The sequence below is a fragment of the Lepidochelys kempii genome, chromosome 3 (assembly GCF_965140265.1).
Source record: "Lepidochelys kempii isolate rLepKem1 chromosome 3, rLepKem1.hap2, whole genome shotgun sequence".
Taxonomy (NCBI): Eukaryota; Metazoa; Chordata; order Testudines; family Cheloniidae; genus Lepidochelys; species Lepidochelys kempii.
The window spans coordinates 163819281-164972713 of NC_133258.1; the positions used below are offsets into that span (position 1 = coordinate 163819281).

Here is a 1153433-nt window from a genome sequence, read left to right on the forward strand (position 1 = left end):
TAATATAGATTGGTGTTAATGAAGAGCTCTGATAAGTCTTCAAGATCCAAAGGGGTTAAACGGCTTGGTTTAAAACTGACGGTAAACAGCCTCTCAGCCTCTCACAGTCTGAAAGGTTATAGCCCTTATTGCACAGGGTCAACCTGTGTTTCCTGTGGACCCTTCTGGAGCCATCTCAGAAGTGCTAATGTGTGCTTTTCTTGCTTTTTAGCCTATATTCTTGATAGCATTTTGTCATTGTATGTGCCCAACATATTTCTCACCTTCAGTGCTGGCCATTCTCTGGAGACTTTGGCTGATGACAAAAAGGCTACTAAACTGAATGGTATTCAGGGACAAGAATTGTTTTAGCCATTAAGACAAGCTATCAGGATAGCTCTTGGTATTTTTGTATTGTGCAATCTTTTAAGAAGTAATGTGCCATTGAAAGACATGGGAAGGGGGAAATGGTACCTTCTACATTTTAACAATTCTAGGAAATTTCTCCTTGAATAAAGGAATGACAGAAAGAAATCAAAATATTTTTAAGGGTGACAGTATATAAAACTTGTCCTGGCTTGGCTTTTATTATTTGATTTTTGAGTTATTGCACACTTCAGGAGTATAATGCATCATCACAGCCTAAAATGGAGAGCAGCATTGTTTATAAAATATCATGCTAAAAAAATCAAAGTGAACTGTAATTTGCCATATGTAAACAACATGCCACTCTCAGACTTGCAGATGCTCCAGATTTGAACAAAATGTAATTGTATCTAGTCATTGGCTTGAAATGTTTGACTGTGAACATTTCCACATATAATTATAATCATAATTAGCACTTCTATACCATCTTTCAGCTAAGGATCTCAGAACACTTCACAAGCATTGATCAAGCCTCACACTTTCCCGGGAAAGGGAGAAATGGGGACTGTACCTTGCAGAGACCATTTCACACAACTGAAATGCAGCCACTTCTGGGGTGCACCATGGCAAACATTAACAGCAAACAACAACATTACACAGCAGTTTAGTTGAGGAAGTGGACAGCTATCCAATTGAAATATGTAAGTAGGCAGAAATATTTTTGTAAGTACCCATGGGGAAATTGGCCAAGCCATATTAACAACTCAGCTGTGAAAATAGCCCCTGGAACTTTTCAGAGGAAAAGTGATCAGGATCTTGATTTTTTAAATCTCATCCAACAGGTGTTATCTCCACCAGCACAGTCTCCACTGCTAAAATGCAAAGGGTTCAGTGCTGATTCTGGAGAAAAAAATGCCACTAATTGAGTACACGACTGAACGACACTCTATTTCTCGCAGCATCTTGGATTCCCTTGGGAGATTCCCTTCCAAGTACTAGCCTGCTTCTACTTAACTTTTTATGATCTCATAGACTCACAGTAAAGGTGATACGGAACACCACCAAATAAGTAGCCTATATTCTCTCTAGATGATCCTTTTGTAGAAAAAGAAATGCTGTGGAAATCATGTATCCATCAATAGTTACATTATACATGCATTTGTGTATATGCTTGCTTAGTATGTGGTGCTATTGTTAAGGAAATACTCGTCCAGATTAGCTAGATGTAGGAAAACAATGGATTCCTAAAGATAACAAACATAAGGAAATATTGTCTAGATAGGGACAAAAATACATGATGCATCAATCTTCTTTTTAGGTGCTACCCAGCTGTCTCTTCTGGTAATGCCCCATATAAGATATTTTTTTACAGGCTTTTGCTGCAAAATATCAAACCAGTCCTTAATTTTTTTACTTAACCTGTGTTGGCTCTTCAAACTAAACTCAAGAATGGCACAATTTTAATCTGCTCTCTGAATTCTAAATCAATTTTTGATTACCCCTGTTTATTTTCCTTATAGGCATTTTCACTTGCACCTTTCCTTTACTTTGCATTAGGTCTCTCTAGTGGATTGTAGTTCTCTTTGATTTCACATGGCTCTTTGTTAATTACTATATCATTATTATATAGTCTGGCTGCAGTAGCTACATCACATAGTGTGTGTTTTTTACTGTCTGATACAATGTTGATTTTATGTGTCCAGAATACCTCTCTTCTAACATAGTCTACAAACTTTCTCCTCTCATTTGCTACAGAAATGTAAATGTAGAAAATGACATTGGTAGATTTGTTTGCCTTTTTAAAAATTTTATTCACAAGCATTGAAAGTATTTATAGGTGGATTGATATATCTTGGTCATGCTAATAGTTGTCTTTGTTAAGGTTTCTGCCCATTCTTTCCTAGCATTCAAATTCTGAAGCCTAGTTTCTTACAATGTTAATATAAAAAAGCAAGTAGCGGTAGATTGATTACACACAGCATCGTATTATTAAGCAGAACAGAAAAGAAGGGCATTTCAAAATATAATCCTCCTTTCCCAGGAGTATTTGTCTTGTTCTCCATGAAGTTAAAGGTCTGAAATAATGTGCCCATCAGGAGCTCAATGTTGCATGTCCATGCCAGTTGGTCCAAGGGCTTGTTATGATGGTAATGACCTGCTGAAACGTGAGCTTTGATGGCAACAATACAATTGCTACCAGCTCACCCGCTGGGAGAAATATTTTATTATTGTCAAATGCCCTCCACAGAGATTCGTTTTGCCTGTTCCTGTTTAAATTAAATTCAGAGCCGAACTGCATTATTATTTCTCTGGAGTATATTTGAAATAAACAACTAGTCTTCAAATTTAGGATTCCTGGCTAGTTTAAATTTTCTTATTAGCAGAAAAATTACAAGAGGTGACAACATAGCTGCAGGAATATGAGTATGGCAGCTGTACAAGAGATTTACACACTGAGCACATGGCCTAAAAGCACAAGAACTCCCTTCTACTTTACAGATGCCAGCCAAATTAATAATTAACTGTGCCATAAATTCTGCAGTCTCAAAGAATGATGTCCAATAGGAACAATGCTTTTCTGTGTCTTACTGTAGGAATTTTGTCACAAGACAACATGGAGGCTCTTCACGGAGGCGTGTTACTCAAATGTAAAAATCAGACTAAGAAACCAGTACCTGCCACTCCCTACCATAGCAGCTCAGTGAGTGACAGCATGACTTCTGAGACCTGAAGAAGAGCTCAGTGTGGCCCAAAAGATTGTCTCTTTCACCAGTAGAAGTTGGTCCAAAAAAGATATTACCTCATCCACCCTGTGTCTCTAATCGCCTGAGACCATCATGGCTACAACACTGCAAATAGCATGACTTCTGAGTCGTTTATTGCTGGTTGCCTGAGGCATAACTGCATCATTCTGCCAGCCCTGACTCACTGCGAGTTTTGCTACAGATTACACGGGCCAAGTTGCCCACTCCATCAACTAAACTCACATACAGGAAACTCCGAGTTCCCACTCTTGGAATTTCATTCAATATTCTTCTGTTGGGGAGTGGAGTTCCCATGCACACCTATGGAACTGCTCAAGAGATTGATGGAACTAAAATGTGCAAATAGCTGAGAATTTAGGACATCAGTCAGTAACACGGGGCTCCATACCACATCCTGACTCCATGGCACCACAGTGTGGTAGCTGCCAGCAATTCTTCTGCCAGGGGAGTGTCTACATTGAAAAACATGTGTTCTTAACTTAGGTGAGCTAACTTGCGTCAGCTAACTTGGGTTAAAGTAGAAGGGGAGACATGGTAACTTTGGTTAGCAGCTCATGGTCAACCCCAGGCTCCTCTATACGGTTTAACGTTTGCTGCTAAATCCGTTAAAAGCCAGGTTGATGGCTCTTCCCTGCGATCTTATCTGCAATAGCTAGCCTGAGTTAAGAACACACTTTTTTTTTTTTCTGGGCAGTGTAGCCCTATACTGAGTCAGGGCTGTTGTATTCAGGTTGTGTAATTCTGGAGTGTTTGGAGAGGCAGGAGTAATAGTGCCACAGTGAGCCAGTCTTTCCCTAGCACTGCCCTGCTGAAGTCCCAACAGCACATCTCTCTTGCAGAGGGAATCCCCCTGGCTCATAGTGAGTGACTATACCACCCACCCACCCACACACACACACACTGCTCTCCCTTCCATAACTGGGGGGATTTTCTGCTCCGTTTTGCTTCCCTCTGCTCTGAACAGGGACCCAATAGCATGAGATTTATTGTTCTTTTCTAAATAATTTTCCTAGTAAACTCTGATTAGAGACCTGTAAAATTACAACTCTCAGCCTCTGCACAGTGTAAGCAGGGAGCTAAATGCAGTCATGGAGTAGTCTGTATAAATAAGGTGTCCTAATAATGACTGTTTGCATTTACTGAGCACCTTTTGTCCAAAAAAGTCAATGGGGGGGCGTGTTGTTATTTTTACTTGCTAGGTGGGTAAAGAGAGGCATTGGAAAGTTAAGTGCCTTGCTCATAATCATACCACAAGTCAATGGCTGAGTCAGGCCAGAATCCAGCTATCTGACATCCAGCTGTGCAATCTAAGCATTTAAAAATGCTGAACCTCTGGTACAGGTACAGCACATCTCTGAAAAAGTCACCCCACACCGTTTAGTTGTTCAGGTCTGGAAAGGATGGAACAGCTATCATTGTTCAGGTTGACTTTTCAGAGAAAGTATACAATGGTGATTGAAAGGGGTTAAAAGGAAAATATTTTTATAGGGCAAGAGAATTAAAATCACACTCTTAACACTCTCCAGTTCAATCTACCATGCTCTAGCTAATTTCACAGCTTCACTGGGAATGTCCACAAGGTGAGGGACTGTCAGTAAAAGGAAGTCAATAAGGAGGACACACTTCTGGTTTGCGGTCTCCAAGGTCTTGCAAAAGTGCCAGTTTTACTTGCCAGAGTTTAACTCTGAGCCTTTAGGATTCCTAGTTTCTCCCCATCCCATCCCCACAGCCCATGCTACTTCCAGGGAAGACTCTGTGTAACAGACTGATGAGCTTTTTAGTGACAATCATCCACTGAGCCCACCCTCCTGCCACCCAGACACATTATTTCCCACCACCCTTGCTTCCATGTTCTTCAGAGCCTCACTGCACTGGGAAGAGAACAGGTAGGTTCACTCCATGTTCCCCTCCCCACCTCACCCCCATCTGACCATGCTTTGCATAATTTGTCCCTTAGAGTTCCGTTATTTAAAACCTCTCTATTAATAAATTGTATTGGACACATCTGAGCTTGAGTTACTACTTAGGAATACATATGGCGCGGCCTCCGAGAAGTTGGGTTGTAGCCTATAAGTGCCAGTATGTTCCTCCCTGCTTCATTCCCCACCCTCAATCAAATACTGAACCAGTTTGCATGGCATGCTAATGATTAGCCATTAAACACCCTCATGTAATTATGTTGTGGCTACTGTGTTTTGACCAACTTATAAAAGCTGCTCTAAGCACAAATGGTTTTTTTGTTTCCCAATAGGGATTTGCTGTCTGTTGCCATTAAGAACCTACACTTATCAAAAAACAAAAACACAAACGTGTGTAGCGACGTCCTATGGAAGGCTTTTATTATGGGATTCCCTAGACAGGTTAGGGACCCAACCCTGGCCTGTGCTGAGTGCTTCCCATGAGGCACTGAATACCCGCAGCTCCCACTGACCTTAACGGGAGCTGCAGCTGCTGCTCACCATGCAGCACCTAAGGGTAGGGGGCCCATGCCAACCTTACCAAAGTGCCAGAACACATTAGGGATGGGAGTAATTTAAGCGTTCCTGCTGCTTATATCTGTGCTCAGGCTACCAGACCACACCTCTCTGTTTCTTTAGAAAAAATGACCAGAGCAGAGGCATAAGTGTGTAATCAGAACTGGCACTAGCAACGTGCTGGATGAGAGGTTATGTGTGTCACTAAAATGCAAGTAGCAGGGAAAGGCTGATACAAATGCTGTAATCTCTGCATGGGGCACTGCCCCCATCAGTCTCACGTGATGCTCTAAAACCAGCCCTTGTTAACAAAGGCAGTACAGGGACAGGCATCTCATAAAAATCTGACACAAGTCTTGTTTCATGGCGAAAGTACAACTTTAGGGAGGGGATTAGTGCAAACCTACAGGGTGTGTTTTCCTTTGAGACTGGTTTAACCCCTTCACTGCAAGCCCTCTGAGACAGTATTGCTTGTCAATGGTTTCTGAAGCAGGAGGACCAGAGTCTCTGGTATGGCTGAGTTGTGCTCTTGTAGTTTTAAGGCACCTTTGCTTTTCCTTAATCCCAAGGACATTGAGTTGGCCCAGTCCTCAGCATCTGACTACCTGTGGCACTTAGCTGTCATGCCAGCAGATGGGGATCAGCCACATGCAACAGCAGTTTGGCTGAGCCACTTTGCCCTCCACATGGGGAGCACAGGAGCAGCTTGCTGCACTAGCCCTGTGCGCTTGGGAGGTTTCCTCAAGGAGCGCTTTCCGATGAGTTTACATCTACATTGTGCCACAGGACCAGCCCAAAGCAACCCTAGCGAGGCCAGTGATTAAGCCCAGAGAGTTTTCTCATGATTAAAGAAGGAGCTAGGGAGCCAAGATTACTGATATGTATTCTCTCCTTTGCCCTTGCCTAGCTGTGTTATCACTTAATGTCTCTTTATTCTAGCTTGCCCGTCTATAAACTGGAGATAAACGGGGAAAAAATGTGTCTCTGTTTCCCTTCTCCCTGTGTATTGATACCCACTGGGTTATTTCCTTCTGGAAACAGGCAAAGCAATGCTATGCCTGGGGGGCGGCATAGCCATAGAAGCATGAAGCAACTATCAAGGACTGTGAATGAGCAATAGAGTCACAGAATATTCAAAAACCATCGTAGCAACTTTCTGTGTTATATGTAGGGCCCTACCAAATTCACAGTCCATTTTGGTCAATTTCACGGCCATAGGCTTTTAAAAATCATAAATTTCATTATTTCAGCTATTTAAATCTGAAATTGCATGGTGGTGTAACTGTAGGGGGTCCTGACCCAAAAAGGAGCTGTGTGGGGCGGGCTCGCAAGGCTGTTGTAGAGAGGGTTTGCGGTACGGCTACCCTTTGCTCTGCATTGCTGCTGGCGGCGGCGCTGCCTTCAGAGCTGGGCAGCTGGAGAGCGGCAGCTGCTGGCCGGGAGCCCAGCTACAAAGGCAGAGCCGCCACCAGCAGCAGCAGCAGCAGCAGCAGCTCAGAAGTAAGGGTGGCCTGGTTTGGTATTGCCACCCTTCCTTCTGCACTGCTGCCGCTCTCCGGCCACCCCGTTCTGAGGGCAACATAGAAGTAAGGGTGGCAATACTGCAACTCCCCTAAAATAACCTTGTGACCCCCCCTGCAACTTCTTTTTGAGTTAGGTCCCCCAGTTTGAGAACCGCTGGCCTCCCCCATGAAATCCGTATAGTATAGGCTAAAAGCACACAAAAGACCAGATTTCACAGCGGAGACCAGAGTTCACAGCCTGTGACACGTTTTTCATGGCCATGAATTTGGTAGGGCCCTACATTTATATCATATCCTCAGAGTATGGCAGCAAAGAATCCTTTGGTATGTCTGGGGTAGTGAGACGTCTTGCAAGGTCATTGTAAGAATAGTTTTGATAATGCTGTGGAAGGTAAATGTGCCTGCAACAAGAGGATTTTATATAGTTACTACACTGAACCCTTTCCCACATGGAAACCTAGACTCAGAAATCCTCTCACAAGGTGACCAGGGAAAAAAGTGTACAATGAAGTGCGGACGGTTGGGGGGAGGGGACGACACCCTGCTTCTCTACAGGAACCAAATGTCTCACTAAATGACTTGCTGAGCCAGGCTATTCTTAGATCTTACATATAAATGGGATACATCTTTTAACCAGATGATTCAGGAAAAAATTCCAACTTCTAGTGAGAAAAGATTTAAGGTCAGCTTCTGTACTTCACACTACAAAACCTTTTCACACGGACAAAGGGACCTGCAAATCTAACTGTCACATGTTTTATAACATGAAGAAAACCAGGAGATTTCCATGACATCCAGGTTTTTTTTTTTTTCAGGGCTGTACTAGGTCCTTTACAGCCTGCTTTGGAAAAGGTTGGGGGAAGGAGGGTGATATTGATTATTTATGAAGGACTGAAACTAACTTCTTTCCCTGCCTCCGTTTACCTATTAGTTACTGGGAGAGTCTTTGCAAGGTACTATGCGTTTTTGATGCATAAAACGCATATGCCTTATCCCATTGGTCTGCAGATTGTTATAGTTATACACACACATAGCAATGTACATTTCTGTTTTTCCTGAAAAGACTAATGACCTTCAGGAGCTTAAACATGTTTCAGCTCACTGGTATAGGTGGGGCTCCTCTGCTGCCCGTGTGAATTCAGTTGCAGGTTTGGGACCAAGCTCACTAACATACAAATAGCCCCCAGTATAAAATATATCGCCTAGAGTGGCATTAATGACCTGGAATTTGAGTTCTTGTGACAGGGTGGACTAGGCCCTGAGGCCCCCTGCTGGAGATCTTGTGGCCCTGCCACACCCGGCCCCAGAAAAGACAGTAGAGAGGTCCTCCAAGCTGCCTAGAGTGGTTGTGTGGGAAGCAGCCTATCAGGGCCCACCAAGCTAGCATAAGAAGAGCTGCAAGCTAACATGAGTTCAATTCCTTGTTAGAGTTGGAGGGCAGTGGATGGTGCTTTGGGTTGGTTACCACCAAGGATAAGGCCCTGAGATAAGGGTAAAGGATGTGCTGGATCCATGTGGGAGTGGCACAGGGAATTGTAGCACCAACACAGTTTATTTAAAGGGACGTGATGGTGGCTGCTATCTGTTGGGTCCATGGGCTGGGACCTGGAGTAGAGGGTGGATCTGGGTCCCCCACACCAGCCACTGGGATACTGGCCTGGACTTTGATGCACTATAGAAGGGGAACTGAACTCTTTTAGTGGCCTGGCTGAAGAGCTGGGGCCAGAGAGGTGAAGAGTCCCCAGGGAAGGAGCCCTGGGGGATATGACCCCACACCAGGGCTGGGATTGCTTAAAGAGCAGAGATAATTCAAGGTAGCCCAGAAGGGGCTGAGAGGCAGTTTCGACCAGGTTAGTGTGATAGGCCCTGTTGGACTGATTGATGAGTGAGCCCCAGGATAGGGCTGCAGATTGAAGGACTTTACAGAGGGTGCTGAAATAGACACCCCCCCTCCCACTTCCTTGTACTTATATCCCAAAAGGCCTTTGCTTTTTTCACATAGACTGCATGTGACTTGGTCAGAAGGCTGAGTTGCCAAAGACCCACCACAAACAAGTAGAGAGAGAGTGTGCAGGTATACCCACTTGGCCAGTGGGTGCATGTGAGAGGTGAGTGCACCCTGTTATAGTCCTGTAATGGAAGCAGAGAAAATACCTTTATGGTTTATTTTGTAAATATCTCAAGAAATGAGTATAGGCCTAAAGTCTGTTTGTTTGAATATTACTTTATTAATAACTAGAACTCAGCACTACTCTTGCCAGCTTGGATTAAAATGCCTTTCCAGGTGAGTGAGAGATTACATATATTTATGCATAGCCCCCTTATTACCTGAGTCTAATGGAGAACCTTCAGTAGCTATTAGCTGTACAGAGCCTATGGCACGTAGCTGAGCAGACCAGATTCTATTCTGTAGTGTTCAGTGGTACACATGCACACTAACCACTTCATTACAATATGTATATTGCTGATGCTTTATTCTACTCCTACTCTCTATTTAAAAACCAACTTTGCAATGGATTAAAACTTTCAAGTAGATCCTCAGCTAGTAGCTGCTTTAGAAGTCAATATTAATTAAATTCAAATGAACTCACCAGCTGTTCCACTTGAAGGAGAAATTCCTTGTTACCGTCTCCCTTTGCCCCCCCCCCCCTTAATTTAGTGGACCCAATCCTGGCAAAACATGACACAGAAAAGATTTGCTAGCTCACCAAATCCATCCCCTTTCAAGTGTAGGAAACTGCCACACAAGAAAGGCTGAGTCAGACCCTGCTGCCATTAAACTCTTCAGTGGGAGCAAGATAAGACCCATTAAACTGATAATGCTACTTGGGATCTTAGCCAAAAGGCCAAATGCATTCAAAAGCTGGAAAAAGACACTGCTACTTTTCTGTTTAGTGCTTTCAGCAACAATTTTTGAAATGGTGGGAGAGGTAGAGAGGGAAATTCCTTGTTGCCTTCTCTATTCAGAGCAACGCAGTAACCTATAAAACAAAACCTGTTTACAGGTGTTCCTATATTTCATACGTTTCCCCAGATGCTTTTTTTATGGTCTTCCCATCAGGCATCTGAGCAATGAGTGCGTTTGGCATAATATTGTTGACTTTGCGTGCCAACTTGCAACCCTATACAATGTTTAAGGTAATGAAAGAGCCCTCTCTGAGATATTTAAAGAGGTGAACATGCCAAGTGGAAGATGGTTTGGTGTAGAGAGGCTGATATAAGTGGATTTACTGTGAGCCAAAAGGGGTAGCAAGTAATGCAGTAAAATAGTCAAACATATCCATGGTTCTGGGAGATTCTAAAGATGACAAGGTAGTGAGCTGGAGAAAGGAAAGGAAGGGAGCTGGGCATGCAGGCAAATTCGACTGTGGGGAAAGTAAAGCTTTTGAGAGTTGGGAGGAAAGACTAAAGGAATGTGGCAATGGAAACCCAAGCAAGAAAGAGGAGTTTGTGATGAACAAAAAATGGTGTACTGGAGTGGAAACTGGGTCCATAGGGCGGAATATGAGGCTGGATGCCAGAGAGTAGGAGGAAGAGGGATCAATGTAGAATAATAAGGACATAGTCTTACTATGGGGTTTTGTTTTCTTGTTTTGTTTTTAACTGTACACCGGAGTGATACTTTTACCCTAAAAGCAGGTTTAGAACAAGGTTAAATGGCATCTTTTCTTCAAGTTAAAATGGAAGGCATTGTTCCAAACTGCTCCACTGGAAGGAGCTGTTCATTCTGACTCCTGTCTGCCACTCTGAGATGCATGAGATCGAGGGGACAGAAAACACTAATCAATGGGGGGTGACAGAGAAGAGAAAGTGGGACAAACTAGTGAGGAGACAACTGCACCCTTCAGTGTTGCTTGGACACTTTTTGCCTGTATTGGTAAACTATTAGAGAAGTCAACTGCAAGGGCATTCAGAGCAAATCAAGGCTCAGAAGATCTCTGTGCAGAAAGAGTAGCATGGGTCAGGGAAGCTCAAGAGGCTTGTCTACACTGCAAAGTTGTCAACAAAACTTTTATCTTTCACTGATACTTAAAAAATCCCCGCCCCCCCAGCCCACGAAAGACAAGTTTTTCCAACGCAATCCTGCCGACAAAGCTAAAACGTGGCTCGCAGGGCTGGAAGTATTTTGTCAGCAAAAGTGCTGAAAAAGAGCGTTTACACAGGCTGACTTTTAGTGACAAGGCTGTGTCTACAAAGCCTTGTCGCTAAAAGCTGTGTGGTGTAGACAAGCCCACTGTGACTGCTTCAGTCTTACTGCAATGAAAAGAATTTTATCAAGTGTTTCAAGGCCGGCTTCTTACTCAGAAACCTCCCTTCTCTTCAGAGTGCAATGTCAGCTGAGGTCTCTCAGAAGACTCAGAGCCCAATTCTTCACAGCTTGGCAGCTTGTGTAGTCATTTACACCTGTGTAAGCTGAGTGGGAACTGCTAACATTCTGATTTGGTAGCAGTTTACACCTACTTTGCACTCACAGGGTATAGTTACACACTACAATAACACTATTAATAAATGACTGCACAAGGTGCAAATCTGGTCTATGGGATGTAAAGCCACTGTGTCTCATGCACACTCTTGAGGTAGAAAATAGAGGAGACAAGCTCCTATTCAGGGAGAGAGTCTTGAAGAAAAAGTGCTAGCCTGGATCTTCTTCCCAAGATTCCTTCTGTGGTCTGAGGAGCCTTTCCTTTGTCACGCTCTGTACCTTAGGGGAACAACCCGCACCCCCAGTGTCATCCTTGTAAAATGATTGTGTGGTAGACAATGCAAAGTTTATCATGTCGGGTGTCTTCGGAAGGCCCATGATGCACTGAGCATGGTTGTTATAGTAATGTTACAGGTTATAATTTCATGTATATAGTTATGAGGCTGAAAATGTGTCCTTGTGGCTTAAAGCAAGCCCAGACAAAAACTCTCCAAGAACAGAGAGGCAGTTCACACCTCATCAGGGCATGTATGGGACAAATGCAGCCCAGCCTCACAGGAACAAAGGATGCTGGCCTAGGCAGCAACAAAAGGATCTGTTAGACCCTGGAGTGAGTCACCCCCCACCTTCCTTTGGTCAGTTTAGAACTGCGAAGAGGTAATGCTCACCTGACTCTGAAGGGGAGGGGGAGCAAAGCCAAGAGGGAAGAAAGGACATGATAAAAGGGATAGACATTTGCCATGCTTCCTCTCTCTTCCACCTACATATATAGACACCAAACCAAGAGACGGAAGCGCTGATCAAAGGGGAGAGCCTGGCTGAAAAGTAACCAGCAAGCCTGTGGTGAGAAGCATCTAAGTTTGTAAGGGCATTGAAAGTATTAAGATCAGCTTTGAATGCCTTTTGCTTTTATTTAATTTGACCAAATCTGACTTGTTATGCTTTGACTTATAATCGCTTAAAATCTATTTTAATAGTTAATACATCTGTTTTTGTTCTATCTGAAGCAGTGCGTTTGGTTTGAAGCATGTCAGAGACTCCCCTTGGGATAACAGCCTGGTACATGTCAATTTAACAAAGAAATTGATAAACTCATATAAGCTTGCAGTGTCCAGCGGGCATAACTGGACTTTGCAAGATGGAGGTTCCTTGGGTTGTATCTGGAACTGGAGATATTGGCTAGCATCATTTGGTTGCAAGTAGCTAGGAGTAGCTTACATGCCAGAGACTATGCATGAACAGCCAGGAGTGGGGGTTCTCACAACAGAGCAGGGTAAGTCTGGCTCCCAGAGTCAAGGATTGGAGTGACCTAGCAGATCACCAGTCCAGATCACACCAGAAGGGAATATCACACCTTTCACTCTGCTGAGGTCAGGGAAAGTCAATCAATGGAGGTATTACTGCATTAGATGGAAATCATACCAAACTTGGCAGGTGGGCTGAGATTCACCTTGAACGTTTAGGTTTGTTCTAACTAAAAAATCTACAGGTATGAACCTGTGCAAACTGAAACCCTAGATGTAGTGCCTAGGGGGCTCAACCCCATTGTTCTAGGCACTGTACAAACATACAACACAGATTGTCATACTTTAGGGACAGGGACCATCTGTCCTGAGAGCTAGGGTGACCAGATGTCTCAATTTTATAAGGACAGTCCTGATTTTTGGGTCTTTTTCTTATATAGGCACCTATTACCTCCGCTCCCTGTCCCAATTTTTCACACTTGCTGTCTGGTCACCCTACTGAGAGCTTGCACAGTCTAATTTAGGACAAGATGAGATGTGTATATTTGTCCACTAGGAAATGTGCTGCTTGTTCCCATCTGATAGCCTATGCACAATTTTGGGCTGTACCAGTTTAGACTGTCTTTGAATCAGTAACCTAGAGGTGAAAGGCTCTATATCACATTACCAAGCCCATGATCCATCCAATCCCTCAGACAGTAGTTTTTAATCCTAGATCTTTGTATAATGGATCATGAACTATTTTGTTGATTACAATTTTAAAATGGAAACCCTTGATTTATTGCACACATGGCACTGGAGAATTAAGAGATTTTTTTATTTTGAGACAGCTGAAAAACTGATTACAGCACTTCTCTTAAAGCAACTATTTACACCATTTTATAATAATATGTATCTTCTCAACTGAACTATAGCAATAAAAATCATGCCTGGGAGAGTCTCATTAGAAGTTGGATCAGTTTTTATATGGGAGAAAGAATTCTTTGGCCTCTTTGAACCAAAATCCTAGTTCTAGCAGCTTTAAGCTGTTGCTTTTATGTAAGAGGAATATCTGGATGGGGTATAGTCAGTATAGTGACTACCTTTCCTGTTGGTCTTCTGGCACAGGAGTCATGGCCAAGATAAATGGGGTGGGGCCACGGTACCCCTGCAGTTATTTCTGGCAGCTGGAATGGCCCTGATTCAGGCAAAGGGTGGGAGAGGTATAAAGGTATACAGAGGTGAAGTGATTTGCTGGAGTTCACAAAGAAGGTCAATAGCAGAGCTGGGATTAGAATTTAGGAGTGAAATCCTGACTTCATTGATTTAAATGGGGCCAACATTTCACAGTACGCCTCCTGATTTCCAGTTCAGTCTCCTTTTTAGAGCATGCTGCTTTTCCTGGAGCCTGCAAAATTGGTACACTTTCTCTTTTGTCCCATCCACTGAGCTGCACTGACTGCAGCTCAGAATCTAGGTCTCCCTCTGCATATGCTATTGCCAGTAAGCATACCCCTTTACTACAGGACAAATAAGAAATCACATTTGTAAAAAATCTTTCAAAGCAATTCTCATATGTTCTGAGTAATTCTGAAAGTCTTCAGCAAACAAACCAAAGTAGGAAGAACTAATCTTCACAGATTAATTTTGTTCTCTAGCCCCATTTTATGGGGCAGCAATCTTGCAATGATTATTGATTATCAGGCAGGATTTCTAATCCCCTTAAGGTCATTAAGTGTACTTAATTAAAGAGCAGTTAGCAAGCTTCTCTTTACCAAAGTAATAGTGGCTGTTAAAAGTGATTTGCACATTACCAGTATGGTGGCTATTACTCTAATGGTCAATTTGTCATTTATATTTTCCAAAACAAATACATTTGGTAGGTCAAATGAGTGCAAAAAAGTATCAGACATGTACTTGTTACAATATATGTGAAAAGCAACGGTCAGGAAGATTTTTTTTTTCTTAACGCACATAAATGTGAATGCATTTGTTTTACTTTAGTTGTACATTTTATCTTAAGGTGAAGGGTATAAGTAGGCACCATTTTCTATTTCTTTTATACATGCCAATATCTGGATATTGATGTAGGTTAGATATTAGAAATCTATCATTATATTCAAATTTGCATATAATCTTAAATCCCCACTGAAATTACTTTCTCAGATACTGGGTTTTGCAAATTTTTCATAATCTCAGGCCAGAGGAGAATATTTCTGGAAAGTTTTAGAGAAATCTGTTCAGTCTTTTATTTTATTTTTTTGAGGGAGAAAGTTTGGGGAGAAACACGTTATGAGCATTTGAAAAATCATTTCTGAATGTGCTCAGCTGAGTTTTCCTAACAAATTTCAGCAGTCCCTAATGAAGCTGTGACCCTTTTGAAATCACTAAAATCTGTGGATTCTCCTTGCTTGATCTAATTAGTGCCTGTTAAAGAGAGGGGTTTAGTTTCTCAGGTTGCTACTGGGATGATTTTTGTGAGACTGAAACACACCCTACAAAATAAAAGCCTGCAATGTTAAAAGCCTGCAATGAGAAAAATCTCAGGTATAAAAAAATATTGTGGCAAATATTTTAGGTCTCTCTTTTCCCACAACCCCCACTTTCATTTTTAACCAAATCTTAAAACTTTTTCCTTTGTGCAGATACAGTTATTTATTCCTTTTTCTAGTGGCAAATAGGATTGTTCACCTGATGGAAGAAAGCACCTCTTTTGAGCTCTGAAAGGTGACAGGATATCACCTCTTAAACATATCCTTGGTCGAGGACTGCGCATTCCCCATTTTTGGATGTCAGGTCGGGGTCGTTTGGGACTCTTAGGGGGAGAGGGATAGTCCACATTTGTGGGGAAAAGAGGAAATGTTTCTATAGAGGCTTTTTCTTTTCTTGTCTTAATGGCAGCTGTTTAGGGGTTTGGAGTTGACAGGGACGGGCAGAGTGCAGGCAAGGTGGAACAAAGCTGCATAAATAATACATTCAGCTGCATAATACATGCAATTCATAATCCATCCAGGAAGAGAAACATATCAAATTACATATGGGTAAAATATATTTGAGTAAAAATGTCAGTCAATAAACAACAAGGAAATTGCAAGCTGTTCATAGGCAATCCATGCTGAAACAAAACAAGCTCCCCCTCCAAAAGGAGGGCAAATTCATAAAAGGGCTTGAGTGTGCCATCCTGAATGATGCATGGGACTACCTTTGGAGAAAGGGATTATTCAGTATGACTAATGGTACAAAAATTCTCAAGGACCCTGCTCCTGCTCCCACTGTGAAGCCAAGGGGAGTTTTGCATTGACTTTATTGGGAACAGGCTTGGGGCCTAGTTATTAATGCTTGATGGTGCCATAGCACATGCATAACATCTTCATTTTAAATATGTGCATACTGTTAGGTTTCCTCCCACTACATTTAATTTAGATATTTTCAAGCAGCTTACCAGCTAACAATCTTTTAATATTCTATTTATTTAATACTGTTGCTTGGGATGCCCATATAATCAGATAAGGGTCATTAAATCACTTTTGTGATTAAATAGGATAATACTATTTATTCGCTTTACTCACCCTATTAATATTAGAGCTTATGCTGACTATATTTTGATATTTAAAATGAAGTTATATTTTTTCAAATATCATAATTATATGAAAAGGCTATATTATCTCATTGTGAGGATTACCTTCCTGTACCTTATCCACCATAATGTCTGCACATATTGGCCTTCAGATTTCCTCATGTTAGCTGCTGACCTCAGGCATTTCTCTGGTCTCCCATCTGGCATCTGTTATTTATCCTCCACATAGTTCTAAAACATGTCCTCCCCCACGATTCCTTAAGATTTGCTGAGTAGTCACTCTTAACTATTCATGCGCCCAATGATATCTGCTTCATTCAAAAGACAGTTTGCATTTTCCGGGGGGCCTGCAAACCAACTTTTCACCTGTTCCTTTCTCCAACTGCAACCAAATTCTGTCAGGAGATGGGCATGATATCTTGCTGAAGGACTACCATGGAGAAGCCATAAAAACTGCTTTCCAGGGCTATTAACTTTGAAAGACTATCAACTACTGAAAAAACAATGAGGAGTCCTTTTGGCACCTTAGCCCGTGAAAGCTTATGCTCAAATAAATTTGTTAGTCTCTAAGGTGCCACAAGGACTCCTCATTGTTTTTGCGGATACAGACTAGCACGGCTACCACTCTGAAACCTATCCACTACTGGCTTACCTGCCTGGAACAATGGATCTTCTACACTGGTGTGGCAAGCCTGAGGGGGGTTGGAGCTGACAATCATCACACGTAGGCAGGAGGGGCTTTTGCTTGCCTGAAACCCTATCAGAACTTCATGGGGTGAAATCAGACTGGGGAGGGTGCAGCTCGGGACTTTTGTTGTTGTCAATGAACTCTAACTCTTTTTAGTGCTTTGAATAATAGTGTCTGTTAAATACCTTTGCTAAGCCTGTGTTCCTTGCTTTCCTGCCATGTTGTCTCCAAACGGGTTAAATTAGAAACCCAGAATGCCCACAGTTTAGGTGGAACTTTGTGTGTGTGTGGGTGTGTATGAGAGAATAACTGGGGAGGCTCAGACTGAGGTTGTGATTTTTGGGGATAGTGTGTGTCTGGACAGGGGGGTTCCAATTCCCAAAGAAGAGTGTCAGATGAGGTTGAAACCTGGGAATGGGCCCTAGACACCCATAGCTAGAAATAGTGACTATACGCTAGCCAAACCGAATTGCATTGGAAGCATGTGGGATTGTGACAGACAGGTGACCATACAGAAAGGCACTAGGTCAGGTTGTAACAAGGGGATTGCAAAAGTTTTCACTACTTATGAAATTTTGAGACTTCTGAAAACTTCCAGATAAACGGTTATAGAGCTGGGCAGAAACCTGGAACTATTTTCTGGAGAAATTTTTTCAATTTTGTGTTTGTTTGCTGAAATTTTGAAATGTTCTGATGAGTTGTAAACCTCTACACGTACACACACAGGCAGACTCCTTCCTTACCACTTCCCTCCAATATGTAAACTGGCCATTCAGGCTTGCTCCATGTTTTGTGCTCCCTATTCCTCTCCTGCAAAAACAACAACTTGGCAGCTCTCCTCTCCTGCTGCTGCTCTTCACTGGCTCCTGTCCGTAGCTCCTCCCTGGTCTGCTTCTCCCCTGCTTTGTCAATAGTCTATTACCAACTTGCCAGTTTAAAACTCTCTCCCTCTGTGCAAGCATGTGAATTCTCACTCCTGCACAGCAAGGCCTCCTTATTCACATGTTTAAACAAATGGATGCTGAATGAGTTTGTGCTGCTTCTGTGTTGATTTCCTGTTACTATTTTAGTCAATGAGCTTTACTATCATGAATGAAAGCAAATGTTAAGCTTGAATGTTTCAATATTCACCATCAATACATTTCAAAGAGTGGGCCAGATCCTCCCCGAGTCTTGATCTTTTCCCACTGAACTAGGAGTCACTAGGAGTTAGGGTTGCCAGGTGTCCAGTTTTCAACTGGAAGGCCTGGTTGAAAAGGGACCCTGGTGGCTCTGGTCAGCACTGCTGACCAGGCAGTTAAAAATCCGGTCAGCGAGGCTGAGGCAGGCTCCCTGCGGCTCCTGGAATCAGCGGCATGTCCTTCCTCTGGGTCCTATGCATAGGGGCGCCCAGGGTGCTCTTCACACTGCCCCTGCCCCAAGTGCCAGCTCTGCAGCTGCCATTGGCCATGGTTCCTGGCCAATGGGAACTTTGGGGGTGGTGCGCAGAGTCACCTGGCTGCACCTCTGCATAGGAGACGGAGGAGGGGAGACATGCTTAAGGTAAACTTCCAGGAGCTGCTTAAGGTAAGTGCTGCCTGGAGCCTGCACCCCTGCCCTGATCCCCCTCCTGCCCTCCACACCCCCTGGTCCCAGCCCAGAGCACCCCTCTGCACCTCAAATCCCTCATTTGTGGCCCCACCTCAGAACCTGCACCCCCCAGCACAGAGTCTATACCCCCTCCTACACCCCAACCTCCTGTCTCAGCCCAGAGCCCCCCCTCATACTCCAAACCCCTTATCCCTGGTCCCACCCCAGAGCCCGCACCCCCAGCTGGAGCCCTCATCCCCTCCCACTCCCCTGCCCCAGCCCTGTGAAAATGAGTGCGGGAGGGTAGGGAGAGCAAGTGACAGAGGGAGGGGAGATGGAGTGTGTGGGGCCAGGGCCTGGGAAGAGGGTTGAAGCAAGGGTGTTCAGTTTTGTGCGAGTAGAAAGTTGGCAACCCTACTAGGAGTATAGCTCAGATCCACAAAAGTACTGAAATCCAATGGCAGTCAGGTGTCTAAATACCTATGTGGATCTGGGCCTTTGCCATGAACTTCAATGGGAACAGGATCAAACCCCAGCATAGCTCCACTGAAATAATTTACACCAGTTGAGGATCTGGCCCTTAACTAATCAACTATAGTGCAAATTTCAATTTGTGAATTTTACATTAGTATGTGACTTTGAAATTCACACTGTTGTTGTTTGGACATAAATCATCTGGTCAGGGAACAAAGAGAATATCTTATGGTTTGCTATGTCACTTACAAATGCAGCCCAAACTTTGCAAAAATAGCAAACTAGTTGTAAACAACCTAAAGATCTGGAATTATGTGAAGAAACTCATAGATGACTTTAAAATATCAAATACTGAATAATTTTGCAACTTGTTTGTAGACTATGATTAATGTCCTCTTCATGAATTATTTGGTACATATTATTCACCCAGCTCTAGTCAAATATACCTGTAGAGTAGGTCAGTATTATCCATATGGGGGAATGACTATACAATTGTCAAGTTAATAGCCACAGAGGGAATCAGAGTAAAGACCAGCAACTGAATCCATTCTATTATCTGATACTGCAGTTCGTTCAATGCTCCTTTCATTGAAATTGTTGTTCTGATGAATGTCTTAATTTATATAATTAAGAGCTTTAAACCAAGACTCAAGTAGGAAAAATTTTTACAAGGGGAATGCTCCTTCCTTCTGTCCTCTCCTTATACACTGGAGGGAACTGGATTACTAGACTGCTGATTTAAATCCAACTTGGTTGGTAGTGTTTGAAAGGTATCCTCTCATGGCTTGGTGACTTGTGGAAAAGGAGTTTGATGATTTCAATCCAGGTACCACACCTTAGGGGCAGTATAACAATCCACACAAACAAATTGTTCTCATTGCATAGATACAAATTTTAAAAGGACAATTAATTGTTCCCTTGTTACTAATCTGAGAGGAGAGGTCAAGCACTGACTAGGCAGTGGGAGTGAATTACTTTCCCCCACCTAGAAGTTATCCCTCCAGGTCAGGACTGAAGCACATTGACTACTTCCAAGGGAATATCTTTATTATCATGTAAATGCTCTACCTAGTTATATGAGCATGATATTTTTCATAATAAACTAAATGGTCATCTAGGCAGCTTCAAAAGGAAAGCACTTGCATAGGGCAATTCTACTGTCCAATTATTTGCAGTTTGTTCAGGAAGTAGGCCTCATCCTGAGCCAAATCATTAATCCTCACTCAAGCATTCTGATTTTCAATAAAATGGAGTAGGTATTTGTTCCACATAAGTAGGACACAAAGCTTTATTTATCAGAGAAGCAATATCCTGCATGAGCATTTTGTATCCAGAAATAGCTTGACTTCATGGCATCATATGAAACAAATGCCCTCAAGAGTCTGCTTCTTGTGCGGTTTGTGCTGTCTCATTATGAGTTGCTGCTGGTGCCTTAACTCAGGCTTGAATGATGTATCAGTGGGCCCCCTCAGGACCTTTACTATAGCAGAAAGAAGAATCCCATTTTCTGATTATAAGAGTGACACATTGGTGAGGAACACTGAGCACTAGGAGGCACTTTCTATACTTGAATCTTTACAGAAGCTCATGAAAATAAAAAGACCTAAGGGAGATACAAGATGCTATATCCTGTCAGTTTCTCCAGGATATTGTATGTAGTCGTGAAGAGATTTCATCTCACCAATGTGGAAAAGCAGCACTGGCCACTTCACAGGAAGAAAAAAGAGCAGCCATGACCAGTATTGAGGGTTCACCTCAGTTCAGTTCCTTCTCCACCCTTGCACAGATGGACAGATTATGAATTGGCTGCTTGGAAGACAAGCTCCACACCCATAGTCAGGGACTGGGATAAATCTCAAGCTGCAGAATCTTTTGCTTCCTTTTATTACCTTATTTGCTTTCTTGTAATCTATTTCTTGGTGGTTGGGGGAGGGAACTTGTAGACTGTCTTTGTATTTTTTTCTGTTTAGTTATCCCACCACCTTACTCTACTCTGTATAAAATCATACTCTATCTAAAACTAGAGGGGGAAAAAGAGAACAATTTATACAAACCCTTCTGGAATAAGCTAGGGTGAGTAACCTTTCCAATGTGTCAGAATAAGGGCAACTGGAAGAATCATGGATTGCAATTAGGAAATTGGGAATTCAATCAGCAGCAGATTGCTGCCCTACTTATCTGTCCAGCTTTGTTGTCAGTAACTGAATCACAGTAATCTGTGAATACCTTAAGAGAAAATGTCACGGATGCTGATAGACCAGGTGCCAGCACTTGCATCAGCTGAGCACTGACAAACTCATAGCTGAGGGAACTGGGATTGTTTAGTCTGCAGAAAAGAAGAATGAGGGGGGATTTGATAGCTGCTTTCAACTACCTGAAAGGGGGTTCCAAAGAGGATGGCTCTAGACTGTTCTCAGTGGTAGCAAATGACAGAACAAGGAATAATGGTCTCAAGTTGCAGTGGGGGAGGTTTAGGTTGGATATTAGGAAAAAAAATTTCACTAGGAGGGCGGTGAAGCACTGGAATGCATTACCTGGGGAGGTGGTGGAATCTCCTTCATTTTAAGGTCAGGCTTGACAAAGCCCTGGCTGAGATGATTTAGTTGGGGATTGGTCCTGCTTTGAGCAGCGGGTTGGACTAGATGACCTCCTGAGGTCCCTTCCAACCCTGATATTCTATGATTCTATTAAATCAGCTCAGCTCACCTGTATGTTAGTATTCAAGATGGGTGTTAGTGTTGGATTAAAGTGATACTGGGGTCTGTTCTGAAATCATTCTTTTTTACATTTTCCCGTAACAGAAATGTATTAATTATCACTTAACTCCAACATTAGACTTGTCAGGATGTGTTTAAACTCTATAAAAATACTTGTAAATTGCTGCATGCACTAATCTTACTTATGTCTGTATCCCGTGTTATAAGGAAATTTGTAAGTTTTGCTTTATAACTACAAAAAAACCCTGCTGTTGTCAACTCAGACAGCAGGAGTGGTTCCCTCGACCATCAAGGAGGACTATCAAAACTAAGTTGGCCATTCTGAAACATCACAATATAAAGACTAATTGCTAATTTCCCCTACACAGGTTACGTGCAGAAGTGTTCAGCTCATTAGTTTGAATTCTGGAAGAGGGAAATAGAGAGCTGATTTAATTTAAAAAAAAGGCATTTTCATTTTTGTTTGGACTGTCACAGGGCTGGAGCGAAGAAACAAAAGCAGAGATCCTCAGGTGACCTTGGGTTAGCCTTAAAAGACATTCAGTGCTGACAGAATGATACATCTGTCATCTTTTGGAACCATAGTTTGTAATTCCTTTGTGTATAAATGTTGCCTGCTTTAACCTGTAAATAACTCTCTCAGATGGTGGAGAAATCCACTAGGGGGGAGGCTGTACTAGATTTCATTTTTGAGAAATAGAGAGGAACTGGTTGAGAATTTGAAAGTAGAAGGCAGGTTGCCTGAAAGTGATCATGAAATGATAGTTCATCATAGGCACTGACTCTGTGGCTGCTGCGGGACTGGAGCACCCATGGGGAAAAAATTAGTGGGTCCTCCGCTCCCACCAGCAGCCAAGCTCCCCCACCACCTCCTCGCCACTCCCTCCTCCCCTGAGTGCACCGCATCCCCGCTTCTACCCCTCCTAGCGGTTCCCGCCCACTGCCTAACAGCTGTTTGGTGGTGCTTAGGACTTTCCGGGAGGAGGAGGTGTGTGGCGTGCTCAGGGGAGGAGGAGGGGCGGGGACTTGGTGGAATTGGGGTGGGGTAAAGGTGGTACAGGGGCAGGGGTTGAGCACCCATGGGGCAGAGGAAAAGTCGGCACCTATGGAGTTCATGATTCTAAGGAATGGTAGGAGGGAAAACAGTAAAATAGAGTGAATAGATTTCAAGAAGTCAGACTTCAGCAAATGCAGGGACTTGGTAGGTAAGATCCCTCGGGAAGCAAGTCTAAGTGGGGGAAGTTCAGGAGTGTTGGCAATTTTCAGAGACATTATTAAGGGCAGAAGAGCAAACATTCCCCTGCATAGGAAAGATAGGAAGTATGGCAAGAGATCACCCTGCCTTTACCAGGAAATCTTCAATGATCTGAAACTCCAGAAAGAATCCTACAAAAAGTGAAAACTAGCTCAAATTACAAAGGATGAATATAAACAAATTACACAAGTATGTAGGGATAAAATGAGATTAAACTAGCTAGAGACATAAAGGGTAACAAGAAAATGTTTTACAAATACATTAGAAGCACAAGGAAGACCAAGGACAGGGAAGGCCCATTACTCAATGTGCAGGGGAGGGGGCGAGAGAACAATAACAGAAAATGTGAAAATGGCAGAAATACAAAATTACTTTGTTTTTCATCAAAAAGTTTAGTAGCAATTGGACGTCTAACTTAATGAACACCAATGAAAATGAGGTGGGATCAGGAATGAAAATAGGTAAAGAACAAATTTAAAAATTGCTTAGACAAGTTAGATGATGAAATACATCCTAGAATACTCAAGGAGCTGACTGATGAGGTATCTGAGCCATTAGCAATTGTCTTCAAAAAGCCATGGAAGACCGGAGAGATTCCAGAAGACTGGAAAAAGGCAAATATAATGCCCAGCTATAAAAATGGGTATAAGGACAAGCTGGGGAATTACAGACCAGTCATCTTGACTTCAGTACCTGGAAAGATAATGAAGAAAATACTTAAGCAATTAATTTGAAAATGCCTAGAAGATGATAAGGTGGTAAGTAACAGTTACCATGGATTTGTCAAGAACAAATAGTATCAAACCAGCCTAATAGCTTTCTTTGACAGGATAACGAGCCTTGTGGATAAGGGGGAAGGGATAGATGTTATATCTTCACGGTATTAAGGCTTTTGATACTGTCTTGCATGACCTTCTTATAAACAAACTAGGGAAATAGCTCCATCTAGGTTGAACTTTAAGGTGGGTGCATAACTAGCTAGAAAACCATTCCCAGAGAGTAGTTACCAGTGGTTCACAGTCAAGCTGGAAGGGCATATAGATTGGGTTCCCTCAGGGATCAGTTCTGGGTCCGGGTCTGTTTGATATCTTCATCAATGATTTAGGTAATGGCGCAGAGAGTACACTTATAAAGTTTGTGGATGATACCAAGATGGGAGGGATTACAAGTGCTTTGAAGGATAGGATTAAAATTCAAAATGATCTGGAGAAATGGTCTTAAGTAAATAGGATTAAATTCACTAAGGACCAATTCAAAGTACTGCACTTAGGAAGGAACAATGAGCTGCAAACATACAAAATGGGAAATGACTGACTAGGGAGGAGTACTGCAGAAAGGGACCAGGCGTCATAGTGGATCACAAGATAAATATGAGTCAACAGTGTAATACTGTTGCAAAAAAAGCAAACATCATTCTGGGATGTATGAGCAGCAGTCTTGTAAGCAAGACCCAAAGTAATTTTTCTGCTCCACTCAACATTGGTTAGGCCTCAACTGAAGTATGGTATCCAGCTCTGGGCACCACATTTCAGAAAGATTTGGAGAAAGTCCAGAGAAGAGCAACAAAAATGATTAAAAGTCTAGAAAACATGACCTATGCGGGAAGCTTTTTTTTAAAAAAAGGGGGGTTTGTTTAGTCTGGAAAAGAGAAGACTGGGGAGGGGGACATAACAGTTTTCAAATACATAAAAGGCTGTGAGGAGGAGGGAGAAACATTTTTGTGCTTAACCTCTGAGGATATGGAAGAAGCAATGTGCTTAAATTGCAGCTAGGTTTAGGTTAGACATTAGGAAAAACTTTTCTGAACTGTCAGGATGGTTACACACTGGAATAAATTGCTTAGGGAGGTTGTGGAATCTCCATCATTGGAGATTTTTAAGAGCAGGTTAGACACCTATCGGGGATGATCTAGATCAGTGGTTCCCAAACTTGTTCCGTTGCTTGTGCAGGGAAAGCCCCTAGCGGGACAGGACGGTTTGTTTACCTGCCGCGTCCGCAGGTTCGGCTGATCGTGGCTCCCAGTGGGTGCGGTTCACTGCTCCAGGCCCATGGGAGCTGCTGGAAGCAGCGGCCAGTATGTCCCTCGGCCCGCGCCGCTTCCAGCAGCTCCCATTGGCCTGGAGCAGCGAACCGCAGCTACTGGAAGCCGCGATCAGCCAAACCTGCGGACGCAGCAGGTAAACTAACCGGCCCGGTCTGCCAGGGGCTTTCCCTGCACAAGCGGCAGAACAAGTTTGGGAACCACTGGTCTAGATCATACTTTGTCCTGTCTTGAGTGCAGGGGACTGGACTAAAGACCTCTTGAGGTCCTTTCCAGTCCTATGATTATACGATTTTTTTTCCTAGTTAATAAATCCTTAGTTAGTTTACTATAGGATTGGCTACAATCACTGTTTTTGCTCTGAGATCTAAGGTACATATTGATGTGGGGTGAGTGAGTAGTGTCTCGAGACTGGGAGGAACCTAAATATTTTGTGATCTTTGGTGTAAGTGACTATTTATCCCTAAGTCCTGGGTAGCAAGATAGACTGGAGTGCCCAAGGGGACTACCTATGACTCTATGGTAAGACTTGATACAGTGCTTCAGAAGTTCACGATTGGTACTGGATTGGTGAAATCAAATTATAGAACATACCACTAGTTTGGGGAGTCTGCCCTGCTTTTTAAAAAAAAAATATTTAATAGTCTGCCCTGAGGTTGTCTCTCAGTCTTGAACCATTCTGGACAGTGTAACAGTTACCCTGACTGTACATATAATATTCCTTTGTGACTCCAAACACTGTGTCAGTCTAACAATTAGAGCTAGAGGCTTGTGTGGGTATTTTAACCTATCTTGGTTTGGGTCACACCAGGAATGATCTTTCCCTACTCGTGTGAACTGGCTCTAAGCACACCTGAAAAGAACAGGTCACCTTTAGGTGTCCCCAACTGCCATTGTTTTGCTGCTGTTCTAAGCCCAGCCATACCTTTTTGAATCATGAAATCTCAGCAGGCACTTCTATAGATACTACAATAGCAATCTTGACAATATTTCATAATGTAAGGCCTTGTGCCTTCAGCCCTTATAAAAGTGATTTCAATGGGACTGATAATGCAAGAACTGCAGGACTAAACATGTTGCTCATATTGAGTTATGAAGAAAAAAGAATCAAATTTAGGTTACCAAAGTGGTAAACTATATTGTACTGTATCTTCACAACAAACCAGTGTTTGTTAGAAATCAACTTTTTCCCTCTAAAAATGTTTGATCTAGTAGACAGTCTGACCCTTTAGTGAACAAAAAGCAATATATATATATATATATATATATATATATATATATATAAAAATTTTAATTTAAATAATTTCCATCTGTTACACTTAGCCGTAACTTATTGACATATATATCTTAACATGAATGAGGTGGAGGCTACAGTAGGTGAATGTGACCTTCTATTTCCAGAAACCTGGATTTCACACCTAGAATTTAGTAACTAAAAGCTAGGTGGTCTTAGCATAATCGTCTGTGAGCATGTGACCACAGCAAAAAAAACTTGCTACAATTTAGCACAATTGTTACATTCTTCTCAGGAGAATTGCAGGGTTTCATATCTCCCAGCACTGTGCTTCATTATTATTAATCTTCAGGAAAAAGTTGAAAGTCTCAAGAACACCCATGCAGATATGTTTGTGTGAAAGTTCCCAGTGGAAATGTTTGTATGGCTATCTTTTTTTTTTTTTTAAATTAGGTCATTCAAGCAGAAAAACGAAAATGCCACATAACTTAGGTGACCAGTTGCACACTTACAAATAATGAAGAGTTAATAATCAAAGACATGGGCCCATTCTTGCAGTATCTGTGTGTGAACACCTGTGCCATCATGAAGCTCCAGGAAAGTCAATGGGACTCAATGGAAATGCAGGGCACCTGTATGAAAATAGCTTGCAGAATTAGGGCCCTTCTATATTTTGCTTTTTGCTTGTACTTTTCAAAGTGGGTATCATTGTTCTCAATTTGCAGATTAGTAAACATCGAGTGACGTGCACAAGGCTAAAAAAACAACTATTGTCAGAGCTGTGATTAGAATTTTGGTCTCTTGACAATGTTTTATGCTCCCTTCGCTTATCATGCTACTTCCCTTAATCTAACACCAAAGTTTCCCAGTAGGAAGGTTGTTGATTTATCTTATCCAGACTGGTCCAGACTTCCTGTCTTCCATTTCAAGAAAATTCTACTGAAAAATGTCTTCCTGAAAGGGACTCTAACATTCCTTGAAACTTGAAGTATAAAAGTAGTGCACAAGATGACCATGCAGAAATGTGCATGTAGTTATGGCAGATGTAATACCCCGGAAGATAACTGGGAATAATAAACTGCTCAAAGGTAAAAAGATGAATTATGTTAATGTTTCATTTACAGGTGGAAGCATAACCTGGTTAACGCCATCGCTCCAGGGAGATTACTGTCTCTTTTAGTAGAATGCACTTTGTAAAGGGCCATGGGAGAAAGGTAGTAGTAAGAGCACAGAATAAACACCAGTTTGAAGAAAGCCAAAGTGGATCCCAAAGGCACTCTGCTGGCATCTGTTTTGCTTTGTTAAAAATGGCACACAGTGGAACTGGGGAATTCAGGAGAGAAAAATGTGTTGTAGTTAGGAAGTCCCTTATTCAACACCTAACAGAAAGAAGAGAGAACTTGAGTCAACTAACCCAGCCTGCTCTGTCAAAGCCTAGGACATGGCAAAGCCCAGTTCATTTGGGATGATTCAAAGAGCTAACTTTTGAATGAGGAAAAGGTAATACAGTTAAACACTGTGCTAGGCCTGGGTGCAACTGTAAAGGGAGAACCTTCCCCACGCAGATTCTGTCTGAAGAGGGAAAATAGTGGGAGCAAAGGGTAGCAGTGCTCAGCCCCTACTTCTGGCAAACAACTGCATTGTAGCCTCCTGCCAGTAGGAGATGCTCTGAGTCTCTGCTGGGCAGGCAGGACAGTGCAATGAGAGACTCTCACTCCTCTGCAGCAAGCTCAGGTCCTGCCTAGAGGTTTGCTTCCTCAGCTGGCCTTGGGTGCTGCACCTTCAAGCTCTGCAGCATCCCCCCTTTTGGAACAGGTACAAAGAGGAGGCAGGACTGGGCGTGAGGCCCCATGGGAGAGGGCAGGAGGGCACTGGGGGAAGGGCTAATGGGGGGTACTCTTGGAAAGGGAAGTTGTGACTAGGAGAGGCCCCAGGTTGGTACGTGGAGGGGAAGGAGGGCTGAGTGGGGGAGGTTGGAGGGGCAGGGTCTGCCGAGGGGCAGAACAGGGAAAGTCAGAAGTTGGGTTTTGGGGGCACAGAATAAGTTTCAGTGAGAGGCTGGATGCAAAGCAGCATTGGATGAAGTGGGGAGTGACCAGGAACAAATGGAAGGGGGGTGTTTGGCGAAGACTTAAACTCAGGGCAGGGTAGGATGATTGAGGGTAGGTGAAGTGCAGTGTTTCACAGGAGGGAGTACCAAAGAATGGGTTTGGGGCTGAAGGGGTGCTTGGGGAGTGAGGACTAATGTGGGGGGGTGTAGAGGGAGGGATTTGCAGGAAGAGGGTTGAAAAACTGGACACTTGGGAGGAGGGGACAGTGGGATGGCTTTGGAGCACTATGAGGGTGGGAGGTGTTGGGCTCTTCAGGTGAGCTTGTGTTACTTTGACAAAGTGTTATACCTTTCCCACTGCCACCGTTTTTGGGCAAACTTAACCTACTGCTGTCAAGGCTGGCTTTTGCTAAGAATGCAATCTGCACATAGAGGTACACTTTCAGAAGAGCAGCCTCCAGGTTTGCATCTGCAGCTGGGTTTGTGAACTAAAATTGAGTACTTTGAGTGCAGGCTAACTAGCTGACTGCACTGAGAAACTCAGGCCTCAGCCCTCTTGAAAATTTACCTGATGATTATATCTACTTAGTAATTTATTGTAAAATCCTGAAGTCATGTTCTGTTTTCCAAATTAATACACTTTATTCAAACCTTTCACTGACTTCATGGAAAGCTGGTGTGATGGGGGTGTCTACCCCAACCAAGGCAGAACAGGTTAAATTAGGATAATTAACCTGATAGGCTGCATCTAGAAAAGAGCCAGGGATTGAAGGGCTGATTGAAAATGGAGCCCCAGCTGTGGAGGAGCAGGAGGGGTAGGTTCAAAGCCAGCAAGTTGGCAATAAAAAGCACCATAGGGAAATGGGTTGTAGTCTCTCCTGTGGAGTTGGGAAGTGTGGTTGAGGCCATGGAGGTCAGTAGTCTGCAGCTGAGAGGAAGGAGTTAAATTGGAACAGGTTGGGGAGTGGGGCAGAAGCTATAGGAAGGAGTCTAGGGAGAGAGTAACAGGGTCTGAGAGAAAGTGGCCGGCACAGTTGCCAAATATAGGGCCCTTGGACTGGAACCTGGAGTAGTGGGCAGGTCTGGGGTCCCCTACCAGCTGCTGGGAAAGTGGCACTGGACCTAGCCTCAGACTAGAAGGCTGCTGATCCACTGGGACTGTCATACGCTGGAAGGCGAAGACCTGTACAGTGGCCTGGCTGGAGGGCTGAGACCCAGAGACAGAGATCATGGGGCAAGAAAAGTGGTGTTGGAGCAGAGTGGAGCTAATCCCTGGATGTGGCCACAAGGAAGTGCCCTAGTGGTGAGTGTACTCCTGGATAGTTGGTTACACTGTCAAAGGATTGAATAAGGATTCTATCATTTGGCCATCTGAAAATAAAGCAACTGTTACATGCAGAAGTGCATGTGTCTTAAACATCATAATGACTTGGTGAGCCCAGGCTTCTTGCTCTGTGAAGGGCCTCCTCCCCTGCAGCTCTGAGTGCTCAGCAACTGCTCCTGTGTGGGAGCAGTGAGCGAGTGTGCTGAGCTGCGGCTGCCTCAGTGACATTTCTGGTGGCTGGCTGTTGCCTCACTCGTTGGGGGAGAGGGTACTGCTCTGGCTACTCTGCTGCTGAACAGAAAATGTTTGGAAGGAGCAGAATTAGTGCTCCATTAGCTGCAGATGGGCCCAGCCTGGGAATACCTATCACACAGGCCTGTTCTCCCCCCATGTCTGCCACCATAATCACAGAGCCCAGCCATGGGGAGCAGGGACTTAGCTGCTGAGACCCTTCTGTGAAGCAGAGTGAAAAGAAGCTTGTTGGTAAATTGGAGGGGGACACAGGATCAATTTTGCTGGGAAGAGGGTGGGTCAGGCCCAGGCAAAGCCAGGGAAACGTCTGCTGGGAGTGGTTACACAGGAGGTACTGAGCTGTGGTGTGGGGCAGATATGGATTTGAGAGAGAGAATTAACTGAGAAGAAGATTGAGAGCCTGGGGAGTGGGTAGATAATCGGTTGATTGGGGACTAGAGAGTTGATTTATAGGGTTGGGGACCAGGAGATACATTATGGAATTCTGGCTGCCAGAGGATGGATTGATGGAGGAAATGAGGGTGTAAGGGGGACATGAGATATGTGGGGAGCTGAGTGGGAAGGAATAAAATGGATTGGAGGAAAGATAATTGGCTGGTCTGACAGGGCAGAAAATGTAGTTAGGAGAAGGGGCAAAGGTTAGAGTAGGGAAGAGAAGTGCTTGGAAAGGCATATGGGCCTGGGGAAAGAGATGAGTGGATGGTGCAGGTGGAGGATTGATGGAGCTATAAGGACAATATAGATGGTGGGGACAAAAGATGGAGCAATGGGTCGGGGGAGAAGGGGGGAACGAGAGTGAGGGTGGGAGCTGTAACCAGAACTGCTGACAGGAGATAAATATAAAGAAAACGGGGGAGGGAATCGCAGGGGCTATGCTACCGGAGAGTAGCTGGGGAGGGAAGAGGTCACTGTGGCCAGGGTTGTTTCAGCCATACGAGATTTCTATACAAATGGCCTTGGCCTTTCAGGTAATTGATTAACTTTGCCCCTTGCAAAAAGACAACACCAAACTCATTCCCCGAAGGAAATAGGAAGGGAAATCTTAGCAAGGAAGTCCTCTCAAGTCCTTTCCACTGGCTTTTTTCATATGGGAGTGGACAGACTGGCACAGTACTATTTCAAGTGAAAGAAATTTCTGTTATCGCTCCTTGCCTGAAAGACCATTTCAGTCCTGCCCGTCCAGTAGCAAAGGAAGTTTTTGGCGCTAAAAGCGGCTATGTGATGTAAAGTACTTCTAAAGCTGTTAAAAGGCTCTTAACAGCTCTATAAAATACTTGCTGCCTCCTCCTGCTCTTTCAGAAATTTTTACTGTAGTATTTATCTCCCCTGGCTTACTCAGAATTTCCTCCCCTAAAAGATAAGTTGTTAATTATTTCTGAGATGTCAGGATCTAACTCCCCTCTAGCTATTAAAATGTACTTGCATTGTAGTTTTTTATTAGGGTTGAGAGAATATTAAAAAAAAATATCTGCAAGTCAGTTGAATTCAAAATATCAACTTGATGTAAATGGACCATTCTTCACTTTCTGAAAATATTTGAGTGGTGGAACTTTTATAGAATCAATACTCATAAAGAAACTATCTTAAACTGGAATATTTGCTGTAAGTGAATCTTGAATCGTACAGTTGAGCTTAGTCTTTGAAATTCATGATATATTGGCTAGTTTACATAGGTCCCTGCTATAAAGAAGCAGAAACTTAGCAAACGCTGCACAAAGAAAGTTTGGTATTGAATACAAGTTGTGTAAGTAAATAAAAATGTTACAAAATATTCTGAATAATGCGCTGAGAATTTTGCAGTCTGAGTAAACAGAAAACAAGGCAAAATTGATTAATCAATTGTTATGAATTATTTGCTCAGCATTAATTATTGTAATGCTTAAAAGGGATTGATGCCAGATGTAAATGAATGTGCCAGTTCTGCGGGGAAATTGATTACAGAAAATTTTATGTTGCTCTCTGAATGAGAAGGAATTCTGCAAAACTGTATTACATTCTTCAAAATAGGAACTGCACACAGATATACGGGGGTGTATGTATATAATATCCACATATACCATAAACTTTGGTATAATCATTTGTGTGTGATTCTAGTTTTCATGTGTACACACACACACAAACTACATTAAAAGAACATTAAGGTTGCAAAGTTAAACATTCAAAAATTAGGAAATGTGAAGGTTGTCCTGCATAAAAACCTTAATTAAGCCTGAGCATGTGCAAATTAAGATTTTTTTTCAGAGGCTCATAATTTGGGCAGATGTTCACAGTGATGGCAAAAAGAACCTCTCTGACCCAACATAAGAACGACCATCCTGGGTCAGACCAAAGGTCCATCTAGCTTAGTATCCTGTCTTCCGACAGTGGCCAATGCCAGGTGCCCCAGAACAGGCAGTCCATCCCATGCTGCCCACTCCCAGCCTTGGGCAAACAGAGGCTAGGGACACCATCCCTGCTCATCTCAGCTAATAGCCGTTGATGGACCTATCCACCATGAACTTATCTAGTTTGTTTGGTGGGGTTTTTTTTGCACACTGTTATAGTCTTGGCCTTCACAACATCCTCTGGCAGAGATCCATAGGTTGATTGTGTGTTGTGTGAAGAAATACTTCCTTTTGTTTGTTTTAAACCTGCTTCCTATTCATTTCATTTGGTGACCCTTAGTTCTTGTGTTATAGTATGGTACATAGCACTTCCTTATTTACTTTCTCCACACCAGTCATGATTTTATGGACCACAGTCATATCCTCAGTCATCTCTTTTCCAAGCTGAAAAGTCCCAGTTTTATTAATCTCTCCTCACATGGAAGCTGTTCCATACACCGAATAATTTTTGTTGCCCTTTTGTGTACCTTTTCCAATTCCAGTATATCTATTTTTGAGATGGGGCAACCACATCTGCATGCAATATTCATGGTATGCCCACATTTTTGATTTATATAGAAGCAATATGATATTTCTGTCTTATCTATTCCTTTCTTAATGATTCCCAGCATTGTTAGCTTTTTTGCGTGCTGCTTCACATTGAGCGGATGTTTCCGGAGAACTATCCACAGTGACTTCAAGATCTCTTTCTTGAGTGGTAACAACTTATTTAGAACTCATCATTTTAGATGTAGAGTTGGGATTATGTTTTCCAATGTGCATTACTTTGTGTTTATCAACATTGAATTTCATCTGCCATTTTGTTGCCCAGTCACCCAGTTCTGTGAGATCCCTTTGTAACTCTTCACAGACTGCTTTGGACTTAAGATTGACTCTCCCCCTGCATTCTGCCAAATTTCATGTGTGTGCTCCAAAGCATGGATGTGCTATAGCTTTCCAATGAGACATTTTTTGAGAATTTTTTGAATAGGGGAAAATAGAATTGTTTTGCATATCCTTTTGAAATGACTGAACCTTTTGTAGCTGAAACTGTTCCAAAAGCTTTTGCCTGAGGCAGATACCTGACATGGACAACCTTCAACCCACATGGTTAACATTTGGCAAAGTTATAGACCATTTCCAGTTGCTTTAATAATGAGAAGTATCATCAGGCAGACAACTCTAAGCATATCTAATCACACCACTTAAAAAAAAAGAAGTTAAACTGTTAGAGTTGGATTCTGGAGCGTGCCACAGATTTCCTTTGAGACTTTGGGCAAACCACTCAGGGCCCGGTTTTCAAAAGTGATATCAGTTTTTGAGACCACAACTGTAAATAGCGAAGGCTTCATCTTCAGGGGTGCTGAGCACAAGTGTAATTAAACAAGCTGAAGCATTCAAAACTGGTCACTTGAAAAACTGTCTTCCTGTGTCTGTACCTCAGTTTCCCCTTCTCACAGAAATGTATTTGAAAATATGTATGCCCTTCTACAGGAGACTGTAGCCAGGATCTGAAAACATGTTTGTATATTTATTAAATAAGCCTCACAACACATCAGTGAAGTGAGTAAATATTATCTCCTTGTAAGTGAGATAACAAATCTTATCTTTAATGTGTATTGGCTTTTAAACTTTTGGATGCCCATCTTGAGCACTTTTAGGCCCAGTGTAACTGAGTTCACCTAGAGTGTTCAGCACCTCTGAAAATGAGGCCCTAGACATCTGAGGTTGTGCTCCCCAAAAATTGAGATACCTATCATTAGAGGTCACTTTTGAAAATCTGCCCTTCAATGACTTGCTCAATGCTGTGGTAGAGTTAGGAATCCAAGTCTGATATCCGGACTCTTTAGTCCCATGCTTTAGCTGCAAGGGCATCTTTCCACACTTTTTTTTTTTTTTTTTTAAGTTGTAATTGGTTGTGTGAGAAACCCATAGAACAGCGTTTCCCAAACTTTTTTGGCCACGGAACACTTTTTAGCGTATTATGGCACACTTATAATATTTTGTAGTTATTTGGTTTTCAAATAAAAATTGCATTATTTATGCTCAAATATATTTTATTTTATAAAACAAAGCAAAAATACAAATTTAAAATAACTTGAACTAACAATTTCTAACTGGAAAGCGTGTATAAAGTAGTACAAAAATCAAGTGCAAGAGTCAAAATTATATTCTAGATTCTTTCACCTATTCACATTGTGTGGAACACCAGTGTTCTGCGGAACACAGTTTGGGAAACACTGCCATAGAAGGTAAGAGAATATGGGACCTTGGAGCTCATGTTGTTCACTGCAATATCAGGGTTCCCTCCCCCCACATTTTGAAGGCTTTGAACTTTTCTTAATCAAATCTTGAAAACATAAATTAATGTCTTGGTTTTTGAATCTCTACAGAATGTTCCTCTCTGCTGGGCTTAATTTTGGTGCTCATTAGAAACCAACCCCCCAGGCCCTCCCCCTCCGAAAAAAAAGAAAAGCTCTTCACAACCCTTTCATCCATGCTTTTCTTTGTATCACAGATCCTTGTCCCTGGCTGTAAATTGGTCCCTGTCTGGCAAGGAGGCTTTTTTAAAAATCAGAACATTGTTGGGTTTCTTGGTAGTCTTCCCTTTTCAGTCTTAATCTTCTCATCTTCTTCCCCTCGTTCAGGTGGCTGATCTGTTATGCATCTCATATCAAAGTATTCATATGGTCAGTGCTGACTCTCTGAGGAGTCTGCAATGCTGGCCAATGAGGAGACCTTTGCAAGTTTTGATTCCCGGCCATGGCGACAAGGCTGGTGGGGATGCAGATGTGAGAGGTGGTGGGTCAGGTATCCAACTGAAAAGCTCCCCAATCACCACCACCTTGGATTTCCTGAAGTGTTGCAGTAAGGGCAACCACCTTCTGTGTGGGCACCATGAAGTACTCCACAGGGGGTGGGTGGGGAGGACATGGGGCAAAGGGTGCCTGGTGTAGAGTCCTGGCAGTTGAGCTGGGCTATGTCAAGGTAAGAAACAGCTAGTGCAAGCACTGCCCTCCCACCCTTGGTGGTGCTACCTCTGCTCACTACTGGCCAATGTAAACAAATGACTACTTCCTGTAGCTGCGATGCCATGCCTGTCACCAATCTGCTTCCGCCAAATTTTAAAGCCCAACCCAACACAAACATGTCAAATCACTTGCATACCTGACTGCAAACTGTGGAACCTGACTACAAGTGGTGGGTTTGGGTCAGATTACAAGGCTCTACTTGCTGATATGTATATGTGATAGTTCATCCTTTTTACAAGACTATGATAAATTGTGAGGTATCATTTGAAAACTCATAATCTGCTGAGCATTATTGTCCTGGTAAAATGTATGTGGCAACATTCTATGTAAAGTTATAAGATTCTACTCTATGACTTTACTAAGGCATGTTCCAAGTCTGGGGAAACAACTTCAGACCAGTTCCCTAGAAACAAAAGGCTAGTCAACACTTCAGCCAGATGTCAACATAATCAAATGAGCCATCATGTGCTTAAGAGGTTTTTGTCTTTTTAAGAAGGGTATGGGTGAAAAGGTTATATCTTGGCGAAGGAACAGACTTGCTGTAACCTGAACCCCAGCTGGAGATATAAAAATGAGGAACAGGGGCCCAAAGTCACCTCTCTCCCATCACCTCTACTTATAGCATCAACAATGTTTGAAAGACAAAAGAAGCATCATTGACCTGGGGGAGGGGTCATGGCTGACAGATCCAGCCATACTGCTGTAAGCATGTGGTGTGAGAAACTGTTTTTGCTCTAAGTTGACTTAGCTTGTTAAGTTGGGTATTAGTTTGCATTTTATCTCTTTGTAATCAATTCTGGCTTTTATGCCTATGACTTGTAATCACTTTCTGTAGTTAATAAACTTGTTTTGTTGTTTGAAATGTTTGGGAGCCTGCATTGGAGATAACGGGGTTTGTGCATATCCTTTTCTATTCATGAAATGACAAACTTTTTGTATCTAGAAGGAAAGAGCTGGGCAGTACAAGATGTGCATTTCTGGGCACAAGTCATCTGGGACTGGGCATGTGCTGGTGTCGCTCTGCAGTATAATTCAAGGGTGGCAGGCTGGCTGAAGCACTCTTGCAATAAAGCTAGGGGTAATTTACATGCTGAAGGCTGAGAGAGCTGGTCAGGAGTGGCTGCTATCAGAGTGAAACACTGTAAAAGGCACCTCAGGTTAGAGAACTGAGGAGACACAGCTATCCAACAGTCCAGATTGTACCCTAGGAAGTGTCACAGTATGGGATGTTACAATACCTTGAGAGGGTACAATACCTATTCCTGAATATTCTGGACAAAGTAACTCACTGGAGCCTGGCAATCTTGGTGCTATCACCAGAAACACACACGCTACAGTCATTGAAAACAACACTTCGGCAGGTATCACTACTTGGATTTTATGACCCTAGCAAAAAGGTCACTGTTTAGGTGGATATAATCCAAGCGTGGTGGTCTAGGAGCTCATTTAATATAGGATGAAGGACCTGATAAATATGCATTAAGAGTTTTGACAGAGAGAATCTTTGGCATTTGTTTGCTACAAAACTAATTCCATCAGTACAGAGACAGAGTGAGGTCCAAGTGAAGCCAGATCACAAGTCACTTGAGACTATTTTGACTAAATTGTTAGGGAAAATATCAATCAGGTTGCAACCCATGTTACTTCAACTGCAAAGATATAACCTTGCAGTTACTTAAATATTGGGTGGAGAGAGATTAATTGGAGTTGCTCTGTCCTGAGGTATGTCTGATCAACCCTCTCATGAAGGTTCATTGATGAGAACGTGAGAATGGTATTCTGTAGCATTCATACAAGGTTCGTGCACTTGGCAACATTCAGGGCACACCCGGAGTGTTGTGTAGGAGCAGTGCACACATGGCTCCTCTCAAGGGCATGAACCTTGGAATCTCGCCCAGATGACATGAACCGTGGGAAGCCTCCCAGGACTGGGCTCAAGGCCCGAGAGCAAGGAATGCGGTAGATAGAAATTGGTAAATAAGAATGTTAAACAAAGCCAGTGTATTCCTTTTATCTGTTGGAGAATGTAATGCGCGGGGGGAGAGAGAGAATAAAGGAGAGGGTGGAAAGCTGACAGGACCAGCCCGTTGGCAGACCAGCCTGCTTGCTTGCTTAAAGCTTTGTTCTGTCTTGTATTTGAATCGCAACAACATTCATAGACTGGGATGCTGTTTTAACGCTGCCATGCTACACGGACAGATGATTCATACCAAAACTGACACACTTGTGTGCCCTAAGAAAAGGAGTACTTGTGGCACCTTAGAGACTAACCAATTTATTTGAGCATAAGTTTTCGTGAGCTACAGCTCACTTCATCAGATGCTTACTGTGGAAAGTACAGAAGACTTTTTATACACACAAACCATGAAAAAATAGGTGATTATCACTACAAAAGGTTCTCTCTCCCCCCACCCCACTCTCCTGCTGGTAATAGCTTATCTAAAGTGATCACTCTCCTTACAATGTGTATGATAATCAAGATAAACTTGTGTGCCCTGTCAACACTGGTATCTAGAGTTTCTATGCAGAGGGGGAAATATACCAAGGAGAGAAACATGCACTACAAAACTGGCATAACAACATGTGTTTGTCTTAGGAGAACGAAGCATGTCTGTCCATGTCATAAGCATGAGTAGTCAATTTAATTTATTCAGAAGACTGAGCTAGATAAATGATTGGGCAGTCTCATCTCAGCTGTCTCTTGTGTAAATTTAAGTCAAGATATTGCAGTCATATAAAAGACACAAGTTAAATTGTCAACTTTTGCAATTTATCACCTACAGCAGAAAAAGAAACAATAATTCTATAATTGCCAATAAAATTTGTAAATCACGGTAATCATTATTGTGTGTGTAAAACCATATATATATGGAGGTGATGTCATGATTGTGGAATCATGTTATAAATACACTTAGCACAGGTGACACACGAGGATACAACGCAGACTAATCAGTAGCTGTGTCACCCTTGCTCTCTAACCTGGGGTGCCTTTTACAATGCTTTGTTTCTATAGCCTCTGCCTGGACTCCTCACGAACAGCCTCTAGCATGCAAGTCACCCAAACATAGCTGAGAGTATGCTGCAGCCAGCCAGCCACAACTTGGCTCTTACTAGTTTTGGTTTTACTGCAAGTTGACCCCAACCGGTCTTAGATTTCCCCCCAGAAATGTATATCCTGTACTGCCCGGCCCTCTCCTGCACCATGCAAATTTATATGAAGTCTGTTATTTCTTTAATAGAAATAATATCTTCACAACTTGCTACCTCAAATTGTTTCCCAAACACTTCAATTTAAACACACTGGAGTCGATAAAACAAGTTTATTTACTACGCTGGGAGATTTGAAATGAGTACAAGTAATGAGGCATAAAAGTCAGAGATGGTTACAAGAAAATAAAGTTAAAATGCTACTGGTGCTTAACTTAAACTTGTTCAGAGTCAAATAAAGTGTCTCACCATGTGCTTTTATCAGTCTTACTGACCAAATTTCTTAGGTGAGAACCCCTTCGCTCAGAGTTCAATAAATGCTTTCTGTGTCACTTCTGGTGCTGTGAATGTGATTGGGCAGAGCGAGAGAGAGAGATGGGGTGTCTTGAGGTGTTTGCCTCTCCTTTTTATAGTTTGTCCCTCTTGTCAAAAACACTTCCAGATGGGTACTGGGAGATAGAAGGATGTTCTCTGCTTTTTCTCCTCTGTTGTCCCTTCCTGGCTGATCATAGAATATCAGGGTTGGAAGAGACCTCAGGAGGGCATCTAGTCCAACCCCCTGCTCAAAGCAGGACCAACACCAACTAAATCATGATGACTTTGTTTACTACTTAAATGCAAATTAAGCAGAGCACACATTCCTTTGTTGGAGACAAACCTGTTTCCCAAACTTGGTTTGGAACACGTGTTAACACTATACAGTGGAATCTTATAACTTCACATTACAATGTTGCCACACCTGTTTTATCAGGACAATATTGACCAGCAAATTGAGTTTTCAAATGATACTATACAAAGGTTGTTACGATAGTGTGTAGGGTGTGGACACGGGGGTACAGTCTGTCACAGCATGTTCTACTTCTGTCTTCTGCCCACAAATCTAACTGCTTTCACACAACTGCCTATATTTTAAGTTGGTCCAAAAGAGAAACTATTCCTCTGTTCTCATCTGTGGAATTCACTTAACATCTTAGCTCATAAAACAAGTATGGGATGCATGACAAACACCTATTTTTGACCAGACGGCAATACCATTGCAGGCACACAGAACCTCTGACTCTCCAAACCCAAACGGCAGAGAACGTGCCAGATGTGGCACAACCTACAGGAAGTTCAGATACATGCTGTCCAAGTATAAAGAGTCCATACTAAACCAATGGTAAAGTCAGTTTTCCAGCAGTTTAAATGCTTGTAACCTCTGTAACCCACAAAGAGGAATGAATTGTCATCACTTGCTGTATTAAACATTTTATACCTTAAACTTGAGTGACAGGAAAATTGCTTGACAATCTGCTCCTTTTTTTCAAAATCAGGAGGGAGATGGGGTGTGTGTGTGGAAAGAGGTGTGTGTGTTGTGTACTGTTACTTTAAAATTATGTATGTGTGGGAGGCACCCAGATCCTAGCCACTGTCAGGAGTACAAGATGAAGGCTTGAGGAGTTAGGCTGTTGTAACTAGGCTAAATAGCTGACTGCTCTCCAGCTCCAGTTAATAAAGTGCTTACCTGTGAGTCTGAGTGTTCCTGCTGCCAAGGCCTGTTTACAAAGAGTAAGTGGGGTTAGCATGGTGTTGCCAGGCAACGGCAGCCAGTGTTCCTACCAATGAGTCAATTGTCAAACCGAGGGAGCAATATCCTCTTCTTTGAAATGCAATAAATAACGGTAACTCAACTTATTTATCAATTGTAATTAAATAGCGCGAGCTGTCCATAGATAACCCAAATTATATATCTATAGTGTCGGTAAACAGCGCAGACCTTTTCTATTAAAAGGTTCACACAGGACAGATGGCGATATGTTTTTAATCAGCTTTACTGAGAGCTAAAAGGAGCTGCGTCAAATGGACAATGGGGTAAGACACAAAGAGCTTTGCAAATTTAAACTCTATCATTTTTCATTCAAACTTTGGATGCACCTTTTGTGTGTTGCATTTTGTGTCATAAGTGCAGGTGAACAGTTTTTGGTATAGTATGGCTGAACATTCTGTGAACTTTAAATATAGAACTGTATAGTTGATAGTCTGTATGGCTTAAATACGGAACTGTAGAGCTGACATGCACATGAATTTTTTAAAAATAATTATGTTGTAAAGTTTGAGGTTCTAGGTTTTATTAAAGAAAAATTTTAAATACATATATCTGGGAACTAAACTGTGCTTTTATATAATATAGCTCTTTTTTTCATTACTTTTGAAGTAATTGTGTGTTTTACCATAATAGAACTGGGCCAAACTCTGCAATCAGATATATGTATGCAACTTCCATTAGGCAAAATCTTACATTCTTTACTCAAACAAAACCCCCACAAGTTAAATAAGACTGAAGTTAAAGCGAATTTTGTTTGAGCAAAGACTGCTGGTTTGACACACTGACCTGAAGTTGAAGGAAGAATATGGCCCCTAATATTTCCAACAGGATATTTTCAATTAAAAAAAAGAAAGTAACATTCATCCCATGGGCACTGTTTGTTTGTATTGGTTTACAGATGCTGGTGGTCACCCACGTCTGTGCAGTTGGCCAGAAGAACATCCGTGTCCTCTGAGAATGCAAACCTGCCTTGGTTTCCCAAAGATGAAACTCTGCATCATTTGAGAACCACGCTCTTGAAAGCATTGTTGCCGAGATAGGTGATATTATTTATTTAGGGATGCTTTATCCGCAGGAGACTTTTTTGTAAACATGAATTGCCTGGTTCTTTCCTTGGGCGGTGGCTTCCTATTTCATGCCATTGAAACATTACTCTTAGCTTATTACGCCTTCTTATCATTGGTTAGCTCACAGGGACATTTCCCCAAACTAGAAAACGTGGGAGCTTTCAAGAATGTGTCTATTGTGCCAACTCAAGCAACGTGTGGATTGCCAGACCAAAGTACTTTTTGTCACAGTTCTATTGCTATTGAAAGTATTCAGTCCTGTACCCAGCGGTTTTGTATTCAGGAGTGTCCATATAGATCTTCACCTGCCTCCTACACTGCACTTTTCTCAACAGGCCTTGGCACTTGTATCACAGAAGACAAGAATGATTTGCATCCAGGCTCCTCCATCAACTCTCTAAGTTTTATTTTTCGTAATCACAAGGATTGTTTTTCTACTCCCCGCTCTCAGAGGCTCACAGCATCATTTACATTAACTGTTTGGCTGAAACCTGAGCAAGAAGGTGTAATGTAAGTAGTGTTTACTTTCATGGTGCTCTGAAAAATCATGGTAGTCGAAGCTGCTATTACTGTGCTTTTTAAAATTTAACAAAGATGCATTGTAGGAAACTATGAGACATTTAAAAAATTATATTTCAGATCAAGGGCTTCATTCTCTGCAAATATTAAGGCATATGAAGACTGTTCCTGCGGTGTTTACTCATGAGTAGCACCATTAATTTCAATGGAGATATTCATATACAAACCCATATTAATTTTTTCAGTTAAATGTATTTGAACCTAATTTATAATTAATTTTTTTAAAGATTTGTAAATTTTTTTTTTTTAAAAAAAAGGTTTGTGCCCTTTTTTTGCTTTGTTTTTAAGATGGATGAAGATGACCTAACATTAACCCCCTAGCCCCCGATCTGCTTTAAAAAAAGTTGAAATATCAGGAGTATAAAGTCTGGTTGTCACAGTTTTGTTGGAGGATTTCTGCCAGGTTTAGGGATAGACAAGGTGATATCTCTTATTGGACAATATTCTGTTGGTGAAAGGTTAAGGGATGTTTATTGAATTTGAAAGGGTGCTAAACCTTTTAACAAAGGCTTATTTTATTCAAAATGTTAGTCATTGAAGTTTGAATAAGTGTTAAAAAATGAAGTTTTAAAAACTGACTAAAAATTCCGTCTTGTTTCAATTGCTTAAATTTCACTCTCCTAGCAAACATGATATCATTATATCAGGTCTCCCATCAGTCTTTCAGCCTGGAGAGGACCTGAATCTAATGTAAAACACAAGCAGGTTGTTTAAAAAAACAACTTGTGAGGCTGCCTTTATACTTCATAAAGAAAAGCCCAATCCCCAAAGTTTTCCTCTTTGCAGATGACCTTTAAAGTATAGTATGCAAAAAGCGTAATATGTTCATTGTGGACATATATTAAAAATAAAATGTTTCCATATCTGTGGAATCTTAAAATCTAATATGCTCCTCTGTACCATTTTCGATAGTGATTGTTTATATTTTTGTACTTTACTCAGCTTAGACAAAAACTAGAATACATTTTTTTCTTTTGTTTCTAGTCATTTTCACTTCTTGGTTTTCATACAGCATGGCAGAGCTATGGTGTTTTAAGCTCACAACATGTTGAGATGCAGTGCGTAATTCCCTTGCCTTAAGCCGTGGACCACATATATGTATTGATATTGTGGTCAAAATTAGTGGTTGAACCTGAGACCTACAGCAACAAAAGTGCAGGTCCTTATCACTTGTGCTAAAGGAGAAAGTCAGCTGTGATACAGTTGAAGGGGGTTATAGGTTATAACTGCTGTGACAGCATATTACATACAGTACCTGTAAAGACCAGTGCCTCCTGAGCATCTGAAATCCACAGAAGTTAAAATCCAACCTGGGGTGCTAATCTGTAACAAACCGATGTCTACATACATACAGACGATAGGGTTATAAGTATAGAACCTTCAGACAGAACCAAATGTAAAGCCCCTTCAACTTGATCTCAAGGAATAATTGTAGCCCTGATGCAGCAAAGTGCTCAAGATTTACTCCGGGGGGAATTCTGCACCACTGTGCATGTGCAGAATTTATGTCCCCCATGGATTTCTTCGCTTCCCCACAGAAAAATGACTTTCTGATGGGGTAGCAAAGGGAAGCCACAAGAGCAGTCATCCGATCCTCCCCAGCAGTATGTTTCGGGTGCCCAGGTAAATCACTGTGGGGCAGGGGGCAAGACTGGGGAAGACCCGGCTGGTGGCTCCTACCCTGTGCCTAAGCTCAGATGCTAGTCCTGCCTGGGCTGGGGAGGACGGGACTTCCTCTTCCCCTGCACGGCATCCGGGGCTGTGTCAAACCCACCCCCTGATTTCTCTCCCTGCTAGAGGAAGCTCTGCAAACTGCCCCCCATGCTTCCTGTACCCATCACTCCTCAGGGGGAGACCCCCTCATACCCAGACCTTCCTGCCAAGCCTGACCCCTATACACCTAGAACCCTTCCTGACAAGCCTCACTCCTCCTGCACCTGGACCACCCCAATGAGCCACATGCACCCAGATCCCCACCCTGCTGAGCCCCAACCAGCTGCACCTGAGCCCCACTCCCCCAGCATCTGGACCCTCCACTGAGCTCCCCACCTCCTGAGCCCCCTGCCAAGCTCTATCCCCCCACACCCTCCTGCTGAGCCCCAACCACCTTCACCTGGACCCCACTGCAGAATTCCATTATCATTGCACCCAGAACCCCCCCATGTGCATCCAGATCCCCCTGCACCTGGATCCCCCACTGAGTGACCCACACCCAGATTGCACCATACAGAACACTCTGAACCTACACCCCCCACACTAAGCCCCTTCACATTTGGATCCTGCCTTGCTGAGCCTGCCTGCCTACACCTGGTGTACCTGGCACAGAGGGGCAGGGTCCTGGTGTGTTTCTGGGGCAGGCCCAGTCCTTGCGCCATGTCACGGTTGGGTGCAGCCTCACTGCTGAGATGGTGTCCCAAGGAGAGCTGCACAGTGATCTCCCACCTCTGTGCAGTCAGTGGCTTGTGCTCTCCATAGAATCATAGAATATCAGGATTGGAAGGGACCTCAGGAGGTCATCTAGTCCAACCCCCTGCTCAAAGCAGGACCGATCCCCAATTTTTGCCCCAAATCCCTAAATGGCCCCCTCAAGGATTGAACTCACAACCCTGGGTTTAGCAGGCCAGTGCTCAAACCACTGAGGTATCCCTCCACTCCAGTGCCATGCTGGAGCCTCCACATTTATTTGACAATAAGATTTGCAGAATTTTGCAGAATTTTAAAATGTGTGCAGAATTTTTAATTTTTTGGTGCAGAATGCCCTCAGGATTAAAGCGTTTGGTTAATTTTAAACAGATTAGTAATCCCATTGAAGTAACTCAGTGTGGTACTGAGACTACTTGCATAGAAATTCATGTGATTAATCATCTTCTTAAAGTTAAGCATGTATTTAAGTGCTTTGCCGAATCAGGACCTCTGTTAGATAGTAGCAGTCATAGGCAAGGTCTTATGCCTGGTTCTTCATTGGCTTCCTCCTTATGTTGCACTCATTTTGCAGAAGCATAAATGACTACACAAGGGGAATATCTAGTGCTTTCAGATGTGGAATATCATGGAGATTTACAATTTAAAATCCTAATTTTAATGTTTCTGTTCAATGTCTGTATTGGATACCGGGAGTTTCTGTGACTTTGGCCATAGATGTTCAGTACATATACATGCATGTTATGCTGATAGACCGTAGTTGATTACAAACTGGTGGTATAGTAGAGTGAACTTGGAACAAAAGCTCAGCACGTCATCAGACAGAGGGAGTGCTTGGAGTATTGTGTAGATAGACACATTGGACCAGCCTGGTCACATAGAAAGCCAGTCAACCACTTAGTGCCACACAAACAGGCTTTGAAGTCTGACTCAGCAGGCATGTAGTCCACAACACAAAAGGCAACATCACCAGAGCTGATAGAGCTGCATTTTTTCCTTTTGTTGTACTGGGTGTGTGGTGAACCTTTCCTTACATGCTCATAGCAGTAGTAGGCCCTGTATCTCAGAAAAAATCTTTATAGGACAGAAAGAAAAGGAGTACTTGTGGCACCTTAGAGACTAACCAATTTATTTGAGCATGAGCTTTCGTGAGCTACAGCTCACTTCATCGGATGCATACCGTGGAAACTGCAGCAGACTTTATATACACACAGAGAATATGAAACAATACCTCCTCCCACCCCACTGTCCTGCTGGTAATAGCTTATCTAAAGTGATCATCAAGTTGGGCCATTTCCAGCACAAATCCAGGTTTTCTCGCCCTCCACCCACACACACAAATTCACTCTCCTGCTGGTGATAGCCCATCCAAAGTGACAACTCTCCACACAATGTGCATGACAATCAAGTTGGGCCATTTCCTGCACAAATCCAGGTTCTCTCACCCCCTCACCCCCTCCCAAAAACCACACACACAAACTCACTATCCCACTGGCAATAGCTCATCCAAAGTGACCACTCTCCCTACAATGCGCATGATAATCAAGGTGGGCCACCCCCAGCACAAATCCAGGCCTTCTCACCCCCCCCCCACCTCCATACACACACAAACTCACTTTCCTGCTCGCAATAGCTCATTCAAACTGATCACTCTCAAAGTTTAAATCCAGGTTAAACCAGAACATCTGGGGGGGGTGGAGGGGGATGGAAAAAACAAGGGGAAATAGGCTACCTTGCATAATGACTTAGCCACTCCCAGTCTCTGTTTAAGCCTAAATTAATAGTATCCAATTTGCAAATGAATTCCAATTCAGCAGTTTCTCTCTGGAGTCTGGATTTGAAGTTTTTTTGTTTTAAGATAGCGACCTTCATGTCTGTGATTGCGTGACCAGAGAGATTGAAGTGTTCTCCGACTGGTTTATGAATGTTATAATTCTTGACATCTGATTTGTGTCCATTTATTCTTTTACGTAGAGACTGTCCAGTTTGACCAATGTAAATGGCAGAGGGGCATTGCTGGCACATGATGGCATATATCACATTGGTGGATGTGCAGGTGAACGAGCCTCTGATAGTGTGGCTGATGTTATTAGGCCCTGTGATGGTGTCCCCTGAATAGATATGTGGTACTCCTTTTCTTTTTGCGAATACAGACTAACACGGCTGTTACTCTGAAACCTGTCTTTATAGGACAGAGACACACTCCAAATCCCATTTGACATAACAGGAGGGGCACTGAAGTGGGAGCCAAACTGACCAAGGCGTCACACAACTGCCTTGCAACACTTAAGGAGACAGGAAATGCATCCGATGAAGTGAGCTGTAGCTCACAAAAGCTTATGCTCAAATAAATTGGTTAGTCTCTAAGGTGCCACAAGTACTCCTTTTCTTTTTAGGAAAGTATTAGTCACCCATTTTACAACTAGCTTAACTGAAAATTTACCCAAGTACTTCAGGCAGTGTTGGAATAGAACTCTGATCTCAAATATAACAGACCAAGTCGCGTCCATTTTTTCTCACTGTCTTTCAGAATGAATCCGCCAAATCTTTGTGCTTCCCTGTGCTGTTTGAAATGTGTTCTAACCATTTGATCCCACTTTGCTCCCAGAGCTAGGAATAGAACCCAGGAATGTAATGTTGAGAGACTGAAAGACTCCATAATAGAAAGACAAATATGCACCCAAAGATGCAGAATTAAGATTGAATGGGTATTTACTAAGTTTACAAGTTTCATGTTCTTTTAACATACATGTTTTGTATTTATATTTATAGGCCCCCCCTTTTAAGTTAGCATTTTGAGAAACTGAGGAAAGAATAGCAAGAAAAAAGATAAACACTAAGATTTCATGTAATATAGAAAGTTGTCTTTGTGTAACCATTACATCTGGAATTTAAAAAGCTTTGCATTTCTCTGCTTTTGGACAATAAAGGGGTGACCCACTCACCCTTTCCTGGTTTGTCCTCTCTTCCCTTCCACCTCCCCCTTCTGGATGCTATAGGTCACCCTCATTTTCTTTTTGAGTATCGGAGATGTGTGTGTTCTAAGAATTTCACAGCCAGGAAGTAGGTCTCTGTGTTTTACCAGAAAGTTGGAACAGTTACAGAGAATGGCTGTTCCTTTTTATAGGTCTGGTTGGAATGCAAAGTACCATTCCTAATCAGAACTGATACCGTTATGCCTATTCACCTATTTCACCTTTATTGACATCATTTCTCCCTTACACACACACACATCTCACTTTCGTCCTCTTCTTTTCAGGGGTGGGTCACAATTCATATCTGTAATTTCCAGTTTTCAAAATTCAGTACATCAAGGTCACTTCCCTTCTTAAAGTCATGACACCTGTGGGTATAAAAAATGTGGGGGGTGTTTGTTTTAGATAAGTAAAATAAATAAATCTTGGATTATCTAACTATTGTTTATCTAGAAACTGGGTAAATCCAGTTCCTAAATATTTTGCTACTTAGCTGTGTCTTTCCCTCACATGTATTATCTACCAGAACTAGCATGTTTATAGGCAAACAAAACAATGAGAAGACCAATCAACAATATATTAAGAAATGTGTTTTTAGTAAGTTTGGAAAATAGGAGTTTGTGTTTGGCAAGTAAATTTTATTGACAACATCCCTGGGGGCTAAAAAGAGTAACAGCCAACATCCATTTATTTTTCTCTTAGTGGTTTTAAATGTGAGTCAGTTAATGACAAAGGTACCTTTACCAATAAGCCAGCTGGTGTGATACTTTTGTGTGTAGGGGGCAGAGTGGACAACATAAAGGAATGAGATTTAATAGCTAATAAAGTATATTGGAACAAATTCTTATTTCGCTTGCTTCAGTGAGGTCTATGGAGATATGAGTGTAAAACTGGTTTAACTCCTGATTTACTGCGGTGTAGTTGAGATCAGAATCTGGCTCTTCATGAACATGTTCATGGATGGGTGAGTTGAATTCTGCCAGAATGGCTTGATGGCTTGACAATGGAATGTAAAGCTTTTCAGCTTTGGATTGCTCACTCAGTAGTGCTTAAAATACCTACTGTCTGAAGCCTCTTACGTAGCCTATTGTCTGCTGCGTAGCTTCCGACAACATGGTGGTATGTGGTAAAACTACTTTCAGCTAGATATGTGATATGAATTTGTGTGGCCTCAGTCCAGTCCCTTGTCCGTCAGTGTCCACATTGCATTTGGTGCTAACCTGAAATCTCAGCAGAAAAGCTAAGGATTGACTGAACAACCTTCTTACAACTTGGGGGCTCTCTAGAGAAGGTTGAGGCATATCTACAGATCAATGTGGGGGAATCTTGCACTGCTTGTGACTGTGCTGCAGCTGTTCTGTGGGAAAATATTGGCCTTCTGGCGCATATATTCACTTTATTAAAATTAAAAGAAAGTATGCTAGTGGCTTAGTGCCTTATCAGGATGCAGTATTGTGCAGCTTTGTAGGAAAAGTACAGCAAAGAAACTAATGAGCCAGAAGTTTCAATATTAGTTTTACAGACTATAGCCAGCCACCATGTTTTCTGTCAGAGATCCATGAATAAAGGAAGCGAGACTGTGGGGAATAAATTGCAAATAAAGATTCTCCTTTCAAGTTATAGGGGGTTTTAGCAGAAATATTTTTCCTTGTGTGTAGTACATTCTGTGACACCTCGGTCACTGAGCATCCGCTCAGGTTGTATTTTTAACATTTTATTTTAATACATTCTGATTAGCATGACTTTACTGCATAGCACCTTGGCTTGAGTGTGTCTATCTGTGTGCCTCTGACCTTACGTTGTTTTTCTTGGTTATTTCCAAAGGTGTGTGATGGAAAAGGCTGTTGATGGGCAGACTGTGTTCAAACTCACAGTCTCTGAAAAAGAGACCATGTTTTATTATCGCACAGTAAATGGTTTGCAGCCGCCAATAAAAGTAATGACACTGGGGAGAATTCTTGTGAGGAAATGGATTCATCTTAGCGTGCAGGTGAGTAAAATAAAAAAAAGCACATTTGGGTAAATGCAGGAAATGTGAGAGTGGTATATCTGCACAAGCACCCAAACTATAAGGAAAATATTAATTAATGGTAAATTGGGGGATCCTGCAGGAGATGGTAGTTCTTGGAATATTGTAGGATCAGGCCCTTCAAGTAAATTTAAGTAATTTGAATACATTTGGGCACAGATTTTGAAATAAATACTAATTTAGCATTGTTACAACTGCACACACTCAACCTGGTAAAGCAGGACTAAAAGCCTCTTCTTTCAGCCCCACAAACTCAAAGCTCTAGCACTGGAGGTAAAGGAGAACTCCTACTAGTAGTAAGTATCATAGGCTCTAGAGGGCAATGTCTCACTCAAATATAGATACAAAGGCCACGATCCTGCAAAGAGTTATGCATGTGCTTAAGTTTATACACTGTGGATAGTTCTGTTGCTTAAGACAGACTACTTATAATGTGCAAAGTTAAGCATGTGCTGAACTCTCTGCAGGATCAGGGTCAGAGCAAGTACATTTACAACACTGAACTTTTATTTGTATTAAGTGTCATACACAATTATAAAGACAAAGCCCCTGCAACTTAAAAATTAATTTTCTCATGGCATATCAATTTTTTAATGATTTAAAAGAGATTGTGAGGTTCAAGCAACGTTTTTTGTTAAATGTATTTACAAAAATCAGTCAACAAATACAGCAGAAACTAAAATACTTTAAATTATTTGTATATCTTTGAATTCCCAACAGACCATACTAAATTCTGTTTGTAAACCAACTTCAATTAATAATTTAATCAACGTTAACTATCCTGTATTGAAATGTTTTTCTTCAGTTAGTTTATTTTACCTGTACTATTTAAGTTTACTTGGTTAACGATACAATCAAGAAATGGCTTCAGTGCATTCTCACAACTTGTTAAATAGTATTGACTGTGATTTACATTTGTAGTGCTGATCCTCCTCACTCATAAAAGCATCCAAGCCATCCTTGGTTTGTGGTGTGGTTTTTTTTTTTTTCAGTTTTCATTCTTCTGAGATAACAGCATAGTAGTGTGAATAAAATTTTGTCTGTTGGATTAAAAGAGTGACCTTAAGGTAGAACTAATGAACTTTACACTTCAGACACTCAAAGGGTGCTATATTACTGCTATGGCTGTCAGCCACGTTTTGTACTAGCTTCAGAAGCTGCTAAAGGCTGGGATAGCCAAGTGAAGAGCAAATGGACCAGATTTCTTAAAAAAAAAGAAGTTTTAAATTGCATTAAAAAAAAAAAAGCTCCTCACCATTTAGTCCTTCATTTGTCTGAGGCGGCGCTCTCCACAGTGGAGTTCTAGTAATGCAGCTTGTGGCCTCCCTCCTCTCTGATAAGGAAGTACAGCCTATTGAGACGTGGGGAGACTATTGACTGAATCCTTTGCTGCGCTGCTCAGATTAGCATACAGCCTTGCATACTGCGACCTGTAGGCCACAACTTCTTATGAAGGGTGATAATGTCAGCAGCCTGTCTGATATATTGTAGAGTAGATGTGGCTTTTGATCTCCAGGCAGTGTGCATTGAGGCCTTTAGTTTTGTAATGTTTTTGTAGTCCCTACATTTATGTAACTCTCAGCAAATGATAAAAGGAACTAGTTTTACCATTTTGTAAGGCTGGGAAGGTGGCAAGTTACCAATTTTTTTGGGCGGGGGGGAGAATGACTGCAGAAAAGAGAGGCAGTAATGTTAGTGTGGGCGAGACTCTGCTAATACTTGTTAAACCAATGCTTAATGTCCAGTAGCGGACTGGATGTTTCCAGAAACCTCAGCAGACTCAAGCTTTGTCTTCACAGCAGTGGGGAGGGGAGGGAGTGTTCTTAAATCAAATTTAGCTAACTCAAGTTAAAATCCTAGTGGAGACAAGGCAGTCTGTCTGTTTTCACATGAGTTAGAGCATCGAGTTAAACCCCAGGTTCCTCAATATGCTAACTCAATCTGTTAACTCATGTGAAAACTACAGCCTTGTCTTCACTAGGATATTAACTGGAGTTAGCTAACTTAAATACACACCTTTTATTTTGTAGTGAAGACAAGGCTCAAGATTGATCTGATTAATTGAACATTATGGAAAAAGTTTAGTGCCATTCTCTGACCAACTTGATTTTAAAGTGTATATTTGTTAGGTACCATGAGTTTTGAACCCAGGCTTGTGGGGCTGATGGGAGGCTTACCCTCTGCACCACTGAGCTGTGAGGGCTGATAAGGGAACTGTTGCTAGTACCCCACCACTAGAAGCTACACCCAATGGTTCAGTGGGGTCAGATGACTAACAACAGACCGCTGCTTAAACACCACTGGTATAAAATCTCCTGTTTCTGTCCCATCCCTTGTCTGGGCAACTAATTGCTAGGCCTGTTGCTGCTCAGAGCTCTGAGACCAAATCCCTGACTCCTTGCCTGGCTCCTGCTCCTGTTCCTCCTATCTGACTTGGTTCTTGCTACCACATCTCCTGCCTGTTCCTGTTTCCTCGTCCTGACTCTTGTTGCTGATTCCGGCTTTGCCCCCTTGGCGTGACCATGACCCCAGCGCTACTCCTGGCTGAGACCACTAGGTCAAACAGCCCATGTTATGGGCCCTCATAGCTTGCTCAGACCAACCTTGTCTCCCCTGGGACATTATTGTGGAACTCCTTGACTGAGTATGGACACTGCTGGGGCTTTAACCCTGCTGTCACCCCAGGGGCCTCTGAGTCCACAGGAACAGATGGCTACCCTCCAGCCAGAAACTGAGGGACCAAGCATGGTAGCTGCAGACAGGAAATAGTTCCTTGCAGGAGCAAGCTACAGCGCTCAGCATGACTGTGGGTAACCACTCGGCTTCTCGTATAACACCAACTTGGGTGACCAGCCCCAGAGTTCCTTTGCGAGAGAGAGATGGTGGTATCTGCAATAGGTTTGCAGGTTCATTACCTATTGCAGACTTCTGTTTATGTTTCAGCCCCAGGAGTACATCACAGATCAAGTTAAGATGGGGCTAGTACTGAGCTTGCCTACAGAACAGAATCACCCAGTACTGACCAACTGGGATTCATATAAGCCTTTGCCATTATTTTTGATGACCCTCACAAAGTCTGCATGGCAGAGACTGCCTTACCAAAGCTTAGGCAAACGCAGGGGTTAGCCCCTTCTTATGTTGGTTAGGTTAGATGCTTGGCCATAGATACTGCCTTGAATAATGCTGCATTCCTCCATCAGATTTGGCTTGGCCTTTGCAAAGAACTAAAATATGAGCAGGCACAGGTGGACTCTTCCCCACAAGTTTAGAGGCCTTCATGGACCTGGGCATCCAAATAGACACCAGACTGCATGAATGGAAACTGGAACGTAGGAGGACCTCACCTACCTCTCACCGTTACCCAAAGCTCAGCCCTCAGGACCCAAATGAGCTCAGTTTTGGTCAAGCCATACCAAGCCGTACCTGCCTATCACTGGGCGAACGAGAGCACAGAAGACAGGAGAACTCTGCTTCTGTTATGGAGGAGCAGAGAATGTGGTAACATGTCCTGTCAAACGCACTGTTAAGACAATGACAGGGAAGAGATTAACCCCACACCCAGTCGGGGACTCAGGCCTGAGTACCACCAAGAAGAAACCCCAAGATTATGCTAACCCAGGTGTTCCTTATCCATCTACACTACTGCAGATTCCTCTGCAATTGAGGATCCTGCAGGTGGTGACTGGGGAGCATGGGGAAGTCCTATGGTTTACCCCTACTTTCTGCTTGCATTTAGCCTGATTTTTAGGGGCACCTTGGCTCATCCGTCATGATCCCCATATTCCGTGATCCCAACACATCATTACCTTCCTGACAAGCTTTTTTAGGGAGAATTGCCTTCTCAGTCAAGAACTCAAAACCCTTGAAACCAAGCCAAGGGGTTCCCCTTCGGCAAACCAGATGTTCTCCCACGTGGTGGCAACCCTGTTGGACCGAGAAACATAAATCCTGCATGATGGATCACGTCTTTCTGTGAAGTACAAAGGACTACCAGGATGTTTTCAAAAAATGGAATGCACACTTGCTACCCCCTCATCATGTTTATGATTGCCCCATTGACCTTCAGCCCAGACCCACAGTTCAATTCAGGCATATAAATTCTATGTCCAAACCAGAGCTAGCAGCATGAAGGGAGCACCTCCAGTAAAACCTAGGTAAAACTGCAGGTGCTCCTGTATTTTTTGTGAAAAAAACTGATGGCTCTTTGAGACTTTGTGTAGACTACAGGGCACTGAACTAAATAACTATATGCAATCAATACATTTTACCATTAATCCCAAGGCTCCTGAACTTAGTATGGGCATCTTGAGTGTTCCCCGAACTGGACATTAGAGGAGCATCTAATTTGAATCAGGATGGGGTATGAGTGGAAGACAGCTTCTAGAATGAGGCATGGACACTTAGAATATTTGGTAATACCCTTTGGGCTCACTAGTTCTCCTGCTGCCATCCAGCACCCGATCAACAACATATATCAAGATATCCAAGGCTGGTTTGTAGTGGCATATCTAAACAATAACTTAATCTGTTCTCAAAGTCAAGTTATCCATGACCACTATATCCATGAAGTTCTCACACAGCTGTGCCAGCATGGGTTATTACAAAACTGGAAAAGTGAATATTTGACCAATCATCCATCATCACATTTCTGGGGTTCATCCTCTCAGTACATAGACTACAGATGGACCCTTGGAAGGTATCTGCAATTTGATTTTAGGCTGAACTCCAGACAATTTGAAACGTCCAAAGGTCTGTGGGGGTTTGCCATGTTTTATAGGTTTGTTCACAGGCCTTAGCTGCCATCCTTTATAAACATGGAAGGTTTCTTTGGCCCCAGGAGGCTCACCAGGCCTTTGAATGCCTGAAGATAGATTTCCCATCTCCCCTGGGGCTGGTCCACCCTGACCAACCCATTGTCCTTGAGACTGATGCCTCTGATGTAGCCATCGGGGCTGTACTATCCCAAGGAGCGGTGCCCAGTGCAAGATTCATCCCTGTGTGTATTTACCACAAAAACTCACCCCACCCAAATGCAATTATGAAAGAGCAGACAAGGAGTTACTCGCCATCAAGGCTTGATTTTGAGACTTGGTGACACTGCCTTGAAGGGGCCAAACACCCCATCATAGTCTTAACCAACCATAAGAATCTAGAATATCTATGATCTATCAAGGTACCGAATCAGTGGCAGTTGGGTTGGGCCCTGTTCATCTCAAGATTTGATTTCACAATCACATATCATCCAGGCAACAAGAATGGCAAGGCTGGTGCCCTCTCACAAAAAAGGAAATATTATACAGAAGCAGCTAACCCTGAAGAACCACCCTTTAAAATATTAAAACCATGCCATTTCATTTGTGGGTCTGTATCTTTGGACTTCCTTACTATGCTTTGAGCAACCCTCCCTAATGATCCGCATCCCAGCCCAGGGCCCTAACAATGGCAAAGTGGTTCACCACTGGGTCAGCGGGGATCCGCCCACAACACGCTAACCTTGTTTCAGGCCCACTCTCAACCAGACTGTTGCGTGGTTTCCCTGGGCTGCTTCCTATTCTCCTCCTTGGGTGTACCTCCTTGCTACACCCTGTGTACCTGTGAACACAAAATCCATTGCTTTGCTCCTTTTTTTCTCAGGAAAAATGTGAATCATAAAAATGTGGTTCAGAGCATTTGTGGTCTACTGCTTACAATAGTTACTAGTATTTTATACAGCCCTATTTAATATGTGCTGTAATGGTGCCTTAGATTCATTAAAACGTAGGGCTGGAAGGGACTTCAAGAGGTCATCATATCCAACCCGCTGCGCTGAGGCAGGACCAAGTAAACTGTCCTAGACCATTTCTAAGAGGTGTTATCCAACTTGTTCTTAAAATTCTCAAATATCCGGGATTCCACAGCCTTCCTTGGAAGCCTATTAGATAACTTAACTACCCTTAGAGTTAGAGATTTTCCTAATATCTAACCTAAATCTCACTTACTGCAGATTAAATCCCTTTACTTTTTGTCCTACCTTCAATGGACATGGAGAACAATTGATCGCAGTCCTCTTTATAACAGCCTTTAACATATTTGATGATTGTTCTCAGGTCTCCTTTTAGTCTTCTTTTCTCAAGACTGTGTGTGCAGTGTTTTTAGCCTTTCCTCATAAGTTTCCTAAACCTTTTAAGATTTTTGTTCTGTCCTTTTCTTTCTCTCCAGTTTCTCCATTTCTTTCCTAAAATGTGGCACCCAGAATTGGACACAGTACTCCAGATGCAGCCTCACCAGTGCCGAGTAGAACAGGACAATTACCTGCTGTGTCTTACATACAACACTGCTGTTAACACACCCAGAATATTAACCTTTTTGCAGCTGTATCACATTGGCTTATATTCAGTTTGTGATCCACTATAATCCCCGGATCTCTTTCAGCAGTACTACCATATAGCCAGTTATTCCGCATATTATAGTTATGCATTTGATTTTTTTACGTAGGCGTAATGCTTGTCTTTATTGAAATTCATTTTGTTGATTTCAGACCAATTGTCCAATTGTCCAATTTATCAAGTCATCTTGAATTCTAATCCTGTCATCCAAAGTCATCCCTCCCACCTTGGTACCATCCACAAATGTTACAAGCATACTGTCCACTCCATTATCCAAGTCATATATGAAAATATGGAATAGTACTGGACCCAAGACTTATCACTATGGGACTCCACTAGATACGCCTTCTCAGTCTGACAGTGAACCGTAGATAAATACTCTTTGAGTACGGTCTTTCAACCAACTGTGCACCTACCTTATAGTAATTTCCTCAAGACAACATTTCCCTGTTTTGCTCATGAGAATGTCATGTGGGACTGTGTCAAAAACCTTACTAAAATCAAGATATATCAACTCCTTTGGCTAGCTATTCCTCTACTGAGTATAAAGAACAAGTGTTTGGGGAAAACTCATCCCTGGTATAATTCCATTGAAGTCAATTGAACGATTGAGTTACACTAGAAATGAATGTGGACTGTTACTTTAAAAAAATATATGTTAGTGTAACTAATGTTTCTCTAACCAAGATGTGCCATGCTTACTTTACATTAAAAAAAACTGTATACATAGAACAGGTATACAGTTGTGATTTTTTGTTTTGTAACTAATGTATACTAAAAAAAGAAAGAGCTATATCCCATTCCCTTTGAAGTCAATGGGAATACTCTCATTGATTTCAGCAGATGCAAGATCAAGTCTTTAAGGTCTGGGAAACCCATATGAGTTAATTCTACATGTTTTGTGTTGATTTACTAAGATTTATTGCCTCTCTCATTTAGGTATATATTCCCAGACACAAAACTCTGTTAAGGTGTATAATAGAATTAAGGTGGAGTATAAAAGAAAGTTACAAAAACATAAGATTTCAAAAGTAGCAATGAAAACCCAGAAAATTCATAGTTAAAAATGAACTTAAAAGAAACCAATACATTTGAAAGTATAACAATGGAAAACACATGCACCCAAACTGCTTTAATTTTGCCTCATAGTGATGCTAACCTCAGATCTACAGATCTTTGTATCAACAGCTCTCTCTATTTTTCTTATCATAGTCACTGTTCAGAGTCCCACATTTTCCCTTTGATAGTTCAAGATTTATTTAACAAATTAAAGATGGAATTTAAATAAGGATTCCATAGATGCATCCTAGTCTGCTGAAACAAGAGGTTCTGGAGAACATGTCAGATTGATGTGTTTGTTGCATATTTAGTGTCTGCAATTATAAAAATAATTTTTTTACTAACCTTTATTTTGCCTGCTCATATCTGCGTAACTCTGCCATGTTTTGGCAGACAGTAGCACATTAAAAGCTTTAGAAAGAAAGTTTAAAATCTAAATGCAAAGAGGTAACCATGACTGAATTACTCTCCTGGGAGCAAAATGCTCTTAGAGTGCCTATTGAAATCAGCATTATCATTTCAATACATGTCAAATATGAGTCATTTCCTAGTTTAGGCAAAATTTCTTTATAAATCTTTAAATCTTCCAGTTCTTTCAAGAAAAGGTTAAAGTACTTATGATTTAATGAGACCGCTTTACATCATAACTGTTTGACTATCAAGAGAAAACTTGTCCTTTCCAATTTGTGAAATCCTTTTATTTTCTGTACAAGTTTTTGACTACTTTACATTTTATATTAAAAGCCAAGAACCCAACTGTGTCTTGAAAGAATTGAAAACAGTTACCTTTTCTCTATGTACATACAGAATATGATTTCTTTTGTATAGGCCAATGCCTGACATGCACCCCAATTTAATGGGAGCATAGGCTAAAAAGAAAGGAAGCCACTTAATTAATTAAATCACTTTAGTCTCCTGCATGTTGTCCTCTTTCATTTACAATCCACAGCAGTTTGTGTCTTCAGAAAAGGATGAAATCGGCAATACAAAAAGCTCTAGTAAATGTATTTACCTTTTTTGCTCTGTCAAGGTTCCTTCCCCACTCTGAACTCTAGGGTACAGATGTGGGGACCTGCATGAAAGACCCCCTAAACTTATTTTTACCAGCTTAGGTTAAAAACTTCCTCAAGGTACAAACTTTGCCTTGTTCTTGAACCCTCTGCTGCCACCACCAAGCGTGTTAAACAAAGAACAGGGAAAGAGCCCACTTGGAGACGTCTTCCCCCAAAATATCCTCCCAAGCCCTACACCCCCTTTCCTGGGGAAGGCCTGATAAAAATCCTCACCGATTTGTACAGGTGAACACAGACACAAACCGTTGGATCTTAAGAACAATGAAAAAACAATCAGGTTCTTAAAAGAAGAATTTTAATTAAAGAAAAGGTAAAAGAATCACCTCTGTAAAATCAGGATGGTAAATACCTTACAGGATAATCAGATTCAAAACATAGAGAATCCCTCTAGGCAAAACCTTAAGTTACAAAAAGACACAAAAACAGGAATATACATTCCATTCAGCACAGCCTATTTTACCAGCCATTAAACAAAAGGAAATCTAACGCATTTCTAGCTAGATTACTTCTTACAGGAGTTCTGAGCTGCATTCTGATCTGTTCCTGGCAAAAGCATCACACAGACAGACAGACCCTTTGTTACCCCCCTCCAGCTTTGAAAGTATCTTGTCCCCTCATTGGTCATATTGGTCAGGTACCAGCGAGGTTATCTTAGCTTCTTAACCCTTTACAGATGAAAGGGTTTTGCCTCTGGCCAGGAGGGATTTTATAGCACTGTATACAGAAAGGTGGTTACCCTTCCCTTTATATTTATTACACGCCCCAAACATGTCTAACATTTATTGAGCGAGCCATGCTTATTTTCTCACATGCAGCCCCAGCATACAACATAGAAATACATGTACTGCATTACAGACTGCTAATGTGTTTTGTATGTATGCTAACAGACCTGTGTGTGAGGAAATAAGCTTGGCTCTCTCAATAACTGATTCATCATTTAGAAACTGTTATGATTACAGCCCACTCAGACATTGCTTTTGACTTTGCAACTTCGGGGGTCTTCATTTATACTCATGCCACCAGAGTCAGAAATGCCAGTGGTGTTCGCTACTTATTCTCTTGGGCCACGACGTGTGGAGTATGGACTGCTTTATGCTGATTGAAAGCTCTCTGGTTATAATGATTTGAGGTCCTTGGAAACCTGGCTATTCCCCTCAACCTCCTATTATCTCTTATATTAAAGCTTCATGCTTTAATAAATCCAGAATAATATAATCATGATTAGCTTGCATGATTTGCAAGATTGGACCTATTGTTTTTTAAGCTGTGACTGGGAGGATAACACATATCACTTCCTCCCAAAGCAGGAATTTAATGCTGTTACAGGGTGTTGAAAGAGTAGTGTTACCAATATCCTCTTTGCAGTGTCAATTGTCAGCTACAGAACTTGGTCAAAAGACAAATGAAGTCAATGGAGACTTTCCATTAACTGCAGTGGGTACTCACGAGATCAATCGCTTGAGTGACCAGTGCTTAGACTAGGAATTAGAGCAAGGCTTGTCAAAGAAATGCCTTGCTTGTCTTTCTAGTGATGGCTGTAACAGTTTCCATTGGAACACTAGTAGGGATTTGATTATATTGGTTATGTGAAACTGCATCAGGCTTAAATTTGTTATACAAATGATTATTTCTCTGTACAAAACTTGGTGGCAACCAATTGTCTTATTTTAGTATCCACATTAGAAAAATCAGATTAAGAAAAATGATTTAGATGCCTTTTTCTAAATCTTTATCTCTAAAAATAAAATTCAGCAGATATAGTAGTGTTTGGTGTAGTTTTGGGCGGTTTGGGAAAAAATATAGATTCATAGATACTAAGGTCAGAAGGGACCATTATGATCATCTAGTCTGACCTCCTGCACAATGCAGGCCACAGAATCTCACCCACCCACTCCTGCGAAAAACCTCTCACCTATGTCTAAACTATTAAAGTCCTCAAATCATGGTTTAAAGACTTCAAGGAGGAGAGAATCCTCCAGCAAGTGACCCGTGCCCCATGCTATAGAGGAAGGCGAAAAACCTCCAGGGCCTCTTCCAATCTGCCCTGGAGGAAAATTCCTTCCTGACCCCAAATATGTCAATCAGCTAAACCCTGAGCATATGGGCAAGATTCACCAGCCAGATACCCAGGAAAAAATTTTCTGTAGTAACTCAGATCCCACCCCATCTAACATCCCATGACAGTCCATTGGGCCTATTTACCATGAATATTTAAAGATCAATTAATTGCCAAAATCATGTTATCCCATCATACCATCTCCTCCATAAACTTATCGAGTCTAAGCTTAAAGCAGATAGGTCTTTTGCCCCCACTGCTTCCCTTGAAAGGCTATGCCAAAACTTCACTCCTCTGATGGTTAGAAACCTTCGTCTAATTTCAAGTCTAAACTTCCCAATGACCAGTTTATATCCATTTGTTCTTGTGTCCACATTGGTACTGAGCTTAAATAATTCCTCTCCCTACATGGTATTTATCCCTCTGATATATTTATAGAGAGCAATCATATCTCCCCTCAACCTTCTTTTAGTTAGGCTAAACAAGCCAAGCTCCTTGAGTCTACTTTCATATGACAGGTTTTCCATTCCTCGGATCATCCTCGTAGCCCTTCTCTGTACGTGTTCCAGTTTGAATTCATACTTCTTAAATATGGGAGACCAGAACTGCACACAGTATTCCAGGTGAGGTCTCACCAGTGCCTTGTATAACAGTACTAACACCTCCTTATCTCTATTGGAAATACCTGGCCTGTTGCATCCCAAGACCGCATTAGCTTTTTTCACAGACATATCACATTGGCGGCTCATAGTCATTCTATGATCAACCAATACTCTGAGGTCCTTCTCCTCCTCCGTTCCTTCTAATTGATGCGTCCCCAGCTTATAACTAAAATTCTTGTTATTAATCCCTAAATGCATGACCTTGCGCTTAATAAATATATATAATAAAGCCAAGTAAATTGTATTGAGTATGCTCAGTGTTGGCCTGGAACCCAGGATTTTTTCATTTAAAAAGAAAAGCCAAACCCTTTTGCACATCCTCCTGAATAATTTTACACATTTTATAGAATAAACAGCATTAAAAATAATCAGCCCAGTGAGCCTTAATCTAGTGACCATTTGTAATATGCAATAAAACCATTACTGCAATTTACAGCTGATGGGATACAGCAAATATGGAGCCAACCAATGAATTAACAAAAGAATATTTAACATTTCTTCCAAGATTCTGAGAGTGCTACATAACCTGGCGTGTAATAAAGTTACAGTGTGTGCTAATGTTAAGCAGTCTACCCACTCCTCATAGGAGTATGAGTGGGAAGATGAAGGTAGGGGGTGGGAAAAGTGTTCTGAGTTCCCAAAATAGGTGTTAAAATTAATAATCATAAAGGATTGTGTAACTTTAATTAAAAGAATTAAGAGATGAAGAACTGGTGTGTGGTTTTCACAGTCACCCTGTACCTAAATTAGAATCTTTCGATGCATATATCTAATTTGAGATGGTCAGAAATCTGGAGTCCTAATGCAAAAGAAAATGTAAGCAAGGCTTTCATTAGACTAGAGACACCTTGACTCTGAATTAGTCTGTTGAGTGCATGTCCATGTACGTACCTTGATAAACCTCTTCCCAGTTATCTATTGATTGCAGTGACATAAAATATGTTTATACAGCTATATGAGTGCTTTTCCAATTGGTAGACATGCTGTATTCCCTGAGGCTCTCTAGGGAGCAAACTGTGAGAGTTACAAAATATCTGAGTATATCTGATGTCAGTATTAGTAACAAAACATCAAAATTGTCCTGAGTTAGTACCTGAAACCTTGTGTTGAAATTTAACTGGAAGCTTCAGAAATGTAGTGAAATGTTTAGAGCAGGCTTTGATTTCCTTTTTTTTAATGAATTATTGAATAATTTCAGGTTTTTTTGTGAAAGAAAAGCCAAAAATCAAATCAAGAAATTAAAGACCAGATTTTCCAATTGTCCTTAATCCAGCCTCCATTTCTACATGTGCAATTTTCTGTCTGCAAATACTTCTGCATTCATGTTTTGAGTGCTATCACCTCTGCATACAGCATTTGTAGAGCAATAGAAAGTACATATGCAGATCCCATCCATTGTCTAAATAGGTTTTGTGCATATAAAATGCAAAATGTGTATGTTCAGGTGGTAGTATTCAAAAAAGGGTGTGTAATTCTCTCGCCCAGGCAAAAATCTTCTCTTCTGTGCCCAGCGTGAATAATTCAGTTTGAAGCTGGGAAACTCTGTGGAGGAAGCTGAGTCTGAGAGAAGGCAAGATGGGAACAGTTAGGCACTGGTGCAGAGGACAAAATAAGAGGGGGAGAAACATGAATTGAAAGCAGAATTGTTTATCGCTTTTAGAATGAGGAAAGACTTGATCTTGTTGCAGAATACAATGGAAAGCTGTAAATAGAGGAGTGGTGTAGTTCAAGCAGTAGGAGAAGATGATTTTCTGGTTATGCTGCTAGATAGTGCCTGGCCATTGCCTGGATGTTCAGTGTGGGTAGAGGGGCACTCAAGGGCAGGTCCCTCGTCTCTTCTCCATCTTCCTGCATCCATTGAGCTGGCCAGAAGCACCAGATAGCTGTCTGCATATTCCCCCTTCATACTGGGGAGCTGAGGGAGACGATGTCTTCTGACCCAGAATTCTGCTCAGGATTCCCCCTAGTCAGTGTAGTGCTGCACCGTGTTCAGCACTGGACAGTGCCTAAATAGCACAAAATTGCTCACATATTGACTACGTCCTGATCAGATGACTAGAAATAGGTCTATAGTCGTTAATGTCATATGTATTAATCATTGCCTACTGATAGCTGTTCACTTCCTTCATCTATGCAAGTTGTTACTTATTCTTTGACTGGTAAAATACAGAGACTTTATTTAAAACCAACATTACATTTGACATCTACACCTTATTACTCATTTACATGATTACAGATAGTTCAGGGACAAAAATCAGAATCAGTGATAGCACTGTATTTTAAACAGATTTAAAAAAAAAGAAAAAATGCAATCTTATGAGATTATCTCAAATGTACTTCCAGAGCTTTTTGTTTCAATTAATTTTGGCAAGTCTATTTTATGTAGCTGTTTTAGCTTCTAAAAGGCAGCTTGTTGAATCCTTAATACTTGTCTCTTTTCATGTTACTATAGTGATCATTGGTGCTTGGATCTGATTTGTTCTGTGACTTGGGAAAAATAGAGTTATTATGCGGCAAGAAAGCAATGGTTCTCCATCTATTTTCAGATCTGATTACTAGGATCCTCTTATGTTTCATTGTTTGGAACTCATTAGCAGCACAAGTTACTTGCTTTTCTACAGTTGCATATGGAAAGAGCAAAGGCTGCTAAAATAGTAGTTCGAGAAAAGCTTATTCGTTAATTATTTAAAGTTTTTCAGAATGTTTGTTTACAATTTGAGCTTACATCCCCCTCCCCCCCCCGCGCAAAGTTTATGGTTTGTTCTCTCCTGAGGCATCTTAATAGCATAACAGAGCACTACTAACCGAGGTAATAAAGAATATTTTTATTGCCACAATGCTGTTTTGGGGTGGAATGCAACTGAACTACAATTAACAATTTTAATCTTGTTTCATACTAATAGGCTTATCTACACACCAGTAAAGGATTAAGTGACATTTTCAGACTCTTACTTGCAATTCTTGCCTATAGAGCATAGGGGTCAATTCAGCTCTGATTTGACAGATGCTCTTTTACAAATTTTAAAACAATAGTCAATCTTTGCTGATAAAATACTAATTCTTTATCAAAATACAGACCTGTTTCATAAGTTTCCTCTCTTCCTAATCTGTCATCCCCTGGCTAGTTGGTCAGGTAATCAGATATGTGATTTCAGTCAGATTTTAGACCTTCTCACAACAATAAGATTACCGTTGTCCAAGTAAATAATGGTACACTTGATTGTTATTTTGGATCATTCTTCTGCTAAGTGCTACTTGACATTAAAGCATTTTGAGAGAGTTATTCAGAAGGTCACTATTAGGTTGTCTGTAGTCCCTGAAATACCTTCAGGGCAACACCATGTTCTGGTTCCCTTCTCATCTCACAGTCTGAGGTTAAATATGTATTAATACATGGCTTGTTCTTGCACACCAAGTTAATTGCTTCAGGAGCACACCAGGGTTCCATTGTTGGCCCCTTCTTTTCTTTTAATTTACATGGTTCTTTGGGGGATTCAAGCTGAACTAGTGGCACTATGCACAAAAAGAAGACTTGGATTGAAGGAAAACCATTTCCCGTTGAGAAGGGATTAACATTGTAGGAGATAGTGAGAAAGAAAAGTAAAGGAGGGAAAAGAGAAAAGCTAAATATCTTTTATACAAACGCTAGGAGCATATGTAATAAGACTGCTGAATTGGAGTGACATGTTTTCAAGGATAAGAAAGATATTACTGGAAGAAGAGAGACAACCAGGAAAATGAAGGGGGATTTAAAATACCAAGCTACAGAGTTTTAGTGAGGGAAGAGCTAATATGAATCTGGAAAAGAGGTAGTAATATTGGTGAGGGATGACACTGAGTCTTCAGAGGAAAAAAATCATAAATATTTTGACTGACTCAACAGAGATGGTTTGTATAGAAGTTAAGGACAATACAAGGTAGTTGTAATAGACCTCCAAGTAGCCAGAAAAAATAAATCAGGAAATGTTTATTTCCAGCATATAATAGGCCCCTAAAAAGAGTGAGCTTTTGATCATTTGGGAAAAGGGGGAATCTGGGGTGAAGTTGTTAGGAAGTATCCCAACTGATCTCTATGTTAAAACTACAAAGGATAGCATGGTTCCAGTGCAAATACAAGATTGCTGCCTTTATGCAGTTTCTTAGACAGACTATACAGCCAGAGTATTCTGAATATTATTCTGGGAGAGAATATAAATATGAATGTACAAATGGAGATGAAGAACAGGCAGGATCAACTGATCACAAAAATCACTAGATTTGAAATGCTCTTGAGGGTATATACTAGATAAAGGAAGCAGCCCCAAAGTCATTGATTTTAGCAAAGCTAACTTTGAAGGAAAGCAAAATGCTCCTGGGATTTTTGCCTGAAATCTTGTGATGAATGGGAAATCTACTCCACAGGAAAGGAAAGTATACATTGTACAAAACACGTAGAGAGGCTGAAATTAAAATTCATCCCAGTTAAGTCAAAAAAGCGAAAGGCTGATATGGGCCTGAGGCAAAAGAAGGAAAGGCAAAGAGACAACTTGCCCCTCCTGACCCTGTGCTTCTCCCTTCCTTCACTGTTCTTTATCAGTCCTCCTCTTTTCCCTTTATCTTTCCCAGCCCTTTTGTTTTATGACAGTTCTGTCATTCTGGTCCCCAATGAGGTTTGTTCCTCAAGCCCCTGACTATTTTCCAGTACTTTTTTTTAGTCCTGCAGTTACTCGGAATGTAGGCACTATCATTGAGGGAAGTGAGAATGAGGGCATGTCTCTGCTTCCTCCAAAACATTTTAGTGTCCTCCTCAACATGGCTGCGGGTCTCATGTGTTTGTGGTACCCCTGAAGCCTTTTAACATGGTTGCATCTTAGAGGAATAGGCCCATTCCACTGAATGCTGAGGGGAAGAATGTAGATGTAGGAGCAGCTCAAGGCAGATAGATTGATCTAACACTTCCTGTCGTTTGTGTGGCTATATGCAATTTTTTGAAAAAATATGGCTGTCATGGATTGGAACAGCTGGCACTGTTGTCAAAGGATTTGTTTCAGTTAGGGTTCCCAGTCCGGTTTTCTACTAGAAAGGGAAGGGAAGGGAAGGGTCGAAAAGGGACCCTGGCGGTTTGGGTCAGCCCTGCTGAATGGGCTGTTAAAAGTCTGGTTGGCGGCGCAGTAGGGCTCCTTGTCTGCCTTGGCTCTGCATGGCTCCCGGAAGCAGAAGCATGTCCCCTCTCCGGCTCCTAGGTGTAGGGGCAGCCAAGAAGCTCCATGCACTGCCTCCACTCCAAATGCCAGCTCCGCAGCTCCCATTGGCCAGGAATGGCGGCCAATGGGAGCTGTGCCTGTGGACTGGGCAGTGCACAGAGCCACCTGGCCACGGCTCTGCATAGGAGCCAGAGGGGGGACATGCTGCTGTTTCTGGGAGCTGCTTGAGGTAAGCATTGCCTGGAGTCTGCATCCCCTCTTGCACCCCAACCCTCTGCCCCAGCCCAGATCCCTCTCCTGCCCTTGATCTCTCAGTCCCAGCCTCCTCCTGCACCCCAAACCCCTCATCCCCGGCCCCACCTCAGAGCCTGCACCCCCAGCCAGAGCTCTCACCACCCCCATCCTGGTGCCCCAACCCCGTGTCCCAGCCCTGATCCATTTCCTGCCCTCCAAACCCCTCAGTCCCAGCCCAGAGCACTCTCTTACACCCCAAACCCCTCATCCCTAGCTCCAGAGCCTGCACTGCCAGCCGGAGCCCTCACCCCCGCACCCCAACCCCCTGCCCCAGCCTGGAGCACTGCCAGCCGGAGCCCTCACCCCTGCACTCTGAATCCCTAATCTCCAGTCCAGAGCCCCCTCTTACACTCCAAACCACTCATCCTTGGCCCCACCCCAGAGCCCGTACCCCCAGCCGGAGCCCTCAACCCACTGAGCCAGCCCCGTGAAAATGAGTGAGTGAGTGAGGGTGGGGAGAGTGAGTGACAGAGGGAGGGCAAATGGAGTGAGTGAGGGGCGGGACCTTGGAGGAGGTCTGGGGCAGGGTAGGGGGCGGGGCAAGGGTGTTCAGTTTTGTGTGAATATATAGTTGGTAACCGTCGTTTCAGTGCAGAGGATCCTGTGGACATCTAGAGAATAGCAGTTGGTGTGCCTTTCTTTTGTGGAAAGTAAGGACATGGATCAGGTCACCACATAGGACCTGATTTGAAAGACTCTCTCCCCTCCAATATTGCCCTCCCATACACACCTTATTGGGCATTTTGTTTTGAGATGTAAATGACAGCTGTCAGGAAGAGAGTGCATTTAACATATTGAAGGCCAGAGCCACAGCAGCTATAAATCAGTAAAGCTCCAACCTGAGGTCAATGAGGCTATTCCTATTTGCACCAGCTGAGGATCTGTCTCTGAACTGCTCATCCAAGTCAAAGCATGTAGTGTAAATGAGTTGGAAGGTGGCATTTGTTTTATAGGAATGGAAAATGAAGTCTCTAGTGAGAAAGAAGAGAGGTGAATTGAGAGAAGAATGTAAAGGGGAGAATGATGAGGGATCAAGTGTCTTTTGCTGTCAGTCAAATCTGTATCCCTTTATGAAGTTGTAATGATTTGTTAAATGCAGGAATTGGCCAAAGGCAGAACATGATGATGCAGTCATATGGCATCTATGGCCAGTTGATGACTGACTGACCAATTTCTGAAGATGGTATGAAGGATCATACAGTTCCATGTGTATTGTGATGATAGTTGCATCTATATTTAAAGCTTTCTGTCACTGAAGCACTCTTAGTGTTGTCAGACTGTCTGTTGGACTGGATGAGCTGCAACTTCTTGCAATTGAATGTCAATAAGACCAAAGCAATTTTGGTTGATTCATAGCACCAGCTTAAGCATATTCACTTGTAAAGATTACATTTGACAGATAGTTACCTTCAGCTGAACTCTGTGGTTAGAAACCTTGGTGTACTCTTGACAGTGAGCTTATAGTTGATGGCTAATGTTTATTTCATATTCTATTTTTACCTACCTACTACTGCCTGTGTATGTCCACATTTAAATATATTCACAGCTAAGTTCTAGCCAGTCCACTTGTTATCTCTGGACCAAATGTTGTAATGATTTAATTTCAATATCTTTAAAAGGTGCGTTTTCCCAGTTAAAGGATTTTAATTTCAGAAGCCATCTGATCAAGATATTTTTGTTAGGTGCTCCTTGAAAAGCAATTGTCCGAGGCTACATCTCTCCTTGGAGTTATGGGTGCGATTCCCAACCCTTGTAGACGTACTTGCGCGTGCTCTCACTGAGCTAGCATGCTAAAAATAGTAACTGTAGCTGGGGTAGCACAGGCCACAGCGAGCAGTGGCACAGGCTAACTGTGCCAAGGATAGACTTATGGGGATCAGGTGGGTTTGTACTCGGCATGGCTAGCCCATGGTACTGCTTTCTGCTGCCCATGCTACCCCGGCTACCCTACTATATTTAGTGTGCTAGCTTAAGGAGAGCTTGCTCCAGTATATCTGTATGAGGTGGGAGTCACACTCCCAGCTCCAGGTGTAAATATACCCAAAGCGTAACAAGGAGAGTAGAAGCAAGAAAGGAGTATAAAAATGAAAACAAAGAGAAGTTTAAAGTAAAAGGTGAGGGTTTTTGGACTTACTTCCTCAGTGCACAGCTGTTCTGCAGACAAACGCATTCTATGCTGATGTTCTGAAATCTTCCAAATTCATTAAGAGTTGAGGGTGCTTGGCATGTTGCAGCAAGATTGGATATTGGACCATATATATAAAAATATTAAGGGATTATATATACACATGTACACATATGGCTGGTATATACCAGGAGTGGCCAAACTTACTGATCCTCTGAGCCGCATACAATAATCTTCAGATGTTCAAGAACTGCAAGACATGCACAACTGGCCCTGTGGGGCGGCGCCTGCTGGAGTGCAGGGCTTCTGCCCCAATACCCCCATCTCTCCCCCCCACCTCCCCTCTGGGCTAAAGCCCTTAGAGTCCCCTCCCTGCAGTGCAGAAGCCCCTAGTTCCACCATCCCACTCCAGGGCAAAAGCCCCTAGTCGTCGTCCCCCCCGCTGCAGGGCAGAAGCCCTGAGTTTCCTCACTGGCCAGCCTTGTAAGTGGAGAATTGTGGGGGAGAGCATGGAGGGTTCTGGGAACCACACAAACTGTAAAAGAGCTGCATGCGGCTCACAAGCAACAGTTTGGCCATGCCTGGTGTATACACACGCACGTTACACGTATGGGAGGGTGGATTTTTTTTTATGTTTGAGTATAATTTGTTTAACATATTGAATAGACATTCAAAGGTGCCACTTCTCTTTCTCTGCAAAGAATAGGGATACAGACTTTCCTCCTTTAAGATTTCTTTTTTCTTCTTAAGTTTAGAGTGGCAGGAAGCAGTAATGAGAACACAGATCTGCGTTGTATTTTGGACTAGACTCAGGAAATGGATGACAATTTGGTACAAACATGGCTTGATTTCACTTAAATATCTAGAATTAGTGAATAGCTGAAAATTAAGGAATACAAAGCAAAGGATCCTGACCTTGTTCTTCTTGAAGTCAGTAGCAAAACTCTCATTGGCTTCAATGGAAACTGAACTCGGCCCCAGTTTTGTTCCATTTAGTCTGAGAGCCCAGAGGAATTAAAGGGCACCATCTAACAGACACTGTATGGGCCTTTGGGCTTCATTTTCTTTTTTCTTTTTCTTTTTTTTCATTTTTCTCTTTTGTTTTGGCTGCTCTTTTGTGTTTCAGGTTCGTACCATAGTTTGTACCAGGTTTTGGGGGCCCTGTTATATATATCAAGTGTTGTGACTGCTTAGATTGAGTACATTTTACTTTTTGCAATGTGAATGATACACTGTAAGGTTACAATATGGAAATACGGGACTGCAGAAATCTTTTTTGAAGAGCCAAAATCCTTTTCCTACCTTTGTGTTCAGTTTGGCTACCATTAATGTATGTACATTTCTTGCATTTTTAATATTTAAAATATAATGTTCAGACAATCTGGGAACAATGTGAAATGTTCAAAGAACCTATAATAGCCTCATGAGGTGGCATTTTTCGTTCTCTTTTCTCACTGGATGTCTATAAAGACAAACGCATTTGAAGCTATGATACACAGGATTTCCAGCTGAAACAGCACCAGGCTCCTTAGCAGACACACCAGCAAGTTGTGTTACTAGCTTAGAAGTTGTCATTGGTCTGTCAAATATTATGCAGATAAATTATCTGAGCTGGCTTGTCTTCCTGGATGTCATTCTTTGATTTTCCCCTCTGTTAACATGGCATTTGCATCTTTTTTGTCTGTTTGAGAACAAGGCCCCAGACAAATTCCTCATGACATATGCAGAGAGGCTCTTTTATGTTAAAAGTGACGTGTGTCTTGTTCTCATATGTTTGCTACATAAATTAATTATCTCTTGCCAAGCGTTAGATCTGCCAAGTTCCCTCTGTGTTGTCTCAATTTTCATTCCAACTCAAAAATTAAAATGCAAAGAGCAAAAGATTAACAACTATACTCTTTCATCTATGGGGCTGTATGCTTTGCTTCAGAAAGAGAGCACTGAGAGATTTTGGTGTACGTAAAAATCCTGCTGTAACGTCATCCCTGGTATATTGTACTTGTTCCTGACCATTTCACTTTACTAGAGTTTGTAACTCATTAAGTATATAATCCATTATTATGCAGTTGTGAGGAGTGAATAGACCTCATGAGGCTGTATAAGCAGACTGTGCATAGGGCCAGTCAGTTCTGGGCGTGATTTGATCAGGTAAGGAAGATGGTGTGTGATGGATGAGGTGGTATGGAGCTGTTCAGGGGTGGGTATCCTATCCAAATGAGTTCCAGAGGTCTGGGACCCCAGCGTTGAGGCTGTGGAGGTTATTGCAACTCTGGAACGTCTAGAGTAACCATTTTGTAGCTGCTGAAGGAGCTAGAAGAAAGGAACCAGGCTGGATGTTTATATTCTGTTTACTTTGCTGAGAGAGTATTAGGATATATTCTTGCTTCCCTTTCTGACTGCTTAGGTTTGGGAGAAGGGATATTAGTCCTGGTGGGCCCTGGACTGAGTGCCAAACTTATCACACTGTGTTTCTGTAGAGAAGGAAGAAGCAGCCTGCTTATAAGGAAAAGGGCACCTTAAGAGAAGAAATAAAAATGAGTAATACAAAATAAGAGTGTGTGACTGATACTGAAAGGAAAAATAAGAAGCATGAGAAGGAGGCAGATTGAGGGGGAAAAAAGCCTTGGACAGAGGGAAGAATATTTTTTACAGAAAATATGTAAATGAAGGAGACTAACTCAGTGAAAAGAAAGAGTTGACATGTGACAAAATTATCTCAGCTGCTCCAGATGCATCACTTTAGTGGCACATTGGGACCCAAGGGTTGTCAATATGCAAAGAGGAACACAAAATTTTAGGGTCAGTGGGCTGTACTTGGGCTAATATTGCCCTGGTCACAGGTAAAAATGAGTTTGCTGGTCTCATTCTACTCTCTAATATCATAAAACTGGTAGCCTGACACAATTCAATGCAACCAGTAGCCTCTACTCATGAGAGGGAAAATAGCATGAGATTTGAAGACTAGGATTGAATGTATTGACAGATCTCTGTTTGCCTATTCATGCCAATGACGTTTGGCCTCTCGCTTTCAGGAGTACAGAATTCACCCACAGCTTTAGAAAGATCAAAATACTAAAAAAAATGTAAATAAATGCCCCATCTGTAACCATTGCAGTTGTGCAAGAAAACATCTAAGTACATAACCTACATCTCTCTCATTTTTTGATGTGTAAATGTCCATTACTGTGTCTTTTATTGTTAACTATTATGCCTGTGCTCAGTAGCTGTTTTTCCAGAAGGCGGGGTGATGTGAACCTGTGTATCAGAGGACAGAATCAACCCCTAATGATAAAATATGCTGTATATCTTCCTACATGTAGGCAAAAGTAACATATTTAGACCTGCTGAAGATGAAAAAAATTTACACTCGAGTTTAGACTATTGTAGCACCATCACTAATTTGCTCCTCCATCTATTATATCTTCTTTATCTGTTGTCATCAGTGACCGCTGCTGATTGGTTGTCTCTATTAAAGTATTCAAGGAAGCCATAGGTCTGTCATTTTTGTCATATCCTTAATCTGTTTTATCACCTTGGAAAAAATATCTTGATACACTGTCCATTTCTGTATAGTGAGCTTATTGAGAGAGCTCCTGATGTGTACATTGTTCACAATGCATCTAAGAGGGTTGGGGAAGCTTACTACGTAGTCAAAGAATATAAGTTCAGGAAAAGGCCATATATTGGAAATATCCACTAGAAGAAACATACAAAATTACATGATGTGGAACAATTGTAAGGGAATATGGTCTACTGATTTAAAGTTGGTAGTTTGGGAGACGTGACTACCACCAATTAACTGCATGACCTTGAGCAAATCACTGAGACAAATTCTGCTTTCACTAACACCAGTGTAAATCCAGAGTAATTTGATTGACTTCAATAGATTTGAAGATTTTTAGCAGCATAACTGAGATGAGAATTTGGCCCTAAACCATCATGTGCCTCAGTTTGCCCATCTGAAACATGAGTATAATCGTATTTTTTACCTCACAGGTGTGTTGTATGGCTCAGTTAATTACTGTTTGTAATCTGCTTTGAAATCCTTGGAATTTATATGAGTGCACAATTTTCTTATTAACAGTATTGCTAGTCCTGAGGAATTTCTACTACGTAATTGGGAGCTATTTAATGGATGAACTAAATTAATTTGGAGAGTGTCTCAACATGCTCCCAGCTCCCAATTTGTCTGAAATTAGGAGAAAGTGTTAGATTCCTTTTCTTATCTGACACACAAACAGATTTTTCATTTTTACACCTTGCAAACATCTAATGTTCATAATGGCTCCATTCACTGCTTTACAGTAAGGTAGCAGGTGCGCTTGCAAATTGTTTTTCCCTATAGCAGTAAGCCAGTTGCAGTACCCCCAGGGTCCTGCGCATATATCACGGTTTACTGGTGTGCTTACTGATTGGAGACAGTGGCTGTCCATAGCACATGGGTGTGTCCCCTCCCAGTAGTCCTCACTGGGTTCTACAAATGTCATGTTGTCCCTGTCACCTGAGATTTTCTTGGGTGGACGTAGCTGATCCTGGGTTGGAGACTGAAGTTGAACCTGCAGTCATCAGTAAATTGACTGATTAGGCTTAGTGTCATTTAGCCTGACTGGCTAGTGGAAGGTTTATTTTTTTCCTCTGTTTGTAAGAGGTTCTACCTATTGCAAAAGCCCTCTTTCCTGATCTATATGCCAGGGAAGAGGCCCTTCTTCTAGTTTCCCCCTGTATCTTACCAGACAACATGGTATAGTTGTTAGAGCAATAGACTATGAGGTAAAACATTAGAATTAACATTCTGTCCTATGGAAATTAGGAACTGTGGTGAGACATTAAAAAGAATGTATTTTTAACAAGTAAAAGGAATGTTTCCTTTTAGAATATCAGAAATAAGAACATAAGAATGACCATACTGGGTCAGACCAAAGGTCCATCTAGCCCAGTACCCTGTATTCTGACAGTGGCCAATGCCAGGTTCCCCTGAGGGAATGAACAGAACAGGTTATTAAGTGATCCATCTCCTGTCACCCATTCCAGTTTCTGACAAACAGAGGCTAGGGACACTATCCCTGCCCATCCTGGCTAATAGCCATTGATGGACCTATCCTCCATGAATTTATCTAGTTCTTTTTTGAAAGCTATTATACACTTGGCCTTCACAACATCCTCAGGCAAAGAGTTCAACAGGTTGACTGTGCATTTTGTGAAGAAATACTTCCTTTTGTTTGTTTTAAACCTGCTGCCTATTAATTTCATTTGGTTGCCCCTTGTTTTTGTATTATGAGGAGGAGTAAATAACACTTCCTTATTTACTTTCTCTGTACCACTCATGATTTTATAGACCTCTATCATATCCCCATTTAGTCATCTCTTTTCCAAACTGAAAAATCCCAATATTATGAATCTCTCTTCATAAGGAAGCTGTTCCATACCCGTAATCATCTTTGTTGCCCTTTTGTGGGTCTTTTCCAATTCCACTATATCTTTTTTGAGATGGGGCAACACATCTGCATGCAGTATTGAAGATGTGGGTGAACCATGGATTTATATAGAGGCTATATATTTTCTGTCATCTTATCTATTCCTTTCTTAATGATTCCCAACATTTTGTTTGCTTTTTTGACTGTCTCTGCTCATTGAGTGGATGTTTTCAGAGAACTATCCACAGTGACTCCAAGATCTCTTTCTTGAGTGGTAACAGTTAATTTAGACCCCATAATTTTGTGTGAATAGCTGGGATTATGTTTTCCAGTGTGCATTACTTTGCATTTATCAACATTGACTTTCATTTGCCATTTTGTTGCCCATTCTCCCAGTTTTGTGAGATCCCTTTGTTACTCTTTGAGTCTGCTTTGGACTTAACTATCTTGAGTAGTTTTGTATCTTCTGCAAATTTTGCCACCTTGCTGTTTACCCCTTTTCCAGATCATTTGTGAATATGTTGAATAGTACTGGTCCCAATATAGACCCCTTGGGGGACACCAATATTTACCTCTCTCCATTCCAAAAACTGACCATTTATTTCTACCCTTTGTTTCCTATCTTTTAACCACTTACTGATCCATGAGATGACCTTCCATCTTATCCCACGACAGCCTAATTTAGAGACAAGGTGGGTGAGATGGTGTCTTTTGTTGGACCAACTTCTGTTTGTCTCTTTCACCAACATTCAAGCTCTGTAGAGCTCTTCTTCAGGTCTTTGTGTAAGTTTTTCTTCTGGCAGTGGGCAGGAAGCTGACAAAAATTCTAATAGGACACATAGTAGCTTTTTGATTGTATTTATGGTAAAGAAGGTACTTATTTAAAGCATATAAAACATAGACTATACGTTGTTTGGGGCAGAAACCATCTGTGTTTGTACAGTTGCTTGCAGAATGGAGCCCTGGTCTATGACTGGAGTGTCTGTGCTCTACTGCAATACAAATAATATAAGGAATTTTTTATTTAATGGAACCTACAGATTTCTTTCCTCTTCCTGTCTTCTCGACTCTTCCCCCTCCCCCCCCATTCAGATTTTATCAGGGTATTTCATGGTTGGGTTTGTCTGTGGGGAGTGCTAAGGCAGAGATTTATTTCTACTATACTGCCTTGTCGACACACGAAAATTGTACTGATTTAACTAAACCAAAATAAAAGTGGCCACGCAAGACACACACGCTAATTTAACTGAACCAGTTTCTAAACAGATTTAGTTAAAGGGATACAATTTTCTTGTGTAGAGGAGGCCAAAAATACAGTTCCCTGCCTCTTGTAAAAGTAGTTCAGTTTGAGTGACTGAAAGCTTTGCATGCATACATAAAAATATTATATGCCACTTATTGTATGTATATAGTACTCTAATATCTTTGAAGTTCAGTCAGCATTGTTACCTCTGGGACAACAGTTTGTGGATTCAATTCCCGGTACATAAGGACTTGGGTTTATGCATGGAAGGCCAGCAGCATGGTCTAGGTTGGAGTCAAGATATCTGGGTTGTCTTATGGGTTCTGACGGGCTCACTGTGTGAACATGGCTGCACTACTTAAATTTTCTACCACTTCATTTTCTCATAGAATCATAGAATCATAGAATATCAGGGTTGGAAGGGACCTCAGGAGGTCATCTAGTCCAACCCCCTGCTCAAAAGCAGGACCAATCCCCAATCAAATCATCCCAGCCAGGGCTTTGTCAAGCCTGACCTTAAAAACTTCTAAGGAAGGAGATTCCACCACCTCCCTAGGCAACGCATTCCAGTGTTTCAACACCCTCCTAGTGAAAAAGTTTTTCCTAATATCCAACCTAAACCTCCCCCACTGCAACTTGAGACCATTACTCCTTGTCCTGTCCTCTTCCACCACTGAGAATAGTCTAGAACCATCCTCTCTGGATCCACCTCTCAGGTAGTTGAAAGCAGCTATCAAATCCCCCCTCATTCTTCTCTTCTGCAGACTAAACAATCCCAGTTCCCTCAGACTCTCCTCATAAGTCATGTGTTCCAGACTCCTAATCATTTTTGTTGCCCTCCGCTGGACTCTTTCCAATTTATCCACATCCTTCTTGTTGTGTGGGGCCCAAAACTGGATACAGTACTCCAGATGAGGCCTCACCAATGTTGAATAGAGGGGAATGATCACGTCCCTCGATCTGCTCGCTATGCCCCTACTTATACATCCCAAAATGTCATTGGCCTTCTTGGCAACAAGGGCACACTGCTGACTCATATCCAGCTTCTCGTCCACTGTCACCCCTAGGTCCTTTTCCGCAGAACTGCTGCCTAGCCATTCGGTCCCTAGTCTGTAGCTGTGCATTGGGTTCTTCCGTCCTAAGTGCAGGACCCTGCACTTATCCTTATTGAATCTCATCAGATTTCTTTTGGCCCAATCCTCCAATTTGTCTAGGTCCCTCTGTATCCTATCCCTGCCCTCCAGCGTATCTACCACTCCTCCCTGTTTAGTATCATCCGCAAATTTGCTGAGAGTGCAATCCACACCATCCTCCAGATCATTTATGAAGATATTGAACAAAACCGGCCCCAGGACCGACCCCTGGGGCACTCCACTTGACACCGGCTGCCAACTAGACATGGAGCCATTGATCACTACCCGTTGAGCCCGACAATCTAGCCAACTTTCTACCCACCTTATAGTGCATTCATCCAGCCCATACTTCTTTAACTTGCTGACAAGAATACTGTGGGAGACCGTGTCAAAAGCTTTGCTAAAGTCAAGATACAATGCATCCACTGCTTTCCCTTCATCCACAGAACCAGTAATCTCATCATAGAAGGCGATTAAATTAGTCAGGCATGGCCTTCCCTTGGTGAATCCATGCTGACTGTTCCTGATCACTTTCCTCTCGTGTAAGTGCTTCAGGATTGATTCTTTGAGGACCTGCTCCATGATTTTTCCGGGGACTGAAGTGAGGCTGACTGGCCTGTAGTTCCCAGGATCCTCCTCCTTCCCTCTTCTCAGCCCATTGCTGAGGCTGTGCAGTTTGATTACAAGCCCTCCACTAAAGGAGAGGTTTTGGGCACCTTGCACCACCACAGCTTCCCGCTAAGTGGATTTTCCACTGCCCCTTTTTTTTTGGTCTTTGTATCAAGCTCTGCATTAGCAGAAGCCAGCACAGTTTCAAGGTGAATCTAGCTCAGTAACTAACTATTCCTCACAACCTACCTGTAAACTGCTTTAGTGACTATTTGACAGATTGGGACAGTTGTCAGAGCTGGGTTTAGAACTCTCGCAGTACAGGTCTCTGGTCCTATGCTCTGTAAAACCATGAGGTCACACTGTGACTCATCACTCCATCTCTTGCTCTCTCTTGGGGGAAATTAAAGATTGCATAGGACTTTATTGATAGGCGAATAGGGGGATAATCCTGTTTTCCTGGGCATCTGACAGTAAAAATAGATAGTTTATTTTCAGGGTTTTGTATGTGATTTAATGCTCCTGGGGAGAACACTTTAAATAATCACATCAAACAGTCAGTTCAGTGCCAACCTTTCTTCTTCTTCAGCTTAGTTTACATTGACACCAAACTTGGAGACATTCCCTTCCTCCTACACTGGCGAGCCACTGGGATATTTTTATACCACCCATGGTTCCCCTCCTACAATTTCTTCTTCTGTCAAGTATTCATACCCCCTTTAATAACCAGCAGGGGGATCATCACATTGAGCTACTGCCAAATGCATAATGACTGCTGCCTTAGCTGTACACAGTCACTGCACTACTGATATCCAGTTCAGCACTGTAAAGTGCTTAGGGCTACTTTGGGAATGTGCTATATTAAACCCAACTATTCTAAATCCTATTTAATATAAAGAGGTTGCAGCAGGGGGAGTGGGAAAGCTGGAGAGAGATTTGAGATTGCATTAATCTATTTTTACTATATAAAATATTTAGTCATTTAAGGTCTACTTCTGCCAATAGTCCCACTGATTTCCTATAGCAATACTTGTAGAATAAGGTACTACTCAGGACAGAATAAATGTGGCAGAATTGGGTCCTATAAGAATTGAGATAGTAAATTTGTAATGAGCTGATGGAGCTGAGAACTGGCCTATTCACCCCCAAGTACAGATGTTATTACCATGAAAACAGAAAATCAAAAACATGCTTCATATCTGCCTCAAAATAAAGGTGCACTTAAACTTGTAAAAAGACAACATTTTTATTTGAATGATATGACAGAGCTGTCACAGGAGTGTTACCTGCTATAAAGAAAGCTTAAGAATTATTACCTTTATTAGACCAGTGACACTGAGCTTTAGCCATACATTTCTAAGTTCTGTCCCTCTACAGAGACAATTTTCTTTTCTTAAATAAACTGTCATGCTCGTGTTAATATATTGTTGGCTCCCTCATACTCTGAGAATACTGCTGATATAAAACATGTATATGTTAGATTGGTAATAGTATCTTTAGTGTAGCTGACTAGAACAAATGTGTTTCCCTCATGGCTGTGCTAATGTGATAAAGGAAAATTGGCTGTTCATCAGCTTTTGGCTGGGTAAAGACAGTAGAGATGGAACCACATTCTTTTTTATGCATTAATACCACTGAGAACTTTTCACTAGTTATATTTCATGCGCCTGCATGTTGTGCAAAGATGTTGTAAAACATGAGATAATGCTACAAATAACAAAGCAGAAAAGCCTGTATCTTTTATAATGATAACAGTCAAACACCAAATGACAGTAAAAGGCTGTAAAAAAATGTGATGCAACCTCCTCCCCCCCCCCCCCCCCGCAATTCAACCACCTCACAGGCGTGCGCGCACACACACTCTCTCACATACAGGGCATTGGCTGTTTAAAGGCTTTGTATTAAATAAGATCTTCCTGCATTTGGGTCATGGATGTGTCCACACAGAAAGCTAACTTAAAATGAAAGTGGTGTGGTTAGAGTGGGGAAACCCATACGCGAGAACTTTTTGAACAAATCTCGATGCCTAGTAATTATGATGATAACCTTCCGATTTTTTTTCAGTGGAAGGGCAATAAATCTTGTCTAAATTTGGGAAATATTGACTGCATCTGGAAATAACAATAATAAAATTCAGCACATATATTTATTTTAAAGTATAATTTAAGGGAAATAAATTTTCTCCATAAAATCAATTTTCTATTAATTTCACATTTTCTTTCTTAAAATACTAATAGAATCATAGTGCCTGAAGCACCGATGATAATCGCTCAAGCTCAGATCTATAGATAACTGTGGCTGTTTATCTTGGTCAGAATTTGAAATCTTTTGTTGGTGGAATAGCATTCTGAATGCTCATTCTCTGATTTTCAAAATGAATTTTTCAGGGTCTCGCCTTCCTTTTGCACCAAATTACGTTGGCTCATAAGCCTTTTGTTTGTCCTCACACACTCCTTGTTCTTAAGGATGCAATTATTCCAGCCCTATTTGATTTGATTAGAGTGGATATCAAGGCAGACTAGAGCACTCTAGCTTCTCTTAGCCTCTATCAGTAGAGATGATTCACCAGGCATCCATTTAAGTTCATGATTACCTGTTTCTTCAAAATGGAAATAACATTCCATAATATGGCAACAACAAAATAATGTTTTGAAATCTGACCCTCTCCAAACCGTCATTTGAAATAAACCTCACACACACTAAATACAGTTAAAATCTGATAATTCCTGCTTTGAATGTTCTTGTGAATAAATCACTCACATAAGTAAACAAGAAGGTTTTTCAATAAAGTTTATTCATTGTATTTATTAATGCAGTGAGCTATCAGGGTGAGTTTGAACATTTTGAATGAGTTGCATTTAATATATTTATTTAAGTTAGGGAAATATGGCTATAAGACAATGAAACTGGTATTTGGTTTCCTTTCCCGCGTGTCTGTCTGTCCTTATTTTTCACATGAAATTTTTGAATTCCATAAAATCAACACCTAGAAGCCAGCTGTGTATTATAAGTTCTTTCTAATTTCATGTAACTTATACTCTAATTCAGAACGGTCCTAACAGAAAAAAGCTCAGTGTCCTCAGAATTACTAGGACTGGGAGACAGCCACTAAATATTTCTGTGAATATTAACTCAAATTTAACATGAATTGGCAAGAAAAAGAATGCTTGCAGAAATCACTACCTGGAGTGAAGACTGTCTCCATGGACATCCCCTATTGTAGGGGAATCTCCAGTGGGTACAGAGCAGGTGTAGCCAGTGCTCCTTGCAGCCACTGATGAAAGGGGCATATCGGGGTTGGAAGAATGTCAAAGGCCTGTTTGAATGTATTGTGCTTGCTTTGCCATACTAAGCTGGTGGATGGTCCTTTGTGGTCCATATTAGATGGTGCAAATTAGAGAAGCCCCCAGACTGCCCTAACTTGTGCTCACAGCCTGGCAGAGAATCAAGGAGTCATAACAGACTGCCTGATGCCACCACCTCATCTCCAAATTTGGCCCCACATTTCAAACCTGTATGCATGATTATTTGTGGTAAGCAACTTTTAAATAGCCCAGGAAGTGATCCAAACAATGGACTGACCATATGCTTGGTGAATCCCCACAGTCACATGCATACACTTAATGTAAAATCACTATGGTGATGACAGAAGAATGACAGTAAATCAGTGCATTTGGTATATTTTATGTTATCATATATTTTATGGGATACTATTTGACACATCAAGAGGGCTAACTTTCCCCAAACACTTTGCTATATCCCAGGCACAGAGATACTCTAGCAAGGGAGACCAGTGTCTAACCATATACTTTACAACAAGGATTGGGCTCCAGTCATGCAAACATTTATTCCTACATGTAACTTTATTCATGCACACACAATTACTTTGTATGAAAGTGGTAAGAGAGACTTTAAATTTAAACTCTGCACTCAGCCTCTAAATCTGACAGAAATCTCAATTTTCTAGGACTGAAAACTTGGCAAAATTTTGTGTGGCTCAGAAAAGAAAAGGTTGCAAGCCTCTATGACACACAACCAGTTGCAATTAAGCAACACAGCTTGAGTTCTGAATGTTGAGTATTGTATACTATCAGCAAACTGTTTTTGATTAGTCTTTGGAGTAAAAGGCAAAAAGTTAGTTAATTGAGGAAATTGTGATCTGCTCATAGATATTCCGTGAACAGAAAAAGAAGGCTAAATTAATCTAGTAAAGTATTTGTTCCAAATTATTCACTCAGCTCTATAAATTAAAGGGAACTGTTTGCAATGCTTCATTTATTAATAAAGTAGAGCTGTCAAGCGATTAAAAAATTAATCGTGATTAATCGTGCAATTAAAAAAAATTGACAGCAATTAATCGTGCGATTAATCGCACTGTTAAACAATAATAGAATACCATTTATTTAAATATTTTTGGATGTTTTCCACTTTTTCAAATACATTAATTTCAGTTACAACCCAGAATACACAGTGTACAGTGCTCACTTTATATTTATTTTTTATTACAAGTGTTTGCACTGTAAAAAGACAAAAGAAATAGTGTTTTTCAATTCACCTAATACAAGTACTGTAGTACAATCTCCTTATTGTGAAAGTTGAACTTTCATGTACAAAATAACTGCATTCAAAAATAGAACAATGTAAAATTTTAGAGCTTGCAAGTCCACTCAGTCCTACTTCTTGTTCAGCCAGTCTCTCAGACCAACAAGTTTGTTTACATTTGCAGGAGATAATACTGCCCACTTCTTGTTTACAATGTCACCTGAAAGTGAGAACAGGCATTCTTATGGCACTGTTGGAGCCGGCGTTGCAAGATATTCACGTGCCAGATGCGCTAAAGATTCTCGTGTCCCTTTATGCTTCAACCACCATTCCAGGGGACATACATCCATTCTGATGATGGGTTCTGCTCAAAAACCATCCAAAGCAGTGTGGACCGATGCATGTTCATTTTCATCATCTGAGTCAGATGCCACACAAATTTTGCCTTTTTTGGTGGTTTGGGTTCTGTAGTTTCCACATTGGAGTATTGCTCTTTTAAGACTTCTAAAAGCATTCTCCCCACCTCCTCCCTCTCAGATTTTGGAAGGCACTTCAGAGTCTTAAATCTTGGGTCCAGTGCTGTACCTATCTTTACAAATCTCACATTGGTACCTTCTTTGCATTTCATCAATTTTGCAGTGAAAGTGTTCTTAAAACCAACAGCATGTGCTGGGTCATCATCCAAGACTGCCATAACACGAACTATATGGCAGAATGTGGGCAAAACAGAGCAGGGGACGTACAATTCTCCCCCAGGGAGTTGAGTCACAAATTTAATTAATGCATTATTTTTTTAATGAGCATCATCAATATGGAAGCATGTCCTCTGGAATGGTGGCTGAAGCATGAAGGGACATATGAATATTTAGCATATCTAGCATGTAAATACCTTGCAGTGCTGGCTACAAAAGTGCCATGCAAATGCCTGTTCTCACTTTCTGGTGACATTGTAAATAAGAAGAGGACAGCATTATCTCCTGTAAATGTAAACAAACTTATTTGTCTTAGTGATTGGCTGAACAAGAAGTAGGTCTGAGTGGACTTGTAGACTCTGAAGTTTGACATTGTTTTGTTTTTGAGTGCAGTTATATAACAAAAATCTACATTTGTAAGTTGCACTTTCAAGACAAAGAGATTACACTACAGTACTTCTATGAGGTGAATTGAAAAACAGTATTTCTTCGGTTTATCATTTTTACAGTGCAAATATTTGTAACCAAAATAAACACTTTGATTTCAGTTACAACACAGAATACAAGATATATATGAAAATGTAGAAAAACATCCAAAATATTTAATAAATTTCAATTGGTATTCTCTTGTTTAACAGTACAATTAAAACTGATTAATCACGGTTAAATTTTTTAATCGTGATTAATTTTTTGAGTTAATTGCGTGAGTTAACTGCAATTAATTGACAGCCCTACAATAAAGTAAACTTTTTAAACTGTGTACCAGATTCTGGCTCGGGTCTCCCAGTTAGGCATCTCTGTGCTCTTGTATTCTTGTCAGACCTATTTTTTCCATACAACCCTAACACAACTTCTGATCACTTTAAATTGTAGATGGTAAAAAAAAAAAAATCATAGTTTTAAATTCAGGGTTTTCTCATGGTTAGCACAGAGGACTCTTGAAATCTACGTACTACCTATACCACTTTGTGTTTTGACCATTGGCTAGTCATTTACATTCACTGGGCCTCTCTTTACGCATCTTTAAAAGGAGGATGCTACCTATATCACAAGCGTGTCACATAATTAGTTAATGTTTATAAAGTGCTTTAAGATCCTTGGATGTAATGTGAGAAGTAGTAATTATTATTTTAATTACTGTTCTGTGCAGTGAAGGAAGGATATCCTCAGTACTCTGAGAAAGATGTGTTGAAATGTCCTCCCCATCAAGGAAAAATACTAATAGGATTATGGTGTGTGAAGCCCTGATCTTAAAATGAAGAAATACCTAGGCATTAAAGTAAAATTGGGAATGGCGTGATAACCTTGACTCTGCATTTGCTTGGTTGTGTGTTGGTTCAAGCCAGACAGACCCCTTAATATTAATTCGTTGTAGCTTTTTGTTTGGTTTGTCCATTATGATACTTTTCTAGTCTATGTATCTGACATTTTTGTTACCTAGATTACTAGTGGGAAGATTAGTTAGTGAATATGGGAAATGGACCAGGGGATTTAAAAGATATAAAGAAAGTAAAAAAAACTCCCTTACTTAGTTCAAAATGGTTAATCAATAATAGATGCAATTAGTACAAAATTCAAAGTGATTATTTGTAATGAATCTTTATTTGCCTTTTTATATGTATCTGTGTAGGTTCACCACACCAAAATCAGTTTCTTTGTAGATGGTTTGGAGGATGACAACACTGCTTTTGATTCAAGAATACTTGGTGGACGAATTGCAGACCCTGCTGCTGATGGTGCACTGCAAATTGGGCAAAGTTTCAGTGGTAAGTTCTGCAGTATTTTAGCACTGTATGCTGAGCATTCAAAGTAATATATGCTTGATGTGTGTCTAAAACCATGGTAAGTAGCTCTGCAAGCTAATATTCAGTGATGTAATGCATATTGAAAGGGTACATAAAGCTAGGCACATGGCTCCATGCAACAAAAAATGCCCATTAGTAAATGGCGTTCCTCAGAAACTTGGCGCCCAGACAGAGGTGCCTGGATGATGGCATAACAAGCCATGGAGATTATCACAGCCAGGTAGATTTTTCAGCATGTTCCAGAAACCAGGTATCTAACATGGCAAGTATATCCCACTGCATTTCAGAATAAATATGCCAAATCTGTGTACTTATTTGGACTGTTTGTAGCAACTAGACAAATTTCCTGAGCTAGGAAGAGAACTCAAGTTTCCTGATAACTAATATTCCTCTGCTTTATATCAAATATTCATGAAAGCCACTTGCAAAATGTGGGGTTCCTCAGGCTTCACTAATGGCTGGTTCACATAGATAACAACTTACTACTGCTACCAGTTCCTCCTTTCAGACTACATCATGATTTATAGAGCTCTACATCAGTCTACATTCAGAATTAGACAAATTCTACATCGTTGTATGAACAGTGCAAAATCTGGGTACTGTTAGTTTGTGGCTCTCTTCAATTCTGTATGATGATGAATTGGCTCTGTGGACAAAAAACGTACCACTGATCCAGAACATATTGTAATTTGGAACTAACTCCTAAATATATCTGTGTCTGTCTCAAACAGAGTTATTTTGTTATTGGGCAAACAAAAAAAGTAATTTTCCATCCTACTTTTTAAAACTCTTAAATGTCTGGAAATGTCTTCTGTTGTCATTCTAACTTTTGAATACTATCAACCTAATGATTGTATAAAGGAAAGGAATATCTTAAATACCTTTTATCTTTATTTTATAAATTGATAGTTACAGTTGTACCTACTGTATCTCTTCTCTAATTAGAGGTGGCACATAGTCTGGCTCATTACTTCTGTCTAATGAGCCGGTCCCTGTGCCACCTCTCTAATCAGAAAAGAGAGAGGTACAAAATGTTCCTATAAAGTTGTTATAAATCATTCTTTTTATCAAAAAATTAAGTCACTGCCCTCTATAGTTTGTCCACATCCAAGATGGTTTCATTCAGGGGAGGTAATTGTGCAAGAGAGATCACTGTGTGCTGAATAAAGGTGCTCTCATGCAGTGCAGAGTTGCCTTCTGGTTGATGGAATTAGATTATTTATTTATAATATATTTTCATAGGTTTAGAGCAATTTGTTGGAAGAATGCAAGATTTTCGATTGTACCAAGTGGCACTTACAAACAGGTAAAATTAAAACTTGTTCTTGATAAAACCTAGGCGTATGATGAGAGAGAGGAAGAATACCTAATGGTAAATTTGTTCCCAAAAATACTTTTTTTTTATATTCTCCTTAAAAGATGGTTCCTTTTGTGGTCATAGTTTACTGGGCATGGATTCAACAGGTCTGTTCGTATCAAACAGGCTTTGAGGCGAGATCAGTCATGGGTGCAATGTTGGATATCACTTGTGCTTTTCAGATGTTTTTAAAATATATACAGTGACTTCTAATACTAGATAGTCATACTGTGATATTCTTCCTGTTTATATGTTGTCATTGTTGCAACCTGGCCCAGTACCCCACTGTACCCAGTCTGTGGTGAGTGGACCCCATTGCTGTGTCTCACGTGCTCCCAAGCCAACAGGGTCAGGGTAGAGTTTAATCCCTTTTTCGTCTCTGGGACTGTACACTCCCAGGCTCAGACAGCTGGTCTGAGATGCTTTGCTGGGATATGGGACACCACTCAACCATTCTAGACCCTGAACTCAGTGTCTGAGACTTTCTAAGCACTGACAGATATGCCCTCCCCAGAGCTCCACCTGGGGCAGTGGGTACTCCAGGCTTCTAATTGAACTCCTTTGGGGACAATGTGGCAGGTAATAAGGAATGCAGGTTTAGCAAAAAAATTTCTTAACTACATAAATTTTGCTGTTGAAGCCCTCAAGTGTTACAGATCTTTGAAAACCAAAATCCTTAGAGCACAATCCCCTGGTCTGATCTCGCCCCTTCTGTGAGTCTGAGGCTTGTTAGTATTCCAGGCTAGATAGAGACCCTTCTGCTCTTACTCTCCTGAAAGTCCTCCTTGCATGTGGGGATGGTCTGTCTCCTTGTCCAGAGAAGTACTCAGCTCTGAAGGAGACCTCTGTCTCTGTCACGTGTTTCACTGGGAAATTCTCAACCACCCTCCAATCTTGTATGCTCCACCTCCATGCAGGCCGCTCAGTAGAAAGTCCATTACTCCATGCGAGTGAGCCAACAGTTGGGGCACAGTCAAAGTCGATGGCCCCAGATTGCAATCTGGATGATTTTTCAGTGATTATCCTGCAATGAGGTATCAGTCATCTTATTTGGAAGGTCAGCCAGCTGGAAATACATTACAATATGCTGCCCTTAGGCAAGTATAGACATGGGTGCAAGGCATAATAGAAAATGAGTTCATAATTCAATACAGACACATTCCTACACAGTCACAATCACATTGGCTATATATTCTCTCAAGGAAATCCTTGCTGTTTCCCATGAAATAAAAATTAGAGTAATTCAGCCAAATACATCATATTCTAAACTGTTTATCTGATTTTAAAAGATCCTTAAACCATCATTCAATTTTGTGGGTATAGTGGCCACAAACAAATGAGCCCAAAATACCATGCCCGGAATTAACTGCAGGTGCAGATGATAGATTGTGGTGGACATGATATACCTTGACTTTAGCAAAGCTTTTGATACGGTCTCCCACAGTACTCTTGCCAGCAAGTTAAAGTAGTATGGATTGGATGAATGGACTATAAGGTGGTTAGAAAGCTTGCTAGATCTTCGGGCTCAAGGAATAGTGATCAACGGCTCAATGTCTAGCTGGCAGCTGATATCAAGCAGAGTGCCCCAGGGATCAGTCCTCGGGCTGGTTTTGTTCAACATCTTCATTAATGATCTGGATGATGGGATGTATTGCACCCTTAGCAAGTTCGCGGATGGCACTAAGCTGGGGAGAGGGTAGATACACAGGAGGGTAGGGATAGGGTCCAGAGTTACCTAGACAAATTGGAGGATTGGGCCAAAAGAAATCTCATGAGGTTCAACAAGGACAAGTGCAAAGTCCTGCACTTAGGATGGAAGAATCCCATGCACTGCTACAGGCTGAGGACCAACTGGCTAAGTGGCAGTCCTGCAGAAAAGGACCTGGGAGTCCTGTGGAAGAGAAGCTGGATATGAGTCAACAGTGTGCCCTTGTTGCCAAGAAGGCTAACGGCATATTGGGCTGCATTAATAGGAGTATTGCCAGCAGATTGAGGGAAGTGATTATTCCCCTCTGTTCGGCACTGGTGAGGCCGCATCTGGAGTATTGCATCCAGTTTGGGGCCCCTCACTACAGAAAGGATGTGGACAAATTGGAGAAGGTCCAGTGGAAGGCAACGAAAATGATTAGGGGGCTGGGGCACATGACTTATGAGTAGACGCTGAGGGAACTGGGCTTATTTAGACCTCAGAAGAGAAGGGTGAGGGGGGATTTGATAGCAGCCTTCAACTAGTTGAAGTGGGGTTCCAAAGAGAATGGAGATAGGCTGTTCTCAGTGGTGGCAGATGACAGAACAAGGAGTAATGGTCTCAAGTTACAGGGAGGTCTAGGTTGAATATTAGGAAAAACTATTTCACTAGGAAGGTGGTGAAGCACTGGAATGGGTTACCTAGGGAGGTGGTGGAATCTCCATCCTTAGAGGTTTTTAAGGCCCAGCTTAACAAAGGCCTGGCTGGGATGATTTAGTTGGGGTTGGTCCTGCTTTGAGCAGGGGGTTGGACTAGATGACCTCCTGTGGTCTCTTCCAACCCTAATCTTCTTTGATTCTATGATAGCTGACATATCAGGTGATTAAATACTCAGATATTCAAAATTATCCACTAATTTTGGGTGCCTCAACTTTTGGGTAACCTACCTGAGAGTTAGGGCCTTATTTCATCTGCCAAAGAAGTCAATGGGAACTGTATGTGGTCAGTATCCTTTGAAATCAGTGTCTAGTTGGGTAACCACAAAGAGAGGTATACATAGTTAGTGGACACTTCAGATATCAAGGCCAAAATTCTCAATCAGCACTTTTTTCTGCACTCAGTTATTTGAGGGTGCAGATTTTTCTGCATAATTGGATGTTTTTCAGAAAATTCAGGTACTAACACTCAAGTGGATTTATTGATACAGCTACTACAGACACAATATCAATGCTATAATGTGTTTTCAGGAAAGTATTCAGGTTAGTGATCAGAGTCAGGCATGATATAATAAAAGAGAACTGTTAATGGTGGTGTTCTAATCACATTTAGTGTGGCTGTGTATGGTGGTGGTGGTGAAGGCTGGGGCTGAAATTTAATCTATAATCATAGATGCACATAATTTCACTCATCTTTTCCTTTACCCACGTACCTATTTACGTTTTTATGCTGTGACAGAGACATTTCGGAGGTATTCTCTGGGGAATTTCCTCACCTGCACACCCAGTCAGAATGCCGCTGCCCAGGCAGTCACCCCCGGGTACACCCTTTGGTGCAGAGGTATTGCATCCCTAATGGTGCAGATGACACAACTAATGACAGAGTGCTGAGGCTGAACCCAGAAGCCCATTCCCTGTGCTATATCAACGATAATGATATTGGGACCTCCTGGATTTCATCTCTGTTCATTAACACTGCGCATCTGGACCATGGAGTTACTATCACAATAGATTTACAGAATGGACAGTATCAGGTAATGAGAAGGCTATTTTTTTCTTTTCTGTCATTGGGGCATGAGAATGGAATGTAGTTGATGCTCCCTGATGTTTATTAAATGAAAGCTAGGAGGAGGCTTAAAGTATACCAGATTTCAATTTTAAGCAAGTTCAAACCTCTTACTTTGAGCTATCACTTTGGTGGCCTGGAAGAAATTTCCTCTTCCCCATAATGTTGCAAAAAGTGAGCAGGTGCATTATGTTTCTGGCTTTTCTCTGATGCATCAGATCTTGGCTAGTGTCAGAGACAGCGTAATGGAGTAGATGAACTAATGTTCAGCTCCAGCATGACAACTCCTGCGTTCATAAACAAAACATGCATTTTTAAGTTGCTTCACTGCTGTAATTTTTAACCGTAATTTCTATTAAAACGCAAGAGACTCATTTCATGCCTTCAGGCACTGGATGACAGGTGCAGTAAAATAGTCTGCACAAAGGTTTGCAACAGTACAAAACCATGTGAAATCTCTGCTTCATCAGGGACTTGAAGTTGGCTAGTGAAGCCCACAAAGGGGATGGACTGCTGTTGGAGGGGACAAAAACAGGCCAGCTAGCATTTCCACCAGCCTGGGTTCCGTGGAGTCTTGCATGGAGTTTGGTGCTTCCCTCCAGTGCTGAAGGGCAATAGCCTACTGTGGCCTGCCCTAGAGATGAATAGACTCCCTGCTGAAACTGCCTCCACGAGAGCAAGCACATCAGTTTGTGCCCCTTGTATGTACAGAGGTGAATCAAGCCCAAGGTCTAATGTTTATAAAACTTATTCTCATTAGCTTTTTTGTTTATTGTCAATTGAGTATGCATGTTTGGGGTAGGAGAAGAGAAGAATATGAGGATAGATTTTGGCATAGTTTGTAAGAACTTGTTCTCTATTTAAAAGCCAATTTAAATATCTGTGAAATATTAAGACTCAATTGATTCGGAGTATACATGTGGGAGTGCTTATCACAAATGCCCATACAACAGTGTGGTGGAGGAAAATCCCTTCTATGTCACAGATATTTGAAGTAGTTCCAGGCCAAAGGCAGAGAGAAATGGTAAATTGGGTGGTCTTAAAACCAGAAAACTATCCACCACCTGTTTGGCAATACATAAGTATCCCTTTTTCTTGTGGCCAAAATGTTGGTAATATCACAGAGCACAGACTTGCCATACAATGAGGTAGTAATTTCAAATAGATCTCAAAAAGTAATGAAGAACAATTGTCATGGAATGATTCCACCGCTTACCAAGGAGCAGTATAAAGAGCAGGTTTAACAAGGAAGTTTACTTTAACTCTTAAACCTGTCTGGGAGAAGGGGAGAAATATCTTAGATATTTCTCATGTGTGACATCTATTTGTTGTTTATTCAAAATGCACTAATACGGTGAATGCTGTGAAATATGTTTTTTATATTACTACATGTGGATACAGAAATTTATTTAATATTTGTATTCATGTTGGCATGTAGCTCAAGCTATTCTAATTTCTGTTCTGTATTTTGTTGTTCATTTGTAGGTGTTCTATATTATCCTTCAGTTCTATAGTCCACAGCCGGAAGCAATGAGAATTCAAAGGAAAAAGAAAAATGATTTAAACTGGGAAGATTGGCAGTATTTTGCTAGATATTGCAGTATTTTTGGAATGGATAACAATGGCTCTCTAGAAAATCCAGACTCTGTCAACTGTCTCCAGCTTCCTAGGTATGAATAGATATTATCTATACCATACAGATGCTTTTAACTGGTGTCTGACGCAGTTCATTTCCATGTTCCCATTGAGATAGAATCTTGAAATTTGATATGCTCGTTTATTATGGGCTGCCGAGTACATAAAAGATCCCAAATTTAACCTTTCCATTGGAGATCACCAAAAGGTCACCTGTCATTTTTATCAGATTTCAAACAGTCAAGCAGCTGACACAATTGATTACCATGTTCTAAATGAGTTAGAATATTGAAATTTGGTAATTCATATTTTATGGGACTTAGTAAGAAATTGAGACGCACTGATAAGAGGGATAGAGAAGGGTGCTAGTTTAACTGATTTTGAGCATTTTGAGCATTTTGAGCAGTTAATCTAAAAAATATCACAGATGACATCTGAGTGTCAGATCTTGTGTTGGAAATTAGATGCTTTTGTAGTGATGGACAAAAATCAGCGAGGGCAAAAGTGATGAGACAAAGCCCTGGTCTACACTAGGACTTTAGGTCAAATTTAGCAACATTAAATCGATGTAAACCTGCACCCGTCCACACGATGAAGCACTTTATTTTGACTTAAAGGGCTCTTAAAATCGATTTCCTTACTCCACCCCTGACAAGTGGATTAGCGCTTAAATCGGCCTTACCGGGTCGAATTTGGGGTACTGTGGACACAATTCGACGGTATTGGCCTCCGGGAGCTATCCCAGAGTGCTCCATTGTGACCGCTCTAGACAGCACTCTCAACTCAGATGCACTGGCCAGGTAGACAGGAAAAGAACTGCGAACTTTTGAATCTCATTTCCTGTTTGGCCAGCATGGCAAGCTGCAGGTGACCATGCAGAGCTCATCAGCAGAGGTGACCATGATGGAGTCCCAGAATCGCAAAAGAGCTCCAGCATGGACTGAACGGGAGGTACGGGATCTGATCGCTGTATGGGGAGAGGAATCCATGCTATCAGAAGTCGTTCAAGTTTTCGAAATGCCAAAACCTTTGTCAAAATCTCCCAGGGCATGAAGAACAGAGGCCATAACAGGGACCTGAAGCAGTGTCGTGTGAAACTTAAGGAGCTGAGGCAAGCCTACCAGAAAACCAGAGAGGCGAACGGCCGCTCCGGGTCAGAGCCCCAAACATGCTGCTACTATGATGAGCTGCATGCCATTTTAGGGGGTTCAGCCACCACTACCCCAGCCGTGTTGTTTGACTCCTTCAATGGAGATGGAGGCAACATGGAAGCAGGTTTTGGGGATGAAGAAATGATGATGATGATGATGAGGTTGTAGATAGCTCACAGCAAGCAAGCGGAGAAACAGTTTTCCCAACAGCCAGGAACTGTTTCTCACCCTGGACCTGGAGCCAGTACCCCCCAAACCCACCCAAGACTGCCTCCTGGACCCGGCAGGCGGAGGAGAGACCTCCGGTGAGTGTACCTTTTAAAATACTATACATGGTTTAAAAGCAAGCATGTGAACGGATTAATTTGCCCTGGCATTCGCGGCTCTCCTGGATGTACTCCCAAAGCCTTTGCAAAAGGTTCCTGGGGAGGGCAGCCTTATTGCGTCCTTCATGGTAGGACACTTTACCACTTCAGGCCAGTAACACGTACTCGGGAATCATTGTACAACAAAGCATTGCAGTGTATGTTTGCTGGCATTCAAACAACATCCGTTCTTTATCTCTCTGTGTTATCCTCAGGAGAGTGAGATATCATTCATGGTCACCTGGTTGAAATAGGGTGCTTTTCTTCAGGGGACTCTCAGAGGAGCCCGTTCCTGCTGGGCTGTTTGCCTATGGATGAACAGAAATGTTCCCCGCTGTTAGCTACGGGTAGGGTGGAGGGTTGAGGGGGTAGCCACGCGGTGGGGGGAGGCAAAATGCGACCTTGTAACGAAAGCACATGTGCTATGTATGTAATGTTAACAGCAAGCTTTACCCTGAAAGAGTGTAGCCACTGTTTTATAAAATGTGTCTTTTTAAATACCGCTGTCCCTTTTTTTTTCTCTACCAGCTGCATGTGTTTCAATGATCACAGGATCTTCTCCTTCCCAGAGGCTAAGATGATTAGAAAGAAAAAAAACGCACTCGTGATGAAATGTTCTCTGAGCTCATGCTGTCCTCCCACACTGACAGAGCACAGATGAATGTGTGGAGGCAAATAATGTCAGAGTGCAGGAAAGCACAGAATGACCGGGAGGAGTAAGTGGCAGGCTGAAGAGAGTAAGTGGCGGGCTGAAGACAGGGCTGAAGCTCAAATGTGGCGGCAGCATGATGAGAGGAGGCAGGATTCAATGCTGAGGCTGCTGGAGGATCAAACCAGTATGCTCCAGTGTATGGTTGAGCTGCAGCAAAGGCAGCTGGAGCACAGACTGCCCCTACAGCCCCTGTGTAACCAACCGCCCTCCTCCCCAAGTTCCATAGCCTCCACACCCAGACACCCAAGAACGCGGTGGGGGGGCCTCTGGCCAACCGGCCACTCCGCCACAGAGGATTGCCCAAAAAAAAAGAAGGCTGGCATTCAATAAATTTTAAAGTTGTAAACTTTTAAAGTGCTGTGTGGCATTTTCCTTCCCTCCTCCACCACCCCTCCTGGGCTACCTTGGTAGTCATCCCCCTATTTGTGTGATGAATGAATAAAGAATGCATGAATATGAAGCAACAATGACTTTATTGCCTCTGCAAGCAGTGATCAAAGGGAGGAGGGGAGAGTGGTTAGCTTACAGGGAAGTAGAGTGAACCAAGGGGCGGGGGGTTTCATCAAGAAGAAACAAACAGAACTTTCACACCGTAGCCTGGCCAGTCATGAAACTGGTTTTCAAAGTTTCTCTGATGCGTACCGCACCCTCCTGTGCTCTTCTAACCGCCCTGGTGTCTGGCTGCGCGTAACCAGCAGCCAGGCGATTTGCCTTAACCTCCCATCCTGCCATAAACATCTCCCCCTTACTCTCACAGATATTGTGGAGCACACAGCAAGCAGTAATAACAGTGGGAATATTGGTTTCGCTGAGGTCTAAGCGAGTCAGTTAACTGCGCCAGCGTGCCTTTAAATGTCCAAATGCACATTCTACCACCATTCTGCACTTGCTCAGCCTGCAGTTGAACAGCTCCTGACTACTGTCCAGGCTGCCTGTGTACGGCTTCATGAGCCATGGCATTAAGGGGTAGGCTGGGTCCCCAAGGATACATATTGGCATTTCAACATCCCCAGTGGTTATTTTCTGGTCTGGGAATAAAGTCCCTTCCTGCAGCTTTTGAAACAGACCAGAGTTCCTGAAGATGCGAGCGTCATGTACCTTTCCCGGCCATCCCACGTTGATGTTGGTGAAACGTCCCTTGTGATCCACCAGAGCTTGCAGCACTATTGAAAAGTACCCCTTGCGATTTATGTACTCGCCGGCTTGGTGCTCCGGTGCCAAGATAGGGATATGGGTTCCGTCTATGGCCCCACCACAGTTAGGGAATCCCATTGCAGCAAAGCCATCCACTATGACCTGCACACTTCCCAGGGTCACTACCCTTGATATCAGCAGATCTTTGATTGCGTGGGCTACTTGGATCACAGCAGCCCCCCCAGTAGATTTGCCCACTCCAAATTTCAGAGTAACAGCCGTGTTAGTCTGTATTCGCAAAAAGTATCCACTCCAAATTGATTCCCAACTGACCGGTAGCTGTCTGGCGTTGCAAGCTTCCACAGGGCTATCGCCACTCGCTTCTCAACTGTGAGGGCTGCTCTCATCTTGGTATTCAGGCGCTTCAGGGCAGGGGAAAGCAAGTCACAAAGTTCCATGAAAGTGCCCTTACACATGCGAAAGTTTTGCAGCCACTGGGAATTGTCCCAGACCTGCAACACTATGTGGTCCCACCAGTCTGTGCTTGTTTCCCGAGCCCAGAATCGGCGTTCCACAGCATGAACCTGCCCCATTAGCACCGTGATGCATGCATTGGCAGGGCCCATGCTTTCAGAGAAATCTGTGTCCATGTCCTGATCACTCACGTGACCGCGCTGACGTCGCCTCCCCTCAGCCGGTATCGCTCTGCCAGGTTCTGGTGCTGCATATACTGCTAGATAATGTGTGTGGTGTTTAATGTGCTCCTAATTGCCAAAGTGAGCTGAGCGGCCTCCATGCTTGCCTTGGTATGGCGTCCGCACAGAAAAAAGGCGCGGAACGATTGTCTGCCGTTGCTCTGATGGAGGGAGGGGCGACTGACGACATGGCTTACAGGGTTGGCTTCAGGGAGCTAAAATCAACAAAGGGGGTGGCTTTACATCAAGGAGTATTTCAGGCAGGACTTCACGGAGGGTTCCAATAAGAAATGGTGCACCTAAGTTATTGTTCTTATTGGAACAAGGAGGTTAGTCTGGCCTCTGATTGATACATGGCTAGATTTACCTCGCTGTACCTTCTCTGTGAGTGATGGCAGTATGACCTAGAGGAATGAGTCCCCTAGATGGGGGAGGGGGGAAGCAAATGAGTACAAAACAAATCTGGTCTATTTCTTGTTTTGATCCACTCCATCTATCTTTTACATCTTTGGCTGGCAGCAGACAGTGCAGAAGGACTGCAAGCCATCCACATCTCATGGCTGCTTGGCAGAAGACGGTGCAGTAGGACTGCTAGCCATCCTCATCTCTTGCCTGCCTGGCAGAAGATGGTACAGTACGACTGCTAGCAATCCCTATCACCTGCCTGCTCACCATAAGATGGTTCAATAGGACTGACTGCAGGACTAAAGAGAATGACCTGGTTGAGTCACTCCAGATTTAGTCCCTGCGCCCATGTCTGCCCAGGCGCTCCCAGCCGACGTGGCCAGGAGCACCTCAGACATGACGAGGACGGCAACCAGTCGTATTGTATCGTCTGCTGCCACAAGGCAATGGGTTGCTGCTACTGTGTAGCAATGCAGTACCACATCTGCCAGCACCCAGGAGACATACGGTGACAGTGAGCTGAGTGGGCTCCATGCTTGCTGTGGTATGGTAACTCAGGAAAAAAGACGCGAAATGATTGTCTGCCCTTGCTTTCACGGAGGGAGGGAGGGAACGGGGGCCTGACGATATGTACCCAGAACCACCCGTGACAATGTTTTAGCCCCATCAGGCATTGGGATCTCAACCCAGAATTCCAATGGGCAGCAGAGACTGCGGGAACTGTGGGATAGCTACCCACAGTGCAACGCCCTGGAAGTTGACTCTAGCCTCGGTACTGTGGAAGCACCCTGCTGAGTTAATGCACTTAATGCACTTAGAGCATTTTCTGTGGGGGGACACACACTCGAATATATAAAACAGATTTCTAAAAAAACGACTTCTATAAATTCGACCTAATTTCATAGTGTGGACATACCCAAAGTCATCTCTTTAGAATTATAGTGGATGTGAGAAACCATTCAAGAAATAGGGTACAAATTCATTTTCTAATGCTTTTAGCCTTTAAATGCAAGAACACAAATGCCATCTCAGAAACGTATTGCCAGTCCCCTGTTTCACTGACTGCCTTGTGCAAATTAAAAAGTAAACCAATTCTGCTTATAGCCATATCTGTCATAATGCACAAGCTCTTGCCTGATTTCAGAGGCGAGTCAGTGTTAGGCCTGTTTAGTACTTGGCTGGAAAATAATCTGGGAATACAGTACCAGGTGCTGTAGGCTTTTGCTGTTTCACATTTGCCATCTTGCCGAGGCTTTTAAAGTGTGATCATCTTTCTCTGGGCTCTCAGGGTATGTCTACACTATGAAATTAGGTTGAATGTATAGAAGTCGATTTTTTAGAAAGTGATTTTATACAGTCTATTCTGTGTGTCCCCACTTAAGACCATTAAATCGGTGGAGTGTGTCCACAGTACCGAGGCTAGCGTCGACTTCCCGAGCATTGCACTGTGGGTAGCTATCCCACAGTTCCCACAGTCTGCGCCGCCCATTGGAATTCTGGGTTGAGATCCCAATGCCTGATGGGGCAAAAAATATTGTGGGTGGTTCTGGGTACACGTCATCAGGCCCTCCCTCCCTCCATGAAAGCAATGGCAGACAATCATTTCGCACCTTTTTCCCCAGGTTACCCATGCAGACACCATACCATGGCAAGCATGGAGCCCGCTCAGCTCACCGTCACTGTACATCTACTGGGTGCTGGCAGACGCGGGACTGCATTGCTACACAGCAGCAGATGGTGCGTTATGACTGGTAACCGTCTTCATCTTCTCCTGGGTACTCTTGGCTGGCCTCAGTGAGGTTGGTTGAGGCGCCTGGGCAGACATGGCTGCTTCTGTCAGGGACACCTGGACATAAATAGGAGTGACTCAGGTCATTCTCTTCTTTAAGTTTTTTCTAGTGGAGTTTCAGTCCTGCCTGGAATATGGGCAGAGGAATAGCTCAGTGGTTTGAGCATTGGTCTGCTAAACTCAGGATTGTGAGTTCAGCCCTTGAGGGGGCCATTCTGCCTCAGGCTGCTCTCCCAGCCAGCAGCACTGCAAGCACTCAGGAGACGATGACAGCTAGCAGTCTTACTGCACTGTCTGCTGGCAAGCGCCCAGGAGATGACAATGATGGCTAGCAGTCATACTGCACCGTCTGCTGCCAGTCTACCCCTTGCTCCTCCCTCCGTGAAAGCAACGGCTGACAATCGTTTTGCGCTTTTTTATGTGTGGGCGCCATATTGCTGTCAGCGTCATCATCCACCCGCTGCTTCCGCTGCCACTTTGCTCTCCTGCTCATGCCATACCACGGCAAGCATGGAGCCTGCTCAGATCACCGTGGCAGTTGTGACCGTTCTAAACACCATGTGTATTATCCAGCAGTATATGCAGAACCAGAACTGGAACCTGCAAAAGCAGGCGAGTAGGCGACGGCAGCGCAGTGAGGAGAGTGATGAGGACATGGACACAGACTTCTCTCAAAGTACGGACCCCAGCAATTTGGCCATCCTGGTGGCAGTGGGGCAGGATCATGCTGTGGAACGCCGATTCTGGGCCAAGGAAACAAGCACAGACTGGTGGAACTGCATAGTGTTGCAGGTCTGGGACGATTCCCAATGGCTGTGAAACTTTCGCATGCGTAAGGGCACTTCCATGGAACTTTGTGACTTGCTTCCCCCTGCCCTGAAGCACAAGAATACCCAGATGAGAGCAGGCCTCACAGTTGAGAAGCGAGTGGTGATAGCCCTGTGGAAGCTTGCAACGCCAGACAGCTACCGGTCAGTCGGGAATCAATTTGGTGTGGGCAAATCTACTGTGGAGGCTGCTGTGATCCAAGTAGCCAACGTGATCACTGACCTGCTGCTATCAAGGGCAATAACTCTGGGAAATGTGCAGGTCATAGTGGATGGCTTTGCTGCAATGGGATTCCCTAACTGTGGTGGGGCCATAGACGGAACCCATATCCCTATCTTGGCACCGGAGCACCAAGCCGGCGAGTACATAAACCGCAAGGGGTACTTTTCAATGGTGCTGCAAGCACTGATGGATCACAAGGAACATTTCACCAACATGGGATGACCGGGAAAGGTACATGATGCTCACATCTTTAGGAACTCTGGTCTGTGGGAACGGCTGCAGCAAGGGACTTACTTTCCTGACCAGAAAATAACCGTTGGGGATGTTGAAATGCCTATAGTTATCCTTGGGGACCGAGTCTGCCCCTTAATGCCATGGCTCATGAAACCATACACAGACAACCTGGACAGTAGTCAGGAGCTGTTCAGCTATAGGCTGAGCAAGTGCAGAATGGTGGTAGAATGTGCATTTGGACTTTAAAAGTGCACTGGCCCAGTTTACCTCCTCAGTTTGACCTCAGCAAAACCAGTATTCCCATTGTTATTACTGCTTGCTGTGTGCTTCACAACATCTGTGAGAGTAACGGGGAGATGTTTATGGTGGGGTGGGAGGTTGAGGCAAATCGCCTGGCCGCTGATTACGCGCAGCCAGACACCAGGGTGGTTAGAAGAGCACAGCAGGGCACGCTGTGCATCAGAGAAGCTTTGAAAACCCGTTTCATGACTGGCCAGGCTATGGTGTGAAAGTTCTGTTTATTTCTCCTTGATGAAAACCTGCCCCCTTGGTTCACTCTACTTTCCTGTAAGCCAACTGCCCTCCCCCCTTCAATCACCGCTTGCAGAGGCAATAAAGTCATTGTTTTTTTCAAATTTATGCATTCTTTATTAATTCATAACACAAATGGGGGGATAACTGCTAAGGTAGCCCAGGAGGGGTTGAGGAGGAGGGAAGCCCCGGATGGGGTGCTGGAGGAGGGGAGGATGGAAGGACAAGGCCACACTGCACTTCAAAACTTATTGAATGCCAGGTTTCTGTTGCTTGGGCAGTCCTCTGTGGTGGAGTAACTGGATGCCCGGAGGCCCCCCACGCTGTGTTCTTGGGTGTCTGTGCTCCTGCTGCCTTTCCTGCACCTCAACCATACGCCGGAGCATATCAGTTTGATCCTCGAGTAGCCTCGGCATTGCATCCTGCCATCCTGCCGGCCTCTTATCACGCTGATGCCACCGCTCCTCTTGCTCGTCCCTCCTGTCCTCTCGCTCGTCCCTCCTGTCCTCTCGCTCGTCCCTCCTGTCCTCTCGCTCGTCCCTCCTGTCCTCGCGTTCATTTTGGGCTTTCCTGGACTCTGACATTGTCTCCCTCCATGCATTGTGCTGGGCTCTTTCAGCGTGGGAGGTCTGCATGAGTTCAGAGAACATTTCATTGCGAGTGCGTTTTTTTTTTTGGCTTCTAGTCTTTGATAGCCTCTGGGATGGAGATGATACGTGGAGCGATGAAACATTTGCAGCTGCGGGAGGGAAAAAAGGGAGATTAGTCTTTAAAAAGAGACATTTTAGAGAACAATGGGTAGACTCTTTCACGGTGAACCAAGCTGTTAACATTACATAGCACGTGTGCTTTCTTTACAAGGTTGCATTTTGCCTCTTATATCGAGGGCCTACTGGTATGGTGTGAGAGATCACACATGCAGGGCCGGCAGGCAACAGAATTCGGCTTGCAGGCAGATGTGGTAAGCCACAGTCTTTTGGCTTCTTTAACCTTCCTAACATGTGGGAATGGTTTCAAACAGCAGCACTCTCATTTCATATACAAAGCACCCACTGGGTTGGCCCTTTAAAATGGGTTGGCCATTTAAAAGGAGGGGCTGCAGTTTTCGGATTAGCGTGCAGCACAAACCCAACTAAGTCCCCACCCGCACAGTTCTCTGGGATGATTGTTTCACCCCTCCCCCCACCACATGGCTTAACAGCGGGGATGATTTCTGTTCAGCCACAGGCAAACAGTCCAGCAGGAACGGCCACCTCTGAATGTCCCCTTAATAAAATTCCCCTATTTCAACCAGGTGACCATGAATGATATCACTCTCCTGAGGATATCACAGAGAGATAAAGAACTTGTTGCTTGAATGCCAGCAAACACCGGGACCATATGCTGCCATGCTTTGTTATGCAATGATTCCAGACTACGTGCTGCTGGCTTGCCATGGTAAAGTGTCCTACCATGGAGGACAGAATAAGGCTGCCCTCCCCAGAAACCTTTTGCAAAGGCTTTGGGAGTACATCCAGGAGAGCTTCATTGAGATGTCCCTGGAGGATTTCCGCTCCATCCCCAGACACGTTAATAGACTTTTCCAGTAGCTGTACTGGCCGCGAATGCATCCCAAGTCTTCAGGGCAAATTAATCATTAAACGCGCTTGCTTTTAAACCGTGTATTATATGTACAAAGGTACACTCACCAGAGGTCTCTTCTCAGCCTTCTAGGTCCGGGAGCCCGCCTTCAGTGGGTTGGGAGGGTACTAGATCCAGCGTGAGCAACAGTTCCTGGCTGTCGGAGAAAACGGTTTCACTGCTGGTTTGCTGTGCTTCAGCCTCCTCCTCCTCCTCCTCATCTTCCTTGTCCCCAAAATCTGCATCCCTGTTGTGTGAGAGTCCATTGACAGAGTCCATGCACAGGGCTGGGGTAGTTGGAGGGGCACCCCGTAGAATGGCATGCAGCTCATCATAGAAGCGGCATGTCTGGGGCTCTGACCCAGAGCGACCGTGTGCCTCTCTGGTTCTTTGGTAGGCTTGCCTGAACTCCTTAAGTTTCACGTGGCACTGCTGTGTGTCCCTGTTATAGCCTCTGTCCTTCATGCCCTTGGAGATTTTTTCAAATATTTTTGCATTTCATCTTTTCGAACGGAGTTCTGATATCACGGATTCATCTCTCCATACAGTGATCAGATCCAGTACCTTCCGTTCAGTCCATGCTGGAGCTCTTTTGCGATTCTGGGACTGCATGGTCACCTGTGCTGAAGAGCTCTGCATGGTCACCTGTGCTGATCAGCTCGCCACACTGGCCAAACAGGAAATGAAATTCAAAAGTTTGGGGGGCTTTTCCTGTCGACCTGGCCAGTGCATCTGAGTTGAGAGTGCAGTCCAGAGCAGTCACAATGGAGCACTCTGGGATAGCTCCCGGAGGCCAATACTGTCGAATTGCATCCACACTACCCCAAATTGGACCCAGCAAGGTTGATTTCAGCACTAATCCACTTAGAATATCAGGGTTGGAAGGGACCTTGGGAGGTCATCTAGTCCAACCCCCTGCTCAAAGCAGGACTTGTCAGGGAGGAGTACAGAAACCGGTTTTAAGAGCCCTTAAAGTCAGAAAATCATAGAGAATCATAGAGACAGTTACAAGAAATGGGTAATAATGGGTTGCTTGGAGATCAGTTTGTGACCCTCCAGCCATTTTCTGTTGAAAAACTGAGGATCTGATGCTGTAGCATGGGCCTCTGATTCGTGTAGGGGTTCAGCGAAGTCAGTGGGACCCCTCCTGAGACTCAAGGGTCTGCACTAGCAGAGGATTTCATTGCAGGGTAGGTGTTTAAACTGGGAACTGTTTACAAAAATTCCTAGCAAGAGCTTCTAAGTTTCAAATAGCCCAGCAGTTTTCTGGAGGGAAAAACAATACATGGGAATTTCATTTATCAAGTGTCAAGTTCTGCTTTTGGGTTCATAGGTTTTAGAGAGTCCAAATTTGGGTAGGGGAAAAAGCAGTGGTTCTTCTACATAGGCTCTGTCTACTTGCCAAACTCTGCCCATTAAATAAGCCAAAATGAGATGCTAATCATCATAGGTTGTGAAGACCCTCTGATTAGGCATGCTGTGTTGGGCTTTGCTTGGCTATGTCCTCCATTGTTGAAGCTCAAATATTCAGCTGGGCTCATTGGCCTTGGCTCTCATTGGGCTCTGCTGGATTTCACTAACCTCCATGCACTTGCATTTTTCTTGATTTGGGGAGAGGGAAGGAAGTTGTGTAGTACTCTACCAAGTGCAACCAAAATGAGATGTCACAGTAGTTTGTATAGGTCTTCATAATTGATTTGTGCCTCTGTTTTTTACATACCTTGATCAGCTGGGAAACAGTTAATAATGTGGGCACTTAACTCAAATGCTCAGTGGTGATAATTTAACACCTTATATCAACAAGGCCAGTTTATACCTCTGAATCATTGTTTCAGGCCCTCTGCAAACTGGGGAAAACATTGCTGTATTCATTTTCAAGGTTTTCTTTAAGGGCTAGAGGCTCTATATTTAAAATGAACATTTATATTCTGAACCACAAAGTGGCAGTTTGGGGAAAACAGACATACGGCATATGCCATAAGATAAAAATATATCTTTTATTTGATCTGTGTTTGTGGTTTTCATTTGCATCAAAATTTGTCCATTAGAAGCCATAAATATAGTTGGTTTCAGAGTAGCAGCCATGTTAGTCTGTATCCGCAAAAAGAAAAGGAGTACTTGTGGCACCTTAGAGACTAACAAATTTATTTGAGCATAAGCTTTCATGAGCTACAGCTCACTTCATCAGAGCTGTAGCTCAGGAAAGCTTATGCTCAAATAAATTTGTTAGTCTCTAAGGTGCCACAAGTACTCCTTTTCTATTTATAAATAAAGTTGTGCTCTCTTAATTAATGTCCTCTGTGAAAACATGAAGAACAGGTAACCTGTAAAATATGTTTTTCAGTTTATCATCTTTTTAAACACAGATTTACTCCATACTCCCGTGGAAACATTACTTTCAGCATTCTTACACCTGAACCAAATCGTCGGCCTGGTTACAATGACTTCTACAATACTCCATCTCTCCAAGATTTTGTAAAAGCCACGCAAGTGAGGATTCATCTTCTTGGCCAGTATCATACAACTGAGCCTTGGGTCAACTTCAGGCACAGATACTATGGAGTTGATGAAATTACAATCAGTGGAAGGTAGGAGTTATCTGAATGTCTTTTTTTGGTTAAAGAAACTTCTGAACAATTGAAAATTTGAGCAAGATGTGTGATATATCATTAGCCACCTTGAAGTTAATGGCTGTACTCTGGTTTTACTTTGATTGTGCAAAATATCTGACTGATAGTATTGGATCAGGTCCCACATACCATTGAACCTATTTTCTGAACGTTTATCCAAATGCATATTTAAAATAATTAATGACTTTTATTACACAAATATGTCAAAAGAGGTTTTTTCTTGGAGTTACAAACTCTTCTAAATAGGAACTTATAACTGAAATCCTTGCTTTTGCTTTGCTTTAGTAGGTCGTCTAAGTTTCATTACAGATTTCCAGACAAATTTAATGGTCTTAATAGCGATCTACATTCTTTGTTTTTGCCACAGTTTTTCCTTTAAAAAGGAAGCTGTTCTGAAAGTGTTGTATTATCTGTGACTGACAACTTTAATTTGTATGTTAAGTATGCAATCTTGTCATAGGACTAATTATGCCCTGTAAATAATATGCAAATTTAACAGTGAAATAGTCTCCAAAGGAGCATATGGTGCTGATTTTTGTGAACAAGTATTATATCTGAATCTATATTTTGAGAGATGTGATCTCATTTTGGATAACAACCTATCAGGGATCACATTCACTTTTATATTAAATTAATTTCCTTAATTTGTAAAATGTTCGCTATTTATTTAGATGTATTGTGATTTCTCTTTCACTTAAACAGCAGTGTCAGTGACTTTTTACATGCACAGTCCTTTCTACTGCAGAGCTACGAGGCTATTTCATACCTCCAAAAAGAAAAGACTGCAGGCTCAATTCTGCGGTCAGTTACTTGGGTGTATTACCTATTGACTTTCATAGAAGGACTTGACTTCAGTGGGAGTAATTTTTGTGTAATTGAGGGCAAAATTGGGCCCTGTATGTTTAAGTTCAATATATGTAAGATCTTTAAGATATTATGACCAAGTTATAAGATCAAAGGGTTAATATTGACAAGATAGGTGCTAGCTGTAGTAAATAATTAAGGCCTTGTATCTGCATAGTATATAATGAAAGCACGTAATGCACACTTGATAACTTAATAGTTGGTCTAGAAACAGTCCTGTCAATTTACTCCCCTGGAAAGCTGCATTTACTTGACATTTTTAAATGTTGAATGGAGAAGACATCTAATAGTTACTACACTTAAGAACAGTATTTTCTGGGACTTGGTTTATTCTTAACAAAGCAGAAAATTACCTTCATGACAGTGTAAAAATAGTGGAGAGATGTCTCTCAAATAATGCATGTTGTGTATTTTCTTTAATAGCTGTTTTTGTTTGCAGGTGTAATTGTCATGGTCATGCTGATCATTGTGATACAAGTAATACACCATATAGATGCCTCTGCTCCAAGGACAGCTACACACAAGGAGATAATGTAAGTCCTACCATCCTTCAGGTATTATATCTAGGCGTGGGCTTTAAGCACAAAATTTGGAGCTTTTTTGGATCCCATGTTTTGAAAGGGAAAAGTTGCAAAATTTGGCTTTAGATCCAGGTATGGATTATAAAAAATTCCATCCTCAAAGTTCAGGGGTGTTTGGGTTCAAAGGTTTGGTTTGGCCTGTTGCAAGAATATTGTGAGCTGCAAAATTTGTATCCAGATATAAATTTAGATTTTGAACATCTATGAAAGATTTTTGGATACTTGGGATTCCTCTGAGGCCAATTTCTGATTTTTATCTTACAATGAAATACTTTACTGTAGTTAATTGCTGGAAGATTCTATGTGGAGTCTAAAATGGAAACATTTTGAACATGTGTTAATTTATACTCAGAAAGCATGTGTAAGGTTAACAGAAAGCTGAGACTATACTTGGCCGTGTAGGCTTACTGCTTAGATATGCTCTCAGGACTATAATTGAAATGAATAGAAGAACAGAATCTGCCCCAATGGCTCTGATACTAACATTTAAAAAAAAATGAAATCTAAGCATTCGCGTTTTTAGAGGCTAGTTGAAAATGTTAATCTGCTCATATTTTTACCGTCACATATGACATTTAGATATTTTTGATGCATCTCTTTCTCTCTAACTGCAATGGACTATTGTTTTAGTAAGAGATCAGGGTTAATATTGACACTTTTGAATATTTTCCACATTTTTTTTAAAAAATTGGAATTTAGGATAAATCTGTTATTTTTTTCTATTGGAACCAGAATTAAAGCACTATATTATTATTATTATTTTTAAAGATCTGGATATATTCCAGAAAGAAAGTCCTCAGTTCTACTGTGTTCTTCTCACCATTAATAATAATGCTCAATAAACAGGGCTTCTGTGAATCGCACTGCAGCCATTTGGCAAACTTAAGCCCTGATAGTTTCCCAGTGTTCTTGGCATCAGAATACCCAGAAAGAATACCTTTACTGAAAATAAGAGAGTGCTAGGGGAAATTGGGGAGGAGGGTACAGACTAATGCCCCTTTCGGTATATTTTCTGTTTTTCTTGTCCAGCCATGTGTAAGCTATATGAAACTGTAAAGTTGACTTCCCAGGGGGAGCCTGGGCAGATGGAATAAGAAAAAGGTGTATCATTTGGCATTCTTACAGGATTTTTTCATCTGTGACTCAGCAAAAGCCGAGCCATCTGTTATATATAAACTATAATAAATACTTTATTGAATATTCAATATACAGTTCTGCTTTGGCTGAACCAGATGTGTAAATTAAGTAAACTAGCTTGAAAAAAGGCCTCAATTCTAAGCTCCCCCGTTCCCGTGCTGGATGCAGGAATAGGGTGGAGGAAAGAGAAGTGAAGATTAGTTTGTCACCTTGTGCCTTCTGGACTCCGGGACTGTTGGCAGGCCTGCCTGGTCCAGGAGTTGAGAATGTAGCAGCTCAAGACTCTTGAGGGGGAGCCAGTGATTTCCCTTTCTCTAGAAACCCCTCCTTTGCAAGTCTTCACCTTCTCCATTGTGAGTTTCTGGCTCTCTCTGTTCCTGACTAAAAGTCTGCTTGGGCCTAATTTTAAAGACCGGCCCAAACCTACCTAGATTACAGCCAATCTGAACCAGACCCAAGCGTGTTGGTTTGTTTTCAGACTAGACTCAACCCAACCCAATCCCAGCACCTGTGGTGGGGTCCTGTTGGAATTGAGTTGTGTTGCGAGGGTCTAGCTGCTGGCTCAGACTTTATTTTGTTTTCTCCACAGAGTTCCTGGGGGCTAATTACTCCCTGGCCCACCAGCTGCTCCCCTGTTCTCCTGGCCCAGCATTCCTCACTGTAGAGCGACCTGTTTCCCATGAACCTGTGTCTGCACTGCAGCCATAGCCTTGTCTTTAGGTCTTGGCCTGGTGGGGGCTTCTGGCTCCCCATAGCCAAAATCCATCTCTGGATGTCTCCTCTATGTAGGGTTGGTGACGTGGCAGCCATGTGCCTCACTCCTGCTGCTGGCTGCCTCACTGTGCTGTGTGTGCTGCAGAATGAGAGGCGCTGCATCTTGTTGGCAAGCTTACCCTGCAGCACACCATGCTTAGTGAGGTGGTGGTGGCTGGTAGGAGCGGGAAAAGCAGTCACTGCCACGCCAACCCTACGGGCAGAAGAAGTTGATTAGAGACTACCTGACCCAAGCCCGAGAGTGTCAGGTTGTTTTCATACTTGATTCGACCCAATTCCAACACCTGTAGTCGTGTTCTGTGTGGATTTGGGTTGGATTGCAGGAATCTGTTCCTGAGCTTTCCCTCAAGCCTGGAATGTGCAGGAGAGGTGGGCTGCTCTGGGAACTGGGTGCAGGGAGAAACCAGTAGAGAATTGACAGTAGTTCCGTGTGGGGAGAGAGGGCTGCTGGCTGTGGGGAGTAGGCAGATAATGTGAGGCTCTTGGGCTGCTCAGTGTGGGATGTCTTACAGGCCTTGTAGAGGGAGAGGGCTAAGTAAGAAAAAGGTCCTGTTTGGTTGAAGAAGTGGGAGAGTTTTCTCAGCTCCCGTTCCTTAGTGAGGAGCTTTATGGATGAACAGTCTCATCTTTAGCACCATGAGGAATATATCCCTTATCATTTTGTGCTCAACATTGATATATACAAATAATTATGTGAACAGATTTGTGGCTGGCTCAGTCAAAGTTGGATGTCTAAATAACAGCAATTGCTCAAGCAAAATTAGAAAGCTGACTAGAGTACCCTGCCAAACTCTTTCCTTCACCAAAAAAATTTAAATGTTATTTCCCCCTCATAGCTGTCTGTGCTTAATGTTTCTTCTTTTGAGTTATATCATATCTGTAAACTTCTTTAATAACTTAAAGTGGTGTTAATTGAAACCCACTATATCCTTTTTTATCACTGTGTTTCCGTAAAGCTAGCCTTAGGGTAGCTCATATCATCATAAGCACATTGCCAGCATACTTTGTGCATCAGGGGTAAGAACTTTATCCTCTCTCTGCCACATGATGAAATCACTCATCTATGATAAACACTTGCATTAGCCCTTTCTTTGAGATAGGGCTGTAGGCTATCAAAATCATCTAAATTCTAATATAGTGATGTTGTAAACTCTGAAAAATTAGTGAGCTGGGTGTGTGTGGGCGTGCCTATTTTTTTTTCCAGATGAATACAGAAACAGGTACATTGCCGTACATATAGTATTACAGGGACATTGTCAGCTTGGAAATCACATTTCTTTCCAAAAATCCCAAACTACTGTAGTAGTAAGTAGCCCCTAAAATAACTTTAACTGGAAGGTATTAAATTCTAAAAAATAATCTTTTTTCATTTCATTTATGCTGTGCATTTAACAGCACTCTGCATAATCAGTTGCACTGTTTTTGTTGCTTGTACACATACTTCCAAAATTTGATGGATGTTACTCATTTCAGTCCCAAAGTTACCTCATTTCTACACAAATTTGGTGTTCCCTTCAGTTCTATTGTTGAAAATTAACCTCAAAAATAAAGAATTAAGAAACTGATCTTATAGAAAGAGCTATTTATTCTAAAGGAAAAGTCCCACTGCATTTTAAGTTTCTTGCATGAATAATTTTTTGTCTTTGTCACATCTTGTGTCCAATGGTGGACAAGCTTTCCTGGGGCCTGGAAAGTTTGACAGTAACAGCAACAAGCAAAGATGAAACTGAACGGGCAGCAAGAAGCAGAGAGAGAAAAGGTTGATGTGGGGTGAGAGGGTTAGCCTGAATTACATTTGTTGTTTTGCTCTCAGGATCACATCACAGATCCTTCTAAATATAAACAGAGGAACAGAGAGTCTTGTAACAATTTTTTTAAAGTAATTAAAAAATATTAAACTCTAATATTTAAATAGTAGAATACCAGAAAACTGAAGTTTTTAAAGTAGTCATTTTAAAAAAAATTCAAGTTGACAGTGTCCCTTTAATTAGAACAAGCATTGTGAAATGTGACTTTGTAAGTATTAATGATAAATATTTAATAAGATCTGGAAGTTCACCAAGCACTCTAGCAAGACCTGCGATACCTTGTGAAAACAAACCAAATACATATTAATGGTATAACTGCCTTATCAGATAACTTTTGTCATTGTTAAAGGACTGTTTCAGTGGGTGTCACATTTTTTGAATTGGCTTGAGTGCATTGTGGTTTAAATTAACCAAATTCATTCAGAGAAAAATAAGCGGGTTGTTTAATTATATTTTTTCATTCTTTAACAGCAATATCAATATCTACTAAAGATGAACCAAAATAGAATTGGTTATTTGCAACTCATTATTCCCTTCCCTGATTTTCATGGGGAATTTACATTAATGAGATCCAAATGGCTCAAGATTTTGAGTTTGTAAGGCAAAACACACAACTGATGTAATGCAAAACAATGTAATGCACCTCTGTTTTTGACCATCTTGAGTAGCCATACACTCGTGGCCGGAACCAAGAGGGTGTTTTTCCTCTGTGTGGTTTACTTGGAACATAATGGTGGATATAGTACCTGAGTATGAAGACTTTAGTAGTCCTGTATTTCATACTACCATTGTTTCAAAATAAAAACCAGGTCATAGCTGTAGAGTTAGTGTTAAGACGGTAGATATGATACTCATTTCATTCAGGTTTTACCCCATCATAACTCTGTTGACTTCAGCAGAGGGGCTGCAGATGCTGCTATAACCCTGAGACTGCAGGAAGTGGTTGCAGAAAGCTCTCTGGCTTGTGGAGGAGGATTTGGATCCCCCTGGGCTTTGCAGCTAATTCCTGCACAAAACTCATGTACTCTTTATACGGGTGTCAGGATTAATTCCACAGGTAGATGTCTTCTCTTTGTATTAAATCCCTCCATGCAGACTTAATGTAATGCAGTAAAAGCTGTGTTATCCTGCACTTTATCAACTGGAAAGCTCTAGAAACCGGCATTTCTGATATCTCAATACAAATCTTCAATCTAATAACCAGGACCGATGCTGAAGCTATTTGGGACCTGAGAATTTCCGAGAGCAGTCGGACTCCGCTTGATTTAGCCGAGAAGAGTCAAATACTGTTCTTTCTGTTTGTATCTGCCATTGTGATCGGTCAGTTTATTACTCGGTGTATTGTCCTGTGTTTATTGTAAAATATCAACACCACCCTACCATTATGGTATCCAAAATACCAGCAAAAAGCAAAGAAGAGACGCATGAGAGAGTTGTGTTAACATTAAAACAGAAAATAGATATTTGTACATGTCTTGAAAAGGACAAGAATAGGAATGTTTTGATGCAAGAGTACAGTGTTGGCTCATCCACGATATATGACCTCAAGGATCGAAAAGGACAATTGTTCAATTTTTTTGCTAGTTGTGAGTCAAATAAAGCTGTTGAGCAACAGCCTATTAGAGTATCTAGATAGTGTTTTATATGAATGATTTTCACTGAAACGATTGGAGGGTGCCCCTATCTCTGGCTCATTGAAAAGGCAAAAGATTTTTATAACCAAATGCAATTGACTGAGCCATGTGCATTTTCTGCTGGGTGGCTTTCGTGTTTTAAACTTTGTCATAGCATTAGAAAGCTAGATGTGTCTGGTGAACAAAAATTGGCTGACCATGAAGCTGCAGAAAAATATTGTGAATTTTTAAAAAATTTAATTGCTGAACACGATCTGTCCCCTGAACAAATTTATAATGCTGATGAAACGGGCCTGTTTTGGCGATGCTGGCCAAATTCTGCCCTAGTAGGTGCAAGTGAATCTAATGCTGCTGGTTTTAAGCAGAATAAAGACAGACTAACTGTTCTCGTATGCTAATGCTGCAGGCTCGCATAAAGTAAAACTTTTAGTGATTGGAAAATATAATCATCCTAGAGCTTTCAAAGGTGTTGCACATTTTCACAGGTGTTGCACAAAGAGCAAAGTAATTCATGGACGGACAAATTTTTTATGATTGGTTTCATCATGTTTTTATACCTCGAGTGAAAGAACATTTTAGAAAAATAGGCTTACTTGAAGATAGCAAAGCTATTCTATTGCTAGACAATCGTAGAGCTCCCCTCATGAAACAGAGTTAGTGTCTGGTAATATTTTTATCATCTTTCTGCCTGCCAATGTTACTTCATTGATTCAACCTATGGACCAGGACATCATCCAGAACAAAAGGTTATTACAGAAGAGATTTCCTGAGAAAGTTGATCAATCATGAAGGCACTACACAGGACTTTCAATATCGTTATAATGTAAAAGATGCAATTTTTAATGTTGCTTGTGCCTGGAATTCTGTTAAAAGGTGACACATTAAGGAGAGCTTGGATAAAATTGTGGTCTAGTGTTATGTTTGCAGAAATGTCTTCTGATGAGGATGAATTTGAAGTCTTTAAAGTAAGAGTTAGAAAAAATACATTAGCATAAATTCTTGAAATGGTGGATACTCCTTCACACCCAGTCAACAAATTTCATGAAAGTGAGATAGAAAATTGTGTTGAAGCGGACAAGGAGGTTGAAGTGACACATACTGTTACTGATACAGAAATAATAGAGAATGTTTTGAATCCTGAAAAGTCAAAAGACACTGATAAAGACAGTGAAGAAGAAGATTTTAGTGAAGAGGCCAAAATAACTTGGGGAAAGGTTGCTTCAGCTTTTGATTCGATAGTTAAATTTGCAGAAAGGCAGCCATGTTATACTGCCCAGGAGGTTATGCAATTGCACATTCTGCATTCCACTTTTATGCAAAAGAGGCAGAAGACAAGCAAGCAAGCTAATGTCGGGAATTTATTTAAAAAGCAGCTTCCAGGGTAAGTCATAGGGTTATTACAGATTCAGCCCAATCTGCTACACCTTCTACATCTACAATGATAATTGATGTTGATAATGATGACCCTGAGGCACTGCAAGATTCTGACGTGCCTTCTGAATCATCAAAGAAAGATTAAATTATGTTCGGTACAGTTTTAGTGTTAAGTGTATTTTTAGTGATCTGGGTATATGCCATGCGCTGCCCATAGTGATACGTAGTGTCATAAGATAACCTACTGTTTAGAAACCTTTACCTGTATACACCTAAGTGCTTCAAGAAACCAACCACTCTGCAGTACAGTACTACTACCGGATTGGTGAGTACCTTTTATTCATTTAATTGTATTCTAATTCTTTGCAAATTGGTATTCCGTTGGTAAGTATAAGTCTTAGTTAACTGGAATTTTTGACTACCCGGCAACCCCCATTCCCCCAACATGCCAGATAACAAAGCTTTTACTGTATTTTTGGGTAAATTTTCACTCTTTTGCAGGCACAAGTTACATCTGGATTTTTGAACCCACAAAAAGAGGTGTTCAAATCTTGTTACACCTCTATTTAATTATTGTGCTTTGGATATAAATCAAGTAGCTGTTGGATGAACTATTCATATGTACCCATAATTTGTTTTGCAGGCATAAGTTTTATGAGAACAGATAACACTGCAAACAAGGTGACTGAGGTTTGAACTTGCAACACAAAATAGTAGTAGTAACTCAGGTTCTGCAAGTAAGGGAATATATGAAAATTGAATGATTTTTGTTGAGTACCTTGGAACAGAAATCTGAGATCCTTTCACAAACTCCTAACATATGGCATAGTGTGCCCTTGTCACATTTCCACTTGGTGCAGCTAAAGTTACCATCTTGAGCATATCTGGCATATACATCTGGATGGATGTTGCACTCTAAAACAACAAAAGGAATTAAAAATCAAATAACTTACTACAGATGGAAATTGTCATTAAGTAAATCACTTGCTTTTAGTCCTTATCTGAAATGGATCGGTCTAAGTTGAGTTTCCAGACACAACTATTTTTTTCCTTTTTAGAGAGTTTTGTTTGGGTTGAAGACACATTTTGATGTGAAATTTGGAGCAGGGAATCCTTCCTTATGAGTGATTTGCATATTAGACCCAGCAGATTCTGTATAGGAAACAAATATCTACATCTGAGAAAGAAAAACAAAAAAACTTTCCTGGAAGAATTTTAAAATTCTTCTGAACCACTGGAAAGATCGTCCATTACCATATGAAAAGTAATAACTTACTTCATAGAACACCCATTTTCAAATTGCTGTATGAAATGGAGTTAACTAATCTTTACAGCACCTCTATGATGTAGGTCAGGAAGTACCCTCAATTTAAAGTAGAAACTGAGGTGCAGAGAATGAGGTCCTGATCTTTCAAACATTTACACAAGTGGGTAGTTTCACAAACATGAGTAATCTTGTGTCCAAAGAAGTTTTTGGGCCAGTGGAACATCATATGAAAAACTGGAACTGTCCATGAAAAAATGTGGCCCTTGATCACTGTAGCTTTACCTTGCCATGCACAGAGACTCCCTTGAATTGGTCACAATGTTCTCCCTTCTGTTTCTGAGAAATGTGCATGCCCTGGATTCTGAGATGCTATGCATGCCCTGGAGGTGTTTGGGTGCAAGTTGAGACTCAGTTATTGTTACAACATAGAGGACCGAGGCCTTCAAAGTTTTCAACTTAAACAATCAATGCAATCAAATACCTCTTCTGTTTTCAGTGCCCATTAAATTAAAAGAGGGTGCTACGCTGTTGATCCCCATGAATCAGATCAGTAAGCCATTTTATACTATTACAGGAGAATTGACTATTAATAAAGCCAGTTTGGATCAGTATATTTTTAGATACCTAATAAATTATTTGTGTCTGAACTGTTACAGCTTTTAGTATAGTATGTACTAGTTAATTAAATTAATAAGTGCCTTGCTATCTCAGGCTGTCCAATAAATAGTGTACTGTAGTTGGGGCATCAGGGATAAATCTGGGAGGAAGCCAGTAATTTCAGAATTAACTGAAATGAAACATAGCTGGCAAATGATTGACTAGCGTTTGGGAAAACAGCAAGTAGAAAGCCATCTGGTCAGGAGCCTTACAAGCTTGAAAATTTCGAGTATCTTTTGACATGTCTCTGGAAGTTATGGGTTAGTCCATGAATTTATCCTTGGAAAACTACTGTCATTTCTCAAATGAAAGATCATAGACTTCTAAAATATTTTGTTGTACAAGAATTCATTGAAATATTGAAAGAGCTTGTTGCTGTCTCTAGTACCTGAAGACATGTTGCCCAGATGATCATTCACTAGGGGCGTTGTGGAAGGGTTACTGTTCTGTCTAAAAGGCTCATCCAACAGTAATACACTTCACTTTGCAAGGATGATGAAAATCCATATGAGATCTAAGTCAAATGGCAATTAAAGTTGCACTTGTCAGAGTTATCTTTTGCAGAAGTCAAAAAAGCGGGGCTGACTGGACAGTAAATTTCAGGGGCTCCTATCCATGTTAGTACGTGGGTTGGTCCTTTCCACACTGTTTGGTTGGTTGAACCATGTTTGGCTACAGCTATATTTAAATTGTACTTTTATTTTTTTAATTATGGCTGAAAAGCCAGTTTAGATGGGATTTTAGGAATAAATTTCCAATGGAATTTATAGAAAACTAGGCTCCCACTCCTGTTACTGTTCATAGTGCTGTTGTATTCCTAACATTGTGTGTAAGTAGCTGAAAATGTAACTCCTGTGAACAATGATGAGAGTTGTAAACCTAAATTTCCAAATAGTTGGAAGACTATAGTTTTTGTAGCATAGCATTCCATATTGAAGTGGTAGCATTGATTCTTTGGAGGTGTCCACAATAATCTGCATGTTTTGGAGGAATTATGATACATTAGAAGAGCTTGAGTGAAAAAAAGTTGTATACTCTGTTATACTAGACAGGCTGCCATGCTGACTTTGAAGATAAGCAAATTTAGGGCCTGATCACGGGGGGCGGGGGTGTGTGTGTTCCAATTGCCCTACACTCACCATGAAGTTAAGTTACTATTTATTTGTTAATCACTGACTGCACACAAAGGGAAGATACAGATGATCCTATGATGTGGTCTGGTCAAGGTATAAACTGATGTGTGGCTAACTCAGTCTGGAATGGACTCTTCACTATAGGACACAGAATACCTAACTACCTTTTTCACATGTCCTAGCCACTAGACCACATTTTAGTCTCTTTTACTTTATTTTCTGAATTCCTACATATGCCTTCTTTGCAGTAGTATTATAACCTTATCAGAATCAAGAAATACAGGCCTTTCTACTTGCAGGTATTATTCCATTGCTATGGAGGTCTGCTTTACTGGATTATGGCATCTGACTGGAGCAATAAGGAGTCATGTCTTCACTGAGAGAGGGCTGAAATTTTCCATGCTGGGTGTCTGCATTAGGCTGAATTATTATTATTATTTATTATTTATTTTATTTTATTATTTTTTTCAATTTCAGCCAGAATGATTCAGCTGTTTTTTGAGAACAAGGCTAATGACAAATAGACTGTTTTGCCCATGTTAAAAAAATTCTGGTGACCTTTTATTTGGAAAGCTAGAGCGGCCCAAGCTTTGGAGCAGGGACCTGAATTTTAGCTGTTGTCTGACCAACTTATCAGACTTTGAAAAATTGCAGTTTGCACATGCTCAGTAGAGACTAATATTTTATATCCGCTAAATCCCTCAAAGATTCTGTCCACAATGTGCAGACTCCAGCCTAGGGCTAAGCAGGACTTTGCCTGAAATTTCAGTTTTGGACTGCTGCAGGCCATCCTGGGACGGGATAACTGAACTGAGAGCAGGAGACTGTTTCCTGTGCTATCAGTGACTCTCTTCCTGGGTCCATGCCACAAAAGAGGAAGGTGCCTGATCTGAATGCAGAGGGGACAAGAGCCAGACCCTTGGTGGGAGTAGATTGGGAGAAGAAGCCTGGGGAGTGGCAGGGGTAGAGAAGTCTTGACTGGAGGCTGGCAGAGGAAAAGAGGGACATTGGAACTGGGAGTTGGGTGTGAGGAGACTATGACTGGCTGGGCAAGGAAACTAGGACTGGAAGAGATGATGGAGTGATACTGGGAGTCAGTATGTGGGTAGAGACTGAGATTGGATGAACAGTCAAGGGAGATTGGGACTGAGAATTGTTGAGGTGGGAGGTGAGGTATAAGCAACAGGATGGAACATTTTAACAGAATTAGGGAAGACGGGCTTAATTAAGTATAACTTATTGTAAGGCTTAAAATGCTTGTACCTTTTCAAGCACCACTCTGCATTCTTGATATGTTGAAGATTGCTTCACTGTGATTTTCCTCCAGCATTCCAAATGATTAATAGGGAACTCTGCACATCTGCATTCAAGTTGATGTCATTAGGTCTATTCACCAATTTGCTGGATCCAGGAATTGTGATAAAATGATGACAAATTAGAGCAAAGACTTGTTTTGACTAATGAATTGGGTCAAGATAAGCTAGATATTTTGAGCCAGCTGACTTCATGTAATGCATTTTCCCAGAAAACTATCCCCAGAGAAAGTAAGAGGATCAGATGTATGTCAGCTTGGACATCTTTTTCCATTCGTGTGCATAGACTGAGCCAAACTCTGAAAGGTACTTGTCTGCACCTAGTCCTGTCAGAGAGAAATGACACCCAACATGATTTACTGACATCAGTACTATACTGGAGAAAGGACGTTCTGTCTATAATTAGCAGTCGTCGTCACTAAGCTGTGTCCAGTTCAGGGCACGCACTTTAAGAAGGATGAGAACAAATTGGAGACACTCCAGAGGAGAGGAGTAAAAATAAGAGGTTTAGAAAACATGCCTTTTGAGGAAAGGGTGAAAGATTTGTGCATGTTTACTCTAGAGAAGAGAAGCTGAGAAGAGTTGTCAAACTTGTTAAGGGCAGTTATAAAGAGGACAGTGATAAATTGTTCTCCATGTCCACCAAGTATAGAACAAGAAGTAATCAGCTTAGTTTGCAGTGTGGGAGATTTAGGTTAGATATTGGGGAAAACTTTGTAACTATAAGAATAGTTTAGCACTAGAACAGGTTATCCTAAGAAGGTTGTAAAATACCTGTCATTGGCGCTTTCTAAGGAAAGATTAGACTGACAAGACCACTTGATCTGAGAAATCCTAGATGTGGGACAAACACCCAAGATTCAGTATGCGAGGAAAAATAGTAGCTGAGGGAGCCTGATGCAATATGGATTCATGCCTATAAAGAACATCCTCCTCATCATTTCAATTTCTTGATTCTAGTATATCTGCTATCAATAGGGTGTAATCCCAGGTTGTTCCAGATCTGTGTGTGGTTCAGGGCTAGAAGTGGGTCTATGATAAGGACCATCCTTTGGAAAGAGGGACTTGTGAGAGGTGTGCTAGCTGTGACAAATAAAAATGAGTGGCAGCCTAAGTACCACAAAGCGATTGAAAGATTCAACCCATTTTAATTCCCTATTTTTTATAACTCCTTTGTAACTGTCCCTAGGTAATTCTTGATTTTGAAAACTCATTCTATAAATAATCTTGCAGAAAAGCAACTCATGGTAAAATATACAGTAACAGAAACTTCCAGAATCTGATTTGGCCAAAATGTATCAAGAACATATTTTAAAATATTTTACGTTCTATTCCAGTGTCTTGCCATTGGTACCCCCATTCTCTCTAAGCCTCTCCCTTAGAACCACAAATATTTGTAACCTGGCACAAATGTTTAGAAAATATCCTGAGTCATTTTTCCAAAAGTGGACACTGCAGTGTTTAGGAATAGGGTAATAGTCCTTTAAACAGATGTTTGTGTGCCTAAATCTTCCAGTCATCATAATGTCATACATTTCAGCCAGCACTGGATCAAATTTAGTTTTGTGTTGTACCGTGGCTTTTGTTATTGGCATAGTTACATTTTGCAGATGTAAAAAAGCTAGAAGCAAAGGCCTTTCAGTATGATCTCCCATTACATATGAAATTAGAGCTCCTATTCCATACTTGTGCAGCTAGATCCCAGATAATGGTTTACTAGCTATATGTAAGTTTGCAAGGCCTAGCTGTATACATACAGCTGTTCTGACATATTTCTGGCAGCGTCTAGAACAGAATACACAGAGGTCTTACAACTATTGAAAGGAATACTACACCATTCCTATACACGGCAGACACACAGTATGTCCTATGGCACAGATGATTTGTGATATAGTTGTCTCTAAAAGATGCTGTCTACACTAGAGTTTAAGTGAAGTCCAAGACTTAAATAACTAAATCACTGTTGACCAAAAATTATCTCCAGTGTCAAATGCCAACATCCTGGACCCCTCCCATTAAGGCTTCAGTTGGGAGCATGGGACAAACAGCACTTCTTGCTTTGGTGCATTACTTCCTCCTGCTTGTTGACAATAAAAATACATCCATTCTCATTCTACTGGACCTTTCAAGCATTTAATACCATTGATAACCAAACACTCTTGTCCTGTCCTCAAGAAACTGCAGGAGTGATGGAAATACCCTGAAATGGCAGAGTTTTTCCTTGTTAAGCAAACCCAGAACTGTTATGGTCAAAAGCTCTCACTTATGAGGTTTTGCAAGGTTGAGTCCCCATCCTGTTCAATACCTATATAAACGTGTCTAGAAAGTTAGTAAGACAAAACAGGCTGCAGTGCCAGCAGTGTGTGGACAACACCCAGCTCTACATTTCTCTCATTGCAAACATTAAGGGCTCTCTCTCCAAGCTTTCCAAAAGTGCCTAGCTGAAGAGCAGATGACTGAAGTTGAACCTTGACAAGACTGAGAGCATGCTGGTAGGAAGAAGGAAGTGCTTTGAAGAATTCACCTCTATTTCAGCCCTCACTATTGAAGTAATCTATACTCATATTGTTAGATTGAACTGCTGCCTTGGGAGCTGTCTTAGGCTGCACTGCGCTAAGGTACCCAAATAGCCATGGTGCAAAGAACACCCACTTCATCCGTGACTAGCCAGAGGAATGTGCTGGATTCTGTTTGTTATTGATCAGGCCACAGTGACCTACATATTCATAACCTCAGAGTGGCCTACTGAAAATTTCAGTATCTAGGAGTGGAGCTCAATGGCCTGAGGAAGCTACAGCTGCTTCATACAACAGCAATTCATCTGCTCACTAACACTGGTTTTTAGGAACACGTCCTCCAAATTCGCTGCTTCCTGTGCTGGCTTCCCATTGAATGCAGAGTCTAGTTCAAGGTCGTCAGACTGATTTTAAAATCCCTGCGTGGTATTGTCTCTGTCTATGTGAGAGATTACCTTTCCTACTGCAATGATGACTTCACGTGACAGCTTCATTCCACAGGAAAAAAGAATCTGTTGACAAATGGGAAGACTCATACTCACAGAAGAGAGAACCAGAGAAGTTTTGGACAAAGACAACAGAACTCAGTCAGACGGAATGAGAACGATAACCACCTTCACCGTATTCAGAACTAAATGTATCTTAACTTTCCTGCAATAACCTTCTCAAACTCAACCACCCCCCTCTCTTAATATATTTGTTTGTTTCTACCAACAGAGAGAGAAAAATGTTTGTTTACTGGGCCAAATTCAGACTTTTTTTATGCATACAATTGCTTCATTGAAATAAATGAAACTGCACTTCCTCAAATGAAGTTTGAATTTTGTCCATTTTGCTTTGGCTTTCTCATACCATTCAACTTTTTCCCATTCTCTTGCTCTTCGTGTTGGTGGTGTGTTTCTTAGCTTATGTATGTCTCAATACATAAGCTCCTTTTACTTTCTGTGCTTGTTCTCATTGTGGTGCTGTAACTAAGAAACGTAAGAATGGTCATACTGGGTCAGACCAAAGGTCCATCTAGCCCAGTATCCTGTCTTCTGACAGTGGCCAATGCCAGGTTCCCCAGAGGGAATGAACAGAACAGGTAGTCATCAAGTGATCCATCCCCTGTCGCACATTAATTGGATCATTTCTGAATAATTAGAATGTCATTGTCCAAAATACCATCCATTAGTTATCTGTAAGAAATTCATTTTTTTTGTTTTTGATGAACCAATAGCCACAATAAACCTTCTCCTTGAAGTTTTGCAGAGTCTATTATAAATTTGAGATTATTCTCATTTCATACTTTTTACAAAGCATTACAGATAGTGCAATAGCCTGGTTTCAACAGAACTTGAACAGAAATTTTGGGTTCTTTCGGAGTCTAGGCTATTTTGTTCTGTTTAATTTCACATGAAGGAATAAATTTAAAATCATTTGCTTTTGTAAATACTAAATAAATTTGAAGAAATAAAAACCTTTTTGATAAGAAAACATTTTGCCACAGGACACTTACATAAACAACTGCAACTGGTTCACTAATATTGCATCAGTATCATATTTCACACTTAATTTGGTAAATAAATTATCTATAGAACTGGAGAGATTTTGGTTTAATCAGCTTTTAAATCACACCAAACTTTCTTAACTTAAGTGGACATTAGAAATCACTGGTGAAATAAGGACAAACAATTCAGACAAATGTATAACTTAAAGCAATAGTTCCAGTTGATGGATGCCTACAAACATTTTTAGGGTTTTTAAATTAATAACATTGTGTATCAGTAATGATATTTTACCATTTTTTTTCTGAACATGTACAGAGTGCTTTTAAGTAGTTTGGAATGATGACTAATATTTATATTATTGGGCTTGGAAATATTTGTATAAAACATGTGTGTAGGGCCAGATTATAGCGAGCCTTGTGTAGGTGCATTATGGCGGGGGTGGGAGGGTACAAGGGGACCATCTTTAGGTGCCTAAATGCCATTGTAATTTTACAAGATTTTAATTTTACAGGCTAAAATATAGCTTTGAAGATCTGGGGACCCCGAAAACCATGGAGAGAGGCGTTATACCTATTTATTATATCTTAAAGCCCCAAAATGCCTAAGCAGGTTAGATGTCCAATTCCCACTGAAGTACTTGGGCATTTTTGCAAATCCCACCAGCGACCTATCTGTATCTTTAAGTCCCTACATGCCTTTGTAAATCTCACCCTAAGTCTGAACTAAGTTTTCTAGCAGTTTTTATTGTATTATATTTTATATCCCCCTTGAACTTAATTCTTGTGGAAGAGTTTTGAATGTTTTTTGCTTGCCAAACGTTTTTTAAAAGTCTATATGCCAACGTGTTCAACAGTGAAAAAAGGAAAAGCATAAAATGCAATATGAATATGTACCTTGCAGAGATATAAAGCGATAAACTTTCTTTTTTTTTAAATTTTAGTGTGAGCGCTGTTTGCCATTATATCATGACAAGCCTTTTCATCCAGGTGACCAAGTTCAAGCTTATAATTGTAAACCTTGTCAGTGCTATGGCCATGCAGTAAGCTGCCACTATGACATGGCAATGGATTCTTTTCCTAATGAACACAATAGAGGAGGTGGCGGAGTATGTGATAACTGTCAACATAACACCACAGGTAATTTAACAAGCAACATCAAAATATGTAGGGACATTTTGGAGAGAGTCAGTCATAAAAACCCAAATGGTTCTGAGGTTCAACAATGATGAAGAGAAAATTAAATTTTTTTAAGTATAGCCCCTGTGTACTTCAGTAGCTAGAATTATGTAAACAGCTAAGATAGAGAAATGCCATTACTATAATGCAATATAATTTTGTATAGAATCTTCCCTGTAAATTATATCCCAGCATACTTTATTATAGCATGAACATCAACATCTGCTGCAGTTAAGCTTGCAAAGTGGTTTCCATTATACGTGATGTACAGTGTTTATATCAGGACCATCGCATTGGTCTAACCAGGTAACATATAGCAAACAAGATTCTTGGTAAAATATCAGATTCCTCTTTAATGAGTAAAAATTTGCTCACTCCATATGTAGAGGGTTTGCATACTTATTTCAGTGTTCTTGGCTTTCTCTATGAAAGGGGAAAATTTGAGGTTCAACAGTAAGTTGTCCAAAAAAATGTATAGACATTCACGTAGCATAGCTCTATAGAAGTGTGGTATTATATAACAGATGGAAGTTTAATGGAGTAAAACACAGTTTGTAACAGGTTCATTGTTTCATATGCTCTGGATCACTAAATTGGCAGGTAGAGATGAAAGGTGCATTAAAATGGACATCCTGAAAATTATAGAATTCTCTCAAAGGAATAGAGTCTTTAATTTTGAATTATACAGCTAATTTTAATGAATTGGAAGCCATAATGCATAACCTTTCCCTCATGCAGGAAGAAACTGTGAGATGTGTAAGGATTTCCATTACCGGCAAGCAGGTGCAGATCTTTCCGCTGTCGATGTTTGTAAAACCTGTGACTGCTACACAGCAGGCACCAAAAATAATAGCCTCCTGTGTGATAAGGTAAGTGATCTCAACACAAAATATCAACAAATGTTCTATCCGCTGGTTGGCGTATCAGTAACATTAATTACAAGATGTGCTTAAATGGATACTGCTTTATATAAGTTGCTGTAGTTCCTCCTTTACAAAATGGTGGCTGATTCATACTGAAGACTGGAAGGCTAACAAGACTTTGTAAGCAATCTGAGAATGGCGTTAGGTGCAGAGCTTTGTCCTGCAATCAGGAGTGAATGTAAAATATACACGTACAAATTTTCAGAAATAAATATGGTTTTGAGTGCCCAACTTGAGCACAATCCCTCTTAAAATCTGGGCTCTTTAGAGTGTCTCAGGTGGTGCGCTCAAAAAATTGATGCACCAAAAATTACTGGTCAATTTTGAAAACGTAGACAGAGTCCAAATTACACTAAAATTTAATTAACTTTCCTCCTGAGATGTAGACAAGGATTGATCTCCATATAAGTCACCATGTTCCTCTTGTTTTGAAAAATAAAAAGGAAAAAAAGGCATCAGCTATGCTTCTTGAGTCTTTGGATCTCATTTACAAGAAAGGCATATAGTCTGCTAATAAATCTTACTGTGTCTTTCAAAGTGCCTACTGAGTGCCTGTTAAAATGGTGCTCAGTCACAGTGTAAGAATGATAAATCACGGGATTGAATCCAGCAAAATGTTATAAAATGCTGGGTTGGTGGTGTTTTTTCCTCATACCTGCATATGGAAAATAAAGTGAGCAAGAAAACACAAGTGACATTCAAGTCTTGCATATGCGTTGCGTTGAAAAATGCGTTGACGCAGTTTTTTTTATCACATTGTACCAGAATTCTGACCCTGAACTGGCTCTGATAGGCAGTTTTGCAGCAGCTTTTTTGTCTCCCCAAATGTAATTTTAAAATCTGGAACCATTTCCTCGGTATATTTCAACATATGTTGTTATTTCTTTTCCATCAACGGTTAACAACTTCTTCATAAAATAATCCATTGTAACATTTGTCCTATAATTTGTTTTACTTTTGTTTATTTTACTTAGATTGTAAGATCTTTGTGGTAGTGTTTTCTTTGTAGTCTTGATCCTACAAATGACTCCTACAAATGGTATGGAAAACTATGTGACTTCATCTGCCTGTGCAGAGCTCATTGCAGGGCTGCTGTCTATGTTTGTAAAGCCACGTGTAAAGTTAGAGCCCTATATTTTAATAATGGTAATACCCAATAGCTACAAGCAGAAACAGACTCTCTGATCTCCATCTTCTGAGGATGATGCTTCTTAACTACAATGCAGAAATGAAAATCCTTTAAAACTCCAGAAACAATATTAGGACCTCACACTGTTGTAAGGCACTAAAGCAAGGAGGAAATAAATGAGAAATTAGAGACTAGTTTTAACATTCGCTGTTGCTGATGATTTGTTACTCTAGTCTAACAGTAACTTGGGGTAATAATAAAAGGTGGTAAAATAAATTCAAAAATTATTAACTGATGCAACATCATCATCATCACTGGCGATCCTTCAAGATCGACGATGATCTTTTTCACAGGTTTTATTTTTCAAGGGTCCTTTGGTGACTGAGGAGTATATTTAGAGCCCTATATTTTAATAATGGTAATACCCAATAGCTACAAGCAGAAACAGACTCTCTGATCTCCATCTTCTGAGGATGATGCTTCTTAACTACAGTGCAGAAATGAAAATCCTTTAAAACTCCAGAAACAATATTAGGACCTCACACTGTTGTAAGGCACTAAAGCAAGGAGGAAATAAATGAGAAATTAGAGACTAGTTTTAACATTCGCTATTGCTGATGATTTGTTACTCTAGTCTAACAGTAACTTGGGGTAATAATTAAAGGTGGTAAAATAAATTCAAAAATTATTAACTGATGCAACATCATCATCATCATCATCATCACTGGCGATCCTTCAAGATCGAGGATGATCTTTTTCACAGGTTTTATTTTTCAAGGGTCCTTTGGTGACTGAGGAGTTCAATCGTTGAGCCACAGGCTCATTGGCAGACATTATATGCGGTGTTGGAAGACAGGTTTGGGCCACGATTGCTGCGTAGCAGTTGTCTTCCTTTTTTTTTTCTGGTGTTTTTCTCTAACTAGGGCAAGGCGATTTTCCTCAAAAGTGGCTGCTCCCTCTCTGACAAGTCTTTGCCAGTTATCTCTATCCTGGGCTGCTGTCTCCCAGTGTGTGGTGTTAATGCCACATCTCTTGATGTTTATCTTGAGGGTGTCTTTATAGTTTGTCTTTCGGCCTCCCCAATTCCTTTCTCCTTTGGTGAGTTGGGCGGACAGCAGTTGTTTTGGTAAGCGTATATCAGGCATGCGCACACAGTGCCTGCTCCACCTCAGCTGGTGCTGGATAATCAGGGCCTCAACACTGAAGATGTTGGCCTCTGTGAGGACACTGACATTAGTGCGGCGATCCTCCCACTTTATGCTGAGGATCTTCCCAAGAAAGTGCTGGGTGCTGGTGTTCCAGGTTTTTCAGGTGTTTTCTGTAGGTCACCCACGTCTCACAGCCATAGAGGAGAGTTGGGATTATAACTTCTTTATAAACTAAAAGTCCAGTATGTGTTCTGATGTTGTGATTGTTGAATACCTGGTGAGATAGGCTGCCAAAGGCAAGGCTGGTATAGTGGATTCTATGTTGAATCTCGACATTTATGTCTGCCCTCTGTGAGAGATGGCTGCCAAGATAGGCAAAGAATTCTACATTTTCCAGTTCTTCTTTGTCAATGTAGATCTTCCTTGCTGGGTCTGATGATTGACCGGGGATTGGCTGGTGGAGAACTTTTGTTTTGCCAATGTTCAGAGTTGGCCTTAGGCTTTTGAAAGCATCAGAAAGCAATTAAGAGCTGTTTGAAGATCCTCCTTTGAGTGTGCAACTATGGCACAATCATCTGGGTACTGGAGTTCAGTTATTGTTGCCGATATTACTTTAGTTCTGGCATGGAGACGAGAAAGGTTGAGGTTGCCTTCTGTCCAATATTGGATGCAAATGCCCTGCGGTAGACGGTCTTGGGTTAATGTTTTCATAGCTGAAAAAAAGGGTGGGTGCTACTACACAACCTTATTTTATGCCAGTTTGGATGACAAAGGGCTCAGAGGTAGAGCCACTGCACAGGATGGAGACAGTCATCTGGTCATGGAGGAGTCTTACAATGGTGATAAATTGGCTTGGGCAGCCAAACTTTGACATGATTTTCCACAGATCCTCATGATTGACAGAGTCAAAAGCTATGGTCAGATTGATAAAGGCCATATACAGCTCCTGGTGTTGTTCTTGACATTTTTCCTAAATCTGCCTGGCTGTGAAAATCATGTCTGAGGTGCCTCGTGATGATCTGAAACCACACTGGACTCTGGAAATACTTCTTCTGCAAGGGGGAGCAGGCGATTCAGTAAGATTCTAGCAAGAATCTTCCCAGCAATGGAGAGGAGGACAATGCCTTGATAGTTGCCACAGTAGGCCCTCTCTCCCTTTTTGAAAATACAATACAATAATGAAAGGGGCTGAGGCATGAGCTTGAAGCTGTGATTATAAAAAAAAAACAAGAAAAAAAGGGGAAAATGGGGGAGACTGAGCTGCTCAAAAAGGCATCAGTAGACTGCTGCAATAGAAGCAGGGCAGAGAGAAATGATTAAGAGGCATTAAAAATAGATTAATAAGGCTGTAGACTAAGGGCTTAAATGAATTACATGAAATAGAAAGGCATCATTGAAGGAAGTGTTTCCAGGTCTGACCCATGGAAGATGGAATCATAAGGAATAAGGACCCTACTCATGAAAATTAATTGTCACATCACAATGATAATTTTCAAGGAAATACGCTAAAAACGATATAGAATACAGTTTCACTGCATAATTTACCATTTCCTGCAATTCATCAATGGTTTTTTCTTCTGCACAGAACTAGTTATCTGTCATCAAGCTCTAAAGAGCTGCGGAATTCCAAAAGGGAACATTTGAATTACCCCAAAGCATATTTACTGATCGTGTACAAAAATATGCATAGATAAAATTACCTTACCTTCATTAACCCTTTCACTCTGCTCTTGATGGGAAATGTGAATTTATATATGTTGTATTTTTATTTGAATGGATTCTGAATGCTTAGAGGGCAGTAGGTAGTGTACACTCACAGACTGCTATGTTCTAGTAACTGTGATGAGGTGTTCACCCCACACTTGTCCTGAAAGGGTTAATGAAGACAAAGGGAGGCTAATTAACCCAATAGGACACAGCAGAGAGGAATCAGGTGACTAAGCAATTCCCTGACTGAGGTAGCCCAACTGAGGGGGAACAGCTGTGCTGGACTTACGAAGGCAGGAAATTGGCAGCAGAAGGGAGCTGCTGGGAAAGTCTGCAGTCACTCCCTGGGAGAATGGAGGTGTGTTTGGGCTGACAAACCCAGAGAGTGGGGAAGCAAGGATGGTAGGAAAGGGCTCAGGGAAAGGCAGTAAGGTCTAGAAGACAACAGACCTTGGCTGCTGGCTAGAGGATCTCTGAGCTGGAACCCGGAGCAGAGAGTGCGCCCAGGTTCCCCTGCCAGCCACTGAAGGAGTGGCACCTATTGCAGTGAATGGGAAGACTGCCTAGGACTGCTGAAGGAAGACTTTGTTACCCTGGAAGGGGAAAATGTGTGGAGTGACCTGGCTGGGAGGCTGTCACGAAGAGGCAGCAGCAGCTTGTGGAGTGAGAGAGGTGCTGCAGACCCAGAGAGAGAGGTGAAGAGATGGCGTACAACTGCAGGAAGGGTGGTCAACCTGGTAAGCTATTCCCCAGAACGACCAAGAGGGAGGTGCCACCCTAGCGGTGAGTGGAACACCCTGTCACAGTACTTTTATTTACATTTTAAGGAACAGATTAAACATAAAAGCTGTATTTTGGCCTTGCAAACCACAGCTGTGCTAGTGGAAATTTGGAGGAGCACCATACCCAATGGCAGTGGCTGAGACATTTTGCTGTGGAGAGAAAGTTTCAAGGGAGACAGGCGCATACAAGAGACAGCAGCTACACCCTTTTAAGGCATCTACATGTGCCCACTCTTGACCAGCAGTCAGTCTAGAAGAGACGTGGAGAAGTCCACAACCTGTTTAGAGTGTCTGGTGCCACAGGTAATGCTATAACTTTTCCCTTGCACTCAGAAAGCCTTTTAGATGTCCTGTGAAGAGGGAGAATGAAGGAAGAAATGGATTCCATCTTCACTCTCCCAGCCTGCACACACATGGGAGAGCTTCCAGAGTAGTCCCTACTATGGTATTTCCTATAACGTCTGGAATTGGAAATTCATCTCTTCTGGCCCTCTCTCTCTCCCTCCCTTACTGCATAGCCATTTCCCTTGCTTGTGTTTCACCTAACCCACTTTACAATCTACTTACTTGTTCCAGCACACGCAGCAGTTTCATAGAATCATAGAATATCAGGGTTGGAAGGGACCTCAGAAGGTCATCTAGTCCAACCCCCTGCTCAAAGCAGGACCGATCCCCGACTAAATCATCCCAGCCAGAGCTTTGTCAAGCCTGACCTTAAAAACCTCAAAGGAAGGACATTCCACCACCTCCCTAGGTAATGCATTCCAGTGTTTCACCACCCTCGTAGTGAAAAAGTTTTTCCTAATATCCAACCTAAATCTCTCCCACTGCAACTTGAGACCATTACTCCTTGTTCTGTCATCTGCTACCACTGAGAACAGTCTAGAGCCATCCTCTTTGGAACCCCCTTTCAGGTAGTTGAAAGCAGCTATCAAATCCCCCCTCATTCTTCTCTTCTGAAGACTAAACATCCCCAGTTCCCTCAGCCTCTCCTCATAAGTCATGTGTTCCAGTCCCCTAATCATTTTTGTTGCCCTCCGCTGGACTCTTTCCAATTTTTCCACATCCTTCTTGTAGTGTGGGGCCCAAAACTGTACACAGTACTCCAGATGAGGCCTCACCAATGTCAAATAGAGGGGAACGATCACGTCCCTCGATCTGCTGGCAATGCCCCTACTGATACATCCCAAAATGCCATTGGCCTTCTTGGCAACAAAGGCACACTGTTGACTCATATCCAACTTCTCGTCTACTGTAACCCCTAGGTCCTTTTCTGGAGAACTGCTGCCTAGCCATTCGGTCCCTAGTCTGTAGCGGTGCATTGGATTCTTCCGTCCTAAGTGCAGGACTCTGCACTTGTCCTTGTTGAACCTCATCAGATTTCTTTTGGCCCAGTCCTCCAATTTGTCTAGGTCCCTCTGTATCCTATCCCTACCCTCCAGCGTATCTACCACTCCTCCCAGTTTAGTGTCATCTGCAAACTTGCTGAGAGTGCAATCCACACCATCCTCCAGATCATTTATGAAGATATTGAACAAAACCGGCCCCAGGACCGACCCGTGGGGCACTCCACTTGATACCGGCTGCCAACTAGACATGGAGCCATTGATCACTACCCGTTGAGCCTGACAATTTAGCCAGCTTTCTATCCACCTTATAGTCCATTCATCCAGCCCATACTTCTTTAACTTGCTGACAAGAATACTGTGGGAGACTGTGTCAAAAGCTTTGCTAAAGTCAAGGAACAACACGTCCACTGCTTTCCCCTCATCCACAGAGCCAGTTATCTCATCATAGAAGGCAATTAGATTAGTCAGGCATGACTTGCCCTTGGTGAATCCATGCTGACTGTTCCTGATCACTTTCCTCTCCTTTAAGTGCTTCAGAATTGATTTTTTGAGGACCTGCTCCATGATTTTTCCAGGGACTGAGGTGAGGCTGACTGGCCTGTAGTTCCCAGGATCCTCCTTCTTCCCTTTTTTAAAGATGGGCACTACATTAGCCTTTTTCCAGTCATCTGGGACCTCCCCCGATCGCCATGAGTTTTCAGAGATAATGGCCAATGGCTCTGCAATCACATCCGCCAACTCCTTTAGCACTCTCGGATGCAACACATCCGGCCCCATGGACTTGTGCTCGTCCAGCTTTTCTAAATAGTCCCAAACCACTTCTTTCTCCACAGAGGGCTGGTCACCTTCTCCCCATGCTGTGCTGCCCAGTGCAGTAGTCTGGGAGCTGACCTTATTCGTGAAGACAGAGGCAAAAAAAGCATTGAATACATTAGCTTTTTCCACATCCTCTGTCACTAGGTTGCCTCCCTCATTCAGTAAGGGGTCCACACTTCTCTTGACTTTCTTCTTTTTGCTAACATACCTGAAGAAACCCTTCTTGTTACTCTTAACATCTCTTGCTAGCTGCAACTCCGGGTGTGATTTGGCCTTCCTGATTTCACTCCTGCAAGCCTGAGCAATATTTTTATACTCATCCCTGGTCATTTGTCCAATTTTCCTTTGCAATCCTTTTCCTGTTCCCATTGGAATGCATTGTAATCTCTTCTAGCCTGCTATATGGAATGGAATGGAAGAACTTTCCCTCTCTCATTTATCTTCAATTATACTTCCTTTCAGGAAAATTTGGAAGTGCTGCAACAACCTCGTCCCATTCTCTTTTAATTTCCCTTCTCAACTAAGGGTGTCAGGTGGCTTTATTTTCTGCACTTTTGCTTATTTGTGACACCATGTAATAAGTGTGTCATATGCAGTAGCTGTGGTAAGAGATTGCTCTTTATTACACATTCGGGGGCAGGGTTACAAAAGCTTATACTCCTGTCACATTGTAGGGGGTCAGTATCCAGTCCAGTGCCTTATATTACAAAGTAACGTTGGCAGGATGATGTGGGAAAATTTCACTCCTTTTGCAAAGCTGTACCTGGAGGCCTGATCCTGCATCACTAAGTCAACGGGGGTGGGGTGGGCTGGGGTGGGGTGGGGTGTTTGCCCCGTCATGTTAATCCAGGTTCTTTCATGAGCATTAAATTCAGATCAGAACAACTTTTGGATGGGCCCCTCAAGCAAAAATTTGAAGTATGGTCTCCTTTCCACCATCATACTTCTTATCCCCCCTCCCTATCCCTGTATCCCTTATCTTCTATTATCATTGCCCCCCAGGCACAGGCCTCAATTCTCAGTTACACTTGGGCTTATTTTTACAGCCAGTGAAGCGTTAAGGGGCATTACTGTTACTAAGGCTTCAGGCCACCATCTCCATTTTGTCTCTGCCCCATCAACATGTCACTAAATGCACTTGCATGATATGGAGCCACGTACCCCATTATTCTGTCACATGCCACAATAACTTTGAGAGTTGCTAGTGCTCAGGGCATTTGAGATTAAGGCCACTTATTTAAGTGCCTAATGATAGACTTAAAAGCCTAACTTTAGGCACCCATTTTTGGAAACCTTGTTTATATGTATTTAATGACCTCTTTAGTTTAAATTTAATCTCATTGAAATAAAATGTATGTAGGCTCCTAAGTGCTTAAATCACTTTTGAAAATTAGGTGCCATGACAGAGACCCTTTGGCAAACTCATTAGGCCAAACGTCTTTCTGGGTCTGTATCCATAAGGAGGATCATGTAAGATATCTATAGAAAGCTCATAACAAGGTATATAATCATTGTGAGATGTATGTACAGGTAATATTTAAGGACCAATGTAACTATACTGAAAGTATGCTTTATGGACTTTGAGTAAAAGTTGGTCACCAGGGGATAATATATTTCGGGGATGGCCCATTCAAGCAGGAGTGAGTTGTCACCCCAGCCTGGTTAGCCAGTGGTGGAATGCAAAGCTCGATTATCTAGTGTTGCTCCATCCCAGGACTTTAAAGGGAAAACCATCCGAGGGACCTGCAAACAGTTGAAAACCCTTTGTAGGGAAAAGGGAACATTACAACAGACAGGAGATCACCCTGTCTGTGAATAAAGACAAAAGACTGATTCAGTATTTGGGAGGGTGGAAGGAAGACCCTTTGGATCCTTTCACTGAGGAGACTTCTTGGGGAGTGGGGATGTTATGAAAAACTGGGCTTCTGGTTCCCATGAAGCCTGCCAGCTCTGCAACAGACTGAATGCTGGGCGGAAAACCTACTTTAATAGATAGGAAAGGTAACTATTAATGTGTAGAGCCAACTTTTGTGGGTTTATGATTTTTTTTTTGGTATTCTAATCGTTTGTTTCCACTACTCTCTCTTGTTTTTAGTTAACTTTCCTTTGTTAAGTAAACTTGCTTTTTATTTCTTGTAAGTGTCCACAAGTGCTGTGTGGTTTACAGGAGCAGTAATTTAAGGTGAAACTGGTAAATTAGAGGTACACTGCACCCTTGAGGGCAGGGGATTTGGGATTTCTCTGAGTAACCAGTGTCAGGGGCTAGATATCACAGGGGAATGCTTCAAAGGGATGTGGGGACTGTGGTGCACCTATTGTTAACCTTTGCAAGGCAAAGACAGGGCTGGCATGGCCCGGAGAAGAGTGCTTGAGTGACTGAAATGCTGGAGGTGTTAGGGAACTAATAGCCAGCTAGGCGCAGGCAAGACCCCCTCACACTGGAGGCAGGGGATAACAAAGTGACTCACAGTCCTGGGTGCCCCAAGAACTGTCCCAGGCACTTTGGACAATTTTATCGTAAATGATATAAAAGATCTTTTCCGTCTTTAATTTTTATGATTCCAATGACTGTTTTGTCATAGTTTAAAACAATTAATGCTTGTATATTTTTATTAACGGAGCTAAAAAGAATAAACAGAAGAATAGCACCATGTATAGTTTTGCCATTCAGTAAGCATTTGTAAAATGTTCTAATATAATATATTGAAAGATTCCACATGCACCTTTCACAAATTGCGGCTCATAATTTCAGGGTGAAATATATCCAAGCAGCAAGAAAAATATTTCAGAAATTTACTTCTTTGAGAACTCTTGATGGCTATTAATTCCCTTTAAAAGACAGTTAAGTATACAATGCTAAGAACAGTATATGGGGGATTTCTTTACTGTATTGCTGTCTTGAGCATTAAAAGGATCAAGGGTAAATGTATTTCAGTTCTGTTGTATAGCAGACTTTAGAACTTTACCTTGCTGTATGTTCCTTAGAGATTGTTCAGGATACATTTTGGAGCACTTCTTCTGAACTACATACATTATTTAAAAGCACCATGAAAATCTAGCTAATGGATAAGACACAGGAATTATTTCAAAATATATATGTATATAAATATAATTTTTTTGTCATAAACCACTGTGACTTTTCTTTCTTTCTCAGACATATTCAGGATATCTGAGTAGTTTGATAAATAGCACCAATTGAACACATTGGAACTAAAAGATGCATTATGATGTACATTATTCACCTCATATTATTCACCTCATATTTCCATCCATGACATTCATGAATGGCAGAATCCCCCAAAATTCTGTGATGTCATGGAAAAACCATCTTACAAAGGCAGCTTATTTATGTATCCTCACTGTTTAGTTGTATCAGGTCCTAGGTGACCGAAGAGAACTTGTGAAGGAGTGATGTACAGGATGGAATAAAGAGGAAAAAGAAATGATGCAGAAATTAACCGATGCACAACCAAGACCAACTAAGGGAGAACATGTATCAAAACCATTTATATTGCATAATATTTGAAGCATTATTGAACATTGTGGGTTTTTAATTACACAAGGATCAAGCATTTTGATCTGACGAATCAGCTGTTGAGGGAGTAGACGATATATGATGGGAGGTTGATCTCTGCCAAAAGATGTTAGAAGCCGAGGTGATAACAGAAATTACTGGATAGCTCTAATATGAATTCTGGTCTAAAATGCATGTACATAACAAGATTATTTTGAAAACTGGTATTCTCCAGTGGGCGGGGTATACTTAGGGAGAGGGACAAGAACATCCATTGAGATGAATGGGTCAGTTCACACCTCTGAGCTATTGTGTCAGGCTATATTCATTTCCCTGGCATGTTCCTGATTCATCTGAGAAGATCTTCATGGAATCATAGAATATTAGGGTTGGAAGGGACCTCAGGAGGTCATCTAGTCCAACCTCCCTGCTTAAAGCAGGACCAGTGCCCAATTTTTGCCCCAGATCCCTAAATGGCCCCCTCAGGGATTGAACTTGCAACCCTGGGTTTAGCAGGCCAATGCTCAAACCACTGAGCTATCGCTCCCCCCATTCTTATTGAAAGAATGAGCCATTTCACACCTCTGCAATCCTCCTTTGCTGGAGAAGGTTGTGCAGAGACCCTTCCCCCTACACTAACTCCTGAAGTGCAGTCTGGAACACGTCCTCCCTTAATTCCCCCTTGCTGCCTTCAGCTGGTAGATATACACCTCACAGCCTATCAGTTACCACTTGCCTTCCTCCCTGTAGTCCTACTGGAGGCATGGAGAGGCCAGAAGAAGGGCAGAGCTCCTAACTGAGTGTCAGTTAGAGCTCCTAACTGAGTGTCAGTTAGGTTCCAAGGAACCTTTTGTGCCCCCTAATCACACCCCCTCACTACTAACATTCCTCAAAAATAAAGGAAATTCACTTCTGAGAAATTTTAACTCTGAGTTAAAGTTGCCCAGTAGTGCTTCTGCTGGTCATCAAACAGACCTATACTTAAACCTCTGAAAACCAGGGAATAGAGTTAAGGGAAAACAAACTTGAATCTCTGAAAGCCAGGAAATTTTGGGTACACACCAGCCCTGTAATGCATTGTTAACTCTACTTTCTTTTAGCAGAGCCCCAATATACGAGTAACACATTACCCATGCAGATGCTACAGAACACTCAGGTAGCAGAGCACATTAAACACGGTACAACAAAATCCAACACCGTTTTGCTGACAAAATTTGAGTTTAGATCAGGAATAGTGAATAGGAACTACCTACATCTGGCTTACATTCAAACACCAAGCATGCTCCACACAAACCACCCTAGGCTTCCAAAATATTATCATCCATTCACTGTTGTTCTGTGGATTCCTTCTGAGATATTGCCTTCACTTACTACTCACTTAGTCAAGGAGACCAGAGTCATACATACCATTAGACTGCTGACCATCCCCAATGGCAAAAAGAAACCTGGTGCTCACATTCTTAGTTTTTTCTCATGCTTACCCTTACTGAACTGTTTCCAGAGGCTCTTCCCAGCTCCAGGGGGGCTGAGTTAAGGTTGTTTTGCAGGGCTGGTATGTACCTTAACTCTGTAGTTACTGGTTTTCAGAGGCTTAAGTATAGATGCATTTGATGTTCTGGAAGGATAAGAGGCACTGCTTGTCAGGATCATGACCAGGACGTGGGTGTTCAGGCATAATGGTTAGAGCCATGGGGGTGGTCAGGCTTGGGGTTTAAAGCAGAGTATTGAGCTAGAGTCAAGAATCAGGGCCACAGGACACTTGGGATTGTAACTGAGATTAGAGCCAAAGGCAGAGCCAGGGATCAGAAACTGAATGCCAGAGGCAACGGGCTAGCAAGAGATGTGGTCAGGAAGTGGAGCCAGGGGTATCATGGATGGGTGAGGGCAGGAGCAGGGTGGGCAGGTAGGCACAGGCTGGATGGAAGTAAGAGCAGGTGCAGGAAACAGGATTAAGCACAGCTGTGACATGGAACAGGTTGAGCAGCCAGTGAGCTCTGGGTACCGCTGGATCAAGCAGTAGTTTAGTTCCACCAGTCAGGAAGTGCAGTCCATCCAGCAGCCCCTGTCGGGGTCAGCTGTGCTCGATGTGTTGCTAGGAGACTGACACTGCTGAAGCTGACTCCTGACACTGCTGGTCAATCTTAACTCTGTGTTAACACAATTTTTGGGTAACAAATTATACATTCAAGACAAATAGGGGCTAAAACAGATCTTCCAATTGCTTTTTGAGGTAGTGGGGAGCAGAAAAGTATATTGTCATCTGACCTTTTCTTGGTAAGACTCCATCAGAACACTTAAAGATGTTTTAGAAATATATGAAAATTTGCAATAGTGCCTTCTCAATCAAACTGGAGGCTTGTCTCATCTACAAACACGTCTTCCCTCTTCACCTATTTCAAAACCTTGAAAATCAGGGTGGGAGAAAGTACGTCAGTGGGTGACTATAGAAACCTTCTGGAGGCACATACCCATACTTCTGACCCCATAATACCAAACCTGATGAAGCTTCCTCTACTGTTAAATATGTTCATTCAAAATCCCAGTTTCCATTACCTCTTGTTTAGCTACTGAGAGCGATGATTACCATTTTAACTGGTTTCCTGGCTTTAATCTCCTGTATTGATTACAAGGTGTTGGATAACTTTGAAAGGTAGTGAGTGCTACAGTAGGAGGAAGAGATCTTTATAATCTGGGCTCTAGTGGATTGTATTGACTGGTCTAGAGAGAACTTAAATTACACCTAATGTTCAACCAATATTCTCTTTCTTGGAGAGCCTGTGTTTACTGTTTTGGGCTCTCTCTCTCCTTGCTAAAAGTGAGTTTTTGAGTGTACATTTTCTGGCATTGAATGTTGAGAGTACTGCATCACCACTTGGCACTCAGTACTACCTGGCACGTCAATTAAACTTAAATCGTGTCTGTGGTACTGGTGCTCCTTCCCATTCCTGGCACTCACTACCGTGTACATTTCACTAGTCTGCATGGGACTCCTCTGTAATTGATACAGCCTGATGAGGTTTTGCTGTACATTTATTTCATGCAGTATCCTTGGTTTCTAATCATGTTGTTGCTTTTTTTCCCCTGTAAAATTTGGTAAGCCACAATAGGTGTCTCTGTCATCAATACAAAGAGGTTCTACTGTATAGTATAACATACGATTTTCTTTTGGAATGTGCTTGGATATAACCTTCAGGCACAGTTTTTGCATCCAATATTTACTATCAGGCCTAGAGATGCTGTATTTTCTCTCACTCAGGTTAATGATCCTTAGATCTACACTGTACAGATTGGAGGATCTAAATAAATAGAAAGTATACTTTATATGGAATATTTTTGTAGCTTTGACCCAGCCACCTCAATCCTCATCCTTTGTTCTAGTTTGGCGTTGGATTTGGGGTGAAAAAACAGAAAGACCTTGGTCAAAGAAGTTTTGAATTCCATGGGAGATAATTTCAGTATAGAGCATTACAAAAGGAATGTTAATGTCTTAGAATATTTTGTTTCTCCAGTTTGAGCCAAATCCTGCTTTCTTCACTCACATGAGTGTTCACATAGAAGTAAATACAACTACATGTGTGGGTGAAGCAAATAGCTTTGGCCCTATGCAGTTAATTAATCCTTCTTAAATGACCAGGCAATGGTGTATCAATTCTACAATGCTGGCAAATTATGGAAACAGTCTGATTCTTCTCTTATCTTGTAAATCTGGAGTAACTCTATTGTAACCAACTGTTAACAAGGGGGCAGTTAGTTCCATAGTATCCAGAAACTGTCCCATCCTGCTCACATGGGGTATTTAGCTTTATTTTGGGTCAAGTCCTGTAATCTTTATTCCATTCCCATTTAGCCAGTACTCCTATTGTAGTAAATAGAAATGCTGTCTGAACAAAAACAGGGTTTCACCTTTAGAAATTATACACTATTTTGTAATAGCTGCGGATCAGATAGTACTATCTGTTTTTAAGCAGAAATTTCCATTTGTGGAATAGGGTCTTGTATTTGTAGCTGGTCCCTGTGCACAGACTAAGCCTGTCTCCCCTGGACTGGAGCAGACAAGTCCAATCCAGCCAATTAAAGAGGGCTGGGCTACACCTGGGCCTACAAAGACCTGTTAGTGGGCAGTTTGGGGATGGACTGCCACAGGTGGTGCCATGGGGAGGGAAAGCCACAACGGAGTTCTGGCACAGTCAAGGAACTATGGTGTGATTGGAATAACAGAGACTTGGTGGGGTAACTCATGTGTCTGGAGCACTGACATGGATGGGTATAAACTGTTCAGGAGGGACAGACGGGGAAGAAAAGATGGAGGAGTTGCACTGTATGTAAGAGAGCAGTATGATTGCTCAGAGCTCCAGTATGAAACTGGAGAAAGGCCTGTTTGTGAGTCTTTGGGTTAAGTTTAGAGGTGAGAGCAACAAGGTGATGTCACGGTGGGCGTCTGCTATAGATCACCAGACCAGGAGGAGGAGGTAGATGAGGCTTTCTTCGGACAACTAACAGAAGTTTCCAGATCACAGGCCCTCGTTCTTATGGGGGACTTCAATCACCCTGACACCTGCTGGGAGAGCAATACAGCAGTGCACAAACAATCCAGGAAATTTTTGGAGAGTGTTGGGGACAACTTCCTGGTGTAAGTGCTGGAGAAGCCAACTAGGGGCCATGCTCCTCTTGACCTGCTGCTCACAAACAGGGGAGAAGTGGTAGGGGAAGTAGAAGTGGGTGACAGCCTGGGCAGCAGTGACCATGAGATGGTTGAGTTCAGGATCCTGACAGAGGAAGAAAGGAGAGCGGCGGAATATGGGCCCTGGACTTCAGAAAAGCAGACTTTGACTCCCTCAGGGAACTGATGGGCAGGATCACTCAAGGTGGCTAATATGAGGGGAAAAGGAGTCCATGAGAGCTGGCTGTATTTTGGCTGCTGGCTGTATTGAGGGCGCAGGAACAAATCATCCCAGTGTGCAGAAAGAATAGCAGATATGGCAGGTGACCACATGGCTTAACAGAGAAATCTTCTGTGAGCTTAAACACAAAAAGGAAGCTTACAAGAAGTGGAAACTTGGACAGATGACTAGGGAAGAGTATAAAAATATTGTTCGAGCACGCAGGGGTGTAATCAGGAAGGCCAAAACACAATTCGAGTTGCAGCTAGCAAGGGATGTGAAGAGTAACAAGAAGGGTTTCTACAGGTATGTTAGCAACAAGAAGGTGGTCAGGGAAAGTGTGGGACCCTTACTGAATGGGGGAGGCAACCTAGTGACAGAGGATGTGGAAAAACGGTGATCAGGAATAGTCAACATAGATTCACCAAGGGCTAGTCATGTCTGACCAACCTGATTGCCTTCTATGATGAGATAACTTTCTCTGTGGATATGGGGAAAGCGGTGGACGTGATGTATCTGGACTTTAGCAAAGCTTTTGATACCGTCTCCCACAGTATTCTTGCCAGGAAGTTAAAAAAGTATGAATTGGATGAGTGGACTATAAGGTGGATAGAAAGCTGGCTAGATAGTTGGGCTCAATGGGTAGTGATCCACGGCTCAGTGTCTAGTTGGCAGCTGGTATCAAGCAAAGTGCCCTAGGGGTCTTTCTTGGAGCCAGTTTTGTTCAACATCTTCATTAATGTTCTAGATGATGTGATTGTACCCTCAGCAAGTTCGTGGATGACACTAAACTGTGGGGAGAGGTAGATATGCTGGAGGGTAGGGATAGGGTCCAGAGTTACCTAGACAAATTGGAGGATTGGGCCAAAAGAAATCTCATGATGTTCAACAAGGACAAATGCAGAGTTCTGCACTTAGGACAGAAGAATCCCATGCACTGCTACAGGCTGGGGACCGGCTGGCTAAGCTGCCGTTCTACAGAAAAGAACCTGGGGATTACAGTGGACGAGAAGCTGGATAGGAGTCAACAGTGTGCCCTTGTTGCCAAGAAGGCTAACAGCATATTGGGCTGCATTAGTAGGAACATTGCCAGCAGATCGAGGGAAGCGATTATTCCCCTCTATTCGGCACCAGTAAGGCCACATCTGGAGTATTGTGTCCACTTTTGGGTCCCCCACTACAGAAAGGATGTGGATAAATTGGAGAGAGTCCAGTGGAGGGCAACAAAAATTATTAGGGGGCTAGGGCACAGGAATTATGAGTAGACACTGAGGGAATTGGGCTTATTTAGTCCTCAGAAGAGAAGAGTGAGGGGGGATTTGATAGCAGCCTTCAACTAGTTGAAGTGGGGTTCCAAAGAGGATGGAGCTAGGCTGTTCTCAGTGGTGGCAGATGACAGAACAAGGAGTAATGGTCTCAAGTTACAGTGTGGGAGGTCTAGGTTGGATATTAGGAAAAACTATTTCACTAGGAAGGTGGTGAAGCACTGGAATGGGTTACCTAGGGAGGTGGTGGAATCTCCATCCTTAGAAGTTTTTAAGGCCCAGCTTGACAAAGGCCTGGCTGGGATGATTTAGTTGGGGTTAGTCCTGCTTTGAGCAGGGGATGGGCTGGCTAGATGACCTCCTGTGGTCTTTTCCAACCCTAATCTTCTATGATTCTATGAACAGAGTGAAGCTGGCTGCTATGGTAGGTCCACGGAGGAAGGGGCAGGGGCTCAGGGAAGTAGCCATGGGCTGGTGCGCCACGAAGGGAGCAGAGCTGACAGAAATTGGAAAGTTGCCAGGGGCAGGAGTGCCAGAGACCCCTGGGAGGAGTGTCCCTGAAGCCTGAGGCTAAGGAATGAGTTAAGACTGTGTTTGTTTGCTAACCTCCTTGCAAAGAGTAGGCATGGCAGAGGATGCTTTGGAGCTGAGGAAAAGCGTGGCCTGGTGACAGTTCTCTTTTATGGTTTTCAAGACTTAGATTATGACTACATCTGTGTTTAACTCTTAATTTTTGCACCCTACAAGAAGTTCTTTGATTTAATTTAATTTAATTCTTATATTTATGCTTGTTTAATATTTCTTATTTTTTCTTCTCAGCAAGTAAAATAATACATGTATTTCACAGATCTATTTTTTCCTTTTCCATTTAAAGTTTTCTCTCTCTTCTCCCATACCCTCTGCCGTTGTTGCTAATGAGTGTATCATCTAAAAATAGATACGTTTATCATTCAATAATATTTTGTATCTTTCCAGATTGGAGGCCAATGTAATTGTAAGAGACATGTGTCTGGCAGACAGTGCAATCAGTGCCAGGAAGGATTCTACAATCTACAACAGTCAGACCCTGATGGCTGCAGTCCCTGTAACTGTAATACCTCTGGGACAGTCAATGGAGATATTACCTGTCACCAAAATTCAGGCCAGTGCCACTGCAAAGCAAATGTTATTGGTATGTGTAATGTAAGAGTTTTCAGCCACATTTCTTATCTGCTAGAAATAAAACATTTGATTTCTAAGCTGAAAAATACAGTAAATTTCTTTTGCTGAAGGCAGGTTAAAAAAAACTGAATGAAATTAACTGCCTAAAAATTATTAATTTAATAATTCTATCAAACTACAGTTTGAAGCTTAGTTTAATCAACCCTTTAGAAGTCTCTTTATTCCATAGCTGCATTGGCTCACATAGCTCCATACTAATAACTCACAGAAATAATATTAATTTGCTTACCGCATGAATGTTTCTTTTAGGAAATTAGCACTTTTTCAAAATGTTTTATACTTAATGAGTTCTAAGCAAATCGTTTCCATGCTAGCTTTCTTAATAGACCAAAATAAATGGATTTTCCCCCCTCAAAATATTCTGTGCTACAGGGTCCTTTGTGATAAATCTTTCCATTTTTTTCCATTGTATTTCTTTGAACTGTTCCTATGAAATGCAAAATAAGTCAACATTATTCCACAGATCATGAACATTGCTAGGTTTAGTTATCAAGGGCCACATAATTTTAATTTTGTAATTCAGTGCCAAGCTGATTATAATAAACTGCTACCTTCTGTGTTATTTATCATTTTTTTTACAAGACGTGCTTTTTTGTTTGTTACTCCCACAGGTATTTTTCAGAAATTAGATTTGATTATAGCAATTTATTACTTCCATCATATTTGAGGGGAGCCACAGCCACATAAGGACAAAATTTATCAAGTGCCCAAAATACACAGTGTACATAATACACTTTGAAATATTGATGTATGGGAATATTATGCAAGGAGAATTTCCTGATAAAGTGAGCCCTGCATGGTAACTGTACGTGTTTCAGGCCATACATACGGCTCAAAAAAACCCTATCCCAATTTATCATTCAAACTATTGGTAATCTCTATTTTCTGAACTAACCGTGATCATATGTTGATACTAAAAATACCTTTCAGTGTTCAGATCTTGGGTAATTCATATTCACTAAATTGTGAACAACTGCTTCTTCCAGACTTCTAAATCTCTGTTAGTGTCCACTCATATCTTTGTAAGAGAGAAATATGATAGCTGTGTGGTTAAAGTGAATGCCCAAAAAGGTTGAATTGTTGTGATTTTTTACAAGCTATTATTCTTTGTTCTTGTGGCTGGAATTTCCAAAATAAGCCAATAAATAAATACATGAACGTGCTCCTCCTAAAAGGATCTCATCCTGGGTAATTCTGAGCTTCCTGTCTGTGGAGCGCTGAGTACCTTTAATCATCACTGTAGACCATAGGAATTAAAGTGTGGGCAACATCTCTCAGGAGGTGCTCAGCCCCTTGCAGGATCAAACACAACCTGATTTTTTCAGTGCAAACAGTTAATGCATCTTACATTGAATTTCCTACATTAAATAAAATAGGAGTTTTCTAACAATTCTATATTATATTTTTTTCATATGCATTTGGGACCTGATTTTGGATTCTTTGGATATTCCCAAAATTGCTTTGATGTCAGTGAGAAATTGGGTGTGCAAGGATTGCAGGATCAGACCCTTGCTTACTTAAATTGTTTCAAACCTTTTACACTATCTATGAAAGTAACTTGGATGATTTTTCTCTTCACTCAAAAAAGAATCTATGGGGGGTGGAGGAGAGGAAGATACATAAAGCCCAATCCTGTAAACATGAATGTACATGCTTATCTTTAAGTACATTTGTCTCGTTGACTTCAGTGAGATTATTTGTGCTTAAAGTTAAGCACATCAATAGGATTGTTTACACAACTAACTGTAAATATTCTGATTTCCCTTGTTACCATGTGTAAATAAGTCTTATTTACCAGTCCTGTGCAGTGAACTTTTACAAAGAAAAGCTACCTATTTAAAATATATGTTTGAATTATTTTTTTAAACTGGGTTTACAAGTAACCTCAGTCTGTTGTCATTTTGTCTGAAGAAATGTGATAACAGAAAATGTAACTGTGTACTGCAATGTTATGGAATGTGAACTGTTAGAGTTAACACAACTGCTAAATCTTACTAATGATTCTATCACCAGTAAAATACATTAGCACCAATAATTTTATTAAAGTAGGTCATTCATCTAGAATAAAAAGGTAGAAGAATGTGAATTAAATGCCAAGCGTGCTAACTCCCCTGTACTTGTTAACATTGAATGTGATGCCCTGTAGGCCTTCCTCAGTATCGTTAGGAATAGATTACCTGTCAGGAATATGTATGGCATATTCAAATAAGCACTGCGCATATTTTTAAAACTGATATGATATGAATCCGTGTAGACCAATTTTAATAGTTCAAAATGAGTCATAATTCTTGTTAACAATACAGTTATTTTTAAAATTTGCAGCAATAGTGGGCCTTTTTTATTTTCCTTATTGAAATTAAATGATATGCCTTAGGTGAGCCATTCATCACTGTTAAAGGAACTTGCCTTCTGTTGGAGTTCTTGAGTTTTTATTCATCTATATAATGCATTTTCTACCATTTCAAGAGATGCTTTTCTACATATGAGTTTCTAAATGTATTATATTTATGCATTTTTTAAAGGGATGGAAATATTTTGTTAGGACCTAAGTTGTTTTTTCTTTTACTGGATGCCACAATTAAACCATGGTATCATATTAAAAGATTTTCCCACTGAAAAGTAACACACATACACACTTCAGAGTGGTAGCCGCGTAAGCCTGTATCAGCAAAAACAACGAGGAGTCCTTGTGGTACCTTAGGGACTAACACATTTATTTGGGCATAAGCTTTTGTGGGTTAAAACCATGCATCTGATGAAGTGGGTTTTAGCCTACGAAAGCTTATGCCCAAATTAATTTGTTAGTCTCTAAGGTGCCACAAGGACTCCTAGTTGTTTGTACACATACACATGTGAGATAGCATTTCTCAAATAATAATTTACTTTGTTTTCTTGTGAGGTAAATGTTATAAACTAAAATTCAGCTGCAACCCCCAAGGCAGGGATAAAGCAATGAATTTGAAAACAAAACTAACAGAACTACAGGATGAAGTATGAAAAAAACAATTTAATTTCTAATGTATTGTAAATGTTAACTGAATCATATATTTAGACAAAAGCATTATTTCATCTTGAATTATGGAAAACATTTTTGTATCCCATAAAGACTCCCAATAAACTCTGGTAAATACGTGTAATCAATATTAAAATTGAATTATGATGAGTAAAACTCATAGAAATTAGTCTAATTTGCAGTGTTTATGTATATGTCATCAAAATGAGTCGACAGCCCTCAGCACATGTTCTGCCCATCCGTTTTGTATCATCTCTTGTAGTTAAGAAGATAGGCCTTGTAACAAGTCATCACCTACATCACATTTAGTTTTTGCCAGAGATTTTAAAATGTGCTTGAGATGAAAATAAATCTATCTAAAAAACTGTATATGAAAACCAACAAAAACCATGTTATTTCTGAAATATAAACATACAAAAAATAGCTGTTAATGTTTCTGTAGTTTTGTGCAGCCACCTCAATGCTGCTGCTATTAAAAATTGTGGTGGGAAAGAACTTGAAAAAAAAACCCTAAAATATATAGTTTGTATTGAATTTCTGTTGACTTTCTCCTTTTATTAATAACTTTTTCTCTCTTCAGGCCTCAAGTGTGATCGTTGTAATTTTGGATTTAAAGTCAGCAGAAATTTTAATGAACATGGATGTGGGCCTTGTCTGTGCAATATCTATGGCTCACTGAACCAGTTCTGCAATCCTCTTACTGGGCAGTGCAATTGTAAAGACGAAACCAAAGGGCTTCAGTGTGACACCTGCATGGACAACTTCTTTGGGCTGGATGCTACTGGCTGTAAGACTTGTGACTGTAATATCGCAGGATCACTTTCTGGAATGGTTTGTAATGCTACGACAGGGCAATGTGTATGTAAACCTAATACTGGAGGAAGACAGTGCAGTGAATGCTTAGATGGGTATTACAAAGTACAACAAAATAATTCCTTAGCCTGTCTGCCATGTAATTGTGATAATGCAGGTACAGTAAATGGCTCTCTTTTGTGTGACAAATCAACAGGACAGTGTCCTTGCAAAGCTGGTGTAACTGGGCTTCAATGCAATCAGTGTGTGCCTCATATGTACAATCTTACCATTAGCAACCTTCTCGGCTGCCAGATTTGTGACTGTGACTCACTGGGGACATTAGCAGGAACAGTTTGTGACCAGATTAGTGGACAATGTGTATGCCTGCCTAATCGTCAAGGAAGAAGGTGTAATCAGTGTGAATCAGGTAAGGAAATTGGAAGAAAATTTCTTGTTACATTCTGCAGTATTCCAAAATCAGAACTGTCTTTTCCTTTATTACACTGATCCTTTTTTGATAGGGCTTTAGCCCTGATTCACCTCTAATTTATACAGACTTGTTTTCCATACTTGTATATCTCCATAGACATAAATGAAGTTACTTCTGATTTGACTGGTGATTTCTTATAGGAATTGCAGTAATTGGGGGTCTTGAGAAGGGAATTGAAAGATAGTTTCCTCAAAGATCAATTCAGGAAGGGTCTTCCATGCATGAGCGGTTAGTATGGAGGAAGTTGTGGAGAGATTTGTAGGAACAGCTTAGAGGGCTGGCAAAAACAAATTGTCCTATAAGTGCATCTGGTTGCACCATCATGTTGGGGATATGCAGGTTCTCACAAGGGCTAAGCAAGGATTGGCCTTATAAGCAGCTGAAAATGCAATTGGTACATCACAGTGCATTGAAACAATTAAAGAATTTCATTCTGCATTACTGTAAATGGAGTTTATATCTGAGTTCATGATAGTGGGTAGCATTATAATTATCTTTTTATTAATTTTTAGAAAACAGGTGAATATAATGAAACCCCATGTATTATTAACCTAATCTGTTAAAGAGAGAGATTTAGTTCAAGTTATATTTATATGCAGTTTGTTAAAGTAGCAGTGCACATTAGAAGGTACATTGGAGCTCCAATTGTTTTAATATGCCATTCAATAACTTGAACATAGGTTAAAAATGCAGCTTACCCTCCATTAGTATTTTTTTACATTAATTTAAATTATTTTAGGTACGTATACTAATAAATATAGCACTATTGTGTTTTTTTCCATTCCTTCCCCAGTTCTATCTGACCTGCTGACACTCTATAGCAGGCACTTAATCAGAGAGCAGGCTGGGGCTAGGTGAAGGAGTGATGTCAAGGCTTCCTGAGCCAGTGACCCACCCTTGTCCTTGAAAAGTGAAGGCAAGGGTTTATGTAGATCTATAATGGTTTAAAAATGTCTAATGGATAGTATGAACAGAATAGCATGTGGAATAACCTACATGGCACACGAGGAAATATTTTCACATACTTGTTTGTTTTTAAAAAAATCTTGTTATGAGAAAGTAATTTGTCTTGTTTTACTAAGAAATGTATACAAATGTGTAAGTGATTAGCATTGAGTTTACTGCTTTATAGATGAGTTTGATTCCTTAACATTGGAAGGGCCACGTCTTATACTCGTATTAAATAGGAGTTTTGTGTTGACTTCAGTGAGAACTGGTTTGGACCCTAATAATATCACCTAGCCTAGGTCTTATATAGCTCTTTTCATCAGTAGATCTCAAAACACTTTATAAATTGAGCCAATATCATATCCCCATTTTATGGATGGGGAAACTGAGTCACAGAGCAGTGAAGTAACTTACCCCAGGTCACCCAGCAAGCCAGTGGTAGACTTGGGAATAGAACCCAGCTGAACCAGAGTCCCAGACCAGTGCACTGTTTGCTGGACCACATGATAGATGCTGATATTAGGGTACATTCAAAGGAGGGAGGAGAAATTATGATGATATACAGTAGTAATCTGAAAAAGATCTTTTGAGGTGTCAGTACTAGATTATCACTCTCGTAAAAATGAGGGGATTTTTAAGGTGGGGAGTAATGTGGAGGAAGAGGACGGTAAGAAGGCAGAAAGGAATACATACCAGTGGATGAATCACTTTGGATGACTGAACTTAATCTTGCAGTTTCTAGATCGGCTATTTAAAAAAGACCCAGAGAATCCCAAATCTGCTAATACAACATACTAGCCCTGTATTTAATAATTATAACACAATGAGTTATGATAACATAATAAGAATACCCAGCTCTAAAGATTATGCATTCTTTAAAATATTATTTGTTTACAAACTGATCTGATGATAATAGTGGTCTTAAATTATGGAACTATGGAGCAATTTAATCGGTTTCAAATAATCTAACCATGTCTGTTGGCTTTGCCTTAGGCCAAAGACAACAAAATGTACTGCAAGCATATCCGTAGCCATCACAGACTAATTAAAAGCATGTAATTAATTAGGTAAAAATGGCAACCATAAAAATATATTAAGGGTAGGTTAGATTGATGGGACAATGCACCTATTTTAACTCCGTTTCCTGAATAAATTTACTCTATGATTTATAGCATAAAGTCAAATTGTTTCAGTGTTCTCATTTCCCAGTGTATTTACTTAAAATAAATTCAAGTAAGAGACCTAAAATTAGCCTCAAAAAGATAGATATTTGCACTCCAACTTTCAAAAAATCTCTCACTTCGATGTGATTCAAAATGTCAACACATCCTCATGCCTTCTCACCCTGTTTTCTCACCCCTTGGAGAAAGGAGATCAATTACCTATGCTTCATGGAAGAAGGGGAGAACTGGGGGAACCTCAGGTCTCCTGGTTTGTTGTTGATTTATAAAGAATCGTTTTCTTGCATAGATTTTTATTTTTGAATGAAAAAATATTAAAATTTAAATATTGAAACTTGAGGGAGGCACTGTTTGCTCAGTTATTTTAATTAGTGGTGTACAGAAAGCAGGAACAACCCTTTTTAAAAGAAGAGAACCCCTTTTTACTTCTCACGTGAATTTAATGCCTATGAGAGGCAGTGGATTTACAGCCCTGAAGAATTAAAGCCTCTTCTAGCCACAAAACAGGTACAGTAGTATATGTCCTGGACCTGTCTTCATCCACCATGTACATGCCCTGTCAGCAAACTTCCCTGCCACCCTGACCTGGATGGGCAAACTCTCCACAACCATTCAGGCCTTAGAACCTGTGCTGAGCAGAGGCCTTGCAACAGGAAGGCATTTAGGAGTCTCTCGCTGACCAGAGACCACAACTTTCCATGCAGCCGCTCAGGGCAGGCCTACACCACCACTTATGTTGATATAATTTATGTCACTCGGGGTGTGTGAAAAAGCCACCCCCCTGGGTGATGCAAGCGCTGTCCTCACCAACATTATGTCAGCGGAAGACACTCTCCTGCCGGCATAGCTTCTACCTCTCGTGGAGGTGGAGTAATTATGCCAACGGGAGAGCTCTCTCCCGTCGACATAGAACATCTTTACCAGATGTGGCACAGCTGCATCAGAGCAGCTGCACCAATGTTGCACTTCTAGTGTAGACTAGTCGTCAGACTTTGACTTGAGAGAGAATTTTCAGAAGTGCCAATGACACATTTTCAAAAGTGCCTAAGTGATTTTAGGAGCCTCTCTCACGTTTGAAATCGGACTCCAGTCCTAAGTCATTGGAACTAGACGCTTCAGCTAGTTTGGAGGAAACTGACTATAAATCTCAAGCAGCCATTTCTTAAAGCCTCTCCCCAAAACTACTGTTTCTGGTTAGCAACAGATGGATGAATGCCATGAGATGCTACACAGGACTACTAGGAAACTAATGGGTTCTGCATGTTACAAATGTTTTGCGCAATTACTGGGCTGTTAGTCTCTAAAGATTAGATATCAGGGAACATTGTATAGAGAGAACCTCCTGATGAAAGGGGATGATGCAATTCACCGGGGCTAGAGGTCTGCCAGCTGTTGAAATGTTGAGGGATTTAAAAAAAAAATTCTTCATTATTGTATTTTTTCCTCATTTTCTGCCCCTCCCCATCCCACAATAAATAGTCATTTCATTAGTGGAAGGGGAGAGCATAGGGCTTCTCAATCAGATCCCTTCCTACCTCGCCATTGCAACTGATGATCATATACAGTGTGCCATGGTCAGGTGCTACAACTAGTAGCATAGACAGGGATCTGTTTTGCTCCCACTGTGTGGTGAAGCAAAATAGACAATATGCTGCCTCTGTCACCGGCAAGGAATTCTGGTCTGACTGTCAGGATTTCAGTTGCATTTCTATTCTCTTGCCATGCTGGCCAGGACAGTGCTTAGCCCAACATGTGCAACATCAGTTTGCAATCTGATGCCTCTTCTATCTTGTTTTTTGGTGATCTAGGACTAAATTTTTCAAAAGTGACTTCTGGGTGCCTATACTGAAGCACGTCAAATGGTCCTAATTTTCAGAGAGCAGGCACTGACCACTTTCTTAAAATCAGCATCCCCAACCTGTCTCTAATTGGGTATTCAGAAACAGAGGCACCCAAAACTGAAAGTCATTTATGAAGATTTAGACCTTACTGTGTATATTCAGAAGAAAAAAAAACCTTTTTCAAATAGTCCTGTTTATGAATCAGGTTTTTTCTTCCATTCCCCCACCTCCTATATTTATATTCTTGTTTCTAAAATACTTTTTTAAAAAATCTGATGCTTTTGAGGAACTTTGTAGTATCACCATGATAAAAAGTTTATAAATGATTACTAACAGAGATATAGTGCCAGATTCTTACCTGCTCTAAATTGGCATAGCTTTATTGACTTCAGGATTTAGGATCTGGCCCTAAACTGGTAACCTTAACTATAGAGTTTGTTGCTGTAACAGTTATAATAAAAGATGAGCAAATGCTTCCAATGAGCAAGTCAGCTCAGTTGAGATTCATTATAATACTTTAGACTTACCCGTGTATCTGTTGCTGTCCTTTGTTACTTGTAAATATTATGCTAATTCACTAGTGGATAAGGGTCTGTCTTTTTCTAGATTGCACTAAGGTCTGCCTAATATTAATGTTTAGGACTCTCTCAGCAAATTATAAATTAGATACCTACCGAGATGCTCTGACCTTTTGCATGAGGTCTAGGGTTAAACTTGTTTCCTATCTTCCAGGTATACTCTTGCAGTTGAGTTGTTCATTGTGCTCAAGAGTGACATTGCTGGGAAATGGCCTCCTCTATTTATGTACAGGACAGATACTATATTGTACATGCAACTGCAGATGAGATAATACATGCTGCCTCACTAATAATTTCAAGATATTCAGTCTCTGTGATGGCTCAGTTCTGGGCCTCTCTGGAATAAAGTGCCAACAGTATGGTTGTTTTATGATGCGAATGTGTGTTAACTGGAGACTGATATCACTTGACTGTCCATTTGAGATTTATGTCACTGAGGACCAGAAGCTAAACTTGAACAAAGACTTGAGCAGTAAAATTCTAATGTTTTCAATTTGTTTAGTTCTTTTGCTATTTGGATATGAGCTTACAACACAACACTGCTGCAAAGAAAGACAATTCCACCCTGGGGGTGTATATATAAAGGTATCGCTTGTAAGACAAAGGAAATAATGCCTTGGTTAGATAGCACATTACAATGCAATTTTGGGCCCTTCATTATAGAACAGGACATCAGAAAGTTAGATGGAGAGTTCATGGACAACTAAAAAAGATTCAGCAACTGAAGAACATGACTTAAAAAGAGAAGCTTACTGAACTTTATATAATCAGGGAGGAAAAGTGACTAAGAGGCCTATGAGAATGCTGCAAGAGTGTATGAGAGAGGGGAAAATTCTTCTCAGTCATTGTGAGTCATACCATAAGGAATAATAGAAAAATGTTGACAGAGGGATGCCCCCTCCCACCCAAATATTCTATTTTTGTAAAGCACTTTGAGATGTATGGATGAAAAGTGTTATATAAGGGTTAGGTGGCATCATTATATTAGAACTGGCTTTATTTAATATATTTATTAATGTTTGGGGCGAGGGGTAAACAGTGCGGTGACATACAATTAACGTAGATATGTCAGGACTAGACAAGAACTCCAGGAAGGAGAATGGGCAGCACAATAAATGAAATTCATTGTTGACAAGTGCCAGGTAATGCATACTGGAAGAAATAATTCGAACTACTCATACACACTACTAGATTCTAAATTAACTATTGTCACTCTGGGAAAAAGGCCAGGGAAACTTAAAAGTGAACCTCTGCTAAATGCACAGTGAGGCAACTCACCCCCTGCTAAAATAATGTTAGCATGTATAAGTAATGAGAGAAGAAATAAATGTTATGCTTATAAGAAGCACACAGGATGTTTTTTGGGGAAAAGGCAATTCGCCACGTTTATTGAAGATACAGAGAGAGAGAGAGAGAGAGAGAGAGAGAGAGTCCTGCCAGTCGATGTTATAGTTACCAGTCCGGATCAATCTAGTGGCCAGCTAGGTTGATCATGGGTAGGTAGGAGCAGGGTTCTGTCGGTTGCGACACGATGCTCTGGGGAAGTCTTGGCAGGATGAACCCAAAGTTTCATGGCAAGGCACCCTCTTTATATAGTGATTTTTTTTTATTGGGACCAATGAGTTTTGCACCGTCATGCTGTAATTAATTGTTGTTTGATGAGTGCTTGTTTTTTTTTATTTTAATTTTTTTAATTTTTTAATTTTTTTTTTCTTAATTTTTTTAGGGAGTTACCCCGTGCTGATTTCGATCACAGCTATCTTGTCCCTGTTGATAGGTGCCTGTCTTATTTTTAGAGTTGTTAATTTGCCCTTTTTTGACATTTTAACAGGGGGCATGTTGTAATCTTCTGGCACTCTTGCGTCCATCCTCGGTTCCTCCCTAGAACATTTGGTCCGGTAATGGCCTTTACACTTGTTTTCTAACACACACTTTCCTCATTCACACACAAAACAGAACTGATTTACACAGAACATTTGAACAGGAACATCAAATTGCAATGCAAGAGAAAAACAATCATTGCTTTCTTTTACTTATTTTAAAATGCTAAACCTACAACAAAGTGGTGACCCCAAAAGGTCTGTCACTGCCTTGAAATCAGCTCAGACACAGATTCTGGCTGATGCATCTCTACCAATGGCCCATTAGGCCATTCCTTTCTGCTATTCAAAAAGGGTGGTTGGCAGGATATGTTTAAGTTGTACACCAATACATTTAATACATGCTACATTATTCTTTATTTTTTATTCTAATTTATATAAAATACAAACATAAAATCCTACTACTACATATGTGGTACTACTTTACTTGAGTTCAGTATTCAACTCTGGTCCATGTCAAAAAGATTTAGTAGGAATAAGAGATTCAGAGGTGGGTGACGAAAATGATTAAGATCTGGATAGACTTTCATATAAGGAGATATTGATAAGAGGACATGGTAGAGGTATACCACAGAATGAGTGAGGAAGTGAGGGTCAACCGGATGCTTCTGTATATCCTTTTCCATAATATAAGAACAAGGGGATGGAGGACAAAACTGAAAGCAACCATTTTAAAATAGAGAAAAGAAAACATTTTACACAAAAACTAATCAACCTGTTGAACTCATTGTCTGACTATACCGAAAGAAGGACAGGAGACATTTAATATGCGTTTAATCAGACCACAACTTTATTATTCGATGTCTGGGACTACCTGGAAGATAAAAGTGAACAGTGCAGGTAACCCCCTGTTTATTCCGTAATTACCCCGGGGGATTTCCACCATCTCCCTGTCTTTTTCCATCCAGGTCCCTCCAGCAAATCCATTGCCGGGACCTTGCCATCCACCCCCCCCCCCTTGTAGAAGGGTTAAGAATGGAGGGGTTGGCTCCCTGCTGTACCAATCATAGGAGTCCCCAACCGCCCACCGCCCACCCTGTTCGTTCCTTTAACAAACACCTTTTTAACTCCTTTTCCAAGCCATTTATCTGGTCACGGTATAACTTTCCTATGGACATCGACCCTGCGACATAGCCTGTCGCCCTTCATGTCATGCATGAACAAATCCCTTCCTGAACTCGCTGTAGGGAAGGCAAAAAAATCCCAACTGCACCCAGGCCTTTTTTGCAGCAGTTTTCCTCTTCCACTCCCCCCAGCCAAAAAGCACTTTTCCCTTCATTCAGCCAGCCAGCCAAATACCCCCTGCTTAAAGGTGCAGTCATTGCCACAAAGGGCAGAGGTTAGTAGAGGTTAAAAAAAAAAAGGATTTCGATATTTATATGGATAATAGGAACATTGACCACACAATGTTAGACAGGATGGTTTTGAGGCATGTTTTGGGGCATAAACCAACCACTTACCTAGAAGATTTTAGAAAAAAATTTCTCCAATGAGGACATATCAGTTTCTTGCATTTCCTTTGGAAGTGACTGGTACTGGTATTATCAGAGACAGGATCCTGGACTAGAACCGCAGCTCTAGAGGATCTTGCATGCCATTATGTGCATGTTCCTGCAGCCTGTGTTGCATTCATTAGTGCCTCCCCTGCAGTGAGATCTTTGCTTCCCCCACTGCCTGATACCTGTGGCATTGTTGTCCTGTTTTTTCTCCTGCTCTGCCTAAGAAGATTTGCGGGGTTCAGAGTAGAAAATCAGAATTGGCAAGCAGAGAATAGATAACAGCTTCAGAAAATGCCATTGAATGGGCTTAGACACCCTGCTTCACAAAATGACTGCATAGATTTGTAGGTGTTGGGGTATGTATATGTACTAAGTTTGTTACGTGATGATGGGTATCTTATTCAATTGCTAAATATGACTGCACAAGATGATATTCTTCTGTTTGCATTGCTTTTTCTGCACGTTTGTTAAAATGTGTATTTGTTCACCAATTTGTCTTTGCTAGGTTTTTACATATCTCCATATCGTGCTTCTGGCTGCTTGCCTTGTTTATGCCACATAACTGGTTCAGTGAATCAGGTCTGTAATAGTCTAACTGGCCAATGTGTTTGCCAAGATGCTTCCGTAACTGGACAGAGATGTGACCGCTGCAGAGAACTTTATTTTGGATTTGACTCTGATTCAGGGAGGTAAGTATTTGTTTTGTTTGCCTGTTTTTATAAATACAGTTCATTTCAAATTTCTTCTTTATATTTCCTCACACCAACTAACTTTAAAATTTTTTGTAACAATAAAAAAGGCTGTCTATTCAAAACAGTCTTCCACTGAAATTTATACACATGTCCAGATTTGCATAGGACCCATTCCTACACCCACTGAAGACAATGGAAGTTTTGCCATTGACTTCAGTGGAAGCATAATTAAAACCTTATATGCTATGTCTCGTGTTTATAATGGTTTGAGGATTGTCTTATTACCGTTATTCTATATCTGAAATAATCAATTATTAAGGTATTTTTGGTGGTATTTGGGAAAAATTACACGCTGTTCTTATCAATAATTAACACTGGTGGGAAAATTTCTGTGAAAATGAAATTTCACCTGAGAATGGTAGGAAAAATTTGATGCCCCCATATTTTCTATTAACAATAACAGAAAATGTAAAATTTGCAGAGAATGGATTCATCTAATGTCAGACTTTTCCATTTCCAAAATCTGTAGTCCTAGAGGAGTGAATTCTCTCTGTCAGCACCCTAATTTTGTAGTACAGGGAAAATTTTGTATCTAAAGTATCCTAGAGCCTTTATGTACACTAAAATAGTGTGAATATACTTCCTTGAATGTCTGAGATACATCAGTAGGTGATGTATTGTTATTCTGTCTATTGCTCTCTCTTTCTCTTGCAGCTTCTTCTCTTGCTTGTCTAATCCCCACAATCTCAATTTCCTTTTTACATGTTGTCCAATAAGATTTCACAGGCACTCATATTATCACATTTTCTTGCAGACCATATGCTTGTAAAGTATTTTGCTACATTTAATATTTATAATTTTTTAAAAATAGACTTAAATGAAAGTGATATGGCACCCCCATACTAGCCTTGAGTAAAAAGGGAATAAATATATGCTGACCCTAGAATGTGACGTGTGTCTTCCTGAGTGTACTTGACATTGTAGATTTTTTGACTTTAACTTTTATATTATTGTCATCATTAGGCAGGGGATTTTTTTAGTGTTGTGGGTCATCTGTTAATGGCCGTCTTGGAATCTGTAAGAAGGGGGATTTTCTGTTTCACTTCCTGTCACTCTGGATGGTAAGGGATAAAAATAGTGTAATATTAAGTTTCCTTCTAAATTCATCTTCTTTGTTCTTTAGTTTGAAATAGGATTTGACTTTGAGTTCCAAACAGGATGTGAAAAGGTTCACAATTTCTGTCTGGTAAGCAATGCCTTCCGTACACTAGAGATGGGCTCAAACCACCGAATTAATGTCTGAATCCATATCCAAAAGAACTTAGTTTGAGAATGTCTGGATCCCAGAGTTTTGGTTACTGCTATCCTAAAGATAGGTGCTTTCTTATAACAGTGGGATTTGAATCCAGACTGAGCTTTAACATTGCACCTCTCTTTTTTTGCTTCCATAAATTGTCAATCATTAATGTTAGGCAAAAGACAATGTACGCTGTTGACTTGCGCCATCAATGGATAGGCTTCTGTTCTGTTCTCCTCAGGTTCTGATACCACACTCCTCATGGTAATATTTGTGTGCCTTGATCATGTTTGGTAATATCCTCTTGGCTATTTATAATTATACAGTTCTGTTGGTAACAGTGACAGGGTTAGACAATTCCTCATGGTCAGGAATATGGATTTAATCTCCCATTGATGCAAGCATTTGTTATCTGACTTTATTAGAAATCCATTTAAGATTTTTCTTACTCTTGTGCCCACAAGGCCTCCATTTAACCTCACAACAAAGAATTCCAGCATTGGACTTTTTAGTAATTTATCGTGGAACCCTTGTCCTTTGTGCTTGGGTAGTGGAACCAGGAGGACTGGGGGGCTAGCACCCTTGTAATGGAAATATTGTGGGGGCTCCACCTCTGTTTAAACTCCTGCATGCCCCAGGGGGGATGGGTGGGGCAAAGAGTGGGACCTAGTGGAGCTGGAATGGACTGGGAGCAGGTTGGAAACTCAGGGACCCTCTTTCCAAACCTGGAGCTGGTTGGTTCCCCCTAACCCCAAGTCTCAGTACTTCCCTTCACTTCCCCTCCTATTACTTCACACACACGTCTTCACAGGGAGCATCTCCCTGTCCCCCATGTGTAGAGCCAAAGTAACCAGGTTTTATATGGGGAACGCAGAGAAAGGAAGTACAGAATTCTCCCATACCAAGCTTAGATCCAGGCAACAGAACAGCTACAGAAAGTCTGTGGCTGCTGCTGTGCACCCAGCTACACTTGAGGCCAGTAGACCAAAAGAGTTTGTGGACCTATCAGCTATGCGTCAGTATACTCCCCGGGACTCCCATAATCCCTGAATAGGCCTATGGAGAGAGCTGGCATAGTGCTTGGCTTTGTACTGCCTGGGAGATCTGGATCCTCCTGTGTAGTAGTTCCATGATGGTTCCACTGTATGTTCGAAAATGTTCCTCCTCCTCTTCAGAAGGATTTCTCTATTAAAAGTGATCATCTGTAGCCGTATTTGCCTATCTGTTTTCATTCAGTTTTTGCAAATTTTAAGACTTCTGGTAAAAAGGAGAGATTTACCATTTTTTGCAAATTCCACACTGATTTAAGCATTATCTGTCCCTTTCTAGCAATTTTGGGATTACAAAACCAATCAAGCAAAGAATACTAGCTGCCCATAATCTAAACGTCAGAGCTGTGTTGATTTCTGTTGCTATTCTGTGATATTCAGAGGCAGAGTCATGAGGCCTTAAAATTCCACCAACCTTGCAGGAACATGGAGTATTATTCAGTGGAATTCAGCTTGCCAAGTCAAAAATTCCCTGCAGGATGGGAGGAATTTTAGGCTCCAGGATTTTACAGTGATCAAACAGAACACTCTAATGGTCATGAACATTGGTAGAGATTAGATAAGCCTTACTTCTGTATTGTTTACTATAATGAACTGGTCAATGAACATTACAAATTGTTTATCTATATATATCTCTTGACAGATTACTGTTTATGAAATCCACTTAGCAAGTGAGGTTTTCCCATAAGGATGAAAAATTAAGATTTTAAACAGATTGCTGTAGAGGCTCTAACTGCACCTAGAGAGTCAATGTAATAAAGGTTTCTCTATATTAATATTACAAAAACCATTTATCTTTGCAAAATCAATATTGCAATTCATCTTGGCTTGGTATTTCTCTTTCCATGTTTTAAGTCTTTTTTCTTTGATTATGTGTAATTCTGTTTTAATAAATGTGAAATATGTTTGATTTAAAATGTCTTGGGAAGGTAGCGTTTAAAAAAATAAAATAAGCTTCTAATTTATTTTATTAACAGTCCTCAAGAATGTTGAAAATATTGCTTGTATGGCTAGAAAGTTTCAAGGAATGTTTGTTTATTTACCATAAAAGTCCTTAGTGGCATAAAAATATTGACTTCACAAATGTACGGTAAACTTTTAAAATAATAAAATGTATTGATTTCGCTATTTAGGATACTAATGAAGACTGTGATCCTGGAAACACATGTGAGTAGTCCCACTGAAGTCAACAGGACAACTCATACATTAGTGTTTGCAGGATTGGGACTTATGTTAATAAAGATGGAGACAGATATTTCTATATGTTGGCTAGAAGACAAAATAAGTACTTAACTCAAAAAACACCCTCCTCCCCCCGAGACAACTGTAAGGCACTGTAAATATAGTGTATCTAAAACTAATTTGATTGTTTCATGAGTGAATGATAATGAAAACTGAAATACTCAGGGGACCCTTATTCATGAGAGGTCCAGTAATATACAGTAGTACTGAGAGAAGTCTCTCATTATTTATGTACTGAGACACTTGCATTAAAACTCCCCAGAAACTATACACACTAAATAGCAGTATGTAATGAAATTATGAAATAATAAAATAGAATTATTTGCCTATCAATACACTATCTTCTTTTTTATCTCTAACTAAACCATTTTCTTCAGTCATGACATTTAAATAGTCTAAACAAAACCTCTATTTGAAGGGGGATTTTGGTTACACTGTCTACAGATGAAAGGACTTAATACAGTTGTTGAAAAAATTGCCCTTTTCTCCTGACTATAAAAGAGAGCAAACTATAGTATAGTGGCTTCCAGGAGAGAATGTATTTTATTTATTCCCAAAGGGATATTAGTCCATAAAACAAATTTGCAGCTTATTTTGCAGCTTTAGCTTTTATCAGCCTTTTTAAGGGTGTTGAATGATTACTCAGGAGATCACACAGCAAGAGTTGCAGTGGAGTAAAAGAACTCTAATAAACAGAGCTCTGTGATGGGCAAAAAATGTATGTGAATAGTTCTCTTAAAGTTGTTTAAAAATCTGTCACATTTAATGTCTATTTCACTGATTATTGACCTGGATCTTAGTACTCCAATGTGAAAAAAGTTGGTTTGTTTCCCTTTGCTTTTATCATCCTAAAGCGTAGATGAACTCAGCGTTATTTGACGTACAGGTGTGTCTGAGAGAGGGAATAAAGAAAAGTGAAGTGGAAATACGGGGCAGAATCTTGAATATGATGCATTCAATTTATCTTGCACCACCAGTGAGATCTGGCCACAGAGCAAGTGTAACCAGTCACAGGAGGATCAGCCTAAGTGTAGGAAACCTTCCCAGGCTAGCATAGGTGTCCTACCAGAACAAAGGAAACATAACTGAATCTTCCATATATCCTTCAAGTCCCTGACTGTTATTTAATTGTCCTCTTGTGACTGTTGGCACCTGGTGTAATTTAGAGCTGCCTTCAGGCTGCTCTCATTTATGCCAGAGGACAGGACCATTGCACAGCCAGCTCAGGTTTAGGTGAGTGCAAACTAAGTTTACAATACTTTTGTGGCTCCCCTTCCTGATTTGTACTGTATGGTAATGAATTACAGCCAGGGATTTGGCCATGGTTTTTTAAATATTTGTTCCGTCCATTGAGGTACAAATGTGAGATTCGAAAATTAGAGCAGAAAAGTTAATTGTGGTTTATTTGCTGCTATTAAACTCTGTGCTGAGGTGGGTGGCATGACTCAGAGAATTGGCAATGGGATGTAGGTTGTTCACTCAAAGACAAACCATTGTCTGTTATGTGGATAAGTCCATTATTGTGAATCACACACCTTATATTTTTAGCTGAATTTGTAGCGATGATATAATTCAGTAGCACTGGGGAAAAATATATATCAATTACAAAAACCCTTGTTTGGTGGGGTTTTCAAACATATACTGTGGAGAGGAACAAATTCCATTTTTAACTGTGGTCCATGAGCCAGCATATAGATTTAAGATCAAATATCTCAATCCACTGAGAATATTTCACTGATGCCAATGAGAGGTTTGCACAAAGGATGAAGGTTAGTATGTGGACCTTTGTGTAGTAGTTAAACTTTTAATTATTATCATTTATTTAAGTACCTTATTGTTATTTTCAGTATCACATAGTGGGGAAAATGTGCTCCCCATTATGACCAGTGGCATTTCTCACCTTTCTCTTCTTACTCTATCCTCCTTTCTGTTTTTCTCCTTCTTCCCAGTCTTTGGATCTTTCCTCTTTTATTTATTCAGCATTTGCATCCCTATCTATTGCCTCTGTGGGCAAGAAACTTTTTTCTTTGATGAAAGCTTAGATTGTTCAGGATTTGAATATATCCTGAAGATCTCTCTCATACATAAAGCAGGCCAAAAAAATATATTGACTTCCGTTGCACTATTTTTGTGAGTAAGGAATATTTTCTGTGAATAAGGGTTATATGATTGGACCAATAATAGGTTTATTAATCAATACTGTTATGCACTCTGTGTACGGATCAATTCTATATTAACGTTTTTAAATCTAAACCATTTTCTTTATCCTACTTAGAATAAATTTCATCTAGTGCTCAGATTTCAAATGCTTATTTTGAGTATTTATTAAAACTGTATGAAATAGATTACTTGCAAATTTTTAAGCTGCATTTTATTTTTTTAAATAAATTCAAGTATTAACCTTTTTTTACTGCACCTTTGTCCACTAAGCTGTTTAATTATAATTCTGAATTATGTAAGACAAAAGAAGCCACTAAATAAAACCCTCCTGCGTCTAACTGAAGTGTTAATGTGCTTTGATTACTTTCTCGGTTTGTTTTTGTTTATAGATGTCAGCTTTGTAATTGTCATCCTTCAGGAGTCATTAATGGGACTTGTCATCCTGTTACTGGACAATGTGTTTGTAAACAATTTGTAACTGGCTTGAAATGTGACAACTGTGTTCCCAATGCTAGTAATTTGGACGTCCACAACCTATTTGGCTGCAGTAAAAGTAAGTGGATGTTGGTCTTAAAAGCATGTCTTTCAAATTAATGGTTTTTAGTGTTAAATTAGTTCTGTAATACTAAAAGTGGGTTTTTTCCCCCATATTTCAAGATCCTATTTTTCTTCTTCTTTATAGCTATCTTAGGATATCCTTCTGGAAAGATTTAGTTAGAGTACTTCATAGAGCTTTGTACCATACACAGAGCTTGAACTCAAGTGGCTGAGCACCCACAGCCCCCATTGGCTTCAGGATCAGGCTCATAGTGAAACTTAGCTTGCCACCTCATGGGGCCTTCATCCATCGCTGTGGGAGACAATGTAAAACATCATGAAAGGTCATCAAACTGATTTGTGTAGACGGCTAAAGCTATGCTGTCAACTGAGTGAGACATTGAAAAGAAACACATTGCTACTGAGCACCTGCGCTGCGGCAACTGCAATGAGTCTGAAGTACAGGGATGGCAAGGCATCAGCCTTTATATGATTCCTAATTAGTCAAAATGATACTTTAAAATTTTGTTTTTCTATGGCTTATCTCTATGCTGGCATACATTGGGTGCTTGGCTATAGTAACAATTGTATTATTGATACCAATGGTCAAGCTGCACTACTGGGAAATTTTAAGAAAAAGGTCTAGTGTAGAAAAGGATTAAAATTTTCAAAAACTTTTAAGTGATTTAGGCTCTTAAAACACTTTTGAAAATGGGGACTTAGACGCCTCACATGGCTATGTGTTTTGGCACATTGCTTCTGCAACATATCTGTTTATCTAGTTTGTCTAGGCATTTACATCATGTTCAACACCATTGTATCTGTGTGGTAGATTTTGTGTGTGTATGCACACATGCAAAGGGCACTCACAAACACAAAAAACTTTCACTTTGTTTGCAGTTTGTGTTTGGGTCCTATATCAAGTTAAGTTTAAACAGTATATCATTGAAGAACATATACAGTACTATAAATAGGTCTGAACCGGAAAGATGTATTTATTTCCAGACACGAATTTCTCAAATTTGAAAGTATTCAGATTCAGGGTTTTGGTTTAGACCCATCTCTAGAACACATAGTTCTTCTCCATTGTCCTGATAGTTTGATTTGGTTTTGGAATTTCACTTTTAGGTGTATAGTGCTTCATTTGAATTTATAATAATACTTAGCATTTTTATGGTGCTTTTCATCTTTAACTGATCAGCTAATTTATATCACTGTATACATTTTATAAAGGTCAATGGCAATTCTGCTATAAAATTTTAAATGACATAGATTAATATAGATTTCAATTAGAAAACATGGGAAAACTTGTACAGCATTCTGAATAGTAACTGGAGTCTTTTTCTGGACATAAATTATGTAGGAGTTGTAATCTTCTCCTTTCAGGTATTCTTGCCAGTAGTTTCTAATTGTTGTCACCAGTTTTGCGGCTTTGCCCCTCTAGATTAATGCCTAGCTTTGTAAATGCTACTCTATATCTGCTCAGTCTTGTGCAAATCTAGGGATCTGTGGCAAGACAATGAATTCACACTCATCAATCAGAACCATATAAAAATGATGTGTCCAGATGTTCAGTACTTCCAGTGCGATGAATGTACCAAAACGGAAATTCTGTATTTTAAGTGGTACATCATTTGTGATTATGCCTCATTGTAATTTAGCATTTTACTGAGAGCTATCATATTAGTAAGTGCACCACCCACATAAATCTGCGTTAGCAGAAACAAACGTAAGGCACTGCCAGTATCCAAATAACATTCTACTGGAGGGAGACTTATTTTATATTTTTGGGCCTAAAGTATGCCAGCTGCTTCATTCTGTCCCTCCGCCCCAAGTCAAATGAAACCAACCAATGAACAACAACAGAAAGGCATGTTCCTCCCACAAAGAGCTTATAGTCTAACTATAACACAGGCTACAACAAATAAGAGTAACAAACCAGAACAAGAGAGAATCCAGATTAACCTAATAAATTCATGTGATTACTCAGTTGGATGGTGCATGTCTTGATAAGTTAACAATATAGCTACATTGTGGGGGAAACTTTCAACGATTTGGGAGTGCAAGTCCTTCTGACTTTCAATTGGACTCCTGCCCCTAAACTCTTTAGGTGCTCTTGACAATCTCTCCCTCTAATCCTTGTTGGATCTAAAAGCTAGAATAGTGCCAAAGCAGGATACCCCTTCTAAGAAAAAGATGCGGATTTTTACAATTTCCACCTACCCGAGGAACACTAACAATATGTTCTATGATATTTCTGCAGTTAGCTCATGTTTTAGTTGTGTGTTGAGGACTCTTGTGCTATTCATGGTGCCATCATTCTTCACAAGTCTTATTTGTGGAAGCCAAGTCCTCATATAAAAACACAAACTGGTTTGGCGAAGCAGATATATATATTTTGGAGAGAGAGAGAGAATTAGACATATTCAGCAAACTTCTATATATGATGATGACACAACTAGAGAACAAACGTCCATGAAACGCCACAGGTTTTGAATTGTGATGTGGTTCCCACAGCGTGCTCTTTGGCCCATAGAATAGGGAAGATGTTTAACCGCCACACCCAGAATGGTCCTAGATTCATGGAGCTTTCCTTATAGATATTAGTCCCCAAAGTTGGCTAGGTGCAGAAAAGCAGCAAACACACTCCCCCCTTGTACTGGAAAGCAGGGGGAGGGTAGTGCCTACTTAGGAGATTGGCCTTATGTGTTCTGGCTTATATATTATATCTATTTTATAAAAAATGTTAAAAATTCATTTAAGAATATTTAAGTATATTTTACTGAGCAACCCCACCACCACCATCACTCAGAAAGAACCGTGGTCATTCATTTGGATCACAGAAAGAAAACAGAGGGAATTTTGCTCTTTGATAATAGACCAAGACCTAAATATGCCTTGCACTGAGATAATGGGCTATCCTCTAATAAACTGTAATCTGATAATTTACTTGTGCTGTAAAGAGGATGGTAACTAGAACATACTGGGCCTTGTCTTGCACCCCTCAGGCCTCTGTTTGTTGATACTGGTGTAATTCAGGAGTAAATCTGTTTAAGTTTATGTAGTTAATATTGGTGTAAAACTTGTTTAAGGGAGATCAGAATCAAGCCCAATGGCCTCAGGATTGGTCTCTTGCAACCTTATGATAGACAGAGGTAATATTTTTCTCTTCTGCTTCGTTAGATGAAGTTATGTGGCCATTGAATTAAACTGAATGGAAACGAACCTTCTGAAAATGCAACAGATGATTAGATTGCAAACTTTAAATTAATAATGTGCACAGAGAAATACAATCCATCTCTTGATAATTTCCTAAAAACAAAAGAAACAAAGAAAAAGGAGCTTTTAAAAAACTATGGTAACACTGTTGTTTAACTTTTGTGGTTTTTCTAAATGTATTTAGGCTGCTGCTTTGATGTACAAAATTTTGTGTTATGTAGTTATATAAAAAGTTTTGTTGCAGAGTAGTTCTGATGCATTAACTTTGTTTATTAATTTTCTATTGACCATATGTCCACATGACATTGTTTTTTGTGTCAGAATAACCTTTATCCTAAAGATTTCACTTCTGTTTATTTGTATGTTTATTGATGAGCTCTGTTTTAAAAATGTTCTTTTTTAAAAATTATCCTTAGCTCCGTCCCAGCAACCTCCACCCAGAGGAGAAATTCTAAATTCTTCTGTTATCTATCTTTCATGGAACCCCCCTGATTCTCCAAATTCCAACTGGCTTACTTACGGACTGTATAGAGATGAGACTGAAATTTATACAACAGAAGACCACTATCCTTATAGTGAGTATTAATGAAGACAACAGTGTTTGACATAATATATTATCTTTTTTCCAGTTGTTATCTCAGGTTCCTGTCATTAGTTCTATAAGGTTTTTCAGTATTCAGTTTTTCCTACTAGTTGGCTAAGGTTCCACATTCCTAGATTTCTTTGGAAAGAAACATCTGTTTAAATTTTCAAAAATGGTTATTGAATTTGAGTGCCTCAGTTGTTCAGTGCCTAATCTGAGGCCTGTTAAAAATGCTTGAGCCATGTATAGTCCCTCATTATTTTTAATTCTGATATATTATGTTTAAGTACTTATCATACTTGGTTACATTGTGTACCTTACATGTAGACACTATGTAATACAGCTGAACACAGTGAATCAAAGGTGAAAGTATGTTACGGGACTCGATGAATGTGGTGAGAGAAATAGAAATGACCACAAAGGTGAGGAATCATATGATAGATTTTCATTTGCTTCATTTCCTAGCAAAAAGCGAAAACTTAGAAATTAAGTTGAATCCTTTCACAAGTAAAGTCAATATATTTTGTTCAGGTTCATAATATCATACCATATAATCTGTTTAAGAACAGAGTGCAAGATGAAGACACTATTTCATGATTACACTGATATATTTAAGGAGCTGCTTTAAAAACCCTAAATATTCACTACTTGGATAATCAGACATTGATATACTCCTATTTAACAAAACCATTATTTTCTATTTGGTTAAAAAAATTACATTTCTGACATTTCCTGGCACTCACTCTAATTAATGATGTGAAAATCATCTGCATGGCATTTCAGCAGTACGAACAATTTCTTAATGCTGTCAGAAATTTGTATTCTAATAATATTCTGATGTTTATTACTTTATTCTTAGTGTGTGTGTGTCTGTGTGTCGGAGGGGCATCTATAGTACACACAGGAAATGCCACTTAAGTGCAACTGAGTGAATACAGATCTTATTACTAAATGAGAGTTTGAAATTACAGTTGTGGAAGCATTGAACTTTTCAAGGAAAATTAACAATAGTCTCCTTACTTGGCCTGATGATTTGGCTGGTAGGATTGCAGAGTACCTCATTAGAGTGATGATTTTTTTTAAGCTCTCTACTAGCTTTGCTGTTGGAAGCTGGGAACACTCTCCATCTTAAAGATAAAACAGAATGCTTGCCATAAAATATGGAATAATACCAAAATCTATTTAAGATTCTAAATCATAGTTCATTGGACTTAACCATGTAGAAATATAAAGGGGAAGGGAAAGACTCTTTCTTGTTTTGTTTTTTCTTCCAGACAAAATGAAAACAGGAAACTAGCATCATCAGAATGCAGATGAAACATACATGAATAAAAATCCTATTCTTTGACCTCGACTTTTCTCTTTCCCCTTTCTCCCACTCCTCTGATACCCTGGGGTTGAGAAGACTTCTTGATGACAAAATATTTTAAATTTTTGGAATAGAAACTTTGATTTATACCTACAATTAGCCAAGTATCGGATTTTAATTTATACTGCATTTAATACTTAATCTTTTCCGATGTGGATACTGTGGCCTTTCAAAACTTTCATAAAAAGCAACAAATTCAAGACTGGTTTCTAGATGTTTGACATGTGGAACATAATTTTCTTCTTATGTTTGTTTTAGGAACTCAGAACTTCAGTGACACCACTTTGTTCCCTTATACATTCTATTCCTATTACCTCAAGGTCAGCAATGTTCATGGTTCTACAAGGAGTGCAACAGTGATGTACAGAACAAAATCAGGGACACCTAGAGGAAACCTACATTTAAATATAATTTCTCCTGTTGGCCCACACACCATTTCCTTTAACTGGACAACCCCATCAAATGACTCTGGGCCTATAGAAAAATATGTTTTGACGTGTGCTTATTCAGTTGATCTTCAGCCTTGTGGCCAGTATGAAGGTTTAGAAACCTTTACAACTATTCAGAATCTGGTTCCGTTTACAAAGTACATTTTTGGTGTTCAAGCATGTACCAGTGGAGGCTGTTTGCAGAGCCTGCCAGTGACAATAATTACTGCACAGGCCCCTCCGGAAGGGCAATGCTCTCCTGTGATACAAAACATCAGTGCTACAGAGCTCACCCTAAAATGGTCTCCACCTACAAAACCAAATGGTAAGTCTTAATACGTTTAATCTCTTAAACTGAGACTCAGCCATTGAAAAGCAGTATTTTATCTAAATCTGTTCATGTTTTCCAGGTCAGTGGGACATAAACATTGAACAAAAAAATCAGTTAAACTATCCCTTAATATTATCTGTTGTCTGATACTATTGTGTGGTCTCTTAGGGTCAAGTCTTGATTCCATTGGAGTGCAAAATTCTAAGTGACTGCAATGGGACCAGGATTTACCACTTAGTGACATCTGCCTCAACAAGAACAATGTTTACAATTAAAGGTTTACTGTAAAATCCATTTTTCTCATCAATTAGTTCACACAGATGCAGTGACCGTTGCTGTGTCTACTAGATCAGTAAGTAAAAAGATTAACAAACTAAGAGAATGGAGAGAATCTGTTTTTTAAACCATGAGGCATATATGGCAGCTCATTCTGTTATTAAGCTAACTTTGTTACAGATTTGATAATGTTCAAATGTTATGAGCCTGACTTGGTTTTAGTTTGTGTATGTGGAAGCACCAGCTTTTGTAAGGAAGACACTGTGATGCACTCCATTCTGCTGTTTACCATTTTATCTTGCAGTCCATGGGCCAAATTTTTGTGGGACTCTTATAAATCACACTGGTAATGTTTGCATGGCAAACCTCACAGATACTTCAGGAAAGAGCATTTGTGTACACAAAAGTGGTACACAGGTCTCAGTTCCCACTTTCTGTGAAAACCTTTTCTTTCTAATTTAGCTAGAGTCAGGAAATTAGCCTACACCAGAATGTTTCTGTATGCTTAGGGCTGTAATTATTACGACTATAGGCACTGCAGTGTTAGCTCATGTCAATACTAGCCTCTTGATCCTTACTGTATGTGCCTCGTAGTTATATCTGGTGGTTGTCACTCCCTGATCTGTAAGCCTATGGTAGTTGATGCAATCAATGTCAGCTCCTGGATTCCATTCTCACTTCTCCCAACAACTGCTGATGGAAGAAGCACTTCATTTTGTTTGTCAGAAAACTCAGTGTTCGAGCAAATGAGTGGTAAGACCCCCAGTCTGGTATAGTATAGATAGCTCACTATTTTTTGGTCCACACTATTTTTTGGCCCACAGAGGCTGCTGGTAACTGTGCCTCTGGTAGAGCACAGCCGTGTTAGGGATATGCATAGCAGGAACAATTTTTCAATGCTAATATCATATGCTTAGTATTTTTTAAAATTCAAAGATATTTTATATTGGGGAAGGTAACAATTGCTATGTATGCATTTTTTAATTTAACTTAATACTAGATAGTGTGACTCTTCTCTAAGAATGAAACAGAAAATAAGAAGGTCCCAATGTAATTTAATTGTCTGTAGCTTAAAATTACCATAATTTACATGTACTTGCAAGACTAGGCAGCTGTGAAGAATGCTATTTTATTTCCTTTGGTGCCTGTTCAGATCTTTCTGTCTGCCAAAAAAACGAAGGGACAAGTTGTCGTCCCGTCTCTTCTCCCCACCCTCCCTCATGCACAAACCGCCAGTTACGGTTATTCAGTTCCTTTAAGTCCATAAATTTGGCTCCAGATATTATCCACTCTGATGCTTATTAAGTTCTGGCTGTGCTGATGTTCCTGGTCTCTCAGATGTCTCCCATTAAATATTTAATTTTTTCTGCTCTCTCAGGCCTCAGTTCAGCAAGGTGCTTGAAGCATGTGAGGTTAATGGGCTTACTTGTGCGCTCAAAATTAGGCATGCACTTAACTAATATGCTGTACCTAAGTCCAGCTGCTGTTTCTTGACCATTGAGATCTTGCCACTTAGTTATAGATTCCCTTTGATGGAAAATTGACAAAAAACAGTCTCCCATCACATCAGCTTATTTTAAAGGCACTGACCATTGCTGCCACTTAAATAATGATCTGTCCATTGCACAAACACTTGTTCCTTTGAAAATAATAATATGCTATAGTACTATGGTATCCGTGTAGGAACTCTCTAGAACAACCTTTTATCTGTCCTCAGAGAAAAAGCATAACCAATCAAATTATAACAGTTCAACCTAAGATTTTTTTCAAGTGCAAAAATTATGTGGGTTGTAAGACCAAATGTTTAATCAAATAACAACCACAACAAAGAATAACAACAAATTAGGGGGGAAAATATCCCTAGCTAAGTGAACTTCTATAGCAATTAAAATTACACCTTTGCGTGCATTATATTTTCTATGGGCTCGGTTGCTAGATTATTAGTTTTTTAAATATTTTGTGTTGATATTTTAATTGTATGCTGAATAACAATTTGCAATACATTACTATTGTTTACTCACTGTTATTTCTAGGTATAATCATAAGGTATGAAATCTATATGAGAGGAGCATTACGATCAGATGGAACTCGTATTCCTCCTGAAAGTCGCATCTTCCAAAGCAGTGGATGGCTCAGTCCTCAGCCAATTATGGAGTCTGCTAATGAAAACGCATTAATGCCACCTCAGACCAGCACCACAATTACTGCTCTTGAGCCATTCACAGAGTATGAGTTTTGTGTTTTAGCCGTAAACATGGCTGGTAGTATATTTTCAGACTGGATATCAGGAAGAACTGGAGAAGGAGGTAAGTATTAGTTCATATTAACTTATTTTTTAAAACCTAGAATGTATTTAAAAAAGAGCTTTTATGTTAAGTAAATAACCATATAGGGCTAAATTCTAGGAATTTAACATGAGTAAAATGACTGTGGAAGAAAAAAATCACAATTACACTGCAACAAACTTCTAAGGTCATATGATAACAAAATCTTATTACTCTTAAGTTTGGTTTTCTGAATTTTACCTAGTTTTCCCCATCAATGTGTGTACCTTCTTCAAGCAAACCCTCATTAACCCCCTTTTTTTCTGAAAACCTGGGAGAATAGGTAGGGCTTGAGGTGAGCCTTGAAGGTTGTCAAGGTTTCTTCCCCACTCTGAACGCTAGGGTACAGATGTGGGGACCTGCATGAAAAACCTCCTAAGCTTATCTTTACCAGCTTAGGTCAAAACTTCCCCAAGGTACAAAATATTCCACCCTTTGTCCTTGGATTGGCCGCTACCACCACCAAACAAATACTGGTTACTGGGGAAGAGCTGTTTGGAAACGTCTTTCCCCCCCCAAAATACTTCCCAAAACTTTGCACCCCACTTCCTGGACAAGGTTTGGTAAAAAGCCTCACCAATTTGCCTAGGTGACTACAGACCCAGACCCTTGGATCTTAAGAACAATGAACAATCCTCCCAACACTTGCACCCCCCCTTTCCTGGGAAATGTTGGATAAAAAGCCTCACCAATTTGCATAGGTGACCACAGACCCAAACCCTTGGATCTGAGAACAATGAAAAAGCATTCAGTTTTCTTACAAGAAGACTTTTAATAGAAATAGAAGTAAATAGAAGTAAAAAAATCACCTCTGTAAAATCAGGATGGTAGATATCTTACAGGGTAATTAGATTCAAAACATAGAGAACCCCTCTAGGCAAAACCTTAAGTTACAAAAAAGATACACAGACAGAAATAGTTATTCTAGTCAGCACAATTCTTTTCTCAGCCATTTAAAGAAATCATAATCTAACACATACCTAGATAGAATACTTACTAAAAGTTCTAAGACTCCATTCCTTGTCTATCCCTGGCAGAAAAAGCATATAGATAGACAGAAAGGGTAAACCCTTTTGAAATCCCTCCTGGCCAGGGGAAAGCTCCTCTCACCTGTAAAGGGTTAAGAAGCTAAAGGTAACCTCGCTGGCACCTGACCAAAATGACCAATGAGGAGACAAGATACTTTCAAAAGCTGGGAGGAGGGAGAGAAACAAAGGGTCTCTGTCTGTCTATAAGCTGGTAAAGATAAGCTTAGGAGGTTTTTCATGCAGGTCCCCACATCTGTACCGTAGCGTTCAGAGTGGGGAAGGAACCTTGACAAAGGTCAACAAACTCAGACTCTGTAGCACTTGCAATTTTGGGGGAAGAAATAAATGTGGATGCAATGAATATCATTTAAGTCCTTATTCAGGAAAGATGCTTAAGCATGAGCCTAACTTTAAATACATGCTTAAATTATATCCTGAATCAGGGCCTTAGCTTGCATTTACACCTAGTTTTTTAAAAAAAGCTCAGGTCCACATTTTCAAGAACTCAACACTCACAAGTGGGGCTAGATTTTTAAAAGTGCTCAGCTCTCATGCACTAAATAAGGGCCAGGCTCCTAAATAGGGACCAGATTTTCAAAAGTACTCTGCACACAACAGCTGGCGTCGTAACACCTGTGGGGCCAAATTTTCAAAAGAGTTCAGCACTCAACATATTGAGCTCTTCTGATAATCAGGCCACTTATTTTCTTGCCTAAATTGGAGCTGAGCTCTCCTGACAATTCTGGCTTTTCCTACCTGATAGAGCTCAGATTTCAGCAGTTAAATGTCTCATCAGTATCAGTAAGGCTACAATTTAGTCACGGGTACTTTTAGTAAAAGTCATAGACAGATCATGGGCAATAAACGCGAAAATTCACAGCCCGTGACCTGTCCATGACTTATACCTGTCATTATATCTTGGGGCTGGGGCACTGGGGGAGCAGAATGGGGCCGCTGCTGGTGGAGGGGAGGGGGTGCTCCCCGGACCAATGGCGCCAGCTGCCGGGGACCACGGCTGCTCTGGCCAGCTGGGGACTGCTGCCTAGGGCCGCTGGAGCAGCGGCTGGTGTGGCTGTCCCTAGGGGCTATCTGAGCAGTTGCCCCCGGAGCCAGCTGCTTGGGAGGCCCTGGAATCAGCCACACTGGTCCCTGCAGAAGTCACGGAGGTTGCAGAAAGTCACGGAATCTGTGACTTCTGTGACCTCCATGACAGACATGGAGCTCTACTCATTAGTGATGTCCGCATTTGTTGGTGCCTCCAAAATTATGTCCTCAGTTATTTGCTTCCACAAAATGGGAGGCTAGGCTAAAACCCCTTTTGGAATTTGTCTTTCTGCTTGTCAGTTTTTAAATAGCATATGTGACAAAAGTGTCAAATTTTCTCTTGGGAAGAGGTCCATTAGTACGGTGTTTGTACATAAGAGGCACTCTGAGTTGGGATTCTGTCATTACAAAGTAAGAAGGTAGGGCTTTGACTGCAGTGCAGACTGTGCTTTTACAGGTTTTGTTATCCAAGACAGGAGCATTCTTCTATAAGAAGTGAGAGATGTGTTAATTTCAGACCTGCCCAGCAAACAAAATTGCTTTAAGCATTGACCAATCATTGCTTTTATCAGGTTTTTTTCAGATCACATGAAGATTTAGCATCTTAGAGCTTTTCATCTACCTACTTCCTACCTATATCTGCCAAAAAAGGTGTTTAGTAGCTAAGTGATGGTTAGTACTTCTTTAAAAACATGTGCATTATAAAATTGAGGTTTTATTCTGCATAGAGAAAAGGAGGACTTGTGGCACCTTAGAGACTAACCAATTTATTTGAGCATAAGCTTTCATGAGCTACAGCTCACTTCATCGGATGCATACAGGCTCACGAAAGCTTATGCTCAAATAAATTGGTTAGTCTCTAAGGTGCCACAAGTACTCCTTTTCTTTTTGCGAATACAGACTAACACGGCTGTTACTCTGAAACCTGTTGTTCTGCATAGGTGATTTGTTTTGCCTTTTTCTATAATATATAAAACAATATAAAATTCCATTTGGACCTGAAAATTAATTTTTTACAAGGTGCTTATTAAGGAATTGGATGTGAAAAGACATTTTATCGTCTATAACAGATGGCATTTTACAAATGCAGTAAGAAAACTTGCATGACACATGTTCATTTATTTTATGGTAAATTAGCACATTTGTTTTTAGCTCCTGTATTCATGCCATCTCCATCAGTATTCCCTCTTTCACCGTATTCTCTCAATGTATCTTGGGAAAAGCCACAAGATAATGTAGCAAGAGGAGAAGTGATGGGATACAGCATCAACATAATTACCACACAAAACATGTTGCCAGTATTTTCCCAGGTATTGTTATCATCGATCTGTTTTCATTGTTTGCCACTATATAGATGTTATGCAGAAGAAAAAAAATAGTATCAGCCTTGGTGTCTTGGCAAAATTTTTATTTGCCTATTTACTGTACATTCTGCTTACCTAATTTCTTTCCCCAGCAGTTTATGGCATGCTTTCCATTTTCTGCAATGTTGTGTGCATTGCTTAAGTAGGTGTTGAATTGTACCCCTGAAGAGAGTTGTATTTCAGTGGTTGGTAAAGAGATGCCTAGATATGAGAAGCCAATTAAGGTGAATTGTGTAAATACCCTCAAGCGGTGCATATGTTGATTCTGTAAAAGCGGCATATATATGTGCCCTGAGGGCACCCAGCAATATGTGCAATCCATGCGCAGTCCCTCTATCCCTTTGCCAGTGTGGACATCTCTCTGTTTTATTGTAATCTTGTTGTTTTTTAAAGCCTTTCCTTTTGGAGTCAGGTGATTATGCAAGAATTTCAGCCTATTTTTTTGGTGACCCTTGTAGTTTCTAGAAAAAGTTTGAAAATATGATCCCCAAAGGTTCAAAAGGCCAATAAAAAGAATGCAAGAGTAGTGGCGAAAAATCATGACATTTAAAAAAAAATAAATCTCATGATTTTGGGGTGCTGACTGGTGATTTTTGAATTATTGCGGCTGGCAATCCTGCCTTACACAGATGACTACTATAACTTCAATTACTCCTTCTCCTGAACTGTGCTAAAAGCAAGAATAATCTGTGTGGGAGGAGTATGTAAATTGGCCATTGTTGGAATATGCTACAGGCACTTACTTTCTTCTTTTTCCAGGGGTGCTCTGCCCTGAGGTCCCACCACAACTCTGCTCCTTTCCCCAAAGCCCCACCCTCACCCTGCCCTGCCTCTTTCCAATTCCACTCTGCCCCCTCCCTGAACGTGCCCCACCCTCGCTCTGCCTCTTTCCGCCCCCACTGCTCCCTCTCCCCCGCCAACCCCAGCACCTCCTGCCTGCTGCTGAACAGCTGATTGGCAGCAGGCGAGAGGCGCTGGGGTGGAAAGAGCTGATTGGAGGGTGGCTGGTGAGTGCTGAGCCAGCCCTGGAACACCCACAGTGTCGGCGCCTATGGAATATTCCTGATGACTTCTAGGCCCCATCCCAGAACCTGACAGTGCATGGAAACTTTTTGCGTGGAGCCATAAATGGGAATGAAAAATAGTTGTAATGTACTTTGCCTTGTCCTATGGCTTTTCTAGTGTGTGCGTAAGTGTAGGTTAGAATTCAGTCCATAGTTTATGGAGCACTTTGGGTACCCTTCAGGATGAAAAGTGCTATATAAATGTATGATTTCCAATGTTGCAACTTTTGAAATTTTATCACAGCTGTCCCAATATTCTTTCATGAAGTCCCAGTTCCTGGAGTCATTTTACTGTGCGAGAATCTCAGCTGTTGTTTTTAAAATAGTGTCTTTCTAGTCTTCTGGTTGAAAATGTGAACCCTAAAAAATAGAAGGCAAGTAAAAAGAACCCCAGATCTTAAAATCACAAGTTTTTTGAGGCCTTACTCATTTTTAAATGTTTGGGGTTGAGAATACTGGATTTTTAATTTTAATTATTTTGGCAATAATATTGAATCTAAAGAGTGAGTGAAGAAGTGTTGTCTTTAGCTAGGGAGCAAGGGAATGGCAGCATTCTATTTCTGACACTGATGTAAGTATATAATTTATGGTACTGTCTCTATGCCTCCATTTGCTTATCTGTAAAATGGAGACAGTAATACTTACAAAAAGAAAAGGAGTACTTGTGGCACCTTAGAGACTAACCAGTTTATTTGAGCATAAGCTGTAGCTCACGAAAGCTTATGCTCAAATAAATTGGTTAGTCTCTAAGGTGCCACAAGTACTCCTTTTCTTTTTGCGAATACAGACTAACACGGCGGTTACTCTGAAACCTGTCAGTAATACTTACCTCCCTCATGGGGTTGTTGAAAGTGTCATTTAGTTATTTGTAAGGTGCTTCAGACCTCCTGGGTTCCAATTTTGTGAGATTTTAGATTTCTAGAGAAACAAGTATCTGAAACAGTTTAACTGAATAACACAATCTTATTCAGGTTCACCTATCTCTAACTCTGATATTTTCCCTCAAAATTAAAGTAGTTTAAGTCTTTTCTTACTAATTCTTTGCCTGTATAAATATTGACTGTTCCCATCAGAATGTGTGTCACTCAGGACACTTATTCCGCAATGATCAGATGGATGGATAGGCTCAGATTTCACCACTGAATGGTGACATATTTGTCATCCATATTCTACAGTGTTTGTAGCGATACCAGCACCACTACGCAGCTTTATGAGGCAATAACTATGTCTCCTCATTTATCCACCCAGGAACTTGATTATTACCTCATAAAACAGTGTGATGGAAGTATTATTGAAATCCTAGCTTGTTGATATTCACCAGAATAATCCTTTTCTACTCATGGGTCTTGGCAAACCTTTCCATGTCTAAATGCATGAGTCTACAAATTCAGAGGCTAATTTCTTATTAGCGATCGTATCCTCTATTAACATTATTATTGTTATTTAACTAAGTACCATCTTCCAATTTGTTTGCCTTGCAGGTTGTGTATATAGCTGAAGCTCATGAGCTGTCCTATATAGTGACAGGATTAAAACCGTACACAATGTACAACTTCACTATTACTCTCTGCAATCGAATTGAATGTGTAACCAGTGAGCCAAGCATGGGACAAACCTTAGCAGCCGGTAAGGAAATAATCTGATCCGTGTACAAAGCTGACGTAGCTTTCTAATGAGTACCAGTACAGATGATCATAGTTTGATGCACAGTGACGGGGATCGGTGTTGTTTTAATTCAAAGTGACTTGCTTAATTATAATTTGTTTACCTTGACAGTTTAAAAACAAAACAAAATGTTTCCCAGGCAGGTTTATAGTACACTCTAATGTGATAGGATTTATGTGCTTCTCTCTCAATTACAAGTCAGTTATTTAGTTATCCTATTCCTGTTTGTTTATATCATGCCCATCCATAGCTCTTACGCTGATTAGAGCTGATAATAAATCAGTTGTTTCTTATAAGTCTTCATGTGCCAGATTTTCAAATGAAAACATGCAGAAGTGTATATGCACTTTTGCAAATGCTTGGCTTTACATGCAAGTGAGGGTTGCATTCTTTTCTTATGAAGCGGACTTGCAAACTTTGACTAGCTTGTGTGTGGTGAGTATTTGTGTATCTATGCCAGGGACACACTGATGTACATGCATATTTTGGGTGTGCCCATTTGAAAATATTCAGGTTATGAATGTTCTCTGTTACAGAGCTGCAGTACTGTGAACATCAGTTCCAAATCTGTGGAGCACTTGCTGGTGGTGTGGAGAGAGCAATGTGACCAGCCAACTCTCTGCACACCACCAGCAAGTGCTCCACAAATGGAATATTACCATTTCCAGTTATGCAGCTGCTGTATGGGATCATGAATAGGAAGGTGGTGGTCCTTGCAATCATGAACAGTAGGAGAGGTGATCCATGAAATGAGCTATCTATTGTGATGTGGTCCAAAATATGAAAAAAAAATTGAGAACCCCTGCTATATAGAATATTATTTAAGACATTTTAATGTGCCCTTCTTCCCTTCCATGGCTTCCTTTCTAGCTGTTTTCAGTTATGGGGAAAGTGATTTGTTCTCTCACAATGGATACCACTCCCTCACTGTTCAGGCCTTCTGTTTGAATGAACAGAGATGGCTCTGAGATGGTGTCTAGTCTCTGTTTCTGGACTCCACTGAGATTTATTTGATCTCTTCATGCTGCAGCCCCTTTAAAATTTTAACTTGGCTGTCTTAAGAACCCATTCCATATAAGCATGACTTTACTTCTCCACCATCATTCCCAACCATCCAATTGTCATCTCTGGAATGGAGTATCAAATTAGTGCCAGCCTGGACAGCTCTTCACCATAGGAACCTTACTGTTCCAAGGGATTCCAAAGGCTAATAGCCCCAGAAACCAATATGACCTACATAGGACCTTTTGTTGTTATTACAAATTATCCAATCTTGCGTGTATATATTTATTCAAAGATTGAGAATGAATAGCTCAGTTACGCTTGACAGCTTGTTTATGACTGTCTCCTCCTCAGTTGTGTTAATGCTTAGAGACCTATCACATTAAAGAAGACAGGAGAATACAAAACAGAGTAACAGACAGGTCTGGATTTATTAGACGTTCCACATTATAACATTTTTCTGTTCACCGTTTCCAGATCTTGAAAGTGACCACCTTGAGAATTGGAGGGTTCAGTCTTGTATTGCATTTGCTCAGTTGAAACAGTACCACTGATGTTGATTTTCCCAGATTTTATGCTCATAAATTTTAAAATATAAAGGACAAAACGCTTGGATTTTGCATGCCATTTCATCTTTCACCATTCAGTTTTTTTGTAACTGTAGCAAATTGTTTGCAATCCTACAGTTAAGAGTCTAATGCTATTTCCATAACAGTTTTATATTTTCAACAGTTCCATCCTGGGAGAAAATCTTGCTGAAAAAAAGTATTTAAAATATATTTATTTTTTAAAATAAAACCTCCTAGTTTTGTAATCTTCAAGTAATATAAGAGGTAGAATAATACTAGACAGACTTGGAGATGCCATTCCCATCAATAGCAGGGATAGTGGATCAGATCCTGCTCAATGCAAAGTCCTTGTTGCACCACTGAGTGGTTCAAAGGGGAATTAAAATGGCCTTGAAAGGGGAGGTGAAAATTCTCTGGGTGTGAAGAAATCTCCATTTGGCAAAGAATCAGCAACACTGGCTCTGTGCCACTCCCTGTTGGCCCCTTGGCAGAAGGAGCTTGCTGGAGGAGGTGTGGCTGAAGTGTGCTTCAGTGTAATGGTCCCTTACGGCTGTTACAATCTAGTGCAATTTAGAGTAGTCTTGAGTTTTGTTTCAGCTTGTGGTAGAGCCAAATGCTGCTTCCAGCTTTACAGCTACAGCTCCCATTGACTTTTGAGAACAGAATTTGGCCCATTATCTCTTATTGATACCAGAGTGGAAGGACCCTGACACACAGTCTCTTTCTAAGCACAGTTTTGTTTTCCAAACGTAGGCAAAACACAAAAAGAGTTCCTCAGCCCACCCTGGGCTACAGCTCTCAGGGAATTTTCCCTTTTGCCTTGTTATCCCTCCTTTTTCAGGACCCACAACAAGATTGTTCTGTGCTATTTTAATTGAGCACGACCTCTCAGGGCTTTCTCCTTGGAGGCCCTCTTTCCCCTGTAGGCTCCCAAGGGACTGGAGGCAGTGGGACTTTGGCTATCTTGCTCAGGGAATTTCAGAGAGAAAGAGAGAGAGAGCGCTCAGAACAAAGAGTAATGAGAGTAGCAAGAGCTCAGAAGAAGGGATAGAGCTGGGCTGAAAGCTTCAGGGAGGGGATGCTCCTGAAGCGGGGAGCAGTGGAGTCAGATCAGGTTGGTGAAAGCAGAAGGCAGTTGAGTTACCTGTGAACTTCTCCAGGACAGAGAGCCATGGCCAGAGAGGGCTGAGGGAGATACCTTCTGGCTCTCTAAGCTGGAAAGCTGGAGAGAGCTGAAGATTGGGAAATGATGGGGGGGATGAGCTTGCTGAAATCTCTGGGTAAGGGCTAGAACCACACCTGGTAAGCAAACAGGGTAGAGCTGCTCCTCAGCTCTAGGTTCTGAGGTGGGGTGTGGGGGTGAGGGTGAGAGGTGCTGGAGCTGTACTTGGTGTGTTGATGTATTATTGGGACTTGAAAGAGTGAATGTACTGTTTGGTCTGTGCTGGACAAATCTGGATTGCGGTTGAGAGTCTTTATGCTAGTTAAACATACAAAAGGCTATTTATATGTGGAAAGCTTGTGTGGAGTTACTGGAGGCGATGGAAGAAAAGGGAAAATGAGGCAAAAGTACTGGTCCTGTTGTGCCCTGCTGCAGCACTAGGAAGGAGATGCCTTCTCACATATGGTGAAGAATGCAAGCAGGTGATCAGCCCATAGGAAAAAGGAACTGTGAATGCCTGAAGAGGGCACTCAAGGCAGAGGGCTGCTTGCATGGCCACTCTGTAGCCATTGAGGGGGCACCCAGGAGAATCATAGAATGTTAGGGTTAGAAGGGACCTCAGGAGGTCATCGAGTCCAACCCCCTTCTTGAAGCAGGACCAATCCCCAATTTTTGCCCCAGATCCCTAAATGGCCCCCTCAAGGATTGAACTCACAACCCTGGGTTTAGCAGGCCAATGCTCAAGCCACTGAGCTCTCCCTCCCCTGAGTTACCCTTTGACACGGATCTTAAACTATTTTTTTTATTTTCAAAGGTTTTTTCTGTTTTGTGTTTAATTCAGACCATTACATTATGGATCACATTCCCAGCAGATGTAATTGGCATAGCTTCATAGACTGGAGGTATACAAATTACACCAGCGGAGGATCTGGTCATAGGAAAGAGGTTCAAAAAATGTAGTTGCATAGAATACTAGGAATATTTGCATCACTCCCTGAATATTAAAATGAGTTCAGAGATGTTTGTCATTAAGGATCTCTACTTCATTTCAGGGGTGCTAGAACAATTTGTACAGTGGGGTTGCTGAGAGCCATTGAATCAAACTGTAAACTCTGTATATAATGGAAACCACTTCAAGCCAGTGGGTGTTGCCGCACCCCTAGAACCGCTAGTTCCAGCACCTATGATTCATTTTTGAAAGCAGTTTATGGGCAAATCAGTGTCGTATACTTAATGCAGTTTTCTCAAAGGCAAAACATTCAGGTGCTCAAAAGTTTTCTGTAAGGCACAGAGACATTTAGTTGTGTCTCTTTCTCCCCCCACGCTTCCATTCCTGGTTTGTGACATTTCAGCAGAATAGAATTAGCTGTGTGAGGACTATAACAGAACGGTAATTGCTTATCCTACAGATCTCAATATCAAATAGTCAGTGTGCCTTAAACAATCTATACAGCTGTGTTTCATTAACTACTGTGTGACTGAACTCACTTTTTGTAATTAAGTTTGTCTTTCATTTGTCCTCTGGTAAGATTCTTTTCAAACTTAAATTTAACAACATTTGTTTTTAAGAGAGACACCAAAACACACCCTTGTGATTGCTGCCATTCACCCCAGCACATTGTATTACTGCTCCTTTGCTTTTGATGGCAATTAGAGGGTTCAGAAGCTAATTTGTAGAAGATATTCTTCCAGCAGCAGCTGCATCTGGCTTCTTGGCAGACTCCTCAAGCAGTTGTATTGGTGGCTTTGGAGTTGCCTCTGGGTTTACTGGGGTAATGATGCTGATGTGCAGTCTGGGCTGTCTTACGCTCCTAGATGTCATTTTATTTTTTGATTACCCTTTTAATCTAAGTAATTTTGTCCATTTTTATCCATTTATGAAGAAAGTCCAGTGCAAACTCTTTTGGAGAGCTACATTCCATTTGCACTAGCAATGCATCACTTGCTTATGCCTGTCATAAAATGGTTTTCTGCACAATTCTAAGCAACAGTCTTAAAACAACCCATATCCCATTATGCTGGTAATTAATCGTGCATTAACTTCTCTCTCTCTATTAAAAGTAAAATATGAAGGCTGTTTGCTGCTGGTCTGAAAACACACATTGTTTTGCATGCATGTACATAAGTCTTTTCATTGCGAATAGGACCCAAAGTGATTAAACAAGCTCTCTTAATATGTTAATTTATAATTTTAATTACAACAATCTTGTATATATAGTCATTAGTGAATACTAATATAAATATTTTTCGACCTTTTTATTCATAATGCATAAACCAATCATCCAGTTACTTCTCGGCAGTTGCCTGTTTTTGTTTCATAATACAATCTTTGTTCTCAGTTATGAATGCATTTTGTTCATTCCTGTCTTGAATAATCCCTCATTAAGCTAGTCACTTTCTGCTCCATGCTAAAAAGGAAAAATTATCATGCAAATGTGGCATGCCATATTAAAAAGCACATTACCAAACACTTTTGTTGCTGTCCTTCAATTAGTTTCCCTTCTTTGAATTTAATTTCATTTGTTGTTAAACTACTGACTTGATGTATGGACTCATGAATTTGAGGCTGCTGCCAAGAATGTAGAAGGAAAAAAAAATCAAAGCCTCTTCAGCAGGCTGCAGAGGCAAAACTGAAATGAATTTGCTTCACCTTTGACAAGAACACTTGAACAGCATTGGAGTCGTCTGATGATTCAGCTTGGCTAATTATCTGATTATTTATTTCAAGAATAAAGGCACTGGTTTACAATTAGAGAACTGTAAAGTAATCTAAGAAATTTGGTAATGACAGATGACTTAAGTAACTTCTGAGATAAACAGTATCTGCTCAAACTTGTCTCGCTGAGTGTTCTCAAGCTGTAGTTAAACTGCTCTTTGAGTCTTGGTAAAATAGTAGGAAGCCAAAAGTTGTTTGTTTGTTCTCCCAACATTACACTTCAGAAAGTAGCTCAAATTATTCTTTTGCCAGTGTGTCAAATTTGCATGGTTTTTAAGGTATGTGTAAGCTGTATTTCTCTTGATTAAAAGCTTTTGGTTCAAAGCAATACTTTTTAATTGCCTAATGATATAAGTCAGTTCTTAGGAAAGAACCATGCATTTAGGAGTTCATTTGCAATATAACTGAAAAATTCATTGCATGGCAGTAAAACAATTTACTGTTAATTACAAGGAGAAGAATTTGCTGTACCATGCTCACAGATTGCCATGAATCATGCAGCACTCCTAGAGATTTATAACAGATGTGTAAGTGGGATGAATTAGCAGGGTTTAATAACAGAGACACAAATCATGCAGACTTCAAGGAGCTTTAATTGATATACTAGAATGTGACGGGCATGAATCACTCAGCCATTCAACAGCACTGTAACATATGGTCAGCTCAATATGCTGCATCTTAAATCGGTTGGTAAGTCATTGGTTGTCCCATATGGTGGAAGCAATATATTTTTCATGATTTTTTTAAAAATACTGTATTTTACATCTATTTTTAAGATATGGTTATAATACATGTTATTAAATTGTCTCCTGATACCCATTATAGATGTTTTCTTATTTGTTTTTTCATTAAAATTTCTTTTAAAACCCCAAAAAAACCCTAAAAAGAGTCTTCTGAAAAAGTCTAAAGTAATTGTCAGAAGCCATAAGTACTGTTGCTTCACTCAAATACTATTGACACATTTGATACTGCTTGAAGTGCATATGGAAGCAGAGCTTGTACCAGGAATGCTACAGCAATTGCAGGGTCCTGTGAACCAAATAACACACTGCAATAATGAAACTGATAGCTGTCTGGCTTTGCATATAGTTTTACTCATAGGAGACAAATAGGAGACATCCCACCCTGCCAAAAAAAATTGCACCTCCAAAATGGTTGTGAAGTTCACAACTGCTCTGATTTGTATGTGCTACAGTATGAACTCTAATGGACAGCCGTCAAAAATGTAAGTATTTATATATCTCCATTGTCAATATTACCTTTTAAAATAGTACAAACAAGAGTAACACCTTGCTCCTGTAATCATCTTGAAAACCTTAAATAGCTAATTGCAGACTAATACTGATGGGTACAGAAACATCCACCTGTAATACACTGAAAATTATTTATACAAACATATACAAGTATGTAGACTGGTAAAGGTTTTGTAGCCAGAGTGTAAACACATTTTTATTGGGACAGGAATCTGGCAGTCTGTGGAAAAGCTTTAGCAGTTGTATTAATAAACCTGACAGACTTGAGAAAGGAATATTGCATCTTTAGAACTGTGGCTGCCAGAATTTAATGTCAACAATTAAAATTTATTTTGATCCTTACCTAGTGTTTATTACTGTTTGTATACACAACAGACCTTACTAATACAGAGATGCACTATTAGATGGAATTACCATCTGTTCAGAGTGAAATGCTGGCATCTGTCTTAGATTCTAAAACTAAAATGATATTATTTCAAACAAAAACAAAATTAACTGCTCTTTACTTAGCAACTCGTTTTTGCATGTGCGCTCACATACATAAGAAAGGCTTATTTGTAATGACCTATGTAACAATGTCTATATTTGGATATATGACTTTAAAATAAGCTGTATGGACCATCTGTCTTTACTGGTCTTTTGGTGCCCTCTGTTACACAATGGCATGCAGCAATCATAGGCTTTTAAATACTGTTTTAGCTTTACAATATATTAAATATATATTATAGTGCAAGACATTAAAACTACATAATTAAAATACCCAAAATGTGACTTTGAATCCACTAAAATACAGTATGCTCATTATTTTGACAGATATGTCTTAACAGAATGTGACTGAAAAAAAATTAAATAGGTAAAATTATAGTCAATTCATCTTAACTTAATAGCTACAGGTACCACAGTGACACCTTTAGGAAAATATATACTGTATCTTTTAGTCCTGAATATTTTCAATTTCAGCATACAGTACCATGAAGGCCAATGTTACAGATTTATTTTCAGCTTTTTGGGGGGTCTGGACTTAAGAATAGGCTCTCACCGTGTGCAAGGAGGTGAATTCTCAAGTACCAAGGACATTGTAGTTTAAATACGGATGTTATAGCAAAGACTTTCTGAAAGGCTAGGCTTCTATTCCATATATCACCAAATAATAAATTGTGTCATGCCAGTGTTTAATGCATGTACACAGTGCATTAACTGTAACTGTAGTACATTTATTTGTGCTAGAGGAGACTTGAAAATGATTAAAAGATCAATACTTCCCTGTCACAGAAGCAAGTGTTACGATGCATTTAAGTAGTTAATTGCATAAGCCTCATAAAAGCTTCAAGTTTGGGTAGCAGGGATGCCATAATTACAGTCCAAGCAGCTACCATTTATTAATGGTGGACTTCTAAGGGAGATATGCTTGTTGTCATAAGTGTTGGCTATCTGTTTACATTTTAGAAATAATGAATTTTAGCATCAGGAAGTTGAACCGGAGGGCTCAACCTCAGTACTCACCTTTGAAATGCTGACGTACACCTATTCTCTCCAACAATGAAGTTTTGATTGTTAAGCCATGTTTTTTGTTTAAACCTCTGCATTTATATTGAAATTCATTAGTGTTCTGCCCTACTTATGCAGGGAAAGCTTATGACCTCACACCACACTACTTTAATTTTGACATTGTAAATTTCTAACATAGCGATGTGATGCTAATTAGAGTGTGAAGTCATAAATGATGTCTAAGTAGGAATTTACAACACACACAGTATGGTTGGTGGGTTTTTTTCATCCCTTCAAGAAGATTATTTATCAAGTTGGAGGAAAAGAAATAGCAACATGCTACAGGTTAATGGGAGAAAAGAAAAGTATGTTAATAGTCCTGTAAATACAACGATCTTTAAAAGGAGTCATTAATTCAATCCAAATGAAGGTCTATACAATGAATTCATAGTATATACAAGGGTGTGTTGTGATGTAATTTGTTAGATTTTGAAGATCTGTATTTTAGTCCAGATCATGTTATTCCTGAAGTGAGTTTGGTGCCCTATAATCATCATGGGAACGGTTTCCTTGAACATGTTTCCATCATATCTCCCTTCCAGTCGCACACAATGAAGATTCATTTATTAAATCCTTATTTATCAGACAGAGGGGTTACTAACAATATAAAATGGATATGGATTCCATTAATAAAGAACTACTGCACATCTGCTGTAGACCTTAGCTTGTTACACTGCTTTGCTGAATCAATCCACTCACACCTGTAGGACCATCATTTCATTATCCAGACAGGTCATGCTGCCCTCCAGTGGCTTACTGTACAGTGTTTTTTAAAAACTTCAATAGTTTTATTTCATAATTCAACTGTAGAGTCATCATCTCAGTTGGCTTGATTAAACAGGTGTCACACTGAATGTTCCAGTATTGGGAAAATAAAGTAATAGTATCAAACTCTGTGACATGCTCAGACCTGCAAAGAGTCACTCTTGTATCAGCTTCATAGTGTCCTGCAGAGCACCAGTTTTTAGGCAAGAAAAGATGGAGAGTAACATTTACTCAAGTTGGAGAATTATCTGTATACATGACAATGGCTCATAAAATTATATACCTGCTTTGAGGAAGAATCTTTCATGGAAACAGTGAGGATGTGCCAAACTGGTTATTTGCTAGAGTGCAATCACGGTGTTGTAGGTCCTCAATACAAGTACTGGGATAATGGTTGTGCTTTTGTTGTCCAGAAGTAGTTCACTTTGTGGCAAAATCGTGTTTTATCATGTTCCAGAGTGCTAAAATGCAGTTAGGAAGAAGCTACTAAAGTTTGATTTTCCTCTGAGCTTAGGCCCCGACCCTGCATTGAGAACCCTGTGGCAGTGTGCCTACATGGAGCCCCTTGAGAGCAATGCAGGATTGGGGGCTAAGAGTCTAATATAGGAGAGAACATTAATTCTATTATGTAGGAAGTGATTCAGATTATTAAGGGTCCATAAGAGTTATGTCTCATGGTCTGCGTGGGATGGAATAGTAGATAATTGTATCAGAAGTTTGAAGATCAAATGAGGCATTACTACAGGGTTGAGACTAGGTTTTTTTTTAACCATCAAGAATCCTTCCATTAGTATAGTAGCACAGTATAGGGGCTCCATGGAGATTTGCATTTATTGACCAGAAACTGGGTCCCTCATAAACAATATATTACGTGTATGAAATTAAGTCTCAAGAAGTCTGGACGGTTATGCATGGGTAACAATTTTTTCCCCTACACATAGCACCAAGAAAACTTGCTGCCCCTCTTCTTGAAGGAGTAAACAGCACAGTGTTAAAGATAAATTGGAATGAACCTGAAGAACTTAATGGGCCTTCTCCCATCTACCAGCTGGAAAGGATGGATTCATCTTTAGCTATATCGAGGGTAGAAGTAATGAAAGGAATCCGTTTCCCAGGAAATGGTTATTACAAATTCCCCAGTTCTGCTCTCCCTGCCAATACGTACTTTACAGGTAAATGAATTTAAATTACTTACAGAATGTTTAAATTGTACTCTGCATTTGTTTTACCATTTATTATCTTCTATATCATTTTTTTATTGCTAGATCTGTAGCTTTTACTTTGAGTATTGTGTAATTGTTAGCTATGTAAAGACTACTTCAGTTGTGCTAAGTCTATAACTGAATGCATTCACTTGAGAGTTACAAATTCTCACAAAGAACCTGTAGAAACCTTTATCAGACATGGGATTTTGATTCCTTTGGACTCAGACACTGATCTATGGTGAGCACTGCTGCAGACATGATACATTTCTTAGTGGGAAGTATAAACTGGATTTTTATTTATTTTTCTGGGGTGAGATCTCTGCAGTGTATTCACTATTGATTCTAAAGCGTGTTTCTTCCTCTGCTACCATTTACTGCCCCGGGGGGGAGGGGGGGGGGGGGGCGTGAGACCTGGTAGAAAAACTCTCTTTCCCTTGCTCCTGTTTTGGATTTCTCTAGTATTCTCAGAGTGATGGGACAAAATGTACCTGTGACTATGAACATCAGTGTTTTGGGTGTGTGGTGGGGGTAGGGGCTGGGTGAGGGGGCGTTGCACCAATCTGACAAATTGACTTGTAGTTCTGCTGTTCCTGGATGGCTGGTGCTTACCATCAGCACTCTTTCTATCCTTGCTTCTGGCTTGGGCGAGTGAACTTTTCAGGTGGAAAGCCTGTGAAAGATGCAGTGCTCTATTGAAATAATCTGCTTCTGCTGTTGCCCTTCATTCTGTGGACCAGACAAGTGTGTTTCCAGGGCATCAGTGAAAACTTGAGCTGCTTGGGAAATGTCTAGGCCAAGCTGATGATGTTTTCTGGGATGCCAGCTCATGGTACCAATTGGCCTTCATCGTTTTCACCAGATTCAAAGTGATCACTTTTCTCTGATTTCCTGTTGACAGGCTGAATCATATCACTTTGCTCAATGCTAGTGTGTCAATTAAAAGTCTTGTATTCACTCATTTTGCTGACTTTGTCTTAAGATGCTTTAAGCACAGTGGTGATTCACGGGAGTTGTCTCTGACTGCGCATAGCCAAGCCCATAGCAACAGCCAGTGGACTCTCTTCAACAACTAAAGTGCCTGATGTTCATTCCCCTGTTAATAAAAGCCTGTAACCTCCCCTGCATGTTTAGTGAAAAATCTTTTATTTGCTAATCCCATTGTCTCTCTGTACTGTGGTGGTCTAAATTGCATAGGGATCAAGGGTGCAGTTTTTCTGATTGGGCTATTGCTATCAGCTCTATTGCTCCAGTGGAAGGGGATATTCTCCACTATTAGTCTGAGGAGAGGCAAAGAGTGATGGATATCACTGAATCTCCCTCTACTCGTGCTCAGAAGCCCCGGAATGTTCCATTTCCCTTCCATGGGTGGGACAGCTAGCTGGGCTCATTAACGTAATCTGTTCTGTTGTCGTGACTTCGGTGCTACAAGCAAAGTGTTGTTTGACCATGGGGCAGTTTAGCCAGTGAGGTTGTTTGTACTCTTGAAACTGAGGGCTAGGAGGAAGGAGAAGGTCTCTCTGGAGATGGTTGAAGCGGACTCTGGAAGGTATAGACAGAAAGGATGGGAGAAGATGTTAAAATAGAATCCCCTTTAATTTGCAATTTTGTGGCTGCTTATGATACAGATAAATGTCATTTATCATCACTTGGGATTATAATCTTTCTATGGAGATCAGCTATTAGTCATAGTATCTGCAGATGGGCTGGGACTGAAATATGGTAAGCAATTTGTCCAGACATCTACAGATAACACCGGGCGACCGGATTAAATCAGCCAGTATGATACCCAGAAAGGTAGAAGTCATGTATCTTGACAACTCAATAAATTATCCAAAAATAAAAATGTGGGTAGCTGTATATTCAGTCATCTGGATTCAGCACCCCTTCCAAAATATTACGGGGGCAGGGGGAGGGGAGGGACAGAGAACTTGAAGAACGAGATCATAAAAAGAAAGAAGTGTATGGAAGGTAAAAAATCCTTTTAAATTGTTTTCTCCACATATTCCTTCCCTAAATCTTTCCCTTACAATGCACTGCTGAAGTCAGGCATTTGGCATACAGTGTATTCTTTAGATGGAATGGTTTCACTATACATACAGCTGTGTGCATTTTTGACACAAAAGTGTGCCAACTTGTACATGCCAGCCAGCAGACATATTGTGTGTGTGAATACTCACTGTTTCCAGAAAAGACAGATCAGTTTATTCATTGATAATAAATGTAGTTGTCCTCACTTCCTTCCCTGACCATTCTTATACTCTGAGGGGCAAGTAATAGGGGCAGATGTATTATCTGGGAAGTTTTCCAAATTCATCTTATAAAAAGAAGTAAGGCAATAAACATTGGCTGTACTAAGAAGCATCCTTCTGTCTGTAACAAAGTCTCCAGCTCCACAGTAAAATGTGCTCTGAGTATACGTTAGGTAGAGAGGAAGTCCGGTATAGATGAAAATCACTTCTGCCACAGCTGTCCACAAGCAACTTGTCAGTTCCCAAAACTGTGAAGAATTTTCCTCTATACAGCTGCATGCTTAAGGCACCTGGAAATAGACTTTTACGGAAGAGGCAGATTGAATTATTTTGGACACTCCTGCCCTACTCTGGAGGTAACAAAACATGTCCTAATTTATCTGCATTCTCCATATTCTTCAAAATGTTACTGGGTGCACTAATTGTTAGTAATTTTGCTTTAGGTGATGCTGTTTCAGGTCATGTCATATCAGCGTTGCTGGTACTGTTTCACGAGACGCTTTTGCAGTCTCTGAAGTGCTCAAAATACACTTTGTTCCATGAGACGTACTTAACTGGGGAGGAGGTCAGTGAGGCGACTTCCATGACTACGGTTATAAGAACATCCAGCAATCTCCGTGTGCAGAAGATAGAAGGATGGGAACTCCTTTCTGCCCTAGATTTGTTGATGAAGCCAGGTGGTCAAAGTATATGTTCCCTTTAAAACATTCCCTTGACTCTGGGTTCTGAGACTTGCTTAGAAGCTACTATTTTTGTTAATGTGTTTTTACCAGTGTGTCCTTATGTTTAAAATTCTCTTTGGTAATAAAGAAAATGGGGGAAAAAACTACTGATATCTCTGTTAATTTTCTGTGGATTTAGTGGCTGTTAGGAAGAGGGAATCGATTACAGTTTAAAATGTCTTGTTTGGAGAAAGTACTCTTTAGGGATAGTTTTTTCAAATGGCCTTCCAAAATACCTGTTTGTTTGCATTAAAACTTACTTACAAGTCTAAGAGAGTTACTTGTGCTGGGAATTTGTGATTGCAAAGAAGGTGACTGTAGAGTACAGAGAGGGCATTTTCAGTCATCAAAAATTTGTCCTGTAGAATGTAGTTTACCAATTAGTTGTTTTGTCTGGCATATTTACAATGAGTATTGCTCATGTCTCTCTAATTTAAAGTCCTTAATCATCGAAAGTTATTGAAGAATCAGATTTAATATTTTCTTCTTCCACCTCAACATACCTGTGAGTAATTAAGAGCGGTCATAACAGCAGCAAGAATGTTATTGTTGATGCTGATGTGTTTGCTGCTTGAGAGGAGCCTCCAAATCTTTGATAGTGGGAGTGTTTACAGTGGCTAGTTGCTTTATTTAGATTTTGCATTTTTTTCATTGCTATATACAGTATGTTTAATACGGAGTCTGAACTTGCCTAGTGATTAGTATCCTTAGCGCAGACTGAGAAGAAGAGATTACACTGAGATTTTATTCACTGAGAGATACTTGTAAGCCTTGTGGAACAGGGTGCTCTGTCCCCGTTAAATGGTAGGGGGACTGGAGCGAGCTATCCCCAGTTGCAGTTCTGGCACACATAAAGGTCTAGGGACTGGCACGGGCCGTTGCTGGGAGAAAAGAAGTGGTCCTTGGGTGATAGTGTCTGGGGTGGGGGTGGGGGAACCCAAACAGGTTACTGCTTATTTAAGCAATTGGTTCCCAGGAGCCTGGTACTGTAGGGTGGGTTAAGGCTCCCCTCGCTCTCTCTGTTAACCAAGCCAAGTTTTGGAAAAGAGGGCAGCATATATAATCTGCCTCTTCCCTCATAATGGAAAAGATACTATCAGGAGAAGTACTGCTCACCTGCTGACCTCTCGCAGAGGAAAAAAGACTGAGCTGGTTTGAGGTGTCTTCCAGAGGTGAAGATGGTGGGAAGACTGTACTCCAGCAGACACACCTATGCAGAAAGGGCTTTGTTATGAAGGTGTGGAGTTCTGTTTGTTTGAAAGACTTCGCTGCCAGTCCACGTAAAACTGGATGGGGCTAATTTAAAAAGATCATCTGGGAGAAGCCATCTTGAAGCAGGACACAGCCCCATGAATGAGGGGGATCTCTGACCAGGGGAAAGGCTTTCAGCTTGAAGGGCTATTGGAGACTATTTTTTAGACTTTAATAAATTAGACTCCCAAGAAGGGGAGTATTGTTTTAAGTACTTTGGACTGCAAAAAAGTTATTGGGAGACCCAGGAGGCAAGTGATGGTGAAGTGCTTATGGGACACCTCATTCTATGAGAGGGTGCTCTCTGAAGATGGCATCCTGCCCATAGCCCTCATCATTCTAGTGTCTGAATACCTCAGAAGCATTAAAAATGTATCTTCACAATGTTCCTGTGAAGTAGGGAAGGTACTGTCCCTGTTTTGTAGATGGGAGAACTGAGGCACAGTGAGATTAAGGCTGGGATTTTCAAAGGTGCCTGAGGGAGTTAGGTTCAACAGGAGCTGGGTGTCTGACTCTGTTGCACTCCTTTGAAAATTGCAGCCTAAATGACATGCCTGTGATCAGACAGGACATCTGTGGCAGAGTTTGCATCTGTCAGGAGTCCTGGATGTTTGGGAGCATTGCTGAGCTGGAAATCCTTTAGGGTCTTGTCAGTGGAGTTGGGATTGATGGATTGAGTTCAAGGGCAGCTGTGGCTCACTGGGCTCTATGAAGCCCAACCTGGAGCATTTAGGGAATATAAAAAGTGGTTAGGCTGCTAAGAGTGGCTCACCTGCCACACAAGATGGAAGTTTCCTCTCCAGTATTTTGATTTTGTCATGTTCAGAAGACCTTTTTCGGTTTTTCATTTTGGACCAGGAAGGGGCTTAGGGACTGTGTCTATTTTCAATCATGTGAGGACATGATTCAAATGGAGAAGATTCAAAACCTGCAGTTGGGTAAACTGTTGAAGATATTACTGTGCTGTAAGGTCATTTCTAGGGAACAGATAAAAGAAAGTCTATGAGTCTTAGTCTGTGAATTGATGAGAAAGTAACCTTGGTGGGGCAGGAGAGTTTAGCAAGCCAAGCCAGAGCCCTGGACCTGAGGTTGGAACTCCACAGTGTAGGGCAGTTTGTAGTTCCCTTCTTTCTTACACTGGGAGACAATAGGTAGCATTTGCGCCCAGATATCCTGAGTGCCTTAACCACAATATCATATTAGAATGCTCACACATAAAATATATATATGGTGGTGGTGGGGAAACACATACTCAGCAATATGTTAATGATACTTTATTCCACCTCTGGAGACATGTTGGACAGTGAAACTGGTTGATTTCATTTCTACTCTCTACTGGATGTGGATCCATAGGAAAACACCGTTACAAAATTCCAGTTCAGAAGTAGATGAGAACTGGAAATGAATGTGTACTGTACTTAGGCTGTGATGTAAAACATGACTGAGAAAAATGGTCACCATCTGTCAGACTATGATCCTATGGAAAATTTTTAAAACTTTTGCTATTCTTCTATTTAGTATCTTAAGTGGGGTATGGGGAGTTACCTATATAATCACCCACATGTCGAATGAGAATATGTTTTACGTTGGAACTGGAACTTTGAGCAGAAACTGTCAAAGGGCTACTAGGATGATCCGAGGAATGGAAAACTTGTCTTATGAAAGGAGACTCAAGGAGCTTGGCTTGTTTAGCCTAACTAAAAGAAGGTTGAGGGGAGATATAATTGCTCTCTATAAATATATCAGAGGGATATATACCGGAGAGGGAGAGGAATTATTTAAGCTCAGTACCAATGTGGACACAAGAACAAATGGATATAAACTGGCCACCAGGAAGTTTAGACTTGAAATTAGATGAAGGTTTCTAACCATCAGAGGAGTGAAGTTTTGGAATAGCCTTCCAAGGGAAGCAGTGGGGGCAAAAGATCTATCTGGCTTTAAGATTAAACTCGATAAGTTTATGGAAGAGATGCTATGATGGGATAACATGATTTTGGTAATTAAATATTCATAGTAAATAGGCCTAATGGCCTGTGATGGGATGTTAGATTGGAAGAGGCCCTGGAGGTTTTTCCCCTTCCTCTGTAGCATGGGGCATGGGTCACTTGCTGGAGGATTCTCTGCTCCTTGAAGTCTTTAAACCACGATTTGAGGACTTCAATAGCTCAGACATAGGTGAGAGGTTTTTCGCAGGAGTGGGTGGGTGAAATTCTGTGGCCTGCATTGTGCAGGAGGTCAGACTAGATGATCATAATAGTCCCTTCTGACCTTAGTATCTATGATCTATGATCTAATTACGTCAAACTGTGTTGTGTTTTTTGTGATGCAGACAAATATTCTTTTAGAACCAGTGAAAAAAACAGTAAACACATTTTATGTGTGATCTGAAATGAGATTGAAGCAATAGAGCAAATTCCATTCTGCACAGCAATAAATCTTGAACAAACATTTTGTAGTTATTACAAGAAACAAATATTTTCATTGATAAATGGAAAACAAAACACAACCCCCCCCCCCCAAAAAGAAAAAACTATTTCAGGCATCCCAGAAGAAAATTCTAGAATATATTATGATAAACTAGGACAGATGGTCACTTTACAAAGATGGCATTAAAAGTATGTTTGGGATTTCTGTCAAGAGGTGCTATGTGTTTTCAGACCTTGTTTGATTCTTATGCCAAGCCCCTTGAATTTTCTCTTCAGACTCAGTCTTGTCTTCACAAAAGAATCATTTTAACCCATGTTTTCCTCTTCATTTTACTTCCTTCCACTGAAGGTCTTGTGCCTCCCTGTGAAGTTGGTGGTCTCAGTGAAGAGCCATTCTTTCACTTTTCTGCCAGATAGCCACTCTCACAACCATTGCCTGGCCACTCCAGAAGAAAGACAGGAGGCAATGGATGTGATGTAAATTAGGTCACAGTTTTATTCACATAAAATATGTGGGAGTATTGGGCAACAAATAGCATGGTGCAGGAAGAAGGGGGATCGGTTCCGCACTGTTCCAGAGGTATGAGTTTCAAGCTCTTTTCCTCACCTCCTTTAATGGGGGTTATGAAGAGGAGGCTCTATCTCCCCATGGTATGAAATGCAGGAGCTCCAACCCCCCTTACTCAGCTCTCTTAGGGATGCTTTCCTTCAAATCCTTTTCCAATTCATTTTATTAACTGTATTCCTTCCATACCAACTACCCGTGCTAACCTGATCCTGGTACAAGAGGGCCTCCTACTCTTCCAGTTAGCAGGAAGGACGATGCAGTGACTTTCTCCTGACCTGGCCCCAACTGCTTCCTGCCCTTCCTGTACATCCCCAGAAACTTTCCTCCTGTCCCCACCTCTTGTAAGAATCTTTTTAAAGTGGCAATGCCACTTTTCTTCTAACTAGTCAGACAAAGATCCCCTTGCGTGAAGGTTGCAGTCGGTACATTTTAGCGAGAATTTAGTCCTTGCACTTAAAATGAATTCAGAGTTTCATCTGGAAAAAGACATTCCTTCCTTCCTTAGTAATCCCAAGAAGCCTAAAGATCAGGAGATGGGGGAGATGGATATAAAGAAAAAGGAGTGATCCAGCACAACAAAGGGAACTGTGCTGCTTTATGAACAAAACATCTTAAAACATTTTCTAACATGCACAACAGGGACTTATGCAGCAAATATTCCAAGCTGACAGTGACCTCGTCAGCGTTACAGGGGTAATATTTTCACTAAGATGAACTGTTTTTGTTAAGCATAGACATACTTTCTATCAGCATCAAGCATCTGCTTTTTCTCTCTCTTCTATATTGTAAAAAGATTTATTGTAGCTGGTACAGAAAAACCCCAATTCTCCACTTGTGTATGAATTCTCATATTTACCTCTTGTAGCATAATAGGTCAGCTATGCGGCTCAGGCTCTGGCACCCAGTTGCTTTTTTTTATCCTTTCAAAGACTCCAGAGCCAAAATACATTATTGCTAGTGTTCAATGACATTCTGCACTGGAAGGTTTAAAATTTATTTTCCTGTCTTTGCATGAAAAGTTTTAGAGTGGGTAGTAACTCCAAGAGCACAAGTTCGGAAAGCAGTATATTTTGGTCCTGATCCTTTAACTGACTCTGTGCAGAAAGAACGCTGTTCCCATGTGGATCTTTGGTATCTGCCTGTATGGAGCCAGTTGCAGGATCAGGAACTCATTTTCTCTGCTAATTTGTGCTAATAGCCAACATACCAATTTTGGTTCATGAACTTCCAGCTCTACATCTCCTGTTTTTAACCATAATAATTTCAACCCACTCTTTGAATCATATCAACTTGGCCATTTTGTTAAGACTAATTCAGTTATTCTGTCTGCCTTTTGTACCTTTTCCCATCAACATTTGTTGTTACAGATTATTGTAACATCTTGTGAACGTTTACATACTTTTTTTTTTACAATTGAGTTCACAATTTGGATAAATTTTCAGGCCCAATTGTTGCATGTCCTCCACCCTCTTGAATCTTTCCTCAGAAAAGCAGAATACCGCTATTCACGCTGCCCAAGAAATAGTTTTACCTTTTATTTGTCCCAGTCTTCAATAACAGCAGGACAAATTGTGGCATAAAATACATGGTAGAAAAACCATCAAAGATATACCTGAACAGAACTGATCAGTTCAAGAAATCTTTCTTAATCATAATATATTTTCATTTGAAATGCCTGTGCATGAAGATATGAGTCTTCTATAACATGATGGATAAAATGCTGAATTACTGAAACATATGCAACAGCAGAAAAATCTGTTTTCCAGAGGGGTTCAAAATGCATTCAAGATGCTTCATGACAAGCTTGGTAGGACACAGGGCACCACAGAATAAATCTGCAAGGATGTTACCTGGTCCTCTGTCAACATCTTCATTAAGTGATACAGGGATGGTATATTTTGATGTGCAGAAGCAGACTTTGGCAGCAAGTGTTCCATATGGCAGTGCCTAAGTTACTGACTTCATCACTTTCTGTGAGACTGGGAAAACCTATAACTGCTTATCTCACCCTGTCTACTATTTCTCCTTGCTGCTTGCTGTATTCCACTAGTGCCATGTTGAGGCAGTGACAAAACCAATATGTAGAACAGATACATTTTTCAAAGTTTTCTACGTTACCACTTTAACTTTTGTTCTGGCCCTAAGAGATTTTTCTAAACTTCAAAACGAATGCTGCAAGATTGAATATAACTGAAGTCAACTCTATTTCGTGGCTTTCTAGCAAAGAATCCAGGATGCTGAATATTTTTGTAATTATGGACACATGTAAATGACTCTTGTACATTTCAAAGTAAGAATGGAGTAGACTGGCAGAGCATGACCTCAGACATATACTAAGGTAATATGGTACGTCTAAGTTTAGGCCTTACTAGACACTAACTTCCTGCTGTCTTGTCTGAGATAGCTGAGCTTTTACGTTTTCAGCGAGATCAGAAAGCAACAACTAGGACATTTTAATAGTCTTGGCTTCAGTCCTTTTTATCTTGTGTTTCTGGTATAGTTGTGCTATTTGCTGCATCCTCCAAGACCTTCCTTAATTCTAGGAGGCTTATAAACACCAGCCTCTCCCTCCCCTTCAAAGTGTCAATCAAAAAGATATAAAACAAACAGTCATTTAACTATCACAATGTGTGCTAATCAGAACTGTTCAGTCATTCAGCTGGAGCCATGCTGACAGGGCTCCTGTAGCTTACAGGAAGGTACCCAGCACAGCGTGAAAGGACATGGAAAGGTATGCAACTAGGAGCTGTATTATCTTTCTGTGGGGAGTTATGAGGGACTGGCTGAGGGTGATTCCTTCCTCCTACCCACAGTAAACCATGGGCTCTATGGAGAGCTCTCAACAAGGTCAAGGGTCAGGGAAGAATGATGCTCTGGAGGCATGTGAGATTCTTTCCATATGGAATGGGAGATCCATACATGGAGGTTCTCACATGGATCTCTGGACCATGTTTGGTCCCATACTATATTTAGCACATTGTTCCACTACATTGTTATCCAGTAGGGTGAAATGTAGTAATTATAGTTCTGAAAGGCTAAAACATTTCATTTTGCTGACTCTGATCCTTTTAAATGCTGTCTGCTTTTGAGCTGCTTTTAAGATGCGGTTTCCTCATTCCCAGATTTTGACTTTTGAATAGAACAGGTCCAGATGGAACTACTGAACAAAGTGTTGAATAGACATGTATGGAAAAACATGCATTGATTATAATTGTGTTGTGAATATCACCAGGAAATGTTCATATGAATATTATCAGTATGTATTTCAGCTTCTAATTGATCCTCTAGAGAGATCAAATTAATACCATGTCTAAGTTTGATGGGCTTTATCAATTGAGTGTCTGCTAACAGCGTAAAGAAATTAAAGGATTAAAATTGTGTGCTTGTTAGGAATCAGTATCTAAGGTCTAAAATCAATCAGCCTGAACAATGCCATTGTGACAAAGTGATCATTCAGGATTAGACTGATAATTTGGTAGGGAAAATTGCTGTATATATTACATACACAAATTAAAAAACCAAAACCTACCACCTATGTGAAAAAAAAATTAAGACTGCAAAATAAAATACTTAAATTATGAAATGCCGGAATAATGTTGCCCATGCAACCTTAATTCAGACACATTTTGCATATCCTATATCATAATTTTTAATGATATGACATGCTATTTTTTCTACCTGACCTGCGCCTCATTCAGTGCAGAGGAAGGACCATGCTCACTGAGTGGGTAGCTAGTTATTTTTATTGTCCTTATTCAGTGTATGGCCCTATGTTTTATTTACTGCATACCACCTCTGCCATCTAACCTAACAGAATAACTGATAGCAGCAGTAGATTGAAAAAAATGGGTTTGCTTAGTCTTGGACAATCTTCCCTCATAGGTCATGTTTTCTAGATCTTTAATCACTTTTGGTGCTCTTCTCTGGAGCTTCTCCAATTTGTCCATCTTTCCTGAAATGTGGCACCCAGAACTGGACACCATATTTCAGTTCAGGCCTAATCAGCACAGAGTAGAGCGGAAGAATTACTTCTCATGTCATGGTTACAAAACTCCTGCTAATACATCCCAGAATGATGTTTGCTTTTTTGAAACAGTGTTACAGTGTTGACTCGTATTTAGATTGTGATCCACTGTGACCCCCAGATCCCTTTTTGCAGTACTCCTTCCTAGCCAGTCATTTCCCATTTTGTATTTGTACAACTGATTGTTCCTTCCTAAGTAGAGTACTTTGCATTTGTCCTTTTTGAATTTCATCAACGCAAGACAGTATCAAAAGCCTTACTAAAGTCAATTGTACCACATCTACTGCTTCCCCCCTATCCACAAGGCTTGTTACCCTGTCAAAGAAAGCTGTTGGTTCGTTTGACTTGATTTGTTCTTAACAAATCCATGCTGTTACTTATCATCTTATTATCTTCTAGGTGTTTGCAAATTGATTGCTTAATTATTTGCTCCTTTATCTTTCTGGGTACTGAAGTTAAGCTGACTGATCTGTAATTCCCTGGGTTGTCCTTATTTTCCTTTTATTAGATCTCTCCTGTCTTCCATGACTTTTTTCAAAGATAATTGCTAATGGCCCAGATACTTCCTCAGGCAGCTCCTTGAGTATTCTAGGATGTATTTCATCAGGCCCTGGTGACTTGAAGACATCTAACTTGTCTAAGTAATTTTTAACTTGTTCTTTCCCTATTTTAGCCTCCGATCCTACCGCATTATTACTGTCATTCACTGTGCTAGATATGCAATTGCTACTAACCTTTTTGGTAAAAACTGAAACAGAAAAGTCATTAGCACTTCTGCCATTTCCATATTTTCTGTTATTGTTCCCCCCCCATTGAGTAACAGGACTACCCTGTTCTTAGTCTTCCTCTTGCTTCTAATGTATTTGTAGAATGTGTTCTTGTTATCCTTTATGTCTCTAGCTAATTTAATCTTGTTTTGTGCCTTGACTTTTCTAATTTTGTCGCTATGTACTTGTGTTATTTGTTCATATTCATCCTTTGTAATTTGACCTAGTTTTCACTTTGTGTAGGACTCTCTTTTTTGAGTTTCAGATAATTGAAGATCTCCTGGTTAAGTCAGGATGGTCTCTTGACATACTTTCTATCTTTCCTACGCAGTAGGATAGTTTGCTCCTGTGCCCTTAATAATGTCTCTTTGAAAACCTGCCAACTCTCTCGTATTGTTTTTCCTCTCAGACTTGCTTTTCAAGGGATCTTACCTGTCAACTCCCTGAGTTTGCTAAAGTTTGTTTTTGATATCCATTATCTATATTGTGCTCTTTTCCTCCTACTGTTTCTTAGAACCATGAACTCTATCATTTCATGATCACTTTCACGTAAGCTGCCTTCCACTTTCAAATTCTCAACCAATTCTTCCCTATTTGTCAAAATCAAATCTAGAACATCCTCTCCTTGGTAACTTTTTCCACCTTTTGAAATACAAAATTCTCTCCAATACATTCCAATAAGTGTTGGATAATCTGTGCCCTGCTGTATTATTTTCCCAACATATGTCTGGGTAGTTGAAGTACCCCATCACCACCAAGTCCTGTGCTTTTGATGATTTTGTTAGTTGTTTAAAAAAAATCTCATCCACCTCTTCTTCCTGGCTAGGTGGTCTGTAGTAGATCCCTACCATGACATCACCTTTGTTTTTTACCCCTTTTATGCTTACCCAGAGACTTTCAACAAGTTTGTCTCTCCTATTTCCATCTCAATCTCAGTTCAAGTGTATACATTTTTAATATGTAAGGCAATACCTTCTCCCTTTTCACCTACCTGTCCTTCCTGAGCAAGCTGTGCCCTTCCAGTCATGCATATTATCTCACCAACTTGTGATGCCAACTGTGTCATAATTGTGTTTATTAACTAGCATTTCAAATTCTTCGTGCTTATTCCCCATGCTTCTCACATTAGTAAACAGATATCTAAGATACTGATTTGATTTCCTTCCTACGTTCTCTCTTTTTTTCTCTCCCTTATCCCTGCTATAATAGCCCATGCTCCACCCAGATTCTAACCCTTCTCCCATGTCTCCATATTTTGGACTTACCTGTGGGCTTTTGTCACCTCAACCCATCGAACCTAGTGTTAAGCCCTCCTCACTAGGTTAGCCAGTCTGTATCCACGTATGCTCTTCGCTTTCCTCAGTAAGTGGACTCCAGCTCTGCTTATTAGTCCTTCCCAGAACAGCATCCCATGGTCAAGGAAGCCAAAGCCTTTCTGTTGACACCATCTTCACAGCTAAGTATTCACCTCCAGGGTGCATCTGTTTGTGCCTGGACCCCTACCTGACCGGAAGGATCAAAGAGAACACCACCTGCAAGCCCAACTCCTGGACCCTTATTCCCAAAGCCCTCTAGTCACTTCTGATCTGCTCAGGGTCATACCTCACGGAATCATTAGTGCCCACATGGATGAATAGCCTGGGGTAGTAGTCAGAGGGCTGGATGATCCTCGACAATTCCTCTGTAACATCTCTGATATGGGCGTCTGGCAGGAAGCATACCTCCCATCAGGACAAAAGATGGGTGCCTCTATCCCCCTCAGAGAGTCACCAACCACCACTCCCCTACATTTCCTCCTGGGAGTGGTGGCTGCGATCCTCCAAGCATTGGTGGGTACGTGGCTTCTCGTCCACCTTTTGGGGCTGATTCCTCATTGCCAGGGCAAAGTAGCAATTCTTCATCACTATCGTGGGTGGGTTGGGAATAAGGATGGAGCACTGTCTGCTGCCTGAAGTAAATAGTAGCCAGTGTCCTTTCTGTGACATAGTCATCTCCTCCTACCTATGTGGCATGAAAGAAGTCCTCTCTAGCTGGGTAGCTTCCTTAGCCTTGGACGTCTCCATATGAATATGCTCAATGGGCATATGAATATCCTCGTGGGCATTCCTCAAGCCACCTCCTCCTGTAACTCTTCCACCTGCTGCCTGAGAGATTCCACCAGCAGACACCTTTCACACTGAATGCCCCCCCCCCCAAGTCTGGCTTTCTGAGAGTGGGAAATGCAGGCCACAGTCTCTGCAAATCCACACCAGCTTTTGAGTAGAGGCATCCATGGTCAGGTTCTTTATCTGGATACAAGTGCAGCTGGAGGAGACAGGAGCAGTGTTGGCACTGGTGATGCAGCCCTTTCCCAACCACAGCAATTATATTACGACTCCCTCTTACGAACTCCCCTGTTCGCTAGCTCCCCTTGGTCGTTTAACCTCTGGCTTTTAAGGCCTTTTCTCCTAGATCAATCCTTCCCCCTCGTTAATCACACAGGGGAGGGTGATCACAAGGCTGATTGAGGCTGATCAAAGATTATCAGGGATGATCCAGGGAACCAAGGTGCAAACAGTGGCCAAACCCACAATCCCGGCTGAGCCTGTAACTTTAAGTAACCTGAAAGAGAGAGAGAAAAATTCAAACAGCCAAAAACCAAACAGCCAAACAAGCTCATTTGCATCTTGTGCATTCAACAGGAAGATAGCCTTCTTTCCTTCTCAAACTCCCCTGTTTGCATTCCCCTGTTCGCTAGCTCAGTATTTCAGTCAGGATCCCTCCCCAGTCCAAAGCTGTTTCCTTTGTTTTTCAGGTGTTGTGGATGCCATGGGTAGAGAGAAAGGGAGGAATAATTTAGGGCATGTGCTCTCCCTTCTGATAGCTCTTTCTTTGAGAAGCATCTTCACCTGGGGTTCAGGAGACAGAAGGTCTGTGTGGACAGGAACCCCAAGCTGTTTCTTTGTCAAGATGTAGATTTTTCACCCACACACTCCTTCCTGCCAAAGAGTGGCATTTAACCAGGTGATGGTCTATTTGATTTAGTTGACACCTGGCTGACGTGTCAGCTGGCCTTTTGTCTCAGGATCTGGTTTGTGGCTGTTCCCTAGACTTTGAACATGTCTTAGTAATACCACACAGAGGAATCTTATAACTTTATATACAATATTGCCATGCATTTTACCAGAACAATAATGATCAGCAAATTGAGTTTTGAAATGACACTTCACAAGGCATTCTTTGTACAAAATTTATCATCCCATGAAAGGGATGAACAGGGGTACAGACCATCAGAGAGTCTTTCAAGAAACAAGAGGCTAGAGCTGATGAAGAAGTGAAACCAAAAATTAATATCTCCTTATTGTCACCATATGAGGACTGTAATGCCTCCCCCACCTTCTGATAATTTCAAACTATTTTAGGACCTTATGAAAAAGATCCCCTTAGAGGAGATTTAGGAATGTCAGCAAAAGCTTTTAGACATTCTTCCTATGACAGCTTCTGGTCAACTGGCCTTGCAGGTGAATGAGGTTCTACTTGAACCTGTTAAGACCATCTGCCAGCCCTAAGTCACCATACTGCCTGCATGTGAACGATTAGACAAAAGGTATTACGTTCCAACAAAAAACTCTGAATTTTTGTTTACTCATCCTTCTCCTGGTTCTTTGCTTGTTGATGCCATCAACAAGAATGGCAGGCAACATCATTCAAAAACAACATTTTCCCAGAAAGACCAAAAATGTTTATAGTTCTATGGTCACAAGGGTTATTCCTCTGCAATGCTGCAGCTTAGCATTGCAAATTACCAGACACAGATTGCAAAATATAATCACATGTACTGCAGCAAATTTAATTTATTTGTTTGAACATTCAGAACAATTTCATTGGGGAGGGACAGCTCCTAACAATGACTTAGTTACAAGCCTCCCTAGATGACAGCCTAGACTGTTTTTACAGCTGTTGTCATATGTCAAGCATCTTGGCTGCAATCCTCAGGATTCCCCAGTGAGGTCCAAGGCATAGTAGAAGACCTTCCTTTTGATGGTCTTAAGCTCTTCATCAAGTGAACTGGTGGGTCCTTGCACACCATTAGGACTCGAGTGCACACTCTGGTCTCTTGGGATTTATACACGTTCAAACAAAAAAAATGTAGATTTCAGATGGCTCAGAGATCCAGAACAGGCCAATTCTCTAACTCCCATAGGTCTGCTGAACCAGCCAAGAAGAGACCGAGGCTTCAAAGAGGGAGCAGTCTACCACATCCACTACTGCCACCCAGATTTCCTCATTACTAAAACATCATTTGATGTTTTGATTGATGGTTCAGAATAGTCCCATCATCAGAATCTGCTGTTGTGTTACTCTATCCGCTTCCTCCTACCTTTTGGAGACCATCTCTCCTGCTTTCAACCTTCATGACAACAGACTGTGTTCAACCAATGGATATTGGACATTAAAACATCAGGTAATTTGTGTATACATAATAGCCAGTAGGGATTTAGTCAAATAAATTTTTTTTTTGCACTTTCTGTTTATGGAGGCAGCAAAAAGGTCCACTTCTGAGAAATCCCATGTTAAAAAAAAGTCTGCTGATTGTCTAGTTTCCACTTGTAGTCCTGTTCAGAAGGTCTCCCAGACTTTCTTTTGTGGACAGGTCTGAAGGTTCCACTGTTCCGACCCGAATACTTTCAAGTGAGTTTCCAGGTGTTTCATCTCTTAGTATGAGGCTGTTAATATTCAACCACCTCCTAAAATAATAGCCCAGTCTACAGGATCTGTCTACTTTCATGAAGTGGACCTTTTTGCTGCCACCATCAATAGAAAGTGCAATACATAATATTAAAAAAATTACAAATTGCAGAAATTTGCAGAGCTGTTGTTTGAACTTCCATTCATACCTTTTCCAAACATTACACTCTAGTACGTGCCTCCAAGGCAGGCATGGCTCTTGGGACTGCAGTTCTGTCATTAGTCTTATACCCCTCTCTGAAGCTTTTACCTCCGTGAAGGGAAACTGCTTGGTTGTCACCTCAAGTGGAGCACCCATAGGGATATTACTTTAAGAAGGAGGAGCAGTTTCTTACTTTGTACAGTAACTGAAGTTCTTCAAGACGTTTGTCCCTCTCAGAGCTCCACTACCCACTCGTCTTCCTCCCTGCTTCAAACGCTTGTCTCAGAAGACTTTGCAGTAGAGAAAGAACTGATGGCAATTTACTTGTGTGGCTAAATATATCTTTGGTACGGGACATGAGGTGGTCTAGAGTGCATGTATAGACCAAACTGCTACCAAGACTCTCCAATCAAAGGTGCATAGGGCACATGTTCACCTGAAATGGAACACCCACAGGGACAAATATCTCACCCTCCAGTTCTGTACAAAATAAATAACCTCTCCTTGTCATATAATAATCCACAGTGGGGAAGTTCCTTCTATGTCTCTGAGTATCAGCAAGCTTTTTAATAAATGAACATTCCCTCGAACTCAGCATAAATTGCTACATTTTAATTTGACTGGTTTCAGAGTAACAGCCGTGTTAGTCTGTATTCGCAAAAAGAAAAGGAGTACTTGTGGCACCTTAGAGACTAACCAATTTATTTGAGCATGAGCTTTCGTGAGCTACAGCTCACTTCAACGGATGCATACCGTGGAAACTGCAGCAGACATTATATACACACAGAGATCATGAAACAATACCTCCTCCCACCCCACTGTCCTGCTGGTAATAGCTTATCTAAAGTGATCATCAAGTTGGGCCATTTCCAGCACAAATCCAGGTTTTCTCACCCTCCACCCCACCCCACACACAAACCCACTCTCCTGCTGGTAATAGCCCATCCAAAGTGACAACTCTCTTCACAATGTGTATGATAATCAAGGTGGGCCATTTCCTGCACAAATCCAGGTTCTCTCACCCCCTCACCCCCCCTCCAAAAACCACACACACAAACTCACTCTCCTGCTGGTAATAGCTTATCCAAAGTGACCACTCTCCCTACAATGTGCATGATAATCAAGGTGGTCCATTTCCAGCACAAATCCAGGTTTTCTCACCCCCCTCCAAAAACCACACACACAAACTCACTCTCCTGCTGGTAATAGCTCATCCAAAGTGACCACTCTCCCTACAATGTGCATGATAATCAAGGTGGGCCATTTCCAGCACAAATCCAGGTTTTCTCGCCCCCCCACCCCCATACACACACAAACTCACTCTCCTGCTGGTAATAGCTCATCCAAAGTGACCACTCTCCCTACAATGTGCATGATAATCAAGGTGGGCCATTTCCAGCACAAATCCAGGTTTTCTCGCCCCCCCCACCCCCATACACACACAAACTCACTCTCCTGCTGGTAATAGCTCATCCAAAGTGACCACTCTCCCTACAATGTGCATGATAATCAAGGTGGTCCATTTCCAGCACAAATCCAGGTTTTCTCACCCCCCTCCAAAAACCACACACACAAACTCACTCTCCTGCTGGTAATAGCTCATCCAAAGTGACCACTCTCCCTACAATGTGCATGATAATCAAGGTGGGCCATTTCCAGCACAAATCCAGGTTTTCTCGCCCCCCCACCCCCATACACACACAAACTCACTCTCCTGCTGGTAATAGCTCATCCAAAGTGAAAGCTAAATCCCTATTAGCTATTATGTGAACACAAATTATTCAAAGATTATAATAAAGCTATACCTCTTGATAGGTACCTCAGAAAACAAGAACAAAATAATGTTTTTGACAATAAGAATGACACGCTATCTCAACAAATAGCCTGTTAATATTTTTTTTCTGGGTAAGTGCAGTGTTTTTGCTAGGCTGAACTGAAAGTAAAAATAGAACATTTATTTTAATAGATACTCATGATTAGGGTTTTAGGATCTCAGCTTTTGAAGTGTTACCTGATTACTTCAGTTATCGTACCATACCAGGCTGTGTTTTCAAGCAATGAAAATAAATACAAGCCTCCACAAATAATTGCCATTCAAGTATATAGACATTTTAAAAATGAAATAACTTCACATATATTTTTGTTTCTGAATTCCCATCTCCTTTCAAGTTACTCATGCTTTCTGTGAAATGCATTGGAATTGATACACCATCTCTGAGTCTAAATGTACACTGACAAAATTATTGTTCCCGTAGATAACAATGCAGAGTAATAACTGTGAATTCAGAGTGCTACTATTATCATAACTATTAGAATGAAAACATAAGCTCTGCCAAGCAATGTTGTTCATATAATAGCAATTTAAGTTGGATGGCAGAAATCTCATATCCCAAATTATTTGAGGATTTATTGATCTCTGCAATTTTATTTTGATCATGACATAAATAATCTTTTTATCACAACCCCGCCCCGAAAGTTAGGATAGTTTTTTCTGAAGTACTGTAAAATTAGTTTTATACCATCTATCTGCACCCGCAATGATGTTTGTTTGAAGTTTGTTAGAACTGTGCTTACTGACCTAAGATCCATATTACCTTAAGATTAATTGAGAACATAAATGGAGAAGCTGACAACCTGGAACCTTGACTTCTTAAAATTGCTGACCCAATTACTGCTAAACCCTTTGCTGACATGTTAATATGTCTCTTTAAACTTGTAAATTACCACCATTTGGGGTTGTCCTGGAGTTAGTCCATTGGATAAAGGAAGATGTAAGTTTAATTTAAATAATTATTGACCCGTTTTGACCTGTTCATTTCACTTGCACTGCTCTTCTCAAGGTAAGCAATTATATTTTATAGCATGGTAATCAATGTACAGGGACTATCTTTATTGATTTAACTAAGGCCTTTGATCTGGTAATCACCAACTATTGCTATCTAGATTGGCCTCAACTATATTAGGTACATCCACAGTTCTCTGATAGTTAAAATGAACAAAATCAAGAAATTGTATTTAACAGTGTTAACTAAAGTTAAAGATTTGTGGAAGCCCTTACAAGAAATTTTGAAGTCCTCATCAATAATTCTAAATAGTTATTTTATGCAGTAGACACAAACATTACAGTCTTACAGTAATATTTTTGGGGTCTGGAAAGTGAACTACTTTTTCACCTAGTGCGAGACTGGGTTGAATTTTTTACCCATCCTCCCTAAGCATGTCATTCAGTGGATAAACAGGTGGCTTTGGTGTGTATAGCTGGCATTCGAGCACATGTCACACATGCCAGATTTATAAGCAAAAAAGAATAAGAATCCATTGCTTTAAATATTCACACTCTCACACAAACAAGCACACCATAATACTTTTGTGTGGTATTAGGGTTTAAGAAACCCTGTTTATTATTTTGTACTCCATATTTACATGGCTCTGTGCTCCTGGATTCTGTCTTGGAATGTAGGCAGAAGTGCGAACTTATAAGGAAACAGTTTTTATGGTATTTCCATCCCTAAATGAAAACTCCCAAGGAAACATGATTTCTTAAGGTTCTCACACCAATTCTGCAGCCCATCAAAGTCCAAGTGATCTTAAGAAGTGTTTGGCATCTATCATGCTCAAGTGGTGCCCATTTTTGGGGTCTCAGAGCACCTCTCAATAAACTCATAACAGTCCAATAATTTTAATTTTCTCCTTCTCTTGTTCTCCCCTCCTGTACCTTTTCTCTTTCTCTCTTCCTCCTTGCCTTTGCCTCTTTTTCATCTTGTTTCTGTTCCTCCTCCTCCTTTGTTTTGTGTCTCTCGGAGGGCTGAGGGTGAGTGATTTTTTCACTTTGCTTAGAAAGCTGTGAGGTTTGTGGTCATTATGATCTCCTCTTCTAATGAGTTCCATATTCTACATTCTGTTTGCCAAGAAAGCTGAGTCTCCTATTCTGATGAGCCTCACCCTGGAGGTTGACAGCAGCTGCTGGGAGAGGTCATCAACATAATGAGAAGGGCGCTCTCTGAGAGATCCTGAGTAAGTTTCATGGATAGTCTTTCAGGTTACTACCGAGACCTTAAATTTGACTCTGTATTCTATGGAGAATCAGTATATTGAGCAGAGCACTGGAGTGATGTGTTCTTGGCAGTTAGTGTTAGTGAGGAGAATGGGCTGCTGCATTCTGGACTAGCTGACCTTTTTTAAAGAATTTATCTTGTAAGTGGTGAGTTGCAATAGTTTAGCTTGGAGGTCATCAAGGTGTGGATCACTATGACCAGTGCATGTTTGATAAGAAAGGGCATAGTCTTCTGACTAGTCGTAGATGGTAGAAAGCAGTTTTGTGACCATTGCCAACTAGGTGTCCAGCAGAAGTGAAATTAATGAAACCTATGAACTTGCTGATGGTCAATCACTAAATGTGATCATACAGTGAAACTAGCAATTAAGGATATCATTGCTCCTTCTTAGTTTCTAAATTTTGTGGTCTATAGTTCTGCTTTTATTTTCAATAAGACTCATACACTAGATCACAGATTTGTTTTAGATATGAATCCTAGTATTCCCCAATATCTTGTTCTTGATGACCATAGTGTGATTGCTTGTTTAAAAGGCATCTTGTTTTTTCAGTCCACGTTTGTACCCGTCTGAGGTGTTGCTTCCATTATTTACTTGAATGACTCTTCTATTAAGTCATCTGTCTAGAAGCACTGTCTCTTTGTAATACCCAATATTGTTAATAGCTTTAATTGTGCATGCACTCAGTACTGCAAATCACTTAATCTCAGTCTTTGTTATTCAATCAAGAACCTGATTGTCTTTTAAGACTGGCAAGGATCCCACTTCTCCAGGCAGCTATTGGCCTGTATCTTTAACAAATCAACTTTTCATAATAATGAAAAGAGTGGTACAATCAAAGCTTTTATGGTGGATTTTAAAGGAAGGGACTTTAGAACCTACCCAAATGGCGTATAGACCCTTGCATTCATTTGTGGACATATTGGTGGCCTGCCATCAGCCTATTAGTGATGATTTCCAAAAAATAAATAAAAGCTACTACAGTCACAAAGAGGAGTCTTTTGGGATCCCAGTATAGCATATGACAGACTTAGGCATGATAAGCTCCTAGTGAAACTCAATGAAACAGAAATCTGTGGTAAAATGTACCTCTCAATAAGAGATTTCCTATAGCAGGGGCTCTCAAACTTCATTGCACTGTGACCCCTTTCTGACAACAAAAATTACTACATGACCCCAGGAGAGGGAACAGAAGCCTGAGCCGGCCCAAGCCCTGCTGCCCTGTGAGGGTGGGGATCAAAGCCCAAACCCCTCTGCTCTGGGTGGGAGGGCCAAAACTGAAGCCCAAGGGCTTCAGCCTGAAGTAGGGGGGCTGTAACCTGAGCCTTGCCACCCGGGGCTGAAGCCTTCGGGCTTTGGTTTTGGCCCTGGGTAGTGGGGCTTGGGCTTCAGCTCTGAGCCCCAGCAAGTCTAACCCAGCCTGATGACCCCATTAAAATGGGGTCACGACCCACTTTGGGTTCCCGACCCATAGTTTGAGAACCGCTGTCCTATAGTATCAGAAAAAAGCAGTAAGCCTGAATGATACTATTTCAAAGACAAAGCCACAGAAAATGGGAGTTTCCCAAGGTTCATTTTTAAGTCCTCTTCATTTTCTGCTGTATTCCTCTGAACGCTCAGGCGTCTTGAAGTCATCTGTATACACAATGCAGATGATATTGCACTTCACATCACAGGTCATGAAATGGATGTATTGGAGAATGAATTGAATGAGGACTTGGAAATTGTAACTAGGTGAGCAAAAGAGCATAAATTCCACCTGAATCCAGCAAAAACAAAGTCCCTCTACTTTAGGACAAATTATAGAAGGTTCAGCTACACTTCAGAATTGACATTGGATGGTGAACGTATTGCCGTAGCGAGGAACCTGATATATCTTGGAGTGACCTTGGACTTAGAACAAAGGTTTGGACCACAAGTCAGAAAGACTGGAGCCAAAACAAAAAAGAGTTTGAATCTTCTACGATGTATTGCTGGTACCAATTGGAATTCATTTGTTAGAACACCAAAAACAACATATTGCATAGTTTGTCCAATACTTGAATATGCCTAACCTGTCTAGTCATATACTGCTCCCAGTAATCTTTCTAAGATTGATGTTGTGAGTCTTTTGCAGCCCACATGATAATTGGAGTTATAATATCTACTCCAACAGCAAGTTGTGAACAAAAGTCTTATAGTCCACCTCTCAGGAATCATAGAAAAAAATAGCTAATTCAGTATGGAAATCATCTTCGTTCCCTATCTCAATGTCATCACTGTTTAGGTCTGATCAGAAATTGGATAATCAAATCAAGGTTGAAACAATCATCTTGTTGCAAAAATGTGTAAAGGCTACTAAAGAAATGGAAGCATTTGATGATAAGAGTGTGTGAAGAACTGTGAATGCTCAGTAATTTCTCCACATGAACCTAGTTGCTTTAGTAAATGTCTCTGCCTTTTGAAATGTTGGTTAAAGGAACACGTGCACCTGGCCACACTAAGGAAAACTGTAGAAAAGACCATTCAGCAATATCAGTCACAAGGCAAACAGATGCATATGTACATGGATGGTTCATCACACAAATCCTCCAAGAATGATTGTGGTGTCTTCATCCAGGTGCCTAATGGAGAAAGAAAAAGAAATAATCTGAACTAGTGTTCTATCAGCTCAAATGATAGGATGAAACTGAAAGCTATTCTTATTCCACTGCAAGAAATAAACAGAAGAAGAGGTGGAAGTTGTGATGTTTGTTGACTTGCAGGCAGGGATCCTCAGTTCCTGTAGAAGAAACCAGAACACTAAAAACAATGCGATTCATAAGAAGGCTCAGAGGATTGGAAAGTGAGGCAATAAATTGACTTTTCAATGGATTCCATCACATGGTGTATACGGAAGTAAGGTTACCTAGCCAAAATTGAAAGATCAGAAACTCAGGTTGGAAGGACAATAGTTGAAAATGTTGATGCCCTATCAAGAAAAATGTTAGCAAAAATAAATCTTCAAAAGATAAGATCCTCTGATATCATAGAATCATAGAAAATTAGGGTTGGAAGAGACCTCAGGAGGTCCAACCCCCTGCTCAAAACATTTCAGAAAATAACATCCACTATCATGAATTGCAGTGGGGCATGCTGCAGGAATGAAAATCAGTAGAGATGAGGTCAGGCTATAGCCACTCCGCAAGATGTGTCAGAAGCAAGCTTTAAGACCTGCCCACACTTTCAAATCTAATACTGTAAGGAAAGTGAAGCTTTTTGGATTGGACACCCTGAAACAAGACCTTACAAAGGACCCTGTATGAATTACTGAATTAATTTTGAACTTCATGGCCTTATATGTTTATCATGGGAGAAAATAATGACAAACTGATAATCTTCAGTGTGTTGGTCATAGGCTAGAGCATTGCAGGTGGGGAACCAGGGCTGAGATTGATCAACATGCTTGGAGAATCAGCATTATAAATCCAGTCTTGGGCCTTGTCTATAGCAGGGTTTCAAATTGGGTAAGTGCATCTGTGCAACTCCTGATGTTCATGGTTGTAGCATGTCTGTGCTAGAGTTGTGCATTGATGCAGTTATACCAGAGGCTAAAACTCCCATATTCAAAATAAAGCTCTGTTTTCTTGGAATTGTTGCAAGTGGCATAAATTGACCCAATTCAATATTTTGTAACAGTTCATTCTGTACACTTTTTTATGGCTATGAGAAATGTTGACGTCATAAACTATCCACACCTGTCTTTTGAGTCCCAGCTACAAGACTTGTCCCCTCTACTATTTCAGAAATGTTTCCAGAAGCAATCTTCTTTCTTTCCTACTAAGCATCCTATGTCCATCCATTCTCTAATTATATCACAGATTGGATTGACCATTGCAGTTTTTTTTCCTGGCTGTTCTTTCACAGCGTGTTGTCTATAGAAATCTTAATCTTCTTTTTCAAGTGTTGGTCCCTCTTTGTATTCCACTGTGTGTATGCTTGCGCTCCATGCACCTGAGACTGGAGGATTCTTACAAGCAGTGTCTGTTGGTTTGTGCCTGCAACCCTGTCCTCTTTGTGCTCCATACTGCGGTTATAAGTGGCATGGTGAACTGACCACCTCTCCTATTCCTTCTTACTGTCACATAGCCTGAGTCAGCACTTCCAGTGTCTGGAGCTTCTCCTTTCTTTTCAGCCTTGTTTTCAACCTGTAAATATTTCAAAATTTTATCTTTAATGTAGCAAGTGTAAATAGTTGTAATAGTGTATGTGATGTTGCACTCTATATGATTTTATGAAAATATACTAATCATAGAATATCAGGGTTGGAAGGGACTTCAAGAGGTCATCTAGTCCAACCCCCTTCTCAAAGCAGGACCAATCCCCAACTAAATCATCCCAGCCAGGACTTTGTCAAGCCTGACCTTAAAAATATCTAAGGAAGGAGATTCCACCAGCTCCCTAGGTAACTCATTCCAGTGTTTCACCACCCTCCTAGTGAAATTTTTTTTCCTAATATCCAACCTAAACCTCCCCCACTGCAACTTGATGAGTGTGAATATAATGTAACTGGAATATGCTTCATGCGAAAGGTCTCTTGTAAGGTATCATTACAAAGCTTATAATCTACTGAGTGTGGTCATCCTATTTGTGTGTATGCGAGGGAACAGGAATGGACACCGTGTAAAGTCAAGCACAAAGGTTTATTACACACAGTGCTGGTGGAATGTCATTTTGCTTATCAGGCTCAGAGACACTGCAAAACAATTGATTACAATAGATTATATAGGGTGCTCATTGGGCAGAGAGAAGCGACGGAGTGGGAGGTCCCGAGCTACTGGATAGGTTCTAGCAGCAAGACAAGATAAGCACAATAAGCCAATAGTCTGAAAGATTATATAATGGCTCGGCCCATGGCTCAGGTTAACATATTGCTAATACATAGGTAATTACCCTCAAACTATTCCTATTAAAATATATAGGTTAAATCCTAATTTTTGGGGTCGAGAGGAATGAGGTAGCAGCTCTCCTGGTTGACCAACAGGTACGTTCCTGGAGATTTAAAGAAAAGAAGCAGTAATAAGTATTTAACAATAACAATTGTTTATAGTTTTACCCTTGCATTTCTGTGAACTAGGATTGGCATACATCTGTGAGGGGAGGATGTCATAATCTTCTTCCTGCACCAGTGGGTTAACTTTGAGGCCCTTCTCAGTGCTTCGTGTGTCTGTAATTCGTGATAAGGGCACCCTGTTACGGCTCACCATCTGGAGTTATGCTGACTCCGCTCATCGACTGTGACACACACAAGGTTGTCTGTCTACCCCAGCTTTCTCTTGGCCATATATTGTTCTTTGTTAGCTAGCCCTCATGCCCCAGATCAAACTGTGGACTCCTGGCCTATATGAAAAGTTCTTAGCAGAAACTGTGGTTAAGATTTTACATCCACATTAAATGGATTATGGCCCTTCAGTATGTATCATTCTTATATCTGAAACTAGAAATATGAAATATAACTCTGAGGGCCTATTGTAATTATGCAAAGTGTGGGCCATTAATGGTGGTTTGGAATCTTGATGGCTCCCATTAACCAGGACAATTGACTGTAGATGGCTCTGTTTCACTTGTAAGTCTTCCTGTATACCCATGTGTGGGCAAGTGAGTAATGAAGTCTTACAGTGACATGTGGTCATGTCACCTGAACTGGAATCCATATTTAACCTGGTGCTTTTCCATTTAGAAGGAGGGGTGGGAATCCAGAGAGGGACAAAGGATTCCAGCCTTATGGAAAAAATATATAAGGGGGTGGAACAGAACAAAGGGGGCTGCAGTCATCAGAAATCCCCTAGCTACCACCTGAGCTGGAACAAAGACTGTACCGGGGAAAGGATTAGGCCCAGACTAGGAAGGCATCCAGTCTGTGATAGAAGCTTATTGAAAGATCTCTCAGGGTGAAATTTTATATGTATTCAGTGTTCTTACTGTATTAGGCTTAGACGTGCATGTTTTGTTTTATTTTGCTTGGTAATTCACTTTGTTCTGTCTGTTATTACTTGGAACCACTTAAATCCTACTTTCTGTATTTAATAAAATCACCTTTTACTGATTAATTAACCCAGAGTATGTATTAATGCCTGGGGTGGGGGCAAACAGCTGTGCATATCTCTCTATCAGTGTTATAGAGGGCAAACAGTTTGAGTTTATCCTGTATAAGCTTTATACAGGGTAAAACGGATTTATTTGGGGTTTTGACCCCGTTGGGAGTTGGGTACCTGAGTGCTGGCGATAGGAGCACTTCTTAAGCTGTTTTAAGTTAAGCCTGTAGCTTTTGGGGGACATGGTTCAGACCTGGGTCTGTGTTTGTAGCAGCCTAGTGGGTCTGGCACAACCAGACAGGGCTCTGAAGTCCCAAGCTGGCAGGGAAAACAGGCTCAGAAATAGTCTTGGCACATCAGGTGGCAGTCCCAAAGGGGTTTCTGTGATCCAACCCGTTACAGCGTAGTTAGTGTTTAGTTAGATTCCTCACCCTGAGAAACCCTCCTCTGTATCCTGATATGGGAATCGGACTATGCCCAGAACACCTGGCTTTAAAAACAGTCTCTCTTCTCCCAGCTCCTTCTTGGTCAGCAACAATCACCAGCACTGCCTTTACTGCCTTGTGGAAATGCATATCTTCACCAGATGCAGTATTTGTTGTTCTTTCCCTAGCCATACCTGGCAGGTGCAGGTACACTGGCTTAAAAACATCTAATTGAAAAGGCTATGAGACTCCAGTCAGAACCTCCCATACGCTAGTCAGAGCCAGCGAGAAGTGTGTCTCCTACCATGAGGTCTGACTTAAGAGTGATGGGAATTCACACCCACAGAAGCTCCATCAGGGTCTCATCAGCAAATCGGGGAATGGTCTCATATACACAAGAGCAGAAGAGGGCAGATCCAAGCCTTTCCAAGTTGGGCAAGTCTTTACCCACAGTCCACAAGAACATGCTAAGTTCCAGAGCCATGATAAAAAGACTCATGAGAGTAGGTTTCTGTCATTACCAGATTCCACACTGTCAGCACTGATACCAGTGACACCATCCAGGTTGAAAGATTGAGAACTGCTGGTACTGGTGAAGAGTACCCATCAGGAACCTCAGCCACCCGTGGTACTACCCCAACTCCATATGGATCCGCCAGTAAAGAACCACCTACTATGGCTTTGTCAGTACAGCCAGACAGAAGCCCATGCTGTCCAGGGAGAGCAGAGAGTTATATCACCCCTGAAGGCATCTTTGTTCTCCCAGACCCACTATCTTCTCGGCTATCAATATTGTCCCTCACTAGGGAGATTTTGACCCCACCAGGGGACACAGGTTATGGAGAACTCCTGTCTGTTAGCCATGACTTTTCTTAGATGGAGTCATCAGCACTGCCAATTGAACCAGATCAGGCCTTTTCATCATTAGGGGAATCAGAGCCACTGGAGAAACCGTTATCGCCTCGTCCAAGGCAGATCAGTACAGACAGAAGGTCAAGAGCTTCCTGGAACTAACTTCTACCCCAACATCTTTCTCAGAATCCCCACAATGCACCTTTGATCCCTCTTACTGGCCCTGTTGGGGACCACAGGTCCCATATGCACAATACTTGCGGTTGGTGTGGTCTAACAGGGACTCTCTCCTCTCTTCAAAAAGAGCAGCCAGAGATTCCTCCTAACCCCATAGAAAAGGAAGACTGTGAGCCAGTTCCACCTGTAGTGGAAAGGTTATCCTCCTCATTTCCTGATGAGGTAGTCACCCTCCCTTCACCGCCCTCTCTGGATGACCACAAATAGTTTCAAGAGCTACTATGCAGGTGGTGGAAGAGCTCGAAATCTCCCTGGATGAGGTCCAGGATACACAACGCAAGCTCCTGGACATTCTGCAGCCCACAGGGTCCAGCTAGTTAGCACTCCTGGTGAATGAAGCCATAGTGAAACAAGTAAGAGCCATACGGTGTTCACCAACATCATGCACTTCTACCCCCAAGAGGGCTGAGAAGCACTACTTTGTCCTGGCTCAGGCAGCAGTTTCTACTTACGACCCCCACCCCAAACTCCCTAGTTATTCAGACTGCCACTAAAAGATCTAAGTAGCAATATCCAAGAGCCACTTTCTCCAGTTAAAAGGCCAAGAGTCTGGACGTTCTGGGGAAGAAGGTTTTTACATCTACTCTTCTCCGGTTCAGAATAATGAACTATCAAGTGCTGTAGGCTAAGTATAATTTTCTGAATTATTCAAAGTTCTTGAACTTTAAGGACAAATTACCTAAGAAAGATAGGGCTTAATTGCAGGTCCTTAGTGATATAAGCAAACTGTTGGCCAGAACTGCATTGCAATCTGGGGTTGATGCAATACCTATCACTCCCTGGGCATATGTACACCAGCCCTGAAGAGGAAATACCACAAACATCCTTACAAACTAGGTTCTATATCTCAATCATTTTATCCTCAGTGATCCTATGAACCGCATCATAAAAGGCATAAGGTGCAGCCTCCATGTTTACCTTATCAACCCAACCTTAACCCTCAGCCAAAAGGTACTTTTGATAGAATGCTCGAGAGTGGCAAATTGCTGTTGATGCCATCTCCATCCAATCTTCATGTATCCTTTGTCTCTCTAGCACTTTTCCCCGAAAACTGGAGTGCAATAACAGACAAATGGGTGCTGGACATCATCCATTCTGGCTATGCCATAAAGTTTCTCTCTCTACCTTCTCCAAAACCCCCTTCTCCATCCTCCTTCAGGGACCATTCTCACAATGCTATCCTCCACCAGGAGGTAGATTCTCTTCTCCAATGTGGAGTGATCAGAGCGGATCTCTCTTCAGCATCAAGGAAAAGGTTATATTTGAAACATTACCTACTTTCCAAAAAAGGGAGGGTGGACACTCATTCTCAATCTGCACTCTCTCAATGTTTTTATCTGTAAAATAAAATTCTGTATGGCTACACTAGCATCAATAATACCATCTCTAGAAGGGAACTCGGAGTTCACAGTTCTCATTACAACAGATGTGTAGTTTCATATGGATGTTCTTCCCTCCCCCAGAAGATTCCTCACGTTTATGGTGGGTCCTGACCAATGTTCCCTCTAATGTTTAACAGGCTGTGTGCAAATTTTGTTTGTGTGTGCAAAAAATTTCTTCTGTGCAGCCGCCAAAGCAAAAAAAAAAAAGCAAGCTGGAGTGTGTACAGTGTTTCGCCGTGTGCACGGGGTTTAAGATCTGTAGATCTGTGGGTGCATATGCGCACAGCTTAGAGGGAACAGTGGTCCTGACCACTGTCAATGAAGGTGGATTCCATTGGGCTTAGCAACCACACTCTGAGTTTTTACCAGAATGTTTCTAGTATTAGCAGTGCAGTTCAGATGATGTGGTTTCACGGTCTTCCTGTATTTAGATGATTGGCTTTTCGTTGGCAGGTCATGTGAAGAAGCTCTTGCATCACCCTGTCACTGCTTCAGCTACTGTCATCCCTTGGAGTCTGTGTGAATTTGGAAAAGTCTGCTGTGACTCTGATGCAGACAATAGAATGTATAGGAGCAACCTTAGACTCAGTCAAGCTGAAGACTTATCTCCTGATTAATAGATTTCACACTGTGACGGAGTGGGGGTCCCCATCCAGTGCAGGGTGAGTTCACCCAGTCCCTCGAGCTGTCCTTTACCTTGCGGTAGTGGAAGCCTAAGGACTAAAGTAAATAGAGTTACCCTGATTTGCAGGGCAATAAGGCCTAGTGGCCGGAGTCAATATGGCTACCCTGCTTCACAAGGTAGTGAGGCATAGTGGCCGGAGTAAATACAGTTACCCTGGTTTTCAGGACAGCAGGGGGGCTAGGGGTTTACCCTGCTTCGCAGGGCAGCTAGGCCTCGCTGCTGGAGTCAATTGGTGTAGATGTGCGAGGCACTACTTGAATGTGTAGAGAGCCATGTAAGCAAGGGTTCAAGTGTGTAGGGCATTCTACTCACCAAAGCCATGCTTAACCTTCAACACTGCTATTTATATCCATGCCAGCATGAGTGTACAGTGTCTATACTCTACATGCTGCCATAAATGTAGATGTACCTTGGATGATCCCTTCCTATCCTCCTTATCCAATAAAATGATAATTATGGATTCCTCCCTGATAGGCTGGAGAGCTCATATGGACAGTCAGACTGCGCAGAGCACTCGGGTGCCTCCAAGACACCAGAATACACATCATTATTTTGGAGCTCCTGGCAATCCGAGAAGCTTACAAAGGCTTTCCACCATTCATCCAGTCTCACCATCTACTTGTAATGTCAGACAGCATAACAACCATATTCTACATAAATCAGCATGGAGAAATAAGATCCATCCCCCTAGGTATAGAAATGGTTGCCTTATGGAACTGGTGTATCACATATTGGCAGTGTGTCTTCCAGGAATCCAGAATTAATTGGCAGATCCCTCAGTGGGTATTTCCCCATCAATCACAAGTGGGAGTTACACTATTCAATAGTGAACAGAGTTTTCACTCTGAATGAAACCCCCACATGGAACAGGAAATGCAACATACACTGCTTCACTTTAGAAGCGATGCTCTCCTGTTGTCTTGATTGGATCCCTTGAGCTATGCTTTCTCTCCCATCCCACTACTACCTCTGGTTCTATGGAATATTCAACAGGACAGGGAGTGAGTCATTCTCATCTCCCACAATGTCCCAGACAATTCTTGTTCTCATGCCTCCTATGAATGTCATCTTGTTCACAGATCAGCATTTGGTCCTTTCCAAATCTCCTGACCCAGGACAATGGTAGGGTCAATCATCTTAGCCCTGTGACTCTTCATCTCACAGCTTGATATTTGGATGGGCCTCAAGCCTAGAACATTGCTGCTCTGAAGCCATGCAAAACCGTTCTTAGTAACAGAAAAAAGGATTCGACCAGAAAATGTTACCTGGCCAAGTGGAAATGTTTCTCTGTCTGTGTCATAAATATAAAGGGAAGGGTAAACCCCTTTAAAATCCCTCCTGGCCAGAGGAAAAATCCTCTCACCTGTAAAGGGTTAAGAAGCTAAAGCACTCGCTGGCACCTGACCAAAATGACCAATGAGGAGACAAGATACTTTCAAAAGCTGGGAGGAGGGAGAAAAACAAAGGGTCTGGGTCTGTCTATATGCTCCTTTTGCCAGGGACAGAACAGGAATGAAGTCTTAGAACTTTTAGTAAGTAATCTGGCTAGGTATGCGTTAGATTATGATTTCTTTAAATGGCTGAGAAAAGAACTGTGCTGAATAGAATGACTATCCCTGTCTGTGTGTCTTTTTTCTAACTTAAGGTTTTGCCTAGAGGGGTTCTCTATGTTTTGAATCTAATTACCCTGTAAGGTATCTACCATCCTGATTTTACAGAGGTGATTCCTTTACTTCTATTAAAAGTCTTCTGGTAAGAAAACTGAATGCTTTTTCATTGTTCTAAGATCCAAGGGTTTGGGTCTGTGGTCATCTATGCAAATTGGTGAGGATTTTTACCAAACCTTCCCCAGGAAGTGGGGTGCAAGGGTTGGGAGGATTTTGGGGGGAAAGACGTGTCCAAACTACGTTTCCCAGTAAACCCAGTTAAAGTTTGGTGATGGCAGTGGAAATTCCAAGGGCAAAGGGTAAAATTAATTTGAACCTTGGGGAAGTTTTAACCTAAGCTGGTAAAAGTAAGCTTAGGAGGTTTTCATGCAGGTCCCCACATCTGTACCCTAGAGTTCAGAGTGGGGGAGGAACCTTGACAGTCTGAGTCCAGGAAAATGATATTTGCAGAAACAGCTAATATTCTCATTATTGTAGAACTACCTTCTTAGTCTCAAGATGACAGGTCTTTCCTTTCATTTGCTGCAGGTGCACCTGTTGGCAATCAGTGTGTCTCACCCGCCCTCAGACAGTTATTTCATCTTTACTCACCCAGTAATAGCCAGATTTTTGAAAGGTCTGATCAGAGGCTTTCCACCAGTAAAGAAAACAACCCCTCACTGGGACCTTAACGTAGTGCTTTCGGTACTCATTAAATCTCTCTTTGAACTGCTAGCTACGTGTTCTGTGTCTCACCTGTTGATGAAGCTTGCCATCCTCATTGCCATCCCTTCAACCAGAAGGGTAGGTGAACTCTGGGCTCTAATAACTGATCTACCATGCACAATATTCCATAAGGAGAAAGTCTCGCTACAACCACACCTGAAATTATCGTAGGAGTGAATTTCAGACCAGTCAGTTCACTTACCTGTGGTTTTTTACCCCAAATTCTTTGGTGAGGAGAAGAAACTTCATTTCCTCGGTTTGCGATGAGCATTGGCATTTTATCTCCAGAGAATGAAACTGATCAGAAAGTCACTTAGACCAGTGGTTTTCAACTTGTGATCCATTGACTCCTGTGGGTCCACAGACTATATCTCTGGATCTGTAAAAGGTTGTCATTGCTATAGAACAGTGATTTTCAACCTGGGGTTCTCAGACCCTTGAGTGTTCGCAGACTATGTCTAAGATTTCCAAAGGGGTCCACAACTCCATCTGAAATTTTTTAGGGGTCCACAAATGAAAAAAGCTTGAAAACAACTGATTTAGACTGTTGTCATAGCAGAGCAAGTCAGAGGTCAAGCTGTATGCTCTCACAGAATCTCTAAGTGGAAATCTGGCTATATCCTACTCTTCTATAACTTGGCACAGCTTCCTTCCCCACACAGGGTAAGAGCTCACTCCACAAGGGGCTTCTGTAGCATCACTTGAAGGAGTTACCTCTGCTTGACATTTGCAGGTCAGCTACGTGGAGTTCCATTCACTACTCATTCCGCCTTGATCCACTGATGCATCCTTTGGGGCTACATTTCTACAAGCACCTAATACTGCCTGCATTCTCATACTCTCCTCTCAGTACTGCTTGTCAGTCACCCACAGTGGAATACGTATGGGGACAAGCACTCGAATAAGAAAGGAAAGTTACTTACTTTACTGTAACTGAAGTTCTTCAAGATGTGTGGTTCCTATCTGTATTCTACTATCTGCCCTTCTTCCCCTCTGCTTCGGATCATGACTGGATTTTGCGATAGAAAAGGAACTCGAGCAGTAGTCTGTTTGTCCCACTCCTTAAACACTCAGTACGGAGCACAAGGAGAATAGGGCATGGGGGCAGACTAATGGGAATACTGCTTGCAATAGTCCTCCATTTTCAGGAGTGTGGAGTGCATATGTGCCGCACAGTGAAATACAGATAGGGGCCATTTATCTTAAAGAACTCCAGATACAATTAAATAAGTAATGTTCCTTTATTCAGGACATTCTGCTGACGTTAACAAAATAAATTCTTCTGAACTGTTCCCTCATAGACTCATAGACTTTAAGATCCCACGGGACCATCATGATCATCTAGTTTGACCTCCTGCACATCGGAGGCCACTCAGATACTTACCTGCACAGTAGGGTGCTCCAGGTAATCATCCCGTCTTCTGTTTATAATCCCTCCTTAAAAGTCATTGCTTCTGTTAACCCTACAAATGTTAACTGTTCGTCACTCCTTTCCATAGCTACATTAAAAAAAGATGTTCTAAGACAGAATGATTATGGAATCATTGGAGTCCCCCAGTTATTAGATTGAAGGCTGTTTCAGGTCAAGGCAATGTCTTATTCAGTGTCTGGAGTAGCATGCTCCTGTGGGAATTCTTTGCCCAAAGATTAAAAATTCTGCGCACAATATTTTATAATTCTGCAAAATTCTGCATATTTTATTAGTCACAATAACACTATATACTCATGCCATTTTCAGTTAGTTTGGTAATTTATTTAAAAATACCTGTCAGCAATATGTTTGTAACAACAATAAAATGATTCCCCCAGGAACAGGGAGTTAAGAAAAACCCTTATGACAACCCAGTTCCTGTTTCTCTTCCCCCTGAGCCCAGCCAGGAGGCCAGATACCCACCCCTCTTCCTCACAAAGCCCATCTGCAGACCCCCGCCCAGCCCAGACACCCACACCCCTTCCCCCCAGAGCTTAGCTGTGGGGCACCCCCAACCCAGACACCTACATCCCCTCCCCCCAGAGCCCAGCTTCTGGGAGTGCTCCCCAGCCCAGACACTCACACGTCCTCCCCCCAGACTTTAGCTGTGGGGCACCCCCCAGCCCATACACCCACACCTCTTCCCCCCAGAGCTTAACTATGGGGCATCCCCCCAACCCAGATACCCACACCCCCTCCCCCCGGAGCACAGCTGTGGGGCACCCCCCCAACCTAGACTTCTTCCCACCCTCCTCACAGAGCTCCACCGGCCCAGGCACCTACACACCCCCAGAGCCCAGCTGTGTGGCACCCCCGACCCAAGATACGCACATCTGCTTTCCCGAGAGGTCAGCCATGGGGCCCTCCCAGCCCATGCATTGGCTCCCCCATCTCCCAGAGCCCAGCTGTGGGGTGCCCCCCCAAGCACATGCACGCTCCCCTCCCTCACTTCCAGAGCCCAGCCATTGGTCCCCCTCTCCTTAGGTGTCTGGTTTATTAACCATTCCCAAATACAGATTGTAGATGGTGGGTGCTAGAGCCTTTGTCAGTTGTTCCCCAGGGCTAAGGTGCTCTCTGCCTGAAGATATTAGATCAGCCAGTTTTATCTGTGTTTATAAAACTGGCATTTCAGTTTTCCCAAGTATTTCAGGCACCCCAAATCAGCTTTGTAATTTATCTGCCTTTTTAAAAGAACCCTGGGATACCAGTCATATCAAGTGATTTTAGAAGTTTACATTGCACATACCATGTGTAGAGAAAAAGGGAAGCATAAGCAAAAAAAACCCCAAAAACAAAACACAAAAATTAAATTTAGTCCTTAAGGTAAATTTTCAGGACAATATATGGCATTTAACCACACAAGTTCCATTAATGTTGATGGTCCTAGGCTTTCTTTTATTCACCACAATACTGATAGCACTTGGTCAGCTCTTTATCAGCTTGAAATATTGACAGTAAGAAGAGGCGTTCCCTTAGCCAGGCTTGACTATTACAATGCTCTTTTAACTTAGTTATCAAGGAAATGCTCCTATAAATGGGTTTATTTCAGCAGAACCAAAACATATCAACCAGATCATCTTACCCTGCATTGGCTCCAGTTTGCAAGACTATTCATTTTAAAAACTGACTGTTAACTTATAAAGCACACTCTGGTTCTGTACTATCTTATTTATTTGATCACTTTTTTTTTTTACCTACACTGCAATATCAAGTCCTACCTTCATTTTGTTAGGAAATGAATATTTGCTCCCTGTGGTCTTTATTAAGATTTCAATTCTGAAGCAAGAATATTCCCCAATACTATGTTGTAACTCTAGAACTTTTGTATTGTGCTGTTAAGTTTTGTTCTGTTCCTTTTGCCTTTTCTCAGCTCTAACTTCAAAACTGTACAAATATTTTGCACAAAAAACAAGTAAGGGGATAGAGGGTGGATATTTTAAAATCACATGAGCCATTGAACATGAGCCATTTCCTTTCTAACCTTTGGCATTTAACTGGTGCTGGGTTATATTGGTTTATTATAAAAGCCACAGTTCTGGGCAATTTCAGATGACATCAGTGGCACTGGAAAATAAAACATCAACAGCCAAAGTGCTATCAATAACATGTTGTGAGATGGCATAGTTGTTGGTTAGGGGTGTGATCTTTGTCAGAGTCCTAATTGACATACCTATGACAGAAAACTTTTAAATGTAGACCAGGCCTTAATTACACTGGGGGCTATTTTGTTTTCACAAGGAGCCCAGGACTGGGAAGCACAAAGGTGGCTTCCAGCCTTTTCACCTCACTCTTTTCAGCTGCGCTGAGGATTGAGCCCTTACATTTTTGACTGTGTGCTTAATTACTCAGATTTGATGTTTTTCATTAATATTAAGAGTGTTTACATTTAATAGACATACACCCATCAGGGCTAGATATTCTGAAATGCTGTGTGCCTGAAGCGCCCATTGATTTCAATTGGATGTATTGGGGGGCTCAGCACTTCTAAAAAATCAGATTCCAGAAATGTGTTTCCCATTGTAGGTGCAAGCTGGTTCGCTAACCTAGTTGTCCCCCCAAAAGCAGTTCCTGTCCACTATTTTAATTTTGTTTATTTTCAGATATGTTCAGTGATGAGTTGCCAAAATCTTAACAACGGGTTCCCTCCTCACCCCATGAGGGGGTCCAACCCCCTGTGTTCCTTGACGCCCCGCCCCAGGACCCCTGCCCCCCCCCCTCCCCTGTCTGCCCCCAGAACCGGGCAGGAGGGTCTCATGGGCCACCGTAGTGGGTGCCCACCCCACCCCTAAGAGCCAGAGGCACCTGCCAGGGGGTGAGGTGGGGAGTCCCAGCGGTGCTTACCTGGGGCAGCTCCCAGGAAGCATCCGGCAGGTCCCTCTGGCTCCTGGGGCGGGAGAGTGGGCGCTCCCCCACTGATCACATCAAAAGTGGCGCCTTAGGCGCCGACTCCCTGGGTGCTCTGGGGCTGGAGCACCCACGGGGAAAATTGGTGGGTGCAGAGCACCCACCGGCAGCTCCCCACCCCGCGCCCGGCCCCAGCTCACCTCTGCTCCACCTCCTCCCCTGAATGCACCGTCCCGCTTTGCTTCTCCACGCCTCCCCCCCTGTCCCCCCCCCAGCTTGCCACGAATCAGCTGTTCAGCAGGAAGCCTGGGAGGGCTGAGAAGCAGGCAGCGGCTTCACACTCAGGCCAAGGGTGGGGGAGGTGAGCTGGGGCTGGGAGCGGTTCCCCTGCTCGCCCCCCACCCCAGGTTACCTGCTGCGGCGCGCACCACCACCCCCACCCCCCGAGCTCACCTCCGCCTCCCTCGGCCTGAGCAGTAAGCATCCACTGAATGCATCCGATGAAGTGAGCTGTAGCTCACGAAAGCTTATGCTCAAATAAATTGGTTAGTCTCTAAGGTGCCACAAGTACTCCTTTTCTTGTTGGAAAGACAGAAGAATATAGAACAGAGTACGATGCTGTTAACCAGTATTGTATGGCCAGTCATCCAGCTTCTGATTCATTATATTACAATATTGCAATCAATCATGATCTTCCATGTCCTATAAAGCCCCATATCTATGAGAGGAGAGAGGAAAAAGGAATTAAATTATTAGTGAGTTTACTACCAGAGTAAAAGAGATTTCCTTATTATCATCATTCAGGATTAGTCAGTCATATATTTGGCAATCATTCATGTTTTAAGCAATAATATAAAAATCAACAGAAAGGCAGGAAGCAAAGACATTGCCTTTAATTCAGGTTTGCCATAAGGAATTAAAAATATGCAGAGGCAACATAAGATAATTTAATTGCTCTTCTCAAATCTCACAATGCATTGAGGCCAAATTATATCACTATATATTGAAGAAATGCCATTGAGAAAAAAGAAAAACTATTTCTAATATTGCCCTTATCTTTGTTGTTTAGATCATTAAAATGGAAAGCATATTAAAAATATATGGCCAGATCTTCAGCCAGTTCAGTTTGCCATAGTTCTGTTGACTAGTGTCTTAGACTAGTGTAAATCACAAGCCACTCCACTGAAGTCAGTGGAGTTTCAGCAGCATAAAAGAGGTGTGAGGTAAGAAACAAGTATGTGTCTGCATGGATTGGAAGTATCTTCCATTCAGGCTTGGATCAAATGATGTCTGTGTATTCTCTTTCCTTTCAATTTCTTCTGTGATTCTGAAGTCACTATGACTTCAACAGACTCCTACTGAAACCTTTTGGTTTCATTTTCATTTTGCATTTTTCCAGCACAAACCTCCAATTAGGGTGACCAGATGTCCTGATTTTATAGGTTTCAGAGTAGCAGCCGTGTTAGTCTGTATTCGCAAAAAGAAAACACTGTTCCTCAGACGTTCTTGTCAACTGCTGGAAATGGCCCTCCTTGATTATCACTACAAAAGTCCCCCCCCCCCCCCACTCTCCTGCTGGTAATGGCTCATCTTAAGTGATCACTCTCCTTACAGTATGTATGGTAACACCCATTGTTTCATGTTCTCTATGTATATAAATCTCCCCACTGTATTTTCGACTGAATGCATCCGATGACGTGAGCTGCAGCTCACGAAAGCTCATGCTCAAATAAATTTGTTAATCTCTAAGGTGCCACAAGCACTCCTTTTCTTTTTGCGATTTTATAGGGACAGTCCCGATATATGGGGCTGTTTCTTATATAGGCTCCTATTACTCCCCACCTGCTGTCCCGATTTTTCACACTTGCTGTCTGGTCACCCTTTCCTCCAATACAATTCAATAAATGGTAGCTTTATAGATCTTCTTCTTTTTTTTTTTTTTTTGGGCCAAGTGGCCAATATAAGCAGTCTAAAGTTACCTGATCTTGCAAAGAAGTTCCAAAGGGTGTCATGTCACTTTTTCCATTCTAGTGTTTGCCAGTATTTTTTAAGGTTTCAAGCTCCAAGGAGTTCCAGCAAGTTTGCCTGCCCAAGTCCTTGATTCAGCAGTTGCAACCAGGACTTTTCTGGCTTTCATGGCCTGGAAAAAAAATGTCCTAGTGTTTTACTTGTTACTCTTAGAATATTTCCTGGAGTGCAGTTATTAAATATCTGATTAACAAAATGTAAATGGTGTACAGCACATGATATCAGAATATAGCCACTATAGTTTTCCCCACATTCTTTTCTTCCATGCACGCCTGACTTGTACAGTGAGTCCAGAGGTTTGAGTCTTGGGAATAAGCCAGACTCCAAATTGGTGCTAAACATTCCACAGCTGGCTCAACGCACTGTGGTCATGTTGTTCGTGACACATTTTGTAGAAGCCAGGCAGAACAGAGATGGTAGGGTGAATGTTGCCTAATGTACTGTGACTAACATAAAATCCACTGTCTGATCATTGGTCCATATATTGTGGTGACATGATCATGAACATAAAATAAACAGATAGTATTTATTAATGATGAACAGCTGAAAATAATGTTAAATGACCTTTTAAAGAGCAATTCAAGTGCTGTGCCTGCTTCAAATTATAGAATAGATTCTACCTTTGCACACTTAGAAGTGTTGGAGAGAGTGAGCCATACAGAAGCCGGAATCAACCAGAAGAGATCTGCAAAAAGAAAAGGAGTACTTGGGCACCTTAGAGAGTAACAAATTTATGTAGCTCACGAAAGCTTATGCTCAAATAAATTTGTTAGTCTCTAAGGTGCCACAAGTACTCCTTTTCTTTTTGCAGATACAGACTAACATGGCTGCTACTCTGAAATCAGAAGAGATCTGGAGCTCTTCTCGTAGTGGTTCCCATGCAGTGCAAACCAGTGTCATATATGCCATCCATGACAAGGATGCATCACCCATAGTGCCTAGCCATCTCCCTCTAAACCAGCACTGGAGCCATAACTTCTTCCTACTGCCTTTCAGACCCCTACATATGGGGTCACTATGCTGGCCAGTCCCTGCACAGAGATGCTAGCTGGAATGGAGGGAGCTTCTTCTCTCCTCCCCCTTGCACATGCTTGTACAGAGGTTGGCTGGTGTATGCTCTATTTAGGGCCACACTCATCCATTTCTTACATGGATATAACTATCTTTGGAGGAGTGTCACTTGTGTTAAAGACAGAATTAGGCACTAAATTATTCTACTACATAGTCGTTTTGTCACATTCAAAATAGAATATTCTGTACAATAGCAAATGTCTTGTTTTGAAATTGAAAATTGTTATACTGCTGACAATAGATTCTTGCTTTTCTTAACTTTTATTTATAACTTTGAACAGCAGTCTACAGTGGCTGTAAATAGCCATTCAATCACAGAGATGTAAGGCTAGAAGGAACCTTGAGAGGTCATCTAGTCAAGCCTCCTGTGGTGAGGCAAGGCCAAGTATACCTAGATCAGCCCTCCCTGGTGTTTGTCTAACCTGTACTTAAAAACGTCCAATGGGTGGGATTCTACAACCTCCCTTGGAAGCCTATTCCAGTGCTTAAAATTCTTACAGTTAGAAAGTTTTTCCTAATATCTAAGTCTAAATGGCCTTTGCTTCAAATTAAGCCGTTAGTTCTTGTTCTACCTTCAGTGGACATGGAGAACAATTGACCACAATCCTCTCTAGAACAGCCTTTGACATATTTGAAGACTGTCAGGGTCCCCCTCATTGTTCTTTTCTCAAGACTAAACATGCCCAGTTTTTTATATACCTTTCCTCATAGGTCAGCTTTTCTAAAACTTGGATCATTTTTGTTGCTCTTCCCTGGACTCTCTCTGCTTTGTCTACATTTGTCTTAAAGTGTGGTGCTTAAACCTGGATACAGTACTCCAGCTGATGCCTCACCAGTGATGAGTAGAGTGGGACAATCATCTTCTGTGTCTTCCATAAGAAACTCCTGTTAATATACCCCAGAATGATATTAGCCTTTTTCTCATCCGCATCACATTGTTGGCTCATATGCAATTTGTGATCCACTATAACGCCTTTTTTCGCAGAACTACTGCCTACCCAGTTAGTCTCCATTTTGTAACTGTGCATTTGATTTTTCCTAAGTTATAGTCCTTTGTACTTGTCTTTATTGAATTTCATCTTGTTGATTTCAGACCAGTTCTCCAATTTGTCAAGATCATTTTGCATTCAAATCTTGTCCTCCAAAGTGCTACCAAACCCTCTCAGCTTGGTGTCATCTGCAGATTTTATAAGCATACTCTCCACTCCATTATCCAGGTCATTTAATGAAAATATTGACTAGTACCCGACCCAGCACAGACCCCACTAGACATTTCCTCCCAGTTTCATGGAGAACCATTGATAATTACACTTTGAATACAGTCTTTGGCTAATTTTGCACCCACCATATAATAATTTAATCCAGGCCACATGTCTCTAATTTGCTTATGAGACGGTCATGTGGGACTGTGTCAAGCCTTACTAAAATCAAGATGTATCGCATCATGTCTATAACTTCACCTTACCCCCATACGCTGGGCCAATAACATTGTCAAAGAAGGAAGTTAGGTTGGTTTGGGACGATTTGTTTTTGAGAAATCCATACTGGCTATTTGATGTAATCTGATTGTCCTCTATAGTTTATAGTTCCATAATTTGTTCCAGTATCTTTCCAGGTGTTGAAGTTGGGCTGACTGGCATATAATTTCTCAGGTCTTCTATTTCCCCCTTTTTAAAGATAGGTAATATTTTTGCCTTTCTCCAGTTCCCTGGGATGTTACCCACCCTCCATTTACTCTCAAAGATAATTGCTAACTGTTCCAACATTGTTTCAGCTAGTTCCTTAGTACCCTAGTATGAATTTCATTAGGTCCTGCCGACACAAAAACATCTAAGTTATCTAAATATTCTTTAGCCTGTTCTTTTTCCCTTTTGGCTTGCATTCCTTCCCTCTTGTTATTAATACAAATTTGGTTAAGTATCTGGTCATAATTTACCTTTTTAGTGAGGACTGAAGTAAAATAGTCATTAAACACTTCAGCCTTCTTGATGTTGTCTGACCTACACTTTCCTTCATCCTTTTCTTGCTACTAATGTATGTTTCGAACCTCTTTTTATCTCATCATATGTACAGCATCAACAGGTATCCTGAATGCATCTAGTATATTAAAACTCTATTGCAAGTGATACAGGTTGCTTCTCATGGGATTTTATTTAAGAAATAGTGATACTTAACTACAGTATACAAACATCAAAAAGGAGCAGTGATTCCCCTTGGAGATACCATTAATCAGTACTTTGGGGGAAGATTTTAATTTTCCATTTCTCCTCTTCTTCTTCTTCTTCCTTGTTTTGCAATGGTGAAAGACAATTTCTGACAGCAAGTGCTTCTTTTTACAATTACTAGTGTCAGCCCCATTAAAAAAAAAAGGTAGCGAGGCCTGAACTTTCTAGGTTTAAAGACTCAGGTCCAGAGAGAAAACAACAACAATCTCATGGAATGTTGTTCTCAGCTGCTGTGACAAAGGACCAACTGCATTTTGAAAGTGCAGTCCTACAAGGTTCTGAGTATCTCTTATGAGTTGATGAATGTCCTATCTCCCATTGAAATTAATAAAAGTGGGGGTCTCTCAGCATTTTTCCTCAGCGAGCCTTTAGTGTGGTGCTTGCAGCATATGTCCAGTAAATGTAGCTTTGTTAAATATTTACCTAGCAAACTCTCCCTCAAACATAAATGCAATAGTTCGTTGTCTACAGATAAGACATGGAAAAACCCTTCTGTGAGTTTATTTCCTCTAAGTGAACCCAGCTTTTTTTGGTTTCTTCTGAAGAAGGTCACTATGTCAAAAATAATTAGGACAAGGTTATTGCAACTGCTACCGAATGAAAGAGTGCACATTTCTTACTTTCAGTTATTACCTCCTTCTTTGAATCATTAACATTTGTCAGTTGCTGAGTTTGTTGTTCTGCTTTGAAACTTTGTGTTAGCCTGGATACATTGTTAACTCGATCTTGCAGTTCTGCCATCACTTGCGTTTCTTGCTGAGGTTCTAACTTGAATTGCTATATTTTTGCTGAGTTTTTGCTTTGTCTTATATTGCTATCTAAAGTTGTTTTTTTTTCATCTTGTTCCATTTCCACTTTGGCCTATTGTATATCTCAAACCATTCACTGGGCTTCTTTTAGTTATCCTCTTATTCAGTATGTACATTGTCTAATCAATAAGCATCCTCAGTTGCTGTAGGATTTCCATCTTATTGTACTTCTGACTTCTCTGATGCTGTGTGATGGGATTCTGGCTTGGCTAGAGTGCTGTTATCTAAATTTGCTGTGTTTCAAATCATTACACTGACTTTAATTTTGATGTATTTGTGCTTTACCCAGTTCTAGTCATGCTCTTTTCCCTCGATCAGTTTAATTACTCTCTGCCTGTGCAACATTATGTTTGTACTACTGTTGCAAATACTAAATAAAGGGTTATATTTGATCTTATATCTTTAATCACTGACCTCCAGTTTACTTGTGGGTTCACTTCATGGTGTTGTATTTTGATGGTTTGGTTCTTGCATATCTGAGAGACCTCTTCTCTCTCCATGTAGTTCCCAGGCAGCTGTACCTAGAGGCCCCAGTCAGGGAGTAGGGCCCCATTTTGCTAGCTACTGTATACACAGGTAACAAAAATACAGTCCCTGTAACAACGAACTTAGCTGGATATTACAAAGAATGCTTTATGTGACAGCCCCTATATTTCAACATCACTGGTTGGGGTCAGGACATTTCCAGTAAAGGGCCCTTTACTCCAGAAATTACTTTCCTTTTCTTCGAACAGAGCCTCAGTTTGTTGATCTTATGGGTGCATTACAGGTCCTACCTACTTAATCAGGCTTCCTCAGAGAAAATTTGTTGTGTGCAAAGATTTGGCTGTCTTTTTCACTTTTTAATGTACATACTTTTAAAGCATTGTTAATATGAATTAGGGTGGGTTTTTATATGCATTGCATATTGTTATGCTGTGAGCGGAGTTGCTATGATAGGTGCATAATTAATTAGATAGATAAATTAAAAAAAAATCAGATGTTACCTGAGAAAAACACGACATATTTGAGAAGCTTCCTGATTTCTGCTCAAGTCAGAGAATAACATATAGAAGCTCTTCTATGAATAATTGGTCACCTGTTCGTGCAGATTACCACTGCCCTGTTTTTGCAGTATAAAACAACTAAATTACCACTAGCTTCTACCTGGTGCAAGGCTTGGCCTTGCAAATAGATCTAGGATGAGAACTCGTATTCCCTTTCATTGAAATCCCATTCTAAAGGTATAATCCTGGCTGTGTGCTGTATCCACAACCAGATGACTGAGAGTCAGAACTCCTGAGATGTTCCTAGACTTGTTTATTGAACTTGGACAAGACACTTAGTTTCTTTAATGTGTATCCTTTTATGCATCTGTGTAAATGAACAGATATAGTAAGCAGATATTGACTTTAGTTGAGGAGAAAACCAACATTTATTAACCCAAGAGGCAAATATTTGCCTTCAGGGACAACAAACCTGGCTTTTCATTGAAATATGAATCCAGCATATGTACTAAAAATATTCACAAGTAGTGAGGCTAGAATTTCAGTTAATTACATAAATCCCCTGCAGCTTTTCCATTCCTTAAAATGAATAATGTTCAAAAAGGATTATTGAGTTAGAGCTTCAGAAAAACTTTCTTACCTTCTAGAACATAGGAATTGCTGTACCTGAGGTCCATCTAATCCAGTATCGTATCTTTACAGTGGCCAGCACCAGATGCTTCTTAGGATCATGTAAGAATACCCCAACAGACAAATGTGAGATAATCTGGCCTCCACCATAGGTCTCATCCTGACCTCTACAAGTCAGAGATTGGTTTAAATGCTGAAGCATGGGTTAAATATCCCTTCTGAAAGGTTTGTTATTAATTAAGATGATTGGATATTTTTATATCCATATGAATGTCCACTCCCTTTTTGATTTCTTATTAAGTTCTTGGTCTCGATGACTTCCTGCGGTAATGATCTCCACACTTTAATTATATATTGTGTGAAAATGTGTTTCCTTTTATTTGGTTAGAACTTTTCAACTTTTAATTTAATTGAATGTCCCCTTGTTTTTGTATTATCAGACATAGAGAACAAAAGCTCATCATCTAATTTCTCGATACCATTCATTATTTTATATACATTTATCATGCTCCCTTCTTATTTCTCTCATCTCTAGCAATGACAGTCTTCTCAATCCCTTCTCCCTCATGAGAGTTTTTCCATGCCCTTGATCATTCTGGGAGGGAAATAGAACTCACAGTGCGCGCTTATTTAGATATATGTTGTCAAGATTCCTTCCCCACTCTCAACTCTAGGGTACAGATGTGGGGACCTGCATGAAAAACCTCCTAAGCTTATTTTTACCAGCGTAGGTCAAAACTTCCCCAAGGTACAAAATATTCCACCCTTTGTCCTTGGATTGGCCGCTACCACCACCAAACAAATACTGGTTACTGGGGAAGAGCAGTTTGGACACGTCTTTCCCCCCAAAATACTTCCCAAAACCTTGCACCCCACTTTCTGGGCAAGGTTTGGTAAAAAGCCTCACCAATTTGCCTAGGTGACTACAGACCCAAACCCTTGGATCTGAGAACAATGAAAAAGCATTCAGTTTTCATACAAGAAGACTTTTAATAGAAATAGAAGTAAATAGAAATCACCTCTGTAAAATCAGGATGGTAGATACCTAGAGAACCCCTCTAGGCAAAACCTTAAGTTACAAAAAAGATACACAGACAGAAATAGTTATTCTATTCAGCACAATTCTTTTCTCAGACATTTAAAGAAATCATAATCTAACACACACCTAGCTAGATTACTTACTAAAAGTTCTAAGACTCCATTCCTGGTCTATCCCTGGCAGAAACAGCATATAGACAGACACACAGACCCTTTGTTTCTCTCCCTCCTCCCAGCTTTTGAAAGTATCTTGTCTCCTCATTGGTCATTTTGGTCAGGTGCCAGCGAGGTTACCTTTAGCTTCTTAACCCTTTACAGGTGAGAGGAGCTTTCCCCTGGCCAGGAGGGATTTCAAAGGGGTTTACCCTTCCCTTTATATTTATGACATATGTGCTGAAAGGTCAAAATTCCTACAGGACCTCAGTATTAGCTGCCTCGGTGGAAGTAAATAATAGAAATATATTGACTCATCACATGACTGTTTTCAGCCAGTCATGAGACAGGATTTTTCTTTTTCTTTTTTTTTTTATGTTACAGGTATACCTACTTCTCCAGGATGTTGTGAGATTTCAATTAATTAGTGTTTATAAAGCCCTTGTTAACTCTAGATTGAAAAGTAACTACTGAACTGCAAAGTAATATTAACGTGGAATGAAATGCCATTATTTTCAGGGGAAACTTTTGTGATTTGCTATATAATGCATTGCATTTACATAGGGTTCTATGAGAACAGTTTTCCTGGATAAATCCTATTCCTCAAGTGGAAGAATAGAGCTGACATTCATGTAATTTTTCCAAATATATTTGTCTGAGTTTGGCAGCTTTGGTATTTTTCAGTTGATCTTTACAATCCCTCCACTATTTCTCCTAATGTGGTTGATTTATAAACATTTAATCAAATCTCAAAATAATCCTACCAGGTTATGCAGGCACTATTAGACCCTGTTTACAGACAGAAAAAACTGAGGCACAGAGAAATTAAATAACTAAACAGAGGTGACCTTCTGAGACAGTAGCTGGGTATAGAATCCAGATCTCCTAATCGCCATACCTTGATTTAACCACTAGGCATTGCTTCTTTCCTGAGCAAAACATCACTTGATTGCTGTGAGGAGAAAGTGCTACTAATCCATCAAATCTTATCAAATGACTCTAAACTTATCTTGGCTTTCTTTTCACCAAGGTTTGTTGTAAATCTAACTAACTAGAGAGTAACAGGACTGTTGTCCTTGCTAAAAAGAGAACATTGATTTACTATATTCATACTGAACCAGCTGCTTCCTATGGATATGTAATAATGAATTCAAAGCCTGTAGCTTTTACTCCTGTGTTACACTTAAGAAGGCTTTCAAGACTGGAAAATATTATAAAAGTCCATATGACAGCAAACTTAGAAAATTATTCAAAGCTGTATGGAATAACTGCGTGCAATCTTTATTATGTACAATTTTCGTATTCTTCAAATATTCTAATTGATTGTTCATTGGGCTCAGTCAGCCAAAAGTAGAGAGAAACTTTGTACAGACATCATTAGTTTTTCTCCATTTAAAGATTAATCATGAAGAGCTCTGGCTCTTTAATTCTGTAATTTGTATATTTAATGGGCTGCTGCAGAATCTATGACAGTAATTAGCATAGCCTGAAAACTCATTAATACGCAACAACATGATTAATGCAGCATTAATGCAAACATGACTGAAGTTATTTGGGTTATGTAGTAAGAAGATTAAAGCTAAAATGTCCTGTTTGTTTTACCAGTAGTGGGCATAATGGGGTGGCAAAAAAATAAAATAAAATAGGTATCAAATTAGTCACTTTAACAGAAAGAAAGTACTGAAATCTAAATCAAGGTGATTTTTTCTAGCTCTGAAACTTGGGATTTGTAGAATCTACTGGAGTCTCTCCTTTCGTTTATTCATTCATTCATTCATTCATTGTACCTGTATTCAGCCTTGTTCAACCTTTAAGTTTGACCTATTTAGCTTTTTGGCAGCTTTAGATATTATTAAGATTATATCAAAAACCTCTTCAAATTATGCCATTCTTCAACTTCAGCCAACATTACAACATAGAACTCTGTGCAGAGGAAAATATAAAAAGCAAAGCAAAACTGTCTTCTCATTAGAGGTATTAAAAAGGCAAATAAAAATATAAATAGAAAGATTTGGAACTGTGCGTTTCATTTACAAATTGCAACAATAAAACATTCCATCCCTGTCTTTTGTGTGTGTGATAGATATTTGTACACTTACATATACAAAATTATTATGGACATTTAAAAAATATTTTGGAAGTCATTAAAATAATTGCAGAAATACGTCTTCTTCCCCCTTCCTGAGGGACAGGATGCAGCAGTGGGCAGAGAGTTGAGAAGCAGAGCTTCTAGCTCCCTTTCCCTTCAGAGACAGAAAGCAAGAGCAGGAAGACTATCACAAATTTTCCCTTAAAAAAAAACAACACCAAATGGAGGATCCATCCAGTGATAGGTGAAACAGGACAAATTTTATTTTAAATGTAAATATTTCTTTAACACACAAAACTTACATATTTGGACTGATACAAATACAGTTAGACCTTTGAAATCCTCAGAAACATTAATTCTTCAGCCTGTCCTCATAATTGGATGACTTGTCTTGGAAAGAAGGAAATCCTGTTAATCTTCAAAGACTCTTATAACTTGTCAGAAATGATAGCTCTTAAAAGGCTCATATATGAACCATGGTAAGAAACTGAAAAGTTTCCAGACGTATGGGGCCAGATCTCAGCTGGGGTAAATCAGCATAGCTACATTAATGATTTTGCAGCAATTGAGGATCTGAGCTATGGTCTTATTTGTCTTAGTTACAGAATAATCATTACCTTTTTTTGTTAATGAAAATTTGTGTTTTGCATATGAGCAATGACAATTAAGTGATACACCTATTGGGTCATTTTTGTATCATGATGATTTTTCTCCAGACAATTTCTCTCCTTTCCCATGTACTCTCTTCTAGACCTTTCTCTTTCTGTCCATCTTCATTGATACAATAAAGAGACATTTCAGTAATTTTTTATTTTAATTTGATTTTCTCTCTGACTAGTTTATACTCCCCTCTTATCTTTCAAAAAGAAAAGGAGTACTTGTGGCACCTTAGAGACTAACCAATTTATTTGAGCATAAGCTTTCGTGAGCTACAGCTCACTTCATTGGATGCTGTAGCTCACGAAAGCTTATGCTCAAATAAATTGGTTAGTCTTTAAGGTGCCACAAGTACTCCTTTTCTTTTTGCAAATACAGACTAACACGGCTGTTACTCTGAAACCCCTCTTATCTTTGTTACTCTATAAATATTCTTTAAATGAATGAAGATTTAAGGGGAAAACCAATGCTTTTCACTGTGTAGATGGAAAGACAATACAGCTTGCCACAAATATATACATGTAGTCAGATAGAAATGTAATATACCTGACAATCAGGTTTGCCTAGTGGGAAATAAACATAGGGCTGGAGTTTGTGTGTGAAACTGCTGTAAAACCTGGCCCATTTCTGAAAAAAGTTCTCTCCGTTTTTTAAAGGCATGTTTTTTAAAAATCATAAATAACTTTAGAAATGTGAGGCAAGTTGGGTGAGGTAATTTATTTTACAGGTCCAACATCTGTTGGTCAGAGAGACAAGCTTACACGTCTCTTCTTCAGGTCTGGGCTGTCTTTTAACACCAGCATGATTAGCTGGTAGCAAATCCAGAAACATCGTTACCCCACAAATAAAGAGAATAAATAAATGGTCACTCTTTGAAAAAGTGTAATATCCTTGAAATCAGTGGGTGTGCACAGATACATCATAACTGAAAGCAGGTTGACTAATTATTTTTGATTAACTGGGAATGTTTTTTCTCAGGGTTTATTTTACAAACTAAAAATGTTTGTTTAATTAGATTTGTAACTTCTGTGTAAAAGTGTGTTTAGATGAAGTTTACAGAATATGACCCAGATTCAGCAACGCACTTATGCACGTTCTTAACTTAGATTGCAAAGTGCTTTATTTATGATGGGCTTCATTTTGCAGTCCTTGCAGACCCACAGCTTTCATTAATTTCAATAGTTGTTACATGTACATAAAGGCTATAGTATACATCCAAGAATCTCTTTGCTCATTAGTGGGATGCAGTGAACTGGGGTGTAACTCGGGTGCAACTCTGTAACTGCTCACAGCAATACCATACAGCAGCAACGGGCAGCTAGGAAATGCGAGTTGTGTTGGATAAATTCTCAGAGAATTAAGCTGAAAATTGAGATTGTTCGCAATTTGTTAAACATACTTTGCAGTGTTTACAATGGCTTGTAAATTTCAAATAAATAAAAAATTAGGGTCCACTTTTTCTGTGAGTTGTGCGTCCCTGAAATCCACTTTTCATTAAGTGCCAGAAATTGTGTACATGTGCCGGGGCTATTATTTTTATATTTTAATCTTACCAGTGTGGGATGGGATTGGTGCCATCTATGAAATGCAAATTCGGTTGACAGTGCTTTTGCTGACTGCATAAATGTTAGCAATACAGATATACTACATTTCTTGGCGCCTTTGGAAATGTCTTTTGATATAGCAGTATGTGTTTTCATGAACTAGCACAGAATTCTACAACTCCCACAAGTTTATAGTGTGTTGGCATCTGAGTCTAGGGTTGCCAAACCCTCACAGTTTGGCCAGGAGTCTGCCGGAATCGGGCTCTATCTCCCGGAAGCTACTGAAGCCAATCTGGGAGATTTTAGGCCGCTAAAAGTCCAGCAGCACAGTGGGGCTAAGGCAGGCTCCTTACCTGCCCTGGCTCTGTGCCACTCCCTGAAATGGCCAGCATGTCCAGCAGTGGGTCCTAGGCGGAGGCGCAGCCAGGGGATCTTTGCGTGCTGCCCCCAAGCTCTGACTCTGCAGCTCCCATTGGCTGGGAACAAGGAACCACAGCCAGTGGGAACTGTGGGGGGCGGTGTCTGCAGGCAGGGGCAGCACACAGAGCCGCATGGCCACCCCTGAGCCTAGGAGCCAGTGCCAGTCATTACCACCTGAGGTAAGCACTGCCCAGACGGAGCCTGCACTCTGAACCCTTTCCCACACCTCAACCCCCTTCCCCAGCCCGTAGCCCCCTTCTGCACCCAAACTCCCTCCCAAAGTCTGCACCCCAACCACCTGCCCCAGCCCTAAGCCCCAGCCCGCAACCAAACTCCCTCCTAGAGCCGGCACCCTGCATCCCCTCCGGCACCCCAGCCCTGTGCCCCTTCCTGCACCCAGACTCCCTCCCGGAGCCATCACCCCCTTGCGCACCCTAAACCCCGATCCAAGATCAGCCCGGAGCCCCATTGCGCACTCAAAACCCCTCGGTCCCAGCCCAGAACCCGCACCCCCACCCCAACCACCCGCCTGAAAGAGCATGGAGGAGAGCGAGCGACAGAGGGAAGGGGGCTGGAGTGAGTGGGGGAGAGGAAGGGCAGGGGCCTGGCCTCGGGGAAGGGGCAGGGCAATCGTGTTTGGGTTTATGCGATTAGACAGTTGGCAACCCTAGTTATCACCCTCCTCTCACCCTGATCTGCCCTGGCACAGCCCGATGCGGAGAAGATGGCAAAGGGAATGGCACTGCCCTTAGCAACCACATTGCTCCATCTGGGTAGGACTGACTGTTCAAGCTTGATGTCCCCTTCGTGGCTGTGTTTCGGTTTCCCAGACATCGTCTGTTTCCATTACAAAGTGGAGAGTCTAATCCACACATTTGCACTCAAATGATACTTCACAGAACAAAAAAGGGATTTCATAAATGGACACAAACATATTCCCCAGATTGTCACAAATAATACACATATATTCTCACACACTAGTTGGTAACCTTGGAATTCACAAGCTAATAGAGTGCCCCCTCTCCACTACATGTTTCCTTTATTCTGTCTTACTTTTTTCTTCTCTCTTTCCCAGAAATAGACTTGTGACAATTCTTGGTGATTCTGGTAACCTAAGTATGAAGCTGAGCTTTCCCATCTCCTGCAGGACCTCTTTCTGCACTTCCGATTGCAATTTTTTCCACCTTTTGTATTTGTAGGCACCCTTTCAGTGTATCATTTCTGGCAGCAGGTTATTTATAAACCCAGAAAGCAGAACCCTTCCCAGGAAGAGGAATGGTCTCTTGAAATGTGTGTCTGTTTATTTAGTTCTTAGAACATGCAACAGGGTGTAATTACATCAAGCCATATCTATTAGCTAGAGTCTTTTGTGGACCATCCTGATGCCATCCAATAGCATCTTACGTCTCTTGATCTAAGGGATTTACTGATCAGTGGTGATTCTGTTAAACTTGGTTAATTTTGTACTTTCTTTAGTCCTTCTCCTCGAGGGAAGAAGTTATATTACTTTAAAGGTTTATATATATATAAAAACAAATCCCATTTTAGAGGAGAAAGGGGGGACAAAGTCAGAAGCATCCTCCAGAACAGTGGAAAGGCTGAAATATTTCTAGCTGAAATACCTTTATAACTTAATTCAGGTAAAATAGCACTTGATTGGGAAGTACTTCATATTTGTCTGATGTTAGTTGTATACAGTTAGTTATGTTAGTTATGTATGGTTGATTTTAGTAGGTATTGGCAGTAGCTGATGGGCCACATGGCATTGTAGGCAAGCCCATCATACCATCCCCTCCATAAACTTATCAAGCTCAGTCTTGAAGCCTGTTAGGTTTTTTGCCCCCACTGCTCCCCTTGGAAGACTGTTCCAGAAAGTCACTTTACTTTTTCTAATATTTCGTTCCAGCAAAAATAATAAAGGGTGAACTCCATCCCTTTAGAGAGGGCTAGCATGAGAACTTGTCACCACTTTAATCACAATTACACCTTAAAATAGGGTGTAAGTGAGATGTAAATGGGTGCCTAGTCCCTGTGCTGGCCCTCTGCACAGGGGTCAGTTTCACAGTGCTAACCCTTAAAACTTGTGTGTTTCTGTTAAACTTAAATAGATAAGGTTACCTCCGTATCTGTAGTATTTCTGTGTACTTAGGAAACGTTTCCAATGCTGCAAATTCTGAGGTTATATACATACAGACACTTCTTCAGAGAAAACTGTACCACCCCAGGCAGAATTTACAAGAGACTGTAGCTCAGGAGGCAAAATCCTTCTCTGAACTCTCCAGTGGGCAGGGGAAATGTGCAGGCATGGCCATGCACTCTGTGAGTTTCTTCATAGGGAAGTGAGCTATTGTCCCTGTCTTTTCTCTGTCTTTCATGGGGAGATGTGTACCCTTGAGTGCAGGAATTGAGATTCTAACTGGCCTCTATTTGGGACATGAGGGAAAAAAAAAAGAAGGGGTGCTCCTGTCTGGCATTTGGTGATTTTTACAGTTCTTCTGCTTTAATAAGAGTGTATTTGTAATATTAGGAGCTGGCTGTGACCCCTTTATGTAGGTTATCTAACACTTTCCATTATAATGATAGGAAACCAAAAAAACAAAATCTCTTTCAACCTTTTTGGAGAAACTCCAACACTATCATTGTTTGCAACTGACCTTTGAAATTAGGTAGGGAGAAAGCCTTTGGACTGGAGAAGTGCCTGTTCTTTGTCCTTTGAAAGTTTTCAATGGTTTATAACTCAGTAGAACTTAAAAAAAAATGCCATTCTCATTATACGAGGGCAGCCTGCCCCTTTAAGAGCATGAGGCCTGAGGCCAGTCAGTCCTGTTTAATTAGGAGCCCAGACACGCTGTTCCAATGTGAGGCAAGAAGCTGACCTTGAGCTAGGAACTGGGTGAAGGCTACAGCCAGCCAGAGGCCCTTGGTAGGAGGGTAAACCTGACCCAAACAGTGGGGTTGGTTGGAGATTAGGAGCTGGCAGTTATATTATGAGAAACGCCATTGCTGCTGGGAGTGTGCTGTAAGGGAAGGGGACTTGATATCACATTTTTTTGACTTGGACTAAGGGATTCTTTGTTACCATGAAAAGGGTTGAACACTTTAAAGTGGCTTGGCCAAAGGGTCAAAAGTCACCTTTGCAACTGGAGTAGGCTGAAGATCATGGTGGGGAAATTGCGGCAGGAGTGCTACAACACCAGGTTTTCCGGCTAGGGGGTGCTCTGGGACTGTGAGTTTTGTGGCCCACCTTTTCTCAGTTATATTGCTCTTGAAAATTTGGCATCCTGCCACAATAACTGAACACGAACGTTAAGGCCAAGTCCATACAACTGCTGTAGAAGTAGCAGCAGCACACGCCGCACTAGGAACATGTCGGAACTGCTTGAGCCATTGTATTTGGGGGTCTTGGGAGAGGGAGAAAGACAGCAAGGCCAGTCTCCCCCCAGCCATGCTCCAGATCCAAGACATGGCCCCAGTGGCCTATTCCCCCCTCTGGGGATACCATGTGGGGCAGGAGCTCCCCCAACTATTGGGGAGGCATAGAGAAAGAGAGAGATTGGACCAGGATGGGTTTTCCCCTGATGATCTCTTTACCTACAGGATTAACTATATTAGCTGGCAGCAAGAGAAGGCTGTTAATCCCAGTGTAGTGGATTGGCCACTGATTCTAGGTGATCTTCCAGCACCTGGCATCAGTGGCCAATTCACCACACTGGGATTAACAGCCTTCTCTTGCTGCCAGCTAATATAGTTAATCTTGTAGACGAAGAAGTCTGTGTTGCAGTGCTGAAGGATGCTGCTACTGATGTAAGATAGGGATTTGTTCCATTTGTACATAATATAATTTATTTTACCTCTTTTCCTTAAAAAAAAAAAAACTCTAGGAAATTACATTTAAAAAACTGGTAAAAGATATATATGTAGATTGCAAAGTCAAGCTCTCGAAAGTTAGGAATGCCAGATTTAGTTGCCTGTGCAACCTTAATTCCACCCCTTTCTGCTTTGAAAGACAAGGTGCGTGAGGTAATGTTTTGTAGTGAACCGGCTTCTGCTGGTGAAAGAGACACGCTTTCTGCATGTGCATTTTGATAGTCTTTAATTACATGATCACCCATGATTTTTTCCCACAAGAGCCATTCCTTATGCAGTGCACAGGATGATTTCACAAGGGACCAGAATTAAGATTACATGGGTAACGGTGAATTTGGCATTTCTAACCTTCTAGGGCTTGACTTTGTAATCTAAAATAACGTTGTTTGAATTTCTTCAGAGTAACAGCCGTGTTAGTCTGTATTCGCAAAAAGAAAAGGAGTACTTGTGGCACCTTAGAGACTAACCAATTTATTTGACCATAAGCTTTCGTGAGCTACAGCTCACTTCATCGGATGCATACTGTGGAAAATACAGAAGATGTTTGCTTTTATACACACAAATCATGAAAAAATGGGTGTTTATCACTACAAAAGGTTTTCTCTCGCCCCACCCCACTCTCCTGCTGGTAATAGCTTATGTAGAGTGATCACTCTCCTTACAATGTGTATGATAATCAAGGTGGGCCATTTCCAGCACAAATCCAGGTTTTCTCCCCTCCCACTCCCCCCCCCAAACAAACCCACTCTCCTGTTGGTAATAGCTTATCTAAAGTGATCACTCTCCTTACAATGTGTATGATAATCAAGTTGGGCCATTTCCAGCACAAATCCAGGGTTTAGACAAGAACATCTGAGGGGGGTGGGTTGGGGTAGGAAAACAAGGGGAAATGATAATGACTTAGCCGCTGCCAGTCTCTATTCAACCTTGCATAATGACTTAGCCGCTGCCAGTCTCTATTCAAGCCTAAATTAATTGTATCCAAGTTGCAAATGAATTCCAATTCAGCAGTTTCTCACTGGAGTCTGGATTTGAAATTTTTCTGTTGTAATATCGCAACTTTCATGTCTGTAATCGCGTGACCAGAGAGATTGAAGTGTTCTCCGACTGGTTTATGAATGTTATAATTCTTGACATCTGATTTGTGTCCATTTATTCTTTTACGTAGAGACTTTCCAGTTTGACCAATGTAAATGGCAGAGGGGCATTGCTGGCACAAGATGGCATATATCACATTGGTAGATGTGCAGGTGAACGAGCCTCTGATAATGTGGCTGATGTGATTAGGCCCTATGATGGTGTCCCCTGAATAGATATGTGGGAACAGTTGGCAACGGGCTTTGTTGCAAGGATAGGTTCCTGGGTTAGTGGTTCTGTTGTGTGGTATGTGGTTGCTGGTGAGTATTTGCTTCAGGTTGGGGGGCTGTCTGTAGGCAAGGACTGGCCTGTCTCCCAGGATTTGTGAGAGTGTTGGGTCATCCTTCAGGATAGGTTGTAGATCCTTGATAATGCGTTGGAGGGGTTTTAGTTGGGGGCTGAAGGTGACGGCTAGTGGCGTTCTGTTATTTCTTTGTTAGGCCTGTCCTGTAGTAGGTGACTTCTGGGAACTCTTCTGGCTCTATCAATCTGTTTCTTCACTGCCACAGGTGGGTATTGTAGTTGTAAGAATGCTTGATAGAGATCTCTCTGGTCACGCGATTACAGATTACAGTCTCCAGCGAGAGACTGCTGAATTGGAATTCATTTGCTTTTGGTTATGCATACTCTTCCAGAGTTCCCCTGTTTGTGGTCACTCTGGTTTATAGTTTAATTCTTTGGAGACATGTAGCAGGTAAGGTAAAGAACACAGGCTTTACATAGGAACATATTAAATACATACTCTTTACACTTAGAAAGCACAGGAGAGTTACAGATCTATGCGAACAATAAACACCTGAACGAAGTCCTCCCTCCAGAGCCTCAGAGTCCTCACCTCACCTGAGCATTTTGAGGGCTGGTCCATGTTCTTAGCAGAAGGTGAAGTCCCTCCTGCCTCCACTCCTCCAGCTGTGTCTTTTATGTCTCACAATGGACTGGCTCCCTTGCTTAGAGAGACTGTAACATTTAAAAAAATATCGGTCTGTGACACCTTTGCTCTTATGCTGGATAATTTCCGTGCTCCAACCCTCCCGGTTGGTTGCTGGTCTAAGAGTTATTAAAGTCAATGGCTCTGCCCTTAGCAACCACATTGCTCCATCTGGGTAGGACTGACTGTTCAAGCTTGATGTCCCCTTCGTGGCTGTGTTTCGGTTTCCCAGACATCGTCTGTTTCCATTACAAAGTGGAGAGTCTAATCCACACATTTGCACTCAAATGATACTTCACAGAACAAAAAAGGGATTTCATAAATGGACACAAACATATTCCCCAGATTGTCACAAATAATACACATATATTCTCACACACTAGTTGGTAACCTTGGAATTCACAAGCTAATAGAGTGCCCCCTCTCCACTACATGTTTCCTTTATTCTGTCTTACTTTTTTCTTCTCTCTTTCCCAGAAATAGACTTGTGACAATTCTTGGTGATTCTGGTAACCTAAGTATGAAGCTGAGCTTTCCCATCTCCTGCAGGACCTCTTTCTGCACTTCCGATTGCAATTTTTTCCACCTTTTGTATTTGTAGGCACCCTTTCAGTGTATCATTTCTGGCAGCAGGTTATTTATAAACCCAGAAAGCAGAACCCTTCCCAGGAAGAGGAATGGTCTCTTGAAATGTGTGTCTGTTTATTTAGTTCTTAGAACATGCAACAGGGTGTAATTACATCAAGCCATATCTATTAGCTAGAGTCTTTTGTGGACCATCCTGATGCCATCCAATAGCATCTTACGTCTCTTGATCTAAGGGATTTACTGATCAGTGGTGATTCTGTTAAACTTGGTTAATTTTGTACTTTCTTTAGTCCTTCTCCTCGAGGGAAGAAGTTATATTACTTTAAAGGTTTATATATATATAAAAACAAATCCCATTTTAGAGGAGAAAGGGGGGACAAAGTCAGAAGCATCCTCCAGAACAGTGGAAAGGCTGAAATATTTCTAGCTGAAATACCTTTATAACTTAATTCAGGTAAAATAGCACTTGATTGGGAAGTACTTCATATTTGTCTGATGTTAGTTGTATACAGTTAGTTATGTTAGTTATGTATGGTTGATTTTAGTAGGTATTTTCATAGCGTGATTGATTTTCATGATCTAGAGTAAATGTCTTCGTATCTGAGTGCATTGTGTTATATTTCATGAGAATTTGTACTGTGATTAAAATATGTGAGTCAAAGGATACTACTTATGGGTAGAGGTAATTAACTGGCATTATGAATATGATATGAATATGCATTGGATTCATGATTCCTTAATTTTTTTGTAATAGATTCTGTCTACAAGAAAAGCTTCCATTACTTATTATTTTCTGCCTGGCATAAGAAGGGGAAAATGAATGTGAAGAGGTTGAATTGTTTGATACAGCTGGGTAGAACCCAATAAATTACCCTGTTCTGTATTAAGTACTTTATGGGGATCACAAGGACATGAGTATTGATGTATTTGAACTAAGCAGTAGTGGAAAATCATGAAAATGCTACTGCAAATCAGTTCTAGATCTGGAAAATAATGATAGCATGCAATAGAGGGATTGTATAACCTACCCTTTCACCAATTTCTTCCAGCTTCTCCCCTCAAACTTTTTCATCCAGCAATTATAAGCATGGCTGTGACATAACCACATGCAATTGTCCAGTTTGAGTACTGATACTTATTGGATAAATGAGTTTTGAAAGGAGTTTCTCATGCTAAATTTGTTGGGTTTCTTTTTTCTGAAAACAAAATCAAAAGGGCAAGCATATGCTCTCCAGGAGAATTCTAGCTGGCAAATCCACGGGCGTTAGTTTCCGCTGTGCTGATTCAATTCAGGTAGCATGACACAGCAGAGCAAAAAGAGCAAGCAGAAGTAACAATTTTGCAAGTCAGAGAAAAATATAAATGTAACTAAATTAGGATATTAGTATAGGTGATATGCCACTCGGTTGAATAAGGATTCAAAACAGAGAATACTGGAATTAGAGCTGAATTATTCCAGGTTCTCAGTCCTGTCTTCAGCCACTGGCACAGGCTGCAACTATTTTCAATTATGTTTCCTTTAGAAAGAGGTTCTTTAACTACATAGGGCCAGATTCTGCCCCTTTACTCTGCATGAATAATGTCCTATTGCACAAATAGTAGCTTTGATTTCAGTGTGGCTGCTCGTGGAATAAGGTGCTGCTGAGCTTGAGTGACTCTAGCAGAATGTAGTGTAATAATTAAACGGGGTTTAATTATCAAATTTCCATAGTGACATTTTGATATTCCATTTTGTTGTTGTTGAGGGGAGTAGCTTTTCATTTCTAAGTAGTTGTCTTTATCTGCTAGAATTCATCATAGCTATCATTAGCATTAACTATCCAACCGCTTTTTCTAACCAGGTATTAAAGTGAGCTTTAGAACCAGGGAACCTGATGGTCTGATTCTTTTCTCTGTGTCACCTGGGAATCAAGAGGAATACATTGCTCTTCAGTTACAGAGTGGACGTCCTTACTTTCTTTTTGATCCACAGGTACGGTAAAGAGAAAGATCAAATGAAATATAGCTTTATTACAGATCCCCAAGGCATATTGTACGCTTAATGGTATAAGATGATGGGGGTGCTTGCTTTTTCCATTTTTTTCATATTGATCCTGGTTAATGGGTTCTTCAATACCCTAGATAATTGGTGATCCTTAGAAAAGAAGCATTGATTCCCCCCCCAGGCTTTTGTAACATTTAGTTATGTTTGCAAGTGTTAACATTTTTAAATTAGAGTTGCATTACAATTTTTTAAAAACTATTGTTCTTACCATTACCACTGAGTTAACAATCGTTAGTACCATCTTAAAATTCATTTTAAATACTAAGACAACAGTTATGGATATGTCTCTTTTTGATTATTAAATGAAGATAGCATACTTTTCTAGTAAATATTTTTCAGCATCCCATTTGATTGGACACCCATTGAAGTCATGAGAGTTTTCCCATTAACTTCAGTGGAAACACAGTTGAGCCCTAACTTTAAATTGGTGCCGAGAATATGTAATATATCCTTTTAAATACTGTTATTAACACTTTTATTTTGTAAAATAGGTATAATTTAAAAATACAACTCTGTGGCCATAGCATCATACAGACAAATCCACTCTGATTGATTTAAGTTATGCAATGTGTGCATTAGGTGACTGCGTTAGTTCACTACTTTTAAAAGAACTTAGAATGAAATCCTGTCCCTTTGACGTAAATGGGAATTTTTTCAGTGGCTTCAGTGGGGCCAGGATTGCGCTCTGAGGTCTGATCCAAAGCCCATTGAAGTCAGTGGAAAGCCTCCCATTACCTTCATTAGGCTTTGAATGAGGCTCATAGTGCTGTGACTTTCTTATATATTTTGATTATAATAGTGGCCAAGGTCTTAATCAGAATTGGGGACTCTTTGTGATGGGTACAGTACTCTTTCTGATGGATGGTATGGGTGATATAGATAAATGGAGAGCCCCTACTCTAGGGATTTAGCCTAAAATACTTCAACAGAGAAACCACACACATTTTTTGGCAACCGGGAGCTGTTAACAATTCAGGCCTGGCAAATGGTTCAAGAAATTAATTCAGATATGATCCCTACAAAGCGTTTGATTTTACAAATGTGAAATGCCTTGTTTTACATAAGAATATTTAAATATGGTCACAGTATCATTCTGCGACTCTGGTAAAAATGTGTTACAGAAGCGTTTTGTGGAATGTATTTTGAATCCAGAGAATAGTTTCCTCCAAAATTAAGCACAGGTTGGCACATGAGGTTGTGTGGTCCCAGCTTGAACTAGTTACAAATAAAATGTGGTTTCTGATGTATAAAACTATTAATGTTTCGATTGTTGCCAAACATAATATGAAGAACCACTTATTCAGACACCTGATCTTTAGAATGCAGCATCGTTTGTAACAATTTTAACGCTAACTAAGTACACTTTGATGAGACAGCATTTAATAAAATGCTCATTAATTTCATCATTAGCAAGGGTATGCTAAGAAGTAAGCCAGTTTCTTATGTCACGCCCAATTAGCATCCCATGCTAGTAATCCCATTAGTATTGTTGAATTCACTAATGGAAAAACTAATGGGCATGCTACCAGGGCACATTAATTGGGCATGACACCAGTTCTGGTTTTAATTATTAAACTATGATAATGAAATGTGTGTTTGTAAAATATTAAAATGTTGAAATAAGGTAGAAGACAATAAAAATAGTATATGAAAAAATGCCTGGGTGCATGTAAGTGCATGTGGGTTTGTGTTATCATTGTGGGACAGTGAACTGATACACAAACCAAGCCTGCATACCTAGGATGCAGGTACCTTTAAGAAAGGCACATGCATCTATGTGGAAAACATACTACACATGCTCATGGGAAATTACTCCCTTTTTATAATCTTAAATACATCATACATATTCTCATGCATGGTATGCTCAGTGACAGCATCCAATTAAAAACATACTGAAGAAACGTTTTACATTAAGTATCTGTATGCTGGCCAGCAACACTCAGATAAAGTTTGAAAGGAATGGAGCTTTATTCCTTTAGGCTAATGCAGCTTTAAAGGTTGTGATAGTAGTGTTCAACAGAATCACATTAGTATTTTTCACATTAGTACACTACCTTTTTTCCATCAGTATAATATTAAGATCACTGAAAGGGAGAGAAGTTGAGAACAAAGGTGTCAACAAAAATTACAGATCTATCTTTTTCATTTACTGCCGGACAGTGGCAAATGAGCTACTACTTTCAGAGATGCCAGTAACTATTGCTAAAACAAAACAAGAGTTTATTTGCAAGTTTGGAAAATAGTTTTATGAAATCTGTCCTCAGAGTAACAATTTGTAAAGGTAATTTTACTTTATTAATATCTACTATCTAAGCAAAGTAGCATTTTTGCAGTTAAATAATTGCCTGGGAAGTTTTACTTACTGTACAGATGAGTATCCATAAGTCTCAGCTGCTTCTTGTTCAGAGGGACTGATTTCACCTAGTTGTTAGGAAATTGCAATACAGGGCGACAACCTTCAAACACTTACGCTTAACTTTACGACTGTGAATGGTCCCTATTTCTGGTACAGCATAGGATTTTGCAGGATTTGGCCTAATTGTAGCCAGTTTTAAACCAAATTATAGAAACCACTGTACAGTTATATTTGCAATCTTAGGCTAAATTAGAATATGAATTTAACGTGCTTTCAGCTCCATCTGTAGAAGAGATATACAGTTTATAATAATCTTTCACATCTCTACCTATCATTTAGTTTATCCAATTGAATAGGGTTGCTCCAATATTAACAAGTATGGGGGGGGGAAAGAAAAAAATACAAGAAAGCTCTTCTTTAATAAAGTTTTTCTGTAGTTGGCATATTAGCATTTTGTAGGCAGATAGATAATGCATACTAGATTAGACCATTGCTCTATCTATCCTGGTATCTTGCTGCCAACAGTGGCAATGCGTCAAATACATATTCAGAGATCTTCTTTCCTCATTTTTATCTTGATTAGTGATGGCATTTTATTTATTTCTTAGGAGCATGGAAATGTCCTTTTTGGAAAGGTTGAACACACATTGTGGTCTAGTTGTTAGAACAGGGGGATTGGGAGTCAGGACTCCTGGATTCTGTTCTTGGATTTGCCACTATCTTGCATTTGCCTCTCCATCTTTCTGTGCCTTTGGGCAAGTTATATTATTACTATTATTATTTGTATTCTGATAGCACCCAAAATGTAGTAGACATTGACCACACATACAATAAGATACAATCTTGCCCAAAGAGCTTACAACCTAATAAGACAAGCAATATATGAAGAGTGGAGGAAATAGATACAATCAAAATGTACACAGTTTTTATATCTGCATTAATTAAAGTGGAAAATGTATGGCTAAGTACGTTTTGGTGGTTAAAATCTCAACAAATAAAAGTGTGATTTAAAAAAATCAACTATGACCAACTATCCTCATCCTATCCATTATTAATTGGCTTACTTCTTATTTCTTAGCCTCACTTTTTCCCATTTTTAAAATGGGGGTAATTATTTTTAGCTCACAGTGGGGTTGTGAATCTTTAATTAAATAGTTATGGCACTTTGAGATCTCTAGACAAAAAGTGCCATAGAGAGAGAATATCATTAATCGTTGCTTCAGGTGTTTGTACGAAAGATAATACATTAGCAAAACACTTCTCTTTCTTTAGCATAAGGGGTGCATAAGAATTGTGATAATAATTAGAGAGCACAGTAATTCATTGTCAAGCATTCATGGTATTTCATTGTCAAGCTTGCCTCATAGCAAACATTTATTTTTTGCTCTTCCCCCTAATCACCTGAGATCTATTAACAAGAAGCTTATGTCCTGTGTTTGAGATTTGAGGTGGAAACTAGCATTAAAACAAGAGTCTACTCTTTGCCATTAAGGCCAGCATCTCTCTAATGTAAATTGGAATCACCAGTGAGAGCTACTTCACTTGCTAATTAGAATGTGACTTCTTGATTTTAAAAATAAAAGCTAATGATTTGTTCAAATGTTCCATTCTCCAAGAGTGATACATTAAGCTGGCTTCTTTTAGTGTTATAGGCAGTGCATTGCCCAAGTACAGCGTTTTGCTTTTAAGAACAAAAGGTGAAATCGTGGTCCCAATGAAGTCGCTGGCAAAGCTCCCACTGACTTCATTGATGTGATTCCACTCAAAGTATTTTAAAGTTTTACTGAAACAGTAACAACGAAGGTTCAGTATATAGTTCTGTAGCCTTAAAATTCTGTCTGTTCTGCAGGGATATCCTGCCCTGAAGGGTGAATTCTATTGAATAATATTGAATTCCTTGGAAAAAGGCACTTTATCCCTGCAAGTCAGGTGTAATTTAATGCTCTGGGATTGTATTTATTAAGGATTACTGGGAGATTTAAACACCAATCAGACATCAATCTCTAGGAATTGCCCTATGACACCATCACTTTTCCTACAGTATTATGAGAGAAACATCTGTTTAAAAAAATGAATAATTCATTTTGACGTGCTGTCTGCATCAGTTATTTTCCTTTTACCTGGTGTATTTAGAAAAGTTTTTTACTAGACGTTAGCCATTGAGGTCTCCGAGTGTGTCTCACTTATCTTATCATTTACAATTTTGTATGTCTAAAATAATTTTAATATAACTGGGAAAGAGTCATGATTAGATTAGCATTTGTTTTGCATTCATCTCTTACGTATGAATGGCATCTTAAAACCATCCCCCTCTGATTTTTTTCTGCTGAATTTTTTATATGACTTTTCTCTTCTCCAAAAAAACTGGACTGACTGTCCTTAAGATTGAAGTATTCTCCTTATCCACAGAATGGGGTGAACAATGGCAGGGCAAGAGTCCCAATACTGCCCTATAAGTATTCCTGACCTTCACTTAGAGAGACTACCTAGAGACAGAAACTGCCAAACAACAATCCCAATTAGTGTTAAATGTGATGGTGGCTCCTGTACACTAGAGACTCATTTCACACACTGCAGGCTGAGTAACAGTCATCCAATAACTGTCTGTTGAAATATTACAGAATTTCACTTTATCCCCTACCCCCTCACTGAAATCAGTGGAGCTGCAGAGGGTGTAAGTCAGAAAAGAATTTAGGCTCTAACTCATAGTAGCAATTAAACTGGATCCCTAGTCCTACGCAAACTTTTGAGTAGGCTACTTTACCAAGGATTGGGATTACAAAGAGATAAGTAAAGCTTGCTCAGTGTAAACCATTATTCACTATTTTAGCATAAATTTAAATAGAGAGGGGAACATCACAGGTACCTTCTATTAATATTTTAAATATTTCTTGAAAGGGATCTGCAGTGGCAGTTACTCCAACAAATGATGGTGGAAGACAATACAATGATAATGTTTGGCACCATATAATTGCTACAAGAAATCAGGCTTTGGGAAAAATCACTGTGGATAGTCAGTACACAGGTAATTAACCCATTCCTTCACTTTATATCATTATCATCAGGATATTACTCACTTGCTCACTTTCACTATTTACCCTCTTTTGTGTGTCGAAAATATTTGCACAAATTTTCATGACAAAATTGGTCACAGTACATTGTACAGTTCTTGCCATCCAAAATAAAGTCTTTCTGCAATAGCTATAGTCTGTAAATCATTGGCAATTTTAATACTAGACTTGAGGATTTTTGCCTCTTTTTATACTTCTTGATGATATGCTGCTATTACGTTATTCTATTGTAAAATGCCTTTGTAAAGCATCCTCAGGCTTGGGTAAAAGGGCATAATATAAGCATGCATAGTACTATATTTGAATCCTGGATCTAATATGTGATACAGCATCACTATTAAATTACAGATTTATTGAAAACTTTGCATAGAAAAATAACACCCTTTCTTTTTTTAGGTTTTTCCTCAGCTACAAGCGGTAGTACCATTATTGGGGAAAACACAGGTGTTTTTGTTGGAGGACTTCCACAGGATTATACTATCCTAAGAAAGGACATGAGTGAGTATAGTTGTGTTTATTCATGTGATGTATCTGAAATCCACTACAGTGGGGTTGACTTACCTACCTTTGCAACACTGAGGGCTGCATTGATAATTTGCCAGGAACCCGAGGGCAGCACTTAATTTCCATAATTATTTAGATAATTGTTTAATCAAAAATACATTCTCACAAATTTTCTTGTATTTTCATCTTCAATTATAGAAATTGCTTTTTGGCTGAGTTCACTAGCAATATAAGCAACATTACTTCACGCATATGTTGACTTATATAGGATACATACATTTAAGTTAGTAACATATACATAAAGCATGTGAGCACATTTCATAATTTATGTAGCATAAGGATTCCAAAGTACTTTTCATAACTATAAATATATATTGTGTGGGAGAGACCTCAGTGTTGATGCAAAAACAATATTAATAAAAATTTAATTATAATAATTTTGTCATTACAAAATTCTTTGTGCCTTTACTGAATATTAATAGCATGCTATAGCAAGGATGCTTAGAAATTGGACAATACACATGTTTAGCTAATTATGTTAAAAACTGTTAAAGCTAATAGAAGAAATTCCAGATGTTTTCTACTTCTGTGTCCCAAGCACAAGCAAACATCAAGCAGACTTACCACATAAACATTTTTAGGAAGAAACCTGACTGTGACAGGAATGCAGGTTTGTGTTATCAGAGCAATAAATCTAGAGGTAAAGTGGGGCTATACCATTTCCCTTCCCCATTTCTTTTCAAAGGAAAACCTGAGTTTAAAGCCACACAAACATTGTCTGGGAGCATAAAGTAGTAAAATCTCATTCCGTGGGCAAGTTAGTGACAGAAAGGTAAGAGAAGTGTCATTTGATTCAGAAAAATCTACAGAATCATAATTTCAGTGGTGTTGCCCTCTGTGGTATGGCAAGAGGGGCCTTGCTGTCTCTGGTTCCCAGCTCCAGGTCCTTCAGAAAAGGGTCAAGTTGGGTATAATTGAAAAGCTCTTTCTAAGAACTCCTAAAAAACAGGCATGTTTGGACTTTTGGAAAACAGAATTTTCTTTTCCATCAAACTCTATTAAACTGAAAATATCTCAGAAAATGAACTGAAGAAAAAAAATTTTTAAAGTTAGTTTTAACTCTGTCTTGATCTTTCTGGCCACAAGAACAAAGACAATTAAAGAAGTGTTGTATATTCATTAAACAAAGTGCATATTCAGGAGCTGAAAGTGTCACCTAAGCCATGGCCCAGGGCATGGAGCTAATGAAAGAGGGACAGCAACCAACTTGAATCTAAAGAAGCATGGAAGAGGTATGTTTTCTCACAATTTAATGAAAAGGAGAAGGATGTCTATAAGACAGAAGTGAGCTCCCCACTCTCACCCCCTGCTACTCTGCTTAGGCAGCAAGCACTATGTAACTCATTCTGTCCATCTCTACAAGCAAGCTGCCAAAGACAGAAAAGAAAAACAGAGAAGACTCAAGAAGAAACCAACCAAAGGAAACCTCTCCAAGACTTCAACATGGATTGATGAGAGAAAGTTAGCTAAAACATTGCCAAGGGACTAGGTTTAAAACTTTTGGAATGATTTTGTTGGAATATTGAAATGCTGTTGTAACTTAAAAGACTAACAGTTTCTCCTGTTAATCACCAAATGGTTAGTCCATGAGGAGACAGGCTAAACATTGGTAAACAGAAAATAGTGGTATTTAATTGGATTTAAAATTCTTAGTATTGGTTAATTGGCCTGTCTCAAGACAGCTCCTTAAATGGCTTCCTATAAGTAACTGATATAAATATTTCTTTGGTTTCATAGGATGTAGTTAAGATTGCTTACTTGGCCAGCTATATACTGACTGGTTATTTATTAATAACCAACAGGTCCACCTGCTCTGATACAAAATTATTTTGCCCATATATAAACATTCTTCGTTATCTTAAAGACAGAATAAAGAATGGATTCACAATAATTTGGGAAAACAATATACTTTGGTATTAACTAACAAAGAGGAAAGCACACCTCAGGTGTGTGTTCTTAGGGATGTAATCTCTGTTAAAACTCTCCATAGAGAGACATACAGAATAGACTGTAGCAGAAGTAACCAGTTTAACATTTGTGTTAGGTCGTTGGTGGTGTTTGATGTTTTCTTTACCTTTCTTTAACAATAAAAGAGCTGTGGTTAATAACTATGATTATTTTGGTTGGTCTTTAGCTTCTGTGTGAGCCAAGCTTCTGTATTGGCAGTAAGAGAAACATTTGGTAAGAGCTGGCCTATCATGTCTTGGTTCTCTAAACTAAATATTTTTAGTAATTTTTCATTCAAAATTACTTGGCGTCCAACAATTTAAAACTACACCTTTCATTCCCACAAATTGACTCACCCAAGAACTTAACTACAAAACATCAAGGGTGAAATGCAACAACAATTTAGCTTAGCAGCACTGCATGCCTGTATAGGACAGAAAGGTGCTTTGTCCAGTTGAAACAGTAGAGGAATGTAGACTGCTACCCAAACTCAAATGTAATGGATAGTTATATTTAACCAGGACACTGGACATAACACCCTACTTGTGCAAAATTGCCATGGCTTCTTGAATGTCTACAAGTAAGTGAGACTTTTTCACATCTCATCCAAAACAAAGTAACTCTAGCAGTAGGGTGACTCCTAACACAATGCTCAGTAATTAGTCCAGTACTGGAGCGTAGGAAACAATGCTACACTACAGTGTTTTCACCAGCTTTAGTTGCTATCTATCTATCTAGATAATTTAGGTACTTGTATGGCTCCCATTATTGTAGTATCTGAGTTCCTCACAATTTTGCTGTATTTATCCTTAAAACACCGCTGTGTAGGGAGTTGGGAAGTACTGTCATGCGCATTTTACAGGTGGAGAACTGAGAAACTAAAAGACTTCAGGGTACTGAAGCCAGATATCCCGGGTCCCAGTCTGGTGCCACTGGACCATACTGTTTCTCTTAATTGCTTATGTACTTGAATTTTTATTGCCTACTTCATACACCTGCATACAATGCGCATTATACTATGAGCAGTGGAACACAATGAAGTGGGTAAATGGGTTACTTATGATCTGTTTAGATAAGGATCTGGGTATATTTCACCCATGCAGACCGCAGTTTGGACCTCTATTGTAATATTTTGCACTTTCCTCACATGGCTGTGTCCACATGCAAGGAGAATGCAGATTACACACACTGCAATTTTACCACTGTTTAAAACCCTCCATATTCTTAGAGTCTAAGAAGTGACTATGTAAAAATGACAGGTTTCAGAGTAACAGCCGTGTTAGTCTGTCTTTGCGAAAAGAAAAGGAGTACTTGTGGCACCTTAGAGACTAATCAATTTATCTGAGCATACTGTAGCTCACGAAAGCTCATGCTCAAATAAATTGGTTAGTCTCTAAGGTGCCACAAGTACTCCTTTTCTTTATGTAAAAATGGTATTCTGGGACATATTTGTTGTGTCTCAGTGACTCCGTATCATGTTTGCTCAGTTTACAAGTAAAAAGATGTTTTTCCTGACTGACAGCACTGGGATCTGAAAGTCAAACAGTGTTTTTGAGTTTATAGCACCATCAGTAATAAAGACTTAGAACTTAGTTGACAACTTGCTTTCATGATTTGCTGCCTGGAGTAGACTCCAGCTCACTCTCTTGTCATTGTGTTAACTCTGCAGGGTTTACAGGAATCAAAAGTAGCACAAACTTACTTTTGTCATTAAACATCCAGTTATAACACAGAGGGGCAAATTCTGTCCCTTCCTGAGTAGCTGCAGAGGGCTCTTTGGCAGTGCAGCCAATGTAGCTATGCTACTTAATATGAGGCTGGATATCAGGGAGCACACAGGAGGGTGGCACCCCTCCACATTGTGGAGTCTTGTTCCATACGTGTTTCCCAGCAATGCAGCACACAGGGAATGGGGGTGGGGAATCCATGAGTGCATGTAGGTATTACATAAAGTGCCCTGATCTGGTAGGTTAGGTAAAAAACAAAACAACGAAACCAACAAAAAACTCAGCAAGTCCATGGGATTAGTAAACCAAGAAGCTTCCACTTTCTGTGTCTTTATTTCAGTTCACCAAAAACAGAAAAACGTGTCCATAGTCTTTTAAGAAATTGGTTCAGACCATCATCCCAGGTGTCTGCCTCAGAACCCCCTGTAACTCAAAAGGACTATGCAAACAAACTAATCAGAGTGGGTTTACTTATATATATTTTTCAGAAGAGGGCCATCAGCAAAACCTGCCTTATTACAGATTCCTCTCCAGTTAGGAAAAATGGATGTATGCAATCTCTTATCTCCTAACATGTCTTTCCCCAGCCAGGGCCAAGAAACCCTGTTCACCTGTATTTCGTAGAGATATTGGATAGGAACTACCCAGACCCCTCCCCTGTTCCTTGTATTGAGTAGAGAGGGGAGTTTGAGCCCATACTGCTCAGGAAACTCTGATTTTGGGGTCCAAAGCCAGGTTCAGAAACAGCTGCTTCTATGAGACCACATCTTTCCCTTCACTGATTGCATCCCCTTCCTCATGGTATTTTTAAGAAGTAAAACCTGAATTGGAGGAGTGCTAATCTAGAAGGATTCCCTTAGAATCCTCATGGGGCATGTACGCACTGTTACATCCATATGGGCTACTTTCGCTGTTGATGTAAAGGAGCCTCCATGAAGCAGTTCAGCAAGTTCAGAATCCTCCCAGGCCAAAGAGTGGTGGCTGCTCCCCCTAATGGCTGGCCAGGCACTAAAGTCTGGATTTGACCCAGGGAGATGATCCATAAAGAGATTGATATTTATATACATATATATCTCTCCATCTGTGTGTGAAGTATGATATGTATGCATATTTGTCTTTATTTTAATATCAGGCGGTTCATTTCCTAAATGATATTTTCACTTTTGCAGGGACTAAGACAATAATCCAGAAAGGTTTTGTGGGGTGTCTCAGTGATGTGTTTTTGAAAAGAAAACACAATCCCTATGAAAATTGGGAACCTTTAGAATGGCAGGATGCTGAAGAGCAAAACAACGTCTATCAGAGTTGGGAAGGGTGTCCCACTGTCCTTACGGAAGGAGCACATTTTCTTGGCAAAGGTAAAATAGTGTATTATATAGTGGACCAATCAATTCTCAAATTGAATAAATTATCGCACCTGTTTTTCAATTGTCCTCTTTTTAAACACACTCTTACTTGTACAGGGTTATTTTCAGCTGGGCTAAGGCTTAGCTTCTGTGTTTACAAGAGCAATTCATGCTCACAGAATGAATTACAGTCAGCAAGAGGTGCAGCTGCTTGAGATGCACAGACATTTACTACAATGAAATTTTGCAGGTGCTGATTGTGCCTACAAAAGGAGAGGGCACACCTACTGAATATTAACACAAAATACCGTGATGCATCAATGGAACACCATGATGCCAACATCACAGTGAAGTATTAGGTTGTTGCACTGTTTCTCCTTTCTGAGTTTTTGCTCCATTTGATGATGAAGTGGCTTTACAAGGCTGAATGAACATCAACATAGCATCCTCTGTTAGAATTCTATAAATGACTCTGCAATGCAGCATCTTTCCTTACTTTTGATTTCTGCTTTGATTTATTTATTTTAAAAACGTGTGTTGTTTTGTCTTTCAAGGGTTCCTGGAACTCCGTTCAGATATTTTTCATGGTGGACTCGACTTTGAGATCTCCTTTAAGTTTAGAACAGACCAGCTGAATGGATTACTTCTGTTTGTTTACAACAAAGAAGGGCCAGATTACCTTGCAGTAGGTTCAGAAATGAATTATTACAATTCTTTTTCAGATACCTTTTATGAGATTTTCTTGTTACTGTCTCTCCCTAAAAACACTATCATTTGTAGTTCTTTATTTTTTCAAACCATGTAATCTTATATATGTTCACCAAATACCAATCTGTACAACATTTTAAAATGTATAGTAAAAGGGTTGAAAAGAAAAAAATATAATACATGTATATATTTTAAATAAGGGAAAAAATCAGTATGTCACATACACTGCAACATTTTCTACTGGATTGTAAGCAATTAGAATCAGTTAGAAATGGAAAAGACCTATATTAAGTCCATTCCCTTGACAGTGTGGGATTATTCTCTTTTGTATATTTACATTACAAGGACTTTATCCAGCTCAGTTTAACTATCCCAAGTTACAAGAGTTCCATCACTTCCCTAAGGAAACTGTTCCACGCCCTAATAGATCATCATAATCAGGAATTTTTTTTCTTACTAGCAATAATTATCCATTTTTAATAGGAATATAAGAATTGCCACACTGGATCAGACTAATGGACCATTTTAGTCCATTATCCTGTCTCCAACAGTGGCCTTCAGAGGAAGGTACGGGGAGAAAACCTGCAGCGGGCAGCTATGGAATTATCTGCCTATAGCGAAGTTTTCTTCCTAACCTCCATTAGGTAGAAGCTGGTTTATGCTGTGAAGCATTACTTCTTTTTCAAAACTCTGTTTGGGATTTTTTTAGTCCAGTCCTTTAGTCTTGTTAAACTCTTCAGTTCTACAGGTAAATTGTGTATTGTGAGAAACACTATTTCCTTTTATTAGTTTTAAATTTACTGCCTTTCAATTTTATGAAATTTCTCCTTGTTCTTGTATTATGAACGAAAGTGAACAGAAGAGCCCAATCCAATTCCTGCACACCATCATTAATTTTATACCTATAACATGTCCCTTATTTGTTTCCTCTGTACAGTAAAACCTCCCCAGTCTCTTCAGTTCTCTTCACAGAGAAGTTTTTTATGTCTCTAGTCATTTACATTGGCCATCTATGAACTTCCTTTATCTCTGCTATATCCTTTTTCACATAGAGTGACGAGAACTGAACAAAGATGCCTTTTTGCCATGCTTCCTTATTTATTTATTATTTATATTTTGTATCTTTGTTTTTAAATGTTAATGTCACAGTCGTGGGTTTTGGTACCTTTACTGCTCCAAGGATGTTGAACTTAGTTTCATTGTGGTCACTGTTACTTGGCCGCTCAACTACAGTTACTTCTTGAATCAACTCCTGTTTGTTATATGGGATTAGGTTGAGAATGATCTCTTCTCTTAACGGTTCCAAGAAGTGGTCATTTAGGGTGAGAATAAATTGCTTCACTATACTTTGTCCCATTGTTATATTTAATCAATTTATATGTAGGAAGTTTGCATCACCCATTATGATTATTTTTTTAGCTTTTGTTGCCCCCTTGATCTGTCTCAACAGGGTTAATTCAGTATCCTTTTCCTGATCTGGAGGCTGGTAGTATAATCGTACTAGTATGTTTGTATTTTCATGACTTGGAATTTGTAGCCATACAGATTCAACTATGTGGCTCTTTCCACTCAGAATTATCTCACTAGATTCTAGGAATTCTTTTTGGGGTGTTGTGCTAGTCCTCACATCTCTATGATCCATTCTACCCTCCTTGTTTTACCCTACCTAGTTTTATATCCAGACATTACAGTATCTTATTAATTTTTGTTATTCCATCATTTCATTAATGCCTATTATGTCTCCACCACCATTTGTTCCACCTTGTGTCTAGCTGTGACACTCTAAGGCCTTGTCTACACTGCTGCTTAAGTCAATGTAAGTTACGTCGCACAGGCTGTGAAAAAAACACCCCGGAGTGAAGTAACTTACATTGACTTAACACAGTGTCTGCACCATGCTATGTTGACGGGAGACGCTTCTGCCTCTCATTGAGGTGAATTACTTACGTCGATGGGAGAGCGTACTCCTGTCAACATAGCGCATCTTTACCAGATGCGCTGAATTGACGCCACTCCGTCAATCGCAGCGGCACTGATTTAGTGTGGTAATGAAGACAGGCTCTGAGTTGGTTTTCCAGATCTGAAGAAGACTCAAAAGCTTGTCTCTCTCACCACCAGAATTTGGTCCAGTAATATCTCTCTAATATTGTCTCTCTAATATCCTGGGACCAACATAGCTACAACAACACTGTATACATCATATTTTCTGTCAGTTGTCATTTCACTTACCAATATGTATTTAAAACTTTCCCCTTTAAACTTCTGTCATAAATTAGAAAACAGCAACAAAAAGCACCTTGTTGTGTTGATTTTTAGGATATTTCTAATTTACAAAGGAAAACAGCAACTAAAGGGACTTATTCCCAATTTTAAATTTAATTTTGGGTATTATGCTTGCCCCTGACCATTTTTGTGCCTTTACAGCCACATTTTCTTATTTTTAAGTGTTTTTCTTTCCCCTTTTGTGTGGAAGTCCCACAGAAATAGATAAATATTATTATCTGACTATAAAGAGGAAACAACTGTACAAAAAGCGCTGTCAAATACACAAAGTAAGCAAAGAGAAAAATAATTTCCCCTCTAAAGTCACTTTCCGTTTTAGTCAATTTAGGTGTTACAACTCAGTTGGTTATTACTGCACTGAAATGTGTGGTTGAATATGTTTCCCTGCCTCCATTAGCAATTTTCATCTCACCTCATCCCCTCACCTCAAGGAGTGCTATGTACAGAGTACATTTTCTAGTCTCTTGCAGTCTGATGTTACAAACATACATAAGGATGTCAGAAGTGTTCTCTGTGTATTTAAGCTCACAAAAAAAGTTAACACTGAGTAGAAGTGAGGTTTATAGCACGCTGCTCGTAAATGATGGTGCTGTCATTGGGATCCTTTATCAGAACAAACTTGCGCTGGAAAATAGGTTAGAAGTCCCAGCACTTTGCCAGGGTACCATTTTGGGTATGATGGTATTCCTGACTTGTTCCTTTACATGGATCACTGTCGCAGGGTGCTGCTGGAGAGGCCTTAATCAGCTCCTGCCACTCCAGTCCCAATCAGGGGGATTGGATTGGGGCTGGGAAGATAGCCTGATGCCTGCCCCATAACTGACCACACCTGCCAGCCTCGTTAGCAGGAGCTATCAGGCTGGGAGGAAGTGGAGGGATGTGGGGGCAGAGACCAGGAGGGGAAGGTCAGTCTCAAATGGAGGTGGGAACCTCCTAGTTTGTTGCTGGCCAGGCCTGTGGTAGGCCAAGCTGTTATAAAAAGCCTGTATATAGTTGGAAACCGGTGGTGGGGACTTGATCACAAATAAAGAGCACGGGTGTTCTACCCGCCTGAAGTGTCACTGAGTCTCCGAGAAGAGGGGAAGAAGGGCCGAACCAGAGGGGGCACGGCGTGCGCCTCATTACAATCACACATCACCCTTACCTGCATTATGGATTCTGTATTGGAGATGGACATGTCTGTAGCTGGGCAGGTACATGGCATGATAACACAAATCTCCTTTTCTTTTACATGGGGTCTCTTCCTGTTCACCATGGATTAATATTTATTATATTATGTTTATTATATGCAGTCAGTTCTTTTCCTAAACAAACTGTAACAGATGGAATAATGCAGTCTGAATAAGAGGTAGTCTTGAAGCCTCATTTCAGAATGGTGTATGCCATATTCTAGTTGATGTTGTGTCAGCCAGGAAAGTGACTGAGCTTCAAGCATTTCTGGCTGAACCATATTATATGCCATTGCACAGAACAGGGTGATACTCAGCCCCCACTCCTTTCATTCCTAATGTGGTCTCAGAATTTCATCTAAACCAGTCAGTCAACCTACCTGTCTTCTTCTTGAAGCCATACTCTGCACTGGGAGAAAAGAAACTGCATACACTAGATGTATCTAGAGCTTTGCTTTATTACACTGCCAGGACCAAACTGTTCAGACTGTCACCCTAGCTATTTCTAGCCACAGCTGGGCATTCTAAAGGTCAGGCCACTTCATCAACAAGAATATAGAAATGGATTACACAGTGTAGCTCACTGTGTTACCAACTAGCTGCTGTACTTCTCCCACGGAACATCAAGGCTCCCCCCACCACAGAACAAACATCCTCCACCTGCTTCAGGAATGTGCTAACATCAGAAGTCTGTAAGACGGCAATGTGGAGCCCACTGACCTTTGTCAAGCACTATACCTGCACCTTAGCTGCTAGGTCATATGCCAAGTTCAGGAGAGGAGTACTTCAATCACTGTTTGATTGATGCAGCTGAACTCTTCATTCCCACCCTTCTGAGGGTTTACTGCTTGCCAGTCAGCTGCAGTAGCTTTCACACTGACTCATACTCAAAGACAAAAGAACAGTCACTTACAGTAACTGTGGTTCTATTCTGTAGTCAGTGTCAATCCCATGACCTGCCCAGTGTACCTTCTTTGTGGATTTTTCATTTACCGAGAGCTTCAAATTATGATATCATTGAGGGAGTATCATAGCTGCTCTACCCTTTATGCCCTTGTATAGGAACACAAGGAGGCACAGGGTGCATTTGCAGCCTCAATTGACATAGCTGTTCAAAAGACCCCAGATTTTACACAAATGAGATGCATGTGATCCACACTGACTACAGCATCTTCAAGAACCACATTTATTGTGGGGTAGGTTAGCATTTTTTGGACACTTGGAGTAATTGTTACTAAAGTGCAATCAAAATATAAATACTTTAATGTGAGAGATTGTTGGTATTCTGTTTCTCAAAAATGTGCATCTTTTTCCAGAAGAATGTTAAAGATGTATATTTTTATAGATCTTCCTATTTTATATTTTAAGATCTGTGACAAAGTTCCTGCTCTACCTTGGTGGGTCTTGCGCTTATTGGCAGATTTGCTTGCCTTGGAGCTTCACGGCAGCCCTCAGCTTGGCCGTTTTTTCTGAATTCACAGTCCAGGTCGACTCCTCCTGTGTCTGACCAGGAGCTGGGAGGATTTGGGGGGAACCCAGGCCCGCCCTCTACTCAGGGTTCCAGCCCAGGGCCCTGTGGAATGCAGCTGTCTAGAGTGCCTCCTGGAACAGCTGTGCGACAGCCACAACTCCCTGGGCTACTTCCCCATGGCCTCCTCCCAACACCTTCTTTATCCTCACCATAGGACCTTTCTCCTAGTGTCTGATAATGCTTGTACACCTCAGTCCTCCAACAGTCCGCGTTCTTACTCTCAGCTCCTAGTGCCTCTTGCTCCCTGCTCCTTACACGCACACCACAAACTGAAGTGAGCTCCTTTTTAATACCCAGGTGCCCTGATTAGCCTGCCTTAATTGATTCTAGCAGCTCCTTGATTGGCTGCAGGTGTTCTAATCAGCCTTTCTGTCTTAATTGTCTCCAGAAGGTTCCTGATTGTTCTGGAACCTTCCCTGTTGGGAAACGGAACGTCCTTTGTTTGCTCCTCAGCTATCTGCTTTCTATTCTTTCCTAAAGCCCCCTGGCCTGGATTTTTATTACTTTTTGAGCCTGCCTTAGTTCTCCCCCCCGACCGGGCCAGACGCTTTTTCGTTTTGTTTTGTCTTTCTGCCGTTTTCTGCTGCCGTTGAGTGCTGGTCAGCTGCCAACTTGCCGCCAGCACATCCCCCTCCCCCACGCCTGCTCCCGGGCGCAGCTATTTGCCTCAGCTGAAACCCCCGCAGGAGGGGGGGAAGATTGCCGACCCGCTATCCGGAGCGGGGAGTGGAAGTCCCCAGACCCAGCCATTTTGCTGTCAGCTTATTTCTGCAATTTTTCTCGGCCTGCCGAAAGCCTTGGAACACAGCCAACACAGCTGGAGAAGAAGAAGATAGCAGACAGAAGAAATCACCCAGGGAAGCTACAAATCATCGTGGAGGGGGCCGTAAGACTTAGTAATTTTTTGAATTATACTCTCGTGGGGGGGAGTTTGACTGTGGCTTAATTGCGTTTGTGGTGGCACAGGGGGTGTGGCACAGAGCTGCCCCCAATCCATCGGTCCCTCACCCCAACATTATTACAACTGTCACGGCCCCCCCGCCGTCCGTCCCTGCTGGCAACCTGCCATCTGCCTCAGATCCAGCTGTTTGCTTTGAACTTTGCCTTTCGGACCGGACATAACAGCCAACCAAATGAGACTCTTTGGACAAACGTGCGTGGGTCCACCCCCCCCCACCCCCCCGGGACTGTTTATCCCACAGCTTGCCCCTATCACCGGACCCCGATTCCTGTTTTTCCCCCCTTCCTGTCCAACCCATTTGGTACCACTCCTCCGCCTGCAGCCCAGCAGGGAGGAGCGGTTAATCTGCTTCCCCCTCCTCCTTCCGGTGTCTCCCCGTCTCTCCCAGCTCACAATGGCGGGGAATGAGAGGGGCAAGGCCCCTTTACCAATATCAGTTGTTCCTCCCTCACCTCCCCCCCTACCCAATCCCCCCTCCCCCCCCACCACAGTCAAAATACCTGCCGCCGCCCCCTCTGGGGCACCAGCAGCAGGAGGCACCGGGGCGATTACTGCCACTGCTATGTCCACCGCCCCCCCAGATTCTAGGAAACCCCCCCCAGCTGGCCGAAAAGGCCAGGGCGGGAAGAAAGGAAGGGGCCCCGCTAAAACGACTAGGCCCTCCATGGCAGGGGCTGCCCCCACCGCTGTGGCCTTGTCATCGACCGTGGCACCCCCCGCTGCTGTTCCCTCCCCCAGCTCTGTGAACGTCCCTCCCCCGGCCCCCAGGACGTATGCCCAGGCGGTGGCAGGCTCCCCCCTGCCTGCTGCCTCATCATCTCGCCCACCCACTGCCTCCGCTACCATCACCAGAGGCCGGGGCCCCTTCCCCACCTTGACCAGGAGGCATGGTGTCCGTTGCCTCCTGGTGCCCGCCTCGCCCCACGTGGAGACATACGTGCAGGCGTTGGCGAAGGTGGTAGGACCCATGGCTATTGTGGTGGCCTCCAAAATGTATCGGAAGGTCGTTTTTTTCTTAGCTTCAGAGGCTGCCACCCAGGAGGCGGTGGAGAAGGGCCTGGCGGTGGGGGGGGTGTTTGTCCCCCTAGAGCTGCTAGAAGACCTGGGCGTTTGCCTCGTCCTCACCTCCGTTCCTCCCTTTTTACCCAGTGCTGCCCTGTTACCCGCTCTCTCCACCCTGGGAAAACTTGTCTCTGTCATCAGCCCTCTCCCGTTGGGCTGCAAGGACCCCACCCTCCGTCACATCCTTTCGTTCCGCCGGCAAGAGCAGCTTCTACCGCCGGCGGCGGTGCGTGATGGAGAGGCACTCGAGGTGTCCTTCCTAGTCCCCTACCAAGGAGCCCGCTATCTGGTCTTTTACTCCACCGGAGAGGCCCGGTGCTACCTCTGCCGCTCAGTGGGGCATGTCCGCAGAGACTGCCCTTTGGCCCAGGGGGGAAGGGCACCCGAGACCCGGCAGGACATCGGCCTCGTCATTGCCGACGCCCCTGGCCGCCCGGCACCTGAAACCAACCCTCCTCCTACTCAATCCACCGCTGCTCCCATCCGGGCCAAGAAACACCTTCCTTATAACGCCCAGGCGAGCAAGGGAGTCCCACCCTTGCTATTACCAATCTGGTAGAGCCTATGGAGGAGGGTGTGGCAAAGATATTACCAGGTATAGGAGAGGGCCCGCCCCAAGGAGAACCCCCCGCCCCTCATGCTGCCTTACCGTTACCCCCCTGAACCCCTGAACCATCGCCTCTGCCCGCCGACACGACCCCTGCTAACCAACCCCCAGATGACGCTATGGAGGGCTGGACCCTAGTCCAGGGGAAGCGAGGCAAGCGGAAGGCTCGAGTTCCGCTGCACCCATCCGATGCGGAAGCCCCCCAGAAGACCAGGAAGGGAGGCACTGCTATCGAGCCTCCCGCCACGGCCACGAGTGAGATCCATCCGCTGGTGTCGGGAGGGGAAGACAGACTGGCATTGGAGGGCAGAATCCCCCCTCCACGAGAGACCCTCCCCTCCGAGACCCCTGAGGAAGCTCCTTTTGCCCGGATACTACCCGAACCCCCCGCGAACCCCGAGGTGACCGTTGAGGCGGGCCCTAGAGGAGAGGCCCCCAGGGTAGCAGGAGTTGGCCTCTCCTCCGTGTATGCGGAGATTGAGGCCCTAGATTTGACCCCGGTCACCCAGGGAGAAGATGATCTACTGCTGGCTGGCCTTGATCTGGGTAGCCTCACCCCAGCCCCCCTTTCCCCATGCTCCCTCCCGCTAATTGCCTTCCCGGGTGAGCGCACCGCAGAAGGTGGTCCACCACCTGATGCCATGGCCGCCAAGACCACCACGGAGCCAGCGCCTAGCGTCACTGGGAGCCCCCTCCCTTACCCCTTAACCCTCGACTCTGCTCAGGAGGCACCTTCTTTTAGCTGCTCACCTCATGAAGTCCAGAGCCTTACCTCTGCCCCCGCCTCCACCCCTGTCCCTGCCCAATTCCCCTCCTCCTGCAATGCTAATGCCGCCCCTGGGGTTATTTCTTTCCCGCCTTTTGCAGATTCCCCCCAGGGAGCAATCTTTGCACTTTCTAGTCGCGACCCATTAGGAGTTGCAATTTTTTCCCTGCCATACCCTTCCACCCCAAGGCGTGAAATGGATTTAATAACCCCAGCCTGTCAGACGCCCCGTCGGTGGTCCACACCCTGTCTACCCGCCTTAGCGGACCACGAGGCTGCATTAAGAGCCCCACCAGCGAATACCCCGGAAATTGTATCCCCACCCCCCCATGAGCTGCAGCATGCACTACGGAAGTTCCTAGAACACACCCGTGGCACCCGCAGTAGGGTACAGCTGGCTTTTCAGCTATGGGGGGACTTTGACCAAATCCTCCAGGCCACAAGGGCCCCTATACAGGAGGGCAGGGGGCAAGGAAAGCGTGGTGCTGCGGCCTACAAGCTGGCCTGTGGCTTCCGAAATGATCTACTCATCCACGGGATGGGTCACGGGTTGCTGCACAACCCGCCGGGGGCCACGAACACCCCCACCAACAAGAAACCCCCATACCCCCAGCCCTCCGCATGACGCCTCTTATTATTGCAACCCTGAATAGCAGGGGCTGTAGGATGGCTCTCCGCAGGTCCCAGGTTCTCTCTTACCTTCGGGAAGGGGGGTAGTCTGTAGTTTTCCTGCAGGAGACCCATACGGACCCAACCGCCGAGGACAGGTGGCGGCTGGAGTGGGGGGACGGGGTATACTTTAGCCACTTCATGACTTGGCAAGCTGGAGTGGCATCCCTGTTCTCCCCCAACCTACGGCCTGAGGTGCTAGGGGTCACTGAGGCCGTGCCAGGCCACCTGCTGCACCTTCGAGTCCGTATGGAGGGGCTCGTGGTCAACCTTGTTAACATTTATGCCCCGCAAACGAGCCCAAAGCGGTCACAATTCTATCAGCGGGTGTCCGACTTTCTCGGCACCCTAGATTCGCATGAGTGCCTGGTCCTGGGAGGGGACTTTAACACCACCCTCGAGGAACAGGACCGCTCAGGGGCTGAGCCGAGCCCGGCCGCCGCGAACATTCTCCGAGGAATAGTCGAACATCACTCCCTAGTGGACGTCTGGCGTGACCATCACCCAGATGACACTTCCACGTTCACTTTTGTCCGGGTGGAGGCCCATCGGTCACACCACTCTCGGTTGGACCGTATTTACTTATCCCGTTTCCATCTTTCACAGCCCACTCCTCCGCCATTCGGCCGGCCCAGTTTTCCGACCATCATTTAGTCACCATAACGGCCTCCCTCCGTGCAGAGAGACCGAGGCCGGCCTATTGGCACTTTAATAACAGCCTGTTGGAGGACGAGAGCTTTGTGATGTCCTTCCGGGAGTTTTGGCTGGCCTGGCGAGAGCAGTGGCGTGCCTTTCCCTCAGTGCGGCGATGGTGGTATCTCGGGAAGGTGCGCGCCAAGCTCTTCTGCTGTGATTAGACTTGGGGCACCAGCCGACGGCGAAATGCGGCGATAGAGCAGTTGGAACGGGAGGTCTTAGAGATGGAGAGGTGCCTGGCCGCCAACCCCGAGGACCCGTCCCTCTGCGGAGCGTGCCGGCAGAAGCGGGAGGAGCTCCGGGCCCTCGAGGACCACCGGGCCCGAGGTGCCTTTGTTCGGTCTTGCATCCGCCTCCTTCGGGAGATGGACCGCGGCTCCCGCTTCTTCTATGCCCTGGAGAAAACGAGGGGGGCCAAGAAACACATCACCTGCCTTCTCGCGGAAGACGGCACCCCCCTCACGGATCCGGAGGAGATGTGTGGGAGGGCCCGTGACTTCTACACAAGCCTTTTCTCCCCGGATCCGACCGATCCTGGCGCTTGCGGGGTGCTCTGGGAGGAACTCCCCACGGTCAGCGTGGGCGACCGAGACCGACTCTAGCTGCCTCTCACCCTGGCCGAGTTCTCGGAAGCCCTCCGTCGCATGCCCACCAATAAATCTCCGGGCATGGACGGGCTGACCGTGGAGTTTTACCGCGCATTCTGGGACAATCTCGGCCCAGACCTAGTCACTGTCTGGGCTGAGTCCTTGCAGAGCGGGGTCCTCCCTCTGTCGTGCAGGCGAGTGGTGCTCACCTTGCTGCCGAAGAAGGGGGACCTCCGCGATTTACGAAACTGGCGTCCCGTCTCACTCCTTAGCACGGATTACAAAATCGTAGTGAAAGCAATCTCGCTGCGGCTAGGGTCCGTGATGGCGGACGTGATCCACCCAGACCAGACCTATACTGTCCCGGGTCGCAGCATTTTTGACAACCTCTTTCTAGTCCGAGACCTTTTGGAACTCGGGCGGCGAGATGGTCTGTCGTTCGCCCTCCTGTCTGTTGATCAGGAGAAGGCGTTCGATAGAGTAGACCATGGGTACCTCCTGAGCACTCTGCAGGCGTTTGGATTCAGACCTCAGTTTGTGAGTTTTCTCCGGGTGCTGTATGCCTCCGCAGAGTGTTTGGTTAGGCTCAACTGGACCCTGACTGAACCAGTCAGCTTCGGGCGAGGAGTGTGGCAGGGGTGCCCCTCTCGGGCCAGTTGTATGCTCTGGCGATTGAGCCTTTCCTCTGTCTCCTCCGCAGGAGGATGACAGGGTTGGTGCTGCGGGAGCCGGAGCTGCAGCTGGTCCTGTCGGCATACGCCGATGACGTACTCCTCGTGGTCCAGGACCCGGGCGACTTGGTGCGAGTGGAGGCTTGCCAGGCCACCTACTCGGCAGCCTCCTCCACCCAAGTCAACTGGGTCAAGAGCTCTGGCTTGGTGGTGGGGGACTGGTGGCAGGTAAGCTCCCTCTCACCCGCGCTTCAGACCATCCGGTGGAGTGCGGGTCCACTGCTCTATCTCGGCGTTTACCTTTCCACCATGCACCCTTCCCCGCCGGAGAACTGGCAAAATTTAGAGGGCGGGGTGATACAGCGGATCCGGAAATGGACGAGGCTACTCTGATGTCTCTCCCTCTGAGGGAGAGCACTGGTGCTTAACCAACTAGTCCTGTCCATGCTCTGGTACCGGCTCAACACCCTGGCCCCGGCCCTGGGTTTCCTGACCCACCTCCGGAGATTGATTCTAGAGTTCTTTTGGTCAGGAATGCACTGGGCCCCTGTTGGAGTTCTTCATTTACCCCTGAAGGAAGGAGGGCAGGGCCTGAAGTGTCTGTACACTCAGGTCCGCGTTTTCCGCCTCCAGGCCGTGCAGAGGCTCTTTTATAGTGCAAGTAGTTCGGCGTGGAGCATACTGGCACACGCCTTCCTGTGCCGCTTCCAAGGGCTCCGATACGACCAGCAGCTCTTTTATCTTTGTCCGAGAGGTTTTCCGCGAGACCTCTCCGGGCTGCTGGTCTTCTACCAGGACCTCCTCCGGACCTGGAAACTGTTTCTAACGACCAGGTCCGTGGCGGCCACCGTGGGAGCAGATCTCCTCACAGAGCAATCCCCAACTCCGTGTGCAGGTGGCGGAGTCCCGTTCGGTGTGCCAGAGGTTGGTCTTAGCGGAAGTCACGAGGGTCGGAGACCTCCTGGACTATGACCGGAGAGACTGGCTGGATCCTCTGACGCTTGCTCGGCGCATGGGGCTCTCCAGCCCTCGTCCCCCCCCGGCGCGTACTTCAGGAGGTGAAAGCTGCCTTGACCCCCGCTGCTTGGGCTTATGTCAACCGAGCCTTGCGCGAGGGCGCACCCCGCCCATCCTCTACCCCAGGCCCGCCGGACCTTTCCATTGGGCCCCTACCGTGCCGATCCCAACAAACCCCTCACCCTTTCACTGCAAGCCGGCTGCATGAACTGCTGCTGGTCAGTTTTCAAATCGCACCACAGAATTATTTATACACACTCACGCTTCACACCCTTCACGCCCACACCCCGGTGTCCCACCCCGATACAAAGTGGCGGGACCTCCTGCCACCCTTGGAGGGTGAGCAACCTCGGTGGGCCAGCCTGTATTCCACCTTGGTCCCGAGGCCCGTCGGGGACATCAGTTGGCGGCTCCTTCACGGAGCTGTGAGCACGGGCATGTTTCTGACACGGTATACCCCCATCCCGCATACTTGCCCTTTCTGTAATGTGAGGGAAACCCTGGCGCACGTATATTTAGAGTGTGCCAGATTGCAGCCCCTTTTCCGGCTCCTCACAAATATTCTATTGCGCTTTTGGCTTCATTTCTCCCCTCACCTTTTTATCTATACACTCCCCATCCGTGGCCCCACAAAATCGCGAGACCTCCTGTTAACCTCCTCCTAGCCTTGGCTAAAACAGCCATTTATAAAACCAGAGAGGGGAGGTTGGCCCATGAAGCGTCCTGCGATTGTAGGGCCTTTTTCCGATCCTCAGTACATTCACGTATCCGGGCGGAGTTCCTCTGGGCAGCGTCCACCGACTCCCTTGACGCCTTCGAGGAGCGGTGGGCGCTGTCCGGGGTTCTCTGCTCGGTGACCCCGTCCGGTTCCCTCCGTCTGACCCTTTAATTGAGGGGAAGAGCGAGAGATGCCAGCCCCAGCCGTTGCCGCTGTGGATACCATCATTACTGTCATCTAGGAGGGGTCCTATAATACATGGGTGTCTACCCCCCCATCCCTAAACCGCCCACCCCGCAGCTGTGCCCATCTTGCCGGGCACTCTCAGGAGAGGGATAATCGGTGACACTGGGCGCGGCACTAGGTAACTCAAGGGGGTGGAAGACCACGAGTGTCGAGGAAGCCCCCCCACTCTAGGCCACCAGGTAACTCAGGAGGGTGGAAGACCACGAGTGTCGAGGAAGCCCCCCCGCTCTGGGCCCAGGCTAGCCTGAACACTTCTCCCTCCTGAAAGCTTCTGTGTTATACCTTCTGTTTGCGTTGTTTTGTTGCATAGTTTGTTTTGTTTCCTTTGGTAATTTTTGTAAGTGTTACAAATAAACTTCTTTTCTGTTTCAAAAAAAAAAACATCCCTGTTACCTTACCCAGGGAAAAGGGACCTATTTAGTCTGGGGCTAACATATCTGCCTTCTATTACTCTCCTATAGCCATCTGGCCTGACCCTGTCACAGATCTTATTTCACTTAAGATTTTGGCTTGGGGAATGAAATGTATTTTCTATGGGCTTATCCTTTTTTTGTTTTTTTGTTTTTTTGGAGGGGATTCATTTTTTTATTTTTATTTTTGTTGTTGTTCACAACTACCATATTTTAAATTATCAGTGTTCTGTGCTAGCCAATTTGGAATCTCAAAACATACGTGCTGATGAATCTCAGACAATCAGGATTAAACAATTTGGCAGTAAAGCATATGGAAACTTTATTTCCACAATGAAAATTTAGGTAAAATGTATTTCATATTTCAAAATTTATACATTAATCTAGAAAATACATATAGAAACAATTATTTTAGAGATGTAAAACAATAAGGATGAAATATGGAATCAATATGTTATTGTACAAATTTGAAATTGCTTTCACTAGATAATTAAAAGGAGCTTAATCAGGTCTGACATTTAATTTCCTTATTGTCATGTCACATTTTTCCAAAAATTAAATTGACAGAAGAAAATGGTGTTTTGTCATTTTCAAAAAAGTCAGATATAAACAGTCATACTTTAAGCTGTTCTTTTCTTTTCAGTCAATTATATGGCTGTTGATACTGAAGTCCTAAATAGGTTGCAAAAAAAATAGAATTTTTTTGTTACATGTCAAATTGTGTCACTAATTGATACATATGTACTTGCTACAGTTGTTATATCCTATGTTAACAATTGTACTGTCATTACAATTGCTTGAAGGAAAAATGTTTTTGTACCTTTCCTTCAGTTGAATGTCTTAAATGTCTATAACACGTTGACCTTTTCCTCCTCTGACACTGTCATTTTTGAAACCTTTCTTTTATTTTAAAATACAGGCTGAGCTGAAGAGTGGAATTCTGAGCTTCCTGTTAAAAACTGGCACTGTTTTTACACAAGTGGATCTCTGGGTGGGACTGTCCTATTGTGATGGAAACTGGAAGAAAGTAACTGTGCAGAAGGAAGGCTCAAGAGTTTCTGCAAGTATGAATAAATTGAGAGAGCATGTTTTGGAACCCAGTGCTCAGCAACTGAAAGTAAACTCTCCAGTCTATGTAGGAGGAATCCCCTCTGAGCTACAGAACTTCTATAAAGAACTAGGATTAGAACAAGGTAAGGAAAACCAAGGGAAATCCATCATTGCAGGAACAGATGTTAGTAATTCTGTAGACAGCTGTCTTTGCTCTGAGATGGTACTAAATATATGCACCAGTACAGTGTTAGGGGGCATTTAAACAATGTAGTATTTGTTCAAATCTAAAGGGGAAATACAGATGTTCTCCCTATTGTTATTATTGTCCCATGTTTCTGCTAACATTTCCGTCTGTCCACCACATCTAGCTAAACTTCTTGCTCCAAGCCTAACGTTTCAAAGGTCACTTAAATCTCACCCGCCCCTTAGCTTGCCTGCAAAGTCAAGATGATTGCATCCTAATTTACATATCAGTTGTTCCTGATCGGAGCTGTTAGCTTAGGCGATGTCTGCACTAGCACTTTTGTTGGTATAACTTACATTGCGTAGGAGTGTGAAAAAACACACACACACCCCTCCCCCCGAGCGACATAAATTACACTGACAGAAGCGCTGGTGTGGACAGCACTACGTCAGCGGGAGATGCTCTCCTGCCAACGTAGCTGCCACCTGTCATTGGGGGCATAAAGTGGCTACATGAGAGATCTTACGGCGGTGCAGCTGCATTGGTACAGCTGTTTCGCTGTAAGGCCTCTAGTGCAGATGTGGCCTTAGATAGAATAAGGGCTTGTCTACACATAAAATCCTGCAGAAGAGCAGCTGCAATTCAGTGAAGACACTCCCTATACTGACGGGAGTGGTTCTCTCATTGAAGTAGGTAATCCAGCTCTCCGAGAGGCGGTACTTAATTCTCCCATCGACTTAATGCTTGCTATGCTGAGGGTTAGGTCAGTTTAGGTGGGTTTTTCACTAGACCTAAATTAAGCTTGGGCTGTCTGTACTCTTTTGGTATATTGACCTCTTCAAGAGGCAAATGTTATAATTCCCCTTAGCAGTACCCAATTCTGTATGACATACGACTTGTAGGCAGACACCAGATCATAAGCCTTTGGGTAAAAGAAGTACCACCCATGTAGAATCCAGGTGAGGGTGCTTTATCTTGCTGTCTTCTAGGCAACAGACATAGTATAAAAATAAATCTTACAGTTTTACAGTAGAGTATATATAATATATCAATTAAATGTTATATGAACCCTAAAAGATCATTCCTATTTTTGTACAGTATCAAAATCCTCCCACCCTTGTGGTGTCTTAAGCATCATTCAGATCAGCTGCATCAGAAAAATGAGATGTGCTAACTTCAGCTGCACAGGCAGAAAAGCTAAAATCTTCAAGAGAGAAATTTTCACAGCACTCCATCCACACAAGTCCCCTCCATAATCTGGAATGATAACATACTCAGCCCGTGAAATATGAGATAGGCACATTAGATCACTGGAATGCTCTCCACTGAGTAGGACACTGCTATATGTAGCAGCTACTGGGAGCTCATTAATCATTTCACTGGCATTGCTAGAGATAGTTAAAGTATTCATTGCATACAAAATTCTGTAAGTGAGATTTTCTGGATCAGCCAGTTGTACCTGGTACAGAACAAGGAGGAGGGGGAGACAAAGGTACTTCAACTCACCTTTGTGCATCCCCCCCAGCCCCAGTTCTGTGACAGGCTTAATCTCTGGTGCAAAACTGAGTAGCCTTTCTTTGCTCTGTTCAACACTCAGTTGTATGTGCCCCTTGGTCAGGGACCATCTGGATGCAAAATGCCTGGAACATGGCCATAAACCAACCTGTCTCCGTGAATTTTGGCCTCTTCTTTTTTTTTTTTTTTTCTTTTTCCTTTCTTTTTGTTTTGTTTAACAAGGTCTTTGTAAATAAACCATTATTTATAAAGTTATTCATAATTTATTTTCATCTATTATAAACAATAAAATGGTAGTCAGTAGATAATATGTGAATTGTCTAATGTTAGTATTCAGTGTTGAACATTTCAAGTGGGGTAAATACATGTGTTGATGTTGAATATCTGTATTCAGGTAAATTAGGCAGACAGTTTTTCAAGCTTTATGAATTCACAGATATAGAAAGGTTCAAATCAATCCAAAGCACTAGGATTCACAAGTAATGAATACATGTTCTTTCTAGTATTCAGTAGCTGTAGGCATCATAATACATTATAACGTACCCCAGACCCTATACACATCATTTTTCTGGCCCAAAAGGATTAGCCATTATTCATGTCCCATTAATACTATATCTTACCAGATGGTATCACTTCTGAGTTGATGCACTCCCAATTCCTGTAGCCAAGGGATCTATCAACAATTCATCTAGGGCTAAACATTATTAAAGTATACATTTAGGCACCTCAATAAATTTGGTCTGATTTTCAAAAGTGCTGAATCCTCACTGACTTGAGATGGGAATTACAGGTGCTCAGTACTTCTGAAAAACAAGCCACCTATTTAGGTGCCCAAATGTGGATTGAAATTAGCCTCTTTCGGCACCCATGTTTGGAAAATTTTGGCCATATTCATATTTTTTTAACTTGTTTGACTTTATCATGTTCCCAAATGTAGCCTATCAGTGTGACCAATAGGAATGAGAATATGTGATGTTTTGGGAATCACAAGGAACAGTAAAAGGCTTTGTTATTGCCTGCCATGTAACCTCGGGGTGTGTTAATGCTGTACTGCTTTGGTTCAGATCCTTGACACCAGTAGCCTGCCCACAAGCACAAAGTCTCATCTTGCAGGATGACACCAATAGCCCATCTAGTCTCAAGTCTCCCCAGATTCAACCTTCCTGAGTTCTTAACTACCAGGCATTCGGACTTTTCTCCTCTGATTTGTCACCCCTGAAGATGTGAAACCAGCCACCCAGATATCAGCTTACTTTGGCCTCCACATTCCACTCAGTATGTACAACACAGATCTGCTTGGGGTAAAAATAAACAAAAGGTTTATTTAGTAGAAAAACCACAGATTCAAAGATGAAGTGGTGAGGGTGAGCAAATGTATACAAGTTATACAGCAAACAGACATAAAGACATAACCTCAAGCTTTTCACTTCCATATTGGATAAAATCTCTTTTCTAATACAAGTTACTGGCTGACTTTGAACAGTTTCCCAGCATACCCTAACTATAGCGGGCATCCAGTGTTTCACAGACAGCTTCATGCCTAGAGGCTGTTCCTCAGTTTCTGGATGCAAAACCTTAGACACAAGCCTGCTTTTAAAAGGCTTCCCAACCCCTTTCTCTCAGGGCTTATCTACACTGTAGAGACTGCAGCTGTAAGGTTCTCCCATCAGCACAGGTAATCTACCTCCCTGAGAGGCAGTATCTAGGTCAAGGGGGGAATTCTCTTGACATAGAACTGTCTACACTGGGGGTTAAATCAGTTTAACTGTGTCACTTAGGGGTGTGGATTTTTCACACCCCTGAGTGATGTCGTTATACTGACCTAATTTCCTAGTGTGGACCAGGCCTCAGTCCATGGTGACTCATGTTTATTCAGCATGTGGAAACCCCTACTTGACTTGAGAGCTGGGATGTGTCAACATTTTTCCATTAACTCTAATGGCTCATCCTTGTTATTTCCTGGACTAAACAGGAGGTAGTTACTTGGAGCTGATTATGTGGAAACACCTGGCTGGGAAGTGCCTCTCACTGTCCTGTTGTGAAGTGGAGCCAAAGTTTAGGAGCCCAGTTCTAACCTGTATACATAGCTCATAATGATTCTTAAGCTTAGAAAGTTACAAGCTTTCATAAAAGATTTTACTCAACACATTTTTATAGCACAATAACATTTTATAAAATAAGTTGGTTCAGCTGCTTATTCTTTGGGTTTCAACCTGCCTGTTCTCCCCTTGGGGTGTCTGGACACTGATTGTCACAGAAGCATTTGTCAGAAAGAGAAAATGTGACTAAAATGGCATGTTTCTAGGTAATACTTTAGGACGCATAATCTAGAAAGTATTGTAATGTGTGTTACTGTTTGTTTCTCTTAATGTAATTCATATTTGAAAGAAGCTGAAGACTTATGTTTATAATCAGCAGAATGATACATTGTCAATAGTAGATCCTGATGTGTTGATTTCATGTTTTGTACTTTATACCATCTACTGTAAAGTACAACTTTGCATTCAATTCCAATTTTCATTGTTGTGATATACATGGGAGCCTAGATGGCTTCAGAGAATGGCAATGGGGTATGGAGACTGTCCCAGGTTGATACTGATCAAATGTTATTACCAACTGATGATTTCTCAATGGTCTGTTTTACATAAGTTTCTGAGCATTGTTCAGTTCCCCATCACAAATAAGGTATCCACCTCACAAAACTTTATGACAATTGTCATTTATTACAAGCCTTGTTGGGAAGTTCAGTTAGAATCCATGAATGATTATCTCACCTTTGGAGGCAGTATGGATAGATCAATATGGGGATGTTTATGGCAGCTTACCCTATCATTTTCTGAGCTGCAACTGTCTTAGGATAAACAAAAGGAAATCAGTTTCCAGGGCTGTTGATTTTGCACCTTTCAACAGCACTAAATTAATCAAAATAACTAATTTAATAACTGGATTAAAAATGAGCTATAAGGAATACTATCTCAATGACAAATAGAGAGGAAGAGTGGTCCAGTAGTTAGGGTGCTAGCCTGGTACTTGGGAGACCTGGATTCAATTCCCTGTTTCACCAAAGACTTCCTTTGTTACTCTGAGCAAGTCACTTTGGGCTTGTCTGCATGAACATTTAGCTGCCGGTAATCTGGGATGTGAATCTACCCTTCACTAGTTTGCCATGCTCTAACTGTTGCTGCTGACACACATTAACAGTTTGTTAATGCGCTTTGATCTAATCCTGTTTTGAAGAGGACTAGATCAAAGTAGGGTCCACAGTGGAAAGTTGGAGTGCAGCAGGCATGTGAGGGATAGAGTCAGAACCCAGCTTGCTGTGAGCTAAATATTTCTGTATACAAGCCCTTAGTTTCTCTGTGCTTCAGATTAACCTTACCGGGGGTTAAAGTGGAGAAAACAAATTCTAGATTGTGAGGCATTCAGATCCTATGGTAATGGAAGCCATAAAAGTACCTTAAATAGAAATATGGGCTCTCCCCAAGAGCTATATTATAGTTATTGTTGTATGAGAAGAATGAACAATCTATTTTTTAATTTCCAGAGTTAATTTTCAAAGTAATCAAGGTCTCAGTTCCAGTTATTTATATTATTTTATATTATTCCAACTACTGGCTATTGTACCATATTCAGCTCATAGTTAGGGCCCTACCAGATTCTTGATCCATTTTGGTCAATTTCACAGCCATATGATTTAAAAAAACATAAATTTCATGATTTCAGCTATTTAAATCTGAAATTTCATGGTGTTGTAATTGTAGGGGTCCTGACACAAAAAGGAATTGTGGGAGGGGTGTTGCAAGGTTATTGTAGGGGGGGTTGCGGTACTGCTATCCTTACTTCTGCACTGCTGCTGGCCGCGGTGCTGCCTTCAGAGCTAGGCAGTTGGAGAGTGGCAGCTGCTGGCCAGGAGCTCAGCTCTCAAGGCAGAGCCAGCAACAGTGCAGAAGTAAGGATGGCATGATATTGCCACCCTTATTTCTGAGCTGCTGACTTCAGAGTGGGCCCTCAGTCAGCAGCCACCACTCTCCAGCTGCCCAGTTCTGAGGAAGCAGTGCAGAAGTAAAGGCATGGTATGTTATTGCTACCCTTACTTGTGCACTGCTGACTGCAGAGCTGGGTGCCTAGCCAACAGCTGCTGCTCTCCAGCCACCCAGCTCTGAAGGCAGTGCAGAAGTAAGGGTGGAAATACCATAACCCCCCTAAAATAACCTTGTGACCCCCCCTGCAACTCCCTTTTGAGACAGGACCCCTAATTTGAGAAACACTGGTCTCCCCCCCATGAAATCTGTACTATATAGAGTAAAATCACACAAAAGACCAAATTTTATGGGGGGACACCAAATTTCACAGTCCATGACACGTTTTTCATGGCCATGAACTTGGTAGGGCCCTAATCATAGTACTATTTTTGCATCACTTTATGAAGAGGTGCATTTCCTTTGTAAATTAAATCATCAAATTTACTAGAAAATTGTACAACTACACTATTTTAAAATGTCCCTATTGTGAATAACTATATTTAATGCATTTGTAATGTATGTAATAAGCCACATTTCTAGTGTTCAAGCCACTTACGATTTTGCTTATGATTGGGAGGTCTTGGGTTATGTTTTATGCTATGTTTGTGAATGAGGTACCAAGTATGCTCCAGTTATGATAATCTCTGTTATGCTGATGTTTCCTCTATACTCAAGTATATTTGCTGTCCATAGGCTTTTCTTAGCTCAAGTGACTGAGAATATAATGCAAATTTATTAAATATGAAATGCAAAGGCTGACCCCAAACTTAAAATCAGTATTAGGTACTGATTTTATGTTAATACTTTTGAACATATGGACTGAAGAGGCAAAATAAAGTTTGGGTGTTTTTTTTTCCACAGAGAGTGGAATGTTTAATAATAAGTATATACTTCAGTGTGGCAGGAATTCAACACTGGAACATTAGGAGTCCTTACCAGCTTAATATGTAAAAGGTGTGTGTGTGGGGGAAATAATCATTTCTCAAACATAAATTGAAAGTTAACATTTACACCTAACTCCTCTTATCACAGAAAATGTAGCATCGCAAGGAACAAAAAATGATTCTTAATTAAAGACTGAAGCTCTTTATGTGATACAGATCCCTTACTATTTGCTAGGTTTCGGTGGTTGCATGAAGGATGTTGAATTTACACGAGGTGCTGTCGTTAACTTGGCATCTGTGTCCAGCAGTGCTGTCAGAGTCAATCTGGATGGATGCCTATCAACTGACAGTGTTGTTAACTGCAGGGGAAATGACTCCATCCTAGTCTACCGAGGCAAAGAGCAGAGTGTTTATGAGAGTGGTCTACAGCCATTTACAGGTAACACATTGGGCCCTTAAATGAAATGCTACACTTTTATTTCATTCTGCATTAATGTGTTCTTGGGTTCACTCTCTTTCTTTCTTTCTTTCTTTCTTTCTTTCTTTCTTTCTTTCTTTCTTTCTTTCTTTCTTTCTTTCTTTTTTAAAGAATACCTGTATAGAGTGGTTGCCTCAAATGAAGGAGGATCAGTGTCTAGCGTCTGGAGTCGTAGTCGGACAAGAGAATCAGGTAAGCATAGTTTCTAAATGTATCTATTTTATGTTTTACGAGTTACCTAATGTTCGGCTGTTTGTTGAAAAAAATCCCACAATGAGAATTTTAATTAAATAGTAAAAATTGCAGAATATTTTAAGGGGAACCAAAATTTCTTGACATTTTGGGTTAATAACGTACCAATATGTTATTGTAGCTATAAAATGCACAAGTAGGCATTTTTCACCATATATTTCAAGGTGTTTTCTAATTATAATACACCATATTTATTGTGTAAAATCAAAGAGATTTAAAAGTTTGACTTGCTTTATCTGAGCATGAACATATATGAATATAAGCTACACAACCAGTTTATGCTGATATATGTAAATCTAAACCTCTAGTCAAATTACACATGTCTGCTAGAAAAAAGGCATCTGATGACGATTGTTAAAGTGCAAGGCCACCCAGGACTCATGAAAAGCATTGCAAAGCAAAAATATAGTGCCAGGTTGGCATTACTGTTCATGATGGGTCGCACAGATGTGTGTTTTCACGCAAAAAGATTAACCTCTCCTTAAATTTCATGGAGGAAATTTAGAGGCGCTTCCCTTTTTGTACAGAGGCTTTTTTATACCCTGTTGAGCTAGTAATTTTCTGAAGGTTCCTCACACTGTGAAATATGTGCCCATAGACTGCTAGCACTATGAATTAGATCCAAATTGAACTCCAACAATTCAGTTCTATTGATAGAAGATGGTCAGACAGCATTTCTGTATGATCTCCCCAATTATACCAAACTCTTCTTTAAAAAAAATACTTATATTATAATTGCATTGCAAAAGATGCTTTAAACATGTTCCCCAGAGTAAATATTTGACTTTCAAATACATTGCTTATGCAGCTTAATGTCACCATTTTGTCTTCCACCCAGAAGACAGCATATACAGCCATTTTTATATGAATTATCTGGCCACAGTAAGTTTTACCATAAATTTATATTTACAATCTGACCACAACACTGAGCAGCTACATCTTCCCAAGGGCTGGAGAATAATTGCACTATTTAATTATTTTTGAGTCAGGTTTGTTGTGTCCCTTATGAAAAGACCATCTGCTATCTTGTACCTTACTTTGCCCTGTGCTATATTTCAGAACTAATAAAATCAATATATTGCTGTAGTATTCTCAGTAACCTAAAGCTATCCTAGAATATCACATTGTTACTTTCCATAGGAACCACAAACATTCAAACATTTTTACACTTAGCATTCGAGGGTCCTTCCTGCCGCGAACAAAGGTTGCATTTATTTAATGAGTCTAAACAATAAGGTCACTACAAAGAGGATATTTGATGTAGGGAAAGCAGAGTGATCTTCACTGACAGGCCTTAGGAGTCTACATGCATTTACAGCAAACTCGCCATCCACCATCCTGCCGTAGTGTTCCTTGGGCATTTCCTCTACATCCCTTGCGTGGTCACCTGTGATGAAGTCGTTACTGGCCAGCCTGTTATTTGGTATAACAATATCTAATAAATACTTAAAGGTTATGGAAAATGGGATGAATTTTTATTAGGGATTGTATGTGTACATGAGGTTGCCTTTCAGCTTCTTTTAAACATCTTTATTCTCTTTTTTTAAAAATCATCTGAAGTGATTAAAAGCAAGGCTAATGCAAAAGGCCTCGCACAAGCTCAGTTTTTACTTCTGACAGTCATATGCAATTATTAATTTATTTTCGTATGTGATGGGGTGGTCTGCACCTTAATGGTTGTGGGGCCTAATGCTCAGCCTGCCCTGTCATGTGGCATGGACCTTTAAGAGTTTGAAAGGTCCAATTATAGATACAAGTTACTGGGAGATATTGGGAGAGAGGAAGCAATCCTAAAAGTAAGAAGTGTATGAGAGGAAATCCCATTACTGTTTCTTTAAAGACCTGGGGCCAGGGAGCTGCAAGAAGGGGACCAGCATAAATGCTGCCTGGTCCCTTATAGCAGGGCAGACACCAGGAGACACTGGCAGGGAAAGACTGGCCTGCTCAGCACCCTTAAGGAAGAGGGATCAGCTGAGGGAGAAGCTGGCAAAAGCCCTGCAGCTGGCTAGCCCACAACTCAGCTCCAGAGAGGAGAGCTGGGGAGGCTCCTGGTTAAGGAAAAAGTGAGGGAATAACTAATACAGCCCAGTTTGAAAGAGGAGAGTTGGGTACTCCTGCTTAAGGAAGGACTGAAAAAGAGTAACCCATTGTCTGCAGCCAAGCTCTACGATACAACCGAATTTGCTCCAACCCCTCAGACAGAGACAAACACCTTCAAGATCTCTATCAAGCGCTCTTACAACTACAATACCCACCTGCTGAAGTGAAGAAACAGATTGACAGAGCCAGAAGGGTACCCAGAAGTCACCTACTACAGGACAGGCCCAACAAAGAAAATAACAGAATGCCACTAGCCATCACCTTCAGCTCCCAACTAAAACCTCTCCAACGCATCATCAAGGATCTACAACCTATCCTGAAGGACGACCCATCACTCTCACAGATCTTGGGAGACAGGCCAGTCCTTGCTTACAGACAGCCCCCCAACCTGAAGCAAATACTCACCAGCAACCACACACTACCCAACAGAACCACTAACGTAGGAACCTATCCTTGCAACAAAGCCCATCGCCAACTGTGTCCACATATCTATTTGGGGGACACCATCATAGGGCCTAATCACATCAGCCACTCTATCAGAGGCTCGTTCACCTGCACATCTACCAATGTGATATATGCCATCATGTGCCAGTAATGCCCCTCTGCCATGTACATTGGTCAAACTGGACAGTCTCTACGTAAAAGAATAAATGGACACAAATCAGACATCAAGAATTATAACATTCAAAAACCAGTCGGAGAACACTTCAATCTCTCTAGTCACTCGATTACAGACCTAAAAGTGGCAATTCTTCAACAAAAAACTTCAAAAACAGACTCCAACGAGAGGCTGCTGAATTGGAATTAATTTGCAAACTGGATACAATTAACTTAGGCTTGAATAAAGACTGGGAGTGGATGGGTCATTACACAAAGTAAAACTATTTCCCCATGTTTATTTTCCCCCCACACACTCCCACTGTTCCTCAGACGTTCTTGTCAACTGCTGGAAATGGCCCACCTTGATTATCACTCCAAAAGGTTCCCTCCACCCCCGCTCTCCTGCTGGTAATAGCTCATCTTAAGTGATCACTCTGGTTACAGTGTGTATGGTAACACCCATTGTTTCATGTTCTCTATGTATATAAATCTCCCCACTGTATTTTCCACTGAATGCATCCAATGAAGTGAGCTGTAGCTCACGAAAGCTTATGCTCAAATAAATTTGTTAGTCTCTAAGGTGCCACAAGTACTCCTTTTGTTTTTGCGAATACAGACTAACACGGCTGCTACTCTGAAATTTGTGATGTTTAGTGGCTGATGTACCCGGGAGATAAGTGCCAAACCCCTATGTATAATAACAGTCTAATCCTCTTGCTTCATTCTGTTACATCATTATATTGCTTGAACTTGTTAGCTGCCTACAATCCACCTCCTTCTTATAAGTGATGTTTAAACACATTTGATACATTGAATGTTTTTGGAAAACCTGAACTAGACAAGAAAGAATGTTATGTAGATGGAGTTTTGATGGTTTTGAAATATAGCTTAAACTGAATGGCTCAAGATGTGCAGTCATATTAAATCAATGCTGAAAAGTTACAACTCTAATAAATTGTATTTATGCTAATGGTTCAGTCTGATTTACTGCAGCCATTAAAAGTGAAGAATAGGGGCAATAGTCTTCTCAGAACTGCCATTTTCTCTATTTTCTATTTTATCCTTCTACAGTCCCAGAAAATGTGCCAACTCCCTCAAGAATTCACAGCATAAATGGTTACAGCATTGAGGTGACTTGGGACAAACCTGCTGGGGTCATAGGTGTAATTGAGAAGTACATTTTGAAAGCATACAATGAGGATGGTCCCAGTGTACCCATCATCAGTGCTGAGTTTGCTGACACTACTATGCTCACAGGTAAATGTTGCTAACTACTAGTTTGAAGGGAGATGTAATAAAACAAGATGTATATATCTTATTTTGACAAGCTGAAAAATATTAATTGGATACTGTGTAGTATATCCATCTTTGTGTGTAAATGGCCTAAATAGTGTGTGTACAAATTTTGATTTACTTCAAGAGCAACAGAAATAAAATGTAGCTCGAAAGCTGGAAGGTATTTTTACCCAAATCCATTTTTGTCATTCTATTGCCATTGAGTCATTCTGTGTTTGTTTGACTGTCTTTAGTAGTTTTTCTCTCTCCCGTTTCTTGCCATTCTTAGTCCCTTAGGGGTTGATCCTGCATGGTACTGCAATCCTGCAAACACTTTAAGCATCTGAGTAACCCTGATGACTTCAGTGAGAGTACTCGCATGCTTAAAGTTAAGCATGTATTTAAGTGCTTTGGTAGACTGGGCTGGAGCATCTGCACTTCGCAGGGCGAGCCATTACTGAATGAAGGATTGATTGATTGATTGCCAGTGGCAGGAATATTCTTCAGGATTGGGAGTGGGGCAGAAGCAGCTTTATTGGATGGGAGTGTTTTTTTTTTTTTACAGGCTGGGGCTCTAAGAGGAGGGCTGGTTTGGGTGTGGGGAAAAACTTTGGAATCTTTTCTACTACAAAATGATCACTGGAGACTTGGGGACCCTCTCTCCTTGGCAGTCTATGTTGGAGCTGGCTACCTGTTTTTCCCTTTGCCAGTAGAATCCCCTCTCTAAGTGGATGCCTTTCCACTGCATAGTCCGCTCTCTCCCTGGTGTTATATGTTGAAGACTTGGTCCCTTGTTTGAGCCAAACTCCTCAGTTGGCAGGGAAGAGAGTACACAACAGATGACCCTCTGTACTATGTGGTCTGTGAAGACTTAGGAGGGCAGTAGTAAAAATCTAATTTTCCAGAGTGTAATGAATGGGATTTGTTTAAAAATTCCCTAAAATTAATGATATAATTGATCACAGTTTTAAAAAAAATGCCAGTAGCATGTTGCCCAAAGCTGAAGACTTGGGTTGGCTCAGCTTTGGATGTTATAGCGCAATCTCAGGAAGCGTCTTCTCCTCCGGCAATATACTACTGCTGCTTCCCTCAAACCCAGTTAATATGTGCTTCACGTTTCTGCCTAAATATATACGTTTTGTGTACTGCATACGTACCATATAGTGTGTGTGTGTGTGTATATTTAAAAGACAATGTGCACATATTTTACTTTCTTTGAGTTGAAGTTTCTTGATTACTTGTGGGTGGTGTGGTGACTATAATAGTTATTGTGTTTTATTTATTTGTTTAATTAATTATCCTAATGGCTGAAAATTATCCAAGATGTAAGGCAGTACCAAATATATTAGCAGAAATCAAGGTCCACTCACAAATGACTGAAAAATCTAAAAAGGGCTAAACTAATCAGATAATTTATTCACAATGAATAATTTTGACCAACATTAAAAATGACTCAGTTGATTTGTTGTCTTAATGCTATTTTAATTTTGTGTCAGATATGAAAGGGTTAACATCATGCTGAATGGATAAGAACTATTGACATATTACTTGTGTGAAGCAGAAGTGAGAAGGCATGGTTTTATGTTGCAGAGGGACAATATAGGAACTGCAACTATTTTATTATAAAAATATATGAAATAAATACATACACTGAAAGCTATTAACAGGTTGCCACTTTAGGGTTCAGGTCTTTTGTGCATTATAATAGGTAGCTATTGAATACAGTAAGACATAAAGAAAAAGACCATTCAGACAACTTTCACCCATGCACTGCAAATACACTTTCACTTTTGCAAGCCTTAGAATATGAATATAAAACATTACTCTCAAGATTATGCCTGGCATCTGTGCAGGTTCAGAAGGGGAAAAGTGCAAGGATACTCCCGTAAAGGGTCTCAGTTCATAGAAACTTTGCATTCACCTGAGCAACGACTGTGCAAGCAAGATTAGTCCAGTGGTTATGGTGCTAGGCTAGACTCTCTCTGCCACAGTTTCTCACCTGTAAAACGGAAAAACAGTACTTTCCTTCCTCAGAGGGGTGTTGTGTGGATCAATACATTAAAGATTGAGGTGTTCAGATATCAATAATAGGGACTATGTAAGTACCGCAGAGAGGTACTAGACAACTCAGGAGAGATGGGTCCTAACAGGTGGTGAAGTGATTGTGCTTCTCCTGCACACCCATGAGCTCCAGGAAGTATTGTGCTTTAATGAAGCACAGTGCTTCTCTGAGCTCCCACGGATATAGGGCAGTATGCATAGATCACAACTGAGCCAAGTAACATTCTTTACATCTCTTTTTTTAAAATACATAATCTCAAAGTTTTCTCTTTCTGGCTGCCTCACCAGCTTGATTGCAATGCAGTTTACACAGCTGGGCATATCTGCAGGTGGCTGAAAATGTGTTAGGCAGGTGGCCACCTACTAATGTGTGAGTTAATATGGAGAAGATAGGAAGTCTCACAGGGACTGAGATTTTGCTGGCTGTTAACACAAATGACCTCAGATAGCAGCAAGCCATAAAAGCAGGTTCCACTATATCATGAACGTACATGCTTCTTCCATAGTAGATTCATTTTATTTGCAAATATTTGTATTGTTTTAAATGACTCAGGGAAATTAATGTAAAGGGGCACTATCAAAATAAAACTTCTGAATTAAAATAAATGTTATGATGGCTGGATGGTAAAAACACACAATTTTTCAAATCTCATATTTTTCACCATTTATGTTCTCGGTTTACTTTTTGCACTTCACTCATCATGGACACTGAAACTAGACGTTACCAATTTCACTTTTGTTTCAGATCAGTGTTGCTTTTTGGTTCTGCGGGCTGGGCGTAGAGTCTTCTTTGATATTCATAACACTAGGGACGTTTTTATATTTTTTAAAAATCCTGTTTTTATTGAAACGATATTGAAAATATTTATTATTTTATCAGTAGTACAGCACCAGATTACAGACATGATACTTCAAAGACACAGAAATAAAACAAGCTCTGTACTTATAGGAACTTGCAGTTTAATTAAAATGCTTCTATGTAACTAGTTTTGTAAAAAGTGGTGGTTTTTTTTCAACAAAATCCAAATTTGGGGTCTACAAATAGTTTACCGTTTCCCTATAGCTAACTTTTTGTTGATTTAAATGTATTCGTGCTTTATTAGGATATCAATAGACAGGAGATAGAGAGTGGTTCATTACCTCACAACAGAAGGTGGTTATAATTGCAGTTATGCTGCAGTCTGCTAGAAAACTGGTCTGTCAGAAAAATTGCAGGACTTACAATCACATTCTTGTTTACTGAAAAACAATGACTGGAGACTGATCAGGATAAGCCTTTTTACAGGATGAGTTGTTTATCTGGAGTTTGGAATCTCTGTTTGAAGAGATATTATAATGCTGCAATATAAGAAGATAAGAAAAAAGTGACTAACGGTTAAGGCCCAATTCAGCATTGTCCTGTGGCCATCTTTTTGTTACCTTGATAGAGGCAAGGTGGCTATAGAACACATAAGGGGAACCCAACAGGAATACTCTGGATACAGCAGGAGCCCTGATGGACTCAGGGTTGCGTTAGCCAGCCTTGCATCACCTCCATGACAGCCCCCAGAACAAGGGACTTTGAATGGAGGCCAGGTGTGTGGACTTATGCTTAACTGACTAGCTTAAGCAAAACATAATACCAGAAACAAGCTATTTTATTAAACTACTTGGGTTCAAAGCTCTTGAACCCCTTACTTCTCAGCTTAACAGGAATTCCCACCCCCCGCCAAACACACACACCCTCAGAGAGCCTCTCTGTGGAACTCAGTCAAATAAAATGGCTGCTCAATATGCAGTCTTCCTACCTCCTGCCATTTCGTGGCTTGGGGACCATCGTAATATTCAGAAAGCCAACCTGGGATCCTGTCAAGAGTTGCACACGTCAGTTTCCCTATCGTTTTATTCATGTTCTCAAACCGTACTCATCACTGCAGCATGTGAGGGCCATGGCATCACCACAGTTATTCATGATGATGCATGCTGGACACATCTGCCTTCAAATCCTATTGATTTGACCCCTATTAAAACTGAATGTAAAGGTGAGCCATCATGCTGCTACTAGCTCTTTGGGCTGGAAAAGGGGAGTACCTGAGTATGAGTTTAACCACAGGCTACCCCAGGGAAGTGTGGAGCACCACCAATAGGTAGAGGAGGGCCCATACCAAAATGCTAGATCCACATAACCCCTAATATTGTGCGGGGATGGGGGGAATTGAACCCAGATTGTAACTCTGTGGTTGGCTCTGCGGAACTGAATCAAAGCCCAAGATATGAACATGCTTGAATTTTGAGGAAATCCAGTTCTCAGTTTTGCAACTCAGGAACCCATCTCTGTTTTGAGGTGGTGAACCACACTCTACCCACTCACTCTACTGCCCCCCAGAGTGTTAATTTTCTTAATAATGTAACTAACTGAGTAGTTTGGTTAATCATACACATAAAATGCATTTAAATAAATGTGGTGAAATAGCATTCTTCCATTGTATACAAGCTTATCATTACAATAATGCATGTTCCTCTGCTCAACAGCTTCAGAAGGTAGGATCAGACTTGTCAGTCCTGTCTGGATCTTCTTCTGTGAAAGTGCCCAGTTTGTTCTGCCTCCTGGCAGCTTCAGCAAGTGGGCCTCTGAGTCACAGAGCAGAGAAGACCCTTTACATTTTCAGGCAGGACTCAAAATTTGTTTATCTCAAGACTTTCCTTTTAAGGCATTTTTTTTATTGGAAATTTTCAGGCCTTTCATGTGTGTCTGGCTCCACAGCATGCAGCAGCTGTCCTTCTGGCCCGGGCCCCAAGATGGCAGGGGATCCCTCCAAAGTGAAAAGGAAATCCAGAAGATGTCACCTTTTCTCAGTTTTCAGTCTTGCTTACAGGAGAAACATTGCTCCTGCTCCAAGGGTGATTTCTTTTCTGCAAACAGTCCCATTAATACCTCCTTCACTGGTTCCTGCTACAGAGATGGTACAGCAGCTCCCTCATCTCTGTCCATGATTGCATCTCTTTCAGCTTCCAGCTGGGAGGATTTTCCCTGCACCAACAACACAGAGGAAGATACAGCAGCTCGAGAGGGGAGCAGTGACAGTGCAGTTCCAGTGGGAGGCTCCAGGAAGGCCCAGTTGCATGTTCTAATCTTGCCTCTTTCTGACAGGTTTTTTCAGCCATTTCCAGCAATCTCTCCAGCTTTAGCTCTGGTCCAGCCCTGTCTCTTCAGTCAGCCAAATCGAGTACACCTGCAGTTTCTCAGCCTCAGAATCTGCATACAGAACCTTCACTGATGCAGCCTTTTTCCTTTCTAGCACTGATGCAGGCTTGGCATAGCCCCTTGACGTGTCTGCCTCAACCAATGGCTACAGGATACTCCACATGGTGAACAATACTTTGTTAGTAAAGATAATTTTGTTATGCTTTTATAACTCTAACACAGGGTAGACCCTACTTCTGAAGCCTTTGTAGTAGTAGTGCTGGACCTTTGGATGACTCTTTCTTGGATCTGCCTTCCTACCTTGTCCTCATTCCCTCCATCTCCCTTCTTTGTGCATGTAGGGATCCTGTCTTCAGCACAGATTGCTGCATCTCCATAAGCTTTTTAAAGGTAGACCCCACTCTTATCTTCCCGGGATCTGGACTAGCCTTTGGCATTATCAACCTTCAACGTGCTTTCCCTAAAGCCTGGTCCAGGTGTCTGCGCCCCTAAGGAGTCTGGTGCATCTCTTCTCCAACAAAAGAAAATGTCAAGCTAAACTCAAATGTAAACCATGTCTCAAAATGAGCATAATCCTACAGATTCAAATTCTTCACAATACAATCCCAAATTCCCACTCTTTAGAAACAAAAAGCCCTTGAACTCTAATCTACTATCATCCAAACCGCAAACAGTTTTTCTTTCATCTCAGAAAGGAGAAGTCAGAGCCATAAACCATTTGAAATAAGGACACACAATAAGACAACTGAACCAAGAGATGGTCACCAAGGATGCCATCTTATTTGGCTTGGTAACTTACCTATCACTTTATGTTGTTCAGGGTCAATAGCACCAGGATGAGACAAATCAAAATATACATTTGTTGGAGCCCTGGGATACTTGGCTAGCTCTCCTTACCCTAGCTGAAATAATATATGATACATCAACACATTTTGGTGATAGACAGTTACATTACTGCTATGGCCAGTGAGAACAAACAAGGTGTTTACAACAGCACAAAATGGCATGATGTTGCTAGTAAGAGGGGCAGAATAAAATCTGGCATCAGTTCAGGCTGTAAACTCTTTATAGAGGCAGATTGGTTGGCACCCAGCAGGCAATCACTGGACCTGCAGAATGGAGTCTCCTCCAGTCTGCATTCCACAACCTTCCACAGAAATTCAGAATATGAATATAGGACCTTTCTCAAAGGAGACACAGTTGAAATCCTGGTCTGCTGGATTTATCTCCCTTTTCTCCCCTGGTAACCAGAACACTGAGGCAAGTAAGAGAAAGAAAAACTAATTCTAATGACTTTCTTTTGGCTTTGGACCATCTGGAATGATCTCATTGCTTCTTCGCATCCCCATGTGGATTAATCTGTTATCTCAATGGTTCCTGCTATATCCAGCTACAAGATGGTTCTGCAGCCCAGCATCTCCCACAATTCTGCTACACATTGCTCCTCTCCCCTCTCTGCAGCTACCAGAAGAGGTTCAAAGCTGCAGAGCAGCTTGTACTGGCCATGCCCCCTTCTCCTGCTTGCCACCAGATCTTCTGCCTCTGTGGCAGCAAACAGTGGTAGTTCACACAGGTCCCATCCCTTTTCTTTCAACTTCATTGTTCTGGCAGTTTTTCAGGTTGTTTCAGCATTTTGTTTTGCTTCAAGCCTCCTCTTCTCCTCCTGGTCCAGGGTCTGAGCAGGACAACTGTCATAGTCACCTGGAGCCTCCACTGCAGCACCTCCCCATTGGCCTTCCCTGCCCCTTCTCAGACATGGCTGAGCGGTCACACAAGCACTGGGCAAAATCAAAAAAGAGCTCTATATGTGAAGCAGTTTTCTCATGCTCAGCAGAAGGCAAATCATGCTTTGTCTGCTCCCAGCCAGCCAACCCTAACTCTGCTTGGGTACAGGGTTCTGATTTGGACAGGCATGTTGGGTCCCCCTAGGATAGTGAACACTTGGAGAGAGAATTCTATAGAGGTCTTTATGCTCTGTGTGAAGCAAGCTGCAAGAAATCCCATTCTAGCCAGGCCTGGGAAGCCACTCCTGTGAAGAGCACAAAACAATCAAAAATCCAGAAAGAGGAAGTAAGAAAAGAAAAAGCACCACACAAAAAAAATCCAGAAAGACTTTTTGTCCTCTGACTACAACTCCTCCATCTCTAACAGGGAAGGAGAGCTGTTGGGTTCTGACTATGAAAAGAATTCTGGGAAAATTCAGCACAAATGTTTTCCCCACACAAAGTTTGAAGCTTGGTGCAAAAAGGTTGTGTCTATGATTCAGATCCAAACTGAGCAAGCTCCTGAGGGACAAGTGTCAAAGTAAATATCTCCCCTCAGAATGCAATTCCCCTGCACTCTTCCTTTGAGGATGTGATTAGAGAGGAGTGGGGGAAATCAGACAAGAGTAAGCACATTAATAGCCATGACTTGGACTTTAAAAGCTACCAGGGCCAAAATATTTTATTACTGTACTGAGATCCCAAAGAGGGATGCCTCAATAGCATCCTTAGCAAGAGATATGGTTATTCCAGTTGAAAGGAAGTTCTTTCCCAAGGACCCCACAGATAGGAAAGTGAAGATCGCTCTTAGAAGGGCTTTGGAGGCTTCCTCAGAGACTCTCTCACACCTACATGCTTTGCGAAAACTTCCCTGTCTTGGTCGGAAGACCTCAGGGCCTTGAAGCACAGGGATCACATTGACTTAAGCGCCATTCTCAGGAAAATTTCCCAGACAATAGCATTTATGGCTGACACCTCAAGGGATGCAATGAGGTTTTTGGCCAGGGCCATGGCATCCAGCTCAGTGGGCAGGAGTCAAATATAGCTCTGTCCCTGGAAGGTAGACATTCAGGCATGGCAAGTCCTGTGGCCTTCAGGTACACAGGGTTTCTCCTCTTTGGAGAAATAATAAATAAGAGTGTAGCAGAAAATGCTGCTAAATCTAAGCAGTCCCTCCCTTCTCCAACAAGGGCTTTCAGGAAGGAGTACAAACATGCCTTCAGGCACTCCCTTTGTCCCTCTTCCTCACAGAAGTACCAGAGGAAGAATAGCAGATATTCCAAGGTAAAGCACCTGGAGACAGAGCTCAAGGATAAAGCCCAGAGGTGGTCCTGCAACCCTCAAGAGCCCATCCTGAAAACGAGGAGATATGCCTTCACCCAGAACTGAATCTCAGACACAGAATTTCCCACTTCTTGGAAGAATGGTTTATATTGACCACAGACAAATAGGTGAGAAAAATAGTATATCAGGAATACTCCCATGAGCTATGGGCTCCACCACATCCTTTCTTCATCCAGTCCCCCATCTCCACTGATCTCACCAAGCGCAAATTGATCAGGAAAAAAAATCTCCAATGCCCTGTACAGAGGAGTGATAGAAGGAATTCCCTCAGACAAAAGGTTCTCAGGGTTCTATTCTGTCGTTTTCATCATTTGGATGGGCACAGAGAGAGTCAGAGTTATTCTAGATCTCAAAAGGCTCAACAAGTGAATGAAGAAAACAAACTTCTGGATGGAGACCCTAGTTTCTACGGTGTCGTTCCTGTGTGGGGGTCTCCTAATCTCAGTGGAGCTGGTGGATGCGTATCTCCACATCCATTTGTGCCACTCCAGCCTTCTGAAATTTGCTTGTGACACAAAGCACTACCTGGACTGAACCCTCCCATTTGGTATCGTTTTGGCCCCGAGGGTCTTTATGAAGATGCTGGCAGTGGTCATAGGCAGACTCTTGTGACAGGGGACTCACTTATACCCTTTTCTGGTTGACATTCTAATCAGATCTCTGACCCCGCCTGTGGTGCACACCATCACAATGTAAACTGTGGACCTCCTGCAAACCCACAGGTTTACGATAAACCTCAAGAAAAGTTCCTTGATCCCACTGATGACCCATCTGAGAGTGGACATAGACACCTTGGTGGCAAAGATCTACCCATCACACAACAGTTTCCAAAAGGTTCAGGATGTTATCCCCATCCCGCACAAGTGCGCCAAACCAATCACAGCTCAGTGCCTTCAGCTAATGGGTCTCCTGGTGTTATGCATAAGTGTCACCCAATAGGCAGGTTCCTACATCAGGCATCTTCAAGCCTTCCTTCTTAAAGTATGGGACTACTCCCAAGAATGCATGAACGATCAGGTAGTGATCTTGAACCAGGCTCTCTTGGCTCTCTAGAATGGTGGACAATCCTTGGGAAGGGACTTCCCATATGTCTTCCAGAGCTTCTGATTCTCACAACCAATGCCAGCTTGCTAGGTTGCGAAACACACTTAGGACCCAGAATGCTGCAGGGTACCTGAAGTGTCAAGTAGAGGAAACACACCGTCAATCTCCTAGAGCTCAGAGTCGTCAAGTTGGCTCTCAGGACATTTCAGTGCAATCAAATCCTGATCCAGTCAGAAAATACAACCAGGGTTGCATACATAACCAAGTGCACAAATACAGAATGGGGGATAACTGGCTTGGCAGCAGCACTGCTGAGAAAGATCTGGGAGTTGTGGTGGATCACAATCTCAATATGAGTCAGCAATTCAGTATTGTTGCAAAAAAAAACAAATTTTAGGTTGCATTAACAGAAGCACTGTATGCAAGTCATGGAAGGTGAAAATACCACTCCATTTGGTACTGGTTAGGCCTCAGCTGGAGTACTGTGTCCAATTTTGGTCACCAGTGTACAGAAAGGACATAGAGAAACTGGAAAGGATCCAAAGGTGAGTGACAAAGATGACCAAAGGGATGGAACGCAAGCCATCTGAGCAAAAGCTGAAGGAACTAAGTATGTTTAGTTTGGAAAAGAGGAGATTAAGAAGGGGACAGGATAGCAGTCTTCAGATACTTGAAAGGCTGCCATAAAAAAGATGGAAAAAAGTTGTTGTCCTTCCCTCTGTGGCAAGAGAGAAGAAGGAATGGTTTCAAAGTACAGCATAGCAGATTTAGATTACATGTCAGGAAAAACTTCCTAACTGTAAGAACAGTAGGACAATAGAACAGACTGCCTCGGGAGGTTGTGGAAACAACTTCACTGGAGGCTTTCAAAAGGAGGCTGGACAGCCATCTGTCTTGTATGGTTTAGACACAACAAATCCTGCATCCTGGCAGGGGGTTAGACTAGATGACCCTTGTGATCCCTTGTAACGCTATGATTCTGTGATAAACATCCAAGAAGGAAAAATTAGTATAGCTCTGCATGCAGTCCCACCCTTCCCTCTCATAGGGCAAGTAATCAAAAAATTAAGCAGGAACAAGCAAAGGAGATTGTGATAACTCCACTCTCTGATCTGATAAAACTGAAACTGGAATTACCATTACAGCTGCTACCCAAACCAGACCAGACATTCCTCTCCAAGGCTCTCTTCAAGGCAAGTGTTAGCAGTACTAGACGTATCTTCCAAAGTGATCAGGACTTTGCTCACATCCAGGTGAATCTCCACAATAAAAGCCTATTTCTTCAATTGGACCAAGTTCAGCCTTTGGTGCCAGGAGCACAATGCTAATTGGAATTCCAGCTATCTTGGACTTTCTCCAAAAAGGTGTGGATAAAGGTCTTCAGCCCAGCCCAATCTTCCCTAAATGAGACCTATCACTGGAGTTGAAGGCCCTAACCACTCACCCTTAAGAGATTCTGATTTCTATATCATCCTTTTATCCTTCCATCAAAACTAGTTTTCTGGTCACCATCACATATACTAGGCACGGTTCAGAGCTGGAGGTTCTGCATGTTCCGTGATGACAAGGTGGTACTAAGAACTCTGGAGTTGTTTCTCCCCAAGGTGAACTCTCCTTTCTGTACCTCACAGGAGATTATCTTTCTGTCCTTCTGCCCAAAGCCACAGCACCTGTCTGAGAAGCTGTGGCACACTTGAGATGTCAGAAGAGCACCAAAAATCTACCTCAAATGCACACAGTCCACAAGGAAGACAGGCACCCTGTTTTTCTCCTTTCCTCTGAAATGTCAAGGGCTCAGAGTCTCAGGCTATCTCTTGCTAGATTGGTCAGACTGTGCCATATTGAGGCTCACAATGTGTCAGGCACTCCTGTTCCAAAAGGGATCAGGGCATCCTCCACGACATCCATGGGTACCTCATGGAGCAAACAAGCATGCGCCTCCACTGCAGAGATGTGCAGAGTCGCCACATAGTCATTGGTTAACAACTTTATCAAACATTACAAAGTGGACTTTCTGCCCTCCACAGAAGTCTCCTAAGGTAGGAAGATGCTCCAGGCAGTGGTCCAGTAGTGGCCGTGCCTTTTGGACAGTTTTCAAGGAAAGGTCTCTCAATCTCTTTCTGTTTACCTTTTGATGTTCCTCCCTACTCCTGTTCACTGCTCGCTACTTCCTGTGCATAGCAGAATTGTAAGAGGCACTGGCCTAAAGGATGGAAAATTTCTTACCCAATAATTTCCTTTCAGTTAGCACTGTCTCCCACTATTCTACCCACCCTGGATGGCTTTCTGCCAAGGGGGTCAGCATTTTACTTGGCCTATCTGCCATTCAGATAATTGGCTTGGTGTACATAATCAACAAGTTGGACATTGATGTTACTGTAATAAATAATTTCCTTTATGAGTTTTTCACACAGCTATGGAATGACTCATCTGGTGGCAAGCGGGAGAAGGGAGTGTGACCAATGTGAGCCATGCTGGAGCTTTCAAATGCCTCTGGAAGCTGCAGAGAAAGGACAGCAGCCCATGCATAGCAGAATTGTGGGAGATGCTTCTAGCAGAAAGGAAATGATCAGGTAAAAAAGTTTCCATTCCTGTGCCCCAGCAGGAAAGGCTATTTTCAGAAATTGAGTGAGACACTCCCTTCTCTAAGACAGCTCACTAAGTTAGAGTATACTATGGTTTGGAATAGATTCAGTTCAGCCACATCTCACAGATCCTTGATTATTCACAGGGTGAGTTATCACTCAGCCTTGAGGCAAACACTTCTCAAATGTGCCTCCACAATTCCATACACTATAGGATGATTCCAGTAAGGCTTCTTCACATCTCACCTTTATTAATTAATTGATGCTCAAAAAAACCCAACAAAACAACTAACCTCCCAAATGAAGAAACCAAACACTTTAGGGTAGCATTGGAGAAACTCAGCTTGGTGCTAAATGTCTTTACCAAGCATCTCTTTGAGCTCCTGTTGACCCCTTAGTGTTTAAACTGAAATCCTCGTTTGTGCTATGCAGGGCTGTACCTTCCATTTTGACAAAGTGGACAGGAAATGATCTCTCCTTTTCACTAGGCACATCTTGTCCTTCCAATATTCTGCCCTAAGTCAGTGCACCAGAGAGAAAAGCAATGTCCTATTTTGGAACTAGTCTCATCAGAATAAATCCATTCAGGAGATCTACAGCACACTTATTAGTTTTATTTGTTACTGTTCCTGGCTGTCAAGAAAAACAGAAGCTTTAATTACTAAATGGCAAAAATACTATATCAAATAAGCTTAATGCAATTAGGCTTTTTTTTTTTTTTGTAACATAGCTGTGGTTATGGTTGCTCAACCTGAGGTTTCACTGCTGCAAAAATCCAAGTGCTGCAGAAACCCTAATGTTGGAATTGTGACCCGGAATATGACGGAAAAAGAGAAATTTGTTGTCTAATGGATTTTTCTTTTCCAACTATCCATGATCACCATTCCATCCCTCCCTTGACATGCATTTGTAATTACTTTAGACCTTTATGCCTTTTGTGCTCTGTACATGGATATCTCAGAAAAAGATATACTAATGGTTCAATATAGTTAATCAAAGTCCTTAGAATGCATTTCAGCTTTGGAAGTAATCTAATGTGGGTTGTTCCCAGAAGGAGACATTAAGCCTCCTTGCTGTGACCAGTAGGTCTAATCTGACTCCTGGAGCTTCAGAGCAAAGCAAAACCCATAGTTGGAATGGCAAGCCTGGGTATTTGGATAAGAACCATCAGGTAAGACACTTCTCTGTCTAATGCAGTATATTTAAAAGAGAGAGGGAACCTGTAAATCTTTGAGAGTTCTGCACCATGTAGATTACTCTTCAATACACCACAGGGAACTTGGTTTCCCATAGAACAGGTTCCAGGTCTTTTGTTCATTTGAATTTTGCTACTTCTGCAAATGATGTTTCAAGCATCAGTAAATCAGAAATGTAGTCAGACAAGCGGAAAAAGTGCTTTCCTACTTCATTGTTGTTAGTATGTCATCATATTCTCAGGTACCCAAGTCTGTTACAACTCTAAAACAATCACATAAATGTTAGGCCAATTTCTGACCATCAGTATTGTCTCATAATACCACAAGTTAGTTTTACAGATACTATTTTACATGTGTCTCAAAGACATGTTTAAAGACATTAAAGACATTAGCTTCAAAATACCTCCTCACAGTAGTTAAATACAATATTGTCCCCACTTTGTAGGTGGGTGAATTTGAGGCCCAGATTAATGAATTGATTTGCTTATGGTCACACAGTGAGTCAATGGCATAGATTAAAAATAGAATTTAGATGTTCTGACTCCCTGCTCTAAACAGTAGACAAGTTTGCCTCAGCTACCTGTTAGGTATTAGAATGCTAGCATTTTCAATGCATTTTACACAGGTGTAAATAACTACACAAAATGCAAAATGCAATCCAGCATGTTTAACCTATTTCTTTAATAATTATAAAAATGTATTTTCAGATTCTAAGTTATGCAAATAATTAACCATAGAACTTAGTTTTAAATTAGTACTTTCCAGAGCAGATTTTTTTTTTGGAAGTTGTTACTCTATCAGTTGACTGATCATATTTAAATATGAGTGTATCTGTGTGTGTATGTATATATATACACACACACACACACACACAAATACATATATACACAGATTCTGAAATCAACTCTTTCTTTATCCTTGCTATTTGGAAATCTTTGGTCTGAACCATTTGCCCCGGCATAAATTATATAAACAGTGCCCATAGCCGAAAGAATAAAAATATGAATGGTGCTATGTACTGCATCTGACTTGAAATAAGGTGTAAGCTGTGTGATTTCCTTCTATCATTATCATGATAAACCTTGATTATGGATATGTGTATGGTCCTCACAATTAGAGCAAATGAATATTTGATTTTTCAGTTTGCTGGTAGTTTTGAAAAAATCTAAAAAAAATTGAGCTCAGATTGAACCCAAACTAAAAACTGCCAAAAAATAAAAAATAAAAAATATTTTTTTTTCAAAATAAAAAAAATTGACAAAAAATTCATTTTGAACAAAATGTTTCGTTTTTCTTCCAGGCATTTTCTGAAATCAAAAGCAAAGGAAATTATTTGCAGAACAGCAGGGTGGGTGGAGGAGGTGGTGGTGGTGGAAATTTTTTTTAATAAATAGTTTATTCACAAACAAATGTAGTTTTCATCTACCCCTAATTATTCATGAATTTTACATTAATTCACTGAATACTTTTGGCTCAATTTATTTTGGGATTTAAGTGCCATTCACAAAATGACTGAACGGGAACTTGTCAGTGGTGGTTTCTTTTAACCTGTAGCCCAGCGGTTATGGCACTCGTCTGAGCCCTGTGTTCAACTCCCTCTCTGCCTGATGTGGAGAAGGGATTTGAACTTGGGTCTCCCGTGTTGGAGGAAAGTGCCTTATCAACTGGGCTTTGAGGAATTTTGGTGCAAGTCTTTTCCTTGAAGCCATTCTCCTTTGTATCAATAGTTAGTCATTAGAGCATTGACTAAATACAATCTTAAAAAAAAAATTTTTTTGTATGGCTTGTTTTATAACTTTTTTTCTTTTATAAATGTTTCGCAACCACTGGAGGGGAGAGAGGAAGATGAACAGTGTTGTTTTAGTCTTTTATATGTGATTTAAATGCTTTAAAATGGGTCACCATAAATTAGTACTGCAAGGGGAAAACAATGTAAAATTGTCACAGAAAAAAATAGAAAATTGTCACAGAAATTGTCCATTCAACTCCCATTCACTGTATGGCTAAATACTTCAGTCAGCTTTGAAAACCTCTTGCAACACAAAAAATAAAGGTAAAATCCATCAAATGAGTATGACATAAATATAAAATTCTAAATATGTCTGACAAAATTGTGCTAATGCAACCTTACAAAATTGTACTCGCACTCTAGCCTGGGATGAGAACATTTTTGGCAGGTAGGGAAAGTATCATTATTATTTACATTATCAGAACAGAAAGGGCAAATAGATATTGCGCCTGGGTTGGTGATTATTTTCTGACTGTTTTGTAAAGCTCCTTTACTGAATTTAGATTTAAAACTCAGGCCTTCATCAGGTCATTTAACCAGTCCATTATTGTGAATAATATATACACATAAGTATTCATAAAAGCCTGGATTCCCATCTCTGAAGACCTATGCCTGCTTAGAGAAACACCTTTGTGGAATGCACGGCAATGGTCTGGAGCAGCTGCTTTGACAAAGACTCTTCATTTAAAAGGTGGCTGCACTAAGGTGCGGTAATTCCATTGAATTTATTTTCTAATTTTGCTGAATGGAGCACTGGCCCATATGCCTCAGTGGCAACGTAGCTCCATCCTCCATTTGGAATTATGTACCCATTTCACAGCATCTGCCAAAGTAAAGAGAACAGAATCCTGCTGGGAGGCATGAAGTGATGGGAATTCCCCTTTTAGACATAGCCAATTTGCATACTGCTCTTCACTTCTAGCAACAGGCCACAGAAGTTCACCCACCCACTCTTTTAATAGACCCCTAACCTCTGGCTGGGTTACTGAAGTCCTCAAATCTTGGTTTAAAGACTTCAAGTTACAGAGAATCCACAATTTATACTAGTTTAAACCTGCAAGTGCCCCATGCCTCATGTTGCAGAGGAAGGTGAAAAAGCCCCCAAGGTCTCAGCCAATCTGACCTGGGGGAAAATTCCTTCCCAACCCCAAATATGGCGATTAGTTAGACCCTAAACATGTGGGCAATACTACCAGGCAGATACCTGGGAAAGAATTCTCTGTAGTAACTTAGACCCTCCCCTTCTCGGGTCCTGTCTCCAGCAGTTGGGGATTTTTGCTACTGGCAATCACTGCTGGGCCACACGCCATTGTAGAAAGTCCCATCATACCACCCCCTCCATAAAATTATCAAGCTCAGTCTTGAAGCTGGTTATGTTTTTTGACCCTGCTGCTCCCCTTGGAAGGCTATTCCAGAACTTTGAGTCCTCTGATGGTTAAAAACCTTCATCTAATTTTGAGCCTAAACTTGTTGATGGCTAGTTTATAGCCATTTGTTCTTGTTTCTACTTTGGCTCTTAACTTAAAAAAACTCCACTCTCTCTCTGGTATTTTCCCTTTGATGTATTTATACAGAGCAATCATATCTCCGCCTCCCATCCCCCCCCCCCCCCCCGCCTTCTTTTGGTTAGGCTAAACAAGCCAAGTTCTTTGAGTCTCCTCTAATAAGATAGGTTTTCCATTCCTCGGATCATCCTAGTTGCCCTTCTCTGCACCTGTTCCAGTTTGAATTCATCCTTCTTAAATATGGGAGACTGGAATTGCATACAGTATTCCAGATGAGGTCTCACCAATGCCTTTTATAATGGTACTAACACTTCCCTGTCTCTTTTGCAAATACCTCGCCTGATGCATCCTTGTACTGCATTAGCCTTTTTCATGGCCGCATTGCATTGACGGCTTATAGTCATCCTATGATCAACCAATATACCCAGGTCTTTCTCCTCTTATGTTGCTTCCAACTGATAAAGTCCCCAGTTTATCACAAAAATTCTTGTTAATCCCTAAATGCATGACTTTGCACTATTAAATTTCATTTCATTTCTACTACTCCAGTTTACAAGGTCATCCACATCTTCTTGTATGATATTCCGGTCCTCCTTTGCAGTGGCTATGCCTCCCAACTTCATGTCTCTGCAAATTTTATTAGCGCACTCTCACTTTTTTGTGCCAAGGTCAGTAATAAAAACGTTAAATAAGTTTGGTCCCAAAACTGATCCTTGAGGAACTCAACTAGTAAACTCTGTCCAGGCTGGCAGTTTGCCTTTCAGTATGACCTCTTGTAGTCATCCCTTTAACCAGTTCCTTATCCACCTTTCAATTCTCATATATCCCCATCTTCTCCAATTTAACTAATAATTTCCCATGTGGAACTGTATCAAATGCCTTATTGAAATCCAGGTAGATTAGATCTACTGCATTTCCTTTGTCTAAAAAATCAGTTATCTTCTCAAAGAAGGAGATCAGGTTGGTCTGGCATAATCTACATTTTGTAAAACCAATTACAGTTTTATCCCAATTACAATTCGCCTCTGTCCTTAACTACTTTCTCTTTTAAAATTTGTTTGACCTTGCATACAATTAAGGTCAAACTAACAGGTCTGTAGTTTCCTGGATCACTTTTTTTCCCTTTCTTAAAAATAAGAACTATTGTAGGCACCAACTCCATGGGTGCTCTGGGGCTGGAGTACCCATGGGAAAAAAATAATGGGTGCTCAGCACCCACCAGCTGCCCCAACAATCAGCACCTTTCACCCACAAGTGGGCCCTGCCAATAAGTTCCTCCTCCTCCTCCCTCCCAGTGCCCCCCACACGCTGTGATCAGCTGTTCAGTGGTGGGCAGGAGGCACTGGGGGGGAGGAGGCGGGGCAAGGCAGGTCGGGGGGTGGCCTTTGGGAAAGGGGTGGAGTGGGGGCAGGGCCTGGGGCAGGCCGGGGGTCAAGCCTCTCCCACCCCCACAAAGTCGACACCTGTGGGGACTATGTTAGCAATTCTCCAGTCAGGGCATAACCCCTGAGTTTACAGAGTCATTAAAGTCTTTTCTATTGGGCTTGTGATTTCATGTGCCAGTTCCTTTAATATTCTTGGATGGAGATTATCTGATTTGATTAAGTCCCATTAAGGTGTTTGAGTTTGACTTACAACTCGGACGTGGTAATTTCTACCTGCATATACTCGTTCCCATTAGCCACCCTGCCTCTACCTCTAAGCTATTCATTAGCCTCATTAAAAACTGAGGCAAAGTATATGTTTAGGTGTAGGGTCATGCCTAAATTATCTTTAATCTCCACCCCACCCTCAGTGGTTAGCAGTCCCACTTCTTCTTTTCTTGTTTTTTTTTTTTTATTATTATTTATGTAGCTATAGAACCTCTTATTTGTGGTTTTAATTCCCTTTTCAATGTCCCACTCTGCTTGGCTTTTGGCAGTTCACATTTTTTTCCTACACTTTCTGACCTCCAAGAGGTAGCTTTCCTTGCTGATCCCCCGTCTTCCATTCCTTGTAGGCTTTCTGCTTTTTCTTAATCACCTGTTTGAGATGCTTACTCATCCAGCTTAGTCTGCAACCCTTCCTTACGATTTTTTCCCTTTATTTGGGATGCAGGCTTCAGATAGCTTCTGCAACTATGACTTAAAGTAATTCCAGACCTCCTCCACATTCAAGTCCTTGAGTTCTTTGGTCCAGTCCACTTCCCTAATTAATCCCCTTAATTTATTAAAGTTAGCTCTTTTGAAATCAAGAACTCTTGTTGCAGATCTCATTTTAAACTGAATTAACTCAGGATCACTTGAACCAAGGCTGTCCTCTACAACCAGTTCGTCTATGAGGGCCTCACTACTCACCAATACAAATCTAAAATGACATCACCTCTTCTTGGTTCAACAACTATCTGGTGAAGAAATCTGTCAGCTATCACATCCAGGAAAATCTGGGCCCTACTGTACTTAGTAACACTTGTCCTCCAATCTATATTTGGGAAATTAAAGGTTCCCATAATCACACAATTTCCAGTAGTATTTAGTTAATTAAAAACATTAAAGAGGTCTCTATCCATAGCCAAATTGGATCCTGGTGGTCTGTAACACACCTCAAGCACTATATCAGGGATTCTCTAGTAGCTTTCTTCCCCAAAGTGATTTTGGCCCACACAGACTTTATCTTATCCATTCTATCACTTCTAATTTCTTTACAGTCTATCTTGGCATTAATATACAAGTCTACTCAACCACCTTTATCTTTCTTTCTTTCTTTCTTTCTTTCTTGAACAGCCCATACCTTTCAATACCCGTACTCCAGTCGTGACGACTAGTCCACCATGTCTCTGTTGTCCCTGTAATATCTGGTTTCACTTCCTGCACCAGTAGTTCTAGTTCCTCCGGTTTGTTACCCAGGCTCCTTGTATTGGTGTACAAACATCTCAACTGTTGCTGCTGGGGTTCGTCCCACATTCCTCGCCCGATTGGGTACAGTCATTCTACTGCAGTGTCGCCTAACTGTTCATCTTACCAGACCTCCATTTTACCATAAATTTATTGTGGACCCTTTTCTGCTGTTCATTTCCATGCATGTTTCCCCCATTTCATATAATGTGAGAATAAACCTCGTGTTTTTTTTCCTAAACTGTTACTAAATCCCAGCTTTAAATATTACAAATAATTTAAAAAACATTTTAATAAAAGTATAGAAAATTAAATACTAGTTTTGCATACCAAGTGGGCTTAATGTTCTAGGTGTGGGTTTACGGATCTGTTACACTGTTAACTTTACATCCATATTTAACAAATGACATTATTCAGTTTCATGGGGTCACTGCGTCAAAATGTCTGTGTTAGGACTTTAATTTATTTCCTGAGGTTCCTTTTAGTGGGCAGAAAGAGTGGTGCATTGGATTGATTTACTGTCTCTAATCCACCATGTGGATTTTAAGGCTTGGAACTTATTCTGTGATGTAAATTTAAAACCTAGAAGAATTCAACTGTACTTCAGTAGCAGGCTGAAAAAGACTGGGGATCTCGTAACTCAAATGTTGGGAGGATGATTCTATTGCAGAGGTAATGTTCTCTAATTTCAAGCAGCTTTGACTGTACCATTTACTCAGCATTCCATTCCACCCACTGGTTTATCCACACAGCTCCTGTTTACTTCAGTGGTAGCTATGTATGCATATATGAGGGCAGAATTTTGTGTGGTTAGTTTCACTTCGTGATGCAGCCAAATGAACTATCTACCTGGATGTCAAGTGTTGCCTTTAAGAGATGCTGACATGACAGTGTACAAATTAAGGATTAAGAAACTATTTAAAAGACCCTCTACCATTTTCAAATGGGTCTCAGGGCAGTTTTATAACAAGATTACATACTTTTCTTTGCTCTGCTATAAATTAAAGCACGTATATCAAAGATTATCTTTGTTATGGGATTGCTGACTTTGCACTCTGGGATAGGCAGGCCCCGGGTGTAAATTTCAATAGCTGACTAAAAGTGCAGGGGAAATGAGCAGGTAATGAGAGAAGAGCAGCCAGTTCTTTAATTGAATTAAAAGCCAAGTGACACCAAAGCAGACACCTGTCCAATTACAGACAGGCTAAGGTGTTTACCATTGCTGTACAAGCGATTTGAAGATGACAGCAATCTTTCCGCCCACAGATTAACATAATGAAGGAGAACAGATTACAGCGGATGCTGGCCAAATAGCTAGGTTGGCAGCTGAGAAAAAAAGTAGTTTGTTGAAGTATGTAAATAAAAACTGCACTTTCCATTGCCTACCTATTCAGTTCATCTACTTCCTCGTTGCCAGCAAAATAGTGGGTGTGACGTGTAAAGGAAAGGGGTGAATTATAAAATGTCAAAATAGAATTTCTCTGGATAAGCCTTTACTAAAAACAATGAACAAGATTTACAAAAAGAAAGCTTTTTTTAGATGCCCACTGTCCTTCATATCCCTGTCAAATGATTCCATATGTAAAATCTAATGCAGTGCAGATACAGCATGTAAGATCTTTCCATTTTTTAAAATAAATAAAAATTCCTCCAGTGCTTGGGGCATCTTTCTGGATGTACTATTGCTGCTGGTGGTGCCTGAAGCCATTGGGGACCCCCCAGAATGTCTTCCCCAAGAAGAAATTCAAGGAGTATTAACTCTCTATCTCATAAGGAGAATAGGCTATGGCTGCTAAATGTAAAATACAACTAAATTGCATTCAAAAGCACAGCAGAATACAATGTGAAAAGGCACTTGATGTATAACAAAATATCCCCTTCCACACTTCTCACAGCAGAGAACATGCAAATGTCAGATTTAGATGCATTGATTCATGCACCTATTTATTGGCTCAAGGTAATTCAAACTGTGTGGTTTTACTTTCCTCTTCCTCCTTCCCCCCCCACTAGGTATGTGTCAATGTTAAGTATTAATGCAAAATGCATTAGTGCTTAGCAGAGAGATTCCCTGGAGATGCTGGTGCCAAATAGTTTAATACAGATGCCTGCATTTCTGCATTACACGGGATGCTAAAACTTTAAAAACATCAATAATGCCTACTTTATGCTTATTCAATGTGCTTTCAAATTGCTGTCTTCCATCATCGAAAGATTACAAGCAAAGTTTGTCGGTACTGCTGCTGACCCTGCTTTGCCTTCAGTGTATCTGCTGTAGCATTTACATTAGATTCAGAGGTGTCAGTGCAGCTTTCCATTATCAACTGATGATTAGCAGAATCAAGAACTATGATCATAGAGGGATGGTATTGATCTTTCACCATTTTTACTCTTAAATGGAACTACATTGACTGGAGTTACTCCTGATTTATACTGTTGTAAGGGAGAGTAGAATCAGGCCCTAAAAGAGATAAATTGAAAGATCTTGTAGATGCCAAACTTTCAGGATTTTTCAGTCAAGTACAAGAATAAACCAAGCATCTCCATTTCAGTGAAAGATTGGTCTGGAAAATTGTAGCGTCTACAAGCTTCTTAGCAAATACTAGGAGAATACATCACCTCTCTTTGGATTGTCACCTGTGCACATCAAAGAAAAACTGCACAAACTTTGACATTTACTTTGTTGTCCTGTATAAGAGGAAGGGAAATTTTCTGCGTTAATTGTTAATGATAGGGACTACTACTTAATTCCATCTCCAAGTGCGCACATCACCCCAAAGGGGGCAGGAGGGGAAGGAGGCAGCATCATGACACACTGCACTGAAGGGATCTTAGGGCAAGCTCTTTACCTCTGCATTTTCCAGCTAAATATAATTTTGTAGCTTCCAATTGCAAGTTCTTTCCCAAGCTTCTCATGAAAAAGTACAGCTTTTTATCACCCCAGTGCAGGACAGTGCCTAAATAGCACAATTTGGCACCTAAGGTGAAATTCTACACTGGGAAGTCAGTGTATACATAGTGGACATCAGAATATGGTGAACATTGAAAGTCAGCAAGAGTCTGATCTCCTTTTTTATTAATTTTTAATTTTTTCTGAAGTTTCACTTCACATTATTTTATTATTTCACCTGCTTTGACATGGGAACTGCTAATGCTTTGACAGATTTCTTGAACATTTGTATACTTTCACTGTGGTACTTCTATATTTTCCAATTTAATATAATTGTGAGATTTCCTACACCAATACTCCTCACTGAATCGTTACACCTATCCCTACATTTTTTGAGTACTAGGATGATCATTTTTTTCAGGAGTGCATCCAGGAGTGAAATCAAATTGGTATCACTCACAGCTGATCTACAGCGGAATTCTATCCACCTCTCTTCACTGACACCAATAAGTCCTGAAAAAGCACAAGTATACAAATCTTTCCTTGTTGAATCCTTGGGTACTGTGTCAGCTGAGTTCCGTTACTGTGGTGGTGTATTAACACGGGGATTATACGATACCACTGAAGTAATGGAACCCAGATGGTATGTTTCATATGGTACCAGGAGCTTGATGTCTTTGATTAAAATGGGAAGCTTTGTAGAACAGCGTTCATGCCTAAGAGAAAGATCTCTTCAGTTTTATCTAAGAGGTTAGAAATTCTTTGGGAAAAACAAACTTATAAGTAAAATAATATGGTGGGGAAGGGATAAAGAAAAGATGAATTAATAGTTATGTATATTTAAGCTGCTGAAATCTTGAAGTAACTTCTAGTTTAAAAAGAATAACTGGAAGATTCCAGCTGCACAATATTAGCATAATGTTTTGAACAAAACACAATTTATTTTTTAAAAGCAGAAACTATTTCAAACCATGAGAAATGCAAGGTTTAATGCTTTGTCCTTTCCTCCTGTACTATTGTAAATATATTATTTTATGTAAATATATATTGCTGGACAATGTAATTATAGCATTGTGACTGTATACGTACATACGTGGGACCGCATAGTGTACATATGCAACATTAATTTCTTCTGTTGTAGGCATGTTGACAGGCTTGCAACCCTTCACAAACTATGGTGTAACCCTAACTGCTTGCACTTTGGCTGGCTGTACTGAGAGCTCACATGCATTGAACATCTCCACTCCACAAGAAGGTAAAGTAATTTCAAAGGTCTTGACTTCCACATTTCAGTCATGAATAATAAAATAGGAGAAGAGCTAAATGCTGCAAAGCCATTTGCTGGAAAACCCCAACCTAATTTGATGACAAAGTGCATTGCCAGAGCATAATTGCTCCATTTTTGGGGGGGGTGCGAAAATGAATCAAACTCCATACCCTTTAATGACATGCATCTTTAATAGCTGTAATGCAGATTAATGGGCTTTTTAATTGCTGTTACATTGTTCATGCAAGAGCCTTGTCATTAATATGAAGCATCTGAAAGATTAATGAAAGCTTCCTCATTTTACTATGGCTCAGAAGTAAATCTAGAGACAGTCTGACTAAAAAGAATTGATTGTATGGCACAGTATGAAATTGAGAATCAAACGGTTGATTCCATGGTCTCTTTTAACTGCTAAACACTAGCATAGGCAACAATTATTTTAGTATGATGGAACCTCCAAACGCCAATTTAGCCATTTATTAATCACTGCTCAATTTTCTGCTGTTTTTCTTAACTCTTAAGCATTTTTTGTTGTACTTGGAACTTAAAAGTTGCAAGCATAAATTAAGGTTTTTTTAAGCTTGCATTAAGATCTAGAGCAGCAAGAAAGAAAATATATTACAGTTCTGGCTTTAGAGACCAGCTCAATAACTATTGTGCATCAATTACTAGAGGAACTGTTCCCAAAAGATCTGAAGCATATGTAACTCCTATCTCACTTAAACATAAGATCCAGGTCAAATTAATCTCTCGGTTGCATCAGTCTAAAGCTGGAGTAATCCACTTGAAATCAGCAGTTCCTCCAGATTTATGCCAGTATAATTTGACCCTTATGTGTAAAACAGTATTTCGTCTTCCATGAGTGAAAACTCATCTTAAAAAAAAAATATTCCCATCAGATGTGTGGTGTGTTTTTTAAGAAGGAAGTATAGGCTTCTCTTTGTTTTTATCATTTTTTTTTAATAAGTTAGATAAAGAAATAGTGATACAGTGCTAACATGGAACTAAGACTTCAGCATAAATTGGTGTAAATTAGAGGCAAACCAGAAAAATCAAAACTGCACCACTTCTAATGAATTAAAAATAGACATGGTTCTCAGCCACAAAGTTTGGATCAGCTGTTTGTAGGGATGGGTGAATTAGTGTGGGGGGAAAAAAAACCCTTTACCCCTCTGGAATTGCATGCTTTTCTAGAACCAGGTTTTAGCTAAAAGGTCAATTTTCTGAATGGAGAGAGGTAAATTGTAGTGTTCCCCAGAGATCTGTACTGGGACCAGTGCGGTTCAGCATATTCATAAATTATGTGGGAAAAGGGGTAAACAGTGATTTGGCAAAATTTTCCGACTATACAAAATTATTGAAGATAATTAGGTCCAAAGCAGACTATGAGGAGTTACTAAGGGATCTCACAAAACTGGGTGACTGGGCAAGCAAAATGGCAGATGAAATTCAATGCTGATAAATGCAGAGTAATGCACATTGGAAAATTATAATCCCAACTATACATACAAAATGATGGGGTGTAAATTAACTGTTACCATTCAAGAAAGAGATCTTGGAGTCATTGTGGATAGTTCTCTGAAAACATCCACTCAATGTGCAGTGGCAGTCAAAAAAGCTAACAGAATGCTAGGACCCATTACGAAAGGGATAATAAACCAGAAAATATCATAATGCCCCTATATAAATCCATGGTACTCCCTCACCTTGAATACTGTGTGCAGTTCTGTTTGCCCTATCTAAAAAAAGATAGATTAGAATTGGAAAAGGTACAGAGAAGGGCAACAAAAATGATTAGGAGGATAGAACAGCTTCCATCTGAAGAGAGATTACAAAGACTGGCAATTTTCATCTTGGAAAAAAGACTAGTAAGAGGGGATATGGTGGATATCTATAAAATCATGAGTGGTGTGGAAAAAGTGAATAAGGAAGTGTTATTTACCTCTTCTCATAACACAAGAACCGGGGTTCACACAATGAAATTAATAGGCAGCAGGTTTAAAACAAACATAAGGAAGTACTACTTCTTTGAGTAGTGTCCCTGTGGGTGTGCTTGTGTCCCTGTGCTGCTGATAGGAGAACTTTGGTAGCAGTGTTGGTTAGGCCCACACATGCGCTGTCTCTCCTCGTGCTCTGCCACAAGGCTAACCAGCACACACAGGCTAATCCCCCACAGTTCCTTCTCAACTGCCCCTGGCTACAGACGGAGCCATTAGCTGTCTGTTTGCGATAGCTTCTTTAGCATTTTTATTACTTAGTATCCTCAGTCTTAGTTGGAGCCTTTTCCTCTGTATCTCTCTTCCAAAACAAAAAACAAACAAGCAAAACCTTCTTTCCCCCTTTTTTGGGGTTGGGGACCCCTTCCCCAAACAGGGTATTCGCGACTCACCAGGCTTCAAGAAGTGCCTGCTCTGCCCAGCTCTGTCCACCAGGGAGTGGAGAGTAGTTTCTCTCTCCCCCCCGCACCATCAATTTTGGAGGGAGGCCACACCCCCTTACTACATTATCTGCTATCAAGAGACTCCTTGGGTATACTCTCAATCTGCCGTATGACCAACCATTGGTGCCACCACTGGGCTCTATTCCATTGCCCCAGTGGCCATACTGGGATCCCTGGGTGCATATCACCCCCACACGTCTCAGGCTTCCAGTCTCACTCGTGGGCCCCTGAGACATGCCCCCTTGGCTATGACATCCAGAACCTCGAAACCTTCAGAAGAGATCATGGAAGAAGAGGAGGGTGGAGCTGAGGAAGAAGTTACTCTGAGGACCAACATCTCTTCCTCCTCTCCAGATGAGGCATTCATGCCCTGCCACCATCCTTAGCCAATGATTTCCGGCTCTTCCAGGACTTGGCCAAAAGGATTGCAGACACACTGCAGATACCCTTGGAGGAAGTCAAGGACATTCATTACAAACTCCTTGATATCCCACACTCTTCCTTGACCTCCAGAATAGTTTTTCCCATCAGTGAGACTCTTGTGGACCTGCAAAACTATATGACAAACCCCAGCATCAGTGAGGCCTACTTGTAATATTTTTTTATTGGTCCATTTACATCCTGGCTGGGGAGATGGAATTTCTTTTCTCCCACCCTTCCCCCAACTCCATTGTTATGGACATGGCAAACTTCCAGGTCCATCAAAACCAAATGAGTTCCATCCCGCTTGATAGGGACTGGAAATGCTTGGACCCCTTCAGGCAGAAAGCCTACTTTTCAGCAGGGCTGGCCTTACCATGAGGCAACTGAGGCGGCCGCCTCAGGTGCCAGACTGTGGTGGGGGGGGTGCCATAGGACCCAGAGTGTAGAGAATTGTGTCTGCTGCTGATGCATATGTATTCTCTCTGCTCTAGATGCACAGAGATGATGGAGTGCTGTGCTGGAGGAAGGAGGGCACAAGAGACATAACAGACAGGCAGGAGAAAAGGGGAGAGGCAATAACAAAAAGCAGCAGGAGCTGCAGGGAGAGAGCGGAGGAGGAGCCTCTTATGTATCTCTCTAGCACCCCCAGCAGCCTGGACTGATTAACAATGGCTTCTCAGGGAGCTTCCTGTTTCCTGCTGCTTCCCTGAACCCACTTGAGGAGAACAGGCAGTCAACTGAAGTAGTAGGAGCCAGTTAGGCCTTCAATTGAGTGTTGAGAGCCACTATAGCTGGCACAGAACAGCAGTCATGAGTGAAAGAAGAAAACACCCCTCTGGGGCAGCATTCAGAAAAAGAAAGAAAGCAAAGGAAGCTTTTCTATCTAAGCAGGAAGGAGCTCTCCTAAGATACATAGACACAAATGTTCACGGTGAGCCTTCTGGCCCAAGTGAGGATGTGAGTGGTGAGGAGATGACTGATCTTCCAGTTAGGCAGAGTGCAGGTGACATGGCAGGTACTGCAGCATCCATATCTCCATTTCAAATGGATGTAACCATGCACTTTCCTGAGGAAAATTGTAGCTCAGAGAAGAGTGTGGTGGAGGTGCAAGAAACAGCTGCTGCTGAGTTTAGTTCCTTAAGTCTAGATGATCCAGGACTGTGGACCTACTTGAGCAGCAGCCTGAGGGACTTCCTAGTACTGCATGGGCCACAGCAAGTGAAAAACTTCATGTTCCCCAAAGACAATGAAAATAGAAGTTTCCATCTAACACATTACTGGTGTGAAATACCCAATGGTGACAAAGTGGAGAGGCCACAGCTTATGTACTCAGAAACCCAGAATGCTGCATACTGGTTTTGTTGCAAAGTTTTCCAGTATAATGTTCCAGCCACATTGGATTCTACAGGAACAAAGGACTGGAAAAATCTGGCTAGAAATCTGGCATGCCATGAGAAGGCAGCAAATCACCAGAGAGCATTCCATAGGTGGAAAGAGCTTGAGATGAGATTAACGTTAAAGTCCACCATAGATGATCAGCATCAAGAGAAGATTGCATCAGAGTCTCTTTACTGGCAAAATGTTCTGAAAAGGCTCATTGCCATTGTGAGAATGCTTGCTACCCAAAACCCAGCACTGTGTGACACTTCAGATCAGCTGTATGTGCCAAACAATGGAAACGTCCTTAAAATTGTGGAGCTGATGGCTGAGTTTGATGCTGTACTCCAGGAGCATCTAAGAAGAGTCACCACCCAAGAAATGGAGTACTTGTGGCACCTTAGAGACTAACCAATTTATTTGAGCATGAGCTTTCGTGAGCTACAGCTCACTTCATCAGATGTACACACACCACTACCTTGGAAAAACAATTCAAAATGAGATCAAACAGTTCATGGCAACAAAAGTCAAACACAAGATTGTGGCAGATCTGAAGTCAGCAAGATATTACTCTGTTATTCTGGACTGCACACCTGACATCAGCCATATGGAACAAATGACTTTAATGGTGCATTTTGTAACAACAGCAGAACTGAGTGAAAATGTCCCTGCAATGGTGACTGTCAGAGAGCATCTTCTAGAATTTATTGACATTGATGATACTACAGGAGCTGGTCTGACAAATGTGCTTCTTAAAAAGCTGGAAGATATGGGAATTGCGATAGCTGACATGAGAGGTCAGGGCTACAATAATGGTGCCAACATGAGAGGAAAGAACAGAGGAGTGCAGACACGGATCTGAGAGTTAAACCCTTGAGCTTTTTTTGTCCCATGCAGTTCTCATTCATTGAACTTGGTGGTCAGTGATGCAACATCAGCTTCTAGCGAGGCTGCTGAATTTTTTAATGTAATTCAAAGCATCTATGTATTTTTCTCTGCATCAACTCATCAATCGCAAATTTTGAAGGAACATCTGGGAACATCCTCTCTGACACTGAAACCACTGAGTGCCACACGATGAGAAAGTCGAGTGGAGGCAATAAAGCCTATCAAACACCAAATTGGGAAGATAGATAATGCCATTAGGGAGGATAATGCTATGACAGGAACTGTTCGTGGAAGAACAGTGGCATGGGGAAATGGAATCACCAGAAACATACATAACTTCAAATTTCTGTGTGGCTTAGTGTTGTGGCATGACATAGTGTTTGAAATAAATGTTGTAAGCAAGAGACTCCTAGGTGTTGACCTTGATATATCTGGAGCAATGGAACAACTGGACAAAGCAAAGTCATACCTGCAGTCTTACTGATCAGATGAGGGATTTCAAAACGTTCTGAAGAGTGCAGAGAAGTTGGCAGAGGAACTTCACACTGAAGCTATTTTCCCACCCATTCAAGAATACAAGAGTCCCTGAAGAAGAAGACATTTTGATTACGAGGCACAGGATAATCCCATAAGAGACCCCAAACAATAATTCAAAGTTGAATTCTTTAACCATGTGCTAGATTGTGCAATACAGTCAGCTGAAGAACGTTTCATGCAGCTCAAGGAACACAGCAATATATTTGGGATGTTGTATGATATTCCAAAACTCCTCACTATACCTGAAGAAGACCTACACCAGCAACGCAGGGCACTAGAGACAGTGTTGACACATGATGACATGCGCGATATTGATGCGAGTGATTTAGGTGATGAACTGAAAGCCCTTTCAAGATACATTTCAGCAAGATCAACTCCTGCTGGAGGCTCTTCTGGAATATATGTGCACAAAGAAGATGACCACCCTCTTTCCAAATGCTTTTGTTGCTCTGCGCATACTTCTAACACTTCCTGTAACAGTTGCCAGTGGAGAACGCAGCTTCTCCAAACTGAAGTTAATAAAAACACATCTATGCTCCACAATGACACAGGAGAGGCTGGTTGGCCTTGCAACCATCTCAGTAGAGCATGAGCTGGCCCAGACTGTTGTGGACCTTCAGCAGGAAGCAGTTCAAATCTTTGCAACCAAGAAGGCATGGAAAGCACCACTTTGATTATTCAAACAGATAAAAATGCCAGTGTTTACTAAGCAGACAAGAAAAGTTACATTTGCTGTTCAGGCATTTGAAAGTTAAGTGTTACTTAAAATTTTTGAACAAGGCATTTTAAGTTGTTAGTTCTCCTTTTTTGGGGCAGGTAGTTGAACAGGTAGTAGAACAGGAAGAAGGCAGAACTGAAACCTTTCAAAGTTTTGGCCCAAGTGAGGGGGTGTGGTGTTTGAGCTCCCCACCTCAGGTGCCAAAATGTTGTGGGCCGGCCCTGCTCTTCAGCCACATTGCAATTTTGAATCACAAACTATCAAGCCTTAACAGCGAAGTATGACTGTCAACTATTCAGAACTCACAGCTTTATTGATCAGCTCCCAGAGTCACTGTGCGACCAATTCTATGCTATCATCCAGGAAGGGCAGCTAGTAGCCAAAACAACTCTCCAATCAGTCCTCGATGTGGCCAATACAGCGACAGTGGTCATGCAATGTGTGTCATGGTTACAACTTTCCCTAAAGGGGTGCAGACAACTCTTGAAGACCTTCGCTTTGAAGGCACTGAGCTGTTTGTGGAGAATACTGAGGCATCTCTCTATACCCTTAAAGATTTCAGGGCCATTCTCCACTCATTAGAAATCTATAATCTACCAAAACTGCTGTAGACTTATTCACAGAACTCGGCCTACAGATCAACACCCAGAAATCAACCTTCATCCCGGAACAACGCCTGGAATTCATAATGGCTGATCTCATCTTATTACAGGCCAAAGCTCTCCTACCTCAGCACAGGTTCCTCTACTGAGCTATGCTCATTGAGACAATACAAAACAGCCCCCAAATATCACTCAGACACTGCCTCCAACTTTTGGGGGATATGGCAGCTGACACAGTGGTAATACCTCATTCCAGGCTTCACATGCAGTGTTTCCAGATGTGATTCAGCTCAGTCTACAGACTAAACAGAAACGGACTAGATAAACCTCTGTCACTGTCCACCAAGGTAAAAAACTCCCTGGTGGAAAAAAATAGGAAATATTTGCAAAGGGATCCCCTTTTTGTAAACTTCCCTGTTGGTACTTCTCACCACTGACGCATCCCTCATAGGATGGGGCACTCATCTAAACAACCTTACAACACAAGGCAAATGGTTGTCCATGGAGATATGCCTCCACACCAACCTCCTCGAGCTCAGGGCGGTCAGCAATGCCTGCACCCACTTCCTCCTGCTGATCAAGGGAACACACACGAGAGTCCTAATAGACAACATAGCATGCATGTTGCATAGCATAGCATGCATAAATCGACAGGTAGGAGCCAGATCACCCTCCGTCTGTGCAGAAGCACTAACGTTATGGAACTGGTGCATCTCTCACATTACACTATCAGCAGCCCACCTTCCGGCCACACAAAACTCAATAGCGGACAGTCTCGGTCACAGGTTCCCACATGACCATGAAGGGGCGATGCACCCAGCAGTGCTTCACAGCCTATTCAGATGGTGGTGGACACTGATCACAGACCTGTTCACCACTTTATTGAAAAAGAAATGTCCATGTAACTGCTTCAGAGCAGGGATGGGGCATCATTCCCTGGGCAATGATCTCCTTCTTCCCTGGGACAGGGACCTTCTCTATGCCTTTCCTCCATTTCCCATACTATCAAAAGTCCTATTAAAAATAAAATGAGAAGGTGCACATGTCATACTGATTGCTTTCCCACCGGCTGAGACAGAATTGTCACCCTTACCTGTCACAGCTCACGACATGCCCACCGATCTCTCTCCAGTCCACTCCATACCTCCCCTCATAGAATGAAGGATGTACTCTACATCCCAACCTTGGGATTCTCTGCATCAAGGCTTGGCTCCTTCATGTTTCAAATGCACAGAGAGTTCCTGCTCGGAGGAGGTACAAGAGGTATTATTACATAGTAGAAAATCCACAACATACTGTATTTGCCCCCCAAAAATTATCCAGATTTCAGGCTTGGTGTAATTCTCAACAAATTTCTCCAACATCCACTACTCTTCTAAAGATCCTAGACTGTGCACTGACTCTTAAAAAAATGGGGACTATCTCTCAGTTCAATCAAAGTTCTCTTAGTGGCTATAACAGCCTTCCACCAACAAGCAGAGGGCTACTCAAAGCTATCACACCCAACCACAAAATGATTCCTCAGGGGTATAGTAAACCTTTTTACACAACCCTGACATCCCACCCCTACATGGGATCTAAATCTAGTGTTGAAAAGCCTGACTAGACCTCCCTTGAAACCCACGACTGTTCACTTACACACCTGTCAGTGAAAACAGTCTTCCTGGTGGCAATCACCGTGGCTAGGAGAATAGGGGAAATAGCAGCTCTGATGGCACATCTTCCCTACATGGTATTCTTTCGGGACAAGGTCACGCTCAGGCCACACCTGAAATTCACTCCTAAGGTGACCACCCCTTTTCACATTAACCAAATGATCCACCTTCCAACTTTTTACCCTGAGCCGCACCATGATAACAGGGAGGCTATACTGCACACGCAAGATGTTAGGAGCTCCCGGGCCTTTTACCTGGATAGGGTGAAGACTTTTAGGAAGTCTCCTAGGCTTTTCCTTTCTACTGCAGAAAGATCCAAGGGCTCGGCAATATCAGCCCAGAGACTTTCCACGTGGGTCTCAAACTGCATTAGACAATGTTATCAGGTTCACAACATGACACCTCCAGATGATATTCTCGCACACTCCACAAGGTTGATCTCATCTGTCGCCTTCCTCAATAATGTCCCCACAACAGAAATCTGTCCATACCTTCGCAGAACATTATGCGATTTCTGGGGACTCCACCTCTGATGCCATCTTTGGCTCCACAGTACTGTCATCTGTAACTGACTCGACTCCGAAGCCCCAGTCTCCAGCAGGGATACTGCTCGGGAGTTGCCTACAGTGGAGCACCCCGTAGGGATACTACTTGAAGAAGAAGAGGAAGTTACTCAACTTGTGTAGTAACAATGGTTCTTTGAGATGTGTGTTCCTATGGGTGCTCCACAAGCCACCTTCCTCCCCTCTACTTCAGTTCTTGTCAATGACTCTGTGGTAGAGAAGGAACTGAGGAGGATGAGCCTGTGTGCAGTGGTTAGCCATGTGCCGGGGCATGAGGAGAGACCATGCATGTGAGGGCCTAACGGACACTGCTACCGAAGTTCTCTGATCAGCAGTGCAGGGACGCAAGCAAACCTACAATGGAGCACCCATAGCGACACACATCTTGAAGAACCATTGTTACTGCACAAGGTGAGTAACTTCCTCTTCTTCACATAATAAACAGTCAACTTTTGGAACTCATTGCCATGGGATATTGTGAAGGTTCAAAAAGAATTAGATAAGTCCATGGAGAATAGGTTCATCAATGCCTATAAGCTAAGATGGTCAGGGATGAAACCCCATGCTCTGAGTGTCCTAAGCCTCTAACTGCCAGAAGCTGGGAGGGAACAACAGGGGATGGATCACTCAATAATTGCCCTGTTCTGTTCATTCCCTCTGAAGCACCTGGCATTGGCCACTATCAGAAGACAGGATACTGGGCTATATGCACCGTTAGTCTGGCCCAGTATGGCCATTCTTATGTTCTAAAGGCATAAATTTGTCATCAGGTGCTTGACAAGAACTCCCATTGACTTCAGTGGAGTTGTTCTGTGTAAGGATATAATTTTCCTTTAATTTTGTTTCTGAGATTTTCAAATACCCATTCTGATTTTCAGTCAGTCCAGGACTATCCTGAGAAAGGTCATCCTTCTGAGATTTCTAGCCTAATTTTGCAGAATCAAAAAGTTAGTCAAAGCTTTGGGTAAGCATTAAACTGAACCAAACCTAAATTAGGCTGGTGGTATTTTTAAAGGCTCTTAGTGCTGTTGCAACTCTGCTCCCACAGAGGTCTCTGTGGGTTTTACTGTGAACTTCAGGGGGATCAGATTTCAGAGTAACAGCCGTGTTAGTCTGTATTCGCAAAAAGAAAAGGAGTACTTGTGGCACCTTAGAGACTAACCAATTTATTTGAGCATGAGCTTTCGTGAGCTACGGCAAATGCTGAGAGCTTTTGAAAATCTCACCCTAAACTTTTTACTATTTCCCCATTACTGTGTCATGGTCAGCTAGACTACAAATGGTGGGAGAGTGAGATGGCTTCACCATGAGAAAAAATATTCTCTTTCTCTTCCATTGCTCTGAGTCATAGGACACATGAATCAGCTAGTGATGTCCCATGAAGATTCATCAAATTTGAAACGTATGATGGAACTTCAAATAGCCTGTAGGCTAAATGTTTACAATGAAAGAAAATTTTACCAAAATAAGCAGGTTTGCTAGGCTTATCCTGAGGGGTTTTGCCACCTGTAATTATTTGAGCATTGTTTTTATGTCAATCGTTTGATATCTACTAAGAGTATCAATCCAGTTCTAAATCCTTAAGTCCAATTATAGTTTTGTAGGATATTGTTAAATACACAAACTGATATTTTAGTGAATTCATAACTTATTACACATTTCATTGTCAATGACAATTACATTACTTGTGGGCTTCCTCTGGAAAAAAAACTGTTAATGGAGACAATGCCATATGTAAGGAAATCCAATATTATCATATCTTTGCTTTATTGTATATTACAAGTTTCCTTACAATTATTTTTCTTATTTGCTCATCTTAGTAAACGTACTAGCTAATACAGGAATTCTATGTGATTCAGAAAAAAATGCTCATTTCTGAGGATATACTTTCACATGGGGAAGGTTTACATAAGAATAGATTCTTTTTTCTCCACAGAGAAATTCAATAAGGCCATGAGGAACATGTGTTTTATCTCTTTGAAGGACTGAACACACAGTCAATGTGTAGAGTTTCTATTTTTGGGTATTTTGGTGCATTCTCATAATAATAATTTGATGATACAGAAGACAGGCATCAATCATATTTTCCAGCTATCCCTTTTTCCCAATTGAAACATTCATTACTTTATATTGTTTGCATATTGCCAGCCACTGCTGGTTATTGTTTTAAATTGCCAAAATAGAGCTTGTAAATTACCAGATATTCCTGCCAGAGTGAGTAAGGCCCCAGTTCTGCCACCCTTATGATATTCAAAGGTATTGCTGTGGAGTTAAGGTTTAACTCACTGTAGGAGAGGCAGAACTGGTCCTTTGAGAGTATGTCTATTCATGCTATGGCAGTGAGCCTCCCAGCCCAGGTTGAGAGACTTGGGCTAGCATTCCACAAATAGCTGTGTGGATAGCTCTTGGAAGTTGTAGCTTGGGCTGGAACTCCGGGCTTGTCTACACTACCGGCCGGATCAATGGGCAGCGATCGATCCAGCGGGGGGGGTCGATTTATCGTTTCTAGTATAGACACGATAAATCGACCGCTGATCACTCTAGCATCAACTCCGGTACTCCACCTCAACTAAAAGTGCAAGGGGAATCAACGGGAGAGTGTCTCCCATTGACACACCGCAGTGAAGACACCATGGTAAGTAGATGTAAGTACGTCGAGATCAGCTACATTATTCATGTAGCTGAAGTTGCATAACTTAGCTCAAACCTTCCCCTCCCCCCCATAGTGTAGACCAGCACTCAGACTCTGAAGCCTAGGGAGGGAGGTGGACTTCAAAGCCCGAGCTCCAACACAAGCCACAACTTGAAAGAGCTGTTCTACACAGCTATTTTTAGAGTGCTAGCACAAGCCCTGGAAACCCAAATCTGTCAGCCTGGGTGAGGAGACTTGCTGCCATGAGCTGTGTAGGCATACCCATAACTATTAGCCATTGCCAACCTCTAGTTTACTATATACACACAAACTAATTAAAAGAGCGCTATTACTGTTGCAAAGTCAAGCTCTCAGAAGTTAGGAAACACCAGAATTAAAGTTACATGTGCATAATAATATAATAATTAAGGCTCCCTGGTTATCACAGAAGTTACGGGATTTGTTGACCTCTGTGACTTCTGCAGGGGTCTGTGTGGCTGGCCCAAAACATTACAATATATAGTTATGTATACACAACGTGTATTTATTTATTTATTTATAATATTTTCCAGCCCCTGAAGACGTACAACCACCTGCAGCTGTATCCTTTCCAACTTCTTTACTATTGAGTTGGAGTCCTCCAAAGAGACCAAATGGTATTATAACACAGTATGCTTTATACATGGATGCTGTATCAATCTACACTGGAAATGGAACTAAATACATTGTCAAAGGTGAGTTATATAGTTGTGACTCCTAAGATGGGTATGTCACAGTCATTGGGCTACCTGCACAGCTAACCCTTCCTTTTTCTCGTCAAATGCACCCTCCTTTCAGTTCTCAGGCCTGTAGCTGTCACCTGTGTTGGGGTGAAAGCACGTGGTTCTTCTGCTCTAGGTATGCATTGTGAACTGCCATCCCGAAGTCCTAACTGTGATTGCCTCAGCAGGCCTGATGTATCTTTGGAGCCTGCAGTTCTCTTCCCTTCAGGAGCAATGACAGCAGTGACCAGACACCCTTCTTATAGCAAAGTATTTATTAGAACAAAAGAATTTAAGAGAGAAACAGATCTTGTAATAATAAAACAGACCAAATACATATCAAGCTTACAGGATATCTAGCCATTTTCCACATGGTGATCCTGGTAGATCTAGCTTCCTTATAGACTCCTCCACAGAGCCTCTCTCTGTCTGGGTGATCATCTCTTCATTTAATTCACAAACGAGTATACTCCCTCCCTGCCTCGGGGAGTCTTTAAATCTTGCTCAGTCCTTTTGTCACCCCCCCTTTACAGAAATCACGTCACCTTTTAACTTTTTATAGTCCTTTGATCCGGTAACTTTCAGCTTTGGCAAAACGAGGCTTGAAACTTTTTGGAGATAGGAGGTGAGATCCCCCAAGCTACTAGTTTTCCCCACTGTCTTTCAAAGGTGTGCCTGGATGGCCTTATCTGTGTTGCTTTCCTGCACAGTCCCCATTGAATTTGAGCATATAATAAACATTTCACTTCCTCCAATATAATTTGTAAGGTCTATCTCAATATCTATGTTACATATCTGCATTCTTAGATTATTACATAGCAGCTCCATGACCCTCATTGGCTGTTTGTATTGATGTACAGTCATGTGACATCTTATTTTCACTTTAACCTTATGTTTTATCAAGGTATCACAAATCATTCATTCAGGATTATCATACAATAAAAATAATGAACTATGTGTAGCCTTGTGCAGCAAAAGGAATAGTCTAGGCCAGTCACAGTTTTGTACATGTTTGTAGATAGGTGTAAAACCAAGAAAAATTTTAAAATTGGAATCTACCCAGGATAGAGGAGGGTCAGGGTCTTACTTTCTTTTTACTATAACACCTTAGCATACTATAAGACCTCAAAGGCCTGCATTTTGAGTTAGTACAAAACATTTTTAAAAATGCATAGTTCAATTTTTTTTTATTTGCACAGGCCATAAGCTGCTAGTGCGGTGGGTCAGTTCTGACACTGAAAAATGAATCTAGTTAGAAAACCTCCTGAAGGCTGTTGATGTTTGCTATAATAAATAGCACACACTTTAAGTCAAACTTTTTCATTCTGTATTCAAAGGTAATGGATTTTTTGTAACCATAGTAACCTTGTTGTATTTCTGGATAAATACATGAGGTACATACATTCTGGTTTTATTTTTGAATATAAACTACCACATTATATATTACTAATAATATGAAAAATAGGATATAGGTTAGCATAATGACAGCTTAAACTAGTATGCATTTTTCTGCTGCAAAAAATAAATATTTATCAAAAATATAGGTTCAATTAGTTTCACCCCCCTCCCTTCGCCCATTTTCCCGGTATTCTTGTAGTACCATTTATCTTTTTTTCAAGATCTCCATTAATCTCTTATTACTGTCCCATAACATTATTTTTAAAAATTTGGAAGCAGAAATACATGTGCTTAAATATTATTGAAAGATTTGTGCTGATGATTTTACTAGGGTCGTGCTCTGCCCCGTAGCATGTAGTTGCAAAATGGTCATAAATTGAAAAGTGTGAAAAACACTTTTGGAATATGTTCACCATTCTGGTGGTTTTTTGAAAAGCACACATCAGATTACATCGTGACTGATAACTACTAGCTAAGATTAATGAAGGGTTATCTATTGAAACTGCAGTCAAGATAATTTTTATAATTTTCCTACCAGCAATTAAGGGTAGGCTACTCTAAAAAGGCTCAATATTTGGCTCATCAAAAATGTTGGATGCTTATCTGAGGCTTTTCCAGCCAGACCCGGTTCTGTAAAACTGGCCTAAAGAACAGACTTTTAATGACATTTTTAATACTTTGTTTTTGTGGTCATATCTGGAAATAACGCAAGAACCACCTTTCTCATGGTAATATAGCATTTCTGTTTCTGCTCCTGGCACAAACATTTATATGAACATTTCAATACCTTAAGGTAAGTTTGGTTTCCATTTGTTTTTTGAAATGGGCAACGGTTTACAGTTTCAGTCCCTGAATTTGATTACTGTAGAAAATATAATGATAGGTCTACTGAGAAACTCCACATCTCCCCAGAGACAGCAGGACCCAGTTTCACCAAAATGGGCCTAGCTGACTGCAACTCTGATAGAGTCAAAGACAATTTTCAGAGGGCAGACCAGCTCAGTTCACTGCCTGTAGGCTAAATAGGTCTCCTCTTCCATGCAGAAGCCCCTACCATTGCCCCATTCAGTAAGACCCAATAAGTGGTCAATAAAGATTCTTCCAGTGGGGTCCCTGCTTCTCACCAAGAGTGCGCCATACTTGTAAATCTCTTGCTTTTTAATTGATATTAAATGGAAATGAAGGAGATTGATAGTCTCCTCATCTGAACTGGTGGAACATGAGTCACTTTCTTATTCTCTCTTACCATATGGGACATGACATGTATCACTGTTTGCTTCTGTGCCACCTTTATCATGCAGCTGATTTCTCACTTTGCTTGAGGTGCTGGAAATGTGGAAGGAGCCCAGGGGAAGAAATCTGATCTCAGGCAGAAGGTTGGGATTTGGGTCACCAGAAATCCAAGCCATTCTGGCTCAGGACTATTCAGATTTCTAGTCCAGATTTATGCTTGGCTCTAATTTTAATCAAAGAAATGTCATTTTTGTTGCTAAAGCAAAAGGGCCTTTGTTTCCTTACAGAGCCCGCAATCTGCTCCTTTGTAGCTGGAGGGGTCATTACAAAGTGCCACAAAGTAATCTTTCTTCTCCAAAGGCTATATCTGTACAGTGATAAAATCAAAGGATTCAAAGCCCGATTCTGAAACTCTCCAGTGTTGTATCTGTCTGTCTCTCCTGCCTGTTTTATTTGGGGTTGTGTTTTTTTTTTTGCTTTGGGTGTGAAGGTTAGTGCTGTTGGCTTCCACTGAGTATGTGCATACTGGTTTTTCAGAGGTCTATAATTTGCCCAAATTGGATGGATTTTCCTACGGACATCAAAAAGCACCTCTTTGGCCCCCAGGAAACACCCCTCACCAGAGCATGGAGTCTCTAGAGCTTCTTAATGAAACATTTGTAAGATTTTTTTTCAAATTAGCAAAACAATGTGGTTTTCTCTAACATCATTCTCATGAATGGCTGACCTATTTTAGCCAAAACATTTTTTTTAAATCCACTCAAGGCAGACACTCAGCATGGAAAGTTTCAGCCCAAGTGGTTAAATTTGGCAAAACTATAAACAACTGAAAACTATGTCTTATGACGAAAAGTGTCAAACAACCTTAACTCTAGGCATGGCTGCCAGCAGAGCTTATAATGTGCAAAGAAATAATAATGTAGCACAAACTTTTCCGAGGAGATTGCTAGTGGTGGTTTATTGTCAAAATATGAGCAAAATTTCTCCCTCCCGTGTCATCTCAGTTGGCTACCTTTGTGAGAAAAGTTTCTGGTAAAAGCCTGAAGTGAAAATAGTCGTCTTTTCTATAGCGAAACACATTTGATCTTCTAACCTGGTGAAGCCAAGAAAGACATTACTTGTAGATATATATGACACACAAAATGTTTATATTTCCATCCCTATGTAGAGTGTAATCTCCAACTTTGGCACTGAGCACACTGAGGATGTAAAAGTCTGCATTTTCTCCAGTAAGGCATACTTGACACTGCTAACAAATTTGGTTCATTTAATTTCTCTTGCATATAGTAATGACTCTATAAATCCTTAAAAGAAAAATATTCCTATTAATACTCATCTGATTGAAACTGTTATTTTCTCTGCCACACAGTAAGAAAGAATAGTGTTTGCAGTATTTCAGGAAAGGTATACTTCACCAAACAAATCACAGGGCCAGATCTTCAGCTAGCTCAATAGAGCTGTGCCAGTTTACAATAGCTGCAGATCTGGCTCACATTCGCTAGCTTTCTACAGCTAAATTTCAAATAATAATAACTAATAATCTTTTCTGGTGTCTGTGATATGTCAATTTTGATCATTTAGAGTCTCTGGAGTATAAAACCAAGGGTAATCCTTAGAAAGAGAGAGAAGAAGTTAGCCTGTAGGAATAAGTAACAGTTTGGCTGGCTCAAGTAGGGTGACCAGATGTCCGGTTTTGGACCGGAATACCCAGTTGAAAAGAGATCCTGGTCAGCACCACTGACCAGGCCATTGACTGTCCAGTTGGCAGCACCACACAGAGGGGCTGGCAGCCTTCCTGCTAGCCTCTGCGCAGCACGTCTCCCAGAAGCAGCAGCGTGTCCCCCTCAGGCTCCAATGCATAGGGGCAGCCAGGGGGCTCTGCGCGCTGCCCCTACCCCAAGTGTCACCCAGAGCTGGCACACCTGCCCCCGTCCTGAGCCCCAAGGTACCCCAGCCCTGATCCACCTCTCCCCTCCTCCTCCCCACTCAGTCCCAGCCCAGAGCACCCTCCTGCACCCCAAACCCAACTTCCCCAGCTGGGGCCTTCCCCTTCCCTCCCACACACCCCAACCCCCTCCCTAGCTCTGATTCCCCCCCCGCCCTCCGAACCCCTCGATCCCAGCCCAGAGCACCCTCCTACACCCCAAACCCCTCATCCCCAGCCCCACCACCAGAGCCCTCACACCCCCCTGCATCCCAACCCCCCCGCCTCAGCCTGCAGCCCCCTGCCATACTCTGAACCCCTCAACTCCAGCCCAGAACCCCCTTCTGAACCCCAAACCCCTTACTCCTGGCCCCACCCCAGAGCCCGCATCCCCAGGCAGCGTCCTCACCCCCTCCCGCACCCCACCCCCCTGAGCCAGCCCAGTGAAAATGAGTGAGTGAGTGAAGGTGGGGAGAGCGAGCGCCGGGGGTGTGGGTGGGGGATGGAGGGGGTGGGGCAGGGGTGGGACGAGGGTGTTCAGTTTTGTGTGAGTAGAAAATTGGCAACCCTAGGCTCAAGTTGTTCTTGAACTTGAATGCTGAAAGGCAGATTTTAAGACCAGACGGATCAGAGTTGGAGAAGAGAATGAGGAGACTTGTTAAATTCTATAATTAATAATAGGGATGGGGGGGTGAGTTTAACATCTCTAAAAATCAGGCCCACTATGTCTGATGTTCAGAAACTGAAGCACCCAAAATTAGTCAACACTGATATGAATTATTTTCTTGAAATCAATGATTAACAGTATCTTTAATATATGCGATGGCACAAATGCCATACTTCTTCAGGAAACACTTTTGAACTTTTCTTTGTCCTTTCCACACTTATATAATTCTACAGATAATTTTAAAATGACTGATTTTGCGTTTATTATTAGGACTCCGTCACAATTGTGTCAACACTTTATTTACTGCACAATTAAACATGACTTAAATGAAGGGAAATCCAGAAAACATTTGAACTGCAGAGTTTGATTGCCAGGCAGGGTATCACAAAGAGGAAAAGGCCTGTTAGATCATATGATTGTTGTTGTGGTGGTTATTCTAATTAAATATTTAATAGCATGGTATCACCCAAAGACTGCAGTCAAGATTGGAGCCCCATTGCGCTGGGTGCTGTAGAAATATAGAAGAGACAATCTTTGCCCTGACAGCTTACAATTGATAGATACTGTAGTATTTCTGTGGGAGCCAGTGTGGGACTGTTTCCTATCTTCAAAGATGTAGTATAATATACATAAATATCCGAAGGAGCCAAGTCTTCTGTTTCACCTACTCCAAAGAGTGATTCAACATCAATATAACATTGGCATCCAGTTAGTGAATTTAAGACTCTAGTTTGTTCTGGAAGTATTGGCACCTGCTGTAGTAACATGAGCAATAAAATATTTATCTTCACCTGAAATACTACTACCCATGTTACACACAAGAGATAGGAACTGAAGTCCCGTTGTCATTTTCAGGGTCTTGCTCTAATGGACCACAGTTTGACAGTCACCATTCCCATATGACTGAATGACACATCCAGATCATAAGGCAGTACAGCAAGCAACATACTTCCCAAAGCAGTACAAAAAGAGCATCATCCCTGCTGCAGGTTTCATATGGGCCAAAATACTTAAACATTATGGTGAGCACTATAAAAAAACCCAAAATAGTTTTATTGCTGCACCCAGCACTAGAGGGCAGATTACGCCAGGTTTATGGAAGGAGAGTAGGCTTCCCTTAAACGCTCTCTCTCTCTCTATATATATATATATATATAAGAAAGCACATTTGATACACCTGAACTGACATTGCCAATGACCTGTACTAGTGTAATTAATTCTTCAGACCCAGAATGCAGATTCAGCAGGCACAAAACCAAAGAGCAATTGGGACTGTCTGAGTCTGTCATTTCTGTTTCAGAGTAACAGCCGTGTTAGTCTGTATTCGCAAAAAGAAAAGGAGTACTTGTGGCATAAATTGGTTAGTCTCTAAGGTGCCACAAGTACTCCTTTTCTTTTTGTCATTTCTGTGTTTCAACTTCAAATGGAAGACTCTAGTCCATTCATTGGACTTAACTGTACAGATCCGGAGGCCGGGGAGGAAAGCATTTATGTTTATTTGTAGCAGCTCTCTTGTATCATTTTCTGTTGCAGTGCATTAGTGTAGTGTTAAATAAAATCTGCTTATTTAAAATCCTTTTAAATAGTGTTTAAATATTTCCTGCTGATACAATCTGCTAAAGTAGTTATCCTTGCTGCAGATTTCAGTTAACCTTGTTGCAGATACTAAGCCTGGAGCTACACAGACTTTTAGGGGCCTTGATTATGGAGCAAAACCTAATGGTGTCATTATAAAACCACAGCTGGACAAGCTTTTGGAATCCTTGTCCTTCAATCAGATTTGGGTAACACAGCAAGCCAGGAGAGAACTCATGTTAACCCTGCCTGAATTGCTGAGCTCTCAGGTTATTTGGGCACCAGTTTCTAGAAATTAAAATAATAAAATAAAACTCAAATTATAAAACAAAAGGGATTGGCACCTCCAAATCTGCCACATAGCCAAACACAAACTGTTTTTAACAAATAGCTTTCTCCAAAGCTAATAGCAATGGATTAGCCAAAAGAATAGAAAAAAGGCACATTTATATGGCGATGCAGGGAAAGTGCATTGCTGCTACCCATTCTGGATCTGTTCAGTGAACAGAGAAAAGGGAGGCATTAAGCTTCCAGGTCTATCAATCTCAAGCCTTGACAAGACTTAAAGTCACTCAAAAATGTGAGGTTTCAGTTTAGCAACTGTGTTAGTCTGTATCCGCAAAAAGAAAAGGAGTACTTGTGGCACCTTAGAGACTAACAAATTAATGTCAGGGTTCCTTCCCCACTCTGAACTCTAGGGTACAGATGTGGGGACCTGCATGAAACACCCCCTAAGCTTATTATTACCAGCTTAGGTTAAAAACTTCCTCAAGGTACAAATTTTGCCTTGTCCTTGAACCCTATGCTGCCACCACCAAGCATGTTAAACAAAGAACAGGGAAAGAGACCACTTGGAGACGTCTTCCCCGCAAAATATCCTCCCAAGCCCTACACCCCCTTTCTGGGGAAAGCTTGATAGAAGTCCTCACCAATTTGCATAGGTGAACACAGACCCAAAACCTTGGATCTTAAGAACAATGAAAAAGCAATCGGGATCTTAAAAGAAGAAATTTTAATTAAAGAAAAGGTAAAAGAATCACCTCTGTAAAATCAGGATGGGAAATACCTTACAGGGTAATCAGATTCAAAACACAGAGAATCCCTCTAGGCAAAACCTTAAGTTACAAAAAGACACAAAAACAGGAATATACATTCCATTCAGCACAGCTTATTTAAACAAAAGGAAATCTAACGCATTTCTAGCTGGATTGCTTACTAACTTTTTACAGGAGTTCTGAAGAGCATTCCTGATCTGTTCCCAGCAAAAGCATCATACAGACAGACCCTTTGTTGCCCCCTCCCCCCAGCTTTGGAAGTATCTTGTCTCTTCATTGGTCATTTTGGTCAGGTGCCAGCGAGGTTATCTTAGCCCTTACAGGTGAAAGGGTTTTGCCTCTGGCCAGGAGGGATTTTATAGTTCTGTATACAGAAAGGTGGTTACCCTTCGCTTTATATTTATGACATGCCCCCCAAATCACATATAGGGTGAAACACTGGTTGTGATTTCTTCCTGGAACTCTAGGAAAAAACAGACTTAATAAGACACATGCACCTCTAGATATATTACCAAGTGTATAAAGACTAACATTATTTTCCACATCTCAAGGACGATTTTAACCAGTTGATTCTGGGAAACTTTCATGGAAGAGTGCATCAGCCACTTTGTTAGAAGCTCCTGAGATGTGTTGGATGTCGAAATCAAAATCTTGGAGAGCTAAACGCCACCGAATAAGTTTTTTGTTATTTCCTGTGGCGGTATGAAGCCACTGTAGCGCAGCATGGTCGGTTTGCAGGTGGAAACGCTATCCCCAAACGTATGGGTGTAGCTTTTCCAGAGCATAGACAATGGCGTAACATTCTTTTTCACTGACTGACCAGTTGCTTTCCCTCGTAGACAGCTTCTTGCTGAGAAACACCACAGGATGGAATTCTTGATCCGGTCCTTACTGCATTAAAACTGCTCCCACACCATGCTTGGATGCATCTGTGGTTACTAGGAACGGTTTGTCAAAGTCTGGGGCCCTTAGCACAGGGTCAGACATGAATGTCACTTTAAGCTGGTTAAAGGCCTTCTGACACTCTTCGGTCCACTGAACGGCATTTGGCTGTTTTTTTTTTTGGTTGGATCTGTCAGTGGGGCGGCGATTTGGCTTATTGTGGTACAAATCGCCTGTAATATCCAGCCAAGCCTAAGAAGGATTGGACCTGTTTCTTTGACTTTGGGACAGGCCACTTTTGGATAGCACCCACTTTGGCCTGTAGGGGGTTGATAGTTCCTTGACCCACCTGGTGTCCAAGGAAAGTCACTCTGTTTAGGCCTATTTGACACTTCTTATCCTTAACAGTTAGTCCTATCTCCCTTATGCGCTCAAAGACCTTGTGTAGATTCTTTCTTTCCTGTGATCTTACACCAAGAGTTTGTCATAGTAAGAAATGTGTAAGACACTCGTCATTTAATTTTCCCTTCACAAATATGTAGATTGGATAGGAGAGTTTAAAATATCAAATGCTGTTTGAGTGATATTGCATACTGAAAAAGAGGTTGTAAGCCAAATATTCATCTACCTGCAGTGTGTTTGTATTTGTAAAATTAAATACAGTGGTCTCCTTGCAAATCATGGGGCTGATTCCCCTCTCACTTACACCTTTGTAAATTAAGAGTAGCTCCAAAGAAGTCAGTGGAGTTACAGCAAGTCAAATATGGTGTGAGAGGCAAATTATGCCCCATGCATTTTACATTTAAATTACTTTAGATGATGTTAACCAAGGGTGAGAAGATAGTTCATGTTCATTCAGGTGACAGTCTCTCTGCTAACAATGGTGCAAGTTGTGATGGTGGTTCTTGTAGGTGCTTGTCCCCTAATAACTGGACTGAAACTACTGATTCTTTTGACATCAGCCACTGAGATTAAAGTAGTTTTATGGGGGATTTTTTTGGGCTCTTGTAGTTTGAGTGCCTAAAGCTAGGCACCTAAATAAGTGATTGGGGTTGTGGATAAAGCTTATCTAGTTGATATAGTGTACTTGTATTTCCAGAAAGCCTTTGAAAAATTCTTAAGGAAACTAAGTAGTCATGGGATAAGAGGGATGGTCCTTTCATAGGTCAGTAATGGGTTGAAAGACAGGAAACAAAATGTAGAAATAAATAGTTTGTTTTCACCATGGAGAAAGGCGAACATTGGGGTCCCCCAAGGATCTACACTGGGTCCTGTGCTGTTCAACATATTTATTAATTATCTGGAAAAGGGGGTGAATAGAGAAGTGACAAAGTTTGCCAATGATACAAAATTATTCAAGATAGTTAAGTCCAAAGCAGACCATGTGGAGTTACAAAGGAATCTCACAAAACTGGGAAACAAAATGACAGATGAAATTAAATGTTAAGTGCAAAATAATGCACATTGGAAAAAATAATCCCAACTATACAGATACAATGTTGGGTTATAAAATAGCTGTTCCCATTAAAAAAAATCTTTGAGTCACCATGGATAGTTCTCTGAAAACTTCCATTCACGGCTCAGCAGTGGTCAAAAATGCTCACAGTATGTTAGAAACTGTTCAGAGAGGGATTAAAAAAAAATGAGAGAAAATATCATAATACCACTACATAAATCCATGGTGTGCTCTTACCTTGAATACTGTGCCCAATTCTGGTCACCCTGACTGAAATAGGATCTAGTAGAACTGGAAAACATTCAGAGAAGGGTAACAAAGAAGATCAAGGGTATGGAATTGCTTCCATATTAGGAGAGACTAAAAAGTTTAGGGCTATTTATTTTAGAAAAGAGACAACTAAGGGGAGAGATGATAGAGGTCTATAAAATAATGAATGGTGTGGAAAAAGTAAATAGAGAAATGTTATTTACCTTTTTCACAAAATACGAAAACCAGGGCTCACCCAATGAAAATAATAGGCAGCAAGCTTAATACAAACAAGAGGAAGTACTTTTTAACTCAACGCACAATAATCTGTGGAACTCATTGCCATGGGATGTTGTGATGGGCAAAAGTATAACTGTGTTCAAAAAAGAACTGGTTAGGTTAATGGAGGATAGGTCCATTAATGGCTATTAGTAAAGATACGATTTGGTCACAGATTCCCTAACTTTAAAGAACCTCCATGACTTCTTTGGCTTCATCCCCCTGCTGCAGCCACTGTGACCAGGACAGGGGCTGGAGCTGTCAGTCTCCCCTCCTTATGTGGCTTGGGCTTCAATCCCCCCGGTGGTCAACCCTACCCCAGGACTCTGGTTAGTTTTAGTAAAAGTCACAGGCAGGTTGTGGGCTTCTGTAGATTTTTGTTTATTGCCCGCGACCTGTCCATGCCTGTATTAAAATTAACTGTGACAAAATCTTAACCTTAGCTGTTAGCCAAAGTGATTAGGGATGCAGCCTTCTGCTCGGGGTGACCATAAACCTCGGACTACGAGAAGCTTGGAGTGGAAGATAGGGTGGATCACTCCATTATTGCTCTGTTCTGTGTATACTCCCTTTGAAGCTCTAGTATGGGTAGCTGTTGGAGACAGGATACTGGGCAAGATGGACCATGGTCTGACCTAGTATGGCAACTCTGCAGCAGGGGGATGAAGCCAAAGAAGTCATGGAGGTTCTTTAAAGTTACGGAATCTGTGACCAAATCGTATCTTTACTAATAGCCATTAATGGACCTATCCTCCATTAACCTAACCAGTTCATGGAGCAGGTCCTCAAAGAATCAATCGTGAAGCACTTGCATGAGAGGAAAGTGATCAGGAACAGCCAGCATGGATTCACCAAGGGAAGGTCATGCCTGACTAATCTAATCGCCTTTTATGATGAGATTACTGGTTCTGTGGATGAAGGGAAAGCAGTGGATGTATTGTTTCTAGACTTTAGCAAAGCTTTTGACACGGTCTCCCACAGTATTCTTGTCAGCAAGTTAAGGAAGTATGGGCTGGATGAATGCACTATAAGGTGGGTAGAAAGCTGGCTAGATTGTCGGGCTCAACGGGTAGTGATCAATGGCTCCATGTCTAGTTGGCAGCCGGTGTCAAGTGGAGTGCCCCAGGGGTCGGTCCTGGGGCCGGTTTTGTTCAATATCTTCATAAATGATCTGGAGGATGGTGTGGATTGCACTCTCAGCAAATTTGCAGATGATACTAAACTGGGAGGAGTGGTAGATATGCTGGAGGGGAGGGATAGGATACAGAAGGACCTAGACAAATTGGAGGATTGGGCCAAAAGAAATCTGATGAGGTTCAATAAGGATAAGTGCAGGGTCCTGCACTTAGGACGGAAGAACCCAATGCACAGCTACAGACTAGGGACCGAATGGCTAGGCAGCAGTTCTGCGGAAAAGGACCTAGGGGTGACAGTGGACGAGAAGCTGGATATGAGTCAGCAGTGTGCCCTTGTTGCCAAGAAGGCCAATGGCATTTTGGGATGTATAAGTAGGGGCATAGCGAGCAGATCGAGGGACGTGATCGTTCCCCTCTATTCGACATTGGTGAGGCCTCATCTGGAGTACTGTGTCCAGTTTTGGGCCCCACACTTCAAGAAGGATGTGGATAAATTGGAGAGAGTCCAGCGAAGGGCAACAAAAATGATTAGGGGACTGGAACACATGAGTTATGAGGAGAGGCTGAGGGAGCTGGGATTGTTTAGCCTGCAGAAGAGAAGAATGAGGGGGGATTTGATAGCTGCTTTCAACTACCTGAAAGGGGGTTCCAAAGAGGATGGCTCTAGACTGTTCTCAATGGTAGCAGATGACAGAACGAGGAGTAATGGTCTCAAGTTGCAGTGGGGGAGGTTTAGATTGGATATTAGGAAAAACTTTTTCACTAAGAGGGTGGTGAAACACTGGAATGCGTTACCTAGGGAGGTGGTAGAATCTCCTTCCTTAGAGGTTTTTAAGGTCAGGCTTGACAAAGCCCTGGCTGGGATGATTTAACTGGGAATTGGTCCTGCTTCGAGCAGGGGGTTGGACTAGATGACCTTCTGGGGTCCCTTCCAACCCTGATATTCTATGATTCTATGATTCTAACTCTTATGTTCTTATAGTCTTAGAATTTCTGATGTGTTGAGTATCCTCCCTCAGTCTGAAATCAACTGGGCCACTTATTTAGGTGCCTAGATACGGATTCAGATGCCTACATGTGGTAACCAAATTTGAAAATTTGCACTTATCTTCACAGTGATAGAAACTGGACAGTTATATTTGACATCAAGACTTAAGACTAAACTCTGGTTTTGCTTTCCTCAGTTAATATGTGTGTGTTCCCATTAACTCTTTTAGAGAGAGTAAACTTTTTTTAAAATTTGGGCTTTATTGAACATTTAAAAATAATTGACAACCCCCAAAGAACAAAAATAAGAGATTGGTGGATGTGGGGCTCCGCAAAATATTCACAAAAGAACAGATTGTGAACACCTTACTCACATTGGTGAATATGAGGATTTTGCATATTTTTGCAGGGGTGGGGTGTTTTTGGAAAAGAATCTAGTATAATGAAAAACTGTTGGAATTTTGTTGCTTTCACTCACAATAATGCCCATTTTTCAATGAAAATCAGTCCATGTTCACTCAAAAAGTTGGGGAACCGCAAAGATCTCCACATTTTTTAAACTTCTTAAATTGGACGTTTTCTTTCTGCAAAGATTAATTTTGTATTGAAACTCATTAAAATTTAAAATTTCACGTGAATCAGTGAGAGAATTTCAATTTCATGAAAAATAATTTATAAATGAACTTTTGGGACTATGAAATGATCCAGGATAAAACGACAAATATTTTTGTCAGTGAATATATAGCACTTAATTTACATCACTGGAATGGGAACGAGTACTAGAAACATTTATGACAAATCGATGTGTAAGTAAAAGAAACTACAATTGGAGTAAGTTACTAGATGTCACAAGCAGCTATGCTACATACTGACAATTGTTGCTGGCTGTTAACCCTTTGGGTGTTGAATATTACAGGTGCATCCACATGTATTGCACCACCTGCACAACTGAATGTGTTCTGTGTGTGTCCTAACATTCCAGTGACACCAGTGAAATGTTCATGGATGGTAGCAACACAACAGGCAAGTGCACTGGACGCCCAACAGTGATAGTATAACACTTCTGCATGTAATGCTCTTCTCCAGGAAGGCACATGGAGAATATTACAGGGCTGCTTGCTCTAAAGGATCAAAATCAGTCCATGAAGTCAATGGAGTTGCATCTGCTTACATGAGGGTGAATTTGAGACAGTTCTTGCTCCCAATAGGTGAATGGATGTTTACTAGTGACCCTCACAGGAGAAGGTTTAGGTCTTTTTTTAAAATTTTTTATTGGCACTGGATCCTCACTCATAATCTCCATCCCTCTTTGGAGTTGCACATCCAGTACTGTTCCCAGCACATACTGGATAGTTAATAAATTAATTTGTTTGAAAACTAATTTAATTGTTTGAGAGACTGGAAATCTGCATTCTGTCAATTTTAGCAGCGAGTGAACCTCAGAGGTTTGGACATTTGGTAAACTTTGCATGAGCATCCAGATATATGGATGCTTGTTCAGGCCTCTTGTTTCTGTAAATTTGTGGTGAAAAATCTGAGAATGACTTTTAAAAATAGTTCCAGATTATTTTACCAGTTAATATCACTAAACTATTTCTATTTAGATTTAGAAATAATACAGGAGCAGCCTTTCCTTCATTGTTCTCAGCACTTTTGGTTCTCATCTGTTCATGGTGAACAATACATATCTGAACATTACAGAATCTTAAAGTTAGATGTGATTTTAGTTCTAAAAATACATGACAGTTTGGACTGTTGGAAGAGGATTTTTGTATTTTCCAAATCTGTTGCCCCCTTTCCTAAATTATGCAATAAAAAACGTTTGCAGGGCATAAATCAAGTCAGATTGCAGCTTGATGTGTCTCAAAAATCATGAAAGGAATTCTGGCAGATTTCTTTTCCTGTTGAATCATTGCAAGAATTTAACCTACGTTTTTACACCTACCACCCAAATTGTTTACATAAAACTTTATAGCCATTTAGTTGGTACTGAACTTCATCAGACTTTTCACTATTTCTTTAAAATATGATATTTTTATGATAATCCACTTCTGATCTAAATTGCAGTTTGGCCTCAAAAGTTTTTTTTATACGATAGATATATTCATACCAATCATACAGATTCATACCATATAAATATAGTAACAATTTAAGATGATGTATTACAAAGAAAATAAATAATGCATAAGCACTAAAATTAAGTGAACATAAATGGAAGCATGTAAGGAAAATATCAGATTAGTGTTCTTTAAGTAATGCAAAAACTCAAAATCTTTTAAGATGACTATCATGAGGCAGATGAGAAACGGAGTTCATTACTATTTCAGTGATGGCAGCATTGCAAATACTGTACTCTGTTATTGTAGATGCAACTTAAATGTTCATATATTGATTTCTTTTTTCTGCCATTGCTGGCAATGTATATGATGGCATGTAAATCAACATCTGGATTCATAATTTAACAATGCTGCTGTTGTTTAAGCATTTCAGTAAAGTACTGCACAGCACAAGGTCAGCAGACTTAAGGGGAAAAAGCGTCATCTAAGGAAAAGTGAATTTTCATTCTGGTGATAATCTTCTGCCTTGTGTCCTGTATCAAGGAGTATATCTCCACTCATTTTTTATTCTAGTTTGCTATTAATCAGTGAAACTTGAGATCTTTCCATAATAATCCTTATTGTGAGTGCCTGAAGGTTCTATCAGTGTAGGTACATCAAAATATGTAATTTTGTACAAATATCCTTTGAGATTTATTGGGGCAATATAAATTAGAGTGGTTTGGAATAAGTACTTGATAAAGAGCAGTAGAAGATAAAATACTTCTTGTTTGAACTTAGGATGGTATCAGAGTGGATCTATGTTACATTCAGAATAGAAATATTTGATCTTGCAATGAAATTCTTTGAATTGGCTTTTACATTAAAAAGATTTATTTTGAATTGATATATAAATAGAATATATGATGGAATTTACTAGGCAAATAAATATACCACTTCTAGTGAGGGATAAAACTCATTTTTCTTGAGAGGTAAATGTATAATTGAATATGAATGCTCTGTTTACACTGTGCATTACAATGTTGTACATTTAAAGTGTGCTCACAAAACTATTATTTGTATTATCTTTTGCACATTGCACTGGGAGTGGTGCACTGGAATATTTCTTTTTTGTGTCTTTTCTAACTGATCCAGAGGCTGCAGAAGTTGCATTACCAGGCTACTCTGGACATACAAGTGAGGGAATACAGATAATATATAAAACACATAATATTCTAGACCCAGAGATACTTAAGATCTCTCTCCAGCATCCCTCTAAAATAACTGAAGCCAGCTTTCTCTCTCTTTTGAGGCTCCATCTGATTCAGGCCTCGGAATATTAGCGATACTTAACACTCTATGTATTCAAAGCATTTTAAAGATATTAATTCTTACAATTTACCTGGGGAGGAAAGTAGGCAACTAGTGTTGGCCCCATTTTTCAGATAGGGAAACTGAAGCACAGCACAGAGAGTCTGATGGCCAGATTTCCAGAGATGCTGTACATCCCGCAGCTCCTATGGCACCACTGAAAATACAACTTACCCAAGATCACACACCTGAACAGAGCCTGCATAAAAGCACAACGGTTTCGGCTCCCCCGTCCATGCTTAATCTACTTGGCCACACTGTGTTTCAAGTCAAAAAATATTTTAATGAGAATTCATATAAATAGATGTTGAACAGAGCTGTAAGGAATGTGAAATATCTTGGTACAAACATATTACCTTTGTGTTAAGAATAGGTATTTCTGTTGATTGAAAGGAAATAATTATTGTTTGAATATGTGTTACCAACTTGTCCCTACATGACATCAGATGAGTAGAGCTATTTCATGACCACAATAAAACAGTTGGACTGCCCTTTTAAGAGGGCTGCTCCTCCTCTCCCTCTTCATTGGTTTTGAGCCCATGGTGACAAAGAAGGCTAGAATGAGTGGAATGTATAAACAAGGTTCAAAGAGGACAGGTGACAAAAGCCTACATGTCGATATAAATAAAGGTGAATTAACAGAAGGCTGGACATTTGGGGGAGGATGGAATATTATAGTAGAGTTATAGGGAGCTACAGGTGGGAAGACCATGGGGGAATCTGCTTAGTATCTTTGATGTCTATTCAGAAAAGCAACGAATATGGGGAATAAACAAGAAGAACTGAAAGTCTTAATATATAAGCTAAATTATGACTTAATTGGCATCACTGAGAATTGGTGGGTTAAATCTCATCACTGGAATATTGGTATAGAGGGGAAAAGGAAGGAGGGGTTGTATTACACATCAAGAACATACACACTTGCAATAAAGGTAGGAGGTCAAGAAGGAGAGGATAACATACAGTGTCAACAACCACGGACAGGACAAGGAGAATGAAGATGGAGTAGAAGTCCTAATATGTAGCCAGTATAAGAAACCTAAGTGTGAGCTTTTTCAGGGTAGTGGAGAGGGTGGAGGCCAGACTGGAAAGGATCCAAGATGGAGTTACAGGAGATTAAATCAGTGTATCGTGTGTAGACATCGTGTTTGGTTTACAGATGAAGAGGAGGAGGCAGATGAGATGATGACTAGTGGCTGAGAAGGTCCATTATGTAGACTGGAGCCTCCTGCAATCTTTTTTGGGGAGAACAGAAACTTGAAACTTGAATTTGTTCCTTCTCTTATTTAAAGCTGCTTAATGCTTGAATTATGAGGCCAAATACCCAGGCATGTCTCTTATATACATTGTGGGAGGGACAGGTGATTTTACACCACCTTTCTGCTCTGCTGATCCTGGAGACCAGCCCTATATGGGCCTGTTGAGAAGACCAATTAATCTGCTTGACCTATGTGTCTGGACATTCTTCTTACACCCCTGTATTCCATGCCCTGGAAGGGCTTTCCCATAGAAACAAGTTTTAATAGGAGCATTGTGTACATTTGTCAGATAGTTAGATTATTTGGGATAATTGAGACACATGCTAATCTCTTTAAAAAATAGGTTAAAAGGGGGAGTTTCCATTTTGTCAGATGAAATGTTTTGTGCTCCTGTTGTGAGGCTGGCAGGATTTAATATCATTCTTTTAATGGCACAAACTCATTTTTTCCAAACTCTTAAGTTGTATTGGGAATGTGAATATATGCATAATTGAAGCTCTTCTGTTAAATGTATATGCAAATATAAAACACACTGGCCAAACAATACTCAAAATAATGTACTCAATACTGGCAGAACAATACTCAAAATACATTGAAAAAACATATTAGAGTAAGATAATGTACGTCTCTCTAATTTCCTGGGACCAACGTGGCTACAACAACACTACATAAGATAACGTATGGAGTTCCCTGAAAAAGAAATGCTTGTATCTTAGCTTAACTAGATAAGTCTCTGGCAGAGTCGAGAGAGAGCAGCAAAAACAGATGGTAGCTAGAACTAGAACGCGATTGACAATATTTGCATATAGGTCAAAGGAAAATTCCAGGGGACTAAATGGACTGATTTGGTTTGAGGCAGTTCAGAGAAATTACAAGAAAACTACTTTCACCAAACAGTCTGCCCCAAGTGATTCCTCTTTGGGAAGCACATTAATCAGTGCTACATTATTCAGCCATAGAACCACTCCTCCTTACCCTACCTTACAGTTAGGTGACACTGTTTTGTGGAGGCAGATTCACTGTGGCTGAAGCTGCAGGGCACGCCGTTGATGACATGGCCTTCCTTTCCCATCAGATAAGCCCCCCCATCAAAATTGGCAGTATGTGTTTTAATATATTTTAATACATTTCATAGGATTGGCCAGTCTTCTCTCCAACCCTCACCACCCACCTTTTGTTGTTGTTACTGCAGTATTACAGTGTTTGTCTGTATGTGTGTTAGAGTTGTCACTCTGACACAAGCAAATCCAGAAAGCTTTCCTTAACAAGCTAACAGAAAGGAAATAAATTCTCACGAATAATACTTAATGGTTAATAGTCTGTAGTCTTTCTGTACTATAGAAAGTAGGACATGGAAAATCTGAACTGAGGATCTAGGCTAGAGGGGGGAAAAGGAAAAGTATAGGACTGTGGGAAGTGAATAATATACCTTGTTCTGTACGCATGAGAGTGGGGACTTCAGAAGTCTCTTAAGGGTTCACCACTTGTGAATTATGCATCTCACTCTCACTAGTAGGCATAAATGCATAATTCTAATCTGTTCTTATTACTTATTTATAACACACCAGTAGAATGTAAATTCTGTGCCTCCTTTGTACAAGCTACACATGCCACTTAAGGTATGCAGCTATTTCCAGGAGCCTACTCAGACAACTTTCCTGGCGTAGCACATCATTCCCAATTAAAAGGCCTAAACTTCTAATGATAAATAAAACTTACTTTTCCCCAATTCACAGTTGGATCATGGAGGGGTGTGTGTAAGAGAAAAGGGAGAGAATTAATAGAAAATAAGAATTCAGCTTGAAATAACCTACTCTGCATTATTATCATTGTTATTTATTATAGTTACTGTTATTAATAAACGGTATATGGTTGGGGAAAAGCCTGCAACAAATACTAAATTTATGAGATCGGGGACAGGTGATTGTTCTTTCTTTTCATTTAGCTAACATTGATCAATTTGTATTTTTCCCTGATGATAGTTTTTGCCATAATAACTGTTTGGTGGCCCTTTACTATTGAGTTATGGTTGCAACACACTCCACATACGAGAAGGAACCTGTAAACTTTATACCCTAATCTGGGCATCCAGTGGATACACAATAATACAAAGCATCTGACTGCACCATCTGTAATCTGTGTACCCACAAATATGATTTATTCTGGTAATCCTAGTTTAATGCATCACATCAGATTGTGGCAGTTATGTTATTTGATGACATTATTGACACTATATGACATGGCTAGGTAGTGCAACATGTCAGCTACAAAAATTTAAACCTTTGCAGGGTCTTTCCCCCCCCTATATTAAAGATTAAGAGAAATTGAAAAGAACCCTTTTTCCAACTATGTATTAGGAATGAATCCTGAGCTGTAGCTGAATTCTGCTCAGCACTGCTAAGGAGAGAGGGAAAAGGTGGCTTTACACCACTTTTACTTCCCTCCCAATCCTAGGACCAGCTGGAGGCTGGCTCAGCTCTTGTACAATTTAGAACATCCTCAGTGCTGCTCTAAATTGGTCTGGCTAATGTCAGGGCTCAGCTCACGAGTGTGATTGCCGGAGTGCAGTTGTTCTTTGGCTATGTCTCTTTCTTCCTGGCAACACCCCAGATTCACTTTTCTCTGGATTTGGGAAGAGGGTTGTATGCCACCTATGGAATCTCTTACATCAGGGGAATCCCTAAGTGCATGGTAAAACTTGTTTTCCATCTGCCTTTCACTGCTGAAACATTGGAAATCATATGGACTGAGGCAACCTTACCTAGCTTTAGAAATATATAGCTTGCTACTGCTTTAAGACTTCTATGCCCATTTCTCCTCTGTTTTACACGAGTTATAAACTTACTAACGCAGGAATTTCCATACTTCATCAGACCCAAGAGCCACCTAATTCAGTATCCAGTCTCTGACAATGGCCATCACCAGATGCTTTAGAGGGAGGTGTAAGAACCCTGCAATAGGCAGTGGGGCAATCTGTCCCCCAAGTTAGTCTCATCTTGAGATCTACTAGCTAGATATTGGTGTAAGTCCTGAAACATGAGGTTTAATATTCCTTTTAAAATTTTTGATATCATTAATTAAGATAACAATGGATAATCTTGTCATCCATGTAAATGTCTAATCCCATTTTGAATCTTATTAAATTCTTTGCCTGAACAGCTTCCTGGAGCAATGATTTCCACAGTTTATTTTATGTGGAAAAATATTTTCTTTAGTTCATAGATTCATGGATTCTAAGGACAGAAGGTACCATTGTGATAATCTATTCTGACCTCCTGTATAACACAGGCCACAGAACTTCCCCCAAATCATTTCTAGAGCATATTTTTTTGAAAAACATCCAATATAGATTTACGAATTGTCAGTGATGAGGAATCCATCACGACCCTTAGTAAATTGTTTCAATGATTAATTACTCTCACTGTTAAAAATGTATGGTCATGATTATCCACCACAACCCACAAGTCTTTTTCAGAATCACTGTGTCCCAGAATAGATTCCCCCATCCTGTAAGTATGGTCTACATTCTTTGTTCCTAGAAGCGTACATTTATATTTAGCCATATCAAAACACACATTGTTTGATTGTGCCCAGTTTACCAAGTGATCCAGATCACTCTGAATCAGTGAGTTGTCCTCTTCATTATTTACCATTTCCCCAATTTCTGTCATCCACTGATTTTATTAATGATGATTTTATGCTTTCTTCGGGGTCATTGATAAAAATGTTAAATAGTATAAGATGAAGAACCTATCCCTGTGGGACAAAAATGGAAGCAGACTCACTCAATGACAATTCTCTGTTTCCAGTTTCCAGTTACATTTTGAGACCTAACAGTTAGCCAGTTTTTATAAATCTATAAATCTCCCTGGACACTCAGTAACAGTGCTTCAACTACTTTCTTCCCTAGGAGTCAGTCAACTTGGAAAAGTCTGTACTCACTCCGACACAGACTATAGACTTAATAGGGACCACTCTAGATTCAGTCATGGTGAGAGATTATGTGCCAGAGGATAGGTTTTGAGTGACCTGATAGGCCAGGTTGTCCACAACCCTTTAGCTTCAATCAGATTTTTTTCCCCCTTCTGGAGCACATAGCTTCATGCACTTATGTTACTGCATTCACCAGACTTTGCCTATGGTGCCTTCAGATGTGGCTCCTCGTGTATTCACCAACGAAACACAACATGAATACCATTTATTGCAGTGTAACAGCTTCTCTAATGGCATGGCAAGATCCTCATTGGGTGTGTGAGGGCTTCCCCTTCCTGCTATCCTCACCAGACAAGATGATTGTTACAGACACTCTTTCTTGGGCTGGAAAGCACATATATAGAGAGCTGTATGGCCCAGGGCACTTGAACATCTCAAGAGGCAAGGATGCACATCAACATTCGGGAACTCTGGATAGTTCGGAAAGCTTGTAAAGTCTTTCTGCAATTCATAGAGTCCCTCCATGTCCTCATAGAGTCAGACAATATGACATCCATCTTTTACATCAACAAACAGTGAGGAGAAGAGTTGGGGTTCCCCTGAGACCTCTTCTACTTGGTTCCCCAAAAACTCAGTTTGACTTCAGTCTCATTCCTCGGGTTCCTTTATTTGGCATACAGCAAAGCTATGCTGAGTTGATCAGGCTCAAGCATAGGGGATGGGTATAGGGCGTACCACAGATCCAAAGTTATACAGAAAATCTCTTCCTCTATATACATTTACACATTACACTGCATTTACGATACATTTCATCATAAGTTTGGGGATTGACTTGGTTACTTTGCAGAAACCAATCCCTGTACAACATGCTTTATCCACACATTGTCCATGTACATCTTACTTTTTACCTTATTTTATGTTCCAGGCTTATCTTGTTCATTGTTGTTTTGTCCATTGTAAATGGATCTGTGGTGAAGAAGAGAAACCACCCACCAGCACAGAAGGGGTTAAAGAGAGCCTGTGGGCCCAGCTAGCCCTGCCCTGTTATACCTGCAGCCAATGCCTGACCTGAAGGGGAGAGAAAAGGAGGGAGCCTGGCTCAGTTCAGGGCTCATTGGTGAAGAGGCAGGAGCTAGCTGCCTCCCTACCAAGGGGAAGGATCACTAGCCTGCCAGCCAAGGAAGTCACCAGGAACCAAACACTGTCTTCCTGGCCAAAGGAGACTGAGAAAGAGGCCTAGGAGCACCCAGCCTAAGAGGAACCCGAGTGACTGAAGCTCAGAAGCATTGTGGGGCCGACCCCACCAGACTTATGGTTGCCCCACCTGGAGGACCGCAACAGGTTGACCACGGGGTGCTACTAGAGATAAGCTACCAGAGGAAATTTGACTATAGGGGCCAGGCCCCAAACTGTAGAAACAGCAGTAGGAAGTGGCCCAGGGCAGTGGATGTAGACTCCCTCCTGAGAGGTCCCCTACTCTGGGCTGGGACCCAGTGGACTGGGTGGCCCCAGATCTCCCTATCCCCTTGCCTTAAAGACTGAGGCACCTTGACCACAGAAGAAGGGAGCCAGAATTCAAATACTCCAACCACGAGGCAGCCTGGATGTCCAAGCCCCCGATATAGGGTCCCTGAGTATTCCCCCTTAGTTTAGCTAGTACAGACATTTTGCTTCTTAGCTTACTGATCCATTTTCCTATTTTGGTTAGTACAGACATTCTGTTTCCAGACTGCTGCTCCATTTACCTCCTTAATCCTGACTTCCAAGAAATGAGGCCTCACCCGTGCCTAATAACTCATGTTAAGCCAGCCCTACAAGAATCAAATCACTTTGCTGGCAGCTTACCTTCCAGGGACACAAAATGTGCTAGCAGATGCCCTCAGCAGACATTTTGCTGTCAATCATGCATGGAAATTGCATGATTCAATAGTAAACAACATTTTCACTCAGTGGGGGACTCTCAACTGGGATCTGTTCACCTCCCAAATGAACAAGAAATGCAACACGCATTGCTCCAGAGGTGCTCTAGGCCTATACTCCCAGGGAAATGTTCTCGTTCCCTAGTTGGGTCATCTGAGCTATGCCTTCCTCCTTTACCATGCCTTATCTCAGGTCTTGGGACAATTCATCAAGACAGTTCATGATCTTCATTGCTCCCTATTGGCCCAGACAGGTTTGGTCCTGAACCTCCTATATCCGTCATTCTGCCCTCCGATCACATCCAATCTTTTCCTGATCTCTTGACTAGGAGAGGGGCAGGATCCCAATCCCAAGACATTTCATCTCACGGCTTGGTTTTTAGATGGGCATCAGCACTGGAACTTTCCCTCTTAGAAGTTGTACAAACCATCCTTAATAACAGTAGAAAGAGCTCCCCTGGGAAATCCTGTTCAGCTAAGTGGAAGTGTTTCTTTCTTTGGGCACATCAGAAGTGCCTGTTTCCCAAGTAAACAGATATTTCCTTCATTTTGGGCTATCTTGTTTCTCTCATAGTGGCTGGCTTTTCCCTCAGCTCTGTACATGTCTGTCTGGCAGCAATCAGTGCCTGTCATCCACCAGCAGATGGGTATTCAATTTTCACTCACCTGTTGATTCTCAGATTCTTAAAGGGCCTAATCAGAACCTTTCCACCAGTAAGGAAGCCTACCCCACTTTGGGACTGGAGTCTTGGGTGCTGTCAGCTCTCATTAAGCCTCCCTTAGAGCCAATACCTACATGTTCCATGTCTCACCAATTGATGAAAGTTGAATTCCTTGTGGCTATCCCTTCAGCCAGAGGGGTACATGAGTTGGGAGTCCTAATGGCAGATCCTGTATTCCATAAGGCCAAACTCTCTTTATGGCTACATCTGAAATTCATTCAGAATGTGGGTTCGGAATTTCACATCAACCAGACAATCCACTTACCTATGTTCTCTCTGAAACCATATGCATCTGTGGAGGAGAGGAAGCTTCATTCCCTCAATGTACAACATGTTTTTGCCTTTTACCTACAAAGGACAAAATAGATTAGAAAAATCTCCCAGTTTATGGTTTATCACTATAGCAGGAAGAGTCCGAAGTCAAGCGGTCTCCTCTCAGAGGATCTGTAAGTTGATCTCTGGTTATGCTTCCCTTCCTCCCCCACAGGTGGTGAGGGCTCATTCTACAAGAGCCCAAGTGATATCTATGGCACTTCAATAAGTGCCTCTGGTTGACATTTGTAAAGCAGCAATGTGGACTTCCATTAATATGTTTGTGAGATATGCTCTAGTACAGGATTTTGCTGCTGCGGCATCTTTTGGGACAGCGGTTCTTCAAACAGCTCTGCCTGTATCCTTGCACCCTCCTCCTTCTTGAGCACTGCCTGTCAGTAGAATACACATAGGGACCAGTACTTGAAGAAGAAGAGGAGGTTACGTACCTTGTAGTAACTGGTGATTCTTCAAGATGTGTGCTCCTTATCTGTATTCCACTACCTAGCCTCCTTCCCCATTGCTTTGGGACCACACTTGGATTTGCAGTAGAGAAGGAACTGGAGTGGCGGTTGGCCCATCCAGTCCTTTAGCTCCTCTGCTGGAAGCATGAGGAGAGCAAGGACTCATGCACGGGCCAACGGACATGGCTTTCAAAATTCTCCAACTCAGATGCATAGAGCGTGTGTATAACCCACAGTGGAATACAGATAGGGACCTCACATCTGGAAGACCCTCCAGTTACTATAAGGTAAGTAACCTCCTTTTTTCATCTTCCTTTTAAAAATCACAACAGCATAAACCTTTTACTAGAGGGGCCTCTGAACTTTTTTTGGGAGTGTTCCAAGGGAAAAGCCTGTGTGCCGCACTCTTGCCTTAGAGACTACAAGTCCCATGATGCCTTGGGAAAAGGAGGGGAGACTTCCTCGTGCAGGGAGAGCAGGTGGTGGACTCCATTTTGGGAAAAGGAGTGAGTTTGCTGCTGGGGAGCTCTGTCCATAGCAGGAGCTTCTGCCAGGAAGCTGAGAGCCTGCAGGGGCTCTGATCGAGCAGGAAGCCTCAGAGGCTTGTTGGTGGCTTTGCTGGAGTCAGAGCAGAGACTGTGCTGTGCCTAGAGCTGACTGAGATGGGCCTGCAGTGAAGGAGCTGTGAGTAACCCCCATTCTTGTTTGGGAAAGTATTTGCGAGGGAAGGGGCACAGCAGTGAGACTGAGTCTGAGGAGAGGCAGAGTGATTGACCCAGCACCCAGAGCTGCTCCAATTGTCAGGGGGGTTGTGCAGCTTTTTGCCTTGGCTGGACTGATACACAGAACCCACAGAGTGCTCTCTCCAGCTCCAGATCTCCAAGCGCGCTCATGCAAGGAAGTGTCCAGGACTCTGAAATCCAGAGGAGTGTCCACTGTGGGGTGGAGTGAATGGTGGCAGTATAAATGCCAATTACATGAGTTTCATTTATTACTGTATATTATATTTGTTAATTGATTTTATTCAACTGACCCAGTAGATTTAAATTAGTGGTGACATATAATCTTAGTCAGTTATACCCTGTTTCTTAAATTGTTAAATAAAGGAGTGTTAGCTCTAATTTAAGTATATTGGATGTATATTATTTATAACTGGTGAGTTAGACCCATGTCACAGGTTATTATTATTATTATTATTACTGTTTGAAGGGGTTTATTCCTGGAGGTTCCCAGGGCATGCCATTCAGTGTGTACAGGAGCCAGCCAGATGGAGGCACCACCAATTTAGCTTCCTTTAGGAGTAAAGGGACTGCAGCAGAGGGGTGGATAGAGGATTCCCACTTGTCCAACATCACCACTGGGATACTTAGGATCTCCTTTAATGTCAACAACATCAGGCACCCAGCACACAGGTGAGTGTTGCCTGCTCCCGAGTAACCCAGGGAAAAAGGGGAGTTACATAAGGAACTAGAAAAGGAGTACTTGTGGCACCTTAGAGACTAACCAATTTAGTATAATACAAGTACTCCTTTTCTTTTTGCAAATACAGACTAACACGGCTGCTACTCTGAAACCTGTCATAAGGAACTAGTAGCCTCGGAATTTAACACCAAGTCCAAATCTCCAAATTTTTTAAAATAAACTTTTAGGTGAGCTACAAAGGGAAACTCTAAATTAAATTAAATTAAACCTGGATTTCTGTGCTGCATGCCTCCACTAACTGGGCGGTGCGGGGCATTCAGCAAAAAGAGAAGCTTTAATATACTTCTAATCATTTAAATTCTCTGTGAAAATCCTCAGCTGCTCCGTCTTTGCTAGAGAATCCCTGGAAAAAATCATTTTAGGGTGCAGTAGATTCCAGTATCTTTTGGTGTCAATGACATCTCAAAGTAACACATGCTGGGGTGCCTCTTGCAATCTCAGAGGGAATCAGGTGATTTTACACAGAGTATAAAAAAAGGTATTAAAATGTATTTCTGTGACTTAAGCCCTGTGCAGCCTGCTTGGTATGGGGCATTCAGCACTTCACACAATTTTGAATTTCCCCTTTCCACTTTTAAGATAGACCTTTGATGTTGCTTTGACATCATGACTTTTCATGCTTTGATTTTCTGCATTCTTTTTTAAACTCATATTTTCTTTTTTTTTTTTTTGCAAACTTTCACTTAGCTTGTTCCGATACAGTTGAAACAAACATCTAGTTTAAAAGAGAAAGTGGAGGATGAGATGACAGAAACAAAGATTTGGGAAATGTACCACATAACTATCTCAGGGGAGTGATTTTAAAAAACATTTTTTAATCCCCATGGTCCCTCTGCACTGTTAACACCTCAAAAAAAGAATAGTACACCTGCATATTTCAAAAAGAATGATTATCCTACTAGAAGAGAAAAATAATCTTTTTATTTGAGCAGGTTAAGGAGGAAAGAAGCACTACGGCTTTGCTATGAAAGCATAGCAACTTATATGAAAATATTCAATCGTACTTGGACCAAGGACCTCACTAAATATGTCCACCTAGCCTGTCAATGAACCAGTGATAACTACTCTTTGAGTATGGTTTTTCAATCCATTGTACATGTACCTTATAGTAATTTAATCTAGAGCAAACTAGGTGAATGCAGTCTAGTTACTACCCACATGAGAGTACTAAATGAATGCTTTGAAGTCACTACAGATCAAAACATGTTAAGAGGACCCCTTATTTAAGGTTAATTTATTTCATTTCAGTGAGAGCTTTTGGGGAGGAAGGGTTGCTATCCTAGCACCGAGATACAGATCTCAGCCTTGCTCTGGCCACTTGTACCTTTCTGGCAAAGTGGCCATTAAACCAGCTTAACCAGCACCAGCCTCTGAAGATTTCTATGGCACAACCCTGTCCCACTTCATAACGGACATAGCTGAGGAAAAGTGGGTGTGGCCAGAGTGCCCTTATAGTTTGGTGATCGCTTGTTACTGTAATGGCTCCTTGTGTTCGTTGGCAGCCAGGATGCTGCTCTTAATTGTGGTAGGGACCAAAATTTGCAGTCAGGTTGTGTACCAGTCACCGCTCATCTAGGCCCAATAACTGGGCCTCAGTGTGTAAATAATACGGTGATTGGTGCTGTATAAATACTGAAAACAGATAACATACTATGACTTTTGCAGGTAATTAATGAGCTTTGTTGCATTTTTAGGAATATGCGGGAAGGGGAAGAGCTGTCATTGATATCCAACGGGCAGAGACAGATAATGCCATCGTGATACATCTCTTTTTAGGGGGACATGGTGGATGAGGTAACATCTTTTATTGGGCCAACTTCTGTTGGTGAGAGAGACAAGTTTTTGAACTTACAAAGACCTCTTCTTCAGGTCGACCTTGTCTCTCTCAAAGCCTGGGACAAACATGGCTACAACACTACATACATCTCTTTTTAAGCATTCCCTTATTTTTTATTTTTGTATCGTGGTAGGGCATAAATGCCCAGTCAGATAGGGGCCCCAGTATGGTAGGTGATGTGGTTCTTGGTCCTGATGAGTTTACAATCTACTTTGATAAAAGATGAAACAAGTAAAGGTAAGAAACAGAAGGGAAAAAAAAGGAGGAGCAAGGATGAGGGTAACCGTAATAAGATGAAGTAGTTACACATACAACTTGATTTGTAATTATTTGAAAGTTTTTCCACTTTGTACTCTCTTAGCATGGTTAACTTTGTTGTGCTGCTAACAAAATCTTATTGTCTACGTTTTATTTATTTCTGAAAGTGGTAATGGGATGACTTTTGTCTCAATGATTTTTCTGAGAATAACTCTGGGGTTCCTTTATACAAGGTTACTTTCCAACCAAACCTCTCCTGCATCTCATCCATGCAAATTCTGATTTTCAGAACTGCTGGCAAACGGGGGTTGGGGGAAGGAGGTAATGTGGCCTTCAGAGTTGATAGCAAAGTGAATTGCCAACCACAACATTCATTCTTCAATACTAGGTAACAACTAATATTGCAACAGTTGCCATTGCATTATTTCTAAATATTCTGAAAAGTGACTGTGTGTAGTGGCATTGTTGTGTTGCATATTATCTTTCAGTTACTACACATTAAATTGGATTAGTTTAAAAGTAAAGTGATAGACTTTTTATTGGCCCTGCAAACCGAGGGTCATTCTGTATACTTTCAGCATAATGCACTGATTCTGCTATCAGAATTTACATTGGAGGTTAATAAAAATAAGACATTTAGCAATCACTGTAGTTAGATTACTATGATATTTAAGGTATTAAGTAAGTATTAGGAGTACCATAAATACCACGGTGTAATAGTACAGTGGTGTGCTAAATGTCAATTTTAATGCTATCCACTGTAGATAACAATTCTGAGGCTATGTGAGCCAGTAAAGAATCCAGCTCACTGTATTGGCTCTGCAGTCATACAGAGGTAAAAGAGAGTTAAAATAACAATTTTGTCATAAAAGTAAATAATTGACTTAGAATACGCACATGGGTCAGTCTGTTATGTAAGAGGTGTTCCTCCATAGTCATTTTTCTGACAATCTGGGCTTACCAAAGTTACTTATTTGCCAGCAAAGGGAGGAGAAACACTAGAAAGTGATATGAGATAATCCCTCCACTTGGAAGAGTGTGTGCTCCCTATACAACACTCGTCTCTGGCAGTACAGGAATCTGGTACTGAGTTCTGGTCCCAAACTTGGATTTCCTGTTGTCATTAGAACCTTTTAGTTTATTTTGTTTTGACAATTAGTACATGAGATAGGAGAGTTATCATTGGGAAAGCATAATAATGAGTGTTACATTCCGGGCTGCAGTCCAGACCCGTGAGGGGTAGTGTCAATGCCTGTCCTGCAACTTTGAGTGCCTCACAATTTTTTGCTGATGTAGCTCCCAACTTGGGTCACTCACAAACAGCCTACCAGCATGAAGGTGACATCCTGAGTGTCTGTGTGTAGCTGCAGCCCTGGTCCAGCAGTTCCAATCCCAGCAGCCTGCCAGCAACACACCAGTCACACTCTGGCTTCTACCAGCCTTCCTTAAAATTTGCAGCGTGACCCCAACACGCTCTCGGTCCCGAATTTTCCCAAAAGCGTGTGTTTTGCACTAGCCAGTCCTCTCATGGACAATTCAGATATTAAAGATCCTTTGCCTCTGTAAAGGGTCAATATTCAATGGTTTGCTTCTTTATCTGGAGTTACCAAACAATTCAGCTTAATCACAGCACTGCATTGGTATAGATTAAAAAATAGAGCAAGTTTATTAACAAAAGAAAATAAGATTTTAAGTGAATTCCAGTGTCAAGGTATTAGTCAGAAATGATTACAAGAGAAATAAAGATATAACACTTTCTAGTATCTTAAAACTTAACAAGCTAGACTTGGTTCAAGGTAAAATCCTTACCACGTTTCCAGCAACATGTCTGACAGAATTCTCAGGTCAGAATGTCCCCCCAAAGTCAAAGGGCTGGTTCCTTTGTTGTCTTAGGTACGAGAGAGAGAGTGAGTGCTGGGGGCTTCTGCCCCTTTCTTTTATAGTCTAGTTAACCTTTGAAGTGCGTTCTTCTGAGGGTTACCCCTGAAAGGAAAGTTTATGCAAACAGTAAAGAAAGCAACATGGAGTCTGGTGGTGGTAGTATTCTTTCTTCTCACCTGTGTTTGCTGAAACACAAATTTGCTTTATCTCCTGCCATCTCTTCTCCCTGCCATGTCAAGGACCCTGTTTACTATTTATAAGTGAATTGAGTTAAACCCATATTTCTTCTGCAAGATGCTTCTGCCTTGGCAGGGCTGTGTGGTTTGGAACATGTGCTAAGAACATGATACAGGGGGATTTCATAACTTTACATATAATGTTGCTACATCCATTTCACCACGATATTGACCAGCAAGTTATTAGTTTTCAGTGATACCTCAAAAGGCATATTTTGTACAAAAAGTATTACTATAGTGTGTAGGGTGTGAATACAGTGATGCTTTCCATCACAATGAGTATTTATCATTATTTTAAAATAATACAAGTGTGATGGGTTGGACTCCCCTTCTGGGTGCCACCTGGTATACTGGGATTTCACTGAGCCTCCCCTGCTCAATCAGCCTGGGTTCCCGCTCCCTGCTTTGCTGAATTAGGCTCTCCGGCCTCTTGCAGCACACACACACATAGGTAGGGCCACAACCTGCTACAGACACAGACTGAAGTCAACTCTGTGTGAGAGGACTCTCCCAGCACTCGCGTGCACACCCCTTTTTGGGAGATAAACCCAAAATAATACTGTCTTGTGCTGTATAGGAAAATCTGCACAGCGCAAGCTCATAAAAATCTGCCCTCTTCCTCAATGTGAAAAGAGATGCGCACACTTCTTGCCTCCCCGTTTAGAAATTGCATAAACTGGGTTTTATTATAAACAAGAAATAAGTTTATTAATTACCAAAGGTGGATTTTAAGTGAATGTAAGAGATAACAGACAGAACAAAGCAGATTGCAAAGCAAATGAAACCAAACGCCCAAACTAAGCTAGTTTCACTAAAGAAATTGGTTACAAATAGTATTTCTCACCCAAGATATTGTTGCAGGCAGATTACAGAAAGTCTTGAAAGGCAGCTGTACTGATCTTCCTCTTGAGACCTCAGATATTATTACTCACAAGCTAGATATCCTTTCAGCTTGCATTCAGCCCTTTTCTCCTTAGTTCACTTATTCCTTCCATGGTATATTTCAGTGTCTCTTTGGGTGGGGAGGCAGAGGAGAACCCTGATGATGTCATTCCACTGCCTTTTATAGCTCTTGTGTAAGGTGGGAACCCTTTGTCTTCCAGTGGAAAACCCCGGCATTCCAAAAGGGGATGAGAGGTATCCAGTACCAGGTGACTCAGAACCATGTCTCTGCAGGGCTGTGGCAGCCATTGCTCTTAAGCTGTCTCCAGCATCCACAGGAAGACTAAGCTCTTTCGCAGTCCATTGTCTCTGCTAATGGCCCATTAGCCCTGTCCGGCTTTTCCATTGTTGTACCTGAAGGGCTGGTTGGGGGTGACACCCAAAGTAACACTTTTGAAATACTGATACAGAGTTAATACTCCTAACTTCAGATACAGAAATGATACAGGCATACAAATTGGATAATCACATTCAGTAAATCATAACCTTTCCAGTGATATCTCACATGAGCCATACTGCATAAAGTATATCTCAGTTATGTCATATTCATATCATAAGCATATTTTCATAAAGAATATGGAGTGAAACATCACCAGTAGGTTATTACACTGTAGCGTAGGTGAAGAACATAACAAACTCCAAAGCAGAAGAGGCAATAGCTTTAATTTCCTAATGTGGGAGTGACTAACATCATAAAAATTCTTCAGTTTCTGCTGTGAGTTAAAAGAAAATCATGCCCTCCTTACTGGGTTCGTTTTGTAAATTGAGATCAATGAAATTCTTCCAACAGCTTGAAATCAATCATAAAATAGCATATAATTTATGACCTGTATTGTAAATTATAGTTTGTTTGAGATTAATTGGTGAGGTTTCCATGCACTGGGATGCATTTCCTTGTAACACATCTTCAGATAATGCTTGTGGATCCATTTCTAATGCATCTCAGAGTGATCTGTTTTTCATGTCCACAGCTGCCTACATTTGATCTTATGCAAATAATGCAATCAAGCAAATGGAAAACAAGATGTTGTACTAGAGGGCCTTGACAAACAGTGGCCTTATAGTTTTAGAGGCCCCACCATTTACATTTATGTTTGTACCTTCAGTTGTTTGAATCCACTGATCCATTATCAAACACTTGAATTGGTTGATTATAGTATTGCCAAATAAGATGGTGCAAGTAATTTTGCCAGGTTTGAGTTTAATTTTAAGTTTGTTGCTTTCCAAGTCCGAACTACTACGAATTCAGCCCAGACTTTTCTCCTGGTTCCTATCCATTCCATGCTTTTTCATTTTGGGCTGATCCAGAGCCTGGTGAAGTCAGTGAAAAACTTTCCATTGACTTCAATAGGCTTTGTGTCAGGCCCTTAATTTTCTTCTTCTTCTGCTTTCTTTCCATATTTTTTACCGTTCTCTTCCTTTTTGATGTTTTTTTCCTTTGCCGTCTCTATGGGCAAAATCCTGAGTTCCTTAATTAATCAGTGAGCCAGTGAGAAAGAATGAGTGAAAATCTAGTGGGGACCTCACAGCTGGGCTGTAGTTGCATGTGTCTTTCTCTATATTCATCTACCTCGCTTCTTATTGAATCTTTCCCCTCTTAGCTCCTTTTCCATCCCCCACCACACTGTTTCTTTCCTTTCCTGCTATTTCACCCTTTCCTCACCTCTTCTCTTTCTGCTTCTCTTTTTTTACTACATCCATTTCAGGCACTCTGATACTTATGGTGATAGAGGGCCCATATAGGTTTCTAAGGGCATGTCTTCCCTAGCAACATTAAAGTGCTGCTGCGGCAGCTTTAACGTGGCTGTGTAGTCGCAGCAGCAGTCCTGGGAGAGAGCTCTCCCAGCGCTCTAAAAAAAACTGCCTCCACGAGGGGAGTAGCTCCCAGCACTGGTGCATTGTCTACACTGCCACTTTACAGCGCTGAAACTTGCAGCGCTCAGAGGGGTGTTTTTTCACACCCCTGAGCAAGAAAGTTGCAGTGCTGTAAAGTGGCAGTGTGGACAAGGCCTTAGGTAGGTAGACAGATGCGCCTTTCTTCTCCCAATCTCTTAATTCTTTCACAAGTACCTCCTTCTTCAAACCTGAATGGGCACTTTTGGGAACCTCATATCCAAGGAGTGTCTATTTAACTTAGGAAGAAGAGATGACCAGATGTATTCATGCAGTAGAACATTTCTGTACAAGTGTTTATTTTTAATGATCAAACTTCCCTTTTGTATTTTAGATGCTTCTTCCATTCTGCAACCCTTACTCATACAATTTGTCTCATGAACATTAATTAGTATGAATGGACTATTTGCATGAGTAAAGGTTACAGGACTACTTCAACAGAAAGCATAAGCAAGAAGGTAAATGCATGTATGTTGCAGGATGGTGGTAGAATGTGCATTTGGACATTTAAAAGCACACTGGCCCAGTTTACTGACTCGGTTAGACCTCAGCGAAACCAATATTCCCATTGTTATTACTGCTGGCTGTGTGCTTCACAGTATCTGTGAGAATAAGGGGGAGACGTTTATGGTGGGGTGGGAGGCTGAGGCAAATCGCCTGGCAACTGATTACGCACAGCCAGACACCAGGGTGGTTAGAAGAGCACAGCAGGGCGCACTGTGCATCAGAGAAGCTTTAAAAACCAGTTTCATGGCTGACCAGGCTATGGTGTGACAGTTCTGTTTATTTCTCCTTGATGAAAACCCACCCCTTGGTTCACTCCACTTCCCTGTAAGCCAACCGCCCCGCCCTCTCCTCCCCTCTTCGATCACCGCTTGCAGAGGCAATAAGGTCATTGTTGTTTCAAATTCATGCATTCTTTATTAATTCGTCACACAAATGGGGTAGCCCGGGAGGGGTTGAGGAGGAGGGAAGCACCGGGTGGGGTGGTGGAGGCTGGGAGGATGGAAGGACAAGGCCACACTGCACTTCAAAACTTATTGAATGCCAGCTTTCTGTTGCTTGGGCAGTCCTCTGGGGTGGAGTGGTTGGGTGCCTGGAGACCCCCGCACCACCTTTTTGGGTGTCTGGGTGAGGAGGCTATGGAATTTGGGGAGGAGGGCAGTTGGTTACACAGGGGCTGCAGCAGCAGTCTGTGCTCCTGCTGCCTTTCCTGCACCTCAACCATACGCCAGAGCATATGAGTTTGATCCTCGAGTAGCCTCAGCATTGCATCCTCCCTCCTCTCCTCTCGCTCGTCCCTCCTCTCCTCAGGTTCATTTTGGGCTTTCCTGGACTCTGACATTGTCTCCCTCCACGCATTGTGCCGGGCTCTTTCAGCGTGGGAGGTCTGCATGAGCTCAGAGAACATTTCATCGCAAGTGCGTTTTTTTCAGTTTCTAATCTTTGATAGCCTCTGGGATGGAGATGATATGTGGAGCGATGAAACATTTGCAGCTGCGGGAGGGAAAAAAGGGAGATTAGTCTTTAAAAAGAGACATTTTAGAGAACAATGGGTAGACTCTTTCACGCTGAACCAAGCTGTGAACATGACAAAGCACGTGTGCTGTCTTTATAAGGTCGCATTTTGCCTCTTATATCGAGGGCCTACTGGTATGGTGTGAGAGATCACACATGCAGGGCCGGCAGGCAACAGAATTCGGCTTGCAGGCAGATGTGGAAAGCCACAGTCTTTTGGCTTCTTTAACCTTCCTAACATGTGGGAATGGTTTCAAACAGCAGCACTCTCATTTCACATACAAAGCACCCATTGGGTTGGCCTTAAAATAGGTTCGTCATTTAAATGGAGGGGCTGCTGTTTTCGGGTTAACATGCAGCACAAAACCAACTAAGCCTCCACCCCCCCCAATTCTCTGGGATGATTGCTTCACCCCTCCCCCCACTGCATGGCTAACAGCGGGGATGATTTCTGTTCAGCCACAGGCAAACAGCCCAGCAGGAACGGCCACCTCTGAATGTCCCCTTAATAAAATTCCCCTATTTCAACCAGGTGACCATGAATGATATCACTCTTCTGAGGATAACACAGAGAGATAAAGAACTTGTTGCTTGAATGCCAGCAAACACCGGGATCATATGCTGCCATGCTTTGTTATGCAATGATTCCAGACTACATGCTGCTAGCCTGCATGTAAAGAGTGCATTCCATGGTAAAGAGTCCTACCATGGAGGACAGAATAAGGCTGCCCTCTCCAGAAACCTTTTGCAAAGGCTTTGGGAGTACCTCCAGGAGAGCTTCATTGAGATGTCCCTGGAGGATTTCCGCTCCATCCCCAGACACATTAACAGGCTTTTCCAGTAGGTGTACTGGCCACAAATGCATCCCAAGTCTTCAGAGCAAATTAATCATTAAACACGCTTGCTTTTAAAATGTGTATTATATTTACAAACGTACACTCACCAGAGGTCCCTTCTCGGCCTTCTAGGTCTGGGAGCCTGCCTTCGGTGGGCTGGGAGGGTACTAGATCCGGGGTGAACAACAGTTCCTGGCTGTTGGGGAAAACGGTTTCTCCGCTTGCTTGCTAGCTGTGCTTCAACCTCCTCCTCCGCCTCATCTTCCTTGTCCCCAAAATCCACATCCCTGTTGCGTGAGAGTCAATTGACGGAGTCCACGCACAGGGCTGGGGTAATTGTAGGGGCACCCCTAGAATGGCATGCAGCTCATCATAGAAGCGGCATGTCTGGGGCTCTGACCTGGAGCGGCTGTGTGCCTCTCTGGTTCTTTGGTAGGCTTGCCTGAGCTCCTTAAGTTTCACATGGCACTGCTGCGGTTCCCTGTTATAGGTCCTTGTCCTTCATGCCCTTGGAGATTTTTTTTGAATATTTTGGCATTTCGTCTTTTTGAACAGAGTTCTGATAGCACGGATTCGTCTCCCCGTACAGCGATCAGATCCAGTACCTCCCGTTCGGTCCATGCTGGAGCTTTTTTGCGATTCTGGGACTGCATGGTCACCTCTGCTGATCAGCTCGCCATGCTAGCCAAACAGGAAATTAAATTCAAAAGTTTGCGGGCCTTTTCTTGTCTACCTGGCCAGTGCATCTGAGTTGAGCGTGCAGTCCAGTGCGGTCACAATGGAGCACTCTGGGATAGCTCCCGGAGGCCAATACTGTCGAATTGCGTCCACACTACCCCAAATTGGACCCATCAGGGTCGATTTCAGCGCTAATGCACTTGTCGGGGAGGAGTACAGAAACCGGTTTTAAGAGCCCTTAAAGTCGGAAAAAATGGCTTCGTAGTGTGGACGGGTGCAGGGCTAAACCGATCTAACGCTGCTAAATCCGACCTAAACTCGAAGTGTAGACCAGGGCTGAGACATACCCCAGGCATTTCCCTGCAGCCCCGACCCTTATTTGTGTTGCTTCTGTAATGATAGCAGCAGGAAATATGGAAATAAGGGAAGCATGGGCTCATGATGGTGATCCAGCTAGTATAGTATGTGAAGTTTACTTTCTCTGCTTACTGAGCCAGTCTGAGAGCCTGCTCTGGCAATTCTCTCTCACTCAGTTAAACACTGCTTAACCCCGGAAGAATCAGCCCCATTATTTTGATTAAACATGTTACAAAGTTACACACATTGTTTGATGATTTTTTCCTTCAGTTGTGAATTTTTTTTTTTAACTCACGCTTTGCCCTGTGCTTAGTGGGAATCATATCTACTTAACTGATGGGTTTCAGTTTGCAATAAAAACACAGGATTTCATTCTCCTCTCATTTACATTGATGTAAGTCAGGAACAATTCCAGTGCAGCCAGTGAAATTACATTAGTATAAAACTGGAGTTAGAGGAAAGAGAGGTCCACAGCATTCTGTTTCTGAAGTATTTTTTATTGTTTTTTTACTTAGCTTGCGTGTGCAAATATATACAAAATAATAATAGTTTAATGTTTATTCTATGTTACACGTTTAATTCAGTCCAAGAATACTTGTATTTGTTACGTCTTGCATGCAGAAAATTCAGAAATATTCAGGTATGTTAAAAAATATGCATTAACACTAGAAATGATTTTTATATGGTTTATGCTATTCCCAAAGTCTCAATTTTGCACCCTTCATTGAAGGATTTTCTGACTAAAACAAACAATTATTAATGTAAAAAATATAAATACAATTTCAGCAAATTATCTTTTTAGAATTGTTGAATGTTCTTTTAACAGAGCTTTCCTGGTCAAACAGTGAATTGTCAGTAAAGCCAGTTGTCTTACAATAGCCAGATGTGTAAAACTGAAATACCTTTATAACATTTAATTAGCAAGGAAGCTAAGTTTTCTCCAGGAGAGTTTCTGAAGCAGTTAAAATCTACCTTAGAGCTAACTTTAGCAACTGTTTTGGTGTTATACTAATCAGAATGGTTTTAGTTGGAAAAAGTACATGTTATAGATATGCATTGTTCATGAAGCTGAGGGGAAATATGCAATGTGTAGAGCCTATGCCAGTTTGTAAATTAATGATGGCCACAACAATGCTTTTCTTGAGTTCATTTCACATACTGTGAAATGTTGTGTAGGATGAATCATCATATTTATTGATACTTAACATTGATGTGATGGATAACAGTTTCTTGGAATAATCCTGCTGTATCAAGCAACCCATGTCTGTATGTGTCTGAAATATATATAATGAATTTGATGTGATTTAATCATCTCAGAAATATCAGTTTGCTTTGCTTTGTATTGGTGCTGAATATTCCAGTGTAGTTAGTGGCTATATTGTGCAATGGGGCCATCAAAGGCAAACTGAGTTCTACAGTCATGTTATTAGTCAGGATTTGCAATGGCCTGCCATTCAGAACAAACAAATACCAAATCTGAGACATTTAGGAATGGAAGATTTCCCCCATGCCCATCTTTTTTGCATTCAATACATTATTAAGCTAAATAGAAACAAGATTTTAAAAAGTACAGTCTAAAGTAAATTCCTATTTCCCTTTTTCATAGATTTAGCAGTTTTTACGCCACACCAGTTCTTGCTCACTGCATGTACGCTTGTTGGCTGTACAAACAGTTCCCAGGTCACCTTGTGTACAGCACAGCTGCCACCAGCTCACGTAGATGCCCCAGTCCTGACTGCTTTGGATTCCAGAACGATATATGTACAGTAAGTACAGATTTTCTCTTTCCTGACAGCACAATGGTGTATCCGTTTATGCAAGAAGCCCAGTGAGTTCAATCAGGGAAAGGGTTTGTGACATAAAATTAAATTTATTATGATTAAATGCACAGAAGTGATTAGTTTAGTGGTTCTGTGAACCTTTGATTATCACTTGCCAACTTAATTTCCATTTTGTCTTTACGCAATCAGGATAACCTACATATGGGCATAGCCTCAGTGCAAACTTCAGTGCAGGAAAAATGTGCTGGTGATATGACAGTTTTGTAGCTCTTACATTACATGTGTTGTTGTAATCATTTATCTATTGAGTACAAATACTGCATTAAAGAAGTCTTTAAAAAAAGTACTTGCTCTCTCAGACAGATACATAGAAGACAGCTTTAATGTGTGGCTTGATCATTTTCAGTACTTTTAAATTGATTTCGTTTTACAGTTGTACAAATATATGTTCAAACTCATTTAAAAAAACTCCACATTTCAATTATAATGTGAAGCATGATTGAATTTAATGGTGTGTTGCTTTTATTTCCAGATGGAAAGAACCAGTAGAAGTAAATGGAATTCTGAACAGCTATATATTGTATATGGCCAGCAATGAGCAGAATTTTACAAATTGGAACATAATCTATAACAACACAGATATTTTTTTGGATTACACTATCCGGCAGCTTTTCCCGGGTAGTGAATACCTCATAAAGCTAGCTGTAAGTTTTAAAGACCTTCAATGGGAGAGAAAAATGGTGAAATTCACTCTGTTTATTGTTAACATCTCATATGCATGAATATCTCACTTGGCTATGTTATTTAACCTCTTTATTTGTTTTAATCTAAAGTCAGTCAGAAAGAGGAAAAATAACAAATGCTCAACATCAGCAATGATCTTGCATCGAATACAGGGCTATAAGGAATTTATTTCATTTGTTTAATGAACAGGTTTTGTCTAAAATATTGTAGATAATTATTAAAGGGAAGATCAAAAGCAACTAAGAGATTTAGGAGTACAAGTCCCATTGACTTTCAAGAGCAGAATATTTGAAATTGGCCACCTAAAGCTTCGCATCTGTTCAGATCTTGCTCCAGGAGAGTCTTACCTTTCACCATAAAGCCTCATAAACAAAGGAGTGTGTTCAGGTGACACATAAATAGTTTGTGCAGAAAAAAATAGAAGCTTTTTTTTGTTTGATTTTTAAGTCTTTTAAAAGACCTTGATATTTTCATTGTCGTTTTTGTTCAGTAGTTTCTTCTGTTTTTTGATGAAATAGAACACTTTAGGTTCAATAGCACAACTGAAAACATCTGAATATAAACATGAGATTGTCCCTATTTGTTTTAAACACATTCTTCATTTTATAGCAATACTATATAAGGATATTTGCTTTGATAAATGCCATAGAAAAATATTCTGCTCTTGATTATGAATAAATTTACATTTATGTAGACTCTGTGTATGCATTCATTTTACTTAACATGCTTTGAATGTTCTAAATAGTATACCACAAAGAAAATAAACTACCTTCAAGAAACAAGGAATTGACTCAAACCTGAAAAACCAAGGACATTCAATTTAATTAAGGCTTAGAAACCATTTTGGATTGAACTGTTTTGTGACTAGGCATTCTAGCCCAGTAAATTTTTTGGCATGTAGAAACATACCATCCAAAATCTAAACAAAATTAGCGTGTCATGCAGTTTTTTTTTTTACCTGATTAACATTAATGGTTCGTTTAGAGTTAATTTACATACATGACACACGTTTTATAGAAGCCCAATTATCATTTTTATGTTCTCTCTTTAAGTACTCCCCATGAAGGTCTCTTGTACGGCCAAGTTGTCTTTCTGGCCAAGAAATATGGCTGACTTTGAAGCTCATCAGTTCCATTCCTGTGCTAGCCAGGGTGTTGTGTGTATGTATGTGAGAGAGACGTACTGAGCCAACATGTCTGACAACAACATAACTGGGTGAAATGTAATGGCATGTGATATGCAGGCAATCACACTAGATGGCCTTAATGAATCTGTGAATGAAGTCAGAAGCTTTATTCTGTTCAACTGATGGAGTATGCTGCCTCCCTAATGGACTTGATCCCTTTGTATCTGGAAACACAGAACTGGTTTGGAATCCACACTTAAGGCTCAGACCTACATAGTGCTGTCTGTTCTTGTGAGGTGCTTAGCACTCTCATCTCCAAGTGATTCTGTGGGAGTTGATGGTACTTGGCACCTCAGAAGAATGTTCAGCACCTGGCTTTAGAACACTACATGTGTTTCAGAGCCACTGTACTTCCAGTCCAAATATAATGTGTGTTTAGAATAAGCTATCACAGTGTTAACATGCATATATTAAAACAAGTAATGGAAAGTTATTAGTTGTGTTCAGTCACTGATTTTCAAAAAGGAATGACCCTACTTTTTAGTACACTTAAGGGAACAAATTCATCTTATGTAGTGATTTCATCTGCAAAACAAGAGCAACATTTTCAAAGGTGATTTAAGAATTTAGGACCTAAATCCCATTGAAAGCCAGTAAGATTTAGATTTCTAAGTCACTTTTGAAAATAAGACTTAGGCTCGCAGGTCACTCAGGCACTTTTGAAAATTTTACCCCAAATCAATTTTTGACAGAACTTTTGAGTGCAAAAATGTGTCTGAATGTTATTGCCTAATAGCATGGTACTTTACACCATCTAACACACTGATCAAAGGTTTTAGGAATACCTCAGCGCCTTAGAATGAACTAATGTGGAACACACCACATTTTAAATGTGGCCTTGCTTTTATGTATTTCTGTCATGGATCATATTCATAGCTGCCTGAGCTGCAAAAGTCATGGATCCATGTCGTCCAAAATGCACGTATAGTCACAGGAAAGGCAGGCCTGGTGTGGAAGACCACAAAACAAAAATGGCCCTGTGTCACAACTGAGAATAATGGAACCAGCGAGGGAGTGAAGAACTCGGGAAGATGAGCTCTCTGACACCTCATACTTGTGGTATCCTTGCTTCTTAAGTTCTTCATGAAGCTAGGAGGTGTTAATCCATCTCATGGATAGTGTGTGGCTGTGGGTGGGAGACTGACACACAGTAGTTCAATCCCTGAACTTTTTGTCTAATCAACACCACCAAAATTTTCCTGGGTATTTAAGCTAGGTTTTGGATTGTGCTAGTGGGGAAACCTTCTGGCAGTGAGAAGTTCAGGGACCTCTTCCCTTCTCTCTTTCATTTTCTCTCTCTTTAAAAAACATTTGAAGGTGAGTCACATAGTCCCATTTCATGGTTTTCCTGGCTGACTGGCAAAACAAAGCAGGCAGCAATTGAGGAATACAATGCACCTGGGCTGTTATCCCTTTGAGCTTCTTCCTCAACAGATTGAATGTTAATCAGCTGACTAAGAACCTGATGTGTCACATGATCAGTGGATTCCAGCTGATACAGGGCTTGATCCAAAGCCCACTGGAGTTACTGGGGATCGTTCCATTGACGACAGTGGGCGTTAGTACAGATCCAGAATTTCTAAGACCCAGTGCATAGGAAAGGATCTGCACAGATTGCCTAAAGAGGTGTATCATGGTCACCAAAACTGGGATATTTCATACATGAATTGCGAGTATCAGATATAGCTGTGGAGTGCAAGAAGGCCATGGAGCTTCTGTCAGAGAGGAGTACTAGAGACTAATTTCTGCCAGATTGAGCCCACAAATCTGAACGGTAAAGGAAAAGGATAAAACAATTTAAACTCAAAACTGACCTAGCTGAAAATTGATATAATCTGTTGAAGAAAGTCCTCTAAAAATCAATTAAATATTTGTATTTTACACCATCACATTGGAGTAAACACTAATTTTGGACTTTTCTGAAAACCATGGTTTGTTCTTTTGTGTTCCCTTTGGAAGGCAAGTTCTGCAGTTTCTCTGGATTGCAAAATTCCCAGTGAAATGAATACATCCTGTGTGCGTACGACACAGCCTGAATGGGCAACTCTCTGATTAATTGTTTACGCTCCTGTTGGAATTGCTGATGTTGTGAGTGCACAGAGCAGGAAGTGACTATGAAAGCAGATTAATTCCTTCCCATTTTAAAACACAGAGGGAAGTGAGGAAATCTGTGCACAGTGGATTCAAATGGAATTACTCCAGATTGAAAGGAAATCTGACTGCTGTGAGTGCTCACTGGGAGCAAGATCAGGCCTTTTGTTTTTATTTGGGGACTGATCCTGCAAGCAGGACTACTCATTCTTAGACACTTTGTCTATTCCCATTTCCAATGGGGCTACTCACATAAACTTAAGAACATGGGGAAATCGTTGCAGGATTGAGGCCTTGATTTGTTGTTTTATTGCTTTTAATTTTTCAAATTAAAAACATCTTCTGTTGAAATGCTTGTATGTTAACACAACAGACTTTAAAATGACTTCCTTATAGGCTTGCTTATTTACTAACATTTCAAAATGCTTTCATTGTGGTTTATTAGGTAAATACCTAACTGAATTTCTAAAAACCAAGCAAAACCCCCTCTAATTTACCTAATCTATTACAGAGTCTGTCAGATCCTGTGGCTTTTACTCCTATGAGAATCTCTGACTCCTGCTAGTAGTCCCAGTGCCAGTAATGGGGCTACCATGAGTAAGGATTGCAGAATCAGGCCCACTAGTTTATTGTATAAATATATAGGGAGAGAACATAAAAAAGTCTATTATATAAGTTAATATACACAGTTGCTTGTATGTCAAGAGTGTTGTCTCACGATCAAGCAAAATGTGAAAATCATGTAATGAGCTGATCTCCGCTGGCAACTAAAATACAAACGATTCGACCTCCTTATCCATTAAGATGCACTCAGCAACTGTTACGTATTGATTTATTATAAATTAATTTTTTCACTTTTTAATTGCATTTGAAAACTACTAGTCAGTGCGCTCCCATGAAGTACAAGACTATCCTGATGGTAATTTCTTTTTCCTGTGGCTATTCATTGAAAGATACATTTTTTTTCTTTCAAAGTGCAGCACTAGCCAGTCAGTATTTTCCCTGTCTGAAGGTTCTGAGTGCACATTATTCAATTACAAGAAGAGTTGTGCAACTGTAAATGATATATACTGTACATATATACTGTAATTTTCTTTAACTATTGCAGTGAGAGCAATGGAATTTTAATCATCATCATGACTTACATTCAAATTTAAAATACTATAAGTTCAGCATTTGTGTTAGGTTTCATCCTTACGGTACCTAAAGACTATCTAAAAGATAAATATAATCAAGTAGGATATATTTTATATGAGGGAATCACTTTATTCCAGTGGGGGGGAGAGAGGGGAAAAGCCCTATACGATTGTGAAAAGTGCATGTCTTCCTGTGAAATGTACAAGCTTTATTAATTTTTGAGGAGTAAAATTACAAATCTTTACAAAAATTGATTTCTTGCCTTTTTATTTTTGCATCACTTTGGAGAATGTTTATTTGCTGTGTTTGATATTTTAAGGCTTGCACTGGAGGTGGATGTACAATAAGTGAAGCAAGCGTAGCTATAACAGATGAGAGTACACCAGAAGGTGTTCCTGCTCCAAAAGCCCGGTCATATTCATCTGAGTCCTTTAACATCTCATGGACTAAGCCTGAGTATCCGAATGGTAAGTGAACTCTTTTAGCCTCAAGTTAAAAAGATGATTAGTAAAGGTAAATTAATATTCTAAATGGCAGCTTATATGTGGTGCTTAATTTTTAATGATCATTTTAGCACATAAAATACCTGAGATAGTATCATTGTCTGTAACTAGGAGATTGTGGCTTTCAACCTAGCACACAATTTCAGTAGCTCAAAAGTGCTCCCTTTTGATAGTTCTTGTGTATTGCATCTTATTGCTTAATGTTTTCTCGAACAACTGAGCTGACGAAATGTGTATTCTTTGAGCATGATCGTATAGGGTCTGCATTGTACCTTCTGATAAAGCATTCATTTTTGATACAATTAATATTTTTAATTGTCAGATTAATTCCTTAATATACTTGTTCTTCTCTTCCTGTATTCTTAAAAATCATTTCATTCTATGTACTCACCTTGAGAGAGAGAGAGAATACACCTGCACTGGTGTGGAAGTTTGATAATACAATTATTATAATTTGGAACATTTTCTCTGTGTGTTGTATACATGTCTTAACTATTAGGGCAATTGGATATTTTTAAAGATGTGCAAATGGGACTTTTATTTCCCTGATTTCATAGCTTTATGCCTATCCCATTCAAACAGCAACACAGAAAGATACCCAGAAATCACTGAAACTGAGTGCAAAACTTTTAAAAGAATTGATGATATTATGCCTTTCATAATCAAAATATAACACTGATACATATCAATATTATGAATTGTAAAATAATGTGCATTTCATTTTTCCTCCTGCCAGTTTGCCTCTGATTCCTGTTTTAGAACAACATACCAATACCCATATAGTTTGGTTTCAAAGGTTCAGATTTTTAAAGGTATTTAGGTGTTGCAGTACTCAGAGATGCTCCTACATGCCTAAATCCTTTTTGAAAATGAGATCGATGTTCCTTAAATCAGTTAGGCATTGCAGTGCTGAGAACCACAACACCTCCTTACCTTTATTAATCTGGGCCAAAGCACTTTGAGCAAAATATAAGTAATTAGGAATTTTTAAGATTTATTTTTTAAAATTTTGTATTGTCAGATTTGCTTTAGATGTGGAAGAAAATGTTCATAGGCCATTAGTATGGTTTAGGTTACCATTCCTTTTATGTTGTTAATTTTTTTATTATTTATGATCTTGTGGGCCTGATCCTGCAACATTCTTTGTGGCCCAATAAGGCATCGAACCCGTATTGAATGCCATCAATGTATTTGGTACAAAACTTAGAGGAAGTAGTAGGAGGAAAAATGTAAACCACTTACGTGACTTTGGGCCTCAGTCCCACTGATTTTTTGATGGAATGATTTTTTGATCATTCTACCTACAGTGCCTGTCATATAGTGCTTGCAGTCAAAGGTACAGTCCTGCTATCCTTGCTCTGTTAAAACTTTGACTGAAGTCAATGGGAGTTCAATTCATTTGGAAGGCAGGATCAGGCTGTATGTTTTTAATTAATCAGTCTCCATCACATTTTATTTAAATTGTGTGCAAAATGATTGGATGGGTGGGAGGAGATGGCTACAATATACACAGACATTAGGTAATTTCCAGTACAGCAATTATTGTTTGTGATATGGCTCAGTTTTTACCCTAAGAGCCCAATAAATGGGTGGGTACTAAAGCTATGGAACCAAACACAAACCTAGTAAATGCTTTGGGGAGTTCCACAGTGATTGGAGGAAAGAAATCTTCTACCCCCAGTCCCAATCAACCCTTGGAGGCTGAAGGCTTCAGTAGCCTTTGTAACGACAGTGTCTTCCTATGCAGAGGAGCTTTGGCCGGTGCATATATGCAGTTGCACCCCAAAAATCCTTCCCTGCTGTTGCACCTCAACCTCTTGGAGCTGTGCTCCACAGCACACAAGGGTCCTACCATGTGTGCTTCTCCCTCTTTTCTGACCCCTGCACAATAGAACTCTATAATTTCCACTGTTTTCAGAGCCTTCTATGGCTAAGGAGTCAGCATGGGTGGTTTTTACCCTTGGAGGGGAAAGGCTCTGTGTAGAGGTGTAGATGCTGCAGATGTTGCTGGCAGAGGAATGCTGGGGTGGGGGTGGAGGGTGTAGAGAAGTGCTGCTCTATGGTCAAAGTTAGCAGCCAGACTTAGCCAGAATCCCTCCTGGGGAGAGAATACTAGACTGATAGCTCTGCCTCAGTGTGAACTGGTGTGCTTTCTCTTTTCTTTTCATTGGCTGGCTAGAAGAAGAAAGAGGTGCTACCCCTTTTCAGGCAGCTGGCGCCCACAGGGGTGTTAGCAGGGAGCAGGGCCTATGCTGCTTTGCCACACTGTAGTTGTCATTCGCACTGGGGTGAAGGGGTCACCTCCTTTGTCCATCCATTGAGGGACTAACTAGTTTGGGCCTGAATCCTGATGTGAATTTTGTTGTTCTACTATTCCTTCTTTTCTATCTTTGTCTTATTTTTGGAAGGCTAATTGAAAACAAAACAACTCTAAAATGCATTATTGAGTAACTGTTATCTCAGGAAAATTTGAGTCACCTAGGAGCTCTGTGTTATTCATTTTCAACAAATCTTTTGGGCTGGTTAGTGAGCACTTCATTCATTAACAATAGTTGTGCCAGCATTTTCAAATTGTGTCGTAGGTTAAAAAAGATCTCAGGTGAAAGGGATCTTAGCTCAATTCAAATAAGTGAAATAAACAGCACGGAGGCACTTTACTTTTGCCATTCCTGCTTCCCAGTATTAGTGTTTGCTCTGGCCTCCGCTCCTGGTTATAGGTTGAAGGGGTTGTAGGTTGGGCTCAGTAGTTTTTTGTTTGCAGGGGCATGCATCCCGTTTTCCTTTGATTCATTGATTCAGATCCCCTGCGTTTTGAGCTACTATATTTAAAGTAGCAAAACTCAGTTCAAACCACTGAGTTTGGCTTGGTTTCAGATTAAAACCACGAGAAACTGCCAAGGTTTGTATATGTCCATCCTACACTATAAATTGGGATCTCCCAAGTAGATCTCAGGAGTCTCCTTTTATCTTCCCACTGGCTTCTACCCTATATGGGGTAAGGAGTCATTACATCATGAGGACCCAGGAAATCTATTAGGTTCCATTGAATGGAGTTGGGCAGGCTTCTGTCTTTATGATATCCTGGGAATTAGATGGAGGGGACTTTGCTATTCCCTTGTAAGATGATACACGGTGAAAAGACTGACTCTGCCTCTGAGTTTCCATGGAGAAGGAAAGAGGGGCTGATAATGCAACATTTGAAGCACTGGTGGTGAGCAGAATTGTAGTCTGTCAGGCTTGACCACAGAACATAACCCTGGGTAAAATGAGAAGAAGCAGGGGCTTTGAACTGTGTTTGATGAGTGAGGATCCAGTGATGAACGAGTCTCTTATCACAGCCTGGAAACTGAGTCTTGATTTCAGTCAAATTTAGACTCAGATTCTGGTGTATTTGGGCACAGTGTCATCAAAATTGGACCCAGTTTCAATAAAAGGCTTTCTGGCACAGGGTCTGAATTTCAAGTATATAATGAATTGTTACAGTAGGTGACAAGTTGGGGAAATGATACCGCTGAGTATGACATTTTTAGAACCAAACACACAATTAATTATTCTATTATTCAAACTTCCAAGTCAAAACAAAATAGGTGAACTGAGATACATTGCACTACAGCTGGCCCTTTCTGCTACTCTTTTCGTATACGTGTAGTGTAGTCAGCGTGACTGACTTGTTCAGGGCAGGATGTACGGAGGCATATTTGGTGACATTAGGCATATGAGGCTCTGTTTAGTTAATCTGGGAGCTAGCATGCTGCTTGTGCTGGTGGCCTCAACAAAGAATCCACTCTATATTCATTAGCACCAAGTCTTGTCTTGCCTCTACTAGATCAGTTATTTAATTTCCTTTTATCGAAGATAGTCACATCTTCTTTTTTATTTTTTTTTTAATTCCCTTTTGGCTGATAATTATCTTTAAATTGTAAGCCCCTCAGGGTGGTGCCTATGTATGTATACACGGCATACAAAGAGTGGGGTCCTGATCCAGATTGCAGCCTCTAGGCCAGGGTTGGACAAACTTTTTGGACTGAGGGCCACATCGGGGTTGCAAAACTGTGTGGAGGGCTGGGTAGGGAATGCTGTGCCTCCCCAAACAGTCTGGTCCCCACACCCTATCTGCCCTCTCCCACTTCCTGCCACCTGACTGCCCTCCTCAGAACCCCCGACCTACCCAACCCCTGCTCCTTGTCTCCTGACCGCTTCCTCCTGGGACCCCTCCGCCCGCTGACAGCCCCCCCAGGACTCCCACCCCATCCAGCCCCCCCGCTCCCTGACTGCCCTGCCCCCTGACAGGCCCCCCCGGAACTCCCACGCTTATCCAACCCCAACTTTCCCCATCCCCTGACTGCTCCCCAGAACCCCCTGCCCCTTATCCAATCCCCGGCCTCCTTACCATGCCACTCAGAGCAGCATGTCTGGCAGCTGTGCTGCCTGGCCAGAGCCAGACGCACTGCCCTGCAGGAGCACGCAGCCCTGGTGTCCGGAGCGCTGCCTGTGTGGCGGCATGACTGCAGGGGAGGGGCCGAGGTCTAGCCTCCCCGGCCGGGAGCTCAGGCACCGGGCAGGACGGTTCCGCAGGCCGGATGTGGCCCGTGGGCTATAGTTTGCCCACCTCTGCGCTAGGCCCTATTGTAAAATATGAAATTACTCAGTGGACCCCATTACATTTGACTAATCTCGCGCCTGAACCTGAAAACATTAAGCAAGGGAGAAAGTTTACTCATTTTGAAATTAATTGAACTATTCATGTGAATAAAGGTACATTTTTGCAGGATTTAACCCCTAGTTTATATTCTAGTCAGAACAGTTCTTAGCACTTACATATAGTAATTCTTTTCATCTTCAAACTCAAAGGTCAGAATGAGTCATGGCACTCTGATATATAAGCACTTCTCTGATGCCCCATCATCTTCTCCATAATTTAAGGTTTAGTTTAATAATAAAATAAAATAAAATAAAATAAAAAAAAGGGTGAAATCCTGGCCCACTGAAGTCAATGCAGAAACTCCAGTTGACTTCAGTGGAGTCAGGATTTTAACCTATTCTGGCTAGATTTATGACAGAGAATAAAACTGCCCCTTTTCATGGCCACTATGTGTTAAGTGAAGCCCAACGATGACAATGAACATATTAACATTAACTGTTTGCTGATCATTTTAGCAGCTTAGCAGAAATATTTTGCAAATCTGGGTTAATAGGCAAACTTGCAGACAGGCTTTGAACCTGTATTCAGTGTGCTTCATAGACAGTCACTAACTAATCTTCAAAACAGCCCTGTGAGATAGGTAGGGAATTATATTATTGCAATTTCACAAGGAAAAAAGTGGAAACGGAGGAAAGATAGGTTAAGTTACTTACCCCAGGCCACAAAGGGAATTATTGTCTGATTTAGAATGAGAACTTGAGTTTCTGACTTAACATCTAAAATCCAGACCACTGGTACACCTAATCTCTGTCCATTCTCAAACTCGCTTTTTCTTCTTTGCATAGAAAATTACAGAGTTTAAAAAGGCTTCTGTAAAACAGAAACATTTATTTGAATGTGAACATTCAAATCAGGAGGTAATGCATCAGCTTTATTAAAAAGACAATTGTTTTCTGACTGTACTCAGAGAAATACCAGAAGTTCATATTATATTTTGGAAAGTTGCTTTTCATAGTGTGTGCGCTGCACAATGTTGTTATTTCAGGAATAATTTAAAATATTGGTCCAGTTAATGAATGCTGGGTTATAGTGGAGATCCTATAGATGTACTTCTGACACCTACGATAATACCAAATGAGTTTGTGATTAATGCTATTACAATAAATACCAAAGGAATTAATAATGCTTATGCCATTATTTTAAGTGTTAGTGTTATTCCTATAAGTACTTAAAGTTCTTCTATTTCTTTTCCTGTATAATACACCATAAATGCCAAGATTTACATTTAAGACTGTCCTGGGCAATCTTAATTTAAATGCCCTTCTTCTGAATTAAATTCAAGATATTTTGTATTTATGTTAACTTATTTATTTATTGTAGGCCAAACACAGGCATGCTTTAGTTTTCTTTACACCGTGAAACCTCCCATAGAATCCCAGAGGAGTTTTGCCTCAAGCAGGAGGTGTAAATGTGGTGTGATTAGTTCGAGTAAAGTTCCCAAGCTTTGTTCACATGACCCCTCTCTCTGTCCTGTGTTCAAGTTCTTACTTTTCTAGGGGAGAAAGGAACCAAGAAGATCAGTTTAGCATACACATCTCTGACTCAGTTTAGAGTACATATCTATGAAGTACAACACTTCAGTGTTTCACAGAAACACACCAGTTTTTATTCACTTTTATTTATTTCCTCAATCAACTGAGAGACACAATCTCTTCTCAGTTTCAAACAGTCTTCAGTGTAAGTTCAAACAATTCAGTTTTGAGGGAAGCATAAATATGCTGAGATTATTCAACAATATGAAGGCTGTTTTCCCTTTTTAATTGAAGCCTCAGGCATATCCTGCACATGGGTTCAGATCAGCCACATTCAGCATACGCAGAAATGGTTGCAATATAGGGAGAGGGGATAACCCTCTGAAATATTTTGACTACCGCATTGCAAAAATCATTTGTAGTCACTGTGGGCCTGATTTTCAAAGATGCCGAGCCCCCACAAATCCAGTTCAAATCAGCGGGAGCTGCAGATGCTGAATACCTTGGAGCATTGGACCATAGTCATTTCGTGCTCCTTACCCCACCACCCTCAGTTTGATTCATATGCTAAAATTGCTCAATAATTGTGAAATAATTAACAATTCCTCAGTAATCACAAAAGGCTTCATTCTTATGCAAAACAGAATTAACAATAAGCTAAGTTAAGTGAGTGCTACTTTAGAAAAATGGACCTAAAATGTATTTACGTTTACCCTTTACTCTTCCTTATTGTATGCTTTGAACGGAAATTACTGCCAACACTTTGGTAAATTTTGCTATACTGGGCGGTAAATGACTTGTTTTTAATGGTGCCTATTGAATTAAATTTGTTCATGTTAGAGTCCTCATTTATGTTTGTAAGCCCATTAAATATCTTCGGAAATGTGGTGTGACCAGCCTCAAATTCTTCTGAGGGTCACAGAGTGGCTCTCTGATGTTTGAATGAGCCTGAGTGAAGTGGAAATCAGGCAAACCTAAGTGGTGTCAGCTAAGTTTTCCTTTGAATCCAGCACTGAAACCAAAATTTGTAGTTTAAACCTATGCAATCTGACATAAGAAAAGCTTCACACAGGGCCCTGCATACCGCAGCCATTGAGTTTTACGTAGTTCTAGGTGTGAGGTTATCTGCTGAAGTGGCACACGTACAGTTTAGGGGATGGTAGTATCCGGCCACACGACTTCCCAGTTAAACCTGTGGAAATTCTTTAAAAAGGTGCAAGAATAGGCATGCCAAAGTTGAGTGCTGGAACACTGTTGAGGACTTTTTAATACTTAATGTGTGCGTAGAACAAGACCTGCTTCTTCTTTTTCCTAGGAAGATGATGCATATTACAGATTTAGAACTACAGTTGGGCAAAAAGACTATTGGCGAATTTGGGTTGAATTCAGCAAATTGTTTCAGCCAAAACCAAAAAACAAACTGAAAATAAAAAATTCAGAAATGCCAAAATGAACCAGTTTGAAAATGTCGTTACAGTTCATGTTTCATTTTGAAATGTTGTTTCAATTTGACGCTTCATTTCAACATGCCATTGCCATTTAATATGAGCAAATTTTTTGTTTGTTTTTTGTTGAGAAAAAAATTACATTTGACGTTTTTTTTCCTGGTTTGTGGAGACCCTAAACTGAAAAATCAGTTATTCACTCAGATGTATTTAGAACTCAACTGTGATCATATGGAAATACAAAATGTCCATATGAAACAAACCAGCATGTTGCGTGATGTTTAAGGCGCCAAGATTGGATGGAGTAAGAATTTTCCACCCTCTCCCCACTCTGCCTGCTGAAATTCACTGTTTTCCTACGGGGAAGGATCCCAGTTTTGGAGGATCAGTGCCCCTGTTGAACAAAGAGTCCGTACTGTAGCTCTGCGAAATACCCAAACCTACTTTAATATTAGCTTTGAATTTGAGGTTCACTGTGTTTGCAAACCTCAGCCTATTGCTATAGTCCTGTGAGATGAGCATGGGTTGTCTGCATAGCGGGCAAGCTAGAAAACTTCCTCTGAACTGGCCTTGGTTTCTCCTACAACCCCTTCCTCAGCTGCTCAATTGGCCTTTGGATTCTGCATTAAAACAGCTAAGAGGGCGGGGGGGAGGAAGGTATCCAGGTGTGAGGAGGAAAAGAGTAGTTGGGGGTGGGGATGGGGTGCCTTTTGGAGGTTCCAATTGGTTGAACTCTAGATTGAAACAAACCTGTAAGGAGCAATTTTCTTCAGTTAATGAAAACCAAACTGCTGTGTACAGTTCTTTCACCCATTCATAAACTGAATTCTACAGGGTTAACACAGTCCTATTAGTGTCCCTATTGGACAAGTGAACACTTTGGGTTCCCGTAGACATGAGGCTAGCAAATCCCTGCAATTTAGAGTTAACATCAACAACCAACACCCTCCCCACAAAATATTGATAATGCTAAATCTAAGTGGCTGGAGACTTTATTCCTTTGATTTTTAAGAGGAGTGCAGCTATTTTACTACAAGATCTTTTCTCTAATATACTCTGAAACAATATTATTTCATATTCTAAAAAATAAATTGACCAAAATAGGTACAAGGTAGGTTCTATTTAATCAAGCAGGTAAAAACTGTGATTTAGAAAAGGACAGATTAATAGTGGATCTAGTTCATTTGAGAATAGTGAACAGAAAGTCTACATGCCATTTGCCAACAAAAAGGGAATTTCCCTAAGGTATTTAGTGTGACAGAATATATTTTCAGTCTGCTTATCATGCATCCTAAAGGTAATAGAGCTTTACATAAATATAGACTACAAGTGCTGACTATTTGAAATATTTTAGCATTAAAAATAGATTTTTTTTTAAAAAAATTAAGGAATTCTTGTGAAAATGTTCCATTGGAATGAAGGCTAAGGTCAGTGTGATAGTTGAAGGGATTGTTCTTTTGGCCTTGGTCTGAGTTCTCCTTCAGCATTACATTTACAATGTCGATCACAATTTTTTCTAAGTCTGAAGGTGTTAGGATTTTAAAAATGGTTGCTATATATCTTTCATGTCTTTGTTTTAATCTACATGTGCATTTGCATGCAGAGTAGGCTGTGAAAGAGAATTGCCTCAACTTTCTCAGTTCTAAGATTGCCTTGACTGTTTTAGTTCAGAAACATGTCTGTTATACCATGCTCTTTGGAGCAGTGTAAATTTTGTACAAAATGAATGCGGACCACTGGCCAGATTTTCAACATTTAAAAATGGAGAGTACATTTTGTTTCACTGACCTACATGTATTGCTGCTACAGTTCTTGAAATCCTTTCAGTCACTTAAAATATTAGTTAACACCATCTTGGTATTTTGTCGCTTTCAAGGTTTTTTCACCACGCTCTTCTGTAGTCACACAGGCATTAAGTCGACCCTGTTAAATTTAACATTGTTTTTGTAGGTATTATTACTAGTTACGGATTGTATATGAATGGCATTCTGATGCAGAACTCATCACAGCTAAGTTATTATGCTTATGGACTTGCTCCTTGGAGTCTACATTCCTTCAGAGTCCAGGCATGTACTGCAAAAGGTTGTGCTTTGGGTCCATTGGTGAGTACCTCAATTTGCATTCTGGGAATGTAATAAATGTCAGATGGCAGTGAATATCAGAGTAAATGGTGATGATTCACTCTGGTCAGTACTAACCCATCTGGCAAAATGTGACATTTTATAAAAAATGCCATTTAAGAACTGCTAAGGATTTGATAGGTCATCACTAGGCACTGTTCCAAAATAGCACATAGGTACAGTAAAAGAAGTGACAGGGAGTTAAATGTGAGGCTGAAACACATATTGAAATTAAGTAGAGTTAATATGTTTAAAAGGTGCAGATGTGGTTTAACCTGATTTATAAGGACACACATAAAGAAAGAATTACTATTCCAGTAATGAGCAAAATTCTAGCTGCCTGACTGAAAGGGTTGAATATAATTTGAGGATTATAGAAGACAAAACATGAAAATACTACAAAAAAGATATGGTAATTGACAAATATTTTCTGTGTTTAAAAGGAAAATATTATATTAATCTGGTACCAAAAAAATCACTGTATTTGCAATTTAAGATTACATAATATCAGCGTTGACATCTAAACACAAGTCTTCTGAGACTTAAAACATTTATGTTATTCTAGAACTTTAGAGAAGCTACTAGACTGATAAATCAGTATGTTTTTGTAATGCTGTGGCTGATTAATTACTTTCATAATAATTGCTCTGCCTGATTTTGTTTTAAATATTGCTAAAATGTCCCTTTATATTTTTCCAAGATTTAATTTTTCAGTAAAACTTAGCCCCCCGTATACTTTGTCAAAATAACTAGACAATTATATTTTTAAAAATTGTTAAAACAAAGTTCTACCTATCATTCTGCATTTATATTAACATCAGACTTTCTAATGGCAGTGGGCTGTGCTATATAAATATTACCTCAAAGTAAAACTTCAGGTTTTAATTTTTGCATTCTTATTTTTGGTCACATTTCTCATTTTCTTCCAAAGATTAGTTGCTTTCAAATGCTGGTAACATCATCTATCCATAGAATAGGGCTGCAGACTTTATAACCATTAAACATGTTATAGCTAAGACTGCTTTGATGGATATTTACTCTTAAAAGCATGAGTGGCTTTTTGCCAGTTTTTCTTATCCGTTTTTTAAAACTTCACATATACTAGAAATTTAAACTTCTTTTAGGAATTCAAACTCCAGAATGAATATCTAGATATTACATAATTCATACCTGTTCCAATGTGCAAATAGCACCATTAAACAAGTGGCATCATATATATAAAAAAAAGTCATGCTAATTCAGCATATCAGTGCCATCAAATATGCACTAAAATAAGGGGGAGGCAAAACAATCATTTAAAAAAAAATTTTTTCCACTTCTTCACTAAACTCCAAACACAGTCTTGACTTTCAATACAATTCAAAGTAGGGATTGCTCTAGCTGATATTTACTGCGTCCCATGCTCAGTACACAAACTATTTTCCCAGGGCAGTGATCCATCTCTAATCACAGGAATTGAAGTACAATGTCTTTATTTAGAGCAACTCACCTAAATGCAGCCAGGAAGTTCGAGCACTACATCTTCATTTGATTTGTCTGAAAGATTTTTATATCAATTACAGTATAAATGCAACACTTTAAAAATACTTTGGCTCTTTGAGTACTCTAAATACTACAGGGGACATCTCCCAGTAGTAAACTGATATTATCCTTCCAGCTATTTTTGTTGCTGATCTTTTATTTAATGTGCCCTAATCGATTCAAGAGATGCTATGTGACTACATTAAGCACCGGATTCCGCAAGCTTACATTTTCTGAAGGTAGCTGTGAAGATTTTAATCAGGTACTTGAGAGTTGCCAGTTGCATTTATCAATAAGGATTTGTTTTGTTTTAACTGCTTTTCATAGTGATTAAAATTTATTTCAAGTGAAATATAAACCTAGAAAATATGTATTCCAAAATGTTTAATTTTAATTTCTTGCTAGCAAAGATAATGGTGTCTCATTTTAGAATCTGTACTAATTTTATCTTGCTGCTTTTTTTAAGCAAGAAGTCTGTTCTTGAGAAAATAAAGTTAGATTTTCTATTTGATTCAGTAGGAGAATTCAGATATATCCTGACATGTAAAACTCTGCTGTTTTTGAAATGTACAAACCACTGCAAAAACAATCAGCACGTGATTTAGAAAAATGAGAGAAATGAAGACAGTAGGGGGATGTCTTGACATTAATTTCATAATATAATGAAAGATAAATATGATTAATGATCAGTGAATATTTCTATTCTCATCTCACTATTTAAAACATACTAATTTCACCTTTTTAGGCTAAATATATTTTTAGCATATTCTCCTAATCTGCTTTGCCAAAAATATTTAGTACAATATAAACATTATTGTTTCTTTTTACCCCTATTTTAGAATTTTTCTTTGTATGATTGAAGAGTATTTTTGTGATGTTGAAAATTATTATTAAAATACACCTGGAAATATCAAAAGACTCTGAATATAAGATAATGTGTAGAAAAAGAAACAGTGCTTATATTATACAGAAGTATTTACATAGAGTGTCTATTGTTTACACAGTGTCCCATTTAATGTGCATTTCCAGTATAGCCAGAGTATATGCTACAGACATTTATGCTGATCATAGCTAGTATTTTTGTAGTAGTAGCATTTTATACATATTGTATTTTTTACAATATGTGAGGAAAATAGGAGATGAAAAAAGACTGCATAATATTGCAACATGCTTTAAAATAACAAGATATAAATACAGTAAGGTAAGTGCAAGATTCAAAAGCTTTGGGATTTGGTGCAGATTACTTCATATACACCGACTTTTAGGAACTGCTTAAGCTTTTTGATAGAAGAAGATAATTATAGTGCAGGACTGAAAATGAACCCCACCAATCACTCGCCTCTCACAGTCATGGCCACACTTTATAAGACAGAACCAATGCAATAAATTAAACAGTTAGGTGTACATTCTGTGTGTCATTGGGGGCATCAGCCCCTCACTCATAAGTCTGAGAACCAAGGCAGTCAGCTGGCCTCCAATTCTCTGAGGTGCTGGGGCTGCACAGCAACTTGCATTAAGCACTCAGTACATCACAGGATCTGACTTCGATTAGAAAGCATAGTATAGTGGAATCCTGTCATAAGGATTGATTTTGGGCAATCCCCATTTTGACTGCAATATCCAAATGCACACTCTGGTCCTGATCCAGCAAAGCACTGACGCATTTGCTTATCTTTAAGTCTGTGAGTAATCATATTGAATTCAGTGGGACTATTCACCTGTTTAAAGTTAAGCTTGTGCTTGAGTGATTTATTGGATCAGAGAATATATAGAAGCCAATAAACCAATGAACTTCCCAAACCAGATGTGCTAAGAAGTAAAATCACCATTTTACAAGGACAGAGAAAGTTCCTTTAGATGTCTTAATGCCAAAGCAGGTCTGACAGGTTAAAATTGGCACTAAACAGCACACCCACAAACTGTAACATTCTTTATCTGAAGCTGAGTGCCACTCAGAAAGGGTATAAAAAACCTTTCCAACCTTAGAAAACGTCAAATAAATTACAGGTGAGAAACAAACGTCATCATAAATGAGAAATGACTTTGGGACTGTAAAGTTTGATCCATGCCACTGTGAATAATGGCTACGAGCCACAATTAATAAAACTGAATTCCACTGTAATTACAAATTTTTCATTTATATATATATATATATATAATGAAACCCTACGACTAAGATTTTTGTTTAAGATACAAGAATCTTAGTTTTAGGGCTTCATTATATAAATAAATGCAAGCTCTCTTGTCAGCTTGTATTTTCTCTCAAAGCTACTTATCATTTCAACTTAAATCTTCCAGGTTCTGGAGCTGGAAAGTTAGTAATGTAATTCTGTTTCTGAACCAAACTCATCTAAGGATACTCTTTCTCTGTCAAATATCTTTAGTAATATACTAAACAGACATAAGCACATTATTGTATTAAACTTGTCTTTTACCATCAGCAAATTTAAGGAAGCTTGTTCCCCTCTCCATCTTTTTAATGGTCACAGAGCAAGATTCATGCATTAGAATCAGGTGCCTCTGCATTTTCAGGCTATCAGACACAACTGCATTTCTTTCTTTCTTTCTTTCTTTCTTTCTTTCTTTCTTTCTTTCTTTCTTTCTTTCTTTCTTTCTTTCTTTCTTTCTTTCTTTCTTTCTTTCTTTCTTTCTTTCTTTCTTTCTTTCTTTTATAAAATATTTCAAATGGGAGGCAAATTTGGGGATGGGAAAGAAAAAGACATTATTTTTAAAAAACAGTAGTATGCCAACCTAAAGTGTTTGTTACTGTTGAATTTTTTAATCAGGGAAACCTTGCATTAAAATGTATAATTGATTTATTCAGTTATTTACAAACTACAGCAACAAACTCTACATGACTGTTAAATTTGCAGGTCGAAGCTCGTACAACTGAAGCTTCACCTGAAGGTACACTTGAAGTATTTGCCACCATTGATGGATCCAGAGGAATACAAGTAAAATGGCTAGCTCCGAATAAACCTAATGGACAGTTAACCTATGCAGTCCTCATCACTGGTCTCTTCTATGCCAATCAAGGTATTTTCTTTACAGTACATCTAATCTTACCATTATAATAATAATAAACTTAAAACACTAGAATTCTGTTGGGGGTTTTTTCAAGTATTTCTTTAGTAGTGAATTTTAATTTTCTGCCACTATCTTTAAGTTGTTGATTTCAGAGAGAGAGTAAGAGAGGCACAGACACACAAGTAAGTGGTTGATCGTTTTAGTAATATAATGATATATTACTGCAATTGCATATGGTACTTTCCAGCGCCAACACATATATGGGCAACAAAAGACAAGATCCTTGCCCAAAAATCTTTCAATCTAAAGATACAAACAAAGGCTCTGATCTTGCAACCCTTACTCAGACAAGTAGTCCCTATTCACACAGTATGAGTATGTTTGCTTTTGTGAGTAAGAGTGACTCACAGGAATAAGGTTTGCAGGTTTGGGTTTGTGTACAGTACAATTTATACAAGCAATGATAAAGAAGTATTGCTTAGATTAGCAAGACAACTTTCTGTTTTTAAGGAGATCATTTTTTAAGAGTAGTACCTACTGACATCAACCACTTATTCTTTTCAAAAATATTTGAATAAAAATTGTAACTTTATTTTGTTTAACAAAACAGTTTCAACCCATGAAATAAAAAATAGGTGACAGGTGATATTATCTCTTCTAATGTACATTAAGGACAATTATTTTGTGTCTCTACTGCATTTGCACCTTCTGTGGTCATTTATACCAGTGCAAAGTTATGCAGTGTGGGTGTAAAGTTCTACCAGATCAGAATGGTGTTTTATAACCACTTTGCATATTTGTAAAGGAATATACAAGACACAACTAACTGTAACCACGGCAATTTTTGAATGCTCTACATTGAATGCATGTTTTTCAAGCAATTGCGCAGTGCAGCAACTTAGGTACAATTCTGTAACAACTTATTATAAAATACCCAAGTAATGAATAAGAATAAACATTGACAAAAATGTATGTGCATCAAGCTATCAAGTCTCTTTTAAGGTATAATAAAATATCATACACAAATAACATTTATAAATTCTATCTTAATAGCAAATATTGTCATTCATTTTTATTGTCTTTTAAATCATGATTGTTGTAAGGTATCTATAAAAGTATTTCTGGTGATATTGATAATTATGAAAAAACTCTGCTGAAAAACAATGTTCAGGTGATAGTTATTTACTCTGTGTTAATCCTTTATGTACTGTAGGCAAATAAAATGTAATCAGTATCCTAAGCGCAGTAATACGTGTGATGGTGAATCACTGATGGCTTTTTAAGTTGTCTTTTTTTAAATAATCAAAGTAAAAACAGTTTGATTCTTCCAGTATTGCCAATAAAGAAAAATACGAACTGCAATTTCTGTCCTCTGAGAGGAAGTATATAAATGCACTTGTTTGTGTAGATGTTTGAGAACATATGTGCTGAAGAATTTAATGTGTGGTAGGCAGTCTCAGCTGACCCCTCACAAAAGCCCTTTTTTATGCAATGAAGGCTTTGATGTATTCTGCTGTAAACCACTTGTAAGATTATGAGGTGAAGGAGTGATGATCGATTTGAAAAAAAGGAGCAACATTTTGGCTGGACCCATGACAGCACAGCCATTTCCGCCAAAGCAGCAGGGTGAATAATGCAAAAGCCATATTCCCCTTGTGTTTAATCTTGCATTGTTTTTGCAGAGAAAATTTCTGCTTGCCTTCTAAGTCATGTCATCCTCGGTTGTCATCCCGTCTCTCAAACCATCAAAACGGTATTAAATGTTGCAAAGCTGCGCAGCAAGAGAACTTTCAAAAGTCAGAACCCATTTGCAGAGCAGCCCTTGTAGAAAATATATTCTGTTCTCGGCAGAATTTTCCTTCAGTTCTTTCCACTGAGAAGTTTACTGATTTCTCCCAGTGGAATCTGCTGGAATTTATCGGTTCATGGTTGGCAGTCACAGATTAAGGTAAATGTCGATCCGTAATGACCCTCTACATGTTAGTATTGCAGTAAAGCTGGGCTTTTATGTCAAAGATATCGGAGAGGGAGCTATTACACATGACAGGGGTGATCAAGGGACTCCAGACCAAGGCAAGCATTATTAAATATTGACTAGTTCTGTGATTTATGTAGAGCTGGAGGAAAAAAGTGACTTTTTAACCATTATATATTCTTCAGCAACGAAAACCAGCCATTTATCTCCTGCTGGTAATAAAGAACAGAGTGGCTGCATATTTTAGTGGAGGGGAAAACCTGGCCTTATAAATGAGATGGACTCTTTCATGATAACATTTCAGTTTGCTAATTGCCAAAAGCAAAACAGGCAAATTGGAAGCAATTACAAGATTTGACTTAAAGAGGTTGCTGTGTTAGTTCAACTCAGGAGGAGGTACTGGGGGGTTGGAAGAATTGTCTGGGGAATGGAACACACAACATTTCATTACATTTGTTCACTGTTGCTGAAACTTTGGTTTGCAACGTTAAATAAATAAATAGTGTTTAAATATTATTCCTCCCCACCTCCACCTCAGAAGTCAGCAGCTCTAGCAGTTGACATTTATGCTCACTGTTTGGGAGTATATGTTCCTCTGCAGTAAAGAAATTGCACATTAATTCATCAAACTTATTTAAGACATCATCTGTTCACTAGATTTACACAAAGCTTATTGAATTACCTGATGGTTAATTGCTATTTCTTTGACGTAATGAACAACTATATTTCAGCCTTTGCAGTGATGTCTGTTAAAGAGGCAGCAATTATAATGTATACATTGGGGGTGGAATTTGGCTCGTATAAAGATATGTTAGCATCAAAATAATTGCATCCTAAGCTTGGGTCAGTGGCCTGTTTGTCAGTGTGCTAACCTTCAGTTTGGGAGACTAAATTAGGAAACAGACTTTAGATCTTGGATCCCAAACCAAGCAGACTGAACATGTTTTAGAGATGAAGCACTCAGCTTCCTTGCAAAAAGTGGGAGGTAGCAATCACATTGATGCTAGAGTGTTGTAATTTATGTGTCTATATATGTTTATCTGCTATAAGTGGATATACACTATGTAAATGCCTTATAATGTGTATAGTCTCAAAGAGATTATACACACCATAGCTTCTGCTGAAAATTTGAATCTCTTACAGTCTCGTATCTGATCCCATGTATGGGCAGGCTTGTCCCTTTCTTACTCAGCAGAAACATTGATATATTCTGCTCCAGGGCGCTTGTATGATTACTAGGTGCCAAAAGAATGGTCATTATGGGGAGAAACAGGACATTGCTGTGTGGCCCCAGAACAGTAAAGTCATTTTGGCGATTACCAATTACTCCTTGAAGCCATTTCATCATAGTGTTTAGTTGTGGGATCATAAGAATGGCCATACTGGGCCAGACCAATGGTCCATCTAGCCCAGTCCTTTGACAGTGGCCAGTGCCAGATGCACAGAGGGAATGAACAAAACAGGGCAATTATCGAGTGGTCCATCCCCTGTCATCCAATCCCAGCATCTGGCAGTCTGAGGGTTAGGGACACCCAGACCTTGAGGTTGCGTGCCTGATCATCTTGGCTAATAGCAATTGGTGGTCCTATACCACGAAACCCCAACCAATTCTACAGACTTGAAACGGTCATCTCAGGCCAGATAGACAAGATTATAAACAGATGGAATGCAACTACAGTAATGCCTACCCCACCACATTAAAAAATAATGAGTTAGGACCTCAAAAATCATGAGATTAGCTTAAAAAGTTGTATTTTTTTCCCCAGGGGAAAGGTATTCTCCTAGTTTTGGTGTCCTTGGGATACATTCTACTCATGTTTTCAAATTTTTCTTTGCAACCATGAGGGCTAGAAACTTACTTTTTTGTAAAAGGAAAGTTGAGATTCTCACATAATCCCGTTAATACAGACCTGGGGCCTTAAGAAAAACACCAAATATCATAAGAACTGTGTTGGCAACACAGTAATGAAATATAAATTACCTATGTGGTTTTACTTACGTTTATTTAGACATTAAGAAACAACACTCCTTATTTAAAGAATGTCTTAAATTTGGGAAGAAAAATTTGAAGCTAAAGAAAAGCAAACAAATACTTAAGCATGCAAAGGCATCCGAAAAAAGTAGCTATAGATGAGTCACGATGTGTTTTGATCAACGGACTGATCTTCTGAAGTGCAGAGCACCATCGTCTTTCATCGTAAATAACAGTGCAGCCTCTCACAGGGTCAACCTCCAAGTATGTAGCATTTTCATGGCATTTTTACAAGAGCAGTTCAGCACCTCAAAGGGTTGGGCCCATGGTATATATGCTTCATTAAGTTATGGAGTCTTTCTTCATGAAAAATAGCTTCAAAGTATTGCAAGGGGTATCGATGAAGCAGTGATCCTTTCAGACATATCCCATTGAATTTATATAGTTTTTTACCAACCCATCCCCAATGTATATCCCGCAGACTGCATTTGATATGCTGTTATCTTATCAGTGACCTACTATAGCATATGGTATGTTGAGATAGCAGGTTCGTGACATAGAAAGTGTTTAAATAACATGTAATCTTAACACTTTCCGTGTCATGAACCTGTTATCCCAACATTTTTGAAGACGCCAATCTTCATGCTGAATATTTTGTAGTTGTCCCTAGGCTCAGCTGCTGTTTTATTCCATCCAAAACCTTTTGAATTTCATACACACGTCTGTATCTGTCTGCTTGATATACACCTGATTCTCCACAAAAAAGTGACTATCATACATCATTAGTTAAGATACCATCTTGCTAATTTTCCATCCAGTGATATATTTCTAATAACTTTGCCACTCTCGAGTTTAAAGGATATTAAACTGCCTAATGGCTTATTGGTTATTTCCTTGCTATAATAAACTGTATTTAATCATATGCAGTGTTCTTGGTATGGGGACAAATGATCCCCTTTAAAATTACCCACAGAAGTTGTAAAGAAATTGTAATATTATTTAGGAAATAGTATGTGATTTTGTAATTAAGGACTGCATGGTAATGCAAAAGCACAAAAGAGTGAGTTAAGGTTGCATCGGCAGTCTTAACTTTGGCATTTCCTGACTTTTGAGTGCTTAATCATACAACCAAGAAATTCACTTAATATAAATTTGTATGGAATTTCCTGGTTTGTCAGTACCAAAGGGCTCCAATGGTGTCAGGAAGCTGGCCTCCTATTTTTTGTTGTTTACATATCAGTAGGGTATGGGTCTTAGGAAGCAGTTAAGACCCTCGTCACCATCCACTAATAGCCAAGTTGGTAAGGAGGGGAAAATTCTATCATAAACAGACTAAAATGGTCATTGTGGAACTACAGATGTAGATCACAGATCCGGAGGTGCTGCCTTGGATTTTCTGGCAAAAGAAAATGCTAAGGTTGGATCTTTTCACAGTTTGACTAAGCTGTTCCATCGCATCTAAGGGCTTGTCTACACTTACGGCGCTGCAGCTGTAGCACTTGGGGAAGACACTATCTATGCTGATGGGAGAGGTTCTCCCGTTGGCATCGGTAGAACACCTCCCTGAGAGGCGGTAGATATGTTGAGGGGAGAAGCCCTCCCATCGACATAGTGCTGTCAACATCAGGGATTAGGCTGGTTTCGCTAAAATCCATTGAGCAATGTTGTTATACCAACATAAGTTTGTAGTGTAGATCAGGGCTAAGAGAGACTTTTCTGCAACCATAGTAGCCTTCTCTAGCAAACAGCACGGAGGCTTTTATGTGTCTTTCTGACTATACCTCTAGTTGCGAGGGCCTGAACAAACTGAGAAGGAAGTTTTGATGAGCCTGTGTTACACCATTCTGATCTACATGGGTATGGTTTCCAAACAAATACTTGTTCCTATTAAACTGCAAATCTGACTACAAGTGATTATACAGATCCTGGGTTCTGTCGCAACTCTAAAGCCATCTTCCTGACAACCTGTTTCATGAGAGCATAGAATTACAGAGACATATCTTGAAGCAAACTAGAGGTGTCTTGGAAAAAGTTGTTCAAGATCTGCTGCCTCCTTTGGAGAAATCTGTAATAGGACTTTGTATTGCAAATGCAATATCTAAGGCAGGAGATATTCAGTTCTATGTTGATCTCTTTAAGTGCCCCACAAGGGCTGCTTGATTACCTGTTTGTCTGTCTTGATGAAAGATTAAGGCTTTGGGTCCAGCCCAGATCCACTTTGCATAGGACTCAAGAGGGCTGGGGAGCAAAGCTGAGTTGACCCAGTGCAACTTAGGGCAAATCACACCTGGCTGCTGGCACCCTCATTGAACCACCTGGCAGCTGGGAAAAGCCAGGGCAATTGACATGTCAGCCATGACCCTCTTCTCCTAGCAATGGCCCTAAGGCAGGAGCTGCAACAGGAAATCATCATCTGGCTGATTAAACTGGATTTATGACCCTTTTGCACCACCACAGTGGTGCAAGGGTCCAGAGGTGGGCCAGAGCTCTAGCCCCATGTGTATTTGGATTCATTTGGCAACAAGTTGGACTTAGCCAGAGCTCTGACCCACAGTGGCCCTTTTGTGGGTGGCTTCAGCATGGTCCTAACCTCCATGTTTGTTACATCACTTAAGTCAAAGTGGAGATATAGTCCTTGCTATATTATTTTCCACTGCTTTTTGTAGTGTTTTTTGTTAGACATCCCTCACGCTACTTTTAAGCTCTGATATTCTTCTGGTATCCTTAAAGAGAGGTAATTACGAACCTTGTAACTGTTTGTTTGGCAATCTCCCATAGGATTCTCACCCGCATACTAACCTCCCCTTCAAGCCTGCAGATCTTGCAACCAAGATGTGTTTTTCTGTATCCATAGGGTTACATATAATGTAAGTACTATGTTTCATGTTTCCCTTTATCCACTGGGGTATTGTCAAGTTTCAATTTTTGTTTTAACTTTGGCATTTGTTGAAGAAATTTTAAAAAATCTGGTTGAGTAAATTGGTTCTCTATTAACGCAGCTTCTAGGAGAAGCTTCCCCTTTCCCACTCGGTTCCTGATTCAGTGCTTAGGCACACTTTTGAAACAGGCCATAGATGGTGAATGTAGATATGGACAGGTTAAAACTTGAACCTCCTGCGCAGAAAGAGGGACAGATGGTGGTGGCAAAAGCGTGTTTTTCCATTCACATAGAATGGAATGTGCCACCTGCTGACATGTAGTAACAACACTCATCTCTTAAATTATGGGAGTTCCCAACCTATTGAAGGTTTGAGGCCCAAGAGTGAGACTCCTGTGAGATGACGTCTTCAAAAAAGCAGAATTACAAGGGTGAGTACTTTCCCCTTAGATATGACAAGAAAAGGATTTCAGTCAATCAACTCCTAGAAAAATCAAATATTTATCCTCTCAGAAATGACAAAAAAAGGGTCTAATTTACACACAATGGGTCAAATTTACTGTGGATGGAGACCCACTTGTGTATACAATAATCTAAATTGTTTACACGGTTACTGTGACTGTGCATTCAAATGCATATTTAGATGTCTGAATGTCCATTTGAATTCATAACTGCTGCAACTGAATGTATAATTTTTAATTGTAAGCTCAAGTGCACAGTGTATTAGCTTGCATTACTTTGAGGATTGATTGGTTTGTTCGTTTTGCCACAAAGACCTCTACTCTCTTTAATTTCAGGCCATCATACATTGTAAATTTTCCCGATATATATAATCAAATCACATCACTCATTTTCAAAACATCCCATTCGCTCAAACAATTATTCCTTTTTTAACTGGCCCACTAATAATTATTCACTTTTTAGGCCACTCTTGAAACAGTTATTCACCTACAGAAACTGCACTTATGATGTAAATAAAAGATTCAAGAAGACCGCATCACAGAAATTTGAAATCTTCTCCAAAAAAATAAATATCAGTGTTCCATTTATCTTTCTGTGGTTTCTTGAATCAAGTGCCTCAGCTTGATTCCAGTGTTTAGTTACTCACAAAAGAAGTTTATTACTTCACATACTCCTGTGCTCGCAATAGCATATTAAGTATAAAGAAAGCCACCACAACGTTCCTTCAGTAATTTATCCCTGTCTGGTAGTCAGGGCTCCATATATTCTACAACACATTGGACCTAAATTCTGTAGTAAGGCTTCTTGATTTCTTTCGTATGCACATTAAATTCTGCACCACTGAGAATAATATTACCCACCTTGAGATGACAGCTTGGGGAAGGGTAGAGAGAAGCCTTGAACTTCAAAGAAAGAAAGAGAGTCCAATATGAGTAAATGAAATTAGGGTGATCGCAGCGTGACTTAACTTCTCTGTTACTTGTGTGATGTATCACTAAATACATTTTAACCCTGTTTCAATCAGAGGCATTATTGTGTTGTCATAACACCTTAGGATAATGAGACAACTCAGAAATGAATTCACATTAGTCAGATTCTCTGCTAGTATAAATTGAGGCACTTCCATTTAAGTCAGTAGATATACATTTACACCATCTGAGGCCCTAGCCCATTGTATTTTGATACACTATTGTATTGAGTGGTAGAGGTTCTGCAGCTCCAAGTTATTTATTTTTTAAAATAGTCTAGCAAATTGCATGTATGGTATACTTTTGGTGTCTCCAAATGCTCGTGAAAAATGCAGTGAGCTCTAGTGGATTAAGTTCAGTCTCAGTCATGCTACTGATTTACTTTCTGACCTGGGATAAGTCATTTAACCTCTCTGTAACTGTCTCCCTGTCTGTAAAGGTAGGAAAATAATACTTATCTACCTCCCAGGAGTGTTGTGAGGATTAATTGGTTAATGTTTGTACAGCACTTGAAAATGTAAAGTACTGTGTAACTGTTAAATATTATTATTAAATGAAATTGAAATTATATACAAGTCCTAAAGATGGGGGGTGGTGAATGATCCGAATATGCATGTTATATCAGTATATGTGTACAGGACTTGAAGGCAAGTTCAACGCAGAGGAATGCACTATTTAAACTCTGATTTATGTGACCAGAATTTACACCACAGAAAACTCCAGGTTTTACACACTCATTTGCAGAATTACTGGACAATGTTTATTCATGGCTGAATAGTCCTTGAACAGTTTCACAATAAGCTAAGTACAAACAGGTTTTCCTTCAACATCAGATATTCTTTTCTTTCCTGTTTCATGCAGTGTATGGCTTTATTGCAGACAATACAAGGAAAACGTCCTTTCTTTAACTTCTCTTATATCCCTTCTACAGTGGACCATGGTTTTGTGTTTCATAGTTCTGTAGAAGACCCCAGTGTCATACTACAACTAATATTGTTTTCAAGATCTTTTTCTCCTTCATTTTGCATAGTTCTTTTTTTCCATAGTTAACCAGTCTGCTTCTGCTTAGTGTGCCATGTGCAGCTTCACTGCTACCATATTGTAGTGCAGGTACACAATGATATGCCCTACCACTTTTAAGTATGTCTTCATCCACTCTTGCAAGCTAAGAAGACACAGGCCTGATCAGTAATTGGATGGCAGAGCAGACTAGATGCTTCAGATGTTTCAATAGTAAACAGTACTCCCAACCTGTGTTATTGCTCTAGATAGATTTGGTGAACTGTGCACTGAGGAAGGCTGGCTTTTGGTTGCTTTATATTATTTACAGTCTTCAATTCTCAGCAAGACTCTCAGGACCAAATTCGTGGTGTAGGTGCCTTTCAACCTGTCAAAGCCCAAATGCAGGAAGCAATGTAGACAATAACTGAAAATGGCGGTCACAATAAAGTATTCATGCACAAGACTGAAAATGTTCTCAGTGCTCTTCCTACAAAAGTATTCATTCCTTAAATATTAATAACACTTCCCATAAATTCAGTTTCATTATTCTTTTTTTCCTGAGGTAAATAATTTTCAGAAATAATTGAGGACACATCAAATTGGTACCTTAAAGTCTAACATGAGTTATGACTCTCAAAATGAAGAGAATTTTGAGAAATATCATTAATCATGTAGCAGAAAAAGCAACTAAAGGAAGAATGCAAAATGAAGCAGACTTCCTCTGCTTTATCTTATTTCTTACATGCTTCTAAGTTGTTGCTGAAAGCCAACTAGTTCCTGTGCCCAGTTATGAAATGAAAGGCAACCAGCACATATTTCCAATGAGTGACTATTGTGTATGCAACCCAGTCCACTCCGGCAACAATATATAACAGATCAGAGCCCTAACAGATGTGGTAAAAGAGTTTGGATGATCTTATGTGTTTGTCCAGAACAAGTCTTCTGACCTCCAGAGAATGTAGCAAAGGCCATCTATTTTCTCTGGGAAGGGGGAAGTAAGATGAGGATTGGCTTTGGAGGGGGCGGGGGCAAAACTTGGTGGGATACTTCTTTTATTTTTATTATTAGTTTTTATCTGGGTTATATGATGGGGATCAAATTGGACTTTGATTGAATATGTAGCTTTTTATATTATGTCAAAAGTACCTAGAGTTCAGGATTGGTGTTCTTTGGTAGATATGGTGTACAACAAACTAAATAATGCTATTCATATGATTTTTACCTAGCTTTTGTCACAATAATTAAATAAGCTAAAAAGATACATTATTTAGTTCTGTTTCTGATTCTCACATATCTTCCAAATCACTTGAATAAGTACAATAAATTGTCCTCTTGAGTGATTTTGTGGTACTTTGGATCTACAGCTGCATCATTTATGATGTCACATGTAAGGTTGACTGGAAAAGCCATAAATATGTTTTATGTCAAATAAAAATCCTAGATCAAGCTTAGAACTTCATTCCTTCTAGAGCATTACAACTTAGTGTAATGGCATTTGACAGTATTGGCATTTTTGATACGACTTCTTTTGGCTAGCTCAGCATTCTGAAAAAATAATAGTGTTTTCACTCTGTGATTGAAAGGGTTAAGTAGTACCAATTCATTACCACTCACAGAAGGATTTATTTTGTTCTCCTAAATCAGTTTTATTCCCCATTGTTATTATTCCCTTGGGTCAGCTCTTCCAATTGAAATCAATACAAGTGCAAGTGACACAATCAATCTAGATATTTGATTATGGATTTGAGACCCCCAGTCCTGCTCAGTGCTCTTTAGCTAGTCTCTTTCTGATAGCGTCCCTCGAGAACTGAAAATTCATATTGGCAGCCATGAATTATGAACGCAGATTTAGAAACCAGATAATAATCTCCATTTATGTACTGATGCTTCTTATAGGAAGGATGACAGAGACATTAAAAGATAAAGACTTGATGTTTGTAAACCTAACTGCTTATAAATATTTTTATTCTATAAGCTTTCTCCTGAAATAGAGAGGAAATTTACAAGACCTCATGGCTCATCTATAAAACCCCAAACAAAATAGATGAAATCTATGGTTATAAGCTATATTGTCAGTACAACATCACAGATGATGTAAACATTTTTATTATTTGCTTCTTTAGAGTCATTTAAATACATTTTGGGTTCTCCTGAGAGAGACTGTATTCCATGCAGGTATCCTGCTAACATCACAGCCCAGTGAGCATCATGGTGCTGGTTGTACCCACCAACGGGCAAACAGATTTTCCTCTCCCCTGCACAGGTTTCTGGGAGACCTGCAACCTCCCAAAGAACAGCCATGCAGGGTCGGACCATTGGTCCATCTAGCCCAGTTTCCTGTCTTCTGACAGTGGCCAGTGCCAGATGCTTCAGAGGGAGTGAACAGAACAGGGCAGTTTTCCAGTGATCCATCCCCTGTCATCCAACCCCAGCTTCTGGAAATCAGAGGTTTAGGATACCCAGAGCATTGGGTTGAATCTCTGACCATCTCGGCTAATAGCCATTGATGGACCTATCCTCCATGAGCTTCTCTAATTCTTTTTTTAACCCAGTTATACTTTTGGCCTCACAATATCCCTTGGCAATTCCACAGGTTGACTGTGCATTGTGGGAAGTAGTATTTCCTTATGTTTGTTTTTAATCTACTTAATAGGCAGCAGATTAAAAACAAACATAAGGAAATACTACTTCTTCATTGGGTGACCCTGAGTTCTTAAGGGGTAAATAACACTTCCTTATTTACTTTCTCTACACCATTCATTATTTTATAGACTGCTATCTTATCATCCCTTAGTGATGTCTTTTCTAAGCTGAAGAGTCTGGTTTTTTAAATCTCTTCTTGGACAGAAGTTGTTCCATGCCCCTAATCATTTTGTTGCCCTTCTTCATACTACTTCTGGTTCAAATAGATCTTTTTTTGAGATGGAGCAACCAGAACTGCATGCAGTATTCAAGGCATGGGTGTACCATGAATTTATATAGGGGCATCATGATATTTTCTGTCTTATTATCTATCTCTTTCCCAATAGTTTCTAACATTTTGTTTGCTTTTTTGACTGATGCTGCACATTAAGCAGATATTTTCAGAGAACTATCCATGAGGACTCCAAGAGCTCTTTCTTGAGTAGTAACAGCTAATATAGACCCCATCATTTTGCACGTATAGATGGGATTAGGTTTTCCAATGTGAATTTCTTTGCACTTATCAATATTGAATTTCATTTGCCATTTTGTTTCCCAGTCACCCAGTTTTGTGGGATCCCTCAGTAACTCTTTGCAGTCAGATTTGGACTTAACTATCTTGAATAATTTTGCATCATCTGCAGATGTTTTCACCTCACTGTTCTTACCCTCTTTTCCAGATCATTTATGAATATGTTGAACAGCACTGTTTCCAAAACTGATCCTTGGGGTCCCTGCTGTTTACCTCTCTTCACTGTGAAAACTGACCATTTATGCCTACCCTTTCTTTCCTATTTTTTAATCAGTTACTGATCCATGAGAGGATCTTCCCTCTAATCCCATGACTTCTTACTTTGCCTAAGAGCCTTTGCTGTGGGACCATATTATGGGGTTTACAGACTCCTCTCTCTGGCTGTGGCAGGGGAAAAACTGGAGCAGTACTGGGCCTGGAAAGCTCTGCCCCTCAGATACTGGCAAGCATGCTCCTGGGGAAAAGAGCAGTATAAAAAAGAGCTCCAGAAGCCCAGACAGGAGGACTAGAGAAGACATTTCCAGGATGAGCACTGCCCTGAAACTGGAGGAGAAAGAGCTCTTACTCAGGAGGTCTGGATGTGAGTCTTTCCCATATTTCTTTGAGACAACATGCCAGAGGTAGAGGTTGCCAGCATCAGCTCTGAGACTCTGAGGATTTAGAGCAAAGCACTATACTCAGACACCAGCCATGCCCCGAGCTGAGACATCGGATGGGGTAGGAAGTAGCCCAGGGGAAGGAGAACAGGAGGTGGGCCATACATAGGCCAGCCCATGCTGTCACATTTTTAGGGCAAAGGGCTGGGACCCAGAGGAGCAGGAGGACAGGAGTCCCCCTTCTCACCTCAGATTCCCTACGCCTAGCACTGTGACAGGAAAGGCCAGGGGTTTACTGCCAAGGAAATTGACTCAGTTGAACCCCATCCAGGGTCTTGGACACACTGGGAGAAAAGAGATACTGAGGTTGGAGTCTAAAGGCCTGCTGACTGATCCAGCAACCCTGCTACAGACCTTGACAAAACCTGTCTGAGAGTCCAAGTACAGTGGATCAACTGGATCACCCTTTCCCACATGCTTGTTGACACCCTCAAAGAATTCTAATAGTTTCACAAGGCATGATTTCACTTAACAAAAGCCCTGTTGACTTTCCCAACATATCATGTTCATTTATGATAATTCTATTCTTTCAACCAATATGCATGGTACTGATGTTAGCTCACTGGCCAGTAATTGCCAGGATCACCTCTGGAACCTTTTTAAAAATTGGCATTACATTAGCTATCCTCTGGCCATCTGGTACAGGGGTGGATTTATGCAATAGGTTACATACCAGTTAGTAGTTCTGCAATTTTATACTCATCCCACTCTAGGGGTCTGTCAAGACTGGAGGTTTTTTACTCGCGTTTTAAATTGAATTCACTGATTCTCAGTTAACTAACACCATTCTAAATGCTAATGTAGGCACTGCAGAAATTTTTGTTCCTGGTTATCGTGCACCCCACTATTAGCTAAACTCTGCATGTTGGAAACAAAAAGCTGGATCATGAGCTCTTTAGGTCAGGTCTGTGTTTTCATGGTGTGTATGTACAGTGCCTAGCACAATGAGGCCCTCTTTCTTGATTGGTGCCCCACTGCAGTAGAAATACTAAATAACAATAATGGATGTCCTTATGCAGTAGCTTCAGCACTCTTCTTGCTGTACTGTAAGAAATAGAAGCTCTTAGTAATGTGAGAGGCTCAGGTGCAAGGGGTGTAGATGATTTAAATGACAGTAAGAAAGTAGTAAATAGTTCATTCAAAGAGGAGAACTTTCTCTTCCCTGACAGATATTTCCACTTACAAACAGCCAAGGAAAGTTAGGGTGTGAACACACAGGTTTTTCACTGGCAAGACTCTTGTGACTCAGTTGGATGAGCAAGAAGTAGGTGAGAGTGTCCAAGGAACTTTCTCCCACCTTGAACTGGGGATAGGCCCAAATGGTAGTCATCCATTGAGTGTAAGGACTTCGCTCACCTCCGCTAGCCATGACCCTTACTTCCCTGCATCAGCTAGCAAAGCAGGCTGATGAAGGAACAGATACATGTTTCATTCTAAGCAGTTGGTTCTCCCCTGAAACCCATGTGCCGGCCTGAGGCATGTTTCCTGCAGGAGCTCCTGCTTTGGCACTTCATCCTTAGACTAGCCTGTGAATTCTGCCCACAGTCTAGTCCAGAGGTGGGCAAACTACGGCCTGTGGGCCACATCCAGCCCACGGGACCCTCCTGCCCGACCCCTGAGCTCCTGGCCCGGGAGGCTAGTCTCCAGCCCTTCTGTTCCCTCTCCCCCGCAGCCTCAGCATGCCGCACCGCCAGTGCAACGCTCTGGCAGCCAGACAGCACAGTTGCAGACCTGCCGCCAGCCACCGGTGCTCCAGGCAGCATGGTTAGGGGGCAGGGAGCTGGGGGTGGGGGGTGCGGTGGATAGAGGGCTGGGAAGTTGGGGGTGGTGGTCAGGGAGTGGGGGTGTGGATAAGGGTTGGGGCGGTCAGAGGGCAGGGCACAGGGGGGTTGGATGGGGCAGGGGTCCCGGGGGGGCAGTCAGGAAGGAGCGGGGGTTGGATGGGGCGGCAGGAGGCAGTCAGGGGCAGGGGTTCCAGGGGCGGTCAGGACAGAGAGAAGGGGTGGTTAGATGGGGCAGAGGTCCCGGGGGGCAAGTCAGGAATGAAAGGTGGGGTTGGATGGGGCGGCAGGGGACAGTCAGGGTTGCGGGTCCTGGGGTGGTCAGGGGACAGGGAGCAGGAAGTGATGGATGGGGTAGGAGTCCCAGAGGGGCTGTCAGGGGACAGGGAAGGTTGGATGGAGCAGGAGTCCCGGGGGAGCCATTGGGGTGAGAAGTGGGGCGGGGGGAGAGATTGGATAGGAGGCGGGGGCTGGGCCACGCCTGGCTGTTTGGGGAGACACAGCCCCCCCAACCGCCCTCCATACAATTGTGGAAACCCGATTTGGCCCTCAGGCCAAAAAGTTTGCCCGCCCCGGTCTAGTCCATAAAAAGGAGTGAGCAAATAAAGACATGCCCCTTCCCATTTGCCATGTTAAGATTTAGACTTGTTTGCACTGATAAGAATAAGCAGGAATTTTCATGCATTGATAATAATACTTTCCCTTTACAAGGGCTCTTTGTTTGGGGCTCTGAAAGTACTTCACAAACCTTATTGATCACCACAGCCCTGTCAGATAGGTAGGTAGTATTAGCCTCAATTGACAGAGGGGGAAACTAAATCAGAGAGAGACTGAATGCTGTGCTCAGGAATGGAACTCAAGAGTTTAGACTCTAAGTCCTCTGCTGTGAGGGGCCATATGCCCTTTCTCTTTATTCTTTAAATATTCTGTACCTTTCATTTTTAAAACTATAACATGTTTTAATTATCATGGAAAAGTGTAAAAAAAAGGAAAAGTTCTTTCAGTTCAAGGATCATACAAAAGTTGGGAGCTATTCATTATTAATAAGAGTAGATGCTCATTTAGGATTGATAGCGGTGGTTGGATTTGCCATTTTATCACAGTTAACGTTGAGCTACCCATCTTTTATAAGGAGCTCTCATAACATCCAGCAACCGTCTCCAAGCCCTCAAAATGGGAATAAGGGTAGCCTATGATAAGAGAGACTCTCAATTACAGAGCACAGTTTCAAGGCTTGAGACCATGATCTATGTGTAAGAACAACACATCTGCCAACTCCAAGAGCAGAGGAACAAATAGCTGCTCAGTTGATTGAGACAAAGGTGGCAGTGCACTCATCTGGAAAAATAACAATTTGTTGAAAAGAGGAACAATAACTCAAACTGAAAAACAGAAAACTCACGCTTTAAAAATAGTTATGGTAATTGGGAAGACACTGAAAAAACAGTTAATAGTATGTGATATCCACCCAAATAAAAATGGGGGGAAATATAATATGCTTTCTTAATGGCATAAAATCAATCTGTAATGTCTTTTGTTTTTAATTCTAAATACTATACTAGAAACATAAGGGGAGGAGAGAGTGGTGGAGGGAGGATTTTAGGTGGCAGTAAATATGCAGCTGGGGCTTTGGGAATGGAATTCATGAGTGCTGGACAATATGGCGGAATCAATGGAAGATAGAACAAACTTGTAGTGGAGGGAGTCTCTATGGTCACAGGACTTTGTCCACAGGTGTTCAGTGGCACAGAACCAGAAATAGAGAGAAATACAAGTCTGGGCACACCTGGGGTTGGAGGGATGGACTTTTTGATCATGGAGAGGGACAAAAAGAGAGCAGCGGGAGGGGAATCAACAACTGGAACAGCAGAGGAGAGAAAACAGGTCAAAGGGGTCTGAGAGCAGTTGAGAAGCCATGGACTTCAATGGATTGGAGGTTGTGGAAGGGCCAAGTGGGGAGAAAGTTGATAAGTGTTGGTAAGCCATGTTGAAGGAGGTTAGAAAATGGTAACATGGACATTAAATGATCAGAGAGAGAGAGAGAGAAGTGTTGAGTGAGGGCAAGGTGAATTGAGTGATTATTTCTGTGAAGGGAGGGAGTTGATACAGGGTTTGTAATCAAATGAAGACGTGAGGGTAAGGAGGCGGGTGGCTAACTGGTAAGGTAGGACATCGTTCTGGAAGATTAAGTTGTTGAGGTTGAAGGTGTGGGATTGTGAGAAGAGAAGGAGGTTTTGTGGAGTTTTAGATTTTCCTTCATAGGAAGGGTGGAGGGCTTGAACCTTGTATGGTTATTTGGCTCTTCATATTCTTTCTATTCACAAATAATTTATATTGAAGTCTAAATACAATTTGGGTCCAGTATTCATCGATCCAAAATTTCAGGGGGAAATATATATATATATTTTTTGCTGTAGGTACATAAGGAGGCAATGTTATCTAGTAGTTAAACCGGTAGTCTGGTCATGAGAACAGCTGGAGTCAGTTCCCAGTTCTGCCACTTACTGTTTTTGTGACTTGAGATAAGACACTTAACCTCTGTATCCCTGTTTGCCCACATGTAAAATAGGTATAAAAATAAGCATAGGGTGTTCTGCAGGTTCATTAGATAATGTTTGTGTAGTGCTTTGAGATCCTCAGTGAAAGTTCTATGATACTATAACTCATTCAGTAGCACCTTACAGCATGAGCAGTCCCACTGAAGTCAATGTGAGTATTTGTGGAGCAAGATTCTACTCAATGTAAGTAAGCATATCAGAATCTGGTCCTATATAAGAACAGTAGAAGTCAGAAATCATGTTTCAGAACATGAAACAGCCTTAAACTCAGTCTCACCAAATAAGGTGCCGTCTGAAGTACAGTGGTAGAAAATATTTGTTATCTTGTCTTTGTGACTAGAATGTGACAAAAACACCATATTTTCTGGGACGCTAACATAATGTTAAAAGGAAACAATCTAGTATTAAATATGTATGTGAGCATAAGTACTTTATTTTTATAGAGTGCCTTTCATCTTGAATGATTTCACAGCACTTTTCACATATCATACATGTAAAATGTAGCCCCTTCTAGGGTAGAGAACAGTAGTCAACCAGCATACAACACGCTGCCCGCAGGGGTGGGGAGAGAATTTTTTTTAATCCAGGAACGCCAAGCCAGGGAAAAAAACAGTGCTCTTATGAAAAAGCATCATGGGTTCTTTAATGTCCAGAGTGGAAACGAACTTAGTTCAAAAATTCCTACCCCAAATTTCCACACTCTCAGTAAACTGCTTGGCATTGAAAATTTATTGCCTTAGTAATCAAGGACCTGAATAATAATAGTAATAAATATACCCAATGCTCCTTGAGGAAGGTGTGCTCACTTGATACAGAATGTACTTTTGTCATTTTGTGTACAGGATGCAGTTTTTCAATTTAACATCTTTTATACCTCAAAGTATAAATTTTTATCCAGATGGGGAAGGCTACCTTAAAAGAGAAACATTCCTACAAATATACAGTTTTTGAATGTTAGAAGAATGTATTTGGGTTATTTTACTTCCTTTCTCATTATAGTCTTAGTCGTGAGAATGGTTTCATGTTATGCCATTTCTGTTCTCGTTACAACCTTTGTCACATGAATAAGATATCAGAATGCTAATACCTAATATACAGTATTCTGTGTCTGCTGGTACAATACTGTACTACTGTAACCTTTGCAATATTATGTATTCTGATTGGCTGTCCATTTCACCTCTTCCCCACAAGTTAATAAGGCCGTAAAAAGGAGAGAACTTGAAATGGCCAGCCAGTCAAATTACAGAATATTGAAAAGGTCAGAGCAGTACAGCACACAGAAAAAAATTACGGAATATATGAGGCATTAAAATTCTTGTGACAATGATTATAACAAGAATGGAAAAGGATACCCATTTATGTTATTTCAATCTAGTGAACCCCATAGGATGATGTACCCAGGACAGCATTAATTTACGCACCACCAAGCTGCATGAATTTTATGCACCTATTTACACTGGTATTCAATAGAAAGGATGTGCAGCTGCTTTGGAACCCCTTTTGAACTGTACTTCTGATGATACAGAGACCCTTCAACTAGAAACACCCCCAACTAGAATGCTGTGTAAAGCTTTACACTTTTTTTACAGTGATGTACAGGTGGAATGTCTATAAGTTATAAAAGGATGTTTTTACTACCTTACTTTTTTCTTGTTCTGCATTCTTTTCTGTGTTTGTAGATAGATATTGTTCGTTTTTAACAGAAAGTGAGAAAGTAAACTTATTTTTGGTAGCCTTTAGTTGGAGGGTCTTTGAGTATCATCATAATGACATGATAAAACACAGAGATGGGGGAAGAGCTATATTAAGGCAGGATCCTTATGATCCGCGTGTAACAATTTAGGTAGCAGCAGTAAGTCAAGAGAGAAAAAATCCAGGCTTCATCCAGGTGGCTGGGAGGGGAAAGAATCATGAGGACTGGTCCTGGTGTAAATGAGGAGTGACTCCATTGGAGTCAGTGAAGTTACGTTGGTGCAAAAAACTGTAAATGAGATCAGAATCAGGCAGAGTTGGGGAGAAAAGGAGAGAGCCTGACTGGAAGAAAGTCCTTCTGGGAATGAGTAAGATCAAGGAACCTGAGGAAACCTGGGATGGTGAAGAAGAGCTGTGCATGTATGTGTGGAGGGGTTCATATCTCTGAGAGCAGTGCAGGCCATTCAGGGGGAAGATTGGCAGGCTCGGGGGGAAGCTATTTTCTTCCTACTTGGGAATGCTCCTCCAGAATGGGCATGTCAGCAAGGTGGTGATGGGAACTTTTCTAATGAAGCATCAGCGATTGGTCATGCCAGGTACTGTGAGGCATGCCAGGTACTGTGAGGTTGACTGTTTGACCAAAGTGAAACCACTCTCCTTAAGGATTTAACAGTGTCTCAAACTATTGTTCACAGTGGAATATGGCACCCTTTGTAGGAAGCTGAGATTGGAACTAAGAGAGGGGTGGAGGGGTGGACACACATGAAAACTGGAAAGAGAGATGCACAATCTACTTATACTCCCAAATAAGGACCAAGCTGAGGCAGACTAGGCAGGAATGACATAGGGTGATATGAAATGCTTATCATCATAGCACTTTCTGTCAGGCTGAACCAATGCGGCTGCATTTTCCAGCCCACTGAAAGCAAAGTTTATGCAGTGAAAAGTGGTAAAGCTGCACATTGTATGTCACTCCCAGCAGGAGCAATTTGAGGACCTGCATTTTAAAAATATTTTTCTAATATTTTATTTTTGCTAGTAGCTGTAAGTAGTTTGGCTGGGAATGGCAATAAGAAACTCTTGGTCTGTGTTAGGAAAATGGTTGGTGCTCTTCAGTTTATAAATATATAAAGCAGTGAAGAATCTGAATTGCCGTGTTGTCTAACTCATTGTAAATGTGCAAGTTCATTTTTGAGCTGAATAGAATGGTTATATAATTACATACTTCTCATAATTATTGAGTAATTATATACTTCTTATAATTGCCGAGTAATCATTCTGCTATAACTAGAACTTAATGTTACAACTAATTGTATAATTACTGTGTATTAATGCTGTTATCCTGACAACTTAGAACAAAGTGTTGCCTTGTCGATTTGTTCCCCCTAAACTGCATTTTTAAAAATAAGATACTGTTGCTTGTTACCTATCTGGAAAGAGATTTAAAAAATAAGGAACACAAACAAGTGAGCAGGGAAATTATGTGTGCTCATCTAGGGCTTGTATGGTCTAGCATGAAAGGTGTTAACACATTTAAAAACCCTAGTGTAGACTGGGCAAGATACATTTTAACACATTAGTTGAGTGAGGTGAACCTTGGGGAGCCTGTGTTACAATACGAAGGTCTAATGTGTTAAAATACATCTTGCTTTGTCTACACTAGGTATTTAAAACTTATTCATGAGAACATCTTCACTAGCAGGTTTTAAATATATACCTTTTATCATAGCCCAGATAAGCCCTTAGGTAGACGACAGAAATTAGGGCTTGTATGTGTATATGGAGTTGGAGTTTGCACTTTACTGTGTTTTCTGTTCTTTCACTGTTCTTCATAACACAGTAGTGAAAGCACAAATACAAAGAGAGACTGCTTCATTGAGAGGCATATAAGGGTTTGAGATGCATATACAGACACCCAGATCAAGCAGTGGCCCCATTCACAATTCCCTTCTAGCAGGAGTAGAATGTGTGAGGTTGCATAAGGATGGTCTCAGGTGAATAATGCTACTTTTGCCGAAGTTTATCTGTACCTTTTGTGGAATGTGAAGAGTTGTTAGGCCAGATTTCTTGCATGAGACAAAATGCGTTCCTCATTACAGCATGTAAAATAGGGTCTTTTGGCATAGTTCTGTTCTCAGTTCCACTGGTGTAATCCAGATTAAATTTATTAACTTCAGTGAAGTTACTTGAATTTACGCTAGTGCAAATGAGATCAGCATCTGTCCCTGAGGTACATTGTGTTGCTTAGTGGTATTGTAATGGAGGCAGAATTTGGCCAACAGATAAATTGGACTTCAGTGGAGCCTGAAAAAAGGAATGCAAGACTAAAAGTTAAAAACACAAGAGGAAGTAAATTTACAAAACTTTAGCTATGGAATAATCAAAACTGTGCCCTAAATTCCACCCAAGCAATTCTGTTGACATCAAGAAAGTGGCATGGCTGCAATTTGGGGCCAATACCTTTAAGTGAATTACAAAATGTTTGTAAGAATCACCAAATCAACATATGATAGTTGCATAGAGAGAACACTCAGAGTGTGCGCTGGCCTGAGTTTACTACTGTGTGTGAGGATGTAACTGAATGTGTTGGAAGTGCTATTGAAAGTGGTGTTTGAAGAACTGCTTCAAGCATAACAATGTGCTCAGTTTTAACAGTGCATATTAAACATGCACAGAGAAGAATGGAGCCCAGTGAGTGTTCACAAAGGTGTAACTAGAACAGAATTTGTTTGTATTATTATTAATATTTTGAAATATGTATATCTGTTGTATTTTGGTTTTGCAGTGGACTCAGACTGGAGAACTAGATCCACTTCTTTTGAGAATTACAACTCATATTGCCTTTATTCCAGATATTTTAAAATCCTACATCTTTCCGTTCAGCTATTAGATATTCTGTCTAATCAGATACTTGTCACTGCGATATTTGAACACTTCTGTGACCCTACCACTGATTTTTATGCAAAATTCACATTGACTTTAATGGGAGATGGTGATGATCATATTATCACCTGTATAGCATTTTACACGTTCAAAACATTGGACAGTAAATGAGCCCAGTTTTGCTCTCATATACCTAAGTGCAAATTCCCTATTCTCCTCTCTCTCATCTCAGGGCTTTTGGGTTTTGGGATGTATGAAAGGGTTGGATTTTCCAAGAGGCCTAAGGGACTTAGTCATGCAAATCTCCCAGTTCAACTGAAAGCCTGTAGGTTCCTTTGGACACTTCATAAAATAGAATACTGTCAATCTTTCTTCCTCCTTCACTAGGCACTAGATCCAAGATCACATTTGAGTCCATGTACTTTTCAACCAACGTTTGTAGTTTTCACATATGCAAATGGGAGTGATCTACCGCTTTGATGGAAGTACAAATTTCTAGGCAGAAATCCTGGCCCCATTAAGTCAATGAGAATTTTGCTGTTGACTTCTATGGGTCCAGGATTTCATCCCTAAACTTTTTGAATGATCCTGCTCATTTGAACAGCTCTGAAGCAACAGTCAGAACACTAATGACTCTCAAATGTTGGCCCATGTTTTCAGCCTATAGCAATCTCTTTCTGTACTGTATGGTTAGTTCTTATGGTACCTTACAAATACCACAAGCTATTCATGAAGAAAGGAGAAAATTGGGCACAAAATATTAAATGTTCAAATGGGGTCATCACTTCCTCCCATTGAAGTCAATGGCAAAATCCGCATTGGCACCAGTAGCGTCAGACCTTGGTCCATAAAGAATAGGAATTGCAGTAGGTATAAAACCTAACTATTGTTCTCCCCACCTTTTTGTTTTGAACAGCTAGTGCTAATTACACTATTGTAAATGGCACAAAGATCTTACACAGCAGCAAAGAATCCAACATATGGGTGCCCATTAGAGGACTGATTCCATTTGCTAACTACACTATACAAGTAAATGCTTCCAATAGCCAAGGCTGCGTGATAAGTGATCCCATAACAATAGCCATGCCTCCAGGGGGTAAGTAGAAAAAAAGTTCTGTTACTCTGCATGTTACAAATATACCGTTATGTTGTGCTGTGTTGTTCTGTTGAACACATTGTTTATTATTGCAACTGAGGGCCTGGCTACACTGGAAACTTCAAAGTGCTGTCGTGAGAGCGCTCCCGCGTCAGTACTTTGAGGTGTGAGTGTGGTCGCGTGCGAGCGCTGGAAGAGAGCTCTCCCAGCACTCCTGGTAATCCACCTCCACGAGGGCATAAGCTCCGAGTGCTGGGAGCCTGTTTACACTAGTGCTTTAAAGCGCTCTGACTTGCTGCGCTCAGGGGGGTGATTTTTCACACCCCTGAGCCAGCAAGTTAGAGCGCTATAAAATGTAAGTGTAGCCAAGCCCGTAGTATTTGAAGTTCAGAGGAACGTTTGCGTTAGCAACTGTTACTCGCAAAACGTTGGGTTCAGCTTCTAATACTGCCTATTGCACATCTTAAAAACTGTAAAATATCTGGGCAGAGGTAGATAGCCATAAGTTTGTGTGTGTGAATGTGAAATGTCCTGCATTTTTTGTTAATTTGCAAGAGGCACTCAGCTAGTATAGTGATAGGCTAGTCTGATACAAGAACCTAGATAAGTGCGCAGGCTGCAGAGGGTAATCAGATTTTGTATAGAAAGTGTAAGCTATGCACAAGAACAGTATAGGTTGGATATATTTTGAAGTGGTTGGTTTGTTAATGGTAAAGTTCAGTTTCAGCAGCATACTGGCTGGAATCACAAATTGGTGTAGATCTACTGAAATCAATGGAACTATGCTGATTTACACCAGGTGAGGATCCAGTGCACTTTTGGTAAGTTATTGATCAAGAAAGGTTTGAAATATGCTTCATACCACAGCAGAACAAATACCTGCAAACATTTTATCTGAATACTCACTGAAATGAAAGCCTGAATTCACATCAGATGGGTTTGTGTCCCTTTTGTATTGTCTTTATATTAATATTCTAATGAATGAATTTTCTAGCAGGAATGTTTGCAGAAACAGTGAAATGTAAGTGAATATTCCTAAAAGTGAATTTTGAATCTATAAATGAGAGCTAAACAACAGGCTGATCCTTAGTAGTATATTTATGGAGCAAAGGACCAGGAACAATGCCAGGGAACCTACATATACAGTAAAAACTAGCCAACATAACACAAATATCAAATAATACTCACAACGATATGTTTGCAAATAATGTACTGACCAAAAATTATTTGTAAACAAATGTGTTGCAAATAACTTTGACTAAGGAAAAATTGTAAACTGTGTATGGACAATTCTTCAACAGGAAAAGAGGATCAATTCACATAATATACTATACACTTCTAATAGTGGACTAACCTCTATCCAATGCTAAGAAACAAAAATATGGTTTTATTATAATAAACTAAATTGGAGATAAATTGTTTATTGAAGCTATCCATTAACATCGCATTTAATCTGTATGTGATTGTTCGATTTGAAGGAAGAAATCAGAAATTTGGTGCTGACAGTTTTAAAAAATGAAAAGATACAGGATCTCTGAAGATAGGCAAGGATGTGCACAAGTTTATGATAGCCATTAGGATATACTTTCTTTCATCATTAGATTGTTGTTGATTACAATTAGGAAACTTATAGCTTTGAAATTATCTTTTTTATGACCTTGTGGTAGTTTAAAAGCAATACCTCATTGATTAAATAGGTTTTAGTTCATGCTTCCTTTTACTTAATGATCTGAAAACATATTATCCTGATTTACACATAAAATCATGCTGAAAGCATGTGGCATTCACTAGAATATGTGTGTTTAAGTAGAATTAAATTAGCACTGAGAGTTATTAAAGAAATCTTCCATACCATTTTCCACTGGATTGTGAGCCATACTGAAATGAATAATAAATGAATCAGTGCATATGAAAGAAGTACTGATATATATGACATTCTATAATCCATATTTACCTTTCCATTATGTTTTATTATAATCACTGTTTAATTTGAATGCAATAACATTCTAATTCATAACGCTATATTCTAAGTGTAATAGTTATTTATCAGTGGGACAAATCCTGTACATTGAAGTTATTGGGTGGAATACTGGCCCCATTGAAGTAAATGGAAATTTTGCCACTGACTTCACAGGGGCTGGGATTTCACTCATTGATATCAGTGGGAGTTTTGCTTGACCCCAAGGAATGAAACAAGGCTGCAGGATTTGATTCTGCACAGTTATAGATAAAAACTGTGGGTCAAATTCTGATGATTTATACCCATGCATGTCCTTGAACTGTGCACATGATGGCAGGATTTGACCCTATCTTAGACTCCATCTTTTAACCTCCATGGTTCTTGAAATTTAAGACTACATCCGTGGGAAATAGTGACAGAAGCATTGTTTCATACAGAAGTGTTTAAAAAGTGTGATCAGGAATATAGAGCCACCTGTAGTAACTCATCACACAAGGGAGTGACAAAAATTGCTTGATTAAGTGGTGTGTAGCAAAGATGGTGAAGAGTTTTACTTAATACATTTGGAGATACTTGGACAGGGAAAGGGTTTCTTTGGACAGAAGATTGCCTAAAAAGGGAGGGTGGTCTCTGGAACACTACAAGGTTTATAGTATTTAGTAATGTATGGGGGTTGAGACCTAAATACATAAAGATTAATTATAATCTTTTAGTGGGTGCAAAACTGTAGCAATAACTTTTCAAGGAGCACAAAAAACTCTACTGTTCAAAAATATGCACTATGGAGAATACATTATAGAGTATGATAAAAGGCCATAAATCAGGTGGAAAGGTAGAGAACAAATGAGAATTCTATCTTAATAGTCACAACAAATCAATACTATTAAATAGTGGGTATTTTTTCAGTTGATTCACTAATTTTCAGACAAGGTGTCTTTGTTTTCTTTGATTTTTGTTTGAAATATATTATACTTTATTAAGCCATGTACTATTATGCATATTGGTCTTATCAGTTACTTAAGAAAATCTATCATCTTAATTACTGGGAATGCAGTTCTTTGAGTTTACTTAAAATACCAAACCGAGTTGCAATGCTTAAATTCAATACTTTAAAAAAAAACCAAAAAAACCCATCTCAGAAATAAAGAATATATTTTATATAAGTGCTTGACTAGAATTGCAATTCAGGTTCAAGAGTTCTTGGAAAAGAATTAAAAAATAAAATAAAAATTGAATCCAAATGTTAATCCATAAATATGAAACTTTCTTTTGACCCCTTACCCTGTAGCGGTCCAGAGTTACTAATGGGGTTAGGATTTCAACTCTTAATGGGACTTGGTGCATTAGTGTTTTGTATGCATGGAATTCAGCATTCAGTTTAATAAGTGGTTGACATTGGTGATGTCCCTTAATTTGCTTAAATCTAATTGGCTCTTTTATCAGTCAAACCTGTATGGATTGGCAATTGATCAGAAAGGGTCAGCCATGACTGTGCATGTAGTTAAATGATGGAACCACGAGTTAAAGTCACTTTTGCATAATAATAAGCTGAAACCAGGAGAACAAATTATCTTAGAGTTGGAAGGCAAAGAAAGCAGAGAAGTTTTGCAGGATGTTCAAGTTCAGAACAAAGGCATTATGGAGTGTATAAATTTTAAATACACTGCATTTTGCCTCAAGACTTAAAGCTTATTTTTTTCCAGAAGAACTGAAATCTTGTCTGAAACTGTCTTTGTTACATCAAAGAACTGCACAGAAAGCAAAAAGAGACAGAAGAAGCATAAAAGGGCATAGTTTAAAATGATTAGTGACAAATTTCATACCGCAGAGGTAGAAACAGATTTCTTCTGAGTTTTCTATTTTCCCAAAAAGAATAAATTCATTCTATTTATCTTATCCTAAACTGCTTTGGTAGAAGTTGTAAAAGGTACTTGTTAACAAGCCTCTGCACCATTTTGAGGTTTTAAGCTAATAAAAAATGCTGGAAATAAAATTGTTTTAAAATTAATTGAATTAGCTAAATGCATTTAAGGTTTGAAAATGATATAAAAAATACAAAATGTAAACTGCAAACAAAATCCCCTTTACATAGTATGCATATATTAATAAGTATTATTTATTTGTGATATGGTAGCACCCAAAGACCTCTCTCTGTATCAGGGTGACATTACACTAGTTGGTGTACAAACAGAGAGGAAGATGCATACAATCACTGGTGCAAAGAGCTTCCATTCCAGTTAGACAAGAAACAGTTGAAGTGTTGTGGAAGGGATTACAATATGCTGTACTTTTAAAATGGAGACAATAATACTTCCATGCTCTCATTTTTCAGTTGCCTTGTCTATTTGGATTGTAAGCAAAGATTCTCTCCTAATATACAATTGTACAATGCCCAGTTGGCGTCTCTAGGTGCAACTATAATAAAAATAACAAATAATTATAATAAATAAATAACATCTGAGCAAAATGATCAGGATGATGGCAGATATTCTCATTGTGCCAGATTTGTGTCCTCTTTTTGTATGTTTGTTTTATTTATATTACAAACACTTAGATTAGATGTTGTGTTCTTTGTTTTTTTCATGATACTTAGGGTTGAAGTGTGAGTGAGAACAGGATTGTTGGAGTGAGACAGGGAAACTGAGGGGGAAGGAGGTAGAAGGGGAAGGGGGAAAGGAAGGAAGGTGAGCACAGTTGAGAGGCAGAGTGGAGTGAATATTCAGGAGTCTGTGAAGGCTCTTCCTGGCTGCTTGTGCTGTATTCCATGTGGACGGAGGAGGGGAGGCCAGCTGCTTTGAGGAAGGAGCCCCCTAGGCTTCTGGGCTCCTTCTGGCTGTTGCTCTGTTCCCATGTGAAAGAGGGAAGGGAAGCCACTAGAGCTGCATGGAAGGTTTTCAGTGAAACAGATGTTCATCAGTGTGATGGAGTGTGTACCCCACACAGGCCCTGACAGGGTTAATATGGACCTGAGAGGGCAATTAACATACCTGGCAGATAGAGAAAGCCAACCTAACTGACAATGAAGACCAGCTAAAGAGGGGCTGGTTGCAGAGGCGCCGACTTCCCACATTCCCCGGGGGTGCTTGACCCCCGCTCTGCCCGAGGCCCCACCCCCACTTCATCCCTTCTCCCAATCCCCCACCCATGCCCCGCCTCTTCCCACCCCCTGCCTACAGACAGCAGCTGCACCATACCTGGCCATGAGAAGGTGCTCCTGCGGTGAATGAATCCCCTGTACAATGAGGAAATGCCAGTTAATTGCAACGGAAACTCTTTGTGGGAATGTCCCAGTTTCTCAGGTCCCGGATGGGATTTCTGGCCCAAACTAGAGAGAGAGAAAGAAACTGACTCTATAGCTCATGGTTAAGGCACTTTCCTGGGATGTGTAGACTCAGGTTCAAGTTCCTACTCCAATAAATATTTAGTTATTTGTACAAGTTGGAACAGCTTCAGCAGAAAAGATTGAGAGAGACCCACTCTAGAATAGCCAGTAGTCTGGTGGTAGGGGCACTCATCTGGAATTAGGGGACTCAGGTTCATGACACTGGTCTGAATCATGCAGAGCAGACACTTGAGCTAGGGTTTCCCACAGCCCAGGTGAGTGCCCAACCACCAGGCTATTAGCAATCCCAGAAGGGGTGTCTTTTGACAAGCTTCACAAATCTCTTGATTCTAGCCTGATGAGGAATGGGGAAACTTTCAAAATCTCAAAAACCTTTGTGGGCTGGGAAAACCAATTCCCTTCCCACCTCTAGAAGCCACTCTCTAATTAAGAAAATGGCTGCATAAACAGTGAAAGGGATCTCTTTAATTTTTAGCATAATTTATGGAACATATTTGTATTTATGATTAACTCAGATACAGAGATGCACAAGTGAGGGAGCTTTCAGTTTCTTTACTGGACTCATCCTCCATTGGGTCTTTTTCTCATGGCACTCAGCTTCCTCCATGCTCAGGCTATTCCTTTCTTTATTCACAAGATTGAAAAGTGAGCCTCCTTGTGTACAGCCCTTGGTGTTTGATCACCAACTACTTACATGACCACAAATATTGCAGCCAGAGGGCCCCCTGACACTTTTACCTTAGGGAGCAAGCTATGAGACTGGATATTAGACCACATGGCAGAGATCATTGACCTAATCTTATAAATAAATAAGAGACAGATTGTGCTATCTTTTATACTGGTGAGCATTTACTCATAAAAGTAGTCTCCTTGAAGACATTGGGACTACTTGAATGAATGAATATTTAGTGATGTAAGGATGGGATGGTCAGGTCCAAAGTATTTAAGGATGGGGCTAAAGGCCACAATATTGGGGTTATTCCTGTGACCCAGTGGGTATGAATTGCCATGCCATGAGAGTCCATGTTAAATCTGGTCCAATAAAAAAAAGGAAAAAGTTTCATCAAAATTTTTGAAATTTTGAGTAATTTCATTCCAAAACAAAATTTTAAAAAAATCATGTTTCTTGAATTTTTTAATTAAAAAAGCAAATATTTCAAATTTCTGATGTTGATGGTGATATTTCATCTCCATCCTCAGTCCTTATCCTCCCCACATGCCCCGTTTTGCCTCTAAATGGAATGGAATAATGTTTGGGATGGGGGGAGCCATTGTCCTTTTTGTAGCCTTTTCCAAACTTCTTAGTTTAAAAAGTGAGAGTGGCAACAGGGAAAATATGAAATCAGAAAAAAATAAGAATGAAAAAAAGATGTTTTGATCTCATTCTGTTGCATTCAGTGACAAAAAGGAAAAGCTCAAGGTTTTGGTATTTTGAAATATCAACATTTTAAAATACTTAATTTTGAAACCTCTGATATTTCAAAATAGCAGCAGTTCCAGTTTGGATGAAAAACTGGAATCTTTTTAAGAAACAGAAGGTTCTCAGAAAAGTTTTCACTTACCCCAAAAGACCATTTGTGTGTGTTTGGGGGAGAGGGTGTTAAAAGGTTTTGAATGAAAATTTTGATCACCATTCAATAAGCAGGCAGTGTCTGAGAAGAGGATATGCTAGCGCTATGTCATTCAGCAATGTCCTGCTTAATTAAGGAGTAACAATGATAAACTGTGTGGACATCCAGCTTTTGGCCATAAGGATGGTGGCATGGGATATGAGGGTAGGGTTGTAAATGTGTTTATGTAGTAAAGTGGGAGTTGTTCTCATGTCTCAAATGAAACAAAAATCCCCCTCTAGCCTCAGCTATATTTATCTGATTGTCACTTTCATTAGTTCTCCTTCCCGCTTTTATCCTCCCTTTCCTAATCTGTGCAGCAAATCATTTTCAGGGAACTGATAGTGAGTGAGTGAGTGTGTGTGTGTGGGCTGGCCGGTGGGGGAAGGGTTGGGGAAAGGCAGTATTATATTTTCTAGCTGGCCTAAGACAAAGTGCAAATGGGGGGCAAGGGGAGCACAGGTGAAAGACCACATTTTCAAATTCAAATGGGGGTGGGGCACAGTGGTACACCTGCCTCACTGAATTTGAGCCACCCAGGAACCAATTTGAGGCAGCTGTTCTAAATTGCACCTAGTTTCAACAAACCTCCCCTCTCTGGTTATCATCAGTTCAGTGGCATTCTTGCCACGCCTCTTTCCTCTAACCTAGCCTGCAAGAGCCCTGTCTCCTGTCCCCTCCTTTGGGAGCTGTGAAGGCGTGGCATAGCTGTAGCTAAACCACCCAAGGATTCTCCATACACTTGGGCAATCACTGCTTAGATGTTACATGAGTTTTGAGGCTACTTCGTCCAGAAGCAGTGTAAAGCAGCTAGAGTGAGGAGGTTATCAAAGACCTGACCCAGTATCTGCAGCTTTGTATGATCTGGGAGGTTCTGGATATTCGTACTGGATTTGGGAATGCAGATGAGACAACACATCAAACAGCTCAAGATAGTACATTTATAAAGGTGCAATTAACCCAAAAGCTGATGTGGCCAGTTACAAAGTGATTGCCCTAGCGCATGGTGAATTGGGTGGCTTAGCTGTAGCTAGGTGCAGGGGGCTTACTCTAGATCTCTGCAGAACTTTAGTCATTAGCATGAGTCTTAAGTGATGCATAGTCATTTGCAGACAAACTGTACCAGAATATATTTTATGCTAGAGAACTAGAAACTGATATATGAACACAGAAAAATATATAAAAAATATGGAAACCAGGCTGTTGTGGGATTTAGCAGTGGATGGTATTTTAAAATGGCAGTCTCTCACCATATAAACTTCTTGTCCGTCCTATTCAACTGTGTATAAAACAAGTGCACAATTTAGACGATGTATGCAATTTAAATAAAATCTTAAGCCTATTTGTGCACTGTTTTTCATTCAGTGTAAATCTTTCCAAGACTGTTAAGAACTGCTAATAAAGTCGTCATGCTTTGTGATACATCCTACAATAAAATATTTATGTTCCTAGTGAAAATATACCGAAGATGTGTGAGAAATCACATCATGAATTTGTCCTGTCACCTGTTTTTACATATATACAAGTTGTGGGGGAGTTGGGAACCTATTTTTTATGCTGCTGCAGTCGCATGATTTGAGCCCTTTTCTACACTCCTTTTATTTTATTTTGGACAACACTGCTGCAGTTTCTACAACAAGATGGCATTTTCATAAACTGGGAGTCGAGGCCAATTTCAGGTTTTTGTCATTTACTTTTTGTACTTCCTGCATTAAGGCATCATGATTGTAGAGGTTATTCTACTTATAAAACATATGACTAAAGCACCAACTTTGTGTTAGTGAGCACAGCAGAGGAAGCTTTGAAGTTCCTCTGCTTACAATGGACTCTACAAGCCTCCAGCAAAGTTCTGCCAGCCTAACGCGTTTACATATTCTCATGTGGTTTACATAGGGGGAGAAAGAAATTAAGGGACTCTCTTAAGAGCTTCCTGAGGGCAAGAATAGAAGGGTGGAGAGAAATCAAAACCACTGTTTTTCTCATCTTCACCAGGGGATAAAAAGAGAGACATTGTTCCTTAAGAATCATTGCCATAAAAGTGCTCTTGCCTTTGTATCTTTCCTTTCTGATTAAAATAGCCCCTATATGGCTCGCATTTTGTTTAGTTTGAAAATAAATCTGATCCTATCTTTAACTTCCATTTGGTTCTTAAGTCTCTTCAGAATTCATGCTATTTTTAAAAAGAGATCTATTTATTTTGGAGTCACGTCTATCACTGGATATTGACCTCCCCCTACTTATCATAATTTATCATTCTCTCTCTTATCGTGAAGGAGCCTCGTTGGTGCAATCCTTAGGGTTAACTGGCTGGCCTGCAGGAGAGAATAAGCTGTTCCATGACAAGAGGTGAAATAACTTGCTCCTTTCTCAAAGCAAGGGGAAATCAGTGGAGAACCTCAGACTGTCTGTGCCACAGTGCATTCTCTGGTCTGCTCATGACAAAGCACAGTTATACACTGGCCCTTATTGTGGAGGTTAAGGTTGCGATCAAGTTCTTTGTGAATCCTGCCAATAGCATTGGATGCTGACCTCCATGCAGTTTTTTTTCTTCTCATCATGACTTTTTTTCTGTGTCTGCGTGATTGTACACACATACATGTGTGTTACACTTCTGTTTGTAGCTTTGTGTCCGTGTGCAGCCCCTTACCTCTCCCTCTGACAAAAACAAAAAAAACCCTCTCACTTAAAAAGGATCTGGTCAAGGGATGGCTTCCTACTGAAGTTACTATCCTAATCACTCATGATGGGAGAGAGAAGTGACTCATGTCACAATGGCACTATTCAGCATCGTCTTAATATTTATATAGTGATTTACTGTTTTTAAAGCTCCCTGTAAACATTCACTAATTAGCCCTCAACACTCTTGTGAAGCAGCTGTTCTCACTTTACAGAAACAAAAAGAAAAGGCGTACTTGTGGCACCTTAGAGACTAACCAATTTATCTGAGCATAAGCATTCGTGAGCTACAGAAACAGAGGCTTACATTCTGGTCTGGTCACAGACATGCAGGCACTGGGGTTTCACACACATCACCAACGCTGAATTTGGCCACAAAGGGAGTCAATGTCTGAGCAGAGAACTCGGATCATTGCCTGATGGTAGATCTCTACACTGTTCTCTTGGAAGGTGAATGTTTTCACTATCATCTGAAAATGCAAAATGCTGTTATTACTGTGTCACAGCTTCACAGACCAAACGACACACTCACAGCTCTTTGGTGCGTCCCATTGCAAGAAAACATGCAGTTACTTTTCTTCTCTTTTTTGTTTTGTTCTTCTCAGAAGTTTTGAGGACTCTGTTGAACTATAGCTCAGACCATCACTCTTAGGAAAATTACCATTTTCAGAGTATTGTGTGAAATTGGAGTATTGGAGACTCCTGTTGATTTTAGTGGGAGTCAGGCAGCTAAAAAACCTCCACAATGGTTTTGAAAGCTTACTCCATAAAATCAGTGGCATGGTCTCTTGGTTTAAAAAAAAGGAAGTATTAATTGCCTTTTACATTTCTTGAAAAACAATAGAAGAAAACTGGAGTAGTGTTTTCATGAGTCTTCCTTTCCATCCCTTCATGTGCTGTCATTTATATATGCAGAGTTGGCAGTAGTGCCTCTGCTTATGTTTTGGGATGCGGGGCAAAACACAGCCAACTTAGCTTGGACTTGGATACGTGCTACAGTGAAACTAAAGTGATTACAAACAATTAGGCTAGGCCAGCCAATTGTTGAACAAGAAAACAGTGTTCAAGTCCTTTGTAGTCAAGATGCTGAGGGGCAGATCCTCAATGGTGTACAAATGGAGCTATGGCAGTTAGCACCTGCTGAGGATCTGGTGCCAACGGTGCATTAATGAATATACGGTGTATTTGTAATGTCTTTAACAACAGAGTGAATATCCAAAAGTGAATATCATATTTAATAATTGTATTGAGATCAATGAATAGAAAGCATTGTAGGCTCAATTGTACTGAGCAAGCTTAGTTCTTCTGCCCCAGGAGAAGACTAGGAACTGGATTATGACTGTGTCACAGTCTGCTTCCTGGTTCCCCTTTTCTCTTTTAGCCCTGAATTTGGCAGAGATTATTTCCCTTGGGGTCCTGGCTAAAAAGGACTATTTTTCCTTAGTCAGCATTATTGTTATTAGATATTGACGCAACCCTGATTACACCTCAATGCTGCAAAGCTAACTTGCAACTTCTTTACTTATGGACCAGATTCTGATACCTTTGCTCAGAACAAGTAACATCTTACTCATACTGCCAATCAAATGACTTATTTGTCAGGGTGAGTAAGTTTCAGAATCTGGTCCTAAATTGGCTATTTTCTAATATGTATTAATTTATGGATATTGCCACTATGATACCAGCTTGTAATGTAACGTGACAGCCCTAGCATAGTAGCTGGCAGTTTTGAGAAGTGATAAGAATTTTTGTTTACTCTGTAAATTTTACTGTTTGGGTTTATCAGGCTGGATCTCACTTGTTACATGAGAAAATAACTAATAGTTACATAGACATTGTGTTTTGCTATTTTTCTAATAGTAATAATTTCCTCCTACAACTAAAGGCCTGATCCTACTGTTTTGCATGTAGATCTTCTGTTGTTAGTACAGCGTGCCAGTCAATGACAGGCTTGGGTGATGTAGGCAAAACTGCTCTACAGTATGAATGATCACTGATTCCATTAAATGAGTTCCCCCCCCCACTTCCTGTGATATGCACACATTTTCCCCATTAGCACTCACGGGTATAGAGGCACAAGCAAATGTTGAGAAGAGAAAAAGCCGCAGAATGTGGTGGTTTGCTTTGTGGAGCTGACTATATCACTTTATACATGAATGTAAGGAAAGCTGCTAACAATTGTGATATATTAAATTATAACTGAGAACTAATTCAGAGATCAAAGGTGCTCTTTGGGAGAGATCATTTTACCTGGTAGGAAAATGATTACCTTTTTTTCCAGTCTCATATTTGTACTGTATGTCTTGGAAATATCATTCCCTAAAGTTTCTGAATCTTGATGTTTAATTGAACACAAAGGTCTTTGAGCAGCACAATGGGAGTGGGGGGCCTGGTTTGTTGGTAGAACTGTGTAGACGGAAATTGAAGTGTACATGTTTTTTCTCATTTATCAAAGAAGTGCAAGAATCTAAACTGACATTTTATATCAAATGAATTATGAACTGTGTACTGTGTACCTAAGGGAACAACAACGAAATTAGACTTTTCTTTAAAAAAAAAAAAAAAAAAGAGAGAGAGAGAGAGAAAAAAAATAGGCTTTTAATAAAATATACAATCAGTTTTGGTATTTTGTCTGAGCCTGCCATACGCTGTAGTTTTTTTTTTTGTAAACTAGAGCATACAGGCTACTTCAAAGGGTATATGCTTTATAGAGAATTGAAGGCAGTAGGTTAAGATAATGCACAAACTAGTATTTCCACTTAATATTGTTGCTTTGATGGGTTTGTTTTCATTCCCATTCACCTCTGGTAAGCAGGAAATGATATTCTTCTTCATACTAGAAAATACAGTTTAACTGAAGAAAGTAGTAAGATAATTTCTTAGCTTCCATTTGCTAAAATACAGTTGTAACTAAAAGGAAATTTACAGAAAGCTAAGATTTAGAAGACACTACTAAACCATTTAGGAGTAAATTTTTGAAGGATTACACATGCAGTTTTTAGGTGCATGACTCACATTTCCATTAAATGGACAAAGCTTCCTATAACCGGGGAAAGGAAAGGAGGTAAAGACCCCATGAAGTCCAGTGGGAACCAAGTTATACCAATTTATGACCATGGAAGATGTTTAGATGCTGTGGTACTGGGCCCTTAAACCATAAGGTAGACAGGAAGGGAATGGCTAAAACCCCATGTATTCTCTGGGAATGTATCCCTTTGTCTTCATGGTGCTTTTCAGTATACATTTTCTTATGCACCAAACCCAAGAACAGGTTATTATTCTTATACAGCAAAAATTTACTTTACCCAGATAAATTCCAGAAGATTAAGGAAATTGGTATGTATGTAATCTCATGGTCTAACTCTCTGTACTTCTCACAGAGTACTACAGAGTAAGCAGTGGAGAAGCTTATTCATTAACATATTCACAGAATCTGAATTACAGTGAAGCCAAACCACCTTTATTTATTTTATTACAGTAGCACCTTGAGGCTCAAGAGCCAAAGCCCTAATGTGATGTGTATGATGCACGTTACACATATTGAAAGATAGTCCCTCCCCTGAAAAGCTCACAATATAAACGGGACAAGACAAACAATGATTGGGAGAAAATAAGTAGTATGGTTAACCGTATTTAACAAATGAGGATCTAAAGTATAGAGAGACTAAAACCTTGGTCCTGAAAACCCTTACACACATGTACTTAACTTTCAGCACCTGAGTAGTTCTATGGACAGTATCCACATGGTTATGTTTAAGCACATGACTAAAGGTTTGCTGGATTGGAGACTTTGTGACTTGCCCAGGGTTGATACAGGCAGTCTGTAGCAGAGGCAGGGACTGAACCCATATCCCCTTAGACACAAGAATGTCTTTCTATGTCACCATCTTCAACCTCCCTTCTCCCCCCCCCGTGAATATTCAAGCAAACTTTTTGTTTTTTTGGGGGGGGGGTTGTTTGTTTTTTTCCCCCTGAATGTTTGAGGAGGGCATTTGTGTGCAAATGAGCATGTTCACATGTGAACAATTATATTTGTGCATGAAGTGCTCATCTGGCCACCCTGTGTACACACAGTTACTTGATGTGAATGTGACAAGACAGAATTGATTGTAAAATGTACTAGACAGCTAATAAAATTGGTTTATATATTTGTGTCTCCAGCACATAAGGAAGTACTCAGCTACTGTAAAATTTGCCATCCAAATGCCTAGCCAAATATATTAAATGTGGAAAAAGAGGACCAGAAAATGTTTGAAGTGTCCTATGATTTCCTAGCCTGCTTATCTCCCACTATATCTTTCTCCTTACAGGGCTCTCAGTCTTCTCCTTGAGAGATTCAACATCCCAAATAATATATTTTTAAAAAGAATGATCTGTTTGCAGAAAGTTTGCAAACAGAAAAAGGGGTCAAAGTCAGTGGAAATGTTTTTTTGTTACAGATAAGTTTTACTAGCTGTGCTGAAGCTAAAAGAATCTAAAGAAGTTAGACTAGTTTGAACTTGTAGTCCAGATCTTTCTCTAGTTGCACAATGCATACTTAGCAGTCACTTCTCACATTAGTTATTGGATCCTTCATGAACAATAGCCAGCTAACCTTTAGGTAACTGGCCTCTTATTCTGTAGATGATAAACAAGTGAGATTAATTGACAAACATCTCTCTTTTTGTTTAGTAACAGTGGGACTGATTCTGCTATACTTATTCACACAAAGTAGCACTTCACTCCCGTGAGTAGTAGGGAAATCATCTATATGGGACTATTAATGGAGTAGGATGCTAGTTGATATGAGTAACAATATCAGAATCCAGTCCAAAACTGTGACTGGTTTTTAAGGGCCAGATTCTGCTACCCCACCATGTTGAGTAGTACCTTGTTCTGCAAGTAGCCTCATTGGAAATTATTACTCAGTGTTGTTAAGGGTGGTAGAATCTGATCTTTAGCAACATGTCTGCTTTGTGGCATGTTTTGGTTATTAATACAAACAATGGACCATATCGTTCCTTTTTAGTCAAAATGTAAAATATTTGTTTTCCTTATCCTTTTCATTTATAAACCACAGCACATTGCAGCAGTCAAATAAATGAAAACAGTAAACAGTTTGCTTTCAGGTGAAGTTGTAGAGTACATGCCCACACAAGTGAATAGGAAAGGAGAAGAGAGAGAACTTCTTGCTCTTGTAAATTATTAGTGTGTTTATGAATGTCCAAAGGGAGCACCTTTGCAAAGAGAAATTCAACCGTTATGGGGAAGAAGAATTCTGAGGTGCAGTTTTCAGTTGAGTTACAGTAAGTGCTTGTTTTATGCACTTCACGAAGCTACCATAACTCTATTTTCAAACAATCTAAAAGGACAGCAATGACATAGATGACCATCGTTGTGAAATTGACTTTGCCTGAGCCATGTTATGACCTTAGTAATCTATGCACAGCAATTAACCAGAAAAAACTATCGCTAATACAGGAATTCAGGTGTAAATATGATAAGTAGGACACACTGAGCTTTACATATTTTCCTTTCATAAATCTATATTTGTATTATATATAAAAGAATTCAGTAAGGACCAAATCCTACTGTGTTGCATGGATAAATTACTAAGAACATAACAGCCGTACTGGGTCAGACCAAAGGTCCGTCTAGGTCAGTATCCTGTCTTCCAACAGTGGCCAATTCAGGGTGCTTTAGAGGGAATGAACAGAACAGGTAAGCATCAAGTGAGCCATCCCCTGTTGCCCATTCCCAGCTTTTGGCAAACAGAGGGTAGGGACACCATCCCTACTGGGAGTAGAAGATGAAGGAAATCTTTCTTTCCCACTCAGCAGGTGGGAAAAGAATGATAAAGGAGTAAATTGCATGTCATGATGTCAGGCACATCATGGCTGGATGGAGTGTGATCTAGTGACCATGAGTCCTGCAGTCACCTTCAGTATACCGTAGCTTTTCAAAGAAGCAGTAAGTGTGCAACATGCTGTGTGGTGTGGCTGCCCATCCCAGGCCCGCCTGACCTGTGCTCTTCTCAAAACTGTTCTTCTTGGCCACAACTTCAAGCATGGATCCTACACAGAAGAGTAGTATTTTACTCCAGCTGTTAGGTGCAATATTACTGTAAAGTTTTTACAGATGCCTCAAATACATTGCTTTAAAAAGGTTCATATAAAAAAATTAGTACTGAACTAATCACAGTGCCAATCTAATGTCCTACTTTATCGTACCTCTTAAGACACATACGAAGGACGGCCCACTGAAGCTAATGTTCCCATTAAAACCATCAAGTGGTAATGATTTGTTTGTTACTACCATAGGCTAGATTTGAACCAACAACCTAGAGTTAAAGGCTCTGTAGGCTGCTTTCAATTCCCTGATATATCCACTGCTCCAACAGAAAATGTTCAGGCTGTTCAGACTCTTGATCTTCAAAGGACTCCAAATAAATCCAAATAAGATATTGTACCCCAAAAAGGTATAACAAATGAGAATTTCAGCTCTGAGGTTCCCTTCTTAAGACCGTTCATAAAACACCTGCAGATAACACACACAGAGTAGATGGGCAGAATCCTGTCCCTCCCTCTGCTACATGCACTCTCCGAGGTAGTAAAAAGGTGTGGTCATGTTGTTTGCAAGAGCTTGGCTATGTCTACACTACCACAGTAAGTCAACTTAAGTTACACAGCTCTGTTATGTGAATAACATAGCTGGAGTCGATGTAGCTTAGATCAACTTACTCTAAGTGGTGTCTACGCTGTGCTGGGTCGACGGGAGACACTCTCCCGTCGACTTGCCTTACTCTTCTTGTTACTGGTGGAGTACCGGGGTCGACCGGAGAATGCTCTGCCGTCGATTTAGTGGGTCTTCACTATACCCGCTAAATCGACCGCCCCGTGCTTCGATCGCCATAGCGTTGATCTGGCAGTAGTGTAGACATAGCCTTTGTGTGGGGAGTGGAAAGGATTCAGTCACTTCTATTCACCTGTGGTTTTAGAAGGACTTTGTGACACCCATATGAATATTGTACATGGGGGAAGTTTTTAAAGTCGCTTTACTATGTAATAGTATTGCCTGGGTACCCTTTTAAACATCATGACAAATAATTGGTTTTACTGAGCAGTTATAAATTGTGTCTCTGACAGGTATTTATAATCAATAATCAGTCAACTAATTGTCTGTTGGCATTCTTTTGTATCTTCTGTAGTTTAGCAGAAGTTCAAGTTGGGTAGTGCGGATAAACTTCTATATAACTTGACTGAAGTAGTGTGCCTGTGCTCTCGTCTTAAAACAACATAAGGCACAGGACACACATCTTAAATGCTGCTCCTATAGCCTTGACTTCAGGATGGGGTAATTAATGCTTTTGGAAAGGGGAAATCTGTTACACTTCTGTTCACTTCAGAAGCTGATGCCTTGAATACAGTTAAGATTGTATGAAAAAATCAGCTCTAATTTTGTTCTTTCTTAAACTGATGTAAACCAGGAGTAACTCCATTGAAGTCAGGCTCCATAAGAGTGCTGTCTTAAAACTGTCCTTCAGTTTTTCACTGTGGCCGCCAGGCCATTGAACAAAGCTTTGTTGAAGTCCCATTGCTGCTGCTGTTTTGCCATTGCCTAATAAAGTTGTACTATACAACTTGGGTTACTGGAATAGCTATTGTTGCATGCAGATGAATGCAGTTTGATCTTAAATTAACAGCTACGAATTACGCACAAAATTGAGATAAAAACAGATTTAAGGATTCAAATAAAATTTCAAAAATCAAATTTTTCTGAGTAGGTCAGTGTCCCAGTGGCAGAACTGCTACTAAAGACCTCCACAAAATGCCAACAAAAGAACAGGCAGATGATTAAGTCAGAAGGAAAGGTACACCTCAGTGAAGACTTCCAAACCCGAGCAAGAAAAGAGGAAGTATTATCTGCTGTGAGTGGGCCAGCAAACCCATCCTTTTTCAAACAATATTTCGGGATAGCAGAGATCAGCTCTGAGATCTACAAAGTGTAGGATGGATCATGTGCAATAGTGACATTGCAGATAGGATAAGATGCTTGGGTACATAACTGAAAAGAAAAACCCAAGAATATTGGATGTGTATATTACACATTGAATAAGTGAGATGTTCTGACTGAAGGAGTTAAAAGAGAAACCAGAATGACTCTAGTGCACCTGTGAAAATGAGACACAGAAAAAGCAATCTTCTGTTTTGGCAATAGATAAAGGTTTATAACTACCATGCCCTTCTAGTGATGACATATGGCCCAGCAACATGGTCTCTCACTGAGTAAATGAGACAAAAACATGTGCCTATACCGAGAATTATGGAGAAAGCAATGATAGGAATTATGCGGACAGAACAAACACCAAGGTAACAGGCATGCTTGAGGAAAACCAAGAGAAACAAATGTCAAGGTGCAGAACATATTGCCAGAAAAAGTGACTAGAATAATATGGTCTTAGAATGGACACGTATGAGAAAATGAATCAGAGGTGGCTAAACAACAATGCAGTGAAATAAAGAAACGAAGTGTGTGAATTAGACCTGGAAAAGGGCAAGAGTGAACATGACTTAAGGAGACATTCATCCAAAGACAGAGTGACAGAACTATGTTATCATTGCAATAGCGCCTCAATCTTATGGCAACAAACTGTGAAGAGCCAGTTCCTTCCCCAGTAGTTAAATGTCTGCTGTCATAGTTTGCATGCGCACATGTGTAAGGAAAACATTTAGATAAGAAGCAAATGCAGCACCTGTGCTATTTTAAAATATTTTGCATGTGCAGATGTGGCATACTATTAGAATTACATTTGCATAGTTATAAACTCTTGTGTTTGCCTTCTGCAGATACTATGGATATACCAGCGTGAGGACCAGTTCTGATCTCAGTTACAACCACTGTAAATCTAGAATGACTTCACTGGAATTACTCTGAATTTACACCCATTTAATAGATATTAGAATGTAGCCCTTCAGCATGTTCTTGCTCTCATTAACTTACGTGGCATTGTACTGAAGTGTAGAATAATGCAGATCCATTTAATGGATATACCACTTAATCATTCAAATAATAATGATTACTTTTGGTGATTGCAGTTTAAAAGTTTCTTGTGTTTTTGAGAGAGATTGCCCTATGGACTTTGGAAAACACTTGTGATTGGTAAATCTCTCTCAAAGCAGTAGAGTCTTTCAGAATAGAGGAAACACGTACAGTGCAGCCACTGTATAAAGGCTTTTCATCCTCAGTCATCTTTGAAAATCTTAGAGATCTATCATTAGCTCCTTTTTTGTTGAGGAAACTGAGGCACAGATGTTCAGTGACTTTTCAAAAGCCACTCAGCAAGTCCGTGACAGATCAGTGAGTAGAATGCATCTCTTGGCTCATCTTCCTGTATCTTATTGCCTAGATTACATTTTCTCTCAAAACTGGTGGTATTGCCAGTTTAAACCATTTATTATGCATAATTCTTTCTCCATTTGCTCTCACAATACAATAGTTAAGGTAGACAGGTAATTAAAGACTTTTCCCCATCCTTTATACTCTCTTTTTGTAGATGAAGCATGATTTTTTTTTTACCAGGTCTAGTTAGGATTTACTGGACAAGATGTTGATTCAGTAGGTTGCAAATGGAGTGGTTGCCCCCTGAGGGTGATATTAAAGCTTGAGGGGAGCTTTTTGAGCAACATTGCATCTTAAAGACAATATATCAAGCTGATAGATACATGGCTCTTCCGTTGAGAAACCTGCAGCTAAATTATTTCTGGTTACTAGTTATTGCTTGGGTACTTTGGGGAATAAGAGTAGGATAAAAGGGGTTAAACTGAGGGAAATATTACATTAACATCTCAGTTATGGGAAGTAGCTGAAATAACCAGAATATGTTCTATATTTAATTTAGAATGATCAGGTTGTTTGTGAAACACTTCGAAGTTTTAATGATCAAAATGTGACTAGTTTTCTAGAGCACCTTTCTAGTTATTACTCGACAGAGACTCAAAAGTGAGTAGTCTTCCTGTAGTCTTCTTTTTCACAATGCATATTAATGACATTCTCTGCAAGATCCAGGAAATCCTTTATACAAAAGGTATATATTTTGTACATTCTAAGATTTGAAAACCTCAAAGGACCAAATTAAGTCAATGGACCTATACAGGGGATGAGTTTGGCCCACATTTTCTATTGTTCTTTTCATTGTACCAGTACAATGACATATATTTGGACCTCTAATTTTTGATTATCTAGGCAACTAAATTCATATCTGTATTGTAAATAGCTGACTATCAAACAGCTACATATTTGTCACTTGAACATTCCTGTACCACCATAATAATTAATAAAAATACATAGAGTTTATTTGATCCTTTTCATTTGTGAATCTCAAAGGGCTTTACAAAAGAGGTAAGTCATTTTCTCCATTTTACAGATGAGATATCTAAGGCATATAGAGGGCTTCGAAGGACTTGCCTAAAGTCACACACAGCAGGCTACCGGCAGAGCTGGGAATAAGCACAGTTCAGTGACCCAGCCAGCGGACCACACCCTTAGCAGGCAATATGTTATATTTTCATAATACTTTTCTCAAATATAGTGGTGTGAACCCCAGCTTGTTGGCCAAATTACCAGTGAGTTAATTAGATTCCCTTACCTGAATTCCCCCGGCATTTTCAGCTAGTGGTGGTATACTTCTGGTCTTGATCTATGTAGAGTTTGTGTGTGTACTTAAACAGTTGGTACATTTAAACTTCAGATGCAATTTAATTTTGAATGAGATGGTGCCCTACCTCATAGAGAGATTGTGTGGCTTAATTAGTGAATGTTTGTAAAAGCATTTTGAGGTCCTTTGATGAAAGGCACTACAGTAATGCAAAGTATTTTTATTTTAATTGCTATTTATTTTTATTCTCATTTTGTACTGGCAGAGCTTACTTACAATTGACCATACAAGGCACTTTACAAATGGATGCTAAAATAATGAATGATTATGTATGTGTACTGTATTTTGCACACACAGATTTTAGAACATATTGCATGCCAAATTCTGATTTTAGTTTATCAGTGTTAATCTAGAACAATTTCATTGACATAAGTGGAGTCTCTCGATTTACACGAATGTATGGTAACTGAGAGAAGAACTTAATCTTTAAACTCTAGCAGAAAGGATTCAGGCACCATGTGGTCACAATGTCTGTTTTTTGCCACTTGGGAGACAGCTATTCTTCACATGGTACATGAAGATCATAAAGCTAAATTACAACGTGCTGCTTACCCAAGTGCCCAGTTTAGTAGTTCTGCCAATCATTTGCAGTTCCTTAATGTAGGTGCCAGTTGAACATGCTGAACCATAGATTGGTTTACAGTAATCTTCCAGTCAGCCTGGTACCAGAAAAAGAGAACAGCGATGAAAAATTTCTATTTGGATGACCACAGAAAGATGCAGATGATAACTACTGAACCATCAAAGACACCAGCATTTTACAAAAGTTTAAATGAAAAAAAAAATCAAATAATCCAACCTTTCTATTTAACGTTCTGAAAATATGCTGTTTTGGCATCCAATACACAAATGTCATATGTGTTATACATGAAAGGTTTATCAAGCAGGTTAGTCCTTCATGGTGAGAAAAACATAATGTCACAATCTCAGCTGATGTAAATCACTTCAGTGGGATTACACTGATTGATACCAGTTGAAGAGCTGCCTCGGAACCTGGAATAGGGCTGGATCGATGATTCCTGGGCCCACTCAATAAAAGTTAGAATTAATCAAATGGAAGTAGTACTGTTCCAAATCCTCAGACTTCAGTGGATCTACATTCATTTATACCAGCTGAGTATCTGATTTACCAAAATGTGTGTCAAGTTTTTAATGAGAGAAGGGGAGGGGTATTTGAATAAAGTTCCTGACTTTGCTGCCCTGCTACTCACATTGAATAATACTTCCTCAGTGAGATGTTCCTTTGATTTCAATGTGAGTAAAGTTGGCAGAATCAGGCTCAGGGTGGGGACTGATATACTAACAGGTGGGAGAGAATGTTACATCTGAATTCCTTTTGCGTTTTGGGCGTTTCTCTCAACCCAGTGATATTAGTGTAAGCGTATTGGAAAGAAGAACATAAAGAAGTACAATACTTCGGTAACAAAAATGTTAAATTAAATGGACCATGTTAACATCGCTGTTGATCCTGAGGAACAGTTTTTCCAGTATATGGAGCATTTTGATTCCATCCAGCATATGTTCTCCACGGTTTTCTCTGCTCTAATTCATCCATGTTTTTTGACAGCTCCAGATGGCATGCTGCCTCCAAGGCTTTCATCTGCCACACCAACCAGTCTTCAGGTTGTCTGGTCTACACCAGTTCGCAATAACGCTCCAGGCTTACCCAGTTACCGACTCCAGATGAGGCCTAGGCATTCCACTGATGATATTCTAGAGTATGCAAACAATAAAATGCTACTGTAAATTGTCAGTGAAGAGAAGTAAAATTATTTTAGATGTGGCTCACCCCTAGGGTGGCTGTGGTCTTCTTTTCTACCTCCCCCTCCCCCCTTGTATTTTGGAGCTTTATAACTCATTCTTCATTTCTTTCCAGGTTATTTTCCAGTCCCTCTGCTTCCTTAAGCTACATAGTCAAAGATCTTCAGCCATATACAATGTACGAGATGAGAATGATAGTCTCCAATGGTTATGGTAATACATATAGTGACTGGACTCAAATGATTACAGCAGAGGACAGTAAGTAGCTTGCAAAAATACACAGTGCATTCCCACTTATTTTAAACATCTGTTAGCAGATAATACAAATACATATCCTTCTGCTGGCTAGCCTAGCATCGCATATGATTTCTCTTTCTTTTATCTCATTTTATTAGCTTAATAGTAATAGCATATTTTCTCCCTGAGAGCTAAGCTACAGTAATAAAAATACCTAAAAAATCTTGTATGAGTTGTGTGAACTGTTTATTAAAGGAATGTAAAGGAATATTTTTCAGAGAAATACCTCATTTCATTATATAATATCTCTCTCTAGTCACATATGGCCATATGTAGATAGAGAAAAATATTTGTTAATGTGTATAATTTGTTAGAGTGAGGGGTTTTTTTGCATTCTGTGAGCTAGATTCTGATTTCATTTACATCAGTAAATGTATTGAAGTCAGTAGTAAATGAAGATATAGCCTTGTCGTCTTGTTCAGGATATAAAGAAGGATGTCATTTATTTTATGGTCATTGGGCTGATGCCATCTAAGTAGTGTGACAGCTTTCTGTAGGACTTTTGGATACTGATTCAAACAAGTGATCAGTAAGAAGAAGGCACATTTTATTATTGCCAACCCCTTGACCCATCCACCGTATCTGGCATTAATTGGTCCATATTTTGCAAACTCACTCTACTTGCATTTGTTTGACAATCCCTTGCTTTGATACATTAAAGCTAGGGGGGTGAATGTAGCCATTTTAACTGACATATGTTGCACAGGTACTAGGTACAATATGAAAACAACACATGAGAAGGTGTGCAGTTACCAAACACACAAATGCACATACACCTCAGATACAACATAGTTGGAGTCCAATGGCTGTGTAATGAATGTTTCTAGTATAGCCATAACCACACATCTTGAAGGTGCTGTTGCTTTTGAAAAATGTTTTCTTGCATTTTTCAAATCATTAGCTAATGACCCCAGTATACCAGATATCAGAACAATCAAAATCATTGCCTAAGAGATGCCTCCTGTCATATAACTCATTTAATAAGCAAGATCAATTCTGAGAGAAAAATATTTTTCTCTAATTGAAAAAATAAAATCCCAACTAATTGGTCCTGCTTTTCCTTTTACTCCAGATTTACACTGGTGTGAAAAACAAAATCAGGCACCTTGGACCTAAAGTATCAGAATTAATTGAGGTATAAACTAGCCACCATTTGTGGCTCCTCATTGTCCCCACCCCTTTCTCTAAGATCAAAGCAGACTGTATTCAGAAAATGTCTCAAACAGAAATATATCTTAATAGAGCATCAGTTGAAGACATGTTTTTTACAGCTGGGCAAATCATTCACAAGAGGTAACTTTTCAGACAAATGTAGGCCCCAATCTTGGAAACACACAAGTGCTTAAATGTAAGCACTTGAGTCGCCCCATTGATTTAAATGGGACTACTCACATGAATGAAAAAAGTTCAGTATATGAGTCAATCTTTGCAGAACCAGAGACTTAGCCTCTTTTCTACCTGTGAAGATTTTTGATCAGATCATAATTTCCTTTAATGTACTTGTTGTGTAAAATTACTTCATACATTTTATGTTTTTTTTTAAAACTGTGGATTGACTGAACAGTTATCTGTGTGTATTTGTTGTTCAGACTATAATAGTTCTCTGAGAATGGTCAGGTAAATCACACAATATTGTTTTTTTCCTGTGTGGGATGAGTACACATTGAGCTCAGTCATTGATGTATAAGTTTAGAATAGGGTTTCTGCAAATATGTGTTGTGCAACTTCTAAATATGCTTTTTGGGTGAAATTCACTCTTGTTCAGAGACCTTTCTCAAGACCTATGCTCCACTTTATTCCCACTTAAGACCATAAATGGGATTTTACTGGTGCATAGGACTTGTGCCTTCTGTACAGGAGTGAATTTTACCTTCTACGAACATTTTAATGAAAAATTTGATTGCATTAATGTCCGTAGGTAGTAGACACAAAAGGGGCATGATGTGGCTGAGGTGAATTCATGTAAACATTTGAGGAAAAATTAATGGAAAGCTTTCCATTAATATTTGCCCAGCTCTAATGTTTTGAGAATTGCTATTCATTTGCTTCTTAAACTGTTGCTGCCACATCTGGTTTTTCATCTTGAAAAACACGATTTTTGTAACGCAGTTATAAAATCTATCCCCTCCGTGACTGTGCATTCATTGCCCTGCCCTGCTCCATTTGCATTAATAAAGAATACATGCTGATGTATCTCCAGTATCCAACAATTTCTGTGTTTGTAATTTACCAACACAGCTTACACCTCTATAATGTTGACAGAGGATTGTATATTTTTGGTATCATTGTGGAGGGCTGCCATCTCTGAAAGGATGTTCAATTCAGTTGACAAAGATTGAATGATTGGCAATGGGCATAAGTAGTATTTCTGTCAAGGCTTTAACGTGTTGCTTGTAAAGCCACCTATACTGACAGCTTATTGCCAGAGCTACACTTAATACCTGGTCTTTCTAACCAATATCCTCTGACTTTTTAAAGTGCAATTTTGACAGTTGAAATTTCCTGAATCTCTTAACCTGGTAGAATACAGAAATGTTCCCATGTCCATATTTGAGTTTTTCCCCACAAATATATGCCTCTGTAGCACAAAGATATCCATAGAAAGATCACATATATAGGTATATGGGCCTGATCAACTAGTGTAAATAGTTGTAACTCTGTCAATACAGTTACACTAATTCACACCAGCTGAGGGTTTGACCATATTTATTTTACTTATAATAGCTGTTTTCACATGACTAGCAAGAAACCAGAAAAGATGAGAGGAAATTCAGTAAACATCACCATAAAAAATCTGTTGTCTGGGAAAAAATATTATAATATAAAGGTAGATGCTGAAGAGAATGTTAATAGATATTTTAAATATTTTTTTCATTTACATTAGTTTGACACCAGTAACTGATTCCATGCATTTTTAAAAGTCTAACCTACCAGTGCCAAATAACAATAATGTACATTTCCTATGAATATTTTAAAACCTGTTAAACATGTGTTAATAAAAGATGTTTGTTCCAGTGATCTTCGTGAGCATAATGTCAGACCATTTGCTGCCAGACAAATACAAACAGTTCAGGAAGTTTCTTGGCTAAATTCTGCTTTCAGTTATTTGGGTATAAATCTGGATTAACTCTATTGAAAACAATAGAATTACTCTGGATTTATGCTGAGTAACTGAGATCAGAATTTCATGCACTGCATTTAAGAATAAAATGGAATCTCTCCTCCTCGAGGTTATGGAATTAAGATATTCATCTTACTTAATGCTTTTCTTTCATAGTGAACATTCTGGATGGGCTGAGAGGGGGAGCTGCCAAGGAGTTAGTTACAGCTCTTGAAGCCAGTTTTATGCCATCCCCAACCCCATCATATATTTTGTGTAGCTTTAACGCTGCTCTAAAATACACCAAAGGGTTGAAATTTAACAGAGGGATAGTCCTGAGGTCAGAGAGATGCTTTTTGCTGGCTCTAAGAAATGTTCAGCCAGATTTGACCCAGTTATAAACAATGGGAAATTGCTATTTCCACATGTGCTTTAGGAAAAACTTCTTGATCTTAGTGCATCTGGAACATGCAGAAAATTGTATGTGCTCCCATGGTCTGCATGTGCCAATACACCTCTGTCATCACAAATTTCAACACTTTGCAGTCAGAAACAAACAATATCAACTCCAGGCAATGTCCTTCAGCCTTTCATTCTCTCCATGGGTGTTTACCATTGTAACAGCCATTTTTGTAACCATGTTGAGGAAAAGGGCCATCCAATACCTGTTGGCAAAGAAGCAGTGTGACAGGGTCAGGCCAGATGGCTACAGGAGAGTGATAGAAGGCAGATATATTAGCGCCAGGTTAAGTAGGTCCCTTTTCCCTGGGTAAGGTAACAGGGAAGGTTCCAGAACAATCAGGAACTTTATGGAAACAATTAGGGCAGACAGGCTGATTAGAACACCTGCAGCCAATCAAGAAGCTGCCAGAATCAATTAAGACAGGTAGGCTAATCAGGGCACCTGGGTTTAAAAAGGAGCTCACTTCAGTTTGTGGTAAGAAAAGGAGTACTTGTGGCACCTTAGAGACTAACCAATTTATTTGAGCATGAGCTTTCGTGAGCTACAGCTCACTTCATCGGATGCATACCGTGGAAACTGCAGCAGACTTTATATACACACAGAGAATATGAAACAATACCTCCTCCCACCCCACTGTCCTGCTGGTAATAGCTTGTCTAAAGTGATCATCAGGTTGGGCCATTTCCAGCACAAATCCAGGTTTTCTCACCCTCCACCCCCCCACACAAATTCACTCTCCTGCTGGTGATAGCCCATCCAAAGTGACAACTCTTTACACAATGTGCATGATAATCAAGTTGGGCCATTTCCTGCACAAATCCAGGTTCTCTCACCCCCTCACCCCCCTCCCAAAAACCACACACACAAACTCACTATCCAGCATATCACTATCCAGCATCTACTTGATACCGGAGGAGTTGACCTGGACTGTGGGTTCCACCAGAGGGGAAGGTCTCTGGCCTGTTCCCCAATCCACTAGGTGGATCAGCAGAGACTGCGGGGATTGTTGTTCTTCCTTTTCCCCATGCTGGCCAGTGATGAGGCTAACTGAGTGAACGGCAGATTTGAGCCATGAAAGTGGCCAAGCTGAGGGCTGCCATGAACCTCTGAGGCGAGCAAATCCACCAATAAGTGCAGGACCCACCAAGGCAGAGGAGGAACTTTGTCACAGCAGTTATAAGGACAGCTCATCACTTCACATTTGCCAGACTGGAATGTCCTATGTTCTTACAGTAGTTTATCTGCAGGATTTCTCCCTAACTCCCTCAGTGCTGTCACATCAGGGAGAATTCTTCAAAACCATCTTGGGCCTTAGTGATATTTTCTGAGAAAAACACAAACAAAATTCATGTTCTCATCAATCATTTTTCCTGCACTCAACAGATTTCTGCACAGTAGTGCCTCTGGCTTGTAGGCCTATTGGGATCAGATGGAAATGATCCCAAAGCTCTACCTCTGGCCCTTTCACAATTTTTTTATTGGTCACTAGATAAACTCAGAAAATGGACCACCTATTGCACCTATTCCCAGAATTGCTGCAATACCTGTGTTGGTGGAGCGCCTCTAACTCATCAACTATTCAAGGACAAATTACTGGCAGATTTGCCAGGAACCCAAGTGACCACAAATGCCAACCTGTCAGGGTGGGGAACGCAGATAGGTCTAAATATGGTTCAGGACAAATGGTCTCCCCAGGAGTTGCAGCTGAGCATCAACTGCTTGAAGCTGTGAGCAGTGGCAAGTGAAGAAATCAGCCTCTTTCCATGTATTCTTCCACAGTTTATAACCATCCACATGGAGAGTGACTCCAGAACCATGAGGACTTATCTTAACTATCAAGGTGAAATGAAAAGCAAAAAACCTAAACAGCAAGATCCTGTTACACTTGGAACATCTGGATCTGTCCCCCCAAACCATGTACATCTACCTTGAGACCAGCAGTCACAATGACAAGCTCAGCTGTTGCTGGTTAGGTTCCATTTCTTGGCATCTAGCCCACAAGTGTTTCAGATTGCTTGGAGGTGGTTCCTTCCATGGGTAGATCTGTCCAACACAAAGCGAACAAAATCTGTTCTTCAAGTTGGCATCCATGCCTGGTGAGTGGATGCCTTGCTGTTCCTCTGGTCAGATGCCTATGGTTATGTCTTTCCTCCCTTCCCTCAAACATCCCAGATGACTAGAAAGATTGACAACCAAGCTTCAGGAACACTTCTAAGTTCCATTTTGGACAGGTGACCATAGCTCCCAAGGCATATGTTAGTTGTGGATTTTACCATTATCTCAGAACCTCATTCACTGAAGAGTCTCCCAAAGGCTGTCCACATCTGAAACTCTCTGCATAGAACCCTAAGTGGCCATATCTTGATGGTTTCTCACAGGATTTGATCAATTTCCTCTTCAAATACAGGAAACACTTCCAACTGGATTTACCATAGCAGTTTAATGACCTGATGTTCATGGCCATATTGAAAAATACAGCCCTCCTCAACTGGTAACAAAAGATATTTTAACATTTCATCTACTCAGCTTTTCATAAAGATCCAAGATCTAGTTTTCTCACAGTAGCACTGTGCTGCTTCATGCACACCTCTCCCTCTTTCTGAAGGCTGTATCTCTTCAGAGTTCTTTGATCCCATACACAGTGGAACAATCTAGTGTCGAGTTGACATTCATGCGCTCTTTGAGTCCATGGGACAGTTCTTTATACTGTCTTTAAAGTACACCTTTCTTTTGGGCATCACTTAAGCAAAAATGTTTCTGTCAGGCAACCTAACCTTCCTTTTTTTTTCCAGATCAAATGATTCAGAGGCCATCCCCGATTTCATAACTAAGTCCTATGCTCATTCACAAGAGGTAAAGGCAAAACATACATGTTATACAATAGTTGTTCAGCATGAGACCACTACAGTGCCTTTGCTTGTGCCATGACTTTATGGGGCTAAGTATGGATGATAGATCTTACCAATAGACAGTTTGTCCTTAATAGGAAAAATCATTTTATTTCAATGTATTTTATATAGTGCCTATCAATATAGTGCTATTATCTCATACAATTATTTGAAATGTCTGTGCTCACATGACCCTTGGTTAAGATTAACAAAAAAACCTGTTTGTTTTCCTTTGAGTAATCTGCTATGGTGTTGTTGTGGAAAAAGTCCTAATGTAAAGATATCTCTCTTCTATCACCACAGGCAAAAGTATTACCATTCCATAACTGTGGCTCTTCCTCCGCATAAAGGAGCATGCAACTTCATATTATATTATAGCTAAGGGGTGAGGTAATGTCATGAGTGAGGAAGGCTGAGGCTAAGTGATAACAGAATCATGCTCCCCTTGTGGGTAGAACTTGGATTGCCACTGGATGGAGCCAATAGTTTCTGCAGTTTATAATTGACACCACATTTTGTTGATGTTTATAATTTCACCACCAAGAGGTCTTGGGGGAAAAAAATAGATGGCTTACGATGAACGAGGGTCTATTCTGCTTAGGTAGAGAGCTTCCAGTCAAAGGATGAAACTCTCATTAGCTTTAATGAGCAGTACCCTAGGTACATCTCCCGGAACATTAATGAATGTATCGACCCATATACACACATGGGTGGGGCGAATAGGCCCCCTAAAATCTGTACAGGTAAGTATATAAACACATGTGTTTCTAGGCTGGTGATTAAAAAAGATTAATGACAATTCTGTGCCTTCATTTTAAGTAGAGACTGAACTTTTGAAGTAGATGAGCAAAAAAGCCTTCCATAAAAGATAATTTCATTTGCCAAAATGAAACTACCATCCAATTTTAATGTTGTAATGAAATGGCTTGAAATATGAATCAGAGATCTTAAGGAAAAAGATGCTCCCTGTTCCCATTTTCAGTAGTTAGTTCTATAAACAATTACATCTGAGTAAAGAGCTTTATGATTTTATTTTTATCATTGGCAGGCTGAGCTGTGTAGCTGTCATACTTTGCAGTCTTCCCTCCAGTGACAACCACATTGACAACATGTTATACTCCACATTGATTTTACAGTTAAGGAGCTGATTGTGATATATAGGGATTTTAAGAATTCAGCTGAGAGGCTGACTTTTGCCTTTTATCATTCCATTAAAATTTTATAACCATCTTTTTCATGTCATTTCATCCATGAATTCTGACTTTAGAAAGTGATAGCTACTGCTGTGAGCATAACTTTCCTCATGTTCAGAGCTTTTTATTGTATTAGCAAACTACCCCAATTATAGTTAATGCTCATGTTTTACATAATTGTGGTGACCCTTTCAACCAAGCAGTATCATGCTAGTTGATTTGTATATAGAATTAGATGATTTTGCTCGTCATTTAAAAAGAAGCTACACTGCATGAGTATTAGGGACCAGGATTTAACGCTTCCTTATCCAGTGGGGCCAATTAAGCATCTCTCAGATGTCTTGTCTGAATTGAGAGAGTTTTAAGTCTCTCTTTTTAAAAGGCCAGCAGGGAATGTATGGGTAGATGAGTTAGCTACCAAAAAAAAAAAAAAAAAAGTATTTGTTTCGAAAAAAGAAAAATTGAAGAGAAGCATCTCTTCCCATACATTATAGCAGATGGTCTTTAAGGAATATGTCTAAACTCTGTGGGGGGTTTGGAGCATAAGTTTATCTAATTATCACAAATGTTTCACCTATTATGCCAGCAACTTGTTCAGTAGAAATAAAAGGCTCATCCCTTCCATCACAACAGAGAACAAACTACCTGATTGTTATTTTTTCCCCTGCAAAAGCTCACAGTGTGATAGCTTGTATATGAGGTGTAATTAAACAAAATGCTGGCATACAACTCAGTGGAAAATATGATATCTTTCAACTTTTTAAAAAACTTCAGTCCCCCACGAGTGATTTTCAAGATCTTAAATGTCAAAAGGGATTTTTTTCCTTCAGGGCAAAATTATCATTTTAAGGAATACAAATTTGCTTTACTCCGAAAAACAATAAATTCCAAATAATGGGCCAAACTCTGTTCCAAATAACAAACTGTCTGGATTTGCACAAGTGTAAGTAAGGTCAGAATTTGGTTGATCCTCGGGGCAGACTTTTTTTCTAATTAAGAATGCAAGAGTCCAAATTCATCTTACAGTACACTGATGTAAATCTGGAGTGTTCCATTCAAGTGTGACTAAGCAGAATTTGGCCTGTGATCTGTAATACATTAAATATAAATTACTTTGTGATGCAACATGTAGTGAAAGGAAAACACTTTCCCCGTTTTATAAATCTGAAAATGAGACAAATGTTTCTGGCCCAGTTCTGCTTTCTTACACAAATTTTATAACAGTGTAATTCCATTGACTTTAGTGAAGTCACCTTGATTTACATCTACGTATGTGAGAGCAGAATCGGGTCCTCTGGCTGCTTTGGCTACTCTCCAAACATAAAGAAAGGACTATGCTTTGTGCCAGAATTATTTTGTTTTCTACGGTTCCTATTCTCATATGTTTGCATTTAAAAATTAACAAGAATGTCATTTTAATGCCTATACATAGCAAAAACATTTTTTCTCCATAAAACAGGTTTTTCCTAATGATTGGGATTGCATTTGCACTTCACTGGGAAGCAAATGGTTGTATTACAGACTATTGTGTATGGAATTCTGTATATGCTAAACAGTAAAGCATGTAACAGTCATACATAGTCAGTGCTGAATTTTAAACACTTTGATATTTGAAACTTACAAAAAACAACCCCACAAAAAGCAAAGCTATTTTAAACAATTATGAAATCCAAGTATATCTTTTTATAAGATTTTTTCAATAAAATCTAATGTTCACAGAAAAATCTCATAAATGTCAAAATTGCTGTGGGCAGAATAGAGGGATATAGTATTATCTTGATCTGCTGTAGCAATTTATAGTTTTCAGGATGTGGTTTATAAGAATGCTAAATGTTCTGGAATTACAGCTGTTACTGATCAGTGATTGAGCCAGATTTGTGTTATTGCACCATGTTCTTGCTTGTACCTAGAGAGCAGTAAAGCCTCAATATAATAAAAAGCACCTGCATTTTAAATGAAATTTCAATTGAAAAACTTAACAGCCCTTCAAATTGCAGAATTTAACGCAGCCCAGTAAAGCTTAAATAACACTTTGCCTCCACAGGCTGAGGGTTTTGCATTCAAGGTGACTTGATTGTGTCGCATGGTGAAATTATTTACAATTAAGGAATTTCTCTGGAGGGCTGCAGAGTATTTGCTGTTCCACAACACCTATGCAGGCATATGGTCGGTCTTTTTCAGTATTCATGGAGGCTCCTGAACCTTTATGATAATTGAATCAGTTAGAGTGCTGAGTGGAGCAAGCATAAAACCTGTTAACCTAAAGGTCAGATCTGTGCATTGTTTATTTATCAGTAGGTGAAAGAGCTAAATCGGCAGCTTCTGTCACAGTCACAGTAAAAAATCACCTATAATATTAACAGGGAGTAGATAAATTGCAAAAAATGGATTAGAATTGTAAACAGAATGAACTAAAATATTGAATGTATAATGAGAGTTGCTGAAGAGGTTTACTGAGCTGTAAAATATGCAGCTTTGTTATGACTGTTATAGGTTGTAATTAGTAGCTGGTGCTCTAGAAAAATATCAGCAAAAGCTAGAACTATGGTTCTAAACTGTTACATAGTCTTACATTTTCTCTCCAGGATAACAGTATTCAGTGTAATATCACTGAGAGATCGGTTTTGTTGTTTTTAATAAGCAACTTGTCACTGAAAAGGGATCCATATACATTCAGCAGAGTCCTTTAAATAGGTGGGCCTACATTCTTAAGGGGAATAGAATATTCAATTAATCTGAACCTCTTTTGTCCTTTGAGCCTTGTAGTTTCCCTTAAGTAGTTAATAATTGCTAGGTCTGCCTTTCGTTTAAAAAAAAAAACAGCCCCAAAATTGTGTTTATCCTCCCCCCCCTTTTTTTTTTTAATTACAGAGCCTGGTCCTATAGACCCACCGCTACTCTTGAATGTTAAAGCTAGGGAAACAGTCATCATCTGGCAGCATCCATCAAAGCCAAATGGCAACATCATTCATTACAACATTTACCAAAATGGCCAACTGCATGCTACAGTGCCAGGAACCCAGTCTAATTGCACCATACTTTATTTGCATCCTTATACTGTCTATCAGTTTCAAGTAGAAGGCTGCACCTCTGAAGGATGCTCCCTTTCACCCAAGGCCGCAGCTATACAGACTCTCCCAGATGCACCTGAAGATATCCCTCCTCCAGAGCTGTATTCAGACACGCCAACATCTGTGCTTATATCATGGCAACCCCCTGTTCACCCAAATGGTTTGGTGGAAAACTTTACAATAGAAAGGAGAGTTAAAGGAACAGAACAAGTGTCCACTCTCATGACTCTACCTCGTAATCATTCAATGAGCTATGTTGACCAGAGTGCTGCTCTTAGCCCTTGGAAGAAGTTTGAGTACAGAATACTGGTGAGCACCCTTCATGGAGGCACCAACAGCAGCGCTTGGGCAGAAGTTACCACCAGACCATCAAGACCTGCTGGTGTTCAGCCACCTGATGTGGAGGTGTTGGGACCAGATTTGGTTAAGGTCGGTTTAATTTGTTTTGTCTCACAATTTTTACATATTTTCCCTGTAAGAATGTGTATTTGACAGAGACAACTACTGGCTGAGCTAACAGATTTTATTGCTGTTGGGGGTAGATAAATATTAGCATCTGGCCTTTGGGTCAAAACTATCTTTGATTTGGCTTCAGTTTTCCTTGAAGTCTGCATCCCCATGTTATGTTGACACTTTCATTTTTCTCAGACACTTGAAATATTTGGAACATCACAATGGGATATTTAGTTTTCATCCCCTCGTCAGACTAAAATAGACCAGAAAATTAATTACAAAAAAACCTAACAACCCCATCTGAAGACTTCATTAAAATACTAATAAAGTCCCAAGTTATAAATATTTAAACTTTTTATAACATTATTAAAGGTCCTTTTTCTAAGGAAAAGGAAGTAAAAGGCTAAGGAAGTAAAAATAACAGCATGAGTCCTCTGATTTAGGAAAGAGTAGCCTTACAGGACTGGCTAGGAAGTTTTCAATTATTCACATTGTTCAGTTGGGAATGAGCTCTAGAGGACAGGATAACTACCATTGTTTTGGCTTGCATACAAACTTCATTCAAGGGAAATTAGTGTAACCAAACAAGAGGGATTTTTGTAGCTTAGAAGCCTCTTTGTGTAAATACGCACATGTTTTCACAGATTCAGTCTTGTACTAATGCCAAAAGTATTGGTACAGTAGCTTGCTCACTAGAGCACAAAACAAAGGACATTTGCATAAGACTGAAGTTCATCTGTTAGAATTATTATTTTTGTTTCAAATGTATTTTGTTTCAAAAGGTAAATATAAAGTGGAGTTACCCAGGCAGCATAAATAGTTTGAGGATATGAATTTAAGTGCTAATTTTTTCATTCTTCATCCACAATATCAAACTTTGATATGAGTTACCCTCTTTTAAACAATGAAACATGAGCTCTCTAAATTATATTTGACTGTCTATGGAATTACATGTTACCATCCACCTTAAGATCAAATAAGTTCAGCATCTGAATACAGTGGTTATCATAAGAATTAATAACGACTGACACTAGTAATTGTAACGTATTGCCAGACTGTTGGGAATTTTAGCTATATACTTTCAGATGACTTCAGAGGCACTCTGTACTTTTTTTAGACACATCTTAATGACCAACACAAACTCTAACAAACCATCCTTTCATGGATTTGCCAGGAACAGGACCAATAACATGGAGTAAAATACACAGTACAGACAATGGCCCCAGTTCAGAAAGTTATTTAAGCACTTGCCTAATGAGCAGTCACATTGACTTTAGTCTTTATAACAGTAAAAGAAGTCACTGCTTATCTTTGATGCTGTATCCAAGGTCATAAAGTTTTACTCCTTTTACATATGGATTTTCTTTTCCATTAGATATTAATATACTCAATCCTAATTTTAAAAAAACTTATCAAATTATTCTTGATCCTGTACTTGATTTTTCCTTGGGACCTAGGATACACATTCATTAGTAATTGGATCTTCCTCTGTTACAAATCCAAAATATCAGGGATCCACCATTCCTAAAAAACAGTTAGATCAATTCTCTCTTTTGAGACCAAGTTTTATAGCACAATCCTGCATTTCATTCCGTAATAATTCAGTTTCAATATAAGAATACTTTACCAGATTTTGCTGTCTGATGAGACAGTTCAGTTGCGTATTTTTACCTTCTTGTTTCCCTAGTCTCTCATTAACTTTCTCAGCCTTTTAAGGTCTATGTTGTACAGCCTTCTGTATGAGCTGGACATATTTTGTGCCATTTGCTGCTCTAGCAGTCTCAGGCTTTCTTTTTTCTACTTGTGGACCTATTGAATCTTCCATTTCAGTGAGAAGTGCTGAGGTGGGGTTTGTTTACTATTAGATCCCAGTTGTGCTGTTCCCTATCCCTGACTTTGTCATTATCTCAAATGTAGTAGGTCTAACTATGAAAAATAATTAATAAAAGGTAAAATTTCATTGAGAAAGATGAAACTTCTTTGTGTATATCTTTTCAAATACACCCATGTGTGTGAAATATCTCTTTTAATCCATCAGAGTAATATAACTATTACAGTATACTAACACTGTGTTTAATTCTTCTGAACCTGGTCGTCTTTTGTATTAAATTCTGTTGAATTTAGGCAAGTGGAATAGTTAAGATAAAACAACAAAAGTTTTCCACATACAGCAGGACGGAGAAATTCAAAATCTGCTAATTCATACTGAGTGTATTTCTTAGCTGAAACATTACCTTTCTTCTGCTCTCAAGGAGTACAGTCAAACCTCTTAAGGACAGAAAGGGTTTATCACAATATTTGCCAAAAGAAATTAAGCAAAATGGTATAATTAGATACTTGAAAATCATATTGCAGTAAATAATTCAAGAGAGATTGGACATAGCTAATGTTGCCTACACAAAGAACAGTAGATTCATTACTAGCCAGCTATCTAATTTAAGGCCAAATCCTGCAACAATTGAAATAAAAGACTACATTTAATAGCTACTCATTTCTGCTAGCATTTAGTATTTTAACACATTTCTGTAATTGGTTAGAGGTGTACTGAATCTATACAGTTTACAAGCCTTCAGTTGTCAAAAGTCAAACATCCAAAGTTACCATGGGATTGCTGTCTGAGATACCCAAGGACTTCTTGCTCTTTGCTCCCCTTTAGAGAAGCAAATTGCCTGAATGTGGGTGGAGAGGAGGAGGCAGAGATGTAGTTCTGTCCTTTCCCACCCCAGTGGGGCCAGCACACCAGAAGCAGCTCTGCCTGTTAAATTCTATAGAACTTCCATGTAAGAATGGTGAGGTTCTGAAGCCACTCCGTGGCCATTACTGTAGCACTGAGACCACATCATTTCTATGTGGAGGGAGAAGGAAGAGGAAAAACATAAGAGTAGTTGATCCTCTAGCTTCCCCTTTCTGCACCTGCACTTTGGCATGAAGTTGACCTCTGCCCCCCTTACATATCCTCACAGCACTTTCACTGCCAGGTGTATAGGCATGGAGGTTGCTTCAGGACTTGTCCCTGAGTGATTGAAATTTATTCTGAAAAGAGGTAGGATGAATCTGGCTCAGATGACTTTATATTGGTAATGTTTAAATTGCCATTAGTCTCAATGAGGTGGCTCAGTAAACTGAGTCACAAAACCTTCATGAATACAGGACCTGCTTAGTTCTCAAAACATGCTTGTGCTATACAAGACTTGTCATATTAAATGCTACAGTGGCAACTCTTACGTGAAGAGTGGAAAATAAACAATCTCTTCAGGAGTGAACCAGCGTGAGACTTTAATTACCTCTTGCCCTAGAGAGAGCTGTCCTTCCAGGATAGAGCTGAAGGTATTGTGGAAGGGCACTATGGGAAAGGTTATATTGAGAGGCTCTTTCACCAAGCCAGGGATGTGAATCAATAGGGGCTTTCAGTTGTCAGTGCAACCAATCCCTAAACCATGAGCGCAAATATTTACTTAAACTGGAAAAAAAGAGAATTTATTATGAAGAGAAACATATTTCAATTCCTTTATTTAGTCATAAAATCAATATAAATGATTTTGTGATGTGAAGAATTCAAAGCGCTGTAGCAAGAGTACTCACTGGAGTATACAGCTTATTTTCTCAGACGTAAGCCCTCACTCTACAAGGAGGAAAAATGTCAGCACAGCATCCACAGTCTCGGCATAGAGGCTTCTGATGCTGTATGTGGTCCTTTTTATATTAATTTTAATCAGAATGGCCTGATGTCTCCAAATACCATTCAGCTTGCTTTCATTTCTGGAGAAAAAAGTGTAACGTTACTGATAATTTTTAAACCACCACTTTCTATGACACCTGCATGATATTCTTTAATATCTGCTGAATTGATAATGTTCATGGCAGCAGAGTATACTGAGCAATAAACTGCTTTTGTGGCTGATTAAATGCCAAAGTGACGTGGAGATATGCAGCAACTGCAAGAGTCGTTTATTTAGTGTATTCCAATGCCGTGAACATTATTCCTGTTACACAAGATTTGCTATACCCTGATTTACAGAAGTAGAAAAGAAATTGGTTATTTTCTTGTGACGGTTGCAAGTGCTGCATGCCTCATTCTCACACTTCACGCTGGTATGACATTGGAGAGAGTATCTAGGTTGATCAACTTGAGAAGAGGCTGGTTTACACACTGAATAATTGTTTATGGGAGAACTCAGTGTAGCTAAAGAATTAAGAGACTGGATACACTGAACTAGATTCACCGTTTTTGTTAAATGATGTTTTCTTGCACTAGACTTCACCCTTCTAACTTGCAGTAGGCAGATGCTATTTCTACTACTGCCCTAACTGGGGTTTACAACTGGGGAGGCTAGCTTTAATCCCCATTAGAAGATTCACAGGAGACTTGCAAGTAGAGGCCTCTGTGACAATGTACTGGATAAGTAGATGCCTGAGTACCCTGAAAGTACTCCCTCCCATACCAATGCCACTTGCAGGTCTGCTGACAGAGAAGTTGCAACCATTTTCCACCGCTATAGCTGCCATCTTGGAGAGCTTTCTGGTTCAATCTAAAAGGTGGCCTGGACCTGTACTTTGCTGGGTTCATTATGTCAAAGGGAAGGAATAATGCTACATTTTTCTGGGCTAAGATAGGGTGAAATTCTTGTCTTGCAGCATACTTGACAATATAGCCTTGAAATATTTTTATCATCAGGATGTCCCTTCAAGGTAAAATCCACTTATATATATACACACACATTTCCTTACATTCAAATTAGATCTCAGATGCCAAATGCAGAACAAGGAGAACAATAAACTATTCTGATGTCATCTATCATCTTTTTTTCTCTATTCTGTGTATAGTAACTGCTAAAAAATACATTTCCTCCTTTGGTAGTAATGGCCCTCTAGCATCTGACAAAGTAGTTCATTTTGCCCCCCTTTCCCTTTCAGAGCTTACCCCAAGTATTTCCCTGTAGTTGTTCTGAATGAAGGAAGGGTGTAATCTTTCTTAATTCATCTTATAGTTCTTGTTCATTATTTTCCTCAGTTCTGTCTCCTCTGTCTGAGCCCCACTGCCACCCTTCTCCACACACTGGAAGGAGCTGCAACTAAGAAGGCTCATGCCTTCCTATTGAGACTGAACAGTGAGCGCACTGGGCCTGCCATCTATGAAGCAATCTCCATTTTTCCCTTGCAGCAGGATGACCCTTCTTTACTACATAGTGTTCTTTACACATTTTTAAGTGGTCGCTTTCTCAAGGCTGACTACTAAGTTGCATGCATACAATTAAACAAAAAGAGAAACAATCATCATAATTGTTACCCCAACTCCACTCTTGGCTTAGACATGAGAAGCAGGAAATTTAGTGGTCAGGACTCTTAACCTACCGTTATACTACAAACAGGATCTCAATTAAATCAAATGGTTGCTATTCAGAAATACAGTTAGACCAGTTACAGAGTTGATCCAGTTACAGCTGGCCAAGATAAATGAAAGAAAAGATATTTTCCATGTCCACATATCATGGAGTTACAATTGCATTATGGGGCATTACATGCCCGCTCAGTCTGGTGCCTGGCTCTGAGACCCCCACCGTCCCTTGCTGGGGTCATTGCTGTAAAGGGCCAAGAGAGATCCATTGAAGGGGATTACAGAAAGGAAGCTGGCTCCTGTGGCTGGCCATGGACCAGTGGAAAAGAGACCTAAGGGGAGAGTCTTCTGGGTCCCTTCAGCCTGCTTTGGGATAACTTTGTTAGTGCTACTTTGTGAGTTTTGTGTTTTGAAGAATAAAACTGTGCCCTGAAGAAAGGGTATGAACACTTTGGGGCATGGCATGCTTGCTAGGCAGTGGAGACAGGCCAGCAGCCTACATTCCAGATTCTCGCAGGAGTAAAAATCAGAAAAATTCCAAATGCAGTTTTCTGAAAATATTAAAGTTACATAGCACCAATATCTTCCACTGCAGTGATTCTCCAGTGTTTTACTTCTCGGATCATTTTGTGCTAGATAAAACCTCTCATGGCTCTACTCTCAGTCCCTCTTAAGACCCCGGTCTACCACTGCTTCATTTTCAAATTGCTTCATCCTGCAGACTGCTGCAAAGGTCTCCACAGAGCACCACTGGGCTAAGGAGAGTGTTAAACACCTGGTATCTACCCTTGTGTGTTACTGGGTTAAAAGGAAATGCAACAAGAAGACCTACAGACTTCATCTTGGAAAAAAAAAAAAAACCTATGGCTCTTTTCCAGTTTTACACAGGTGTGCCCTGTGCTTTGGGGAAGCTGTTCAAGAGCAATCAATCCTTGTGTGAAGATTGCCTTGTAATGTTGCTAAGGTCAGTGAGACCTTGGTTTATTTGCCATATAAGTGCTGCTTGAGCAAGTTGAGCTACTGTAACACCCCTAGGAGCAGCCTTAGCCTGCACACCTGAGGTTTTTCTGCATTTCAGGGTTGTGATTTCCTGCACAGCTTGCTCATTTGGGGCATGCCATGCAGTGGAGTGACTTGGAGAAAACTAATGAGAACCTCATCAGCATATCCCCTTGCACTGAACAATATCAATGAAAAATCTCAGGTTCTGCAGTAGTTACATAGGCTTATTCAGAAATGTTGTTTCCATTTACCCAGTATTCAGTGCAAGAACTTCTCAAACCATTTCCACTAGCAACTGATCATTGCAGGCTTGATCTTGCTGCCCTCTTGTATTCGTAACTCTGATTGAAGTGGATGGGAATTGTGCATGCATGAGAATTGCAGGAAATACATGAAAATGTGACCATTAAAGGGTTGGGTTTTTGAAAAAAAAGTACGGCTGTATCTCTCTACATCTAGAAATATAATGGATTTTATTGGAGTAGGTTTATGGACTGGCTGATTAGCCCCTCTGAACTGAATACATCTTGTCCATCACAGCCATCCAGTTCTCTCCTTTAATCATATTAATGCAAGTGGAATAGTAGAGCTGGATCATTGAACCCGAGCAATAGAGTAATTTCAAACAAATAAGAACTTCAGTCTATTGTTCTGTCTTTGCAACTCTTTCTAATTACCAGAGAAATATGCAGGTTACTGAATATACTGTAGTCTCACTCTTGGCCTCTGTCAGGAATCAGGATCTATTCCAACTCCTGACACAATCCCAGCTTAGTTTTCTTTTAAACCAGGCAACATCTACAGTGAAGTAGACTTCCTGGCCATATTTGTTTTGGGGAGGTAACATAATCCAGTGGCTAGAACACAGGACCTGAAGCTGGGAGGGCTGTGTTCGATTTGCCTATGTCTTACTATGTGATATTGGGTAAAACACTCAATCTCTTTCTTGTTTGGGGGATTCATCTATAAAATAGGGATAATAACTTACCTTTTTAATATACTTTGGGGCTTAGAGTGTAAAGCTCTCAATAGTGTATTTGTTATGGGTCATGCCCATCAATGAGAGTGAGACTAGTGTAAAGCAAAAAATGTAGTTGTGTACTTCCTTTGAAACTCGTTTCAGAATTAAATTGAAATGTTCGGACTGCTGTCAAAAAGAAAAGCTTTCTGGGGGTTGTAACTGTTTAATGGGGAGAAAATGGCTAATTTCAGTCTCTTTAAATTTTGTGGTGGAGAAAATGAAGTTCTTTGATCTTTAAATGACAGCTTCCAGTGTCATTACATTGAATCAGTTAATCTCTCCCAGTAGTTACCTTGTTCTGGCTTCCTCATCTGCACCCTCTTCCGTGGCCTCCATGCTGAGCTTCAGATCAATGAACAAACTGCTACTGTTTCCAACACAGGCTGTCTAGTGAGTCCTTCTGGTTTCACGCACTGCCAAGTTCTGACCTCCAGTCTGGCAGATTCGGGATAAAGAGGAGAGAAGGTCCAGTTGTGTCGCAATGAATTTAAACCAGGCTGGCTCTGCCATCTTTATTTACATTGCATAAGCCAATCAGTCACTTGACCTTGTCCTTGACTTGTCATTGAAGTGTTTAGGCTACCACTTTTTATGACAGGAAAGTTTGCCTGATGTGGCATTGGATTGTATATCCTGTTCCATCCTTCTTTCCAGGTGACATCTGAAGTTCAAGGCAGGTCAGCTCCCCGATACATATGAGCATCATCTCAAGTTTAAATCACTGCTTTCTATTCCATCTTGATTTTAGATAGACCGACAACCCTAGCAATAAATAAAACACTGAGTCCACCAAGTTCAGAGGGAATCAGGCCAAAAGAGACCCAGACTCTACTTTGTTTTTCATGCTGCTGAGTACTAACATCGTTGTGCCTGGTTTGCAACGTTTCATTCTCTTTGCAGTTTGCATTACAAGATAAAATACCTACTGTAATTTAGGCAGGGACAGTATTGTACAGCCCCCATCACAGCGTCAGTGCACAAAACACAATACAGAATAATATTTGAAAGTCCTTTCAAGTTTCAGTATATAGAACACTGTCAGTGTGAGATTCAGATGCTGAAGTGTCGGAGGAACAGCAGTGGTACTGCATGTGCTGATAACCTCCCATCTCCCTAGATGGTGTTACATAGCACTGTACATGTTTTATTTAAAGAATTTTATTGTGTGCTGGTAAAGAACTTAAGTATCCAAAGTTTAGCAGTGACGCACTAGCAGGAGCCTCGCCTGCACCAGAACCAGTCTCCTGGTAACCCACTGAGCGCAGCTGGTCCTGATAGAAGCTGTCAGATTGATTGCACCATCTGATTGGCTGATACTCAGGGTCAATAGCAGCAGCAGTCCAGTGGCTGCTCAGTGCCTGCAGCTGCTCTTGGTCCTGTCCATAGCTCCCACCCCAGCCTGTTCCTGCTCCAGCCCCCAGCTCCTTCCTGACCTCTGACTCCCTAGCTCAGACCCTCAGCTCCACCTTCTGACTGCAGCTCCAGTGAACCCTTCAGCTTAGGCTTTGGTTTCTGACTCCCAACTCCGATCCTCTACTAGGCCTTCTGACTGCGACTCTGGGTAACCCTTCAGCTTAGCTTTGGTCCCTGTCTCCCAGATACAACCTTTGACTTTGCTCCAGGACCCACCTCATCTGGATTCAGCTTTAAATTATAGGCCAGACTGCCCACGACTTGGTCATTGACTCATAAATCATCTCAGGAAATAAAGCAAAATCAGTACAAGTTGAACATTTTGAGGCAACTTTGAGGGTAATCCTCAAAGTGTCCCCAAACATATCACATACAATACTTCTGTTAGAAGTTCTCTTCCATTAAACAACCCAGACTAGTCAGTCCTTTGAGAGCTCACAGAAGACAGTTAAGGTTTAACTGTGCGGCCTTACTCAGTCCTTATTTAGGCAGAACTCAAAGTGAAATCCAAACTTCAGGACTGGGCCCTATATTAGTTACAAAATATAATTATGGCTGGGGAAACATGATTTTCCATAGTGGGTCAGACCAATGGGCCATTGAGGCTGGTATGCTGCCTCCTTCAGTGACAAATATGAGTCTCCCATGGAAAGTGGCCCCCTCCTCCCCTTCTCACACGTGTACAATGCTTCGGGTCAGCTGTGCTGTTTTGTTCACGCACAATGTAGTAGGAAGAAATGTTCCTTCCTGGATGTGGAAACTTACAACATAAAATACACTAGCCTGTCTGTTTTCTACCTAAATTTTAAAATGAAACCTTCAAGCTTTATATTGCCCATGCTCCTATACTTTTTAAACAAAGGGAGAAAGTACATCAGCTCCTCCAAAAAGAGATTTTGCTCTTTTGCATAAAGGAGGGTGATTGTAATATATCTTTCTAATAGATGAATTAGGAAAGATGCAAAATCTTCTTCTACCTTCTGCTACCTGCTAGCATTGTTTTCCTTGTGATGTTGTCTTCATTTCCTTAATCATATGTAGGGAATGACAGAAATCTGCTGCTACTCTGAAACCAGAAATCTGAATAGCACACTTGAAACCTAGCCAGAGTAAAACCTTTCCTTTGTTGACATGGGTAAGCTTGTTTGTGTTCTCATAAATCAAGACTGCCCTGTTTATAATTCTGTGTTTAATAATATTCCAGATTTTGTTATCAAAGATCTTCAGTTTTCTTCGAAATTCTGCTGCCAAGATCCTTGCAAGTATCAAGGCTCAAGCGCTCCTCCTGTTCTTAAGATCTAACATTAGTTACTCCCTGGTGGTATTCCAGATCCTTTCAAAAACACGCTATGAATCCAGCTCCTTTGTACTCGGGGCATGTGTTAGTATGTGGAGTCACCATTTTAGAGGGACTCAGTTTTGAGACTGGAGAAAATTAGGGAGCAGGTTGCTTAATTGATCAGCACCTCAACTAAAATATCTTCATGTTATTGTATTATAAATCAACATTATTTTGTTTTTTTATTTTGTAACACACACAGCTTGACTGTTTTCCATTCATATTTTCTAAGGCTCAGGACTTAGCTTTGCCTAGTATGGGTGAAGAAAAGGCAAAGGAGGCACTAAGCCACTTTTCTGCCTCTCCCTATTCTGGGGCTTCATTGGGTTGAATTGGCTTCTGGCACAAGCTAGAACAGTCAGAGCTAATGTAATTTACACCTTGAGGGTCCCCGCATAGAAGGAGATGATAATGCTGAGCCAGCCAGGCCAACTTCACCCCAATGGGAGAATCCTAACAGGGGAATCTACAGTTTCCTCTTGAGGGCAGCTTTAAGTCCACTTTGTACTGTTGCAGTGGCACAAAGAGGATTTAATCTGGACCTCGGGCCCATTGTATGTATTATCCCTATCTGGTTGACACACGTCTGTGAACTCACAGCACGATCTAGCTCCTGTTGGAGTCAGCTAGTTCAACGGGAATTGGATCAGACCTGCAGAGTGGATATGGACAAGCCTATATCAAGGTACTAATTAATCAGGTGAACATAAAAATTATTCACACTGAAAGTTGAGTAAGACTGCAAGAAAAATAGGGTTTTGATTTTGTTTCATTTAAATTTGTTGTCTTGTAAAGACCGATTTATACATAAAGCAATAGATGCAATACGCAAAGCAACAGATACATATAGTTACAATACATATTATTGTAATTTATTACTGAAAAATAAAAACATGTTAATGGTATGGGTGGATGTTTTCTTAGCCTGCCCTGATAGGTAAAACTATGAGCTTTTACTGATAACAACATATAATAGCAGAATATGGTACACATGTATACCACCCAGTACATTACAATACAAGAGTGTATGTGTGTGTGTGTGTGTGTGTATATATATATATATATATACATATATAAGACCGCATTACGGTGGTATCTGAGCATCTTGCAGTCTTCCGTGTATTTATCCACAGCAATCCTATGAGGTAGGGAAGTCTTATCCCCATTTGACAGATGGGAGCTGATTTAAGCTACAGAGAGATTAAAGAGTAGATTTTTAAAAGCAAAAATGGCATATAAACATCTACTGTCCATTTGAAATTTAATGGACAGTATGTGCCTATCTGGTATTCATGCCTTTGAAAATCTACCCCAAGTAGCTGGCCCATAGTCGCATGTGAAGTCTGCGGCCAAACTGGGAACTGAACCCAAGTCTCTTTGAGTCCCAGATTTGTTGTCCAGTGGCTGGACTATCTTTTCTCTCTAAACAAAGAAAGAACATCTTATTGTGACAGTTGTGCCCATTTTACTTATGTTATTTCTATGTTGCAATTGCCAGTAGTTCGGATTCTAAGAACGCCTTTATTTTCTCAGGTCTCTTGGAAACCACCTCTCATACTGAATGGAGAAATGCTTAGCTATGAGATCCGAATGCCTGACCCTCGAATTACCATCATCAGCAACATTTCATCAATGCAAAACCACGTGGTGACCAACCTGATCCCTTTCACAAACTACTCAGTCACTATACTAGCTTGTTCTGGAGGCAACGGTTTCCTGGGAGGCTGCACAGAGAGTTTACCTACACATGTGACTACCCATCCAACAATTCCTCAGGGCATTAGCCCCTTGTCTGTGACTCCAATAAGTGAATCATTTATTGCTGTTTCCTGGCAACTGCCCTCTAGGCCCAATGGACCACACTTGAGGTAAGGAATAGCAATATGTAACTTAAGGGTGGGTGACATGGGGTTTATAGCTTTGCAGGACTTCTGGAAATGTGCACACCCGGGAAATGGAATTCCATACCTCTGGTGATCCATGGGGTAAATATCACTTCAGCATTTAATTCACAAATGAGACCAGAGGCTGTCCTCAGCTTACCTAGATCCAGCCCAGAGAGCACAGCATGAGAATTGCCAGCTTCGTGGCATGATCTCCCATTTTTTCAGACCCTGTGGAAGCCCCTCCCTGAGGTTCAGGCTCCATAGTGTGGCTTCAGGGCCAGCAGAATTTTCCTATATTCTCCTGCACTAAACCAGCAGGACAAACCATTTTCACTTATTGCTGTCTGAGTCAGCATTAATTTGTACAGGTTCTGATCTGCACTGTGGAAATCCAGCTGAAACATCACAGTAAAGAGGGGAATGCATTGTAGCTGTCAGAGCAGTGTCATCCAAGAGGCTAGAATGAAACAGCAAGAGGGCAGGATACAATGCAAATCCAGCTCTAACATATATAGCCCTGAACTGCCCATGCCTCCTGGGATCCATGCAGATCTCAGGGGAGTCATAGGTTTTGTGAGCTGAAACAGCTGCCAGTTTTTGGTGGTGGTTTGTGGGAACAGAATACCACTTGGGGAAGAATTAGGAGAAAATTCTGAGTGTAAACTCAGGGAGCCCCCAGTACCCTGTGCAGGTTATTCCTACACAGGGGAAGATGGGGCTGTTTATAATTTGGTGAGGTGAAATGTTCTTCAAAATTGAAGATTACTTTATTTTGTGTTTGGTTCATGGTGGTGTATATGATAAATAGATTATGGATGAGTGGGAGGAAAAGAAGCAGCAAGATTTCTGGGAGATTCTCCATGCATTGAGGCATTCGATATTTTACTTTACACCTAGCACACTTTTACAGGCACATATTATTACATCGCAGCATCCTCCACAGCTTCCTTCCTGTCTTTCTTAATGCTTAATTAGAGTACACTACTGCTGAATGAACCTTATTGCATCAAGATATTTGAAACCTTTGAAAAGCAATGTACATTTCTCTGAAGTCAACAACATGACCATTTTACCATTGATGACTGAAGTAATTCAACATAAGCTACAGCTGCAAACTTCATTTCCTTCATGGTGTGCCATACTGCTCTAAACCAGAAACGCCACTAAAGCAGCTGCTCAGTACGGCATGATGGAGAAAGAAGTCTGCAGCAGCTGCCAGAGAGTGTGATTTACACTTCATCACCATCCAATGTTCAAAAAGATTTTGATGTTTCTTATGACTTGTCTTTGAATGATGTTGGACAGAATATGCCAGGACTTTATCTAATAAAACTGTTATATTTTGTCTTTGGATTCCCAAACATTGATAACCCTTGGTGTAAAAGTTGCTCTTGCAGTATGAAGTCATCATAACATTTTGGTGAAATTACAATTTAATTAAGTTTTGTTAATTAATTACTCAGGTTAAACTTCCAGATACTATAGTGATAGCTGCTTTTGAAATGTGTGATATACTGTACCTCATTCAGTCAGAAAAGACCAGGCTTGGATAACCTAAAATGAATCTTAAATGTTGTCTCACAAACTGCAAACTCTGCAACAAGCCCTGGCTAGATGCAGAAAAGGCATTTGACTCAATAAAATGGTCATACCATTAAAAATTCTAATTCTTTCTTTCAAATGAAAGCCGTATGAAATATTTCATTATCCATTTTCAAAGTATATTAAGTAATTGAATGTTTTAAACCTGTAAATACTAAAAAGTTTATCTGCAAAACTTTACAGCTGTAAAAACAAAATAATGTGTGGCTTTTAAAAAACAACAAACAATCCCCCTCCCCCCGATTTTTGTGTAATAACATTAGTTGAGATAATCCCAGTGTTCTGCTTGTCTTTTGTGTTAGATATGAGCTCCTGAGACGTAAAATCCGGCAACCACTTGCATCAAATCCCCCTGAAGATTTAAATCTGTGGCACAATATTTACTCAGGAACTCAGTGGTTTTATGAAGATAAGGGTCTTAGCAGGTGAGATTACAAAAACTATAAAAAAACAAATGCTGGCATTTTGTATAGTGCATGTTCAATAGTTCAAAGTGTTCCTTCTGTCTTTATGTTGTGAACATATTAATTGTGTAATGAAACATTTTCTGTCATCTCAGCATTAACCATTCCGACATGCATGGGTTTATTTTTATTTTGTAGCTCTTGAATCTTACACATAGTATCTTGCTGTAAACATTCAAGTAAAATTGACTGTATGAAGTGAATTTTGAGCTTTGATCTGTTCATACAGTCAAACCATTTACATTTACTGTAAATCATGGTGTTGACACATCACGCACAAGCTGAGTGAATGGTTGAGAAGTTCTAATTCGGATGGATTAAAGCTTGGTGTCAGAGCATTATTTTTCAGTCAGTTTTTTAAATTGCCAACATTGATTATTGTCTCAATATTTCCAAACTCAGCAACAGATATTTAAAGTATTCCTAGCTCTAACTTAATTATAGCTTTATGGTGACTACCTCAGTAGTCTACACTTATGTCATGGATCCGTGTGATCTGGTCTATCCCCCAACCTGTGTAACCAGTCCCTTGGGGGTGACCCTTTTAGTGTGCCAGTCCCCGACGGTCTACACAGTTCTGCTGGGGCAGGCCCACAGCCTCTACAACTCTGAAACTGTCTTTAGGTGGCAGATATACTTGTTTCTCTCCATGACTCCTTGCAGGAAATCCAGCCAAGCCAGAGCCCTGTGGGCAGTTTGTGTTGTACCCTTCCAGTGTGCACTGCCTATAGTAAGTATTTGCAGCAACACAAGGCAGTTTTTTTCCAAACAAGATAATTTATTAATCACCTGGAATACAGAATCTTAAATCATTAGATTAGCCTAGAGAAGCAAAGATTAAGACAGAGACATCCAGCCAAGCTGTTGTAAAGTCCATCTTGGCTCTCTCTCTGGGTAGGTCTACACATGCAGTGGTGGGTAGAGTACAGACACCACATGCCCCGCTAGAATAGGTATGAAGAGCTGTGTATAGGGTGAGGCACTTCTTAGAGGAGTAGTGCCTAAACTCTAGGTTATATGCCCTACGCAGCTCTCGATGCACCCAAGCAGTGCCTCTACCATCTGCACGGTGATTTTTAGCAGTGTAATGTCCCACTGCATTGAAACACTTCGGCAGTGGGGCGAGACAGTGGGGATCTATGCACTATGCACCGCAGTGAGTGTGAACTCAACCTGACTTTCCGTGCAGCATGTAGTTACTTGTACCCTACATCCCTCAGCAAGTGTAAACGTAGTGATGTTACTAAAATCCCGTATTAGAGTCTCCTGTCTTTTTCTGCTTATACAGATTTTAATTGTTTTCTTGTTTTTATAATACAAATAACAAATTACAAAATTCTACATGTGTATATATATTGACATACCTTTGAACAGCAGAAGAAACTACGGTGTGATAGTTATTTCCTCTATTAAATATACATTTGGCTTCTGACAATACCTCATGCATATGCTGAATATGCCAGAGTACAGTTCTGGAGGAAATTATAAACTGGGTTTGCAATCTTAATCGCTAGCCCCTGGCCCAGATCTTCAAAGGTATTTAGGTGCCTAACTCCCACTGATTTCTTTGTTACATTTTGGGGTATTGCAGAAGGACAGCAGGTGAATGAATAATAGCTGTCACAAGCGAGATTCTGGAATTTGAAATCGAATTTCTGAAAAGAGGGGGGAAAAAGCCTCATTGGATTAAATTTGGATCCAAACTTTGGCAATTTGCCATTGATATAATTACGTCCTGAATTGAGTAATAATGTCGCACCACCACAGAAATAATATATATAAGGGAATGAAATATAATATTCTGTATTTGTTAGCATGTTAGTGTTAGCCAAGTATTTCTACCAAACACACAACTATTCTATTATAGATTTTGTATATGCTGAAATAATGCAACAAGGTAGCTTTTGAGAAGGAGCAAGCTTTGTTTGACACAGTTGGAAGGACAATGCAAAATGTTTTGTATGTCTGTGATAAAATACATATTTTCTTCTTTTGTAATTATTATTTAAAAAATGTCTTAGGTACACAACTTATGAGTATAAACTCATAGTACACAATGAGGTAGGATATACATCAAGTGAGGAAGTGATTGCTACTACGTTAGCAGGATTTCCAGAGGAGGGGAGTAGCCTCACTGTGCGAACTCTTAACCATACGGCTATAGAAGTGGAATGGTCAAAACCAAGTAAGTGTACTTAGTATTTATTACATTAATTAAATATTAACCTGTCATCAGTTACCGTGATCTGCATTGCACTTTCAGGAAACAAATTCCTTATCTTGATTAACTATTGCACTCCCTGTCTCTGAAAGGGCCCTAAAGAAAGTGGAAAGAACATGAAAATTTGCTGGTTTTTTTTCTTGGTCACATATCTTTTTACTATACATTATTTTAATGAGGGGTGGGGGAAAAGAGAGAATTTAAACTTGTGGAGGTTCTTTTAAATCTATGAAGAAAGAGTACACAATGTTCTGTTATCTTTGTGCATATTTTCATCCCTTTGTATGAAGATTTACATATTCCTTCAGGATGAGTGAAAATCTGTCTGTCTACTTATTCACTTATGTTCTGCCTCTTAACATGAAGACCTACCATTACAGTAGTGGTAAACTTCATGACTTACATGCAAATGATTTTGTAAGGACTGACTGGCGATGCTCAGTGAATATAAGCTCTTTGTTTTATAATTGCATGCCTGAAGTAAGCATGCTTATAAAACCTGACAAACCTAATAGATCTGAAGCAGCTCACTGAAGTTTCATTACCTTAGTAATCTGAACCTCTGACCTTCTACATGTAGGTAATGCAATCTGGTTTTATTTTCATTCATACTTAAAAAAATTCCCAGATATCTATTTGTGAATGCAAAGGTTAAACATCAAGTGAGGGTCGTTAATAGAAAGCCTTGTTTCACTATCATCTTATTTCATTGCTAAATATGTTACACTGTGCAGATTAACTATTCTGTCTCCCTATAATGTTCCTTATTTTTGTAATATTCGTTTTTAAATCATTCTCTTGGTTTGTCAGTACCTAGGAAGACGTGAAGATAACTTGACCTGAAATCCTTCTATTAGAGGGAAAATATACTGAGAATGACTGGCTTTTAGGGACTTAGGGCCTGATCCTGCATCACTGAAATCAATGAAAATGGAAGCAGGATCAGGCCCTTAATTATGAATTTCTGCCACAGATGCAGTATGTAATCTGAAAACATCTTTGCCTTCAACTTTTGATGATGTAATCATTTTCTATCTCAGCAGGCTAGGTTGTGTTCACCTGGAAGAGCTATTGATATTTTGCCACCATCCTTCATTACAGTGCAGTGTATCATAAAGTGGCATGTGCCATTTAAAGCAATATATATCAGGGCTGGTCAAAATGTTTCTGTCAAACTTTGTCAGCTGTGGAAATAGAGTGTGGTGGCTGATCTGATCTGAAGTTGCATTGTTTACCATTGATAAGAGAATTGCTCCCCCCAAGTCACTGAGAGAAGGTCTCAGGAAGTTCACCGGAGGTACATGGAATCCCCAGTTTCATAGCTGACCCTGTACAATGAATGTTTTTCTATCTTGCAGCTAGTAATATTGTACTCAGTTTGGAAGGATAGACCTGTCTCCCTAACATCAGAGAAACATGTTAGTATTGGGGGCAAGACACAATTCAGAGAGAAATATGACCTATGTATCTGTAGGAAAACAGCTTTATTGCATATATGTACCCAACATAAGAACAGCCATATTGGGTCAGACGAAAGGTCCATCTAGCCCAGTATCCTGTCTTCCGATAGTGGCCAATTGCCAGGTGCCCCAAGGGAATGAACAGAACAGATAATCATCAAATGATCCGTTCCCTGTTGCTCATTCCGAGCTTCTGGCAAACAGAGGCTAGGGATACCATCCCTGCCCATCCTGGCTAATAGCCATTGATGGACCTGTCTGCCTGAACGTATCTAGTTCTTTTTTTAACCCTGTTATAGTCTTGGCCTTCACAACATCCTCTGACAAAGAGTTCCACAGGTTGACTGCTGCTACATTAATGGTCTAAATACTAAAGGCCAGATTCTCATTCATACTAAAGCCCCTTTCCACCTCTCTAGCAATGTAAAGGAGCCTTAAAATGGACATAAATTACATTCACACCCAGAAATTACATTCACACTGAGCACTGCCAGAGTGATGTGAAGGGGATTTGGGTAAATAAGACTTAAGCCCTGTATCTTAAATTAGTACCGCAGGAGAGCCTAATTCTGCTCCCCTCACTCATTCCCTCTGTGAGGCTAGGCATAAAGCCTATGTACCACTTGAGTAGCAAATTTCACCTATAATTAGTACCTTACTCCACAGGGAGTCCTATTAATTTTGATGTGGCTACTCACAGAGAAATATACTAGTCTGGTAAAGATGCAAAATCAAGCGATGAAGGTTTGGGGAAAGTATGGAAGTATGTTATTTCTATTTATATGGGGGCAATTTCTGAAGAATACTGTAGTGTTTTTAATAAGATAGATATCAAGGAACATTGTTTAGTCAGCAAAACAAATTCTATTGATAAGAAATTATATTTTCAATTTAATAACAGAAATCTACTGAATATGTCCTCTTTAATCTCCCAAAATATTTTTATTCGTTTATTGCTGTTTCTTTCTTTCCCAGCACTGCAAGATTTGCAAGGAGATGTTGAATATTACATCCTCTTCTGGAACTCCCCTACATATAACAATTCTCTGAGCATCCAGGCCAATGTAAACTATGCTGTCATTGGCAACTTGCATCCCAACACAGAGTATCAGGTTTTTGTTCAAGTTTTCAATGGTGTCCACAGCATCAACAGTGAAGTGGTGCACGTGACTACTTCAGATGGAGGTTGGTTCATCCTGAAAGCAGCTTGGCTTAAAATCTGAGAATGAAATTGATTGATTTTTGTTAGGGTTGAGATCAGTCATCCTTTCATTATAAAAATTTCCGGTATAAAAGGAAAAAGGACTAAAACACTAAAATGCTTAAGTGCTAGTTGTCATCAAGTGGCAGATCAATAAAATGTCCCACAGAGACAGAAGCACAAAGCTCTAATTGCGGATATTAACCCAGTTTGTTCTCATCTTCCTTTGTGTACTACGATCTATGTATACTACATTTGGAATTGAGTTCATGTCAATAAATAGTGAAATTTAAAAACAATTAATGGTTTTTAAAAAGATTTGCTCTGTGAAGCAGCGTGCTTTTGACATGACAGTCAAACGCAGGACCTTTCCTGAGTTACTAGAAATGTTAAGGTGCAAGTTCAGCCTCTGAGAAAATTTCCCTATGAGTCATTTCCAAGCCAGTTGGCTGGCGGGGGAGAGAAAAAAACACTTGTGAATCTGAAATGTGTTTGGAATGGTCTTTCTAATCTTTTTGGCTTTATAAAGTCTCATTATAAACATTATAATATCATTATCTCAGAAGCAAGTGTTCCAGGTCATTAGCAAAGCACTTTAAGTGAGGATTCCATTTCCTTGGTGATGCCAAAGGTCAGCACCTTTTGTTTATAAAATAGAATTGATCGCAAGGGCAGTTTTTCAACTGGTTAAGATGGGCTCTTAGGATAAAAATAGGTCTTTGCATAGTTATTTCTGACATGGTTTAATAATTGTGTAATTTAACGCTAAGGAAGTTTTTTTTTTAAGCGTTAGACTTCATCATTGCCTATGGTAATCAACATTCAAAACCATTTACATAATGACAATATTGCATATTGCTTCATATTGCTTGACTTACAGGCTCAGAACATCAAAGAATTTGTCACGTTCCGGCAGTGTATTTTTGTGTTAGTTTTTGCTTAAAAAGCAAAATTGCATGTTTTTTGAGAGGGGATGGGGGGCATAAAAATAATAACTGTGTGTTGGCAGTACAGATGGGTGAATAATTTATCATCATATCCCACTGGTCACATACCATTGAAGATTAACAGTATGCTGGTGGTATAAAGCATTTTACCACCAACTCTCATGGTTTCTAACTGAGAATATAATAAGCCAATTTACAGAGAACTACAGACTGTGATAACTTCATCAGAGGAAAGCAGATAAGCAGTGAACCCTTTGCTAAACCTAAATACTAATCTGCATTTGGTTAAACAAGTGCTTTTACAGAGACAGCTGGAGTTTATTCAGTTTCTTCCTTTATTTCTAGAGCCTGAGGGCATGTTCCCTCCAGAGGTTGTCATCATCAACAGTACAGCTGTACGTGTCATCTGGACATCGCCTTCAAACCCAAATGGTGTTGTCACAGAGTATTCTATCTATGTAAATAATAAGCAGTACAAGACTGGAATGAACGAACCTGGGTCCTTTCTTTTAGGAGACTTGGCTCCATTCACTATATACAATATACAGGTCAGAACAATTTTGTTTTGCAGGCTGTGCAGCTTGTATTAATTTTACATAAAATATGTGTAGTTCAGGACAAAATTGTGAATATAGGGACACACACGTCTGTATGGATATAGGGCTGGAAGTGACCTCTCTCTCTCTCTCTCTGTCCATTTCTATGAGTCAGTAATAGAGAGATGAATACATGCCATGAATGTTTGTATCTTTATATAAAAAATACTCATACACAAATAATATATATATATTATTTATTACTATTATATAATATTAGCGAGAGAGTATACATTGGTTCATATATGTATTTGTAGACATATATTTTTACACATACACATTTATTTTCAGCATAATTTTGGGTGCATAACCAGTTTTCATATTTCCTCTTTTCACCCTCAGAACTCCATTTGATTTCTCCTAAATTCCATTTGCTATGACATTAGCAAAGCCCCAATATATATATTACAAGAAGTAAAAGACTCTACTCCTACTCATTAAAAGAAAATTGCAATTGTTTTAGAAACATCAGGCATGCATAATATATCAGCACAGAGAAATAATGATATTGCATTTGTCATCCTTTTATCATCTTTTTTCCCCCTCGTCTTTCTGTGGAGGAAGCAGCACTGAGCCATGAAATCATAATGGTACTTTCTTATGCTGTTGAGAGCGACATCTTTTTCTTTCTGTCTGTCTCTGACTCCCTCTCTTCAGGTATCTATCAAAAGTCAAAACATTGTAGGCATTTCCTAGACTATAAGCTCAAGGAAAAACTTAAATATTTATCTATTTAGTGAATTGTATTGATACACTTTAGAAAGTGCGGTTTGCTGGCTCCTAATTGTAACTATTCCAGACTTAAGTTGTGTTATGTATGGAAAGGTCTTGATAGTAGTCATGTATACTCTGTTCTAAAATTTGCATCCAATTACTACATGCCATAAATAAACGTCACAGACAGGCGCTCCATAACAGATTTCTATGTTCCAGCCCCTCTGTAACAGCAAACCTCCATCCATGAATACACATATGACTTTCCCAATGCTTCCTGAAAACACATTTGTCAATAGTAAAGCAAATTCAGAGTACTGCCACACTGATGGACTCTCAGTATTAATATACCATAGACACCTTCTGTTGCTTGCAATATTAATTGTTTTCCTCTGTAGCACTTCAGCTTTCCCAATCTTTGTACTGGGCCAATGTTCAGAACAATCTATTAGGTAAAATCAGACTATTCAGCTGGGATCTTTTTTTTTTTATGTATCATTTCGCCCTCCCCACCATGCACCTTGGAAATAACATTATCTGGATGTGTGTCTGTCTTACTGCTTATGTTCATGTATGAGCTCTTGTTTGTTTCTGCTTCTATGTATTGCATGACCTCTCTGTTGCTAATGAAGGGGTGACATTACCATTCTTCACTTGTCATCTTTCTTCTATCTATTTAGATTAGTCTCAGGAACTGAAGGAGTAGGTGGTTATTTTCTTGTGAGATTTTTAATAGCAAAATATATTATTTATATAGGATTTTTCATCTTCAAAGTACAGTACAAACATAAAATAAACATCCTTGTGAGGTAAAATTGCCTACGTTTTACAGAGAAGAACCTGATAGACACTGGAAGGTGAAGTGACTTGTTTTAGGCCAGACAAAAAATCAGAGTCAAAATGAGAATTTAGAAGTTTTTGATCTCCTAGTCCAACTGCTTCTCAACATTCTGTGCCAGAGTCTCCTGTTATGAACATCAATACAAACCTGCAGTAACTGTATTGACTCCTGTGTAACTGAGAGCAGAATTTAGCACCAGATATATAAATATAGTCTTACCCTGGACAATAAAAGAGCACAATATCTGAGCACTTATCTTAAAATTATTTTTTCCTGGTTATGTAGAATTCAGTGATCGGGAAGAAAAACTACTTTAAGGGGGACAGGAAGGGTAAACAAGTAACAGTGTTAGTTAACTTCTGCAACTGGATTTTTACAAGTATCATTCTTTTGCGCCCAGGTTGAAGTCTGCACAACGTATGCTTGTGTGAAAAGCAATAAAACCCAAATTACAACCGTGGAAGATGAGCCAAAGGAGCTGTCAGCACCCATAATACACGTCCTCAGTCCAAGGTACTGTACTCTGTTTGTTTTTCTTAAGTCATAACTACTTGTTGCCACAGTGAAAAATATAATTTGAGGCTATTTCCTTCATTTCAGAATAAGGAGCATTAGAAAAATTAAAATATAGTTATAAGATCTTCCTAATCTCTTTGCAAGTGGTGGTCATTTTTGCTATTTGAGTTATGGCCAGCAGAGTGACTGAAAAAATATACCTCTGATCTTTAGCTGGCTGCATGTACCTGGTTATTGGTCATCAATTTGTGATATTACTAAATAAGAGGCAATATAAATGTAAGGCAGCTAAATGAAGGGATGTGGGAGAATGAAAATCATCAAACTTACACTGTTCGGTAAGGGGAGGGGAATGAATGTGGAAAAGAACCATTTGACACTGATAATGGAAGCTGAGGTAACTGTGAGAGAAACAGTCGCACATCATGACAATAAGAATTAATAAACCATCTTAAAAGGGGTGTGTGTCTGTGCCTCCTGAAAGCCCTGTTTGCTATCTGCGTCTCCTCTCCGTCTCTTCCCCACTCATGGGCAAACTTCTCAACAGTAATAATGTGCTAGGCTGGACTCCAGAGGCAGCCAAGTAGTGACATACATAGTAATTCTTTTTGTTAAAAGAACCATGGTGGGAGCTAACATTATCCAAAGGAGAGGCTATAACTAATGGACATACAGTGCCAAAACATTTATCAAAATTACACCAACCATAAAACAGCCTCCTGCGTGTATGTTATTGTTGGTGTGATTTTATTACACTTCTGGGCATGGAGGGCCTGTTAGCTATGTTTCTTTTGCAGAAACAACAAAATTATCTTTTAAATAACTAAAATCTAATATCCAAGCCTTCAGAAATGGTCAGAAGAATGGATTTACTCTCCCAATTTTTAAAAGGAACTTCTGTTTGCTGTTTATCATTTCTACATTTTCCTTGAATTCTATATTTGTCTCTGAATAAGGTAATCATTGGGTGAAATTAAACTTGCTATTTTTCTGTCACACATACAGATACAGTGAAAGCTTGTTTGATGATAAGAATTCAATTCAGGATCTCATCTTTTGCCCTTGGCTTTAACTTTATGTATGCCTTTGTTGTATTGCAAACACTTATGTGTGTTTCTGCTATTATTTACAAACTAAATATGTCATAACACATGAGTGCAAAAAGATCAGAAATACCTTCCAATTTTATAACCTGTTCAGCCAGAAACAGGCTGTTTCTACATTGCCTTTTCCTGCATGTCATATTATCATCAGCTGTTCTTATATCCCAAAAGAATACTAACTACTGATCGATTGCCCGGACATGTCTGGCCGTGGCCTACATGTGCCCCGGGTAGTTCATTTATTTGCCACGGTGGATTTGCTAGAGTGGAATTTAATCAATAGCTAATTCATTAATTCTGGTCCTCGAGTATGTAGGGATTGTGCAGTATAAAAATGGCTGGCTGGCTTCAGCTTTGATTGAAATATGACAAACACAGCAGCTGACAGCTTCAGCAGGTGCTGGACTGAATATGAATTTTGCTTATTTATCCTCCATAAAGGAATAAGCTTAGGGGGGAAATTCCAGTTCGTGTAAACAAAGGGACATTTTAATATGTATCTGCCCACAGACCCAAAAAAAGGCATTTCTAGAGGATAGGGTCATGAGAAGGATGAGATATAGCACAGCTCATGCAGTTTATTGTCTTTAGTTGGAACCCTGGCAGTTTCTCCATTTCTGAATCAATTTTGGGGGCTGTATTATTGATGAGAAAGCTGTAGGATAATGTCTTTATAGCATTCACAAATAATTGTTTTCAAATTTGCCTCCATGTGCTGTATGACATAAATTATAATTTCACCCACCAACTTTTTAGAAGTCTTTCTGATAGCAGCTCCATCCAGGCTGTTCTGATGAAGGTTATACCACCGTTACCATTATGAATACCTTCTTCCCCCTCCACTCCCAACACTTAGAAACTCAGCTTCAGGCTGAAACTTGGTACAAAATGTTACAGTCCAACATTTATTTATTTTTTTAATGCCAGTCTTGAAATACAAAACAGTATGGAACCCATTCATGAACTCCTTGTTCAGTTTTTTCTCATTCTTATTCAGTCATAATTCCCATTGCAATCAAGGGTGCAATTTGCCTGAGTAAGAAGCTCAGGATTAATCCCTATGTGAGACATTTCATTTCAGTACTAGAAGCATGGTGCTCTTCTCTCACCATGCCATGCACTTTCCAGCTGACTACTGGTTTGGATAGTGGATTAATCACTTCCTCTGTTTTGAAAATCAGTTTTTGCTTTTTAAAAAACAGATTTTATTTATTTATTTATTTATTTATTTATTGGTGTTTCAAAGATGATAAACTCAGCCCTCTGGCAAAGTAATGGCTGTGTTGCTTAATAACAACTCTGACCACTCCAGACAAGTAAGGGACAGTGCAGATGAACCCTATTGGGGATTCCATCCTGTTCTGAACTAAGAGGTTGGTGGCTGTGATAAGGAGTCTGAGGGCTAGGGGCTACACTACAGAGAACTCCTCAGAGCTGTCTGAAAGAAATGAAAAGCCCCTTAGGTGCTTTTGGGGGAAGCAGAATTTGCAGGTGCTCATGTGGATCAACCCAGACCATGACAAATCAGTAAGAATTATCCTGAGGATCTGTGATCTTCAAACTAAAAATTCTCTAATAATAAATACTTAGCTGTATAGCACTTATAACCGGTAGCTCTTAAGGAGAAAATAACTATTTATCTGATTCCCAGTCCCAGCAAGTCTGTGTCTTGGTTATTGTGTCGTACTGCATCCCTAAATATCTAAGTACTGTTGTCCAATACAAAAGACTCCATCTGCTATGAAGAAGTGGTGCTCTAGAGAGACAATAATTCAATATATGTGATCCCTAATTAGGAATTTATTTGCCCCAACGATCACTACTAGTAAGAATAACAACAGTGTTCCCATCTTTTACCATTTTATTGTGAATCTCATAATTTTTGGTATTTTTCTTAAGGCCCCCACTCCCAAAGTCAGTGGATTATGTAAGAATCTCAGATTTCATTTTTTTTAAAAAGTAAATGTCTAGCCCTCATCCTTGAGGAGAAAAGCTTGAAAATATGAACCCTAAAGACTAAAGTCACAACCCCCAAATTACTTGTCTTTAAATCTTATAATGTTTAAGACAAACTTATGATTTTTGGATCCTTGTGGTTGTTGATACTATAATAATCAAACTCCTAATAACTAGAGCTGATCAAAATTCAGATATTTCAAATTTTTGTTTTATTCTCTATTGCAGGAGTGGGCAAACTTTTTGGGCCGAGGGCCACATCTAGGTGGGGAAATTGTATGCAGGGCTGGGGCAGGCAGTTGGGGTGTGGGAGGGAGTGCAGGGTGTGGGAGGGGGTGCGGGAACGGGCTCAGGGCAAGGGATTGGGGCAGAGGAGGGGTGTGGGTTGTATGAGGGGGCTCAGGGAAGGTGGTTTGGGTGCAGCAGGAGGCTTAGGGTAGGGGATTGGGGTGCAGGAGGGGTGCGAGGTGCAGGCAGGGGGCTTAGGGCAGGGAGTTGGGGAGTAGGGTGCAGAGGGGTTATGGCGCCGGGCCGGCGCCACTTACCTAAAGCGGCTCCAGGGTGCCAGCGGCGCACACCGGGGCCAGCGGAGGCTCCCTGCATGCCTGCCCTGGCCCCATGCTGTGCCGCTCCAGAAAGCGGCCAGAACCATGTCCCTGCGCGGCCTCTGGGGGAGGGGGAGGCACAGGGCTCTGCACGCTGCCCTTGCCACCCCTCCAGGTACCTTCCCCGAAGCTCCCATTGGCCGCGGTTCCCCGTTCCCAGTCAGTGGGAGCTGCGGGGGGCGGTGCCTGGAGGCAAGGGCAACACATGCAGCTCTCTTGCCCCCCACCCCGCGGGCCGCAGGGACATGGTGCTGGCCACCTCTGAGAGCAGCGCGGGGACTGCGGCATCAGAGGGGGCCCACGGGCCGTAGTTTGCCCACCCCTGCTCTGTCGGGGCAAAAAGTTGAAATATTTGTGGAATGGAAAATTCTGAAAACGTTTGTCAGTAATGTCTGATTAAAATGAAATATTTCAACATTCCCAAATTCCCAAAGTGTTTCAAAACATATTGTTGAGGTCAGTTTGAAATTAATATGTTCTCCTGAGGTGCTTCCTGGGAGTTGTAGTTCTGGTGCCTCATGTCTTGATTCTCTTCTGTGGGCCAGACTCCCCAGCATGAAGCATGGGTCCCTGGTTTGAACCTTAGTACGTTAGCAAAGGTGACAGCTATCATAAGTGGCGGTTGAACTCTGCTGGGCTTCAGCTGCTTGGGATGAGTTTCCTCTGTCCAGAGGAAATGTGTAAACCACAGAGCAGTGTGTAATGCATCCCCATCTGTGCCAATCCAGAGGATGTGATTCTGTTACAGCTCCCAACTACAGAGTCTGGCTCTTTAGCTCAAGCAGTGGACGCTCAAGAATCTATAGCTGTGGAGGCCCCCAGTTGAGTCTCATGGCCAAGATGACATTTGTTACACAAAGCTTATGTGCAACATAAGTCCTATTCAATCCCTGCTGAATATAAGTCTATTTTAAGTGGTGCATAGTCCTTCTTCTGATCCTCTGGACAGGGGTGAATTTCACCTGAAAAGGACACACTGAAGGGCTGAAACAAATGTATTAAAGAATTTGTGCAAGTATTTGCAGTTATTTTAAATAGTATTTGTGATGGGTTGGATCACAGAAACCCTCTTGGGGTTGCCAACTGATGTGCCAAGACTACTTCTGCCCCGCTTTCCCTGCCAGCCTGGGAGTCCAGCACCCCGTCTTGCTGAGCCAGACACACCAGTCTGCTCCAACACAGACCCAGGGTCTGAACCACGTGCCCCAAAGCTGCAGACTTAACTGAAAGCAACTTAAGAAGTGTTCCTGTCTTTAACACTCAGATGCCCAACTCCCAATGGGGTCCAAACCCCAAATAAATCCATTTTATCCTGTATAAAACTTATCCAGGATAAACTCATAAATTGTTCACCCTCTATAACATTGAAAGAGATATGCACAGCTGTTTGTGCCCCCCCCCCTCCAGGTATTAATACATACTCTGGGTTAATTAATAAGTAAAAAGATTTTATTAAATACAGAAAGTAGAATTTAAGTGGTTCCAGGTAGTAACAGACAGAACAAAGTGAATTACCAAGTAAAATAAAATAAAACCCGCAGGTCTATGTCTAAGAAAACTGAATACAGACAAAATCTCACCCTCAGTGGTGTTCCAGTAAGCTTCCTTCTACTCTGGGTCCAGCAATCACTCACACCCCCTGTAGTTAGTTTGTTCCAGTTTTTTTCAGGTATCCTTGGCGGTGGAGAGGCTCTGTTTACCCAGCTGAAGACAAAATGGAGGGGTCTCCCACGGGCTTAAATAGACTCTCTCTTGTGGGTGGAGGCCCCCCTCCTCTCTCCTATGCAAAGTCCAGCTCCAACATGGAGTTTTGGCGTCACCTGGGCAAGTCACATGTCCATGCATGACTCAGTTTTTACAGACAGCAGCCATTGCTCACCTGCTACCTTGAATGTCCTCATGTAAACTTCTCATGGAAATTGGAACCTTCCAAGATTCATTGTCCCTTAAGTGCTTCTTGGTTGGAGAAGCTGACCAAATGCCTTACTAAGGTTATTTAAAATCCAACAAGTATACAGCCAATATTCATAACTTCGAATACAATAATGCATACAAATAGGATGAATAAATTCAGTAGATCATAACCTTTACAGAGATATGTTACATGGTATATGTAGCATAAAACATATTCCAGGTATGCCATATATACATTCATAAGCCTATTTCCATAAAGCCTTATGGGGGGCACCATCACAGTATTCACTTAGCTCTAGTTGTATCTGTGTAAATAGTATAATAATAAAGTGCTTGCTTTTTAAACAGTAGCATACATTGAGCCCTACATAAGGGATAAAATGCTCAAACCATTGTACGAGGTTTTAGACGAGATTCCGCTTTACTTTAGTGAGAAATATGACTTGCAAACCTGTAAAACCCTGCACAATGCTTTGAAAATTTACCCTGATGGTCTGAGTGAAGCTCTCGAACACAAAATCATTCAGCAGTATGGCTAGAAATATTGGCTTGCCATGGTACTGCAGTGTGCAAAGACTGGAAGAGAGTCACAATGGTATGAATAAAGTTTGAAGTACTAGCCTTTCTTTCTTTTCTTCTCCCCTCTTCAGCTTTCTCTGTATATTTTCCTGCTTTTGTGGGTTTAAATCAGACCCTGGAATGTTACTTAAGTGTAGGGAGGTTGGGGTTTTTTTGATAGTTGAATATGCAGTGAATACAAAATAGCCATCTACAGAATGTGGAATTAATTCAGTGAGTCAGATGAAGACCTCAGAATAATAATAGTGACTCTACAAGTCACCTGTGAAGTTATTCCTTCATAGGTGACATTAATTCTCTCTCTGCAGATGCATATTGCTATGTGTGTTCCTCTGTTTATACCTCAAGGAAGTGAAATAATAGTGCGCTGTTATTTTTATTCTGTTAAGATGTCAAAGTTTATCGCAGCTGCTGCTGTTTGAGTGTAACTGTCTTGGTTTAAATTAATGCTAATTTATGATGTCACTGGCATTCTGACAGTGGCTGTGTAATTGGGCTATGGAGATTTTAAAAAAAAATGTATTGTGGGAATAGTAAGTACTTGACAATTTTATATACAGATAGGAGGACTGGTATGTAGCAGTCCTGCACTGCACTGCAATCTATTACCTAAGTGATAATGTCACCTGCTGTACAGTGAGAATAACACAAAACAGCCTAAATATATGTAAAGTGGTGATCATGATTGTGCTAAAATACAAAACTTTAAATTAATAACGTTTTCATTCTAAATATCCGGGTAAAAATGTTTTAGTAAGAACATTTTTAGGGAAGAGGGTGGCAATTTTATTCCTTTTAGTGGCAATTTTGAGATCTTTCCTTTGGAAAAATAGAATGCTGTTTTTAGTAATGCTGGGTCTGATCCTGGAGACAATACTCATGACTTTTTAATGGTGACCAGTGTTCCACAGACTAGACTGAATTTTTTCCTTTAATGCACTCACTCTCTTCTAAACTGGATAATCTGATGCTAAATATTGAAACCAAGGACTGGATTGTGCCTTATAGGCGCTATGTTGAATATAGTGCAGAATCACACCTTTCCCATGGGAGATCCAGGAGCCTTGAATCCTTCACACCATACATGCTTTTTTCCCCCACTTCTAGCTTTATTTCTGAATGAAAAAAGTTCAAACTTAGAATGAGGAATATTGCTTACTGAGACACATTCTAAATCTGAAGTTTTTAAAATTTGTCATGTTGAGTTATGTGACCACCAAAAAGATAAAACCGAACAATTTTGCTAATGCAGAAAAAAATACATATTTTTTCATTCTTATCTAACTCAAAGGGCTCAAAACATTGTTTTTGTTAATTAGCCAATGAGGAGGGAACAATTAGAAGACGTTTCAGACCAAAAGGAATTATTTTATGAAAGTTATTAACAAATGAAAAGATTGGTTTACAATGGAATGTCTAGCTCAACTTTGGCAATGGTGCTACTGCCCAATGCTACAATACATCCTAGAGTCATAGAAGCTGGAGATAGGAAGTATCTACTCTATTAGGTCTTCTAATCCATTCCCCTGCCAGGGTATGACTTATTCTATATTAAACTGGGCAAAATGATAGGAAATGTTCTGAAAGGAAAAATCTTATGTTAGCAGATACCTAGACTGGATAATCTAATTGGTCTTTTATAGCTCTAAGTTTTTAGGTGCTTTGTCCAGTCCTTATAAGGAGTTCATTTTCCCAAATATTATCAAATTTTGCTAGTTTGCTACTTTTTTGGCTATTAAAGATTTTGTTAATTTGACAATTTAGAAGGGGATTTTTGACACTTTTAATAATTCCACTCCATATGCCCAATATAAAAAGAAACTGCTGGAGACTTCTAACTTAATGTGAATGTCAGCAGAAGCTCAACTAAAAATAGGATTATTAAATTAATTGTTGTACCAGACATTATTCTATTTACTGTAGATCTCTTCAAATTGACTGGGCATCACCAGGACAACCGAATGGCATTGTTCTAGGATATGATCTCTTACGTAAAGCCTGGCGGCGGTGTACTGCAGCCCAGCAGCTACCGATGAACCGAAGCAATAGACCATGCCTATCACTGGAATGTAAGATACATGAAAACATCTGTGGAGACTTGTGCTATCATCCAGAGTCTAAGGTACTTGCAAATTGCATATATTTAACTTAACAGTCAAGTGCAAGATCATACATCTAGAATCAAAGAATGCAGACTATACCCTGGAAAGCAGTGACACTGAAAAGTATTTAGGGGTCATAGTGGACAAACAACTTAACATAAGCTCCCAGGCAATGCTGTGACAAAAAGGCTAATGTGATTTTTGGAATTGTGGAGAGAGGAATAGTGAGTGTAAATAAGGAGGTGATTTTTACTGCATACAGTATTGGTGAGAATGATACATACTGCATCCAGCTCTGGTGCCCACATTTAAGTACCTTTACAGGGAAAAAGTATGAGGTATTAAAGGGCTCTTTAACCTTTGGAGAAAGGCATAACACAAACCAATGCCTGGAAATTAAATTAAGCCAGACAAATTCAAATTGTTAATGAGGCACAATTTTTAACAATAAGAGTGATTAATCATTGGAACAAACTCCCCAGGAGAGTGGTGGATTCTCCACTTCTCGATGTCTTCAGATCAAGGCTGGTTGCCCTTCTGGAAGAGATGTTTTAGTCAAACATAAGTTACTGGGCTTTACAGGCATAACTGGGTGAAGTTCCGTGGCCTGTGTTGAAAAAGGAGGTCAGACTAGAAAATCTAATGGTCCCTTATAGTCTTAAAATCTATGGCAATATGAATCTTTTTCACTGAGAAATTTTCCCAGGAAAAGTATAAACTCCCTCTACTACAATTTATCCTAATCAGAAGAAATCCTGTAATTAACTAAAAAGAAAAGGAGTACTTGTGGCACCTTAGAGACTAATTTGTTAGTCGCTAAGGTGCCACAAGTACTCCTTTTCTTTTTGTGAATACAGACTAACACGGCTGCTACTCTAAAACCTGTAATTAACTAGTTAGTGTTTGTGTACCACTGCCCTTGAGTGGATACAATCAGAACTGCTCAGAGGTGTGTCAAATGCTTTATACTGCAAATAGCTAAAGGAGATACTTCATTAACTCAGGTAGTAAGGAACTGTGCTTTTTGAAGTATATGAGGATCTAAGTCCTTTCAGCACTGTCACTATAAAGTTCTAAGTAGTCATAGTGTGAAGCATAGAGATCATAGTGAAGTTTCTAGGTTTGCAATTACACTGTAGTACACGTCTATTTGAAAAAACCTCTGGGGAAGGTCATGAAGTGAAGATTAAAGCTTCCTGGTGTACATTTAACTCATATCATTCATCATAATTTTCATGGCAAATAATTGTTTATTGGGATGATTAGGTGCCTTTCAAATTCTTCCTTGATTGAATGACTTGATTCTGCTTTACAGCAAATCTATTTAGATTCAGATACAAGTGGGTGGTTGTTTACATGATAATAATGAGCAACTCTGAATGGGACTATCATGATTTATCAGGAATATTTTTAAATTATGGTCATTTGCAGATTAATCATCATATTAGTTGCTGTTCAGGAGTTGGATCAATAGTGCAGCCAGACAGTAGGAGTCTGTAAATGGTTTTTATTGACAAATGAGGTAGAAAACTCTTAGTTTGAGGGTAAGATTTAATGTAATGAAATAATGTCCCTATTTGTCAACGCATCATTCCGCGTTCAGTGTCTAAAGCTAACTGTGTATTCACAAGATTCACTTTCAGAGGAGACAGTAATTAAGAAAGTGAGTTATATGAGGGATTCAGATCAAAATATAAATTATTCCAGCTGACACAGGTTTAGCTCTGGGTTGCATTCAATGGAGTGCCATGCACCTAGCGTTTCTGAAACCTTACTGCTGACTTATGAGCATGATTTTGTTCTGAAATGTAAATTAATTTATGGGGTTTTTTGTTTTTTACTTTTTGAGAAACAAATGTAAATGTTTAATAAAATGTAGCATGTAGCATTATTTTTAATACTTCTAGGGAGAATGTAAAGAAAAAAAATATGCGTCTACCCCTTACCTGTGCTACTTACACCGAATTATTAATACTGACTTTAAAAGATATTTTTTCTCAATGAATGTGGGTTACTTTGTTTTTCTTCACTCCATTTTCATAGTGACTCTTAGGATGGAAAATTTCAGTCTCATGTAGAGAGAGACACAAGGTGATGAGGCAATATCTTTTATTGGATCAAGTTCTATTGGTAAAAGAGACAAGCTTTCGAGCTTGCACAGAGCTTTTCTTCAGGTCTGGAAAAGGTATTCAGAGTGCTGCAACTCAATACAAAGTGGAACAGATTGTTTAGCACGTGTAGTTAATACATTCCAAGGTGAAGTGGCCCGATAACACTTCTCCAGTCATAGGATAACAAGGAGGTGCGAGGGGTAGTGGCTTACAGATTGTTGTAACCAGATATAAATCTGCTGTCTTTATTCAGACCATGATTTTTAGTGTCTAACAAAGTTATGAGTTTAAGCTCCCAGGCTCATCTTTTGAAGGTGTTGTGCAGGTTTCCTTTGAGGACAAGGACTGAGAGGTCAGATAAGCAGTGATGGTTTTGTGAAAAGTGTTTGCCCATGGGCGATGTGGTGTTTGTCTTTTATCATTTTTCTGTGTGAATTAATTGGAGTGTAATGATTATTTGGCTTCACCCACATAGTTGCTATTGGGGCATTTAGTGCACTGGATGAGGTATGGCATATGTTGCGATAGATCCAAAGAAGACTCTGAATAGCTCTCTTTCACCAACAGAAGTTAGTCCAATAAAATATATTATCTCACCCATCTTGTTCCTCTAAGATTCTGGGATTAACATGGCTACAACACTTCGAACAGTCTTGTATAGATACTTGCATTTTCTATGTTTTAAATACATCTTTGTTAGTTTTATTTTTCTGCTATGGTGTTCATCATGGTACTAACTGAGCACCTCACAAACACTAATGCATTTAGCATCATAACTACCTTCTGAGGTAGTTATCCTCATATGACAAACAGGACACTTCATGTTTGTAAGCACTACTCTTATTTACTGAGTCCACTCCACCAGAGGCTGTATTACGTATTGTTTGCACTTTGGTAGTGCTCAAGACTTCTAGAAGATGCTGCTTCTTCTTCTTCTTCTTCTGGATTTGGTCCTATCGAGCTAGGTGCAGTACAAGCATTGGTAAGCATTTATGTGACAAAGTTCCTCCTCTGCCCTGATGGGTCCTGTGCTTTTTGGCAGATTTACTCATCTCAGAGGTTCACAGCAGCCCTCAGTTTGGCCGCTTCTTCTAGAGGCTCAAACCTGCCGGTCACTCAGCTAACATCATCACTGGCCAGCATGGGGGAAATGGAGAACAATCTCCGCAGTCTCTGTTGTCCCACCTAGTGGGTCGGGGACAGACCAGATCCCTTTCCAAATTAGACCTTCCCTTCTGGTGTTGCTCACAGACCAGATCAACGCCTCCTGTGTCCAATCAGGAGTTGGGAGGAACCTGGGCCCGCCCTCTACACTGGGTTCCAGCCCAGGGCCCTGCGGATAGCGACTGTCTAAGTCTCCTGTATCAGCTCCAAGACAGCTACAGCTGCAACTCCCTGGGCTACTTCCCCATGGCCTCCCCCCAGCACCTTCTTTATCCTCACCGCAGAATCTTCCTCCTGAAGCCTGATCACGCTTGTACTCCTCATTTCTCCAGCAGCACGCCTTCTCACTCCCTGCTCCTTGCACACCCTCCACTAACTGATGGGAGGTCCTTTTTAAACCAGGTGTCCTGATTAGCCTGCCTGCCATAATTGATTCTAGTATGTTCTTAATTGGCTCCAGGTGTCTTAATTAGCTTGCCTCTCTTAATTGGTTCTAGCAGGTTCCTGATTGCTCTAGGGCAGCCCCTGCTCTGGTCACTCAGGGAACAGAAAACTATTCATCCTGTGGCCAGTATATTTGCCTTCTACCAGATTCTTGTACCCCACTGGTCTGGGTCTGTCACATTTATTACTATTAGTGTGGAAGTAGAGCCCTGGGAATAATTTAAAATAGATGGTGACAGAGTGCTAGCAGCCTAGAGCTGACCCAGCATTCTGGTCACTAAGGTACTAACTATCCCTACCCCCTGGAGTGGATTTAAAGTGGGGGGAGGATGCATGCTTAATGGCTTGATTAGGCAGGAAACTGATAAGCTAATAGGTAAGTTCACCCTGGGATAAAAGACCGACAGCATGGCTGCAGCTGGCTTTGGCCAGATGACTTGGGGTGGAGGATTTGGGGCTATAAAATTGCAGTGTAGGCACTGGGGCTCGGGCTAGAGTTCTGACTCTGAAACCATGAGGGTGTGGGTCTGAGAGCCCAGGCTCCAACCCGAGCCCCCATGCCTACACTGCAATTTTTAGCTTTGGCTCTGGGACTCTCTGCCATGGGTATTGGTTTTTGTTTTTTTTCTTTCTAATCTCAGTGTCGACATACCCAATGACTGCAATCAGCTTTCAGCTGGGAACAGTTAAAGGACAGGGAGGAAAGTGCAAGGGAAGAAGGCTGGGAGGGGGGCACAGGAGACAGAATATCGAGAGGAGGAGATCTTTTCCTCTCCCTCCCCAGAGAGTGGGCTAAGCGGGAAGTTTATTTCTAATTGTATGTTCCTGCCCGAGGTTGTACTGGTGAACTGGTGGAGAGGACTCCCTAAATAACCCAGGGGGGCTTACAGACGTGGAAGTGCCCAGGCAGTTTGAGGTGGTCCAAAGGGGAAAGACTTCCATGTCACATAGACCTACATAAAAAATCCACTCAGTCATGCAGGTGACTTGATGAAAATATTGTCCCCCTATCTTCCCGATTGTGGATACCCCTCACAAGCCAGTGCTTGGCCTGCTGTAATACACATTGCCAACAGTCCCTAAGGGCCTGTGGGAATCACTGTGGGACACTCTATCACCACTTTATACGTTTGAATACCGCTGGGTGAAATTTTTCAGCTGGAAGTTTTTTTGAGAAAACAGGTTGATAAAAACTTTAATCGATTTACGTTGTTTCAGCAAATTATTTTAGTTAAAAAAAAAATAAAACCCAAACCAAACAACCCCTAAAAAAAAATCTGAAAAAGTCAAAACCTTTCATTTTGACATTTTCTAAAATAAACGTTTAGATTTTTCATGTTTTTAGAAATGTCCTTTTGTTTTATTTTTATTTTTTTAAGTTTTAAAATTGCCTGAAATCAAAATGAAATGTTTTGTTTGTTCTGAAACCTGAAATAAATTTTTCCCCAACTTTTTAATTGGCCAAAAATTCTGGACATTTTTGATTTTGGGTTGATTGAAAACAATTTTTTCCCATGATTTTTTTTACAACTGTCAGCAAACCAAAAAATCCATGATTAGCACATTTTGAATGTCTGACTAGGGGCATGTCCTGCCCATTTTGCTTCTGAAATGCAAATAACGCTCCCAACATATTGATGGTGTTCTGTTGCCTTCCTCTGAGCCAGGCATCCACATATAGTTTGGCCACTGATGGGAGAGCGAGACTGTGTGTGAACGTTTTGGGGGGACAATATCCACACGGACCTGTTGGGGCACAGCTAAGTCTGAATGGGCTCTGATTAAATGGGTAATGAGACTTGGAAGAAAACCTGTGGATTTTCAAATGCAGTTGTCACCATTGCTGTGCTACAGAATTCTTTCTATGGCACCCTCAGAGGCTACTGTGTTGAACCACATTTGGTTCTTTCTTTTTCCTCTCACCCTCCTTCAGGTGAAACTTGGTTACTTCAAACCCTCCCTCCTAAGCCAAAATCAGCTTCTCCCAACTCCTCTTGCTCCCTTTTTCATTAAGCTCAACTACTTCAGCCACCGCATGCCTCTTGAACCACATCTGCTTGCTCAAGAGCAATCATCTAACTTTGGTCACAGACACCCAATGCTGAGCTGCAGTCTTCTCTTTCCTTCTCCTTCCACTCCTTCTTTCTCCCGCTTTAACCAGTGGTAATTGGGGCAAACATTGGGAAAGTCACCTTTGAAATGTGTCATGGAGTCTCCCTCAAGCAAGCTGGCATTTCACTCATTTTATTAATTGTATATGTTATGCAAGAGACAATGGGCCTGATTTTCCTCTCACACCAGTTGTATCCTGGTGTAACTCCATTGACTTAAATGGGGTTATACTTGATTTGTGCAGGTATTAAGTGAGAGGACAATCAGTCCATTTGTATGTAATTAAATTGGAGATCCAGTGTTATGTGTTAACATTTTTCCTTATCTGTTGATCAAAGGGTGACATTTTGCAATATCAGTTTGGTTGTTATGGAACACTGGAACAAAGGGACTGTGTTCTTTTTACCTTATATACAAAATAAGAGTGTTAAAACACAATTCCACCCCCAACAAAGAAACCCACACTTCAGTAATAGGAATGCAATGTGTCAAATAATCTTTTACTCTGTGTGAATCACTGTTTAATTTTAAATCCATGCACAAGCAAAGGACCATGAATGAAGTAGTTTAAAGCCTCATCCAAAGCCTCCCATTGACTTCAATGGGCTTTGGATCAGGTCCTAAGTTTAGTCCTAGGTAATTTGTTCTGCACTTGTTGAATCTTGTAAACCTGTTTGAACTTATTCTAATAAAACTCCTTGGGGTGGCATTTCTTTCTTTCTTCATCAAAATATACTCTTGTGCCATCATCACAAGTGTGATGCTTGAGTACCAAAAACCATAAGAAGACAAGCTATACTGAAAAGCTGAGTGTCGAGCTCTGGCTTACAATACATTTGTGGACCTCATTTGTATAATCACATATGAAATGTACACTATGTGACAGTACCTCTTTTTCAGTCCCAGGATTGTTATGCCGGTGTTTTCAGTCTGCTGAAGTTCATAACGCTCTCTTGCCTAGGTGTCGTTACTAATGTATGTTTCCCACACAATCCTATTCACACTTGAAATCTTTAAAAGGACTTTAGCCAATTGAACAAACATCCTCTGGAGTCGGAGGAAGATATTCAAATTACTGGTGGAGTGTGGTACCACTCCACCCGGCAGCTAAGATACACGTCTGCATTGCCTGTGTAGCTATACCACCTGAACTGTCCTGCTGTTGCTATGTGCATCCTGAATTTAACCAAGCAAGCAATCAGAGACTGTCGCAATAAAAAAAATAATTAAAATAGTGGTGTATAAGGAAATAATTTCATTAAGCAATGGCTCATGAGTTTGAATAACAACAGTGGTCACAGTGTACAGTTCAGTGCCTAAAACGAGACTGAATGGAAGTGTTAATACAGCTGCAGTACTTTTATTTTCAGCAGCGACAAGCTACATAAATCTGCTGTTAATGAACTAATCAAACATAGCTCTGGCATTACTAGGAAGTGCAAGCTTGCCCCTTGACTCATCATAATTAATACATGAATGCCATTTATTCAAAACATTGTCAGGACTCATTTCTTTAAGAAGAACAGTTGCAAAAATACTGGTTTTATATCTAGCCTCCTGAAATAGCTCAACCTCACAGGCAGGACTCTCGGACAGCATTTAGACAGAATATAGAAGGCAGCATCGCAAGGCACATTCCATTCAGGCCACAAGCCTGTCAGCATTCACGTGAACATTAGCAGCAGTGTTGCAAAGTCCATTCTAGGTTCACTCAGGGCTTGGGCAAGATGCTCAGGTCAACATCTGCCCCCCAAAAAGAGGACAATACAGAAATATAGTAAGCTTTGGTCAATAACATCCCAAATGCAAATTCTTCAACTAGGGCAACGTACAGCACTGCAAACAGAATTATTACTCACAGGTTTTAAAATTCACATCTGTGTTAATTGTCCAAGGAAAGCAACAGCTTGGGAAGAGGAGTGAATGGCCTCATTGGACTCTCACCACAGCACCAGGTCCCCGTAATGTAACACCAGGAGATGCATTTTCAGTTCCTATGGTCTGGCCAATGGACAGCAGGGAACTTACACAGTACTGGGGACCAATTAACCAAAAAATAGCAGCATTTACTAATAGAAGAGATTTCTTTCCCCTATGAGGATGTCAAGGGTCAGTCATTGCTGCAGTGCTTACTCCACAAGCAGAAAACTGTTTTTAACAAGCTCATAGCTCATAAGAATTCCATCTAGTCTTTTGAGACTTGCCATTCTCATAGGTGGCTCTGGAGGTGTGTGTGTGTGATAAGATAGATAAACATGGCTGCTCCCTGCCTTACACAAGCGCATGCCTGAGCAACCAAGTGCTCACAGCTAGTAGCTTTGAAGGATGCCTGTAGTGAGCAAAGGGAACACGATCACCACCTGCTGTTCATAGAAAATACAGCCCAAGAGTGATTTACCACTATGTGTGTGATAGTAAGATTTTTACAAGTATCAATTTGCAAATGAATTAATGTAACAACAATCTTAAGTACATCGACTATAGCTAAGGACCTGTTGTCTAGTCTGTACATATGTCACAGCCTTCTGCAGGGTGGAATCTCAGACCTGGTCAAGTGTTTGGGCTCCTGTGTCTGATTACTGCAAGGATCTCAAATTGCTGGGCACCATTACAACATCCAGTATGTGCTGCCACACCTAAATATAAGAGGATGAGATAATAATAACCTTTAGCCATTACTTTCAATGCCTTTGCTGATTTGGTTTGTGACATAATCCTAACGCTACTTGAATACAATTTATTTTATGGGTTGATAATGCAAATTCTTTGAGCTTAATACCAATGCAAATAGTAACTAACTGTCTTGAGAGTGCTGCCAAAAAAGTGCTATTTCACAATTTACAGCTGGCTGCAGAGGACGTTATGGAACTACATAATAATAGTACCAAGTGCATCAATTGGTAACGCCAGATTAAAAATGTCCAGACGTATTTTAGCTCTGACTGGGGATTTTTTTGGGAAGCTCTGTGTGGGGTTTTGGAAGATCCTAACAGGAAGACTTGAGTTATTTTAAATAAGAGTGTGGAGCTAGTTACTGAGGCTCAGAGAACATAGCTGGTTATCTGACAGGGGATTTCCCAAGGGAGTTTAGTTGGGAAAGAAGAAACATTAATAATTATACTTTACACTTACATAGCACCTTCCATCCAAGGGTCTCAAAACACTTTACAATCAGTAATAAAGTGTGTCTTACAATACTTCTTTGAGGCATGTGGAGTGGCTGTGCCCAGTACACTCAAGGCATTATTTGAAGAAAGAACATCAACTGGACTATAAAATGGCTACTGCAGGATCCAGTGCTGGCTATTTCAAAGATGTGCAGTACTTCTAAGTCCAGGGGGACAATATATGGATCAAGTTCTCACTGCTTTTCATCCTGGGTGACAAGGAAACATTGACAAGCAACTGAAGCCTGTGAAAGAAACCAGAGAAACCAAATTAGGTAGATTACAAAGAGAAGCACCATCAGAAGAGACCGCCAGTGAGAAAGAGATAGAGAAGGGTTGAAGACTAGGTTTTAAGCCATCATTTACTTGGATAACTAGATTGTATACTGCCTCTGGTGTCCCAAGAGAAGTAATATGAAAAGAGGAACAGAGGATACCCTTAGGAAGTCTGAAGAATTTCTGATTCATGCAGTCTACATTGGGGCCAATGATACACATATTGGCTGATTTGATAGAGCCAAGGCTACTTTTAGGGACCTGGGAAGGTAGAGACACGGTAGCTAATCTTCTGGGTCCATCTGCCATCTGGTGACAAATGTGAGTGAAGAAGGAAGAAGAAAAGAAGTACTTGTGGCACCTTAGAGACTAACCAATTTATCTGAGCATAAGCTTTCGTGAGCTACATCCGATGAAGTGAGCTGTAGCTCACGAAAGCTTATGCTCAAATAAATTTGGTTAATCTCTAAGGTGCCACAAGTACTCCTTTTCTTTTTGTGAATACAGATTAACACGGCTGCTACTCTGAAAGAAGGAAGAGTGGCTTACTACTGACCAGACCTCATGCAGCTTTATTTTTAAGGAGTAGTAACCACAGGTCATTTAAGTACAACCCTGCACTGGGGTTGATGCAGAGCTTCACCTTCTCAGAGGAGCACTGTATGGCAGAAGGACTGTGCCTATCACAACGCTCCTTTATAAGGTGAACCCATTCTTTATAATGCTTTACCCATCTCTGTCCCCTTCAGGGCATTGTATGGTCCTGTGGTGAGAGAGAGATGGAGCCACTGCCTTTCTGCCTGGCTTTTTTGCAGATCATGGAAAGTCAGAGGCAGTGGTTCCTTGCTTTCTATATTCCTTTAATCTCACTGCACTGCACACCCCCATGAAAGCCAGATGGAATCTGGTGATCAGAAATTTACAAGGTAGTTGAGAATACAATTTATTTTCTTACATGAACAGTAAAAGGAAAGGTGTCATGTACACAAGATAGTAGCACAGAGTAGAGGGGAGTGGCAGCATGGATTGTGTGTTTCTTCCAGGAAGGATATACATAGTGTTGTGTAAATGTTATATCTACAAAAAGAAAAGGAGTACTTGTGGCACCTTAGAGACTAACCAATTTATTTGAGCATAAGCTTTCGTGGGCTACAGCTCACTTCCTCGGATGCATACTGTGGAAAGTGTAGAAGATCTTTTTATACAAACAAAGCATGAAAAAATACCTCCCCATAGTGGCCAGGATGGTGTTATCAGGAGATGAACACCATCCTGGCCACTATGGATATAGAAGCCCTCTACACCAACATTCCACACAAAGATAAACTACAAGCCGTCAAGAACACTATCCCCGATAATGTCACTGCTAACCTGGTGGCTGAACTTTGTGACTTTGTCCTTACCCATAACTATTTTACATTTGGGGACAATGTATACCTTGAAATCAGCGGCACTGCTATGGGTACCCGCAAGGCTCCACAGTATGCCAACATTTTTATGGCTGACTTAGAACAGCGCTTCCTCAGCTCTCGTTCTCTAATGCTCCTACTCTGCTTGCACTACATTGATGACATCTTCATCATCTGGACCCATGGAAAAGAAGCCCTTGAGGAATTCCACCATGATTTCAACAATTTCCATCCCACCATCAACCTCAGCCTGGTCCAGTCCACACAAGAGATCCCCTTCCTGGACACTACAGTCCTAATAAAAGATGGTCACATAAACACCACCCTATACTGGAAACCTACTGACCGCTATTCCTACCTACATGCCTCCAGCTTTCACCCTGACCACACCACACGATCCATTGTCTACAGCCAAGCTCTGCGATACAACTGCATTTGCTCCAACCCCTCAGACAGAGACAAACACCTACAAGATCTCTATCAAGCATTCTTACAGCTACAGTACCCACCTGTGGAAGTGAAGAAACAGATTGATAGAGCCAGAAGAGTTCCCAGAAGTCACCTACTACAGGACAGGCCTAACAAAGAAAATAACAGAACGCCACTAGCCGTCACCTTCAGCCCCCCACTAAAACCCCTCCAACGCATTATTAAGGATCTACAACCTATCCTGAAGGATGACTCAACACTCTCACAAATCTTGGGAGACAGGCCAGTCCTTGCCTACAGGCAGCCCCCCAACCTGAAGCAAATACTCACCAGCAACCACATACCACACAACAGAACCACTAACCCAGGAACCTATCCTTGCAACAAAGCCCGTTGCCAACTGTGCCCACATATCTATTCAGGGGACACCATCACAGGGCCTAATAACATCAGCCACACTATCAGAGGCTCGTTCACCTGCACATCCACCAATGTGATATATGCCATCATGTGCCAGCAATGCCCCTCTGCCATGTACATTGGTCAAACTGGACAGTCTCTACGTAAAAGAATAAATGGACACAGATCAGATGTCAAGAATTATAACATTCATAAACCAGTCGGAGAACACTTTAATCTCTCTGGTCACATGATTACAGACATGAAAGTTGCGATATTACAACAAAAAAACTTCAAATCCAGACTCCAGCGAGAGACTGCTGAATTGGAATTCAATTAACTTAGGCTTGAATAGAGACTGGGAGTGGCTAAGTCATTATGCAAGGTAACCTATTTCCCCTTGATTTTTAACTGTTACTCTGAAACCTGTTATATCTACGATTTTATTTTTATAAGTTCATACCACTTGGTCCATCACTCCTCAAATAATTCAGCTGTTAATCTAGGGAGTAAGTCATTCCACTTCTCTTAATTATTTAATGTTGTCAATCAGTAATGAATTTAAAGGAACTAGACAAACAAAAGCTCCTTTTGAACAGATAGAAACATTCTTTTCTTTTCTTTCTTTCTCTGTTGTTGTGATGAGCTGAATTAGAAAAGAAAGGAATGATAGCTATTAAACACTTGTGCTGTACTGCTAACTGCATTTTCCTTCTAGCCACAAGAGGCAGCCGTTCTAACTAATATAGCTGCACTGAACAGGTTCTGAGGTTACATTTCACTATGATTCTCCCAACTGTGCTATATGATTTGTTATGTATACAGGATGTCGGTCTATCTGCACAGGAGTAAGCATACAAATAATTATTTGATTGTTCAAGCGTATAATTTCCTCTACGGTATCTGGAGAGAAGACCACAGTTAAAAGGCCTTTTCAAAATTCATTTCCATGTAAATTTTATTTTGAAAAAAGTATATAAATTATATTCTCTTGAGATCATGTTTTCTGAAGACTTGTGGTAATAAATAAGTGATCATATGCTATAAGAAGAAAACTACTTATTTTAATGTGAAAAGGAAACTCAAGAGCTCATATTGGGAAGTCCTGTTTTTCTTAGTTGTAAGGTTTTTAGATCAGATGTCTCATCAAAATAAAAATTGAATATGGGAAGGTGAGAGCAGATTGTATCTATCTATGGAAATCTACTCCATACTGAGAGACTCAAACATGCTAGGCATCATGTGAAGACAATTCATATTAATGGAGTATTTTATTAAGGTGCAGCATGGTCGAAGGCCACAAAATAGCAGCATTCTGTCAGATGAACAGTAGTTTATTGAAGTCTAATAATGCTAGAGGGCACAGGATTTTAGCCGTGTTGCATTTTGTTTGTCTTCATTCTTATTAACATCAGAGCTAGGATTTATTGTACACATTTTTCATATACATTGTTTTGTCAGCGAGTGCATTATGTTTTGTTTAACAGATATTGGCTTTCTATTTTTTAAACTACTTTTAGGTGTGTTGTAATGGGATTCTGCACAACAATAAACCTGGCTTCCAGTGCTGTGAGGACAAGTACATTCCATTTATTCTTAATTCATTGGGGGTTTGCTGCGGTGGTCAGATACACGCTGTGCAACCGAAGTATCAGTGCTGTGGTGGCTATTACACCAGGGTATTAGCAGGTAAGAGGCAACTTCTTTCAAGCATTTGAAAGAAATAAAATTGCACAGTAGAGTTGGTGTACTTCTTAAACCAAGGAAGGTGAATAAATATTAATATGTTCAGCATTTATAGAGGTTTTTGGTGTCATTTATGGATGAGCAAGGGTTCTGTGCTGACATAGAATGGGCAATGAGAAACTGTCTTGATACTGCTGCCTAAACACAGTGCACTCCACTTACACAGGAAATGCCTAACTGATAAATCTTCCTAATTGAGTCAGTTCCCAGACGAATTTAACATGAATGATACTTAACAGCACCAACTGCTGCTTAATGGGGAGGGCAGTTCTGCTTAATAGGGACGCTGTCAGGCAATTGCGTGGTGCTATGTCTTTTGTGTGACTTAATCCTGTGTTGGTCTGCCTGCCTGCTCCTGTAGCAAGGGCTTGTACTCCCTCCATACCTGTGATACATACAGAGAAGTGTGGATAGCTTCACCATTACCCAGTGATGAGCTGCCAAAATCTTAATAACGGGTTTCCCCCTCACCCCACGAGGGGGTCGTTGCCCACCCCCGCCACCCGGGACTCCTGCCCTGTCCAACCCCCCCATGTTCCTTGACGCCCCCCCCCAGAACCCCTGCCCCATCCACCCCCCTCCCCTGTCCCCTGACTGCCCCCAGAACCGGGCAGGAAGGTCTCGTGGGCCACCGTAGTGGGTGCCCACCCCACCCCTAAGAGCCAGAGGCACTTCGGGGGGGGCGAGGTGGGGAGTCCCGGTGGTGCTTACCTGGGGCAGCTCCGAGGAAGCCTCTGGTGGGTCCCTCTGGCTCCTAGGGGCAGGGGAGTGTAGCTAGGGGGGAGCAGGGGGAGTGGCCGCTCCCCCATTGATCACATCAAAAGTGGCGCCTTAGGCACCAACTCCCTGGGTGCTCTGGGGCTGGAGCACCCACGGGGAAAATTTGATGGGTGCAGAGCACCCACCGGCAGCTCCCCTCCCCGTGCCCGGCCCCAGCTCACCTCACCTCCGCTCCGCCTCCTCCCCTGAACGCACCACCCCGCTCTGCTTCTCCGTGCCTTCCCCCCACCGGCTTCCCGCGAATCAGCTGTTCAGCGGAAAGCCGGGGAGGGCTGAGAAGCAGGCCGCAGCTTCCTGCTCAGGCCAAGGGTGGCGGAGGTGAGCTGGGGCGGGGAGCGGTTCCCCTGCGCCACCCCTTCCCCCCCCCCCCGGGTTACCTGCTGCGGCGCGGGTGGCCCTCCTCGTGCCCACCCCCTGCCCGAGCTCAGCTCCACTCTGCCTCCCTGGGCCTGAGTGGGAAGCCACGGCTTGCTTCTCAGCCCACTCCAGCTTCCTGCGCAAACAGCTGATTAGCGGGAAGCAGGGGGGGCTGGAGAAGCAGAGCAGGGTGGTGCGTTCAGGGGAGGAAGCGGAGTGGTGGTGAGCTGGGGCCGGGGTGGGGGGCACGGAGAAGCGGGGAGGGCAGCGCATTCAGGGGAGGAGGCGGAGGCGGAGTGGAGGTGAGCTGGGGCCGGGGGTGGGGCGGGGAGCTGCTGGTAGGTGCTCTGCACACACCAAATTTTCCCCTTGGGTGCTCCAGGGCTGGGGCACCCGTGGAGTCGGCGCCTAGGGTGCCACTTTTGGCCGGTTAAATTTAGAAGCCCTTTTAGAACCGGTTGTCCCTCGCGGAACAACCGGTTCTAAAAGGGCTTCTAAATTTAACAACCGGTTCTAGCTCACCATTTGCCACTACCTGTTTCTGTCTGCTCTTTCTATTGCAACTATATATGTTGGATGGCAAGCTCAACATTTCTCAGATGCTCCTTGTGTTAATACTGCTGCAGCTGAGTCCCTCTCCAAATGCAGGGTACGTCATCATCTTTTTTAATCCATGGGACTGTTCAGTAACATGATGGTCTCTGCAGATTCCTGGACAGCACCATTACTGTCAAAATGGTGTAGGGTTTTCTTCGTAAGGAATTCCTACTCATGGTGCATATAAACAGAACACTACTGTATTAAAAAAAAAAAGATTCTCAGGTGAAACACATGACAAGTTACAGGTAACTTCTGTAACGTAACCATTACTTTTAAAAAGTGCCTTTGTTTTTAGTTTTCAGGAAATAAATGTTTTTGGTAAAAATTTCACATTCTACTTCACATTGAAGAGTTCCAGTTATCCATTTCAAATTACATTTTAAATTTAACATTTAAAATATCACTTACTTACTAGTAAACACTATTGGGTTATATAGTGAGGGGATAAAGAGAGAACATTAAATATTTCTTGTTGCTCCTGACTGCTATATCTTAGGTCTCCAGCTCATTGGTTGGTTGATTTGATTTATATTGTGCACGCATCATCCTTATCTTTAGGCACCTACTACAAATTTGAAAATAATGAAAAAGAAAACTTGACAGACAAACTGATAAAATATCAGTACTACATAAACTCCACCCCTGCAAAAAGGAAAGGAACAGTCCCCACTTAACCCAACTCCTCAGAAAAAGCTTGAGTAAAGAGGCTCTCCAGCGTGCTCAAACTCTTTTGTGACATGCTTTGACCCATTTACAACAAACACACGAGAGTTCTGTGCACACACCAGCTTCTTCGACAACACAGCCCTATTGCCTCATTGTGTTTGCATGTGTGCAATCTAGGAAAATCTGGGAAGCTGCCCCATAGTGCCTCTTTTGTGGAGAGAGGCTCTGATCCTGCATCATTAAAGGCAATACAAGCTTTGCCAGTGACTTCAATGAGCATAGGTTTGAGCCAGAGAACATGGTACAAAGTGGCACCAGAAATATATGAGGCCACGCACTCCGGAATGTTATGTGCTGATACAAACCATCATTAGAGTCAACCATATTGCTAATTGGTTACCACATCAGTTTAAAATTATAGTGTAGCTGAAACCTATAGAAAAATAAATACCATAAATACCATCTGGAACCTCAGATGAGAACTCCCTAAACTCTAGACTTGTTGACTTTACAGACCATCCACTTCAAGCACTCAGATGATCTCACTGTTAGGTAGAGTGATGGGTAGAGAGGTGGTGTCTCAGCAGGGTACCAATGTTCCTACTCACTTTCACCCTAGGGACTGCGCAGTAATGCAGGACTGAAAACTTAGAAATGCAGCTCAGGAATACCATGTTATCACATTAGGAAAGGGTTCTTTGCAGCTAATCACCTAATCGCTAAAATGCAAGTAATCTCCCCACCAACGTCCCAATTATCTGGCATATAAACAATCAAAGCTGGTAGCCCCATGCAATATTGTAATGAACTATGATAGCCTGCTTTTCTCACCTTTTCTGATGTGTTTATAAGATAAAATTTGAGCTTGCAAACCCCACGTGTATTTTTTTCTGAAATATGACTTTTAAGTATTTTTCCCATATAGGTTACTGATTTTTATTCAAATACTGTAGGCCTGGTCGCCCTCAAAAAGATTTTTTTGTTGGGTGTTTAGTACGCAAATCTCTTTGCAGGCAGTTGACAGGTCAGGAGCTAAAATGTTTGCATTACCCATGAGATGTCATGCACTGTCTATGCTCAGAAGTGCTTGAATTTCTGCCAAAATGTTCAGCACATCTCGAGCTCCAATCCCTTGAAAAGGAATTCATATATCACAATAGTAGAACATCTACTATGATGTCATCAGAAAAATGCGCTCTCAGAAAAACCAGAGAAAAGTATTTTGCTGGCTCATTAATCTCAATGTACTGAAATGGGAAGATTATATTCTGTGACCTCTATCCCCATCCAGTGGTCTGTGTTAACTAGCTTAATGTTGTTTACATCAGGAAAGAAAAGCGTAGTGACACAAACCATCTTGTATCTGAAAATATTTCTTGTTCAGTCATAGCCCTTAAGCGTGAATCCGTGAATATTTGTACATGATTTGCAAATATTTTTTTTCTAAATATATTTAGTGCATTCTTCCTCTTTTTTCTTATTCTAAAAGGGCAGCAACATGAACAATGTTGGTCACTTTTCTTTCTTTTTTTATAAATATGCTAATAACCCCAAGCTAAATGTTAATGTGGGTCATTCTTTGATAAGGATAACAATTAACTGGTAAGACTGCATGGTAGTTTTCAGAGAGAAAACATTTTCAAACCTAGCTTGGAATGGATCCCATTTTGAGAGGTTAATGAGAAGGTTACTGATCCTTTGTGTCTAATGTCTAATAGTCCTTTACAAAAAACAGTTTTATTTCCAACTGATGTAACCTACATTCACTGTTTTAAGGCCTATTGCTGTGCAGTCACTAAATTAGATTCTGAGGAATGAAGGAAAATATGGCTAAGTATCTAAACAGATTATATCTATTATACTGGAAAGATTTGTTCTTGTCTTTTTGTTTATTATTGACGTTATTTGATAAAGATATTTATACAGGGTACTCTCTAAGCATACATATTTCCCAGATGTTGTTTGGCCAGCTTGATGGCACTAGATGTACAGCAGCATACTGTGCTAACTGCATGAAGATTACAAATTAGGAAGTCTCGGTTCTGTGACTCTGGAGCAGGCTGAAGTGCCAAAATGTATCCCGGAGCTAAAATGAGAGGATGCAATCTCTAAGCAGAGTGAAACAAATAATGCTAGTACCCCTCACATGCCATGTTTTTGACCAACGAATGCTGAGTGAAGAGAAATAATGCTCTGCCTTGAATGTCATCAGTGCATATTTTGTGTCTCGCAATAAATAGCTGCATGGTGTTTAAAGTCATTATTGGAACACTCATCCTGTCAGGAGAAGAGGATTCGAGCTGTGTCTGCCACAGAGGAAAATGAAGCTAAAAGGACAAGAGAAAATTGCTTAAAAAGTAACAAGAGTTCCAAATATTTTGTCAGTATTGGTGTCTGTCCTGAAAAGCAGAACACCGCCATCACCCTTATTCCGTTTCCCCTGCTTCTTTTCAAATCTCGAGATACCAGCATTCGGGCCACACAAAATATTCCAGTATAGGTAGATACTATAGAACCCCACTCTTTGGTGACAATTTCAAATCAAGCCCAAAATGGTAGTGAATGAAAATTGTTACCATTTGATAGCTACTTTGTGTCCTGTGTTGAATGGATTAGCAATCTCCTCTCCATTTCTGGTGCACAATTAACCCCATCAAAACCCACCATCATAAATGGCAGTAATTGGCAACCTTCAAAAGTGAAATCTTCATTACTCTGTGGCTGCCTATGCTACAAGTATCAAACCAACACTAATCTAGCTTAAAGTGCTTACAAATATAGAAGCTTTTTGAAAAGTATGTTGCTTTTCTATGCAGGCTTTGTCTTGCTTATATTGCAATAAATGTCGTATGAGCCATTTCATTTCAAAGAGCTCTAACTTAGCCTCTGCTTTGGTGCCGGTGTGTTTGTGGTGGTGTTATAAGCATTTATAATGTTACAGCACTCTGAAGTGTAGTAGATGACTCTGTGCAAAAGAGTCTGTGTTTTCATGTGCAATGATTTGTATGTAAAGATAATAGACTATGACCCCAATTCAGCATCCACTGCAGTCAATGTGAATTCTCTCATAGACTTCAATAGCTGCATATGCACGAAATCACCAATTTTGTACTTAAATTAACAGGAGAAGTGTGCTGCCCTAATGAAGAACAAAACAGGGTTTCGGTTGGAGTTGGTGACTCTTGCTGCCAAGGCACTCCTTATTCCACATCAGGGAATCAGATCTGCTGCGGTGGATCACTCCATGATGGCTTCAGTCATCAGTGCTGTGGTGGGCAATTAGTAAGTAAAGACCTGATCTGCTGCGGTGATGGAGACAAGGGAACTGTACACAGACCTCTCCCAGGTAAGCTCTGACATGACCACCAAAATGTACTGTATAGAAAAACTAAGGCTGGGCATTGATGGCTCTCCACCTCCCCAGCCCTAGTCAAACATTGGCCACTCTGCAATGAAGCACATAGATGTATGGTACATGTGCCCCTTTCATTAAAATGAAGATTTAACTCCAAGTTAACCAAGGAAACCAAGAGGAGTGCACCATCTGCCCTCCTCTCTGTGTCTGGCCTCACTCCACTCCTCTCTCCACTGCCCTTGCAGATGCTTGTCCTGAGAGTGGTGCAAGCCTTGCGAAGTCCTTGTGCCTCTCAGCACCAGGATTTCCATTGTTCCTGGGCCTTTGGGTGTAAACAAGTAGGAAATAGAGGGGATGAGTCTGTTTGGACCCTCTCCCTCATTTGTGCACCAACATGGGGGCTGGGAAAAATAGCCCAGAGATTTTTTTAAGTAATCAGATCTAGTGATGAGATCAAATCACCTGTCCCCACCCGCTGTACCCAGTCCACCTGTCACACATCAAGTTCCATTTGATAGAGTGGATTCAGCCCATGCATCAGCAGTTTAACAGTTGCATATAAAATTGCAGAGACCTAAAATTAAGATCTTAATGGGGAAAAAAAGGTAATACTCACACCTTCCTGTCAACTGTTGGGAATGAGCCACATCCACCATGATTGAATTGGCCTCATTAGCACTACAAAAAGTAATTTTCCCTCTGTTGATATTCACCCCCTTCTTGTCAACTGCTGGGAATGGGCCACATCCACCCTAACTGAATTGGCCTCGTTAGCACTGACCCCCCACTTGGTAAGGCAACTCCCATCTTTCCACCTGCTGTATATTTGTACCTGCCTACTTTTTTTCACTCCATGCATCTGATGAAGTGGGTTCTAGCCCACGAAAGCATATGCCCAAATAAATTTGTTAGTGTCTAAGGAGCCACAAGGACTCTTCATTGTTTTTAAGAAAATCACTTCGCTATTGTGTTTCCACATCTGTAAATGAGCAGTGATCCTTACCTCTTTTGTAAAGCAGACTGAGATCTACAGATTGAAGAGCTAGTTGTTATTAACAACCATAAGTAGGTATTCCAGTACAAACATCCTTCTTAACACAGTATTCAGAGAAAAAGTAAAAGCCTGATCTTAGGTGTAAAAGTTAATCTTAGGTGTTTTCAGTTTGAAGAAAAATATTCTTTACTAATTGTCATCTAGAAGGGAAGCCCAATTTTTAAACATGGAAATCGTAAATCATAGCACCCAGTTCCACTTTTGTGTGCCCAGATTGGCACCGAAGTGACTAAAATGGGTATTTGGCCACCTACATGTCAGTGAGAGCATTTAGCTGTGGAATGAGCACCCTAATTTTGATACCCAGATTTGAAAATCAAGCTCATAATGTCATGTATCATTAAGTATAAGTCTCCATGAACCCCTTGGACAGGGCATCCCGTGCCCTTCCCCACCAAAAACAGGTCAACCTTTCTTCACCTGAGTTCTTTCTCACTTCAACCCCTATGGTAACATTAGATCTATTCTTCCCCCCAACCTATCGGATTTCCCATACCACTGTGATAATTGTTGGAAAAGGGCTAAACCAGACAGCATCACAGCTTTGTCCAGTGGTTCCCATGCCTTTGTTCCATTCCAGTGGCGAATTACACAGCTAGCATCCTCTTTGCTCCTCGTCACCCCAATCCTTACTTGTCAGCTCCACAACATCAACATAGAAATCACACAATATCACTCCCGTACCAAACCTTCTTGCATGGCAGCTCATTGTGCAGCTGCCACGAGATGGGGCTGACTCGTAAAACATCTCTTTATGTACTTTATTACTTAAACTCTTTTATTTGCCTGCAGGAGCCCTTTAACAAAATCACATTGAATTGACTTTCTCACACCAAATCAAATCTCCCTGGTCCCAGTTCAGTTGTCTTTGTCAATATGTATTTTATAAATGGAGTGAATTAACAGATGCTGTTGGAACAGAACTGCTGGGGTAGCATTTATGTTTTTACTGCTCTCTCTGGGCAGATGAGTTGTCTAGAAGTGTAATACAGGTATCTTGGGATAAAAGGCATGTTCTTCATTTCACTGTATGTGTATTCTTAACAGTTTTTTTTCTTAATATATATTTTAAAAAGCCTTTAAACATTTTTTATTTTTATATAAGTGTTTGCCTATATTGCTCTATCATTTATGCTGTTTTTCTTAAAAATGGGTCAAGATGACATTATTAAAGAATAAAATCGGTAGCTTTTTCATCACTCATAGATTTGCTGTGAGCCAGTGTAAGACTGGACACACACATATGTTTGAAAGACAAATTTGTTCAATGATTACTCAGTTTTTAAAAATTCTTATTTTGTTGAACTAAACATAAAATAGGCTATGTTTTCATATATCATACTCAGTACACTTGGTGCTTAATTTCTTGTGGCAATTCAGCCTTGCAAAACCATCAAGAAAATGTACCAGCCAGCGTTAAAATCTACTTATCTCCCATCCCATCATGCATATGATTGTAACGAAAAAATATTCTCACACAGAAAAAGATAACACACTTACTTTAAGCAAATGGAATTGCTTCTTGTATAATGGTTCCATTCTCTACTTGGCCTTACTCTAGAGCTGAAATGCTTTTGATTCTGTGCTTTGTACCTAGCCAATGAATGCTATGTTTAAAAAGGTACCTTCAAGTGAGTTTTTTTTTTAATTGGAGAGTTTTTCTGAAAAGTATGATGGGAGCAAATAAATGTCAACAAATGTTGCAAACACTTGTGCATATATTTACACTTAACTTTACACACATTAATAATTCTATTGAAATCAAGGTATGTTTGCAGAATCTGGACCCACGTTTGTAATGTACATTTGGCGAAGGTATTGCATGCTGTCAGTTTACTGTTTGCTTCTGTACAACCTTTTTTGGAGACTTTATCCTGCCATGACAAGTGGCCCTTTCTATCTCAGATTGCTGTGAACTTATTTTCCCCCTCAATTTCTTATTTCATTTTTCCCTTTCTCATTTTGGCTCTTTACTAGCAGGGTTGACCATAGAGACATCTACTGGCAAAGACTGGCAATGATGCCACTGCATACAATATATCCTCCCCTAGCCTCACAACTGCAAACAAGCATCCAAAGTTTTCTTGTGCTGGTTCTTAAGCATAGAGTGACCAGAAACCCACCTCATAATTTCTCCTATTTTCTCTAATAAATTATCCCTATGATCCCAGGCCAGGATCTCAAAATATGCTATTCTGCACAGCTGTGATTCTCAATCTCCGGTAGCTGCAATATCCACCTTCAAGCCAAGGGTTTCTGGAATAGCTTGCAGTGTACACTGGCTCTGTATTTTGTTGATCCTCTGTTCTGGCTTTGAAGATTAAGCCTTTTAATTCTCATTCTTCCTCTTGAAACCATTGGTTTTGCAGCTACACTAAATTAGTCATTCATTACCCAGCCATGTTTGTAAATTCTTTCAGTTGTGGGGATGAACATGAAATAATTGTTGACAGAAATCACTATGAGCAAGAAATGCTTTTCCAGCCCATATATTTTCTCAATGCTGTACTGCATTTTCTGCCTCTAAAACATACATATATAAAACATGACACACACATTCCTGCTGATTTGCAGATAAATATTTAGTAATCAGTATTTTGGTAAAATAAGCAAATAGTGTAAAGGAAATTCTCCATCTTTAAGCAATTATATGAAGAGGTGTTGGAAAGTAAATCAATCCATCAATATTATATGGACCTATTTTGTTTTTCTTGGGGCATATTTAAAATTGTACATTCACGGTGTCAAGGTTCAAGAGGCAAGTGCCACATGTGATAAATTAGGCAGGGGTCAAAGGCTATGCAATGCAGTTTCAGAAGATTGTCTATCTCTGCATTTGCAGCTCATTCATGCTGAAGTGATGCACTATGGGAATTACTACCAAACTCTGCTCTGCAACATCTGCTCTCCCTAAGTGAGTTAGTGCACGTCAGACATCTTTATGTCAGAATATTGCAGTGATGGATGCAGTCTTCAGAAAATGCTGCATAAAAATCTGGTGTGCCGTTCTGGCCATTAAGTGAAATTACTATTTAAATTAATGGCGCTGTCACAGTTTATCTGTGCAAAGAATGAACGCTGATTAGGGTATTAAGTAATTAGCAATTTATCACACTGGAACAAGGTTGATAATAATTAAAGAAGTAATGGTTTACCAAAGAAACTAGAAAGGGAGTCACTTCTTGTTATGTGAGTGAAATCTTGGCTGAAAAAAATTAATTCAGTTAAACAAAGATGAGGTTCTCAGCAAAAGAATGCAGAGTTGTTGTTTTTTCAGTATGAAAACAGTTCATTATCAAAATTTTAGTTTGCCTGTCAAGAGTCCCTCAGAGCTATCAGATGGCTGGTTATTAGTATTGAATTGGGTCAATGTCTGCATTTATTTATTTAGAGGAAAAAGAAAAGTGTTCAACTCTTAGAAGGCTGGTTTTCACATTTTGATTGCTATGTAAGGTCCCAATACTGCCAACAGGTAATGTACATAAATAACTTTACTCCTTAAGTACACCTAGTGATTTGAATGGGATTACTCACATGGGTGCTTTCAGGATCAGTCCCTTAAAGAGCAGTGTGCATTGTCTATGGCTTGTTATAAAAGAATTTCTGCGATAAATGGCAGTAAAGGAAGTCAAGGCTGCATTTAAATGTCTGATTAGGAGAATGTAAAGACCAAGTCAAATATGAATTATTTTGACTATAACTTTCATTTTACAATGTGGTCCTGTTTTTCATTATGGCACAATTCATGCCATCATGGTTGAGTCAGTAATGACATTTCCTAGTTTACATCTCTAATTTTAAAGGATTTTCATAACAACTTTTCCTGACATAAAATTTACACATTCCCTTTTGGGGAGAAGGGACAATGTCAAAACATAATTTCCAAATGAGTAATTGTGCATGGAAAATATATGAACATTTGCCCTGATTTTGGGTGCTTTTTATGTTTTCATCACTCAAAAATATTTCATTTAAAAAGAAATTTTAAAAAATAGGGAAAGAAAATGAAATAAAATTTGATTATTAATTCCAATGTAGAAATTAAACTTTTAAAAGAGAGAATTGAATCATAGCTGTTGGTATCTTGAAAGTATTTTCATTTAGTGTTATATACATAGTACAAGCCGATAAAATGGGGCACAAAATATGCATCTCAACTTTCTTTAGAAGGCTATTTTTGTTAATATCTAACCATTAGTTAACTGGCTGTCCTGATCAAAGGGCACTTGAAGATGAATGAGCCCATATTTAGTACACCTGTGCCTAAAAGCAAAAGAATGCCATCAGGGGGTTACTAAATTTCCTCATTCTGGATTAGCTGATCATTGATCGTCTGTCTGTAACTTAACACGTAAGGTACCATCCATGTATACAGTATTTCATAGTAGAGTTCACACAACAGCTCGCAAGAAGTGAGGAGATTCTAGAGGACCCCTGTCCTCTCCATTTGTTAATTGTTTTTAGGTACATCTGGGAATAAGGACTCCCAGTTCAGTCACCTCACATTCAGACCTGAATCTCAGGTTTTTTTTCTCTCTGCACAATTCCAGCAGCTGCCTCAGTGTGACATTTTTATGCTCAACTGTATACTATTCTCAGTTATTTCCCTTTCTCTCTCCCCTCCCTGCCATGTTTCATATTAATATATAATGTTTTATTGTTGCAGGGATGTACTGTTGTGGGCAGGAATATGGGAATATGTCAGATATCATATGTTGTTCAGCTTCCAGTGGTGAGTCTAAAGCACATGCTAAAAAGAATGACCCAGTGCCAGGAAAATGCTGTGAGACTGAACTTATTCCGAAGAACGAGGAATGCTGTAATGGAGTTGGATATAATCCTTTGAAATATGTTTGCTCTGACAAGATTTCAGCTGGAATGATGATGAAGGTAATTGATAGAAAACCTCTCAGTGGCTCTGATTTGACAATGGACAGAGAAATACATTGTTCATAACTATTTTTCTAAAATAGGAATATAAAAACTCCTGTGTGCATTATTCATTTTCACATTACATCCATATTAATACCGAATGAGTTCACCATGATTGATGTTATTGCAATGAATTTTAAAGGAATTAATAATGATTAGCTGCTTCTTGTGAAGTGTTGCCCAGCACTTCAGATTAGTATAGGGGGCTAAAAGTTGGCATGCCAACAGGGTTGGCATGAATAGCAAGTTTGAGTTGTGTGACCATTGTTGATCCTTATTGGCACTACTTGATTGGGAATAGAAGCTGAAGTGACTAAAGATTTATTTTGGAAATTTCTCTATACATCCCAATTTAGACAGGGTTCTTGTTCATTGGTTCTGAGTAATAATTTTTGAGTAGCAATATTATTTTGCTATAGCGAATACCGTGCAGATGTTGAATATGATTCTGTACCATATCAGCTAACTTTAAACACAGCACAATGCTGATAGGTTTTTCATGGACTAAAAGTTCCCCTATTGAACTCAGTAGGAACTTTGGCATTGACGTCAGTGGAATCAGGATATGTTGCAGTACGATGATGTAATGATGATGATATTTATTTTACACTTTTCATCTCAGGATTCTCAAAGCATTTAATCAAAATTAATTAATTAAGCCATGCAACACCCTTTGTTAGGCAGATACTTGTAATTCTATTTCACAGAAGCATAAACTGAATAAAGCTCAGATAAATTAGTTATGACATTTTTCAAGAGTGGTCAGCGATTTGGGGTATGGACATCAAACACTTTGAGCCTAACTTTCAGGGGTGCTGAGCACTCATAATGCATGTGCTCAACATTGCTAAAAATCAGGCCCTTGGTGTTTCAGTAAGGGTATCCCAAAAACTAAGGCACCAAGAATCACTGGCCATGTTTGAAAATTTGACCACATATGACTTGTGCAAGGTCACACTATAAGTCAGTGTGTACGCTCAGAATAGAACCTAGGCATCCTGACTCGCAGTCCCTAGCTGTAACCACTAGCTCACACTCCCTCCCCAGTGACATGAATAGAAATATGAAAAGGTTTCCATCTAATAGAATGTTAAATGAAGGTGGGGGGAATGAAATTAAATGATCACTCAAAAATGGCAGTGATACTGAAATCCATTTACAGCTGTTTTTAACAAGAAAATTTGTAGAAAAATAGTCGGAATAACTTCTAAAAATAACGGATGGAGAACTACTTAGAAAGTGTAAAAATATAAAAATCAGCTGGACTAGATGTCATGCCGCTTAGAGTCCTCACCCTTGGGGATCTGCTTCTGGGGTAGGGGTGACAGAAATAAGAAAATTAGCTATTGACTTAACTGAATTTTTAATAACTAATAACGAAAAATCATGCAAACTGGGGGAGTGCCAGAAAACTGGAGGAAAGCAAAGGGACAAAGAGTGATCCTAACCATTCATGATCCATAGGTATTACTTCAATCCCTAGCAAAATAATGAAACAGATATCCAGAGAAAACATATAACCAAGTTCTACAAAGCAGTCTGTGCAGGCAGGATCCCTAAAAAGCAACAAAACCAAGGGCATTGATCCTTACAGATTCATAATGCTCAGTCTTTCAACTCCAACCAGCCTCTTACAGGAGTGCTCGGGATCTTGCAGGATTGAGACCATAGGGGCTGATCTAAAACCCACTGGTTTTTAAAATACACAATTTAGCTGAAGATACAATTTCAGTGTTTTCTTCATACACTGTGAAAGCTGATTGAAGGTTTTTAAACCAAAATTTTATTTGTGAAAAAAGGTCCTTTTTAGAAAAGAGAAATTTCACATTTTTTTTATATTTCACAAAATGTTGGCAATAAAAATGTATAGACTTTTTATCAAAACTTTTATTGAAAATACCAGAGACATTGACAAAATGGTTTCAGTAACGGTTCTGATTTAAAAAATTGCAAAGTGAATATAGGTCAATTTTTTAATCCTACAAAACTGAAACAATTTAGACATTAGATACTTGTTCAAAAGGGCATTGAAATGGTGACATTTTCATTGTCAAATCTCTTTTTAGGAAGTAAGGAAGGTAGGACTAAGCTTCTTTATATCTCTTGATTTAAAACGGTGTTCATTCCTTAGGTAAAAGAAGAATGCAAAGCTAGCACCTTGTGCCCTGTATCCATGAAAGCAACAGCATATTGCGGAAGATGTGACTTTAACCCAAGTGTCCACATCTGTGCTTGGGTTAAAAGCTCTCAGAATGCTACTGAAAAGGTGGCAAATGACAGTGTATGTCCAACTGCAGAAGAGACTGTCTACAGTGGAGGCCCAAATAGATATTCATTTCCAGGTAACAGGAAATGGGACCTTGATTTTTAAATCACTCTGAAATGAAGGGTTCTGCACTGGGCACCATCAGCTGTTTGGTTGTTATAGTGAAGAAGCTTGCTTTATAAAGTAATCTGTCTGCTAGGACTTGGGTAGTAATTTAGGCCTATGAAACTGATAGTTAGTTACAAGGTAACTGAACTCTTAGGGCTCAATCCTGCTCTCACAAAGTCAATGGAAGTTTTGCCATTGCCTTCAGTGGGAGCAGAACTGGTCCTTACTTAGTTCCTGACTGAGGAAAGTTCTGAAGCATGTGCCTGTCTTTAAGCATATAGATATAGACATGTAACATTTCTTCTTGTGTATTTTAATACAAAATTGAGATGACTAGTGTCTAATTTTCTTTGTTTAGACCTGAATCTAGAGCCCTATGTTACATATGAGTACAGGGTAGCTGCGTGGAACAGCTATGGAAGAGGTTTCAGCAAAATTGGCAGGGCTAGCACTAAGCAAGATGTGCCTCAGGGTGTAAGAGCACCGAAATGGACCAAAGCAGAAAATCGGGAAGACATAATATTTCTGAACTGGAAAGAACCTCTTCAACCAAATGGTATTCTTAAAAGCACAAACTGTATGTTCTCCTATTCAACAGACATTAGTTAAATGTATTAGACCAACTGTTCTATACACTGAAACCTGTCTTAAGTGTATTATCAAGTTAACTGTCATCAAAATTTACATACTCATGCCTATACTGAGTAAACGTGGCGATATTATTTTCGCACTTGTTCTTCCTCAGACCTTCACCCTGGTTTGTCTGTCTGTTATCCTCATTCATCACAAATAAAGTTAGATGATAAGATCGTCAGGAAGAGACCTGGTTTATTATATATATGTAGGGCCCTACCAATTTCACAGCCACGAAAAACGTGTCACGGACCATGAAATAAGCCCTTCCCCATGAAATGTGCTGCTGGGAGTGCCCCAGCTGGGGGGGGCGTGGCTTCTAACTGCAAGTCCCCACCAGGCTGGGGAGGGACAGGATTGGTCCTTCCCCTGCACGGCCGCTCTCAGGAGGAGATCAGACCCACCTCCGAGTGCTCCCCCCTGCTATAGGAAGCTCCGGTGCTGGGGGGCAGGCCTGAAGGTTCCTGCAGCTGGAGGAGGCTTGTTGATGTGGGTCCAATTTCCCCCTGCTGCTGAAAGCACCCTAGCCATGGGGCTCCTAGCTGTGAGTCCCTGCAGGGACAGGGCCTGTCCTTCCCTTGCATGGCAGCTCTCGGAGGAGGGGAGATCAGACCCATCTCTGAGTGCCTCCCCCTGCTGCAGGAAGCTCTGGTGATAGGCAGCAGTCCTGAAAGTTCATGCAGCTGGAGGAGGCTTGTGATCTCCCCCTGCTGTTGGAAGCACCCCAGCTGGGGGGCTCCTAGCTGTGAGTCCCCACTTGCGGAAAAGGGACCCCCTTACAACATGGTGAAATTTCAGATGTAAACATCTGAAAACATGAAATTGACCAATTTTAAAACCCTCTGGCCACAAAATTGATCAAAATGGACTGTGAATTTGTTAGGGCCCTATCTATCTGTAAAGCACACAGCACTTTTTGGGGAACAGCTATAATTATAATTAATTAACAGAGCTGGTTGAAAAATTGTGACAGTTTTACATAAAATCAAACATATTTTATGAAAGATTGTTTTCAGAATTAATTTTTGATGGAAACTTTATGTTGATATTTCAAGCATTCAGAACATTTTGACCAGATCTAGTAATTAAAGTGACCACTCAAGAGATTTAAACAATCTCTTGCCTCAGAAGGGGTGGGTTTTTAAAAAGACACAGCAGAATAATAATCAATAGTCTTGAAGTTATTTGGAACAGTCTCTTAAGTTAGAAGATTGACTGATAAGGGTGGTGTCCTACCAGGTTCACTGTCATATTTTCGGTGTAAAATGCTATGATCCAGTGTTGTTCAGCTAACAAAAACAGAAAACTTTCTCTTTATGATAAGGTCTTATCATTCACTATATTGTTCTCCGAAATGGGATTGAGCGTTTTAGAGGAAGAGAACTGAGCTTCACAGACACAGGTGGTATCCAGCCATACCAAGAATATTCATATCAGCTGAGAGCCTGTACTGTTGCTGGCTGCACAGACAGTAGCAAGGTGGGTGATTCGGTCTTCATAGGAGTGGTAGTAGAATTTTAATAGCTGAGGAGGTATCATACAAATGCCACTGGAAAGGCATTTTTTTTCAAAGAATTTAATTAAGATTGTGGGTTGAATGGGAGGGAAACATCAGTAACCAAGTGACTTGTTTGAATTCAGCACCTTAACATGATCGTATTAAATTACAAATTGTTGATTTTTGGCACAAATAGACCCAGGCACGAAACTGTACCTCAGTCTTTGTAAATCTGAAATTGTATGATATGGAAAGTGAGATATACAGATTTAAGATAAACAAGGAGCTTCAAACCTAGAAGAAAGTGTTGAAGACATGCTTTATTTCCAAACAGTAAGACTAAATCCATTCATATCTTTGTTGTTTCTCACCAGGATTGCTATAACCTCCTTTTCTCTGGACTCCCCATAGCTCCTCTCTCCCATCTCTAGCCTGTGCATTACAGCCAACATCCTCTTCCTCTCATATTGCTCCAACTGCATCACTTCTCATCAGATCCCTTCACTGGCTTCCTGCTTCTGCATTAGATTCAGGCTCTTCATTCTCACCTTCAACGCATGCACATCCTGCCTCCATCACCTCTTATTTTTAACTCTCTCTCTGTCTTTCAATTTGTTACTGCTCCTTTTACCACTCAGTTTCACACCATCGCTCAGGCTGCCCCATTACCATGTAACAATATCTCTCACGTTGCCCCATTGCTGTGTAACAACTTCCAGCTTCTATTTTACAAAGTGCCTTTTTCTCCCCCTGCAAATAACTTCAAAAGCACATCTGTTCAATGAAATCTTCCTTGCCAATGATGTCCATGCCTCTTTTTTTTGAGTTTTGTCTAAGTTACAATATAGGGTCTCTGGGGCAGAGATGTGGAATTGTGATTGTTGTTATGTTTTGTAAGTATAAAAAATCACAACCATACATGTGTAACCAGTAAAGTCATCAGTGAGAATTGAGCCTGGGACCTTCAAAATAAAGATTGAGTTTTTTAAACAAACATAGGCAAATTCGGAATCCAAAACCCCTAGGTAGCTTTGCAAATCTCAATCCAAAAGTACAAGAAAATAGTCCCAAATAGAAAAGGTGGGTGAGGTACTATCTTTTATTGGACTATCTTCTGTTGATGAGAGAGAGAAGCTTTCAAGTTTACACAGAGCTCTTCAGGTCCTGTTAGCCGTGACTAAGTAGCCAGCTCTTATAGGCATTGATGCTAGCCACTAGAGGGTGACACCCTCACTTACATTAAGTCAGTGTATTACAGAAGGCATGTATATGCTTACAGCATAATAAAACTCACGTATAGTGGCACTAATAAAAAGACATGATTCTCTAAGAGCATAGGATCTGATTCTCCTCTCAAATCAGAGTAAATCAGATATAGTACCATCGAAGTCAGTGGAGTTACACCAGTGTAAAACTGATGTAAGGGAGATGAGAACTGGCCTATATATATTCAATTTTGAGAAAGATCTTAGTGAATTCTAAATTATCCCAAGCTTCAGATTTCTTCTTGAGTTCATTAGAAAAGATTCAAAAAGCTATGAACTGATAAAGATCCGATTATACTGAATTCAAAGAAGTCTAGCTCTATGTTTATTGGTGCTTAAAATATATGAAATCAGGCTGTTAAAATGCAAAGACACTGGCAAACCATATGGAAGAGAGTTATCAAGAGTTCTCTAGCAAGACAGTCTGCCATCCAGATTTTGCTGTTTCACTCAGTTCTATACACTACAGCTGAGATGTTGTGAACCTGCTGTGATAAATTGTAGACATGGGCTTATGTAATGCATTCAAGGTCAGATTTCATTGTGTAAAAAGGAGTGTGGGGGGGGGGGGGATTTAACTAGTTCTTCAGGCCCTTGGTAATGATATGCCAGATCAAGCAACAACATTTTAAAACAAAAGTGACATTCTCATTGATCGTGGTATCTAGTGTACTATTACAGTAAATTGCTGTTTAATTCATATGTCTTCAGGTAGTTGCAGTCACTGTCCAAGGAGTCCCAGAGAGCGTTCAGCCACCAGCAGTCACAGCTCTGAGCTCAACAGCATTGCATTTGAGCTGGACAGCACCCAGGAAACCAAATGGCATCATCAGAGAGTATCAGATCAGTCAAAGTGGGAAAGGGCTTATATACACAGACACTACAGCCAGAATGCAGCATACTGTATCAGGTAAGGATGGGCAGCTCTTTGAAAGACTAATGTCCTGTTCTTAGATATAAGACATTCCTTCCATAGTGATACTATCTCTTGTCAGTAACTTTTAGGTTCCCTATTTTGCACGTAGTTCAGAAATGCTTTAGGCTGGTATTAGAAACCGTAAGCTATTTTGGTCAGTCTTATTTTTTCTAGGCAGTGTTTGTTCTCTGTTGTTAAAATGTGAATGGATCTAATTTCCAAATGTTAAAATAAACCACATACATTTTGATTCAGAACATATGCTTTTGTGATGGGTAGAAGAGTGCCAGATAAATTCCATAGGTTTGATATACCCCCAATCAGATTCTGCTCCCCAGGTCAATCTAGAATAACTCCATTGAAGTCACTTGAGTTATTCTAGTTTTGCACCAGTATAACAGGATCTGGCCCTGATGTTTAGGATAACAAAAATTAGAAACAGTTCGTCCTCAGCTTGAGAGTGGACTGTCAGACTGTGCTTTGTGAATCTGAGCTGTTTTGCCAATAACAGATTTTAGATTGTAAGACTTATGGGAGCAAGGATAGTATCTTCCTCTGTCTTTTTCCTCAGCAGACCACCTTGTTGATGCTCAAAAAGAACAGGAGTACTTGCGGCACCTTAGAGACTAACAAATGTATTTGACCATAAGCTTTCGTTGGCTACAGCCCACTTCATTGGAAGCATAGAATGGGACATCTAGTAAGAATATATATATATACACACACATACAGAGAACATGAAAAGGTGGAGTAAGAGGCTAATTAATTAAGATGTGCTATTATCAGCAGGAGGGAAAAACTGGAGAAAAAAAACTTTTGCAGTGATCAACAAGATGGCCCATTTAGACAATTGACAAGAAGGTGTGAGGATACTTAACATGGGGAAATAGATTCAATATGTGTAAATGACCCAGCCACTCCCAGTCTCTATTCAAACCTAAGTTAATGGTATCTAGTTTGCATTTAATTCAGGCTCAGCAGTTTGTTATTGGAGTCTGTTTTTGAAACTTTTCGGTTGCAAAATTGCCACCTTTAAAATGTGTTACTGAGTGGCCAGAGAGGTTGAAGTGTTCTCCTACTAGTTTTTGAATGTTATGATTCCTGAGGTCAGATTTGTGTCCATTTATTCTTTTGCGCAGAAACTGTCCGTTTATATATTTTCTTATTATATGTTCCATTCTATGCATCCGATGAAGTGGGCTATAGCCCACAAAAGCTTATGCTCAAATAAATTGGTTAGTCTCTAAGGTGCCACAAGTCCTCCTGTTCTTTTTGCAGATACAGACTAACACGGCTGCTCCTCTGAAACTTGTTGATGCTCAGTAATATTATTCAGAATCTCTTATGTTACTCTTAAGAATTTCCCACTTGTGCACATCTACTGTAGAAGAGGGCTTAATAGAATATTTGCCATTGATGTCAAAGATGTATTGTCTCCATATACTACTCTCTTAGTAACATTTCAGTCATAAAATGAAACAAAACTCAACTTAGAAATATTTGCAGGAAGCATAAGAGGAAAATGGTACTTTTCAGGGGCGTTTGCTTTCAGCCTTTGACCCCTGGTATCAGATGCTCATCCTGCATTTTTATTTTTTCTAGAGAAAATATTTAAAAAAAATTTTTCTCTCCTCACTTTGGCTGCAAACCTAAAGGTCCTCATGTTACAGTCACTGCCATTCCTGCTGAGAAAGATCACCCAAGATTCCCCTTTAACAATATCATGCACAAATATCAAAACCACCACGTATGTATTAAAACTCGGTCAGTATTCAATGCATCCTGATGACATATCTTACTTAGTACATCAACTTGCTGTACATTTTTCAAAAATAGAATAGATTTTAAATCACCATAAAAATAATATCCCCACACAAATTGCTGCTGCAAATTTGTAACGTAAAGTTCACTTGGAAAAAAATTATCGCTTTATCAGTGAAACGTGGTGGGCTCAATCCTGAGCTGTGCCAAACTCATATGTGGCCAGCTCGGGATGGGAGGGGAAAAGAAAAGGTGACTGTCACCCTAAGAGCTGTCCCATGTTATACCACCCAGAGGATCTGCAGAATAGTGCAGCTATGTCATCTGTCACCATCCATGGATTCCCCTATGCTGCGGAAATACTTGGTTACCTGTGGCAGCTTGAACTGCAGTTTTGTGTTGCTGGAGCAGGTTCTTAGTGAGGGCCAAGGAGCTCGTCTGTTGTGTTTCTCTATCTCTGTAGGAATTAGTGAGGGGACTTGTCATGAAATTCCAGATCTGGATTTTAGAGTTCCCGCAAAGATTTGGGATTTGGAATTTTGCTTCAAGCTAACCCCTAGTAGCATATTATATTATATGTGACTGTGTTTTGTATGGACGTGTAGGAGTATGGCTGCATAACACTACTTGCACAAAGGAACTTCAGTGCTCCTGTATTAATTTAGGTGAAATATAAGGGCCCAAAGAATCAAAAGTGTTAACATGACCCTGAATCTGTCCAACATTAAATGGTTTTAAACAAGGTCCAGGGTTTGGTATACAGAAACAACAGCCTGCTTAGCACCATGGCAAACACACTGTTTTAACCGTTTATTAAAGATACAGAAAAGAAGGAAAAACAGGGCAGTGGTCCCCAAGGCCGTGCCCGCGGGCGCCATGGCACCCACCGGGGCATTTATGTGCGCTCGCCTACTGACAAGGGAGCGCTTCTACCGGACAACCCGCTGCTGAGGAGCGCGGCCACCGGACAACCAGCCGCTGAAATGCCACCCAGAAGCGGCAACCCCAAGAAGCGTCGCCGCTGAAATGCTGCCGCTTCTTGGCGGCATTTCGGCAGCAATGCGTCTTGATGACGCCGCTTCTCGGCAGCAACGCTTCTCAATGACGCGGCATTTCGGCGGCTGGTCGTCCGGCGCCCGCCACACTCTTCTGGAAACGTGAATATGCTATAGCAACAGAAAGGTTGGGGACCACTGAGTTAAGGCATTTGAAATGTAAAGTATTAAATAAGGCTTTCATTTTAACAACATCTCTTGTTCCTTTCCCCTTTGTCTGTAGAGAGTCTTTACAAAGAAAAAAAACCCCTGTTTTAGATATCCTTTTTGGGGAAAAGAGAAGAAGTTAGTCAAAATGGGCTGGAGCTGCTGCTGTTCTTCTTAAAGTCTGATTCCATTTCCTAGAAGACAAAACAAGACACAAACACATAAGAGGGGAGGGAAAAGAACAGCAAAGATAGAAAATGTAACTTCTGTGTTTGGCATTGACTTTCACTTGCAATCTGATTGCTGGAGAAACACAGGCATGGCACACGGTATTATGAGCCACTCCAAGGCCTGGCAAACTTGTACCAGCATCAGGCTGTTTAGGGCCTTGCTTTTATCTGCCTCCGTGGTCCCAGGTTTACAGTAGGATTGTAAAATATACAGCCTTGGCTGGCTAAGCCAGACTTTATTAAACAGAAGGCAAAAGGAGAGAGAGAGAGGAAAGAGAAGAAATAAGGTGGGGAAGAAAAAGAATACAGAAGGGGAGCAGGGGGCAGTTCTTCTCAGACACAGAGGTATTTGCACACACACAGTCTCACACTGCAGGTGGTATTTGGCATTCAGCTTGAGCCAGTAGAGGTGGTATTGTCATCTCGCTTCTTCTCTCTGTCCTGACCTAGTCAGGACATCTCTCAAGATCAGGAGGAAGAAAGCCTGGGATACCAGAGTACAGTGGGGGTAGCAGATGGTGCAACTTGCTCCTTCCCCTTCTCTCTCATCTTTCGGTCAGCCATAATTTCAATAGCCAGCTTTCTCCCCATCAAAGTTGTTTTGTTAGGACTGTGATGGGTGGAATAGCCAATCCCCTTGTTATTTTGGCCTAATTTCCAACACTTCAGTTTTGGTTCACTGATTTTCAGTTCTACACTTTTTTCTTATTTACCAAGGATAATCTTAACACTGTCCTTGAATTATATCAGTAGGCCTATATATATATTTTTTTTTTACTAATTCAATCTTTGTCTCACTTTTTCACCTTTTTCCATCAATGTTTGTTGTTCTAGGTTACTGTGACATCTTATGAACTGTCACTCACTTTTTACCAGTTGAGCTCACAATCGGGGTAAAGTTGTAGGCCCAGGTATCCAAGTTGAGGCATAGAAATCCATATTTATTTAGGGATCTAACTAAACTGCATGATTTTCAACAATGCTGAGAACTTGTTTCTCATATTCACACTGAAGTAAAACGATTTATTTTCCAGAGGCAGCTAGGAGATAGTATCTCCAGTTTCTAACCGGAGTAACAAAAGATGGACAAACTTTGCCACCACTTCCGATTGTTTTTTTTCCCTAGTCTATCAGCATTATCTCAGCCTCGGACTAGGTCTCCGTCGGCTGTCCCGCATCAAAGCCCCAATACTGGTTAGGCACTGGGTAAACAGGGGAACTGCACCATCTGGATCTTGTGAAATAAAGAACTGAATGTCATCTGTGTATTGCAGGCACAGCAGCCTATACTACCTCCCTAAAATTCCTGAAGGCCTCTGTACATATCGAAGAAGAAGGGGACAGAAACAGAACGCTGTTGTCAGCAGCTGTCTTCCCTCTAATTTTTCCCACCCATGTGCGGAATGAATTTTGTTATGTGCACCAATATGAGGTGACATGTGACACATCATCTTCATGTTGGTGCACATAACAAAATTTATGTGGTGGGGGTGGGGCCGAGGAATTCTTGTGGGAGGGGGCTCAGGGCTGGGACAGAGTGTTGGGGTGCAGGGATGTGAGGGCTCCGGCTGGGAGTGTGGGCTCTGGGGTGGGGTTGGGGATGAGGATTGGGTACAGGAGGTGAGGACTCTGGGGTGGGGCCGGGGATGAGGGGCTTGTGGTGCAGGAGTGTGCTCCGGGGCTACGGCAGGGAGAGAGGACTCCCCACAGCGCTCTCTCCCTGCAGCAACATTTGGGCTTGTGGGGAGAGGCACTTGTCCCCACTGTGGGAGCGCTGGGGCTGCAGCAGAATAGGCACCACTTCCCCAGCCCCAGCAGGTCCGGGCTTGGGGAGGGCTGCCTGGGCCACACCTGGGGCCAAGTCTGGGCCCAATCTGGCCACGGCTGGGTCCGTGCCGCTCTGGCCGTGCCTGGGCCCTATCCGGCCACAGCTGGGTCCGGGCCTCTCCAGCTGTAGCAGGTCTGAGCCGCAGGGTGAGTTGGGGCTGTGGGAGGGGCGCCCCTCCCGTGGCAGGTTGGGGGCGGGTTCCCTAAGCACCTGCGTGACACTAAATAGGCTGCTGTGTGGCCGTGCAGCTTACAGGGAACTTAGGTCAGCAGCAGCAAAGGCATTTGGTGGAACCATCTTGGTTTTTGTCCATTGTCAAGAAGACACAAGCAACCAGTGAGACCAGAGCAGTCTCCATACCAGACCCAGATCTAAAATTGAAGTGACTGGGTATTAGGAAATCTGAGTATCCCAGGTAGTGCCAGAGTTGCTTTACCTCCATTTTCTTTTTATATTCCCTAATAAAGGGAGATTAGAGCTTGGGGATAATTAGAAGATTCTAAGTGTACAGAGATGGCTTCTTGAACAATTGCCTAAAAACTGCTTCTTTGAGAGAGGCTGGCAACCTGCCCTACAGAAGGAGTTGCTGATAATTTCCACAGCATCTCTGGCTGAAACTCAAGGGGAAAATACCTCACATGTGCCCTCTCCTCCCACCTAAGAAATAGCTCTGCCTCCAGAGAGGTTGAAATTTTGTTCCTCATGCAAACAATACAGTTTTCATGGCACAATTGCTAGGGAGAATAGATAAAGTTGTCTCCTCATAAACAGTGATCTATTTTTCTTTAGTGTGGCTCTCTCAATAAGCCACTGTCCACGTTGCCATACTAAGCCAGCAGGGAAATGGGTGATCATTACTTCTGTCAGTAAGAATCAAGTCTTCTGCTAGATTAGAGGGAGACTTCCTTTGGTCACAGTGTTGAACTCATGACCGTGGTTTTGCAATGTGGATAATTGTTACTTTCTAAATTCATGCAATAAACTAAAACAATCAATCTTATTTCACATGTAATCTCAAATGTTTGAACTAAGTGTTGTCTCAACCCCCGTGGATGTATGGTTTGATTTTTCTCATCTTTTTTCAAAACCTCTGGTGTTCTTAAAGCAACAGTTGAACATTAATGAAGCTGTAGCATTAGTCTTCCCTGAGACTTTGAATCTAGGGCCTTACAAATAGCAGATGAGTAGGCTAGCACCTTGCCACTGCATCTTTGTCTTGCTGCTTATTTTTCATTACATCAAAGCTTTGGAAACATGATCCCATAAATGCTTTGTGGGAATAGTGGTGAATGCGTTCATCATGTGAAATCCATAAATTGCTTATAATCCTCTCAAGATGTTAAAAAAAGCATTAAGTAATTGAAGACAGGAAGTCCTCAGTTAATTATTTAGAGGTGTTATCAATGCTTTAAGTAAACTGAAGCATTTTCTGCTATCTCACTGAATTGAATGCCACTGGGACCTAGGGGCAGCAGCCATCATCTTCTCATATTCTCTAATGCAAACAGCACATGGCAGCTTGTCAATAAAGGACCTTTTTATATCATTTATTACTGAACACTTCCACTACCCTGTACAGAACAATTTGGATGACAGTTATGGCATTGTTTCACTTTGTGTTACTACTGCTTTACAAATGGGCCTGCAAATGCTCTGCGGTAGGGGGGAAGGATTGACTAAAATAATTAGTGGCATTGCTGTAAAAGAAAGCTTAGAGTGCCCTCTTCAGCAGCCGCAGCAGCAGCAGCAGGTGTGACGATGATTCTTCTTAACTCTATTTTTTTTTATATTTGACTAAAAATCTTATCCAAAGTCATGGACTTCATCAAGAGTTTCTGTGAGTGATCAGATTTAAGTAAGAGTCACTGACAGGCAGTTTCATAAATGAAATAAGACTCCAGCGTATTTTGTGATAGAGTGGTTTGAAATTATTCTACACACACACACTCTCTCTCTCTCTCTCTCTGTACTTAAGGGTAGTGGAAAGGTGTGTGTGATTCAGTCGTGCTGCCACTGGACAACCCTATCTCCAGGCAGTGGTGACTCATTAGCAACATTTTTTTTTTCATAAATAAAAACTATCAGCAACTTGACGTGCTCCTGAGTGAAATTCATGTGGTGGCCCAGGACTGTCAGCACTGGAGCTAATTGCTGACCCAGCTGCAGCCAGGACCACAAGCAGAGACAAATAGTGTTGGAAATGATTGACTGATTGATAGGACAATACGTTCTTTAAGAGCTGTTTGGCAACCACTTGGAAAACAGCGGATGATACAGTAGTCCAGTTGCTGACCACCTCAAAGTAACAATTGCAGAATCAAATTCCAAGGGAAATGTCTCCTTGAATTCATATCCACAGGGGAAATTTTTTAAAAGCGAAGTATTGTTTGCATTTCACAATTATCATATTATGTTTGTTGTCATTTATAATTAATCACATGCATAGATTCGTACAGGGCTCTCCAAAACATGCACAAAGTCCTGATAGCAAAGAACTTATAAACTATCTAAAATCAGCTACATGTAGGGACCAGAAGTTCCAGGCACCAGAATTTTTTCAATAAATTTAGTGAAACCGTGCGCTCTCTTTTTAATGCCCATTTTTCTCTTTAAAGTGTAGCTGTAAATGAGTATTGCTTTATTATGCGTGTTTCCTTTAAAAGTGAACATGACTCCCTTATGGGGAATTCAAGTAATTTGTTGCCACAGTAATCTTTCCTAGCCTGAATGTTAAATTATTGGCTTTCCTCCATGCCTTTGCTTCTGTCTAGTCTGCAACTGTCATTTCCTCCCCTCTTACTTTTATCCTGAGCGTTCGGATGATTTTTCTTCTCTTCCAGTTCATGATTAGGTTACATTCAGGGCTGTCCCCCTGAGTCATCTCTTTATTTTCTTTTCTTCACATCCTGTTCAGTTTGTGAGCAGCTTTTGTGTCTTCCATTCATTATTTTACCTCTCTAGCTGCCTGTTGCTTATTACTGCTCTGTATGTATAAACCATTCCTTTTAACTGTGAAAATATGGCCTAACTGGTTTTGAACAAAGACTTTTATCCTCATGTTTTTTCTTGTTGTGGGACTGTATTTTTAAAAATAATTACAATTACATGTACACGCTCTCACATGAATCTTTAAAGAGCAATATTAAAGTTGCAATGTCAAGCACTCAAAAGTAGGAAATGCCTGAATTAAGGTTGCCTGTGTAGCCCTTGTGCATATGCATTATGATACAGTCTTTAATTATATGATCACATACTATTTTTTTCCATAGGATCTCTCCTCATTCAGAATGGCCGGTGCTCAATTAATGAGAAGCTAGTCAATATTTTTTATCCTCATTGGAATGTGTAGCCCCCATGCCTTATTTACTTCATGCCATTCAATTCCTGCTCTGAAGGTAGAATTATTGGTTTCCTTATGATGCTCATCACGATAATATCCGAGGACTTCAGAAAAAATAATTAATTTATCTTCATAACGCCCCTATGAAATGAGTGGGGGAATTATTCCCATTTTACAAATGTGGAACTGAGGCACAAAGAGATTAAGATCAGAAGTATCCACTAATTTTGTGTGCCAAATTTGAGATGAGAGTACTTAGCATTATATAACACTTAATATGTTATGCACAGCTCCCATTGTCTTCATTTGCAGTTGTGCGTGTTCAACTCTCTGTAAATCAGACCCCAAGGTCTCTGGTTGGGCATCCAGAAAATGAGGAACACACGATTAGTGACAGTCTCTGAAAAGTTTGGTTTAAATGAGTTGCCCAGCATCACACAGGAACTCTGTGGCAGATCCAGGGATAAAATCCAGTTCTCAAGGGCAACATTCAACTGTCTTAACCATGAGACCCTCCTTTTCTCCTGCAGTCCCCTGACTGCTTCACTATACACCAGTCAATTTCTGCAACAAATGAGGTCAAGATCCAATAGATAACAGCCTCCTTTACTACATAGCCATGATTCATCCCCAGAACAGGTGCACTGAATGAGCCAGACGTCCTGTGGAAAAAATAGGATATAATAAAAGACGTATACATGCAAAGGAGCCGAATTCAGGATGCACAAGCAAACTTAATTCTGGGAGTTCCTAACTTTTGAGAGTTTGATTTTGAAACCTTAATATTCTTTCAGCATAGCTTTTATGTATAATTTCCTACATTTTTAAAAACACAAACTGGAAAAAAGAAAAAAAAATCTGTCCTACAGTGTTCTATTGACACCAATATGGGTCATGGACAGGTTTGAAACCTTTAGATCTTTGTGCCAATGGAGTAACTGATAGCAGTAGTAAATTGTCCTCATCTATGTGGATCAGCACTAGAGGAGGGTGAGGTCCTTACTTTGTCAGTGGTTTTCAAAGATATTTGCTGCCATCGGAGGAATGGTAAAACTCAGAAATCCTGGGTTCTATTCCAGGATCTGGAAGGGAAGTGCCCTGTCTTGCAATGTCGATGAAGCCAGTGATAGTGTCACAATTGTCCTTGGAATTTAGTCACTTTCTCTGTTTTATTTTGAACCTTTGGCACTTCCTGGCTCTGGCTAGAACCCAGGACAGGAGTGCAGGCTGGTCGTGTGGTTTGCAGACATCTGAAGTTGGCAAAGTTGTAATGTAAAGTTTGTGATTACTAACATGATGGGTTCTGCCCTACCCGCCCCAAAGCTGTGGGCAGGGCACACTTCCATCAATGGGGAGGAGATAACCAGGGCTGGGTCACATAAGGGCAGAGCGTCTTCCCTCCTGGCATGATGGAGGTGCATAGGCTCCTGCTCCCAGTCCTGGGCTCCACTCCATGAGGTTTCATGAGGTAACTGAAGACTCACACAACTCGGGCGTGAGACTCGCGGCGTCTGGATACATATTATCAGAGTGGAAGTGGGAAATACCAAAAATATCTTAAACGAGTTTGGGTGAAATCCCGTTACTTCAGTGGGGCCAGGATTTCACACCTTGTGCATAAGAGATTTCCAAGGCAATAATACAGACTTGTGGGGACTAATTCTTCCCCCACTTTCACCAGTTTGACATTTATGTTACCCCCATGTATTTCAGTGGAGTTACTCCAGATCTACACTAGTGCAAGCGAGGTGCAGGAGCAAAACTCTTAAGCTAAGCATTCAAATATTCTGGTACTTATCTGTATGGAACCTCCAAACTTTTTGAAGATCACCCATGACTAACTCGGAGTGGTTTTGCCACACTTCTTAAATGAATATGACATTGCTTACATCCAAATTTGCACTATTTCCCTAATTTCACTATTTATGCAGACTTAGGGCCAAGTTTTTAATGGCCTCATTTTTTTTATGCACAACTTGTGTGTGCAAATAATTGCAGTCACAACCAGAGTAATTTAAACATTTTACTGCTGCACTGCACACAATTAGATCTCTACAGCAGGCCCTTACTGTAAATTACTCTATATGCTAACTCCAGATACCATATTTTCCCTTCCAACTGTACCTTAGAAATACAGATCTTTTGACGTAACCCATCTCTGATCCGTAAGTTCAGCAACTTTCCCTCTACAGTTGTAATTCTCAGAATGTCTAAGGTCATCATGTTTAGTATGATTGTTTGTTTGTTTTGTTTTTAGGTCTCCAGCCATACACTAACTACAGCTTCACACTTACAACATGCACATCTGCTGGATGTAGCTCTAGCCAGCCATTTGCAGGTCGAACCTTGCAAGCTGCTCCTCAGGGTAAGGAAAAGGCATTCCCATAATATTAGAGGGAATCATTGGGGGTAAAATCTTCTGTAAATGGGCAAAACTCCATTGACATTGATGGCGCTCCCAAGCAGTAATTTACAATAGGTAATTTGGCTCTACAGTGCAATAATTGTATTATAACCCCATCTGTATGCTGAACCACAATGTTTCGGGTTCTCTGTTTTGTTTTGTTTTTTTTGTGAGAACAACTTTCTGGCGTCATCTTGAAGTAAATTATTTCCAGAGACAATTGTAATGGGCACATTTTTGTAAAACAAAAATAAATATATGCTGACACATCAGGCAAAGTTAGTCCTGTGATTATCAACTTTTAAGTCTGATTCTCCATTGATCTGCATCCTGTATATTTATTTATGTCGGTGCTAAGAGAGGGCAGAATATGTGTAAAACTACCTTTCTGATCTGGAAGTGGTCTATACTCGTTTTGCACTGGTGTAAATGACTGCACAAGGGAAATAGAGAATCAGGACCTTTTATATTTAATTTTATGATATGCCTGAAACAATGGTATGCTGATGTTAACAGGAGTATGGTCGAAGCCTCGTCATATCATAGTCAGCTCATCACGAGTGGAATTCTATTGGGGTGAACCAGAAAAACCCAATGGACTTGTTTCTCAGTATCGATTGCTTCGTAATGGAGAAGAGATTTTCCAGGGTGGCAGCACAGCTCTGAATTTCACTGATGATGGCCTGCAGCCCAACAGTAGGTAAGGCCTAATAAAGAACTTTGATAAGCTTCAAAGAGTGCTTAAGAATTTGATTTTGCAGGAGAAGAGTAAAATGTTCAAAGGTGTTTAAGTTGAACCTGAATCCAATTTTCAATGTGCATAACCTGCTGAAGTGTTTTTGAAAATCTTGCTAAGCACCTGTCTACACCTTGAGGTGCCTAAATACTTTGGAAATCTGGCCCTGAGGGCCTAAGTCTCTTTTGAAAATGGGATGTGGGGCTCCTAAGTCACTTGGGCACACCTGAAAATGTTATGCATAAACTGCTAGGATGATTTAAAAAGAGAAGAATCTCTGATTCTGTTCCTTAATCACTGAAAAATTGAAGACCTCCTTAAAGAGGCTTCAGATGAAGACAAGCCTTGTACCAAATTGATTCATAGACTTGAAGGGCAGAAGGGACCATCATGATCATCTAGTCCCATCGGTAGTGCTGCCCAGCTAAGGCAGGCTGCTAGTGCCTATCTTTTCCGACGCCACGCCGCACCCCGGAAGTGGCCAGCAGCGGGTCCGGCTTCTAGGCAGGTGGGCCACAGGGCTCCACGTGCTGCCCCTGCCCCGAGCACCGTCTCTGCACTCCCATTGGCCAGCAACCAGCCAATGGGAAATGGGGGGTGTTGCCTGTGGGTGAGAGTTGTGCAGAGCCACTTGCGAGCCTCCACCTAGGAGCCACACCTGCTGCTGGCTGCTTCCTGGGTGCAGTGCGGTGCATGGTGCACCCTGGCTGTGCTGCTGACTGGGAGCCACTGGAAGTAAGTCCACGCCCCAGTCCCCAGCCCTGAGCCCCCCCAAACCTGGAACCCCTTCCTGCACCCCAAATACCTCATTCATGGCCCCAGCCCAGAGCCTGCACCCCAACCACCTGACCCAGCCCTCAGCCCCCCCCCCCCCAAAACCGGAGCCCCTTCTGAACCACAAACTCCTCATCCCCAGCCCAGAGCCCTGATCCCCTCTTGCACCCTAACCCCCGACTTAGCCCGGAGCCCCTCCTGACCCCCCTTGCAACCCAGCTCTGAGACCCCCCCAGACCCAGAGCCCCTCCTGCACCCCAAACACCTCATCCCAAGCCCTGACCCCCTCCTGCACTTCAACCCCCTGCCCCAGCCCTGAACACCCCAACCCCTCATCTCGACCCCCAGTCCAGATCCCTGACCCCCTTCCCGCACCCCTGCCCCAGCTCAGAGCCCCCTCCCACACCCCGAACCCCTCATTCCTGGCCCCATCCCGCAGCCCTTACCCCCGCACCTTAACCCTCTGCCCCAGCCCTGAGCACCTCCGACACCCCAAACCCCTCATCCCCAGCTCTCTTGGGTCACAGGCATCAACACTTTTCTTCACCTGGGTTCCCAGAAAAAAAGTTTGAAAACCACTGATCTAGTCTGACCACCTGCCCATTGCAGGCTACAGAACCTCACCCACCCAGTTCTGGAATAGATCCCTAACCTCTGGCTGAATTACTGAAGTCCTCAAATCATGGTTTAAAGATTTCAAATTACAGAGAATTCACCATTTACACCAGTTTAAACCTGCAAGTGACCCATGCCCTACGCTACGGAGGAAGGTGAACAACCCTCAGGGTCTCTGCCAATCTGACGGGTGTGGGGGGAGGGAGGATTCCTTCCTGACCCCAAATATGGAAAACAGACCTTGAGCATGGAGGCAGGACCCACCAGGCAGATACCTGGGAAAGAATTCTCTGGAGTAACTCAGAGCCCTCCGAATCCTAGTGTCCCATCTCCAGCAGTTGGGGATTTTTGCTACTGGCAGTCACCAATGGGCCACATGCCATTGTAGGTATTCTCTACCTCGGCACCTTTCTCTGAGCTTTAATTGTTCTGGCTCATAGTTCCACTTGTCTTCTATTGGCTTGGCTCAGAGCGGTTGAAATTCTTTACATAGCAGACTATGCACTGGCTGGTGGATAATGCATGTTGAACATACCAGTTTGAGGTTGAAAATCCCTAATAACAGCATCTCCTAATATTTTTGGAGGCCATTCTAAAATTGTTTTAATGTGTCACATGGTCTAAGTGTTTCTTTCTTAAGATGCTATGAAATGTAACATAAAAAGTATTAGTTTGATTAGCAAGAGATGTGTGACTTTTCTTATCTGAAAAAGGAGAAAGTGAAAATCTGTATTTTGAAGCAATATATATTACATGCTTTGTGGTCTGTGCTTCCTAAACTGGTGCAAAAGGGAAATAATTCCAGTACAAACATCCCTACAGCATTTAACCACCGTTTCTGTTACTCCTGTTTTTCTGTTTGTGCAGATATGTTTACCAGCTGGAGGCCAGCACTGGGGGTGGCAGCAGTACTAGTGACAAATACATTCTACAAACACCAGTAGAAACACCAGAGGAAATCCATGTTCCATATAATGTCACAGTAATGGATGCATATTCCATATTTGTGGCTTGGGACACTCCAGGTAAAAACATACTTCTGTATAGTTCCTTCTGGCAAATTAAAGAATTCTTTGTGGCAAATTAATGGGCATTGAAAAATAATACATTGGGCAAGTCTGCTGTTTCATTCTGGTTTCTCGTTCATGTCTGGTGTCAAAAAATGCATCTGTGAATTGGGTAGCTGGTATCCCATGCTGATGGATTCTTATAGAGATTTAATATAATACTAATATTGACTCATGTGCCTGACTGCGTTGTTGTGAGGATTGATTGTCTGTACATTGGCTTGACCATGTAAACTACTATGTAAGTATTAAGTATTATTGAAAGAAACAATTCAAATAACTGCATGTCAGAGAAAATTGAATGTAATTTTCCTTCTTTCATCTTTGCTGAAACTGGGTTATTGACAGGGAAGATGCTTGTTGATGATATAAGTTCCTTTATTCCTGGAGCCTTAAAATGCCACTTAGCCTGCAGGATGAACAACACTGAGTTCCGGTAACAAAGACACTCCTTTCCTGTATTTTAATTTTAAGATTCATGAATTATACATGAAATGGCTTTTCAGTTGTCTCTCTTTCCCAACTTGGTCTTGATGCTCCTGATCTTTAAATGTTAGCAACTAGTCATAGGTTTGGCTTGCTATCATCATTGTCATCATCATCAACATCATCAAGAAGATAGTATGGTGAAGTCAGCCATATCCTGAATTAGAGAAATCTGGATGGTTTATGGGACTGGTAATGGGATATCGTAGAAACATAGAATATCAGGGTTGGAAGGGACCTCAGGAGGTCATCTAGTCCAATCCCCTGCTCAAAGCAGGACCAATCCCCAACTAAATCATCCCAGCCACAGTTTTGTGAAGCCTTAAAAACCTCAAAAGAAGGAGATTCCACCACCTCCCTAGGTAACGCATTCCAGTGCTTCACCACCCTGCTAGTGAAAAAGTTTTTCCTAATGTCCAACCTAAACCTCCCCCACTGCAACTTGAGACCATTATTCCTTGTTCTGTCATCTGCTACCACTGAGAACAGTCTAGATCCATCCTCTTTGGAACCCCCTTTCAGGTAGTTGAAAGCAACAATCAAATCCCCTCTCATTCTTCTCTTCTGCAGACTAAACAATCCCAGTTCTCTCAGCCTCTCTGCATAAGTCATGCGTTTCAGTCCCCTAATCATTTTTGTTGCCCTGGACGCTTTCCAATTTTTCCACATCCTTCTTGTAGTGTGGGGCCCAAAACTGGACAGAGTACTCCAGATGAGGCCTCACCAATGTTGAATAGAGGGGAGCGATCATGTCCCTCGATCTTCTGGCAATGCCCCTACTTATACAGCCCAAAATGCCATTAGCCTTCTTGGCAACAAGGGCACACTGTTGACTCATATCCAGCTTCTCGTCCACTGTAACTCCTAGGTCCTTTTCTGCAGAACTGCTGCCTAGCCATTCGGTTGCTGGTCTGTAGCAGTGCCTGGGATTCTTCCGTCCTAAGTGCAGGACTCTGCACTTGTCTTTGTTGAACCTCATTAGATTTCTTTTGGCCCAGTTCTCTAATTTGTCTAGGTCCCTCTGTATCCTACCCCTGCCCTCCAGCATATTTACCACTCCTCCCAGTTTAATGTCATCTGCAAACTTGCTGAGGGTGCAGTCCATGCTATTCTCCAGATCATTAATGAAGATATTGAACAAAACCAGCCCCAGGACTGACCCTTGGGGCACTCTGCTTGATACCAGCTGCCCACTAGACATGGAGCCATAGAGCAGCTGTACTCAGTTGTTACCAGCCAAGGCAAATGGAGTAAGAGTGAGCCATGAACTAACTATGTTGTGGTATCCTGAGACTGCATTGCAATTTGAGATGACCTTGATTTGCAATATTGAAAACTATATTTCAAACACCTCATCGTCCAGGGGACTTCAGATTCAGTGTTGTGGTTCATGCCCATCTTTAGTTGCAATATTTGCATTTTAATGTTTCATCATCGGTAATTAACATCACCTCCTGCTTTACTCCCACTCTGTGTCATGGAGACAGGAGGACCACAATCCATGGAATGATACTGATTTATATGACGTCCTCACTCCAAGTGGCTCTGTCCACTATTTCTGGAGAGAAGGCATAAGGTTCCAGGCCTTATGGAGATGGCTGGGATCAGTGGAAGGATTTCTTGGCCTGGTGTGCAGATGTGTAAAGCAGGAGTTAGGTGTTAACAGCCCCTTTAATCTCACATAACCATGGGCCAGGTTTTGGTCCACTTATAGTTTAGCCTACTTATTAGATCAACAAAATCTGAACAAATCCGTTGCAGAGTGGGTGAGTAGCAGTTAGGATTTAGCTAAATGTTTGTCACCCCATCAAGAATAAGTGTTGTATTGAGTCAGTACAGATCATGGCTTCACTGGCATGCTACATTTCCCTGGCATGATAAAAATTAGATGATACAATTATTGTGGAATAAATGTTAACATCATGGATAGAAACAGAAATACAGAGAGAGAGATCCATATTTCCATCTAGTATAGTTAATCTCCAGCAGGAACTTCTACTTTTATTTGTATATATCCATAGAAGTTATTGATAGGCATATGTCCATCATATATTTAAATTTGTTAACAGCACAGTAGCTATAACTGAACTTGTAGTTTTTTGTCATTTTAGGTCGCAACCCCTACAGTGGACACCGGATCAGTGTTCGGGGTCATCAGTGTGTCAGCTTGTATGTGTATGATTTTTTTCAGTGTGCTGTCCAGCTCTGTACAAATAGCTGGTTCAGCAGACCTTGATAGTACTACCCAGTGTTGTTAAGTGTTGAAGGCTGGAATGTCCTTGTCTTGGTAATGCTGTTCAGGCTGCCCAGTGCTTCTGTTCTTGAAGCTTCAGTGTTATTACTGTTAACAGCATATAAGGCAGCCTGCTCATTCAGCAAACCCCGATGTTACTTATAAAAAAAGACCACAGGCACAGCTTGGCAACAGAGGCACTTGCCCAGGTTTATTGCGCCCTAGGTCCCAGTATCAGTGCCCTGGTTCCGTGGTTACAGGTACACTGACACATGAGTGGCTAGGAGCAAGAAGAGGCTCAGTCAGCCGTGAAAATATCTGCTGTTCCCTGGGCCACACAAAAAATTACAGCAAAGAACCCCAACATTTATAGGCTAAAACTAACAATTAGATACACAACTTACACACAACCTTATGTATTTCATAACATTTGTTTGTTACCTTCCTTTGTTCCTAATATCTTAAACTAAATTGGAAAGTGTCCTTACTAGCTGAAATACATTTCCGTAAATATCTGGTGCCTAGTACTGTAGCAACAACTTTGCCAATTTCATGTACTAAACAGTGAACTTGTAAGGATCTGTTTTAATACATGGCCTGACTTGGGTTCACAGTCTCTGGTTCAGGCCTTAAATCTTGCACCAGGCCATCTCTCCCTACTATGCTTGCCTTTTTAATGAAGCACATTAATGTGTTTTCAAATGTCTAGGTAGTAGTTATTTTTCAGGTGACCATTTTCTTTGATATTGGTCTTTTAAAAACTTGAAATGTTTGTTTACAGCAAGAAGAACAGTGTGAGGTTTTTCAGTGAACTCTTTTTTCGATGTCCCTTCTTCCTAATTATTTAAGACATTTTCACCTTGCAGACTAGACACTGGCTACGAGAAAGTCAGAGGGCACTGACAGTAGCCTCACCTAGAAAAACCATTTTGCATTCAAGTATAGCTTAATAAGTATTGTGGTGATGCTTGATGCTAACTCTGCCCATTTAACCAGTGGCTACTAGGTCTATAATACCCTGAGCTGTCAATCTTTTAATTCGAAGAAGCACAAAATCCCTTATAGAAATGCTAGAATATATGAAAAAGATTAAAATCTTAAATTAAACTTTCCCCCCGACTGCCAGGAAGGATTTAGAACCTAGCAAGAAAGGAGGTGAATTTGACTTGTGTATAATCTACAGCTGATTTTATTGAAAAGTGCCTCATACTCTGCTATAGTTTTGATAGTAGGTATCATTTAAGGTCCTGCATATTCAGTAACATTCAAAATAAGTTTTGAAACACAAGAAAATATTGAAATGGTGAACAAAGACTTGTGGGAGTGGGGTGTTTGTGAAAAAGTTTCTCAACATAGTCTGGATCTTTTCATTTGTCTATTTGAATTCATGTAATTGGCAGTAGGTTAAAAGTCTGAGACTAAGGCTCCAGTAAGTCAGAGGTCAACATAATACATGTCATTATCTTGAGATTAGGGCTTTGTAAAAGGGCAAATGGGTTCCTGAAACCATCCACATTGTAGGATTGGGTTTTCATGAATATTTGCTGGACCTGGGTTTAATCTATGCAGACAATTGTAGAGGTCCCCCTATAGGAGTCAGTGTTCTCTGTCAGTCCCACATACCCCTCTTCTTCAGGTCCTGGGGTGCACTCCAGACATATAATTTACTTATGTTGTCTTGATAGGGGCTGAGCGACTGGATCTCTCTCACTTCCCTGCTGAGTCCCAGTCTTCAGGCCTTTAGAGGGAATCTGAGTGGCTTCTCCCACAACATGGTCTTTGGGGTGGGCCATGAGGTAGGGGCCACCGTTTCTTCAGTGAAGGGGTCTTCAGGGGCACAGGATGCACCTGTTCTTCCCACCCCAGCAGGGCAATAGCAGGGAAATGCTCCTGCTGCCAAAACACACACTGCGCATGGAGGCATAGATTCATATAGTACCCCTAAGAGATTAATGGATGTTCCTTCATAATCATGAATTTGGGATTATGGGTCACTATAGGTTGTCCATGTTACAAATGTTTTCTTGAGGGAGAAGGGGAGATCCAGGGTTAAAAATGAGAGGAGGTAGGAGTTCCCCTTAGAGGCACTGATCTTTTGAGATGGCATGATCCTCTGTGAGTAAACCTTATAGGTCCAGATCATGTAGCCCAGGGAAGCTGAGACCTGCAAGCTTAGTCTAACACTACTTGTGACCCTTATTCACTTATTGTGAGGGATAGTCTTTTTCTGTTAGATTTACTTTTTCCATGTATAAATACTAGGTTTTGCAACATACCCTATCAAAATACTGTTGATTTCCCCTTTTACATCCAGAATTGAGCCTTTATAATAAGGGTTGGCAGTGACTCTCCCACTGAAACAGTCATTTTAATTGACATTGTTTCCAGGAATAAAATGGCTTTTTATTAATAAAGTTTTGATGGAAAGGTAGTTGGCCTTGGTATCTTCCTGTCTATGGATAGCGGAACACTTTGGTATTGGATCCGCTTACCTGCTGTAATAAATTTGGATCAAATATTCGCCCTTGGGTTTCATTATGGACATCCTATCAGACAAATTCTCCTTTTTGGGGTTTTAATTGTGATGTTTCAACATCAGTGATGTATCCAAATTCCGTAACTTTAGAGAAATATAACATTTTAAAACTCCTGACCTAGCTAAATGGCAAGGTGGCTGAGCAGTGGTTAAAATGATGGATTCAGAAAAAATGTTTGACACACCTCACTCGCTAAGGAAAATAGGGCTTTATTTTCTGAAATAGGTATCCCATGATTTTTGTGTTACTTGCATCAGTGCACAAACCTCAAAGGTACAGTACATTTCACTGATATCCCACAGAAGGATATGTTACAATTTTTATGGAACAACAGTCAATATCATAGATAGAAACAAAAAGCCTGAATGGGGGAAAAACATAATTTTCCCCAGGCATTATCCATAAATGTTATTAATAGGTACGCAAGTATCCATCCTACATTTAAACTCCTTAACACTACCGATAGCTCTCACTGTGGCCTAACCCTGCCAAGTGTCTTCAATTGCTATGAACTTCAGCGAAAGCTGACATCTACCAAAACCCACAGGATCATGTCCTCTGTTGCCAGATTGCCCATTTCATATGTTAATGATCTTCCCCTTTTCTCATATCATAGAACTCTATTTCACTCCATCAGTCTGTGCTTCCAAGTTTTGCATAGCATGTACAGATTGCATGTTGTGTAGAGTGTTCGGATTTCTACCTACATTCTTCCTGGGGCCCCACCTGGTATTTGTGTACCAAACTTAGGTGTTCTGGTAGCCTGGTTTCTTTTTGCCCTCCTAAGCCTGATATTGTCTTAGTTCTTGGGAGTATGATCCTATAGATAGCTCTGGAGATTGTAATTCAAAGGAATTAATTCTCCAGATCAGGTTGTTTTCTAGGATATGCGATATGCACAAAGCTTGTGTTACTGTGGTGGTGTAGGCCAAAATGTTCAAACCTGGGCACTTAAAGTTAGATGCATTAATCCATATTTAAGCTCCTAAATAAGTGGATTGATGTTCAAATGTGCTGAGCACTCAGAGTTGTCATTGCCTTCAGTAGGAGCAGTGATTACAGAGCATCTTTCTCAGGGCATTTAATGTAGGTGCTTACGTATGGATTTAAAATACTTAATGTTAGTTATCCAAGTATACTAGTTCTGGCTGTAATGTGTGGTACCAGTTTGTTGTTCATCATAACAATTATTTGGCACATTAACCTCTTACTTAGATTTTAATGAAAGACATGACGCTTATTTTTGGAGACTTGTTGGAATACAACTAGAAAACTTCAGTTATTTGGCTTAATGGTGGTTGTATTTCACATTACATTAAGTAGTTTTCAGCAATTGACTTCAAATGGACCTTTGATCACCAGTCTTTAAAACAATATTGTGATTTTCTTTTTCTCTTTTAAACATATTTTGCTGCAAATTCTACCTTATGAGTTACCCTAGTTTTGAATTAAACAGGGCTGTCAAACCTAATTTGCAAAAAGAAAAGGAGTACTTGTGGCACCTTAGAGACTAACCAATTTATTTGAGCATGAGCTTTCGTGAGCTACAGCTCACTTCATCAGATGCATACCGTGGAAACTGCAGCAGACTCTATATATACACAGAGAATATGGAACAATACCTCCTCCCACCCCACTGTCCTGCTGGTAACCAGGTTTAATCTATGCAGCAGGTAACCAGCAGGACAGTGGGGTGGGAGGAGGTATTGTTTCATATTCTCTGTGTATATATAAAGTCTGCTGCAGTTTCCACGGTATGCATCCGATGAAGTGAGCTGTAGCTCACGAAAGCTCATGCTCAAATAAATTGGTTAGTCTCTAAGGTGCCACAAGTACTCCTTTTCTTTTTGCGAATACAGACTAACACGGCTGTTACTCTGAAACCTAATTTGCTGCTTTTTTCACAGAATTGTCCATTATACATTATCCAAATACAACAGAAAAAAACAAGATTTAGTTTGATTGACTTGTCCCATTGCAAAGTGTGCACCTGCTGTGAAATGAAGTTGCAGAGGAAAAAAGTGGAATAATTTAACTTTTTTATTTGTAAAGATAATCAGGGTTTTTCTGATTACATCTTAACTTCATAAATGTTAAATAACCTATCAGCATCTAGTTGTTGTAAATTATGAAAAGGAGCATTGCTGAGAATATTAACCAACTAAATCTTTGTTCTTTAGTGAACATGAAAATATGTTGTGGCAGGTTGTCATAGCGCTCATGGTAACTTTGGCATCAAATAACAAAACTGCCATTTGCACTTAGGGTAAATTGGTTCACTTATGCTTTTATTGTTCCTTTTATTCTGACATAAATTTATGAACTCTGGAACTAACCAAGTCATGTGGTTTCCCAGCTGATTATAACAAATATGCCCATTTCGTTCAGTCACCAGAGCACCCGGGGTAGACAGTTTCGAACTTGCTGCAGATCTTGTAGGGTATGTCTGAACACACAAAGTTTTTCATTTCACATTTCCATGCATTCTAACTATTCATTTTTTCTCTTTTTCAAAGGGTAAAATGATCTCTTGGTGTTAGCACTCGGTGAATACTGGGAAGAATTTCCATTTAATATTCCTTCGCATTTTTCAGTGCATCTGTTTTGACATATTTGCATTTTTGTGTTCACTTTCTAAGATAATCTTCAGAATGAGTTTACTGGCATGACCATTCACCAACAAAGTAAACTTTAAGAGCATATTGTAGACTATTCATGTAAAGTGAATTTTGAATTTATGATCACGAGCAAATGTACTGTATCTTAAGAGGTTATACTCAGTCAGAGAGCATAAACTTATCATCTGGCTTGTACGTTTCCCAATATGAGATGTATATGTAAATATAATTTATACAGTGATACTGATGTACATGATGCTTTGTGAATATAGAATGGAATAGCTAGTGAAAAAGGACTTATTTCTTATAACTCTAAAAATAATTCACATCTATCATAGCTATATCCTATAGTATGATGCTGCTTAAAAATCTTGTAATAATGCAAGTCTAACTCTACACATAAAGAGTCAGAATTTTAGACACTAGCCTTCATTTTTTCCAGGCCCAAATAATGGTGAGCACAGTCCTGATCCTGCAGTCTATGTCACTGAGCTGTATAAGGCCTTGATTTTTTGTGGGGGCAGTCAGAACGGTAGAGGCTAATTCTTCCCACTGCCAGTGTGGAGTTGACACGGACAAGAGGGGAGACTTTCTGTCTCTCTCTCGCGCTAGGGCTCGCGTGCAGCAAATCAGCTCTAGAGCAGGTAGAGTGACCTGAGGCTGCCCGGGCTTGTGGGAATTGCCAGGATTCGGGCCTGCCCCAGCAGTGCTCCTTGCCGCCACTGATGTCCCCTCCCTGCCGTCAGGGGTTTCAGCAGAAGCAGTGCAGAGCTAGTGAGGCGGGCTCTACGACTGCCAGGGAAGCCTTCCGTGTTGGAGAAACACATTGGAGAAGCTACTTTTCACCAACTTAGAGTCTGCAGTGCAGGGGTGAACCCCCCCCCACCCGAGATGGTACATTCACACAGCAAAAGGCTGTGTGCAAGGGCTAGCCTACCCAACCTAGCATGCATCTAGACAGGGTAGGTAACAATAACCATGAAGACAGCACAGTGCAGGCTTCAGAGCAGGCTCATGAGCCAAGTATGTAGCCAGGGTCTATACCAGGCTTATTCTACCTGCTCTGAAGTCCCCACTGCTCTGTCTTCTCTGCTACGTTACCCATGCTAACAGCATTCAAGCTAGCTCAGGTAGGCTAGCACAGCCTTTGCTCTTTAGACATATCCTTATATATGTAAGGGCCAATATTTCAACCCAGCTTTAATTGGGCCTTTATTTTTGTAAGTGCAAAATAGTAGACACAAATAATTACAGATGCAGCCTTGCATCTGCTGCTGTTTGCACTCACAACTTAGGTCACATGCATATATAGGTCCTTCATTTGTGGGCACAATGAGGAACTTAAATGCTTAAGTGGCCTAAGTTGGAAGTTCCAGTGCCCCAAAGACCTGGTACATTTTGTCAGTTTCTGTGCTGTTTTTTTGTGAAAGTATAAAGTAGTTTCTATGGATTTCTTTCACAAACAAACCTAGGATACTTTATAGGCACAGATAACTGGAGATTTGGGGGAACTTTAGTGCCCCTAAAAATGTTAGGAATTGCCTTAATAAATAAATAAATGCTAAGTTTGGAAAAGAGTGGACTAATTTAGTCATGGTACAAAACTATTCACTAAAGCATTAAACATGGGCATAATGAACAACCTACAAATCTGAAAACAATTCCAAACAATGATCTTTACCCATGGTTTCTTGAAATGAAACATCTATAAGCTATAAATCATACGTTTTGCCCTTTTATGCTTGTAAAGTCATACACTAGTTGAGCCTTGACTTTGATCCAAAACGTTAAAATTATGTTTTAATAGGACACTAGAGTACTGACTACACTCACTCACAGCACTGATTGCTGGTAGCATCAAAATCATTTTTATCAACTTTACACTTTGGAAAACAGCTGTTGTTCAGTTTGGCTGAGCAAACTGGGATATTTCTGAACTGACTTCAGTGACCATTTTGTACACTGAATACTGGATACTATAAAATCAACTACTTTGAAGAAGGTGTACTTATGAAATTCCTTTGCTGTATTTGGATAGCTGGATTGACCTCACCTATTTGCATTTTCTTGGGAACTTTTATCTTCCTTGGAAGCTCAGACATTTTGACTGTCTGCAACTTTAAATTTATTCTGGTGGATTTGCACCCAGAACAAATTACAGCTCTCATCTGATTGGATGGACTGAAGTGAATAAAGTGTCATTTTCATAAGAGATTAGCCTTGTGTTGCTGAAACATCCAACCCATATTTAGGCCTTTTCAACCTAGTTCAATACCAAAGACAAAGTTAAACTTTTCCATTTGAGCTGCTAGGCCACTAAATTCAAGTTCTCATTTCAGGATCTCTCATTGCATCCTCCACAATCTCCCACATTCCACACAGTGCAAAATTGTTCTCAAATACTGAAGCCAGTGCTTCTGCCTGGAGAGTCTACCTGGTAGGACAGAGAACCCAGATACCTGGTGATATACTTAACACTTCAAATATGATGTCCTGAAATATAGCCCCTCATTTGTGTAATATTTGTAAATTAACTTTGCAATTTTTAAACAACTTCCAGAGTATCTCTTAGGGGATTGTATTATTTTTAATAGCGTCTTGGCATGCCAAATTCCAAGCAAGCACATAATGATGAGTATATGTAGCTTGTGGTTCTTCCTGTTAAAATTGGATTGCTGTCCCTGATACTAGGGACTTGTCTACATGAACACTTAGTTCACAGCATGCTGGGGTGTAAATCTACCCTGCAGCATACTTAGTGTCCATGTGGACCCTGCAGCTGTATCCTAAAAGTTCCCTAGTATGTTTTGATCTACTCCATTTCAAAGTGGGCTAGATACTTAGTGCATGACACACTAGTGAGGAGTGGATTTATACCCCAGCTTGCCATGACCTAAGTGTTCATATAGACAGGCCCCAAGCCTACCGTATTAATGGCACCATCATAACATTGTCTGTGATAGGTATTGATCCCCACTCAGATTAGGTGCAATAATATATTTCTAATTAGATCCCACAGTGTACAGGCAGTTTTATACAATCCAATGAACTCTTCGTGAACATTCATACAATCATCCACGCATTGCTGCATAAAAGCACTTGCTCTTTCTCAGAAAAGTCTGTTGTTGCAGCTACCCTGATTGCATACTGCGTTCCACAAATTTCCCCTCATGATTTTAAGAGTCATGATTTCCATTATTTCACTTTGACTATCTGGATTGTGAATTTGTCTAGCCTCTTTCTCAGCCACTTTGAAATATTAGGATCTCATTTTGCCTGCAAACAAAGCAGTTGGAAACAAAGTCCATTTTGCCTGCGAACAAAGTCAGTCTCTCCACTTATGGCTTATTTTCAGCTAGATCAATCTAATGGCCTTGCAGTGCAAGTCCTTGTGTAGCAAGATAATGTATACTACTTAGTATTCTATTAGGATCTTCCTGTTTTCTTCTTTCTTCTAAGAGTACTGATAACTTAGCATGTCAACGTAATTCTTTGTGGTCTTTTGAAGAATATCAACTGCTTTGTGGCGATATGAAGAAGTTTGCTGCCTCTCAAATTTGTCATCAGCCTTTTTCCAATTAGTGAATCCAGTGTGTGTGAAAGCTTCATCTTTTGTACTGTGCCTAAAAGTTGTTCAACAGTAGAGACAAAGTACATTCTTACCAGCTTCAGAATAATGGAGCCACTGAAGATCATCCAATCAGGATAAGCAGAAGGAATGGTCTCATTTTCCAAAGTTTTACACAGAGAAAGACTTAAGTCATGGTTGATGAGGTGTCTCAGAAATGCTAACAGTCTCAGGCCACTGCCATTTTACTTCCTGTTACAAGTAACGGTGGAGACAGCCCAGTACTGCAACCTGCAGAAGTTGATTTGCTTTTTATTGAAAGTGTAGTTTCCGTCTTTTTAATCAGCCATGTTTTTTAAATTATTTCATTTTAGCACCTTGAACATAGACACTTTGTTTTTGTACTTCACTCAGTCAGTAATCACTTGGTAAGAATGGCATAGGACTGCAAAATTTAAAAACACACACAATACTCTCTGGCAAACTAAAACATTTAGATGGCCTCTTGGTTTTATATAGTCACTGTGTTTTAACAGTGATACTCAGACTTCAGGGTTCAGCAGCCAAATTAAAAAGCAACAGTACACAAAAGAGCCACAGTGGTATGAATTCATTGTTTCATTTACTATATTCTCATTTAAACACTATGAGGGAAAATATGTAGTGTTTTGATTTATGTATATACACCAATCAGAAGGCTTTTACTATGTTATTAACCAATTGTAGTTGATAAAATACTAATACTTGGTCAGTCATTTTTGCTGTGAGAATAATAATATATCATTCATATAATAATTCTCGCATCAGATTTTATTTTTGTTTATATTTAAATAATTTTGGTTTCTAAAGCGAAGTCCCAACAGGGGCTTTTACACGAAGTTGCAGATAATCAATGCATCTTAGGATTTGACCCACGCTGTTATTAAACAACAATTATCCTGTGTACTATTCTCCATCCTGTAACAGAGATATTCAACACCAATATGCCTTGGGAATATAATGTCTTACTAAATGCCGGCAGTACCTCACCACTGATAAGACCGGTAGGTCGGCCTCATTTTGTCCTTGTGGATGGCCTGGATCCATACACACAGTATGAGATAAGGATACAAGCTTGCCAGAATGGTAAGATGGCTTCGGATGTTTCACTTGCATGATCGACAGAGAGAGCAGATTTGCAAAATAGATCCAGTTCAACAAAATAGATATCTTATTTCTAAATTGAAGTGAAATGTTTACCCAGTAAAAATAAAGCCTAGCGCTGTGGAGCATTATACCTTTCCCTGTATTATATCGTGAATATTTTAAGTGGAGATTAAGATGTCTGTATTTCTGGGAATATATCCTGTTTTATCAAATGCTTTGTGAGAATAGCTTAAGTGTTTTTGAACTATCTTGCTCCCCATAGGAGAAAATCCTTGCTCAAGTGGTGTCAGTTGCACCAGTATTTGGCTTATAAGGAGTAATAAACAACAACAACAACAACAACAAGATAGCTGGAAAGCCCAGATATTATATAGAAAACATTAACTTTCTACTTTCTTATTTAAAGTTATTGGGAATGTTCACAATCTGATCTGAGAGAGAAAATCTTGTCATGTGACAGACAGGGCATGGTTCTCTTCTCCCTTATGGTGGTGTAAACCAGAAGTAACTCTGTTGAACTCAATGGAGTTACACTGGTTTAAATTAGTACTTAATTATGAGGGTAAGCACTCATTGGAGGCACCAGTTTGTTTCCTACACACAAACTTGCTCTTACTTCATTGTTACTTTAAGTAACTGACGTCAGGCATGCTAGATCCTGAAACTCAGTCTTAAAGAAAACTGTGAAAGAAATATGGAAGATTTGGTATTGCCTTCAGTGGAAGCAGAGTCAGGCCAACACTAAACACTTTTAAAATTGCAATCCAAAGTCTTCAAGCTTCTTCCATTGCTATTTTTGTTATTGTGTCCATTATCATGGGACTTTGTTACACATTCTAAAGGCAATCTCAGATAACTGGATCTGGGCAGCTTGGCAGCTATGATGTGACAAAGACAGTGTTTAAAAATACATATTAAACACTTTAAAATGGAAAATGAATAATTAATTGGTTCACTTTTCACACATTGAATGCTCGTATTACTACTGTCTTTATTTCACATCATGACACAGGCCTATTCTTTATGGCTAAAATATCTAAATTAGAAACCTCTGCTTTTATCCGCAGAAAACAGCAACTATATATTCAGATTAATGAACAACTTTTGTTCCTTACATTTCCATGCGTTAGACCATTAAAAGAGCCCTTTTTTTGTTGCTGTGGAAAACTTTGACCTTTTAAGTTAATTTCTGATTTTCTTCCCAGGTGGCTGTGGAGTAGGCAGTCGGACATACGCAAGGACTTCTGAAGCACCCCCTAAGGAACTGAATCAACCTATAGTTAGGGCAACTGGATCTGGAGTAATAGAAGTAAAATGGTTACCACCTAGGAAACCAAATGGAATCATAATTAACTACTTTATTCACAGGTAGACATTTTTATACCTCTATATCATCCCCTTGCATTTAGTCTTAATAAAGCATTTACTTAAATAGTCCAAGTAATACTGGTGCGTGAACATAGCGTTTAAAAACGTACAGCATGCTGTTTGAGCCATGAAGCGAAGTGTCGCCTTGTTTCTGGCTTTTTGAGTATTAAGTTAGGAGGACATTTGTCAATGGATTGACAAGTTGCTGACAGTACCTTCAACACAGTTTGTAATCTTGCTCCATGTTGGAGCTACCATAAATGACATGCAGTAGGTAGACCCACATTTTATAAAAATAGACAGAGGCAAAATTTGAATAAACTGATGAAAGGAATGAATGGAGCCATATGCTTGTAAACTTGGTGCAAAATGCCTTCTAACCACAATTAGGTAGAAGATGGCAGTTGGAAAGGAGCCAGTTTTGACTTGTGTAGGAGGTAGAGTGCATCTGAACCAAACTAATGATGATGTAGTTGAGTTACTAAGTCAAAACTGAAGCCAGAAATTGGAGACAGGTAGTCGAGGACACGGAAAGTACTCAAACATACATTAATGTATACTGTATGGCTGCTTAAATGCTGACCTCGGAATTGGTGCGATGTTCGTTATACTGTTAGGCATAGGGTCATACTGGGCAGGACTGGTGGTGGGTGGGCCCTCTGTTTAAGCATTTAAACTGAATCAGGGTGTTTTGGAAATCACATCTATTATTTGCCAGAAATAATTACATTGGGGTAGTATTACAGTGCTCTTCTAGTTAAGTTACACTGATGTATGTCTCCTAGTGTTAACCTACGCCTCCCTGTCAAACCGCTGCTCCACAGTCCACTGGCTCCCATAAGACTGACTGGCATGTCCTCGTTGTGCTCTGGATCTCTTGAACCCAGCGTACAGCCTTTTCTACCTAGTTAGCTGTCTCTTGGAAATTTGGCTCTGCAGGAGTCTGTCCTCACAGCTTTGTGGAAGCCAACTGGTGAGATCCTTATTAATGTAATGTGGGGTTTTGGGGACTCAGAGCACAACCTCTGCACTAGAGCCTGCCAGCTCTGAGTAAACCAGCTGGCATGCTTATGCATCAGGGAAGCTTGCACAGGAGGCTTTGAAGTCTGAGCTCCAGATTCTCTCATCTCAGAACTTCCTGTCTCAAAGCCTGCGGAGCTGGCTCCCCAAGTTTTCTGAAGCCAGGATTTTTCAAAAGCTTCAGGTGTCCCCCAGGTCCTTTGGATATTGGGAGGTTGCATTGTAATGCAGTTGTATGTATGGCGACGGCATTTCCAAAAGCGAGCAAGCCAAATTCCTCTTAGCAGATGTTTGAATGTGTAAGAATAATTAATGTAAATTCACATTTGCCTTAAATATATTAGCACTGAGTCTCTAAAAATGCCTGATCTCTTTAAATACCTTTTTCATCTGCTCACTGTTAATTGTATGAGAAAAATACATCAAGTCTCTACTCCTTATCAAAGGAAACAAAGTATCTGTTTTAGCCCAAGACATGGCTTCACTCTCTTGGTTTTGTAAATAAAGCTGATGATTACGGTTTCTATTCCATGGCAGCCATAGAAAGGGAAAACAGGAAATATAATGCAGAAAGCCCTGCTTCAATGAAAAATACTGTAAATTGAATTTGACAGCATTTGATGGCATTTGATTATTCTAGTCACAGCCAAACAATGATATAAAGAGTAATATGAAACAGAATGTGTTACTGCCTAGCAGACTCAAAAGCAATAAACCTTCCTCCAATGTGACACAATCACTTCACAATCATAATTGTAGCCTGTTTGATACCTCTGAGTACAGCAGAAGGGCACTGACTGACATAGATACATTTTGTTTTTTATTTAAAGTGAAATGAAAATGGCGCACTGGGGCTCCAGATACAATCGTTATATTCACCTACATAGGCATGAATCACTTGGCAGTTATTTCAGCTGAAGTTTAAATGTGCTTAGACAACAACAATATCAAATCTTTCTCAGATAGCTGCAAAAAAAAATTAGAAATTTGTAAGGACAGAAATGGGATGTAGGCATATAGTTCTTTGTCATTCTGTAGCCACACGTAGGCTTATATTGTTATAGCAACAAGACTGCAGTATTTCTGGGGGACATTATGGCATGTAATTTCTTCTTCATCATTTGCCTCTTCCTTGCTGTATCTCTACCAAAACAAATTCATTTAACTCAAAACATTGAATGTTTGGGAAACCATCATGTGGAGATGTTTCCATTAAAATTGCAGGAGTTTTACTTGCCTGTAGAATTATAAAAGTGCTTACAAAATAATTGTAATTCTGCCAAAAACATTTGGGGTGGGAGAGTGTAATTGGTTGTATTTTACCTCTGACTGGTGGGACAGCTGTAAACATCTCATAGAATAGAGGCAGTCACATTTTTTCCAACAAGGACCACAACTTAACAGAGATTGTCTCGTGAACCATGTCCCCTTTCATTCACAATCCTGCAATCCACCACCCCTTGCATTCACCATTTTATAACATCTCTGTGACAACCACAGCAGTTGCTAGCCTGGAAAGGGAATATTAGGGAAGTAGTTTAATGTATTTCTAGGTGTCTTTTAATGAGATGTAGTAACTGGAAACAAGGCAAGCTGGCATCATATGACCACCAGTCACCAAGTGCTCTCTGGTCCTCAGTTTGAGAACTGATCATATAGAAAAAAATTACCTATAAAATTAGAAATATGTGGGGTCCAATTCAGATCTGGATTAAGCTGGTGCAACTTCAGTGGAAGTATCTCAGCTAAATTCAGCAGGGGGTATTGTTTAGAAAATAAATATAAGTGGGATAATAGTGTAACTTACACAGGCCTGATATTCAGTGGGTGTGCAAAATGAGGCTGGGGGAGAGGGAAAGGGGTTTAACAAAAATTAACAGGATTAATTAAGATACACCCAATGTTATGGGCTGTTGATCCTTATTCTTCCCTTTGGAATGTCAGTTATGCTTATTTTTCACACTCACTGAGTGCTCATTTAGTGTTAGTTACACCACTTTACTACTCTCCTGTTTTGTTTACACTTGATGTGCAGCTTACCAGACACTTAGATGTTAGTGTGATATAAAGACCTATATCAATGGCTATATTGACCTATGTGAGTGCTGCATTTGGCTCATGATGATTATCATTTTTATCTGTAATTAATATAAACCATGGTCTAAGTTACCATTTTAATGTGTGCCCAACTCATATCCTTTTTTGGGTGTATTTTTCCTATGTCAAAGTCCATATTTTTTAAAAAAAGAGCCACAATATAAATTTCTGGAGGTGTGTCATGATACCTTTTTATATATATATTATATATATATCAATCATATATTTATAATATATATGTATTATAACTAGGGCTACTCTGTTGCTCTGCATGGAAGATGGTATTAGGGTGCATTGTGAAGCACATCGTCCCTGCAAAAACTTATGGGGGCATTTTGCCTCAGGCTTGTACAATGCTTCCAGAAGTAGCTGCTCACCACCTGGGCCTAGCGACAACATGCAGCACTAGTCCATGTTCTTTTTTGACTTTTTGAGGACTGGGGTCAGGATGGGACATGGCTCTGAAGGCGTATTCTGAGCATGGCCCCAGAGGCAGAGCTGGTGCATCCAAAAGTACAAGGATTCACTATCTCTCTCTCTCCCTCCCCTGCCCCGTAAGGGAGGAGAAGAGCAGGTGCTGTAGTCACTCACCGTTGCAGCCTTGTGGATGTAGTAGTAGCTGTTTAGTCATCTGGCATGGAGGATGATGTCCTCTCCTCCCAACCCCTGCTAGAGCTTGGTGTGGGGCCAGGGAGGATTTGCCCCATGCTTAATTTGTAATAAAAGAGGTGCTGAGGGTCAAGCAAAGAGATCCCGGGGCTCAAGCAATGATTTACTTTCATAACTGATGCAGCAAGCTCAGAGGTGCCGGGGCTATGATCTGCCAAGCCTATAGGTGCCAGAGCTCAGGCCTGGCAAGCCCTGGAACAAATTAAGCACTGGACTTGCCTTTTATAAAATAACTCTATCTGAACATCTTTAAATTGAGTATAGGCAGCAAATCAGAGTGTGCAGATTGAGACAGCTTCCAGCTCCTGGAAATGTTATTCTCCTATGCAGCTCACTGTACAGAAGAAACACTTCCAGTTAAATGAGCAGTTGAATCTTAAATCTTAAGTCGATTGAAATGATTACAAACTGTTCAACCACTTCTGTTCAAAGTTTATTCATACATGAAGATATTCTGGGTTTTAGCACCACAGATGGAACCATTTACCTAACCATAAGTTTCATTCATTAAATATTCAGTAGTAATAAGATCTAAATACTTAACCAGACTACAATGTTCAGCTTTGCTTGCGGCTGAGCTTACGGTTGGTGGCATATTTGATCTTTCACTGTGGAGTAGCTGTTTCTCACAAAATTTCTAAAATGGTACTAAACATAAATTTGTGAATTCTAGCAAGTGCTTTAACGGTTAATTAAACTGTTGTGCTAAGCAAGCCCAGATACCAGGTATTAAAGATAACTTTATTACACTTAAAATGACACCACTTTTTTACTTCTCTTTAGGAATATTTTAAGTACATTGGGAGGAGAGCACAGTTACAATTATAAATAACAATATATTATTTGTGATGGTATAGGCGTGCATGACACTGTGCAGATAGAGTTGTTGCAGTCATGTTGGTCCAAGGATATTAGAGAGATAAGGTGGGTGAGGTAATATCTTTTATTGGACCAACTTCTGATGGTGAGAGAGACAAGCTTTTGAGCTTACTCAGAGCTCGTCTGCAGAGAAACTAACTCAGAGTGTCACAGCTAAATATAAGGTGGAGCAGATTGTTTAGCATAAGTAGCAAATGCATGTTTCAAGGGACTCAAGGTGAAGTGGCCCGTTAACACCCCTCCAGTCATAAGGAGGAAAGAGAGGGGGAAGCAGCTGGAGTGGGGGTTGTTAGTGGGTTACGGATGTTGTAATAAGCCATAAATCCAGTGTCTCTATTCAGTCCATGATTATCAGTGTCTAGCAGAGTTATGAATTTAAGCTCCCAGGCTCAACTTTTGCAAGTGTTGCACAGGTTTCCTTTGAGGCTGAGCACAGACATGGAGTGATCGCTTTGTGAAAAGTGCTCACCCATAGGTGATACGGTGTTTTTGTCTTTTATCATTTTCCTGTGTGAGTTCATTCAACAGCGTAGCGATTGTCTGGTTTCACCCACATAGTTGTTCACCCACATAAATGGGGCATTTCATGCACTGGATGAGATTGCTATAGGCCTGTGTAGAACCCGTGGATCTTCAGAGTTGTATTGTGCAGGGCGTTTGATCATTGTAGCAATGGAGATAAGTCTGCAGGTTTTATATCTGTTGGTTTGGAAGGGTCTGGTGCCGCTTTGCGTTGTTGTGTCCTGGTCTGTGGGAACATGCCACTGATGATGAGCTTGAAGAGGTTGGAGGGTTGTTTGAAGGCCAGAAGGGAAAGTTCAGAAAAGGTGGGAATTTATTTCAGGATGGGGTTCCCATCAAGTATGGATTGAAGTTGTTTGATGATACACTGTATGGATCCCAGTGTGGAGTGGTAGGAAACAACTAGGTGCGTGCGTTCAGAGGGGGGTTTATTTCTGTACTGAAGCAAGTTCTCTAGGGGTATTTGAATGGCCTCTTTTATGATGTAATCTACTTCTCTGGTGGAGTGTTCTTGTTTGGTGAAGGTGGTTTTGAGTGTGTTAAAGTATATATCCTGGACTTTTTCCTCAGATCATATTCTGTGGTAGCTGAGTGCCTGGCTGTAGATAACAGATTTCTTGGTGTGTTTGGGGTGGTCACTATATCTGTGAAGTGAGATGTGGTGATCCAGAGGTTTTGGATATAGGTGTCTGTTGGGTTCCATTGCTGAAGCTGATTGTGTTATCCAGAAAGATGATGCTCATGTGGGAGAGTTCTAGAGAGAGAGTTTAATGGACACATGGTCTTTGTTGAAGTCAAGATGGAAATCTATGAATCTGTGAGGGAGTTTAGGTCATCTGTCCAGAGGATGAAAATATCATTGATGTATCTCAAGTATATCATTGGTTTTGTGGGGTGGGTTTGCAAATATACATCCACCTTGTCTTGATACAATTATCCTCTACACTTGATTTTTAAAACCTATGGACAAGTTCTTTGTCTTCTGACCTATCTGAGGAATTTCTAAGATACCTATCATGTAGGTACCTAAGCACTGCAAGAAGGAAATACATCTTACCATGTGGAACAGTGTGAGTAAACAACAGGAAAGAGGAGAAAGGTAAAGTATGCATCCATCTTTTGTAAGGGTGCGCTTCACATTGATGAGCACAATAAATGACATCTGAATGATAATTCTGCATGTGTTTTTAATTTGATATGGAGGAAAGTATGAAAAATCAAACTCATGGTGCTATGCTGGAGGACACTTGATGACGTATGGTTAGGGGTCAATGTGTAGGTCCACTGATCCACTCTCCTCCACCACATCAAAGGCTCACACTTCTTATTTTAGGGGCAGTAAGAGAGCCTGTCCTTCCTCCCCTTCACCCAACGCCATCACCAAATCTTCAGTATCAACATGTTTTGTGTTTTGCTCACTCCCCCAATCTGGAGGCGTGAGACCCAGAAAATCTCTTTGCTTTTCTCTTGCTCCCACCCTTTAAACTTTACAATATCCTGGGGTCACAACACCCCAGAGTTTGCTAGAAATTCTCCAATTTCTTGCAACTGGGAGAAATGGCAGGGGGGAGGGAGGCAGGTGGTTATGTACCTGTCTAAGGGCAGACACATCTATGTGTGTACTTATGAATATATGCAGAGGTGAAAGTAAGCTGGTCTGGTCTGGTATGGCGTACCAGCAAGAGCCGGTACGCTGCCGATGGTACTGGCTTCCCCAGGCCAGCGATTTAAAGGGTCTGGGGCTCCTGGCAATGGCCGGAGCCCCAGGCCCTTTAAATCGCTGCCAGAGCCCAGCTGCTGGAGCCCCAGGGTAGCGGCGGCAGCCGGGAGCCCCCGGGGCTCCGTCGCAATTTAAAGGGCCTGGGACTCTGCTGCAGTAGCAGCGGCCGGAGCCCTGGGCCCTTTAAATCGCCGCACAAACCCCGCTCCCAGAGCCCTGGGGTAGCGGCGGCAGCCCAGAGCTCCGGCTGCAATTTAAGGGGCCAGGGGCTCTGGCCGCCGCTACGGCAGCAGCGCCCCAGGCCCTTTAAATCTCCGACAGAGCTCTGGGGTAGCGGCAGCAGCCCCACTGCCAGAGCCCCGGGGTAGTGGCGGTGGCCAGGGGCTCTGTCAGTGGTTTAAAGCGCCCCGGGCTCCAAAGGCCCCGCCTGTTCCAGTTGAGGCCCCAGCCCTTCTGGTTGAGGCCCTGCCCCTCTGCTCACAACTGCAGCATACCGGTAAGTCCTTCAAGTTACTTTCACCCTGAATATATGTGCACATGCAAAACTATGTGCATCCTTTGTTTATATTTGTATAAAATATATGGGAGTCTAATACTACAAGCACCCGAGATTGCTAGTATTTTTTTAAATAGTTTTGTTGTTTTTTTGTATCCTTAAAAATAGTGACTAAAGTGGGACTAACAAAATAAAAACTGACAGAATTATTAAAATTCAGATTTTTATCTTGCCAAAGAAATGTTCTTCAGCCAGTGTGCATGTGAAGAAATGATGACACTCGGTAGCCAGACAAACCAATTCCACTCCTGTGAATTTGCTGTATTTGCGATACAAGTGACAGATAATGTCATTTCCTTTTTTGTTTGTTAGAATGCAGGGATAAAATGGTTTTATTTCTTGTGGAGGCAAAGGTTTCAGTTAAAAGTAAGGAAAATACCTAAATCCGTGTGAGGTACAGCACAGTTTTCACTGATATTTATCATAGTCTTCAACCACCAGGTTTCATTCCAGACAAACATTTTTATTCCTCGTAAAGGTAAGTGATTTGGCAGCTTCATCTAGAAACTTATGACCTGCCTTTATCCATCAACTCTAAGTTAACATCCTAGTGGAGCCAAATTGTAAAAGAGAAGCTGATCACCTGTAACCTCCATTGGAGCTTAGCAGAATCTCAGGATTTGCCAGTAGCAGAGCTACCCCTAACTGGAATGGATATATTAAGTGCATATGTGTGGACAGTGATGAGTCTTCAATTGCTGACATGGGAAAGTGCCTCAAAATATTTTAAGTAGAAAATCCCTTTGAAATAGATACATATTTATGTTATGGGAAAGCACCATGGATCATGTTTTTTAATGAGCTTTTACAATTACATCTGGAATATGGATGTGCTCAGTCTGACTAAGAATCCCAATTTCATCCAGAAATGTGATTTTTTTTTCACGTGCAAACTGGAGTACAGGCAAAATGTATAGGCACAGTTTTAAAGGTCTGTCTGAATATTTGGCCCTTTGTGTTCTAGGCCAGTGGTTCTCCACTGGGGGGCTGTAAGCAGGTTTCAGGGAGTCTGCCAAAATAAACCAGCAAGCAGGGCCGGTGTTAGACTTGCTAGGGCCCAGGGCACAAAGCTGAAGCCCGAACAACTTAGCTTCACGGGGTGCCCTGTGACATGGGCTCCCGGGCAATGCCCTGCTTTCTACCCCCTATCACTGTCCCTGGCTTTTAATCTACTGGATGTGCAGAAAAACAGTTGTGGCACAGGCGGCCCGTGGAATTTTTATACCATGTTAGGGGACCCTCAGAAAGACAAAGGTCAAGAGCCCCTGTTCTAGGCAACAAATTGCTTTCAATAATAAAGTGGGTCAAAGTCTTCAAAATTGAGTGTCGGGGTTAGACTCCTAAGTCCTGATGTAAGTACCTAAATAAGTGTCCTGATTTTCAAAAATGTTGAGAATCTGCAACACTTGAAAATCAGATAACTTGTTTGGGTGACTAAATATGGATGTAGACAATATGGCCTCAGTTTAAGCAGTCATCTTTGAAGCCCTGGGCCTGGAATGTTCTATAATATAGGACAAGGTGCTATTTCAGTGCTATTACAGTAGTATTGATTGAGTTTTCACAGTTTTCTCCTACTTAAGGGCAAAGAGAAATTAGTTATTTACCTTTTTCCTTGAAAGTTTTTTCAATAGTCAATACCTGACATAGGCTGGTGACTTTTAGGCAAAATAAGGAGGGCAGTTTCTTGCCTATACAACAAATAGAGATAAGATCTGTATTACATTCAAGTATAGACTGAATTTAGAACTTGTACTTCAATATCATCTGACTATGTTTAAGTCACTGTAAGTTTTAAATGGACTGGTTTTATTTGTATTTCAGACGTCCTGTAAACACTCAAGAGGAGCTGCTTTTATTCATTTGGTCTGAAGGAGCCTTGGAATTTATTGATGCTTCTGATGCACTGCAGCCATTCACTATCTATGAATACCGTGTCAGAGCTCAAAATTCTAGGGGGTCAGTGGATAGTCTGTGGTCTTCAACACAAACTTTGGAAGCTCCACCTTGGGGCATGCAAGCCCCTTGGGCACAAGCTACAAGTGCATATTCTGTGCTGCTGAACTGGACCCAACCTATTTCTCCCAATGGGGTTATTTCTCAGTATCGTGTGGTCTACCAAGAGAAACGGAGTGATCCAACGTTTAGCATCCCAGCTATTACAGCGTTAACTGTAACGGTAAGAACTGGATATTAAAACCAGTGTTTGAGTAGATTATATGCTGGTTTTGACCTGTGTTACATTAAAATATTGATATAGGGTCATTTTTTTCAGTTAGGTTTCCGCACTCAGCCTTTGGACACCTAATTTACATTCATATATATCAAGTGTATGCATAACAGCTACCTGTGTAGATGTCTAGTCATTGATATACAGATGCTAATGTATGATTTTGAGCACAAAGTAGGGTTTTTCTTGCGTAAATAGGTGTGCATGTCTATTTGTGTGTACCTCACTTTGAAAATGTGGTCCTAAATCTTCTACGTAATTGTTCATAGATTCCAAGGCCAGAAGGGATCATTGTGATCATCTGGTCTGACCTCCTGTATAATACAGGCCATAGAACTTCCCCACAGTAATTCCTTTTAGAAAAAACATCCAGTGTAATTTTTATTCTTTTGTTGTTTTAAGAGGCTGCTCATAACAAGCTAAACAAAATCAATCCCACTTGGATTTAATGTTTTTATTAATCTGAAATCAATGCTGGTTTAAGCATGACATGAAAATTATTGTTAGTTCTACATATGTGATTTATTTACAGAATCTATGAAGATTTGCCTCATAACTCTTCTGAATTAGAAGCAAATCAATTCTTACAGGCACACAAAATACATAATAACAATACTTCTATGCTATCTTCTACTTAAAAGTGCTTTACAAACATTAATTAATGAAGTCCTATGGAGGTACTATTATCGTCATTATGGTTAAACTGAGGCACGGGTTAATGTAATTAGACCAAGACCATGATGAGAGTCAGTGGCAGAGCTGGTAATGCTGTCTATGATTACTGACTAGTCCTCTCTTCTAACCATTCACTTCAAATCTTTCCATAAGGGATACTTTGTGGTCAACATAGAACCCGCTGAACTAGACTATATAATGCAATGTCAGCTATTGCATTTGACAGTCTTCTGAAAACAATCTTTTATAGTGTACCAAGAATCTACTGTGCTGGTATAATTTTAAGATTCGTAGGTACCCAAACTTGAATACCTCATATACCCTAACCTTCCTTTTGTCCAAAACATGAGCATGTCCCAAGGCCATTATCAATTACAGTGATTATCCAAAATTATTCAATATTCCGTTTATATTCAGATAACTGAAGTTGTACATAGTGGCATGCTGAGATTTAATATCCAGTATTAAGGTCTTACCGTAAACTTCCTTAGAAAAGTCCTCTTGACATAAATGAGTGGAATCTAGCTGAGGGATCTAAGGCACCCATAGGTATACGATTCTAAAACAGCACTTTATCTTTCCTGGAAGCCTTAAAGGATAAGATTTGTCATGCCTCTTACTGTGAAAAGAGAGAGAGGCCTTGCCCAGTCATGTATTGCAGTGTCTTCTAGGCATTCCAACAACAACAGAAAACATCCAAGATGGTTGTATTGTGGGTAATCAAATCTACTAAAATGGCCTTTTAAGTAATGTTATAGTGTGTTTCTTTAACAACATCATTTAAAAGCTTTTTAAATTAACAGTTGTTATTTGTTGAATTAGTACCTTTCTGGCTCCAAAATGCTTTATTTTGCCCAAACACTAAATGGAATCTCAATTACATAAGCAGCATATGCAAAGTTGTTTGACAAATACTAAGGTGACAGTGACTTTTTTTTACTTTCCTGTATCATGTGTATTTATCCATTTTACTGCCTTTTTTCCTTTTTTTTTTTTTTTAAATATTATGCTGCTCTTTGTAAAGAAATCTCTGCATTTGATGCTCCTGTCTTCTCTGCTTGTTTTACATTGGTGCAACTGCATTGAACTCAGTGGAGTTAGTCCTGATTTACACCAGTGTAACTGAGACCAGAATCATGCCTTTTGTGTTCTGAAGATAATGTAACAACTAGAGCCTGGAATCAAAGATATTGACATAAAGGGCAATGAGTCCTGTTATCAAAGATACCATGAAGTCAGGTCAATTATCACAACAGGTGAAAACCTGGACACTAAGTTCTAAAGTTTTAACTCCTTGGAAATAGAATTTTATCATGAACTTGCTGATACATCCTTAACTGTAGCTTTTGTGAATGAGACGCTTTAATTAAAACGTAATTGTATTGAAGGAACTAGCATTCCAATGATTAAACTTCTGCCCCTTTAAAATATTGCTTTCAGGGGTACGAGGCTAAATCATTTAATCTCCTAAAGCGTTTCTATTGGAGCTCCCCATGGAATATGCCATTAGTCATTCTCTCACACAAGCTTCCATGTTACCATGCAAGACAAAGTATTGAGCAATCAGTGAGCTCTCTCCTTTATTTAATCTGTTAGACTTTTCTTATCACATTAGAATATTCCAGGGGGAAAAAGGAAATGCTTGTATTTTAAGGCTTATGGCCATATGTGTTCTTGTTACTCACACCCGTGCTTCTTGCCTGTTGGACATGACCTAGCCACTTTAAGCTTAACCAAAAAATAAACTTGAAGGCTTTATTGGAAGTGGTGATGCATAATAAAAATTTGAGGGTTGGTAATATCATTGCAGGCTCCTCAATCTTGATTATTTTTTTTCTATCCATTTCCAAATCCAGATGAGATTTGCCTTGTGGGTTTTCAAAACCCTTGATAGATTTATTCTACCTCCCTGAAACATAGCCATTTACTTCCCTGTAAAGATGTGTTAAGCTATATTTAATTTAATATGTGTCAAATCCATGGCCTAGGCCTTTACAGTTATCTGACCACTTTGAATGTTGTGATGCCAATGGGAATAGAACTCAGATATCTATGTTCTAAAATCACAAACTCCTACCATTGAACTAAAAAAAGAATCTCCAGTAGCTGCTGGCAGCATAGGGCTTATGACATACAGAGAAGTAATTCTGATTCTCTCCAGTAGAGGGCAGTGCCACTCAGATTACCCGTGACAGACTGACAATATTCTGTAATATTCTGAACAAATCTTATGGAATTAAGATAAACGTGATTGAATTAAATTAAACTTTATTGAATTATGGTTAATACCTTTGGGGTACATTGTATTAAAATAGTGCATGTGTTATTGTGGCATTGTATGTACCTTCTCTAGTAGGGAGAGGGGTGCTAATGTGATTCCTCTGGTTATCAGCCCTTTGAAACCACCCCCCAGAGAGATCTTCATATACTAGTTCAAATTGGATTCTCCAGGAACCAACAGACAAAGTATGGGGTTTTGGATAAATACCCTGGTTTTGAGCTAGCTCAGGGCCTTCTTCCTGATTCAGCAAATGGACAGGACCCCTGGTCTGGACAGCCCGAGTCCTCAGGCTAGGATTGTAAAGACTGGGCCTACTGAGGTCTCATAAGACTGGGTGCTTTTCCTGAGCTGTAGCTGTGATGAACTTGTGACCACAAATGAAATTCCTTGGATGGGGAGTTGAAAGACTGCTCCTGCCAGAGCCCTTGTTAGGGTTGGGGTTAATTCTGGTAAGCTTATTAGCATGCGTGCAGGTTCCTTTATTGTTTTTAATATGTTTTCTTAATAATGCTTTTTACCATAAGAATTAAAGTAGATCTGCATAGGAAGTCTGTGTGATAACTTATATCTGGAGCAATTACACCTCTTATCTGTCTCTGAAGAGAAAGCAAGCAGGTGTCCTTGGGCTACCTGCCTCTGCTGGGGAAATACACAGTGTAGGCAGGGAACTGTGCAGCCTGGAAATAGCCTGGTCACAAAGGAGAGAGACTTGGGTCTCCATCCAGAAAGGCAATGGCAGGTGAGCTGGAAGCCTGAAAGTAGGTACTTTGTTGGACCACTGAGCGGAAATGCAGGTACAGTTGTCTTGAACTGTGACACTACATAGCTAGTTTATTACAGTGTTTAGTGCTGATTGAAAGGTGGCAGCATAGTAGACTGAAGTCCAACAATGGCTGTCATGAAAAAGTAAAAGGATTCTACCCTGTTACCAGAGCTACTGAAACTGCTGTATGTCGAATACCACTGTGAGGTAAGTGTGAGTAAACGCTGTCTCTTTCATGGATATAATATACCACATCTCCCATGACCACTAGTCTAAGTATTTGGCTGTTTGACAATCAGATGATCAGGGAAGGCCAGGCAAATCAAAAAGATAAGTTATAAGGAGTTCAGTATCTAAGAAAAGGTAGCTCTTAGAGTATATTTTGGAGAAAGGGTGAGAGGAAGGGAGAAGGAAAGAATGTAAAGGCGGAAGTTGTAAAAGAAAACAAGACAATCATGCAATATAGACAAAAGATAGAATAGAACATAAGTGGGAGAAGTTGAGTACAGTGCTCTGCACAGGGATATATAGAATATGTGTGCCATCAGGCTCAGCTTTACTGGAGATTTTATGGTCCTTCACCTCTGCACAGATCCCCACTGACTTCAGTGGGACTCTGCCTAGGCTCTAGCAGTGTGCCTATGTGCAGTGGATTGCAGGATTAGGACACTTGGGGGCTAACCCAGTCACTCCTCAATAAAGAGCAACTAAGGGTGCCATGTACATTTGAAAGGATATATAAAAGATATAGAGACTAGCAATTTTCATTTGATCGATAGATTTTAGTTTGTTAGGCCCTGATCCTGCAAGCACGTAACCACATGAGTACTCCCATTGGATTTTTCAGGATGAGGGCTTTAGATTTGCATGTGGGGATTTTGTTTGACTGTATGTGTTGATAATAACTTGCACATTGAGCGTGCTACCAGAATATAAATTATAAACAACAGCAATGATCATATCCCTATTAATATAATATATACTAAAGTTTTATCTCATGAATTTTTAAGAAGGGACATTGGATGGGCATGACAGCTATGCTCCAGTCATTATATCCTGCTTTACAGATCCCTGGAATGTAAAATCATTATATCCACTAGATAGTATATACAGAAATAAGCAATACATACTGTATGGGACTTTATTTTTTCTTCCATAAATAGAGTGAAGAAGCAGTTGTCAGCAGTAAATCTGACATACTACAATTATTTCTACTTCTGGGTATATAGAAATATTGCATTATCTCATATACCAATATATAGTAAACTGTCATTAAAGAATTATTTTCTTTGGTGGCAACTTTCATATAATACCATAAAAACACACTGTAAATTTGAGGATGGAAAAAACCGTAGAACAATATCCGTAAGACTTTTTCCTACACGTCTATTAAGTTATTATGAAAGCTATTCAAGTGCCCAGGAAACCCATGGCGTGTTGTAAGGAAACAAGATGAAATGAAATACTCTATATCATAACTGACACATGCCATAAATTCAGAATATGTGCCACTTAGCAGAGACCAAAAGCTGTAAATGGCATTGGAGGGCAAAAGTTAATTGAACTGCTGTCCTGTTGTTAACAAGTGGGAAGAATCCACCACTAAAATCAAGATGGCTGCCCCAAAAGTGCCCCGTTACAGCCAAGAGATCATATCCTTAGCTCTGCAAGGGCTTATGGGTTAGGAGGAAATCATACACAGATGACTAATTTTTTTATGGTTCACAGCCGATCAAAGTGAAATTCAGCAGCTGTTCAGGACAAGTGACCACTCTAAGGGTTGTAATATAACCCACTAAATAGAGAGGGAATTGCATGAGAGCAAGAGGTTAGCAGTGATTATCGGCAGGTGAGTGCTTTATTGAAGTTGAAAGACCATTAACATTGATGGAGTAATTATTTCAACTTGAAAGTAATTACCTTGATGGGTGATAACTTCTCCAGTGTTCCAAGGTTTGATTGGACCAAACAATTGTGAACTCTTGAAGCCTAGAAAAATATTACAACAATACTGCAATGTTTAAATTACTGAAACCTCAGCTCGAGTATTTTAATTATGCCTAACAGTGAAAAGAATTTAACTTACAACAGCCAGTGACCTCTCAAGTATAGAGACATTTGCTTTCTAATTCAAATGAAATGACCCACACCCGCCACATGTGTGGCATATGTGATTGGTTTACAAATGAATCATTTTTCTTTGAATGCAGCTTTTAAAATGCAACAGCTTGTTTGCAGAGATTCAGAATGGGGCTGGATTGGAATTCCTGTCATTGTTTTATTTGGCTATGAACTGGGGAGGCCCAAAAATAAAAACATGTTTGTCTTTTGTTCCCCTCTGAGTCTGATAAGTTTGTATAACGTGAATAGGGGACACGGACCCCCGGATTCTGTAATATGAATGTGTTGGCTTTGGCACAACAGCTGTGTGAATAGGTGTTTGGACTGGCAGTGTGATGCCCCTGCAGAAACTGATTAAGTGCTTCATTAAGCCCCTACTCTGGCTCAAACTACCTAAGAGAGGTGGGTGATTTACAGTTGACCAGTTCCATATCCCATGACCAACAATCTGAGCCATCCAGTCCTTCTATCTGACTGTGCAAGTCTGGATCACATGACTAGTTTAAACAGATAAAAAAGACAGTGATGATATACTGAGACTCTCCTTTGGGAGCAGTTATTATTTCATACAAATATTTTTGTTTTATTTTTTTTAATCTTCTAACCACCTCTTCATAAATCCTCGTGCTGATGACTGCATTGTTCTTGGTCATTCTGTTCTGTGACATGACCTCTCTTTTCTAAAAGGATAAATAAGAAGTAGACTTCTCAGGTTTCTCTTGTCATGAAGGATATGTTACTTTTAAAAGAAATTAGCCCCATATATGAACATTTCTATAATATTATTTTATTCTTGTGTCCTGCATTGTTAAGGGCCTAGTACTTCACACACATTTCAGGTGCCTTCTGTGTGTGAAATACTAACAGAAATATACCCTTATTGGCTTCCATATGTCTCACATTTGAGTCTTGAGAGGTTGAGAGTAAACTAATCAGCCAGCATAGCACTTGACTGAAAATTTGGTTGGTTTTATAACCAAAATAAATGCTTACCAAGGGGAAGTCAGTTCACAAATGTGATTGATAAGATATAGTTTACAATGTAATAAAGTAACTTCTCCCCCCCCCCCATGTTACTCTGCCATGTTTGACTCAAATTTTAAAAGAAGATTTCCTAGTCAAGTTGAAAGAGCTTTCGTACAAAGATCAAACACATCTACTGAAATTGGCAAAGAGAAATGTACAGTAGGGAAAGAAAAAATAAGTTTATCAGTTAACTTGTCCATATTTAAGTTTTTTAAAATTACAGTTACTTAGATAATAGAAAAGGATATTATTGGATTTGACCAGATTTTAGAATTAAATTAACCCAAGTTTTACCCTGGCAATATTAGGTGGTTGCAAAACATCTCTGTCTGATGGGTTCATGAAAATGTAGCTTAATTAAGTACCTTGGTGACTATCATACATGACTACTGGAGTTCCAGATCTGAAAAAAGCTGTTTACTGACCTCCAAGTATCTTGTATTCATAATGACTGGGAATTCTAATCTGGTATTTTTATATCCTAGTTGATTTTTTAAAATTAACTTGTAATTCTATAAAAAGAGAAATATTGCATCTGTTTAAAAACAAGAGAGCACTAGGTGATACAAAGATTAGGTAAAGGTATGCAGAGTCTTTTACCTCCAAGGAGCCAATCTGAATCCAGTCCAGGTCTGCAGTCTCCATAATTCATTCTCATCAAACTGCTGTTTGGGTGTCCTATGTGAGATAAATTTAGTATTCTCAGTCCTTTCCTTTCTCTTTACTGCTCCCTTTCGACTCTATTCCAAACTCTCATCTTCAGGCTGCCCCAATATGTGTAATGCTCTCCCATTTCCTGCCTGCCTAATGGACCTCTTTCTCTTCCTTTCAGCCCTTGCTGAAAACTCCAGGAATGCATGCATAACCTTACCACACTCTCCATTTCTCTAATGTATTGTCTTGCTTCAGAAATAGTAAGCTCTTTGGGGCAGGGAGTATGTCTTGATCTGTTTGTAACATGCCATGTTAATGTACGGAACTATACAAATATTAATGTCATTATAGCAGTCATTACACTGAGTAGTGGCCATATTTAGAAGGCAGTATCACAGTGTTTTTAACAGACTTAAATGTTACTTTTTGACAGGAAGCAAGTAAAGAATTCTATAGTACAAGTTCCTATTGGGTGATTATGGCCCTGACTTTTATTTTTGCTAAAGCAATTACTAATGTAATGGCTGGATACTTGTGCCCACTAAAGCCTGGTTCTGTGATTTTTTTTTATTTTTTTTTTTAGGATGGTTATTGATCTCTTGCTGAGCTGAGATTTCAGTTTTATGCCAGATAGCTTGATTAATGGGTTGGTTTCTATAAGTGGACTGAATGGGGGTAGGAATCATGAGCAGCCCATACTGCCAACCCTAAATCCGTCAAGTCGCATAGCTCATTATGAAACAGTTATCAAGTGTACATGAAAAATTAATTGGGCTCGGTTTGATTCTGAAAAGAATCAGCTTTCTACTTGGCGGTCCCCCCAATCTTTCCAGATGTTATGCACTAGCCCCTCGAGAAGCAGCAAAGGGAGATGTATTAATACATTGTATTGATTAGATCAAGACCCCTGACAGTTATTTGTAGAGATACCATCTGGCTGCTGTTAGAATTCCTTCACCAAAAACAGGACGTGACATGTTATTAATCTCAACTCTCTAACTATAGACAGTTGCCTTTTCTGTTAAACCGCATTTTACCATTCGTAGGAGATGGAGGCAGACCTGAAGGGTGCTGAAATTAAGGTTATTACACAAATTGAGCCATATGGTCCAAATATTTCAGCAAGAAAATTGCCAGGCAATAAAAATTGCTCCTGCTTTCCTAATGGTGTAAATTACAGTTTAACCATGGCTCTAATGATGTCCTTCTGCCGCGCTTAACTACTGTTACATGAAGGACATTGTTTTAAAAATATAAAAAAACAAGTAAATGCCAGCAGCGTGTTTTACAATCTGTTAGTGTGTCATTAAGAACACTGTCAGAATTACATAAACATAATGGCAGGCAACCTAGCATACAAAGGAACAAGTATGGAAATAGAAAGTGTCTTCAGAACTCCTTTAGCTTTGTAATGTCAAGAGCCCTTTCCCTTTTGGAACTCTTCCAGTCTGAAAAGACATGGCTTCTTATTTATTCCATTTCTCACACAGACAGTGATGGAAACTTAAAAACAGGAAAAAAGCATTCAGATGCATTGTGCATGTGTAATAATATGTGAGTAATTGTGCCTCTGTGTTACAACAGAGCTATAGAGAGAGCTGATTATATAGGAAAAGAAAAAAAATCATGAATATTTTTGCAGTAGAAGGACTGATTTTGATCTCTTATGATTTGTGGCTTCATATTTTTTATTTGCAAATATTTGGAAAATTGCAAGGTATTCATGGAGATGTTCTAGAAGCCCAAACATTTCATGAATTTTTAGCACAAAGGTTATTCATCTTAAAATTCCTGTGAAAAGTGTCTCTTCTCTTATTCGCTGTTCCTTATTTTTTGTTCATTTTTTAGAAAAATTGTATTCATCCAATCAAAGAGCACAAACGATACCTTGTGACAGTCAGACAACATTGAGAAAAAATAGTGAATAATTAAAGTGAACATTCACAAATAGCATCTAATTTAAAAATCATTAGTCCAAACTATATTGTGACTACAAATACAAATAAGGAAGAAATTCCAAGAAAATCATTATTGATTAACAAAACAACTAAGAAAAAAAGGGATATAAATTCATACCAAATATTACTCATAATGTCAAGTTTGACCAGCTCTACTTTGAATGTCGTGTAAGTTTTCATTCTACATGTGGATATTGGCCATTGGATATTTCCTTAGCTGGTGGATATCATCATAGCTCCATTACCAGTTGAGGATCTGGCCAATTGTGTACATATATCCTGTATAGACAGGAGAAAAAGAAGTGCAGGTGAGGTTAGCTCACCAATTTCAATAACAAATTATACCTCAGTGTTGTCAGCTTTTGCAATTTTATCACATCTCTCGTGATATTTGATGTTTTTCTTAAATCTCAGCTTCTGGAGTCATGTGATTGCATGAGAATCTCATCTTTTATTTAAGTTGATCTTTTCCACTGGGGGGAAAAAGCATTTTCGACAAGCTCTACTGTCAACCCTACATGCTAAAGTCAAACCAAGCTTGAACTGGATTTTTTTATCAGAATCAATAAAATTAAGATCACTGAAAAAAATATATATTTTTTTATTTTCACCTGCCTTTGCAACTTCCTTGTACAAGCCAGGACCATAAGTGGAAGTGCCAAAATACCATGAGTAATCCTTACTATATTTCCAAACCAACTGAAGGCATAAAGTAGTAGAAATCTCATGAGAACTTCTTCTCAGGGTTTCTGGTCCAACTGTACAGCTGCAAAGAGCTCTTATTTGATTGTGGTTGAGCATCCAGGCTTTTCAGCACTTACATACTGTGATGGGTTCAGTCACAGAGTCCCCCTTGGGACTGTCATCTGATGTGCTGAGACAACATCTGAGCCCATTTTCTGTGCCAGATTGGGACTCCAGAACACTGTCTTGTTGAGCCAGACACACTAGCCTGCTGCAGCACAGACCCAGGTCTGGGCCGTGCCTCAAAAGCTGCAGACTTTAACCAAAAACTACTCAGCAGGTCACCTATCTCCAGCAATGGGATCCAAACCCCAAATAAATTCGTTTTACTCTGTATAAAGTTTATACAGGGTAAACTCATAAATTGTCCGCCCTCTATAACACTGATAGAGAGATATGCACAGCTGTTTGCTCCCCCAAGTATTAATCACTTACTCTGGGTTTACTAACAAACAAAAGTGATTTTATTAAGTATAAAAAGTAGGATTTAAGTGGTTTCAAGTAATAACAGACAGAACAAAGCAAGTTACCAAGCAAAATAAAACAAAACACACAAGTCTAAGCCTGATACATTAAAAAACTGATTACAGATATATCTCACCCTCAGAGATGTTCCAATAAGCTTCTTTCATAGACTAGACTTCTTCCTAATCTGGGCCCAGTCTTTTCCCCTGGTACAGTCCTTGTTAGTTCCAGCAGGCATCTTAGGTGAAAAGTAGGGGCTTTCTCATGACTGAGACCCCCTTTGCTCTGTTCTACCCCTTTTTTTATCTTTGGCACCAGGCAGGAATCTTTTGTCTCTCTGGGTTCCCACCCCTCCTTCTAAATGGAAAAGCACCAGGTTTAAGATGGATTCTGAGTTGGTTGAGTTCAGGATCCTGACACAGGGAAGAAAGGTAAGCAGCAGGATACGGACCCTGGACTTCAGGAAAGCAGACTTCGACTCCCTCAGGGAACGGATGGGTAGGATCCCCTAGGGGACTAACATGAAGGGGAAAGGAGTCCAGGAGAGCTGGCTGTATTTCAAGGAATCCCTCTTGAGGTTACAGGGACAAACCATCCCGATGAGTCGAAAGAATAGTAAATATGGCAGGCGACCAGCTTGGCTTAACGGTGAAATTCTAGCGGATCTTAAACATAAAAAAGAAGCTTACAAGAAGTGAAAGGTTGGACATATGACCAGGGAAGAGTATAAAAATATTGCTCGGGCATGTAGGAATGAAATCAGGAGGGCCAAATCGCACCTGGAGCTGCAGCTAGCAAGAGATGTCAAGAGTAACCAGAAGGGTTTCTTCAGGTATGTTGGCAACAAGAAGAAAGCCAAGGAAAGTGTGGGCCCCTTACTGAATGAGGGAGGCAACCTAGTGACAGAGGATGTGGAAAAAGCTAATGTACTTAATGCTTTTTTTGCTTCTGTCTTCACTAACAAGGACAGCTCCCAGACTGCTGCGCTGGGCATCACAACATGGGGAGTAGATGGCCAGCCCTCTGTGGAGAAAGAGGTGGTTAGGGACTATTTAGAAAAGCTGGACGTGCACAAGTCCATGGGGCCGGACGAGTTGCATCCGAGAGTGCTAAAGGAATTGGCAGCTGTGATTGCAGAGCCTTTGGCCATTGTCTTTGAAAACTCGGGCAAACGGGGGAAGTCCCAGATGACTGGAAAAAGGCTAATGTAGTGCCAATCTTTTAAAAAGGGAAGAAGGAGGATCCTGGGAACTACAGGCCAGTCAGCCTCACCTCAGTCCCCGGAAAAATCATGGAGCAGGTCCTCAAGGAATCAGTCCTGAAGCACCTACATGAGAGGAAAGTGATCAGGAACAGTCAGCGTGGATTCACCAAGGGAAGGTCATGCCTGACTAATCTAATCGCCTTCTATGATGAGATTACTGGTTCTGTGGATGAAGGGAAAGCAGTGGATATATTGTTTCTTGACTTTAGCAAAGCTTTTGACATGGTCTCCCACAGTATTCTTGTCAGCAAGTTAAAGAAGTATGGGCTGGATGAATGCACTATAAGGTGGGTAGAAAGTTGGCTAGATTGTCGGGCTCAACGGGTAGTGATCAATGGCTCCATGTCTAGTTGGCAGCCGGTGTCAAGTGGAGTGCCCCAGGGGTCAGTCCTGGGGCCGGTTTTGTTCAATATCTTCATAAATGATCTGGAGGATGGTGTGGATTGCACTCTCAGCAAATTTGCGGATGATACTAAACTGGGAGGAGTGGTAGATACACTAGAGGGCAGGGATAGGATACAGAGGGACCTAGACAAATTGGAGGATTGGGCCAAAAGAAATCTGATGAGATTCAATAAGGATAAGTGCAGGGTCCTGCACTTAGGACGGAAGAACCCAATGCACAGTTACAGACTAAGGACCGAATGGCTAGGCAGCAGTTCTGCGGAAAAGGACCTAGGGGTGACAGTGGACGAGAAGCTGGATATGAGTCAGCAGTGTGTCCTTGTTGCCAAGAAGGCCAATGGCATTTTGGGATGTATAAGTAGGGGCATAGCGAGCAGATCAAGGGACGTGATCGTTCCCCTCTATTCGACATTGGTGAGGCCTCATCTGGAGTACTGTGTCCAGTTTTGGGCCCCACACTACAAGAAGGATGTGGATAAATTGGAGAGAGTCCAGCGAAGGGCAACAAAAATGATTAGGGGTCTGGAACACATGACTTATGAGGAGAGGCTGAGGGAACTGGGATTGTTTAGTCTGCAGAAGAGAAGAATGAGGGGGGATTTGATAGCTGCTTTCAGCTACCTGAGAGGTGGATCCAGAGAGGATGGTTCTAGACTATTCTCAGTGGTAGAAGAGGACAGGACAAGGAGTAATGGTCTCAAGTTGCAGTGGGGGAGGTTTAGGTTGGATATTAGGAAAAACTTTTTCACTAGGAGGATGGTGAAACACTGGAATGCGTTACCTAGGGAGGTGGTAGAATCTCCTTCCTTAGAAGTTTTTAAGGTCAGGCTTGACAAAGCCCTGGCTGGAATGATTTAATTGGGGATTGGTCCTGCTTTGAGCAGGGGGTTGGACTAGATGACCTCCTGAGGTCCCTTCCAACCCTGATATTCTATGATTCTGTGATTCCAGTATTAGGTGACACGTTCACATGTCCTGTGAGACCCCCTCCATTCTTCCAGTGCTGGTACGCACATATACAAGAAGGCTTGCAGGTAAATAAAACATTACAACCAATTGTCCTAGTCAATGGGAGCTATCAAGATTCCAAACCACCATGAATGGCCCACACTTAGCATAATTACAGTAGAACCTCAGAGTTACACTGCATATTTCTCATTTCAGATACAAGAATGATACATTCATACCAATAGGATGACCACACTCAGTAGATTATAAGCTTTGTAATGATACCTTACAATAGACCTTTTGCATAAAGCATATTCCAGTTATATCACACTTATAAACATAAAGCATGTGGAGTGCAACATCACACATACTATGTAGATGGGCACATTACAACCTATATAGATAAAGGAAGAAAGTCCCAACCTTTTGAGAGTCTCCCATCATAAATTATATCTCTCAACCTTCAGATATGACAATGTGTGACATAAACTATCAAAATGTGTTGCACATGATTGGAATGTGGTTTTGCTGTCCTGGGTTTTGCTGTCCCTCATCCCATAATTGATTGAGTACAGTAGATTTTAGATCTATGAAGCCAGTTTTTAAGGATGTTCCTTCACTGTTACTCAAATAAGCCAGTTTTCTAATATGTTATGTGGGTGTTGGTGTTTTGGGGAGGGTGACCCTCCTCAGAGGCTGGAGAATTGGGGACGATATCCTGGTTAGGCTGATGGTCCAGTGTACCAGGAAGCAGAGGGGCTTAGAGAGAGTGTCCCTGATCAGGCTGCTCACAGCATGAGGAGATTGGTGGAAAACTGCATGCCCAAGCTTCCCCCAAATTCATTTAATGAGCTGTCCCTGCCTATGCTGCCCCTCCCCCTTATCTGTAGGTCTCTGCTGCTTCCCTATTGCCCTGCAAGGCACAAAAGACCATCAGCTGCTCCTCCAGCAGCTCCCTGGACCAAAACTGCAAGAGAAGACTCCCCTCCTTCTTCCTCAACCTCCGCCTCTACCAGCTGCTACCCCCTGTCCCAGAGCACCGCTAGAGAATGTGGTGCAGTGGGATAGGGAGCCCGAGTCAACTCTAGTTCTGAAGGCTGAGCAGAGAATTCTGCTCCTCTCTTCAGATACAAGTTAGGGAGAAGTTTGATTTCTACTCTCTCATATTATATAGCCCAGATCTTACAGTCCTTACACAAGCAGAACTGCTGTTTAAGTCAGGTTTGAACCCCAAGGGCCTTATTCTGTTGTGGGCTGCCTGGGTATGCTAAAGGGGAAGAGCCTTGAGGAGCTAGTTAATGCCTACACTGCCGTCTACAGCAAGCCATAACTGGGGCATACCCTGCTCCTTTTTGGCCATGCAGTGCACCTTCCTGACCTCAGCTCTTCTGCCTTGCAGTGACAGATTGTCTCTTGTAACTGATCTACATTTGGCACCACTTTGCAGCCCTTTTGCTCCTTGTGCCCTGTAGGCAGCACCTACAACTAAAGGCAGGATTTCTCCATTCTGGCCAAATAGAGAGGTGGTGTAAGATGCCTGTAGGTGAGTCACTGTGAGCATGTGTAGTTCACATGCCCAGGGAATCAAAGGAAAGGAAAACTAACAGGAGGGTGTAAGCAGGCATCCAATAGAGTTACATCTACTTATACTAACCTGCTGATGTGAAACACAAATTCACCTCGGAATTTTGCCCTGAGTACTTAGCTGTAAACCCTCAATTCAGATTTATGATATTCGCAATGCTTCTTTACATCCAGAGCTATGCAAAGAGTTAATCAGACATACTGTAAAACAATGCAACTACTTCATCTTTAATGGAGTAGCAGCCACTTGCATTAGGTCTGCAGAATCAAAATGGCAAATATAGGATTTTACCTTAGTGTGAAAGAATGAAAGCGGGGTCGGGGGAGGGGGGGAAATATTTTCAATGATAGCTTTTTCTGTGGTCTTGCCACAAAGAGCAAGTTGTTTCACACACACACACAAATGAATGAAACTTCGGAGAACTTTTATTTTTAACCAGGTGTTTTATAAAAATATTAATGAGTAGTATGTAAAATGTTTTCCCCAAATGAGCATATTATTTCCAACTTTAGGTGTATAAGCTGTCCCAAATTGTGCTTTGGGTGGTGTTTTTGTCTTTGTTTCGGGGAAGGGGGAGTGGAGGTGGTTCTGTTTGGGATTTCAAATCAGATGATAACTCAAATTTCCTCTCTCGGTTTGCATAGATGAGTATAAATGCTAGACCTAGACTGTTTCAGTTTGTACATTTAGATAGTGATACTGTACAGATGTGTAGATGTGTTTTCCCCCTTTTATGGGATGATGATAATTTATTTGCACTAAAGTAGTAACTTGAAGCCTCAAGCAATATGGTGTTAAGCACTGTACATACACGTACTAAGAGAAAGTCCTGTCCCAAAGAGCTTATGATCTAAGCAGATAAGAGTAACAAAGAGGGAGAGAGGGGGGAAGAGAGATGAAGTGACTTGCCCAAGGTCACAGAGCTGGATGAGGCTGGGATAGTACTCAAGTCTTCTGATTCCCAGTGCAGTGCCCTCTCTACTTTAGATCATGCTACCTCAAAGCATGTGTAACTTAAGTGATGAATGGAGTCTTGGAGTCTAGGTGGTTTTAAAATAATTCCTAAAATGAGAATACATGATACCTATTAGTGTTTTGTATCTGGCTCCCTTCCTGTTCTGCACACAAGCACACCACACTCACAAACAGACTATTTATAGGTCATCTTTAAAATCCTTTGCTGTCTGGTGCAATTCAAGGTGTTGGCAAGGAGTTTTAAAATCACACTCTCAAGTAGCATGATCCCAGACTATGCAGAATTTTGAAGATCCTTGCCAACACCTTGAATTGTACCTGAAAATGAATTAGAAGTCAGTGCAGAGATTTGCACATCGGTAATATGGTGTTTAGTGGCTCACTGCATTATCCACTGCTGTTATTGGCTCTCAAGAGTGGTCATAAGTAGCCTGATTGTGGTAGAGTGCAATGTGAAAAACCAAAACGCCAAAGTGATTCACTTGTCTGTATTCGAGAGCTTTATTATGAGTATTATTAGGGAAGAGGGATGCAGAATTCAGCTTAATGCTGGGATTCTTCTTGTGTTCCATTTCCATCCCCTCTCTTTCTCAACTGTAGCAGCATTTCTCTAATGAAAAGCTGTGCACAAAGCTTTTCTTTCATTTACCTCAGTATGCATCTACTCTAGCCAAGATCAAAATCTGGCCTTTTCTGGACTGAGGAACTGCAAGCCGTTTTAGAATGGTCCTAACTTCAACAGGGTCTATGTGCAGCATTCACAATTGTTCTCCCAAGCACAGAGGGCCTGCTCCATAATCCTTTGGAGCCAATGGAAAAAGTTCCACTGACTTCAGTAGGCTTTGGATCAGCCCTGTAGAGAGACAGCAGTTTAATTTCTCAGCTACTGGAACTTGGTTGCATGTTTTCCATTAAAAAAAAAAAAGGGAGAGGCCTAGTTCTCCCATCTCCAACTTGCTGATCAAAATGATTACCACTGACCTGACTGAATCTTTCTCAAGATCTAGGTGAACTGAAAGCAAAAGTCACAAATTTTAACTACCAAGGGAGGACAAAAATCATTTGCAGTATTCTTAGCTTACATACACCTTGTTTAGAGACATAGGGCCAGCGGCTATTTAAAGGGCATCTAAATGAACCAATGGGCATCTAGTGGGATTTTTAGAAACATTGAGGCATGTAACTTCTATTGAAATCAGTAGGAGTTTAGGAGTCTGGGTGCTTTTGAAAATCCCGTTATGCGCCTGTCTGCATCTTTAGGTAACTAAATACCTTTACAAATCTGGCCCATAATAACTAAATCACAGTAGTTTCTTTGTTTACTAATTTATAACCCAAATAATGCACATAAACTAGAGATACTACTCTGCAACTAGTGAGCTTACACTAATTTGTTTTGCTATACCTGGCTAGATACCTGTTGGCGTAATTCTTTATTTTAATTCCCATGTTAACTGCAACATCCAACGAAAAGACAAAATCTGAAATAAGCCAATAGTTTTTAAAATAATTTTAAAGTAATAGCCCAACATAATACATTAACTTCTCTTTGCTAGCAGCATCTAATTAATGTAAGCCACAGGATGATCAGCTAAGAGAAAGTGAATTAACTCCTTTATACTCAGTGCTCCTATTCTGTGGCTAGAAATGAAGTTTTTGCTCGGCAATCCTGACTCACAGCAGAAGGGTGTTATGCAAACTTTCCGTTTAAACAGCCAAAAATATGGGATTTTATATTTTCCAGACCTGTCTAGAGGTAATGATCAGAGCATTTAATACATTGAAATACAAACAAAAATAACATCCCGACATTGCCTGTGTTCCTACTTTCCCTGTTTATGTTGGAGTGTCTACACACCAATTTGTCTACTGTTCATTTAAGAGCAATTGGTACATCTGCTTATATATGTATGTGAATTAGGGTGACCAGATAGCAAGTGTGAAAAATTGGCACAGGGGGTAATAGGTTTCTATATAAGAAAAACCCCCAAATATTAGGACTGTCCCTATAAAATCAGGACATCTGGTCACCCTAATGTGAATTTAGTGCTGAAACTGAAGTCCCCACTCTGAAGAATAGGGACAGCAGAGACTGTCACTGCAAGCTTCTCTTCACTACCTTGAGCCAGAGGGACTACAGTTGTAGGCATAAGAACAACATAGGGACTCTGGAAGCAAACACCGCAACTTGTTCACTTGGGGATCTGAGTTCAAATCATTCAAATCCCAGGGAACGTTTCCCGCAGTAACTCAACCAAACCTCAGGTTTCCTTTTCTTCCTGTAGACATGTTCTTCTGCTCTCTGGGAATTGTGGGGCTTCATTTCTTAGCATACAGTTGCTAAGGGACATGTGAGCATTTTCTTGTTTCTGTAATGAGCCTTATGGAGCAATACCAGAAGCTTAATGCAGAACTGCTGCAATGGGGACAGGGGTTTCTCTCATGTGTGTGAAGGATGGTGTTCAGGCCACTTTCTGGGACCCCAGTAGGCCTTCAGGATTGAACAGTGATCCAGAACAGAAGCCTCTCACCCAAACATGGGGGAGCATCCAGCTGGTGGGGAGAAGACAGCTATCATACCTCCCCTGTTTGGAGGGGGGAGAGCATGGGTTGTTGTGGGGAGGGGCAGTAGACTGAGGGTTGTCTTTGAGTTTCTCCACTGGGTGAATGTCCTTTGCTGAGGTTCACCCAAAATATTGAACCTTGGCTGGAGACTTAATTGAAGTGGGTTCAAGGTTTGATACAAACATTTTGCTCTGCTCCAGTCACAGAGGGGTTAAAAAGCAGTCCAGGCTCCGCACCCACCAAGTCCATGGCTCTTTGATGAGAATGGCTGCCAAAAAGAACAGATTGTTTTATGAGGTTATTTTTTATGATGTGGACATGTAACTGGACTGAGCTCACAAACTCATTTCCCATCCTGTTAACCATTAACAGCCGTCAGAAGACAATGACTTTCATCCTCTATCAAACAATCCGGATTGAACTGGAGACTCAGAGGTGAAAGACTCTACATCCAATTACCAATCCCAGGAGCCAGATATTTTGTTTTCCTGTGGGAAGTATGATTACTTAAGGCCCAAAAAATACACATTTAAAATCCTGAGGGAAAGTCTCTCAGTGTCAACTGTCATTGCAGTTTTTAGCCAACAAATTTTGAAAATGTTCCTTTAATTTTAAGGGCCAAATTGTGCCTTTAGATGCACATATGGACTCCCAGTAACTTTAAATGGGGCCACACATCCACAGGCAAAATATGGCCTTTAACATTTAGCTTGACGTCAATTATTTATCATTGTTTTATAGCATAGCACAGAAGTTACAGCACTTGTGGCAGGTGAGGTTTGCTTGGACCATTCACTGAAGTACAGAGGAAAAGAATAATAAAACATTAGTTTCTTCTGCTTTAAAACGTTGCATCCAGTTTCCATTGTGTTGGTGGAGAGCAGGGATTTAAAGTTGTGAATTGCCTTGAGGCTGTGTTATCTTCCTCTACTTAGCAGCGGTTAGAGCTGCTCTTTTCGTGTGTGCTGGGTGAAAGTGACAAAGACTCAGAATGATTGAGGAAAGGGAATAAAATAAGGCTGTGATTAGTAATAATGTGACTGCCTATTGTACCTGTGTAAAATAGGAACAACAACAATAATAATACTCGTTTGTAGCTGCAAGCAGTAACTCACAGGGGTATTGTGAAGCTTAATTAATGTCTTTAACATGCTCTGAGATCCTTGGATGGAAAGTCCTATATAATTGCAAAGTCATCTTATTTTTATTGTGCACAACTGACATAGAGTGACATTTTCAAAGACATTGGTGTGGGAGTTCAACTGTGATCCATGTTAAAATCTAGATTGTCCTTGGACAAGTCCCCTTTAAGGTGAGGGTTACCTTTGTGTCAGTTTTTCTGCTGTTACGGCTGCAGAGCAAAAAAATTGCTAGTAACCATTTTTATAATTAAAAATGCAGGTTTTTTTCCACTTTCCCACTGTACAAAAATAGCTGAACTGTTTCTATTCAAACTTGCCAAAAGAATTCATCTTTAGGCATATACAAAACCTGGAAAATTCCATCTCTTTCAAATGGTGACATTTTTGGAAAGTTATGAGCAGCGTACCATCACAAGATGATACACTGTGTAGTTTAGAGAGGAGATGAGTAAGGAGATGTGATGGGTATGTGAAAGCAATGAATGGTACAGAGAAAGCAAATTGGGTGCTGCTTTTTACCCTCCCTCATAACGTAATAATGAGAGGGCATCAAAAGAACCAAAAACCAACAAATGTAATACTGACAAAAGGATTTTTTTTTACACAACACACACAACTCACTGCCACAAGATATCATTGAAGCCAGGAGCTCAGTCTAATTCACAATAGACATTTATATGGATAATGAAAGCATCCACAGTTACATTATATAGGATTAAAAAAGACAGAAACCCTCATGCTTTAGGGCATAAACCAACTACTAACTGCCAGGGCTTACTTCCCCAGTAAGCAGATTATTCCAGTATAGTCCACTCTGGAGATCTTTATACCTTCCTCTGAAGTACTAACCTATCCTTGCAACAAAGCCCGTTGCCAACTGTGTCCACAGATCTATTCAGGGGACACCATCACAGGGCCTAATCACATCAGCCACACTATCAGAGGCTCATTCACCTGCACATCTACCAATGTGATATATGCCATCATGTGCCAGCAATGCCCCTCTGCCATTAGTACATTTTAGGAGTGTTGCATGTACATTGGATAAACTGGACAGTCTCTACATAAAAGAATAAATGGACACAAATCAGATGTCAAGAATTATAACATTCAAAAACCAGTCAGAGAACACTTCAGTCTCTCAGGTCACTCAATTACAGACCTGAAAGACGCAATATTACAACAAAAAGACTTCAAAAACAGACTCCAACGAGAGACTGCTGAATTGGAATTAATTTACAAATTGGATACAATTAACGTAGGCTTGAATAGAGACTGGGAGTGGATGTGTCATTACACAAAGTAAAACTATTTCCCCTTGTTTATCCCCCCCACACACACACACACTGCTCCTCAGACGTTCCTGATAACTGCTGGAAATGGCCCACCTTGATTATCACTACAAAAGGTTTTCTTCCCCCCCCCCCCCCCCGCTCTCCTGCTGGTAATAGATCATCTTAAGTGATCACTCTCCTTACAGTGTGTATGATAACACCCATTTTTTCATGTTCTCTGTGTATATAAATCTCCCCACTGTATTTTCCACTGAATACATCCGATGAAGTGAGCTGTAGCTCACGAAAGCTTAAATAAATGTGTTAGTCTCTAAGGTGCCACAAGTCCTCCTTTTCTCTAGTACTGGCTGCTCTAGGAGACAGGATACTGGGCTAGTCAGATCATCACAGATATTTTGCACAGCAAGTCTTATGTTCTGACCAAAAAAAGTCTAGCCTGATCCTGGCCATCAGCCAATATTTCTAATGGAAATTATGCTTCACTGTACCAGGACAAGTATATCATTAACCCTTAAATGCTCAAATGGTGTGCTCACAGGGTTAAGCACAAAACCCATTTCTGTTTGCAGGATTGAGCCCTTAAAGGCTAAACTCTTTGCTGCAGCAATCATGATTCTTATTTTTCTTTAAAGTGCCTCAAATATTGGTGGCACAGTATGAATAAATTGGGACTATACCTGACAGTATTTGCAGGATTGGGCCCAAAGTGGGTACCAGCAAGTGGAATTCCCACCCGGCGTTAAACAGAATCTTTACACACTATATTTATTCTAAACTTGCCCCCTTGCTGAGGTTCAGCTTTGAGTAACTCAGATAACAGAAAATATAAAGCTCAGCCTGATCTTTCTGCCCAGGTTTGTCTGCTCCTAGGGTTTCTCTGCAGAGACATCTCCATCCTATGCCCTAATTCCTCTGTCCAAAGAACCATTTCCATGTCCTGTATGCTTAGGGTGGGTCTAAGAAGCTGCAAGGAATCAGTTGGTTTGTGCAGGTTCCAACCACTGCTTATAAGGTTAGGTCAATGCAAAAATCCTACCACCCTGTTGCGCTATGTATAATAATGTTTGATATTACAATGTGTGGCACAATCAGGATGGCCCTGGTTGGCTGTAACTGCTCTGCTTTTCCTCTCCCAAGCATGTTTTGCTCTAATAAAAGCAGAATTTTTACTTTTGCCTATTTTTCCAAGACTGAAGTTTACTCTTTTGCAGTTGAAGTTTAAATATTATCTACTGTATTTGTTTATTTTGTCTCAAAATCCATATTAAATATTTCAGACCAGATTCTGCCTCCCTTATGTTGAATAGTAACTTACTCCCACCGTTGCTCTCCATGTGACTACTCAGAAAGTAGAGTTCTATTCAGCATGAGTAAGGGTAGCAGATTCTGGCTTATAGAAAGCAAAGTCTGAAAAGAAAAGGACAGTCAGTTACCCAGACTATTTAAAGATATTTTTCATCCCTTTTCAATTGGTTTTCTCATAGAAGAGAATAATAACTATCAATATTGGGAGGGGAAAATAGGAGAAATGTAAGTTGGGAGGAGAGGAAAAGACTCAGACTTACTTTATAGTACATTTTAGGAGTGTTGCAAGGGGTAAATATTAATATTAGCAAAGCATTTTGACATTGTCTGGAAGAGGGGATCTATAACAGAAGGTCAGGTTATTGTTAGTTGTTGCCTTATTTTTTTTAAGTTAGTAATGCAGGGAAATCTCTTGTTGGACTTCAGCATTTCTCAGTGCAACATTAGACAGGTACCGGTGCAAAGAAATATTTCTTTGAAGGAACAAGTATTCAGTAGAATTAAGGAAATTAAAAAGGAATGCTTTTCTTTGTGGATTTGAAAAAACAACAGGGTCTTGCTGCCATAGGAGTAGAGTGAACTACTGAAGTGCTGACTTTACAAAAGAAGTTTCTATAATGTTTTGCCAGCGAAAAAGCAATGGTGTTGATCATTTAAAAGTCTGCTGCTACCCAAAAGCCAACAACAGTGACTGAACACAGTGTGCTAAATGCACTTGCTTTCATTTTACTGTGTAATGTATCAACCACCTTCTTTATGGTACCTTGCTTTCAAGTGAAGGCAGGGAATTCAGACTGTTTTTGAGACTACAGCAAATCCTTAGCTATCATGGTGTGCCAAGAAAGAATGCTGTTTAATGTGCCATTAAGTAATTACTGTTATAGGCAATGGTGATACATGACTCCATTGCATATAAGCTACTGTTCTTCACATGATCTGGTCAGAAAGAGAAATACTCATTATTGTAATATAATATTATTTATTATGTTAATTGTTTTCTGAGCACTGCAAATGTAGATAGCACTTTACTGAAGGCTTGATTCTGCATACCTTACTCACCTAAGTAGTCCATGGATTTCCATAAGACAGCTCCCTGAGTCATAAGAGATGAGGACATTCAGTGTCCACCAGAAGACTCTTAGCATGTTGCAGGACCAAGCTCATCAGCAAGGATTAAAAGGTGGAGCCTTCATAGGACAAGGAGCCATTTTTCATTGAAGTCAATGGCAAAACTTCCATTAACATAAATGGGAGCAGGTTTGGACCTCGGATCCCTTCCTCAAGGAGCTAACAATTGAAATATACTATCACACATACAAAAACTATGTTAAGGTTGCAAATTCAAGTACTCAAAAGTTATGAAATGCCAGAATTAAGGGTTCCCTGTATGGCATAAAAAATAATTTGTCCCCCTTGTGTGTACGCATTATGATACATTCTTTAATTACATGATTTTTTTCCTGTCTCATTTAATGACCAGGATGGACAGTGCTCACTTCATGAGCAGCTACTCAGTGTTTTACTTTATCCTCAGTGTTCATTGTGTGACCCTAGCCCTTATTTACAGCACTCTATTCAAACTCTGAATATAAAATTATTAAGCACAGGGGGATGAAGGTCAAAAGTTTCCACTAATTTTGACTGCCCAATTTGAGGTGCCTTTTCTTCCATTACGTGATGTGTTGAACTAAACAGGACAATGTCATCAGCAAAGATGAGGCAATCCAAGAGTGCTTTATCATTCATCCATAAAATTCCTCAGTTGCCTTCTTCAGTTATTTCCCTCATGACATAAACGGCGACTACGGTGAACATCAGTGGGGACAAAATACACTCTTGCCTTACTCCACTGCAAACCATTGTCTGATGTTGTCCGGATCTCTGACTGCACATTTGTTACCATATAGATCCTAATTATTTTTTCTGATATTCCATAATATGTCATAATTTTCCAAAGACTGTCTCTGTGCACCCTGTCAAAAGCCTTCTGGAAATCTATAGAATTTTTCACAAGAGGTGTTTACCGCTCCACACTTTTTGTTCTATAATATATCTGGGAACAACAATATGGTCAGTACATGATCTCAGTGATCTAAACCCCGCTTATTCCTCTCTAATTTGGAGAGCTATTTGTGTCCTGATATGTTCCAGAATAATGTGGCACATGGACGGAAGAACCCAATGCACAGCTACAGACTAGGGACCAAATGGCTAGGCAGCAGTTCTGCGGAAAAGGACCTAGGGGTGACAGTGGACAAGAAGCTGAATATGAGTCAGCAGTGTGCCCTTGTTGCCAAGAAGGCCAATGGCATTTTGGGATGTATAAGTAGGGGCATAGCGAGCAGATCGAGGGACGTGATCGTCCCCCTTTGTTCAACATTGGTGAGGCCTCATCTGGAGTACTGTGTCCAGTTTTGGGCCCCACACTACAAGAAGGATGTGGATAAATTGGAAAGAGTCCAGCGAAGGGCAACAAAAATGATTAGGGGTCTGGAACACATGACTTATGAGGAGAGGCTGAGGGAACTGGGATTGTTTAGTCTGCAGAAGAGAAGAATGAGGGGGGATTTGATAGCTGCTTTCAGCTATCTGAGAGGTGGTTCCAGAGAGGATGGTTCTAGACTATTCTCAGTGGTAGAAGAGGACAGGACAAGGAGTAATGGTCTCAAGTTGCAGTGGGGGAGGTTTAGGTTGGATATTAGGAAAAACTTTTTCACTAGGAGGGTGGTGAAACACTGGAATGCGTTGCCTAGGGAGGTGGTGGAATCTCCTTCCTTAGAAGTTTTTAAGGTCAGCCTTGACAAAGCCCTGGCTGGGATGATTTAATTGGGGATTGGTCCTGCTTTTCAACAGGGGGTTGGACTAGATGACCTCCTGAGGTCCCTTCCAACCCTGATATTCTATGATTCTATGGTTTTCCAAGGCGCTGAGATAACGTGACTCCTCTCCAGTTACTGCAGTTGGTAAGGTCACCCTTCTCTGGCAATTCTGACACAGCAAAACAAGTTGGTTTATTTATCAAAAAGGAAAAGACAAAATATATGGCTGTAAATGTCCCAAAAGCAGCCATCGGAGTAGATGAAGAAACAGTAGACAAAGTAAGTCAATTTACTTATCTAGGGAGGGAGGTGTGCAGTGATGGTGACACCATGCTAGGTGTCAAGCAATAAATATCAAAAGCAGCAAACAACTTTCATAAACTTGAAAAGATTTAGAAAAGCGGTATGATTCACAATGATTCCAGCATTACGTCTGTCCTCATTTATGGAGCATAAGCTCATAAATCTACAATAGACATTGATAAGTAAATCAACTCATTCCAAAGTAAATATGTGGGGAAGATCTTCAGAGTCCACTGGGAAGAGTATCTTGCAACATCAGAAATTCTAAGTAGAGCAAACCAACCTAAAGCATGGTAAGAGGATGATGATGGATGTCTTTAGGACATACTTTAAGGATGTCACCCACGCAACTTTAACGTCAAGTGAGAAAATGGATACCGCCTAAGAAGAGAAAAAGAGGGTGACCTAGAGAAACGTTATGCTGAACAGAAGAGAAAGAAGCCAAATCCATCAACATGCCACTCAGAAGCCTGAACAGACCAACACAAGACTGAAATAAATGGAGGGAAGTAGTAGATGCCCTGTGCACCTGTGGGTGTGGAAAGATGAAGAAAGAAGAACCTGAGATGCCCAGGACCCAATTTTTTTTTCAGAGTACTTAGCATTATATAGCACTTTCTACATTCAAAGCACAGCTCCAATTGACTTCAGTTGCAGCTGTGAGTGCTTATGCAATTAGACCCAAGCATCTCAAGTTGAGCACCCAGAAATGAGGAATGCACAAATACTGACTACCTGTGAAAAGTTTGCTTTAAGTGATATGCTAGCATAAACCAGGAACTCTATGGTAGAGGCATGGATAGAATCCAGTTCTCCAGGGCAGCAGTCAACTGTCTTCACCAAGAGACAGTGCTTTCTCTTCCTGCAGTCTCCTGCATCATTCACTACACATCTTCTTCATCGGCAACAAATGAGGCAGGGTCCTAAAGACAACAGTTTCCTTCACTACACAACCCTGATTCATCCCCCCGTGTAGGTCCGCCCTGTACACTGAATGCGCCAGGAGTCCTGGGGCAAAAAAAAAGTATGTGAAAATGCCATTAAAGACTATACAATAGCGCATACACACAAGAAGGTTGAGTTAAGGTTGTACAGGTATTTCCCAACTTTTGAGGGCTGGCTTTGCTTATGCGGTATTTTTAACATATTTTTGGTGTGTAATTTCCTAGGTTTTTAAAAAAGCAAATTGAAAAACAAATTCCAGCACAGTTCAGCAGCAGATCTGGAACCTTGTGGCTCAAAGCCATTGAGTCAACAGAGTAACTGATAGCAGTAGTAGGTTGCCTGGCACTAAAGGGGGGAAGGGAGACACACACTTTACTGGTGGGTTTCACAGATATTTGCTGACCACCAAGGAAAAATGAGACTCAGGACTCTTCAAGGAGTGTGTTCTAGTGGTCACAACCCTTCCGTCTCATGTCCTCCAGCCTGTCTCTGTCCCAGTCCTGTATCTTCCTCACCCCTGGCTACTCATCCCAGACCCATTTTCTTTCCCATCCACTCCACTCCTGAGACATCTCATCCTAGTCCCAGTCTCCTTACCCAGCCAGTTTCCCTGCTTAATTCCCCATCTGAGTCCCACTCTCTTCCTCTCCCAGTCCCTTTCCTGCCTCTAATCCCTGTCTCCAATCTCCTTGCCCTGCCAGTCTCAGTTCCACCTCTTGGCTCCCTGTCCAATCCGTCTCTCCCCACTGCCCCAGCTTGCAGTTGCCCCATTCTCTCCATCTCCTCCTCCCGTCATAAACACTGGCTGTCAGTACCAGTCTCCCTCCACAAGCTCCTCATCCAATCTCAGTCTTCCTCACCCGAGGGCTAATTCTTTGTCGCAGTCTCTCTCATCCCTGTATCCTTGTCTCACTTGATTTGCCCAGCCACTCCCAGTTCTTTCCCCGCAGGCTGGCATCTCATTAGATCTTCCCCTCACCCTCAATTCCTCCCACCACTGGTTCCCAACCCCAGTCTCCTTTTGCAGCCAGTCCCAGTCTTCCTCCAACCTCCAGCAACTTGTCTGATCTCAGTGTTCACCAGTCAATTAGTTCTCAGTCACACACACCCTTGTTCCCTCACCCCACCCTAATTATTTGCCTAAATTCCCTCCTGCCTTCTGGCTCTCAGTTCCAATCTCCTTGCCCTGCCAGTCATAATATTCCTTCCTGCCATCCTCCAGCCAGTGCCAGTTTATTCCCCTGGCTCCCAGCCCAAGTCTCTGTACCCAGCCAGTCCCAGGCTCTCCTCGAGTCTTCTTATGCTGCCAGCCATGGTTTCTTTCCCCACTTCCAGGCCCAGTCTCATCAAGGTCCTTGACCCAAATTACTCCTTTTATTCCCCTGGTTTGTATGTAGGAACTCTGGGGGGATGGGGCATGCTCTGTTGTGATGGGGCATGCACAGTCCAGCTACGTGTAAGAATTGTGAGGGAATGAAACATGCTCAGCTGCTATGTGGAGCATGTGCATATGCAGTCTAGTCAGCACTAGGAGCTGTGGGAGGCTCAAGCCTTGCTAACGGAGGATGAAATCTTTGGAGCATGAGCATGTACAAACTGAGATTTTTTTCAAAGCCTTATAACTTGGCCAAAATTGGGTGGATTTTTATTGGGACAGCAAAAGGCCACTCCCGGCAAACTTTCAATTCCATACTCCAAAAGCCTGGGAACACTAGATATTCTTAAATAAAAGGTAGGCAGGATTTTTCTAACCTTGCAAAACAACTTATTGTTTCTTTACCTCATTTTCAGAAATAGCTGAACCATTGTGCCTGAAACTTTCCAAAACCATTCAGCCTGAGGCAGACACTCAGCATGGAAAATTTCAGCCTAAATGGTTAATGTTTGTCAAAGTTACAAGCAACTAAAAACAGGATGTTGTAAGAGGAAGCATTGGGCAATCTAAACTAGAGGTGGTGCTATCAAGGCAATGGCAAATTGGACTCAAATTCTGCAGCAAGTTCCCCTGAAACCTGTGACAATCCAGTGCAGAAATCTGGTGACTGACAGCTACATTTAAATTTAAACATGGAAATCTTATTGAATAAAATATGGAAATGAATACTACAGTCAATATGTTGGCCCCCGTGTTCATTGATTTAAAAAATGAATTTTGTTTATTTTATTCAGTCCCCAAATTTTAAATTTATACTTAAAGCATTGATTTTTTTTATTGACAGCCCATATTCCATTGTAGAGGTTGTTGGGGGAAAGTTTAAAGTGTTAGTAGCTGGATAAGGAGCAGTTGGGACGTTTGGTACCTAAAAAGATGTGGGAGGTAGTTTGAGATTGTGGGCTAGAAATATTATTAACTAGCTATTTCAGCTAAAGTGAGTTGAAGTTTAAATTATTACATTAAAATTGTCATTTTTAGGGGGTTTTAGCATTAACCCAGTGAGATGCTCACACCTTTCAGAACTATTGTTTCATGCTCTCTACAGATTCAGCTAGATTAATATTGCATTGATTTCCATTTGGTTAACTTGTAAAAGGCTTTCTTTACAACCATAAGGACTAGAACCCTAATGGTTTAAAAATGAAAATTTATATTCCAGACCGTATTTGTGAGAGGAGCAGAACTGCAAAATATGTGGGGTTCTGAACATGAGTTAATCGATAAGAATTCAAGGGCAAGAATATGTGGGTGGATCAGCACTGGTGGGCTTCAGGAAAGGAGTGGATTTTAAGGAGGAACTTGAAGGAGAAGAGGGGAGGGCACATGGAGCATACAAGTAAAAGTATGCTACAAGTGACGTCCAAGTGAAGGGGGTGGTATGTGATATGCACCTCACTGCATGATAAGGAGACATGGATGCTATAACTAGAGAGAGGACTGAGAGTGTGGACCTGGCTGAGGATTAAGAGGAGATATAGGCAGGAGTTGGGGACAAAGTGGAGTCATGTGGAGCCTTGAAGAGGGGAATTGGAGAAGAAGTTAGTAACAGAGTTGGGGGGGAGGTGACACGGTTAGAATGCCAGTGTAATGTACCCTGCAGGTGGGCTTTTCTAAAGCACTAAGTGATATAAGAGCACAAGTTTCATCACAAATCAATGAGAATTGTCCTTCTATGTTACTTATAAAGGACTGGTTGTTAGGCACCTAGATGCCTTTGAAAATCCCATTATTAGTGCTTTAGAAAATGCCACTCTGCACCTTTTATGCTAATTTAGGCCAAAATTTCCAAATCTGAGTGCTTGAAGGTATGCTCCTAAATCCTTATGAAGGTACCCAGCTATAAAGGGCATGATTTGCAAAAGTACCAAACACCTTCAACTCCCATTGACTTCACTGGGTGCCCAGCACCTCTGAAAATGACTTTAGGCTCCCAAGTTGGAAAATGTTGTTCTTGGTCTAAAAATGAGCAGTCAAAGATGGCATTGTTTAATACTCAGGACCAAATTCGCGTAAATTATTGTAGCTTATGCACCAGCATGGTGGAAGGGTGGAGTTAGAGCAGGAAAAGCAACTATTAGGAGGGTATAAGAAAGTGTAAGATAAAACAGCTTTGTTTCATACCCTCCTGTTGGATGCATTTAAGAACATAAGAATAGCCATACTGGGTCAGACCAATGGTCCATAGCCCAGTATCCTTTCTTCTGGTGGCCAGGTGCTTCAGAGGGAATGAACAGAACAAGCAATCATTAAGTGATCCATCCCCTGTCACCCATTCCCACCTTCTGGCAAACAGAAGCTAGGGACACTTCAGAGCATGGTTTTACATCGCTGCCTAAAATGGTTAATAGCCATTGATGGACCTATCCTCCATGAACTTATCCAGTTCTTTTTTGAATGCAGTTATAGTCTTGGCCTTCACAACATCTGGCAAAGAGTTCCACAGGTTGACTGTGTGTTGTGTGAAGAAATACTTCCTTTTCTTTGTTTTAAACCTATAGTTTATTCATAGCCCCTACCCTTGTCTCCCACTGTACAAAATTATACCAAATTATGATGGAGAAATGTACACGACTTTATACATCACGTCTGAATTTGGCCCTAAGACTTTCTGAGCAAAGACGGTAGCAACGGCCACATTGCCCCTTCTATGTACCTGTCAAGGGAGACTGGTAAAGAGGAAAACTGATAGGTTCCCTTTGTGCAGTATTCCCCCCACTGGTGGGGCAAAGCTTACCTTACACAAAATGATAAGGGTCTACGGTCCCCAGTACCTGGTGATCCCCTCAGAGGCCCTGTGCCTTGCACCAACTCCAGGGAACCTCATTCTCCTTTCCAGCTGCCCGGCAGTGCTGCTCAAATGGAGCCCTCCCAAATGATTCATACCCCTAGAACCTTGTCAAGGGAGATTCCATAGGATGGATGGCTCTGTGGAAAAGGTGCTGAATTATCTTTGTATAGGATTCCTCGCTGATATCTGGTGGAATGTTAAAAAACAATGCATGGATCCCTAACCCACTGGAGTTCATTATAGGTGGGGGGGCGTGGGGTGTCTGTTGCCACCAAGGAGCGTAGGGTATTGTACTTGTAGGAGGAATGATATGGCTCCTTGACATTGTGTTGAAGAAACCTGAGGGACGTTGGGGGATGTAAAGTGAAAATAGAAAAAAGGTGAGAAATAATTTTCCTTACAGTATACTGAAAATAGAAATAATCTGGACAATTACCGTAGCTGATTAATGACTGTCTGCATTTTGATGATTACCCCCAAAGAAGTGATAAATGTCCATATTACCTGTTCATCAGCTCTCAAATGGTACAGTAGCTCTCCTAATATGGCAATTATTTTTCAAAATCATACCCTGAATCTAAGGCATAAGGGTAAGGTGAGTTATCTTAAAATAGAGTGCATCAGATCAATAGATTCAAAGATGAGTAGGTTGTGTGGCTTTATGCAGTTTAAACATTTGTGCAGGGAGTCTACCCGCACAGAGTATTATTGACAGCTACAGATCAATGCTAATTTTTGATCATTTTCAACCTACAAAAACCTCTTGACCCTGTTATCACCTTTGGGGCACTTCAAGTAGTCAAAAGCAATCACAGTAGACCGGGTAAAACTGTCAGAATTCTTAAGACTCTGAGCAGTCTTGACCACCCTGTAGGAGCAGGCTACTCAGGAGAGGTTAGTCAAGAAGACATGCACATTGCATTCTGGATGCCACTGCCTTTCAGCTGCCTGAAAGACTATGCTAATTTGTTTCTGGACTTTAAGTGACTTCAGTGCTCATGAATTAAAAAATAAACAAACAAAAGAGGCAATCTGAAGTGAGTCTAAATGCATAAATTATTCATGCTTCATATTCCCTCATTTTATATTTTGAAAGTATGTTAAAACAAGTATGTTATTTTAAATAACTTTTCTTTGATCATAGTTTACAGTCAGAGCAGTGAAATTAGCTGGACAAAGTATTTATTGTTATCTGTTTATACTGCAACTCAAAATGTGCTAGATACTTTACAGCAGTGGTTCTCAATCAGGGATACCCACACCCCTGAGAGTATGCAGAGGTCTTCCAGGGGGTACATCAGCTCATCTAGATATTTGCGTAATTTTACAATGGACTACGTAAAAAGCACTAGTGAAGTCAGTACAAACTAAAATTTCATATAGACAATGACTTATTTATACTGCTTTAAATATGATACACTGAAATGTAAGTACAGAATTTATATTCCAATTGATTTCTTTTATAATTACATGGTAAAAATGAGAAAGTCAGCAATTTGTCAGTAACAGCGTGCTGTGACACTTTTGTATTTTTATGTCTTATTTTGGAAGTAAGTAGTTTTTAAGTGAGGTGAAACTTGCGGGTATGCAAGAGAAATTAGCCTCCTGAAGAGGGTCTGTAAAGGTTGAGAACCACTGCTTTACAGAACACACAGAAGGATGTGGTCCCTATGTGGAGTAGACTTCAAAGTTGTGCAAGGATGTGGCTACAGAGACCGGAGGTCATCCTCCATTTTTGAAGGTGTGGTTCTGGACTGCCGGGGGCAGAACAGACTGTGGCTAGCTGCATCTTTCAGCAAGAGTTGGTCAGAAATTTTCTGACAAAACAGTTCAGTTGGAAAATGCCAGCACACCAAACCTAAGTTTTTTCACAAAAGTGAGTCAGGTATGATTAACTTTCTCCAAACCACTTCTGAAACCTGCCTGGTTCCCTGGCAGCTCTCTGCCATGCGCTCTGCCCAGGGACTGGGGACCACAGGCTTTGAGGGTCTGTAGCTCCAGGGCAGTCAGCATGGCAGGGTTTTCAGGCTCACTGTCCTGGAGCCAGACTCCGGGAAGTCCTGGGAGGCCCAGCTCCAGCCAGGGCTCTGAGGATATGTCTGTACTGCAGCTGAGAAATGTGATTCCCATTGTGGGTAGACAGACTCACAGTAGCTCAGCTTGAGCTAGCATGCTAAAAAGGGCATTGTTGATATCGCTGCCCAAGTCCAAGCCTGCCAAATCCCCTGGCCCAAGCTTGCACGGCTAGCCCAAGCCACCGCCAGTGCTGCAACATCCACGTTGCTATTTTTAGTGCGCTAACTTGAACCAAGCTGGTGCAAGTCTCTCTGCCTGCGCTGGGACTCTCACCTCCCAGCTGCAGTACAGGCATGCGCTCAGAGTCAAGGCTCCAGGAGCCTGGAAATTCTGGGGGCTCTCGGGGCTTACAGCTGGCAGTCAAGTAACTTTACTCGCATGAGTAGCCCCCAGTAAATCTAACAGGAGCACTGCTGATGTGAATACAGTTAATTAAACACCTACGTGTTTGCAGGATTAAGCCTAACGTAATGACCTAGTGACTGAGAATAATAAGCCATAAACAGCAAGGATGGGAAGGACAGTGGTTACAGCCATCAGATCTCATGGTTACTCAGTTATGGTTTGCAAACATCTTGATGTTTGTTAGTTTTTAATGGTGAATGAATTCACTCCTTGTAGGCAATATGGAAGCAGTGGATATTTGAATGTGGAGAGTGGGTGGCTTTGCAAACAAGGATTGGGAGGGTGTTCCATGCAATGGCCTTGATCCTGCAATCTGATCCACAGGTGTTGACTTCTGATCTGCAGGGGTGAACTCTTACGATGATAAAGAGTTCCACTGAAGTTCTCAGTGGGCAGAGGGGGTCCGCCTGTGTGAATCAGATTGCAAAGTCAAGACCATAGGGGCTGCATGAGCTAGACCCAGAGTTGGAAGGAGTGATGAGAATGCTGTTCCTGGTTTTAAGAAATACCCCATTCTGTACTTAAATATCCCCAAAGATTGCTGTGATACACTTTGTGAGATGTAGTGTGATTGGCCGTTACTATAGAATACCATAATATTTGTGAACTAAAAATCACGTGAAAGAATGTTAAATACTATTAAATTAAAGACATTATCATTAAAACATTATTCCACCCTCTTTCCAGTGTTATAAAGATCAACTTTTGATCTGAGTCATTGGGGGGATGTGCGGGATAAAGCCTTAGCAGCCTATTCCAGGAGAACTTCTCCCTAGCATGTTTTAAAAAAAATAATACCTGTAAACATTTTGCTCTTCAAGAAGTGTCTGTAGGAGCCAGGGATCAAGCCATCCCTGGCAAGAATGGTTTTGCAGTCTCCAGAGGACAGGATGAACCACAGGCAGGGAAATCCCTCCATCTCTGTTTTAGTTCAAACACTGGGGAGGACTATAAATAATTAAACATTAGGAGTTAGTGGGAAAGCTATAGAGGATTAGTGGAGCAATGCAATTTTTCTTTTTATTTAAGAAAATTCTCTATTTTGTAGCATTGTTGCCACTAGAACCGTCCCCTGATTGTATGGTTGACAAGAAGCAGAGCCATTGATTTTTGTCTGATGCTTATATTCCTGTGTTTGAACCTTCCACAAGCCTTTGTGTAACAACTCAGAAGCGATAATTTAATGTCATGTGGTCCCTCCTCTCCCCGCCCCCCGAACCATTGGATGTAAATTTTAGGCTTTTAAAAGTTCTGTTTTAAAGGCTATTAGATAACTTGTCCTCATAAAAACTATTAATACAGACCACAGCCAATTGTAAAGCTAATTTTAATCATGTTTTGTGCCAACATAATTTCTGATGCCAGATTTTTATGCCAAGCATGAACTTCAATTTGAGCTCTGTACTTTAACCTACAGTTCATAATTTTGCATTCAGCTGTATAGGGGTTTGGCTGTGGCAGTTTGAATGCTTCCACTTTCAAGGATCTAAGCCATAAATGTTTATTAAAAGAATCTATAATGAAATCAGTTTTGTTATTTTTTTAATGGCTGCCTTGAGTATGTTGGATGACTGAATGCAGGTTGTTAATCATTAAGTACTCATGTTACAAAAAGCGTTTGATAGTATTGCCATCTAGGGGCTGAACTAAATTCTCCATACTGAAATAAACTGTAATTGAACAGGTGCTGCTATTGACACTATACATATGTTTTTGCTTTATAGCCCACATGCTTTCCATGTTTCTTATGACAAAAGATATCTCTAAATGTCCCACAGCAGCCAACACTTTTCTATATATAATCTGTTCGAGGTGATTGCTATTTGCATTTGAGCTTATGCTTTTTTGGCAGTGATGACTGGGAATTCCTAACAAGAAATTATATATTTTTTTGCATTATTAATCTTGTCAGTGTTTGCCCTGTTTAACGGGAAGAGGAATCATTTATCAGAAAAATATGTTTATCATTTGTATTTGTGTCATCTTCAGATTTAATATTCATAATGGTCATTCGGATGTGGTGCTGTATTTATCTAAAGCACTAACTCCTTGTGGGGAAATAACTATTTAAATATTTATGATCTAACTTTTAATATTTAAAAAAGAAATTAATATTTCTGTAAAATTTGTATCAGTCTGGTAGCTTAACAAATGTTTAAATATTAAACAATTTCTAGTGTTAACATTTAACAACTTAATATGACTTATTGAAGCAAGGAAATTGACTTTAGCAGTTTTTGCTACATAAAGGAAACTAAATTATCAGTCCTTTTCCTGACATCTATGTAATCAATGCAAAAGCAGAATTAAATATATTAGTGGCCAATGGAGAAACTCCCCCAGTCCCCGATGAGATTTATATCAAAATTTGTTAGTCCTCCTGCTTATTTCCAGCCATCTTCTCTTCAAAGTGGGTTTTTCAAATTGTTCTCTATATTTCTGTACGCTACACAGGCCATCATTTTAAGGAAATTCAGAGACCCAAGTACATCTTATCTTGAACTTGTTGTTGGGTAACATCTTAACCATGTGACTTATGGGAGACATTTTACTCCATTTCTAATGGTGATTTAAGCTTGGGGATTGTTATATTTTCAAAATGGGAACCAAACTATGCACTCAGTGATGCTGGTGTACATCCAGATTACATTGCTTTAATTTGCCAGAACATTATGTGATACCAGTCAGTATGGTAATTACATGATTCCTGAATACACTATTGGGGGCGGGGGGGGTGTTATTAGGGTGACCAGATGTCCCGATTTTATATGGACAGTCCTTACCCCCATCCTGATTTTTCACACTTGCTGTCTGGTCACCCTGTGTGTGTTGTACAAAGAGAGCCACTGTGACTAGCGTAGTACAGATCCTAGAGAGCCTTCAAAGTGATGGCCACTCTGGTCCTGATGCAGCACAGCATTTGAGCACATGCTTAATTTTAAGCATGTATGGAACTACTACTCACATGCTTAAAGTTGAGCATGTGCATAAGTGCTTTGCTAGATAAGGGTCAGAGTGCTTTGCACCTTGCAGAATTGAGCTTACTTAGAAGATCTGCGCCCTACAAACCACAAGAGTTTCTATTTAAGGCTTATCTGCAGTAATGCACATTCAGTGAGCCCAGCTGCCAGATGTGTTACTCTGTGAAATGATTGTGATATCTCTAGAGTCAGAGCACCAGTTGCCCAGTCCAATGCTGGTGTAAACCACAAACTCTGATTATTGCCATTTAAACTAAATGAGGTAATGTCTTGTTTTCCTGCTGCAGGGAACAAAGCATCAGGCTCACTTGTTTGGACTGAAACCTTTTACTATGTATCACATTAACGTTGTGGCTGTAAACAACGCTGGCCAAGTTTCGAGTCCCTGGACTTCTGTGACCACGCTAGAAGCTTCACCAAGTGGTCTGAGCAACTTCACTGTAGAGAAAAAAGAGAATGGCAGGGCATTGTTAATTAAATGGTCAGAGCCTTCCAAACCCAATGGAGTAATTAAGGTAATCTTTATCCTGAAACCTCGTTCATCACAGTTTAAAGGAAAATGCCAAATATCATGTCTGAAAACTTTTGCTAAAATTCACTAGACTTAAAAAGGAGTTATTTGAAGACACCCATCCCACCCGACCCCACACACACACACAACTGCGCAAGCATGGTGTGGTGAAGAGACTGTCTGAGCAATGCTTACTTTCTAGGTAAATGCAAATTCAGATATTTATTGCTACATATTGCTACATTTCTTGCAACTGTGAGTATCTAGAACACTGAAGAAATCCTGCCCTTCAAAGTCACGGGAAATAATATTTTAAAAGCTATGTTTTCAGGCCTAATGAGTTTAATATCGCTCTTCATTATATAGAAAACCCACATTAGGTTTTGTTACAACAAAGTTCAATAGAAATCTTGCTATGAAGTTTGGGGGTTTCTTTTAAACAGTTTTTGTTGGGGTGTAAATATTAACCTGCAATGGCCCTTACCTTATGGTATTTGAGAGCCCTGAAATGAAACTGACTAGAAAGTAAATATAATCAAAAGTGAAACTGACTAGTATATTTTCACTGCCCAAGATGAGTGAAATCCAAAAAGCAAACAAAGCATCATTAATTGTGAAAAGTAGGTTAAAATATTCTTTCAGCGTTAACAAGCTAAAATGTTGTTAATAAGGAGTTAAGGAAATTAGTTTCTGGATCACAAGTTAATAATCCTTATTAAGTTATGAAGATAAACATTGTATCTAAATAAGTATCTCACCTAGAATTAATTTTCAAATTCTCCAACTGATGATTTCCCTTTCTTTCTTTTTTTCTCTCTCAGACATACAATATTTTAAATGACGATAATATGGAATATAGTGGTTTATCTCGTCAATTCCTGTTTAGACGCCTGGAGCCTTTCACACTGTATACTCTAGTACTTGAGGCTTGCACTGTGGCAGGTTGCACTCGCTCTTCACCACAGCCAGTCCAAACAGATGAAGCACCCCCTGCGTCTCAGCTGGCACCTGTAATCCAGTCAGTTAATGCTACCAACATTGAACTGAGCTGGTCTGAACCAATTAATGCAAATGGAAAAATAATTCACTATGAAGTTATTCACAGATGCACAAAAGAAAATGCTTCAGGGAACAGAGCAACAACAGAAGAGAAAATTGTTTTCACAGAATATAACACTGAAAATAAAACATTTAAATATAATGATAAAGGTTTACAGCCATGGACAAGGTATGAATATAAAATACGTGCATGGAATTCAGTGGGCTATACTGATAGCTCTTGGTCAGTAGCAAAGACTAGTCAAGCTGCTCCTAAAGGTCTTGCTACACCTAGGTTAACCTATGTATCGGTTAACCCCCATAAAGTGCTCATTTCATGGCTCTCCCCCGAAGAACCAAATGGTGTTCTCCAATCATATCGGCTCCACAAAAATGAGGTTTTGTATCCTTTCAGCTTTGATGCTACTACTTTCAACTATATGGATGAAGACTTACAGCCTTATTCAGTGTACAGTTATGCAATAGTTGCTTGTACAATGGGAGGCTGCTCTACCAGTGAACCAGCCAAAATCCAAACTCTAGAGGCAGCTCCAGCATTAGTGAACCCTCCATCTCTGCAGGCTATCAGTGCCACTCAGATTAATGCGTCTTGGTCACCGCCCCAGATTCAAAATGGAGAAATCACGAAGTACATATTAAAATTAAGTGATGAAGAGTATTATGTTGGGAGAGGTTTATCCAGACTGATTTCAAACCTACAGCCTTGCACACAGTATGATTTCACCCTGGTTGCCTGTACTAATGGAGGCTGCACATCTAGCGTATCCCAATCTGTTTTGACGAAGGAGGCTCCACCACTAAATATGGAAGCCCCCACGTTGCGAGTCACAGGATCAGAGTCAATAGAAATCACCTGGAAAACCCCAGCTAATTCTAATGGCAAAATCAGAAGTTATGAGCTGAGGAGGGATGGAGCTCTTATTTATTCAGGTCTGGAAACTCGGTACCTTGACTTCACGCTAACACCAGGCATGGAATACCGCTACGATGTAACTGCAAATAATAGTCAAGGAAGCACCACTAGCCCACCAGCTAAAATTAGAACCCACCCTTCTGCTCCATCTGGAATGGTACCTCCTCGACTGCAGGCATGGGCCCCAAAGGAGATTTTGGTGGCCTGGGATCCTCCGACAAAAGTCAATGGTGATATAAAAAATTACACGATCTCTATTCGCGAGCCTGCTGAAACGGGAAAGAAAACTGTTGACTTTGACACCTCTCACATTTCTTTTGTTAGACAGTCCTACATTGCAGCAGACCTAAAACCCTACCACAGGTAAGTTCTGAATACTTAGTTTTGTTGAATGAATATCACAGGATCATTCAAAAAGTTTGAGTCTGGGTTACTATTTAAACCTGTCCTAAAGAATGAAAAAGGAGGTTTGAGGGGGGACCTCACATTTTCTTCAGTCGAACAGATGGTCAGATCCCCAAAGTTCTCATTCCCACAAAGTCCGCACTAAGACAAGATAAATAAAAATCAACTGTCTACCTTTTCAGTAGAGTATGCAAGAGACAGCTTGGGGCTCCTTTGCAGACTCAAGCTCAAAGCCCTGCCCAAACCCCACACTTTTGGAAGGCAGTTGTGTTCAAGAATAGTTTTTCCTTGTTTTATAAACCAAATTAAAATATAAAACAAAGATCTGTGGGGCAGTTCATCTCTGGTGTATCTGCACTAAGGACAGTTGAGTTATACCAGGGATGAATTTGTTTTTTGTGTGTTTAAAGCACAGACTTGCTGTTTAGATTTTAGAGCAAGCTATATTTAAAATAGTGTACCAGATTTAAGTGAGAACAAACTTGCTTGTTTTTGTAAAAGTATCTTTTATTCAAATTCTTGATTATTTAATCACCACCTCTTATCTATTTGTGTAGCAGTTTGTTTTTATTCCTTAAATTGTCGACAACTCTTTCTACAAGGTACCTGTAAATAATCTAAATCCTAAGAGAGAGTAATAATATGGTATAGTTAATGTTTTGTAAAATCAAGGCAATAGTCCAAAAAGGCAAAGATTATATGGCTCTTCAAGTACTTTCAATTCAGCTATTATTGTAATTTAGTGATGTTGACCGTTTGATCTCCCTGTGATATTATCTCTGATATGTAAAGAAGGAAATGGGGGCCTCATCAGTATATAATTTCTTGGAAGCTTTGGAGTCTGGTTTTCATGCTTTAGCTTGAGCCATTCCCTGGGAGCTCTGCTGGGCCATGTTACAGCAGCAAAGGGCCAATGACTTTATGCTAATAAATCCACTTTGTAATACCGAATACCTCCAACCTGGCCTTCTGCACCCAAACAAAGACCTTTCTGGCCAACATTAACCCAGTTACATGCTGGTTTATCAATCATCAAGATGCCTCAATCCCAGCCAGAAAAATTTAACTCACTCAATCAATTATTTTTGTCTTGGACCTGGTCTCTTGCCATTTGGAATGGTGTATCTGTGTGTGTCTCTATTTGATTAATGTTTTCCTTCCTTCCTTTTTTTTTAATGTGATCTGTTTGTGTCTTTAATACTCTCTCCAGCTGATCATTTACAGAATAGCTGTCAGTCAGCCTTGGAAACCTGTCCCCCTCAATGCGACTGACCTCTGAGCACATGCTCAGTGAAACTTGTCACTACCAGGCCTCACTCTCCAAACTTGGACATAGGGGAAACAGGATATAAATTCTGTCTGAGTGAGGCAGATCGAGTGGAAGATTGCTGTGCTCTGTGGTCAATGGAGACATTTTTATCTCCTGAGTCTGTATGACAACGGGTGGGTCACAATGTCCATATAATTTCTCTGGCAAGCACTTGTGGAAGACATGTTTTCTGTTTAATACAAAGAAATGGCAGACTGAGAGAAATTAAAAGCAGACATTTCACTTTAAATGGCAACGTAAACACTACTGCATCACATTTTCATTAATAATGACCCTGTCCAACAGCCCTTTCTCGTCTGGGCGGTCCCATTTATTTTACTCACACAAATGAGGACAGCCACATGAGGGTTGCAAGATCAGACCCACAAGAGGAAATTACATCATCCCTTCACCACGTTAATGTGAGTTGCTTTCTTCCTCAAAAATATGGACACAAATAAAGGAAAACTCCTCTCTTTCTAAACAACCTTAATTGATTCTGATCTTATGTGTAGTGCATATGTACAGTTGTAATGCTCTTATTGACTGGTTTCTGATTTGTGTTTCCACAGATATGAAGTACAAGTTCAAGCATGCACATTGCAGGGATGCGCTAATAGTGAATGGGCATCCATACAGACTCTGGAAGCACCCCCTGAAAAGCAGCCTTCCCCTCTCATAGAGATGCAGACAAGCTCTGATGGATTCCAGTCATTCGCGTCTATTCTGTGGACTGGTCCCCAGCAGCCAAATGGGAAAATTTTATATTATGAGCTTTACCGAAGACAAGCAACTCATTCCCACATAAATTTAGACCTGGTGCTTGTTTATAATGGGACTTTAACATCCTTCAAAGATGCCAAGTTGCTGCCTTATACAGAATATGAATATCAGGTATGAAATGAAGTAAGTTAGCTACAAGGTGTACAGATGTAGTTAAGACTTCAGTACACTTCAATAATAAGAGATGCTTGTTCATTATAATTATAAAATACGTTTCAATTTTAATTAAAAAGAAAAGGAGTACTTGTGGCACCTTAGAGACTAACCAATTTATTTGAGCATAAGCTTTCGTGAGCTACAGCTCACTTCATCGGATGCATACTGTGGAAAATACAGAAGATGTTCTTATACATACAAACCATGAAAAAATGGGTGTTTACCACTACAAAAGGCTTTCTCTCCCCCACCCCACTGGTAAAAGCTATTACCAGCAGGAGAGTGGGGTGGGGGGAGAGAAAACCTTTTGTAGTGGTAAACACCCATTTTTTCATGGTTTGTATGTATAAGAACATCTTCTGTATTTTCCACAGTATGCATTCAATGAAGTGAGCTGTAGCTCACGAAAGCTTATGCTCAAATAAATTGGTTAGTCTCTAAGGTACCACAAGTACTCCTTTCCTTTTTCGAATATAGACTAACACGGCTGTTACTCAGAAACCTGTCAAATTTAATTGAATTTTAATTTTAATAGTATTGTACTTAAACAATTACTGCACATTTATTTAAAATAGATCAGACCTTGCAGGTAACATTCCATAAGGAATAAATTCATTCAATGCTCTTTTTTCATTTCTTAATCAAAATCATTAATTCCAATTTGTGTGCATTTGTCCATCACTTTAGAGGTACCACCTTATTTTGAAGTGCCAGTTGCTAAAGGGTAACTTGGTCTTGTTAGTAGCTTTATTTCAAATGTGCAAATATTTTTATTTTTACTGTTGCATTAGATTACCTTTTATGGTATGGAAGGGGGATGGGCTGGTTTTGTTAGTGGACTATTTTATTTTAGGTGGTAGGATTACAAATATATGTCTCACGGTACATTTAAAAGTTAATTTACTGTTGGTGGGTTATTTTTATTTTGTATGTTCATATTCATTTTGTACTTGTTACTTTTCTTTTGAGGTTAAAGGTCCAGCTAGGGGACCAATTCTGCTACTTTTGCTGAGTTTGAATACTATTTTACCTCACTATGCAAATGGTTCCATTTAAATCAATGTGACTGTTTGCAGAGTAAGGTACCACTCAGTGAGTGTGAGTAAGGGTTGCAGAAATGGGCCTTCTAAAGTAGTCCTCTTTGATTGCAAAAGTCCCATGACACTGAGGCAGGTGACTTTCTTTAGCCTGTGGTTGTTTTCCATTAATGTCAAAATCACATATCCCTGCATATTGTTCCTTTATCACACAGGATTGCTAGTAATCTATGGCCATATTTGATTTCACATCTGTGCATGTCACTTCCATTGGCCCCCAGCAATGTATCATTTTCTGAAATTCAGTTCATGTTTTCATATGAATCTGGTGAGTTTACACCCTCACCAAAAACTAGCCCTGAATGTGTTAGCAGTAAATGTAAATATGTGTAGTTTCATAGCAAAGTGATCACATTTTCACAGATATGAACCAGTACTCTCCTCTGCCGCATAACAGGACACCAGTGGGTCCTCACTCTTGGTTAAGTGCCGCATGATATATTGTGAGTTTTGAGATCTTCATTACGCCATGAATCTCTCCCTCTTTTTTGCTTAAGTAAATGGATTTTTTGAACTTCAAGAACTGTTTTGATTTGAGATGAAAGCTGATGTATTCACAGGGCCACGCTGTTGAACTGTTGAGATTTTCCCTCCTCCCCACCCTGTTCATCTAAGTGGGCATCTGTTTCACATATCAGAGCCTTTTGCAGCTCTGTTCAACTGCTATGCTAGTGCAGTGTTCTTCTTGCTGGTTTGGGCCCATACAGAGTTATTTCTAAGGAACTACATTGTTAATATGAACAACACAATCTGTCAAGACAGCCCGACTATGCCTTGAGGAAGGAATACAATGGCTCTCCTTGTCATTGAGCTCCAGTGGCTCCACAATGGTCAGGGAAAGAACCACAAAGGAACAAGAATGTCAAGAATGACAGAAATGGGTTTGGAATGATAGCAGAGAAATGGATTCACTACAGTGTGTTTAGAAAGATCTTTATTACCAATATGATGATCTAGATCATCTTTTCTTTTTCCTCTGCTGTTGCTGAGATCAGTGAGAGAGATCCTAGATAGCCCCAGGTTGAGAAATGTCATGACTTCCATTAGTTTTGTTCTGAGGAAAAGGACTGGTATCTCTGAGCAGAGTGTTTCCAGTCACGAATGATAGGGCTCCAATTACTGGATTTCCTACTGTTGCTAATAATATAACTCCTTCCTTAAACCTCAGTGAACTGAACAGCACTAGGGACGCTGCAAGGGTTCTTTCCAAAACAGAACATACCACTTAAAGGCTGGAAACGTTTCACGCTTAAAATACTTGAGGGAATATTTTCCTGCAATTAATCCTTTTTTGACCAAAACTGTTAAACCTTTACTGGCAACTGCGTGTGTGTCAGGGATGAAGTCTATGCATTTGTGGATCAAGTATTGGTGTGTATTTGTATTCAGGTTTTCCTTTTTCAGATGTTCTTTAATGCCTCAGGGACCCATATGGACCCACAGTAATGTGAAATCTGTTCGCCTCACGCTATATTAATTTCTTGATGGTAAAATTGCTCTAAAGAATACCAGATCTCATCACTTAACGTGGCCCTGCATGTGCCCTAAGGCATTTAAAAAATCCTCAAAAAGGGAAACCCAAGGGCAAGTGTGTGGGGGCGGGGGAGGTGGGAGAGGAGTTACACTAGAAAATAGTGGCGATTCTCCTCTAGCTGAAGAGCTGGAGCCCTTTATTTTCTGAGCTGAAAGTCCTAGGCTCTCTTCCTGATGCCACAGTTTAGCTTACTGCTACGTTGCCTTTGTGTTTGCCACCACAGATTCATAAGATGGATATCCCCTTGCTTTTTCAAATGACTACAGTTCCACCTTCGTTAGCCCCCCCCCCGCCGCCTAGATGCTGCATTGCCTCTTCATGCTTCCAACACTTTACCAAAAATACTTGAATGCGCATTGTGTTCTTCCGTGCACCAGCCTTTAATTACTTGGTATCTCAATCAGAAGCTCAATCAGTATGGCTTTCAAGTTGTTTTTCATAGCACAGAGACTGTTTGAGTCAAGGGTTTTAATGATTTATTGATGATGTCTGACTCAGGTTGTCTGTATGTTCTAATTTTTCTGGATGGAAGTGCTGCACTTGAGGCAGGAAAAAACTCTGTCTTTTATTTTGGTTCCACTCCATAACTGGGCTGGGCTATCTGGCAAGGCCCTGAATTGGTTTTGTTCCTTCTCGGCCAGCAGCAATTAATTTTGTTCCAGTGAGAGATTTGTGTGTGTGTGTTCCTCTTCTGCTGATGTCACTTGTGCATCCCTCTGGGATCTGTTCGTAGCCCTTCCATTGTTGACAATTTATATGTTGCCTGTGAGACAAATTATTCATAAGTATAGGGCTTGGCTTTCACTATTATGCTGATGAAACCCAGATTTATATTTCACTTAAGCACAGTATTGATTCTGCTGTCTCTGCATTGGAGGCTTGTTTGCTGGACATAAAACTTTAAATGCAACTAAATTTCCTCCAGCTGAATGCAGATAAAATCAAACCTCTGTGACTGGGCCCACTGCAGCACCTCTAGAAATATTGTTAGTTACCAGGATTCAGTGTGATGGATATAACATTAACATCTAATCTGAGGTCAGAAATTTTGGTGGCATTCTTTTCTGCTGATGTTTTACTGGAAACTCATATGATTGGGCCTGCCAATCAGCCCTGCGGGTAGTGTTTTATAAGGGAAGATCAGGGGAACTTTTCAAAAGTACCCGAGTGATTTAGGACCTGCATCCCTAGTTTTTGGCTCTGTGGATGAAGGGAAAGCAGTAGACGTGTTATTCCTTGACTTTAGCAAAGCTTTTGATACAGTCTCCCACAGTATTCTTGCCAGCAAGTTAAAGAAGTATGGGCTGGAAGAATGGACTATAAGGTGGATAGAAAGCTGGCTAGATCCTCTGGCTCAACGGGTAGTGATCAATGGCTCCATGTCTAGTTGGCAGTCGATATCAAGCAGAGTCGGTCCTGGGGCTGGTTTTGCTCAATATCTTCATTAATGATCTGGACGATGGCGTGGACTGCACCGTCGGCAAATTTGCAGATGACACTAAACTGGGAGGAGTGGTAGATATGCTGGAGGGTAGGGATTGGATAGAGAGGAACCTAGACAAATTAGAGGATTGGGCCAAAGGAAATCTGATGAGGTTCAACAAGGACAAGTGCAGAGTCCTGCACTTAGGACGGAAGAATCCCAGGCACCGCTACAGACTAGGGACCGAATGGCTAGGCAGCAGTTCTGCAGAAAAGGACCTAGCGGTTACAGTGGACAAGAAGCTGGATATGAGTCAACAGTGTGCTCTTGTTGCCAAAAAGGCTACATTTTGGGCTGTGTAAGTAGGAGTATTGCCAGCAGATCGAGAGACGCGATCATTCCCCTCTATTCAACATTGGTGAGGCCTCATCTGGAGTACTGTGTCCAGTTTTGGGCCCCACACTACAAGAAGGATGTGGAAAAATTGGAAAGCGTCCAGCGGAGGGCAACAAAAATGATTAGGGGACTGGAACACATGACTTACGAGGAGAGGCTGAAGGAACTGGGATTATTTAGTCTGCAGAAAAGAAGTATGAGGGGGGATTTGATTGCTGCTTTCAACTACCTGAAAGGGGATTCCAAAGAGGATGGATCTAGACTGTTCCTTCTAGTGGTAGCAGAAGACAGAACAAGGAGTAATGGTCTCAAGTTGCAGTGGGGGAGGTTTAGGTTGGATATTAGGAAAAAAATTTTCACTAGGAGGGTGGTGAAGCACTGGAATGCGTTACCTAGGGAGCTGGTGGAATCTCCTTCCTTTTAGGTTTTTAAGGTCAGGCTTGACAAAGCCGTGGCTGGGATGATTTAGTTGGGGATTGGTCCTGCTTTGAGCAGGGGGTTAGACTAGATGACCTCCTAAGGTCCCTTCCAACCCTGATATTCTATGATTCTTAGGTACTTAGGGGCCCAAGGCTAATTGAAAGTCAATGGGACCTAGGCTTCTAAGTGCATGTATCACTTTTGAAAATGGGACTTAAGCTCCTAAATCACTAAGGGCCAGATTTTAAAGGTGATTAGGTGCCAAAGGATGCAGATAGGACCGAGCTGGATTTTCAAAAGGGCCTATGTACCTAACTTCCTACAGATTGGGAATTAGACACTAGGCACTTTTGAAAATCCCACTAGGTACATATATACTCCTTTAGGCACTTAAATACCTTTATAAATCTGGCCATTAGGTGCTTTTGAAAATTTTATCCCATATCCTCAGCTGGTATAAACCAGTGTAGCTCCATGGACTTCGACAGACCTATCCTGACCTACACCAGCTGAGGATCTCGTGCAGCATGTTTAGTCTCTTGCTTCCTAGCCCTTTGGACTGGGAGCACTCTGGAGACAGCATGCCCAGACCCTTGGGAGGAGAGAGCATTGAATGTTGCTTTACAGCAGCCCATCTGGCCAGTCTAAGAGCAGCAATGGTTCATCCAGTTCTTCTCAGCTGAAGGACAGTGTCTGTGGTGAGCACATGTAAGAGGGGGAGCTTAGTTCTTTTCTGTTCGACAGCAGAGTTATTGGTGTATAATGTATTCGCCCTGCTCCTCAGAAAGGTTGTGGTACTTTGGTCCACCTCACCATAACCCCTGAATTATGCAGGAGTTCCAGGACAGATACTTGGAACTTCATTTTTCTGGTATTCTCTGGCCCCTTTCTTCACCTTAATGTTTCTTTCTTGGCTTAGGGACACATCCTGCTCTCCCCTCTGCAAATCCTAACTATCCAAAGGGCAGCAGAAACAAAATTGTTCAGCTCCCCAACAAGGATGGAAGGAGCCCTTACTAGGAACCCTTACCCCTACATGTGGAGCTGTGCTCTGTGGGAAATACACAAGGGGTGTTGGGGGCTGCTGGATCTGCAGCTATGAAGATACATCAGTCTACCAATTTCTCCAGGGAGGGAGGCTGCAGCAGCCACTGAGGGTTCTATCCATCTCTGACCGCTGCAGAGCACTCTTGCTCACAGGTCATTTATTAGGGCTATATGAAGGGTTCGGGAAATGCACTTTGAAAAATACCTGAGAAAGTGGAGAAGCATGTTTTGGCTGCTCCTACAGGACCTTCGAAGGTAGATACAGTTGTATTCCTAATGTTGTTCGGGGGCAGGTTGTTTTGTAAGTTTGTTTAGCTGCTTGTATAATGTTGCTAAGGTAGTGGAACATCCGACTACGGAAAATACGAAGCATTTGAATCCTCTTGATTGCTTCAAGAAATGATGGTTGTAGTCCTTTGTTTGCTGGCCTGTCTGACAATTTTTTGGCTCAGCTCCAGTTTCTGGTGCTTAGTCCCTGACAAATAACTAAGCAACTCTTCTGGCTTAAAATGGGGTGAAATAAGGGCTGGATCTCTCACTGGCCAGTGTTGGATTTTCAGCAATTGGAAATAACCCTCACCTTTTGTCTCACTTCTTCCCGTTCAGCCTTTCAGCTCATCTTTTCCTCTTCCATCCCTGCCAGAAAGATGCAATAAAATGTGATGTCATACATTAAATAAAAATTATTTCTTTCTCTCTGTTCCTTCACTCAGAAGAGCAGATTTTCTCATAAGATTTTTGATTTTTGATACTTCCTAGTTCCATGTGTTTCATGATATTTTAGTATTTAGGCTTCTGATGTCAGCCTAGACTTGAAGTTCAGAGGTATGTGTCAATGATTAAACAACCACAACAAAATGACGATAATCAAGTTTTTCCCCAAAAAATAGAGAAAATGTGAAAATTCAGGTTGTTTCTAATTTCATTTGGACCGGTTTGCTTCTACTTAACTCTTAGGGTCTCAGTATTTATACCTCTTCTGAAGACATAATTAGATTGTTTGAGAAACAAAGCGTGAGTGGGACCTCAAAATCAAACAAATGAACATTTCCTTGGGTTCTTGTTCTTTAAAATCCACAGTACCCACTCCACAAAGTGTCCAGATTAGAAGTGAATGGAGGGAACATTCTGATCTCAGTAAATCCAGAGTAACTTTTTGCTTCACTGGTGTAACTGAGATCACAGTTCCAAATACCTCTTACTGCACTGAAATGTGTCCTTCATCTTTGTGGGATTAATGAAAAGGAGGAGACAGAGAGCAATTTTACAAACAAATTTTTCCACATTCAGAAACCTCAGCTGCATGCCAGTATATGGCCACAGCAACATCATCCCAGATCCATGCCCACAAGTCATGTGTTTATGAATCCATCCTAGAGTTTTGTTCATTTAACTAAATAATGGTATCAGATCAGATTTATTGGCTTCCCACATTAGCTGTGAACCTATTAAGGTACAACTCTGGCCAGACCTTTTTTTGGTATATTGTGATTCTGACATATTCAAAAGCTATCCTTTAAAAAGACATTAGTGTGAGTACCATGGGAAAATATACTCCAGGGATGTAGATGAATTGATATGATTTCCTTGATTGTATCTTTTTATTTATGAGGCATAATTTATGAGTACTGAAAAGCAAACTAAAATGAGTGATGACTAACTACAGCCAAAGTAATAAATCAGTAGCAGCGAAAGGAGTGGTGATTTTGATCGAATCTATTGAATTAGCTGTTGCCCTTAGCCATTACAGGTATTGGAAAGACCTTTTAATATCTGCTTATCTCTCTCGGGGGAATAGGATAACTATATCATTACATACCCATAGGAAGCAAATTATTAAATTGTCTGCTTTTTAGAGTTAAACCTGTTTACATCTCTTATTAATTACTGGTTTAACAGTGCATTATATGAAACGAGCTGCAGTTACATTTTGACATGTTTTTTGATCCCCAAACTGTTTGCTGTTGTGATATTTCCCCCCAAGAATGGATTTAGCATTAGCATGACTTTTAATGTTTTAATAGTGTTTTGCGATTATTAGTCAAGACATAGAGCAGTGTTAAGAGGATCAAGCTTGACCTAACACATTACCGAATCATTAGAATCCACATGCCTGAAATCCAGCTTTATGAATGTGATCTACAGGCTTTACTATGGATGTTAACTAAATGCCAGAGGGGAAGGAGGGTTTTGTAACTAAGGCACTGGACAGGCACTTGGAAAATCTCTGTTAATTTCCTGGCTCTGACACAGACAAGTCACTTCATTTCTTCATGCCTCATCTCCCCAACTGTAACATGAGGATATGGGACTTCCTTTCTCCATCTTCCCTGTCTATCTCATTTAGATTGCAAGTTGTGTGGGGGAGGGATCATTTCTTATTGTGTATTTGTACAGCATCTAGCACAATGGGTCTCTGATACTGTTTATGGCCTCTAGATGATGATGATGATAATGATAATAATAATAATAGTGTTTTGTTTTGTGCTTTGGGGAGAGGCTGATTCATATCTAAAAGTAACTAGGAAGAAAATGACACCCAGTAGTGACAGTCAGTTTACATCACCAGCTAGAGAGGGTTCTACTGTATCTGGCTATACATAGAAGAGGCAATGGTTATCCTGCCTATCATGAGCATTGCCTCCTGGCATTATATTACACCAGAGCACAAAGCAAAATACTATGCAAGTGAGGCCTTTGCCCTAATCACACCCAGTAACTTAATATTAGTTATAAAATTACTAAGATATTTTTCATAGAGAGCTAATAATTTAGTTTAATGAGTTTTATTCCCAGAATGTATGTGCAGTTGTTAAAATACACCCATTGTACTCTATTTGCAAAAAGCGGCCAGTGATTTTGCGGGCCTTGATTTTGGGGTACTCAGCTTTAGACACCTAAGCAGAAGTGCTGAGCCACCTCTTCTGTACTGAAGGAACACTTCTGAAGATGAGGTCTCTTCAAAATGTGTAAAGTGGGCACCCAGAATCGGAGGGATCCCAAATCAGCAGTAATGTCTGAAAACACTTCCTTAAGCAAGGGCCTGATCCAACTCTCTTTAAATTCAATGGGAGATTTGGAATTGACTTTAAAAGGAGCAGGGTTGGACCCCAAGTCCTTTCACACTGTGGAACCCTTGCAGTGCATGTGAGTGGGGCAGAGTAGAGCTGCTCCTCAGCATGGCTTTTGCACATGGAAGGGGGGCTCCCTGCTGGTACTGGCTATGCCAGTGCAGAGATGTATTAGCAATGGACCTGGAAAGGGATTGTTAGATCTGCACTTATGCAATGATTGGAAACATCTACATACGGGATATAAGGCAGGAGTGGTCATTACTCCAGGAGTAGTGGCCATGGAAGGCTACAGAAGGGATACATTGTAGTCCTGTAGCCTGCCTCCAGTAGGGGTGTGATTTTATCTCTTGCACAGTAAAACCAGATTATGTAGGATTTGAAAATTTTCTACCACTATGCTGAAAAATTTAAGGATTTTTGGTAGTCACAGAAATGCACAATTGCCATTTGTGCTGTGTGCACATGGGAGTGCTGTTTGCTAAAATGGTGGGCACTGGCTAAAAGTAGATGTTTCCAGATCCTTAGAAATGCTCTGTTTATGTCCTTAACTCTTTGGCAATGGTAAATCAATCCCTTCCATTGCTGACTGTTAAATTAAAGGATGCTTAGCATAAGGAAATTTCAGCTTCAATAACTGGTTTTTGTTAGGTAGCAATTGTCACCAGCCATATGGGCATCTGCATCAGACTTTATCAAGTTAGTTTGAGGATATCTATTGCATTGTCAAAGTGCTGCCTTGGGAGAACCATGAAGGAGAATTGATCAGCTGTGTTTGTGGTCGTAAATATTTTAGTCTGTGGAAGTTCTTTAACCTCAGTAATAAGAGCAGAGCCTGGGTCATTAGGGCCGCAACACTCAGACATCAAGATTTGCAAGTCCAGATGTGCCTGAAGATTACGGACTATTAATGTACCTGTTGAATCAAGAGCCATCAATGCTATAGGGACCGTTTAAATGGCAGTGAATGCATGGGACTTCAGAGAACCTGGGGTCTAAATGTCTCCTGGGAGACTAAATATCCCTAATCTCCTAAATTGCATGAATAACCAGATGAAGAACTAGGCCGTGATGTGGCTGAAAACATTAAATATTCCCCCAGTAATAGGAAAGCTGTGAGAATGCCATATGCTCTACTAAAGCCAGGTGGTTCTTGCAGAACAAACTTGGTATATATTGATGTTTCCATTGCCATCTAGTAGCTTTGGCCTATCTTGAAGCCATGGGCAAAGAATGGTCTTGTGGTAAGCCACTGCGCTTGGACTCAGGCAGTCTGTGTTCAGTTTCCAGGGCTCTTAGGCAAGTAACTAAATCTCTCCGAATTAAGTTCTCTATCTGTAAAGTGGGCATAATGATATTCCCTGACCTTGCAGCAGTGTTTGTGAGTTAAATTCATTAATGTTGTGAAGCAGTCAGATGCTACAGTAATGAGGATCATATAAGTACCTACCTAGAAAGAACTATTAGCTCCCAGCAAGTCCATCTCCTCCTCAGTTCAGAATTGTTCTTACAGTTTGTTTTCTAGTGTTTTATCCAATCTGGTTTGAAAATTCCCAAATGAATCAGTTTTTACCATTTCCCTTAAGGTACTTCTACAGCCTAATAGATCTTCCTGGCAGGACGTTTTTCCTAAATCTTTCTATTCTCAATTTCATTTTTCAATCCTAGTTCTACCCCCATGTGCCATGTTAAATAATTCCTCTGTATCTTTGATATTTACACTTCACAAATATTAATAGACAGCTATGGTTGCTCCCTTTGTCTCATAACCAAGCTCTATCTGTTTAGCTCATTTAATCTATTATCTTTCCTAATATTTTTTTCTTTCCTCGTAAATCAGTCTCTCTAGCACCATAATGCTTTATGTTGCTTTTCTCTGAACCCTTCCAAGTTTGTCAATGCCTTTCTGGTAGGATGTTGCCCAGAAATTAATATATTATTCCAGGGGTGGACACAGTAGATCTGTAGAGGTATGGACTTTTTGCACTATGCTCTGAATTGTGTTGTCTCTGCAGAAGCAACCCCAGATTATTTTGGCTGCACTGCATTATAGGGCCACTTAGTTGCAAGAATGGCTCATAAGTGCCAGTAAGCTGTGCATAAAATAAAGCGTCCTTGAGACTGCTCTTTCTTATGCTAGGGGCTAGGCAGGCCCAAGAATGGAGAAAGTGCAAAGATGGCTTGAAACTACCTGTTCCTTCTTTTGTAAATTCCAATGCAAGTGCACAGCCCAGCCAAAACAAAATACAACACAGAACCTTTTGTTTCTAAATACTGCCAATACGATGTGCAGGGACTTAATCACACGAGCCCCATTACCTTTATTTAATATGAGTCATGCACTGAAAATGTCCTGTTTTTGCTGAAACAAAAATATCTCTATTCATTGCAAAAATCTGATATTTCTACAACCTTAAGGTTGGAGGTTGATTTCAGGAAACTGAAAAGTGAGGACTGAAACCAGCGCAATGTCTCTGAGAGATCCAGGGAGCTGAGGGGAAGCATAGCAACAGCATCACCCTTGAAAAATGCTGTGCACTCCCCCCTGCAAAGGTCCAGCTCTGCTGGCTCATATACAGAGGTGCTGCAAGGTCGCTTTTGGAAAGGCTAGCACCAGCAGCAGGGCTACATGTATGGAGTCCTTGGGCTTACTGTACGCAAGGACTGTAATTATGCTTGATCCATCTGCAGGGTAAAGGGGTTGGCTCCTTGCATCCTTTCTGGGTCTTGTGCATCCATGCTAGGATGACCAGATGTCCTGAGTTTATAAGGACAGTCCCGATTTTTGGGTCTTTTTCTTATATATGCTCCTATTATCCACCCCATCCCCTCCCCATCGCCCCCCCCCCCATCCTGATGTTTCACTTTTGTTGTCTGGTCACCCTAATCCATGCACAGGTGTGGTTTGATCTGGCCTTCTGGTTCTCACAAACACATAGATGACTGTAGGACCCTAAATCTCATGGCAGTGTATGCTTTGTCACTTACCCCAATATCAGATGAATCCTCTTCAACACTGGAGCGGTCTCCTCTTTAATAGCCCATTGCTAGACTTGTGTTAGCCTCAGTATGAACAGCAGATCCTCTCTTTTGAACTTTCCGGGGAGTCAGCATGTTTAAAGGGACTTCCATCTGATCTGTCCAATATACGTATCTACCATCATTTGGGAGGCATATAGTGTGTGAAGAACATAAAACTCTTTTCACAGTACTGCTACTAAATTAACTGGGACTGCGGTTCTTCAAGTGTCAAGAGCTCTGGTTTCTTTTTTCTGATTCTGTGTCTACTCTCTTAACTCAGGGCTGCCTCTCTCCTAGAATGTGTGAGGTGTGAGTCACTCTTCTTTTAGTGTTATTTTGGCAGTTTCTGTAGCCCTTTCATTATTCATTAGCTGAGAAGTCATTTTGCTTGCCCACTGGTGAGGTGCTTTTCTTCTTCTGGTGGTTCACCTCAGCTATGATGGCTATTGGCCTATGTCCTTGAATCATGGAAATGTAGAGTTGGAAGGCATCTCAAGTGGTCATTAGTCCATCTCCCTGCACTGAGGCATGGTTATGTCCAGCCCTTCCCTTTAATTCCCTTAAGGATTTCCTGTACAGATTGAATAACTTTACATATTATTTTATGTTGATGCAAAGAAATCCGTTTTCTTGCTCAAAACTTTAGCTCCTTTGTAAAGACCTGAGTTTTTAAAGAATTGTAGGGACCGTTCCTACATGGGTAGGGAGATGAGCTCAATGATCTAACTGGCGTTTTCCATCTCCATGGTCTATGATTCTGTGATCTTCATCCATGTCTGAAAGCCAAACAGATTTAATTGCCTTCAGTGGGAGTTGTCGGTACTCAGCTTTGCTGAGGAACTGGCCTTGAATTTGGGAAAGTGGGTGTGCTGTGGAGAATCCACAGACATTATTGCAGGCAGGGCAGGCCCACAACATTTTGGCACCTGAGACGGGGAGCTCAAATGACGCCCCCAACCCCCCTCGCTTGGGCCAAAACTTTGAAAGGCCTCAGTTCTGCCTTCTTCCTGTTCTGCTACCTGCTCTGCTACCTACCCCAATAAAGGAGAACTAACAACTTAAAATGCCTTGTTCAAAAATGTTAAATAACACTTAACTTTCAAATGCCTGAACAGCACATGTAACTTGTCTGCATAGTAAACACTGGCATTTTTATCTGTTTGAATAATCAAAGTGATGCTTTCCGTGCCTTCTTGGTTACAAAGATTTGAACTGCTTCCTGCTGAAGGCCCACAGTCTGGGCCAGCTCATGCTCTATTGAGGTGGTTGCAAGGCCATTGTCATTGTGGAGCGTAGATGTGTTTTTGTTAACTTCAGTTTGGAGAAGCTGCGTTCTCCACTGGCAACTGTTACAGGAAGTGTTAGAAGTATGCGCAGAGCAACAAAAGCATTTGGAAAGAGGGTGGTCATCTTATTTGTGCACATATATTCCAGAACAGCCTTTGGAGTTGATGCTGCTGAAATGTATCTTGAAAGGGCTTTCAGTTCGTCACCTAAAATCACTCGCATCAATATCGCATATGTCATCATGTGTCAACACTGTCTCTAGTGCCCTGCATTGGAGGGGGGAGGGATAGCTCAGTGCTTTGAACATTGGCCTGCTAAAGCCAGGATTGTGAGTTCAATCCTTGAGGGGGCCATTTAGGGTTGGGGCAAAAATTGGGCATTGGTCCTGCTTTGAGCAGGGGGTTGGACTGATGACCCCCTGAGGTCCCTTCCAACCCTGATATTCTATGATTGCTGGTGTAGGTCTTCTTCAGGTATAGTGAGGAGTTTTGGAATATCATACAACTTCCCAAATATACTGCTGTGTTCCTTGAGCTGCATGAAACGTTCTTCAACTGACTGTATTGCACTATATAGCACCTGGTTAAAGAAATTCAACTTTGAATTATTGTTTGGGGTCTCTTATGGGATTATCCCGTGCCTCGTAATCAAAATGTCTTCTTCTTCGGTGACTCTTGTATTCTTGAATGGGTGGGAAAATAGCTTCAGTGTGAAGTTCCTCTGCCAACTTCTCTGCATTCTTCAGAACATTTTGAAATACCTCATCTGACTGGTAGGACTGTAGGTATGACTTTGCTTTGTCCAGTTCCATTGCTCCAGATATATCAAGGTCAACACCTTGGAGTGTCTTGCTTACAACATTTATTTCAAACATGCCACAACACTAACCCACACATAAATTTGAGGTTGTGTCTGTTTCTGGTGATTCCATGTCCCTCTGCTACTGTTCTCCCACGAACAGTTCCTGTCATAGCATTATCCTCCATAATGGCAACTATGGCATCATCTATCTTCCCAATTTGCTGTTTGATAGGCTTTATCGCCTCCACTCGACTTTCCCATCGTGTGGCACTCAGTGGTTTCAGTGTCTGAGAGGATGTTCCCAGATGTTGCTTCAAAATTTGCCCTTGATGAGTTGATGTAGAGAAAAATACATAGATGCTTTGAATTACATTAAAAAATTCAGCAGCCTCACTAGAAGCTGATGCTGCATCACTGACCACCAAGTTCAATGAATGAGAACTGCATGGGACAAAAAAAGCTCAAGGGTTTAACTCTCAGATCCATGTCTCCACTCCTCTGTTCTTTCCTCTCATGTTGGCACCATTATTGTAGCCCTGACCTCTCACGTCAGCTATCGCAATTCCCGTATCTTCCAGCTTTTTAAGAAGCACATTTGTCATGCCAGCTCCTGTAGTATCATCAATGTCAATAAATTCTAGAAGATGCTCTCTGACAGTCACCATTGCAGGGACATTTTCACTAGGTTCTGTTGTTGTTACAAAACGCACCATTAAAGTCGTTTGTTCCGTATGGCTGATGTCAGGTGTGCAGTCCAGAATAACAGAGTAATATCTTGCTGACTTCAGATCTGCCACAATCTTGTGTTTCACTTTTGTTGCCAGTAACTGTTTGATCTCATTTTGAACTGTTTTTCCAAGGTAGTGGTGTGTGTACATTTCTTGGGTGGTGATTCTTCTTAGATGCTCCTGGAGTACTGCATCAGACTCAGCCATCAGCTCCACAATTTTAAGGAAGTTTCCATTGTTTGGCACATACAGCTGATTAGAAGTGCCACACAGTGCTAGGTTTTGGGTAGCGAGCATTCTCACAATGGCAATGACCTTTTTCAGAACATTTTGGCAGTAAAGAAACTCTGATGCAATCTTCTCTTGATGCTGATCATCTATGGTGGCCTTTAACCCTAGTCTCATCTCAAGCTCTTTCCACCTATGGAATGGTCTCTGGTGATTTGCTGCCTTCTCATGGCATGCCAGATTTCTAGCCAGATTTTTCCAGTCCTTTGTTCCTGTAGAACCCAATGTGGCTGGAACATTAGACTGGAAGAGTTTGCAACAAAAACAGTATGCAGCATTCTGGGTTTTTGAGTACATAAGCCATGGCCTCTCCACTTTGTCACCATTGGGGATGTCACGCCAGTAATGTGTTGGATGGTAACTTCTATTTTCATTGTCTTTGGAGAACATGAAGTTTTTCACTTGCTGTGGCCCATGCAGTACAAGGAAGTCCCTCAGGCTGCTGCTCAAGTGGGTCCACAGTCCTGGATCATCTAGACTTAAGGAACTAAACTCAGCAGCAGCTGTTTCTTGCGCCTCCACCACATTCTTCTCTGATCTACACTTTTCTTCAGGAATGTGCATGGTTAGCGATGCATGCATTTGAGATGGAGATATGGATGCTGCAGTAGCTGCCACGTCACTGCACTCTGCCTAACTGGAAGATCAGTCATCTCCTCACCACTCACATCCTCGCTGGGGCTGGAAGGCTCACCATGAACATTTGTGTCTGTGTGTCTCAGGGGAGCTCCTTCCTACTTAGATAGATAGAGAAGCTTCCTTTACGTTCTTTCTTTTTCTGAATGCTGCCCCAGAGGGGCGTTTTCTTCTCTCACTCATGACTGCTGTTCTGTGCCAGCTATAGTGGCTCTCAGCACTCAGCTGAAGGGGACAAATAAGCAGGCTGGTAGCAGGGCCTGAGTGAGGGAAGATATCACTGTCTTAAGGGCCTAACTGGTTCCTACTACTTCAGCTGACTGCCTGTTTTCCTCAAGTGGGTTCAGGGAAGCAGCAGGAAACAGGAAGCTCCCTGAGAAGCCAGTGTTAATCAGTCCAGGCTCCTGGGGGTGCTAGAGAGGTACATAAGAGGCTCCTCCTTCTCTCTCTCCCTGCAGCTCCTGCTGCTTTCTGTTATTCCCTCTCATCTTTTCTCCTGCCTGCCTGTTATCTCTTGTGCCCTCCTTCCTCCAGCACAGCACTCCACCATCTCTGTGCATCTAGAGCAGAGAGAATACATATGCACCAGCAGCAGACACAATTTTCTACACTCTGGGTCCTTGTGGCTCCCCCCCCCCCCCAAGTCTGGCATCTGAAGCAGCCGCCTCAGTTCGCCTCATGGTGAGGCCAGCCCTGACTGCAGGTGAGAGTTTATCCATGGCAGGCTTATTGTGCTAGAGCTGAGGCAGCTTTTGCAGCATGTTTCCGCCACTCCTTATGATTGAGGTCTGTAGGACAGTCACTTGTAACCCAGTTTTTGCCAGTTCTTGGCTGTGCTGTCAGACTTGGAAGCTGCCATATGACCGTTTTGGGTGATTGCTGCTCACCAGTCTCCAAGAACGGGGGCGTTTATGGAGGCCGATTTATGAAGGAGAAAACAAACTCACTTACCTGTGACTGGAATTCTCTAGTTCTCTGAATATATTGCCTCCAGAGAGCTTCTTTCTTTCTGACCCTACTTCAAAGTGCTGTCTGGGCAGGTGGCCAGCAAATTGATGAAGAGGTCTGAAATACTCCTTCTGTAGATGCATTTGGAGCCCCTTCGTGGCTTTCTTGAGACACTGCACCCACTAATGGCTGTACAGATTTTGGCAGGGTTTTGAGTCCACGTACTATGATGTAAGACTTAATGATTATTGAAGCAATATATTAAAAGAGTTAAAGTAACAAGTACCTTATTTTGATGGTTTTCTTCTTTCCATATACTGTAGTCCCCGAAGTCTCTACTTATATTGGTAGTCTAGTGCCATGATCACTTCCCCCACACTCTTATCCTTGTTCTGCTCTTGGCTAGCTTATTTTTTATGGCTTTATACAATACATATAGCAGGTAATGCTTCTGTCTGCAGTCTTTTATGAATGTTATTGCGTGCCCCTTATGTTAGCTGCATCACACCTCAGAATGATGCAGTGCAACTTCAAAAGACTTTCTGTTATTTTGTTTGTGTACAAAAGCATACCACATAGCATTACATTAATCAGTGCAACAGGCTGTAAAGGTTCGTGACTGCTGTGTGATGCATTTTTGAAAGGATCATGACAGAGCCTTCAATTTTTAATAGATGCAATTGACTGCAGGTGCAGATGCTAGCAGTTGGATGTATAGCTGTCTGATTTGCATATACACTCAGGCAAGTGTTTAAATATTAGCATTTATGTCTGCAATTAATACTTATATCTCAGAATCTCAAAGTGCTTGCTATCACTAAATTATCACAACACTCCCTTAAGGAAAGTATTTTTATGCCCATTTACCCTTTTACAGATGGCTAAACTGAGGCCGAGAGAAGTTAAATGATTTGCTCATTAAGGCCTCACAGGCATGTTCCCATAGTTCAGAATAAAACTCTGGAGCATTTCACCCCAAGGTTGGTATTGAGTCAATACAACTGGAGCTCTTCGAACTGTACCCTGCCTAAGAATTTGCCATCCATGAAGAAAATACTCCTTAAAGTGAGCAACTATTGTCAAATCTTTGTAGCCGCAAGGACTTAACCGAGATAGTGTTTGGCCTGTTGCAGTAGACTGAAAGGAGTTTGACTTCAGGAAAACTTCTCTGCAGAGATCACTGAAAGAAAAATATGATGTGCAAACTTTTTGGTATAGGATCTCATTTGTAGTAGAGTTTGCTTTAGTAGTAGTATGTGCTAGCAAGAGTATGAGAAAGTAACTTTGATTCTTTAACTTTAGTTGATATCTACAGTTTTTGAATCACAACACTTAAAGCCCTTGTATGTTTTTGGTTCTCTCCTGCACCTGACCCCTTTTAAAATGTAAGCTCCCTGAACATAAATGTTGTAAATTCAGAAAACTGAAAGTTCTCCAGGCTCTGTTTTAAAAAAAGCAAGATGCGAACTTTAAAAAAAAAAAAAAACTGTCCAGAAGAGATTTTGTGAGAACGTGTTTTACTGTAGTTAGAACTGCTCAACATGAAAGCTTACTAAGGAATACTTATACTAAAAATCACTCAGACAGTCCTCTTGTATTGCCATTTAGATCTATCATTCTGATTGATCACTATGTGGTTGCCTATTATTGAGCCTAATTTAACCCTATACACTCACACATCCATCTATTCTGTCTATTGTACCTGACATTCTACAAATTACTTACTCATGCAAATGATGACCTAAGGCAACCTTTTAAGATATTCGTGTTTAATTATACAAATGGTTTTTGATAAATAAGATTATACATCCTTCCATATGTTTATGCACTCCTTGATGAAAGCAAAATTTAATTTTCATGCAGATTTGTTGGAGACTGTGTTTAATAAGTGCTGAGTTTTATGTAGTCTGCAGATCAGTCTGGTTTTGGTGAAGCTGACAAAATCAGTAGGCATAGTTCATAGAGACGTGCAGTTTTTAATCAGGCCTAATTCAAGCTGCTGTATTTTGAAACCTTGGAACTAAAACCACTCTCTTTGTGCTAGTATAATAAAGCAAATGTTATTGCAAAAATAAATGAATAAAATTAGAGGTGCTGACTTACCCATGCTTTTCAATGTGTTTTCTTTATATTATACTTTGGATTACTGACAATTTTGCCAAATGATTAATTATATTAATATATTTAATAGAGTGGGGTCCCTTAAAAACTTGCCAGTTGCCTTAAATCACTAAGGTCCTGCTTCTGTAATTGGATCAGTGCAAGGGAAACTTAAATCCCATACAGAGCCACATTGATTTAATTGGACCTATTCACAGGCAAAAAAGGCATAACCCGCAGGGATACAATAGCAGGATTGGGGCTAGGTCAGTATTTGCAGTTTGCCCTTGGAATTTGCAATAGTCAAGGGAATACTGCCCTTTCTTACCTTATCTTAGGTAAGATAAGGCAAGTTTTCTAGGGCCTCCTCTGTGTACAGTATTACATGGCAAACAAAAGTGTCTGTTCTTAAATCAGCCTTGCAGGAACCTCATGAAAATGTACTTGCCCCCCTTAATCATAATGGTGAAAAGCTAGGAATGGGTGAAAGGGGATGGATGACTTGATGATTACCTGTTCTGTTCATTCCCTCTGAAGCACCTGACACTGGCCACTGTCGGAAGACAGGATACTAGGCTAGATGGACCTTTGGTCTGACCCAGACTGTGGCCATTCTTCTGTTCTTAAAAATATTTTATTCCCCTCTTTAAAAAGAATTGATTTGAACCAGAGGAGGGACTAAAGAAATGTCACAAAATTGTCTTAAGTTATAGTGCAGTTTTATCTTGCCACCAGTAAAGCTGTGTTAGCCCCATCAACTCAGCACCTCCCAGGAGTGTTCAGCATCTTGCAGGCTCAAACCCTTCACAAATTGCTCTTTGTTTTGTTTTTTCAAGGTCTGGTCAGTAAACTCTGTGGGCCGGACTCCTAGCAGCTGGGCACGCTGTAGAACAGGCCCTGCCCCTCCTGAAGGCCTCCATGCTCCCATGTTCTACACTGTGGCTTCTACGTTAGCTGTGGTAAACATCAGACCCCCTCTTAAGCCAAATGGGATAGTTAGTCTCTACAGGCTGTTCTCTAATAGCTCCAGAGGGACCGATGTGGTGGTGAGTGTTTATCAAGCTATTCTATTTGTATTTCCAGTTGAACTCTGGAAATTTTTTTAGGATTTTAAATTTGTTAGCTTCTTTTTTTTTTTTTTTTCTACTTAGCAGTGCTCTCTTCTGGCCGAAGAAGGACTGACGTCTCCACTTAGCTAAATGTTGTGTTTCTAAAAGAATTAACCTTGAGTCCAGAGACTTTATCATTGTGTTATATAGTGAGAAAATGTGGGGGGATCCAATGCAATGTTCCTGGGAGGTTATTGATTACATTGAAATACAAACGTTCCAAAAATTTGTTAGCCCAAAAAGGTTAGACAGAAATTACAGCTGATATCCAAACAGCTGCTCCCTTTGGACATTACTGTGTTTTGACTTATGGATTTTAAGGCCAGGGTGGTTGCCCTGAAAAGCTTTCCAGTTGGCACAGGGATAATATTGTGTAGTAGCTTACAAAGTACTGGAAACACCTAGGAATATTGCAAACAGTGTGGTAATGTTATCTAGTTATCCAGTTCAAAACTGAAAAGTTTATAACAACGAACACTGTACATGCATCTGAAAGCACTGCTGAACTCTCAGTGATTATTTTATAGCATTTAAGAATGTTTCAGTCCCCCAGTAGCTCAGCAACTCCTACAACAGAATGTTACAAGAACTGGTAGAAAGATAGCAAGAGGCTTTCAGTGTGTCTCACAATTAACATGTAACAAAGGTGTGTATATATCATGTCTCTAGCATGCAATATGAGCCCTTTCCGTGACCATCCCCGTCACAGCTCCAGGGGTATCTGGGACAGGTATAGCATATAGGGTGTCTAAGGATTCCCTTCTTCATCTGCTCCTTTCAGCCCTATGGTAACTTCCCTTCTGCATAGCCAGCCCCCCCGCAAAAAAAAGATTAAGTGCTGTGTAGGATCTTTTGTGGCCAGTTAGATTCTACATAGAAAACAGAAATATCATTGAGGGGGGAAACCGTGGACCCCGTGCTTAATTGTCATCATTGTTCTTCTTTAAGCAGTTTGGGGAGTGTAATGATGTTGTTTAAAATAGTAGCTTTTAGGTTTTAAAAATCCCATGTTCCTTTGCTTAAAGTGTATAAAAAGCACTAGAAGGCCTAGGGCTTTGAGGATCTGAAACACACAATGAGCATATGACATGAGTCGTTTCTTTCTTTTGGTTTGAGCTGGTAACACATCCACAGTGTCTCAGATCTTTGCTGCACCCAGGTTGGGTCTGAAGTTTAATCTCAGTAAGTCAACTGTTTAGGCAACAGCTAGAGAGTTTGGAGTCTGTGTACGTGGAACCAGACAGGCAATCTGCTAAACAGGGGGGCCTGGCTCTAAAGGAGATGTAAGGAGCCAAGTGTAGCATGGAAATAATTGAAAAGGACAATGTAAAAGGCAGATCCAGCCCACCCTCTGGCCATGGAAGGCCCAAACATGGTGGGCTCAGTGTTGTTCTGCTGCTTAAGGTGGGTGGGGGACAGAACCGGGGGAGCCCATGGAGGGTTCTGGACTGCTTCCCTCTCCTGTGTGCTTCAGAGCTACGCTCCATGGGGTCTTCTTGTTCCTTAGCATACAAGGGCCCTTTGACTAAGGGATGAGTAGATTTGCACTTTGCAATCTAATGCCCAATCCCCATATACAAAGAGAGACTCATAAGACGAGGGGATCACTGCAGGCTTCAGTGAGTTTGTGGAGCAGCTCTGTTTCTTCTCTGAGGCCTGTTACAAGGCAGCATCCAAACCAGGTAACTTCGCTAAGTCAGGAAATCTGTATTGTTCAGCCTGGCTTGAAAACAAAAAAGAGTGACCACAGACCTTGGGCCAGGGTAGAAGGTTGTGAAGAGTACCCAGAGCCATACTGCACAAACCAAGGCAAAATGTCACACAAGTCTGAGTAAAGTAAGGCTGATATTATCAGTTTTCAAGTGATGTACAATTCAGTGGCAAATGGGAACCTCCATCCTTCACAAATCCCATTTCTTGTGCTCAACGTCTTCCATGCCTTTGTGTCTATGTCTCCATCTGTCAAGGCTTAACTGTGTTCATCTTTTATAGTAGTATGTGCCCATTCTTCCACTACCCCAGTCTAATCTGGCATGGAAGTGGCTGGGAACACTGTCTTCCTTGCTCATCATTCCTGTCTGTAAGCATAAGCCATCTGCTGTTTGCTGATAGCACGGCCTGACCTTATCCCTCTTACAATGATCAGCTGGGTCCATATCTACTTGAGCCTGCATGTTCTTGTCACTTACCCTTTCATCTCTCCGTTGTCTTTCTCTTCTCATCCCCTCAGACCTGCCATGTGGCTGCTGTGACTGCAGGGGTGTCTTGCTTCTCCATCACTGAGTGGAAGGCATTATCAAACTCTGACTTTGTGTGCTTTCTGTCTTGTCTTGATGCTCTGTTTCCTTGCTGTCCACCCTGGGACTCTGTGGCCTGTGCCATTTGCCTTGCTTAATCACCACAGCAGGTGGTTACTGTGATTGAAGTTGCTTTTTTCTACATGCTGTTTGATTTCTTTGGATCTGGAAACCATACCTACAAATGACTGCAGCGAATTGGAGAAACAGCAGCTCCAGGAAGCAGCATGGTTTGCTTTTTCCTTAGTTATTTGCTGTTACATTATTAGTTATAGCTTTCCACACAGTTCCTATCCACACACATTTCTTTGTGCTATTTAACTCAGTTTCTCTTTAAAGGTTGATGGATTCAGTTTTGCTGAGAGGGTTTCCTATGGGCTGAAATAGAGGACACATCCCTTCTGTGCCACTTGTGCAGGATATTTGGGCCACTGGCTCTGTGTATGCAAAGATCTCCTGGACATTCATAGAATCATAGAAGATTAGGGTTGGAAGAGATCTCAGGAGGTCATCTACTCCAACCCCTTGCTCAACTAAACCCAACTAAATTGTCCCAGCCAGGGCTTTGTCAAGCCAGGCTTTAAAAACCTCTAAGGATGGAGATTCCACCACCTCCCTAGGTAACCCATTCCAGTGCTTCACCACCCTCCCAGTGAAATAGTGTTTCCTAATATCCAACCTAGACCTCCCCCACTGCAACTTGAGATCATTGCTCTTTGTTCTGTCATCTGCCTGTCATTCTTTGACAATGTCCACCAACTTTTCAGGGCCAGCAGTGTGATCCTCATAATGCTGGATGTAGAGGTGTTTGTGCATAGCTGCTTCACGAGTGCAGTCCATCACAGGACTTAAACAATGGGAAAGGCCTTGTACAGACCCACTGCACTGGGTGAATTTCATAAGAAAGATAAGGACAAATCTGGGTTCCCTGGACACACCAAGTCAAAGATCCTACCACTTAGAACATTTAATGAATCTGACTTAGCATTTACAGTGCGCTGTGCTGTGTAAAGTTCTCTCTCGCCTTTTACAGTTGTCTGAAGGGACTGCCACCCAGCAAACGATACATGGACTTAAACCTTTCACCACCTACTCTGTTGGTGTAGAGGCCTGCACATGTTTCAACTGTTGCACCAAAGGACCAGTCGCCCAACTAACCACTCAACCAGCACCACCCTCTCAACAGCCCCCTCCACATATACATACCATAACCTCAAGAACAGCTTTTTTCCAATGGAATGCACCTCGGTCACCCAATGGCATTGTGGAAAGGTAAGATTCACAATCTGATTTAAACTTTCAAAGCCAACTCAGAGATTTAGTCATTTTAGATAATCTCATGTGCTGTTTTTAGTATTCTTTTATATATTGGTAAATTATGATGATGATCTCCAAATTGGTGTACATTCCATGCAGAAGAAATCCTCCCAACAAGTGCTTGCCCTCCTTGGGCATCTTCTCTCAAGCAAAACATTGTACAGGTAGAGGAACCTTGCAGTGTCTCCTAAATGTTAATAAACTTGGATTTTGCTGGAGCAATAAGGGAAGTGAATTTCAGAGTCAGGCGATGGAAAACTTCCTATCTCTGCCACTCAGCCACTCACATAGAGAGACTGTTAGCAAAAGCCATAGAAATCAACTGTTGCGAGGCGGGGGTGGGAGAGGAGGAGAAAAAGAAATGCTCTCTGGACTAGACAGGACCAAAGCACAGAGGGTTTTATAAATCAAAGTCAACATCTTAATTTGCACCTTGAAGCCAATCAGTTGCCAGTGTAGTCTATGGCGAACAAGTGTAAATCTTTCCATGCAGCAAGCACACTCAATAAGGGCCCATTCCTATCCCATTTGAATCATTGGGAGTTTTTCCACTATAGAGTAGAGGATCCAGCCCTAAACAGGCAGCAGCACTTGATGCTTCTGAGTGGTTTTCATTGGCAGCCTCAGAAAAAGTGCATTGTACAATTCTAAATTAGTCTGTATTTTACAGCATCATGAGTGTACTCACACCAGAAACCAGATGATCTATGGTGTATTTTGCATAGAAAAGGCAGGTTCACGTACAATATCCTGTATTGCCCCACTCCCCAAATGCCCCACAGCAAGCTTAGCCATCAGAACCAGTGAAAAATCATCTTTAACCATGAATTAACGAGAAGCAAAAAACTGCTGCCATTCTGCAAGTGGAAAACCTGCTTAAGCCAAAATTAAATGTAAAGCTGTTCATGTCGCTCACCAGCACCCACTTCCTCCAATCCCCTGCGCCTAGGTATGGATTCACCTGTGGGCTGTCCTGTTGAGTCCTTCCACAAAATGTCCAGTTTTCAGGACAATGTTGTGTACTGTACTGAGGTTCAGTTCTTAAGCAGTTACTGTAACTAGCAACATGCTCCCAAAATGGTCACCTGTTCCCTCTCAGAGAGGGACAGCATATTCCCCCATCTTCAGCACACCATGAATCCAGGCCCAAGATGGCAGCTGCCTGGTATGTGTGTGACAAAGAGAGTTTTTAAGTCCTGACCTTGCACATATATATTCTCCCAGAATGGACTTGAAATGCAGCCCTGCTAAGGCATAGCAGGGATTAACGTTTCAGCCTGAGTTTCACCAGGCTCGTAATGAGGCAAGTGCAATTGTGCACCAACCAAGAGTTGCACTTGCTGTTTTGCACCAGCAATAAGTTGAGAGCGTAAATGGCATCACAGATATATATGTCTTATAAATACCAAAGATAGGTAGCTAGATTTAACTACCTAATTTGCAGGTGCAAGCAGTTAGATGTGAATACATCCACAGTTTCATGGTAGGCACAAAATTGCAGGTGTCAAACTACAAGCATAATCGTTTGTGGGCATGGGATTAGAGGTCATCACCCTAAAATCAGGACCAAAGCATTAGAGATTGAATGGGATTTAGAGTGCCCAAAAGCAATGAAGCTGAGATTCATCTCATTAACTAGTAACCAGACATCTAGCAGCCAGAGTGAAACAGTGCTCACTGATGGTTTGTTTGTTCCTCTGATAAGATTTTCATCAAAATGTCCATCTTTTTCTCTAGCTACGAACTCCACATGTACACTGCTTGCCCTCCACATTTACAAACACAAGCAAAGACCTGTAACCCTGGACCAATTGAAGTGAAGTATACAGGTAAAGATCAGAATTCCAATGTGAGTGATCTTCAGCCTTACACAATCTACAACATGAGAGTGGTGTCTTACAATTCTGTAGGCAGCAGTGCTTCAGAGTGGACCAGCTTTACTACCAAGAAGGAGTGTGAGTATATAGTGACCACAAAGAGCAATTCGTGAGTCTGAAATACCCATCTTTCTAGTCTGTGGAACTGTATAGCTCCAGAAAAAACATGTGGATCATTTAAGTCTGTTCCCATCCATTTCACAGAACTAACTACATCATTCCCACTAGCATCCTTCCAAAACTATTCTGAACATCTCTAGTTAATATATCTCAGCCACCCACTCCTGGGAAGTCTAATCCACCGTTTGATTGCTCTTATTGTTCAGAACTGTTTTCTTGGCATCTAGCCTAACCTTTTCCTTTCTTCGTTTAAGATCCTTGTCCTTCCATTATGAATTCTGTTCAGTGGGAAGTATTAAGTATGTCCTATTTTTCATGAATGCATCCTAACAAGGCAACAGTTTAATAAAAAGAAATATGCCCAGTAAAGTGGTAGGCGGGGTGTAATAATGATTGGAGCAAACAAAATAGAAGGGGGACAGAAATTTTAGAAGAATAATGGGTATTTTGCCTTGGCAATCTATATGCTATAACCTGGCAGAGTAAATTTCCTTGGCATACCCCAACCCAAAAAACTTATAAAAAATCACATCTTTAAAAAACCTGTTTACATCAATAGTAACTCAGTATGTAAATTATTAAAACCTAATCCAATAAATCATGAACTTCTATTCAGTTCCACTAAGGTGTTGCAATAAAGTTCAAGGAACTTCACAGTTGTCCTTATGCTGCACACTACAGCCATTCTGAACTCCACAGTGACCCTGGAGATTGATTTTACATTCTCTTCCTCCACAAGCATAGGATTCTGCCACTTGAGCTAAAGGAGAAACTCCCTTAGCTCTCAGCAGTACAGAGCCTATGATACTCAACTGAACAGTACTGATTTGATCTAGTAAAGAGCAGTGCTATGCATTACTAAGTTAATTACAATATTGATATATTCCACATCAACCCCTCCGAGCCACTAAAATCTTTGCATTCATTCTGGTTCATTGTGTCTCCTTCATTAGGAAGAACTAAAACATTTCATTAAAAAAGGAGGTGGTTTATGGGCATTCTTTGTTGTAAGTACAGTGCCAAAAGCATAACAAATTAACATGTCTGCATCACGTAAGTGAAGTTGCTTTCATCGAAGACAAGATTTGGGAACTGGGACTTGATGATATACTAATGTACTGCACTACTGATTGATTAGTCAAGACAGTGAATTATTGTACTTGAATTGCTGTTTGTAAGGGTTTTTAACTATCTCTGAAAATAAACTAATGGTTCAAGAAAAAGCTTTAAAAATGAATGGATGCCAAAAGGACATAATTCACTCTCAAAGCAGTTAGGTTTGGAGAACAAATATATTAACTTCAGCTAGTGCTTTGGGCTTAGTTGCAGTAAATATTGATTTGATACGAAAAATAGCCTCCAATTATAGTTAATAGTAATAAAGATATTTTACCTGTTAAATGAGAGGAAAAATACAACAAAACAAGAGACAATTATACTACCATCCAGGAGACACTAACCAGTGGTGTCTCCATGAATAGGAACCTTGTATGCCAATCAGTGCTTAAAATACACCTGGCTGAAAGGGGATCTATTTCCAGCAAATAAAATTCCAGTAGCTCCAGCCAGGTCACTGAGGGGTGGTCATTTCAGTCCTGCCTGGGGTGAAAACCCCTTAGGATTGGCCACTTGCCTGCAGGGGCGGCGAGTTATATGGGCCCGTGGTGCCCGTGCTCCAGCAATATTCATGGCCTAGAAGCCTGGCTCCACCAATGTTCAGGGTCAGGTCTCTCCCCCCGGCCCCGCCTGCTCCCCCGCGCACCTCCCCAGGAGCGTCCCCCAGCCCCACGTGCCTGCGCCCTGGGCAGCAGGTGGCCCTCGCTGGCCGCTGTCTGCGGAGGGAGGAGGTGCACACATGATGGCAGCCCCACCCAACACCCACCACAGGGGCGGTGAGGGGGGCTTCCTGGACCTGAGAGGGGCCTTAGGAGCACATGCAGTGACAGTTATGCAGGGTGAGTGTGCTGCTCGGGGGGGGGTGGGAGGGAAAAGGGCTCAGGGGAGTCCTCCTCTCTGGCCCCAGCCCCAGGGCAGCCTGCCTGCACCCCAAACCCCTCATCCTCAGCCCAGAGACCTCACCCCAGCACCGCAATCCTCTGCCCCAGCTGTGAGCCCCCTCCTGCACCCTGAACTCCTCTGCCCTAGCCCTGAGTCCCTCCCACACACCAAACCCCTCTGTGTGTGGGGGGGGGGGGCAACTTGGACTCCTTAGGGTGTAAGCAGCCAATCAGAGCAGTTGCTGACCCAGACACAGCTCTCTCACCCTCCCCTCTGTGGAGGAAAGAGGCGGGAGCAGAAGGAGCCTGGTAGCAGCTCCTCCGCTTTTGTGAGAGATGGGGTGGCTCCTCTGTTCCTCCCCACTCGAAGCGGGGGATGTGCCCCAGGAGGAGCAGAGGTGAAACGCTGGGAGCAAAAATTATTTTGGGGGGAGAAGCCAGTGTTTTCATTTCTGTAGAAGATGAGAGTGACCCCTACGCCCTCCCTCCCCCGCGCCAATACTTTTTTTTTTAATACCACTTGAAGCTCTGGTGCCAGACTTGTTATTGGAGGGGGGAGGGATAGCTCAGTGGTTTGAGCATTGGCCTGCTAAACCCAGGGTTGTGAGTTCAATCCTTGAGGGGGGCCATTTGGGATCTTGGGCAAAAATTGGGGATTGGCCCTGCTTTGAGCAGGGGGTTGGACTAGATGACCTCCTGAGGTCCCTTATAACCCTGATATTCTATGATTGAACAGAACATGGTCTTGGCCCATTACACTGGTGTAACCCCAGTAGCATTTTACCAGTTCAGCTGATAGAATATAACTCATTCCTTGTGTTGAATGTCTTGATCCTTAATTTTTGGAAGTCATTTTATTATTAATTATTATGTATGACAATAGTGCCTGTACCCCCCAATCTAGCAGGGTCCCCATTATAGTAGGCATTGAACAGCCATAGTAAAAGGCACTCCCTGCTCCAAGGAGCTTACGCTCAAATTTTACTAATTTTCCTTGTGGGGTTCACTTAGGGTGCAGATACAATATATTTCAGTGTGATAATGGCAAGGGCAGCCTCCTCCTGTAGCCTCTCCTTGTTTTTTTTCCATAGGGTGGGTATGTGTGAGAGAGCCTGTAACACTTCTTATCTGGTGCATTTATTTTGTGCAACCCAGTGAGATGCCTACAATTTATAAATCAGCTGTTTCCTTTTTCTTTTTCCCCCCCGCAGTACCTCAGTACAAAGCTCCATTTTCTGTTGTCAGCAATTTATCCATGGTCTACCTAGACTGGAGTCACACTTTTGTACTGAATGGACAGTTGAAGGAGTATGTGTTAACTGAGGGAGGCCAGCGTGTCTACAGTGGCTTTGACACCATGCTGTATTTACCGAGGACATCGGCCAAAAGTCAGTTTCAATTTCCCATTTCAAGGCCTGTGTTTATCTATTACATGTTAAATTTTACGAAGTTGGCCAGCCATTGCACAGCAGTGGACTGTCTCTTTAGACTTCTAGTTTCCTTGAAAAGCTGATGTTGTATGTATAGTCAGGTACTCTTTATCCTGATGATTGAATGCACTTTTCCATCAAAACTCCTTTAGTACCTACTGTGAGTATAGGAACAGTGGTTATTTGAGGTACAGGGGCGGGTGAGGGGAATTGATTATGTTTCTGGAATAAATTCTACCCATTCCATGGGATGGGTATAGATGGCCAGGAAACACTGCGAGGCTGACCTCCTGGAGTTTACTACAGATCTTCCTCTCAAAAGGAGGAGTGGACAAAGATATGATGTGCCCTCTACTTCCACCATGACCCTTTCAGGGCTCGATTCTGGAAGGTGCCGAGGACGATAGTCCAATCCAGCACATGCTTAACATTAAGCACATCACTCATCTTGCTGAAGTTGATGGGACGATTCACATGCTTAGAGTTAATCACATGCTTATGTATTTTGCTGGATTGGGATAGAGTGCGCAACACCTTGCAGGATTGAGCCCTGGATGAATCACGGAAGCAGGTAGAAGGTGTATCCGCCCAGCCTTGTGGATATTTGGGATCCATAGGGAAGAGAGTCCTTATACCATGGAAGGCTATCACCTCCATGTTGCATCTGTACCTGCTCCTTTCATTGGCTGCACGGAAACTACTGGAACTATACTGCTTTTGATAAAGTGCCATAGGCATGAGAAAATCTTCCTGATTAAGATGCTTTAAATTGTGATAATGCTCAAAATGCTTTCCAAGGAAGGCCAGTCACTGCCAATCTAAATCGATGCTTAAGCTACAAAAATCATTCCAAGTCACACAATTTGGTGGGGCAAGGGACTATCGTGCTGGGCAATGTGTGCAGAAAGTATGGCAGCAGCTGGACAATGCTTTGCCCAGCTGTCTCTTGACAAGTTTTAGTATGACCTTATCTAATATATTTGCTTGCTGGCTGTGCATGTGGGCACAGTGCCTCTCACCTCCTGACTTGGTAAAGAGCACGGCCATTTTCAAGTGCTCCAAACAATTCCTCAGACCAAGCAAAATCACCAGCCCATGAGGAAATTATGGCTCAGTTAGATTTCAGCTTTCAAAGTTCAACCTTTTTTGCTATAACCCCTATTCAAAAAGTTTGTTTATTTAACGGTGGGAAGGGTTTGTCTGGGGGTTTTGTATCTTCCCATTATAAGAAACAGGGCTGAGGGTTTGTCTCGAAGTTTCTTTAAAAATGGACTGTCAGACACAGAACCCAGCATGCGCAATTCCGTTCGATTTGGAAAGGTTATGAGCCTGTGAAAATGTGGGGGTTATAGGGGAACATCACAACTACAAACAAGGCCACTGTAATATACAGTTTAATAGCTGAATATTAGTGAATTATCAGGCTTCAGGGCTGTATTGGGATCAATTAGCGTTGACTGCTGTGCCTGTGGGGAGTCCCATTGTGATTGTGCGTGAATGCAGCCGTGCACATTAGCAGCTCTTGTTGGAGGATCAGGGCTGACGTATTTTGAGTGTCTCATTTGAGATTTCTAACTCAGTATTTTGCCTTTTTTGTTCAGCCTTTTTCTTTCAAGTAACGTGTACCACCGATGAAGGGAGCGCCCTCACACCAGTGATCAAATACAGCACGGCTACTGGACTGGGTAAACCTGTAGAGACGTTACCTAGCTCCTACTAATTATGTGTGAATTTGTGCTGAGCAATTAGGTGTAACGCATACTGGATCAGATCAGATTTGGAAATAGAAGTTATTGATCTGGCCCAAGTTTTTCTTGAAGCATTAAAGTATGTGGCTAATGTGTCTTTGTCACCAGCTGAATTTATTCAGGAAGTTTCTCTTTATTGAAGCAAGTACTGTTTTGGAGCTTCTTTTAAACCAATGAGAATTTTACACACAGTTCTTTCCCTCCCACCAAAAAAAAATCAAACAAATGCAAAACCTGCTAACGCTGTACATCAGCACCACAGTAGGGATGGTAGCTTACTGCCCGTGTTAAAGCTGAAATACAAAGCAAATCAAAACCCTTTGGGCCCTTTACTATTCCTTCAGAATGTATAGGAACAGCGTCATGATTTTTTTAAAATGCTACATGGTTTGGCGGTGAGTTTCTCTTTGTTAAACCTTAGAAAGATCAACTCCTGACCCCTCTCTTGGTTGCAGGTCTCTTGGGAGGACTGGAATGGGGTGGTGACATCACAGTAAATAGGCTGAAACTTGAGTTTTCCAGTCTTCAGCTGAGGAAGAGGGATGTTGACACAGGGCCTGATCTTGTTGAAATCACTGGAAGTTTTGTCTTTCATGCTGAGGAGAGCAGGGTCAGGTCCATGGCCTGCCCAAAGAGCATCCAAATACAGAGATTTTGCTGCTATTAGATACATAGGAACATAGGTGTAGACCTGAGGATCATCTAATTTAGTCCTGTCTCCAGCGGTGGCCAACAACAGAGAAAGATATAAGAACCCCACAGTAGACAAATGTGGAGTAAGCTGCGCCTCCCCCCCCCCCCCCCCATGTTAGGTCTTATCCTGATCTCTGACAGAGATTGGCTTAAAACCTGAAATACAAAGTTTTAATATTCCTTTAAAAACCTTAAGCATAATAACTCTATATGTTCTTGATATCCATATAAATGTCCACTCCCTTATGTTCTTAGCCTCAACAACATCATGAGGCAGTGGGTTCCACAGACTAATTGTGCATCATGTAAAAAGTATTTCCTTTTATCAGTTTGGAATTTCTCACTGCTGAATTTCATTGGATGTCCCCTTATTCTTGTGTTGTGCGTCAGGGAGAACAGTAGCTCCCCATTTTCCTTCTCTAGACCATTCATTATTTTATATACTTGTATCATGTCCCCTCGTATTCATCTCCTTTGTAAACAATCCCTATCTTTTCAGCCTTTCTTTCTGTAAGAGTCTTTCCATGTACCTAATCACTCTTATCACCCTTCTCTGAACCCCCTCTAATGGTGCAGGATCCTAGTACTGCACACATCACTCCAGCTGAGGCTGTAGTATGGATTTATATAAAGGCATTATACTTCATCCCTTTCCTTATGCAGCCAAACATCTTGTTTTCTTTTTTGACCACTAGTTATATCTCAGACATATCATCCACGAGACAGATCAGATTAAGGTAAATCACCACACCAGTTTCTAAGGAGAAACAATGGAACTTCCTAGAAGCAGAGCCCTGGCAGATGTAAACAATTACAAATTGCCATGGGGGCCCATTGTTGGCCTGTATCGGAGATTCCTTTCTGCAAGTGCTCATATTAGTTTTCTCTGTGAGCCACATCCAAGTTCCTATTAAACCATCAGTGTGGGCCAGTCTCAATATGCAGGTGTGGCGGAGCAGTGGATTACTTTTTAATCTGCTAGAAGAGTGGAGAATATTGTCAGCGTCCTGCATTAAACCCTTGCTTCCTGAACCAGAAATGGGGAACAGGGATAATCACACTGTGAAAACCCCTTAGGTGTCTTTGAACCAAAGCTGAAATAGGACTTCAGAGCCAAAAATATTTTGTTTTGTTAGACACAACATAGACACCTGATTTCATTTTCTTGGCCAGATGTCCTTTGTGTTGAGGGGTGATAAATAGATGAAGTTTATTTGTTTTTTTATAACCTAGAAGTGGCTTTGTGGCAAAGGCGTCACCTCTCCTCTGTTCTTGTTTCTGGGGCTCTAGCACCCTCAGCCCTCTTTGAATGCATCGCTGCATATCCTGCAAAGCTACTGTTGCTACAAGGCGTTTCCTCCCCCTGCCCACCATGCAAGTGATTTTTCTAAGCTGTGCAGTGATGTGCACTATGTATTGGAAGGAACAGTGGAACACTGTGTATCTTTTTCATGGCCCTGTCCTAAGCTTTTGATTTTATTTGGCCTCTTCGTTCATCCTGATTTTTTGGCTTTATTGTTTTATAATCTGTGCTGCAGTGTCCACAGTAGCAACTGCTTCTTGTGCTGGGCTATAGTGCTGCAGAAAACATCCTGTCTGCACCTCTCTGAAATTACCCTGAAATTATCATTGTTTCAACTGTTCAAGGTTACTTTGATCAACCTTTTTCGAATCCACCCCCCCCCACACCCTTTCCTAGGAGATGCCAGTGCAGTGGTGATTTCCAACCCAGGCAGCAATGCCAGAACTTTAAGCATGGTCTCCTGAGTGCAGTAAGCTTTTTATTACAGCCCACTAGCATATTGAACCATTACACCACCTTGAACATAAGTGCAAATAAGCACACTGTGACAAACTGCTTCAAACTTCTTTCTAATTTATTATCAAATAAGGGGATGATCTATCACTAAACTGCTTTCTAAAATAATGTTTCCCTTTTACCTTCCTGGATTATACAGGTCCTATATTAACAACTCCTGGAGAAAAGGATGAAGCAGAGACTAAATATGCAACATTTTACACTGAACTGTGGTTTGTGATATTAATGACAGTTCTAGGTTTGATCCTCTTGGCTATTTTTCTGTCCTTGATTCTACGAAGAAAAATAAAAAAACAACCATATGCAAGAGAAAGGCCTCCCTTAGTTCCACTCCAAAAGCGGACATCGCCAATGACTGTATATTCACCGGGAGACACCCACATGGTATGTCATGCAAAGCGCAATAATGTGTATTTATATTGTACAGAGAGTTATTGCAATGGAACATATGTTACAAAGGATAATGTTGCAGTCTAAGGGCATTAACTTACAATTTGAATATAGTAAGAGGGAAAATGTACATATTGCTTCACGTGAAAGAGTATCTGTAAGCTACAAAATGACCCAAGCTGTAAATTGGGAGTAAGTGGTGACTACCGTTCAAATAAGCAACAGAACTTGGGTGGTTTTTTTCTTGGTCAGATACCACAGTGATGAATGTGGTAGGAAGACCGAGATACGTTTAACTCCTTAAATGACACAGGGGTGGGTAGGACATCTTTAGCTTTATTGTATTATTGGGGAGGTCACTCTTCAGGTATTGATACACTGACTGGGCCAAATCCTTAGCTGCTGTAAATCAATATACCCCCACTGACTCAGTCAAGCTATGCTTATAGTCACAGTTCAGGGCAACTAAACCTGTATTTCCCCATAGTGGACCACCAAAGGCACCAATTCTTGGTTTCTAGCTCCACGGCCATTGCTTTTCTGGGTGGAGACCAGTCTCTCCCCCTTCTGACTGGGTATTCCCAGGCTGCACTGTTCTCTTTGTATTTCCCAGCACTGACAGGTTGCCCAAGCACACCTGTTTGCTCTCTCTTCAGAGACTGATTGTCAACAGTTCTAGCTTACTGCATACCACTTCCTCTGCAAGCCTACTTTATTCCTAAGGTGAAAACAAATAGAAGAACCTACACACATGCTAACAAGCTTACCAGAGTCCACCCCAATCCTAACATGGATTCTGACAGCCTTCAACCATTACCCTAAAGATGGGACCCTCTGTGGAGCTGCGGTCCTGTCCATTTGCTGGTTCAGGAAGAAGGCTCTGCGTCAGTGTAAACAAACTCATCTCAAACACCTTTCTTTGTCTCTTGGACCCTGGAGAACCCAGTTTGAACTAGGGGGAGAATTTGCTCAAGCTCTTTCTAAAGAAATCCACTTCACACATATTGTTCCAAAAAGACCTTTGGACTTCCTCATACGTTCCAGATTGCATTAATCTTCCTACTAAATAAATTCCATACAATCTCACCATACATATTTGCATTTAATACAATGAAAACTAATTCAGTAAGGTTTAATTTAATTCAGCGAAGTTCATTCAGGAAATCGTTAGTCTGTCACTCTTATTTATACTAGCTGAGGAGTTGCCCCATTATGTAAATTAGTTCTCAGGCAAAAGGAATAAATATTAGAATAGTGCTCACTAGTTTCCCATTATTTGAAAAAGAAAAGGAGTACTTGTGGCACCTTAGAGCCTAACCAATTTATTTGAGCATAAGCTTTCGTGAGCTACAGCTCATGTCATCGGATGCATTATTTCAAGTGAGTGTTCAGTACAATTCTACAAACTATGAGCTTGATCCAGCACTCATTAATGTCAATGGGAGTTTTGCCAGACTTCAGTGAATGCAAAACCCACAGCATTTTAAACCCTGCTGACACATATAGACTCCTCAGATACCATGGTGATAGATGACAGTATAAAATCCTAGATAATTATAGCAACAAAAAGCACATTACTGTGAGTTTGTGCCTTTTCCTTCCCCATTCCTATCCCCTGCTCTCTTTTGCTTCACATCTTTCTTTGGGGGCTGCTTGGGCCTACTGACATTGTATTTTCCTGTGTAAAAGTTGAATTGGGGGCTTTAAACACATTCTTCACCATTTAGCATGCACAAGGTATAAGCAAAAATTGAGAAGGACTCTGCCTTCCAGGAGCTTGGTTGTCAGATTGGAAAGAGGAAGGGTGTATATCTATGGATTCATCCAGCCATCTTGTCCTTCTATAATGTGCCCTTCATCAGGGAACAGTAGCCCTCAGCTGCCACATCTGTTCAGCTTGTCAGGCACAACACCACTGATTAGTAAGCATGCTGCTCTCATGTCTTTATTTAAAGAATTATGTTAACAACCCATTAAGCTGCCAGTTTAGATCTTTATGTAGCCCCTTAAGGACCTGTGAGTGTTCTGGCTCCTCATGGAATGGTGTTGAGCTAGGTGGCCAAGTGGGTGCCTTAAAGGAAAATGTGCCTGTTTTCAGAAGGACCCCCTTGAGACTGGGGCGGCTTGCCTTAGAAACATTTTTGTGGCAACTCTTAATGTCAATTACAAAAGGCTAAATGAGGAACTGTTAAAAAAATCATAATTTAGCTTTGGAAATACAAAGTGAGACTTGAAAATCGCCTAACTTGCCATGGAGTCACATGACACAATACTCTCTTGGAGCTGAGGGTTGGGGAAAGGAGTCCAATACTACTTAGGACGTGTGAACATTAGTTAGGAATTATATAAAACACCCTACTGAGGAAGGTTAGTAGTAGTAGTATGCATGCCCATTTTAGGATGGAAACTGAGGCAGAAAGTAACATACCCACGAGCACACAGAAAGTTCTGTGATCAAGAAGATAAGTACTGAGGAGCTCCTGAGAACTCCTGGGTTCTAAAGACCATTAAATCACTCCTCTCGTTACAACCTCTTCCCCACTATTTTTTCCTCAGCTTTTTGAAAAGATTTTTTTTTTAAATATACAAGCAGACATGTCAATAGCTTGAAGTCAGTCATTCAGATCTGTATTAATTCCACAAGCAGCTACAGCGCACATTGTGCCATCAGTTTCAACAATATAATTGTGGCTCCTCTTTTGGCTAAACAACTGGCAGAAATTTAAATTGGGGAAGGAAAAAAAAAACAACCAAAAACCCAGAATGTGCCTTATATCCAATTTCTCCTCGGGAAAATGAAAGATACCGTCCCTTTTGTTTAACTCCTTGTCTTCTACGTACTTATATATTTATCCCATTTCTATTCTCTACCTACAATGCTTTAAAAATGCAGAAAACCTCTTTAACTGCTAATCCCTGCCATCAGCATCCTATTGCAACTCCTTTACAAGTTCCTCTCATCTCATCTTCACAAGTCTCACAGAGCAGAGATAAGGTAAGACTTTGCAGTGCTTATGTCTGCACACACATTTCAGTCTGAACTGCTAGGAAAGGGCTATAGATGGAGGCATTCATTTTTATTTTATCATCACTTCCAAGGTCACACCGCAGTTTTTACACAAAACTCAATTATGGACTTGAATTTGGAACTTTCATCCTCTGCTGTCCTGTACAAATACAACAAGTGAAACCTGCCTTAGAGACGAACAAATTCATTTTCAACCACCATGAGTTTGTATTGTAAAAATCATTCCATTGTCCTGTAGTTGAGTACAATGGCCCAGATTCTCAACTGATAGCTCTGACCATTATTTTTAGCTACATTTACAGTGTAATCTAACCACAGAATAAAACACTTGTCACAGCACCTGGGCTAATGTAGCATTGCTGTTAACAACTCTCCTTCCTTTTAAATCTCAGTTTGATTCTATTGCCGAGATGTCAGAGTCCGCAAGTAGTGTTACTCTAACAAGTTACACAATGCGTTTTGAGGTATAGTTAACGAGTATGCAACCTGTGTGCTGTGGCAATCAAACCTGGAATTAATTAAAGTGTTTTGCCTGAGAATTTCTTGCATGGTGCATGTTTTATTACTGCACAGCTGTTAGCAGTTGAAGATTCTGTGACAGATGATCCAAAGTGGTATATAGCTGCCACTTTAAAGGGTATAATAAAGAATGTGCATAGTTGTGTGATACTGTACTGTAGGAGTTTCAGTATGTTAAAAAAAACCCATTTGGGGCTCTACTTGTCGATTTAACATATAATTTGTTTTACACAACTTTTTGGAAAACCAGAGAGTGAGAAAGGTCAAATGGCGGTTAGAGACACATACTTACACAAGTTCACAAAAGCTACTTGCTAAAATTGCCAGGTATTGTCCCCTAGCAGATAAGCCAGGTGCTTCCTAACTTTGCAAGTGTTCCATCAGTTGTCTATTTCCTGGTTCTAAAATGGAATGGCAATTACTGTGATGACGTGTTTCAATTGCGCTTAACAAGCAATCTTCAAGAGATCACCTTGTTAAACCGCATTGCAGTAAGCCATTGTTTCCACAGGGAACAATAGCTGGAGCTAGTGATAACGATGTTCTGTTATCAGCCTAAAAAGCTCTACCACTACCGTGTTACTTTAGTACTATGGCTTCTACTGCAAAATAAAGCCCTTGAAAATAACTAACTTTGTAACAGATTTATTTGAGCTGAAATGTTAATCTATTACATTTTTCATGTAAACCTTTCATAAGCACATCCCTTTTATTCCAATATTCCTAGGGACTAGCAGATACAAAAATTCCAGGACCCGGATCTCCTTTGAGTAATCGTAGCAACCAAAGTACTTCCATTCTACAGATACCGAGTCAAAGGCAGATGAATCGTACCTCCTCCCAAGGGTCTTTACATCGCAGTGTCAGTCAACTTATTGATGTCTATGACAAGAAGTCCCTAATAGAAGATTCTGTGTGGGATACCATTATACATGGTCATGATAGTGGGTTGGTAAGTTCTTATTCTAGTTCTACAATTCCATGAATGCATGCACATTTGGCATTATCTTAGTAACTGATGTTTACCAAGATGCTGGGCAAAATTTCCAAAAGCATCTAGGCCCAGATCCTCAAAGGTAATGAGAGTTACTTGCCTAAATACCTTTGAGGTACTGGGTACTAATGACTAGCCTAAATCCTATTTTCAGAAGCAGCTAAGTCACTTCTGAAAGTGGGACTTCAGCTCATGAATCACAAAGGTGCTTTTGGAAATGTTACCAACTATTTTACACAGTTACGGTACTGTATACATCAGACATTTTATTCCTTTTTGCACATAACTACAGCGAAAACATGACATTCAGTGAGATGTTTCAGTAGTCTATTGGTTATGTGGCTCTCATGCGGTTTCTAAACTGATATAATTAAAGCAGTACAATCCCTGAGAGTGGTTGCAATTCTACCACTGTAAAGGTGCGTATAGCAGTACAGGTTATTCACCAATATTTATGGGAATTAACGAACTATTTTGGTGAGGGATGTGATTTTATGACCGTATAAAGCTGTGTCTAGACCAGGTCTTAGTGCGAATCAGTTTGATAATGCAGTCAAGTATTGTGACTGTGCGTGTAGCAAGTCTATTTCTTTGGAACAACAAATCTCTGTTATTTCTAGTTTTGTTGTTCTATGACTAGGTCAGTATTTATAGTTCTCTAAATTTGTACTTAAACCCTGCAAGTGATTTGGCTAATTTTTTTACCCCCCTAGTATGTGGATGATGAAGACCTTGTGAATGCCATCAAAGGCTTCAGTACAGTAACTAAAGAACATACAACCTTCACTGACACCCAGTTGTGATACCTATTTGGAGTAAGTACCACAGCCAACCCAAAGCAGCTGAAGGAACACAAAATCTTTCTTTTGTTCAATTTAACGTGTAGAAATTAATTTCTCATGTAACAGCTTGGGGATTATGTTTTAAAAAGGGTGCCTACTGGAACTTTAGCAGTATGAATGCATTTTCTAGGAGTACTGTTGCAACAGCCAAGAATATAGTTATATATTGTAAATGTACTCTCTACATATCGATCAGTGTTAAACATTTATTGCAAATATCATACAGAAATATTTCAAAAGGGGAAGGTGAGAAGAATGTATTGTATGTACAACGTTGTGTCACAGTACTGGCAAGACCTTAAGTAGCCAATATAATATACAGAGAAGTTTCACAAACACTTTTAACAGCTGCACATACCTAATCCTGAAACTTTAATCATGTTTCATTATATTATACTGTGGTGGGAAATGTATGATCAGTGGGGAAAAAAAAAGGGTTTTGGTCAACAAGTATATAAAAATGTAGAATAAATTTAGATCTGTTCTTAAGAGCATTACAACCCAGTTTGCTCACTTTAATTAAGACAACAAAGAAGGAAGAGTTAATTCTGTCTATGAAATATTGCTACAGATGCAAAAGCACAGAAAACTTGTGCAATTGCCCATCTAGTCAGGAACCCTAAAATGTTTCTGTCCATTTCAATCTACTTTAGATCATGTACAACAGGAGATTGATTTAAAATCACGAAAGATGTGATCCTGTGACATCTTGAGTACTCTCACTTTCCCAGAATAAGATCTAAGGGTGCTCAGAACCTTGCCACACAGCAAGAGTAAATTTGAAATGTATCAAAATGTAATTTAGTGAAAGCTGTTCTGGATTTTACTCACATGTATTGTAGTTTCTAGTGCCTGCCCTCTGGTGTTGGTCTTAGAGAAATAAGTCAGGATGATCATAGCTCTAAAAACAAATTCTTAGGAATAAGGCATGTCTTTAACATATTTAAATAATTTACTATTAAATCTCTGGTGAATCAGCTGCTGTTTAGCATTGTGATGAAGCCTCTCCACCAAAACTATCTTGGTTGTCATGCATTTGGCATGATCCTTACATTTTGCAATTGGAAATTGCTTTGAGAAACAGTGAAATGCAAACATCATCAAATTAGGAAAGGGATGTGACAAAAACAAAGTGGTAAAAAACCCACCCATAAGGTAAGCTTCACAGGAAAGAACAAAAGAGCTATTACAGCTTCGTTTTAAACAGACAGATCTCATTGTTTCTATTTTCTATCCAAACTGCTGGGCGTAAGACAGAATACCTATGAGCTGAGCTGGAACATTAGGGCCCCTAGAGGAAATCTGTTTACTGTAATGTGAACAGTTATTGCCAGTGTTTGTTTTAACATACGTTTAGGGCAAGATAGGATTCTGTTCTTTCCTCCCCCCCATACCTTACTCTACAAATAGTCTCATTTAAATTAAACAGTAAGGAAATACTCAAAAGGAGTAGGGAGGCAGAATTCAAGTATTGGCTATTATGGTATACATGTTGCAATATAATCAATTATACAATACTATCAATTTCTTATACAGTACAGATTAGAGTATCTTAATTATTTCTGTGATGGGAAAAAAGCATTGCATAGTTCAAACTGTAGTAATTGGTTTATTTTCAAGACTAGGATTCTATTGTGCTTGTAAATTAATCTGAAAATATAGATTAATAAAAGGGTTACATCTAAATTTAATACAAGTATTTTTGTTACCACATAATATAAAGAACAAAAAAAGTGTGTGCTTAAAAATTAGGCTGAATGTACAAGCTTGATATTAATTTTACAATAAAGAAAGTAGTGACACTGTGCTGCCTTTTCTCCAGTTCACCTTTTAAACAATCCACAACATTAAAAACTGGGCTAGTTAGCAACAGAAAGTTCAAAACAGACTGTGGTGCAGGATTGTCTGCCTTATAACTTAAAGCTGGCCGAGGGAGGTAATCAATGCTGGCGTTCATAATGTAACATTCCTACCCTACAGATCAATTCAAAATTCATTTAAAATCAACTACTTGATAGGGATTGAGTCACAAAAAAAAAGCAGGTGTGAATTTGACCAGTCATCTTATTTCACATGCAAGCACCGTTAAAGCTTGGTTTTTACTATTATGTAAATGTTGTGGCAATGGTTTTATCCAAAGACTTTTTCTCCCATTTTAAAAATTTGGTTATTCATTATGTGGAAATGTCCCAAGTGTACAGCTAGACTTATTCTGCAGTGTACAAAATACAAATGGAGACTTGGAAGTAACAGCACTTTCCACTGCCTCTGGTTAAAGAAACTCTTATTCAGCTGCACCTCCTGTTTATTCTTGCAGATGTTTCCTTTCCTAAGAAAGATCCTGTCTGAAGAGCAGCATCTTTAGTTTGCACTTTAAGACCTGAACAAAATCATTGCGCAATTGCAACATGGGGGGAAAGGGATAGCTCAGTGGTTTGAGCATTGGCCTGCTAAACCTAGGGTTGTGAGTTCAAGCCTTGAGGGGGCCATTTAGGGATCTGGAGCAACTATAGGGGATTGGTCCTGCTTTGAGCAGGGGGTTGGACTGGATGACCTCCTGAGGTCCCTTCCAACCCTGATATTCTATGAACACTGAGCATGCCAGTCGCTGACTTGTACCATGCATTCTACTAGCAACAGAAGTCATATACACAGACCAACAGTACTAGGAGGAACAGTTCTAAGGTGGGTCTAAAGTTAGCTTCCATAAGTGGAAGGCAATGAAAGGATTAAGAATAAAAGTGTGAGCACTGTATATGTAAAGGAATACCACAGCATTCAATATTTAAGTAGAACTCTACAAATATTATAGTGCATTCATGCCATGGAATGAAGTAGATTTAATTTCCCCCTATTAATATGAAAGAATGTTTACTACAGTAAAGCTTAAGACCCAACCGAGAATCAGGCCTCCCTGTGTAAAAAGAGTAGTAGATAATCCCTCCCCTAAAAAGCTTACACTCTAAACAGACACAGGATGGGGGTAGCAATACAACTGAGTGAACAATGTAATGGCTGCAAACAGCCATGATTTTTTTTTTTTGGAGGGGGATAAGCTAGCTGGAAAGAAGGGGACAGGGCAGGTGTGAATCTGAGTTGAAAGGCAAATTGTTAGGGAGGGGGAAGAGGATTGGAGCAAAGAGCCAATAAGCACAGGGGAGAGAGAAAGTTCTGAAGGTCCCTGCTTTAGCTGCTCTTACGACAGTGTGTCTGGGTATGGCTCCTTCCTCGAGTTTTTCCCCAAGTCTACACACCTGGGAGCACTGGCCCCAGCTGGTGTCTATTTTACCCCCTGCAGCAGTTCCTGCTTTGACTGCTCTGAGCAGCTGGAGTCTCAAAGTAGGGTTGTAATCTGAAAAGTATCTGGGTTTCCTCCATCACTCTGAGAATTGAAAATAAAGCGGGTTCTCACATCACCACACCAAATACTGCAAACCTATTTGTACAACCCCACTGAAAGTCAGAGCCAGAAAAAATAAAAACAGCTTGAAACTTTCAGCTCACTGGGTGAACGTGCAAGGCTGACTTTACAAAAATAACTGTAAAATGAGCCTATTTGATATGATGTCATTACCTAATACACAAGGCTTTCCACTTTGAATTTTTCCCCTATATTTTATGGCAAATGACATCAAGCGCAAGAGTAATAACCAAAACCACATGCTATAACACTCTACTATGAAGAGCGCTGCGTAGCTCGAAAGATTGTCTCTTTCAGCAACAGAAGTGGGTCTAATAAAAGATATCACCTAATATCCACCTTGTGTCCCTAATATTCTGGGACCAACATGGCTACAACCCTGCATTCTACTAAAGAATCATTTTTAGCCTCTTCTTTAAAGAGAGCTAAAATTTGAGGAAGGAGAAAAGGGTATTCTAGCTCATTTGTTTTTCCATTTCTGTAAATCTCGACACATTTAAAAATAGCCAAAACTTTATAAATCACTGCTCCTAAATGTCTGTCCTAGTGCATAACCAAACAAAATAGCAGGCACCTTTCACAAGCCCTAGCCTTACCTGGTTCAAGACACCAGAGTCTCAGGTCCTTGGAAACTGTCTGCAAAGAAATTGACGTATGCATTAAGGACTGCAACTAGAACCAAAAACACCCTCACACTAGCAAAACTCAGTGACTTCCAGCTAAAGTCTGCACATTATGGGAAAGCAGTGTATCTTTACAAAAATACATTAAAGTTGTATGGGAGGTATCGACTTAACTCTGCATGCCCTACTTTTACTGAAGTTTAGTACTACTGTTGCTGTAAGGAAGATGTGGGGGGACTTGAATCCAGCATTTCTGGTTGAGGGCTGAAACTCTCATGATCTGGAAGAGCATAACACCACTATGGCATTGTTGTACAGCAGCAAACTTAGAAGAGGAATGTGTGAATAGCCTAGTAAGTTTTCTAACAAGAGATATTTAGTCCATTTCTTAGACATTAGTGTTATATACAGTAATGAGCAGCAAAATGCATGCTTTTTTTCCCCCTCCACAAGAGGTTATAGTTTATAATTTCAGGTATTTGAAAGCTCTGCAAAGAGAAATGAGCGGAAAAGTACAGATAATAACATTCCTGTGCATTTTAATATTAGGACCAAGATATGCAAAATAATGTTTTAGCACATCTGTAAGCATAAAGACTTTTTGAATTTGTTTCATAAACAAAAGAATTGTAGCACATAAATGTCAAATTTATCAATACTGAAAAAACAAACAGTCGCTCTACAATCAAGGCAAACTTCAGCAAGAGAAGCTTTTCAAATGGATGAAATAGCTTTTAGCACCCAGCTAATTTTCTACTTTATATTATCTTGAAGGAGGTGAAAGGACAAGATGGGTGACTCCAAGGAATTGCAAATAATAATCATGGTAACTTTAATGGCCAGTAAGCAGGGGTCAGGCATTTAATGTTTTGGTGATTTCAAAGGTAAGGTCCAGTAATGGGACTTAGAAAGTTACCTATAAAACTCTTCCTAAGACAAATACTGTAGTGCATGCTGGACTGCATAAAACAGGATTTTACATCAATGTTTTGTACCAAGTATTGTTTGGCTTTATACAATATGAAAATGAAGTACATCAATTTAGAGTATGTTTGCTGGTTGTGCTGTAAACCCAAGTTGTTGAGGTGCACTGTGAAAACTTATTACAATTTTAACTCTTTCAGTTAGACACACTCAAATGAAGCCTTTTTAAAATGATAAATCTGTAGTGAAAAAGTTACATCCAGTTAAGTGTTAAACTTTCATCGGAACCCTTGAAAACAAATGTACACAACTTAGCATTTTCACAAGCTATAGTCTTGGCAGGCAGAGTCACTTTTCTTGTGGCGTGGAGAAGTGGTCGTCTTTGTGGGTGATGGGGACGCTGTACCAGGTGATTCAGGTCCTCCTTCCACAATAATTGGTGAAGACACCAGAGGAGGTACTTTCTTTCTTCCCAGAAACCCTCCTCCATCAAATCCACTTTTCTTTTTATTCTCTACTTTGTTCTCACTTTCATCATCTGGCCCTCTTTTCTTCACTTCTGAAGAGCTTTCAGGCACTTTCTGACCTTCTGCCCCAGCATCTGATGATATTCTAGTAGCTCTTACTTCCAGTACTGTTGCCTTTTTGTCTGTTGGAGTGCTCTCACCTGCTGCCTTCTTCATTTCAGCTTGTACTGGACTCAGATTGCCAGTCTCAGGGACAGCCTTGTCCACCATACTATTGTTCATATTAAAAGTCTGAAAGTCCTTGTAACTGTGAAAGCTCTCAGTCCGTCTTGCCCTTGCTAATAAAGGACTCTCTCTATATGGCCTTACTGAGCCATATGTAGCAGCTTCATGGATGGTTTCATGGTGCTGTAACTGGAGGCTAAAAACACATTCAACAGTAAAACATTTCTCATGTCACGGGTTACAACAAATACTGATGCAAACAAACATCACTGTCACCTTCCTCAGAACAGACTTCAGCTTTCAAAGGTAAGAAACATGCAGCAAATTGTTCCTTCTCTCTAGCCAAACAGAAAGCCATTTGGAATTTGTGAAGAGTATACTGGATTCCCAGATGTGTTACAGAGCATATACTTCTGAACACCCGAGGCTTGTCAGCTGCATGCATGTTACACAAAGAGAAATATGATTTTTGAGGGAGGATGTTTCAGAACTATGAATCCCAGAGCACACTCAGCTGTGCTTGTCCTATAATTGGCAGTGGAATGTGCTCAGGATTTCCAGCCTGCCTATCTCTGTGAGCAAGGGCTCACTCATTCCCTAAATTGTACACATGCAACTCCAACGGGAGCAGTGTCCCAAAAACATCAGGGCACTTATTTAGGTGCCCAAATACGGACTAAGGGGTGGCTAAAATTAGACACTCAAGTTTGAAAGTTTTCGCCTAAGTCTTTGAACACACAGCTGATAGTATATCCTGTGGATCTTTGGCTTACCTAGAGCTTGAGTCCCGCAGACGGCTTTGCTGAACTACTGAAGTTGCTGGACTGATGTTAGGAGTAGCGCAGCGTGAGGTGCTCAGATCACACTGATCAAGCAACTTAAGCAGCTCCTCTTCTGTTGGACCCCCTACATCTTAGAAAAGAAAGAAAGTTAGTTGTCACTGATCACCTCTAACGCAAGCATTTGAGCCAAAAAATAAGTTCTGCTACATTACAACCTACCCTTGTCTTCACTTTTATTAACCATGTCCATCGCTGTGGTCAAATCCCACATCTGAATACTGCCATTTGAATGACCTGTAAAGAGGTAACGTCGTGGTCTTGACCCCATCCTACTGGATCCTTCACATTCTCGTACAGTAAACGAAGAAATTGTGGTACAGTCTACGGCCTGGATCTCGCATATTCTACAAAAAGGCATTTAACACAATTACAGATTATAATCCTAACTATAGTATCGCATACCGTGGAGGGCAATTGTGAGGTTTAATTTATTAAGATTTGTGATCTCTGGATAGAAGGCGCTATGGTTTGTTTTATGCCGAATTACACCTTCGCTTTTAACACCCATTTCTAACTCATAAAATTTTTTTCAATTCACTTCTCAATGTTACTTTTAATAAGATTCCAAAAGAATACAGAGTAGCTGCTAGACATTTAAAAAAAAACCCCATAATTATTTTCCTGCTTTCTTATAGAATCTGGGTTGCCGATTTTCTGATTCGAGGTTTGAATGTGCTTCTGCAGAGAGATCTGGGCTCAAAATGTGTTCAAAGCCAGCACCATATATTAAGTATTGTACAAGACTTGCATGTAATTTCCAAGTGCTGTCAGTTTTTAAAGTTTACTGAACAAATTCCTTCAAACATGTCACAGGTATTTGTTCTCAAAGAGAAACAAAAGCCAGGGCAACTCTGAATTTAAAAAATAACCAGTTTACGCAAAAAAAGTTTATTTAAATTCAGAAAATGTCACACCAAGATGAAAAGATAAGAATTACATAAGAGGGAAAAATGAGGTTCGGAATGAAATGACTAAAGTTTCGGGTAGTTTGATGTCACTCACCTCACTTCATTTCACAACAGTGAAATCAGGAAGCCTGTAAAAGTCGGGGATGTTAGCCACCTCCTTCCTATTCTTACTTATTGTTCAGTTTTTTTTAAAACACTCGAGGATAGATTCCACTACCATCATAGCCCAGGGTGAGTACCTCCATACTGTGGATTTAGCTATACGGCAAGTAACTGTGTGACAAGCCAGGGTATGAATCTCCAGCACAGTGACAGCTCCAGAGTGTGTAACAATATGCTAACCTGTACTCCAAGACTCTCACTGCACTGTAGAAGTGTCAATACTGGACATTAGCATGGGGCAAGCTGGCGTGCTATAGATTCACACCCTGACTTGCCATGCAGTAACTTACCATGTAGGCCAGCTCTAGGAGTCATCTAATCCAGTGCATGGTAGATTTGCTTTTTGCAACTCCACTGTGTTTTTACAAACAAGTTTTTTATTTGTGCACAAAACAAACAGGATATTTAAACTGAAACTTGCTCCTGCATTGCATGAATTAAAGGGAAGAGAAAATGGCTAAGCAATGAGAATTCCTGTTTTGCTTTACTCATAACTACTGAGATTACTGTGGCATCAAAATTTAAATTGTGGCTTAATTAAGTTATCAAGGAAGAATAGTTTGATTAGAATACAGAATCTGCCATAACGAAACAGGACAGGAAACAAAAAAAGAGGTCAGAGTTGAAAATGGTTTTGAGTTATTACTTTGTTAAAATTTATCCTAATATGACACCAATTTTAATAAACATTTGGCAGTTTCTTCACTGTGTATGCACGGAACATTAAATCACAGTGATTTATAGCATTCATTGGGACAATATTTTGGCCTCCAACCATATTATGGACTTCTAATGCTATTTGCTTAAAAAACAAACAAGCTGTCAAATGGATAGCCTAGGTGCATGGAAAATGTACTCTCTTGATTAATTACTTTATCAGTTACTTATGACTATATGTAATGACCTTTGATGCAAAGAAGATTGGTTCTCTTAAAGGATTTTTATTCCTTACAAGATTAACGGATGATAGGCCATGCATTACAGGTATGGGGGACTGGTGAACTATTAACAGCCATGTCTGTACTAGCACTTTCAATTTAAAACTTGTATCCAGGGCTTTCAAGAGCATGTTAGCTACTGCCACACCAGCTTTGGCTTTCATTTATTTTAAAACTAAAAGCAAGCACAGGATCAGTTTTTTAAAGAAAGGTAGCAATACACACCAAGACATGGAAGAACAGAAGACCGCTCTAAAATCAGGAACATATTTAAGCATCCATTAAAAGAGTACACGCAGTTTGCCTGCAGCCAGCTTGCATTTAACTTGCAAAGTACAATTTTATTGTTATGCTACAAGTGAAACCCAAATTGATTTTTTTTATCCTTATGTAGCCCCTTTCATCCAATGCTAATCAGCACTTTAATTAAGCCTCAAAATATCCCTGGAAGGTAGAGTACATCCATTTTACATATGGGTAAAAAGAAACACCTTCACTAGCCCAACGTCACAGTGACCTAGTAGCAATGCCAGAAAAATAACCCAGGGGGGTCCTGACTGCCAGTTCCCCATTTTGCCCAGTGAATGAGGACTGGGAGTACCAAAGCAAAAAGTCTATTGAGATTATCTATCCAAGAACTCGTCAAGGCCTTTTTCAAGCAATACATTGTGTAGTAAAAGCAGAGCCAAAAGGGTTCAAACAATTTTTCAAGTTGCCTTTAGACATCTGACAATTACACTTTCTATGCTTTTTTTGAAATTATTCTCTTTCTTAAGAGGTTTTTCTGTTGAAGTAAGTAAAAGCAAAACCAGACACCACTTATTGTTGGCACTGATAATTAAACTAGAGCAGAGGACCTGTATGTTTACATTAAAGTGATTATACCAGTCAGATACCATATCAAATGCGTAAGTGAGAAATGAGTTCTATACAGCATCTGTGCGCTTTGACTTGCTAGCACAAGTATCAGAGCCAACTATCTTAGTGTCAGCTCTTGGATATGTACAATAAGTGGATTTTATCAGAGATGCAACAGATGACGAGTGCTTTTACCTTTTCCCAGTGGAAGACAACCTGACAAAGAGTTTATTAGTGACGGGAACAACTTTTTGGATGAATACTTGTTGATCATCACGCTCTCCAAATGGTCCTGTAGTTAGAAAGAGAAACTAAGTATTTCAAAACACATTACTCCAAAAAGTTAACCGTTCCTACCCTGTCTAGAAATAAAAAATACTCACACAGATTCAGTTGGACTAAAGGAACCAGGAACCTACACTGATTTCTAGTTTAGCAAAACACCACACTACTTTTGCATTGTGATGTATAATTACTGACAAGTCACAATGGAAAGCCCAATTATTTTGAGTAATTCTGAACTACCAAGGAAGATGTTCACTTTAGACTGTCCAATCAATTTGATGCATTTTTGTTTTTTTTTTAAACAAAAAATAAACCCATATTGTGTAATTTTCCATTACTCTAATTTAAAGGGTTAATTTGTTATGATGTACTGCTAAAAAATATTTATGGGATATGAAATATAATATGGGGTCCATCACCTCTTGGTCACTAATGTGACCAAATTTTTTAAGGTCTGATTTTTCATTATTGCTGAGCACCTGCACCACCCTCTAATGTCAAGCGGAGATACAGGTGCTTCATAAAACTGGGAAAAAAAAAAAAAAAAAAAATCAGGCCTATAGTGACTGAAAAGGTCTTTACAGCTGTTTGGTAGCCCCTGTGAAAGAGGTTGGAGGCCTTAATTCAATTACTAACAGATTGCCCATCACTTCCCCCCCCACTTTTTTTTGTGGGGGGGGGCGCTAAACAGGAAACAACCAAGGGAAACTTGCTCTTGAAAGCGGATGGCATCTCCACATGTAACATTTTGCACTAGTCCAAGACCCTACAATACCAACACCGTAAAAAGTTAAGAGCAAATTGTTATCAGTATATGCATTACAGGAGTACCTGGAAGCCTCAATCGAGGATCAATGTTCTAGTGTGCTAGGTGCTGTATAAATAAAAGACAGTCCTTGCCTCAGAAAGCACAGTTTAGGAATATAACAAGAACCTTTTGATACATTTAAAAAAACAAATGAGGATGGCTTTTTAGTTTGCTACCTGCCTACCCATTCAGTGATCTGTAAAGAGCATCATGCACCAGCAGGTGCAATGTTGGTCTTTACTTAGCGTTTTCACAGTTCTGTTGGTTTTGTGACAGTTTCAATGTAGTTTTGAAATGTAATACAAGTATAATGTTAAATATTAGATGCGTGCATAATCTTAATTTTTGTTTAATTTATAAAATGTGATAGCACATTGTGAAACAAACCCAAAAATCTCATGCAAATCAGTTCTAATATATTTTTTCATAATCTCCATCTTATCTCTCTCTATAAAAATGCTATCAAAAAGGGCACATTAGGTAACCAACAGATTCTAGGTAATTTATAGGAATCACAAGGCACACCTTCTCTTAAATGGGTCCCTCTGGGAAGCCAATTTGCCCAGTATTGTAAAGACAAATCAAATTCACTCTAGTTGGAATCAGTTTTCAAACAGGAATATTATAGACATGCCACAGTATTATCAAAATGCAAACTGATTATGCTGTAATTACTCTGGTGTAAATCAGACTCACACACCTGATGTCAATGGAGTCACATGAATGTGAAGCAAGAGCAGAATTAGGCTAAATGCCTCCGATGAACCTTCAAGAGCACAGTAGCCCTCCAAAAGTCCAGTACGAAGTAATGGAAAAACATTTTGCCTACCTATGTCATTTCCAGAAGAGTAACTACCATGGCTTTCTGTTTCCTCCAAGGACAAGATTTTGAATGAAGCTAAGGGAGTAGACCCTGGCTGTGTGGAAATCATTCCTCTGAATCGAGTCACTGTCCATGTCCGAACATGGTTGTTGTCGGCACAAACTAGACAGAAAACAAAAAAAAACCCAGAAACATTGGAATATTTACAAGAGATGAAAGACTGTTTTTAAAACACATTTTAATTTATAAGCCATAACATTAAGGATGTAATTAAAATTATCTGGTCTCTCAGAGTATGTCTACACAGCAACTAGACATCCGCGGCTGGCCTGTGCTAGCTGACTCAGGCTTGGGCTGTTTCACTGCTATTACCCTCAGTAATTAAAAAAACATTAACTTCTGAGCAAGTTCAATAAAATGCATTCAATCAATTGCGATAACAAAATGAGAGGAAATTGTGGTCATCAATAGTTAAATTACTTATTTGGTTTTCTGAATCAAAATGCTTACGAAAGCCTTAAAAGTAGCAATACATTCTGAATAATTTGGACTGTAAAAGTTACAAACATTTGAAAAGCGGATCCTGTGCATACTGCGTGTACTGTACAACTCCTGACTTCTAACTCTGATAATAGTTTTGGCTATGGATTATACAAGTCACGGAGCTTTTCTGCCTTGGTTTTCCCATCTATAAAGTAGGAATATCATCAACTGTTTACCTACCCTGCAGTGCTGTTGTAAGATTTAATTAACATGTGAAGGTGTTACATCTTACTGTTGTTGCAGTCTCTCACACACACACTTGCATGCAGTGCTGTAGTAGCCAAGTCAGTCCCATGATATTAGAGAGACAAGGTGGGTGAGGTAATACTATGTAGCTCAAAAGCTTGTCCCTCTCACCAAGAGAAGTTGGTCCAATAAATACTCCTGGGGGAATACTGCAGAAAGCAGAATTTGTGCAGAATTTTGTTTTTCACCGCAGAATTGGCGCTGCTGACTGCCATTAGGGGCTGCTGGACCTGGTAGAGCCCAGCACCTAGTTCACATACAGGCACAGGCAGACTGCAGTTCCAGGTTTGCCAGCCCCCTTCGGCCACATGGTGCAGCCAGGCCCCCTCCCTGCGTGGCAGCTGCCAGAGCTGCAGGAAGGAGCTGCTGCTTTCCAGGAGGGGAGACTGAGAGCGAGGGGGGTATGACTCAAGTTGTTCCAGGGGTGACCAAATCTTAAAATTGTGCCCCCCGCTAACAGTAGGTACGGGTCGTTACTGCCCGATGGGACAGTAATGAAGCTGTGCGGAGTGGAGCCTGTGGCTGGGCTCTGGGGGCAGGAGGGGGGTGCAGGAATCTGAGCCAGGCGGCGCACTGTGGCTGGGCTCTGGGGGATAAGGGTGCATGTGTCTGGCCCTGTGGCTAGGCTAGGGAGGGTGGGGGTGCAGGTGTGAGCCGGGGGCCCCCCCCCGCATCTCCCAAGTATCCTCTCCCAGTACACACACACACACCCCTCCAACACCCCCTAAACGGCCCCTCTCAGTTAACACACCCCTCCCCTCCCAGTAGTGTCCTCTATTTGGGAACTTTTAAATATGGTAACCCTATGGGGGCAGGGCAAAAAAACAAGAATTGACTAAAAGGCCAGTGGGACAGAATTTTCCTCCAAGATGTGCCCAGCTGGCACGTGTGACACACCCAGCCTGAGGCACCCAACAAAAGCATAACAGAGAAACTGGAACAGGGTTGTTGTAGGGATTTCTTAAACTCGCTACTCCTGGGGGAAACTTTTGTGTTGTCTGTACTGTTATAGACATACTTGCTCACAGGTATTTTGAAATAAATTACCAAAATAAGTGAAACTGATGTAAATATATTGCGTTATTTTGACAAAATATGCAAAATTTTAAAATATTATGTGCAGAATTCCCCCAGGGATAAATAAAAGATATTAACTCACCCATCTCATCACACACACTTGCTCTTCTCATAAACAAACCATCTCAAGCATAAATGCATCTCAGAATTAAACAACTGACAACAGAGCAACAGTCACTGGAACAGCTTGCTGATAGAAATGGGAAATTCTACATCACTTGGAGCCTTTAAATCCAAACTGGATGTCTGTCTTTCTGAAAGAAGCTCCAGTTCAAGTTCAAATTACTGAACTCCACAGTGTCACTTATACAATTGGTATGAATTACTGGGTGAGGGTCTCTGGCTTGTGTTATACAGGAAGTTAGGCTAGATGACCATAATGGTCCCTTCTGGCTTTAAAATCCAATTAAACCTACGTACCACACATTATTTTAACACATGAAGTTACAACGTTTCAAAATTACGTATTCAAGAACATGCATCTTGGGCTAACTCTACACTTACAGCAGCGTGCAGAGTACAAACACTACATCTGTAGCTACACGCCGCAGTGAAAGGCTCCAGTGGAGAGGAAAGGCTCCCTGCTGCTGGAGTCTTTCACTGTGGCAAAGAAAGACTCCGGCATGGGGAGGCAGCAGGGAAAGACCCCTTTCCCTGCTGCCTCCACACTGACAGAGCCTTTCACTGCAACAGGGAAAAGCTCCAGCAGCAGACACTACACTGCTAAAAACAGTAAAAAATGTAAACATAGGGGGCACTGTTTAGACATGTAGAGATCTGTGCAGCGTACATACCCTGGGGTTCCGGCATATAAGGCAGTCTGTTCTATTGGCCTAAGCCACCTCTCACCATCTGCACTGCTATTTATACCTGTGCTAGCTGGGTGTAAAGTGTCTGTACTCTACATGCTGCTGTAGCCTTGTATGCACTGACGGTTAAAACAAATGAAAACATTTATTTCAGTCACATATCCAATTAAATTTGCGTTTATCTGAATTTGAGCATATTCAAATAAAGATATTTATTGCATTTACAGCAAGGATTTGCGCACACACACACAAAAACCCACTTTGGAATTCATTTAAACAATTTCTTATTTTCTTCCATTTCTTTAAAAAATTTTAAGGATATTCAATGCAAAAATAACTCTGTTAGACGGTGTTATGAATAAGATCTGAAATGCACAAGAATCATATTCTATTTTATGATTCTCTGTCCACATGCAAGATACCTCCACCCAATTTACTTAACTGGAAATTTACAGCTATATGCACAACTGTTGGTTCCGATAACAGACTGGTATATGCAGAGAATTAGGTTAATTTAACCCATATTTTATTGCTGGTTTCAGAAATTAGTATATTTTATTAGATATTTTATTGTTTTTCTGGAACAAGCCTATCATGAATTGCTGCAAATGGAATACAATATATTGTATAAATATTAAACATCTTATAAAGACCAAGATTAGGACACGCATATAGATCATTTTAACCCAACTCTTATTGTATGCAGATGTTAAAATGAGATGTATTGTAACAGTAGTATAATTAACAGACATTTCCTTAAGTAAGTTTGCAATGCCATTAATCTTTTTAGAAGTTTTTTTTTCTTAATATACTGTTCTGTACATAATCTACCATGTTTAGTAATTCCAAAGGATGGGATTTGAACAAAGGGAGAGACAAGGAGCATGAACATTAGGAGAAATAGAAAAAGGAGAATGAGTGACACACATGTGCATCTGTACATATAAATAAGATTACCTGACACAAGATGTTTCTCAGACAGCATGATCTTTGTAACAGGACTTCGATGAACTGTAAAGGTCTGAAAAAGTTGAGGGCCTGACCCAACTGTTTCAGGGTGCTGTACAATCACTCTTACTGCTCCGGAGCTGGTGCCATACGCAATCTCAATCCAATTACCACTTACACCTACAAAAGGCACAAACATTGAGATGTTTTAAACCAACCACCATTCCTCAAAGGGAGAAAAAAGTTACATCAGCAGATCTGTAACACGGAATAGCTACTTATTTCAGCACAAATATTCTAAAAGGGGTGACATTCATTTTACCTACTCTGCAAGTATCTGCTATCTACTGTTGTGCAATATACCCCAGTGCATCCTGCAGTTCCCAAAAAAAAAAAAAAAAAAGATATGAGGGAAGAGACCAAGCAAATCCCAAAACACATACTATATACCAGTTCCTTGTCTGTGGCCCCAAAGAGGCATTTCAGTGCTTTTTAGAGTTTAGAAATACGGAGACTAGCACCTGTCTTGCAAGATTTACTTCTCCTTGTGGGGGGAGACCATTATATTAAGGCAGAAAAAATGTTGTATTAACAATACTGGTGGTATGGGAAAGATAAACAAAAAAAAAAATGTAATGAATTTGAAGAAATGCCTATATCTTCATCTGAAAAAATATCTACATCTCACATTTAAAAGTAATAACCTTCATATATCAGAGTTAGTTTTGTGGTTTTTGCTTTATCTCCAAATGGTTATGACAGTACATGAAAGGGTGAAGTATGGGCCAGGAACTTGAATGAAGTTTATCAATGATGTAGCATTATTTTTCAGTAAAACACCATTATGTCTACGCTGTTCCGTTATACTTTTTATTCTTCCTTAAGGCTGGGGATCACTCCATCTGCTCAGAACACACAAGATCACAAGAGCAACCCCAAACTGTCAAGACTAATAGTGGGAACTCTGATCTGAACCCATGTTCTTGAAGGTCTCTTAATGCCCTTTAATGCTTGGGTGCAGAGACTCCTGGCAAGCAACTTTGGCACAGTCTGACCAAACTGCAACAGGACACCTAAGACTGTGACCACCTTGTCACATAGCACAAGGACCAAACTGATAAGAGTTTTGGTGTTTTTGAAGAATCCTTATTGAGGTTACAGGGACAAACCATCCCAACGTGTAGAAAGAATAGTAAATATGGTAGGCGACGAGCTTGGTTTAGCAGTGAAATCCTTGCTGATCTTAAACACGAAAAAGAAGCTTACAAGAAGTGGAAGATTGGACAAATGACCAGGGAAGAGCATAAAAATATTGCTCAGGCATGCAGGAGTGAAATCAGGAAGGCGAAATCACACCTGGAGTTGCAGCTAGCAAGAGATGTTAAGAGTAACAAGAAGGGTTTCCTTCAGGTATGTTAGCAACAAGAAGAAAGTCAAGGAAAGTGTGGGCCCCTTACTGAATGAGGGAGGCAACCTAGTGACAGAGGATGTGGAAAAAGCTAATGTACTCAATGCTTTTTTTGCCTCTATCTTCATGAACAAGGTCAGCTCCCAGACTACTGCACTGGGCAGCACAGCATGGGGAGGAGGTGACCAGCCCTCTGTGGAGAAAGAAGTGGTTCGGGACTATTCAGAAAAGCTGGACGAGCACAAGTCCACGGGGCCGGATGCGCTGCATCTGAGAGTGCTAAAGGAGTTGGCGGATGTGATTGCAGAGCCATTGGCCATTATCTTTGAAAACACATGGCGATCGGGGGAAGTCCTGGATGACTGGAAAAAGGCTAATGTAGTGCCCATCTTTAAAAAAAGGGAAGGAGAAGGATCTTGGGAACTACAGGTCAGTCAGCCTCACCTCAGTCCCTGAAAAAATCATGGAGCAGGTCCTCAAGGAATCAATTCTGAAGCACTTAGAGGAGAGGAAAGTGATCAGGAACAGTCAGCATGGATTCACCAAGGGAAAGTCATGCCTGACTAATCTAATTGCCTTCTATGATGAGATAACTGGCTCTGTGGATGAGGGGAAAGCAGTGGACGTGTTGTTCCTTGACTTTAACAAAGCTTTTGACATGGTCTCCCACAGTATTCTTGCCAGCAAGTTAAAGAAGTATGGGCTGGATGAATGGACTATAAGGTAGAGAGAAAGCTGGCTAGATTGTCGGGCTCAGTGGGTAGCGATCAATGGCTCAAGTCTAGTTGGCAGCCAGTATCAAGTGGAGTGCCCCAAGGTTCGGTCCTCGGGCCGGTTTTGTTCAATATCTTCGTAAATGATCTGGAGGATAGTGTGGATTGCACCCTCAGCAAGTTTGCGGATGACACTAAACTGGGAGGAGAGGTAGATACGCTGGAGGGTAGGGATAGGATACAGAGCACCCTAGACAAATTAGAGGATTGGGCAAAAGAAATCTGATGAGGTTCAACAAGGACAAGTGCAGAGTCCTGCACTTAGGACGGAAGAATCCCAGGCACCGCTACAGACTAGGGACCAAATGGCTAAGCAGCAGTTCTTCAGAAAAGGACCTAGGGGTTACAGTGGACGAGAAGCTGGATATGAGTCAACACTGTGTCCTTGTTGCCAAGAAGGCCACTGGCATTTTGGGCTGTATAAGTAGGTGCACTGCCAGCAGATCGAGGGACGTGATCGTTCCCCTCTATTTGACATTGGTGCGGCCTCATCTGGAATACTGTGTCCAGTTTTGGGCCCCACACTACAAGAAGGATGTGGAAAAATTGGAAAACGTCCAGCGGAGGGCAACAAAAATGATTAGGGGACTGGAACACATGACTTATGAGGAGAGGCTGAGGGAACTTGGATTGTTTAGTCTGTGGAAGAGAAGAATGAGAGGGGATTTGATAGCTGCTTTCAACTACCTGAAAAGGGGTTCCAAAGAGGATGGATCTAGACTTTTCTCAGTGGTAGCAGATGACAGAACAAGGAGTAATGGTCTCAAGTTGCAGTGGGGGAGGTTTAGGTTGGATATTAGAAAAAACTTTTTCACTAGGAGGGTGGTGAAACACTGGAATGCGTTACCTAGGGAGGTGGTGGAATCTCCTTCCTTAGAAGTTTTTAAGGTCAGGCTTGACAAAGCCCTGGCTGGGATGATTTAGTTGGGGATTGGTCCTGCTTTGAGCAGGGGGTTGGACTAGATGACCTCCTGAGGTCCCTTCCAACCCTGATATTCTATGATTCTATGAAAGTGAAGGACTAACAAAACTGGTTAAAGTGTAGAATAAAGGTGCTGTGAATATCTTCCTAAAGAGGTTTCGGAATGCAACTTAATCCAAACCAATACTATCTGCCATTCCAAACCATAGTATATCCTTTCTAAAATATTTTTTTAAATTAAATTCACGCCCAGGTTGACAGTCTGTACACCAATTTTAAGACTAATGAAAATGACAATTAAACACTGATAACTGTTTTATAATGGAATATAGCACACAATCCTTAAGTAGCCTTATCAGTGCTACAGCTGTTAGAAATCTAAAATACTTTTAAAATATGAAAGTGAAGCCTCTATGTGCAATGAGTTTTAAGGGAATGTAAACGATGCATGATACAAACTTGTCTTGGGTGTGAGGTAGACACTGAGTGCTGTAATGGCATCATTGGAGGGATCATGATAAAGTTCTGTCACGAGAAGATCATTATCCTTCATTCGCAAGGGAAACTTCTGCATATCTGCATAAAAAAATATAAGTGATATCCAAATAAAAAACAGCAGAAATTTAAAGTTAGTTCATAATAATGATTACATTTATGAACAAGAAATAATATTCCTGTTAGGAATAATTATTTTAACAAAATTGAACATTAATCTTAATTTTGCTCTTTTTGTTCTTACCAATGTAATATATAGAGCCATTGTTACAGCCCAGCAGTAGGAAAGATCCAGCAGTATCGTAGCTGGTGATAGGGACAACATCCTGAACCTAGTACAACAGTAAATGAAATATAAAACATTAATTCACCATTTTCTTTCAATTCTAAATGTAAGTTCATTTGCAATTTTCTTTGCTGTTCCTTGTAATATTTTGTATTTAAAAAATCATTTTGATTCTTATGCTGTGTGGAGCATCATACCACAATTTAAAAAACAAAAACAAAAAAATCCTTCCCACCACTGCCCCAGGTAGAAGTTTCAAAAGCTCTCACCATATGCCTAACTCTTCCCACTGAAATCAATGGAAGTTTTACCATTGAGTTCAATGGGGTAGAGTTAAGCCAACACTTGAGTGTTTTTGAAAATCCCACCTTAAATATGCACATACAGACACAGAGACACATGGCAACTAGAAGCTGTAATTATTATTCAGCATTATGATACTGTCAAAAGGGAAAATATCAAAATTAATGATTTTCAAAAATTCAAATTTCTGCTAGTTTAAATAGTACATCCTAACTTTTTATATTATATGTATAAATATTTTAAAATCCACAGAACAGATTTTCTTTTCCTGTCTCCCTGCTGATTTTTAGCAAGGGAGAATGAATAAATTCAAGAGCAACCATTCCAAGTGCATTTGAGCCTCTCTCTTCTCCTCTCCCGCCCTGTGGAAACTCCTCCCTGCCAGACTCTCCAAGCAGCAGCAATGCTGAGAAAGGGCCTCCCTGTCAAGTGATCTATGGAAGAAAAAACTGGTCTCTTCTAACTCCCATGTTTCAGTCATTTCTTAGCCCCACAAAGGGCACTTAAGGGAACGAAAGAGGATCTCTTGAGTTCCAAGAACCCATTGAGGTCCAGTCCCGTGCAGAGTCAGAACTACGAAGGGTGTTGTTCCTGAGTCTGAGGCCAAAAGAATGTCTCCTTTGCCTTAGATCCCTATGCAGAGACAGGATACATCAGCTGCTATGTTCCTCCCTGCCCCGTATGAGAATGGGGTCATCATACTTGTGCATGGAAGTCACTATAAAAAAAAAAAACCCCAGTCAAACTGATTTTACATAGAGCATGGTCAAATGCACATCATAAACTGAATCCAAAAAAAAAAAAAAAAGATTTTCCCCTCAACCACTATTTCAATTTCAGTCAACGTAGCTGTTGTCCAGCTATACTGAAAGAAGGGCAGGAGACACTTGATATGAATTTAATCAAGCCGCAACTTTATTATTAGATGTCTAGAACTACCTGGCACGCAACTCCATGTTCATTCAAATAACTACCTGGGGCTTCCACCAGCTCACTTTCATTTTCCATCCAGGTCCCTCACGGCTTGGACCTTACCATTCACCCTCCCTCATAGGAGAGTTAAGGTGGGCTATAAGAAAGAGGGGTTGGCTCCCTGCCGTACCAATCATAGGATCCCCGAACCTCCTTCTCCCCGTCCACCCCATTCCATTCCTTTCCTTTAACCAGCAGATCCTTGTTAAGTCCTTTAACCAGACCATTTATCTGGTCACTGGATGCCTTCCCTATGGAGTACCTACACTGAACATCCACCCTACACTTACAAAATAAGTTGCGACAGATAGCCTAACCACTTTTCCTCCTCACCATAATAGGTCCTCCCCAACACCCGCTGTGGGGAAGGAGAAAAAACTCCACTCCACCAAAGCCAATAGGAGGTGAGGGGAAATTCCTTCCTAGTCCCCACCCAAAAAGGAGCAACTAGTGCAATGCCCACGGCAGGACTTAACCCAACCTGATATTCGCACCATGAGGGGAGGGAGGGTGGGTGCTGCCTTGTCTGCTGCTTGGAGAAGGAGCTTCCAATGCCAGAGCTTGCACCTTTTAAAGCCTTCCACCTTTATGTTCCCGAGGGAAGTCAGTGCCGCCAACCTGACCACCACCCATCTTTTTGCAGCAGTTTCGGACCTCCTTCCCACCCCTCCCTCACCATAAAGCACTGCTACCTTCCTCCAGCAAGCCCGGACAACTAGTTCTTGTTATTTTCTGTAACTCACATTTACTCATAAACTCAGATTTGGTTTACAAATAATCTGCAGAATTACAGCACTTTCAGATTCTCTGTTAGGCTTCACAAAAGAAAACAAAATATTAATTGAAGATAGCACTTTTCTTCCAGAGGGCAAACTTTCTCAGTACAGACTGCCAGAGTTAAAGGGATGGGTTTATTTAGTTTAAGTGGTCAGTTTTTGCTTTCCTTCACCAGTATGATGCACAGTATCTGAGCTAGGTTTCAGTTTTATTCTTGGAAGGTGCTCAGATATTACTATGATGAGTGCCAATATAATAACCTAGATAGATGTTTTACTATTGAGCTACTGCACAAGAAAACTGAGCAACAATGTCAAGAATAGCAACTCATTTAGACAATTCTTTCTAGGATTAGTTGAAGTGCACCATGTCAAATTCTTACTACACACAGTAAAATGGGATAGCAAAAGAATCACCACAAAGAACTTGATTTTTAAAAGCCCATGATTCCATATTTGGAATTCTTAGAATACTGCAACACACCTTCATAATGGTTCATTAGTCTCCTGGGTTCAGGTATTTAAGAACAGAAGGACAAAAAACCTTTAGTTCCAACAAGCTTATCAAGCCAAACACAATTACCCTGAGGTGCTCTCTACTAGTCTACTGGATTGTATGTGAAGAGCCTAGAACAGAAGATATATTACTACAAGACACGAAGCAGTTACCACTATTGCAAGTGGAAGAGAGTAACAGTTCCATGAGAAAGTGGGTGGCAACTTGTCAAGGTAACAGCTAAACCACCTAACATAATCATCTCTGTACAATATCCCTGCAAAGAATCAGAAGACATCTAAAGAACCTAAAGGAAGACACCGGCTGTTTCCTGAGGACTTCCAGAATGCTACTAACAGTACTTGTGCACAGACAGAAATAGCACATACCCTGATACTATAAAGAAAACCAGGCTCCACATAGAGAACCCATCTGAGCGGCCACAACAGAAGGGACTGTTTAGGGAAGGAGAAGTGTGTGTTTAGAAGACAACTGAGATTCAGAAACTGTAATTATAGACAAAATGTCCTATGTGGGGCAGAATACTCCTGTCATCTCTCAGGGAATTCAGGTTACTTTCCCTGACCTCCAACCAAGATGTGTCTGTTAACTTGTGCGGGTTTTTTATTTGCATTAGACCAGGGGGTAGCAACCTTTGGCATGTGGCCCATCAAGGTAATCCACTGGCAGGCCGCGAGACATTTGTATATTGACCGTCCACAGGCACGGCCCCTCGCAGCTCCCAGTGGCCGCGGTTCGCTGTTCCTGGCCAAGGGGAGCTACAGGAACCCATTGTCCAGGAATGGCGAACCACAGCCACTGGGAGCTGTGCCTGCGGATGGTCGAAATAAACAAAACATCTCTCAGCCAACCAGCAGATTACCCTGATGGGCTGCGTGCCGAAGGCTGCCGACCCCTGCATTAAATATTCAAATAAAAATAACATGGAGGGAAAACCGTAGCAGTAACCAACAGAGTCAATGGATGCAGGCCCTGCTGTGTGACAGGAGTATAATCTCCTGTAACCAAGTGAGAAACCAGGGGCAGGGCTGAATCTTACCAGGTATCCTCTGTGTCATCTTTATTACATTCTGTGTCTGGTCTACACTAAGGCCCATTTACAACCAATCCCCACCACAACTAACACCAATTCAGTTGCATCTTTTTGGCAATGTTGGGAGTCCTGGAGTATGTGGCTGGTATTGGCAATGTGTCAGCTCTGTGTCAACTAAACCTGCCAAAAAACGTGGTGCTGGAAAGGACTGCCAAAGGCCTTATATTAGAACTATATTAGCCCTCCTTTTATTGCTAATACTGGTGCAAACTATGAATTTTCTGTAAAAATTCCCTAGTATAAACAAGAAAGGGAGTTACAGTAAACAAGGCAAGAGATGCTGGTAATAGCTCATCTTAAGTGATTACTCTCCTTACAGTGTGTATGATAACTACCATTTTTTCATGTTGTGTGTGTATATAAATCTCGTCACTGTATTTTCCACTGAAGGCATCCGATGAAGTGAGCTGTAGCTCACGAAAGCTTATGCTCAAATAAATTGGTTAGTCTCTAAGGTGCCACTAGTACTCCTTTTCTTTTTGAGGGCATGGAGAAGTGGTCATGTGTTGGGACAGAAAGGATTAAATGTTGTGAGAATAAATTAGCATTTGAATTACACTGTGAAGTGGTAAATATTAGGATTGTTGTTGAAAAAGTGTATGACCTCAATGAAGCTATGCCAATTTGAGCTAAGGACATGGCCTGCTAAGTGCTAAATTCTCTATTATGTTTACTAGAATGCACAATGCAGCAAGATACACAAGTGCAAATCTTCAAGCTTCTGAAAAAGTTGCAGACTAAAGGCTTGTCTACACTGGCACTTTACAGTGCTGCAACTTTCTCACTCAGGGGTGTGAAAAAACACGCGCCGGAGCACTGCAATTTTCAGCGCTGTAATGTGCCAGTGTAGTCAGTGCCCCAGTGCTGGTAGCTATTCCCCTTGTGGAGGTGGGTTTTTTAGAGCGCGACTACACAAGCCACGTTAAAGTGCTGCCAGTGAGTCTTCAGTGCCCTAACTTGTCCATTAGGTCCTGACAGATAAAAATATTTGGTATTTTAGTGGTTATACTATTTTCTCATCATTTCATTCTATTTATCCAAGCAAATCAGCTATAGAAGGAAGCATTTGTTGTAATATGCTTTGAGATCTACTGATGAAAAGTGCAATACAAGAGCTAGGTACTATCATCTGTTGTACAGACTTTTGCCCTAGTCTACATTCTAATAAAACTGAATTTTGATGGCCACCTCTGGTAGCAAGAATGGGTGAAACTCCATTAAACTCAGGAATACCACAAATTAGCATGATATCTACAGTAAGCTTACTATAGGTTCTTTCCATTAGCTGGCCACAGGGGTGGGAAGTCATACTAAGTAATGGAATGTTGACAGAAAAAGAACACACACACACACCACTGAAGGACAAATTTGTGACCTCTATAAAACCACGTATGAAGCTGATCAAAACAGAAATCATGAGGAGACTTTCAAAAGGTCCAAAGAACTCAACTTACTGGGACCAACAATAAACCAAGCAGAGTAAAATTCATTCTTTATTATCTTGTTTGTGAGACAGCAGCACTGCCAGGTTTTTCGGTGCTCCTATACAACAGACACTTGTGTTTTTCCTCAACTTGGATCGACCACACAAAGCAACACACTTTTTCAGACCCTGGCAATTTTTGGTCAAATTCATCCTTTTATAGCACAGCTGGATTCTCTGCCAGCTGCCTAAGGCTATGTCTACAGTATGAGTTAGGGGTGTTATTTCCCTGCTCATATATACACAGTCACACACTAGCGAGTATAACTAACAGAGTAGCTGTGGTAGGAAGAGATGGGGCAGTGGAGGGACAGGCTGTGCTGAGTATATACCCACTGGTTTCAGCTGGAGTACTGTGTCCAATTTTGCTCATCAATGTACAGAAACTGGAAAGAATCCAGAGGCAAGTGACAAAGATGATCAAAGGGTTGGAAAGCAAGCTATCTGAGCAAAGGCTGAAGGAACTGGGGGTATGTTAAGTTTGCAAAAGAGGAAATAGGGCGGACAGACGGACGGACAGGATAGCAGTCTTCAGATACTTGAAAGGCTGCAATAAGAAGATGGAGAAAAGTTGTTCTCTCTTGCCATAGAGGGCAAGACAAGAGGCAATGGGTTCAAACTACAGCCTAGGTGATTTAGATTAAGTCTCTGGAAAAGCTTCCTAACTGTAAGAACAGTAGGACAATGGAACAGACTGCCTAGGAGGTTGTGGAAGCTCCTTTACTGGAGGTTTTCAAAAGGAGGTTGGATAGCCATCTGTCTTGGATGGTTTAGACATAACAAATCCTGCATCTTGGCGGGGTTAGACTAGATCAGTGGTTCTCAAACTGTGGGTCGGGACCCCAAAGTGGATCATAACCCTATTTCAATGGGGTTGCCAGGGCCAGCATTAGACTTGCTGGGACACAGGGCTGAAGCCCGAGCCCGAGCTCCACCCCCACCCAAGGCGGCAGGGCTTGGGCTGTGGCCCCTTCTCCCCCCACCCAAGTCGACGGGGCTCGGGCTGTGGCCCCTTCTCCCCTCACCCAAGGCGGCAGGGCTTGGGCTCTGGCCCCCTCCTGGGGTCATGTAATAACTTTGTTATTAGAAGGGGGTCACAGTGCAATGAAGTTTGAGAACCCCTGGACTAGATGACCCTTGTGGACCCTTCTATGATTCGATGTTTGTATTCGGCACAGCTCCATTGCCACTACCCATGCAACCGTGGCTACACTGCTATTTCATACTTGCGCTAGCTCAGAGAGCTACCGCGACTATATGTACACAAGCAAGGGGATCAGCCACCTAGCTCATAGTGTAGACATAGCTTAAGTGACCAAATGATGAGCAATTTTTACCTCGTAGATAAGAACTTGAGATACATCTAGAAATAAGACTCAAATTACATGACAACAGTTCTTACTAGCATAAGCGGCTAGAAACAAGCCACTGAGAATTACTATTTGCCAGACGGATATCTTTATGTGAACAATTTAATACAGTGTTGTCAATTTAAAAAACTGAAAACTCAACATCCTCTAACTCTTTACACATTACTGATTTTCACTGCTAGATTATCTAATGCCTATAACCTTCTTGCTGTATCATATGCCATCAAAATCTTGCCTGGGGAATGAGCATTAGGGAAAGCCACCTCAGCTAGTCTGCCCCAGTCTCTGAGAATCAGGGACGAGACGCCAGAATCTATTATGGATACAGAAAAAATTATAACATCCTGAGGAGGAATTATATAAAGGATCTCTCTTAGCTAGAGGGAGAGCGGCTGAAAGAGAAAAATCTTCTTTAAAAGTAGAGCTTGAACTATGGGCAATTCAGAAAGAAGGGGATGGGAAAGCATCAACTAAAGAGAATCGAGTATTTATTGTGTTTATACCAAGATCACAGGACACCATAACCCCCCTGCCCAATGTAATTGAGAATGGCTCTCCCAAAAAAGGCAGAACAAGAACCTACTGAAGCACAAAGTTTAAATGATTTTTTTGTGTTAACGACTGTGGGTTGTGAGGAAAGTCTTCTACGTTTTCTAGTTTGTGAAGCAGGATTACAAAAGCCCAAGAACCAGCACTGTATTTGAGAGTATGCCCCCTCTAAGTGGAAGTACCTTGTACAAGGTTATAATTTTCATTCCCTCTTCTAACTCAAAAGGTAGTAACTCATGTCTTTGCAGAGGCCTTTGTTGTATGTTCCAAATCTAGTTAATTTAAAAAAAAAAAAAAAAAAAAAACCTGAAGAGTAAGGGAAATGAACTGTGGTATCTACTTTATGAAAACTGCTTCATTTCCCTCATTTATGAGATCTTTTCCTTTATGCTATCTTTGGGAGCCTATGTGCTCTTCTGAAAATTCACTGTTCCTTTTCAATGAGCAATCCTGTTGATATAGCCATAAAATTACCCAGTTTTCAATTTAAGTACTACAATCAGGAACACCATTTTGGTTTCTACACCTATTATTTTTGCTCTCGCAATTTTCAAGGGCTTTACCAGCAAGCTCTTTAATACGGTCTAAGAAATATGTTTTACTGCCAAAATGGTTGTAGGTGATCAGATATATTTATTGTTAGGGAGAGGGGAAGTATAGTTAATAGTTTCATAAATTTATATTAACTTATTGATTTCCAGAATTTGCAAATTGTTTTTGATGTCCCAGAAGCCTGTGTGACTAACCCTGGAGAACCAGAGTTCTGAGACAGCTGCAATTCAGAATTGTGACACAGAATTTATACAAGGTCAGGGGTGGGAGTAACCTTTTACACCTTGATAGGGATAGTGAAGGTTGTCAAAAATTCCCTTCCTCACTAAAAATAAATCCAACTGACACCAGAAGGGAACCTAAACCAAATTCTTGTGATAGCCCAAGGACTCTAGCAGCTATTACAAGTAGTGGTCTGATGAGGAGATACAAAAGTCTTAGGAATCTGACTAGGAACAGTGACGATATTAAATTGCTATACAGAATGGTAACTTTAACAAAACCTCTTAAAAGAGGAGTCTTTGTGGCACCTTAGAGACTAAAAAATTTATCTGGGCATAAGCTTTCATGGGCTAGAACCCACTTCATCAGATGTATGAAGTAAAAGATACAGACTAACACAGCTACCACTGAAACTTGTCTTAAAAGATGTTTATAATACTACTGGTAAATTCCAGACCAAAATCACGTGGCACAGTGCAGAGAGCTACAAGTTCAAAAAGATTCATAGATACTAAGGTCAGAAGGGACCATTATGATCATCTAGTCTGACCTCCTGCACAACGCAGGCCACCGAATTTCACCCACCCACTCCTGCGAAAAACCTCTCACCTATGTCTGAGCTATTGAAGTCCTCAAATTGTGGTTTAAAGATTTCAAGGAGCAGAGAATCCTCCAGCAAGTGACCCGTACCCCATGCTACAGAGGAAGGCGAAAAACCTCCAGGGCCTCTTCCAATCTGCCCTGGAAGAAAATTCCTTCCCGACCCCAAATATGGCGATCAGCTAAACCCTGAGCATATGGGCAAGATTCACCAGCCAGATACTACAGAAAATTCTTTCCTGGGTAACTGGACACTGATCCACATACTTCAGAGGGAGAGAATATTGATAGTTACTCAGTTAGCAGAACTGAAAAAAAGTTCAAATTCTTGCCTTGCAAACACATCTATCTATGAGGTCTGAAAATAAAGAAGGAAGCAAAGGAGGGCATATGAAGAAGCCAATTCTTTTTCCTAAGTTGACAGTTCCTTTCACCTTGTTCCACCAGCATATTTTGTGAAACTTTATCCTAATCAAAAAGTGGCATTACTTCAAAAATATTTCAAATGGTTTCTTGCATTTTGCATGGTGTTAATTTAGATTTTAAAAAGGCCTTTCAGCTTGTTTCATTTGATGCAAACATATTAGGTCAGCCCTCACTATATAACTAAAGAACTGTGCCGCTTTGGTTGCCTTTTTGCACTCTCTGTGTTATTCATTGGCAGGATTGTTGCTAAAGGGCCAAATCAGAACTTCATCAACTAGTGCTATGGCAGTCGCAGGAGTGAGCCTCGGGTCAGTTCTGCCACTTGAGATTTGCAAGACAGCCTCGGATTTCATTACGTTCTGTCCCTACGTTGTACCATGGAGACATTCATCTGGCTGTGTTACAAGGTTTGTTTCTTGCATGAATGCCCAAACTCTTCCCTCAGTCTTGTCTGGAATCCAAGAATCTCTATTCCTGTTGTCAGAATGCATAATATGTATAAAAAAATCACAGCATTTCTATGATGTATATAGATATAAAATAGATGCTTTTGAGGCATGATATACAGTGCTATAAAAGGAAGAGTCTCAGTTTGTGCCATACTTTTCATGGTCACAAAAGACTTACAAACTCATATCTGAAGTTTTGGATATGCTCCTCTGAGAACTGTGGCCACTTTTCGTTGTAATATATTAAATTTCCTACTGGAACTACATATCTGAGTTCAAGCATGGGGTCCCATTAGGAAAACAAAGCTTTTAAACCAGTGGTAGTGGCCAAGGGAAGAAGGTTCTGAAGACACTCATGGATGACATTTAATATTTTTATATGCCTAAAAGTTCTCTTTTTTTATTTAAGAGCATAAAGAAATGGAATGCTCAACAGTATTATATAGAGATAAACTCTGAAACATTCTAGGAGACAAAATACCTAAAGGCATGATGCTTGAAGATATCAAAATGATAGGCACAAGTCAGAGTCTTACAATATTAAAATGCTGATGTTAGAAAAATAACATTTATGCATTATCTGAAAAAAATGGATTTTGTTCTTGTTTCCTCATAAAACGTATCAGTTTTTGATAAACACCGATGTATTAATAAAATGCTTCAGTTCAACACACCTGCCAGTGCTGAGTCACAGCATTCCACACTCCAACCTTCCCTGTATGACTAGTAGCCACTAGCTGGTTGCCAATGAAGAAGAGGGCATCTACAGGGACTCCAAGACTGAACACTCCTACAAAAAAATAGAGAGTCTATGAAACTTGTTTTCAGAATAAATACAAAAAAAGAAAAACAGTGAAGATGGAATCTCTCTCTCCTCTCTTTAGACCTATAATGAATTTAAACTACTTTTACTTCAACATGCAGTAATCTGCTGATGCAGTCAATGTTTCTTTTTGGGGAAAAGTGATGTTGCAAAATAATAATAAATTCCTTGTTTCTCTATAGCCACCTTTATCCTAAGGCCTCAAATCATTTACGAACACCAACTAATGAAGGATCAAAATACTGTACTAAGCTCTAATTTGAAAACAAGCTCTAATTTATAAATGTACAGTTAAAGCTGATCAGAAGTGCTGTCCACAAATGACTAAGAGCTTACATAAATTTGGCAAAAATTGTCAAAAACATAACTAAAAGTGATATGAAGGATGCATGATATTGTCCTTTGAACAAATTCTTTTAGGAATATAATGATCAGAAATTAAAACAAACCAGCTTCCTTTTTTGCTATGGCAGCCACCTCTGTACCTAAATGAACTATTACAGGCAAATATAATTAAGCAGAAAAATATATCACTTTTACTTCTTTCTACATTGCAGAAAGATGTGTCTTGTGGTTATTATATTACTAGGAAACATACACTCCAACGGACACACATTTATAACTAATTCTGAAAGATGTACTTATCAGGATACACTGGAAGATCCCTTACAATGAACATGATTTTTGAAAGTGCCCAAATTTGGCTTTTGGAAATTGTTTTGGTGGCATTTGACCAATTGTCACAGTAAACCCTGCTTCTAAATCTAAAACATCTCTTTATGATCAGCCAATCATAGAAACTGCAATTGCTTAACAACGAAGATTAACACTGTCAAAAATAACAGCCAAGCACACATGAGCAACTCAATAAAATTAACAGTTTGCTCAAAAAATATCAGTCTGATATGAGTTGTTCAACCAATAATTAGGATATTTGAAGCAGTACTACAGAAATAATAGACCCTTATTTTTTCCCTCTTTCAAGTCTTACACCTACTGGTCCTGTCTAAATACTTTTTTTTACACATTTCTCACCGCTTCACCACCACCCACTATGAGTATTACTGGTACTTTCACCCATCACTACTTCGATTACTGGATGTTAACCAGTACTGAGATCAAAAGAGGTTCAAAAGACAAAAAACTGAGATGAAGCTTTGATGTTCAAATTTTTGGAATTCTCATTGTTATCACGTGAATAGGGAACTGAGTCAACCTACATACTGCAGCTGACTCATTTCACTTCACTGCAACACTTATTTTCTTCTAGTGGCACTAAGATATTACAATGGCATTCAGGCCAGGTCTACACCATAAACTTACACTGGTATAACTATGTCGCTCATGGGTGTGAAAAATCCACACCTCTGAGCAATGCAGTTATACCAACCTAATCTTCAGTGTAGATGCAATATGTCAACAGGAGGGCTTCTCTCGTCGACATAGCTATCGCCTCTTGCAGAGGTGGATTAACTATGCCGACAGGAAAAGCTCTCCCTTTGGAGTAGTAGCATCTTCACTGAAGCAGTGCAGCTGCGCTGCTGTAGCATTAAGTGTAGAACTGCCCACAGTCTCTCTTCAGGGTCTAATACGACTGGTACTGACTGACAAGCTTAAATGAGTTTACTATATCATTTAGTATGAAATCAAACTGTTTTTGAAGAGTCACAGCAAATCAACATTGAAGAGTTTTCATAGTTCTCCAAGTTTGTTTTCTTGGGGGTGATTTGGTAGGATGCTTGCCAGCTAGATCAACCAGACAAGAAGTAACTCAGCACTAAATACTGTAGGGGTGTAAGCATAAACCTATCTTCTTTCATTATAAAACTGCTCATTAAGATACATGTACTGCCAAGTAAGGAATTTCTCAGTGTACAGTTGTCTACTGTACTGACATTTACAGTAAGTTACACAAAGATCTTATACAGCCACTTAAAATGTTTTAATAAATAATGTAGTGGCATATCTCCAAGAGTTGTGCAAATGCCTCTACTAAAACTCAGCAGAAATTTCTTGAAGAGTATTTAAACAGTGGAAATCCCCAAAAAACTTTATTTGGATAAATTCAAATGACAAAAATCAAGATGCCATTTCAAACAAAAGAATAATAGTCTACTATGCTTGATGATGGCAGTCAGTAGGCTTGTTATACACGAGTGCTTTAATTTGATGCCAAATGATTTTTCAGGTCATGGGGTATCATCTCTGATGCAGATTATATTCAGCAGTACCAGGCACATAAAAGCAGGCAATAATAAAAAAAGGGAAACAACTAGAATTGATTACTCCAGAGAAGGATAAGGTTCAGGGAAATCAAGGAAGACAGCTTGAATGGTCTGAAGGAATTTAAAGTGTCACTCCTGCTTAGGCTCAACAATCTTGACGGCCATCTACAGGGAAGACGATGGTATAAGTAATGACAGGTTCTTGTCTTAAGGGGCCCTCTCAGTAAAACACTGCTTATAGCAGCAATCCAGCAGCGGTGTCCTACATAAGTAATATTGAAAGGAGTACAGCCTCTGGGAGAGCTCTATCATGGAGATGCCAGCCCTTGCAATTTTCTGTGGATGGTGTTGTCAGGGTCTGAAGAGCATTTGTAACAACAAATTGTTTCTTTTACAGGACATGGAAAAACTACTGCCTCACTATCCCAAGGCAGGGCTTCAAACATTTGACTCCGCAAGAGAAATAGACCAGTAAAACTATTTTATTGTTGTGTTACTGGATTGCTTAGTTTAACTGAATTGGGGGAAGTGGGGAACCCCACACATTTGAGTTATAAAAGCAGTGTAAAAACAGAAGCGTGGAACACTTAATTCATAACATTGACTAACACACACAATACAGATGGCCAGAATGTTTCAAATTAAAAAAAAAATCTATTTTTTTTTTTGAAGACATGGAATTTTTCATGAACATTTTGATTTTTCCGAAGTTTTCCCATGTTCAAAATAATGATAGCAACTTTCACCAAAAACATTTAGCCTGCTGGTTGCTCTGCAAAATGGGATAGAAAGAGCTGGGTTCTATTCCCCATCCTGCCAGAGTACCTGTGTGACCTTGTGAAAGACACTTCAGCTCTCTGTGCTTCAGTTTCCCCACCTGTCATAAGAAGGATCATGCTTCCTCACTTCTCAAAAGCAATATTCATTAATATTTGTAAAGTGCTGAGATACCACTGTGAACATCAAGAAAAATTAAATATCCATGAATAAAGATAAACCTTAATCTTGCATTTTGGAATGCATGTTTTAAAGTAAATTTTGTCTTTATTTTAAATAAGCCAACCTGAACTGAAACTCCCAAATATTTTAGACTATATTTAATAATTTCACATCAATTACATTAGCTCCCATCATATTCTAGGTCTTAGTATTTTCGTGTTAAAAGGAAAGAGCAATAGAGAATGAACTGAACAAATTTGCAGCCAATTTCAGAAAAAAATGTCTAAATGAAGAGGTTACAATTATTCTTGGTACTAAGCTTATTAAATTAAATCTATGGTGACAGTACTTTATGGCTGGAGGAAACAGGTTGTCACTATCTTTCAAACCATGACTTACATACCACTCTTGGAATTGAGGATATTCCCAATTACCAGCCTCTCCTCTTTCCCCAAAAGCCCATTATTCATGTTTTTAAGCAATTATATATTTTAATAAATCAGACAAACCATCAATCACAGCTGTACTAAGGAATGTTTGTTTCTCTGAAAACATTTTTCATATTTATATGACCTCTAGTATTGTGAACCCTTTGATGCTAAACCATTTGGGACCCAGTACTACATGCCCACACTAATATAATTTGTATTTTTGTTTAAAATGCTGACTACGGTGGCAAATAGCTGTCTCCAAAATTCTATTTAGGAACTACATTTTATAAGAAGATTAGCAAAAGCAGACTTTAAAAAAAAAAATCTAAAATATGATCTACAATAGAACAAAGCAAGAAACAAAAGGATAAGTTGGCAATCGTTTCAGGATGCACCTAATCTTCAGTAAAAGACCCGAGGCTAGCTTATGTCAGCTAACTTGGGCTCACAGGGCCCAGGATGCAAACCGGAGTGTAGACATTCAGGCTCTGAGACCAAACCACCCAGGTTTCAGAGCCCAGGCTCCACCCCGAGCCCAAATATCTATACTGCAATTTTTAGGCCCATAGCCCAGGCACTGTGAACCCAAGTCAATTGACCCCAGCTCTGAGACATGGTGCCGTTGGATTTTTCATTGCAGTGTGGATGTACCCTTAGCCTTTCACCTCAAAGTCTTCTGTTCAAATCCAACTTATAGTGCTGAAGAACAGAGTCTAATGGATTGAGTTTAACTCTAATCCATGTTGTCAGATAAACAAGCTACCAATGACACTTTAACATGAATGATGGCTCTGAACTGCCTCTGCCCAATACAGAGACACTGATTTTTGGATTGTATTTCTTTTCACTCACTCAGAAGGAAGCGTCTCCAGATCAAAATGAAGGGCAGAAAGGTACACACAAAAATGTTAATATTAGATTGCTGTACCAAAATTCATTTTTTATTAAATCTGTGTAAATGTTTGTTATGAATTATCCAGTCAGACTACATGTGAAACTATATTTTTATGAGTCAGAAGATATTAGCAGTAAGACACTGTCACACAAAACTGTCATACCCACCAATTTCACTACCGCTACCGCCATCCTGAACGCTCCACAGAATGATGCTACTCTCAGATGCAACAGCAACCATCTTATCTTTGTCCCCATGTGGGCCTCCAACGACCTTGGCATTCAGAGCCACTCGTTCGATAGTCCAATCCAGATATGGACTTGTGAAAACCTGTTGCCATCCTGAAGATTCTTTGATTCTGGGAAGGATGAGAATTTAAAAAAGTACACTTTCCAAACAGCCTCAGTTTGGAGTTTGTACCTATAGTCAGTCTTACAAGCCAATTATATTTCCTCTAAGTTATAAAACAATATCAAATAAAGGATTCTGATATTAACATACTCTTCACAGGCCTACAGCCACAAAATACAGGAATTCTGGATTAAATACAGTGTTAAAAGTTAATTTATTAGGCCTTGGTAATGCAGAACCTATGATCTTCTGCAAGGCAGCTTCAGAAAAGTAGGTGATATTGTGAGCTGCAACACCCAGCCAGAAGGAAACAAGTAAAAGGATGGAATTTTAATCTTATTGTCCTGGTTTTGCCAGTTTAAGATACACCTTTAAGTTTAAAGTTTAAGATACGCCCCCACCCAACAATTGCTAGGGATCCTACTCATGCTCAACTGAATGTGAATCATAGAAAACACTGATTTATGTATAACTGTGCTACCTAATAAATATAGCAATCTCACTATAATCTCTACTACATTTCTATTTTCTGCCACTCTGCTACACTGTGTGATCAAGACTGCATGTCATTACCTAGAAATCTTAGTTCTAAACAATTATTTGCCAGTGCTTAGAGATTTTCTTTGTAATTCAATGTTACTGACACACAGGGCAATGCAGAAGACCGTGAGTGCAATGCAGAAGACCGTAAGAAGGGATGCAACACACAGAAGGTGGAGGGTAAGAACACCAGTAAATGGAAAAGTGAAACAAAATTGGAAGTGTAACAGACAAAAAACAGAACACTTACAGAGGAAAAACATTCAAGAGTAAGGCGGAATAGAAGAAAAAGATGATTAATGAAACAGTACACAAATGTTATAAAACATTTTTGATTAAAAATGTAAAATACTTAGAATGAACCATTCTTTAAAAGTTACAAAGAAACAAGACATAATATTGCAGTTCTTATAAAAAAGTCTGTATTTTTACTCCCTCAAATTTCAACCTGACATCATTTTACACTAGAGTAAACCAAATCCCACCTTGAGTCCCTATTTAAATTTTGCATAGCTTTTACTGAAGAAAAGAAAAAAGAAAAACAACTTTGTAATTAAGTTTGATTTTACTCCACTTGTCACAGCAAGAAGGCAAAAACACAAGAGGGTGTTTTAGCGCTTCTGAGTTATTTCTTTTCTAGTGTGAAATTAACAAATCTATTTGCCCACATATACAATAACGAAATATATATTAAAATGAGTAAAAAACAGGGACCAGCCCTGGAGTAAGCACACAATTTAATGGAAGCTGCATTCTATTTATCCACGGAAGATTTTGGCCTACTAGATCTCATTCACAACCCAAGGCTTTATATCAGCCTAATTTAAGCCAAATGGGGGTACCTTTTTCCCTTGAAATGATAGGATCAGTGTGCTTGGTGAACGCAGCTCCTGCATTACAATTAATTTTAGATGTTTATATTTTTATTTACATCTATCTAATTGAATGTTTTATGACCAAATAATATGTAAATGACCACCTTGGACATTTTTTCTGTTTACCTATATGTCTCTTTATTACTGGCTTGATCAATCTAGGCTATTAAGATATGCGACTCCAGAAATAGCTCTAGCAACTGTAGCTCTGTCATTATATTGCATTTTGCCTGTAGGACTGCATTTTTGAAAAGTTCTTGGACACTACAGATGCCAAATACTTAAACTTATTAATTTAAGAAGTTTTAAAGGATTCCACAATTTTCATTTGCAAGATGAAATGCTACATTTTTAAGGATGCTCTATTTTTCTGTAGGCTTTACATAAGTGTTTAAAAAAATTCATGTTAAATATGAGATATGTTTGATGTGTTCATTTATCATACGTCCTTTCAAGCATTATGATTTATTTGATAAATATGCAAAGAGACTTAAAAATATTTCTAACCACATGGGCTTCACAGCCAATTTAATGTAAATTGCTATTTTAAAATTTTTTTTTAGCAACAGCACTTCCTTCTCTAGCCTCACATTCTACAGAGGCAATGCTACCTCAAAATAGCCAAACAATCTGGTTTAAGGTATCATGCACACGTATTAGGAAAATATGCTAGCAATTCATAGGTACTGTTATTTTAAAATTACTGCCTCCCAGGTGCCAGATATTCTAAAAAATGCTGGAAAAATTCCATTAGTTCTAATGTAAGTGAGAACAAGCTACAACAAACCAACGCTTCTCCTGAGGCATCAGAGACCGAGCTCCAGCCCAAGCCACAGCTTCAAAGCGCTGTCTACACAGCTATTTTTAGATCACTAGCACAAGCCCCGATAGCCCAAGACTGTCAATCTGGGCCAGAGGCTTGCTTCCACTGGCAGTGTAGACATACCTCAAGAAACAAGTTCATCAAAAGATGAACTTTGGGAAGAGGGGAAGAATAATAGGAAGATTATTAGCATATACGGCTTGTGTTATACAGGTCAGCCTAGATGAGGAATGATAATGAAGTAGAATAAATAATGTTTAGAGAGAAGGAGTTCAGAGATCAGAAGTGAGCCATGCTGAATCAAGACCAAGACAGGGAGTGACTAAGATGGTGAGCCCTGAGTCAATATACAGCTGGATATCAAATCAGAGGTTCAGGAGAACAAAGTGGTGTTAAGGTTCAGGTTACCAGTACTGTAGACAAGAAATCATTTTTCCACACACACAAGAAAATATTGCACAACTGGCTACGTAACTTATGGGAAATGTTTTCTTCTTTTGAAAACAATCTTGTAATGTACCATTGTTGGAAGTAGGTTCCTAAATCATTTATATTAAGAAAATGCATCAGCAAAGCAATTCTGCACCCACTTTTTACTGAACCCAGTCTAAGTTACTCATTTACAAATATCTTACATACATATCCTATTGCACAGTGGCTGAGTAAAGCAACAAATACTTATTCAGCTATTACACAGCCCAGTTAAATAGCTAAACAACTGAAGTTTTTTAACACAGGGAATACCAACCAGTCACTTTACAAATACATAAAAGCAAGCAGAAAGCCAGACAAATTGCAGAGTGACCATCCCACAGCCGAGGCATAAGGCGTTTAGAATATTGCAATGCTTTAATCTGAACACATTTTCAAGACACCCATATTTTTCAATTTCTTGTTAGGTATATAGTAGAAGGAAGATTTGAAATGAGTCTTCCAAAAACCTTTAAAAAAATCCTGTGTTAAATACAGCTGATCAACCAATTAAGTCAAAAGTCTAGTGTCAATTACTCAACTTTCTAACTCTCAGTAGTATCATAAAATCTTTTTTTTTTTAAAATGTGAGCAAAGGTTTCAAGGGAAGTCCATCACTGCAACAGCAAGGAATTCAGCAGCTGTGTTGGGAATGGGGTGAACCAGAACAGTTAGAAGATTTTCGCCATATTGCGTCTGCCAACACTATATGTGGCCTATCAGTACTTAAAAAAAAAAAAAAAAGGAACACATGAAATGTGTGTGCTCAACTATCAAATTAAATAGAACTATGAAATTTCCTAAAATTTAGCAGAAATTAGCAACATAATGTTCAGTAAATCAGCAAATTCAGTAAAACAGTTTGTGTCGAAGGAAAGGAAAATCAAGTTAAAAACCCAATCCACCAGAAACTACTAAGTCATTTATACCTATAGCAAACAGCAAAATGGGCATATGCAGCTACAATCCAGTTATGGTGGCCAGCTACTATCAGAACCTTTCGTGGATCCACAGGAAATCCTAGAAAATAGTAATGAAAAGAAAAGGGTTATCCTCAGTTACAGACATCATTCTTTAACCAATTTAAATATACAAGGTGAGAGGCTGGGAGACCAAATCCAAAAGTCTCAGACTAGGACTTCCAAGATTGACTGTTTTGTAGAAATGAAGCTTTGCCTTCTCAGATGGTGTGCACTGGCTGTACATACAAACAAGCTAAGTACATGATTGACAGCGTATCTTAAATCACTGTTACAGATCTATCAGTGTTTTTGATATCTGAATCCATGGGACTTTTATGTTCTTCCATAGAATGAGGCAACACAGCTAATAATTACTAAATCAAAAGGTCTCATAAGAAGTAGAAACTGGCAGGTAAATTGAATCAGGGCTGTGCTCTTGCAAAAAAAAAAAAAAAAAAAAAGGCTTCTATTTTTAAGTAACTTCTAATGTGTGTCAAATTGGTCAATTATCTGAGAATAAGCTTCAAGTTTACCTATTGGCTTGCAGGGTATATAAAGCTATGTTATGAAAAAGTGGCATTTTCAAAAGCAATCATTTTAGGGGGAGATAGCAAAGATCCTTATATTGAGTTTGCCTAATACTTGCCATTCTAAAAAAAAAATTCACGTGACCTCTGAATACCTCTAATACCTACATTGTATGAAGAAGGCGTTAGACATTCAGCAGCAGGAATGCCTTGGGGTTAGGGGCATGCCTTTTGCTGGTCCATGGAAACCAGTCAGGTTTGGCTGAGTTACAAGGTATTAGAAATCACCATTTCTTGACAAGTTTTGGAAAGTACAGGTTTTTTTGGCCACATAGCAAAAATGCTGATGATTCTAAAGGTCTGCGTATGCATCTTGTCTCAGTGCCTCACTGTAGCATTCCACAGAAAGCTGGGTAGGACACAGACAAAATGGATTCAGCAGAAGAACCAGGAGACACTGAACAGGGGAGTGGTTAAATCACAATAGGAGAGGTGGGGTGGACAGGACTGGGGGCAGATACATAACCTTTGGGAAGCACACAGAACATGGAGGGATTACAAAGGGGCACAATACTTACGCTGGAAGGAGTTATGGCTGCAATCAAGCAGGTCTTTAAATCGATAGGCAATCAAAGACCTTGTTAAATCCAATGGGTGTGCTAACCACCCTTTAAAGCACTTAAGCTCCTTTATGGAGTAAGACAGCTGGAGACAACAGTAGCTACTGCCCAAGGCAATTGGCTAAACAGTGATTCCTCAGCAGTGCTAAACCACATGGTCTGGGGTGGGTATGGTCATCCCCTTTGGACTAGTTGCAAATGCTAGAGGATTGTTTGGCAAGTTGTGTATAGGTGAGAGGGAGAAAGCCACCAGACAGCAAGAGAAGCAGTTGTGAGGGCTGCTCTGAAAGACAGCAGGTCAGAGCTCATTGGGGAACAGAACTCACTGAAGAGGCAGGTGCCTATTTGTTTCTACAGTGTTCAGGGAAACAGGTCTTTGTGTACATTCTTTGTAAATAAAATAGGATTGCACCAAAGAAATACCCAACTTGTATCATTAATTTCTCCTCCCAAAAGAAATAACTCTGCAAACCCCAAATATTGTTCAGCACCAGTTGGGCCAAAGGGGCGACAACGTTCTTTGGAAGATGAAAAGCGTAAGAGGGACAGGTGGACACAAAACAAAGGGTGGGGTTACACTAGAGGACACAGTACACAACAGCCTTTGGAAGGAAGACAGAGGGACACAGTTTGATACATAGCCTCCTCTAGCAGCTGATCCACAAAGGCTAACACTGCTGCTGCTGTCACCGCCAGATATTGTGGTTAATTCTTTAGCTCAAGTGATAGAAATCTGTGCTGCAGTGCTGAAGGTTCAGGGTTCATATGCTGATGCATGAGAGGAACAAATTATAAATAAGCTACAGAAAGTATAATTTGTTTTTGTCTTTTTAAAGAAAACTAGGAAAGTACACACAAAAACTACTTTAAAAGAATGCTGCACAGGATTTAAAGTCAAGAACTTGAAAGTTAGGAAATGCCAGACTTCAAGTTACCCGCACATCTTAAATTATGGCCCCCGTGCATGTGGATTATGATCTAATCTTTAGTTACATGATCACATGTTATTTGTTCTACTAAACCTTGTCATTCAATGCACAAGATGGACAGTGAATGAGGCAGAGGGTAGCAAGAAGAGAAAGGATGTTCTCTTGCATTGAAAGCAAGACTAGGACTGCAACAGAATTCTTATGTGAGGTTAGACAAGACTACCATAGTGCACATGCATACTGGGGGACAAATTAGGGTTTAATGTGTAACCTTAATCCTGCCATTTCCTAATTTTGTAATGCTTGACATTGCAATCTTAACACTAACAGTTTTTCATACATAATGTTAAAGTATTGCTGAATGTGTAGTTTATACTTAAAAAACAGAAAAATATACCATCAGAGTTTGAGAACAGACTTATCATTAACCCCTTAACTTGGTATTTCCCACTAGAAATCCCACTGGCAACATGATAAAAGTACATGAAAACTTTCCTTACCTAGCCTGACTGTGCCTTCCCCAGTACCAGCAAGTGTAGCTTGGACACTACCTCCTCGGACCTCACTTCCTTCAGAGTAATTCTGACCTGTTCTAACATCAATACATGGCCCAGCAGTACTGTTTATTTTACGACAGGGAATGCCTATCGGAAAAAGAAAAGACATTTTTTCATACTTCATTTACCTTTTACTGTGCCAGGATAATTTCTAAAACAGTTAATATACAAAGCACAATTACAAACATTTAAATTCTTACTACACTGGTAAGTCATCTTTCAAAGTTAACGAATTTTGCTCTTGCATTTTATTTCTAAAACCAAATTTAGTTTAATCGCTGCAAAACTTAAACAAAGAGGTTGTTCTGTCAGGTTCATAAACCAATACCAGAAATCATAAAAACATTTAAATTAGCCTAGCATGAAACCTAATAGCCAAGAATGAATTTAGGTTCACAACTAAAAGTCAAAGTACACGTCACAGAGGTACACAGAGACGATATGATTACTGGGTCAGTAATCATCTGTATGATGAAACTGACCCAATGCAGTAACCATTCTTCTTCAGCAGATGTCAAATATAATTTAACTGCTAGTGTAAACAGCACAAAACCTCTTTCTGTAACAGCGTGGAAAAGGGATTCTTTCCTTCTACACTAGTAATTAAATGTTTCTTAAAAGCGGTCAGCATGGCTGCATACAGCCACCAGTGGATTTTTGTGCAGCCACATCAGCCTCCAAAACCTGGGCGGAGATTGGGGTGGAGGCAAAGTAGTGGCCCCACCCTGCAGCACCCAGCTGTTGCTCCTGAATAGCTGTTACCAAGGGCAGCGAGATGCACTGCCTTGGTGTTTGCGCTGGCATCGCCTGCAGGGATCGGCACCCTACACCACACAGCCTTCCCCGAGGGTCAGAGTAGCAGCTCTGGCAACATATGGGGCCAGTGCGCATGGCACCGGAGATGGCCCTTGTCAATGGAGGCGGCTGCGGTGTTCAGTCACTGGAGCACTCCTGGGCAACTTCCGCACTCCTGCCTGGCTGGGGCACAGGGAGCCTGGGACACGGAAGACAACTGGCGAGTTCCTGACCCACCTTCCCCAGGGCAGACTCTCTCTGAAGTATTACAAGGAGCAGGGACAGAGACATGGGTTGGTGCTTCCCCCGCCTGGGGCTGCACTCGCCGTTTGAAGTTGCTGTAGCTACCGCCGTAGGTCAACAGCTCCAGGCTGCTACAGAACTTGGCAGCTGCCCAGCAAGGGTGAGGGGCTCCCACTCCGTGACACGCTCCAAGCACAAGAACAGGAGCAAAGTCCGGGTACGCTGAATGGGGAGCTTTATTTCCTACCGCCTTCCTACTACATAAATAGATTACAATGATTTGGACGTGTATATGTACGTATGTATTTATTTTTCCTAAAGTTAATTAAGTATTTTAGGAAAAATTGTCAGAGCAGCCACCAGCAAGAGTCGGTGGCCACACTCCAAGACTGCCAAAAAATCTGTTGCAAGAACCCCTTGTTTTCTGGCATTGGCTTGAGATGGCCCTATGCTAGCAACTGCTGTCAGCAACAGGCTAATTTTCCTATTTGTAGTTAAGACTCAAGGCACCAGCTGTGCTATTCAGACCATGGTCGTTGATCTTGGAACGAACCATTCGTTTTTTAATATGGCACATTCATGTAATTTTTCAAAATAAGTCAGCTTGAATTGAAAATCATCTTCCTCCATAGAGGGATGAAAAAATATGAATCACTTCCCTCTACGGGAAATGGTTTCAAGTTAGAAACATTTACCCCACTTATATTGCACAAGGAAATCTCTCGTCGTCTACTCTCAATTCCACTTTATTCTGCATTAATCCATTGTGTTTCCCAGCCACTTAACCTGTACTATTTCATAATGCATACAAAAGACTAGCAATACAAACATCCACCAAATTTAAGAATGAAAGGATGTACACAATATTGCATCAGGTGTTAACAGCTTACCCTCTTAAGCCTTGTCTGCACTGGCAGCATGGTAGGCTACATGCCTCAGCAAAAAAGCAGGCTCCATCCATACCATGATGTGTAGTTACATGTGGCTGCCTCCCCACTCCCAGAGCCTTTCCCTGCAGTGGGGAAAGCCACTGACAACAACCTCTGGTGGGGAAAGGCTCTGGGAGCTGCCACAGCCTTTCCCCACTGCTGGAGCTTTTCCCTTCAGCGGGAAAAGCATGGGTGGTGAGTAGGATAGGCCGGGGAAAGTTGTGTCTCTCCAAACAGCCTGGCGTGGCCATGCCCACAATCTACCCCCAGGGCCCCTCCTGCCTGCTTCCAGTTCCCTTCCTGGTGCTCTTCCATAGCAGAAAGGCTGGGGCAGGCAGGCTGATGCTCATAAGCCCCAGGGCTGGGGCCACGTCAGTGCTGCCCACCTGGCTGGCGGTGGGGCTGGGCCTCAGGTAGCTCACCTGCCACACATGGGGAAAAGGCTTTGGCAGTGGGATGCTATACTGCTAAAAACAGCAGCGTAGAAAGGGGAGGCACTGCTTGAGCGTGTAGAGAGCTGTGTAGGGTATATACCCTAAGGTACTCCATACGCCTAAGCAGTGCCTCACCATCTACACTGCTATTTTTACCCATGCTACAGGGGTGTATGTATGCAATAGGCTGCTCTAAGTGTACACATAACCTTAAAATTAAAGCTTCTATCATCAATAGTAGTTGTTCACCCAGACTGCAGGTTAAAATGACGACTCCAAGCTGACAGATTTACATAACTATCCAGTGTAAGGATCAATGGATTGGAAGTGGTATATGAAGTACACAGTGAAAGAAAACAGAATCTGTACCTGGTGGAGGCAGGTAGCCATGAAAAAGGACACTGCCACATGATGAGCGTTCCAGCTCTTCACATAAGAGTAGTCTTCTTACTAAACAAGATATATATTAACATCAAAAGCAAAGAACTTCAATGAAGTTTTATTTTCTCAAGCTTCATTTAAAGAGGTTGATGAGATTTTAAAATATCTGCTTGAATACTGTCAAGTTCAGCACAAATAAGTTCAGCAGTCTTCTGGCTCATAATTGTCCCAAATCTTAGAATCATGTGTAGGTTATTATTATGGCAGTGCAACCATTAGGAACCACATAATTTTAATACAAACATTTACCTAAAGGAGTGATTCCATAAAATTCAGCTTCATGCCTGAGAACATTAATACTCACTCCCCTGGAAAAAAAACAAGAACAAAGGAAAGCAATGCCTTGAAATAACATTTTTTTCCCTTTGAAAAAAGAAGACTTGATTTTTTTTTTTTAAACGAGGTATTATATCTTGGGAGATCAAAGTAAAAACTAGAAGTGTGAGTTCACACAATAAATATCAGAACTGAACCTCCTGAAGCAGCATATTTTAATAACTTAACACAACATTTCCACCCCAGAGCTGGACTCAGTCTTTAGCTGCAGATACATTAATCTTTATGGGTACAGATCACAACATTAAAGTAAAAAATACAGAAAAACCCACAACAATAGATTTGATTGAGAAATGTACTGTACTGAAATGGTTTAAATATATGAAATTGTATTCAACTGCAGTTTAACAAATTCTGTCCATTCTGTCACCTGCATGACACATGGAACTAAGGAAATAGGACCAGAGTCCACATATTAGACTGTGCCGGTGAGGGACTTAGAAAGTACCAGTCAGATCCCACAGTCACAGAACATCTGATTGATCAGTGGAATTAGAAAACTCCTATCATAAAGGATTTTAAAATTTCCACCCATGTGAACTGTACTTAGAAGGATTTTTAGAAGAATTAGAACTTCTTACCGTAAATCTAGCTCCTTTGTACGAAGAAAATTTAAAATGGGTGCAAATGCTGCTGGATCTCTATCAATAAATATCTACAAATAAAGATAGTTAATTTATTCTTTTTGCGTTAAGAGTTTGCTTTTGAGTAACAACTATATTATCTAGATAACATCGCTTTTAGAAACACTCTTTTGAGGTGCCCATCAGTCTCATGTCCCATTATGGTCTGCGGGATTTGACCACGTGGGGCACCCAGCTCATAATATTTTGCCCAGAATGTTTAGATACGAACAAAACAAGAAGTTTCTTCCCTATCTTCTCTACATAGGGTCTGTCTACACAGCAATTAAAAACCCACAGCTGGCCTGTTCCAGCAGACTGGAGCTCAGGCTGCAGGGCTATTTAATTGCAGTGTAGAGTTCTGGGCTCAAGCTGCGTCCCGAGGTCTTGGACCCTCCGACCTTGCAGGTCCTAGAGTGTGGGCTGCACCTGAGCTCAGAAGTCTATCCTAAAATTAAACAGCCCTGCAGCCCAAGCCAGCTGGCATGGGCCTGTTGCGAGTGTCTAATTGCAGTGTAAACATATACATAGAGTACAGGACAGTCCTGACTCTTAAACACACACCTCGACCCTACTGCAAACAGAGTTTTTACCTGGAAAAGGGAGAAGTGACAGATTTCATGAAGTCCACTAGGGACTTTGCTACTGATTGTATGTGGAAGGGACTCAAATACTAAGGAGATGAACAGTGGTATAAACCTCTATAATAGATTGAAATTTTTCAAGTCTATTGCAAAAGATTAAAATTTGCTTGTCTCTTTGATGGACAAGCAAAATATAATTAAACATTGTCATCACAAATGCCATATTTTAAGGTCAAGAAAGTGTGTGCACTTGGGCTAGTATACTTTAAAAAAAAAAAACCCTAACCCTACCCCTCCATTATTGATATGTCTGTGGTTCACAAGTTTGATTAAAGGAAAAAAGTTTATTTGTACATGGAGTAAGTATCACACATTATGCACTGTAGATGCAAAGGACTGTTAAAGTTACTTTGCAAGGTTCTTGATATTAGATTTAGCAATACTTTCAATGTCATGTGCAGGCTCAACTATTAAAGAGACCAGATGGATAAGGTAATATCTTTTATTGGACCGACTTCTGCTGGTGAGGCAAGCTTCCAAGCCATGATTTTTAGTGTCTAGCAAAGTAATAAATTTAAGCTCCAAGGCTCACTTGAAAATGTGCAGATTTCCTTTGAGGATGAAGAATGATAGGTCAAATATAGATTGATCACGTTGTGAAATGTATTCATCCACAGAGACACTGGATTTGTGTTTTATTACAACAATCTGTAACCCACTAATCCCCCTTCTTTTTGGCCTTTGACCACAGGGTGTTAACGGGCCACTCAACCTGAAATGATCCCTTACAATATGTGCTAATTACTTATCTAAATAATCTGTTCCACCTTGCATTTTGCTGTGATGCTGGGAGTAACTTTCCCAGACCTGAAGAAGAGCTCTGTGTGGCTTGGAAGCTTGTCTCTCTCACCAGCAGAAGTTGGGCCAATAAAAGATGTTACCTCACCCATCTTGTCTCTCTAATATCCTGGGACAGACATGGCTAAAACCACACTGCATACAAGGCTCAACTTTGTAAATTAAGAATATCAACACGGCTACCACTCTGAAATCTTTTCTGATTATGGCTCCCACAATTTAAAAGTGTTAGTTTTTAACACTGAGCAAAGCAATTAGCAAGTTTAAACCATTTGCTTCTGGGTATGTAAAGGGAGAAGTAAAGAAACACTGGTGTAGCAATATGCACATTCTTTTATCTTCCTCTTTCATCCAGATTAGAATGGAAACACGGAGTATGAAAAGAAAGTACCCGAGAGGATCTCTTTCCTCCTGTTGGTTGTTGACCTTCATTGAAATGGTCACACCTACAAAACTTTACTTCACCTTCTTGGAAATACCCTATTTTCCCTCAAATCTAAAACACTTACTTTCTTTTAAGTCTATGCTATTTTACAGGACAGTTAACACTTCCAAAACTTGTGTTTCCCATACTGGCTGCATGAACAATTTAACTGGTAGTGTTTGAAGTAAAAAAAGATACTCATACCAAAAGAAAATGTGCAGATTTCCTTTGATGATGAAGAATGATAGCTCAGATATAGATTGATCGCGTTGTGAAATCAATCGTGTTGGCGGGAGGGATAGCTCAGTGGTTTGAGAATTGGCCTGCTAATCCCAGGGTTGTGAGTTCAATCCTTGAAGGGGCCATTTAGGGATCTGGGGCAAAAATTGGGGGAGTGGTCCTGCATTGAGCAGGGGGTTGGACTAGATGACCTCCTGAGGTCCCTTCCAACCCTGATATTCTATGATTCTATTCTAAAAAGCACAGAACTATGCTTGCTCTGTTTCAGAGTAGCAGCCGTGTTAGTCGGTATCCGCATAAAGAAAAGGAGTACTTGTGGCACCTTAGAGACTAACAAATTTATTTGAGCATAAGCTTTCATGAGCTACAGGTTCCGATGAAGTGAGCTGTAGCTCACAAAAGCTTATGCTCAAATAAATTTTTTAGTCTCTAATGTGCCACAAGTACTCCTTTTCTTTATGCTTGCTCTGGGCATTCATTATGAACCCATTCATTATGGATCCGATTCTGAAAGTTCACTGTGAGTTTCCTTCATGATGTATGAAATATCCTATTCAGTTTATATGGGTAACATTTTCAAATGCACCTAAGTCATATAGGGTCAAAGGAACTTAGAAGTTTATGCCCCATTGACTCCTAAATGACTTGAGCACTTCTGAAAATGTTACCATTAGCTTTTTAACATAGGCGCTGACTCTGTGGGTGCTCTGGGGCTGGAGCACCCACGGGGAAAAATTAGTGGGTACTCTAATTCATTAAATTAGTGGCTGCAGCTAAGCTCCCCTCACCCCCCCCCCCCACCTTTTCCTCCTTCTCTGAGCACGCTGCGTCCCCCCTCCTCCCTCCCAGCACTTCCCACCAGGCCACCGCCAAATAGCTGTTTGGCAGCGTTTGGCGGGGGGGGAAAGAAGGAGCAGGAATGTGGCGTGCTCAGGAGAGAAGGCAGGGAAGAGGCGGAGCCAGGGCGGGGAATTCAGGGAAGGGGTGGAGTGGGGATGGGGACAGAGACAGAGGGGGTCGAGCACCCACGGGAAAGAGGGAATGTCGGCGCCTATGCTTTTTAGTTAAAATTGACTTTTCTGGATCTTCAGGTGGTGGTCGTCTGATGGAAAAGTGACATCAGCATATGGGAGGGTGCAGTTCTATTTAACTAGTAAAAATCTTTTAAGGAATGAAATACTTTGGTCAAATGTTAGTCTGCTGTATTTACTGTATCTATAACACTCATCTATGTATCAATAATATCTTATCATTTTAGAACTATTAGTATGAGCTTCAGCATAGAAGTTACTTCTGCTAAATAGATCCAATTTGGAAATAAATATTCATTCTTATAAATTATCAGTAGCATTACTCACAGCACCAGTTTCATCTTTAAGTGTTGAAATTCTTCCACTCAGTAAACTGAAAAGCACAAAATATTTGTTTGAGTTATAATGCAGTCTAGAAGGAGAGAACACTGAACATGTGCAGAAATATTCTAACTCTCCATTATACAAATAACCCATCTATATTTCCATGACTCAAAGTTAGAAGTCCCCTAATAACTGAGCAAGTGTCAAGCTCCAAATTTTCTGGGCAATATGACTCCAAGAATTCTTCATGATCTCTGAAAGGAAATGAATGAAAAACTCATCCAGATACCTTTTGTTGGAGCTCTTATTTATACTCCAATGTTATTTTAACAGTCATTTTTGTACTAGGGTAAAAATTAGCCATCTGCTGAGATCCTTTCACATGGAAGAAAGGGGAGCTGCAGGGCAGGAAGCGGGTTGGTTCCCTGTGCTGCCTTCTCCTCCGTATGGCATAGAACATGAGGACATCTCCCTGGAACTCCATTTACTTCACGGTTCCAGTGTAGCTGCCAGAGACATTGCTGTCTAGCAGCTTCATTCACAAGGATTCTTCCTTCATCCTCTTCAAACATGAAAGGCAGAAAGCCATGGTGACATGAAAATTCCACCATTGCTTAGCTCCCTCTGTGAAGACACTAGCTGCCAGGGATGAGAACTTGGAGTTCTGAGAGCCAGTTGGTAGGTGAAGGCAGTGGTAGATTAGCCACTGGGCTGACAGGACCCATGCCCAGGGGCCCTGGCCAACTGAGGGGCTCTGGAAAAATCTGTCCCTGGGTGGCGGAAGGCGAGAGCCCCAACTGCCAGGCAGGAGGGGGAAGTCCCCATTTCCCCCCCACCCCTGGCAGCAGCGCCAGGCAGGTGGGGTGGAGGATCCTTCCCCAGAAGCCCTGGCCTGACCCCGTCCCCGGCAGAAGCTAAAGGATGGGGGAAGCCTCCCCCCCACCAGCAGCCCCAGCAGAAGTCACAGGATGGGGGAAGCCCCCCATAGCAGACCCCATCCCCAACTGAAGCAAGTGCAGAAGCCGTGGGGCGGCAGGGGAAGCCCCCACACCCGACCCCACTGGCAGGTGGAGTGTGACAAGCCCCAGTGCCCCGACCCTGGTCCCCCACAGAAGCGTGGGGGAAGCCCCAGCACCTGGACCCCCTCTGTGCCCCTGGGACTGGAGGAGCTCTCACTCCCCACTGAGCCCTGAGGCGCAAGGGACAGAGTTTCGCCAGTCTTGGGGCCACTGGCGGGGTGGGAAGCAGAAAGGAGCAAAAGACATTGCGGGGCTGCAGTGGGAGGCAGAACGGGTAGGACCTGGGTGGAACAGGGGCGGACCCCAGGGAAGGGGCAGAAAGGGGTTGTGGACAGTTCCACGGGCAGAAGAGGCAGAATGGGGGTGGGCTGCAGGCAAAGGGGTTGGGAAGGGCCCCCCACTTGCTCTGGCCCAGGGCCCCAGGAAACCTTAATCCGCATTTGGGTGAAGCATAGTCAAGGAAAGAGAGCGGAGCTCAGGAGGTGGGCAAACTACGGCCCGCGGGCCACATACGACCTGTGGGACCCTCCTGCCCAGTCTCTGAGCTCCTGGCTGGGGAGACTAGCCCCCAGCCCCTCCCCTGTTGTTCCCCTCCCCCGCAGCCTCACCTCACTGCGCCACCGGCACAATGCTCTGGGCGGGGGGACTGTGAACTCCTGGGGTAGCGCAGCTGCACAGCCCGGCATGGTTGCCTATCCTGGTGCAGCCGGGCCGCCAGCCAGTGCTGCTCCAGGCAGCGCGGTAAGGAGCCAGGGAGCACAGGGGGTTGAATAGAGAGCAGGGGAGTTCGGGGAGTGGTCAGGGGTGTGGATAGGGGTAGGGGCGATCAGAGGGTGGGGAAAAGGGGGGTTGAATGGGGGCGTGGGTTCTGTGGGTGGTCAGGGGACAGAAAGCAGGAGGGGTTGGATGGGGCAGGGGTCCCTGGGGGGGCAGTCAGGAATGAGAGGAGGGGTTGGATGGGGCAGCGGGGGACAGTTAGGGGCAGGGGGTCCAGGGGCGGTCAGGGGACAGAGAGCGGGACGGGGGGGTGGATGGGGCAAGGGTCCCGGGGTGCCGTCAGGGGGTTAGAAGCGGGGTGGGGGGGTCGGATAGGGGGCGGTGGCAGTGCCACTCCTGGCTGTTTGGGGAGGCACAGCCCCCCCTAACCGACCCGCCATACAATTTTGGAAACCCGATGTGGCCCTCAGGCCAAAAATTTTGCCCGCCCTGGCGTAGTTGGAAAAAAAAAACATGATTTTTCCTAAAAATAATGATGAAAAGCCCAGCATATTTGGGAGGGTTAGAAGTAAGTAAGAGGCTTATTTACTGTTCTGATTTGGAAGGCTACTTACTGCAAAGAGCAAGAAATAATATTTTTTAAAAGATAACATATTGAAAATTCTCTCACACATGAAGACAAAAGAATTTAAATATCTAACTACTAACTCTCCCAAAGGAATAGCGTGGTATACAAAATAATGTATGTCATGGAGAAGGTAAATATGATGCTCCTACTTATCACTCTCATGACACAAGCACAAGCAGACATTTAAAATGGGATTTGAAAGGCAACACATTTTAAACCAATAGAAAGATTTTTAACAATGCAAAATTAACATGTGGAACTTATTGCCACTAGACATAATTTTGAGACCTAGGGCTTGCTAGGAGTCAAAATAGTGAGCCATGAGAATATCGACAGTTTCATTAGATAGGATAAAAATATTTTTATAAAGGATAATAAACCCTCACATTCAATAAGCTAACCACTGACTGATTGGAGAAGGAGGAAGACAGAAAAACTGATCATATGGCCAGTTTATTCCTTCCTCCCTCCCCACTTGGCACTAGTTTTTATATGCTATGAGTAGACCCAAAAAAAAATTAGAGGGGGAAAAATGTATGTGTTAAATTCACAATGGGGAAACTCTTACAATTTTAATTACAGAAGCATACTGTGCAACAGCAGTGGAGAAGGTGGATACTGGTGATCTAATGCAGGTCTGGCTCAGCTTCACCACCCACTGACCCTCCCACCCACAGCATCAGTATCTCAGGAAGATGAATAATCCCTTCACCACTCCATCCTCCTCCTTCGCTCTGCCCCAACAGTGACAGCAGGATGGCGTTGTGACTTATGTTTTTTTCTGTAATCAAACTCTCATAATGGTAATGATATAAAATGCTTTTTAAATGCCTAGTAATTCTACTTAGTAAAATATATTAACATTTGAAATACCTGGAAAAAAAGGAGTCTGGAATCCACATTAGTGTTTGTCTTGAGGTGCTGAACCTGTAAGACCAAAAATTAAAAAAAATCAAGCATTGCACATACAGAGTATCAAATTGAGTTTTTGTTTTTTTCAAGACTGCTTAAAAGAAGCCTTAGGGTACATTACACTGCAAAAAAAAAGATCCAGGGCAGCAAGTCTCAGAGCCCAGGTCAACTAATTTGGGGTCAAGGCTCATGCTATGGGGCTAAAAACAGCTATATAGATATTCGGGTTTAGGTTGGAGCCTGGTTCTGAAACCCAGCAAAGGGGGTGGCTCTCAGCCTGAAAGTCCACACTGCAGTCAACCCAGGCTCCAAGTCTCACTGCTCTAGGTCTTTATTTTGCAGTGCAGACATATCCTTAGAGGTCAGAGAGTGGTTTGGAAAGCTGATTCTAGAGTGAATTCCTTACTATGTGTAAAAATCTCAAAGAAAAGATGTGAAGACATTATATTATTCTTACCTCTCATTTGTATTACAGCATCTGGAGGCCCCAAATCAGGGCCCCAATCATTGTGCTAGACCCTATACAAAAACACTCAGTGATACAATTCCTGCCCCAAATATCTTACAATCCAGGGTCCTGCCCCTGCAAACATTCATGCCATTTGTGTAACTTTATACAAAGGACTAGATCAATAGTGCTAGTATTTGCAAGATTAAGCCCTAAATTAAGACAAGATGCAACAAACTTAGGGAGAGTGTCAGTAATAATGACGAAGTAGTAAGTAAAAAATATTTTAGAGTGTGCTTATAGTTAGGGCCCTACCAAATTCACGGCCATGAAAAATGCATCAGAGAAATATGGTCTCCCCGCATGAAATCTGGTCTTTTGTGTGCTTTTACCCTGTATACAGATTTCACAGGGGAGACCAGCGTTTCTCAAATTGGGGGTCCTGACCCAAAAGGGAATTGCAGGGGGATCAAGGTTATTTTAGGGGGGCTGCAGTATTGTCTCACTTACTTCTGTGCTGCCTTCAGAGCTGGGCAGCCAGAGAGTGGCGGCTGTTGGCCAGGCACCCAGCTCTGAAGGCAGTCCCCCACCAGCAGCAGTGCAGAAGGAAGGGTGGCAATACCATATCATGCCATCCTTACTCCTGCGCTGGTGCTGGCTCTGCCTTCAAAGCTGAGCTCCCAGTCAGCAGACACCACTCTCTAGCTGCCCAGCTCTGAAGGCGTTCTGCTGCTAGCAGCAGCGCAGAGGTAAGGGTAGCAGTACTGCAACCCTCCCCACCCCCCACCCCCCCAAAAAAAACCACACACACAACTCCTTTTTGTGTCTGGACCTCTACAATTACAACACCATGAAATTTCAGATTTAAATTGCTGAAATCATGAAAATTATGATTTTAAAAATCCTATGACTGTAAAATTGACCAAAATGGACTGTGAATTTGGTAGGGCTCTACTTATAGTACCTGTAGTTATCTGCAACGGCTATTTATGCCCAATTGTCTACCACTGAAATCTCTCCACTAGAATTAAAGTTAGGACCAGCTTTCTGTTTAAAGCTCAACTGTTCTACGTGCTCTAAAATCTGGACAGTCAATCAGATTGCATTGAAATTTGGTGTGCCTCATACGGAGGAGGTAAAGTCAGTGAGCCACAGTTGGGGCCATTTGACCATGGGATTCCTGAGATACAGTCTCCAGAGGGGTGGCAGGGGACAGCCTCCAGAAAAACATTTTTTTTTATAAAGTTAACATGTTCTGGCAATGTTTTTTTTGCTCACAGACAGAGATCAAATCAGGGCTCAGATCATCAGGCTAGGGTCTAAAACGCTTAAGTGCTACCCCCAACAGAGTGCATGGCACCCACCACCCTTTGGGGGAAACCAAATTAAAACATTATTTGAAAGAGTTTGCTTTTTCCAGTTACGCCTATAAAGGCTTACGTGCGTACTCATACCTCTAACGGAGCATGTGCAGAGAGAGAGAGACACACACTAACTGTCTGGAAAACTACCTATACATCACAGAACCTAGGTGGCTCCAAAGGTACATTACGTTCTTGGAACCATCCCAGGCACTGTACGTTCAAATCCAAACCCTGGGCAAAAATTTGAAGTAAAAAAAAAAGCAGGAATATTGCTCCAATCTGCCTCTGTCAAAGTGGGATTTTAATTTTTGTGAAACATAATCTGAGTACAGCAGAATATTCAGAAGGCTATTTAAAAAAGGAAACAAAGCTACACAAGCAAATGCTCTCTGAAAGGGAAAATTGAGGTAAAAGATAAGGTGGGAATAGACGGTGAGGGTTTGGGACACCAGGTCATAGAGAGGAGGGCAGTGACTAGGGGGAGTAGGAAAGTAGGGGTGGGAGAGTGACAGAGGGCCTGGGGGGAATAGGGATGAGGCAGGAATGCCTGTAACCCCACATTGCCTTCCTGTGCATGTTCTACAATCTGGGGGATTTCAACCCAACTATTTGAGTGTGAACACCCCCCCTTCCCTGCCCCCCTCATGAAAGCCACGTTCTGGAGGGGGCTTGCTTTTCTGGGGTGGGATGGGGGGTCTGAGCCCCTCTCTCTACCCCTCCCCATGTGAGCCAGACATGCTCAGACCATGCACCAGGAATATACTGCTGAGATTGGGTATGCTTGACACATATCAGAAACTCTCCAGCACTGGGGAGGGGGGAAGTGGAACACCCACTCACATGAGTGAAGCAGTTCACACCTCTCAGAGATGTTGTTTAAGGCTACATCTATGGGTCAGTTCTATTGTTGATGGATGCGTCGACCCCATCCCTCCTATTCTCCCTCTAATTTCATACAATATTATACTCGAGTGCCAGCTCTTCTCTAGCTAAGGCCATGCCTACACTAGTGACTTTACAGCAGCACAGCTGTAACTATGCAGCTGCACCGCTGTCAGATCACTCGTGTAGCCACTCTGAGGACAGAAGAGAGCTCTCCCATTGACATAATAAAACCACCTGCAGGAGCAGCAGGAAAAGCTCTCCCACCACCACAGCGCTGTGCACCCAAGCACTTATGCTTGTGAAACTTACATTGCTCAGGAGTGTGTTTTTTTCACACCCCGAGCAACATACGTTTTGCAGACATAAGTGGTAGCGTAGACATGGCCTAAGTTGAAAAGCCCTTCCTGTTAAAATGACTCTTCTGAGGTCTTGTCTACATTACACACCTTGTCGACAAAAATCAGCTTTCATCAACAAAACAGTGGATGTGAAACACTGAAATGCTCCTCCCACGGATGTAACTCCCTTGGTATGCTGACATAATAAAACCACCTCAAAGAGAGGCAAAGAACTTTTTGCGACATTGTTAGAGTAACGATGTAATTAAAGAGGCTTATGATCGTCAACATAACTTAAGTTGACTTAACTCTGTAGTATAGATATGACCTTAGTACTCTAAAATCTGTGTGCTTACATAGATTGTCTTGCAATTTGTTATGTTTTGTGGGAGCGTAGGGTAGGGTTAATTATCCAAATGTGGGATCATTTGGGCAAGGGGTTCCTAAAATACAGTCCCCACTAAAAACAAAAACAAAAAACCCAACAATACAGGTTCACCCAAAGCATGCAATTCCAATAATCTCCCCTAAACGGTTCCAGAATTGAGGAATCTTTGAAGACAACATCATTAAGTGGAGCTATTGTAGACAGGAAGGGGCTGAAGAGAGGAAATTTGAGGGTAAAGTTCCAAAATACTTTATACAATAAATGGATGCATTTCATGATGTCTCTAAAGAACAAGTATTTTATGAATTCATCCCTTTTTTGGCTCTGCTTCATATTTTCAGTGCCTACATTTCCTATTTATTGAAGGAAAACATTACTTTCTACCACTGCAAAAAGTAGAAGCACCAAGATCATATAAAAAACTCCTCTGTACTATATACAGTGAAGACTGTGTGTAGTCATTCAGTGGTTCAATGCAAGCATGACAATCCCAAATCTGAACAAAGAAATCTAGTGTTGGCACTGACCAGGAACAACATGCAAAACAAGAATTTATTTTTTCTGTCAGAAAAAAAATGAACCAAAGCCTTTTGTTACTTGAGCTACTGAGAGTTTAAGGAGATTTTCTCTAACTTTTCGGCTGTTGGTTTTGCTACAGTTTCCTTTATCATCAGGTATATACTGGAATTCAATTTTTCCTTCTTAAAAATAAAATATCCACATACCATAATTAGGTATGCTTATAAAATTCAGAATAAGAGAAACAATTTTTCCTAATTTGCCGTAGCCAAAGAAAACAGTGATTTATACTACAATACGGTAAATACAGTCATTTCTCATCTTCAAACCTTTGAAAATTCTTTAAATATATTCTTTAAACATCCAAAATTTCAGTTATTTAAAGCTTCTCCAATTGGCCAAACTATATCCTTAGAACAATTAGGTAAATGTCATTTTTATTTATAGCACTTTATCTCAAAGTAGGAGTAACTCAATTTTGAAATGATACAAAACATTACCTTAGCTATGCCCTGTGAACTTTTTTCAAAGCTGAGAGCTTATGACCAACGTTTACCAGCCACACGTCAATGTCCTATAAAAATCTAATACAGAGGAGGCTAAGTACCAATGACTTTCAATGAGACTTCGGATCCTAAATCAGTAAAGGCATGCTTTGCTCAGCATTGCAATGCCTAAGTTCCTTTAAGAATCTGGGCCCTAAGCAATAATGGCCTAGCTTTCAAAGGTGCTGAGCACTTATTTCACTGGGATACATATGTGCTCAGAAATCCTGAAAAATCAATCCCTTTATGAAGGAGACCAACTTTAAGCATCCTCGTGTAAAAGAAGTGCTATAAGAATAAAACAGAAAACTAAAAACTGTGAGAAAACAAAAAACCCTCTGGCTAATTCTCCATGAGTAAATCCAAGTGAGAAAATCATGCAAGACAGACAATAGCAGTAGATCATAATAAGAAAGGGGGGATACAGTCCTTATTTCACAATAGCACAATTTACTACATAGGTTGGGAAAAGAGTGTCTGTACATCTGGGTATAGTGTTTAGATTATCCACAAATGCAAAGTTTGTTTTTAAAGTCATAGGATACATAGAGTACATAATCAACAGTAACCCAAATTTAGGTGAATAGATTTAACAATACAATTTAGATTTTAGAATCCAAATACACAGATACACTCATGAAAATTTGTAGAGAGATTTGGTTGTGGAAAGCAAAATATATCAATGAGTGGAGATTGTCCCTCAGTCACTGAGAATTAGGATAGGTTGTTCATTTAGAGAAAAAAAAAAGCATTTGAGTTACTTTCCGGACTGCGCTTATCATCGGCACTCCAGCTCATCCCTCCTGGTATTGCCAGTGTCCAGTGATGCGTTCTATGTAGATGTCCCTCGACCACCTGACCGCATCCAACACCATGAGTTGCCGCATCAGCCAAGCATAGCGTTGACCAACTCCACATTCTCTCAGCACTTGCTCGTGGACAATTTTAAGCTCAATGCTTTTTACACCCAATAAGAACATGAAACAACTACTATTGCTTAAGCCAATTGTTTTCACCAAGCTTTAAGAAATATTATTCATAAACATTAGAAATCAAACAATCATCCCTATTTCCAAATCTTCACCTCACAATATCGCTGAGTGAAAAGTAATATAAAGATTTACAGATGTTAGTTTGAGACTCAGACAGAATATTGACTAGTTTGTGCTACATGTAACAACTGGTTTGGATAAGAAACAAACAATCTGATATAAAGCTATCCGAAGATACTAGGATTACAATGATGTAATTTTACAAAGATTATAGTATTATCAACCTTGTATCAAATTTCTATCTAGAAAAATCTGATATCAGCAATATATATTAAAGAACAACTACTGAAAGTTGCCTTTTAGAGTTGTCATAAATATAAAGGGAAGGGTAAACACCTTTAAATCCCTCCTGGCCAGAGGAAAAACCCTTTCACCTGTAAAGGGTTAAGAAGCTAGGATAACCTCGCTGGCACCTGACCAAAATGACCAATGAGGAGACAAGATACTTTCAAAGCTGGAGCAGGGGAGAAACAAAGGTTCTCTCGGTCTGTGTGTTGCTTTTGCTGGGACCAGAGCAGGAATGCACGTCAGAACTCCTGTAAAGGGCTAATAAGCAATCTAGTTAGATATGTGTTAGATTCTGTTTTGTTTAAATGGCTGATAAAATAAGTTGTGCTGAATGGAATGTATATTCCTGTTTTTGTGTCTTTTTGTAACTTAAGGTTTTGCCTAGAGGGATTCTCTATGTTTTGAATCTGATTACCCTGTCAGGTATTTACCATCCTGATTTTACAGAGGTGATTCTTTTACTTTTTCTTCAATCAAAATTCTTCTTTTAAGAACCTGATTGCTTTTTCATTGTTCTTAAGATCCAAGGGTTTGGGTCTGTGTTCACCTATGCAAATTGGTGAGGATTTTTATCAAGCCTTCCCTAGGAAAAGGGGTGTCGGGTTTGGGAGGATTTGGGGGGGGGGGGGGAGATGTTTCCAAGCGGGCTCTTTCCCTGTTATATAGTTGTTAGACGCTTGGTGGTGGCAGCAATTAAGTCCAAGGGCAAAAGGTAAAATAGTTTGTACCTTGGGAAAGTTTTAACAAAGCTGGTGAAAATAAGCTTAGGGGGGTTTTCATGCAGGTCCCCACATCTGTACCCTAGAGTTCAGAGTTGGGAAGGAACCTTGACAAGAGTTCATTTCCACCTCTGATCAACCATGAACATCACATTTGAATATAAAAATACAAATTTAAAATATCAGACTATTACATTATAAAAACAGGAATAAATCATATTTAAAATACAATAGGGTTATAATGGAAATTATGCTATCAACGTAAAGCATCAAGATTACATTTTATCTCTTGTTCCTTAAATAGTTCAGCATTTTTGATATTTCAATTTTAAAAGTTTATCGCTGAGCATTTTAGTGCAATTCCAAAAATAATATTTCCTTTGCAATAGTAAATTCCAGAGGTTAGAACCAAAAATAAATCTCACTTACTACTAACATTAATACTATTTATTTTCTACAGCTAGTAATGTATCACTACTCAGAATGGCAGATGAGTCACACTAATATATTTGTCTACATCAGTAGTTCTCAAAGCCAGTCTGCCCCTTGTTCAGGGAAAGCCCCTCGTGGGCCGGACCGGTTTGTTTACCTGCCGCGTCCGCAGGTTCAGCCGACCACGGCTCCCACTGGCCGCGGTTCGCCGCTCCAGGCCAATGGGGGCTGCGGGAAGTGGCGCAGGCCAAGGGACGTGCTGGCCGCCCTTCGTTCCAGGCCAATGGGGGCTGCGGGAAGGACGGCCAGCACGTCCCTTGGCCTGCGCCACTTCCCGCAGCCCCCATTGGCCTGGAGCGGCGAACCGCGGCCAGTGGGAAGTAAACAAACTGATCCGGACCGCCAGGGGCTTTCCCTGAACAAGCGGTGGACCGACTTTGAGAACCACTGGTCTACATCATTCTGCAATACTCGAGGAAACAAAGAAGAACAATTAAAAATTCAGGGTACAGATTTAAAGTAGTCTTACATTTTACTAGGTATACATTCCGGACTTTTTTTCGCTCCTGTATAGCTCTCCTGCTCTTGCATCACTAGCATGGAAATGTTTCAATCTGAATTATTTTATGTTTTATTTTATCATGAAAAACTTTCTGCTATTACTATTAAAACATGGGTGATTTGGTGGTTAAACACAGAAAACTTTTTAGAAAAAAATTGTTTATGAATGTTTCATTACACTTAAAAAGATGTCAAACTATCAGGATAGAGATATAATATGCAAAATATTAGACTGTTCTTGATGCTTTCATATAAGAACATCACAATTTGGCCTAATGCATTTCATCCAAACTGTTTATTTGTACAGATGCATCAAAAATCTATATCTGATGGGATACAAAATTAAATACAAGCCACTGTTTTAAATATGATTTAACCAGTGAAGTAGTTTGCAATATTTGGTGGAATATTTTCAATATTTCTAGATCACACAGGTTTTTTTTGAAGCAGAAGTCAATTCTGCTTGTTAATAGCCTCTAGATTCTTCTTCCCATACAAAAAACAGGTGTAAAGAAATTAACAATAATTACTTACAAATATGAAAGAATGCAAACGGAGGTTTTATTTTCCCCCATATTTCTGTGACTAAATGTGAAGTTAGCCATTTTCACAGGTAACACCTTGTACAATTATCTTTCCAAAAGTTTTACAGTCTGATATTCCTAGGGCCATATTCAGCCATAAAGCTAGAGAATGCAACTCCAGTGACTTCAGAAGACTTGTGACAGGATTGAATTTGGCCCTTATATTGTAAAATAAGTTTTTGAATCAAATCACTTCTTTGCACAACACATGCAAGCATACTGAAGATAAGCTACATTAAAGAAAAACATTGAAGTTAACTAAAAGGTATCTTGTAATTTAGGAAGATTATTATCATCAATGGTAAACTTTTCAGTCTATAAGCAACACTAATCAAATGTTTACCAATATAAAATTTTCAGGGGGGAAAATCTTTATTGTATTTCCTGAGACACACATCAGTATGTCAAAGTCTTTCCTTATTTTTTATTGTGTGAGCTTGTTCAAGCTATTTATTAATATCTGAAATAATATACAGTGCATCATACAAACAGAAGTAGACCTAATGATATGAATGTCCCAGTACTGTATTCATTCTCAAGGAAGACAGTTTCATGAAGCTTCCCTATCCTGGCCTACCACTTCACTGTTACCTTGTTTCTTTTACCTTGCACAGTTAGTCAGTTGCTAACTCCTGCTATTTACATATACATCCCTTTCCACACCTACTGTCAAAATCCCTCTGTGCCTTAAGCATCATCTCCTTGCCTCAAAAACTGTAACCTCCTTCTTTCTGGCCCTACCAACACACAGCTCATTCACCGCTAGCCTAACCACAACTTTTCATAAGTCGTTTCACTGACTCCAAATCCCTATCTTAAAACTTTTCATGTTTTGTCCCCAGGGCTTCACACAGCATGGTGACATGATGCATATCATATCATCCTGACCCTTCTAAATCTTAGTTTGTGTATTCCTTCCGCCCTCTACATCCTATTTTGTTACACTCAATTTAGAATACAAGAAGGCAGCGATCATGTTTTTACTCACTATGTAAAGCATCATATAGCATCTATAGTGCTACACAGAAAGACTCAGTCTTTCCAATCTTCTTTAGAAAACTGCTTAACTTTACAGCCCATAACTCACTCAGGAGCCCTTCCTCCTTCCAAAGAGACCTGACACACTCACTCTTCAGACAGTCATATTTCCATTCCTCTTTTTAAAAAAAGAATACTGCATTGTACTAAATAAGGTGGATTCTCAAACAAATGCAAAATTAAATGTTGGAAAGAAGAAAGGGAAAGATTCATCCAGAGTTACTTACACTGCACAGACAAACAACAGCTTGGCCAAGGCACATATTCCTGAGTAAGATATGAACAGCTTACTTTATTCTCCCCCAGGTCCATTCCCTCTTTATGAGGCTATGTCTACACTACAGTTTATGTCAGCATAATTTGTGTCACTCAGGGGTGTAAATAAATCACTCCTGAGTGTCATAAGTTATACCGACATAAGTGCCAGTGTGGACAGCGCTACGTTGGCGGGAGAGCTTCTCCCACTAATGAGCTCTCTCCCGTCAGCTTAGAGCAGCTAGATTAGAGAGCTTATGGTGACCAAGCTGCAGTGGTGCTGTAAACTCTCTTGTGTAACCATGCCCTGAGACACTTATTCTGCACACACAAAAAAGGGAGGATACTTTTCAGAGTAACAGCTGTGTTAGTAGCTGTAGCTCACAAAAGCTTATGCTCAAATAAATTGGTTAGTCTCTAGGGTGCCACAAGTACTCCTTTTCTTTTCGAGGATACTCTGTAAACAACAAAAATCACCGTAACAAGTACGTTCCTACCATGATATTTTAGAAGTCGCAGGAAAACTCCAAAACTGCGAGTATATTTATCTACTTTGGAAAAAAGTAATTTATTTTCATTGCTTTAATCTTTCTACTATAGTGTTAGCACTTAACATAAGCATCACTCTTCTACTTTCCTATTTACAATCCATTATACTGTATATTCTACTAATACAATACATAATTTTCAGAAATGTAAGAGAAAATACACAATTTTGTAAAGTTTAAAAAAAATGACAAACTCAATCTGTACAGGATTCTCAAGTTTAGCACCCAAAATTTATACAAAGCATTATCCACATAGCTTTGGAAGGGCAGATGCTACATTGACAAAGCAGCAACGAACTTACAGAAATACAATAAAATACAGAAAATAAAGGTAGGTATTTGCGGAATGAGAAACAATACAGTTAGAGCCACTGAAGTTATAAATTTAGCAATATCCACTTTTTCTAGAAACATGTAATTGCAAACCTGGACTACAAAAAACTATGGAGACAAAGTAAAGTGAAGGACAGAGTGGTTTCTTTTGTAAACTAGGGAATCTGAAGAAATTCCTACTCTATATCTGTTAGCAAATTAGCAATTCAATAACTCTTAGTCTGAAGAAACATATTTCTCCCTCAACATGTCTCCTGCTTATACTTCTTTGTGATTTTCATAATCATTTGCTAAATATATTTCAAAACATGATCTGCAGTTTTGGGACTTTTAAGTGACTTACTCCTAAACACTGTACGAATAGGTCACTGTATAACTGCAGAATAGTGAAGGGTTCTCAAGGTAGGCACAGCCAACCCTGGTTTGGGTTATACTTACACAACATAAATTTTAACCAATGCCATAAATTGGCCCTGAGGACACTTTCAGATATCAGTTTTGCCTACTAATTTTAAGGTATCACCTAGGCAGGAGTTTCAGTAAATCAGAGTTATAGTATAATCAGAGGCCTGTGAATTCTGAGATTCTGCAACATTTGCTACAGAGGGTAAGTTTGCTGTACAACTGTACTATAAAGTATCAGCTTAAAGTTTTACCAAGTTATGTTTCTAGACCACATGGCTGCAAAGATAACCTTGAAAACACAAAGTGGAAACTAACGCAATGCTGTCTTTGTGAATCTGCAGACAGCTTGAAACTATTGCTCCAAGAAGTATGAATTAGATTCATCTCAATAAAAAGTGTTCTCTTCTTTATGTTTCAGAGTGCATTCTAATGACAATATTGTTGTCTATTTCGCTGCTTATCACTTTAGCAAAAACATTCAGGTAACATATTAACCCCACAATCCCAAAGTTGCCCCAATTGTTCCCTAACAAATTTTCAAAACTTCCAGCTCCATCCCTCCCGCTTTGCATCCACAATTTACATCGCAGTTATGCATTTTTAATACAGAATGCTTCCTCATATCAGACACTGAAAGTAGAAGAGCAGCAAAAAATAAGACAAACTCAATATCAAAACAACAACACAGGGTAACTATACCTACATTATTCATTTTTATATTTCATAAAAACCTCCATTTTAACACATCTGAGGCTGACACAGATGTTCCAGACTTTCTACTAGATTGCTAGAGAATCCAAGGCCTTATAGTACAGTATACAAAGCCTTGGAAGGATTAGATTTTTAATCAGAAAATGTTGATTTCCCCATACACATAAACCAATAAAAATATTTCCATTTAACCAAAATGTACAGACAGGCAAAATAAGAAAAATGCTGCTTGAAAACTTATGAGATTGATTTAAGGATATTTGTTTTGTATATTTTGCATGTGATATTGACAATTTGTGCTTCAACAGTTACAAATCAAACTTTTTTAATCTCAACATCTTCTGTCATTAAAATGCTATTGTCTGACCCCACCCCATAATTTCCTGCAACTGTAAAAATTTAAATAAATAAAAACTATAAAAATACTTAATGTCCATATTTTTCACAACAGCAAACACTTAAATTGATAGAAATAAAAAAAATGCTTAAAATAATCACAGATATCTGTCAAAATTATAATATCAATTTCATTCTCCAGTACTTAATTATACAGAGCCCTGACCAGAACATTCCACCCCTTTAAATATATTTTATCCCAAAAGATCCAAATGCCATTCACAGACATAAATGTGACAGATAAATTACTGTAACCATTTTAAAATACCTAAGAGCAGTAGACATTCCCTGGGACTGAGTGCACGCACAGGGTCACAATATCTGCTTTCCCCCGGATAGTCCTGATTTTGACTCCTTTGAAACACGTTAGATAGGCCCAAATTTTCTTTATCACCCAGGCAGCTCCATCACAAACACAACCTAGGCAAAGCTACCTGCAACATGGCAAAACTTGGGCACATCCCCACAATGAGTTCCCTTTGCAATATGATGCCAAATATCAAGACCAAAATGCAGTGACAACTGGGTTGAGCCTGGGCTCAGCAGCTTCAGGACAAGCCCTATCAGCAGGAAGCCAGGGCAAAACTGGGACACAGACAGACCAGACCAAGGAATAATGCAACAAGTCCTAGGTGGACCAGGTCTCGATGACATAACTAAACAGATCCTGTTCCTGGGACACCTGCATGATCCGCCTAGCCCTGCACCCCAGACTAGGGCTCTTCTCCCCCTTAACTCCCCTGCCCCACAACCAACTCGCACTACCTTCCCCCAAACTTTGGTTCCCAGCTCCCCACCACTGGATCTTCCCTCCCCCTTATGCCCCCACCAGTTCACACTGTCCTCTCCCAAACCCTGCTGCCCATTGCTGGGGCTCCCCCCGCAGCTCTCGCTGCCCTCCCCCAGACCCCGATGCCCATTGCTGGGGCTCCCCCCCCAGATCTCGCTGCCCTCCCCCAGACCCCGCTGCCCATTGCTGGGGCTCCCCCCCCAGATCTCGCTGCCCTCCCCCAGACCCCGATGCCCACTGCTGGGGCTCTCCCCCCCAGATCTCGCTGCCCTCCCCCAGCTCTCTCTGCTCATTGCTGGGGCTCCCCCACGCCCCGCCAGCTCCCACTGCCCTCCCCTAGACCCCATTGCTGGGGCTCCTGACCGCCCACACTACCCTCCCCCAGACCCCCATTCCCAGCCCCAGAATCCTCCCCCCCCCCCCAGCTCGGACCCCTCACTCCCCCATGGGCTCCCTTCCCTGCAGCGCCCCGCTCACCTGGTGCCTCCTACGTTGAGCTGGATGATCTCCCCGCTTCCCGCGCCGGCGAAGCCCCCACCGTTCCCCGCCATCTTCCCCGCCGCCGCCTGCAGCTCCGGGCAGCGCCCGCCGCCACCTTCCACCGCAGCCGGAGCCCACGGAACCAGCAGGAGGCGGCAGCTAGAGGCGGGAGCTGGGGGAGCGCGCAGCGGGGCTGCCCCGGGCGTGGGCCAGCGAGGGAGGAACCGGGTCCCAAGAAGCTGCGGCCCCTCGGGCTCAGGCCGGCAAAGGCCGCGCCGCCTCCCCACACCCTGGCCGGAGCCGGGCGGAAAGTGCCATGGCAACGCGCAGCACCTGGAGGAGGGGGCTCGGCACGGGACAAAATACTCCGCGTTCTGCGCGAAGCGAGCTCGGGAGGGGAGGGAGAGCTGTGGGGACGCTATGGGCGGGAGGGTTCGAAAGTCTCCGTACACACACACACGCTCCTTCAGTGGCAGAGTGCACACGCACAGCGCAATGGGGAATACACACACGCGGTAGTCCCCCCAGACGAGAGGACTCTCCGCACACACCCAAACCTCTCCTCCTCTCTCGCCAAATAGGCAAAACGCCTCTCTCTATTCATCTATTTTAATTATTTTGCCCCTGATTCACTCAGCATAAAACCGGACTAAGGCAGTGGTGAATCAGGCCCTTATTCAGAGTGATGAAAGTTTTCGAGGGTTTTATTCAGTGATTATGCTATCAGAAAAATGTACACAGGACAAGTAGGGGAAATGGAGGCTGTCAAGCTGGGAAGTTATATTTGCTTAATGTGTGGATCATTAGTAACAGTCACCTTCTTAAAAAGCTGCCGGATTCATTGTCCTCAATTTTTGAGAGGCCATTAACATTAAATGATTGCATTTCTCCCCTCCCCACCGCCTTATATTTACAGAGAACATGATGCCAGAATTGCAATGGGGGAAATCCAAAATCTGAATTCTGTATGACAACTTTTTTCTCTACTAAAAAAATTGAGACAGAGTTTGAATATGACCAAGCTACCGAAAGCTGCTACTGCTAAGGAAACATTCTTACAGTACATATTACTATTAAGCTTTAAGGCCAGCAGTGTGAAATTTAAAGCCATCCATGGCACTGGCCCTTAGCTACCTGAGAGATCACCTCACTCCACAGACATCAAAAGCTAGATTCCATCAGAACCACCTTAACCAACTAATGGAGACTTGTGTGTCCAAAAGACATGACTCTCCCAGGAGTTGGGCCTAGACTATAGAAGCATGCCTGCAAGAGATAAGAGCAACCACAGACCTCAGGATTCAGAAGACAGTTTTCCCAAGTCCAAGTCCAAGTTTTCCCAAGTGCTCACAGTCTATTTTCACTTGGGAGTGATGGGAAGGAAAAAAATGGGGGAGTGGGGAATTCTGCTTCCTTTTAAGCTTCTCCTAAAGGCAAAGGAGGGAAAGCTAGAGAGGAATTTTCCTTTGTTGTCATCCTTTTAATTATCTGGGGACCACTGAAGATCACATAAGTACAGAGAGAAAGAGACTAAAGACAACTCAGTATGAAAAGATTGGCAGCATAGTTCAGGTTAAAGGATAATTTGTACTGTCCTTTCTTCAGTGAAACATCTTGGCCATAAAGAGATGCACATTACAAAGTGGGCTCAGGGTGGCAAAATATATTATATCCTTCAACTCTGAATCCACAGTGCAATTTGATGAGGAAATCAGTCTATTACAAACTGTAATGGAAATTTGACCAAGAATAAATGACTATATAGTTAGGAGAGGAAGTCATAACATTGTGGTTTGAAGGAGTGAGTGTATGCTGCCAGATTTGTGATCAAGTCTTACAGCCAAGCAAAGTTTTACTGTTTTCAGAGAGTAAGAATTTACAAATATGGTCTTTTTTCAATGAGGTAAAATTTGACAAGATACAAAGATCTCATGCCAGGGACCCAGCACCATTTAAACCCAGTATTGCCATTCTGCAAGGGCAGAGTGGACATCAAGGTCATAGCCTCACAGTGGAATCTCTGCAGCTCTTTTATGCTATGGGGGGGGGGAATACTTGTCTCCAATAGGTCCAAACCGAGAGAACCACTGGAGCTGGGCTAGTGGCAGAACTATTGAATCTTCATAGAATATCAGGGTTGGAAGGGACCTCAGGAGGTCATCTAGTCCAACCCCCTGCTCAAAACAGGACCAATCCCCCATAGTTGCCCCAGATCCATAAATGCCCCCTCAAGGCTTGAACTCACAACCCTGGGTTTAGCAGGCCAATGCTCAAACCACTGAGCTATCCCTCCCCCCCATTCACTCACATGGATTCAGTGGCTTAAAAGCCCTAAGTGGTCTGAAGAGGGGTGGTAACCGCAATTTCAATCTATATGCTGAAAAAGTATCTGCAAAGAGGGGCCTACCTAATTATGGGATGGATTCCATCCTCCCTGTCCCCATGAAGTTCCCCAAACAAAGACATTTACTGTGAATTTCACCCTGACACACACAGGCCCATTGGTACCAACTGGCAAAGGATTCAATGTTCTATAATGACAACTCGTATCAGGCCTAACAAACTCACTACAGCTAGCACACTGCTTTTGTAGTATTTATCAAGAAAGTTATGCGAGATCTTAAATGCAAACCAGGATCACATGGGTCATTAACATCATTGTGAAATGTATGGATCGACACTTTGTAAGGAGTTATGTGTATATATTGGAAAATATGTCTTAAAATCTGACTCAAAGCAGGGTTGACAAACAGGTTTTTGTCAGAGGGATGTATGTTCATCTGTCTGCCTTGGTTCACATCAGGAGTCCTGGAACAATTTTTATAGTGGGGGTGCTGATGATAGAAATCATGTATTTGGTGTTTGTTATTAGTACTTCAAGCCAGGGGGGGCAGCAACATCCCTAACTCCAGCACCACTGGTTTACATGTAAAATAAGCATTGTAAGCCAACATCATGGAAGCCCCGTTTGCATACAAAATCAACATGAAAGCAGCACACCCAGGAATAAACCTGGGTGTGGGAGGAGTCATCCTAACTCTGGGACCAACAGTGAATTTTGGGGATATGAGGAAAAGGCGAAAGGACAACTTTTCATCCTTTACTGAGAAAGCAAAAAGGACAGTGCTTTCTTTTCATTCATGAAAGAGAGATCCCGGCCTTGTTGGTTGAAAACACTGGAAGATTTCTTTAGGTGAGAAACCACTTTAGACAGAGGGTTAGCCTGTTAAAATTTAGACTCAAGGAAGTGTGTTATACTTTTGTTTTATATGTAACAATTTATTACTCTGAAACCTATGTTTCAATTATTATCCTTAGTCACTATCTCTCAAATCTTAGCCTGTGAAAATAAATGTGTGATTGTTTTCATTATAAATATATCTCAGTGCTGTGATGTTATAAAAGAGTAGATCCTCAGTTGAATCAAACAGGTTTGTGTGTACAGTGACCCCTTGGGGATAGCAACAAACCTGGTAATTTCTGTGAGTATCCAGTGGTTAAGGGCCGGACACTGCAGGGAGTGCTTCGAGGGAATGCTCTGTGCCTTCTTAGTAGTCTACACACAGAGAGCTATGGCTGCGGAGGCCTGGAAGGCAGAGCTTATGTTGCCAGAGGCTATTGTTTTCAGGGAGCTGATCCACAGCAGACACAGACTAGACTGCTTCACACTAATGGCAAGTAGTAGGGAGGTGCCTAACAACTCTGGGGACCCTTCGGGAGAGACACACCCCCTATACCCATACAAGTCATAATCCTAGCAGAACCATTTTTAACATTGGTAGAACACTTTCATTTTAAAGGGGTACCCCCAAAGAAAACTGTTGTGAAGAGTAGTCTACTTATAAGTTTTAGATCCAAGAGGGGACTACAGTTCCCCTAGCCCTCTGTTACATAGTCAGTATTTAAGGTTTGCTAAACAAATGTGAAAAGATTTAACATTGCATCAGTCTACTGTCAGAAAAACCACAGCTACAGTTTTGAGGTTGCCAAAGATTGATGCTAATGGCTGTTTTCCAGTGCTTGTGTAGAGAAACTTCCCACAAGTGTACCACATGCAGTAACTCTGTGGTAAACACTAAAATGTGCATAAACTTACCATTAGTTTACTACTGTCATTATTTCTAAGAACTATTCAAACTTCTGTTGAAAGGGAAAAAGTCAACTTCAAAGTTAACTTAAAAGCCACTCTTCTGCCTGAAAATGTTGTGCCTATCTTTGGTACAAGTTTCACATAAGACTATTACATCTGGAAAAAAAATCTGCTGGTCTTTTTTTCAAATTATTTTGTACATTTGACAGCACTTTGTTTATAGTCAGTTTCACTGTTTTCCTTGGATAGTCCAATAGAACATATATTCCTCCTCTCACATGGAGTTGCCATCTGTCTGTGATCCCCATGCAGAACTGACACCTCAATTATTTCTCCCTGTTAATCATGCAGGACTCTTACACAGTAACCTGGGAGAGAGAAAAGTTTTTAAAATAGGAAGATGTAATTATAAAACCACCCAAATGGCATGGGGACTTTAGGTGTACTACCTACATCCACTGTAACTCATTTTTTAATTAGACTGAACACCAAGTGGACAGTGTTCTTTGAACATTCTAAAGCATTTATTCTCAAAGCAGAGATGTTTTCTTACTTTTTTATGCTCAGTTTTGTCACCACAAAAGAACTCTAGTGCTACTCCCTCTTTTCCCCATAGTTTTAGAAAAATAACTGAAGGCTGCAGTGATCAGAGTACCACTGGCTCCACTCTTTATGGTGAAATTCCCTTTGGGGAGTTCCTCCCACATCAAGGATAGGGTTTCATCTTAGTCCTCCCTCAAATTCCTGAGATCCTAGGAAATCCATGGGAGGCGAAGCTAGCTGTTGCTAAGACTCTGTGCTGTACAAACTCACGAGGTCTGAGGTCTCCCCCCTGAAGCCGAATTCCCCTTGAAGCAGAATACCTTTCAACATTCCTTTGGGAACTGTGAGGCTCGCTCCAGTGCAGAGCTGTGGCTAAATGCCACAATTTAGCCCACAATAAATAGCACAAAGAATATTGTATTGTATTTTTCAGTTTCATATTTAACCCTTGTAAAATTTCTCTGAAGCTGCTGCTAAGAGTTGAAGAAGCTAGGGAGCCTTATCATAGAATTTGAGCCTAACTTGCATAGATTACATGAGACATTGAACATATCAAAAGAACAGTGTGTGTTTATGATGTATGATTTTTTTATAGTGTCCTTATGCATTGAAAAGGCTCATTACATTTCTCTAATTATTCTATTTTTTGAGGCGGGGGAGAGTCTTATAAACAATAAGAGATTAGGAATATGAATTCTAAGGATAAATGGTCAGATCATTCTTAGTGCATTTTTGAGAGAGGACAGGAAAACCTCTGAAAATGGCCTATAATTCACTGATGGATAGAGAAAGTCTTAAATCTCAGTGGCATTATCTTTCACTGTTCCAGAAGAAGTCCTTACACATGATCTCAACATATTTGGGTATCATAGTGTTGGGGGCATAGCTGGGAGGAGGAAGGATAAGACTTGAGAAAAAGCCACTCTCATTAATATTATTGCTTACAAACCTATATGGATATTCCCACAGAAGACAGTGATGATGCTTCCAACATACCTTAAGATGATGACTGCTTTATGTTCTCACACAACTTACACAAAAGGGTTTTTGGCCCAGGGGCATGGCCAATAGGATAACAGCACCCAAAAAAGTCATGCTGCCTTAAGGAGTTGGAAGGCGCAATGTACATAGAGAAACTGGATCTTCACAGGAATGTACCAGCCTTTTAAAGATGCCTCAAGAGCCATGGGAATTTTATATCCACCGTGGGACATCTGAAAATTAACAATTAACAAACTACTGAGAGTCAACTGGACTTTTGCTCTCCTAAGCCACACAGAAACTTCTGAAAATCCAACCCACTGTAAATATAGTATGAATTAATCATCTAACTGTTGGACTTTCAAACCAGGAAACAGAAGAGAGATCCTATCTTAAGAAAATCAGCTGTTGTAGTCTGTGGCAACTGCAGTTCTAGAATTTACCCACTAGATGACTCTATTGGTCTGAAAGTGGGACTCCAATATTGTAACTCCTGTTTAACCTTATCGTGTAAAATGCATTTTCAAGACTCTACCCTGACACAATACATAATGATTGCAATACATAATTTGCATTTCCTCCAATAATAAATGTCAAGTCTCATTAGAAGCAACCATTTCACATCAGAATTATGCAATATTAATATGCAAAGGAAACATATATAATAATGTATACACTCTTTTTATTAATTCATAGTGAATAAAAGTGAAATACAACATACAATATTTACCTTTCTGTCAAATAGGGATCCTATATGGCTCAATGCAAACATAAGTGGACACATTAGAATTAAATATACATGTGTTTGAGTAATGAACATGCAGTATTTAGGAATCTGCAGAGCCAGTGAATCAATATTAATTACTCTCTACATAATGACATACCCACAGATACAAGACTGACTTTATAATTTGATTCTTTTAGTTAGAATGATTCCAGCTATGCTTTCTCTAGTGCAGATGTTGTCAAGGAGCTAGAAATACAGTTTTGTAATGTACCATCAACACAAGCATATAGGTAGGCTTGAAAGGATTACATTTTTATTGGTAAAAGTTACTAAACAACTATTTTACCACACACGCAAACACATGAAAAATATTTCTATTAATAATAATAAAAATTTACAGATAGACAAAGTAAGAAAAATGCTGCTTGAGAATTTATTAAAGTTTGATTTATGGATATTTACTTTGTATATTTTGACACGCAATGTTGGCCATTCTTGTTTTAATGGTTATAAAGCTTTAGCTTTTTCAATCTCAATGTCTACTTTTATTAAATAATTATTCTTTGGTCCTGCCTTTTGTCTAACACCCCTCCTAATTTCCCTCAACTATGAAAATTTAAATAAAAAAGCAAGCTTAAAACACAGAACTATGCACAACTCTGCACATTTTTTAAAATAAACACCAGTATTAGCTGTTGACATGATAAAAAATAGAACTCCAATTCTGCCAAGCCTGCATATAATTCTGGTTTTATAAATTCAGCTTTTAAGTTCAAGGAGCAATATTTTGTAGTCTTTGTTGGGTTGACCCCTTAATGCCTATAGCATGTTCACTAGTGTGGTCAGACAAAGAAACCCCCAAAGGCCACTAAGTTTGAATGAGCATCCAAGCTTCTCAAACGACAAGAGTAAAGATAAATTCTTACTGTTTGACTTGCTTATTAAAGACTTTTTCACTAAGGTATCAGGCAAGATCCATGGGTACAGCTGAGGAGCACACAATGCAAATCAGAGTGAAGTATGGAAAGGCTGCATAAAGCTCACCTTTGCATTTCCCCAGTTCTGGGCTACTGTGAGCTGATTCTGTCTAGGTGTAAGCTGGACAGCCCAAGGGCCATTTTAAGTTATACTAGCTGGTAGTATCCCAAGGAGTCAAACTGACAAGTACGGATCAGCACAGAGTGGAAGTTCTGGCTCTATACCTTTCATCTAGCCATGCTGCATGCTCTACAATGGATCACCACTATTGTACTGGGGTGGTCCTTCTGGGGCTGGTTACATTAGCTGAATTTGTTCTGAATGAACCAGCAATGCAATACAATAAGGTTGCACAGCAACTGAGGATCTGTCCACTAGTTTTACTTCATTTAAAGATCCAACATATGACACAGGCTTTGCTGTTCCTGGTCATCTGCCATATAATATTTTCCATAAATTTTGGAAATGACTAAAAAATTACATTCCAAGGGTGATACTGTGCCTACCTCTTTGGGTTAAACTATTATAGTGCTTTACTTTAGGAGTTTACTTTAAAAAAATAATTGCATATGCTGTAAAAACTCCCTTAGTGACTCCCTTAGGGCCGAGAAAAGGCACAAACGTTCCCCAGCTGTGCTGGAACCAAGATTGTCTTGCCCCTTCCCAGCACCCTGACCCCCTGCAGCGGGTCTTGTCTCTGATGATTACAGATGGGGTTTCTGTTCCCAACTATTGACAGTTGTGTGTCTCAGAGAAAGATCCTCTAACCCATCTCTCCAAGAGACGTACCCTTGTCTCCAAAACCAGTGAGGTGGCAGAGCGCATACTGGTTTATGCCATATACTACACATTTTCTGGCTAGCCTTGAACTCTCCAATTCCCTGATGAATGTTCTTCTGACACTTAATGGCTTTTATATTTTTGCTCTAGCGATTATTCAGATGCTCAGCCCAATCGGCCGGGTCCCGCTTCCACGTGGTGCCTCACTTTCCCCCTCTCTGAAGTGGGGATAATCCTAACCAACAATTAGACACAGTTTGATCCTCAGATCTTGCTTCCCAAATCCCTGCCCTCCTTGCCCAACATCGGCCTCTCCCCCATTTCCCCAAACTTCCATGCCTATGTTAGTGCCTGTCTCATCCAACTGCAAGGTCTCAGACGCAGTCTCCTTCCAGAAAGCTGAAGCTGTCCCTGGCTCTGGAGCTGGAATCGCATGTCCTGTGAGCTTCCCTTGCATGGTGTATTCACCGTGGGCATGAGAAAGGACAACACCCATATGCAGGTAGAACTGCAACCTCCATCTCTGTCCCAGCAGCAGGATGGCCTCTGGTCCCTGCTCCCTCGGACAGCTGGAGCTACTGAGAGGTGGGGTTGGCAGACCATGAGAACAGCCCGTGAGGTTAAGAAATGGCAGGGAGAGCCTCTTCCCTCCATGGGACATTACGTTGTCCCTCTGTGGGCAGTCCTTTCTTTCCGCAGGCTGGGCTTTGCTTCCTGGATTCTGCCCAGAAGCCCAGGTCCCGTCCCTAGCAGCTGGGCTGTTCCCTACCCTGCTGTGCACCAGGCCCTCTGCAGAGAGCTGCTCTGGGCAAGGGCTGCAGAGCCAGCTGTCATCCTGGCAGGTGTAGCCCCAGGTTCCATAACCCTGACTCAGGGTCTCCCTCCGCTGGCAGACTCTGAGCAAGGCCTGCCTAGAGAATATGGATGACGAACTCTAGATCCTGCTGCCTGCACCCTTCAGCACAGACAAAGTCCAGTACATCTTGGAGGTGAGCAGAATGGGGAGGGGCAGCAGGGGTTTTACCTTAGCCCTGGGGATTCCTAGAAAGAAGAGACTGGAAAATCCATGTTTCTATTGGATGCTTCCAAGTATGCATTTGTGATATAAACTCACTGGGTGACCTTGGGATTAACTCACTTCCCCCTTATGGCATCAGTCTTCTCCACTATCGAAGAAGGACATAAGCCCTGACCATCACCTTCACCTGTGGGTGTCTGGCCCCAACTGGACTATCTGCCCCATCACCTAACCTGCCCTGTCTTTCCCTCCTAGGGCCTTGTCCTAAGTGCTCAGCCTGGCCCCTTCCCGGCTTGTCCCTGACCTCTAAAGGACTCTCCAAGCCCCTCCCATACCTGCTCTCCTTGGGGTCTCTCTCCTGGCTGAGCACAGGCTGCCCTTCTATCTCTCAGCAGGCCTGGGTCCTAGTCACATGCTGCTTCTTGTCACGTGACCCCCCACCTAGGGTGACCAGATGTCCCGATTTTATAGGGACAGTCCTGATTTTGGGGTCTTTTTCTCACATAGGCACCTATTACCCCCCACATCCTGTCCTGATTTTTGACACTTGCTATCTGGTCAGCCTACCCGCACACTTATTCCCTTCACCCTAGGGAGCTGCATAACCTGGACTAGGTGCAGTTGCGCTCCAACCCCTTTCCTTGCCATCTCACCCTGGGACAGGCTGAAACTGGAAACCTGTGGGCTAACAGTAACTGTTTGCTCTCAAAGGTGCTGAAGACATAATGGAAGAGGAAATCCTTTGGCCTGGATTTAAATTATTCCAACTGAAAGTGAATGAGAGAAAATACATCCACAGTTATCTTCCTAGCAGCATAAAATGTATAGATTGATAGGTGTTAAGGTCAGAAAGGACCATTATGTACATCTAGTTGCAGCTCCTGTATAACTCAGGCCCTAGAACAGAGGTGGCCAACCAAGGCCCGCGGGCCACATCCGGCCCGCAGGACCATCCTGCCCGGCCCCTGAACTCCCGCCGGAGAGGCTAGCCCCCAGCCCCTCCCCTACTGTCCCCCTCTCCCACAGCCATGGCACCATGAGGGCAGCACGGCTTGCGCCCGCCCACCTCCTAGGCTTTCAAATAATCCTGTCCTGCCACCCTGAGCAGCAAGGTAAGGGGAGCGGGGGGGTTGGATAAGGGGCAGGAGGTCCCTGGGGGCAGTCAGGGGACAGGGGGCAGTTGGATGGGGTGGAGTTTCAGGGTGAGGAGCCGTCAGGAGACAGGGAGCGGGGGGCTTGGATAGGGGGTGGGGTCCCGAGAGGGGCGGGGGACAGGGAGCCAGGGGGGTTGGATAGGGATGGGGTCCTGGGGGGGCAGTTAGGGACGGGGGTCCCAGGAGGGAGTGGTCAGGGGACAAGGGGGGGTTGGATGGGTCGTGGATCCTAGGGGGCCTGTCAGGGGGCGGGGGTGTGGATAGGGGTCGGGGCAGTCAGGGAACAGGAAGCAGGGGGGGTTGGATGGGGGTGGGGTTCCAGGCTGGCGGAGGGGGTCCCAGGAAGGGGTGGTCAGGGGACAAGGATCGGGGGGGTTGGAGGGCGGCAGTCAGGAGGCGGGAAGTGGGAGGGGGCAGATGGGGGCGGGGCTCTGGCTGTTTGTGGAGGCACAGCCTTCCCTACCCGGCCCTCCATACCGTTTCACAACCCCAATGTGGCCCTCTGGCGAAAAAGTTTGCCCACCCCTGCCCTAGAATGTCACCAAGTGGTTCCTCAGCCAACCATAACATGGGACTGAGCCAGAGCACGTCTTTTGGAAGGACATCCACATGCATTAGAGCCAGCTGGCTAACAGAAAATCTTTCTTCTGCAGTGACGTGGGGTTAAGGGACATGGAGGAAAAGACATGGAAGCTATGACTAAAGTTAGAGCAGTGAGGCCAGAATAACCGGGGCTAGGTCCCAGGACTGGCTGTCAGAAGACCTGCTGTTTTCTATACCTGGCTTTGGGACCATGAGCGAGTCTCTTCACCACTGCGTGCCTCGGTTTCCCCAACTATCAAATAGAGCTAACAAGGTTTGTTTGTTCTCCCCATTTTACAGGGTGGGAAATCAAGACACAGTTGGGACCTGTCTACACTACAGGTCTGTAGTGCATTTGTAAACTGCTGACCCCCACATGTTGTTCAGAGCCTATGGACAACACAGCTCCTCAAGGTGTGTTTGTTCTGTGCTTACACCTATGTACCAGCAGGGCTGGATGGTCTTTTCTCACTGCACTGTGGGGAGCAGGTCCTGGGTACTAAAGGTCTAAAGAAGCTCTCAAGGACTAATTTTTTAAAATAATTTTTATCATTGAATTGGGAGAAAACATACAATCACTGCTGATAAGATTGGTGGGCGACAAAATACTGGCAGACTGATAATTACTGATGAGGAGAGGGCAGTGCTAAAGAGCAAGCTGGACCCATTCAAGGAAAACAAGTTTGGCCAGAGCCAAATGCAAGGTCCTATACCTAGCAACCAGGCATGCCAGCCACACCTCCAGAATGGGGAAGTGTATCCAGGAAAGCAGTGACTCTGAAAAGGATTTAGGGACCATAGTGGAGAAGCCACTCAACATGAGCTCCCACTGTGATGCTGTGGTGAACAGGGCTAAAGCCATCATTAAACGTAGGACGTTAGACGTAGGAGCAGAGCCATGAGTAGGATGGGGAGGTGACACAACATCAGTGAGACTGATATTGGAATACTGCCTCAAATTTTGGTGTCCTCATTTGAAAAAGATGTTGAGAAATTGGAGCTGGGGCAGCAAAGAGCCACCAAATGTTCTGAGGGCTGGAGAAAAATGGCTTCTAGTGAGCTATTGAAAGAGCTCAACCTGTTTAGCTTATCAAAAGAAGATTGAAAGGTGACTTCATTGAAGGGTTGAAGTGCTTAATGGAGAGAAAATCTTGGGTATTAAAGGGCTCTTTAATCTAGCAGAGAAAGGAATAACAAGACCCAATGGCTGGAAGGTGAAAAGAGACAAATTCATATCAGAAATAAGGCACAAATATTCAACAGCAAGTATGATTCACCACAGGAACAAGCTACCAAGGAAAGTGGTGGATTCTCCATCTCTTGATGTCATTTAATGAAGACTAGATGCCTTTCTGGAATGTGTTTGCCCAAAAAGTAGCTATTGTGGTAGGCCTGTGATATGCAGGGGGTCAGCTTAGATGCTCTAATGGCCTCTTCTGGCCATAAAGTCTACTAATTTCTGGAAAACTGAGTGTAGCATTGGGAGAAGCCTCTGATGTTTTACTGTCTAGCCGGCTTCCTTCCTAGAATGAACACTCATTGAGTGGAGTGATCCACAGGGGTAGCTCAAACCTCCAATGGGTCTGGCCAGTGGAAGGACATTAGCACTGCAGGGGCGGGGTGGTTTGGCAGTGACATCACAAAGGCCTTTTGCAGGACCTCAGCCTATTGGTCAAAGGTGGTGGGGAGGTGTTGACCTCACAGAGAGATGCGAACATCAGCCAGGCAGGACAGGGGCGCAGAACCAGGGAAACCTCGGAGACCCCTGTGGCTTTGCTTCAGCAAGTCTCCTTCTCGAGATCTCTCTTTGAGGACTGACAGAGTATTAGGGTTCACGTACGTGAGCGCGAGGAGCAACCCCTTTCGAGTTTTCTCCTTTCCTTTTCCTGATTTTACTAGAAAACAGACGTCCCTGTTTAGAAGGTAAGAGCCTCTGAGAGGTTTGGAGCCTGTTCAATCTGATCCATCTGGTGTCAGCTGAATTCTAGGCATGGAAAATACTAGCTGAAGGTGGCAGAATTTTATTCCCCACCTTTGATTTTGTCCCTTAGAGTCACTGGGGACATTGGGGTTTGTCCTTTTTGTTTTACCTTTTCCTCCATCCCTCCCTCCTTTCGCTTCATCTCTTCTTTTGTCCTTTCCCCTGTTCCCCTCCCACCACTAGGAGGGGTGTGTGTGTGTGTGTGTGTGACAGGGGGTGCTCTGCAGCTCCCATTGTGAGAGGTCCACCCAAAAATGTGGGGCTGAAATAGTGCTTGGACAGTGATCGCCACCGGTGACCTGGGCCATCCTCTGGGCTCTCTGGTGAGAACCCTCCTGCCCCTCAGTCTCTACCCTGATTGGCTGAGCAGAGAGTTATTGACAGGGAAGAGACTCAGGTCCTTGTTGTTCTCTTTTAAGACCAAGTAAATAAGTCATAACCAGTCATATGTTTGACAAATTTTGCTGCTTCTCTGCATTAATTGTCTCTGAGCAGTTCATGATTCTCTCTGACATTCACAGGTTTCAAAGTAGCAGCCATGTTAGTCTGTATTCGCAAAAAGAAAAGGAGTACTTGTGGCACCTTAGAGACTAACAAGGAGTACTTGTGGCACCTTAGAGACTAACCAATTTATTAATAAATTAATATTTCCCCTTGTTTATTCCCCACCACCACCACTGTTCCTCAGATGTTCTTGTTAACTCCTGGAAATGGCCCACCTTGATTATCACTTCAAAAGGTTTTTTCTCCCCCCACCCCACTCTCCTGCTGGTAATAGCTCATCTTAAGTGATCACTCTCCTTACAATGTGTATGATAAACACCCATTTTTTCATGGTCTGTGTGTATATAAATCTCCTCACTGTATTTTCCACTTTATGCATCCGATGAAGTGAGCTGTAGCTCACGAAAGCTTATGCTCAAATAAATTGGTTAGTCTCTAAGGTGCCACAAGTACTCCTTTTCTTTTTCTGACATTCCAGTTCTCCTAAAATACTTACTGAATAATTACTATGAACTGTTGTTGGTCTGGAGCTCATTTGAGAGCACTTTATTCAGGCCATTCAGTGGAGGAAATTCAGGATCCAATGATTGATTTGAAAGTCAGGGCTCTTGGGTCCTATTCCCAACTCTGTCACTGACTGGCTGTGTGACCTAAAACAAGTCAATTCTTCTCTCTCAGCCTTAGCTTCTCCCTGTTTCAAGAAGGGCTCCTACCTACCTCACGGTGGGTGGAGGATGGGGATCCATTGTAGAGTGTCACTAGGAACAGTGCATAATATGAGGTGTCCTAAAACGTTTACTCAGATCAGATTATGACATAATAGAATAGCTGAAATATTCTATTTTATTTATATTTTATTATTTTGAAATTGTTAAGAGCAGCAACTACTTGCTTCAGACTGAAGCATCTTACCTAATTTTCGCGATCTCAGTGTTTCCTCTTTGTGTGCGATGAGACAATTTAACACACTGTGACAAACAGGAGATGCTTTTGTTTTGAAACAAAATATTTTTGCAAAGCATTTTCATCCCACTTGTTATGATTTGAAGAAACAAACTGGTTTAGTCTGAATGGGATTTCTGACAGAAACGGTTTCAGTGACATTTCCCCACCATCTCAATTCCTGGGCTCTATCCCTGCCTCTGGGGTGTTTGTTGTCTGTTAGAACAGGAGTCAGGACTGGTGGCTTCTCTTTCTGGCTCTGCCACCGCCTTGCTGTGTAGGCCCTTGCTTAGGTCACTTCCCTTCTCTGAACCTCAGGCTGCCCATCTGTCCAATGGGAAGAGGGAAAATTCTCAAACTCTGGGCAGCTGTCAGCCTGGGTGAGAGAAGGGGCGTTAAAACCCTTTGTGAAGGAGAAAGGGGAGTTTTACGGTCTTGAGCACCAAGGAATTCTAAACTTTACTAAAATGTCTAGTCTGTGGAAACAGGAAACGGTTGGGGCCAGATTTTAACCATTGCCTTTTTTAAAGCCCATTCAGGGATGTGAGTCCCACTCTTTTAGGTACCTGGGGTTCTTTGCCAGGAGGAGAGAAGAGGTTCCTGCCTCCATTTTTGTGGTCTTAACAAACCAGGTGCTGTGTCCCAGTTCTCTTCTGAGATCCCCAAAAAAGAACATCTTCCCACCCGTTAACAAGACAGTACCTATCTTTAAAAGGGGAACAAAGAGAACCCTGGGATTTACAGACTAGCCAGCCTCACTTCCATCCCTGGAAAGATACTGGAACACATTATTAAACAATCAGTTTGTCAGCACCTACGGGATAATTTGGTTCTTAGGACTGGTGAGCATGAATTTGTCAAGAACAAATCATTCCAAACCAATCCAATTTCCTTCTTTGACAGGGTTATGGGCCTAGTGGAGGTGAGTAAACAGTAGATGTGATCTGTCTTGGTGTTAATAAGGCTTTTGACACAGTCCCATACGACATCCTCACAAGCAAACTAGGGAAATGTGGTCTAGATGCAATTGGTATAATGTGGGTGCACAGCTGGTTGAAAGCCCATACTCCAAGAGTACTTCTCCATGTTTGGCTGTCCAGCTGAGAGGGTGTACCTAGTGGGTCTGGCAGGGATCAGTCTGGTGTCCGGTACTATTCAATATTTTCATTAATGATTTGGAAAATGGAGTGGAGAGTATGCATCTAAAATTTGCAGATAACACCAAGCACCTTGGAGCACAGGACTGGAATTCCAAACGCCCTTAACAAATTGGAGAATTGGTCTACTTGAGCCAAACTCCATGGCTGGGCCCCTCTCTAGAGACTGGGCTGAAGTGAAACCCCAGAGCCAAACACTCCTCCTCCTGGGCAGTGCACGCCGACCTTTAATGGTCAGATGCTGCTTAGCACTGTCAGAGCAGCTTTTGCTGTGGGATTGTCCCAGCACTTTCCAATAGTGGGAAAGTAGGAAATCCCCATTTGACTGCTGGGGACAGAGCCATAGAGGGGGGAGCAACTTGCTCAAAATCCCACAGGTCAATAGGAAAACCAGCAATGGAACCCAGGAGTCCTGACTCGCAATCCCCTGGTCCAGTCACTACAGCAGAGCACACTCCCTCTCAAAGGCAGGGGGACCAGACATGGTTGTAATTGCCAGCTGTGGGAGGGAGTGTGCAGCAGTGGTTAGTGAAGGGGCCTGGAAATAAGGACTGCTGGGTCCCATCCATGGCTCTGACACTTGGTGTGACCCTGAGCCAGTAGCTTCCCCTCCCCAGGCCTGTTTCTCATCAGTAGGGTTGGGGTCGCAGTCCCTACAGCCCAGGGGAGTTGGGAGGCTCCAGGAAGGTGTGTAAAGTGCTGGGATGTCAGGAGCTGGGAGGCGCCGTCACCCCTGCACTGGGGCAGTGTTCTGCACCCCCTGCTGCTGGCTGAGTTTCTCCGTCCCTTGGCAATAAGACAGACTCTTCTTTTCACAGCCAGTCGATCGCCCAGTGTCATCACCCTGCCTGCTGGCTGGGCAGGGTAACTCCTCAGGTCACCACCCTCTCCAGCCTGCCTTGGGCTTGGAGAATGAGGAGGAGGGCAAGCGACATCACAGGCGACCGTAAACATCCGCCAACCATCACTCCATCACCTAGCGCAAGTGAGTGGCATTAGGGTTCCTCTGTGTCATCCTCTGTCTGTCTGGGGAGAGACAGAAAGAGGAGGAGAGAATCTCTCCCAAAGGAGATTGGATTTGCAAACCGCTCCCAGGAGTCCCTCACTCTCAGACCGGGGAGGGGCTTCTCCAGAGCCATCTCCAGTGTGTTTGGAAAGGTCCCAGAAATGGGGCTCCCAGCCCCTTCTTCCCTTGTGGGAGACTGTTCCCCAGGCTGAGAGTCTCTGAGCTGGGCCAGACCCTGTGAGCTGCTGAGCATGGAAATCAATGGGAAATGAGGGGGCCCTGGGCTTGCTATGCCTAGGGACTTTGACCTAGAGAATGGTTTCCCAGGAGAAGTCCGCACTCCTGGGTTCTGTTCCTTCTCTAGCCTGGGGGGGAATGTGCCCTGGGACGGCAGGAGTGAGCTGCTTGTCCAAAGTGACTGATGATCTTTGTGACTGACCCTAGTGCTCGAAAAGGAGGAGACTCCCCAGGTATTGCAGCACCAGGGGTGACGAGGGGGAACGCTGGGAGCAGATCATGCAATGAGCTCCTGCCAGTTTGTGGAGATTGCACTCTCTGCACCCCCTACAGGGGTAGGGCTGGGGCAGGGATGGGGAGGGACAAAAAAGGCTGGTTAGTGAGAGGCTGCCTTGACCCCAGACTCACGCCTGCTCCCTGCTCGGTTCCAGGATGGCCAAGCTCCTGAGGATGTTCAGGAAGAAGGCTCTGCAGGTGGCCCCAGAACCTGAGGGAAGCAGCTGCCATCTTCCCCAGGAGCAGAGCGGCCCCTCCCTCCCCACTGTTGCCGGCACCCAGTGCCGAGAGGCTGAACAACAGCTTGAGTTGGTTCGTTACCCGGTGTGCTACACCCAATAATCACAACGGGGTGGCGAAGCAGAAAAGTTTATTTGCAGCTGCAAAAAGGTACAGGGAGAATAAAATCTCAAATCCTGCACACAGAGCAGGAAGTTACACAGGCTTTTATACATCCTTTCTCCCAGCATACTTATCCAATAGCAAGCTGCTCCAAGTATCCATATAGCCAGCCAATCCAGTTCCCAGCTAGTTTCTCCTGATTCTCTGTATCATTTGTTAAACTATACATAAAGCTGCTTTATTCAGCATTGTTCTTCCATATCTGCCCTGTTTGGCCTTGCTTAGTTTCAGGCAGTCTGACTCTGCAACATATTGTTGCAGATCCTCAGCATAACTGCTGTGTGTGCCTCCAGGCGGGGGGGCCAAGGACACTTGGGCCTAGTACGCAGAGCTGCTGCGAGTGCCTCCAGGCGGGAGGGGGGGCCAAGGACACCTGGGCCTAGTGCGAGGGGGCTTCATCGACACTCGTGGTCTTCCATCCCCTCGAGTTACCTAGTGGCAATGCCTCTGTGTCCCCAACACCGCTGGCGGGGAAGGAGCCCCTGGCCAGGCCAGGAGGTGGAGGTGCCCAGCCTTCTGGCAGAGGAAACCTGCTCCCAGCGCAGGCGCCGAGGTGGGAGAGCCACCGGCCAAGCCGAAATGGAGCTGGCCCAGGATGTGGCTGGGCAGGCAGGACCCAGCCCAAGAGGAGAGCCGGGCAGGGTGGCTCTGTGGCTTGTTGTGTGGGAAGCACCGGCCGCAGGAGCCCAGCCCTGATTCCCAGCAGGAGGCATCGCCCTGCCCGGTCACTGAGGACCTTCCAGCCTCCCCAGGGCAGGAGGTGGAGGATCCCTGTCCCTGCACCAGCAGCTTGGCCTGCTCCCCATGGGACAGCAGCTGCACCTGGGAGTTGGGCAGCAGCGAGGCCGATGGGCGCTGCTGCTTTTTTCCAGGTGAGGAGCCAGGCTGGGCTGAAGGCTGAGAGGGGGGGAGTGTCGGGCCCGATCTGCCCTGGGTCCCGGAGGTGGGAAGGGGACACATTGCCCCACCATGCCCCTGTCCTTTCCCCGAGTGGCAGCGGGCGTAACCCTGTCCCCTTCTCTCCCTGGTGCAGGGACTCAGAGGACAACGAGGAGGAACAGGTGGATGTGGCCACAGAGGAGGCTGCTCTCAAGAACATCCAAGAGCAGCTCCAGGGCCGAGAAAAGGTACAAACGTTCCCCAGCTGTGCTGGAAGCGAGATTGTCCTGCCCCTTCCCAGCACCCTGACCCCCTGCAGAGGGTCTTGTCTCTGATGATCCACCAGCCCTAATGGGGACCTTTCTCCTCCATGATCTGGGACTCCCAAGATTGGGGTGTTTGTCACACACCAGCTGGGGTCTTCCCCCCACAAGCACTGCTTGTGCAGGAGTCGTGGGTGATCTGGACAATGGGGGGGTCCCCACTCTCCCCCATTCAGACCTGAGTCCTGCAGCTGGTGGGGGTGGGGCAGGGAGGTCCCTGGCTAACTGGCTCTCTCTCCCGTAACCCCACTCCTGGTGGGTGCAGGATGAGGCCCCAGCACCTCATGTTCCTGCACACCATCCACCCCGCGTGTCTCGCTGCACGTCAGAGAGGGCAGGACACACTGGAGCCGAACTGCTGCAAGGCAGCTGTAGTGGAGAGGATTGTGGTGAGCGAGACACAGTGCCCAGCAGCTGGAGGGAGGACAGAGACATGGGAGGGGCAGGAGTCTTTCCGGGCCAATGGATGGGGGCTGGCTGATGCTGGAGGGGCAGCTGAGGGCAGGGATGGCTGGAGCTGAAGATTGGGGAGAAGAAGCTGGAGAAGTTCTGAGATTGGTCACTAGTGGGCAGGAATCGGAGGAGTGGGAGGCAGGTGGGGGGATCCTGCTGGCTGTGTGGGGCGCTGGCTGTGTAATCTCCTCACTGGGAAGTGTCAGTGAGGGCCCAATCTCACATGCTCCTTTGTCTCCTTTGGGTCTCACAGGAGCTCATTGAAGAGCTGCCTGATAACTCTCCACCTGGTGCCATCCTTGCTAACTCCCTGATTGCTGTCGGCAACCTCAGGTACTGAGACCCTCCTGCCCGGTTCCCCTAACCCTGGCGCTGCTCAGGCCCAGGGCTGGGAGTCACTGACTCTCCCACTCCCAGGTCACCTCCCAAGGGTGGCTCCTCTGGCAGAAGTGGTGGGAAGGTTCACGCTCTCTGGGCTGGGCTGTTATTTTCACTCCAGTAACATTGCAATGGCTTTAGGGAGAGGCTCACTCCCAGGATCAGATCCAGGAGGGGCAGCAGGGTCAAGGGAACAGGCGCTATTCCTTCCCTGCCACTGTCTGTGTGGGAAACCTTGGCCTTGTCATTCCCTGGCTCGGTGCCTCAGTTTCCATTCTCACCAGCCTGTGCCTATTTCCCTGCAGTTTCACGTCCATGTTGGTGCCAGTCCCACCCCTGCACTGCACAGTCTAATACCGGCTCCTCTCTCTTGTCAGCACCATGACACCTGCCCTGGAGCCAGATCTGGAGACCTACCTCCTTTGAGCTGCCCTGCATGCCATCTTCACCCTGGGCACAGAGAAGGACACCACCCAAGTCCAGGTATATCATGCTAGAGTCATGGATTGAAGAGCCAGCTGTCATCCTGCCATGAATCCTTGCAAATTGCCTGCAGTGGGATGTGAATAAGAGAGGCCAGAATATGTGTTTGGGGGTCTCACCAGTGCTTCCCGGGGACCCCTCTTCCCATCCTGTAGCAGGTGTAGTCCAGTTTCCCTAACTCTGACTCATGGCTCTCCCTTGCTTTGCAGGATCTGCATAGGGTCTTGCCAGACCTCCTGGATGCCATGCTGGGGAACCTGCTGGCAGAGGCCCTGGACACCGGCAGGCTCCACTACATCTTGGAGGTGAGCCCAGTGAGAGGGATGGGGGCAATTTTACCTTAACTCTTAGATCCATTTTCCAGTCTTTCCTCCTAGCTGGGCTCCCAGTGGGCCGTCCTTGGTCAGGGCAGTCCGTGCAATGCAGTGTCATGCCCTTCCTCCTTGAAGGACAGAGGAAGGAGCTGGGACTTCAAGCCAGAGCTCTGCCTGGTTCTGCTGAGCACTAATCACAGGGCCTCTGGCTGGCTTGGGGAGTGAGAGTCTGAACCCCTCCTGTGAGATCCAGAAGATGGTCCTCAGGGAAGAGTCACAGGCTGCTTCCTAGAGAAACAGGAGGACTCCAGAGAATCAGCTCCGACGGGCCCTGAGATTCCTGTGGGGATTGTGCTCACACTCAGTCCCTTCACCCAACCAAGGAATTGAGAGCCAGGGAGGGGTGAGGGGTCTGTCTCCTTCTTGGTGAGCTGTTCAAGAATCAGGAGTTCAGGGAGGATGGGACCAGCCCCGAGCCCGAACATTGTTCCAATCTAGAGAGACAATGACAAGTTGTGTCCTGCAGGATACAAGCATCATCCTGGGGGCAACAATCCCTTTCTAAAGCTCTGCCATCAATGCATCAGATATTCCACCCCACGCACAATGTCTCAGCCCCCTGGGGGTCGGGGGTGGGTCTCATTTGCACAACACGTGCACCTGCCCATTGGTCCTGTGCTGCCTCCTTTCCCCACAGCACATTAACTACTGGATCGTGTCCAGGGTGTCGCAAGAGAGAGCCAGTGCCATTAGGAGCAGCACCCTCCCTGAGTTTGACGTAAGTGATCTCTGACCCCAGCTTTCTGACTCCAGGCGTAGGTGGGCTGGCTCCAATGGGCTGTAGGATCTGCTGCTGCAGGGGCTGTGGGTTAGGAGTGTTCCTCTTGGGGAGGCAGAGTCATGATAATGAGCTTAGCTTGAGTCAGGTTCTTCTTGTCCTGGTTAAGTGATGACTCTGGGCTTTTAAGGGGACCATGCTCCAGGTTCATGCCTTCCTGTCATCCTGGAGCATCTGGGGAAGCAAGTCCTCATGGAGGGCCCTGCCCACATCCCTGTGCTCCAGGCTCCCTTGGGAGTAGAGAAAATTAAGGGGTCTAGCTCTAGCTCCTATCCTCTAGCATCTCCTGCAGAGGGGCGGAGGGGAAGGAGAGTCCTGGCCCAGCGGGAGACTGGGAGCTGACAGGAAAATGCTGATGGAGTCCCCTCTCCCTCTCCTTTCCATTAGAACTCAGCAGAATTCCCCAGGATAGGTCATCATGTGGCACAGCTGGCTCTGTTCATCGGTGACCCAGCCAAGGACATCAGCCAGCAGGCCAGGGAGGGGGTTTACCGGCTCTACCAGCTGTTGTTGCACCAGAGGAGTAAGGAACCCAGCTGGGAAATGGCACCCGATAGAAGAGTGAGACTGGGACCCCAGCCAATTTCTCTCAGACTGACCCCAGCTGGAGGATGAGTCTCTGTCTGTCTCTTTCTCTGTTCTGCACCACCCCTTGCAGTTCTGCTGGGCCAGGCAAACAGCGAGGACTCTGCCCACTGTGCAGCCACCAGTGGGACTGGAAGGACACAAGCACGGCAACCAGAATGACAAATGTGGTGTGTCTCTCTCTTTCCCAGGGCTGACCATCCATGAGGCTGAAGACCTGTGGTGCTGCAACTGGCACCAGGACAGCAGGCTCCTGGGTTACAAGAACACAGCCAGGGTAGGGGAGGTAAGCAGTGGTGAGCTGGACCCGGTTCACACCGGTTCACGCGAACCGGTTGTTAAATTTTGAAGCTGGTTTAGAACCGGTTGTTAAAGGGGTGGTCAAACTCCAGCCTGCGGGACCATCCTGTCTGGCCTGCCTGAGCTCTCAGCTGGGGAGGCTCTCCTGAGAATCCCTTTTTAATTTTTACTCACCTGGTGGCTCCCCAGGTCTTCGGCGGCACTTAGGCGGCAGGTCCTTTGGTGCTGCCGAAGACCCGGAGCGACTGAAGGAACTGGTTCTTCAGCTTTTGGCAGCTCATCACTGGAGGTAAGGACACTCTGCCAGGGCATGAGACAGTTCAGGGAGTATGGGATTTGGATCCTGGCTTTGGCCAATCTGCTAATGCCTCACATCCTGTTGGTTTTCAGTCTTCGGAAAGTTCTTTTCAGAGGGGCAGAGAAGATTCTTCCTCCGGAGAGCAGTGCTGGCCATCCACGATCCCCTGCTGCATGTCAGCCAATCTGGGCTGCTCCTCGCCTACTCCCTCCTGGGGGAAGCCCAGCAGCTGATGGGGGACAAGGTAAGCAACTGCATTACAGTCAGGAGATTGGGGTGGTGCCCAACCCTCATTCCTATCCTATCGCCATTCGCTGGCCTGGCAGCAAGGAGCCTAGTGGGGAATGAGAGTGAGAGCAGGTGCTACTGGGAAGGGAGATGAATCACCTCCACGAGCAGGAGGGAGCCAGTTTGTCCACAGAGCAGCTCCAACCCAGCTGTTTAGCAAGGCTAATTAATGGCAAGCATTACCTCATCACAGACTTATGTTCTTAGGACACGGTGCTATCGCTCTTGGGAAGGGCAAAAGAGTCCCCTAAGTGCCCTCTGCGAGCCTCTCCTGTTCCACAGTGGCCTAGTGTCTGTGTCACCTGAACCATCACCCAGAGTTGCTCCCATCACTGGCAGCCTGGGAGGCCAAGGACTGACGGGTGATGTGAACTGACCAGGCAGGGCTGAGGCACATGGGCGGGGGAAGCTTGTCCTGCTGCTGGCAGGGCTGGACCTGCTCTAGAGAGAACGGGAGGATTCAGTCAACAGGGGCTGCTGATCTGCCCCATTCACCAGGGCTGCCATCCTGCAGCTTCAGCATTAGTGGCTGGGATGACTTGGTGAAAGGTCTCAATCTCCCCACAACCCACTTCACTGCTGCCAGAATCCCTCCTCCCCCCGCCTCCCCGCTAGAGCCCCCTCCCTGCCCAACCTGAGTGGGGGTGGGGGTGGGGGTGGAGGAGAGGGTTCTGAGAACTTGAGCTGTGGATTGGAGGTGGAACAGCTCTCAGGGGCACTGAGGGGGAGGTGGCAGGAGCTCACACTACAAGGAGGGGGGTTGGCACTAGAGGTCACTAGAAAGGACAACAAGCCTCCATTCTGGGGGTCAGGAGGGTGAATCCATGCCTCCGACGTGGGCAGGTGCTGGGTGGGAATGCTGCTGGTTCCAGGTTCCCTTAATCCCCCCTGATTCTTCGGGGACGTCTGAGTCTCTGACAGGTTCTCGTTCCCGTGCAGCAGGAGGACGTCGTGGCCAATGTGATGCGCCAGCTCTGCATCATCCAGCGCTTGCGCCAAGTGCCTGAGGCACTGCAGGGGCTGTGCCTCTGAGGCCACCAGCCACTCCCACTCCCAGCTGCAGGTACTGCTCTGGCTCGCTGTAAACGGGGAGCTAGTGGAAGGGGAAATGGAGACCCTGGCACTCACAGAAACTCTCTCTCCTCTCTGTGGAGAAAGTTCCTTCTCTCTGCCCCCAAATTCCTTCATCTAGGGCAGGAGCTCTTCCCCTTACACCCATTCCCCTTCCCCTTTTCCTTGGCCTGACTCCCATCCCATTCCCCCTGCTCCCAGGCAGAGCTCGCCCTGCCCCATATGGTGCAGAAGGGCTGTTGAGTCAGGGCCACAGCCCTTAGCCCCACTGAAGCTTGGAAAGCTCAACTTTTGAGGAGATGGGGATGGGACAGAGGCTCAGGGCTAGCTTCACCTCCTGCCCTTTATTCTCCATTTGGCCCTTCTACGAGGTTTCTGGGGTCTCTCCTTCCCAGTTGTCTTCCACGCCCTCAGAACTGTCACAGCCTCCCAGCCTGCAGCTGAGCCACCTCCGGGAGCAGTGGGGACAGGTCATCTCATCCCATCAAACCAAGCAATGCTGGGTCTCAAAGAGGCTTAGATGGAAGACCCCACTCCCTCATGGAGGTAAGAGCCATTTACTCCTTGGGACATGTGGGTCTCTTGGGGGAGAAATGGGATCCACGATGCACAGCCTGGCTGGGAGCTTCCCCCATCCCTGGCTCCCAGCTCTGGGACAAAGACGTCTCCATCATTGTACCACCCTGGTTTTGTTCCTAGGAAGGGGATCCCCAGAGATGTCCTCGAACCTGGACTCCTGAGAGCATTTCTGGCAGGAGGCTCCAGCCCCTCGGGCATGAAGAGAGCATCAGGTAGTCTTGTTCACATGGCATCTCCGGTCTCCAGCTCCACTTTCCACAGCAGAGCAAACAAACCCATCAGCTCCCAGAATCCCAACTCTTTGACCTTCTTCTGCTCAGCAGTGGGGTTTCTCCAGCCCCCTCACCACACCTGTCAGCCTCTGAATGATGAAGGGCCTGAATGTCAGAGTCACCAGAACAAGCAAACTCTAGTTCCAGGCAGTGGGGCCTGTGTGTACTCAGCCTCTCTGGAAACCAGATCTGAAATGGGGAGCAAGGACCCCAGCCCAGTAACAGTAGGAGTGGGCAGAGTAGGCCGGTAACAGGATGTTTTCCCCTGGGCTGCACAGCCTGGGGCTTAGCCAAGCTGATTACAGAATGAGCCCTAACTGAGAAGCACCATGTACCTCCCCGTAAAGAGCCAGACTTCAGTGGTTATACAGCCCAGCTGGGGTATTCACAGGAATGAGAATGAGGTAGGAAGTTCAGAGCAGCAAGGAAAGCCTGGAGGGGAACTTGAGAAGAGAGGTAGGAAGTGCCCAGGGAAAACTACAGCAAAGAGAAAGGAGCACACCTAGCTGTTGGGTACAGGGCCATGGGCCGCTCCCAATGTCAGGGTGGGAATGGGTTCCCCTACTGGCCTCAAAGAACGGTGTGTACATGCACCTGGAGAGGGTTACCAAACCCAGAAAGGGGGCTTCAGGCTGAGCAAGAGCCCCAGCCATGGCAGAAGGACTTCTCTCTCTGGAAAGACCTCTTTGGACTTTTAGTATGAGATAAGCTGGGCCCAAGAAGGGTGGACTAAAGGTGGTGACCTGGCCGGAGGGCTGAGTTACCAGGCAGAGAAACTGCCATGGTTCTGGAGTGACCATCGATGGGGGTGGCTAGCCTGGTGAGAGGGCTGTGATTCCATGCCTGGCCGCCAGGGAGGCACGTAACGCTGAGTAGTGAGCTCCACCTGAGGGGAAAACCAGGGGAAACCGCAGCAAAGGTACAGGAGTAGGCCTAGCTGTTTGGTACAGGGCCTTGGGGCAGAACCTAGAATCCAGGGTAGGACTGGTTCTCCCATGGTCTCTAAGGAAGGGGACGTTCAAGGCCATAGAAAGGACTACCAAGGCCAGCAAGGGCAGGCCGAGCCAAAGTCAGGCCGATGAAGAGCCCCCAAAGGGACAGAAGACCTTGTTTCTGTTAAAGACATTTTTGGACTCTTAGTTTGGGATGAGCGCGACCCAGGAAGGAGTGGACTAAAAGACGGTCACCTGACAGAAGGGCTGAGTTCCCAGTCAAAAAACTGCCAGAGTGCCCTAGTGGGGACTATCAGCGGGGGTGCTAACCCAGCAAGAAAGCTGTGACACCAGGCCTTGCCAGGAAGGGGCACCTGTCGGTGAGTGAATTCTGTTACAAGCCTGCTTCCATTGTGGAAACAGCCTGGTATTGGAGAGTTGTTGGGATTGGCCTATGGGAGAGGATGGCTGGAGGGGTCATACAGAAGGGGCAGCAGGATCCAGTGATGAGAGCAGGGAACGGCTTGTACTGCAGCCCTGCCACTGAGTGGTAATGTGATCCTGGCCAGGTCACTCTCCCACCTGGTGCCTCACTTTCTCTGTCTTTGAAATGGGGATCATCCTGACCCACATTAAGAAAGTGTTTGATCCTCTGCTCTTGCTTCCCAAGTCCCTGCCCTCCTTGCCCCACACAGGCCTCTGCACTCTGTTCGCAGTTTTGACTGCCACTGCACATTGAGTGGCTGTTTTCAGAGAACTCTCCACAATGACTCCAAGATCTCTTTCTTGAGTGGTAACAGCTAATTTGACCCCATCATTTTAGACGTAGAGTTGGGATTGTATTTTCCAATGTGCATTACTTTGCATTTATCAATACTGAATTTTGAACATGGAACGTTGCCATTTTGTTGCCCAGTCACCCAGTTTGGTGAGATCCTTTTGTAGCTCTTGACAGTCTGCTTGGGACTTCACTATCTTGAGTAGTTTTTTTTATCATCTGCAAATTTTGCCACCTCCCTGTTTACCCCTTTTTCCAGATCATTTATGAATATGTTGAACAGCACTGGTCTCAGTGCAGACTCCTGCGGGGGGCACACCACCATTTACCTCTTTCCATGCTGAAAACTGACCATTTATTCCCACCCTTTGTTCCCTATCTTTTAACCAGTTACCGATCCATGAGAGGACCTTAGGATGTGCCTGTAGGGGACAATAATTCTGCATCGAATCAGTTGATTGAATTGCTTGTTCTTTGGGGTTCAGACCCTCTGTTCTCCTCCAGGGGTGACAGAACCCTGATTGTCACATCTGTCGTTTAGGCTCTGTCCCAGCCTCTTACACAGATGTATCCTGCAGCCAGCCCAGCTCAGGGAGCAGTGGGGACAGTTGATCTCATCCTGTCAAACCAAGCAACATGGGTCTCCTTGAGGCTCAGATGGAAGATCCCCTGCATCTCCTGGAAGTAAGAACCGTTCACTCTTCCTGCCACTTGGGGCTCTTGCAACAAACAGGGGGCTCCTGCTACATATCCTGGTTGGGAGCTTTCCCTATCCCTGGATCCCAGCCGTGGTACAGAGACCTATTTCTCATCATGATATCCTCGTTTTATTCTCAGAGGATGTGTCCAGGATCCTGGATAATGTTTTCTGCAGGAGGTTTGAACGGGGAGAGATCAACCTGGGTCTGCAGGGTTTATGGGAGTAGCCACACTCCAACCCTCCACCTGGAAGCCTGCTGAAAATTGCTTACCTAGGACCCATGAAGTTCAGCCCCAGTTTGAGGCTCCACTCCTGAGGTCCTATTGGAGGAGTCCCAGAGAAGCTAATTGGCCCTCTAGCCCTGCGTAAGGAAGCAGCAGGAACAGGAAGCTGACTGAACACCAGGGCTGCTCCCTGTCCTGGACCGTGACCTGCTTGTTTCTGCTGCCGCTCCCCTGGCTTGATTTTCTGGCATCTGATTTGTGGTTGTGATCACAAGTTTGTCTTTTGCTTCTGATCTTCCAATATCCTGACCCAGCTGACTCTTGACTCCTGTCATGTGAGTGTGGACTCTGGCTCTGACCAGAAGATCTGGCTGCCCTTGACCCAGCCATGACATTGACTTTGTACAATTTCTCCAATGCTCTTTTTTGCTGTCCAGCAAGATACACCAGTCCCTTGGCTCCCAAAGTCCTAGTTGCCTGCTATTCAAGGGCTGAGGGGTGGTGCTTGTATTGCCCCCACCCCCGCCCCAGCTGCTTTTCCTATGGGGAGCTCCCTAGAGCAGAGGAGAAATCTGCTCTTCTCTTAGGCTCCGTCCCAGCAGTAATTCCACCCACCCTGGCCTCAGCTCAGCTACTTTGTTTACCTGGGATCAGGAATCACTTTTGAAGCCCTTAGCCTGTGGGTGGAGGTGAGAGCAGAGGCTGAAGCTCCTCCAGTTTCCACCAAAGAACACCACCCTGTCTTTCTGTGGTCTGACTAGGGCTCACCATCCATCTTGGAGGTGAACACCAGATGGGAGCTGATAGATTGTCCTTGGTGGGCCATGTTCTTGTGTGTGATGGAGCTGTGTGCCAGAGAGGGGCAGGAGCAGATGCACCAGGCATGGCCAGGACCGGACTAAACAGCCTGTAATGTTAGGTGAGTCAAACCATGGCCACCTATAGACACGCTGGGCATCCATGGGGACTGACTCTGGGCCCTTCGCTGCCAAGAGCACAACTCACTCCAACTTGCATCATTATGGTAGTGATCCCTGCCAGCCCCTCTGGGGGGGGGAGGCAGGAGGGTCAGTATTATCTCTGTTAGCTGGCGCACAGGGATGGAAAGCAACTGGCTGCAAGGTCACACACAACATCACTGACAGAGGCAGGAAGGAAGCATGGTACTGATACCAGTCCAGTTCCAACCACTAGACTCCACCCACTTCCAAAGCCAGAAAATCCAGGAGCCCTGACTCTTTGACAGCTAGGCCTTAAATGACTAGACCAACCTCCCTCCCACTCAGGAAGCCATAGAAGGGACCATCTGCTGAGCTCCCCTTTGCAGTGTCACTGTCAGAGACTATTGCTAGTGGGTGCCAAGTGACTGAGCAGGGAACTCCTTGAGAGACTCCTAGAGACTTGCAGGTATTTCCCTATGACCCTCTGGGAGCCGTGGAAAGAGAGCTGTATTGAAGAGACTCCCCTGCTCTAACAAAGGGTTTCTGTTCTCCTAGATAGTCAACCAGCGAGGCCAGTTTGCAGAACATGGAAGAGCCATTTGGCGATGGGTTGGACGATTCACCCTGTAGGTGGCAGCAGCTGCAGTGCCTGGGGTCCCCATGGGCCAAGCCTCCACTCCTGACACTCCAAACTAATCTCCCCCTGCTCTCAGGGGAGCTTTGGCATTAGCTGCTGGGCCTGCGTGCCTAGACAGAGGGCTTAGGTATTTCCATCAGGCTGCTCAATGGCAAATGCAGCCATCCACAGAAGTGAAGGAGAATGGAAGTGAAAGAGTAAAGCTGGACCATCCACTGAGTTGCTGCAATCAAGTGAGCAGAGCCGGGGAGAGAAGAAGGAGAACTCAAAGGTGGCTGGCAGCAGTAGGGAGGAAAAGCAGTTTGGGAGCCAGGAGAGTAGAAACAAATAGTTAATGATGTATACTGCGGGCTTTGTCTTGTGTGGTGAAGGGTTGAAAATGTGTCTCTTTACTACCACACTAAACTTTAACATAGCTGCGTATGATGAAAGGGCAGGTCTATAAAGGTAAGAGGTCAGTCTAGGGGCTTGAAGTCCCAGATTCTGTCGATATTGCATACTTCTACCAGCTGATCTCAACCCAACCAATCCCTGAGGTGGTAGCTGTAGTGAACTCTTGTCCTCTTTTTCTGGAGTAGAAAAAGGACACGATTCATGTGGCCAAGGAAATAGAGAGGCATGGGGGTCACTTGCAGTGGTGCCTGTTAATATGGCTTTTGTGGGGGAGCACGGCAGGTTACTTTGGACTAGGTAGAAGCCACATGTCTCCAAACCTGCACATCCCAAGGCTCCAGAGACCTCTCTCCAGATCCCAGAGGTCCCTCATAGTCCTAAGGAGCCAGATGGAATCTGGCCTCTCTCCCACCACCCCAGCAGTCCAGAAAAAGCTATTTGTAGACATGTTATGTGTCCTCTCCTGCCACACTCCCCTGTTGGTGACTAATGCAGTCACAGAGTCCAGGCTCAGTGTCATGCATTCCTCTGGGCTGTGACAAGCAGGAGGACTTGAGCTGCAATGGATCCTCCTGTTCATGGGCTGAGTGGGCAACCTCTCTACGGCTGTATCTGGTTTCCAGCCCACATGCACTTAGGAGGAGGTGATGGACTTACCCCAAAGGTGGGTGTGGGAAGAAGCAGAATGAAGAGGTGATCAGAGAGCCATCCCATGGCATTCCTTCTAGAGTCATTCCAACAACCACCTGGTTCCTTCCTGCCGTAGGCCGCAACCCCTAGGTTCCATAGGGAATTTCTGAATTAACCCTTTAGAAAGCTGCCTCTGGCTCTCTACAAGCTCTCTCACAGCCCTGTCACGAGAGGTAAGGAATAAAGTCCTGCCTCCCCCAACAGCTCAGGGGAATCCTCTCAGAGAAATCAGTGCAGGGCTTTATGCATCTCTACAAACAGATCACTTTGCGTGGTGTTGTCAAGAAGCTGTACAGCTCTTTTTAGAGCAACATTAACTCCCCCAGGGATTTCTGCTCTAAATGCTCCAGGCCTGAGGGAAGGATTCTGTGGAAAACAGACCTTTCCCTTGCTCCAATCCAGGCTCTGCTGTTCTCATGCTGCAGAGCTGATAGGGAAGGCTTGAGGGCTCCTGGAGAGCATGCTGCAACACCAGCAATCTCATGCTGCCTCAGCCCTGGGGACACATTCTCTACCCCAGCATCTTCCAATGGAGGGCAGAAAGGGACCCCTGAGATGGAGTCTCTCCCTGGCTTACAGATAACCCATCCTGCAGTAACACAAGTGTGGACTCAGGGGAATACTGTGGTGCGGTGTAGATGCTCTGCAAGATATCACTTGTGAAGGGAAACAACACTGCTCTTGGCACTGGAATCTGGGCAAAAAGGAAGAGGAGCTGGAAATTCTCCCTGGGGAGGGGAAATGGGGAAACCTGGTGGGACAATGTGTATGACTGGAATGTTAGTGTTGCTGGTTACAACAACTGAAGTAGGGGAGAGAAGTTAAAAGTGGTGGGCAGGGTGGCACTTTACATTAGACCAGCGGTTCTCAAACTGTGGGTCAAGACCCCAAAGTGGGTTGCATCCCCATTTTAATGGGGTCACCAGGGCTGGCTTAGACTTGTTGAGGCCTGGGGTCAAAGCTGAAGCTTGAGCCCCACTGCCTGAGGTCCAAGCCAAAGCCTGAGGGCTTCAGCCCTGGGCAGGCAGGCTCAGGTTGCAGGCCCCCTGTCTGGAGCTGAAGCCCTTGCGCTTTGATTTTGGCCTCCCCACGCAGGGTGGTGGGGTTCAGGCTTTGGCTCCCCCCCCACACACCTGGCGCTGTGGGGCTTGGGAAGGCTCAGGCTTTGGTCCCCTCTCCTGGAGTCGGGTAGTAATTTCTATTGTCAGAAGGGGGTCAGAGTGCAATGAAATTTGAGAACCCCTGCATTAGACACATCATTACCTGTTTTACATTCTTGGTTATTGAGAACCGCAGGACCTTGAATGGATAGGCATCAATCTGCTAATTAACACAGCCCAGCAGATGAACCGGTGGGGGGCTGGCACAGTTCACTGAATCCAAACCAGAGAGAAGGATATGTTTCTCCTTTTGCACCTGTCTGTGACTTGTCGGAAGACATTAGGTTAGCATGGGGGACTTCCTATTGGGAGACAGATGGGGGAGGTCTCAAGTAGCCAGGAGTAAATGATCCTCGGAGATTTCGAAAAATTATAGATACTTTTCTAATACAAAGTTCTGTACCCAACTAGGAGTGACTTTATTGTGGGACTCCTTGTGGTGGATAAAGACAAATTGATCACTGGACTGGATGTTTGTGGTTGCTCTGAGGCCACTGATCATGACTTGACTGTATTCAGTAAGGAGGTTTTGGAACAAATTGATTAATTAAACAGCAACAAGTCACCAGAACCAGATGGTATTCACCCAAGAGTTCTGAAGCAACTCAAATGTGAAATTACAGTACTACTAACTAACTGTGGTATGTAACCTATCCTTTAAATCAGCCTCTGTACCAGATGACTGGAGGATAGCTAATATGACACCAGTGTTTAAAAAAGGCTCCAGAGACTCTCCCGGTACACTAAGGCTGACTTCAGTATAAGGAAATTGGGTGAAATTATAGTAAAGAGCAGAATTATTAGACACATAGATAAACACAATTTGTTGGGGAAAAGTGAACATGGTTTTTGTAAAGGGAAATTATGCCTCACGAATCAACTAGAATTCTTTGAGGGGGTCAACAAGCTTATGGATAAAGGTGAGCCAGTGGATATAGCATACTTAGATTTTCAGAAAGCCTTTGACAAGGTCCCTCACCAAAGGCTCTGAAGCAAAATGGGATAAGATGGAAGGTCCTCTCTGGGACAGGTAACTGGTTAAAAGGCAAGAAAGAAAGGGTCTGACTAAATGGTCAGTTTTCAGAATGGAGAGAAGTAAATAGTGGTGTGTCCTCTCCTCCCTCCCCAGGTCTGTATTCAACATACTCCTTAGTGATCTGGAAAAAGGGGTAAACAGTGAGGTGGCAACATTTTCAGATGATACAAATCAACTCAAATTAGTTAAGTCCAAAAGAGACTGCAAAGTGTGGCAAAGGGATCTCACTAAACTGGGTAACTGGGCAACAAAATGGCAGATGAAATTCAATGCTGATAAATGCAAAGTAATGCAGATTGAAAAACATGATCCCAACTCTACATCTAAAATGATGGGGTCTAAATGAGCTCTTACAACCTAAGAAAGAGATTTTGGAGTCATTGTGGATAGTTCTCTGAAAACATCCACTCAATGTGCATCGGCAGTCAAAAAAGCTAACAAAATGTTGGGAAATCATTAGGAAGGGGGTAGATAGTAAGACAGAAATATAATATTACCTCTCTATAACTCCATGGTATGCCCACATCTTGAATACTGGAGCTGGTCTCCTCATCTCAAAAAGCTATATTGAAATTGGAAAAGGTACAGAAAAGGGCCACCAAAATGATTAGAGGTATGGAACAGCTTCTGTATGAGGTGAGATTAATAAGAGTGGGGGGAGTTTTCAGCTTGGAAAAGAGATGACTAAGGGGGGATATGATAGAGGTCTATAAATGATGACGGGTACGGAGAAAGTAAATAAGGAAATGTTATTTACTCCTTCTCATAGCACAAGAACTAGGGATCACCAAATGAAATGAATAGGCAGCAGGTTTAAAACAAACAAAAGGAAGTATTTCTTCACACAACATACAGTCAACCTAGGGAAACTCTTTGCCAGAGGATGTTGTGAAGGCTCAGACTGTAACAGGGTTCAACAAAGAACTAGACAAGTTCATGGAGAATAGGGCCATCATTGGCTATTAGCCAGGATGGGGAGGGATACAAAACCACACTCTTGAAGTGTCCCTAGCCTCTGTTTGCAGGAAGCTGGGAATGGGTGACAGCGAATGGATCGCTTGATGATTACCTATTCTGTCGATTCCCTCTGGGGCACCTAACATTGGCCACTGTGGGAGGATAGGATTCTGGGCTGGATGGACCATGAGTCTGATCCAGCATAGCTGTTCTTATGACCAATAGAGGGCAGTCCCAACCAGCAATATTCATATTTGGTGCACTGAAAGGGCTAACTTTCCAAAGCTGATCAAAATGATTAGTGAAAGTGTTTTGGAGAAAAATGTTAAACAGATCAATGTGAATGAAAATTGGGAGCTATTGTTTAAGGAGCTTGTTAGATGGGGCATAAGCCACACTGCATAATTAGCTGAGCTCGCAATGGCCTTCCACTCAACCTGCTGACATTTCGCCATCTGTAAATGTGGTAACCGTTTTAAAATCTAGATCCAATCAATTACAAGATGTCAGGGAACGTTCTAGGCATAAACGGTCTGATCATTGGGTTGATGGCAGTAAACAAGAGATTCCCATAGGGCTCCCGCCCTCCCTCCCTCATCCTCTGTCCCCTTTCTGTCCCCGCATCCTCTGCCGAGTTTTGGCATTAATGAAGAGGAGATATTTAAAAAAAATATATCATGCCAGCCTAATTAAGAAAGATTAGACCAAAGCTATGGACTTCCTGATAGATTAATAAAATTCCTTTTGAAGAACAGGTTGCAAAGCCATGCCCACATAATATATTTACTGCAGTCTAGAAATGGATTTGCTCCCATCTGTAGTGCAGCAGGACTAATAGAAGTGCTGTACATTGAGAATCAGGGAGTTTTCATCCCAGGTGGATATATTAGTTTCTCCCACATACTGTTTTTTATTATTATTATTTATTTTAGGCTTCTGCAATTGACAATTTTTTTCTACTATATAATTCAGCCTTCTGCATTCTTTCCTGAGAACTGGGATTCTCACGTTTTACTCTTTCTTCTCTGGTATGTCACAATTTGAAGTTATTGTGTATCAAAGCAAGAGTTGGATTAATGACAGCTTATTTTACAAGCATGTTGCTTCCAGTATATTTTAGGAGGAAAAGTTAAAGTTACTGAACTTGGATTTGTTGTTGTTGTTATTAACCCCAATAACCACAGTGTGGAGCTATTTGCTTACACAACTAAGTTTGTCCTAAAGGGCTTAATTAACTTTAATGGTGCAGGATCATTCCACAACCCCCTTGAGCTGAAAATAATATAGATATTTGCATTATATTTTTGATAATCTCATATTTCATTCTGATAAAATTATAGCAACAACTGATTACAAATACATGATGTTCTCTTTGCGTGAACTTTATCCCACTGCAGAGGGTGGTCTGTACATTGCTTTCTGAACCATTTAAGCCTTTCAGTTAAAGTTGTTAGTAAGGCCACACTCAGACCTTGCAACTGGGGTGAATTTCACTCTTTATGTACTACATGCTATCAGTGATCAAGATATCTTCATGAATACTACAATCTTTTATAAAGATGCAGAGTCAAATTCACTGCTTGGCGGATGCAGCCTCAATGAGGTTGCACCTTCTTATGCCAGCAGTGTATTGGACCGTTAGCCTAATTTGCACTTCAATTAATTCATATTTCCTGTCAATGTCTACCTTTTGTTCATTATTCAATTTTTGACAAGGTCAAATAAGGGAGTATAGAATCATATACATTAGATAGAAAAGACTTCCAACATTATTAAAAAAAGGTAGGAGTTAAAAACAATCTCTTGAATGTACCCACCAAACACTTCCCCTCAATTAGATACACTGACACATTATCCTTTGTGTTTAAGGTTCATCAGCCACTTTTAAATCCATGTGACATTGTTTATATTCAAGACTGTGAATTAATTTTGATCTTGTGATAGATTATATCAATCAGTTTAGCAAAAAGCTTTAACATAGTATGACTCTGATCCAAGGCCAGGAGGATTGCAGCCACCATTCCCAGGACAAAACGCAGGGTAGTGGTGATTGGTGACTGAGGGGGATGGAGGCCCCCATCTGTCGGCCTGCCATGGCATCCTGGGAGGTATGCTGCCTGCCAGGGGCCTGTATCCGAGCTGTTACAGAAGGATGTTCGAGGATCAGCCGGCCCTCTGACTACTACTCATCCATATGGGCACTAATGAGTACTGCGACGTATGACACTGAACAGATCAGAAGTGACTACAGGGCTCTGGGAGTAAGGGTCAAAGAATTGGGAGCACAGGTGGTGTTCTCTTTGATCCTTCCGGTCAAGGGTAGGGGCCCAGACAGAGACAGATGCATCCTGGAGGTGAATGCCTGGCTGCAAGGATGGTGTCGCCAAGAGGGCTTTGGCTTCCTTGACCATGGGATCCTGTTCTGGGAAGGACTGCTAAGCAGAGATGGGGGTCCACCTATCAAGGAAGGGGAAGAGCATATTTGGATACAGACTGGCTAATCTAGTGAGGAGGGCTTTAAACTAGGTTTGACAGGGGCAGGTGACAAAAGCCAACAGGTAAGTCAAAAACATGGAGACCTGGGAGAAAGGTAGGAATCTGAGTGTAGCATGAGTCGTTATAGCAGGAATAAGAGAGAGACTAGAGAGAACATAAGGGGAAAATCAATCAGTATCTTAGATGTCTATATACTAATGTGAGAAGTATGGGGAATAAGCAGGAAGAACTTGAAATCCTAGTTAATAAACCCAACTATGACATAGCTGGAGGGTGGAATAATACACATGACTGGAATATTGGTATAGAAGGGCACAGCTTACTCAGAAAGGCCAGGTAGAAAAAAAAAGGGAGGAGGTGTTGCCTTTCGTATTAAAAATCTATATAGTTGAACTGAGGTTGCGATGGAAATAGGAGACAAACTTGTTAAAAGTCTCTGGGTAAGCATAAGAGGAGTAAAAAACAAAGGTGATGTCATGGTAGGAATCTACTATAGACCACCTAACCATGAAGAAGAGGTGGATGAGACTTTTTTTAAACAACTAACAAAATCATCCAAAGCACAGGACTTGGTGGTGAAGGGAGACTTCAACTACCCAGACCTCTGTTGGGAAAAGAACACAGCAGGGCACAGATTATCCAGCAAGTTCTTGGAATGTATTGGAGACACTTTTTTATTTCAGAAGGTGGAGAAAGCTACTAGGCCAGAGGCTGTTCTAGATTTGATTTTGTCAAATAGGGAGGAACTGGTTGAGAATTTGAAAGTGGAAAGCAGCTTAGGCAAAAGTGATCATAAAATGATAGAGTTCATGACTCTACGGAATGGTAGGAGGAAAACAGCACAAGAAAGATAATGGATTTCAAGAAGGCAGACTTTACCTACCAACTCCCTGAGTTTGCTAAAATCCCATGGGAAGCAAGTCTAAGGGGAAAAGTAGTTCAAGAGAGTTGGCAGTTTTTCAGAGACATTATTAAGGGCACAAGAGCAAATTACCCTACTGCATAGGAAAGATAGGAAGTATGGCAAGAGACCATGCTGGCCTAACCAGGAGATCTTCAATGATCTGAAACTCAAAAAAGAATCCTACAAAAAGTGGAAGCTAGGTCAAATTACAAAGGATTAATATAAACAAATAACACAAGTACATAGGGACAAAATTAGAAAAGCCAAGGCACAAAGTGAGATTAAACATAAATGACATAAAGGGTAACAAGAACACATTCTACAAATACATTAGAAGCAAGAGAGAGACTAAGGACAGGGTAGGGCTGTTACTCAGTGAGGGGGGAAAAACAATAACAGAAAATGTGGAAATGGCAGCAGTACTAAATGACTTTGTTTCATTTTTCACCAAAAAGGTTAGTAGCAATTGGACATCTAACATAGTGTATGCCAGTGAAAATGCGGTAGGATCAGAGGCTAAAATAGGGAAAGCACAAGTTAAAAATTATGTAGACAAGTTAGATGTCTTCAAGTCACCAGGACCTGATGAAATGCATCCTAGAATACTCAAGGAGTTGACTGAGGAGGTATCTGAACCATTAGTGATTATCTTTGAAAAGTCATGGAAGGTGGGAAAGATTCCAGATTGGAAAAAGGCAAATATAGTGCCAATCTATAAAAATGGGGAATAAGAATAACTGGGGGAATTACAGACTGGTCAGCTTATCTTCTGTACCAGGAAAGATAATGGTGCAAATAATTAAGCAATCAATTTGCAAACACCTAGAAGATAATAAGGTGATAAGTAACAGTCAGCATGGATTTGTCAAGAACAAATCATGTTGAACCAAGCTAATAGCTTTCTTTGACAGGGTAACAAGCCTTGCAGATGGAGGGAGGGAGAGCAGTAGATAAGGTACATCTTGACTTTTGTAAGGCTTTTGATACTGTCTCGCATGATCTTCTCGTAAACAAGCTAGGGAAATACAACTTAGATGGTGCTACTATAAGGTGGATGCATAATTGGTTGGAAAACCGCTTCCAGAGAGTAGTTATCAGTGGTCTGCAGTCAAGCTGGAAGGGCATATCTAGTGGGGTCCCATAGGGATCAGTTCTGGGTCCAGTTCTGTTCAATATCTTCATCAGTGATTTAGATAATGGCACAGAGAGTACACCTATAAAGTTTGTGGAAGATACCAAGCTGGGAGGGGTTGCAAGTACTTTGGAGGATGGGATTAAAATTCAAAATGATCTGGACAAACAGGAGAAATGGTCTGAAGGAAATAGGATGAAATTCTAGAAGGACAAATGCAAAGTACTCCACTTAGGAAGGAACAATCAGTTTCACACGTATAAAATGAGAAATGACTACCTAGGAGGGAGTACTGCAGAAAGGGATCTGGGATCATAGTGGATCACAAGCTCAACATGAGTCAATAGTGTAACACTGTTGCAAAAAACCCAAACATTCTGGGATGTATTAGCAGGAGTATCGTAAGCAAGATACCAGAAGTAATTCTTCCGCTCTACTCCACACTGATTAGGCCTCAACTGGAGTATTGTGTCCAGTTCTGGGTGCCACATTACAGGAAAGATGTGGACAAATTGGAGAAAGTCCAGAGAAGAGCAACAAAAATTATTAAGAAAAGGAGTACTTGTGGCACCTTAGAGACTAACCAATTTATTAGAGCATAAGCTTTCGTGAGCCACAGCTCACTTCATCAGATGCATATCGTGGAAACTGCAGCAGACTTTATATATACACAGAGAATATGAACCAATACCTCCTCCCACCCCACTGTCCTGCTGGTAATAGCTTATCTAAAGTGATCATCAGATGGGCCATTTCCAGCACAAATCCAGGTTTTCTCACCCTCCACCCCCTCACACAAATTCACTCTCCTGCTGGTGATAGCCCATCCAAAGTGACAACTCTTTACACAATGTGCATGACAATCAAGTTGGGCTATTTCCTGCACAAATCCAGGTTTTCTCACATCCCCCCCACCCCCATACACACACAAACTCACTCTCCTGCTGGTAATAGCTCATCCAAACTGACCACTCTTCAAGTTTAAATCCAAATTAAACCAGAACATCTGGGGGGGGGGGGTAGGAAAAAACAAGAGGAAACAGGCTACCTTGCATAATGACTTAGCCACTCCAAGTCTCTATTTAAACCTAAATTAATAGTATCCAATTTGCAAATGAATTCCAATTCAGCAGTTTCTCGCTGGAGTCTGGATTTGAAGTTTTTTTGTTTTAAGATAGCGACCCTCATGTCTGTGATTGCGTGACCAGAGAGATTGAAGTGTTCTCCGACTGGTTTATGAATGTTATAATTCTTGACATCTGATTTGTGTCCATTTATTCTTTTACGTAGAGACTGTCCAGTTTGACCAATGTACATGGCAGAGGGGCATTGCTGGCCTTTTCTTTTTGCGAATACAGACTAACACGGCTGTTACTCAAAAATTATTAAAGGTCTAGAAAACATGACGTATGGGGGAAGATTGAAAAAAACTGGGTTTGTTTAAGTCTGGAGAAGAAAAGACTGAGAGGGGACTTGATAACAGTTTTCAAGTACATAAAAGGTTGTTACAAAAAGGAGGGAGAAAAGTTGTTCTCCTTATTCTCTGAATATGGCACAAGAAGCAATGGGTTTAAATTGTAACAAGGACGGTTTAGACTGAACATTAGGAAAAACTTCCTAACTGCCAGGGTGGTTAAGCACTTGAATAAATTGCCTAGGGAGGTTGTGGAATCTCCATCACTGGAGATTTTAAAGAGCTGGTTAGACAAACACCTGTCCGGGATGGTACAGATAATATTTAGTCCTGCCATGAGTTCAGGGGACTGGACTGGGCTAGACGACCTCTCGAGGTCCCTTCCAGTCATACGATTCTATGATTTTTCTTTTAAAGATGCATGGCCTAATTCTCATTTACACTAACACTGCTTTACCCCTGACTGTGTGAGATGGCTTTAAAGAGAAGGTAAATGTAATTTATGAAAAGTTAAAAGTAATTTTACACTGCCAGAGTGGTATATGGTGGTGTAAATGAGAATAAATTTTTAAAAGAAGTTCAGTATTGCAGTAATGTTTGAAGAAGTGGGGGGCTAACAAAGTTGGCTGCCCAAGACCCATTGACTTTTAGTGGGAGTTGGGTGCCTAACTCTGTTAAGCCCCTTTGAAAATCCTAGTCTCGATCATTATTAATTTAATTCCCATTTATTTCTGAGACTCCTTTTTTCTTCTGACACATGTGGTGCTCCACTCCCCTGTGAGAATGGGGGAAATGTCTATTCAGTCTCAGAGCAATGCTCATTACCAGGCTACTGGGGATACATAGGGTTCCTTTGGCAATCGAAGATATCTGAATACTTGTAATGAGGGAATGGGCTTGCTCTTTTTACACTGGATTGACAGGCATTGCTGAAGTTATGCCTTATGCAGAGAAGCAGGAGCTTTGGAATTGAGGACAAAGATGCCTGAGTATCCATCTGTATGAACACAGGAAAGCCCTGAAGGCATAAGGAGAACAGCAGAGTGCAGGAAAGGTGTTCCTTTTGGCTATGATTGTGTAAAAACTTATAAACATGCTTACCTTTACACATATGAGTAGTCCCAATTGTTGCTGTTTAGATTGTACTGCATTGCTTTTATTGGCAGCAGTTTAGCAATATTTCATACCATCAACATCCCTGTAATGTTGTCTTTGGTCTATGAAGACACCTTTATTGAGGTATTTGTATATGTAAGCTGCTAGGCTCAGACCAGCCCAATGGAACCTGAACTAATGCATGGCCAAATTAATGAACAATGGATGACAACAATTAAATTCAAGCATCTATCACAAGTGCTAAAGGTAGAATGCACAGCTGTGGACTAAAGTACTGGAAGTGCAAGAATAGTCTGCAGTGTCTATTTGCTATGTTCATGATCCCCATTTTAGGCAGGCATCTGAAAACCCACTGTGTCCATTCTGCTCCACTGATGTTTGCTATTGTCCATATTTGTGTGAGTGTTCTGATGGAATCTTTCCTGGCGTTCACAGTACATATGTAAACATTTGTGCCAAGTAATTACCCCAATAGTCATTATTTTAAAATATTTTCTTTAAATTTTATAGTTTTCCATCTAGTTTCACATAAAATCATGTAACCAAATCTGTTTGGGTTGGCTTGTTATTTCTGGATGATTGACTGCCTGTGTTAATAAAATAAATGATTATTATTATCCCAAAATTATAGAAAGGAACCATGCCACCTATCAACCAAAGTACTTATGCACATGCTTAACTCTAAGCATGTGAGTAACTCCATTGACTACCTAACTAAAGTTAAGCAAGTACTTTTGCGTGTTTTGCAGGATAGGGCCCAAGTGCTAAAACCAGAGAAGAGTGGTGTACCTAGTTAATCTCTCCAAAGGTTACTGAGAAAGGATCACACATTGTACTCCCTATATTTTCTCTAAATCTCTTTGGCTGCCTTTAATGTATTCTGTCTTTTTCCTGAAAGTCTTGATTGAATCTATAGACTTGTTTAGATGCCTTCTCCCGGTAAGCTATGGGCTGCTTTGCACTACTCCAGTGAAGTAAAATGGCTGTAAACTCATTTTAAAAGGGCTGGTTAAGCCATGTAGAAAGCGATTTTGTTTTGCTAGAGTGGAGCAACGCAGCCAAAGTAAACTGGTGAATCTCGCCCTGGATGTTTACAGCATATGTTTTCTTTTTCTTTAACCTCAGAGCTTTGATCAGTCCCTTGTGAAACCACATTTCTACTGATTATTCCTTATTTTTTTCCTTCTCAGAGATGTAGCCTGTTGTGCCTCAATTAAGAAGGCACATCATAGTTTTGAAAATCTCTATTCTTAGGTACAAATAAAATTGCAGTACCTAGAGATAGCTTCAGGTTTGTTAGCAGCACTGATTTTACAATTTACCCACTTGTCATCCCAAAGCATTTGTGTACAGAGGAAATAATAAAGTAAACACAGTGAGAAAACAGGACTATATAATACAAGTTCTTGGACCCTGAAACCAGAAGCTCACAGTAAATGTTGTGACAAAGTTCCGACCTTGTTTCAGTGGGTCCCGCACTTCCAAGCGGATTACGCTAGCCTCATAGGCTGACTGTGACCCTCCATATAGCCCTTCTCTCTTTAAAGGCAAGGGTCACAGCCTAGAAAGCCATTTCCATCATAAGCCAGCAAGGGAGGTGGGAAGAAGCAACCCTCCCTCGCACAGTCTCTGTTGTCTCACAGTCTCTGTGATTAATCGGGGAGAGTGGGGCGTAGCTACCAATGCTGGGAGCACGGCTCCCAGCACTGGTGCACTGTCTACACTGGTGCTTTACGGCGCTGAAACTTGCTGCGCTCAGGGGGGTGTTTTTTCACCCCCCTGAGCGAGAAAGTTGCAGTGCTGTAAATTGTAAATTGTAGTGTAGACAAGCCCTTAGTTGCTATTTGGCCCTCTTTACCCTGTTCCTCCAAGCCCACAATGTATCCACAAAGTCTTTCCTGAATCCTGAGGAGCCTCTAAAGTCCGCAAAAGTGGAGCCTTGCTCCCACATATTTTAGTTGCTTCTTCGTTGGGGAAGGTGGCTGCCCTGCAGAGTTCATGAACTCTGCCAGAACAAGGGTGCTGTTCCAGCTGGCTTTAGGAGCTCCACAAGACAGACACCTCCTCCGCAAGCCTCCATACAGTTACATTCATTTTCTCCAGGCTCCTTGGCTGCTGTAAGGCTACTTGTTCACTGCCGTCAAAGCTCCAGAATGACCATATATGCTGCAGAAAGTGGGGTTTATGCAGCAAGTTTTAAAGAGGAGAATTATACAGTCAGTATTAAAATATTTCTTCCTACATCAGTCACTCCAATTCCTTAACTAGTTTTGTAGCTATTGTTTTGTTGTTCCCACCCCGCCCCAATTTTCAGGTACTTTACAAGGATACCTTGCAATTTAAGCTTATGGCCTACCTAGGAAATCTTTCCATAATATTTGATTATTGAGTGTAATTTGGACTATATTAGAGGTACCACAGGTAGCAACATCTATAGATAAGGTTACTTTCCATTATAAGACTGTTTTCAGTTGCTTATGACTTTGCCAAACTTAAGTCATCTGGGCTGAAGTTTCCAATGGCAGGTGTCTGCCTCAGGCTGAATTTGTTTGGGAAGTTTCAGCAAAAACAGTTCAATATTTCCAAAAATAGATTAGAGAAAAGTATACTGCTGTGCCCATATTAAAATTTTTTTACAACTGTTTAGCTGAAAAGCTCTAGCACCTTCATATTTTGGAGAAAAGACTTTAAATTTGTCAGGGGGTTCATCCTGCTGTTAGGGGGTTCATCCTTTTGCCATCCAGTTGAAAATGTGCCCAAATTTGGTCAAGTTATGTTCTTTGGAAAGTCTCAGTTCATACATGCTCACAAGAGCCTTAGAGTTTTGCAGTTAAATTCTCCCAAGAATCTTTTTACTGCTATCAGTTACTATATTAGCCCAAGTGGGAGAAATCTTTGTGTACACAGAGTCAATCCCTTACCTCTCTTTAAAAGTGCAAAGTTAGGGGCAGAATAGATTGTTGGGGGCAGAATAGATCTGGACAAGGAGAAGAAGTCTGGAGATAAATGTGGGAAGGGAGGGACAGGCAGTAGAAACAAAAGTGGAACTGTTTGAGCAGCATATTCCAGAAGTCTTGAGGTCTTTCTGAGTGTAACCTTCATTGATTTGAGATCTACCATACCATTCTCTCATGAGAAGGGAAAACCTACAATGGCAGAAGGCTGTAAAAGAGACCCAGTTTGGGAATAAGAACCATTCAAGGAATATATGTTTGATGATGATGTTTTAAAGAAAGTCACTTAAGCACTTGGATTCAGAGACTGTTGAAGTGATAATCTCACTTTTAACAGCAGTCGCTTCTTCTACTGGTGTAGAAAGACTATTTTCTTCCTTTGGACTAATTCATTTCAAATTGAGAAATCGTTTGGGACCTGAAAAGGCAGGAAATCTTGTTTTTCTTTTCCAGACTATGAACAAACAGGAAAATGAAGGTGAAGACAACTGAGTTCCCTGAAGAAGCTAATATTTAAAGTTTCTCATGTTGACCCAGCTGACATAGCTGATTTAATTTTTGTTTTGCTTTTTTAAATATTTCATTTAACTATTTTACTTAAAAATAATTTGGGAGGAGGAGGAGCTACTAGTACATATCACTAATTAGCATATAATTAACATATGCATCTAGTTAACATATATGTTGATTATATTAACATATAATTAACATATGCTGATATCGGATATCTGGAAGCTGATTGGCTGAGTTTGAGTGTGACATGTTGGTACACATGACATAAATTAGCATATGTAAATCCCTGAAAGCTGACTGGCTGAACTATGATAATAAATTATAGCTAACGAACTGCAAATCATACATAAAGGCGACAGCCACCAGGCTAAAACCTTGTAGGGAAACAGGGACCTGAAGGAGAGCAGAACACTGCAGGACACCTAGAAGAAAGAACACGCTCACAGAACTGCGGCGACCACACCAGCGGCACCCCGCTGGGTAAGAAAGCTAACTATTGCCTTACAGCAGCAGAGTAGCTAGCTACCCACAATCTATCACACGCATCGACAGCACTCGCTGGCTGCAAACAACAGTCACTAGCGGCCATCGCTCACAAAGCAGCAGCGCCACAAGCCATAGCAACGGCTTCTGTAAGTAGCAAACAAACTTTCTCTCATAGCCACGCCGCACAGTAGCACCGTAACCCACGCTCGTTAGCATCCAAGGGTGAAAGTAATAGTAAATTCTTACCGGTACAGGGGCCAGCTCCGGCCCCCCAGAAGGGGCAGGGCCTTGGGTGGAAGGGACGGGGCTGGGGGTCAGCCTCCCCCAGCCAGCCCATCTGTGCTGCCTGGCCCCTGCCGCCCAGGGCTCCGGCAGTGATTTAAAAGGGCCCGGGGCTCCATCCGCTGCCGTGGTAGCGGCCGCTGGGAGTCCCGGGCCATTTTAAATCTCTGGCCCCGGGGCAGCTGCCCCTTTTGCCCCCGCCCCCGTCGGCAGCTGGTGGGGGGGGGGGGCAAAAGGGGCAACGATGTTAAAGTGCCACAGCAGCGCTTTAACGTCATCTGCGTACGGGCCGGTCCTGGCTTCTTACCGGTACACCCTACCGGCCCGTACCAGCCCGCTTTCACCTTGGCTAGCATCGCTCTCAAGGAGCTACGGCAGCACCACAACCCACTCTCGCCAGCACCGTTCCCAAGCCGCTCGCGCGGCAGCGGTAACCACAGTCCACCCAGGGTTCCAAGGTCACCCCTGGTGACAGCCGCTTCGGCCCTGCAGCCAGCAGGAGGCCACCGCAACAGCGACCTCAGCAGCAGCCGAGCAAGCTGCCATGGCTGCTACCCGAGGAGAAATTTCACCTCCGTGGAAGCAGGCAGCCAGTGGAAGCAACAGCACAGCATAGCCGCTCCACACCAGCAACCCACAAATCACGCTCCCGGGCATCGAGGCAGAGCAGAAGGACCAAAGATGGCCTCAGAGGGATTAGAAGGAGGTTTCCTGTAAGCCTAATCTTTCTGTTTCCCCGTTTATTTCTGACATGTATGGGGTTTGAGTGTCAATAAAGCTGGATGCTTGTGGTCTCAGTGAGATCACCTCCTACCCATTTAGTAACCGCCAGGCCAGCGCTTACTAGATGCTTAGTTTTAAGTGTTTAATATTGAATGTTTAATTAATATCTTGTTATATGCTTAATGGTTATATTGTTATAAGTTATGGAGTATTAAGTGAATGATTATATTGTTATATGCCTAGAGTTAAACTGCAATTGTTCTTGTGGTGTTGTGTCTTTATCTTCCGCGCCGCCTCATTCCCCTTTTAACTGTAACCCTATTTGATCTCTCTCTACTCTTTTACTGGAACCAGTCACTCCGAAATAATAATAATTTTTGTTTTCGAAGAATTTACTGCTTGCTTGTCTATTCTTGATCGGAGGGCTGTATCCATGTCCTTTCAAGGGAAAGTTAGCTCGCTGTGGCTTTCCCTGGAAACTCCTTTAGGGTGGGCCACAGCCTTGATTACCGGATTAGATAAATTAGTAAAATTGATTCCAGATCTTCCAGTAACAATACATACGAATGCTGATATAATCTTTTATTACATGATCACATACTATGTTTCCATAAGACCCCTGCCTCACTCGGTGCACAGGATGCATACAAGAGGGCAGAATTAAGGTTGCATGGGCAACCCTAAATAAGGCTATGATTTAATTATGGGTATTTTTAGTAAAAGTCATGGACAGGTTATGGGCAAGAAACAAAAAAATCACGGCCTGTGACCTATCCATGACTTTTACTAAAAATAACAAAAAAATCATGGCTTGTGACCTGTCCATGACTTTTACTAAAAATACCTGTGATTTAATCTTCAGGGAGGAGGAGCCCAGAGCACCAGCTGCAGTCCCCGGGGGGGGGGGGGGGCAGCTGCTGCTCTGGCCACCCAGGACTGCTGCCAGGAGCTAGGCAGCTCCTACCACCCTGGGGACCACTGCTCAGGCAGTCCTTGGGGCCGGCTGCATCAGCTGCTGCTTGGCTGGTCCCCGGGGCCAGCTGCTGGGGGCTGCCAGAGCAGCGGCTGGTGCAGCTGGCCCTGGGGACAAGGCTGCTCCAGCAGTGGCTGGTGCGGGCTGGCTGCGGGGCCGCACGAGCTGCTGGCTGCAGAGCCACTCCACACTGCAAGCAGCTGGTTGGGCGGCCCTGGGGTCAGCCACGCTGGCCTCTGCAGAAATCACAGAGGTCGCAGGAAATTATGGAATGCCATAAATCTGGCATTTTTCAGTTTTCAAATCCTCAACTTTGCAACTGTTTTTTGTATGTGCAAATGTATATTTTTTTTCTTTTTCTATATGCTAATAAAATCTCCTTTATTTCAAGACAATTATAAGTGGATCTGGAAATCATAATTTGTACATGCACTGGTTGCTGTCTGGCATCAGTTGTCATAGATGCCTAGATTTTAAGGCCAGATGGACCATGGGATCATGCAATCTGACTTCCCCTGTATAACAAAGACCATGAAATTTCATCCCCTCTATTGAGCCCAATAACTTGTGTTTGAGGAAAGTATACCTTCCAGAAAAGCATCTAGTCTTGTCTTAAAACATCAAAAGATGAAGACTCTACTACTTCCCTTGGTAATTTGCTCTTGTGGTTAATCCCCTTCACTGTTAAAAAATTGTGCCTAATTTCTAATTTGAATTTGTCTGGCTTCAGCTTTCAGCCATTGGTTTTTATTACACGTATCTCTACTAAAGAACCCTTTATTAGCTGGTATTTTCTCTCTGTGAAAGTACTTATACCAGCAATCAAGTACTCTAGCAGTCTTTAGTTTGATGAATAGTTTGAGCTCTTTAAGTCTCTAATTATCTGGCATTTTCTCCAGGCCTCAAATTATTTTTGTGGTTCTTAGCTGCATCCTCCCCAATTTTTCAACTTCCTTTTGAAAATAGGGACAATAGAATTGGACAAAAAGTTTTCATTTTTGGTTGAATAATTTCAGTTCAGGAACACTGGCACAGTGCCTCATGGGAGGTGTAGTTCATTGACCTCCTCTCTTCTCTGTGGGCTGGGTTTCCCAGTCACACTACATGTCCCATGATGCACCATGGGCATGATGAACTATGGTGGCTCAACAAGAGACCATGGTGTATTACTGGGAGATGTAGTCTGGCCAGGGAGCCTTGTCCATAGGGAAGAATTGGCAGCTGAACAACAACTCCTATGAGGCACCATGGTGACATTTCTGTATAGACATATTTGGTTTTAATTCAAAAGATTTTGGCCAAACTGTTTTGTTTTTCAGCCAAAAACCAAAAAGTCAATTTTTTCTGTAAGAAATTTTAACAAAAAATATTTTTCATTGTTTGCTTTTTTGACATTTTCTGTAGGGGAAAAAAGCATTTTTCAACCAGCTCTGTGAACAATGAGTAGTGGAAATTCTCCTTCATTCTTCAGGGTATCAAACACCCTTCTTGTGATATCCTTTTCCCTTCTCCTAAAGAGGCACTAAGGAAACTGCCTTGTTTTCTTTGTCCACGAAACATTTGCCACAGACCACATTCATTATGCTAAATGATTATTTGTCTACGCCCGGGAGAATTCTGCGCCAAAAAAAATCCAAATTCTGCAATAAAAATATCAAAAATTCTGCCCCGAAAAGTGCAAAAATCTGCATTTTTTTTGTCAAAATAATGCACTATAATCACACCAGTTTCACTTATTTTGGTAATTTATTTAAACTACCACACAGGAAAAAAAATCACAATAACTTCAGCAAAAAGAAAAGGAGTACTTGTGGCACCTTAAAGACTAACCAATTTATTTGAGCATAAGCTTTCGTGAGCTACAGCTCACTTCATCGGATGCATACTGAGGAAAGTGTAGAAGATCTTTTTATACACACAAAGCATGAAAAAATACCTCCCCCCACCCCACTCTCCTGCTGGTAATAGCTTATCTAAAGTGATCACTCTCCTTACAATGTGTATGATAATCAAGTTGGGCCATTTCCAGCACAAATCCAGGGTTTAACAAGAACGTCTGGGGGGGGGGGCGGTAGGAAAAAACAAGGGGAAATAGGTTACCTTGCATAATGACTTAGCCACTCCCAGTCTCTATTCAAGCCTAAGTTAATTGTATCCAATTTGCAAATGAATTCCAATTCAGCAGTCTCTCGCTGGAGTCTGGATTTGAAGTTTTTTTGTTATAATATCGCAACTTTCATGTCTGTAATCGCGTGACCAGAGAGATTGAAGTGTTCTCCGACTGGTTTATGAATGTTATAATTCTTGACATCTGATTTGTGTCCATTTATTCTTTTAAGTAGAGACTGTCCAGTTTGACCAATGTACATGGCAGAGGGGCATTGCTGGCACATGATGGCATATATCACATTGGTGGATGTGCAGGTGAACGAGCCTCTGATAGTGTGGCTCATGTTATTAGGCCCTGTGATGGTGTCCCCTGAATAGATCTGTGGGCACAGTTGGCAACGGGCTTTGTTGCAAGGATAGGTTCCTGGGTTAGTGGTTCTGTTGTGTGGTATGTGGTTGCTGGTGAGTATTTGCTTCAGGTTGGGGGGCTGTCTGTAGGCAAGGACTGACCTGTCTCCCAAGATTTCCTAAACGCATGAAACTTGGTAACCAATATCCTGCATGCCAGTTATAATCCTGGATTTTCATTTAAATTACATTACTTTTATTTTGGTGTTTGGTGTTCTGTAAAGTAGAATGTTGCTTTAAGTTGCTCAGACTTTCACACATGGAAGTCCTACAGTTTTGCTAATCATTGTCCTGCATTTTTTTTAATGAATAAGTAAAATAGATCCTGAGCTGTAATCTAACCTTATTGTGCATCTCTGGCACAGGAGAAAAAGGGAGAAAGCACATAGACCTTACTAGCTGATGACTCCGTTACTGTCATTTACAATAAGGCTCCTTTACACCACTCTGGAGCCCTAATTCAATAAGAATGGGAACAATTAACTAACAATGGGAACATTAGCAGCCTGCATGTTTAGTTGTTACATTTCTGCTCTGCCTCAGGGACAGAGCCTGCTTCACACAGCCCTATGCCTCCAAGCCTGGGATGTAGCAACAGTGAGCTAGGGACAGAGGGAGTCTCTCTCACTCATTCACAGGCAGGCACCCAGACCCACCCCCTCCCCCCCCCCCCCCCCCCGCATAGCCTCCCTCCCCCGCTGTGATCTGCTCTCTGCTGCCCGCTGCTCCCCGCAGACATGGCTGGGCTGCCATGGAAGGGGCGTGTGTTCCCCACAGATTTCTTTGCTCCCCCATTTTTGTGCGGGGGAGCCGAGAAATGTGCGGAAGGTATGTGGGCGCAGAATTCCCCCAGCAGTATTTGTCTTTTCTTTCTGTCTGAAGATCCCCTTTCAGTGCTTGCCTCTTGCTACTGGTTAGGGTTACTGATCTTCATGCAAGCTTTTTTTTTGGTCTAGTCCACTTCCTTCCTATCCAAGGCAAAATACTTGTTGCAAATAACAAACAAAAGGAGCTCCATCCATCCATATCCTTCTATTCCTACAGTTTTTAGTCTTTCTCAATGCCAATGAGAAAGACTAAATCATTCCACCTACCTTCCTTTTGCACATTCCCCAGGGGCAGTGGGTACATGGGATGGGGGAGGCTCTGCGCCTCCCCAAACAGCCAGGCATGGCCCCTTCCATGCTATACCCCCAGGTTCCCCCCTTCCTACCCGCACTGTGTGGGGCAGTGTGCAGCTTCAATCCCCCTGCACGGTGGCCCCAGCTCAAGCTGGGGCTGCGCTGCCCACCCTCCTGGCCCTCCAGTGGTGGGGAGGCTGCAGCTGCACACCGCCCACCCTCCTGGAGCTGGGAGAGCTAGCCTGGGGCAGAGGCAGGTGGCTGCGGGGGCAGCTCTGGGCTCCAGCTGGGGGGGATGCACGGAAGGGGCGAGGCTTGTGGTTAGCCTCCCCTAGTCTGTGGTTCACTTGCCGTCCATTACCTTCCCCTTGTCCAGTGTCTCTATCCTTCTTGTCCCTTCTGCTGATTATTCCCTTTGGTCTTTCATCTGATTTGGTATTCTTTGTCTTTTTTAAAAGGCCTTAGCTGCATGGTTTGTGCTAAATACAGGAATTCATTTTAGAGGTCACATTGGCAGAGATCCTGTTTTTGGTGGGGAGGGGAGTCTGCTGCATGGGTCATGGGTGACTTGCTGGTTTGAACTAGAGTAAATGGTGCATTTTCTGTAACTTGAACTCTTTAAATCATGATTTCAGGACTTCACTAAGTCAGTCAGAGGTTATGGGTCTATTACATGTGCAGGAGGTCAGACTAGATGGTCATGATGGTCCCTTCTGGTCTTAAAGTCTATGAGGGCTGTCAATATGGCATGTTTCAGGAGCACTAAATTAAACAAAAGTTTTAAAAATTCCAGGTCTGATCATAATAAAATGTGAAGTCAAACTTTATACTACACTAGTTCAATGTGCTCTTTACCTCAGAAGTAATTAGCTACATCATCTTTGTGTTCAAATTACAGACACGGTGCTGGACTCATGAAAGAGAAAAAGTAATTGCCAACTCAGATGCTATATTATACACACACACTTATTCACTACAGAATATTCAAATTTTGGACATGAGCTCTTAAATTACATGAGAAAGAGAACACAAATGAATAATACATATTGAATCCATTTATCATTTACTGAAATGGGCTAATTATCATGAAGGCTGCCAATAACTGGTATTGTTCCATTTGCTTACAGGAAAAAAATTGCGTTTTAGAGAGTCTGCAAAGAGAAAAGAAAGATTGTTCACACATGCCCAAAGGAATCTCTTTGTCTCACTCTGAAGTGCTCAGATGGTAGTATTAATTTTTTTCTTATTAATTTAGTGCTTCTGAGAAGTGCCAGATTAACAGTACTAGAGAATGGAGGTCTCTCTGTTTATCCACAGAACAGGAACACCATGAGGAATAGAGGTGAAAGCTTCCCTACAGCGCTGTACTAATGTGCCTCGACTCTGATGAGGAGGGACTACCTCTCAGGCTCAGGTAGTTTACAGGCTAGACCCTGGGTGAAATTTTTTGGCAGAAACTTTTTTTCAGCGAAAAATGAAGAATTTTGTGAATTCATGTTGGTTTTGCCAAATAGTATTGAACCTTTCTCCCCTCTCAATTATTTTTTTAAAAAAGAACACACACACAAAATTTTGGTTCAATATGACTTTTTATTTCAACGTTTCCTCCAAATTTATTATAAAAATATAAAACTTTAAATTTAAACCTTTTGGCCCCAAATAATTTTTTTGCCTTTTCAATTTGATGAAAATTTAAAAAAAAAATTTTAAATAATTTTTGCGTGACTTGAAAAGAGGGTGTTGTGTGTGGGAGGTGGTTTTCCCCCAGAATTGCCAGCAAAGCAAAAAATCTTTATTTGTATAAATCTCCAGCAGGTCCATTTAAACATCTCTCAGCCAACTGTGTTGCCAACAAAGCAAACAGTTACTGCCAACTGTGTTAATATTTTTTGTCACAGGGACAGCTGTCCCTCTAGGTTCAAAACAGAGATCACTACCCTCACTTAACATTTATATAGAATAGTTTTGCACACTTACCTGGAATACTGTATTAATTTTCAGTCATCCTATCTGGAAAAAATAGCAGAAATAGAAGCGGTTCAGGGATGGGCCATAAAATTTTTAAGAGGCAAGGAAAGGCCTCTTTATGGGGAGAAACTGAAATGTTTAATTTAGAGAGAAGATGTGTTAGAGGGGATATGAATTGATAAAGGCAGCAATTGAAAGAACTCATTTTGAGAGCAATGTGCATAATATCTAAAGGTCCTTTATTCAATTCTGGATTTCAGCAAGGCTTTCTTCTAGGATGCACTCAGATACTTTGGTGATGGCAGTATAAGAACATAGACAGAAAAGTAAATGGACAAATAAAAGGTAAAATTGAGTACTCTTATTTACTCTAATGTAAATAAGTAAAGAAAAAGGCAGATACAATTAAATTGATAGGCAATACAAAACTAGTAAATAAACTAAACTATAAACAATACAAAACTAAGAGGATTTTTTAAAAACATGATGCACTGAGCTTACTAGCATTTTTAAAAGAGTATTAGACATTTATGTGCATAATCAGAACATCCACAGTTACACTAGACACTTACGAAATGCCAGACACTAATTAATGGGGTAAGTTAAAAAAAGAAAACTTAACCATATGTTGTTCCATCCATTATAGGACTCCTTGAACCATTTTCTGACAGTGTCCATTACCAGATACTTTGGAGGTAAGAAACTGAACTAGATGACTCACTAGTATGATCCTGTACGGCAATTTCTATAGTCTTACATATGCTACTTAACTGTAACAATTCCCTTGGACTATATTTGCTTCATCGGTTAACTAGCGATGAAGACCAAGGGTGAAATCCTGGCCCTATTGAAGTCAATGAGACCAAGATTTCACCCCAAGATTTTCAAAAAAGACTAGTGCTTTTGGATACCCAAACTGAGACACCTTAAAGGGAACTGACTTTCAGAGCGTGGATGCACAACATTTTCTGAAATTCAGTCTCCTTTAAAGTGCCTTAATTTGGACACTCAAATAGTGAGGCATTCAAAATAACTAATCACTTTCAAAAATCTTGGCTGCAAAGTTCTACATCTTGTTACCAGTCCCTTGAGCCATCCAGTTAATCAAGCTCTAGTTATGCATTTTTGCTCCCATATTGGCAGAGAAAAATGTTGTATAACTATGGATGAAATATCTGTTTTATGGAAACGTTATGAGTCATACAAAGGAATAATGAGCCAATTTTTTTTAATAGGAAGGATTTAATGCATGAATGACATTACTATTTGTTATTTATTCATTTTTGAATTTAAATGAATAGTTTCCCTTTATAATTTGTGATTTCCTATGTTTTCAGAAAAGCAGCTCACATAGTACATTAATATCACATTATGAATGTCTGTTTTTCTATGAAAAGAAGAGATAAATCATCTCTGGAACAGAGACAAACAACAAAACGTAGTTCTGCTTATCAGGTAAAGTTCTACTAATGAAACATACTTACCGGGTTGTCCTTTCAGGTAGTTGTGCCCAAGCCTTATGCTAGTAGTGGACACCATCCATAGACAAAAACAACATTGACTTCATGCTGCTTTATAATTTGTCCCCTAAAATGGAGGGTCCTCTGCTTTTCAATCAGGAGATAATAGAAGAGAGCTGTATTGAAATCTTGTTGCTGAACCTTCATTGGTTTAATTAATGTATTACAAAATATTATTCTATCTAGGTTCTTTTAATGGTTTCTATTGCTATACTGTTTCAGTTTGCAGGATTGGGCTCCTTGGGCCTGATCCAAAGCCCACTGTAGTCAATGGAAAGACTCCCACTGATTGCCAAGGGCTTTCGATCAGGCCTTCTGTTTATAACATTACCTTATTGCATTAAATATGGCAGCTATTGTAAAGGAAATTTTTCCTATCTGAGAAATGGGTTTCTGCAAAGACATCCTCCAATCTTGAACTAATGGATTGTTCCTTCTCCCCTCCTTTCACCCAAGTAAATGGACCAATCCACTTTTTAGGATATTGGCACCCCTAGAAGCAGCGCACATTAAATGGAGGTTACTTACTTGTACCTGAAGTTCTTCGAGATGACTCTGCATATTCACACTTGTAGGCAAAACAGGTTTCAGGTACCCTTGTTTAAGGAAGCTCTCGCTGCTAGACCTTCTGGTTCTGGGAGATCTTCAGATCCAAAGGCTAAGAGACCCATATCAGCATGGGCTTCATTGTCAAATAAGGCTAAGGTGCCTAAGTTGTCTCTGATATCTGTGTTGTTGGTCAGCTCTGGCTGTGACCCTATAGTCAGGAGCCAGGACACACTGGATCCTTCTATTAGTACTGCCAAGGTGTTGAAGGCACCAACTGTTCACACAGCAGCAGAGGACCGTATATCAAGGCCATCGATTCCAACTGTGTTGATTCTGAAGAAGGTGGTGAGGGAGAAGGCAACCACTGTTAGCAGGTCAGATCTCTCAGATCGTTCTGATTTGGATCTGTCTTGCATGGTTCTGGTTGCAAGACCTAAATCTGTTCCACATTCCAGTCTCAGGTCCAGGATTATGGATTTTAGGCTCTGTCCGGATTCAACTATATCTAAGCCTACAAGACTGGCACTTCTGCCTTTATCAGCTCCAGTATTTATGTCTGATCTGAAGAAAACTATTACAGTGGTAGTTCCCTGTGCTGTATCAGATCATTTTTCAGATCCTACTGAGAGATTGCTTAGGAAAAGGAAGAGAAAGACCAGAGTGGTTCCACAGTCTAAATCCTCCACTTCTGGAAGGAATATATAATAAGTTTTTATCCAGAACAATCTCTGCTGCCACTTCTTGCTCCTCCTCCTCCGACTCCCATAGGATCGCCAGGGAGATCTTTCTCGCCTTTCATTTCTCTCCATCCTCCAGTGCCTTTGTTATCTCGGGTAGTCCAAGGTTGGATCCACAATTAGAAGAGGAGGACAGATTCTGAAGATTTGCCAACTAGGACTGCTTTCCCACAACCTTATGGACAGTTTGTACTGCCTCACCCTATGGGTACATTTCCTGACCCCAACTATTAGAGAGACTGGCTCCATCATCTTTGTGCCTAGAAAATTCTTGTAACATCCACAGCATGGATGACCTAGTGAGCCTCCAGCTGATAAGGATCCAGTTGTAGTGAGCTCTTTGGATGCAACTGTCCAACACATTGTCCAGAGAAGAAGAGGAGCTGGTCCCTTTCATGGAACAATAGCAGGTGAATAGAAAATTGGGTAGGCAATAGTCTCCTGATGAAAATGTGGGCTTTGCTTCTGCATTGTCTCCTTCAGAGGATACATATTTTAATGAGTTGATGTGTCATAATGGGGTCTACTTTAAACATACTCTTCTTTGCTATATAAACTGCATCATATCCAGTTTTTGACATTTTAGGAGCTCCTTCAAGAAATAAGATGTGTACCTGTTTTGGATGGACTTTTGCAAAGTGCTAAAGCCATTTGGGATGCTCCTGCTTCCTGCCAATCTATCTCTAAGAAGGCAGACAAACTGTATCAGTTCCCACATTAAGATTTTTCATATTTTCATACTCATCTTGCCCCAAATTTTTTGGTTATTGCAGCAAAGTACTAGATTTAGGAGTGGTCAATCCCATTCTAAACCTGCTGACAGAGAAGGTGTTTGATCATATTAAAGAAGTTCTGTATTAAAATCACAAATGAGTTTGATTCCCCATAGTTTAAATTCCAGGGTATTACTAATTAAGAGATCTCTTGGTTTTTGGTACTGTTTCTCTCCCTCTGTGTGTGAAACTTGCAAGCTGCTAATTTTGTTAGTACATTCTAAGGCAGAGTCTGTTCTCAAAGCAATTCTTTGTAACAACAACTACTCACACAGAGAGAGACTCAAAGCAATACTCTGTAACAACAGAAACAGCACCCAGAGACTCCCCGCCCTTTTGTTGTATTCATCTTGCTTTGTTAACAATTGTGATTAAAATAGAGATAGAGGATGTATGTGGATGGATGCTTGGTGTGGATAACAACTGAATGATCAGGGAGGTGCCAGCCTAAGAATCCAGTGTCCATCGGCTGAAGAAGGTGTCAAGTGGAAATAACCAGAGGACCCCCGGAGGGCAGACTGGAATCCACCCAACAGCTTCAAGAATGGGAGAACCAAAGAACAAGATAACATCTGGCAGCATGGAGCTGTCAGGAATGTGCCATCTGCTGATTGATTCAGCAACAGCATGATGAAGCAATTCCCATAGACTGGCATAGGAAGAAATTCCTATAAAAATGGACTCTAGAAAGTGAGAACTTTGGGGTCTGATTCTGCAAACCAACTTCCAGGAGCATCAGATGAGCATCTGACAAGGCCCTGCTCCCTCCTCGTGTCCAGGCCACCTGGCCAGTGGCTTGGCATGAGCAACTCTAAGGCTGGTAACTATGATAACAACCTTGCAGAACCTGTGTGTGTGTGTGTGTGTGTGTATGAATGAATGTGTGAATAAATATGAGATTGAATGGAATGTTATAGCTATAACTAACTGCTTACCATGATTCTTTCTGTATTCATAATAAATGTGGTATCTTGCCTTTTCCCCTTTAATAAGATCCTGCTGGTTTTTATTTTATTGGTATAACAAAGGGAAGAAACTGTTCCTTCTGGAAAAAAGTTTTCTCCTTTTTGTCACTATTAGAGTAGCGAATTACTAGGCAGTAATTAGAGTAGTGAATTACCAGGTGGTAAATGTCCCAATACCAGTTTCATCAGAGGGGAGAAAAAATGGCTATGTTTGTTCAGACTTATGGGACAATCAGAGAAAATTCCCCAGTGCTTTTCTTACAGAGGGTCAGAATGTGGCAAAACAAGTTCCTTTGAAATTTCTGACTCTGTGGCTTGGGCATTAGCATCTGCTGTTATTTTAAGAAGACATACATGGTTGAGATTTTTTTTCTTGGCTATGGACACCAGGTTTAAAGTTGAGGACCTCCCTTTTGAGGGTGATGGTCTTTTTAGTACCAAAAATGGACAAACTCCTAAAAAGTTAAAAGAGGCCATGTTGACTGCTCAGTCACTTGGCTTGTATTATACTGCTAAAAGGACACCACCTATATTTTCATTACCAGAGGCAATTTTATCCACAGTCCTCTTCAGATATTTCAACTCAAAGGCAGCAACACCACCACCAGCATCCAACTGCTTTGAAGAAGAATCAGAACTTTACTAACTAGCTGAAAAACAACTAACTTTAATTTTGCATGTATAAAAGTTCAAGACTATCAGTCCCCATAACTACCAGGTAGCCATTCCAGACAGGGTGGAACTCTGCAGGAATCCGATTTTCAGCTAGGAAAATGAAATAGCTTTTTCCACTCAAGCTCCCTCAGTATGGAATTGAAAGGCTTAGCAGTAACAAAACACCATTAAGCCTTGTCTGCACTTAGCTGCTTTTTAAAATTTTCTACAGCTATAGTACCTCTAGTTGCTGCAATGGTGGGAGCAGTAACGTACAGAAGAAGCATAAGTATTTTTACAATTGTATTTGGCCTTCCTCAAAGACCTTATAGTCTAATACAATATCCTGCTTCAGATCGTAGTCAGTACCAAGTGAACTTCATGGTTATCCTACAGGAACAGGACACACTATCTGTAATTAATTAAAAAAACAACAAAAAATTTTTGTGGTGATAAATGTTTTGCTCAGAGAGGTATTTCTCGCATGCATATGTGTATTGGGAAGGAGATTTCAAATGAAACCAAAAGTCAAAAGGCATCAGGATGTGCTGTTGGAAGAGGGAAAAGGGGTAGGTGCAAAGGAAAGGGAAACCCGATGGGGAGGAAAAGATCTACAAGCTTTTGATGTATTCAGCATTAAAGCCTGAAGAATGTTTTTAATTGTCACTGAGAATATTGGGGAAAAGAGATGCTGATTTTGTTTTGTTTTTTGTTTACTTTTCTTTCAGCCATTCTTTTTTTTTTTTTTTTAACTATACAGACAGCAAGGGACACAAGACAGGACTCTATGTCCATTTCTGCTACTGATTTTCTTGGTGGCTTCAGTTGACTTTTCCAGAAATTGCTGGGTATCCACAACTCTAGCTGGTCAATGAGATCAATGAGTGCTCAGCACCTTTCAAAAGGAGGCCCTAGGAGGCTTAGTTTGCTGTCCTCAGTTAGATAAAATTCCCACTGAAGTCACTGGAGATTTTGCATGAATGTAGACTAGGGGATTAGCTATATAAAACACAATGCATTGTTTTATTTTAATATAATTAAAATGATCCAGTGATGAACCTATTGATGCCATACCCAAGTTTCACATGAGATGTAAACATGGGTAGAAGTTAACCAAAACAACTCAGTCAGAACATGTAATAATCTGGAAACCATATAAGAAAATAACTTTCAGCCAAAGCACATTAAAAAAATTTCTAGGATGAATATTTGTTGAAACGAACTACTGAAGGGACATATCAATAAGGACGGATCATATTGTATTGCTGCATGCTGAGCCTATCTGGTTTGAATCTTACAAATGTCTAGCTGCAGTCACGGGGAGCATGAACGTAGTATCTGCCAGTCAAGCGTGCAGTCTGATAGCCATGAAGAGGCCTCATCTTTGAAAGGAATAAAAAACAATTAAGATGAAGGCTGCTGATTTGAGTACTGCCTTTTATCAGTAAACAAACTAGTCTGACCTGTGACTGATGTAGAAACACAGGATAGCAGATTCGATCTGTATCTGGAGGAGTCAGATTTGATTTGCCAATGTTCTCCAGGCTATAACAGCATTTGTATGTGAACAGTTACACTGACAGTGGTTTTTGTGTGTGAGAAAATTCTTCCTGAACATTCAAAAGTTTCCTTCAACTTTTATTCCACAAATCCTTAGATACTCCTTTGTACTTTTCCACAGTTGTCTGTAATCACAGTACTAATAAAAGCAGGTGCTGGTGACATATTCTGAAAGTGAACTAACAAGGCTTTTTACTCAGCATAATGCCAGTGGAGGGCTTTGTGGTTCTCTTGACTAGATGATGCCATCACTAATACTTAACAGTGCAAGGAACTATATTTTTTGCACTGCTTTAGGTGTTTACAAGAACATCAGTAGTAGTATGGAAGCTTAGCAGCACCTACAACTCAGGTCTTGCCAAATTAGGAAAGGAAGGAATGATTTTCCACTCAGCAGAAACCCAGAGAGAGGGCAATGGTGCCAGCATCTGGCTTCTCTCAAACTGAATTGCTCTTCCCCACTCCCTCACTTTGAAAGAGTTAATTCCTATATTTCAGACAACTGTATATTTTTGCCACCACCGAAGTGTGTCCCTTTTAGCATACTCTTCTCTAAGTACTCTTTTGTTATGTAATAAATTATTAATGCTCTGTTTTCTCTTCCACTAAACAATGAAAAATGTTTTCATTAAAACAGGGACTATAAACAAACTGATTTCCTGTTGTTGTGTTTCTAGCAGGAAAATATGCATTTTAACTGAACTGATTTTTTAAAATTATTTTGCAAAGCAGGTTTGCATTGTTTATTATTATTTCGTATTAAATGTCTAAATTAATCATAAAGCTACTCAAACTTTAGCAAGAGCCAGTTTACGAATGTTATTCTGGATTGTCATATCACTTTCCCCTACAAATTAAAATTAAAATTACTTGAGGATCAATGCTTTAATATCTCTGAGATATGTAAGAGCATTCTCTATATGGACCATCTCTGGGGGAAAGAAGGGTAGCTTTAGAAAATTATACAGAATCCAGATTTATGGCTCTATAATGTTTAATATTTGTGACAGTCAGATGTGTCTGAGTGTATGAGTTACAATTTTTATTAGACTTATGAGGCCAAATTTTGCCTGACATAAACCCCATATAACCACATTAAATCCAATGGATTGCATTTATCCTTGGTGTAGTGCTGAGTTTAGGAGCAATTTACTCAATGGGAATGCATATTTTTCATTACATCATCTCCTAGTCCAAGACCTTGATCTTACAATGAGCTCAACATAGGCAGACCTCTGAGGTGAATTCGTGGCCCCATTGTAGTCAAAGCAAAACTTCTATTGAATCCAGCTGTGCCAAGATTTCAGCCTGGGACTTTATGCAGATTCTGGGGTCTGCTTATGTAGAGCTCCTTACAGGATTGCGACCCAAGATGGTGTTTCATTTGTGGGAAGTCTGTTCACTAATAAGTAAAACACATTGCCTTTCCAATACCAGCTTCAGCTCACTCTAATTTCTTTTTAATACAAACATGCATGAATATTAGATTATATTAACCTTCTCCCTCACACTAATGACCATCATCTGCCCTTAACAATTCCAGTAAACATGTTGAAGATAACTCCACAACTCTGCTCAGGTATATACTACAACATAAAAATTATAACTTTATTATACCATAGGTTTGAAGTCAATGGGGTTGCTTAGAGTATTACTCATGATAAAATTTGGTCCATGATTTTAAAATGTCTTTGATGTACTTATAATGCAGAGGAGTGAGTAGACTATCCTCTTTGGTCTCCCCTATGACCCAGAGTCAGGCCCTATCAGACACAGTCCTTCATAGATAGAGATTTAGGCCACAGAAGAGCACCAAAGCAGGGATGGTTGTCTCTAAAGTTAAAAAACTCAGAAATCTTTCCTGATACAAAGAGAAACAAATGTGGAAGCACATTAAGCTCTCCAATGAAGATGTTATTTGTAATGAATTTCACAGAACACATTAAAGAGGTCTCTCAGATTTCCCATCCTCCTCAGAGTCTTCCCCTAGCAGTCCACACAGGAAGAAATTATCCAACTAGAGAGACAAAAATATAAAATTAGACATGACAACTTATCATCCAGTTTCTAATCCCCCCAGTGAAGAGGAACTATTGGTTTCCCATCCTTAAGCACCTCAAAGAGACACAAGAAAGATGGTTTCTACCTGAGTTTTTTATTTAAAGGGTGATAAACACTCTGAATATTCATCCCCAACAGAGTGAGAAGTAGCTAAAGTCCCCGTGTGCAGATATTTCCTACTGACTCCAAGAAAGAACTCTGCTTTCCACTCCAGTGAGCTCAACAGAGGAGGGAACACCCAATGTGATATGCACAGAGTGTTAAAAATTCTCGTCAGGCTAAAGGATTAAACCAAGTACAGCATGCTGCTTGAAGAATCCTGATGCAGCAGTGGCCTCCCAGTCAGTGATCTTGTTATTTCTTCAGAGGTTATTTCTTCTGCAGGAACTGACAGATAAGAAATCTGAGTCCTCGCTCCACAGAAACTATAAAACATCAGCAGATACTCACAAGATATCAGTAGCTTCCACTTGTTTTTCCATCTATTTTTACCATTTGGAATCCATTCTCCAGAAGATGTCTCTTACTTCAGTATTAGTCTCCAGCTCTGCCAGTCTGCCTCCCCTTCACAAGTCTCTAATGCTGTTCCAAGGCAACAGGTGTGGCTGTGGCTGAAGACTTGGAAGGCCAGGTCCTTCCTGTTAACCAGGTCCAAGCTTTCCACATAACAGATGTCAGCGTGGGTTTTGACTGCATTAGGACTCCAGGATTAGGTCCTTTTTCTGTGACACGTGGGTGGAACAGTGAGTGGGAGGGAGTGTTACCTTGAAAGAGAAAAAATGATGTAGCGGTAAGGAATATATATATTAAAACCTGCCTTAGAGACCACCTCTGAAGAGAGAGCACCTGTCATGAGTGACTAGTTGCAGAGGCCATGGAAAAGGTGTACAAACCTCTGAAGAAAGACCACCTCTTACAAGAGACCACTTTTGCTAACTCCCATGAGTGGCTGCTCTTGGCAGGTGTTACTGTATTGGATTTAGTGAGAGAGGAGTCCAGCCAGAAATCTACCCAAAATGTGGATGTCTCACTGCAAGTGGAACTTTTGAGAGGCATGTTGAAAAATATCTTGGCACATCAGCTACTAAACTTGTAGTACATGCATCTTTGCAATGGGTGATTTTCAGAGTAATTCCAAGATGAAAGGCAGGATAGAGCCCTTACATAATCACTATACATTCAGACACCGGTCATGTAAAAAAGATATTCTCTGCAGAAACATACAATATCTTCTCATTTTTATAGAAAGAAAAATGGCTTAAAATAAGGTTACATTGATTTTTCTGCCTAGTATTAGATACAAAAGCATTTATTCTGGTCTCTTGACATTCATTTAACTCCCATTGAATATAATGGGTGTTACAAACCATCTTAAGGGAGAATGAACTCGGCTGTGTGTAACTTTTGCTTGTGACAAGGTCTGTTCTGTTCCATTGTACAGATTGTAAATTTCACAGACAGCAGTTCATTCTATGCAGAAGGTATTATTCTTGTGAAGGATTTCTTTTATTAAGCCTCAGTTATAGTAGAACATTCCCATTTTCCTGTATTTTCACAGCTAAACCACAACAAAATGTATTGTTAATCAAAAGTTAAGGTTAATAGCATACAAATAAACAAAAGCCAAGTCATTCTCAGTCAAGGTGCTCACCTCAGCCTTAACTCTACCTACCTCTCTGAGTCCTCACCCATATTTAACATACAGTTTGATACCCTAACTATATTAATTATCTACATACAGGAAGAAGACAAATTTATTCCTCTTCCCAACAAACAGGAACAAACAGAGACACATGATGATGATGATGATTTATTATTTGTAATGCCATAGTGCCTAAGATCCCTAGTCATGGCACAGGACCACACTGTGCTGGGCACTGTACAAACAAAGAACTAAAAGATGGTCCTTGCCCCAATCTAAGTATAACACAAGAGAGAACAGATGAACAGACAGACAGATAGATGGGGAAATACAAAACAACCGTGAGACATTATTGGTCAGCAAGACAGGCAGTGGTCTCTGCATACCAACAGCCTAACTGTTGTCAAGTTTTCTGTAGGCACCCTAGCAAACGAGAGTTTGGAGGAGAATAATGAGGTAGCTTTGCATATGTTTACAGGGAAGGCATCCCTAGTGTATGCAGCAGTGTGAGAGAAAGCATGAAGGTGCTTGTTTGAAAAGGCAGTAAGTGGGAGATGGAGGCTGGCATCATGGGCTAATCAGAAGTGAACATCAACAGCTCAATAGCAAATAACAGTTGCTAGGGTGGGCATTGACTGTGGAAGGCCTTGAAAGTGCATATAAGCAGCTTATAGTTCATGTGATAGAAAAGGCGGAGCCAGTGGAGGGATTCAAAGAGAAGGGTGGCATGGTCAAAGCCATAGGCAAGGAAAATTAACTTGCATTTGTCAAGGCCAGAGAGGATGTTGCAGTAGTCAAGATGAGAGCTGGGAGAAGAGTTTAGCTGTGTGGATAGACAAGGTCTTATCTTTAAAATGTTATGCAGAAAGAATTGGAAAGATTTAGATATAGTCTGGATGTAAGGACCTAGAGAGTGGTCCAAGCTGAAGATAATGCCCACATTACAGGCCTGAGTTACAGGTAGACTAATAGTGCTGTCCACTGTGATCGAGAAAGGAGGTAGTGTAGAGGCCTTGTGGGAGGGTGATAATTAGGAGCTCTGTTTTAGCCATATTTAGCTTGAGCTAATAGCTAAGAGGAGATGTGAGAGAGAGAGGCTGAGATTTTAATTTGGGCAGAAGGAGCCAGGCTTGAAGTAGAGAGAGAGAAACTTATGAGTTGTCAGCACAGAGTAGCTGAATTTGTGTTTGCAGATCAGATTACCCAGAGGCAGAGGGAGAAGAGAAGTGGATCAACGATAGAACCCTGTGGAACCCCCACAGAAAGTTGGGGGGCAGATGAAGAGGACCCTCGACAGGACATGCTGAGTGACTGATTAGAGAGGCAGGCGGAGAACCAGTAGAGGTTAGCAAGTCATGGAAGCCAAGATAGGACAAGATTTCAAGAAGAGCAAATTGACTGTGTTGAAAGTAGCTGATAGGTCAAGGAGGATAAGGATGGAGTACTGGTGCTAAGCTTTAGTTAGGAAGAGGTCACAAGATGCTTTGGCAAGAGCAGTTTCAATGGAATGCAAAGGGCAGAAGATGGATTGGAGAGGATCTATGATGGGATTGGAGGAGAGGAACTCTGGACAGTGATTGTAGATGGTGCATTCAAAGAGCTTAGAGATGAAAGAGAGGCAGGTGGTAGTTGAAGGGGCAAGTAGAGACAAGAGTGAGGGTTTTGTTAAGATAGGAGAGACTACAGCATGCTTGAAATTAGTGGGGAAAAGAGCCAGAGGAAAGCAAGATGCTAAGGAGAAAAATAAGGGAAGCAATGAGAGTGGGCACAAGGGAAATCAGGAGATAGGATGGGGTCACTGAGGCAAGCAGAGACATTAGAGGAGAACAGATGAGACTCTTCTTTGTCTGTGACGGGAGAAGGAGGCAAAACATGTAGGAGGGGAAAGGGGAAGGTTACATTGTATTTTGTCAATTTTCTCTTGGAAGAAATGCTTCCGGTGCTTCCACTTGTCCAATACACTCACGTTTGAAAGCTGCATCAGAACTGAATTACTATTTTTTAACTCAGAGAGCTCTGCACAATACCATGCAGTGGAACAAGTTGCTGACTAAATGTCCTTTTACATATTATTCTCATTACCAATAAGAAACCATGTCTAGAGAAGCAATCAATATAAAAGTAGATATACAATACTGCAGTTAGGAAGTTTTTTTCTCAAACAACCTCTGAAAATCATTATCAACAATATGCGCTGATGCAGAAATGTTAATAGGGAAGATTACAGGGTTAAATTCCCAATGGACAGGCACTTAAGGCTATATTTTAAAAGCATTTAGGAGCCTAAAGATGTAGATAGGTGCTTAGTGGGATTTTTCAGAAACACCTACCTGCCTAACTCCTATTGAAATCAATGGAAGTGAGGCACTTAGATGCTTTTGAAAATTCCACTATGTGCCTAACTGTGTCTTCAGGCACCTAAATCTGACCCTTGCAGCTCAGGTGTGCCATCAGATTACAGAACTGAGCAAGGAGCTGTACTAACCCAGTGTGACAGGGTTGGGCCAGATGGCTACAGGAGAGTGATAGAAGACAGATATATTAGCCCCAGGTTAAGTAGGTCCCTTTTCCCTGGGTAAGGTAACAGGGAAGGTTCCAGAACAATCAGGAACTTTCTGGAAACAAATAAGGCAGACAGGCTGATTAGAACACCTGCAGCCAATCAAGAAGCTGCCAGAATCAATTAAGATAGGTAGGCTAATCAGGGCACCTGGGTTTAAAAAGGAGCTCACTTCAGTTTGTGGTGTGCATGCGAGGCGCTGGGAGCAAGGGGTGCAAGAAGTTGAGAGTGAGACGGCATACTATTGGAAGACTGAGAAGTACAAGCATTATCAGACATCAGGAGGAAGGTCCCGTGGTGAGAATAAAGAAGGTGTTGGGAGGAGGCCATGGGGAAGTAGCCCAGGGCGTTGTAGCTGTCACGCAGCTGTTACAGGAGCTACTGTAGACAGCTGCAATCCACAGGGCCCTGGGCTGGAACTTGGAGTAGAGGGCGGGCCCGGGTTCCCCCCATCCCTCCATCCCCCACAACACCCTATTTGATACTGGAGGAGTTGACCTGGACTGTGGGTTCCACCAGAGGGGAAGGTCTCTGGCCTGTTCCCCGATCCACTAGGTGGATCAGCAGAGACTGCGGGGATTGTTCTTCCTTTTCCCCATGCTGGCCAGTGATGAGGCTAACTGAGTGAACGGCAGATTTGAGCCATGAAAGTGGCCAAACTGAGGTCTGCTGTGAACCTCTGAGGTGAGAAAATCCACCAATAAGCGCAGGACCCACCAAGACAGAGGAGGAACTTTGTCACACCAGGGAAAACTCCAAGAGGCACAAGAGCTACCATAGTTTCTTGGCATGTCATGGGAGTTTGCATGTCGCATCATCCCACATGTAATGTACTTCCTTCTCCATGGCTGGCCATGGCCAGTTCTGCTGGCTGGTGCAGAACAATGGGAGCTGGGAAAACCGAGAAGTCTGCTGCTTGCCGGGGAATAAGATTCGCGATGTGACGGAGAGACTGCCGAGACTCATCAAGCCCTCGGATCGCTACCCCTTCCTGCTTCTCCACGTAGGCACCAATGATACTGCCAAGAATGACCTTGAGCGGATCACTGCGGACTACGTGGCTCTGGGAAGAAGGATAAAGGAGTTTGAGGCGCAAGTGGTGTTCTCGTCCATCCTCCCCGTGGAAGGAAAAGGCCTGGGTAGGGACCGTCGAATCGTGGAAGTCAACGAATGGCTACGCAGGTGGTGTCGGAGAGAAGGCTTTGGATTCTTTGACCATGGGATGGTGTTCCATGAAGGAGGAGTGCTGGGCAGAGACGGACTCCACCTTACAAAGAGAGGGAAGAGCATCTTTGCGAGCAGGCTGGCTAACCTAGTGAGGAGGGCTTTAAACTAGGTTCACCGGGGGAAGGAGACCAAAGCCCTGAGGTAAGTGGGAAAGCGGGATACCGGGAGGAAGCACAGGCAGGAATGTCTGTGAGGGGAGGGCTCCTGCCTCATACTGAGAATGAGGGGCGATCAACAGGTTATCTCAAGTGCTTATATACGAATGCACAAAGCCTTGGAAACAAGCAGGGAGAACTGGAGGTCCTGGTGATGTCAAGGAATTATGACATCTCTTATAACAGACTTGGTGGGATAACTCACATGACTGGAGTACTGTCATGGATGGTTATAAACTGTTCAGGAAGGACAGGCAGGGCAGAAAAGGTGGGGGAGTAGCACTGTATGTAAGGGAGCAGTATGACTGCTCAGAGCTCCAGTACGAAACTGCAGAAAAACCTGAGTGTCTCTGGATTAAGTTTAGAAGTGTGAGCAACAAGAGTGATGTAGTGGTGGGAGTCTGCTATAGACCACCGGACCAGGGGGATGAGGTGGATGAGGCTTTCTTCCGACAGCTCGCGGAAACTACTAGATTGCACGCCCTGGTTCTCATGGGTGACTTTAATTTTCCTGATATCTGCTGGGAGAGCAATATAGCGGTGCATAGACAATCCAGGAAGTTTTTGGAAAGCATAGGAGACAATTTCCTGGTGCAAGTGCTAGAGGAGCCAACTGTGGGGGAGCTTTTCTTGACCTGCTGCTCATAAACCGGGAAGAATTAGTGGGGGAAGCAAAAGTGGATGGGAATCTGGGAGGCACTGACCATGAGTTGGTTGAGTTCAGGATCCTGACACAGGGAAGAAAGGTAAGCAGCAGGATACGGACCCTGGACTTCAGGAAAGCAGACTTCGACTCCCTCAGGGAACGGATGGGGTAGGATCACCTGGGGGACTAACATGAAGGGGAAAGGAGTCCAGGAGAGCTGGCTGTATTTCAAGGAATCCCTGTTGAGGTTACAGGGACAAACCATCCTGATGTGTCGAAAGAATAGTAAATATGGCAGGCGACCAGCTTGGCTTAACGGTGAAATCCTAGCAGATCTTAAACATAAAAAAGAAGCTTACAAGAAGTGGAAGGTTGGACATATGACCAGGGAAGAGTATAAAAATATTGCTCGAGCATGTAGGAATGAAATCAGGAGGGCCAAATCGCACCTGGAGCTGCAGCTAGCGAGAGATGTCAAGAGTAACAAGAAGGGTTTCTTCAGGTATGTTGGCAACAAGAAGAAAGCCAAGGAAAGTGTGGGCCCCTTAATGAATGGGGGAGGCAACCTAATGACAGAGGATGTGGAAAAAGCTAATGTACTTCAATGCTTTTTTTGCCTCTGTCTTCACGAACAAGATCAGCTCCCAGACTGCTGCGCTGGGCATCACAACATGAGAAATAGATGGCCAGCCCTCTGTAGAGAAAGAGGTGGTTAGGGACTATTTAGAAAAGCTGGACGTGCACAAGTCCATGGGGCCGGACGAGTTGCATCCGAGAGTGCTAAAGGAATTGGCGGCTGTGATTGCAGAGCCATTGGCCATTATCTTTGAAAACTCGTGGCGAATGGGGGAAGTCCCGGATGACTGGAAAAAGGCTAATGTAGTGCCAATCTTTAAAAAAGGGAAGAAGGAGGATCCTGGGAACTACAGGCCAGTCAGCCTCACCTCAGTCCCCGGAAAAATCATGGAGCAGGTCCTCAAAGAATCAATTCTGAAGCACTTACATGAGAGGAAAGTGATCAGGAACAGTCAGCATGGATTCACCAAGGGAAGGTCATGCCTGACGAATCTAATCGCCTTCTATGATGAGATTACTGGTTCTATGGATGAAGGGAAAGCAGTGGATGTATTGTTTCTTGACTTTAGCAAAGCTTTTGACATGGTCTCCCACAGTATTCTTGTCAGCAAGTTAAAGAAGTACGGGCTGGATGAATGCACTATAAGGTGGGTAGAAAGTTGGCTAGATTGTTGGGCTCAACGGGTAGTGATCAATGGCTCCATGTCTAGTTGGCAGCCGGTGTCAAGTGGAGTGCCCCAGGGGTCGGTCCTGGGGCCGGTTTTGTTCAATATCTTCATAAATGATCTGGAGGATGGTGTGGATTGCACTCTCAGCAAATTTGCGGATGATACTAAACTGGGAGGAGTGGTAGATATGCTGGAGGGCAAGGATAGGATACAGAGGGACCTAGACAAATTGGAGGATTGGGCCAAAAGAAATCTGATGAGGTTCAACAAAGACAAGTGCAGAATCCTGAACTTAGGACGGAAGAATCCAATGCACAGCTACAGACTAGGGACCGAATGGCTAGGCAGCAGTTCTGCGGAAAAGGACCTAGGGGTGACAGTGGACGAGAAGCTGGATATGAGTCAGCAGTGTGCCCTTGTTGCCAAGAAGGCCAATGGCATTTTGGGATGTATAAGTAGGGGCATTGCCAGCAGATGGAGGGACGTGATCGTCCCCCTCTATTCGACATTGGTGAGGCCTCATCTGGAGTACTGTGTCCAGTTTTGGGCCCCACACTACAAGAAGGATGTGGAAAAATTGGAGAGAGTCCAGCGAAGGGCAACAAAAATGATTAGGGGTCTGGAACACATGACTTATGAGGAGAGGCTGAGGGAACTGGGATTGTTTAGTCTGCAGAAGAGAAGAATGAGGGGGGATTTGATAGCTGCTTTCAACTACCTGAGAGGTGGTTCCAGAGAGGATGGTTCTAGACTATTCTCAGTGGTAGAAGAGGACAGGACAAGGAGTAATGGTCTCAACTTGCAGTGGGGGAGGTTTAGGTTGGATATTAGGAAAAACTTTTTCACTAGGAGGGTGGTGAAACACTGGAATGCGCTACCTAGGGAGGTGGTAGAATCTCCTTCCTTAGAAGTTTTTAAGGTCAGGCTTGACAAAGCCCTGGCTGGGATGATTTAATTGGGGATTGGTCCTGCTTTGAGCAGGGGGTTGCACTAGATGACCTCCTGAGGTCCCTTCCAACCCTGTTATTCTATGATTCTATGAGCTGTAGGCACCTCTGGGGTTGGCTAAGAGATGAGTGCAAGAGGAAAAAGGCTCCTTGTGCCCTACATCCTATGCCATAATGCAAGAGCAAGTCAAAATCTGACTCTTAGCATGTACATATAAAATTGGTTTTTAGCAATAATAAAAATGAAAGTTTTTTTCATGTGTTCCTGTTGTTCCAATGCTGGTCACTTTTCCAAAACTCTTTTGATAACATTATTCTCTCTGGAGGAGCTGCTTCATGGGCATGGACATTGCAGAGAGGGTTGAGATCACAGCCCTCAGAGATAGTGAACACTTTTGTCAGGTTTCATAACCCTCATCTCTTGGATTTCATCACTGCCTCAAGGCAACAGGTGGGCCTCCTATCACTTGTACTAGATCTGTAGTTGTGATGGGAGACTGGCAAAATGCAGGAAAGAATACAATCCGGAATTTAAAGATACACATGCTGGTGGTATAGAAAAGCTAGGCTTGTAGCTATTGGAAGGAAGAATTCCTTCAACTATGAGGAGAGGCTGAGGGAGCTGGGATTGTTTAGTCTGCAGAAGAGAAGAATGAGGGGGGATTTGATAGCTGCTTTCAACTACCTGAAAGGGGGTTCCAAAGAGGATGGCTCTAGACTGTTCTCAATGGTAGCAGATGACAGAACGAGGAGTAATGGTCTCAACTTGCAGTGGGGGAGGTTTAGATTGGATATTAGGAAAAACTTTTTCACTAGGAGGGTGGTGAAGCACTGGAATGCGTTACTTAGGGAGGTGGTAGAATCTCCTTCCTTAGAGGTTTTTAAGGTCAGGCTTGACAAAGCCCTGGCTGGGATGATTTAACTGGGAATTGGTCCTGCTTCGAGCAGGGGGTTGGACTAGATGACCTTCTGGGGTCCCTTCCAACCCTGATATTCTATGATTCAATGATTCTATTAGAACAGGTCATCTTTTCAAATGCTCTTTGTAAGAACAATGGCCAAAATGTTTGATCCTGGAGCACCTTTATATTATATATTATGATTTATTATTTGTATTACCATAGCACCTAAGAGCCAGGTCCCCACTGTGCTAGGCACTATACAAACACAGAACAAAAAGGTGGTCCCTGCTTCAAGAAACTTACAATCTAAGTATAGGACAAGAGACAACTGAGGTATACAGACAGATGGATGAATACAAGGAAACAATGAGACAATATGCGTCAGCATGGTAGGCCAGGGTCTCTGCACATCAGCGGCCTAACTGTTATCAAGTATTTTGCAGGCATCTGGCAAGAAGAGTTTCAAGGACGGATTTGAAGGAGGACCCATTTGTAAGGTTAATGGAAGTTTCGAGAGCTTTATGCCTCAGAGAAAAACCAGGCCCCTTATGCATGTGCCTAAGTATATTGCCTTTTGTTCACTCTTGTAACAAGAATTGCTACTATTAAAAACAATTTCTGTGTCTCAATGCAGCTACAGCAGTTCCTTGCACACTTTGAGTGGCTTAACCTAAATCTGTTTTCAGAACCTATTATAAATGCATAATGCTGATATTCTGCCTAGTTCCATGACAATAAATTAGCATGGTTAACAGAGCCGGGAAAATAGTTCTTTTGGCACACTGTATAAAAACGTTGGCCAACCCCCGGTAAAGCTGAACTTTGAAATGAAAAACCTGCTCCATTCTTGAAGGAGTATTTGTTTTGCAATGAGAATTGTTTATCGTTTCTGAAAACTGCAGATATGTAAATATTGGTTCAGATCCTCAGATTGCATAAATTGCTTTAAATCTAGTCTTTGTTTTTCCAAGCTCTGTTCGTCACCCTTGTTGGGTTCCTTCCCTGTTCCCATAACAATTATCTGTAACAATTCACTGTCTCATCATTCCCTCTGTGTAACTGACAGAAGAATGATGATTTCCTTAAGAAGCCCACATTTGAATGAAGTTTCTACTTCTCTTTTTGGAAGAAGTATTAGAAATTTTTTTTTGGAAAGTTTTGAAATATATAACAAATGCCATGGGGGCACATGACCAGTGTCCTGAAAAGGTTAGACGTGCTAATAAAACTGATGCACATCTAGGGTTAAATTCTGGCTTCTGGTGCCTATTAAGTGGGGGTGGGTGGGTAGGTACATGCAGAGCTATCGTTCTGAAGCCATGGTGCCCTGAGGTTTTCTCCCTCTGCAGGCTAGACATAGGTAAAAAGACTGATGTATTTGTGCAGAGCAATGCCTTAGGCCTTACTGCAGAATACTGGTGGGTACATTAACTCTGACTGTGCCTGCTTCCCAGCACCAGCAGGAGAGCAGGACTGAACTCCAGTGGTGTCCCCAGTCTGATAGGTGTCACTTTGGAGGCATACAGCAGCTTTGAACACACCAGCCAGACCTTTTGTCTCAAGGAGAGCAGTGGCAGTGTTCTGCTCATGTTCTGTGTGGGTGCAGTGAGGGAGGTTCAAAGGGTAGGGAAGAAGTTTTCTCTTTCCCCTGCCCAGTGTGCCTGTACAGGCAACACAGACTATGATGCCTATTTAAACTGCGCTGAAAACATGCTCCCATGAATCTTATCAAATCAGATGCCCTCTTTCAAGGCTTCTATCTCTTTGTTCATCTGAAGATTTTCAAGATTATTTATTAACATTTTCTTTCACTAGGATCTGATACCTTGTCTGTCTATTTTGGAGACACGCTGTTTTTGAACCATCATACAAGTCACCCATCGCAATGTAATTTGCTCTGTTTCTTATAGCACCTAATTATGGACGTCCACCACCACGCAAACCTGTTTCTAACCAAGTTCTAAACTAGGATTTCTCAGGACCAGATTAGCTAATCCAGCCATAGGCAAAACATATGCATCAGTGCCATGCATTCCAGTATAAAACCTACTGTTTTGGTGTGTAAAATCAAAAAGATGTTGTTGTAACCCAGACTGGGAAAGAAGAGATGACCGAGTTTTTGAACTGCCGGAACAATGCTAGCCTAGAAGTAGAACAATGTTGTGCTATGACAGTGACTGGAGCTTCTTCTGTATCTTAAAGCAAGGTACGATGTGGCATGGGGCTTGCTGATATGGATACTTAGTGTGTGGCAAGCCAGGGTGGGAATGTACAGTGCACTAGTTGTGATGCACACTAAGTTGCCATGTGGACCCTGCTCCCGTGTACTAGACATTCCGTACAACAGTATGTCAAAGCGGGCTACAGAACTTCTAGTGCATGGGAGCAGGGTCCACGCAGTGACTTATTGTGTGGCAACCTATTATGCTGTAGATTTACACCCCAGCTTGGCGTGCACTATCTAACCTTATAGACAAGCCCATAGAAAGTAGTTTACAAAGTGTTCATGCACCAGTGCTTAAATATAATAAAGTGGATGCTCACTTTTAAAAGCATTATTTGAAGCTCACCCAGTTGTTAGATCAGTTTAAGCAATCATTTCCCCTCTCTACTACTAAGCACCTCAAAGAAGAGATAGGCTAAACTGATGAAATTGCAAGTATCACATAACTGCAAATGAAAGGATATGGTAGCTTCTTACCTACTTGATTTACCTCTGAAATTGTGGACATCGCCATCTTCAAAACTGTTAATCTTGAACATACGACCACTGAAAGCATTTTTTCCTAGAGACCATCACAACTTCAGACTCCTCTGCTTGCACAACATTAATTTCTTTCTTCAAAGTACTGCCCTCCAAACGTAGTGATTCTTTAAATGTTTTGCAAATGTGGCAGGCTCCAACAAACTCAGCATTCCCACTAGAAAGGAGGAGATTTGCGGTATGTCCATAAAGTAACAACTTGGGTGTAATAGCTAGAGCTGTGTGGAGGATGGAAGTTCTGTTTCGTGAAGGATTTTGAGATTCAAAATATGGCTTTATTCCAAATCAAAGCGAACCCCCCAAATTGTGAAATTCTTCATGGAGGAAAATTCAGAATAAAATTTGTTTGGGGTCATTTGAAACATTTTGTTTTGACAAAAATCATTTCATTTTGACTTAGACTTTTTGTTTAAAAAATGGTATCATATTGTACAATTTCCAATACAAGGGTTCCATATCTTACTAAAGTGTTTCAGTTTGTGCCAGCTCACTCCACTGAAGTGCGCTCAGGATGAGCCTTTCCTTGGAAAGTTTTATTTTTGTGGTGGCATCCAAAGCATCTAGGCATGGAAACCTCTTACCCCAATGTTTGTGGAAATGGGAGATTGCTTGTGAACCTGTTAAAAGTAATCGTCCTTTCCCAGACTACAACTTCATTTGTGATGGCACTCACTCTGCAGTGTGAAAGCCAGAAACTTGTCCCATTCATTGGCTCCTACCGGTGGACACAAGAGCAATCCAGTCTCAACTATACACCATATTCAAACCTATGAAAGAGATTTGTGTTAGAGGTGAAATAAACTATGAAAGGTAATAATCGTTCAGTGTTCTGTATGACATATACAGTTGTATAGTATAGAGGAATATCTGTGCTTGGAAATTATATCTTAAAAGTACTGTATTGTTTGCTTCCAGAAACTAGACTATACCTAAGAATGCAAATTTTACAGTTCAGACCCAGCAGTTTTAAACTTCTCTGTTAGTATGGATTGCAAAAACCAAACCATCCACAATTTCAGGTTCACCCTTCGTTTCTTATGTTTGGTTTTAAAACTCGACAGGTAAAAAAAAATCTACAGTTTTCAACCCAGGTTCTCTGTATTTAGATCAGGTGATTTCCACCCTGAATCTACAGGGACAAGAACAAGAGCTGTCAATAAGGAACCACAGAAAGCTGTGTGATAATACAATACATATATGAATTACCTTCTGAATAGATGTGGTATCACTTGGTGAACATGTATCTATGCTAGAGGGCATTCAAGTAATGAAAGCAAGTTAATGAAACTGTTAAAATGTATCCCGTTACAAAATCCAGCAGGTGTGCAGATAGGGAAGGACCATTCATAGAAAATACTATCATATTCTTCTCTGGGGCAATTTTAGGGCCAGTAAATATTTTTCTCTGCTTTCAAGAGCTGGAGGGATGTGTCATTTTCCTCCTGGTGCTCTCTGAACTATACCCCAAAGCAGGGGAGAGGATGCCTGCAAGCTTTTCCTCCCGCTCAATCTGGAATGTTAAAAAATAATTTGATTTCAAAATATTTGTATGATTTGATACTTACCCTCATGTTTCACCACGTTAACTAATCCACTGTTCTGCTCCTTCAAGGACTGTGTCTTCTCTCCCTCCCACCTACTCTGCTACTGCTGACCTTTTGTGAAAACCAGAGGCAGGAGCAAGGGCACCATTTCAGATATTTTTTTGGTGGGGGGGGGGAGGGAAAACTTTAACCATGGTTTTAAGAGCTACTTAGCCACTTGAAAACTCTATTTTTTTGCAGGTAATAATCTAGATACAGTGTTCCTGCCAGCTAATTTCTAATTCCTATATAAAGAAAGAAAATTAAATAAATATTAGACCCACTCAGCTCTAATACATGTTCTGACATCTTCTGTCAAGTCACTTAAGGGACACTGGTTAGGTTTAAAATTTTAATATATATTCTTACTTTGTTACTAACTCTTGAATACAACAATTGAAACAACTGTAGAAAAATCTAGATGAATTTCTATCACTTTTTCATCAAGCTCAGAATAGATCATTTAACTTTTGGAAACATCCTACTAGGGCAAAGCCCCATGAGTTTATACTGCACCTGACTGGAGCTCAAGAGGTGTTACCCCACTACAAATAATAGACTAGAAACTGACTTGAAACAGGAGTGAAACTGACACTTTCATGTCACTTTCACAATATTGCCAACCCCAAATGCTCAAAAATCATTAATCAGGCTCACCAAAAATCATGAAATTGACTTTAAAATCATGAGATTATATAAAAATAATAGATTTGGTGTTCTTTTTATTTGCCTTTTGCTTTTTGAGACTTTAGGGTGCACTGGGGGGTCACATTTTGAAGCTTTCTCCACTACCACGAGGGCTAGAAACTTCATTTTTCTTTAAGAATGAAGGCTGAAATCATCACATATCCACTTGAATCCAGGAGCTGGGACTTTAAGGAAAACAATGATTATCATGAGACTCATGACAAAATCATGAGAGTTGGTAACACTGCTTTCTCTTATGTTTAAAGGCTAGTTACTTTCCAGAAGGCTCTTAAACACAACACTACAGTGATTGAGTTGCAGTTCTCACAGAAGAATATTTAAAACCAAAGCACCAAGAAAATTCCACATTTTAAAGTTGAGAAAAAAATTGAAACTTACAGGGTATATCCAGGCCACTGCAGGCAGAAAAGGATAATAAACAGGTACAGGAGCTCTGGGCAGCTTTTCCTCTTGAAAGAATGTTGGAGGGTCAAATCTTCTAGTCCTTAATCAATTAAAACTTCTATTGCCATCAGCACCTCCACTCATAGATATTAACATGTGCTCAATAACTATACATAGAATCATAGAATTATAGAATATCAGGGTTGGAAGGGACCTCAGGAGGTCATCTAGTCCAACCTCCTGCTCAAAGCAGGACCAATCCCCATCGGAGCCATTTTATCCAGGGCTACACATCTTATATGCATTGGATGAGGGACTACATTTTCTGGCATATTCTGAACATACAGATTGTACTCTGTGAATAATACAAATCATGACAATAATCGTCGATTTTATGTACTGTTTATGAAATTTCTGTTATATCTTCTCGAATTGACCTGGATACAGCTGAAACTCTAAGAATTTGAGGCATAAACACATCTGATACTCATGTGATACTTTTTCATTCCTTCCTTTTCTCAAACTCGGAACAAAAAATGACAAAACAAAATGGTTTTCAGTTAAAGTGTAAAATTGCACAGGGGCCATTGCTTAGGGCAGAATCTGACACCCCTTGGGGGGTTAAGTGATCTCCTCTCATCTGACTCTCATTCTCTCTCTTTCTTCATCCTTCCTCACCTCTGTGCTGTTTTTCATGCTGTCAACCATGACATCCTTCCCAATCACCTGGGACCGTTTGCTGGAGTCTCAGAGAACTGGCCTTCCTGGTTTTGCTCCCATCTATCAGAGTCCTCTTTTTTTTTTGCAGCATGTAGCAGAGAGATAGGGTGGTGGTCCAGTGGATAGAGAGTTAGCCCTGAGAGACCTGGGTTCTACTTCCCCCATGGACTTCCCAAATGACTTCAAGCCAGTGCCTTAGGGACAGAGCTTCAGAGATTTGTAGGCACCCAAAGATGCAGGTAGACATCTAGTGAAGTTTACAAAGCACCTAACCTTCTAGGTTCATTGATTTCAGTGAAGTTACTCTGGATCTATATTGATGTAGCTGACATCAGAATCTGAATCACAGCATGCAGTCAATATTTTATTTTACCAACGAATTGCTAATAAAGTTTATGAAAAATTTTGCCCATCTGCGTTCTAAAGAGATTAGTAATGTTATATGGAGCCTTCAAAGTAAGGTCACTAGTTTGAATGTGACAAGTCCAACAGTGATTAAAAGCTGTTACCAACTCTGATAGACAAAGTGGGTTGAGGTAATATCTTTTATTGCAACAACTTCTATTGATAAGGGAGACAAGCTGTCTTGTCGATTTAGACTGTAAGTTCTTCAAGGCAAGGACAGTCTCTGATTCTATGTGCCTAATACAATTGGGCCCTGATCTCAGTTGGGGACCACAGATGCTACTATATTATTAATTATTACAACAATATCTGTAAGCAAAATGTGGGAAATTGTCCTGACTTTAAGCCTGTGCTGCTCTTTTTCTGATAATAAATAAATAGTTCAGTTTCCAGAACTTGTCAACCATGCACTTTTATTCAGCAACATTAAATTCACTTTAAAAAGGGTTTTTTGTTTTGTTTTTGTTTTTTTGTAGAATTAAAATCTTAAGTTACAAGGGCTTATTTGTTTGAAAAATATTTACTTTTTCCATCCAAGATATCTTCTTGTCTCCAGAAGGACTAAATCCATTTTTATATGCCAACAGCAGCTTTATTCTTTATACTTCGTAAAACTGATCTATAATAAGATGAACAACAATAATGACAAACTAAGCAAAAAAACTTTTTAAAACATTATAATCAATCTTTCTGTTAACTGAACATTAGTAATGGGATAACCTTGAAAGGTTTGGAAGAACAAAGCTGAACTAAGAGATGCCACAGAAGATTGCAGCTGGAAAGGTATTCTAATCATTTAACACAAACAATTATCCTCAAAATGCTACAGGTAGTCATTACCCACCCAGACTCAAGCCTTAGGTGTCATGAGTCCATTGACATCAGGAAAGAACACATCTGCTTGGGCATTCATACCTAGAAACTCAAGAAGAGACCACGAAACTGAGACGATTACTGCTGTTGTCTAACAGTATGGAGAGAACTGTATTGTATCTTACAACTGCATTGTAAGAACTACACTAATCTCTTAAGAAGAGTGACTGAAAAAAACTGATAGATTGTGGACACACACTTTGGGGGTGCACAGTCATTAGAACTGGTCTAAATTTTTCATTCAATACTTTTTTTCCATGAAAAATTGCTTCTTTTGGGGGGGGGCAAAATGGAAATTCAGTGGGCAATGCATGTTTTTACTAAATGTGGGGGGTTCATTAAAAACCCCAAAACCCAAGTACTCTTTTCGGCAACCCAAAAAAATTCAGCCAAAAACCTGATTTGTGTGTTTTTTGTTAACTGAAAACTGAAAAATTTCAATCAAAAACTGATCTGATTTGGTTTTTTTTGAATTTTTGGTTTTCCGATGAAAACCTGAAACTTCTGAAGAAAAACTGCCAAAAATAAAGACTTCTTTAGCTCAAGTGTTGCTTGAACACAAAGCGTTTCCCGACCAGATTATATGTGGGACAAGTGACAGGGAGGATGACCATAATTTTACCTGCTATCTCCAGCAGAATAGTGCTCAGACTGTGCTGTAGAGGTAGTTCAGTACTGATACAGGATGGAGGTGTGCACCTGCTGAATTAACAAGACCACTTCCTGTAGCACTCTTGTGCTCCTTGCAGGTCTTTCATTTAAGTACTGACCAGGCTTGATCCTACTTAGCTTACAAAATCTGACAAGATCACAGTCTAGGTTGCTGCTCCTTCCAGTCCCAGTTTGTACACAGCTGTTATTTCTTAACAAGCTGTGGAGTGTTTTACCTTTTGTTGTGACTGTCTGTGCCATGCTGTAGGCATAACGGTCAGCACTGAGGAGGAAGGTCTTCAGAGACTAGGAAAATCAAAGGGAGTAGGAGTGTTATACAACATCATTTATTCTGAGAAAGGCATGTTAAATCTAGCATTTGCCTTTTATCTGTCATTTGAGCTGGCTGACTGTGAAACATTCCTTGTAGTTCTCCTTTTCTGTGCTGGATCATAGTTCCTTTATCTGCTACAATGACAGGGAATGAGGCTATGGAGACAAAATGACTTTCCAACTTTTCAAGTTAGAGTGTCATTGCTCTGGATTGTTCTCTAATGCTTAGACTAAGTTATACATGCATCAATACAAATCTGGGTAAGCATATTTCAATTTCTGGTCCTTATCCTATACTATCTGCCTTCAAAAGAGATCCAAAGACTAACTTTTTTTTAAGGTGCTAATATAAATCATTATACCTTTATTTTCACCCGGGCACTCTGATTCAATATGCCACCAAACTTCAACAGCAAATTCTCCAACTTTAATAAAATGTGCCAATGAAAAAAGAAATGAAACAGTCTAATGAGACAGCATTCATCACTCAAAATTATTGAAGTAATAATTTATTGGATTTGAGTGAAGGGATAGTGTGGTCAGGGGCAACATTCTGGATACCAGGGGCCTCTTACACACTTTGCACCTATGGTTTATGGAAGACTTATCAGTAAATTTTTGCTGAAACTCCCTGGGGTGAGAAGATATTGGAACAAGTTGGGCTTGCTGTTCTAATACACTGCTAATAATTTATATGCTAGATTCAAATATGTTTAAATAAATATGCTAAACACACAAATTCCCTTGAAATGTTCATAGTCAGGTCCTAATAGGTGCACCAGCACCAGATTTAATTTCACAATGCATTAGATAATGCAAAATCAGACTGAAATTTACCTCGTTTGCAATTTGTGTGCTATCTTTGAAAGATGAAACCTGTTACCATAGAGATACCTCTGCTCACAGACTTCTGGCCCACATCTGGCATTTATAAATGCCAAGCACAGTATAATATGTGATGCAGAAGGTAAATTCAGATTTAAATCTCATAGTTTATTTTATGCAAAATGCTTTTCTCATTCCCAATGAAAGCATTGCTATATTTTCTCGTCTATTGAATAATTACATTTTACATTCATATAGCCTAATGGAGTATTAATGCAATTACATTTTGATTGAAATGAGATGTTCCAATAGCCAATATGGAAGCAGATCCAGTACTATATAGTGGCACAAATATTGGTACTGACATGCTATGGAATTTCAGGGGCAAAGATTATACTTGCTGATACCAATGCTGAAATGTGAGTTACACTGAAATTCAAGGGTAAAAATGTCAGCATAAAAAGTCAAGTAGATCTAAGAAGACATGAATTATGGAAGGTGGGTCAACAATAACTAATGTTCTTATAAAAAGAGAACATCTGAGCATCAGCATATCTTTTTATGCCTTTTCACAAACCTGATATTTCATTTTTCATTTTTGAGGGATAAAGTATCAGTAAGCATTTCAAGTATGCCTTAAAACAGCAGAACATGGGCTTTTTAAAAGCTGCTATATTTTATCTATTTTTATTTAAATTTAGATTTATTTAAAAAGTGTCCCTTAAATCCAAATCTCTGACAGCATGTCCAAAATATAATAATACCTATAATTCATACAGATTAGACCCAATATTCAAAAGTGAGAAACTTCCAAATCCATTCCTCACCACAATTCCAAAACTTAGATTCTTCCATTAGAAGAGAACTGGGAGAACAGGTAAGCTTTGCAGTGTGACCAGAATGTCCCTAAATCCAGTCTCTGGTGGACCAAGGCTCAGACGATGTGGGGGAAGGAAGTACATTCAAAAAGCAAAGATCCTTCACCAAGAATTCCTTCCATCAGATCCCTTCCATTTAAATGAGGCAACTAGGAGCTCTTGCACTTCAGTTGATCAGAAATGCTGCAGTATCATACAAAGGACTCATACATGATATAGCAACATCTTAAACATCATCTGGAAATCCACTCGTAGCTAATACAGAGCACTATTGGGAAATACCAGTTAACAAGTGGGAAACCAAATTCTACATTAGCTGCAATTTTATAATGTGAAAGTATAGCCTCATGTAGAGCATATTGCAATGATCTAACCATGAGGTGACAACAGAATGGATTGTGTGGGAAGGCCCACATATAAAAGAGAAAGACAATCTTCTTGCCAAATGATAGAAAACATTCTTGCCAATCACTGTGACTTGCACATCTAGTAACAGCTTAGCCACTAGCCCACACTTCCTCTCAAACAGCTTTTTTATGTAAAAATGCAATTTCCCCTTAACCTACTTATGGTGGCCTTTTGATGTATTGAATATTTATTTTACTTGTATTCATATACCAGGAGAAAATGCATTATTTTGGCATCAGTAAACAGAGATAGCAATGATTCATCAGTAGTGAAACAGAAAACCAATCAATAAAATTTGTAACAGGCATACTATCCTGTGTTATGTTGTCAGCAATTTTACTAACATACATATGCTTTGGGTTTAATGATTTAGAAAACAATGATTTGATGATAAGGTATATTGTATACATTTTTTTTCTCCAGCTGATTTATCAATAGCTAGACAACAAATTATTGCAACTGCGGTGCAAGCCAAGATGTGGACTGTGGAAAATAAGAGCTAATGTCATGAACTGTATGCTGCCTCTTGATGAAAAATAGGCCATTTGCTGAGTCTAACAAGATCTGTCACTGTTTGACTCTCCTATAATGATGGTGTTTAATAAGTGAAGCATATTTGACCAACAGGCCTGCCAAGACAGGTTAGATTCTCAAATCACCAAAAAGACATTCATGAAAGGTATTTTTGTGCTTAAATTGTATAGACTAGCTCTTGCAAACCTAACTGAAGTGAATAGTTCTTTTTCACACAAATAGATTGCAGAATCCAGATCTGTATTAATTGTGCTAACAGATTTAATTAATAATTAGAATGGGGTAAAGGAGTGTGCTATTTTGCTTTTACAATGTTCTCAATTTTTAAATAAAAAATTACAGGATACATAGTATCAATCCATAAAATTAGTGACAATAAAATTACTTACAACAGCATCTTAGGAAAGTTGGAACACACTTTACAGAGCATGAAGCTGACAGAAAACAAACTAATGCAGGCTATTTTTGGTAAATTAATACAAACACCTCATATATATTGAGACCTCACCCTTTCAGCTACCAAAGGTACAGATTAATGGACCACTAAAATATGCTCTGTTATGTTTTATTATTTTGTTTTGTTTTCCATCTCTTCATGTTGTACAAAATTTGTATTTTAATGAGACTACAGTACAGCTGTACATCTTAAAAATATTTTTCTTTAAAAACAGTCTGGTTTCCACCATCCCATTATGAAAAGAAAATACGTAAGGTGACACACGTGGTGTTTTTTTGTTTTAAATTCTCTACTATCATGAAAACATTTACTCCTCCTGAATTAACAGGGAGGCAGGTTTTCCTACTGATTGCTTCAAGGGTGATGTAGAATTGGCAGTGGCATATGAACAAAGTAATTTATAGGATGATAGACTATGATTTAAGGAGGGCTCCCTTCAGCAAAATGAATGAGAAAAAATGAAGTATGGAACCGTGGACAGGATAAGATGAATTCTTTAGAGGAGTAAACCGTATAGGGCCCATTCTTTCATTCTTTTCACACCCAGGAATCACGCTAACCAAGAATACAAGATTAGGCTTGTATTGGTTGCTAGTTTCCACAGCATTTTGGGCTCCATCCTGTGAGTTGAGAGGGCTTCTTATTGGAGATGTTAAGTATCTTGTAGGGCTTTTTATAACCAGTTTGAACATTTGTGGTGAAATCTTGGCTTCATTGAAGTCACTGACTTCATTTGGGCCAGGATTTCATCCTTGAAATTTTTACATTCTACTAGAAAAACTTGTGGGCTAATTTCAGCCTGTTGCCATGTAAACGTGTTTGGAGACAAGAAAGTATGAGAACACAGCATGTACAGGGCCAGAGGAAAGACAGGAATTTACAGCTAATCCTAATCTAGTGCACAAATGTATGGGAATAACCATCTGAGTTGCAAATGAAGGAAAGCACAGATCAGAGAAAATAGGTGTGATGAGAAAGAAAAGAAGACATGGCCAACCAGAAGCCTGCAGGCACAAATGCAGCTACCCAACAGAAGCATAGCATAGCTACAATAGCTGTGAGCAATGTATTCCTTGGGAATGCAACACAAACTAGCACTCAGCATAACTGGGTGACCCAACATGATGCAATTTTGCCCTGTGCTGGTAGGATTACTTTTGGAAAAATGCACCCACCGGAGCATCTAAATATACACTACTGCTCATATTGCATGGACTTTTTGGCCTTTACTTGAGAAAGCTTACTCTGAGGTGATTTTCAAAGAGGGAAAGTGCCTCAATTATGTTAGGTGTGAGGGAAAGAAAAGTGTGTGTCTATTTGTATGTATGTGGGTATGTCTCTCTTTGTCCCCACCAGAACTTGAAAAAAAGATTTGATTCAGAGGGGCCTAATTCTCCCCTTGCTTTTACCAGTTTTTCCACTAATGTAATTACATTGTCTTTAGCAGAGTTATTCCTGATCTATGCCAGTGTAAGTGACAGAGTACTCAGGCCTCTAATATTTATTTATTTTTATATTTTACTCTTTCTATTCCTCAAATGACATATATTTCTGATACATTCCTATTTCAACCCAAATGAAAACTATAGCCCTAACTGATATAGCATATGTAAATAAGCAAAGGCCAGATCTTCAACTCCCACTGAAGACAATAGGAATTTAGGGTTCTCAGCACCCTGCAGGATTAGGCCCTATGGTAAATCATCTCATATCAAGGTTGGTGCTATCATACCAAGATTTCAGATGTGGTTTAAAACAGCAATACTCCTAACAGAGTACAAGAAGAAATATCTAATTCATTTGTTCTGTTTTGTGGGGTTCAGGTTTACTAACTATTGATATCGGACCCTGGGCTTCAGAAAAGCAGACTTTGACTCCCTCCGGGAACTGATGGGCAGGATCCCCTGGGAGAATAACATGAGGGGGAAAAGGAGTCCAGGAGAACTGGCTGTATTTTAAAGAATCCTTATTGTGGTTACAGGGACAAACCATCCCGATGTGTAGAAAGAATAGTAAATATGGCAGGTGACCAGCTTGGCTTAACAGTGAAATCCTTGCTGATCTTAAACACAAAAAAGAGGCTTACAAGAAGTGGAAGATTGGACAAATGACCAGGGATGAGTATAAAAATATTGCTCGGGCATGTAGGAGTGAAATCAGGAAGGCTAAATCACAACTGGAGTTGCAGCTAGCGAGAGATGTTAAGAGTAACAAGAAGGGTTTCTTCAGGTATGTTGGCAACAAGAAGAAAGCCGAGGAAAGTGTCGGCCCCTTAATGAATGGGGGAGGCAACCTAGTGACAGAGGATGTGGAAGAAGCTAATGTACTCAATGCTTTTTTTGCCTCTGTCTTCACTAACAAGGTCAGCTCCCAGACTACTGCACTGGGCAGCACAGCAGGGGGAGGAGGTGACCAGCCCTCTGTGGAGAAAGAAGTGGTTCGGGACTATTTAGAAAAGCTGGACTTGCACAAGTCCATGGGGCCGGAAGCGTTGCATCCGAGAGTGCTAAAGGAATTGGCAGATGTGATTGCAGAGCCATTGGCCATTATCTTTGAAAACTCATGGCGATCGGGGAAGTCCAGGAAGACTGGAAAAAGGCTAATGTAGTGCCAATCTTTAAAAAAGGGAAGAAGGAGGATCCTGGGAACTACAGGCCAGTCAGCCTCACCTCAGTCCCTGGAAAAATCATGGAGCAGGTCCTCAAGGAATCAATTCTGAAGCACTTAGACGAGAAGAAAGTGATCAGGAACAGTCAGCATGGATTCACCAAGGGAAAGTCATGCCTGACTAATCTAATTGCCTTCTATGATGAGATAACTAGTTCTGTAGAGGAAGGGAAAGCAGTGGACGTGTTATTCCTTGACTTTAGCAAAGCTTTTGACACGGTCTCTCACAGTATTCTTATCAGCAAGTTAAAGAAGTATGGGCGGGATGGATGCACTACAAGGTGGGTAGAAAGTTGGCTAGATTGTCGGGCTCAACGGGTAGTGATCAATGGCTCCATGTCTAGTTGGCAGCCGGTATCTAGCGGAGTGCCCCAAGGGTCAGTCCTGGGGCCGGTTTTGTTCAATATCTTCATTAATGATCTGATCTGGAGGATGGTGTGGATTGCACCCTCAGCAAATTTGCGGATGACACTAAACTGGGAGGAGTTGTAGATATGCTGGAGGGTAGGGATAGGATACAGAGGGACCTAGACAAATTGGAGGATTGGGCCAAAAGAAACCTGCTGAGGTTCAGCAAGGACAAGTGCAGAGTCCTGCACTTAGGACGGAAGAATCCAATGCACCGCTACAGACTAGGGACCGAATGGCTAGGCAGCAGTTCTGCGGAAAAGGACCTAGGGGTGACAGTGGACGAGAAGCTGGATATGAGTCAACAGTGTGCCCTTGTTGCCAAGAAGGCCAATGACATTTTGGGATGTATAAGTAGGGGCATTGCCAGCAGATCGAGGGACGTGATCATTCCCCTCTATTCAACATTGGTGAGGCCTCATCTGGACTACTGTGTCCAGTTTTGGGCTCCACACTACAAGAAGGATGTGGAAAAATTGGAGAGAGTCCAGCGAAGGGCAACAAAAATGATTAGGGGTCTGGAACACATGACTTATGAGGAGAGGCTGAGGGAACTGGGATTGTTTAGTCTACAGAAGAGAAGAATGAGGGGGGATTTGATAGCTGCTTTTAACTACCTGAAAGGTGGACCCAAAGAGGATGGATCTAGACTATTCTCAGTGATAGCAGATCACAAGACCAGGAGTAATGGTCTCAACTTGCAGTGGGGGAGGTTTAGGTTGGATATTAGTAAAAACTTTTTCACTAGGAGGGTGGTGAAACACTGGAATGCGTTACCTAGGGAGGTGGTGGAATCCCCTTCCTTAGAAGTTTTTAAGGTCAGGCTTGACAAAGCCCTGGCTGGGATGATTTAGTTGGGGATTGGTCTAGATGACCTCCAGAGGTCCCTTCCAACTCTGATATTCTATGATTCTATGAACAACCATAGATTGTTCTATGATTCTATGGTTGTTTCTGATTGTTAACATTCCGTAGCTATAAATGGTCAAATAAAATTCACGTGACTATAATTTGTTGCTGTCCATTGTTATTTGGCAAAATGCTACAACCATATTCTCACTATATATGTATAAGTGTTAAATTATGCAGACATACACAGAAACCAGTTCCTTTACCTAATGAAAGGTTTCCAGTTTATGTTCTGGACATGCCACAGTGCTCATCATTTTTGTAAAGGCTGAGTATAAATCACGTCTCTTATGCTCCCATCTCATGTCCCGAAATTTTCCCTTGCACAGTCTTTTAGGTATGTTCTTTGCCTACATTTTTAAGGATACTAGGATAAAAAATGATAGGAGGAACATTATATGAAAGGTTTGGATGACACTTTATGCAAAAGACCCGTCATATTGCTTTTTTCATATTGGGCAGAAGTTTCTTATGCTTAATCTCAGCATAGTAATGATTTCAGAGAGATGGGCCAAAATCTGCTTTGTCATCTGATTTATTCAATTATAGGGAAAGAAAAGAGTATACCAGTCAAGAAAAATTTCAGACTTTTTTTTGTTCTGATCGGTCAAAACCAGTTTTGACTAGACTAGTGGTCTAAGTGAAGCACTCAGTATGCTGGCCTCTAATTCCTAGTGGATGAGTGCCACATCCCAGAAAAACACATAAAAATTATTGGCATTTTACTTACAATATCAGAGAAGCCAGATATTGAACTGGGTTGGAGACTGAGTTACCCTCTCATTTCTAGAGGTGGTCCAACCTGAACAGACACGTTGGCACAATAAGGCTATGATAAGGATTTCTACACTTCTGTTGTCTATGCTACTCCCACTCTTTCTCTGTAGATAAGTCAAGGATTTAGTTGTAAAGGATTGTAAGTTTGGAAAACAAATCTGAAAACAGAATAAAAAATTGGCAGCAAATTAAAACAAATAATTGAGCCAAATTAAGTATGACAAAAATATTCCAGATTTTACTTAAAAGCAAAGTTTCATGAAAAAGAAAGTAAAATTTTATTTTTTGTTATAGAATGGAATAATAAAATACATAAGAAGAACACAAGAATGGCCCTACTGGGTCAGACTAAAGGTTCATCTAGCCCAGTATCTTGTCTTCTGACAGTGGCCAGTGCAAGGTGCCCCAGAGGGAATGAACAGAACAGGTGATCATCAAGTGATCCATTCTCTGTCGCTCATTCCCAGCTTCTGGCAAACAGAGGCTAGGGACACTATCCTTGCCCATCCTGGCTAATAGCCATTGATGGACCTATCCTCCATGAACTTATCTAGTTCTTTTTTGAACCGTGGTATAGTTTTGGTCTTCACAACATCCTCTGGCAAAGAGTCCCATAGGTTGACTGTGCACTGTGTGTAGCCCCATTCACTTCATAAGGGAGTCTCTTGATTTCTATGAGACTATGTGCATGAGCAATATTTGGCCCACTTTATACTTATGCTTTCTAATCTGATATGTTTAGTCAAGTGACTAGTGTGTCTGTTATCAAATTAGGGGCTCTAGCCCTTGGTATCTCTCAGTTATGAGAGTTCTAATGAAGACCAACACAAAAACTAACTGAAATTTAGCCAAAACCTGGTTCACTGAGGCTAATGGGAAAACTCCTATTGACATCAGTGGAACTCAGCATATGTTCACTCAAAGCAATAACCCTATCTTTCAGCAAACATACGTCTCTCCATCCAGATAGGCAGTTACAGTGCTTCCTCTTAGAGGCATTCATACAGTATAAACATGTCAGTATACATTACCATAAAATATGTATGTGAAGTCCTAGTTATAAGAAACAGGTGTAGCTTAAAAACACAAGGATTTTTATTTTTATTGTAAAGAGAATTAGCACTTGGGTGAGGATTAAAATCTATTTCTGGAGCAGGCATTTTTTTGTTTCACTACATATTCAAGCATTCTCTGGAACCCAGCTCTTTATAAAAATGTCACCACACAAGCACTTTTAGATGAGGGGACTCTGGAATAAATATGAGAGGTTTGTTCACCCTGAGCAGAAACCCCAGCATAACACTCCAATACACACAAAAGAGACAGACTTTGGAAAATGTTGGATAAAAGCATCAGAGCACTCAATTAATTTTCGGCAAGAAGAGGCCATTGCTGCAACTAGAGCAGCTAAAAGAAAGAAAAATAAAAGCCTGCAAGCGCAAAAAAATTCTGAATGCATCTTATGAGTAGGAGAAAGCATTCTAATGAAAAATCAGATTAGGGCCTGATCCAATGCCTACTGAACATTGACTTCAATGGTCTTTGGATTGGCTGCTTAATTTTCTATATAGTCAGCTGCCTGCCACCCAAGACAATGTCTGTTACTACAAGATGTGCTAGAATCTTTGCATGGCCCTCATTGACTGCCATTTTTTTTATTTAGAGTCACTCTGCCTGCTTTTTGACTGAGTTCCCCAGTTGCTGTGGTTGTTGGTGTTTTTTTGGAAATCCTCTCTCATTCCCAGGTGCAGCAAGCTGTGCTTCAAAGCAGCACCCCGGCAGCCCACATTTACCATGATGGTATGATATGTTTTGTACAAAGTATGCCTTGTGAAGTATTCTAAAAGGCTTGATCTGTTGAACATTAATACCCTGTTAGATTGTCTGTGCTGTCATTGTATGTGAAGTTATGAAATTTTGCTATGTGCGTGTTACTGAAATATGTTGTGAGGTTGGAAACACCCCAACCAGCCTTTCAGGTACAACTGAGAAGCCAGAGAGTGTGGATGGCCCATTAAGGGGAATCCACCCTATCCAGGACTATCACAGGATCTGTATAAAACAAAGACTTCTCAGAGGGACATAGACAATGTCACATTCTCACATAGACAATGGACACTGCTTGACTCACGTCATAGCAAAAAGATCTTTCCAGCAAGCTGAAAGAACCTATAAAGGAGGGGAAGTGACATCATCATTTGTCCTCACTCTCCTCAAAACTCAACACCTGGAAACAGGTCTGAAGAACAAAGACTGAACTGGGGAGGTGGTTCCAGGCTCAAAAGAGGAATTTCAGCCTGTGTATGAAGGAACTTTACCATCAGGGTGAGACACTGCTTGATTCAAATCCTGTCTAGTTTACAGAACTCAGATTGCAATTCTACTTTTATTTCTTAGGAGACAACTTTGATCTGTATGCCTACTACTTATAATCACTTAAAATCTATCTTTCTGTAGTTAATAAATCTGTTTTATTTTTTAACTAAAGGTTTTTTGCTTGGAGTGCTTGGGAAATCTGCTCAGGAACAAGAGCTGGTGCATGTCCCCTCCACACTGAGGGAGGGCGGACTGGGTAATAAACTTACACTGGTCAGGCTTCTGACCAGGAAAAGATGGTACAGCTCTGGGGTCCTAGGCTGGGGAGCTGTGGGGAATTGGCTGGAGCCTATCTATTGTTGGTTCATGAGTGGCTGGCGAAAGCATTCATGTAACTCAGTTGGGTGTATCCCTTCCCGTGGATGTCTGTACAAGTGCAGTACCTGGAGGGGTTTGCAGCTTACCACAGCATCACAGTGTGAGAGGGAATCCAGGTTGATAAGACAGAGAGCTCAGCAGTACCCCAGTTCTAGGTTGCACCTGAGGAAACCCATCACACCAGTCTTACAAGTCTACCTCAGCTTTTCCCTGACAGGAATTGCCATTGCTTCAAAACACATCATGGAAATGTGGGGTAAACAACAAATTCATAATCAGTACAACTAGAGAGAATGTTCCGCAAATATCAGTATTAATAAAAGAAAAGTAATGTGTTTAGTTTTGTTATGGCTCCCAACAGAGTATATCCATTATTTATTTCCAACTGCATCTAGAATTTAAGACAAGAGGGAATAGAAATATTTCTTTCTTGAATTTATTAGATGCTTTTTACTCTGGGTGAACATTCATAACAAAAAATTGTTATGCAAGAAGTTGATGGTACCTGCTAGGAGTTTTTAATATAAGATCTATTTGTTCTATTATAATAAATGCATGCAACAGCTTCATATAGAAAAAAGTTATTTAATTTTCAACAGAATATATAACACCTCTTTGAAGAAAAAATTTAAGCTGAACATCAAAAAATTCAGCAGTTTCTCCTCCCTGCTCCCTGAGCCTTTTTTTAAAAAAACCTCAGTACTCTTGCCTGCTAAGTCAGTTTAAGAAAGGACTAAATTTAGCTTGACTAAGGGCTGAAGCAAATTGCATATGCAAAGTTATAAATAATTTAGAACAAAACTGGGAGCTTCATTTAACAATTTAAGGTGAGATGCATGCACATCATTTTTTACCACACTTTCTTTCTCAGAAATTAAAGTAGTTACACAAGCTACTCTGTACTGATGTGGTTCATCAGTTCAGCATGACGTCTTTAAGTAGCGTGAAAACTAGTTACAGGATCCCAGCTGGCTGAATTAGTGCCAAGGGGTGAGGCCTGCCTGCTGCCCTATCTACCTGTTCTGATTGTCTAACTGTCCCCCCCCTGCTTCCCAGGTCACCTGCCTGGTGATGCACTATGACTGCCCTATTCCAGTGTCTTATGTCCTCTCCTACTGCCTTGTTCTTACAGCTACTGTACCCAGTGAATTAAGAAATTTCTTCCAAAATGCACCATTTCTTTCTTTCCCCCCACAGGTCTAGAGAGTGGACTCTTGCAACAACTGCCACTAACACAACAAACATAAGTTTTACAGCCACATTGAGACTATCAGGCATTAGCTTGTGTTGCGGGAAGATGAGGGCTGCACAGAGTCAGGAAGACCTTCGAGGGCATTGTGCCAGAGAGGGCATATACAGTGTGCTTAAGAGCAACCAGGCATGCAAAGGAAATAAACCTGTTGTCACCTCTGCTTGGCAAGGAAGAAGAGGGATGGGCTATAGCCTTGCCGCCTCCCCACCCCTCTTTCTGTCTGATTGGGTGACTGTGGGATACTAGAATGGACGAAAAGGACTGCCCTTATGCCCAGCCACTGCAAAGAGGTGCAAGAGAGCAAAGGCTCCTTGTGCCCTCCTATGAACAAGAGACATTTCTGTAGTATCTGTGTGCTCCACAATTTTTAATGGACTAATTTTCCCCACCCCCCCTGTGAGGTAGGATAGTATTATCCCCATTTTACAGATGGGGAACTGAGGCAAAAAGAGACTAATTGACTTATCCAACACCAGGCACAAAATCTATGCTGGAGGAGGGGAGTGAATCCAAGTCCCAGGCTCGCAACTTACCCTCTAGGCCATTATCTCTTGCACACTTTGCCTAGGGCCAGGCACAGTCTAACTGTAGGCCCTTTAGGGTACATCTACACTGCAATTAAACACCTACAGCTGGCCCATGTCAGTTGACTCAGGTTCGCAGGGCTGTTTAATTGTGGTGTAGACATCTGGCTGAAGCTGGAGCCTGCGCTCTACTGAAATTTGATGGTACTTGAGCTCCTAAATCCATTAGACATTTTTGAAAATCTCCTCCCTGGAAAGGCAAATCTTTTTTGTTTTATAATCTGCAAAATACCCAGTTTCATTATTTTGTCTGAATCTGAAGATGTCAAGAAAGATTACAGAAGGATATTTTCCATTCTGCAATATACATGTTTTGTTCCTGTCTTTGAATCCTTTATCCCAATACAGAGAAACTTGGTAATACATCTTCCAAACTTGTTAATATATTTTTCTTTGTACCCTTCATCAAATTTACTTATGAAAGTAAAGTTATTCTCTGGAATGCTTACCACCACCACCATGAAATTCAAGGTCCCTGTGTAATGATGCTGGTTCTAGTGGGACCCAACTGAGAGTGCCAATTCAGGACAAATTGCTTAAAGCAGGGGAGTTACAGCCCAAACCTGGGGTTTTTCCACCTCTAAGGCAAACCAAACCAGCCAGACAGAGAGGACTTTGGTTTTACCCCACTGGCTAACCACAAGTCATACAAGCAATTCCCTTAGACGCTCCAGTTTCCCAGTATTACCACCAGTGCCACTCATTATGGGGACAAATGGTTATGAAAACCAATACCCTAGTAAAAGAAAAAAGGTTCTCCAGATCCCAAAGGACCAAGCCCCAGACCCAGGTCAATCCACAAATCAGATCTTACCCACAAATCATGCTGTTGTCAATCCTTTAGAATCTAAAATCTAAAGGTTTATTCATAAAAGGAAAAAGATATCTATGAGAGCAAGAATTGGTTAAATGGAATCAATTACATACAGTAATGGCAAAGTTCTTGGTTCAGGCTTGTAGCAGTGATAGAATAAACTTCAGGTTCAAATCAAGTCTCTGGAAAACATCCACAGCTGGGGTGGGTCATCAGTCCTTTGTGTAGAGCTTCCGTTTGTAACAAAGTCTCTCCAGAGGTAAGAAGCAGGACTGAAGACAAGATGGAGGAGCTGCAGCAGCTTTTTATATTCCCTTGCCATGTGGTCTCTGCTTTCCATGTCTATCACATGGCATGGAAAAACCTCAGAGTTCTGTCCACAGGCTCATCCCTGCATGCCTTGCTGAGTCACAAGGTGTATCTGCCTTCTCTCAGTGGGTCAGTTGTATAGCAGCTGGTCCTTAATGGGCCATCAAGCAGGCTAGGCAGAGCTGACATCAACTTGTCTGGGGTGTCACCCAGAAGCACAGCATAAGTTTGAAACACAGAGGGTATAGAGCCAATACTTATAACTTTTAATACAAAAATGATACGTGCATACAGATAGCATAATCATAACCAGCCAACCATAACCTTGTCTTAGACACCTTATTTGACCCTCTTTATACAAGATTTGGTGCCACTACAGGACTTTGGTTGCAACAGTGATCTATACGGTCCCAGATTACGTCAATAACGTCACACCCTGTATTCCCTTGAGACACCGATCCTCATTTTTACAGCACTCTAGTCTGGAGGCATAGGAAGAAGCTTACTGGACAGCTGATGTGGACTTGATTAAAAGCTACAGTATTACCTGCCAAAAATCCTAAAACATAACAAAGTATGCAGTACCTGCAAAATTATATATGACAGGGTGAAAAAGCAGAGGTCATTGGCTGGTTGAGCAATGGAAAAGACAGACAGTGTATAAGAAATATGAGAAGAAATGTTTATCTCGAGCAAGAGAAACAGAAAAACTCCAATCTTGAAGTAGAGCTTATAATCAATAGATAGGAGTTCTGCCAGATCATAGTTTTTCTGCCTAGCAAGATACTATTCTTATAAAGTTTCCTTCATTCCTGTAAGCCCTCTTTTGTAACTTACCTGGGTCTCCCATGTGTCATCTGTGCAGGAGTTAACTCCTTGCTTGCTGCAAATCAGGTTTGGTCTTCTGCTGCATCACAAGCCTGTATTCAAATAACCTTGTCCAAATTGTCTAAAATGTCAAGTTGAGAAAGATGCACTGAATATTGGAGATTTTAATTTTAAAACAATGCACTGGGACAATTTCTGCTCTCAGCTCCTCCAGAGTATCTCCAATGAACTCAGTGGAGTTTTTCCAGATTTACGTTGGTATAACAGAGAGCCGAATTTGACCCAATATTGCTGTGTACGTTTCCATGCACAAAGAGCTAAACATACTTCCTGTTTATAATAATTCATTGTAGATTAGGCAAAACGACAAGAAATTAAATCATCAACATACAAGGCTTGGTATGTTAGACTGCTTGGCAGCAGTAGCTCTGCTAACAAAATGGTTCTGGTCTCTGCATGCGGGCAGAGTTCTTAGCAATTTTAAAGTTGTAGGGCACAGTAAACCAAGGCATAACATTTTCAAGACGCATACACCAGAAGTAACTTTTACCCACTTCTACAGAATTCATGTTAAAAGCAGCTGCATAAGCATAACATAACTAATTCTGGCACACACTTTCTCTCACTCACACACACAAAGGGAGCTATGTAGCATCTCCTGACTCGTTAGGCCTTTGTGCTAATTGTTTCCTGTAGGTTATTCAACAATGAAACATTTCCTTAGGAAACATCCTGGGCCTAACCCTGAACACATTTGTCCACATGCATGATTTATGCACATGGGCCTTCCCCATGAGTCCAACAGCATTGCTTATGTGTGTAAAGTTAAGTATGCGCCTAAGTGTTCACAGGATCAAGGCTTAAGATTGCAACTAAGGGAGACCCTTTGAAAGCGTAGCCCTGTTTTTCTTGTGCTTGCATTTTTTTGGCAGTTTATTCCTATTTCAGTTGGCACAGTTAAAAAAAATAAAACCAAGATGCATCTATGCAAGCAAGAGCTTCTGATGATACACTAATGGCAAAAATTCATTGTACAAGGGAAAGCAGCTACAGATGTTTTATGAAGTAAATGATAAAACGTACGGAGGGCGTAACTCAGAAAAGGAGGGTGCAGTCTGAGGTCCATGATCAATGGCTGGTGACAGCTGATTGAAATTTTAAAGGAATCATTTTAACAAGAAAAGCACTGTGCATTTGTTGAGATGGGTGCAGTGATGAAAAATTCAGAGAGCACATTTTATTCCGGTTTCAGAGTAACCGGCCGTGTTAGTCTGTATTCGCAAAAAGAAAAGGAGGACTTGAGTTTCTAAGGTGCCACAAGTACTCCTTTTCTCATTTCATTCTGGTATGATTCAAATACCTGTTTTTATTTTCATCAAAATGTCACAACACTTTATATGGCTTATTTCCTCTGTTGACATTCGGCTAATCAGTGTATTGCTGATGATTTTAAAGTATTTAACTGAAGCACCATTATCTTCCTCTTAGCTAAGTAAGAGATAGAGCCCATAATGACTCACCGCATAGCATTTAGTCATGACAAAACAAGAAAAAAAATCCATAACTATCTTTGTGTGTATGTGTGTATGGTTGGGGAAGGATTTTTAAACAATGAACCTGGGGAACTATTATTTGCCCCCTGGTAATGAAGGGGGGAAAATGCAAGTGTGAAATGAGTATTAACAGAGACAGCACACAATAAATATAAAAATACTCCTGCTCTTTTAAAATCTGCCATGGATTTTTTTATATCCACAGGGGAGTTAAGATTTAACTAGTACAGAGCTGCGGGAAGCGGCGGCCAGCACATCCCTGCAGCCCGAGCTGCTTCCTGCAGCTCCCATTGGCCAAGAACGGTGAACTGTGGCCACTGGGAGCTGTGGGGGGCCATGCCTGAGGACTGTCAACGTAAACAAAATGTCTCGTGACCTGAGAGCAGATTACCCTGATGGGCCAAGTGCCAGTGGTTGCTAACCCCTGAACTAGTGGGTAAAATTTTCAAACACACTTCCTCCCTTGTGGTCCACCAAAGACACCCTCAAAGATTTACAGCTCCCAGCTGTCACCTCTCTTGGGCAAAAGCCTGTGTCTGTCTCCCTCCTGACCAGTGTTTTTCCAGGCTCCATAGCATCCTGCCCACAGTGTGATATTCCCAACAAGCCACACCACCTAAAAGGACAGCGTCTACACTTTGCTTTCTCTCCAGAGGCTATGCCCAGTATATTGTTACCATACAGCTCTTTATAACCAAGCACATTTATTCTTAAGGTAGAAGCATTACAGAGAAAACACTCAAAACAAACAAACAACAAAAAGAATCTACGCACATTCTAAAATCTTACCAGCGGTCACCCCAACTCCAAACTCAGGCTCAGGTATGTGTCAGTCCTTCAAAATCCACAACTGGATTTTCCCCATGGCTACATGTTCATAACTGTCTTAGGGTCAGAACCAGAAGCCATGCTGGGCAGAGCAGCAGTTTCTTTATACAGCTTGGGCCTTTGATCTTGGCCTTCGGTAACAGGTAATGAACAGACAAAAACTTTCTCCTCAGGGAGTAGCTTCAAAAGGCTGGGGTTTTCCATAGCAAGAATTGGGTAATTAACATCTCCCTAGGGTATCCCCAGGAAATCCACTTAAAACTTATTGTCCCAAAAGTCCATACTTGTCTGGCACATTTTCAGTATAGTTTTTTGAACTTCTGGTGATTACATCGGTCACAGCTCTGCACACACACATCCCCCCCCCCGAGAGGTTATATATAATTGTAGCCTAAAATAATACATAAACTTAATACAAAAAGGTTTTTCAAGGCTATTGCAGGAAACTGACAGATCTGTCACATGCCCCTAAGTGATTTAGGATTTTAAGTCCCACTGACTTTCAAGTTGCTTAATTACTTTTGAAAATTTTGCCCAGTATTTCTAACAGAAGTGCTCCCAACAAAAAACAGTCTCAGAACCTACGGACTCCCAGTAAACCGCTTCCTGCAGCACCATAGGTGGCAATCTCCCCACTAGTTCCATAGAAGGGATGAATAACATAGCTGACCAGCATGAATAGTAGTGCTATTCAGTCACTTGAATATGCCCTAAATATTCACGATCTGGATATGCAGCTGCCTTCGGCTGCAGTAGCAGACACGTAGGGGTTGAACACCCTTCCAGGTCCAGTAGTGAAGGCAAAGTCAAACGTGAAGGTGCCCAGATCAGCTTCTTCCCACATGGCCTGCTTAGTGCAGAAGGGGTTGGTTTCTGAGCCATTGAGTCCTCTGTCCTTCCTTCTACCAACACAGGGAGAAGAGTGAAGAAGAAAGAAGAAATTTGTCCGTGCGTGCCTCTTCTAGGAGGGCAGGACAAAGATGAGCGGACTCCCCTTCCCTGTAGCCAGTGGGAGAAAGAGTGAATGACTGGCGTTCAGGGAAGCGATGAAAAAGAGCAAACCTAGTGTTGCAACCCTAAACTTCATAGATAGCTCAAGAAAAGAGACATTCACAGTGTTACACATTCTTCTCAGAGGGATCAGGGCTCAAAGACAGCATGGGTGCGTCTCCCCTGATTTTATGAAAGGAGTAAGGAGGATAAGAGTGATCAGATAGGCCTGGGAGCAGAGGGGAAGAGAGAGGGTCCAATTCCAGCAATATTCAAATTTGGGATGATCATCCTGCAAATATTAGGACATAATTCATTCCCTACTATACCCTCAGTAATACAAACATCATCCAAATCTACATAGCGGCCTAACAGGCACAACCATGTTTTCCTTAGGAGATCATAGTCCAAGATAAATCACACAGCTGCAGCTCTTACTCTGATTTAGGTGTTTGGGACATTATTGGTTGCCAGGAAAATATGGACTGTTCACTGCAGCAGGTCTTGGCAGGTAACTGAATACAATGGACATGATCCTGCAGGACTGAGCCCAGACTGATTAGTAAATATTTTGTTTTAAAGTGCAAATTGATATGTAATTTTTAAGTCTGCACATCTATATGGCGGTACTAATTCAGAATCTTAAAAGAGATTAAAATATTTTTCAGTTCACATTTAACAAGGCTGCTTTAACATGTTAAAGAGAGTGAAACACCCACATACATTAGGAATTAATTTAGAGAGAATTCTTTTATTTTACTTAAATATAAACATATTAAGTGTCTTCATTACTGGCTATATATGTGCAAGTGTTATCTATTTTGCATGAATGTGAAATCAAGGACAGCTTGCTATTTATTTTAACCGATTTGCTCAAACTGTGGGTCATTTTTCAATATCCAAGAATTTGTATAGAGTCTCTTGTCCATTGAGAGAGAGGGGGGGGGAAGGAAGGTAGGGAGAATTATTTTAAATCCCTGTAATCAAACTAATCTATAACAATTACAGTAGCTGTCTCGATCTGTAACTCCCTTTAGTTGTAGCTGTGGTACTCTTAATTGCAATATAAAGAAAGAGAGCTAGAAACAGATTATTTTAGAAGGAGACATAATGTTCTTGGATATTTGAGGAAGTTGATTATAGATAAATAATTGCTTGGTAGAGGACACCAACTTTCAATAATAGTGGAATCAGCATAAAGGTCTTCTGGTGCACAACAGAATGCTTGTATGTCATGCAAATTAATAATTCCTTTAGAAGGGCAGCTATTTGATAGAAATACATAAATATAAAATACCTCTTTCTGTTCCTTCCATTTCTGTGGGAGATCAGCAACAAGGTAAATCAAATATTGTGGGTTATGTCACAGAACATGAGAAGTTTGCCATTCCCACCCATTACATTAATGAGACACTATCAACCTGAAAAATCACATTTGTGCATGAAAAGGGGTTGCCTATTATTGCTATACCTAATGCCTAGGGCCCTGATCATACAAACACTTATACATGTGCTTAACCTTACACGCTGTGAGTAGTCCCACTGGCTTCAATGGGGCTAGACTTTCAAGTGCTGAGCGCTCACAATTGGAGCTCGGTTTTCTAAAGTTCCCAGCTCCCCGTTAGGCACCTAAATAAAGGCCAGATTTTCCAAACCGCTCAGCAGCAACATGCTGAATTATTTTTAAAAATTGGCTTCTTATTTTGGTTCCTAAATAGGAGCTGAACTCTTGAAAATCTGCCCGCAATTGTGGGTACCGAGTCCTTCTGAAAATTCTGGCCATAACACACAAAGTTAAGCACTGTGTCAGTCTTCACGGGATTTGGGCATAAGACAGTGAAGACTGAAAAAAAAGTTAGTGAACAAAGCTACACATTTTTTCCATTTGTTTTCATTTGTGCACAGTGTAACTGTGAGCTGACAGGCAGTTGCACTTCCTGTCTCTTTTACTAACACAATTATCACATCCCTCTCATGAGCTGTTTTGGCTGGAATCCTGTGCATGCTCTTCACCAGACACTGTAAGAGAGCGTTCTCAGCTTGCATGGCAACAGAGCTGCTTCTGTTTCTAAGATCAGAGCCAAGAGGCTCTCCCTTTTACTCTCGGCACCTCTTCATAGAATTGGGGAGTAACAACGGACAGGAGGAGGCGATCAGGGGAACCCACTCCCTCCCATCCCTAACCTCTGCCCAGAAGCAAGAGTAGTGTAGGGCCTAGGGCCATACTTCATTTCCCAGCCTCCGCACAAACTCAGGGAGCACCAGAAATTGGGGGAAGGCAAGAGTCCCCATCTTCCCTCCACTGCAGAGGTGCTGACTTTCTGAGTTCCCCGGGGGGGGGTGCTCAACCTCCATTCTTCCCAGGTTTGAGGCACAGTCCTCTGCACAGAGCCAGGGAGCCTAGGGTGGGGGCAAGGAGTGCACTTTCATTCCTCCTTGGAGATCAATAAGAGCTTTGGGGGAAAGAAAAGAGCTGGGAAAAAAACAGTATGTGACCATGTAACTACAGATTGTATCATAAAGCACACACAAGAAGAGACAAATTAAGGTTGCAGAGGCAACCTAAATTCTGGCATTTCCTATCTCTTGAGTGCTTGACTTTACAGCTTAATATTCTTTTAATGTAGTTTTTTGCATGTAATATCTTAGATGAGTTAGATTTTTGACTTGTAGATTGCAAAGCTCCTTACAAGGATTACTGCCCCCATTCTAAGGTAACTGAGGCACAGAGTTCAGTGTCCTAGCACCTAGATCACACTGCCATCTCAGAAGTTTTCTGTGGTAAAGCTAGAAGACATACTTCCTTAGAGATTTCCTAATCCCACCCCTTCTTGGGAAAGATTATAAGCATGTCCAGTGCTTCCTCAGTTTGACAGGGGAGCTGAATTAACAGCAATTCTATTGCCAGTGCTAAAGTACACAGATTACTAGGTTTGTTTAGTTTTTCTGGCAGCTTTTCCTTTGTAATTTAAAACATGGCACTGAGTTTTGTCTATGTTGGTTTCTCTGCAAAATAAAAGCTTCAGGACACAGGGTTCTAGTTAGCAGCCTGTCTGTACTAAGTACATACACACCTAAATCCAAGCAGGATATACTCCCTAATAAAGGTAGTAGTGTTGATGTAATATACTTAGGGTATGTCTACACTGCAATAAAACACCTGCAGCTGGCCTGTGCCAGCTGACTCAGGTTTGTGGAGCTTGGGCTCCAGGGCTATAAAACTGAAGTGTAGATGTTTGGGCTCAGACTGGACCCGGGGCCCTCTCCCCTTATGGGGTCCCACATAGAATCACAGAAATGTACGGTGGGAAGGGACCTTGAGAATTCCAGCCCCGTGCGCTATGGCAGGGCCAAGTAAATCTAGACCATCCCTGACAGGTGCTTGTCCAACCTGGTTTTAAAATCTTCCAATGATAGGGAGTCATAAGAAAATACATAAGAACATAAGAATGGCCCTACTAGGTCAGATCAAAGGTCCATCTAGCCCAGTATCCTGTCTACTGACAGTGCCAATGCCAGGTGCCCCAGAGGGAATGAACAGAAAAGGTAATGATCAAGTGATCCATCCCCCGTCGCCCATTCCCAGCTTCTGGCAAACAGAGACTAGGGATACCATCCCCGCCCATCCATAGCCATTGATGGACCTATCCTCCACGAACTTATCTCGTTCTTTTTTGAACCCTGTTATAGTCTTGGTCTTCTCAACATCCTCCGGCAAAGAGTTCTACAGACTGACTGTGCGTGTGTGAAAAAATACTTCCTTTTGTTTGTTTTAAACCTGCTGCCTATTAGTCCACCACCTCCCTGGGAAGCTTATTCCAGAACTTAACTACCTTTATAATTAGAAAGATTTTACTGATATTTAACCTAAATCTCCCTTGCTGCAGATTAAATCCATTACTTCTTATGCTATCTTCAGTGGACATGGAGAACAATTGATCACATTTCTCTTTGTAACAACCCTTACTATATTTAAAGGTTATCACCTGGTTGCCCATCAGTCTTCTTTTCTCAAGATTAAACATGTTCAGTTTCTTTAACCTTTCCTCGTAGGTCAGGTTTTCTAAGCCTTTTATCATTTGTGTTGCTTTGGTCTGGATTCTCTCTAATTTGCCCACATCTTTCCTAAACTGTGGCACCCTGAACTGGACACAGAACTCCACCTGAGGCCTCACCAGTGCCAAGTAGAGCGGGACAATTACCTCTCATGTCCTACATAAGCACTCCAATTAATATACCACCAAATATTAGCCTTTTTAATAGCTGCATCACATTGTTGACTCTTTTGATTTGTGACCACTATAACACTAGATCCTTTCCAGAAGTACTACCACCTAGCCAGTTATCCCCCATTTTGTATTTGTGCATTTGATCCTAAGTGAAGTACTTTGCACTTGTCTTTAGTGAATTATCTTGTTGAATTCAGCCCAATTCTCCAATCTTTGTCAATGTCATTTTAAATTCTAATCATGTCCTCCAGAGTGGTTGTAACCCGCTCCCCTGCGAGCTTGATGCCATCTGCAGATTTTAGAAGTATACTCTCTGTTCTATTATCCAAATCATTAAAGACATTTTGAATAGCATTGGTCCAAGGACTGACTCCCGTGGAATCTCACTAGATAGCTCCCTCCATTTTGACAATGAACCACTGACAACTACTCTTGGAGTACTGCCTTTCAACCAGTTGTGTACCCACCTTATAGTAAATTCATATAGACTGCATTTCCCTAGTTTGCTTATGAGTGTGTCATGCAGGACTGTGTCAAAAGCCTTACTAAAATCAAGATATATCACATCTACTGTTCCCCACCATCCAGTATGCCAGTAATGCTGTCAAAGAAAATTAGATTGGCGTAGCATGATTTGTCCTTGACAAATTGATGCTGGCTATTCCTTATAACTCTATTATCCTTTAGATGTTTACAAACTGATTGTTTGATAATTTGTTCCAGTATCTTTCCAGGATATCTAAGTGTAAGCAGGGGAATAGTCCCGCTATTGTGGGGAACTTTCCTGGCTTCTGTACTACCCGGGTGAAGTGGGCTAGTGAAAGGATCTGAGTCCTCACTCCCACTTCCTTTACCCAGAGGCCTCCCTGCCCTTGAGGACTCCCTTTCCACTTTCCTGTCTGGCAGAGTCCTCGTAACCCCCGACAAGGCTGGGCCCAGGATTCCTGGGAGGCTCGACCCCCAACCCTGCTGCGGTCACCTAGGACAGGGGCTAGGGTGTCCCTACTCCAGGGTACTCTCTCTGCACTGGGCACTTCTCTGACCCACTGATCATTTAAAGCAAATGCAAGTTATTTAATCAACAATTAATTTTTAAAAGAATAAGGAAAAATGAGAAAGGTTAAAGGAAACATCACCCCGCTCTGTGGCAGGGAACATCACAAACAGTGTCTCTGGAATGTCAGGGCAGTTCACAGTCTGTTCCTTGTAAGTCCCAGGCCTCCTTCTCAGGCTCTGGCTGTGCTGCAGGGATGCTGTGGGTTGGACACTTGCTCTGATGGTAGCCATATGCTCTCAGGCTCTAGGTGGCAGGACCCTTCTTCCCAGTGTTGTCCCCACCCTGTCAGGATTACCAATCCCCCTCCGAGTCTGGCCTGCAGAGCCTCCTAGCTAAGGCGTCTCCCTGTGCTGGGCCCACTGCCCAGGGTCCCCCCTCGCTCTCCCCAGCTGCTCACGACACCCGGCTCCGGCCTGCTCCAGCCCCAGCTCCACTCTGTCTCAGCTCCAGCACCACTCTGCCTCAGCACAGCTGCTGCTCTGCCTCCAGCTCCCTGGGCTGCTTCTCTGGCCCCTCTGGCTCTGGTTGCTACAGCTCTCCTCCCAGGGCCAGTCTGCTCTCTCTGGGCTGCTTTTCTGGTCCCTCTAGATGTGACACAGCTCTGCTCCCTAGCTCAGCTTGGGCCCCTGCTTTCTGCTTAGCTCAGCCCCACTCTGTCTGACCCAGGCAATTCCAGCTCACATAGAGGACGGGACCCTCCTGACTCCCTGATTAGCCTGCCTGCCCTGTCATTCAGGCTGACCTGGAGCATTGGCCTCTCCCCATTGTTCCTGGGGACTGTCAGTCTCAGGGTCCTGATTTCCCATTGTCCCTTCCCCTTTTAGTACTGGAAGATAGCCAACCAAAACCCCCCCACTGAATGTTAGTAAGGGGGCATAAGTGAGGCTGACTGATCTGTAATTCCTCAGGTCCTTTTTGTTCCCCCTTTTAAATATAGGTACTATGTTTACTCTTCTTTAGTCTTTGGGGACCTCACTTGTCCTTCATGAGCTCTCAAACGATAATTACTGAAGATTCCAAGATTTCTTCAGCTAGTTCCTTAAGGACCCCAGGATAAATTTCATCAGCCTCTGACAATTTGAATACATCTAATTTATCTAAATATTCTTTAACCTGTTCTTTCCCTGTTTTGCCTTGTGTTCCTTCCCCCTTATTGTTAACATTTAATATGTTGAGTATCTAGTCACCATTATCCTTTTTAGTGAAGACGGAAGCAAAATGGGCATTTGTCATAAATATAAAGGGAAGGGTAAACCCCTTTGAAATCCCTCCTGGCCAGGGGAAAGCTCCTCTCACCTGTAAAGGGTTAAGAAGCTAAAGGTAACCTCGCTGGCACCTGACCAAAATGACCAATGAGGAGACAAGATACTTTCAAAAGCTGGGAGGAGGGAGAGAAACAAAGGGTCTGTGTGTCTGTCTATATGCTGGTCTTTACCGGGGATAGACCAGGAATGGAGTCTTAGAACTTTTAGTAAGTAATCTAGCTAGGTATGTGTTAGATTATGATTTCTTTAAATGGCTGAGAAAAGAATTGTGCTGAATAGAATAACTATTTCTGTCTATCTTTTTTGTAACTTAAGGTTTTGCCTAGAGGGGTTCTCTATGTTTTTGAATCTAATTACCCTGCAAGATATCTACCATCCTGATTTTACAGGGGGGATTTCTTTATTTCTATTTACTTCTATTTTTATTAAAAGTCTTCTTGTAAGAAAACTGAATGCTTTTTCATTGTTCTCAGATCCAAGGATCTGGGTCTGTAGTCACCTAGGCAAATTGGTGAGGCTTTTTACCAAACCTTGTCCAGGAAGTGGGGTGCAAGGTTTTGGGAAGTATTTTGGGGGGAAGGACGCGTCCAAACAGCTCTTTCCCAGTAACCAGTATTAGTTTGGTGGTGGTAGCGGCCAGTCCAAGGACAACGGGTGGAATATTTTGTACCTTGGGGAAGTTTTGACCTAAGCTGGTAAAGATAAGCTTAGGAGGTTTTTCATGCAGGTCCCCACATCTGTACCCTAGAGTTCAGAGTGGGGGAGGAACCTTGACAGCATTAAATAACCTCAGCTTTCTTGATGTCTTCAGTTATTAGCTCTCCATCCTCACTGAGCAGAGGACCTTTAAGTTCCTTTGTTTTTCTCTTGTTCCTAATGTAGTTAAAGAACTTCTTATTACCTTTTATGTCCTTTGCTAGTCACTGGGGAACAAATATGTGGTATCGCTTCTCTAGCAGAGAAAGGTATAATACAATCCAATGGTTGGAAGCTAAAGCTAGACAAATCATACTGGAAATAAGGCATCTATTTTTAAGAGACAGAGTAACTGACCATCGGAACAAATTACCATGGAACGCAGCGGATTCTCTGTCACTCACAATTTTTAAATCAAGATTGGATGTTTTTCTAAGAGATGCTTTCGGAATTATTTTGGGGAAATTCCATATGTGTGTTATATAGGAGGTACCTTCTAGCCTTCGAATCTATGAAATAATGATATGTAACTGAAAACACTACACCGTGACACAAGGAGAAACTAGAGGCATCTAAGCTGTGATATAAAGAAGAAAAAGATTTGCCTCCTGATGACACAGAAAGAAAGGGACGAAGTCTAATGAGAAAGGTGGACATCAGAGAAGTGACATGACAAAACAGGTCAAAATAACAGTAAGGGAAAGAGTTAGCTTTTCATTTAGTGAATATTGAGCCGTTTCTGGTGCCTGGAACACAGTGGCATAAGAAGGGAAAAAAGCAAAACTGATGAACCATAAAGGTCAAAATTGGAACAACTGAGCAATTCCTAACCGTTAACTTGTCAGGTTAAAAAAAAAAAATAAAGCACAGTTGGAGATTAAACCCTGGTATAATTTTAATTGAGTCCCTTAATTTACATCAAGGATGTAACCCATTTTCCTTTGTTCCTGTTCAAAGACTGAACTCTGACTGCTTTAGAAACTGGAATTGCTATCGAAACTTTTTTTTACCGGATGGTTAATAAAACAAGTGGAGGTGGTGAACACAAGACAAGATGATGGAAGACAGCCAAAGTAAAAAGGAAGTGTAGGAATAAAGCAGTGTACAAGACATACCATATTTGTGCTTAGGACTGATTCTACATTCTTTGCTCATCCAAAAGCCCTCACGACTTTTGTGGGAGTTTTTGGTGCACTGCAAGATTAAAACAGAAAGTTAAGAAGGACTAAATAATACAATTCTACATACTGAAGATTTAAAAAAAAAATAGAGCATTAAGATTACATCTTCACTTGTGACTGTACAGGTTTACGTGTGCATTGTTGTGCCATAACCCCCTTATTGTCCACATCTGAAGCCCTGCAGCACATTCTCGAAGGAAAGCGTACAGCAAGAATGGTAGCATGCATGAGAGACATGAGTAGGTACACGCCTCTTCTGCGGCACAACCCCATAACCATTCTACAATACAGTGTAGGCAAGAGGCTGCATGGTCTGGGGAGAAAGGGAAGAAGGGGGCAGGTTTGGAAAAGGCCAGTGTGGGGAAAGAACAGTTTTATGACAGAGTCTTTGGAGCACACCCAGATGCTCATCAGTCTGTGGTCAGAGTATGTCGTCCTCTGTGTCTTTGCCCAGAGTGGCAGGAATATACACTTCTACTGGGAGATTTCATGGAGGCTGGTATTCAATGGACTCCATTCCAGTGCTGGGAGGGCTTGAAGTACCTGAGTTTCCTGTACCGGAGAGTGAAGGACTGAAACAGTTGCTCCAGGAGGAAACCTCACACTTCCCCATGCTACGATGAACTGGACCAGATGCTCTCTAGGGCTGCAAGTATGGGGCCCGAAGTGACTCATCACCCTGTACTCAACCCCTCTAACCTCGTCATATGATGGGATGCTGACGAGGGGCCAGGCGAGAAGGCAGTGGGGACATCTGAGGAAGTATCAGGAGACTGGGAGGAAGAGGATCATGTAATTCTGCACCTCTACCTAGTGGACCCAGTTGAGGAAGCCCCCCTGAGGAGCCCAAAGCTGCAGGAACCAGAACTTGAGGCTAATACATTTTACAATGGACTCTGCCCCTCAGAAATACCCCCTCTTGCTCCAGTGCCACATGGCTTGGCCCAGTCCCTCCACCACCACCCATCACACCCCACCCAGACATGGTTTTGGAGCAACACACTGCTGAAAAATCAATGGTATTATTGAAATCCCATCAACCACTGTAACACACTTAACAGAAGCTACAACAAAGAGCGTTACTGAGCAGTTACTGTGCCTCTGGTTCCTGTGCATTTCTTGGCCAGCACTTTGGTAGGGATAATCTCTAGGCCGTATGGACTGGGGAAAAAGGGAAGGAGGGGGCAGGTTTGGAAAAGGCCCATGTGGGGAAAGAACAATTTTATGACATTTATGGTTGTTCAAAGATTCACCCCCACCGTCCCATCTTTCCTTCCACTTAGAAGCAGGAGCCATACGGAAGGCGGGGGTGCTTTGGCTGGCTTGGGTTTGGGCCTGCCTAGGTGTGGGAAGGGAAAGGACTTTTTTGGTTGTCTGAGGAACTTAAAAGTGATCCATTCTCCCTGTGATAATTTCAGATGTTTTGTACCATTCCCAGTCCCTGGTATCTGGCCTCCCCCTGCGTTGAGCCACTCTGCAGAAGCTGGGAGAAGTAGGGGTGGGGGAAGGATCCGCTCCGGTGGTTGCGGAAACACAGTGTCATGTCCCTTAGCGGTGGAGAGGCAACTGACTTGCAGTGTTAATCGGAAAGTTCAGGGAAGAAAATACACTTGGGGTATGACTCTGTTTCCCCATTCCTTTCAATGCTGTTCACTGGACACAGGGACTGGACTTTCTGGCGATGCAGAAGGAGTTCAGGGTGGAAGGATGCTATTTGTGGTTCTCTGTTCCTCTTCCATGGGAACTCCATCTGCTAGCTTAGAAAACAGTCAATCAGTTTCCTCTCCAATTGCCTCCCAGTCCTGTAAGCATAATTCAGCAAATTTTTGGTGTAGCAGAAACTTAAGCTGATCCTTCAGATTTAAGAGCAGGGCATGTGCTTGGTCCACCTTCATAGCTCACCAAACTCCTCCTTGCAGCAATATGTAGATATCAGCAGAAACCCCTCTCCGGCATAGGCAGCTGGATCTTTTCAACAGTACTGGAAACATACCTCTCTTTTCCATTCTGGTACCTTCAAAACTGTTGTGTTCTCCAACTGATGGCCAGCCCTTAAAGAACAGATAGGAACTGAACCCCACTCCAACCACCCCTTCATGCACTGGAAATATTACATTTTAACAGTACTAAAAGTCTCTTACCATTATTACCTTCAGCTCCTTCTTTGTGGGCTGCAAAGTTGTCTGAAGGAAGGAGACTGTAACAGCAGCATTCCTGAGACACTGAAAAGTATTAATATTGTGGCCTTTTGTAGCAGTTATGTTTTGTGAAGGGATTTCTTATGTTCTTACAAAAGAGAAATTAAATTAAAGCTAGCTACACAGCTGGCTGTAGCAGAGACTATTTGTGTAAGCCCTGGTCTACACTAGGACTTTAGGTCGAATTTAGCAGAGTTAAATCGATGTAAACCTGCACCCATCCACACGATGAAGCCCTTTTTTTCGACTTAAAGGGCTCTTAAAATCGATTTCCTTACTCCACCCCTGACAAGTGGATTAGCGCTTAAATCGACCTTGCCGGGTCGAATTTGGAGTACTGTGGACACAATTCGACGGTATTGGCCTCCGGGAGCTATCCCAGAGTGCTCCATTGTGACCGCTCTGGACAGCGCTCTCAACTCAGATGCACTAGCCAGGTAGACAGGAAAAGAACCGCGAACTTTTGAATCTCATTTCCGGAGACTGCGGGAACTGTGGGATAGCTACCCACAGTGCAACACTCCAGAAGTCGACGCTTGCCTCGGTACTGTGGAAGCACTCTGCCGAGTTAATGCACTTAACGCACTTAGAGCATTTTCTGTGGGGACACACATACTCGAATATATAAAACCGATTTCTAAAAAAACGACTTCTATAAATTCGCCCTAATTTCGTAGTGTAGACATACCCTAAGGGTTGAAGGATCAGACCCATAGTGCTGTCTATAATAGTAGTAGTCTGCACTAGCAAATTCTCATGATTAAGAGATGCAAACTATTTTGGAAATCTGATAGTTTTGATAAGCAAAAGTCGATAGAGAAAAATAACTTCAAATATAAAAATATCCTTAGAAACAAGAAACCTGCATGGTTTCTTTAGGGCGCTGGTAGAGAAGACTATCTCTGTACATTAGACAAGAGAATCCTTTATGATGGAATTTGTCACTGTCATTTGTGTCATGCTTGCAAGATAGAACTAAACATTTTGGAAAAAACGGACAATACTGAATGAGAACAGTAACGTTCATGAGCATGAGAGTATCTAAAAAAATGAGAACAGAAATGTATGGAAAACCTACCAACAAGAACAACATATTATACATGCAGAGTAGTTTCCATCCTCCATCCATCTGTCCAAAATGGATTAATCTTCCATCACATTTAAAAGTGAAACTAACAGTAACCGGTGATGGCATATGGATGGAACAAATACCTGAAGCGAAAGGTTTGTGGAAACAGGATTCAGGGAAAGGAATACAAGCTCCAGTGGAGGAAGTAATAAACTTAATGAGGCAAGAACAACAACACGAAAGGGAGGAGAGATAGCAGTACAGAGATCAAAACACCATGAACCTTCTAGATTAATGAGATAAAGGACTCATCAATATTGACCTTTTAATATAATCCTTTGCACACTGAGTGATGCCTGCCTTAGAGTGCTATTCATGTCCTTCTCCCATTTACATCTCTGAGCCTTTGTCCATATTGACCCTTCTCCACAAAGACTTCCGAGTCCAAAACCATCTCCTTCCATAGAAAAGGCAGTGTGTGGGTTCTCAGAGAGGAAAATCTCTGCATCTGTTGTTGTGCCTGTCCCACCCTATCATTTCACTGGGCGAGGGGTGAGTTTTACCCTTCTATGTGGAATAGGCTACAAGGTCTACGCAGAGGCCCTGTGGAGTCCCAGGGATCTGCAGGAAACCAGGGCTTCCCACAGAGAGGCCTTGTGCCCCCACATCAACTCTGGCTAGAGGCAGCTCCTTGCTCCCACGCAGCACAGTCCCATGAACCCAGCAGCATTACTGAATCCTCATTTTTCCCTTGGAAATTGGGCCACGATAGCATATGTATAGGATATGCGGTTTCCTTGACCAAAGCACCATACAGAGCTTGTGTACAGGGAAGAGCAGTGAGTGGAGATCATTCCACACAGTCTCATTCCTCCTGGCACCACTTCTGAGGGCTTTCCACTATAAAGTGATATGATTTGGCCTATGAAAAAAAGGGCATAAGATATTAAACTTGTCTGTTTTACAGTTTAAATTAAAGAATATTCTCTCTGGAGACATAGGATGCTTTTCCTTTGGGCCCTTTATAAAATGTTCTAGTATTGTTTGAACTGCCCAACTGTTTTAACATTTAAAGAGACAACATAAATGAACTTGGTTAATATTCATTTCATGTTAGAAATCTGATGATTCCTATGATTTGGAAGCAGCAATATTGTTACATCCAATGAATTACAGCCCTCAGGGAAATAACTCAGAGTGCTTTAGTCTGGATCATGTTCTAACCATGCATTTCTTACCCCTAAAAACTACTCCAAGAGAGTATTTTAGTTTTCTCTTGCATGTAAATTATTGCAGATGTTCTGCTGTGGGAATGCTATAATTTCATATTTATACTGCGCTAGCTCCCAGAGGCCCCACTCTAAAGAACTGCAATTGTACTGGAGTTTCTTCCTTCCTTTAATTATGTGTGGATGAGAGTGAAATTGTATCTCACTGCTATTATTTGTGTGTCAGGTGATGTTTAGTGGTTAATCGTGTGTTTGTTTTTAATTACCATTATTTGTACTTCAGTGTGTTAAGGCCCAGTTATTATTATTGACACCAGGGTAGCACCTACAGCACACAACCTATATTAAGGCCCCATTGTCATAGGCACCATATAAACACACAGTAGGAGACAGTCTCTGTCCTGCAGAGCTTACAATCTAATTAGATAAGACAGAAAAGAAACACTGTTATCCTCATTTCGCAGATGGAGAAATGAGGCAAAATGATAAAGTGACTTGCTCAGGTCATGCAGGAAGTCTGTGGCAGTAGAATATAGATCTCCTGAGTTGCACAATAGTTCTTTAGCAACAAGACTTGCCTTCCATCTTTTCTGTTTTCATTAAAATCAATGACAAAACTCCAATTGCTTTCAGTGAGAGCAAGGCCCTGTGTGTTCCATCTCACAGTAACCCAAGGGACAAGCTGTCCTTACAAAGGCATTCTTTCAGGACTACTGCCAATGCACAGATGCCGGGTGGCTTCCATAGAGGAGCAACTGGCACTATTTCACTGTCCCCAGGAATTATGAGGGTTTTGCAGGAGTAATTTTGTGCCTACAAATAACTGTGCCTGCAGCAAATTGCACAGATGTCTCTGTGCTACCAGTTTCACACACAAATTGTTGTAGGATGAAAATTGTAGGCAAGTTATTTACAGGCAGGTTCAAAATTCTCCCGACAAAGTTACAGGCCCTAAGGGTATTACAATACATTTTCCTCCCATCTTGACCACTTCCAAACGGGTTTCTTTTCCCCTCACATCTTGAAGAGAAAAAGAGTCTGAAGAAGAAGGAAATGGAAGCTTGGACAACACAGTCCCCCCACACCAGTACTTCAGAAGGCTGTTCTGGCACTGAAGAGACAAAAGAGGAGCATCAGAGAAGCCCTGCATACTGGCAGCAGGGAGAATCAAGGATATAGTTGGATTGCCAGTCTCCAGTCTTCCACCTCCCGCAGCTGAGACCCTTACGAGAAAAATACTTACCCTTCTACTTCCCAGCCCCTGCAGTTGCTTCTTTTTTTCTGAGGGTGAGGACCAAGCAGAGGTAAAATAAGAGGGAGCCAAGAAACCTATCCTGCAGTCCCTGGCTTGGGTAATCTGCACTCTCCCAGAACCCCTCTCTTCCTTGGCTGGTACAGTGAGAGCAACCCCTCATAGGTGCATGGCTGCCTGCACCCCAGCTATTTGGAGTGGGTAGACACTACAAATTTCAGCCCTGAATGATTAGAGTTTGGCAAAGTCATAAAGAAATGAAACCAGGATCTTATAAAGAGAACAGTTAGGCACCTTTAACTAGAGGTGTCCCTTCCAGATTCAATCTATCATATCAATTTGGGGCTATTACTGCCCCCTATTTTCATTTTTACACAGCCTTTTTATGAGTAGACTCCTTAGTAGCCTTTTTTTGAGGTAGAGCCTCTGTCAGATACTGCTGCTGGCGACCGTTGACCAGGAGATGTCTTGGGCTCAGGGTCAGAGGCTAGTCTGAGGGATTTCTCAATCATCAGGTGTTTCAGCTGGAGATCCCTAGCCTTCCTTGTCCCAGTGGTCAATTTTTTGCAGTGGGGACACTTTTGAGCAACATTTGTCTCCCCTAAGCAATGGGCACACTGTGCATGGCCGTTGGAGACCAGTATAGCGAGTCTGCAGGTCAGGCAGCATTTAAAGCCAGGAGAGCCGGGCATGCCTGAGGGAATCTTTATTTCGAATTAGAAATGGGAATAATCCCATTCTTGTCCCTCTTCTGTCTTTCACAGGTACCCACCTGGAAGGCAGGATAGGGAATGGGAAGAGGAATGTGGACAACTCTTAAAATATTTTTTTAAAAGAAGATATAAAATAAAGGAGAAATAAAGGAATGAGAACAGGAGTACTTGTGGCACCTTAGAGACTAACAAATTTATTAGAGCATAAGCTTTCGTGAGTACAGCTCACTTCATCGGATGCATAGAATGGAACATATAGTAAGAAGATATATATACAAAAATATACACACACACATATATATACACACATATACACACACACACAAACATATACAGAGGCTAATTAGTTAAGATGAGCTATTAGCAGCAGGAGAAAAAAAACTGTTGTAGTGATAATCAGGATGGCCCATTTCAGACAGTTGACAAGAAGGTGTGAGGATACTTAACATGGGGAAATAGACTCAATATGTGAAATGACCCAGCCATTCCCAGTCTCTATTCAAACCCAAGTTAATGGTATCTAGTTTGCATATTAATTCAAGATCAGCAGTTTCTCATTGGAGTCTGTTTTTGAAGCTTTTCTATTGCAGAATTGCCACCCTTAAGTCTTTTACTGAGTGGCCAGAGAGGTTGAAGTGTTCTCCTACTGGTTTTTAAACGTTATGATTCCTGATGTCAGATTTGTGTCCATTTATTCTTTTGCATAGAGACTGTCTGGTTTGGCCAATGTACATGGTAGCGGGGCATTGCTGGCACACATTGGTAGATGTGTAGGTGAATGAGCCCCTGATGGCGTGGCTAATGCGATTAGGTCCTATGATGGTGTCACTTGAATAAATATGTGGACAGAGTTGGCATTGGACTTTGTTGCAAGGATAGGTTCCTGGGTTAGTGGTGTTTTTGTGTGGTGTGTGATTGCTGGAGAGTATTTGTTTCAGGTTGGGGGTTGTCTGCAAGCGAGGACTGGTCTGTCTCCCAAGATCTGTGAGAGTGAGGGATCATTTTTCAGGATAGGTTGTAGATCTTTGATGATGCGCTGGAGAGGTTTTAGTTGGGGGCTGAAGGTGATGGCTAGTGGCGTTCTGTTATTTTCTTTGTTGGGCCTGTCCTGTAGTAGGTGACTTCTGGGTACTCTTCTTGCTCTGTCAATCTGTTTTTTCACTTCAGCAGGTGGGTACTGTAGTTTTAAGAATGTTTGATAGAGATCTTGTAGATGTTTGTCTCTGTCTGAGGGATTGGAGCAAATGCAGTTGTATCTTGGAGGTTGGCTGTAGACAATAGATTGTGTGGTGTGTCCTGGATGGAAGCTGGAGGCATGTAGGTAAGTATAGCGGTCATGAGAGGAATGAGAGGCTACTAGCTGGGGAAAAACTGAAAATAATTGAATTATCTAATGCTATAAGGGGCGCTGCTATCACTCTGACTCAAGCCAAAGGCGATCGAGGTAGGTTGCGCACGCTAGGTACCCGCTCAGAGCAGTGCGAGATGGCTACTGCACGTGCGCGGCCAGCCAGGGCACTGCTACTGCAAATCTCTGATTACAAGTGCAGGACACCAAGACACCCGCACATGGAGCACGCACAGTGAAACCCCTCGAAGAAGAATCAAAAGCTATTCATATTAGCTTTTTTACTGAGCTAATAAAACTCACTAAAGATGCGTAAACATCCAGGTTGCTGCAACAAGTTTGCATTATTTATTCAGATATTAAGGGGCTGATTCTAACTGATGTCAAAGTATATTAGGTTACATTCCTTTGAAAACATTGATCACATTCTCTCCAAGTTAAACCAGCCTACATATGGAGTGAGTCCATTGACTACAAATGAGAGTAGAATCTAGCCCACGGTATTCCCTTTGTACTGGTTACGGTTTTCATGGATGTGTTTTCCCCCAATTATTTACTCTTTTAATGTGCATTTTCCTATTGTGAATGCTGCTGGCTTGGCAGTCCTGGAGACTCAAGTCATTTGTCTAGTGACAGAACATGGCGAGAGATAATGCAAGCTTCCCCCACACCCTGCTGTGAGAGAATAGTCAACAGTATGGTCTAGAGGACTAGAAATGGCATTGGAATCAGAAATTCTTGTGCTCCTACTCCTGAGTTCCCTAAACTGATGTAGAATCATATAGGAATTCCCTCAAATAACTCCCCAATCATTATATTTTATTAAATATTATTATTTACTCACTGAGCACCCTAAGACGTGCTAGGCAACATGCTGTCTAATAGAAAAAGGAAAAGGGGGAAGAGGGGTTAAACCTAGCTGATTTGCCTTAATCACCAACCACTGTTTTTAGCTCCTGGAGGAGCTGTGGTAGCTCTCCACAATGGAGTAGAACATAATCATATATAAAATCATTCATTTAAAACAATGAACCCCAAAGATACTTCATGGGGTTGCATGATCTGTCACATCTCCCCACAGAAAGGTTACATATAATCCCGGCCCACAATACTACATAAACTTAATACAATAAGGTTTTTCAAGGATACTGCAGGAAATTGCCATATCTGTCACACAAAGAATTTACAATCTCGGGACCTGCATTGGGATCCATTAACATAGAACCCAGCACCCATGTGGCACGAAACCAATGGTGCGCTACACAGATTGTGCTAGCAGATCTAAATCAAGATCAGGGCCTTTGCAGAGACATAAGATTAGAAGAGATCAAACAGAGGGAGGAAGTAAGAGGGATGGGGGGCAAGGGTGACAAATGCAAAGCCATGAACTTGCTAAGCAGTACTGCACCTGACATCTTGTGTTTTTATGATTGATATAACCAGGTTAAGTATTCCAGAAAAAATGATGCATGCAGCTAAAAAGTCTATACAAGCCAAAAAATATCGTGAAGTCCAGGCCAAAATTCATAGGGTTTTTTTCAACAGAATCCAAGAGACAGAGTTCAAATCTGGATGTGCTTTATTTGTATGTGAGGTAAACACATAAGTCAGTAAGGGTTCCTCAGCGAAGTTAGCATAAATGCAGAGCATGCCTTCCCATGGAGCACACTTTCTTGTAAAACCAGTAAAACCAACAAACAAATTTGAGAAAAATAACAAGAAATAAAATATTTTGTGTTCTAATCTGTTGTGAATGTTTATCTAGTAAATACATAGTTCAAGTGCCTGAGCTACCCAGATTGATTTGATTTAAAAAATTTCCTGTACAGATTGTGTCCCAGGGCAGACAGGTTTTATTACAGTGCCTGACATGCAGTTTCTCTGGCTTCACAACAGAGCTTTCAAACAGTGCTTTGAAGGCCTTGTTTTATTGGGAGGAATTCCCCACTTCTCGCCTGGGTAGCTGATCTCACATCCTGGTACAAACAACAGCTTCTGCCCCACATACAAGTTTTTTTTTCCTCTTGTGGACTGTCTAGTCACTAAAAATTCTGGTAAATATCTTCCCTGCTCACACTGAAAGATCTGTGGCTCTTGGTCCATTTCCACTTTGCCACCTCATCCACTTTGAGAAACTGGGAACAATAAAACAAAACAAAAAGATTGGAAGAACAGCTAGTGGGGCATGATCTATACAAATAGAAAAGGTGGCTGCATCACAGAAGACAGGAATAGGTTCAATTCCCAAGGATCTTATCTAGTCCATGCTGTACCTCAGGCAACATGCTAAATTGCCCTGCAGCCTGCTATTGACTATCTCCTCTATTCCCCTTTAGCCATATGCTTATACTATGGTAACGGATGCTTTAGAAATGCAGGCAGTAATAAGACCAAATCCCATTCACACAATACCACAATGTGGGACACACTTTGCTGTTCTAAGCAGCTATACATTTCATACCTACCATCTGCTGGCTAGCACATGCTGCTAATGGCATCATATGCACTAACCTGTGTAGGGGGCTGGGTAGACCAATAAGCCAGAGACCACAGTGCTTGTTAAGGATAAAATCAGCAGCCACTGGCCTACTTTCAAGCATTCCTCCAATCTCCTATGCACAATGAAGGAATCTTTTTTCATTGTTGACAGAAGGAAAGGACTTTCCTCTATCTTCTTTTTCTGCACTCCTCCTTTTATGCACATAAAGGAAGAACTAATCCCATGGGGAAAGGACTGGGCAGCATATGCCCCAGAAGAAAGGTATCCAGTGATTTTCAAAACCTGACTCTGGCTGAAAGCGTGTACAGCTCTTTAAGGCAGAGCAAGTGACTGTGAGGAGTCAGTTCTGTCCAGTAAATCTCCCTGTAGGATTTAACTATATATTTCAAAAACTCAGGACACCCTTTTTATCAGGAGGAGGAGGAGGAGCCTGTGCTTGCCAGGAAATATTATTTTACCGCCTACCTTGCATTTCTTATTATAATTGCCTATGTGAATGAGGATGGATTTGATTAACTTTCTGAGCAATTTTTTAAAATGATGTAGTTTTCAAATCTTATGTAACCCTTCTGCCTGTCAGAGTTGGCAGCAACAAAGGCCGGGTTCAATATCTAGGGGATCCATTCCAATAACACAATGCAAACCGGCTCGAGCCCCCACCCAGTGACGTGGGACAAATATATACCACCCCCGCTGGGCGCCTCCGAGAGGCAATACTTCCCCTCTCGCAAGCACATAGTCTGAGTGTAGCAAAAAGCCTTTTAATAACAGAGAGAAACAATGTGGCATTATGTTGGGGAAACACCACCACCAAGATTCATAACACAACCCATGAGCAAAAAAACCCACCCCAAGCAAATTGGGGCATGCCCCTTTCCCTGTGGTTCTTGAGTCCAGCAACCCCAAATCACCCAAAGTCCCAAAAGTCCAATGACCCAAAAGTCTCTGTCCCTGGTCAGGGCAGCCCCAGAGTTCGAAAGTTTATCTGCGGAGCTTTACCTCCCAACCTGGGTGGAGATGGGACGGGGGTAAGAGGCACCTTACATGATCTGAAGCTGACCGCCCCACAGCTCCATAGGCCTTTGCTTCGCTTCGCTCCACTCCGCCAGCCGCCCCACAAACTCCTTCGCTCAGCTCCGCTCTGCGGCCTACAAGCAGCTCCCGCCATCCCACGAACTGCTCCACCAGCCGGTCCACAAACTGCTCCGCATCCCACAAGCAGCTCCCACCGTCCTACGAACTGCTCCACTGGCCTGTCCACAAGGCACTCTAGCCGTCCCACAAACTGCTCCACAATATATCTTCAGGCTCCCCCACTTCTTAACACAACACTCAGTGATTTCAGCTCTTAGTCAGTTCAGCTCTTTGGTGAATTCAGCTGCAGTAGGGGAGCCTCAGTGCTGGTACACCATTAGCCCAAAGTGAGCTCAGCAGCCTGTAACTAGACTCCTAATGGAATCAAAATTAGCTCTTATATTCCACAGTGGAGAGAGGAGGAAGTGCAATTAGCATGTAAGGCCCTCACCAAGGGGCCCATAACACCAAGTAATAATACTTGTCCCCAGCCTCTCTCCAGTCACAGAGTTTTAAAACCCATGACCCTTGCCTAGCGAGTGCTACTTAGTTGATGGTGAGTCCCTCCATCATAACAAAAGGCCAAGTACAGTTCCAAGCACAGTTCCCATAATCAGGGTAATATCAATTTATTCTTCCTGCACCAATAACAGAGACACTGGGGATCCCACAGCAGCCAAAGTGACCGTTTGGGCAGCTATGGCCTCATTCTAGGCAGGGTGGGTGTGCCTATGCAAATGAGATCGGCCCCTGAAGTTCTTTTCCACAACTTGCCACACCTCACCACCAGATGTCAGGGTGGAGCTCATCCTGACACTGCTTACATTTGGTCATTATCAACACATCTTTAATGGGCTGTTCCATCCCTTTAAATGGCAGGTGATGCCATACAATCTGCTTAGTAGATTTAAAACATGCAAATTATCCACCTTATTTCTCATTAATTCTATGTCTGTTTTAAGCTTTAAACTATAATAGGGTTTGCAACTGCATACATTCCATTTTAAAGAGGAACAGAAAGGCTACAATGAAAATCAAGCTAAGCAAAAATTTATGTTCTGAATAGTAACCAGGCTGTTCAGGCATTCAGCACAGAAAAACATTTAACTTCCCTATTTCTGAAAATTCTTTCCTCTTCTCTGAAATCCTCTGGCACTTCATGGCTGACTAATGACTTCCCATCATGCATCTTCTCGAGAACAGCTTCACTGATATTAATTGTTTTGTGCTGTGTGTCTTTTGGAGCCTGAATAATGGAGGCATTCTGAATGTATTTCTGGGTGTGCCTATTTTAATTTTAGTTTTGCAGTTTACCTTTAAGGATTATCTGGTTAACTAGAAGGCTTTGCAAAAGCAGAACATTTTCATAAAACCTTGGACAAAAATCAGCTTACTTTGTGTAAGTGAGTGAGTGCATGACTCACTAAAGTAATAGGAGTTGTGCCCACTTCCACCAAGGTCTCTTGGCTAAGAGAACAAAATGTTGTTTATTAAAATTATGCTATATTCAATTAGTGGTGCACTAATCAACCTTTATACAACAATACCAGCAAAGTTCTGCCCTCTCCTGTACCCTATGGATCATTTATCCAGAGTGCATATGCTGTGCTTTTTACAGGCTGAAAACTCCTACTTTAAGTCATATATTCAGTACAATATGAAATGCAGATCCACCGTGTGCTGGATTGTTTAACTATAAATCCCTAAAGTGCAGAAGCAGTATATGAATGAATATGATACTGAATATGCCACTGAATATGCCAAAAATCTAGCTTTGGAGGGAATGCCAATGCATTCTTACATATATGACTTTATTATTACATACTCAGCAGTTGAGGATAAAACAATAGGGATGAAAATCTGAAATTGTTACAGTTTCTTCTATTCATCAGAAGAACATCTGGTTCTCATGCCCCAAGAGCCCAACTTTCAGCTGATCTCTCATGTTACTTTATTAATTAGCGCCTCAATCTAAAATCAATTTGATCAGTTCAAGTGAAATGGTAGTTTCCTCTTTGCTTTAACAAGAATATACTCAGTTGTTCTGTTACATCAGCTTACAAAGAAGTATTCCATTGATTTACTGTACATTTTACCTATTCAACACTTTTACAGAGTTAAAACAAAGTAAATAAGTCTGCGGCTTCTAAAAGACAGGATATATTAGGATAGCTTTGGAAAATGCCACTTGCCGACTTGCCCAAAGCCAGTAATATCTTCTGATTAGAAAGTAAATTAAAATATCATTAGATATATTCATCATCATCTTCATGATAAAGGATAGACTGATTTTTTGACTTATTTTTATATTATATTCCAATGCAACTTGTTAAAAGTTAAGATTACTACAATAAATGGAAAAAAAAAAAGTAACAAGGAACCCTTACTGACTTATGTGTTTACCTCACATACAAACATTTAATAAAAAAATAAATACCAAGAGAATTTCATAGCTAAAAACAAACAACCTAAACATCAAAAAGCATGGCAAGGACAGGCCAAGGAAATGTACAAAAATATGGGCCTGATTCTGCAAAGACTTATGCATGTGTTTAACTTTATGCACTATAAATATTTTTTTTATTTGTATTGCTGTAGCACTTAGGAGCCCTAAGTGCCCTATTGTGCTAAGTACAGCATTTCCAAGGTATGTGATGTTCCTAGAGCAGGGATGGCCAAACTGTGGCTCGTGAGCCAAATACGGTTCTTATCATTAAAGTGCGGCTCGCGGCGCCTCCTACATTCCCTCCCATTCTCCACCTCCCATCTGGTAGGTGGAGGGTAAGCTCAGGACCTCTATCTTGCAGTGGAGTGGTGGGATAGGGCCTTCTGCCCAGCAGGGAGGGGGGTCTCAGGGCTTCAGTCCCATGGGGCACACCTGCCAGGGCTTGGGGTTTCAGCAGGGGCAAGACTGAAGCCCTGAGCCCCATTAGGTGTGCCCCAGCTCTCGAACTTCTGAAGATTGCTGTATGCAGCTTGGCGGGTCAGTAAGTTTGGCCACCCCTGTCCTACAGTATGAGATACATAAAAATGAAACATAATCTAAATTAATGTACTAATTATATAAAAAGAATACAACCAATTCCCCCCCCCCCCCAGGGACTTTTCTTTCTATATAGCTGTAAAGTATCTAACATGCTGTTGGTGCCATATGAATAATAAAATTACACACACACACCCCTGTAATACATAATTTAATATCGAAATTAGGCCCCAGAAGGGCTGTGTACCAGTATGCAAGGTCAGGGCCTTATTTGGTAAATCTGTTGGCAGCAAGTGTTTGCTGTTGACCAAACTCTCCTATTCTCCTAGGCCACCATTTCCTACATAAAATAATTTATAAACCAGCATTAATGTGTTTTTAATCATTTTACAATAGGTTCAGCTTTGATGCCAGAACAGCTTAATTTTGGATCAGGCTACTTTACACAAATCTTATTTTTTAGATATATAATTGTTGAAATGGGTAGTTTTCCAGCTATTAAACTGCTACAACTTCATTTCTTTGTGATAAAATATGTGTGACATTATCTGATTACAATATAACCATACAGATCATTGTTGCAACCACTGTTATATATTTGCAGCAAATATTGTACAAAGGTTGTTGAGTGAGGTGACTATGAAAAGGTCATGTTTTGCTGGTTATGATTATGCTATCTGTATGCATGTATCATTTTTGTATGTGAAGTTATAAGTATTGGAATAGCCACCAGCTTTATGGGGATTGTCAGCCCCATTCTTTGCAGTTCACCCTAACTGAGTGACCATAGCTATCCCCCACTGGGACACCAGTCACAGCCAGATATGCTATATAAGATATCTGCAAAAAGGTTATAATTTGCCAGATATGATGCTCTAGTTCATATGTTCGTATCACCTTTGTGTTATGAGTTATAGATAGGTATGTATGTCTGTATTCCAAACTTGTACTATGCTTCTGGATGACCCCCAAGACAGTTCGGCATCAGTATGCCTAGCCTGCTTGATGGCCCATTCAGGACCATCAGCTATACAACTGACCCACTGAGAGAAGGCAGATACACCTTGTGACTCAGCAAGGCATGCAGGGACATACCTATGGACAGAACTCTAATGGCTAGTCTACACCGGCAACACTAAAGCACTGCCCTGGCAGCACTTTAACGTGGCTTGTATAGTCACGGAAGAGCGCTGGGAGAGAGCTCGCTCTAAAAAACCACCTCCACAAGGGGCATAGCTACCAGCGCTACACTGTCACTTTACAGTGCTGCCATTCGCTGCGCTCAGGGGGGTGTTTTTTCCACCGCCCTGAGCGAGAAAGTCGCAGTGCTGTAAAGGGCCAAGGTAGACAAGCCCTAAGGTTACCAAGCCGTGTGCTGGGCAGCTTGTGTTTGAAACAAAAGAAGCACAGGCTGCATGGCAAAAAGACTATAAAAGGCAGCTGCATCTTCTCCGTTTTGTCTTCAATCCTGCTTCTTACCTGTGTAGGAACCTTACTACAAACTGAAGCTCTGAACAATGGACTGAATGACCCATCCAAGCTGTGGATGTACTCCAGAGACTTGACTTAAGCCAGCAGTTTATTCCGTCAGTGCTACAAGCCTGAACCAATAACTTTGCCATTACTGTACGTAATTGGTTTCTTTAACCAATTTTAACTCTCACCTTTTTTTCCTTTCTTTTTATAAATAAACCTTTAGATTTTAGATACTAAGGGATTGGCATCAGCGTGATTTTCAGGTAAGATCTAAGTTATATACTGACCTGGGGATGTGGCTGGTCCTTTGGGATCAGAAGAACCTATTATTTGATGAGACTGGTTGTAAAGAACCACTCATCTCTGAATCCAGTGTTTTTGGTGGTGATACAAGAACTGGAATGCCTGAGAAAACTGCCTTTATGTTTTCTTGTTAGCCACTGTGGTGAAACAGGAGTTTACTTTTGTGGCTGGTTTGGTATATCTTATAGAAGAATAACCACCAGTTTTGGGTTGTGTTTTCCCTATTTCTCAGCAGTTCATCCTGAATTTGACATTCTCAGTTGTGACCCACTAAGGCGTGGTTACAATGTGAAAGAGCAGTACTCAGCTCTTGAATTCCTTCAAGGGCATACTCTTTTGCAATCTCATATTTAGATGCATTCTACAACAGTGTTTATGACCACTTGCAGTTTCTAATAGGAATACCATAAGCATACATTAAATTATTTTGGATGTTCCTTGAGGGAGTGGGAAGCTAAAACACGGAATCATTTTAAAGTCTGGTTTCAGAGTAGCAGCCGTGTTAGTCTGTATTCGCAAAAAGAAAAGGAGTACTTTTGGCACCTTAGAGACTAACAAATTTATTTGAGCAAAAGCTTTTGTGAGCTTCTGATGAAGTGAGCTGTAGCTCACGAAAGCTTATGCTCAAATAAATTGGTTAGTCTCTAAGGTGCCACAAGTACTCCTTTTTATTTTAAAGTCTCTCTCTTTTTTTTTTTACGGCACCTAGCATCACCATAGTATGCATGTATCATTTTAGTGTCTGAGTCTACTCCATTTTTGTTGTTTTCTTGTTGCTGGGGACAAAACTCCCTTTACTTTCAATGGTGTGGATTGGGCCATTAATTAGGATTTGGTCCATTTCAAATATAGTTTATATTGTCTGTTATGTTTAATAGGAAAAACTTGTTGAACTTGATGGTTTTGAAGCTCTTTGAATTGGCCAAAAACTACCCTGGTATCTTTAAAATTATTTCCCTATTCAAATGATCCATTATTAGATTTCTTCCAGCCAAATGAAATTGCTGCTACCAGAAATTAATGCGGCAGATAAACTGAATGGAGCAGTACAAATGCTAAATTCTTTACTCTATATTTTCAGTTGAATGAGCTTTTATGGCATGGTAAAATAGAAACTACGAGAGAGAATAAAAAATATATACAATCAAAGATACCCATCTTTAAAAAGGGGAACAAAGAGGACTCTGGTAATTATAGACCAGTCAACATAACTTCAATACCTTAAAAAATACTGGAACAAATTATTAAACACCAATTTGTAAGCAGCTAGAGGATAATAGGGTTATAAGTAATAGCCAACATGGATTTGTCAAGAACATATTATGTCAAACCAACCTAATTGTCTTCTTTGACAGGGTTACTGGCCTGGTGGATGATGGGGGGGGGGAGGTGTAAAAAGGGCAGCTGTAGATGTGATATATCTTAATTTTACTAAAGCTTTTGACACGTTCCCACATGACATTCTCAGAAGCAAACTAGTGAAATGTGGTCTGGATGAAATTACCATGAGGTGAGTTCATAACTAGTCGAAAAACCATGCTTAAAGAAAAGAATAGTTATCAATGGTTCACTGTCAAACTGGGGAAATATATCTAGGGGGAGGTACAGCAGGGGTCTAATCTGGGCCAGTACTATTTAATATTTTATTAATGATTTGGATAATGGCAAGTATGTTTATAAAATTTGCAGATGACACCATGTTGGTAGACAAGTTGCAAGTACTTTGGAGGACTGGATTAGAATTCAAAGTACCCTTGATAAATTAGTGAACTGGTCTGAAATCAACATGATGAAATTTAGTAAAGACAAGTGCAAAGTATTACACTTAGAAAGGAAAGAAAAAATCAAACACACAACTACAACAAGAGGAATAACTGGCTAGGCAGTAGTAATGCTAAAAAGGATCTGGCAGTAATAATGGATCACAAATTAAATAAGCGCTAACAATGTGATGCAGTTGCAAAAAAGTCTAATATAATTCTTGGATGTATTCACAATAGTCTCATACGAAAGACACAGGAGGTAACTGTCCCGCTCTCACTGGTGAGGCCTGAGCTGGAGTACTGCATCCAGTTCTGGGTGCCACACTTTAGGAAAAATGTGGACAAATTGGAGAGAGCTTAGAGTAGAGCTACAAAAATGAGAAAAGGTTTAGAAAACCTAGAAAGGTTAAAAAAATGGACCTAATTAGTCTTGAGAAAAGAAGACTGAGGAGGGAGCTGATTACAGCCTTTAAATGCATTAATGGCTGTTCCAAGGAGAATGGTGATAAATTGTTTGCTATGCCCACTAAAGGTAGAACAAGTAGTAATTGACTCAAAACTGCAACAAGGGAGATTTCGGTTAGATATTAGGAAAAACTTTCTAACTATAAGAACAGTTAAGCTCTGGAATAGGCTTCCAAGAGTGGTTGTGGAATCCCCATCATTGGAGGCTTTTAAGAACAGACAGACAAACACCTATTAGGGATGCTCTATGTATAATTAATGCTACATTTCTATGATTCTACCAGTTATACAGTCAGCTGCATGGAGTTCTGACAGACCACTGAAGCACATACTGCAGAAATTCACAGCTAGACTTTGTAACTTCCCTTCAAACTCACATAAAGCTCCTTTTTAACACTGATGTTACTCTAATTAGGCCTGCAATTGATATGCCAAAATGGTCCATTTCACGTGAGACAGCGAACGGATGACCATGCCTGTGAAGAGTTGCAACATTCCAGGTTGCAATTTTGATGGACTGGCAGAAATCCCAGATATGACTGGATGCATTGTGATGGTATACTGCAGATGTGCCTGCCAATATCAGAGGACGCGCATCTCCAGGGGGGCTTTGGCATAAGCTCATCATATTTGCACTGAGGGAAGATGGCACTGGCAAGGCATCTACAGCTGAGAGTAAGGCAAGGGCTTTAACCCTGGTGCCAAGTGCTAAGTTATTTATGGTCAAAAGCAAAAGTGAATGATTTTCCTAAAATAATACCTCGTCCCACTGGGATGAGACAGAGGTGCAGTAATGTGACCCTTCTCCTGGTTTACTCGTACTGGCTTGATGCTACACGACCCGAGCCGTTGAGTCTTCTCAGCAACTTCCTTCACCTCAGGTAGCAAGGTGCTGCTGCTGCCCTCCATCTTCGCCACTTGTGTTAGCCATCATTTTCAGGGTTCTCGTTGGACCTGTCCACCTCACATAATGCCCAAGACAATATTTCGGACAAGCCTTCATCGCTGATGGCATAGCTCCAATGAACGATCCCCTACTTCAGGTGTTACACCTCTCCACCATGATGACGTACTGGTCGGACTTGGGGTGGGGGCTGAAATTTGCATAAGGAAATAGTATGTAGATGAACTAGAGAACCAATTCAGAAAGGAAGGAATAAAAGTTAAATTTGCCTCTTTACACAGATCTGTCTTATTGCATGGCATTCAATAAAAGGAATCCATAAAACATGCACTGTTCAAACATGTACCTGACAGCAAATTTCAAATCTCTTTAGACAAAATCCCTCTCTAAAAATTATAAGTATATTGTAACGCTTGTTAAAGGTGCCAGACTGACAGCTCTGGAGACAGATGTTTTCTGTTTGTTCACAAGAATAGCACAGCACAGGAAGGGGCAATGTCAGCTTCCCACACCGTGCCATCAATGCCTTAAACCTGACTTGGATAGACAGCTGCTGAAGTCTTTGGGCTGACTGCAGAATATGGTCAGAAGCAGGTAACAAAATAAAACCAAACCATCTCTTACATCGCACTTTTCATCAGTAGGCAGAACTACAAAGGCCAGCTCTGAGGCAATGAATCCCTAGCCAAGTGTCATCACACCTGCTCATGTCATGCTAGGAGGTACACGCTCAAGGCATTGAAAGAGAACTTAGTCATGTTAGAAATTTAGGAGATAGAGAGATACAAAAACAGCAACAAGGTGCATTGGGGAATTATACACAGACATGCCAAGTTCCAAATCCAAAACATTAATATATCTAGGTAAGATGCTGTACATGTGCAATGCTAACATTACTTTCAAGATATAACTCAAAGGGATTGAAAGAACTAAAACATGACTAGGAAATCTCAAAGTAATGACAGGTTTCAGAGTAGCAGCCGTGTTAGTCTGTATTCGCAAAAAGAAAAGGAGTACTCGGGGCACCTTAGAGACTAACCAATTTGTTGCAAACAAAAATCTTCAGTCTAAATGAAAATGTAGATAATTAATTCTAAGGGTTTTTGTTTTGGGCTTTTAAAAATTTTTTTGCTGGCAATGTACTTTACTCGTGGCAGATTTCTCTGCCTGCCTCAGCTGTTCTAATAGCTTCTTCTTGTGAAAGCTTTGAATCAAAAGGACTATATTTGAAACATTTATTAAGGTGTCTGGCTGGGTATGTATTTTAATAAGGAGATGATAGACACCATTAAAAAGTCAACATCTATCAACAATTACTACACACTTACCATAAATATCTCCTGCTCTAAGTCCAGGGAAAAGCTTCAGTCATCTCAGGTGTTTGGGTAGCTGTTGTAAAATGCTAACTTTCTAACAACAACCACGTCAGGAAAACTTCCAGTCTGAGACAAATGTAAATCTGTAACTGCTACAGAAGAAAATTGCTAACAGATCAAATGTGCAATGGAACCATACAGAAGGCTCATTTTTATAAGCTATTTTGACTTGAAAAAAATTCCCAGTAGGGTGCCCAGGTTTGGTTTTGTGGCCTATAAAATTCACTTCTGAATTAGCAGATGCTGTCATTTTGTTTTTGTCGATCCTGAAGGTAACACCCCTTTCTCAGGCCTTCAACAGTAGGTAACTTCAGGAATAGCCTCCGCATTGGACAAATTACTTCTAGTTTCTCTTTGGAACCTCCTCTCATTGAATCCTCCAACCCAGCAACTGAGATTTTCTCTGGATTTATTAACCACAGAATACAGGTATTAGGTGAATTGCAACCCCCTACACCTGCAGAGTCATCTGATATGGTGGAGACATTCATCCCCCTGGGAGGGTAGACAGCAGTACCATGCCTTTTCTTCCTCTCGGGTTTCAATGAAGAAAACACTTTTAAATTTCAGTTACACTCTACAGGAGCTGCACAGGTAGAAGCTCCTTGGGAGAAGCAGTGGTTTCTTTTCTGGGCCAAGCCCAATGATGTGGGGTACTGGTCTGGCTGGTTATGGGGAGTAGGCATTGCAGGAAGATTGTGTCACTGTGCCAACTGCCAGGTGGATTTTCTGCACAACTGGGGACCTGCAGCCCAGATTCCAAACCTATATGAACCCTACGGACCTTCTAACCAAAGCTCATTACCACTACATCCACTGTTTTTCCTTTGCTTCCAAGCCCTCCCTTCTTCCCTTAAGCAAGCCTTTTAACCTAAACCATACACAAAAAGGCCCAGTTAAAACTGTAGGATTATTTTACCGGAGAGGGTACCTATGACAGGGAAGTACATTGTCTCATTTGTTGTGATACTCCTCCAACAATAAGGCTACAACGTGCATTTTCCTATTTGGGCACACACCTGGGCGACCCCAGAAGTTCAAACATCTTGGGTCAGATGCCAAGAAATCATGAGGCTGGCCCCAAAATCAGGCTTTTTTAAAAGAGAGATTATATTGTGTTTTTTTCAGTCTTTGCTTTTTGAACTTCCCAAAGCATGTGTGGCAGTTACAGTGTTCCTAACTCTCCCAGATTTATAGAGTAAGGTGTTTCTGGTCCCTGGCTTCAGGAACTCTCACTGGCTACCTGATGGTGCAGAGCACCTGCCCATCCCCCAGCCCAGCAATTAATTATGCACCTCCCCTGCCTCCATATCAATTCTCTCTCCATCACTCCCACCTCTGCTCTTACCCCTCAGTGTATCTCTGCCACTTCTGCACTTCCAGTGGTTCTTCACCCTCTTCTCCCAGCTGTTAGGGTGCAGCTACAGCAGGACACTCTTCTCCCTCTTCCCAGGTTTTGAGGGGGGAGGGAACCCCAGGGAGTCTTCATCTCACCTCTCCTATTACCCAGGCCTGATGTTGCAAGGATTGGGGAGGGTGGAGGACACAGAGCTGCCCAGCTCTTTCTGCTCCCTCCCCTTCCTTCCTTTCCTTTGAGAATCAGCTGCTCCCTCTCTCCTACCCAAAACTCCTCCTGTCTCCCAGGGGGAGAGAATATTACCCATCTCCTGCAACAGGGATCGAGCCTGTCTGGCTTATCTTCCCCAGGAGCCAGGAAGTGGGGAAAAAAGGCAAACAGAGGCTGGAGCAGGCTTTCCCCTGCGCAAAGCTAGAGATTGTTGAGGGCTGCCTGGTGCTTCTGGGGTCATAGTAAGACTGGCTGCAGCAGGGACCCAGTTCATGTTACTAGGGATGAAATGACAAGAGTTGGCAGCACTAGGCTTCTCACCTCTAGTGCTGTATAATAATGACTGGATTCTGATGCCCTTACGTACCCTACCCACAGTTAGTCCTTGTGGGAATGTTGGTGGAGCCTGTGGAAGTAGCTCAGAACCATTTCTCTGCGCTAGCAGAGAAATCCATCTTTTCCTTACTTGGCACACAGTAATGCATTTGAGGCACTGCCCAGAGTTAGGGACGGTGTGGAGCAGATCTCCTTCCTGAGTTTGCTGCCATGCAGATGGAACGTGCCTGGTGCTATATCCCTTCAGGTGCAGCACTCTCCCATTGCACTCATGCTTCATAGCCCAGAGCAGATTAGAGCCTGGACCCTATCCTCATCTTTTCCCTTTTGTTACCACTGGTGGCACGGGACGGGAGTAGTTCTTGTGAGTCCACAGAGGGCTAATAAACCCAACCTAGACCAGCAGCCCATGTTCTGCAGAGGCAGCTATTATTATTCTCTGCAGCTGTCTGTGACTGTTACAGAGACAGTGCCAGCTCATGTCTTACTAGCACAGGGGAGAGGAGAAGGGGTAATGAAAAACATCATGATTAAATACAGTCCCCCAGTGCAGCACCTGGAATTGTGACTGGCTCTTATATGAGCAATACAAGTGAGTGGACGAAGGTTCCTTGTGTCCTACCCCAGGCCCACTGAAGGGCCAGGTATAATCTGATCCTTAATTTTATGAGTGCTGCTGTTAATTGCTTTATAAGATGTGAATAATGTCATGCTGATATAAACAAATACAGATGTTACAAAATGGCAGCAATTTAAGACAAATATGATGGAAATGTGAAGAGAAATTTTATGCTGAAAGATTTTGGGGGGTGAAAGCCACAGGTTTCACAGCAAAATCTGAGAGGAAAAAGTCAAAGTCTTTGTGTAATTGTGGTCCATTCCTTTGTTTAAAAACAAAAGTTTCACTTTGGGTTCTAAACTAGAATAATTGGTATGTAATGAGTTGAGTCTTTTTCTTAACATTTCTGTAGCTACAGCATTTAATTAACTCAGCATCACAGTCTAATATTTCAAAGCTTGGCAGGTAGGCAATGACCTGGGGAACAAGCTATAATAATGCTAGTTAGGTGCTAATACAGCAGTGTCAGACAGGGTACACCAGCACTACATCATCCCCATTATACAAGAGGTTAACTCCAGCTTTCCTGTCCTGTTCCCTTGCTCAGGACTGCTAGTGAACCACCACAAAGAAGGGAGAGCTTCATACCTGGGTGAACCGCAGGCTGATGAGTCAGGAAAACACCCGTGTATGCACACATAAGGCCTCCCCCAGCATAGCTAACTTTCACTCCCCCTGCAAAGCTCTTTGTAACTGCTGGGAGTGGAGGGGGAGGAGTTAGTGAAGTGCCACATTCAATACACATTTTGCTGCATACATCTGGGGGTCTTGCTGCATTTTTCAGGTTCAAAGTGTTGACTAAGGCACAGGACTTCAATTACAGTTGTAACAGGAAAAGTGTGGGATTAGGAATCTGGATCACAAGAGGTTTCTCATTTTTAAAAGTATTTCACAATATGAAAAAGTGTGAAAGTCAACATAGGAGATGCAAGTAACAGGAACCGAGAGATTGTTCTAGAAAAGCACAGCAGGTGGAGGGAGGAAGTCAGTCAGAGAGAGAGAGAGAGAGAGCAAAAGAGCACGCTGGCAGTCAGTTGGGAGACAGCTGTCACTCAGATAGTGAGCCATGAGCCTAGAGCAAGATTTAAGGAAGCTGTTGTGGAAGTGCTAATAGTAAGTTGGTTGCACATAATAATCATCCTGTGCCTTGTTAGTCCTGTTAGTCCTTGTTAGTCCTGCAGTCATTGTCTGAAAAGATTCCCCTGTGCCACCACCTGAACAAAGTTAAAGGGCTAAGAATCTTTTAATGATGTGTATTGTGTAGGCCCTCAGGATGAGGTTTAATTGCTCTGATTATTTACAAGGGACTCTCAGTTAAAATTAGAACACTGCAATGGCCAGCAATTTCACAGCTGGCAGAGATACAGGCAAAGGTTTTCTTTGATTTCAATTGAGGTAAGTTCACAGCCCTCCAGATGAACTCCTAGATTCAGCCCAAAGCATCACATTCACCAGCAACCTCTACATGGTTTCAAGATTAAACTAAAAATTAGCCCAGGTTTTCTCAAAACTGTGCCCAAATTGACTCAAATCAAATCTTTTGGCAAACCTGCACTAAGCTTTATGTTCAGGGAAAAAAAAAATCTGAGTTTTACATGGTTTTCTTGGGATTATTTCTCACATCTCCACCCAATAAAGAGCTTGTGAAGAAAATAATTATTAGTGAGTGCTCCAATGATTGTCACTTTGCTTTTGATTTTAGACTGGAACATTTTGTAGCATGCAAACAAAACATAAATGGATTCTTGCAGTCTTTACACTGACTAGAGGGCCAGTCCACATGAATAGTTTTCGAGGCTGCTGTGAGAGAGAGGGGGGATGAGGGCTTGGAAGAATTAGAATGTTTCCTTTTTAAAATAATTTTGATGGATAATACTGTTTACTTTTAAGCATTTTTTAGATTTTTATCTAGTTAACTTTTTACAGTTTCACAAAATTATAGGTTTCAAGCTTTTTAAAATATTTTTATCAATTTAAATTTGTGAGAAATTATGGTGGGAGGGTCAGGCAATTATTTAACGACTGTGGATGTCAAGACTCAAAAAATTAAAGCTTTATAAAAACTCTTAAAACACAAACTGTCAACCCATCATGTCAAAATATACAAAAAATAGCCTTAAATCAATAAATCATACCTGCTTATTACTATTCATTTTCTAGTCCATTTGTAACAAGCCTAATTAAAAATCCAGTGATTTAGACTTTTGACACTAATAAGAAAAATGCTGCTTGAGAACTTGCTTTGCCTATATATAAAATTTCAATCATTAACTGAAATATTTTTTGTTGTGTGCGTGTGTATGGTGAAATCAACGTTTACTGACATTCACCAATATAAATCTAATCCTTCCATGCCTATTTATTTATTTATTTAGTATCCCACTGGGTCTTGTTAAACTGGAAATTCTATTTCTAATAAACCAGTTCTAAACCTCAGCAATAACACTCCCTTTCTAGTTTTGTAAGCTAAATGTTTACATTACCCAAAAATCTATTTTCCAAATGTTGTTTCTACCAAAATATTATTTGTTCTGAGACAAGAGAAAGATAAAACAATGTGTGTTACCATTATTATTTGTATGTATTGTTTGTATTGCAGTAGCATGTACAAAGAGCCTCAGTCATGAACCACGACCCCATTGTGTCAGGCACTGTGCAAACACAGAAGAACGGATTGTCCTTGGCTCCAAAGATCTTACAAACTAAGCCAGTGGTTCTCAAACTGGGGGTCATGACCCCTCTGGGGGTCGCCAGGTTATAACATGGGGGGTCCTGAGCTGTCAGCCTCCACCCCCAAACCCTGCTTTGCCTCCAGCATTTATAATAGTATTAAATATTTTTTAAAAGTGTTTTTAATTTATAAGGGGGGTTGCACTCAGAGGCTTGCTGTGTGAAAGGGGTCACCAACATAAAAGTTTGAGAACCACTGATCTAAGCCATGGGGAGTGCACAACAGAATTAAATCCACCATACCTATGCCATAGATGTTCAACATAAAACCATGTGCAAATATATGTGTCCCAAGCCTGGCATCCTTGTTAAGTTTTCACTCAGTCCTCACTCGGGCAAAAATTCCACTACCATAAATGAGAATTCATCTCAGTAAGGACTGAGTCAAAAAAGGAACCTCCTAATACATGAACAAAACTAGGGTCATTTGTCTTTCTTGTCTGATGCTTGCCTGCTTTTCAAGGTTATTCGCCTTCTGCTTCTCTTATGACTGATGGAACAATTTTATTTTATTTTTAGCTGCTAGATTCCAACTTAAGCAATTTACACAGAAAATGAGTTGCGCAAGTGTACCAGATTACAAAGAGAATTGGGTGTATAATGAATGATACAAGTGGATGACATTGGAATCAGCCAAACTAAGAAATAACTGTGAGCTGGAATTAACGGTGAGGGAGAGACAGTTCCTTGTAAAATTATAAAGAGAGGAGATAAACTAAATGAGGGCAATCGAAAACAAACCACTGCTACATAGTATTGGTATAAGATAAGCTGTGGTGCCACATATAAAGGAAAAGCAATAAGTATTCCGTGCATACAAACATTGATTCAGAATGAATTACTGCATCCCTATCAAGCAGAAATGGAGCTAGCACTTTGAAATTTGTATAGAATCACAGGACTGGAAGGGACCTCGAGAGGTCATCTAGTCCAGTCCCCTGCACTCAAGACAGGATTAAATATTATCTAGACCATCCCTGACAGGTGTTTGTCTAACCTGCCCTTAAAAATCTCCAATGATGGAGACTCCACAATCACCTTATAAATTGGAATAAATTGCCTACTTCAACTGTTGCCTCATATCCCATCCCCCTAAAGAGTATAGCCACAGTTACATCAGTGTAAATCTGTAGTAAAATCTTAATATATATTTACACCTGTCTAACTGAGATCAGAATCTGCTCATTGAAGTAAATGGAAATATGCTCATTTGCAGCAGCTGAGGATCTGGTCTGTGTCGCTGTATGGAATATGTGGAACACTTAGTGATATTACTGATACCAATGTTATAAAATTGCAATGAATCTTGCCATATATGCCATGAAAGGTATCTGTGAAAATGTTATTATGTGCCAAGTATGATGATCTTGTTTATATCACCTTTGTATTGTAAGTTATAGATATGTATGGTATATCTGTATTTCAAAACTTATGCTGTTTCTGAGTGACACCCCCAGACTGAATGGCATCAGCACTAAGCCTGCTTGATAGCACATCAAGAGACATCAGCTGTACAATGAACCCATTTAGAGAAGGCAGAGGCTACATGTTATGAGTCATCAAGACATGTAGGGGCATGCCTATGGCCAGAACTCTAAGGCCTTTCCATGGCAGGTGCTGTGAAGCTTGTGTTTGGGACACAGGAAGTACAGGCCACATGGCAAAGGATATAAAAAGGCAGCTACATTGTCTCCATTTTGTCTTCATTCCTGTTTCTTACCTCTGGAGTAACTTTTCTACAAATTAAGCTCTGAACAAAGGATTGAGTGACCCATCCTAAGCTTTGGATGTGTTCCAAAGGAATTCTAAAAGCCGGTGAACTCACCAATTCTGCTAAGAACATAATATATAGACTTGGAAGTCTTATGTATGTACCTGATTCCTTTACCATTTAACAATTCTCTTCTTGTTTTGTTTCTTTCTTTCTTTCATAATAAACGTTTAGTTTCAGATATTAAAGGACTGGCTGGCAGCATGATATTTTGGGTAAGATCCAAACTAATATTGACCTGGTAACATGGTTGACTCTTTGCGATCAAAAGAATATTTTGTATAGTGAGCAGAGCTTTTAAGTAACTTCTCACTTTACTGGACCTATGTACTAAATAGAAGCTAGAGAACTGGAATGCAATAAAGGGGGCTGTGATATTTCTTTTTTCAGCTTCTTGATAACCAGTGTGGGGTATTAGGAGCACAGTTTGTGACTGATTGATGAGTCTAACTTCAGTGTTAACAACCAGTTTAGAGAGAATCTGCTCTCCTTTTTGCAGCCTGCCCTGACAGTGGCATTTTCAGTGAGGGCTACCCTAGGCACCCTGGCTCACATGGCCATCACGTCTAAAGTATTTGACATGTAGGTTTCTTGAAAAATAGTTTTACAAAGGTCAGTATTCTGTCTCATGGTGAAACCTTTCGGTTAGGAGTTTCTCTATACGGGGAAGTTTTTGCAGAATATGTTTTTGCATATAAACGTCTGTGGAACTAAAACAAAATCATTGTGTCCATGCAGTCAGCTTTAACCTGCTTCCCTTTGAATCAGTGCATGCACATGGCACTGAAAGCACAACATAGTAGGATAGGTATCCCATAGTGTATTATCTCACTGCTGGGCTCTATGCATTTGCAATTTTTTCTTGCATCACATTGTTGAATACCTTGCAAAAAGTTACTGGAATTCTGGAATGTGGGGTCAAACTAGAAAATTCACACTATTCTTCTCCTGGCATCCCATGATTCATCTGTCTTTTGGGAGCTAGCATCATTTTTATGCTAGCCAGCATGGAGAGAGCAATGCTATGCACCACGATCATGATATGCTTCTGCATATAAACATTTGAGGAACAATTAACTCAAAATCATTGCAGTTATGCAGCTGGATAGCTTTAGTAGTCGGCCCCTGAGCTGCCGAGCTGATTTGGGTGGAGAAGGATGAAACAGAGTAGCTACTTATGGATGAACTTTTCCTGAAGACACTCCACTGAGTGAAATAGCATTTCTGGACTTGGGAAAGTAGCACTGATTGGTGGGAAAGGATAGTGATGCAGACTTGGGATGACGAGCAGTGGCAGGAGAATTGCAGGATGACAAAGGCCAATTTTCTGGAGATCTGTGCAGAGCTCCACCTGGAGCTGCCACTGTGAAACACTTAAGTGAGAACTCCCCTCAGTCTGGAGAAGCATCATCATCTGGAAGCTTGCCATCCCTGACTGCTGCTGGTCAGTAGCTACCAGTTTGATGTTGGTAGATCACCTGCTGGGGCTGTTGTCATGGACATTTGCACAACTATAAAGAAAGTGCTGGTGCCCCAGTTCATAAAGATAGACAATGCACAGGAAATTTGATGGACCTGCACAATTTGGGAGCCCCAAATGTATTAGGGTAATTGAGGAGACCCACATACCTTTTCTTTATCTCCCTCTACTGGGACTCAAAGTTCATCAACAAAAAGGGTTTTTTTCTCCATCGTGCTCCAAGGGGCTGGTTGATCCCTGTGGAAAGTTCACCAATATCAACATGGGCTCATCTGGAAAGGTCCACAGTGGTGGAATATGTAGAAGCTCAGGCCTGTTTTCTTCAGGGAGAAAAGGCATTTCTGCTCCCCGGGCAACTATTGACATTAACAATGGTGTGATTCCCATGGTCATTCTGGGAGACCAGCTCACTCTCTGCTTCCCTGGCTTATAAGGTCTTTTACTGGACACTTGGACAGGAGAAGGGAGCTGTTTAGTTATACCCAAAGTACCTTTAGAATGAGGAGTGTGCATATGGAAGGATGAAAGGGAGACGGAAGTACCTCATGACAAGGCTGGAGGCTGCTCAGCAGTACTTGCCATGTGTAATAATTGCTTGCAGTAATTTGCACAACATCTGTGAGAACACAGGAGGTAACCCCATCAATATGTGGGAGGAAGCAGTGCAGAGTCTTTTAAAATATTATGAATAGCAAGAGAAACTGCTTCTGCAGACTGCAGCAAATCAGAATACAGGGCCAGAGATCCCTGGTGCTCCTGCTTTGAGGCTAGGAGCTAAAGTACTGAAATTAAGGTTTATTATGCACAGTGTAAGGATTTCATTGGTCTGTGTGTAAGGATTTTGCTTTTTCTAAAGGGAACTTCGTTATATGTATGGCATGTGTAATTTTATGGAACTTTACTAAGCTTTTGTCAATAATAACCTTTATGAAAACTTTATAATAACTGAAAATCAAATACTGCAATGACCATAACAGTGAAAACTTTAAACCAGTGGGATATAAACCATGACAGAAAAACCATGACAGTGCAAACTTTATGGAACATAACAGTGCAAATGTGGCACACATGCCTAAAAGTGCTAAGTGCACATATTTGTGCTGTCCAGGTCTAGGGTGACCAGATGTCCCAGTTTTATAGGGACAGTCCCAATATTCGGGGCTTTGTCTTATATAGGCACCTAGTACCCTCCACCCCGTCCCAAATTTTTCACGCTTGCTATCTGGTCACCCTATTCAGGTCACAAACGTGTATAGGTGCAGGATTTCTGCCTGTTGTTCTTGCTTTGCGGTATAGAATGACAAGAGAAAAAAGCCATCACTTGTAGTTGCTCAAAGTTATTTTCTCTTATTTTTAAATTTTCTTTGTTTTGTGTTGGGAAAATAAAGATGGATTAACTAAGTGACTGATCAGGTACTTTTTTTCACCTGCATGATTAAGAAGAACCCTCTGCTCTAACATTTCATCCACTCCTATGATCCATCTGGACTCATTTCATCTTTGGATAGATTAATTAGAATGGAGAATTTTATTCCATCTGATATTTAAAATATAATTCAAATGTCCACTACTTAGTGATGTGTTTTTAATGCACTTTAGACTCTAATGCAAGATCAAACCCATTCCCCAGCAAAGTATCTTTTTTAAAATCTTGGTTTAATAAAATGCTGTCTGAGAGGCAATTCGTTACATTGTTCATTGGGCTGTTATTACCAATCTAGTATTCTCTATGAAATAGCCTATTAATAGCTGCTAATCAGTGAAAACTATCCTGTAGACAAAACTTTGTGACTTTTGCTAAGGTGCCAGTCAAATTTTAAAGCTGAAATCTAATAAACTAGAATTGCCAATTTGATAAAATATTACAGCCAATATTTGAATAATGTTTAATAAGGATGACCCCTTTTTTAGTGAGTGCAGGGAGCACTGGCTTACTAATTTTAATACTAGGTTTTTCTCACCAAGCAGGACACTTAGTTATTTTTAACTCAGCAAGATCCCAATAGATATAAAATCAACAGTTATCAGTTTCTTTAGTATTACTAATACATTTTGAATGCATTGAATTCTCCTTGATGTAAATTTGCACCTTGTCTCAAGGCACTCTTCTGAATGTGGTCACTGGTATTAATAGCTTTTGGTTTGAAAGGGAGTAGGTTTAAAACACCAAAGCTATTGTTTAGACGTTTTCTTTGAGGTTTTTTAGGCCAATTTACTTGGGCTTACAAAGGAGAAACATGCATATAGCAGTAGTTAGCAAAAATCCACAAATCCCTGAGTTCCTCGGAGCACACTAGGAAAAGTGCAGACTCAGCAAAGGGAACTTTGTATTTTGCTTTGAGTTACTCTAATTTCAGATTGCAGTCTTTAATATATACTCATCACTCCTTAGTCCAATCCTGGGTGAGCCCACATGGTCCAGGCTCTCAGATTTTTGCCCCCTCCGTTTCTGTGCTACTTCCATCATGTCTAGTAGATGTCATCAACGTATAACTAATTTCTTAGATCCTTTTCCTATCACAGTTTTTTTTTATGTACTATTACCTTCAACAACTGTATTCCCACTTTAGCATATTACTACTTGGAATTCCTCCTTTTAGCCAATTTCTTTTAATATTTTAAAGATTTAAGTAGGTTAGATACTTATACTTTTTAATATTCTTCTATAGTTCCTCCAAAATATATAGAGACAGAGACAGATATCCGATTCTTAAGGCAGACAAGTGTCCATTTTCTAATTTGGAGTGAAAGCTGTATTGGACTTCAGGGAATCAGAAAGTTTGATATCTGGAACCTCTAGTTTCCTGGGTCTCACAGAAAGCTATTACTAACTTAAATGTATAGTTTTCACTTCTCTATGAAACTTTATTAACTCAAGCACACAGTGGGCCACTGTGCCATGGAAAAGAGGCTACTACCCTTGTTTGCCAACTGTTGGGGGTTCTTTTTAGCTAGAAAAAGGAGGAAAAAAGTTCAATTTATATGTAAATGGAGACTTTTCTGAAGTTATTAACAATAGTGTCAAGATTTTGTTTGTAGCCTGTTCCTTGGGTAACAGAGGTAGAATAAACAACAGTACATCTCGTGACCTTGCTTGTGTCCTTAACAGGGGAATAGAGTGATGATTTCCTGATTTAAGGGCAAGCAGGACTTATAGTTATTAATAATACATTCAAGGCATATTTGATATCTAAACCCTTTAATATATCCCGCTCTTGGAAATGCCACAATTCCTTCTGGGAAAATGTGGGCATCCCATGTAAATAAATATGCATGTGTATGTAACAGTCTACTTAGTAAGACTGGAAGGAAAGTTTATCTTGCTCCATTTTAAGGCTTTCATAGACCAAACACATAATTTGTGACTTAGCTCATTGTTCTGATTCAACTATTCAAGGCCTAAGGTTTTATAAAAATACCACTGCAATTAGCAAGTTTACAGGGACATGACAATCCAATCCAAATTGAAGTACCGGAGAATGTACTGATCTTTTGTTCCATGCTGTTATCGATCACTCACTCTCACTTCTTCCTTACTCATTGTCAACTCCACAGTGTGTGAATCTTTCATTTTCAAAAGATGTTCATAGTTCTTAATACATAAGAATATTATGTCTGTTAGAGAAAATTTCTACTTCAGCTTCATAGATTAATAGGACAAAATCCATCCCAAACAAAAAAGTCTATAACTATATTCATTATATACAACTTACAGTAGGCCTTTATAATATACCTATATCTAAAAAAACAGTTCTTTTCTGAATTCTCTCCAATTTGTCCACATCTTTCCTAAAGTGTGGCATCCAGAATTGAGCACAGTATTCCAGATGAGTCCTCACCAGTGCCAAGTAGAGCACAACCATTTCTTACATATGTCACTTCTGTTAGTGCACTCCAAAAACATTAGCTTTTTTGCATCACATCACACTGACTCATTCAATTTGTGATCCACGATAACCGTCACAACCTTTTTAGCAGCACAGTTGCCTAACCACTTATTCTCCATTTTGTAATTGTGCATGATTTTTCATGCCTAAAGCTAGTACTTTGCACTTGTCTTTGCTGAATTTCATTTTGTCAAATTCAGACCAATTCTCCAATTTCTCAAGGTTATTTTGAATTCTAATTCTGTCCTCCCAAGGGCTTGCAACCCCTCCCATCTTGGTGTCATCCACAAACTTTATAAGCATAATCTCTACTTCATTATCCAAGTCATTACATGAAAATATTGACGAGTACCAGAGCCAGGACAGACTTCTGCAGGACCCCATTAGATATTTCCTCCCAGTTTGGCAGCAAACCATTACAGCAAATCCATTTTTCAATCCAAATTACCATTACAGCAAATCCATGTTAGCTATTATTTGTAAACCCTTTTATCTTTCAAATTGATTGCTTAGTAGCTTTTTTTTCCCAGTATTTTTCCAGGTATTGAAGTTCAGGCTGACTGGTCTATAGTTTCCCAAGTCCCGTCTGTCCCCTTTTTCAAGATGAGCAAATGCAGTGCCATTCTTCATCCTCTAGAACCTCACGTCTGGAATCATGTCTTCCATGATTTCTTGAAGATAATCACTAACGGTTCTCAGATTGCTTCAGCTAATCCCTTAAATACCTTAGGGTTAATATTATCAAGCTCTGCTGACTTGAATATGTCTAGTTTATCTAGATATTCTTTAATCTGTTCTTTCCCTATTTTGATGTGTTCCTTCTCCCTTGTTGTTAATATAAATTCTATTAAGTATCTAATTACAATTTACCTTGTTGGCAAAGACCGAAGCAAAATAGGTATTAGACACTTCAGCTTTCTTGATGTAGTCCATTTTTCACTCTCCTTCCCTGCTAAGGAGACTGACTCTTTCCTTCATATTGCCCTTGATCCTAATACAATAAGAAGAGATTCTATAAATCTTTTATGTCCCTTGCTAGATGTAACTCATTTTGTGCCTTAGCCTGATTTCATCCCTACATGTGTGTACTATTCTTTTGTACTCTGTTGTAATTTGTCCATGTTTCCACTTTTTGGAGGATACCTTTCTGATTTTCTGACAATTAAAGAACTCCTGAAAGAATAGTAAGAGGCCAATATGTCTGAGAAATTGCCGGTTCTCCTGAATGCCTTTTTCCCCTTAGATTTTCTTCCTATGGGACCATATTATTTTATATATATATAATATGCTAATTTTTACTGCATTCAGCCTGAATTCACATTTATACAAAAGTTAATTTACGTTGCCTTTACACTGCCCTGGAAGTATGAAGGTGCATAAATTTGTGTACAAAATTTAATTTATGTCCATTTTAAGACCACTTTACACTGCCAGAGAAATATAAAGGGATATTATCACAAACAAGAATTGGGCCCTTACTGTGCCTTGAGAAGCTTTGACAAGTATGACAACTTTTTAAAGAAAAATCTAATCAAGAGATCAGTTTATAGAGAAAAATATTTTATTTATGAATTTTAGTTTAATTTCCAGTTTAATATCATCATAAATTAAAGATTTTTGGTTCCAGAGATGGTTCTCATTATCCCGAATTCTGCTACTTTCCACTGAATTGTTTTATCCCAATTACGCATCGATTGATTACTGCAGAGAGTATTTTATTAAACTGAAGTTTAATCCATAAAAATGTACAGTATGTATTATAGTGAGTGGAAACTTGTCGCTGTTAATAAATGGAAGTCACATATTAAGTAAGGGGAAGGGTCTGATTGAAAACCTACTAGTAATTAACTAATCATGAAAGTAATTAAACATGATGCATGTGGTATAAATCTAATGAAATTTGAGTGTGATTAATTAGATGAAACAAGAATATGTTAACTTTGATTTTAAATTGTTTTGGTTAAATATATGGTATACGTAGACTGACTTAGTATAGCAAACCACAGCTAGCCTCTCCAGCCCCTGGGACCTTTGCCCTGTTTATCATTAAATATACATAGGCAGACCAGATACTCCCTCCTGCCTCCTATGCAATCTTCAGAAGGAGATAATGGGCTAGGGTAAGATCCACAAAGGTACTTAGATACCTAAGACCCAGTTTTAGGCTCCACTGCAATTCACTAAACTCCCCTGAACCCTGTAGATGCCAAAACTCACTCAGCACCTAATTCTTCAGAGTAAAATTTCTCTAGGCACCTATATTCTGACCTCTGAGCATGTGGACTGCTGCCTCACTCTAGGCATTTGGATGCCTATCTCTGGCCTAAACCCCACAGCAATTAAACTGGAGGAAGATAGCTGTGCATTTGCTTAAGTCGTGTGCAGTGCCCAATCTTGTAGGTATGATCAATGGCCACCTACCAAGTCAGATCCCATTCACAATCTTGGTGGTGCTGTTGCAGGAGGAGGAGGAGGGGGAGGGGGTGCTGCCTGCCTTATAACTTTTATCCCAGGGGTTAGAGCACTCACCTGGGATATGGGGGGTTCAAATCCAGCCTGTGCCTGATGGGAAGAGTGGATACCCCTGTGTGACGGGTTAGATCACAGAAACCCCCTGGGAGCTGCCACCTGATGTGCCAAGACTACTTCTGCCCCTGCTTTCCTGCCCTGTCAGCTTAGGACTCCAGCACCCTGCGTGGTTTGAGCCAGACCCGCTAGCCTGCTGCAAACACAGACCCAGGTCTGAACCACATCCCCCAACAGCTGTAGGCTTAACTGAAAGCAGCTTACAGAAGTATTCCTGTCTTTAACACTCAGATGCCCAACTCCCAATGGTGTCCAAACCCTAAGTAAATCAGTTTTACCCTGTATAAAGCTTATACAGGGTAAACTCATAAATTGTTCGCCCTCTATAACACTAACAGAGAGATATGCACAGCTGTTCTCCTCCCCCCCCCCCCCCAAACACAGAGGTATTAATACATACTCTGGGTTAAATAATAAGTAAAGAGTGATTTTATTAAATACAGAAAGTAGGATTTAAGTGGTTCCAAGTAGTAACAGACAGAACAAAGTGAATTACCAAGCAAAATAAAATAAAACACACAAGTCTATGTCTAGTACGGTAATAAAAACTAAATACAGATAAAATCTCACCCTTAGAGATGTTTCAATAAGTTTCCTTCACAGACCGGACACCTTTCTAGTCTGGGCACAATCCTTCCCATTGTACAGCCCTTGTTCCAGCTCAGGTGGGAGCTAGGGGATTTCTCATGATGGCTGCCCCCCTTTGTTCTGTTCTACCCACATATATCTTTTGCATAAGGCAGAAATCCTTTGTCCCTCTCTGGGTTCCCACCCCCTCCTTCTCAATGAAAAGCACCAGGTTAAAGATGGATTCCAGTTCAGGTGACATGATCACATGTCACTGTAAGACTTCATTACCCACTTGCCAGCACACATGTACACAGGAAGACTTACAAGTGAAACAGAGCCATCTACAGACAATTGTCCTGGTTAATGGGAGCCATCAAGATTCCAAACCACCATTAATGGTCCAGACTTTGCATAATTACAATAGGCCCTCAGAGTTATATTTTATATTTCAAGTTTCAGATACAAGAGTGATACATTTATACAAATAGGATGACCACACTCAGTAGATTATAAGCTTTGTAATGATACCTTACAAGAAACCTTTTGCATGAAGCATTTTTTAATTACATTATAGTCACACTCATCAGCATACTTTCATAAAATCATATTGAGTGCAATGTCACACCCTGTTCAAATCCTACCTCTCAGGAGACTACTCTACCCAGTAAACTGGGATATTCTGAGGTGGTGATCCCTCAATATCTCCCGTTGAAGCTATTCCACTGTCAATAAATGCTAAAAGTGATTGGCTCAGGGATATTGAATCTGGGGTCTCCCACCTCCCATGGTGGTGCCCTAACCACTGGATTATAATCAGTCACTCTCTGTGGCCTGGTTATTGTTACACTGTGGATAAATACTTAAGTAGCCAATCAGCCAGACAGCATGGAGTGGAATATTTAAGTATTTATAGAATTGAAGTTATTCCACAGAAGAGACTGAGGACACCCTGCCCCATAATAGCCCATGGCCCAGTGGTTAGGGTACTCTACTGGGAAGCACCTGACATTCTGGTGGAGTGCTCTGTGCTAAAGAGTTATAAGGAGAGAGAACCAGCACTCCCACTCCCACACCAACACTGGTCAAGAAAAGCAGCTAACCTGGCCTAGGTGACCAATTCTAGGAGAGGGTTCATGGATGTGAATCCCAAGTGGAGATGGGCATCTCCCTCTGGCCTGGAGTTAGGCCCCTAAACTCCTCTGAGGGGCAGGGCTTAGACCATACATCTCCTTGGCATTTCATGTTGGCTAACTTAGGCATCTCCCCACTCACTGTGATGGCTTTTGTTGATCCCATTCTTAGGCACCTAACTCTCCCCATGCATTGTATAGGAAGCCTGAGCTCAGGGTTCTGAATACCTAGGTGGCAGCATGCCTAAGTGTTACACGTTGCAATGCTAATTCCCCTTTGTGATTTTCGTCCAAGGTGGCTACTACCTCCAGGCCACTGCTAAGCATAACCACCTGTGTTCTAAGAAAGATGGCCTAGAAACACTAGTGTACAGCTGCTTAGAAATCCCAAGGGCTTCACAAAATTGGACAAAGTATACTTGGCTTCTATCTGTTTCTGTTATTCATAAAGCCCTCTGCAGCAGGAATTTCCTGGCTACCACTGCCATATATACAAATGTGGGCACACAATCCCCCAAACACCTCGAGGACACCTCTTCTAGATTGTGGATGATCATAGCCAGTGGTGTCCTGAAAAACGAAGGGTGAAGCAGTTGAGGGGCACTGGTAATCTCTGAAGATCTTTGGAGGGGGCATGTCAACTCAGAACAGAAGAAAGGCAGGCTGTGCCTGTCCCTCCTCACTCCATCTGGAATACATCTCTTGGTCCAGGGCCTGTGGGAATGATGGGAACAGAGGTGGGAGGTGATTTATAGAGCTGCAGTTCAAATCTGAACTGCCAAGTGAACCAGTAGTGTTTGGTCTAGTTCCAACTCTAACAGACCTCCTTTCCTCAACAGTATTGTTTGCATAACATACTCAAAACAAACTCAACAAGATTCACAGAGTTAAGTTATCAGACAAGAAAGGTTAGGGCCACAGCACTTCACATTAATTACCGTGGGCAGCGCTGCTAGGGATGACTTTGTTCTCTTAAGTCAGGTCTACAGACGGACTTGGGTGTTCTCATCTTATTGTGCACCCATCTACATGTAGTTACTGTAGATGCATTAATCTCTTTCCTTCAGTCTCTGAATTTCCTCCACTTAGACTCTACTTTCTTGATGCATGACAACTGAAAGCTCCTTCAAGCATGACGACAGCTGCAGCAGATTTTTACTTTATTGGCAAATCATAAGTGCCTACAATTTGTGGCTGAAGAGACATATTCCACACTAGAGGGTCTGTCTGAAACCCTTTGGAATTGCAGGACTGAAATTAGTCCTTACCTTTTGTGTTTTGGAGTAGGAAGAAGTGGGGGGGCTTTTTATTTAAAGCCAAACAGGTGTTTAAATGTAATGCTTTTGTATGGTGCCTGATTGATGTTTCTATGGCTGGCAGTCTCTATTCACAGAACAGCTACAGTATCAACATGATCAGTGCAAATTTCCCCTGCTCTCCACCCTGACATACCATACCAATTCATTCTATTGACTCTGCCTGTAAGGGTGTTCAATGTGTTTGAGAGGGATACTTGACTACTGGGCTCTCAGTTGGGACCACTAAAAACTCATTTCATGTAAACAAAACCACAGGCAAAATTTACAGGGCCTGCACAACAAAGAAGTTGGCCATGAATAGTACTAAAGGGGATCGGTGGAACCTGGTAACTTAAAAAATAAAAATAAAAAAAAAAAATGGCTGAGTCAAACTACATCCAGAAGTAATGTAGAACAGAAACAGTAGGTTGAGCTCATTCTCCAAGTATTTCTGGAGGAAGGCAATTTGAGAAAGCTTGTCTGATTTGGGATGAAGGAACCCAGAAACATTAAAAAGACTATGTACATTATATTTTATATCTGATTATAAATAATACAAGTACAGTGTTTGCAATAATGCCAACAATAAAGGCAGAAGGAATATTAAAATTTTGCATTTACCTGGATGGCAAACCACCCCACCTCCCCCCCCCACACACACACAATCTGAAGTTCTTTACTTGTTCTTTTCAAACGTGAGGGAAATTCAAGCCCCCCCCAAAAGACATCAACACTTAATGGGCAGGAGGGTCAGGTAACACCTGGGACAGCTTCCATGCGTATCCTCCAAATAATGGGCTGCACATTGACTGTCAGAGTCAGTACAACCATCAGTTACTACAAATCTGAACCAGATTTGAACTGGCAAGCGGAGAAAGGGTAAAATTCTGCTCTCACCCACAACACACTGAGGTAAATTTCCTAAACTATGCAACCTCACTGAGGTCCAACCCTCAAACACCCACATATGCACCAAGGCACCTAGCTGTGAATATACTGCTAAAAGGCAACCTTTTTTGGACCAAAAGAAAAACAGCCAGCTAAAAAGTTATAGGTTAGCCCATCTATTCATGACCTAAATAGAATTAGCATTAAACATGCAGAGTTCAAAGGGATGGAGGAGGGAAGAGAGTGGAAGGGGCAGGGAAGCAACTACCGAAAAAACAAACAAAAACAAAAGCCCACCTTTAAAAGGTTTGTCCTTTGGATATTTAACATGAGAATATTCTTGAGTTACTCTTATTTCTTCAGTTACTCTTTCTCTTATCAAAAGGTGCTAAAAATATTCCAGTATTCTTTTAGTAAATGAGTTATATAATTTGATGGTTGAGGTACATGCATTTTCCTTTATTTGTATAGTATTTTGCATTAAATTACTAACATACTTAATACTAAATATATTTAATGCTTCTAAAGACACATGAAACCACCCATCCCTCCTGCTCACTACCTCAGTATGAGGTTGTTCAAGATAGCATAAGTCTGCCTTGTGGCTTTTTACACAACTTTGGGGGACTGGGACTGACGTTCCTCAGTGTGTTCTACATTGTGTGCCTGTGTCTATTCACCTCAAACCAGACCCACTCAGACAACCAACAGAACAGTTTTATACCATAAGGAAACAGACCAGGATTACAGTCCAGCAGCCTCCTCTCACAACTTCAGGGCTTAAACTTGAACTTCTGGCTGGGATGGCAGAGGGTACTTCTAGACAGGAACCAGGGAGTTCTCCCAACATGCAGCACATGGGCAGTGCATGGCTCTGGCATTTGGGGATGCTGGCCTGAGCGCCAGAAGCTCCCCCATTGCTCGGACTCTGGCACTGCCCCCTGCTTTGCCCCAAGACCCCACCACCACTTGGCTACTTTCCACAAGGCCCCACCCATGCTGGGCCCCGCTCATGCTGGTCCCCTCCCCCCACCAAATTCCTCCACCCCCTCTCCTCCATGGCCCCCACCGAGTCCCTCCACGCCTCCTCCCCCAAGCAGTGGGCACCTCAATAGCGGAGAGGAAGGAGTCGGGACTCAGCGAGCTGTGGGGACCTCGGGGAAGGTGGGCGTGGAGGGAGTCGGGACTCAGGAAGCAGTAGGGCCATGGGGGAGAAGAGGTGGAGGGACTCAGCAAGAAGTGAGCATCTCAGTGAAGGGACAGAGCAGGGATGGGAGAGGTAGAGCACAGGTAAGGCCACAGAGGAAAAGCAGGAGGGGCGCTGGGGGTGGAGTGCAGTCGGGATCATCACAGCCCAGGCATCCGTGCTCACAAAGGCGGCGGGTTGGCAGCTGCACTGCAGGGGAGGCTTAGCTTCTCCTGGCCTATTATAGCCATGGCCTATGATGCAGCAAGTTTGTACACAACATGTAGTTCCCACTACTGCTGCTGAAGCACAGTGGACCTTGTGCTACACCCACACACCAACATTCCAGTTCTTTTGGCAGAAATATGCTGCAACATTATATGTAGTACCAAGTTACAGAAATATCTGTGTTACTAATTGAAGCTTGCTGCAGAGCGGTCAGGCCATTTCCATATTCACAGATGTGCATAAGGAGCTCTACTGTATCAAATATCCACAGACAGAGTTTAGGGGTATTCGGATTTTGGAGTTTGGTTTGGGCCCATATTTAGTATATATATATGAATTATGTTTCTGCATGCATATGTATATTTTTAAAGAAAAACATGTTTGCTTTCTCCATCCTCACAGCCTCTTTGGCCAGGGTCTCACAACTCTGCAATGGAAAACACAAATGTCTCATCTGATCCTGTCTTTCAGAGATGGCCTTGATCTTCTGAAGTATTGAGTGTTCTCCCCCCGGCCTCCCAGGGTTTAACACCCAATTTCCCACTGATTTCCATTGGAACTGTTGTCTTTCAGCATCCTAAAGGAAGTGCTCAGCCCTAACTGAACTGGCTAACTCTTTTGACAGATTCTTCTCATAAAGAACCCTCTTGCTTCGCATTTCTCTTGTAATAGGCAAAGCAACCATAAAGTGCTGGCACACAGACTTTTTGAAGGAATTTGTGTTTCATTACAATATGTGCCAGATTAAAAAGCAAGAGTAACCATTTTTGTATGTATTAATGGAAAGAAAGCCAAAGAGCTGTATTCGCAAAAAGAAAAGGAGGACTTGTGGCACCTTACAGATGAACAAATTTATTTGAGCATAAGCTTTTGTGAGCTACAGCTCACTTCGTCGGATGCATTCCAGCTAGAAAATAACTGTATGTTATCCACATCCAAGAAGTTATTGTTCCTTATGAAATGGAAGTTGGAAGTAAGGTCTAAGAGTTTCATTTTGGCTCTCAAGTTTTGCAAAAATTTACAATATTTAGGTTTGTCTTATTTAACATTTGTCTGCCCATACTTTGGATTGATAGGAATTTCTAATGTATCCAGAATGCATGGGCCTAGTTTGGTAGAAAATCACCAGGTGGCATTCTACACCTATTTTGCACAGGTGATAATGACAATACAAGTGTAAGAGAGATAAGCTATCTAATATCTTGGGACTGACACAGCTGCAACACCACTGCATATACACAGGATGTAGGGGAGAAAAAAAAAATCAGACACCATGTTGTGGTCACACCAATATAAGCTATAGGGCTAGAAGAACAAAATAAAAAATTGAAATCTACAAATGCTAACTTGCATGTGCCACATAGATTATGCATTTAATTAAGCCTATGTTACAGTCATTAATTTGTGCCATACAGGAGGAATTCTAGAGCTGAACTGAATTTCAGATAAATATCATTTGCATGTAATTTGTCAGTGGGATAGATGAATATAGGATCAAGTAAATGCATAGAGATCTCAATAAAATACTAGATTGTCATAGACAATATTGTCAGAATTTGGCTCAACCAATATGTTGGATTTATAAATATCTGACATTTCATTATATATGCGTGTTTCACACTTACCCATGATGATCTCTAGCATGCACCTTCTTCCCCAAGTGGCCCCTCTGATTTTAGTGGGACTACTCGTACAATAAGGTTCTACTTCTTATGAGCGAGAGTGGTAGAATCTGGTACTATATAAAAAAAAATATGAAATCTTGACTTAAAAGAGTCAAACAGAACTGATTCTAAAATGTGATTGCTCTCAGTTCCATTTTGGTGTCCAGCAATCACAAAAGGTGAAACAACCTTATGCCGGGGGCCAGCAGAAGCCCAGTACATCATTTAAATTCTACTTAAACCCTCAAAATACTGCTTAGTGGGTTTTAAGTGGTGCATATGCCTTGTGCTAGCAATCAGCAGAGGTGCCAATTTCATCCTAAATGATTATCTGCTAGCTCTGGGTAATAGAAGCATTCATCTGGAAATCAAATATCCTCTCACATGAATCTGTTAGGCTTTCCAAATGAGGGATGATAATGTCAAGAAAAATAATCCTAATTTTGGCTGTTTTGGCTTTTTATGGATGTGATTACCTTTGGGTCTTGATGAGCCTGGTTATTACTGGCTATCCTCTACGGACATAATCCATGACAACTGTAAATGGCACAGTTCTACCATTTGGCCCACCTTGATTATCATACACATTGTAAGGAGAGTGATCTCTTTAGATAAGCTATTACCAGCAGGAGAGAAGGGTGGGGGGAGAGAAAACCTTTTGTAGTGATAAACACCCATTTTTTCATGGTTTGTGTGTATAAAAACATCTTCTGTATTTTCCACAGTATGCATCCGATGAAGTGAGCTGTAGCTCACAAAAGCTTATGCTCAAATAAATTGGTTAGTCTCTAAGGTGCCACAAGTACTCCTTTTCTTTTTGCAAATATAGCCTAACACGGCTGTTACTCTGAAACCAGTTCTACCACTGCTATACTAGATGCCTAAACTAGTTGTAGAAGTTAGCGTAAATAAGAATCAGACCCACTAAGGCCCCTTTACACTGCTCCAGTAATGTGAAGAGGCCCTAATGAAAATAAGAATCAGGCCCAATATTTTTTGAATATATAGGAAAACCAAGTAGCAAGATAAAGGAAAGCAACAGAACGCTTATATTTAAATGGTAACCAAGCCAAAACTAAGCAGACACTGGCCCATTAGGAGCATGGAAAAAGCCACAGCCATGAGGGTTAAAAGATGGTTAATTTTTCCCACTACTGAAATGTATTACTTGGTTCACACTTTAAACCATACTGTTTTGCTTGGTTTCTTCATGATCCCAGATACTTGCACTGAATGATTACCCCATCCATATTTCATCTTGGCTGTTGGAACAGTCCTTCTTGCCATTAAAATGACAGATATGAAAGTGGAAAATGTGAGGACATATGGCGCATGGAGAGTCCATAGTTTATAGTGACAACCATGTGGTTCATTGTGTGTCATTACCTGTTTATTTTTTAAGTAAAAGCTTTCTTTTGAAGAACACCTTGTATCCTGAAGATATTTCTACCATATAGTAAATCTCATGTGTCATTTTGAGTGAGATCACACTAATGTGGTGTGGTGACAGCTTATTGAGTCACTTGTCTCAATAAAAACTCATGTTGTTTAAAGTACATGTGAAAAATGCCTCATTCATTGACAAACCTAGAGACCAGAATTCCTTTAGTTATCCAAAGAAGAAAAATAAAGCATAGGTAGTAGCATTTCAAAATACTTGCACTGTGCCTCATCGCTGACTAGGAAAGACCCCCTGCAGCAATGAAAGAGTAGTTCATTCTATCCTGGACCTCCCTGCTGAGACTACTACTAATGGTTTCAATTAGTTGTGATGTGCACACTTGCTCACTAGAAATTGGCTTGAGACCAACTCATTTCATATATACCCCTAACAGCAATGAGCCAGATTTTATTGTTAATTAGTAAATTTGGAGTAACTGTTTAAATTAATAGATACCCTGAATCCATTGTAGCTGTAATCAATCTGACCCAAATTATTTTTAATCACTACCAGTCTAGGATGAAAACTGATCTAGAGATGGCACAAAATTCTTCAAATAAAACAAATCACACTTTGGTTTCAGGGTAAACCATATAAATAGTATTGGTTCATATTATTAGCACTGCTCCTTTTTTTTCACAGCCCGTTTTGATCTTGTTTCAGAGTAGCAGCCGTATTAGTCTGTATCTGCAAAAAGAACAGGCGTACTTGCGGCACCTTAGAGACTAACAAATTTATTTGAGCATAAGCTTTCGTGGGCTACAGCCCTCTTCATCGGATGCATAGAATGGAACATATAGTAAGAAGACACACACACACACAACATGAAAAGGTGAAGTAAGAGGCTAATTAATTAAGATGAGCTATTATCAGCAGGAGAAAATAAGTGATATGAGTGATAATCATGATGGCCCATTTAGACAGTTGACAAGAAGGTGTGAGGATACTTAACATGGGGAAATAGATTCAATGTGTGTAAATGAACCAGCCACTCCCAGTCTCTATTCAAACCCAAGTTAATGGTATCTAGTTTGCATATTGATCTTGGGGTATTTAGTTAGATTTTTGCCATATTTTTTCCTTGGCTTGCTTTGGATTCTGTTTTGGGGATTATTTAAACAATCTCACTTTACACCCATTTGAATTTCAGAACGTAACATTTACGAAAGTTTTAAATTATTCTCCCACCCTTGTTAACATTTACAGTGGCAATTCGGCGGCGGTCCTTCAGAGACCCAGAGCAAGTGAAGAACCCACTCCCAAAGTGCCGCAGAAGACCCAGAGAGACTGAAGGAACCGGTTCTTCAGATTTTGGCAGCTCATCACTGTCTTTATCAGTCTGCAAATTCTATTGTGAAAGTGGGCACTAGTTGTCTTCAGTTGTCTCTGCTTCCATTTTGGACTGAAATTCCAAGACATATTGATACAGAGCTGAAAATAGAGGGCTGTTAACTCAGGATGGTCCTCTATTCAAATACAAACACCATAGACAATAGGCATACTCCCACCCAGCACTGGTTTGTCACTGGCAACAAAATCTGATTGGAGTCTGGGATCACTTGTAAAGGCTGATCCAGGAGTCACCTACCAGAGGGACTGGGGCATTATAAAAAGGGCAGGAGCTGATCTACTCAGGGTCTTTGGCCATTTTCACTACCTCAAAACAGACAAACTACTGCAGGGGTTTGAGGCATAGCGAGGGGACCCCGCCCACCTGAATTCAGATGGTCCTTCAAGAACTCCCAAGAGAAGGGCAAGTTAGAGGGAGGGTCATGGCATTCTGGGTATATACGTCTTCTATATGATCTGTACTCTGTGCTTTAGCTGTTAAGTAAATAGCAATGATGGTTTAAAATCTTGTGAAAAGTCTACCTGTGTGCATTAAGTGTTGCACCTACCATGTGCCCCCTTTAAGCTATGGGGAGAGTATGAGGGCCTACCACTGACTGCAGGGACTGGGCAGTGGGCCATGTGCTTGAAACTATCAGGAGAGGGTGATCCACACCCTGAGTGAGCACTCAGAGACCCTAAGACAGAGCCCAGGCACTGTCCCTGTTTAGACGCTCAAGGCTTAAAATACACGGGATCCAGTGGCTGAATCTCCTCAGAAATATGGTGAGTAGTTAATAGGGGGCAGGGTGCTCACCTAGAGCTGTGACACAGGCATGGGTAACTAGATGTGAATGACTTACAGTATTCTGAATAGGGAGCTTTTCACCACTAGATCTCTGATTTAAATATGAAAAGATTGTGCTTGTTTCCATGGGTTGGAGGATTCAATCTGGTTCCTAGTTGACAAGAGTCCACACCTAAGTTGTCACAACATGATATCAGAATAGGTCAAGTCTGTACTCCACCTACTGCAGTATTCCATGCACAATATGGTTTGGTCCAAAACTCATTCTTTCCAAAGACTGAATGGTGGCAGAAGCTGAATTATCCTCTTGCTTTATATAACAGGACTGAGGCACAAAGTCAAAATGGTGGGAGCAGTTTGTGTTGCTACTGCATGCTTTATTTTGCTACTGGTCATGCTGTACCACTTCTATGCATAATTAGATGATTTCATACTACAGGTATATAAATTCACCATCTTTAACCAGAGACTGATGATCCAAGATGGCTTTTCAGCATTATGGCTGGGAAGCAGATATTGTTTAACTCAGGCTTTCAGTCTCCCTTACAAAATGTTCACCAATTAAATTGTAATGAATTTTTAGCAACAATAATATTGCTTCAAACCTAGTCAAAGAGGCTGGAAGTATTTTTAGATTTGGTCCTTATCTCAGCTCACACTTAGTAAAAGGGGAATATTTTACTCTTAATGTATTGATGGAAAAGTTTCCATAGTTAGTGATACTGAGACACTGCGACCATCTATACAGAAGAGTTGTACAATTATTTATTGATCCCCCAGATATCCTACAAGCAGGCTCCGTGGAGTCTAGAATTCTTCCACTAGGGATCTACACTAGATGAGATCTTCAGACTGTGTATGTTATTTAAAAACAATTCACTGACTTTCAGTAATGATTTTAGTGTTACTTATTCACCTCATGGCCTTGGTCCCTAGAAGGTCTATGAATTCCATAGGAGTCCCCATCACCTCTTACATTTCTCTCTTGGAAGAATGTGAGTCTCATTTGTTTATTAAAAAAACAAAAATGAAATATCACTTTAGTTTTATCAAACCATTCTCTCATCCCATAAAACTAGACCTTAGTAAAAAGCAAACTAACTTTTTTGGTTTAAGAGAATACCCATGTTTGAGTGTTGAGATGTTCCTCAAAAGCAAGGCAACTTAACAGCTTTAATAGATGTGGCAACTGATTTGACTATTTTCTATTTATTCCTAGCACAGAGTTTCCATAACAAATTTACTGTTACAAAAAAGGTCCTATATGGAGATAAGTGCTGATCCTTCAATGACTGAAGTCTTTTCAATGGCTTCCCAGTGCTTGGAAAGGACTCCCTTCCCAAAAGACTTCTAAGAGGAAAAATACTCAGCTGACCATAACATTACTCAAATTGCATGCCACACCTGTGAGGTGCTGAGAACCTTAAACAGCTCAGGAAGACTGTAACGAGGCACACTCACCTCTTGTGAGTGCCCCGCTTGGCCAAATGTGTGCCTGCACACTCTCTCTGTGTGGTGTGTCTTTGGTGACTCAGCCCTCTGGCTGAGTCACACACACTGTGTCTGTGTGATGAAAACACAAAACCCCTTACAGGGTACAAGTCCAACAGGGGTCTCTCTGAGTAGCCTCTCTAATGTCTCCCACAAGTTGTCCCTGCTCCGGGAAAGAGCAGTGCCCCATAGCTCCCTCCCTGGTGACAAAGTCTTCGTCCTCTTAAGGCCTTTCTGGGCACAGCTGTCCAGCTGAGCCCCTGCAGTTCAGTTCCTAGTGGTTGCCCTGGGTGGGCCATGAAGGGGGAATACAGGTGCTGTTGCCCTGAACCATGACAGTTTGCTGATCTCATTCAGGTTTTAAATATGAGAATCTCAAAGCATGCTAAAATGGGAACTCAATATTTTTATTGAAGAAGGCTGTATAATAGGAGAATTTGGGCTCTAGTCTCTTCAATGTCAGCATAAGTCTCTGGTTCTAATTCTTTTTGGCATTACTCTGGTTTTATAGTGGCATAATCACCTTCCAGCTCTGCATTTTGTCATTTCAGGCACCTTCCCTAAAAGAATTTGAATATTGGAACCTGAAACAATTATAGAAATGGCCAATGCAATTAAAATAAGGTATCTATCTAGGCTCTTGGAGAAACAAAGGACAAACCCAAGGGATTCTCCACACCTAACCAAAAAGGTACTCATCCAATAACCCATTTAAACAGCAACAGAAATGTTAATCGACAAGGGCTAAGTTGATCACATTTATACACAAACCCCAAGGTCTAGAGATTAAAAAACCCCCATGAGTACTGGGGACCAACAGTCACATTTTTTTTCTTACTATTACACTGATAAACCTGTCTGTTCAAGTATTTACTAGCATAGAATACCATATTGGTCTCAGAGTTTAGACTCTATTTTGAGGTCTTTCTAATTAAGGAAAATTTCAGGGAAACAGAAAACAAACAATACAGTGTTGAAATGGGGAGTCCATAGCAGAAGAAAGGTTTAAACAGTCCTGGATTTGGTGAAAATAAGAGTGATGGATGTTCCTTAATGGTTTGAATTGTTAGGGATCTCTCTCGCTTGCTCCAGTATCCAACAATCTTGGTACTTGAGAGCCTGGAATAAAATGAACTACAAAAATAAGATCTCTGGTTTTGTTAAATTGAAAGGCTTGTTTTTGCAGCAGCATGGTGGTAAACAAGTGAATAAGTGAGAGTAAGTTGTCAGGCTACTTCCTCCTTAGATTCCCTTTTATTTTTGGAATAGTCATCCCAAAGATTACAGCATCAATGTTGTCAATAGATAAGATTGTGGAATAGTCTTATTGTCTGTGCCAAAAAGAGATTATTTTGTAGATTCTCAGTGCTTAACTGCTCTTACGTATTACTACTCACAATGCACAAACATGTGACACTTAACTCCCTCCTTATAAGAAAGGGCAGCACTGGCTGGTGACTGCCACAGCAACTGTCCCAGGATAGGACTCACTTTCCTGGATGTCACCCTGCAATCTAACCCCAGATGATATGTCCAACACCATTGGTCTTTTTGATGGGGTTTACCAGACTCTCTGTGGCCCCCGCTGGACGCTTCGTGGTCCTGCCACACCCTGCCCCAAAAAGGGCAGTGGAGTGGATCCTCCAAGCTGCCTAGAGTGGCTGTGTCCCACACAGCCAATCAGGACCCAGCAGCCTTGTATAAGAAGAGCTGCAGAGCATAGGCACCAACTTTCTCATATGTCAGGGGGTACTCAAACCCTGGCCCTGCCCCCACTCCACCCCTTCCTCAAAGGCCCTGCCCCGCCTCTTCCCCCCCTGCTTTCCCCCCCCCCACTCTCTCCCCACGGTGCACTGCGCCCTCTCTCTTCCCCTCCCTCCCAAAGTCTCCTGCATGCTGTTAAACAGCTGGTTGTGGTGGGCAGGAGGCAGGGGGAGGGAGAGGAGGTGCTGATCAGCAGGGCCTGCTGGTGGGCAGCAAACACTGGGGGGCAGGGAGGAAAGCTGATGGAGCTGCTGGTGGGTGCTCAGCACCCACCATCTTTTTCCCCCATGGGTGCTCCAGCTCCGGAGCACCCACAGAGGCAGAGCCTATGCCCACTGTAGCCTCCCGGCTCCTCACCTGTCACCTCTTTGTCTCTCGCCCTCCTGACCAGGGTTTTTCCAGTCTGCAGAGTTCCCTGGCTACACTACCCTAGCAGGGCAGATGGCCTAAGTAGGCCTGCTTTGCTTTCTCTTCAGAGGCTATAAACATTCCACCACACATCCCTTTCTAAGCAAATGTATTAAGGTGAAAGCATTGCAGAGATAACAGAAGAACCTACTGGCATGCTAATAAGCTTGCCAGAGCTTACCCACAACTCTTCTATCAGAGTTTGTGTTATTCAGTACTTCAGACCCCACAAAGGGATTTCTGTAGTCACGAATTCACAAAAGCCTTTGCGCAGAAAAAAAAAAAATAACCCTCTGCACAGGCTAGCCTTTCCTTTATACAACCTGGCTGTTTGATCTGCAAAGATACTGAATAGGTAATGAGCCAGACAATGGTTCTCTCCTCAGGGTGTAGCTTCAAATGGCTGGGTCAAGAGGTAGGAACTTGTATTTCCCCCCGCCAAAGATATTTCCTAGCAAGCCCACTTAACTTTGTCTGTCCTGAAGTTCCTTCTTGTCTGGTACATTAACATAGTCCTTTGATCATAACACTTCAAGGTTTACATTGGCCATGTCTCCCACCTCAAGAGGAGAGACAGTCCCACAATAATCCATGAACTTTACATTAATACAATGGACTTCAATGCTATTTAAACTTAATTCAATAAGCTCTCCTAAAGATATTGCAGGAAATTGCCATAACTGTCACCATCTACTTTATATCAGTATATGATTCAGAAAGTACCATTTTTCCTGAAATGAAATAGTCCTGAACCCTCATTATTTAAGCAGTTGACAGGAAAAACAAACTAGTCACTCTTAAACATGAAGAACTGTAGGATAGAAGCAGAATTTTCAAAAAGGAATTAATGCTAAGTGTCCTACTAGGTTTATGTCCGTTAAACTGGCACTCGTGTGTCTATGCCAGGAAGCCAGAATGTCTGAGCTACAATTCATTAGAACTGTAGAACCTTGGATGAAAGGGATCCCATCTGCTTATTAATTCTGTGAGATCCCAGGTGCAAGACTCAAAATGAAATACTCCCACATTCTTCTGTTTTACCACTGATGAGCTGGATAATGGCCTATGAGTTCCTTCCTCTTTGGAAAATTTGATAAAATATTCGGATCATGGTCTAGTTAAGCTAAACACCACAAGGTCCAGAATTAAATTCCTTTTTAGTGAGGCAACTGTTGATGTTACACATTTTTCAGTACATTCCCTAAAAGGAGGAGCAGCAACTTTGGCAGAACATGCAGGTGTCCCAAGATACGTAGGCAGTGCTGTAATCTGCTTGTAGAAGGGTCATCTACCACCTAAGTACCCCTCATGGCCAGAGGTCACTCTATGGCCCCCTGCCTTTGCTTTCCCCCTCTTCAGGGCTCCTTAAATAAAACATCCCAAAGGAAATTAAAATATTTCCCCACCTGGGGTTCACTTTATTCAGTCCTCAAATATGCACTGGCCCTCCAGGACCCAACCCCAGTTCAGTATCTCTCTACTTTAACTGGGAGGTATCTAGCTCTCTTTCCCAGAGCTGGGGCACAATTCAGTGTCTCTGCAAGAGCCAGTCTTGCTCCCTGCAGCTGATGACCAGCTGCTGCTTCTCAGGCTTTTGTTTCCTTGAGCATTGCCCCCCTTACTGCAGCCACCTGCTGCCCTTCATAGGGAATTTCCTAATCCCCCTTGGGTGGGGCTCTCCAGTGTCTAGGGCAGTGGTCCCCAAACTTGAGGGTGGTGCCCCCTTCCCTCTGTCCATGTCCTCCCAGGGCCAGGAGCAGGGCCGCAGCCTGTAGGGGCAGGGAGGGATGTGGACGGGGTAAGTGGTGGTGAGGGTGGGGCCGCAGCTGGGGATGGGTCTGGGGCCATGAGTGGAGCCATGGCCAGGGGCAGAGCCAGGAGTGGAGCTGTTGCCAGGCCATGGTGGGGGCTGTCATCTGGGCCCCTGTCCAGGTGCAAAGCTGCACCAAGGCTGGGGACAGGAGCCAGGTATGCGACTGGGGACAAAGCCAGAGCAGAGCTGGGTATGGGGTGGGGCTGGGTGTCACTCCCTCCCTGCCCCTTGTGGGGGCTGGCCCTGGCCCACCACATCCCCTGACCATTCCTCCGTTCCCCCTGGGGGTGGCACGCCCCACAGTTTAGGGGCCTCTGGACTAGAGCAAGCCACCCTGGCTCATGAAAAAATGCCTTCCAGAGTCTCTTGGAGGCCTTCTGATACAAATGTATAAAACTTAGTCTTCAGGATCTCCCCACACACTCTAGAGTATAACATCTTCTTTGTAAAGAAATAAATTGTCACTACCCATGACATTTGAGAAAAGGAGATTACTCTGAATTATATGATTCTTCTGCATCTTAATCAGGCCAATAAACTTTAAGAAATAATGCTTAGAGGCACCTCCCCCTGTTCCAAGAACAGGTAATCTAGGAAGGCTCAAAAGGAGTCTCCGATTTTTTCCACTTAAGTATGATCTGGCAAAACACTGAAGCACGTGCTTAACTTTAAGCACATGGTTTAAAACTATTAAGTCAGTAGAAGTTAAACATTAAGCATGTGTAAATTCTTTGCTAATAGATATAGTTTGATAAAATAGTATTTGCTATTTCAGAGTTTTATTAATATTAAAATGTGGCCAAATATTGAGGTCTTTACACAGGCAAAACTCTTATTGATTGACTGGATAACAGGATTTCTGAGTTCTGTCCTTAGACTTCACTGACTCACTGTGTGAATGTGGACAGGTTCCTTAAATTTCCTGTGCCTCCATTAACCTGACTGTCAAATGGGGATAATGAAATTTACATAGCATATGGGTATTTGACACTGAGCTGTCTACACTACAGCCTGTGTCACCCAAAGTTATGAATATTCCACCCACAACCTTACACCAACATAGGCATTCATGTGCATAGCACTATGTCAGCCAGAGCGCGTCTCCTGCTAACATAACCACCTCCACGAGTGGCATAAGCTTTCTTATGCTGATGGGAGAACTGAGCCAAAACCTGAGTTCCTCTCATTTTTAGCTCGCTCAGGCAAGACTGCCGTTTCAATTGACTTCCTACACAGCTTTTAATCATAAAACTAATCAAACTGTATTAAAAAGAAGTCTATAAAAATCCATCTCTGCCATAATAGCTACATATTGAGAGAATTAAAAAATGCATTAATTTAATATTTAGATAAGTTTTGGAATTTTTTCTTCCCAATGCAAGTTTTGTAATAGAAATAGACAAGAACTCCAAATCGTTTTTCTTCCACTTTCTAATTGGTTTGTGTTCTTTTGCTATGTTGCATTTTCCATGCCTGCTTACTCTCAATTGCCAATGATTTTTTTTAAAAAAAGTTTCCTCAATTGCCATAATTAGTAATGTCATTTTATAATGAATTTGTTTGCTAGAATAAATAACTCACTTCATTATATTGAACAAGAAAGCTATAATTCCTTTTTGTGACAAATTATTAGTCCATTTAAATGCCCCTGACAGTGACTAGTTGGAGCATTTCACTCTTGTACACCTATGGTTTTTATTTCTCTCTATCTTGGTTAGTAGTTTTTAACATTAATATACATATTGAAGAGAGCATTAAAAAGTCTTATATTTGATGGAAACAGGATTATTAGTCCTGGATGAAGACCCACAAAATAAAAATTCAAACCTATGCAAAATTTTGAACCAGTTTATTTTACTGGGTCCATGCCCCTTTTGTACTAGATTTCGATTAATATATTAAAATGAATGAGGTTAGTAATGGGATCATTCATGGAATGAGTTAATTTTAAGCAAATATTCATGGATACTCTTGAAAAGTTAAATTCTGGTTCTAAATGTGAATATTCACACTGATGCCTAGTCCCATTAGAATCAATGGAGCTACTCGCGGTAGTTAAGACTGTGTGCAAATGGTTTGAGGCCCAAGGTGGGTAATGGTATCAGAATTTGACCCACAGGAGACCATAGTTTATGGACTTCAGGCTGTTCTGCTTGTTTAGTGAGAATACATTTCAGAGATCAGAATTCAGGACCCAAGCTCAATTGCTACCTCCTCATACTGACTGGAGCTGAACGTGCTCAGGAACTGGAGGGAGAAAGCACCAGGCATTGTTCTCTAGAAACTATATTGCCTGACTCAAGGGGAGGGAGCCAAATTAAATCCACTGCTAGAGTGAAGGTTACCATCACATGACGCTTTTAAGTAATGTGTGAAATCTCAAATACAAGGAGATACTAAAGGAGAAAAAATAATGGTTGTTTGCCACTTAAAAAACTCACAATTTTTAAGCCCATCTTGTGATTTTTTTCGGCCTGACCCATGACTGTTTAATGTTTGGGGTTACTGTAGTATCCCATGTGCTAACTCACTACGAGTTTGGACATAACCCTTGCAGGTAGGCACCACCCTCTCAGGGCTGTGGTGCGTCAGCCCAGGTGATAGACACCCTTCCAAACATTCTTTGCAGCCCTGAGACACTCTACCAACTGCATGGGCGTGAGGGTTCTCAGTGCTTGCTGTCTCTCTTCCCCATACCTGTCAAGCATAGGTCAGGGGCATGCCTATCTATTAATGAAATCTCCATGTTTTCCTAGCACAATCAGCTCTGGTGAAAATAAAGATAAGAGTAACAGGAAATTGCTAGATATTGGTAGTAAAGTCATTTATTCTAATTGATTATATAGCATGTCTTATGTTATTATAATGTTTAGTAATCAATGGTAATTAGAAGCATATAACTAAGTCATTCCTAGCTGTGGGGAAGCATGCACAATATGAACCATAAAAATAGGAACAGCTGTAGCAGTTGATATTCTGATTTTTTTTAAATGTGCATTGGAAATTGTATTAGCCAAGATAAGAGAAAGGGAAATGTCTTTTGTTTTTAAGATAGTAAAAGCATAATCAGATTTGGGAATCCAAATGGTTTCAGTAGAATGGGACATTGTGCAGAGTGTGACAAGGGAAAAGATCATATGGTTTTATGAATTGTCCATAACTAAGTAAGCCACTAAGAAGCCATGGGGACTTTAAGTCTTGCTGTAAGTGTGATTATTATTAACATTTAGAGATAGAAATTCATATTTAAGTCCATGAACCCTCACCTGGGAAATATGAAATAGGGAGAGGGCTTGACAAAATTCACTGATGACAGCCAATTCTCCTCTCATTTACACTGACCGGAGGAACTCTATGGAAGTCAATGGAGTTATGCTAGTGTAAAGGTGAGATTAGAATCTAGCCATTGTATACCTAACACTTTTCTTACGTTGCTTCTTTGTATGTCAGAACTGGTCTTTTCCTAACTTTTTTCAAACATGTAAAGTGTTTTGGACTAGTTACTGTCCACACTTGAGAAAAAAGTGCCATACTATAAATGCAAAATTGACAGTGTCCAAGGCCAAACGTACCCTTGATGTATTGCACTGAACCTTTGCAAGTCTTGCTACTCTATGTGGATGTAATAAGCTTTATTCTCACCATAGAGGCACATAGCAAGTTAGTATGAAAATAACATTGGTTCTAAGGTGTACCTAATGCAGACTGGCTGGGCTCAACAGCCCCATAAGTAACGTAGGTTTTCCCAAACTAATTATGGCATGAGTAATTAGTCAAAACTCAGAGTCAAGTGCTTCCTCTGGAGTATAGACGTAACTCATGCTAAAGACAGCCTCACTCCTCCTAGAATAATTTGTGCCCTAGAACTTGTATCTACATTTTTGCCCTCACTGCCAAATTGCTAATGGAAATCATGTAGATTTAAGTACCCAGTGTTTACACCTATAGTTCAATGGTATCAAAAGGGATTGGGCATATATATGGGTAAAAAAATAATCTAAGAGATATAATAGTTATTGTAACAAGTTTTGGAAAGGATTTTAAGCTTTGTGCTTCAGAGTTTAAGTCAATCTCAATTAGGTATTTTAGAGGAGACAATATAGGGAAGCAGGTTCCCCTCCCCCACACCCCCATCTGCCTACTGTGGGGTTCTTGCACCTTCCTCTGAAGTATCTGCGACTGATGCCAGGACCACAGTTGGAGACAACATTCTGGGCTAGATAGACCTCATGTCTGATCCAGCATGGCAATTCCTGTGTATCTATGTCAGCTGTGATGATCATAGCTTTAGATAAAAGTTCTACTTCAAGTGGCTTGGGTCACTTCTTGGCCCAGACAGCAATGGTTCAAATCAAGCCAGCAAGAAAAAAGCAGTCTATAATCATAACTTAAAAAGAGAGTCAAAAGTCCCTTAATCCGCAGGCCTTTGTCACTGTTTGCCTCTGAGAGACTAGTAAGCCCCCTGTAGAGGCAAGGGAGATAATCTGATGCTAACTCCACTCACAGGCTAGCAGAGAGTTATTGCTCCTTACCCATTCCAACCTCTTCTGCCCTCTCCTCTTTATAATTGGCTTACTCTCATTAGTCACTGCAGCTGTGGCTGTCTCTTTCCATAACTGGTATTTCTCAGAGCTGCTTGGGGCATGGCTAGTCTTGCTGTCCACGGGCAGGGCAGGTTCTTGACCCTTTCCTGCCTCTGTTTTGTAGATCCCATCACAGTGTGGAAAAATGGAAGCACAAGTTTTATGAGTGAAAGTTGTGTACACATAGAAAACCAGGCCTCAGTTAACAATGTACCCTATAATATTAATTAAGCCTGACTTAACGAAAAGAGGGATGTAATCGACTAACATACATGCTCCTATTTAGTGAAATGTTCGACTAAAAAACATTTTTAAAATCGAGTTAACTTGCAGTTTTCACCATTTTTAGTGTGAACCTTATTCCTTTACCAGGTTTGGCCTTACCTATGATACTAGATTGAGTTATTTAAGGTGTGGATCCATAGCTGACATTAAGAAGTTTAGAACAGTATTAAGACAGAGTAACTGTATCACTGCATATTAATGGGATTTATGAGTGACAACTGGTTATTTTTAACATAACTATTACAGAATGTTTCAATTAATGAGGTTACATGATGAGTCTGGTGGTGATATCACATGTTGTTAAAAGATATTTCTGTATATTCAATGGGTTAAATCCTTATATTTTACTCAAACTACCTTGAGTCCAGTGATGTTGAATAGGATGTAAAGTCAGTTAAATGGGATGTAATTTAAGAACCTTAGAATATGGCGCAAAAATTTTAGTATACAATTGTGTTGATTTTCCCTGTGGGTGATATACCTGTAATTGTTGTACTTAACAAGTCCAGTGAAAGTATATCTAACACAATAATTTTGTCTAAAACAAATAAAATCCAATTAAACCTACTTCATACTACCCATAACATTCTTCACAACTTTTCTAAACTGAGAGCAACTTCCCATTGATAACTTCAGTCAGTTATTCTAAGTTAGGGAAATGAGATTTTCATCTACAAAATAGCTTGTGTGTGTTTATCCTTACCCACTGTGAGGAATAATCCTCCAATAGATTATCCACAAGCACAGCCTCCTTGTGCTGATGCTTCACTAGGCAGACATCATACAAATTTAAAAAGGTGATTTGCATGAAGCGACATATGGTGCGTGAAGAACAGATTATATTAGGAACAGTGTAATAGTGAGAGCAGGAGCTGGAAGTGTGTTTAACCATAAATGCTTTGGCTGGCATCACCAGCCCTTAAAAGGCCTTATTGTCTGTGTTAAAGACATGAGTGATGTAGTTATTTCCAGTTCCTGTTTAGGTTCATGCATCAAAAAAAGTGATGGTTTCCATCAACCCAAATATAAAACACTTTCACAAACAGTTGTGGAGGACCCTCTGCATGGCTGATCTCTCTATAAAGCCCTATCATAGGGTATAGCAGCATAGCCACTTATTGCCTCCCATCTTGGTTTGGATGGTCTCCCCTCTATTTCCCCTTCATCCTGGCCCCATAAAAACCACCCTCAGGGCACATCTACAATAAAAAAAGGCAGCCAGTCTCAGAAACTGGGTGAGTTGTCTCAGGCTCACACCATAGGGCTAAAAATAACAGTGCAGACACTCCTGTTTGGACCAGAGGCCAGGCTCTGAGACCCACTTACCTTACCAGGTTTCAGAGACCCAGAGGGAACAGCTATACTGCGGTTTTCAGCCCCATAGCGCAAGCCCTAATCAGCTGACCTCAGTTCTGAGACTTGGTATCATGGGTTTTGTTTTGCTTTCCAGCATAGACCAGTGGCATAGCTGGCAGTGAGAATAATAGGTCAGGGAAGGCTTAGCCTGGGCAGTGGTGCCCCCCCGCCTTCCCTGAGGCCTCCACCACCTGCTGTTGCTGCCTGCCGCCCGGGCAGGCTAGGGAGGCGGGGTGAGCCATGGCACCTGCTCCTCGCCCCGCGCTCAGAGGGCCCAGGCACGGTGCTGTGCATTACTGAACCTGGCAGGGACCCGGCGCAGCTCCCCCGCTACCCCTCTCAGCAGCTGCTGGTGGGGGCCCAACTATTCCCGCTCCAGCAGTGGGCGGGGAATGCAGCAGCCTCCCCTCACCGTGCACAGGGTTGATTTCCCAGCACAAACGGCCCACACTGCGTTTGGGAGGGACTAGGCCCCATGATCAGGGTGGTGGTTCCTGTTGCCTCCTTTTCAATCCTTTCCCCTTGTGTTAGCAGCCCAATGGCACAGCCAGGCAGAGGGGAACGGGGGGGCGAATACCTGGGGTGCTAATGTGTCTCTGTGGCACCGCCCCCCCAGGCCATGCCCCAGCATAGACGTACCTTCAGTCTCCAGGGCCCTTCTAAGATCAATCCTTTAATTCATTCCTCACCAGTTCCTCTCAGGCTAGCAAGAGGGTTTGTACTCAACAGAATTCAAAAGTCCAAGACAAACATGTTTTTCAGATTTCAGAGTAACAGCCGTGTTAGTCTGTATTCGCAAAAAGAAAAGGAGTACTTGTGGCACCTTAGAGACTAACCAATTTATTTGAGCATGAGCTTTTATGAGCTACAGCTCACTTACTCTGAAACCTGTCATTATATAAAGTCTGCTACAGTTTCCACGGCATGCATCCGATGAAGTGAGCTGTAGCTCATGAAAGCTCATGCTCAAATAAATTGTTTTTCAGACCATCTTCCATGATGTAACACCCACTCCCAGGGTTTAGCTGGCTAGAGTGCGGCAGGAACCAAACTCATTCCACGTAGCTATTTCTTCACCCAGCTACACAACTGCCGGTTTCCTGCGTGTTCCCAGCTCACTGCCAGGCTTCCTACCTCTGGCAGTCTCAGCCACACACATCCCTGCCTACACGCTCCCCCTGCCCTTTATATTGGAACTGCCAATTTGTCTCAGGTGGGGCTGATCTTGAAATCAAGGCTAGCTTAGCCCCAGCCTCTCTAGCCCATGGGCAAGCCAGCTTGTTACATGGGGCTTAAGTAGTACTGAGGACCTTGTGCAGGTATCTTTCACTCTCGGGTGGGATATACAATCGTACTCAGCAATGGCCTAACTGTGCCTCTGTTGAAGTCAATGGCAGTTTTACTATTAACTTCAGTAGGAACAGAGTTAGCCCAATACTTAGTATTTTTTAAAATCCCACGTTTAACATTTTTAATACATTTCCTCTCACTTCCATGTGATTGTATGCATTCCACTGCCGTAAAAGTCAACCAAAAATGACAATTTGGAACTAAATTGATTATAAGACCTGATATTGTATAACATATGATTGATAATAATACATACTCATCTTTGTGCAATACAGAGACTTCCTTGATTATAGCCTTTTGAAATACACTTACAACTTACCACCACATCAACTGCCAACCACATTGCTTACTATTAAACAGCTAATTTTCCCATGAGCAGCCTACCTGCTTCCACTTGGGGTAGCTGCCTGAACCCTTTCTCCAAACAGGACACATAACGCTTTCAAAATTTTCCAGCTTATGACAGCTATTTTTAACACTTTTTAAAAAAACAACCCTTTCTAAAGACAGATATAGAAAAGATAAATCCCAGAACCCCCTTTTCCTGTGCTGATTTGCTTATTAGTGCCATCTATTGGGAATTGTCTACTATATTATAAAACAAGGAATAGATTGTCTTCTCCCTGATGCTCTCTATCTGCATGCACAGTATGGAATGTAGTCTACTACTTGGAATAGGGGAGTACGAGCCAACCAACATCCAATTTTATTAGCCTCATATTAGGGGAAGAGTGTAATAGCTGTGAGGCTTAATTAAATGTATGTTTTTAAAGTGCTTTGATTTCTTTGCATGAAAGGTGATTTCTAAATGCCAAGAGTTATTATCTCATAATATTAACATACTGTGCCTGATTTTCCACTCACAGCAGGTTTTACATTCATTTAACTCTTGACTCTTAATGGAATAACTCATGATTTCTTCCAGAGTAAAAGAGGGCAGGATCCAGCTTACCGTTACGTTGGGGTATCACTTAAAGCAACTAAATATAAAGGCCCTAAAACACAAACATCTCAAAATTGTAACAAGAAAAATTACTAACAGAGTATTCACAAACATAAGACATTGGACTTTGAATACAAAAAAAAATCCCCCGACAAATCTATGTTTGCAGAAGATAAAGAAATATTGACATCAAAGAATCACAGCATGGTCTCCAAACCTCCTTCCCCTCTTAATAGATTAAGGGGGAGAGTAGGATAACACATACTGAATATGTGACAGATATTGAAATATAAAAATGAAAAATTGTAAGGGTAAGAGCTTTGATAGTTATACTTTAATGATTTGTAATTATGCACAGTGAATGAGTTTAGATGAGGTAACACTTAGGCCAAGGCCTGGCTGGTGTAAGTATGGTTTTGCCAATTCTTCTCTTACGTAGAATTACTGATCAGCTTAAAATAACAGAACAAAGGTAATACGTTGTGCTGGAAGTTTTGAGGTAAAAAACACACCAATCTGTAACAAGACAAAGACTTTTACTGGGAAGACATAGAATGACATGACATAAACTGCATAAACAACAAAAAATGAAGAAGTTGGGTAAACTGAAGGGAGCACATGTGTAAAGAACAGATTATATAAAATAAAAATGGGTGATGTCCTAACAGCTGATTGGAGAAAAGTTAAGCAATACAGAATTTGGAGAAAAGTTAAGCAATACAGAATTTGAAAATGTACAAGAATCCAAGTGGCCCAAATTGGAGAGACATTGGACAAAAAACTGAAGGAATGGAACTGAAGGACTAGACCAAGGGATCAGAAGAGACAACGACCATTATGAAATATAGAACTTCCTGGTGCCCCAGAATGTGCTAATTTGGGCCCTTTACCTATTCCTTCTTGTCTAATACTATTGTCTGGCATCAGTACATGTTCAGATAAGTGACAATATAAGTGACAATAATTCTGTCTGCAACTGTATAAATAAAGCCCAAAATGGATTAAGCCTATATGGGGTGGACTTGTGACTCAGTTTCCCAATTTAACTCCCAACAGTTACCATATAAGAACCATGAAAAAAATAGCTATGTGCTCCCTCTATAAAAAAAATGACTGTATAAACATTTGCCCATATGGGGTTTTTAAGTGGCTGGAATGAAAAATTGTCTTGTTTTCAGAATATATTTTTTTCACAAATGTTTTTCCTTTCTACTGTCTCAAGCTGTTCTTTAACAGTGTTAAGGAGGAAAGAAAGATCAAACAAAGAGTTTCTGTTAAGATAATTTGATAAAAAAGGGCACAGAGTGTCAGTTAGAGCCATGGGACACTTTTCAGTAAAGCTTTAGGACATTTGTGAAAATGGAGAGGAAAAAAACAAACCTGTCAGATGTTAAAATCAGTCCTGAAATTATGAGCTTTAATGCTCTGCAAGCCACAGGAGGCCCTTTAGCTTGGCCTTGATTCTTTCAAGTAGCTGGAAATGAATGCATGGTGCAGAGGCAGCAGCTTCAATTAGATGTAATATTGAAAAAAAGGTTGATGGCTCTTCCTTGTTAATGAGGGAAAAACAAGTGTTCCATTCTTTGAAATAGTGCCAATCCACCCTGGTAGTCAGTACCAACATAAGATGATCACACATATCTAAATGGTACATAAAGCAGGGCACCTTACAAATGTGGTTCCACTCTGAAAAGTAACTCCATAAAAATGGCACCCTACTCCTCTACAGACCATCTCCCTCTGTGTATCAAGAGACTCTCTCTAGTGATTCAAATAAGCTTTGATATTTCCCCCCACTCTTGTTAGCACCGCAGAATCACCACAATCAGAGAGAGGGAGAGAGAAAGCTGTCTTCTGTTCTGGCTCCCAAGGCATGTAGAGGGTCTGATCCAGCTCCCCTTGAAATCACTGTTACCCTCTCTGAGGATGGTGCTTTATTTCTGACTGAGAAGAGGCCTCTGAGCCTACTCTGGATGGATATTGTTCATTTAGGAACGAACTTTTGTGGGGCATAAATGCCCCTCTCAGGGTATGTCTACACTGCTTTCCAACTTGCGTAGATACACCTATGCTAGTTTTGATCAAACTAGCATGCTAAAACAGGAGCATAGCTGCAGCAGCAGAAAAGGCTAGCCATCCCAAGAACATGCCTACGATGTCAGATGGGATTGTACTCAGGCTGCTCCCGCCACTGTGGTTACACTTCTATTTTTCACATAGTAACTCAGTCAGAGCTAGTGGTGTATGTCTACTCAAGCTAGAACTTACACCTCCAGCCCCAGTGTAGACAGACCCTCAGTTCTCAATCAGCACAACCCTGCTATTTAAAATATGCATCACTTAATGGATCCCCATCTTGACTTGTCAGGTACATAATCCTTTAGTCACTTTTTAAAAATACTGATGCATCATTTAATAGTTAAAGTACAAGAATGGGAGTCAGAAAAATATAGTTCTAGCCCTGGCTGAGCCACAGGCTTGCTGGATGATCATTTAACCTCTCTGTGACAGAGTTTCCCAATCAGTAAACGAAGAGGGATAATACCTGCTGCATAAATGGGGCCCTACCAAATTCACAGCTGTGAAGAACACATTATGGACTGTGAAATCAGACCTCCTCCATGAAATCTAGCTACTGGAGGGGCAGGGGTAGGGGCACCACATCTGGGGGCTCATACCATTCACCACAGTCCAGCTGCTAGTCCACCAGGCTGAAGAGGGATGGGACTTCCTCTTCCCCTGCATGGCCACTCCTGGGGGTGAGATCAGACCCATCTTCAGTTACCTCCCCCGGTTGCAGGAAGCTCAGAAGCCAACACAGAAGTGAGGGTGGCAATACCCCCTCCCAAGACTGCTTTGCAACCCCCCCAACTCCCTTTTGGGTCAAGACCTCCACAGTTATAACACTGAAATTGCAGATGTAAACATCTGAAAACATGAAAAATGCTCAAGGGAAAAGATTACAGGACTGATATACGAATACCAAACATGGATTTAGCATCTAATCATCCTGACCTTCTTAAGGAAACCACTGACTTCATTGGGAGCTTTATCCAGGTAGGACTGCACAATTGGGCCCATGTTTATACATGCCTGGGCTGATTCTACCACCCCTAGTCACACACCTTACTCCACAAAAAGTTCTACTGAAATCAATAGAACTATTCATGCAGTAGGTTAATACTCAGTGTAAGTAAAGATGCCAGCATATGGCTAACGTGAACATTTATATTGTTATTACTGAGGCTGGGTGAAACCTCACTGGAGCTGGCAGGCATGGCAGTTGCCCTTCATTCAGGATCAGGATAAATGTAAGAAGCAGTGAAATTTGGATGGCTTAAACACAACGCCTTAGATGACCCTTGCAGTCCCTTCTAACCCTATGGTTATATGATTCTAAGCTCCTTTTTGGAGTCAGATCACTGAAACAAGAAGTCATCACATGAAACACAGGCCACATGCACGACCAGTCAGAAACTGAGCTGTGTGAGCAGAGAGGTTTTGCTGGATATTGTTTGATAGTGGTGTTTGTGTCTGTAAGCAGAAGCAGCAGAGAACAAGCAGAGAGAAACAACCAATAAAACAAGCATAGAGGAAGTGAAGCACTGGAAATGTGGCCCTAAGAGAAAGTAAAGAGAGGGAGATTTTGGGGCGAAGCGATAGCTAGAAAGAGGCTTGGAACTGTGAGCAAAGAAACTGCCTCCTGTTGTTTGATTGCTACTGTGTTTGGGGAAAATAGGACTTTGTACATTCTTTGTAAATAAACAGGATTGCATCAAAGAAGTACCTGAATGCATTACCGCAAACAACCTGAAAGGCCCCGAATATCAGTTCTAGAGATATTAAGGATGTGAAAATCTGCATGCTTTTTCCTTTTTTTTTTTATAATTGGATTTAATTACAATATATTTAATTAATAAAGTTTCCCTCCTTGAAATATGCTACAGATCCTTCTTTTAGTTTCATGATTCTGTATGAAGAAATGTTGCAACTTACAAATTCTGAAGTCAGACCAGAAATGAAGGATGAAAGTTCAAACTTTCTCGAGCGACTGGAAACATTAGAGAAAAGGTAGACATGTGAAGGACAACTTTCAGTTACTACTGCAGTGTAAAAACACCTACAACAACACAGTTAATTTTGTTAGCCTTTTAAAAAGGTTACATTGGGATGCTGACCACAAGGCAGCTAGTAGCCTCTAAAGTAAACTCCCCTATATGTGGAACAGCTGACCCCTCTGAGCAGCTTCTTCAGTTACATTGGTATGTGACCTACTTTTCGGGACTTCCTGTAGTATAATGAATTAGGAGTTAGCATGTGCTATTCTTGTCTGCATCTACTAGGGGGCAGCAAAAATCCTGACAAAGGAGACTCTAATTCAACTGACCAGATGCTTGCATTAAGTGAATAGTGAGTACTTCCTCCTAGTTTTGGCTGGAGGTCAGTAATACTAGCTAAAAAGCAGCACAGCTAATTAAGAATGAGCCTTGCAGAAGTAGTGTCTGCCTCTTCCTTACCACACAATCCACCAGTAACACCATGGAAGAGTGTCTTGGATCCAGGTAAAAAGAAAAGGAGTACTTGTGGCATCTTAGAGACTAACAAATTTATTAGAGCATAAGCTTTAGTGAGCTACAGCTCACTTCATCGGATGCAACAGGATCCAGGTGTAAGGATTGGGCAGAGTCCTTCTGCTGGGCTCAGAATTTTTAATACTAGTATGTTTGTTAGACTACCCTGACCAACCTCCAGACAATGAAAGGAAGAGAAATCATATGCAGCCCTTTCACCAAGCTGGTTTGGTTTTGCAGTGGTTGTGTCCTAGCAATGCAGATTGAAATATCATCTTCTGGGGTTCAGGAGATCTCTGGAGAAGGGACACCAAGTCAAATACGCACAAAGATACCAACTAGCCAAAACAAACTCATTAATAGAGATAGCAGAGTTATTAAAGGGAGACTAAAATTGCCTCCAGCATGAACCTTCATCCAAAATGCAAATCGAACTTCAACTGATGGGATTTTTGCTTGATTGCCTGTTTTTCTAAAGTAGCATAATCTAGTGATAAAATCATGAAACTTTGAGCCAAGAAACCTGAGTTCCATAGCCAGCTCTGCCACAGACGTCCTATGTGGCCTTGGGCAAGTCAAAGTCAGATTCCTACACTCTAATTCCTGTCGAGTATTACCTTATTCCACGAGTAACCTTCCAGATTTCCCAGTGCCATGGAATACGGGTGGCTGCATCTGGCCTTTATTTTCTGTATCGCTGAGGACAATGATGCTTGCCTGTATGAAGTACTTTAATATCTCCAGATGAAACATTCTAAATGCAAATATGATTATTTATAAATGATGGTTTAATTCCCCTCCACCATTATTTCTCATCGGTGCATGTCTCTGTCAGGACCAGAGGTGAAAGTGACAAAATACAATGAAAAAAACAAAACAAAACACTCTCCCTCTGGTATTTCCAGCCTGCTTGGAAACATGAATTTTAGTAAATCTCACAAAATAGCTTCTTTTCCCAGTTTTTCCAGCTCAGTTTTGGAAATAGAAAGAGGTTCTGATGGGAGTTGCTTGCTACCTTTAGAGTGTTTATCTGAACCAAACCGTAACTTGGACCTTTTGAGTTTAGACAATTGCTAATGATTAAAGAACAAGTCAGTGTAAATATAGGGAGAAAACATGGTAAGTTCAGACCTGGTGTGCTATTTATATCATTCATGTTCTGAACAGGCTGTTGTATGGTGTTTTTTTTTCAAATCCTATCAATTATTGTGATAGTGGAAGTTTTTGTGAACCTGGCAAAAAGTTTTTCAAACCAGCTAGGCTTATCAATTTGCAAGTGAGTTGTCAGCACTGAAGCTAGCAAAATGTAGCTTGGGGAATTGCTTGGGGGAAATAACTTGCCTAATTAACTGGTCCTCACTAAAGGGATCTTTAAAAAATATTGCTTTGTCAGCAAGGTACCAGCATTGTCTCAGGCACCATCATCAAAAGTGTATTAATTAGAAACAATTCTGTGATCTTTTAGAATTGTTTGGATTTCAAACAAAACTCTAGAGCCAGGCTACAGCTCTAAACTCTAGATTTGTATAGACTTTGTGACAAGTCAAGTATCAATCTGAACTAAGTATAGAACCAGACCATTTTGACCCCCTTGCTAGAAATTGATCCAGGTAGTGCTCAAATTGCAAGGATTTCCTCAATTCCCTTTGGGATTTGCCATGGTGATGAAATCTGAATACAAACATTGCTGTTCAGACTTATCATTAGCACAAAGCCATGATTTTTTTTAAGTTTTGGAACAAAAGTAATGGGATAAGATGTTTAATTTAAGATTGATTTTTAGCAAGAAAAGATGGTAAAAGTCACTCTTTCCACAGAACCTACCATATCCTTGCAAAAAGTCAGGTAATTTGATTTACTGAAATGGACAGAATTTCTTTCCTGTTGATTCAAGAGGAAAAACAATCAAATTTGACTTCTATTTTAAGTACATAATGAAAACATTGAAGGGTTTAGCTGAGGTTTGGTTTTAAGTTAATTTGGTTTAGTTAATTTCATAGGCAGATGTGGGTCTAAGATCTGCACAAAAAGACCGCTGATCTGAAACACACACGCCCAAAGCCAAGAGTGCCCAAGGATTTTCTTCCACTTTTCTGCAGGCTCTCTCCTCCCCATGAAGAAGGGAGAGAGGTTTCCCTGTCAACTATCTTCTCACTCTTTAGTCCAAAATTACACTGAGGTCTAAATATGAAGTTTGCCTAGCAGGAGGCCTGAAAACAGGCTCTTGAGATTAATGGACAATATTCAGGATTTTCATATTCAATATAAATGCAATAGCATATCTATTCTTTTATAAATGTAGTATCTGCAGATAAACGTGGGGTGGGGCAAGGTTGCAATGTGTTTGTTTTTATTTTTAGAGCTTGCAAGCTGGGGTTATTATGGGTCCCCAGTTGTTGGATAAACCTACAGCAGTTTCTACAAAGGCAATTTTTCATCTTTGTTTTCACTTTAATAGATTGAAATTGTTGGTTTCAGCAGTGGACCTTGTTATCTACGATCCATGCCTTTGTCACCTCCAGTTTAGTTTCCTGAAAAGAATTGTATATTGGACGACACTATAACATAATAACATTACATAGTCCCATTTGATCTTTTGGTAAATATTATATGACTTTTGGGGTCTGATTTAGCTAACGCTAAAGCCAATGGGAGACTTGTGATTAACTACAATCTCCCACTAGTTGGTAAACTAGTCCTGGTACTGCTGCGCACCCACTACTTCCACAGATTTCACTAGGAGTTGCATGTGCACTGAAGATCCAAGCTGAGACGAAGTACCACGTGCCAGAGATCTAGTTAAAATCCCCTCTGATGGACACTTGCAAGACTGCTGTGAGGGATCCAAACACTTAGCTTGTTGGGGCTGGCACAGTTTAGGCACTGTCCCTGGGTTTGGGCCTCTAAGCCTGCACTCCAGGTGCAGACCTTGTGCCTGACACCCCTCTTGGCAGATAAGACCCCCTCAGTCCAAATGCCTACGCCCCAAAACTAGTGTTCTCTCCACCCAGCCTCCCCAGCAGCTCCTGGATGTTCCCCAGACTCCCACCTTCTGGTTTACAGCTTGATTCATTGGGGATATGTGACAATGGAAGCAAACAGACAGGCATTGCACAGGGTTCTAAAACAAACACATTGCTCTTTTCTTAGTAGCACAAAGAATACATTGATCTGTACAAAATAATAAACACAACTGTATGTATTTCACTGTCTCAGGTGCCTCACCACCCTGAATTGTTCTTTGGGCTTGGGCAGAGTTCACTAGGGTGTCCAGGATTCTTCTCCCAGAGCTCATGAATCATAGAACCTTTTCAGCTCAGCTCGCTTTTTCTGACCTTGGCTGGTCCTACAGTTGAACTGGACCCCTGCCCTACACACACACACACACACACACCCTGCTGTGAAAGCCTACCCATCTTTTCCTTTTCCTGCCCAAAATTTCCTGTCCCTCCAAAAGCCTTCTGGTTTGTTTCTCATGTGAGTCCATTTTAAACTCCTATCACCTCTGTCCCTTTCTCCTTTTTGGAGATTTCCCCCTCTCTCCACTTCTCCCTCCCTGCAGACAAGATGGAGCAAATAGCTTCTCCCAGCTCCATCCAACCCCCTTAGCATGTCTATTGTTCAGTCAGAGTACAGTTATTGTTAATGCTCTCCATCGTCCCTCTTCTGGTAAGTACAAAATAGTGCATTCCACATCCACATAGAGGCATTCCCTGTTGCAACAATTTTATAACAACTTTATAACATCAACCAGTTGTATATACATTCCCCAAATTGTCACACCACACTATGGCACAGGTCCGGCAATGAGCTCCACAATGAAGACAACAGAGTTACACCAGGGCTGAATTTACCCAATTGAGCAAAAACAATTGTCATTACCAGAATTGTGATTTTCACTTACAGTGAAATCTGCAAAACCATGCAGGGAAACCAATGAAAAAGTCAAATTCTTTGTGCAACTTCTCCCACATTCTTTCCCCATCCTGCCAACATAGAATCATAAAGGATTGGGGTTGGAAGAGACCTCAGGAGGTCATCTAGTCCAACCCCCTGTTCAAAGCAGGACCAACCCCAATTAAATAATCCCATTCAGGGCTTTGTCAAGCCGGGCCTTAAAAACCTCTAAGGATGGGAATTCCACCACCTCCCTAGGTAACCCATTCCAGTGCTTCACCACCCTCCTAGTGAAAAAGTTTTTCCTAATATCCAACCTAGACCTCCCACACTGCAACTTGAGACCATTGCTCCTTGTTCTGTCATCTGCCACCACTGAGAACAGCCTAGATCCATCTTCTTTGGAACCCCCCTTCAGGTAGTTGAAGGCTGCTATCAAATCCCCCCTCACTCTTCTCTTCTGCAGACTAAATAAGCCCAATTCTCTCAGCCTCTCCTCATAAGTCATGTGTCCCAGCTCCCTAATCGTTTTCGTTGCCCTCCGCTGGACTCCCTCCAATTTGTCCACATCCTTTCTGTAGCAGGGCCCCCAAAACTGGACACAATACTTCAGATGTGGACTTACCAGCGCCAAATAGAGGGGAATAATCACATCCCTCGATCTGCTGGCAATGCTCCTACTAATGCAGCCCAATATGCCATTAGCCTTCTTGGCAACAAGGGCACACTGTTGACTCATATCCAGCTTCTCATCCACCTGTCCTTTTCTGCAGAACTGTTACTTAGCTAGTCAGTCTCCGGACTGTAGCAGTGCATGGGATTCTTCTGTCCTAAGGACTCTGCACTTGTCTTTGTTGAACCTCATGAGATTTCTTTGAGCCCAATCCTCCAATTTGTCTAGGTCACTCTGGAACCTATCCCTATTTTCCAGCGTATCTACCGCTCCCTCCCTTTAGTGTAATCCGCAAACTTGCTGGGGGTGCAATCCATCCCATCATCCAGATCATTAATGAAGATGTTGAACAAAACTGGCCCCAGGACAGACCCCTTGATACCGGCACTCCACTTGATACCGGCTGCCAACTAGACATCAAGCCATTGATCACTACCCATTGAGCCCAACGATCTAGCCAGCTTTCTATCCACCTTATAGTCCATTCATCCAATCCATACTTTTTTAACTTGCTGGCAAGAATACTGTGGGAGACCATATGAAAAGCTTTGACTTTGCTTTCCACGTGCAATTGATCAGCTCATCCACAGAAACACAGAAACTGACATACATGTTTGGAAACTTTTTAAAGGGCTGGGTAACATTCTGTATGTATGTGCTCAAGCAGTTATAAGGATTTTCAAATCTTGATGTCTAAAAGATTGGGGTCTTTTTGTTTGTATTTGTTGGTAGGGTTTTAGTTATTTTTTTTAGGTGTCAGAAAGAAATGAAACTCCCATCTTACAGGTACACCATTGCACAACTGCCCAGGTGAATTTGGGGATGTTTCGTCTTCTGAAACATCAGGCTGGAATCTGAAACATCAGGCCAGATTATCAATTTGATGGATCAATGGTCCAATTTTGAATGTCAAATTAAAATTATTCTTATATAACAGGACCAGATTATATGGCCATGTTATGACTTTCACCTGTACAAGTGTAATCTTTAGTTTTCAGTTAAAAAAAAAGACATTAATTTAGGGCAACCTCTGCCATTTAGACTAAAGCCAAGATTTTCAAACTTGGGTGCCTAAATTTAGGCACCTAAATCCATAGTTAAACATCTTACCATTGACTTTAGGGGCAATTCTGGGCACTCAGCACTTCTGAAAATGATTAGAACAATTTGACTTTCTTGCAGGGGGAAGCAAATATTTCTGTAGCTAAAAAATAATTTGAATAAATTTGTTACAAAGAAAATCAAAGTTAATACCCCTAGGGCAAACTTAAAATTCAGAAATATTTTTAACAAACATATGAAAATGTTCCACTGAGGACACAAGACTAAAGCCAACAGAAAAATGAGGTCATTCCTATTAGATTCTTAAGATACATTTAAAAATTATTCATTTGCATGGCAATTAGAATTCAAAACTCAGCTCAGGAAAAAAACTGCATATCCTTGGGGATCCCAGTTCTATAGGTATTTTTTAAGCTGTCCAAATGTAAATATAAAATCACTCAGAGGATCAAAGCAGCAGAAAAAAATTGAATTGCACTGTTTTTCCCTACAGCAAGATAAAGCAGAGTCATGAACGGAATCAATAAAGTCACTGATGTCACTGGCAGCACAAGCACTTCATTAGTCTAGTTAGATCGGAAGTAAACATTCGGAAGAAGCAGATTAGCTTCCATAGCCATGGAAACAGGAACTCATATTCCAGATGTTTTTTGGAAAATCTGGTAAAAATCCAAACTTCTACCCTCCTGAAAAGAGCCATGAAACTTCTGGTTTTGTCCTTGATTCGGAAAGGACAACTACATACTCCTATGCTCCACTTTTTATTTCCTTGCTTAGAAGGATAATGTCTTCATGGCTTATGCAACATCTTAAAATCTAGATGAGAAAAGAGACAGAAAAAAATGTGCGTTGTTTTATTTAAAAAGCTTAGATATCTACTATCCAATCACTCATACTTTGATTTAGCCAGATTTTATGCTAAGGAGGTTTTGGCTGGGTCAGGACTTGAATAGGAGACCTCAGACGAACACCTACAGAAAGGTGCTGCAGAAAGTAGAGTTGGTGATTCAATGAGTGGCATTCTTCACTCTGAGTCAATAGCGAACCAATGCCTCACAATGGTGCTGGGGGCACTATGCTGCTGGAGGAGCCATCTTTTGGAGAAGACAACAAAACAAGGTCTTGGCAACTAGTGATCATTAAAGACCCTATGACAATATTTGCAAAAGCAGAGATGTTGACCCAAATGTCATGATCAGATCCTAGCTCAGATAATGACATTCTGCCTACGTAAATTCCCCCTGCTTGCTCAATTACACATGGTATTCTTTCCTATCCTAAATTGTTGTAAAGTATTGCTGTGTGTTGTTAAATGGCTGCTGCCTTCAATACTCACAGGTGGTATTATCATATATCCTTTAAGTATGTTCCTGAAGAAGATCAAGATGACTGGTAACAAGTTGGTGGTGTGCTGATATTTCAAAAAGGATAAATAGAATGACTTAGGTAAATAATAGGCCAGTTAGCCTGACTTCAAACCTAGGCAAAGTACAGGAACGCCAACTATGGAATCTCAGTCAATAATTAAAAGGATAGTGTCATAATTAATACCAGTCTACATGGTTTTATGGAAAATATGACTTCTCAGGTAAACTTGAACTAGTGTCAAAAACTATATCAAGTTTAGTTGATAAGGACCGCTGTGTTTGGACTAGGTGATCCTAATACACTCTATAACCCTAAAAATCTATGAATTACCAATACCTACTCTGAGCTTTAATTAATTTTAATTTATGCAAGATGCCAAAATCTGCCCTCAGCATAAACACAGAGTCACTTTGTTGATGCCTATTGAAATATACCTAATTTTCAACAATGAAAATTGGAGTATAATTTGGCCCTGTTTCTGTAAACTGCTTTGCGATCTCCCAATGATAGGTATTTACAAAAGTGCCTCTGAAATACAGTTATATATGTCAGATTTAGACTAAAGATTTAAAAGCAATAAGAATAATACTTTGCATTTCTATTTTTCATTGTTTACTGAATAATTAATTTTTACTGTGAACTCTTGATGACATAGGCACATATGTGTTCTGTACCATTTGCATTTGAGTGCAAGACATATACTTGATCACTGTATGGAATGCTCTTCAGAGTCAAAAGTTTGCTTTTTGGCACCAACTATCAAAGCTGTCCCAATGCACTGCATTTGTTTGGGTGAAATTCATTCATGCAAGGGAGATTTCCTAACTTTGAATATATTGCCAAGCACATTGGCCTCTGCTAGGTATTGCTTGTGCACAGGAATGAAGTGTTTCATTATCAATCTCAGTCTGGATGCCTAACGCTCATTGTTATCTTTATCTTCCTAAATGCAAATAAGTATGTTCTAAGGGACCCAAATAACAGGTCCATTGCATATGCTAAGCCAAATCCTGCAGTATTTATACAAACTGCATTAGGACCAAGGGAGTTTTTGCCCATTCTCCAGTGGATGGTTCACATAAGGAACATAATTTTCCAGACCACTCCGCATTGGACTTAACTCTTGTCCCAGTGAAATCTTCACTGATCCCACAGAGGAGGTTTATGAAACTTCTGGCCAATGGATTTAACGCTTTTAGCAATGAAGCCCCCATGTTCAAACCCTATTGTTTGCCCATGCAATGTCAGTTACACTTACTCAAACAAAACTCCAACAGATGTCAATGGTAGATTTGTCTGGATAAGTACTAAGTGCAAATTTGGGCCATCAAGACTAGGAGGGTGAACGCAGTCCTTGTAAAATAAAAAACAACCTGACACATCACCCAGAACTTGTATTAACTCACATTTCTTTTGTCTGTTTGAAAAAAGTGTTCAGACTTTTTTGTTGTTGGGAGTGGAATTTTCAAAAGTACTTGTTTGCCCAACTCCACAGTGGGACTAGTGCTCCTAAATCATTCAGGCATTTCTATGAAAATCCCATGACCAGTTGTGGTGGTGGTGGAGTTTGTGACGTGGACATCTGTACACAGGAAAGACGACTCAGATTACTCACCCCATTTCTCCCAAGTCACCAGACAGCACCCATCATTGACTAAACCTGCATGGGGGAAGTCTGATGAGGCACTCTGAGTGATGGAAGAAAGTATTTAAAAATAAATTCACATTTTCACTTACAAGAGACAACGCGTATGAGGATGAAGCCTGTTCCTTCTACTTATGCCCTAATTTTGTTACTGCCTTGGGGAGTGACGCAAAACAGTAGTTGTGACTACTTTATTCAATACAGTCTAGTATAAACTAATTTATTTTCCACATAACTATATTTGATTTTTGCTTGTGTCTAAGCTTCAACTAATATTTTCCATATACAGCTGTGGGCATGCAAGGGAGAGGGAATTTTCTGAACCTAGTAAGCACTGAAGAAGAAAAATCAGTGTATTTTTTTGTTCATAGCAGAATTTGTAGGACTACCACAAACAGCTTGGAGCACAAGGAGCCCATTTTTCAAAAAAAAGGCCTCTAAATAGGGCATCAAACTGGTGCTTGATGTTAGGCTGACAATTTTATGTTTAGGCACCAAAATAAGTGGCTTGATTTTCTAAAGGGCTGAGCACCCAGCAGGTCAATTGACTTCTGTATGTTGCTGAGCAGTCACTTTTGAAAATATACCTAAATATGGATTACATAGCCTAATTTTGGGCACCCAGTTGAAAATCTTCACCAGGATGGCCAACTCCTATATTTTGGCATTTTCATTGTTGCTAAGGCAAGTAAAATGAGCATGGTGTGCCTACTTTCCATTCTCACTGAATATAGAATTTAGATCTCCTGTTTAGGAGCCCCTTTTTTGAAAATTAGGCTCATTGTCAATAAAATATTGACATAGGAAATTCCATTTGAAATCCTTCCTGAACTACACCTTTATGAAAAGCAGGAGAGTTTATTAAAACAAAACAGTTGTACTATATTCTAAAGAGTTACTTTTGTATTGGAATTATCTCGCAAATGAAGACAGTGCACACTTTGGAAATGTACTACTTTTATTTAAATGTTTCTTGCCTCACCTTCGCCAACAATCATAAGATCATTTTCCTCTAGGGTATGGGGTCACCCCAGAGATTCATGGATTTGCAGGATTGAGCCAGATTTGGGAACTGCACTGCATGATGCTTGGTATGACACCATCAGCCATGGTCAGTCTGGCTGGAGCATGGACCCCAATAAACTACGTGAGTTTGATGATGATGGTTTAATTGTGCTGTGATAGGAATTCATTCTGCACCACCCCATCTTCTACTTGTCCTTTTTTAAGCTACAATCAATTACAGTAGCACCTCAGAGTTATGAACTCCTTGGGAATGGAGGTTGTTTGTAACTCTGAAATGTTCGTAACGCTGAACAAAACGCAGCTCCAGCTCCAGCAGGTCACACTCCAGGCCAGCTTTCCAGAGGCAGCTAGACAGCTTCCTTACAGGCAGCTTCTTTCCCAGGCCCAGGCAAACCTGTCCCCCACCTGACTGAGGTGGAGGTGGTGTTGGTAGGGTTGCCCACTTTCTAATCACAGAAAACTGAACACCCTTGCCTCACCCCTGCCCTGCTCCTTCCAGAGGCCCCACTCCTTCCCCTTACCTTCACCGAGGCCTCACCCCTCACTCACTCCATCCCCCCCTCACTTGCTCTCCCCCATCCTTGTTCACTTGCTCATTTTCACTGGGCTGGGGCAGGGGGTTGGGGTGCAGGAGGGGGTGAGGGCTCCGGCTGGCAGTGCGGGCTCTGGTGTGGGGTTTGAGGTGCAGAAGGGGGATCTGGGACCGAGGGGTGGGGCCGAGGGGTTTGGAGTGTGGGAGTGGGCTCTGGGCTGGGGCAGGGAATTGGGGTGTGGGAGGGGGGGTATGGGCTCTGGGCTGGGGGGTACGGGCTCCAGGGTGGGGCCAGAAATGATGGGTTCAGGGTGCGGGCATGGGCTCAGGGCTTGGGCAGGGATTTGGGGTGCAGGTGGGGGTGCAGACTCTGGGAGGGAGTTTGGGTGTGGGAGAGGGCTCAGGGCTGGGGCAGGGGGTCAGGGTGCAGGCTCTGGGAGGGAGTTTGGGTGCAGGAGGGGGCTCAGGGTGGGGGCAGGGGGTTGGGGTAAGAGTACGGGGTACAGGCTTCAGGAGGGAGTTTGAGTGTGGGAGGGGGCAGGGGATTGGGCCACGGGAGGGCGTGCAAGCTCCAGACAGGGCTGACCTCAGGCGGCTCCCGGGAAGCAGTGACATGACCCTCCAGGTCCTAGGTGGAGGTGTGACAAGGTGGTTCTTCACCCAGCAAATAGGAGCTGCAAAGCTGGCACTCAGGGTGGGGGCAGCTCACAGAGCCCCCGTGGCCACCCCTCCACCTAGGAGCCGGACATGCCAACTGCTCCCCAGGACCCATGCGGAGCCAGGCACAGAGACTGCCTGCCTGCCTTACCCCTGCTGCTCCGCCCACTTTTAATGACCGGAGCTGCCAGGGTCCCTTTTTGACCAGGTCTTCCAGTCTAAAACCAGACACCTGGTAATGCTAAGTGGTGGTGGTGAAAACAGCACATCCCCCCCTCCAGGCAGGTGGGTGTGTGTGTAAACAGCCCCCCCTCCCAGCCTGGGGAGGGGAGGTGAAAACAGCATCCACAGCTGACAGGAAAACAGTGCAGACCCCAATGCTGTTCCTGCTCTGGCTGCCTTGGGCTGGCAGGGGGCTCACAGCTTTGCCAGTGAATCTCAGAGTCTTCAACTCATAGCTGGAAGTGGGTGCCCTGCAGGTCGGGGTGGGAGTATGGGTAGGAGTTGGGACAGGCAGCCCAGATGTACCTACCTTTAAGATGCAATTACAGACACAGTACAGTATTTGCTTTGTGTCTGTCTGTCTGTCTCCGCTGCTGCCTGATTGGTTACTTCTGGTTTCACATGGTGTCCAGTTGACCGGTCAGTCCATAACTCCGGTGTTCATATCTTTGATGTTCTACTGTAGTAACATCACATTCATTTCGATCATGATATCAAGAAACCTTAGCATTTGCAATTCACTGTCCCTATGATCGGTATCCTCAAATTCCATCCCTATGGGATGATTGTGAATTTTGGTCTCCTAATCCAAAACTAGTAAACCAGGTCTTACTTACCTTTCCTTACTACTACTATTAATTATTATTATTTATTATTTGTTGCATTAGCGCCTGCAGCCTCCAGCTGAGACTGGGGTCCCAAAGCAAAGTAAAGGATGCATATAAGAAAGTACAGGGAAGAACAGGGACTTACTTCTGAGGAAACCTGTGTTGTCTGACTATGTATAGAGTAAGAACTCTGATAAGATCTTCCCCCATTGACACATGAAATGTAGTCAACATTACCATAAAAATAAAAATAAAATAATAATATAATTACTTCAATAGTGTCCCTAGGAGTAAATCATAGGCAAGCACTCTCAAGAAGGAGTAAGAGGTAAGTGACCGTCAACACTATTGTCTTTTCTGATTTCAGCCTATTACATTTCAGTAAATGGGAGAGTGGTTGTGCAATAGAAAAAACAATATCAACCATCAGTCTTAATTCTGCTGCTAAGGGACAGTGTGATGATGGCTCCAGCCGTGTAAAGCTAGTAATAATTTCTTTAAAATATTTGGATTTCCTAACACCATCTATATTTAAAAACTGAGGACTCAGTCCTGAGGCTTCACTGGATTCAGTGAGGTTATCAAAATGCTACTTGACTGTTAACATTTAAAATGTGTGTGGAAGGGGAAGGGAAATTGGGAGAGTGGAGGGGGTAAGACAGCAGCAGTATAGGGTGGGAAATAAAGGTTTGAAGAGTCAGTTCAGAAAAAATCCCCCAGAAGTCTGCAGGCCAAATTCTACCCTGCTATAAGCACAGGCTACTCCCACTGCAGTCAGTCAGATGTGTTGCAGGGGAAAATTTAGCCTGAAGGACACAGTGTGGACACTACCTTTAACAAATAATACATCAAAATAAGAACATAAGAACGGCCATACTGGGTCAGACCAAAGGTCCATCTAACTCAGTATCCTATCTTCTGACAGTGCCAATATCAGGTGCCCCAGAGGGAATGAACAGAACAGGTAAGCATCAAGTGATCCATTCCCTGTCACTCATTTCCAGCTTCTGGAAAACAGAGGCTAGGGACACTATCCCTGCCCTTCCTGGCTAACAGCCATTGATAGACCTATCCTCCATGAATGTATTTAGTTCTTTTTTCAGCCCTGTTATATCTTGGCCTTCACAACATCCTCCAGCAAAGAATTCCACAGGTTGACTGTGCATTGTATGAAGAAATACTTCCTTTTATTTCTTTTAAACCTGCTGCCTATTAATTTCATTTGGTGACCCCTAGTTCTTGTGTTATGACAAGGAGTAAATAACATTTCCTTATTTACTTTCTCCACACCAGTCATGAATTTATAGATCTCAATCATATCCCCCCTTAGTCGTCTCTTTTCCAAGCTGCAAAGACCCAGTCTTATTCATCTCTCCTTATCCGGAAGCCGTTCCATACCCCTAATAATTTTTGTTGCCCTTTTCTGAACCTTTTCCAATTCCAATATATCTTTTTTAAGATGGGGTGACCACGTCTGCACGCAATATTCAAGATGTGGATGTACCATACATTTATATAGAGGCAATATGATATTTTCTGTCTTATTAGGTATCCCTTCCTTAATGATTCCCAGCATTCTGTTTGCTTTTTTGACTGCTGCTGCAAATTGAGTGGATGTTTTTAGAGAACTATCCACAATGATTCCAAGATCTCTTTCTTGAGTGGTAACAGCTAATTTAGACCCCATCATTTTATAATTATAGTTGGGATTATGTTTTCCAATATGTATTACTTTTTATTTATCAAAATTGAATTTCATCTGCCATTTTGTTGCCCAGTCACCCAAGACTAGAATAGCAATAATAACTCTCTTTAATGAAGGGATTCAGCTGGAGATATCAGATAAACAGGATCTGTCTCTCCCACTTTCTCTGACCCCAAATACATCCTGGTTCTGGCCAGGTCAGAAAACCTATAGGTTAAATCCCGACTCAGCTGAAGTCAATGGCAAAGCTCATTTAGTTCAATGAGACCAGCTATGAGAACAGCTTCTTTCTTGGTACAGCGATATGAAAATACCAATCTGGAACCAAGAATTTAGAGGCATGTGGGGGGAAAAATTTCATGACCATTTTTTAACTTCAACAAAAGTTTGGGTTGGGTCTGGCAATCTATAATGCGATCACAGATCAAATTCTTCTCCAACTCTCAAGCACCTCAGCTGCTCTCCCCATCCCCTTTTGGTCTGGAAAAAAAAAGTAGAAATGAGATAAAACTTGGATGTGAGGTGTAGTCCTAGATCCGGTATAGATGGATCATTGTTCTTGCTGGAGAAGAAAGGATCGGCCTCTTGTGTAGGGGATCAGCACCAGTGCTGGGACTATTTAACCAAAAGAGAGTGTTGACCAGCATTAGGTAGAAGATTTTTTTAAAAGGCGTTGCTAAGGGTCTGATGCAAAGACCATTGAAATCAATGGGAATCTGGCCCTTCATGCAGCTTGACCAGGACAATCCATGCTTGGTTTTATCAGCATATTTGTGTATCAAGAGACATAATAAATTACTAATCTGACGGCTTGAAATCAATTACCTTTGTACTGGCAAATCAATAGTAACAGAACTAGAAATCACAAAGCACGGCAGACAAACCTGACTTGGACTGTATATATTTAATAAACTGTGTGTATGTAATATTGTTTATTTTTTTTACTCTATGTGAGGCTTACAGAAGATAAAATGTCCCTGAACTACAGGCAATACAACCAGTGAATCATTTGGTTATAGATTTGGAAGTGAATTGATCAAATAATGATGAATTTATTAGAAAAAATGAATAGTTTGACTGCTGAAGACCCTCGTCTTTATGGGTATAAATAGAACAACATAGAATAAAACATATTCGTGAATCTATGGTATGTGTTGGAAAGCTGATACTTCCTTCAAATCCTGGTCTGTTGTTGCATTGTTGCTGATTTTATATTAATTTTCAAATGCACTGTCTCATTAGTTCGGGAGCATTGATTTCAAGTTAAAATTAAATGTTTCTCAACAGCCGATCCTTTTAAAAAAAAAGCTTTAGCTCATTTTGGGTCCATATCATTATCCACACCATATGGCTATTCTGCTTGTGTCTTTTCCTCTTTTGTCCTACCTTCTTGACAAAATAATATATTACCTTTAATCTGCTAAACTTCTTCAGAGCTGTGCTGGACATCTAACATCTCATAGGATAAAAACAAACAATCCAACAAAGAATCAAAAATAAAAAGGTCTGGAGAGATGAATGGGGTGTTTCACAGAGGAAAGTTGGCAACATTCTCTTTTTTTTTTTTAAACAACACAGCAAGCTTATGGAGAAGGTCAGCTCAAAAATAAGCAATGTACACCTCTGCCTTGACATTTAAAGAAAGTAATGTATTAAATATAAACATCTTCCTGCATTTCTTCTCTGGATACGTTTCTACTTTTAATTTCTGTAACATTGGCCATTGCATCAGAGTTGCTTAGAAAACCAAAACCCAGGAACACTTTTTTCCCTGTGAAATGTAATATTAAATAGACTTCTTAACCTCTGGTTCATTTTGAACTTAGGGCTTGTCTACACTGGCAAGTTTTGTTGCCAAAAACTGGCTTTTGGCGACAAAATAGTGATAGCATACACACTGCAATGTGACTTTTTTTGAAAAAAACACCTAGTTTTGGTGACAAAAACTTCCAACCCTGTGAGAAACTTGTATCTTTTCCCCGCCCTTTATTGTCAACAAACGTGCAGTATAGATACCAATTCCCATGCTGCCGCTCTGGTCAGCGGTTTGAACTCTGCTGCCCTGCAGCCAATCTGCCCCTCCCCATTGCAAGCCCTGGGAATTTTAACTCTGATTTGCTGCTTGCTGGCTTCCAGAGGAGCTTCCCAGGTGGCTTCCCAGTTGAGCATGGCTGGCTATTGCACCAAACGCGCTCCCGCTTGGACCACTGCTGAGTTGTTGGCTCTGATCAGTATATGGGGAGAGGAGTCTGTTCAGTTGCAGCTGCGAGTGACCTGTAGGAATCGGGACATACATGGGCAGATTTCTCGAGGCTTGTGTGAAAAGGGCTACGATCGGGACACACAGCAGTGCAGAGTGAAGATAAAGGAGCTGAGGCTGGCGGACCATAAGGCGTGGGAGGCGAACCATCACTCCGGTGGTGCACCTAAGACTGCAGCTTCGACAAGGAGCTGAATGCTATCCTTGGTGGTGACCCCACCTCCATCGCCGATTGCCCTGTGGATACTTCGCAGGCAGCAGAAAGGGGGGTAACCCACAGGCTGAAATTCTGGATGAAGAAGTCAAGCTAGAAGAGGATGTGGTGCTCCCAGCAGGCTTGCCCGGTGGGGCAAGCAACCAGGAACTTTTCTCCACTCCAGAAGTGCTCAACAAGGAGCAGGAAACACATGAAACTCTGGGTAAGTTGCTGTGGCTTGTGTAGAGACTCAAAAAGTGGGAGGCAGGTAGTGTTTTCTGTGAGCTGGACATTGCCCTGTGTAGCTAATCCGCACGGCCAAGCAGGGTGTCGAACATCGAGACCTGCAGGGAATCCTCCAGAGAGAGGCTCTGGAAAGTTTCCAAGAGGTACTTGTTAATCCTCTACCTCAGATTCCAAGGGATTGCAGCCTTGTTAGTTCCCCCATTGTAGGAAACTGTATCATGCCATTTAGGAGTCACTGGAACTGGGACCAAAGCGGCACATAGCTGAGCTGCATGTAGACTGGGGTGAAAGCTGCAAGCATTCAGCAGTTGTGCCCTAGTTTCTCTGGTCACCCGCAGCAGCGAGAGGTCAGCCAGCAGGTTGGCTGCTTGTGAAAAAGTGTGGGATAATTTTAGAATGAATTCCCTGCAAAGCTGCCCTGCAAGCTGTGACCTTTTTGTCCATATGCAGAACGACCTTCCCTGCACTCCTGACACTCACCATGATTGGGGTGCTCGCGGAGCTGTGGGCCTGCCTAGAGTCTCAGAAAGAAAGTGATTTCTACTAGCAAAAGGCCCTTTTTACTAAAATGTTTGAATCATTTGCTGGAATATAACAATCCCTCTTCTGTTCAGCGTAGACCTTGAAGAACACACCCTGCAGACCAGCTTCGGCAGATAAGAAAAAACCCTAGGCACAGCAAAGAAGACCTGTTCCGCGAGGTGCTGCAGCGCGATGAGAGACAGACCAGGGAGCGGAAAGAGTGCTGGGGAGCCGGAAGGCAGGGCAGAAAAGAGAATGCAGCATTTGCTAGGCAAGCAACAGAGCGGATGATAAAAGTGATGGAGGATCAGACAGGGACGCTCCAGTCTCTGACACAGCTGAGCAGATCCGTGGTCGACCTCCCCTGCAGCACATGCAGATGCACAATTCTTTGCCAACCCCACCCACCTCTATGCCCACACATTCCTTTTCACTTCACAGCCCTCCTGAGCCTCCCCATCACTCCACCCCCTCTCAACAGCTCGCACAATAATAGCTGGAGCTACACACAGTTGGTGGTTTTATCTTTTTTTAACCATAAATAAAGTCGAAGATATTTAATGGTACAGCGTTTTTATTCTGTGTTCTACAAAAGCGTATAGCAATCAATTCACTCTCGGGAACAGGCTTCTAAAGCATTGTGTTGCATGGATCTTGGGCCCCAAAATTGTACAGGAATGCAACAGGGAAGCAACTCCAAAGCAGACATGTCTTACTGCCCCTCATTGTCAAAGTGGTTTCTCAAAGCCTCTCTGATGTTAATAGCAGCCCTCTGGGCTCCTCTGACAGCCCTAGCATCTGGCTGTTCAAACCATGCAGCCAAGTGCTCTGCCTCAGTGCTCCACACCTGAGCAAACATTTCACCCTTAGATTCACACAGATTATGCAAAGTGCAGCACACGAATATGACCATGGGAATATTATCCTTGGTAAGGTCTAACCTGCCATTTAAACAGCTCTTGTGAGCTTTCAAACGGCCAAAGGCACATTCAACTACCATGCGGCACCTGCTCAGCCTGTTGTTAAAACGGTCCTTGCTGCTGTCCAGGTGCCCTGTGTAAGGTTTCATGAGCCAGGGCTGTAAGGGGTAAGCCGGGTCTCCCAGGATTACTATGGACATTTCCACACCCCCCACTGTGAACTTGTGGTCTGGAAAGAAAGTCCCCACCTGCAGCTTTCTGTACAGACCACTGTTCCTGAAGATACATGTGTCATGTATCTTTCTAGACCAGCCTGCATTGATGTCTGTGAAAGGCCCCCAGTGATCCACAAGCGCCTGCAACACCATGGAGAAGTATCCCTGCCTATTCATGTATTCAGAGGCAAGGTGGTCTGGTGCTAAAATTGGAATGTGTGTGCACCATCAATCGCCCTGCCACAGTTAGGGAAACCCATCTCTGCAAAGCCATCCACTGTGTCATGCACATTTCCCAGACTCACGGTCCTATGCAGTAGGATGCGATTTATTACCCTGCACACTTGGAGTAATACAGCCCCAACAGTGGACTTTCCTACTCCAAATTGATTTGCAACTGACCGGTAGCAGTCTGGATTCACTAGCTTCCACATAGCGATTGCAACACGCTTCCCTACCTGCAGAAGGGCAGCTCTCAATCAGGTGTCCTTGCGCCGCAGGTCGGGGGCCAGCTCAGCACATTGCTCCGTGAAGGTTGCTTTACGCATCCTAAAATTCTGTACCCACTGGTCGTCATCCCACACCTGCGTGACAATGCGATCCCACCAATCAGTGCTTGTTTCCCTAGGCCAAAAGCGACAGTCTCTGTATGCAGCTGCTCTGTGAATGCACAAAGCACTGATAAGTTGCTGCCATCCATATCACACGCGGGTGCCTGCGATTCATCCTCTGCTAACTTTGCGAGTAACTGCTGCCATGCGCGATGTCCTCACAACAGCTAACAGCGCATAGGAGGGAAGTGTGGGCTCCATCCTCTCTCACTGCAGATGCTGGCACGCACTACAAAAGACTGACAGTTGGAAAAATGGCATGAAAGGAAGCCAGAAACCTTTGGAGGGGTGGGACACAAAGTGGTGCATGATGGTACATTTTGCACATCCCAGGATGCGCCACGCTCCGTTTCCACATTCCCACAACACCTAGCGACGGATGGTGTCGCCAGGCACTGAGGGATGCATACCCACACTCCATTGCTCTCGCTGTCGACAAAGGTGCCCCAAATGTGGACACGATCTGTCGACAGAGGGAGCAAATGCAGACACGCTTTGGCGACTTTGCTTTTGTCGATTTTTCCTTGTCAACATTAGTTTCAACAAAAAAACTTGCTGGTGTAGACAAGCCCTTAGCAATGAAAAATGGACTCAGGTAAGAGGGCAAACAAAGGTGCTTAAGTGCTTTCTTTAACTGGGGCCTGAGTACCTTCAGCATATGGCAGGATGGAGTCCTTATAGAAATTTGTAAAGTTTTGTTTGTTTATTTTGTATGACCATAAAGAAAGTTGTAAACAGCATAACCACTAAGTGCAAAACCCCATTCTGACACCTTCACTCATATTTTCCTATGTGAGTAGCGCCATGGATGGGAGTAGCATCTTATATGTGCAAATAGTAACTGCAAAAACGTGAATGACTTAATCTGTTAGCTGTAGGTGGCAACGTTAGCCTCTGTTTCTCATTCCTTAGGGCATCACTACAGAGGGGTAGAATCAAGACAGCTAGAGTGCAATCTTATATGTTTTGCCTGAGCTTTTACTTTTTAACTATAATGAAAGCAAATATATGAACTCAAATCATCGAAGCATGCAACTTTAACTTCACCTTAAAGTTTTCTCTGTGTGTTGAGGTTTTACACACACACACACACACACGACCGGTGACTTTTAGGGATGCACACATGTAGATGAAACTGATTAAAGTATATGTGCATTAATGTCCAGTATTTAGGCTTTTTACTTTTAGCAGATGAGTTTTCTGATGCCAAACAAAAAATATTCATGTTTTCAGCAACTAGGCCATTGACATTCACTGTACTGCCACTGATGATCATACATTCACTTGGTAATATGGTTTTTAAACCATATCGTGTTTTGATGACTGCTACAAAAATACTATTAAAATGTAGCAGATTGTAACAGAACAAAATAGCAGATTTGAATTTTGCCATGCAGTCTGATGGTTGAAGAATTGATTTCTAAATAACAGCTCTGTTCACTAAGGAGATGATCCTGCACTTCTTGTTCACCGATCCCTTGCACATCAGAGTTCACAGGAGATTTTGGGTGTGGAAGGAATGTAGGCTAGGCCTTGTTAATAAAAGGACACTTTGAAAGACTGCTGATTTTTCAAATTTAATATGGAGGAGCCATGCCAGAATGACAACAATAAAGAGTAACAGTGTCTATACCTGTTTAATTTCAAATATCTTTATATAAATAATGCATTTAGAGCTGAGAACAGCTTCTGAACAATGAGCCTTGAAGAGTGACACCCTTTGTTTATATACAGAATAGGTACATAGACAAACTTCTGCCCCACTGTCCAGCCAGTGTATCTCAAATCGGACCCGGGAGGGTCCATCTGTGCAGACAGTGTTTCTGCCTCTATACCCATTCAATCCTTGGTCTCTCCTGAGACTGCCAATAAGCCTGTCCAGCTGTAATGGTTGTATTTTAATGAGAGCTAGGCAACTTTCATTTACTATCAATCTGGATGCTTTGACTTGGTAAAAATCTTTACATCCCATAACAAATCCCCTGAGACATCTTGTCGCCTGTCTGCACAGATTCTTAGATTGCACTAGGCCTGTCATTTTATTTCCATGCCTGAGTTTCCCAGAAATTAAACATCAAGCATAATAACTTGGGTGTTTTTGTATTCTGTTGATTTACAACAGCCCAATTCCAGATGTCACTCCCACTTTCAGCAACTGTGCCATTATAATTGTTGTCCAAAAATATCTATGTATCTGGTCTACTTGTAGCATATTTTGCGCACATGTTTAAACTACATACTGTGGGGCCCAATCTTGCTCCCACTACATGTGCTGGCAAAACTTTCCTTGATTTCAATGGGAGCAGGGTAAGAACCTACGAAATGTGCTGTGCTTGGAACGCTGAAATCTGAAATTGTAATCTGTACTGAGCGCAATGAACTTCATAGCTTGTTAACTTCAAGCCACTCAGATAGAGTATAGAAATCAATAACAGACACTGACTGACTAATGAATATGAATGCAGTTCTTCACATAGTCTGTCTAGACTGGGATTTAAAAGTGTGATGTTAGATCACATTAGCTAGTTCAGTCTATTGAACACCTTATAAAACTCTACTAGAGAAAAGACACATTGTACTTTAGCATGTGCTAAACTGATTGCATAAAACCAAAGGGGAAGTCTAAGCTTTAACTTGAGTAGTTTAGTATATGCTAAAGTAGGATTTATCTTGTCTTGACTAGAATTTTAGAAGGCATTAGATCAAGCTAACAGGATCCAACAAGACATCTTTAAACCTTCATTTAGGCAATGCCTCACACTTTTTTTACTTCATTTAGCAATTCCTTGAGTAGCCAAATTCACCCCAGAGCTGCAAGCCTTGCTAAGAATTTCTTTTTAAACACACTCTGTATCTGACTCTCTTGGAATAGTTGTGAATCTTTACTGCAGTATACAGAGTATCGTGCCATTCGGGATCAAAGCCAGCGAGAGAGAAACAGGAAACCAGGGGGCTGGAAGTTAGAAAGTTCAAGAGTTAGTCTGCACACACCTCTCCTTCCTTCTGCACTAAAATAAAAAACTGAACCAGACTAATGTGTCTGGCTTAACTGCCTCTCTGCATGACAGAAGCCAGCTGCAGACATGGATACATTATTTTATCCTTACAGTTTTATTGGGCCAAAAAACATATTCGTTAAGTAACCTTCAGCAATAAATATGACAAAACATGTTCTTAAGGAAATATAAATACAATAAATGTGAAGAGGAGGAACAGGCATCCCATCTTTTCCTGTATTACACATTCACCTTCCTCCTGGGCATTTCGCTGATGCTCCTTGATTTTCTCTGTCGATACACTGGGGTTGCCATTAAGATCTTTATAGTTTTTCCTAATTAACGTCACTCGGATATTCCCTATATACAGGGAATACCACAAATGTGGAAATGATAGTTACTTGTAAATGCAGGTTGTAAAGATTTTCACAACAAAAACAGTATAGGTAATTTCTCCCATATGCTTTCTATGGTATCAATCTATCTAAAGTATCTGGGTATTTTTATGACCCTCGTTGCTAAAGTATGCACGTGCCTTATAATCATTAGTGGGTTTTATCCTCACTACACCCCTGAGAGGTGGGAAAGTTTTATTCCCATTTTACAGAGGAATAATGGAGGAGCAACATAGATGTTTGGCTTGTCTTCATTGCCACAGTTAGCTCAGTTTAGTACATTTGAGTTACTCCACTTAAGCTAGCCTAGCTTGCGTGAGAGTAAAGTGAGGAAAATCACACTGCGAAACAATACTCCAGCTACACAAAAGTGACTGGATTAACAGTTGATGAGCTGGAGCTACTGCTTCCCTGCGATATCACTAGCTGGAGCAAGAGCAACAATCCAGCTTCAACCCACCCCTGTATGTGCCAGCTAACGTGAGCTAAAAGCACCGCTTAACTTGAGCTAGCAATTTTTGTGTGTAGACAAGAGTCAGGTTAGGGGAAAAACTCAAGTTATACCTCGAGCTAACGATGCAGTGAAGACAAGCCCCAGACTAGGACTTGCCCATGGGAAACATGTGAGTAAGCTGGGAACTGAGTGCAAATCTACTGAAACCCAGCACTGAGCTATTTCCATTAAACTACTAGTATATGTGACAACTCCCTAGCTGGCCATCAGCCGGGACTGAACATATGAGCTCTAACACTAAAACCTATACCCCACTTGAGCTAAGGGACAAAGTCATCTCTCATTCTCTAGCAAGCTATCACTGCCCGCCACCAATTGGCCCATGGTGCCAGCCTCAACTGCCTACTTGTTATATTTTCAAACAAGCCCCTTTGTGCTTTCTCCTGTGTCACCCCACATGCTTGGGAGGCACTTCCTGTAAACATCCACAAAGCTACCTCATTGTCAACCTTCAAATCCCTCCTCAAACTCTCTTCTACCTTGATGCCTACACAAAAAATTGACAATGGGTAGGCTGTTGGTGTGATCTCTGCACACTAACAGCCTATAGTGCTGACCAGTATTGTCTCATTGTGTCCCAGTACTCCTCCGTCTGTATCCATTTGTTGTCTTTTGTGTTATACTTAGATTGTAAAGTCCTGGGGGCAGGGACTGTGTTTTAGTCTGTCTTTGTATAGCACCTAGCACAATGGGGTCCTGGTCCATGGGTAGGACTTCTAAGTAACACTAAATCTTAGAGCTTGTCCACAGGGTTTGGGGTGCAAGCCAGACCAGTGAGGTCTTCCTCTACCACTTGCTCAGCAAGCCTTTACAATGGTTTGCTGCTGTAGCTCCCAGCCTGGGATACTAACAACCAGCCTATGAGCTAAAATTGTTTTGATTCCACTACGCTTACATTACATAGGAGATAAGTAAATTGCTGCCTTCTTTGTCTGGAAGGGAAACTGTTTCTCCCTGTTTGGTCTCAGACTTTAAAGCATAATATAATTAAATACCCATATTTCTTCATATAGTGTTAATACATATATTTCACAATTATATTAATCACCAGTGAGTCATTAGCTTTCAGGAAAGACCTCATTCTATACTTTAATAATACACTAATATGCTATACAATCAGTTGGTTCAATTGTTTATCACTTCAGATTCAGCCCCCACCCCCCTGTCTTCATCGACCAGTATACCTTTGCTATGTATTCTTTGAAAAATAAAACCCAGACCAAGCTTCTCTTTCCTGCTTGCTGTAGACACCATGCGGTTTCCTCCCTCGCTTTTTAACTTAATAGCTTTATTTACCTAATATGTAAAAATGGACATTCATTGTCTTTGCCTGAAGACTGGGCTTGTTAGAGAGTCAAATGCACATTCCTTTGTCGAAGGCAGTCTCTGCTTATGCATTGCTTGCCAAGCACACTTTAAGAATATAATGCTAGCGCATCTTAACATCATAACTTTTTGTACACATCCTGTGCATACATCATGCAAGAATATTAATGATTAGTGAGTTATTAATTTTCCAATGATATCTTATGTGACACTTTTCAGATAAAGATTACAATCATAGTGAGTTGGATACACTGAATTGGTCAGGCCAGCTGAAAGTCATTACCTGATACCAAGGAGCCCCTTGCCCTCTGGCACTGTAATGCTCTTAGGGCTGCAGGGATACACTGAGCTGAGATGTGAGTTATATTGATATTAACTACTGCCCCTCTGGTTAGTCTTTCAGCTTTTCCATTACAAAGCTGTATTTCAGGGAGATGACATTTTCTCATTTGATCAGAATTGTCTACCTCTTCCCTTCACTCGCCATGATTACTGGTTTCAGATGTTCTGTGGTGCTCAGGTAACGCAGAGATGAATTGTAAAGCAAAAGTGATTGTGTTTCTGCCCTTTTCCTGCTTCCTGCTTCTGAGGTAGTAGCCTCAGAGTTTTCTCTTGATAAAATATTTTCCCTCTTACATTAGGTCTTTCACTTCCACCTAGTGGCTGGATGATTTTGGCAAGGTCTTTTACCTCCTGAATGGTGACATCACCGGAGGTAAAATTTGACCTGTAGCTCTAGCAGACCTCAGTTGTAACATACAAGTTGTAAGCTGATACACTGAGGTCATATTTAAGTCTCTATGATATAAATCTTTATTACATTTTATTCATGATTTTTCACTGTCAGGAGGATGTTTGAAGAGAAACTGCCAAATATTTTGCTTTCTGAAAATCTAGAAGACATCTTTGCCACTGTTAAAATGATCAATGCCGCGCCACACACATATCTTTTGAGATTCAAATATCTTTTGGGTCCTACATATACCTATCACAATAGGTAGTGTACCTCATCCCAGTCACTAAATGCCCAATAAGAACTATGTGGGTGAAACCAGACATAGGTGCTGACTCTGTGGGTGCTGGAGTGAGAGCCTCCCCCCTCCTCCCATGCACTTCATGCCCACCACAAACAGCTGTTTTGTGGCATGCTGAGAGAAGCAGGGACATAGTGTGCTCAGGGGAGGGGGGGCAGAACTGGGCAGGAAGTGGCAGGGCGAGGGTAGGGCTTTGGGGGAAGAGGTGGAGTAGGGGCAGGGCCTGGGACAGAACCAGGGGTCGAGCACCCCCCCCCCACCCCCGGCTGTTTGAAAAGTCAGCGTCTATGAACCAGACAATCACTATGTTCTCAAATGAACGCACACAGGAAAATGATCTAAACAAAAACACCACGTCACCTGTGGGTAAACACTTTTCACAAAGCGATCACTCCATATCTGACCTATCAGTGCTCATCTTCAAAGGAAACTTGCACAACACTTGCAAAAGATGAACCTAGGAGCTTAAATTCATAACTTTGCTCGACACTAAAAATTATGGACTGAACCAAGACACTGGCTTTATGACTTATTACAACAAATCTGTAAGTCACTAACAATCACCCCTCCCCTCTTCTTTGAATGTGTTCTTCTTGAAATATGTGTTAAAGACATGCGCTAACCAATCTTTTCAAATCTTGTATTTAGCAGTGACACGCTGAGGTAGTTTCCCAGCCCTGAAGAAGAGTTCTGTATAAGCTCAAATGCTTGTCTCTCTCACAACAGAAGTTGGTCCAATAAAAGATATTACCTCACCCACCCTGTCTCTCTAATATCCCGGGACCAACACGGCTACAACAACACTACATACATTTTTGCCACTGTCACCAGTGCTGAGTGCTTGGCACAGCAATAGTGTGTGTGTGTCACTGCATGATTACACTAAGAGAGGAGCATAGGCAATTAGAAACCCAGGTCCATGATGAAGTTAAACTGATGCAAGTCCTGCTATGGGGACAAGGAGAAGGACATAAAGCAGCTTGCTCAAAAGGCCAAGTTGCTTCTCTTTTCCCCACCGTTTCCTACCCTTTAATAATTCACATTGTGTAAGTCCAGGGTCTTTAAAGATACTGCCCAATAGGAAGACACATAGCTTAATAGGAACAAGGGAATCTCTTTCTGGTTTTTCTCAACACACAACATAATAGTATCAAAACTCTGAGCAGCTAGGGACCTGAGCAGTGGCTGAAGATCTTTGTACCACCAGTGCAAAGCAAAGGGACCTTAAACCAGCCCTAAGTGGGATGATGAACATTTTCCCCAGTGTGTATGAAACCTGGACTAGTGTAAAACCATGCAACCTGGCTTTATGCTAGTCCCTCCTTGCATCTCCCATGTAGGGGGGTGAGTGGGAATGGCTGGACATGGTACAAGGTGAGGATGAGGCAGAGCCAGAGCATGATGTACCATGCCTGTTGCTGGTCAGCGGAATAGCCCGGAGAGGACCATTCCAGGTGGCACAATTTAGAACAGCCCTATAGATGCTCCAATTTGCGCCAGGGCCACTTTGACCCCCTGGCAAGCCCAGGAATGGAATAAGTGTAACTGTGGCTTAGAGCCACCTATGCCTCCACACGCTCTCCCCGCTCTGCTGTACTGAGATTGCAATTGGGGCTTGGCTCCAGGTCTTCATGCTGCTGCTCACTTTTTTCAGATTCAGCACTTGCCCTTTATATTGAGCTCACACTTCTCATTTCTAATAGAACAAAACAAAAGGAGTGCAAGCCACATACATACAGCAAAGAAATTGTTTAAACTATAGTCATTATGCAGGATGGCACTAAAGAACATAAAAATGTATTAAGTTAATTAACTATCGTCTATGGATTGAAACAGCCACATAATAATGGGCACTTACTTACTCTTATCTCTTTAGCCAATTTTACATTTACATATTGAATTTTTCAAGTTGGAATAATTGGGTTTGATTTTGTAATGAAAAGGGAAAAAGCCTTATTGTATTCCCTGTAGCTAAGAGTCTATACATATTTTCCATTGCCTTTCTCCACTTTTAGAGTGGTAGGGTCAGAGCCTGCTCTCTAGGACACCAAAGAAATATGGAGTAACTCTACTGAAGTCAATGGACTTACACTGAAATCGGAATCTGACCATAAAAATTTGTTTCAGGTCTAAACTTGGCACGTGTGGTTCTCAGCCAAGAAGCACATTTTTTAATTCACCATTTAAAAAAAAAAAAAAAGAAAAGCACGATGTTCATGTTTCAGGCTAGTGTAAAAAACCTTAGAAAACTACAAGTGCTAATTTAGTTTTAAAAATAGTTCTAATTTAATAAGAACTGTTGACCAAATTCAGAGGAGGAGCAGCAGTGCCATAGGTGAGACTGGGCTACAGCTTTGATCCTAGCTTGGCAGGTTGGATTTCATTCTTCCAACCTCTCCCCTTCCCTCTCCCCCACCCCCCAATAAAATGCAGTTCCTGAGGCTTCATGGAGGTGCCTGTATCATTACCAGTGACTCCTTATTCCCTATGGCTGCTTTAATCCTACGAGCCCTAAACCTATTTCTTATTTCATACCCCCAAAAGGAAGGCTAAAGAATAAGCTTTGTTCACCTCTCATGATACACAGCCTTTGTTGTTTGGCACTGAAATAAGACGGAATAAATTCATTTTTAATGCATGAACTGAGCTAACAGCAGCATTGCCTTATGGGGAAGTTCATTTCTGAGTCCTCCAGAAGGACAATAATGATGAAAAGAAGCCTTTGTGCCTATAAGATGTAGGGCTAATTATACTCATACAGTAAGGGGCATATTTCTCCTATTACCACTTTGCACAGCAGAGCCTAATAAATATTGCTGTTTTGCTGTAGTACAAGAAGATGTATTCTCCTGAAATTGATATTCACATCCAATGACAACTACAGGGTGGGAAAGCAAGTATGACTATTGGGCGAATTCTCTGCTCCACTCTGCAGCACACTGGCTTCACACCAGCCAGATTCCCACTGAAGTGTTCCCCCGCCACCCCCATGTAGGAGGAATCTTTGCAGCTGTTTAGCTGGCAAAGGTGGCATAACTTCTTATGCCAATCCCCCTGTGCAGGGCATAGGGGAAGGAGGAGCTATACTCCTCTAAGTCTCAAGCTCCACCAGATTAAAGGATTTTGCACCAGTGGTGTAAATTACAGCAGTACCCCTCCTGCTCCAATTTATACCAGGAGTTAGTAGTCCTGAATTAGAGAGCTGGCAATGGCTCTCTGAAGTCAACACTTTCCACCCTCTGCAAGCACAGCCTGTATTTGGAAAGAATGGCTCTTTTGGTCATATCCTCAGCTCGTGTAAATCAATGTGACTCCACTGATGTCATCTTATATTACCTGAGGATCTGGCCCCATGGATTTTCCCAAGAATCAGATTTAAAAAATAAAAACCCTCAGAAATCTTAGTTGGTTTTTCCGCAGATGATTTTTTTCAGGAAAATTCTGAGTAGTATAAAATAAGGGGAAACTTTGGACAAAAGGACCATCTTGAAGACAACTTTAAGATAAATCTTAATTTGTCCTATTTAAGGGTTCCTTAACTTCTGAAAAGACCCAAGTATTATTACTACCATCTTCACAGACAAGGCAAAAGCCAGACACATGTAGGGCCAGATCCTCGGCTGCTCTAAATTGGCATGAATGGAACTAAGCCAGTTTACAGCAGCTCATGGTCTGGCCTAAAGTAATCTAGCAAATTTAGTCTCTGTCTCCTCTGAACCAAATTTGGCTAAACTGCGGTGATGTTGAAAACTCATATGTATCATTTTACAAACACTTTTTAGACCCAGCTATGTAATATAGAGTATCCAATTACTAGTGATAAAAATCAGTAGTAGATGACTTTTTAAATTATAAAGACTAAAGCTATTTCAAGCTGCTGTTCATCCACCAGAAAATACTGTTATTTATTACTAACTAGAGGATGAGTTTTTCCCATCTGGTTCTTTACTGTATGCACATCACATGTCTTTCCCTGGAGAAGGAAGATCTGACTGCGTGCATTTATTCTCTATGATTAGCTAGCATTAACAATTGGGTTAATAAAGTAAATCCCTTTCAGGAGTAGCCACTAAGCAGATTTACTAGCAAAAGTCATTGTAAACATGACTACAGAAATAGTCCCCTTTCGTCTGTAGACACGGTACTGTACCCAAGCTATCTAATAAATGGAAATAGAAATGACTAGTAACAATGGAGAAGAAATTGACTGAATGAAGGAATTCTGCTATTATGATTCAAATCACAAAAAGCTTTAGATACCTGAGGCCCTGGTGTATTTTCCAAAACATAGAAAAGTGAGTTGTTGTCGCTATAATTTGCTGTGTAGCAATTAGAGTGTTCTTAATGTTACAACATTCATGAAATTTGTGGGAAACCTTTTACATATTCTGGAATGGTTAATTCTTACTTAGGACCAAGATATAATAGCCAGAAAATAGGACACTGACAGAGTTGCCCCGTCATCACTGATGGAGAAAGATTGCTACTGATGCATAAAAAGTCATTGGATTCTGAAAAAAATACTGAACCAAATTGTACCATGCCAAATTAGTGTCGAGAACAGTAAAATCTATACTGCTGAATTTGGTATTGTAATTTTAAAACGATGGACTACATTTTCATATTACGGTATCAGGCACAAACAAACTTGGGTCCCAGAACAAAGCAGTATATCAGCTACTGTCTATGAAATAAAGAATAAAACAAAATTATTCTATGATAAATAATTAGGTTTGTAAACTTTTTCAACAAGTTGATTTTATGGTTCCTGATTGCCAGAACAGCAATGTAAAAAAAATGGAAATTCTCCAGCCTTCTAGTTATAGCATATAGCACTCTATCCACAAGGGCTATTGGGGTTAATGCTCTCCTCCACCCCTACCCCCACCCCATGCTGGTTGTTTGGGAGCACAATAGTAACTTGGGCTAAGGTAAGCTCTCTCCCACACCAATCAGGTCAGACGAGAAGGAATTGCCACTCTGTGACTCAGTCACAATTCTTCCTGTGGTTGTGCAGCCTACGTGTAACGCCTCATACAGGATTAGACCTCAGGGCATAAGTTAGAATTATATTGTCAGCAGTGTGTTTGCAAAGTAGTTACTGTATATTGTCTGAGGAATCCAAAAGTGTCATATTAGAGAATTCCAACAAATAGTAAGCCTGCTGCACCAGACATAGCACAGGCAATGGCAAAGACAACAGAGGTTTTATCCAACTGCTCCACTGACACATTTCAGCTCAGGTTTAATAATACAATGTGTTATCTGTCAAGGAGAAAGAAATGAGTCATATCGTTTGGTGGCATTTGAGTCTGTAAAGGTCACAAACGTCAGATCGGTCAAGTCATTTTGGTGCTTCTATGACCGTCCCTTTTTTGTGCTATTGGCTTGTGTTCATTAGTAGTGAAATTGAAAATGACACTCTACCAAGATATGTAAAAATCTTGCCCAGCCTTAATAAAGCAGCAAATGCCATGGCAGGCTGAGAACAGTTCTCTGCACATACAAAGGAAAATAGGTCTAAAAGGGGAATTTGGTGCAGTCCTAACAATAGTTATTATGGCTCTACATTGGCTATGTTGGACTAGCATATTTAATAATTTAACACATTTGGAAGGAAAAAAGGAGCTGTCCTGGAACTTCAAAAGACAAGAAAGATCTGATTTTTATGTTAAAACATATATTTTTGCCAGTATGTTACAATAATAATAATAATAATAATAATAAGATATCTTTCAAGAAGCTGTGTAAATGCATGTTCAGCCCCTATAGAATTTGTGATACGATTCTGTATCTGGGGCAGTGGGGGAGTGGGGAGGAGGAGGGGAGAAATCTTCAGCTAAAATTAATGTTACAGGGCCTACTGTAAACTCCACCAATTTACACCATCTGACCTATTGCACATTTTTGTCTTCATTCACTAAACTTCTAAACACTAGAACAAAACATTTTACAAATAAAGGCCACACCCACCTATACTTTGTCCCATTAAGACAGGATTTGGCCTACAATTTAAAGGGAAAGAGATAATTTCTTGAGAGATAAAAAAATGTAACAGATTCCCTGTGTACTGAAGTCTTAAACAGGAGTCTTCCCCCTCCAAATCAACTCCAAAAATCATTGTGAATAAATGTTAAAATGATTTAACAAGTAGTAATAATAATAGTGTGCTTTTCATCCTAGGATCTTAAAACAATGTACACCTCACAGCAGGCCTCTGAGGTGGCAAGTGTTCTTAAAATACCCCATTAGAGCTTGATAACTGGAGACAAATAGTGTTCTCTGATTTTGGATGATCTAGGTTTTAAGTGTCCAACCCACAGGCCTAATTTTCAGAGGTACTGAACACCAGCAGCTCCCATTAAATGTAATATGCTCAGCCTCTCTTAAAATCAGGCCCAAAGTGTCTCAGGCTGGACTCCCAAAAGCACTGGAAGCACCCACAATTAATAAACACTTTTGAAAATTTGTGCCTTAGTGACTTGCCCAGGGAACACTGCAAATCAGTGGCAGAGTTAAGAATAGAATTCAGTAGTAAGGAATGTGCTGAATGTAAGCACAGAACTCCAGAACCCCTGATATCAGAGTAGGAAGATGGGGTTCATTTAGCCCCCCATCTGCCCTTCTCACAGGTGCCTTCCTGCTAAATCCCCTACAACTATCCCCTCATCCTAGATCCGAGGGCACCCACACATTACAATAAATGTTTTCAGGAGGCCACAGGGTCCTGCTCCCCATCCCTATACCCTCCCTTTGTGGCTGGTGATGCTCTCTATCCTCTTGGTTTTCAAAAGTGTTGAGAATGATTTAGGAGAAAGGCCTTGTACAGGTCACTGCTGCTCAATCCATATAGTGCATCTGGGAGTGCAGAGACCTGATAATCCCCTAGCATGTTAACTAGGAAACCTTAGGAAGATAACAAGTGTATAGCTGATAAAGCTCTCAGGGTTTTCCTCACTATTGCATTAAGAATTATGAGGCATCTTTGTTGTCTGTTAATAAAGTATTTATTTTGTTAACGTTGCTATTGGGGAGTGGAAGAAAGCGTATCCCTAGGAGGTCCACCCTTGTTGGAGGAAACAGCTATCTGCCATCGGGAAGACCCTTGTTAGGGCTGAGGGGGCTGTTGCCTCAGGAAGATAATCTCTCTGAAAACACCTAGTTGCAGGGGGTGGCTGTGGATTTCTCCTGGAAGTATGAGTTCTGAACCACCCAAGTGAACCAATACCTGCTGCTTAACCCCACTTGACATGGCTCACCCAAAATGAACCCTGCAAAATTTACACGCTGATGAGTTCTGACTCTCAGTGCCAAGCACCAATCACTATATTTATGGGTCATCATATGGACCCACGGGAAGGAGGCCCTTGAAGAATTCCACCTGGATTTCAACAATTTCCACCCCACCATCAACCTCCACCTGGACTAGTCCACACAAGAGATCTACTTCCTGGACACTACAGTGCAAATAAGTGATGGTCACATAACCACCACCCTATACCGGAAACCTACTGACTGCTATTCTTACCTACATGCCTCCAGCTTCCATCCAGGACACATCACATGATCCATTGTCTACAGCCAAGCCCTAAGATACAACCGCATTTGATCCAATCCCTCAGACAGGTACAAATACCTACAAGATCTCTATCAAGCATTCTTACAACTACAATACCGACCTGGAGAAGTGAGGAAACAGGTTGACAGAGCAAGACAGGTACAGAGAAGTCATCTACTACAGGACAGGCCCAACAAGGAAAATAACAGAACACCACTGGCCATCACGTACAGCCCCCAGCTAAAACCTCTCCAGTGCATCATCAACTATCTACAACCTATCCTGGAGGACGATCCCCCACTCTCACAGGCCTTGGGAGGCAGGCCAATCCTCCGTTACAGACAGCCCCCCAACCTGAAGCAAATACTCACCAGCAACTACACACCACACCACAGAAACACTAACCCAGGAATCAATCCCTGTAACAAACCCTGTTGCCTTCTCTGTCCCCGTATCCACTCTAGCAACACCATCATAGGACCCAACCACATCAGCCACACCATCAGGGGCTCATTCACCTGCACATTTACTAATGTGATATATGCCATCATGTGCCAGCAATGTGCCTCTGCCATGTACATTGGCCAAACCAGACAGTCTCTGCATAAAAGGACAAATGGACACAAATCAGACATCAGGAATGGTAACATACAAAAGCCAGTAGGAGAACACTTCAGTCTTCCTGGACACTCAATAACAGATTTAAAAGTAGCCATTCTTCAACAAAATAACTTCAAAAACAGACTTCAAAGAGAAACTGCAGAGCTACAATTCATTTGCAAACTTAACACCATCAATTTGGGCTTGAATAGGGACTGGCTGGCCCACTACAAAAGCAATTTTCCCTCTCTTGGTATTGACACCGCCTCATCAATTATTGGGAGTGGACCACATCCACCCTGACTGAATTGGCCTTCAACATTCGTTCTCCACTTGTAAGGTAACTCCCTTCTCTTCATGTGCCAATATATATTTATGCCTGTATCTGTAATTTTCACTCCATGCATCTGAAGAAGTGGGGTTTTTTACCCACGAAAGCTAATGCCCAAAGAAATCGGTTAGTCTTTAAGGTGCCACTGGACTCCTTGTTGTTTTTGTACATTTACACAATGGATCGAACAATGGATAAAGGCCATGAGATAAGGGGGACCCATTCCACTCCTGAAATGATATCAAAGGAATGTCTGTGAATAGCATGATAACTTTAATTTCTTGATCACCTTTGGTTTATTTTATTACATAAAGATTAAAGATTGCTGACTCAGTGTTGCTAGTTTTAGAGCCAAATTCAGCTCTGTGTTACTTCATTGACTTCAGTAGGGTTTCACAAGTGTAAATCAGGGCTCAGTTTGGCACTTATTTTGTCCTGATGAATTTAAGTGTTAGATGATATACAAAAGAGTATATCAGTAGGTACAGTATATTCCAAGGGAAGGGACTTATACAGTATATATTGTGACAAAGTTTCTCCTCTGCCTTGGTGGGTTCTGCGCTTTCTGGCTGATTTGCTCACCTTAGAGATTCACGGCAGCCCTCAGTTTGCCATTTACTCAGCTAACCTCATCACTGGCCAGCATGGGGGAAATGGAGAACAATCTCTGCAGTCTCTGTTGTCCCACCTAGTGGGTCGGGGACAGGCCAGATCCCTTTCCAAGTTAGACCTTCCCTTCTGGTGTGTCTCACAGACCAGGTCAACTCCTCCTGTGTCAGATAGGGAGTTGGGGCGGGGGGGAACCTCTACACTGGGTTCCAGCCCAGGGCCCTGTGGATAGCAGCTGTCTAAAACGTCTCCTGTATCAGCTGCCTGACAGCTACAACTCCCTGGGTTACTTGCCCATGGCCTCCCCCGAGCACCTTATTTATCCTCGCCGCAGGATCTTCCTCCTGAAGCCTGATAACGCTTGTACTCCTCGGTCCTCCAGCACCACACCTTCTCACTCCCTGCTCCTTGTGCATGCCCCACTAACTGATGGGAGGTCCTTTTTAAACCAGGTGTCCTGATTAGCCTGCTTGCCATAATTGATTCTAGTAAGTTCTTAATTGGCTTCAGGTGTCTTAATTAGCTTGCCTGTCTTAATTGATTCTAGCAGGTTCCTGATTGCTCTAGGGCAGCCCCTGCTCTGGTCACTCAGGGAACGGAAAACTATTCATCCAGTGGCCAGTACATTTGCGTTCTACCCGACTCCTGCCCCCAACTGGTCTGGGTCTGTCACAATATATACATTATATTCCAAGACTTATATTTTCTAATTGAAAAGTATATTAGAATCGAAATTCAGTCCTGCCAAATTCCTTTTAAAAATGGCCACAAAACAAAATTTAAAGGTGTAGCAACCCGAAGAACATTACTGTTTAATATTTAGAAAAAATGTTTTGATTGTTGGAGTCAAGTTCTTCTTTTCATTGTTAAACCATCTTAAATTCAAGCAGGCTGCAAACGAGTATAAAGACTGTAACCTTTGAGCCCTCAAACAGCTGGTGTCTCAAGTGATTTCTCAGCATTCTGGTGGGACAGCAGCAAGCAGGAGACTCAGAAAAGCTTATTTTAAGTAAAAACTTTATTTTTCATTACAATTCACAGTTTATACATGGCAAGAAGAGCTTCTCACCACGTGGACATTCAGAACACTGTGCTGGGAGAGGCAGGGGTCTTTTTCTTTTAAAAGAGCATGGCCTGGTACTAATTCATGGAACTTTCCTTAATTTAAAAGCTTACTCTCTGTAAATGTTAATTGACTGATATTTACACTGATAGCATTGATTAATCAGAGAACAAGATTAAGCATCCAGAACATTAACATTCATATTTTGTATGTTATCTAATGGTCAGAAATGCTACAAATTTGTCATTTTCATCATGGCCAATCAACAAAGTCTAATTTTTCTTTAATTTGCACAGAGCCTAAATTATTCCCTTAGGGCTTGTTATATTCATTTTATGTACAGCCAGCTTACAATAGACTAAAATATGAAAAAATTTTAAAAAGACAAAATTATCCATTCCTTGTTTTTATCCTGCATTCCTTCTGAGTCTCACACACAACTATAAACAAAACAACAGATATAGAATTAAAGTCAATGCTTTTCTTTAAAACCAATACAGAAACCCCATGGATTGGCTTCAGATCTGCATATCATCAGCCTGTCCTATCTGAACAATCATTGGCATTCAGATTGTGCTATTTATCAGCTTTCCTTCATGTCTGTATTTGTATTCAGAGAAGTCTGTATTTTATATGTAGAAAGTCACAGTGATACCAGTTTCAATTGCATTCCCACATCAGTCATAGTTCCGGTGTAGGCAACCAATGTACAGTGTGACATTCAGGAAAGCACTCCAATAGGATCCAGTAGGAGCCTGGTGTGACTTGGCTTAAATAAAAAGTTTAAAATTCTTTTCAGAGAGTAACTTTCTGGCAGCAGATTTATGATTATTAGAAATTGCTGTGGTATTTTTCTGTAATGTTTTAATGAGTATGGTTATTAGAATGCACCAATTAAAAACATTTCCACATTGTATTAACTTCTACTTCCTCTTGTGATCTAGCAAATAATTTAATTACACATAACTGGAGATTTTTGGTAATCTGACACATGGGATAACATTGCTAAACAATTCTTGAAAAATAAAACCCAAAATGGATCCATAAATTCTACAGGTCTGGTTCTAATATAGTGTGAGCTTGCATCACCTGGATGAGAGTAAAATAAATATTTTCAGGGGACATTTTTGCAACTCTTGTAACTGCCGTGCCTTTAAAGCTAGATTTAGGAGTGTCCTTTGATGTCTGTTGATTTTTGGCATCCATTCTCAATGCTGGTATCTTCACTAAAGACACCTTTAAAACATCATCATTTCAGGCAAGATGAAAGCTCAAATGAAATACATTACTCATGCAAAAAACAAACAAACAAACACAAACCATGTAAGAGTTATAGAGGTTCTGTTTCTTCAAAAGATAAGGCACTGACAAAAATTTCTTAGGTAAAAGGCTGCATAAGAATTTCTTGCCATTTACAAATGTGTTGTAGTCCATAAATGGTCCATTCCTAGGCTCAGTAAGGTAGACCCTGAAAATGTAAGGACTGATCCCTCAAAGCTACATTGTTAACATAAACAAATATAATTCATTATTTAGGCCATATGGCACATTAGGAGAAATGAACAACAGTCTGAGCACAAAAAGGCATTGGACGTTGCTTGCTCCAGCATCTATCAACAACAGAAATTCCATTCATCTTGTGTCTGAAGAGATATGATGGTGACACTGAATCCCTATCGTGGTGGTTTCTGTTGAACTCATGCACATGTATAAAATGTTACTAGCATCAATCATGGATAGGAAAAAAAAAGAAGTATATGGCTAGTTTAAGCCAAAAGCTTCTCCAAGGATCGGCATCCAAAGTCAGCACTACTTAATGTTTTCAATCACAGCAATATCTTCCGCTGCACAGTGAGGAGTCAAACCATTCATATAAATGCTGTCTGTCTTTGTTAGAGCAGGCAAGATGTCCTTCTCGCTGCAGAGGTGGTTGACTGACAGGGTTCTCTTGCAAGGGGTCAGATCTTGACTGTGGTTGACAGCGAGCTCTGCAGAGAGCTTCCTTTTGATGGAGGTAGCCCGTTGAAACTTGTCATAAATCTCCACACTTAGACGCCTGCGGGTTTCTTTGAACTCTGCCGTGACATTGGCTGTCCATTCGGCAGCGTGAGCTCTGAACTCTCCCACCTGCAACACACACAATGAAAGAGAAGGGGAGAGAAACACAACATGACTAGACACTTCAAGGATGGTTTATATTCAGGACCCCAGAATGAATAGAGAACAAAACTGTTGCCCATTGGCACAACTCTTTTTTGGTTCAGGTTTACCTTTTGTTAAAAAAAAAGCCTAGTTTCATAGAGTTATATTCTTTCGTCCAAAAGGAAGACATATTAATACAACAAGAGCTAAGAATGACATTAAACACAACAACAACAAAAATCTATACAATGAAAAATGTACAAGCTGATTTATATGGAATCAATAAGGGGAAGTTTCCTTTAAAAATGAGGTCCTGACAGTTGAGAACAACCCAGCTGGCCGGGGGGGTGTTGAATTCCCAGAAATCCAGACTGTGTTATGTATTGTTACCAGGGGAGATGTACAGGGTTATTTATGGACACACTTACTGTCTGCGTAAAGATCTCTGTGAAGCTTGCCACAGGATTTTCTAAATATAGATGGAAAGGGCTTTTTAAAGAAAAATGGCAGCTGCTTGTATTCTATTTTTAGCGCATGTTCAAAACAAGGATTAATGTAAGTGACAGTTTTAGTCAAGTCAGCAATATGCTTTACTTTTTCTTTCCATTTCAACTAAGTCTGTTATTTCAAATAGAGAAAGGAATAGGATTACAATGTGGGACTCGAGGGCTGTCACTAATTATCCTGAAATGAAACCATGTCCACTAGTCAGAGAGCAGAGATGTTGTGGAGTCTCACAGCTCTATGATTCTATTGCCATTATGAAAATCCCTCCATTCTGATTGGCTACGGGAGGTGTTCTGATTTGCATAATGACTGCTATTTCTCAATTAGGAAATATGCAGATCCCTGCACTATGACTGGTTCCTGCTCTCAGCACTCCAAATGCATTTGCCAGGAACCAACACAGGGGCTTATCCACTCTCAGTGAAGACAGCAGTCTTTCAACCATGTTTCTCCTCAACTTTACACTCCGCTTAGCTTTCAGTATCAGCAGGCCTGAAGAACATGTGTGCGCACACACATGCATATGGGTGTGGGCAGGGGGTAGGGAGAGTCCAAAATTACCCTTTACCTCCCAGTGCCCAAAATGTTCAGCCTTTTGACCACTTGAAATAGGAAAGGCACTCTTTTTTGGAGAGGGGGTAAATGGAGCAAAGAAAAAGATAAGAGGATGGAGAGAAGTAAGGGAGATGGAAAGTGGGGGTGGTGAAAAAGGAGAGAAAAGCTTTTAAATATACTGTTACAAAACTTATTTTTTTTAAGGGAGCTGTGTGGGGGTTAGGGTTTCTTGCTAAGTAGCAAAGGCCTGGGAGGTGCTGAGGTGTAGCAATGGGAGGAAATGGATAAGAGGAGGGAGAAAATGTTTTCATATAAGTACGTGGAGGGGGATTCCTCTAAATTTGGCAATAACCTTACACTGCGCTGATATGAACCTCAGCCTCTGACTTTATTTAACATTAACACACTGGCCTTTAACTGTACTTAGCCCAGGATACAGTTATTACACCAAGCAGAGAAAACCCTCCATTTACCATTTAAAATAAATGAAGAGGACTCCTTGGAATGATTAGGTTGTTTTTCAGGGTTTTGTGTTTTTTGTTTTTTCAATTAAACTCAGGAACAGATATTTTTGGAGGTTTTTTTTCCCTTAAGTCTCCACTTTTCAGACTGTTTTAATGGTAAGTTAGGCTCAGAAAGGAGATGGTAGAGTAGACTAATGTAAATCCAAAGCATAGCACATTAAAAGAATTAAACCACTTAAACAAATTACTCTAATTTGTAGTGCGGAGTCCCAGAATTTCAATCACTGGCAAACAAGCAGTGACAAGGTGAGCACATATTTGTTCACAAAAATCAAATGAAAATAAAGTCAGAGAAACAAGAGGCTTTGCCTTTAAAATGATTATGTACATTAGCTCTGGAAGGTGGCTACAGGGCTATGTATATTTTGCAGTGCCGCTGGAAACAGAAACACAATGGTGGTAAAAGTTATCAGCTCACGGAGGAATGATAAGGGGGTGTTTAATCCAGCTTTTCTTCTCATTGCACAAACAAAAAAGCCCCCAGATCCAAAGGTCATGTTATTAAATCTGTACATCATTCAACTTCAATAGAATTACACCAAAAATGAATGGGGCCTTGTCAAGGTTCCTCCCCCACTCTGAACTCTAGGGTACAGATGTGGGGACCTGCATGAAAAACCTCCTAAGCTTATCTTTACCAGCTTAGGTCAAAACTTCCCCAAGGTACAAAATATTACCCCCGTTATCCTTGGAATGGCCGCTACCACCACCAAACTAATACTGGTTACTGGGGAAGAGCTGTTTGGACGCGTCCTTCCCCCCAAAATACTTCCCAAAACCTTGCACCCCACTTCCTGGACAAGGTTTGGTAAAAAGCCTCACCAATTCGCCTAGGTGACTACAGACCCAGACCCTTGGATCTTAAGAACAATGAACAATCCTCCCAACACTTGCACTCCCCCTTTCCTGGGAAATGTTGGATAAAAAGCCTCACCAATTTGCATAGGTGACCACAGACCCAAACCCTTGGATCTGAGAACAATGAAAAAGCATTCAGTGTTTTACAAGAAGACTTTTAATAAAAAATAGAAGTAAATAGAAATAAAGAAATCCCCCCTGTAAAATCAGGATGGTAGATATCTTACAGGGTAATTAGATTCAAAAACATAGAGAACCCCTCTAGGCAAAACCTTAAGTTACAAAAAAGATACACAGACAGAAATAGTTATTCTATTCAGCACAATTCTTTTCTCAGCCATTTAAAGAAATCATAATCTAACACATACCTAGCTAGATTACTTACTAAAAGTTCTAAGGCTCCATTCCTGTTCTGTCCCTGGCCAAGACGACTACAGACAGACCCACAAACCCTTTGTTTCTCTCCCTCCTCCCAGCTTTTGAAAGTATCTTGTCTCCTCATTGGTCATTTTGGTCAGGTGCCAGCGAGGTTACCTTTAGCTTCTTAACCCTTTACAGGTGAGAGGAGCTTTCCCCTGGCCAGGAGGGATTTCAAAGGGGTTTACCCTTCCCTTTATATTTATGACAGGCCTAATATGTATATTTTTAAAACAAGGATTCTTTTCAGTTTTGCATAGCAGTTTACGCTAGCTGAATAATTAATCAGTATTCAAGCCGGGCTAAAAGTAACACTGACATATGTACTTCAGATTTTAGAACAATAAAGCTTGTGATACCTACAGATTTTATCTGTGCCAGTATTTTTCTTAATTGTAAACAAGTAATGAAAAAAAACCCACCAGAACAATGAGCTAGATCCTCCCCTACATTAGGGCAGCTTTCCCCTACTGAACTGGTGTAAAGCTATCCTAAGAACGGCTTTCCCAACGACTAGAAGATCCCCTTGAGAAGGGGAATCCTTAGATGGCACAGAAAAAGCGTATGGGTTGTGTTATGATAATTGGCTCTACAAAGTTACCCTAAGATCCATTGTAAAAAGTATGTGAAAGTTCATAAGATGTTACAATAACCACAAATAATAGGTCAGTTGTTTACAACGATGAATGTTACAATAGATGCAAGAAAACCACACAGAGAAACGATTAGTCCAATCCAAATGGCCTACTGATATAAATCAAGGACTGTGGTGAGATTATACTTGGTAAACAAGACAATGTGGGAACAAAGTTACCTGTGCCAAATTTGTCCTTACAGAAATGGATTTAATTGGTGGACAAAACAATGAGGATATATGCCAACAGCTTTAATCCTTTTGGGACAGTTCATCCCCTAATGTGCCAGCATTCAACACCTCTCAACTCTTCTAAAGGACTCACTTCCTGAGAGGAAGGCTGGCTGGCCTTGCTCGCCTTGCTCTTGTTTAAGGAACTTTGTCTTCCCATTTAAGAGCTGAAAGTCATTATATTATCTTGACATCCAGTCTGCAGCGAACAGCAGAGAGGATAACAGAGGGAGTTTGCCTGGGATCTGTCTGAGAGGAGGTATGCTAAGGGCTGCATTAGGGAGGCTGTGTTGGTGAGTATCTGAGTGTCTGTTGTGGGGACAGTTTGACTGTGTGCTTGACTGGTTGTTTGAAAAGTGTGAATTGGGAGTGCTTTGTTCCAGGTGAGCCTTGAGTGGGCCTGACTGTTATAAAAAGCCAGTCAGCTGAGTGGCGAACAGCAGAGAGGCTAACAGAGGGAGTTTGCCTGGGAGTTCGCCCGGGGAGAGCCCACTTAGGCTTACATCTTGCTGGCTTCTCCAATCAGTTTCTACAACTCCTGAGGAAGCTCGTAGAAGGAAGATAATATGGATGGGGAGCGTTCAGCTGTTGTGACCTGCACTGGATGTGCCATGTTAGTCTTTCTTCCACAGGACAGAAGCGACTTTGTCTGTACAAAGTGCAAGCTGGTCTCCATATTGGAAGAGAAGGTTCAAGGTCTGGAGAAACAAATATTGACCCTGCGTTGCATAACACAAAATCTTCAGTTTCTCAACAGACATCAGGATATGGTTCTACAGGCACAATGTTCTGAAGATTCAGAACAGGCTGTGCAGCGGGGACAGGAGGACAGTGAAGAAATTTGGCAGCATGTGACCTCCAGAAGAAGAAAGGGGAGCGTCCAGGTACCAGCAGCACAGATACAGGTAAGCAACCATTTTCGTGTTCTCTCCACAGGTACTAATGCGGAGAGTGGACTAGATAATACATCTGAGGGAAGGGAACAGAAGGAGACTCCGCCGATTGGAAGGCATGAAATGCACTGTCCTAGGGATGGCGGTTCCACGACCACCACTCTGAAGAGGAGGAGGCAGGTGGTGGTGGTCGGGGACTCTCTCCTCAGCGGGACTGAGTCATCTTCCGCCCCGACCGGGAAAACCAAGAAGTCTGCTGCTTGCCAGAAGCTAGGATTCATGATGTGACGGAGAGACTGCCGAGACTCATCAAGCCCTCGGATCGCTACCCCTTCCTTCTCCTCCATGTGGGCACCAATGATACTGCCAAGAATGACCTTGAGCGGATCACTGCAGACTATGTGGCTCTGGGAAGAAGGATAAAGGAGTTTGAGGCACAAGTGGTGTTTTCATCCATCCTCCCCGTAGAAGGAAAAGGCCTGGGTAGAGACCGTCGAATCGTGGAAGTCAACGAATGGCTATGCAGGTAGTGTCGGAGAGAAGGCTTTGGATTCTTTGACCATGGGATGGTGTTCCAAGAAGGAGGAGTGCTAGGCAGAGATGAGCGCCACCTAACGAAGAGAGGGAAGAGCATCTTCGGAAGCAGGCTGGCTAACCTAGTGAGGAGGGCTTTAAACTAGGTTCACCGGGGGAAGGAGACAAAAGCCCTGAGGTAAGTGGGAACGTGGGATATTGGGAGGAAGCATGAGCAGGAGAACGTGAAAGGGGAGGGCTCCTGCCTCATACTAAGAAAGCAGGACAAACAGCAAGTTATCTCAAGTGCCTATACACAAATGCAAGAAGCCTGGGAAACAAGCAGGGAGAACTGGAAGTCCTGGCACAGTCAAGGAATTATGATGTGATTGGAATAACAGAGACTTGGTGGGATAACTCACATGACTGGAGTACTGTCATGGATGGATATAAACAGTTCAGAAAGGACAGGCAGGGCAGAAAAGGTGGGGGAGTTGCATTGTATGTAAGAGAGCAGTATGACTGCTCAGAGCTCCGGTATGAAACTGCAGAAAAACCTGAGTGTCTCTGGATTAAGTTTAGAAGTGTGAGCAACAAGGGTGATGTCGTGGTGGGAGTCTGCTATAGACCACCGGATCATGGGGATGCGGTGGACGAGGCTTTCTTCCGGCAGCTAACAGAAGTTACTAGATCACAGGCTCTGGTTCTTATGGGAGATTTCAATCACCCTGATATCTGCTGGGAGAGCAATACAGCGGTGCACAGACAATCCAGGAAGTTTTTGGAAAGTGTAGGGGACAATTTCCTGGTGCAAGTGCTGGAGGAACCAACTAGGGGCAGAGTTCTTCTTGACATGCTGCTCACAAACAGGGAAGAATTAGTAGGGGAAGCAAAAGTGGATGAGAATCTGGGAGGCAGTGACCATGAGATGGTAGAGTTCAGGATCCTGACACAAGGAAGAAAGGAGAGCAGCAGAATACGGACCCTCGACTTCAGAAAAGCAGACTTTGACAACCTTAGGGAACTGATGGGCAGGAGCCCTTGGGAGAATAACATGAGGGGGAAAGGAGTCCAGGAGAGCTGGCTATACTTTAAAGAATCTTTATGGAGGTTACAGGGACAAACCATCCCGATGTGTAGAAAGAATAGTAAATATGGCAGGCGACCAGCTTGGCTTAACAGTGAATCCTTGCTGATCTTCAACACAAAAAAGAAGCTTACAAGAAGTGGAAGATTGGACAAATGACCAGGGAAGAGTATAAAAATATTGCTCAGGCATGCAGGAGTGAAATCAGGAAGGCCAAATCACACTTGGAGTTGCATCTAGCAAGAGATGTTAAGAGTAACAAGAAGGGTTTCTTCAGGTATGTTAGCAACAAGAAGAAAGTCAAGGGAAGTTTGGGCCCCTTACTGAATGAGGGAGGCAACCTAGTGACAGAGGATGTAGAAAAAGCTAATGTACTCAATGCTTTTTTTGCCTCTGTCTTCAAGAACAAGGTCAGCTCCCAGACTCCTGCACTGGGCAGCACAGCATGGGGAGGAGGTGACCAGCCCTCTGTGGAGAAAGAAGTGGTTCGGGACTGTTTAGAAAAGCTGGACGTGCACAAGTCCATGGGGCCGGATGTGCTGCATCCGAGAGTGCTAAAGGAGTTGGCGGATGTGATTGCAGAGCCATTGGCCATTATCTTTGAAAACTCATGGCGATCGGGGGAGGTCCCGGATGACTGGAAAAAGGCTAATGTAGTGCCAATCTTTAAAAAAGGGAAGGAGGAGGATCCTGGGAACTACAAGCCAGTCAGCCTCACCTCAGTCCCTGGAAAAATCATGGAGCAGGTCCTCAAGGAATCAATTCTGAAGCACTTACATGAGAGGAAAGTGATCAGGAACAGTCAGCATGGATTCACCAAGGGAAAGTCATGCCTGACTAATCTAATTGCCTTCTATGATGAGATAACTGGCTCTGTGGATGAGGGGAAAGCAGTGGACGTGTTATTCCTTGACTTTAGCAAAGCTTTTGACATAGTCTCCCACAGTATTCTTGCCAGCAAGTTAAAGAAGTATGGGCTGGATGAATGGACGATAAGGTGGATAGAAAGCTGGCTAGATTGTCGGGCTCAACGGGTAGTGATCAATGGCTCCATGTCTAGTTGGCAGCCGGTATCAAGTGGAGTGCCCCCAGGGTTGGTCCTCGGGCCAGTTTTGTTCAATATCTTCATTAATGATCTGGAGGATGGTGTGGATTGCACCCTTAGGAAGTTTGCAGATGACACTAAACTGGGAGGAGGGGTAGATACACTGGAGTGTAGGGATAGGATACAGAGGGCCCTAGACAAATTAGAGGATTGGGCCAAAAGAAATCTGATGAGGTTCAACAAGGACAAGTGCAGAGTCCTGCTCTTAGGATGGAAGAATCCCAGGCACCGCTACAGACTAGGGACCGAATGGCTCCGCAGTAGTTCTGCAGAAAAGGACCTAGGTGTTACAGTGGACGAGAAGCTGGATATGAGTCAACAGTGTGCCCTTGTTGCCAAGAAGGCCAATGGCATTTTGGGCTGTATAAGTAGGGGCATTGCCAGCAGATCGAGGGACGTGATCATTCCCCTCTATTCGACATTGGTGAGGCCGCATCTGGAGTACTGTGTCCAGTTTTGGGCCCCACACTACAAGAAGGATGTGGAAAAACTGGAAAACGTCCAGCGGAGGGCAACAAAAATGATTAGGGGACTGGAACACATGACTTATGAGGAGAGGCTGAGGGAACTGGGATTGTTTAGTCTGCGGAAGAGAAGAATGAGGGGGGATTTGATAGCTGCTTTCAACTACCTGAAAGGGGGTTCCAAAGAGGATGCATCTAGACTGTTCTCAGTGGTAGCAGAAGACAGAACGAGGAATAATGGTCTCAAGTTGCAGTGGGGGAGGTTTAGGTTGGATATTAGGAAAAACTTTTTCACTAGGAGGGTTGTGAAACACTGGAATGCGTTACTTAGGGAGGTGGTGGAATCTCCTTCCTTAGAAGTTTTTTAAGGTCAGGCTTGACAATGCCCTGCTGGGATGATTTAGTTGGGAATTGGTCCTGCTTTGAGCAGGGGGTTGGACTACATGACCTCCTGAGGTCCCTTCCAACCCTGATATTCTATGATTCTATGATTCTTCAGCCCACCAGTTGGGATATCTAATTGCCAGCACCACAAAGGTACCTAAGATCCTGTATTGTATTCCCTTCCCTTGTGTTATTTCCTGCCCACTGTTTCTTTCCTTCTATCCTATCTCACTAATGTGGGTTTTCATCAAATCCCAAAGTCCAAATCCAAACTATGCTGCATTCATCTAAACCTGCCTTGTCTAAGGAGAAAGGATCCAAACAGATGATAGCCCTGACTAAATCATAACTAACCGGAGTCCAAGCAGCAGGTGTTGTGGTCAATGTGCTAGCCAAAGCATTCACTCATAACTAACCAGAGGTGCAGCATTCCAAAAACATCAACAAAAGCCATATTTCACCTATCTTTTCTACCCTGTCTCTCCTCCACCTTGTGTCTGTCTGTTTGTTAAGAACAGGGTAAGTGAAGGCCCTTCACATCAGGGCTGAGAGTAAAATTAACCTTTTCCTTTTCATCAAAGAAAGGCTGTTCTGAAAATAAGAGACTCTGATACTTTAACTCCAAAACGAGAGGAGACTTTGATAAGGTCTGAAGTTTGTTTTGTATAATCACTTAACCACAGTTTCAATATAAATCTTGTTTTACTTTCTTCTTCTTTGTCTGGGAGTGTGAGAGTTTAATCCGTAAATATTCAATTTGAATTAATGCTTTTGGGTGTTTGCCAAGTAACTAAGTAAAACCAAGGCCTCTGTTTAAAATTCACCCCAAAGCTATCTATCACTGTTTAATGTTGACCAGTGATGAGTTTATAAACACCTTGAACTCTTTAGGCCTTTGAGATCAATATCCATACAACAATTCCCATGCTATCCCCACATCTTTGCACCTTCTCAGCTGTGTGAGTACTTCTCGGCTATAGCTAAGGATCTAGCCCAGATATTTCACTTTGAGACACATTGCTGACAAGTCACATTTCAAGGGATGTTGTCAAGATTGGTACATTTAAATTTAGACCTGCTGAACTAGCTTTGTTTTGATTACCATCCCTCTGCTCTGTCAGCCTGCTCCATTCCTATGCCCAGGCAAGCTACTGAAAGCCACAAGCATTCTGAACTGACCTACCCACCACCCTTTTAACCTCACTCTTATTTTTCTTCTATTGGCAGCTTCAGCTCTCTTCTCCCCACCCCCATGCTTTCCTCACAAATAACCAACTGGCTGTGCTGCTAGCACAACTAATTATTGGCAGTCCCGAAGACATGCTTTGTATTCACTAATAATGGCCACTCAGCGACATGCAGAGGACCATGCTATCTTCATAACACTTGGCCACTTGCTGTATTTTAACTGTTAGGCACATTAATTATTCAATGGGATTTTAAAAGTCTAGTTATTAGGTTATCTAATAATTAAATTCTAATAAAATCTCCTTTTGGGGGGCTAGGTGGTGTAATTGGTGAGGCTCTCCATAAATATCCCTTTGGAGACTTGGATTCAACTCCTGATTTAGATAATAAAAGACATGAATGTTGTGGTCTTATCATCTGCTCATGTTTCAAAACTATCACACACAGTTTGCCATAAATCAATTCTTATAAAATAAGAGAAAGAAGGATTGAAATGCAATGGTGCTGCACGGGGAAGCTGGAATAACCACTGCACAGGGAAGCTGGAATAAGTGCTGCATGTCCTATGTCTGGCCCAAATTGCTGCTTTCAGCCCCTAACTTTTGTGGGCCCTGGAATGCACTTAAAGAAAATTTTTACCCTTTCAGAAAACAACATCTTTTACCATGTAACATTTATGGACTCGAGCTCAAGGGGTTATTGAAAGAGTAATGTGCAATTTCTAAAATTGCCAGAGCACATAAGCAACCTGCTCTTGTAATTTAATTCCTCCTCTGTTCATAATGACATTTCAATGAATGTTCAGGTTCTCTCAGTCCCCAAGGTATGACATTTCCTCATACTGCATTCAATTTTAGCTAAATTTGGGGTCTGGTAGCCACTTCATATCTGATGCTAAGTGATTGAAATGCCAGTTGTCTGCTGTTCAAAACCAAAAATATCTGCACATAAATTTCTACAGCAAGAACTGTTTACTTTTTCTTCAAGTCCCCTTGCCTCACAAAAATAGATTACTCTGCAGACTCCATAGGAGACATGTCTGCTTTTTTAATCAAATAGTTCTGAACCATATGATACACTGATGAAGACTGCTAATCACTAACATGGAGTGCAAGGATTGGAATACGCACAATATTTCTTAAGTGCTGGTGAAAGGTATCGGAATGACAGCCCAAGACTCATCCACATAACAGATAGTACAAGTGCCAGCAGCCCAATATCTTCTTGCCAATAGAAACCTATGCTAGAACACCATCATTAAATGTGAGCAGTTCCAAGTCCAACCCCAAGTGTTTCTCTTTTTCTACAGAGGCAATCAAAAATAGATTTGGGAGGAGTTAAACATCCTCATTCATCTCAGTGGAGTATTAACTCTAGAGCATTATGATGGCAATTTAAATGTCAACGACTAACTAACTTTTCTGATAGTTTTAAAGAAAAAAATATCCAGCTATCTTGTGACTGTGGCTAAGTCCTGAATTTGTGCACAGAGTATCTCTAACCCCAGATCAGGCATTCAGGTTATAGGTAGTTGCAACTTTTCTTTTAACCTCTCTGATCTGTATAAGCAATGTGCACTCATTTAGAATTTACAATTTATACTTAATGTGGTAATTTACGTATTCAGTATTACTTAATTCGCTTTTAATAGGAATTTTCAAACACTGCTTGTTTGCTTTGGGCTCTCCTGATCATGGACCTTTATGCTATTATGTTTCCTGACCCAACAGACACCACAGTCCCACAAGTCTTCCCATAGCAACTTCAAATGTAGCATCAGATTCTTCCAGAAATATGGTAATGCACTTATCATGGAACAGGAAAGAGCTCACTATCCTGAATAATGGAATTCATATTGAACCAGATATGCTTCTCTTGAAGAAAGACCATCAATCTGCCTAAAGTGAAAATATCAATCTCAATTGGTTATAACATAATGTGGAATATTCTCTAACTTACAAATCTCTGACACATTTATCAAATAATATAAAACAGTTAGCCACCATTTTAGTGTGACACACCTAAAATACATGAACTTCCCTGTTCAGTAACGAAACAGACCTTTGCACAGACCTTTTGCTGATGCTACTATTAGACAGGCAAGCAGGATTTGGCAGGACTAGGGAAAGTCCCCAACAGCATTAGAGTGGGCTAGTGGTTAGATTAAGGAAGTCAAACCCATTACCAAGAAGCCATGAAGATAAATGGAAGTGCCCTGAAATGGCTTGAGTCATTACAAGCAGCCATCCCTGCACCTCCTGAGTCCTTTCATTTGGAGTGCCACAAGGCTTAGTCCTCAACACCATCCTAATCAATTTCTACACAGAACTGTTGGGGAGATGGTGAGAGAGCATGGGCTACAATACATCAGTACCCCGTATGTCAAATGTAATCAGCACCCTCTTCCAGCTTTCTCAATGCTTATCTAAGATCAGCACCTCGATGAAGTTTCATATAGCCTACGGCCAGAAGGGAGCATCTGGCTTTTTAACACAGGCAAGACTGAGATGATGCTACTGGGACGGAAAGCACTTTGAATAGGGTGACCAGAGAACAAGTGTGCAAAATCGGGACGGGGGTGGGAGGTAATAGGCTTCTATATAAGAAAAAGCCTCAAATATCGGGACTGTCCCTATAAAATCGGGACATCTGGTCACTCTAACTTTGAAGGACTTGTGTCTCTATAATTTCCCCCGCTATGTGGGACCTTTACCCTCAGATCCTCAGGTTTGTCTGCAGCCTTGTGATCCTTTGGGACTCCTCATTGCAATAGGTGCCCAAACAACCACAACAAATCACAATCAACAAAAATTCCTGCTTCCATCCAGCAATACTGAGTCCCATTCTATTAGACAGCGATCTGACCACAGCAAGGCATGCATTCATGACTTCCAAGCTTGATTCAGTCGTACTAGGAATGAAACTAAACACAATAAGAAAGCTCTAGTTGGTACAAAGCACATTAACCGATCTTCTTAGTGACACAGATTACTGTGAGCACATCACCCAGGTGTTCTGTTCTTGCCTCTTGCAGAGAGTTAAATTCAAAACCTCCTTCCTGATATTAATAGCCCTTTATCAAACTGATCCTAAGCACCTGAAAGGTTGCCTCTCCTTCTGCAACTATGACTTCCAATAACAGTTCCTATGTCCCACTGGAACTATGAAATTGTTAAAAAAATAGCCCAGGAGTTGCGAGAGACTTTGGAACTCCCAACCAGAAGAGGCAAGAATGACTATGGACCTTTCCACTTTCAGAAATAAATGCAAAACTCATCCTTTGACATAGCTTTCCCACTACAGGTTCATTCTCTCTCTCTCTCTCTCACACACACACACAACCCCTATAATCTTAGCAAGCAATTTACTTCTATTTACAGGGAAGGAAGGGAGATATCACTATTTCTAATTAAGATGCACTCAACTACTGTGATAATGGATGCTATATAAGGAGATAGATAAGTCCTGTGTATCACAGGAGAGGAAAAAGGAAATTTTATAGTAAGTATTTCTATTTACTTTGTTTGTTTTTCCTTGACAGCTGTACTTTTACATTATTTTCTTTGGCTTGTGCATTTTAATCATTTTCCTAAAGCTACTTTAAGCCAAAAATAGGAATTAAATAACAATTTGGTGGGCTGGGGCTGGAGATATCCCCCTATTAATTCTGTAGAGAAATATGTGAAGCCTGGTTTACAGATATTCTTAAAGCACATGCTCCCAAGTCTGTAATGTCTGACAATTACCACTAATACATTCCTCCCAAGCATTGCAATTTCATTTTTCCCTGAGGTGAACTCTTCTTCAAAATAAAACTTTGAATTAATCTCTCTTGGACACAGTAGTCTGAGTCAAAACTAGAAAGAGTATGAAAGTGTCACATTGTCCTCGCAAAAGAGGAGAGTACATCATGTTTTGTCTTTGGAGAAACTCTTATGCAATATTCTCAGAAACTGTACAGTTCAGCTCTTTTTTTTAAATGTAATTCATATAGATAGGAAACAAGGCAACAGGGCAATTGTTGGGTGGGTTGATACATGGCATGAGCAGCAGAGCTGGCCTATTTCCTCCCCTACAGCTCTTCTGGCCTGTGGGCATTACTGCACTGAACTAACTTAGTGCACAGCAACAACCTTAGCCACATACAGAAGTTACTACTGCCCCTCTGTTACAAAGAGGGGTCCTCTTCAAGGCTCACGCTGCTGAAAGGCTCTTTGGGCTTCCTGGCTCTCTCTTCCATCTTTCTCACTATCTGTCCTCCTATCTCTCCTCAATACCACTACCCCACCAAAGTAGCTTCTTCTAGACTTCTGTCTGTCATTCCCCACAACGATGGGGGAATTATTACTAATTATTACTATATATTACTATTGTATTATGATAGTGCCTAGCAATCCCAGCCTCCCAGCCAAGGATCAGGGCACCATTGTGCTAGATGCTGTACAGAGATGTAATGCAACCAGGGACAATTCCTGCCCCAGTAAGTTCATAATCTACAGTTCAAATAGTATGCAACAGGAGGCTAAAGCAAAATGATGCTATAAGAAAATGAACAGAATTGAGGAGAAAGATAGAAGTCATCAACTAGGTCAATCTAGCTGGGAGTGATTTGTATGCATTACAGCAAAGGAAAGTATTAAGGAGAGATTTGAAAGTGGAGTGGCTCTACAGATCTTCAAATCCCTTCCAGTCTCCTAACCACCCTCTACCCACTCCTTGTCATACACTGGATGTTTGCTGCTGATTTATATAAAATGCTTCATGTAAAAGAGGAGACTCTGACATCTATTTTTCCGTACTTCCATTGACGTATAGATTTGTGACTACCCATTGTAATGCTTCAGAATATGTCAATTTGTAATATTCAGGAAGGTTGGTTTTTGACGGTAAAACAAACCTGACCATGTAAAGCCATATGCACAGGTTGTCACTGGCTCAATATCTACAGGGGGCTGAATGTTTGGAGATGCAGGTTTTAGAACAGGGGTAGTCAATAGGCAGACCTTTGGCCAAATCCAGACCACTAGATGCTTTTGAATGGACCCTGAAATCTTTTTATTTACTTATTATCATTATTGTTATTGCAGTGTGAAAAATGTTTCTCTGGAGTCTGGACATTGACTTTATCTTGACCAAAAAATTTGGACCTTGATAAAAAATAAGACTGCCCCTGTTCTAGAATCAAATTTTCAAGAAAATTATGAAGGCACTGTCCCCCTCCCATAGGACAGTGAGAGACGGGAAATACTCCAGAGAGATTTATTTTGGCTGGACTGGGCTTCTGTTTGGACATTCAATAATTTCTTTGCTCCCAATAGTATTCAGCAACCATGCAGCACTTTACATTTTCATAGCACCATATAAGCTTTAACTAATTGATGCTCAAGTGCTACTTGTTGAAAATTTTAGTGCATGCCCAAGTAACAGTTTTAAAGATGTGGCTCACTTCCTTCTTTTTGATGGAAACAATTTCCTTCTTTCTCAGACAACGCACAACCACAATGATGATGATACCTACGAATGTTTATAAAAAATAAAGCCAGCTTCAATTACCTACAACATTATGCCAGGGAAGAGAACGATCAAAAGTGAGCCAATGTATTAAGGGGACACAAGGATCATGTAACTGAGTAGTGGATAATAGAGAGTTCAGTTTATTGTGCAAGCATTTCTCACAGAAGATTCCCAATATTACATTATCAGTGGCTAAATCTTAACTTTTAATGTCAAGATTTACTTGATTCTTTGACCCTTTGAGTTATAGTCATCTCTGGTTTAATTCCATTGACATGGAGTGGAATTATACCAGGAATTGATTTGGCCCATAACTTTGGGACTTAAAATCCTAAAAACTGGAAAGTGCTTTATTTTTAAAAATAGAGTATGGATACTATTGGGGAAAGATATCAAAAGGGTATTCAAGAGACATGGTCATATCTTTTACTGGCTCATGAATAAAGTACATGCATTTAACACCTTTCATTTGGAAGGCTCCCCAGGCACTTGATAGCCATGCAATGCCAATTTGCCAGAGAAGGCGGGCACCTCCCAGAGCATGTATGGCAGTTAGGCACACAGCAGGTTGCCCAACAATAGCGGAAAGCGATTTGGAAAGCTAAGGATCCCTTTTCTCATTAAAAGATGTCACAGGAGCTTCAGGAGCCACACAGAATACTAAAAAGGGGTACTAAAGTTTCACTCCAAAAGTACTAGACTCCGTTTATTGACATTGGAAGGCTGAAGGACTAAATCAATCCTACTGGAATTTGAACCCGTGGTTACAGAGAGCTATTCTCAACTCTGTCACAAAACCGTGGCTAACTTCAAGTTTCTTATGTGCTCATTAGCATGACTTTGCAACTGAAAAAGCACACTGAGCTTATGAGTCAATTATTGTCTCTCCCCTATGGGATTTAAGTTAACACACTAGCCTTCCACTTCTGGAGACCTGGGTTTCACTATGCTCCTAGCCATATTCTAAAAATGTTTGCTGTTTGCGGCTGCTACGGGGTGACAATTTCCACAGAACTGCCAAGGAACACAGATTCTTCTGGTGAGTGACCTTAAGCTCGGGAGCTAGAACTTTGCGCAAATATTCAAAGTAATTTCTGCTGACTCATGCTGGAAGGTAGATACAGCTAACTCCAAGCAGGATAATAGAAGAGATTTGAGTGTCTCTCTGAGGCAGAAGGAACACAGAGCTGGGATTGAGAGAAAACCCTAAAAACAGCCTACTTGGGTGAGAAAGATCATCCATGGCTTTTTCCTTAAATTATCAATAAAGTCAAACAAACTCCAGATAAGCAGTAAACCTGGACTATATATGCTGTGTGCATACTCTCTTCAGAACAGGGTGGGAACAACAGCTGATTACAAATACCTATATGCTGAGAAGCTGAAAAAAAATAATTTCCAGGAGCTATCTAGCAGTAGAATAGTTCAATGTCTAAAAATAATCCTTATGTGCTTACTCATATTTAACTTTCTGAAAAAGAACTTAAGGGATAAAAGAATACAGTAACAGGGAGTGGTTGCGTGTTTGAAACAGAAAGAGGCACGTTATATATTAAGTAACATTCCAGAAGAGGGCAGCTATTGATTGAACATGACTTCTTCATTTCCACAATAAAGGGAAACACTAGCTAAGAAGAGGCACATGAGCACAGGACAACTATTAAATGATTAATATTTATTTATTTTTATTTTTAAAAACTAAAAGGGTAATCACTGAGAGATCTCATATGAAAGAGATCTGTTCTTTGGCGATGAAGGTCACAAGTAGAGCTGGCTGGAATGTTCCAACTATTTGTTTTTTTATGCATTTAGTGAAAAAAAGATTTGACAACACCAAAACAATTTGTGAATTCGGACTGATTTCACAAATGTGTTTTGGTTGAGAACAACTTTAAAAAAATCATTAGACTCAAAACAAAACATTTTTGACTTTTCTATTTGCCAAAAATTTAGGCCTGAAACAAGTTTTTTTTTTTTTTAATTCCCAGCAAACTGAAATGTCCATTATTTGCACAGGTTCAAATCCTGACCCCTCGCAGGTGGTAGAGGCCAATGGTTAGGCACTGTGGCGCGTGCTTACTACACTAATCATAACTAAGGCTCTGTGTTTATCATGGATTCCGTGACTTTCTGTGACCTCTGTGACTTCTGAAGCAGCCCGGAGCAGCTGGCCTGGGAGCCACCTGAGCAGCTCAGGCTGCCCCTGGGCCAGTTGCACTGGCTACTGCTGGGGCAGTCTCAGGCCCCCCTGCACCCCAGCACAGAAGTTTGGGGGGGACCTCAAGATTGGGGTGTGGGGCAGTGCTTACCTGGGGGGTGGCTCCCCAGAAGGGAGCTCCCCTCTCTCAGCTCCTAACTCCACATGCTGCCTCCGCCCACAGGCACCGCCCCCACAGCTCCCATTGGCTGCGGTTCCCAGCCAATGGGAGCTGCAGAACCAGGGCTTGGGGCAGAGCGGCGGCAGTACATGGAGCAAGTAGCTGGGGTCCCCACTTCTCAGGAGCTGTGAAGGGAACCTGCCCCAGCCCTGCCAACCCTCCACCCCTGGTCCCCAAGCAGCCACGGTGTCCCCTGGGCCACAACTCCCTCCCCCGAGTACCTGTGGTGTTTCCCTGGCCACGCCCCTCTAGTACCCCAGCCCCCCCCCCCATGAACACCTGAGGTGCTTCCATGGACCACGCCCCCTCTTAGCTGCTTCCTGCACCTGTGCTCCCCCAGCACCCACCACACCCCCTGGGCTGTTCCCCCAGCACCCGTGGCACCCCCAGGGCCACCCCATACAAGTTTTAGTCAGGGCTATATAGTAAAAGTCTTGGACGTGAATTTCTGTTTACTGCTAGTGACCTGTCTATGACTTTTACTAAAAATACCCTTGACTAAAATGTAGCCACAGTCATAACTACCTTGCTGTTACCTTGTGGTCTCCCCTTCTGTTTGCTGTATAAACCAGCAGTCTTGCTTTATATTTAGAAACAATAAGTGAAGCAGGGACAGTCTTTTCATTATACAGATATACAGCACTTAGCACAATGAGGTCCTCATAGTTGATTGGGGCCTCTAGGCACTACCACAATACAAATATTAAACAACAATATCATCACCACCACAACAAAAACACCTCAGGCCTGATTCTGGTTCCTGGCTCTGGCTCTTTTGTGCTCCAGCATTTCTAGGGGATGGAGAGAGCTGGTCCATACCACTCACCTTTTCCTTCCCCTTACCCAGATTGAGGGGGCCATTCCTGCATAGGCCATGAGCACGAGATGGCCAGAGACAGTGCTCTCCAATGATCACTGATGTCTAGGGGACTGCTCTAGTCAGCATAAGTTAGAGTAGCTCTTAGGCTGCTCTAAGGTATGCTGGGACCTGGTTTGGCCTCTGGTCAGGATGAGGAAGAAAAGAGTGGAAAAATAGCTTAGAATCATCTTGCCATCTATTCCAGGTCATGCACAAGGCACAACTCAGTTGTTCTAGGGCTCAGTAGACTATGAGCCCGAGGAGTGTCCCTGAACTAGATGAACAGACTTCTTCATAGAATATCAGGGTTGGAAGGGACTTCATGAGGTCATCTAGCCCAACCCCCTGCTCAAAGCAGGACCAATCCCCAATTTTTGGCTCAGATCCCTAAATGGCCCCCTCAAAGATTGAACTCACAACCCTGGGTTTAGCAGGCCAATGCTCAAACCACTGAGCTATCCCTCCCCCCATCTTCATGTTATGTGCACTTCATTGCATTTCGTAGCTATGTTCTCTTTGTGACAGGTGCTCAGTACAGGAGCAATGTATGGTGGACTGCACTGAGCATTTCATAATTAAAACTAGAATCTACAGCACTATAACCCACAATCGGGAAATATTGTTTTGAGAAGGGGGAAAAGGCCAAATTCCACTCAGAATCAATTCTGCCAGATCGCCACTAATGGTTAATGATACCAATACTCCTGCTCACTTAGCTAATTGCCACTCTTTTTTGAATCTCTCATTAATAAAAATCTCTTTTCCACTGATCCTGTTAGCACTGTCTGACCTATTTGGTATATGGAGATGGTCACTATCATCCAGTATGAAAATTACTACTTCAGGGACATATGCAAAAGAGACAAAATATCCATTCTAATCATTAAAAAAAATTCCATTGCAAATTTTTTTCCAGGATATGAAATTTATCAGCTAAGTGGAGTAGATTTAGAAAGTTTTCAAAGTGCATGGCACCATAGAGCAATAGCCATCCAGTTAATACTTTTCATTCATAACAGCACACAAAATGTATGAGAGGGGAACTGTATCTCAAATAGATTTTTTTAAAATGCAGTTGTTGGATTAGTACATCTGAGCAAAGGCATCTGGATATATTTTCTGCCAGAACCATTTATGAGTTTAACAGTGCTTTGGGCCTCTCTAACATCTGATTCAAATATAAACGCCTAGAAACTATTGCCTTTCTGAATGCAGCACTTCTCTATAAAACACACCTCACCCAATATCCTGGATTGACTGAACAGACTCTTGGATGTGCCAGCTACAGTGAAGCACACTCCTACTCAAGATGCAAAAGCATTCGACAAAGGCTCTCATTCTTTCACAAAATAATACTAGAATTCATAACTATAAAGAGATAAGGGATTTATTAACTAAAAGTGACCTGTTTTCCCCTTTTCCTCTCATAATAATCCATTCCTCATTCTAAAAGAAGAACATGTTATCAAAAGCTGTGCACTTCCCAATTGTTACTTACATTTTGAGAGAGAAATTCAAGCTGGGCTAAAGTCATCACTGGTGTAACTGCACTGACTCGAACATTTACAGTAGCAATGAATTTGTCCCATTATACAGCACTGTGCAATTGGAAAATATTTAGGAGTCATTCAGCAAAGACTACTTCTGCATCACCTTTCAGTTTTTTCATGGGTCTCCTAAAATTTAAATATTTGACATCTATGTCATAATATCATCATCCATTTGTATTCCAGTGGTGTCCAGAGGCCCCAGATGAGATTAGGCCGCAGAGCGCTAGATGCTTTACATACACATAGTAATAGACATCACAGTGCAAATGTACAAAAGGTAGAATCTCCTATTTTTTGAGTGTTTGACTTTGCAACCTTTTCTTATAGTTTTTTGTTCATTATATCTTTTCACACACGGAAGTTAATGCAAGATTCCTCACTATAGTACATTTTCTACTCATACCTAGTCCAGTTATACCATTACTGAAGTATAGGGTCTCTCACCACTCCCTAGAGAAGTTTACTCCACAGACTAATTATCCTTGTAATTAGGAAATCTTCTCTGATATTCAGCTTAAATTTACCCCTTTGTTCACCTTTCACTCCAACTTATTTTTGCAGAGCTGTCCAGTTCTGTCCAGTTCCATTTGTGAAACTTTATGCAAATTATTTGCAAAGATATGAATTAGCTCACTGCATAATTTACATATTTTCAAGTAGTTTGTATATGACCATAACCTTCAATTTACCTAAAGATGCACAAAAGGTAGGCAGTTAGATGATGAAGGAAGCCTTGGGAATAGGTGGGTGTTGGGTAGGGCTGTCTGAGGGGAGGAAGCCAGGGCATGTGGGTTTATGAGGCTGTTTGGGTGAAAGATGAGGGTGGATGGGGGCTACCAGAGGGTCTGGGTGGAAGAAGCTGGAGAAAACTGGGAAGTAGCTAAGGGAAGTTGTATTTCTGGGGGTGTCTAGGCAGAAAACTGGTAAGGGGGGTTGAGTGAATCTAGGCATAGCTAAAGGAAGGTGGATTTGTGGGGGTGTCCGGGTGAAGCAGGGAGAAGATGGAGGAGAAATGAGTTTGTGGTGTTGTCCAGTGAGATAGCTGGCTGACTAGCAATTGGCTGAGTGGTAGCTAGGTAACCAAGGATGTAGCTGAGTAGAATGGGAATAAACTGGGGGCTAACACAATGCCCAGAGGGAAGACGGGGGCAGCAGGATGGAGTTGCTGAGGGTTGGGCAGATGGGAATGTCTGGGGAGGAAGCTGGGCTGGTTCACCCGTGGGTAGTACGGCCTCCCCCCACCCGCATCCCTGCCACTACAGCCTCCATGTTCTCCTGCTATCAACGCTGTCACTAGCCTGCTCCACACCAGCTCCTCAGATGCAGCAGGGGAAGCAACAATATAGAAGCTATTTAGGCCACTGTGGTGCCTGCTCAGCTGGCATCGCTGGCGTGGGGAGGGGGAGGGGGGGCTCACAATTGCAACCCATTTCTGCAGACCAACAGAATGCGAGACATTCAGTCTGGGCTGCAGGAATACATGAGTGGTGGCCTGCATGAGTGTCGTGACCCTTGGCAAGGCTGCACGAGATATAACCATTAAAGGAAGATAATCTGCTTCATTAACAAACACTGGATATGCCCTAGATTTCATTAAATTCATAAGTTTAAAGGCCAGAAGGGACCATTATGATCATCTAATCTGAGTTTCTGCACAATACAGGCCATAGAATTTCACCTGCATTGAGCCTATAACTTCTGGCTGAGCTTAGGGTGACCAGGTGTCCTGATTTTATAGGAACAGTCCTGATTTTGGAGGCTCTTATATAGGCACCTATTCTTCCCGCCCCCCCATCCCGATTTTTTACACTTTCTGTCTGGTCACCCTAGCATAGCTACAGGTTTATACTTTAGAAAGACATCCAATCTTGATTTAAAGAATGCCAGTGATACAGAATCTACCATAGCTCCAGACAAGTTGTTCCAATGCTTAACTACCCTCACTCCTAAAAATGTGTGCCTTATTTCTAGTCTGAATTGGTCTAGTTTCAGTTTCCAGCCATTGTACTTTAGGCTAGCAGACACACATGTAACAAAGTGCTCTCTGCTATCCTCTCCCCTTGTGGGTACTTACAGACTGTTTTCAAGTCACCTCGTAACTTTATCTGGAATAAGCAGAATAGATCGACTTTTTTACATCTCCAACTCTAAAGCATATTTTACAAACCTGAAATAAGTTCTGTAACTCTTTTCTGAACCCTTCTTAATTTTTCTACATCTCCTTTGAAGTGTGGAGCACAGAACTGGATGGGACTGGAAGCAGTATTTCAGTCATGGTCTCACTAATGTTGTCTGTAAAGATACCATTTCCTTTTTCCTACTCGGTCTTCTTCTGTTTACAGTGATGGATTGCGTTAGCCCTGTCTACCACAGCGCTGCACTGGGAGCTCAAGTTCAGCTGGTTATTGACCACAACTGCTAAGTATATTTCAGATTCACTACTTTCCAGAAACAGTCCTATATCATGTGAGTGAGACCTACACTTTTTGTTCTTAGATGTATGATCTTTTATTTGACTTTATTAAAACACACATTCATATGAGCCCAGCTTACCCAGTATCCATTTGTAGAACTGACCTGACTTTATATATATGTTTACCATTTCACCAATTGTTTTGGTCATCTGCAAACTTTACCATCAATTATTTTATATTTTCTTGCAGATAATTGAAAATGCTGCATAACAGGTGATATTTCCTTGAAAAGAGTCCCAGCCTTTCCATTATTTTGAAAGAAACAAATATAGAGTAATATACCACTTAAGATCAAAATTTATTTTTTGTCCTTGTAACATACTACATACTTATGTAAATATACTCCCAGTGACAAATTGCTTTTATTCATAGATTCCAAGGCTAGAAAGGACAACTGTGATCATCTAGCCTGATCTCCTTGATAATACAGGTCATAGAACTTCCCCCAAAATTCCTAGAGCATATCTATTAGAAAAACATCCAAACTTGATTTAGAATTTGTCAGAGATGGAGAATTCCAATAGTTAATTACCCTCACTGTCGAAAATGTATGCCTTATTTCCAGTCTGAATTTGTCTAGCTTCAAGTTCCAACTATCAGATCTCATTAAATCTTTGTCTGCTGGACTGAAAAGCCCATTATTAAATGTTTGCTCCCCATGTAGATATTAAGACAGTAATCAAGTCACCTCTTAACCTTCTCTTTGTTAAGCTAAATAAATTGAGCTTTTTGACTCTATTACTATAAGGCATGTTTTCCAGCCCCTTAATTATTCTTGTGGCTCTTCTCAGAACCCTCTCCAGTTTATCAACATCCTTCTTGAATTGTGGGCACCAGAACTGAACACAATATTCCAGGAGCAGTCACAGCACTGCCTAATGCAGAGATAAAATAACCACTCTACTCCTATTCAAGATTCCGGTTTATGCATCCCAGGATCACAATAGCTCCGTTGGCTGCAGCATCACATTGGGAGCTCATGTTCAGCTGATTATGCACCAAAACACCCAAATCTTTTTAGAGTCACTTTTTCCCAGGATAGAGTCCCCCATTCTGTAAGGATGGCCTACATTCTTTGTTCCTAGATGCATACATTTACAGTTAGCCACAGTAAAATGCATATTATTTGCTTGCGCCGTTTACCAAGCAGTTCAGATCTCTCTGGATCAGGCTACCTGTGCTCTTCATTATTTACCACTCTCCCACTTTTTGTCATCTGTAAAATTGATCAGCAATGATTTTATGTTTCCCTCCAAAAAAATGTTAAATGGCATAGAGCCAAGAACCGATCCCTGCAGGACCTTACCAGAAACATACATGCCTGATGACGATTTCTAGCTTACAATTTGGAGACCTATCAGATAGCCAATTTTTAATCCATTTAATGTGTACCATGTTAATTTTATAATCAAAATGTCATGTGGTACCAAGTTAAATGCCTTACAGAAGCCAAAGTATATGACATCAATGTTATTACCTTTATCAACCAAACCTGTAAGCTCATCAACAAACAATATTGTTAATTTGACAGGATATATTTTTCATAAATCCATGTTGATTTGCATTAATTACATTCATAGAAGATTAGGGTTGGAAGAGACCTCAGGAGGTCATCTAGTCCAACCCCCAATTTTTGCCCCAGATCCCTAAATGGCACCCTCAAGGATTGAACTCACAACCCTGGATTTAGCAGGCCAATGCTCAAACCACTGAGCTATCCCTCCCCCCAGTAAGCTAGGCCTTAAAAACCTCTAAGGATGGAGATTCCATCACCTTCCTAGGTAACCCATTCCAGTGCTTCACCACCCTCCTAGTGAAATAGTGTTTCCTAATATCCAACTAGACCTCTCCCACTGCAACTTGAGACCATTGCTCCTTGTTCTGTCATCTGCCACCACTGAGAACAGTCTAGCTCCATCCTCTTTGGGACCCCCCTTCAGGTAGTTGAAGGCTGCTATCAAATCCCCCCTCACTCTTCGCTTCTGCAGACTAAATAAGCCCATTTCCCTCAGCCTCCCCTCATCAGTCATGAGGACATTAACCTCCTTTAATTCCGTATTAGTTGAGCCATGTTTCAGCATCTTGTAACTTTTAACATTTATTATAGATGGAGCTAGACATGTTTGATGATACAGTAGTCTTTCTGGCATGGCGTCTACGCTGGGAAGTAGACTTACATGACAAATTGTCAATTTTATCCATCAGACAGCAGATGGACTTGATGATTCACAAGCTACTCTAAAATCCCTCACTTAAATGTAACTATTAAAACCTTTATTTTTTTAAAAAAACCCAAGGCTTGCTTTACATTGCTGAAATTCTATTTACAACAAACTGATGAGAGATTTAGCATTTTCCTGCAAAAAACCACAGTGTGGGATTTTTTGGTCCAGCCAATCCCACCCACAAAGCAGTACATTTTACCTGCTCCCTCATTAGGGCAGCAGGTCCTGCGTCCCTAGTCCCACAGCAGTGCTCTACCTACAAGTATAATAATTTTCCCCTTAAATTTCAAAGCGAAGTGAAGTCACTATTTTTCATTGCTGAAGTTCCAGATCCAGTCTTTAAAGGCCTTATCCAACTCCGTTCAAGTCAATGGAAATTATCCCATCAACTTGAACAGGAGCTGCGTCAGAGCCTGAGGCTGCGATTTTCAAAGGAGCCTAAGGGAGCTAGGTACTCAGCTTCCATTGAATTTCAATGGGATTTGAGCTTCTAAGTCCCTTAGGTTCCTGTGAAAATCCCAGCCTAAATTATTAAAATACTTGACCTGGGCATGTATTCTCACAGGAAACACAGCAATTTAAGAGCAGCACCACTCAGAAGTCAAGAAAAATCCTACAAGGGAGAACTCCTGCTGAAATCTTGCCTTTCAAAGGAACATATAGTCAAAAGACCAAATTAGAGTTCAGAGTAATCGAAGTCTAGAGAATAATGAAGAGGACGTTGTTTGAGGAAAGCTAGTACTGTCAAAGCTGAACTTCAGAGAGGCAAATCGCCTACTTAAGATTAGTGCGCACAGCATGCTCCCCTGCCTTTCTGACTCCTCGTCTGTATTGCTGTATGAATTGATTCTAGCAACAGATCTAGCCTCCAAAAACTCCCACCTCTGTCTCTGCTTGTCTTTCACTTCCCACCCCATCTGATACATTTCAACTCTCAAGTGTGCTGCAAGAGTCTAAACTAGGGTCATCTGAACTCCTGACAGGCATGAAACATTGAGATATTACTGAGTACCCCCCATAATTAAAAATCTTCAGCAATGCAATGGCATTTCTTCAAAGTAATTCTATTTTAAAAATATGAACAATTCATTTAAAAAAATCAAAGGAAGTGTATCATCAATGGGGCGGTGTAGTTTTTCATCACACCACCACTTATTCCTGACAGACTTACCTGTGGGATCTCAAAAATGGTATTATGAATGTTATTTCTGTTGGGACAATAAAATGTATTATTCCCTCCATACCTTCTGTAAATTCCTTTTTAAGCAAAATATTAGCAAAGGCAGGAAAGGTTACATAGGACTGTAGAACTTAGACAATATTAATCATCAATAAGACCATCTCCTAAGTCTCAATTAAGGACTGATCCGCTACTCTTGACTTTAGCAAAAAACCCAAGCAACGGTAATAGGGTTATGTGGATTATTATGGCCATATATGAAAGCAGCTATCAAAGACACAGACTAAAACATGGTTGATTTGTATAGGAGCTGGGGAGGGGGGCAGGAGGGGATGGGTGCTTTACAACTGGGGCTGGACTGATCCCTGGAGCAACTTAGAACATCTTGAGGGCTGCTCTCAGTTGTTTGGGCTGGTCCTGGCATAAAGAAGGCTGTTCTCCCAGTTGGAGGTGACCACAGCGGAACAGTATGGCAGCCATGCCTCCTCCCCCTATGCCTAGGGCCAGTAGTGGGGAGGAGGGAGTAATTTCTCTGTGCTGGGAAAATCCACAAAATGACTGGTTAAAGCTGGCTTTCGGACTACTTTGTGCTGCCATACCAGATTACAGTAGGTTGAACAGAGATCCAGGACCTATTCCACAGGTGTAGTTTAAAAGACACTTATTCTTAATGAGTTAATGTCCTTAATAATAGGGCTAATCTGCTCCTGATTCAGGAATTGATGTCAGGAATTTTGCTATTGATCAGTGGGAACAGGGGCAAAGCTAATGGACTCTTCTGCTTTTAGAAAGGCAGGCCTGTCGCCCTTGAACAATAAGAAAAAAAACAAAACCATGGTTAGCTGTTAATACTATTAAAACTTATATGGTCCTTGTAAACCAGGCTCTGCTTTGGCCAGCTAACACTCCCTACCAAACCTTACAGAACTGCATTAATAAGGAAATGCTATGTCTTCCCAAATCAACTAATTTACAATCAGTTCTACTTTTCTTAGTAAAGGGTCATGACAAATCTACCATAAAACCTGGGTAATTTGCAGGCCTTATTGCTGTATTTGTAATATTTTTCTAGCTGTGTAACTCTACCGTAACTGTTGACATTAACAACCGAGGATTGTCATCAGCTACTGCAGCTTGGTTGAATAAAACATATGTTGCAGTAGCAAAATTTCTTTTAACCAATATTTATCTCATCAGTTGGTTGGACAAAAGTTTTTAGCTCTTTTCAAATGTTCTCTCGGACACTGTGGCAAATTAGTGGAGTCATACTGTAGTTTTGTTGAATCATACAGCCAACGTTAGTGCCTTTCAGCAAATACTGAAGCTGCATTTCTTCAATACTAATAGAATATAATTCATCTACATTTAACTTCTGGAGGGCACGTCTTCATTTTTGGATGGAGCTCTTGAGCGGCCTGCTACAGTACTTATCAAACAGATTTTCTGAAACCTCTGGCTCTGTGTTCATATCTGGAGAGAGTCCAAGTTACTGCATGTTTGAATATATTTTAAAAAAATATATTCTTAATATTATATTTCTTGTATAAACTGTTCAAACAACAAAGGAGAAAGGAGAAAAATACGCACACGATTCTTTTCTGATAGAAAATGTAATAATTTATGCAGGCAATACTGTTATTCCTTTTCCAAAGGGTCCATAACGTTTCTTCACAGGCTTTTAAAAGATGTCAGAATTATTCTTCAGTCTGTACATCATTCCTTCAGAACCTGCTGCCTATTTAAGTGCAATTCTGTTTCTCTAGGGGGACAGATACTCTTTCAATGGCACAATTGGTTTTGCCATTATGAAAGCTTCATGTAGCCACTTCTTACAATAAGGAAGGATAGCTAGGATTAATGTTGTTCACAATACTGCACAGAAGGCTGGGGTAGCTTATTATTATGATTGGCCCATATCCTGCAGAACTTTCTGACTCAAAGTTCTCCTTGACTTCAATGGGATCTTTCCCGGATATGGCTGTTTAGGTCCATCATTTTTAAGTCACTTATTATAAATGTATATTGTGTTTAATTAATAGAACAAAACAAAATGTCTTAAAGAATTTACAAGCCAAGTTATCAAAGACAAACAAATGAGACAGGACTATAGTTTAGGTGAGGGAAGCTCTGGAGATTATTGATGATGAGAAGGTGGTAGGAAGAGTTACTGGAAAAAAAGCAGTGGATTGCAAGAGCTAGTTTGCATATGAGAACAGTGAGGCAGGCAGTATGAGTGAAGGTGTAAAGCAGAATGTGGGCGGAGGAGACAAAAGGAGAGAGGATTGAGAAGGCATAAGGAGCAAGTGGAGGAGTACAGGGAAATGAAAGCAGAAATGTAGGCATAGCTTGTATTTTGACATCTAATACCTCTTTAACCTGTCTCATAATCCATCAGTTATGCATGGTTCTACTATCCATGATATACTAATGCTTTTCAGTTTCTACTTCACACCTTAGGCAAATCCCTATTGTCCTTAATTTTAAGCAGAATATTTTAATGGAGTCCAATATATTCCACGAAATAGATTGAATTATTTCAGTTTTAGCCATGCATCATTTATGGCATTATAGATTTTATACTAAACTCTCTCTCATTGGATTTCATCAATTTCATTTTTCTGAATTATGACACAATGAGCAATTCCTCCAGAGTTGGAAAGAGAATCAAATGTCCCTGATGTGTAGTAAATCATCAGGCTGCTATTTAGAATTTTCTATTGCAGTCATCATTGTGGCATCTGAGTTCCAATTAGGGACCTCCACCAGAATCTGCACAGTGAAAACCAGAATAGACCATGGGTGAACTTGGCTCCAGTGTCTACCTGAAAGCCAAACGAATACAATACTCAGGTTCACTCAGAATCTGCTCTGACTTCCTCGAGTGCAGAACCTTGTGGGGAGGCCAGGATCACAGAAAGTCAAGTGGGCATTCCCAACAACGAAAGAGAAAGGGGAACAAAGGAGCACCCATTTAGCACAAAATCAAGATGTAAGGAATAAAATTTTAATCAAGGCACCAGGGAACTTGAAGAGAAGAAATTCTTAAATTGACTGTGCATCAATGCTAGGAGCCCAGATAATAAGATGAAATAGAATTGCTCATTTATCAGTATGAATTTGATGAAGCTGATATTACTGAAACCTGGTGGGAAGATTCACTTGATTGGAATCTTAAAATCCTTGGTTATAACTTATTTAGGAAGGTATGAGTGACCAAAAAGGGAGGGGGAATGGCATGCTATCCTGAATCCTTATGGATTAATGTTCTAACAGATAAAGCACAAAATGGAATACTAATTGGTGTCTAAATGACAGAGAACGACAGCCTAGTTAACACATCTATCTACAATGTGTAGGGGTAAATATCATGGAGGACTTAAATCTGAGTGACAAATGCAGGTGATCTCATGCTGCCAGGACTAAAAGTTCCTTGACATTTCTACAAAATTATAGACAAATTTCTCACTCAAAAAAAAAGTTGCATCCAATATATGGGGAAATTCTACATTAGACTTCACCTTGTCAGATAAAGAGGGACTTGATCTCAGAACTAAAAAAAAAAAAATAAAAATCAGTGGTTGCTTTGGTGCAAGTGATCAAGACTGGATTACATTTGTAACGTGCACACATAATAAACCAATAGTATATTTATGTGGTGCTTTTAAAAGGCCAATTTCCCAAAGTTGAAAAAAATTCTGAGCCAAATCAGCTGGAAGAAACAATTTAAATAGAAAAATGTGAATAATAATTGGGAATTGTTTAAGAATATTTTACTGAAAAAGATTTGGGAACCATAGAGGAAAATCCACTGAACATGAACTCCCAGTGCAATACTGTGGCCAAAAGGTCTAATTCGATCCTTGGATGTATAAACAGGGATATCGAGTTGGAGTATATTACCTCTATATTTGGCAGTAGTGCAATCTACTGGAATACTGTGTCCAGTTTTGGTGTCCACATTTCAAGCAAGATGTTGAAAAGGGTTCAGAGAAGAGCTAGGATGATGATTAAAGGATTAGAAAACATGGCTTTATCACAAAAGGTTCAAGGAGATCAGTCTCATTGTCTTATCAAAGAAAAGGTTAAGGGATGACCTGATCACAGTCTGCAAGTACCAACTTGGGGAACAGGAATCTGATAATGAGGGTTCTCCAGTCTAGGAGCTATAACAAGAACCAACAGCTGGAAGTTGAAGCTAGACAATTTCATATGGGAATGGTATGTACATTTCTGGAAGTGAGGATGATTAATCATTGGAATATCTTGAGGGTTGTGGTGGATTCTCCATGCCTGGAAATTTTAAAATCAAGATTGGATGTTTTTCTAAAAGACATTCTCTAGTTCAGTGGTTCCCAAACTTGTTCCACTGCTTGATCAGGGAAAGCCCCTGCCGGGCCGGTTTGTTTACCTGCCGCATCTGCAGGTTCAGCCGATTGTGGCTCCCACTGGCCGCAGTTCGCTGCTCCAGGCCAATGGGAGCTGCTGGAAGCGGCAGCCAATACATCCCGCACCGCTTCCAGCAGCTCCCATTGGCCTGGAGCGGCGAACTGCGACCACTGGGAGCAGCGATCGGCCAAACCTGTGGACGTGGCAGGTAAACAAACTGGCCCGGCCCGGCAGGGGCTTTCCCTGAACAAGCAGCGGAACAAGTTTGAGAACGACTGCTCTAGTTCAAGCACAGCTATTGGACTCAAAACAGGAATTAATATAGGGAAATCTTATGGCTTGTGTTAGACAGGAGATTAGTCAGGTGATCATAATGGTCCCTTCTGGCCTTAAAAATCTATGAACTTCTTCATCATGGGGTCCTCAGTCAGTCGAAAAGTCAACCTCAAATTTGTACTAATGGAGTAGCATGTTTGACCTTGAAAAGTCACTTGTAGAGCGAACTCTTTGCACAATAGGGCAGGGAACCATCCTGTATGGTTGGAGAAAACACTGAATGGGGTAACTGGGCTTTTCAAGTTAAGCTTTTACGATTTATCAACATAGAAAAAGCTTCTTCCAGACAAGACTTACAGCATAATACCAGGTTTCAGAGTAACAGCCGTGTTAGTCTGTATTCGCAAAAAGAAAAGGAGTACTTGTGGCACCTTAGAGACTAACCAATTTATTTGAGCATGAGCTTTCGTGAGCTACAGCTCACTTCATCGGATGCATGCCGTGGAAACTGCAGCAGACTTTATATACACAGAGAATATGAAAAAATACCTCCTCCCACCCCACTGTCCTGCTGGTAATAGCTTATCTAAAGTGATTATCAAGTGGGCCATTTCCAGCACAAATCCAGGTTTTCTGGATAATACCATTATTATTATGGTTTTTCAGCATAATACCATATACTTTTATACAACTTCCTTTATACAAAGTGCACAGGAGTAGAATAGAAAGATAGTGTTTTAATATTTTAGTATTTTCTTAGAATAGCACAAAAATTTGCCAAAACTCAGACTCCTCAAGCTGATTTCTGTTACTTCTGAAACCTTAACAGCTATGGCTACAACATTCTCTGTTGTGAGTCCTCACAGACATGCCTGAGCAATGGGTTAAAGAAGCACACAGTGAGTCTCTGCATCTCAACATGATGAAAATTTCAGTACCTGAGGGATGCAATTACTTGAGCAAATAGTGCCAGCTATTCTAGGGTTGTATTTAATCTGACCTTAAAAAAAACAACAAAAAAACAGAGAGAGAAGTGTATGACAATATCCTGAACCCCTGCATTAGCTAAGGGAACATGAATATACATACATATATATATGAAGAATGAAATGTTCCTTTCTGTAGCCACAATGAATATGCTTGTTGAGGCTACAGAAGAGAGAAGGGAGGGGAAAGGGAATAGGGTATGCATTCTTGGTGCTTGAGAGAAATCTGTTTGGCACTGTACAGTGCTGCATCACCTGGCAAGTATCATTTTACTTAACATGCAATAGGGGAATGAATTTAAAAGCATCCATAGGCCTTGCCAACTTGTATCTGTTTAACTCTTACCAAGGATTGAGTTTGGACTCAAATGCCCACAGTGCATAGTTAAAATCAACACACGTGAAGTTTAAAAAAAATCCAGGTCCAATTAATAAAAATAAATCTTAATGTATGACACGATAGTACATAGAGGCCCCAACCAAGATTAGGGCTCCATTTTGCTAGGTTCTGTACAAACGTTTGGTACCGATAGTGCCTTACCCAAAGAGCTTACAATCTAAGGCTACATCTATATTTGGACCAGGAGGTGTGATTCCCAGCTCATGTAGAGGTACCAGCTCTACCTCTGCTCGAGCTAGTGTGCTAAAAATAACAGCGTAGCTGGAGTAGCATGGGTGGCAGCTCGGGCGAGCCATCCTGAATATGTACCCACCCAGACCCTCTGGGCATGTACTTGGGCAGCTAGCCAGAGGTGCTACCCATGCCACCTCAGTGACAGTGTTATTTTTAGCATGGCAGCTGATATGTCTACGCAAGCTGAGAATCACATCCACAGCTTCCAGTGTAGACATAGCCTAATAGAGAAAATAAAAGGGTACACAAAAGGAAGCTTTATTATCTCTGTTCTACAGATGGGAAACTGAAGCACAGAGAGATTAAGGACCAGGTTCTCATTTATACTCTGCAATGAGAAGTTAATGTAAATAAGAATCAGTTTTACGTGACTTGCACAAGGGGACACAGGAAATCCACGGCAAAGCAAGGAACCTAACCGAGAATCCCAAGGCAGTGCATCAACCACAACACCAAAATGTTCCAAAAATATTAAATTAAGTCCTTGCAGTTTCACAGAATTCAAAGCATGTTCACTGAAACCAATAGATATGGTAAACATTAATTTCTGGAGAGCTTTCAAAAGTGTAAACGGGATTTAGGAGCACCAGTTCTGTTGACTTCCAATGTGACTTTTGCCCCTAGGCAAGGCCTCTTAGGCACTTCTGAAACTCTCTCCCTTAGTGATGAAGTGCCCATCTCCACACAGAGTATCTGGGATACTCAATAAGCTTTAGATAGAACGTAAACAAAACATGGATACATGCCCAGAGAGATCAGCTTGTTTCTTTCACAAAACTGGATGAAAGAAAATAGTCCAAAAATAGCAGATGATGAAGAAAAAAGGAGATCGAATTGGTAAAGATGCACTGACATGAACAGAAAGGCCTTGCTCTAAACCCTGAAGAGAGCCACAAAGGGAGCCTGGCACAAATCCTCACCTAGGAGGTTCCAGAAATTGCTTTCCTGAGCTAAGGCGGCCCTGTAAAGGAAAGATTCAGATGGAATATCAGGAGTACTCTACAAGAATTACCTAGCTGACTGCAATTGCCTCAGTGTAACATAGAGAGAGAGAGAGAGAGGTTTTTCCTCAAGTGTGCCAGGCTCAGATTCATGGGCGGCGCGGATAAAAGGTCAGGGGAGGCAAAAGTCCACCATGCAGCGGGGAAAATGGCTGTGGCGTAGGTCACCCCTCCAAAAGCGCGCCAGCCTGCCACCACTTTTGGAGTGCCGTAAGCAAAGCTCAATAGAAGGGGGTGGAATGGCACCCAGACCATGGCCCCGTCCATGCTCTACCTCATCTCTGTTCCACCTCTTTCCCCGAAGGCCTCCCCATGGCCATGCTCCTCCCTGCCTTTTCCCCCCAAGGCTCCACCCTTGGTCCCCCTCTTCCCGCCCCTGCTCTGCCTTGTCCCCCATGGCCTTCCCCTACCCCCTCTCTTCCATCGCTCACCTAAGGCAGGAAAAAGCGATGGGGCCTTGACCCCATGGTGGCCCCTGCCGTTCTGGGAAGGGGACCAAGAGAAACAAGTGGCAGGGGCCTAGGGGGAAGGGGCAGAGAGGAGTGAGTGGCAGGCGGGGCCTTGGGGGAGGCAAGAGGTGGAGCCAGGGTGGGGATGGGGGGGGGGGAGAAGGCTGAGTGGGGGCGGGGCCATGGTCCAGGTGCCAGTGGCCCAACCCACTTCTAGGGCATTTCCGGTGCTCACATGTGAGCCTCCCCAAATGGAAGACTCACACACCCCCTATGCTAAGATTACTAAGGGCTGTAACAGCAAGATTTGAAGTAACCTGTTTATTTACTAGCAGCCAGTGCTGAGTGGGCATCACAGATTCCTTCACCACTTTTCCAGAAAGCAAGGTTCCAAACGTGCAAATGGTTAAACATGCTGTGAATGCAAGCAATCACATGTGTAGTGTCATTGACATCAGATGGATTACTCATGTGAGTAAAGTTACAAACATCCTTAGAGGTTTGCACGAATAGGGCCAAGATGAGCAGCTATCTTCTTTAACTAGTGCAGAACTAATACACATATTGTCTTCAAAGAGAGGACATTAGATTAATACCCTTTCATTAATTAGATGCCAGTTCTTTTCTCAGAATAAGTGACTATGAATTCACACTAAAAATGCACTCATATCAACGCTTCGCAATCAGTTACTTGAATGATACCACTAAACATAGGCAACACAAGACAGCGCTAAATAAAGCGGAGCAGTTCACATTGTATCTCCACTGAAAACAATGATTCCTTGTATTGTCTTTGATTACTGCAGATTAAGTATTTGCAGATGACGTGAACCTAGAGCACATGGAATGAATATCTTGCTTCTGAACAAAATATTTTTTCTTAACTAATGAATTTCTGTTTAAAGCTTTTTAATCAAGCCTGTTCTCATTAGCCATAACCAAAAGAGGTTTTACTTATCCCCAAATGTTTACTGAAACCAAGCCATTTGGCTAACTGATTACATTTTAATTAAACTACTTTATCATCATTCCAAAGATGGAAACAAATTTACATGAAAAAGCACATTTGAACTTAAACCAACACATCTGACTGCGAATTAATATGTATGTAACTGAATTAGACTATTGTAAAACACCTCTGGGCATATTTTAATGGTCCATGCCTTAGGTGCAGTGCACTGTATGACAAGTAACATAAGACAAATTAATGTATCACTAAAACAAGTCCAGGAGTGTCTTACTGTTTAATATGACTATGTGGTGGTACATTTGATTCTTTTGCTTTACATATCTGTATCATAGAGCGAAAAATCACAGGAAAATATTAGGTTTCAGAGTAGCAGCCGTGTTAGTCTGTATTCGCAAAAAGAAAAGGAGTACTTGTGGCACCTTAGAGACTAACAAATTTATTTGAGCATAAGCTTTCATGAGCTACAGCTCACTTCATCGGATAAAATATTATTACTCCAAACACTGAGTGCATGGCTTAACTATCAAAAATAGTTCCTATAAAAAGAGACATTTCCTTCCAGCAAGATAGGTGTACTTTTCTACTGCACATATTTTCCTTTAATTGATATCTATGTTTACCCGAGTTTATATATAGTGACATAAAATCAATATATATCCAACCAGACTGGTACAAATGAATTGTATAATGACATCAGCTATTTCAGCCCATGCTGTACCTCATATATAGACAACTTTGATTCATGCCCTAAAAGCAAACATTTACTTTATGTTTGCTGTTCTCTAATCCAAATATAAACGAAGAAGCAAGTTGTTCTTAGATGCAAGATGCTCTTACCTCTTCCTTTGTCTTTTTCGATATGACTCTTAACCAGTCTCCAATCATGCTCAGGACAGCAGCAAAATAAGCAAGTCCTACAAGGATCCAAAACCACACCACTGGCTTGTAGAAATCAAGGTATTCAATGTCTGATCCCCCTGAAAGACAAAGTTAAAAATAAAGTGTGCTTCATATTGGCATACACAAAATTGTACTTAATGCTTTCCTTTTCTAAAACACTCAATTTTAAAAATGTACATTTTTAAGGCTTTTAAAAAAATTCTTTTTCCCCAACTGAGTTTTTCACATCAGTGCAAATAAGGATAGGCAACAAAATTAAAAGAAAGAAAATCACTGAACAAGACAAGGGGCTAAATTCATCCCTGGTAGAAAAGCACTGAAATCCATTGCATTACACAAAGGATAAGTGTGGCTCAATAACTGCTATCAGGTTATAATAATTATAAAAATGAACCCACCTAACAGCTGACAAACTTATTTATAAGCACTGCTGATTCTCCCATACTTGCTCCAAACTCCTATACTATGTCAGCTTTAAGGGCTGATCCAAGTTTAACGGAGGAGTAGGTAATATGTCAGGGTCTGGGGGGTGGGGTGCGGTGTTTGTGGAAGCAGTTAGAACTACATTGAATAGAGGCTTTTATCTGTCTAGGTATATTCATGGTCCTCATCACTTTAGTGCCCTGAGCACGTCACAAACATGAATGACTTTGTCCTCCCCACATCCCTGGGAAGCAGGAAATAGTATCACCTCCATTTTACAGATGAGGAAACCAAAGCACATGGAGACTAACTAAACTGCTCAGGGTCACAGAGCAAATCTCTGGCACTGACAGAACCCAGATCTCTTTAAACCAAGTGCCAAGATCATCCATCTTTCCCTTTTTATTAAAAAGGAGAGAAAAATCTGTGAAATGCCCATGGTGGGGCCATCATAAAGAATAGACATTCCAATTCCACAGGGGACTCAAGTTATGGTTACCACAGAGCTTTCACTCAACATTAAGTAGTTTATATTTAGTACCACATAGCACACTGAGCACTAAACGCCACACTAGCAATTCAGCCTGGCCATGATATGATAAAGCTCCTAATCTGGAGCCTCTGAGACTGCAGATTTGGCAGCAGCATCCAAACCAGCCATGTTTATAAGCTTGTGGTTGTTATTAATCAATGAATCCACAAGTTACACGGAAATAACATACAGATTATGGAATTCTACTGATGATTACTTATTAGAGGGAAAGGCTTTTTAATGCATAGATTTAATTCTATATGTACAAATAATAAACGTTCCTGTTAATCAAAACTGTTGCGGCAAACCCATGGATAACAAGATTTTTTATTCAATTGTGTATGAACTTCCAAAAATACAGGGAAATTCTGAATTCAGTAACATTCTGCAATTCCACTAATGGCAATGAAATGTAAAAAGAGGCGCAAAGATATAAGAACATAAGAATAGCTATACTGATAAGATCAATGGTCCATCTAGCCCATTATCCTATCTTCCCATAGTGGTCGGTGCCAGATGCTTCAGAAGGAATGAACGGAACAGGGGAACTATCGAGTGATCCATTCCCTTTCGTCCAGTCCCAACTTCTAGCAGTCAGTGGTTTAATACCTGGCACATGGGATTGCATCCCTGACCATATTGGCTAATAGCCACTGATGAACCTGTCCTCCGTGTACTTACCTAATTCTTTTTTGAACCAAGTTATACTATTTGGCCTTTACAATATCTTTATATTTTACCTTATTATATACTCAGACTACTATCCTTATAAAACTGAGGTTTGAGTTGAAATTATACATCAGCAACATAGGGAGGAGAACCTTAATATAGAATGTTGTAATTTAAGGATAGAAAATTCATTGCCAGGATAAGGTGGAAAAATATCACTTGCAAGTGTGAATTTAGCAGCCACAAATAATGAGATATAAAATGTGCTTGACTTGACAAGAAAAATCTTATCTATAAGATCCACTACTGTGTTTAAAATGAAATGACAGCCATTAAAAATGATGAAAAGACATTACCGGCTTTCTGCATGCTTGCTCAAATGTAGTCTACTGGACAATGAGGCAAATGGATGTGAATGAGGGTGGTAATTTGACACATTAAAAATGTTGGTCAAATGTTATCTAATTGCTTTCAAGACAGAATGAAACCTTGTGCTACTAACTGAGCCAGAGTTACGTATTGATGAAAAAGATCATGTACAAAATCTTTTTCGTATGGACTGCAATTCCCCTTACTTATGCAAAGAGATGGATCCTCAGAAATAGGTAACACCCATTTCTCCCAATTTAATGAGGATCTTATGTTGGTATGGCAGAATATTTTTCATACACACTTTTTATTTATTGAGATCAAATATAAGATTTAAAGATTGCCTGTGATACGGGAGGAGTTCCTCTCATTTGTCTTAGAACACAAACATGCAGAAATAAGAAGGACATGGAGGTTGCTCATCATGAGAGCAGCTTGGGAGGAGATCCCAGACTTCATTTTGCAGCATTTTTTGCTTCTCCATAGCAGATGTTATTCTTGCAGATATTTTATCATTATTTTAAAAGCAGAGGTGCTTTTAAAAAGTTTTAACACAAAAATGGTAGTCCTTCTACTGTATTGAACTATTATATACTTGTTAGTTTTTATACTGTGGAGTTTGTTAACAAAACAACTGGAGCTGCACTATGCACTATTTTTATTTCTCCTCTTGTTAAAAAGGTGATCCATGAAGGGAAAGTGCAAAATTCCAGCAAGTTAACTAAGTGTGATAAATACACTCAACAGCCAGCCTAGGAGGGGCATTCAGCAAAATTTTCCTTTATAAGTGACTTTCTTCTTTTAGATCCCAGAATATTCACCTCATTGCAGCTGGCTCCCACTCCAAGCGATGGCTCTGCCACCAATAAACCTTGCTGGAGTCTGGAAATAGTCTATAGGAAGTCAGGAATGTGTCCATTTAAAATAAATTGCTTGGTCTTGCACATATAGGAAAAACATAAAGGAAAAACTATTTTAAATATGGAAACCCCCATATATATGTTTTAAAGCCCTCAGCATTTAGCTGACTCACTAAAAGCTGAGTCCACGCTACAACAAGCTTCTCTAGCAGCTATAAAGTCACAAGCATGGTGCATGCTGCAGCATTATTCAAAGTGGGAGTCAGATAGTCCCTACAGAGATGGTTGTGTGGCACCAAGCCTGGAGCTAATATGCCAACTTCTTCTCTTCCTCTGGCTGTGGGAAGCATTCAGCACATAAGGTTAAACCTCATGGAGTTCTGTAATAAGGTTAACCAAGAATCTCATTAAATTAAATAGGTAAGAGAATGCGATTCAAATCACTAATACAACTGTTCTGAAGTTAGAGCTAATGAGATTCATTAACTATTGAATCACAGTTCAGATGAATGAGTATGATAGCAAACGCATCCCCAATAAAAATGTATGAGAGTAGCCAGCTAATGAATTTACCGGTTTATACTGTAAAAAAACAAAGAAAAAGAAAGGAGTTCAATATGTAACACATTTGCATTGACTTTTATGCAGCATAATCATTTACTCAACGTTATCATCTCTATTTTAAAAGCCAGAATGCTCTATTTAGCAAGAAGCTGAACCCATTTGAGCATGTTTTCGTTGCAGAAACAGTACTGAGGGACAAAATTCTAATTCTTTGGCCAGGTGGTTTATGCAGCCTGGATACAGTTACTAATAATGACCATGGAGAAGAGCTGTGCCCCTCCACCTGGGGACATGGTCTGTTTGATCTGTGCACAGATCCATTGATCGCACCCCTTGCCTGCCCATAATCCTCCCTCCATGGGGCTCTATAGAGGTCCACCACTGAGACCTCCTCACTCGTATGCAGGGGAGTGTGGAGTACACCAGGGGTCTGACCCAAAGCCCTTGAAATCAACAGGAGTCTTCCCATTAACTCCAGTGGGCTTTAGACCAAGCTCCAGGATGGAGTCTACACTACTGCTGCCTCTCTGCACATCTTCCCCACAAATTAGTGATTTGGGACTTTCAATGGTTACCTAATACATCCTAGAACCTGGGCCCAATCCAAAAGCCCTTACTGAGATACAATCCCTTGAACTCCAATAGAAGTGTTGTATTAGTAAAGACTTCCAGATTGGCTCCCCATTGCCTACCAAACTGAGAATGTTAAAAAAGCTACTTTTACAGAAATACAGTATATTTTCACATTGTTTTAAGCAACCATTGAAACAAAAGAGAAATGAATAATTATTTCTGTAAAAGTAGCTTCTTTTTTTGTTTCAGACATTTAAATGTATATTTATTTATATATAAATAAATAAGAGACAAGATAACCCCTCCAGTGTTGTAAGTTTCAGTATAAAGAGGTGGTTACTCTAAAGCTAAGGCTTCAAATATTATTAGTGCCACTATAAAGAATGCTCTTCTCCTGGCTCTGGTGAGCTGTACATTTGGGACAGCCAGCCAAAGCCTTTCAGGCAGATGCAGGACATGTGGCAGAAGCAGTCTAAGGTAACAGGGAACTAGGCCATTTTGGCTTTATAAACTGTAACTAGTATCTAAAGCATATAGGCAGCTACTGCAGAACAGGAAGAACAATTACAATATGCTCTCTCCAGTCTGATCTATTGAGGAGGTGTATAGCAACATTCCATACTAACTGAAGCTTCAAGTATCCTTCATAGTTCACTCCAGGTAGAGCTTATTGCAACAATCCAGCCCCAAAGTGACGAAGAATGGTTTATGTCAAAACTGATGTAACCCCAGTTATAGTTATAAGAACTTATCAGAAATATCATCTAGTGGTGGAACATAAACTGCGCTGCAGTGACTAATACACTTAGCATTCCAGCTTTACAGGGTTGTGTGAAGCAAAAACTGTCATTAGTATTGAACTTTGCTTTCAATTATAGGCTAAATAATTTCATTGACTCCAGTACATTAGTGGAAACATTTAAGTCTCCATCTTAACGTTGTTAGGCCATTTCTGTGCCCTGCAGACAATGGCAGCACTATCAATAATGCCAATATACTGAATCTAAGCACTGCAGAACACCGTAAGGAACTTTAAGGTGAACTTTAAGGCGGAGGCAAGTAAAGAGGATATTTTGGAGTCAATTTTCAAAGCGGTGAGCATGAGATATGCAGGCAAATCTTACCATGTATCAAACTGCACTGTTTGTGATGTGAACTTACAAGTCAGGTCAAGTTTATTAATAATGACTCAGCCATAGGCCAAATGCACCAAAACCTAAATATAGCACAATAAACTAAATTCAGAATTTTAAAATCTATATAAAAACAAATTTGAAAGAATATAAACTAATTAAACCATATATGCTTCCTACGCCACTGGTCTTTTCCTTCTTTTAGCACTTGACCATACAAATAGGACAACCCCTTGGTGCATAGATATGTTGTCAGTTCCTAATAAGTATTCTGTTTTCTGAGAGTTTCTAGAAAAAGGCATCCAGGACAAAAACACTGAAAGCCTTTTTGATCTCAAGTAGCAATACAAATTACAATATAATAAATAATGGGGTAGGACTTCTACCTGGCCAGAGCTGCATGGACATTTGGTTACATTTCTCAACGCTGGTATATTGGCCTTCTGAGTAAGCTGACTGCATGGATTGAAAATGGAAAGCTCTAAAGGCCCTCTTCCTTAACTTGTTATTGAACAAACTGTCTAAATATCTGGCATATTGATAAGTCTTTTTAACAAGGGGGAATCAAGATAACATATTGCCATGTCTAGTTGCTTATCAATATCGTCTAGTCTCAGCTTGATTAAGGATTTCATATTTTTAAACTTAAATCTAATAATTTCCACTTATGAGAGGTCTAGAGAATGAAAAGAATTTTGAATGTACTCTAACCAAAAAAAGTATGTGAGAAAGCCCTGCTGAACAGTTTCTCTAAGCAAAGCCTTTCCAAACATTGTGGAAGCATACTATGAATGTGAAACCAAAAATTGATATTATGGATAGTAAAGAATTCATGCTTGACTCGGCTCTAAGAGCAGCTGGGGTAGTACTTGGGAGATCAAGAATCTTTCTAAGAAATTTGTTTTCAATCACTTTCAGTCTCAAGGGATTATTCCATGCCCTTATTTCCGCACCATGCAAAATTTGAGCTTATACCTGACACCTTGGCCTCAATCACGAAGGGCAAGAGCAATTAAGTTGTCTCAGTGAGCCTACAATATCATGCATACCTATGAAAATTCAAGCCTAACAGACTTGCATAATTTATTTATATGCAGCTCCCATCTTTGACCTTTGTCTAATTTACTTGAGTTTTTGGACATCTCATTTCAATTATATATAATACCTGCCATATTAAGATTAGCTATTTCAGAAAGGCTTGACAATACCTGTTCATCCACCTGTTATCTACTTTGCACTATTTTTATATACAAATAATTTATTCTTGTATTACAAATATTGTCGCTTTGAGGCTAACTTTAGTACCTGATAATATCTTTCATTATACTGAAAGATGACAGATGTGACATGAAAAAGCTCTCCACTTTTGACCTTCATAGAACATTTATATTACTGGCCTGATTTGTTCTGTACTATTAAAGTCAATGGTTTCACTTCAAAGCAAGAGAAGGAGAGAATTTAGAACCACTGTGTCCTATTTTTCAACAGAGGATATTCCACAAGCCCTGTCTCTTACTTCATTTTCGCAAATAGGAACTACAGCTGTAAAGCTTTGTTCAGTTATGGAAATTATTTCTTTCTCAGGGACATGACCTGCAAATTAGATGGTCTACCAACTACCTAATTCTGCCATGCTTACCTATATTGATTAGTGCCCTCCTCTACAAGTAGCCTCATTGGAATAAAGGACACTACTCATGTAGTAAGATACTACACCATGTGAGTAAAGGTAGCAGAATCGAGACCTATGTTAATTAGACACTTTTATTTACATAGCAACCAAAGCACAGCACGCAATTCTGTTTATATCAGTGGAGTAACTCTGGTTTACACCTTTGTAAAACATAAATTTACGAAAAATGAGAGAATAAAATGCAACATAAAATAACTCAATGGTGAGGTCAACACATCTTGTTAAAACTATTATTTATGTTTACATGGTATTTTGTTTGATTTTTATAGTACTCAGGAAAACAAAATCTTTAGCATTAGAAATCAAAATACAGGATATGGATCAATGGAATGCCACATTTTACCAGTCACTTTTTATTTTCCTCAGTAGGTACTGTAATATTCCATTTGAAAAGTTTGTCACTTTGTTATGTGTCATGGCAAAATACAATATTTTGACACTTGTTTTTGTCACAAATTCGAACATCAAAATATCAAATCCTTTCACAGGAAGAACATTATATAATTATTTTCTTGGACATATAACAAAAGAACTCTCTCTCACCCCTTTTTTCCCATCCTGGGACACTGCAATCCTCTATGGTTGCTTTAACATATCCTACTCTAGTGGAACTAGCCACTGAAAGTTTCCACTGGTTCCAAATGGCAACTAGGTTTTGGATATAATAAAGATCTGTTAGTCTACTGCTTCCTGGGAATACTGAGTCTCGAACAGAAATCAACAGAGACAAGGAGGAAAGAGTCTAGTGGCATCTACTCAGGGGTGAAAGTAACTTAAAGGACTTACCGGTTCTCTGGAGTCCTGAGCGGGGGGTGTGTGGCCTCGACTGGAAGAGGTGGGGCCTTGACTGGAAGAGGCTGGGCCTTTAAATACCCAGGCCCTTTAAATCAAGATTTAAAGGCCCCAGGGCTCCGACTGTGGCTGGGAGCCCTGGGGCCTTTAAATCACCTCTGGAGCTACCGGCTGCAGAGGCAGCTGGGAGGACCGGGGCGATTTAAAAGGCCCCAGGCTCTGGCCGCCGCTACCGCAATGGAACTCCAGGCCCTTTAAATCACCGCTGGAGCCCTGCTGCTGCTACCCCAGGGCTCCGGCAGGGGGGCTCAGGTGGTGCTTTCAAGGGCCCGGAGGCTCCGGCTGCTGCGGGGAGCCCTGGGGGTTCGGGGAGGGGGTGCTTTAAAGGGCCTGGTGCTCCCTGCAGCGGCTGAAGCCCCAGGCCCTTTAAAGCACGGCTGGAGCCCTGCCGCCACTACCCGGGGCTCTGGCAGCAGGGGGGGTGGGGGTGGGGGAGGCTTTAAAGGGCCCGGGGCTCCCCACAGCGGCCGGAGCCCCAGGCCCTTTAAAGCGCCCACCTGGGGAAGCTGGTCCGGTCTGGCACGGCGTACTGGCTCTTGCCGGTACGCCGTACCGGACCATACCGGTTTACTTTCACCTCTGCATCTACTGGAATTTCTACCAAGGCAGCCTCCATTACAGCCTTTCAGTTTCATTACTTTTCTCTATGTCCAAATTCTTCTGTTTGCTCCCTTCCTTGTCCCAGCTACTCCAATACACACTCAATCTCTCTCTCTTGTCTCCCTAAGGATTCAAGTCTCCTCCTTACTTTTCTCAGCCTCTTCATGTCTTGTTTTCTGCAAAGCTCCTCTCTTTAAAAAGTAGTGAGGTCTGGGCAGGTGTAAGATGCCAGTCTGGGGACTTGCCTCTTCTCTTTAGGCACAAAACGGGCACTATTCAGGCAGTGGAAGTGGCAAGCTACACCACAGTGCCCAACTAGCGTACCTTAGTTCTGACCTGGAAAGATCATCCCTAACGTATGGCTACACTGCAGCTGGGAGTGCTTCCCAGAGCAGATAGACAGACACATGCTAGCTCTGCTCATGCCAGCACACTAAAAATAGCAGTGTGGCAGCGGTGGCACGGGAAGCGCTTGGGCTAGCCATCCAAGCAGGTACCCAGAGGGTCAGGTGGGCTTATATTCAGGCAGCTAGCCTGAGCCACTGGCCGTGCCAACAAAGCCACACTGCTATTTTTAAGCACACTAGCTCAAGCAGAGCCTAGCATGTGTTTGTCCACCAATGCTGGGAAGCATGCTCCCAGCTACACTGGAGACATAGCCTCCCTCCTCTCCGTTTTAGGGTACTTCAGACTCAATTAAAACTTGGCCCTCACTTCTGAGACGGCAGCAGTGCCAGTCGTAAATGAATTTTTCAGCTGTAAGACACCTATGCACTAAGACCTGGACTACAGCTCCATTTTTACCTGCCGCATGACGCAACTGTAATAAATACAAAACTAGGCATCATTTCACATTTTACAGCTCCAACAAACTAGAAGATTTTATTCAGCTGATGCACACTACTGTCTCAAAAGCATACAGGATTTACCCACTACTTCAGCAGAGCTAAATAGAAAAAGGAGAAAGCCATGCTACAGTGACTTAGCAAAACTTAAATCTTAATACAGTACATGATCCCTATTAAGTAGCTAACTTGCAAACGTTCTGTATGCTTTCTCATATCTAATAAAGAAACCTAACCATTAAGTTAGCTATATGTTTAGAATTATGGAGAAATGAACTGATCTTTGCAAAATATTCCAGACACCTGCTGCTGATGCAAAATAAACTAACTCACAAACCAAGGATAAAGTTTAACAAATCAGCAGCCAACTTCAGATCTGTCGCAACCATTCTGAATGTCACAGCTACAACAGAGATAGAAGTTTGATGCTCTTCCTCTGAAACCACGGGCCCTTACAACTTGAAAATCACCATTACCAGTACAGGACCCAGGACACAAAGGCAAGCAGTTATGTGGTACACACATTGACTACATTACTATATAAATACCAGTCTTCTGCACATTAATCTGAGTGGAAATAAAAATCAATAGTTTCATGTTAATAGTGGAAATGTGAAATGAAAATGTATATAAAATGAACTATTACTGAGTAAAATCATGCCAGGATGTTCTGCAGAAAGATAATGTGTTTTCTGGTAAAATACAAGTTTTAATTATACTGTGCGGTGCAGGAACAAAATTATATCAAGTGAGCCCACGAAGAGACAAATGTACAAACATTTATATTGAAAGAAATGATTAATGTGTACTCAATGTTTCAGTTATAGCCAAGTGGGCCATTTCACATTATGCCCCTACTATAAATATAACCAGGCCTTGCATTAATGTACTGCTGATTGCATCAAGATAATATAAAACACCCAAAGCTTTGGCTTTGAAGCAGTGTGTCAGGTTTGACATAGTGCTAGCCAGCAGCAGGTGAATCTCACTGGAATCACAAATTCTGAGCCAATGTCTACTCCTGCAGCCAGAACAGCAAGCAGAGGAAAGGAAGAGAACATAAAGACCATAGAAAGGAATATGGGAGAAAAAACAGCAAGAGACATAAAACATAACATGCATTCACATTTTATATTTATGTGTATGTCACACAAACACTATGTTAAAAGAACATTACAGTTTTCCAGTCAAGCACTCAAAAATTAGGAAATGCCACAATTAAGTTTGCCAGTGCAACCTTAATTCAGCCCCCGTGGGCATAAGCATTATACTACAGTCTTTAATTACATGATCACATGCTATATTTTACACAGGGTCTCTGCCTCATTCAGTGCACAGGCTAGATGATGCTCATTGAATAAATCCCAGCTGCTAGGAGCAGCAATTGCAGAGAAAGACCTGCTCAGTTCCTGCAGCCTTGGATGAAGCATGCTTAGTCACTCTGTGGGGATTTTCCACTGCATGCATGAAGTGAGCTGTAGCTCACAAAAGCTTATGCTCAAATAAATTTGTTAGTCTCTAAGGTGCCACAAGTACTCCTTTTCTTTCTGTGGGGATGGTGCATGTGCAGTCCAATCAGCACTTGGGAGCTGTGAGCATGCTCACAACAGAAAAAACTCTTCAGAAAAATGTAGCTCCCAAACTCTAACAAGTTTTTACCAAGCGTATGTGAACTGTGACTTTTCAAAGTCTATAATTTGGCCAGATTTTTACAGGAACAGACACATTCCTTACACCAGGACAACCTCCCTGCCATGTTTCAAGTCCCTGCTAAAAAAACATGGAGGCATTAAAGCTTCTCAAAGAAACAGTTATAGGATTTTTTTTTTTAAACGTGGACAAATAATTTTTCTCTATCCTCATTTTGAAAAGTGGTTACAGGGTTTTAGTTAAAACTTTCATTAAAAAAAATCAGACATTCAGTATGGACATTTTCAGCCCAAACAGTTAAAGTTTGGCAAAGTTATAAGCAACTGAAAACAGGATCTTGTAATGGAAAGTGCCACACAACCTTAACTCCAGCACAGTGCTGCCAAATCTGCCTATCACATACACACACACAAATAGATAAAGGGCGAAAGTGAACACAGGAGACAGAAAGCACAGAAAAAGAGAGAGCATGACAGCTAGGGATATTTGTACAGCTGAAACCAAATTCTGAAACAATATTTTGACAAATGAGAGCAGAAGATCACCACTGTCAGAGCTGTTTTTAAATGACTCCAGTGTAAAAACCAAAATATTTAACAACCTGAAATAATTTACTTATTATTATAATGTTGTACTTGTCTAAAGTAAGAAAAAAGTATTACAAAGTTAAAACAAGGTTTTTTGTTCTTGTTCATGCAAATGATTCTGATTGAAATAGCAGAAGTATCTACATTCTGATGGTTACATGAACAATAGTTATATTAATTATCACAATGCAAATCCTGTATAACTATTAAAAATATTACAGATTTAGGTTGCGATAAAGAATCATGACAAAATCTTACCTGCAACGTAGTCACCAAATCCAATGGTAGTTAAAGTGATAACTACAAAATAAATTGCATCTAATGTGCTCCAGCCTTCTATATGCTTGAATATTACAGCAGGAAGAGCAACAAACAGCACACAGCCAAACAATATGAATATTATTGTTGATATGATGCGAATCTTTGTCTGACTCACATTCCATTTCTACAGAAGAAAGGGAGAGGAGAGAAAGAAAAATCCATGGTTAAAAAAACTGTGATTGTACTTGAGCACCTATCAAATCCAGAATGAGGAGCATCATCTTTACTAAGGAGCAGAGCTGGATGAATAATTAATTTTTCAGTTCATTGGCAGTTAAGAAAACAAAAATCAGTCAACCAGAATGGCAACAAAACGTTTCAGAATTTTTGGTAAACTGACACAAAACAGAATTTTTTTTTCTGGTCGAATGAAATATTTTGTCCAACCAGAAATAAAGTGTTTAATTTATAAAGGCATTTTAATCCTTTTGAAAAATAAAAGCAAAGGAAATGAAGGGCTGGAGTCAAAAAATGGCCAGAGGAGGAGAAGGAGCTCTACTTATAACCTTTAGCCAGTGGGACTAATGCACTCAGCTGGGATGTGTGAGATATCAGTATGCACTCAGCTGGGATGCGTGAGATACAGGTTCGAATCCCTAATCTAAACTAGGGATTAGAATCCAGGTCTCTCCCTGCCAGGTTGAGTGCCCTATCCCCCAGGCTATTGATTATTCTGGAGTGGGTTCCTCTCAGCCTCTCCTGTTAAAGCTATTCTACTTCGCACAAATAATTAAATATGCATTGGAGCAGGGCCCCTCTTTTCTCATCAACATCTCAAATAGCTCCTAAGTGTCCTTGTGAATCCAGCCCCCAAAAAAATTTAGAGCTGAAATGATTCAACAAATTTGTGACTAGATTTCAGTCTACCTAAACTGCATTTTTCAGCACATAAACTATTTGTCTGAATTTTTTTTCCCAGCTGCACTCAGAAGGATAGGATATTATTATTCTGGGTACGTCTACTCTGGAATAAAAGAGCTGCAGCTGGCCCAGGTCTACCGATATAGGTTTGTGGGGCTCAGGCTGCAGAGGTAAAAATTGGTGTGTAGATGTCCCTGGGTCCCAGAGCTCAGGCTTCAGCCCAAGCACAAATGTTTGCACAGCAATTTTACAGCCCCACAGCCTGAGCCCCATGAGCCCAAATCAGCCAATCCAGGCCAGTCACAGGAGTTTAATTGCTTTGTAGAATTACCCTCTGAGTCCACCACAGGAAGAGAGGTTTTTATTCAAAGCACACGTGGATATTCCAGGAAACATCTGCAGACTCTGAATGTGATTCCCTTTTTGGTCTGAACGAATGGCATTTATACCACTAAGTAATACTAAAGTTTCAGCAGATTTGACATACTGGCATACTTAACTAAATGTTTAAATGGGCCTCAAAGGCTTCTATTTTTGTGGGTGCAGTTTTGCACCTGCAAGTAACTATGAGTAAAAATCATGCATTTTAGCCTCCTAAATATCTGACTGCACCCACAAATCAGGTAGTTGCCTAACTATATTGGTTCAATTAAATGCAGGCAGAAAACTGTACCCACAAAATTTGAGACTTTCTTAAAATCTGGCCTATTGTAGAGACAATAAAGGAGCTCAGAAAAGAGCTTAACTGGTTCCTGATTGACCTTTCCTTACATTATTTTTAACTAGTTTAGTGCTTGTGAAAGCTAGTCCAGACAGTCATCAAGACCAAAGCCAAGCTTTTATCATTCAAAACCAGGAAGCACAGGCTGTGGTGATGTAAAATCTCCTATGATGTGACTCAATTTTTATTTTATTTTGCTGGTGGGGAGTGGGAGGGGAAAATCACCTCTAAGAGTGAGAGAGCCATTCAGTGTCTGACTATGGAAATCAAACCTGCAGAGACTGCCAACAAGGGAGCAAATTGCTAATCAGTTTTAAAATATGGATACTGTGACAAATTTCCTCCTCTACCTTGGTGGGTCTTGTGCTTATTGGTGGATTTGCTTGCCTTGGAGCTTCACAGCAGCCCTCAGTTTGGCCGTTTTCATGAATCCACAGTCCAGGTCAACTCCTCCTGTGTCTCACCAGGAGTTGGGAGGTTTGGGGGGAACCCAGGCCCGTCCTCTACTCCGGGTTCCAGCCCTGGGTCCTGTGGAATGCAGCTGTCTAGAGTGCCTCCTGGAACAGCTGTGCGACAGCTACAACTCCCTGGGCTACTTCCCCATGGCCTCCTCCCAACACCTTCTTTATCCTCACCATAGAACCTTCCTCCTGGTGTCTAATAAAGCTTGTACTCCTCCGTCCTCCAACAGTATGCATTCTCGCTCCTAGCACCTCTTGCTCCCAGCTCCTTACACACGCACCACAAACTGCAGTGAGCTCCTTTTTAAACCCAGGTGCCCTGATTAGCCTGCCTTAATTAGTTCTAGCAGCTTCTTGATTGGCTGCAGGTGTTCTAATCAGCCTGTCTGCCTTAATTGCCTCCAGAAGGTTCCTGATTGTTCTGGAACCTTGTCTGTTACCTTACCCAGGGAAAAGGGATCTACTTAACCTGGGGCTACTATATCTGCCTTCTATTACTCTCCTGTAGCTATCTGGCCTGACCCTGTCACAATACCTATCTGTTAGGAAATGAATTAAGCTATTTTCCACACAGAGAGACAATTAGCCAATAAATGCAAATAGAGCTGGTCAAAACTTTCCAGAATCTGAATGTTTCAACAAAAATGTTCATGAAAATTTTGATTTCTGAAGAGAAGTAGTAAAGAATGATCAAAACACCTCGTGATGTTTTCTTTCCATTTTTTCAGCTAACTCTAGATGCAAATGGCTCTTGGTTGCCAATGATCCAGCTGGGTTTGAAATGGTGGCTTTGAGCTGAAAGTCAGTACCCTGAGCCTTTTCTTCTCACTTGTCTTAAAGCCAGCATTTGCTTGGTGGATGAAACTGTCTGGCATAATACCATTCTGCATTGTGACAATCTTAAAAGCAACCATGCTAGCAGACAGTTCCTACTATAAAGGAAAATAGGCAAACAATATGGCATGCTGCACAGAATTGGTCCCTTTGAACCTACAACAGTTGCAGTGCTGGTACAAACAACAGGAAATTGCACTGCAAATTAAGGCTGCTAAATAAACATGTATTTAAAAATGCAATATGACAGGTACTGTACCACCTGCTGCCACTGGGACAACCAGTGCTCGGGTTGTAGCTGTAACTGCTTTAGCCACTGGAGGCTGAAGTAGATCTAGATGCAACTGAGGGACTTCTGGCCCTACAGCACAACAGGCAGCCACAGAGAGAGGCGACACGGAGGAGGAAATACACGCTTCTGTAGATTTAACTAGGCAGAGGCAGAGTATGCAGCTGTCTGCACATGCTTCTTTCTGCCTCTGCTCCTGTTGTTCCAGATCCAGCAACAAGTGTGGGGGGCGAGACTCATTGTGGTGGGCGTCAGGTAGGAATGGGGAGGTTTCCATGTGACAGTCCCTACTACAGTGTCTTTAAAAGGAGCAGTTTTGCCAACTTTCAAATTTTTATTGCAATTCTTGCAACCATTGGTGTTTCTCTTTAAGTCCTGGCTGCTGAATTCCTGTGAATATGTAAGAATCTCAGGTTTCATTTTATGTTTTTAAAGTGTCCACCCTTCATGGCTGCAAAGATAAGCATGAAAGTGTGACCTCGGTGCACCTAAAGGCTCAAAAACCAGAAAGCCAATCAAAAGAAACCCGAAAGTACTTTTCTAAAAATTGCAATCCTAGAGGGCCCTGACTCATTGATTTTTGAATGTTTGGGGTTGGCAACTTGCTCCTAAGTTCCCCCGGGGCAATTTTTGTGCTTTTACAATTACACTGTCCTGTTCTGAAAAGATGTTTTTCTCTGCCCTATTTCTACTGTAGATTAAAGACCAACCCGAACAGGGGCCACTTGCTCAGCCTTCGAAGACTTATGTATGTGAGTAACTTCACACGTGAACAATCCCATTGACCTCAGCAGAACACCTGATGGTGTCATAAGTAGGACTCAGGCTTCAACTATGCCAAGAAACACTGAAGCCAAGAGCTGTCAAATACACATGAAAAAAATGAAATAAAAGGAGAATTTCTTTTCTAAACAGTTACATGAATTGTAGGTCTTACTTGTAACAACAGAGTAGTACAAATTTAAAAAAAAAACATACTCTGAAAGTTAAGTTGCTAGTGTCCTTTTAGATATCTGTTTTATGGCAATCCGTGGGATAAAGCTATTATAGGCTCAGAAAAATAAGTGTATAAAACAGGCAATGGGACTCCATTTCAAATGGATTCTTGTGTATGTGTAAGCACAATTTTTGCGTACTGCCACTTGCGCATGCTTACCCCGTGTAGTCACACTTATAATGAAGCAGAAGAGAGCACTGGCCAACTAAAACCCTCTAATCTCTCTCAAGTTCTGTTTTCTTTACAGAGAGTCTTTCTTTTAAAGACTATATTCTTTCCGACCGCCTGCTTTTTAAAATTAAACAGAAGGATGCTTGTTTTAGTTCAGGGGAAGTGCTGGAGAAGAGGAGAGTCCAGTGGTTACTTCCTGTGCTGTGGGGGCTGTAGAAGGAGAGCAAGATCTCCATACAGTATGGGGAATGGAAAGGCAACAGAAGGGCCCACTAGAAGGTGTAGCAAGGAAGTCCAAGAGTTCACTTCCTGCTCACTTTGAACACTGCCTATAATATCAGTGTATGCTTTATCTATGATTTACCATAAATCTCAAAGCGCCTGCACCGATTCCCCTATATTATCTAAAGTAATCCCATTCAGCCACATTTCTGTGTCAGTGATTTCTTACTATAGTGCAATACTATAATTTTTTGAAACAAACTGCTGCTGCTGTAGAATATTTTAAAGGAAAATAAAAAAGATAAGTTGATTGATTTGGATCCAATTTCTCTTCCCAGTCATAATTATTTTAGGAAACTGAATCTGAATGTATATGTTGAACTTCACCCCGTTCTCTATCAACAGTGTTGGATAACATGTACTTACAGTAATCTTCAACACACCTTTTGCCAGACATTAACAATGACTCAATGCATTATTCTCTTTAAAAAGTTTACTGTATTTTTACTTAATTTTAAAGTGAGGAGTAACATTTAGGACAATATATTTAGCATACTTACAACAAATGTATCTTCTACTTTGGCAATTCCTTTTCCAAATATGGTCCCGAGTTGATCTCCAACTCCAGCCAACAGAAAACCAAACAGAGGAATTCCCAATAAGGCATAGATGATACAGAATATCTTTCCACCTTCTGTACGTGGCGAGATGTTCCCAAAGCCTACATTACAAACAACTTGGGCTATTTATAAATTACTTACACATATTAAATTACATGTCCAAAAGTATTACAGGAGGAGAAAACTTAAGCGGTCCCCATTGGATCAACCACATTATACACTGTACATTTCTATAGATTCACCCTTATAAATTTGATTTTCTCATTTTCCTCATTCAGAGTGTTGTCCAATTAACCAATTTGTCTCCCTTATACGTATAATTCTTATATTGCTGAATTTTTTTCCTTCTCCCACAGAGTAGCTTCACCATAGAGGCTGACTCCTTGCACACCTTACTCAGGCAAATCTCCCACTGAAATCACTTGGAGCAAATCTTCCATTGACTTCAATGGGAGATTAACCTGAGCACAGGGCGCAAGATCAGACCCTACTAAGTGGAAATTACTATAACTGGAATTGCAATTTTGCAGACTGCAATGCATTGAAACTGTATGCAGCTTACATTCAAATGTAGTATAAACAGTGTTCCAAGATCACAACGAGGCACATTTTCAAGGGAGGCAACATGAAACCGCACATTGGGATGAGCAAGATGAGGATTTGTACATTAAGTGGGACTGTTCATATACTTTAGGACTGAAGGAGCGCACACATACAGGTTTTTGCAGGCACAATAAGACTTTGCAATTTGATGCCACTGTCCATTTGAAAACTCAAATCACTTACAAAGATTATTGAATTTAGTTAAAAACATACTTCTAGCATGCATATTAGCTCTATTTCAAAACAGGTAAATGGAGGTATAAAGAGGGGCATTTGAACTTCCAGAATGCAAGAGGTAATACAAATAAGTGAAGCTCTTTTTTGTATCTAACCCAATTTCTGTTTATCTATTTTGAGCACCCTGGTTTGGCACCAAAAACAAATTTTCTTCATATGCAACATTTTGTTTATTTTTACTATTGCCCTTCTTGAAATTAGAGATAAATCAGAACCAAAATCCTGCATCCAAACATCTCCCCTTTTCCAACACATACACACTTTGGAAAATTTTAAATGGAAATCTGATTATGAATGCTATGGCTTGAGCCATACATTGGAAATGTTTGTAATAAAGTATGTAGCAGTTGTATTGAACTAAGAAAAACATTGTTATTTCAAATTTCAAGAATGCAAAGTATCCCAAACCAAATTTATGTTGCAGGCATTGTATTATTCTTAATAGAAACACTACTGGTATCCTTTTGTATACACAGGGGCCAAAATGATACCTGGAATAACTCCCCGGAAGAAAACAGAATTATACAAGGTATGAATTTGGCTCAATATGCCTTAATGTAACCTTCAACCTTAATGTAAATTCCCAGACAAAAAATGAGTTATGAGGGAATTAAGGTTGAGTACAGATCAGGAATCAACAGCAAAAAATGTTATCTGTGTTGTAATTATCCCAGAATCAAGCATTATAAACCCAGAAAATTCAGTTAAGGTTAAATGAAATGCCAACCTATTAAAGAATAGAGATGCACAGTTAGGGCACCTAAACAATCTTAACTCTGCTCTGTAGTGACACTATGCAAAAAAATCACAATTATAATTAAAACATTTTAGCATTTGTGGTCTCTTATTAGACTAAACTGATTTTAACTAAATATATGTTTTCTCCCTTCCCTGCCCACTACCCCCATGATGTCTCTATGGGGCAGTGTAATACAGTGCTCTGAGTTAATCTGGAGCCAGGACTGGAACCACTGAGGTTCACCATTCAGGGAGTTGTAAACTGATGCATTCCCCACTTTACTGCACCAAGCAGATCTCAGGGCACGACAGAATCTGGTCCCAGATTTTTAAAATAAATTAGCTTTTGTTTACTGATGGCCAAACCAACAGAACGAAACAAATACTAGTTAGTCTTGTTTAATTAACAGGTCTGTGTATATGGCTACAGTACTTTTGAATAGATTCTATTGTTCAGTTTTTATAAGGCCTTTGCGTGACTTAGAGCCAAGCATCTAGGGGCACCATGTGCAATTCAAACTCTTGTCTTTGGCAATAGCCCTTGATTTTGGTAGAGCAAAGAGACATATTTCCCTGTTCCACATCCTCTCAGTAATGATAAAATACTCACCCAACTAAGCATACTCAAAAGAAAGAGACTGTTTTTTTCTTTTTGACTCTGACATTTCCATTTCCATTTCCATTCCTCCCACTGCTGTCAGAGGAGATATGTTTCTTGTGCACTCTATTTGTAATCTGCTACTAATCACTTCCAGGACATCTAGTTCCCATTCAGCTCTATATATTTACATATTTACAGAGACATACTTTACATAGGAACCAGATTATGCATCTCTTTGCTTTTACGGCCCTCAACGACTTGTATATGCTTTCCATAACAGATTTTTTCATGTAGAAAAACCATAGAAAAGGTCTCTTTTTAATTAATTACATATGAAGGGTTCTCACATACACACATTCTGGATTAACAGCCAGCCGTGAGAGGTGGTGCAGTGTACCTCTGGCTGGATGAGCACTTCTCAGGAAAAAAGAGAATGTGTTTTGGGATCTATTCATTATAACTTAGTGCCCTAGCAACATGGTCTGTTATAAGATTTCCATCACCCACACAATATTATGTTTCATAGTCATATGCTACCATGTATTACAAATCAGCCTGTCTTGATAGCTACATTAATTGTCCCTAAATAATAATGTCTTATTACTTCCCCACATTGTGAGGTATTCTTTGATTTAGGGAACGGGAGAGTAAATTTACTTGTGCTTATTGTGGTTGATCTAATTTTTGAACATTTTGTCTAAAAGAAAGCTATGGTTCTCTAAAAACCATCAGCAGCATGCTGCTCCTACATAACAAGAGAGAGAAACTACATCCCGCATAGCTTCACCGTGCTGATCCTAGCACATAAACCGTAAGGACACCACTACATGCCTCCAAGTATCATGCAGCTCTTTTCTATTTTCAGTGATCACATAGACATTCACAGCATTACTGTACTTGCTACAGCTCTATCACTGAATAAGTTACATGGCAGCAAAGGTCTTCACTGCAGAGTTCTCTCTTTTGCTCCATTAGCAGCTCTAGGCCCATCCAGATGCTGGATCCTGCTCCCAGTCTGCCATATTGGCGGAATTACCTCTCCGAATCAGCAACGTTTACACCCCTCCACGCACTCTCTCCTCCCGTCCCCTGGACCAGCATTTGTAAATAGAAACATGGCTGGGTTCTCAGGCTCTGCACACAGGTCAGCACCACAACCACACAGGCAGTTGCTGTGCAAGGAGAGATTCTTCACACCTCCTGTCCCGTGTGTGTTTCTATTCCTCTGGTTCTGGTACATAAGTGATTCCTGGATCTAGAGTCAAAGTATTTCTTTCTAACAGTTTGTGGACATGAACTAAGGCAGTGTTTTTCAAACTTTTTTGGCTGCATACCCCTTTCCAGATAACGTAGCCTACCACGTTCCCCCATCTGAGATAGAGTCATAATATACCTATGATTAGATTGCCCAGTCTTACTAAATAAAATGCATTGTCCGCCATTGCAGGATTTTTCTCGCCTACCCCAGTTTGAAAACCACTGAACTAAGGGATCCAAAACCCACTGAAGTCAATGAAAAGATTCCCCTGAAAGAGCTTTTATCAGGCCCTATCTGCAGGGAACTAGAAGAGAATCACACATTTTACTTCCAAAACTGGGTCACAGACAGAATGTCCCCTACCTTACTTTAATACACCGTAGCATGACTTACCTCCTGGTTTCCTAAAATGCCTTCCATGCTGTGTTAAAATGCTAAGTGTGCCACTAATGCCCAAAGGGTTCGTGTGCATTTCGAGTATGTTCTCTGACAAGTAGTTATAGACAGATACAAGAAACACATTTTAAAACCAAGTAGCTTCCATTCACCCATGAGTGAACCAAGACAGGAAGGGCATTGCAAATACTGCTACATGTTCTATTCAGCATGTATGGATAGTTCTATTCAGCATGTATGTCCAGGGGACATTACACAGTCTATGCCCATTCACTATGTAGCTAAGTTATGCTGTTTCATGCTCTGCAGGCTAGATAATAACATGAGAGTACTCCATATTGCTAAAGCTAAACTGTCTCTTTATTAAAAAGAACTATTTACAGAGGTGCTCCAGCTGCAGTAAGCATTCAAAGCACATGTACACACACTCGCTTCCTGGTGCCTCCTCTAAACTCTTCTCTCCAACAACCTGTGTTCCCCCCTGCAAGTTCCATGCAGGTTGCTACACCTTTCCATTCAAGGATTTTTGTTGTTGTTGTATATTTTGTGCCAGTATTTGCTGAGGCCACAGGTTATTCATACATAATGCACAACAGGAACATGGCCTTTACTGCCCTCCCATTGCGACCTACTAGGCCTCATAGTCCTTCAAGGTGGTGATCTTTGAATAAGTCTCCCATTTGCAATGCTGAGAAGTGAAAAGTAATGCACATCGGATAAATAAACATCGGAAAAAAATAATCTGAGCTATAGATACAAAATGATCACTCAAGAAAAACCTTGGAATCATTGTGGATAGTTCTCTGAAAATATCTGCTCAATGTGCAGCATCAGTCAAAAGAGCAAACAGAATGTTAGGAACCATTAGGAAAGGGATAGACAATCACAGAAAATGTCATAATTCCACTACATAAATCCATGGTACGCCCACACCTTGAATACTGCATGCAGTTCTGGTGGCCCCATCTCAAAAATGATATATTGGAATTGGAAAAGGTACAGAAAAGGGCAACAAAAATGATTAGGGGTATGGAACAGCTTCCATATGAGAAGAGAGTAAAAAGACTGGGACTGTTCAGGTTGGAAAAGAGATGACTAAGGGGGGATATGACAGAGGTCTATAATATCATGACTGGTGTGGAGAAAGTGAACAAGGAAGTGTTATTTTCACATAACACAAGAACCCAGGATCACCCAATGATTCTCCAACAACAGGCCAGCTGATGGCCGAGGCTCTTTCTAAATCTTCCTTGTCACAGATCTGGCCTGTCTGTCCAGTGTGCCTGCTATCTGCCACTATTATGCAGTTTTCTTTGGCTTTGTTGCCACCACTGTCCTGAGAGGAGCTGGGTGGGAAAGAGTTTTCCCATCCCATGAAGCTTTGAGATTTCAAAAATGTTCTTGTTCCACATCAGGACAAAAATCAAGCCTTTTCCATGTGTTCTGAGAAGAGAGATTGGCTATTCTGGGTTGGGTCTATCACCTGTTGGTCAGGGCACTCATCTGGGAGACCCAGTTTCAAGGTCCTGATTTGCCTGACTCTTGGGAGGGTCTCTCATTATTTCCTGATGGAGCTGTTCCACTTAGTATGAGGGAGAGAGAAAGAGAGAGACTGACTGGCTCTATAGCCCAATGGTTAGGGCACTCACCCAGAATGTGGAAGACCCAAGTCCCTGCTCCAATGAATATTTAATTATTTAAACAATGTGCAACAATTCCAAACAGTAGAGAATGAAAAAGACCGAGCCTAGAATAGACAATAGCCTGGTGTTTACGGCACTCACCTAGGATGTGTTAAATCCAGGTACAAAACCCTGGTTTGGAGCAGGAACCTGAACTTGAGTCTCCGACAGCCCAGGTGAGTGCCTCTGCGGTGAGTCTCCTCTTTCACGTTGAAGATATTCTGGTGTTTTACTGTGATCAAATCCATAACTTGACTGCCCTGCTGCCCAGCAGTGGATGGTGCTCCTGTGTGTCAAACTACTATAAACTTCAAGTGATAATGTCTCCTATTTCTTGGGTTTCTTAGCCACAGTCTGAATTTGCCCACTGGCCTCAGACTGGTTTTACTGTACATCACCGCCACTTGTTCACATTTCTCCAGTCTAATATTACTGCCTATCGGTGTAGCTGTGATTACTTGACAGCTGGCTCCACAATCCAGCTGGAATTGAATTGTTCATTGGTTTAATAACATAGTTGCAAATGTGATCGTTGAATAGCTGGCAGAGTTCTTCTTTAGTGCATGTACATTGTGAGTCCCAAATCTGATCAAGTTACACTGCAAATTTCCTCCTCTTCACTGGAAATCTCTATGTCCTCAATTACTGCATGCATGACTGAGCTTTTCTTTCCTGGTGTCACTGCAACATCAGAACATCAAGTGGTTCTGTTTCCCACACCCCTTGCACCATTGCCACTAGGCTGGGTGGTTTTTATTCTGCCTTTTGTGTTGCTTTCCAAAATAGATACACTGGACCATGATGCTTATATTGTTGGTCATTCTGTCTCTGGCCTGAGTCCTGGGTTCCTTTAGCTTGAGCCTGCATATTTGTTTTGCACTAATGGCAGTGGGTCTGGGTTTTTTTAATCCTTTCACTGGACCGTTCAGACGCCCTTGCTATTTTGGAGACATTTATCAAGTGTTAGAGCTATTTTTCCTCAACACTCTCTCCTGGAATCATGTCTCCCACGAACATCCTGCCTTTAATTAGGGAATGTACAAAGTTATATGGGAGTGTTAGAGTTCTCAGCTCTGTAATATGAATATTTATTCCCTTTTCTGCTTCTTGTTGTTTGTTGTTTTTTGGTGGAAAAAAATCTCTCTCTACCATCTCATTCTGCCTGGGGTCAGAATACTCATCCAGCACCTTGATCAGCCGTCCCAGTGTTTTGGGCATTATTCCCAGGAGCAGTGTCCCTTCTCCTTCTCATCCTTTTCCCCCCACACAATGAGATAGTAAAAAAGCTTCATCCTTCATTTTCTCATTTTTTTTCTCTAGGGCATGGTCAGGTCTGTATACAGACTGAATTCTTTCTCCCACACTCGTGCAAGGCTTTCGTCTGGAGATCCAGTATTCCCAGTGGTCTCCATGCTGCCTCTTTGGTGTTTCTAGGTCCTACTTTCTTTGTCTGTTAATTACACCCTCTTCTTTGTTGTGGGTTTCACTAAAATGACCACTACCACTATGTTTTGTATACTGTGTGCTCGGTCATAATAAGAGAGGACTCCGTTTTTTTAAAAACTGAACTGGCTCTTTATTAAAAGAACTCTTTACTATTTACAGAAATGCTACAGCTGTCCTTCCGAACATGTGCACACAGACTGAGTTCCTGTTGCCACCTTCAAACTTTTCCCTCCTGCAGCATGCATTCAATCTTCCCTCCAAGTTCCAGGCAGGTTACAGTCTGCACTGTACATGCATGCGTGGCTACAAATATTGGTCAAATGTGCCAAAATTTCTTAGCAAATTAAGTGCCAGATCCAAGACTAGAACCTACATTGATTAATTCTGCCACCAGCATTTAACCCATTAAGCCCCAGTGTCAGCCAATGTATCGAATCTCTGAGCATTACCCTGTTTAAAAATGTGGCTAATAATAATGCTTTCCAGTTACTTACTGATTTTCCATCTATATGTCTCAAGCACTTAACAAGGTTGTTAAACATTCTTAACCTAAATACAGTTTATATATTTATATATGGGGCACTATGGCTATTGGAGAGATCAGGTTTGTATTTCTAACTTTGCCATAAGATTGCATGTTAGCTTCTGACAAGTCATTTAACTCTGTTTCTCAGTTACCCCAAACACAGATCCCAGCGTTTCCTTTCACTATTGAGAAGTAGTCTTGACCAGTTTGGAATTCAGCTATGAAAATATTTTCCCTCATCCCCTTTTTTCTTATTCCATCTGCTTCATTGAAAGAGAATTGTGTGCTTTAAACATTTTACTATTCTTGCCCTTGAAAACTGCCTCTTTTGTGAACCAGTATTAAAACATACCTGTACGTTAAGAAGTGTATTTTCCCTGAGTGGATCAAAGTTACAGAGAAACACAAAATATTGCAAAATCCTTAAGAGATTAAGGATTTTTTACTCTTAAAAGTCCTTGCTCAAAAAAAATTCAGAGAACAGCCTAGTTGTTAATAAGACTTACACCTAAGTGTCTTGAAGTGAAAGGATGTTTTACTTCTTTATTTTTTGGAGGCACAAGAGGGACTTCAATCATCTTCGTAACGCGACTGAAGCTGCAATCTTAAATAAAGATAGGTTATCCCCTCTCCCTAATAAAACAACATACAGCTGATGAGCTGAGACTGGAGGCCTTGGTCTTCCTGTGCCACAAAATACAAGCTTCCACCACTAGAGCAAAAGGAATATCTCTCATAGCTGTCACCTACAGAAACACTTTTAATTTTCTTTCTACGCTGTAATGAGAAAATAGCGGGTAACATGCTAGCCCCCCCTCCCCCCCCGGAGGGCCCAATTCAATGCCAAAACGCCCGCAGGCATCAATGGGGATTGAACCAATACTGAGATGTGTGCCAGCTGGTGTTTTGCTAACTGCTTCTTCACACTTATTAAACGGTACTATTAATACCACCAAAATGGTGAAATGCTGATGAACCTAAAATGTAGGTACTAATCCTTAAAGCTTTCAATGAGCTGGGGGGACAGCTGCCTTTGAGATTGTTTCTCTTCATGAGATCTGCCATGACAGCTATGATCGATGCCTGATGGAGTCCGCAATGAAACTCAGTGTGATTAAACTTAACAGACTGTATATCTGAGTTATTTTATATCAATTCTGAATTATAGATATTTTATTTCCAGGGTAAATCCTGAAGTTATTGTTCAGTTCTTACTCAGGCAAAACTCCCTCTGACTTCAGGTATTTGGGTTGACTCTTGCTGTGCATACTGTAGCCCTGACTCAGCAAATTACTTAAGCACATGTTTAAATTCATCCCTACTCATCAAGCATTTAAGCAAGTGCATATGTACATATCCGACATGAATACATACATACACAAAGATGTATATAACCTACTAAACAAAGTAGTAAAAAAAATGTATTAGCAGATTTTAAAAGTCATGAGGTAGCAGAAATTGTTCCTGGAACTCAAACTGTCCTATGTTCTCTTACTTCCTAGAATTTCACTCTGCATGAGAATCTCTTGGTTCTGATGTTATTTGAGGAGTTAAACCAGGCACAGTTACAGGACAGTAAAAATATTTTTAAACCTTTCAAAGGACTAATAATTAATTCTGTGTTTTCAACTTGTAGGATACTTAAAACGATTAGATAGATAGATAGATAGATAGTCTCTATGATGTTGCTTTCTGTTCAATACAATGGATGCTACGCACTATATTGCTCACCAACATTATAGAATGGTCCCAGTTCATCAGTACGCGTGAACATTTACATACAAACATCTAATAAACTGATTAACTGAATCCTCAATTAATATTCTGACTTGAATTCTTTGATACAGCCATAAATGCAAAGCTGGGAAAGTTTGGAAGTGAACAGAGAGGGCATCTTGTAACGTTGGCCGGGTGCTTCTAACACTGAGTTCTCAAAAGATGGGTCCCTGAATCCAGAATTGTTACTGTCTGTGATATAAGCAAACACAAAAATTATGATCTGGAAATATGAAGTACACTATCACGTTTTATTGGTTTTGGTCCATGGAAGTATTTTTGCTTTCCAGGGCCTTCTTGCTTCTAAAGCCATCCATCCAGCACAATTTTCCATGGACAGCAATTGCACCAATCAACAAAAAAAATGCACCATCTCTAGGTTACTTTGCTGTTAAATGTATAGGCCATATCTTTTCTTGAATTAACTGAAGTGTTCCATAATATCAGATCACTTCACCTGGCTATGGGAAAACAGAACAAAATAGAATGGAACACTTTACAAGATACCGATAGACTTTCAATTAAGGGACCTTAAGTTAAATTGGTTGAGACCTTCAATTCAGATCAAAGTGAGGCACAGAAAGTAGTAGAATATGCCCTATGTTAGAAAATGAGTGGCATTTAAAAGTCATTTTTCACTCCTGCCCCCCACTAAAACCGATCTTAAATGTATATGCAGACCAAGCATGTGCAGCCCAGGCCATCTGATTCAGAAGACATATTCTAGACCAGATCTGATGATGTATCTTGTGTGCTGTTCTTGGGTCAGGTGCTGAACAGAGTTTGGCCAAACATGCCAGCTCAGCATGTTCAAATTTGAGGGGGCTGAAGTTGTCTCTGAAAACAGTTTTCAAACCTGGCTTGCTTTCTAGGGTAGACAGGGCTTGTTTTTTCCTAGGAAGAATATCAGGATTTGTTTTTAATAATGGGCAAACCAAAGGAAAAAAGACTTGGAGAGGTGATAGCTAAAAGATCAGGAGCTTATTTGAAATCTTTGAGGGTTCCTCTCCTTTGTGTGCATGACACCCAAGGGCACACCCCATCACCTCTAAAATCCCTGGTCCTCCCTAATATTGGTCTCAATTCTGTAAATAGAATGCCTCTTCGAGGGTGTTGAATCTCCTCTGCTCTCTCAGTCACACCAACAGAAGTTGCAGGCATTCAGTACCTAGTAGAATCAGGCTCTTTGGTGTCCGATTACCTTTTGGGAGGGCTGTGAAGCCTGCTGTTCCCCTCTCCTACAACAAAGCCCTCTTAGAGATGGTCCGAAGTGGGTGAAATCTCACTACCATTGCCTGACAGGAAGAAGAGTCAGGATGGGAGAAAGACATTCTCTGAGGGGAGATATGGGCACTGTCCAAATTAAAAGGGTTGGGTCGGGGTGTGTGTGTGTGTGTGTGTGAACTTTTTAAATATCAGTCCTGATTTTTTTCTTGTCTCTGCCTCTAAAAAGTGTCACCAGTCTTTAAAATAATGGGCACAAACATAGCTGACAATGCAACTATTCCCTTTTCTTAAGAACCACAGTATGTCTATGACCTGAAGGACAAGGACATCTGTTTAATGAAAGAAATCATCTCATGTTGCTTCCCATTTAACATTAAAGCATGGAGAGTTTAGGGACAGAACAGCCATAATGCAACCCATGAATAATACATTTTAATGGTTTTTAAATAGCATAGCCATAAGTACTGAAAAGGGTCAATTAAATAAACTACAGTACACCCAATGCTGCCATTAAACCTGAAAAAGCAAAACAAAAACAAAAAAAACAAGATTGGGTTGGGGGTGGGATAGCATTTTCTATACTCTCATGGTGGATACAAATCTGTTGATTTTAGTTACTTAATTTTGAAGGCACTACAAATTCCAGCCCCATTTCTAATACAATATCATAAAGTGTCAAACAAACATTCTTAAAACTCAAGTTGTTTAGAATGCATAACAGAAGAGAACTCATATGAAAGTCTGAGGGCATTATTTTTTTAAATAGTCAGTATCCCATTGATGGAGATTTACAAATTCCAGCAAAGGCCTGAAAACTTCTAGTAGCTCAGTCCCATCACCAGCTCTAACAGAAATTCGATGACAACTTTTAACAGTTATGAAGTTCACATGGGTCACTACAGTATGCAACAGGAGAAATCCACAGAACTTCAGAATCCTCAGGCTACATTCTGAAAAAAAATCGTCTTCAGAAATAAATCTAACATTTATTTCCCCTTGCTAATTAAAATGGGAAAATTGCATGTAAATGTAACCCTCAAAAATATTTAGAGATAGATGAATTCTGCAAAACATTGTTCAAACACTTTCACTCTAATTCTGAATTTTAAAGTATCCAAAAGGGGGAGGGGGAGAATTGATTTTGCAATTAATGATTCTGAAAGTGTAATTCCACCAACTGTAAGCAACACCTTTGATCATTAAAATGGATGGAATTTAAAAAAATCAGATTTACTTTCCACTCCTTCTGCTGCTTGCATTTCACCTGCTGCTGTATGGACAGTGAAAACAGAGTGGTCATTTTGGGTTTAAAACTCTGCAGTGCAATGTTTAAATCCAAATAATTTTCTTTTCTTTTTTAATTTCAAGAAAACATTTCTGTTCATTTTAAGTTTTTTAACCCTAGCCCTTTTACATTCATAGGACCAGATTTTAGAAAGTGCTCACTGACTTCAATGGAAGCAGCATTAGGCCAATGCTGAACACTTTTGAAAATACCACCCCTCAGATCTAAATGCTTGGTCTTATACTAGTTGATGGTGTAAATTCAAGAGTTCATCATAATTTTCTGTTTGTAACTTCCTAATTAGTTACTTACCAGGTAACTGTGATATCACAAATTGAAGACTAAAGCCAGATTTTCAGCTCCATTTTAACCACACCTGCCTTTTCTATGACTACAAATATTTCTGAGAACCATGTGTGCCCTAAATACCTAATTTGCAGGAACAAAAAGGGAGGCTATTTTTTTTATCGTTGTTTTGTATTTTTTAATGTGACTCTCTGACTTCATGTGGAGAAAAAGCAGCATGACATCTTAAGCAGCAAATAAATCTTTCTTGTTTACATGCAAATAGCCTGAGAACAGATGAAAGCTAAGTTTTCAAATTCTTGTTTGGTTTTCCACTGACTTTAATGGGAGTCATGCACTAAATCCTTATATTCCTTTCTTAAAATCACATAGGTATGGGATTCTGGGATACATTTCAGCTAGTGCTCTTCTAAATTCTTCCCATGCTCATGTAAAGGCACTAATAATATCACTAAAAAGATGAAGTTCCAAAGTACCTGATGTGCTGATACCACTCTTTAATCTGTCAACGGACTAGCAAGTAGTTCTCTGAGGAAAGCATCCCTACCACATCCCACATGCTTAAATTTAAATCAGTGGGATTTACGCACATGCTTAAGTGCTTTCCTCAATCAGGCCTTACAGAGAGACAGGGAGACAGACACTCTCCCTGTGATCCATTGTAAAAACTGCAATCAAAGGCAGATAGAGCCCCAGGATGAAATTCTAGGGTCTAGGCTCTCCTAGTGGTAGACTCTTAATATGTAATTCCTCAGATCAGGGTGTGTAAGAATCTTACACTTCAGGATACAATGTAAAATGCATCTTTTTGTGTAAGCCTTCACTCAATGACAATGACTGCAAATGGTTGGAACTTTCTTGGGCACACACTGAGAACCTCCCTCTTAAGCAAGCAGAATAACTGATGGCAATTATATTATAGAATAATAGCAATGTAGGTATGGAGGGGACCTCAAAGGATTATGTAGCCCATCACTCCCAGTTCCCCACACTGAGGCAAGATTAAGTATACCTAAACCATCCTTGAGAGGTGTTTGTCTAACCTGTTTTTTAAAACCTTGAGTCAGGTATTCCACAGTCTCCCTTGGTAACTTACGGTATTCCAGTATTAGCTGTCCTTATAGTTAGAAAGTTTTTCCTAGTATCTAACCAACATCTCCTTTGCTGAAAATTAAGCCAACTACTTCTTGTTCTACATTCCCTGGACATTGAGAACACTTGTTCAATGTTCTTATTATAATAGCCCTTAATGTATTTTAAAACTATTAGGTCTGTAGCGGGGTGGTCACCCACTCCGGCCTTGGAGGGGTTAAAACAGCCTTGGGAAAGGGCTGCCCCAGGGTGCCAATAGGCTAGGCTGATTGGGGAAGCAGCCACAGCTGGCCCTATAAAAGGGCTGCTAGGCAGGCAGGGGCACCAAGCTGTATGGGCCCATGGTGCCCAGGCTCCAGCAATATTCAGGGCCTGGCACTACCAATGTTTGGGGCTAGGTCTCTCCCCTGGCCCCGTCTGCTGCCCCCCCTGCTCCTCTCCCAAGTGTCCCTCAACCCCCCTTGCTGCCCCCATGTGCCTCCCCCGGGTGGGTCCCGGAGTGTCCCTGCCCTCCTCTGCAGCTCCACCCTGACTCAGCTGTTCTGGCTCCCAGAATGAACTGCTGCTGCAGGGTCCTAGTGCCCCCATCCAGCTTGCCTTGCCCTACCCCTGCCCTTCTGCTTCGGACTCTTCCTTTTTCCAGCGGGACCCTCCACCAGCATGGGGGGCACCCCTGTCCACAGTCACTGCTCCTGCCCCACACTGGGCAAGGGGAAGCCCCATCCCCCACCCCCAGTGAGGCTACAGTGAGGGGCAGCAGCAGGGGAGGAGGTGCCCATGTGATGGCAGCTTCCCCCCCCGGCGCCCACCATAGGGGAGGCAAGGGGGCTTCTTGGGCCTGAGAGGGGCCCTAGCAGCACATGCAGTGACAGTGGTGCGAGGTGAGTGTGCTGCTGGGGGTGGAGAGGGGGGCCCCTCCCCCAGAGCTTACTCTGCCAGTGGGGAAAGGGCTGAGGGGAGTCCTCCTCTCTGGCCCCAGCCCCGGGGCAGCCTGCCTGCACCCCAAACCCCTCATCCCCAGCCCTGCCCCACCCCAGAGCCCACACCCCCAGCCTGAGCCCTCACCCCCCTGCACTCCAACCCTCTGCCCCAGCCCGAGCCTCTCCAACACCCCAAACTCCTCATCCCCAGCCCCAGACAGAGCCATCACCCCCCACCGCACCCTAACCCTCTGTCCCAACCCTGAGCCCCCTCCTGCATCATGAATCCCCAGACCCACCCCTCAACCCTGCACCCCATCCTTCCGCACCCCCTCTCACCCCAAACTCTTTCCCAGAGTCTGCACCCCCTCCCTCCGCACCCCCTCCCATCCCCAAACTCGTCCCAGAGCCTGCACCCCAGACCCCATCCCGCACCCAAACTTCCTCCCAGAGCCCAACCTCTCATCCCTTCTGCACCCAAACTCCCTCCCAGAGCCTGCACCCTGTACCCCAATCCCCTGCCCCAGCCCAGGGCCTGCACCCCAGACCTCCTCCCCCCACCCAAACTCCCTCCCAGAGCCTTAGGTGGGGGGGTGGAGTTTGGGGGGGGGGCGGGTTCTGGGCACCACCAAAATTTCTACAAACCTGCCACCCCTAGGGAGCTAGGTCAGTCTCTCTCCAGCCTTGGAGGGAGACGGGCCTGGCTGCCTGGGAGCTCAGGGCAGGGAGCGGAGCAGTGCTGGGGAAGGGGCAGGCTGAGCTGGGGAGCTCAGGCCTGGCGACCTCCCAGGCTGCGGCCTGATAGAAAGGCCAAAGCAGGTACTGGGCTGCAGGGACAGGCAGCAGGTCCAAACCCCACCTTGCCAGTGATGAGTGGATTGCAGTCTGCCCCAGTGAGCAGGGGCTAGACGATGACTGGCAGTAGCCACTGAGGCAAGCTGGGGATAGAGGATTGGGGGTTCCCCGGGGAGGGGAGACCCAGAGACTGCGGGGACACTGCAGAGAGCAGAACCCTGAGCTAAGAGGTCCGGGAGGGACACGGAGGGCCTGAGGCAAGCGGGACATTGGCCAGCAGAGGGCACTCCAGAGCTGGAGAGCTAATTCCCAGGATGACCAGCAGGAGGTGCTGCACCAGTGAGTCATCGCGCCTTGCTACAAGGTCCCTCCTCAGTCTTCATTTCTCAAGATTAACATGCCCAGATATTTTAACCTTTTACTCATTGGTCAGGTTTACAAAAGCTGTTATCATTTTTGTTGCTCTCCTCTGGACTATTTCCAATTTGTCCACATCTTTCCTAAAGTGTAACACCAAAGTGTAGCACCAAAAACAGACACAATGCTGCAGCTAAAAATTCAGTAGTGCAGAGTAGAGCAAAACAATTACCTCCCATGTCTTACATACACTACCATTAATACATTCCAGATGATATTTGCTGTTTTCACAACTGCACATATTCTTGGCTCAAATTCAGTTTGTGATCCACCATATCCCCCAGATCGTTTTCAACAGGACTACAGGCTGGCCAGTTATGCCCCATTTTATATTTGTGCATTTGTTTTTTTCTTCTTAAGTGTAATATTTTGCATTTGTCTTTATTGAATTTCATCTTGATTTCAGACAAATTTTCCAATTTTATCTAGACCATTTTGAATTCTAATCCTGTCCTAATAAATGCTTGAACCTCCTCCCAGCTTGGTGTCATCTGCAGAATTTATAAGCATATTCTCTACTCCATTCTCCATGTCATTAATGAAAATATCGACTAGTACCAGGACCCAGGACAGATCCCTGCAGGACCTCACTAGATACATCTTTCCAGTTTGACAACAATCCATTGATACCTACTCTCAGAGTACATTTTTGCAACCAGTTGTGCACCATTGACTTTTCAGAGGAACTGATAATATTTTTAGATTTGGTGTCTAAATACTACAGTGATGGATTCAATAAAAACATATAAACAGTAAAACTACTCACTTCCTCTCCCTCTGTAAATAACTTTTCCCAAAAACATTTCTCAATAGATTTAAATTGCACTCAGCTATACAGTAGTGAGTTCATGATGTTCAAAACAAGCATGTATATTGGACAGAAATCAAATGTTTAATGAAATGCCTGAAGGCAAAGTTATTCAGTAAATGACAGCTACCATATGCACATTCCTAGTAGATTAAGATGCTTATAAAATTTATTCTAGTAAACATAAGATATAGAAGTAAAGTTAAGTGACCCACTGCTACCTTTAACTGGACTAACCAAAAATAAAATAAGCAATCCTAAGAATCACACTTTTTAAATCTCGCTCAGGAAACTGAGACTGTACGCAAGAGATTTTGTATAACAAAATAGCACAGTGTTACTTTAGCATGCATTGTTAACTTCAGAAATACAATAAAACTGTAAAAAAAAACCAGGTGCAAAATATGGATTGGAAAAAAATATCCTTTTTTTACCCGACTTTCTAGAAACTTGCCAGAGGTGTCACCTGACAGAACATCAAAAATGCTCCAAAAACATAGTACCACTGAGGTATATTGACACATGTGAACGTATTTATTTACAGCAAAAGAACCTTCCCAAAAATATACTCAGACCAAGCACTAACACAATCAGGAACCCAAACTCGGAGCCTTGTGTATTGTTCTAAAAATACAAGTAGTAAGCTGTCAAGGTTCCTTCCCCACTCTGATTTCTAGATGTGGAGACCTGCATGAAAACCCCACTAAGCTTATTCTTACCAGCTTAGGTTAAAAACTTCCACAAGGTACAAACTTTGCCTTGTCCTTGAACTCTATGCTGCCACCACCAAGCGTGTTAAACAAAGAGCAGGGAAAGAGCCTACTTGGAGACGTCTTCCCCCCAAAACATCCCCCCAAGCTCTACACCACCTTTCATGGGGAAGGCTTGATAAAAATCCTCACCAATTTGCATAGGTGAACACAGACCCAAGCCCTTGGATCTTAAGAACAATGAAAAAGCAATCAGGATCTTAAAAGAAGAATTTTAATTAAAGAAAAAGTAAAAGAATCACCTCTGTAAAATCAGGATGGTAAATACCTTACAGGGTAATCAGATTCAAAACATAGAGAATCCCTCTGGGCAAAACCTTAAGTTACAAAAAGACACAAAAACAGGAATATACATTCCATTCAGGACAGCTTATTTACCAGCCATTTAAACAAAAGGAAATCTAACACATTTCTAGCTAGATTATTTACTAACAAGTTCTAATACTCCATTCCTGTTCTGTTCCTGGCAAAAGCCTCACACAGAGAGACAGACCCTTTGTCCCCCCCCCAGCTTTGAAAGTAACTTGTCTCCTCATTGGTCATTTTGGTCAGGTGCCAGCAAGGTTATCTTAGCTTCTTAACCCTTTACAGGTGAAAGGGTTTTGCCTCTGGCCAGGAGGGATTTTATAGTTCTGTATACAGAAAGGTGGTTACCCTTCCCTTTATATTTATGACATAAGCAATGAAAAATAGACTGTATCATGCATTTGCACATTACAGGACCAGTCTTTCACCCTTTGAAGTCAATGGGAATTTTGACACTGAAGGAGCAGGATCAAGCTGTGACAGATATTGCAATTCCATGCAGTATCTTTGGGAGCCGTTGTATTAAAGTTATATAGGATTGTGCTCCACTCCATGGAGGAGGATTACCACAGCTTCTCCTGGAACTAAGAACAAAGGGATGATTAAGATGACTCACTTAAATTATAAACACTTGCAGAGAGGTACCACCCTCAGGTATGGTGGCATATACTGGTTCAAACTGGTTTTTCCAGAGACAGACTAAAAAAGTGCTTTTGGCATAAAAAGACTGAGTTTCAACTGACTGAAGGCCTTCTCTCTGATCTAGCAAATGGAGAGGTCCTTCTGTCCAAAGGGGGCCTCCACAACCTTTGCAAAAGGGTTCAAAAAACTCTGGCTTACTAGGGCTCCATATGACTGATGGGTGACTCCTGGTATGTTTAGTGCGTGCTTAAACCTGTTCATTGTTTTTACTGTTTTCTCTGTAATGCTGTTACCTTAAAATAAGTGTGTTTGCTTAGAAAGAGCTGTGTGATCACTGGGAACTGCTGGCAATACATGGTTCATAGCCCTCAAAGAGAAAAAGCAAACCACAGGCAGTGGCCTTTAGGCAAGCTGGCTTGATGGGGATATCAATGGAAGGCAGAGAGCTGTGCAGTCTTAAAACCACTGGTTTGAAGTGAGTGGGACACTGGTCCCTCACCAGAGTCAGGCGATGGCTGGAGACCTGAGACCTGACTGGGAACAGCTGGAATGGACCATGGAGGGACATGTACAGGTGCAGTTACCCTGAAACTGTGACACAAGCCTTGACAGAAGAAACATCAAGATGGGTAGAGAATATCCTAAAAATCGTTTGTACACGGGACAAATAAATATATATGGCATACACTGTTAAAGCACAGAGGCTGGCCTGTTCTCTCCCACCACTATTTTTGTCCCTATGAATGTTAAATCCCAAAACTGCAGTATTCTCCATTCTGATGAGGTACTTGTATCTCACAAGATCCCAGGTATAAAGCATATGAATCACATTCTCAAGCACATCTAGGTATGTTTTTGACAATTAAAAAACTACAAACTGCGGGAAATGCTGTAGGTACCACAATAGCACCACATCACTCTTCATAACGAATCCTGAAGGCAAATCATTCAGTAAACTGATAAGTAAACTTTTCAGATATGGACACTAGCCAAAAGAAAACCAGAACCACTTCAACAATACATTAAATTCCATCCATCAATAAAAGTTCAAAATAGATTACTCTCCAAAACAATTCTATCTCTTAGATACCACCAGCACAACAGCATATGGTGAACTGCAAATAGCCATATACAATAACACAGAGACAAGAATAGCTGTCTCAGAGAGCATGCTTCTTTCCCTGCACATCTTAAAACATCCATCATATAGGGCTAAACCACCTGATGCTATTACATCTATTTTCATTTTCACATGCTAAAAGGAGCTTTCGGAAAAAAAAGGGCTATAAATCTGATCTCTGCACTTAAGAAATATAACCTGCGCTTAACAGACCCTGGCATGAAGTGTTTCACCACAACCCGCTTCCCCAATTAAAAACCACATTGTGTAGCCCCAACTGCATCATAAAATCCACACTCACAAACCTTCAATAAATACCACTGAGCTTAAGTAAATATCTATTACAAGATCGATCCTTCCCACCGCAACTTTGGTATCATCATTTTCATGACCTACAAATCTAAAACCAGTTGGTACAACCGAAGCACCCAACTGAACAATTTATGCTGGGAAACATGGGCAGTAAATCTAAAAATATGAACCAGCACAGCTATTTCAAGTATATGTAAACCTGAAGAATAAAAAAAAAATTCCAAGTCCAATTATTGTTTTCTTGCACTTACAGTAATGATAGCTGGGGTTTTTTACCTATTGTTCATTTTATTAAAAATGTAAGTTCCTCAGAACAGGGATTTTGTCTACTCCATTGTACCCCCAGCATATTTTGAGCACTCAGCCAATAATAAAGAAACGGAAATGTGTTTTTTTACCATACATTGTCTATTTAAAGTCTTATGCTATGCTCCATAGACAGTGCCTAAATTAGTGAAACTGGACAGAAAGTGAGAAGCAGCATGAACATTTTGTGAGTCAAACTTTAAAACTGAACACAAAAAGTTGAACAATTCTCACAGACAGATTGACTGATGGTTCTTCTTTCATTCTTTTCTCATTGTAACCCCTAATGCCCTCAAGCTGGTGGTAAACACATCAATCTCCTTGGGCATGGAGTGTTTCTTATTATGTGTCTGTACAGTGCCTAGCACAATGAGGTCTCAGTCTTGGCTAGGGCCTCTAGGTGTTCCTGTACGACAATTAAGAATAAAAATGACAACAAAACTTCTCCCGGCCCTTAGAAGGATCTTGAGGTTCCTGAGACGAAATGAGAAAACTTGGCTTCTGGCTCCTCTTTACCTCCCTTTCCCCATCTCAACAAGAAAACCTCCCACCCTCCCTGTCCAGCCCTCTTCCTCAGCTGACCCTTGTGAGGCTCCTTCCACTGCAGTTGTCCTCTCCTGCTCCTCACCTCAAGGCAGATATAGAGCCTCACATTCCTGCCTGCTTTACCTCAGCCACCAGCCCCTTTTCCCTGTACTGACATCTTTGCCACCAACGTACTGGTTTCTGGCTTCAGCTAGCTACTACTGCAGCCTGACACCTCCAGCTGTTTTCTGCCTGAGGGAGGGAGCAGGAGCTTACAGCAAAGTGAAGTGTGGCATCCTGCACCTGGAGGCTTGAGGAGGACGGTGGCTCTCAGTAAGAGGGAGGAGGGCAGGGATTTTTCCCATCCCAAATTAACTGAATGAGCTTCTGCTTATTTGCCACTCTGGCCCTTGGAACCTCCACACACACAGGTTTTAGGGGTCATAGCAACCAGTAAGCCTCTGGTAGCACAACTCCAATGGAACCACTCTGCCTAGATGCCAGAAAGGGAACTGTGCCTCAGAGCTAATGTGGAGGCCCAAGAACCCCATACAGATGGCACTTTGCTCCCAGTGGATATCCTAAGACCAGTATGTTCTGGGAACTTGAACTACTTAATTAGTCCTGTGTGGGGTAGAATTTGGCTGACAGTTTCAAACGCGCTTGTTACTAGCGCAGTTTTGATTTATAATATAGACAGGGCCTTACAAACCAGCACTGAAAGCTCTTGGAAACTTTATCAAAGAACTACCCTATACTGAGTTTGACCCCTTCAGAAATACTTCCCAAGAAACACCACTAATGTCATTCCAACACCACCATTTTCCAACATGTTGAGTTTACTCGTCAGGCAAAAGCTCCACAGAGAAGAGAACAGCAGAGTATATGGTGTCACAGACCCCTATGATAACTAAGTGTGTATACACATATCAGCTGAAGATAGCACCCAAGAGAAACAAAGACATTCAAAGGAAGTTAGAAAATTGTTCCACCATATATATAAATATCAGCTGCACAGGAGAAATAGTTAGTCCCTTTGAACCAAACAGTAATTTCAAAAACATAGATAATAAAGGACAAAGAAATGACTTCTCACAGTTGACTTGCCTCTAGCCTCTTTGTACTGATCTTAAAAGGAAATCTCCACAACACATGAAAGCGACAATGTGCACTTACTTTACAACAGATGGAAATACTAAATTTATGATGAAAAGTACAACCATATATAGTTTGTGTACAAATCCATATATATTTATAAACATTATATATGTGTGTATATACATACACATAGCTACATACGTATATGCAATTATTACACATGTGTACATTGTATGTATCTGCAAATCAGAGAATAGAAGAAGATAGTGATATACTGCTCTTATTGGCATCTGTATGATTCATGATTGCTGAATCCAGTTTAAACAAATGCCAATACATTCCTTATACCCTCACATACTCTCATGCTTTGGTTTGGTTTTTGCCATATTACAGAGAAGTTATTTTAACTCCTAGTGGCTCTGAGCAAGGTAAACTGACACAATCATAAAAACACCTCTGTCCAGTCCATATTAGCACTCCCACTAGCACCAATGAAATCGCTCCAATGTTAGACCAATGGAGGGGGGGGGAAATTCCTAAAAGATCTCAGGGCAGAAGCACCTGACTTGACTGGACAGGCAGACTCAGTTTCAACGCTACCCCTCTAGCATATTGTCCGCTGAGATAGCATGTGTTGCATGAAGATGATAATAAGAAAGAGCAAGATCTGAAAGTCTGTGCACTGCAGCAAGTCTTCATTTCAATTTATTTTAGGTTGATACTTTTGGGGTAGGTAAGGGTAGGGGTAGAGTCCAGAACATGCTGGGGGTGGGAAGTAACAGCAGCTGGAAGCAAGTAGGAGTTGAGTATTTGATTGAAGGGTGGGTTTAAATGCTTTAAGCAGAATAAAAACAAATCCGCCAGTAAGAATATTCAACTAATTAAAAAATTAACTGAAAGAATGTGGATGGGGAGAGGGCTTAAAGAGTATGGAGATAATTTAGACATGTAAGGAGGTAAATTCTGCAGTACAGAAATTTAAGAAGTGACACGTTAAAAGAAACGACTGAAGAGATTTCTCAAAGAGGTCTCAAAATCAGATTCTGGAGCTACACATATTGCTGGCATGAAGAGATTTTAAAGATTGCATGTGTGTCCAAATACTCTACGGTATTCAGAAACCTACTTTTAAAGTGGATCCTGGTAGTATTTGCCATGTTAAAGATTTAGGAAACCTTATTTTAAAGTATGATTTTTTCCAATTGCTCTCAGATGAATTTATATTAAAATATCACAGAACAGCCAGCGAGGAACACAAAATGTGACAAGTTCAGAAAGGAGCTAGAGTAGTATGCTACTATTGCAGGCAAAATATCAAACAGAAGAGTGAAAAATGTTGAGTCAAAGGGTATGTCTACACTATGAAATTAGGTCGAATTTATAGAAGTCGGTTTTATAGAAAGCGTTCTTATACAGTCGATTGTGTGTGTCCCCACACAAATGCTCTAAGTGCATGTAGTCGACGGAGTGTGTCCACAGTACCGAGGCAACCATCGACTTCCGGAGCGTTGCACTGTTGGTAGCTATTCCACAGTTCCCGCAGTCTCTGCCGCCCATTTGAATTCTGGGTAGAAATCCCAGTGCTTGATGGGGCTAAAACACTGTCATGGGTGGTTCTGGGTACATATCGTCAGGCCCTCCTTCCCTCCCTCCCTCCGTGAAAGCAAGGGCAGACAATCGTTTTGCACCTTTTTTCTTGAGTTACCTGTGCAGACGCCATACCATGGCAAGCATGGAGCCCGCTCAGCTAACCGTCACCATATGTCTCCTGGGTGCTGGCAGACGTGGTACTGCATTGCTACACAGCAACAGTTTATTGCCTTTTGGCAGCAGACAGTGCACTATGACTGGTAGCCATCGTCGATGTAGTCCAGGGTGCTCTTTTAACCGACCTTGATGAGGTCAGGGGCGCCTGGGCAAACATGGGAGTGAATCAGCCAAGTCATTTCCCTTTTAAGTTTCGTTTCATGGCGATTCAGTCCTACCGGCAGTGCACTGTCTTTTAATCAGCAGCCAGCAGAAGACGATGGCCAGTAGTCATACTGCACCATCTTCTGCCGAGTACCCAGGAGATGACGATGGCTAGTGGTCGTACTGCACAGTCTGCTGCCAGCAAGATGTATAAAGATAGATGAAGTGGATTAAAACAAGAAATAGACCAGATTTGTTTTGTATTCATTTTCTCCTCCCTCCCTCCATGAAATCAATGGCCTGCTAAACCCAGTTTTGAGTTCTATCCTTGAGGTTTTGACTTCTATCCATGACTTCTATCCATTCTGTTTCTCGCAAAGCCACCCCCTTTGTTGATTTTAATTCCCTGTAAGCCAACCCCATAAGCCATGTCGTCAGTCACCCCTCCCTCCGTCAGAGCAATGGCAGACAATCGTTCCGCACCTTTTTTCTGTGCAGACGCCATACCACGGCAAGCATGGAGGCCTCTCAGATCATTTAGGCAATTAGGAGCACATTAAACACCACACACATTATCCAGCAGTATATGCAGCACCAGAACCTGGCAAAGCGAAACTGGGCGAGTAGGCGACATCAGCACGGTGACAACAGTGATGAGGACATGGACACAGACTTCTCTCAAAGCACAGGCCCTGGCAATGTGGGCATCATGGTGCTAATGGGGCAAGTTCATGCGGTGGAACGCCAATTCTGGGCTCGGGAAACAAGCACAGACTGGTGGGACCTAATAGTGTTGCAGGTCTGGGACGATTCCCAGTGATTGCTACACTTACGCATGCGTAAGGGCACTTTCATGGAACTTTGTGACTTGCTTTCCCCTGCCCTGAGTCACAAGAATACCAAGATGAGAACAGCCCTCACAATTGAGAAGCGAGTGGCAATAGCCCTGTGGAAGCTTGCAACGCCAGACAGCTATTAGTCAGTTGGGAATCAAATTGGAGTGGGCAAATCTACTGTGGGGGCTGCTGTGATGCAAGTAGCCAACGTAATCAAAGATCTGCTGATATCAAGGGTAGTGACCCTGGGAAATGTGCAGGTCATAGTGGATGGCTTTGCTCCAATGGGATTCCCTAACTGTGGTGGGACCATAGACGGAACCCATATCCCTATCTTGGCACCAGAGCACCAAGCTGGTGAGTACATAAACTGCAAGGGGTACTTTTAAATAGTGCTGCAAGCACTGGTGGATCACAAGGGACGTTTCACCAACATCAACGTGGGATGGCCGGGAAAGGTACATGACGCTCGCATCTTCAGGAACTCTGGTCTGTTTCAAAAGCTGCAGGAAGGGACTTTATTCCCAGATCAGAAAATAACCATTGGGGATGTTGAAATGCCTATAGTTATCCTTCGGGACCCAGCTTACCCCTTAATGCCATGGCTCATGAAGCCATACACAGGCAGCCTGGACAGTAGCCAGGAGCTGTTCAACTACAGGCTGAGCAAGTGCAGAATGGTGGTAGAATGTGCATTTGGACGTTTAAAAGCGCGCTGGTGCAGTTTACTGACTCAGTTAAACCTCAGTGAAACCAATATTCCCACTGTTATTACTGCTTCCTGTGCGCTCCACAATATCTGTGAGAGTAAGGGGAAGACGTTTATGGCGGCGTGGGAGGTTGAGGCAAATCACCTGGCAGCTGGTTACGCACAGCCAGACACCAGTACAGTTAGAAGAGCACAGAAGGGCGCGGTGCACATCAGAGCAGCTTTGAAAACCAGTTTCATGGCTGGCCAGGCTACGGTGTGAAAGTTCTGTTTATTTCTCCTTGATGAAACCCCCCGCCCCTTGTTTCACTCTACTTCCCTGTAAGCTAACCACACTCCCCTCCTCCCTTCAATCACCGCTTGCAGAGGCAATAAAGTCATTGTTGCTTCACATTCATGCATGCTTTATTAATTCATCACACAAATAGGGGGATAACTACCAAGGTAGCCCAGGAGGGGTGGTGGAGGAGGGAAGGACAAGGCCACACAGCACTTTAAAAGTTTAAAACTTTAAAACTTATTGAATGCCAGCCTTCTGTTGCTTGGGCAATCCTCTGGGGTGGAGTGGCTGGGTGGTCGGAGTCCCCCCCCCCACTGCGTTCTTGGGTGTCTGGGTGAGGAGGCTATGGAACTTCGGGAGGAGGGCAGTTGGTTACACAGGGGCTGTAGCGGTGGTCTGTGCTCCAGCTGCCTTTCCTGCAGCTCAACCATATGCTGGAGCATATTAGTTTGATCCTCCAGCAGCCTCAGCATTGAATCCTGCCTCCTCTCATCACGCTGCCGCCACATTTGAGCTTCAGCCCTCTCTTCAGCCCACCACTTACTCTCTTCAGCCCGCCATCTCTCCTCCCGGTCATTTTGTGCTTTCCTGCACTCTGACATTGTCTGCCTCCACACATTCGTCTGTGCTCTGTCAGTGTGGGAGGACAGCATGAGCTCAGAGAACATTTCATCGCGAGTGCATTTTTTTTGCCTTCTAATCTTTGCTAGCCTCTGGGAAGGAGAAGATCCTGTAATCCTTGAAACACATGCAGCTGGTGGAGAAAAAAAAGGGACAGTGGTATTTAAAAAGACACATTTTATAGAACAATGGGTACATTCTTTCACGGTAAACCTTGCTGTTAACATTACATACATAGCACATGTGCTTTCGTTCCAAGGTCGCATTTTGCCTCCCCCACCGCGTGGCTAGCCCCTCATCCCTCCCTCCTCCCCGTGGCTAACAGTGGGAAACATTTCTGTTTGGCTACAGGCAAACAGCCCAGCAGGAACAGGCACCTCTGAATGTCCCCTTAAGAAAAGCACCCTATTTCAACCAGGTGACCATGAATGATATCACTCTCCTGAGGATAACACAGAGAGATAAAGAACGGATGTCGTTTGAATGCCAGCAAACATACACTACAATGCTTTGTTCTACAATGATTCCTGAGTACATGCTACTGGCCTGGAGTGGTAAAGTGTCCTACCATGATGGACGGAATAAGGCTGCCCTCCCCAGAAACCTTTTGCAAAGGCTTTGGGAGTGCATCCAGGAGAGCCGCGAATGCCAGGGCAAATTAATCATTAAATATGCTTGCTTTTAAACCATGCATACTATTTTAAAAGGTACACTCACCAGAGGTCCCTTCTCCGCCTGGCAGGTCCGGGAGGCAGCCTTGGGTGGGTTCGGGGGGTACTGGCTCCAGGTCCAGGGTGAGAAACAGTTCCTGGCTGTCGGGAAAACTGGTTTCTCCGCTTGCTTGCTGTGAGCTATCTACAACCTCATCATCATCATCATCTTCGTCCCCAAAACCTGCTTCTGTGTTGCCTCCATCTCCATTGAAGGAGTCAAACAACATGGCTGGGGTTGTGGTGGCTGAACCCCCTAAAATGGTATGCAGCTCATCATAGAAGCGGCATGTTTTGGGCTCTGACCCGGAGCGGCCATTTGCCTCTCTGGTTTTCTGGTAGGCTTGCCTCAGCTCCTTAAGTTTCACGCGGCACTGCTTCAGGTCCCTGTTGTGGCCTCTGTCCTTCATGCCCTGGGAGATTTTGACACATGTTTTGGCATTTCGAAAACAGGAACGTAGTTCTGATAGCACGGATTCCTCTCCCCATACAGCGATCAGATCCCGTACCTCCTGTTTGGTCCATGGTGGAGCTCTTTTGCAATTCTGGGACTCCATCATGGTCATCTCTGCTGATGAGCTCTGCATGGTCACCTCTGCTGATGAGCTCTGCACTCACCTGCAGCTTGCCACGCTGGCCAAACAGTAAATTCAAATTCAAAAGTTGGCAGGCCTTTTCCTGTCTACCTGGCCAGTGTATCTGAGTTGAGAGTGCTGTCCAGAGCAGTCACAATGGAGCACTCTGGGATAGCTCCCGGAGGCCAATACCGTTGAATTATGTCCACAGTACCCCAAATACAACCCGTCAAGGCCGATTTCAGTGCTAATCCCCTTGTTAGGAGTGGAGTAGGGAAATCGATTTTAAGAGCCCTTTAAATAGAAAAAAAGGGCTTTGTCATATGGACGGGTGCAGGGTTAAATAGATTTAACGCTGCTAAATTCGACCTCAACTCCTAGTGTAGACCAAGGCTGAGTCTCAGTGGTCTAGGAAATAATGAAATCTACTTTAAACCCCCAGCACATTTCAGCTTCACAATAATGAGATTTCCACACATGCCCTCTAAGGCCCTGACCTTCAGTGAGACTCCTCACATACTTAAAGTTAAGCATGTGCATAAGTGTTTTCAGGATAGGGACCTAACATCTTAACTCCGTCACGTTTAGAAGATTGTATAGTACTTTTAACTGTGCTTATGTTATATGCTTCTGTCCATTTACGGTACAAATTTAATAGCAATATGTACAAATACACTTGATTTTTTTATCTAAACCTAAAACTTCTGTCTGGTATCACCTTACTGATTTAATTTAACTTGATATTTCTTTATTGGGTAAAAATGATCTTGAATCTTCTGTCGGATTTAAGCATGACACTGATGATAGCATCATGTGCTACACGCTATATACAAGAAACACTGCAGTGGGAATTGGGGGTATGTAATAAGCACACTCTTCAACTGGGACATTCTGAACAAGCCATTGTTATGATTTATCTTAAAATCCACAGTACTCTCAGTGGGTCAGATGCTGATACCCTTGTCTTTATTTCAGTGGGGCTGCTTAAGAAGTAGGTACTATTCGGTGTGACTAAGGATATCAGAATCTGGCCCAGTGGCAAAACAAATTGGTGGGTTATATATTTATGATTAAAAAATAAGGTGGTTCCAAATGGTGTTTTCTTTCCTTGGTTTAACCAATTTGCAATATTGTCATTTATGATTCAAATGCAATAGAAACACTTTACGTATCTTCAAGGAATCCTTTTCACAATCCTAAACTTTCTCATCTTTATCATCTCTGTGCAACTATGTAGTGGCATGCTGGGTCTACTACAAATAACAGGTATGAGGTCACTTCTTTCATCTTCCAACAGCCTTTAATGCTGTATCCCTGTCATTAGATGTAAGGTGTTTGTAAGGAAATCAGGATAACCCATTATAATAGGACTGCTGCTTACTTCGTTGCCCCTCCTAGCCGGGGTGTCTCCACAAGTTTCCCCCTCTGTTTTACCTCTCTTCAGGGCTCTTTCAGAACTCACAGAGGCTTTGGTTAACAAATGCCCTGTCTGGGGTTAGTTTAATATCAGAACCAGTTTACAACCACCCGGAGTCCCAAACTCAGTCCATTCCAGCAACACAAAGAAAAAGTCCATACTTAGCGCATAAACTCATAGACTTTAAGGCCAGAAGGGATAATCATGATCATCTAGTCTGACCTCATGCGCATCACAGGCCACAGAACCTGACCCACCCACTCCTGTAATAGGCCCATAACCTCTGGCATTTTCCTCTCACGCCCAGGGCTCTTCTTCCATCCTGGTCTGATCTCTCAGCCAGTCCTGCCAGCTCTCCCTCACTGGGGCTCTGACAACCAGTTCCAAATGCAGTCAGGGTTTCCCACCCCTCCAGGAGCCTCCTAATCACTGGGCTTTATTCATCAAGCTCCCTAATGCCATGGGCCTGCAGGAACCATTTTGTTTTTTATCCCTGAAGTGTCCACCAGTATAGCTGCAGCTCCCTGGACTTCCCCTTTTCAGTGCAGCCACCTTCTGCTCCACATAGGGAATTGCCTGATTCCCCTCTGGTGTGGCTTATTCCGTAATCAGGATTGGTTTAGCCTAAGGGTCTCCAGCCGACAGGGCAAGCCATCCTGTTACACTCACCTTTGGCAAATTTCTGACTTCGTCCAACAGAGTCATGGGGAGGTGGGAATAAAGCAGTTCCAGCTGTACATCCAGCTCAAAAGTCACCCCGCAATCTCAGGGGAAGATAGCTAAGGGCATGGGGCCACCATGCACTGCTTATTGCCCTTCTGAACAGGAGTACAGTATACGGCCACAGCAAGTGCATACTGCTGGCTACAGCCTATATCCTAGCTTGGATAGTCCCATAACTGGCAGGCTACACCCCCTTGGGGGATAACAATACCTAGATATTATACAGCACTTTTCATCCATAGATCTCAAAGCGCTGAACAGGGCACACTAATGTAGATGCCACCCATTTAAACACTATGGGCCTGCTTCTGCTAAACTCTCATTGTCTTCAATGGAAGCAGGTTAAGCGCCTATGAAGGGACCCTACTCTGCTGCTAATGTGGGGAGAGTTTGGGGAAAGAGACCCTCTTTGCTTTCTTTTTCCCTACCCCCTTAGCACACCTGTGAAGCATAGGACAGGATTTTGCTCTGTACTTTTTGCACAATCTGCCAACACCTGGAGAAGGGAAAGCTCTTTGGCCTTGAAATGAGTGTACTAATAATTATTTGCTTGACTGATAACTAAATTATCTATATTGCTTATCTTTCATATATTGTATCTATAAATTCAATTACGAGCTTTGCTACTCTAAGCTCACTCTTTTCAGAGTGTGATGGAGAGTGTGATTATTTATTTTTAATTAAGTCCAATTTAATGTTTGCACAGGAAAAGTGGGTCACCTGCAACAACTTCTTAAGTTTTTTTTAAACAGCAAATATGAAAAACTAGAATGCACTAATTATGCAGTTACTAGGGAAACAGGTTAGAACAAAATAATATAAGACAGATATGCTCTCATTCTAAGGTTTTAATCAGCAATAAAAAAATCTGTCAGATTTTAGGGTAGCAACAAAGAATATTAACTGTCATCTCCATGCAAGGGTTAGTGTTGGCACAGACATGAATTCGAGAACCACAAGGGGAAGGAGTCAACAGTTCAGCAGGAGCTCTGGTTTCACAAACAGTGCCATTAACCAAACAGAAAATGGACCAGCTCTAGATGGCCCTGATCTAAAGTCAACTGGAGCCAGTGAGAGTCCTTCCATTGATGTCAATGGGGCTATGGATCAGGTCCTAACCAGGTAAGTATGGAACTAGTTTATTCATCCCAGGAGAAAAATAAATCACATTATCTTTCCAAAATTCAGATGAAAAGGGTGTTTCACAGACAGATCCTGGCCAAACTATGGGATAATAATGAGACAATTTGTGACAAATTCATAGAAAAATAGAACAAATGAAATAGATAACACATTTCATTTCTCTAGAGAGGTTTAATAGGCAAGATGAAAAAAATTATACATTCTGAAAGAGAAAACATGAGCAGAGACAGATCTGTAGACTTCCTCTTGCAGTGCTATATTTGATATTTGTAAGTTCAAACAAATGCAAACCCTTTGGAAAAGTCCTAAAAAAATTAGAGAGAAAGACCACCTTTCTTCTAATAAATTTTATAGGATGGTTGAAACATTCTATAGAAAGGTGATCTTCCTTTTAAATTAAATTCATATTTAGAGTAATTTATCCATTTGGTTGCAGTAGGACATTTCCACAAAAGAATAAACCCATATTATGCAGGATAATATCACTAATGCCCTGTGGTCTCTGAAATTTCCTTATCTCCAGACCCAAACATGTACAGAAAACAACTTTCAGCCTATCTGCAAATAATCTAGAAGTCTGATTAATAATGATCATTGCCCCAATCTAGTGCTGCCTCCTTCACACAACAGTACCTGAGCATTCTCCACTGCAACCACCTGAAGCAGCCTTCCCGTATCTCTTAATCTGACCATTTCTTTAAATCTCCCTTGGAAACATTTTTTTTGTCCCTTACCTATACATGTTACTTAAGCTATTCCAATTTTTATTATAGAATGCTCTGTGTGTTTTTAACTCTGTAAATCATCCCAGTATATAGGAAATAGAATTTCTCATATCATATTTTACTGTTGGTCCAACAAGGCCAGTACTTGCCTCTGGCAGTCGCCTGTTACTTCAGAGTAGGGTGGAAAAATCCCACAACATAATGCACCTTTACCATTGTGTCAGACTATACACAGGAGAAACAAATTATCTCCTGTCCTTTGTGCTGTTCCACAGAGAGTTTGTATTTTGCAGAGAGTGTGCATTTGACACTAAAATTAATTTTAATGTAAACATTATATAACTCTAACACAAGAGCAAACAGAACCAGAGGTTGATTAGTAAAGAACGGAATTATCAGACACACGCACGAATATGATTTGCTGGGCAAGAGTCAACACAATTTTCATACAGGGAAATCATGCCTTACTGATCTATTACAATTATTTGAGGGAGTCAACAAACCTGGGGACAAGGGTGATGCAGTGACTATAGTGTACTTGGACTTTCAGAAAGCCTTTGACAAGGTCCCTCAGCAAAGACTCTTAAGCAAAGTAAGAAATCATGGGATAAGAAGAAGGTCCTCTCATGGATCAGTAAAAGCCAGGAAACAAAGTGTAGGAATAAATGGTCAGTTTTCACAGTTAAGAGAGGTAAATAGCAGAGTCCCCCAGGGATCTGTATGGGGACTAGCGCTGTTCAACATATACATAAATGACCTGGGAAAAGGGGGTAACCAGTGAGGTGGCAAAATATGCAGATGATACAAAATTACTCAAGATGGTTAAATCCAAAACAGACTGCAAAGTATTACAAATGGATCTCACAAAACTGGATGACTTGGCAATAAAATGGCAGATGAAATTCAGTGTTGATAAATACAAAGTTATGCAAATTGGAAAACACAAACCCAACTTTAAAGATAAAATGATGGAGCCTAAATTAGCTGTTACCACTCGAGAAAGACCTTGGAGTCATTGTGAATAGTTCTCTGAAAATATCCACTCAATGTGCAGCAGCAGTCAAAAAAGCTAACAGAATGTTAGGAACCATTAGGAAAGGGACAGATATTAGGACAGTAAATATCATAATGCCACTATATAAATCCATTCCATCCAGACCTTGAATACTGTGTGCTGTTCAGGTCTCCCCATGTCATATTAGAATTGGAAAAGTTATAGAGAAAGGCAACAAAAAAGATTAGGAGTATGGAAGAGCCTCTATATGAGGATAGATTTAAAAATATGGGACTGTTCAGCTTGGAGAAGAGATGACTAAGTGGGGATATGTCAGAGGCCTATAAAATTATGGATGGTGTGGAGAAAGTGAATAAGGAAGTGTTATTTACCCCTACACATAACACAAGAACCAGGGGTCACCCAACGAAACTAATAGGCAGCAGGTTTAAATAGAACATAAGGAAGTACTTCTTCATACAATGCACAGCCAATCTGTGGAATTCATTGCCAGGGGATGCTGAGAAGGCCAAAAGTATATCTGGGTTCAAAAAACAATTAGATAAGTTCATGGAGGATAGGTCCATCAATGGCTATTAGCCAAGGTGGTCAGGGATGCAGCCCCATGCTCTGGGTGTCTGTAAGCCTCAATCTTACGAAGTAGAATGATGGAATAGATAATAAATCCCTGTTCTGAGATGGACAAATCCTCTGCCCAGTGCTTAAGCCAAGTAGGTGCTCAGGAAATAGACAGATGTAGGGACAGGCACAGAGGAGATAGACAATTCCTCCTCTTTCAGGTGGAGGAGCCGTTTTACTAAGGCTACTACAGTCCAACAGCTGGAATGAGCTCTGTAGCTCTTATGCATCTCCACCTGGCAAGTGGGGAGAAACAAGGATGAGCAGATCCATGCAACAACAGGTTCCCTGTACCTGCTTTTCCCTCGCAATTGCTCCTTCCTGTGCACTGCCACAAAGGGAGCCCTCATTTATCTTCATCAAGAGCCTGGCTGCTGAGTTCTCCAAATAATCTGCAGTCTTCTGATCAGCTTGGAGTCCATCAAACAGTATTCAAGCTTGGATCCCATAAAAAGCATGAATTACTGCCCAGGTCAGCTTTCAGGAGGACAGGGTGAAACCTCGCAATGTTGTTGACAGTATAAGAAAATTTGGATACACCTGAATGTGTTCTAGCATATTTACACCCAGACTGCTGACAGATGAGACTGATATGATTTTACAGTGGTTGCCATTAAAATGGATACAAATGCCTCTGTAAGTTATTGTTTGTATTACTAATGTAGCTGTGTTGATCCCAGAATATTAGAGAGACACAGTGAATGAGGGAATATCTTTGAATGAGGACCAACTTCTGTTGGTGAGAGAGACAAGCTTTCGAGCTACGCAGAGTTCTGACCTAAAGTTTGTCCAATACAAAACGGTACTTCACCCACCTTGTCTCTCTATGTAAGTTATTACAAGGTTAATTCCTAAGGGGAATTCCTCAAATACCATGGACCTCCTTGCAAAGGAAAAGTTGCAATGATTTTAATGGCAACTACTATAGAACTATTTAGGTGAGAAAATAATTGAAAGGATCGAGATCAACCATTGCTTGGGACTCAAACACATTATTTCAGTTTTCCTGATTAGTTTTCTTTTTTTAAGTGCTGTGCCAGCCAGAAATTTATACCCAGAAGACAATAGATCACAGTCTGAGTCTCCTAAGCTGCCTACCATACCAGCAAACTTAGAAGCCAGTGTAGACAGGACTCAGTAATAATTTTTACCATTATTATCTAACTTAGCCATTGCTGGAAGAATAGTGATAAGACATCCCATACATTTTAATTATGTCACTCAGAGGAAGTACAAAACTCTTTGACCTCTGGTGCAGAAATTATGTCCTGCTTCCAGAAAGCTCAGAAATTAAAATTAGCAGTATTAGCTACATATTATAAAGAGATCTCAGATATTTCCTTAAAATGTCATCAATTAAAATTAGCAATATAGAGACATTTGGGATATTTCTTAATGTTATCATTATTATTCTTTATTGTTTGTTCCCCCATCTAATTCAGATCTCCATTGTGTGAGGCACTGTACAAACACCTATAAAGACACACTGCCAGCTTTAAAGACTTTGTGATCTAAATAAATAAGACTGACAAAAGGCTGGGGAAAGGGATACAACACACAAGCACAGTGATTAGGTTGATGGTTGGGCAAATGTCAAATTAGTTCCATGTTTGTTAGGATGCATCATAAAGTAAAAAGCCTCAAAGACCCCTGAACCCAGATCATTAATCCATATTTTTTCTTTTAAATATTTTGTTCCAAACTACAAAGACTGAAAATTTAGACAAGCTGAACACAGTAATCTTTATTAGGTAAGATGTAGACTATAGTGTTGACTAAATTATGCTCTCAGATATTCATGGCTCTGATTTAAATCATCTATCCCTAAGAAATAATTTGTTAAATAGGTGTCATATATTCTGAAAAGCAGCAGAGGAAATGAGTCAACCCTTCTCTTATTAATCATGGGAACCATCTGAATGAGGAAAAGAAGAGTAAGACAAATGTAAGCAGACAAGAAAACTCAAAAGAGAGCAGCCAGAATTGAGAAGCATCAGTAATATGATAACACATTATGGTATCATCTAAAGCAGACACTCTGTAAAAACAACAGGTCAACTAGAAATAACAATAATTAGGCTTAGGTTTAGGAAGTTTAAAGGAAAAAAATAGTATTGTGAATTCAGACAGTGAAAAACAGCAGCTGTATATATAGAATAAATTGTATTGAGAAGGGAGCCCTAGAAGCTACTGTACTATCCCATATTTAAGAAGACTGAAAACTTTTACAGTGCAGAAAAAGGCTTTAAGGGCCAGAACCTCAGCTGGTGTAGACAGTTGTAACTCCACTGGCTTATATATTAGTTATATACTGTAAAGGATCTGACCCTACAAGCATTTCATCTTCAAAGAGAAAACTCTCTTGGGACAAAGAAGTTTTGTAACTACCCACAGAGTCAGAGAGGGGTATTTTTGCCAAATCCCCAAATGGCAGAAATCTGAGATGCTGTATTTGAGAAACATTAACCTCAGACTATTTGCCTAGACAGGAGAAAATAAGGAAGCAAGAACTGAGAATAGCAAGTCATTGATCACCAGGAGGAAACAAATTGGACCTGATTGCAAGAGCGGAGATGAAACCAGACCAAAAGAGAAGAACCTCAGTTTTTGATCTGGATACATTTCTACCCATCCTCCAAGACATCCTGAGAGATGAGAACAATCAACAACCAGAGACTTCCAGCAATTTCACCCTGAACCTAAAACAGAGTACAGTGTAGATATCTGGCACATATCAGACAAAGTATAGCCTAAACACACATCGAACCTCAGAATTCCACTAAAATTGTGATGCAGCTGAAAAGAGTAAAATGTCTAGTTGATGGAAAATGTCTGAACAATGTAGTGAAACCCCATACCTGTGCATGCTGCAGAGCCAGACAGAATGAGAAAATGAACTTTACCATCCAAGTAATTTATTTTAAAGGCATTTTACTATCTTGGGGCCATTCTAGCTCATGCTGCAGATCACCTTCTGTCTATTTATCTATGTATTTACATGGCCCTCTGTGACGGACTACACCCCTGTGATTCACACCCTCCACACTGTTGTAATAATCTCTGCACAATGTATGCCTTTTAAAGTATCATTTGAAAACCCATAATTTGCTGGCCAGTATTGTCCTGGTAAAATATGTGTGGAAACATTGTATGTGAGGTTATAAGATTCCCAGATACGATATTATTAACACCTGTTGCAAACCCCACAACCCTGGCCAGGCAGAAGTCAGGTCTGTCCTAAACAAAGGAAGGAATGTGTGCTTCCCTTAATGTGCATTTAAGCAGTTAACAGCGTCATCAAGCAAGAAGAGAAGACAAAGGAAGTTCAAACAAGTGAAAAAAAATCAGGGAATATTCTTCCACATAGACTCTTTGTTTCCCGGGTTTCAGCTGGAAATGTTTTTCAAGAGGGGGACTGAAACTATAAAATGGAGGGATGAACACCCCCAGGCACCCACCTCTCTCTTTGCATGCCCATCGCATTCACTGCAACTGAAGAGACAAAGGAAGGTTTCTGGGAGAGGGGTCCCAACCTAAAGAGTTTGGTCAGTAAGACTGCTGAAAGTATGTGCTGAGAAAACTTTTCTTTGAATCTAATGTAGTTTGTTAATTTAGGCACCAGTAAGTGTTTTATCTTTATTTTTTTGTAACCATTTCTGACTTTTATGCCTCATTACTTGTACTCACTTAAAACCTCTCTCTTGTTAGTTAATGGATTTGTTTTATGGCTTTATCCAATCCAGTGTGTTCAAATTGAAGTGTCTGGGTAACTCCATTTGGTGTAACAAATTGTGTGCATATTATTCCCTTAAAGGAATAACAGACTCGATATATTTGTACCTTCTAGGAGAGGGTTGGGCAGTACAGGACATATGTTTCTGGGAGAAAATCTAGGACTGGGAGTGTGCTGGGGTCACCCTGTAGTAATTTTTAAGGATGATAAGAGCCAAAGGGTGGTTGGCTGGCTGGCTGCAGCACACACAGACAAAGTTGGGAGTAACTTACATGCTGGAGTCTCTTTGTGGGCAGTCTATGTTGGAGGCTACAGCAGCAAGGCACTGTAAAGGGCACCCCAGGTTACAGGGCAAGGGTGACACAGCTACTCCTTCGTCTGATTGTACCCTGATATGTCACCCCCTCCCATCTCCTTAGTATCAAAGCACACTGCATCTCATGGTCTTCAACTGGACAACTTGCTTGAGTAATATCACACTATGATCACTCCGAAAGCTAGAACCATGCTGGAGAGGACCCTGAAGGATGCCATCTGCTGCCAATACGTGGAAAACCTGATATAGAAGCTACACCACAAGGCGTTCGAGGTGATGTGCAAATGGGACACCAGCAACCACTTTCTCCCCGGGGGCAGCTTCACCTGATTTGCCGACTGGAGGTTCATCCACAGGACCCAGCTCAACTGTGTCCCACTGAATGGAGCCATCCGCCATGGGAATTGGGACAAGTGATGCAGGAAGTGCAGTTACGCCAACAAGATGCTACTCCACATCCTGTGTAGCTGCAAGCCCCATTTGAGAGCTTGGAAGCTGCGACACAATGCCATCCAAGATCGCCTGGACAGACCCATCCCGCCACCTGTGGGGATGGTTGCCATAAACTCTGCCATCCCCGGAACTGACAGTCAACTGCGACCAGACATCGTCATCACCAATGAGGACCGGAAGATCATCATGGTGGACATCACAGTGCCATTCAAGAACAGGACCCCGGCCTTCCACAATGCCCGAGCTCGAAAGGTAGAGATATACGCCCCTCTGGCCGAAACCTTGAGAGCTAAGGGTTACCAGGTCCAGACACATGTACTGATCGTCGGAACCTTGGGCGCATGGGACCCCAGTAACGAGCAAGTGCTGAGAGAATGCGGAATCAGTCAACGCTATGTTCGGCTGATGTGGCAACTCATGGTGTAGGACGTCACCAGGTGGTTGAGGGACATCTACATAGAACACATCACTGGGCATCAGCAATACCAGGAAGGATGAGCTGGAGTGCCAATGAAAAGTAACAAATACTTTCCTCATGGATTGTATTTTCTAAGTGGACATCAGCAATACCAGGAAGGATGAACTGGAGTGCCGATGAGAAGTAACAAATACTTTCCTCATGGATTGTATCAACCTAATTCTCAATTATTGAGTGACAATCTCCACTAATTGATATATTCTCCTTTCCACAACCAAATCTCTATAGAACTTTTCATGAGTGATGTACCCGAGTATTTGGAGTCTAATATCTAAACTGTATTGTTAAATCTATTCACCTAATTTGGGTTATTGCTGATTATGTACTCTATGTATCAAATGACTTTTAAAAACTAACTTTGTATTTGTAGATAATCTAAGCACTATACCTAGATGTACAGATACTTTTTTCCCAACCTATGTATTATATATTTTTTAACATTAGCTTTAATAAAAAATTTAAATATGCTAGCCATTGAGAGTAAGGGAGGCAGAACTGGGATGATAACATCCATTGGCCACCGGGAGCTGCAGGCAGCTGTGCAAATGCAAACAAACTGTTTGGTGCCCCTACAAAGGATTACCCTGACGGGCCGCGTGCAGCTCACGGGCCACAGGTTTCCCACCACTGCTCTGGACTATGGACTTATACAAATGGAAGCATTCTAACCAAAGGACTGAGGACCTTCCAATGATTTCGAAGCAATCAGAGATTTAACAAGCCAGCAGTCTATTCCATCACTGCTACAAGCCTGAACCAAGATCTTTGCAATTATTGTACGTATTTGATTCCTTTAATTAATTTTAACTCTCATCTTTCTTTCTTTCTTTGTTTCTTTTTATAAATAAACCTTTAGATTTTAGATACTAACAGATTGGCAACAGCATGGACTATTGGGTAAAATCTGAGTTATATATTGACCTGGGTGTGTGGCTGGTCCTTTGGGATCAGAAGAACCTTTTAGTTGATTAAATAAGTTTTAAAGAACCACTCATCTTTAAGTCTAGTGTTTTTGGTGGTGATGCAAGGACTAGATTGCCTAAGGAAACTGATTTTCTGACTTCTTGTTAGCCAATGTGTTGAAACAGAACTTTACTTTTGTTGCTGGTTTGGTATATCTTATGGGAGAATAACGACCAGTTTTGGGGTGTGTCTGCCCTATTTCTCAGCAGTTTGTCCTGGATTTGGTATGCTCAGTTGTGACCCAGGGGGGCACAGTTACACCATCATGTTTTCTTTCTGCAAAATGGGGCTAACATTTAGATAGTTCACTGCGGTTGCTATCATTTCCCAAAACATTCAGAAAAAAGATGTCTTATAAGTGCCATGATAATTTTTTGCCTCTAACTGTGTTTGGTTTCCTCCTATGTCAGTCCAGATAAATGGATGAGAACTCATTTTATACAATGAAAAAGAGAAAAGCAAATCTCCAGTGAAGTCACCACCCTATAAAACTGTCTGGCTATTTGACCCTATACAGAGGCTTCCTGAAAAATGAATACTACTAATTCTTGAATAACTAAATAAATACTCTAAGAGCAGTTCTAACTCTCCCAATACAAAAAAATCACACCAAGGATGCCAGAGCTGGAAGAGAATGACTTAGAGAAAGTAAATTTACAAGAAACAAAAAAATACCATTCTTCAGCATCTCCCTATGCCAGTCAAGATAGTTGGGAACGTAAATGGCAGTATCCAGTATCAGGACAGAGGATAGGCACCTAAAAACAAAGAACAACTGGTAGACTGCAGCTTCAGCGCTAATGGACACTCATCACCCACTATTTATTTTTCAGCTGAGCTATTATGCAGCTTTCCTTCCCAGTTTATGGCCCCTGCCTTCCTGCTGGCTGTTCCTTGGCCAGGCACAGGGTGGCCAGGAACTCCATACTATGTGAAGGACTGTTGGAGAGACTTCTGTGACCTACCCTTGCTCCTCCAAACTGGGGGTTCTTACCACCACCTGCCTTACACCAATTTCCGAGTGCATAGGGTGCTTCTGAAAATGTGTCTGCTCTGTGCATTTGGTGGCAGAAATCAGGTGCACAGTCATCACTACCCTGGCTTTTGCACCCAACCAATTCATCTGCATTATCAGTACAACTCCTAATTTTCAAACACCTTTGCACTGTTTGTTTGCTTGTTACATTGCTTTTGCAGATTCTGGCTCTGCACACATGCCTGCTCAAACAAATTTTCACTTTTGAAAATGTAGGCCCCCTGAGCCTATATTTGTCTGAGCAGAAGCAATGCTATAGCCACACAGAGCCCCATAAAATATCTCCCTATGCAGACCTCATAGTAGGATTGGGCCATAGGAGGAGTGAGATTCTTCCAAAGAATTTAAGGAGTTTAGAACCACAAGTCCCATTGAAAAAAATCAATGGGATTTGTGCTCCAGAATCCATAAAGTGGTTTTGAAAATCTCCCTCTACTCTTTATTTCTTCCCAGCACAAGTTTTCCAGTTAGTTTTCAGTGGGAGCAAGCTACTGGTGATAACAGGAACATGAGAGAAAGCAGCATAAGGAAGGCAAACATACATAACATATTGATGGATTTTCTTTAGACTCTTCAGTGATTGATACTATGTTGTATCATGCTAATAATGATAAAGCGACTCTGACTAGACACCATCTCCACCTCATTTCTTTCTTCAAGAAATCTATTGGCACTATCATGCTCTCAATCTGAGTGTACGTCCTATTTCTTGAGCAATGAAATTGTAGTTGCTTTTCAAATGATTAAAGACCACAGAAATGGTAGAATCCATAAATCTAAGAGGTACTATTTTTATATCAGGTTAGACAAGCTTTTTTTATTTTTGTTTTTAAAAAAACTTAACTGAAAAGCTTTTATCTTCCAAAACCTCAGGTCAGCATCCTGTCTTTCTACAGCAGCATCACTAAAACATAAAACAGTACAGGGAACTGCACTTCTTGTGCTACTGTAGGCATTAGCGAGGTTGTCAAATCTAGCAGGAGAAATACATGAATACTGAATTCATATTTTGATGAGTAAGTAAAGGAGGAACTGATTTTAGATTATATTTGGCCAGGTTCTCAGTTGATGAAAACTGGCATGGTATTATAGCAAATAAATAAAAATAAAATTGGCTACTATGGGACAGATTTCCAAAATTGCTCAGCAAGAGATCTTCAAGTACTTAGTACCCAAAATTGAGGCTAGATTTTCAAAAGAAAAGGCACCTAAATAAAGGTTTTACTTTTGTGATGCTGGCTGACCAGGTCATGCAAGAGTATATTTGGACCTATTCACTTGTATATTAGAATAGATCAGTAATGCTCAACCTGCAGCCCAATCAGCACACAGCTGGGGCCCATGTGATCATACAGGTGTCAGGGCCATACAGGTAGTATATATATATTGTGTGGATGCGGCCCAATAACATATAGAGAGCTGCATATGCGGCCCACCATGGTAAACAGGTTGAGAACCACTGGTATAGATCAAAATGCATGTAAATATAAGTATATGCAGGTGTTTAAACTTCACAAAAACTAGTGGAATGTTACTTGTATTGTTTTCACTTACCTGTTCCTGTTATAATGTAATAGTAAACATTTACATTATGTATACCCACCCATCAAAGAAATCTTGTGAAATGCTAATGAAGAACTTAAGGACTTTAACAGAAAATGCTAATTTCAGAGCAAGTGGCCATTATGTATGATGGTCGGAGGTCAAAAGACTAAGTGCATTCTTCACTCACTGTCATCAAAGGAGAAGCCCATGTGGGTAGGGACACTGTCAGCTTGCTTTCTGTGTGAAGAAGCTATAAATATGGATTCTAAGAAAGATCCTTCAGCTCTGAATTGTTTGGACTCTTACAGGGAAGTGCACCAGATGCAAACCAGAGATCCCCAGAAACAATCTGGGTACCCTGAAAACACTTTTGGGAAACTGGCAGTTTATTACATCACTGCCACCTTTTGGAATTACAAACTGTGATTCACCTGTACATATATTTTACCTGCTTTAACCTCTCAATAATTCTTGTTCTTTTTTCTTAGCCAGTAAACCTTTAATTATTTTACTATAGATTTGGCTGTCAGCGTTGTCTTTGGTGTACAATCCAGAATACCAATTGACCTGGGGTAAGTGACTGGTCTCTTGGGACTGGGAGAAACCTTATGTGGTGTGATTTTTGGTTTAAGCGACCATTATCACAAAGTTCAAGTTGTCTGAGTGGCAAGATAGGCTGGAGAGTCTAAAGGGACTGTCTGTGACTCCCTGGTAAAACCGGTATAGTGATCCAGGAGTTCACATTTGTTACTGGCTTGGTGAAATCTAATTATAGAACACACCACCAGCTTGGCGTATCTGCCTGTTTCTGACAGTCCGCCCTGAGGTAGGCCTCACAGTCATGAGCCACTCCAGATAATGTGACAACTTTCAAAAGTGGCAACTTTCAGCAGCCAGTAACGCCTACTGTGATATTTATGGTCAGATTTTCAAAAGAGCTTAACCCCAACATACTGAGCTTTTTTGAAAATTCTGACCTCTTATAACTATTTGACTGAAAGGTGAAGCCAAACAGCTGTGAATCGTGCAGCACAGGGTGGTAAATAAGTTAACATGGTCAAAGGAGAGTTTACCATCAGCTTACCCAGGAGATCTACAGACTACATAAAAGTGCTTTTATAGTGACCTTTAATAGATAAATACAAATCATGACTCAAAATCACATGCTTTCTTCTATATTTTGTAAATGAAGTAAAGCACAAGATCATGTAACTTTGCTGAGATTTCTTCCAGATGCAAAATCTTGTGACCCTCTCCCTTACAGAATTTGAGGCTCTGGTGGTTAATTTTACCAGTCCTGATGCAATTACTAAAACCAAGAAATAAATGAATGGGGTATTATTTTACTCAGACAAGCATCCTAGAAATAACTGCTACATTTAGCAGTTCTCTCATTTTACCCCAGTAGGCTTCACTTGCACCAGCATCAACTTACTATAATGTGAAAATTTCGAAGTTCCATACAGTGAAAATGGGAGACCATCTATTATATCACAGTTGATTTTTAACACAACAGCAATATTTTAGCAGAGCTAAATGTACAAAGTTGGATTTCCCTGTTGGATTCCAAAGTTGAATTCCTGAGGTAACTGAACCTATCCCTATCTCTCCCCTCACTCCCAAAGTCTGTCTCTTGTTCCCATTTGAGTCAGGCTGCTCCTCTTCCATGCTGCTTGATCACCAGCAGGTGAGCACTGAGAGCACACAATTGCTCTCAGTTCCTGTACTAAGCATCACAGTTCTTGGAAGCATCAATTACCGGGAAAGTACGGCTCAGTCCCAGCAGTCCAAGGATGGGGCATGCTCAGTACAGATGGAATCTTTGAGGAATTTAACTGCCAAACTCTCACAAGTCTCTTAACATGTGCAAACTGAGATTTTTTTTCAAACTTACAATTTGGTCAAATTTGGGTGGTTTTTATAGGAACACCAAAAGGCATTTCATAGAATCATAGAAGATTAGATTTGGAAGAGACCTCAGAAGGTCATCTAGTCCAACCCCCTGCTCAAAGCAGGACCAACCCCAACTAAATCATCCCAGCCAGGGCTTTGTCAAGCCGGGCCTTAAAAACCTCCTAGGATGGAGATTCCACCGCCTCCTTAGGTAACCCATTCCAGTGCTTCACCACCCTCCTAGTGAAATAATTTTTCCTAATAGCTAACTTAGACTCCCACACTGCAACTTGAGACCATTGCTCCTTGTTCTGTCATCTATCACCACTGAGAACAGCCGAGCTCCATCCTCTTTGGAACCCCCCTTCAGGTAGCTGAAGGCTGCTATCAAATCCCCCCTCACTCTTCTTTTCTGCAGACTAAATAAGCCCAGTTCCCTCAGCCTCTCCTCATAAGTCATGTGCCCCAGCCCCGTAATCATTTTCGTTGCCCTCCGCTGGACTCTCTCCAATTTGTCCACATCCTGTCTGTAGTGGGGGGCCCAAAACTGGACGCCATACTCCAGATGTGGCCTCACCAGTGCTGAATAGAGGGGAATAATCACTTCCCTTGATCTGCTGGCAACGCTCCTACTAATGCAGCCCAATATGCTGTTAGCCTTCTTGGCAAAATAAGCACACTGTTGACTCATATCCAGCTTCTTGTCCACTATAATCCCCAGGTCCTTTTCTGGAGAACTGCCACTTAGCCAGTCGGTCCCCAGCCTGTAGCAGTGCACTTGTCCTTGTTGAACCTCATCAGATTTCTTTTGGCCCAATCCTCCAATTTGTCTAGGTCACTCTGGACCCTATCCCTACCTTCCAGCATATCTACTTCTCCCCCCAGCTTAGTATCATTTGCAAACTTGCTGAGGGTGCAATCCATCCTATCATCTAGATCATTAATGAAGATGTTGAACAAAACCAGCCCCCCGATTAACCCCTGAGGCACTCCACTTGATACCGGCTGCCAACTAGACATCAAGCCATTGATCACTACCTGTTGAGCCCAAAAATCTAGCCAGATTTCTATCCACCTTATAGTCCATTCATCCAATCCATACTTCTTTAACTTGCTGGCAAGAATACTGTGGGAGACTATATCAAAAGCTTTGCTAAAGTCAAGGTATATCACGTCCACTACTTTCCCCATATCCACAGATCCAGTTATCTCATCATAGAAGGCAATCAGGTTGGTCAGGCATGACTTGCCCTTGGTGAATCCATATTGACTTTTCCTGATCACCTTCCTCTCCTCCAAGTTCTTCAAAATGGATTCCTTGTCCCTAGCAACACAGTCCCCTCCTCTGCCAAATTTCAATTCTCTACTCTCAAGTATGAAGGTGCTAGAGCTTTTCCTTGAATTAATTATAAGGTTTTTTTTTAACATGGGCATAACAATTTATTTTTCTGTAATCTTATTTTTAGAAATGGCTGAACGATTTCTGCTGAAACTTTTCAAAAATACTCATCCCAAAACTAACACCCAGCATGGAAAATTTCAGCCAAAATGGTTAAAGTTGGGTTAAGTTATAAGCGACCATAAATACCATCTTATAATGGGAAATGTTGGGCACCCTAAGTATAGACGACACTACCAGCTCCCTTTACAATTCAACAGAATAGAAGCAGAGATCTAACAGACATATAAAAATGAGAATGGAGAAGATAGTATCTACAAAGCTATTGAAGACAATGTTTTATACAAGAACTGGGGTGAGTGGATGGGAAGGCATGCAAGAAATTAAACTGAAGAAAAAACTGTGTGCTAAAGGCATGTAGATGTGATTTCTTTAAACAAAATAGTTCTTTATGTTAGAATCATATATTTTTGAAGATAGAAAAAATACACTGCTAAAGAGCAGAAATGAGGTGTGGGGAGTGGATTGTGTGCAAAGTAAGAGGCGGAGGGCCACTCTAGTTCCGGCTCCTAAAACCCCTCATCCCCTAGCAACCACCTATGAAATGTCTGTCATCACCACATATTCATAACACCATTTGCTTCTCTGCCACCTTCTGCCTGCACCACCCCGATGAGTATTTGCAACAGGTTACTCTCCCCTTCCACACAGAAACATATCCCTGTCTGAAGCTCCATGACTTCTACTTAACCCTTTGCATTTCCAAGCCAGTAATAGAGGGAAGGTTCACTGCTGTGGCTTGATGGTGCCTTAACTGGAACCCTTGATAGAAAACTGAGGAAGGTTCTCTGGCTGGCAAAATCCCATCGGTCACATACTGCAAAGGTCACAATGCAGAAAAATTTAAATAACTTGAGGAAGAGCCAGAGAAGAATTTGACTATAAATCCACTGACATCAAGAGATTTACAAGGGGGATGAACTAGGCTTATGATGTGGCATATGTTAATTCAAAGTAGACAAGCCTAAAGAGTGTTCTTGGCATTTTTCCATTTTAAAAGTCCCTGAGTTCCTCATCAGCAGAAATTTTCAGACACACAAAGATAGGTAGTAGAGTGTTTTTCTGATAACATCTCATACAGTCCTAATCATATTCAGATTTCCCTTTGCAATTGAGTCTGGTAAGGTGAAGTTCACAGCTGTATAGAATCTACATTTGTTTGCATCTTTATTTTAAGAAATATCTATATACCAATTCCTTGTATGAAGTTAATTAGGCTCACACTTGGTGCTTTCTGACAGTAGGTTATTGCAACATCCTATTAATCTTTGACAGCCAGTTTCTGTAGCACTCAAGTAGAGGAATGCCCCAGAGGAATTTGCATCAGCAAAATTTAGTGCATTTATTCTAGGTTTGTTCAAGTGATAGCCTTGTATTGCAAAAGTCTGAACTATGCCAAGATGGAACAGAACATTTCTTGGCCAACTATTTTATATATTCTTGATCATTATGAAGTCTTAGCATGTATAACCAGGTAAACCAATACCAGCACTCCTTTGAAATGTAACATTTATACTGATCCTTGACAGCTCACTCACATGTTTATGGGAACAATATAAATGACCCCTCGTTCCAGGGCTTGTTCTAAATTGTGTGGATGTTTGGAGGGGAGATAAGTGTGGGTGGGAAGATGTTACTTCGTCTGTTTCATTTAAATTATATGGTGCCATTAAAAACTACACTGTATGCTTTTGCTGCTGGGTAGCACCAAAAATGAAAAAGAAAATAATTTGATGGAGATGAGTTCATGATACTACCTTGTCCAGCTGAGCCAAGGAGAAAGGTCATTTGCAAACTCAGATGTCTACAATGACTATTTGGCATTATACAATATGTTTGTGCTTTTGGTTACTGAGTTAACACATATTCCTTACAGCTGCAGTGAAAGTCTGCTAGCAAGGACAGTTAGCAGGACCATTTTATAACTGAGTCAAATCAATAAACTACACAACAAGAGTTGTTTAAAAAGTGCTGATTTCACAAAAAATACAATCATCCACAGAGTTACATTCTTCCACAGAGCTACATGTAACAGTCTTCATGATGAAGTTGTATTTGAACATATGTAGACCAGACATCTAATTACAAATGTGAAATTACAAAATTTAATTTTGTCTGCCAAATGCTAGTTCAAATCTGTAGACTAATGTGATCCGCCTTCTAGAATGCCAACAATTGTTTGCTATTTGCAATTGTTTCCTAAAACAGAAATAAAAAAAAAATCTCTGCATTTTATTTCAGGAAAATATGCATATTTCTTTATGCTTTATGATAACACTTGATATCTGTAATAAGAGTCTAGGGATTTGGAGCCAAAAAGCATGAGCATCTTAGTATTACAGTGTATTGGAAATTTAAGTTCATTATTGTCATGGATGGTATCAGTGCAAACTTTGGTGGCTTCAGGCACGGGATATGCATTTTCACCCAAGACATCAAGTTTCAGGTGCACATAATAACTCTGGATGGCAAGCCAGCCAGAACCCAAGTTGATGAGAAATGTAGAGGCTGGTGAAAAGAGAGTGAAAAGAAGACTGAGAGAATAAGGGAGAGAAAGAAATGGAACAATCTGCTTTGTTGACTTGGTTATAGAGGTTGCCAAGAAAATTCTTTGGCTGGGGCACCAATACACCTAAAAAGTATACTCCAGAGCTCAGTAGTTACCTGTGAAGCTCTGTGGAACCGTTAGATTCTTACATATGTGAGGACCTAAAAATAGGTGTGCAATGCAGCTGCAGCCAGTCCTTGAGACACCAGAGTCTACCCCACAACTGCTGTGTAAAATGTTACATTCTCTGGTGGTTTAAAAAATTACAGCTATTAAATATTATTCCTGTTGTTTGTGTAATTCTGATGCTTCAAGAAGTCATTGTCGACAGACTGGGGAAAAGGCGGCATTATTACAGCTGGCTGTGGTGGAGCTGGGATATTTGTTGGAGTCTACGGGCATTTTTTCATTATGAACGTTGTTACTGATGGATTTGTGTGATGAGAAAGCTGCCATAGGGAAAAAAGCCAAGTGAGCTCAAGGGACTGCAGAGGGTCTTGAAACTTTCACCTAACATGTTTCTTTTTACTTTTCTATATGTAGGTCTGACACTGGACTTCTGGAGAGAGAGTTCCCCTTTCCTCACCTGGTATCTAGTAGTGAATTTTCCTAGGATCTAAAATGTAAGGGTGCTTCTCATGGAGACAGGCCTATTAGTTCTTCTCCTTCCAGCTTCCTACCAAGAGCAGGCAAAACTGAATGTGCACAGGCAACAAGGATTGTCCAGAGCAGAAAGTAATGGTGAAAAAGCATTTTTCCGCCCTATCTGCAGCGCTACCTCAAGTTTGGTGTATTTCTTAACTTATTTTGTACAAAGGTCCTGGATCAAGAATGCCTTAATAGCATAGCTATAATGGGGAAAAGGAAGATACCTTATATTTTTCGTCATCCATAGTTCCCCAGGGAACTATGGTTAAACATGTGATCCAACCACCCTTTTTGATATGTCCCTCTATTGCTTACCTCTTTGCGAAGAGGTAACAGAGGGACATAGTTTCTATATGAAACTGAACAGGGAGAAATGAGTTCCAGGCAGCCATCATCTATTCTGTGTATATATCCCGAGTGGCCTTATTGTTTCCTATTTCTTTGCCATACCTGTAACAAAATCTTGCCCCCAGCAAGCACGGACCACCAGTGTTAGACTCTGAAGTCCCTTCTTGGGCCAGGATCTCACATTGCTGAACAAAGCTAAGACCAGTTCCTTCTGACATACTTCTCTCTACTTGCCACTACTCATACATTCCCTCTACTTGCCACTGAACATCAGCCATCTCTCAGCCATGCCCTCCCTGGCTCCTTTATGGTCCATTCTTGCTGGCTGACACGCTCAATTTTCACCCTCATCTCCCTCAGCAGCTGAGATTACAACTATCGGCTGGCTTTGCACTAGGGATTTCTGCACCCTTCACCTTTCTGCTGTTGGCAATAGGACCCTTCACTCACCAGCCTTGGGTGATGCTGAGCTGTTATCAAAGAGCTGTGTTTCCCCCAATGAGACTCCACCAGCCCCTGCCACACTGCTGTTGCAGTCAGACACAACCAACATAAAGGGTTCCTACATTCAAAATCTTGCTCTGCTCAAAGGGATACAGCAGAGACCACACGGGGCCATGGCATCTGCACCATCCTGCTCCTCTTCTCACACTTTTTTACAAGGCAAAGTCACCTATTTTTTTTTAAAAAACCCTAAAATTGAAATGTAATTAAAATTAAAAGTGTTAAACCCTGATCCTTCAAATAAATACTGGTGTGTTATCTTTGCTTTTTGTTTACTGGTTACTAATTCAGTAATTTTGGATACCCCAGTCAGAGAGCCATTAGTGAGATTTCGCTGCTGCTGCTTTCTTCTCCTCTCAGTCCAACCTCTCTCACCTAACTGCATACCTCAAATGAGAATTTCAAGTAATCACTAGCTTGACTTCTGGGTTTGAAAAAACTATCGCCCCAGGAACCCAGCTGCAAGGCACAGAGCTATAATGAATGCTGATAGCTTGTGCTTGCTTTGCCCACATCTTTCTGGGTTTGAGTGAATCTGAAACTGCAGATGAAATTCAAAGAATGTGAAACCATATGCATCAACAGCATCTAGAAAGTCTGTCAAAATCGGCATGGTTTGAACAGCTCTATCTACCTATGTATTCATGTTGCTCCATCACTACAGTATTTGAATTTACCCAATTGAAAACTTTTTTCCCCTTTAGTCCCTCTGCTTGTGTGGCAGAGAAAAAGGTTCAAACACCATGATGAATCCCTAATTATAGGTTTGTCAATCCCTCCAGGTAAGTGGTAGCCAGTCTACTTGACAGTGATGGATAAATATATAACAGGAATTGTATTCCTGGGAGAAGATTAAAACAAAAGTTCTATAGAGGCAAACCTTTCAGTTGCCTTAAGAATTCTGAGATGCCTAGATGCTACAGTGATGACTGTGGTAGAAATGATTCGATAAAGATCTATATAGATGAGCAATTAAGAAAATCAAGGAATGTGCTATCAGCTGTTACACTTAATAGCTATAATTTTCTGTAAATGGTAGTAATACCTTTTTCATGTATTCAAGTACATGGCTGAGGTATTGCTTGTTATTAAAGAATGAACAAATATAAGAAAATAATTATAAAGTTCCCTCTGGAATTCTGCATAGACTATCTGTAATGTTTGGTTGAGTCACCTGAAAACTCTTTGGGGATGTCCATGGCCTGCATTTTCAGTCTCATGAGCATTTAAAATATCAAGTTTGGTAACTGCCATCTGTCCCAAAATTGGCAGGAATGCCTCAGTTTCATCAAGTGATACTGAGTCCTGATATTACGGAGCCTGAAATACATTTAGGACAGAAATTCCTAAATGTATTTCAGGCTCTGTAATATCAGGACTTAGTATCACTTGATGACACGTCATCATGCTATAAGCAGTCAAATCACACACTGAGAATACTTTTTTTTTGCAGGACCAACAAAACTGCAGCAAAAAATGACACTAGTTCTGATTTCATCACTTCTCTCAGGGTTTTCATGGCAGCCAAATTTCCAGCACATCACAAGCCCTCTGCACCATCATCAATTTGCATCCCTTGCCTTGTCTACACTACTGGGATAAGTTGACCTAAGTTACGCTGCTCCAGCTACATGAACAATGTAGCTGGAGTTGACATAGCTTAGGTTGATTTACTGCGGTGTCTACACTGTGCTGCATCAACAGGAGACACTCTCCCGTTGACTTACCTTACTCCTCTCGTTCCAGTGGAGTACCGGAGTCAACCAGAGAGCACTCTGCCATCAATTTAGTGGGTCTTCATTAGACCTGCTAAATCAACCCCTCACTGCATCAACTGCAGCAGTGTCAATCCCCACAGTGTCAATCCTCTGTGTCACGATGAGATGATGCGGTGTCAAATATGTTACAATGTAAAGCCATGACTTTGGGAGGGGGTAACCAGCACATTTCAGAAGTGAGGATCATTTCTATTGCCTAATTCAGTTTAGTATGTAGTTTATTAATCTAGGAAGGATTAGAAAACAAAAGAACAAACAGTTCTTAATGTAGTGCCTGTATTACTTAGAAACAAATATAAGCTCTTGCGCAGGACAAGAGCTGGTCAGGAATTTTCCATCAGTGGAAAATGCAGTTTCTGCACATTTGAAATTTCTGAAGGATTATTTTGATTTTGCCAAAATGTTTTGATTTTCTGTTAGGAAAAGTGATACAAAATGTTTAATTTGGGGTCATTTCAACCCAAATCTAATTATTTTGGCTTATTGAACTGATCCAAAATGTTGCACTTGAAGTTAGTTCAGCATTAAACTGCATTTTCCTGTTGTGGCACATTGCCTCATGGGAGATATAATTCCGAGACCTAATACCCCCATTCTTTTCTATGGACCAGGCTTGCTGTCCAGAGTACTTCTCCTCTGTGCCTAAGCAGGATGGTACATTAAGGAAGTCATGTGGCTGCTTGAAAGGTCACCTGGCCTGAGAGTATATGGCCCTAGGAAAGAATTGGGGCATGGAACCTGAATTACAACTTCTATGTGCCACCATAGAGGAATGCAGTTTATTATAGAATTGACTCTAGATGAAACATTTTGGGACAGTTCAACAAACTGAAACAAAGCACATTTAGTTTCAGAAAAACCAAAATATTTTGTTTTGATAGCAAATGCCAAAATGAAATATTTCACCATTTCCAAATCTTTTATTTTAAATGTGTCATTCCACAAAAGTTTTTGATATTTCAATTCTTTGTCCTGATTTGGGTCACAAACAAACGGTTGAAATATCAGAATGTCCTGCAGGAAGGATATTTCGATTTCTCTCAGTTCTATTCAGGACTGTGCATGCCGGTTTATTTGGAACTAAATGCCTTATTTCTTCCTATTGTTTAAAATATTCAAAATAATAGGAAGAAATGAGGAATTTAGAAACAAAACCATAATGAACTAGAATAAGTTCTTGACCAATTCTAATACATATTACATCATTAAAGTGAGATTAATTTGAGGCAAAAAAGCCTATTGATATTAGATAAAGAAGGATGACTCAAGCCAATATCATAGCCTTGCTTCTGAATTCCCTTGATTTTGTTGGTATGCATTAGATTGACATTTATATTTTGATCATTTATTTTATGTTTCACTATAGGTGAAATCCTGGACTCATTGAAGAGAATATGAATTTTGCCATTGACTTCAATGGGCCAGGATTTCATTCTATATGCTGATTGTTTTGGTTGTTTATGACTTGCCAAAACATTACATACATACACATACATTATTATATAAATGCACATACACACACTCATGTATATGCACGGATATAAACTTACAGATAATAAATAGAGTATAAAATGCACCTATATAAAAAAGGAACTCAAGTCACCATATTAAACACAATTGAAGAGAGCATCCTTTTCCTGGAAGAAATGTATGTAAAGATTACATTACAATAAAAATGTTAACAGTGCTAAAATGATCTGCATAATTGCCTACATGCTGCATTTATAATTTTTTTTTAAATTAATAAATATTTTAGGGGTGCCAATTCTATCCCCTACGGACTTATCCCATAATTTAAAATATACAGGAGAACAAAAAGGACTGCCCATACATAAATTAATATCTAGGCTATAAGGAAGCTGCATTGTCTTGAGGTCAGAACAAAGGACTTAAAAAGTCAAATATTGTTTTTATTTACACCTGCACAGCAGAGCAATGGCTCTTAAGAGTTTGAAAGAGTCTAGGATGCCAACTGCTGAATAAGCATGTGACCACAGACAAATCATCTGGAAGCTCTGAGCTTCACTGACCCCAACAGGAACTTGCTGAAAAGCAAACCAAGCTGTTGCATGCTAGTCTGACTATCAAAACCATTTTTATAATGGACTTAGGGCTTGTCTTCACTACGGGGGTAAGTCAACCTAAGTTACGCTACTCCAGCTATGTGAATAACATAGCTGCAGTTGACGTAGCTTAGGTTGACTTACCCAGGTTTCTTCACTGCGCTGCATTGATGGGAGATGCTCTCCGGTGTACTTCCCTTACTATTCTTGGAGAGCTGGAGTACCAGGGTCAACCAGAGAGCACTCTGCCATTGATTTAGCGGTTCTTCACTAGACCCGCTCAATTGATCCCTGCTACATCGACTGCAGCAGTGTCAATCTCCCCGTAGTGAAGACCAGCCCTTAGTAAGGTTAAATTGAATCCCTAGAGATTTTTCATCTCTCTTGGAATTTATAAAGGACAACAATAAAAATGCTTGATTGTAGAGATTTGCAACTCTGCATGTCTCAATGGCTTAATGCACATATTTGATTTAAAATGTCTAATATTGAGCTATTTTGATAACACAGCTACTAAATTCAAATATACTTTGTCCTCACAAAACTGCCATAGTTACTATTAATCCCCACTGCCACCCACGCACACACATATTTAAAATTAAATTACAGCTCATGTACTGTAAAAATATAGTAAGTTGTGTCCTACCTATGGTGGTAATAACAGTGCCAGCGAAGAAGAAGGAACTTCCCAAGTCCCAGTGACTGATTTGAGATGTGTTTCTTAAAGGTATGATTCCTGCATTTATTGCTGACACTACGTGCTGCAAGTTTAAAAAAGATACTTGTCAATATTCATGAAACATAAACAATGATGTTAACATACATTATGCAGTAGATTCACAAAGATAAAGCCACTTATTAGATGTAAACAGCGAAAAAGAGAAAGGCTCATTTTGGTCAGTTGGAGTTTTGCCGTTGACTTTAATGAGGCCAGTATTTAATCCTTAGAGTAAATCTCAAACATAAAGGACCAATTTCTGCAGTCCTTGATGTCTACTGGAATTTTATTGTGTCAGGACTCCACAGTTGGACCTCAAGGCATCGAGCGCTTGATCCAAAGCCCACTGAAGTCAATAATAAGACTCTTATTGACTTCAATGAGTTTTGGATCACCCTAACTAGATGAAACAATTAGAATTAAAAATGTAACCCTTTCTCTGTATGCAGAAAAACACATATTACATGAACACTTTACATTTAGTTTCCCAACTACTGTTCACATTGACTCCATGGAACTATCTGCAAGTAAGGAAAGCAAGATTCGGTCCATAGTTTTAAAAAACAGAGCCACATCATCCCATCAGTTGTTAAGGAGAGATTCCCACTTATATCAGTGGAAAAGTCTGTTTTAAAATGCTGGTAAAATATGTCCCAGAGTAATTTTATGTCAAATAAATTCCAGTTAATTAAGAACATTCACAGAGGATAGAAAATGTAATAATTAAATATCTTTAATTGTATGATAAGGTTATTAAATCTTCAATATGATAACCACAAATTCAGAATTAAATATTATACAATAATTATCCATATAAGTTGACCTCTAGATTTATACTATTATATATGTAATACAGGTAATTACTGAAAATGTATTTCTCAAATACATCAGTTCTGTCAATGGAAATGAATGAGCACAATTATTGTGAAATTTACATTTTCACAAAAAATTCCCAGATCCTGCAGTGTCATCTCACTGAGATTTATCTTATCACAAAGAAGTCCCTGTGTAGCAGTTTCTAGTGCAGACCCATACCAGTATTTATTTTATTTTTAAACACCAAGAAATAATGCTATTTTAAAACTTATTAAACTGTTTTATGAAATATAAATTAAGGGTGTATTCTATAACATTCACTTAAAGCAGAACAAATTTTACAAGTGATCATTATAATGGTAATTGGTGTTTCAAAAACCAACAAACAGTACAATATTGAAGTGAATGTTTTAACTACCCAAGGCCTAAGCACAGGTATTGTGAACTTAGCTATTCCATATACTTATTCTGGAATAGCTCTCCATGTGGACATTCTTCCAGTGACTTTATTCCAGAATAATACAAAGTTAAGTAATTATTCCAGAATAAAATCACTTTTATTCTAACACACACTGGGGAATTATTCTAGAATAGAAAATTAATAAAATTAGAACTATTCTAGAATAGCTATGCCAGTCAATTTCTCTCCATATAGACAAGTCCTCAGAGCCAGCATGTTCAACTTGCTACTTTCAAAGGTCAGTTGCTTAAGTAGTAGCTGTTAGGAAGCCCAGGACTGCAACTATATGTCTTTAAAGGTTTTAATTTTGATTTGCTTTAAAAATAGCCATGGCAGATCTCAAAGGTCTGAAAATTCAGGTGTGTATCCAAAAGTTTGGATGCCTATTCATAACTTAACTCTAGTATGCTTTCCCCATCAGGGTGTTTCATTTCACAAGCACCCGCTCCTGTGAGCAGCTGCATACTGACCGCTCAGACAACAAGACTAGGTGTTTGTAATATGGAGCACCAGGGGGTGAAAGCAGAGCTGCAGGCTTTCTGCGCCCAGCCTCAAGGCAAGGGATCTCTTCCCCCATGCTACTGAAAGACAGGTTGTGTACAGGCACAGCTCTCCTCCCCTCTCACAGCGCCACAGTGAGAAGTCAGGGTGATTGTGGCTACTGCTCTGGGTTGGAGCTGAGATCAGAACTCCAGTGGATTGCAAGGCCACAGCTCTCCCCAACTCTAGATCAGAGAGAAGTGCTTTAACCCCAGTATAGGAACAGGGAATCCCAGGAAACCTTAACCTCCTTTTCCCTCACCTCCCATCCCCCAAAGAGACTAGCATATTTTAAAAGAGGTGACATACTATTATTATTAAATAGTAACACATAGAAATAATAATGTCTAGCTCTTACACAGTGCTTAATTATTAACCCCAATCATCACATTTTTAAAATAAGAAATGGAAGGCCCTTAAATGAAGATAAGGGGCAGGATTGTCTTCTTGCCTAATACTGGTGTAAATCAGAGTTACACTAGTGTAAAAATTGGTGAGAGAGAAGAATCAGGTCCAGTATCTGTAAATTGTATATATGCTTACTGACAGTGCTCAGAAGACATATAAACTACTGTGACTTAATATTATATTTATGGGGTTAGGGCATACATATAGAATCACAGAAATGTAGGGCTGGAAGGGACCTCAAAAGGTCACCTAACTCAGCCCCCTGCACTGAGTAGACCTAGACCGTCCCTGACAGCTGTTTGTCTAACCTATTATTAAAAACCACCAATTACGGGGATTCCACAAGCTCCCTTGGAAGCCTACTGAAGAGCTTAATTACCCTTACAGTTAGAAAGTTTTTCCTAGTATCTAACCTAAATCTCCGTTGCTGCAAACTAATTGTCTTGTCCCACCATTGGAAGACATGGTAAGCAATTTTCACAGTCCTCTTTACATATTTGAAGACTGTTATTAGGTCTCCCCTCAGCCTTCTCTTCTTCAGACTAAACATGCCCAGTTCTTTCAACCTATCCTCATAGGTCATGTTTTCTAAATCTTTTATCGTTTTTGTTGCTGTCCTCTGGACTGTCTCTTGAATTTGTCCATATCTTTCTTACAGTGTGGTGCCAAAAACTGGACGCAGTGCTCCTGCTGAGGCCTCACCAGTGCTAAGTAGAGCAGAACAATTACCTCCCATATCTTACATACAACACTCCTACGAATACATTCCAGAATGACATTTGCCTTTTTTGCAAGATCATGCTATTGATTCACATTCAATTTGTGGTCCACCATAACCCCCAGATTCTTTTCTGCAGTACGACTGCCTAGCCAGTAATTTCCTATTTTGAAGTTGTGCATTTGATTTTTCCTTCCTCAGTGAAGTACTTTGCACTTGTCTTTATTGAATTTCAACTTATTGATCTCAGACCAATTCTCCAGTTTATCAAGATCATTTTGAATTTTAATTCTGTCCTCCAAAGTGCTTGCAACCCCTCCCAAGTTGGTGTCATTCACAAATTTTATAAGCATATTCTCTACTCCAACATCCAAGTCATTAATGAAAATGACTGTGGGACTTCACTTGATGTGTCCTCCAAGTCTGACACTGAACCATTGATAACTACTCTTTGAGGAGAGTTTTTCAACCAGTTGTGCACCCACCTTATAGTAATTTCATCTAGCCTATATTTCGTTAGTTTGCTTTTGAGAATGTCATGTGGGAATCTCATCAACAGAACTTGGTCCAATAACAGACATTACCTCACCCACCTTGTCTCTCTAATATCCTGGGATTGACACGGGTACAACTACACTACATATGTGGAACTGTGTCAAACCTTTCTAAAGTCAAGCTGTAATATGTCTACTGCTTCCCCCTGTCCACTAAGCCAGTTACCCTGTCAAACAAGGAAATTAGATTGGTTTGGAATTATTTGTTCTGAACAAATGCATGTTGACTATTACTTATCACCTTATTATCCTCTAGATACTTACAAACTGACTGTTTAGCAATTTGTTCCAGTCTCTCTCTAGGTAGCAAAGTTAGGCGGATTGGTCTATAATTCCCCAGGTCCACCTTTTTTGTCCCTTTTTAAAATAGCTATAGTTCAGATTGTAAATATATCGAGTAAACAAAATTCAGAATTCACTGTTGGATTGAATCTGGACAACACGGCCTTGTGTACATTAGCACATTCTACATCAGTTAACAGTAATGAGTGAACCTGGTATTGATCACTGTTTAAATGTTAGTGTAAAAAGACAAACTATTTTAAGCAACATGCCAAAAAGATCTGTTATACTAATTTAGTTATGCAATAATAGTACTATACAAATAGTCCTTTTGCTCTTGGAAATTTTGTTGTACTACATTCAGACCACACTTCGGGGTGCAGCATGGTTTCACTTCAATGTGAAAGGGTTTTGATCATAACATACTTCCTAGTGTGTATGTGATGTGGTAAAGCAGGAGATCAATACACTTTTATGGGACTATCCATGAAGTGTTGTGGTTCTTTCGTATTGCAGTAACACTGTACAGAGCAATGCACATGTTTTTAAGCAGTTTTACCAAGACTGACCTTTCTAATGTGATAGAGGCAAAATGTTTTCTGCACTTTTTACTGTACATCATTCTCTCTTATATATAAGGTCTGTTCATCTGTAAAATATGAGGATACATTAACACTATCAATGTCATACCTATGGTACACTGCAGTTGATGACCACATCAAGAGATCTCTCCCTTGGTCAAAAGGGTACAACTTGAAGATGTTTTTAGTCACAAAGGGACAAGAGATGCCAGTCTCCATTATGCACTTGTTAAATTTTAAAACAAACAGTTTTGTGCTTTCTCCAGTGCTGCCCTTCACGCTTGGAAGGAGCTCTCTGTAAACCTCCGCAAAGCCCCATGATTATCCACCTTCAAATCCCTCCTCAAAACTCTCCTTTGCTGTGATGCCTACAAAAAACCTGACTGTTTTAAGCTGTCGGTATGCAAAGACCACGGCCTGTGATGCAGACCAGTATTGTTTCCTTGTCCTTCCACATCTGTCTGTCTGTCTGTCTGTCTCCAGCTGTCGGACATAAATTGTAAGCTCTTTGGGTCAGGCATCATCGTTTTGTGTTCTGTGTTTGTACACAGTCTAGCACAATGAGGTCCTGGTCCACGACTAAGGCTCCTCAGTGCTACAGTAATATAAATAATAAATAATAATATCTCCAGTTGATATAAATCCACATAGTTCCCTACATTTCAGAACTGGGAATGTGGTTCAAAGCATCCAATATAGTCTTCGACATCTCTCTTTTTAATGTGTCTGCCCTACTGACCACAAAGTTACCTAGAACCATGGTTCCCAAACCTTTTAGTACTTAGAGATATTTTGGCTCCTCAGAACAAAATACAATATTTTTACTGACTCAGGAACCAGATTCAATAGTTCAAGAGACTAGAGTCAAGAGGCACACTAAAGTTTAGACAGTTTTGTGACTTTTTTCAACTATATGATGTATGCTTAATGATAGAAGCCAATCTAATCCAGGTTTTTTCAAACTACAATTTGAAAATATGGATTTGTGGCATGTTTGGACACAGCCTAAGATTTTACCAACAAGGATGGGCCTGGTTCAAACTTCACAGTTGCACAATTGGTTGAATCTCTGATAGCACCAGACATAAGTCAGTTTCCAAGTTTAAGCTATTTCTCTGTTTAATTTTCACAGAAATCATTGCTGAAAATCCAGACTCACAGAAGCAGCATTTTCATAGCTTCATTACTGAGCTCTCTGTATTCTACTCTAACAAAAATCCAGAATTCCTGGTTTGCTCGATTTGAAAACTTGGTCTTCAGTGTATGATTACTTGATAATTCTAAGAGACTTTCTTGAGCCAAGATACTTAATGTTGGAATGGAGTCAACAATTACCGAGAACGGGTTCAGAATCCAATCAGTATCCGGAGATTAATGTTCAACGCCAAGAAAATATTAATCAAAATGGGAATACAAGACAGAAAAATTAGTTAATCTTTGGTCTTTAATGACATTTTGATTACTTTCATTTTGTTCTTTTAAAAAGTCTGATAACATTGGAAACATCTCAATAATTCCCTTTTCAATGTGATATCACCAAAGACAACGTTTCTTCGTGAATCCCTTGCTCTTCTCTTTTAAATCTGGTATATTTGTACTTCCACCTTGAAGTGTTAGGTTCAGTGCATTCAATTAGCCAAATACGTCCATTACGTAAATCAAGAAGTCCACATTACATGTGTAATCTGGAAAGTCTGTTTTCCCAAGGGAGAAATCCTCATTTCATTATGCAATTCAAAGAGGGTTGTAACACTTTCCCACAGCCCCACCACCAGACCTCCCTGTGAGTGGGCTCAGAGCTCATCTAGTCACACGGCATACTAAAACAATGTGTGTGTATTGCCTGGGATTGTACAAAATTAACCATTTTAATAACAATTTTAAGGGCCTCATGTACTTCAGGTTGCAACTTTTTTTGATGCCAAAGCTTGGCATTGAATTATGCTGTGTATCCAGACTGCTGCCGATGCCACTTTATTTGTGCTGAACCTCCACTGGTCTTTCTGGTCATAGCTGCTGCCTCGTCAGTGCAAAACCCCACTTATATAGCCCAGTTGAGACTTTCCTCTGCTATGAATTGGATCTTGAATATTTGCTCAGTGGTTGTTTGAGTTGGGATTTCTTCGCAAAATAGAAGTTCTTCAACTATTGGACCAGCTGTGACAAATCTCTCATAACATAGAAGCTTAGCCATATTGGCTATGTGTGTGGATTCATCAAGGTGCAGTGCAAAATATTGACTCTTCTTTCCTTGGTCTATCAGCTTGGTCTATCCTGGACATTTTCTGCAAGGTCATCCATCAGTGCATTGACAGATGGCATTATGTGACATAGGAATGGTTTTCATGGCTGTGAGCTTGCTAATCATAATTCTATACATCTACTATTGCTGGAAGTAGAAGGGTCTTGCTATGGTACATGCCTGTTTGCATTCTGCACTTTGCATGGCTACAATATAAGATGCTCCTATGGCTCTGTGAGGAGCAATTGTTTCTTTAGACAGGACTTTTTTTATTCCCAAACAACAGGGGCTCCCCCATGAACCATTTGTGGCTCCCCAAGGGAGCAATGGCTGACAATATGGGAATCACTGACTTAAAATAATAGTATAAAACTTCTGTTGATTTCACTGGGGCCAGAATTTCACCCTTAATATACAAATTGCAAGATATTTATTGCCAATGCCTATTTATCTTTGATTCTGTTTTCCATTTTATTTTGTCAGTCTTCTGCCTTTCCCCTTGACTGCTGCCTTGCTGTAATAACAGTGAAAGCATAGTCATTTCATTTGTCACAAGTTTGGCATGACACTGCCATCTTTACTTACAATTTTTTTTTCCTGTCAACTTTGTCCTTCATTGGCGCAGCCCTACTTATCCCGTGGTGTAATTAAGTCTGTGTATCTCTAGCGGTGCTGTATCACTTTCCTTTAGCCTGAAAAAGTTAGAATCATGGAAATTCTGTATAATCTGTACTTTTATCATCACTGACTCCAATTTATTCCATTCAGCCTCTTGAGATGGTTTACAAGATTTTAACAGGACGGTTCCCGGACTTAACTTTACTACTATAAATTGTAAAATGTGATCAGATTAGTAGACTAAATTATTTTTTCTGTGTTACCATAATTCAAATTCTGACTTAAAACTCACCTCTGCTGCACTGCCTATAAACCACTCAACAGTAGCTAGGCCATTGGTGTGCTGACACTTCCACTTATTGAGCTAGTTAGGATTGTTTCTCTGGTTACCTTATCCCCCTCAATTTATTTGTTTATCCATCTGTTATGGTCTCATCATATGGTGCCGCGAGACTGTAAACTCATTGAGCCAGGGACTCTCTGTTTATTATGTCTGTGTGCAGTGCCTAGCACAATGAGACTGGTTGAAGGCTTCTATGTGCTACCATAATATAAAATAATAAAATAATAATAATTAATAAATACAGTAATAGTATTCAGAATAGTTTGTTCACAACTTACTGTTCTTTAATTCTTTTTTTCATGGTTACATTGTGTTCTATTTCTTGGCAGTAAAGAGAATTGAGGTAAAATTTTCCAAAGTGTCTAAGTGACTTAGGACCCTAACGCCCATTTTCAAAAGCAGTATAACCACCTTAGCAGCCTACGTGAGTTGCCGAGCTCCTAAGTGCCAATATAACTTTTGAAACTGAGACTTAGGCTCCTAAGTCACTGAGGAACTTTTTGAATTTTTGCCTGAAAACTCAGTCTGTAGCTTTTCTACTTGAAATACGAGCGGTGCCAAAAACAAAGCACTGTCAACTTTGAATACTCTTTTAAATTCAGTATCCACTCTGTATCCATCCTTTAGCTATGCAGCCATCTCAAAAGGGTCAATATCCACATACGGAATCTTCCCCAAAGTCATCCACTCCCACAGTGTTACTCCAAATGCCCACACATCACTAGCACTGGAAAATTCATTGTTAACAAAGCTTTGAGGAGCCATCCACCACACTGGCCTGCTTTCATTATCTCCCAGATAAAGATAATTCATGGGAAATAGGTCTCGGGATAGCGCATTGTAAGTAATCTTAACCTGAAGTGAATCATCAATGACCCAGTTTCTAGTAGCCAGGTCTTTGTGAGTGACCTCCCTTCTGGCTAAATAGTTCATTCCACGGGCAATATGAGTAGCCATATGAATAAGATCCTGCTGGGAAATTGCCTGAGGAGTGTTGGCCTCTACTAACCTGCACTGGCTCAGGATCAGTTTAAGGTTCCCCCAGTTCATGTAAGGCAACAGCACTATGGGTTTCGCTGCATCTTCTATACAGACACGGATGATAAGGAATAGGTTCCTATGAATTCCCTTTATACAGTAATTTTAGAAACTTTTTTCTTACTAATACATTGCACAGTCATTAATTTGTCCTTTTCATACTGCAACACATTGGGATCATATAGGAATCTGTATCTAGAGGCTGTCTCAGGTTTGCCTGATAGCCTACCATACACAACTGTGTGAATAGACAGCTAAAACTAGAGACAAAGTTTCAGCCTTCTAAAGCAGCAAGTTCCCCCTGTACAAAAACAAGACAACTGTCCTAGTTCCAGAGTTCCACCTAATCAGTGTCTTCAGTAAGGCAAAAATGGAGCAAGTAGTATTGAATGCAAGCAGTGAATATTTGCATTTGTCTGCTTTAGCTACTATGCTTTTATGAAACGATGTAGTATATAATCATGAGTACTCATCAGAAACAAACTGGTATTGTTTCAACTAGAAACAATACAGCTCTATTCTAGCACTGCACTAGTCCGGCTGAGTAGTTAAATCCTTGACTATCTATCCAGAGATAAAAGTGAAACCATCTTAAAATATCTTTCTGATTAAATACAGAAAACATACTGTTTTGTTCCCACTGATTTCTCAGCAATCAAAAGTAGCTTGTGGTTCCTGGCAGTACATAAACAAGGGACCAATGCTAGGAATAGTCATGAGGCACTACCTAGACACAGGAAGTTTAGCAGCATGTTGGATTCAGCAGATGGATCCCCTCAGATAGACTGGTGGTCCGTTCTGAAATAGGGACTGGACCAGACTGTTGACAGGGATCTTTTACAGCAGATCAAGTCCATAATGCAGATTCCTCTACGCTACGGTGTTGTGCATCAGGGATACAGGCAGAGATGGCATGCTTGACTATGGAATGAAGCAGATAATAGCATCCAGAAATTTATTTTTAGCAAGAATGGAGTAGACAGGATCTAGGAAAGGGAGAGGCACCTGCATGGAAATTAGGGAACACAAGAAGGTGGGGAAACAAAAGGAGAAAAATAGAAATAGGCCACAATTCAACAAGGTGGGACAACTCATATGGTTACAGTTAAGAATGAGCTGAAGTGCTTTGACTGGCAGGGCATGCATGGAGGTGGAGGCACAAAGTCCAGTACCTGGGGCTTCCATGTGTAAACTGCCTTAAGTGAGACACCTCAAATTGTTCCCAACACTCAACAAAGAAGTTATATGTACCCTTGATATTTGCACTTCCTTATGATCTTCAGTTCTCAAGTGCTCCAGAATGGCCTTGTATATAAAAAAACTGATGCAACTGCAGTTCGAATTGCCAAAAGAATATCCTGCAGCATCAGTTTTTTACAGACAAGGTCTTTCAAGGTTTTCAAGCCTAACACCTGCTGCTTGCAAGCTGGGAACCAGCCAGAGCACGGTGTGTTGTTTTGTGTGGTGTGGGGCTATCAATGTTAACAACCACCCACCTTAAATCCCCTGGAAAAAGAAAACTGCCTGCATGGTAGCTGTGCAAAATAGAATATCCCACAGAAATGGTGCCCTTAATTTTGTGGTTAAAATAAATGATCTAATTTTAATAAATCAAGCTTATGAATCTCAGATTTACAAAGTATATTTCAGGACCTACACAAACCCTGTGTCTCAGTCAGGGACATATTATGATAGCTCCAGAAATGACACAGCAAGAAGCGTTTTAAGCTTTTTAATACCTGGAAGAGAAACAAGAAATCCTACTTAATCATTTTAACTGCATAATAGTTTTCTATTGAATCTGAGAGGTTGCATCTGAAGGAGCCTACTGGCTAAAATTAAAGAACACCCTTCAGAAAATGCAACAGCATTGGTTTCCTGGGACTAAGAGACAAGATGTGAAACATTTTATGCATGGAACAGAAAGTCAATTAAAGGAGAGGTGCAGTGTAGTGAAAAATATATTCTAGTTACATCTAGTTACAAAAAAGAGTAAAAAGAGCTAAAATAAGTGTTTAAAGTGTTAAATATTTTTAAAGAGGAAATTAATCACATAGGAAGCAGTTATGATGAAAGTTAAGGCACAAGAAATGCAGCTCCAGTTATTTTTATAACACCCACAATCATAAGAGGCTTTTCTCAGAAGACAAAGAGAAGACAGATTCCTACCTAAAAGAGTTCACAGTCTAAATGGTGAATGCATAGACAAGGGAGATTTTAACCAACACAAGGTTAGGGTGAAAACAGACATAGGTTATGGAAATATGATGACAGGGACCCTAGCCTTGCAAGCTAATCTGCGGAGGTGGATCTCATGGGGAACACCATACAGATCACCTTGTGGGAATGGGGTCATAGTCACTCAGGTTAGATACATCCAGGTGATTCACAAAATATTTCTAAAAACATGAACTCATATTTTGTAGGAACTCAGTTTTCAGGAAGAACCTGCATACTTCGGAGCAAGCTGGATTTAAAATTCTGTGGCAGAGTCCTTCACTACAGGGGCACTTTGGTGCAGCAGACGAGACTCTGTGGCATCTTCATTTACATTTTAAAAAGTAGGTTTTTCCTGAATTAAATAAGAAAATTAATACTACACTCAGTGCCTTTGACCCCCGTGTTGTTTATTTTGATATTACATTCCCTACCAGTTTGTGATGTGGGATAAGCACATGTGTAGGATGTGTCTGCTAAAAGAATCAGCAGTGAAATATAGTCATTAACATTACTGACATCTTTAGTTTTAAGTCTTAAGGTACATTTAGTTAAAGTGTAATCTGTAGGTTTCAGCGTTAACATACTGAGATAACTGGAGCAGTTGACACTTCTCTGCAATATTATTTCAATCTGTGCAGGCTCCAATAGGCACCTTAACACTGTGCTCTGTTCAGGCATAAGGCAGTAGAGGAGATGGCAGAATGCAACAGGGAGGAAGGAATGAGCAAAATATCTTTTTTCACTCTAGCTGGCTCCTAGGATTCATACAGATTGATTGTTCCTCACAGCTATGAAGCAACCCAGCAGTCAGCCCTGGGCAATCCGCTTTGGCTCACACCCCACTTGTTGGGACACACCAGTCTAAGGTATTTTAACCAAGGGATGACATTTCTTTTATTTACAACATTTTAATGCTTATGAGTTATATTACTTTTCCGTTGAATATAAACAGATTTTGTTGGGTTTTATTTTATAAGGGCCTACCTTAGAAGCTGAGCTTCACTTAATTGGGTAGCATTTAAATAAAAAGTTCTACTCATTTCTCTAATCAATTTTCTCTTTGGCAGGAGATGACAAAGTAGAGCTCTTATTGCCAAGTTCTCACTCTACTCAGGCATCCCAAAATACATTGCAGTGCTGACTTCATTCTCTCTTAGGAATAACTCTAGAGTAAGGAAGCAACCTATGGGCTGGGAAGCCAATCCATTTTTCCCCAATAGACAAGTGTGTTGAACATTCTCATTTTTATATTCTGAGAGGTATATATTCTGTAGGGTATAGAATACTGGATATAAAATAAGAATACTGACAATGCTAGGAAGTTGTTGACTACACAATTCAGTCGGACTCACCTTTCCCCACAGACAGACATTCTGCACTTCCATTTATTGTCTGTGTGGAGCAAGAACTCAACATATTAACGAAAGCAACCAAAAAAAGTGTGTGTGTGTATATATATATAAAATGATACTATAATAATACTGTGTGTGTGTGTGTGTGTATATATATATATATATATATATATATATATAATGATACTATAGTTTCACCTGAGGATTGGCCAAAAATAGGCTGATCATTAGAGATGTGTATTGTCGAATGTCTTCAAAACTCTGTTACTGAGCATGTGTGCACAAGTACAGGAGGGGATTCTACCAGATACTTTGCATCTGAGATTGCAAACTGCCTCAAACATTTTCAAATTTTCAGCAGCTGGTATACTATAGGGAACAATCCTACACTAGATCTAAATAGATTTTTTCTATCTCTGATTCCTGTAGTTCTTTGTATACCAGTTGCTAGAGAACACTTTTATTCTGTTGTATGGCAATTCTTTGTTAAGTTGGCCCTACCACACAACGCAAGATGCTCAGACTGAGCAACAACAACAAAAACACCTCTCAGGTTATTTACAGAGCTTTTGTTCAGCCAAAAAACGACACAGCAGCAAAGTCTCTGGCCACATTCCCTTCATGCAGTTTAGTAGTCTGCAAACTCTAAACAAGATTTAAAAAAACTGAACAAAACATAAGCAAGACAGATCTTGCATCCCTAGAGCTCTCCATCCTGACTTCAGCAAACCCATCTTTTTCTCTCCTGATAATAGCTGAGTCCCTTTTAAAGACCCTCTCAACTGAAACTTTGAAACCCTAGGTTTTAATCTAAAAAATGAACAGCTGTCTGGCTTTTTTTGTGCCTCTTCCTATAGGGACCACTAAAAGGTAGTATAAAGTATAATAGCAAGCTCCCCTCTAAAAGGCACACATCCCATCACGTGCTGCTGTACATTGCCAACTTGATTGTTGCCATGCTCAACATATGGTGTACCAGGTGATATTACCTGTAATATTGATTTACGTTAGACTGGCCTAAAATGGCACCGAAAGTTGGCATCCAGTGTTTGAACCCTAACCCCACTGACTGCAGAGCCATTGTGCCTATGGTTGTGCATGTTTTATGCCTTCAGGACTTAGGCAATATCTCAAAAATCGTTATGCATCTTGATTCAGCACCGAGGGTCACATATTGCTGTACTTCATCTCAGACAGGTTTATATTACAGGATACAGAGCAGAAAACTGGCATGGTTTCCACTTAAGATGGTTTGCAGCACTGGATCATGGAAGTTAGAGATGGAAAAATTAATTGATGGCAATTAATTGATCTTTGACTACTAGCGGTAGATATGCCCAATGGCCTGTGATGGGATGTTAAATGGGGTGGGATCTGAGTTACTACAGAGAATTCTTTCCTGGGTGTCTGGCTGGTGAGTCTTGCCCACATACTCAGGGTTTAGCTGATCACCATATTTGGGGTCGGGAAGGAATTTTCCCCCAGGGCAGATTGGCAGAGGCCCTGGAGGGTTTTCGCCTTCCTCTGCAGCGTGGGGCATGGGTCACTTGCTGGAGAATTCTCTGCACCTTGAAGTCTTTAAACCATGATTTGAGGACTTCAATAGGTCAGACATAAGTTAGGGGTTTGTTACAGGAGTTGGTGGGTGAGATTCCGTGGCCTGCATTGTGCAGAAGGTCAGAGTAGATGATCATAATGGTCCCTTCTGACCTTAAAGTCTATGATTCTATGATTAAATCCGTCTCTCTGCCAAAGCAGGAGTGATACCACTGGACTGGGCTGACCCTCCCTCCCACCCCTAACATTTGTTAGCAAAAGCCAGTTCATTGTTCTTAGGCAGCTATTTCACCAAAAAGGTGAGAGTGTCCCATTTCATTAGCCTTTTATATATCCTAAACTGAATAACATTTGTCCATTTTCTCATGCTTCATATCAAAACATATAGAAAAGTGGAATACATTCACACTCAGTACCCTGGAGTGATCCATACCCTCCCATGAAACTGTAAAAAGACAGTCTTCCAGGAATTCAAGCCAGCCAAGGAAACTGTGGGTGCTGAATAGTTGGCATTAATACAGTCTTGTTACCACAAAAGAACTGCTGTGGGGTATTTTGGATATTTTCTGATACCATGGCCTGAGTGCATTATATTGTATTATAACAAGTTGTCATAAATATAAAGGGAAGGGTAACCACCTTTCTGTATACAGAACTATAAAATCCCTCCTGGCCAGAGGCAAAACCCTTTCACCTGTAAAGGGTTAAGAAGCTAAAATAACCTCGCTGGCACCTGACCAAAACGATCAGTGACGAGACAATATACTTTCAAAGCTGGAGGGCGGGTGGGAGGGGAGGGGAACAAAGGGTCTGTCTGTCTGTGTGATGCTTTTGCCAGGAACAGAACAGGAATGGAGTATTAGAACTTGTTAGTAAGTAATCTAGCTAGAAATGCATTAGATTTCCTTTTGTTTAAATGGCTGGTAAATAAGCTGTCCTGAATGGAATGTATATTCCTGTTTCTGTGTCTTTTTGTAACTTAAGTTTTTGCCTAGAGGGATTCTCTGTGTTTTGAATCTGATTACCCTGTAAGGTATTTACCATCCTGATTTTACAGAGGTGATTCTTTTACTTTTTCTTTAATTAAAATTCTTCTTTTAAGATCCTGATTGCTTTTTCATTGTTCTTAAGATCCAAGGGTTTGGGTCTGTGTTCACCTATGCAAATTGGTGAGGATTTTTATCAAGCCTTCCCCAGGAAAGGAGGTGTAGGACTAGGGGGAATATTTTGGGGGGAAGATGTCTCCAAGTGGGCTCTTTCCCTGTTCTTTGTTTAACACGCTTGGTGGTGGCAGCATAGGGTTCAAGGACAAGGCAAAGTTTGTACCTTGTGGAAGTTTTTAACCTAAGCTGGTAAGAATAAGCTAAGGGGGTCTTTCATGCAGGTCCCCGCATCTGTACCCTAGAGTTCAGAGTGGGAAGGAACCTTGACACAAGTCACATGGCAAAGAGAAGTTTTTATTGGGAAAAAGAGAAACTAGATGGACACTATTAGGCTAGTGAATTTTTTCTGGGTAAACACAAATTTAAATCCTTTCTAGGCTGAATTTGTGCTCTCAATCTAGTCCTCCTGGTATGTTCATATCACCAAACCACTTCACAATTTAGTAGGATTGACCCCAATTAGAAACTTCTGATGCTCAGGACTGTCCCAGAACTAGGATAACCAAATTATGCAGGTCAGAACTGATCTGGATTGGAAGACCTTGCATCATAAGTTGTCCGAGCTCTGGCTAGTGACAAATCAGAGTGAATATCTAGAGCACTAAATTCAAAATCAAAAGTTTAGTGTTTCACTATAGTTTGAAGTAAAGGTAAAGACTAAAGAGAATATTGTAATGTGTATGTTCTGTAATTTTCTTCACATACAACTAACCATTACAGCTACCTAATACTGTAGTATGCATTATTTTCAGACATATATCCTTTAGAGGATTTCTAAAGTATCATTCACACTGATGTGACTACTTTTTCTTCATCATACTCATTATTTTTGTATTCACATAGAGTAATCAGAACTGAAGAAATGCTATATAAAAATTGTATTAAGAATCAGACATACTCAGAAAAGCCAGGTTATTTTCTTCAGTAATTTAGTATCTGTTCAAAGGTACCAGGTTGACAGCAGTGGGGTACGAAGTCTTCCATTTACCCTAACAAGGTGCATAGCATTATCTTCCCACAACTTTTAGGCCAAACATACCTCAGCTGTGTTCAGGAAGGACTATCTCTAGCTATGTGTGACAATTCAGCACCACGACACTTCACAACAAGAACTTGCTCTAAAGTAAAAAAGTATTGTAGGGTGCAGGGAGAAAGGAATAGCTTCAATAACTTTAAAAGGCTACCATTTTTGGAACCCAACTTGACTAAAAAATAAAATTCCCAAACTATAAAAATTTTCCATGTTTTACCAATTTAACTTAAAAAAATAACATACTCGAAAAACAACTTTGGTAAATCAGTCCTCCGCCTTAAAAATTTGCAGTAAAACAAGTGTCTGGGAGACTTTAAAGCCAAAAGGGACCACCATGATCATCGAGTCTGACCTCCAGTACATCACAGACCACGAAATCTCACCCACCCACTCCTCTAATAAACCCATAACCTTTGGCTGAGTTACTGAAGTCTTTAAATCATGATTTAAAAACTTAATGTTACAGAGAATTCACCATTTATTCTAGTTCGAACCAGCAGATGAACCAGGCCGCACGCTGCTGAGGAAGGCAAAAAAACAAACAAACCAAGGTCTCTGCCAATCTTGAAAATTCCTTTCCAAGCCCAAATATGGTGATCAGTTAGGCCCTGAGCATGTGAACAAGATCTATCAGCTAGACACCTGGGAAAGAATTGTCTCTAGTAACTCATAGCCCTCCCCATCTAGTGCTGCTGGAGATATTTGCTAATAGCAGTTGCGGATGGGCCACATGCCATTGTAGGCAATTGCATCATACCATCCCCTCCATGAATTTATCAAGCTTAGTCTTGAAACAAGTCAGGATTTTTGTCCCCCACTACTCCTGTTGGAAAGATGTTCCAAAACTTCACTCATCTGATGTAAAGCCCTACATGGGACTATTTTTTTAATCTTGCTCCCATCCTGCCCTGAAATATCTACTCCCACCTGCTCCTGCATTGTTTCTTTTATATTTATCCCACTCCCATCTGCAAAAACCTTAGATTCTGCAAATCCCACAACAGAGATTTCCCCGTGCTACCAAAAAAACCCACCTCACCACAGTTGGTTAATATGTTATATATATATAAATGGAATTCAGACACAATTTTTACCACTAAAAGAATAAAACAAATCTTGCTTTAACCATGTAAAAAAACACTTTAACTCCTGTTATAATAGACATTAATCTCTTTCAATCTCTCACTTAAATTTAAGTATTAAAACCTTTATTTACTAAAAAAGAAAAACATGCTTTGCACTGCTGAAATTCTATTTATGACCAACTGATGAGAGATTTAATGTTTTCCCACAAAATACCATAGTCTGATTTTTTTGCCCACCCAATCCCACCGGTAACAAAACATTTTACCCGCTCCCACTATTATAGCAGCGAGTCCTATGGAATCCCAGTCCCACGGCAGGACTCTACTTTGATGGTTAGACACCTTCATTTAATTTCAAGCCTAAACTTATTGATGGCCAGTTTATACTCATTTGTTCTTGTGCCAATATTGCCCTTAACTTAAATAACTGCTCTCCCCCCTTGGTGTTTATCCCTCTGATTTATTTATAGAGAGCAATCGGATCTCCCCTCGGCCTTCATTTGGTTAGGTTACACAAGCCAAGTTCCTCAAGTCTCTTCTTGTAAGATAGCTTCTCCAGGCCTTGGGTCATCCTAATAACTCTTCTCTGCACCTGTTCCAGTTTGATTTCATCTTTCTTAAACATGGGAGATCAGATCTGCACACAGTATTCCAGATGTGGTCTCATCAGTGCCTTGTATAACAGTACTAACACTTCCCTAACTGTACTGGAAATACCTCGTCTGATGCAGCCTAGAATTGCATTAGCCTTTTTTACAGCTGCATCATATTGACAGCACATCATCATTCCTGTTTTTCTCCTCTTCTGTTGCTTCCAACTGATACGTCCACAGCTTATAACAAAAATTCTACCTGTTAGTCCCCAAGTGCATGACCTTGCACTTTGTTCTATTAAATTTCATCCCATTTCTATTACTCTAATTTTCAAAGTAATCCAAATTTTCTTGTATGACATTCCAGTCCTCTCTGTATTGGCAATACATCCCAATTTTGTGTCATCTACAAATTTTACTAGCTCATTCCCACTTTTTGTGCCAAGGTCATTAACGAAAATGTTACATAAGATTGGTTCCAAGAACGATTCCTGAGGAACTCAACTAGTAACCTCCTCCAGCCTGACAGTTCACCTTTCAGTATGACCAGTTGTAGTCTCCCTTTTATCCAGTTCCCTACCCACCTTTCGATTCTTGTATTAATCCCCATCTTCTCCAATTTAACTAATAATTTCTCCTGTGGAACTGTATCAAACGCCTTACTGAAATCCAGATTACAGATTACATCTAATGCATTTCCTTTGTCTAGAAAATCAGTTATCTTCTCAGTGATCTACTTTTTGTAAAAACATGTCATATTTTATCCCAATTGCCTTTTTTACCTCTATGTCTTTAACTACTTTCAAAATTTGTTCTAAGACCTTGCATACAATTGAGGCCAAACTAATGGGTCCGTACTTTCCCAGATCACTTTTTTTCCTTTCTTAAATATAAGTACTAAATTTGCAATTCTCCAGTTATAAGGTACAGCCCCTGAGTTCACGGTGCAATTTGAAACACCAGAGACTATGATGAGCCAGATCATCAAGTGGTGTAAGCTGACTTCAACAGAGTGACACTGATTTAGCTGAGGATTTAGCCTTTCAATGTTGGAAAAAAATTTAAAAAATCAATATTTGTAATGGAAATAGCTAGCTAATATTATTTTGCTGTATTCAAAATAAAAAACTGTGGAAAGAAATGTACAGCTAAAAGAGAGAATTGTTTGCTAAAATAATGATAAATCTGAACTTTCTTAAGGTAATGGTTGGCCATGCTCTGCTTTCCCAATATTGACAAAGCCAGTAACTTAGCTCAGTTAATACACCCATTCCTCTGTGAACTATTAAATAATACATATTGCTAATGAATAGTCATTTAATTATCACAGGCGCATTCAATTTAAAAGTTGTCTATAATGCACACTGAACATAAAAAAATCAGCAATGACTTTTCAGCTGAAGCCTCATTTGAAAATGCTATTGCCAACCTTTCTGTCTTAAGTTAGACTTCTTGCTACATTTGCAGCTCACGTGCTGATACAGCAGTGTCCCATTTATTAGAGAACCATTGCTATAGAAGAATTCATTCTTTTAAAACATAGGAACAAGTTACTTTTTTGCATGAATTACCTGAATTAGTTCATCGAGCTCCGATGCATTCACACAGGAATGCTCAGATACAAACGTCTGCTTCTGAATCACAATGGTGGCTCTTTGGGAAGTTTCATGTGGCTGCTCCAGAGCTTTGAAGACAGTGGCTCCAATTATTAAATATACAACAACCACCAGAAAAATCGTTGAGACCGTCTTCCATTTCATAACATTAATAGCCGAATCACATTCCTCCCGTGACGAGAGCACTGTGGGTTTTGTAGAAAATGATAGCCGTGGTTTGGAGTTCTGAGTAGCAGATTTGGGATCCAGCAAGTCAGGTGCCGCCACTAATAAAACAGAAAAAGAATGTTAACATTGACAGCGTTGGACAGAGGAGTATTTAGCTGCACACGCTTCTTGCCAGAAGGTGACAGAGATCCTATTAATTCAAAATAGAGTTCATAGATAACTGTGTTATAAATGCATTTCACTTGTACACCATGTTATATTACTATAGAATTACTGGTTTCAGCAACTGCTAGGACTAATAATATGCTATTTATATGTACACACATGCATACACACTTGCATTGTTTACTATATATATATATATATGTCCTCTATAAATACTCTGCAAGTGTAGTTCTAACATGCACTATTTTCCCTATTTTCTTGTGTTCCTTTAAATCAGTATAAAAAGGTATTTTTCAGTAGAGCATCCTCACATCTTGAATAATCTTAGGCATTGCTAATATGCTTCTCAGACTACATTTTAGTTCAGCATTAAAAAACTATCAGGAAAACAGGACTCTTTCCTTAAGTCTTAAACATACCCTCAACTCTGAATTCAGATACTCATAAGAATATTTGCAGTTCATTTCCAAATTCCCCCCACACAGGTAACTATAAAAATAATCCATTATTAATCCTAACAGTTTGAAAATACCTTTTAGAAAATACCAGGAACACATGTGCACGCCTACTGGAAAAGTCAATCATCTTATTATAGGATATTTGATTGTTTACTGCTACAAGAAACCCACTGGGACAGTAATGATCACCTGAGTGTGTTATCAAGTAGACCCATAACTTATGTGATTACACCTAACTACACTAGTAATTAGATAAAAATAATTCACATCAAGTACACTTAAAGGTCTCCTGAGGGAAGATTGCAACAATACTATATTTAAAATGATTAATATATTTTGAATGGCTGCAACACCACTTTCAGCTGTTGTGGGGATAGCCTACTTCTAAATGTAGATTCAAAAGTCTCTCTCTCAGGTCTCTGGAAGCTGGGCATGCCCCAGAGGAGGGAGGGAGTGTCATTTTCCACATGGATAGGATCTTCTCTTGAGCACCCGCTGGAGGTTAACCTACAGGGTTACAGGAACTCACATTCTCAAAGAATCGTGCAATACAGGTCAGAAGAAAGGCAGACCTACGAAATTAATACAGTGGACCTGAACCCTGGGGGGGAGGGTTAGAGGATGAACAGGCAGCCCCAAATGAAAAAGCTCCGCTCGTGACTCGGGGCACAGCTGTGGTATAGTTACTGTTCAGCTCCTAGAAAACTAGAATCTGGTTCTAACTAACCGGGAGCACCAGACCAGAATGCAAATACCCTTCAAGTGTAGTGGGCATGGAATACTGTATGAGGCTACTGATATGCCCCTGTACAAAAATTGATGTGTGTGGCTAAATTTGGAAAGGACACCTGGTTTAATAACTGCTCTTTCAAGCTGTGCTCTCTCCTGGGATTGACATGATTTGTGATGGGGGGGGGGGGGGAAGGGGGCGGAAGCGCCATCACATTTTCCTTTCAGTCAGAACTCCCCTTGCCAGTCGGAATTTTTCCTACTACATTATCATGACCCTCTGTCCAAACCCAAAACTGGGGGCACCTCAGGCTACACCAAGCCTCGTGCTGTAGACTAGGAAACTGCTCCTCTTTCTGCCTAGCTTCAACACTTCCAGACACACACAATCCTAGCACCATGAAGAAGGGCAGACCTGCCCCCCACTTTTCCTGCTACACTCCTGAAGCCCGCTGAATGCAGCTAACAAAGGAGAACAGGATGGCTGCGAGGCGCCCTAAACTGATCCACCCAGTGATGCTCTGCATCCCTCCCATCAACTTTCCCAGCCCCCTGCTGACACCCATCCACCTTGCCAGGAAATGGGATAATGCAGTCGACAAGGGCATTTTCACACTCCCGAGAGGGGCAAAACGTGGACGCTCCAGCCAGAACGGGCCCTGCCCCTATCCTTCACTCCTCTCCCCAGCAGCAAGCTCGCAAGGATGCGCTGGGTTTAAAGCCCTTGCAAAAGGCATCCTTGCAGAGCGGGGTTTGGCTGGAGAAACGGTCCGGGTGGGAGCCCGGAGCCCAGCCTGACCCTCCCGGACAGGGGGAGCTACACCCACCTTAGACAAAGGAGAAGTGTTAGAAACAAAAGGCAGGCGGCTGTTTAACCGAGCCTGCAAAATCCGGGACGGAGGCGCAGGAAGGAAAGGGGCGAAGAGAGGGACTGAGCAGCTCTGGGTCCCCCCTGCGAGGAGGCATTGGGAAAGCGAGGGAGCATGCAGCATTCAGGCAGACTTTGATCTAGAAACACACGCCATTGTGCCAGTACTCACTTCTTATTTACAGACCCGGCGCCCTCTCCTCGCTTCACGGGCAGGCATTTTTTCAGGGCTTGGGTAGGTGCCGTTTGACCAGATGGAAAGAGAGAGAGAGAAAAGGACGAGACCCAGGGCGGGTTTGCTGCTGCTGAGCTCAGATTCCGCGCGGAGCGGAGCCTGGCGTCCTCCCTGTCACTGGAGGGGTGTGCGCGATCACGGTGTGTGTGTGTGTGAGAGAGAGAGAGAGAGAGAGAGAAATCACCCTGTGATTGCCGTGTGTGTGATCACCCTGTCTCTGTGTGTGATGGCCCTGTGTGTGAGATCGCCGTGTGTGTGTGTGATCACCGTCTGTGTGTGTAATCAGTGTGTGTGTGTGATCACCCTGTGTGTGTGACTCGCTCAGGCGCCAGGTGTGCGTATCAGCCTCTTTCGGTGTGTGGCTGCCAGTCCCTGAGGCGTCTGTCACAATCTCAGTGTGTCTGTGTCTTTCGGTCTCTGTGTGTGTGTGTGTGTGTGTGTCCGCGTCCCGCTGTCAGTCAGTGTGGGCGGGGGCCTGTCTCCCCTCGGCCCCGCTTTCTCCCGGGTGCATCTCAGCCCCGGGGCCCGGTTCTCGGGCGGTGTCTGTGCCCCGCTCTGTCACTCTTTGTCTCGGGCACTGGGCGTGGGGTGCCTGACTCTGGGTGCAGCTGCGCGCCTCGAGAACTGTGTGGGTGTGGGTGTGTCCCCTTGCTCTCCGCCTGTGTGTGTGTGCGTGGGCGCCCGCTCCTCTCCTCATTCTCTTTCCCCCGCTGTATCCCAGCCGCTGGGTGCGTCTCCCCCTTCCTCCCTCTACCCCGCTCCAGCGCCAGGGGCAGCTGCATTCTCATCTCGATGAGCTGCCCGGCATTTCTACCCGGCCCCTTCGCTCGGCAGCGCAAGGACCAGGCTGAGGCAGATGCTGCAGGGATGAAGGGGGAAGAAGAAGGTTAAGAAAAGCGGTCCACGCAGGAAAGATAAATCCCAAACTGGTGGGCGCTGACTTGGGAGCCCCCAGGGGAGAGCAATGGGGTGGAGGAAAAGCCAACAGCCACCCCCACCACTGAGACACAAGACCTGCTCCTAGTCTTCGCCACGGCCCCCAGGGGATCTTCCTCCCACAGCTTCCCCAAGAAGGGAACTTTTGAACCGGACGAAATATCACTGTAGCGAGCAGAGAGCCCTCAGGCCAGACTTGGGAAAGTTTGAGTGCAGCGAGCTCTCACATCGCGGGGACCCCGTCTATTTCTTCCTCCTCCGCAGATCTGCGTTGTAACCTCCCGAGTCGGTACTTTGTCGGGAGGAGTTTATCACCTGGGAGCAGAGAGTCACCGCTTGGTACCTCTCCCATACCATGCACAAGCTTCTGCTTGCTTCCAGTTTGAATCGGCACTGTAAAGGAGAAACTCTGCTTCCACTGCGATTTTAGCCCTTGGCTTGAGATTTTTGTTATGTTTGTCACAGACTGATCTTAGGTCTCCTGGTTATCTATCAGCTGTGACATTACCCTTGGGTCAATTTCACAAGTGGTTAATAGGTGAATGCCCCTTCAAGATAAAATGTATTGCCAGTATGCAGCAATAAATATCTACCATCCACCTGCCATCCTTCCTCCCCCGGCCAAAAAAAAAAAAAAAAAAGTCAGAACAAATACAAATAGTCAAGAAGCAATAATAATAAATTGGTTTGGGTCACAAACATTTGAAGCCAAAGGCTGTATCGTTAAAACTGCTGAAGTATGGCATTCCTCCCATAGTTTATAGGCTATAATCCTCCTTGAATCAGAAGCACTATCACTGAACTGACTTATTTTAAGGCCTCTCCCAATTAAAGTGACATAATACAAATTGGACAAATGGATACATTACTGAGTTCCCCAGAACTCTGATTGCAGCAGTATCCATCATGCCAGTCTTCTCTAGGGCCTTCATGTCTCTACAAGACTCAGAGTATAACTCTAAATCTCATCTGCTGTTTCAGTCTGAGCTTTGCAGACCACTCACCACCATTGTGGCCTGGCAAAACAGTTGTTGAGTAATAAGAGACATTGGGCCAAATCCAAAAAATCCAGTTGCAAATTGTGCTTAAATCACACAGTACCATTTCATTGCCTTAAGAGCATAATCTTGAAACAATACAAAACATGTAAGTAATTTCATTCATGCAAGTATTCTACTCAGACTTGTCACCCCAGTAAAATTACTCACTAGCTTAAGTAGTTGCAGGACTGGGTTCTAATATTATGTAGGAAAGCAAAGGTTTGCAGGATCAGGTCCCCTTTTAGTAGAGAATCCAGATAGCCTGGTGGTCACTGCTTATTTACATGACCCAGCTCTCTTCCTTGAGAGCTTGGAACATTTCATACATAAAACACAACCATCTTTTCACCTTCCCCCTGAAAGGTTTGCTACCCCTAAGCCTGTACAAATACTTTCTGTTCTTTTCATGTGGAAAATAATCATTTCATAGGATTCCTTCCAGTCCCTATGGGAAAACGAGCATGAACACTTTCTTCCACGCAGCGCTGAGACAGTAAGGAATATTATGGAAAATAGTACCACATGCCTTTCTTTAGTTATCTAAATATTTTGGATGGGATTCTTTTTCCTGAGTACTTACAAAGTGCTCAAACAGGGCCAGATCCACTGCCCATAATATGAAATCAGTGGAAACCTTCCAATGGCTTCAATGGGTTCGGATCAGGCCCTAAATCAATACATTCTGTGAAACAGGTAGAAACTATTTTGACAACACAAGAAACTCCACTCCAGGAATTACTGTATTGTATCCATAAATCTGGTACCTGAGAAGCAGTCTCTGGGAAATTAATATCAATGTGTCAACTGCATACACTAATTAGCTATAATTTTCCACCTGAGACAATCACTGGTAACATTCTTGACTGAAGTTTATTGCTTTCTTAGAAAGGAGTCTAGATATGCCATGGCACCCACTTTCTGTGCACTCAGTGCTAATGCTACCAGATGTGGCATTTTTAAGAGATGCTTCTTGAAATCCAGAAAGAACATTTCCATTGATGTGGTACAACAAAAATTGTTGTGTAGAGGAACTCCTTTTCTTGAGGCCTTCTAGAGCTCTTCCATCTATTCTGGAGAGTCATGACCTCCTATGTGTTTGTTGTAACCTACACCGCACATTGTTTGAATATTTGTGTGTGACCATTTTGCCCTCAGAGTTGAAGCTGACATTTGAACAGTTTGAAGTGTCAGGATTGTAGCAGTTCTGAACTTTACTAAACAAACACACTCAAATACAGCCCATTGCTGACAAAACATACCACCAACCAACATGGACAGGATTAAATAATAGGAGGGGTTACAACAGGAGACTCTAAAAGGAGAATCTGCACAAACTCCGAAGTTCTAAAGTGCGCAACACAGGGAAGTAATTCAGTACATGAAAGTTATGTCAAAACTTGTCTATTACATGTTAATTACAGAGAGAGCCAGGGGACATATTACTGGCATGAGTTTGGAATGGCAAAATTAATCACATACAGTGGCTGCTGAAAGCTGCCCAAAAGGAGGGATATGTTAAAAGTACGTTCAACAGAGATGGATGGATGGGAAGAGTGCAGGTGAAGGAGTCAAAGTTACATGATAAACAAACAACATATTCATACTATGAACAGCTATAGATGATCTAAATATAGATATGATTAGAACATATCTGTAGGGAAATCGTTGTTTCACAAAAATACATCACTGTAAGCAGAGTTGTTCCAGTGTAACAGGAAAAGGCCTCACTGCCAAAATAGCCCCGTCTCTTGGGGGCACTTCCTTTATTCCCCTTCAAGTGTGGGGGCACTTCCTGTCTGAAAGGCTAGTCCTTCACTCTTAATGAAGAGCAACTGCATTAAGTATGAAGTTAGTGACTCTTCCTTAGCCCTCTCCCAGCTCGCTTGTGGCAACTTCTCCCATTCCTTCTCTGCTAAGCCTGATAATAGGCTTGCAGTGCAGTATTTAATACTTATTTGGTCACTGATAATTTCTGTGTTCCCAAAGGATTACCACAGTGGGATTTCACTACGGGGAAAATTCTACTCCCCTCCCCCTGCAAGACAGAATTTTGGCACCCCTGTCAGAAACACAGCATCCCAGGCCTAACCACACAGGAGAGGCAGGATCAGGGGCAGGGCAGGGCAAGAATCTGGGCATGTTTTGCTACATGCATACGTATCTATGCACCGTCTTCCTCCCAGTGAACAGGAGTGCAGCTCTAATGCTGAAGTACTCGTTATGAAGTGAATTTTTTGACTTTTTGCAACCTGGAAGAGGATTTGTACTTGAAATGCCATGCATTTCCTTACAAATTCCTTGACTTTGATGGGACTATTCACATACTTAGAGTTCCACATATGCTTAAATGCTTTGTTGGATCAGGGCCTTAGAGCATGGGCTGTGTTAGGTATAGGATTCAGGCTGTGTGTTGGGGGGTATAAGCATAGTGAAGCGTCTGTGTAGCAGGAATGGAAATTCATTGAAATGCATAGAAGCAACTTGAGACTTTTGGAAAAGGCCAGACCCTAGATCCCTTTGAAGTCAATGGCAAACCTTAAATGAAGTTTCATTATAGCTGAGTTCAAACTAAGTAAGTTCTACTGTACTTGGTTTACAAAGTTAATTTTAAACCTAATTTTATTCATTCAGCAAGTCTTTTTTTAAAGTGGTCTGTCTCTAAGTTTCTTTGGAGACATTAAGATGTCCCTGGCAGGTCTAAGTATGGCTAATGAGGATGCTGGGGCCATATTCTGCCATTAAAGTGTTAGTCATATCCTTCCATGGAAATCTGCATGAATAAAAAATTAATGACCTATGGCTTGTCCCTCCCACGTGCAGATGGGATGGGTATAGGCTGTGCTCAGAAGCTGTGTAGGTAGCAACCTCACAGTGCAGTTCAAAAAGGGGTGCGCTCAGTTTGGTGCACTGCAAGCTGTACCTGGATTCCCAAATGAAAGAGCCAAAGTAAGGTACAGTGGGTCATATTGGGCATGCCCATCACAGCGGTCCTAAGTCTTCATCCACAGCCTGGAAACTGTTATGTCTGCTAGGAATCGGAGTGCAACCAGCACCACTCCCAACTTACCTGGCTGTTAAATGGTGTTGCACAGAACTCAGCCACTCCCATCTCCTATAACGTCTCTCCTAATGCACTGCTACTTGCCCTCTGAAGGAATGAGCCCATCAATTCTCATGTATGTTATGAAAGACTAACTGCATTAACATTGCATCAACCAATGTCCAATCTTTAAAATCAGACAATATTTAATTGTAATATTTTACTGAGGAAAAAACACGTTGAGAATAGATATCAAGGAGTAACACCTCAATAACAGTAATTATTACACCCACGTCTGATTTACAGTGTGATAAATTATTTGCAAAACAGCTAAACAATTATCTCACATCATCAGTTCGTAGAAAAATATTTGTATATGCCTGTCTATTTTCATACAATGCAGTTGTCAATCTTAATTGGGCTCTAATTCTTTCCATCTCTCATAACTCTTATTCACATGCAGTAAGTGAGAAGATGTTTTAGAATTCATGAAGGAGGTGCTGTTGTAATTAAGATTGTAAATCTATATTTTTCTTCACTGGTTTGCTAATCTCCCAGTGGGTTTCTCTCCCTGCCAAGTCATATTACAAGATCTAATAGGATTTATTTCTCAACAGTTTTTTTTTTTTTGCTTATTTTTTTTGTATTTGCTTTCACAAATCTGTTATCCTCGGACAATCTCAGAAGAGGCAGTTATGACAAAGTCTTTGTTGCCACTCTTCCACAGATAAATGTGAATTACTGTCTGTCACCAAGTTATGGATTACTTGTGTGCAGAAAAAATGGATTACTATTTTGAATTAATATTCTATTGTGGAAGAAAAGCTAGCGGTGCTCGGGGCTGCTTCCAAAATTCATTGCCAATGTTCTTCTGTAATTAACTTTGTTTCTTTTCTTCATTTTTGCCTAATTAGTCTAGGTTCAGAGCAGGAGATCTAAGTTCTATCGCTGGCTCAATCACAATTTATACAAGTCATGTAATTCCTCTGTTAGATTTTCATGGCAGTCCTGGAAGATTGATGATCTAGATATACAGACATGATCTTTCTATTTTGTATACACACAGAGAGGCAGTGATAGACTACACTAGTACAAAAAAAGACATGCATATGCTATTACATGCATTAGGCCTGACAAAACAGTCTTATTTAGGTAACATTTGCACTGACTGTAAGGGCAGTTTGGCTTGAGCAAGGAAGTAAAGCCTTGCCTTGCAGAGCTCAGAATCTCCCTTTTACATTCGTAAAGTGCCACATACATATGTTATAGCACTATAGTAAAAGCTACAATGATCTCTACTACAAAATCCTTAAATAAAAAAGTTTTATAGGTATATATTAGGGCTGTCAATTAATTGCAGTTTACTCACGCAAAGACGCGATTAACTCAAAAAAATTATTCGTGACTAAAAAAATTAATTGTGATTAATCACAGTTCAAATCACACTATTAAACAACAGAATACCAATTAAAATTTATTAAATATTTTTGGATTTTTTCTACATTTTCAAATGTATTGATTTCAATTACAACACAGAATACAAAGTGTACAGTGCTCACTTTGTATTATTATTTTTGATTACAAATATTTACACTATAAAAATGACAAACGAAAGAAATAGTATTTTTCAATTCCCTCATACTAGTACTGTAGTGCAATCTCTTTGTCATGACCGCGGAACTTTCAAATGTAGATTTTTTTTTTGTTACATAACTGCACTCCATAACAAAACAATGTAAATCTTTAGAGCCTACAAGTCCACTCAGTCCTAGTTCTTGTTCAGTCAATCACTAAGAGAAACAAGTTTGTCTATAGGTGTCAGAGTGGTAGCCATGTTAGTCTGTATCAGCAAAAACAACGAGGAGTCCTTGTGGCACTTTAGAGACTAATCAATTTATTGGGGCATAAGCTTTCGTGAGCTAAAACCCACTTCATCAGACACATGGAGTGGAACATACAGTAGGGAGGTATAAATACACAGCATATGAAAAGATGGGAGTTGCCTTACCAAGTGGGGGGGTCAGTGCTAACGAGCCAATTCAATTTAAGTTGGAAGTAGGCAATTCTCAACAGTTAACAAAAGGAGCGGAAATCACTTCTGTAATGTTAATGAGATCAATGTAAACAAGGTGGCCCATTTGAAACGTTGACAGGAAGGTGTGAGTATTTAGGAAGGGGAAATTAGTTTTTGTAAAAACAACAAGGAGTACTTGTGGCACCTTAGAGACTAACAAATTGATTTAGTTTCTGTAGTGACCCATCCACTCCCAGTCTCTATTCAGGCCTAATTTGATGGTGTCCAGTTTGCAAATTAATTCCAGTTCTGCAGTTTCTTGTTGGTTTTTTTAAAGTTTTTAAAGTTTTTTTGTTGAAGAACTGCCACTTTTAAAGTCTGTTATTGAGTGACCAGGGAGCTCGAAGTGTTCTCCTACTGTTTTCTGAATGTTATAATTCCTGATGTCAGATTTGTGTCGTTTGCGAAGAGACTGTCCGGTATGGCCAATGTACATGGCAGAGGGGCATTGCTGGCACATGATGGCATATATCGCATTGGCAGATGTGCAGGTGAACAAGCCCCTGATTGTGTGGCTGATGTGGTTAGGTCCTATGATGGTGTCTATATTTACTAGAGATAATGCTCCCACTTCTTATTTACAATGTCACCGGAAGCTAACAACAGGCGTTCACATGGCACTGTTGAAGCTGGCATTGCAATGTATTTATGTTCCAGATATGCCAAACATTCATATGCCACTTTGTGCTTCGACCACCATTCCAGAGGACATGCTTCCATGCTAATGATGATTGTTAAAAAAAAAAGTGTTAATTACATTTGTGTCTGAACCCTTTAGGGGAGAATTGTATGTCTTCTGCTCCATGCTTTTACCTGCATTCTGCCATATATTTTGTGTTATGCTAGTCTAGGATGACAACCCAGCATATGTTATTTGATTTAAGAACACTTTCACTGCAGATCTGACAAAACACAAAGAAGATTCCAATGTGAGATTTCAAAAGATAGCAACAGCACTCGACCCAAGGTTTAAGAATCTGAAGTGCCGTCCAAAATCTGAGAGGGACAAGGTGTGGAGCATGCTTTCAGAAGTCTTAAAAGAGCAACACTCTGATGCAGAAACTACAGAACCCAATCCACAAAAAAAAAAAAAAAAAATCAACCTTCTGTTAGTGGCATCTGAGTCAGATGATGAAAAAGTACATGCATTGGTCTGCACTGCTAGTCATCAAGCAGAACCTGTCATCAGCATGGATGCACATTCTCTGGAATGGCGGTTGAAGCATGAAGGGACATATGAATCTTTAGCGCATCTGGCATGTAAATATCTTGTAACGCCGGCTACAACAGTGCCATGAGAACGCCTGTTCTCACTTTCAGGTGACATTGTAAACAAGAAGCAGGCAGCATTATCTCCTACAAATGTAAAAAAATGTGTTTGAGCGATTGTCTGAACAAGACGTAGGACTGAGTGCACTTGTAGGCTCTAAAGTTTTACACTACTTTATTTTTGGATGCAGGGTTTTTTTTTACATAATTCTACATTTGTAAGTTCAACCTTCATGATAAAGAGATTGCACTACAGTACTTGTATTAGGTGAATTGAAAAATACTATTTCTTTTGTTTTTTTACAGTGTAAATATTTTTAATAAAAATAAATATAAAGTGAACATTGTACATTTTGTATTCTGTGTTGTAACTCAAATCAATATATTTGAAAACGTAGAAAACATCAAAAATATTTAAATGGTATTCTATTATTGTTTAACAGTGTGATTAATTTTTTTTAATTGCTTGACAGTCCTAATATATGACACTGGAAATCACCAAAAATAGTATTAGTCTTTGTTACATAGTAAGCCACAAGTACAATTTAAAAGACACAAAACAGTCCAGACAAATGCAAGAGAAGAAAATACAGTCCAGACACTATTAAGAAAGTATCACACAGGCAAAATCAGAGAACTCACTAGCAGAAATAAAGAAAACTGATGAGCAGATATAAAAAGGGGAACATTATGTATATTCTATGTTTTAAAAGCATCTGACCCAAGTTAGATGGCAGCAGCTATAAAAGGACAGCATTTGTGATATATACATATGGAGTATTTTCAAATGTGCATATGAGACTCATTTCTGGTAGTCTGTGTGTATTACCGCATGGAGATCTGTCTGGGAACGATGAGGTATATTTTTTCAACAACAAAAGGCATTTGGAAGAAGTCATTTTTTTTATTACATTGATAGATTGTTCTAAAAGGACACCTCTTATTTTATCTCCTCCCAGTTATTTTGGATGTCTTTTCCTACTCTCATGCCAGGCACAGAACTCTTAAATCACCAGTATGGGTCTGAGCCATGCACTGAGGCTGAGGTCAAACTATGGTAGTTGTAAATAATGATTATTTAACTTAAATAAGTTTTCATACCTAGATTCCTAACAATAAGCTCCCAAATTCATATTTAGGTGCCTAAATAAATGTGGCCTGTGATTTCTAGAAGTGCTACGTAACCTCATCTCTCATTAATAACCTGACATTAGATATCCAGATCTGAGAATGCTATCATGTTTGTCCAATTAACTTCATAATAAGCATCTCCTGCCCTCACTGGGGAGTGAACCCCTCTTTGGGCACAGGGAGGGACAACCCCTGCAACAACCTGGGTGAATGAGACCCACTTTTCATAAAGCGCTTGGACTCTGACAAGTGCTACCTTAGTACTGCACGTCAATATTGCACATTGGAGTAAATTTCACTTGTAGATAATAGGTTAGCAGCAATATTGTTCAGTGCTGCCATCCTCAGACACTGAACCCCTACATTTTTTAAAGAAGTGCATAGCATTTTGGCCACAGGATATTGGGCTTCAGGAAGGAATCACTGGATGAAATTCTATGATCTGTGTTATGCAGAAAGTCAAACTAGATGTTCATAATTGTTCCTTCCAGCCTTACAATCTGTGTGAATACCTTCTCACATTTTCTACAGATAGGGCCTTTCAGCTGTGCAATACAACTCCGGCTGCATATGTTAAGAAATAACGAGTTCTTTGTATTGCACAGAATCATAATATGTTTCACTTACAGTTACAGGGAACACTATATACTGAATGTTCCTCCAGCCCAGGATCCAGGTATTGACTCAGACTGCAGGAATCAATGGGGAAAGCATGTCCCATGTTCTTATCCTTGCACAGATGTGAACACACTCCACCCAACAAGGAGAGTCAAGCAACATTTAGGCCTAACATAGTTAAGAAACTAAGGCCCAGATCCACAAAGGGACTTAGGCATTGTTATGTTGAGCATTGCAGTGACTAGAAAATGACAGGAACAACACTGTGATGCATGAAGCCTGAATAAAGTCTCCCTATGCAACGAATGGGAGAGAGAGGTGCTTTCAAATAGGATTCACAAAGCTAGCACACTACACGGAAGCTGCCTAAACTAGCCAATCGGAGATGCCAAGTAGAGGGGTGTATGCTAAGCCCCACCCTTCTCACAGAGACAGACACTTAAGTGCAGGCTACAAGGAGGCACTGATCTCTGTTTGTGGTCCGCGAACCAGAGGAAGATAGGCATTTGGCTGCCTAAGTCACATACAGGGCCTAAAACAAAACAGCGGGGGGCTGGTCCTCCCTCATAACCTTTAGCCCAGTGGACAGGGTACTCACCCAGGATGCAGGAAACCCTCTGTTCAAGTTCCCCCTTCATCTCAGGGGGAGAAAGGATTTGAACAGGGATTCGTCACCTCTCTAGCCACTAGATAGCAAGCAGCCCGTCAGGGTAATCTGCTGGCAGGCCGCAAGACAGTTTGTTTACATTGACCATCCACAGGCATGGCCGCCCACAGCTCCCAGTGGCCGCATTTCACTGTTCCCCGCCAATGGGAGCTGCGGGAAGTGGTGCAGGCCGCAGGGACAGTCAATGTAAACAAACTGTCTCGCGGATTACCCTGATGGGCCATGTAAGGCCTGCGGGCCGCACGTTGCCTACCACTACACTAGACTATAGAGTCATTCTAATTCTTTCTCTGGCCAATTAATATTTAATTATTCAATTAATTAATATGGAACAAACTCAACAGAAGAGACTGAGGGAACCCCACATCCGAATATCCCGTAGCCCAGCGATTAAGACCCTTACCTGAGAGGTGGCCAATCCCTGTTCAGATCCCTTCTGCCCCTCAGACAAAGTGAGGACTTGAACCAGGCATTTCCCACATCTGGAGTGAGTACCCTATCTGTTAAGCTAAAGATTATAAGGAAAGTCCTTCTCCTCCATCTCTGACCATTCTGTGTGAACTTGGCTGAGGGACCCAACACGCTAGGCAACCTTTGAGCACACCTCCCGCATCTGACCTAGGCAGTTGAACCCCTATCTTCCCTAGTTTGTAAAGAAATCAATTTCTGAAATTCTTGCTTTTCTAGCTTTTCATGTTCTTCCTCATTATCACTTTACATTTTAAGGAGATTGCTGATTCAAACATTTATATAAGGCTTCATCCAATGCGCACATCTTAAAGGGAAAAACTACAACAAAACCTGTCCCTATGGAAGCTGTACAAATATCTCTGATCCCAACTTAAAATGTTGCAGAGAGTAAGTTCTGAAAATTGTGCTCTTAATGGTAATGTAGAAGTGCCTAAGTGAATAAGAGCCCAGATCCTATTTTCAAAAGTACCTTGGGGCTAGATTTAGAAAAGTACTTATGTGCCTAGTGAGAGTTACAAAAATGCATAAGCTAAATTGCCAAGATAACACCCTGGGGCATAGCCTCAGAGAGTGTAAATTTATGACAATTTACCCCAGTTGAGAATCTACCAGTGTGTATTTTAACTGCACGTCTTGAAATTCTAACATACCAAAGTTAGAATCCCAACTAAGACTGAACTGATCTGTAATGATGAAAGACCCTAATGAAAATGGCAATTTTATTCTTTAAGACACTGCTCCTGCTCTTATTGGTCTAACTCCCAAGGACTTCAGTTATGGTAGGATCAAAGCTCGAGCTGGTCAGAAATTTTTCATCAAAATGATTTTGCAATGCCGAATTGTCCTTTCTGCCTTTGACAAATCTCACACAGAGAACTAAACACATGTACATATGAGTTCCCAATCACATGACAGAAACAATATACCTTTAGTTGCTTTTGGGTACATTTATCATTAATGGATATCATAACCTTATTCTTTAAATACTACAATGACAATACCTCTCTTCAAAGGTTTCATCAAAGTTACGTGCCTGACACTTAAAAAGTCAAACTACCCAAGGATGCAGCAACACAAGAAAATCCCTGCTTACCCAGTTCAAACACAGTAATTAACAGAATGAATCAACTTCAACTAAAATAGATCAAAGAAACTTTCCATTAGTTGACTGTTTAAAATAACTCCACGAAGAAATCATTTATTCTCTAGTGATCTTTTTCAGCACTCTTCTGACCCCCAACAGATTGACAGTGATGGAAGAATAAAAAAACAAAAAAAAACAACAAAACCCCCCCCGCTCATCAGAAATCCTTGTCCTTACTACTGAAATATGTGCTATTCCCACCCTCTTTTAGACAAATAATCAACCCAACCTGCCAACTGTCCAAACATGCCAGGTGTTCAATATAAAAACTAGTAATCCAAAATGATTGCCTGAAGAATAACCCCTAATATATTCCATTCATGTAGAGTATTTGGCAGTAAGCTCTATGGGGAAAAGAACAGTCTTATATTTTTGAAATGTCACGCACCTATGGCTCAACGGAAATAAACAACATTAATATGGTGTAATATGTACTACTAGTGAATCAGCAGTGACACACACACCGATTTATTACTTATACATAGTTGCAGATATAAATGTCACACACACACACTCTACATGCATAGGTCATCATTCATCTACAGCTATATTAAAATACTTTTACTAATGAGATAAATACTACAGTAGAACCTCTGAGTTACGAACACCAGAGATACGAAGCAGTCAACGACACACCTCATTTAGAAATGGAAGTATGCAGTCAGGCCACAGCAGAGACAAAAAAAAAAAAAAGACAAATACAGTATCGTGTTAAATGTAAACTACTAAAAAAAAAAAAGGGGAAAGCAGCATTTTTCTTCTGCATAGTAAAGTTTCAAAGCTGTATTCAGTCAATGTCCAGCGGTAAACTTTTGAAAGAACAACCATAATGTTTTGTTGAGAGTTATGAACGTTTCAGAGTTATGAACAACCTCTATTCCCGAGGTGTTTGTAATTCTGAGGTTCTACTGTAGTAGTACAGTGATCTTGTATGCAAATAGGAAAGCTGAACTCTACTGCAGCTCGCATAAAGGTTGGGGCTGTCACTAAATAGAACAGAGTTCTGAAAGAGAGCTGCTTGTGTGAATTTCTAACCTAAGTGTCCTTAGCCTCTGTTTGCCAGAAGCTGGGAATGGGCGACAGGGGATGGATCACTTGATGATTACTTGTTCTGTTCATTCCCTCTGGGGCACCTGGCATTGTCCACTGTCGGAAGACAGGATACTTGGCTAGATGGACCTATGGTCTGACCCAGTATGGCCGTTCTTACATTCTAGAGATGAAAGGCTCCATATCCCTTTGTCAATTTCCTGAGAGCCCTCCCTATAGACACCCCGACATGCAAGAAGTTGTGATAGTACCAGCAATGTCATGCACCTCATCTCCAGATTTTTTTAATGCTACCGCATTTGTAAAGCGAAAGCAAGCAAAATCCATGCCAGAGCTGTAGAAACAGAAACAAGGAACCAGATTTTAAAGGTATTTAGGCACCTAACTCCCACTGATTTCAATGGGACTTGGGCACTTAAATACTTTCAAAAATATGGGTTCAGGTAAAGTTATCCTCTCAGTTACTGTACATAGGTGCAAGCCTCTTGACTTAAGTTGGATTGCACCAGTGTAACTCAAAAGTTTTGGCCCATGAACTTTTTAATTTCACCGTTATGGGCTTTGTTCCAGGCTAGCATCTGTAGTAGCGGGATAAGGAGACAGGACGCAAGTCTTGGGTAGAGAAACATTAGAAGAGCTCATAGACTCATAGACTTTAAGGTCAGAAAGGACCATTATGATTGTCTAGTCTGACCTCCAGCACAACGCAGACCACAGAATCTTAGCCACCCACTCCTGTAATAAACCCCTAACCTATGTCTGAGCTATTGAAGTCCTCAAATAATGGTTTAAAGACTTCAAGGTGCAGAGAATTCTCCAGCAAGTGACCCGTGCCCCACGCTGCGGAGGAAGGCGAAAAACTCCCAGGGCCTCTGCAAATCTACCCTGGAGGAAAATTCCTTCCTGACCCCAAATATAGTGATCAGCTAAACCTTGAGCATGTGGGCAAGACTCACCAGCCAGACAGCCAGGAGAGAATTCTCTGTAGTAACTCAGATCCCACCCCATCTAACATCCCATCACAGGCCATTGGGCATATTTACCGCTAACAGTCAAAGATCAATTAACTGCCAAAATTAGGCTATCCCATCAGACCATCCCCTCCATAAACTTATCAAGCTTAGACTTGAAGCCAGATATGTCTTTTGCCCCCACTGCTCCCCTTGGAAGGCTGTTCCAGAACTTCACTCCCCTGATGGTGAGAAACCTTCATCTAATTTCAAGTCTAAACTTCCTGATGGCCAGTTTATATCCATTTGTTCTTGTGCCCACATTGGTACTGAGCTAAAATAATTCCTTTCCCTCTCTGGTATTTATCCCTCTGATATATTTATAGAGAGCAATCATATCTCCCCTCAGCCTTCTTTTGGTTATGCTAAACAAGCCAAGCTCTTTGAGTCTCCTTTCATAAGACAGGTTTTCCATTCCTCTGATCATCCTAGTAGCCCTTCTCTGTACCTGTTCCAGTTTGAATTCATCCTTCTTAAACAGGGAGACCAGAACTGTACACAGTATTCCAGATGAGGTCTCACCAGTGCCCTGTATAACAGTACTAACACCTTCTTATCTCTACTGGAAATACCTCGCCTGATGCATCCCAAGACCGCATTAGCTTTTTTCACGGCCATATCACATTGGCTGCTCATAGTCATCCTGTGATCAACCAATACTCCGAGGTCCTTCTCCTCCTCTGTTACTTCCAACTGATGAGTCCCCAGCTTTTAACAAAAATTCTTGTTATTAATCCCTAAATGCATGACCTTGCACTTTTCACTATTAAATTTCATCCTATTACTATTACTCCAGTTTACAAGGTCATCCAGATCTTCCTGTATGATATCCCTGTCCTTCTCTATATTGGCAAGACCTCCCAGCTTTGTGTCATCCACAAACTTTATTAGCACACTCCCACTTTTTGTGCCAAGGTCAGAAATAAAAAGATTAAATAAGATTGGTCCCAAAACTGATCCCTGAGGAACTCCACTAGTAACCTCCCTCCAGCCTGACAGTTCACCTTTCAGTATGACCTGTTGTCGTCTCCCCTGTAACCAGTTCCTTATCCACCTTTCAATTTTCATATTGATCTCCATCTTTTCCAATTTAACTAATAATTCTCCATGTGGAACCATATTAAATGCCTACTGAAATCAAGGTAATTAGATCCACTGTGTTTCCTTTGTCTAAAAAATCTGTTACCTTCTCAAAGAAGGAGATCAGGTTGTTTTGGCATGATCTACCTTTTGTAAAACCATGTTGTATTTTCCCAATTACCATTGACCTCAATGTCCTTAACTACACTTTCTCCTTCAAAAATTTTTCCAAGACCTTGCATACTACAGCTGTCAAACTAACAGGCCTGTTGCATGCTATACATGACTAGTGAGCAGAAGGGAGGAAAGCCTGGAAATCTTTACCACACCTAGAAATCAGGATACCCCCCAAAACAAAAATTAATACTTTTTTTTTAAACATTCTGTTTCCTCAGTCAGAAGGCTGCTCCTTTGAAAATGCTGCATTGGGATCCAGGAGAAAATCCTCATGACTTATTCCATTTCATTCTTGATATGCTCACCCCCGCACACACACACCAAAAATGGCATTGGAAGGACCCAGTAGTGGTCTACTTGGCAGTTTTGCTGCCACCACGTCCCCAGAACCATGAGTTATGAAGTCTGCGTGCTCTGTGGGCCTTGGAGCACCCTGGCGTTCAGAACTCAAGAACACCTTTGCTGGAGGCTAGATTCTCCCTGTGCCCTAGAGCAGGGGGGATGCACTGTGATTGGAATGCTAGTTGAATCAACCAGATTTCCTCTTCTGGGCTCCCAGAGTTTTCTCTACAGCTTTTGTCACTGGTCATTTAGCCAGGAAACACTTATTATTGGCACCCGTGCTTAAACAGGCCAAACCTCGAAGCCTTCTCTCCATTTTTACACAGTTCTTATTCAGGCAAATTCACACTGACAGTGGAAACTTGAAACTTGACAGGCATTCAGGGCCTGATCTGGAGTACCTTGAGTTCAATAGGAGTCTTTCCATTGACTTTAATGGGTTTTGGATCAGGCCCTCAATGCTCTCAGTACCTAGCTGGCTAATTAACTTAATGTGAGTCCTGAGAGAAGGGTCCTCAGAATTTGACCATTAGTGCATGAAAACACACACAACAACACTGGCCAGATAACATTGGGAGTAGGGAGACTTCCACTAAACCTGAGAAATAAGCATCTTCTTTTGTTCACTGTGTATATATATCTGCAAATGGGGCATGTATAAAACAGTCTTCAAGATGCAGTACCCGACAGTAGACATACTATGTATGAAATAGATTGAAATGTATAGTCCAAGCCTGCATCCCTTCCTAGGACTAATCACATGACTAAGGGTTGCTGAATCTATCTATCTATGCCCTCATTACCATAGTATCTGAGCACTTCACAATGTTTAGCATATGTATCTTTTAGGGCTGTCAAGCTATATAAAAAAACTTAATCATGATTAATCACACTGTTAAACAATAGAATATGATTTATTTATATATTTTTGGATGTTTTCCACATTTTCAAATATATTGATTTCAATTTCAACACAGAATACGAAGTGTACAGTGCTCACTTTATATTTAGTTTTATTATAGTTATTTGCACTGTAAAAATAAAATAATATTTTTCAATTCACTTAATACAAGCACTGTAGTGCAATGTCTTTATCATGAAAGTTGCACTTACAAATGTAGAATTATGCACAAAAAATTAACTGCATTCAAAAACAAAACAAAGTCCGCTCAGTCCTACTTATTGTTCAGCCAATCACTCAGACATACACATTTGTTTAAATTTGCAGAAGATAATGCTGGCCGTTTTTTGTTTACAACATCACCTGAAAGTGAGAACAGGCATTCGCATGGCACTGTTCTAGCCAGTGTTGCAAGACATTTACATGCCAGATGCGCTAAAAATTCGTATGTCCCTTCATGTTTCAACCACGATTCCAGAGGACATGCATCCATGCTGATTATGGGTTCTGCTCGATAATGATCCAAAGCAGCGCAGACTGACGCATGTTCATTTTCATCATCTGAGTCAGCTGCCACCAGCAGAAGGCTGATTTTCTTTTTTGGTGGTTTGGGTTCTGTAGTTTCTATATCGGAGTGTTGCTCTTTTAAGACTTCTGAAAGCATGCTCCACACCTTGTCCTGCTCCGATTTTGGAAGGCACTTCAGAGTCTTACACTTTGGGTTAAGTGCTGTAGCTATCTTTAGAAATCTCACATTGGTACCTTCTTTGCGTTTTGTCAAATCTGCAGTGAAAGTGTTCTGAAAATGAACACGTGCTGGGTCATCATCTGAGACTGCTATAACATGAAATATATGGCAGAATGCGGGTAAAACACAGAGCAGGAGACATACAATTCTCCCAAGGAGTTCGGTCACAAATTTAATTAACGAGCATCATCAGCATGGAAGCATGCCCTCTGGAATGGTGGCCAAAGCATGAAGGGGCATAAGAATGTTTAGTATATCTGGCATGTAAATACCTTGCAATGCTGGCTATAAAAGTGCCACGCAAACGCCTGTTCTCACTTTCTGGTGACATTATAAATAAGAAGCGGGCAGTATTATCTCCCGTAAATGTAAATAAACTTGTTCATCCTAGCGATGGCTGAATGAGAAGTAGGACTGAGAGGTGTTGTAGGCTCTAAAGTTTTACATTGTTTTGTTTTTCAGTGCAGTTAGTTTTTATGCATAATTCTACATTTGTAAGTTCAACTTTCATGATAAAGAGATTGCACTACAGTACTTGTATGAGGTGAATTGAAAAATACTATTTCTTTTGTTTATCATTTTTACAGTGAAAACATTTGTAATATAAATAATATAAAGTGAGCACTGTACACTTTGCATTCTATGTTGTTCCAAATCAATATATTTGAAAATGTAGAAAAACGTCCAAAATATTTAGCATATTTCAATTGGTATAGTATTGTTAACAATTCAATTACAACTGCAATTGTGATTAGTTTTTTCAATCACAATTAATTTTTTCGAGTTAATCGCGTGAGTTAACCGTGATGAATGGACAGTCCTAATATCTTTACAAAACTCCCATGAGGTCTGGAGGTACTATTATCTCTGCTTCACAGACAAGACATTAAGTGACTGTGCCAAGGTCACACAGGAAGTTTGTGATAGAGCAAGGAATTAAACCCAGGTCTCAGGATAGCACCCTAACAACCCCTGGATAGAGCCACAGATTGTAAAATGTCCAAATTATGCCTTTGGGTGTTTGCATGCAGCTCCCATCAGAGTCAACGGAGTCACATATGCATCTCTGAGAAAGGAATTCAGCCCTTTGTGCCAAAACAGTTTCTCTTTCAGAGGGTACAATTTGCACACCCAAATCCCCCCTTGTCCAACTACCTTTCTTATCACTAAATGCCCCAGCACTTGAAGAAAGCACTCACTTCTTTCACCAACAGGAAGCTGGCCGGTGCCTATGCATGGGTGCATGCTATCCTTCCTCTCTTTTGCACCTATGCAGGGGTTGGCCAAAATCTGACCCTTGGGATTGTACAGTGCCAGAGCCCAATGGAAGTGCCACAGAAAATGCTGGACCCCTTTCATTGTATCCTGACTGCCAATAAAGCTTTCAGATAAATTCACAACCCCTTCTAGAGCTACAGCATTTCTGTTATGATTCTATTGCTATTTGCCAAGCACCAACAAGATGTCCACTGTAGAAAATGCAGATATTCAGGCACTCTGCACTCCAGATTGCTTGCAGGCTAGAAGAGGTGGAAAATAAGAACTGGAAGATCCAGAAAAATGATTTATGAAGGAATGTGTTAAAATACCCTCTTTTCCTTAAATTTTTCCCCCATTTTAACTACAATAATCCTTGAATCACAATGAAAATTGGGCAGGTTTATACTACATTATTGTCATGAAAGTGGATTGCTCTTCAGGATCTACTGAACTCATCGTTGCTCCAAAATTAGTTAAATTTTAATATATTGATAACTTGAGGATGTTTCCAGTTTAGGAGGTAATAACTGAAGAAACTCCCAGGCCAAAGTGTTTACAGCAAATAAGCATTTAAGCTCAAGGGCAATAGGAGTTTATTAGCTGAAGATGAGGTTATTGCTGAGTGAGGTAGTACTCTCAGGTTATGTAATTAAAATTGTAATTAAATATTCAAATATTAAACGAAGGAGAAAACAAACTACATGAAATGAGCTGACAAAATGTCAAGATGCAAACTATAGAGGAAACCAGACCAAAAGGCGGTTTTCGCCCCTTTTATTATCATCTCTTCTCACCCCCCTTAACTTTCTCCCCTCCCTGCATCTCTATTCTCTTCATCTCCACCCTTCTCTCCCTACAGGCCAGCAAGGTTATTCCCCGCCACAACATAGGTCTGTTTATACCAGCGGTTCCCAAACTTTTTACCTCATGCCCCCTCTTACCTCTGTCTGCATCTCCCTGCCCCAAGCCAGGAGTGGGGCCACGTCTCCAGGAGGTGGGGCCACAGACAGGGATAAGAGGGCCAAGGCTAGGGCCACAGCTGGGGGCAAGAGCAGGGCCAGGAGCAGAGCTGGTGGGTGGCACTCCCTCCCCAGTCCCATGGGGACCTCTAGTTTATACTTTGTTTAGAAACTGAATGAGGAGAAAGAGGCTGGGTTCTCCCAGTAGAAACCAATGATGATGAAGGCATAAAGAGGACAGTTCTTCTGAGGACGAGAACCTTGCTGTAAGGAATGAAGGATGGGTTTGTGAGGAGAGAAGGGAGGAATGAGGGAAATGAATCAGGAGTGTGTGTGGACTACCATGAGGAAGGTGGGTTGGTTGGTTTACTTACTGTTTTGCTTGGAACAGTTTCGCAGCCCTGTTTTCTTTGCTGTTGTGAATAATTTTTCCTATTCTTGGGTAAATTTTGCAGTATTTCTGCTTCATCCAAGAGGAGCAAGAAGCTGACATGGCATCTTGAAAAGTCTAAGTACAGATGCCAGGAGAATTCTAGCAGACATACTAAGGGGTGATACATGCACATTCACAGTGGCATTATTGGAATGGAACTTTACAACCATTATGCTACTCCCTGCATTCTGACTGGCTAATCGGCACAAATAGCCAGATTACAGTGATTCTTCTACTTCCCTATTATTGAATAGTAACACTACAATTATGCAAATTAGACATCCATGACCAGACTGCAGAAAAATCTCTAGTTAGATATTCATAACTGTACAAGTCCCTGCACTCTGAATGGCTGAGTCCATGTACAATGCTATATCATGAAGAATAAACTCAGCAAAATAGTGTTTTCAAGTTGTGTTCACCTATCGCTTTTTGTATTAATAATTACAAGGCTTGCCCCCTCCCAGGTTACTCAAACATTAACAAAGGGAAAGAAGAGGCTGTTATAAAATTTAGAGATAGTCTTAACTAAAGAAGGCACACATCCCAGAAGACTCCCGGCAACAGTATTTTGTATTAGTTGCGCTAAGATTTTTAGGTCCACTGCCTTCTAATAGAGGACCAGTCCTGTATCTTGTGATCATGGGGTTATTCCCAGTCAGCCAAACTCCTCTCCCCACTGGTGAGCCTGAGAGACTGGGCTGGACAATGGGGAAGTCAGTGGGGAGAAAACTGGAGGAATCCTCCCTTCTGGACCCAAAAGGGGAGTGTTTTGATGTTCCAGGCTAAGGGCTTGTGACCTTCAACAAGGGTTGACAAAACACCAGAGGATCCAACCGGAGGCAGATCCCTCCAGCCCCACCGCATGTGCAACAGCATGTAGAATAGCCCACGGAGTTTGACACCATGCAGGGGTATACACTACCTGCATGCCATTCTTAATGCCTACTTCCCAACTCCATAGCAGACATCTACTGTATGCATGGCCCTCTGCACCTGTGGAGGTGAAAATAGGATTGTCCTGGTGGGAGAGCAATATTTCTATACTGGAAAAGCACTGAGTTTAAATAGCATCTGCAGGTTTACTAGAAATCCTGAACTTTTTTGCAAAGCTTGCATTTTCCTCCTTCAATAGTAAGCAGACCTGTTGATCTTTCCTGCCATTGTATTTCCTCTGTCAAGAGAAACTTTTATCTTTTTGATCCAGTGCAGTTTTAATTCAGTTCTGAAGAGAATAAAAGGCATTCTATTAAACCACCACACTGTTTAGTGCTATACTTACACAGACGCTGGCTGTATTTTAAAGAATCCGTATGGAGGTTGCAGGAACAAACTATCCTGATGTGTAGAAAGAACAGTAAACATGGCAGGCGACCAGCTTGGCTTAACAGGAAAATCCTTGCTGATCTTAAACACAAAAAAAGCAGCTTACAAGAAGTGGAAAATTGGACAAGTGACCAGGGAGGAGTATAAAAATATTGCTCAGGCATGCAGGAGTGAAATCAGGAAGGCCAAATCACACTTGGAGTTGCAGCTAGCAAGGGATGTTAAGAGTAAAAGGGTTTCTTCAAGTATGTTAGCAACAAGAAGAAAGTAAAGGAAAGTGTGGGCCCCTTACTGAATGAGGGAGGCAACCTAGTGACAGAGGATGTGGAAAAAGTAATGTACTCAATGCTTTTTTTGCCTCTGTCTTCACAAACAAGGTCAGCTCCCAGACTACTGCACTGGGCAGCACAGCATGGGGAGGAGGTAACCAGCCCCCTGTGTGGGAAAGAAGTGATTCAGGACTATTTAGAAAAGCTGGACGAGCACAAGTCCATGGGGCTCGATGTACTGCATCCGAGGGTGCTAAAGGAGTTGGCGGATGTGATTGCAGAGCCATTGGCCGTTATCTTTGAAAACGCATGGCGATCGGGCAAGGTCCTGGATGACTGGAAAAAGGCCAGTGTAGTGCCCATCTTTAAAAAAAGGGAAGGAGGAGGATCTGGGGAACTACAAGCCAGACAGCTTCACCTCAGTCCCTGGAAAAATCATGGAGCAGGTCCTCAAAGAATCAATTCTGAAGCACTTAGAGGAGAGGAAAGTGATCAGGAACAGTCAGCATGGATTCACCAAGGGCAAGTCATGCCTGACTAACCTAATTGCCTTCTATGATAAGATAACTGGCTCTGTGGATGAGGGGAAAGCAGTGGACGTATTGTTCCTTGACTATAGCAAAGCTTTTGCCACGGTCTCCCACAGTATTCTTGCCAGCAAGTTAAAGGAGTATCGGCTAGATGAATGGACTATAAGGTGGATAGAAAGCTGGCTAGATTGTTGGGCTCAACGGGTAGTGATCAATGGCTCCATGTCTAGCTGGCAGCCAGTATCAAGCGGAGTGCCCCAAGGGTCGGTCCTTGGGCCGGTTTTGTTCAATATCTTCATTAATGATCCGGAGGATGGCGTGGACTGCACCCTCAGCAAGTTTGCAGATGACACTAAACTGGGAGGAGTGGTAGATACGCTGGAGGGTAGGGGTAGGATACAGAGGGACCTAGCCAAATTAGAGGATTGAGCCAAAAGAAATCTGATGAGGTTCAAAAAGGACAAGTGCAGAGTCCTGCACTTAGGACAGAAGAATCCCATGCACTGCTACAGACAAGGGACCGAATGGCCAGGCAGCAGTTCTGCAGAAAAGGACCTAGGGGTTACAGTGGACAAGAAGCTGGATATGAGTCAACCGTATGCCCTTGTTGCCAAGAAGGCTAATGGTATTTTGGGCTGTATAAGTAGAGGCACTGCAAGCAGATCGAGGGGTGTGATCATTCCCCTCTGTTCGACGTCGGTGAGGCCTCATCTGGAGTATTGTGTCCAGTTTTGGGCCCCACCCTATAAGAAGGATATGGAAAAACTGGAAAGAGTCCAGCGGAGGGCAACAAAAATGATTAGGGGGCTGTAGCACATGACTTATGAGGAGAGGCTGAGGGAACTGGGATTGTTTAGTCTGCAGAAAAGAAGAATGAGGGGGGATTTGATAGTTACTTTCAACTACCTGAAAGGGGGTTCCAAAGAGGATGGATCTAGACTGTTCTCAGTGGTAGCTGATGACAGAACAAGGAGTAATGGTCTCAAGTTGCAGTGGGGGAGGTTTAAGTTGGATATTAGGAAAAACTTCACCACCCTCCTTGTGAAAAAGCACTGGAATGGGTTACCTGGGGAGGTGGTGGGATCTCCTTCCTTAGGGGTTTTTAAGGTCAGGCTTGACAAAGCCTTGGCTGGGATGATTTAGTTGGGGATTGGTCCTGCTTTGAGCAGGGGGTTGGACTAGATGACCTCCAACCCTGATAATCTATGATTCTGTGATGCTCTCAAGAACATTTACACTCTGAAGACACTAGTCACCCTTTCATACTGAAGAGCTCATAACCAATCTTCTGCTATTTCACAGTTTCCAAGGCACATTGGAGCCAAAAGCTTGTAGAATTCATCTGACAGAACCCATCTATATAGAGTTTCCTTTTTGACATACCGGCCCTCTTTCTTACCAGGCAACAGGTAGTGGGTTGAACTTTTATAGTGGTGTTTTATTACATTCAAGTTGTGTTAATTACCTGGTATAACAAGTATAGAAGCGAGGGGCAAATTCAGAACATAACTATCAGATCTTTCTTACCCTACATTTAGGAAGACAGAATAAATGCAAGGAATCCATTTAACAATGACAAAAAAGTGCATTTTACAAGACTAATAAAGGATGTTTTTCTTCTCTCCCATGAGGATCTTAGTTATTCAAGGACAGAATGTTTGGTTTGTAGATGCTCATTCAAGGACTGACTTTTCAGCTGCAACTTTTTCTAAAAACACCCCGTGTGTACAGTTTCTATGTATTCTTAGCTAAGAGATTTCACAGCAGATTAAATCTTGTACCCTTGTTGGAAATGCAGAGGTTAAAATTTCAGTTCCCTTTGGATATTTTAATATCAGGTTACAACTATATATAATGAGGTAAAAAAAAACCCATCAAAAAACCGTAAGGTATTCAAAACACTTCAAAGTAGCCCAGGGAAAAAAAAGATCCCCAGAGCCCTCACCATCATTAAGCAGTAGAACCATAAAGTGGTTCATGTGCATCTCATAGGAAAAGGCCACCAAGAAAACAAGAGGTAAGCATTCTGCAGAGGATCCAACCTCAGTCCTTTTCTTGGCTCTTCACAAGGAAGGGTTAGGGCTGCTGTAGAAGTAACACACACACAAAATAAAAATCAACTAGCCTAATTTTCAAAAATGCTGAGTACCCTCATCTCCCACATTTGACTTCAAAGTCAGGCCAGATTCATTTGGGTGCTTAAATATGAGTGAATCACGAGAGATCTGACTAGATGATCATAATTGGCCCTTCAGGCTTTAAACACTATGATTTGGGGGATGAATTTTAGGTACCCACGTTTGAAAATCGTGGTCACAGCCTCTGCCATGAGGTATATGGCCATTTCCATAGCAGCGCTGACAGTCTCTAGAGTCAGCCACACCTAGAGAATGCATCACATTGAGGTTCTGAGAGGAATCTGAAAGATCCTACAGGGTTTCTTAGAGGTGAAGTAACAAGTTGTGAGAATATAAACTGTGGTGACAGCACTCTCTCCAGAATACTGCTAAATGTATTATATTCACAGCAGGTGGCACATGATGCATTTGCTTCAGAAGAAAATCTAGTATAAAAGGAGAGGTTGGTGAACAGCTGAAAGAGGTAGCTGAAGTCCTTACACAAGGAAGTCTCTGATGAGGAGTTTTTGTTTATTTCCTACACAGGAATTTTTGTGAAGGGTGGGAAGAAGTGAAAGGAGTATTGGGAAGGGCAACGGAAATCCAAATAATTACCCTCACCTCAACCAGAAGAAAACCCAGCACACATCTAAAGGGAAGTCAATCAAAGTTTAGCTTTATTCATCAGGACTGCAGTCCTAGGAACCCTTAATGACAGTGTTCTTTATTTTATAAATTATGCTACAATCATAAGTCTGATCACACACGGTGGCTTTAATTTAAATTTAAGCTATGTGGTTTTACCAATCTGCAAGAGATTTGACCTTTCAGCTGCCTCTCTCAATTACCTAACACCACATTTAGGCAATGCTGCATTTCTGGCTTGGAATATGATGGAAATGAAAACAGAACAACAAAACAGCAGGCATTTCTCAACTGGATAAAGGGCAACGAAGCTGGAGATTCTGTTTCAAAGTGATTACTGCGAAACCCAATCCATTCTAAAATGAATACTTCACTAAACAGCACTTCATCTTTCAGATGATTGCATTTGTGGAACAAGGTTTTTTAAGAGTCTGCCAATTTCTAGTATAGCATAACCTATGCTACTTAAAATATGGTGGGGTGTACTTTTAAAAAAATCTAAGCAGTCTATACATATCATGCAATCATTTTTGAACTGCATGAAGAGATAAGGAACAGAATCAGGACCCATAAAATAAAAATATTCTGTCAACTTCAGTGCAATGTTTGGTTTGTGTAGAAAGCATAAGGTTGTGCAACATGGTTTGATCCATAACATGGCAGTTAGCCAGTCTTCTATACGCCCCACTTTGACATGCTGTTCTAATATGGGCCTCTATGCCTGCAGAGAGACCCATCAACTTCACCGGGACTATAGGCATATGTATTGGCAATACAGATAGAAAAAGTGCATTATAATACATTTTGACCACTCAAACCATAAAAATATAAATGAAGCTTCTAATGTGGGTTACATATTTCGAAGCAGATTGTGTTGTTGCAACTTAGTTTTAATTTAAAAAGCAATTTAGAGAGCAGTTCTGTCTTGTTTGCAAGAAATCCAAGAACAGGACAATAATCTGAACTCAAGTAAGTACTGAAAAAATATTAAATTGTGATGTGTACAGTAGGAGTCGAGAATTTAAAAAGAAATTGCATATTATAGCTAAATATAATCTGCAGTGGACCTGGTAGAAAATATGAAATTTGTGTTAATATGCCGCTGAAAATAGTTATTAAATATACTAACTACACTGAACTTGAGGCATATCGCTTCTGATCCAAAGTCCACTGAAGTCAAAAGGCTCCACCTGACACCACTAACCTTTGAGATCATGCCCACAGTTCCTAAATAAAAACAAGGGGTTTTTTTGTTTTAGAAGACTGAGGTAGTAGTTTAACCTACTGCACTTTTAGGAAGCATAATTAATTCCTTTGAATAGTAACTTTAAGAATAAAGCATTGTGGTAATGAAAAAAAAATCCATGCTCTTAATAAGTTTTAATTTTCAATTATACCTTTAGACATTTGCTGTCATAAGACATTTTTTATTTTTCCATTCAGCGTATAAAGGTTTTCTTACAAAATGTAAGAAATCAAAATATTTCCCTAAAATATTACTTCCAAATAAAAGTATCACTCAAACACACCGAGTTTGCAACCCCCACTGTCCCTGTGATGCTATCATTTCTGTGCTCATGCTTGCATGTTCCTAGATAGGCAACCTGTGTCTGTGTCTAGCAAGCTCCTCTCTCCTGGAAATAGGTATGCGGTTTATTTAGAAAAAAATAAAAGGTACAATCCCATTTGAGAATTTACAGTACGGAATCACAGACATGCGTCCAATGTTAAGGTTGAAAAATAGTTTTTGTTCTAGGTCGCAGTCCTGTGGCCCTTATTACCATGACTAGTTCATTAGCAGGATTGTACATGTGAGTAGGGGGTTGCAGGCCTTAGTTTATCCACTTCTAACTTTCTCACAAAGCGGAATGGTGGGGGGAAGCCTCTCTCCATCTTCAAGTTTGTTATGATACTCAGACTGGAGGAGAATGTTTTGTTTTATTTTTGAAACATGTGAGTTAATTAGCTAATTACAAAAATTACAGGACTGAGAAGAGTATCTATTTATAAAAACATCCTATTTTTCTACCACTCATGACCAGAGCTTTGTGAAACCTGGTGGTTTCAGTTCAGAGGATCTCATGGGAATCTTTTTTCTGCTTCATGTGAGTTCACATATCCTGAGTTTTGCTTTTTAATCTCATTGTTCCTGGAATACATATAACAGTTCAAATAGTTCTGTGTTTAAAAAAAGCTGCCAAAAAAATTCTGCTTTTAGGCACAGAGCAGTATGTTTTCGTCGATCTGCAAGCACACATTCCGCAAGAAAAAGCTATACTGAGATAAGGATCACTTTCTAAAATACACTATCTCAAAGAGTTTCTAGAAAGAGAGACTTCATTTGGCCTACTAAGAAAAACAACTCACAACCACCTCTGTTTAGTCAAATGCTCCTGAAACAAAGTGCATTTCTTTAAAGACACACATGTTCTAGATAAGAAAGGCTCACACACAAGAACGGCCATACTGGGTCAGACGAATGGTCCCTCTAGCCCAGTATCTTATCTTCCGACAGCTGCCACTGCCAGATGCTTCAGAGGGAACGAACAGAACGGGGAAATGTCATGTAAAGCATGACGTTGTGTCCCTAACCATCTTGGGTAATACCTATTGATGTATCTATCCTCCATCTAATGTATCTAATTGTTTTTGAACATACTCCTCCTTTTCAGTACAATCAGCACTGGAGTACTCAGAGAAGAGAGGCTGATTTTTAAGTCTGCATTTGCAATACAGGACTTACTGGTATCCGTGTAAGAGGGTTGAAATGTTTTTTTTGTCATGGTAGACCTAGCACCTTCCCCCACAACAGAAGACGATGGAAGCATTCTTCCATCGACCTAGCTGCCAGTGGTTAGGTTGGTATTACTACAGTGCTCAGGGATGTGGATTTTTCACACCCTGAGCACCACAGAAATGCCAACCTAAATTTGAAGTATAAGGAAGGCCAAAATGTACTGTAGCTTTAGGATGAGCAGGGAGATGTGCTTCAATTCTCTGACATGTATGATACTGGCAAATTATACTACAGCATTTTAACACCAAAGGATACAGAAGTTACAGTGAAACAGAACCACCTATTTTATTTACACGGTGCTTGACATTCCATTTCAAGGCAGGTAAAACAATAAATACTGATAAAAGAAAACTGATTGTCCGCTCTTTCTAAAGCATTTTCATTAAATCCAAAAGTTTAGAAAGAAGTGCCCATATGTTGTTTCTCTTCTGCTTTTGCCTCTGAAATTTAGCCAATAAAAACACTTATTGTTGCTACCGAGGCCTCAACAGGCCAAACCTATGAACCTATAACTCAGTTCTTATTCAGAAAATTCACACTGGACTTCAACAGAAGCCAGAAAATTGGCAGGCATTCAGGGTCTGATCCAGTGCCCGTTGAATTCAATAGGAGTTTTTCCGGTGACTTCAATAGTCTTTGGATCAGCCCCCAAATGTTTTCAGTATCTAGCCAGCTAATAATCTTCAAAGGGAGTTTGCTGTAGGAGGGACCTCAGAATTAGGCATGAAAACACAAGAGACAATATTAACAAGATACATTTGGGAGTAAGGAGACCTCCATTATGTAAGAGAACTAAACATCTCCTTTTGTGCAGTGTATATAGCTCCTGGATGGAAGTGAAAGCACAGTAGAAAGCAGCACCCACCAGCCCCAAAACATTTAAAATCATCAAGTCTATCCATGCATAAATATGATCTGCAAGATGTAGTACCCAATAGTGGCCATACAAGGCATTAAACAGTTTTAAAATTTGGGGCCTAGACCTCCAACCCTTCCTTGTGTCACAGAACGACTCTCATGAGTAAGAACTGTTGGATCTACATATCCTAGATACTTATATGGTCCCCCGTTACCATAATATCTCTGCATCTCACAATCTTTGATGTATTTATTGTCACAACACCCCTGTGAGGTATCTCCGTTTTACAGATGGGGAATTGAGGTCGGCAGATAGATTAAGTGCTTGCCCAAAGTCACACAAGAAGTTTGTGGCGGAGCAGGCAATGGAATTCTAGGGTTCTCACATCCCAGGCTAGCATCCTAACCACTAGATCACCCTCCCTCCAGTGGATGGGGCATCTGATTGTAGAATGCCCAAAATTATCTTTGAATACTTGCATGCATCTCCCCTCAAAGAGAATGGAAGTCACACTTGGACCTCTGAGAAGGGAAGTTGATCTTCCCTTCTCAGAGGGACTTTGACTCAGTAATGTCTTGCAGGCAGCAGCTTAATTTCTCTGAACTAAGAGACAGATACAAAGTGATGCCTCTTAAATTTGCAAATTGCCCTATGGCGTGCTCAAAATCTCCAGAGAACTGTACCCTGTACAGAATTTTACTCTGTATAATAATTAGTAAAGAGTATAGTGCAAATAATGCAATCTATTTATTTTAGGCAACATTAGCAAATTTTTAAAGGGTGGCTATTGGGGCAAGACTGCCACCTCTGTTCCTCTAGCTTTCTGCAGGGAAGAAGGCTGAAGTGGTGTAAATGGATCTTAAAAAACCCATATCAGGCCAGGAGGCCCCCATCACGTAAGTATGGCCTACATTCTTTGTTCCCAGATACATACATTTACACTGAGCTGTATGAAAATGCATATTGTTTACTTGCACCCAGTTTACCAAGGGATCCAGATTACTCTTAATCAGTGACCTGTGTTCTCTTCATTACTTATCACTCCTCCAATTTTTGTGTCATCTGCAAAACTTTATCAGTGATGATTTTATGTCTTTTCCCAGATCATTGATAAAAATGTTAAATCGCATATGGCCAAGAACTGATCCCTGCAGGACCCCTCTGAAAACACACACACCCCTCAACCACGATTGCTCATTTACAATTATATTTTGAGACCCATCAGTTAGCTAATTTTAAATCCATTTAACGTGTGCCATGTTAATTTTATACCATTCTAGTTTTTTTAATCAAAATATCACATGGTACCATGTCCTTACAAAGTCTACGTATATTTGCATCAATGCTATTATCTTAATAACCAAACTTGTAATTGCATCAAAAAAGCTATAAAGTTAGTTTGACAGGATCTATTTTCCATAAACCCACGCTGATTTGAATTAAACTACCCTCCTTTAATTCTTTATTAATCTTCCCACCAGGTTTCAGTAATACCAACTAGATCAAATTTATGCTAATAAATTAGCTTCCAATTCCTCTTGTTCGTTACTGAGGGTGCTAGTATTGTATAGACAACTAAAGAATTTATTCTCTTCATACTTTTTGATTAATTTTGTTCTCAACATATCAATTTTGTGCAAATTGAGTGTTCACATCTTCCCTCTTTTTACCTTCCCCTTTTTGTTATTAGTTTAATGCCCTCCAGCCTAGCCCCAAGAAAACTGGTCCCTCTTCTACTAAGATAGAGGTAATCCAAAACTATACAGCTCTTTCTCCCCATAGATGGTGGACCAATGTTCCACCAAGCCAAACCCTCCGTCAATGCTGCTTCTCTAGACAGCGGTTCTCCTGTAGAATCTTCTGCCTTCCTTCATCCATGGAACAAAAGGATCTCAGCAATGATCGCTTGGACATACGTCAGCAAACTCAGAAGTGTGCTGAAGAATAAATCTATTATTTGTGAGATAGCACTGACACTGCATCACAGGGCGATATGAACCATCATCAATGGATTCTTACTAGTCATCTTCAGAAGCCTACCGAATCTTAGAGTGACATCTTGTGGCACCTTAGAGACTAACAAATTTATTTGAGCATAAGCTTTCGTTTTAGCCCACGAAAGCTTATGCTCAAATAAATTTGTTAGTCTCTAAGGTGTCACAAGTACTCCTCGTTCTTTTTGCTGATACAGACTAACATGGCTACCACTCTGAATCTTGTATCTTGGCTCTGGGAAGACAGCACACTCTCCTGTTGTCCACCTGTCCTTTGCAGAAATGTTCTTTCAATTCTTCTGGGTATTGAATCCCCAACAAGAATAGTCTGTCTTCATTGGACAGATGGAGAACTTTTTAGGGGCAAACTTGATTTTCTTATGGGTTGGACCAAGCTGCCATCCACAGGTATGACCTGTATATCTATTCATTCCCTTGGACCAGCTGGATCTTGAAAGATATCTTCCACACTGAGAACCTGGTATCCTTCTGGAAATGTCTACCTGTACAGAATTCCTCCTGGTCCTCTTCCCTCTGCTGGCCACAGCCTGCCCATCCTTGTCTGTTTCCAGCTGCATAGAATGCCCCCATATTCTTTTCTATGAACTGCCAGGCCTTCTCTGACATTTTCCTCTGTCCATCTCCTTCATGGTCAGCTCCTTTCTTCTTGATTATACGCTGCAGGCAAGATAGGCTGGGGAATGGCTAGTTTGAAAACCCCTCTGAGGCTCAGGCATGATCCGGGGTTCTGAGCAGTTCATTAGCTGTGGAGCAGCATCAGGACTTAGGTGGCTTTGTGTATGTCTACCTACAGAAACTTAAGTACCTACAGAGTTTATCAGTAGTTGAGTGGTGGTTGTGAGATTTCATTAGCACGTAAATGTTGGGTTTAGGCACCTAAGTACCTTTGTGAATTTAGCCCTCGGTGTTTCCAACCCCAGTGGGGTAAAAAGAAAGGGGAGAAGATACACCACTCCCCCTGGAATGCTGCCCAGGGCACAATAGTATGCATACCTATGTGCATTATTTTGTTATGTCACCTTCATCTCATCTTCACCTAAAGCAGAACAAGAATAAAATTCTGATCCCCCATCCCCCGCCCCACTCTCCCATCAAAGAAATATTACATTATTTTTGGGTAACTCAGAAATCATTAAAGAACTGCACTTTTGTTTATTTACTATCCTTTTTTAGTGTACTAGGTAGTGTGTCAAAATACTAAGCAACTAATAAAAGGGCAAGATTACTTTTATCAAGAGTCCTTCCTTCTGCACGAGCCAAATAATCAAGAAGGAAGAGATAAATCATGCAGTGGAGGGATGCCAAAAAGAAACTTTGCCTTCCTATTACTCTGAGGTTTACCACATCAAATTTAAATGTTTAAACAACAAGAAAGGTCACAGATAGTTTGCTGTCAGCACGGTCCAGCTTCCATCTCTTTAAAGAGGCAGCCTTTATAAAAAAAATGGGCCTTTAGATGTAAAGAGTCCTCTTCCCAACCCAGGTTAGTTATGAGGGGAAGGAGAAGCAGTGGTGCTGGAACTAGGGGTGCTGTGCACACCCTCTAGCTTGAAGTAATAACACCACCAAATACTTAAACAACGTCTGCAAGCACCCCCACTATAAATAATGTTCCAGCACCCCTGAGGAGAACTGACTATTCCTTACATGAATAAAGAAATTAAACCAAAATCTGGGTGCTTGCAGACGTTGTTTAAGTGGATATGCTTTACAAATTATTCGCCCAACCTCAACACATATATTTTTGTTTGTGAGGTGTCTGCAACCATCACAGTCAAATTAACTTTTTTAATACAAATAAATACTTAAAATATTTACACACACACACACACACACCCTACTGACTGCTAAAATGAAACAGCCAATTTGAAATCTAATGAGGCAAATTGGGTGAGGGAATATCTTTTATTGGACCAACTTCTGTAGATGGAAGGGATAAGCTTTTGAGCTCCACAGAGCTCTTCCTCAGGTCTGGAGAAGGTAGCCAGCGTGTCCAAGCTAAATATAAGGTGGGACAGATTGTTAAGCATAAGGAGTTCACACATGCTGAAGGAGACCACTTGAAATGGGCAATTAAAGGTTAGCAGGCAGTAGAGCGTTTTACAAAGTGTTGTAATGTGCCATAAAACCAGTATCTCTGTTAAGTCCATGGTTTTGTGTCCAACAGAGTTATGAATTTAAGTTCCCAGGCTCATCTTTTGAAAGGGTTGTGCAGGTTTCCTTTGATGGCTAAGATTAAGGGATCTGAGATGGAGTGACTGTTTTGTGGAAAGTTTTGTCCCAAGGTGGTAATGTTGTTCTCTTATTTTACTGTGAGTTCATCTGAGAGTACAATGATTATCTGGTTTTCCCACACAGTTGTTGCTGGGGCATTTGATGCACTGGATGAGGTACATTACACATTGTGATAGGCATGTGTAGAACCCATGCATCTTTACAGGAATGTTGTGCAGCATATTGATCATTGTAGCAGTGGAGATATGTCTGAAGGCTTTGCAACTGTTGTTCTAGCAAGATCTGGTGCTGCTTTGAGTTGGCGTGTCCTGGTCTGTGGGAGTTTGCATCTGATCATGAGCATGGCAGGGTTGGGGGGCGGAGTTTGAAGGCCAGAAGAGGGATAAGTGAAAGATTTCTTGCAAGATGTGGTCCCCATCAAGTATGGGTTGCAAGTGTTCGATGTTACTCCATACAGGTTCCAGTGTGGGGTGGTGGGTGACAACTAGGGGTGTGCAGCAAGTGGGGTTTCCCCTCCCAACTTCTGAAGCAAATTCTTCTGGTGCATTTGAGTGGCCTTTTCCAGGATGCAATCTACTTCCCTTTTAATCTTAACTGTTTTGTTGTTGTTATAACACATTGCACTTACAACTGCATCTTTTGTAGAACACTTCCCTTTTTTAGTGACGGCAGTTTTAAGGGTGTATCCTGGACTTTCTCTTTGGAGCAAATTTTGTGGTATCTGAGTGCCTGCCTGTCGATAACAGATTTCTTGGTGTGTCTGGGGTGATTGCTGATCTGTGGAGGTAAGTGATCAGTGAGTTTCTTGTATATAGCCATTTTGGGGGCTCTATTGTTGAAGCTGATGCTGGTGTCGGAGTGTTCTAGATAAAGTTTGATAAATGGAGAGTGGTTGAAATTGTGGTGGAAATCTATGAGGGAGTTTAAGTCATCTGTCCAGAGGATGAAAATATCATCGAGGTATATCGTTGAATTTGTGGTGCATTTTCCCAGAAATTCTTCCTTGTACTGGTCCATGAAGATGCTGGCATATTGGGGTGCCAGCCTAGTACCCTTGGCTATTCCCATGGTGCAGGCAAAGTGTTTGTTGTTGAATGTAAAGCTGGTGTGGGTGACAATGAAATGGATGAGTTTGGCAAAGTATTTCGGGTGGACTTCCGAGCATTATTCATTACCTTGTAGGTATTTAAGCCAAGCTACAATGTTGTCATGGTGAGAGATGTTGGTGTATAAGGAGTTGACGCCCATGGTGGCAAGGATGGTGTTCTGGGGGAGGTAGTTAATGATGCAGAGTTTCTGGAGAAACTCGTTAGCATCTTGGAGAAAACTGTCCCTTTGCAAGGTGCGTGGCTTTGAGGATGGTTTCTAGGAATCCTGATACTCCTTTAGTAACAGTGCCATGGCCAAATATGATGGGTCTGCCTGTATTACCTTGTTTATCTATCTTGGGAATCATGCAATTTGTAATCTAGTAATTTTAGAAGTTTTTATGTACCATACCTGCCTCAGAATCTCATGGGCAATTTGGTGGAGGGGAGTGTTAAGTGTTTTTTTTGTGAAGACCCACACAAACTGGGCACCTTAGACACTGACCAAGTAACTAAATACGGAGAGAAGATGGTGAGAGTGGCGGAAGGATGGTCTAATGGAAAGGGAGCTGAACTGTGAACTCAGGACACCTGCATCTAATCTCCAGTTCAGCCACAGAGTTCCTGTGTCTCCTTGGACAAGTTACTTAGCTCTATACCTCAGTTCCCCCTTCTGAAAACTAGGGATAATGCTTACCTACCTTATAGGGGTGTAGCAAGGATAATATTAATTAATTATTGTGAGGCATTCAGATAATGGACAGATGGGGGACATATAAGCATATAGGCCTGGATCCACAAAAGGAACTTAGGTGCCTAGGGGAAAAAAAATCACATGTACAGCATTGCAATTCACAAAGCCCGATTTAGGCACCTAGGCTTCTATATAGTTAATGAGGAGGGATGTGATTCACAAAGCCAGCACACTAAGCAGGGAGTCATCTATGCTAGCCAATGGGAGATGCCATCGAGAAGGGTGTGGCCCTGTGCCCTGCCCCTCTCATGTGAATAGGCAAATCCCAGCTGCAGGGAGGCTCCTATCTCTGCTCGTGAGCCATGAAGTGGAGGAAGATAGGCAGAGAAGCACCTAACTCGCATTTGGGACCTAATGCAGTGAGCATGCTCAGAGGCTGCCTAACTGCACACAAAACAGCCTGGGGAGATGTAGGGGGGGGGAAAAGGCAGTCCTTCCTTCTAATCTTTAACCCAGTAGTTAGAGCACTCACCCGGGATGTGAGATAACACCAGTTCAAGTCCTGCCTCTGCCTGATTAGAAGAGATTTGAACAGGGGTCTCTCACTTCTCAGGTGAGGCTCCTAACCTCTGGCCTATGGGATAGTCTAACATGGGGCTCCCTCACTCTCTCCTATTGAAGTTGTTACAATTTAATTATATAATTAAATATTAATTGGGCCAGAGAAAGAGAGACTGACACCATAGCCCAGTGGTTAGGGCACTCTCCTGGGAGATAGGAGACCACTGTTACATCTCTTCTCCCCATCAGCCAGAGGGAGAACACAAACTGATGGTCTACAATGTCCTGGTTCATTGACGCCTCTGAAACTTAGGGGAGGAGATAGGCATCTGGACACCTAGAGCAAGGAAGCAGCATGCATGCTCAGGGGAAATAACTTAGGCACCTTGAGAACTTTTACTGCAAAACCTTCAGTGCCAAGTGAGTTTAAGTGCCTATAGAGATAGATAGTAGGTGAGCAGCAGTTTTGTGGATTACAGTGACACCTAAAAACAGGCCTTAGGTACCTAAGTAGCTTTGTGGTTTCATTATTGGGCATGTAGCTGTGTGGAAAGTGCTACTTGGCTGTCATGATAGCAATAACAGAAGGCAATGGTTTTCAAATGTTTTCATACTGTAGATCACTTCTTAAGACTTAGGTCTTTGTAGATCACATCCTCTTTTACTCCTTCCCTCCAGTAGCCATGGTAACTGATTACATTACGACAGTATTAAACAGGACAAGACAAAAAGAAATTCACGTCAATGTGATGCTGCTTAATTCTGTCACCTTCATTTTGTATTCGTATTGTTTATTTCTTCTCCCTAGGCATAGGACTTCACACTTAGTAGGACTGACTTTCTACTTATTGTCTGGTGCTCACATTGCTCCAGTCTCACCAGGTCTCTTTGTAGTTTACTTCTGTCCTGTGCGTTTGCTACCTTCCCAAATTTCACATCAGTCACAATCTTCACCACCGTTGAGTTTGCACCAAAAGAAACTGGGCCATGAGACACAGCACAATCATACAGGCTGCGCCCAAGTGTAAATAGCTTCTGAAAACAAAGTGCTGAGCTGACCTACAACTGCAAGAAACATCACTGCTTGAAGGAACATAAGGTACAAGAGTTTAGTACAACCTGTCTGGTAAGACCACTGACCTAAGGCACTGTTTGACCAACTGCCAGTCCTGCAGATGTTTTAAACATCTGGAACTTGAAAGTGCTGCTGTGGGACACCCTCCAATTCTTTTATCTTTCTGTTTCAAACATGACACTGTTTTAAAGCATCTAGAATTTCCAGTTCTGGCTTCCTATTTTTTATTCCCCCTTACACACTTCCACCTCAGCCTCTCAGGTATGTTTGGAAAATGAAGTCCTGGTAAGTGCTATTTGGGGTAACAGGATGTTTACTAGATTGTAATATTTCCTCTGTTAAACTAGCCTCTCTAATTTTATATTATGGCTTTACTGGCAATGTCTATTCTGTGAGTACACAAATAGCAACATGGCTATGCAGTCAGAGTAAAGCCTTATTAGAGACTACTTTAAAAACAAATACTGTCTGCTCTGAATGGCCCTTAAGCATGATGTTATTATTCACAAGATTGGGTTTTGCTCCACTGTCCATGGCCAAAATTTTCCCTAGCCGTTCTGTTGTACTGTGCACCAGTCAGCTTCTGCTAGGCCCCCAAGGGTTTGATGCATTTCACTAGTGTTGTATGACTACACTTTGAGAAGGATGAAAGTTCTAATATAAATTAAAGATAGTATTAATAAACTTATGTAAATTTAGCCCTCCAATTCTTCAGGGTTTCTGGAGAATCAGCTCACACTCCCCCTACTGCATTCACTTGCTTTGTCAATTTTATTGATGGCCTTCATTAAGGGTGGAGGAGGGGGGAAGAAGTCACATCCACCACAAAGAACTGATCGTCTTTGGAATGAGATCGCCATCTCATTCTGAACTTACATGGCTCAACTGCTGTTTGCTTCAGGATGCATATAAATCCCACTAAATCTATCTAATAATGGATACAAGTTTCCAGTAATATCACTATTGAGCATTAAAATTTTAAGTGGTTAAAACCGATGCATCAATCTTAAGTCTTTCAGTTGCATTTGAAGTACTGGAGCTTGCAAGGTACAATTAAGTAAGTATTACAATTAAGCACAAGGTACAAGGTACAATTAAGTAAGTAATACAAGTAAGTATTACAGGCACCCATGAGCCATAGAACTGAATGCACAGCAGATAAAATTCATCTTCTCCCTTCTCCCAAAATAGTGAACAGGTTTTATTCAAGGAACTAATTTGGGGTTTGAGGCTAGGAGGCGACTCCACTGACCCTGCCTGGTCCTGCTTCAGCGAAGCACATGCTGACTTCTCTCCAAGGAATTCCTCCCTTATGAAGATAACCTGGCCACTGGATCTTTTTAAGTGCTGTCCACGTAGTCCCCTACTGCAGGCCAACTCTAACACTGCTTTCTGCACCAGCCTACTGGGACCTGATGCAGAGCCCAGGTTCAAGCCATGCCCTGTAACACTAATGCCAAGACAGCCTGGGTGCCGACCTTGTTTGGCCACCTTCCACAAAAGGGTGAATTATTCTCAGTATGAAGAATTGAGAATTAACTGTTGGCTTCTGAATTTGCTTCCTGTGGCTGGTTAATGCCACAGTCCTAATATAATTTTACAGACAGAAGGGGCCCAATCCTGCTATGTGTCCATGTGTGACATTTCCTTTGACCGTAGGTAGTTATTTCCTTTATTTTTATGTGGGAAGTTCTCTTTTAAACTAAAAGAAAAGGAGTACTTGTGGCACCTTAGAGACTAACAAATTTATTTGAGCATAAGCTTTCGTGAGCTACAGCTCACTTCATCGGATGCATCCGAGGAAGTGAGCTGTAGCTCACGAAAGCTTATGCTCAAATAAATTTGTTAGTCTCTAAGGTGCCACAAGTACTCCTTTTCTTTTTGCGAATACAGACTAACACGGCTGCTACTCTGAAACCTTTTAAACTAAAGTTGCTTAGATTTCAGATTGACCACAACACCTGCTGTGAAGTTATGTTCATCACATAAATACATAGTCACACGTTGTATTAAATGCAGATTGTATAACAACAATATGGCTGTGTTCCATTATGAGGTTGAAAGTTATTAACGTAATAAGTAGGGTCATCATTTCAAATGATGGCTGCATGCACATGTAATTAGTCTGTGTATTAAATATTCTGAGAACCAGATTCTGGCACCCTTACTGATGTTGAATAGCACCTTCCTCTGCAAGCAGGCTTAGTGCTCTGCTTGAATTCTAGTGTAGGTAATTGCATTCTGCCTACCTAAGTGCTCCCTGTGGTTTCACAAATGTATTCTTCATATTTTGTGCTGGACTGATGTGTAATGTTCTTGCGAGCTGTTAAACAGCTGCCATACTTCATGCAGATTTGGGTGAAATTATGATCTTGACAAGTCTGTCTGTGTCTCACCTTAGTTATTTGGGTATCACTGGAGATATTATTCAAGATACATTTAACATTGGCTTAATATTTAAATTAGTATTGAAAATTAAAATATTTGTCATTTTATTTTTCTTCCAAAGTTTCAAGACTGTGTTATAAGCTAGTGACTTGCAAATTATTAAAGAAGTTTCCTGTTCAAAGGAGACAATAGCCATTATTCTCTAATATCACATTGACTTCCCATGGGGTGGGGAAGTGAGAAGTAAAATAAGGTGAAATCACTCAGAGTTGTATTTAATTCCAACTTTTACAGCAAAGTTTCATATCTTAAAAATAGGTTTATGTAAACCTATGATTAACAGAAGCTCAAGTTAAAACCAGTGAATGATGGCACTATAATAAAAAATAAGGGCTAAGTATTTAAGAAGATATCATTTTAGCATAACCCAGCATGCAAAACAAAGATGAATCCTACTTCTATTTCAGAAATACCAAGTTATGAACAATAATCCAAAAAAATTGCAAATGAAAACATTTACATTCAAGAATTAACTTCTATAGAGAGGCACTAAGAGCTTGTCCTGAAAGGTGATGGGCTTCAGCCCTAATCCAGGGAATCACTTAAGAATGTACTTAGTTTTAAGTTCAATATATATTTGTCTTAAGTAGGACCACTAAGTACTAATGTTTTCGAAGAAAAGCAAGCACTTAAGAGTTTTGCTGGGTCAGAGTGTTCAGCATATTTCAGGATTGAGCCCTAAATAGATATGGAAGTGTATGTGTACTTCAAGATATATCATTGGTGTATACCAGGTCAGATCAAAGAAGAATTGAACTTCATAAATGATAACTGAAGACAGATTACAGAGAAATTAGTGAATTTGCTTAAATTTTCTCATCTAAATACAGAGAAAGTTAGAGATACATACACATAATTTGTCCATTAAATAACGTAGCTACATATAAACCTTAATGTAAGATCTTAGTTTCAAAAGAAACCGGACAAAAATATTATCTGTTTATTTGGATTTGGCAGGTAAATTGAAAGCCATTGAACTGTAGCTTCAAGATAGAAATTAGTTCACCTGATCCACCAAGTCAAGCTCCAGAGTCTGATCAGACATTCAGAATTACAATACCACCAGAATTATGCAGTATGGGCTATTAGTCTATAGTAATGATACTTACAGTAGGAGTTATATCTTCTTTGTGGGTTCCTCATTTGGTGATGTAATTTTCAGAAGTCACCATCTTTTTGTTCTTAGATACAGCAGTTCCTCCATGGTTCCTTTTAAGTACTGTTTGGAACAAGCTGTTTCCTCATAGCGTATTTCCTTAAGTACATATAAATTCTGTGTTTGGATTTCCTGTCCAAAACACTCAAGTGTATACAAGAGTCAGTCAGTCAATCAGTAATAAAAAGTACATAGCACAGGGGTGGGCAAACTTTTTTGCCTGAGGGCCACATCTGAGTATGGAAATTGTATGGCAGGCCATAATGCTCACAAAATTGGGGGTTGGGTTGTGGGAGGGGGTCCGGGCTCTGGGGTGGGGCCAGAAATTAACTCAGGGTGCGGGAGGGGGCTCCAGGCTGCGGCAGGGGCACTGGGGGGGGTCAGGGGCGCAGGCTCCAGATGGCGCTTACTTCAAGCAGCTCCCAGAAGCAGTGGCATGTCCCGCCTCCAACTCCTATGCGGAGGTGTGGCCAGGCAGCTCTGCGCACTGCCCCATCCGCAGGCGCCTCCCCTGCAACTCCCATTGGCCTTGGTTCCTGGCCAATTGGAGCTGCAGGGGCGGCGCTTTGGGCGGGGGCAGCGTGTGGAGCCCCCTGGCTGCCCCTACATGTAAGAGCTAGAGGGGGGACATGCTGCTGCTTCCGGGAGCCATGCGGAGCGGGGCAAGTCCTAGATCCCGCTCCCCAGCAGGCGTTCAAGGTCTGGATTAAAATGTCTGAAGGGCCGGATGTGGCTCCCGGGCCACAGTTTGCCCACCCCTGACATAGCATGTATACGGCATTTTACATCTTCAAAGCACTTTACAAATGGTAGCTGATTTCATCATTTACTTTGTTCACTTTCCTCCTGAAAAAAATTACTGAGAGTCCTTTTGTAGATTGAATACTCAAACGTAAATGGTCCAGAAGATTTTTAAAAGGCCAGAAATTCTTTACTGTGAATGAAGAGATCAAAATCATTAGTCCTATTTATTCGGTCTCTCCAGAATATGTACCATTCATGAACAAAGTATGTACATGCAGTATGTCATGCAACTGCTACCGTAATAACATCTCAACTATATTTTAGAGGCCCACTGTGCTTTGAAGTACGTAATGTTTCTGTTCTTTAAAAAGACAAAAGTTATTTTTGCGCTCATGAGCTTGCTAAGCGCAGGCTTTTCATGCTTGTAGTAACATTCCTGGAATCTATTAATGTGAACTGATTGGGAAATTAACCAATCCTCATAGGATTTGATTTTATTGTTCCTTATTACATTTTAATCAATGGGGGAAAAAATAAGTTACTAAAATTTTATTCCAAAGTCCAACATATTGTAAATACCCAAGAATTACTTGAAGGAAAAAAATCTCTTTGGCTGCACACAGCTTTTTGCAATGCTCAGAAGTTATAGATTTGAAGCATATTATGTTTATGTAAGTTCCAGGGAAAGAGAAAAAATATGCCATAGAGTTATACATATTCATCTGTTTAGAAAGCAAGTTGCTCTGGTACACTGAACCTATAGAAACTGGTATGTGTCATATCAGCCTAAAATCTGTAGAAACATAAAATTGCCATAGTAAAGTCATAACAAAAATACAGCTGAGCAGTACTATTTTAGGTAATGTGGTGATCTAGTAGTAATACAATCTGTTTTGGAATTTCTAGGCATACCATATTAGATTTTTGAACATCTGGTTTTAATAGGTCAATAAATGTGATAATACTCATTATACACTATTTTCCAATACAATTGCACAGTACAGACATTCATCTACAATAAAGGCAACTTTGCAATCAGAGAAAACTTGTTTTGATGTATTCATTATTTTGTGACTTTCAATTGTGACGATACATTTCCTTGTGCCTAGTCAGTAATCCTTAGTGTATATTTGCATACTCTGGATGAGGCAAAAATCATCTGGAAGCTTTGCCCACCATTTAAATCTGCTATTGGGCCCAATCTTGTTCTCACTGAATTCAAAGGGAGTTATGCCATAGATTTCAAAGGGACATAGTTTGGGCCCAGTTCTTCTGAACAGAGCCACACACGGTAAGCTTTAGAGCAGGAGTGGGCAACCTACGGTCCGTGGGCTGGATTCGGCCCACGAGTCATTTTAAGACAGCCCGCAAGCTCCCGCTGGGGAGTAGGGTCTGGGGTTTACCCCGTTCCGGCGCTCCAGCAGGGGTGCAGGGTTGGGGGCCGCACCGCAGGGCTCCTGGAAGCCGCAGCATTGCCCCCATCTGGCTCCTATGTGCTCCAATGGCCCCCTCCAGCACTCCAATGGGACCTGCAGAGGCTGTGCCGGAGGATGGGGCAGCACGCAGAGCTACCTGGCCATGCCTCTGTGTAGGAGCCAGAGAAGGGACATACTGCTGCTTCCAGGAGCTGCTTGAGATAAGCACAACTTCGAGCCTGCACTCCTGAGGCTCTCCTGTTGCCCCTACCCCAGCCCTGATCCCCCGCCCACCTGCCAAACCCCTCAATCCCAGCATGCAGCACCCTCCTGCATCCCAACCCTCTCATCCCCAGCCCCACTCCAGAGCCTGCATCCCCAGCCGGAGCCTGCACCCCTTCCCACACCCCAACCCCCTGCTCCAGCCTGGAGCCCCCTTCCGCACCCTGAACTCCTCATTTCTGGCCCCACCCGAGAGCCCACACCCCCAACCAGAGCCCTCACCCCCTTTTACCCCCCAAACACCAATTTTGTGAGCATTCATGACCCACCATACAATTTCTATTCCCAGATGTGGCCCTCGGGCCAAAAAGTTTGCCCACCCCTACTTTAGAGCAAAATATTGTGCCACTGAGCAACAGTATAATATTCTGTTTGTGGACTATCTTTACGCTGTCTTTTGTTGTGGTAATGTAGCCATTTCTAAGTCAGTCTGATTAGCATTTAAGCATTCCAACCATTTCTAGCATTGCCACTTCTAGTGACTTTATGAGTCTTGTGATATTTGATGTTTTTCTTAACACCTCAGCTCTTGGAGTAAGGTAAATGCACAAGGTTGGGAAAGAAAACCATGAATCCTAAAGTCTCAGAATCAAATAAAGAGCTCCTAACAATTTCTTTTACTCATGACTTTGGGGGTCTGACTAATGATTTTTGAACAGTTGGGGTTTGTAATACTGGGTTGGGTTTTAAAGTGTGTGTGTGAGAGACTGCGTAAGTTAGCATTATAGTAAGAATTGCCCCTGTGTTATTTGTTAGTAATTCTGTGATACAAGTAGCTCTGCAAGTGAAAGATATTATTCTATTTTCTTCTTTAAACAGCTCAAGTCTTGTTACAGACACAGCTGCCATTTTATGTTTTGGTTCAGATACAGAATGTTACTTTGCTCTCACTTACTTTGAAATAAAGGTAAACTAGGCTGAAGAGGCATTTTTCTCCCTCTCTGTGGAACACACAAATGTTTTAAAGATGCCCCTGAAGCGGCAACAAGAATCTGTCCCATAGGAAACCACGCACCAGGACTTTTAGGTTATAAATAAGTAAAGATATTATTGGACCTGAAGTACATACTATACTAGTGAGGCATTGCAGATGCTAAGCTAGTGTAGTTCATGTTGCAATTAAGAGGTATAATTTACTAATTGTTTTTCACAGGACATGCTTCTGTGCTCTAATTCTGCATGGGACCCTTGACTTGTTTATTTAGAAGTGAAAGGATTCACCTGGACTATTATTATATTTTCTTTATTTAAACAATCAAATAATTTCACTATTAGATATACATATACAGGGCCTGTTAGTTAGGCACAGTTGCAGGTCTCATTTCTGTGAGCAAGTGCCACAAGTATGTGTGTGAATCTGGTACCTGTGCGTTTGAGAACCAATTGTGATTAGTCGTGTATGGAACAAATCAGATGGAATACTCCTTATTCATACAAAGTGATAATCGGGTTAACTCCACTGAAGTTAGTGGAGGCTCACTGGTGTACAAATCAGTTTGAGAGGAAAAATCAGGCTTTGTGATCCTATGACTAATTAACCAAATTTTCTGAAACTTCAGGAAATGCAAATTTCACTCAGAGAACATGTCCTAGGAATCAGTGCAGACCCAACTCTGTTTTATTTGAGACAGAGAGAGCATAAATCCTGTTTTTAGTGCCAACAACATAACCTTAACTCTAGCATTGTCACGGCTCTGTCATAATCTGGGATTTTTAAAAAAGTCTTATCAGGAAAACTGGTAAAATAGCTCTCCCCACATTGCAGCAACACTGCAATTTAATTCTGCCCTGCTCTTTGCAGCTTGATCCTTTCCTTCCTTCTCCCCCCACCCTGCCCTCAGCAGCCCTCTAGTCTCCTCTTTAGAAAGATATTTACAGCAGTTGGCCCCAGAAGTCATCAATGTCAAACAGGACCACTAGAGCAAAAAGAAACAGGTTCCATATGTTTGTCACGCTTTATGAAACAGTTCTGCTTAGGTTTGTTTTCTGTTGGTTTCAAATGTTTACTTTAATGTTCATCTGTGGTTTTTCCAGTGTCCTTTACAATTTGTGCATGTGTATTTTCTGCAAGTAGGAAACATTTGTTTGGATCTAGTTTATCAACACTGAAACCCTTAAAACGTCAGCGAGATCACCGCAACATTTCTTCCTTTTCCACAAAGAGACAAAGTAAGTTGATTTGCAATTACCTTTACACTGTTTTCCTTTTTGACTACATCTTAGAATGAGAAAATATGGTGACTTATTTGCTCAAAGTGTGACATCCACATACTCTGTGGTTCTAGGTGTGTTAGGAATACATGAGTCAGTGTTCTTGCACTCTTTCAGTATTAATGGTCCTCTTTACTGTCCTCTACCTTTAGCCTACTTATGTTTCTCAGAAAACAACCAGAGAAATAGGTAAAACAAAATACTCTTGCTGGAAGATTGCAGCATAACACTATTTTATTTCTTAGAATTCAAAAACACACGAGAAGCCAAAAATAAACCAGACACACAAAGCAGGCTGCTCCCTAAAATAGAGAGGCACAAGTTACTCCACCTTACTGTAGACTGGCTGTCTGCAAAGTGACGGCTCCGAGTCCCAGGCTTTTCTCCAGAGCTCCCCAGCCTGCAAGCAGGACTAAGGAACCCCCTGCTCTTAAAGCTATAGATTGCAATTCCAACACAGTCCTCAATATTACACCACAATAATAGACTCCAGAAGCATTCTCTCTCTCTTCGACTGCAGTAGTTAGCCTGCCATCAGAGTAAAACATTGATTAGTACCACCTTAGTTGGCAAAAATACTGCATAAAAATGGTTCAAAGACTTGAAAGTATATTTTTGGTTTTCTTCCATAAGCCCATAAAAACACCAACAGGTTTATAACAAATAAGAATGAGTCACACAAGTTACCCTTCTCAGAGGGGGATAACAAAAGCCTTTCCTGTTTACACTGTTCAGATTTTGGTCTCACACCTTAACTCTCCTTTGTGATAAACTATCACAAATGAGAAATAGGTAACATTCCCCTCTTCCTTTTTATAAAGCACAAGTCTGTTAATTAGCCCCAGCAGGTTCCCCATTGCTAGGCTAAATCTTCCTCACCGAGAGGAACTGGACTCCATTCTGACACCTGAAACAATGGGCCAAATTCAAACCTGATGCATTTGGGTACTCGTCAGCTGAATTTTACCATGTCTGAATTTGGCTCATTTGGTTGTGGGAAGGAAAATTTGGCTCCTACTCTGGATAAGGATATTAATTTGCTCTGCACCAGAATGCGGGGTATACACTTCCCATGACCTTTTTTTTTTCCCCAAAACATGCCTTCTAGGAAATATCAGATTATGCAATGGCTATATATAGTGCCAATGCTACGATGGCTAACAAAACATAGGATTCAAAAGAGTTCATCATTGGCCTAACTCTGCTCCTTTTGTGGGGGAGGGATAGCTCAGTGGTTTGAGCATTGGCCTGCTAAACCCAGGGTTGTGAATTCAAACCTTGAGGGAGCCATTTAGGGATATGGGGCAAAAATTGGGGATTGGTCCTGCTTTGAGCAGGGGGTTGGACTAGATGACCTCCTGAGGTCCCTTCCAACCCTGATATTCTATGAAGTCAATGGAAAAACAATGATTTTGAAAATCCCAGCCATATGGTCTACCAAAGATATAAGAAAATAAATGAGCCTTCTGGAAATTGTTTTTCTTCTTAAAAGCACTATGCTACCAACAAATACATAAAAATGAGGATACTTTATACTTCCCTAACGCCTGAATTAAATCTCACACCACCACAGCCCTGAGGTAAGCATGAATTTCTCCCTTCTTACAGATGCAGAAACTGAGGCACAGTAAGGTAAAAACCTGCCCAAGGTTAAACAAAATGGCAGAAGAAGCTACTGAACCCATACCTCTAAACTCCCACAAGGCTTCATGTCAGCTAAGCAAAGCCACTTAAAATGGGTATCAAAGGAGGACTAATAGCACTGAAAGCCAACATAAGCTGATCAAGAACATAAGGAGAAAACAACAGAGAACCAACCAGCTCTGAAAGATGTTACGCTTGAGCATTAGCAGGCTGCACTAGGGAAGAGACTATTTCCAAAGACAAGTAAGTACCTTGCTCTCTAAAAGATCTGTTAAAGACTTTGAAAAGTTGCAGAAGAATCTTATCGTCCATTGTGGTTGTGAAAATTGACTAAGCTGTGAGATGGTCTCTAGTAGCCACATCTCAGACTTCCTAGGGCTTTAAAGACATATACATGCTAAATATTTATTTTTTAAACTATATTATACTAATGCGTACTTTGTGCCTTGACTTTTCAAATTTGTGGACCTGTTCTATGCTAGTTTAGATTAATTTTAATATTGTTTCTCACGGTATTGTCAGGTATATTTTGTTAGTAGAATCTTCTCAATCCTCCCAGAGTACAATATCTTGTAAATGGTTTCTGTTCACCTTCAGTGTTACAGCAGGTCTGCAGAACCAAATTTATTTCAGCTGTTGACACTGGTGGCCCTAGACATAAGAAACTATTTATGCAGCTGGGTCTCTTTGTTTTCACTTAAACAACTAAAAGAGAAAACCCCCTACAGGAACTGGAGATGTGAATTTTAGCTGCAAAATATTTTTTTAAGTCATATACGTTGGGCACATGTATTAGCAAGAAAACAGTTACACAGTAGGAGGCTAGTATAGCACAAAGGCTTAATTTCACTGTTTGTGAGCATTCAATGAAAATGAAAGGTGGCAAATTCAAAACTGGACAAAGGAAATACCAAAGGGGGATGCTGAAGCAAATACTTACCAAGCTTCATAGAGAAATTGGACACTGACATGAAAAACAAGACTATCCAGAGCTGTTATAGATAGTGCTAACAAAGTGTATCTATATAGATACAGACAGGGAAATAAAACCCTATATCAATGCTTAAGTAAATCTCTATTTGCCCATTACTGAAGTCAGGCTTACAGGCCTGTAATTGCCGGGATCACCTCAGGAGCCCTTTTTAAAAATTGGCGTCACATTAGCTATCCTCCAGTCATCTGGTACAGAAGCTGATTTAAATGGTTGGTTACAGACTACAGTTAGTAGCTCTGCAATTTCACATTTAAGTTCCTTCAGAACTCTTGGGTGAATACCATCTGGTCCTGGTGACTTATTGCTGTTTAATTTATCAATTTGCTCCAAAACTTCATCTAATGATACCTCAATCTGGGACAGTTCCTCAGATCTGTCACCTAAAAAGAACGGCTCAGGTTTGGGAACCTCCCTCTTATCCTCAGCTTTGGAGACAGATGAAAAGAATTCATTTAGTTTCTCTGCAATGGCCTTATTGTCCCTGAGTGCACCTTGATCATCCAGTGGCCCCACTGGTTGTTTAGCAGGCTTCCTGCTTCTGATGTACTTTAAAAAAAGTTTGCTATTACATTTTGAGTCTTTGACTAACTGTTCCTCAAACTATTTTTTGGCCTTCCCAATTGTATTTTTACACTTTATTTGCCAGTGTTTATGCTTCTTTCTATTTTCCTCGCTAGGATTTAACTTCTACTTTTCAAAGGATGCCTTTTTGCCTCTCACTGCTTCTTTTACTTTGTTGTTTAGCCATCGTGGCTCTTTTTTGGTTCTCTGTTTTTTAATTTGGGGTACACATTTAAGTTGAGCCTCTATTATGGTGTCTTTAAAAAGTTTCCACGCAACTTGCAGAGATTTCACTTTTGGCACTGTACCCTTTAATTTCTGTTTAACTAACCTCCTCATTTTTGCGTAGTTCCCCTTTCTGAAATTAAATGCTACAGCGTTGGGCCATTGTGGTGTGTTTTCTGCCACAGGGATATTAAATTTAATTATATTATGTTCACTATTACCAAGCAGTCCAGCTATATTCACCTCTTGGACCAGATCCTGTGCTCCGCTTAGGACTAAATCAATATATAATTATAGTGGCATTAATGTACATTTCAGCTTTACAGTTGAGACAAGGGGAGTGGGGGGGGCAGAAAGTTTTTGTCTGATAGGCAGATCTGCAGTATGCTCTTGACTCCTAAAACAGGCAGCAAGAAAGCAGCAGACCTGCCTCATGGTGGAAGCTTCCTTATGTAGTTATAAGGGCCAGATTTTAAAAAAGGTATTTAGGTGACTAATGGGATTTTCAAAAGCATGGAAGTTAGACATCTATGTGCTTTTGAAAGTCCCATTAGTCACCCAAATACATTTTATTTTAAAAGTCTAACCTTGGTGATAGAACTAGATTGGGATAATATCATCACTGGAAAAAAAATAAAATCAGGAGGTAATTTGAACCCCAAAAGATTGGCTAGTCATAAGATAAAAAGGGGGCCATGTCACTACCTTAAGTTATCTCCAAAATATTTTATGACCACAAATTTTTCAATCTAGTCTACTTCTCAAATTCATCAGTGGTGTCCTGCAGCTAATTTTATTTTTCCTGGAGTAGGACCATGATCAGTAATTGATTTGCCACGTGTTGAAGTTCAAAATCATGTATTTGGTACTGCTGAAAATTAAAATACAACTGTTAAATCTCAGTAATGGACCCAGTCCTAACTAGAATCTTTCTAATGTAATGTATCTATTTATGAAGTGTACACAAGTCCTGTTTATCTTCAGAGGTGGCCAAATCTATACACATGAAATTCCACTTGCAGAAACTCAAGCTAAGACACAGAGTCCAACTTGAGATATACCAGAAAAAAGGAAACTGCTTCTGGTATTTGATCTTTTTTTGCTTATTCTCCTATGCAGCCCTCATCCACCTATGTGGGAAGCCCTCACTCCCAATTCATCAGCCTTTCATCACATAGATGTAATTGTTGTCAACACCTAGTGAGGTATAGCTCTGGAGGTTAATGCTAACAGCTGGTCAAGATTTTTCCATTTAACTGCCACTCCCCCCCCCCCCCCAAAACCCAGTAATATGAGGGTTTTTTTAACTGAAAACTTTTGCAAAAATCTTGCCATTTTTCTGAATTTTTGTTGAAGTTTATGGCACTCAGTGGCAGAAAAGGAAAATAGGGCAAACAAAAATCTAAATTTTGCAACACATTTAAAAACACAAAACAGAAACAGTTTTTTAAATGATGAGCTCTATTTCTCAGACAGTAGAATCTATAATCAATGTCCATTAGAGCCAACTCATCTTCTAGTTTCAGTCCAGACTAAAAACAACTGAGGGTCGCCTTAATGATCATCCAGGTGCTGTTGATACATCCAGCCCTTTCTATGAAGAGAGTTTCAGATAAAAATACATTTGTAGAATTCATTCATAAAATGCATTTCATTAACCCAGTTGCCATAACAATACATTGGGACATTTACCCATGCTCAGGATGTCTAAAACATGAAATTTTGATTAACAGATCCTCATTATGAAATGGAGGAACCCATCCACCTCAGTGAGCCTTCTAGAAACAAACTGTAGTGGGTGGACAGCTCATCCCTATCCCAGTTCACAGAGCTTCTTCAAAATAATTCCTAGAGCAGATCTTTTAGAAGAAATCCAAATCTTGATTTAAAAGTTGTCAGTGAGGAAGAATTCACTATGATCCTTGTTAAATTGTTCCAGTGGTTGATTACTCTGACCATTAAAAATCTATGCCTTCCAATCTGAAAAATTATAGCTACCACTACTTTTCTTTTTTTTAAAATTGATTCTCAAAGGGTCCAAGCCCTCAACTCTTCCTCAGGCAAACCTTTCATTGCAGTCGCTGAGAGTTTTCCCTGAATAAATCTTCAGTAAGGACTTTGTTTGGTCTATGTGCTGGATTGGCTGATGTTATAAATCTGGTCACAAACAGTAAGTCATATGAACTCATACTGCTTTTAAGGAGAACAGTATCTTTTAGGACAGTTTCCTGCAACTATTCCCTCTTCGGTGTTTGTTTTGAACCATTTTGGCATCGCTCCTAGTCCATCTACTAGAAGTATAAAAACATTAAAAAAAAAAATCTTAGCAGCTTGCCTGTTTGAAGAAGGGTGAAAAAAAACCACATTATCTACCGTTGTTCCTTGAGATGTATTGCACATGTCCATTCCACTGTATGTGGATGTTGTCCGAGAATTTTCTCTCTCAGTGGTACCCATCAAGGCAGCTCGCGTGCCCTTGCCATCGTGCCCCACTGAGTGCTGGTATGGGAGGATGGAGCAGACCCCAAGCCTCCCCTCAGTTTCTTCATCCAAGACAGACTCCATCACAGAAAGGAAGCCGGGTGGGACGTGAAATAGACATGTTCAACACATCCCAAAGAACAACAGCTGTGAAAAGGTAGGTAAACTCTTTTTCTTCAAGTGATTGAACATGTCCATTCCACTCTGGGTAACTCACAAGCAGATTAATATGGAGGTAGGATCCAAGTCTACCTGAATAGGGACTGTAGAATAACCTGTCCAAAACTGTTCTCATTCCTGGACTGATGGAAATGGCACAAACGAGCACCAATGTATGAACTGATGACCAGGTTGCTGCTTTACAAATGCCTCAAATAGGTACTTGCACTAGGAAAGCTGCTGAAGCTGCTTGTGTTCTAGTCAAAATGAGCCAATACTCTCAGCGGGGGCGTGACATTATCTAACTGGTTGTACTCACAAATGCAAGAGGAAATACTCTGAATGGAAGCCAGTTTACCTTTCACCCTGTCTGCAAATGTGACAGTTAACTGAGCTGAGGCTCTAAAAGATCTGGTGAGGTCCAAGTAGAAGGCCAACACTCTCCCCTCACATCCAAACAAATGAAGCTTCTGCTCATCAGTATACATATGAGGCTTCGGGGAGCGAAGAAGAGTTGACAAATAAGTGGCCTAGTTAATGTAGAAATTGGGAAACCACCTTTGTCAAGAACTTTGAGTGAGGGCAGGGGTAAACTTTATTCTTATGGAAAACTGTAAAAGAAGAATCTCAATTCAACTATTTTCCTTACTGAGGTTATCAGTAATCAGAAATGCCACTTTTATAGAGAGGTTCAAAGGGAGGTCCCATTAAATTTTGTTAGCATTAGGTTGAGATCCCATAGGGGAACAAGTTCCTGCACCTTTCTGTCATCTGTCCAACCATTTCAGAAATCTGACAGTTATAGGGCTGGAAAAAAAAAAGTCGTCTACTGCCCACTGGAGAGGGGAACACTGACATCTCTGCCAAACGTACTCTAATGGAACAGTCAGACCTGGATGTTTTAGGTGCAACAGATGATCCAAAACATTGTTAAAAATGGAAGCCTGCACTGGAGAGGCAAATTGCTGCCGAGACCAGACAGAAAAATGTTTCCATTTAGCCAGCTAAGTACACCTACTTGAAGACTTTCTGCTACTCAGAAGCACTTCCTGAACTTCTTTCAAGCAAGCCATTTCCACTGGTGTCACTCATGAAGCACCCACACTGTCAAGTGGAGGGCCTATATGTTGAGGTGGAGCAGACAGCCACGGTTCTGAGAAATTATGTCTGAATCCAATGGGAGAGGCAGAGGAGCTCTCACTGACAATGCTAGTATGGTCAAGACTGATGTTGCTGAGACCTCAGTTGTGCTATTAGTATGAGGGAAGCATGATTCCGTTTGGTTTTGAACAGGACTCTGGGTAGTAATGGCATCAGAGGAAAGGTATATAGCAGGGAGTTCATCCATGATAGCAGAAACCTGTCCATCAAAGAACCCAAACTGCGACACCTTTGGGAGCAGAACTGACAGCACTTTGTTGGCCTTTGTTGCAAACTGGCCCACTCTGGGAACTCCCCCACAGCTGGAAGATGGACCTAACGTAGCAACTAACCATTTGTGGTGAGAAAGACTGCTTAGGTGATCTGCCAACGTGTTCTGCTCTCCTGGAAGGTATGCAGCTTTGAGGTGACTGGAGTTGATTGGGAGCTTTGCATAAAGTAGACAGTTGAGACAAATGGGCCCCGCCCTGTCTGTTCTCATAGAACATAGTCACTGTGTTGTTCATTAACATTAGCAGATTTCCCCCCCACAATATGTGAGAAGAAGGTTGAACAGGCTAGATAGATAGCACGTAGAACTCTGATGTTTATGAGTCCTCAGATCCTGTGGAGGACCACAACCCTTGAGTTCGTAGAGTTCTGATGGGTGTCCCCAGCTTGGGGATCAGGCTTCTGGGACCAACACGAGCACTGGTTGCAGAGAAATGAAGGGAATTCCTACACAAGTGTTATGAGGGTCTGCAAACCAGTCCGGAAAGAACAGAGTTCCATGTGGAATGCAAATCACTGTCTAGTGAATGTTGACAGAGGACATATAGTGATGTTAGCCATCCCTGAAGCCTCCTTAGGTTTAGTCGGACGTGCTGTACTGCATAGGTACATACTGCCATGTGCCCCAGGAGTCTGAGGCAAGTGTGAACTATAGTAACAGGATGTTCTTTTAGATCCAAGACCAGGTCTTGAGTATCTGAAACCTTGACTGGGCAGAAACTCTAGGGTTTTGTCCCATCCACGAGTGCGCCCAACGATTCTAAAACCTGTGCAAAGAATAGAGTTTATTTGTCCAGACTGAGTAATAGCCCCCAGCCCTTGAAGGCAGACTGGATGATGGTGATGCTGAATAGTACCTGAGACTCAGACCAGCCAGTCATCCAGGTAGGGGAACAATCTTCTCAGATAAGCAGCTAACAACACCATGCACTTTGTGAAAACATGAGGGGCTGCTGACAGGCTGAATGGAAGTACTGTGAATTGGTAATGGATTCCATTCACTACAAATCTGAGAAAAGTCCAGTGGGCCAAGAAGATAGTTATACAGACCTTTAAGCATCTGTTAAGTCGAGGGCAGCATACCGGCCACCCTGTTCCAGGGAAGGAACAACAGAAGAAAAGGTAACCATGCAGAAATTAATTTTCTTCAGGTATTCGTTTAACCTTCTTAGATCTAAAATAGGTCTGAGATCACCTTGTGCTCTGGGAACAAGGAAACAACAGGAATAAAAACCCTTTTCCTGAGGATCTTCCTCAATGGCTCCTTCTAGAAGGAGAGACTGGACCTTGCTGAAGAATGGTCTCATGAGAGTGATCCCTGAAGAGGTATGGGGAAGAGATGATGAAAAACAAATTGAAGGGAATATCCCAGATCCACTGTACTTAGAACCCACTGATCTGATGTGATGCGAGTTCACGCATGAAGAAAGTGGGATAGATGTTTGGCAAAGATATGGGTAGGGACAAATTGGTCTGTAATATTATTATGCTGTCCTTGACAAACTCAACAAAATGCATGTTTAGACTGGGCTGTTGGTTCAGAAGAACCTGCTGTTGCAGATGATATGGGGGGGTACGGGGAAGAGGCTGCCTCCTGTAATTCCTGCCCCTTTTTCTTGGGGGCAGAGATATAAAGTTCTGATAGCTGTGAGTCTGCTGGGGACAAAACTGCTTCCTCTTTGTCACTGATGTGTAGATTCCAAGCAACTTCAGTGCTGCCCTGGAATGTTTTAGACTATGCAGCCTATCGTCCAAGTTTTCCAAAAAGAAGGAGACCCCTCAAAGGATAAGTCCTGTATGGTTTGCTGTACTTCAGGAGGGCAACCAGAAGACTGCAGCCACAGATATCTCCTCATAGATATGGCCAACGCCATGGATCAAGCTGCTGAGTATGCCACATCCAAGCTGTCTTGGAGAGCTGTCCTTGCCACCAGCTTGCCCTCCCCTACCATCAGAGTGAACTTGCATCTCGAGTCTGTCTTTCTCAGGAAGTGCACTCTGTATGGTGGTGCTACACTCTGAGTACTCTCTGAACCTGATGGCTCCACTAGAGAGCAAAGGGCCACCCCCAGAAGGAGACACTTAAGTCTCACTGCTCTCTCTTTTTTAAAGCAAGGCTTAAACCCACTACAAAAGTGTGACACTTGTCACTGATATGGAACTCCTCCAAACATTTTAGGCAGTTGGGATGTGGGTCACTGGATTGGCAGTGGTCTGGCACATGACCAGCAGGACTTAAATCCCAGAGATCGAGGTATGCCTCCAGCACAAGTCCAGGTACCATGAATCAAATATGGTCCAAAAAAGACCTAAAAACTGAAACCTAACACTAACCTGTCATTCTACATTATATCTAACTAACTACTAGCCACTAAATGACAAAACAGATTTATATACAAAAAGAGTAGGGAAATAAACTTGTGACTTTATTTATTTAGCATTTGCATATTCGCCGAGCCAAGAAATAGCATTCTTAGTGGCCAAGTGGAGTTCTCGGAGCCCACCTCTAAATTTGGCTATTGGGCACTCCTCGACAACTGGTATCATTGTTTGATCTGTACTGCAGCTTGGATTGTCTTGAAAACCTCAACAGTGCTGGTTGGCTGCACAGAGGCCTTGCCCAGGCTGGAATCAGTTCAGAAGGGCCCACTGACAATATGGCAAAGCCGGGAGCACAGGCACTAGGGTCTGTGATGGGAACTGATTGGTGTTTGATGTTAAGCATCAGTCTTCCCACCACAAGGACTCCGCTTTCATGTCCTGCCATGAAAGAAGCATAGTTGGTGGGATAAAAATAGTGACAGCAAGACTGGAAGCACTCCAACAGTAGTCACTTGTGGCAAGAAGAAACTGAGGGGAGTTGCGGGAGGCTCCATCCTCTTACACCGGCATGCAGTGGCACGCAATGGCAGAGGGCAATCAAGCCACCTGACAGGTACTGCTCAGTGAAGAAGTTCTCTGACAATTGTGCATGAGTCATGCTCACAGCTACAGTGGAATAAACATGTGCAATTACTCAAAGAAGAAATAATATTTGTTCCCCCAAGATCTTGTAGTGAAGAATCCCCTAGGAGATGTTCCAGAGACAGAGGGATAGCAATGTTCTTTAGCTACAGAAAATATGTTCAGTCTAATTTACATAATTATAAACATTAAAACTAAACTGACAGCGACATGTACAGCATCAGGAAAGCATTGGCATAGAAACACCAAAAATCAAATACAATTCAGAGTCCTTCTCATTCAGAAGTTAGACTCACTGGGGTGGAGGGGGGAGAAGTCACTGTTTGCTCACTCTCCAGGAGTAAAAACCTATTTAAAACTTATTTCAGGTATTAAATGGTTATCATTGACTCTGGAAACACAAAGACAGATTTGATGATTAAGGAAAAGCTATTTTTACTAGACATTTGTTAAAGCAGAAACACACTATAAGGGAAAAATACAGTATATGGCAGAAATGTGCTGTAATGTCCAAGCTCTTTGCTATGCTCAGCCAAAACCTGACTGGCTAAATCAGACACTGTCCTAAATTTTTTCCAGTTCCTCAGTCAGGGTATCCCTCCCCTGTCCCATCCTGTAACCATACAAATCTATCCTCCTAAGGCACAGCTTTTGTTGTTTGCACAGCCGCCAGCTAGGTGTAGATAGGATAACCAGACGTCATCCGGGGGGAGGGGAGCTTGGCTGCCGGTGGAGTCGGCACCTATGGCGGGCAGCAGGAAATAACTCCCGCGTATTTGAGACCCCTAGGGTGGACTAATAGAAGCCACTTCTAAAGGCTTGTCAACATGGGCATACTGAGGAAAGTTAATCAAAATAAACTAATCCCTTCCAAAGAGAATTAAAATAAACTGAATTCTTTCATTCTAAATGAGAGGATCCACACAGGGTAAAATGCAACTGAATCCACTTTCAATTCACACCTTTAGTTAATTTGATTTAATTTTCCAGAGCGTCCCAGTGTAGCTAAACCCTAAAACTGACAATATGATTCAGTAATCTGAACACGATGTGATTTTCTTTAGGAACATGGGTTGTCTTCTTCATACTGCATCACCTAGAACCCAAATCTGCCATCTCTGTCTTGCACATCTCTGTCTTGTTTTCTGTGAATTAACAGGTTTATTGCAGAGTTTTGAATAAATGTGCTGGGTAAAATGTATCCCTGGAGTAACCTTGTTGAAATCAATGAAGTTAATCCAGCATGAATTTAGCCTTTATTTCCCATCCCATCCCCTGGATTACTACGACCCACAAGAAACACATCTAGTTACATCAACAGATGTTTTAGGAGTTTTCTTTAGCAAAACCTGTGTGTGTGTGTGTATATATATATAAACTCACTACATGTAAAATAGTGGTGGTGCATTTTCCATGTCCATGACATGAAACTCATTAATTTTATGCTAATAGCTATCTTCTTAGCTGCTTGTGTCAATATGGTGACCTCACAAATACATAGATTGTTCAGAGTAACAGCCGTGTTAGTCTGTATTCGCAAAAAGAAAAGGAGGACTTGTGGCACAAGTCCTTGCCTACAGACAGCCCCGCAACCTGAAGCAAATACTCACCAACAACCACATACCACACAACAGAACCACTAACCCAGGAACTTATCCTTGCAACAAAGCCCGTTGCCAACTGTGCCCACATATCTATTCAGGGGACACCATCACAGGGCCTAATAACATCAGCCACACTATCAGAGGCTCGTTCACCTGCACATCCACCAATGTGATATATGCCATCATGTGCCAGCAATGCCCCTCTGCCATGTACATTGGTCAAACTGGACAGTCTCTACGTAAAAGAATAAATGGACACAAATCAGATGTCAAGAATTATAACATTCATAAACCAGTCGGAGAACACTTCAATCTCTCTGGTCACGCGATCACAGACATGAAGGTCGCTATCTTAAAACAAAAAAACTTCAAATCCAGACTCCAGCGAGAAACTGCTGAATTGGAATTCATTTGCAAATTGGATACTATTAATTTAGGCTTAAATAGAGACTTGGAGTGGCTAAGTCATTATGCAAGGTAGCCTGTTTCCTCTTGTTTTTTCCTACCCCCCCCCCCCAGATGTTCTGGTTTAACTTGGATTTTAACTTGAAGAGTGGTCAGTTTGGATGAGCTATTACCAGCAGGAGAGTGAGTTTGTGTGTGTATGGGGGTGGGGGGGATGTGAGAACCTGGATTTATGCAGGAAATAGCCCAGCTTGATTGTCATGCACATTGTGTAAAGAGTTGTCACTTTGGATGGGCTATCACCAGCAGGAGAGTGAATTTGTGTGGGGGGGTGGAGGGTGAGAAAACCTGGATTTGTGCTGGAAATCACTTTAGATAAGCTATTACCAGCAGGACAGTGGGGTGGGAATAGGTATTGTTTCATATTCTCTGTGTATATATAAAGCCTGCTGCAGTTTCCACGATATGCATCTGAGGAAGTGAGCTGTAGCTCACGAAAGCTTATGCTCTAATAAATTGGTTAGTCTCTAAGGTGCCACAAGTCCTCCTATAGATTGTTCAGTATGCCACAAGTCATCCTATGCTAGCAGAGCTCCTAATTACCGTGGAGACTGTAGATATTTAAAACAACGTAACAGCTAGAGCAGTGGTTCTCAACTGATTACACATTGTGGGCCACATATGCGGCCCACAATGTGTTATCTGGGCTGCAGGGGCCGGGTGGCAGGGCAGCGGCAGCCCTGACGCTCACCATGCAGGCCGGGCGGCTGCCCCAGAGCTTGGGCTGGGCGACAAGGCTGCGCAGCCAGACCCCTCTGCATTGGGGCAGCTGTGACCCCTGGGCAGCTGGGAACCTGGGCCAGCCTTTAGCACACAGCTGAGCTGGGCCGCAGCTGTGTGCTAATTGGGCCGTGTGCAGCCTGCCGGCTGTGGGTTGAGAACCACTGAGCTAGAGAGATGGTGCTGTCATGGCTTGCTTTACCACCTGGATTCCATTTATGTAGTATGTTTGTTGACCACTTTGGTACATCCAGAAGCTTTGCTTAGTTGTTGTATCTAGCCCATCGTTTATTGCAGTGGTTCAGGGGGTCTGCCAAGCAGGGCCAATGTTAGAGTCACAGGGGCCCAGGGCAGAAAGCCGAAGCCCCACTGAAGCTTGTGGCCCTGAGCTCTGCCACCTGGGGTTGAACCCGAAGCTTGAGCAATGTAGATTTGCAAGGTCCCCATGCAACTGCCCTGCTGGTTACCCCCGTAATGCTGGCCCTAGTTTTGATAACGCAAAAAAACAGTTGTTATGCCACAGGTGGGCCATGGAGTTTTTATAGCATGTTGAGGGGGCCTCAGAAAGAAAAAGTGTGAGAACCCTTGGTTTATTGTCTTATTGACATGGCTGTAGATGAATTAGGCTGCTGAGAGGAGCAGCCACACCTCTTGTTAAAGTCCTAGGCACCTTGAGTGAAATCCTCACCTTACTGATGTTAATAGGAACTCTCCCATAGATTTCAGTACTGATATTTGAACTCTACACTGTTATTATTTTAAACTTCCTTTAGATCTTCTAAACATTCAAGGCCTAACTAAGAGTCATGTTGCATACTTTTCACTGTCACTTACATCCTGTTGCATTACATAGAGAACATGCACTAGTGATTTGTGGCTCTAGCTGCAATGTCCAGTGGATCAGATTTTGTTCCGCTATATCAGTGAAACCCCAGTAACTTCATATCTAATTATTGTAAACATTAATATCCAACTATCATAGTGAGTTGTACTTCACTTAAATATTTACCTATGCAGAACTAGAGTGTTCAGTACAGTATGTATTCCTGAGATGCAGCCCATGAGTCAAGGCCTGCTGTGTATGAAGTCAGTGGCAAAACTCCAGACTTCTAAATCAGATCCTGTAAATCAATTATATTGATTTATATAGACTGACTGATTAGATTGATATATAGATTTCTACTAGTGTGAGATCAAAACCTTGCGCATTGTCTCTTTCCCTAACTCTACTATTTTCCACTTCTGTAGCTCAAAGACATTCATACTGAATCACTCCTGTGACAAGCAAAAACACAAGGTAGAAACATCACAGCTGTTAATGACAGTTATGGAAGACCTTTCCCACTGACTAGCAGAGAGATCTCATTCTGCTAGAATCTTTTTTTCTTAGATAGTGAAGGAACAGTTATTTTATCAGTGTCACATTACAAACTAGCTTCAAGAGTTTTACTATTTTCAAAGCTCTATTGTTAGGCTCATCTCCTCTTAACACAAGATGACTTGTTATTTAACAGGTTTCAGAGTAGCAGCCATGTTAGTCTGTATTCGCAAAAAGAAAAGGAGTACTTGTGGCACCTTAGAGACTAACAAATTTATTTGAGCATAAGCTTTCGTGAGCTACAGCTCACTTCATCGGATGCATTCCACTGAGTGCATCCGATCAAGTGACCTGTAGCTCACGAAAGCTTATGCTCAAATAAATTTGTTAGTCTCTAAGGTGCCACAAGTACTCCTTTTCTTTCTGTTGTTATTTAACAGTGGTCTGTCACACCTTTCTGAAGTCATTGTGGCTGCATTTATCAATTCATTGCTATTCACCAATATCAAGACCAGATAAAGAAATATTGTGCTTTATAACTGAATGCTTTAAGTTGCACAACTGGCTTAGGGTCTTAAAGATCCTAAGGAGTTCAGGACTACTGTAGCAGAGCACACACTGTCCTGCTGGATCGTGTCTCCCACCTATTCTGTAAGGAGAGAGCAGAGTTGCAGAGACTGGCTCCAGTGTGGGTGCACCAAACAGGAAGTTTCCTTCCAACAAGAAAACCCAGCTGCAAATGCCTAGCAGACAATTATGGCCTCTTTGTGCCATCTGAGAGGTACTCGGAGGCCATAAGCCACGTAGTGACTCTAACTTTTATCAAATCATTTATTTGCATTCTAAGGAAAGATATCTTGATTTTGCTATTAGACAAAGACAGATATCCATAACAATTCCTGAATACCCAGATAGCACCAATCTTCCAGGCAATGCAAACACACAACCAACATGAGGGATACAACAATTATTTATGCGGAAACCCCCCACAAAAATGACGTTGGATTTCATGTAAATAATTCTCTTTCATAGTTCCTTATTTTTGATGCAAGTAGTTTTTAAACACTAAGGGCATGGCTACACTTGCAGATGTAGAGCGCTGGGAGTTAAACCAGCCTTTGGAGACTGTAGCAGGGAAAATGCTGCCGTGTGTTTACACGGTAAGATTCAAGCGCACTGGTTTGAATTAGCACATTAGCAGCTCTTGCAACGCCACAGAGAGCAGTGCATTGTGGTAAGCTATCCCAGCGTTCAAGTGGCTGCAACGTGCTTTTCAAATGGGGGTGTGTGTGGAATGTGATAGGGAGTGTGTTGTGTGGGGAAGAGAGAGTTGGTTTTTGGGGTGCTGAGAGTGTGTCAGCATGCTGTCTTGTAAATTCAGACAGCAGCAGACTCCCCTACCCCCAGCCTCTCTCTCTCTCTCTCTCTCTCACAACAAGCAGCATTCCACAGTAATGGTTGCTTTGTCCCAGAGCAGATAAGCATGCCGGCTGTCACTGCTGTCAATGGAGCTTTGAAAGGGGATATCCATGTTCCTACAGCTGAGTTCAAAACAATGACAAGAGTGGCCACTTGACTTCAGGGATTATGGGATGTTTCACAGTGCAGTAATGCAACACCTCATTTCACACTGACGCTGGGGCGTTTCAGCCGAGGTGCAGCAAGCTTTATGCTTCTCGTGGAGATGGATTACCAGGAGCGCTCCAGCTGCAGAGTCTGGGCACTCTAACTGCCTGGCCAGTGTGGACAGGTTGGGAGTTAGGATGCCTGGGGCTGCTTTAATGCGCTCTAACTTGCAAGTGTAACCAAGCCCTAAAAGGAAGGGCATGCCAAGTTTGTGTGGATTAAACTGAGTGATTTCCTTCAAATGAGGGACACTTGAAGAAAGCTTGTGTGTAAGTCTCAGAGAAAACTATTGATCACATTTTAGATTTATTTTTTTCTTTAAACAAAAATCTCATTGTAGACCTTTAGTACATAAAACCCAGTTGGCCATCTGGAGATTAGAACACAGGCCTTCTTCAATCACACTTTGGTAAAGCAACAGGATGACAGCGTAGGGACTGAGCTCCCAATGAGGTCTCAAGTTAACACCATACGAAAGTTTTGCAAATATTACTACACGTAATATATTTGAACTACTGTTTTTCCTACTGTTAAATGTTAGAGCTGTATGCAGTGTGTTCATACACAAAGTGTGGTAATTGAACTCCAGTGAAACGGATGATGTGAATGACACCAGAAAATTAACAACTTATGAGAGATGATGGCCCTAAATATATAGTCTGTGCAAAGTGAAAGCTGATTTGGAAGCCACTATGCAACCCCTCTCCACCCATGCTGTGTATGTACAAGAGACCCCCACACACCGTGATCTTTATTCATTCAGAGACAATGATGAGCAGTGGAAGCAGCTTCTATTAAATCACTTTGAAGGTTGCCTGCAGAAGAAATTTCTGAAGCATCTACCCATCTTTCCTTTGGTGCTCATTTTCATTATGTGTAGGCCTAAGATTATGTCATGGAAGCTATGAAGACTGCCAGAAATCTCTCTGACATTTTTGCTTATTGCCCATGACCAGTCCCTGTCTTTTACTAAAAATAACTGTGACAAAATCTTAACCTTAATTATGTTTGGTCAACAGACCATATAGAATGCAGTCCTGTGGGTAGGCCTTCTGATGCTCTCGACTTTTCATTCAATTCTTTTATAGCTTGTGCCATCATAGGAGAAGGCACATGAAGAAAAGGAAAATTCACCTCAGATTACAGGATTCAATAGTACTATAAACTAGATTGTGATCTCCACAACAGTGGTACAGATACAGAGGAATTCCTCTGACCCCAGTGACAGTACTGCAAATTGCAGCAGATCAGAAACAGATTTTTAATGTGACCCATCATTCAGCATTTCTTTGTTTAAATGAGCTTTTCAGAACACCACTTGTGGAAAGGCAAAATCCATCTAAGAAGGCAGAGTAGCAAGCCTACATTAAATATTCTGGCACTGATTATTTTCTAAAGAAAAGGCAGATGATGGAGGTCTATCCACAGAACAGGTATATTATAGACAGTAGTACTGTATAAATTTAGCTTTGTAAAGCTCAAGTGTTGTTCATTTATATTATACAAGTTTACAGGAAAGAGCCCCTTCTGTTTGTGTTAAAACGCTTTTTAAAATAAATTGATGTAGTATTTACTGTAGATGGTACAAAGTCATCTGTTTATGACTCCAATAGCAACCTTTTGTTCCTCTATTTGGCTGCTCAGGATTTCTGAGAAGGAAATTATACTGATAATTATTTTCCCTAGAAATTCAGGGCAGAATAATCACATCAAATCATTTCACTAATTTATGCATTTTGTTATTTGTTCTGTTGGCCCATTTTGTCAGGATGACCATCATATTCAATATCCTTGGTATATTAGCATCCTGCAGTAACGTATTTAAGTTGGGCATGTTATTGTATTTTTGTCTTAAGTACAAAAATAATAGAATGAGATGCAAGATAACTAAATACAAGATGTATGGGCTTATTAAGCTACGTATTTGTTTCTCCTACTGGTTTGTTGATTTAAAATGTAACTCGACAGCAGATTCAAAATACAATACAATTTACTCATTACAGACCAAATCCAAGGGCCAGCAGTCCCAGAAGTGCAGAACCTTCAGTAGTTCTTTGGCCCAGACAGGCTCTGTAGAAACAGATGGAAAAATCTCAACAAGGAGCTGGGCATCTTTACCCTTGGAGAGAGGAAAAGAGAGAGGGATACACATTCTTGTCTGGTTGCCTATCCTCTACTTCTCCAAAAGTGTGGAGTCAGACTCCATACAGCCCATCTCCCATACATGACAATTGAGTCCTAAGGACCAGTGTCACTAGAAGACATATGCATGCACTTCATCTCCCCAAAATCCAGAAAGGTGAGAAGGTTCTTCCACTCACTGACTACAGACTTTGGCAAATCCTTCATTAGCCCATGGCACTAGAGTATGAATTGCATGCACTTCATCTCCCCAAAATCCAGAAAGGTGAGAAGGTTCTTCCACTCACTGACAAAAAACTAGTTAGGGTCTGACTACAGACTTTGGCAAATCCTTCATTAGCCCATGGCACTGGAGTATGAATTGCATGCAGAGTAGGCATAATGGCTTTGGCAAGAATCCTAAATTAGAATTTCAGTTGCCTTTACTTCTTTACTAATGAAGAAACCTAGCAAAGTGCAGAGTGACATGTAATAATTTTCAACTGGTTACGATCTTATTTTGATTTGTGCTAGTTCATTATATTTTTCACATATTGTAAATCCAGTTTTTATTCAAATATTAAAATCCATAACACATGCATAGGCACTAACAAAGACAACACTGGAAGACAGACATTTCTGAATTCTAATCCCACCTATTAAATGCAGACTAAACTTTTCACCTATTTAAAAAGCAAAGAAACCAAGGAATAGGACATGACAGATCAATTATTGCCTTTGAATTGTATAGTATCAGAAACTGCATTGGAAACTTACATCCTCACTTTTTATTACCACCAAAACTATAATGTTAATCATGCCTGCTGTAACCCAAGAACCTCTTTCTGCCTACTGGCCAGCAGGTTAGAAGAATATCCTGATTCTGGTTTATACTTTGGTAAACTAGAATGTATGTCACATGATATCTTAAATGAAAGCCAGGGTCACAGGTCATTTATATCACTGTGAAATCTATGTCCAGATACTATGTAAGGAGCTATGTAGATCTACTGAAAATATGTTCTAAAGTCTGTATCAAAGCAGAGCCATCTGGCAGAAAAGCTGTTAGTCAAGACATGTTTATTCACCTGTCTTTCTTTTGAAATGTAAGTTTTGTCTCATTTACAAATGAGTCTCGCATCACCCATCTAAGCTAAATGCAGATAAATGATTGTGAGAATTTCAGCCAACAGGTATAGAAACAGTGTGGAAGAGAACATTGTCTTGAGACACACTTCAAGAGGTTTGCTAGACTATATTTAGGGAATAAAGACAACATCCCTGCCCCCACTCCATCCGGCATCTTGAAGCAAACAGCAGCATGTTTAAAATCATGAAAAATGAGATCACAACCAGTCTTGGCTGAAACACTGCAGAGGACTTTAGGGGTAAGCTGCTTTAGACAGCATGTTAGACTGTTAATTTTAGTTTCTAGAAAGCACGTTATTATTTTATATGTAACCTTTTATTTCCATTATTCGTACACTCACTCTCTCTCAAAATCTTTGGTAATATATATTTATGTGAAAACAAGAATAAGTTAAGTGTTATGGTATTAAACAAAGGAGATGATCCTAAGTGGACCCATACAAGCTGCAGTGCGTGCTGTTCCCTTGGGGACAGCAGGCCTGGTATTTCTGTGGGTGTTCAGTGGATAAGGGGCTGGGCACTAAAGGGGAATGCTTGAAACGAACTTGCAGACTGGGGCCCACCTATTGTTAACCTGCAAGGCAAAGTAAGGTCTAGTATTTCCAGGAGGAGACTGCTTGAGTGGCTCACAGGATGGTGGTGTTAGGGAGCTGACACCATCACACCTGTGCATGTTTTCTTTGATATACGGATTTAAAAGCCTTAGGAGCTTCACTTCCTAAAAACTGGGGAATGATGTGACTGAGTTTCCTCCCTCTACCATTAGCGGAAATAAGTCTTCCGATGATACGGAGCGTACTGAAGCCTAGATGGAACTTCCGGAAGGCAGATTGGGCTCCTTTACAGAGTACTTAGAATGGAGCATTGTAACCATCCCATTACACATCTCTTCCATGGAAGATGCAAACTGGCATTTTTGTTGTGCCATTTTTAAAGCTGCAAGTGCAACAATTCCATGCAGCTTCTGTAAGCAGAGTCAGGAGGAGCTCCACCCTGACATCTGGTGGTGAGGTGTGGCAAGTTGTGGAAAAGAACTTCAGGGGCTGATCTCATTTACATAGGCACACCCACCCCCCCACCTAGAATGAGGCCATAGCTGCCCAAATGGTCACTTTGGCTGCTGTGGGATCCCCAGTGTCTCTGTTATTGGGGCAGGAAGAATAAAGTGTTATTACCCTGATTATGGGAATCAAGGACAGTGGAACTGTACTTGGCCTTTTGTTATGATGGAGGTACTCACCATCAACTAAGTAGCACTCGCTAGGCAAGGGACATGGGTTCCAAAACTTGGTGAATTGAGAGAGGCTTGAGACAGGCATTAGTACCTGGTGGTGTGGGCCCCTTTGTGACGGCCTGAAACACCAGTTGTACCTCTGTCTCTCTCCACTGTGGAATGTCAGAGCTAATTTTGGGTCTATTAAGAGTCTCGCTACAGGTACTGTGCTGAATTCACTTTGGCCTTATGGTGCACCAGCACTCCCACTACTATGAGCTGAAATCACTAAAGAGCTAAAATCACTGAGAGCTGAAATCACTGACCACTGTGTCAAGTAGTGGGGAGCTGCAAGATCTAGACTGCAGTGGTGCTGTTTGTGGATAGGCTGGCGGAGCGTTCGTGAGACAGCGAGTGGAGCCCTGTGGGGCAGTCAGCTTCAGGTCACATAAGGTGCCCCTTACCTCTCCCCCTGCCCCACAGGCACATTTTTAGCCAGACTGGGGAGTAACACTCTGCAGATGAACTTTTGAACTCTGGGGCTGGACTTTTTGGACTTTGGGTGATTTTTTGGATTGCTGGACTCAAGAGACATTTGGGTTGTGGGACTCAAGAACCCAAGGGAAAGGATGTGGCCCAATTTGCTGGGGTGGGTTTTTGCTGATGGTTTGGTTAATGAACACTAGTTGTGGTGTTTTCCCAATTTAATGCTGATGTCGTTTACCTCATGTTATTAAAGATTCTCTGCTACACCGAGACCCTGTGCTTGCTTGCGAGAGGGGAAGTATTGCCTCTTTGAGGCGCCCAGGGGGTGTATAGGATTTTCCCAGGTCACTGGGTGCGGGCTCAAGCCACTTTTGCATTTGCTTTGATGAGAGGGAACCCCTGTGTACTGAACCCAGCCCTTGCTGCTATCAACTTGGCCTGGCAGAAGGGTTACACTTCCAACCAATGTAAATTCGATGTTTGAAAGAGGATTGTGCAGACCGGCTGAGGCAGTATGAGCAGTTAGGTGATCTGGAGATTGCAGATCATCTTACAGAATCATTCCCCTCACCAGTCTTGCTGGCAGGAAGCAATAGTGGTGCTTAACTTTACACAGTCAATCAAGCCAGAAGAGATGGAGCTTAATTCGTCGACTAGGTGCAGCTCAACATCCATATGCACAATCCAGGCCAGCAGTGACTCCAAATCAGATTGCCAGTCATCTGTTGAAGGACACCAAAGCTCCTGTTGACAAAGCTATCAAATGACAGGTAAAGGGCTGAATGATTTAAAAATGGGTACAGCTCCTGGATATGATCGAGTTGCACCTGAATTCATGAGGCATCTGGGTCCTTGCACTCAGGAATGGCTCGTCAGAGTTTTGTGTGAATCCAGATCGCCTAGAATCTGGCAACAAGCGAGGGTCATTGCCTTGCTGAAACCTGGGAAAGATCCACACTTGCCTTCTAGCTACAGACCAACTTCACTTCTAAGTGTCTGCTTTAAGGTGCTCAAGCATCTGATTTTGGAAAGAATTTCACCATCTATGGAAGGCATGCTGGCACCAGAGCAAGCCAGTTTTCACTGCAGTCATAGTACAGGTGATCAAGTGCTGGCATTGGATTCCAACATAGGCAGAAGAATGGTTCAGTTTTCCTTGTCCTGACCGTGGCATACAATACAGTTTAGCACACAGGCCTGTTGATGAAATTGTCTAGAAATATATCAAGTTGGTTAGTATGTGCAATGGCTCAGTTTCTGAGAAATCACCATTTCTGTGTGCATATTGGTGCTACAACATGTGCTTGAAAGCACCAGAAGAAGAATGACCTCCCGCAAGGAGGTATTTTCTCCAACATTATTCAACTTATATTCAAATGACCTACCACATACCGGGTCCCACAAGTTTGTTTATGCGGACAACATATGCCTCGGAACACAGTCACACTCCTTTGACATACTTGAGAGTGCCCTGAATGCAGATATGGTGGTTATGGCAGATTATTGTCATCAGTGGCGCCTGATATCAAGTGAAAGTAAGACTGTGTTGAGTATTTTTCTCTTACATCATGCACAAGCAGGCAGAGATCTGAACATAGTTCTCAGTGCTCAGCAAATAAAGCACGATTCACACCCGGTTTATCTAGGTGTCGTGTTGGATAGAACTGTTCACATATCGTGACCATCTTACAAAGACAGCAACTAAAGTCAAAAACGTGCAACAGTCTGCTCAGAAAACTGGCCAGAACGACATGGGGCACCAATGCCCAAAAGTTACGCACTTCAGCCTTGGCACTCTGTTAGTTGGTAGTGGAGTATCACACTCCAGTATGGGCTTGCTCATCTCGCACAAAGATGATCAACATACAATTTAATTGCACCATGTGTATTATTTCAGGCACACTTAAAATCTATTTCTCTACCATGGTTACTGGTTCTCTACAATATTGTTCCACCCAGTGCTCACAGAGAGGAAAGCGTAGTAAAGCTCATGACAAAGCGGTGTAATATGCACATCTACTGTTAATTAAAGACTTGTTTAATTCACCACATGGTCATCTGCCCTCATGCCACTTGTTGTGGGTAAATTTACTGGGTAAGGGATTTATGGTAAAGGATGTGTGGTGAGCGTCATGGTCTGCTGAGAAAGTGACAAATCATTACCTCATCTCGGACCCCACTCAACATTAATCCAGGTTTGATTTACTGTGAAGGCAATGGAGCCTTCTGAACCAGTTTCATACCAGACATGGAATTTGTGCTGCAGTCGAACTTCAGTGGTGTTTAGAGACAGTCACTATGTCAATGTGGGCAGCCACAAACCATAACACATATTGGTCTTTCTGCCTTGAACATCGTTGATAAGAATGCTGTGGCTTGGCTTCACTGGATTGCATAATTAATAAATAAGTGGTGTGCTAGTCAACAAAAGTTCCAATGCAAAACATATCAGCTAAAGAGCTGAAATTAAGCTATTATGTTAAACAAAGTCATTACAACAATCTCTTCCTGAATTATCTGCATTCTCTGGTGCAAGAGGAAGGGCTGACTGAGGGCTTGTCTACACTGGGAAATTACACCACATTAGAACAGGACTATGACCTTAAAATCAAACACAGAGGGCCTTAATATTTACATCCATTAAGACCCCTTTACACTTCCAAGGTGATGTAGGAGGCTTTAGCATAAATGAAAATCCAGCCCTGAACGTAGCCAGAGACTGCCCTGTTTAACATTGTGTTAGTTACCACTGCAATTCCCCAGGGTCATGTTCTAAAATGGATGTAAAAGTGGCAAAGAGTCCTGTGGCACCTTACAGACTAACAGACGTATTGGAGCATAAGCTTTCGTGGGTGAATGCTCACTTTGTCAGATGCATGTAGTGGAAATTTCCAGAGGCAGGTATAAATATGCAAGCAAGAACCAGGTTAGGGATAATGAGGTTAGTTCAATCAGGGAGGATGAGGCCCTCTTCTAGCAAGTTGAGGTGTGTACACCAAGGGAGGAGAAACTGCTTTTATAGTTGGCTAGCCAGTCACAGTCTTTGCTTAATCCCGAGCTGATGGTGTCAAATTTGCAAATGAACTAAAGCTCAGCAGTTTCTCTTTGAAGTCTGGTCTTGAAGTTTTTTTGCTCCAGGAAGACTACCTTTAAATCTGCTATTGTGTGTCCAGGGAGGTTGAAGAGTTCCCCTACAGGTTTTTGTATATTGTGTGACAAAGCTCTGTCCTTGCCTCCATGGGTCCTGTGTTTCCTGGCAGATTTCTCTAGGCTCAGCAGCTCACTGTGACCCTCCACGTAACCCTTCTTTCTCTAGAGACAAGGGTCACAGTCTACTGAGCCATTTTCATCATAAGCCAGCAAGGGAGGTGAAGAGAAGTTATCCTTCCTTGCACAGTCTCTGATGTCTCCCAGTCTCAGTGATTAATCAGGGGGCAAAGGTGCAGGGGAGGAGCCCGGGCCCACCCTCTTCTCCATGCTCCAGCCCAGGGACCCTAATAGTATCAGCTATGGTAGCTGACCTTTTAGAAACATGACATGTACAATTCCCTGGGCTACTTCCCCCACAGCAGCCCTCACTTCCTCAAGCTCCACTTCACCCTTACCTCAGGGCCTCCATCCTTGTGCCTGATGTGGTGTGTACTACTCAGCCTCTCCAACAGTGCAACTTCCTTCCACAACTCCTGACATGGACACCCACCTGATGGGCTGGGAGGCTTTTAACTAGTTTCAGCCAGCCCCTGATTGGCTTCAGGTGTCCCAATCAACCTAGCATTCTCCCTGCCTTCTGGAAAGTTCTTAATTGGCCCCAGGTGTCTTCATTGACCTGGAGCAGCTTCCATTTCATTTAACCTGGTACCAGGGATTTGTTTAGCCTGGAGCTAATATATCTATCTGGCCTTGCCCCGTCACAATTGCCATTCCTAATATTGGATTTGTGTCCATTTATCCTTTTATGTAGGGACTGTCCAGTTTGGCCGAAGTACATAGCAGAGGGGCATTGCTGACACATAATGGCGTATATTACATTGGTGGATGTACAGGTGAATGAACCGGTGATGGTGTGGCTGATCTGGTTAGGTCCTGTGACGGTGTCACTGGTGTAGATATGTGGGCAAAGTTGGCATCGAGGTTTGTTGCATGGATTGGTTCCTGAGTTAGAGTTACTATGGTGCGGTGTGTAGTTGCTGGTGAGACTATGCTTCAGGTTGGCAGGTTGTCTGTGGGTGAGGACTGGCCTGCCTCCCAAGGCCTGTGAAAGTGAGGGATCATTGTCCAGGATAGGTTGTAGATCACTGATGATGCGTTGGAGAGGTTTTCGCTGAGGACTGTATGTGATGGCCAGTTGGAGTTCTGTTGAAGAGAAGGGAGTTACCTCAACCAGTGTTGAAAGGGCCGTGTTGACAGGGCCAATCGATCAGGGCCTGTCAACACTGGCTCTCCACTTGTGAGGTAGCTCCCTTCTCTTCATGTGTCAGTATATAATGCCTGCATCTGTAATTTTCACTCCATGCATTTGAAGAAGTGGTTTTTTACCCACGAAAGCTTATATTGAAATAAATCTGTTAGTCTTTAAGGTGCCACCAGACTCCTTGTTGTTTTTGTGGATACAGACTAACACGGCTACCCCCTGATACTGGTTACCACTCAAGAAAGAGATCTTGGAGTCATTCTGGATAGTTCTCTGAAAACATCCACTTAATGTGCAACAGCATTCAAAAAAGCGAACAGAATGCTGGGAATCATTAAGAAAGGGATAGATAATAAGACAGAAAAATATCATATTGCCTCTATATAAATAAACCCATTGTATGCCTGCGCCTTGAACACTGCGTGCAGATGTGGTTGCCCCATCTCAAAAAAAGATATATTGGAATTGAAAAAGGTTCAGAAAAAGGTGACAAAAATGATTAGGGGTATGGAACAGCTTCCATATGAGGAGAGATTAATAAGATTGGGATTTTTCAGCTTGGAAAAGAGGTGTCTAAGGGGGAATATGACAGAGATCTATAAAATCATGACTGGTGTGGAAAAAGTAAATAAGGAAGTGTTATTTACTTCTCATAACACAAGAACTATGGGTCACCAAATGAAATTAATAGGCAGCAGGTTTAAAACTAACAAAAGGAAGTATTTTTTTCATACAACACACAGTCATCCTCTGGAACTCCTTGCCAGAGGATGTTGTGAAGGCCAAGACTATGACAGGGCTCAAAAAATAACTAGATAAATTCATGGAGGATAGGTCCATCAATGGCTAATAGCCAGGATGGGCAAGGATGGTGTCCCTAGCCTCTGTTTGCCAGAAGCTGGGAATGGGCGACAGGGGGTGGATCACTTGATGATTACTTGTTCTCTTCATTCCCTCTGGGGCACCTGGCATTGGCCACTGTCGGAAGACAGGATACTGGGCTAGATGGACCATTGGTCTGACCCAGTACGGCCGTTCTTATGTTCTTATGCACAGTAAGTTATCAGTTTCCAGAAGGAGTCATAAGGTTATGTGCATAGCATTTATTTAAGGTTATTATAGGAGGAGTCAGACAAATCATGGGTTTCTAACTCTTCCTCATCTTTGTCGGGAAGGAATAGCCAAGCCTATTACAGAGCCCTGTGAAGAGGGCCCCACATGGTATGGACAGTGTGATGTTACAAAGTAACAAATAGTATGGGACTGTAATGTTATGTGCCATTGTAATAAGTCCAATCGCAATTAGAATAAAATACTGCTCTCAGATGTCCATGCATGTCACTCCCAGGGGGAAATCACCTGTGTGCATCCAAAAGGAGGATTTGTTGTGAATATTTTGACATTGTCAAAGGCTCTCTGAAATAATAATCAAAGTCCCTCACCAAAGGCTCTTAAGCAAAGTACAGTACTACACTTACAATTCAGTTGATCACTGCTCTAGTTAGGTATGGAACAAGTTTACAGGTGGGCCAAAACCATAACTATCTAGCTGAACCATGCTGCTTACCTTCCCTCTGATCTTTGAGGGCTTGGATAAAGTGAGACCTGAATCCAAACCAGCTTTGGGTTTGGTTTTGCAAAGGTAAAACCCTATCCTACAAAACCATTCTTGCTTTTACCCATTTCTACAACTGAGCCAATAAATACTACTACTTATATGGCACCATAGATATGTACAGTCCTGAACATAGGACAGCTGTGCTCAAATAAGAACCTGGGTCCCTGCCTACATGAGTTAAAAAATCTCCTCTACCCCACACCAAGCCTGTGTTGCCAGACTTGGCATAGGGGGATTCTTTGCGACTGGGGAGAAACAGTTCTCTTCCCCAGATTCCAGAGTACTGTAGTAACAGAACCATTCCATGGTTGTTCCTGCAGAGCCTACCAAACTCCAGTGCTTCTGCTCCATCAAGGGACAATGGTGGGTGGGTGAATCCAGATAGAGGAGGAGTCACCAACACGGTTTTGTGAGTAAACGCTTTTTAGAGTTCAGGCTCCCTGAATCCTCTTTCCCTTCTGCAGCGTTCAGTTCCACATTGGTTCCTGTGGAACAGGGGGAAAGATTTGCCGTTCAGGACATGTTCTGTACCATACCATCTTAAGCAATATGATGCCACATAGAAGCAGGTGCTCACTGTAGCAGAAATTGATGTTAAATTTATTTCCAGCGCTATCCGTCAACAAGCTATTTAAGGCTTGTCTCTATATTTTTATCCTTCCTGCCAGTCTGAGTTTCTGGATGATTATTGCAAATTAATGATAAAGATAATAGCAAAATAGGCTTCCTTCCAGTGGCTGGAAACATGTTGCTCCAACAGTTTACTGCAGCCAGAAATTAAGGATTGCAAGAATCAAATCATGCTCTTTATGTATTAGACAAGAGACAAAGGAACAGACGTTCCTGCTACCATTTCAATCAAAGGAATGACTCTGATCATTTCATTAAGGCCTATTTAAAGGGGTAAGTAAACAGATGTAAGTAAAGTAACCAGGGCAGATGAATTTACGTTGGTTCTTGTGTGTAATGCCACTGGGGTTACAGATTTTACGTGATGTGGTTTATGCTAGTTTTAGGTTTAAAAGTAGTAGCCCCAATCCTGCAATCTTTGTGCCAAGCTCAGTTGCAAGGTGCTGAGCACTTGTTAATTTTCATGTGTTGGCCCAAGTATTGTCACGCTGTCCATTCTCTTGCAAAAGCTAAACCTCATTAGTTTAGATATTTCCTTAACAAAACTGTTTCATGCCTAAGTAATAGTTGGGCATCACTGCATGCAGTGACTACAGACAAAAGCTTTTTTAAGTCCCTATCCTCCAAGCAGTTGCATTTACATACACCACCACTCCCCAATCTCATGTCTTCACAGAACCACACTGAAGTCAATGGACTCTTCACTAGCACAGCTAGTTACAGAATCAGGGTTTTAGTTTGTTGGTCTAAATCCTGTCATCACTGTTCCTAGGAAGGAAGATTTAGAAGTAGTAGGGTTTATTTAACACATTCCTAGAGTAGTGAAGGTATACTAAGTTGCATAGCAAGCTAAATAGGCATTGCAATGCATTTAGTTTATGATAATACAATCCACTGAAAACATATGAAGGGAGGAAAAAGAGAGAGAGAGAGACACACACACACAGAGGAATATAATCGATTCCTATCAATACATTACCGATCTGTTTTTCAAAAGCGTTGAGTCCTCATAGTTCCCATTTATTTCAGTTGGGGCTGGAGGCAGTAAGCACTTCTGAGAATGAGTTCCTAGAACTTCTAAATAGGTTTTGCAATGTAATTGCATTTAAAATGTTATTCTCAATATTTGTTTTACTCTATTTGTATTGTGGTAGCGCCTAAGAGCCCCACGCAAGGATCACAGCCTGTTGTGCTAGGCACTGTATAAACAAACCAAGAAAACAATCCCTGCCCCTAAAATCTTACAATCCCAGTCTGCCATGTCTGGACTAGCCACTATATACCATAATGATGAGCAGCACAGTATATATAGACAGCTAGGCAAGCTCTTCAGATGTTTTCACCTCTTGCAAGTATAACAAAAAGTTTTATTTGTGTTTTAACAAGAAATGTTATTTTACTTTCAACTCTATGGTGAAATCTCCTGGATATGCCACATTCAAGTACAGGATAACAAACACAAAAAACACAGCTTATATGTGTAAGCTGTGTTCAAAGTTTGTGCTTGCTGATCTGCTTGTGCTTTTAAGATATTAAGTTTTTAAAAAAGCAAGCTGATTAATGTTTTTCTTTTGGTTTATTTTTATGAGTCACTCCACTAAGTATTTGCATTAGCAGGTCTCCTGCTGCTACTAGATCGCTCAACCATGTTTGTTTAGTCGCTGTGCCGCTTGTAAAGTGCAACAATGTTGAATTTTTCGGGGTCTCCTTTTGAGTTCTACTAAATGTTTAAGTCTAAGTTTTAAACAGTTGATTAAACACCCAATCCTGCAACCCTTCTGTGAGTAGCCCAACTGAAGTGGGACTACTCACTTGGATAAGCATTGCAGGACCAGACTGATGTTTTTATTGTAATTTTCTTTGTATTTTCTCCTGCTGGAGCTGTATTAAAATGGAGGGCAAAAAACAACATAGCTGAAATGTCACTATCATTAAGTGCAATGCTTTTGTTTTCTCTTACGCTTCAAAATACAAAGCTATTTACTATGAACTACTTCTCAAACAAAAGACAACCAGGGATTACCATTTTTAAGCCACTCTGGAAAGAAGAATTATATTTCCATCTTAACATTAGAAGTTCTTTAACATTTTAGAGATGCTTCATGTTAGAAGCCAGCATCTTGACTGGGACTGGCATTACCTTACTTCTACAAAATAAAATGTAATCAAAGGTCTTGTTGCCTAGTTATATCAGAGTGGAACTACAGTCAAGGTTGTGGCTATGTTGACTAGCACCAACAGTAGAAGCTAAGTCTAAGGGAGATTGAAGAGTTCCTAGATTTCTCCGTTTCCCTGAGGCTGCCCATCCATACTCTGTTCAACCTTCTGAATCTCTTTTCCTTATCAGATTACTCTCTCAGCAAAGCTTTACTTCCCCTCTCCAAGATTGCAGGTATAAGGAGAGAAAAGGAGACTCTTAATTAAGTACAACAGGGGTAAAAGCCTTTTCCACTAAATTAAAATGGAATAAAAGTCTCAGTGCTTACCTGTTGACGAGGAAGCCTGTATCAGACCAGAGATCTTCTGCAGCTGAGACTTTGGGTCCCAAGGGAAGCATTTGTAATGGCAGCTCTTCAGAAAAGCACTACTTCTGCCACATCAGATGTTAATGGTATTTTTCCTTCTCTGCAGTTGATGCAACGGCTGATGGGAGAAAAGGGAGTGTTTAAGGACTATAAAAGGTTTTAGGAGACTTAAAAAGTGTTAGTATGTCTGAGAGCAGCCTTCTCTTGAATATTCAGTTAGGATCTAGGCAAGTTTGTCTTAAACTGCAGTACTACTCTGAAAAGTGACCCATTGTATCTTTTTCCTGATCACATCTGTTCCCTGTGTGAATTCAGAGTTGCATCTGCTGACTTCTGTAACAAAAACACTTTTTTATTACTTCTTATTCCTGCAGCACCAAAACAAGTCAGGAAGAGTGAGCTACATCCCTGTTTGTCTATCATTGACAGAACTATGTCATGTGTGATAATTTCAAGGCTAACCAGTTCAGATATGTGAAGATCAGCTGGTCAAGTGAAAGTTAAGGCATAACTTGCAGAAACTTTATCACTGTGATGATGTGCAAGGTAATAAGAACCTCATTTAATGATTGGATCTCTGGTTGAATTTGTAGGCTTAAGGGAAAACACATCTTTTCAATTTGAAATGTGCTTAGATTATAAGTGAAGCTATTGGAAGATATTAAAACACAAGATTTCACAAAGCTAGCATGGAACTTCTCCTGATATAAATACTATACGGTTATACATACATATTAGCTGTTTCCTCTTTATGTTACCTAGTAAATCAATATATTAATTAACAGGATCAGTTCCTGCTGGAGATTTTTCTTAACAGGATAACCCCAAAAATCTCTCACTAACGTGCACTGAAATTAAAACCTGTTTTTAAAGACCAGGGACCACATTGTACCATTGATTTTAAAACTGAAACCTCACTTGAAGAGAATAGCAAATATGGTCCCAAATCACTCAACATTTCCACCTCACTATTTAGTTTTAAATACACATACACAGATACTGCTAAATAATTTTCTGGTACAGCTAGGCAGGTTCTACTGAATGTAGAATCAGAGAAGCTACCACTACTAGGAACAGAGTTCTACCTCCCCTTTGTGCAGTTGTTCTTATTAAATCTAGTGAATAAAGCACTCAAGTTCTCAATACTCTCCTACTTAGGATGAATCAGCACAGTTTCCATATCTTTGAAAAGAAACTCTTGGAGTAATATTTAGTGCTTCTCTTTCTTCATGTATGCTTCTTCTTCATGTATGCTCATTTTCTTTCAGAAGTCTCCTAGGTTAAGGTTTAAGGATGTCTCTGTTCTAGACAGAATAAGTTTGTGGTCTAGACTACAAGGTATTTGTCATACAGCTAAACCAGTGTGGTTTTTTTTTAAACAAGGAAAAGCTGCATGAATACTATTTGACTTCTGCATGTGCCAACGTTCTATAGAGCTCACAATTCTCTGGAGTGTTCACTATTCAGGTGATTGATGCTGTACATAAACTGAGATCTTTCCAGTATCAAATTCCTCTCTTCTGAGGTTACTTGCAGACATTAGACTATTTAAGTATTCTTTATAATATTGGGAACAGACAAAGGCTGGCCACATTGTTTCATTTTCAGCAAGTGTTGGAGAAAGGGCTCTTAAAGTGATTTACTAAAGAAGTCAGGATCATTATCTCCATTTTAAAGATGAGAAAACTGAGGCAGGGAGAGGTGAAGTGACTTGCATAAGATCACAGAGCAGGCCAGTGACAGAACTGGGAACAGAACACAAGCCTCCTGAGTCCCACACTAGCACTCTGTCCACAAAACCACACTGCCTCCCTAATTAAATATATTTGGTAACAAACTATGTTTTTTGAAATATTTCAAAACCAAAAGTTGGTGATAAACAACAGATCACAATTTTTTGCTGGGAGTAACTGTAACAACCTCTAGGATAGGTCACCAACTGGGTTTGAACATAGAACCTTCATCTCTGTAGCACATACTTCTACCACTTCAGCTAAAAGAATAGCTCCTTTAACAGGCAGAAATCATAGGCTTTTATTCTCTGTGTAGACCAGCCAGCAGAGAGGGACATAATACACACTATGCAAACATGGTACATGGAATTGGGAGAAGTTTTTGCAATGATCCTTGAAATGAAGAGCAAAAACATTTGAACGAAAGTCTCACTGAGACTTGCTCCTTGATCACAGAAGGAGAAAAGTAGGTGTTTCCCATGGCTATAGCACAATAAGCCCCAAGATAAACTCTCTTTCTCCATATTTACTACCAAAGGGTAGAATTTGGCCCTTTTGCCAAATGCAGGTATCCAGCCCTCCTCCTAGTGAGCAATATGTTCCCATGACTGATACAGATTATAAATTGCTGCTAGAAGAGCGGGATACATTTTAGTGCAAAACAACAGGGCAACACCAAACCACAATACCTGTGAGTTATCGTAGACACACTGCTTGGGCCATCTCAGCCAAAGTCTGAAATGAGGGTGCGGGAACTGGAAAGGAGTCAGGGTAACTGTAATATGGGATACTAGAATACTATTGAGCTTTCTACAGAAAACTCATAAATTAATTTTGCCCTGCAGTAACTTCTGCTCTGCAATTTATACACTTCAGTGGTTTTAAATGCACCCAAGTAACAACAAGCATTATTTGTCATGCACAGAGTGTACATGCATATTCTTTGCCAAATAGCAGGTGTAACTCACTAACTAATTGTGCTGTGTTCCCTTGTGGCTAGATCCCTGAGGCTAAGCATCTGTTACTAACAGCAAATAGAGCTACTTCTTTCAGTCACGTGGTTAAGGGCTGTGCCTTGTAGTTCCAAGGTTTAATGTCTGCTGATGACTCAAGGTGGGAGTTGCATGCAGTCACATATGCTACACATCTTACCTATACATGATAGCTGGGCAGTTTTAGCTAACATTGTTTTCTGTACTTACTCCTCCCATTGCGGATTTTCCAGTTCCCATATGATTATCTAGAGTTACTAACACTTACCTTTGGAGCTACGTAATCTGAAAGGCAGGAGATATAGCGGTCTGGATAAGCATGCTTTAGGAGTATAGCAGACCCCAGCAGGTCCTCCATGGAATGTCTCAATTCACAACAAGCCTGGCTTACGCTTCAGTCACTTTTCTGAGATGTACACACTGGACTCTGATGATGGAGCATATCCCCCTAAGGGCTAGCTGCTGCCTCAATTATATGTCTACAACTCCCATCATCATAAATGAGAATTTAATCTACTAAACAAGAGGAGACCATACCTTTAGTAAGGTCATGCCCTCAAAATGATTACCACTAATGTGCTCTTACAATAAAGCCTGTTTCTAAACTCATTTGGAAGACCAGCTATTGACAGTTAAACAGTGGATTATGATTGTTAGTTGATGGCTCACATATGACTTACTATAATCACTAATGTATTATTCTGCCAGTATATACTATAACTATTTTTTCTGCTATTCTTTTCTTTCTGGTAGGCTGTAATCATTTCCCTCCCCTCCAATTCCATCCACAACATTATATTTCTGGGGTGTATTTGTCATAACTATTTGAAAAAGATGCCTGTTAGAAAGTGTCTAAATATATGATTGTCTTGAGTCTGAATGTGCAGTTCCCTGGTTATTTTATCCTTCTCTCATATTAAACCTTTGGCACAAAGGCTTTTGTCTATAATTCACTGAAGCTATAGCCCTGGATGTCAAGAACATTATTTCTATTAGCAGTTTTAAAGCCACTGTAGAGTTCTACATTTTTAATCTGGTGAATTGACACTTTTTATCACTCAGGCTGTACTTACCACATTTTAACAGCACTTGGAGTCCTCTTCACACAAGAAGTGCTCTATAAATAAAAATTGATTTCTGGTTAACCAACCACACCCAGACATATTTTTCTAACCTTTGCAGTAGAAATCCCAGACTCAAGTCTAAAAATAGAAAAGAACAAACTATAAATAGACATAATGTAAAAAGCTTTTAAAATACCCTGTAAACACTACTGCTTTGAAATAAAATACTGTATTATTTACTAGATGCTCTGAGGGGATGTGAAATCTCATAGCAGGAAAAATAATCCTATAAATTAGAGATGTTGCATGGAAATTCTGGTGGTGCCAGAATTTTGCACCCATTTTGCACCAAAACTTTTGGTGATGCCACTGACTTATTGTCAGACCTCCCAACATTTCATGTGGCTGAGGTTGGGCCCTGTGACCCTGTGTGCCAAGTCACAACGCCACTCAATAGGGGAACCCTCTCTAACATGGGGCAGGAGGCACACTGCCCCACCTTGGGCAGCCCTCAACTTCTCCGGGGACAGAGAGGTTTGGGGGTCAGAGTGGGACAGGTCTGCAAAATCCCATCTGTATTTCTGCATCAGCTTTACCTGGAAATTCTAGGGAGGACCATGCCCTCGTCTCCACCTGCTGCCCCAGAGATGGGTGAGGTCAGGGCCATCTTTTGCACCAGTTTTGCACCGAAACTGAGGTGACACCGAAGCCACACTCTGCGCCCCGCCCCGCACGAGGAAGAAGTTCAGTGATTGCTCTGGGCCATTTGCTGGGGGCCGGGGGAACCCACAGGCCAGGCCTTGCCCTGACGCAGCAGGAGGAGGGAAGCGGCAGAGGGCGGGAGATGCAGCCCCCTCCTGGCCCAGGGAAGGATTGGCAGCTCACAGAGCTCCGGGGGGGGGGGGGGGGGCGGCTGCGCACCCCGGCGGGCTCGCGCTCGCCTGGTTTCCAGGCGGGGTCCCGCTTGCCCAGCGCCGCTCATTGCTCCCCGGGCGACCGGCCCCTGGTTCCCGTTGTTATGGGGATAATCACGCGGCTGAGTTAGCCCTTCCCAAGGCCTCGGCACATTTCCTCCGCCCGCCCGCGAGGGGGGTGGAGGGACGCCCCAGAGGCTGCGGTGCTCCCCGGGGCAGGGGGACTGAGCCATGGCCGCAGCCGGCGCGGCTCCCCCAGGTAACCAGGGCGCCGGCTGCCCCGCCGAACACAGGCGGGCGGGTGCAGAGTGAGGCGTCCTCGCTTCAACTACAAAGGGGAAGAGAGAAATACTGGGGGGGGGGCTGGGATTTGAGTCCCCTGCGGGGTTCCTCGCTGGTCTGACTGGGTGCCGTGTTCAGTCCGTCGAGCTCCAACGCCTAGTGGATCGACCTAGGAGCCGCTCCCTTGGGCGAGGGGTTTCTGGCTCTGCTCAGAGCGCCTCAGGCTTTTCAGCGGCCGGAATTCACCGCACACACAAAAACAGAAAGAAAAAAGTCTCCTCCCCGCAGGTGGTTGTTTAGTTTCATCAGGTTTGGGGACTTTCTCCTTTCATGTAGTTGGATGCTGGCCTTCAAATTAGTACATCAATTGAGCTGCAAAATATGGAGGGTGAGAAAGAGTGAGAGCTGGACACCAGAGGGATTTAGGTGTCTAGCCTCCATTTTAAACATCTACATCCAAAATTTAGATCTTCAAAACCCATGCTCTGGTGCCGCCTAATCTTATAGGTGCCTTAATTCCCTAGTCGCCTAAATTTATGCCAATAAAGGCCCCCAGTGCATGTATTTCTCTTGGTGGGCACGCACACAGCTGCCTCCATCCTGCTACTGAATGCCCAGCTCACAGGTAAGCCCTAGTAAGAATCATAAACTAGAATCTAGCCTAGTGGTTAGAGAGGTTAGGGGGGAGGCCTGGGTTCAAGTCGCTGTTCCAATGCATAGTTAATTATTTTGTAAAGAGTAGAACAGCTTCAACAGGAAAGATTAAGAGTGTTGTACATCAGCGTACCCTGTAGGCTGGTGGGTCAGTTATTCACCTGGGACATAGGAGCTCCTTGTTCAAGTCCCTACTCCATATGAGACAGAGGATGGATTTGAACTAGGGCCTCCCCTAGTCTTCCTGAGTGCTCTAACCCCTGGTCTATTGAGAAAAAAGGACAGTATCTCATTTCTCTTCTGAGAAGGGACTCACCTGGCTTAGGCTCCTAAGGGTGTGTCTACACTACGAAATCAGGTTGAATTTATAGAAGTCGAATTTATAGAAGTCGGTTTTTTAGAAATTGGTTTTATATATTCGAGTGTGTGTGTCCCCACAGAAAATGCTCTAAGTGCATTAAGTGCATTAACTCGGCAGAGTGTTTCCACAGTACCGAGGCAAGCGTCGACTTCCAGAGTGTTGCACTGTGGGTGGCTATCCCACAGTTCCCGCAGTCTCCGCTGCCCATTGGAACTCTGGGTTGAGATCCCAATGCCTGATGGGGCTAAAACATTGTCGCGGGTGGTTCTGGGTACATATCGTCAGGCACCCGTTCCCTCCCTCCCTCCGTGAAAGCAAGGGCAGACAATGGTTTCGCGCCTTTTTTCCTGAGTTACCTGTGCAGACGCCATACCACGGCAAGCATGGAGCCCGCTCAGGTAACCGTCACCCTATGTCTCCTGGGTGCTGGCAGACGTGGTACTGCATTGCTACACAGTAGCAGCAACCCATTGCCTTGTGGCAGTGGATGGTACAGTATGACTGGTAGCCGTCCTCGTCATGTCCGAGGTGCTCCTGGCCACATCGGCCCTGAGCGCCTGGGCAGACATGGGCGCAGGGACTAAATTTGGAGTGACTCGACCAGGTCATTCTCTTTAGTCCTGCAGTCAGTCCTATTGAACCGTCTTATGGTGAGCAGGCAGGCGATACGGATTGCTAGCAGTCCTATTGCATCATCTTCTGCCGGGCAGCCATGAGATGTGGATGGCATGCAGTCCTTCTGCACCGTCTGCTGCCAGCCAAAGATGTAAAAGATAGATGGAGTGGATCAAAACAAGAAATAGACCAGATTTGTTTTGTACTCATTTGCTTCCGCCCCCACCATTGATTGCGGCAGACAATCGTTCCGCGCCTTTTTTCTGTGCAGACACCATACCAAGGCAAGTATGGAGGCAAGTATGGAGGCCGCACAGCTCACTTTGGCAATTAGGAGCACATTAAACACCACACGCATTATCCAGCAGTATATGCAGCACCAGAACCTGGCAAAGTGATACCGGGCGAGGAGGCGACGTCAGCGCGGTCACGTGAGTGATCAGGACATGGACACAGAATTCTCTGAAAGCATGGGCCCTGCCAATGCATGCATCATGGTGCTAATGGGGCAGATTCATGCTGTGGAACGCCGATTCTGGGCTCGGGAAACAAGCACAGACTGGTGGGACCGCATAGTGTTGCAGGTCTGGGACGATTCCCAGTGGCTGCGAAACTTTCACATAGAATCATAGAATATCAGGGTTGGAAGGGACCCCAGAAGGTCATCTAGTCCAACCCCCTGCTCGAAGCAGGACCAATTCCCAGTTAAATCATCCCAGCCAGGGCTTTGTCAAGCCTGACCTTAAAAACCTCTAAGGAAGGAGATTCTACCACCTCCCTAGGTAACGCATTCCAGTGTTTCACCACCCTCTTAGTGAAAAAGTTTTTCCTAATATCCAATCTAAACCTCCCCCACTGCAACTTGAGACCATTACTCCTCGTTCTGTCATCTGCTACCATTGAGAACAGTCTAGAGCCATCCTCTTTGGAACCCCCTTTCAGGTAGTTGAAAGCAGCTATCAAATCCCCCCTCATTCTTCTCTTCTGCAGGCTAAACAATCCCAGCTCCCTCAGCCTCTCCTCATAACTCATGTGTTCCAGTCCCCTAATCATTTTTCTTGCCCTTCGCTGGACTCTCTCCAATTTATCCACATCCTTCTTGAAGTGTGGGGCCCAAAACTGGACACAGTACTCCAGATGAGGCCTCACCAATGTCGAATAGAGGGGAACGATCACGTCCCTCGATCTGCTCGCTATGCCCCTACTTATACATCCCAAAATGCCATTGGCCTTCTTGGCAACAAGGGCACACTGCTGACTCATATCCAGCTTCTCGTCCACTGTCACCCCTAGGTCCTTTTCCGCAGAACTGCTCCCTAGCCATTCGGTCCCTAGTCTGTAGCTGGGCATTGGGTTCTTCCGTCCTAAGTGCAGGACCCTGCACTTATCCTTATTGAACCTCATCAGATTTCTTTTGGCCCAATCCTCCAATTTGTCTAGGTCCTTCTGTATCCTATCCCTCCTCTCCAGCGTATCTACCACTCCTCCCAGTTTAGTATCATCTGCAAATTTGCTGAGAGTGCAATCCACACCATCCTCCAGATCATTTATGAAGATATTGAACAAAACCGGCCCCAGGACCGACCCTTGGGGCACTCCACTTGATACCGGCTGCCAACTAGACATGGAGCCATTGATCACTACCCGTTGAGCCCGACAATCTAGCCAGCTTTCTACCCACCTTATAGTGCATTCATCCAGCCCATACTTCCTTAACTTGCTGACAAGAATACTGTGGGAGACCGTGTCAAAAGCTTTGCTAAAGTCAAGAAACAATACATCCACTGCTTTCCCTTCATCCACAGAACCAGTAATCTCATCATAAAAGGCGATTAGATTAGTCAGGCAAGACCTTCCCTTGGTGAATCCATGCTGGCTGTTCCTGATCACTTTCCTCTCATGCAAGTGCTTCAGGATTGATTCTTTGAGGACCTGCTCCATGATTTTTCCAGGGACTGAGGTGAGGGACATGCGTAGGGGCACTTTCATGGAACTTTGTGACTTGCTTTCCCCTGCCCTGAAGCGCATGAATACCAAGATGAGAGCAGCCCTCACAGTTGAGAAGCAAGTGGCGATAGCCTTGTAGAAGCTTGCAACGCCAGACAGCTACCGGTCAGTTGGGAATCAATTTGGAGTGGGCAAATCTACTGTTGGAGCTGCTGTGATGCAAGTAGCCCACGCAATCAAAGATCTGCTGATATCAAGGGTAGTGACCCTGGAAAATGTGCAGGTCATAGTGGATGGCTTTGCTGCAATGGGATTCCCTAACTGTGGTGGGGCCATAGACAGAACCCATATCCCTATTTTGGCACCGGAGCACCAAGCCGCCGAGTACATAAACCGCAAGGGGTACTTTTCAATAGTGCTGCAAGCTCTGGTGGATCACAAGGGACATTTCACCAACATCAACGTGGGATGGCCGGGAAAGGTACATGATGCTCACATCTTCAGGAACTCTGGTCTGTTTCAAAAGCTGCAGGAAGGGACTTTATTCCCAGACCAGAAAATAACTGTTGGGGACGTTGAAATGTCTATATGTATCCTTGGGGACCCAGCCTACCCCTTAATGCCATGGCTCATGAAGCCGTACACAGGCAGCCTGGACAGTAGTCAGGAGCTGTTCAACTACAGGCTGAGCAAGTGCAGAATGGTGGTAGAATGTGCATTTGGACATTTAAAGGCGCGCTGGCGCACTTTACTGACTCGCTTAGACCTCAGCAAAACCAATATTCCCACTGTTATTACTGCTTGCTGTGTGCTCCACAATATCTGTGAGAGTAAGGGGGAGACGTTTATGGCAGGGTGGGAGGTTGAGGCAAATTGCCTGGCTGCTGATTACAAGCAGCCAGACACCAGGGCGGTTAGAAGAGCACAGGAGGGCGCGGTACACATCAGAGAAGCTTTGAAAACTAGTTTCATGACTGGCCAGGCTACGGTGTGAAAGTTCTGTTTGTTTCTCCTTGATGAACCCCCCCGCCCCTTGGTTCACTCTACTTCCCTGCAAGCTAACCATTCTCCCCTCCTCCCTTTAATCATTGCTTGCAGAGGCAATAAAGTCATTGTTGCTTCACATTCATGCATTCTTTATTCATTCATCACACAAATAGGGGGATGACTACCAAGGTAGCCCAGGAGGGGTGGTGGAGGAGGGAAGGAAAATGCCACACAGCACTTTAAAAGTTTAAAACTTATTGAATGCCAGCCTTCTGTTGCTTGGGCAATCCTCTGGGGTGGAGTGGCTGGGTGGTCGGAGGCCCCCCCCCCACTGCGTTCTTGGGCGTCTGGGTGAGGAGGCTATGGAACTTGGTGAGGAGGGCGGTTGGTTACACAGGGGCTGTAGCGGTGGTCTGTGCTCCAGCTGCCTTTGCTGCAGCTCATACACTGGAGCATACTGCTTTGGTCCTCCAGCAGCCTCAGCATTGAATCCTGCCTCCTCTCATAATGCTGCCGCCACATTTGAGCTTCAGCCCTGTCTTCAGCCCGCCACTTACTCTCTTCAGCCCACCACCTCTCCTCCCGATCATTTTGTGCTTTCCTGCACTCTGACATTATTTGCCTCCATGCATTCGTCTGTGCTCTGTCAGTGTGGGAGGACAGCATGAGCTCAGAGAACATTTCATCACAAGTGCGTTTTTTTTTTCTTTCTAATCTTCACTAGCCTCTGGGAAGGAGAAGATCCTGTGATCATTGAAACACACGCAGCTGGTGGAGAAAAAAAAAGGGACGGGTATTTAAAAAGACACATTTTATAAAACAGTGGCTACAGTCTTTCAGGGTAAACCTTGCTGTTAACATTACATACATAGCACATGTGCTTTCGTTACAAGGTCGCATTTTGCCTCCCCCTACCGCGTGGCTACCCCCTCAACCCTCCCCTCTCCCCGTGGCTAACAGCGGGGAACATTTCTTTTCAGCCACAGGTAAACAGCCCAGCAGGAACGGGCTCCTCTGAGTGTCCCCTGAAGAAAAACACCCTATTTCAACCAGGTGACCATGAATGATATCTCACTCTCCTGAGGATAACACAGAGAGATAAAGAACAGATGTTGTTTGAACGCCAGCAAACATACACTGCAATGCTTTGTTGTACAATGATTCCCGAGTACGTGTTACTGGCCTGGAGTGGTGAAGTGTCCTACCATGGAGGACGCAATAAGGCTGCCCTCCCCAGAAACCTTTTGCAAAGGCTTTGGGAGTGCATCCAGGAGAGCCGCGAATGCCAGGGCAAAGTAATCCTTTCACATGCTTGCTTTTAAACCATGTATAGTATTTTAAAAGGTACACTCACCGGAGGTCCCTTCTCCACCTGCCAGGTCCAGGAAGCAGCCTTAGGTGGGTTCGGGGGGTACTGGCTCCAGGTCCAGGGTGAGAAACAGTTCCTGGCTGTCGGGAAAACCAGTTTCTCCGCTTGCTTGCTGTGAGCTATCTACAACCTCATCATCATCATCTTCTTCGTCCCCAAAACCTGTTTCCGTGTTGCCTCCATCTCCATTGAAGGAGTCAAACAACACGGCTGGGGTAGTGGTGGCTGAGCCCCCTAAAATGGCATGCAGCTCATCATAGAAGCGGCATGTTTTGGGCTCTGACCCGGAGCGGCCGTTTGCCTCTCTGGTTTTCTGGTAGGCTTGCCTCAGCTCCTTAAGTTTCACGCGGCACTGCTTCGGGTCCCTGTTATGGCCTCTGTCCTTCATGCCCTGGGAGATTTTGACAAATGTTTTGGCATTTCGAAAACTGGAACGGAGTTCTGATAGCACGGATTCCTCTCCCCATACAGCGATCAGATCCCGTACCTCCCATTCAGTCCATGCTGGAGCTCTTTTGCGATTCTGGGACTCCATCATGGTCACCTGTGCTGATGAGCTCTGCATGGTCACCTGCAGCTTGCCACGCTGGCCAAACAGGAAATGAGATTTAAAAGTTTGCGGTTCTTTTCCTGTCTACCTGGCCAGTGCATCTGAGTTGAGAGTGCTGTCCAGAGCGGTCACAGTGGAGCACTCTGGGATAGCTCCCGGAGGCCAATACCGTCAAATTGTGTCCACAGTACCCCAAATTCGACCCAGCAAGGCCGATTTAAGCGCCAATCCACTTGTCAGGGGTGGAGTAAGGAAATCGATTTTAAGAGCCCTTTAAGTCGAAATAAAGGGCTTCATCGTGTGGACGGGTGCAGGTTTACATCAATTTAACGCTGCTAAATTCGACCTAAAGTCCTAGTGTAGACCAGGGCTAAGTCCAGGAGAGGGTTCATGGCTGTGAATCCTCTGTAGAGGGAGGCACCTCCTGTTGGGCACCTAACTCTTTGCAGAGTGGGTCTTAGGCCATATCCATCTCCTTGGTGTTTCCTTTTGGCTGGCTCAGGCAGATATCTACTCAGGTGTAGTGCTTTTGGGCATTCCATTCTTAGATGCCTACCTCTCCCCATGTGTTGTATAGGGAGCCAGGGTGCCTAAGTCAGTTCTGTTGATTTCACAACGCAGCAGGACACCTAAAAGTTAGGCATTGCAGCTTTGTGTCTAAGTCCCCTCTGTGGATCAAGAGCAGAGAGACTTCACTTGAAAAGGGATTCTTACTATAATATAGATGGGCCTACAAACATGGTAGGACCCAAATAGAATTGAATGAGCCCAAATCAAAGTCAAACATGTTTGGAACCGTATCTGAGATTCCAAGCTTATCTCTACAAAGGAACAAATTAAAGCTCCAGATCTGAACACTCCTGAACTCTGGAGATGTTCAAATCCAGGCCTAAGCATTAAGACTAAACATGGCTGCTCTGTCTTGGATGAACTGAAGAGGACAAAGCAGAAAGTTCCTTATACCTGTGCAAACAGCAACAATAGTTCATCTCTTTGTGCTGGGGATAAGGGTGAGGGGGAGGAGGAGGAGATAGGGTAGTTGGCCAATGATGCTGGCAGTGGCTTCAGAAGGGATAAATTGAAGGTGGAGCCATGCCTCATCCCACTCTCAAATCAAAAACCATTCAGTTGCCAACAGACAATAAATGTTAGGTTTTGCAACTAAAACCCAAGGTATTTTGAAGAAAAAATGTCAGTGCAAAATTTTTCACAGGAAAAAAGAAATCAGGACCTTGTAGGATTGGGCCCATAATTGGAAGCTCCAAACATTTTGCTTTCAGGGCTAAATACTGCCAAGATTATTCTGTATCTAATATTAAAACAGCAATTAGCATCCCAGAAATTAATTTCCACTGCATGTAATTTTGAGTAGCTTGTGATGGCACCTCAAGACCTCTAGAGCTATGAAAGAAAAACAGGTTGCAAATCCAAAATTTAATTGGTAGAAAGTTAAAAAAGAAGAAGATAAAATCTAACAAATTGTGACCATTTTGTAGTTTAGCATAAACCTTCCATTGTTTGCAGTTGATTTCCAGGATTGCAAATTAATGGCCCAGAACGTCAGCTGGTGTAAAGCAGCATGGCTCCAGTGAAGTCAGTGGAACCACACAGATTTACACTGAAGAGATGGCTCTACAGACACAGTTCTGCAAACCCTTTTTGTGCAGGACTCCTATCAACTGTAATGGGAGATTTGTGCAATGAGAGGGAAATCCTGTCCCCACTGAAGCAAATAGCAAAACTCTTATCAGTGTGGCCAGGATTTTACCTTGATTTGCAATAGCGATGATTGAAAAACAAATAACTAAGAGTGAAATCCTGGCTCTACTGAAGTCAATAGAAGTTTTGCCATTTACTTCATTGTGCCAGGATTTCACTCTTAAGAGTTTTGGAAGAGATATAAACCCTCATACTCCAAGGCATAAACCAATTATAATTAAAGAGAGATAAAGAAGACACTATACCTATGAACAAATTATTCCATAACTGCAACTTCTTCTGAAGTAACTGGTCATTATTGCAGACAAGAGTCTGGATTAGGTAGACTGTTGGTCTGTTCTTGTACAATCCTGGTAAAACATAGTCAGTCTCTTCATGCAGCAGATTTAAATTGCTGTAATTATACCAGATTTTCATGTAGTTTTTCTCAGTTGCCAAGAAGTAAAAGCCAACAAAAAGAAGAGGCCAACACTCTCAGGAAAATAAGTTTTGTTAACTATGTCAATACAGTAGAACTTAACTAATTATCACTTTGCTAAACTTCCTATTTGATAATTCTCACAAATAATGTGGTGGTCTCACCCCAATTCTCAGGTCATTTTTAATAGCAGAGCGATGTCTCGTATTACTAGGATGACTTTTTAAACAAAAATATGGTAGTCTTTTTTACTAATATACTATGAGAAATCTTTAATAATTACTGTAAAACTAAACTGCACGTCTGTCAAAATAAATGAAGTGATACCACAGCTTGGATTATTTAACCGTATTTATTCACTTAAGGCCAGATTTTCAAAGGTATTTAGGTGCCTAAAGAGGCATAGGTGCCTCGTGGAATTTTACGAAGAGTCTGATTCTGTGAGTTGCTGAGTATATCCCTTGAGTTGCTGAGTCCCCTCAACTCCTGTTTAGTTAATTTCAGTTGGAGTTTACACTGATAATTCACAATGGGGCTGCTAGTCATTAGTGCCAGTCATTCTTTTAACACATTATAGTTATTATTATTTATTTGTGTTACTGCAGCTCCTAGGTGCCCCAGTCAAACCAGAACCCTATTGTACAGGGCGCTTTGCAAACACAGAACAAACAGACAGTCCTTGCCCCAAAGATCTTATAGTGTGTAAGAGCCATTCACGACTGTTTGGTCCCATCCTGCCATGCTGCACATGGAATGAATTTTAATTGAAATCATCAGAACTTCTGTGCTAAATGACTAGAGGATGAGGCTCTATATCAGAGGTTCTCAAACTGTGGTACACAAGTTCCATTCAGGTGGCCCGCGGATAGTTCCCTCTAAAATGCGCGCCTAGGCGGCCGCACACAAGAGAATGAAGGGCCAACTCACCTAATTAGTGGAGCCACACAAGCGTGGCTCCACTAATTAGGTGCCTGACCCAGGAGAAGATGCACATGTAAGGTGAGGTGGTGACCTTGAGGGGAATAGGAGATAGGTGGGAGGGGGCAGTGGGGTGAGAAGAGGGGGTGGAGGGAATTTGGGACATGCAGGGCTATGGGGGGGCCAAAGAGGCGACTTTCCCCAGCTCCAGGGCTGCGGCTGCCGGGGACACATGGCCCTCCTTCCCAGCCCCAGCTCAGGGGCTGCCACGGCTGGGGGGAGAGGGAGAGACACCCCTCCTTCCCAGCTTCAACTTGCAGGCTGCCACGGCGGGGGAGAGGGGCACATACATCGCATTAGAAAGGTAAGACTACCGATAATAAAATATGAGTTGTGTGCTTTTGTTTGTAGAACAAAAAAGTTTATTATTAAGGTTTTTTTTATATAGCACATTTATCCAAAGCGCTTTACAAGAGTTAGCTAACGGTACAAACAACATGTGGAAAGATCATTAAGTGGTCCGCTGAGACCCTCAGCAATTTTCAAGCAGACTGAGAACCACAGCTCTATATCATGATTTCCCCCACAGTATCTGTTTAGACAAGTCCAATTGGATAAAACAGAGATTGTAAATGATATTTATTCTGCTTCAGTTTCACCCCCATCTCTTGACCACGTAACTTTAGATTAACTATAAATTGTTTTTAATTTTTTTCCTAGTAATTTAGATATCAGCAACTCTCCTTAAAACTTCCCAGTTGTGCATTAGATAATTAGCTAATGTGGTGTTAGCAATTTGCAGCATTCCCAGTACAGTAGTTACTAAAAGGAACACTTGGGGAATATTGCTAATGCTAAGGTAATATTACTTAGGTATTTAAGGCAGTTGAAGTGTTTTCAAGACAGCTACTGAAGTAATTGTTAATAATCGATTGTACAAAAATATACTGATGTATTATTAGGATGACATCCTCTTTATTGTATCCGTGATATTTAGGCAAAAGACCAATATGCCTGTATGCACTGTTTCATAATTAATTATAACAAAAAGTTTGCAAAGAATATAAAACCTCATTCTTCAGGATTTAAGTCAATCTAGAGAGAATGAGGATGAGATCTAACATGGGGGGGGGAGGGCAGATTATCCTACATCTCTACCTACTTCAGGTTTCTTACACCTTCCTCTGAATTACCGGCCATTGTTGGAGACAGGATACTAGACTAGATAGATCCCAGGGTCGGATACAATATGGAAATTCGCATATGTTCCTATTGTTTCATTGTCAGCATATGTCACCAAAGGGAGGGGGGCCAAAACTTCATAGTGTTTAAAGTTATAAAGTCCAATTCTCCTTGATTCTCCAATTCTCCAAATTGTGCCTGTTGCTTGCTCTGGTGGACTGCTCTGGCATAGAGATGCTCTGGCCATGTCCCCCCAACCCCTAAGCTCGGGCCTGTATGAGTGGATAGCTAGAGTTGCTATGTTGGCTTTGCGCTGCCCAGAGATTCCCCTACTCATGAGAATTCTTAGCCAGCCAAATTCACTGGCTTTATGTTCCCGTTTCTCTGGCAGAACAGATCCTGTAGGTCTACATGGTAGCAGACATTGCTTTTACTTTGTGATACCTTAAGTCAATTATCCATCACCAGTATCAAGTAGAAAAAAGCCATTAGTACAGAGCACTATAGCACCCAGTGTTACAGTGGAGAAGGATCGTGATTAATGTACTGTAGTAAGCTTCCTGGCAGCCTGACCAAGTGCAAAGCATGCCATTGAAGCATCATCAATTTAAAAAAAAAAAAAGCTGCTGTCGTCTTCTTCTCCCCTGCAACCATGTATCTGTTATTTCTTTCTGTGCTTCTGTTGCTTCCAGAAGAGCCTATATGACTTTCTCCTTGCTAACTGCTGTGAACCAACGGGTTTCAAATGTGAACTGCAGTCTCTGGATAGGAAGCTATGTTCGACTGTCACCTTTAATGTACTACACCAACACATCAATTTGATTTACAGTCCCCTGGTTTCAACATAGAAAAGTAGCAATAATGCTATAATAATAATAATAAATAATAGATCATTCTATTTTTTATATTCTATGAAAATACATTTTGTAGTTCAGGACCCTTATTGAACACCGCTCCAAAGAGCTATAGATTGTATCTCAGCATTAATCAGAAACAGAGAAGTTTGATAACTCCTTACCGAATAAAACCGAACTCATCTTAAAAATGGATTACTTGTGCCATTTCACTTTTTTCTTTTTGATCTCATTGACATTGTCATTCTAATATTGTGACAGGTGTGGTATAAGAAGGAGAAGTGTATACCTTACCATACCAGTGCTGAAATAGGAGGAAATAAGTGGAGAGAGTAAAGATCTATGTAAAGTCACAGAAAATGGTAGAGAACAGTAATGAGTAATCCTCATATTAAGCATCCTTTCTCCACATCCTTCAAACTTTTTGGATTTTATTTCCTTTTTAATCTTCTACTTTGGTGTTTTCTAGTAAAAATCATTAAGTTCAACAAGAACATTTATACTATCACAATGGTATCTAGGCATCAGATGAAATGTATCAGTAAAGGATATGGATATCTGCTATTGCATTTAGCTGCTGCTAAGTGGATTTTTGACCTTTATTTAATGGGAATGACCCCCAGTTTCAGCCGCTGATGTAGTTGCATCAAAACCAGCCCAAGCTACACCGATAGAACTTATACTGGTTGCAAACAGGGGTAAACTGCACCAAAGGCAAACCACATCTTTGCCCTTTCTACAGCAAGGGATTGCACTGGTGCAACTATGCTGATGTCTGAAACTGGTGCTAAATCCGTAGGAGACAAGACTAATTCCCAGTGTAAGTTATACCCACACGAAACTCCCTTTTACTGGCAGAGCAGAGCAAAGAGTTCTCAGAAGTTGGTGGGCTATCTTACTGTGGCACTCTGTACCTTGGGGGAACACCCAGCACCTCCATGTTCATCTTTATAAAATGATTGTGTGATATCCAATGCAAAGTTTGTCATGTTGGGTGTCTTCAGAAGGCTGATGATGCACTGAGCATGGTTGTTATAGTGATGTTTTAGTAATTGTTATAGTGATGTTATAGGTTATAATTTCATGTATATAGTTATGAGGCTGAAAATGTATCCTCGTGTCTTAAAGAAAGCCCAGACAAAAACTTTCCAGAAGCAGAGGGGCAATTGGAAGATTGGGCCAAAAGGGCCAAAAGGAATCTGATGAGGTTCAATAAGGATAAGTGCAGGGTCCTGCACTTAGGACGGAAGAACCCAATGCACAGCTACAGACTAGGGACCGAATGGCTAGGCAGCAGTTCTGCAGAAAAGGACCTAGGGGTGACAGTGGACGAGAAGCTGGATATGAGTCAGCAGTGTGCCCTTGTTGCCAAGAAGGCCAATGGCATTTTGGGATGTATAAGTAGGGGCATAGCGAGCAGATCGAGGGACGTGATCGTTCCCCTCTATTCGACATTGGTGAGGCCTCATCTGGAGTACTGTGTCCAGTTTTGGGCCCCACACTTCAAGAAGGATGTGGATAAATTGGAGAGAGTCCAGCGAAGGGCAAGAAAAATGATTAGGGGACTGGAACACATGAGTTATGAGGAGAGGCTGAGGGAGCTGGGATTGTTTAGCCTGCAGAAGAGAAGAATGAGGGGGGATTTGATAGCTGCTTTCAACTACCTGAAAGGGGGTTCCAAAGAGGATGGCTCTAGACTGTTCTCAATGGTAGCAGATGACAGAACGAGGAGTAATGGTCTCAAGTTGCAGTGGGGGAGGTTTAGATTGGATATTAGGAAAAACTTTTTCACTAAGAGGGTGGTGAAACACTGGAATGCGTTACCTAGGGAGGTGGTAGAATCTCCTTCCTTAGAGGTTTTTAAGGTCAGGCTTGACAAAGCCCTGGCTGGGATGATTTAACTGGGAATTGGTCCTGCTTTGAGCAGGGGGTTGGACTAGATGACCTTCTGGGGTCCCTTCCAACCCTGATATTCTATGATTCTATGATTCTAATTCACACCTCATCAGGGCGTGGATGGGACAAACCCAGCCCAGCCTCACAGGAACAAAGGGCGGTGGCCTAGGCAACAACAAAAGAATCTGTTAGATTCTCGAGGGAGTCACCCCTCTTTCTTTGGTCAGTTTGGAACTGTGATGAGGTAATGCTCACCTGACTCTGAAGGGGTGGGGTGGGGGCAAAGCCAAGAGGGAGGAAAGGACATGATGATCATTGTGCCAGAGAAAGAGTGACTCTGCACTTTAGTGAAAGAGATGACAAAACATATTTCATATTTCCATGCACCAGTCACCCTGGTATCTACATCCTTTCTCCCACCCTCTGCCAGTCTTGGCTGTTTACATTGTAAGGTCTTCAGGGCAGGGAGTGTCTCTCACTAGGCAGTGCCTAGCACAATGAGGCCCTGATCTCACTTCTGATTTCTAGGTGCTACTACAGTACAGTCAATCAATAAATAATCTAGGTACAAGTAAGTACTGAAACATCACAGGGACCATGCAAAGGATGTCAGGAGAAAACTTTTAGGCAATAGAAATGGGGATGACTCTTAGCAGTCCAAATACTGTCTTTAAGGAACCTAAAATAATAAGAACTTCAGTTAATGTGCAGGCAGCAGGTTCCTGGCCATCAGAAGTGATAGCATTTGCCTATTTATTCTTTGCTCTTACTTGCCCAGGAGGGGGCCATATTCTTTGTTAATGAATGCAGTCTGAAGTGTTGTGCCTGCAAAATGCCTTACCTTAAAGTGTCTCTGACTTAACTGAAACAGGTGCTTGACTGTGCTTCCTGCCAAAGCCCACCAAGATGCAATGGCTGGGCTGCATGCTTGAGAAGCTGTTTGGCTGCTCTACCTGGCAATTAGCTCATTTGTCCTGCCACCACATGCAGGTTAAACACTGATGAGCAGGCTCCGCAGTGTGTATAAGTTATCTCATTTGGATACTGCATAAGGGATTGCAAGTTTTAGTGAGCCATGATCCATATGCTACAGAAAGGCATGTTAGAGCATTATCCTGTTGCAGAGGGGGTGAGTAACTGCAACTTGAGAAACAGGAGCTAGCTAATTAGCTGAATAAGGCTAGTGCAATTGGGTAGTTTTAATTAGTATTTAAGATGCTTGAAAATGCTGTTAGAAAATTATGAGACTAGTACTGGTTGTAAGAAATGCCAGTAATGAATGCAGATGCACAGAGCAGTATGGATGATGTACACAGCTCTAGACTGAGTCAAAATGTAGAATTAATACTGCTAGGTCTTAAAAAAGAAAGACATTTCTAAATATCCTGCCAGCTAAATCTATTAGAGGCTACCATTCCAGGTGCTATTAATGAAAAGTGACGAAGAATGGTCAGAAGCTGCCTGTGAAGTTAAATTTGCCCCTTACTTTCATGTGTTCCTTATTGTATTTGTCTTCTGTTCTTATTTTTCAGTTTTTATGGGGATAGATCCATGCACAACTCTCCTTGATATCAAAGGAAGTTGATAAAAGCTATGCTTTTTCCCTCTTTCATCTCTCTCTTGCTGTTTCTCACCTTTTCTCTGTAGTTACAATTATAGTGGTGGCCACCTGGTGCCAAAAAGCCCATTCAGAGTGAGGTTACTCTTGCTCCACTGAGTAGTCCCACAGCTGTCTAGCCCACTGCTAAAAAGTGGGCATTCCTAGCCAGGGAGGGGCATAGTCTGGGTAGTTTGGGTATGGGCTGATTGAGAACTTCCTGGAGGCTCTCTCTACTAGGGAGGTGCCTATGGGTCGCTGACTGCTGTTTAAAGTGGGGGGTGAATTGAGTCTGGAGTGGTGAACTTGGTCTTTACAAGACCTGGTAGTTAGATACTAGGAAGTGCATCCAGCTGGGACTCTGTATAGTACAGACAGAGTGAGCTCTATATAAAGGGCAATAAAGAGCTGTTTGGGATCTTCTGGTTTATGTGATGTGAGCTGCCTCTGATACCAAACCAGGAACGCTACATCCTGTAGGTATTCTCACAGTAGCCCAGAGCTATTACAGTCTATTGGGAAACTATCCTGAGTTTTAAGAAGCTGAAAAGTGTTAACCAAAGTGTTTTAAAATGTGTTTTTGTGGTGGAGTATGTGCAGGAAGAACTGGTACTGTGTGCACCATTAATAGTACGTCTCAAATATTGTATTTCTGTATTGCTGGGGAAGAAGATCCACACCCACTTGAATCCAACCTTGCATGGTTAATAGAAAACATCTGAAAAATCCCATGCTGTATCTGTTTAAATGTGTGTTATCAAACTCACTTCTCTTTCAAACTTTGCACATTCCTAGTACTGGGAACACCATGTGGCTACTTTGAAACCACACCATAATATGCCTCCCTAAATTTGTAAAACAAACAAACCCCTACATTAGAAGTAGAAGTGTGTGATACAAGACAGCATAACTGTAATGAATAATGTGACAGGGGACAAGGCTTCATAAGGAATTGCCTTTGTCACTATCTCTTTTGCAGAAGGGGTCAGATCCTGCCAGGGACAAAGCACTCTAAATTACCATTGAAATTCATGGGAGTTGAAGGTGCTCAGCATCTTGCTGGAGGTGCTCAGCAACATGCAAATTCAGGCCCTTTATCCTTGGAGAATGATCCTCTCCTACAGCAATAACTGCTCCTTTTCTTTTAGATGGTCTTTAATCTCTTCTATTGTGTTTCATTCTAAATATTCAGGGAGAGTCTGTCTCCTCTTTTTTGTGAATGACACTATCAATGTCTTGTTGTTTTTGTGCATTATTATGAGGTGGAACCTAGCAAAGTGCATCCTGAGTTCTGTAATATTTACTTAGCGCTTCTAATGTTTACTTTCACCTTCTTATAGTTGCTGTGTCTTATAGTCACTAGAAAGAATTTCCTGGGTAGGGCATTTCCTTTTGTCTACCTGCTTTAAGAGTATCTGATTTTTCTTCTATTTAATTTACAGTCTGTCTCCCATTAAAATGCTATATTTTGCATCAGTGCCTGGTTCTTTCAGCAACAAAGTGTTGCATCTTTATTTCACAAATTATTTTTGTTATACTCCAGAAAAATTAAAGCAGATGCTTGGGACAGATGCAAGCAGTTGCTGGAGACATCATACAGGGGATAGTGAGACAGTACAGTTAATATGAAACTGAAAAGAATACAGAGAAACTGGATAGAGATTATACAGACAACAAATACACCATTAAATAAAAATGATAGTGCACTGTCACCCCCTGCCTCATGGCAGCAGAATCAGGCCTGGTAGGTTGATTTTCTGATGGATCAGAAATCAAAGATGGGGAGTCTGTATATATTCTTAGTACAATTTGTTCATTTACTCTGTATACCCCAGTTCTTGAACAGAGGTGCTCATAATAGGCATGCAGGTAAAGCCCTCTTTCAGAAGTCTCAATCCAAAACCCAACAATGTTGAGTTCCCAGGTAGTAACGTCTACTCTGATAACTGACTGTAGTCAGAGAGATTAAGGCAGAGAGCAAACTCTTGCTGCTTGCCATAGCTTCCCCAAAGAAAATACTTCACAAAACCAAACTGACAGTATAGCATTCTGTCAAAGACTGTATGCTGCTCACTAAGAAAAAGAACTCGTAACGCTATGTGTGACTGCCATCTGGTGACTTCCACCATTAAATTTTTGTGGGAAAGGTGCCAAAATACATCTGGTGTATGTGAAGCCAAAGGGATGTTAGCATGCGGTAAACTGCATTGTTGAATTGGGGCCTTATTGCACTTGTACCATTTTCTACAGCAGGAGGGTACAAAGGTGTAGGTGATTTCCAGTATCAGTGTTTCAGTATCAGACAATTTGCTACTGCAAATTTGCAATTTGTTATTCTTCTGCATCATTAAAGGCCTGATCCTGCTCAAGCATCCTGCTCAGTTTTTACCTCAGGGGAGTCTCCTATTGACTTCTTCACTTGGAGATTTATCACGGAACAAGGATGTCAGGATAAAATGGGGCACAAATAAGTAATCCCCGCGTTTTTTTAACAATTTATCACAAATTCATTTGCGAATCAAAGTTCTTTTAAATAAAGTGACCTTAACTCTATCCTCTTTTCTACTGCTCGTTCACAATAAATAATAACGATAATAATAATTAATATTGTTGAAACAAGCCTAGATTTCTCCAGAGATAATTTACTAATGTTGCCTCAGAAGGAATAAAAAGATGAATGTGATTAACAGTAATATTTTAAATTCTGTCAACATGCAGTGCAGGGTATCACAAATGTTAAATTAATGAAACAGACAGTTCCTCTTTAAATGTTAAGTCAGTTTATTAAAGGATGATCTAATTATTATAATGGCTTTCAATACTAAATGAATAAAAGTGCTTGAGAAATAAATCTTTTTTTAATCTTTTTTTTTAAAAACATTCTGGACTAGCATTGTGGAGTTGAGCGAGGAGCTTCCTTTTGTACTTATCCTGCTGTGATTATAGGGCATGTTCTTGTAAAATGAGACACTGGCCTTTAGTTCAGGGCTTTTATTTACTTACATAAGGATTAGAAATAGTAACAGAGGGGAGCACAATCCTCAGTCTTAGCTCCCATTGATTTCAAAGGAAGATTAGCCTATGCAAGACTCCGTTGGAGGTGGCAGGATTTGGTCCAAATAATTATATTATCCAGAACCTTCACAGCCTCCATAGTTCAGCCTCCATAGTTTCAGTGCTCTAGACACTGATGTAGTCTCTTAACTGCATCCCTTTACAATTAGGAGTGGTGGCCAAGATTGTCAATGATGACTAGTGATTGTGGGAGCTTCCATTTTTTTAGTGTCCAAATTGTGAATACCAATAAAGGGGTCTGAATTTCTGAAAGTGCAGCGCACCTACCCTCTCAAAATCAGGCACCCTTTGAAGGGGTCTCCAGCAGCCAAACTCACTAGCCACTTTTGAAAATCTTGACCTTAGCTTTTAGTTATGTAAGCACTAGTTAGGTCAGTGGGGTTGCACAGGTATATCTGGAGCAAAATATTGTCCTGGAGTGCACAGACAAGAACCAAAACAAGGGCTCTTTTGTCAGCATGTGGGTGCAGCAAGACACATTCCATCTGTTACGCACTAAAGGAGAATCTCTGGGCTCCTAGGATCTGCAAATTAAAGTTATGCCTCCAAATTGAAGGAAGAGTTTTGTTGCTTTTTCTGGTTCTGATGGCAGAGTCACTATGTCCATAGAGGTTGCTGAGTTGCCCCTTCTCACTGTGGCTCATAAAAGTAATTCCAAAGAGAATTTTTTCTAAACTGATTTAAATGAAACTGGTTCAACTTCTTCCTGTAGACAAGTCCTTTGGAACCTAAATCCAATGAGAATTAGGCTCCTACGTGCCTGAGGGCTTGTCCATGTGACAAAGTGCACAGGGTGTGAATTTAAATCCATTTAATTAAATTGGTGCAAAAGTCTGTGTGGGTGCTCTTATTTTAGTATAAGAATGGCTTATTGTGGTTTAGCTTGAATTGATTAGGAACAAGTTTAAGCTAAATCAAAATAAACTGCTCATACTGAAATGAGGGTGTCTAGGGAGTCTTTTGCACTGGTTTAACTATGTCAGTTTAAAAGCCAGTTTAACTTATGTTGATGCAAATTGCTCATGAAAACAAATGCTAAGTAACTTTTCAAAATGGGACTTAGGCACCTAAATCATGTAAGCAGTTTGGAAAATGTACCGCATTTCCTCCTTTGAAATAAATTTCAGCAGTCAGCATTGTAATAGACCTTCATAATGTCAATGCAATTCAGTTTTCCTTGTCAGCTTCTGTACTTACTCCCTCACTTCTGAAGCTACATAGGGCTCATTTCAGGGTTTTGTTTTAGGTCTGACTTCTGTGCTGCAGGCCCATTTTTTCCCCCCATATCTTTAGAAAAGTAATTCGTGCTGTGTTCTTTTCACTGCTCATGCTAGCCATGAGTCATATTACATAGCAGCATGCTGGTTTGCCTTTTCGTTAGCACAAAGGTTTACGTGCTCCACAGTGGATGCCTCACATGATTGTATATTATGTGACATTGTGCAAATGTCAACATAGTACATTGTTCTTGCATTGAGGAGATTCTCGGGAAGATGCTGCTGTAACAGGGAGTTTTCTCCTGAGGTGATTTTGCCAAAGTCTTTGCTAACGGGTAATGAAAATGGGGAGGAGGGGAAATATTGGGGAGATTTTTCAAAGAGGCAGTTAGATGCCTGAGTCCTATTTAAAGGCAACAGGAGTAGGGCATGTCTCCCTGTACTATTAACAGAGGACCAGATTCTCCTCTCCCCCATCCTAGTTTTTTACCTCTGCAGGACAGCCTTGTTCATGTAGGAACCATGATGGCCAGGAGTTCCCCAAACCAAGGCTATCCTGGAACACCTGTATGGGGATGGCACAGTGGGGAGGGATAAACAATATATATCGTTGAAGGCTGCTTGCACTTGTGCCAGCTTCTTCTGGGAGCTGGGAGAAGGGGTGAATCTGTGGTGAATCTGGCTGTCCTGCTCCTCCAAATCTCAACAGCTGGAACTGTGCAGAGTCCCCACAAAAGAGCTTTCATGGGGTACCCCTCCACCATGACTCTCATACTGAAATCTGCATGAGCAAACTTCATTCCACCTAGCTACATGTAAGAGGAGGGGCTGAATAAATTATGTGCTGTGTTTGTAATTGGAAGGAGCACTCTTCCTCATTAAAGGCCTGTTCCGAAACCAACTGAAGTCAGTGGAAAGACTTCCACTGATTCCAGTGGGGTTTGGATCAGGCTCTAAGATGGTAGATTATTAGTATAATAATGCTATCCATTGTTACAGAGCTCTTGATGTTCACAAACACTTATAGATTAGGCCTCTCTGAGAGAGATGTAAATATTATTGAACCCATTTTACAGTGGAAAACAGGCTCAAAGATGTTCAGTGACCTACTCAAAGTCACACAGGAGCAACTCCTCGTCTGACTCACACTCTTTACAACTTCAGTGGAGTAGGTGGGGTTCCTGGATTTTAAGTTATAGCAGCTTGTGGCTCACAATGAGTGCGCTGGGATAAGAACCCAGGAGTCCTGGTCCTCTGCTCCCTGCCTAGGTAATACGTGAGCACTCTGACCACTAGGCAACATTCCTCCCTCGTCATCTCTTGGCTCTGGGACAGCTGAATATTTCCTGTTTTAATAAACAGCTAACCAGTATTTTTCCTTCTTTTCTAGGATCCCAGTTAGCCATGGTCCCCAAGTACTCCATGATGGGGTCCTTTCAGAGGACCCATGAGTATCAAAAGTAGCCGTAAGTACTAAAATGAATACTTGAATGAATACTGCAAGCTCTATCTTTCAGGTGATAATATAAATATTTGTGGGACTTACATTCATTTTGTGGAAATGGCATTATTTAATAGAAAAAGTTTAGTGGTTAAAGAAATAAAACAGACAGTTGTCTATACCATGATTGACTGCCCCCGCTAATGATTATATTGAGCAAGTAAGATTTTGCAAGCAATCCAGCTCAGGATCTTTGCCTGGAGCAACTTTAGAGGAACAAATTGAAAATTTGCTCTGTAACTGAAATTTCCCTTTTAAGTGCATTCCCCCTGTGACGGGTTGGATCACAGAAATCCCCTTGGGGTTGCCAACTGATGTGCCAAGACTACTTCTGCCCCTGCTTTCCCTGCCAGCTTGGGACTCCAGAACCCTGCCTGGTTGTGCCAGACACGCATGCCGGCCACAAACACAGACCTAGGTCTGAACCATATCCCACAACTGCAAGCTTAACTGAAAGCAGCTTAAGAAGTGTTCCTGTCTCTAACACTCAGATGCCCAACTCCCAATGGGTTCCAAACCCCGAATGAATCTGTTTTACCCTGCATAAAGCTTATGCAGGGTAAACTCAGAAATTGTTCGCCCTCTAAAGCACTGATAGAGAGATATGCAGAGCTGTCATCCTACCCCCTCCCCCCCCCTGGTATTAATACATACTCTGGGTTAATTGATAAGTAAAAAGTCATTTTATTAAATACAAAAAGTAGGATTTAAGTGGTTCCAAGTAGTAACAGACAGAACAAAGTGAATTACCAATCAAAATAAAATAAAACACGCAAGCCTATGCCTACTACAGTAAGAAGACTGAATACAGATTAAAACCTCACCCTCAGAGGTGTTCCAGTAAGTTTCCTTTTACAGACTAGTCTCCTTTGAGTCTGGGTCCAGCAATCACTCACACCCCCTGTGGTTACTCTCCTTTGTTCCAGTTTCTTTCAGGTATCCTTTGGGGGTGGAGAGGCTCTCTCTTGAGCCAGCTGAAGACCAAATGGAGGGATCTCCCAGGAGTTTAAATAGACTTTCTCTTGTGGGTGGACACCCCTCCCTCCCCCTGTGTAGAAGCCCAGCTACAAGATGGAGTTTTGGAGTCACATGGGCAAGTCACATGTCCATGCATGACTCAGAACTTACAGGTAGCGGCCATGGTTCACATGCTACCTTGAACGTTCTCAAGTAGACTTCTTATGGGGATTGGAGCCTTCCAAGATCCATTGTCTGTTAAGTGTTTCTTGATTGGGCACTTAACTTGCAAATTCCCTTCTAAAGAAGCTGGGCCAAATGCCTTACAAAGGCTACTTAAAATCAAACCAGTACACAACCAATATTCATAACTTTGAATACAAAAATGATACATGCATACAAATAGGATGAATAGATTCGGTAGATCATAACCTTTACAGAGATATGTTACATGGCATATGTAGCATAAAACATATTCCAGTTATGTCATATATACATTCATAAGCATATTTCCATAAAGCCTTATGGGGGGCAACATCCTACAGGACATCCAACATCCCCCAACCCCTGCCGCACCTTACCCACAAGCTCAGTATGGGTTTAGTCCTGCAGTCCTTTCATGAAGGCAGGCAAGAAACCTCCACCAGTCTTAGTGCCTCCTGTTCAGGAGCCAGACACAGTCAGAGCCATGTACCCTCTTAGTACAGGGACTGCTGCCTGGTAGTGCCCGTAAGGTGCTAGCCTCCTCCAAAAAGAACACAGGGGGCAGAGAGCAGGCCATTCCCCCACAACAGGTTCCCCCACACCAGCTACCAAAGTTGGCCACCTGCACAGGAGAACGTATGCTGCATTCCCTGAAGGGGACTGCAGCAGGGACATTGCTTTTTCATACCTGGACAATCAGGCTGCACTATGGTGGGGAGCTGTCTCAGGCCCAGTGCCTGCCAGAGCTCCTCTTGCAGGGTTATCCCTGAAAATCGCAACAGAAATAATCGCTCTATAAGAGGGTAGCTGGGGATAATTAACAATTAAATCAAAAACCCAAAATAAGAGGATGTACCAATGTGTATCCTAGCCATCACTGTGGCCTCTCTGCTGATAGGTCATTATTATTATTGTTATATGTACACCTAGTAGCACCTAGGAGCCCTAGTGATGGACCAGGACCTTATTTTGCTAAGCGCTGTACAAAACACAGACCAAAGTGACGGACTCTGCCCCCAAGAGCTTATGATATAAGTATACGACAAGAGACAACAGGTGAGTACAGATAGATGGGGGAGCGTAAGACACTATGAGACAATGTAGGATGATAGGCAGTGATCTCCACACATAGCCCCTAACCATAGCCCCTTCTCCCATCTTGCATAAATTTATGCACACACTTCTGGGGAGGGACTCTGTGTGTGTGTGTGTGTGGATTGCATCTGGCACATGGTGCGTGCTACCACAGTCTAAACAACAGCAATAAAAAAAAATAATGCCCTCAGTCCTTCCTTACGCAAATCTCTCATCCCAAGGAGCCAGTATTGAGAGTATTTCCAAGGGGACTTCGCTTTTTTTCCCTTCTGTCACAAGGAGGATTATGAAATCTAGAATCATACAAACGAAGAGACTTTGAGAAGTCATCAAGTCCAGCTCCATGCACTGAGGTAGGACCATGTAAACCTATATGATCCCTTAACAGGTGTTAGTCCGTGTTCTTAAAATCCTGCAATGATGGGGATTCTGCACCTTCCCTTGAAAGCCAATTCCAGAGCTTAACTAGAGTTAGAGAGTTTTTCCGAATATCTAACCTAAATTTCCCTTGCAACAGTTTAAGCCCACTACTTCTTGTCATAACTTCAGTGAATATGGAGAACAATTGATCACAATTGTCTTTATAACAACCCTTAACATATTTGAAGACTGTTATGAGATCCCCCCTCATTCTTCTTTTCTTAAGCCTAAACATACTCGTGCTGGTTTTTAACCTTTCCTCATGGGTCAAGTTTTCTAAACTTTTTATCATTTTTTGTTGTGTACTCTCCTTTAGACTCTCCAATTTGTCCACATCTGTCCTAAAGTGTAGTGCCCAGAACTGGACACAGTACTCCAGTTGAGGCCTCACTAGTACCATGTAGAGCAGGACAATTACCTCCAGTGTCTAACGTACAACACTTCTGTTAATACACCCCAGAATGATATTAGCCTTTTTTGCAACTGCATCCTATTGTTGACTCATTCAGTTTATGAACGACTGTAACCCCCAAATCCTTTTCAACAGTACTACCTCCTAGCCAGTTTTTTCCCATTTTGTAGTTATGCATTTGAGTTTTCCTTCCTAAAGTTAGTACTTTGCACTTTATTGAATTTCATCTGGTGGAATTAAGACCAATTCTTTAATTTGTCAAGGTCATTTTGAATTCTAATCCAATCCTCCAAAGTGCTTGCATCCCCTCCTACCTTGGTGTCATCAACAAATTTTATAAGCATACTTTCCACTCTACAATTCAAGTCATTAATGAAAATTTTGAATAGTACTGGACCCAGGACTGACCCCTGTGGGACCCCACTAAATACATCTTTCCAGTAACAGTGAACCATTGGTAACTATTCTTTGAAAGTATGGTCTTTCAACCACTTGTGCACCCACCTAATAGTAAATTTGTCTAGACTGCATTTCCATAGTTTGCTTATAAGAATGTCATGTGGAACTGTGTCAAAAACCTTACTAAAAATCAAGATATATCATATCTAATGCTTCCACTAGGCCAGTAACCCTGTCAAAGAAGGAAATTCGTTTGACTTGGCATGATTTGCTCTGGAAAATTCCATGATGGCTAATCCTTATAATCCTATTATAAGTATAAGTGCTTACAAACTAATTGTTTAATTATTTGTTCCATTATCTTTCCAGGTATCAAAGTTAGGCTGACTGGTCTGTAATTCCCCAAATCCTCTTTGTTCCCCTTTTTAAAGACAGGTACTAAATTTGCCCTTCTCTAGCTCTCTGGGTCTTCATCTATCTTCCAAAAGGTAATGGTTCTGAGGTTGCTTCAGCTACTTCCTTAATTATATTCGAGGATAAATTTCATCAGGCCATGCTGACGTAAAACACATCTAACTTATCTAAATATTCTTTTACTTGTTCCTTCCCTCTTTCAGCATGCGCTTCTTCCCCCTTATTGTTACTATTAATTGTGTTGAGTATCTGGTTACCATTAACTTTTTTAGTGAAGCAAAATAGGTATTAAATACCTCAGCCTTCTTGATGACATCAATTAGCTCTCTTTTTAGTTGTAACTCATTTTGTGCCTTAGCCCTTCTCATTTTGTCCCTACCTATACTTTTGTGCTCCTCCTTAGCAATTCATCCATGTTTCTACTTTTTGTAGGATTCCTTTTTGATTTTCAGGTCATTAAAGAGCTCCTGATGGAGCCATATTGGCCTCTTATTAGTCTTCCTATCTTTCCTTTGCATCAGAATAGTTTGCAGTTGTGCCTTTAGTATTGTCTCCTTGAGAAACTGCCAGTACTCTTCAACTCCTTTTTCCCTTAGATTTTCTTCCCATATGATCTTTTCTACCAGTTCCCAAGTTTGTTAAAGTCTGCTTTTTTTGAAGTCCATTTTGTTTATTCTGCTGCTCTCTTGCCTTTCTTTCCTGAGAATCATGACATCTATAATTTCACCGAACTTGCCTTACACCTGCGGATTTCCTACCAGTTCCTCCCTGTTGGACATAATCAATCCTAAAATTGTTGTTCCACTGGTTACTTCCTTCACTTTCTGAAATAAAAAGTTGTCCCCAGTATATTCCGGGAACTTATTGTAAATTTTGTGTTTTGACATATTACTTTCCTAGAAGATGTTTGGGTAGTTAAAGCCCCTGATTACTATCAAGACTTGTGTTTTGGATATTTTTATTATTTGTTCTAGAAATGCCTCATCCTCTTCCTGATTTGGTGATCTATAGAAGACCGCTACCATGATGTCACCCCTATTTTTCTATCCCTTTTATCTTTACACAGAGACTTAACTGGTCTGCCTCTTATCTCCTTCTGGACCTTAGAACAAATGTATATATTGTTGATATATAATGCAACAGGTCCTCCCTGCCTGTCCTTCATGAGCAACCTATATCCCTCAATACTGATTATAATTCCAGATTTATCCCATCAAGCCTCTGTGATTCCAATTAAGTTCTAATTTAGGTTATGGACTAATACTTCCAGTTCATTCCCCATAGTCCTTACATTCCTGAATAGATACCTAAGATGTGGAGCAGATTCCCCCACTGGTTTCCCTTTTGTTGCTTGTAAGACGCTATTATAATTTTCCACGTCCCCAACAACATCTAGCCTTCTCATAAGGTTGCCTTTTTATGCTTACCTATGGGCTTTTGTAACCTGCCCTCATTGAGCCTAGTTTAAAGCCCTCTTCATTAGGTAGGCGAGTTAGTGTGCAAAGCTGTTCTTCCCCCTTCTTGGTCAAGTGGACCCCCCTCTCTTCCCAGCAGACCTTCTTCCCACAACAGCATCCCATGGTTGAAGAATCCAAAGCCCTCCCATCAACACCATCTGGGCAGCCAAGTGTTCATCTCCAGTATACACATGTCCCTGCCTGGGCCCTTACCCTCAGCCGGGAGGATGGATGAAAACACAACCTGCCCCCAAGACCCCTTCACCCTTGCTCTCAGAGCCCTGCAGTCACAGCTGCTCTGCGCGGGGCATACTGGGTAGTATCATTAGTGTCCATGTAGATGAGCAGCATGGAGTAGCGGTCATAGGGAAGGATGAATTGCTTTGTGACGTCTCAAACATAAGCTCCAGGCATGCAGCACACCTCCTGGGTCATCATGTCCGGTTGGGAGATGGATGCCTCCCCCACCCCAGAAAGGAGTCCCCAGCCACCACCAGCCTACACCTCCTCCTCTTGAGTGCAGTGGCTGTGAGCCTCCCAGCTTTGGAGGCAGATGGCTCCTCCTCAGCCATTGGGGTCTGCTCCTCACCTTCTGTTGCCAGTACAGCATATCAGTTCTTGACCTCCGTGGACAAGGAACCTTGGAGGTGAGGGAAGTGGAGCACTGTCCATTGGCCAAGGTGGCCAGCAGCCAATCTCCTCCTTATAGAGCAGCTGGTTCTCCTTCCCCCTCTGGTGCTTCTGTAGTCATCTATAGTCATCTAACATCCTGTCTCAGATGTTTTCATGTGCGTCCTGTCGATGAATTCCTTGTACTCCTGGATGCAACATAGAGAAGCTGCCTCCTCCTGCGGCTTTTACCTACTTCCTGAGGGACTCCACTAACAGACACCTCTCACACCAGATGGTTTCCCCCGCCTAACTTTTGCCGTCAGCGACATGCAGGCCGCATTCCCAGCGAGTCAAAACTAGGGCCTGAGTGGAAGCCTGTCTGATGGGAGGTCCACAATTGCAGGCAGAGGAAGAGCAGGCAGTGAGGTTGGCGGTATGCCATTTTTTTCCCATTGTGGCTTCTTCCTTGTAGAATACCTACCTTCCTGCCTTCCTCCACTGGCAAACTTTCTTAGTCTCTCAGCTGCCTTCATCTTACCAGCCACTGAGAGCCTGTGTGCTTTTTAAAGTGTGGGCCGCACACACAGCTAGAATGGGTGACTCATTCCCTCTCACTGAGCTGCTTCCAATCACTGGCCTAGTCAATCAAAAACTGCACTGCTCTCACTTCAAAGAACCCTACTAGAGCTCTTCAAAAAGCCATGCTAAAAAGGAAGGTGTTAACTCACCTAACTGTGTATCTTGAAGCTCGGACAAGGTAGGTGAGGTAATATCTTTTATTGGACTGACTTCTGTGGGTGAGAGAGACAAACTTTTGAGCCACACAGAGCTCTTCTTCAGGGCTTGAAGCTAATGTTTGTGGTATTATTTGATAGATGTGTTCCAGCTACACCAGAGGATGTTTTCCTTAGACTAAATTGAGCTGGAAACTACTTGTAAAATGACATAATTGTTCTAAAGACGCAAAAGTGACTTTTCAATTATTTCCTCTTAGTCTCTCCCTTGGGAGAGTTGTTGGTGGCTTATCTAGTTTAACAAGAGAAAACACAGCTCATTATATGCCACAGGTACTATAATGTTTCTCATTCTTGGCAAATAAGCTTTGACATTAATTCTTTTTTAAATAGAAGCAACAGCTTTCACTGTGGCCCTTGAAGCAGGGGAAGTGTCTCCTCGGGCAACACATTGGGAGTTAGGTTGAGGAAAGGGGAAGTAGTTCAGTTTCTGCATGGTGACAAATCAGCTAATTTTACTGGGGATTTTTTATTATGTTTTAAATCGTAAAACATTTTATTAAGTTGAAAAAAGAAATGAGTTAAAAGATATTAGAGGTGTCTGTAGTAGCTAGCCCCTTATTAAGCCTACATTGAGATTTGCACGTAGGATCCGGCAAAACACTTAAACATGTGTCAGAGTAGCAGCCATGTTAGCCATGTTTTGTTATCTGCAAAAAGAAAAGGAGTACTTGTGGCACCTTAGAGACTAACAAATAAATTTGCCACAAGTACTCCTTTTCTTTAAATGTGTGTAACTTTAAGCACCTGTAGTCAGTGATGAGCTGCCAAAATCTCAACAAGCGGTTCCCTATAAAAAGTTCTGATTTAAGGGATGTGCCACAGTATGTATTTTTTGTACCTTTTTCCATAAGAAGTGGCAATGCATTGAGTCATTTGGGAGTCATACTTAACAATAAAAAACATTTTAACATGTTTATTACAATAGAAACAAAGTATTGCTTTCTTAAATGAATTTAAAATACATTTGAAAAGAAGAAAATATAAAGAAGAGATGTATGAGTAAGCAAACGATAATAATATTTAAGAATGAAATGTCTGTTCTTGTATTTTAAAATATTACGTGTGAACTACTTAGGTTATTAAAAATAAAAAGTGTAATATATTCATGTTGAAGTATACAATGCAACAAGCAATATTTTAAAGAATATTTAAGTACATTATTTATTACTAATTAGGTAGTAATTTCCAAATGGCTTCTTGATCTTCTCCATAATCTTTGGTGTTGGATTCACGAACTCTGGTATCTAATGCAGATTGATGACTTCTCATCCATGCTTTAACATATGGTATTGGGTTCCAGGAACTTAGTGGTTTTCCCAACAAATTGATGGTCATAAAGCTTGAGATATGTGTAATTGTTAAATTCACCCTTTTATCACTACAAATAATATTCATCAACGAAAAAGCTCTTTCTGCTTCTGCAGAACTAATTACAATTGTGTTAATAATTTGCTTTGCTTTCCTTATTGTTTCCAGATCAGGAAGATGTTTTGGTTGAATGTTATTCTCTACATAGTCACGAAAATCATTTAAATTGACTACAAATTTTATGAATTTGTTTAATTCATGCACTTTTTCTTCTCCTGATTTCCAGGGTAACCTGACTTCTTCAATATTCCATGAAGTGGGATTCATAACATTGAATAATTCAACTATTTTAAGTGTATTACTAAAATGACCTAAATTATCTTCTTTATATTTAATGTGATTTTCGTTTAATAATCTTGCCTTCATTTTTTCAATAATACACTCTATTACTTTGTCTCGTGGCAGTGATTTAAACCTTACATTATATTCAAACTCTATGCATTTAAAAGCACCACTTTCTATCATTTCATTAATTTTATTTTCATGTATACCAAAACTATCTTTTAATTGTATGAAAAAATCAATCGTTCATTTGATTAGCTTATCTGCCTTTGTTAAACTCAATTGTCTCGCTTGCAGTGCATTTGATAATAATGCAAGTTCATCCAAAATGTCAATCATTAATGCCAAGTCTTTTAAAAATTCTTTGTTTTTCGATCTTTTTTCCATGCCTGAAAATTTCTTATTTTTGGAAAAATAAAAATAAAGAGCTGGATAAGCTCTCCAGACCTCTTTGACAGCTCTAAGGCTACAAGAAGCCCATCGTGGACCAAAAACACGGCCTGTTTTGATTATTTCAATATATAGTTCTTCAGAAACTTGTTTAAGTTCAAACTGACTTTTATTTGACTGATGAAAAATTGCATAAATCTTGTCCAAAAAATCTTGAAATGGCTTATTTCATTAATATCATTTATAGTATCATCTAAAGCCAGTTTTAGCCAATGATTCAAACAATGCCAAATTGTTATGTTTGGAAAATCTTGAATGAGTCTTGTAGCAACTCCAGATTTATGTCCAAGCATGGTGCTCATGCTATCAGAACAAAATCCTATTAAATTTTTCCTTAAATATTCTGTATTTCTCAAAGTATTGTAAATATTTTCTGCTTTTGTTGATTCTAATTCCACTAAATTGAGAAAAATTGTTGGTGAAGAATCTTGTAATTCACATTTTATAAGAATTACAAGCACAGTTTTACTTGAAATTGTAGAAGCTTCATCAATAATAATAATACAACTCTTTGAATTGTTTTCAGTGATTTTACTAAAAATTTGTTTTCTTATTAACTCAGCAATATACTCTACGATTCTGATGGCTGAAAATTGAGAATTTAGGCTGTTCCCTAAATCAGTTTCATTCTTAATTTGTAGCTCTACTTCATCCTCCATGTCTGACATTGGTCGGTTTCTTTTTACTAAGCTGTAAACTATGTTAAAAATTTTGCTGGTTATTGCAATATTTTTTTCAGTAACTTTATCAATCACTGTAGTGAGAGGTTCTTTTTTAGATTCATTTAAAATATTTATAACTCTCACATGAGAGCTTGATTTGAAATGTTCCTTCATTTTTTTTTTCTTAATGAAGCTTGCTGAACTTTTTTATCAGTTCCAGATGCTTTAATAGTACACTTCTGCCATTCCGAAGAAATGTGTAAAGATTTTCCTCCAAGGACCCCCAAATGTGACATATTTGCACAGTGGGAACAGCCAAGTTTTTTTGCCTTCAATTATCAAGCCATTATATTTCTTTAAAAAATATTGTGCCTGCTCGGCAGTCCAACAGTCGGGTACTACATTTTCACAATCATGTAAATCCTCTTCCATTGCGGACACATTTTCAGATGATTCAACATTAAAATATTTTCATCACCAAAATTATTGTCATTGGCGTTTGCAATATTTAAATATTTTCACTACTAGAACTACTGACTAATGATTTTGTCATTTTAGTGGAAAACCAGTCACTAATGCTTTTCTGGCGTTTCATTATGAAGGGTAAATAATATTGAATAGAAAACTTTAATCTTCGAATAACAGTCCAGTTAGTATTACACACCGAAATATCACACGCAATTTACTAGAAACAAACAGACCGACTGTGACTCACTGGACGTGTTGAATTGTATAGAAAACAGTTGAGCAAGTGCACGAATGAGGCAAGTGCAACCCCTGTTAATAAAATAATAAACGAGACGTTTGTCTTGCGTCAGGACGAACTTGGATGCGACCGAGTCTCAGCCTGCAACGACATTACATGCGCACGCGCATAGCAACATAAATCTTGAACTATCTGTTGTAGAAACGGCTCTTTAACTGCTAGAATTCTGTGTTCCTTTACATTTGAAGTTTATTTTGTATACTGTATTACAAGTCTTCATTAATTTAAGGTTTCCCGTGCCAGTTATAAATTTTACATTTACCTGAGCCCCCCATGGAACCCCAGGATGACAGTGGGCTAAGCGAGGCCAATGGCTGGGCCCCTGTCTGGCAAGGGGCCGGCGGCCAGGACCCCAGTCTGGCGGCGGGCTGAGCAGGGCAGCAAGGGGCCAGCAGCCGGGACCCCAGCTGGCAAGGAACCCCAGGTTCTGTCTGCCACCCCGCTCAGCCTGCTGCTGGACTGGAGTTCTGGCCACTGGCCCCTTGCCAGCTGGGGTCCCAGCCCTTGGCCCCACTCAGCCCGCTGCCTGGCTGGGGTTCTGACCGGGGTGGTGGACAGAACCCTAGACCGGCAGTGGCTCACCCGCCGCCGCTCTGGGGTTCCAGCCTGGATGAACGGAACTGAGCGGAGCTGGTGGCTGGGACTCCGGCTGGCAGGAGCCGGCGGCCAGAACCCCAGACTTTGTCCGCCACCCCACTCAGCCCACCGCTGGACTGGAGTTCTGGCCGCTGACCCCTTGCCAGCTGGGGTCCCAGCCAGGCAGTGGGCTGAGAGGGACCAATGGCTGGGACCCCAGCTGGCAAGGGGCCAGCGGCCAGAACTCCAGTCCGGTGGCGGGCTGAGCGGGGTGGTGGACAGAACCTCAGACTGGCAGTGGCTCACCTGCCGCTGGTCTGGGGTTCCGGCCGCCGGCCCCTGCCAGCCGGCATCCCAGCTGCCGGCCCCTCTCAGTTCCGTTCACCCAGGCAGGCAGCAGGCTGAGAGGGGCCAATGGCTGGGACCCCAGCTGGCAAGGGGCCAGCAGCCAGAACCCCAGACAGTCAGCGGGTTGAGCGGGGTGGCAGACAGAACCCCAGACCGGCAGCAGCTCACCCGCCACCGCTCTGGAGTTCCGTCTGCCGGCTCCTGCCAGCCGGGATTCCAGCCGTGGGTCCCGCTCAGTTCCGTTCACCCAGGCAGGCAGCGGGCTGAGTGGGGCCAGAGGACCCCGGCTGGCAGCAGCGTGCCAGTAAAAATGGGCTTGTGTGCCGCCCTTGGCAGGCATGCCGCAGGTTGCCGACCCCTACCCTATTATTTTCTACACCATTTTATAAGATTAAGATTATTCGTTTTAAGATAATTTTATAACATTTGTTTTCCTAACAATTTTTAGCATCTGGTTGTAAAACTGCTTCAAAATTTAGCAACCAGTTCCTGGGAACCGGTGCAAACTGGCTCCAGCTCACCACTGCCTGTAGTCTTATTGCTTACTGTAAAGGCAAAAGGAATTTTCAGACCCATGTTTGAATAGAGGTCCAATTTCTGAATTAACTTCCATTATCTGTATGAAGTTTGCATATGAATTATTTTAAACATGGCTTAGTCCAATCTCTTTTAAAAACTTGAGATTCAGAATTTTCTCCCTAGCAATGTAGATTTAGCTAAAGGAAATCTAGAAAGCCTCCTGCCTCTGTTAAATCCAACTGTGATGCTGGATACGATTTTCTTTGGATGCAAGTACAGAATGTTTCTTATCTAAAAAGGATGCATCTTATTATTATATATTGGGGAAAACTATCTAGGAAACGTAGAACCAGGAATGAGCTGTTAAAAACAGTGATAAATGTCGCAACACTGATTCTTTTGCTCTCTCATTTTGAGATGTCTCTTAAGTAATTTACTGTAGTTTAACATATCTTATTGCACAATGACTAATTTACCCAGCCTTCATAGATTGAACTGTGGTAGATTTCTTCTGCACATCATGTCTGAAGAAAATCTCATGTCTGAAGATATATTCTCCATCATAAATCTGGAAGTAGCAATACAAAAGTTTGATTCACAATGACTGGGATAAAACACGTCTCTTCCATGTGGCTGATAAACCAAAATGATTTGAAAAGCATGTAAGAGGTGACTTTGTTCTTCACTGTGCTTTTAACTGAAAACACTTTGCCACTACCCTTAGCTTCTCTGCTAGAATTCTACTTTTCTGCTGTTTACAAAAGACACTAGCAAGTCAACTTTTTTTTTATCATACTTTATAATAAGGGTACTGGAATTATACTGTCATTACAGTGCGGTTACCCTGTACATGTGACCCCCATTAGTATGGTGTCTGAGCACCTCACCATCTTTAATGTATTTACCCTCACAAAACCCCTCTGAGGTACGGAAGTATTACTATGTCCATTTTACAGGTGGGGAACTGAGGCACAGAGAGGCTAAATAACTTGCCCAAGGCCACACAGGAAGTTCAGGGAATTGAACCCATAAACACTTTTTATTATTTCTTATGTAAGAGCAGAGTGCCCACAGTTTGTTTTACTGCAAAATTATAGTAATTTTTCTGATCCAAGAAAGAGTCCTATTTTATGAAAGACAAGAAATGAAAGTAGTATAGTCTTTAGCTTCTCGAGTTCAGGGCCGTAATTCATTTTGGGAAGGATGTTACTCATGCAAATGGATTTTCCAGCCAATTTTCCCCATCTAATGGTTTTATTATTACACTGTTCTTCTGTCACACTCCATTGTTTTTTCTGCGTGTATTAAAACCAGCCTGTCACTGCAGGTCAGCAATGGATTTTGGTGTTTCCCAGAAAGAAAACTGCATCTTTAGTGACAAGGGTGTAAGTCAGTATACCGCTGTTGATTGAAGTTAATGGAGCTATGCCAGTTTACGTAACTAAGGCTATGGACAGATGTCTACAAATACTTTGTTTTGATTACTGTAAAACATTTGCCAATGCAGGATAAGCCTGTGTAGAATAAATTCGTACAGTTAGCAAAACTTACGAAAAATTGTGCTTCTGAGATTTTGCAGATAACTCCCAAAACTATGAAATATTATGGGCCTGATAGTGAGCCTTTTACTTATATTAGTAAGTATTTACTTCCGTGAGTGATCGACTGAAATTGGACTGTTCATATGTACAACTACTCACCACCCGGTGTGAATAAGTGGCTCACAGTCTAGCTTTACGTTCATCTGCCTCAAATATGGGGTCCCATTGTGCTGTCTTTGCTCTCATTCAATAGTATCTTAGATCACAAGTAGTCCCCTTGACTTCAGTGGGACTGAACATACGTGTGGTGTAACGTACTATACAGTGTGAATAAAGATATCACAATCAAACCCTTGTTTTGCACTACTAAGTTCTAAAGAGTTTTATAGCAATCTTATGTTCATGTCTATGGGCTGTACGGTATGTGCCTGTCTTCTCCATAGTTATAAAATGCCATCTGGCTAGAACCTTGACTTGTGCTTACATGTTTTGTGCATAGTATCAGACCTAGGGTTCAAGAGCCAGACTAAGGCCCTGTTCCTGCAACTGATAGTATTCAGATATGCCACTGTGTCTGGGTACTCCACTGAAGACAGCTGGGCTCTGTGCTAATGCCTTTGCACAATGAATTGCAGTGACAGGATATTAAACAACAAAAACAAGATGAAACAAAATGAGGATATAAAGCATCAATGCTCAGATCCTTCTTTCTGCTCTTTCTTGTATAGTTGTTGATGTGCTCAAAGTGCTATACCAACATTAATTAAGCCTTAATGCATATATTTGTCAGTAGGATCATCCCTGTTTTATAGATGAGGGACTGTGAGCAGCAGAGAAGGCTACATAGCAAGTCAGCAATAGAGCCAGGGTTAGTCCTAGACTCCCAACCCTGTACTCTTTTTCCAACTTAAATTAAAAGTTTGATACTAAATGATTAACTACAACTATACCTTGGGGACATGGAGGATAAAGCAGTCAATCATTTACTTTACTCAGCTACAAAGCTGAATCTGAATAGGTTGAGCTAATTACCCTAATTAAGAATTTTTCTGCACCTGTTGATGTAAAGGTCCAAGTCAAGTTCCCATTCTAGCCTCCAGTATTCTGTTTAAAATTTGTTACTGTTGTCTGCCAAAGACTGTCTATCCACAAAGCCTGTGTCATGCTTGGAGAAAGAATCCTGGACTGGAAAATTACTGTACATTGTTCAGAAAGGGGTTAAAATAGAACGGAGAGTGCTCTCATATTAAAAAAAAAAAACTGATGGAAAGCCATTCATTTAAGCCTCTAGATACCATTTTCTACCTCCCCTGCTGAAATACATAAATCAATCACATGTCTATCCTCAGTCCTGCTGGCAGACCCCATGCCTGCACAGAGTTGCAGACCCCATACCTGTACAGAGTCCACATGGGTGAAGGGGGCCACTGTGTAGTTCTGGGTTCAGGATCAAGACCTCATACAACTGGGATTCACAACAGCTTGACTATTAGTGCTACATAAGAGAGAAGAATTTACTGTCCTCTTCTCTCCATCTCTTTTACCATTAGGTAACAAACCCTCTGTAGCTCAAAGGCAACTTTTGTTAGACAAGGGGAAGATTCTGCCTAATTCTGGAGGAAAATGTTAAGGGACCTAGTCCTGCAAACATTACCAGACATTGCTCCCACTCATAGTCTCACTGATTTCAATGGGCCTGTGCCTAGTGGTAAGTATATGGGGGAATCAAGCCCTGAATTTGGACTCAGCCTTCAACAAACATTTAAGACTAACAAACTGCTTGTGTATTTTTCACTTCATTGTGGGCTAAGATGAAGTATTTAAGCATAAATAGAACCAAGCTGCAAAATTCATATTCGGATTTAGATTCTATGCTTCCCCAGAGTTTAGGGGTATTTGCATTAGAGGTTTTGATTTGACCCATTTGAGATATAAGGGCTAGCTGTGGAAATTTAAGGGCTTGTCTACACAAACACTTAGTTCATAGCAAGCTGGGGTGTAACTCTACCCTGCAGTAGCCTGCCCTGCCCCAAGTGTCTGTGTGGACCCTGCTGCTGGGCACTAAAAGTTTCGTAGTTCACTTTAACCTACTCCCATTTCAAAGCACCTTATGGAACTTTTAGTGCATGGCAGCAAGGTCTACGCAAACATTTAGCGTGGAGTACATTTACATCACAGTTTGCCATGTACTTATAAGACCAAAGCCTAGATCTAGATCTAGATCTAGGTTTGGATTCTGAACTTCCCCAAATTCAGGAATGTTCAGTTAATCATGGGTTTTGCGTCAGGCCCTTTTCTGATTTCAAGGTGAGTTCTGAAGAGGGGAATGGACTCAAACTCATAGGCAGAGAGAAAGTGAAGCTGCATAGATGAAAGAGTGACTGTGGACAGTAGTGGAGAAGGCACAGAAAAGACCATGTTGATAGAATAGGACTGTGCACGTGGTGGATTAGGTAGATATGAGGTTAAATAGGTAAGGTGGAGAGTAAGTCAGTATAAAGTTTTGAAAATCATGAGGGAAATGCTGAATCATTTCTGAAGTGGATGAGAAATCAATTAAAGTAATGGAGGATTTAGGTAAGGTGGCCTCATTTTCTGGACCACCAGAACAGTTTAAACTGAATATTCTGGAAGCCCTGTAGTTTAGAGACTCGAAAGAGTGCTGTCTTCAATTTACAGGGGAATAGATTTCCACTGTGCATCCCAGTTTAATTCAGTGGGCCCAGTTCTTCCATAATTTACATCCATTCAACCACACTCACAACAATGGGGTTTTCAAAGTGTAACTGTGGATATCATTTAGCCCAGTATTGGTGAAGCAGTTAGAGACGTGCAAGCGCATTTCTTTCCAATTCCCTCGCACAGTCTCCAGCTTTAAATCTTTCAAATGGCAGAAGTTTATCATTAAAGAGAAGATTAAATAACAAACTAATTTTCTCCAGAGATATATAATGGTAAAGAATAATACATAAAGTATTGGTGATTTAATAATACACAGACAGTTCTCATACATGTATTGCAAACCACAATTTAAGTATCCAGAAAAATTTTAAAAAATGTTGTTTTTATTACAAGCGGAATGGGGCAAATCTTTTTTTAAAAAAAGTTAAAGCTATTAATGCCTGAGAGAGCCATTTCTTAGCCTCTTGACTGAAATAAAATTTTACTCTTTCAGCTTTTTCTCCTGGATCTTTCTGCAAGCTGTCAACTCAGTACATTATTCAAGATCACATGGCAACCCATTATAGGAAATTGCTGTCCTCCAAAGGTATTTGAAATCTATCATGATGACTGTAGCCATCAGGCTGATAGATAAAGTCATAGTTAAGGGTCAGTTGGTTACACTTGTTCTTGGCCAGCTTGCTAAGTTTCCCCGCACATTAACTCAATGGATGTCAGTAGACTTGAAAACCCAAACACAATATAGTACATTCAGAGGACTCCAGTAGAACATATACAACTATGTTCTAAGTATGACAAGTATGTGATGTGACATACCAATCTGGAACTTGAAATCTGGTTTCATCTCAGTATTGAAGATCTTACTGACTGTGTTGAACTTCTTGTAACTAACATGTCCTTGAAAGATGCCTGATGGCCAGCTTTGGACATTTAAGTACGCTTTCAGTAGAGCAGGCACAATATGGCAGAACCAGTGCAAGTGTTACTGCCTCTGCTCTTAAAGTGGAACAACCATCTTCAGGGTAGTTCCTTTCCCATGCCTGTTCAGCTGAGCTGTCAATCCAGCACTATTCACATAAAATAAGATATTTATATGTAGAAGAATGATTAGTTAGTAAATCTGGGATTTGGGTTGCCTTTGGAGTACCGTTCAAATAGCATGGTGTCCCTTTGCCAAGTAGTAGCAGATTTCAGGGCCTTGTGGGTCAGTTTCTCATTTGAAGTAGAAATCAATTAAATGGAATATTTTCTTAGTGTTGTTTGTTTATGTACAAAAGAACTGTTTCCTTAAATGGAGGTACTCACCAACTGCACATGGGTAACTCCCTGTTGTAGAAACTCCTGCTAAATCACCATTGCCCTTCACCAAGAAGCAGCTCTCTTGGGCCTCTGTTTCAGACGCCACCTGGACTTTCATAAACACGCTACCCCCTATTCCTGCCTCAGCCTCTGTGTTTTACCTGTGAAAGCCCCTAGCCCAAAGCTCCTCATCTAGGACCATTTGACCACTAAAGGTTACCCTGGGCATCAACCCTTCTTTTGTGCAGCTGCTCTGTAATACAAGGGAACCTCAGGACAGGTTTTGCCACACAGTCCCCTTATTTACTATCTGGGTGCTTATGCATCGTTGACTCACAACAAGCATGTCATTACTACCTTAACAATTGCTACTCTTACAAATCTCACTTATTTTATTTTTCTCAATAGAGTTAAAAATGTTACATAGTCAGAGCCTGGTTCTCCACTCTCCTGTGCAAATACCTGATGGAAAGGATCTCATTAGCTTCAACGGGCTTTGGGTCAGAACCAAGATAGAAATAACACCACTGAAGTCAATAGAGTTTTCACTGGTGTAAAACTGATGTGAGATGAAAATCAGGCCCTTGAGATTTAAAACATGATAGTCAAGAGAGACAGAGGAAAGTTTCTTGCAGGTTAATTTATGTTGTCTCTTTGTTTGGGTTTAGTATTATGATGATGCATTATTTGTATTATTGTAGCAACTAAGAGCCCAAGTCATGGACTAGGGCATATTTTTGATGGAGTTGTGTCTCCAGTTAAACCAACAGTCTTTGTAGACCACACACCACATTATTTTTGTATGTACCATCTCAGAGAGGCAATTGATATAAGGAAACCCTTTTTTACCATTTAAAACCACAATCACATTATCTTATGAGCTCTTCATATCCTTCTTTCACTTTTATCTCCTTGCCTTTTTCCATAAATAAAGCTCCTTATTGTCTGAAATCCTCTCCTGGACTGTGCCTCCACTCCTCTAACACATTTCTTCCATAAAGGCTGCGAACCTCTTTGAAATGTTAACAAAAGTAGGAATAGAAAAAAAGTGGTACTAACAGGACAGTGAATGGGCCATTTGCCTCCCTAGTATCCTCTCGTAGCATGAGGTCACTTGGCACAGCCCTGTCTCAGTTTCCCTCTTCAGCTCAGCCCCCTCTTAAGAACTCTACACACAAGTTCTTCTCTCATTCAGCAAAGCCCCCCTCAGCGCTGGATTTATTAAGTTAAAGATTCAAAATAAAAGTTCTCAAATCCTCATGAAGTTCATATTCCCAGTCTTTCCTGCTTGGGGTCTCCCACCTGAAGCCTTTTCCCCCAAAGACTTGAGTTTCCCTGCTGGAGCCAACTCATTCCCATCAGACCCTGGAGTCTCAATCTAGCTTCACTGTGGTTGTCTCCTTCCCGATGCTCTTTATAAGGGAATCCCCACCTCCGTACTGAGCTAATGTGGGGTTTGTTGGATGGGGCTGCCCACATCCAGGCCTCTGGCCCTTACAGGGACAGTTCACTCCATTTCAAGAACACATGCTAAATATCATTGCACAGTAACTTGTGTCATGTTGTGTGATTCCCCCCTCCTTTAGCTATTTAGGTGTCAATGTTCTTGTGACAGGGATCTTGTTTGTAGAGCACTGTAATGGGGTGCATACCATGCCCTATAGGCTTCGGCCCTTTGGCCCCTCTCCTTAGGGACTCAGGGTCGCTCCTAGCTGGTGCAACATCTGTGCTCTTTATGTTGTGTCCTTTCCCCACCACCAGTTTCCCACTAATGTACAGGCTATTTACATGGCTTGGCCTCACACCCGCCTGTCCAGCAACAGACTAATAGGCTCCCTCTGAGCCTGACCTTTTCCTCCTGGTCTCTGCCCCCTCCTGCTTCTTCCACTTCCTCCCAGTCTTTTAGCTCCTGCTAATGAGGCTGGCAGGTGCTGGCAGTTTCCAGGCAAGCACTGACTATTTACCCAGCCCCAATCCTTTCCCCCTGATTGGGGCTGGGGTGGCAGGACCTGATTAAAGGCTTTCCTAGCAGAGGCCTGCGAGAAGCATCTAACACATTTTGGCACTATATAAAGAGCCAAAATGGGGGAGGGATAGCTCAGTGGTTTGAGCACCGGCCTGCTAAACCCAGGGTTGTAGTTCAATCCTTGAGGGGGCCATTTAGGGATCGGGGCAAAAATTGGGGATTGGTCCTGCTTTGAGCAGGGGGTTGGACTAGATGACCTCCTGAGGTCCCTTCCAACCCTGATATTCTATGATTCTATGATTCAAGTATTTATCAATGTCTGTTAAAGTAGAGTGTTTTCAGAATACCACATTAGAATTTTTTCAGAATAATAAATACACTAGAATGGGTCAATTTTAGAATCTTAAAGATATTTTTCCTGATTGCCAGCTTTTGAATCTTGTCCATCCAACTGTAGGTGCTTACCTCAACCCACTGACTCTGATGCCAGTGTATGGAAATGGCTCTTACTCTTCGGGGTCAATGACTTAGCCAGCCCAAATATTGCTTTAGCATGGGCTACTTTAATTCTCCTCCACAATACACACTCTCCTTTAATGCTCATGCATCACTACATACTATGTGGTGGCTAGAAAAACAGTCAGGAGCTACAGTGTGGTACAGTGTTACATCTTTGTTCTGGAGGCAAGGATACAGCCATTGAGTTGTTCTCAACAACTGGCCCAAGAGAATAACTTCAGCATCTGCATCACCCACTGGCGTTATACTTCAGGCCAGGGATGACTAACAATGTGTTGGGTGTAAGTAAATCCTATAATATTATTGACCGCCACAACCAAATATTGTCAGATTACAAGGAGGGGACATAAAAGGGTTCTGTCAACCATAGACAGCAGGTTATGTGGGGTCGTTCCTTTTGCAATACCCAGAGGACTAGTCAGCTGATTTGGAGGGCAAAGTGCTTGTCACTAGGAGGGTATGGGAGAATTATTTTTGATTGAGACAGTGTAGTGAGGTAATATATTTTACTGGAACAACATTTTGTTGGTGGACAAGCTTTCGAGCTTCAGAGCGCTCTTCTTCAGCTGTGGGAAAGTAACCAGAGTGCCTAAGCTAAATACAAGTTGGGACAAATAGTTAAGCATAAGGGGTTCATATATGCTGTAGGAGAAGTGGGAAACTAAAGGTTAGCAGGAAGTGGAGTGTGCTACAAATTGTTGTAATGATCCATAAAACCAGTATCTCTGGCAAGTCTATGGTTTTTGGTGTCCAGCAGAGTTATGAACATAAGTTCCCAGGCTTCCCTTTTGAAGGTGTTGTGCAGGTTTTCTCTGGGGACAAGGACTGAAAGATCACATATGGAGTGATCACTCTGTGAGAAATTTTCACCCATGGGTGATGTAGTGTTTTTATTTTATTATTTTTCTCAGTGAGTTCATTCAAGAGTGTAGTGATTGTTTCACGCACATAGTGGTTATTGGGGCATCTGATGCACTGGATGAGATATACCAAATGTTGTGATCAGTATGTATGGCACTCATGGATCTTGAAAAGTGTGTTGTGGGGGAAATACTGCCAGGGGAAATACTGGGAAATACTGTCAGGGTTTAGTGTCGCTTTGAGTTGGTGTGTCCTGGTCTGCTGTGAGCTTGCTTTTGATGATTAGCTTGACGGGGTTGGAAGGTTGTTTGAAGGCCAGAAGAGGGGGTTCGGGAAAGATTTCCTTTTAGGATGTAGTCCCCATCAAATATGGAATGTAATTTGATGATATCTCATAGGGGTTCCAGTGTGGGGTGATTGGTGACTATTGGGGTGTGCAGTCAGTGGGGGCCTTTCTGTATTGAAACAGGTTCTTCCAGGATATTTGGGTGGCCCTTTCCATAATGCAATATACTTCTCTGGTAGAATGTCCTTGTTTAGTGTAGGTGGTTTTAAGTGTGTTTAGGTGTATATCCCGAACTTTTGCTATGGAGCAAATTCTGTGATATCTGAACACTTGGCAGATTTCTGGCTGTGTGTTGTTGGATCTGTAAAGGTAAGTGTGATGATTCATGGGTTTCTTGTATATAGTTGTTTGTAGGGTTCCATTGTTTAAGCTGATTGTGATGTCCAGGAAGTTGATGCTGGAATGGGAGTGTTCTAGAGAAAGTTGGATGGATGGGTAGTGGTTGTTGAAGTTGTGGTAGAAATCTATGTGGGAGTTTAGGTTGTCCAGAGGATGAAAATATCAGTGTCTCTCAAGTACATTGTGTATTTTTTCCAGAACTTCTTCCTTGCAGTGGCCCTTGAAGAGGTTGGCACATTGGGGAGGACTAGTACCCTGGGCTTATCTAATGGTTTGGGCAAAGTGTTTATTGTTGAATGTAAAGTTGGTGAGGGTGAGAATGAAATGGATGAGTTTGGTGATGTGTTTAGGGTGGATTTCTGAGCATTGTACATTATCTTGCAGGTATTTGAATCAGGTAGTGATGGTATCATGGTGAAGGATGATGGTGTATAGAGAAGTGACATCAATGGTGGCAAGCATGGTGTTCTGAGTGAGGTTGGTAATATTGCAGAGTTTCTGGAGGAAGTCCAATGTGTCTTGAAGGAAACTGGCCCTTTTGTGTGGAGTGGCTTGAGGATGGTTTTTCTGAGTCCTGATATTCCTTCAGTAAGAGTGCTGTGGCCAGATATAATGTGTCTGCCTGTGTTCCCTTGTTTGTGTATCTTGGGAAGCATGTAGAAAGTCCCTGGGGTGAGTTCGTGGAGGGAAGAAGTTGCAGTTTTTCTTGGAATTGTTTGGGGAAGGATGTAATTGTATCTTTTAATTCCTGTGTGAATTATAGTGTGGGGTCGTCTTAGGGTATGTCTACACTACGAAATTAGGTCGAATTTATAGAAGTCGGTTTTGTAGAAAGCGTTTTTATACAGTTGATTGTGTGTGTCCCCACACAAATGCTCTAAGTGCATGTAGTCGGCGGAGTGTGTCCACAGTACCAAGGCAACCGTTGACTTCCAGAGCGTTGCACTGTGGGTGGCTATCCCACAGTTCCCGCAGTCTCCGCCGCCCATTTGAATTCTGGGTAGAAATCCCAGTGCCTGATGGGGCTAAAACATTGTCGCGGGTGGTTCTGGGTACATATCGTCAGGCCCCCATTCCCTCCCTCCCTCCGTGAAAGCAAGGGCAGACAGTTGTTTTGTGCCTTTTTTCTTGAGTTACCTGTGCAGACGCCATACCATGGCAAGCATGGAGCCCGCTCAGCTAACCGTCACCGTATGTCTCCTGGGTGCTGGCAGACATGGTACTGCATTGCTACACAGCAGCAGTTTATTGCCTTTTGGCAGCAGACAGTGCAGTGTGACTGGTAGCTGTCATCGACGTAGTCCTGGGTGCTCTTTTAACCGGGCGCCTGGGCAAACATGGGAGTGACTCAGCCAGGTCATTTCCCTTGTTTTGTCTCGTGGCGATTGAGTCCTACCAGCAGTGCACTGTCTTTTAACCTCCAGCTAGCAGAAGATGATGGCTAGTCGTCATACTGCACCGTCTTCTGCCAAGCACCCAGGAGATGATGATGGCTAGTGGTTGTACTGCACAGTCTGCTGCCAGCAAGATGTATAAAGATAGATGAAGTGGCTCAAAACAAGAAATAGACCAGATTTGTTTTCTATTCATTTTCTCCTCCCTCCCTCCCTCTGTGAAATCAACGGCCTGCTAAACCCAGTTTTGAGTTCTATCCATGAGGTTTTGAGTTCTATCCTTGAGGGGGCCATTCAGTTTCTCACAAAGCCACCCCCTTTGTTGATTTTAATTCCCTGTAAGCCAACCCTGTAAGCCATGTCGTCAGTCACCCCTCCCTCCATCAGGGCAACGGCAGACAATCGTTCCGTGCCTTTTTTCTGTGCAGACGCCATACCACGGCAAGCATGGAGCCCTCTCAGATCACTTTGGCAATTAGGAGCACATTAAATACCACGCGCATTATCTAGCAGTATATACAGCACCAGATCCTGGCAAAGCGATACCAGGCGAGTAGGCGATGTCAGCGCGGTGACGTGAGTGATGAGGACATGAACACAGACTTCTCTCAAAGCACGGGCCCTGGCAATGTGGGCATCATGGTGCTAATGGGACAGGTTCATGCGGTGGAACGCCAATTCTGGACTCAGGAAACAAGAACACTCTGGTGGGACCGCATAGTGTTGCAGGTCTGGGACGATTCCCAGTGATTGCTACACTTACGCATGCGTAAGGGCACTTTCATGGAACTTTGTGACTTGCTTTCCCCTGCCCTGAGTCACAAGAATACCAAGATGAGAACAGCCCTCACAGTTGAGAAGCGAGTGGCAATAGCCCTGTGGAAGCTTGCAACACCAGACAGATACCGGTCAGTCGGGAATCAATTTGGAGTGGGCAAATCTACTGTGGGGGCTGCTGTGATGCAAGTAGCCAACGCAATCAAAGATCTGCTGATATCAAGGGTAGTGACCCTGGGAAATGTGCAGGTCATAGTGGATGGCTTTGCTGCAATGGGATTCCCTAACTGTGGTGGGACCATAGACGGAACCCATATCCCTATCTTGGCACCAGATCACCAAGCCAGTGAGTACATAAACCGCAAGGGGTACTTTTCAATAGTGCTGCAAGCACTGGTGGATCACAAGGGACGTTTCACCAACATCAACGTGGGATGGCCAGGAAAGGTACATGACGCTCACATTTTCAGGAACTCTGGTCTGTTTCAAAAGCTGCAGGAAGGGACTTTATTCCCAGACCAGAAAATAACCGTTGGGGATGTTGAAATGCCTATAGTTATCCTTGGGGACCCAGCTTACCCCTTAATGCCATGGCTCATGAAGCCATACGCAGGCACCCTGGACAGTAGTCAGGAGCTGTTCAACTACAGGCTGAGCAAGTGCAGAATGGTGGTAGAATGTGTATTTGGACGTTTAAAAGCGCGCTGATGCAGTTTACTGACTCGGTTAGCCTCAGCGAAACCAATATCCCACTGTTATTACTGCTTGCTGTGCGCGCCACAATATCTGTGAGAGTAAGGGGGAGACGTTTATGGCGGGGTGGGAGGTTGAGGCAAATCTCCTGGCTGCTGGTTTTGCACAGCCAGACACCAGTACGGTTAGAAGAGCACAGGAGGGCGCGGTGCACATCAGAGAAGCTTTGAAAACCAGTTTCATGACTGGCCAGGCTACGGTGTGAAAGTTCTCTTTGTTTCTCCTTGATGAAACTCCCCGCCCCTTGTTTCACTCTACTTCCCTGTAAGCTAACCACCCTCCCCTCCGCCCTTCGATCACCACTTGCAGAGGCAATAAAGTCATTGTTGCTTCACATTCATGCATTCTTTATTCATTTATCACACAAATAGGGGGATAACTACCAAGGTAGCCCAGGAGGGGTGGTGGAGGAGGGAAGGACAAGGCCACACAGCACTTTAAAAGTTTAAAACTTTAAAACTTATTGAATGCCAGCCTTCTGTTGCTTGGGCAATCCTCTGGAGTGGAGTGGCTGGGTGGCCGGAGGCCCCCCCACCGCGTTCTTGGGCGTCTGGGTGAGGAGGCTATGGAACTTGGTGAGGAGGGCGGTTGGTTACACAGGGGCTGTAGTGGCTGTCTGTGCTCCAGCTGCCTTTCCTGCAGCTCAACCGTACGCTGGAACATATTGGTTTGATCCTCCAGCAGCCTCAGCATTGAATCCTGCCTCCTCTCATCACGCTGCCGCCACCTTTCAGCTTCAGCCCTCTCTTCAGCCCGCCACCTCTCCTCCCGATCATTTTGTGCTTTCCTGCACTCTGACATTGTCTGTCTCCACGCATTCTTCTGTGCTCTGTCCGTGTGGGAGGACAGCATGAGCTCAGAGAACATTTCATCACGAGTGCATTTTTTTCACCTTCTAATCTTCACTAGCCTCTGGGAAGGAAAAGATCCTGTGATCCTTGAAACACATGCAGCTGATGGAGAAAAAAAAAAGAGACAGTGGTATTTAAAAAGACACATTTTATAGAACAATGGCTACACTCTTTCACGGTAAACCTTGCTGTTAACATTACATGCACAGCACATGTGCTTTCGTTCCAAGGTCGCATTTTGCCTCCCCCCACGTGGCTAGCCCCTCTCCCCTCCCCTTGGCTAACAGCGGGGAACATTTCTGTTCAGCCATAGGCAAACAGCCCAGCAGGAACGGGCACCTCTGAATGTCCCCTTAAGAAAAGCACCCTATTTCAACCAGGTGATCATGAATGATATCACTCTCCTGAGGATAACACAGAGAGATAAAGAACGGATGTTGCTCGAATGCCAGCAAACATACACTGCAGTGCTTTGTTCTACAATGATTCCCGAGTACGTGCTATTGGTGTGGTAAAGTGTCCTACCATGGTGGACGGAATAAGGCTGCCCTCCCCAGAAACCTTTTGCAAAGGCTTTGGGAGTACATCCAGGAGAGCCACGAATGCCAGGGCAAATTAATCATTAAACATGCTTGCTTTTAAACCATGTATACTATTTTAAAAGGTACACTCACCAGAGGTCCCTTCTCTGCCTGGTAGGTCCAAGAGGCAGCTTTGGGTGGGTTCGGGGGGTACTGGCTCCCGGTCCAGGGTGAGAAACAGTTCCTGGCTGTCGGGAAAACCGGTTTCTCCGCTTGCTTGCTGTGAGCTATCTTCCTCATCCCCAAAACCTGCTTCTGTGTTGCCTCCATCTCCATGGAAGGAGTCAAACAAGACGGCTGGGGTAGTGGTGGCTGAACCCCCTAAAATGGCAGGCAGCTCATCACAGAAGCGGCATGTTTTGGGCTCTGACCCGGAGCGGCCGTTTGCCTCTCTGGTTTTCTGGTAGGCTTGCCTCAGCTCCTTAAGTTTCACGCGGCATTGCTTTGGGTCCCTGTTATGGCCTCTGTCCTTCATGCCCTGGGAGATTTTGACAAATGTTTTGGCTTTTCGAAAACTGGAACGTAGTTCTGATGGCACGGATTCCTCTCCCCATACAGTGATCAGATCCCGTACCTCCTGTTCGGTCCATGCTGGAGCTCTTTTGCGATTCTGGGACTCCATCATGGTCACCTCTGCTGATGAGCTCTGCATGGTCACCTCTGCTGATGAGCTCTGGCCAGCGTGGCAAGCTGCAGGTGACCATGCAAACAGGAAATGGAAATTCAAAAGTTTGCGGGCCTTTTCCTGTCTACCTGGACAGTGCATCTGAGTTGAGAGTGCTTTCCAGAGTGGTCAAAATAGAGCACTCTGGAATAGCTCCCAGAGGCCAATACCATCTAATTGCATCCACAGTACCCCAAATTCGACCCAGCGAGGCCGATTTAAGCGCTAATTCACTTGTCAGGGGTGGAGGAAGGAAATTGATTTTAAGAGCCCTTTAAGTTGAAAAAAAAGGCTTCATTGTGTGGACGGGTGCAGGTTTACATCGATTTAATGCTGCTAAATTTGACCTAAACTCCTAGTGTAGACCAGCGCTTAGAGTTCTTTATAGTTTTGTCAGTTAAATACACTCTTACAGAGAAAAATGCACTGACTCTTTCACCATAACATTTTATTTATAAGTCAGTGTTGTAGACTGGCTACCAGACTAATGGGCCTGCACGTTTGTGAACAATTCTCTCTCTCTACAAAATAAGCTGCAGCCCATTCAGATGATTCAACTAAATGATGGTCCACCCATTCTCTCTTTAAGTCTACACTTAGCAGCCAAGGAATTTGCGCACAGTATGTTATAAAAGGTAGGAGTTTTAGACAATTTGACTGGAGCTGAAGCCTTGTCTTGGGAACAGCAAGACTGATTGCTGAGTGCTGCAGTAGTTATCCCCTCAAATTGTTCAGCAAAGTGACAAATCCATATCAGACAGGGCCGCCCCACGAGCCAGAATGCCGTCCAAGCAAAAAAAAAAAAAAAAAGATGGCCGAAATGCTGCCCCTGGACAAGTGCCAGTCCTGATATCAGAAAAGGGAGGAGAGCCAAGTAGTTTTCCATCTTATTTCAATAGTGTTTTCCTTGTTTCGAGATGTATTTGATGCTTGGCTACCAAGGAAAGATAAAATTGGAGCAAGCCTAGGTGTTCAATTGGTAGCACTCATTGGGGTGACTGCTTCCTTCCATTAGAGATCTGGAAAATTATAGAAGTGGTGATGCTATACTGACTAATGTTAAATTCCACTAGTGTCGAGACTCATGGTTGTGGCCCAGCAGCAGTTCCAAACACTATCTGTAAATGGCTGCAAACTGTGGGGAGAACTTGGAACACAGAATTTGCCATATCAGTGCATTGCTCCAGCAAGTCCTGCCTGCAGCGTTGGCAAACATCTGATTCTTCAGAGGAAGGTGAAAGAGATGACAATAGAAATGAAGAAGCGAGTGAAAATCCATAGCCAGTTTAAGACTATTGTAAATCTTCTAATCCTACACTACCTAGGCTTTGTCCAACCAAAGCCTGCATTGGTAACGTGCCGTGAGCCTGGTGACCTCATGTAATCTTCATGCAATAGAACAGATTGCAGCTGCTATCATCTTTTACAGGAAGGCCGGTCAACTGAACATTTTCCAGTATCCTGTGCTCTATCTTGAACCACATGACTCAAATTGAGGAGCAGCATTTTAAGGTGGTATCAGCACCTCACTATGAAAGAGGGACCCAATAATAAAAAGCTCTTCTGCAATTCGTTAAGTGCAAGACTAAGTCATGAAAAAAAAGATACAAAGTTTATTTTGTTCTCCTGCTTTTTTGTGCTTCTGCCTCTATCCTTACAATGTGGTCAATTGCACTCCTACCTCTTCTGAACCAGTTTGCATTCCATCCAAACCTATTTCTTTGTAGGTGTGCTACTAATTGCTCCACTACCATTCTTTCACCTAAACATGCCATGAGGGCAATTGGTCCGTTTGTCTAGCGTCTGGAGTGCAGCTTACCTGTTTTCCTCACTGAGACAATAATTGCATATTTCCGGTCCTTTGATATTTCACCTTTTTGCCACATGTTGTATAATTTTAGTATCACCCTCCAGCTTCCTTAACTTAGGGGCTTAAGCATTTCAAAGCTTATTTCATCCTTGTCTGGTGATCTGCTTTTGCTCCTTATTATCGCTTTTTGGAGTTCTCTTATATTAAAGTTTTGATTTAAAATAATATCCACATCCTCCTTCCACCTCTTCATCATCTCGTAACTATCATTAATGAATGTTCCTTTCCTTTCCCTAATTTCTATCCTCTGAGCCTCATCATTACTGACTTTTTGTAACATGGTGGACAGAATTTCCACTTTTTCTTTGCTGGAGCAAATGCAAGGCTTGGTATTATGTGGCTCTTACTCTCTATTCCATTCATTTTTCTAAGTTGTTGATATACCTCTGCTGTATTGGTATCTTTAGTTACTGTTTCCTGGTATGTTCTCCAGCTCTCTTTTTTGCCCTTTTTGTAGCCCTTTGTTCAATTTCCTTACTTTAATATTTCGTTCAGTCCTCACTATTTAAGAAATTTTTTTGCTGTCTTGTTTGTCTTATTCCTTTCCTTAATTACCATTTCACATTCCTTGTTGCACCATGGAATACTTTCCCTATCTTTAAGTAGTGTTGGTATCCTCGGAATAGCTATGTAGGCTGTCTTTATAATTCCTCAAAATCTTCATCTATACATTGCTCATTCACATTCCTCACTTTTGTTTCTAAAGAGTTTCCAATTTTCTTGTTTTAGATTCCAAGTGGGGATATTATCCTTGTCTTCACTATTTTCTTTTCCTTGATGTGTAATTAATGTCAGGAAGTGGTTGCTACCTATTCCCTCCTCTCTGTAAATATGTCAGCTGCATGTACTTGCTCTTGTGCTAGAAGCTATTCCTAGATACAGGCATGAGAAGCTTCTGTCAGTCATATTGAACCTGGTAGGTGCTCCATCATTTAATAGTACTAAATTATTTTCTTCAAAGAATGATTTTAAATATTTTCCATTTTTATCAGTTTTCTTACTTCCCCATAATCTGTTGTGGCTATTCAGATCACTACAGATAATGAATGGGCATGTAAGATCTACAGTTAATTATGTCAGGTTCATTAGCCTCTGGTTTCCTGCATGGGTTATAGACATTATAAAGCCTTAGAGAAACAGAATTGTTTTATATTGGTATCCCAATAGCATATATTTGATATTTAGGGTTGGGTGTTTTTTTTTTAAACCTCTACTTCCAAGCAGCTCACGTTATCCTTAATGAAGGTGGAGACACCCCCTCGTGGGCTTTCCTATTTCTCTATCATGTCTCTATATATGCCATATCCTGGAATTTATAGCCTAGTTTTGCTGTTAGCTAAGTCTCTTGTATGCATATTATATCAAGCTTTGTTTTCATATCAATAATATTTTTCTTTAATTCTTGCCCATGCGCTACCTGGCAATATGACAGGTTTCAGAGTAGCAGCTGTGTTAGTTTGTATCTGCAAAAAGAAAAGGAGTACTTGTGGCACCTTAGAAACTAACAAATGTATTTGAGCATAAGCTTTCGTGAGCTACAGCTCACTTCATCGGATGCATGCAGTGGAAAATAAAGTGTGGAGATTTTATATACACAGAGAACATGAAACAATGGGTGTTACCATACAAACAGTAACAAGAGTGATCAGGTAAGGTGAGCTATTACCAGCAGGAGAGCGGGGGGGACCTTTTGTAGTGATAATCAAGGTGGGCCATTTCCAGTAGTTGACAAGAACGTGTGAGGAACAGTAGGGGGGGAAATAAACAAGGGGAAATAGTTTTACTTTGTGTAATGACACATCCACTCCCACTCTTTATTCAAGCCTAAGTTAATTGTATCCAGGTTGCAAATTAATTCCAATTCAGCAGTCTCTCGTTGGAGTCTGTTTCTGAAGTTTTTTTGTTGAAGAATTGCCACTTTTAGGTCTGTAATCGAGTGAACGAAGAGATTGAAGTGTTCTCCGACTGGTTCTTTGAATGTTATAATTCTTGACGTCTGACTTGTGTCCATTTATTCTTTTACGTAGAGACTGTCCAGTTTGGCCAATGTACATGGCAGAGGGGCATTGCTGGCACGTGATGGCATATATCACATTGGTAGATGTGCAGGTGAATGAGCCTCTGATAGTGTGGCTGATGTGATTAGGCCCTATGATGGTGTCTCCTGAATAGATCTGTGGACACAGTTGGCAACGCGCTTTGTTGCAAGGATAGGTTCCTGGGTTAGTGGTTCTGTTGTGTGGTGTGTGGTTGCTGGTGAGTATTTGCTTCAGGTTGGGGGGCTGTCTATAAGCAAGGACTGGCCTGTCTCCCAAGATCTGTGAGAGTGATGGGTCGTCCTTCAGGATAGGCTGTAGATCCTTGATGATGCGTTGGAGAGGTTTTAGTTGGGGGCTGAAGGTGATGGCTAGTGGCGTTCTGTTATTTTCTTTGTTGGGCCTGTCCTGTAGAAGGTGACTTCTGGGTACTCTTCTGGCTCTGTCAATCTGTTTCTTCACTTCAGCAGGTGGGTATTGTAATTGTAAGAATGCTTGATAGAGATCTTGTAGGTGTTTGTCTCTGTCTGAGGGGTTGGAGCAAATGCGGTTGTATCGTAGAGCTTGGCTGTAGACAATGGATCATGTGGTGTGGTCTGGATGAAAGCTGGAGGCATGTAGGTAAGTATAGTGGTCAGTAGGTTTCCGTTATAGGGTGGTGTTTATCTGACAATCGCTTATTAGCACCGTAGTGTCCAGGAAGTGGATCTCTTGTGTGAACTGGTCCAGGCTGAGGTTGATGGTGGGATGGAAATTGTTGAAATCATGGTGGAATTCCTCCAGGGCTTCTTTTCCATGGGTCCAGATGATGAAGATGTCATCAATGTAGTGCAAGTAGAGTAGGGGCATTAGAGAACGAGAGCTGAGGAAGCGTTGTTCTAAGTCAGCCATAAAAATGTTGGCATACTGTGGGGCCATGCGGGTACCCATAGCAGTGCCACTGATTTGAAGGTATACATTGTCCCCAAATGTGAAATAGTTATGGGTGAGGACGAAGTCACAAAGTTCAGCCACCAGGTTTGCCGTGACTTTATCGGGGATACCATTCCTGACAGCTTGTAGTCCATCTTTGTGTGGAATGTTGGTGTAGAGGGCTTCTACATTCATGGTGGCCAGGATGGTGTTTTCAGGAAGATCACCGATGGAATGTAGTTTCTCAGGAAGTCAGTGGTGTCTCGAAGATAGCTGGGAGTGCTGGTAGCATAGGGCCCGAGGAAAGAGTCTACATAGCCAGACAGTCCTGCTGTCAGGGTGACAATGCCTGAGATGATGGGGAGTCCAGGATTTCTAGGTTTATGGATCTTGGGTAGCAGATAGAATACCCCTGGTCAGGGTTCTAGGGGTGTGTCTGTGCAGATTTGTTCTTGTGCTTTTTCGGGGAGTTTCTTGAGCAGATGGTGTAGTTTCTTTTGGTAACCCTCAGTGGGATCAGAGAGTAATGGCTTGTAGAAAGTGGTGTTGGAGAGCTGCCTAGCAGCCTCTTGTTCATATTCCAACCTATTCATGATGACGACAAAAAAGAATAAATGGACACAAATCAGACATCAAGAATTATAACATTCAAAAACCAGTCAGAGAACACTTCAGTCTCTTTGGTCACTCGATTACAGACCTAAAAGTTGCAATTCTTCAACAAAAAAACTTCAGAAACAGACTCCAATGAGAGACTGCTGAATTGGAATTAATTTGCAACCTGGATACAATTAATTTAGGCTTGAATAAAGAATGGGAGTGGATGTGTCATTACACAAAGTAAAACTATTTCCCCTTGTTTATTTCCCCCCTACTGTTCCTCAGACATTCTTGTCAACTGCTGGAAATGGCCCACCTTGATTATCACTACAAAAGGTTCCCCCTCCCCCCGCTCTCCTGCTGGTAATAGCTCACCTTACCTGATCACTCTTGTTACAGTCTGTATGGTAACACCCATTGTTTCATGTTCTCTGTGTATATAAAATCTCCCCACTTTATTTTCCACTGCATGCATCCGATGAAGTGAGCTGTAGCTCACGAAAGCTTATGCTCAAATACATTTGTTAGTTTCTAAGGTGCCACAAGTACTCCTTTTCTTTTTACTAGGCTATAGGCATGCCAACTGAAAATAGTCACCACCATTCTTTTTACCCTCAATATTTCCTTCACTTAGGTTGCTAGCTCATAGGTACTTTTCAGCAGCTTTAATTATAATTCTCATTTTCTCTCCTGTTTGAGACATACAATTTATTACTTCAATCATAAATGCAATGAATCTCTGTTTATGTAAGTAGTATGTCATCTCCTTTTACCTGGCTGTTACTCATTACTTCCTTTCTATTAATTTATTGCTGTCTATTCCTTTTCCCCGTATCAGGTTCTCTTTTTTTCCCCTCTCTTTTTCTTGTAGATATCTCCTAGTAGCTTCTGCATATGAGATGTTATTAGTAATTTGGGGTTTTCTGTAGTTCTCTGGCTTGCGTTGCCTCAGTACATCTTCCATAGGCTAAGCTGTTTTTCCCTCCACAGTTGTAACATTTTGTTCGGTCCTACCTCACAATTATTGTATGAATGTTTACCTCCACACTTACTGCACCATATTTCCCTCTTGCAATTGTTTGCTACCTGACCAAATCTTTGGCCTTTGTAGCATCTCACAGGAGGGGGATTATAGGGCTTAATCCAAAATATTTAATACCTTAAAATTACTTTGTCTGGTAGCATCCATCCCTTCAATGTAAACAGCACAGCTGTCCAGGGCTTGCTATGACTGCCTAGTCTGCTAAATTTACTTCATCTTTTGACATTTCAACTGGCACGCCATATACTACCCCTCTTGTTCCTGTGAGAAATTTGGGTAGCTAACACCTTAGTTGTGTTTGTTTGTTTTACCTAACACCTTTATCTTAAGGAGCTTCCCTAGTTGTCCTTTGTTTTTACATTCTACTAACTAGTCTCCTCCAGAAAGTTTCTTAGCTCTTACTATATCTCCAGGACGTCTACTGATCCACTCAGCAATCCTCAGGGAGTTGATATTCCCTATCTTTATGTCCTTACCTAAAGATTTTACTGTTACGTAATTTTCCTGCATTCTTATTTGCTGGTCCTTCCGGTTTTCAAGAATCTACCCTCTTCTTATTTGCATCCAGTTTTCTGCAATGCTTTCCCTGTCCTTATTGTCTAGCCTGGTTTTAGTTTCATTTTTGATCTCTTCCATCTCATTCTGCCTTGTCAAAGCCTTAGCCCGCCTGCAAACCAACTGTCCGTTCCTGCTCTCTCTTCCTAACTTTTATACTCCCATCCAGGTCCTTCCACAGCCAGGCTTCATCTGTAATTAGTGCATATTAAGCCCTTTCTGTGCATTTATAAGCTCAGCTGGCCCCTTCTGTCCCACATTAATCTGCTCAGGACCTGTGTGGGGTGGATACCCCATCACAAGGACAAATAGCCATTTGAAAATCACAACTAATCCACAACCAGGAGAGAGGCTGTGAGGCTGAAAATCATCCTGGTTAACCTTTGATTCACCTCACCATATTATTTTTTTTTTAAATCCTTTCATACACAGACATGTGTGGCCCTCTGCTGCATAGTGTTGGGTTTAAATGACCTTTGCTCATGTGTGGCTAATACATTTAATTCAGAAAAAATGCACACCTGAGTCTGTAGAACCCAAATACCCTTCTTCCCAAGCAAATGCATTGCCCATAAATATACAGATGCAGCTGGACTACCTGAGGATAATGAAGACTGCTATACATAATTCACACTTGTTCTCTTTTCTGCTAGTGAAACAAAAGCTATCTGTCAGGCCATGAGGAGAGGAGAGAGGGGGCCAGCCACTAGGATGACCAGATGTCCCAATTTTATAGGGACAATCCCGATATTTGGGGCTTTTTCTTATATAGTCTCCTATTACCACCACCACCCCACCCACACCCTCTGTCCTGATTTTTCACACTTGCTTTCTGGTTACCCTACCAGCCACACATGGGAGAAGACTGATGCAAGGATTTTTTTATTTGATTTTTTTTACAATCTTTATGGGATTTTTAGTCTATTATGCTCTTGTAGCACAAAAGAGAATTTATGAGAAGATCCTGGCAGAACAAGATCTCCAGTACTATATCTCAGTTGTTCAAACAGGTTTAAATTTTATTTCATTCAGATGATGATACCGCTCATCCACAGCAAAATTCAGCAACGTCGTTAATTTTCTTTTTATGGTAGCTATAAATCAAATCTATTCTGATTGATAAAGATTTCTAATACTTGTGTGTCTTACTAGGAAAGTCTGAAGATTTTTATTTAAAAGTCTGATTTGGGACATTAAACAAAAAACAAACTCTGCATGAAGTCACATCTGAGAAACAAACTATTAAAACGTACTTTACTTCTTATGTTTCATAAATTACTTCTGTACTTTCCCTGTGGAGCTAAACTTACAGAGAAATGTAGAAAGGCTAATCTTGCAAGGATCTCTACTTGTAAAATAAATGTTTAGCACAAGCATTCTACTCAGTATTACGAAGCACCTACATAGCTCTTTTCATAAAAATACCACCAAATCTCAAAGGTACATGTTCAAATTACTTTGTAACATCCACATTCCCCCTTGCAAGGGGAGCAGTGGGGCCAAAAGACATATCTGGCTTCAAGACTAAGCTTGATAAGTTTATGGAGGGGATGGTATGATGCAGTAGCCTAATTTTGTCAATTAATTGATCTTTGACTATTAGTGGTAAAGATGCCCAGTGGTCTATGATGGGATGTTAGAAGGGGTGGGATCTGAGTTACTACAGAGAATTTTTTCTTGGGTGTCTGGTTGGTGAGTCTTGCCACATGCTCAGGGTTTAGCTTATCGCCATATTTGGGGTCAGGAAGGAATTTTCTTCCAGGGCAGACAGGCAGAGGCCCTGGGGATTTTTTGCCTTCCTCTGCAGCGTGGGGCACGGGTCACTTGCTGGAGGATTCTCTGCACCTTGAAGTCTTTAAACCTTGATTTGAGGACTTTAGTAACTCAGACATAGGTTAGGGGTTTATTACAGGAGCGGGTGGGTGGGATTCTGTGGCCTGCATTGTGCAGGAGGACAGACTAGACAATCATAACAGTCCCTTCTGACCTTAAAGTCTGAGTAAATCTATAATACTTTTTCAGGTACATGAATTTTATCATGCACTTTATATGCTTTTGAAGAGTGTATTAATGTTTCAATTTCAATTCAAATTTCCAAACAATCACTAAATTGGCAACACTGCATGTCACTAGGTCACAAAACTGGGGGGAGAGTTGGGGAAATTCCAGAGGGTAATTCCACTCATGTAACAATACTCGGTGCACATTTACGATAGGTGTCACAATCTGGCTAGACCCCGACAGACAGTATCTTGTCAAGATGGTTTGAGCTATGAGAAAAATGGCAATCTCAGGAGGCAGGGTTTCATGTGAATTATTTTGCAGGCTTTGCTTTGTGTGGGTTTCCAACCCTTAGGTTCTGGGAAAACTCCCAAACAAAACTCAGCCTAAGACATTTCCGTGTGAAACCATAAATCAACCCTAACTCAGTTCAACTTGGCCAGGGACTGTTTGATTCTCTAATCTCCATGAATCCAACATGCTATTTTAGGTTCGTAACAACATCTGGAAGGAGGTGAGTTTCGTCCTGTTTGAAGTTGTGTTCCAAATATTTTGCACAACTGGCTAAGAACAAAGGGGAAGATCTGTGCGGGTGATTAGAAAAATAATAGATTTTAGTTGGTTGTAAACAAAATTAACTATGAATATCTTTTAATATTATAAACCTTGGCACCAAGTACCCAATGTTCCCAGTGAATCCAATACTTGGCAGATCAGACCCCTAGCGTTCATCCCTTTCAGTTTTAGTCCAGTGCTCTCTACTGTGATTTGTAAGTGAAATATTGAGATCATAGATAAACACGCTTATTTTTCTGTTAATCCAGCTGCTGTTGATTCTTCTGTACCAAAGAGTTTGCATACTAGCATTAAATGTGAGTATGGTTTTGTTTTCCTTTCCAAATACCTCTGGCTTCATTTGTTTGGTTTAGAAATATTTGTCTTGGATAATCTCATTTTGTTGTGCTATGCTGGTGCTGTTTTGAAAAGACACACGTATAACTAAAGTTTGCATCATTCCAAGTGTGGTCAAGATAACAAAGTAACCACGTCTACTGTGTGATGCACGTTCGTGCTGATATGGGATAAATCCCAGGCCCTGGAACTTAGGATTGACTGTTTATTTGGGATATAAATCTCTTGCTTTATTTTCCCATCACAATCCAGAAATTCTAGTTCATATACATAGAACTGATATTCACCAGCCTTTTGTATTCCTTGCTAATCAACACTGGCCATAAGGCAGACAACGTTGTACTGCTCATGAAGCTGCAAAGAACATCTGGGTAGGTGCAGGCTGTGATTATTTAGTGATATCATTAGAGCAGAGTTTCAGAGTAACAGCCGTGTTAGTCTGTATTCGCAAAAAGAAAAGGAGTACTTGTGGCATCTTAGAGACTAACCAATTTATTTGAGCATGAGCTTTTGTGAGCTACAGCTCACTTCATCAGATTGCATTAGAGCAGAGGAGCATTGCCCTAGATCCTAATGCCACCTGTTGGCTGAAACATGAAGTATATCTTTGGAGTTGGGTGTGTAGGGAAATCCTTTCTTAACCTTTTTCTCCCAAAAGGTAAAGAGCCTGGTGGCACATGGAGAGCAGTAAATTCATCCCCTTCCCATGGGCACCTTTGGCATGCAGACAGGTTCCTTCATTCCCCACCCCTGTGAGGCATTCCTCTGCTTCTCTATGGGATGGCTGTATAGCTAGTAACATGTACTTCCTTTATACAGAGAGGTGCAATATCTTATCAAATAAAAAAAAAAATCAGGAAAAATGGAAAGTTTCCATTTTCCAGTGGAATCATAGCTCCATATTATGATTATTTAGATACCTAAACTAGGACATTAGAGTATAAAAAACTTGGAAGCAAAGAAACTCATGGCTAAGGCAATGGTAGAGCATAGATATTACAGCTGTGTTCATCTTAGAACACAGATGGACACTACATCTTTAGGGGGCTCAAACTACCTGATTACATGTGTTCTTCAACACAGAAACACAAGAGGACAACTTAAGGGTCATAACAGCAGAAAATATAGATTTTCTTTCTTATTTGGGCCGGGGGAGGGTGGAATAACTCCTCCTAATTAACAATATTAATATTCCTTCTGTACATTTCATTTACTTTGTTCTTTTTATGTTTTTTCCATTAACAATTTTATGAAACTAGTTCTACAGTAATGGAGCAAAATACTGCAGAAGCCTCACTGTAAGCTTAGTATTTAGGGAAAAAACATACACAGACACACAAACCTATTTGATTCAGAAATATCAACAGGACAGAATTTATTCAACTACCTATGTCATAAACAATAGGGAATGTTTCAGATAAAGTGATGTATTTGGATGGAATGGTACCTACATTTCTATAACAGGTGTATTCATTATATATAATATACAGTATTATGCTATGTACTGTTTGCATTACAATATACCTAAAGGCCCCACTGCAATCCATTTGTACTATGCACTGAACATACATGAAATAAGACCCAATCCCTGTCCTAAAGATTATACAGTCTACATAGAAAGATAGGCAGAGGATGGGATAAAGGAAGCATTATCTCCATTTTACAGATGGGGAACGGAGGCATAGAGAGTTTAAGGGTCTTGCTCAGGATCATACAAGGAATATAAGGCAGAGCAGGGGAACTGAACACAGAATTCCAGGGTCTAATCCTGTGCCTGAATCACATGACTATAGTTAGACTGAATATCTCTGACCCTCTAGGAAATGCCAATGTATATAAATGTTGCCCAATGCTGTAAAATCTTTTTCTTCGATTTTTGGCTAGTATTCTCCATATAAGTGAACTGACATTTCCACTGGCATGATTTTCTGCTTTGAAGAACCTCCACACCCATGTTGGGTCACTATGCACCTTCCCCCACAACCTACCTCCCCAGGAGTTGAAGGGATCAGTCCTTGCAGTCCCCTATGCACAGAGGCTGCAATTTCACCTGATCATTATGTGAACTGCCCAAGGTTGTATGGGAAGGCTCCTTGTGTCCTACCCCAGCACAGCATAGCTGGAAATGGCTAACTACTCTAATCTACTTCACAGCCTCTGTTCCTTACTTGGGGAGAACGTTGCTTAGAAAATGCTGCTGGAAGAGTGTAGGAACCAGAAAAGTCATTTGATTTTTTTTCTTAAGACACCAATATTCTCTCCCTCATATACCAGGGCTACATCTCCTTCCCTTGTCTATTGATAGGGAAAGCTGAAATGCTCTCCACAGAGTCATTTTTGTCATCAGAAGAAAATCTCTCCTTAAGTGGCACTTGTTTTTCTTCCTCTTTTTTCTTCCCATTAAAGGGATAGGTGACCAAAAACATACTTCTCTGGGTAGATAGTTCACCTCTTAGTCTTACTTCTGTAATACAAGTGTAACCCTTCTGCCCGTCAGAGTTGGCAGCAACAAGGGCCGGGTTCAATATCTAGGGGTTCCATTCCAATAACACAATGCAAACCGGCTCGAGCCCCCACCCAGTGACCTGGGACAAATATATACCACCCCCGCTGGGCGCCTCCAAGAGGCAATACTTCCCCTCTCGCAAGCACATAGTCTGAGTGTAGCAAAAGTCTTTTAATAACAGAGAGAAACAATGTGGCATTATGTTGGGGAAACACCACCAACAGGATTCATAACACAACCCATGAGCAAAAACAACCCCACCCCAGGCAAATTGGGGCATGCCCTTTTCCCTTTGGTTCTTGAGTCCAGCAACCCCAAATCACCCAAAGTCCCAAAAGTCCAATGCCCCAAAAGTCTCTGTCCCTGGTCAGGGCAGCCCCAGAGTTCGAAAGTTTATCGGCGGAGCTTTACCTCCCAACCTGGGTGGAAATGGGACGGGGGTAAGAGGCACCTTACGTGATCTGAAGCTGACCGCCCCATAGCTCCATAGCGGCGCTCCGCTCCGCCAGCCGCCCCACAAAACTCCTTCGCTCAGCTGTACTCCGCTCCACCAGCTGCCCCACGAACTCCTTCGCTCAGCTGCGCTCCGCTCCGCTCCGCCAGCCGCCCCACGAACTCCTTCACTCAGCTCCACGGCCCACAAGCAGCTCCTGCCATCCACACACTGCTCCGCGTCGAACTGCTTCACCAGCAGTCCCGCAAACTGCTCCACAATATATCGTCAGGCTCCCCCACTACTTAACACAACACTCAGTGATTTCAGCTCATAGGTGAATTCAGCTTATAGTAGGGGAGCCCCAGTGCTGGTGCACTGTCAGCCCAAAGTGAGCTCAGCAGCCTATAACTAGACTTCTAATGAAATCAAAATTAGCTCTGATATTCCACAGTGGAGAGAGGAGGAAGTGCAATCAGCATGTAAGGCCCTCACCAAGGGGCCCATGCCACCAAGTATTAATACTTGTCCCCAGCCTCTCTCCATTCACACAGTTTTGGAACCCATGACCCTTGCCTAGCGAGTGCTACTTAGTTGATGGTGAATCCCTCCATCATAACAAAAGGCCACATACAGTTCCAAGCACAGTTCCCATAATCAGGGTAATAACAATTTATTCTTCCTGCCCCAATAACAGAGACACTGGGGATCCCACAGCAGCCAAAGTGACCATTTGGGCAGCTATGGTCTCATTCTAGGCGTGGTGGGTGTGCCTATGCAAATGAGATCAGCCCCTGAAGTTCTTTTCCACAACTTGCCACACCTCACCACCAGATGTCAGGGTGGAGCTCATCCTGACACTGCTTACACAAGGAAATGAATAACTCTGCCTTAACTTGCCAATATGTCCATAACTTAAATCTTAAAGCAGAGCATTCTTGAAGTGTCACACAGGGGTCTAACTGCACAGCTCCCAGTATTGTAAGAAAATCCACTGGACAAAACTTTGTGCAGTAACCTGAAAATCTACCCCAATGTGTTTTACTTAGTATAAAAGTATTAATTGTGACTGTCTGTTCTGAGCTGGAGATTAAAGTCAAAAGAAACTCTGACAGGTTTCAGAGTAACAGCCGTGTTAGTCTGTATTCGCAAAAAGAAAAGGAGTACTTGTGGCACCTTAGAGACTAACCAATTTATTAGAGCATAAGCTTTCGTGAGCTACAGCTCACTTCATCAGATGCATATCGTGGAAACTGCAGCAGACTTTATATATACAGAGAGAATATGAACCAATACCTCCTCCCACCCCACTGTCCTGCTGGTAATAGCTTATCTAAAGTGATCATCAGGTGGGCCATTTCCAGCACAAATCCAGGTTTTCTCACCCTCCACCCCCCCACACAAATTCACTCTCCTGCTGGTGATAGCCCATCCAAAGTGACAACTCTTTACACAATGTGCATGACAATCAAGTTGGGCTATTTCCTGCACAAATCCAGGTTTTCTCACATCCCCCCACCCCCATACACACACAAACTCACTCTCCTGCTGGTAATAGCTCATCCAAACTGACCACTCTTCAAGTTTAAATCCAAGTTAAACCAGAACATCTGGGGGGGGGTAGGAAAAACAAGAGGAAACAGGCTACCCTGCATAATGACTTAGCCACTCCAAGTCTCTATTTAAGCCTAAATTAATAGTATCCAATTTGCAAATGAATTCCAATTCAGCAGTTTCTCGCTGGAGTCTGGATTTGAAGTTTTTTTGTTTTAAGATAGCGACCTTCATGTCTGTGATTGCGTGACCAGAGAGATTGAAGTGTTCTCTGACTGGTTTATGAATGTTATAATTCTTGACATCTGATTTGTGTCCATTTATTCTTTTACGTAGAGACTGTCCAGTTTGACCAATGTACATGGCAGAGGGGCATTGCTGGCACATGATGGCATATATCACATTGGTGGATGTGCAGGTGAACGAGCCTCTGATAGTGTGGCTGATGTTATTAGGCCCTGTGATGGTGTCCCCTGAATAGATATGTGGGCACAATTGGCAACGGGCTTTGTTGCAAGGATAAGTTCCTGGGTTAGTGGTTCTGTTGTGGTGGTATGTGGTTGTTGGTGAGTATTTGCTTCAGGTTGCGGGGCTGTCTGTAGGCAAGGACTGGCCTGTCTCCCAAGATTTGTGAGAGTGTTGGGTCATCCTTTAGGATAGGTTGTAGATCCTTAATAATGCGTTGGAGGGGTTTTAGTTGGGGGCTGAAGGTGACGGCTAGTGGCGTTCTGTTATTTTCTTTGTTAGGCCTGTCCTGTAGTAGGTAACTTCTGGGAACTCTTCTGGCTCTATCAATCTGTTTCTTTACTTCTGCAGGTGGGTATTGTAGTTGTAAGAAAGCTTGACAGAGATCTTGTAGGTGTTTGTCTCTGTCTGAGGGGTTGGAGCAAACTCTGGACATCACTGGTGCCCCATTTAATTAAACTCAATAACAAGGCTAACCAAGATACAATGATGTTCTAAAAATGTAACAAAAGTCATCTTGGTTGTCACCAAGGAGTGAACCTGTGATCTCCAGAGCTAATAGCATGACCCCTTATTGCTCGAGGTAGAGCACTAGGTCTTCTAGGTGGGAGCTGTACTTGATTCATATTCTCTGTGGATCAAGCACAGAGGGGACACATAACATACACTGAGCAGTGGGTTACAATAGAATCACAGCAGAGATGGAAGAGATTCATCTCTCCAATTTCCAGCCCAAGTAACTGACGTGGGCATTGTGAATTGCACGGGGGAAATGATGGAGGCATCCTCCCTCCATCCCGGCCTACAGAGCTCTTGTGGAGGCTTCTCCAGGCAAATGGCTCAATGGTTTCTATGCCCCTAGTGCTGCTTCTCCATTCAGGAACAGGGGAAAAGGGAAAGACCAAATGATCCACAAAACAGCTGATTTCCTCACACCACCTTTCTGTGTTCAGCCCTCAGGGTTCCCCCACAGATCTGTGATCCAAGTGGGCAGAAGGTTCATAGATCATAGAATCTCAGGGTTGGAAGGGACCTCAGGAGGTCATCTAGTCTAACCCCCTGCTCAAAGCAGGGCTAATCCCCAATTTTTGCCCCAGATTCCTAAATGGCCCCCCTCAAGGATTGAACTCATAACCCTGGGTTTATCAGGCCAATGCTCAAACCACTGAGCTAATGCATAAGTCTATCCACCCATACCCTCCTGTCCCCCTTGCACAGCACAGTAGGGTTGAAGTGGTGTGGAGAGTCCATTGTAGGCTCTATGCACTGAAGTGAATGTTGCCCTAAATGTGTAGAAATGGGTCTGATTTTTCAGAGGTGCTGAGCACTCACTGCTGAAGCTGAGGTCAGTGGGAGGCTGCATTTGCAAGCTGGGCCCAATGTATCTTTGCCTGTTATTTATCAGTAGACAGATGTAAACGGCTATTGTTCTTTTATACTTTACTGAAAGGCACTGGATGCCTAGCCAGTCGTCTTTCTGACAGATGAACCCCAGAAATGACTGTTTCCTGTGACATAAAGGTTTGTAAGCAGCAATGGACAAAATCACAATATTATCAAGAATGTCATATCCACAGGTAAGAAGTCAAAGTGAAGTGACCCATGGGAAATGGGTCTAAAGCTTTAAATAGGACACTAACACAATGGAACTACAGTCACAGCTAATGGGGTTGATGTGCAAATCATTCCTGCAGTATACAATGACTTAATGGTTACAAAAATAGGCCTCTGCTTAGTATTTGCATTTTGAAAAGTACTGAATAAACAGGGGATGTTTTGCGAAGCTATTAGAGTGATATGAGGACATAGGTATCAGAGTAGCAGCCGTGTTAGTCTGTATCCGCAAAAAAGAAAAGGAGGACTTGTGGCACCTTAGAGAGTAACAAATTTATTTGAGCATAAGCTTTTGTGAGCTACAGCTCACTTCATCGGATGCATGCAGTGGAAAATACAGTGGGGAAATTTTATATACACAGAGAACATGAAACAATGGGTGTTACCACACAGACTGTAAAGGGAGTGATCAGGTAAGGTGAGCTATTACCAGCAGGAGAGGTGGGGGTGGGAGGAGAAAGATCTGTCTCCCAATATCTGTGAGAGTGATGGGACACTACGGTGCTAATAAGCAATGGTCACATAAACACCACCCTATAACGGAAACCTACTGACCTCTATGCTTACCTACATGCCTACAGCTTTCATCCAGACCACACCACATGATCCATTGTCTACAGCCAAGCTCTACGATACAACCGCATTTGCTCCAACCCCTCAGACAGAGACAAACACCTACAAGATCTCTATCAAGCATTCTTACAACTACAATACCCACCTGCTGAAGTGAAGAAACAGATTGACAGAGCCAGAAGAGTACCCAGAAGTCACCTACTACAGGACAGGCCCAACAAAGAAAATAACAGAACGCCACTAGCCATCACCTTCAGCCCCCAACTAAAACCTCTCCAACGCATCATCAAGGATCTACAGCCTATCCTGAAGGACGACCCATCACTCTCACAGATCTTGGGAGACAGGCCAGTCCTTGCTAACAGACAGCCCACCAACCTGAAGCAAATACTCACCAACAACCACACACCACACAACAAAAACACTAACCCAGGAACCTATCCTTGCAGCAAAGCCCGTTGCCAACTGTGTCCACAGATCTATTCAGGGGACATCATCATAGGGCCTAATCACATCAGCCACACTATCAGAGGCTCGTTCACCTGCGCATCTACCAATGTGATATATGCCATCATGTGCCAGCAATGCCCCTCTGCCATGTACATTGGCCAAACTGGACAGTCTCTACTTAAAAGAATAAATGGACACAAGTCAGACATCAAGAATTATAACATTCAAAAAGCAGTTGGAGAACACTTCAATCTCTTTGGTCACTCGATTACAAACCAAAAGTAGCAATTCTTCAATAAAAATACTTCAGAAACAGACTCCAACGAGAGACTGCTGAATTGGAATTAATTTGCAACCTGGATACAATTAACTTAGGCTTGAATAAAGAGTGGGAATGGATGTGTCATTACACAAAGTAAAACTATTTCCCACCCCCACCGTTCCTCACACGTTCTTGTCAACTGCTGGAAATGGCCCACCTTGATCATCACTACAAAAGGTCCCCGCCCGCTCTCCTGCTGGTAATAGCTCACCTTACCTGATCACTCTTGTTACTGTTTGTATGGTAACACCCATTGTTTCATGTTCTCTGTGTATATAAAATCTCCCCACTGTATTTTCCACTACATGCATCCGATGAAGTGAACTGTAGCTCACAAAAGCTTATGCTCAAATAAATTTGTTAGTCTCTAAGGTGCCACAAGTACTCCTTTTCTTTATGAGGACACAGCTAATTTTCTCCCTAGTAGAAGATTATAGTGTGTTCTTTTCATTCAAAAAATTGAGAAAACTTTCCCCCTCTTAATGATGTTACTGTTTAATAAATATGGCATTCCTTTAAGTCCATGCAGGTTACCATAAAGGGCAAGGGCTTTGATAAACACAGACTCTGGTATCACAACAATCATTCTTCATGATTTCTTACCTTGTCTTAGTCCACATGCTCCTGTAAATACAGGTCATGCATTTGGAAAGCTCCTGTAAATACAGGTGATGCATTTGGCCTGTAAGAAAATTCAGGTCATTCAATAGCGAAGCCAAACAGCTGCTGAGATAAATTTAAATCCAGATTCTCTGAGACAATGGCAGAAATACTGTATACCAATTCTTTGTTTGTTTTAATGAAGAATAAATACACCACGGACATC

The 1153433-nt window shown here is 41.4% G+C and overlaps 3 protein-coding genes and 1 pseudogene across 4 annotated transcripts; 1 reads left to right on the forward strand and 3 right to left on the reverse strand.

Annotated features, from left to right (window-relative positions):
* Positions 1-41213: 41213 nt before the first annotated feature.
* On the forward strand, positions 41214-613180 carry USH2A (usherin). Its single transcript, XM_073338913.1, has 71 exons — positions 41214-41698; positions 48988-49153; positions 83273-83408; positions 84690-84753; positions 87947-88241; positions 89759-89943; positions 101961-102182; positions 103528-103621; positions 119713-119908; positions 120686-120816; positions 138436-138631; positions 142275-142916; positions 151412-151595; positions 157736-157899; positions 161519-161677; positions 163313-163807; positions 166123-166395; positions 169638-169795; positions 172395-172539; positions 182535-182765; positions 242061-242191; positions 247518-247644; positions 248087-248188; positions 253098-253286; positions 253829-253959; positions 268295-268568; positions 275269-275472; positions 275623-275703; positions 279535-279720; positions 303111-303224; positions 315644-315805; positions 354214-354373; positions 354921-355092; positions 359866-360013; positions 369619-369770; positions 374183-374345; positions 397294-397473; positions 419323-419473; positions 419632-419774; positions 430329-430957; positions 442625-442959; positions 444882-445004; positions 447065-447228; positions 449700-449909; positions 451218-451420; positions 453424-453536; positions 461620-461818; positions 474830-474998; positions 480583-480804; positions 486534-486757; positions 488931-489141; positions 489532-489729; positions 491131-491285; positions 493281-493479; positions 504104-504211; positions 504767-504950; positions 507243-507400; positions 519851-520009; positions 521236-521398; positions 530686-531040; positions 567302-567529; positions 568347-569860; positions 571784-572105; positions 591784-591993; positions 595387-595625; positions 597408-597625; positions 600876-601052; positions 602696-602779; positions 605494-605738; positions 610019-610243; positions 610999-613180. Exons 1-71 carry the CDS (start codon positions 41214-41216, stop codon positions 611086-611088), a joined length of 15624 nt encoding a protein of 5207 aa, XP_073195014.1. The 3' UTR covers positions 611089-613180.
* KCTD3 (potassium channel tetramerization domain containing 3) lies at positions 611320-675147 on the reverse strand. 2 transcript variants are annotated; one of them, XM_073338915.1, is made up of 18 exons: positions 674813-675147; positions 661698-661751; positions 658464-658509; positions 654958-655031; positions 654290-654348; positions 653969-654049; positions 651142-651285; positions 648533-648623; positions 644711-644901; positions 639905-640020; positions 629877-629964; positions 629597-629713; positions 626044-626214; positions 622418-622573; positions 620691-620787; positions 617789-617973; positions 617561-617693; positions 611320-616983 (listed from the first exon to the last, which is right to left on the reverse strand). In XM_073338915.1, the coding sequence occupies exons 1-18, from the start codon at positions 674884-674886 to the stop codon at positions 616416-616418; spliced, it is 2445 nt and encodes an 814-aa protein (XP_073195016.1). In that variant the 5' UTR covers positions 674887-675147; the 3' UTR covers positions 611320-616415. The 2 variants fall into 2 exon arrangements, with proteins under 2 accessions (XP_073195016.1, XP_073195015.1); XM_073338914.1 differs by having other exon boundaries at positions 617561-617699.
* Positions 675148-878482: 203335 nt separating this feature from the next.
* Positions 878483-1007970, reverse strand: KCNK2 (potassium two pore domain channel subfamily K member 2). Its single transcript, XM_073335286.1, has 7 exons — positions 1007382-1007970; positions 1004777-1005087; positions 985531-985645; positions 932585-932745; positions 927406-927592; positions 915735-915874; positions 878483-880640 (listed from the first exon to the last, which is right to left on the reverse strand). Coding segments are annotated over exons 1-7 (1233 nt in total). The 5' UTR covers positions 1007383-1007970; the 3' UTR covers positions 878483-880322.
* Positions 1007971-1116385: 108415 nt separating this feature from the next.
* On the reverse strand, positions 1116386-1118412 carry LOC140908827 (E3 SUMO-protein ligase KIAA1586-like; annotated as a pseudogene).
* Positions 1118413-1153433: the final 35021 nt, after the last annotated feature.

Excerpts from the sequence above, each read along its gene's own strand:
- USH2A (XM_073338913.1), top strand. The coding sequence starts at position 41,214 with ATGAATTGCCTGGTTCTTTCCTTGGGCGGTGGCTTCCTATTTCATGCC. Across the intron at positions 88,242-89,758 it reads TACAGAATGGACAGTATCAG|GTGTTCTATATTATCCTTCA; the intron begins GTAATGAGAAGG and ends GTTCATTTGTAG. Across the intron at positions 355,093-359,865 it reads AATACCTCATAAAGCTAGCT|GCTTGCACTGGAGGTGGATG; the intron begins GTAAGTTTTAAA and ends TGATATTTTAAG.
- KCTD3 (XM_073338914.1), bottom strand. The coding sequence starts at position 674,886 with ATGGCGGGGAACGGTGGGGGCTTCGCCGGCGCGGGAAGCGGGGAGATC. Across the intron at positions 648,624-651,141 it reads GGAAGGCACAGTCAGGCTAG|GATTTCCTGTGGATCCACGA; the intron begins GTAAGGAAAGTT and ends ACTATTTTCTAG. Across the intron at positions 626,215-629,596 it reads CTACCTCACACCCAAGACAA|GTGTAAGTGGTAATTGGATT; the intron begins GTTTGTATCATG and ends TGCCTTTTGTAG.
- KCNK2 (XM_073335286.1), bottom strand. Across the intron at positions 927,593-932,584 it reads AAGTAGAAGATACATTTGTT|AAATGGAATGTGAGTCAGAC; the intron begins GTAAGTATGCTA and ends TTTCTTCTGTAG. Across the intron at positions 915,875-927,405 it reads ATTTGGTGACTACGTTGCAG|GGGGATCAGACATTGAATAC; the intron begins GTAAGATTTTGT and ends TTTGTCTTTCAG.